The sequence below is a fragment of the Heterocephalus glaber genome, unplaced genomic scaffold (genome assembly GCF_053883595.1).
Source record: "Heterocephalus glaber isolate CG9 unplaced genomic scaffold, H.glaber_assembly_v1.0 deba00001613, whole genome shotgun sequence".
Classification (NCBI taxonomy): domain Eukaryota; kingdom Metazoa; phylum Chordata; class Mammalia; order Rodentia; family Bathyergidae; genus Heterocephalus; species Heterocephalus glaber.
Genome location: NW_028258384.1, coordinates 15622449 through 16775881, shown reverse-complemented (window position 1 = coordinate 16775881; position 1153433 = coordinate 15622449). Strand labels below are relative to the sequence as shown.

Genomic DNA, 1153433 nt, shown 5'->3' with positions numbered 1-1153433 from the left:
TATCTTCAAATATTTTTTTCTGCTCTCTTTCGAGATTTTAACTTAAATTTTATTTTGTTTAATATTACTATAGCCATCTCAACAATCATATGGTTATTATTTGCATATGTTTTGAACCATCTAGCTTTGAATTTGCTGTTTAAATTTGCTCAGTGAATTTTTTGAATTGTAAAACAACTACATAATTTGAAATAACAAAGAATATTATTCAGTCGTCATAATTTCTTAGCTGATTAAAATAAATAAAAGGTACAGGAAAATACCATGATCATCTCCTTTGAAAAACTAAAATGCTTTTCAATTTGATTCTTCTTATATCTTGCCACTTTTTCTCAAATATTTTCCTCTCTTCTAGCTACCATTTTGTAGGTTTCACTGTTGAATAAGTACTCAATATAGTCCTAAATCCTTGTTTCTCTATCCACCATCTTCTTTCATTAGTGCTTATATATAATCTTCTAAACAGTGTGGTGAAAAGGATGTTAGAGTATGAATATAGAAGGATGTAGAGGGAGTTTTGAAACTACAAAGTCACAAAGATGGGAAAGTTTATCAGTAAATGAATTGTTTTCAAAATTAAAATACATTCTGATGCTTTTAAAAATAGTATAGAGTAGAATACAAAAATAAAAATATTATCTTAAAATTACTCATTCAGTTAGTAATTTAGCAATTGAGAAAATTTAGAGTTAGTTCACTTTTATGATTTAATTCTTTTTATTTTTTACATATAAGAAAGTTAAGGTCAATAGAAGATTAATAATCTGATTCAATTTGTCATTAATGCTAAGGGAGTTTAGCCAGATATATCAACTTTAGAGGAGTAAAAATGAAAAATATTATTTAAAATTAATCATTCCATGTATATTCTTCTTATAAGAGAAAACAAGGTTATTAACAGTAATTGTTAGTTTTAAACACAGTTTGGACAGAAATATATGGCAATTAATAATTCAGTAGAAAAAGATAAAAATATGAAAAATGAATTAGTCATATAAATATAGCAATTATCTTCTTAGATTCTTAGTGATATATATCAGTAATATAGTTCAAAATTGCTCTGAAATATTTTTGAAAGCTTATGTTGGATTTGTTTACTGGCTTTCTAAAATAATGGAATTGTTGTGCCCAGATCGCGAGGTGCCCAAAGACCACCAAGGAGCCAATTCTGATGCAAACACACAAGGGTTGTTTATTCAAGCTCGAGCAGGGGCTCTCATCTGACACCGAAGCAGCGGGTCAGGATTGAGAGCCCCGACTCTAAAACGCCAGGGGTTTTTATAGCGGTTACAGCAAGGTGCGGGGTTTCAAAAAGGAGCGGGGTTTCAAATCACATGCAAATCACACGATTGGCTAGCATTTAGCAAGTTTTGAAAGTTTAAACCTAATTGATTGGGCCTTGCACGCTGAACTGCAAACGGCTGCTCAAGTCATCAAAAAGAACATCTCGGATACTGGGGTATTGGGGTAACTACTGATTAGCTGTTGCAGGCCATCGAGAAGAGCATCTGGGACATTGAGGCAGCTACTGATTAGCTGTTGCTAGGCTAGTTGCTAGGGGACTGCTGAACATTATCACAGGCAGGTGGCCAAAGTACATCTTGTGGTTTTTCTTGGAACTAGAATTTATGTCCAGGCCACCTTACTCTAAGATGGGGCCAAATTTTAAAATGGAGTCACTCAGGTCTCACAGAATATTATGTAACAAATATCAGCAATGCTCCTGCAACTTCTCAATAAAAATTAATAATTTTTCTTTACCTTATATATTTGAGTTTCACATTTTAAAATAGGATTGATGAGAACAAAGGAATTATATATGTATATAATATTTTTCTGAAATGCATATTAGTAATTAAAAGATTAATAGTGTGATACAAATTATAAGCTACAGTTTTACAAAAGCCAACTTTTGAAACACTTTCTGTCATTGACTATATAATTCTGACACAAAAAATTGGGACATATTTGGCATATAATTTTCAGAATAAATTCTACATTGAAAAGAGATTACAATAATTAATTATCAATATTTAACCTTTTTAGCAATATTTAACTTTTTAAACATGTGAAATAACAAGTAAAAAGCATAGCATAAAGTTTCAAAATATATATAATGAGATAAAGTATTGAAATTTGGATACTGAGGCAAATATAATGTGAGGAAATTCATTAAAAATAAAATATATTTTTTATAGAACAAAAATATACAAAAACTGCCATAGCAAATTTTTGTAAAGTTAGAGGAATAACAAAATCCAAACAGTGGTTTGGACCAGTCACCTAAAATAATAAAAGTTACTGCTATGCAGCAATCTGACAAATTGAAAGAATAGAGGATTGTGCTGCAGTTTTATCTTGCACTGAGTAATGTTATGTGAATTCACAATTACATCATTTTCTGTAAATTATGTGCAAATTACTTGTAATGGAGTATTATTACATTGTTGAACTATAATTTTTCTGAAATATTTACTTGTCTTACTATTTCTTATTTTTGTTATAATCAGATTAAGAAAAGCAAGATTTTATTTCCAATTTTAGGAAAATATAAGAATAGAAAATTAAATTAAACTCTTCAAAATATCTCTACTGCTATGGATTTGAGAGAAAAATTATGCTTAAAATAAGAATTAACACAGAATGATGATCCTCATGTTATTCAAAGCAGAAAAAACTTAAGGGACTCATAGAACTCAATTCATTTTAATTTACATGAATGTAGAGAACATTTACCAGTTGTATTAGTCATATTTCCCATTGCTGGAATAAATTACCAGAAATCCACAACTTAAAGAAGGAGAGGTTTATTTGTCTCATGATTTTAGAGTATTCAACCTATGGCTGGCTGGCTTAGAAGTAGGAGCATCATGGAGGAAGGACATAGTGTGACAAAGCTGCTTAATTCATGGTTTTTGGGAAAAATGGGGAATAAAGGTTTTTGAGAAAAAGGGGAAAATGTCCCAGAGGAAGGAGTGAGGGATAAGAGAGACCCCAATGTCACACCTCCACTACCTAAACAAGCACTCCGAGAATTATGCTTTACGTATCCCCTAGGTGGCTCTGAAGCCGAAGTTCATGCAATTAAGTTTAATCATTCCATTCATAATAGGAACTCTTGAAGATATTTGGAATTTGACAGTGAAAATGAAGCTTTTTTCCTTCCTTGAGTTTGCTATGTATGGGGAAATATAGTTTTGCAAATAACAATTTTAAATGCAAAAAAGTATTAATCACTATTTGTTAGGAAAGCACTGTGAAATCAACCAAAACTGATATAAATGTTAGAATTCAGAAAGAAAACATTAAAATATATTTTATAATTATATTTGAAACATTAAAATCTTTAGTGGAAACATGAAAAATGTAAAAAACCCTTAAGATATTGTAAACTATAATTAAAATGAAAAAGTCAGTGGATAGTTTTCATGGCAGAATAGCTATTGCTGTAAAAAAGATCAGAGAAATTGGACCCATAGGAATAGAGATATCCTAATATGAAATGTAGAGAAATAAAAGGTTAATATAAAAAATTCTAGAGAGAATTAGTGAGATACCAGTTTTCTTCTATTTATACAAATTTAAAAGTTAACTATCTAATATAAATATAATAGCAATATAAAGTTGGTTTTATAAATTATGTATATGCAAATCCATAACAATTATAGCATAAATGGTGAAAAGTTAATATGAAAATATAATATTGCAAATCACTTACATTATGAAGAAAGTGTTATATTATTGAAAACAGACTGTGATAAACTTAACATGTACAGTTTACCTCATATAGCAAACACTAAAATAACAAAACAAACAATAAGGATCAAAATGTATAATAGATAATATGAAATAGGAAGAAAAGATCCAAAGGGGAAGGGAAAGTAGGAGTAGTAGGGGGAAGGTAAGAAGGGGAAGTAATAAATATGAGAAAAGAAAAAAATGGAAATAACATCTTTGTGAATAGGGAGAAGTGGAGGGATTGAAGGGAAGTGAAGGGAATGGGGAAAAAAATAAGAGCCAAGATATATTATGTAAAGGTACAAATTCCCAATAATGAATGTCAGCATAAAGTATACCTAAAATGTACCAATAAATTAATGAATAAAAAAAAGAATTATTAGGAATTAGCTTTTAAATGAGATAAAATGAAAACTACTTCTTTGGTTAGGTTAATTCCTAGATATTTCATTTTCATTGGTGCTATTGTGAGTGGTATTATTTTTCTAATTTCTTTCTCATTGAGTTCATTATTGGTATACACAAATATTATTGACTTTTGTTTGTTAATTTTGTATTCTGCTACATTGCTGAAATTGGTTATTGATTTTAAATTTTTTTGTGGAAGACTTTGGGTCTCCTGTGTAGACCTTCAATTGTACAAAGCAAGTATCAACAAATGGGATTATATAAAAGTACAAAGCTTCTTGACCGCAAAAGAAACAATTAGTAGAATGAAGAGACAACCTCTAAAATGGGAAAAAGTATATTTGCCAGCTACATCTCAGAAAACAAAAACTAGTATCGAGAATATATAAACCCTTCCCCAAAATTAGACCACCCCAAATAAAAGACTCAATCAAGAAATGGGCAACCAAAATTAATAGATATTTCTTAGAATAGAACACATGGTCCACAAACATGAAAAAAAATGTTCATCTCTGGCCATTAGAGAAATGCAGATTAAAACAATATTAAGATTTCATCTATACCAGAAAGAAGGTAATTATCAAAAAATCAAATAACAAATGCTGGTTTGGCTGCAATTGGAAAAGAACACTACTACACTGTTGGTGAGAATGTAAACTATTGCAACTATTATGAAAATCATATGAAGATTTCTCAAAGAATTAAAATTAGAAATTCAATTTGTCTCAGTTGTTCCCCTTCTAGGCATCTACCTGAAAGAGCTTAAAACACCATGTTCCAGTGATACATGGATGCTGATGTTCATGGCAGCACAATTCATTATAGCTAAATCCTGGAAGTAGCTAGTACACCCATGAACCGATGAATAAATAATGAAAATGTGGTGTCTATACATAATGGAATACTACTTAACTATAAAGAAGCATAAATTTGATTCATTTGTAGTAAAAATGAGTGCACCTGAAAAAATTTAATGTTGAGTGAAACATATCAAACATACAAATTAAATGCCATATGATATGTTTCATTTGAGTAAGGCAACATACAAATAAAGAACAAAATAAAGCATGGGTAGAAGGAAATAGAGAGATAGATATTTTACAAATGGAAAAGGAACTGGAAGAACAAGGGCAGGGGAGAGAAAAGGGAAGTAAAAAGAGATAAGACATGTTATGTACAGGTACCAAATGCTCACAATGAATATAAACATAATATGTCACAGTTATGAACTAAAAATAATTATAGTAAGAATAAAACTGAGGAAAGAGAATTTGGAGGCAGAGGGGAGGATTTGTGTGGGAAAGGGATCAAAAAAGAATTGAGCTGTGTATACATGCACTTACTTGACAAGATGAATGTTAACATCAGGAACTGCAAATGTGTACTAATAAAAAGGAAAGATAATGCTGGAAATAATATTATTCATAGAGGTGGCATAGCAGTCCTATAGTTTTTAGCTGAAAAAATTTGTGATGTAAAATAGTAATTAAATTTAATGAAGACAATAAGTACCACTTAAAATGCTACATGCACAATGAGTGTACATAATATGCTTTATTTCTCTTTAAAATTGTTTCTCTTCTAACATATTGAAAAACATATTAAAAATATTTGATGTTTAGACTGCTGCTGTGTTCAAACTTTCATTCTTTCTATATTCTTCTAGTAAGATGACTAGAAATAGCTACAATCTACTTTCAAATGTTACTCTATGGAAGAGTCTTTCAGAACATTTTGCCATCTACAAAAATTACCATAAATAACTGTGTGTCATAAGTAGAAAGAGCATGACTTGGCAATGTAATAAAAACTGCTTCTTAATATGCAAAAACAACAACATCCCAGTGCTGGCTTTCACATGTGCAAAAAACACTATGTAATGTAAAACCTGCACGAAGAGACAAAGGGACAAAGCCTCCAGGAAAGGGACGAATTCTGGCTAGCCAATTGGAACACTGCAGTGCTCTCACAGGGGCCACCAAGGAGAGGAAGTAACAGGCATTAGTGAGATTGCTTGTGAACTCCCTAAACCTACCCTAACAAAACACACCAATATCCCAAACATGGCTGGGCTTCTTGTAAATCATACTGTTCTCTAAGGGAGATAAAGTGTTAGCCAGCAAGTGGAAAAGTCCATCTAGTAGACAGTTCTAATCTTTCCATAATGACTGCACTATTGTATCTCTAGCAGTTTCATGTGGATTTGCTTAGTATAAGTCCATCCTCTAAATCCTAATCAAGTCCAGTGTCTTGTCCAGCTGAGTTAGGTGAGAAGTGGACCTGGTCAGGGTGACCCCTTTAAGCCACTCACCAGTCTGTCTTGAAGATACCTCTGGCATTTCATCCATCTTTAATTCCCACAGTCAAGAGCAGTTCCCTAGGTGAAAAAAACCCCAGGATGATTACTGCTTATCATTCAACCTTTTTCTACCTAGTGTACATGAGGTTACCTTTTGATGCATATTTTCTATGAGAAGATTTTTCCTTCTTTGTGATTTTATTCTTGAAAAAGATTGAATGTTGATTTACCTTCATTTCACTGCTTATTTGATGTGTTTCTGATATTTGATACACAAAAGTGGTCAAAATCAATTTTGAGTCAGAGGTTGAGAAATAAATGGCTAAGTTAGATTTGTTTTTAAGCCAAACTGTCCTAAAAATGAACTGACTACAGTACTAAATTTAGCACTTCAAATAAAAGTTTCAAAGTTACATTGGAAATCATTGCTGGGTTGAACTTAGAAACCAAGCTAAGGTTTAGGCGTTTCATACTCTATGGAGTTCACATCTCACCTCAGATTATACTGGATGCTGAACATAGAACAACAGGATTTAATGTTTGCCCTGATGAGTTTTGTACTTGCTTTTGTCCTACTGCTTTCTATCCCCCTATTTGTACCTCTTGAAATGGAAATGTTTATCTTGTGCAGTTGTATGTTGGAATTATTTAACTTTCTTTTCATTTGTATAGGGGCTCATAGCTAATGTTTTCCCTTAAATCTCAGAGGAGACTTTGGATTTGGACTTTTAAGCCATTCTGAAGAGATTAGGATATCAACAACTCTTAGAGATGGAATAAATTGCTTGTGATAAAGTGATGTGCATGAGTCTTTTGGGGTCCAGCCACAGAATGTTATAATTTGTATTTAGATGTCCCTGAAAAGTCTCATGGCCTCATAGGTGGGGCTTTTCAGATCTGGCTGGATCTAGGGAATATGACACTAGTATTAGGGGTGTGTGGTACTAAAATAGTTCACTAATTGAAATTAGCATGGTTATGAATGTGAATAATGGAAGCCCCACTGTGGGAGTGGGTGGCACCAAATGAGGCTGGAAGAGAGAAGGCAGGCTTGCTGCTACTGCTTGCTTACTTGCTGCTTTTGGCTTGCCACAACATAGAGTGTTTCTCCTCTGCCATGCCCCTCTGCTACGCCACCTTGCCTCAGACCCAAACCTCTATTAACTATGAGCTGAAAGACACCTTTCCTCCTTTAATAAGTGAGTGTCAGGTATTTCATCCCAGCAATGAGAAAAGTAACTAAGACACTATATATAATGGAATATATACATATAAAATGGAATATTGCACATAATATTATATTATATATATATATAATGTAATACTACTAGGCTGTAAAAAAGACAAATTTTTAACATTTGTAAGAAAATAGATACATCTGGAAAATATAATGTTGAGTGAAATAAACCAGCTACAACATCTTAAATATTGCATGGTATCTGAGTAAGGCACAATATGAAAAAAGAGAATAATGGAGGATGGATAGAAGGGGACAAGGGGATAAATCTCTTGCAACAGGAAAGAAGTCCAAGGGAACAAGACAAGGGTTGAGGAGGAAGGTAAGGGGAAATAAGTAGAGCAAATTTATGCCATGTACAGAAACCTAATAATCTCAGTGGATGTAAGCATATGCCACAATATGAGCTAAAGTTAATCGTATCCACAAGAATTAAAATTGGGTTACAGGAATTAGAGGAGGAGGCAGGGAGGAGAGAGAAACGTATTATAAAAGAAACAAACTGTAGTATATGCATGTACTCCTCAAGGCAAAGTGGATGTACTGTAAACATTTATTAATAAAATAAAAAGTTAAAGGAATAATCAAAAATGAATGAAAGAAAATAGGGCTAATTTAAATTGAGTTGGATATGGGAGGACCCTGTGTGACTGGTAAAGTACTCAGTTTTCGGCTGATTTCTGTGTTAAGACTCTAACTCAGTTGATGTCAGCTCCCTTCCTTCTATGGTGATCTCTAAGGCTACCTCTTCGTTGAAATTTGTAAAGCTCTAGATGAGAGAGGAGCTCTACATACCATGTCCTCAGGCTAAATTCCTACTCTCCAGCTCTTGGTTTCTGTCCCTTTCACCACATTCCTCATTGCCTTGCAATCCAGCCTGTGAACATAGTGGCACTTAGGGCTCTTGGGGCCCAGGAGGTTTTGGCTTCAGGTGGGGGTAAGAGTCCTGTGTTGGCAATGAAGGATGGACAGCTGGTATGTAATCTTGCAGACAGAACTACCTGGTGCTTGAGGTGATGCTGGAGTACCTGCTTTCATACTACTGGAATGTCTTTCCTCCCCTATCAGACTGCTTCCAATACTTTAAACTCACTGGGCTGGCTCCCCTCCTATGATATTTTCTCTTGCCTGACAATAAATGAGAAGGTTTCAGGGTCCAGATGCACCTCTAAGCTTACCTCTCCTCTGTAGGCAGCACTCTTTTTAGTTTTGATTTTGCTCCTGTGGGTGTGGCTAGATAGAATTTTTTGCCTTTGTCCTATGATCAGACACTTTCAATTGAATAGGGGAAGGATGCTGTGGTGTAGGTGAGCTAGTACATAGTCTTTCATTGAGTTCTACAAAACCCTCTTCAATCACTGCTCCATTCTTTCCATGATAATCCCTAGGACCAACTCTGTGTGCACTTTCTATAATGTTCCCCTTCAGCATGCCACAGCAAAGCCTCTGGCTAAGCTAGACCTCTCAGGCCATTGGCTTATGTCACCTTTCTCTGCACTCCACAAAGCATCACTGTCCACCCCCACAAAATCTATGGTGCCTATTTAGGCTGGGGGTAGCGGTAGGGGACTGACTGGTGGGAGTTGAGTGTGATACTCCATGGGCACAGAACTCTCCAGTGTTTGGGAGAAAAATGAATGACTTTTGTTGCTGCTCCAATTTCTTTTCTCCCTGGGGTTTTGTTGATCATAACTACTACCACACTTGCAAATCCTTAAGTTACAGTTCTCTCCAGTACCTGAATGTGGGCTTTGCCCTTGCTTTTTACTTTTCAAAGGATCCAACAATGTTAGCTCAATCACTGTCCTCTGGAGGATTATCTGGCTGTCATTTTTATCTAGTGCTCTAAAGTGGGAGTATCTCACCCTTTGGGGTCCCACTCTCAGTGGGAATGGTGGATAGGTTAGGAGCCTCATCCACTTGCCTGGTCACCTCTGAGATACTGACTCCTTTCTCTAGGAATTAGATGTTCTCCCAAGATGGCATGTTCACAAGGCTTGGGGTATAAGAAGAACTTCAATACCGGGACAGTCCAGCTTCCCTTTCTAAACATAGCAAAGCTGGTCTTTATATTCTGGAATTCTCCTTGGCTTATATTTAAACTTTAAATATATTTCAAGTTCATTTTTGCATATGTAATAATAGAAATGCCTAATGCCATTCTTTTGCATGGGAGTAAGCAGTTTTGTGAACAATATTTATTGAAAAAGATGTCATCTTGGCACGGTTGTCAAACCTTATTAATCATAAATTAATGGGCTTATTTCTGGACTCTAACCTGTCTTATTGGGCAATGTGTCTATTTTTATGCTATTACCATTCTGTTTTGCTTAAAATGAATTAATAATATACAGGATCTTGAAATTGGAGAGTGTAATGCCTCTTTCTTTTCTTATTCAAGATTGCTATGGTTATTTGAAAATTATATTTCATTATTTTTTGAAAAATGATATTAGAACTTTCATAAGGATTGCATTGAAGGTAGAGATTTTTTTAGGGAGTAGTGTGAAATATTTTTAATCTTAATTCTTTTTGTTGTTTTTAATTTTATTTTATTGGTACATTTTAGGTAAAAAATATAATGACATTCATTATAAGAAATTTGCACCTTAATATAATCTCTCTTGGTTTTTATTTTTCCACCCTCCCCTGCCCGCCCTTCAACGCCTCCATCCCTCACTATTTACAAAGACTTTGTTTCCATTTTTTCATTTTCTCATATTAATTTCATTCTCTTTTTTCTTTTCCCCTACCCTTCCCACTTCCCCTTTTCCCTTTTTCTTCCTATTTCATATTATCCATTTTAACTTTTAGTCCTTATTTACACTTTAAGTTTCTCAAACTAGAGAAACTATTCGGTATTTACACATGTGTGCTCTGTTTATTTCCCTTAAGAGTATGGCCTCAATGTGCATCCATTTAGCTATAAATGCATCTAATTTCTCATTTTTTGTGAGTAATACTCCATTTCATAAAAAACCACATTTTCTTTATCCAGTCTCCAGTTGATGGGCAACTGGGCTGCTTTCAAGTTTAGCTATTACAAATTGTGCTGCTATGAACATGGGTGCACACATTTCACTGTGGTATGATTCTTTTAATTCTTTGGGGAACATACTCAGCAGGGGAATAGCTGGGTCAAATGGGACTTCCAGTACTAGTTCTTTGAGGCATCTCCATGCTGATTTCCACAGGGGTTACACCAGATGACACTCCCAGCAGCAATGGAGCAGGGTTCCTCTTTCCCCACAGCCCCACCACCATTTGTTATTCGCTGATTTCATGATAACAGCCATTGTTTCTGGAGTGAGGTGGAATCTCAGCATTGTATTCATTTGTACCTCTCCAATGACCAGTGATGTTGAATATTTTTCATATGTTTATTTGTTATTTCTACTTCTTTGTCTGAGAAATTGTGGGGGGCCTTGTCTCCCCCCCTGCTAGTACTCTTGAGTGCCTTTTACGGGCAAGTCTAAGCGTGCTGCAAGTCTACCCGGCAACAAGGAAGTAGCCCCAGTACCCTCCCCTTGCTCCCTCCCTCTAGCCCTACGGTATATATGCTGTAGCAGCTTCCGCAATAAACAAGACTTGATCAGAAACCTGTCTTGTCTCCATCTCTCATGTCCCCTGTCCTTTGTCATTCTCACTCCCCCTCTAGGGTCTCCGTTGACTTACCCGCGGGCCGGGACAAGTGGCACCCAGCGTGGGGCCAGAGAACGGGGGATCCAGTGAAGAACGCTGCTGGGGGGCCCAATAAAATAAAATAGAAAAAAGAGGATTGCATCTGACGTGAACCTGCCGTCTTTCCTGCACCTCGGTGAGTTGAGCAGCGATTATGGGACAGGGCATTAGCCAGCATGAGTTATTTGTACAAGGTCTTAAAGAAACTTTACAGGCACGAGGGGTAAAGGTTACAGTCAAACAGTTGTTAAAATTTTTTGATTAAATTAGAGATCTCTGCCCTTGGTTTCCCGCCGAGGGTACCATTGACGAGAGGAGATGGAAAAGAGTAGGGGAGGCCCTTAAGGATTATTATGCTACTTGCAGACCAGGAAAGGTCCCGATCACTGCATTTTCTTATTGGAATCTTATTAATGACATTATCTCTCAGAAAACCAAAGATCCGGTGGTGGCTCAAGCCATCCAGGTCGGGGAGATAGATCTCCGATCAGAGGAAGGGTCGATCACTCTCCCTCGGAGTGAGGAGTTTGTAAATACCCTGCGGGACGCCAAGATGGTGCCGAGGCCCAAGCCCCTGCGGGACGGGACTCCTTCAAAGGATGAAGGAGAAGACTTGATGTCTTTTGATAGCGACGATGACTCAGACAAAAAAAAACAAAATGTTATTGATGAGGGTTTACAGGTGGGCTCTGCCTCTTCCAAGCCTTTTAAAGAAAAGCTTTGGTGCCCCTCAGCTTCCACCTCCGCTCTTTCAGCCCCTGCCTCTGACCCCGCCCCGCCTGTTAAGGAGGAACCAGCCTTGTAGCCTTCCCTCCGACACTTCAGAAACCCCCCCTTCCCACAGAAAGGTCCGGGGGAGGCTGACTGGACCAATCTTGAGGAGGAGACAACCAGATATCGCAATCCTGATTGGCCACCCGTAGTTCAATGTCCGCCTCCTTATCTTCCAAAACCCAACACTCCCATTGCGCCTGCTTTGACATGCCCTGTTGTTGATCCCCAAAAAAAACTCTGGACAAGATAAAATTTCTAAAAGAACAAATAAGATTAGAAAAGGAACATCAAGAACTTATTGCCCAGCTCAAAGGCTTAAGAACAGGCAAAGCCCATGAAAATGTCCGTAGAGAGGACAAATTTAAGCCATGACCCCCCATTAGAGGGGCGGCCCCTAGGGTGCCATCCGGGTCGGGAATATCCCTAAAACTTAAAAATGCAGAAGCCTTTCCCATAACTGAAACTACTGACACACAGGGACAGGCGTGGAGACACCACAGTGGTTTCGATTTTAAGGTTATTAAAAAACTTAAAACGGCCGCAGCTCAATATGGGGCCATTGCACCTTACACAATGGCCATTTTAAAATCGGTGACAAAAAATTGACTTCTCTCACCAATATCCGACAGGGGCCTGATGAGCTCTTCGCAGATTTTGTTCACCGCCTGCTCACAACAGCGGGTCGGATTTTTGGGAGCACAAAAACCGAGACAGATTTTGTTAAACAGCTTGCTTTTGAAAATGCTAATGCTGCTTGCCAGGCCGCCATCTGCCCTTATAAAAAGAAAACTGATCTCTCAGGTTACATTCGCCTTTGCTCAGAAATTGGAACCGCCTACCAACAGAGACTTGCCAGGGCTGCTGCCATACAGGGTTACACTGTCAAACAGTTTTTGTCGTGCTGCCCGGGTAACAAATGTTTCCGGTGCGAGACAACGGGTCGTTTTGCCAAAAAATGTCAGGCCCCTAGGGCGTCGACCCCTAGGGCCACACCTCCGGGGGCCTTGCCCTCCATGCAATAAAGGGAGACATTGAACAAATAAATACAAGTCCATGACTGACACTCAAGGCTGGCCCCTCCCGCTTGTCCATAACCGGGACCAGAAAAACGGGAAAGGGAGCCAGCCCCGGGCCCCCACACCCAAACAAATTTACGGGACACTCAATTTTGCTCCAACAAACAACAATCCATTTCAGACCTCTTCAGAACAACAACGAGAAGTGCCAGACTAGACCTCAGTTCCACCGCCCACACAGTATTGACTCCAAAAATGGGGGTACAGGCCCCCCGACAGGGTTCTTTGGACCCCTACCTAAAGAGACCTTTGGGCTTGTAATAGACAAGAACAACAACACTATGGATGGGCTGCTGATCTACCCGGGGGTGATTGATAGTGATTATTCCAGAGAGATTAGAGTTATGGTTTCTTCCCCCAAAGTCATTAACACCATTCAATCAGGCCAAAGATTTGCTCAATTGTTACTCCTTCCCCTTCTCTCTACCTCTAATAAGGCTCTTAACAACGCCCGAGACAGCCAGGGATTCGGCTCCTCCGATGTCTACTGGTCAGAGATGCTTTCAGCGCAAAAGACTCTCATGACCTTGTGGTTGGATGGGAGACAATTTTCTGGATTGGTAGACACTGGTGCTGATGTAACTATCATCAAGGAAAAAAATTGGCCTCGGGCGTGGCCATTAAAAGACACCCTCACCCATCTCAGAGGTATAGGTCAGAGTCAAAATCCTAAACAAAGTGCCAAAGATCTGACCTGGAGAGACCAAGATGGTAATCAGGGCAACATTCAACCTTATATCATCTCAGGGTTACCCATTAATCTATGGGAGAGAGACCTATTATCACAAATGGGGATGATTATTTCTAGCCCTAATGAAACTGTCACTATGCAGATGTTTAAAAATGGGTACATTCCAGACAAAGGGCTAGGTAAACACTCTACGGGTATTGTGCAGCCCATTGAGCCAGTCCTTTGTAGCTTCAGCTATTCCGGCTGTATGTAAATCTTGGGCCCAAATGTATGTTATACACTATATGGATGTCACATATTACCCTAAATTTGGAAGTCTTAAATATATACATGTCAACGTTAATACATATAGTGGATTTGTATTTGCCACCCTACAATCCGGAGAGGCTACTAAACATGTAATTGCCCACCTTCTAGTTGCCTTCTCAGTACTTGGATATCCACAACAAATTAAGACAGACAATGGTCCAGGCTATACCAGTTCTGGCTTCTCAAAGTTTTACAAACAATTAAAAATAACACACATAACAGAAATCCCATATAATCCACAGAGACAAGACATTATAAAAAGAGCCAACCTCACACTCAAAATTACATTAGATAAAATAAAAAGAGGGGAATGGTACCCTATCAAGGGGTCACCTAGAAACCTGATATCACATACACTATTTATTCTTAACTTCTTAAATTTGGATGCCAAACGATTATCTGCAGCCAACCGTTTCTGGCAACCAGAGACGCAAAAACAATTTGCCTCTGTGATGTGGAGAGACCCCCTGGACCACTCATGGCATGGGCCTGACCCCGTACTTGTCTGGGGCCTAGGGTCAGTGTGTGTTTACTCCAAGGAAATGAAGTCAGCCAGGTGGCTTCCAGAACGCTTAGTAAAACAAGTTGATAAGCGTGTTGATGATGCCGATGATCCAATATTGTCCAATTTCAACCAGTTAACAATGGCGCCTACAATTATAATCTAATAATCATAAAGAGAATCGTATAATTCAATTTGACCAGTTATATTTGAGTACACCCTAATTTTATACACTGTCTCATATGTTTGTCTATGGTCTGTTGTTTGTGTTCATACAGTTGAGCTCAATATGTGTCCCGGCCCGCGGGTAACTCAACGGAGACCCTAGAGGGGGGGTGAGAATGACAAAGGACAGGGGACACGAGAGATGGAGACAAGACAGGTTTCTGATCAAGTCTCGTTTATTGCGGAAGCTGCTACAAAATATATACCATAGGGCTAGAGGGGAGGAGCAAGAGGAGGGTACTGGGGCTACTTCCTTGTTGCCGGGTAGATTTGCAGCAGGCCCGGATATGTCCTTAAAAGGCACTCAAGAGTTCTAGCGGGGGGGCAAGGCCCCCCACAGGTTCTCCCTTTAAAATTATAATTATAAGAAAGGCGTCAGGAGAGCCAAGCCTGTGGGGTCTGAGCCTGTCTTGGGTCAGAGCAACATACGTGTCTGCACCGTGCACCTTACCCGTCATCGGTTAACCAGAGAATCAAGGCTCTGGCACCTGTCTTAGGCGGCACACGAGGGCTCTCTCATTGCATGGCACGCTTGCTCAGTTGCCCGTCATTGGCTTGCCAGCCCACTCACCAGGTGGGGCGAGAACATTTCACCACGGCAAGGACATAATCGATGGTCCGACATTCATCCTGGTCAGCCATTGCCAATCTATTATAGTAGACCTGTATGGGCGCTGTTTTTATTGCCTCTATCTGGGCTCTAAGAAAGGCCATGATTTTGTTATAAAGTATGGGCCCTAAAGAAATGAGCAAGAGTAGACCCAATAAGGGTCCCAGCAAAGGGAGGAGATAAGGGAGGAAACCATTGAGGCCAGTCCAGAGGGGATTTTGAGTGAATTCTTGTCGTCATCTGTTTAAATCTTCCTGAAGTTCGTGAATTTTTCCCCTGACGATCCCAGATTTATTGGCATAGAAACAACAATATTCATTTAGGGCTATGCAAATCCCTCCTTGTTCCGCCATGAGGAGGTCCAGACCCCTTCTATTTAGAAGGACCACCTCAGCCAGAGAATCAATCTGATCTTGTATATCTGTAAGAGTGTTGGAGAGAGCTTGAACATCATTAATCAATTGGTTGGATAATTTGGCATAGGAATGTAACGCCACTCCGACGCCAGCAGAGCCAGTGGCAAGGGCGCCAGACACCCCTAGCCCCACGAGCAAGGGGACCAGTGAGACGGCCCTTTTATGTCGCCCAGCGATATAGTCAAAGCTGGGCAAGGGCACTGGCTCATCTCCAGGAATAAGGGAGATGTCCAGGAGGACAGTCGCCACCACGCACAGCCCAGTCCAATTAGTAGGGAGGGAGGTGAATGTCAAGCTCCCTTCACAGATGAGCACGTGACCTGGGGCAGGGCAAATGGCGGCAGGGCCATTAAGCACTACTGAGCAGAGAGAGAAATTTTGGACTCCAACACGTATATCGAAGCTATTGTTGTGGCCCGTATTTAGATAGCAAACTGAGGCATTGAACTGTACTGGCTGGACCCTGAAGGGCAGAGAAAAACTGCAATTATAACTAGAACTGTTGGCATAGTTAGTTTGGTCGACAACTGGCAAGGCGAGGGGCAGGGGTGTGCCAAGAGTCAAGCATAGCCAACAATCTGCAGCAAAGGCTGGGTTGGATGTATTGATCAAATGATAAGTGGCCTCTAGGACACTCACGGTTTGGGCATCAGGGTCTGGGCCTCGAGGTTTGGGAAGGACCAGTGGATGATAATTTAGGGAGGGATACATCTCTTGGATGATAGTCTCAAGTTGTTTTTGCACTCGCTCTTCCCTGAGCTGATCTGAAGGCCCACCACCATCAGATATATGGATTGGGGCCTGTGGCGGCCAGCAGACATCTTTGCCGAGACCGCCATTGCAAGAGGCTTGACCAAATTTAGAATATCCAGTGGGGCTGGGAAAATCCCAGTCACCTCCGACGGAGCCCCTGTAAGTTCTTTGTAGAACAGCAGTTAAATATATTTTTCCATCGGAATATGTACATTGTTGGGCTTCAGTGTAACAGGTAGAATGCATCTCTGAGGCCATGACACAACTGGCAGGGCATGGCCCTGGTTTGCCATTGACAGTGGGTATGATTTTAGGCTTAGTGACACATTTCCATTTTTGGTTATATCCTCCCACTAATGTGGCCTCATAAACTAAGTAGGCAATCTTGTCACCACAATCAGTACTACGAGTGTAACTTGTGGGTGCAGCCCTGCCAGAACCCCCAGCACAGTCACAGGGGTTACCATACAGGGCAATGAGCAATTGTTCTTTGTTAACTGGTTGAAATCCACTTTTTGTTGTTGATGCCAGGAACAGCAACAGACCATGCAACAGAATCAGGGATGTCATCTTCTTAACCTGTAAGCAAAATTTCGTCCTGCGATGTAAACAAGGCTGGGCTGTAGATAAGAGAGTTAGGCTAACCTGATTAAGCTTTTGAAGATAACCAATGTGGACATATTACAATAACACATTCAGAACTTAACCAATGTAAACATTTTGTAACAACATATTCAGTGCTTAAATATCAAGGACAACCAATACAATCAATTTATAACATATTTAGATAATATTCATTGTGATATGTCTCCCATAAGATTATATAATATAAAATTTACTAGGGGGTCCCTTTAATGAATTAAAACCAGAATAATCATTTTCTGGGTGGCCACTTCTATATTCATCAAAGGGAGTTCCCATCTATAATCGTTTTGACAAACAATTAAGAATATATATCTTTTTATTTTGTAACTGTTAATTGCAATTTGATTGTTGCATGTGGGTGACAATGCACGTCACTTTCATAAAATAAATTTCAGTGGTACTTTGATCAATTAATAACCTGGGAAGAAAAGCATGTCTTTAGTTTAATAATATTATCTATAAGTCAATTTAACAATAGGCGAATATCCTTTGAAGAGGAAGGGAAACATTGAGCTCAACTGTACGAACACAAACAACAGACAATAGACAAACATATGATACAGTGTATAAATTAGGGTGCACCCAAATATAACTAGCCAAATTGAATTATACTATTCTCTTTATGATTATTAGATTGTAATTGTAGATGCCATTGTTAACTGGTTGAAATTGGACAATGTTGGATCATCGGCATCATCAACACGCTTATCAACTTGTTTTACTAAGCGTTCTGGAAGCCACCTGGCTGACTTCATTTCCTTGGAGTAAACACACACTGACCCTCGGCCCCAGACGAGTACAGGATCAGGCCCATGCCATGAGTGGTCCAGGGGGTCTCTCCACATCACAGAGGCAAATTGTTTTTGCGTCTCTGGTTGCCAGAAACGGTTGGCTGCAGATAAACCTTTGGCATCCAAATTTAAGAAGTTAAGAATAAATAGTGCATGTGATATCAGGTTTCTAGGTGACCCCTTGATAGGGTACCATTCCCCTCTTTTTATTTTATCTAATGTAATTTTGAGTGTGAGGTTGGCTCTTTCTATAATGTCTTGTCTCTGTGGATTATATGGGATTCCTGTTATGTGTGTTATTTCTAATTGCTTGCAAAACTTTGAGAAGCCAGAACTGGCATAGCCTGGACCATTGTCTGTCTTAATTTGCTGTGGACATCCAAGTACTGAGAAGGCAACTAGAAGGTGGGCAATTACATGTTTAGTAGCTTCCCCGGACTGTAGGGTGGCAAATATAAATCCACTATATGTATCAATGTTGACATGTATATATTTAAGATTTCCAAATTCAGGGTAATGTGTGATGTCCATTTGCCATAGGGCATTTGGAATCAAGCCACGAGGATTAACTCCCAGATGAGGTGTGGGAAGATGAAGAGTGCACGCAGGGCAGGTTTTAACAATTTGTCTAGCTTGTTCCCTAGTAAGTTTATACATAAGGCGAAGCGTGCGAGCATTAAGGTGATGTAAATGGTGTGCCTTTTGTGCCTGGTCAATCTGAATGGAGGCATCAATACTTAGTGAGTAGGCAAAAGCCTGAGGTCTTGTGGCCAGATCTGCTAACCAGTTGCCTTCTGTAGGTGGGCCAGGTAGGTTAGAGTGGGCACGAAGGTGCCCAATAAAGAAAGGCTTGGATCTTTTTCTGATTAGATCTTGTAGTTGAATAAAAAGACCACCAGTTTGAGAAGCGTGTTTTATCAATCCACATGTCTCTAATAGGGGAACAGATTGAGCAATGTAAGCACTGTCAGTAAAGAGATTAAAGGCTTGTTCAGGGAATGCAGAAAAGACCGCTATAACTGCATGTAGCTTGGTTATTTGGGCTGAAGAATGGCTGGTTTGGAATTGGACAATGTTATTGTCCCACACATAGGCAGCTATCCCGGTGGAAGAACCATCTGTAAAAACTAATAGGGCTTCTGGTAGAGGAGAACAGGAAGTGACTTTTGGGAAAATGAATTCATGTCTATTGGCAAAGTCAATAAGTTTGTTTGGAGGATAGTGATTGTCTATTAACCCTGAATAAGAAGCGAGAGCAATTGGCCAGGAATCGGTAGTCTGCATAAGCCAATCGATTTGATCTTTAGGGTAGGGTTGGATAATGATATCAGGTTCTTTTCCAAAATACATTTTTCCATGGTCTCTGCCTAAGATAACCAGGTCTGCAACTGCAACATAATAGGGATAGAAGACCCGTTTAGGGGAAACCGGGAGATGAACCCACATAAGGGGAGCAGTTTGCCAGAAAACAGCAGTGGGAGAGAGAGAGGTTTTGCAGATAACATACTGTAAAGGAGAGTTATAATCTATAAAGGTAATTGTTTGATTTTGGATGGCTTGTTCTACCGTGCTAATGGCTTTGCGCCCCTCGGCAGTGAGCTCCCGAGGTGAAGTGGTGTGGCTATCACCTTGTAGGGTATCATAGAGAGGTTTTAGGTCATGTTTAGTAAGTTTTAAATATGGCATGAGCCAATTTATATCTCCGAGCAATTTTTGGAAGTCATTTAAGGTTTTAAGATTGTCCAGCCGTAAGGTAAGCTTTTGAGAGGAAATGTTATGTCCCTTCATCTGAAATCCGAGGTAAGTGTAGGGGTCTTTTAGCTGAACCTTATCAGGGGCAATCTGGAGGCCACGAGATTCAAGGGCCTGCCGGAGGTCAGCATAACAGGCTAAAACCTCACTTCCTAGCTGTCCCGCCACTAGGACATCATCCATATAATGGACAATGTACATTTGAGGCCAATTGTCTCTGGTGGATTGGAGGGCTGCGGCCACAAATGACTGGCATAGGGTGGGACTATTGGCCATGCCTTGGGGCAGCACTAGCCATTGAAAGCGCTGCATTGGGGCACAGAAATTGGTCGCCGGAAGGCTAAATGCAAAGCGTTTTTGATCAGCAGGGTGTAAGGGAATGGTGAAAAAACAGTCTTTTAAATCAATAATAACCTTATAGTATCCAAGGGGGATGGCTACCGGTGAGGGAAGACCGGGTTGTAAAGCTCCCATAAGTACCATGGTCTTATTGACTGCTCTAAGATCTTGTAAGAGTCTCCATTTTCCTGACCTTTTTTTAATGACAAAGATGGGAGTATTCCATGGGGAATTACTGGGGATGATATGGCCAGCATGAAGCTGTTCCTGCACCAGCTGCTGAGCCGCTAATAACTTACTTTTGGAAAGGGGCCATTGATCGACCCATACCGGATCATCTGAGAGCCAGGTGATCTTTTCAGTATGGACCGCAGGAGTGTCAATGACCCCTATGGAAAATGGCCTAACCCTGCTCGGGGAGGCCGAAGGACTGGCTCAATGGGGTGTATAATGCCTGTAGAGTTTTTATCTAGCCCTTTTCCTGGAACGTACCCATTTTTAAACATCTGCATAGTGACAATTTCATTAGGGCTAGAAATAATCATCCCCATTTGTGATAATAGGTCTCTCCCCCATAGACTAATGGGTAACCCTGAGATGATATAAGGTTGAATGGTGCCCTGATTACCATCTTGGTCTCTCCAGGTCAGATCTTTGGCACTTTGTTTAGGATTTTGACTCTGACCTATACCTCTGAGATGGGTGAGGGTGTCTTTTAATGGCCACGCCCGAGGCCAATCTTCTCCTTTGATGATAGTTACATCAGCACCAGTGTCTACCAATCCAGAAAACTGTCTCCTATCTAACCATAAGGTCATGAGAGGCTTCTGGGCTGAAAGCATCTCGGACCAGTAGACATCGGAGGAGCCGAATCCCTGGCTGCCTCGGGCGTTGTTAAGAGCCTTATTAGAGGTAGGGAGAAGGGGAAGGAGTAACAATTGAGCAAATCTCTGGCCTGATTGAATGGTGTTAATGACTTTGGGGGAAGAAACCATAACTTTAATCTCTCCGGAATAATCACTATCAATCACCCCCGGGTAGACCAGCAGCCCATCCATAGTGCTGCTGCTTCTGCCTATTACAAGCCCAAAGGTCTCCTTAGGCAGGGGCCCAAAGACCCCTGTCGAAAGGGCCTGTACCCCCATTTCTGGAGTCAATACTGTGTGGGTGGTGGAACTGAGGTCCAGTCCGGTACTTCCCGTTGTTGCTCTGAAGAGGTCTGAAATGGATTGTTGCTTGCTGGAGCAAAATTGAGTGTCCCGTAAATTTGTTTGGGTGCGGGGGCCTGGGGCTGGCCCCCTCTCCCGTTTCCCTGATCCGGCTTATGGACAAGCGGGAGGGGCCGGCCCTGAGCATCCGTCTTGGACCTACATTCTCTCGCCCAATGTCTTCCTCTATTGCATGGAGGGCAAGGCCCCGGAAGTGAGGCCCCAGGGGCCAACGCCCTAGGGGCCTGATATTCCTTGGCAAAATGACCCGTTGTCCCGCACCGGAAACACTTGTTGCCTGGGCGGCGTGACAAAAACTGTTTGACCGTGTAACCCTGCATGGCAGCAGCCATAGCAAGTCCCTGTTGGTAGGCAGTCCCAATTTCTGAGCAAAGGCGAATGTAACCTGAGAGATCAGTTTTCTTTTTATAAGGGCGGATGGCGGCCTGGCAAGCAGCATTTGCATTTTCAAAAGCAAGCTGTTTAACAAAATCTGTCCCGGTTTCTGCGCTCCCAAAAATCCGACCCGTTGCTGTGAGCAGGCGGTGAACAAAATCCGCGAAGGGCTCATCAGGCCCCTGCCGGATATTGGTGAGAGAAGCACTCACATCCCCTTTAGAAGGGAGCTTTCTCCAGGCTTTAGTGGCTGCGGTCTGAATCTGGGCATATAACCCCGCATCAAATTGCATCTGCTGATCGCTGGTAGCATAGGCCCCATCCCCTAGAAGCATATCAAGTATCCAACCATTACCCGCCTGAGCATTGCGTCTAGCAGTATCTCAGCAATTTTCAACATATTAAGATTTCCATAATAAATAATCACCTCCTGTAAGGGTGGCGCGGGCCAGAGTCTGCCAATCAATTGGGGTGAGCCAATTTTCTGCCACCGATTCTAAAATAGCCATGGTGTAAGGTGCAGTGGCCCCGTATTGAGCTGCGGCCATTTTAAGTTCTTTAATAACCTTGAAATCAAAACCACTATGGTGTCTCCACGCCTGTCCCTGTGCGTCAGCAGTCTCAGTTACAGGAAAGACTTCCACAGTTTCAAGTTCTAGGGGTACCCTTGATGCAGATGGCACCCTGGGGGTCGCCCCTCTAATGGGGGGTTGTGGCTTAAGGGTGTCTTCTCTACGGACATTTTCATGGGCTTTGCCTGTTCTCAAGCCTTCAAGCTGGGTAATAAATTCTTGATGTTCCTTTTCTAACCTTATCTGTTCTTTTAGAAATTCTATTTTGTCCCGGAGTTCCTTTTGGGGATCAACAACAGGGCATGCTAGGGCGGGCGCAATGGGAGTGTTGGGTTCTGGAAGATAAGGAGGCGGACATTGAACTACGGGTGGCCAATCAGGATTGCGATATCTGGTTGCCTCCTCCTCGAGGTTGGCCCAGTCAGCCTCCCCCGGACCATTCTGTGAAAAGGGGGGGTTTCTGAAATGTCGGAGGGAAGGATACAAGGCTGGTACCTCCTTAACAGGCGGGGCGGGGTCAGAAGCAGGGGCTGAAAGAGCGGAGGCGGAAGCTGAGGAGCGCCGAAGCTTTTCTTTAAAAGGCTTGGAAGAGGCAGAGCCCGCCTGTAAGCCCTCATCAATAACATTTTGTTTTTTCTTGTCTAAGTCATCCTCGCTATCAAAAGACATCAAGTCTTCTCCTTCATCCTTTGAGGGAGTCCCGTCCCGCAGGGGCTTGGGCCTCGGCACCATCTTGGCGTCCCGCAGGGTATTTACAAACTCCTCACTCCGAGGGAGAGTGATCGACCCTTCCTCTGATCGGAGATCTATCTCCCCGACCTGGATGGCTTGAGCCACCACCGGATCTTTGGTTTTCTGAGAGATAATGTCATTAATAAGATTCCAATAAGAAAATGCAGTGATCGGGACCTTTCCTGGTCTGCAAGTAGCATAATAATCCTTAAGGGCCTCCCCTACTCTTTTCCATCTCCTCTCGTCAATGGTACCCTCGGCGGGAAACCAAGGGCAGAGATCTCTAATTTAATCAAAAAATTTTAACAACTGTTTGACTGTAACCTTTACCCCTCGTGCCTGTAAAGTTTCTTTAAGACCTTGTACAAATAACTCATGCTGGCTAATGCCCTGTCCCATAATCGCTGCTCAACTCACCGAGGTGCAGGAAAGACGGCAGGTTCACGTCAGATGCAATCCTCTTTTTTCTATTTTATTTTATTGGGCCCCCGAGCAGCGTTCTTCACTGGATCCCCCCATTCTCTGGCCCCACGTTGGGCGCCACTTGTCCCGGCCCGCGGGTAAGTCAACGGAGACCCTAGAGGGGGGGTGAGAATGACAAAGGACAGGGGACACGAGAGATGGAGACAAGACAGGTTTCTGATCAAGTCTCGTTTATTGCGGAAGCTGCTACAACATATATACCGTAGGGCTAGAGGGGAGGAGCAAGAGGAGGGTACTGGGGCTACTTCCTTGTTGCCGGGTAGATTTGCAGCAGGCCCGGATATGTCCGTAAAAGGCACTCAAGAGTTCTAGCGGGGGGGCAAGGCCCCCCACAAATATGTTCCTTCCTTTTCAAAGGATATTCGCCTATTGTTAAATTGACTTATAGATAAATATTATTAAATTAAAGACATGCTTTCCTTCCCAGGTTGTTAATTGATCAAAGTACCACTGAAATTTATTTTATGAAAGTGACGTGTATTGTCACCCACATGCAACAATCAAATTGCAATTAACAGTTATAAAATAAAAAGATATATATTCTTAATTGTTTGTCAAAACGATTATAGATGGGAACTCCCTTTGATGAATATAGAAGTGGCCACCCAGAAAATGATTATTCTGGTCTTAATTCATTAAAGGGACCCCCTAGTAAATTTTATATTATATAATCTTATGGGAGACATATCACAATGAATATTATCTAAATATGTTATAAATTGATTGTATTGGTTGTCCTTGATATTTAAGCACTGAATATGTTGTTACAAAATATTTATATTGGTTAAGTTCTGAATATGTTATTGTAGTATGTCCACATTGGTTATCTTCAAAAGCTTAATCAGGTTAGCCTAACTCTCTTATCTACAGCCCAGCCTTGTTTACATCACAGGACGAAATTTTGCTTACAGGTTAAAAAGATGACATCCCTGAATCTGTTGCATGGTCTGTTGCTGTTCCTGGCATCAACAACAAAAAGTGGATTTCAACCAGTTAACAAACAACAATTGCTCATTGCCCTGTATGGTAACCCCTGTGACTGTGCTGGGGGTTCTGGCAGGGCTGCACCCACAAGTTACACTCGTAGTACTGATTGTGGTGACAAGATTGCCTACTTAGTTTATGAGGCCACGCTAGCAGAAGGATATAACCAAAAATGGGATTGCGTCCCTAAGCCTAAAGTCATACCAACAGTCAATGGTGAACCAGGGCCATGCCCTGCCAATTGTGCCAAGGCCACAGAGATGCATTCTACCTGTTACACTGAAGCCCAACAATGTACACATTCTGATGGAGAAATATATCTAACTGCTGTTCTACAAAAAACTTACAAGGGCTCCGTCAGAGGTGACTGGGACTTTTCCAGCCCCACTGGATATCCTAAATTTGGCCAACCCTCCTGCAACGGCAGTCCCAACAAAGATGTCTGCTGGCCGCCACAGGCCCCAATTCATGTATCTGATGGTGGCGGGCCTTCAGATCAGCTCAGAGAAGAGCAAATACAAAACAACTGGAGACTATCATCCAAGAGATGTACCCCTCCCTAAATTATCATCCACTGGCCCTTCCCAAACCTCAAGGCCCAGACCCTGACGCCCAAACCCTGAGTGTCCTAGAGGCCACTTATCATTTGATCAATACATCCAACCCAGCCTTTGCTGCAGATTGATGGCTATGCTTGACCCTTGACACACCCCTGCCCCTCGCCTTGCCAGTTGTCGACCAAACTGACTATGCCAACTGTTCTAGTTACAATTGCAGTTTTTCTCTGCCCTTCAGGGTCCAGCCAGTACAGTTCAATGCCTCAGTTTGTTATCTAAATACGGGCCACAACAATAGCTTCGATATACGTGTTGGAGTCCAAAATTTCTCTCTCTGCTCGGTAGTGCTTAATGGCCCTGCCGCCATTTGCCCTGCCCCGGGTCACGTGCTCATCTGTGGAGGGAGCTTGACATTCACCTCCCTCCCTACTAATTGGACTGGGCTGTGCATGGTGGTGACTGTCCTCCTGGACATCTCCCTTATTCCTGGAGATGAGCCAGTGCCCTTGCCCAGCTTTGACTATATCGCTGGGCGACATAAAAGGGCCGTCTCACTGGTCCCCTTGCTCGTGGGGCTAGGGGTGTCCGGCGCCCTTGCCACTGGCTCTGCTGGCATTGGGGTGGCGTTACACTACTATGCCAAATTATCCAACCAGTTGATTAATGATGTTCAAGCTCTCTCCAACACTCTTACAGATATACAAGATCAGATCGATTCTCTGGCTGAGGTGGTCCTTCAAAATAAAAGGGGCCTGGACCTCCTCACGGCGAAACAAGGAGGGATTTGCATAGCCCTAAATGAACATTGTTGTTTCTATGCCAATAAATCTGAGATCGTCAGGGAAAAAATTCGCGAACTTCAAGAAGATCTAAACAGACGACAACAAAAATTCTCCCCAAATCCCCTCTGGACTGGCCTCAATGGTTTCCTACCTTATATCCTCCCTTTGCTGGGACCCTTATTGGGTTTACTTCTGCTCATTTCCTTGGGGCCCATAATATACAACAAAATCATGGCCTTCCTTAGAGCCCGGGTAGAGACAATAAAAACAACACCCATACAGGTCTACTATCATAGATTGACAGTGGCTGACCAGGACAAATGCCAGACCGTTGATTAGGTCCTTGCCGTGGCGAAGTGTTCTCGCCCCACCTGGTGAGTGGGCTGGCAAGCCAATGACGGACAACTAAACAAGCGTGCCATGCAATGAGAGAGCCCTCGTGTGCCGCCTAAGACAGGTGCCAGAGCCTTGATTCTCTGGTTAACCGATGACGGGTAAGGTGCATGGTGCAGACACATATGTCACTCTGACCCAAGACAGGCTCAGCCCCCACAGGCTTGGCTCTCCTGACGCCTTTCTAAAATTATAATCTTAAAGGGAGGACCTGTGGGGGCCTTGTCCCCCCCCCGCTAGTACTCTTGAGTGCCTTTTATGGGCATGTCTAAGCGTCCTGCAAGTCTACCCAGCAACAAGGAAGTAGCCCCAGTACCCTCCCCTTGCTCCCTCCCTCTAGCCCTATGGTATATATGCTGTAGCAGCTTCCGCAATAAACAAGACTTGATCAGAAACCTGTCTTGTCTCCATCTCTCGTGTCCCCTGTCCTTTGTCATTCTCACTCCCCCTCTAGGGTCTCCGTTGACTTACCCACGGGCCGAGACAAGAAATATCTGTTCATTTCAGATGCCCATTTTTAGATTGGGTATTTAAATGTGGGAGGTCTGATCTTTTTCAGTTCTTTATAGTTTCTAGATAGTAGACCTTTGTCTGAGGAGCAGCAGGTGAAAATTTTTTTCCCACATTGTGGGTTGTCTCTTCACACTGCTGGTGGTTTCTCTTGCTTTGCAGAAGTTTTTTAATAAGAAGAGATCCCACTTGTTGATTGTTTGTGCTAATTCAAGGGCAACTGAGATTTTGTTCATAAAATCGTTTCCTACACCAATGTCTTCAAGAGTTCTACTTAACCTCTGTTCCAGCCGGTTCAGCATTTCTATTTTAATATTTAGATCTTTAATCCATTTCAATTTTAGTTTACTGCATGGTGAGAGATATAGGTCTAGTTTTAGTCTTTGGCAAGTTGAAACCCAATTTTTCCAGCACCATTTATTAAACAGGCTATTTTTCCTCCAGTGAGGGTGTTTGGCTGCTTTGCCAAAGATGAGGTGGCTGAGTGTGTCTGGAGTTGTATCTGCATCTTCTTTTCTGTTCCACTGGTCCTCAGGTCTGTTTCTTTGCCAGTACCATGCTGTATTTATCACAGTAACTTTGTAGTATGCTTTCAAGTTCGGGATTGTGATATGCCCTGCCATGTTTCTGTTGCCTAGAATTGTTTTTGTTATTCTAGGTCTCTTCTTCTTCCAAATGAATTTTTGGATTTTCTCAAAGTCTGTGAAGTGTACTGTGGTAATTTCAATTGGGATTGCATTGAATCTAAATAACAGTTTTGGAAGTATGGCAATTTTCATTATATTGATCCTACCTAGGAGCAGGGGTTGTCTTTCCATTTTCTGATATCATCTTCAATCTTTGTTTTCAGAGTGCTATAGTTTTCACAGAAGAGGTCATTGATTTCTTTTGTTAGGTTGATTCATTGGTATTTCAGTTTTTTGGATGCTATTGTGAAAGGAATTATTTGCCCTATTTGTGTAACAGTGAGTCTGTTGTTTGTGTAGAGGAAAGCTATTGATTTTTGCATGTTGATCTTGTATCCAGCTAGTCTACTGAATTTGGTTATTAAGTCTAGAAGACTTTTGGTGGCATTCTTGGAGTCTTCTATGTAGAGTGTCATGTCATCTGCAAATAATGACAATTTGTCTTCTTCATTTCCTATCTTTATTCCTTTTGTTTCTTTCTCTTGTCTAATTGACATTGCTAATGTTTCCAAAGCTACATAGAACAGGAGTGGTGATAGTGGATATCCTTGTCTTGTTCCTGATTTTAGTGTAAAGGATTTCAGTTTTTGACTATTTAATATGATATTTGCTGTTGGTTTTTCATAGATGGCTTTTATCAGATTGAGTTAGAAACTGTGTGTTCCAATTTTTTGTAGGGTTTTTATCGTAAATGCATGTTGGATTTTGTCAAATACTTTTTCTGCATTTATTGAGATGATCACATGGCTTTTGTTCTTGGCTCTATTGTTATAGTGTACCACATTTAGTGATTTGTGTATGTTGAACCATCCTTGAATCCCTGGAATGAATCCCACTTGGTCAGGGTGTATGATCTTCCTGATTATCTTCTGCATTCTATTTGCCAGTATCTTATTAAGGATTTTTGCATCTATGTTCATTAGTGAGATTGGCCTACTGTTAGTTCTCCTTTTCGGTTGGATCTTTCTCTGCTTTGGGGATCAAGGTGATGCTTGCTTCCAGGAATGAATTTGGGAGTATTGCTTCCCTTTCAATTTCATTGAAGAGTTTAAACAGTAGTGGCGGCAGTTCCTCTCTAAATGTCATGTGGAATTCAGCACCGAAGCTATCAGGACCCGGTCTTTTCTTAGTTGGTAAGTTTTTAAAAACAGTTTCAATTTCCTTGATTGATATTGGGTTGTTTAGAATTTTTAGGTCTTCTTTGTTCAACTTTGGTAATTCATATATATCTAGGAATCTGTCCATTTCTTCTATGTTTTCCATCTCATTGGCATATAAGTTCTTAAAGTAGGTATTGAGGATCCTCTGGATTTCTGCTGGGTCTGTTGTAATTTCACCCTTTTCATTATGAATTGCATGGATTTGGGGCTTTTCTTTCCTTTTTCTGATAAGGTTGGCTAAGGGTTTGTCAATTTTGTTTATTCTTTCAAAGAACCAATTCTTGGCTTCATTAATTTTTTGTGTCGTTCTTTTAGTCTCCATTGAATTGATTTCTGCTCTGATCTTTATAATTTCATCCCTTGTATGTGCTTTGGGTTTATCATGTTCTTCTTTTTCTAGAAGCTTGAGGTTAAGCATCAGGTTGTTTAGTTATGCTCACTCTGTTTTCGTAATATGAGTATTCACTGCTATGAATTTCTCATGTAAGACTGCTTTCATTGTGTCCCATAGATTCTGATATGTTGTATTGTCATTGTCATTTAATTGAAGGAAATGTCTGATTTCTTCTTTAATTTCTTCTGTGACCCATTGGTTATTCAGAAGTGTGTTGTTAAATTTCCATGTGTTTATGAAATTTTTGCAGTTTCTTTTGCTATTGATCTCCAATTTCATCACACTATGGTCTGATAATATACAGGGGATTACTTCAATTCCTTTGCACTTACTTAAACATGTTCTATCAGCAAGTATGTGGTCTATTATGGAGAACTGTGGGAAATTGTAGAATTTAGTTATCTAGTTGTAAGAATATGATCACAAGAAGTTTGTTAACTGAGAAAATTAAGAAGTCATTTCTGGGAATTTCCACAAGTCTGTTTGTTAAAAGAATCCCTGGAAACTTTAAGAGATGTTGCAAAAATTTTATGGGAGTAAAACAGGTTTTCCTAGTTTTCTTAGTAACCATTGTCCAGGATCAGAGGACTGCGACCCAATGACTATGAGTGGTGAGAGAGATACGGTTCACTATGTACATCTATGATGTTTGTGGTGGACCGGTGGGCTTGACTTCAGCTGAAGTCACCCTGCTTTCTTGATACCATCTGATAAGAAGAGGGCTGTGGTGTGCTCTTAGATGTACTGATTGGTGAATGGAAACAAGGGACGTGTAAATTCACCTGTAGCTTTTATGAGTCACTTAGAGTCACTTGTTATCACCAGATGTTAAAACCAAAAAGACAACAGCCAGAAAGACTAAGCTGTTTTCCTATATGTAGAAAAGCCTTACTTCTTTCCCTTGTGATTGTTGAACAGTGTCAGGAGAAAAAACTGCTGTTCTTCCCCAAGGCTGTCTCCTTTTCTTTCTTTAAAGGTCAGTGTTTCTGGGGTCTCTGGTCTCCCTCTAGAGAGACCACCCATAGAGAACAACCCATGTGCAGCTGAAAAGAATGTGTATTCTGATTTTGTGGGACAGAACACTCTGTAAACATCAGCTAAATTCATTTGTTAACAAGTTTGATTGAGTTCTAGTATTTCGTTGCTTGTTTTTTGTCTATCCATTTGTGACAGTGGGATATTGAGGACCCCCACTACTATTGTATTAGTGCATATATGACTTTTCATGTCCATTTGTATTTGTTTTATATAGTTGGGCACACTAGTGTTTGGTGAATAGAAATTTATGATTGTCATCTCTTCCTCTTTGGTTGTTCCTTTTACAAGGATGTAGTATCTTTCTTTGTCTCTCTTAATCAGTTTGTGGTTTGAAATCCACTTGATCTTCAAAGGGGATAGCTACTGCTGCCTTTTTTCGGGTTCCTGTCACATGGAGTATTGTTTTCCACCCTTTAACTTTCAGTCTATGAGTTTCATTTTGAATTAAGTGTGTTTGTTGTATGCAGCATATTGTTGGATCTTGCTTCTTGACCCATTCTGCCAGTCTATTTCTTTTGGTTGGTGAATTGAGACAATTAATATTGATGGTTATAAGTGATATGTATTGATTTATCATTATCCTGCCTTTTTCTTTTTGTTGTATTCTCCCCCTTTGCATTTAATTTCTTGTTATGCCTGATGGATTCATTCTGCTGGGCATCCTGGGGTTGTGATCCTCATTGTCTGTTCCTAGGATATTGTCTAAAATATTTTGGAGTGCTGGTTTGGTATTCATGAACTTCCTAAGGTGCTCTTTGTCATGAAAGTATCTTATTTCTCCATCAATTTTGAAAGATAGTTTTGCAGGGTACATCAATCTGTGTTGGAGGCTGTTTTCCTTTAGGGCTTCGAATACATCACTCCAAGCTCTTCTTGCCTTTAGGGTTTGTATTGAGAATCTTGTGATTCTGATGGGCTTTCCATTGTATGTGATTTGTTTCTTTTCTCTTACTGCTTGTAGAACTTTGTTCTTCTGTTGGGTTTCTGGAATCTTTTTTTGTCAGAAAATATATTTATTATTGATAATGAGTAAAGTTATCAACATTTGTGTTTGAGGTTGCATAAACCAAGGTTCCTTTTATATTTATAAAAATGTCTTATTTCATTTGTAATCATAAGCACCATTCTAGTACCAGAGGAACATTTTCTCTTACTTGCATGACCACCATAAGTTAAAATGAAATAGCTCTTAGTCAAAGAAAAGTAAGAAAGAGGAAATGAGTAAGATATAACCTAAGCAATTCTATGCAGCTCTTTTTCCTGGGGCTCTGTGTTTTTTCTGCTCCTTCCTCTCCCTACACCAATTAACTCACCTTCACTACCTGCTGCCAGCTTTGTTAGAGGTGGTCACCAAAAAGGTGGAGCCTGATGTGAAAAGACACTTCATATGGTCAGTCGAAGTGGAATAGAAAGTACAAAAAGGTGATGAGCACTGCCCTTCTCTTATTTTTTCATAAATTGGGTTTACTGGTATAGAACAGTGTCCTTTGATGATTGATTACTTATCTAGACCTTGGCTTCTCAAACTGTTGTTGATCAAAACATGATATGATTCTGTTGAGTTCATTTTCTGGTGCTTCTCTTTAGTGGCATTTTCTTTTTAAGTGTATTATTTTCTTACTCAGAAAAAAGTGTTCCACTTCTGGAATTAAAGTTTTGCCTGCTCTAAAGTTGATATTATCCTCCCTTCTCCAGCATGCTCTGTTTGGTATGATTGACACAGGGCATGTACTGGTTAGCCAGAGCAGAGCAGCTGAGGGTCTGTCAGGTGTTCTCATGGTAACACTGCAGAATTTTGGCCTGCAGATCAGCACAGACTGGATGATAATCATACTGCTTGAACTTTGCTTCTACTTCTTCAGCAGCTTTCTGATATTGCTCAGCGGTTACTTTGTAGAACTTTGAACTCCTCTCCTCCAGTCTAGCCAGCTGCTCTTTGTAGAATGCATCCTGCTTCTTTATCATTTGGTGTTTCTATTCCACCTGCTTAGCCAAGTGCTTTTCCTTCTAGCATTCTTCCTCACTTGATATCCTCTCTCGAAGGATAGCTCTGATTAACTATTCATTGGCTGCAGCCTTCTCTTGACCTAGGTTCTTGCTTTTCTTTAGTTGGTTCTGATTCTCAGATTCCTTCTTGGCTTGCTCCAATGCCAGTTCTTCAGCCATTCTTCTTTGCAATTCTTCATCAGAAACTGAGGCACCATAAATACCAGAATACTGCTGAGACTTCGAACCAGATGGGGAGGATTCCTTCATTTGATCAAATACATTTTCTGAAAGCCAGATGCCCTTCACCATGGTGATGTTCTCATTCTCGTCCACCTCATAGGTGACCCGGTGGGTGCTTGTGGTCCCGCCGATGGCTCCTGCCTCTGCCCTGCAAAGTTCTATCACAGAACCACGAGCATGTCAGGGCCCACACACACACACGTGGAGGATGGGACACTTCCCTTGCCCAGCTGGAGCAAGGCCACAAACCCAAGGGTTTCTGGAATCTTAACAATTATATACCTATGTGTAGATTTTTTTTGATCAAGGCTAGTTGGATTCCTGCATGCCTCACTTATCTGTATGTCAAGTTCTTTTCCCTTGATTGGGAAGTTTTCTGCCATTTCTTCTGTGAATAGTTTTTTATGTCATCTGTACTGTCTCCTGTTTCTTCATTGGCTCCAATCAGTCTTATGTTATTCTTCTTTGCATCATCTAGCAACTGCTGGATTGATTTCTCATGGTCCTTTACAATTTTAAAGCATTTTTTTTCTTTTCCTGGTTACTAATTGCAGTCTTATCTTCTATATCTGAAATTCTGTCCTCACATTGGCTCACTCTGCTGTGTAGACTTTCAGTGGAGTTTTTAATCTTCTGGGAATCTGTTTGCATCTGTTTTATGGATTCCATTTGTTTTCTATGTTGGGATTCCATAATGTTCCTCAGATCTTCTCTAGTTTTTTTAATCATGTCTTGCACTATGAGCACAATCTCTGCTGTTATCTGAGAAATGATTTCTGATTTCACTTTTTCCATATCCTCTTTTTTTGCCAATTCAGGGAGTCTGGTGTTTGAGTATCAGAGTACTCCATCTCATTTCACTTTTGAGTTGCTGTAGTTGATCTGGAAGTCTGGTTTTGAGCCTTGTTTACATGTCTTCTCATTTTGAAGGGGGGAGTGTGGAGTGGGGGTGTGTGCTGCTGGCACCCACTTGGCTCACTACCTCTGAGCTGGGAGCAGTGGTATGGTGGCCTGGTAGCCTCCTCCTTTGCATGGGAAACAGTGCTACAGTGGCCTGGAAGCCTCATCCTTTGGCCTGGGAGTGGTGCTATAGCCTTTTTTTCCTGCTGAGGAGAGAGATTAAACAGTGCTCTGTGGTAATCCCTCTAGAAAGCTCTCTGCTAGATATAAAGCATGGCTGACTGCTGTGCTTTGATCAGGAGGCAGGGAGGATTTTATAATCTTAATTCTTAAGCTCCATGAACATGGAATATCTTTCCATTTGTTTATATTTTCTTCAATCTTTTCTTTAGTGTTTTATTGTTTTTAGTACATTGATCTTTCAACTTAGTTATATTTAAAATATTGTTTTTTGAAATTCTAAAAATTAAAGTTTACTTAATTTCCCTTTTTGATAGTTTATTAGAGTATAAAAGACTGCTGTGTTTTATAAGATGTTACATAAAAATGAGTCAGGCATCAACTCAGAGGGATTCTAATAGATCACTATGGTAAATTTTGAGGAAAAACTGAAAATATTGAAATGATTATAGTATATCAAATATGTTAAAATATATACTTTTGAAATATTTATAATTGTATTGATCATCTTCAGAGCATGCTAAGGAAATAAACTATTATGAGGCTTGACTAAGGTGCAGAGATAAAGCATTAATCTTACACCTATAATAATCACATTAATATAATAATATAATAAATAATATAATAAGTAATATAATAAACTATAATAACCTCAGTTTCAACAAATAGTTGATAAGAAAGTCTTTCCTTCTTAGAAGTTTTCTGAATAATAATTGGAGGAATTATAGAATTAGAATATTATCAGTTTAATATTTTTGAGATAGGGTCTCATAAAGTGGCTAAATTGCCCAGACTGGGCACAAATTTGCAATCATCTTGCTGCAGCTTTCCAGAGTGCTGCTATGAGAAGCATGTACCATGAAGCCTGGCTTACCATTTTCAATATTTAATGAGATAACAGATCTGGATAATAAAGATTTATGACACTGAAAGCCATTGAGTGAGAAGCTGATGAACAATTTCATATTGGATGAATTGGGCCAACAGCTGAATTTATAGAGCAATCTTAACATCAGACATTATTTGCAACCTGATGTGTAAACTAACTATGACTTAACAAAAATTTGAAAATGAGTTTGGTTAAAGCTCAAGAGCTAGCTGCTTGTTTACAAGAAATACAAATCATAGAAGAACTACTTAATAACATAATGCAAATTCTTCCAGTGTGTTCTAACATGACGTAAAGCACCTGGTTTCTTCAAAAGATTAATGCCAAGAGGAAAAAAAGAACAGGAAAGAAGGAGTGACCTAGAGATATGTGAACCAAATGACATTGCTTAGATCCTGATTTGAATAAATAAATTGTAAAAAAGAAAAACTAGTGAAACAATTAAGGATGTTTTAAAATAATGAGGTATATTTATGTTTTTAGGTGTGATAATATTTCAAAGGTTATATATTTAATAAATTATCTTTTATATATACACACTCACATACCTTGTGTTTGAAATTATGTATGGTGTCTGAATTTGATTCCAAATTGTCCTTTCTGTATGTGTAGGGGTTCATGAAGCATGAGACTGCACGAATTATTGAACCTAAAATATGGAGGCATAGTAGTTCATTATAATAATATCTCTATTTATATTTAAAATTTCCATACTAACATATTTTACAAAAGTAAACATTTTCACAATGAGGTATTGTTTTCCTTTCATATTTGGCATTTTATAATACATTTATGTACATTAAATTTCAATGTATCTATAAGTTTTTTGGTATAATAATTTTGGTAGGAATACAATTAAATGTTTTTTCAGATGGTAACACATTTGTTTCAATATTACTTTTTGTCTAATTCAGCTATTCCTAACAAATTTAAAATTACCACACTAATGTTGCAATTTATATATTTAAGAAACAATTCACATTTCTGTTTCTGGCTATAAAGGAGTAATTGGTTTCAAAATACCAATTTCACCATAAATAAATATAAAACTGAAATAAATACATATGAAATAGCTATTCTTCAGGTGTTTGATGAACATGGTAAAGGATTGTGATCCCTGAAAAAAGACAAAAAATAATTGAACTCCATCATTATCCCGACTCTCTGCCTTTAAGCACATTCTAGATGACAATGCAGGAATGGAGTGCCCCAAAAGAGCTCTCATGAGACAGAGATTGTAGCTCTGGCCTAGTAAAATATCTGGAATTTCCACAGTAGAGGATCAAAAAGAAGAGAAGTGTACACAGAAAGAGCTCTAAATGTTAAGTTTTGCACTTTCATGCTCACAGTAAGTCCTCTAGGCTGAATAAGAAACCCAACTGAGAAAAGAACATTTGAGCACATATAAATTCTGTGGAATAATGAAGAAAGAAATTACCATGAGTTTCCAAAGGGCTGATAAATAGTTGACTTTTTGATAATACAAATAATGATACACTTTTTAACACTCTATGAGTTCAGTAGAGATGTCAAAATGCCATAATTTATAAGGATGGGCAATCTAGAAACAAACCAAATGCTACAATATGCTCACCTTAACAAATCTTAAAAAACAAGCCTTGATAAGGGTGAAAATAATCTGCAAATTATCTTCTTGCCAAAAGAAACTTAGCAAGCAATTTATGAAGATAATAATGTCTAGATACTCTAAAATATAGCAATATGTTTCATTATGATAAAAAAGGTAGAGCCACAAAAATATGACACATAGAAAGAAGAATTTTAATAAAAAACTGACTCAGAAATTACAGACAATTGATTTCGTAAAGACTTTGAAATAGCCATCAAAAAAATGTTCAATGTTTAACTAAAAACTTAAACACAATGAGGACACAAATAAGAAATCCCAAGAAATAAATTAAAACTACAATAAATATCAAGTGTACCTTCTGAGGCTAAAATATTTCATATATGAAATGAAAAACAATAACTCGGCAGATTTAGTAATAAATTATATGAAAAAGAACAAAACATGAATAAAATGCAGCAGATATAATCCAAAGAATGCATAACAAAAACTTAGCCAGAACTTCACAAAATGTTTCAATAGTAAGCCACACTAAATGATAGCCTATTTAAAGACAAATTAAGAAAAATGGAGGAAACTGAAGAAACAACTCACTAATAACTTCTTCCTAAAAGCCCCAAATTTCATTTTAATTCCTATATTTAAAACACCTTTATATTCCATACTGTCCAATTCCATTTATTAATTTGAAGATTTATTCATTATTTAAAGCTTTAAAAGAGATTATTCTATGTGCCACATACCTTCTTCCTACAATGATAGTGGACTTCTTGATGGAAATTAACTTTGTGGAACAGACCATTGTGTTCAGAAGTCCAAGAAATGGTATAAGGTACTTATCCTCTACTGTTATTATTTAGATAATACACATTAGCTTCAGGAGTCCTATAGTGAGATTTAATCTATTCTTTCATCCCACACATATAGAAGCACACTTGTTTTATACTTTTGTTGCAACCCCATTTTTCCTCTACTGGTTGCAGCATAATGGTAATGAAACAAATGTTCCAATTCTGAACCCCTTAACTCCAGCTGATTTTCACAGAGAAATTTCTGTTTATGAAATTTATCCACAATTCTTAATTAAACCATGTATCTTGCGTTGATACCAGTAACAACATAGAAAAGCATGTAAGAACAGGTTAACTAAGACCTATCATCTCTGAAAATAAATGCTCAAGGCCATTAATTTGCTTGTTTTACATTTAGATAAAGCACTTTTTGTTTTTGTCTTTCTTATATACTTGTATTACATCTTGGATATATTTGCTTGTGGCATATGAAAAGGGATGTGTAGCCGGTCCCTCAGCTGCAACAGATTATGGGAGAGAAATAAGTAGACAATTTTTTTACAAAATTAACATAATTTTCTAGTTCATGTAATTACTGTGCTTTTTTTTTTTTTTTACATACCTTTGCTCATATAATCCTCCCAGCAGCCTTGTAAATATGCTACTGTTACACATTTTTGTTCCAAAGTTTTTCTACCAGTGTCCTGGACATGCTAAATGACTTCCCTTTTGGTGCATAAGGTTGTTTCTTGATAAGAAGCATATGGTGGGTGTCTAACATCCCTACTTATCTTTTAGGAGGATTTTTATTAATTAATTATCTATTTTAATTTCATGAATTTTATTGAGTTTAGTAAACTGTTTCCAGCTGATATCATGTTCAGCAGTGTTGGTTTTTAAGGATATTACACATTTTTATCTGTAAATTGTAATGAGCTTTTAGAAGGAAGGTCACAGAGGGCACAACAGAGGCTTCAAATTGAAAGTCCAAATTTATTTATTTTAGTGTATTAATAGTAATTAAATCTGGGAACATTAAAATCTTGTTAAAATCATGAGCAGTCAAGAATGATTTCCTAAAATGTACCAGTAAAAGAATTTAAGGAAAAAAAAAGAATGACTTCAATAGAGGTCCATAATATATCTGCTGGAAGAATTTGCAAAAGGAACTGTAATTCCACTTCACAAAAAACTGCAAACAGACTTTACAGAAAAAGATAAGAAAGATAATTTCCTAGGTAAGGCAGAGGCTTCATGGAAAAGTTTTCTAGCTGGAGTTAAAATATTGAGCCAAAGGATTATGGACCATCACAGTTCCAAATTTTATGCTTGAACTATATCAGGGTAGACATCTTGATTGTTACAATTGGGATGTATGGTTAATATAATATCAGTTGACAAATTTGAGCTAATAAGTTTCTAAGCTACACGGGCTCCTGAATTTAAATACAGAGACAGCAGCAGTGGGCTAGGAGTGTAGCTCAGTGGCAGAACATTTGTTTAGCATACACGAATCCCTGGGTTTGGTCCCCAACATACATATAGACCTACAGAGAGAGAGAGAGAGAGAGAGAGAGAGAGAGAGAGAGACAGAGACAGAGAGAGAGAGAGACAGAGAGATGGTTTGGGTCTGGATGTCCTCCCAAAGCCACATTTGGTCAGAGGTAGCTGAATCTGGAATCTGTGATGCTGGATTAAAGGTGTGTGATTATTAAACCAATACACATGAGTAAGTGGTTTAGCACCACCCTAATCCTGGATGGGATAAAAGAGGCAAAAAGACATGGTAAAGGCCTCTTGTTACCTTTGCTCTCTTGTGGGCCATGTTGTTTCTTTTCTGCAATTCTTGTTTGCTATCCCAGTTTTGGAGCCAGCCAATTACGGATTGAAACCTCTATGAAATTTAAGCCAAATAAAGCCCTTCCTTTTTAACTTTGGGTGTTGGGTATTTTGTCTCAGCAATGAGAAAAGTAACTAACACACAGAGAGAGAGAGAGAGAGAGAGAGAGAGATCATTTCAAAATCAAGGCATCGAGTGAAAATGCAATTTCCATCAAGTGATGCACGCTAACATCCCTTCCTCCAATTTTTTATTATTTACTGCTACACAACAGCCACCCCAAAATGTAATGGCTTAAGACAATGAGCAATTTATATTTATAGAGAAAATGTTTGGTAAGTGCTAGATAAAACAATTATAACAATGTTGATAATTGTAATAACCATCATAATATTTGTCTATTATTATTTTAACTTGAGCCACCCTGAATAGCAAGGATGTGTATGTATGGGGGGGAGTTCTAAGTATTATTAAAAATTACAATCAATGTATATCCTAATTGGTTTTAGGTATTCTACTAGTTTATCACAGTTCATTGCAAAGAAAGATTTGTATTATTATATGATTTTTTTCTCTTTTGTAAGTATTTTTGGTATACGTCTTATACTCTGAATAAGTACTATAAAGACAATGATAAACAGAGTAATAAATATTAATAATACAATTTATTTTACCTTTTTTCATTCTTATATTTATCATTCTAATTCCTGTGATAACCAGTATAAGAAATCTTGCACAAAATCTACTTATGCTTCACTTGTATTTATAATTACTATGATCTTTAGATGAAAACACTGATGTTTAGGGTTTTATCAGAGGCACAGAACTGCTATAAACTTATTTTAGATATGTATATGTAGATATATATATTAATATATATAAACATTTATACTATGTATATATTTGAGCCTCTGTGAATGCAATTGAAGGACGATATCTTACAGTATCCTTATGTTTGTTAATTTCACATCTGGTGCTGGAGTTCGAAGTATACCTGGTTGGCAGTTTGGAAGTGAATGCAAATGAAGTGGGAGGGAACAAGATCAAGCTGAAACCCATGAAAGTACATGGGATTTCCTGTTACCCTTTCAGTGCTTCAAACTTAAATAATATGGGGGTCTATGCAGAACCTGGTGCACTTCATCAAGGAAATAAACACTGATCTGGATCAGCAGTAGTTAGAGAAACATTGATGATCCAATGAATGGAGGTACAGCTAAGGGCCTGTTCCTACTCCCATGCTAAAATGATTAGTCAGTAAAATAAGTGAAAATATATGCAAACTGCAATAGCACTTGGCACCACTCTATTAATCATCCAATTATAAAAGAAATTTGGCTACTATTTCAATTCTGCCATGCAAGTCTCATACAAAATTACTCTTATGAGTATTGCTAACTAGAAATTGTATTGGGAAGAAAATTTTTGGAAACATATTTCAAACTTAGCTAAATTGACACAATACACCTTTACAAATACTATCCATAATATTCCAAAACCCACAGAGAGTTAAAACTTAACATTGAGCACAAACTGTAACTCTTATTGTGAACCTTTGTTTATGAAATTGGAAGTTATCTGCATCAAATGCATTCTGATGCACTAATCATTATGTCAACAGATTAATAACCTTGACCCACAGCAGAATAAGAGATTGGAACAAAGGAAATGAATTTTTTTGCAGAACTGGAGATCTAACCCAGGGGTGCTATACTACTGAGTTATATCCTCAGCCCCTTCTCCCTTTTTTGAGACAGCAATTTACTAAATTTTCTAGGCAAAACTACAAGCTGTGATCTTTCTGTCTCAGCCTGCTTTAGTGCTGAGATTACAAGCATGCATCACCATGCTTGGCTGTTTATATATTTATTTGTTTGTTTTAATGAGGGATAGTGGAAGATATAGAGAAGTTAGGGGAAAGTCCACAACACAGAGACTCCTTTGAAAGCTCTGAAATAACAGTAGTTGAGATAGGGAGCCATTAAGGATAAATCATCTATTTACTGCTTTGGCAAGTCATCCCTGATAGCAGAGAAAGAATGTTAATTAATTGTCTCCCCCACATAAGTTTGCTTTAGATCAAATATCCTTTGTAGTATTTTTTTATTTATAAAGTATGCATCACTAAGTTACATTATGAAAGCATGAAAGAAGCATCAATAATGCATTTTATGGGTAGCTCCAGAAAGTAGAGTTTTCCACACTACACTGGAATTCACTTTAATATAGTCACATGACATAAACTGAACTGATTTACTTAATTAAATGAAAAATGAGGGGCTATATTTTCCCCCCAATCTACCAGAGTGAAAGACAATATTTCTTTGTATGAAAACTTGTCATTCATATCTGACTTTTCTTCAGACTTCCAGTGACCTAATTATTCAAACTCATAGAGTAGCATATTCTGTGAGATGAGTTTGGAAAGTAGCAAAGAAAATATATACCAAATTATATTCTGGTTATTGTGAACCTAGAGGATTTGTTTCTACAATTTAATGGTATCTTTTAAAACCATATTAATGATATTATCTTATTTCTTATCATCAACCTCTATACTTAAATAGGTTCATTCTAGAGATCTGGATGCATTTTGAAAAGAATAACCAGATGAATATTAATTCCACACATAGCTAGTTGGTAAGATTTTAAACTGCCAAAAGAACTCACTTAAGCTCTTTTTCATAGACTAGTGTCAATAATTTACATAAATGGACCTATTTTGTTAAAGTACTTATAACAATGATGCATCTATTTTCAGGCACACTTACTAATGTGTAGGGCAAAGAAAGAATTTGAGCTAGAATTGCATTGTTTTCTATTCATTGTTTTCAAACTCTTACTCAAAGGAAAAAAACATTTTTTTTGGTACTGGGGAATGAACTTGGGACCTTGTGCTAGCAGGGCAGGTGGTGGCACCACTGACCTAAATCCCCAGCCCCTCAAAGAAAAATGTTGATATCAAAACTTTCTTCATAAGAAGAAACTTTTACCTTATAAATTCACCTCTGACTCATTATTGCCAGTAATTTTCAAATTCTGATCAGTTTTTAAAGTGACAAAGTAACACTGGAGTGGACCTGACTGTTTTGAGATATGCACAAGAATTATGTGCACACCCATGTTTTTAGCAGTAGGATTCATAATAGCTAAATCTCGAAAACAGCTCAAATGCCCATCAACAGATAAATGGATAAAGAAGATGCAGCATTTTTATACAATGGGGTACTACTCTGCCATAATGAAGACTAAACTTGAGGCAGTTAAGGTAAATGGATGTACCTTGAAACCATTCTCTTAAGTGAAATGAATGGGGCACACATGTTTAAATACCACATTGTTTCTCTGGTGTGAAAAACTGAAAGTGTAAATCAGGGCCAAATGTATAACAGAAATTGGGAAGTGGGACAAAATGTTCAAATGGACAGGGGAATGAAAGGGGAGGGGGAAAATGGAAGAAAAAAAGAAAATAGAAGGAAAAATGGAAACAAAGCTTTTGTAAGTAAGCAGAGAAAAGTGGTTGAAGGGAGAAGGGATTGGGGAAAAAAGAATCAAGATATATTATGCACAGGTACAAGTTCCCTATGATGAATGTGATCATTATGTATATCTAAGATGTAGCAATAAAATTAACAGAAAATAAAATAAAACAAAACAAAACAATTAAAAATTAAAATTAAAAGAAAACAAAAACAAAAAATGAACTCTAATTCTTATGTTCAATAGGAATGCATGGTTCTCCTGTGTATCACATTCATTTTGTGACACTGGCTGTATAATTTTTCTGGGATGCATATGATAGTTTCTTAGAAAATGGCAAATATCTTTGAAACCTTAGTTATGGTTTTCAACCTTGTATGGTAAATAGTACTACATACTGAAATAAATTTCTTAAGTTCTCCAGAAGGGGGAAAATGATGATCATTGCCTCTAAATTCTATAAGACTTAACTTCTTTAGATACATTTCAACAATGCATTTTTGTAGTGTTTTGGGTAAAGATAAGAAGCATGGAAATCAGTAGTAAGTACAGGTGAAATTTTATAAAAATTGAAAGATGATTATATTTGATCCAACAGTCCAGAGAGTGTCACTATATGTTTTTTGTATGATATGCTTCAAGAGATTTTGGTGATTCTAGAGAAATATGAAAGAATAAAAGTCATACAACACTTGAAATGTTTTCCTGGAGTAATAAGCTCTAGGCTTATTTTATTACTTAAATTACTCAGTTAAATTGTTGAATCATCCTTAGAGAAGTGTCACTTTGAATGAGTCTCATTTTTTTCAGTATTAAAACTGTTTTGGTTTACAACATAACTTGTTATGCCCGAGTAAATGAATAAAATACCCAACAGAATCTTAATAAAACAAAAAACACCCAACAGTATCTTAATAAACTTTGAAGGAAAAAATTGATATTTTTTTCATTTTCTTAATACATGTGTGTAGCAAGTAATGTTTAGATTTCTGTGGGGAATTGATATATGGACCTAATTCATTCTAATTCCTTTTTTCATCCTCTTTCCCTTTTCTCCCTCCACACTTCTTCGATCTCATGACTGTCTTCCTCTTTTTTTGTATATATTTGTAACATAATACTTACATTCTTTGTTTGGAATTGTTAAATGTACCTATAATATCTTAATTTCTTTAAAATCATTAAAAGCTTTGCTGTAAATTCAGGTCCACTGAATTAATAAAGGTCAAATCATGGGTATTCTTTTCTTTATTTTGTTTTATGCCTGATCTTAAGTAATTCTGATGATACTGACTTTGGCAAGATAAAATCCAAATTCTCTAGCAGGAACTTTCAAAATGTGGCCTGGTCTCTCTCTCAAGCATCCTTCAAACTTAAGTTTTCCCTCCAGGACCTTATAGCCCTTGAGCACTGGAGCATGACTCTACACTTTAACATTTCAATCCTTTGGCAGAGGATTCATCACTCTTCTAGCTAGTAAATATCAGCCTAGAGATAGCTTATTCTGGGATAAAAGATTTTGTGTCCACTACCCAAGAAGAAACAATCTTGACATTGCAGAGAACCCACACCCATTTTCTTCTGAGCTTTACAGGCTTCAGCTTGCATTTGAAGGATGCTGGGAGACCCTCAAGCCATGCAATTACGTTCCAGACTTGCAAAGAATTTGTTGATATAGACTCCAACATGGCAGGATAGAGGGGAAGTCACATCTGGGAGACTCAGCGGTCATCTGAAAACATAGGTAATTGGGAGGTAATTTGATGAAAAAAAAATCAATTTTAAAGAAGAGACTTTCAGATCAAACAAAAAATACCCATGGGAGCTTAAAAGAGGAGAAGCAACACAGCAAGACTGCCCATGGGGCCTCAATCCATGGCCCACACAGAAACTGCCATTTTGAGAAGTTCCCAAAGTAGCAGGTGGGATTCAAGCAGCACAGCTGAATCAAGCCACACAGAATAGACTTGGGCTATATGGGCCCTGTACGTCATTATCTCCTCTCCAAACAGAGTATACTGGAGCCTAGCAACACTTTTTTGCTGGCACACAGCATGGGCAAAAGACCAGTGAGCTGCTCCCTCTCCCATCCACCCTTTTGTCCTCAGACTCTGAGTGGAAATGCAAGCTAATGCTGCCTGTGTTGGGAGTCTTCAATATTGTACCCAGAACACACCTGAGTCACAACTGAGAGCCTAAAGTTTATCCCATGCAACCTGGGACATTTATCTAACACATAGAGCTAACACTGTTCAGGTTTGAGTCTGTAATCAGCACCCTGGTACCCTGCTCTTGCTTGAGACAACATTGATGTCTCATTATGCTATTCTAATCCTAGACAAACCAGAGTCTCTGTCTGACATCTAACACCAGTCTGAAGGCAACTGGGATTTACATGGGGTGTTCCAAACACCCTGGGGATAGCAGAGTCTCCACCTTGCATTCAGGCAGAGTCCTGGACACAGTCACTACCTAACACAATAGGCCAGCCTGTTAAGCGTTAGCATGGCTACCGGTTCTGCCAGTACTCTTGGAAGCCATGAGACACCACGTAGTGTGCTGTGCCCTCACTAGGCTCGTAAAAATCTTCTCATGATATTCTTGAGCTGATTTGTTTCTCTTTCGAATATCCATAACTGACTGCCAGTTCTGAGAGCCCACAAGTGCCTCTGCATGATATCAGAAGCTTGTTCCACTGACACTGGAATATATATCACGTAATCAGGGTTGGTAGCCAACCAGAAAGAATTCACAAAAAGAGCCTCAGAAACAAGGCCCCAAACCTTCCCTGGTCCAGTTCCCTAACTTGAACAGCTACCAAAAAAGAGGACTATGAAGAAAGACCCCCAAATGCACAGGCTATAAAGAGGGGCAAAGAGGAATGTGACTTGTAAGACTAAAGACTGATGATCTCGGAAGAAAACACTCCTCTGGAAATACATAGAAACTTTTTTGTCTTCTTTTTCTTCATTATTGATGCGTTATTTATTTTTCACTATATTTTTTGGTGGAAGCTGAAGTTTTACCACTCATTTTCTTGCCACCCTCCTTTTACTATTACTTTATTTGTTAGAATAGGCCATCTATTTACGCTCTCCCTATTCTTTTTTCACCTTCTCTCTTTTAACTTGTTCCTGTAGTATTTTTTCTTTCATTTATTCTAGTTTAATTTCCACTCCCTATTATTTATCATTTTCCTAGATGGCTGCCTCTGTTACTGTTATCTAATACCACGAATTTCCCTTTACTCCTTAACAGGACCCTCTACATCAATCTTATCAAATTCTTCACATTGAAAATTGCTTTAGTTTTCATAATCTACTTTTTCTCTTTTTCCTTCATACTACCACACCCATACAATTTACCCTTGTGAATCTATAGGTAGTCAACTATGTCATATTAGGGCTGAATACTACTTTTCAGTGAAACTGGGCTAAAGTTGCACTAACAAGTAGATATTTACTGTACATATTTTTTTCTTAAATTCTTTTACTGGAACATTTTAGGAATACAATGTGTTTACATTTATTGGGTTCTTGTACCTGTAAATGATGTACCTTGGTTCTTATTTTTTCCCCATTCCCTGTCCTCCCTTCCCTATTTACAAAGATTTTGTTTCCTTTTTTTCTTTTCTCATAATTTTTTCTTTCCTTTCCCCTTCCCTTCCCATTTCCCCTACCCATTTGGACCTTTTCTTCCTATTTCAAATTATCAATTATTCATTTTAATCATTTTAATCCTTATTGACGTTTTCAGGTTCTTACACCAGAGAAACTAATCAGTATGTACACATGTATGTCCTATTTATTTCAGAGTATGGCCTCAATATGCATCCATTTAGCTATAAATGTCTCTAGTTTCTCATTCTTTAGGCCTCAGTAATACTCCATTTTATAAAAAAAAAAAAAACCCACATCATCTTTATCCAGTTTCCAGTTGATGGGCACTTGGGCTGTTTCGAAGATTTAGCTGTTATGAACTGTGCAGCTGTGAACATGGGTGCACATATATCGCTGCAGTATGATTCTTTTAATTCTTTTGGGATGATCCCCAGCAGGGGAATAGCTGGGTCAAATGGGACCTCTCCTCCTACTTCTTTGAGGTATCTCCATACTGATTTCCACAATGGCTGCACCAGTATGCACTCCCACAAAAAATAGAGAAGGGTTCCTTTATTCCCATATCACTGCCAGAATTTGTCACTGGTTGATTTCTTTATTGCAGCCACTGTTTATGGGGTATGCTAGAATCTCATTTTTGTTTTCATCTGCATCACTCAAAAGACCAGTGGTGTTGAACATTTTTTCATATGTTAATTTTCTCCTTTTACTTTTTTGTCTGAGAAATGTCTGTTCATTTCAGATGCCCATTTTTGAATTGGGTCTTTAAATTTGGGAGGTCTGATTTTTTTTTCAGTTCTGTATATATTCTAGATAGTAGTTCTTTGACTGAGGGAGAGCTGCTAAAATTTTTTTCCCACACTGTAGGTTGTCTCTTAGATCTGTTGGTGGTTTCTCTTGCAGTGCAGAAGCTTTTTAATAAGACGATATCCCAGTTGTTGATTCTTTGTGCTAGTACCCATGCTACTGAGGTATTGTTCATAAAGTCTTTTCCTACACCAATGTCTTTAAGAGTTCTACCTAACTAATCTTCCTGCAAGCTTCGTGTTTCTGTTTTAATATTTAAATCTTTAATCCACTTTGATCTTAGTTTAATGAATGGTGATAAATATGGGTCTAATTTTAATCTTTGGCAGGGTGAAATCCAGTTTTTCCAACACCATTTATTAAAGAGGCTATTTTTCCTCCAGTGAGGGTGATTGGCTCCTTTGTCAAAGATGAGGTGGCTGAGTATGTCTGGAGTTGTTTGTGCATCTTCTAATCTATTCCACTGATTCTTGGGTCTGTTTCTTTGCCACTACCATGTTGTTTTTATCACAGTAGCTTTGTAGTATAGTTTCAAGTTGGTGATTGTGATACCCCCTGCCATGTCTCTGTTGCCTAGAATTGCTTTTGCTCTTCTAGGTCTCTTCTAGTTCCAAATGAATTTCTGGATGGATTTCTCTAGTTCTGTGAAGTATATTGCTGGAAATTCAATTGGCATTGCATTACATCTATATAATAGTTTTGGAAGTATGGCCATTTTCACTGTATTCGTTTTTCCTACCCAGGAACAAGGGATGTCTTTCCATTTTCTTATATTCTTTTCAATCTCTTTCTTCAGAGTGCTGAAGAAGGTCATTGTTTTTTGAGTGTTGACCTTTTATCCAGCTACTTTACTGAATCTGTCAATTAAGTCTAGAAGTGTTTTGGAGTAGTTTTTTGGGTCTTCTATGTAAAGTATCATATCATCAACAAATAATGACAGTTTAAATTCTTCCTTTCCTATCTGTATTCCTTTTATTTCTTTCTCTTTTCTAATTGCTGTGGCTAATGTTTCCAGAACTATATTGAACAGGAGTGGTGATAGTGGGCATCCTTGTGTTGCTCCTGATTTTAGCGTGAAAGTTTTCAGTTTTTGAACATTTAGTATGATGTTGGCTTTTTATAGGTAGCTTTGATCAGGTTTGGATAACGACCTTCCATTTCAATTTTCTGTAGGGTTTTTATCATGAATGGGTGTTGGATTTGTTGAATGCTTTTTCTACATCTATTGATATGATCATGTGGTTTTTGTTCTTGGCTCTGTTAATATAGTGTATTACCTTTATTGATTTATGTATATTGAACCATCCTTGCATCTCTGGGATAAATCCAACTTGGTCAGGGTGTATGATCTTTTTGATGATCCTCTGTATTCTGTTTGCCAGTATCTTGTTGAGGATTTTTGCATCTATGTTCATTAGGGAGATTGGCCTGTAGTTCTCTTTTTTTGGTTGGGTCTTTCCTTGGTTTTGGAATCAAAGTAACACTTGCTTCTGGGAATGAATTAGGAAGTATTGCCTAGCTTTCAATTTCATTGATGAGTTTAAAGAGTAATGGTGATAGTTCTTCTTTAAATGTCTTATAGAATTCCACAGTAAAGCCTTCAGGAGCTGGGCTTTCCTTTGTTGCTAAATTTTTTATTAAGGTTTCAATTTCACTCATTGTAATTGGGGTGTTTAGAATGTCTATATCTTCTCCATTTAACTTTGGAAATTTATATGTATCTACAGATCTGTCCATTTCTTCTGTGTTGTCCATTTTATTAGAGTACAGGTTCTAGAAGTAGGTATTGATTATCCTTTGGATTTCTGGTGGATCTTTTTTGTTCTTATATGCATGGATTTGAGACTTTTCTTCTCTTTTTTTGATAAGGTTGGCTAAAGGTTTATCAATATTATTTATTCCTTCAAAAACCAACTCTTTGATTCATTTTTTTTATAGTTCTCTTAATCTCCATTGCATTGATTTCTGCTCTGATATCGATAATTTCCTCTCTTTTGTGAACTTTGGGTTTGTCATGCTTTTCTTTTTTGAGAAGCTTGAGGTTCTGTATTCGGTTGTTTATTTGATCTCTCTCTGTTTTCCTAATTTGGGCATTCACTGCTATGAATTTCCCTGGTAGAACTGCTTTCATTGTGTCCCATAGATTCCTCTATGTTGTAGAGGCAGTATTATTTACTTGTAGAAACTGTCTAATTTCTTAATTTCTTCTGTGACCAATTGGTTGTTCAGGAGGGTGTTATTCAATTTTCAAGTGTTTGTGGGAGTTTTCCAGTCTCTTATGGTATTGATTTCCAATTTTATTGCACTATGGTCTGATAATATACAGGAGGCAATTTCATTCCTTTTACATTTACTTAAACATGTCCTTTGAGGTAGTCTATGGTCTATTTTGCAGAATAACCTGTGTGGAGCTCAAAAAAATGTATATTCTCATTTTGTGGGGTGGAACACTCTGTAAACATATTTTTTTAAATATTATTTTGTTGGTACATTTTAGGTATACAAAATAATGACATTCATCATTGGAAACTTGCACTTTTACATAATGTCTCTTGGTTCTTATTTTTGACCCATTCCCCTGCCCACCCCTCCATCCATCCCTATTTACAAAGACTTTATTTCCATTTTCTCATTTTCTCAGATTAATTCCATTCCTTTCTTTCCTTTCCCCTACCCCTCCCACTTCCCCTTCCCCTTTGCCCCTTTTCTTCCTATATCACATTATCAAGTATATCTTTTAGTACTTATTACACTTTCAGATTTTCACACTAGCAAAACTATTCAGTATTTACACGTGTATCCCATTTATTTTACTAAAGATTATTACCTCAAGGTACATCCATTTAGCTATAAATGTCTCTAATTTCTCTTTTTTATGGCTGAGTACTATTCCATTTTATGAAAAAAAAAACACATTTTCTTTATGCAGTCTCCAGTTTTTGGGCATTTGGGCTGCTTCCAAATTTTAGCTATTACAAATTGTGCCGCTATGTATATGGGTACACATATATCACTGTGGTATGATACTTTTAATTCTTTGGGGAACATTCCCAGAAGGGGAATAGCTGGGTCAAATGGGACTTCCAGTCCTAGTTCTTTGAGGTATCTCCATGCTGATTTCCACAGTGGTTGCACCAGTTGACACTCCCTCCAGCAGTGGAACAGTGTTTCTCCTTCCCCACAGCCCCACCAGCATTTGTTATTGGTTGATTTCATGATAGCAACCATTCTTTCTGGAGTGAGGTGGAATTTCAGCATTGTTTTCATTTGCGTCTCTTGAATGACCAGTGGTGTTGAGCATTTTTTCATATGTTTGTTATTTCTATTTCTTTGACTGAGAAGAGTCTGTTCATTTCAGATGCCCATTTTCAGATTGGGTCTTTAAATTTGGGAGTTCTGATTTTTTTAAGTTCTTTACAGATTCGAGATAGTGAACCTTTGTCTGAGGAACAGAATTTGAAGATATTTTCCCACATTGTATGTTGTCTCTTCACACTATTGGTAGTTTTTCTTGCTGTGCAGAAGCTTTTTAATAAGAAGAGATCCCACTTGTTGATTTTTTGTGCTAGTTCATGGGCAACTGAGGTTTTGTTCATAAAAAAATCATTTCCTGCACCAAAGTCCTCAAGAGTTCTATGTAACCTCTCTTCCAGCAGATTTAGCATTTCTGTTTTACTATTTAGATCTTTAATCCATTTTGATTTTACTTTGGTGCCTGGTGAGAAATTTTGGTCTAGTTTTAATCTTTGGCAAGTTTAAACCCAGTTTTTCCAGCATCCCATATTAATGAGGCTATCTTTCCTCCAGTGAGGGTTTTTGGCTCCTTTGTTGAAGATGAGGTGGCTGATTGTGTCTGAAATTCTTTTGGCATCATCTAATCTTTTCCACTGGTCCTCAGGTCTGTTTCTTTGGCAGTACCATGCTGTTTTTATCACAGTAGCTTTGTAGTATAGTTGCAAGTTGGGGATTGTGATACCCCCGGCCATGTCTCTGTTAATTAGAATTGCTTTTGCTATTCTGGGTCTCTTCTTGTTCCAAATGAATTTTTGGCTTGTTTTCTCAAGGTCCATGAAGTATGTTGCTGGCATTTCAATTGGGATTGCATTTAATGTGTATAGCAGTTTTGGAAGTACTGCCATTTTCACTATATTAATCCTTCCTACCCAGGAGCAAGTGGTGTCTTTTCATTTTCTGATATCATCTTCAATCTCTCTTTTCAGAGTGCTATAGTTTTCACAGAACAGGTCTTTGATATCTTTTGCTTTGCTGATTCATGGGTATTTCAGTTTTTTGGATAGTTTTGTGAAAGGGATTGTTTAACCTATTTCTCTCTGAGTGAATCTGTTGTTCGTGTAGTGGAATGCTATTGATTTTTGTGTGTTGACCTTGTATCCTGATACTCTACTGAATTTGCTTATTAAGTCTAGAAGACTTTTGGGGGAGTTCTTGGGGTCTTCTGTATAGAGTATCATGACATCTGCAAATAATGACAATTTGCCTTCTTCATTTCCTATCTTTATTCCTTTTATTTCTTTCTTTTGTCTAATTGCCATGGCTAATGTTTCCAAAACTATGTTGAACAAGAGTGGTGATAATGGACATCCTTGTCTTGTTCCTGATTTTAGTGTGAAGGATTTCAGTTTTTGACCATTTATTGCAATATTGCCTGTTGGTTTTTCATAGATGGCTTTTATCAGATTGAGTTAGAGACTGTCTGTTCCAATTTTTTGTAGGGTTTTTATCATAAATGCATTCTTGGATTTTGTCAATTGCTCTTTCTACATCTATGGAAATAATCATATGTGTTTTGTCCTTGGCTCTATCGATACAATGTATTACATTCATTGATTTGCATATGTTGAACCACACCAGCATTCATGGGATGAATCCCATTTGGTCAGGGTGTATGATATTCTTGATGATCTTCTGCATTTTCTTTGCCCATAACTTATTCAGGATTTTTGCATCTATGTTCATTACTGAGATTGGCCTACAGTTTTCTTTTTCACTGGGGTCTTTCTCTGCTTTGGGGATCAAGGTGATGCTTGCTTCCAGGAATGAATTTGGGAGTATTTCTTCACTTTCAATTTAATTGAAGAGTTTAAACAGTAGTGGCAGTAGTTCGTCTCCAAATATCTTGTAGAATTCAGCAGTGAAGCCATCAGGACCTGGGCTTTTCTTAGTTGGTACGTTTTTAATTATGTTTTCAATTTCATTGATTGATATTGGATCTTTTAGGATTTTTAGGTCTTCTTTGTTCAACTTTGGTAATTCATATGTATCTAGGAATCTGTCCATTTCTTCTGTGCTTTCCATCTTATTGGCATATAGGTTCTTGAAGTAGGTATTGATGATCCTCTGGATTTCTGCTGGGTCTGTTGTAATTTCACCCTTTTCATTCCAAATTGCATGGATTTGGGCCTTTTCTTTCCTTTTTCTAATAAGGTTTTCTAAGGGTTTGTCAATTTTTTTTATTCTTTCAAAGAACTAACTCTTGGCTTCATTGATTTTTTTGTATCATTTTCTTAGTCTCCTTTGAATTGATTTCTGCTCTGATCTTTATAAATTCCTCCCTTGTATGAGCTTTGGGTTTGTCCTGTTTTTCTTTTTCTAGAAGCTTCAGATTCAGCATCAGGTTGTTTAATTGGGCTCACTCTGTTTTCCTAATATGCATATTCACTGCTATGAATTTCCCTTGTGAGACTGCTTTCATTGTGTCCCATAGATTCTGATATATTGTATTTTCACTGTCATTTAATTGAAGGAACTGTCTGATTTCTTTTTTAATTTCCTCTGTGACCCATTGGTTATTCAGAAATGTGTTGTTCAATTTCCATTTGTTTATGAAATTCTTGCAGTTTCTTTTGGTATTGATCTCCAATTTCAGTTCAGTATGGTCTGTTAATATACAGGGGATACCTTCATTTCTTTTGCACTTACTTTAACATGTTCTATGAGTGCGTATGTGGTTTATTTTGGAGAATGACATGTGCACTGATGAAAAAAATGTGTATTCTGATTTTGTTTGGTGGAACACTCTAAACATTTGTTAAGTTCATTTGTTCAAGAGTTCATTTGAGTTCTAGTATTTCATTGCTTGTTTTTTGTCTAGCTGATCTATCTATTTGAGACAGTGGGGTATTGAGGTCCCCCACTACTATTGTATCAGTGCATATATGACTTTTTATGTCTGTTAGTATTTGTTTTATACAGTTGAGTGCACTAGTGTTTGGTGCATAGATATTTATGATTGTCATCTCTTCCTCTTGGATTGTTCCCTTTACAAGGATGTAGTGTCCTTCTTTGTCTCTCTTAATCATTGTTGGTTTGAAATCCACTTGATCTGCAAAGAGTATAGCTACTCCTCCTTTTTTGGGGGGTGCTTTTGGCATCGAGCATTGTTTTTCACCCTTTAACTTTCAATCTATGAGTTTCTTTTTGAATTAAGTGTATTTGTTGTATGCAGCATATTGTTGGATTTTGCTTCTTGACCCATTTTGCTAGTCTATTTCTTTAATTGGTGAATTGAAACCATTAACATTGATGGTTATAACTGATACACATTAACTTATCATTGTCATGACTTTTTCTTTTTATTGGACTTTCCCGCTTTGCATTTAATTTCTTGTCATGCCTGATGTATTCATTCTGCTGTGCTTACTGGGGTTGTGATGCCCATTGTCTGTACCTAGGATATTATCTAAATTTTTTGGAGTGCTGGTTAGGTATTCATGAAATTCCTAAGGTTCTCTTTGTCTTGAAAGCCTTATTTTTCCATCAATTTTGAAAGATAGTTTTGCAGGGTAAATTAATCAGTGTTGGAGGCTGTTTCCTTTTAGGGCTTACAATAGGTCACTCCCAGTTCTTCTTCCCTTGAGTATGTGCTTTAAAAAGTGATTGTGATGGGCTTTCGTTTGCATGTGATTTGGTTCTTTTCTCTAACTGCTTGTGGAAATTTGTTCTGTTGGCTTTCTGGAATCTTAAATATTATATGTCAGTGTGTAGATTTTTTTGATCAAGGCTATTTGGAGTCCTATATGCCTCACTTATCTGATGTCAATTTCTTTTCCCCTGCTTGGAAAGTTTTCTGCCATTTCTTCTGTGAACATTTTTTTATGTCATTTGCACTCTTTCCTGTTTCTCTGATGACTCCAATCAGTCTTATGTTATTCTTCTTTGCATTGTCTAGTAGCTGCTGGATTGATTTCTCATGTCCCTTACAATTTTGAAGCAATTTTTCTTTTTCTGGTCACTAATTGCAATCTTATCTTCCATATCTGAATTTCTGTCCTCACATTGGCTGATTCTGCTGTGTAGACTTTCAGTGGAGCTTTTAATCTCCTGGAAATTTATTTGTATCTGTTTTATGCATTCCATTTGTTTCCTATGTTAGGATTCCTTCATGTTCCTCAGCTCCTCAATTTTTTATCTGTGTCCTGTCTAGATTTATTAATCATGTCTTGCACTATGGGCACAATCTCTGCTCTTATCTGAGAAATTATTTCTGATTTCATTTTTTCCAGATCCTCTGTTGTTGCCAGTTCAGGGAATCCAGGTGGTTAAGTATCAGAGTGTTCCATCTCATTTTCTTTGGTGTTGCTTTAGGTGATATGGAAGTCTGGTTTTGACACTTTACATGTCTTCTCATATTGCTGGGGTGGGTGGGTGTGCTATTGGTGCCTGCATGGCTCACCTCCTCTGGGCTGAGAGTGGTGGAAGAGTGGCCTGAAAGCCCCTTCATCTGGTCTGGGAGCTTTGGACCTGTAAACATATATTAAGTACATTTTCTCAATAGCTTGGCTCAGTTCTAGAATTTTGTTGTTAATTTTTTGTCTAGATGATCTGTCTATTTGTGACAGTGGGGTATTGAGGTCCCCCACTATACTTGTATTAGCACTTATTTGGTTTTTCACTTCCATTAATTTTTTTTTTGTATAGCTGGGGGCATTCGTATTTGGTGCATATATATTTAGGATTGTCATCTCTTCCTCTTAGATTGTTCTCTTCACAAGGATGTATTGACCACCTTTGTCTCTCTTAATAAGTTTTGGTTTGAAATCAACTTTGTCTGCAAATAAGATTGCTACCCCTGCTTTTTTCCAGGTTCCTGTTGCCTGGAGATCTATTTTCCATCCTTTTACTTTCAAACTATAAATTTATTTTTGAGTTAGGTTTGTTTCTTGTATACAGTATATTGTTGGATTTTGCTCCTTAATCCATTCTTCCAGTCTATTTCTTTTGATTGGTGAATTGAGGCCATTAACAGTCATGGTTATAATGGATAGATATTGACTCATTCTTGTTGTGATGTATTACTGGTGTTGGCTCTTTTATTTTTTATTTTACCCTTTTTCCCTTTAGTTTCTTGCCTTGCCTGGTGGCTTCCCTCTGTTGGACCTCATGGAGGTGTTACCATCATTGTCTTTTTCTAAGATGTTTTTTAGAATTGTTTGGAGTGCTGGTTTGGTTTTCATGAAATTTCTCTGGTGTTTTTTGTCATGGAAGTATCTAATTTCTGCATTGATTTTGAAAGATGATTTTTCAGGATACGACTGTCTAGGTTGGAAGTTATTTTCTTTTAGGGCTTTCCTTGACTTGAGCATATGTGTTGAGAAGTCTGCTGTGATTCTGATGGGCTTCCTTTGTAGGTGATTTGTTTCTTTTCTCTAAATGCTTCTAGGATTTTGTTCTTCAGTTGCTTTTCTGGGATCTTGACTATTATATGTCTAGGTATAGATTTTTTTGATCATGGCCAGTTGGAGTTCTATGTGCCTCACCTATATGTTTTTCTATTTCTCTACCTCTGGAAAGTTTTCTATCAGTACTTCTGTGAACAGTTTTTTTATGTCAGTTGTACTTTCTCCTGCTTTTTCTTGGACTCCTATCAGTCTTATGTAATTCTGCTTTGCATCATCTAGCAGCTGCTGGATTGATTTCTCATGATCCCTTACTATTTTAGTAAATCTCTCTTTTCATGGTCACTAACTACAATCTTGTCTTCTATATCTGATATTTCCTTAATGTTCTCTGAGTACTTTCAAGTGGAATTTGTAATCTCCTGGATATCTGTTTGAATCTTTTTCATGGATTCCATTTCTTTCTTATGTTGGGCAGTCATGGTTTCCATTTCTTTTATGCTGGGCATTCATGGCTACTTGCATGGTTCTGAGCTCATCTATTTTTTTCTCTCTTTCTGTTCTAGAGCCTCTAATCATGTCTTTCACTCTGCTCACCAACTCAATAGTTATCTGGGAAATTATTTCTCCTTTGAATTTTTCCAGAGCCTCATTCATCTGTTTTGCTATTTCCTGTGCTATGATTTCAGGGTGTCCAGGTGGTTGATTATCCAACTTTTCCACCTCATTTTCACCAGAAATTGCCTTTGGTAGGGTGGAAGCCTGAGTTTGTGACCTGCTTAAATGTCTTCTCATTTTTATTTTTGGTACTACCCTTGCTTTAATTCCTGGGTTGAAACTTCAAAATTGCTTATTGTAAGTATCATTTTTGCTTGTATTTAGAACCCTGATTGCTTTTCAGAGGTATCTTCCAGATATAGCTGGTCTTTAGGTTTTGAGTCTCTAATGGCTCTGGGGCTGTCTCATTTTCATTAAACCAGGAAGGAGAACTGATTTGATCAATCACAACACCTTAGCCCAAGCAATACAATCAGCAACACCATAGCATCAAGCACAGCTTAGAAAATGACAATTTATGGTAGTTATTAATCTATTACCTTTAACTGTATGAATTAAATAAAAATTGAGGACCAGCCCAAAATATGTTTATAGTGCATAAACTCTTCAATATAGCAACATTACCCTTTGGGAAGGGGAGTTTGAAGGAGTTGGGGAGAGAGGGATAGGTAGGTAGAAGGATAGGGTAAGGTTAACAGTGAGGCAAGAGGACACAGGATGAGCATGCAAACCTTAAGGAACTATTGAAGACAAAGAGGAAATCGAGAATGAAAGAATAAAAATCAGAACAGAACGCCCTAATAGTAAGAGCAAGACTAGAAACTATATTTACTTTCCTTTAAATCTAATGACAATTGAGAGAAGGAAATAGAGAAGAAAAGAAAAATAAAAAAGAAATCCAAATTAAGGCCAGAACAGGACCAAAAAGGGAGATGAAGAACAATGTGGGACAGTGAGAGAATGAGTGTGAGAGAGAGTTTGAAAATAAAAAAGAAAGAAAAGAAAGAAAGATAAAAATTTGAAAAGAGTAGAAAAAAGTTAAAAATTAAAAATAAGATCAAAAATAAAAAATAAAAATGAAGGATATCCTTCAGGGTATATCTCTGCTGTCACAATAGACAATGTGGGCAGCAGTGTGCAGATATAAGTCAATGAGACTCAGCAAGCTAGTAGCTGACCTATGAGGTTCAGGCAGATTTCTGGCTGCAAGTCCCAAGTTAAACTCCCTGTCTGACTGCAGGGTTGAACTCTGCAAGTTTCTATTGCAGGTTCCAGCTGCCCTTCTCCTGAAGATATTTCGAGTTCCCATGGGAGGTGATGATCCCTCCAACTTACCAAGTATGGTGGTCTGGTGTGCCTTTATTGCAGAGATTCTCTTCACTTTTCCAGTGTGCTTCAGTTTTCATCAAGGAGCATGAAAGAGACCCTCTTTCTGTTGTTCACTTCTGCTCTATCTTCAGGATCTCAGGACAATGGCCTTTATGACCCCCTTTGCCCAGAGGAACCAGTTAGTGGCACAGCCAGGAGATCAGAGGGAGGCTTCAGGCTCCCATGAGGCTAAGCTGGTTGCTGGGGGGCAGGGTGACAGCAGGCTACTCTGTATAATTTTTTATTTGTCTTAGATCTTGCTATATAAGTTTAAATCTTGTACCTAGCATTAAAAGTGACAAAGTATTTGTTCTTAACAATTTTTCATTTTCTACTCTGTGTTTGATAATACAGTTATTACTAATTATACTATAAGCAAAGGTAACATAGCATTGTGATCAACTGAGCCTCCTTGTATGCCAATACCAAGATTGTCTGGGGGACATAAACAATACTACAATCCAGTACCAAAGAACTTGGTGCTAGCTGAACAAGCGGCATCCTTTCATCTTTAACAAATGGAAAAGGTAGGATCCTGGGACAGTGTAAAAGGCCAAATGCAAGCCACCTCTAGAAGAGAGCTCGAAAAGAAATCATTTCCTAAAGAAATCTTGATATTAATAATATAACTACCTACAATAAGGAACTTGCAAGCCTCATTGTGGAAAACAAATCAACAATAACAAAATGGAAAATGAGAAAATATGGTAGTTATATGCAATCCAAACATCCAATTCACCCAAAACAATCCCATGGGGCATTGAGATGGAAGAGATCAAAAGACTTCCAGCTGAATTGTATAAAATGTTAGCAGTGAATAATAATAATAACAAATCAGATGAATAAGTGCTTAGAAAAAATTAATAATTACACAGGAAAATAAAGAGATGATGAGTATAATAAAGGGAATGGCTAGTGAATCCAGAGTAGACACATAAAAAATACAGGAGTTTGAAGGTGAGCTGGTCCCAGAACCTGGAAGTAAGCTCCCCTGCCACCATCCCAAGCTCCTAGGGCAGAGAAGGTGAGCCAGTCCCAGCACCTGGAGGGAAGCTCCCCCACTCCCATCCCAAGCTCCTAGGGCAGAGAAGGTGAGCTGGTCCCAGAACCCAGAAGGTAGCTCCCCTGCTGCCATCCCAGGCTCCTAGGGCAGAGAAGCTGAGCCAGTCCCAGTACCCAGAAGGAAGCTCCCCCACTGCCATCCCAAGATCCTAGGACAGAGAAGGTGAGCCGCTCAGGCAACAGAAGCACACCACCCCCCACCGTGGAAATGAGAAGACACATAAACAAGCCTCAAAAACAGACTTCTGGATCACCTACAGCAACCCCAAAGGGAAATGAGATGGAACAATCTGATACTCAACTACCTGGACTCTCTGAACTGGCAACAAAAGAGGATCTGGGAAAAATGAAATCAGAAATAATTATTCAGATAACAGCAAAGATTTTGCTCATGGTGCAAGACATGATTAATAAATCTAGAGGGAACACAGATAAAAAAAATAGAGGATCTGAGGAACATGATGGAATCCCAACATAGGAAACAAATGGAATCCATAAAACAGATGCAAACAGATTTCCAGGAGACTAAAAACACCATCAAATGTCTGCACAGCAGAATGAACCAATGTGAGGATAGAATTTCAGATATAGAAGAAAAGATTGCAATTAGTGAGGAGGAAAAGAAAAATTCCTTTAAAATTGTAAAGGAACATGAGAAATCAATTGAGCACCTGATAGATGATGCAAAGAAGAATAACATAAGACTGATTGGAGTCAATGAAGAAAGAGGAGAGAGTGCAGATGACATACAAAAACTGTTCACAGAAGTGATGGCAGAAAACTTCCCAAGGAGGGGAAAAGAACTTGACATACAGATAAGTGAGGCATATAGGTCTCCAAATAGCCTTGATCAAAAAAAAAATCTACACATAGGCATATAATAGTTAGGATTCCAGAAATCCAACAGAAGAACAAAATTCCACAAGCAGTAAGAGAAAAGAAACAAATCACATACAAAGGAAAGCCCATCAGAATCACAGCAGACTTCTCAATGCAAACCCTCAAGGCAAGAACAGCTTGGAGTCATATATTTCAAGCCCTAAAGGAAAACAGCCTCCAACCCAGACTGATGTACACTGCAAAACTATCTTTCAAAATTGATGGAGAAATAAGATACTTTCATGACAAAGAGCACCTCAGGAACTTCATGAATACCAAACCGGCACTCCAAAAAATTTTATACAATACCCTAGGAAAAAACAATGAGGTTTACAGCCCCAGGAAACCCAGCAGAATGAATCCGTTGGGCATGAAAATTAAACCCAAAGGGGGAGAATCCAACAAAGGAAAAAGTCATGACAAGGCTTTTAAAACTTTTAACTTCATCTCCCTAATGAGTGTATAATTCAATCTTGTTATTGTACTGATTAGCATTTTTCTGATTCTAGAGTTGCACACCTTTCCTTGTGCTGTACTGGCTATTTATCATCTTCTTATGTCTACTTTTTAATTGGGTTGTCTATTAATGAGCTCTAAGAATTCTTTATATATTCTGGTCATAGGTTATATGCATGTGGTCTGTTTAAGGACTACATTTCATTTTAATGATATCATTTAAAGTTCTAAATTTTGATGGAATCTCATTCATCAATTTTTTTTTCTTTTATGCATCATATCTTTTGTATCCTAGGTAGTCCTTGCCTACCCTGAATTCTTAAACATTTTCCCTTATAATTTCTTCTTAAAGATTTTTACTTTTAGGCTTTCATATTTAGGTTCATAGAGTCCTTCAAGTTATTTTCATGTGTGGAAATAAAGGGTTGAAGTTAATTTTTTATATACAGATACCAGGTGTTCTAGTGGCATTTGCTGCAAACACTATCTCTTCCTTGGCTCTTGAATTGAGTTTATATTCTATAAAATGCTAATGTTAAATAATCTTTCAAAACTCAGTGGACCATATATGTGTGGTTCTATTTCTAGGTTCTCTGATTTATTACAATGATCTATATGTCTTTCCTTACACCAACACTGCCTTGATTACTGTAGCTTTAGAAGAAGTCTTAAAATTAGATAGTAAATATCTTCCAACACTGTTTTTTTTTCTGTTTTTGTTTTTTAACTTTTCTAAGTCCTTTGTACTCCTACATAACTTTTAAATTTCAATATCCAATTCTTCATTTATTGAAAGTATAAACAGACCTGAATTTTTATATATACCTTGTGTTTCTTAATCCTGCTAAATTCAAATACAAGTTCTAGGGGCTCCTAGAGGTTTCTTAGTATTTTCTCTGTAGATGGTCATTTCATCTACATATAAAGATTTTGCTTCTACCTTGCCAATCCTGTCCTAATTGTGTCATTTTATTGCAGACTATTTTGTTGGGGCCTAGGTTTCAAAGTTTAATGGACAGATAAAGAGTAAACATATCTGCCCTTGTTCCCCACCTTAAGGAGAAAGCATTGTATCTTCTCCATTTATATAATTTTTTTCACTGGAAGTATGGAGTACATGTCTTTAATCTGTTGAGAAATTTCTGTTCTACTTCTAATCTCCTGATAGCTTTTACCATGAACAGCTGTGGAATTTAGTCCAATACTTTTTCTCCAACTAATGACAGGATCATATGGCTTTTTCCTTTCCTCTGTTAAAATGATGACTTTTGGGGGTGGATCTTCCAATGCTGAACCAACACTGCCATCCCTATAACAAAACCACTTTCTACATACTGCCAGATCTGACTTCTAAGAGTTTGTTTTGTTAAATAAATTTCTATCTCTGTTCATATTTTTTTCTTCTATTATCTTTATCCAGTTTTAGGTTTAGTAGAATTTTGAGTTCCTAAAATGAGGGGCGAAGTGTTCCTTCTTTTTTCTGCTTTAATTGTTTGATAAAATTTATCAGTTAAAATGTACATGAGCCTGCTGTTTTCATATAGGTAAGTTTTCAAGCTAGGAATATACTATCTTTAATAGGTGCTATTCAAAATTTATATTTCCTCCAGAGTTAGTTTCATTAATTTGTCTTCCAAGGTACTTCTTAGAAGTTGTCAAATTTTTTTCAAAACAGATTTTTGAAATATGCTTTCTATATCCTTTTAAATTCTGTAAAATCTGTGGTAATGTCTTCTAGATCTTGATATTGTAATTTAAAAAATGTATAATTGATATTGTGTGACAGGAAGAAAAGGCCTAAAGGTGCAGGGGAAGTGGGAGGGTTAGGGGAAAGAAAAAAAGGGAAAAGAAAAAATATGAGAAAAGGAAAAAAATGGAAACAAAGTCTTTGCAAATAGTGAAGGGTGGAGGGGGTGAAGAGAGGGCAGGGGAAGGGGAAAAATAAAAGAACCAAGATACTCATGTACTGGTACAAGATCCCAGTGATGTTTGTAACTGTGTTTTATACCTAAAATGTACCAATAAACTTAATGGGAAAAAAAATCCAAAAGCTTGGGGAAATCATGATTATTCAACATAGGAAAGAGCTGGTTGCCATAAAAGTGTTGCAAACAGATATCCAGGAGGTGAAAATCATATTTAAAACATACACAGAAGAATCAACCAATGTGAAGATAGAAAATCTGATCTAGAATATAGGGCTGTGGTTGGCAATCATGAAATGAACATACTTCTTAAAAATAGCACAGGACCATGAAAAATCAATCCAACAGCTGCCAGATGATGCAAAGAAGAATAATGTAAGGTTAATTTACACTTGATCTTAGCCAAAAGGCTGAGAAGCGATTATATATATAGTTAATTTAAATCAATGAAAAATCTGAAGATAACAAAATGACATAAAAACCAGTTCACAGAAGTAATAGTAGAAAACTTCCCAAGCATGGAAAAAGAAATAGACATACAGATAAGTGAGGGATATAGAACCCCAATTACTCATGATCAGAAAGAAAACACAAATGCACATAACAGTTAAGATTTTAGAAATTCAACATTAGAATAGTATATTAAAAGATGTTAGAAAAAAAGCCCAAATCACCTATAATGTAAAACCTACCAGACATCAGTTTCTCAACACAAACCATTAAGTCAGGGAGAGCTGGTTGTGAAATATTTCAAGCTCTAAAAGAAAATAATCTCCAATACTGATTGTTGTACCTTGCAAAATTATCTTTCAAACTTGAAGATATAAAATACTTTCATGATAAAGAACACTTGATGAAATTCATGACAACCAAACGAGCACTTCACAAATTTCTGAAGGTTATTCTAGAAAGAGAAAATGAAGACAACAATTCCCATATTCCCAATAGAATAAATCCACCAGGGAAGGTGGAATAAATAGAAGGAAAGAATAGGACCCCAAAACAGGAAAATAATATGATGACAATGATAATTCAATATATAACAGTTATAAGCATCAATATGAATGGCCTTGATTCACCAATCAAAAGAAACAAATTGAAAGCTGGATCAAGGAACAAGATCCAACAATATGCTACATAAAAGAAACATATTTAACCCAAAAAGAAGTTCATAGCCTGAAAATCAAAGGATGGAAAATAATACTCCATGCAACAAGAAACCAGAATAAAGCTAGAGTAGCTATTTTATTTACAAATAATGTGAATTTCAGGCCAAGACTGATAAGAAGTGACATAAAATTTCACTATGTATTTATTAAGGAAACAATTCAAAAGGAAGAGATTACAATCATAAATGTATATATAAAGTTAATTTCAAGCCAAATTGATCAGAAGAGACAAACAAGTTCACTACATACTCGTGAAGAGGAAGAGATAACATTCATAACTATATACACATTGAATACTGGCACACTCGTCTATATAAAACAAACACTAATGGATATGAATAATCAGATATACACTAATGAAATTATAAGGGGGACCTTGACAACCCAGTGTCACAAGCAGACAAAAATTCAACAAAAATTATCAGAGTTGAACCAAAACCTTGAACAAATGAACACAGTAGATATATACACAGTGCCCTACCTAACAACAACAGAATGCACATTCTCAGCAGCACATGGGACTTTCTCCAAAATAGACTACACATTAGCTCATAGAACATACTTCAGTAAATGCAAAGGAACTGAAATTATTCCATGCATATTATAAGATCATAGTGCAATGAAATTGAATATAACTGACAAAAGAAACTACAAAAACTATATAAACACTTGGAAATTAAATAATAACCTCTTGAACAACCAATAGATCTCAGATGAAATTAAAGAAGAAATTAGACAGTTTCTACAATTGAATGGTAATGCCAATACAACGCACAGAATTTAGGAAATGTTAGGAAAGAAGTACTATGAGGGAAGTTTATAATGGTGAATTTCTGCATCAGGAAAATTGAGCAAGCTCAAATAAATTACCTAAGGTTGAACCTGAAACTTCTAGAAAAAGAACAAATTAAACCCAAAGCTCATATAAGGAAGGAAATGATAAAGATCAGAGCAGAAATTAATGCAATTGAGACTATAAAAGCAATTCAATAGATCAATGAATCAGAGCTGATTATATGAAAGATCAAGTAAAATAGACAAATCCTTAGGCAATCATATGAAAAAAAGGAAAGAAAAGACCCTAATCCACTCAACTAGGAATGAAAAGGGGGAGATAACAATGGATCCTGCAGAAATCCAGGAGATCATCAGAATCTACTTTGAAAACCTGTATTCAAATAAGGAAAATTCAAAAGAAATGGATATAATCCTAAGTACCTATGAATTACCAAAGCTTAATCAGGAAGATATAAAAATTGTAAACAATCTGATAACAGCCCATGAAATTTAAGAAGCAGTAAAAAAATACTAATGCAGAATAAGTTTTTATTTTTATTTTTATTCTTTCTTTTATTTTTTGATTTAGGATCTTGTTATGTAAGTTAGTTTGTTCTTGAGCACACTATGTAGCCCAAGTTGGCTTCAAACTTAAAGCAGTCTGCCTGCCTTAACTTCCTATGTGCTGGGATTACAGGTGTTTACCGCTATGCCCAGCCCAACCCACAATAGTTAAAACTCTTGAGGACAAAGGTTTAAGCTAAACTTTATTAACAAAACCCCAATCACAAAGGAAATATTACAAAGAATGAACAACTGGAATCACAAAAACAAAAAAACACAAAAGAACAACAACAAAAAAAGCACCATAGAAAGAGGGAAGAGACAACCCATAGAATGGGAAAATATTTTACCAGCTTTTTGTTTGACAAAGGACTAATATCTATAAAGAATTTATAAAAATCAGAATCCCCAAATTTAAATATCCAATCCAAAATTAGGCATGTGAAATGATGACACTTCTCAGCTTAAGAAGTACAAACAGCAAATCAATGTAGGAAAAAATGTTTAACAAAACTGGTCATTCTAGCAATGCAAACAAAAACACTGAGACTCCATCTCACTCCAGGAAGAATGGATGTTATCAAGATATCAACCAATAACAAATGCTGGCCAGACCGTGGGCAGAAAGGAACCCATCTCCACTGATGGTGGGAGTGCAGATTGGTGCAACCACTGTGAAAATCAGTGTGGAGATTCCTCAAAAAACTAGGACTAGATGTTCTATTTGTCCCAGCTATCCTCTTTCTTGGTATCTTTTGAAAGAATTCAAAAAATTGTACGACAGTGATATATGCACACCCATGCTCATAGCAGCACAGTTTGTAATAGTTAAACTTGTGTCTCTGATTTATTTCTCTTAGAATTATGGCCTCCTGGTACATCCAGTTTTCTACAAATGACTCAAGGCTATCTTTCTTTATTGCAGATAGTACTGTATTTTGTATAAATACAACCTTTTCTTTATCAATTCATTTGTTGATGGGCATACCAGCTGCTTACAAGCTTTAGCTATTATTAGTTGTGCTGCTATACATATGAGTATGCATGTATCACCAGAGTAAATTTGAGTTGGAACTTGCTTATAATGCAATCAGAGGGTCTGTATTTTGTATGAAGAATTCAGACCACTTACATTAAAGGTTATTTTAATTTTCTTATTACACTTTTAGCTCAAATTTTTCTTTTCTTTGATCTTGGAATTGTGATTTGTTCTTATTCTGTGTATACCATTGGGTATATTGGATAGTTCTGTTGAATTTTGCCAAATGCTCTTTCAGCATCTATTGGAATGATATAATTGTATTTTCTCTTTATTTCATTTCTATGGTAATTTAATATGATTGATTATTCTAAAATGTAAAATGAACCTTGTGTCATAGAATCAATCTCACTCATTCACATTGTATTAAAATATATTTTGACAAATTTAAGTAATTACATTTTACTTTTAGTGATTTCCTCTGGTTTTGATTGTTGAGTAATTTGAGAATAAAAAACTTATAGTTCTGAATTTAGGAATTCTTTGTAAAAATAGTTGTATATAATTAGATTTATTCTTTTCTTCATATGATTTACCAGTGAAATCAGCTCTTCCTGAAGTGTTATTTATACAAATTTTAATCACACACTCAGCTTACTTAAAAATACAGTGATACATGCTGAAGATTCAATCTGGAAATATGTCTCTCATCATGCTCTAAAGTAAAATAAAATTGGATCAAAAAATCTACATATTAAAACAAAATTTTAATCTGCTGGAAGATAAAATAGGTAAAACTCTTGAAGACATAGGCGTAGGCAAAGACTTTATGTATAAAACCCAATTGCACAGAAAATATGAAGAATCAATGACTGGGATCACATCAAATTAAAACCCCTTTGCACAGCAAAAGAAACCACCAACCAAGTGAAGAGATAAGCCACAAAACTGGAAAATTTTTTACCAGCTACTCCTTAGACAATAATATAATATCTAAAGAACTCAAAATAATCAGATACCCCTAATTGAAAGACATCAAAAATGGCCATCTGAAAAGAATAAACACTTCTCAGATGAAGTAAAAACAGCCAATAAATATTTTTAAAATGTTCAACATTGGTGGACATTTGAAAGATTCAAATTAAAACAACAGAGAGATTCTAGCTCACTCCAGAAAGAATGGCTATCATGCAGAAATCAATAATAAATGCTGTTGAGGCTGCAGGGAGAAAAAAATCTTTCTCCACTGCTGGCAGCATTGTAAATTGGTATAACCACAATGGAAATCAGTACGGAGATTCTTCAAAAAATTAAAATTATGCTGGTGTGGACCAGAGCAGAGTGGCTGCAGGCAAGTCCATCCAGGGCCCCTCCCTGACCCCCACCACCTTGGCCCACAGGTCCCAGCCAATGACCCCCTGGGAAAGAGCTGCATAGACACACAAGCAACAGACAGAGGCCCACGCTGATACCACTGGAAACTGTGCACAGAGCTTAGCCAGAAGCTGTCCCAGACACCAGTGACTGGGGTGCACAGGCCCCAACCAAAGGCCCTCCCAGATAGCAGCTACATAGGAGGGTAGGCCCTAATCAGAGAAGTACCTAGGTACAATAACAAGTGTGCACAGGCCACAGTCAGAGCCCTGCCTGGACAATAGGACAGCTCAGGGATCTAGAAGGCCACCACTCTGAATCCAGGAATTGGTGAGGGGGTGAGAGGCAGAAAAAAGGTTGTGTGGTGGCTTGCTGAGAATTGAAGACCACTGGCTGGGCAAAAAGTGCCTCAACAAAGGCACAGCAGGCTACCTCTGTTGAAATGAGAATTCAAGTAAACAAGTCTCAAAACCAGACTTCCAGATTACAAGAAATGTCAAAGAGTAATAAGATGGAGCAATCTGATACTCAAACACTTGGACTCCCTGAACTGGCAGTGAAAGAGGAACTGGAAAAACTGAAATCAGAAATAATTTCTCAGATAACAACAGAGATGGTGCCCATAGTAAAAGATATCATTAATAAATCTAGAGGAGATACAGATAAAAAATAGAGAAGCTGAGGAACATGATGGAATCCCAACATAGGAAACAAATGGAATCCATAAAACAGATGCAAACAGGTATCCAGGAAATTAAAAATTCCATTGAAATTTTATGCAGCAGAATGAGCCAATGTGAGGAAAGAATTTCAGAAATAGAAGACAGGATTGCAATTAAGGAACCAGGAAAAGAAAAATTTCTTAAAAATAGTAAGGGACCACAAAAAACTATCCAGCAGTTGCTAGATGATGCAAAGAAGAATAACATAATACTGATTAGAGTCAATGATGAAACAGGAAAGAGTTCAAACAATATTAAACCACTGTTCACAGAACTAATGGCAGAAACATTTTCAAGCAGGGGAAAAGAACTTGACATACAGATAAGTGCAGTATATAGGACTCCAATTAGCCAAGATCAAGAAAACCTACACCTAAGAATATATTAGTCAGGATTCAAGAATCTCAACAGAAGAACAAAATTCTACAATCACTTAGAGAAAAGAAACAAATCACATACAAAGGACAGCCCATCAGAATCACAGCAGACTCCTCAACACAAACCCTCAAGGCAAGAAGAGCTCAGAGTGAAGTATTTCAAGCCCTAAAGAAAAATAAACTCCAACCCAGATTGATGTACCCCGCAAAACTATCTTTCAAAATTGATAGAAAAATAAGATGCTTTCATGACAAAGAACACCTTAGGAAATTCATGAATACGAAACCAGCACTCCAAAAAATTTTAGACAATATCCTAGGAAAAAACAATGAGGATCACAACACCAGGAAGCCCAGCAGAATTAATCCATCAGGCATGACAAGAAATTAAATGAAAATGGGAAGAATCCAATAAAAAGAAAAAGTCATGACAAGGATAAATCAATACATATAAGCTATAACCATCAATGTTAATGGTCTCAGTTCTACAAACAAAGGAAATAGACTGGCAGAATGAGTCAAGAAGCAAGATCCAACAATATGCTGCATACAAGAAACACACTTAATTCAAAAAGAAACTCATAGCCTGAAAGATAAAGGGTGGAAAATAATACTCCTTGTGACAGGTACCTGAAAAGAAGCAGGATTAGCTATCCTCTTTGCAGATCAAATGGATTTCAAACCAACACTGATTAAGAGGGACAAAGAAGGACACTGCATCTTTGTAAAGGGAAAAACTCAAGATGAAGAGATGACAATCATACATACATATGCACCAAATACTAGTGTGGCCAACTATATTAAACAAATATTAATGAACATGAAAAATCAAATAAGCACTAATATCATAGTAGTGGGGGATCTCAGTACCCCACCGTCATACAGAGATACCTCAACTAGAATGAAAATAAACAACAAAATGCTAGAACTTAATCAAACTCTTGAACAAATGAACTTAACAGATGTTTACAGAGTGCTCCACAAGACAAAATCAGAATAAACATTCTTTTCAGCTGCACATGGGTCATTCTAAAAAATAGACCACATACTTGTTCATAGAACATGTTTAAGAAAGGGCAAAGTTATTGAAGTTATCCCCTCTATATTATCAGACCATAGTGTGATCAAATTGGAGATCAATAGGGAAAGAGACTGCAAGAATTTCATAAACACATGGAAATTGAACAACACATTTCTGAACAACCAATGAGTCACAGAGGAAATTAAAGAAGAAATCAGACTGTTTCTACAATTAAATGACAATGTCAATACAACATATTGGGATCAATGGGACACAATAAAAGCCATCTAATGAGAGAAATTCACAGGAGTAAAAACTCATATTAGCAAAAAGGGTGAGCTCAATTAAGCAACCTGATGTTCAACCTCAAATTTCTAGAAAAAGAACAGCAGGATAAACTCAAATCTCATACAATGGAGGAAATTACAAAGATCAGAGCAGATACAAATGCAATGGAGGCTAGGAGAACAATACAAAATATTAATAAAGAGAGTTGGTTCTTTGAAAGATTAAAAAAACATTGCCAAGCCCTTACCCAACCTTACCATAAAAGGAAAGAAAGACCCAAATCCAGGAGAAATCAATACCCACTTGGACAACCTGTACTCCAATAAGATGGAAAACACAGAAGAAATGGATAGATTCCTAGATACATATAAATTGCCAAAGTGGAATGAAGAGGACCTAAAATATCTAAACAACCCAATATCAATCCAGGAAATTGAAAACATAAAACTTACCAACAAAGAAAATCTTGGGCCCTGATAGCTTGGCCCTTCACTGCTTAATTCTACAAGACAGTTAGAGAAGAACTATTGCTACTACTATTTAAATTCTTGAATGAAATTGAAAGGGAAGCCAGACTCCCAAATTCATTCCTGGAAGTAAGCATCACCTTGATCCTCAAAGCAGAGAAAGCCCCAACTGAAAAAGAGAACTATAGTCTAATCTCAATAATGAAGTTAGATGCAAAAATCCTTAAAAAGATATGGCAAGCAGAATGCAGAAGATCATACACCATGACCACGTGGGACTTATCCCAGGGATGCAGAGATGGTTCAACATACACAAATCAACAAATGTCATACATATATTAATAGAGCCAAGAACAAAAATCATATGATCATCTCAAAAGATGCAGAAAAAGTGTTCAACAAAACCCAACATGTATTCATTTTAAAAACCTTACAAAAAATTGGAATAGATAGTCTCTACCTCAACCTGATAAAAGCCATCTATGAAAAAAACAACAGCTAATACCATATTAAATGGTCAAAAACTGAAATCCTTCACACTAAAATCAGGAACAAGACAAGGATGTCCACTGTCACCACTCCTGTTCAATAGTTTTGGAAATATTAGCCACGGCAATTAGACAAGAGAAATAAATAAAAGGAATAAAGATAGGAAATGAAGAAGTCAAATTGTCATTATTTGCAGATGACATGATACTCTATATATCAAACCCCAAGAACTCCACCAAAAGTCTTCTAGACTTAATCACCAAATTCATTAGAGTAGTTGAATACAAACATCAATAGCTTTCCTGTACACAAACAACAGACTCACTGAAAATGGAACTGGAAAAACAACTCCCTTCACAATAGCATTCAAAAAATAAAATACCTGGGAATCAACCTAAGTTAATAAATCAAACACTTCTACTGTGAAAACTATAGTACTCTGAAGAAAAAGATCGAAGACAGTATCAGAAAATGGAAAGACATCCTTTCCTCTGGGTTAGGAAGAACCAATATAGTGAAAATGGCCATACTTCCAAAACTGCTATATAGATCCAATGCAATCCCAATTGAAATTCCAGACCTTGAGAAAAGAATCCAAAAATTCATTTGGAATAAGAAGAGACCTAGAATAACAAAAGCAATTTCAGGCAACAGAGACAAGGTAGGGGGTGTCACAATCCCCATCTTGAAACTATACCACAAAGCTACTGTGATAAAAACAGAATGGCATTGATAAAGAAAGAGACATGAGGGTCAGATCAAAAGATTAGAAGATGGAGAAACAACTCCAGACACACTCAGCCAACTCATCATTGACAAAGGAGCCAAACACCTTCTCTGGAGGAAATATAGCCGCATTAATAAATAGTGCTGGAAAAATTGGGTTTCAATTTGCCAAATATTAAAACTAGATCTATATCCATTTCCACGCACTAAACTAAAATAAAAATGGATTAAAGATCTAAATATTAAAGCAGAAACACTAACCTGGCTGGAAGAGAGGTTAGGTATAACTCTAGAAGACATTAGCATAGGAAAAGATTTCATGAACAAAACCTCAGTCCCACATGAACTAGCACCAATAGCCAACAAGTGGGTTCATTTGCTGTTAAATAGCTTCTGCACAGAAATAGAAACCACCAACAGAATGAAGAGACAACCCAAAATGTGGAAAAAATATTTTTACCAGCAGTTTCTCAGAAAAATATCTACTATTTAGAATATATAAAGAACTTTAAAAAATCAGACTTCCCAAATTTAAAGATACAGTCCAAAAATGTGTATCTTAAATGAAAGACATTTCTCAAACAAAGAATTAGAAATAGCAAATAAACATATGAAAAAATGTTCAACATCACTGGTCATTTGAGAGATGCAAATGAAAACAGCTCTGAGATTCCACCTCACCCCACAAAAAATGGCTGCCATCATGAAATCAACCAATAACAAATGCTGGTGGGGCTGTGGGGAAAGAGGAACCCTACTCTATTGCTGGTGGGAGTGTAGACTGGTGCAACCACTGTGGAAATCAGTATTGAGATATCTCAAAGAAATAGGTAAAGGTCCCATTTGACCCAGCTATTTCCCTGCTGGGTATCTTCCCAAAAGAATTTTAAAAAAATCATACTGCAGCAATATATTGCACTCATGTTCATAGTTGTACAGTTTGTAATAGCTAAAACTTGGAATCAGCCCAGTTCCCCAAGAACTGGAGACTGGATAAAGAAATTGTGGTTGTTTTTTATAAAATGGAGTACTACTTAGCCATGAAAAATGAGAAATTGGAAACATTTATAGCTAAATGGATGCAAATTGACATGGTACTCATAAGTGAAATAAATAGGAGAGACGTGTAAATACAGAATAGCTTCTCTAGTGTGAGAAACTGAAAGTGTAAATAAGGATTAAAATCTATAATAGATAATGTGAAGTTGGAAGAAAATGTGCAAAGGGGAAGGGGAAGTGGAGGGGTAGGGAAATGGAAAGAAGGGAAAGGAACTAGCATGAGAAAATGAAACATGGAAACAAAGTCTTTGTAAATAGGGAGGGGTGGAAGGGTTAAAGAGAGGGCAGGGGAATGGGGAAAATTAATAATCAAGATATATTATGTAAAGGTACAAATCTCCAATGATGAATGTCATTATATTATATACCTAGAGTGTACCAATAAAATTAATTCTAAAAAAATTAAAAGTAGAATTCCCACTTGAACCAACTTTTCCCCTTTTATGTATCATCCCAAAAGAGTGAAAAGTTTCATACAAAAATCATACATGCATACCTAGGTTTATAGCAGCACGATTTATAATAGCTAAATTTTGGAAACAGCCCATATGCCCATCAATAGATTAATGGTTACAGGAAATGTGTTTTTCATATGCAATGTAATACTACTCTGCCATAAGACAGGATAAAATTGAGACAGCTTTTGGTAAATGGATACACTTTGAGAACATAATTTTAAGTGAAATAAATTTGACACACAAGTTCAAATATTGCACTGTCTCTCTTGTGCGAGTAACCCAAGGGGTCAATAAGGAGCAAAATTGAGGATAGATATTGTGAAGTAGGAAGAACATATTCAAATATGATGGTGAACAAGTGAGGGTTTTGCAGTAAGGGAAGAAAGAGAATAGAGATTTTTTTAAAAGAATATAAGGAAAACAACGGGAACAAAGTTCTGTAAATGGGGAGGGGAAGAAGTCCTGAAGAGAGAGGAGGGGAATGGTAAAAATGAATTAAGATGTACTATGTACAGTTTCATATTCACTATAATGAATGTGATCATTGTGTATGGCAAAAATAAATCAACAAAAATTAATTTTATAAAGGAAACAATCCCAGTCCCTCTTCCATTTATACTTCTCTTAGTACTATTCACCTATACTCCTTTCTGAAATTAAAAATTTTATTTCTTGTTTTAAGTAATAATTTATGTTGCTTTCTCTAAATCAACTATGAATTGATCAATTTGAAACATACTTTGTCTTCTCTTTTAATAGTATTTACTAATACCCAATACTCAAGAATTAATATAACCCTATGATTCTGTGCCTATTTTATCTTATTGAAGACAGTGATAGTTTTGCTAACTCTAGCAGCAAATTGAACATGGGTAACCTCAAGTCACATGTTCTACACTTGTATCTGCTAGCTATGATCCATGTGTCAAATTTTTATAGCCTCTGCATTGGCATTCAAGCCTTCCACATAGATGTGCCACTAAATAGACACTCATCCATATGGTGGGAAATAAAAAAAGTCACAATAAGTTTAAAAGGATTAAAATCATACAAAGTGAATTTTCTAACCTTAATAGAAACAAATAGAAACAAATTACAAAAGTAAATAGGGAATTCATGGGTTTGTGGAACTTTTCTCTCATTGCTGAGACAAAATACCTGACACTCAAAGTTAAAGGGAAAAAGGTTTATTTGGCTTAGATTTCATAGATGTGTCATTCTATAATCAGCTGGTTCCAAGTCAGGGTGATAGTGGGGCAACAATTCATGTCAGGTAGGAGCAGCAAAAGCAACAAGATACCTTAACAGCATCTTTCTTCTCCTTTTATCCTATCCAGACTACTGGGATTAGGCCAGTGCCAAATCTATCACTCACATGTAGTGGTTTAGTAATCAAACGCCTTTAATCCCAGCATCACACTTTCCAGATTCAGCCACTTTCAAAAAGACTGCATAAGGCTTTGGGGGGAGATCTAGACACAAGCCACAACACTTCTAAATAACCAATATGTCAAAGAAGGAGTCAAAGGGGAAAATTAGAATGTATTATGTGGATAGAGGAACTCTCCATGATGAATACAATTATTATGTATTGCAAATGTGTACTAATACAAGTGAAAAAATAAATTTAAAAAGTGAAATTAGAAAATTATTTTAATATGAGAGATATTTACACTATGCAATAAAATATCACACGAGAAGCAGAGAGTATAGCTATAAATGTTTTCTGTCACTGTGACAAAACAATTAACTATATGAAAGAAAGTTATATTATGGCTCACACTTTTGAATGTTACAGTCCACAGATGCTTGACACATTACACTTTGGCCTTTGCCAAGACCTTGATAGAAGCAGGCAGTGGAGGAAGCTACTCTCCTTATGGTGACTAGAAACAAACAACAGAGAAAAAGAGAAGCATCCTAAAATTCCCTCTGAGACTATACTCCCAGTGATCAAAGACTCCCTATTTGGCCCCACCTCTTAATAGTTTCATCACCTCCCAATAGCATCACATAAAGAACCAAGCTTATAGCACATAGGTCTTTGAAAGATATTATAGATCCACATGATAGTCTGAAATGTTTAAGCATTGCCCAAAAGTCTAAATTATTCTCTGAAAAGAAAGGCTGCATGCTGAAGTAAAAAATTTAAAAAAAGATTCCTTCTCCATACTATGGTAGAAAAAGCACCAGGAAAACATTCCTATTCCAAAAGGGAATAGAAACATAGAAGGGAAGGGTTGAACCAAAATGCAGCACACCAAACACTAAATCCTTAGGCTCTATATCTTACTCATAGGACACACTGATTTTAGGCAGGCTCAAAAAGTCTAGATCAGCCTTCTACTCTGTAGCCTTGCTCACTGAGGCCATATGGTCAAAATAAACTTCCCCTGTTTGCTGCCTGCAACTTCCCTCAGCAGGCATCCCATGTTTTTAGCATTTATAATTTCCTGGGGTCTCCATGGCAACTTTGATTTTAACCTCACAGCTTCATATTTTGATGAGTTAAGAGCTATTTCCAGGAACTCCTTGCCATAGATGGCCTCACCTCCAAAGTTTTCCTTAAAAATCTCAATGGACGCCTCCTTAACCCAACATATCTTATATTTTGCATTCCTGGAGAACCAGAAAAATATACATGACACCAAGATCTGTTGCAGATTAAAAAAATACCAGACCTGTTTGACCATGGAAGCAGCACCTTCTAAGAAACTTGACAGCTGAACACAGGGAAATGAATAGTGGGCAAAATTTTTCCTAGATAAGTGTGTGCTATTAGAGCATCATGGGACACTGATATTAAACAAATGGTTTGAAAAAATCTTATGCTTTTACACCTTTGTACCTGTGATTGGTGGTATCTTGTGTATTCCTGAGAATTCATCCAAGTTTGTTTCCAATGTCCCAGGGCAAAATACTTGACTACTTTATCAAGGTGCTGTCTCTGGTGACAACACCCTTCTGACAATCATCTTTTAACATGCTCTGTTTCTGGCTGAACTACAGATTTCCCAAGATTTTTCTACTCTGTCCCTCTTTGTTTCTGATTCTCATGGTGAATTTGGCTAGGAGAAGAAAATAATGCCTATAGTACTGCCTGAGTGTTGTTCTGCCTTGAAATTTCCTCCACAAATAAACTAGTACATCACCTTTAAACTCAGTCCTCCACAATGTCTTTGGGCATGGACAGAAAGACATCAGTATTTTTTGACAGACTGCAACATGGTTCACCTTTAGTTTCACTCCCCATAAAGTATTTATTTTCATCTCAAACATCATGTGCATCATTTTTATAGTTAAAATTTCTATTAGCATTATTGCATTCTCAGACTTCACTATAATAACTACTTACAGCATATCAAGCTTTTTCAAATTCTTCCTGTAACCAATTTTAAAGTCTAATCTACATCTTCTTAGGTATAGTTATAGTTATACAATCACTTCACTACTTCACAACAATTGTCTGTGTTAGTAAGTTTTCCATCACAGTGCAAATATCCCTGAGATAATCACTTTAAAAGAGATGTATGTTTTGGTTTACAGTTTTGGAGAATGTACTCCATAGTTATTAGGCTCATTGCATTTAGGACAGTGACTAGCCAATGTCTAACAGTGGGAACATATGGCTAGGGAGGTTGCTTTCCTCATGAAACTTGGCCTTCAAAAAGAGAGACAAGATCTGAAGGTCTCCTTGAAGGACATTCCCTCAATAATCAACCTTCCATGCAGTAAGTACCATCTCTTAAAAGTTCCACTGCATCCCAATAATACCATGAACTGTGGACAAAGTCTCAACACATGAACTGTTGGGGAACGCTTAAGAAAATCTTAAATTATATTTATAAATGCAATTTAAGAAATTAGAAAAGAACTAATTAAACCCCAAAACAATTAATGTATTGAAGTAATAAAAATTATACCAGAAACTACCAAAATAAGAATAAGAAAAATAGTAAAGAAAATTAAAGATCAAAAGTTATTTCTAGGCTGGGGATTTAGCTCAGTGGTTTCATCGCCTGCTGTGCAAGTGCAAGGGCCCATGTTCGATCCCCGGTACCAAAAAAAAAAAAGTTATTTCTAAAACAATACCAATATAATTGACAAGCTTTTAGCTAAAATGATTTTGAAAAATGACAAAATTGTCAAGTGCCTAAAATTTAAAATAAAAACAGGACATTATTCCTATTCATAAAGAAATTTAAGAAATTATTAGGGGAAAACATGAATAATTACATGATAGCCCACAATGAGCAGCTGGTGCATGGTGAGGACCCCAGCATGGTATAAAGCCCCACTCCACCCCCATGCTCCCCCAAATGTGACCAGCTTAGCCTTGTGGGTGCCTGCAGGCCCCCACTCCTCCTCTGGCCTCCTGGCTGTGCTGCTACCTGGTTCCACACTAAAGAGGCACAGGGGGTCATAAAAGCCATTGTTCTGAGCTCCAGAAGATAGAGCAGAAGTAAGCAACAGAAAGAGGTCCTCTCTCAGGCTCCTTGATGAAAACTGAAGCCCACTGGAAAAGTGAAGAGAATCTCTGCAACATAGGCACACCAGACCACCATACTTGGTAAGTTGGCGGGGTCATCACTTCCCATCAGAACCTGGTCTATCTTCAGGGGAAAGGCAGCTGGAACTCGCAATAGAAACTTGCAGAGTTCAACCCTGCGGGCAGTCAGGGAGCTCAATTTGGGCCTATCACTCAGAAATGTGCCTGAATCTCACAGGTCTGCTACTGGCTTGCTGAGACTCAATGACATATCTGCACACTACTTCCCACATTGTCTATTGTGAGAGCAGAGACACACCATGAAGGAGGCCTTCAGTTTTATTTTTCATTATTTGCAAAAATATTTTTCTCTTATTTTAAATTTTTACTTTTTCCTACTCTTTTCAAATTTTTATTTTTCTTTTCTTTTTTCTTTCTTTTCTCTTCTCTCTCTCTCTCATTCTCTCACTGTTCCACATTGTTCTTCATCTCCCTTTTTGTTCCTGTTCTAGACCTAATTCAGATTTCTTCTTTATTTTTCTTTTCTTCTCTTTTTCCTTCTCTTGATTATCATTAGTTCTAAAGGAAAGTAAATACAGTATCTAGTCTCCCTATTGCTGTCAGGCTTTTCTGTTCACAACATTGTTCTTTCATTCTGTCTTTTACTCTTGTCTTCAACAGTTGCTTAGAGTTTGTATGATTTTCCTGTGTCTGCTGGCCTCACCTCTAACCTTTCCCTATCCTTCTACCTAACTACCCTCCCTCCCCCACTCCTTCTAAATCCCCAACCTGAAGGGTAAAGTTGCTATATGGAAGAGTTTATTCAATATAAACATATGTTGGGTTGGTCCTTGATTTTGATATAATTCACACAGTTAAATGTGATAGATTAATAACTATAACAAATTGTCATTTTCTAAGCTGTGCTTGATGCTATGGTGTTGCCGACTGTATCATTTGGGCTAAGATGTTGTGATTGCCTTCCAGGTATAATGAAAATGAGATAGCCTCAGAGTCATTAGAGACTCAAAACCTAAAGACCAGCTATATCTGGAAGACACCTCTGAAAAGCAATCATTCCACAAGGGTTCTAAACACAAGCAAAACAGATACTGACAAGCAATTTTGAAGTATCAACATAGGAATTACACCAAAGATAGTACAAAAAACAAAAACGAGAAGATATTTAAGCAAGGCACAAACTCGGACTTCGACCCCACCAAAAGCAAATTCTGGGGGAAACGAGGTGGAAAAATATGACAATTAACCACCAGGACACCCTGAACTGATAGAACAGGAAGTAACAAAACAGATGAATGAGAAAAATTCAAAAGAGAAATAATTTCCCAGATAACTATAGAGATGGTCAGCAGAGTGAAAGACATGATTAGAGGCTCTAGAAGAGAAAGAGATAAAAAAAATAGATGAGCTCAGAATCATGCTGAAAGCCATAAATGCCCAGCATAAGAAAGAAATGGAAACCATGAAACAGATTCAAACAGATAACCAGCAGATTAAAAACAACATTGAAAATATTCATAGTAAATTAAGGGGATGTGAAGATAGAGTATCAGAAATAGAAGACAGGATTGTGGTTAGTGACCATGGAAACAAAGATTTATTAAAATAGTAAGGGACCATGAGAAATCAATACAGCAGCTGCTAGGTAATGTAAAGAAGAATAACATAAGACTGTTAGGAGACCACGAAAAAACAGGAGAAAGTACAATTGACATAAAAAAAAACTGTTCACGGAAATAATAGTGTAAAACTTCACAGACAGAGGTAGAAAATTGAACAAACAGATAAGTGAGGCATATAGAACTGCAACTAGCCACAATTAAAAAAACCCTACACCTATATATATAATAGTCAAGATCCCAGAAAAGCAAAAGAAGAACAAATTCCTACAAGCAGTTAGAGAAAAGAAACAAATCACCTACAAAGGAAAGCCCATCAGAATCACAGCAGACTTCCCAACACATAACCTCAAGTCAAGGACAGCCTGGAGTGAAGTATTTCAAGCCCTAAAAGAAAATAACTTCCAACCTAGACTGTTGTATCCTGAAAAGTCATCTTTCAAAATTGATGGGGAAATTAGATACTTCCACAACAAAGAACACCAGAGAAATTTCATGGACAACAAACCAGCACTCCAAGCAATTCTAAACAACATCCTAGAAAAAGACGCTGAAGTTCACAATTCCATGAGGTCCAACAGAAGGAAGCCACCAGGCAAGGCAAGAAACTAAAAGGAAAAGGGGGAAAAATAAAAAATAAAAGAGCCAACAACAGTAATACATCACAACAAGGATGAGTCAATATCTATCGATTATAACCAAGAATGTTAATGCCCTCAATTTACCAAGCAAAAGAAATAGAATAGCAGAATGGATTAAGAGGCAAAAGCCAACAATATGCTATGTAGAAGCAACACACCTAACTCAAAAAGTAATTCATAGACTGAAAGTAAAAGGATGGAAAATAGTTCTCCACATGACAGGAACCCAGAAAAAGCAAGGATAACAATATTGTTTGCAACCAAAGTAAATTTGAAACCAAAACTAATTAAGAGAGACAAAGATGGTCACTACATCCTTGTGAAGGGAACAATCCAAGAGGAAGAGATAACAATCAAAAATATATATGCACCAAATATGAATGACCAAAACGATACAAAACAAATATTAATGGGCATGAAAAACCAAATCAGCACTAGTACAATTGTAGTGGGGGACCTCAATACCCCACTATCACACATAGATAGATCATCTAGACAAAATATCAAGAACGAAATTCTAGAACTGAACAAAGCTGTCGAACAAATGGATTTAATATATGTTTATAGAGTGCTCTACCACACAAAATCAGAATACACATTATTTTCGGCTGCACATGGGTCATTCTCCAAAATAGACTGCATGCTAGCTCATGGGATATGTCTAAGTAAATGTAAAAGAATTGAAGTCACCCTCTGTACATTATTAGACAATAGTGCAATAAAATTGGAGATTAATAACATAAGAAACCACAAAACTCCCACAAACACATGGAAATTCAACAACACCCTCCTGAACAACCAATGGGTCACAGAAGAAATTAAAAAAGAAATTAGACAGTTTCTACATATAAATGATAATGCCAGTACAATATACAGGAATCTATGGGACACAATGAAAGCAGTTAAACACGGAAAATTCACAGCAATAAATGTCCATATTAGGAAAACAGTCACAACTGAAATAAATAACCTAATGCTGAATCTTAAGCTCCTAAAAAAAGAAGAGCATGATAAACCCAAAGCTCATAACAGAGAGGAAATTATAAAGAGCAGAAATCAATGCAATGGAGACTAATTGAACAATACAAAAAAATCAATGAATCAAAGATTTGCTTTTTCAGAAGAATAAATAAAATGGATAAACCTTTAGCCAACCTTATCAAAAAAGAAAATAAAAGTCTCAAGTCCATGCAATTAAGATAAAAAAATGTGAAGTCACAACAGGTCCACCAGAAAATCACAAGATCATCAGTACCTACCTTGAGAACCTGTACCCTAATAAAATGGAAAAAACAGAAGAAATGGACAGATTCCTAGATACATATGAATTGCCAAAGTTAAATGAAGAAGATATAGAAATTCTAAACACCCCAATTACAATGAGTAAAATTGAAAATGTAATGAAAAATTTACCAACAAAGAAAAGCCCATGTCCTGATGGCTTCACTGCTGAATTCTACAAGATATTTAAAGAAGAACTATCACCATTACTCTTTAAACTCATCAATGAAATTGAAAGGGAAACAATACTTCCTAATTCATTCCTGGAAGCAAGTGTTACTTTGCTTCCAAAACCAGGGAAAGACCCAACCAAAAAAGAGAACTATCCACCAATCTCCCTAATGAATATAGATGCAAAAATCCTCAACAAGATAATGGCCAATAGAATACAGAGGGTCATCAAAAATGTCATACACCTTGACCAAGTTGGATTTATCCCAGGGGTGCAAGGATGGTTCAACATACATAAATCAATAAATGTAATACACTATATTAACAGAGCCAAGGACAAAAACCATATGATCATTTCAATAGATGCAGAAAAAGCATTTGACAAAATCCAACACCCATTCATGATAAAAAAACCCTACAGAAAATTGGAATGGAAGGTCTTTATCTCAACCTAATCAGAGCTATCTATAAAAAAAACCAGCCAACATCATAGTAAATGCTCAAAAACTGAAAGCTTTCACAATAAATTCAGGAGCAAGACAAGGATGCCCATTAGCACTACTCCTTTTCAATATTGTTCTGAAAAAATTAGCCATAGCAATTAGAAAAGAGAAACAAATAAAAGGAATATAGATAGGAAAGGAAGAATTTAAACTGTCATTATTTGCTGATGATATGATACTTTAAATAGAAGACCCAAAAAACTACTCCCAAACACTTCTAGACTTAATTGACAGATTCAGTAGAGTAGCTGGATAAAAAGTCAACACTAAAAATTGATAGTATTCTTGTACAAAAATAACATAGACACTGAGAGGGAAATTAGGGAAATAATTTGTTCTACTGTAGCATCCAAAAAAAATGAAATATCTAGGAATCAATCCAACAAAGGAAGCAAAAGACCTCTATAACGAAAACTATAGCACTCTGAAAAATAGAGATCAAAGGGGATATAAGAAAATGGAAAGACACCCTTTGTTCCTGGGTAGGAAAAACCAATACAGTGAAAATGGCCATATTTCCAAAATTGCTATATAGATTTAATGCAATGTTGATTGAAATTCCAAAAACATATTTCACGGAACTAGAGAAAACAATCCAAAAATTCATTTGGAACCAGAAGAGATCTAGAATAGCAAAAGCAATTGTGGGCAACAGAGATCTGGCAGAGTGTATCACAATCACCAATTTGAAACTATACTACAAAGCTATTGTGATAAAAACAGCATGGTAGTGGCAAAGAAACAGACCCAAGAATCAGTGGAATGGATTAGAAGATGCAGAAACAACTCCAGACACACTCAGCCACCTCATCTTTGACAAAGGAGCCAACCACCCTCACTATGGGAAAGATAGCCTCTTTAATAAATGGTGTTGGAAAAACTGGATTTCATCCTGCCAAAGATTAAAATTAGACCCATATTTATCACCATTCACTAAACTAAGATCAAAGTGGATTAAAGATCTAAATATTAAAACAGAAACACTATGCTTGCAGGAAGATAAGTTAGGTAGAACTCTTGAAGACATTGGTATAGGAAAAGACTTTATGAATAAAACCTCAGTAGCATGGGAACTAGCACAAAGAATCAACCACTGGGATATCATCTTATTAAAAAGCTTCTGCACTGCAAGAGAAACCATCAACAGAGCTAAGAGACCACCTACAACTTGGGGAAAAATCTTTCGCTGCTGTTCCTCAGACAAGGGACTATATCTAGAATATGTAAAGAACTGAAAAAAATCAAAAAATCCCAAATTTTAAGACCCAATTCAAAAGTGGGCATCTGAAATGAACAGATATTTCTCAGACAAAAAGTAAAAGGAGCAAATTAACATATGAAAAATGTTCATCACTGGTCATTTGAGAGATGCAGATGAAAACCAACACTGAGATTCCTCCTCACCCCAGAAAGAATGGCTGCTAACAAGAAATCAACCAATAACAATTGCTAGTGGGGTTGTGTGGAGAAAGGAACTCTTCTACATTTTTGGTTGGAGTGAATACTGGTGCAACCACTGTGGAAATCAGTATGGAGATACCTCAGAGAACTAGGACTAGAGGTCCCATTTGACCCAGCTATTCCCCTGCTGGTAATCTTACCAAAAGAATTAAAAGAATCATACCACAATGATATATGTGCACCCATGTTTATAGTGACACAGTTTGTAATAGCTAAAGCTTGGAAACAGCCCAAGTTCCCATCAAGTGGAAACTGGATAAAAAAGAAATTTTTTTTTTTTTTTAGAAAATGGAGTACTACTCAGCCATAAAGACTGAGAAACTAGAGACATTTATAGCTAAATGGATGCATATTGAGGACATACTCTTGAATTAAATAAATAGGACACACATGTAAATACCGAATTGTTTCTCTAGTGTGAAAAACTGAAAGTGTAAATAAGGTTTAAAATGATTTAAATTAATAATTGATAATTTGAAATAGGAAGAAATGGTCCAAAGTGGTAGGGGAAGTGGGAGGGGAAGGTGAAAGGAAAGAAGGGAAAGGAAAAATTATGAGAAATGGAAAAAATGCAAACAAAGTCTTTGTAAATAGGTAAGGGTTGGAGGGGGGAAGGGTGAACAGGTAAGGGGAAAAAATAAGAACCAAGATACATCATGTACAGGTACAAGCACCCAATGATAAATTTAAACGTATTGTATAACTAAAATATACCAATAAAGAATTTAAGCAAATAAAACATATAATTACATGATAAAATTGCTAACGTGAAAAAAATATTACTAAAAAGATACGAAGTGGAAAATTTCAACAAAAATGTTAGTATATCTACAGCAAGTACAGATTGAATTAGCAATCAAGCTTCCCATACAGAACAGCAAAAGAACAATCATTTCGTTATTATTTGTACCGAATATAAATTTTTGCTATTCCTTCTCATCAGGTTTGAAAAAAGTATAAAAGGAGGCAAACTTCCTAACTCATTATATTATGTTAGGTATATGGCAACATTAGAGAAAAACATAAAAGAACTACAAACTAATATTTCTTACAAATATAGACTAGAGAACACTGAAAATATTGACAAATCAACTGCTGAATCAGATAAAAAGAATTATGTATCATAACGAGCAGGATTTACTTTAAGTATTTAGGGGTAGTTGAATATAAAAAATTTAGGCACGATATACAGTAAATTAGTAGAGAAAAAATAGGCACAGAAAAATCATTTAACAAAATATAAAACACTTTAATGATAAAAGCATCAAAAAACTAGGAATTAAAGGGAACTTTCTCAACTTGATAAAGGTGATCTGTAAAGATAAATCATTTAAGATAGTGAAAGAGAAGACATTTTAAATTCAATATCAAGGAAAGAGGATGTCCACTCACTGTTTCTACTCAACATTTTACTGGAGGTTCTAGTAAGGGCAATTGGTCAAGAAAATAACATATAAAGAATCCAGATTAGTTACTTGTATTTTCAGGTGACATAAAATGTAAATAGAAGAATTCCTTATAACATGATGGAAAAAGTATAAGAAGTGTTAAAAATCTTTGTAACATTGCAGTACACAAGATAAATATACAAACACTGATTACATTCTATAGTCTAGCAAAGAATAATCAAAATAAAATTAGAAAGACTTTCATTCACAAGCATAAAAATAATAAAATATATACATTATAAAATGCAACCAATATTGTTCTGTAGAAGTACAAATTTTTCAATTAAATTATAATAATACCTAAATAAATGGAAAGGAATTTCATGTGCATGGACCAGTACACTTAATATTGATCAAATGGCAATATTCACTAAAATGATCTAAAGATTCAAAGTAAGTGTAATCAGTATTCTAGTTTAATTCATTGTAAATATTGACAAGCTGATAATAAAATATATGGGAAAATATAAGGGTCCTCGAGTAGATAATAATTTTGAAAAAGTAGAGTTAATATGCTGAACTGAACTTTTCCTGATTTCTCTACTAATTGCAATGGTATCTTTGATATTGGGATGAATATATATTCCATATCTATAATTCAATGAATCTAAGATGATTCAAGCACAAAAGAGTGATGTTTCAAAGAAATGGTGTTGGGATAAGTGGGTATGCACATGCCAAAAAATAAATTTGCATAGTAAAAAAAAATACACTTTAAAATTACTATTTGCTAGACATTTCCCCAAAGAAAATACAGAAATGACTTATAAGCACACAAGGTGATGTCCAGCCTTATTAGTCATTACAAAAATGCAAATTAAGGTACAATATGATACCAATTCACAAGCATAAAATGGCAATTATAAAGAATGAGTGACATAAATGTGTTGGACAGGAAGTGGAGAAAGTGGGACTATTATACATTGCTTGTGTGAGTATAAAATAGTGCAGACTATGTGTAACAGCAATTGGCAAATAATGGAAACACCCTAAATTATAACAGATAAAAACAGTATAGTATCTGTATATGCCAGAATAGTGTTCAAACATAAAAAACATGAAGTATATGCTATAGGAAGAATCAACCTGGAAAGTTTCATGCTAAAAGAAAGAAACCGTTGACCTGCTGGGCATAGCAGCACACACCTATAATCCCAGAACTTAGGAGGCTGAAGCAGGAGGATCACTGTGAGTTCAAGACCAAACTTTTCTCAAAAAAAGAAGGAAGGGGGCCGGGGATTTAGCTCAGTGGTTTTGCCGCCTGCTGCACAAGCGCAAGGACCTGAGTTTGATCCCTGGTACAAAAAAAAAAAAAAAAGAAGGAAGAGAAGAATGAGGAGGAGAGGAAGAAAGAGAAGAAGGAAAAAGAGGAAGGAAAAGGAGGAGGAGGGAAAAAAGGAGAAGGATAAACTAGTAGACTGAACTTTGTATTATTGTACTTATATGAAATGGCAACAGTAGGTAAATTCATAGATATAGAAAACAGATTAATGCTTGCCAGAAGTGGGGGAGGTAGAGACATGGAGACCACTACTACCTTTATAATTTCTTTAGGGGGCAATTATAAAATTCTAGCTTAGATAATAGTTATATATTAAAATCTTCTGAATGGTATTCTTTAAAATGATGAATTTTTCTCTTTCTCATCCTAGCTATGAGGTATCAGCTGTGATCTACTACCTTCATCTCCACTAATCTTCTCCACTGGCCCAAAAGCATCAGTGACAGTGAAACATAGATTGACATGTCCAAATGACTGGGTCAAAATAAATGTTTTTAATATTTTTATTAGTATATGTTTCTGATACTTAGTAATTGAAGAATTGGATTATATACATAATGTCACATCAAGCATTTTGTACCCCTTTTCATCTTGAACTTCCCTATTCCATCTTCCATAGATCTCCATGTTTCCTGTCATCATTCATTTATTTTGCTCTTTAAATTATTTATATTTGGGTGTTCTCATATAAGAAACCATGCAACATTAAACTTATCTGATTTATTTTACTTAGTATTATGGTCACAAACCCCTTCCTTTTACTAAAAAAGACTCAAATTTAACCTTCTTTACATCTCAGTCATACTGCAAACTGTGTACACACCATATTTTCATCATTCATCTGTTGATGGGCATATTTAAAATTACTATAATTTATCTCTTGTGAATTTTACTGCTATAAATGTTAGCATGCGTGTATCACTGTAATGCAATGAATCTAAACACTTTGTCAAGATATTCAGAGGACTTATAGCTGGGAAAAATGAAATTTTAAAAAAATATTTTGAGGAATCTCCATACTGGTTTCCATAGTACTTGTAAAAGGTAAGAACAAATCCACTAACAACATAGAAAGATTCCATTTTGCCCACAACCTCTCTAGTAGTAGTTTTTTAAGTCATTGAAGATAGGCATTCTTTCTAGAATAAGATGGAATCTCACTGTTGCTCTGATGTACAGTTAGTTAATGGTCAAACATACTGCACATTTTTTCATATTCTTATTGGTCATTTGTCCTTTTTTTTCTGGGATGTGTCTATTCATTTCAATTACCCATCTCTTGTTTGAGTCTTTTCTTTTTAGATGTCTAATTTTTTAAATTGTTCATACATTCTAAATATTAATCCTCTGAGGAGTAGTTGGCAAAACACCCTTCTCTTTCTGTAGGTTGTCATTTCACTGTGTAGCTTCTCTTTGCTTTGCAAAAGTATTTTAATTAATTTTATTGGTACATTGCAGGTATACAATATAATGACATTTATTATTGGAAATTTGCACATTTACATAATCTCTCTTGGTTCTTGTCTTTTCCCCATTCCCCTGCCCTCCCTTCAACCCCTCCATTCCTCCCTATTTACAAAGACTTTGTTTCCACTTTTTCATTTTCTTGTATTAATTCCATTCCCTTTTTTTTCTTTCCCCTACTCCTTCCACTTCCCATTCCCCTTTGCCCCTTTGCTTCCTATTTCACATTATCTGTTATATGTTTTAGTCCTTATGTACACTTTCAGTTTCTCACACCAGAGAAACTGTTCAGTATTTACACATGTGTGTACTAGGTATTTCACTTAGGAGTATTGCCTCAATGTGCATCCATTTAGCTAAAAATGTCTCTAGTTTCTCATTCTTTATGGCTGAGTAATACCCCATTTCATTAAAAAAAAAAATCACCTTTTCTTTATCCAGTCTCCAGTTGATGGGAAAATGGCTTGCATCCAAGTTTTAGCTATTGCGAATTGTGTTGTTATGAACACGGGTGCACATATAACCCTGTGGTATTATTCTTTTAATTATTTGGGGAAGATACCGAGCAGGGAAATAGCTAAGGTAAATGGGACTTCCAATTTTAATTCTTTGAGGTATCTCCATACTGATTTCCACAATGGTTGCACGAGTCTACACTCCCACCAGCAGTGGAGTAGGGTTCTTCTTTCCCCACGTCCCCACCAGCATTTGTTATTGGTTGATTTCATGATGGCAGCCATTTTTTCGGAGGTGAGGTAAAATCTCAGCATTGTTTTCATTTGCATCTCTCCAGTGACCAGTGATGTTGAATATTTTTCCATATGTTTATTTGCTATTTCTACTTGGTTGTCTGAGAAATGTCTGTTCATTTCAGATGCCCATTTTTGAATTGGGTCTTTAAATTTGGGAGGTCTAGTTTTTTTAAGTTCTTTATATATTCTAGATAGTAGAACTTTGTCTGAGTGTCAGCTGATAAAAATATTTTCCTACATTGTGGGTTGTCTCTTCACACTGCTGGTGGTATCTCTTGCTGTGCAGAAGCTTTTTAAGAAGAAGAGATCCCACTTGTTGATTGATTGTGCTACTTCACAGGCAACTGAGATTTTTTTCTTAAAATCTTTTCCAACACCAATGTCTTCAAGATTTCTACCTAACCTCACTTCCAGCCAGTTTAGTGTTTCTGTTTTAATATTTAGATCTTTACTCTATTTTGATTTTAGTTTAGTGCATGGTGAGAGATATAGGTATAGCTTTAATCTTTGGCAAGTTGAAACCCAATTTTTCCAGGACCATTTATTAAAGAGGCTATCATTCCTCCAGTGAGGGTGTTTCACACCTTTAGTGAAGATGAGGTGGCTGTGTCTGGAGTTGTTTCTGCATATTCTAATCTGTTTCACTGGTCCTTGGGTCTGTTTCTTTCCCAGTACCATGCTGTTTTTATCACAGTATCCCTGTAGTATAGTTTCAAGTTGGGGATTGTGATGCTTCCTACCTTGTCTCTGTTGCCTGGAATTGTTTTTGCTATTCTACATCTCTTCTTCTTCCAAATGAATTTTTGGATTGTTTTCTCAATGTCCATGGAGTATGCTGCTGGAATTTCAATTGGGATTGAAATATTGGAAATATGGCCATTTTCACTGTTGATTCTTCCTACCCAGGACCAAGGGATGTTTTTCCATTTTCTGATATCCTCTTTGATCTTTTTTTTCTGAGTGCTGGAAATTTCAGAATAGAGGTCTTCAATTTTGTTCATTAGGTTGATTCCTAGGTATTTCATTTTGGGGGATGCTATTGTGAAAGGAGTTGTTTCCCCAGTTTCTCTATCAGTGAGTCTGTTGTTCATGTAGAGGAAAGCTACTGACCTTGTATCCAGCTACATTACTGAATTTGGTTATTATGTCTAGAAGACTCTTGGTGGAGTTCTTGGGGTCTTCTATATAGACTATGATGTCATCTACAAATAATGACAATTTGACTTCTTTATTTCCTATCTGTATTCCTTTTGTTTCTTTCTCTTGTCTAATTGCTGTAGCTAGTGTTTCCCAAACTATATCGAACAGGAGTGATGATAGTGGACATCTTTGTATTGTTCCTGATTTTAGTGTGAAGGATTTCAGTTTTTGACCATTTAGTATGATATTGGCTGTTGGTTTTTCATAGGGGGCTTTTATCAGACTGAGGTAGAGCCCATCTACACCAATTTTTGTAGGGTTTTTTATCATAAATAAGTGTTGGAATTTGTTGAATGATTTTTCTGCATCTATTGACATAATCATATTTTTTTCCTTGGCTCTATTGATATAGTGTACTGCATTTATTGATTTGCATATGTTGAACCATCCCTGCATACCTGGCATGAATTCCACTTGGTCAGGGTGTATGATATTCTTGATGATCTTCTGCATTCTATTTACCAGTATCTTTTTTTGTGTATGTATGTTTTAAAAATATGTTTTAATGGGTATATAGTAGCATATTATGATGTAAAATTGTAAAAAAATCAAGATAGAAAAGGAACATTCAAATGTAAGTAGTAATAATGTCTGGAAATGAAATTTTGATTTATTTTCTTCTTTATTCTTTCCTACATTTCCCAAAATTTCTGTCATGAGTACATTTTTATAATAAAAAAGTTATAAAATAAAAGGCAAAGGATCTCTCCCTGTTAGGCTTAGCACCTCACTCTGCACAAGGCAAGGGTGAGTGTTCAAACACATACCCGAGGAACATGTGCGTGACTCACCTGTCTCACCATCTCACCAGGTGACTTCTGAGGCACAACACGGCGACAGCAGTGTCACAAAACACATCACTACAGTGTACTAAAATAAGGTTATTTACTTAAAAATGATACTTTGGACATAATCTGTATGTAGAACAAAGCAGTTAGTGGTAAACAATAATTGCCAGTATCTTATTAAGGATTTACATCTATGTTCATTAGTGATATTGGCCTGTAGTTCTCTTTTTTGGATGGGTCTTTCTCTGCTTTGGGTATCAAGGTGATGCTTGCTTCCAGGAATGAATTTGGGAGTATTGCTTCCCTTTCAATTTCATTGAAGAGTTTTAACAGTAGTGGCAGTAGTTCATCTCTAAATATCTTGTAGAATTGAATAGTGAAGCCATCAGGACTCAGGCTTCTCTTAGTTGGTAAGTTGTTAATTACATTTTCAATTTCATTGATTGATATTGGGTGGTTTAGAATTTTTAGGTCACCTTTTTTCAACTTTGGTAATTCATATGCATCTAGGAATCTGTCCATTTCTTCTGTGTTTTCCATATTATTGGTGTATAGGTTCTCGAAGTAGGTGATGATCCTCTGGATTTCTGCTGAGTCTGTTGTAATTTTACCCTTTTAATTCCTAATTGTGTGGATTTGGGCCTTTTATTTCCTTTTTTTGAGAAGGTTGGCTAAGCATTTGTCAGTTTTGTTTATTCTTTCAAAAAACCAACTCTTGGCTTCATTGATTTTTTTGTGCTGTTTTCTTAGTCTCCATTGCATTTATTTCTGCCCTAATCCTTATAATTTCCTCCCTTCTGTGGGCTTTGTGTTTGTCCTCCTTTTTTTTTTTCTAGAAACTTGAAGTTCAGCATCAGGTTGTGTAATTGAGCTCACTCTGTTTTCCTAATGTTAGTATTTACTGCTGTGAATTTCCCTTGTAAGACTTTTATTGTGTCCCATAGATTTCAATATGTTGTATTGGCATTGTCATTTAGTTGTACAAACTGCCTGATTTCTTCTTTAATTTCCTCTGTGACTCATTGGTTATTCAGAAGTATGTTGTGCAGTTTCCATGTATTTATGGAATTCTTGTGGTTTCTTTTGCTATTGATCTCAATTTCATTGCACCATTGTTTGATAATATACAGAGAATAACAAATTCCTTTGCACTTACTTAAACATGTTCTATGAGCAACAATACGTTCTATTTTGGAGAATGACCCTTGTGAAGCTGAAAAGAATGCATATTCTGATTTTGTGGGGTGGAACACTCTGTAAACATCTGTTAAGTTCATTTGTTCAAGAGTTTGATTGAGTTCTACTATTTTCTTGTTTATTTTTCATCTAGGTGATCTATTTACTTATGACAGTGGGGTGTTGAGGTCCCCCACTACCATTGTATTAATGCTTATTTGATTTTTCATGTCTGTTAGTGTTCATTTTATATAGTTGGGCACACAAGTGTTTGATGCATACATATTAATGATTGTCATCTCTTTCTCTTGGATTGTTCCCTTTACAAGGATGTAGTGTCCTTCTTTGTCTCTCTTAATCAGTGTTGGTTTGAAATCCACCTGATCTGCAAAGAGGATAGCTTCTCTTGATTTTTCTGGGGGGAATGGGTCCTGTCCCATGGAGTATTGTTTCCCACCCTTTAAATTTCAGTCTATGAGTTTCTTTTTGAATTAAGTGTGTTTCTTGTATGCATTATAGTTTTGGATCTTGCTTCTTGACCCATTCTGCCAGTCTATTTCTTTCTTTTTTTTTTTTTTACTTAAATTCTTTTATTGGTAAATTTTAGGTAAACAATGCACTTACATTTGTCATTGGGTACTTATACCTGTATGTGATGTATCTTGGTTCTTATTTTCTCCCCATTACCTGTGCACCTTTCACCCCTTCCACCCTTCCCTGTTTACATAGAAAATTTGAAATAGGATGAAAAGGTCCAAAGGGGTAGGGGTAGGGGAAGTGGGAGGGGAAGGGGAAAGGAAAGAAGGGAAAGGAAAAATTATGAGAAAAGAAAAAAATGGAAACAAAGTATTTCTTTTGATTGGTGAATTGAGACCTTTAACATTGAAGGTTATAACTGATATGTATGGACTTATCATTGTCATGACTTTTTCCTTTTGTTGGATTCTCCCCATCTCCATTTAATTTCTTGTCATGCCTGATGGATTCATTCTGCTGGGCGTCCTGGGGTTGTGATCCTTGTTGTCTTTTCCTTGGATATTGTTTAAAATTTTTTGGCATGCTGATTTGGTATTCATGAAATTCCTAAGGTGCTCTTTGTCATGAAAGTATCTTATTTCTCCATCAATTTTGAAAAAATAGTATTGCAGGGTACACCAATATGGGTTGGATGCTGTTTTCCTTTAGGGCTTGAAATATGTTACTCCAGGCTCTTCTTCCCTTGAGGTTTTGTGTTGAGAAGTCTGCTGTGATTCTGATTGGTTTTCCTTTATATGTGATTTGTTTCTTTTCTCTAACTGAATGTAGAATTTTGTTCTTTTGTTGGGTTTCTGAAATCTGCCCATGTGTAGATTTTTTTTTGATCAAGGCTAGATGGAGTCTTATATGCCTATGCCTCACTTATCTGTAGGTCAAGTTCTTTTCCCCTGCTTGGGAATTTTCTGCCATCACTTCTGTGAAGTTTTTTTTTTATGTCATCTGTACTATCTCCTGTTTCTTCATTGATTCCAATCAGTCTTATGTTATTCTTCTTTGCATCACCTAGCACCTGCTGGATTGATTTCTTGTGGTCCCTTACTATTTTTAAGAATTTTTTCTTTTACTGGTCACTAATTGCAATCTTATCTTCTATATCTGAAATTCTGTCCTCACATTGGCTCATTCAGCTGCATAAACTTTCAATGGAGTTTTTAATTTCCTGGAAATCTGTTTGCATCTGTTTTATGGATTCCATTTGTTTCCTATGTTGAGATTCCATCATGTTCCTCAGCTCCTCTATTTTTTTTTTAATCTGTGTCCTCCCTAGATTTATTAATTGTGTCTTGCACTATGGGCACAATCTCTGCTGTTATTTGAGAAATTATTTCTGATTTCATTTTTTCCAGATCCTCTTTTGTTGCCAGTTCAGGGAGTCCAGGTGGTTGAGTATCAGGTTGTTCCATCTCATTTCCCTTTGGGGTTGCTTTAGGTGATCTAGAAGTCTCATTTTGAGACTTGTTTACGTGTCTTCTCATTTCGTTGTTGTTGTTGTTGTTGTTGTGCGTGTGTGTGTGTGTGCTGCTGGTGCCTGCGCTGCTCACCTCCTCGGGAGTGGGGGGCTCTGCTCCTTGGTGCTGGGTGTGGTGTTGCAGTGGCCTGAAAGTCTCAACTCCTTGGTACTCAGGGAGGCTCTGCCCCTCAGCATTCTTGTGGTGGTACAGTGCCCTGAAATTCTCTGCTCCTTGGCACTCAAGGTGGTTGAATGTTGGCCTGAAAGATTCACCTCCCCAGTGCTGGGAGGCTCTGCTCCTCAGGGCTGGAGTGGTCAATAATATTTTTGTCAATGAATCATTCCAGTTAAATACATGAATATCAAAAATTGCATTTTTTTTTTTTGTACTGGAAATTTAGCTCAGTGGTGCTGCACCTGCCTTGCAAAAACAAGGTCCTAGCATGTGTGAGGCACTGGGTTCCGCCAGCATTCCACTGTCCTCCAGTTACTCATTATTGGAGTGACTCTCTTCACACTCTCATTGGGCTTCAATTCTCAACAAGCCTAGGAGAGGATCTCTCTCTGCTGCTCACTGCCTAGCCATCTTCCTGGCCTCAGTATGATGGGCTTTCTGCTCTGCATCACTCAAGTTCTAGACCCCAGTGGTGACAGACTCCCAGCTGGGCTAAGGCCATGTGCCACACTGCTTTCCTGGTAGGTGATGGTGGGCTTCTCCAGGAGGAGGTCAGGCTGCTGCCCACACTGCTCTCCTGGTAGGTGATGGCTGGCTCCTCTGGGAAGTGGTCAGGCTGCTGGCCACGCTGTTCTCCTGGTAGGCAATCTGCAAAACAATTTTTTAAATTTGATATAACCCTAATTCTTGATCTTGGTATTATATCTTGTGCAATTGAGGGTCTATCCAAGAAGTACTTGCCTAGGCTTATGACTTCCAAAGTTTCAACTATTTTATCTTATAGCAGATTGAGTGTTTCTGTCCTAATGTCTAAGTTTTTTATATATTTTGACTTGATTTTAGTACAGGGTAGGAGGTAGGAATTTACATTAATTTGTCTCCCAGTACCATTTGTTAAAGAGCTTATCTTTTTTCCAGCATTTGCTATTGGTCCTTTTATCAAATTCAGATGGCCAAACATGCCTGGGATTGTTTTGACACCCTCTATTCTATTCCATTGGCCAACGCCAACTTGTCTGTTTTTGTGCCAGTACTATGCCATTATTACTACTGTAGATTTGTAGTGTAACTTGAAATCTAGCTTTGTAATGCCTCATGCTTTGCTCTTTTTACTCTAGATTTATTTTTTTATTCAAGATCTCTTTTTGTTGCATATAAATTTTGGAATAGTTTTTTCTACTTCTCTGAAAAATGCCGCTGATATTTTTATTGGAATCACAATTAATCTATGTAGCAGACAGCTCTGCCCAATATTAGCAAGCTATAGTGGCACAAGCTTCCTGCCCTTCCACATGTTAGCTGTGTTACACTGGAAGTAGTCCAATCAGCTAAGGTCACTTCCAGCCAAGTTCAACTCAGCTCCAACTAAATTCCTCCCTTCTAAATTCACTGTTTGTTCTCTTCAACAAAGATATGCTTGTGTCCTCATTCTACAGTCCTGCCTGCTTGATAGTTGTTATCAGGTGTCCCAAGGCTTGCCCAATTTCCCCGCTTCCCATGCTTGTAAGAAATAAACACTGGATTTCATGGGAGTCCTTTGTCTTTGTTGCCCGTAGCAGCTTAGATCACCAAAGATTCAGTTTCTCTCAACTCTCTGTCTGTATGTCTTTATTTCCCACTTTCCTAACTCACAGATGTTTTACAGGCTCACAGGAGACCAAGACCCATGGCTAGAATTTTTGGTAACTTTGCTTAATGTCCCCTTTCCCATTCCCTATCCATCTATATATCATTTTTGGTAATATGGCAATTTTGACAATATTAGTTCTGCCTATCCTTCAACAGGGGATGGCTTTCCATTTTCTGAAGTTCTCTTCCATTGCTTTTTTCAGATCACTATATTTTTCATGATAGAATTCTTTCATTTCCTTGATTTGGTTAATATCTAGGCATTTAATTATTTTGAAACTATTATCAATGAACTTAATTTCCTTAATTATTTCTCAATAATTTCATTGTTAGTGTCCACGAACACCTCTATTGATACCTGTGAATTTATTTTATTCTGCCACTTTGCTTCTGTCTTGTGATTGAACACCTACAGTTGTATGGGTGGATGGGAGAGGATACACCCAGATAATCAAGCATGCAGCCTGGTGCTGATTGCTTAAGGAATTTTTCATCCTCTGACCCCTTTCCTTCATGATAATCCATGCAGCCACTTCTGCTCTTTCTATGTCTTTCTGGGTGAGCACGTAGTGCAATAGCTTGTTTCTCCACTGCTCTTCTCTGGCTTTCCAACAGCACCAAACTACCTGTCTGTGCTTATGAAAGAGTTTCTATACAACCTGTGAATTCAGTGGTGTTTAGTGTTGAGTGGAGAAAAGCTCTTCTGTCAGGAATTCAGTAGTATTTGGGGACAGATGAGAAAGAGCTCACATAGGCACCAAACCCAGAAGCTTTTAGCCAGTCTCAGAGTGTGTCTTGCATGGGCACTGAGCTGTGTGGTATTTGGAGGCCAAAGTAACGTGTAGGGTAACACAGAGGCATAGAACTAGGTGGTATTTAGGAAGTGTTGGGAGACTGATGAATCTGGTGCTACTGTATTGTCTTTTCACACACTTTCCCTGCCTCCTGCATCACATGAGTCACAAACATTGCATGTCTTTGTTAAACTCTGTCACACAGATCTCTCAATGCTTGTTTTGAGGTCCCTAAGCAGAACCTTGCAATTGTTCCTTTCTTGCCCTAGGGTTCTTGTTGTCCTAACTTATCATAGCTTGCTGAATGATTCTCTGGCCTGCACCTTCCTTTGAGCCCTAATAAAAGAGGCCTTCTCCCAAGAATCTGTTGCTCACTAGTTTCCTTGTACCAGTGGGAAAAGAGGTAGAACAAGTGAAACTAGCTGGTGGCTGACAGACTGGCACTATTTGAAACAGCCTTGCAGCTGTTGTTATAAGGCTTCTTTCCTCAGAGGTAGATCTTTTAGTAAGATTTCATTTTGCCAGGCTTGGATTGTAAGCATGACAGGATCTAGGGGTAAACTTGTTTCTTTCTCTGAATACCCCTGATACTAGAATACATTTGGTGGGGTTCTCCTAAATTTTCCCTTCCTTTGTTTTAATTCTTTCTTCTCCCCCTGATTCTGAGTATGTGGATCATTGTGAGCATCTTCTGAGTATATTGTGAGCACTGCTTCCTTGACCCTGCAATGATGTCTCTTCCCTTTTTCATTTTGTTGACTATTTATTTTGCTGTGCAGAAGTGTTATAGCTTGATATATTCCTGTTTGTTTGCTTTTTAATTTTCCTGTTTGTTCTTTTGGTGTCTCCCCCCCCCCCCAAAAATAATTGAGAGAACAAATGAGTAATTTTTCCACTTTGTTTTCTTCTAGAAGTTTTATGGTATTAGATCTTATATTTAAGTCTTTAATCCAATAATAGAGATGCAGAAAGGCAAATATTTTATTCTTATTCATTTATTCTTATTTATTTATTTATTCTTATTCATTTGGAAAATCTAAACAAGTCAAACTCATTGAACCAGAGAGTAGAAGAGTTGTTGCCAGGAGCTGGAGGTTGGGGAAAATTGAGAGACGCTGCTCAATGGATACATATAAGTTTTATTTCTGAGGAGTGAATGTGTAACATGGTGACTATAGTTGACAAATTATATTATGTAGTTGACATTTGATAAGAGCATATTTAAGAGTCCTCATCACACACACATACACAAATGATAACAGTGTTTGATGATGTATGAGTTAGTTAATTTGGCTGTGGGAATAAGTACACAATATATATTTGTATCAAATTATGAATTTATCTTGAATAAGTACAATTTTGAAGGCATGGTCTCTAAGGCAGTGAAGAAGAAATGTAGGGGAGGAAATAATACTATACAAAGATGTCATTTCAGGAGCTGTGAAGCCTCTATCTAATCCAAGAAGGAGACCTGGAATGCAATTTTCATATCAGAATCATCCAAATCTAGCAAGGGAGTAAAGCTTTTATACTGCTATAATATTGACTAAGGCTGACTTGGGTGAAGGCACAACACAAGCACTTCTGCTGGAGCTGGCTTCATTGTTTTAAAGGCAACTTTCCAGTTAAGGTTGTAGATAACAGCTTTTCAGAACACAAGAGATATCTAGGAGAAAAAGACTCTCAGGCCATCAACAAAGTCAGCTTCAAAGTTAAAGATATTTCAGCAAACAGAAAATGTGAACTTTATAAGAAAAGAAAAAATGAAATTAAATTGATAATCTCTTATTTCTGCCCTTCTCCTGTTCCAATAGCATACATTACATTATAGGAATGTGGCAAAGTATTTATATTTGTGCATTTCTGATGCTGTCATAAATTACTAGATATATTTTCAAACAATATATATTGACATCTTTAAAATATTTAGAAGTTTCTACATCATACTATGACTTTTGACATTATTGGCCTTAGTCAATAATCCACAGGTAGAAATAATCATGTATATGTTTGTTCATCATAATATTCTTCATAATAATTCAGAAGTGAAAACAAATTGTGTCTTCAACAACAAAAGTATAATCACTAACTTTCTGTATATTTATTGAATATTCTCTTTTTGACCATTAAATTGCAGTTTTGCAGATTATATTTACAAAATTGGATGGTACTTATAGAAAATTAAGTTTTAAAAAAGTATACAAAATTGCAAGTTAGTTTTGAGTTGTGAGATATAGTAGCTATATTTAGGTGATTTTATTAAGAATGATCTATTTTTGTGTCTCAAATAGTCTGTTAAATAATCATATTTTTGTGATTAAAATGAATTTATTTTTTAAAAGAACTTTCTTAAAAATGACATATAGTTTTGTTTACCAATCTATACCTTTCAATGAGCAATGAAAGATATCCTACAAAATCTTCTCAAAGGGAATTTTTCAAAATAAATTCCTTTGTAAGCACTGTGATTGCTAATTGATGATGATAATGTGGGTGTATTCTAAATTTGATTTAGCATTTATGGGGTTTTTATCCTGAATTGTCATGTTACTCTCCTAGAGCAATCCTTTCCCCCCACTATCAAAAACACACCTCAAGGTCCACTATATAAAAATACATTGTGCCTGATGTTAGAAATATAAAGCAAAATAAGACAGACACTACCTTGAGGAACTCATAGATCAATGGAGGAGAAACAATTACAATGAGTTATGTGCTAGAAACAACTAAAAGTGGTTAGAGCTGGAAACAGCTAAAGCGGGTTAAGTGCTAGAAGGAAAATAGGACTAATTATTATTACTGGATGAATAAAAAAACAGAAAGATGTTCAGATATCATCTCTCTAAATTTCTGCAGTTCTGTTATCTGATGTCTCTGTCACTGAATATATCTACTATAGTAATTCTTTTGGGTGACTTTCACTTGCAACTATGGATGCATGCCTCAAAATGTAGATTTTGTAATGTGAGAGTATTCTAATTCTTTAACTTTACAAATTTTAGTTTATTTTTGGGGCAAGTATCATAAACAAAGTTTATTTTAAGCCAAATGAGATTGAGAACACAGATATGGAAGAACAAGAGATGAGGTTTAAGTGAAGGGAAAATAAAATTTAAAATCCAGAGAAATCTTATGTGACTTTCACTTAACTCTTACATTTTATAGGCGGAGAAAGAAGAGAAGGAAATTTTTAAAAATATGACATGAATATCTAGTTTATAGAAGATATAGAAAGAAAGTAACCAAACTGTAATGAGGGCATAAAATGCCCCAGGCATCAGGCCCTGTTGTGCTACAGGCAAAATATAAGGAGTTCCCCACAACATAAATGTATAGGGGGTTATTTAGTACCACTTGACAGATGAAAAACTAAAGTGCAAATAAATACCTTGCCCAAAGCATACAATTGCAACAGAAGAATTCAATCTAAAACTCAGGTCTCCTGTGTTCTATGCCAAGACTCTTTTCCTCCTCCACGGTAAACTTCAATGTTGGCTTTAACACTGGAGATGGCAGCATGACTCAGTAATTCCCAAACTTGGTTACACACTCAGAATCTTGTAAAAAGTTAAATCACAAAAAGTCCCATTTATATCCTGCTCCATGTCGGAGGCTCAGGTATTGGCATAAAAAGTCTCCCTATAATTCCTATGTCGAGAGGATTGAATCCCTGATTATTGATGTATTTACTAGTTTGAGTGAATGTATCTATAAAATTGCCAAATATCACAGAACAACATAATAACATAAGTGCAATGGGCCAGAACCTGGTCAAACAAGACATTATCATTGCCATCTCCATCCAGCATATGCATCATCACTGCATGTGTCATTACGGAACCTTTCTCTTTTCCTGCTAGCAGTGCATGAGGGTTCTAATTTCTTTGTGTCTTTGTTATTTTTGGTATTCCTGTTTATTGCTCCTGTCCTAATGGACATAAAATGGTGTCTTATTATGGTTCCACCCTGAATTTCCCTGTGGCTCATCCTTCTGAGCACTCTTTCATGGACATTTTGGCCACGTGTTCCTCTTCTATGAACCACTGTCTATTTAGAACCTTTGCCCATTTTATAGATACAAGCCCTGTGTCAGATCATTTTCAGCTCAAAAATTTTAATTTCAATGAAGCCCAATTCAGCTACTTGGTTGTTTTGATTTTTGGTGTCATGGTCACATTAAAAGTATTAAGGAATTTTAAATAACAATTTCATTCAACATCTTAATAAGCAATATACATGTATGACGTAGTAGTATCATGGTTTCTTTTGATAGAGCCATTCACATATTCTTTCTCCAAATATTTGTATTTTATTATAACATGATCTATTTAAATTATGTACCACTGCATCTGACCTCCAACAAGTTTCCAAGATTAGAGAGAAAGCCAACATCATTCTGTGTGATACACATATGTGATTATGTGACTCCATGTAAATCTTAGGATTAGCTCTAACAAGCATATGTATTGAATGAAAGCAAAAGACCCCACAAAATAATTAAAATCTCTTCACACTAATTTTAAAGAGGCATGTAATGAGCTCTTTAGAGCAGGAATAGAGGAATGGAATAGGGAGATGATCCAGTCATTCCTCTTACTTTATGTCAGCACCTGAAGATATCGTTTTTCTATCTCTAAGTGCTCAGAATTCACTTAAAAATTCACTCTTCAAGCTGGACATGATAGTGCATGCTGTGTCCAAGTATTCTGAGAGGCTGAGGTAGGAGGATTTCAAGTTTGTGCCCAGACTGGGCAATTTAGTGACTTAATGAGACCAATTTTTAGTTTAAATTGTCATTTTGCAAATTTTATTAATTGCTATCAGATTGTTCTATTTGCATTTCCTAAAATATGTGTTCTTTTTCTATTAATATCTAACCAAGCAATATGAAATGGCTCCATACTCTGATTAATACTAAATGAAAGACTGAAGGCACAAATATCTGTATTTTGTATAAGGTCTTTCATTTTAAAGTAATAGGAATGGAGGAAATGCAGTTCAAAATAATTTAAAAAATAATTGGTATACATTGGAATAGAGATATAGTAAGCTTCATTTAGATACAAAGATTTGTGGTGCTGCCATGATTGTAGCTAGGTATTTCTGTAATTGTTTTGGTTTTATTCCCAGGATGGGTATTCTTATTGTATCTAGTTGTCTGATAGTTTCTAAATTCACATCATTTCTTATCCAAATCAAGGTGGAAAAAGATGTTTCTCTTCTCCAAATATTGAACAAAACCTTTGATTTCTCTTTCATTAGGCTTTCTTAGTCATGTGTCTGTGCTGTACAAATAATGTTAGCAAAGAAAATCATTTTAAAAAATCAGTGTTCATTTTTGGTACTGGAAGTAGGTTTAATGTCATCTCAATTAAATAGCTGTAACAAAATTAAAAGGAGTCAAACAGATATTTGAATGGTGACCAATCTGCCCAATACAAACTCTCATAATATTGATATATACAAGATACAGAATAAATTTTGATGATTTTATTTGGTTTCTTTTATATATCTATTGCTCTGAACATTAAAAGACAATTGTCATTCATACAAATTTATAGCAGAAAAAAAATTATGTAATAAAACACTTTATAGTTTATACAGTGCTGTATAAACAAAACTGCTGATTAAAATTTTCTAACTTGATTTATAAATATAGTGTTCTGTATTTTGCTTTTCATTTTTATTTTTATTTTTATTTTTGGTACCAGGGATCGAACTCGGGTCCTTGCGCTTGCTCAGCAGGCGGCAAAACCACCGAGCTAAATCCCCAGCCCAGTTTTCTGTATTTTTGAAACCAATACTTTCTAGGCTTATGAGAAAAAGATTTTGAAGTGTGAGGAAAGGCTTGGTAACATGATGTTTCCCAAATAGTTTTACTCTCTTGTTCATACATATGTTCACACTCCCCAGATAATATCTCTGAAGAGAATTTTCCAATTTGTTTTTAAATCTCTCCACTTAATCATTAATTTTTTACTTTACTGCATTAAATTGAAAGTTTATATGTTTATGTTCATATGTTAAATTTTTATATTATATCATGATCAATGATTCTGATATGGAAAAGTTTTAGATAACTTAATAGATTGAATATTAAGGTAGTTGTAGAAGCAAAATAAGTAATGTGTTTTTTTAAGATTTGCTTTTCCTGTAACTCCTTGTTTAAGGTGAAGATTATCTGACTCTAACCAGTAACTTCATTAACCTAACAAAGTTACCCTGCCAGAGTGAATTTACAATGTGTATGGCCTATCTTGTGTCTGTGACTTGTAAATAAGAACTGGAATTGTATTTACATATCAAAGACCACTAGGGATGAGATAATGGCTAAAAAGGATATAAAAAAGGAAATGCTGAACAAAGGGGGCAAAGATATTGACCAGACTGGTTTCTGTCAGGTAAAAGGGCCGAAGACCAAGACCAGACCAGGCCACAACAAGCCTTTATTAGGGGAATAGATCTGCCGGGCTGTCTCTGAACAAAGGAGAGACAAAAGCAATATGGCTGGGGCAGGGAGAGTCTTTTATAGAGACTGGGGTGGGGTTTGTAGGGGCTGAGGCGGGGTTGAGTGAGGTAGTGACTAGGGAATGGAGGAGCCGGTGATGTCACTAGGTGGTAGGAGGTGAGTGAGTATTAGGTTACTCTCTAGGTGGAAACGGGCATGCTGGGAAGAAGGGTTTGTTCTTTGGTGGGAGCAACCATCTTGGCATGACGTCACACAGGGGAAGGGGCAAGGCACCATAGGAAGAGGGCAGCAACTATACATAATAGCTGCTGAGGTGGTGGGAGACCTATCAGTTTCTGGCATTCCCCTCTGCTCCTGAGAAGAAATTTTATTATTTTATCCGAATTCTGTGTCTCTGTGTATTTCTTTCCGAGATTTCCATAACAATTCCACATATAGATGCTTTAAAATTTTTTGTATTTGTGATAATGCTTATAATCCTATATCATTACTCAACATCCATCTCCCAGAAGTTTCTTACTGATTTATGCTCAGAACATTAATAATAGTCATTAGTGTACTTTTTTTCCATATAAGATCAAATGAAGTAATCTTTTCTACTTTTCCTGAATACACAAGTCTGAAAACTTCAAGTTTATGCAAATATAAAATTTGTAACAAATTACTTTAGGCAAGCACCTCATGAAGCAAAGACAATGAATTTGAGACATTAGAAATCTTAAGCTATTAGGAAGTCTGGCATAGCACTAATAAAATACAAACACTTACATTCAAATTTTATTTCTGATGCTGCTAAATGGGAGCATACAACTTAACATAATAGGCAATTTAACATAAATGTATCCCAAAAAGGCAAGATGTTGGCAGTTCAAAACAATTAATTTTAATGTTCAGGCAAGATGTTACTAAGGTATAAAAGACCTCTGAAGTTTTAATGAACTTGTTTATATTACAAATTTTCTATACTAAGTATTTTGCCTAATTTTGTTCACTTCTGTTTTCATGCTTAATTATATAAGGAAACATTCAAAAATTAAGACTAGTTGTTTATTTTGTTCTTTATATTTTTGGTTTCTCATAAAAGAAACTATGTGATATTTATACTTGTATGTCTGATTTATTCCACTTAATATTCAGGGCTTGAGTTGCATCTGTTTTTCTACAAATGACTCAAGTTTATCTTTATGGCAAGTGGTACTCCTCTGTGTGTAAATACCACATCTTATTTATCCATTTGTCCATTGATAAACATGTAGCCTATTTCCAAGTAGAAAGTAGGGAGATGTATCTTTCTGAAATGTGAATGGTATTAATAGATGGAGGGAGAGGAGAGGGAGAGAAGGGCAAGGGGATGAAAGAGGAATTAATATGTGTTATATACATGTGTCACCTCCTCAATAGGAATGTAAACAACATGCATTGCAAATATGTGCTAATAAAAATGCTAAGACTTGAATTACTAACATTCACACTGGATACTTTTAGCCAAAGTTGTAATTCAAAATTTTTGTTAAATTATATTTTTCCTGTCTTCTATTGTGATAACTCTCTAAATGCATTTTGCTGGCAGGACTAAAACATAGAATAAAATATCTTGCTGAACATGGAGAGTCATAAGTAATTCATGGCATGTTTTGTAATCCAAATAATACAAAAATGGCTTTGATTCATTCTCATGTTTCTAAGGAGGTATAGATCAAGTTCACCTCTACCAAAAAGGCCTCTGCCCATTGCTTTGGTCCTTGGGGAAGAGAAAACTATCTTTACAGAAGTTCCTTGAAAGGAGAATCTAATTAAAAAGAGATTAAATCAAGTCTCCAGGAAAAGGTTCTTTATTATGGACAGAAACTTTGAAAACTCAAAGGCTTCTATCTAATTCTTTTTTCCCCCCAGTACAGAGGATCAAACTCAGGACCTTGTGCTTGCCAGGAAGGCAGGGCCCCACTGAGCTACATCCCGGGCTTTTCTCAAGGGCTTCTGCAAGCAAAATATTTTTAGGATGTCTTCAGTTGCTCATTCTGTTGAACAATCCTTTTTCATCAAAAAATTCTCTTGTTTTTCTGAATTATCAACATTCTACTACTTCTGTCAATCTTACTCATCTAATATTTGTCTTCAGTTGGTTCTACTTCTTTGGTGTCTTTCACAAATTTACATATATTTCCAATTACATCTTTTATTCTCTTTGGCTCTCTTCTTCATTTTCTGTAATTATTTCATTCACTTACAGTGTACTTCACGTATTTCTATTAAATAAATTCCTAAATTAGTTTTTCAAACTCTACTTATTATTTTAGCTTTGGATATTCTTTTCAAATGCTTGTATTTCTTGTTACTTGAGTAGATTATTTAAAAAGTTAATATTTTCAAAATCTGGCATGTCATCTTTTTTTGCTTCTTTTTTTTCTTTTTAAATTATACTTTAATTTTTAGAAAAGTTTTGAGTTCACAGAAAATTTGAGAAGAAAGTATAGATTTCCAATATACTTCTTGTTCTTACACATACATCACCTCTGTAATTATCCAAGCTACAGTATACATGTGTTACAATTGAAATAACTATATTGATACATCATTATCTTCCACAATACATGGCTTGTGATGACATTTATTTATCAGTTTGGATAAATGTATAATGTAATATAGACACTATTATAGAATTATGGAGTATAGAGTATAGTTTCACTGCAGCAAAATTCCTTTCTGTTGCACATACATCCCCATCATCTCCTGGCATTCATTAATCCTTTTACTGTCTGCAAAATTTTCCCTTTTCTAAAAATTTATATAGTTAGTATCATACAACATGAAGAATTTCAGATTGGATCACTGGGCATTACTATGCATTTAAATTTCTTCCTTGTCTTTCTGTGGCTTGATAATTCATTTTCTTTCAGCATCAAATCATATTCCCTTGTCTGGTTTATGATACTTTATTCATTGACCTAGTTATGTTCATCTTGGTTGTTTCCAAGTTTTAGCAATTATAAATAAAGCTCTTAAAAATATCCATATGCCGATTTCTGTGTAAACATAAATTTTCACCTTTATTGAGTAAACACCAAGAAACATGATTACTAGATTGTATCATGAAAGTAGTTTTAGTTTTTCAAGAAATCACCTATCTCCTAAAGTGACTGTATGAGTTTCCATTTTCACCAGCAACAAATAAGAGTTCCTGTGTCCCTCATTCTCATCAGCATTTAGTGTTGTCAGTGTTTTGTATTTTAGCCATTATAGTAGTTGTGCATTTGTGTCTTATCACTGTTTAAATTTACATTTCCCTATTGACATGATGTTGGACATCGTTTCATATGTTTTTATGTCATTGTATGTTTTACTTAGTGAATCATCCAATAAGGTCTTTTACTCATTTTTAATTAGTTCAATTTTGTTTTAAAATCAGCAAGTAATAATAAAGCCATGGGCACTATTGTAGGTATTTTGCATAATTTAAAGCATTACATTTGAAAAGTGATCTTTTGAAGAAGGTACTATTTTTAATATATTTCTCATTATAGAAATAAGGAAAAATGAGGAACCAAAAGTTTCAGTGAGAGCCAAGGTTTATATAGCTGGTAAATAGTAGAGGTGGGAATTGAGCTTGAGAAACCAAGCAATGTATTCTTTGGTCTAAGCTATGTTGCTGCTCTATCTGGTAGTTTTACTCATCATTATCTTTTGATTTTACAACCATTATCCCCACATTAACACTTGAAATAATTTCTTAAGTTTTTCATGCTTCACCCCACTGTTCACATCTAATCAGTTACTAAGTTATCATGTCTTGTACTTCCACCATGTCAGGCTACATTCTTTGTGACTTGGGGGACTCCATCTGTCTTTTTGACTGTAGCCTTAGTCTAGGCTAATGCAGTGCTAGGGAGATTAGATTATTTTCCTAAAGCATAACTCTAATGTATTTTCATATTTATACTTAGCAATGAAAAAAAAGATGGATATTTTAGTTACTTTCTCATTGCTGGGACAAAATACTCAACATTCATAAATTTAGCTCACAGTTTTTAGAAGTTTCAGACCATAGTTGGTGGGCTCCAAGGCAGGGCTGCATGGCAGGTAGGCATGGCAGAGGAGGCTTACTCATGGTATATCAGTGGGAAACAGTAGGCCTTCAAGGGAGGAGGGATAATCACAGATAATACACATAATCACAGTGTACCACCTCTTCCCAACAGGCTTTACCACCCAACATCACACACAGCTATAAACCCATATAAATCCAACAGTGGAATAATCCATTATCACACACTTATGATTCAGTCACCACCCAAAAGCCCCATTTATGAAAGCATGAGGCTTTGAAAGACATCTGGATATAACACATAACAGCAGACTCTTCAAGCTTGAATTCACAAGTTGCCACAATACAGCACAGATCTACTTATCTAAGTATATTTGTTGGATATTTTAATCCTTGAGATCTATATATTGCCATTGATATATGTTGGACTACTCATTTCTAGGTGACAACTTCCTCATTTAAGACTATCCTTAATTTCATATCTCTTCTTTTTCTAGTTTTCATATTCTCTCCCTTTTCTAATTACCACTCAGCCATTAGCACTACTGATTTTCAAAATGTATACTCAGTTCTACTCAATTTAAATGCTATAACTAAACAAGACTAAAATAGCATGCTATCCCATTGTGAAATTTTAAAAAATTAATATAAGAAAAAATATAAATATCCATGAACAAATGAAATGTAAAATAGTTTATTATTAAATAAATATTAAAATATTAAGTAAGAGCATATGAGTTGATCAGCCACAAAATGTTGTGGTTGGTTTCCTAAATTGGCACAAATTTTGGAAATTAATTTATCAATTTGAAACAAAACCATATAAAATAAATAGAAAAAGCATAAATATCATTAAAATAACAACTAAACCCCCAGGCAGGAGGAAGGGGCTTCCAGGTTGTCATTCATCCCACTGCTTCCAGCCCAGAGGAAGGGATTTCCTGGCTGCCATCCATCCCACCTCACCCAGCCCAGAGGAAGGGGCTTCTGAGCCACCTTTCCACCACTCCCAGCACAGAGGAAGGGGGTTCCAGGCCACTGTCTGTCTTGCTGCTCCTGGCCCAGAGGTAGGGGCTTCCAGGCCACCTTCCTTCCCACTGCTCCCAGCTCAGAGGAAGGGCCTTCTGGGATGCTGTCCATCCTGCCACTCCCAGCCCAGTGGAAGGGGCTTCCAGGCCACCATCCATCCAGCTGCTCCAGGCCCAGAAGGGGTTTCTGGGCTGCCTTCCATCTTGCTGTTCCCGGGCCAGAGAAAGGGGTTTCTGGGCTGCTGTCCACTCTGTCACTCCCAGCACAGAGGAAGGGGTTTCTGAGCTGCTGTGCAACTGCTCCCAGCTTAGAGGAGGTGAGCTGTGTAGGCACCAACAGCACCCACAATGCCAGCAGGTCGAAATGAGAAGACACATAAACAAGTCTCAAAACCAGACTTCCAGATCACTTACAGCAACCCCAAAGGCAAATGAGATGGAACACTCTGATACTCAACCACCTGGACCCACTGAACTGGCAACAAAAGACGTTCTGGAAAAAAGGAAATCAGAAATAATTTCTCACATAACAGCAGAGATTGTGCTCATAGTGCAAGACATGAATAATAAATCTAGAGAGGAGCTGAGGAACATGATGGAATCCCAACATAGGAAACAAATGGAATCCACAAAACAGATGCAAATAGATTTCCAAGAGAACAAAAACTCCATTGAAAGTCTACAGGGCAGAATGAGCCAATGTTAGGACAGAATTTCAGATATAGAAGATAAGATTGCAATTAGGGACCAGGAAAAGAAAAATTGCTTCAAAATTGTAAGGGACCATGAGAAATCAATCCAGCAACTGTTAGATGATGCAAAGAAGAATAACATAACACTAACTGGAGTCAAAGAAGAAACAGGAGAGAGTGCAGATGACATGAAAAACATGTTACAGAAGTAATGGCAGAAAATTTCCCAAGCAGGGGAAAAGAACTTGACATACAGATAAGTGAGGCATATAGGACTCCAAATAGCCTTGATAAAAAAAAAAAATCAACACATAGACATATAATTGTTAAGATTCCAGAAACTCAACAGAAGAAAAAATTCTACAAACAGAGAAAGAAAACAAATCACATACAAAGAAAAGCCCATCAGAATCACAGCAGAATTCTCAACACAGACCATCAAGGAAAGAAGAGCTTGGAGTGATGTATTCCAAGCCCTAAAGGAAAACAGCCTACAACCCAGAATGATGTACCCTGCAAAACTATCTTTCAAAATGGATGGAGAAATAAGATACTTTCATGACAAAGAGCATTTTAGGAACCTCATGAATACCAAACCAGCACTACAAAAATATTTTAGACAGTGTCCTAGGAAAAGACAATGAGGATCACAACTGAAGGAAGCCCAGCAGAATGAACCCATTGGGTGTGACAAGAAATTAAATGTAAAGGAGGAGAATCCAACAAAAAGAAAAAGGGATGACAATGATAAGTCAATATGTATCAGTTATAACGATCAATGTTAATGGTCTCAATTCACCAGTCAAAAGAAATAGACTGGCAGAATGGGTCAAGAAGCAAAATCCAACAATATTTTTGCATAAAAGAAACACACTTAATTCAAAATGAAATGCATAGACTGAAAATTAAAGGGTGGAAAACAATACTCCATGTGACAGCAACCTGAAAAAAGGCAGGAGTAGCTATTCTCTTTGGAGATCAAGTAGATTTCAAACCAACAATGATTAAGAGAGACAAAGAAGGAGACTACATCCTTGTAAAGGGAACAATCCAACAGGAAGAGATGACAATCATAAATACCTATGCACCAAACAGTAGTACACCCAAATGTATAAAACAAATACTAACAGACATGAAAAGTCATATATGCACTAATACAATTGCAGTGCAGGACCTCAATACCCCACTGTCACAAATAGATCAACTAGACAAAAATAAGTAATGAAATACTAGAACTCAATTGAACTTTTGAACAAATGAACTTAACAGATGTTACAGAATGTTCCACCCCACAATATCAGAATACACATTCTTTTCATCTGCACATGGTTTGTTCTCTAAAATAGACCACACACTCGCTCATAGAACATATTTAGGTAAGTGTAAAGGATTTGAAGTTATCCCCAGTATATTATCAGACCATAGTGTGATGAAATTGGAGATGCATAGCAAAAGAAACTGGAAAAATTTCATAAACACGTGGAAATTGAACAACATATTTCTGAATAACCAATGGGTCACAGAGGAAATTAAAGAAGAAATCAGGCAGTTCCTTCAATTAAATGACAATGACAAAACAACATATTAGCATCTATGGGACACAATGAAAGCAGACTTATGAGGGAAATTCATAGCAGTGAATACACATCTTAGGAAAACAGAGTGAGAACAATTAAGCAACCTGATGCTGAAACTCAAACTTCTGGAAAAAGAAGAGCAGGACAATCCCAAAGCTCATACCAGGGAGGAAATTATAAAGACCAGACCAGAAATCAATGCAATGGAGACTAAGAGATTGATACAAAAAATCAATGAAGCCAAGAGTTGGTTCTTCAAAAGAATAAGAAAAATTGACAAACCCTTAGCCAACCTTGTCAGAAAAAGGAAAGAAAAGGCCCAAATCCATGCCATTAGGAAAGAAAAGGTTGAAATTTCAACAGACCCAGAAGAAGTCAAGAAGATCATCAATACCTACTTCCAGAACCTATATGTCAAGAAGATCAAAACACAGAAGAAATGGACAGATTCCTAGATACATATGAATTATCAAAGTTGAATGAAGACCTAAAATTTCTAAACAACCTAATATCAACCAATGAAATTGAAAATGTAATTCAAACTTACCAACTAAGAAAAGGCCAGGTACTGATGGCTTCACTGCTGAATTCTACAAAACATTTAGAGAGGAACTACTGCCACTCCTTTTTAAACTCTTCAATGAAATTGAAAGTGAAGAAATACTCCCAGATTCATTCCTGGAAGCAAGCATCACCTTGATCCCCAAAGCAGAGAAAGACCCAACCAAAAAATAGAACTAAGTATAGGCCAATCTCACTAATGAACATAGATGTAAAAATCCTTAATAAGATACTGGCAAAGAGAATGTAGAAGATCATCAAGAAGATCATACGCCCTGATCAAGTGCGATTCATCACAGGGATGCAGAGATGGTTCAACACATGCAAATCAATCAATATAATATGCTATATCTACAGAGCCAAGGACAAAAACCGTATGATTTTCTCCATAGATGCAGAAAAAGCTTTTGACAAAATTCAACATTCATTTATGATAAAAAAAAATCTTACAAAAAATTGGAATAGATGGTTTCTACCTCAAACTGATAAAAGCCATCTATGTAAAACCAACAGACAGTATCGTACTACATGGAGAAAAACTGAAATCCGTCCCAGTAAAATCATAAATAAGACAAGGATGTCCACTATCACCACTCTTATTCAATATAGTTTTGGAAACATTAGCCACAGCAATTACACAAGAGAAAGAAATAAAAGTAATAAAGATAGGAAATGAAGAAGTCAAGCTGTTACTATTTGCAGATGACATGATACTGTATATAGAAGATCCCAAGAACTCCAGCAAAAGTCTTCTAGACTTAATAACCAAATTCAGTCAAGTAGCTGGTGACAAGGTCAACACACAAAAATCAATAGCTTTCCTCTACTCGAATAATAGACTTACTAAGAGAGAAATAGGGCAAATAATTCCTTTCACAATAGCATCCAAAAAACTGAAATACCTAGGAATCAACCTAATGAAAAAAATCAAAGAACACTTCTCTGAAAACTATAGCACTCTGAAAAGAAAGATTGAAGATGATATCAGAAAATGGACAGACATCCCCTGCTCCTGGGTAGGAAGGCTTAGTATAGTGAAAATGGCCATACTACCAAAACTGCTATATAGATTCAATGCAATTCCAATTGAGATCCCAGAGGCACACTTCATTGACCTTAAGAAAACAATCTAAAAATTCATTTGAAACAAGAAGAGACCCAGAATAGCAAAAGGAATTCTAGGTAACAGAGACATGGCAGGGGGTATCACAATCCCCACCTGTAACTATACTACAAAGCTACTGTGATAAAAACAGCATGGTACTGGCAAAGAAACAGACCTCAGGAGCAGTGGAACAGATTAGAAGATGCAGAAACAACTCTAGACACACTCAGCCATGCCTTCTTCAATAAAGAAGCCAAATACCTTCTCTGGAGGAAAGATAGCCTCTTTAATAAATGGTGCTTGAGAAATTGGCCTTCAACTTGCCAAAGATTAAAACTAGACCTATATCTCTCACCATGCACTAAACTAAAATCAAAATGGATTCAATGTCTAAATATTAAAATAGAAACACTAAACCAGCTGGAACAGAGGTTAGGTAGAACTCTTGAAGACATCAGTGTCGGAAAAGATTTTATGAACAAAACCTCAGTTGCCTGTGAACTAGCACAAACAATCAACAAGTGGGATCTCTTCTTATTAAAAAGCTTGTGCACAAGAGAAACCACCAGCAGTGTGAAGAGACAACCCACAATATGGGAAAAAATCTTCACCTGGTCTTCCTCAGACAAAGGTCTACTATCTTAAATCTATAAAGAACTTAAAATATCACACCTCCCAAATTTAAAGACCCAATCCAAAAATGGGCATCTGAAATGAACAGACATTTGTACATCTAAAATGAACAGACAAAGAAGCAGAAATTCCAAATAAATACATGAAAAAATGTTCACCATCACTGGTCATTCGAGAGATGCAAATGAAAACAATGCTGAGATTCCACCGCACTCCAGAAAGAATGGCTGCTATCATGAAATCAACTCATAACAAATGCTGGCGGGGCTGTTTGGAAAGAGCAACCCAGCTCCATTGCTGGTGGGAGTATAGACTGGTGAAACCACTGTGGATATCAGTATGCAGATACCTCAAAGAACTAGGACTCAAAGTCCCATTTGACCCTGCTATTCCCCTGCTGGGTATCTTCCCCAAAGAATTAAAAGAATTATACCACTGTGATATATGTGCACCCATGTTCATAGTGGCACAGTTTGTGATAGCTAAAACTTGTAATCAGCCCAAATGCCCATCAACTGGAGACTGGATAAAGAAAATGTGGGGTTCTTTTTAAATGGAGTACTGCTCAGCAATAAAAAATGAGAAATTGGATACATTTATAGCTAAATGAATGCACATTAAGGTGATACTCTTAAGTGAAAGAAATAGGACACACATGTATAAATACTGAATAGTTTCTCTGGTGTGAGAAACTGAAAGTGTAAACAAGGACTAAAAGGTGCAATAGATAATGTGAAATAGGAAGAAAAGGGGCAAAGGGGAAGGGAAGGTGGGAGGGGCAGGGGAAAGAAAGAAGGGAATGGAATTAATATGAGAAAATGGAAAAATGGAAACAAAATTCTTTGTAAATAGGGAGGAATGGAGGGGTTGAAGGGAGGGCAGGGGAAGGGGAAAAAATAAGGATCAAGAGAGATTATGTAAAGGTACAAATTTCCAATGATGAATGCCATTATATTGTATATGTGAAAAGTATGAACAATTAGAATGAATAATTGATAATGTGAAATGGGAAGAAAGTGTCCAAATGGGTAGGGGAAGTGGGAGGGGCAGGGGAAGGAAAGGAGGGTAAGGAAAAGTTATGAGAAATGGGAAAAACAAATGGAAACAAAGTCTTTGTAAATAGGGAAGGGTAAAGGGGGTGAAGGGAGGGCTAGGAATGGGGAAAATATAAGAATCAAGATGCATCAAGTAAAGGTACAAGTTTCTAATGAGAACTGTAAATGTGTTGTATACCTAAAATGTGCCAATGAAAGAATTTTAAAAAATAATAAGAACTAAACTATAAATGGTATGTCTCTTGATGTCAATTTAGTACTATGTTTAGGGATAATAAGGTACACATGCATAATGAGATGAAAATATCTCTAAACCATATATTTCTAAATGAAAAAGGGAAATTGCAGAATGATACATATATATCAATCATTGCATAAAGAAAAATACCCAGTACTCACTATTTAATAATTACACTTATTATATATATGTTAGCTTTCTGTGAATATAAAAATAACCATTTATATAATCTTCCTTTTTTTTATAATATATGGAATGCTTTCAATATCATAGATCTTTATTGCATATTTTTACAAAAAAATGTGTATATGAATGTGTCTTCCTAATAAATTGTCATATATATTTCTATTAGTTAGAAATTATTATACCTAACATCACTACAGACACTACTGATAGAAAAAAGGAAAATGATTTATTGGGTATGTATTTGGGGCCATTAATTTACTTATGATACTGTGCCTCTTTCACATACAGGCTTCAGCACTTTTTCTCAGAGAAAAATATGTTACTGGATAATGGTATATTTATTATATATATATATATATATATATATATATATATATATATATATACACATATCATGTATGTAATTTAAATTTGTTTTTATTTCTATTATTCTTTGCTATTTTCTTGACTTTTTCTGTTTTTCACTTTGTTTAGACTCCACACTCTATTCAAAATGATAAAATTTGGAGCCTCATGGGCAGATCCATATGGGCAGAGTGCCCAGGACTGACTGAGCCCAGCTCTGTCTGGCTGGTTAAAACTACTTGTGACCAAGAGCTGGTAAGGACCCCCAGACACACCCAGCACCCGCCTGTGGAGCCGCACTGGTGCCTACCACAACAAAGCCCCTTCCCCACCTCCTCCGGCATCTTGGCTGTGCAGCTCCCTGGTCCCAAACTACAGAGGCACAGGGGGACATAAAGGCCATTGTCCTGAGCTGCAGATGTGAACAAGAGAGAGAGGGCCTCTCTCAGGCTCCCTGATGATAACTGAAGCTCACTGGAAAAGTGAAGAGAATCTCTGCAGTAAAGGCACACCAGACCACCATAATTGGTAAGTTAGAGGGATCATCACCTCCCATCATAACCTAGACTATCTTCAGGGGAAAGGCAGCTGGAACCTGCAATAGAACCTTTCACAGTTCAACCCTGCAGGAAGACAGGGAGCTCAACTTGGGACTTGCAGCCAGAAATCTGCCTGAATCTCACGGGTCTGCGACTGGCTTACTGAGACTCATTGACTTATAACTGCACACTGCTGCCCACATTATCTATTGTGACAGAAGAGACATACACTGAATGAGTCCCTTCATTTTTACCTTTTATTTGTTATTTTCAAAATTACCACTATTTTTTTCCTCTTATTTTTAATTTTTTCCTTCTTTTTCTACTCTTAAAATTTTTATTTTTCTCTTTCTTTCTCTTCTCTTTTCTTTCTCTCTCTCTCTCTCACTCCCTTGCTGTCCCACATTGTTCTTCATCTCCCTTTGTATTCCTGTTCTGGCCTTAATTCATATTACTTCTTTATTTTTCTTTTTTTCTCTTTACTTCTCTCATCTGTGACCTCTGGTTTCATTGCTAAACTTCCACTATCATTCTACCTACCTATCCCTACCTCCCCAACTCCTTCTAACTCCCCATTCCAAAGGGTAAAGTTGCTATATTGGAGAGTTTATTCACTATAAACATATGTTGGGTTGGTCTTGATTTTGATTTAATTCACACAGTTAAAGGTGATAGAAAAATAACTACCAAAAATTGTTATTTTCTAAGTGGTACTTGATGCTACTGAGTTGCTAATTGTATCACTTGGGCTAAGGTGTTGTGATTGATCTAATCAGTTCTCTTTCCTGGTATAATGAAAACGAGACCGCCTCAGAGCCATTAGAGACTCAAAACCTAAGACCAACTATATCTGGAAGACACCTCTGAGAAGCAATCATTCCATAAGGGTTCTAAATACAAGCAACAAAGATACTTACAATAAGCCACTTCAAAGTATCAACCCATGAAGTAAACCAAGGATAGTACCAAAAACAAAAATGTGAAGACATTTAAGCAGGGCACAAACTCAGACTTCCACCCCACAAAAGGCAATTTCTGGGGGAATGAGGTGGAAAAGTCTGATAATCAACCATCTGGACACCCTGAACTGATAGCACAGGAAGTAACAAAACAGATGAATGAGTTTCCAGAAAAATTCAAAGCAGAAATAATCTCCCAGATAACTACAGAGATGCTGAGCAGAGTGAAAGACATGATCACCAGCTCTAGAACAGAAACAGATAAAAAAAATAGATGAGCTCAGAAACATACTGGAAGACATGAATGCCCAGCATAAGAAAGAAATGGAAACCATGATCCCCCAACATAAAAAAGAAACGGAATCCATGAAACAGATTCAAACAGATATTCAGGAGATCAAAAACTCCATTGAAAGTATCCACAGCAGATTAAGGGAATCTGAAAATAGAATATCAGATATAGAAGACAGGATTGTGATGAAGGACCATGAAAACAGAGATTTCTTAAAAATAGGAAGGGACCATGAGAAATCAACACAGCAGCTGCTAGATGATGCAAAGAAGAACAACATAAGACTGATAGAAGTCCAGGAAAAAACGAGAAAGTACAATTGACATAAAAAACTGTTCACAGAAGTAATAGTAGAAAACTTCCCAGACAGAGGTGGAGAATTGGACATACAGAGAAGCGAGGCATATAGAACTCCAACTAACCGTGACAAAAAAATCTACAACTACACATATAATCGTCAAGATCTCAGAAACACAACAAAAGAACAAAATCCTATAGGGAGTTAGTCAAAAGAAAGAAATCATCTACAAAGGAAAGTCCATCAGAATCACAGCAGTCTTTCCAACACAAACCCTCAAATCAAGGAGAGACTGGAGTGAAGGATTTCAAGCTCTAAAAGAAAATAAATTCCAACCTAGACTGTTGTACTCTGAAAAATTATCTTTCAAAATCAATGGGAAAATTAGATACTTCCACAACAAAGAACACCTGAGAAATTTCATGAACACTAAACTAGCACTCCAAACAATTCTAAGCAATATTCTAAAAAAAGACAATGAAGGTCACAACTCCATGAGGCTGAACAGAGGGAAGCCACCAGGCAAGGGAAGACACTAAAAGGAAAGGGGAAAAATAAGAAATCAAAGAGCCAACAACAGTAAAACATCATGACAAGGATCAGTCAATATCCCTCAATTCTAACTATCAATGTTAATAGCCGCAATTCACCAATCAAAAGAAATAGACTGGCAGGTTGGATTAAGAAGCAAAATCCAGCAATATGCTGTATACAAGAAATACACCTAACTCAAAAGGAAATTCATAGACTAAACATAAAAGGATGGAAAACAGTTCTCCACACCAGAGGAACCTGGAAAAAAGCAGGGGTAGCAATCTTATTTTCAGACAAAGTAGTTTTCAAACCAAAAATAATTAAGAGAGACAAAGATGGTCACTACATCCTTGTGAAGGGAACAATCCAAGAGGAAGAGATGACAATCCTAAATATGTATACACCATATATGAATGCCCCCAATTATACAAAACAAATATTAATGGACATTAAAAACCAAATAAGCACTAATACAATTGTAGTGGGGGACTTCAATTCCCCACTATCACAAATAGATCATCTAGACAAAAAATTAACAATGAAATTCTAGAACTGAACCAAGCTGTTGAACAAATGGACTTAATAGATGTTTACAGAGTGTTCCACCCCACAAAATCAGAATACACATTCTTCTTAGCTGCACATGGGTCATTCTTCAAAATAGACCACATGCTATCTCATAGGACATTTCTAAGTAAATGTAAAAGAACAGAAGTTACCCCCTGAATATGATCAGACCATAGTGCAATAAAATTAGAGGTCAATAACATAAGAAACCACAAAAATCCCACAAACACATGGAAATTGAATAACACCCTCCTGAACAACCAATGGGTCACAGAGGAAATTAAAGAACAAATTAAACAGTTTCTACAAGTAAATGATAATGCCAGTACAACATACAGGAATCTATGGGACACAATGAAAGCAGTTTTAAGTGGAAAATTCATAGCAGTTAATGTCCATATTAGGAAAATGGAGAGAGCTCAGTTAAATAACCTAATGCAGAACTTCAAGCTCCTAGGAAAAGAAAGAGCTTAACAAACTCAAAGCTGGTACAAGAAAAGAAATTGTAAAAATCAGAGCAGAAAACAATGGAGTGGAAACTAAGAGAATGATATCAAAAATTAATGAATCGAAGAGTTGGTTTATCAAAACAATAAATAAAATCAATAAACCTTTAGCTAAACATCAAAAAAGGGAAGAAGAGGTTCAAATCAATGCCATTAAGAATGAAAAAGGTAAAGTCACAACAGACCCAGCAGAAATCCAGAGGATCATCAATACCTACTTTGAGAACCTGTACTCTAATAAAATGGAAAACACAGAAGAAATGGACAGATTCCTAGATACATATGAATTGTCAAAGTTAAATGAAGAAGATATAGAAATTCTAGACACCTCAATTACAATGAGTGAAATTGAAAATGTAATTGAAAATTTACCAACAAAGAAAAGCCCAGGACCTGATGGCTTCACTGCAGAATTCTACAAGACATTTAAAGACGAAATATCTCCATTACTCTTTAAACTCATCAAGGAAATTGAAAGGGAAGCCAGGCTTCCAAATTCATTCCTGGAAGCAAGTGTTTCTTTGATTCCAAAACCAGGGAAAGACCCAGTCCAAAAAGACAACTATAGACTTATCTCCCTTATGAATATAGATGCAAAAATCTTCAACAAGATACTGGCAAACAGACCACAGAGGGTCATCAAGAAGGCCATACACCCTGACCAAGTCAGATTTATCCCAGGGATGCAAGGATGCTTCAACTTTCCAAAATCAATAAATGTAATACACTATATTAACAGAGTCAGGGACAAAAACTATATGATCATCTCAATAGATGCAGAAAAGTCATTTGAAAAAATCCAACACCCATTCATGACAGAAACGCTAGAGAAAATTGGAATAGAAGGTCTTTAATATCAACCTGATTAAGGTTATTTATGAAAAACCAACAGCCAACATCATACTAAATAGTCAAAACCTTAAAACTTTCATGCTAAAACCAGGACCAAGACAAGGATGTACACTATCACCACTCCTGTTCAATATTGTTCTGAAAACATTAGCCACAGCAATTAGAAAAGAGAAAGAAATAAAAGAAATAAAGATTGGAAAGGAAGTAAACTGTCATTATTTGCTGATGATATGATGCTTCACATAGAAGCAAAAAAAAAAACTCAGTCAAAAGTCTTCTATACTGAATTGACAGATTCAGTACAGTAGCTGGATATAAGGTCAACACTCAGAAAACAATAGCCTTCTTATACACAAATACTAGACTCACTGAGAGAGAAATTTGGGAAAGAATTCCTTTTACAATAGCACCAAAAAAATGAAATAGCTAGAAATCAACCTAACAAAGGAAACAAAAGACCTCTGCACTGAAAACTACAGCACTTTGAAAAAGGAGATCAAGGAGAATAAGAAAATGGAAAAACATCCCCTGTTCCTGGGTAGGAAGAAACAATATAGTGGAAAGAGCCATACTTCCAATCTACTAAATAGATTTAATGCTATGCTGATTGAATTTCCAACAGTATATTTCACAGAACTGGAGAAAGCAATCCAGAAATTCATTTGGAACCAGAAGAGACCAAGAATAGCAAAAGCAATTCTAGGCAACAGAGATATGGCAGGGGGTATCATAATCCCCTACTTGAAACTATACTACAAAGCTACAGTGATAAAAAGAGCATGGTAGTGGCAAAGAAACAGGCCCAAGGATCTGTGGAATAGATTAGAAGATGCAGATACAACTCCAGACATACTCAGCCACCTCATCTTTGACAAAGGAGTCAATCACCCTCACTGGAGGAAATATAGCTTATTTAATAAATGGTGTTGGAAAAGCTGGATTTCATCCTGCCAAAGATTAAAACTAGACCCATATTTATCACCATTCACTGAACTAAGATCAAAGTGGATTAATGATCTAAATATTAAAACAGAAACACTAAACTTGTTGGAAGATAAGTTAGGTAGAACTCTTGAAGACATTGGCATAGGAAAAGACTTTATGAACAAAACCTCAGTAGCACAGGCACTAGCACAAAGAATCAACAAGTGGGATCTCATCTTATTAAAAAGCTTCTGTACAGCAAGAGAAACCACCAACAGAGCTATGAGACAACCTATAATGTGGGAAAAAAATTTTAGCAGCTGTACCTCAGACAAAGGTCTACTATCTAGAATATATAAAGAACTGAAAAACGTCAGACCCCCCCAAATTTAAAGACCCAATTCAAAAATGGGCATCTGAAGTGAGCAGACATTTCTCAGGCAAAGAAGTAAAAGCAGCAAATGAATATATGAAAAAGTGTTCAACATCACTGGTCATTTGAAAGATGCAGATGAAAACAACACTAAGATTCCATCTCACCCAAGAAAAAATGGCTGCTATCAAGAAATCAACCAATAACAAATGCTGGTGAGGGTGTGGAGAGAAAGGAACCCTTCTCTATTGCTTGTGGGAGTGCAGGCTTGTGCAAGCACTGTGGAAATCAGTATGGAGATACCTCAAAAACTAGGACTGGAGGTCCCATTTGACCCAGCTATTCCCCTGCTGGGGATCTTCCTTGAAGATTTAAAAGATTCATACCACAGCGATAAATGTGCACCCATGTTTATAGTGGCACAGTTTGTAATAGGTAAAGCTTGGAAGCAGCCCAAGTGCCCATCAACTGGAAATTGGATAAGAAGATGTGGGTTTTTTTTTTATAAAATTGAGTACTACTAAGCCATAAAGAATGAGAAACTAGAGACATTTATAGCTAAATTGATGCATATTTATGCCATACCCATAAGTGAAATAAATATTACACACATGTAAATATCAAATAATTTCTCTAGTGTGAGAAACTGAAAGTGTAAATAAGGTTTGAAATGATTAAAATGAATAATTGATAATTTGAAATAGGGAAAGTTTCAAATGTGAAGGGGTTTTGGGAGGGGAAGTGGAAAGGGAAGAAGGGAAAGGAAAAATTATGAGAAAAAAATGGATATGAAATCTATGTAAATAGGGAAGGGTGGAGGGGGTGAAGGGTGCACAGGTAATAGAGAAAAACAATAAAAACTAAGATACATCATGTACAGGTACAAGCACCCAGTTATAAATGTAAATGTATTGTATACCTAAAATATAACAATAAAGGAATTTTTTAAAATGATAAAATTTGTCTATAGCATTGATATTTGTTTTATTTCTACTCTTTGAATGCAAACAGTAAAAAATTTCACCAGTTTTATCAAGATAAGCAACACTTTTAACCCACCTAGTTTGTCTAAGAAAAAACCCAGGGAAAACTAAAGATAGAGTTCCTGTTTCAAGTTCAAAGGAACTGGACACTGACAATGAGGTTGCACCAAACCTATGTGTGGACCCTGTTCTAAATGTGAGATAGCTAATGGTCTGAGATGTGGAACTGGAGGTTTGACTGTCCTCACTCCCAGAGAGGATTGAAGCCAGCTAAAATACTTGTTTCCTGCTTCAGTGATTCAAGAGGCCCTGGGGAACCTACAGTGCTTCTGTCCATGGATGTCATCATCTCCTCTGAAGAACCCTGGATAATCTTAAGACATAGGTGAGACAATTCAACTGCTTATAGATAAAGGGGTGGCTCATTCGCTTTTGATTTCCTTCTCTGGAAAACTCTCCAAAGTCTATAGCCATTGTTCGAGTCAAAAGAAACCCTATTCAGAAATTCTTTATTTTTCCTCTGCCCAAAATTTAGCTGCTATTGTGAACAAGTAATCTCTCTGACTTATGAAAGCAGTCAGGATACCAGTGACCTGCCCTTCAAGATCTTTAGGAGGTACAGTTCATTGATGGAAGTTGCTTTGTCCAAGGACATTGAAAGGAAAGTTATGTAGTTGCCGGTTCACAACAGGTCACTGAAGCTAAGCCTCTTCCCACAGGAACCACTGATCAACTTTATTGTTAGCTCTTACTCAAGGATTGATATTAGGAAAAGTTAGAAGGTTAAACATCTATATAGATTCCAGATATGCCTTTCTGATGCTAAACACTCATGCTGCAATCTGGAAAGATAGAAGCTTACTGACAAATAATCATCTATAAAGCACAGATAGGAAATTCTCCAACACATTGAGGCAATCTATCTTCCCAGACAGGTCACAGTCATGCATTGCAAAGGACATCAGAAAAGCATCTGAAATCTCCTTGAAAAATCAAAAGGCTGATAAGAAGGCAAAAAGTGTCCCTTATGACTGGCCTTATTTCTAGTTCCTGAGGAAATATTAAAACCAATTTATACCACCCAGAAAGATAAATGGTCCTTAGGATAAGGAGGTATTAAAAGGGAATTTGGTGACATTTAGGTAACTTCCCCAAGAGATACAATAGAAAGCTATAAATATACTTCATGATTCCTTCCAAATGGAACAGGATGCTACATTGGAAATGGTCACTCAAGTTTTCACAGCACTAGGACTAGCCACAGCCACACAATAGATCTGCAAAGCTCTCCCACTTTGTGCCTAAAACAACCCAGGTAAGCCAAAACTGCCTTCTTTATTAGAACCTGTACAGAGGATGACTGGCAATAAGACTTTGCCAATATGCCACCATGTAGAGGACTTAAATGGATGTTAGTCTTAATTGACACCTTTACTTGCTGGATTGAAACCTTTCCAACCCATTCATAAAAAGATAATGAGGTATTCAAGGGCCTTCTCAGAGAAATTGTGCCTAGATTTGGACTACCCCAGTCTCTCCAGAGTGACAATGGACTTTCTTTTACCATTAAAATACTTCGGGCAAAGACTTTAAGAATAAAGTACCACCTTCATGCCACTTGATGGAATCAATCTTCTGGAAAGGCAGAAAGACCCAGCCAAATCCTAAATCAAACTCTGGTAAAACATTGCCAAGAGACTTCTGAGTCCTGGGATCTGATTGCTACAAATAGCATTCATGAGGCTTCATAACATGTCCAAAACATCTAAATTTGTGTTCATTTGATATGTTATATGGTAGGCCATTTCTATCCTCTGATATGATAGTAGATGCTGAGATTACAAGACTGTTACAATATCTTATCAATCTGTGCCAAGTACAGGTTATATAAATGTATGGGAAAAGAGTCCTGCCATCTCCTGGCCCAGAAGTACTACCTCATGTCTACCCTGGAAACCAAGTGCTTGTGAAAACTTAAAAAAAAATTAAGCACCAGAAGATCAGTTCAAACCAAAACAGGAAGGCCTATTTTCAGTGATCCTTGCAACACCCATTGCAGTAAAGGTGACAGAGACTGATAATTGGATTCATCTTCCTAAAATAAAGCTAGTCCCACCTGAACTGTCTAAAGAACAATATCACCAAAAAGGAAAAACTACTCCTGGGAGCCTCTGGAAGACTTGAAATTTCTCTTTAAAAAGCAAAGCTCAAGTCCTGCTACAGATAAGTAAATAAGATCTTGCTAAGGCCATGAATCTGACTCTTGGTGATTTATATGACATTCCTCTCTGACATACATTCTCCTCTACATAAAGCATGGAAGGCTAATAGTAAAGTTTCTTTCTCCCATCACACAAGTAGCTCAAGAGGTACTAACACTTTTCTCATCATTTTCGGACAGGTTTTTCTTTCCTCAATGCAGCCAATGAACCACAGCCCCTCAAGGTAGTTGGAGAATACATAATCCCTAGTAGGTAAGGTCTACAGCTCCTTCCAGCTTGAAGAAGCGATAGAAGACAGAAACCACAATTTTTTTCAGCACTGCATAAAGATTTATGAGATTTATGTCTCTCAAGAGGAAAAGGTATAGGAGGTAGTGTAGGGGACAGGGGAAGGGGACGTTACCAGAACCTCTGCAGTTAGTCCTGGTCTCCTGCGAGCCACGGCAGCACACGGCGAATTACAGGAATGGTAGAAAAATGAGACCAAGAAGAAGCTGAGCTTTGGGTCTGATCAGTGCTGCTCTGGGCAGCAAAGACAAAAGCCCCCAGCTTACCGCACCTTTTATTCAGTACATCGGGAGAAACAAATGTAACAGATGACTTGCAGAGAGTTCAATAGTTCACATTGGGATAAACAAGGTGTAACGGAAGGCTTGCAGGGAGTTCAGTACATCTCCGGCAAACAAGATGTTAATCAGTCCAAGAACAATGAGGAACTGAGCAGGTGTTTGTTCTCCCAGGATGTTTCTTGTCCTGGAGAATCACAGCATCACTGGATCACTGAAGTCTCAGTTGTGACCGGAGGCCAAACTGGAGTTATTCTGTAGCTGGGCTGTAGGCAAGAGAACTAGGCTAACCAAATGATTTATCCCTAGAATTATGTAGCATTGCTCCCAACAAGGTAGAGCATGTCAAAGCTGACTGGAGAAAAGGGTGGGACTTGTCAATTGCAGGATTCTGGGGCAGCAGTAGATGATTCTCAGGACCCCTTATGTAGAATGTCTAGCTTCTCTCCAAGGATGAGCAAAATAACACTTTAGTGAACAAACATTTTGCTGAACAAACATTTTGCCAAGAATAGAATTTCTAGAGAGTACCAGGTAACAAAAGAGATCTCAGTGAGGTGGAAGTATTACTTTGTTTGAATTCTTTCAGGTCAGATTCAATCCCTAACTTGGAGCTCACTGAGGGAGGGAGTAGACACTCACAGTGAATTCTGACAAGCAGTCAGTAGTTTTTCTAGACCTGGGAGTTTAAACAGTGTTCCCCTGAGCCAAAAATACTATTCTAAGAATGCTACCTGATAGGAACAAGAAAAAAGTTTTCAATAATAAGTAGATAATTATTGTGCCAACCTTGGGAAGATAAGTAGTATTTCTGGAAACCTCAAATCTCATTTCAGATATTACCTAGAGAAGAACTTGACTAGCATAATAAATAATGCCAGTAAACAGGCACTATTTCTACCATATTCAGAAGTTTAATTAATGCTCACTGAAGTCTTAAATCTCATGTCTAGACTCTGACCAAGGAAGGAAAAACATTTAGACTTAGCTTTTCTACTATATAGCAGTTGATTCATTTATCTTTATCTACTTGACCACAGAATCTCTCCTGGAAATCTCTCTAACTTTTATAATAAAATGATACCTTCAGGCAAGTGAATATATCCTGTAGCCCAAACAGATCAGAGAAAGTTATAGTACCTATCTACCAGGTTATCTTATATTCAGATTTAAACTAGTAGTTTTGCAAATACTAGAACAAAGTCAATTGCCTCACCTGAATTCAGAACAAAAGTAATAATGTACCAATCTCCTACAGTGAATTAATCATTATATGCTGCAAATGTTTCCAAATAAAATTTTAAAAAAACGGTAAATAAGCATTTTAGAGAACCAGATGGCAACTCTGCTTCTCTAGGGTCATTATCAGCTGACCCAGCCAGAATCATAAGGTAGTACAAATAGTGAAAGTCTATCACTGCCAAAAATTACCTTCAAAAGTCAGAAAAAGCAGTTGTTTCTACAAATGCATAATAACCAATATAAGGACACAAGGATTACAAGCACTCAAGAAATCATCACACTTTCAAAAAAGTCAAACAAACATATAAAAATGATCCCTGGCATAGTTTGTATCTAGAATGTTTCTGAAGGGCATATGTATTAAAGGCTTAGTCCTCAGCCTGGCAGTATTAGGAGATGGTAAATCTTTTAAGTGTTGGTGCCTAGTGAGAGGTCTTCCAATCTTAGTAGATATGCCATTGAAAATGGTAACCCAAGCCTGTTACTCTCTCGTTTCAATTCCTGGGTATGAGTTGAACAACTTTACTCACCCACACACTCTCCACCATGATGTGCTGTTGTACCACAGACACAAAAATAATGGAGCCAACTAATCCTGCATGGAAACAACTAAAATCATGAATGAAAATAAAAATTTTCCATTTATTTCTTATCTCAGGTATCAGTTTCAGTGGTGGAAAGCCAATAAACTCAGATCTCATAGAGGCCTGTGAAATGTACAAAAATATTGAGAAAAATCCCTTTAAAAAGTTCAGTGATATTGTGAAATAGAAAGAAGGGAAAAGAAAAAAGAGAAAAGGAAAAAAATGGAAGCAGAGACTTTGTAAATAGAGAAGAGTGGAGGAGGTGAAAGGAGGGCAGGGGAATGGGGAAAAATAAGAACCAAGATACATCATGTAAAGGTACAAGATCCCAATGATGAATGTAACAGTGTTGCATACTTAAAATGTACCAATAAACAATGAAAAAATTTTTTAAAAGTTCAGTGAACTCTGAAAATGTACAAGTGAAATATAAAAAAACATTTGGAAATCATTCTCAAATGGGTTTCCTCAAAGGGATGCCAAAATTGTTCAGTATATGCAAATTGGTAAACATAATCAAAGAAAAAATCATTTCATGATCTCAGTAGATCCAAAAAAGCATTTGATAAAGGTTAGTATCCATTCATGACAAAATAATCGGAACAAACTGGGTATAGAAATAATATACCTCAACACAACAAATGCCATAATGTTTGGCAGACCTACAGCTAACACATATTGAATAGGAAAAATATTTGAAAGCTTTTCCTGTAAGACTGGGAAAGAGAAAATTATGCCCAGTTTCACCAAGTTTATTCAAAATAGCACTACAAGTCCTAATCAAGCCAACTAGATAAGAAAAATAAATAGAGTGCATCCTTATTAGAAATAAGAAATTCAAATTCTCCTTTTTTTGCATTTAATGTGACAATGTATGTAGAAAATTCTAATTACTCTACCAATTAGAATTAATTCAGCAAATTTACAGGAAACAAAATCAACACACAAAAAATTAGTAACATTAAAATGCTAATAGAAAAATCCCCAAGAAGAAAATTAATAGAAAAATCCCTTTTATAACAGCTGCTAAAAATAATTAGGAATAAATTTAACAAAGGAGATAAAACTGTTTACCGTGAAAACTATAAGACATTGATGAAAGAAACTGAAAAGGATACAAGTAAATGTAACAATATTCTGTGGTCATGGATTAGAATAATTAATATTATTTAAATAGCCATACTATGCAAAGCAATCTGCACAGTAAATGCAATATTCATCAAAATTCCAATGATGTTTCTAACATAAATAGAAAAAAATATTCTTAATTTTCATATGGAACTACATAAGCCTCTGAATAGCCATAGCAATCTTCATCAAAAAGAGCCAAGCTGGAGGCAGTATACTACCTGATTTCAAAATAATATATACTACAAAACTCTGGCAATTAAAACACTATGATCTTGCCACAAAAACAGACTCACAAAAGTGGTAAAAGTAGTATCCAGAAATAAACCCAAACATTTAAAACCTGCTGATTTTGACAAAGTGCCAAGAACACACAATGAGGAAAAAGAAGAATCTACAGCAAATTGTGTGTGCAAAATATGATATTCACATGCAGAAGAATAAAACTAGACATTTAGCCCTTATATGAAACAAAAATCAATTTGAAGAGGATTAAGGACTTCTGTAAAACCCAAAACTACAACTATCAGAAGAGAGCAGAAAAAAGTCAGGCATGAGTAAACAAAAGTTGGGGTATTTAATAGTGTCAATTATCCCACCATTATCATCAAAATGGTGATATGCTAATGGGATCACTAGTATGATAGCTCATGAGGGCAACATTTTTTGTCAGCTTTGCTTTTTGATTTAATATTGCTCAATAAATATCTGTTGAGTGAAAAAAATATCTTTGAAGATGAAGCAGCTATGAGGAAGTTGAGTAGAATTTTAAGGAATTCAACAATGAGTTTTGAAAGAATAGTTAAAATAGAATAATAGGTTTTAAATAAATCTATTCTTTATTGAACAATCCTTAGATATTAAATCTACATTGAAGAAATACACGCATAATATAAATTTCAAGTAACATTGTAGAAAATGTTCTATTTCTTAAGATATTTGATTGGTAAAATAAATTTATGTCAAGTGTTGAATAAGAGAATAATGATTTTTATGTCCCATATGAAATTACAGAATGAATAAATGAAGTTATATGTTCACACATATGATTACTGTAGTATATTGTGAATGTACCTTGAAACGCAATTCTCAGAGCTATAAATCCATGGTTTTGAAATTGTTCCTGATAAAGAGACCTCCTCGTCATCCTTTTGTTTAATACTAGCCTATGTCTGAAACTAGAATATATGGTAGCAAATTTCAGAATAGTCTTTTTTTAGTACTGGTACTTGAACACAAGGCCTCCTCACTGAGCTACATCCCCAGCCCTTTTGTTCCATTTTTAAAGTAATTTTCAAAAAAATTTTGAGATGGATTTGTCTAATTTTCTAGGTTTTCCATTCTGGGCTTGAACTTGTGAGCCTACTGCCTTAACCCACCAGTGTGCTGGAATTGTAGGTGTGCACCGCTATTCCCAGCTCAGAACAGCATTATAAGAAGGAGGAAGCATTTGTGAGTAATCTTAAGTCTATTTCATATGTATAAAGATAACATAACAAGGGCTGGGGATTTAGCTCAGCTGCCTTCGCAAGCACAATGTCCCGAGTTCGATCCCTGGTACAAAAAAAAAAGAATTAATTTTTTTTCTACAATTTAAATTTTTTTTCTACAATTACAGCCAGGTGCTATATGTGAAGAAAGAAGAAAAGATTAAGCATAAGAAACAATTGAGACAGGCATGGGGGTGCACACCTATAATTACGTCATGCAGAAGCCTGAGGCATAAGGACTGCTATGAGTTTGAGGTGAGCCAAGGGATATATATGAGTTGAAGGACAGCCTGAATTACATAGTTAGATGTGTCTCTGGGGGAAAAAAAAACAAAAACCAGTTCGACTAATTGGTGCTTGCAGACCTAAAAATCAAACAGCTTGTTAAATTCGAGGTTTTTAATTAAGTGAATATTTCCGTTTTCTATGATATAATCGAAACAGAAAAGTTATTAATGAATATTTCTTTATGTGAAGAATGAGTAAATCTAGCTCTCATACTCTATCATAGGAGAAAAGAAAACAAAATTGGCTGTTGTGAAATAGGTAAGAATGGTTTTATCACCATTGTTTTGCAGTGAACTCTTTCAACGCAGGAAAAATAAAAGTTATAGCTTTATTAACTCTATAACATCCAGTAAATTGATCATAAGCCACTAGAGTACACTCTTTTGTTAAGATTTTACATTATACTGAGAATAATAAAAGGTGGTGAGGTGGTAGAGATAGAGCAATTTTTTTCTGATAATTGAATTTAGTTTTATGGGAATGAATTGACAAATAATGAAAAAGTGTATTTGTGCATGTTATCAGAAGGAAAGTGAAAATTAGAATATTACTGCTGAGATCTAAACACACTAAAATTTATTTAGACTCTAAAGTGATGTTTTAAATGTTATGAAGATGTAAATATGTTGTTTTCCTATAGGAATAAGGATGTGGATATAATCTCCAAATTTAGTTTTAATACAATAAAAAATATTTTCCTGCCTTTAAAGTTTTTTTCTTGTTTTGAAAATTGGTTTGTTTATTATATATATTCCATGAGCACTATACATAATTAATAAAAAAAAGTTCCCTGTATGCACAAAGGTCTTGGGAGACCTTTGTCTTATGATAGATTAGTGTTTATTCATACACATTTGAAATATACTATACAGGTTGCTTTTGGTAGGATGAGATGTAAGTTGAAGTAGTTCCTTAAATTTCTTTCACAAATTACTGAAAAATTCCAGATCTATCTTTTCATTTACTGCTTTAAACAACAACAAAGTAAAACATATGTTCTTGGAGAGAACTATGTAATCAGTGATAAATAAACTTAAATGGAGCCAGACAAATAATGCATTGGAGGTCACAGACTACATCCATGAAAATGCTACACGTATAGGTAATATAAACTACACATCATGTTTCAAAGAGGAATCCCTTTTTTTTAACTAATGCATCCTCAACTACTTGAACTACCTCTTGACATGCAGATATGAACGATTTGCAGAGGTAGTGGAATGAATTTACAAGTTTTATAAAAAGTAGCACAAAAAATCAAGGAGGGAATTAGCAACTGAAATCATCAGGAATATTAACTAAATTATGATTCATGATGAATTTAATTGTAAGCAAAGTAAATGCTCACTATAATGGAATAGTAGGTCCTACAGAGAGAAAAGTCTCCAACTTCTTAAAAAGTTTACATGACGTTAATTGAAATGACAGGGAAAGTGAATTCTTCATTCTTGATTTAAGCTCATTCCATTTCACCTCTAACATAGATGAATTAATTATCAATATAATAGTGTATTCCCACTCCTAATCAACTGACACAGCTATAGAAGCTATGTAAAGGATATTGACATCAGTGTTAAATCAAGTATTAAAAAAAGAGTAAATTAGTTTAAAAAATCTAGATATTGAGATTTTTCTATAGCTATTTTTCTTTTCCAAGCAAAAACCCATGATGTTACCCAAGACATGAATGAGAAGACTAACTTTTCCTTGCAAAGGTCAAAATACAGCTATATGGAATAATTTCACAAGTTTTGGGCACAGCAGATGTTTCTATCTAGCTGATTTAAGCATATTTACCTTATAAATCATCACTCACATTCTTATGTTTTTAGAAACCATTCTATTGATTGTATATCTAACATTATATTTGTAAATACATGGAAAAGATGGTTTCTGCAGATTTATTACATATTTCATCCAGCAAATGCCTAGAGCCACCTGTAAAATCAGAAGCAGTTTAGATTTAAATGTTAAATTAATCTTGCCTATCATTGCTTCAAAAGCAGATTAGAAGCAACAGATGATAAGAATTGTTATAATAATTAATCTGTAAACATTGTTTCAGACATTTGAAAAATGTCATACCTAACTAATTTCATTTGTTAAAAAGGCAATGAAATAATACAACAGATGTCCCCAATTTGTACATGAGAGATATTAAACAAAGAGGTTAGATATCTTGTTCAATGTCAAACCCCAATTAATGTTGAAAGCATGATGAGAAACCAGAGAACTTTTTCCAGCATCTGCATTTTTAACCATTGTTCTGTACTGTTAAAAATTAAAATACTAAAGAATGACAGATAACCATAACAGAGAAACAGCAACAGCAACAATAGAGCACTCTGAGAGCAATTAACCCTACACAGTGGGGTAAAATATCTCCTAATAATTAAGCTGTGTTTTCATATGGAAGTATTAATAGAGACTACATTAACAGTGATTTGTTGAGCACCAACTGCACAACAATGCTTTCACAAAGATCTAGCTTTTCTACCACTCTTTGACTTCCACTAGCTATCACGTCTGCATGTAACTCTTCATAATTACTTCTACATTAACCACAATCATGTTTTAATTTTTCCCTAGAATATTAATACATGATTAATTAATAATCTCTGAATTTGTTGTTGAAATAAACATTTTATCAAAATAAAATATGTGCTATGAGTTTAATTGAATCAACTAATGATGTATAATTCCTAATAGAAATATCTATTAATAAATCATTCTGTTATAATCTCCTGCATTAAAATGTAGCTTACTTTGTTTGCATACTAGACTGAAATACATATGAGAACAAATGGTGTATTTTTCACTCATAAATTGTTATATAATAAATTTGGCTTTATTTTTCTTTTGGTGCACGAGACTATGAATTTAAAAACGTATATTTGTCTGTGTTACTGTCAAAAAAATTCAGCGTGCAGATATTGGTATTTTTCCCAAACTCCTTCATGTTGCTACTTAATAGTTAAGATATAACTAGGCCAGGACCATGCCCAGAGAGGAGCTGCACGGGCATGCGGGCTCCCATTGAAGGCCTGCCATTCCATCAGTGAGTGCATGCAGATCCCGGGGAGCAGCTCAGTGGGCCAATCCAGTGCGGCAACAGGTGGATCCCAGCCGGGGGTCGTCCCAACACCGAAGTCTTGGGTACACCCTACCCCGGGCCAGGAGTCTGCCCAGAGAGGAACTGCATGGGCATGGGGGCTCCCGCCAGTGGCCTGCCATTCCATCCCTAAGTGTGGGCAGATCCCGGGGAGCAGCTGTGTGGCCTGGACCAGTGTGGCTGAGGGGCAGAACCCAGCTGGGGCTCCGCCCTGTCTTCAGAGGCTCAGGCACACCCACCCAAACCAAATGCCTACCAAGAAAGGGGCTGTACAGGCACACAGGCTTCAGCCAGAGGCTCGCCATGCCGTCAGCCACAGCCAGGGACCCGACTGGAGAAAAACTCTACAGGCACATAAGCAATACCCAGAGACTCACTCCAAAACAACTGATAAGGGCAAGGAGAACCTAGGCAAAACCTGTGTAGACAACAGAAAATGGGGTGTACAGCCCCCAACCAAAGGCCCTCCCAGACAAGAACTACATAAGGGCCAAAGCGAGAGGGATGCCTAGGTACAATCCCAAGTGTGCTCAGGCCCCAGCCAAAAGGCCACATAGACAACAGGTCAGCTCAGAGATCTAGAAGGCCACCACTGTGAACCCAGAAATTGGTGTACTGGTGAGCAGCAGAGTAAAGGCTGCTCAGTGGCTTGCTGAGAATTCAAAACCACTGAGTGGGCAAAAAGTCACCTAAGCAAAGACACAGAAGGCTGCATCTGTTGAAATGAGAAGACACATAAATAAGTCCCAAAACCAGAGTTCCAGAATACGTAAGGGAACCCCAAAGGACAAAGAGAGGGAACAATCTGACTCTCAAACACCTGGACTTGCTGACCTGGCAATGAAAGAGGACCTGGAAAAAATGAAATCAGAAATGATTTCTCAGACAACAACAGAGCTTGTGCCCACAGTACAAGGCATGATTAATAAATCTAGAGTGGACACATATTAAAAAATAGAAGAGCAGAGGAACATGATGGAATCTCAACATAGGAAACAAATGGAACTTCATGAATACCAAACCAGCATTCCAAAAAATTTTAAACAATATCCAAGGAAAAGATAATGAGGATCACAACCCCAGGAAGCCCTGTGGAATGAATCCATCAGGCACAACAGGGAATTAAATGAAAAGGGGGAGAATCCAACGAAAACAAAAATTCATGACAAGTATAAGTCAATACATATCAGTTATAACCATCAATGTTAATGGTCTCAATTCAACAATCAAAAGAAATAGACTGGCAGAATGGGTCAAGAAGCAAGATACAACAATATGCTACATACAAAAAACAGACACAGATAAAAAAAAAAAAAAAAGAGGAGCTGAGGAACATGATGGAATCCCAACATAGGAAACAAATGGAATCCATAAAACAGATGCAAACAGATTCCCAGGAGATTAAAAACTCCACTGAAAGTTTACACAGCAGAATGAGCCATTGTGAGGAAAGAATTTCAGATATAGAACATAAGATAGCAATTAGTGATCAGGAAAAGAAAAATTTCTTTAAAATACTAAGGCACCACAAGAAACCAAACCAGCAGCTGCTAGATGATGCAAAGAAGAATAACATAAGACTGATCAGAGTCCACGAAGAAACAGGAGAGAGTGCAGATGATACAAAAAAAAATTTTCACAGAAGTAATGGCAGAAAATTTCCCAAATAGGTGAAAAGAAATTGGCATTCAAATAAATGAGGCATATAGGACTCCAACTAGCCTTGATCAAAAATATCTACACATAGACATATAATAGTTAAGATTCCAGAAACCCAACAGAAGAACAAAATTCTGCAAACCATAAGAGAAAAGAACCAAATCACATATAAAGGAAAGCCCATCAGAATCACAGCAGACTTCTCAACACAAACCCTCAAGGCAAGAAGAGCTTGGAGTGACACATTCCAAGCCCTAAAAGAAAACAGCCTCCAACCCCGATTGATGTACCCTGCAAAACTTTCCTTCAAAACTGATGGAGAAATAAGATACTTTCATGACAAAGCATGCCTTAGGAACTGCAGGAATACCAAACCAACATTCCAAAAAATTTTAGACAATATCCTAGGAAAAGACAATGAGGATCACAACCCCAGGAAGCCCAGCAGAATGAATCCATTGGGCACAACAAAAATTAAACACAAAGGGAGAGAATCCACCAAAAGAAAAAGTCAAGACAATGATAAGTCAATATGTATTGGTTATAACCATCAATGTTAATGGTCTCAATTCACCAATCAAAAGAAGCAGACTAGAAGAATGGGTCAAGAAGCAAAATCCAAAAATATGCTGCACAAAAGAAACACACTTAATTCAAAAAGAAACTCACAGACTGAAAGATAAAGGGTGAAAAACAATACTCTTGGTGACAGGAACACAAAATTAGCAGGAGTAGCTATATTCTTTGCAGATCAAGAGGATAGAAAATGAACACTCATTAAGAGAAATAAAAAATCAGACTACATTGGGTACAAAAAAAAAGTAGAAGAACACTACATACTAGTGCAGCCAACTATATAAAATAAATACTAATGGACATGAAAAATCAAAGAAGCACTAACACAATAGCAGTGTGGGACCTCAATACACCACTGTTACAAATACATAGATCAATTAGAAAAATATAAAAAATGAAATACTAGAACTCAATCAAACTCTTGAACAAATGAATTTAACAGATGTTTACAGAGCGTTCCACCCCACAAACTCAAAGTACACATTCTTTTCAGCTGCACATGGGTCATTCTAAAACATAGACCACATACTCGCTCACAGAATATGTTTAGATCAATAGCAAAAGAAACTGCAAGAATTTTATAAACACATTGAAATTGAACAATGGACTTCTGAATAACCAATGGGCCACAGAGGAAATTAAAGAAGAAATCAGACAGCTTCTTTAATTAAATGACATTGACAATACAACATATCAGAATATATTGGTCACAATGAGAGCAGTCTTATGAGGGAAATTCATGGCAGTGAATATTCATATTAGGAAAATAGAGCGAACCCCATTAAACAACCTGATGTTGAACCTCAAGCTTCTAGGAAAAGAAGAACAGGACAGACCCAAAGCTCATAAAAGGGACGAAATTATAAAGATCAGAGCAGATATCAATACAATGGAGAAAAAGAATGATACAAAAAAATCAATGAAGCAAAAAGTTGGTTCTTCAAAACAATAAACAACATTGACAAACACTTAGCCAACCTTATCAAATAAAGGAAAGAAGAGCCACAAATCCAGGCAATTTGGAATGAAAAGGGTGAAATTACAAAAGACCCAGCAGAAATCCAGAGGATCAATACCTACTTAGAGAACCTATACGTCAATAAGATGGAGAATACAGAAGAATGGACAGATTCCTAGATACATATGAATTACCAAAGTTGAACAAAGAAGACCTAAAAATTCTAAACAACCTAATATCAATCACTGAAATTGAAAACATAATTTAAAACTTACCAAATAAGAAAATCCTGGGTCCTGATGGCTTCACTGCTGAAATCTACAAGAAATTTAGAGAGGAGCTACTGCCAGTACTGTTTAAACTCTTCAATGAAATTGAAAGGGAAGCAATACTCCCAAATTCATTCCTGGAAGCAGCCATCACCTCGATCCCCAAAGCAGAGAAAGACCCAGCTGAAAAAGAGAACTATACACCAATCTCATTAATGAACATACATGCAAAAATCCTTACTATGATACTGGCAAATAGAATGCAGAAGATCATCAAGAAGATCATACACCCTGACCAAGTGGGATTCATCCCAAGGATGCAGGGATGAATCAACATACATAAATCAATGAATGTAATATGCTATATTAATAGAACCAAGGACAAATGCATATGATCATTTCAATAGATGCAGAAAGACCATTTGACAAAATCCAGCATGGATTTACGATAAAAACCCTACAAAAAAAAATTGGAATAGATGGACTCGAGATCAATCTGATAAAAGTCATCTATGAAAAACCAACAGCCAATATCATATTAAATGGTCAGAAACTGAAATACCTCACATTAAAATCAGGAACAAGACAAGGATGTCCACTATCACCACTCCTGTTCAATATAGTTTTGGAAACATCAGCCACAGCAATTAGACAATAGAAAGAAATAAAAGGATTAAAGATAGGACATGAAGAATTCAAATTGTCATTATTTGCAGATGACAAGGTACTCTATATAGAAGACTCTAAGAATGCCACCAAAAGTCTTCTAGACTTAATAACCAAATTCAGTGAAGTAGCTGGATACAAGGTCAACATATAAAAATCAATAGCTTTCCTCTACATGAACAACAGACTCACTGAGAGAGAAATGGGGCAATAAATTCCTTTCACAATACCATCCAAAACATTAAACTCCCTAGGAATCAACCTAATAAAAGAAATCAAAGACCTCTACTCAGAAAACTATAGCACTCTGAAAAAAGAGATTGAAGAGAATATCAGAAAATGGAAAGACATCCCTTGCTCCTGGGTAGGAAGAATCAACATAGTGAAAACGGCCATACTTCCAAAACTGCTATATAGATTCAATGCAATCCCAATTGAAATTCCAACAGCATTCTTCATGGACCTTGAGAAAATGATCCAAAAAATCATTTGGAACAAGAGACCTAGAATAGCAAAAACAATTCTAGGTGACAGAGACATGGCGGGGGGTATCACAACCCCCAACTTGAAACTATAGTACAAAGCTACTGTGATAAAAACAGCATGGTACTGGCAAAGAAACAGACCCAAGGACCAGTGGAACAGATTAGAAGATGCAGAAACAACTCTAGACACACTCAGCTACCTTGTCTTTGACAAAGGAGCCAAACACCCTCATTGGAGGAAAGATAGCTACGGTGATAAATGGTGCTGGAAAAATTGTTTTTCAACTTGTCAAAGATTAAAACTAGACCTATATCTCTCCCATGCACTAAATTAAAATTGAAGTGGATGAAACATCTAAATATTAAAACGGCAACACTGAATCAGCTGGAAGAGAGTTTAAGAAGAACTCTTGATGACATTGGTATAGGAAAAGTTTTTATGAACAAAACCTCAGCTGTCCATGAAATAGCAAAATTGACAAGTGAGATCTCTTCTTACTAAAAAGCTTCTGCACAGCAAGACAAAGCACCAACAGTGTGAAGAGACAACACACAATGTAGGAAAAATTTTCACCAGCTGTCCCTCAGACAAAGCTCTACTATCAAGAATATATACAGAACTTTAAAAAAATCAAGCTAAAGCTTGGAAACAGCCCAAGTGCCATCAACTGGAAACTGGATAAAGAAGATGTGTTTTTTTTTTCATAAAATGGAGTATTACTCAGCCATAAAGAATGAGAAACTAGAGACATTTATAGCTAAATGAATGGATATTGAGGAAATACTCTTAAGTTAAATAAATAGGACACACATGTGTAAATACCAAATAGTTTCTCTAGTGTGAGAAACTGAAAGTGTAAATAAGGATTAAAACGATTAAAGCAAATAATTGATAATTTGAAATGGGAAGAAAATTTCCAAAGGGGTAGGGGTGGTGGGAGTGGAAGGGGAAAGGAAAGAAGGGAAAGGAAAAATTTTGAGAAAATAAAAAAACGGAAACAAAGTCTATGTAAATAGGAAAGGGTGAATGGGGTGAAGGGCACACAGGTAATGGGGAAAATATAAGAACCAAGATACATCATGTACAGTACAAGCACCCAATGATAAATGTAAACATATTGTATACCTAAAATGTACCAATAAAAGAATTTAAGGAAAAAAAATCAGACCTCCCAAATTTCAAAACCCAATCCAAAAATGGGCATCTGAAATGAACAGACATTTCTTGGACAAAGAAGTAGAAATAGCAAATAAACATATGAAAAAATGTTCAACATCACTGCTCATTTGAGAGATGCAAATGAAAACAACACTGAGATACCACCTCACCCCAGAAAGAATGGCTGCCATCATGAAATCAACCAATAACAAATGCTGGCAGGGGTGTGGGAAAAGAGGAACCCTACTCCACTGCTGGTGGGAGTGTAGACTGGTGCCATCACTGTGAAAATCAGTACAGAGATACCTCAAATATCTAGGACTGGAAGTCCCATTTGACCCAGCTATTTCCCTTCTGGATATCTTCCCAAAAGAATTAAAAATCATACCAGTGTGATATTTGTGCACCCATATTCATAGTAGCACAATTCCTGATAGCTAAAACTTGGAAACAGCACAATTGCTCATCAACTGGAGACTTATTAAAGAAAATGTGTTTTTTTTTATAAAATGGTGTATTACTCAGCCATAAAGAATGAGAAACTAGAGACCTTTATAGCTAAATGGATGCACATTGAGGTGATACACTTAAGTGAAATAAGTAGGACACACATGTACAAATACCGAATAGTTTCTCTTGTGTGAGAAACTGAAAGTGTAAATAAGGACTAAAAGGTATAATAGATAATGTGAAATAGGGAGAAAAGGGACAAAGGGGAAGGGGAAATGGAAGGGGTAGGAGAAAGGAAAGAAGGGAATGCAATTAATATGAGAAAATGAAAAAACGGAAACAAAGTCTTTGTAGATAGGGAGGGATGGAGGGTTTGAAGGGAGGGCAGGGGAATGGGGAAAAAAATAAGAACCAGGAGGTATTATGTAAAGGTGCAAATTTCCAATGATAAATGTCATTTTATTGTATACCTTAAATGTACCAATATAATTAATAAAAAACATCTTCATCTCTTGATACATGGATTCTTCTTGCTTGTTCTTGCTTGTTCATGCTTCTACTTGTTCTTCAGCACTCTAATATTGTCATTTCAAGTGTGCCATACAAGTGGTCTCTTACAATTAGTATCCTTTGAAGACTGGCTTCTATCACTCAGCATAACACTTCCAAGATTTTATTCAAATTATTCTTCCTGTCAGTTGTTTGTTTCTGCTGCAACTGGGCAGTATTTCATTAAATAAATATAATCCAGTTTATCCATCAATTGGTAAAACGACATTTAGGTTGAAAGCAGTTTCAGGCAGTTATGTATAAAAATGGCTACAGAATATATTAGAAATTTGGGACAGTTCTTTACCTTGCCTGAACATTAGATTCTTTGTCTATAAAATAGAGAAAATATTATTAATCACCTCATGAAGTTGCTTAGAGAATCAAATTAAAATATACATATGACAGCATATTACACATTCAAAATTTCAAATTATTAATGTATGAAAAATAAAACGATACTTTAAAATTATACTGCAAATAAGTTTTCTTCATCTCCCACTTTTCAGCTGATTTTTAAGACATGACAATTCCATAACATTTTATTTATTCCTACTTTATATCATTTTATTAGTTTCTATCAGTGTAGTATTTCCAGTTTTCTCATTCTTTAACATCAGTCAACCATTCATAAATTTGACCATGTAAAACTTTGCTTTTTACACTTTCAATAGTGTGCTACACAAGGCACAGAATTAAGAATTGTGAAGATGAGTGGATTAATTCAAGAAAGATTGAAAAGATGAAATAAAATGACTTGGAAAGATTTTGCATAAAAATTGACAGTCAAAAAGTAAAAAAAAGAAACTGGGCTTGTGTCCTGAGGTCAGAAATTACATAGACATAAAATTTCTAATGCCCAAATACATGTAAATCATATTTTTAAAAACACAGATTATTCAATAATTAACATTTAACTATTTTAGAGAATAGTGAAGGGTAAGTATATATGATAATATTTAATGACATAAAAAATGAGAGTCAAGGTTTTTTAAATATAGCCAATCAAAATATGATATCCCATTAAATTAGTGATTCAGTTACATAATGAATTACTTTTTCAGTTAAGTTTCAAACTTCTACTAATATTGTACACAACGTAATTATAATACAAAGTATTAGTTTTTCAGAAAACTCAAATTTATGAGCATCTTGTATTTAATCGGGTTACTTCTGAGTTTTAAGACATTTGGTGAGCCCTGAGTGTCTCCAAAAGTTTAATCTGCATTGCTAAAAGTCTATGATAAAGTAAAAACCTGAAGAGAAATATAGCAGAAGGAGAAGAAAAAGGCACTATTTGGAAAAATAGAAAAGAGAAAAGACTATATATATATATATGTGTGTGTGTGTGTGTGTGTGTGTGTGTGTGTGTGTGTGTGTAATTGGATGGAAAATACTAATGTATCCTGAATTTCGGATTCTTTTGTGGAATCTACTCAACAAATGTTTCTAAGAAGCCATGGGATGGTTAGTACTTAGCCAGTTCACAGCCAAAATTCATGGGGCTATGGTACTTGTAATGAACTATTCAAAATTTGAAAACTAGATAACCAAACTGAGTAAACATATACTGTATTTGCCTCAGTTTGCCCATACTGGAAATTTCCTAAGAGATCAACAAAAAAGGTAAAGAAACTGAGTAGCTGAGACATACTCATATGTATTAGAAAATTAATTCTAGCTACAGTCTAATTTTTATTGCTTCTCTTATCATTGTAATTTAGACTTTGATTGTTAAGTAATTTAATGGGAAAAAGCTAAGCAATATCAAGCAAAAAAGAGAAGGACATATTTTAATAATTTCATGACGTTGAGGCAGTATATCAGTTCTAGAGTTTAATTTCTAGTGGAAGGTTAAATAGTCTGAAAGAAATCATTAAGCCAAGATAATGACTGTTAGTTTCTGTCAGAATTGGAATCATGTTTCAATTCAATTTTGTACTTCCAGAAATGAGCACAAAAGGTTGAATTTACTCTGTGCTCAATAAAAACTCTTTGAAAAAATAAATTAGATATTTCTTATTTATAGCACCCATTAAATATTCATCAACTTAATAAGACATTTTACAATCCTAGAGACTAATTCAATAGAAATCACATAAAAGATCTGAAAGATAAAATATTCGTGCATATTCATAAATATCAATATATGAGGATATACAGATATAATATATATGAATGAAACATGATCACCAGGATATGAGGCAGAACTTTGTCACTTAAATAAGATCCATCAATCTATGCTGAAAAATGTGTCATTTTGAAATTAAACATATTTAAAATATTTTAAAGGTATCAAATCCAAAATAAGGGTATGCAGATTTTTGAATCACCAACACATACATTCTTTGTCATCCATCATCTCTTGTTTTATACTTGAGATGAACAGGTTTTATCTAAAAATAGAGAGATTAAAAAAAGACTTTGAAAAGGATGGCAGGTCTCTTTGCAGCAATGGACCACTATTTAAAAATTTAATATGCTCTTATTATGTCTGAAGCCAAAGAAACCCCTAGAGGCATTCTGAAACCTCATTTGTCATGCTCAAGAGGTAATTCTATTAATGACTTTAAGTCTAAACTTTATGCAATGTGTTTTAAGTGTCTTTTAAAGAGCATTTTCTCAGACAATTTCCTGAGGACAACATAGTAAAAAAAAAAATGGCTGAATACAACTGAAGATGACATCCAGTTAGTATTACATTTCCTTCATAGTGGATCTGACAATACCTATTCCTGATGTACTCTTTGTTTGGGGAGTGTAGGATGGCTTGTTTCTATCTTACAAAAATATATGTTTGCTTGCTTAGCCCTAAATTCTAGCCTATGAGATAAAAAATAGGCTAAAGGTGCCAATTGGAAGATGTTTTGCTTGTTTTCATAGTGTAGCATTTGCTGTACTTTAATAATTAGCCCAAAGTGTTTCATTACATAGAAAGTATGAGAAAACTTGAATAATTTCTTTAGTTACCTGTAGCTATGGAAGAAACCTAAAATAATTTTAAATAAAAATGAGGCAGATGTTGCTTTTACAAAAGCCACGATAATCCCATTTATATGAGAAACAATTGTAGTTCCAAAGATCAAATACTGATTGTTTTGTTTCACAGATGTGTTATGGATGTGGTATTGAAATTAACAGTTGCATCTAGTTATTAAAAGATCTCCCACTTCATACCTTAAAGAAGAAATGCACATGTCTTTGTGACTATGCCATATTATTGTCATTGACATGGGACAGATTAACCAAAAATGACCATCAAGAAGTTCCATGTGTATCATAGAACTAATTAACAGAACAGTGCTTTTCTACTGGGAAAAGTTATTTGTTAGAAACAGCTGTTCAATAGACTATTCTTTTTATTCATTAAGTTTATTGGTACATTTTAGGTATACAGTGTGATGACATTCATCATTGGAAATTTGTACCTGTATCTTGGTTTTTAATTTTCCCCCATTGCCTTGCCCTCCCTTCAAACCCTCGGCCCCTCCCTTATTTACAAAGACTTTGTTTCCATTGTTTCCTTTTCTGGTATTTTTCCTTTCCCTTCTTTCCTTTTCCCTACCCCTCCCACTTCCCATTCCCCTTTGGACCTTTTCTCTCAATTTCACATTATCTATAAGTGTGATGTCACTCTCAAGAAAGGATCCACCACTTAGAGCTTCTTAACTGCCACATGGGAAAAAATGAGGCAGAAGATCCGAATGCAATGCTCAAAGAGGGTATATGAAAATTTCCAGATTTTAAACCTCAGCCTTGTGATTCACTAGCTGCATGAATTTTAGGTCTCATTGTCTAGATTTATTCATCTATATATGTAGAATCAATTAAAATCTCTTAGAATCTATATTGTAGATCTTTAGTTCGATGATGCATGGAATGTGCTCAATGGTGCCAGGCTCAGTTAATGATATATATTATCAATATTATTATAGGTACCTATATGCCACACAACATGCTGATCACTTTACATTCCTTATATATTTTCATACTCACAATCACCTTGTCAGAAAAATAGTATGTCACTTTTTCAATTAGGTTGCATGATTGTTATTGGTTCACTCACAATATATTAGAACCTGTGCAAACAGAAATCTTGAGAGGAACAATTTCATATGTGGATTACAGATGAGTTTCATACTCTTTAAGAATAATTTCCCTACCTCAATCAAGTGGAAATTAATTTTTCTTATAATTATAGTGAACTTGGGCCAGGGATTTAGCTCAGCGTCACTGCACTGGCCTCACAAGAGCAAGTATCTGAGTTTGATCCCTGGTACCAAACAAACAAACAAGTAAAAGTAATTATAATGAAACTAATATAAGCTATGGAATTACTCTAAATTTTCTGAAATATTTTTTAAACCATCCATAAGTGCAGAGTAAAATTAATTTATTAAATGTACAATACCACATAGTATGATTATTAAATCTATTGAAGGTATCCATTGGAAAATAATACATTAAATATAGAATAACATATATGGAAAGTAAATTCTTTAGAAAAAAGCATTTCAGTTATTGTTATTTGCTCTAGCAGGTAAAGATTTTCCTAAACATTTTTTTTTAGGCTTAGTCAAATTGTTTACAATAATATACATTCGTTTTCATGGCTAGATAACTGGAACATCACACCTTCTTAAAATGATGAGAGCATCAGTAGGAGTTGGTTTTTAACATGTTTTTTTCTACTCATATTTTTCCTTTTTTGGGGGGATAGTAAGTTGAGCAACTTTTCTTCCTCAGCAACATAATTTGACTACTGAGGCACTTTGAAGTATCAATTTTGATTCTTTAATTTGTTTACATTTAGAAAAAAATCTAGTGTAGGGTGAAATTTAATGAGAAAATTTATTTCCAATAAACTACAAGATTGTTATAAGTGTATATTTGTATCTGCTTAGAAATAGAAAATGTCTTTATTCAACTCAGAGTAAAGCATAGATTCCACTAAAGGAAAGTTCCATCTATTTCAATAGTCATAAAAGATAAATGACTTTTACAATTATATGATATAGTATCATTTTAAGTGAGACACAGATGTTTCAAATTAAAGAGTTCCATTTAAAGAAACACAAAACCAAAAGTATTTTTAAATAGTATGATAAGAGACAGCCTACTTACCAATAAACTTGCTTCAGATGCCATGGGTGAGTTCTCCTCTTACAAAACAAAAATGCTTTAAAAATATATATACTTCATCATATATCTAAAGATGTGAGTATAAAATTGCTAGCATCTAAGACTGTTTGCTTCTAGAAATAAAGATGTAGTGTTACAATGAGCCTTCTTTGAGCACTGCATTTCACCCCTGAACATAACTAGCATTTAAAAGCATTAGACAAATATAAAATGTAAAAGTCATAACATAGCACCATTATCAGTGTATTAAAACTATCCTGTAAGAAAATATACAATTACACTTGTGATCATTGAGGAGGCCAGTTGACCTTCATGGCCAATAATAGTTATCAAACTATTTTTGTCACAAATTTTCACTGTTAGTCAATTCTTTGTGTTAAAGCATTATCATTCACTTCATTGGATTGTATATGTACATTTAATGAGAGAGTAAAATATTAAATCATTAAATGTAAACTTTAGATTTATTAGATTTAAGGAAATGAGACAAAGTTAATTTTTAAATTGAACTAAAATTCACTCAAAATTTCTTATTTTAAAATGAATAATTCAGTGTCATTTAGTACATTTACAATCTTGTACAATCACCACCAAATAGCCTATTAAGTGATTACTTCCCATTATCCCTTTCTTCCAATCCATGGGAACCACAAATCTTCAGTTTATCTTTAGAAATTTACATATTCAAGATGTTTCATATATATCAAATCATACCATCTACAACCATCTTTTTAAACCTAAATGATTTCCAGAATGTATCAGTACTTCATTTCTTTTAATGGCTAAATATTATATACATTTTTAGTCCATATAATTTGTTTTTTTCTCTCTGCTATTATAGACATTTAAGTTGTTTCCAACTATTATCAATTGTGAATAATGCTAGTGTGAACATTTGTGTACAATTATTTGTAAATACTTATATTCAATTTTTTGAGAATATATGTATAAGTGAAATTGTTAGGTCAATTGAGAATTCTATGTTTAACTTTTTAAAAGAGCTGTGAAACTTTCCAATAGAAACAAATTTCATAATCCCATCAGCAATGAAGAAACATTTCAGTTTCTCCATATTCTTGTGAACACTAGTCACTTTCTGTTTTTGGGGGTTTTTTTGTTAATAGCCATTGTAATACTTTCATAATGGGGCAGTAACTCTATGTGTCTCTGCCAGATGTCTCTGATTTAACTCAATTGTTTTATGTTACATAACTAATCTGTGTATACTCTTGTTTATATTAGATGCTAAAATAAGCCATTTTTATTTCAAGGCTAGATTATTATTGTTTTATTTTAGAAACTATCATAAGTGGAGTTATTTTCTTAAATTCTTTTCCAGATCATTCAATTATGGTATATAAAAAGGCAACTATTATTGTGTGTCAATCCTGAAATCAGAAGTTGCTAAAATAATCAGTACATTTTGTACTTTTTTTATTTGCTTGTACATGCTGTGGTATTCTCTCTGTGAAAGATCATGTCATCTATGTCAATGATTTGTTGACAAAGATACAAAAAAGCACATGCAATCATACAATATGTGACTTTCACTGCTTGTCCTATTTCACTTCTCATAAATGTATTTGAGGTTACAGTATGTAAGATTATTTCATTCCTTTTTATGGCTGAACATTTTCTATTTTATGTATATGTCACTGTTTATCTATTCACTACTTATGTGCATTTGAGTTTTTTCTAACTTTAATATGTTGTGAGTAATGTTACTATGAACATGTCTGTGTAGTTACATTTTCAGCATCAAAATTCAAGTTTTTTAGTTCATACCCAGATATGGAGTTGACTGAGCAACATGTCTTTGCATTCTCTGTATAGAAAAATATAGGGTGTAATTGTTGCCTAAGGTGGCACAAGTGGGACAGAGGCAGGAGAACAAAGAGGCAGAAATAAAATACAAGGTTTCCAGGAAATGAACAGAAGGCAAGAAATTTTAAAAATAGATTGTAAGTATTTGAAAGATCATGTTTTTGTATTTCATCAATTATTAAGTAGCCAGCTTTATATTCATATGTGAAAGGAAACATCACAGTTTTTCAAAATTATGACTTTAGGGTTAATATTTAGAGACATGTTCTTACTATAACAAAGAATTAAACCTCTTTAGATCAAGTAGGCCAAATTCTTCTTTTTTCAATTTTTATTTTTTATTGGTACATGTTTGCAGTATGTAATGATCACATTTTGTGTAGAGAGTTGGTAGATGTACATGACACATTTTAATTCTTTTTTGAACCCTTTTCTCATCCTCCCGCACCTCTCCCTCCATCTCTCGGTCCCTTCTCATATGCAAAGATATAGCCCCCTATTTCCTAAGAGCTGTCTTTTATTTTGCTCTTTATTTGTATTTTGGGTTTCTCATGTTAGAGAAACCATGTGACAGTTAATCTTGTTTGTGTGATTTATTTCACTTAAAAGCCTTAAATTTTGTCACATATTTTATGACCTTTAATATATAAATTAATATATTTTATTAAAAATGATACTTCAATATTTCCATGCTGTCTCATTAACAAGCAATACAGACCTTGAAGGCCTCATAAAATGTGTCTGTATTTTCAGGAATTATGTAGTAGTGTTTAAAAATCTGCCTATCTACTATAACATGGTTGACATTTAACTGTTTCTATTTTGAGTTTTTAGGACAGAAATCCAAACTAAAATCTGGGATGTCATAGGTGCCTCTTATTTTTTTTACTCATGTCTGAATAACAATCTAAGCATAGGTCATTCTAATTAACTACCCAATTTCAACCACATCACATGTCAGTATACAAAATAAATTTTCATTTTGATCACTTGATTCTCTCCTGTCACAGTAAAGAAATCGGTTTTCCTCTTAACCATATTCTTTAATGTATTTACTTGGCACATCAAGTAACCACCTGAACTAGAAATCTAAGCTATTTCTGGACACTTTTCTATCATTCTTCATAAACCCCCATGTGGTGGTTAATTAATTGTTTGTCAACTTGAATGGGAATGCCAAACTGAAATGAGTCAGCATGATTCTGGGCACAGAAGACCGTCTTTAGGGAAGATTCTTGTCAGAAGAATATAAAAAAGAACAGGAGGGAAGGATTTCAGTTGATACTCCTTGGAGGAGCTTCATTGTAACTGCTTTTCTTCAGAAGAGGTTTGGCAGTTTTTCTTTGGAAGAGCTTTGGCTGTTTTCTTTCTTTTTTTATTCATTAATTTCATTGGTACATTTTAGATATACAATATGATGACATTTACATTGGAAATTTGTGCTTTTAAGTGATATATCTTGGTTCTTATTTTTTCCCCATTTCCCTGCCCTCCTTTCAACCCCTTTTCCCCTCTGTATTTACAAAGACTTGTTTCCATTTTTTCCTTTTCTGGTATTACTCCTTTCCTTTCTTTCCTTTCTACTACCCCTCCCATCTCCCATTCCCCTTTGGAACTTTTCTTCCTATTTCACATTATCTATTATATATTTTGATCCTTATTTACACATTCAGTTTCTCACACCAGGGAAACTATTCAGTATTTACACATGTGTGTCCTATTTATTTCACTTAAGAGTATGGCCTCAATATGCATCCATTTAGCAATAAATGTCTCTAGTTTCCCATTCTTTATGGATGAGTAGTACTCCATTTTATATAAAAACAAACACATCTTCTTTATTAGTTACCAATTGATGAGCAATTTGTCTGTTTCCAAGTTTTAGCTATTACAAACTGTGCCACTATGGACAAAGGTGCACATATATTTCTGTAGTATGATTCTTTCAATTCTTTTGGGAAGATACCCAGCAGGGGAATAGATAGGTCAAATGGGACCTCTAATACTAGATTTTTGAGGTATCTCCATACTGATTCCAACAGTGGTTGCACCGTATACACTTCCACCAACAGTGGAGAAGGGTTCCGTTTTCCCCACAAACCAACCAGCATTTGTTACTGGTTGATGTCTTGTTAGCAGCCATTCTTTCTGGGGTGAGGTAGAATCTCAGCATTGCTTTCATTTGCATCTCTTGAATGGCCAGTGATGTTGAAAATTTTTTTATATGTTTACTTGATATTTCTTCTTCTTTTTCTGAGAAATGTCTGTTCATTTCAGATGCCCATTGTTTGGATTGGGTCTTTAAATTTAGGTGTTTTGATTTTTTAAAATTTCTTTATATATTCTAGATAGTAGACCTTTGTCTGAAGAACAGCTGGTAAAATTTTTTTCCCATATTGTGTGTTGTCTCTTCAGGCTGTTGATGGTTTCTCTTGCTGTGCAGCTTTTTAATAAAATGAGTTGCTACTTGTTGATTCTTTGTGCTAGTTCACGTGCAACTAAGGTTTTGTTCATGAAATCTTTTCCTATGCCAATGTCTTCAAAAGTTCTGCCTAACCTCTCTTCCAGCCAATTTAGTGCTTTTGTTTTAATGTTTAGATCTTTGATCCATTTCCTTTTTAGATTAGTGCATGATGATGAATATAGGTTTAGCTTTATTCTTTGGCAAGTTTAAATCCAGTTTTTCCAGAAACATTTATTAAAGAGGCTTTCTTCTGATGAGGGTGTTTGAGTCCATTGTGAAAGATGCAGTGCCTGAGTATGTCTGGAATTGTTTCTCCATCTTATAACATCTACCTCTGATTCTCAAGTCTGTTTCTTCGCCAGTACCATGCTGTTTTTATCACAGTGGCTTTGTAGTACAGTTTCAAGTTGGGAATTGTGATACCCGCTACCTTTTCTTTGTTTCCTAGAATTCCTTTTGTATTCTAGGGCTCTTCTCATTCCAAGTGAATTTTTGGATGGTCTTCTCAATGTCAGTGAAGTGTGCTGTTGGAATTTCAATTGGGATTGCATTGAAGCTATATAGCAGTTTTGGAATTATGGCCATTTTCACTATATTGGTTCTTCCTACCCAGGAGCAAGGGATATCTTTCTATTTTCTGATATCCTCTTCGATTTCTTTTTTTAGAGTGCTGTAGTTTTCAGAGTAGAGATCTTTGATTTCTTTCATTAGGTTGATTTCTAGGTATTTCATTTTTTTCGATGCTCTTGTGAAAGGAGTTATTTCTCCAGTTCCTGTCTCAGTTGTTCATGTACAGAAAGGCTATTGATTTTTTTGTTGACCTTGTATCCAGCTACTCTACTAAATTTGGTTATTAAATCTCTAAGACTTTTAGGGGAGTTCTTGGGGTCTTGTATATAAAGTATCATGTCATCTGCAAATAATGACAATTTAACTTCTTCGTTGACTGTCTTTATTCCTTTTGTTTCTTTCTCTTCTCTAATTGGTGTGAATAATGTTTCCAAAACAATATTGAACAAGACTAATAGAGGACATCCTTGTCATGTTCCTCATTTTAGTGTGAAGGATTTAAATTTTTGACCATTTAGTATGATATTGGCTGTTGGTTTTGTATAGATGGCTTTTATCAGGTTGAAATAAAGACCATCTATTCTAATTTTCTATAGGATTTTATCATGAATGGATGTTGGATTTTGCCAAATATTTTTCTGCACTATTGAGATGATCATATGATTTGTATCCTTGGCTCTGTTAATGTAGTGTGTCACATTTATTGATTTGCATATGTTGAACCATCCCTGCATTGCTGGGATGAATTCCACTTGGTCAGGGTGTATGATTTTCTTGATGATCTTCTGCATTCTTTTGCCAGCATGTTATTGAGGATTTTCACCTCTATGTTCATTAGTGAGGTTGGTCTATCTTTTTTGGTTGGGTCTTTCTCTGCTTTGGGGATCAAGGTGATGCTTGCTTTCAAAAATGAATTTTGCAGTATTGCTTCCCTTTCAATTTTATTGAATAGTTTAAACAGTAGTGGCAATAGTTTCTTTCTAAATATCTTGTACAATTTTTCAGTGAAGCCATCACGACCTAGGCTTTTATTAATTGTTAATTTTTTAATTACATTTTAAATTTCATTGATATTCTGATGTTTAGAATCTGTAAGTCCTCATCATGTAACTTTGGTAATTTATATGTATCTAAAAATCTGTGCATTTCTTCTGTGTTTTCCATCTTATTGGCATATACGTGTATGTTCTCAAATTAAGTATTGATGATCCTCTTGATATCTGCTGGGTCTGTTGTTATTTCACCATTTTCCTTCCTAATTTCATGGATTTGGGCCTTTTCTTTCCTTTTTTGATAAGGTTGTCTAAGTTTTTGTCAATTTTGTTTATTCTTTCAAAGAACCAACTCTTTCTTCATTGATTTTTTTGTATTGTGCTCTTAGTATCCATTACATTGATTTCTGCTCTGATCTTTATAATTTCCTCCCTTGTATGAGCTTTGGGTTTGTCCTGCTCTTCTTTTTTTTAGAAGCTTGATGATCAGCATTAGGTTGTTTATTTGAGCATGCTCTGTTTTCCTAATATGAGTATTCACTGCTATGAATTTTCCTCTGAGACTGCTTTCACTGTGTCCCATAGATTCCAATATGTTGTATTGATATTGTCTCTTAATTGTAGAAACTGTCTGATTTCTTCTTTAATTTCATCTGTGATCCATTGGTTGTTCAGAAGTGTGTTGTTCAATTTCTGTGTATTTATGAAATTCTTGTGGTTTTTTTTACTATTGATCTCCAATTTCATTGCACTATGGTCTGATAATATACAAGTAATAACTTCACTACCTTCGCACTTACTTAAACATGTTCTATGAACAAGAATGTGGGCTATTTTCAAGTATGACCTGTGTGCAGCCACAAAGAATGTGTATTCTGATTTTGTGGGGTGCAACACTCTGCAAACATCTCTTAAGTCCATTTGTTCAAGAGTTTGGTTGAGTTCTGGTATTTCGTTGTTTATTTTTTGTCTAGTTGATCTATCTCTTTGTGACAGTGGGATATTGAGGTCCCTCCTTACTAGTGTATTAGTCCTTATTTGATTTTTCATGTCCATTAATATTCATTTTATCACATGGAATGTTATTTTCCACCTTTTAACTTTCAGTCTATGAGTTTCTTTTTGAATTAACTGTGTTTCTTGTATGGGGCATATTGTTGGATCTTGCTTTTTGACCCATTCTTACAGTCTTTTTTTTTTTGATTGGTGAATTGAAACCATTTACATTGATGGTTATAACTGATATTTTCATGGGCAGAAATGGGTGGAGAGTCCCTGCATTCCGGGGCCTGACTCTCCTGACTACACAGAAGGTTGTGGGAGAATCGGATAGACATCGAAAGCATAGCAGCAAAGTTGTACTTTTATTCAGCAAGCATTCAAGAGTACCACTGCCTTCTCTCAGAGAGACAGGTAAGTGTGCCTGAAATGGAGCCACCACTGAAGGGGGGCTCAAAGGGTTGCTTTTGTAGTAGTCAGGGGCCTACCCTGTCTCTGGGCTGAGGGTGCCCCTACTTGATTGGCTAATTGATTGATATGGCTCATTACTAGGAAAGGGTCCTGGGGGCTTTCACACCTTAGGGTCAAAGTTTCTTTTTTTTCTTGATCTTAGCAAACCAAGATTTGCAAGCTACAGTGTAAAGAGGAAGTATAGCCTCAGGCTGTCAGCTTTTCACAGGTGGTTAAGCCTGTTCTGCCACTCATCTAAAACTCCTTTAGGGTTGGGAGATCTCTCATCTTCCCCTGCCTATGTGTCTCTATCCCCCAAATCCCCCCTCTGAGGCACCCCACCAATTGCTTTTGGGACTTTGTATGATGACTAATCTAGCTACTTCTTGTTAAAAAGGGGAATCTACAGGAAGCAGTGTGGGACACTCATCAGGTTGATCAAGGGGTCCCCAGTAGGAGGACAGGTCCATTTTAGGTTCCATCTGGAGGACCATCTACATCTTGACAGCATCGAAGCTGTCTGGAATGAAGTGAGTAAGGCAGGTAATTATACATGGGGCAAAGAGACATATGAGTAGGATGAGGAGGAAAGACATTATTAGAGGTAAGATCCAGGATCTGATGGTTGGAAGTAGGCCCTTGAGTTGAGTGAAAATCTAGGAAGATAGTTGATCTACTATTCCCTGATCATGGAGCCATTTGGCTTTATCCAAAATGATGGATGTCTTGGTTTCTATCTCCTGGGATTTATTTAATGTACATACAGCAAGACCAATTTAGCATGGCACACACTCCTCCCTGGCTAGCAAACATCCAGTCAACAACCTGTCTGTGTTCCAGAACCATCCCAGCCAGGCAGTCCAGGGACTTTTGATGTTCTCGGAAGTTGCTTCCTGTGGACTCAGAAATTTTAGCCACTGTGGCTGTGAGGTTTGTCATTTGGACTGTGTTGGCAACCATACCATAGATAATGCCTCCCAACGCAGCCACAAGAGCAGTTATTCCTGGGACAATGAGGGTTATAGGTTCCCTCTTTTGTCGGGAAGACAAACAGTGAGCCTCTGTTCCCAAGTGAGGAAGCCCTTCCCATAGAGAATCTATTAAGGTTTGATTGGGTACTCAGTTGGACAAGTCCTCAAGCCCCAACACAGGTGTGAGGTTTAGGCACTGGAGTCCTATGGCTTGCTTGGGCTGGGATAGGAGTACATAAAACAAGTAATCAGGTGGAGAACAAATGAGATGTTCTTTGTTATTGGATGTTCTTAGGCATGAGGTATTGGCCCACCTCAGGGAATTAGGGCCACTTATGACAGGGATCTCAAAAGGAAAGGGAGTGGTGGCAAGAATTTGACCACCACCTAGCGGTGATGTCCAATTCCAGTACTTAGGCACTATTTTGTCCCAAGGAAGGTCAAGATAGATTATGGGGTGGTCACGGGGCAGGGGTGGTGACTGGATGGGCAGGCTGCTCTTGGAATTCCTCTGCTACCCTCTAATGGTCTGGACCCAATTGGTAAAATATGGGTCTTCTGAGACCTGGCACCCTTGGACCTGTTGAAGTATGAAATCAATGTCTCTGCATTTAACCCTGCCAACCTCTCCCCCAAATCCCTGGCATTTAGCTTCTTGCCACCAGTAACAGCAGTATTCATACAAAATCTGATTGGGAGACTCCTTTGGTACCAGTTCTATTAGGTGAGTCAGGTCCCTAGGGGAAGAGGGTGGTTTACCTGGGGCTGACTGGACAAGGTCTCAATAGTATCCTTTGACATTAGTTCCCAAGAGTTTTTGAGGAATGGGTATATGGGTGAGGTCTATGAATCAGTTTGAATAAATAAGTGACCTCATTGATAAGATTACCTCCTCAGGGCTGTCTACACCAAGGAGCTGGAAAGTTGGAAGAAACCCTGATATTTTGGGCCCCAGGAAACATAGCCAGCAATTAGGGAATCCAGGAGCAAGGGATTGTGCCATTCTTATAACAGAGTTATTATTCCAGAGATTTTTCTAAAGAGCAATGGCATTAGTAATGTCAGTAGGAGGAGTAGAGTCATCATCCTCCTTACAAGCAAAGTGGTTCCAGCCATTGGGCAAGAGAAAAAAAGATTGTAGGCAATGTAGGACAATGATGGCAATCCCAAGTGTCACACAAATCCAGAACAAAGGGTGCCTATATCCCTGTGGGTCAACTGGCATTACTTATATTTACGCCTTTTGAAGAGGAAGTGGAGGTCCTCTTAGGTTCATAGGAATAGGGCATGAAGTGCATGTCTGCCTGAGATGGTGGTCCTAGAGGCTCAGATGCTGGATGAGCTCTAGTTCCTGTGGAGGTGGCCCATGGCTTGATACAAGAATGGTGGATCCAGGCATTGTGACCTGTAAACTTGACAGCTGTGGGTAAGAGGATATGGATAAGAGGATAAGAGGACTATGCAGAGGCCTTCCCATCACAGCTGGGCTAGACTCTGAGTATCCAGAGCCTTTACCAATGCCAACGTTTCTGGGCAAAAGAGAGGTTCTCCTATAGGAGTGGGTCCAGACTCAGTCTGTCTTAGGATGGACAGGACTTGCTAGAACTGGGCTAGGGCTTGCACCTGTTATAAGGCTCAGTGTGTCTCCTCATTAATGAGGAGATCATTCCAAAGGAAAGTCCTCCCATAGAGGAGCCCAAAGGGAGACAAACCTTGGAATCTTGGAGTTGTTCTGGCCCAGATGAGGACCACTGGCAGGAATTGCCTCCACCGTGCCTTACACTCTAGTGATAGCTTTAACAGGTGCTGGTTGAGGATCCCATTAGCCCATTCTACCTGTCTAGAAGACTGTGGCCTCCACACACAATGGAGGTGATAGTCAATCCGAAGGGCTTGGGAGCCGCCCTGAGTGACTTTGGACCAGAAAGCCAGCCCACTGTCACTCTGGAGCCTCTGTGGCACCCCAATTTGGGGAATGATTTCCTGGACTAAGACCTTGACCACCTCCTTCACCCTTTCAGTTCCAGTAGGGAAGGCCTCGATCCATCCAATGTGCATATCCATGAACACCAGCAGGTATTGGTTGGGTTTCCCTGGCATATGGGTAAGTCAATTTGCCAGTCCTCTCCTGGATATGATCCATGGAATTGATGTCCAGGGAGTTGGATACACTAGTTTTGTGGATTAGTCCTTAGGCAGATCTCACACCCCTTAACAACTTGTTGTATTATCTGGTCCAAGTCCTCCCCTTGGAAAGCCTTTTTTACCAGGATAAGAGCATTCTTTTCACCTAGACGCCAAGTGTTATGTAGGCTTTTGATAACTTGCCATGCCAAGGAAGCTGGTTAGAAAATCTGATTGTGGAGGTGACCCACTGTACCTTTGAGTTTAGGTCCCATTCCTGCTCTTGAGCATACTATATCTCTTGGTCAGTATATTGTGGAGGAGCAGGGGGTGTCAGGCTAGCTGACCACAGAAAGGGTCCCTCAAAATGTTGGGTGGCAGCTATTTTCACCTCTGTCAGTCCTGTTATTTCCCTTGGCAACAGGGCCTTGGTCCTTTTGATGTCCAGGGCAGTGGATGACAGCTACCTCCCATGGCAGGTGAATGGACTCAATTAAGTAGAGGATCTCTGAGGTATGTTTAATGGGAGACCCCCCATGAGGAAAGTAATCCTGTCTCCTTCCATATAGCTGCATAGGTGTGAAATATATGGTAAGCATATTTAGTTGACTCACTTATCTTTGCACAGTTTGAGTGCCCTAGCCAGGACCCTCAATTCTGTCTTTTGGGCACTGGTGCCAGGGAGGAGAGGGGCTGCCTCAAAACCTCAGAGGCAGTTATCACTGCATACCCTGCTTTCCTCTCTCCATTTTATATGAAATAACTCCCATCTGGAAATAGCTCCATCTCAGGATCCTGGAGAAGCTGATTGTAAAGTCCTGGCCTCAGCAGTTGGGTTTGGATCAAAACCTCAACACAATCATGAGTATTTATCTTATGTGGGCCTGGCAGGAAGGTGGCAGGGTTAAGACCCTGACAAATCTCTAGAGTCACCTCACGGCCCTCTAGCAGTAACACCTGGTACTTGAGGATCCAAGTGTCAGAAACTCAAGGGTGGAGGTGACCTCTTAAAAGCCTCCTGATATGAGGGGACTTGACAAAGAGTCACCTTCCCTGAGTGAGCTTATGGGCCTCCAGAAACAAGATTCCTGTGGCTGTCAATGCCCTCAGGCACCCTGGCCACCCCTTGGTGACAGGATCTAGTTCTTTACTCAAGTAAGCTATGGGTTGGGGGTCTGGGCCCAGAGCTTGGGTTAACACTCCCAGGGCTGCCCCCTGTCTCTCAGTCAGGTAGAGTGTATATTTCTCTTGGTTTGGGAGTCTGAGGGCTGGGACCTTGACCAGGGCCTTCTTTAGACCCTGGAAAGCCTTGTTGAGGCTACAACTGATGATATGAGATTGGACTTTTTGTGTCACCTGGAAAAGTTGATATAATGGTCTGGCCTTTTCTGCGTATCCTGAGATCTGAATCTGACAAGAGCCAGTAATGCCCCCAAATCCTCAAAGTTGTCTAATATGTTGAGGCTGGGGAAAAGCCAAAATTGGCTTAATTCTGCCTGTACTTCATGTCCGTTTGCCAGGTGAGATCAAGAAGCCCATAAAATCTTTTCCTACACCAATGTCTTCAAGAGTTCTACCTAACCCCTCTTCCAGTTGGTTCAGTGTTTCTGTTTTAATATTTAGATCTTTAATCCATTTTGATTTTATCTTAGTGCATGGTGATAGATATATCTCTAGTTTTAATCCTTGGCAAGTTGAAACCCAATTTTTCCAGTACCAATTATTAAAGAGGCTATTTTCCCTCCAGTGAGGGTGTTTGGCTTCTTTGTCAAAGCTGAGGGGGCTGAGTGTGTCTGGAGTTCTTTCTGCATCATCTAATCTGTTCCACTGGTCCTCAGGTCTGTTTCTTTGTCATTACCATGCTGTTTTTGTCACAGTAGCTTTGTAGTACAGTTTCAAGTTGGGGATTGTGATACCCTCTACCATGTCTCTGTTACGTAGAATTGCTTTTACTATTCTAGGTCTCTTCTAGTTTCAAATGAATTTTTGGATTGTTTTCTCAATGTCCATGAAGTATGCTGCTGGAATTTCAATTGGGATTGCATGAATCTACATAGCAGTTTTGGAAGTATGGCCATTTTCACTATGTTGATCCTTCCTACCCAGGAGCAAGGGATGTCTTTCCATTTTCTGATATCCTCTTCAATCTTTCCTTTCAGAGTGCTATAGTTTTCAGAGAAGAGGTCTTGGGGCTGGGGATTTAGCTCAGTGGTTTCACCGCCTGCTGTGCAAGTGCAAGGACCAGAGTTCGATCCCCGGTACCAAAAAACCCCCAAAAAACTAAGGGCAGAAAAGAGGTCTTTGATTTCTTTTGTTAGGTTGATTCCTAGGTATTTCAGTTTTTTGGATGCTATTGTGAAAGGAATTGTTTGCCTTATTTCTCTCTCAGTCAGTCCGTTGTTCATGTAGAGGAATGCTATTGATTTTTGTGTGTTGACCTTGTATCCAGCTACTCTACTGAATTTGCTTATTAAGTCTAGAAGACTTTTGGTGGAGTTCTTGGGGCCTTCCACAATTTGTAGTAGCTAAAATTTGGAAGCAGCCCAATTGCCCATCAACTGGAGACCGGATAAAGAAAATGTGGTTTTTAAATTTTTTTTTGGTACCAGCGTTCGAACTCAGGACCTTGCAGTTGTGAGGCAGGCAGCGGAACCACTGAGCTAAATCCACGGCCCCAAATGTGTTTTTTAGAAATAAAATAGAGCACTATTCAGCCATAAAAAATGAGAAATTAAAGACATTTAAAGTAAATGGATGCACATTGAGGTGATAATCTTACGTGAAATAAATAGGGCTCACATGTGGAAATAGCAAGTAGTTTCTCTAGTGTGAGAAACTGAAAGTGTAAATAAGGTCTAAAAGGTATAACAGACGATGTGAAATAGGAAGAAAAGGGGCAAAGGGGAAGGGGAAGTAGGAGGGGTAGAAGAAAAGAAAGAAGGGAATGGAATCAATATGAGAAAATGAAAAAATGGAAACAAAGTCTTTGTAAATAGGGATGGATGGAGGAGTTGATGGGAGGGCAGGAGAATGGGAGAAAAAACAAGAATCAGGGGAGATTATGTAAAGGTGCAAATTTCCAATGATTAATGTCATTATATTTTATACCTAAAATGTAAAAATAAAATTAATTGAAAAAAAAACCCCAAGTAGATAAGTTGTTCTTGGTACATGTGTACATTTTCATGGAATGCTTTTTATCCCCTAGATGACAGATAATTAAGAAGGGAATTTGTGGACTCCCTTTACTGCCTCCTGAAGTTCCCCACATAACCTCAGGTCATCCACCTACCATAACAGGGAGACACTTTCCCTTTTCCATTCCAACAAATCCTGGAATAAAGCCAGTCCAAAGAGATGGGGACTGTTTCTAAACCCTTGAAAAAGGTCAGTCCATGTTAGTTGTCCCACTCCAGACATGAGATTTTCAAATGCAAAGTAGTCTTGGCTTTTCTGAGTCAGTGAAATGCAAAAGAATGCATCTTTAAATCCAGAACTGAAAATCATTTAGCATTTTCTGGTACTTGAGATAACAGGGTGTAAGGGTTGGGGACCACAGGATGTAATGGGATCACAGACTCCTTTATAAGCCTCAGGTCTTGAACTAATCTCCATTTGTTAGGTCCCTTCCTTACCCAAAGAATGGGACTGTTATATGGGCTTACCATTTCCCATAGTAATCCCTGATGCAAAAGGTTTTGGATAATTGGCTTCAGCCCCTCCCTCACTTCAGGTCTAAGTGGATACTGTTTTTGGCAAGGGAAGTGGAGAGGGTTTTCATGTGGATGGTGACTGGGGTAGCTTTTACAGCTCTTCCCACCAACTGGCCATCAAGTCCAGACAGTGGGGTCAATATCTGTCTCTTGCAGCAAACACATTCATGGAATATTGAGGCCAAAAGTTAGAAGAAGTTGAGCTCTGACCTTGACCAGAATGTCTCTTCCCAAAAAGGGAGTGGGAGTTTCTGACATGATCAAAAAGAAATGGGAGTAGTGTAAGTCCCCCCAAGAGCAAGAGACAGGCTTGGAAAAGAACCTCTTGACAGTTTGTCCTGAGTCTCCCTGAACTGTGGGAAATTGTAGAATTTAGTTATCTAGTTGTAAGAATTGATCACAAGAAGTTTGTTAACTGAGAATATTAAGAAGTTGTTTCTGGGAAATTCCACAAGTCTGTTTGTTAAAAGAATTCCAGAAAACTTTAAGAGACATTGTAAAAGTTTCACAGGAGAAAAACAGGTTTTCCTAGTTTTCTTATTTACCATTGCCCTGGATCAGAGGACCACGACCCCGATGACTCTATGGGTGGTGAGAGAGATATGACTCACTATACACATCTGCGATGTTTGTGATGGGGGGGTGGGCTTGATCTCAGCTGAAGTTGCCCTGCTCTCTTGATACCATCTGATAAGTAGAGGGCTGAGGTGTGTTCTTTGATGTATGGGATTGTTGAATGGAAACGGGGACTTGTAAATTCGCCAGTAGCTTTTATGAGTCACTTAAAGTCACTTGTCACCAGAGGTTAAAATCAGAAAGATGATAGCCAGAATAACTAAACTGCTTTCCTACATGTATAAAAGCCTTACTTCTTTCCTTTGTGATGGTGGAACAGTGTCAGAGAAGTAAACTGCTGTTCATCCCCCAGGCTGTCTCCTTTTCTTTCTTTAAAGGTCAGTGCTTTCCGGGGTCTCAGGTCTCCCTTTAGAGACCACCAACAGTGAACCAAGATTAAGCATGAGGAGAGAGGCTCAGGGGACTCAGGCAGAATAGAGAAGCTTGCACCTGGGTCTAAGAGAAAGCTTATAGGCTGCGTCCCCACTGTCAAAGTAACCCAGGGTTCAGTTGGAAGCATTGGAGTAAGTGGGGCTAAAGTGGGGTACCCCGGGGACCTTCATTGGAGACTTTTGGGGCCATGGACTCTCAGAGGGCACTTATCAACCCAGTGGGTTTCCCCACATGAAGCAAGGTTGAGAGGGCTTAGGGGACCTCTTGGCCTTCCAGAGAGGCCAGTCTCATTTTGCATGGTCTAGAGACCTGCAAAACCTACAGTATTTGGAGGGGGACCTGTAGGTTCACCAGTTGCCCTATCTGTTGCGCTCCCTCTGAGTGCCTCCAACAGTTGTTTATATCTGTCCCTCTTTTCTTGTTTAACCTCAATTTCCCTGTTGTAGAAGGTCTTGGTAGCTTCCCTGACCAACTCATCTACCACAGGGGGCTCCTTTTATGAGTTGGCCATCAGCTTTTTGAGTTTCCTGTGGACATCAGGAGCAGACTGGGTTATATTTTTTCTTTCCTTAATTCTTTATTGGTACATTTTAGTTATACAATACATTTACATTTATTATTGGGAACTTGCACCTTTACATGATGTATCTTGGTTCTTATTTTTCCCCCATTCCCTGCCCTCCCTTCAACCTCCTACACCCTTCCCTATTTACAAAGATTTTGTTTCCATTTTTTCCTTTTCTCATAATTTTTCCTTTCCCTTCTTTCCTTTCCCCTACCCTTCCCACTTCCCCTACCCCTTTGGACCTTTTCTTCCTATTTCACATTATCAGTTATTCATTTCAAACCTTATTTACACTTTCAGTTTCTCGCACCAGAGAAACTATTCAGTATTTAAACATGTGTGTCCTATTTATTTCACTTAAGAGTATGGCCTCAATGTGCATCCATTTAGCTATAAATGTCTAGTTTCTCATTTTTTATGGCTGAGTAGTACTCCATTTTATACAGTAACAAGACTTAATTATACACTCATTACGGAGATGAATTTAAAAGTTTTTAAAGAATAAATGTCAGCTTAGGTGTGAACCAGTTAGAACTTTCTAATACTGCTAATGTGAATGTAAAATGATAAAACCATTTTTGAAAACAATATAAAAATTTCTTGTATTATTGTTGAGAACCAATAGCCCTGTTCTTAAGTTTTTACTTGAGAGAAATGAAAGCACATGTTCACAATAGATTTATACATACAAGTTGAGTATCCCTTATCTGAAATTCTTGGGACCAGAGTGATTCAGATTTTCATTTGAAATCCAGTTGATCTGCAAAGAGGATAGCTACTCCTGCTTTTTTTTGGGGGGGGGCGCCCTGTCACATGGAGTATTGTTTTCCACCCTTTAACTTTCAACCTATGAATTTCTTTTTGAATTAAATACCTTTCTTGTATGTAGCATATCATTGGATCTTGCTTCTTGACCCATTCTGCCAGTCTATTTCTTTTGATTGGTGAATTGAGACCATTAACATTGATGGTTATAACTCATACATATTGACTTATCATTGTCATGATTTTTTCTGTTTGTTGAATTCTCCCCCTTTGCGTTTAATTTCTTTTCACACCTGACGGATTCATTCTGCTGGGCTTCCTGGGTTTGGGATCCTCATTTTCTTTTCCTAGGATATTGACTAAAAGTTTTTGGAGTGCTGGTTTAGTATTCATGAATTTCCTAAGGTGCTCTTTGTCATGAAAGTATCTTGTTTCTACATCAATTTTGAAAGATAATTTTTCAAGGTACAGCAATCTGGGTTGGAGGCTGTTTTCTTTTAGGGCTTGAAATACATCACTCCAAGATCTTTGTGGTTTGACGGTTTGCATTGGGAAGTGTGCTGTGATTCTGATGGCCTTTCCTTTGTATGGGATTTGTTTCTTTTCTCTAACTGCTTGTAGAACTTTGTTCTTCTTTTAGGTTTCTGGAATCTTAACAATTATATGCCTATGTGAAGATTTTTTTGATCAAGACTAGTTGGAGTCCTATGTGACTCACTTATCTGTGTGTCAAGTTCTTTTCTCCTGCTTGGGAAGTTTTCTGCCATCACTTCTGGAAACAGTATTTTTTATGTCATCTGTACTCTCTCCTGTTTCTTCATTGACTCTGATCAGTCTTATGTTATTCTTCTTTGCATCATCTAGCAGCGGCTGGATTGATTTCTCATGGTCCCTTACAATTTTGAAGCAATTTTTCTTTTCCTGGTCACTAATTGCAATCTTACCTTCTATATGTGAAATTCTGTCCTCACATTGGCTCATTCTGCTGTGTAGACTTTCAATGGAGTTTTTAATCTCCAGGAAATCTGTTTGCATCTGTTTTATGGATTCCATTTGTTTCCTGTGTTGGGATTCCATCATGTTCCTCAGCTCCTCTCAAGATTTATTGATCATGTCTTGCACTATGGGCACAATCTCTGCTGTTATCTGAGAAATTATTTCTCATTTCATTTTTTCCAGATTGTCTTTTGTTGCCAGTTCAGGGAGTCCAGGTGGTTGAGTATCAGAGTGTTCCATCTCCTTTCTCTTTGGGGTTGCTGTAGGTGATCTGGAAGTCTGGTTTTGAGACTTGTTTACATGTCTTCTCATTTTGATGCGGCAGAGGGGGGCTTGCTGCTGGTGCCTGAGCGGCCCACCTCCTGTGTGCTGGTGGGGGTGGTAAGGTGGCCCCGAAGGCAGGTCAATGTTACCTTTGATGGAGAGCCTTTGGGGCTCATGCCCTGCATGCAGGCCCCTGGAGGAGTTCAAGCCCTTGAGTGACTTCTCAGCCATGGAACTGAAGGGTGTTTGAAGCCGACTTAGAGAGAGCCACACAGGTGCCATCTCACCCATGCTTTTTTTTTTTTTTGTACAAGGGATGGAACTCAGGACCTTGTGCTTGAGAGGCAGGCAGTGGAACCACAGAGCTAAATCCCTGGCCCTATTTTGGCAATCTTAAACTACCCTTTAATTCTTCATCATCTAATTCCATCTTCTACCTCATCACTATAACTATTTTCTTAAATGATCTCTGAAGTATAAGACAATTTCTCAGTTGTCATTAAAATTGAATTCCCCATAGTTATTGACTAACCATTGCTTTCTTATTGAAATGATCTAAAACTTTATCACTTGTGGCCTTTCATTATTGTTTATCCTCTCATCTTTTCAAGTAGGCTTTTTGTTGTTATTGCCTTCCTAACAACAATTTTTATTTGCTCCTGAAATATAACCCGTTGCCCTGGATTTCATGTTACTTATCACAATATCTCAATTATTACTTCCATATGAAGTTTATATACTTTGCTCAAACTTCTCTGGAACACTCTTATCATATTTCTATTTGATTACTGGGTATTCCATTAAATTTTTCACCATGATCTTATCATCAGCCATGTCAAAGTTGAATCCTTAATCTAATGTCCAAAACCTCTTTTTGTTAATAGTTACCAATCTTTTGTTCAGTTTTTAAGCTTCAAAACTCTGAATTTGTTTTATTTATTCTCACATTACTATCTATATCCAACTACTCAGAAAGACTGTCAAATTTTCTATTGCATTATTTCTCATATAAGGCTCTTTACAAGCAGTGTTCTTCCCAGAAACCATGTTCTATCTTTTTTAATATAAACATAAACTATAGAAATAACTGCCTAATTGTTTCCAACTATATATCTTCTGGGGCAGTCATTGCCAAATAGAAATTCTCTGCAATAAAGATACTTAATATGATCCATTAGAATTCAGAACAGAAATATTAAAATATTGATATTTGATGTTTTAAAATTTGAAATACATACATTTTTACCAATATTTAGCATACATTTTCACACTGATATTCAACTCAATTCACACATCGTGTACTTGTTTGACAATGGTGACAGGCATGTTATCTTTAACAAACAGAGGGAAAATCACAGTATGGAGATTTTTTTTCCCCTTAAATTCTTTTATTGGTACATTTTAGGTATACAGTACATTTACATTTATCATTGGGAACTTGTACCTTTACATGATGTATCTTGGTAATATGAAGATTTTGATAGTGATGGTTTCACTTTTCACTTATTTCCAGCATTTTATGGAGAGACTGTGGTTTATCTGTCCCTGGTCAGTGGATTTACATATTACATTACCTATTTTTAGCTAAAAGAATGTTGAGTGGCCAAGGGACTTAATGATACTCATATGATGACATAGAAGAATGAAATAATATTAATAGTGCAAATACAAATGTATAATATGAAAAAATAACAGTAACACTCATACAAGAAGCACTTCTTCAGTTTCACTTTGAGAATGACAATAATCAGATCAAATATAAGAAATCATCCAAATTTAAAAATACAAACAAAAACTTAAAATACATGTTCTTATCCACTACTGTTAATGATAAATTTTTCCCTAAATGTGTATGTGCTATGAGATCTCCCTGGTAAGTAACAATAGAAAGATCACAGTTAGAAATACATAATAAAGGATTGTTTTATTTTGTTCATCTCTTTATTAAATTTTTATTTTTCAGTATACTTTACGATGTGCACATGTAGTACAAGAGGAAATTTGTATAATATGTAGTCAAAGAAGTATGCAGTTAACAAAGGTAACATAATAAGGTATGTTTTTATTGATAAGAATTCATAACCAAAAAGTTAGAGACCACTATTTTACTATGTTATTCATATCAGAAATTCATTATTTTTCTGAAACTCTACCAGGGATCAAACTCAGGATCTTGCATGGCAGGAGCAGTGCCACTGAGCTAAATCCCCAGCTCCAAATTCTCAAAAATTTTTACACTGCCTATGAAATTTTTAGCAAAATTTTTTATATTCCTATAAACACTTTAGCAAAGCCCTTTTTGTCTAGTTCCAACTAATTCTTCCAAACTTTTCAAACCATTTTTTATTAATACAAACTTTGATCCATACCAACAAGTCACCAATTATCAGATCAAGTCTGTTTCCAGAGAACTTTATAATTTGATGCTCTCAATATTGATTTGTGAAGAACTACTTTTAGTGCTTTATTTATTTTCAAAAGACATTTCTTAGAAACATCTAGAGTTTTGTTTTTATTAAATATCGAGTTGTAGCATTGCTGCATCTTTACTCTTGAATGAAATTAGGAAACTCAAGCTAAGTAAAAGATACTCTGTTTGTACTCAATGTCTGTTCCAGTTTAACAGTTTGAAGCAATTATCACTTGTCATGTGACTCTAATGCAATGTGCCATTTGATATTTTGAACATTATTTTTGTTGTAATAAAGGTACATGAAAATTGTGATGTTTTAAGAGAAATGGATGAGAAAAACATCTGTATTTGAAAGAAAAGAACTGCCTTAGTCCCTGAGGCATTTGTGCCTCTAACACTTTCTTCTGAAAATTAATACAACCCAGAAGGCTTCAAGTGACCTTTCAATTCTACAACAAAAAGTTTTGCAGGCCATTATTTATAAGACATTGAAGGTCTCATAAAAACTAGAGAAATGTCCCCAATATTTGCTATCCCAGAAAAACAAAAAAAGATCATCAACTGGGAAGGAACAAAAAAGTACTATAGTCCAGTTAAGACCAGACCCATAGAAGTAGCTAAAAGTGTCACAGGTGCGTGAGATATAATTGCTGCCTGAAAATTGATCTTTAGTTACTAAATAAAAGAATTTGGACTTAAGCTTTGAGCTGAGGCCCTGTGGGAAAGATGATTGATTGTAGTTAAATGATCTAAATATTACAAGAAGTAGAAAAAAAAACCCAAGTAATTTCTATAAGAATGTTTCCCCACTTCTTTTTAATAATCCAAACAATTAATATCTAGTAATGCCTTCAAAATGAAATATCATAGCACATATTAGAAAATAAGTCACTATTTTTGAAAATAAATGGACAAAGGCAAATAGATAAAAAGTACTAAGGGTTTCAGGTATTAGCTTACATAGATATAGAATGTAGAACAGGTATGCATATAATGACAAAAGATAGGGAATATAATCATATATGTCATCAATCCTATAAATTTCTTATATTGGAAATTGACATACAAATAGAAAACACAAAAGCAACTTTTAATTATGAAACATGATATAATTACTAAAATTATTTTTTAAAACATCTGACAGGAGAAACCGCAGAAGAGGAAACAAGAGAGAACTAATAAATTGGAAGATGTACTAGTTAAAATTGTCCAAATAATAGCTCAGAAAAACAAGGATATAGCAAATTTTTTAAATTGTTAAAATATGTGCCTGTCTCTTAAGGCCTCACACTCTACTTTCTTTGAGTGTGTACCTTATTTTCTGCCCAATAAACTTTTTTATACTTCTTATTTATATGTCCTCAAAATTATTTTTCTGTGATGGAAGTCAGAGAACCTAAAACCTGTCCCCTGGGTGAGATGAGTCAGTTTCACATCTCTGCTTTGGGGACCTCCTTAGACCTATTAGGACAATATTTCTTTTGGGTAGCCAGCAGCAGGAAGTGCATAGGCATCAGGACTATGTCATTGGTACATCTAGCCAAAGGATTTTCATTTTTTCCATCCTCTTTCCCCAACCTCATACCCTCTGATGCATAACATCTTTTTTCCTGTCTTTCTCCTCTCTGTCTCCCCTTCTCTCACACTCTCTTCCTTCTCTTCTCTCACACTCTCATAGCTTGCTTTCTTGTACTCTTCTCATGTTCTCTCTCTCCCTCTTTTTTTCTGTCTTATCATTTTCTTGTTCTCTTGCTCTCTTTTTCTTTCTGTAAATCTCTGTAGCTTTGGGTTTTGCCTTTACAGCAGTTAAAAATTCCCAAGTTCCTAAAAAATGAGTGTTTACATCTAAAAGTACCATAGATATGAGGTACTTGTTCTCTCTAACCAGAAGTTGAAAGAGGTATCAAGAGGTTAGAGATGAATAGAGGGCTTGTTAAATATCCCTTCAGATCAATATACCCTGGTAGTGGGTCAAATGGAACTCAAACTTGTTCACCAGTGACAAACAAATAAGAATAAACCCATCTAATGTCTCAAGCAAAGTTTTCTTACATACTGGGTATGGAAAAACTATTCCTGAGGTATAGTCAAGAGAATCAGCCCCAGAATGACCCCTAATTATGCTATCTCTCTGCAAATCATGCACATCCTTGTGTCTTAAACAATTTAGATTAAAGGTAATCCACCAATATGCTGTTTTAATTATCTTTCTTTGTACTCTCTCACTCTCAAATAGAACAAAGACCTATCCTTAGTCTTCCTAATGGCACAGCTCCCATTTAGGGTGGCTGTGAAAATATAGTTGATAGCTGAGATCTGACATTATATTCGGGATCTGTTAGTATCTATGCATGTAAGACAAGAAGGAGCTCACTGGTTTTCTTTATTTTTCTTTCCTCCTCTATTTTCATAAAAAAAACCTCTGCTTCTTGTCCAATGAACAGGGACTAAAATCAGTGAGGGATTCTAGAAGCCAGTTGGGAAAAGCTGAGTTTATTACACTGTGTGTGGGTGGGCTGACATTGAGAGAGAGAAATAGTACAAGCTAGCTGGGAGAGATTTCATCCTTGAGTGGATGGGCTAACACTAGGAGAGAGATATTAGCAGCTAACCTGGAAAGGAATTAGGCTTACATAGGTATTGAAGGGGCTAAAGAATCTGGGGTGAAATGTTTATGCTTGAGTCCAAAGACAGTCTGCACTAGTGTGTAGACAATCACTGGACTTTTCAGCACCAGGGAGACTGTCTTCTGTTTACTGACAAATAGCTTGTCATTGGCTAAAAGTGGCCTATTTGTTTTTGTTCTGTTTGTTTGTGAAGGACTCACTTATATCAGGAATGACATAAGCTATGAGGTCAACAAAGATCCAAATCCAGACAGTTTCTCCCTTCTCCAGTCAGCAACACTAGCCTGGGGGGAGTGGAAGCATATGATCCCTGTGCTTTCTGCTCATGTATTGGGAGAGAAAAATGAATGGCAACTCTGACTTGGTGTGACCAGCCAGCATCCACTCATTTCCCACTCCTTCTACCAATCAAGTAGATTCCAATGGGCTGCACCTTAAAGATATGCGCCATCAGGTATTTGTCCACATGCCCTCCCCACAAGAAGTGTTCCATTTCAGCCCTCTATGCCTGTCCATGGTGCATCCACATGATCTTCCTCAGTTCTAGAGTGATAGGCTCCAGTCCTATAGCTTCTCACAGTGCTCTTCTGGGGTCTCACTTTGTCATATCTCTAATGCCAGCTTGATCCCTTTCCCCACTTATTTGGTTTTGGTATATTTATAAAAATTTTAGTCAAGTTTATCTCTATATTTAAAACTGTATTTGCGTTATAGTTATGAAGTGGTATCACCAGACATTAGTTTTTAACCCTCCATATATTCTTCACATAAGTTACTGATCCCTAGATATGAGGACTTTTGGAATGGCTTTTTGAGTAAGTCTCAGCTGCTATGTATGATTTTATTTTTCTGCCTTTTTGATCTACTGTGGAAGATATAAACAAGTTTTTGCATATTTTCTGGTGTTTAATGCTTGGGAGTAGCTATATACCAGAGGCAGCAGTGCTTGATTTTCCTTGGTTATAACAGCAATAGGTCTGGTCAGTATTGTCTGATCCTCAGACAGATTTCCTCCTGACTAACAGGGATGCCTAAACTACTCATGACACAGTGTTGGGGTGGGCCTCGGCCTGATCCCAGGGAAGTTGTAACAGGCTGTGCAAACAGTGTGATGGCAGTAAAGTTGGAGTGTGTTGTACATGCTGGACTATCTTGAGAATTTTGAGTTGGGCTGCACATGCAGTGTGATCTTGGGAAATTTGGGGCAGGTTGCATGTGCAATATGAACTCAAAAAGAAACAAAATTGGGGTGAAGGGCTTATTGGACCCTGGATAAAAATCCTAAAAGGATTTTTCTTGTCTTTTTCTTTTCAAAAGTACACAAGGGACATCTTAGACTGCAGGTCTGCTCATTGTCCCAGGAATGTCACTTCCAGGCTGTATTTTACAAAATTTGGATCATTTTAAAATGCAGAATTTCTAAAAAAACTTTATTTTTCTCTGTATATCTTTAAATATATGTTAAAGAGTAAGTAGGTATGGCCTCAAACTTGATTTTATATCAAAGAGGGAAAATAAGCAAAAATTCCATGCATAAATCTGCAACTCTTATCTCCTTCTTCTGTCTCATACTGATTTAAATCTGGTGTTAACCAGCAACAAAAAGTACTCAATGTACCCTGGAGTATTATAGAACATATTGTTATGAATTATATAGGGAATAAAAGAGCACCAAAATATCTCTTAGGGAAAATTCTGAGTAGTCTTTTACAGTATAAAACTAAAACAAAAGTTGTAATTTAACATCCCTAATACATCTAAAATTGCACTCTGATTAAATGTAATTGATTTGTGTCATAAATGCTGTCTGTCTGATAATTTATATTTTTAGCAATAGAGTAAATCATCTGCAGTTGCTCAATATAAAAAATGAGCTTATATCAATTTATTTTGTTTTAATTTTTTATTTTATTTTTTACTTTACTCACAGATTTTTAGCTCTGTTAATATTTTCAGCAAAATATTTATACAGATATTCAAGGGGTAACAAAATAAAACATCATAGATTGAAAACTACTGCCACCAAGATTTATATAAAACTTACCAATCTTAAAGTTTGATAAAATAAGAATTAAATGATTTAAGATAATGTATATGTTTCTTTGTGTTAACATATATGTATATGTCAGCCTCCAAAAGGTCTATTTAAATTGGCTCAGATTTCTATACTTCCAGAAAGAAAAGAAGAACAAATTGACACCTTCCATCCTGGAAGTTCATTTAGGATTCTGAAATTAGGGACTTCTTTCAAATTTGGACATGGCTAATCAAGGAGCAACAAGACCTAATGGGGCAAATACTGGAAATAAAATATGCCAGTTCAAACTAGTACTTCTGGGAGAGTCTGTTGTTGGCAAATCAAGCCTAGTGCTTCATTTTGTGAAAGGCCAGTTTCATGAATTTCAAGAGAGTACCACTGGGGCTGCTTTTCTAACCCAGACTGTGTGTCTTGATGACACAACAGTAAAGTTTGAAATATGGGATATAGCTGGTCAAGAACGATACCATAGCCTAGCACCAATGCACTACAGAGGAGCACAAGCATCCATAGTTGTATATGATATCACAAATGAGGAATCTTTTGCAAGAGCAAAAAACTGGGTTAAAGGACTTCAAAGGCAAGCAAGTCCTAACATTGTAATAGCTTTATAGGGAAACAAGGCTGATCTAGCAAGTAAAAGAGCTGTAGATTTCCAGGAAGCACAGTCCTATGCAGATGACAACAATTTATTATTCATGGAAACATCAGCTAAAACATCAATGAATGTAAATGAAATATTCATGGCAATAGCTAAAAGATTGCCAGAGAATGAACCACAGAATTCAGGAGCAAATTCTGCTAGAGGAAGGGGAGTAGACCCCACTGAACCTACACAACGAACCAGAAGTCAGTACTGTACTAACTAAACCTCCAGTTCGAAGTAGCTAGAATATTCTGCTTCCTAAATGTCAAATAACAGTGGAATTGGAGCATTTAACCAGCCCAGCATGACTCACAAAAACAAGAGACTTATGATAGAGTCAAGTTTCTAATACAGAATTATTTTAAGTGTTTTGAACTTAATTTTTAATAACATGCATGTATCCCTCTGACTAATGTTTCAGCAATAGAAAGGGAAAATGAGAACTGTGTGCATTTGTTTCACTGGAAAGTTGGAGGGAATTGTTTCTCATCATTAGGGATAAAGACAAATGACTATCTGGACCCACAGTTAACCATCCAGTTTCTCCAAACTGGGACAGTAATCATGTGTGAAATATTAGAAATTATTAATTTGAGCTTTTTGAAAAGCATTTTTACAGATTATAAAGAAATTTATGCTTAGCTATAGTATTCAGGTAAACTTTCTTCTGTTATCTAAGATGTGCATTCCACATTTTAGTAAGTTAACCACAAGAAAACAGTCCCACATTGCCAGGAAGAAAAGGAATATTAGTAGCATCTAAGTTATAGCAGTCCTTTTATTTTTCTAAATGAGATGAAGTCAAATGTTAACCCCACCTTGTTTAGGACTGTGAAAACTAATAAATGCATTTTAATGAATAGTGTTCCCTTCATGTGAGCTCTTCAAAGAAATGAAGCAGAACAGGTATCTGATTTTTTTTTTTTTAATCACTGTTGGCCATTCATAGGTCTTGTTTGCAGGCAGGGAAGAAGCTTTTTTTCCCTTTAGAGGTAATACAGTCAATGCACTAACAATTATGTACATTCAACTTGGTTGTTTTAAATTTTATCTTCAGCTGTACTGTAAATAGGGTACTGCATTGTAACCTCCATGTTTGTTTATTATTTTTCTGTAATATTTAAGAGTTGTTTAAAAGTATACAAAATGTAGTTACTAAAACAGCTAATTCTTTTACCCTTTGAAAAAAAGGGGCTTCAATTCCTACATGGCTAGAACCATAATAAGCAATGTATCTGTAATTTGTAACATAAATATTGCAATGTTAGTAACAATCTTGCAGGCTTGTTTTTCAAAATCCATTTTATTTTGATAAGTTCTGTATATTGTACTAATTTTAGGTGTTTTCATTATATGAAATCTACCATGTGTCAGATGATTTACTCTATTTAAGTGTTGAACTCTTAGCAGACCTCTTGTACATTTTACAGTAATTCAGAATTAGTAAGGAAAACAGTTCACCAGTGTTTAGTTTTATATTGAGGTGCTCAGGTTGGAATAAAGTGGTATAAAAAGCAAAAAAAAATTATTAGTAATATGACATCTGAGAGTTTTGACACATGCCTATGATCCCAGAACTCTGGAAGACTGAGGCAAGTAGACCAAATATTTGAGCCAAGTCTGGGCAACTTCATGAGACTCTGATTTAAATTAAAAAATAAAAAATGGCTGATGATGAAATGCAGCTTAGTGCTAGGGTCTTGTGTTCAATACCCAGTATTGCAAAAACTAAACTGAACTAAACTAAAATGTTAGTAAAATGGGAAAGCAGTGGTCCTGTTGATTAGGAAAAATAAATGAAAGGGTACAGAAGATGTTTTAAGGAAAAATAAAGAATATATAACTACAAACAGAGTAGATTTTTAAAGGCATTGGGGACTTACTGTGAAATATTTTGCCAATAAATTTTAAATATAGTCAAATTAAGTACATTCCTATGGGAATATCAAATTTAAATTTAACTTGAGAAAAAATTAAATTAAATTTTGAGTACATATTTAACTACTAAGGATATCTAACATGTTTATAATGGTTTTAAAAAGTATATTCTAATTTAACATTACATTAAAAAATGTTCCAAGAACTAGGTTATTCTATTCTAATAGTATTAATGTATTACTAATAGTATTAATGCTATATTAATAGTGTTAATTAGTCTAACAGTATTAGTCTAATAGTATTAATGTATTACTGAGGATTACTCCCTCGGTAATAATAACTCCAGAAGAATAACATAATGTAAGCAACATATTATGAATATTATAAACTGCTCAAATTATCCAGCAATTTTGAGATTGGGATCCCACAAGAATGGAAAACAAACTGAAGTCAGTCTTGTTCCTATGACATTTGCCATTTCATAGTTTTTAATAGGCCAAGAAGCCAAGAACAAAAGGAGAAAAAAGAAGTATATAACTAAAGGACTGGGGGGCCAAATATAACTCTCAACAAGCAATCTTACAGGATTGGAAAAATACTATTGGAGTTAAAGCCCACCAAATTAGATATTTCTTAGTAACAGGGTTTCCAGAATTAGCAAATAGAAATACAAGATGCCTGGTTTAAATTGAAATTCATGCAAAAAGCAGGTTTTTATTTTTTAGAATAGTCATATCTCATCCAATATTTAGAAGATGCTTATACTTAAAAATATACATTATTTATTTGAAATTCAAATTTAATTAATTAATTGATTTGTACTTTACCTGATAATCTCACTTGGTGAAATTGCCAGACATTCAGGTTGAAAATCAAGAAATGAAAACAAAACAAAAACACATCATCCCTAACACATTATAAAATCAGAACAAAGAAATTATTTTAATACCGAATGGAAATAAAACTATCATTCATCACCAAGAAATATTTCCATACATGTATAAATTTAAAAATCAAATTAACAGTTGGTGTGAGTGAGAAAATTTAAGATTGCTGAATATAGATTAAAATAGGCAAATACATTTAACTGTTATTAACCAGCAGCAAACTTTTAAACTGTACAATTTACAATGTTACCTAAAACAATCAGATTACCATGATTATGCATAACAAAAAGATGCATGAGACAACTATTCTGAAATTTAAAAACAAAAGGAGGCAAAAATAAATGAGGAAATATGGTAGTGCCTTGGTTCACAACCTTAATTAATTCCACGATTCTGGAAAAGATGGCCATGTCAATGCAGGTCATGATTTGTTCATCACCTGATGCAGAGTTCACAAACAAAAATAAAATTTTACCAAATACTTCTGTTTGCAAACCAAATTTTTTGCAAACAAAAGCATTTGTGAACCAAGTTATACTACATTGAGGGAATGGAAATTTCTAAATAGTCCATGAATTGACAATTAAATGTTTTACAACAGTAATTAAAATTCTAGGACATTTTTAGTGAAAAATGGCAAGTGGATTCTAAGCATAATATTGAAATTCAAAAAATAGGAATAATTCTAGAACAAGGAAGATAGGGAAAAGGAAGAAAAAAACAATGTAGAGTAAACAGAGAAGAAAAAGAAGTAGGAGATAGAAGAGAAAAAGAAGAGGAAGGAGAAGAACAGGAGGAAAAGAAAAAGGAAGGAAACAACAGTAACAATCACACAAAAAATTTGGCAAAGCTATACTGTGATATATCAAGACTAATTGAATGCTAAAATATTAAGTTGCAACTAGGGCAAATACATGAATACAGTAAGTCCCAAACTTACAAATGACTTTTATTTTGGGAGAGCGCTCATAAGTCAGGTTCATTTGTAAGTCCAAGAAAGTGAGTCTTATACACCTTTGACACAAATATACAATATAAATCATAAAGAAATAAATGTGAGATCCACTCATATCTGAAAGTTTGCAAGTTGAATGTTCATAAATTGGGGACTCACTGTACTAAACTGTGACGTCCAGAAACAAGTCTATATATAGATGAATGTTTAGATATGTAACAAATGTGTCATTGTAGAGCCATGGAGGTAAAATGATCTTTTCATAATGTGATTTTTTCTCAATTATGGACTAAGAAGCACTAGGCTCTCATTAACTCATGGAAGAATCAAGTGAGCAAAAATATGTAGACAAAGGTAATTCTATTGGAATGATCTCTAGTATACAATCACCATCCTCAAATAAGAAGTGAAAGCAATAAGCAAAATAGTAGCAAATATAATGGAATTTTTAATCTTTCCCCTCAACCTCCCATGCATGGTGCAGCATAGTCAGGAGAAAATCATCTCATTGAAAGTTCCCTATTTACAGTAGAAAGAAAAGAGGAGAACTTGTTTCCAACATTCTTGCTAGTCTGGTGGTTATCTGACTGGCTAGTTTCTTTCTTCCCACCATGAAACATATATGGAAATGGTGTAAATTGGCTATTAGGTTGAAAAACAGGATCAAGACAAAAATGGTTGCTTTGGCCACTTTTCATAAATTTTTATATAGTAGTGTGAGTCCCAGCCAGGGGCTTTAGATAAGAAAAGGACATAATGAAGTGAAAATTAAAGAGAAAATAGAACTAACAATCAATACAGCAGAGAATTATAATAAAAATCAACACACAGATCTGTTGCTTTCCATATCCTAACAAGAAATAATCCAAAATAAACTTAATAAAACAATTTCATTTTCAGTGGCATTAAGAAGAATAAAAATTCTGTGAATTAATTTGCCCAAGGTAGCGAATAACTTCTATATTGGAAACTACAAAGTATCACTCAAAGATATTTTTAAAAGACTTGAAATAAGTGGAAAATTGGCCCATTTTTTCATTAAGTTTATTGGTACATTTTAGGTATATGATACAGTTACATTCATCATTGGGAACTTTTACCTTTACATGCTGTATCTTGCTTTTTATTTTTTTCCCATTCTATTGCCCTCTCTTCAACCTCTCTATCCCTCCCTATTTACAGAGACTTTGTTTCCAAAGAAGGGAAAGGCAAAATTTGGCCCATTTTTATGGACTAGAAGTCTTAAGCTGTCAACACTGTCCAAAGTGGCATACATATTTAATGCAATCCCTATCAAAACTCCAGTTTTTTGGTAGAAATACATGCATCTACTCTGAAATGTGTAGAGATTCTCAAGAGAAGTTGAATAGCCAAATTTATCTCAAAAGAGAACAAAATTATATACCACACACTTCCTGATTTCAAAATATATTTCAAAGCAACAATAATCAAAACAATGAGTATTGACATAAAGACAGATTTATAGAGCAATGGAATGGAATGTAGAGCTGAGAAATTAGTCCTTTATTTATAAGGATGAATAATTTTCAGCCAAGATGCCAAGACAATAAAATGAGAGAAAGCAGTGCTGAGAAAACTAGATATTTGTATCAAAAAGAATGAAGTTATAAATTTATAGTATAAAGAAAAATATCTTAAAATGAATCCGAGAGCTAAACATATAAGTTAAACCTATAAAACTCTTAGATGAAAACTGATTTAGATTTTATCTAGCATAAGAAATCATCACTGACTGAATGGTTTAGTCAGAAATGTACTTTGTCAGATTCTGGAGGTTCATAGTCCAAGATCAAAGTTTCATAAGAGTGTTCTCTCTTGAACATATATTAACCATCTGTTAGATGTTTTTTCTTTCATTTCTTTTAGCACATCTTTGTCATTCCATCAAAATTCAATAACTGCAAAAGTAAGAAGTTTTTGTTTGAGGTCTTAGGATTTGCAATTCAACACAAGTTTTGATTTCTATGAGTCAGAGTTCCGAGAAAGGCAAGAAAAGTAGTAACATATATGAGCAACTGAATGTTGAGAAGAAACAATGAAAATTCTGGAAATTTGATAACTCGTCCTATAAAATGAGATCCTCCTTCATGCAGTGAAGAGAATGTTGTTCAAGAAGAAATATATATATATATTTTTTCTGCAGTACCGGGGATCAAACACTCAGGACCTTGCGCTTGCAAGGCAGGCGTGGAGCCACTGAGCAAAATCTCAAAAAAAGTATAATTTTTTGATAGTATTTTACTGACTGCCATGATTGCGGTCCTGTTAAGGTGACTACTCAATGGGAAAAAAATACTAATCAATACTAGTACACATTAATGACATACACATATAAGTAAAAGATGAATAAACATTATTTCTGATTTGGTAATGATTTACATAAAATTTGAAACAAGTCTAATACCATTTTATTGGACTTTCAGGGGCCGTCTGATAATTTCAAAGTTAGTTTTTGGTCAAAAACAGTTTTAGAATATGATTTTGTAAAACATAAAATGTTTTAATGCACTAATTTAAAAAGAATTATTATGACATAAACATAAAACACAAAATTATGAAGGCACAAAACACAAGAGATTACATAATCTTTTCTTTCAGAACAAATACATACAAAGTAATGAAAACCCATTACAATTTGTTATTAAAGCAGAGCAACACTCCAAAAAAAGTGTATCACTTGAACAAGGGTATGAAAATCTAATTTGATATTAATGCATGATTTTTAGAAGAATTATAATTTTCTTCAAATTTTAGTCACCGTATATTAAAGTTATAATACTTAGCAATCATGAACCAACATTCTGTAAACTAATATCAATTTGTATTTTGTAAATATGTGCTTCTTAGAATAATACTTAAATGTGGCATCAAAATATGTACATAGTTATATACAATTTTTATACCATATGAACTTTAAAATTATGCTTTATAATTAATATTTTAATGCTTTAGCTTTTTAGAAGTGACCTAGATATTTGTTAAATACCCATCATTCCATTTAACTTAATAAAAATTTTGTCTTAACTCTTTAAAAGAAGATACTCTGTGATATAATTATTATTAAAAGTACATTTATGAATTCTTATCTTATTTATAATCTATTTAATTTATGTGTTCTTACATAAAATTCATATATTTATATGTTCTTACACAAATTCATATTTTTGGACCTAAATAGCAATTAAAGATAAAAAATATGGATCTGCATTATTTTATTGCTGATAGATATGTCTGTTTTAATTAGACCAAAAGTATTTTATCATAGTTTACTAAAGTAATGTAAACTTGAAAAAGATCTAGATTAATTTTTAAGAGTAAAATTTTATTATACACAGCCAATTCATTTATTAAAATAAAGCTCCCATCAATTCATGGTGAAATTATACATTCATAGTATAAATGTATAGACACTCCCAAACACATGAGCAAAAGCAAATTTTATAGATTTTTCCTTTGAAATTTATAATTATGTTTTGTAATTTAAAATTAAAATCAGCTGAAATCCAAAATATTTACTACTTTGGGGAAAAGAAGAAATACAGCTGATGGGATTTCAGAAAATCTCTTCCCAGCCGATGCATAGGTACAGAAGGAAATATTAGGAGTTAACATCCTTGAGGCCTAATTGAAATGTAAAGGCTGTTAACTTCAAAAGCCATTGTAGGATTTTTTGAGGCCCTTTCCATTGAAGTAGTTTCTTCTGTCTGAGAAAGGGAATTTTTCCAACAGATAGGGTCAAAGACAGACAAAGTGGCTTCTATATTTCTCAGTAACATTATTCATGAATATTAAAGTTACCTTTTCTACAGAGATATTTACAAGCATTGTGAAAATGCTCTACAAATTCTCAGAGCAACCCTCAGATGGGATGATGCAAGAAATATTTATTTAATGATTTAATATTTTCAATGATTTTTGTTAAAATATTTTGATCCTTATTATGTTAGACATATCAGCCTGAGAGACAAAGAAGGGTCAAAAATAGCATGCAGTGCCAGTTATAGGTAAATAAAGAAACAAAAACTTTAGTGTATGATACCTTTATAATCACTTATTTAGTGTCAGACCCAAAGGCACAAGGCCTCTCTTTGTTGAACAAGGCATACAGAATTCCTGCTTGTCATAGGCTAAGGCCCAATGATACCTGAAAGGAAAATATTCTTTAGAGACCCTTCCATCTTGAAAACTGATTTATATTAGAACTTACCCTTAGTAAATTTTATTTCTATGTTTACTTACATAATTAAGGCCCCGTGAGGGAACACTGACTGTCTGAAAAGAACAAAGATGACATTTACTAATTCCAAAGTATCCTTTAAGAAAATTGTCAATAAGCATCATAATCAGCATAGTTCCCTGAACTTCAGGAATAACTCTTGTGTACAGAAAAATATATTCAAACTCACACTGCTGAGAGATGTCTACATAGCACTGACTTCCTTCTCTGAAAGTATAAGACTGTCTATATCTGCTTTACAATAAACTCTACCTATATTTCTGAATGGCTGCCTGTGTCTCTTGACTGAATGTTTTTTCAAATATTGCATCATTTGTCTTATTATACATGTGTGTATGTATATATATATATATATATATATACACCATATTTATATATATATATATATGTATAAATAAAGAGCAAAATGGAAGAGAGATAATTGTAAATAGGGAGAAATTTAACTATTTCTCCAAATTACAAAATCCATTGATTTAAAAATATACCTATATGTATGGCAAATGATTTCATTTATACTATTAGTCTATCTTAGTTTGTTGAAAAGATTTGTTATTATCTTTTTGCTTTTTATAAGAATCTTTTTGGTTTCTGTATTGTACTGAGTATTATGGTTATTGTACTATTGATTTTTTTTAAATTCATTAAGTTTATTGTTACATTTTAGGTATAAAATATGATGACATTCATCATTGGGAGTTTGTACCTTTACATGATATATCTTGGTTCTTATTTTTTTCCCCATTCCCCTGCCCTCCCTTCAACCCCTCCACCCCTCCCTATTTACAAAGACTTTTTTTCCATTTTTTCCTTTTGTCATATATATATTCCTTTTCCTTCCCCTATCCCTCCCACTTCCCCTTCTCCTTTGGGCCTTATCTTTCTATTTCACATTATCTATTATACATTTTGATCCTTATTTACACTTTCAGTTTCTCACACCAGAGAAACTATTGAGTATTTACTCGTGTGTCTTATTTATTTCATTTAAGATTATAGCCTCAATCTGCATCCATTTAGCTACAAAGGTCTCTAGTTTCTCATTCTTTATGGCTGAGTAGTACTCCATCTTATAAAATAAAAAACTATTATCTTCTTTATCCAGTCACCAGTTGATGGACACTTGGGCTGTGTCCAAGTTTTGGCCATTACAAACTGTGTCACTATAAACATGGGTGCACATATATCACTGTGGTATTATTTTTAAAAATTCTTTTGGGAAGATACCCACCAGGGGAATAGCTGGGTCAAATGGGACCTCTGATTCTAGTTTTTTGAGGTACCTTCATACTGATTTCCATGGTGGTTGCACCAGTCTGCACTCCCACCAAAAGTGGAGAAGAGTTACTTTTCCCCCACAACCTTGTCAGTATTTGTTATTGGTAAATTCCTTGATAGCAGCCATTCTTTCTAGGGTGAGGTGGAATCTCAGCATTGTTTTCAAATGGATCTCTTGAATGACCAGTAATGTTGAACATCTTCTCCTATGATTATTTGCTATTTCTAATTCTTTGTCTGAGAAGTGCCTGTTCATTTCAGATGCTCATTTTTGGATTGAGTCTTTAAATTTGGGAGGTCTGATTTATTTGCATTCTTTATATATTCTAGATAGTAGACCTTTGTCTGAGGAACAGCTAGTAAAACTTTTTTCCCATATTGTGGGTTTTCTCTTCAAGCTGTGGGTGGTTTCTCTTGCTGTGCTGAAGCTTTTTAATAAGATGAGATCCCAGTTGTTGATTCTTTGTGCTAGTTCCTGTGATTTGAAATTTTCCTCATAAAGTCTTTTTCCATGCCAATATCTTCAAGAGTTCTATCTAATCTCTCCTCCAGCTGGTTTAGTGTTTCTGTTTTAATATTTAGATCTTTGATCTATTTCAATTTTAGTTTAGTGCATGGTGAAAGGCATGGGTTTAGTTTTAGTCTTTGGCAAGTTGATTCTCAAATTTTCCAGAACCATTTATTAAAGAAGCTATCTTTCCTCTAGTGCAGTTTTTCGGCTCCTTTGTCAAAGATGAGGTCTCTGAGTATTTCTGGAGTTGTTTTTGCATCTTCTATTCAGTTCCACTTATCTTTGGGTCTATTTCTCCCATCCAAGTACTAACCAGGCCCGACCATGCTTAGCTTCCGAGATCAGATGAGATTGGGCACATTCAGGGTGGTATGACCATAGACCCTTGGGTCTATTTCTTTGCCAGTATCATGCTGTTTTTATCACAGTAGATTTGTAGCATAGCTTCAAGTTGGGAATTGTGATACCCCCTACCTTGTCTTTGTTGCCTAGAATTGCTTTTCCTATTCTAGTGCTCTTCTTGTTCCAAATGAATTTTTGGATTGTTTTTTCAAGTTCTTTGAAGTATGCTATTGGAATTTCAATTGGGATCGCATTGAATCTATATAGTAGTTTTGGAAGTATGGCCATTTTCATTATATTGGTTCTTCTTACCCAAGATTAAGGGATGTCTTTCCATTGACTGATTTTTTTTTTTTAAGGAAAAGGTATTTGTTAAAAGGTAGTTCTATGGAGACAGAGGGGCTCATTTGTCTCACATTACCATCTCACCAAGTGCCATTGTGTTAGGGTACCAAAGAGACACTGTGTGGGGAGGAAATACAATGAGACAATAGACATTTCAAGGCTTTGTTCATCATGAACCCAGACCCTTCACTCCTTTGTGTAAGGAAATGAAATTGGACTTGACCTTCTGGTGCCACTATCTGCATATTCTGTCCATTCTTCTGAGCTGTAGAGTGTTAGTGGTAGTTGTTTGTACCCTAGGCCTAAGGAAGTTTGGAGAAGCCACCTATCTTGAAAAAAATAACTTTTCATGTTCCATTTTGTGTTGCTGTGTACACATCCCCACTTGCTTTATTCTAGCTGTCTGTCTAGTGTTGGATTGGCACATACATTCCATCAAAGTCTCTATTTTCAGATGCTTATTGTTCCACTGGAGTAGTTACTCTAATACTCATTAAAGAATCAACTATCTTTTGATAATATAGTGTTATGCATATACATATATTTAAATAACCTGTGAAACACATTTAAAGCCACAAAGGCCAAAAGAACTGAGGAGTGAGAGGAGCAATCATGTCAGAGATACTCATTAAAAATCAACTAAAAACCAAGATAATTGGAATCAGGGAAGGGACTTGCACCCTGATACGAAAAAACAATTTGAACAAAGATAAATGTAGATCAAATCAAACATCTGAATAGTAGTTAAAAAGAAGTGAGGCAGTTGCACTAGAGCTGGTCTGCCATACCCCCAACCCTTGCTCATCCTTGCATCAGCTATTTTGAGAACTTCTATTAATGGACAGAGTGAACCAAAGAGAGCTGCAGAGACTAGTCTTCCATGATAGATTTTGAACATATGGGCCTCTTTTCTCCAACATATCCTCTCCAAACCCTAAGGAAGATGCACCTCTGCAGTGACCTTGCCAGCTTTCCAATGGCAGGGTAAGTTCCCTCCCCACCCTCCTGACTCTGGGAAGTGAGAACATAAATAAGTGAATGGTGACATCTACCCTGATGCTTATCCCCCTGCCTGACTCACTATATGGCAACCTGCATCAGTATCAGGCCCACCTGTGTCCCCACTGAGTGCACCAGGCCCACTCAAGCCACTGTCTGGCACCTCAAATTGGTCCTACACTCAGCAGCACCTCTCTCTGGCACCCAGAACTGACATCATATCTATTTGAGTCTGTGCCATACATACTAAGATCACTTGCGTCTCCAAACAGCACTCATTGGTCCACACCCTCCTTGGACTCACTGAAGTCTCTGTCTGGAATACAGCACCAGTCCTTCAACCCTGATTCCCACTTGATGCCCTAGTCCTGCCTTAGTGTCTGCCTGTGGAAACCTCTGCTCAGAGCCAGGTGCTGCTTGCCCTCCCTGGGTGCACCAGAGTCTCCACCTTGCATCCCATATCAGTCCTGGGAGAACCTGGGTCTCTACTGAGCAATTCAGACTGACCAGTGTCTTTGCTTAGTGCACTACGCCAGTCCCACAACCCCAGAGCCTTTGTCTGGCACTGAGTGTGGGTCTCAGTCCCACCTGAATCTTTGTTGCCTCAGGCCTGCTAGAGTCTCCACGCAGTGCCTGGCACACACTCTGGGCTGCCTATAGTCTCCCTGCATTAATCACAGGCAAAACTGGGTACACTAGGCCTGCCTGAGTCTAAATCTGCTGTTTTGAACTGGTCTCACATCTACCATCTGGCACCCAGTGCTGATCCGGGGCTTCATTCTATGCTAGGTTCCTCAGGCCCCCTCAAGTTTTCAACTCATGCCCATTCTGGGCAGCTGGAGTCACTTTCTGGCATCTTTCATCAGTCCTAGGCCCACTTGAGTCCCCACTGAGTACCCCAGACCCATACAAGTCTCTGCCTGATACCTCAAGTTGGTTCCATGCTGGTCAGTGTTCTCATCTGGCAGACATTCATTCTGGGCAAACAAGAATCTCCATAGAGCACCCTGGACCTATATGTGCCTCTGGCTGACATGTTAAGCCACAGTGCCCCAGGCCCACATATGCCTCCTCCTGGTATTTTAAGCCAGTACTGCATCTGCCAGAATCTATGGCACCCAGCAATGGTCCTTGGACTGATGGAGTATATGCCATGTACCTCAGGCTACCCATCCAGTGACCATCACCCCACACTCTCTCTGAGCCTTCAAGAGTCACTGTTTGGCACACCACATAAGCACTGCATCCACTTATGTCCCCACTAAGTGCCCTAGTCCTGCCATAATCTCCAGCTGATGTCTTGATCTGGTCAAAATGTCCAACAGACTCTATGCAGCACACAGTCCTTGTTCCAGACCCTCCTGAGTCTCAGAGACTCAGGAGGGTTTTATGTTTTTGTTTCACATATAAAAGAAATCATGTGATACTTAAGCTTATGTTTCTGATTTATTTCATTTAATATTATAAATTAAAGATGCATCCATTTTACTACAAAAAACCTCAAATTTATCCTTATTTACAACAGAATAGTAATTAGTCCTGTATAAATACCACTTTTTCTTTATGCATTCATGTTTTTATTCAGTAATTTTAGTGGTACATTTTAGTTATACAATATGATGACATTCATCATTGTGAATATGTACCTTTACATGATGTATCTTGGTTCTTATTTTTTCCCCATTCCCCTGCCCTCCCTTCAACCCCTCCACCCCTCCCTATTTACAAAGACTTTGTTTCCGTTTTTTTCCTTTTCTCATAATTTTTCCTTTCCTTTCTTTCCTTTCCCTTACCCTTCCCATTTCCCCTTCCTTTTCCAATTTGGACCTTTTCTTCCTATATCACATTATATATTATACATTTAGATCCTCATTTACACATTCAGTTTCTCACAGCAGAGAAACTATTTGGTTATTTTTTTATGTATACATATAGACTCCTTACAAGATTTAGCTATTTTGAATTTTGTTACTATAAATCTAGGATATAAATTCTTACCCTCATGATCAAATAAATACCCCAAATATATAAAGCAAATACTTGCAAAAATACAGATAATAGGACCAGTGATTTAGCTCAGTGGCACCGTGCCTGCCTGGCAAGTGCAAGATCTTGAGTTTGATCCCTGGTACCGGGGGAGAAAAATACAGAAACATAGACATTTCTACAGTAATGAACACTTCATTAGGACACTTTTGACAGTGAATAGAACATCTAGATAGATGAATAAAGAAATGAAGAATTTGAACATCATTTACATAATAATTATAATAGAATGGAGAATAGTTATAAAGATCTATGGCCAACACTATGAAAAACAGCAAAAATTATTTTAAAAGTAATAATTATATAGTAATCAAGGAGTAGAAAAATAATCATGTAAAGGGCAAGGGAGTTAGCTCAGTGGTGCCACTGCCTGCCTTGAAAGCGCAAGGACACAAGCTTGATCCCCAGTACCAAAAAAAAAAAAAAAATCATGCAAAATGAATAAAAATTAATAAAACAGAGTGGAACACAGAAATAGAAAACAAGAACAATAAACACAGAACACAACATTTTATTTAGTTAGCCAATAGTATCAAGAATCACACTCATTTGAGTGAAGAGACAATCCATAATGTGGGAAAAAATCTTCACCTGCTCTTCCTCAGACAAAGGTCTACTATCTCGAATCTATAAAGAACTTAAAAAGATCAGACCGCCCAAATTTAAAGACCCAATCCAAAAATGGGCATCTGAAATGAACAGACATTTCTCAGACAAAGAAGTAGAAATAGCAAATAAATAGAGGAAAAAATGTTCACCATCACTGGTCATTTGAGAGATGCAAATGAAAACAACGCTGAGATTCCACTTCACTCCAGAAAGAATGGCTGCTATCATGAAATCAACCAATACCAAATGCTGACAGGGCTTTGGGGAAAGAGGAACCCTGCTCCACTGCTGGTGGGAGTGTAGACTGGTGCAAGCACTGTGGAAATCAGTATAGAGATACCGCAAAGAGCTAGGGCTGGAAATCCCATTTGACCTTCCTATTCTACTGCTGGGGATCTTCCCCAAAGAATTAAAAGAATCATACCACAGTGATATATGTGCACCCATGTTCATAGCAGCGCAGTTTGTAATAGCTAAAACTTGGAAACAGCCCAAATGCCCATCAACTGGAGACTGGATAAAGAAAATGTGGGTTTTTTTAAAAAATGGAGCACTACTCAGCCATAAAAAAATGGGAAATTAGAGACATTTATAGCTAAGTGGATGCACATTGAGGCAATACTCTTAAGTGAAATAAATAGGACACACATGTGTAAATACCGAATAGTTTCTCTGGTGTGAGAAACTGAAAGTGTAAATAAGAACTAAATGTATAATAGGTAATGTGAAATAGGAAGAAAAGGGGCAAAGGGGAAGGAAGTGGGAGGGCTAAGAGGAAGGATAGAAGGGAATGGGATTAATATGAGAAAATGGAAAAATAGGAACAAAATTTTTGTAAATAGGGAGGGCTGGAGGGGTTGAAGGGAGGGCTGGGCAAGGGTGAAAAACAAGAACCAAGAGAGACTATGTAAAGTTGCAAATTTCCAATGATGAATGTCATTATATTGTATATCTAAAATGTACCAATTATTAGAATGAATCATCGATAATGTAAAATAGGAATAAAAGGTCCAAAGGGGTAGGGGTAGTGGGAGGCACAGGGGAAAGGAAAGAAGGGAAAGGAAAAAATGCTGAGAAATGGAAAAAATGGAAATAAAGTCTTTGTAAATAGGGAAGGGTGTAGGGCATGAAGGGAGGGCTAGGAATGGGGAAAAAATAAGAACCAAGATGCATTATATAAAGGTACAATTCCCAATGAGAAATGTAATTGTGTTGTATACCTACAATGTACCAATAAAAGAATTTAATACAAAAAAAAAGAATCACACTCATTTGAAATGTGAATTTTCTAAATAAAATAGTTAATTGAAATATACTACCAAAGTGGATATCAAACAATAGAACCTAACTACATATTGTGCAAATAAATCTCACATTAAATATGAAAACAGACATAAGGTAAAAGTGAAGTGATGCAGAAAGATATAAAATGCTAAAAATAATTACTAGAAAACTCCAGTAAATATATTAATTTCAGGCACAGCAAACTTCCTAGAAAGGAAAATTAGAGGCCTGAGATATAGCTCAGTGGTGCCAACCGTGGTTCTTTCCCTCCTCCCCCATTTTTTTTCCGGGGATGGAACTCAGGACCTTGTGCTTGCAAGGCAGGTGCGGTGACTCTGAGCTAAATCCCCAGCTAGCACAAGGTCCTGAGTTTGGTCCCTGGTACAGGGAAAAAAATTTAAAAAGAAAGGAAAATTATCAGGGATAAAAAGGTCATTACATGAGAAAGAGTGGATTCTCCAAGGAGATAAAACAATTTTTAATTTGTATGTATTTACAGAGTCTCAAACATGTGAGGCAAGAAAGGACAGAACTAAAGGAAAAAATAGAAAAATCAACACTCATAGATGGAGATTTTAACACATCTCACTATTTTTATCAATAAACCCAGTAGACAGAAAATTCAGTGAAGATGTGTTTGCACTAAACTATCAAGTGAATCTAAATGATATCTATAGCATATTCATCCAACAAAACATAATAAAGAGTTTTTGCTCAAGCTTACATGAAGCATTACCAAGATAGACAATATCATCAGCCATAAAATGCACTTTACTCAAATTAAAAGCACTGAAATCATAAAATGTGTGATTTTACATCACAATGTTACTAAGCTAAAAATTAATAACTGAAAAAGAGCTGGAAAAAACCAAAAATATTTGCAGTTTAAACAACAAACTTTAGAAGATATAGCTCAAAACAGGTGAAGGTAAATTTCACATTTTTTTCAAATAATTCAAAAAATGTAACTTATCAAAAACTTTCATCAGCACTGATAGAAATACTGAGTGGGAAATTATAGTTTTATTACAAAAGAAGGGAGATCTAAAATAATTATCAAGCTTCAGACTATGAAACTTAAGAGACATGCAAATTAAATCCAAAGCATTCAGAAGGAAAGTAAACATTAGAAATAATAACAATAAAAATAAGAGCAGAAGTCAAAAAACTTGGAAACAAGAAATTAAGTGAGAATAGTTCTCATGTTAAATATTCTTAATATGATAAAATAATTTTAAAGTATGTTTGAATTTTCAAAACATTGGATTTGGTGATGTTTTCTTAAATATGACATCTCAGGTTACAATCAACAAAAAGTAGACAAATCTGATTTCATTAAAATTGAAATTTTTGACAGGGGATTTAGCTCAGTGGTTCTGCCGCCTGCCTAGCAAGCACAAGGTCCCGAGTTCGATCTCCAGCACCAAAAAATAAAGTAAAATAAAACTGAAATTTTTGCATCAAAGTCTACTTGCACAAAATTTCAGAAAATATTTGTAAGTCATATATTTAACAAGAAAACTATATTCAGAATATACAAAGTATCCTCACTACTTCTCATTAGCAAAATGAAGAAAAAACTAAGTTTGAAAGTAAACAAGAGTTCATATGTACTTAACCAAATGCCTTTAAAACTTACAATCACACAAAAATCTGCACATATATGTTTATGGCAGTTTTACCACGAATTGCCAAACGTTGGAAATAACATAGTTCCTTCTAATGTGTGAATAAATAAATAAATCATGATACATCTATATAATGAAGTATTCTGTGATTTACAATATCAGCTATCAAGTGAAGAAAATGCACAAAAGACCTTAAATATATATTACTAAGGAAAGAATAAAGTCTAAAAGACTACACCTTGAATAATTCAATTGGACTTTATCCATAAGGCAAGATTATAAAGGGAAAGACTGAATGACCATATTATTTTCATTATTTCTTTATGCTTGCAAGTTTATTTGAAATTCAGTCTAAAACTTTGACATCTGTTGAATATATTATAAACTTTTTATACAAGCACTTCTGAGAATATAGAGGCAACACTATCTTCAAATGCATTATAAATTTACAAAAGAAGCACCGTAAGTTTTATGAGAAGGGTTGTGATTGTTTTCATCAATGTTATATTCCACATATACAAGAGATATTCATCAAATATCTGTTGATTGGTAATAATTATTAGTACACATATATTCAATATTATTTTTAAGGCAATATAGGCATACACAATATAAGACTTGAAAATTTAAATTAATTTTAACATATTTAATACAATTGATCTGAAAAATGGGAGAGTATTCTTTGATCTATTGTAAACTGCTTGACCTGCTAGCTCCTTCACAAAATTCCAACATGTAATAGAATCAATAGGAAAGTTGACTAAATTTACAAAATTAGCCCATATCATTAAGAGTCTTTGAGAAATCAGTAGGCAGTTTAATGCCATAGAGTAATGCTACATTCCTTGATACTATTTAAATTATGCTATGTCTTATATCTTGGTAGTAGAATGATTCTTACCAAGCTCATCAACACTGAAAGGTAGAAAACTATCAGTTTGGTCAACTAATTGCTAATCATTACAGGATATTATCAAAGCAATGCTGAACCATCAGCTTGATTGAAGGGCAAATAACACCAAATTTTACTGGATCAACTCTCACCCATAAATATATTTTAATTACACATATTACATACAAATTTATTGAAAGGGAGTATCTCTAAAGGGAGATGATATTTTAATAAAAGCTTTTAAAAAGAATATTCTTAATTTTTAGATGGTTAGAGATTGTCCAAGGATCAGAATCACTATGTGTGGTCAAAAGTCAACCCCAAATTTCCAACCCACGAATTGCACTTCCTGACTCCTGACCAATGTTACCTACATCTTTATAAATATGCAGGCTGAGAGAAAACAATGAAGAGAGACAGAGAAAGAAATTAGGGGTAGGAGCATCACAAGTTAAGTTCTGGTATTTTACACCGCACAACTTTAAGTTAGAATGAGCATCAGTGAAGGATAAAATGGAAAAAATATATTTAAAATCATAATATTTGAAAGAGAACTCAACAGATGAGTTGAACAGTAGAATAAATACACACAAAATAAAAAAATAATAGGGTGAAAATATTCACCCAAAGAGCATTGTGAAATTTTTCTTAAGAAAAGCACATAAAAGACAACTAAAGTTAGACATAATACTTTTCAAGAGCACCAAAGAATGCATGAAGACAGTGGAAAATGTCTTCAGAAAGTTGAAATAGTTGAAATTCAGTATAGAAATATCTTTAAATTAGCATTGAAATGAGGTATTGTTTGTGTCTGGTTCATGGCCCAGAGCACCTAAACACCTTGTAATTTTCTGAGTAATAGGGGTAACAGAAAAATCTTGTATTCTGTTATTTGATTTTTTACCCTGAATTCTTTTATTGGTACATTTTAGGTATACAACACATTTACATTTCTCATTGGGAACTTGTACTTTTACATGATGCATCTTGGTTCTTATTTTTTCCCCATTCCTAGCCCTCCCTTCATCCCTTCGACCCTTCCCTATTTACAAAGACTTTGTTTCCATTTCTCATCATTTTTCCTTTCCCTTCTTTCCTTTCCCCGGCCCTCCCACTACCACTACCTCTTTGGACGTTTTCTTCCTATTTTGCATTATCAATTATTCATTCTAATCATTGGTACATTTTAGGTATACAATATAATGACATTCATCATTGGAAATTTGCAACTTTACATAGTCTCTCTTGGTTCTTATTTTTCACCCTTGCCCAGCCCTCCCTTCAACCCCTCCATCCCTCCCTATTTACAAAGATTTTGCTTCCATTTTTCCATTTCCTCACATTAATTCCATTCCCTTCTTTTCTTTCCCCTACCCATCCCACTTCCTCTTCCCCTTTGCCCCTTTTCTTCCTATTTCACATTACATATTATACATTTTAGTCCTTATTTACACTTTCAGTTTCTCACACCAGAGAAACTATTCGGTATTTATACATGTGTGTCCTATTTATTTCACTTAGAGTATCACATCAATGTGCATCCATTTAGCTATAAATGTCTCTAATTTCCCATTTTTTATGGCTGAGTACTACTTCATTTTTTAAAAAACCACATTTTCTTTATCCAGTCTCCAGTTGATGGGCATTTGGGCTGTTTCCAAGTTTTAGCTATTACAAATTGTGCGGCTATGAACATGGGTGCACATATATCACTGTGGTATGATTCTTTTAAATCTTTGGGGAAGATACCCAGCAGGGGAATAGTGGGGTCAAATGGGACTTTCAGTCCTAGTGCTTTGAGGTATCTCCATACTGATTTCCACAGTGCTTGCACCAGTCTACACTCCCACCAGCAGTGGAGCAGGGTTCCTCTTTCCCCACAGCCCTGCCAGCATTTGGTATTGGTTGATTTCATGATAGCAGCCATTCTTTCTGGAGTGAAGTGGAATCTCAACGTTGTTTTCATTTTCATCTCTCGAATGACCAGTGATGGTGAACATTTTTTCATGTATTTATTTGCTATTTCTACTTCTTTGTCTGAGAAATATCTGTTCATTTAAGATGCCCATTTTCAGATTGGGTCTTTAAATTTGGGAGGTCTGATCTTTTTAAGTTCTTTATAGATTCAACATAGTAGACCTTTGTCTGAGGAAAAGCAGGTGAAGATTTTTTCCCACATTGTGGGTGGTCTTTTCACACTGCTGTTAGTTTCTCTTGCTGCGGAGAAGATTTTCAATAAAAAGAGATCCCAATTGTTGATTGTTTGTGCTAGTTCATGGGCAATTGAGGTTTTGTTCATAAAGTCTTTTCCTACACCAATGTCTTCAAGAGTTCTACCTAACCTCTTTTCCAGCAGGTTCAGTGTTTCTATTTTAATATTTACATCTTTAATCCATTTTGATTTTAGTTTAGTGCATGGTGAGAGATATAGTTCTAGTTTTAATCTTTGGCAAGTTGAAACCCAATGTTTCCAGCACCATTTATTAAAGAGACTATCTTTCCTCCAATGAGGGTGTTTGGCTCCTTTATCGAAGATGAGATGGCTGAGTGTGTCTGGCATTGTTTCTGCATCTTCTAATCTGTTCTACTGGTCCTCAGGTCTGTTTCTTTGCCAGTGCCATGCTGTTTTTACCACAGTAGCTTTGTAGTATAGTTGCAGGTTGGGGATTATGATACCCCCTGCCATGTCTCTGTTACCTAGAATTGCTTTTGCTATTCTGGGTCTCTTCTTGTTCCAAATGAATTTTTATATTGTTTTCTCAAGGTCCATGAAGTATGCTGCTAGGATCTCAATTGGAATTGCATTAATCTATATAGTAGTTTTGGAAGTATGGCCATTTTCACTGTATTGATCCTTCCTACCTAGGAGCAGGGGATGTCTGTCCATTTTCTGATATCATCTTCAATCTCTCTTTTCAGAGTGTGATAGTTTTCAGAGAAGAATTCTTTGATTTCTTTTGTTAGGTTGATTCCTAGGTATTTCAGTTTTGTGGATGCTATTGTGAAAGGAATTATTTGCCCAAATTCTCTCTCAGTGAGTCTGTCATTGGTGTAGAGGAAAGCTATTAATTTTTGTGTGTTGACCTTATAACCAGCTACTTCACTGAATTTGGTTATTAAGTCTAGAAAATTTTTGGTGGACTTCTTGGGGTCTTCTATATACAGTATCATGTCTTCTGCAGATAATGACAATTTTAGTTCTTCATTTCTTATCTTTATTCCTTTTATTTCTTTCTCTTGTCTAATTGCCATGGCTAATGTTTCCAAAACTATATTGAACAAGAGTGGTGATAGTGGACATCCTTGTCTTGTTCAAATTTGAGTGAGAAGGATTTCAGTTTTTGACCATTTAGTATGATATTGGCTGTTGGTTTTTCATAGATGGCTTTTATCAGTTTGAGGTAGAGGCCATCTATTCCAATTGTTTGTAGGGTTTTTGTCATAAATGCATGTTGGATTTTGTCAAATGCTTTTTCTGCATCTATGGAGATAATCATATGGTTTTTGTCCTTGGCCCTATTGATATAGTGTATTACATTGATTGATATGTATGTGTTGAACCATCCCTGCATCCCGGGGATGAATCACACTTGATCAGGGTGTATGATCTTGATGATCTTCTGCATTCTATTTGCCCATATCTTAGTAAGGATTTTTACATCTACATTCATTAGTGAGACTGGCCTATAATTCTCCTTTTCTGTTGGGTCTTTCTCTGGTTTGGGGATCAAGGTGATGCTTGCTTCCAGGAATGAATTTGGGAGTATTGCTTCCCTTTCAATTTCATTGAGTTTAAACAGTACTGGCAGTAGTTCCTCTCTAAATGACTTGTAGAATTCAGCAGTGAAGCCATTAAGGCCCGGGCTTTTCTTAGTTGATAAGTTTTTAATTATGTTTTCCATTTCATTGGTTGATATTGGGTTGTATAGAATTTTTCGGTCTTCTTCATTCAACTTTGGTAATTCATATATATCTCGGAATCTGTCCATTTCTTCTGTGTTTTCCATCTTATTGGTGTGTAGGTTCTGGAAGGAGGTATTGATGATCCTCTGGATTTCCGCTGTGTCTGTTGTAATTTCACCCTTTTCATTCCTAATTGCATGGATTTGGGCCTTTTCTTTCCTTTTTCTGATAAGGTTGGCTAAGGGTTTGTCAATTTTGTTGATTCTCTGGAAGAACCATCTCTTGGCTTTATTGATTTTTTTGTATCATTCTCTTAGTCTCCATTCCATTGATTTCTCCTCTGATCTTTATAATTTCCTCCCTTGTGTAAGTTTTGGGTTTGTCCTGCTCTTCTTTTTCTAGAAGCTTGAGGTTCACCATCAGGTTGTTTAATTGGACTCATTCTGTTTTCCTAATATGCATATTCACTTATATGAATTTCCCTCATAGACTCCTTTCATTGTGTCCCACAGATTCTGATATGTTGTATTGTCATTGTCATTTAATTGAAGGAACTATCTGATTTCTTTAATTTCCTCTGTGACCCATTGGTTATTCAGAAGTGTGTTGTTCAATTTCCATGTGCTTATTAAATTTTTCCTTTTTCTTTTGCTATCAATCTCCAATTTCATCTCACTATGGTCTGATAATATACAGGGGATAACTTCAATTCCTTTGCATTTACTTAAACATGTTCTATGTGTGAGTATGTGGTCTATTTTGGAGAATGACCCATGTGCAGCTGAGAAGAATGTGTATTCTGATATTGTGGGGTGCAAGACTCTGTAAACATCTGTTAAGTTCATTTGTTCAAGTGTTCGATTGAGTTTTAGTATTTCATTACTTATTTTTTGTCTAGTTGATCTATCTATTTGTGACAGTGGGGTGTTGAGGTCCCGCATTCCAATTGTAATAGTGCATATATGACTTTTCATGTCCATTAGTATTTTTTTATATAGATGGGCACACTAGTGCTTGGTGCATAGATATTTATGATTGTCATTTCTTCCTCTTGGATTCTTCCCTTTACAAGAATGTAGTGTCCTTCTTTGTCTCTCTTAATCAATGTTGGTTTGAAATCTACTTGATCTGCAAAGAGGATAGCTACTCCTGCTTTTTTTGGGGTTCCTGTCACATGGGGATTGTTTTCCACCCTTTAACTTTCAGTTTATGAGTTTCATTTTGAATTAAGTGTGTGACTTGTATGCAAAAATATTGTTGGATTGTGCTCACTTCAGCAGCACATATACTAAAAATATTGTTGGATTTTGCTTCTTGACTCATTCTGCCAGTCCATTTCTTTTGATGGGTAAATTGAGACCATTAACATTTATGCTTATAACTGATACATATTGACTTATCATTGTCATCACTTTTTCTTTTTGTTGGATTTTTCCCCTTTACATTTAATTTGTTGTTGTGTCCAATGGGTTCATTCTGCTGGGCTTCCTGGGGTTGTGATCCCATTGTCTTTTCATAGTACATTGTCTAAAATATTTTGGAGTGCTGGTTTGGTATTCATGAGGTTCCTAAGGTGCTCTTTGTCACGAAAGTATCTCATTTCTCCATCAATTTTGAAAGATAGTTTTGCAGGGTACATCAATCTGGGTTGTAGGCTGTTTTCCTTTAGGGCTTGGAATATGTCACTCCAAGCTCTTCTTGCCTTGATGGTTTGTGTTGAGAAGTCTGCTGTGATTCTGATGGGCTTTCCTTTGTATGTAATTTGTTTCCTTTCTCTAACTGCTTGTAGAACTCTGTTCTTCTGTTGAGTTTCTGGAATCTTAACACGTATATGTCTATGTGAAGATTTTTTTTTTGATCAAGGCTGTTTGGAGTTCTATATGCCTCACTTATCTGTATGTCAAGTTCTTTTCCTCTGCTTGGCAAGTTTTCTGCCATTACTTCTGCAACATGTTTTTTATGTCATCTGCACTCTCTCTTGTTTCTTCATTGAGCCCAATCAATCTTATGTTATTCTTCTTTGCATCGCCTAGCAGCTGCTGGATTGATTTCTCATGTTCCCTTATAATTTTGAAGCAATTTTTCTTTTCCTGGTCACTAATTCCAATCCTATCTTCTATATCTGAAATTCTGTCCTCACATTGGCTCATTCTGTTGTGTAGACTTTCAATGGAGTTTTTCATGTCCTGGAATTTGTTTCCAATGTTGGGATTCTGTCATGTTTCTCAGCTCCTCTCTAGATTTATTATTTATTTCTTGTACTACGAGCACAATCTGTGCTGTTATCTGAGAAATTATTTCTTTTTTTTTTTTTTTTGTACCAGGGATCGAACTCGGGTCCTTGTGCTTGTGAGGCAGGTGCTGAAACCACTGAGCTAAACCCCCAGCCCAAACAACAAATAGCTAGAAGTTGTTTTTTTGTTGTTGTTGTTACTGGGGATCGAACTCGGGTCCTTGTGCTTGCACAGCAGGCAGCGAAACCACTGAGCTAAATCCCCAGCCCCTGAGAAATTATTTCTGATTTCCGTTTTTCCAGATCATCTTTTGTTGCCAGTTCAGGGGGTCCAGGTGGTTTAGTATCAGAGTGTTCCATCTCATTTGCCTTTGGGGTTGCTGTAGGTGATCTAGAATTCTGTTTTTCAGACTTTTTTATGTCTTCTCATTTCAACCTGTGGGCAGGGTGGGTGCTGTTGGTGCCCACAAGGCTCACCTCCTCTGAGCTGGGAGAGGTGGGACAAGGTTCCAGAAGTCCCTTCCTCTGTGCTGGGAGTGGCGGGAGGGACAGCTACCTGGAAGGCCCTTCCTCTGGGCCGAGAGCAGTGGGATACTGGCTCAGAATCCCCTATCTCTGGGCTGGGAGCAGCAGGACAGATGGTGGCCAGAAGCCTCTATCTTTGGGCTGGGAGCAGCAGGACAGTTGGTGGCCAGAGGCCCCTACATCTGGGCTGGGAGAACCGGGATGGACTGCAGTCCAGAAGCCCTTTCCTCTGGGCTGGGAGTGGCAGGATGGATGGTGGCCTGGAAACCCCTTTTTCTGGGCAGGAGCAGTGGGATGATGGCTCAGAAGCCTCAACCTCTGGGCCTGGATACCCTGTTTTCTGATGCAATGCACTTAATCTCACAGAATTTCTCCAGTGATAAGAATGTCTTTTGTTCTATTGATGCAACTTTTGGTGAGTACCTACAAGCAGGCTACTAATCAGAAAGACCAAACCATTAGAATCTTTGAACTTTCAGTTTCATTGTCTGTCCTCTGGAAGAGACAGACACTATAGACTGAGAATAATAAACTGTATTGTTACAAAGCTTCCATCAAAAATGCTGAATGACATAATTTAAAGAACTTCCAGATTGATTGAATATATCCACATCTTGAATGTTGGCACATGACTCCTTCACAAGGATGGAGGCTCCTGATTTTGTCCTGTGTTGCTCTTTATCTCACAGTTTGCAAGTATCATTTTACCATGTCTTTTCTTAATATAATAAACTGGTAAACATGTTTCATTACATTCTCTGACTCACTCTAAAAATTAATTTAATGCTAGGAGAAACTTATACTGCTTCCCAAACTGTAGCTGGTTGAAGTGCAGGTAAAACAACCAAGGGCTTAGGGCTCACATCAGAAGTGTTGTGGGAGTCTTGGGTGACTGAGCTCTTTACATGTGGAATCTGAATTTCTGTGTAAATAAAATCACATATCTGGTGCCAGAAGTGCTATATTGATTGTAAGAATAGAAAGACAAGTTTTATATTTTGCTATCTTGTAAAAACAATGACAAAATGATCAAAAGGAAATAATACTTTAAGACTATCTTCTCATTCTTTCCATGGAGAAGTTGTTTTAAACTAGGCACAGTATTACACAACTATCATCCCAGCACTCAGGAGGCTGAGGCAGAAAGATAATGTTTTTGAGATAAGCTTGTGCTACACAGTAAGTTCAAGGGCAACCTGGACTGCATAGTGAAACCCCATCTCAAAAAACAAGAAGAAGTAGTAGTAGGAGGAAGACAACAAGGATGAGGATGAGGATGAGAACAAGGACAGGGAAGGAGGAGGGGAAGGGCTGGGAAAAGGGAGCAGGTGAGGATAAAGGGGAGAAAATGTGGAGGAGAAGAAGAGGAAAAAAGGAAGAAGAGGAGAGGGAATAGTCCCCCACCTGACGCTCTCAAAGCTGGCGACCAGCTACCGGCCCCAGTGAGACAAGGCAAAAAGCTTAGGGTTTCTGCGGCCATCCCGTGCCACATCCACGGCACAGTGAGGAGCTAGCACAAAGAATCAACAACTGGGATCTCATCATATTAAAAAGCTTCTGCACTGCAAGAGAAACTACCAACAGGGCTAAGAGACAACCTACAATGTGGGAAGAAATATTTAGCAGCTGTAGCTCAGACAAAGGTCTACTATCAAGAATATATAAAGAACTGAAAAAAATCAGACCCCCCAAATTCAAAGACCCAATTCAAAAATGGGCATCCAAAATGAACAGACATTTCTCAGGCAAAGAAGTAAAACCAGCAAGTAAATATATGAAAAAATGTTCAACATCACTGGTCATCAGAGAGATGCAGATGAAAACAACACTGAGATTCCACCTCACCCCACAAAAATGGCTGCTATCATGAAATCAACCAATAACAAATGCTGTCAGGGGTGTGGAGAGAAAGGAACCCTTCTCCATTGTTGTTGGGAATGTAGATTGGTGCAACCACTGTGGAAATCAGTATGGCTATACCTCAAAGAACTAAGACTACAGGTCCCATTTGACTCAGCTATTCCCCTACTGGGAATCTTCTCCAAAGAATTAAAAGAATTTATTTTAATTTACAGATTAACATTCTCAATGAAAGAAGTATAGTATAATTGACTAAAAAATACTGTACAAAGGCAATATTTTAAGTTCTAAGATGAAAATAGTAAAAAGTTTCATAGAAATATTGTATTTCTAAAATGTATATATCATATTTTTATATTTAAATAAAACAATGGTTTCACTTAAGGATAAACATAACATCAGAAAATAAATAATTGTACTTAACAGAACGTTTATCAAAAAGTCTTATCCACTGCACAAATTAAGTAAAATATGTAATTAAATTCCATTTTAAATTATTTTGTAACAATAATATTCTTCAGGATTATATTAGAAAACCATTTAAATGCTCAAGAATAAACTGATTAGCTTCAAAGTATAATTTTAATAAGTTTACAAAATTCACTCACTTTAATCTCTACTGAGATAAAACAATACAATATTTATTTTGAATCTTATTTGTTTGAAACTTATTACTTAAGAGAAGATATATTCTAATGTTCTGCCTATATATTATTCTACATCCATACAATATTTATTGCTTAGTGTTCCCTGGACTTCAGAAGGCACAGCCTGATTCTTTTCACTATGACAGAAGATATCATAAATTTCTCAAACTATATACTATTCTTCTTAAGATCAACTTTAAAGCCATTTGAAAAACAAAGATTTTCCCAAAGCAAGAATAAATTAACAGCAAGAATAAAGTGAAGACATTCAGAAGGTTCAGAAATATTCTCTGGTTAAAGCTTAGTAGCATACTTATTTCTATGAAATATGTTAGCTGTCACTAACTTATAGACTACTCATCATTTTTTCTGATTTATTCGTTATGAATCCCCAGATTTTCTTCCCCATTATAATATTGATATTCCAATTCAATGAAAATTCTGTCTCATTACATCTTTGTTATTGTATTTTTAAACATTTATTTATGTAAAAATCCAGAGTATTTTTCCAGATGTGTATAAGTATAATGTTTTGTGGAGCTATTGTATTTATACATTGGCTTTTATCTGAGTTTGCCCTAATGAAAGAAATCAAAATTTCAGTTGTATTTTATATGACAATTCATGATTTTCACTGTGGTTTTGTGGTAATTAAAATTATATACATAACCTGCTATGTAGTACAAACATATTGTCTTAGCTATTTTCTCATTGTCAGAAGAAAACACTTGACACCACATGCTAAAGGAGAAAAAGTTCTTTTTAGCTCACAATTTGTAGAGGTTTTAGTACATAGTTGACTGGTTTGAAGGCAGAGTGGCATGGCAAAAGGGTGTGGTACAGGAGAAACAGTCAATGGTATGGCAAACAGGAAGCAGTAATACTTCCTTCTTTCCCTTTTTATTCCATCCAGGCTACAAGCCTACTTTTTGGTGCCACCCACACTCAGGGTGGATCTACCCTCATCAGTAACTCTATCATCTACACAGAGAACTATGCTAAACCAATGAGTGGACTAATCTATGTACTACACATGTGTACTAACAAACTAAAAAAGTATAGGAGAAAATTGATGGTATTCGGGCAACCAACAAAAAGATCTATTGGATGTATATTAGCAAAACCATTCTTTTATCAACCATTCTGCTCTGAGACAGGTGGGTGAGGGGAGAGAGAGAGGAGATTCATTACATTTTAAATTAGATTAAAAAATCACAAAAGACTTCCACACATTGACATTTTGTTCCAAGCTATGTATGGTGATTCAATACCAGGACTCCACGAATGCAACAGTTTAGTTTAAATAGATAGCATGAGAAACTGAAAGTGTAATTAAGGATACACACAGATGAAATTGCCTAATAACATATTTCTTGGATTGTGTTTCCATCACGTATCATATGACTGTATCGAAATTTAAATTAGTGAGAAGCTTGGTTTATGTGGTGTCTGCTAACTAACTGGAGTTTGTTGCCAGACCACTATTTGTTCAGTGTTGGTTTGGGGGATATTTCTGAAACAAATCACATCCTCTGGTGTCTTGTTGTTGCTTGAGATGCTTTTTTGAGTTATATGGAAAAATGTTTAAGTGCTTTTCAGTTTTGTTTTGGTTGAGTTCTACTGTATTTGAATATTATTGTAGTTTTTTCCCCCTCGCATTGTTCTTCTTTGAATGGTTTTAATTTTTGTATGTGTGTGTTTGATAATAAAGTTAAAAAATAGCTTATTAAATTAACAAAATCAATAGTTTCACAGTCATTTATAATTTTCTTGATGTCCTTTCTTACAAAATTTTTGTATTTACAAAGTTATATCTAAATAAATGAGACAATAATTGAAGTTAGAATGTTATTAAAAATACCAATATAATGGAGTACTCAGTATGACCATTTTTAAAGGTTTACCTTTTATAATTAAACATTTTGTTTTAAAATAGTCATAGATTCATATGCAGTTGCAAATAATAATACAAAGGATTACTGTGTACCCTGCATTTAGTTTCCCCCAGTGATAACTTGCATAATTGCAATGCGATATCACAGTAAGTTGATACCAACACAATGTACTCAATTTTTCCACATTGCACGTTATAAACTCATTTCTGTGTGTATATATGATTAATTCTATGTCTATATATATTTTGACTCAGTCACATGCTCCCACGTCAAGTGCAGGAGAAACACATCGCCATCAGCATGTTTTTTATACTGTCTCTCAATAACTGCACCCACCCGTCTCTCACCTCCCTCTCTAACTCCTGCAAACCATTAAATAAAATTATACACCATGTATATTTTGATATTACCTTTTCAAATACAGTATTATTCTCTACAAGTCTAAGTTGTATACATCAACAGTTTACTACTTTTTTATTCCTGAGCAGTATTCCATTGTATGGAGGAACTATATATCCATTCACCCATTGAAGTATTTTAGAGTTGTTTCCAGTTTTTGTTTATTACATTAGATACACACACACACACACACACACACACACACACAGAACAGATACTTACTGGTAATGTAGCAAATATCTCTACACTTTCTAGAGCTTGAGAATTAAGATGTGAACTACCAGTCTAGATGAAATATTGTAAAATGGCAGCATCAAAAATAATACAGTACTAGTTTAGGGTTCACTGTAGAATGTCCCATAATAATGGATAAATTCACAAACAGACTAATCCCAAATTGATGCTATATGTGTGAAACAAGAGTGTAAAATTAAAATAATAAGACCAGTAGGGACTTAAGGGGTAAGATGAATATACCCACATGATATGAATCAGAAAATTGAGGCACCTGGATTCTGTGGTCATCACATATATGATTTATTTGGTAAGAATAGACATGCCTACTCACTGGTGACGTGTAAATAAGAAATAATTTTGTGTATATCCCAGCTTGCAAGGAAAGGTTTATGTGGCAAAGAATTACCATGTGGCGATTGGTAGAGAATTACTACACATTATATAGTGTATTATCTTCTTCCACTAACCTATGAACACATTCAGAAAATAATTACCCTGTTCCTATCTAAAGGGCAGCACTTTTCTAAAAGGCTATGAAATTTTGAAGAGGATTTAGTCCTCGAGACTGTGACATTCAGAATAAAGTCTGATCAAAGAACAAATTAGATACAGGCATTGACAGTGTTATGCAAATTTGTGCATAATAAACTAAAGAGTTAACCCATAGATTTAGTACTAGGATATACATTCAAGTAAGTATGCACTTGATATGGGAGACATTGTTTTTTCTAAGATTCTGGTAGTAGAGTTTGGTTTTTGATTATATAAATCATTATTTTTATTGGCACATGATTGTAATACATAATGAATACATTCATCATGGGGTGTCAGTACATTTACATATCACATACCTCCTTCCAGCTCTAGATTCCTTTCCTGACTATAAAAGGAATATCTCTGTTTCCTATTATATAACTTTTATTTTGCTCTTTACATTATTTGTACTTTGAATTATTCATACTAGAGAAAACTTTTGTGTCTGGGATACTTTGCTTAGCTGTATGGTCTCAAGATGTATCCATTTCCCTACCAATGACTCAAATTTATACTTGTTTAAGGCTGATTAATAGTTGTGTAAAAACACATTTTCTTTATCCATGCATCTGTTTCTGGACATATAGACTGCTTCCAAGGTTAGCTTTTATGAGTTGTGATGCTATAAACATGGATATGCATGAGTAACTATGATATGATGACTTTACTTCATTCAGGAAGATAGCCATAGGGAAATAGATGATTGAATGAAGTTACTATTTTTAGTTTTCTGAAAAAGCTCCACACTGATTTCCATAGTGGTATACTAGTTTATATTTCCACCATAAACTCAGAAGAGTTTCTCATTCCCTGCAGCCACACCACCTTTACTTGTTTGTCTTTTTTTTTTAAATGACAGCTTCATTGAACTCAAATTTGAATGTGATGCAGTTTACTAACTTAAAGTATATGATTCAGTAGATTATAGCATAATGGCAGAGTTGTATAAATATTGTCACAGTCAAATTTAGATCATTTTTGTTATCCCAAAGCAAAACAATGTACCCACTATCATCTCCCAATCCCTTTTTCTAAATCTAAGTAAGCATTGAGCTACTCTCAAACTTCACATATTGTCCTAATCTAGGAATCTATTTTTTATTCAAAATAGAACATATTCATAGCAACAATAAATACTTTAGCATATCCAAAGGAATTTAAAATCCTGCAAAGTGTGCTGTCATACCATATTGGAGTGAAACTAGAAACTGACAACAGAAACATACTTAGAATAAAATAGCTTTTTACCTCTGTCTATCATCTCTTTTTTGTTTCATACTTTATTTATATATTTACTTTTTCTATAAGGGAAACCGGGCTATGTTCAAGCTTGTGTGTCTGTTTGCTTCATTTAATATTATAGTCTCATGGTGGATCCATTTTCCTACAAAAAACTCATTTATTTTTCTTTATGGCAGAATAGTACTCCATTGTATATAGGCATGTTTCTTTATGAATTCATCTGTTGATGGGCACAGAGGCTGTTTCCAAGAATTAGCTATTAAGAATTGTGCTGCTATAAATGTGACTATACATACATTACTGTGGTATGATGCTTTTAATTCTTCTGTGAAGACATCTAATAGGGGAATAGATGTTTCAAAGGGAATTTCTGTTTTTACTTTTTTTGAGAAATTTTCATACTCAATTCCATAGTGGTTGTATCACTTTAAACTCCCAGCAACAATCAAAAATATTTCCTTTTCTCCCAAAGCCATGCTAACATTTGTTGTTGGTTGATTTCTTTATGATAGCCATTCTTTCTGGGATGAGATGGAATATTGCTTTAAGTAGCATTTCTTGAATGGCCAGTGATATGTAATATTTTTTTCATTTGTCAAATGTATTTATTCATTTGTCAAATGTATTTCTTCATCTGAGACCTGTCTATTCATTTCATATGCCCACTTTTTGATTGGGTCTTTTAACTCAGGGAGGTCCAATTATTTGGAGTTCTTATATAATCTACATGTTAGTCTTTTGTTTGAGAAATAAATGGAAAATTTTCCCCATTCCTAGCTTGTCTCTTCATATTTTTTGACTGTGAAAAAGCTTTTAAATTTAATGTGATAACATTTGTTGATTTTTGGTATTATTTCTTGTATAATGGGTTTTATTCAGAAAGTCTTTGCCTACACCTATGTTTTTGAGAGTTTTTTCTATTTTTTCTTCTAGGAAATTATTTATATTCAATGTTGAGATCTTTGATCAACTTTTATTTTAGATTAGGGTATGGTGAGAGATAGGGGTCTAAGTTCAATCTCTGCCCTGTGGATAGCCAGTGTTTCCAATATCATTTTTTAAAAAGGCTGTCTCTCTTCAAGTGAAGAAAATTGACCCCTTTGTTAAAAATAGTACATCTGAGTGTGCCTGGAGTTGCTTCTGCATCTTCCATTCTGTTACACTGATTCACAAGCCTGTTTTGTTTCACTAAGAATATGCTATTTTTATTGGTGTAGCTTTGTAGTAATAACTTGAGTTCCAAGATCATACTTTACCCTGCTATGCCATCATTGCCCAGAAATGTTTCGCTAGTCTAGGTCTCTTCATGTTCCACATGAAATTTAGGATTTCTTTCTCCAGTTCTGCAAGAAATATTGGAATTTTGTTTGGAATTGCATTAAATCTATACAATAGTTTTGGAATTATGACCATTTTTAACTATACTGATTTTGCCTATCCATGAACAGGGAATATCTTTCCTTTTTTGATATCTTCTTTGATATCCTGTAAATTTGAAAGGCTAAGAGTGCTTGGAGTGAAGTATTTCAAGCCCTAAAATATAACAACTTCCAAACCAGGCTTATATATCTAGCAAAACTTTCCTTTAAAATTGATGGAGAAATAAGTTGACAAGAAGCACCTCAAGAAATTCATGACCATCAAACCAGCATTACGAAAATATTTAGGGATATCTTAGTAAGGGAAAATGAAACCAAAATTGACAATATGTCAAAAAGAAAAAAATATATTTGGCCAAATGAACAGCTAAGCAAAATGAGAAAAAAAAATGAGTAAATCAGCAAAAGGTAAATAATGAAATGACAAGCATAAGTCAGTGCCTCTCAGTAATAACTCTCAACATGAATGGTCTCAATTCTCCTAACAAAAGACACAGCATGGCAAACTGGATCAAGAAACAAAATCCAACAATATACAATATTCAAGAAAAACATTTGATTCATAAAACTACTCACAGATTAAAAATCAAAGAATGGAAAACAAAATTTCATGCAACAAGAACCTGGAAAAATGCAAGTGTTTCTATTCTAATTTCAGAAAAATTGGGTATCATTCTAAGACTGATTAGAAGAGATAAAATTACTACATATTTGTAAAGGGAAGAGTTGAACAGGAAGAATTAAGAATTATAAATATATATGCACCAAATACCAGTGCACCCAACTTCATAAAAGAAACACCAATAGACATGAAAAATAAGATGAACAGTACAACTATTATGAGAGAATCTCAACACTCCAATGTCACAAAGTGACAGATAAACTAGGCAAAAAATCAACAAAGAAATATCAGAGCTAAAACAACCTTTTGAACAATGACACTTATCAGATATTTACAGTGTTCCACCCAATAATAAGAGAATACACATTCTGCTTAGCAGTACATGAGACTTTCTCCAAATTAGACCCTATACTAGCCCATAGAGAATGCTTAAATAAATGCAAAATGATTGAAATGATCCCATACACATTGTTGAACCATAGTACACTGAAACTAGAAATAGATTTTAAAAAATCACAGAAACTATGCAAAAGCAAGGAATTTAAATTGTACCCTCTTGAATAATCAGTGTGTCACAGATGAAGTTCAAGAAGAAATTATACAGTTTCTTCAATCAAATGATAGTCCCAGTGCAACATACTGGAGCCAATGGGACACAATGGAAGCAGTTCTGAGGGAAATTTACAGCAGTGAATTCCCACATTAGAAAATCAGAATGTGCTCCAATAAATAACCTAATGATGCACCTCAAGGTCCTAGAAAAACAAGCATGATCCAAATCCAAATGTAGAGTGAGGAAGGAAATTATAAGGTTGGAGATAAATTAATGACTTTGATACTTTAAAAAGCAATACAAAAAAATCAATGAATCAGAGTTGAATCTCTGAAAGATTGAACAAGATAGATAAACCCTTAGCCAATCTTATTTTTTAAAAAGACACAAATCCATGTGATTACAAATGAAAAGGGAAAATAACAACAAATTCTTCCAAAATTGAGAAGATTATTGGTAACTACTTTGAGAACTTGTACACTAATAAAATGGAAACCTCAGAAGAAATGGATAAATTGCTAGACATATATGAACAACCAAAGCTGAACCAAAAAGATGTAAAAGTCCCGAATAAGCAATTTTCAGGCAGTGAAACTGAATAAATAATAAAGAAAAAACCCACCAACTAAGAAAAACTCGGGTCCTGATGGATTCAATGCATAATTCTATAAGAAATTTAGAGAAGACCCAACACACCAATATCATCAAGCTCTTTAATGAAATCAGAAGGGAAGCAGTACTCCCAATTTTTTTTTTCCTGAAAGCATTAACCTGATTCTCAAACCAGAAAAAGGACTCAACCTAAAAAGGAGAATTATAGACCAATCTGTTTAATGAACATATTTTAAAAATCCTCAATAAGATACTGGCAAACAGAGTACAACAAATCATCAAAAAGATTATACATCATGACCAAGTAGGATTTTATTCCAGGGATACTGGGTTTCTTTAACATATGAACATCAATAGATATAATTCTTTGCATATATAGAAGCAAGAACAGAAACCATATGATCATTGCAAAAGAAGCAACTGATGAAATTCAGCATCCATTCATGATGAAACCCCAGCAGAAAATAGGAGTAGTTGGTCTTCATCTTAGTCTAATAAAAGCCATCTCTGTCATACCAAGGACTATCATCATATTTAACAGAAAGGAAACTGAAAGCTTCATCTCTAATTGGGGAACAAGAAAATGATGTCTACTATCATCACTTTTGTTAAGCATAGTTTTCAAAATATTAGCTAGAGCAATTAGACAAGAGAAAGAAATAAAAGAGTTATGGAAAAGAAGGGTAAAAGTGAAATTATTTGCAGATGACATGTTCCTATACATACAAGACCCAAAAAACTCCACCAATAGTAATTATCAAGTTCAATATTGTAGCAGGATATAAAGTCAACACTCAAAAATCAGTAGGGTTTCTCTACACCAATAACAAACTCACTGAGAAGAAAATCATGGAAACAATATGTTTCACAACAGCATTAAGAAAAATGAAATACTTAGAAATTACCAAAAAAGTGAAAAATCACTATAATGAAAACTATAATATTCTTAGTTTTTGGTTCATTATGATATCCATTCTTTCTGGAGTAAGATGGAATTTTGGTTATGTTTTGATTTGCATTTTTCAAATGGTCAGAGATGTTGAACAGTTTTTCATGTACTTACTGGCCATTTGCCCTTCTTCTGAGAAGTATCTAATCATTTCAAGTGTGTCAAATGCTGATTTTTTGAGTCTTTAAATTTTGATACTCTAATTTTTTGTGTTAATTATATGTACCAGATATTAATACTGTCCAAGTTGTAGCTGGCAAATTTTCTTTTCTTTTGTAGGTTGTCGCTTCCTTGTTGATTGATTTGATTTCTGTCAAAAGCTTTTTAATTTGGTATGACCCCATTTGTTGATTTTGGTGTTCTTCTGCAACTGGGGATCTGTTCAGAAAGTTCTCCCTGTGCCTATGTATTCAAAAGTTATACCAATTTATCTTCCAGCAGACTAAGTGTTTCTGTTTTAATATCTAGCTCTTTAATCCATTCTGATTTTTTAGGTATATTGTAAGAGATATGAGTCTAGAATCAATCTTATGTATGGGTATAATCAGTTTTTTTCCAGCACAATTCCTTATGAAAGATTTTCTCTAGCATATGTTTTTTGGCAACTTTGACAAAGTTCAGATGATTGAGAGTGCAGTTAAGAGGCATTTTACCCTGACAAACTACTAAGAAAGAAAGATCAGATGGTTAAATATGCCTGGAGAAGTTTGTAGATCCTCTGTTCTATGCCTTTTATCTGCTTTTCTGTTTCTTTGCCAAAACCATGCCCTTTTTATCACTGTAACTTTGTAATATTATTTGAAGTTTGGGGTTGCAATGCCTCTTGCTTTGTTCTTGTTGCCCAGGATTTCTTTTGATATTTGGGGTCACTTCTGTTTCCATATGAATTTAGAATACTTTTCTCAGACTTTGTAAGAAATGATGTATGCTTTTGGATTTTGGATTGTATTAAATCCATATATGAGTTTTGATAGTATAGTCATTTTAACAATATTGATTCTGCCTGTCCAGGAATAGGCAATACCTTTCATATTTGATCTTTTTCATAGTACTGTAGTTTATATTTTAGAAGTCTTTCACTTCCTTGATTAAGTTAATTACTAAGTATTTAATTTTGAGACTAATTTGAATATTAATATTTCAATAATATATTTCTCAGTAGGTATCACTGGTGTACAGAAACACTGTTGATTTTTTTCATATTGACACTTCATTTTGTATCTTACTACTTTGCTGAATTTGGTCATTTGTTCTAGGAGTTAATTCCTGAAATTACTTGGTCTTGTGTACAAAGGACCTTGTTATTTGTGAACAAGGTTAGTATGAATTCTTCCTTTCCTACAGAATTCATTTTATTTCTTTCTCTCCCTGATTGCTCTGGTAAAAATTTTGTGTACTATATTGAACAGGAATGGTAGAGTACCCTTTCTTGTCTTCTTTCTAATTTTAGAAGAAAAGCAGAAGTTTTTCTCATTTAATATCATTTTTTCATTTGGCTTGTCATGAATAGTTTTTATTAGACTGAGATAAGATTCTTTTATGCAACTTTCTTCAGGATTTTTTCTATGAATAGATGTTGGGTTTGTCAAAGACTTATTCTTCAGTTATTGAGATTATCATGAAATTTTTGTTCTTGATTCAGTTTATGCAGTGTAGTATATTTATTGATTTACATATGTTGAACCATCCTTGCACTTCAGAAATAAAACCAACTTATTAATTATTCCTGTATGATCTTTTTTAATGATTTGTTTTATTCTGCTTGTCAGTATTTATTGAGGATTTTTAAATTTGTGATTATTAATGAGATTGGCCTTTAGTTTTTTGTTAAATTCTCATCAGGTTTTTGTACTTTTGGATGAATTTAACTATGCTACTCCCTTTTCAATTTAATTAAAGAGTGGTGTTTTGGCATTATATCTTCTCTGAAATTCTTGTAGCATTTAGTGGTGAATTCATCAGGTACTGGGCTTTTCTTCTTGCTTCAGATTTTTTGTTAATTCACTTGTGTTGAGTAATATGTAGGTTCTTCTATAGATTCTTCTAGGTTCTCCCATTTATTAGAGTACTGTTTTTTTTTTTTTAAAGTTACTTATAGTCTTATGGATTTCAGGGGTGGTTGTTGTGATTTCAACTTTTTAATTTTTAATTGAATTGATATGGGCTATTTCTTTTGGTAAATCTGTTTTTTTCTATTTTGTTTATCATTTCAAAGAACCAACTCTTAGATGAATAAATGTTTTGTAATTATTTAGTCTCATTTTAATTAATTTGCACCCTGGCATTTATAATTCCCTTCTTTATACTTGTTTCCAATTTGAATTGTTCTTGTTTTTCTAGGTCATCGAGGTCCATGATTATGCTATTTATTGGGTATTCCCCTGTTTGTTTGAGGTGAGTATTTATAGCTACAGTCTTCTAATTACTGTATGATTATAGTCTTGCCTTTTGGGACAGCCTTTATCATATTCCATAGATTCTGGTATGTTGTATATGTATTATTACTTCATTGCAGGACCTGTTAAATTTCTTTGACTTCTTCTGTGACCCTTTGATTATTCAAGAATGTATTGTTTAAACTTTCTTTCATGTACTTTCTGTGGTTTTTTGCAATTGATTCATAATATCGTTGCACTATAATCTGATGATATGCAAGAAAATAATTTTGCTTCTTTTCTATTTATTTAAGAAAACTTTATGGGTTTTTTATGTCATCTATTTTAGAGAAAGCCTCATCCGCTGCTGAAAAGAATGTGTATTCTATTTTTGTTGAGTTGAATACTTTCTCTATTAAGTTTATTGGTTCAAAGATGTAGTTAACTTTGATAATTTTGTTCATTTTTTTCCTATTAATCTATTTGTAAAATGAGTTGTTATGTCCCTCCACTATGATTATGTTGATATTTATTTGAAATTTTAGGTCCCATAGTATTTGCTTTATGAATTTTGATGTGACAATATTTGGTTCATATATATTTACAATTTTTATGTTTTCCCATTGAATTATTCCTTTATCAGTATATAGTGACCTTGTTTTTCTCATTTGCTCAAATTTGGTTTGAAGTCCATTGTGTCTTGAAATAATTTAGCTAGTCCTGACTCCTTTTTATAGAATATTGCTTTCAGTCTTTGATTATCTATGAGCTTTAAAATTTAACCGTTTTTTTAATCAGCATATAATGTCATTTTGTTTTTGATTCAGTGCAACAATCTGTATCTCTTGATTGGAAGTTAAGAGCATTTACATTGAGAGTTACTACTGAAAGGTATTCACTAATTCCTGTCACTGCACTGTTTTCCTTTTGCTCATTAACATATTTTTCCCTTTTTCTTCACTTTTATCATGCTTGATGTATTCCAACTATTGGACTGTCTTATGTTGTTGACTTTATTTTTTTCTATCTAGGATATCTTAAACATTTTTTTGTGGTATCTGTTTTGTAGTCAAAAATTTCTTAATATGTTCTTTGTCATAAAAGTTCCTTATTCTACACATATTTTAAACAAATATTTTTATTATTCTCCATATATTTTGTAGAAAATATTAATCTGTCTGAATGTTATTTTCTTTTAGGCCTTAAAAAATTTCCCTCAATAAGAACCAAGATGGATTATGTAAAGGTGCAAATTTCCAATGATAAATGTCATTATATCGTATACCTTAAATGTACCAATATAATCAATTTTAAAAAGTAAAAAAAAAAAAAACTTCCCTCCAAACTCTCCTGGCCTTTAAGTTTTGTGTTGAGACATCTGCTGTAATTCTATTACCTGTAACTGTATAAGTGATTCAGTTCTTTTCTCTAACAGATTTTACGATTCTGTCCTTGTGTTCAATTTCTGGGGTTTTAACAATGATATCTGTTGAGAAGTTCTTTTGTGATCCTTACTACTTATGGTTATATTTGCCACATTTACCTGTACATAGTATTCTTTTCCCCTTTTTGGAAAATTTTCTGCCATGATTTCTGTAAACAGATTTTTAGTATCACTTGCAGTCTCTTCTGATTTTTCTCTAATTCCTGTCATTTAGATGTTTGCCACCTCTGCAACATCTAGCATCTGTTAGATCCATTTCCCATGGTCTCTTATTATTTTCAAAGTATTCATGATTATATAGTCAATTGTATCAGCCCTATTTTGTAGTTCTGACAATATTTCTGATTCTTTACAAAAGTGCTCAGTCATATTTTCTATCATTTTGGTTAGCTCAGCTAGCACTTAATTTTTTGAAACTTTAAGCTTGCTGATCATTTTTTAATTAAGTCCATTATCTGTTTATTTACATCATCTCTGATCTTAATGAACTCCTTATTATTTTGGTTTTTTATATCAGTTTATATATTTCAGTCATTTTTTTTCATTTCCTTCCCTTTGATGTCCATTGAATCAACTTTGACAGAGTTAGAAATTTTGGCAAGCATGATGTTGCCTTTTCTCATGTTAGTATTGGTGTTTTTGCTGAAAGTGAGGGATCAATTAGAATAAAAGGACTATGACTTGTGTATAGATCTCATTAGTATATGCTTTCCAGTGATGTGATCTTAGCTTAGGTTGCTTTTTGGTATTTATCTTCCTCTTTTACCTATTAAATTTAATTTAATCAGATATGGTTACTGTCATAAGGAAATAATTCCTACAGGTGATATCAACATCAATAGATCCAAACATACATCACTCATGTAGACTAAAACTTTTAACAATTTCACCCTTTTATCAATCACCAAAAAAGACTGTGATATATTATTATGAAGAAACTGGAATATGATGGGGAAGAAAAAGTGGAAGTGTGTAGTTTAGAAAGAAGAAGAGAAAAGAAACATCACAATAATTGAAATAAATAGGAGATCAAATTCTGTTAATATTATTTTCATATATTGGGAAGAGGGCTGGTGGAGAGGAAATTTGAAATTTGTGGGAGTGGAAGAAGAGATGCAGAAGAAGAGACATATAACTTGAATTTGAGGAAACTTTTTTTCCTGTAAAAAAAGTTGAAACCTGATAATATACATATTGTTAGTTAGCTAGTATTTGGATCTTTATACACAGTTTCATTGAGGGTTATGTGACTTGCCCATGAAAGGTATCATTTAGATTAAAGAACTGGTTCATTCTTGTTTTCCTTTGTATATATACAGAGACTTTCTGTATAAATGTTGGATGAAAAAAAGAAAAGAATAGATGGAAGACAAAGGAATATGAAATAATGGAATTTACATGTTTATAATTAAATTTATTACACATAAATTATATCCCAAGCAAAATACATATGTATCAAATATATTTTTTCAAATTTTTCTGTAATAATTTGAGATGAACTATTAAAATAATACTTTTCCCACAACACTTTTAAACCTTATGTAAGGGTGCAATGATCGTTCATAAAAACATGATCAGTTTTCTTTTCAGGATACAGTTTGGATCATTGTTATTTCTTGTACAGTATTCTGTAAGAATATATAGTCAAGAATGGCCTTAGATGGTATCATGACACTTTCAACTTTTTTATTACAAGTATACAGGATAGAATATGATGCAAGTGTCTTACAAGGTTAAAAGAAAATGAATATGGTGATAGTGCTGTCTTCTCAATCTTTAAACTTGAAGGCTCACACATTTATTAAGTAGTTCCTTTGACTACACATTGAAATCACAGGGGAAATTAAAAAATCTTACATTACAAGTACTTCCAAAATAACGTTGTAAGGACTATTCAAATTCAATTCTCACAAAAAGGAATGAGAACGTTGACAAAAATTATGAAATCAACTTAAACATATCTTGTCATTTGTTTACATTAATTTACTTTTTTGTATTTTTAATGTGATAAAATAAAAAATGATTTTAAAACATTATTTTCAATGTGATTGTTTATATTAACAATGTATACAACAGTCACTACTTTTTTAAAACATTTTTTAGCTGAAACAAACTATGCAATCATTATGCAGTAACTGTCAGTTTCCCTTTCCGTATACCACAGTAATCATAATCTAGTTTTTATACTTTGAATTTATACAGTCTAGGGACCTCATGTAGGTAGAATCATACTATATTTGATATTTTTATTTATTTCACTATGTGTGATATCTTCAATATTCATCTTCAATTGTGCATGCATCAGAAGTTTATTCTTTTATGGCTAAACAATACTTTTGTAGGCTTATACAATATTTTATCCATCCATCTATTAATAAAAACAAATTATTTCCCAAAAAAACCCCAAACAAATTATTTCCTCCTTTTGACATCCAAACATCTTATCGGTTTTGTGCTTTCATTTTCTTTGAGTACATACCTAACAATATGAACACTGGATCATATGGTTATTCTATGTTAGAATATATTATTTTGAGGAAATTTATTTCCACTATTAGTGTTTGATTACTTTTTATCATGAAATGGTGTTAGATTTACCAAACACTTTTTCTGCATAAACTGAGATAATATTGTGAATTTTTTCCTTCATTTTCTTAATAGAGCATATTACAATGGTTAATTTTCATATATTCAACAATTTTTCCATTCCCATTTAAGATGTTGCTGAATTCAGCTTTCTAGTATTTTGTTGAGAAGTTTTGTGAAAGTACTTATCTAGGAAAAATGTATTTTTATCTGGTTTGTGTCAAAGTTATCCTTGTCTCATTCCATAAGGTTGGAAATATTTCTTTTTCTCTAATATTTTGGAAGACCTTAAAGAGGACTATTAGTCCTTCTTTTAGTAGAATTCACTAGTGAAACCATCTGATCCAGGTTTTTCAGAGGTTTTTATTAGTGTTTAAAGGTTCTTACCTATTGCTTATGAGCTAAAAGTCAATTTCAACTTTCTACTTTTTCTTGATTTATTTTGGTTAAATTTGTGTTACTAGAAATTTGTCAATTTCATCTTAGCTATCCATTTTATAAACTACAGTTATACATTGTTTTATTATAATGCCATTTATTTTTACAAATCTGTTGTAATATCCCTTCTTTTAATTCTGATTTTAGTAATTTGAGTTTTATCTCCTTTTTCTTAGTTAATCTAGCTAAAGTTCTGTTCATCTTGTCAATTTTTAGAAAAACAGATACCTGTTGCATTATTTCGACTGTTTTTCTACTCTGTGCTTTGTCTATTTCTAACCTTTTTAAATTTAATTATTTTGGTCAAGTTTGAGTTTATTCTTCTCGTCTTTTTTTTTTTTCCTAGTACATGGTGCATGCTTTTTAAAAAATTCTTTTATTGGTAGATTTTAGGTATAAAATACATTTACATTTATCATTGGGTGCTTGTACCTGTACATGACATATCTTGGTTCTTATTTTTTCCCCCATTACCTGTGCACCCTTCACCCTTCCACCCTTCCCTATTTACATAGATTTCGTTTCCATTTTTTTTCTTTCCTCATAATTTTTCCATTCCCTTCTTTCTTATATCCTGTTACAAAATGAGGTTTTTGATTTGACTTGTTTCTGAATAACAATTTACAGTTACAAATATTATTTTTAGCTATGCTTTCAGTTTCTTTAATAAATTATGATAATGTTATGTTTTTATATTCATTTGTCTCAAGGTACATTTTCGCCTTGTTATTTGTTCTTTGACTGTATGGTTGTCTAAAAGTAAATCTCTGTATTTTATATATATTTATGAATTTCTAATTTCTCTTGTTTTGTTTAATAATTTTATTCTATTGTGATCAACATAGATATTTAGTGTGATTATAGTTTTAAAAAATGTATTAAGTTATATTTTGTGGCTCAATCTATAGATTTTCCTGATATTGTTTCTTCCTCTGCTGTAGTGATATTGAAAGCATGAACTGAGAAAGATACACTGGAGAAAAATATGTATTCTGTTGTAATGCAATAAAATGCCTATACAATCCAGTTAGTTCCAGTTAGTCTATTATGTAGTTAAAATTCTTTATTCCCTTATTTACCTTTTGTTTGATTGCTGTATCAACAATCAAAAGTAGGGTTTTAAGGCTCCTATTACTGGAGAGTTATCTGTTTTTTCTTTCCATTTACCCAAAGTTTGTCTCGTATATTTTTGAGCTCTGATGTTTGGTGTATATATATATATATATTGTGTTATATCTTTTTGATAAATTCACCTTTTATTAATTTGAAATGTCACTGTTTGGATTATAACATATATTGATTTAAAGCTTTTTCGTAAAGCATGAAGCATCTTTTTTATCCTTTACCTTCCAATATATTTGTGTCTTTATATCCAAAGTGAATTTTTGGACAATATATAAGTGCATGTTGTTTTCCTTTATTGTTGTTTTTGTTGTTGTTTGTCTTACTAGTATAGCAATATGAACAATTTGGTTAGAGAGTTAGTACTTTATATTTAAAATAAATATTGATAAATTAGAGCCATTTTCCCCATTTTGTTATTGTTACTTTATGTTTTAGAGCTTTCCCCCCTGATTTACTACATAATTTCCCTTCTCTTTGTGTATATTCTATCTCTTCTTTTATAGTACAGTGCCTCTTTCTCAATATATTCTTTCAAGATTACTAGAAGGGTGACAAATGAAGTTAAAGATTCATTTGAACTTTCATGCCACACCTGACAGTGCCAAACATTGATTCTACTTTAAGCTTATAGAACAAAATGTATCATCTGTCACATATAACTTAAAGGGTGCAGAAAAATTCTACTTTTCTTGTACTAGGAAGAGAATGAGGTTTAAATGTTAGTGAAAACTGCTAGTATTTATCACAGTAAGTCTTAAATTGTGCCTTTCTTTATATCACTTCTTTCTCATCCCTAACATTTCACTACAGCGTAGAAACAACAATCTCAGTTCTTTTACAATTGCAGGCAGTAAGATACAAGCTCAGTTATGCAACCTTACTCAGGTAGGAGGCAAATGACCATTTGACAGTTTAGACAATAAACATTCCTTCTTCATCAACCCCTTTGACTCCCCTGTCCTCACACAAACACTTGGAAAACTTGAAGAGTTAAAAGTATCAGGCATTTCTGTAATGGAGCAAGTTCTCCTTGTTTAGCAAGGAGGTGGCCCAGAGAGGTGGTAAGGGGAAAATATATAAACAAGAAAAGCTAATGCAGAAGGTGTGAATTTCCTTAAAATTCTCCAAAATGGTCACAGGCTAGGATCTGAACTTTACCACATATCCAGGTGCATTTTACAACCCAAAATATCATTCATATCTGAGGATACAGAGATCTATAGCCAAAAAGGAAGCTGAAATATAATTCATTCATTTTTTTTAAAAGTGACAGAACATGGAGAGAAGATTATTTCCAGTTGACTATTAATATTCTAATATCAAGACCAATATTTTAGTTATGTCTCTGGCTCCTCTTCATAATGTTCCTTCCCATCTCCCTATACCAATAAACATATTTTATTCTCTTACCATTTTAGGGTTAAACAATACAATATGAAATTAGTACAACAAAAACTATGAATATACCTATGTAAAATAAAACCACAATTTTGCTTACCAGAGTAGAAATGAGAAGTGAAGGGCTGAACAGACAATATGAACAGATTGCCTCTACATCATTCAATACATTTCAATTGCAAAAAGCTTATTTTGTATATCACTTACCACTCTGAATTTTAATTTGAATTTATGTACCTTCATGATCGAGAGTTTCTGAGGTTCATTTGAATACAGTTTTCTATTGTACACTAATATCTAATATCACCATTTAGGCATATAAAGTGATTACACTAAGATTTAGTTAAGAAATGGTGTCACAGTCATGGCTAACAAGCTGTTAATGCAAAAAATAAAACACTTCTGGTATTTTCTTCCCCTTCCATGATAATAGACACTTACTCCAAGTGTAACAGCTTTAAGACAGTGAAACCTTGATCTCTGTATGTGCTGGGTGACTGTATATCACCAAATATTAGCATATTTTGTAACTTTCACTATGGAAATCTGTATGGAGATTCCTTAAAAAACTAAAAATAGAAATTTCATTCGCCCAGCACTTCCACTCTATGTATTGTCCTGCAAGAGTTAAAGACATCATATTGCAGAGATATATGAATAACTATTTTTGTAGCACCACAATTAACAATAGCTAAATCTTGGAAGCAGCCTATATATCAATCAACAGAATAAAGCACAATGAAAATGTGACATTTATACACAACAGAGTACTATGCTTCCATATTGAAGGATAAAATTGAATCATTTATCAAAAAGTGCATAACATTGTGACCATAATATTTAGTGAAATAAATGTGACACATTATCTTAAATATCACATAGTTTCTCTTATACGAGAAACCTAAAATATATAAAAATTAAAGATCAAAATAAAAGACAGATAATTAGAAATAGGGCAATAGGTACCACTTCCTGCAGTGCTGAGGACAGCACCTCCCCAAGTGCTGAGGAAGAGCCTTCTGGGCCACCATACCACTGTCCCGAGTGCCAAAGAGTAGTATTGCCCCTAGCGCAAAAGAGGTGAACCTTCTGGGCTGCCATACCACTGTCCTCAGTTCTAGGAGCAGAGCCACCCCCAGGAACAAGGAGGAGCCTTCCAGGTTGCTGAAACACTGCCCCCAGCACAGAGGAGAAGAGCGACCCCCAGCACTGAGGAGGTGAGCTACGTGAGTGCCAGCAGCATACCCCCCTCCCACCTGAAAGGAGAAGACATGCAAACAAGTCTCAAAACCAGGTTTCCAGATCACCTTACCCAGCACTAAAGGGAAACAAGATGGGACAATCTAATACTCAACAACCTGGACTCCCTGAAATGGCAAAAAAAGAGGATCTGGAAAAAATGAAATCAGAAAAAATTTCTCAAATAACAGCAGAGATTGTGCCCATAGTGCAAGACATGATTAATAAATCTAGAGAAGACACAGATTAAAAAAAAATAGAGGAGCTGTGGAATCCTAGCACAGGAAACAAATGAAATCCATAAAACAGATGCAAACAGATTCACAGGAGATTAAAAACTCCATTGAAATTTTATGCAGCAGAATGGGCCAATGTGAGGAGAGAATTTCAGGTATAGAAGATAAGATTGCAATTAATGACCAGGGAAAGAAAAGTTTCTTTAAAATGGTGATTGACCACAAGGAATCAATTCAGCAGCTGCTAGAAAACACAAAGAAGAATAACATAAGACTGATCAGAGTCAATGAAGAAACAGGAGAGAATACAGATGACATAAAAAATGATTCACAGAAGTGATACAAAAAACTTCCAAAGCAAGGGAAAAGAACTTGACATTCATATAAGTGAGGCATATAGGACTCCAACAAGCCTTGATCAAAAAAAATCTACACATAGGCATATAATAGTTAATATTCCAGAAACCCAACAGAAGAACAAAATTGTACAAGTAGTTAGAGAAAAGAAACAAATCACATACAAAGGAAAGCCCATCAGTACCACAGCAGAATTCTCAACACTCCTCAAAGCAAGAAGAGCTTCAAGTGACATATTTCATGCCCTAAAGGAAAACAACCTCCAATCCAGACTGATGCACCCTGCAAAACCATCCTTCAAAATCGAGGAAGAAATAAGAACTTCCATGATAAAGAACACCTGAGGAACTTCATGAACACCAAACCAGGACTCCAAAAATATTTAGGCAATATCCTAGGAAAAAACAATAAGGATCAAAATCCCAGGAAGCCCAGCAGAATGAATTCATTGGGCACAACAATAAATTAAATGCAAAGGAGGTGAATCCAACAAAATGACAAAGTCATAGCAATGATAAGTCAATCCATATAAGTTATAACCACCAAGGTTAATGGTCTCAATTCATCAATAAAAAGAAATAGACTGGCAGAATGGGTCAAGAAGCAAGATCCAACAATATGCTTCATACAAGAAACACATCTAACTCAAAAAGAAACTCATAGACTGAAAGTTAAAGGGTGGAAAACAATACTCCATGCAACAGCAACCTGAAAAAACAAGGAGTAGCTATCCTCTTTCCAGATCAAATGGATTTCAAACCAACACTGATTAAGAGAGATAAAGAAGAGACACTACATCCTTTTCAAGGGAATAATCCAACAGGAAGAGATGATAATCATAAATATATCTGAGTCAAACACTAGTGCAGCCAACTATATAAAACAAAAACTAATGGACATGAAAAATCTAAGAAGCATGAATACAATAGTAGTGGAGGCCTCAATATGCCAGGGTCACAAATAGATAGATCAACTAGACAAAAAATAAACAATGAAATACTAGAAATCAATCAAACTCTTGAACAAATGAACTTGACAGATGTTTACAGAGTGTTCCACCTCACAAAATCAGAATACACATTCTTCGCATCTGCACATGGGTCATTCTCCACATACTCACTCATAGAACATGTTTAAGTAAGTGCAAAGGAATTGAAGCTATGCCCTGTACATTACCAGACCTCAGTGAGATGTAATTGGAGATCAATAGCAAAAGAATCTGCAAGAATTTCATAAACACATGGACATTGAACAACACACTTCTAAATAACCAATGGATCACAGATGAAATTAAAGAGGAAATCAGTTCCTACAATGAAATGACAATGACAACACAACATATCAGAATATATGGGACACAGTGAAAGCAGTCTTATGAGGGAAATTCATAGCAATGAATACTCATATTAGGAAAACAGAGTGAGCCCAATTAAATAACCTGATTCTGAAACTCAAGCTTCTAGAAAAAGAAGAGCAGGACAAACCCAAAGCTCATACAAGGGAGGAAATTATAAAAATCAGAGGAGAAATTAATGCAATAGAGACAAAGAGAATGATATGAAAAATCAATGAAGCCAAGAGTTGGTTCTTTGAAACAATAAACAAAATTGAAAAACCCTTAGCAAAACTTATCAAGAAAAGAAAAGAAGAGGCCCAAGTCTATGCAATTAGGAATGAAAAGGATGAAATTACAACAGACCAGTGAAATCTAGAGAATCATGAACAGCTACTTAGAAAAACTGTATGCAAGTAACATACAAAACACAGAAGAAAGTGACAGTTTCCTAGATAAGTACGAATTACCAAAGTTGAATGAAGAAGATCTAAAAATTCTAAACAATCCAATATCAATAAATAAAATTAAAAATGCAATTAAAATCTTACCAAGTAAGAAAAGCCCGGGCCCAGTAGGCTTAACTGCTGAATTCTACAAGATATTCAGAGAGGAACTACTGCCACTACTCTTTAAACACTTCAGTGAAAGTGAAAGGGAAGGAATACTCCCAAATTCATTTCTGGAAGAAGGCATCATCTTGATCCACAAAGCAGAGAAAGACCCAATGAAAAGAGAGAAATATATATTCCATGTTCCTAGGGCAGAGAAAGTGAGCCAGTCCGAGCACCTGGAAGGAGGCCCCCCACAGCAATTCCATGCTCCTAGGGCAGAGAAGGTGAGCCATGCAGGCACAAGAAGCACCCCCCACACACACCCCGTGGAAATGAGAAGACAGGTAAACAATCCTCAAAAACAGACTTCCAGATCACCTGCAGCAACCCCACAGGGAAATGAAATAGAACAGTCTGATACTCAACCACCTGGACTCTCTGAACTGGCAACAAAAGAGGATCTGGGAGAAATGAAATAAAAAATAATTACTCAGATAACAGCAAAGATTTTGCTCATGGTGCAAGACATGATTAATAAATCTAGAGAGGACACAGATAAAAAAAATAGAGGATCTGAGGAACATGATGAAATCCCAACATAGGAAACAAATGGAATCCATAAAACAGATGCAAACAGATTTCCAGGAGATTAAAAACTCCATCAAAAGTCTGTGCAGCAGAATGAACCAATGTGAGGATAGAATTTCAGATACAGAAGATAAAATTGCAGTAAGTGACCAGGAAAAGAAAAATTGCTTTAAAATTGTAAGGGAATATGAGAAATCAATCCAGCAGCTGCTAGACGATGCAAAGAAGAATAACTAAAACAGATTGCAGTCAATGAAGACACAGGAGAGAGTGCAGATGACATAAAAAAAAAACTGTTCACAGAAGTGATTGCAGAAAACTTTCCAAGGAGGGGAAAAAGAACTTGACATATAGACAAGTGAGGCATGTAGGACTCCAGCTAGTCTTGATCAAAAATTCTACACCTAGGCATATAATAATTAGGATTCCAGAAACCCAACAGAACAAAATTCTACAAGCAGTGAGAGAAAAGAAACAAATCACATACAAAGGAAAGCCCATCAGAATCACAGTAGACTTCTCAATGCAAACCCTCAAGGCAAGAAGAGCTTGGAGTGATGTATTTCAAGCCCTAAAGGAAAACAGCCTCCAACCCACACTGATGTACCCTGCAAAACTATCTTTCAAAATTGATGGAGAAATAAGATACATTCATGACAAAGAGCACCTCAGTAACTTCATGAATACCAAATCAGCACTCCAAAAACTTTTAGACAATATCCTAGGAAAAGACAATGAAGATCACATCCCCAGGTAGGCCAGCAGAATGAATCCATTGGTCTTGACAAATTAAACACAAAGGGGGAGAATCCAACAAAAAGAAAAAATCATGACAAGGCTTTTAAAACTTTTAACTTCAACTCGCTAATGAGTGTATAATTCAATCTTGTTATTGTACTGATTAGTATTTTTCTGATTCTAGAGTTGCACACCTTTCCTTGTGCTGTACTGGCTATTTATTATCTTCTTATGTCTATTTTTTAATTGGGGTGTCTTTTAATAAGCTCTAAGAGTTCTTTATATATTCTGGTCATAGATTATATGCATTGTAAATATGGTCTGTTTAAGGACTACTTTTCATTTTAATGATATCATTTAAAGTTCTAAATTTTGATGGAATCTGATTTATCAATTTTTTTCTTTTATACATCATGTTTTTTGTATCTTAGGAAGTTCTTGCCTACCCTAAATTCATAAACATTTTCCCTTATAATTTCTTCTTAAAGTTTTATACTTTTAGGCTTTCAAATTTAGGTTGATAGGATCCTTTTAAGTTATTTTTATGTATAGAAATAAAGGGTTGAAGTTAATTTTTTATATACGGATACCAGGTGTTCTAGTGCCATTTGCTGAAAACACTATCTTTTCCTCGGCTCTTGAATTGAGTTTATATTCTATAAAATGTTAAGGTTAAATAATCTTTCAAAACTCAGTGAACCATATATGTGTGGTTCTATTTCTAGATTCTCTGTTTTATTCCAATGATCTGTATGTCTTTCCTTACAACAACTCTGTCTTGATTACTGTAGCGTTAGAAGAAGTCTTAAAAGTAGGTACTAAACATCTTCCAACACTGTTTTTGTTTTTTGTGGGTTTTTTTTGCTTTCTAGGTCCTTTGCACTCCTACATAACTTTTAAATTTTAATATCCAATTCTTCATTTATAGCACATATACATAGACCTGAATTTGTATATATACCTTCTGTTTTCCACTCCTGCTAAATTCAAATACAAGTTCTAGCAGCTCCTAGAGATTTCTTGGTATTTTCTCTGTAGATGATCATTTCATCTATATATAAAGATTGTGCTTCTACCTTGGCAGTCCTATCCTAATTGTGTCATTTTATTGCCAGACTATTTTGGTTTGGGCCTAGGTTTCAAAGTTTAGTGGACAGATGAAGAGTAAGCATATCTGGCCTTGTTCCCCACCTTAAGGAGAAAGCATTGTATCTTCTCCACTCATATAAGGCTTTCTCACTGGAAGTATGGAGTACATGTCTTTAATCTGTTGAGAGGGTTCTGTTCTACTTCCAGTCTCCTGATAGCTTTTACCATGAACACCTGTAGATTTAGTCCAATATTTTTTCTCCAACTAGTGACAGGATCATATGGCTTTTTCCTTTCCTCTGTTAAAATGATGACTTTTGGGGGTGGATCTTCCAATGCTGAACCAACACTGCCATCCCTATAATAAAACCACTTTCTACATACTGCCAGATCAGACTTCTAATAGTTTGTTTTGTTAAACAAATTTCTATCTATGTTCATATTTTTTCTTCTATTTTCTTTATCCATTTTTAGGATTAGTACAATGTTTATTTCCTAAAATGAGGGGAGAAATGTTCCTTTTTTCTGCTTTAAATTTTCAATATAATCTATCAGTTAAAATGTGTACAAGCCTGTTATTGTCATATAGGTAGGTTTTCAAGCTAGGAATATACTTTCTTTAATAGATGCTATTTAAATTTTACATTTCCTCCAGAGTTAGTTTCATTAATTTGTCTTCCAAGGTACTTCTTAGAAGTTGTCAATTTATTTCAAAACAGATTATTGTAATATGCTTTCTATATCCTTTTAAATTCTGTACAATCTCTGGTAATGTCTCCTAGGTCTTGATATTTTAATTTTAAAAATGTATAATTGATATTGTGTAATAGGAAGTAAAGCTCTAAAAAGCAGGGGAAGTGGGAGAGGTAGGAGAAAGGAAAAAAGGGAAAGAAAACATATGAGAAAAGGAAAAAAATGGAACAAAAATATTTGCAAATAGGGAAGGGTGGAGGGGGTGAAGGGAGGGCAGGGGAAGGGGAAAAAATGAGAATTAAGATACTCATGTTATGGTACAAGATCACAATGATGTATGTAAATGTATTTTAGACCTTAAATGTACCAATAAACTTAATGGGAAAAAAAGAGAAATATAGGCCAATCTCACTAATGAACATAGATGCAAAAATCCTTAATAAGATACTGGCAAATAGAATTAAGAAGATCATACACCCTGACCAATTGGGATTCATCCCAGGGATGCAGGGATAGTTCAAAATATGCATATCAAAAAATGTAATATATTATATCAATAGAGCCAAGTACAAAAACCATATGATCATGTCATTAGATGCAGAAAAAGCCTTTGACAAAATTCAACATGCATTTATGATAAAATCCCTACAAAAAATGGAATAGCTGGTCTCTCAATCTGATAAAAGCCATCTATGAAAAACCAGCAGCCAGTATCATACTAAGTGGTCAAAAACTGAAATCCTTCACGCTAAAATGAGGAACAAGACAAGGATGTTCGCTATCACTGCTCCTGTTCAGTATAGTTTTGGTAATATCAGCCACAGCAATTAGTCAAGAGAAAGAAATAAAAGTATTAAAGATGGGAAATGAAGAAGTCAAACTGTCATTATTTGCAGATGACATGATACTCTATACAGAAGACCCCAAGACCTCCACCAAAAGTTTTCTAGACTTAATTACCAAATTCAGGAAAGTACTGGATACAAGGTCAACACACAAAAATCAATAGCTTTCCTCTACACGAACAATAGACTCACTGAGAGAGAAATAGGGCAAACAATTCCTTTTACAATAGCATCCAAGAAACTGAAATACCTAGGAATCAATGTAACAAAAAAAATCGAAGACCTCTTCTCTGAAAACTATAGCACTCACAAAAGAGATTGAAGGGGATATCAGAAAACGGAAAGACATCCCATACTTCTGGGTAGAAAGAATCAACATAGTGAAAATGTAATGGAAAGGGAAGAAGCTAATGGAATTAATATGAGAAAATGAAAAAATGGAAACAAAGTCTTTGTAAATAGGGAGGAATGGAGGGGTTGAAGGGAGGGCAGAGAATGGTGAAAAATAAGAAGTAGGAGAAATTATGTAAAGGTGCTAATTTCCAATGATGAATGTCATTACATTTTTTACAAAAAATGTACCAATAAAATTAATTTTAACAAAAGAAATATGGCAATAAGTCTTTTACAGTGAAGAAATGAACCTAGAGACTGAGTGAAGGTAGAGTAAGGAGAGGGAGTAGAAGGAGATAAAAAAATTAAGATGTGTACATATACCAGGTCTCCACTATCTATGTAATCATTATTTACTGTAAGCCCATACTACTTAAAAAATGAAGTACCAATATTGTATCTTTACTTCTTATGTTTTGTTTGTTCCATATGATATTTCAGGAAATGGAGATCTGACTAATACAACTGGGTATCCTTGGGTGGCATCAGAGAACTGCCATTAAGATAAAACTGAATCAGAGACCACCTTAGGAATAGAAGACAGTCTCCTGGGCCCTTAAACATTTACCCACTAGAATATTGTTTATGTTTTTTCTGAAGCAGTCAGTGAATTAGAAGTTGTTTTTGCTGGAAAAAAAACAGTGACTCTTACTTTGGATCAGTAGATGGTCAGATAAATAATTAAAATTAAAGCAAAACTTTACCTGTATTATGTATCTGTGTTCATTATTATCTTAAAACTTTGGGTCAGATACTTGCTCAGCTCCACATATAAACTCTTAGAGGGTATCTGTTTAAAACACTTGGAGGGTACTTCTATAAAACCTGGCCAAACAAAGTAATAGCCCTGAATTTACTTAGCCTATCTCTTTCCTCTTCAAGTGTAAGGATAGCAAGATAAGAGACTTGGGGTTTTTTTATTCATTAAGTTTATTGTTACATTTTAGGTATACAATATGATCACATTCACAATTGGAAATTTGTAGCTTTACATGATATAGCTTGATTCTTATTTTTCCCCATTCCCTGGCCCTCTCGTCAACCCTCCCCCCACCTATTTACAAAGACTTTGTTTCCATTTTTTCATTTTCTCGTAATTTTTCTGTTCCCTCCTTTATTTTCCCTACCCACCTACTTCCCCTTCCCCTTTAGAGCTTTTCTTTCTATTTCACATTAACAATCATACATTTTGATATTTATTTACACTTCCAGTTTCTCACACCAGAGAAGCTATTCAGTATTTACACATATGTGTCCTATTTATTTCACTTAAGAGTATCACCTCAATGTGCATCCATTTAGCTATAAAGGTCTCTAGTTTCTCATTCTTTATGGCTGAGTAGTACTCCATTCTAAATTTTAAAAAAATCTTCTTTATCCAGTGTCCAGTTGATGGGCAATTGGACTGTTTCTAACTTTTAGCTATTACAAATGGTGCTGCTATAAACATGGGTGCACATATAATCGCTGTGGTATGATCTTTTAATTCTTGTGGGAAAATATCCACCAGGGGAATAGCTAGGTCAAATGGGATCTCTAATCCTAATTTTTTGAGGTATCTCCATATTGATTTCCACAGTGTTTGCACCAGTCTGCACTCCCATCAACAATGGAGAACAATTCCTTTCTCCCCACGACCTTGTCAGCATTTGTTATTGGTTTTCTTGACAGCAGCCATTCTTTCTGGAGTGAAGTGGAATCTCAGCACTGTTTCCATTTTGCATCTCTCCAATGACCAGTGATGTTGAAAATTTTTATGTATGTTTATTTTCTGCTTTTACTATTTTGTCTAAGAAATGTCTGTTGATTTCAGAAGCTCATTTTTTTATTGAATCTTTAAATTTGGTGGTCTGATTTTTTAAAGTTTTTTATATATTCTAGATAGAAATCCTTTGTCTGAGGAACAACTGGTAAAATTTTTTCCCACATTTCAGGTTGTCTCTTAGCTCTGTTGGTGGTTTCTCTTGCAGTGCAGAAGCTTTCTAATAAGGTGAGATGCCAATTGATTCTCTGTGCTACTTCCCGTGCTACTGACGTTTTGTTCATAGAGACTTTTCCTATGCCATTGTCTTCAAGAGTTCTCTCTAACCTATCTTCTGGCAAGTTTAGTGTTTCTGTTTTAATATTTAGATATTTAATCCACTTTTATTTTAGTTTAGTGCATGGTGAATGATATGGGTCTAGTTTTAATCTTTGGCTGGTTGAAATCCAGTTTTTCCAGGACTATTTATTAAAGAGGGTATCTCCCCTCCAGTGAGGGTATTTTGTGCCTTTGTCAAAAATGAAATGGCTGAGTATGTCTGGAGATGTTTTTGCATCTTCTAATCTATTCCACTGATCATCAGGTCTGTTTCTTTGCCAGTATTAATCTGTTTTTATCACATAGGCTCTGTACTATAGTTTCAAGTTGGGGATTGTGATACCTCTGTCATGTCTTTTTTGCCTATAATTGCTTTTGCTATTCTAGGTCTCTTCTTGTTCCAAATGAATTTTTGAATTGTTTTATCTAGTTCTCTGAAATATACTGTTTGTATTTCAATTGGGATTGCATTGAATCTACATACCAGTTTTGGAAGTATGTCCATTTTTAATATATTGGTTCTTTCTACGCAGGAGCGAGGGATGTCTTCCCATTTTCTTATGTCCTTTTGAATCTCTTTTCTCAGAGTGCTGTAATTTTCAAGGTAGGGGTTTTTAACTTCCTTTCTTTGACTGATTCCTGGATATTTCATTTGTTTGGATGCAATTATGAAAGGAGTTGTTTCCCGAATATTTCTCTCAGTGAGTCTGTTACTTATGTACAAGAATGCTATTGATTTTTGAGAGTTGACCTTGTATCCAGTACACTACTGAATCTGCCAATTAAGTCTAGAAGTCTTTTGGCAGAGTTTTTTGGGTCTTCTATGTAGAGTGTCATATCATCAACATATAGTGACAATTTAAATTTTTCTTTTTCAATCTTTATTCCTTTTATTTTTTCTCTTGTATAATTGCTGTGGTTAATATTTCCAGAACTATATTGAACAGGAGTGGTGATAGTGGACATCCTTGTCTTGTTCCTGATTTTAGTGTGAAAGATTTCAATTTTTGACCATTTAGTGTGATGTTGGCTGTTGGTTTTTTTCATAGCCTTTATCATATTGAGATAAAGGCCATGTATTCTAATTTTCTGTAGGGTTTTTATCATGGATGGGTGTTGGATTTTGTCAAATGCTTTTTCTGTATCTATTGAGATGATTATATGGATTTTATCCTTGACTCTGTTTATATAGTGTATTTCATTTGTTGATTTACATATGATGAACCATCCTTGCATCCCTGAGATGAATCCCAATTTGTCAGGGTGTATGATCTTATTGATAATCCTCTGTATTCTGTTTGCCAGTATCTTATTGAGAATTTTTGCATCTATGTTCATTAGAGAGACTGGCTTGTAATTCTCTTTTTTGGTTGGGTCTTTCTCTGCTTTTGCAATCAATTTAATCAATTCATTCTTCCAGGAATCAATTTTGGAGTATTGCTTCCTTTTCAATTTCATTAAAGTGTTTGAGAAGTAGTGCATAAGCTCTTTTCTAAATTTCTTGTTTAATTCAGCAATGAAGTCATCAGGACCTGGGCTTGTCTTTGTTATAAATTTTTAATTACATTTTCAATTGCACTGAATAATATTAGGTTATTTAGAATTTTTATATCTTTTCAATCAACTTTGGTAATTTATATGTATCTAGGAATCTGTCCATTTCTTCTGTGTTTCCATTTTATTGGAGTACAGGTTCTCTAAGTAGGTATTAATGATCCTCAGGATTTCTGCTGGATCTGTAGTGATTTCACCCTTTTTGTTCCTATTTACATAGATTTGAGCCTTTTCTTTCCTATTTTTGATAATTTGGCTAAAGGTTTTTCAATTTTATTTATTCTTTCAAAGAACCAACTCTTCAATCTGTTGATTTTTTGTATTGTACTCTTAGTCTCCATTGCATTGATTTCTGCTCTGCTCTTTATAATTTCCTCACTTGTGTTAGATTTGGGTTTGTCTTGCTCTTCTTTTTGTAGGAGCTTGAGATTCAGCATTGGGTTGTTTATTTGATCTTGCTCTGTTTTCCTAGCAAGGACATTCACTGCTATGAATTTCCCTTGTAGAAGTGTTTTCATTGTGTCCCATAGATTCCTGTGTGTTGTACTGACAATATCCTTTAATTGTAGAAAATGTCTACTTTCTTCTTTAATTTCCTCTGAGATCCACTGGAGAGTGTTATTCAATTTTCATGTGTTTGTGAAGTTCCTTTGGTTTCTTATGCTATTGATCACCAATTTAATTGTACAGGGGGGATAACTTCATTTCCTTTGCATTTACTTAAACATGTTCTATGAGGAAGTATGTGGCCTATTTTGGAGGATAAACAATGTAGAGCTGAAAAGAATGTATATTCTGATTTTGTGGGGTGGAAAACTCTGTAGACATCTATTAAGTCAGATTGTTCAAAAGTTTGGTTCAGTTCTAGTATTTCATTGTTGATTTTTTGTCTAGATGATCTGTTTATTTCTGACAGTGGGGTATTGAGGTCCCCCACTACAATTGTATTAGTGCTTATTAAGTTTTTCATGTCCATTAATATTTGTTTTATATAATTGGGGGCACTAGCATCCGGTGCATATATAGGTATGATTGTCATTTCTTCCTCTTGGATTGTTTCCTTTACGAGGACCTAGTGACCTTCTTTTTCTCTCCTAATTAGTTTTGGTTTGAAATCTACTTTGTCTGCAAATAAGATAGCTGCCCCCACTTTTTTAAAAGTTTCTGTCTCATGAAGAATTGTTTTCTATTCTTTTACTTTCAGTCTATGATTTTTTTTTGAATTAAGTGTGTTTCTTGTAGATAGCATATTGTTGGATTTTCCTTCTTAATCCATTCTACCAGTCTGTTTCTTTTGATTGGAGAATTGAGGGCATTACTGTTGATGGTTACAATTGATATGAATTGACTTATCTTTTTCATGACCTTTTCCTGTTGTGAGATTCTCCCGCCTTTCATTTAATTTCTTGTCTTGCCTGTTAGTTTCATTCTACTGGGTTTCATGGGGTAGTGACCCTCATTGTCTTTTCCTAGAATCTTGTTTAAAATTTTTGGTGTGCTGGTTTAGTATTCATTAATTTCCTCAGGTGTCCTTTGTCATGAAAATAGCTTATTTCTCCATCAATTTTGAAAGATAATTTTGCAGAATTCATCCATCTGAGTTGGAGGTTGTTTTCTTTTAGGGCTTGAAATCCTTCACTCCAGTCTCTTCTAACCACAACCCTGTCTTCTATATTTAATATTCTGTCTTCACATTGGCTCATTCTGCAGCAAATACATTCATTGGACTTTTCTTTCTCCTGGATATCCATTTGAATCTGTTTCATGGATTCCATTTATTTCCTATGTGGGGCTTTCATGATTTCCTTTTATTTCCTATGTTGGACATCTGTGGCTTTCATCATGGTTCTGAGCTCATCTATTTTTTATCTCTTTCTTTTCTAGAGTCTCTAATCATGTCTTTCATTCTACTCACCATCTCTGTAGTAATCTTGGAAATTATTTCTGTTTTGAATTTTTCTAGAGCATCATTAATCTGTTTTGTTACTTCCCATACTATCAGTTCATGGTGTCCAAGTGGTTGATTATCAGACTTTTCCCACCTTGTTGCCCATAGAATTTGCCTTTGGTGAGCTGGAAGTCTGGGTTTGCACCTTGTATAGATGTCTTCTCATTTCTATTTTTATTGGTGGTGCTGTTTTTGGTTTAATTCCTGATTTGATACTTCAATATTGCTTATTGTGAGTATCTTTATTACTTTTATTTAGGACCCTTACAGAATGATTGCTTCTCAGAGATGTCTTTCAGGTATAGCTGGTCTTTAGATTTTTTAGTCTCTAATGACCCTTAGGCAATCTCATTTTCAGTATACCAGGAAGGACAATTGATTAGATCAATCATGACACTTAGCCCAACTGATATAATCAGCCTCACCAGTAGCATCAAATACAGCTTAGAAAATGAGAATTTGTGGTAGCTATTAATCTGTGAACTAGATCAAAATTGAGAACCAGCCCAAAATATGTTTGTAGTAAATAAATCCTTCAATGTAGCAAAATTTCCCTTCAGGATGAGGTCATAGAAGGAATTCAGAAGGGAGGGATAGATTGAATTAGAGGGAAAGGTTAGAAGTGAGGCTAGAGGACACAGGAAGATCATGCAAACTTTGTGAAGCTTTGAAGACTAGAGGAAAAGACAGAGTGAAGGAACAAAGACAAGAACAGAACAAACTAATAGCAATAGGGAAGCTAGAAGCTGTATTCACCTTCCTATAAAAATGACAATTGAGAGAAGGAAAGAGAGAAAAAAATCTGAAATAGGACTGGAACAGGAACAAAAAGGGAAAGAAATGAAGAACAAGAAGGGAGAGAGTGAAACAGAAGAAAAGAGAAAAAAAAGGGAGCCACTTTCAGAATATACCTCTGGTGTTACAATAGACAATGTAGGCAGCATTGTGCAAATTTAAATCAATTTGTCTCAGCAAGCCAGCCATTGTCCACTGAAATTTAGGCTGACTTTTGGCTGCAAGTCCCAAGTTGAGCTCCCTGACCTCCTGCTTGATTGAACTCTGAAAGGTATACTGCAGGTTCCAGCTGCCTTTCCTCTGAAGAGAGTCTGGGTTCCGATGGGAGGTTTTGATCTGGCCAATTTACCAAACATGGTGGTCAGGTGTGCCCTATTGCAGAGATAGTCTTCACTTTCCTGGTGGGCTTCAAATTTTATCAAGGAGCCTCAGAGAGCCCTCTCTTTGTTGTTCACTTCTGCTCTATGTTCAGGAGCTCAGCAATGGCATTTATGGCCCCTGTTGCCTCTGCAGTGTTGATCCTGATACCACGGACTTGGCCCACATGATGCTCCTAGGAACCCACCCAAAGGTCTGGGAGTGGTCAAGAGTGTTTTGATTTAAATCCAATATGTCCCCCAAAAGTCTCATGTGATCAGTAGTGGGGCTATTGGAAGGTTATTAGAGTTTTTGATCTTCTATACTTATCACTGCTTTAATCTATTGAATAGTTCATAGCTGAATGCACTGTTAGGAAGTTGCGCTTAGTTGGAAGAGGTGGGTCATTAGGTATGTGATCTGAAAAGGTTTCTTCTTTTCTGCAGCTTCTATCTTTCTTATCTTTCCTTCTTTTATGCTTTGGTATCATCAGATTTCCTTAGCCGTATCTTTCTGTCATGCTGTTTTTCCCTTGGACAGGCCAATGATTTAACTGACCCCTCTGAAAATGTGAGCCAAATAAACCTCTCCTTTTTTAAGTTTTGTCAGATATTTTCCCCAAGCAACAGGAAAACGAATACATAAAACTGGTACCATAGAAATCTGGTCATTGCTGTGACTGCCTGTGATAATGTACTTTATAAGCCTTTAGAACTAGCTTGTGTGAGGTGTTTGAAACAAGGAAACATGGGTTGGGAAAACTCTAAAATCCTGTAATCACAACATGATGGGTGACTTGGTTTAGAGCTCCAAAGTCCAGGATGCTAATAGGAATAAAGACAGTAAGACCAAGCTCATGAGATTTCAAGTGGGAATGAGGAGTGATTAAAAGTTGTAATACAGGCCATGCATGTTATAGCTGACAAAAATATACATTTTTCCATGTCCTGATACTTTGTAAGAAGATGACCTTAAAGGCAATTCACTAATTGATATTGCATACAAAATTTTAAGGCAGCCCAACATTCAGGTGATGATATAGGTACCACTGACTTCTTACAGCCGCATAGACAATAAGAATCAGGAGTTGAAAACAGAGCTGAATGATGTGACTATGCTGCCACTTGGCCAGAAATAAAGCTCCTGTAAAATTGAAACCAAAGTGAGTATAGCTGCTGAAAAGAATAGGACCATTAAATCAACTATTTTACATAGGGACAATAAAAATGATGGCTTCAAGGCATCACAGGAATTGGCTAGATTCCACTCATCCCAGTCTCATGGGTGTAAAAGCATCACTTTCTTTGAAAGAATTTGAAGAGATTCCCATGTGCTAAATAATGCTCTCCTCTTTGAAGTGGTGGATTTCAGGTATTTTCCCTCAGGACAAGAAGATTGGCTAAAACACAAGGATATTCACTTATCAGTTATTACTTTGATTCCAGGACAGCCCCCACAAAATTTGAGGGTCTAAAATCAGAATAATAATATTATGGAAATTAGATTAGATAATAAGAAATTCTCCCTGAGCCTTCCTACACAATTAGAATGAATATAATGATTAGCCAGACCTGAACCCATCTCAGCTAATCCATTAAAGCTAGTCTCTTTTTTTAGTAATGAGCAAGTCTGATCCTCATCATCAGAGCTGGGCCTTTCAGCTCCTAAACATGAAGTTCATTACTTATTTTCTCATATTTCCTAAACACCTAATAAATCTGCCTGGTAAATCTGCCTAATAAATCTTCTCCATGATAGATGGTGAAATCATTTTTCTGTGATAAGAATCAGGAACCTATCTAGGAAAGTTCGGGGCCTTATATTGTTTTTTGTAGACCACTTCAGACCAATCTGGTGAGAGAAAACCACAGCTGTGAGCTCTCAGTGAGGCAGTGATCAGTGGAATGATTAGCCAGGCCATCAAAGATGGTTCTCAGGAGGTTGATGTTGAAAGGAACTGTGGGTACAGGGCTACTGACAACTCCAAACCACTAGAGGCAGTCAAGTGTTTTAAGCCTGAGAGAAACGTAGATGCCAAATTGCAACCCATGAGAAATATAATGTGATCTCCAAAAAATTAAATAAATAAATAAAGAATGGAGGCGAGGTTACTGAGGAATGTGCAGGACATATCCACAAGGGAAGACATAGAGTCAAAGAAGTTTATTCTTAATACTGAAGATTTAATGTTTTTTGCACAACTGGGCTTTTAGTTTACTTGGGACTGTTTACAATTTCTTCATTTTATTTCTCTCATGAATAAATATACAAACACTATGATTTTTCTACCAATATGTCTTGGAAACACATACTTTGCTTTATTTCACAGGCACATAGCTGAAAAGGAATATGTCTTAGAAGGAATTTTACCTTGTGTCTACTTATATCTGAGTTGGATGATATTTAGGTGACACTTTGAACTTTTGAGTTGATTCTGAAACAAATTGAAACTTTTAGGGCTATGAAGATGTAATGAATGTATTTACCATGTGATAAGGACAGGATAGGGTGCAGGGCCAGAATTCTATGGTCTGACTATTTATGTCTTTCCAAAATTCAAATGTTAAAACCTAACTAGTAATGTGAGCTTATGAAAAAGACTCTAGGAGGTTTTGTCACTTCAGTCATGCAAAGTTATATGAAAAGTACCATCCACGAGGAACAACTCTCACTATGTCTTCAGTTTGGACTTCTCATATTTCAGAATTGTGAACAAACTTCTCTTGTTTGTAAATTATCACTTTTAAGATATCTTATTATAGCAGCCTGATCTAACACAGGTGGCCAATAACCAGAGTTTGTCATATGGTTATATTTAAGGTGACTTTGGGCCAAGGCAACTTCTCCAAGACCAGAGTAGGGATGAATAATTCATTCTCTTATCTCACTGTTATGGTTTGGTTGTAGATGTCTCCCCAAAGCCTCAGGCAGTCATAGGTGGCTTTTTCAGAGATGGCTGAATCTGGATTGTGTGTGATGCTGGGATTAGGGCATGTGATCACTAAACCAGTACACTGCTTGGTTTGGCACTGCTCTAATCCCAGTAGTCTGGATAAGATAAAAGGGACAGAAAGATGCTGTTAATGTTCCCTTGTTGCCTTTGCTAACATGCAGGCACCATGAGCTGTATGTCTTCTCTGACATCCCTTTGTCATGTGCCACTCTGATTTAGAGCCAGTTGATTATGGGCTGAAAATTCTACAAATTTTGTGAGCTAAATAAACCATTTCCCTTTTAACTTTGGGTGTTAGGTATTTTTATCTCAACAACAAGAGAAAAGTAACTGAGACACTCTACATTGAATTGGGAAACACAACATAATGAGGTTAAATTAAGTGTAAGTCTCAATTCATAGAAAGCATTTCCTTACTTTCTTGGAGGAATTGCATATTTTCTTCAACCAAAGTTCGCAAATCACTTGTTGCCATTATTGTTCACAATATTCTGACTATGATTCTTAGTTTCATTTTACAAATGAGACAAAGATGAATGTAATTTTTAAAATTGTCTCATAGCAATCTAGCTTTTAGATTCAAGTACTGAGATTTGTGTCAAGATCACTATTAATTTATAGCCTAAAATTTAGTCATTATGTGAGAGGTAATCAAATAGAAAACTAAATATGCCCATCTACATACTGAAAGAACATACCTCTATCAGAATTAAAATACTCAATAGAGTCATTATCTCTGATTATATTTGGTAAATCTTGTTTGAGATATTTTCTTTTTTATTTTATAAAAATCAGTATTAATTAGGCTTCTCCAGGGCAATATGTAGGGAATTATTTTAAGGCACTGACTCACATGACTACGAAGGCTAGAAAGAGCACAATCCGTCGTATAGTAGGTCAGCAGGCTGTAGACTCAGTGATGATTTGATGCTGTAGCTCAAGTCTGAAGAGAGTAAGCTTGAAGATTTCTCTCTTCTTAGGTGAAGGTTAGTTCTATCTTCTTAAAGGATTAAATAGATTGGATGAATGTCTTTGCCAAATTAATAGAGGAAAATTTGCTGTATCCAAAAATTCTACTGATTTAAAATTTAATCCCACTTGAAAAATAACTTGAAAACAACACCCAGATCTATGATTGGGCAAGTATATGGTAAAGTAGTCTACCTAAATTGATACAAAAAAGTAACCTTCACAAAATCTCAGTATCCTTCATTGTTTACCTACTAGATGTAGTTGTTAGAGTTGACACTACTATACATGTTATTATGGCATTTAAAAAATACTTGATATAGACAATATTTCCTATATAAAAAACTGTTTCCTGGATTTATACATTAGTTCAATAACACAGAGATATGCATATTAAGATGAATGTATGTTTCCTTCATTTAGTTGGGTGGCAAGATATATTCATAAGCATTCCATCACTATAATAAAATGTCTGAGATAAATAACATATAAAGAAAAAAATGTTTATTTTGGCTCAAGTTTGGAGGTTTCAGTCCTTGTTTGACTGGCTCCATCGTGTTGGACCAATGACAAGGCACCACAAACTGGTACGAGTGTGTGGCAGAGTAAAATTGTTTATGGCATGAAATAGGGAACAGAGTCCTATGATCATCTTTAGGAAAAATCTTCCAATGATGTGAGGATCTTTCACTAGTCACAACTTTTAAGAGTTTCCACCACCACTTTTCCCCACTTTTAAGAGTTTCTACCACCTCCCAGTAGTACTAATCTAAGGACTATGCCCTTAAAACATGGGTAAACTATAGCACAAAGGAAGTAATCTGTGTCCTTGCTCTTTATGATTAAAGCCCAAATTCTTCCAGTGTTACTCCTGTGCAAAAGTAAACATGTGCACAACAAAACATGTTTTACTCCTTACTGGACATAATAGTTAAGCTAAATATTCAGGAAGGTGATAGTTCATCCTTCAAACAAATTACTTATTTTAGGTGTGTAAACAAACTAATTTGTATACGGATGACTTTTGGTAATAGGAAATGAGCAGTGCATGAATAAGGGTTTTAGATTCTTTGTGTTTAAACATGTAAATACTTTGAACTATACAGTGATGGGCATTATTATATTTGCACCTAAAATCCACTCAAACCACATCACTCAGTAACTGATTTTTTCTATTTTTATGTGTAAATAAGGTGGAAAAACTTACATTGGGTTCTTGAAGCATACTTTGCTCTTTAAGTTTGAACTGCTCATATAGAAGCTGTCTAAATGAAAAACCACAAACTTTTTCTTTTAGTTCATGAAATCTTACTTCCCTCTCCCACATTAAAAGTATTATTCCATAGAAAAATTTTGAAATTTCAATGTAGGTGTTGTCAAAAAGATAATTCTTTTAGGTGCAAATTAGAGTTAGATAAAGGTCAGTAGTTTCCTCTCACTACAAGTATTTTCAACAATTTCATCCTTGATTATATCTGGCAAATATTCACTAAGAAGAGAAACCTGAACTTCAAATTATCCATCTTTCAAGTAATAATCAGTCTTTCAAAATAATTATTTCTGCACAACCCTGAAACAAGAAAAACATTTCAGAATTCAACAATTTCTGTTCTGAACCCCAGAATGGAATTTTTCTTAGTCCAGTTTGACCGGATGGTATTTATCCTCTGTATATCTTGTTGTTTTGCATGTCTTTTCTTGCCATAATTCTTAAAATTCTCACCATTATTGGAATGCCTTCTATTTCTATTTTACATAGAAACATCCTTAGATGGCCTTTACAATACATGAGGTAATGTGCCTAATCTAGAAAAATTAAAAATCTCTTAAATTTGTCTTTGAGGATACAACCTAAATATATATTTTTAAACAATATAGTTTTAAAACTTTGATGAGTGATTACTGAATTAACAGAGTTATTTGTAGGTGTTAACAGAGTAAACAAAAAATTATGTTAACTCATTGAGATGTACCTCAAAAAATTGTATGGTATTCTTTATAGATTTAAAAACCAATTTACTTTAAACCTCTGACTTTTGAATTAACAGACATACAATAAAAGGCACCTTTGTTTCTCAGAATTACTTTATTAATATCCATATTATAAGAAAACATGCAACACAGAACCTGAAATAGAACAATTAGTACACATTTGCCAATGGACTACATACTTCCATATGTATTCTGGGCCATACACTATCCAACCTTCTCATGTCCAAAGCATGGCTTGCACTGTTATAGAGCAATTTTCACTTTCAGATACTATATAATGTCACAAAGGAGGAATCGTCCAAAAATACAAACATAAATACATATTTCATAAAATTCCAAATATTTTAAGCAGGGACAGCATAAATTTCATAAACTTTGTTCATAAAAGCATCACATACACACTAAACAATTGCCTTCTTTTTTTTTCACTTGTGCACACAATTTTCTGAGCAGCCTTTTTATTTATATGCTTGTTGATTTCAACTTGTACTGCTTTTAAAAATTATATTTATGGAAAACATATAAATGGTGAGTGAAAGAAAGCTACTATGAATATTTTAAGGGCTTTGCATAAAATTTTTCTGGTGTGATAATTTGCACAAGATATATAACTTCCTGTTCAAATATACTTTATTATATTTTGCTCCTGTGCTATCCAGCCAATTGGGCCAGGTAAAAGAGCCAAGTTACTGTTTACTGGCTATGAGTAAAAGTTTATCTACACACAAGTAAAATTTTAGTTTTCAAAAGAATATGAAAGAAGAAAGACAAGAAATGATAACCTTTAGTGGAAAATAAAATTCATGTGTGTAAATAAGAGAATGACTAAATAAGTAGATTTTCATAACTACTCACTAAGAGATATACGCATATTAACCCTTAATATAAATAATTTTAAAACTAAAGTTAAAGGGCCGGGGATTTAGCTCAGTGGTTCTGCTGCCTGCCTCGCAAGCACAAGGTCCCGAGTTCTATCCCCGGTACCAAAAAAACAACTAATGTTAAAATATCCTTAGGAGTAAAATCTACTTAATTTCTCAGGACAAAAGGGGTTATTTTAAATGACATTATTACATCTTAAGGACTGTGCCATTTCTGTATTTTTTCACCTATTTTAATGAAAGTATGTGACAAATATTAGTTTGGGAATGCAGAGACTCTTGATAACTTTCACCATTACACAATAGTACTAATAATTTCCTCAAACCAAATTTGAATAATGAAAATAAAATGATAACTTATTAATGAGACCACACCAAATGTACTATAAATTTATTACATTGTTGGTATATCCAAAATCTAGTTTTACTACAATGACACAGTATTAGTTAAAACTTGAAGATATACTACAAGAAATCAATGTGCATGTACATAGCATATAAGATGCACAGTGTCTGAATACATACTTACAAATGTTTTATATTAATACTATAGCTAGAAAATTAATAATCACAATATAATTAAATATATGCAAAACATAGAATAACCAGTCAGGCTGAATATATCTGTAATATCAAATCATATTTGAAGCTACAATTTCAAGCCAAAGTAAAATTTTCTATCTTCAAGGGAAGCATTTTTTGATTGATGGTAAAGCAAAAACATTTGACAGTTCCAGAATTTCATGTTTTTGCACATCAGAAGAGCCACCTGTGAGTCTGTCAAGTTATAGCTCTATCCATGAATTCAAAGAAAGAATTTGCAATGTGATGAGAAAGATCTCATCAACTCTGCAGCCCAGGAATTTACAGGTTTCCAAGGTCATATCTAGTGGAAGTTTAGAAAGAGAATGCTGAGGGGAGAATAACTGGGCTAACACCCCTCGCCTCTTTGGCTACTTCTAGCCTACTTCCATTCAATACCTCTCTGGTACAAATCCAGAAGAAATTCCCCAGTATTTAATATTCTAAACACAATCTAAGTCTGATAATAAAATCAGAGTTAGAAAGGGCTGGAAAAGCATATTTGTTCATTCCTAAATCTTTAGGAAAGGCATCAAAACTTTACATATTTTTAGACAGGTGGATTTAAGAACCTTCTTAGAAACGCAATTATTCATACTATTAGAAAAATTTCCTAAATATCAAAATTCTGTTCCTATTCTGATTTCCATTAACAAAGACATTAACTATTAAGATTATGGAAAGTTATTTAGTAATCCTTCATCTTCTTTTTATCATTTTTAAAATCTGTGTATGTATATCATAATGAAACCAAAGGTGTGGACCAGAAAAGTGTGGAAATATTCAAAATAGAAGAAAAACTTCTCACAAATATTCTTTGAGTTTTTTCAGAAAAAGAATCATCTAAAATCTACCAGAAGTGCTGATCTTGGCATTGTGGGTTTCTGTATTTTTACCAGGTTTAGAATCTGTATCAACAACAATAATACTAACAATGGTATCAAGAAATATACATCATTATATTTCAATAAACTTTCAAACATCATCAGTCCTTCAGGATTCTTGTGAACCTAGAAAAGGAGTGTGCTGCAAAACTCATGGAACTCTCACAAATACAAATGAGAAAAACAATGTCTAGCAATAACTTAAAATTTTACCATTTCAACTGTAGTATTTAAAGTTAAGAAGCTATTCTACACAGAAAATCATATATGATTTACAGAGATTCACCATAAGAACAATATAGAGTCTGGCAAAAAATGTATACATCAGGAAAAGAAAACTTTGTATAAATATTTTAATACTAAATTTATTTAGATATCATGAGATCAACACAAGTTATCTTTGGCCTCTACAATTACAAGAGGTCCTGCAAGTGGTGGCCATCAGCTTCCAGACATTTATTAATATGGTGAACTGCTGAAGTGTGTATACATTTTTTAGCAGACACTGTATATTCTCAAAATGCTACTTAACCTGCTGGACACATGAAGAGAAGCTTTCTCAACATTCACTGGAAACCTTTATCAATAAAATTATACATTTACCACAGTTTACATTAAAACTTTTACACATAGTTTGATCATATATTATAAATCTTCAAGCAACACATTAAAAGCCTACATCTAATTAAATAAAAAAAAATTCACACACACCCCAACACCAATTGTTTCTTGGTTTAGTGTGATATTGAAACGAGATATTTTCTTGGTTTTGCTAAGGAGAAAATTATGTTGGTAGTGTTTATGTAAGTTTATAAAATTCACATATATAATTTGATGGGCAGATAATCAGATAAAACCAAAAATAAAGAACAGGTAGCAGAAGGAAACTAATGTCTTCTACAAATACCACTGTATACTTAGCTTAGAACATATAGTACTTCATATGTAATAGTTTATTTTATTTTGTTTGTGTATGTCTGAGTGTGTGTGTTATAAGGGTGTTTTATATTCACCTCAAGAAGCAATCATAAACCTTATTTCTCCCTCTGCATATCTCCTTGAATTTTAATATTATAATATATTTGATATAGATTTATAGTTATGACTCTTGAAAACTTCCTTCCTTTCTTCTTGTAAATAGTGTTTTTTCCAGTAAACTGAGTTAAAATGATAAAATTCCTTTGGTTTTATACATTTTGTATAAGTTTTTTTCTACAGCTATATGTTTTACTCAATGTCTTTTTGTATCAGTATAATGAGTTGTCAAAATTTAAATCTTTCAGATATATAGAAAATAACAATTAGCAAGCAGTAATAGCTGTCAATTAATCTTGAAGTGAATACATCCACTTTCCTTGTGATTTTTCATATATAAGTTACAGAATGTAAAGACACAATTAACAATGGATATAGGCCTAAAATGGAAGATGCAATATTATTTCTGATGTACTTTATACTCCACTAGAAAAGTATATTTCTTTTAAAAAGAGGCCCTTTATGCAAATAGTTGCCTAATTTGGGCACAGTAATTGCACTTCAGTGTCTCAAACTCTACTATAGAATAGAGAAATATGTTTAGACTTACATCTAAACAGCTTATATATGTTCTTTTTGGGAAATATATTTACAAATTATATCAATATATTCTTGAAATAAAGGCAGAAAACAAAAACAAATAGAGACAAAAATTGTAAAAGATATTTACACTAATTACTGTGCATTTTTAAGGTAGAAACGAATAAAAATGGAAAAAATGAAAATGAAATAAACTGTCAAAACATCAGATAAAGTGTTTAAAAACTTGTAAAATAAGACATTTACTAGTTTTCCATTTGCTGCCTACAGGGTCTAAAAATATCAGAATGGAAGACATCAAGAATATTAAACATGTTGATTTAAAAAGGAATAAATACAGTGCATCAAATATAATATGTACTACATGTTAATTTCTGTCATGATAAATCTTTCTGGAGAAAGAGATGTGAATTTTTAAATTTTTGCATTTAAATACATGTTCTAATTAAACAAATAGTAAATTTATTTTTAACTTTCTACTGCAGTTCGCTATAGACTTTTTCTGGTATTTGCTTCTATTTACAGAGCTATTTGCAAGCTTAACAATTTGGAATATTCATTGAAATTGGATCTTAAACTTTGATCCCACACACACACAGACACACAGACACACACACACACAATGTGAAATATTCACTTTACAGTTATAAGGGATGTTCTTCCATAATGGGGAAATCAGCACTAGAGGGTCTGGCTTGTTGACCTGGAGTGAAAGTTGTCAAGGGAATGGCTTTAGTTAAATCATCAGTGGGATTAAGTCTTTCACACATGGTGTAAAACTCAGCCCTTGTATTTTCTTGTACTCCCTGATCAATAGAACCTAGTCCATCAGCTCCAGAACTTTGCACCCCCCCCCCCCGCCTTTCGGGAAACCCTCAGGTTGCTGGCCATGACTACAATGGAGGGCAGCAGTCTGTGACAGAGGGCTGTGGCAGAGGGCTGAGGTCTGTGCTTGTGGTGGGCTATGGTGAAGCCCAGTAGCTTTTGATAGAGAAGGACTGTGATGAAGAATAGAGGCCTTTACTGAAGGAGGGCCATGACAAAGTGTGATAACGTGGGTCACTGGAGGACTGTGGGAGAGAACAATGGTCTGTGTCACTGCAGGGCTGTGGTGGTGAATAGAAGCCTCTATCAGGAATGGGCTGTGGCATTGAGCAGAGGCCTGTGGATGTAATGGACTGCAATGGGTCAGAGAAGCTGGCATCCAGCAGGCATCAGAATGACCCAAGATAAGACATTCTTGAGTGCAGCTGTCAGAGGCCTCTTCCACAGTTGGTTGAACAGTTATTTCTGTAGCTGTTAGGGTGAGGGAAACAAAAAAGTAAAATTTACTTTCCAAAGGCATACGTTTATTATGTACTTAAAGCAAATCATATTGTTATATGTATAGTTAACAAGCTCTACGTAATTATCTAAGAGAATACCAGTATTTTCACAGTTGGTATCTAATTTGTCAGGAAATAATTACTAGAAAGACATAAATAGGAAAAAGTAGGTGGATGGGATTTTATTTTTATAATTACATTTGCTTTCCAAAAGGCAATGTAAAATAATGGAAAAGCAAGTCACAGACTGGGTGAAAATATTTTTAAATCACATTTTAAAAATTAATGCATGTATTTAGTACAGAATATTGATATTCATTTCAGAGAAATGATACATGTGCATAACTTGTCTTGATCATTTTCAACCCTCTCCAACCTGTCTCTATTTCCTCTCCTGTCCCACTAATCTCCTTCCCTATTTCCAAGAGTCTAACTTCTAGTTTCCTATCATCTCTAATTTAATTGTTTATTTATTTATACTTTATATTACTCATTTAAAAGCTGCAATGTTTAACTTTCTGGGTCTAGATTATTTTACATAACATGATGGTCTCAAGTTCCAATCATTTTCATGCAAATGACATGATTTCATTTTCTTCATGATTGAATAATATCCCATGATGTATATATTACACACTTTCTTTATTCATTTATCTTTTGATGGACAGCTAGTCTGTTTCTAGAGCTTAGTTATTGTGAATTGTGCTGATATAAATATAGATTTGAATGTATCACTATAGTATGTGTTTAATTTTTTGTAGAATATACAGCTATCATCAAGAAAACTAAAAGGAATGCAAATTATATTTGACAATAGCTTTTATAGAGAGAGGATTTAGATCCAACAGTAAGATGACAAAGGACTCAATTAAAAGAATAAATGATATGAATAGACATTTAACTAAAGAAAATGCAAAAATAATAGATAAGAATATAAAAAGAAGCACACCAGTATTAAAGAAATGCAAAAAGAAGCCCTTATAAATTTGTTAGAGTGATTAAAAGAAGACATTTAACAATACCAAGGGCTGACAAGAGTTTGGAGCAACTGATGCATTTCAAGATTACTGGGTGATGATACAGACTGGCACAGGAAATTTGGATCACAACTGCACAATTTCCTATACAAGTAAGCATACCTTTGCCAAAAAATAAAAATAGCAATCCCAGTCCTGCATATTTACCAAAGTAGTTTAAAACTTTTGCTATCATACAAGCATATTCATCATGCAGGTTTAAGCACCTTTAGTAATAATCACCAAAAACTTGAAACAATCTTGACTGCCTTTCAACTGATAAAAGAATAAATGGTGTTATCCCTATACAATGAAATATTGCTCAGCAATAGAAAGAAATATATTGGGTTTCGCAGAACAATCTGAGCATGAATCTCAAAGGAATTTTAAACGAAATAATGCAGAACTGACAGATCATATATGGTGATTTTTATATGACACTATGTAACTGGTAAAATTATAAAGATGATAATAATTATAAAGATGATCTGATCAGTGGTTGCCAGGCTTTAGGAATGAAGGAAATCTTGAGCAACAGGGGAAGCAAATGGAAAATTTTGGAAAGGTAAAACTATTCTCTGTCATAAGATAGTGTGAGTGAAATAGATGATTCAAAGCATTTGCCAAAACTGACAGAACTGAAAAACATGAGTGAATTTTATTGTATGTAATTATAATAAATATCAAGAATGGTTTGGAAATATTGAAAGATTTTATATTTTATAAATCATATTTTACCTTATATTCAGTTCAGCATTTTTTCTATCAAAAATTAAATATTTACTGATATTTTATATTCACTCTGTGGACTCACTAAATATTTTAATGCAAACTTATCAGATTTAACACATATTTTTAAAAAATCTAAAAATGGCAAAGAACTATGGGATCAGTTTATTTTCACTGCTCTTAACCACACTCTCAATCATTAAGGACCAATTATTGAAAGTTGCATCCACTTCTCCATTATCAAGAATACTCAACTCTTACCCACACTAATAGTGGCTCTATCAAACAAATCTGACCACTATTCCTGGGAGTTAGTAGAAGACTTTGACTTACTGTTCAAAAGAAGATCATTTACAGATTAGTAGATGATGAGCTTCAAAGCTAAATGGGCCTCTATCTTTGGAAATTTCCAACTTTTGGGTTTCTCTGCCCGAGTAATATTGTTTTAGCTCCATCTTCATGCCTTATACTCTTCTCCTTCAGAGTTAACTGGGGAGAATTGCCCAAGCGCCCCATAGTGCTAATCCTAGAGATGGTGACCAACCTTGAAAATCTAACCCACAGTTGGCTTTGCCATATTTCTAGGTAGAGGGGCTGATGGGTATTTTTCCAAGTGAGACCCTCAAACAGAAAAAGGCAATTGGGGGAGATATCAACAAAGCAATGACAAAGCTCTTTATTGCATGGCACTTATACTTGTTGTTATCAGACATACAGAGACACACTGAGAAACAACAGCTGTATGTCCTTGCACGACCATACTACACATTTGAGGTTGACTTATGGTTACATATGTAATACCCATCATGCACCTTCACTAACAGTGAGATCATGTCCTCAGGAGTACTTAAATTCCTGGGCTTTGACACCATTCACAAAGGCTCCCATTCCCTCAAAGATTACATCCCACCTCCTCAAAGATTAGGGAGTTGCCATTTCTTGCAAGCAGCCCTTGGGGTTGACCCTTGTGCACAGAGTCCACAAGAACAATAGAGGGAGCAATACATGACCACCAACCCAACTGCTACTGCAGCATCACTGCGAGCTACCCAGTGGCAGGTGGATCCCCTGGATTCTCACTATTGGGTTAGAAGAACCTGTTGGAAGGCCTGGATGGCAGACACCTTTGTATTCATTTCTCACAAGGTCTCTTGTACTTGTGTCTGGTGGACAGGAATAAAAACACAGCATTCTACATATAGGAGGGCACAAGTACCTCCTTGTGCTGCAGTTAGCAACTCTAGGGCCAAGCAGTTCTGCAACACCACGTTTCTCATTTGAGACATTTCATCCATGAGCAACATCAGAGACTAATACATGACATTCAGGGCCTGCACCATGTGTTGAGCCAGAGCTTAAACCTGCAGGGCTAGGTCTATAGTCCCTGCCCCTGGTACTTGAACTGCCATAGGATAGAACAACCAGGCTATCCATTTAGCTCAGTGCCACCTGTGATACATAGCAGCAATTGTGCAGTGTGCCTGTAAGGGTGTGCCTGACATTGCCCTTAGTATAGGGAAACCTCCAGGTGCAGCACCCATCCAGTGCATGGAGAGATATGAACAACCCATAGTGCCACAGACCCATAAAGCCTCCACAATGGGCCAGTCAGTGGGCACCATACCTATAACCTTATGGCCATCCCACGGAGCATTTATGTCATGCACCAGTAACGTGTGGTTGCACAAATTAAGTGGTATCAATTGCTCTGTGATCCCCCACCAACATATTAATCTGTTCAATGCATAGTGGGGGACATCTAACAACATTACTTGGTTCCCTATCATCTACCCCCAGTTGTTATACATCATAGGTCCTAGTCCTTGTGGGGTGGTGTCACTGATCCCAGGTGGGTCAGTCCTGTTCTGTTGTTTCCAGTCCATCCAATTGAGCAAGAATGCAGGTGTAATTCTCCATGGAAGACCCTCAGCTCTGTCCATTGGGAGTTTCATGCACACCCAACAGCGTGAGTGCTGGTGTACATGAGTTAATGTGTGTGCCCAGGAGACAACACTGTTGGCTTGACTCATCCTGGTCAGAAGAATGGGACGGAAAGAGAAACCATCATAGGGAGGTCTCATCCTTTAGGGAGAATGCAGGCCACATGTGCACCCTGTGATAGGATGGTGGCCAGTATCATTTTACCTCTTGGTTTAGAATACCAGACCTGGGTCCCCTTGCCTCCAGTGGAGCCATCTATCACCTCCAGGGAAATAGGCCAAACAGCCACAATGTGATTTCCCCTTAGGATGATGACCTTGCCATCAGGTGGGGAGCATACTGAGGCCTCCAGGAGTCATGTTGAAATCTAGGGCTGCACCTCTAAAGCATGTCATAGTCCCTCCCCGCAAGGTTTTAAGACAAACACTCAGTTTCCCAGTAAGGAGTTGGTGGGCCATTGCCAAGTCCACTGATATTGATTCTCCAGCCACATAGGCTCCAGCATGGGAAAGATTAAAGCCCCTTTTACAACTTAGGACCTTGCTCTGCTGGTCAAATGTGCAGACGAGTCAGCTGTGTTTTCAGAAGAAACCTATTCAATTCAAAAAGATACTCACAGATTAAAAATCAAATAATGGAAAACAATGCAACTGGAATCCCCCCCAAAAATAGGAGTTGCTATCCTCATTTTTTTAATACAAATGTAGTCACTTCAACTTTCTTGTGGTTTCAGTACACAATGTGTATTTTTTTCCATCCCATTATATTGAAATAACTTGTAGATGTTTTATCTAAAGTGTGTCTTCTGTAAGTATATATCTGGATCTTGTTTTTCATTCAGTTTGACAATTTCAGCTTTTATTTTGTGTTGTTTAATGGATTCACGTTTTATGTTACAGTTCACACAGTTGACTTACATTTGCCATTTTTTCCTTTTCATGTTATTCCCATGTTTTTCTTTTTGTTTATACATACAGCATTGTTTTGCATCAGCTGGACAATTACTAGTGCGATATTTTAGTTCTATTAATGATTTTTTTCAGTATGTATAATTCTGTGTTATTCTCTCATTGCTTTCTAGTGCTTATAATCTTGTATAATTAAGTAATTATCTTTTTTTTTTTTTGTACCGGGGATCGAACTCGGGTCCTTGTGCTTGCGCAGCAGGAGGCGAATCCACTGAGCTAAATCTCCGGCCCTAAGTAATTATCTTGATTACTTCAAATTTATTAAAAATCTATTTATTGATAAATTTGAATATTACACACAAACTCTACTCATTCTTTCCTATTTTGTAAAATATATGTTAAAATTCAGTAATACATTTCTATAATCATTTGTTTATGTCTTATTTACCTAAATGAAGTTGCAATGAGAAAAGGGCAGTAAGAACATAATTATAAATCTTTTTTATTAATTTTATTGTTTACTAATCCTGGTTCTCCTGATTTATTTCTGCTTACTAGGGTTATCATCTGGTGTTTTATCCTTATTCCAATTTTTTTTTCTATCCACCTTTGTGCAACTACTTTTATTTCATAAATCCAACAAAAAATTATATATGTATATGCTACTTTGTACAATTGTTTTTCATATCCACTTACAAAAAAGAAAAATAAAATCATAGCGTTTATTATAATAACCTACATAATTACTTTCACTAGCAAAGTTTTCATTTTTTTAATGTGGACACAAATTATTACCTTGGATTTCTTGCTTTCAATGTGAAAACTTACCTTTAGTATTTTTGTGTAATATGGACATGCTAGTAATAGATTTTCTGTTTTTGGTTAGTTAGAAAGATGTTCTTGTATAACTTTCAGTTTTCACAGAGATTTTTGCTGGACATAAAATTTTTGGTTAATATTTTGCTTTTTCTTTCAGATCTTTGAATATGTACTTCTACTGCCTTCTGACATTCATTAGTGTTTTAATGAGATGTTACCTTTTAATCTTGCTTAGGTAGTATTGTACACAAGGAATCTTTGGGTTTTTTCTTTCTCCAAAATTTCTCTTTCTTCATTACTTATACTAGGATATGACTATATATGGGACACATTATGTTTACCATGTCTGGATTTTTTTTTTAGCTTATTGTGTATATATACTAGCAGTTTTCATGAAATTCTTGGAAGGATAAGCCAGTATATCTTCTAATATTATTTTTACTCATTTATTTGATATTTCCTCATAAATCATTGCACTTTAGGATGTCCTATATACTTCATTTTTCTTTTGTCATTTCCCCTTTTTCTTTAAATTACATAATCTCTATCAAACTCAATACAAAAATTTTTCATTCTTTCTTCTACTAGATGAGATGTAATATTGAACCCCTTCAAGCATTTTTTAAAAATTTTGGTTATTGTAATTTTAAATAACAGAGGGTTTTTTGTTTTTCTTTTTATATATTTCATTTCTTTATTTCTTTATTGATATTCTACTTTTAGTGAGGTACTCTCATTTACCTTTACTTATTTAAGCAATTTCCTTTAGATCTTTGAACATCTTTGAAGTCTTTGTTAGGACTTCAAAGGGAAGTCTTAACCTGGGATCCTCTCAGGTTTTTTTTTGTTTTTCACTTTTTCCATGTATTGATCACAGTTTTCTGTTTCTTTGAACAACTCATATTTGCTTTTTTACAAAATTACACATATTGGATGACAAATTACATCAATTGTGCATACTAATAAATTTTCCTCTTTGGTGCTTGGTTTTATTGTTGGTTTCTTGCTTTTTGTTTTGTTACATGGCTGAACTACTTTAGTGAAGTTTATTTTCCATTTAGTGTGAAGCCTCTGATGTCACCCCTCAGAAGGTACAGTTTTGAACACGTGCACACTCATTTTAAGATATTATTAATTTCAACTTGGCATTCTTTGACAAAATCTTCTTGTAAATTCTCATCTAAACTCTCTGCTTCATTTTGTATTGTACCCAGTCACTAATTGCTAGCTGATTGCTTAGTTGTTTTTGCAATGTCTTGGAGGATAAATTGCTCAGCAGTATGATCTAATTTAATTCAAGTCCCTTTGCAGGGGTAGAATTTGAGACAAGATTTTTTTGCTATGACCCCAGAGGATCTTTACCTCATAATAAACTTACAGGTATTCTACAGTCTTTTTCTCTTTGCTCTACTGCATCTATCATCCTGTTCTTAATTTATTTCTATCCATATTTCCATTGTTTATTATAATTCCTGTAGCTTGAACTTCCTCCTGCTTTGTTTGAGATAAAGTTCTTTCTCCTGAATATTGTTTTGAAGGTTTTTCTAAGGCCTGAAGAAAAAATTTATAACCCTATTTTGGAACTAAGTGGCGGAACAGTAGTCTGTTTCTCTTAGATTGATACTCCTGATTTTAAACAGGGTGCTTGATCAGTGAAATGCTCTCTCATCTTCTCAGTTTACCTAGTCCAACATGGCATTTGTACCTTATGAGTAAGTTCATGTATAGGCAATTGGAGTTTAGGATCTTCAACCACTCTTGCCTATATTTGAGTTCCTACAACATAAAATTGAGAGGAAGGAAAAATACTGGAAGACTACCCTTTCTAGGGTGATATTTTAAACCTTGACTGGGAGCCAGAGGGAGTGATTTGATCATGGATTACCCTGCTCAGCATGGACTTTCTGTCACATTGAACTATGAGGAAGAATATGAATCATGGCTTAAAATGCCAGATTCCCACTGTTTGTACAGAGTATTCAATTTTCTTAAATAAGTGCTTCTAAATTTGCTATTTGTTTTCAGAAATCTAAAATTAAAAAAAAATAATTTTCACAAATTACAATTGTTTTGTGGAGAAGATAGTCCATATAATTATTCATACCACCATTCTGGAAATTATATCTTCCCTAAAATTTCTTTCTTATTTTAGCAACATACATATACATAGCATAAAATTACCACTTTAACAATTTGTAAGTATAGTTTATTTGTATATCAATTACATTTGTATTTTTGTGTAATGATCACTAACATATATTCAGCAATTCTTACATTCCCTAGCTAATACTGCAAATATCCATTAAAAAACTAACACATTTCTCTTTTTCAATTTTTAGCATTGTTCTACTTTCTATCTCTATAAATTGGAACTATCTTAGGGACTCAATATAAGAAGAATCATATGTTTCTCTTTGGAGACTGCTTTATTTTATTTGTTATATACCTCCAAGATTCATCCATGTTGAAATATATTTCTAAACTTCCTATTTAAAACTAAATTCTATTCTTTTGTATGTATGGACAATTTTGTCTATATGTTTTATCAATTAATATGTAGATTGCTTCTACTTTGGACTATTTTTAATAATGCTGCCATGAACGTGGGTGGAGATACTTATTCACATCTTTGCTTTTACTTCTTAGGGTATATACCAGAGGTGGAATTGTAAGATCATATGGCAATTTTGTGTTTAAATTTTGTAGTATTCACCATGCCATTTTCTACAGCAGTCACAGTATTTTATATTCCAATCAGTAGTGTACCGGAATTACAATTTCTCCACATACATACAAATTTCATTTATTTATTTATATCTGTAACCATTCTAGTATGTGTGAAATGTTATCTCATTGAGGTTTTGACTAGTATTTCCCTAAGAAAGAGTGAGGTACATGAATACATGAATTTTTCATGTATTTCTTGATCATTTGTATTATTTATTTGAAAAAATATCTTCTAAAACATTTGCTCTTTATTTTTCATTGTCAAGTTATAGGATAATTTTTATACTTTGGGTGTCAATTATCAGACACATATTTTCCAAATATTTTCTCCAATACTTACATTCTTTTTTCTTTGTTCACAATGTGGTTCAAATAAAAGTTTTAAATTTTATGTAATACAACTTATCTTTTTTTAAAAATTTCTGTGCTTTTGTTGTTATATTCAAGAAATGAAAGCCAAATCTAATGCCATGAAATTGTCTTCATAAATTTTATCTCAAAGTTTCTACAGTTTAGCTCCTTCATTTAGGTGTTTGTTTCACTTTAAGTTTATTTTTATATATGATGTATGGTAAATGCCCAACTTCAGGTTTGCATACGGATATTCATTTGTCACAATACCATTGTTTTCTAGATTTTTCTTAGTTTTCTTATTTATATTCACCTTATTTTCAGAAGAATTATTTTTGCATACTTAAATAAGCATCTAGGAAGTATTACAAGTCTAATTCATTGCAAACTTCCACGTTTTCAATTCACTTTCTATCAGTCTCAACAATCTATGGCTTTATCAAATGATTTCAATAATTTATTACTGTACAGACTTAGTCATTAAAAAACAAAACAAAGATGTAAAGAATGAATTCAAATGCTAACTCTTGTTCTAAAATATTAGAGATTTCTTGAAAATTTGGGAAATTAAACAATGAATAAATACGTGATTGAAGAAAAATAAGAAATCTAAAGCTTTATATGATACATATAATGTCCTATAATGATTTTCATAATTTAACAGATTTTCTGCATTTACTGCACATTAATTGATACATAAACTTTCAAAAGAACAGCTATTTCACATAAATACTTACAAAATATGTAGCAGATCATTACAGCACGATTTTTCAAATAATGTATTATTATAAAATATAGCTCATAATGATATAGGGCATATGATATAGGGCCTCCAAGTAATCCAAATAATGTAAGGAAAATACTATATCTCCCAATCTGGTAGATATCTGAAACTCTGAGTTTATGTTCTCTAAAACTGAAGAATGAATTCTAGGAAAAAACAGAGGTTAAGAGTAGGAAGAGTTTATTGAAAGAAAGATAGCTTCTGTCTAAGAGAGACAGATGGGGGACTAGAAAGTGGGTTGCCCACTTAACCCCCTTCTCAAAGGTGTTTTATTGAGCCAACCCATGAGGTGAAGTGGGTAAAGGTGGGGCAAAGTTACAGACAACTAATAAGATTACAAGTATCATCACTTAGGTAATATTGATCCAATGAGAAATCATGAACTGGGAAAAAGTATGATCAACCAATAAGATTACAAGTATAGTCACTTAGGTAGTATTGATTAAATGGGGATGAAATGGGGAAGCTAGTCACAGAGCAAGCATACATGGAATGAACAAGGATTTCCATGGAAGGAATGGGCTAGGGAAGTTTTGGTCCCCAATTAAGGTGCTGATGTCTAGAATATCAGTCACTGCTATTCATCCCTAGGGGAAGTATGTGGGTGTAGTAGTTCTTCCTTTTTGAATATTAACCTTTTATTAAATGTGTTTCCATTGTTTCCTATACTGAGGGCCCAGCTTTGAATAACTGCCTTATAATATTTTCTAACTAGCTTAGCTGTCTTCAATAATAATAGTAATTTTATAGACCTCTCAACATTTACCTTGACAATCGAAAATTTCTATTTTTCTTAGCATTTAACTGCAAATAATTCATGATGAAGAAAAATTCTTATAAATAGTAATTAAATATGTGTAAATTTATTACCAAGTTTTTAATAATAAATTAACTGAAGCTTGCTGATTTTATTTATTCTAAAACCCTTTTCTCTTAGTAATATTTATTGCTACAATTATGAACTATTTTTCTTTGTTGGTACTTAAGATTGAACTCAAAACCTTCACATTGAGCTACATTCCAAGCTCTTCTTAATTTTTGCTTTGGGACAGGGTCTTTCTAGGTCATCAAGGTACCCAGATTAGGCTGGAACTTGCTATCCTGCCTCAGCCTCACTGAGTGCTAGGAATACAGGAGTGCAACACTACACTTGGCATTAAAGAAAATATGTGACTTTTAAAAAATTCTACTCACCAATGACAATATTATAGACAGATGAGTTAGGTAGAAATCTAGGAAGTCAGATAGGACTAGGTCCTCAAGAGAGTCAGGACAAAGTTGAAACACACCACAACTGCTGCCGGAAACACATCTTTTGGAGACCAGTCCTCAAGATAACAAAAACATGACTAGACCTGTGTACTTCTCAAAGGACAAACACTATGCCTAATAAAGTCTAGATAGACATCAGGCACTCTGGTGGGTGACCAGAAACCTCTGAACCCACCATTTCCTAGAAGAAGTCTTTGTTCTTTCCATCCACACTTGTTACATGACTTGTTTACCAACTGGACCTCTATTACCTAAGTGACTAGACTTGTAATCTTATTGGTTAATAATGGCTGTAGTCCACAATGTACCCAAGTGGGTTTTGTTCTATAAAATTCCTCTGTAAAATGGAGTCCCCAGCTACTAACTTGTATCCCCTCCTGCCATTCAAGAGCTATTCTATCAATAAATATCTTCCTACTCTTAACCTCCATTGTTCCTAGAATTCATTCTTCAATTTTTAGAGAACATGAGCTCAGCATATCAGATAGCTAACTGGTTGGAAGATATAATATTTCATATTTCATTTTGGGTATTATTTCCTGTATCAACAAAAAGATAAAATCATATATTCAGAGCTACTAAATGTAATTCTCATATTCAGATTGGTGGAAGGGAGATGGTGCACGGCATACATTTTTTTCTACAACTTAAAAAAATCATCTTTTGCTAAATGTATTTAATCTTGATAATTAAAAAAGATGTAAAAAACTTAGTTTTAATTAAAATAAGTTTTATAATAAACTTCACTGTTGAACATCTAAGTATATAAAAATCCACCAACCATTTCCTAATCAATTTTAAACACTTGCATAAAAAACAGAAGTGTTAGTATGGAAAATAAATTGAACTATGAGATTGTTTCTTTCCATTTGCTGTAGAAACATACTTCTTTATTCCCAGGAACCGGGGTGATGCCCCAGGACCAACACTGTACCACACTCCAGGGTTTAATGCAAGGTGATCAATATAAGGGAATTAAAGGCCTCAAGCCCATCATCCTGGAAAATTCCAAAAATTTCAAACCAAGACACATGTCCACTAGACCTCCTTGTGTGAGTAGAGTAATTTTTCTTAGCCTGGAGTTAATTGAAAGTTCATGTATATGGACTGTATCTTATACATACAAATAACAGAGTGAATTATGGGAAACGACATGTGCAATAGACACAGCAGACATGACTCAGTACCCTGTCAATTACGCTGTCAGTCATGCTTTGGAGTACCCAAATTAGAAGCACCTTAAATCAGGTAGGACATTTAAACTCCTATACTCCATGCCTTTATCTCTCACAGTTTTCCATTCACAAAAGCAAGCCCCCTCACTCTAAGCTTATTATGACCTAAATAAACTTTGCCACTGTTTCCTTGAAGTTGTGTGCTATGTCCAATTCTTTTTATGCTCCACACAAGAACATAAGGACCTGTCCTAGAACACCAGAACCCAGGACAGCAGTATCATTAACATGCTAAGGATTTCTACAGGAAAGAACACTGCTAAAATATTCTTTTAAGTATATTTCCTTCAGTGATGTCCACATTTTTCTTTCATATTATTGACCTGAATTAACTAGTTCAACAATCCAGCTCCCAAAGAGAAACTTTGAGGCTAGAACAGATAACTCTACAATTTCAAAATAACATGCATTATAAATTAATGGAGTACAAATTAATTACACTTAAAACAACATTCTCTGAAGGCCTCTGTAAGTCATTATTAAAATTTAACTTGGATTAAATAACTGTTCTTCCTAGGGAAATACATTATCCTCACAGAGCAACAAAATATCCTGTGGATATCTCAGTAATTTTCTATAGGAAACTTGTGATGCAGTCATATACATGATCATACCATTAAGTTTAGGACACTTGAGGCGAAATTATGATTTTAATTATAGAAAAAATTCTAACAATATGCATATCAGTGGAGTATACTAGGAGCATGGAATATACAGCATGTTAGTAAAAGTAGATTATCAACAAAGAATATAATACAGAGAATCCTACCCTAATATCTCACCTTTGAAACCACTACCAAAAGAACTCTTATAATCAAAAGTGGTTGAGAACAAGTGAGGAAAAATGACAATATATTGACCGCATATTGAAAAGTGACATATATATATATATATATACACAATGTAATGAAGGTAATTGACAGAATATATTTTGTTTTGGCTCAAACGGGAAATGTGTTTTTTGGATGCTAAATTCATTTGGACAAAACTTTCTTTTCATTGTAAATACTTATACTTACCTGAAATTTAAATTTTTGGAATTATTTTTTAGCTCATAGTCACTTAATTGACATATAGAAGCTGTGTTTCAAGAAATAGAGGTGCAAGTCACATCCTTTCAAAATTCATATATCATGATCATAGATTTGATAAAATAATTTGTCATGATGATTCCTATCATTCTCCAATATTCATCAATTTAAGGAAAATTATGTATTTTATAGGCATGTTCTTTAGCCTTGCCCCAAAGCAGAATTAAATTTTAATCATACAGATATTTCTGGCAAATTGTTCCATTTAATGTATCTGTTTATCTATGCTTGCAAATTTCACATGATAGAAATCTTTTTTCATGATAGAAATCTTACAGTCATCAGTTGATGAATGTTCAAAGCTGAAATCTCATATAAAGGAAAAAAAATACTGTTGTAAATTTGCTTTTGATCATTCTCAGCACCTTTTCAACTGTAACACTGAATGTTTTCAATAAAATGTTTTAAGGGAAATTTCAACAATTTTTTTGTCTTTTAGAATTCAACATTAGATTTTCCTAAATCAAAACAATTATGTGGCTCATATAATGGGTTGACATTTTAGAGTTTAATGTGGTTCAAATGAGTACTAAAGAAATTTAAAATATTCAATTCAGATTTTAACTTTTTATTCGGAGACTGTGTGAAGTTCTACCAATATTGTCATGGTTAAACTATGCATGTTCATAAATTCAATTTATTCATGTAAGTCAAATACCCAGAGTAGACAAAGAAAAAAGGAATCAATATCATAAGATGAATGGTTATTTTTTCACTTAACATTTCCCCAATACCTCCTGCAGTTTTCTAGAAATAAATTTAATAAAGTAATTGTCAGTGAAGTAGTAATTTAGAACCTATATGGATTGATGAACATGAGAGTATTGTTGGGACTAGGGTCTTACTATAACTTTATAAGTAGATTTGACTGCCTTGTAGCTATAAAGACAAACATGTTAATAAAGTATATTGATTCTATTCTAAACTTTTAATCAAAGCATGGTTTCATAATAATTTTAGTTTCAATAGTTAAAGTTCTGACTTTTATTTTTATGTAACATGAAATATAATCCAAATAAGATACATGGGTAACATAGAATAGATATAACCAATATTTTAGCTTTGATTTAGAATATCTCCTAACTCCATGTATGAAAGATTATCTCTAGCTTGATGTAATTGAGTGATAGAGAAACCTATAAGAGGTGGGTCCTAGTGGGAGGATTTAGAACATTAGGATGGTATCTTTAAAGGGGATAGTGGAAACCTGGTTTGCCTCTTTCTCTTTTTTTTCACATCTTGAACCTAAGAGGAGTGGTTTTTCTAAGGCCACAAACTCCCCACAAAGAGGTGCTGCCTTGCCACAGGTCCAAAAGCAATGGAGCCAACTGATCATGAACTGAATGCTCCAAAACTATCATCTAAAATAAACCTTTACACTAAGTTGATAATCTCAGTATTTATTGCAGTAATGGAAAGCTGACTAAAACAGGCACATTTTTAATTATCTGAGATCACATTGAGAATAAAATGATGAAGGAAGCGCAAGTCTCATACAATGAAACAAACTTTCACAATTGTACTGAAATATTCTTCAAGTATTAAAATACCACACACATGTGAATCCAAGATCATTGCAGAAAATAGTTGATTTAGTTAGCTAATGAGTAAGGCAGATAGTTAGGGAAGGTACTGAGACAGAAATAGGTAATCAGCAATACTAATTGAAATTTAAATTAGGATAGTGAACTAGGGCTTTGGACAAAGAATAAACCTTAGGTGTCAAGGAATGCAACCCCTCTAAAGGAAGTTGCAAACACCCCCTACTAAGCTCACAAGTTTTAAAGAATTTAAATACAATGAACTTCCTTAGGTATCAAATGCAACCCATTAGAGGTGCAGCCACCCCGTAGTAAATTCCTGAGGTCTGAGGAAATTATGATGCAAAATAACTAATTTCTAACATCCAAGTTTACTATAAAAACAATGTGAAATAACTGTGTTAGAAAGCTTGAGTTTCAATTGGTCATTTTTTAACCCCTAATTTCACAACACAGACCCTTCCTAGATACCTCAATGAGACATTCTTCTTTAATGGAACTATTCATCCACCTTGTTGAGTCTGCCTCAGTCTTTCCCAGATAGCAGACTCATCAATACCTGCTCTTCTTGGAACATGAATAAATCCTTCTGCAGGGAGAATGGAGGGAGAGTTGGTAACTTTCTTTTAGTACTCTATCAGTCTTGTTATTTCCACAAATGATATGTCTGAAAAGTTTACCCCATGAGTTAGGTCTTTTACTGCAGCTCCATGTGGTAAAAAAGCCACCTCTAGAAGGTCTTGAATTAGGGGTCCATTTTGTATAGGGGTATATTTTTGCAGTTGGAAATCCCTTTTCATGCCAGATTTGGGTGTTTGAGTGCAGGATGTTATATGTAAATTTGGAGTCCATGTAAATATTGATGGTTTTATCTCTTATGAAAGTGAGAACTCTAGTGAGTGAGATGAGTGCTGTCTGCTGTCACGTTGTGCCTTTGGGAAGAATTGCTGCAACCATAACTTCTAGTGCAGGGTGGGAGGCTTGGCTATCATCATAGCCTTCAATGATGGCATATCTTGCATGTGAAAGGAAGGTCTTTGAAATGATTCCATCAATAAACCAGTCAGGGAACTTGAATGAGTTCCAAGGTGATAGAAACAGGTGATAGTAAAATCAAAGAGCTCACTGAACTTATGTTGAGGGGTGGAGTCTGAGGAGTCAGGCTGCAGGGAGATTGGCAGGGTTTAGTGCAGAGGAGCAACAGAGAGTAACCAAGGGTTGTAAGAGCTGAGAGTGTAGGACTTGAACTCAAACTGGGCTGGAGAGAGCTTAGCACAAGAGCTTAGAAGGTCAGAGAGATTGTGTGAAAAGCATACCTGTAAGGGCTGGTGGAGAGTAATCTTTTGGGACTCAGGGGTAAGGAGTGCAGGTGACAATAAGATCTGTAAGCAGAGAGGCCAACTTTTTATTACAAGGTCGAGTTGTTTGGATAAATAGGCCACAGGTTGGAAGGTATCTCCAGCAGGCTGTGAAAGTAGCCCTAATGCTTCTCCCTTCTTGCTGGATAGAAATAGAAAGAAAGGTTTATTAGGATTGGGTATAGCTAAAGTGGAAGCCCTAAGGAGTGCCTGGTTGAGGGCCCACAAGAAAATAGGAATTAAGTCTATTTCTGACATTTTTGTCTCGAGGATCTCCTTGGGAAGCCTTGTAGAGAGGTTTTGCAATGAGAGAGAAATTTGGGATACAACGTCTAAAATAACTAAGACAACCCAGGAAGGAAAAGTAATATCTTTTGTCATAAGGAAAGGAAGATTAATAGCCTGTTTTTGGAAGAGGGTATGCAGCAAGTGGTAGAGGTGTGATAAAGGCCAAAGTAAATGATTTTTTGTTGTACCAGCTAAACTTTGTGTTCTAAGACATGGTATCCCTTTTTCCCACGAATTTAAGAAGGGAGATAGTATGGGATATAGAGTTATTATTCAAGGGGCCACAAAGCAAAAGGTCATTGACATATTGGAGCAGGCAGCTGGGGGTAAGTTCAGGAGATTGGAGGTCCTTTTGTAATGATTGGCCAAGGAAGTATGGGCTATCCCAAAATCTCTGGGGAAGAACTATCCATGTGAGTTGTTGAGTTAACAGAGATATGGAGTCTGTCCAGGTAAAAGCAAAATGCTGTTGGGAGTCCGGGCTGAGGAATAGTAAAGAAGGTGTCTTTGAGTTCTAAAACAGTAAAGTATTGAGTATGGGGTGGGGGGTGATGGGAGAAGAGGTTATAGAGGTTGGGGACCACCGGGAGAGTGGGAACAACAGCTTCATTAAATTTTCAAAGATCTTGGACTAATCATAAGGAGCCATCAGGCTTTTTTTACAGGAAGGATAGGAGTGTTGTGGAGGGAGTGAGTAGGGATGGGAATTTGGGCTTTATGAAGGCAGGTGAAAGTGGACTGAAGGCCAAGATGGCTGTTGGGGCTAAGGGGTATTGGTTGACTATGACAGCTCAAGTAGGGTCACAAAGGGCTATTTTGAGGGGTTGATTATATAAGGTTATGAAAGAGATTTGTGTTCTAATCAATAGTGTCAACTTGCGATTTGATGAGTTGGATCACTGCAGAGGGGAGAGTCTCATTAGGGGGTATGATTGGTAAAATAAGGAAGAGCCCCAAAGGAAGTGAGGGAATATATAGAGTGCCCCCAAGAGAAGGAGGATATCTCTTTCCAAAAGGAGTGTGGGGCAGTCGGGGATTAACAAGAAAGAGTGAGTGAAATATATATGACCTAAAGAAGAGTATAAGGGTGGATCCTTGGCTGGCATTTCTATTATTCCCTTCATTCCAACAACCAAGATAGAGGAGGAGAGAAAATGTTCTGAATATTCAATAAGAACAGAGAGGCTGGCCCCTGAATCCACCAGAATGGAAACCTGATTTCTGGCCACCTCCATGGTTACCTGTAGATCAGTTGATGATATTGTGGAGGGGAACTTGGGATCCAGGCCATGTTAATTGTCATCTAAAGGTAAGACTATGAGGGCCACCAGACATTCTCCAGATGTGTCAGGTCTCCTGGAGGGAGGAGAACTCTGGGGAAATGCTAACTTCCCCAGGGGGCTATCCATTTTCCAGTGACCCCACTGTCTACAGTTCAGACATGGCTTTGTAGGAGGCCTGGGATTAGGGCAAGCTTTTGTCTTGTGGCCCAGATTGTCACAGTGAAAATAGTTGCTAGGTTGGTGTGAAGTGGAGCCTTTGACAGGCTTTTCTGGTGGGGATCAAATGAAGGAGGCCAGGATTTGATATTTGGCTTTGGTCTTTTTTTTTTTTAGAGTTCTCTGTTCATCATCTTGGTTGCTGAAAACATTGCAGGTAATATCTATCAGTTATTTCTGTGGTGTTTGGGGTTCATTTTCTAATTTTTAGAGTTTTGTGGATATCTAGATAAGATTGGGAGATGAAGTGGAGGTGTAGAAGAATTAGAACTTAAGGAAATTTAGGATGTGTGTTTGAATATTTAACCATGACCTCTGAAAGGTGGTTCATAAAGACAGCTGGGTTTTTGTCTGCCCCCTGGGTGATTTCATGGAGGTATTCATGATTGATCTGTTTATTTTTATATTTTTACATTTCTGTCAGGAGGCAAGCAATCTTATAATCATGATCTGTCCTACCAGAGTCAAAAGGTGATATGTTCTTTCTAGTTCTTGGTGTTTAGCCCATGGGACTGCTCTGGCTGTCTCAGCATGCCTGTCATGAGGTTGGTGGTAGAGCTTATTGGTTTGGTATTCATCTGCCTGCCAAATACACTCATTTTCATCATCAGTAAAGGTTGAAAAGAGAATAAGGTAAATATCTTCCCAAGTAAAGTCATACACTTGAGTTAGTAGGAGGAAATTCTTTTCTAAATTTATAGAAATTTTCTGAGAAGGATTCCATTTTTTGTGGGAAGCATTTTAGATCAGTAACTAAAAAAGGAACATGAACATGAATACTCCCCCATCCCAGCCTGCCACATCACATAGGGGTATGAAGGGATGAGAAGTGATCTGGGGAGGTATCTGGTGGGAAGAAAGAGTACCAAAGCATTTCTAAGGGCAAGAAAAGGGCAGGTTTGAGGAGGTGATTGGGCACAAGGAGGCAGTTGGTCTGTCAGATGTTGGAGAAGAGGAGAAGGGCTCAGCAAAAGGAGAGGACACTAGTGGTGGTGGTTGTGGTTGAGGTTGTTGAGGAAGTGAAGACAATAGGGTGAGATATTGTCAGAGGGACTGAATTTTGGGGCTACATGGATGTGGAGTAAAAGTTCAATTTTTTTGATTTATTATTTCCTTTTAGTCTTAATTGGGAAAGATGCTTCAGGAGACAAATGAGGGGGGGTTCTCCTGATTTTTTTTTGTTAAATTCTTTTATTGGTACATTTTAGATATACAACAAAATTACATTTCTCATTGGGAATTGTACCTTTACATAATGCATCTTGGTTCTTATTTTTTCCCCATTCCTAGCCCTCCCTTCACCCCCTCCATCCTTCCCTATTTACAAAGACTTTATTTCCATTTCTTCCATTTCTCAGCATTTTTCCTTTTCCTTCTTTCCTTCCCCCTGCCCCTCCCACTGCCCCTACCCCTTTGGACCTTTTCTTCCTATTTTGCATTATCAATTATTCATTCTAGTCATTGGTACATTTTAGGTATACAATATAATGACATTCATCATTGGAAATTTGCACCTTTACATAATCTCTCTTGGTTCTTATTTTTCAGCCTTGCCCAGCCCTCCCTTCAACCCCTCCATTTCTCCCTATTTACAAAGATTTTGTTCCTATTTTTCCATTTTCTCATATTAATCCCATTCCCTTCTATCCTTTCCCCTAACCCTCCCACTTCCTTCCCCGTTGCCCCTTTTCTTCCTATTTCACATTACCTATTATACATTTAGTCCTTACTTACACTTTCAGTTTCTCACACTAGAGAAACTATTCAGTATTTATACATGTGTGTCCTATTTATTTCACTTAAGAGTATCACCTCAATGTGCATCCACTTAGCTATAAATATCTCTAATTTCTCATTTTTTATGGCTGAGTAGTACTCCATTTTATAAAAAAAAAACCCCACATTTTCTTTATCCAGTCTCCAGGTGATAGGCATTTGGGCTGTTTCCAAGTTTTAGCTATCACAAACTGTGCTGCTATGAACATGGGTGCACATATATCACTGTGGTATGATTCTTTTAATTCTTTGGGGAAGATGCCCAGCAGTGGAATAGAGGGGTCAAATGGGATTTCCAGTCCTAGCTCTTTGAGGTATCTCCATACTGATTTTCACAGTGCTTGCACCAGTCTACACTCCCACCAGCAGTGGAGCAGGGTTCCTCTTTCCCCACAGCCCCACCAGCATTTGTTATTGGTTGATTTCATGATAGCAGCCATTCTTTCTGGAGTGAGTCAGAATCTCAGCATTGTTTTCATTTGCATCTCTTGAATGACCAGTGATGTTGAACACTTTTTCATGTATTTATTTGCTATTTCTACTTCTTTGTCTGAGAAATGTCTGTTCATTTCAGATGCCCATTTTTGGATTGGGTCTTTAAATTTGGGAGGTCTGATTTTTTAAGTTCTTTATAGATTCCAGATAGTAGACCTTTGTCTGAGGAAGAGCAGGTGAAGATTTTTTCCCACATTGTGAGTTGTCTCTTCACACTGCTGGTGGTTTCTCTTTCTTTGCAGAAGCTTTTTAATAAGAAGAGATCCCACTTGTTGATTGTTTGTGCTAGTTCACAGGCAACTGAGGTTTTGTTCATAAAATCTTTTCCCACACCGATGTCTTCAAGGGTTCTACCTAACCTCTGTTCCAACTGGTTCAGAGTTTCTATTTTAATATTTAGATCTTTAATCCATTTTGATTTTAGTTTAGTGCATGGTGAGAGATATAGGTCAATTTTAATCTTTGGCAAGTTGAAGCCCAATTTTTCCAGCACCATTTATTAAAGAGGCTATCTTTCCTCCAGTGAGGGTGTTTGGCTCCTTTATCGAAGACGAGATGGCTGAGTGTGCCTGGCATTGTTTCTGCATCTTCTAATCTGTGCCACTGATCCTCAGGTCTGTTTCTTTGCCAGTACCATTCTGTTTTTATCATAGTAACTTTGTAGTAGAGTTTCAAGTTGGGGATTGTGATACCCCCTGCCATGTCTCTGTTACCTAGAATTGCTTTTGCTATTCTGGGTCTCTTCTTGCTCCAAATGAATTTTTGGATTGTTTTCTCGAGGTCTATGAAGTATGCTGCTGGGATCTCAATTGGAATTGCATTAAATCTATATAGCACTTTTGGAAGTATGACCATTTTCACTATATTAATCCTTCCTACCCAGGAGCAGGGGATGTCTGTCCATTTTCTAATATCATCTTCAATCTCTCTTTGCAGAGTGCCATAGTTTTCAGAGAAGAGGTCTTTGATTTCTTTTGTTAGGTTGATTTCTAGGTATTTCAGTTTTTTGGATGCTATTGTGAAAGGAATTATTTGCCTGACTTCTCTCTCAGAGCGTCTGTCATTGGTGTAGAGGAAAGCTATTGATTTTTGTGTGTTGACCTTGTAACCAGCTACTTGACTGAATTTGGTTATTAAGTCTAGAAGACTTTTGGTGGAGTCCTTGGGGTCTTCTATATAGAGTATCATGTCATCTGCAAATAATGACAATTTGACTTCTTCATTACCTATCTTTATTCCTTTTATTTCTGTCTCTTATCTAATTGCTGTGGCTAATGTTTCCAAAACTATATTGAACAAGAGTGGTGATAGTGGACATCCTTGTCTTGTTCCTAATTTGAGTTAGAAGGGTTTCAGTTTTTGACCATTTAGTATGATATTGGCTGTTGGTTTTTCCTAGATGGCTTTTATCAGTTTGAGGTAGAGACCATCTATTCCAGTTTTTTATAGGGTTTTTATCATAAATGCATGCTGGATTTTGTCAAATGATTTTTCTGCATCTATGGAGATAATCATATGGTTTTTGTCCTTGGCTCTATTGATATAGTGTATTACATTGATTGATTTTCCTATATTGAACCATCCCTGCATCCCTGGGATGAATCCCACTTGATCAGGGTGTATGATCTTCTTGATGATCTTCTGCATTCTATTTGCTAGTATCTTATTAAGGATTTTTGCATCTATGTTCATTAGTGAGATTGGCTTATAGTTCTGTTTTTCAGTTGCGTGTTTCTCTGCTTTGGGGATCAAGGTGATGCTTGCTTCCAGGAATGAATTTGGGAGTATTGCTTCCCTTTCAATTTCATTGAGTTTAAACAGTACTGGCAGTAGTTCCTCTCTAAATGCCTTGTAGAATTCAGCAGTGAAGCCATTAGGGCCCGGGCTTTTCTTAGTTGATAAGTTTTTAATTATGTTTTCAATTTCATTGGTTGATATTGGGTTGTTTAGAATTTTTAGGTCTTCTTTATTCAACTTTGGTAATTCATATGTATCTAGGAATCTGTCCATTTCTTCTGTGTTTTCCATCTTATTGGTGTGTAGGTTCTGGAAGGAGGTATTGATGGTCCTCTGGATTTCTCTTGTGTCTGTTGTAGTTTCACCCTTTTCATTCCTAATTGCATGGATTTGGGCCTTTTCTTGCTTTTTCTGATAAGGTTGGCTAAGGGTTTGTAAATTTTGTTGATTCTATAGAAGAATCATCTCTTGGGTTCATTGGGTTTTTTGTATTGTTCTCTTAGTCTCCATTCTATTGATTTCTCCTCTGATCTATATAATTTCCTCCTTTGTGTGAGCTCTGGGTTTGTCCTGCTCTTCTTTTTCTAGAAGCTTGAGGCTCAGCATCAGGTTGTATACTTGGGCTCATTCTGTTTTCCTAATATGCATATTTACTGATTTGAATTTCCCTTGTAAGACTGCTTTCATTGTGTCCCATAGATCCCAATATTTTGTATTGGCATTACCATTTAATTGAAGGAAATGTCTGATTTCTTCTTTAATTTCCTCTGTGACCCATTGGTTATTCAGAAGTGTGTTGTTCAATTTCCATGTGTTTATGAAATTTTTGCAGTTTCTTTTGCTAAGGATCTCCAATTTCATCGCAGTATGGTCTGATAATATACAGGGGATAACTTCAATTGCTTTGCACTTACTTTAACATGTTCTATGTGTGAGTATGTGGTCTATTTTGGAGAATGACCCATGTGCAGCTGAGAAGAATGTGTATTCTGATTTTGTGGAGTGGAACACTCTGTAAATATCTGTTAAGTTCATTTGTTCAAGAGTTTAATTGAGTTCTAGTATTTCATTACTTATTTTTAGTCTAGTTGATCTATCTATTTGTGACAGTGGGGTGTTGAGATCCCCCACTACAATTGTATTAGTGCATATATGACTTTTCATGTCCATTAGTATTTGTTTTATATAGTTGGGTGCACTAGTGTTTGGTGCATAGATATTTATGATTGTCATCTCTTCCTCTTGGACTGTTCCCTTTACAAGGATGTAGTGTCCTTCTTTGTCTCTATTAATCAGTGTTGGTTTGAAATCTACTTGATCTGCAAAGAAGATAGCTACTTCTGCTTTTTTTCGGGTTCCCATCACATGGAGTATTGTTTTCCACCCTTTAACTTTCAATTTATGAGTTTCGTTTTGAATTAAGTGTGTTTCCTGTATGCAGCACATTGTTGGATTTTGCTTCTTGACCCATTCTGCCAGTCTTTTTCTTTTGACTGGTAAATTGAGACCATTAACTTTGATGGTTATAACTGAAACATATTGACTTGTCATTGTCATGACTTTTTCTTTTTGTTGGTTTCTCCCCCACTTCATTTAATTTCTTGTCATGCCAGATGGGTTCATTCTGCTTTGCTTCCTGGGGTTGTGATCCTCAATGTCTGTTCCTAGGATATTGTGTACAATTTTTTTGGAGTGCTGGTTTGGTATTCGTGAAGTTCCTAAGGTGCTCTTTGTCATGAAAGTATCTTATTTCTCCATCAATTTTGAAAGATAGTTTTGCAGGGTACATCAATCTGGGTTGGAGGCTGTTTTCTTTTAGGGCTTGGAATGTGTCACTCCAAGCTCTTCTTGCCTTGATGGTTTGTGTTCAGAAGTCTGCTGTGATTCTGATGGGCTTTCCTTTGTATGTGATTTGTTTCTTTTCTCTCACTGCTTGTAGAACTTTGTTCTTCTGTTGAGTTTCTGGAATCTTAACAATTATATGCCTATGTGTAGAAGTTTTTTTGATGAAGCCTATTTAGAGTCCTATAGTGCCTCACTTATCTGTATGTCAAATTCCTTTCCCCTGCTTGGGAAGTGTCCTGCCATTACTTCTGTGAAGAGTTTTTTTATGTCATCTGCACTCTCTCCTGTTTCTTCATTGAGTCTGATCAGTCTTATGTTATTCTTCTTTGCATCCTCTAGCAGCTGCTGGATTGATTTCTCATGTTCCCTTATAATTATGAAGCAATTTTTCTTTTCCTGGTCACTAATTGCAATCTTATCTTCTATATCTGAAATTCTGTCCTCACATTGGCTCATTCTGCTGTGTAGACTTTCAATGGAGTTTTTCTTCTCCTTGAAATCTATTTGCATCTGTTTTATGGATTCCATTTGTTTTCTATGTCTGAATTCCATCATGTTTCTCAGCTCCTCTCTAGATTTATTAATCATGTTTTGCACTAGGAGCACAATCTCTCCTATTATCTGAGAAATTATTTCTGATTTCATTTTTTCCAGATCCCCTTTTGTTGCCAGTTCACTGGGTCCAAGTCGTTGAGTATCAGAGTGTTCCATCACATTTCCCTTTAGGGTTGCTGTAGGTGATCTGGAAGTCTGATTTTGAGACTTATTTATGTGTTTTTTCATTTCCATTGAGGGGGAGGGGTGTTGCTGTTGGTGCCGTGAGGGTCACCTCCTCTGAGCTGGGAAAAGTGGGACAGGGGCCGGGAGCGGCGGTAGTGATGGTGGCCCAGAAGCCCCTTCCTCTGGACCAGGAGCAGTAGGATGGTGGCTCAGAAGCCCCTAGCTCTGGACCGGGAGTGGCGGGAGGGATGGTGGCCAGGAAGCCCCTTCCTCTGGACCAGGAGCAGTGGGACAGCAGCTCAGAAGCCCCTACCTCTGGGCCGGGAGTGGCGGGACCCTGTACCATGGTCCGCTGGTCTGGTGTCCTCTGGGTCTTTATAGTGTGGAACCAGGTGGCTGTACAGAGGAGCAGGGAAGGGAGGGGGTTCAGTAGATTGCTGCCGGGGCATGGGCTGATTCGGTGCATTCCACCAGACTGGCGACCTAGGTAGGGCATCCGCAGACCTGCCTGTCTGCAGCGGGCTGACCCGGCGTGTTCCACGTGACTCACAACCTCAGTAGGGCATCCACCTCTCCTGATAATTTTGATGGAGAATTGTCCATCAGAGTTGTGGGTGGGTAAGAAAGGCAGCCAGTGTCTGGAAACAAGTCCCTGGGATGCCCCATGTGATCAACCTCCTGACCGGGGCCCGTAGGCTCTGAGCTGGACTAGATTGTCCTGCATGCTGAAAAAAGCATCCCCCTAGTCAAAGTGCAGGAAGTCCCTTTTTTTGTGGTGTTCTCAAATAGTGAATGGGGGGGGATGAAAAGAGGTTAGAAAGGAAAAAGAGGGATGACAGATCAGCTTTCTCTGGACACCAAGAGGAGGCCAACTGGGCCAGAATATTACCCTCCCAGGAATGGTGATGGGTTAGCAGCTGGTGGTGGATGTCTGGTATGAGGTCTTACAAGATGGTCTTGAGACTGGAGTTTGTGAAAAAGGAGGGTTTTAGGGGAAGGGAAAGAAGAGTTGGTTACCAAGTAGGGTGGTTGGGGTGTGAAAGTTGCCTGCAAGGGTTTTGAGGGCTCACCAAAATGCAGCTTATCCAGAGCCTTTGAAGCATTGCCATAGAAGGGAGTCAAGCCCCTGTAACCAATTCTTTGGAAAGGAGGAGAGATGGGGGCAAGAAACCAGAGTCTCTCAGGACCAAGGAGTAAGCCCAGGATGAGCTGCAATGACCATTGCTTCCTGGGTTGCAAAAGACCCCCCTGCTCTTGGCTCCCAGTCCCAGGTTTTGGTAGCAGATGTGCAGGAAAGGGAGTCATGAACTCAGCACTCCAAGCAGGCTTATTGCTAAACCTGAGAGGCACTTCTCTGTGCAAGTAAAACAGAGAAGGTGTCTCTTGACTAAGAGGATTTTTTTAATAGCTTCTTTTGGCAAGTTTTTGTAGGGGGTGAGTCAGAAAAACAGTGGGCTGATGTGTTCTCTGTGTCCTCTGTGACCTAATGACATGTCTTCAGGGAACACTAATAACCTGCTGAAAATGTCCTCTGTGACCTAAGTAAAATGAGACCCATGTTTCTCTAAGATGGTGGATGAGCTCATTTGAACTTGGAGTGTTTCTGTCTGGTCTCTATTAACAAGTACACTTGCACAAAACAATCTCCTTCATTTCTTGTTCGTGGCATTAGCTGCCTGTAAACACTTTTGCTGATAAAAGGAAAAAAGATGTTCAGGGAATTGACAAACTCCACGTGTTTCCCACTAGAAAGGGCCTTCCAAGGATCTACTAGCTTCACATTTTGGACTTTCTTGTAGGTTTTTCAGTAGTGCTATTTGGGTGATGTAAGGAACCTCAACATTTGAAGCCATTTTAGATCTATTGCAGGTCATTTGGGACCACTGACTAGATATCAGAGCCACTTGGGGTGAACCAAATGCTTTTATTTCTTTTTGACCATTTGGATCTATTGCAGGTTCTACTGGGCCACTAACTGGTGTAAGAAGAGATTCACAGGTAGAAAAAAAATTTCCTGGTATGGTCTGGAATACTCATTTGTTTAGATTTGCTTTGGTGTGCTTTCATTTGCTTCTTTTTCTCTTTTATCTTTCTCTGCTTATAACCACCTTTATTCTAGGGTTGGGCAGCGGATTTCAGTACCATGGAGAGTTATTGAAGGACCCTAGTTAGCAAGACAGACTCCATATCGCTGCTGAACGACCCACCTGCCTGCCCTCTAGATGAACTCAAAGGAGGAAGCTTAGAAACCTCCTCCCCTTAAAGAGTCTCTTAGAAACAATTAATCAACTATTGTTTTACGGATGTTCTAAGACAGGACATTCCACTTCTGTATCTTTTGCTTGCTTTGCTAGTTCTATCCCATAGGGGGGCCTAGAAACTGCTGACCTCAAAGGTGTATAAAATATGTTAATCTCCCCCAGTCCGGGCTGGAGTCGATGCTTGGCTCCGGTCTGGTCCCGGCCGGTAATGAACTCCTGTGTGGATTTAATATCGGTCTCTGGTTGGTTCTTTCTCGCTGGGTGCAACAGTTATGTAAGCCTTTGAGGGCTTCAAGTCATTTTGAGGTTTCTTTGTGAGACAATGTGGCATTCAAAATTCTTGAACCATTTGTCAATTTTTTAAAAGTTTGGAATAAGAGATTTTAAGAAAACAGAGACAATCTTGGTGTGTTTGAGGAGATCTACTATAAACTTCTCAGGAATAAAAGTGCTTGTGCTACTATTCAACTCCCTAGAAAAGTTTTAGATACCTTTGACTTAGAAAAAGATAATTTTGTTGTACACTCTGAGGTAGCATAGAAGAAATAAAAATGGGTAGAAAGGAGACAAGAAAATCATAACTAAAACTGTACTTTATAAGAAGATTGCAACTTAGAGGTCTTAGCTGAAGTCACCCCAGTTAGCCCTATACCAACATTCTTTGGCTAGATTTATAACTCTTCCCTAGCAGATCCAACTCTACAAAACCATAAATTGGCTCAACTAAGAAAGTAAAGAATAAGAATTTGGCCCTGAAATCAGGACAGTTCAAATATCAGCAGTCCTTGATTAGATTTTCTCTCCTTTACTAGGCTCATCACTGAAAGGTCATAAATTGGCTCAACTAAGAAAGTATACAGTAGGTTGATCATCTCCTTAAAATGTTTAGATCACTTATTTTATTTATTTATTTACTTATTTATTTTGTTTTTTTGAGTCAGGGTCTCGTTTTGTAGCTCAGGCTGGCCTTGAACTCACTAAGTAGCCCAGGTTGGCCTTGAACTTGTGGTACTCCTCCTACCTCACCTATTTTAAAATAGAAACATGTCTGTGAGTGGGCCAGTACCCTTTTGATGGAGGGGGGAATGGAAGGGCACTTTTATTCCTACTTTCTCAACTCCTCAAGAAAAGTATAAAACTGTGATAGATCTTATTTCTTTGAGTGCCTGCACTACTCTCTTGAGTGCATAATCTAGTCTGACTTTGCCTAGTAAACCATACTTGTGCCTTTTTTTGACATATACTTTTTTTTTCCTGCATGAGGAATCAGCAAACTTGCTACAGCAAATTGGGTGCACTTTTGGAAACTCTCAGACCCAGCAGGATGACAACACCATGACAGCACACTCTGATTTCGTGGAATGATCTTTAAGATTCTTTGGAGTAACTTTGGCCAAGACAATATACATAGCTGCTTTCCTTTCTTTTTTCTGGATTAGTGACATGTATAAACAAGGGTTTTTTGTTGCCACTCACCGTGCAACTATTTGGCTAATGACAATGAGCTTATTGTGGTTTAAATTTCCCGTCATTTTGCTAACAGTCCTTGGTTCATTCTAAAACAGTTGTGTTTCAAAATATTTGTCAAAATTTGTTTGCTGAAAGTAGATGTTTTTTCACTTGCTATCTCTATTCTTTAACTAGAAAAATGGAAATATTGGGGTTACAGATGGTTTGCCTTTATATTTTTATTGGCAGGAAAAATTGTTCCTAAACAGTTTTTTTTTCATACTATAGGAATTAAGCAATAAAGCCAGGATAAGATATATAAATTTTAACACAATGGAAAGTGTCTTAAAGCTTCAGGCAAGAGCTTTTAATCAACTAAGACTTACAATAAGGCAAAAAAACTTCAGGAAATTCTAACGCACGTTAACTAGATACATAATCTCCTTTGAAACATATTTCTCACTTGCTACAACCTTTAATCCTGCCATTAGATACCCAAATTTGAGATTATATACTGTTTAGGATTGTAAAAATGAAAATCATGACAATATTGCAACTTTTTAAAAGCTGGTAAATGATACCTTCTATTTTTTGTTTTATATGTATTAGCAGGAATGTGTATATTATGTCCTATGTGTTGACTTGTGTTTATATATGTTTATATGGTACCAGATTAATTTAAAAATAAGAATGCTCAGTAATTAAGAAAGCATGAACCAAATGCCTTTTTGTTCAAATTCCTTAAGTGTTTCAAAAGATGTAATAAAAGTGCCTTCAACTGTAAACATACATTTTGTCTGTGTTAGCCAATCAGAATTATATTTAGGTGTTTTACTTTAGGAAAAATTTCAATTTCCCAAAGATTATTTTAAAAGATTAGGGAACATAAAGGAAATGTACTTAAAATTTTTGAATTTGTTAGAAGATTTAAATATTCTTGGGAATCAGAGTCAGATGAACACTTAGATAATATGAATATACCACTGGCTTTTTATAAGTTTAAATTGCTTAGCTTTTCAGAAAATGTTATACAGTAAAAGTGTAAAGATTGCTTCTAGTATTATTAGGAAGGGTCCAATCAGGCAGTATTTTGCCAGACATTGGTTAAAAGAGATGAGGTTTGCAGTAAAAATGTCTCTTAAATCCTTGATTAAAAAACGCAGATCATGATTATAATTAGTAGCAGGTAAAGGTCCAATTCTGCCTATTTTGCATCACTACTGTGGTCTCTATATCATGATTCCATCAGTTTCAGGATTGGTTTGTTCTAAAATGTTCTCAGAGCTGCTTTCTTCACCAAGAATGGTTTACAGAGCCTGATAACATCTACGTGGTTATTCTATTTAGCAAAAGTTGAGTTAAATAAAAGAAATCTTCTATTAATTTCAGTAGAGAGTTACAGAAGAATTAAAAAGTTTCTGTTTATCAGACATTTTCTAATGGATTGTCTATTTGGGAACTTTCTTGCTAAGTCTATGTGAAGGAATAGAAAATTTTGTCTTATTCATTCACTTCTGTCTCAGTAAATATTGTCCAGCCATGCTGTACTTCTTTCTACTTTCCTGAGCAAACTGGGTCCACATTTATATGAGTCATCATTTCTGAAACTGGAATGATGAAGCCATTAGGTGCTGATATGAGATGACTATTTCTCCTTCCAGTTCTTGGATCTTTCTAGATCTTTTGAGTTTTGCTGTTTTAAATGGTCATTACTAGCAAAGTTTATTTTTTAGTCTTCCAGGTGGATTCATTTATGGGTATCTTTGTTATTCAGGATAGTTTACTTTTGGTAACATGAAAATTTGTTTAAAAATAATTCACTATGGTCAATGTAAATATTCAAGTTTAAAAGCCACAGAAAATCCTTCAAGGATTTTTAAATGGTATTCTATTGTAGTGCATGTAGATACACTTTTGAGATATTGACTACAACTTTTGAAAGTTTTTTCCCCTAGCAAAAAAATTGTTTTGGGATATTAACTTGTGTTTGTCAGATTTTGTGGGCAATGAAGAGTTAATTTTTAAAAATTAAATTAAATTAACATTTATGTAAAACACCTAAATTATATATAATTAAGTTAAAATATTAAAGATATTTGATATGTATAAATTCATGTATACTTTGCTTCTTAAACTTTATAAATAATAACATATTTGATCCTACTAAGTATTTCATAGATTGTTGATATATGTACCTGTATAACACTGAAGTAAGACAAAAATTATCTGATACTTTTAATAAGTTTCAGAGTATTCTAGAGGGACAATAGGTATTTGAACATAGGGACTTCTGTTAAACTGTAGCTGAACTAGGTAAAAATGAGCTTTAAAGTAGTCTCCAGGCAATTGAGGGTTTTATCTGTTCATCATTTAAAAAGATATTCAAAAATTAATTCGTATAAGCACAACTTATTTAATATTCTAGTAACAGTTGGTTTTAAGAAAAAGAAATCTTTTCTTGTAAAGTGTGAATAGCTATGATTTAACTGATCTCTAAATGGATTTGTTCATTCTGCCTAACTAATACTAATACATAGTCTTAAGAGATGCTGAAAGGTTTATTTGCTTCTCTGTAATAGAGAAATTATTATTGTATTATTGTCTTGTCTTTGCTTACTTTAGGTACTTAAAATGAATTTTTAATCACTTTGTTTTTTACTGTGAAGGCTTGTAAGATTCGGAGACAAAAATAAAGGGCTTTTCCCACCTCAAGTATGTTGTATTTGTGTTCTTTTCTAAATGTACAGTGCTAACCTCAAATTCAACACCAATATTGGGACCCAATATATTTGGAACCCAAGTATGAGTTAATAACACAAGTTTTAAAGTGACTGATTACCTGTGCATGGTGTGGCATGACTTTATGCTAATATTAATGTTATGTTTTTGTTATAAATTGAGTATATACATGGAGAGTATAATTTTTGAGTAAAACATTTCCAATTAGAGATAATTTGTTTTAAGATTTTTTAAAAATCAAAAATAAAGTACATAGGAATAATGTTAGTATCTTTGTTTAAAACAGTAAGGCTTAAAATAGTAACCTTCTCTCCTTTCATACAACACAAAGTAAGGCTTAAGATATTAATCTGTTAGTAAAATATACAACAAAACTTTAAAACAGTTTTAAATTTTTTGAAATAATTTCTTGTTGCCTATTGTCTCAAGATTAAAATTTTAGGAAAATTAAGTCATAAGAAGTCCATATTCATTTAGATATCTATTTAAAGGGTTTACCATTTGGTTTTCATAAGCTATTATGTGATTTTTCCATATTTATTTTAAATGTAATTTTTCTGGTATAATATAGTCAGTCATGATTCTTGTCTTAATATGCTGTATAAGTAACTAAATTGTTTTGCCAAATTGTAACCTTGTGTATTTCTTATGGTCATATAAGTGTCAAAAGCTAAGTTCCTCTTGGTTGGTAGGAAAGTCTTTCAAAAATGTATCTTCTTGGTAAAATAGACATTAATTTTTGCATACTCTGTTCAAAAATTTTTACAATTCTTTATGTGTACCTACAAAATATGAAATGTGTTACTAAACTGTAATTCTTGAGCTTGGCATTAGTAAAATGTGTACTTTCTTGCAAATGTAGTTCACATTGGTTTACAAATAGAGGGAATTCTTAAGTATCTGCTTGTTATATCTTTCTTGCAGTACTAAACTTGCTTCACAGAAATATTGTCTTTAATTAAATTAGTGAATATGTTTCTTAGTTCAAGTCTATTGTAACGGATTGGATTGGTTTTGTTTTGGGGTTTTTTGGTTTGTTTTATATATGCTTGAAAGCTTTGTAACTTTGTCAAAATTCTAATGTTTTAAGGTGCTGAGTACAAAATAAGATAGGTTTAAAATTGCAATAGACTGTAGATAAACTCAGCCCAAGAGCCACTCTTCTAAATTTCTGACATTGCTCAAATTTGACAAGACCTTATGACAGTGACTCCAATCCTCTGTGACAACCCCTCCAATGTGAGACATGTTATGACTGATCATCACCTGTGAAAGCTACTGTAGGAAAAGACAGCTCCTAGGCAGAAAAATGATAAGCTTTATCAAAAATTAATTGGGAGTCTTACTAAAAGCAGCTTTTGTCTCTATAGTTAAACTCTACAGTTACAGCAATTAGACAAGGAAAGGGAGAGAAACCAGATCCAAAGAGATGCCAGGTAATGCAATTATGTTAAGAATTTGTCAGAAAGACTAAACAAAGCACTGAGGAAGCTAGAAACATAAAATAGGGTAACCAGTTCCCCTCATTCACCTCTGATAAAATGCAAAGGAGACAAGGAGCAGCCACCTAAGAACTCTTATTTAATATGTAAAAGGCACACACACCCCTATACACACATATATATCTGTATCTATATCTATATCTATAACTATACCTATCTATCTATCTATCTATCTATATATATATATTCTCTCTTTAGCATCACTATATTACACCAGATACACACGTCTCTGTTAATTAATCATTAACTCTAAAATACCTTTTGATAAGGCTAGCCCCCACACACTGATCCATCACAAAGGGATAGGAAGCAATCAAAAGGCCAGAAAGAATGTAGACAGAGGTGTCCAAGTTAAAGTCAAAGACAGCCAGAGAGCCAATCAGATTGTGACAACTTCCAGGTGCCCACATGGGGGATAGGAAGAATTAGTAGTCCTAAAGAAAAGGAGCCAGGGACAAAGAGTCATGGCTATTTACCTTTTCAATGCCCCTTACTCTTCTAGGGCAGCTGTCTATCTTCTCTTCCTTTATTTTAAACTCTACATCTTCAATTCCTTACTGGGTTTGATTTTACAGTCCTGGTAGCTGTGTGCTCCAGCAGAGCAGTAGTGAGTATAGTTCACCCCTATGCAACACTATCAGAACACCCAGGAACAAAGCAGATGGTTAATTGGCATTGCCTTCAGAAAAGAACAAAATATATTCAGTGACAAAGGGAGAAAGCTTTGAGCATCAAAGTGTCACCTGTGTGTCAACCATAAAATATTTGTAGTTACTGAGGTTATGAAAGATGGCTCTTATGCATAAATTCCTAAAAGCAAAAACCCCTTTTTAACAGGTGTAATAGTAAGATTTCTCCTGATTTTGGCTTTCTTTTGTATTTGACTTCACAATTTTTAGTGATTCCTTTTTGGACTCAAACATCTGGCTTGGCTTTGCTTGCACTTCTACCACTGATGGAATCTATGCACCAACCTAACATGAGCCAGCCTGCCAAATGATGTGGCACCTCAAAGTCCTCAAGATTGTGGTCTAAAATAAGAAGGGGGATTGTAACCTACACTACAAAATGTAACTTTAAAATTTGGGTTTTTTTTTTCTTTTTGAGATAAGCAACTCCTCCTAACTTTCTCCTGTTGAGAACATAGCAGACACCACTTCTCTCTTCAGGGTAAAAGAAGTAACAGAATATCCAGATGTCAGCCTTAGGAGTCCAGCATCCTGGTTTCTTTTCCACATAAAAGACTAGGATGAGCTGAAGATTGCTGGAATTGATAAAGCTAGTGTGAACTTCTGCATTGTCTCTCTGTGCTCCCCATACCCTCTGTTCCTTACTATAAAAGACTTGCCCCCTGTAAGGGGTGAGATTTTGGTTTGAGGCAAAGAGGACCTTGCATCTCTGTCACTAGCTTGGAATAAATTCTTTTTCCTTTTTGCCCAAATATATGGCCTTCTTTGATTTGCTCGGCAGTAAGAAGGAGAAGCTGAGCTCAGGTCTGAGTGTCTGGTAACAGAAATTGTCTCCACTTAAAAATTAGCAATGATACAGTTTTTCACATATCCTTTTACAAATTCTGAGAGTTTTTTCATAGCATGTTAAGTTTCTCATTAGTGAGGTGTTTTCTCACACTACATCATTAATAATGAAAGTAATGAATGTGTCTTGTCTTTATTAGTAAAGATTATTCTAGCTAAGTAGGTTAAAACTCACTTCAACAACATACAGGTGACTAATAACATATAGTCACTCTTGATATTTTAGTGGTTTACTTGAAAAAACATTCACAAATTTGCTATCTGTTACTTAATGCAGTCTGTCTCTAGGAAAAGCAAGGATTACTTTTAATGAATAAAGTGACTTATAATTAAATAAATATTCAAGTAATTGTTAAAATATGGCTTTTAAATATGTCTTTTCAAACAATCTTTATTCTGGGCTTCTTTAATTTTGACCAAAAGAATAAGAAGTAGCAGGAAAAAGGCTAGGGATTTAGCTCAGTGGTTTTGCCTCCTGCTGTGCAAGCGCAAGGACCCGAGTTTAATCCCCAGTACCAAAAAAAAAAAAAAAAAAAGAAGTAGAAGAAAAAAATATATACTAAAAGTCTGAAAAGGTAGCATTAGATGCTTACATTTTAAAAAACTTAAATATTAAATCTAACATATATTAATATGAAAATTTTAAATGTATACTTAGACAAACCAGACACCTACATTATTTTGGGTATTTTATTTAACAATTTAATTTATATAAATTGATTTTTATGCTGACAAATATATATGAGAAAGAATTAGCTATCATTATCACTGTTGCCAAGTATATATGATCTAAAGAAAAGATTTCTTTCTTTAAAGATAAGAATAAGGATAAAGCACAGGGGCACCAGGTATTTCCCCTCCTAGTATTATAGACAGCTGAGTTAAGTAAAAATATTATAGGTAGTCAGATTGGGCTAGGTCCTTGAGAGTGTCAAGACAAAGGTAAAACATACCACAACTGCAGCTGGAGACATATCTGTTGGAGACTAGTCCTCAAGATAAAGACAAGATGAACAGATCTGCATACTTCCTAAAAGGAGAAACACTGGGCCTAATGAAGTCTAGATAGACATCAGCCACCCTGGTGAGTGCCAAGATACCTCTGGACCCATCTTCTCCTAGAAGTCTTTGTTCTTTCCATCCACTCTTGTTACATGAATTGTTTCCCAATTGGACCACTATTACCCAAGTGACTATACTTCTAACCTTATTAGTTAATGATGGTTGTGGCCCATGTTACATTCAGGTGGATTTTGCTCTATAAAACTTCTCTGTAAAGTGGGGTTCCTGGGCTACACATTTTGTCCCCTCCTGCCATTCAGGAGCCATCCTATCAATAAATATCTTCCTACACTTAACCTCTGTTGTTCCTAGAATTTATTCTCAGATTTTTAGAGAAGAGCTCATCATATGAGACAGCTAACAGGTTGGGAGATATAATATTTCATATTTCATATCTGGTATTATTTCCTGTATCACTAGGACAAACTCTGGGTTGTTCTAGGCAAGGCTTTGGAAGTGCCACAATATGTAAACAAAAAATTATGAAAATATTTATGTCAAAGTGACTTAAAGTAAATTGATCAAATATGGAGAGAAGTCTTGAAAATTTCCCTCCAGTTCTTCCTCCATTGAAGAATTTAGGAACAATTTCTTACATTACAGCTGTATAGAAACTATTTGTTTTTAAGTATTTTATGTTATTTGAATGCTGTATTCAATGAATTTTCATTTACTTTAGTGAAATATATATGAGCATTTATTCACAATTTAATATATTTATTAGTCAATCTGTGCTTTCAGTGTCAATATTCTGGTTTCTTTGCTTTCTTATCTTGGTGTAGATCTCACTGATGGACAGTAAATATCACATAAAGTTTTTTCTTTAAAAATAGCCTTTTATAAATGGTAAATTGTTATTCTCTATATATTAGGCGTATTATATATTCAATAAACCCTCTGAAATTTTGTAAGGAGGGAGAATTAAAGTGTTTGTACTGATGTAAGATGGACAAGAAATGAATCAATTTCAGACTGATGACCTATAAATTTCATATCTGAACTGAGGGCACATTATATTTGAATTAGCTAGCACAAGATGCCAAAGGCAAGTGTATGTAGCATGCATATATAGACAATCATGGAATATAGTCTTCATTGGAACAAGACACTTTCTTCAAAAAAGTTAAAATTGACAGTCTTTGCCTGTTTGCCCTTACAGCAGTTGGGGATGTTTCCTTGGGGGGATTGCTGAGTTGGTATATGCAATTAGATGGGGCTATACTCTCTGAAAGATCCAGTAGAGATAATTTGGATCCGAGGATGAAGTCCTAGTCATTCCAGGCCAGATCTCAAAAGAAAAACTGGAACACTTACTTCCTTTAGGGATAAACAGCAGTGATTGATTACTCAACTGCTGTTACTGTAAAAAAAAAAAAAAAAAAGGGAGGGGAGATGTCAGAAATCAGAGAAAAACTGAGGCCTAATTAGCCTTCTCTGTGAGCACAGAGGAGAAAGGCTGCACTCAGGAGTGATGGCATATCACAAGTTGTAAGGTAAAGGGGTACCGTGTGGTGAGAAGTTTTCCTCTGCCAAGTCTCTCCACCATTATATTCCTGATTGAAGACAGCTAAGCATGGACTGAATCCCCTGAAACTTCCTAGGGCAGAGAAGCTCAGCCAGTCCCAGCACCTGGAAGGAAGCTCCCGGCCTCCATCCCAGGCTCCTAGGGCAGAGAAGCTCAGCCGGTCCCAGAACCCGGAAGGAAGCTCCCCCGCTGCCATTACAAGCTCCTAGGGCAGAGAAGGTGAGCCGCGTGGGTGCCAGAAGTACCCCCTCCCGTAGAAATGAGAAGACAAGTAAACAAGTCTCAAAAACAGACTCCTGGATCACCAACAGCAACCCCAAAGGGAAATGAGATGGAAAAATCTGATACTCAACCACCTGGACTCTGTGAACTGGCAACAAAAGAGGATCTGGGAAAAATGAAATCAGAAATAATTACTCAGATAAAAGCAAAGATTTTGCTCATGGTGCAAGACATGATTAATAAATCTAGAGAGGACACAGATAAAAAAATAGAGGATCTGAGGGACATGATGGAATCCCAACATAGGAAACAAATGGAATCCATAAAACAGATGCAAACAGATTTCCAAGAGATTAAAAACTCCACTGAAAGTCTGTGCAGCAGAATGAAGCAATGTGAGGATGGAATTTCAGATACAAAAGATAAGATTGCAATTAGTGAGGAGGAAAAGAAAAATTGCTTTAAAATTTTAAGGGAATATGAGAAATCAATCCAGCAGCTGCTAGACGATGAAAAGAAGAATAACATAAGACTAATTGGAGTCAATGAAGAAAGAGGAAAGAGTGCTGATGACATAAAAAAACTGTTCACAGAAGTGATGGCAGAAAACTTTCTAAGGAGGGGAAAAGAACTTGACATACAGATAAGTGAGGCATATAGGACTCCAAATAGCCTTGATCAAAAAAATCTACACAGAGGCATATAATACTTAGGATTCCAGAAATCCAACAGAAGAACAAAATTCTACAAGCAGTGAGAGAAAAGAAACAAATCACATAGAAAGGAAAGTCCATCAGAATCACAGCAGACTTTTCAATGCAAACACTCAAGGCAAGAAGAGCTTGGAGTGATGTATTTCAAGCCCTAAAGGTAAACAGCCTCCAACCCAGATTGATGTACCCTGCAAAACTATCTTTCAAAATGGATGGAGAAATAAGATACTTTCATGACAAAGAGCACCTTAGGAACTTCATGAATACCAAACCGGCACTCCAAAAAAATTTTAGACAGTACCCTAGGAAAAGACAATGAGGATCACAACCCCAGGAAACCCAGCAGAATGAATCCATTGGACCTGCCAAATTAAACGCAAAGGGGGAGAATCCAACAAAATGAAAAAGTCACGACAAGGCTTAAAACTTTTAACTTCATCTCCCTAATGAGTGTATAATTCAATCTTGTTATTGTACTGATTAGTATTTTTCTGATTCTAGAGTTGCACACCATTCCTTGTGCTATACTGGCTATTTATCATCTTCTTACATCTACATTTTAATTGGGCAGTCTATTAATGAGCTCTAAGAATTCTTTATATATTCTGGTTATAGGTTATATGCATTGTAAATATGGCCTGTTTAAGGACTACTTTTCATTTTAATGATGTCATTTAAAGTTCTAAATTTTGATGGAATCTCATTTATCAATTTTTTTCTTTTACACATCATGTTTTTTGTATCCTCGGTAGTTCTTGCCTACCCTGAATTCATAAATATTTTCCCTTATAATTTCTTCTTAAAGTTTTATACTTTTAGACTTTCATATTTAGGTTCATAGGCACCTTCAAGTTATTTTCATGTATGGAAAAAAAGGGTTGAGGTTAATATTTTATATACGGATAGCAGGTGTTCTAGTGCCGTTTGCTGAAAACACTCTCTCTTCCTTGGCTCTTGAATTGAGTTTATATTCTATAAAATGCTAATGTTAAATAATCTTTCAATACTCAGTGGACCATATATGTGTGGTTCTATTTCTAGATTCTCTGTTTTATTCAAATGATCTATATGTCTTTCCTTATACCAACTTCTAGGTACTTGGTACTCCTACATAACTTTTAAATTTCAATGTCCAATTCTTCATTTATAGCAAATATACACAGACCTGAATTTTTATATATACCTTGTTTTTTCTAATACTGCTAAATTCAAGTACAAGTTCTAGGGGCTCCTAGAGATTTCTTAGTATTTTCTCTGTAGATGATCATTTCATCTACATATAAAGAGTTTGCTTCTGTCATGCCAATCCTATCCTAAATGTGTCATTTTATTGCCAGACTATTATGGTGGGGCCTAGGTTTCAAACTTTAATGGACAGATGAAGAGTAAGCATATCTGCCCTTGTTCCCCACCTTAAGGAGAAAGCATTGTATCTTCTCCATTTATATAAGGCATTCTCACTGGAAGTATGGAGTACATGTCTTTAATCTGTTGAGAAGTTTCTGTTCTACTTCTAGGCTCCTGATAGCTTTTACCATGAAGAGCTGTGGAATTTAGTCTGATACTTTTTCTCCAACTAGTGACAGGATCATATGGCTTTTTCCTTTCCTCTGTTAAAATGATGACTTTTGGGGGTGGATCTTCCAATGCTGAACCAACACTGCCATCCCTATAACAAAACCACTTTCTACATCCTGCCAGATCTGACTTTCAATAGTTTGTTTTGTTAAACAAATTTCTATCTATGTTCATACTTTTTCTTCTGTTATCTTTATCCAGTTTTAGGATTAGCAAAATGTTGAGTTCCTAAAATGAAGGGAGAAGTGTTCCTTCTTTTTTCTGCTTTAATTGTTTGATATAATTTATTAGTTAAAATGTTCATGAGGCTGCTGTTGCCATATAGGTAGGTTTTCAAGATAGGAATATAGTTTCTTTAATAGGTGCTATTCAAATTTTATATTTTCTCCAGAGTTAGTTTCATTAATTTGTCTTCCAAGGTACTTCTTAGAAGTTGTCAAATTTATTTCAAAAATGATTTTTGTAATATGCTTTCTATATCCTTTTAAATTCTGTAAAATCTGTGGTAATGTTTCCTAGATCTTAATATTGTAGTTTTAAAAATGTATAACTGATATTGTGTAACAGGAAGAAAAGGTCTAAAAGAGCAGGGGAATTGTGAGTGGTAGGGGAAGGGAAAAAAGAGAAAAGAAAAAATATGAGAAGAAGAAAAAAATGGAAACAAGGTCTTTGCAAATGGGGAGGGCAGGGGGAGGGGAGAAAAATAAGAACCAAGATACTCATGTGAAGGTACAAGAGCCCAATGATGAATGTAACTGTATTTTATACCGAAAATGTACAAATAAACTTAAAAAATAAAAGTTAAAATTTAGTTAATATTCCGAATAATCGATACCCGGTACCAAAAAAACCCAAAAAACCAAAAATGCTCTGTGATTCTGGCGCCTGTCTCTAATAATTGTAGAGGACTCATCATATGTTACTTAAATATGGCTAGAAAGATTGAGAACAATGATATTTTTAAAAATTGCTTGACATAAAATTTTATAGATAATTTATAAATGACAGCCAATTTAAAAACTGGATTAAGAATAAGATGCTGAAAAAGGCATGAATTTATGTTAATAAATATAAAATTGGTGTGTGTGTTTCTCTGTGTCTGTGTGTCTGCAGGTGTGTGGTGTAAAGATAGGGAATATAATATTGCAGTGTGAATGGTAACAGATCACAGTGTCCAGAGAAGATAGGACATAAGAGAAATAAAGAAAAGAAACAAGAGAAATAGGTATGGAGCATTGTAGTATGGTATTGTGAGTAGTCTTTGGGCTACTAAATTTGGCCTTTAAGAACAGAAAAAATCTCAGAAGCAGTGTTGTTTCTTAGTCAAGAGAAATGAATCTAAAATAAACCTTGATAAATGTGCAAAGAATTGATAAATTGTGGGCTGGTAGATTAAAATAGAATATAAGAAAATATTACCCAAATTGATTAGAATATTTCTTTTGTTGTATTTTTTCTGATATTGCCTTTTATCACTATTGAAATTCATCTTCCCTTCAAGTTATGAATTTTATAATACATACAGTCATATCTGTCCAGCTAAGTGCAATTCAGTACATATGCTCATACTTTCTTTTACCAAGAATGCCTTCTCATTAACCTCACATTTTTCTACTCTTAATAACTCATTAAATTCCTTAGTGATTTAGTTCTTCAGAGTCTGTAATGATGAATTTACTTTGCATTTATGACAACAAAACTTTGATTTTTAAATAATCATCGAGCATTCAGTTTTATGATACTTTTGTCCAACCCAAAGGTATTTAAATGATTGAGGATCTTAGGAGAAATGGCAAATAGAAGTATAGCATGCACAGCTAAATTGGTATTTCAAGTAAGCTATAAGTAAGTTTTAGTATAATTATGCCACATACAATATTTATGATACATGGAAAAATTTTTTATTGCATGACATCTAAATTTACGTGGAAGTCTACTTTATTTGACAAACTTGTTTTTGATATGATTGCCCAATACATCTGTGACTTTTGTGTAATTATTCAATAATTGTAAATAAAATAATTTATTTACTTTCAGTTATACATTATGGTTTAAATCTGAAACATTCCCAAAAGTCTCATGTGTTTATAGGTCATGCTTTTCATAGGTGATTGTGCTTTGGGGCGCTATATTTGTCAGTAGGTTAATTCATTCATAATTTCATAGCTGAGTGGGCTGTTAGGTGTTGGAGCCTGGGTGGAAATGGTAAGGCACAGTGGAATGATCTGGAAGGGAGTATCCTTGTGCTTGGGTCTTTCTTTTTCTCTCTTTGATTTATTTCTGCCATGGATTGAGCAACTCTCCTTCACCCTTCCCTTCCTTCATGCTGTTTCTGCCTTGGAGCAAGCTAAGCATGGACTGTACCCTCTGAATCATGAGCCAAAATAAGCTCTTATGCTTTAAGTTATGGGTTTTAAGTATTTTGTTGCTGCAATGGGAAAGTGACTAATAATATATTATTTAAAATAATATTTGCTTATGTGTAGAAGGTAAATACTTTTATCAATAAATGTATAATATTGTTACAGTTTAGATCTAAAACATCCCCCCAAATTCTCATGTATTTGGAAAATGATTGGATCATGGTGGAGCAAAGCATATCAGTGAATTAATCCACCAATAAGTTCATAACTGACTTGCTGTTAGAAGGTGGAATCTAGTTGGAAACATGCACAGAAGGCTGTGCAGTACTCTTTTCCCAGATGTTTTCTTTTCTCACTCTGCTTCCTCATCACAATGACATGAGCAGCTTTGCTCTGCCAGGCCCTTCCACCATACTGTTGCTGCCTTGAAGCCACCTAAATATGGATCCAATAAAATGAAACTGAACCACAACAAACCTCACATATTTTGTGCCAGCAATGTGAAAATGACAAATACTGATATATTACTTGTACTTTATACACATCCTAACCAACTACGTTCTCTGTTGGTTGGGGGAAAAATGAGATAATTTCTTGACACAAAATACTTTAAATTATCAAGCCTTTATGATCACTGTCATTTAAAAATAATCTAATTGAAGACCTCTTCATTATTTGGGGGATATGTCACATTATTTTTCCAATGTATATTGAGTAAATAATACTTATTTGGTTGTACTATATTTGATATTTTCTTAGGCATAATCATATAAAAAATTTTTGGTAAATCTGTTGCTTTATATTTGGTGATCTAATACACTTTAGCTCATGTCTGAAATGAGATATTAATGGAAGTGCATTTAGTCATTTTATTTATTTTAGTTCCAACTAATGAATTATTACTTTTTACAAAATTTAGTCTACTGATTCAAAGATAACAAGGAAGATTAAAATCTTTTTTAAGGCTGTCATGGATTACACTGAGATATTCTCACTTTTCACATAGCTCTTCCTGTGATAAAAGATCGATATTTAATGAAAAGATCAATCTAATTTTGACTTTTTGTTTTATATTAAAAATATAAGGAGAATTGAGAGCTTTTGCATGATAAAAAGTATTTTGAACAGAGAAAATAAAATGTTCCTATATTATTTATTCTTAGCAGAGTGGGTAAAAATTATATATAAACAAGTTTATAAATTATGACTATGTTTTATATATACCTAAAGTGCTTAAATTTCAATTAAGAATGTACATTTCCCAAGTATTTATATGTAAACATTATAATAAAACTGAGATATGTATACTTTTGAATTAATTATGCAACAATATGGTGTGAGGTTAATAAGTAATGAAATTCATTCAAAAGCTACATAAAATATTCTATCAAATCAATTTAAAACATAGTTAATGCACTATTATTGTAGTCTCTTTGAAGTTTTACTTTATACTACATTGATGGCATATAAAAAGGTTTATTAGAGTAATGTATGTCATTTATGATTACATGCACATATATTCATTTATATATTCAATATTCATTTACTTCAAAATATGAATTGCCATAATAATGTTATCATATAGGAACTATTTAAAGCATTCAGTTTTCAATATTTGACTTTTGAGTTTATTTCAACTAGGTTTGCCAAATTCATAATATTAAAGATTTAGTAAAAATAATTAAATCAATTAAATTGTATTACTTGTCTCTTAACTGAGTAAATGTCATATGTCATATTTTAGAAAACTTTATTACCCTCTATTTGGCATATTCCAAAGTATATGAATATAACCAAAACAAGAATACTTAGCAATTACAACACTAGTGCCTCACATTCACTTCAATTGAAATAATGATGATCTCATACTGATACAAGAATATATGCATATGTGTGCTCACAGTTAATTTATATTTTGTAGTTAAAATAAATTATTTCTTTTGGGTTCTTAAAGTTCGTTTATGTGTATTTTAAGCATTACATATTATTAAAAATAATGACCATTTAATTTAAAAATAATGATTCTTTTGCAAAGGAAAGACAAGACACAGAGTAGTTGAGTAATTGGGGTTGTGGGTGACTTTAGGTCCTCAATAAACAGGGAATTCCTCATTATAGATAACTATTGAAACCTAGCCTATGTCAAATAAAACTAGAAGATAGTATATAAAATGTTTTTTTTTCTAGAGGGCTCATTGTTTTGACTCACCATGGCAATTCTTATCTAGCATAATAAGCAAATTGACAATACTGTATTTAAAATGTTATTTTTAAGAACAGAGACTTCATTCTTTTTATATGATTTTGAGTTATGGTGAAATAGACTCCACATAAATTTATAATACCTTATTGTAATATGAAGTGTCAACTCCATGCTTCAATCAAATAATTTTCCTTAATACTAATTCAATATTTGATTAATATTATTTTGTTAGTTTTTATTTTACTAAGTTTTCATTTATGAATTGAATTTTACTTACTAAAAGTAATACTTTAATAGTAATTCAGTAGTTAATGAAGAAAAATCTAGATTTTTCTATCCTGTTATGGCTTGTGTCCCAATGTCCCCCCCAAAGCCTCATGCAGCCATAAGTGGAGTTTTTTCTGGAATTGATCCATGGTGCTAGGCTCAAGGGCACTAGGATTAAGGGTGGAAGTGCTACCTATCCTAAGTAATCTAAAAATGGAGCAGAAAGACTCTGTTAAGGGTCCCTGCCCTTCTCTTGTTGTTTTGCTGTCTTGTGCTGCCATGACCTGTTGTCCCTCTGCCATGTGCCACTCTGCCTTGAAACCAGCTGATTATGAACTGAAATCTCTACAAATTGTGAGCTAAATAAACCCTTTCCCCTCTAACTTTGGTTGTTGGGTTTTTTGTCTCAGCAATGAGAGAAAAGTAACTAATACACTAACCAAATCCCCAACTTAAAAATAAACAGACCAGTCACATATTATTCCTCATAATATGTAAATAGAAATTGTAACCATCTGATCAAATTCATTCCAGCAAGAACAGCCATGGTAACAAATCAGAGCTAATTTATCTAGAAGATATATCCTGTACTATATGAGCATGTGAATAAAGAGTAAAGAATTCTTGCTTTCTACAAGCTTTAAATTAGCTATACTAACACCCTGGAAAATGTGAAGCAATTTATGTAAATTTTGAAAATTTATTAAAGATTCTTTTCTTGCTTTTATTATTCATTCAAAAATGCCCATCAAAGCTAGAATAACAGGAAACCAAACGGTAGACTGTTAAAGATAGGGAGGAGCATCAGGGGCAGAAAGAGAAAAAGAAAAGGGGGATTATAGGGAAAAATTAATCAAATCTGTTACAAAAATGTATCAATATACCAAAATGAATCTTATTTTTCTGTATTAATAAGTGCACCAATAAAATGCCCATTGAAATGGCCTTTAAAAGAATGTTATCTACTTGTTTATTATTTGTTCTCCGATCTTATGTATTTCTAATCTGCATTCCTCCAAAAGTATCATGTATATCACTATGTTTAATTCAGTATAACTCAGTGCTTCCATTCATAAACTCATGTTAGCAGAATATATACACAAAAATGATCTAACTGGAAAAGAAAGATTTAGATTTTGGACATGGAATGAATTATTAGAAATAACCAGTTTCCCACCAACTAGGCTGCTTAAGATTTGGAACATGAAAATGTTTTACTGAAGTACTCTTGGGTAGGAACAATTAAAAATGGAGCAGAAATGACATTAAATGTTGCCAGTTGAATTTAATTAAATTTTAAAATATTCTCCCTTCTCCACTTTTACCATGTACTTGTGCTGGTCATTAAGGTCATTGAATTAATTTTCAACACAAAAAAAGTATTACAGTTTAGTAATGGTACTTCAAAGGAATAACTTGGTTGATAAGTTATTTAGCTTTTCAAAATGTCATCATTCACAGGGAATCTAAGTTGTTAATCAGTTGAGTAACAAATTATTCAGACATCTTTCCTTCTTTGGTATACTACCTAAGTTATATTTTTCTAAAAGTTGTATTAATATAGATCTAAGAAATGGCAAAAATGGTTGTCAATTACATTTTCTAAGATGGTATCACATAAGAATGTACAAATACAGTTCTTGTATATAAAATACTTTTACTGAGTATAATGAAACTTAAACTCCATCATTTAAAAATAAGAGTATTTGCATGTAAGTTCACTGATGTGCTATGTTTTTTGCAAAACCAGCTATTATCACCAAATTTAAACATGTAATTGCAACTAGAGTGAGACATGAATATGGCAGAATATACTTATATATTTCAATGAACATACAGCTTACAATATGATGTTGAACATCTTTTATATATTTATTTGTTGTTTGTACTTCATTTGAGAAGTGTCTATGAATTTCAGATGCCCATTTTTGTATTACGTCTTTGAACTGAGGTTCTGAAACTTTGAGTTCTTTATATATTCTAGATATTAATACTTCATCTGATGTGTAGTTGTTAAAAAAAAATTTACCCATTTTGTGGATTATCTCTGTTGCTGGATTTTGCAATGCAAAATCTTTTTAAATTTATGTGATCAGAGTTGTTGATTCTTTGTAATATTTTCTGTGTTATCAAGGTTTTGTTAATTTCCTTGCCTACCCCTATGTCATCATGAGTTTTACCTATTATATCTTCTAGGAGATTAAGTGTTTCTGTGTTTAGATTTAGATCTTTGATCCATTTCAATTTTAGTTTAGTGTACGGTGAGAGATATGGAACCAAGTTCAATCTTTGACATGTGGAAATCCCATTTTTCCCATCACCATTTATTAAAGAGGCTTCATTTCTTCCACTGAAGTTGTTTGGCCCCTTTGTCAAAGATAAGATAGCTGAATGTGCTTGGAGTTGTTTCACCATTTTCTATTTTGTTCCTCTGATCCTTGTGTCTGTTTCTTTACCAGCACCATGCTGTTTTTATCATGGTAGATTTGTAGTATAACTTCAAATTGGGAATTTTGATTGACCCTGTATTTCCCTTGTTGCCTAGAATTGGTTTTACTATTCTTAGTCACTTTGGCTACCATGTGAATTTTAGGATTGTTTTATCTTGGTCTGTGAAGTATGCTGTTTTTATTTTCATTGGTATTGCATAAAATCTGTATTACAGCTTTAGAAGTATGACAATTTTCACTATATTGCTTCTGCCTTTCCAAGGACAGGGGTTATATTTTCATTTTCTGATGTCCTTTTGATCTCCTTTTTCACAGTATTGTAGTTTTCAATATCTTTCACCTATTTCATTAAATTGATTCCTAAGTATTTCATTTTTCTTAATGCTATTGTGAAAGGTGTTGCTTCCCTAATTTCTTTCTCAGTGGGTTTGTTATACATGTTCAGAAATGCTATTGATTTTTGAGTGCTGACTTGGTATCCTGCTGTGCTACTGAAGTAGGTTATTAATTCTAGAATTCTTTTGGTGGAGTCTTTGGGAACTTCTGTATAGAGAATCATGTCATCTCCAAATAGAAAACTTAACTTTTTTCTTTCCTATCCTTATTTCTCTTATTACTTTCTCTTGTCTAATTTGTCTGGCTAATGTTTCCAGACCTATATTGAATAGGAGTGGAGATATTGGTAATTCCTACATTGTTCCTGATTTTAGAGTGAAAGCTTTCTGCTTTGATCATTTGGTAAGATGTTGGCTGTTTGATTGTCATAGATGGCTTTTATCAGATTGAGATGAAGACCTTTTTTATTATCAAGAAGTTTTATTGGTAGGATTTTTAAAAGAATGGGTTTTAGAACACTAAAGGATGACAATTCAAGACAGGACATATACAAAGATAATTAAAATATTAAATATTATCTAAAAGACCATAATTCAAACTACTAATTCTAATCATTGTGCCTTGATGCAAGCAACTTCATGAAAATTCACCCACCTTTTCACAAAGACCATGGAGCCTCATTGCAGGTTCAATCATTTAATTTACAGTAATCAATGCTGGTTTTTGTGTGCCAGCATGCACTATCACAGAAAGTACAAAATCCAATCTACAGGGATTTTTAGTTTTCTTCAAAATGTATCTCAAGCATCTTTTAAAATGCGAGTTAGTAACAGGCTGTATCCTTAAAGAAAAAGGCTTCTAGAAGAAGTATAAGATGGCTGCCCTGAGTGGTTATACAACTTACCAAAGGAAATTGGCAGTGCTCATGGAGCTGCTTTTAGTGTAGCAACCTCCTCCTTGGTAGCTGAGTTCTTCGTTACTATTATACTACCAGCCAAACATGTATTCCATTGCTTTGGATACAAGACTTTCATCTTTTTTTGGTGTGTGTCTATCAGAAATAAACTGGTAGTCACTAGTAGAAGCGTTGTATGCTGTAGCAAGAGGTTTCATGGTAGAAATCCTAGGAGTACTTCTAGGTTGTGTTGGTGTACCTAAGGTTTTGATTGGTGGTGTAAAGGCTAGAGATGAAGATGACAAAGCACCTCTGTCACTGTTTTCCATAACGCTTTTGTCTATACATGGTTTTACACCAATCATGATGGATTCTGCAAATATTCTCCCATCTTTGTTTAATGCTTTCTGGGCCTGCAGTTTAGATTGATAACGACTATGCATCCAATTTCCTGTGCTAGACATCACATGTTTTAAGATATTTCCATATTGTGGAAACTGTAATAATATATAGGAAGCAGACGCTTGAGGAAACCAAATCACAGTCACCCGAGTGCCATCGATGTGATCTTCTGAAGTCAGAGAATCTCCTTGAGTATAGAAAGGATCCAACTGGGCAGGAGACAGTGTCATCTTTCTTGATTGACCAATATTTGTTGGACTAAACACACTCTGCCCTGATCCAGGAGTGGTAGTTGTAACTCCAACAAGAGGACTCTGCATTACTGAAATGTTTGTCTGTCTTCTTGAAGTTAAAGGTGTAGATCCAAGGCCTGGGCTGGAAATGTCATCATATATACTTCTAACTGGTGGACCTACGCTTTTATCTTTATGAGCCAGTACAACTGGTTGTGGTGGTGATCCACCAGCGAGTAAAGGTGACCTCATTTCCATCATTCCCACTGAAGAGCCACTAACTGAGTGAGGTTGTGGAGTCACTGGAGCTGGCAAATCGCCCATTAGGAATCCAGGTAAAAACTGGGCATTCATGCCTGGCTTTGGAGATGTGGGTGAACCAAGCATCATGGGTTCAGATCCTGGGGTGTACAATGATGAATGACAGAGACTCAGAGCCAGTTTAACATGCTGGCAGCCAGGGGGCTCTGCCTATAGTAAACCAAGGACCCCACACTCCTGAGATGAAGACCTTTTATTCCAGTTTTCTCTAAGATTTTTATCCTGAATATATGTTGGATTTTGTCAAATGCTTTTTCTGTCTCTATTGGGATGATGATGTGATTTCTACCATTTGTTCTGTTAATGTGGTGTACTATATTTATTGATATGTGTATTTTTAATCATTCCAGTATCCCTGAGATGAATCCTACTTGGTCATGGTGTATAATCTTTTTGATAATTTGTTGCATTCTTTTTCCAGTACCTTGTCACTGGTCATTCAGGAAATTCAAAGTAAAACAACATTAAGATTCCATGTCACTTTTAGCTATCATCAAAAATTCAACCAATAATAAATGCTGCTGCGGGGAAGGAAGAAACCCTTCTCCATTGTTGGTGTGAGTGTAAACTGGTACAACTACTATGGAAATCAGTATGGAGATTCCTCAAAAAGGACGTTCTATTTGACCCAGGTATTTTCCTTTTGATTATCTTCCTGAGTTAAAAGCATTATGCCACAGTGACATATGCATATTCATGTTTATAGCAGCACAATTTATAATAGCTAAATCTTGGAAACATCCCACATGGCCATCAACAGATGAATGAATAAAGAAAATGTGATATTTATATACAATAGAGAGTACTACTCTGCCATTTATAGGTAAATGGATTCACCTCGAGACCATAATTTTAAGTAAAGTAAATTAAACATGCAAGTTTAGATATTACATTGTTTCTCCTATGTGAGAAACCCTAAGTGTAAACAAGGAGCAAAATGGAGGATAGATATTGAGAAGTAGGAAAAACATGTTCAAATGGGAAAGTGATCAATGGAAGGAGGAAGGGGAAGGAAAGGAAGGGAAATATGATTATAAAAAAAGAAAAAATGGAAAGAAAAAATGAACACAAAAATTCTGTAAATGGAATGCAGAAGAAGAGTATAAAGGAGAGGAAAGGAATTGGAGAAAAGACAAGTTAAAATATGTTATGTACAAGTATAATTCTCTATGATGAATGTGAGTACTATGTATGGCAAATATGTACTAATAAAAAATTTTTAACAAGAAAAAAGTTTGCAATATGAATTATTTCAAAGATAAAACATTCAATAGAAATTATGCAATGGAAGAGGACTATTACAGTGACAGTTTCAAAAAATAGTTAAGATTTTGGAACACATGTTATAATTTTAAGGAAAATGTGAAAATATCAAATAGGTATCAAAAACCATATACTCTGATATAAAAATATTTAAAATCAGAGTTTCAAACTACTATTTTAATAGTAGGTATGCTCAAGTGATCATTATGGTTGTTTCCTAAACACTTATTGCTTTCTACAATTTTGTCAATAGGCATTCACTATAGGCATAAACAAGAAAAACCTAAAGTCAATACATGTGCATGTTGAGGTTTGCACAATATTCAACACATAGTTGGCCTCAATAAAAAATTTATAGTGTTTACTAATAACCAACTAAATATCAAACACCTTACATGTGATATTTTATTTAATCATTGTAAGAACTCTATCATTAACTATTACTATTTTAATGTACTGAATGAACAAACTGAAAGTCAGGAAGTTAAATACATTTCTAAGATGAAAGAACTAATAAATGATGAAAAAGGGAATTAAAGTTAATTGCCTACAACTCAAAATCTTGCACTATTTGCATTTTAGAATAACTTTCTCAATGATTATTAAATTAATTTTCTTAGGACTATAAGACATTTTGTCATTCCTTTCCTTCAAATTAAAAAAACAATAATGAACATGGAAGAAAGATATTAACAAGTGAAGATTCCCTGAGCAAAGTTGAGAGAAAGGTTAACATACTCTATTTTCATTATCTTCCTACTTGAGAGAGTATGAATAAAGTACTGAAAATAGAACCCAGTTCTAAACTTTTAAAATGATCCTATTATATTGTTATTTATATAATAATTTTATAAGTCCTACTTTTCTTCAGATTGAGAATTTAGAAATTTATAATCATCCAAGAATCTATAATAAGGACTTTTAAAATAATATTTCCAATATTATGCAGGTTTTCCTGAAGTTTTCATTATTTACCTTTTCTTAGTTTCATAATTATTATAAAGCAATTTTGATGCTTTAGGTTGTAAGGTACCTTAAGAATTCATAATAGCTCTACAGATGAATGGAATTGTAAAGAGTGCCCTCTGAGTTGGTAGTTTTATTCTGGTTTCATTTTTTAATTTTTGTTTTTAAATAAATGACAGCTTGGCACAACTAGGGTGTGAACAAATCTCAAAGAGGATTCTAAAACTATGGAATAGCTTCAAACTAAATGTGGATGACTTGGTATCTGCTTGCTACTCCTCAGAAATAATGCACTGTGTGTATACCCTCATTACAGGACAAAATTTTGATACTTGTCTGTCCTGCCTTAGTGTCCTCTGCTTTTAAAGGGTTTATATACTGAAAAACTGCTGTGGCCTTTTATGACCTGTATATAATGTAGAATAAAATAATAAAATACTTGATAGCTTTTTCTAAGTGATAAGAAAAGAATTCATAATGAAATCATGTTGACATTGATGAAATTATAGTTAGATTCTAGATATTTAAATATAGGTATAGACACTTAAGAATCAACATACAGTGTTACTCAGAGCTGAGTATTGGCCCCTGACCAACTAAATACTCCTGGATTTTGAACTACAGCCACCTTCCAACTTCAAGCTGGCTCTACTTTTGTTTCCTTTTGGCATGGAGAAGCAAAGGCACTCACAAGCTACCAACCTGATTGTGGATGAGGCCAATTCCTGAGGAGAAATAGTATACCAAAAAGTTCAACAGATGGAGGGAGAAATTAAGAACCTGCCCAGCAGTGCTAGCAGCAAGAAAAGACCACAGCTATTGTAATCTACAAAAACAGAATGGGTATATATTGCAAAAATGATTCCTTCATGACAGGCTAAGATTGTAGAAGAAACACAGTTTAACATAGAATATATTACCAGGCAGTGTTTAATAGGAGGCCATTTTGGGAAGGGGCTAATTGTTTAAGACTGAAAAACTATAGAACAACTCCAATTCAGGGTTTTCAATGTTATTTTCCCAGAGTGATTGGGTGAGACATAGCAGTGGGAGACAGCCATGATTAGGATGCATGCTAAGCAAAGATTCCCTGAGAAGTTTAAGCTTGGGCCAAGAAGGTCATGTGCCCTCCCCTTTCTGGTGAAAAGTGTGTCTTAATAACATGGCTTTCAAAGGTGTCTATCAGAAAGCGCTACCTTAAGTCCAGTAATCTGCTTGAAACCCCACCCTGCTGCTTACATCTAGCAGAGACCAAAGATCTGATCATTTCCCCAATCCACCAACATGAGCAAAAGCACACCTTGTCTCCGACAGTTGCCACACTCTGGGATGTATGCACAGAGGGGACTCTGAAGTAGGAGAAAAGTTTAAAAACCTAGAGGTCATAAAACTAGGCAGAGAAAATTGTTACTTGCTCAGGTATAAGGCTTCAGACCCTAGAAAAATCCATTCATTCAAAAATACAGAAGATTTATTTGGCAGCAGAAGGGGGGAATTCAATTATTTTTTCATTTTTTCAGTCATTGATTTTTGAGGGTTGGATTTTTTTCTCCTTTTTAAATTTATTTTCTCCTTTTAACTTTTTTCTTTTTTTCCCCCTGTTTCTTTGTTTTCCTTTCTGCATTTTATTTTTTCTACATTTTTTTGTTTGTTCTTTTCTGTTATATTTATATAATACTATTAATTTCCTTTTACTCCTCAGTAGGATCCTTTACCCATTTTTCTTTCTTCTTTCTAATTTTCCATTGACTAATTTTTTCAAATTTTACTACTTCCATTCTTCAGTTCCCTACCACCTCTAGCTTTACCAGTATAACTCTTAAGCTTTATAAAACTTTAACTATTTGACTCTATTTTACTACTTTTGATTACTGTTCTTTGATAGTGGTGATATAGTTGTTGCATTTAGTAGACAATTACTGTATGCCAACATTTGTTTTGTCTTAGTGTTTATGTAACGGTGGTACATTATTGGTTCTTAGTGTATGACAAATATTTAATTTTTCTTTGATGTCATTATTGTTGCTGATATTATTGCTATTGCCAAAGAGGCATAGTTTTTATGAGTAATTGGTTTTCTCTGTATGCCAATATCTGGATTGCCTTTGTGTTATTGACAATACTAGGGTCCATTCCCAGAGAACTGGGTGCTGAGACAAATACACTGCAGCCTCCCCCACCAAATAAACGAAGGCAGCTGAAACTTGAGACAGAGGCAAAGACCCATAGTTAGTCACAACCAGAATGTACCACTGAAGAATTTACTCTAAGTAAAAAGGTCTTCATACTTGCAAGTCTTTCCACTATAAGAAAACTACAAAGTTCTACCAAAAAAGTAATAGAAACAGGAGAAGCACAAGAAGACAAAGTAGCAAAATGCTTGCAAATACTTCAAATCCCCCAAAGCTGATCTATGGGGCACCAAGTGGGAAGAAATCAATAGCCACAAAGCTGAGTTATTTGAAAGGATAACAGACGAGATTTTAAAAATCCAGATCAATGAGGTACTTGAGAAGTTAAAAGAAGATATAACTAAAAAGATAATAGATCTGATGTACAAAACAATCAGGTAATAGAAGACACTAATAAAAATGTAGCTGAGTTAAACAAAATGATACAAAACATGAATGACCAGTTTAGCAAAGAATTAAAGTCCATGAAATAGTACCAAACAGAAATTCAGGAGATTAAAAATTCTATTGACAAATAAGGGCCCCTGTAGTAAACAAGTTGAAGACAGAGTGCCAAGACTAGAAGACAGGGCTAATGTTACTGGCTAATTATTCGAGATTCCTTAAATAGAAGAAGAGAATACTAAAAATTCAAACATGTACCAAAAAGGTAAAGGGATCAAGAGATAAATGTATGGGGAAGGAAGTGAAGGGAAAAAAGATGATTAAAAAAAAATAAGATGTTTTATGTACGTGAACCAATTCCCCACAAGGAATGTAAACATGGTGTAATGAAAACATGCAAGATAGTAATAAAAGGTTAAAAAAGAAAAATAAATCTAACAGCAACTAGATGATGCAAAGAAGAGTAAGATGAAGATTAATAGGAATTAGTGAAAAATTCAAAGTCAGCACAAATGGCATAAAAAATCTGCTTACAGAAATAAGAGTAGGAAATTTTTGAAATATGAGGAATGAATTTAAATATAGATAAGTGAAACATTTAGAAAACAAATACCATGATAAGAAAAGAATATCTCCACAGCAAATAATAATAAAAAATCAAAAGTCCAAAACAAGGACTGAATTTTAAAAGCTGTTAGATAAAAAGAAAAAAAATCACTTATGAAGGTAAATACATTAAAATTATGGTAGACTTCTCACCACAAACTCTAACATATATGTATCACTGCCAGGTGGCTCTGATTTGAATTTGATTGTCTGGTACCTAAACTGTGTATACTCTTTTGCTGACATAAGAGGGTAACAAAAATAGTCATTGTTATTTCAGGGCTCAGTGGTAAATTTTTCATTTATTATTCCTTTGTTGTTTATTGGTGGTTCTCCTTTTCCCTTGGGATTTTTGTTTGTAAGTAATATGTAATTTCTGAATACATATATGTATATTATAACCTATTTTTTAATTTTAATGATATTTCAATTTTGTAATTTTTTCCATTGTGTCAAACAGAAAACAGATGATTTATCAGATGAATCTGTAATTATATTTCATCAGAGGAAAAGGCCATGACCTACATATTACTATTTAGATGAAGATTCCCAAGAGTTAGATGAATATAAACTTGTGGCCAATATATTCAATGAACATAGTGTAAATTTGGATATTAATGTAGAAAATCAGCCAATAATAGAAAGAAATGTGATAGAACATAAGCACACAGAACTGTGAACCTTAGAAAATAAGAAATATTTATTAGAAAATAAGAAATATTAATTGAAGTGATTCTTTTACATATATTATGCATATCCAATAATATAGTTGAAATAGTAGATGAAGAAACAAATAGACATGCCATAAAATGCAGCTTTAGTGCAAAAAGAAGAAAACTTCATCAATGCTCAGAATCTGTTACAATTGGAGAGAAAAAATTGTAGGTATATTATTAATTATGGGGAGAGTAACATTACCAGATATTAGACTGTATTGATCAGAAAATAATATGTATGCCAGTGGACATATTGAATCTATTTCTATTAAGACTGAGTCTCTTGCAATGAGATTTTTGGCTATATTTAACTGTTTACATTTCTATGACAATTCCACATGCAGAACTGAGGATCCATTGAATACATTTAGAAAAATCATGAAGAAATTATTAGTGCATTTAAGAATGCAATAATACCTGGAAAAATATAGAAGTGATAGACAAAATATGATATTATGGTGAGGACTTCTGTGTTTTCACCAATACATCAAAGAAAAGCAGCACAAATGTGGGATAAACTTACATAAATCATGTTTTCCTAATGAATACACCTATGATTTGGATGTCTATGCCAGAAAAAATGCAAACCTTTCAATGTATGGGCATTCTTATTATGTTGTCTTTAAGTTAATAAATGGCTTATTATTAAGACACTGCAGATTATATGCAGATAATTATTATTTGAGGATACCCCTAGCACGAGTACCTTTACAAAAAGAAATGTATTTTTGTGCCACAGTGCAGCAAAATAAAAAAATTTTACCAGTACAGGCATAGACAATAAAAGATGTAACAAAATCATAAACTTTGAAAATCATTATGGTGTAAAACTTAACTGGGCTAATAAAAGGCATGTTTGTACACTGACTTATAAAAATCATAAATGCATATTGATCAAAGGAAAACCTAGAAACATAAAACCTGATCTTGTCTTTGATTACAATAATGCAAAGAAAGTTGTTTACTTAGCAGACAAGATGCCATCATATTACAGTTCCTTAAGGAAAACATAGATTTGCTGATTATCATAATAATTGTAGTTGGCATAATAATACTAATACTAATTAATATTTATATTTAGGCAGTAATTATACAAATTCAAGCAACTAAATAGATTTAGCCCATTCATAGACTTTTTATTAATTTTATTAGTAAAATTACCAATAAAAGTGATTAGGCTAATTTGCACCACAAGCGGTACAATCTGCCCAATGGAACAGTCATGCATGTAACACTGGTGGTTCAAGTTGGTGGAAACGTTAAACTGAGAAACTTGGGAGCAAGAGATAAGAATTATGACCCCATTGTGAATGTGTTAATAGATACCATATCGATATAGTGTTCTACCCAACAACAAAATGTACACCTTTTTTAGCAGACTATGAAACCTTCACCAAAGTAGATCACATATAAACCAATAAAGCATGCTAAAGTCAATGCAAAAAAATCAAAATTATCTTATAGATATTAACAGATCATAGTGCAGTGAAACTAGATATCAATGTCAAAAGAAACCCCAAAATTTATGCAAAGTATGAAAATTAAATTATATACTCTTGTATAATCAATAGGTCACAGAAGGAATCAAGGAAAAATTTTACAGTTTCTAGAATCAAATGATAATGCCAGTAAAACCTACCAGAACTTCTGGGACAAAATGAAAACAATACTAACAGGAGATTTTATTGCTGTGAATGCCCCCATCAGAATAACAGAAAGAACCCAAATAAAAAAACCTACTGATGCACTAAAAGTTACTAGAAATACCCAAGTCCAAAGTTAGTACAAGGAAGGAAATTATAAAGATCAGAACAGAAATTAATGAAATTGAGACAAAAAGAGCTGCTTCTTTGAAAGAATAAACAAAACAATAAAAACCTTAGTCAATCTTAACTAAAAAAAACAAAAATTCAAATCAATTTAATTAGAAATGAAAAAAAAAATCACAAAAAGCAGCATGAAATACAGACTCTTACCAACTACGTTGAAAACCTGTGCTCCAATAAACTGAAGAATTCAGAAAATATTGATAGATTTCTGGATAACTATGAATTACTAAAACTCAACCAAGGAAATATAAAAACCTTGAACAATTAAATAATGGACAATGAAATTGAAGGAGTAATAAAAATCTACCAAATGGGCTGGGAATTTAGCTCAGTGGTTCCGCCACCTGCCTCACAAGCGAAAAGTCCCAAGTTAGATCCCCAGTACAAAAAAAAAAAAATCTACCAAATAAGAAAAGCCCAGATCCTGATGGATTGCTCACTAATTTTATAGTAATTTCAAATAGAATCTAATGCCAAGACTCTTAAAACCAGTAAAATTGGAAGGAAAGTTTATTCCTGGAAGCAAGCATTATTCTGGTTCTAAAACCAGACTGCACCCAAAAAATACAACTACAGGTCAGCCTCTTCAATAAAATAGACACAGAAATCCTCAACAAGATATTGGCAAAGAGAATACAACAAATCATCAAATGATCATACACCTTAACCAAGTAGTTTTCATCCCAGGAATTTAAGGATGGTTTGACATACACAAATCAATAAATGTAATACATCATATAAATAGAAGCAAGGACAAAAACTCACTGGAGAATCTCAAAAATCCTTTGACAAAATCCAACATCCATTCATAAAAAATACTCTGAAGAATGTGGGTATGGAAAGAACTATCTCAATCTAATAAAAGCTATTCATGACAAACCTTTTGCCAACATCTTATTAAATGAGTAATAAACTGAAATCTTTCCCTTTAAAACTGGGAACAAGACAAGGATATCCACTATCTCCACTCAAGTTTAATATAGTACTTTGAACATTAGGCAGAAAAAATCAGGTAGGACAAAGAAATGGAATATATGTATAACAAAGAATGAAGTCAAATTATTGTTAATTTCAGATGACATTACTCTCTATATAAAGACCCCAAAATTCCACCAGAAGACACCAGAATTAACCAAATTTAGCAATGTAGTAGTACTCAATAACCATATATATACAAAATTCAAGTGTTCCTGTACACCAATAATGAACTCACTGAGAAAGAAATTAGGAAAACAATACCATTCACAATAGCATTAACAAAAAAATGAACCTTAGAAATAAACCTAAACAGCAGTTGCAGATCTCTACAATAAAAACAACCATACTCTGAAATGCAGACCAAAGAGAACATCAGAAAATGAAAAGATATACCATGTTCCTCGATACACAAAACCAATATAGTCAAAATTATGATGCTCAAAAAACTGATATGCATATGTAATGCAATCCTAATCAAAATTTCAACAGAATTTCTCACAGAAGTAGAAAAAGCAATTCTAAATATATATGTACCAGATGAGGCCCAGAATAACAAAAGCAGTCTTGGAAAACAAGAGCAAAGCAGGAGGTATCACAATCACAGACTTCAAAAAATATGACAAAGCTACAGTAATAAAAAGAGCATGGCACAGTTACAAAAACAGAAATGTGGATAATGGAATACATCTAGTGATGGCAAACCTTTTAGGGCTTTCAACGATAACAAAGAGCCCACTACAGCACATGTGCCATAAGTTCACCACTACTGAAGTAAATAATACCAAAACAACTTCAGGCACATACAGCTCTCAGATTTTTGACAAAGAAGTAAAATGATACAATAGAGAAATTGTAGCCTCTTTAATAAATGGTGCTGGAAAAACTGGCAATCCGTATTCAGAAGACTGAACCTTGACCCATATATCTCAATGTGTTCTAAACTAAAATCAAAATGGATAAAATATATAAATATTAAAACAGTAAGACTTAATCTGCTGAAAGATAAAATAGAGAAAACCCTTTAAGATAGAGGCATAGGCATGGACTTTCTGGTCATAACCTCAATTGCACAAGAAATAACATGTAAATCAGTAAATCAGATTGTGTCAAATTATAAAGCTGTGAACAGCAAAGAAAACAAGAAACAGTGAAGATACATTCTGCAGAATAGGAAAAAATTTCCTAACTGTTCTTTGGATAGTGCACTAATATCTATAATATATAAAGAACTCAAAAACATTAGATTTTCAAAAATAAAAGACCGACTCAAAAAATGAGTAACAGATGAATAGACATTTCTCAGAAGAAGAACTACAAAGGGCCAATAAGGCGTCAAAATGAATCCTTCTACATTGTTGGTGTGAATATAAACTAGTACAATCCCTATGGAAATAAATATGGAAATTACTCAAAAAACTAAAAATAGAAATTCCATTTTACCCTACTAAGAAAAGCCCAGGTCCTGGCAAATTCACTGCTGAATTCAACAAGAACTTTACAGAAGATCTAACTCCTTAAATTCTTTAATGAAATTGAATCAGTACTCCCAATGTCATTCATGGAAACAAGCATTGCCCTGATGAGAGGGGCAAGGGGGGCTACAATCCAATCCCTTCAATGAACACAGATGAAAAAATCTTCAATAAGATACTAGCAAATAGAATGCAGCAAAAACATCAAAAGATCATATATCATGACTAAGTGGATTCATTCTGGGGACGGAAAGTTCACTATACACGAATCAATAAATATAATATCAACATAACCAGAAGCAAGAACAAAAATCACATGATCACCTCAATTGATGCAGAAAAAGCATTTGACAAAATCCAACAGGTATTCATGATAAAAACCCTGAAGAAAATAGGAATTGAAGGTCTTTATCTCAATCGCATAAAAGCCATCTATGACGGACCATCTGCCAACATCATAGTAAATGAGGATAAACTGAAAGTTTTCTCTCTAAATCAGGAATGAGACAAGAATGGCTGATATCACTCCTTCTGTTTAACTTATTCTTGAAACATTAACCAGAGTAATAAGACAAGAGAATGAAATACAAAGGAATATAGATAGGAAAAAAGATAACATCCTTATTTGCTGATGTTGATGACATGATCCTCTACATAGAAGACTCCCAAATCTCCACCAAAGGACTCCTATAACTAATATCCAAATTTGGCAGTGTAGCAGGATACAAACTCAACTCTCAAAAATCAATAGTGTTCCTGTATATTAATAACAAAATCATTGAGAGATAAATTAGGGGAACAATACCCTTCACAACAGCATCAAGTAAAATAAGATAATTAGGAATTAACTTAACCATGGCAGTGAAAGACCCCTGCAAATTAAAATTATAGTACTCTGAAAAAGAAGATTAAGAAGATATCAGAAAATTGAAAGATATCCCAGAATCAGTATAGTCAAAATGGCCATACTTCCAAAACTGTTATGTAGATTTAATGCAATCCTATTGAAAATACCAATAACATTTTTTTACAGAACTGGACAAAGCAATCCTAAAATTCATATGGAACTAAAAGAGACCTAGAAAAGCAAAAGTAATTCTGGGCAACAAGAGCAAGGCAGGGGGCTTAACAATCTTTGACTTCAAGTTAAGCTACAAAGCTATAGTGTTAAAAAGTGTGGCATTGGCAAAACAACAACAGCAAGAAAACCAGACTCCTGGATCAATGTAGCAGAACAAAATATACAGAAACAATTGCAGGCACAAACAGGTATGTCATTTTTGACAAATGGACCAAATCCCTTCATTGGAGGAAAAATAGTATCTTTAACAAATGGTGCTAGGAAAACTGGCTATCCACATGGCAAAGGTTGAACCTAGATCCATACCTCTCCTCACAAACTACACTAAAATCAAAATGGATCAAAGATCTAAACATTGTAACAGAAACACTTAATCTGCTGCACGAAAAAATAGGTAAAACTCTTGAAGACATAGGTGTAGGAAAAAAATTTCTGATAGAAAAAAGCTGTGGTTGCACAAAAAATAATATCAAAAATCAACAAATGGTGTCACATCAAATTACAAGGCTTCTGCTCATCACAGGAAACCACTAATAGAATTGAAACAAAAATTTGCCGGCTACTCCTCAGACGAAGGACTAATGTCTAGAATACATGAAAAACTGAAAATAATTAGACTCCCTAAATTTAAGACACAATTAAAAATGGGCATCTGAAATGAATAGACACTTCTCAGGTGAAGAAATACAAGTGGCCGATCAACACATGAAAAAATGTTCAACATCACTGGCCATTTGAGAAATGCAAATTAAACAACACTGAGACTCAGTCTCACTCCAGAAAGAATGACTACCATCAAGAAATCAACTAATAACAAATGCGAGTGAGGTTGTGAAGAGAACAGCCCTCCTTCATGATTGGTGAGGCTGTAAACTGATACAAGCATTATGGAAATCAGTATGGAAATTCCTCAAAACCAAAGTAGAAATTCTATTTGACCCACCTATTCTCCTTTCTAGATATCTTCTCAAAAGTGTTAAAAACATCACACCACAGGAGATGTGTATATACCTGTGTTTATAACAGATCCGTTCACAATTGGCTAATCTTAGAAACAGTTTATATGTTCATCAACAGATGAATGGATTTAAGAAATAATATTTATACACAATGGAGTACTATTCTGCCATAAAAAGGATAAACTTGAGTTATTTGTAGGACAATGGATGCACTTTGAGACCATAATGTTAAGAGCAATATCCCAGACACACAAGCTTAAATATCATATGGCTTCTTTCTTATATGAAGAAATATATATAGAAAGATAGATATAGATATAGAGATATGTAGAGATATAGCTACATATAATATATTATATATATTAATTATATTGTATATAACATAATGGCTGCATATTAAAAGACAGATAATAGGAAAACTAGAAAAAAGTTATTTTAATCAAATGTGGACAGTGTATCTAAAATTGTACCTTGACTTAGTACAATTGTCTTACATGCTTTATATGTTCTTTATGTGTTTGGCCTACTGATCTGGTTTTCTATCTGTATATATGATAATTAACTTTATAAAGTCTTATAAACAAATTAATCTGATGCTGGAAAAATAAAAGAGGGGTGGCAGAAGAGGAGAAAAGAAGGGAATGAAAATGTGTTATGTACATGTTTGAATCCCCTACAATGCATGTAATCATTATGTACTGCAAACTTGCACCAGTAAAAGTCAAAAAATTAAATTTAAATGATTTTCACGTAACATATTTCTAACAGAATTTAATTAAGATGCAGTATTTCTCATTTAATAACCTACTTGTTTCATGACTGTTCAGACTTATGACCAAGACTTATGACTTTAGATTTATGATCATTTTTTGTACAGATCTGTACATCTCATTTATAGAGACTCAATGTCTTTTTTTGTACAGTACACCTGGTTTATACTGTACTATAATTTTTGCTGATTGTACTGCACAGTACATACTCTACTTTTATGTTTTGTTATGTGTTACACTACTGCATGTTAGAATTATGAAAATAAAAGCAAAGTCAGCAAGTCAGAGTTTCCTTTGTGTATTTGTTTGTTCTGACTATTGAAATGTACATAGTTCATATAACTCTTCATTTAATGACCAATTCATTTAATGACCTAGTCTCAGGAATGCTACTATCTAAAAATAGATGGTAAAGGTCAAAGAGTACATCCATATTTTAGACTGTACATTTGAATTAAAACATCTTCACAGAACCAAAGAAATTCCTAAACTTATGAACTTGGCAAATTACTTCTGCTGTATGAGCCTCAATTTTTTTTTTTTTTACTTTTCTTTCTCTCCTCTCATCGTTCCTTCCATCTATCCATCCTTCTTTCTTTCCTTCCTTCCTTCCTCCCATCCTTAATTTTTTTCTGGAACTAAGAATGAAATCCAAGGCCTTTCCACTAAACTAAATCCCCAGTATGTATGTACGTGTGTATGTATGTTTATATGTATGTATTTATTTATATTTTGACACAGTGACTCAAATTACCCATGCTATACTTGGATTTGGGATCCTCCTGCCTCAGCCTCCACAGCTACTGGTATTACAGGCCAGGTGTTCTCCATCATGCCTGGTTAGAGTCTCAATTTTTCTTTCTTCAAAAATAAAAATGTGTATAGGGGCCAGGGATTTAGATCAGTGGTTTTGCCGCCTGCTGCGCAAGCGCAAGGACCCGAGTTCGATCCCCGGTACAAAAACAAAACAAAACAAAAAAACAAAAATAAAAATGTGGAGCTAGGTGATCCCTTATAATTCTTTCTGGCACTAACATTATTCGGCATAGATTTTACAAAATTATGCAGCTCTACCTTGTATCAGATATTGTTCTAAGCGCTATAGAAACTAAGATAAACATCCCTGGTTTAAGGTTCTGATATTCTAACAGAGAATACACTTATGTAAAAAAAGTTATTACACAGTAGGTAGCTAATTTGAGGGTTGAAATTTTTTTGAGGCTAAGAGAACAAAGGAAGATTAATACAATATAGAAAGTTTGTCTAAAGTTGAATTTTGACAGTGGGAAGGTTTAGCCTATATAAATCCACAGGCTAAAAAGGAAGGTTTCTTTGTAGGGCCATTATTTTTTCTTTCACTTTCATTATAGTTTTATTTTTATTGATTATGGAGATTAATGGATTTTGGCAGATATGTACATGCACATGATATACTTTGGTCATTTTCACACTCCCAAGTCACTTCCCCTTGCATTGTCCTCCTCTATTTTTAGCTCACCGTGAGTAGAAAACAAAGCACACTGAATTGATATATTCTTTTCTGATTTTAAAGATTCACAAAATTTTATCCAGGTTAGGCCTAGATCTTACAAAACTATGAATGTTAGACTATTTTGAATATTTAGAAGTAACTAATTTAAGAACTTCAACTATTTGGACTTAAGCATAGAAAGTATGCATATAATATAGCATGAAAAAAGTATACTCATCTTGCAAACTGCACAAAATCATTAAGAAGTATGTGGAGTGTCTTTGTTTTTCAATAATTAAAATATAATACTTGACAGAAGTATTGTTTTGCAGAACTGCCAGGTACTCAGTGGCTGATTTACTCTCTTTTGCTAATGAGGTACTTTGATGGAAAATGTTGAGAATAATCAGGGTAGATGATGTCTAAGTTTACAATCAAACTTTGTGATATTGATTGTTCTGTGATTTCAGGACATTTCCTTAATTCTCTAACAGTGAAGGTTTTTGCTTTTCCCACTGAGGCAAAATTGACTGAATCAAAAAGGAATCCTTTTTAGCAATGGCAGGATGAGATATTGATCCTTTCAATCTTTTTTTATTCATTTTTTTCAATTCTACTACATATCTATATTCTCTTTTCTGAGTAATGTAAAAGGTTGTTTTAGAAATTTATCTGGAATCCAAGAAATTTATACTAGAGAAGTCACGCCTCTTCTCTGCAACTATGTAGATCACAGAAAACCTAGATATTCAAAGAAGACATTTATTATATAATGATGAAAATTCCCACCTTTTATTTAGAAGCATATTTGATATGCTTTAAAAATATATGCTACACTGTTAGTATTATTTTTATGTATATTTCAATCAGGTAATTTTGTTTTATTAATTCTAATGTTCAAATGTTCTTTGTTCTCTTCTGCCTTCATGAAAAGAATGTCAGGGAAAGAATAAGTGAATGATTAAACTTTATCAGAGCAGATAAATCACTGAAAAAGACACTGCACAGAATGAGTAGTATGCTAAAAACCCTCACAGAGTCTAAATTCATATACAACAAATTTGAAAATGTTCATTTAATACAGTGTCTCAGTTTGCTTATCATTTCAGAATTCACTGGCACTCATGAAGAAATTGGATTGAAGCACAATGTAAGAACTGTTTAGAGACAATTTCAGATCAAATAGTACAGGTAACATTCTTGCATGGAGCCTAAAATGCAATACATTCAGGGAAGTAGCAAATTAAACAAAAAGAAAATCCACTTCATGTTCCACAAGAAATAAGGTTGTGTATATTAAGGTCTTATAAACTATAAATGATAACTTTAGTATAAGGCAAAATATTATATTGTTTTAAATGAGTAAAGCAAAGGGAAAGAAAAAATTATGAGAAAAGGAAAAAATGGAAATAAAGTCTTTGTTAATAGGGAAGGGTGAAGGGTGAAGGGTGAAGGGAGGACAGGAAATGGGGAAAAAATAAGAACCAAGATATATCATGTAAAGGTACAAGTACCCAATGATAAATGTAAATGAATTGTATACTTAAAGTGTGCTAATAAAAACATTTAAGGAAAAAAAATGGGTAAAACATTTAAATACATGTGTATACATATTTGTTAAGTATTACATATATATGTAATTTCTGAAGTGAACACTGCTATGATATTTGGTAATTACATTTTCTTGTATTACTCATAAAGTACAGAACACAGTACTTTGGACCTCTATAATGTGTTTTGTGAAGATATAAGTTGAATTTTTCTAATATAGTATCTAGATCTATGATTATATGAGGCAATGATGTATGCTTTAAAATAGTGAATGGTAAATTTTAAGCCTAATTTTAATAAGTAACGATTGTGCTGGTTTATTAATACATTAAGGAATGAATTAGACATTTCTAAAGACATTCTGACCTTTTGATTAATGTTTTGACTGTTCCTTCATCTCACATAACTTTAATAACATAATGTTTCCAATATTCTCTAACAATAGGTCAAATAGTAAATGAAAAAGAGTATACATATGTAGGGGCCCATTGAGGGATGCATCAAAGCCCAGGCATTTAAGAATTCCTGAGGAAATGACTCTGCTGTCACTATGCAAGAATGACTTAGCATAGAAAATTACTCATGTGCAACATAGTCATGTCAGGACACTATGATGTAATGTCTTTAATGTATGCTAACAACTAATTGTCAGCTTTTAGGGTGACTAGTTCCTGTAGCATTCTTGTAAATACAGGAGCGACTGACAGCAAAACTTGACATTGTTGCATTAAATTTGGCTCATATTCCAGAATGTACTAATATTAAGTAATTTTAATTTTGAGAAGCTCATCAGATTATGACAGGTTTGACCACATTTGTAACTAGCCAGAAGGCTAGGCTAAAGAATAAAAAATAAAACTGCAGAAAAAGGCTGAGATTTTTCCTCTAAAAAAATTTTATAGATTGAGCCATAGAATTTAAATCTGGATTACATGGATAGGAGAAAAGTAGATCATCTCCTTTAAAAAAAGGCTTTTGGTTTTAATCACTTTCTACATTTATTGAAACTATTGTCACTTTACAAAAACAGAATATTGTTGTAAATTATGCCTCCAAAATGACATTTTAAAGGATGCTAAAAATCATCCACGTTACTCATTGTCTATATATAATGATGAGATTGAATAGTTTTTAAAAGATCTGTGTAATTTTATTAATATTTATAGGTAGAATTGATAAAACTATGGAGCAAAAAAGACAATCTATTTACTATTAAGAAAGACTCAGCAAAAAGACAATGACCAAATATATTTTCAATGTTAACTGTATACATTCTAAAGGCCTTGATAGAGAACAGCAACTAAATGTAAATCTACATTATAGCATAGGGAAAATAACAAGTAATAGTCTCAATGATAACCAGGAACAGAAGAAGTATGGAGACAAGAGGGGAAGCAGGGAGGTGGGGGAAAAAGACTTTCACTCTTAATGTTTCTTGTGATTCCAACTTATTCTTTCTTGAGAATCCCTATGTGAGCAGTAGAATCTGCATTTAAATACCATTTTTCCAAATAACAAAAATAGCCTTAAGCAACATTAAAAAACTATCATCTCATCATTTTTTGTTTTATAACCAATTCTTGTTATCATTAATATCACTTTTACATTATAATCTAAGTCATTTGTCCAGAAGTTTTGACATTTATGAGCAAATAGAGAAATCAACTATCAATTTTCACAATTCTAGAGTAATTCACAGAAAAAGTTCACATTTACTAACAAGGGAGTTACATAGAATTTTAGGTAGCAGTAATAAACAATACTCAAAAGGCTTCCATCCACTTCAAAGAGTCATAGAATCTGGGTGAAGGTGGTTGAGAAAAGCCAGGTAGCAATGTATCTACCTGAAGTCTGAAGACTATGAATCTGGATATATAAATTGTAGTCATGTGGGGACTCTCTATCGGGATGTTATTTCATTTTTTTTCTTGGAATCCCTAAAGATAAAATAAATATGTCCATTCTGAAGAGGAAATGTTTTCCTCCCACATCACTAAATCATGTTAATATTCCAAGGAGAGCAATAAGACATTGTGCTGAGGCATATTGCTAAGAGACACTAACGAGTAGCAGATCTCCTTTTATCATTCAGGCAATATTGCCCTTGTAATAATTAAGTACTGAGTAGATGATGTGGGGTTCTTGTACTCATGAAAGCACGCACCCAACATTAAAGGCAGGACCTAAATCTCATTTTAAAATATTTTCTTTTTTTTTTGGGGGGGGTACCAGGGATCGAACTTGGGTCCTTGTTCTTGTGAGGCAGGCGGCAGAACCACTGAGCTAAATCCCGGGCCAGTATTTTCTATTTTTTAAGAGAGCAGGGTTATACTTGCTAAAAATTAAAAAATGATAATAAGAATAATTGTATTTTGATATACTGCAAGGAAATAGAAAATTTCATCAGGCACCCGCATGTTTTCCATAGTTCATAATATGTATGTAAATTTAGCCTCTGTTCTCCAATTAATAATAGATTATGTTATAGAACAAATTAAATTATACTTAAGTAATATGTGATTTGTAAGAGAAAAATAGGATATTGGCATTACCATTTTATGTTTCTTTGCTTAATATATGAGAACAATTATTTCTCAGTTATTTACTATCCATTCTTAAAATAAGAATCAATAACAAGAAAAAATTATTATAATAACTTTTTATTGGAAAAAGGTATTCTTATACATATGTATAAATGAGAATTTTCAAAGGTTGTTTCTTCTATGAGTTGATGAAAAATAATTTTATTTGGACTTTAAAGCAATGTGTTCTTCTGTGATAGTGCATTTTTCTGAAGTAGGCTCACTGAATTCAGACTCTGATATTAGTTTGTCCAATAATTTTTCTTTCAGTTTATTTTTCTTGTTGTAGAACCAAATCAATACATGACTGTGGGTAAGTCATATTCACTCCAAAGTCTCAGTTTTCTCACTCACCCACTAAAGAATTTCAACTTTATGACCCTTAAGATTCCTTCAGATATAAAATTCAAAGACAAAAATGTTTTTACTAATAAAATTATCCCATGGCATAATATAAATTAAATATTCAGGAGTTCATTATCCAGTGCATACTTTTAAAATAAAATAAGTAGAACCACATCAACAATCCCTGAATGCTAGTGATAATATTTCCTCTCCTCTCTATGTGGCAATTCAGGAGAAGAAACAGAAAAAAAGCCTTACCATTAAACCAAAAGTGTTGAGTGCGTAATTTTATATTCTTACCTAAATTGGGATACAAACACACCTCTAAATTCATTTGACTGATTTTTCTATTATATTTTGATATTACATCATTATTACATTTGTATCAATAAATAGAGAATATTAAGCATATCAGTGGATTAATTATCAATTCAAAAATTTAGCCTTAAGGTCAGTGATTCTAAAAATACAGTTTTACAAATCTCTTTTATAGGCTATATATTTCTTATATAGTTTTATATAAGAAATATATAGATCAGTTTTATAGATCAGTTTTCCTTAATTTTTAACCAATAAAACCTTTGTATTTTAAATTGCTCTGGCAAAAATTAAACTATATATATATATATATATAAAATAAATACTCATATGCTTCCATAATTGTTATACCAATTAAAAGACTCATATGCTTATCATCAAGATTTCTCTTCACTCTGTCTCTGAGTGTACCAAAGCTGTAGTGGCCTCTGCATTCCATCTCACCATATGAAAGCATGCTTTTGCATAACAGGATAATCTCCACTATGTTGTTAAAATTCCTACATTACTCAAGAGGCTTTTGTCCACTTCAGAGTAATAGAATCTGAATCCGGGTGAAGGAAGTTGAGAAAAGCCAGGTACCAATCTACTCTGCCTGAATTTTGAAGACTATGAATCTGGATACATAAATTATAATAGTGTGGGGAATCACTAATGATGTGACATCTAAATTGATTCTAAATATTTCATTTATATCAATTTTTCTTTTTATTATAAAATGCTTCCCTTATTAATACACAAAAGCAAATTTTCATCATTAAAAATATGTCTGGAACTTGATGTTCAGGAAAGCTTTATTAAATTAGGACCATTAATTAACTCCAATAAAATCTATTGTCTTTTTAGTTGTGCATATATAACTTTCTGAACTAAAAATTATTATGATGAAGTGAAATGTTAAGAATTCTCCAGTGGTACCCATTGAAGTCAGAAAGACAAAAGAGCATAAGACAAAATGAAAGAAAAAAAAATCAAACCAAAAGTTATCTCAGGATGGAGTCTCAATGTAGTTAATTGGCTAACTAAATGTAATCTACCTTCAAAAGTTTTCTTAGTTCTTCCATATAATGAAAAATTTCAACACCAAAATATTTTGTTGCACTTCTTATTAAACACAGTGAGTAATTTCTCTTCTATTGACAAAACACTGTGGTTCTTCATAGAACCTATTTTGGAGAAGAATACAATTATATTTTCATGAAGAGTAATTTACATACTTACAAAAAAGATGGTTTCTTCAAATGGTACATTACTTAAAGGGATTTTGCTTTCCTATCTAACCAGTTTGTGGCAAAAATTGAAGGAGTTGGAATCATGCCTAAAAGGAAAGTTCAATAAAGAAATTCTACCTGCTTGAAACTTAGGATTTTATTCCAATTACTTTTGGAGACCATGGTAAGGAAAATGTTTAAACTTCCCCACATTAGCTTGCAAACCTATGAGGTTTTGCAACTGAGGAAATAAAATGTCTAGATGCAGTGGACTGCAATATTGATTATGCCCAAAGCAGGCTGTAAACAGTGCATACTGTGAAGTGTTAACCCCACAATTGGCTTGTTTATAGAAATGAGTCTAGCTAAAGCCTACCTGCCAAGGTCAGAGTAACTCACACTCAAATTCTGTTCCCACAACTAAAAATTAGAAAGACAATGTTCTAATTACAACTGTATAGTTTGTGTATTCAGTTCCTAATTTGAGAATGCTTTGTCTTTTTCCTCTACAAGCCTTGCCTCCATTAGTTTCCATTTGTGCATCCTCGCACATAGTCCCTAGCTCAAGAGTAGCTCACCTTCACCCCAATTGGTTACTAATAAAAATGAGTGGCTTGGACTTGCATTGTACATGAGCAGGAGACTGGAACATACTGCAGAGGGTTTGGATAATATTTCAGGGGTTTCCGGTATCTAGAGGTTTTTTAATTTTTTAATTTTAATTCTGCTTTTTAATTTTTACCTTTCTTTTCATCCCTACATTGGATACCATATATGCTACTTACAAAACTTTGGGCACTTAAAAAAATTACATTAGCATTTTCTATATACCTATTTATATTTCACATATTCAAAAAACAAGATTGGCTTTTGATGCTTTTGTTTATACTATCTGAATATAGCAGCCCTTTCTCATCTCAAATTATTTACTATGATAACAATGGCCCAGATCTTGGTTTTGTTAGTTCCTATTACAGCTTCTAGCCTATTTAGAATGTTTTTAAAATGAGTGAGCTAGAGATTCATTCTACTTTCTGATTAATAGAGATTATGGTAAAGGTAAGATTGAAAAACAAAATATTTTAGCATCCATATCCTTAACATGTTTATACTTGCAGAATAATTTACTCAAAAATATCAATTTCAATGACAATTTAATATTGGATTAATAAGTGTAAATTATATTGATTTTACTTTTAGTAATATTTGCCTTTGAAGAATATGCATATAGCTATAGAAAGATGTAAAAATGTTTAAAACTAAAACTTCAGATGACATTAAGAACCAAAATTTAAAGAATTATACAGTACTGTGTGATCAAAGGTTATAATGTTCTGATATTCAGGAGAATCACTGAGAAGGGCTTTTAATATTTACAAAAAAAACCCAACCTATTTCAAGGCAGGTGGTAGAACCACTGAGTTAATCCCCGGCCCCTAAACAGCCTATTTCAAAATTCATAGAACTCAGATTATTTAATCAGATCTTTAATTTGTAAATGAAAATGAAGAAGTGAGTGGTTTTCTAATTCAGATTCAAGGAACATGTGTTTTTGTGACAGGGTCTCACTTTATAATTCAACCTGGCCTTGAACTCACCATGGAGCCCAGGCTGGCCTCGAACTCTTGGTTTTTCTCCAGCTCCCGCTTCCTGAGTTACAGGATTACAGGAAGGTATCACCATGCCCAGCATAAGGAACACTTTTTTTGAATGATTAAAATTATGTGCTGACAAATTTTGATATCTTTTGATGAATAGTTCTGTTCAAGACCATTAATAGCAGAATTGGTTAAAACACCTCATTTTTCTTTTGTACTATGAAACATCTGAAAAGATGTCTCTTGGGAGAGGAAAGAGATAATTTCTTTATTAAAATTTTTAAAGATCATGTACTCTTTTTATTAGATATACATTGAACTTTGTACATTACCACTAGAGAAGCGTTCAGTTTTTTCAGAGAATACACTAATCACCATAAAATAAATTACATTCTTTTTAAATTTTGAAAACATTCATTTGTTGAAGTTTCTATCATAGAAAATATTTTCTTTCTATCTAGAAAGTAAATGTTATATTTCTCAAATAATATTCAGCTTCCAGTGGTTTGCTCTTTCTGGATTATTATATTAAGAAATATACACTGACAAAGGCCCCAGCCAGAGGACTATGTGCAGGCCCAAACAAGAAGCCCACCCAAATAACATCACTAAGTGTCCACAGACCCCAGCCAGAAGCCTACCCAGACAACAGCTGCCAAGACAGGGTGCTGCCCAGATACCATAGCTAAGTGCCCACTGGTCCCAGCCAAAAGATCACCCTGCCAACAGCAAGGCCATTGTTCTGAACAAATGTATGGGCACAGTGGTGAGCAGAACAGAAAAGGCCTCTCTGAGGCTTGTGGATCATTGAAGCACACTGGGAGTGCAAAGATTCATCTCAAAAAAGGTGCAGCAGACTGCATTGGTTGAAATGAGAAGACACCTAAACAAGTCTCAAAATCAGACTTCCAGATCACCAAAGGCAACCCCAAGGGGTAATGAGATGGAACAATCTTAAACTGAACCACCTAGATTCCCTGAACTGGCAAAGAAAGAGGACATTGAAAAAATAAAAACAGAAATAATTTCTTAGATAATAACAGAGATTGTGTCGATAGTGAAAGACATGAATAATAATTCTAGAGCAGACACAGATTAAAAAAAATAGAGGAGCTGAGGAGCATGATGGAATCCCAGCATAGAAAAAAAAACAGAACCTGTAAAACAGATGCAAACACATATCCAGGAGATTAAAAACTCCACTGAAAGTTTAAACAGCAGAATGAGCCAATGTGAAAACACATAATGAAACGTAAAGAACAGGATTTCAATTAGTGACCAGGAAAAAAGGATTTCTTAAAAATAGTAAAGGATCAAGAGAAATCAATCTAGCAGCTGCTAGATGATCCATCAAAGACTAACATAAAACTGATTGGAGTCAATGGAGAAACAAGAGAGAGTACATGCGATGTAAAAAAAAAAAAAAATGGTTCACAGAAGCAATGGAAGAAAATTCCCAAGCAGGGGGAAATAACTTGACATACAGATAAGTGAAGCATATAGAACTCCAAATAACCATGTTCAAAAAAAAAATCTACACCTAGGCATATAACACATAAGATTCCAGAAATTTAAGAGAAGAATGAAATTCTACAAGCTGTTAAAGAAAAGAAACAAATCACATACAAAGGAAAGCCCACCAGAATCACATCAGACATCTCAGCACAAACCCTCAATTAAAGAAGAGCTTGGAGTGACATATTTCAATCCCTAAAGGAAAACAACCTCCAACCGAGACTGATGTATCCTGCAAAAGTATCTTTCAAAATCAATGGAGAAATAATATACTTTCATGACAAAGAGCACCTGAGAAACTTCATGAATACCAAACCAGCAATCCAAAAAAATTTAAACAATATAATAGGAAAAGACAATGAGGGTCACAACTCCAGGAAGTCCAGAAGAATGAGTCATCAGGCAAGAGAAGAAATTAAATGCCAACGGGGTGAATCCAACAATAGGAAAAGGTCATGAAAATGATAAATCAATGCATATCAGGTATAACCCTCAATGTGAATGATCTCAATTCACCAATCAAAAGAAATAGATTGGCAGAATGCATCAAGAAGTAGGACCAAAGAATATGCCGCATACAAGAAACACACTTAATTCAAAAAAGAATCTCATAGACTGAAAGTTAAAGGGTGGAAAACAATACTCTTTGAGAGAGAAACCCCCCAAATGCATGAGTAGCTATCCAATTTGCAGATCAAATAGATTTCAAACCAACACCAATTAAGAGAGACAAAGAAGGCCACTACATCACTGTAAAGAGAATAATCCAAGAGGAAGAGACAACAATCATAAATATATATGCACCAAAAAGAAGTGCACACAACTATATAAAAGAAATATTAATGGACATGATAAATGAAATAAGCACTAATACAATAATATTGGGGGACCTCAAGACCCCACTGTCACAGATAGATCAACTAGACAAAAAATAAACAAAAAAAACTAGAACTCAACCAAACTCTTGAACAAATGGACTTAACATATGTTTACAGAGCTTTCCATCCAACAAAATCAGAATACACATTCTTTTCAGCTACACACAGATCATTGTCAAAAATAGTCCACATATTTGCTCATAGAATATGTTTAAGTAAGTGCAAGGCAATTGAAGTTATCCCCTGTATATTAGCAGACCATAGTGTGATGAAATTGGAGATCAATAGCAAAAGAAACCACAAGAACTTCATAAACACATGAAAATGGAACAACACACTTCTGAATAACCAATGGGACACAGAAGAAAGTAAAGAAGAAATCAGTTTCTACAGTTAAATGACAATGTTAATACAACATCATAATTTAATGGACACAATAAAAGCAATCTTAGAGGAAAATTCATGGCAGTGAATACTCATATTAGGAAAATAGAGTGAGCTCAAACAAACAACCTAATGTGGAACCTCAAGCTTTAAAAAAAAAAAAAGAAGAGCAAGACAAACCCAAAGCTCATACAAGGGAGGAAATTATAAAGATCAGAGCAGAAATCAATGCAATGGAGACTAAGGGCACAATACAAAAAATATCAATGAAATAAGAGTTGGTTCTTCAAAAGAATAAACCAAATTGACAAACCCTTAGGCAACCTTATCAAAAAAAGGAAAGAAAAGGCTCAAATGCATGCAATGAGGAATGAATAAGATGAAATTAAGAGACTCACCAGAAATCCAGAGGATCATCAATACCTACTTTGAGAACCTATATGCCAATAAGATGGAAAACACAGAAGAAATGGACAGATTCCCAGATACATACGAATTATCAAAGTTGAATAAAGAAGACCTATAAACTCTAAACAACTCAATATTAATCAAAGAAATTGAAAACATAATTAAAATTTTACCAATAAAGAAAAGCCTGGAGCCTGATGGTTGTACTGCTGAATTTTACAAGACATTGAGAGATGAACTATTGCCACTAGTATTTATACTCTTCAATGAAATTGAAAAGGAAGCAATACTCCCTAATTCAAGCAAGCATCACTTGGATTCCAAAAACAGATAAAGACCCAACTGAAAAACAGAACTACATGCCAAACTCCCTAATGAACATAGATGCAAAAATCCTCAATAAGATACTGGCAAACATATTGCAGAAGACCATCAAGAACATCATACACCCTGACCAAGTGGGATTCATTCAAGAGACTCAGGGTTGATTCAACATAGATAAATCAATAAAGGTAATACACTATATTAGTACAGCCAAGGACAAAATCCATATGATTATCTCAATAGATACAAAAACAGTGTTCGACAAAATCCAACATCCATTCATGATAAAAATCCTACAGAAAATTTGAATAGACAGTCTTTATCTCAACCTGATAAAATCTAGGAAAAACCAACAGTCACTATCATACTAAATGGTCAAAAGCTAAAATCCTTCACACTAAATTCAGGAAAAGACAAGGATATCCACTATCACCACTCCTGTTCAATATAGTTCTGGAAACATTAGCCAATTAGAAGAGAAAAAGAAATAAAAGCAATAAAGATAGGAAACAATGAAGTTCAATTGTCATTATTTGCAGATGACATGATACTCTATAGAGAAAACCCTAAGAACTCCAACAAAAGTTTTCTAGACTTAATATCCAAATTCAGTAGAGTGGCTGGATACAAATTCAACACAGAAAAATCAATAACCATCCTGTTAAAGAACAACAGATTCACTGAGAAAGGAACTGGAGAAACAACCCCTTTCACAATAGCATCCAAAGAAATGAAATACCAAGAATCAATCTAATGAAAGAAATCATAGGGCCAGGGGTTTAGCTCAGTGGTTCAACTGCCTGACTCACAAGCGCAAGGTCCTGAGTTCTATCCCCAGTACCAAAATATATATATATATATATATATATATATATATATATATATATATATATATATATATATAGAAAAGAAATCATAGACCTCTACTCTGAAAACTACAGCACTCTGAAAAAAGAAATCAAAGAGAATATCAAAAAAAGGAAATACATTCCTTTCTCCTGTGTAGGATAAACCAATATGGTAAAAATGGCCATACTTTCAAAACTGCTATATAGATTCAATGCATTCCCAATTGAAATTTCAACAGCATACTTCACAGAGCTTTAGAAAAACAATTGAAAAACTCTTTTAAAACAAGAAGACCTAGAATAGCAAAAGCAATTTTAGGCAATAATGACTAGGTACAGGATATCAAAATCTCCAATTTGAAACTATACTATAAAGCTACTGTGATAAGAACAACATGGTACTGACAAAGAAATAGGCCTGAGAATCAGTGGAACAGATTAGGTGATGCAGAAACAACTCCAGACATACTCAGCCACCTCATCTTTGACAAAGGAACCAAAATCCTCACTGGAGGAAAGATAGCCTCTTTAACAAATGATGCTGGAAAAATTGTATTTCAACTTGCCAAAGATTAAAACTAGACCTATATCTCTCACCATGCACTAAACTAAAATCAAAATGGATCAAAAATATAAATATTTTTTAAAACTCACTAAACTGGCTAGAAGAGAGGTTAGGTAGAACTTTTGAAGACACTGGTGTAGGAAAAGATTTCATGAACATAACCTCTGTCACACATGAACTAGCTCAGAGAATCAAAAACTGGGATCTCATCTTATATAAAAAGCTGCACAGCAAGAGAAACCACTAACAGACTGAAGAGACAACCTACAATATGGGAAAATATTTTATCAGCTGTCTCTCACACAAAATTCTACTATCTAGAATATATAAAGAACATAAAATTATCAGACCTATCAAATTTAAAGATCCAATCCAAAAGTGGTCATCTGAAATGAACAGACATGTCTCAGACAAAGAAGTAGAAATACCAAATAAATATATGAAAAAATGTTCCCATTGCTGGTCATGTGAGAAATACAAATGTAAAAAATGCTGAGATTCCACCTCCAGAAAGAATGGATGCTATCAAGAAATCAACCAATAACAAATGCTGGCATAGTTGGGAAAAAGCAACCATTCTCCAGTGTTGATGGGAATGTAGACTGGTGCAACCACTGTGGAAATCAGTATGGTGATATCTCAAGAAAGTAAGATTAGAGGTCCCATTTGACCTAGTTATTCCTCTCTTGGGTATTTCCCCAAAAGAATTAAAAGAATCATACCACAGCGATATTGGTGCACCCATGTTTATAGTGGCAGTTTATAATAGCTAAAACTTGGAAAGAGCCCAAACACCCATCAGATGGATACTGGATAAAGAAGATACATTTTATTTTTTGCAAAATGGAGTACTACTCAGGTATAAAGAAAGAGAAACTGGAGACATTTATATCTAAATGGATGCCTATTGAGGCCATACTCTTAAGTGAAATAAATAGGACACACATTTGTAAATACTGAATAGTTTCTCTGGTGTGAGAAACTGAAAGTGCAAATAAGGATCAAAATGTATAATAGATAATGTGAAATAGGAAGAAAATGTCCAAAGGGGATGGGGAAGTGTGAGGCATAGGGGAAAGGAAAAAGGGCTAAGGGATATATGTGAGAAAAGGAAAAAATAGAAACAAAGTTTTTGTAAATAGGAAGGGGTGGAGGGGTTGAAGGGAGGGCAGGGGAATGGGAAAAAATAAGAACTAAGAGATATAATGTAATGTTACAAATTCCCAGTGATGAATGTCACCATATTGTATAACTAAAAAGTACCAATATACCTAATGAATAAAAAAAGAAATATATACTGACAACATATTATTAGCCTCATAAAACTCTGTCTTTTATTATGAACTCCTAGGGAAAATATTAGGAAAATATTATTTTTATTGAAATTTCATTATAATTCATGGTAATTTTGTCAAGTACTGATAGTACTGTTATTGTATCAATGAAAAATAGAGCGTAGTGACTCGCAAAAGTTTTAAAGTCAATCAAAAATTTGGGAATCCTTGGAACTAAGATTTGTATTTGCTGTTTTTACTTGTAGGCAAATCATAAAGCTTCTTCAATCTTTTTGACCACGTATATATGGAAATATTAATGCTGATGAAAATGTAACAGTAATAAATTTTTTCACAAGAAAAGTTTATCACCACAATATTAAAATATGTATTAAAAATTTCAATTGAATAAGTGTCATATAAATATATATTTTTAATCTCATTTTACTCAAAATGGAAATGTTTTCAAATGAGAAGAAGAACAAGAGATGGAGAAGGAAGCAAAAAAGCATTAAAAAGACAAAGAAAAAATAAAAATAGAGCTTTTTCAAATGGGAAGAGGATTAAGAGTTGGAGGGAGCAGAGAGGAATGTGAGGGGAAAGGGAAAAATGAATGAATGTGTTATGCACATGTACAAACTCCCCACAATAAATGTAATCATTATGTACTGCAAACATACTAATAAAATGCATTAATAAAAATTTTTATTCATCCCTATTGCAAAGCTAGATGATCTTAAATAATTGTAATTAAAAACTTTCTGATAAAACTAAATTTGAGTGGCCCTCAGCACTCTGTGCCTGAAGCCGCAGTCCACAGAGGTGGTGGTGGTGGGGGTGATGGTTTCCTGGTGTCCACACACTGCTCTGTGAGCAATGGGTGGCAGATGGGCCTGAGCCCTTCCCCAAAGCACTGTGAGGAGTGCAGGTCCCATGCAGCACACTGGCTGTTTGGTGGCCATGCTGCTTTGGCACTGAAAAGCTCAGCCACATGAATACCAATGCACACCACCACCTCTTGCCACTGGCCCAAGCCAGGACTTAGATCCACAAAACAGAGGGGTGGTGGGTCAGAAAAGACATTGATCTGAGTTCAGAAGATAGAACAGAAGTGAACAAGAGAAAGAGGGCCTCTTTGAGGCTCCTACATGAAAATTGAAGCCTATTGGAAAAGTGAAGAAAATCTCTGCAATGAAGGCACACTAGACCACCATAGTTGGTAAGTTGGAGGGATCACCACCTCCCATCAGGACCTGGACTATCTTCAGGGAAAGGACAGCTGGAACCTGCAGTAGAACCTTGCATAGTTTAACCCTGCAGGAGGTCAGCGAGCTCAACATGGGCCTTGCAGGCAGAAGTCAGCTTGAACCTCAGGGTACAGCTTCTGGCTTGCTGAGACTAGTTGTCTTAGATCTGCACACTCCTGCCCATGCTGTCTATAGTGATAATAGAAAACGACCCTGAAGGAGGCCCTTTATTTTTATTTTCAAATAATTTTTTCTCTCATTTCTAATATGTTTTTCTAATTTTCATCTATTTTTTCTCTTTTCAAATTTTTTCCCCTCATTTTCTCTTTTTTTCTTTCTCTGTCTCTCTTGCTCTTTCTCTCCCACCTTGTTTTTCATTTCTCTCCCTTTTTATTCCTGTTCATGTCCTAATTCGAATTTCTTATTTCTTACTTTTTCTTTTCTTTTTCCTTCTCTCAATTGTCATTAGTTTTAAAGGAAAATGAATACAGTTTCTAGTCTCCCTATTACTGTTAGGTTGCTCAGTTTTTGTGTTTGTTCTTTAGTTCTGGCTTTTCCTCTTCTCTTCAACAACTTCCTAGAGTTTGTGTGATCTTCCTCTGCCCTTTGTTCTCACTTCTAACCTTTCCCTATCATACCAATCTATCCCTCCCTCCCCAACTCCTTCTAAGTCCCCATGCCAAAGGGTAAAGTTGATATATTGAAGAGTTTATTCACTATAGACATATTTTGGACTGGTCCTCGATTTTAATTTAATTCACATGTTTAAAAGTGATAGACTAATAACTACCATAAATTGTCATTTTCTAAACTGTGCTTGATGCCATTGTTGTTGCTGATTTTATCACTTGTATAAGGTGTGATTGATCAAATAAATTGTCCTTCCAAATATACTGAAAACATGATGGTCTAAGAGACATTACAGAATCAAAATATAAAGGCCAGATATATCTGGAAGATACTTCTGAGAAACAATCATTCCATAAAGGTTCTAAATACAAGCAACAAAGATACTTAAAATAAGCAATATTGAAGTATCAACCCATGATTTGAAGCAAAAACTACCAACAAAAAAAATAAAAATGAGAAGACACCTAAGCAAGACACAAAATCAGGCTACCAGCTCACCAAAGGCAAATTCTGGAGGAAACGAGGTGGAAAAGTCTGATGATCACCTGGACATCCTGAACTGATAGCACAGAAAGTAACAAAACAGATGAATGTAGCTCTAGAAAAATTTGAAACAGAAATAATTTCACATATAACCACATAGATGGTGAGAAGAATGAAAGACATGATTAGAGACTCTAGAACACAAACAGATAAAAAAAAAATGAGATCAAGAGATGAAGAAAACCATGAATGTCCAGCATAGGAAAGAAATGGAAACAAAGAATGTCCAACATAGGAAAGAAATGGAATCTATGAAACAGATTCAAACAGATATCCAGGAGATTAAAAACTCTACAGAAAACATTTTCAGCAGAATGAGCAAATGTGAAGAGAGAATATCAGATATAGAGGACAGGATTGTGGTCTGTGACTATGAAAAGAGAAATCTCTTAAAAGTAGAAGGGATCACGAGAAATTGATCCAGAAGCTACTAGATGTTGCAAAGAACAATAATATAAGAATGATAGGAATCCTTCAAAAGGCAGGAGAAAGTATAAATTACATAAAAAACTGTTCACAGAATTAATGATATAAAACCTCCCAAAAAGAGAGAAAGAATTTGACATACAGATGAGTGAGGCATATAGGACTCCTACTAGCCTTGATGAAAAAATATCTACACCTAGACATTTAATAATTAAGATCCCTGAAACCCAACAGAAGAACAAAATAATACAAGCAGTTAGAGAAAAGAAACAAATCACATACAAAGGGAAGCCCATCAGAATCACAGCAGACTTCAACACAAACCCTGAAGTCCAGGAGACCCTGCAGTGAGATATTTCAAGGCCTAAAAGAAAACAAACTTGAACCTGGACTGATACATCCTACAAAGTTATCTTTCAAAACTGATTGGAAAATAAGATACTTCCAGAACAAAGATGTGAGAAATTTCATGAATACCAAACCAGCACTCCAAACAATTCTAAACAAAATCCTGGAAAAAAAATGAAGGTCACAACTCCATAAGGCACAACAGTGTAAATCCACCAGGCAAGGTAAGAAATTAAAGGGATATGGGGAAAAATAAAAAATAAAAGAGCCAACAACAGGAAAATAACATGACAAGGATAAGCCAATACATATCAGTTATAATCATTAATGTTAATGGGCTCAAATCACCAATCAAAAGAAATAGACTGGGCAGAGGAGGCTTCTGGGCCACTGTACCACCACTAGCAGCACACAGGAGAATTATGGGCCACCATACCACCACTCACAGCACAGAGGAGATAAGCCATCACTCGGGTGCAAGTAGAATGCTCCTGATCAAAATGAAAAGACATGTAAACAAGTCTCACAACCAGCCTTCCAGATCACCTACAGCAACCCCAAAGGAAAATGAGATGGAACACTCTGATGCTCAACCACTTGGACTCCCTGAACTGGCAAAAATAAAGGATCTGGAAAAAATGATATCAGAGATAATTTCTCAGTTAACAGCAGAGATTGTGCTCATAGTGCAAGACATGATTCATACATCTAGAGAGAAGCTGAGGAACATGATGGAATCCCAATGTAGGAAACAAATGGAATCCATAAAAAAGATGCAAACAGATTTCCAGGAAATTAAAAACTCCATTGAATGTCTAGAGAGCAGAATGCGCCAATGTGAGGAAAGAATTTCAGATATAGAAAATAAGATTGCAATTAGTGACTAGGAAAAAGAAAAATTGTTTTAAAATTGCAAGGGATGAAAAAGCTATGGCAAACAGCAACTGGCCCTGGTGAGACAAGACAAGCAGCTTGAAGTTCCTGCGGCCGTCCCGGGCCATGGGGCACCTCCAAAGTTTAGCCCCCCCCCCGTGCACTGCCTACCTTCTGGATTTTCTGCTACCTAGTCCCACACTACAGAGGCACAGGAGATTATAAAGACCCTTGTCCTGAGGGCCACAAGATAGAGCAGAACTTAGTAACAGAAAGAGGGCTTCTAAGGCTTCTGGAAGAAAACTGAAACTCAGCAGAAAAGTAAAGAGAACCTCTACAATAATGGCCCATCAGACCACTGTACTTGGTCTGCTGCTGGCTTGCTGAGACTCATTGACTTGTGTATGCACAGGGATTCCTACGTTGCAAACTGTGACAACAGAGACATACCCTGAAGGAGGCCCATAATTTCTATCGCTATTTGCAAAAAAGAAAAAAAATTTTTCTTATTTTTAATTCTTATTTCTTACTTTATTCTACTCTTCAAAGTTTTATTTTTCTTTCTTTTCTTTCTTTTACCTTTTCTTTCTCTCTCTCATTCTCTCACTGTCCCACATTGCCCCTCATCTCCCCATTGGTTTCTTTCTGCACTGAATTCGGATTTCTCCCTTACTGTTCCTCTCTTTTTCCTTCTCTTGATTATCATTAGGTTTAAAGGAAAGTAAATTTGGTATCTAGCCTCCCTGTTGCTGTTAAGTGGTTCTATTCACATCTTTGTTCTTTCATTCTGCCATTTTCTCTTGCCTTTAACAACTTCTTAGAGTTTGTGTGATCTTTCTGTGTCTTCTAGCCTCACTGCTAATCTTACCCGTTCTTTCTACATGTCCCTCCCTCCCCAACTCCTTTTAGCTCTCCACCTCCAAGGAGAAAGATGCTATATTCAAGAGATTATTCATTATAAACTTATGTTGGATTGGTCCTTGGTTTTAATTGAACTCACATAGTTAAAAGTGATAGATTAATAACTACCACAAATTGTCATTTTCTAAGCTGTGCTTGATGCTATGGCATTGCTGACTATATCATTTGGGCTAACATGTTGTGATTGATCTAATTAGTTTTCCTTCCTGATATAAGAAAAATATAATAGCTTCAGAGTTATTAGAGTCTCAAAACCCAAACACAATCCATATGTAGAACACATCTGAAAAGCAATCATTCCACAAGGGTTTTAAACACAAGCAACAAAGATACCTACATTAAGTAATCTTGAAATATCAACCTAGGAATTAAATCAAGGACAGTACCAAAAGCAAAAATGAGAAGACGCTTAAGCAAGGCACAAATGCAGGCTTCCACACCAAAAAAAGGAGATTCTGGGGGAAATGAGGTGGAAAACTCTGATAACCAACCACTTGGACACTCTGAACTGATAGCACAGGAAGTAACAAAGCAGATGCATGAGGCTCCAGAAAATTTCAAAACAGAAATAATCTCCCAGATAAATATGGACATGGTGAGCAGAGTGAAAGACATGATCAGAAGCTCCAGAGCAGAAACAGATAAGAAAATAGATGAGATCAGAAACATGTTGGAAGCCATGAATGCCCAGCATAAGAAAGAAATGGAATCCATGAAACAGATTCACACAGATATTAGGAGATTAAAAACTCCATTGAAAACATACAGAGCAGACTAAGAGAATCTGAAGACAGAATAACAGACATAGAAGACAGGGTTGCAGTTAAGGACCATGAAAACAGAGATTTCTTAAAGATAGTAAGGGACCATGAGAAATCAATCCAAGAGCTGCTAGGTGATGCAAAGAAGAATAACATAAGACTCATAGGAGTCCATGAAAAAACAGGAGAATGTACAACAGACATAAAAAACTTCACAGAAATAATAGTAAATAACTTCCCAGACAGAGGTAAAGAGTTGGACATACAGATAAGTGAGGCATATAGAACTCCATCCAGCCATGACCAAAAAAAAATCTACACCTAGTTATATAATAGTCAAGATCCCAGAAACCAAACAGAAGAACAAAATTCTACAGGCAGTTAGAGAAAAGAAACAAATCACCTACAAAGGAAAGCCCATCAGAATCATGGCATATTTCTCAACACAAACCCTCAAATCAAGCAGAGCCTGGAGTGAAGTATTTCAAGCCTTAAAAGAAAATAACTTCCAACCTAGAGTGTTGTATCCTGCAAAATTATCTTTCAAAATCGATGGGGAAATTAGATACTTCCATGACAAAGAACACCTGAGAAATTTCATGAACACCAAACCAGCACTCCAAATAATTTTAAGCAATATCCTAGAAAAAGGCAATGAAGGTCACAACTCCATGAGGCCCAGCAGAGAGAAGGCACCATGCAAGGTAAGACATTAAAGCGAAAGGGGGGAAAATGAGAAAAGAGCCAACAACAGTAAAACATCATGACAAGGATGAGTCAATACCTCTCAATTATAACTATCAATGTTAATGGCCTCAATTCTCCAATCAAAAGAAATAGACTGACAGAATGGAATAAGAAGCAAAACCCAGCAATATGCTGTATACAAGAAACACAACTAACTCAAAAGGAAATTCATAGACTGAAAGTAAAAGGATGGAAAACAGTTCTCCATGCAACAGGAACCCAGAAAAAAGCAGGCATAGCAATCGTATTTGAAGACAAAGTAGATTTCAAACCAAAACTAATTGAGAGACAAAGATGGTCACTACATCCTTGTGAAAGGAACAATCCAAAAGGAAGAGATGACAATCCTAAATATATATGCACCAAATACAAATGCCCCCAACTATCCAAAACAAATATTAATGGACATGAAAAACCAAATAAGCACCGATACAATTGTAGTGGGGGACCTCAACACCCCTCTGTCACAAATAGACAGATCAACTAGGAAAAAAATAACAATGAAATTCTAGAAATAAACAAAGCTATTGAACAAATGCACTTAATAGATGTTTACAGAGTGTTCCACCCCACAAAATCAGAATACACATTCTTTTCAGTTGCACATGGGTCATTCTCCAAAATAGATCACATGTTAGCTCATAAGACATATCTAAGTAAATGTAAAAGAATAGAAGTTATCCTCCGTATATTATCAGACCATAGTGGAATACAATTGTAGATCAATAACATAAGAAACTGCAAAACTCCCACAAACACATGGAAATTGAACAACACCCTCCTGAAAAACCAATGGGTCACAGAGGAAATTAAAGAAGAAATTAGACAGTTTCGACAAGTAAATGAAAATGCCAAAATGCCAGTACAACATACAGGAATCTGTGGGACACAATGAAAGCAGTTCTATGTGGGAAATTCATAGCAGTGAATGCCCGTATTAGGACAACAGAGAGATCTCAGTTAAATAACTTAATGCAGAACCCCAAGCTCCTAGAAAAAGCAGAGCATAACAAACCCAAAACTTGTACAAGAAAGGAAATGATAAAGATCCTAGCAGAAATCAATGCAATGGAGACTAAGAGAATGATACAAAAACTCAATGAATCAAACAGTTGGTTTTTTGAAAGGATAAATAAAATTGATAAACCTTTAGCCAACCTTATCAAAAAAAAAGGAAAGAAAAGGCTCAAATACATGCAATTAAGAATGAAAAAGGTGAAGCCATAAGAAATCCAGCCGAAATCCAGAGAATCATTAATACCTACTTTGAGAACCTGTACTCTAATAAAATGGAAAACATAGAAGAAATGGACAGATTCCAAGATACATATGAATTGCCAAAATTAAATGAAGAAGATATAGAAATTCTAAACACCCCAATTACAATAAGTGAAATTGAAAATGTAATAAAAAACTTACCAACAAAAAAAAGCCGAGGTTCTGATGGATTCACTGCTGAATTTTACAAGACATTTAAAGAAGAACTATCACCATTACTATTTAAACTCATCAAGGAAATTGAAAGGCTTCCAAATTCATTCCTGGAATCAAGTGTTACTTTGATTCCAAAACCAGGGAAAGACCCAACCCAAAAAGAGAATTACAGACCAATCTACCTAATGAACATAGATGCCAAAATCCTCAACAAGATACTGGCAAACAGAATACAGAGTGTCATCAAGAAGATCATACACCCTGACCAAGTCGGATTTACCCCAAGGATGCAAGGATGGTTCAACATTCGTAAATCAATAAATGTAATACACTATATGAACAGAGTCAAGGAGAAAAACTGCATGATCATGTCAATAGATGCAGAAAAAGCATTTGACAAAATCCAACACCCATTCATGATAAAAATGCTACAGAAAATTGGAATAGGAGGTCTTTATCTCAACCTGATTAAGACTATCTATGAAAAACCAACAGCCAACATCATACTAAATGATCAAAAACTTCAAACTTTCACACTAAAATCAGGAACAAGACAAGGATGCCCACTATCACCAATCCTGTTCAACATAGTTCTGGAAACATTAGCCATAGCAATTAGGCAAGAGAAAGAAATAAAAGGAATAAAGATAGGAAAGGAAGAAGTGAAACTGTTATTATTTGCTGATGATATGATACTTTACATAGAAGATCCAAAAAACTCAGTCAAAAGTCTTCTAGACCTAATTTACAGATTCAGTAGAGTAGCTGGATACAAAGTTAACACTCAAAAAACAATAGCCTTTTTATATGCAAATAGCAGACCCATTGAGAGAGAAATTTGGGAAATAATTCCTGTTACAATAGCATCTAAAAAAATGAAATATCTAGGAATCAACCTAACAAAGGAGGCAAAAGACCTCTACACTGAAAACCACAGGGCTCTGAAAAAAGAGATTGAGGAAGATATAAGAAAATGTAAAGATATCCCTTGTTCCTGGGTAGGAAGAACCAATATAGTGAAAATGGCCATACTTCCAAAACTACTATATAGATTCAATGCAATGTCAATTGAAATTCCAACAATATACTTCACAGAACTAGAGAAAACAATCCAAAAATTCATTTGGAAACAGAAGAAACCTAGAATAGCAAAAGCAATTCTGGGCAACAGAGACATGGCTGGGGGCATCACAATCCCCAACTTGAAACTATACTACAAAGCTACTGTGATAAAAAGAGCATGGTGCTGGCAAAGAAACAGACCTGAAGATCAGTGGAATAGATTAGAAGATGCAGAAACAACTCCAGACATACTCAGTCACCACATCTTTGACAAAGTAGCCAGCCACCCTCATTGGAGGAAAGATAGCCTCGTTAATAAATGGTGTTGGAAAAACTGAATTTCAACTTGTCACAAATTAAAACTAGACCCATACCTATCACCACACACTAAACTAAGATAGAAGTGGATTAAAGATCTAAATATTAAGTCAAAAACACCAAATGTGCTGGAAGATAAGTTAGGTAGATCTCTTGATGACATTGGCATAGGAAAAGAATTTATGAACAAATCTTCAGTAGCACAAAAGCTATCACAAAGAATCAATAACTGGGAACTCATCATATTTAAAAGCTTCTGCACTGCAAGAGAAACTAAAAACAGAGCTAAGAGACAACCTACAATGTGAGAAGAAATATTTAGCAGCTGTAACTCAGAAAAAGGTCTACTATCAAGAATATATAAAGAACTGAAAAAAAATCAGGCCTCCCAAATCCAAAGACCCAATTCTAAAATGGGCATCCAAAATGAACAGACATTTCTCAGACAAAGAAGTAAAAACAGCAAGTAAATATATGAAAAAATGTTCAACATCACTTGTCATTTGAGAGATGCAGATGAAAACAACACTGAGAATCCACCTCACCCCACAAAAATGGCTGCTATCAAGAAATCAACCAATAACAAATGCTGTCAGGGGTGTGGAGAGAAAGGAACCCATCTCCATTGTTGTTGGGAATGTAGACTGGTGCAACCACTGTGGGAATCAGTATGACAATACCTCAAAGAACTAGGACTACAGGTCCCGTTTGACTCAACTATTCCCCTACTGGGACTCTTCCCCCAAAGAATTAAAAGAATCATACCACAGTGATATATGTGCACCTATGTTTATAGCAGCATAATTTGTAATAGCTAAAGCTTGGGAACAGTGAAGTGCCCACTGACTAGAACCTGGATAAAGAAGATGTGCTTTTTTTATAAAATGCAGTACTACTCAGCCATAAAGAATGAGAAACTAGAGACATTTATAGCTAAATGGATGCATATTGAGGCCATACTCTTAAGTGACATAAATAGGACACACATGTGTAAATACCAAATAGTTTCTCTACTGTGAGAAATTGAAAATGTAAATAAGAATGAAAATGATTAAAATCAATAATTGATAATTTGAAATAACAAAATTTCCAAGGGTTTGGGGATGGTGCAAGGGGAAGGGCAAAGGGAAGAAGGGAAAGAAAAACATTATAAGAAAAAAATGGATTCAAACTCTGTGTAGATAGAGAAGGGTGGATGGGGTGAAGGGCATACAGGTAATGGGAGAAAAAAATAAAAACTAATATGCATCATGTTCTGGTATAAACACCCAATGATAAATGTAAATGTATTTTGTACCTAAAATGTACCAGTAAATATATATAATTTTTTAAAAAATTGCAAGTGATCATGAGAAATCAATCCACCAGCTGCTAGACGATGCAAAGAAGAATAACATAAGACTGATTGGATTCAAAGTAGAAACAGGAGAGAGTGCAGGTGACATAAAAAAACTGTTCACAGAAGTAATGGTGGAAAACTTACCAAGCAGGGGAAAAGAGCTTGACATACAGATAAGTGAGGCTTATAGAACTCCAACTAGCCTTGATTGAAAAACAAAAAAGTCTACACATGGGCATATAATTGTGAAAATTCCAGACACCAACAGAAGAATAAAGTTCTACAAACAATTAGAGAAAAGAAACAATCACATACAAAAAAGCCCATCAGAATCACAGCAGATTTCTCAACACTAACCCTCAAGGCAAGAAGAGTTTTGAGTGATGAATTCCAAGACCAAAAGGAAAACAACCTCCAACCCAGATTGATGTACCTGCAAAACTATCTTTCAAAACTGAAGGAGAAATAAGATACTTTCATGACAAAGAGCAACTTAGGAACTTCAAGAATACAAAACCAGCATGCCAAAAAATTTTAGACAATATCCTAGGAAAAAACAACAGTGACTACAACCCCAGGAAGCACAGCAGAATGAATTCATCAGGTGTGACAAGATATTAACTGCAAAGGGGGAGAATATAACAAAAAGAAAAATCATGACAATGAATAGTCAATAGGTATCAGTTATAACGAACAATGTTAATGGTCCCAATCCACCAATCTAAAGAAATGGACTGGCAGAATAGATCAATAAGCAAGATCCAACAATATGCTGCATATTAGAAACAATTCAAAAAGAATCTCATAGACTAAAAGTTAAAGGGTGGAAAAAATACTTCGTGTGACAGGAACCCAAAAATAAGAAGAAGTAGCTATCCTCTTTGCAGATCAAGTGAATTTCAAACCAAAACTGATTAAGAGAGACAAAGAAGGACACTACATCCTTGTAAAGGGAACAATCCAAGAGGAAGAGATGACAATCATAAGTAAATATGCACCAAATGCTAGTGCACCCAAATATATAAAACAAATACTAATGGACATGAAAAGTCATATATGCAATAATACAGTAGTAGTGGGGGAACTCAATAGCCCACTGTCACAAATAGATGGATCAACTAGACAAAAAATAAGTAATGCAATAGTAGAACTCAATCAAAATCTTGAAAAAAGGAACTTAGCAGATGTTTACAGAGTGTTCCAACCCACAAATTCAGAATACATATGCTTTTCTGCTGCACATGTGTTGTTCTCTGAAATAGACCACATACTTGCTCATAAAACATGCTTAAGTAAGTGCAATGGAATTGACATTATCCCCTGTATATTATCAGATGATAATGTGATGAAATTGGAGATCCATAGCAAAAGAAACTGGAAAAATTTCATTAAACACATGGAAATTGAACAACACATTTCTGAATAACCAGTGGGTCTCAGAGGAAATTAAACAAGAATCACACAGTTCCTTTAATTAAATGACAATGACAATAAAACATATCAAAATCTATGGGACACAATGAAAGAAGCCTTAAGAGAGAAATGCATAACAGTGAATACTCATATTAGGAAAACAGATAGAGCTCAATTAAACAACCTGATGTTGAATTTCAAGCTTCTAGAAAGAAAAGAACATGACAAACTCAAACCTCATGCAAGGGAGGAAATCATGAAGATCAGAGAAGAAATCAATTCAATGGAGACTAAGAAAACGATACAAAAGAAATTAAAAAAAAAAGAAAAGAAAACGATACAAAAAAATCAGTGAAGCCAAGACTTGGTTCTTCGAAAGGATAAACAAATTTGACAAGCCCTTAGCAAACATTATCAGAAAACAGAAAGAAAAGGCCCAAATCCATGCAATTAAGAATGAAAAGGGTGAAATTACAATGGACCTAGCAGAAATCCAGAAGATCATCAATACCTACTTCAAAAATTTATATGCCAATATGATGGAAAAAACAGAAGAAATGGACAGAAACCTTGATACATACGAATTACCAAAGTTGAACGAAGAAGACCTAAAAATTTTAAACAACCCAATATCAATCAATGTAACTAAAAATGTAATTAAAAACTTACCAACTAAGAAAAGCGTAGGTCCTGACAGTTTCACTGCTGAATTCTACAGCACATTTAGGGAGGAACTACTGCCACTACTGTTTAAACTCTTCCGTGAAATTGAAAGGGAAGCAATACTCCCAAATTCATTCCTGGAAGCAAACATTCCCTTGATCTCCAAAGCATACAAAGACCCAACCAAACAAGAGAGGTACAGGCCAATCTCACTAATGAACATAGATGCAGAAATCCTTCATAAGATACTGGCAAATAGAATGCAGAAGATCATAAAAAAGATCATACACCCTGATCAAGTGGCATTCATCCCAGGGATGCAGGGATGATTCAACATTCACAAATCAATCAATGTAATACACTATATCAATATAGCCAAGAAAAAAACCATATGATCATCTCAATAGGTGCAGAAAAAGCATTTGACAAAATCCAACATGCATTTATGATAAAAACCCTACAAAAAATTGGAACAGCTGGTATCTACATCAATCTGATAAAAGCCATCTGTGAAAAACCAACAGCCAATATCACACTAAATGGTCAGAAAATGAAATGCTTCACACTAAAATAAGGAACAAGACAAGGATGTCCACTATAATCATTCCCGTTCAATATAGTTTTGGAAGCATTAACCATGGCAATCAGACAAGAGAAAGAAATAAAAGGAATAAAGATAGAAAATGAAGAATTTAAATTGTCATTATTTGCAGATGACATGATACTCTATATAGAGGACCCCAAAAACTCCACCAAAAGTCTTCTAGACTTAATAACCAAATTCAGTCAAGTAGCTGGATACAAGGTCAACACACAAAAATCAATAGCTTTCCTCTATATGAACAACAGACTTACTGAGACAGAAATAGGGCAAAGAATTCCTTTCACAATAGCATCCAAAAAACTGAAATACTTAGGAATCAACCTAACAAAGAAATCAAAGACCTCTTCTCTGAAAACTGTAGCACTCTGAAAAGACAGATTGAAGATGATATACAAAAATGGACAGACATCCCCTGCTCCTGGGTAGGAAGGATTAATATAGTGAAAATGGCCATACTTCCAAAACTGCTATATAGATTCAATGCAATCCCAACTGAAATCCCAGCAGTATACCTCATGGACCTTGACAAAACAATCCAAAAATTCATTTGGAACAAAAAGAGACCCAGAATAGCAAATGGAATTCTAGGTAACAGGGACATGGCAGGGGGTATCACAACCCCCAACTTGAAACTGTACTACAAATCTGTGACAAAAACAGCATGGTACTGGCAGAGAAACAGACCTGAGGACCAGTGGAACAGATTAGAAGATGCAGATACAACTCCAGACAAACTCAGCCACCTCATCTTTGACAAAGGAGACAAACACCCTCACTGGAGAAAAGATAGCTTCTTTAATAAATGGTGCTAGAAAAATTGGGTTTGAACTTGCACAGATTAAAACTAGACCTATATCTCTCACCAAGCACTAAACTAAAATCAAAATGGATTAAATATCTAAATATTAAAACAGAAACACTAAACCGGCTGGAAGAGAGGTTAGGTAGAACTTTGAAGACATTGTTGTAGGAAAAGCTTTTTCATGAATAAAACCTTAGTTGCCTGTGAACTAGCACAAACAACAAGTGGGATATTTTCTTATTAAAAATCATTTGCACAACAAGAGAAACCAACAGTGTGATGTGACAACCCACAATGTGGGAAAAAATCCTCACCTGCTGTTCCTTAGAGAAATGTCTACTATCTCAAATCGATAAAGAATTTTAAAAAATCAGACCTCACAAATTTAAAGACCCAATCAGAAAATGGGCATCTGAAATGAACAGACATTTCTCAGACAACAAGTAGAAATAGCAAATAAACATATGAGAAAACGTTCATCATCACTGGTCACTTAAGAGGTGCAAATAAAAACAACACTGAAATTCCACCTCACCCCAGAAAGAATGGCTGCTATCATGAAGTCAACCATTAACAAATGCTGTCATGGCAGTGGGGAAAGAGGAACCCTGCTCCACTGCTGGTGGGAGTGTAGACTGGTGCAAACCCTGTGGAAATCAGTGTGAAGTTACCTCAAAGAATAGGACTGGAAGTCCCATTTGATCCAGCCATTCCCCTTCTGGGTATCTTTCCCAAAGAATTAAAAAAATCATACCATAGTGATATATGTAGACCCATGTCCATAGTAGCACAATTTGTAATTGCTAAAGCTTGGAAACAGCCCAAGGCCCATCAACTGGAGACTGGGTAAAGAAAATGTGTGGGTTTTTTTTTTTTTAATAAAATGGAGTACTACTCAGCTATAAAAAATGAGAAATTAGAGACATTTATAGGTAAATAGTTGCACATTGAGGCCAAATTCTTAAGTGAAATAAATAGGACACAGATGTGTAAATACAGAATAGTTTCTGTAGTGTGAGAAACTGAAAGTGTAAATAAGGATTAAAAGGTATAATAGGTAATGTGAAATAGGAAGAAAAGGGACAAAGGGGAAGGGGAAGTGGGACGGGTAGGGCAAAGGAAAGATGGGAATGAGATTATTATCAGAAAATGAAAAAATGGAAACAGAGTCTTTGTAAATAGGGAGGAATGGAGGGGTTTAATTGAGGGCAAGAGAAGGGAGAAAATTAAGAAATGAGAGACTGTGTAAAGTTGCAAATTTCCAATGATGAATTTCATTATATTGTATACCTAAAATGTACCAATAAAATAAAATTTTTGAGAAAGTAATGGACTAACAGAATGGATTAAGAAGCAAAATCCAACAATATGCTTTATACAAGAAACCCACTTAATTCACAAAGAAATACATAGACTTAAAGTAAAAGGTGTAAAACAGTTCTCCATGCAACAGGAGGCTGGAGAAAAGCAGTGCAGCTATCTTATTTGCAGACATAGTAGATTTCAAACCAAAAGTAATTGAGAGAGACAAAAAAGGCCAGTACATCCTTGTAAAGGGAACAATCCAAGAGGAAGATATGACAATCATAAATATACATGCACCAAATACAAATGCCCCCAACTATACAAAACAAATTTTGATGGACATGAAAAAGCAAATAAGCACCAATACAATTGTGGTGAGGGACCTCAGCACTCCACTGTCACAAATAGACATATCATCTAGACCAAAAATGAACAACAAAATAATAGAACTGAAACAAGCTTTTGAAGAAATGGACTTAATAGATGTGTACAGATGTGGTGTTCCACCACAGAAAATCAGAATATACATTCTTCTTGGATGCACATGGGTCATTCTCCAAAACAGACCACATGCTGCCTCATAGAACATGTTCAAATAAATGCAAAGGAATTGACATTATTCCCTGTATATTATTAGGTCATAGTGCGGTTAAAGTGGAGATCAATAGCAAAAAGAAATCTCAAGAACTACACAAACACATGGAAATTTAACACCCTTCTGAACAACCAATGGGTCACAGAGGAAATTAAAGAAATTAGACAGTTTCTACAATTATATAATAATGCCAATACAACATGTAGGAATCTATGGGACACAATAAAAATAGTTCTACAAGGGAAATTCATAGCAGTAAATGCTCATATTAGGAAAATAGAGTGAGCACAAATAAACAACCTAATGCTGAACCTTAAGCTCCTAGAAAAAGATGAGCAAGACAAACCCAAAGCTCATACAAGGGAGCAAATCATAAAGATCAGAGCAGAAATCAATGCAATGGAGACTAAGAGAACAATACACAAAATCAATTAATCAAAAAGTTGGTTCTTTGAAAGAATAAATAAAAATGATAAACCCTTAGCCAACCTTATCAATAAAAGGAAAGAAAAAGCTCAAATTCATGCAATTAGGAATGAAATAGGTGAAGTCACAACAGACCCAGCAGAAATCCAGAGGATCATTAATACCTATTTCGAGAACCTGTACTCTAATAAAATGGAAAACACAGAAGAAATGGACAGATTCCTAGATACATATAAATTATCAAAGTTGAATGAAGATATAAAAAATGTAAACACCCCAATTACAATCAGTGAAATTGAAAATGTAATTAAAACTTTACCTACAAAGAAAAACCCAGGTCCTTATGACTTCACTACTGAATTCTACAAGACATTTTGAGAAGATCTATTACCACTACTCTTTAAACTCTACAATCAAATTGAAAGGGAAGAAATACTTCCAAATTCATTCCTGGAAGCAAGTGTTACTTTGATTCCAAAACCAGGGAAAGACCCACCAAAAAAGAGAACTATAGGCCAATCTCCTTAATGAACATAAATGCAAAAATCCTCAATAAGATAACAGCAAACAGAATACAGAGGGTCATCAAGAAGATCATACACCCTGACCAAGTGGGATTTATTCTTGGAATGTAAAGATGGTTCATCATACATAAATCAATAAATGTAATACACTCTATTAAGAGAGTCAAGGCCAAAAAAAATATGATCATATCAATAGATGCAGGAAAAGTATTCAACAAAATCCAACACCCATTCATGATAAAAACCCTACAGAAAATTGGAATAGATTGTCTATAACTCAAACTAATAAATGCTATCTATGAAAAGCCAACAGCCTACATCATACTAAATGGTCAAAAACTGAAAACTTTCACACTAAAATAAGGAATAAAGATATGCACTATCACCACTCCTGTTCAATATAGTTCTGAAACATTAGCTACAGCTGTTTGACAAGAGAAAGAAATGAAAGGAATAAAGACAGGAAAGGAAGAAGTTAAACTGTCATTACTTGCTGATGATATGATACTTTACATAGAAGAACCAAAAAATTCTGCCAAATTACTTCTAGACTTAATTGACAGATTCAGTAGAGTACCTGGATACAAGGTAAGCACTCAAAAAGAATAGCCTTCTTGTACACAAATAACAGTCTCACTGAGAGAGAAATTAAGGAAACAATTCCTTTCACAATAACATCCAAAAAAATGAAATATCTTGGAATCAATCTAACAAAGGAGACAAAAGACCTCTACACTAAAAACTACAGCTCTTTGAAAAAAAGAAATTGAAGAGAACATAAGAAAATGGAAAGATATCACTTGCTCCTGGGTAGGAAGAACCAACATAGTAAAAATGGCCATACTTCCAAAACTGCTATACAGATTCAATGCAATCCTGATTGAAATCCCAACAGTATATTTCACAGACATTGAGAAAACAATCCAAAAATTCATTTGGAACCAGAAGAGACCTAGAACATCAAAAACAATTCTAGACAACAGAGACATGACAGGGAGTATCACAATCCCCAATTTGAAACTATACTACAAAGCCACTGTGATGAAAACAGCATGGTACTCTCAAAGAAACAGGCCTGAGGATCAGTTTAATAGATTAGAAGATACTGAAACACTTCCATATGTACTCAGCTAGGTCATCTGTGACAAAGGAGCCAACCATCCTCACTGGAGGAAAGATAGCCTCTTTAATAAATGGTGTGGAAAAAACAGGATTTCACCTGCCAAAGATTAAAACTAGACCCCTATCTTACACAAAGCACTAAACTAAAATCAAAGTGGATTAGAGATCTAAATATTAAAACAGAAACACTAAACTTGCTGGAAGGTAAATTAGGTAGAACTCTCAAAGACATTGGCATGGGAAAAGATTTTATGAACAAATTCTCAGTACCACGGGAGCATGCACAATGAATGAACAACTGGTAGCTCATCTTATAAAAAAGCTTCTGCACTGCAAGAGAAACCACAAACAGAGCTAAGAGATAACCTACTATGTGGGAAAAATTTTTTCCAGATGTTCCTCAGACAAAGTTCTTCTATCAAGAATATATAAAGAACTGAAAAAAAAGGTCCCCAAATATAAAAACCTGATTCAAAAATGGGCATCAGAAATGAACAGACATTTCTCAGAAAAACAATTGAAAGTAGCAAATAAATATATGAAAAAATGTTCAACATCACTGTTCAACTGAGAGATGCAAGTGAAAACAACACTTAGATTCAACTTCACCCCAGAAAAAATGGCTCCTATCAAGAAATCAACCAATAACAAATGTTGGCAGGGCTGTGGAGAGTAAGGAACCCTTCTGCATTGTTGGTGGGAGTGCAGCAGTCCACTGTGCAGCAACCACTGTGGAAATCAATATGGAGATACCTCAAAATTTAGGATTAGAGATCTCATTTGACCCAGCTATCCCTCTGCGGGATTTCTTTCCAAAAGAATTAAAAGAATCATACCACAGTGATATATGTTCACCCATGTTTATTGGGGCACAGTTTGTAATTGCTAAAACTTGGAAACAGCCCAATTGCCCATCAACTGGAGACTGGATAAAGAAGATGTCGTTTTTCTATAAAATGGAATACTATTCAGCCATAAAGAATGATAAACTAGAGATATTTATAGTTTAATGGATGCACTTTAAGGTAATACTCAAATTAAATAAATAGGACACACATGTAAACACTGAATAGTTTCTCTGGTGTGAAAAACTAAAAGTGTAAATAAGGTTCAAATGGCATAATTGATAATGTGAAATAACAAGAAAAGGTCTAAAGGAGTTGGGGAAGTGGGAAGGGTAGCAGAAAGGAAAGAAGGGAAAAGAAAAAACATGAGAAAAGAAAAAAATGGAAAAAAAATCTCTGTAAATAGGGAACTGTGGAGGGGGTGAAGGGAGGGAAATGGGGAAAAAATAAGAACTGAGATATATCATGTAAATGTACAGGATTCCAATGATGAATGTAACTGTATTTTATACCTAAAATGTACCAATAAAATTAATAAAAGAAATTAAATTTGATCTGGTCTTATTCAGCCTCTTTGCTCATAATATGTTTGAAATATAAAATAGCACTGATACTTTGGAATGCATTTCATTATTTCCTTAAAATTCTACCTATAGAGTTACCACATGACCCAAACTATTCCTAAAAATATCTCTAAGTATATACCCAAGAGAAATATAAACATAATTTTCTATGTACAGGGATTTGTGCATGACTATTTATACCAGCATCATTCATAATAGCCAAAAGTAGAAAGAACCTGAATGACCATTTACTTATGAGTGGATGAGTAATAGTCCATATACCATAATAATGTGGCATATCCACACAATATCACTCTATTGTAAAAGAGAATGGAATACTGATAAATGCTCCAACACACATCAAGCTTAAAGCATGTTAAATGAAATGTGATCACATATTGTTTGCTTCTATTACATCAAATATCCAGAATAAGACTAGAGATAAAAGAAAGATTATTGATTGCCAGGACTTAGAGGTAGGCACAAAGAAATTTTTGAAGGGTGTCAAAAATGCAATAAAATTGGATCATGGTAATAGAAGCACAACTTATGTAAATCATTAAATTATATACTTAAAGTGGATGAATTTTAAAAGCAATGAAACTTCAATTAACCTGTGAAATAAATTACAATATTAATATTCAATCTAAGGGACCTTGTGCAAATGTAAATACAAAAGGTAAATTTTTTCAAATTGAAAAATTCAAATGAAAATCTTTAAATGAGTTAACCTTCAGAAGTTAAACCCCCATTTCAAGTTTCATATTTAAAACCTTCAATAGATATAATAATTATATACAGGAATTTTTTAGAATTGCCAAAAACTTTATGAAATTTTCACTACATTATAACCAAATTTCTAACATTTTTAGTTTGTGTACTACAAAAGATTAAGGGATTCCTCATTTGTATCACTTTTATCAATTCTATAAATTTTATTTCTCTCTTTACTTCCTAAGCCTTTTAATTATTTTCTAGAAATATTGTTAGCATCCTCAAAATATAAAGACTAGGACTGTCTTAGTAGAAACCAGTTCTGTTTATTATCCTTTATAAAATGGGCTTTTACTTTTATTTATAATGAAAAAACAGGCAATGACCTCAAGTTGCAGTTTCTGCGCACTTATATGTACAAAATGTATTCATCATTGCTTTTAATCCTGTTTTTGCATTTTTAATAATAGTAAACATAGCTGAGTCACAGAGAACACGCCAAATCAGCCGGCTGCAGACAGGCAGGTCTGTGCATGCCCTACCAAGATCCTGAGTCATGCCGAAGACACCGAATCACCCCGCTGCAGAAAGGCAGGTCTCCCCATGCCCTACCAAGGTCCTGAGTCACAGAGAAAATACTGAATCAGCCCACTGCAGACAGGCAGGTCTGTGCACACCCTACCAAGGTCCTGAGTCACACAGAACACTCCAAATCAGCCCGCTGCAGACAGGCAGCCACCTGGTTCCACACTATAAAGACGCAGAGGACACCAGACCACCAGACTAAGGTACTGAGTCTCACTGCTCCTGGCCCAGAGATAGGGGCTTCTGAGCCATTGTCCCACTGCTCCTGGTCCAGAGGAAGGGGCTTCCCAGTCACCATCCCTCCCACTGCTCCCAGCCCGGAGGAAAGGGCTTCTGGGCCACTTTCTGTCCCGCTGCTCCTAGCCCAGAGGAAGGGGCTTCTAGGCCACCATCCCTCCTACTGCTCCTGGCACAGAGGGAGGGGCTTCTGAGCCACCATCCCACTGCTCCTGGTCCAGAGGAAGGGGCTTCCCAGCCACCATCCCTCCTGCTGCTCCCAGCCCACAGGAAAGGGCTTTTGGGTCACCATCCCTACTGCTCCTCCTGGTCCCTGTCCCAATTCACCCACATCAGAGGAGGTAATCCATGCAGGCGCTAACAGCCCCTGCCCCAGTCGAAATGAGAAAACTTGTAAATAAGTCTCAAAACCAGACTTTCAGATTACCCACAGCAACCTCAAAGGGAAATAAGATGGAACACTCTGATACTCAACCACCTGGACCCACTGAATTGGCAACAAAAGGGGATCTGGAAAAAATGAAATCAGAAATAATTTCTCAGATAACAGAAGAGATTGTGCTCCTAGTGCAAGACATGATTAATAAATCTAGAGAGGAGCTGAGAAACATGATGGAATCCGGACATAGGAAACAAATGGAATCCATAAAACAGATGCAAATAGATTTCCAGGACATGAAAAACTCCATTGAAAGTCTACACAGCAGAATGAGCCAATGTGAGGACAGAATTTCAAATATAAAAGATAAGATTGCAATTAGTGACCAGAAAAAGAAAAATTGCTTCAAAATTATAAGGCAACATGAGAAATCAATCCAACAGCTGCTAGATGATGCAAAGAAGAATAATGTAAGACTGACTGGGCTCAATGAAGAAACAGGAGAAAGTGGAGATGACATAAAAAATCTCTTCACAGAAATAATGGCAGAAAACTTCCCAAGTAGGGGAAAAGAGCTTGATATACAGAGAAGTGAGGCATATAGGATTCCAAATAGCCTTGAGCCAAAAAAAATCTAAACATAGGCATATAATTGTTAAGATTCCAGAAACTCAACAGAAGAACAAAGTTCTCCAAGCAATCAGAGAAAAGAAATAAATCACATACAAAGGAAAGCCCATCAGAATCACAGCAGACTTCTCAACACAAACCATCAAGGCAAGAAGAGCTTGGAGTGACATATTCCAAGCCCTAAAAGAAAACAGCCTCCAACCCAGATTGATGTACCCTGCAAAACTATCTTTCAAAATTGATGGAGAAATAAGATACTTTCATGACAAAGAGCACCTTGGGAACTTTGTGAATACCAAACCAGCACTACAAAGAATTTTTCACAATATCCTAGGAACAGACACTGAGGATCACAACCCCAGGAAGCAAAGCAGAATGAACCCATCCGGCATGACAAGAAATTAAATGAAGCGGGGGAGCACCCAACAAAAAGAAAAAGTCATGGCAATTACAAGTCAATATGTTTCAGTTATAACCATCAATGTTAATGGTCTCAATTCACAAATCAAAAAAATAGACTGGCAGAATGGGTCAAGAAGCAAAATCCAACAATATGCTGCATACAAGAAACACACTTCATTCAAAAGGAAACTCATAGACTGAAAGTTAAAGGGTGGAAAACAATACTCCATGCGATGGGAACCTCAAAAAAAACCGGAGTAGCTATCCTCTTGGAAGATCAAGTAGATTTCAAACCAATACTGATCAAGAGAGTCGAAGAAGGACACTACAACCTTGTAAAGGGAAGAATCCAAGAGGAAGAGATGACAATAATAAATATCTATGCACCAAACACTAGTGCACCCAACTATATAAAACAAATACTAACAGACATGAAAAGTTATATATGCACTAATACAGTTGTAGTGGGGGACCTCAACACCCCATTGTCACAAATAGATAGATCATCTACACTAAAAATAAGTAATGAAATACTAGGACTCAATTGAACTCTTGAACAAATGAACTTAACAGATGTTTACAGAGTCTTCCACCACACAAAATCAGAATACACATTCTTCTCAGCTGCACATGGGTCATTCTCCAAAATAGACCACATACTCACATGGAGAACACGTTTAAGTAAGTGCAAAGGAATTGAAGTTATCCCCTGTATATTACCAGACCATAGTGCGATGAAATTGGAGATCCATAGCAAAAGATACTCAAAAAATTTCATAAACACGTGAAAATTAAACAACACACTTCTGGATAATCAATGGGTCACAGAGGAAATTAAAGAAGAAATCAGACAGTTCTTTCAATTAAATGACAATGACAATGCAGCATACCGGAATCTATGGGACACAATGAAAGCAGTCTTATGAGGGAAATTCATAGCAGTGAATATGCATATTAGGAAAACAGAATGAGCCCATTTAAACAACCTGATGCTGAACCTCAAGCATCTAGAAAAAGAAGAGCAGGACAACCCCAGAGCTCATACAAGGGATGAATTTATAAAGATGAGAGGAGAAATCAATGCAATGGAGACTAAGAGAATGATACAAAAAATCAATGAAGTCAAGAGTTGGTTCTTCAAAAGAATCAACAAAATTGACAAACCTTCAGTCAACCTTGTCAGAAAAAGGAAGGAAAAGGCCCAAATCCATGCAATTAGGAATGAAAAGGGTGAAATTGCAACAGACCCAGCAGAAATCCAGATGATCATCAATACCTACTTCCAGAACCTATACACCAATAAGATAGACAACATAGAAGAAATAGACAGATTCCTAGATACATATGAATTACCAAAGCTGAACAAAGAAGACCTAAAAATTCGGAACAACTCAATATCAACCAATGAAATTGAAAATGTAATTAAAAACTTATCAACTAAGAAAAGCCTGGGCACTGATTGGTTCACTGCTGAACTCTACAAGACATTTAGAGAGGAACTGCTGCCACTACTGTTTAAACTCTTTAGTGAAATTGAAAGGGAACCAATATTCCCAGATTCATTCCTGGAAGCAAGCATCACCTTGATCCCCAAAACAGAGAAACATCCAACTGAAAAACAGAACTATAGGCCAATCTCACTAACGAACATAGATGCAAAAATCCTTAATAAGATACTGGCAAACAGAATGCAGAAGATCATCAAGAAGATCATACACCCTCATCAAGTGGGATTCATCCCAGGGATACAGGAATGGTTCAACACATGCATATCAATCAATGTAATACACTATATCAATAGAGCCAAGGACAAAAAACATATGATTATCTCCATAGATGCAGAAAAAGCATTTGACAAAATCCAACATGCATTTATCATAAAAACCCTACAAAAAATTGGAATAAATGGTCTCTACCTCAAACTGATAAAAGCCATCTACGAAAAACCAACAGCCAATATCATACTAAATGGTCAAAAACTGAAATCCTTCACACTCAAATCAGGAACAAGACAAGGATGTCCACTATCACCACTCTTGCTCAATATAGTTCTGGAAACATTAGCCATGGCAATTAGACAAGAGAAGGAAATAAAAGAAATAAAGATAGATAATGAAGAAGTCAAATTGTCATTATTTGCAGAAGACATGATACTCTATATAGAAGACCCCAAGGACTCCACCAAAAGTCTTCTAGACTTAATAACCAAATTCAGTGAAGTAGCTGGTTACAAGGTCAACACACAAAAATCAATAGCTTTCCTCTACACCAATGACAGACTCACTGAGAGAGAAATAGGGCAAATAATTCCTTTCACAATAGCATCCAAAAAACTGAAATACCTAGGAATCTTCCTAACAAAAGAAATCAAAGAACTCTTCTCTGAAAACTATTGCACTCTGAAAAGAGAGATTGAAGATGATATCAGGAAACAGACAGACATCCCCTGCTCCTGGGTAGGAAGGATTAATATAGTGAAAATGTCCATACTTCCAAAACTGCTATATAGATTTAATGCAATTCCAATTGAGATCCCAGCAGCATACTTCATAGTTCTTGAGAAAACAATCCAAAAATTCATTTGGAACAAGAAGAGGCCCAGAATAGCAAATGCAATTCTAGGTAACAGAGACATGGCAGGGGGTATCACAATCCCCAACCTGCAACTCTACTACAAAGCTACTGTGACAAAAACAGCATGGTACTGGCAAAGAAACAGACTTGAGGACCAGTGGAACACATTAGAAGATGCAGAAACAATGCCAGACACACTCAGCCATCTCATCTTCGACAAAGGAGCCAAACACCCTCACTGGAGGAAAGATAGCCTCTTTAATAAATGGTGCTGGAAAAATTGGGCTTCAACTTGCCAAAGATTGAAACTTGACCCATATCTCTCACCATGCACTAAACTAAAGTCAAAATGGATTGAAGATCTGAATATTAAAATAGTAACTCTGAACCAGTTGGAACACAGGTTAGGTAGAACCCTTGAAGACATCGGTGTAGGAAACGATTTTATGAACAAAACCTCAGTTGCCCATGAACTAGCACAAACAATCAACAAGTGGGATCTCTTCTTATTAAAAGGCTTCTGCACAGCAAGAGAAACTACAAGCAGTGTGAAGAGACAACTCACAATGTGGGAAAAAATCTTCACCTCGTCTTCTTCAGACAAAGGTCTACTATCTCGAATCTATAAAGAACTTAAAAAGATCAGACCTCCCAAATTTAAAGACCCAATCCAAAAATGGGCATCTGAAATGAACAGACATTTCTCAGACAAAGAAGTAGAAATAGCAAATAAATACATGAAAAAATGTTCAACATCACTGGTCATTCGAGAGATACAAATGAAAACAATGCTGAGATTCCACTTCACTCCAGAAAGAATGGCTGCTATCATGAAATCAACCAATAACAAATGCTGGTGGGGCTGTGGGGAAAGAGAAACCCTGCTCCACTGCTGGTGGGAGTGTAGACTGGTGCAAGCACTGTGGAAATCAGTATGGAGATACCTCAAAGAACTAGGACTGGAAGTCCCATTTGACTCTGCTATTCCACTGCTGGGGATCTTCCCCAAAGAATTAAAAGAATCATAACCACAGTGATATATGTGCACCCATGTTCATAGCAGCACAGTTTGTAATAGCTAAAACTTGGAAACAGCCCAAATGCCCATCAACTGGAGACTGGATAAAGAAAATGTAGTTTTTTAATAAAATGGAGTACTATTGAGGCATAAAAAATGAGAAATTGGAGACATTTATAGCTAAGTGGATGCACATTGAGGCAATACTCTTAAGTGAAATAAATAGGACACACGTGTGTAAATATCAAATAGTTTCTCTGGTGTGAAAAACTGAAAGTGTAAATAAGGACTAAATGTATAATAGGTAATGTGAAATAGGAAGAAAAGGGGCAAAGGGGAAGGAAGTGGGAGGGCTAGGGGAAAGGATAGAAGGGAATGAGATTAATATGAGAAAATGGAAAAAGAGGAACAAAATCTTTGTAAATAGGGAGGAATGGAGGGGTTGAAGGGCGGGCTGGGCAAGGGTGAAAAATAAGAACCAAGATCGACTATGTAAAGCTGCAAATTTCCAATGATGAATGTCATTATATTGTATACCTAAAATGTACCAATGATTAGAATGAATAATCAATAATGTAAAATAGGAATAAAAAGTTCAAAGCGGTAGGGGTAGTGGGAGGGGCAGTGGAAAGGAAAGAAGGGAAAGGAAAAAATGCTGAGAAATGGAAGAAATGGAAATAAAGTCTTTGTAAATAGGGAAGGGTGTAGGGCATGAAGGGAGGGCCAGGAATGGGGAAAAAATAAGAACCAAGATGCATTATGTAAAGGTCCAATTCCCAATGAGAAATGTAATTGTGTTGTATACGTACAATGTACCAATAAAAGAATTTAATACAAAAAAAATAATAGTAAGCATAGGAATATATAGCTTATGTATTTTATAATTATAAAATGACTAACTTGAACTGAATAATGGTTTATAATCACCCCCTAAGCATAAGTGCTGCCTCTTATTCTATATTAAATTTTCAGGCTGATATACGAAAATAATTTGATTTTTAAAAGTTTACTAGAAACTCACTCTTCCTCTAGTGCTTCAATACTCTACACATACACTCAAAAATGCTGGTTCAATTTTATAGACTATAGATAGAAAGATATTAACCACCCATTTAATTGAACATTTTTATTTCTTTCATAGATAAACTGTTAAGCATTCCTCTCAAAATTTAATTCAACCTAAGAAGTTTAGTTCTCAGGAGAAATTTGTCTCAACTTCATATTTCATTAACCCAATTTCCCCAAGATATTTTGTATGGATCTTTAAAAATTTGAACATTAGTGGAGACTCAGGGCCAGCGCACTGGCCGGGGAAGGCTGGATGTGAGTGGAGTGGCCATTTCCTGTTTCTCTGCGGTTTTCCCCAGCTTTGGGTGGTGGCCGCTGCCCGGCTTCGGTTTCTAGTCTGCGGAGAGCCAGGCGGCATGGACAGCGGTCCAGGTGTAAGACCTAACTAACTCCATTTTAAAGTTTGACTCCATCTTAAATATAAGACAGTAAAGTGGCCTTGACATAAATTCCACTTCACTGAAGTCAACTATTCCCCTAGTCTCCTTTGTGCCCATAAACTAATGGTAAAATGTCCTTGCTGTGGGACAACAGAAAAAAAAAAGAGACACAGCTCCTAACTCAATCCTCTGTCTGCCCAGAAAACAGATGCCCATTATCTATAAAACATTCTGTCAATGTGCTGATTGTTCCTTTTTCCCATAAACTCTACATGTAGCCACCCCTGAACCCCCCATGCTTGCTTAATATCAACCAATCATGTAACTGCTAAATAGAACATCCCCAAACCTTTCAGTAGCCACAATAAAAACCCTGCTGATTTGAAATTCGGGGCTCTCAATCCTGATCCGCTGCGTTGGTGACAGTTGAGTGCCCCTGCTGGAGCTTGAATAAACAACCCTCGTGTGTTTACATCGGAATCGGCTCCTTGGTGGTCTTTGGGGACTTCGTGATCTGGGCACAACACAGGCACCCTACGCCCCACCCGCCCGCCGCTTCCTGAGCCCGCTGCTTTCACCCTAGTGCCAGGCCGCGGCCGAGATGCAAGCCATCAAGTGTGTGATGGTGGGAGATGGAGCTGTAGGTAAAATTTGCCTACTGATCAGTTATACAACCAATGCATTTCCCGGAGAATATATCCCCACTGTCTTTGACAACTATTCTGCCAATGTTATAGTAGATGGAAAACCAGTGAATCTGGGCTTATGGGATACAGCTGGACAAGAAGATTATAATAGATTATGTCCCCTCACCTATCCGCAAACAGATGTGTTCTTAATTTGCTTTTCTCTTGTGAGTCCTGCATCATTTGAAAATGTCCGTGCAAAGTGGTATCCAGAAGTGCGACACCATTGTCCCAACACTCCCATCATCTTAGTGGGAACAAAACGTGATCTTAGGGATGATAAAGACACAACTGAGAAACTGAAGGAGAAGAAGCTGACTCCCATCACCTGTCCGCAAGGCTTGGCCATGGCTAAGGAGATAGGTGCTGTAAAATACCTGGAGTGCTCAGCTCTCACCCAATGGGGCCTCAAGACAGTGTTTGATGAAGCTATCTGAGCAGTTCTCTGCCCACCTCCTGTCAAGAAGAGGAAGAGAAAATGCCTGCTGTTGTAAATGTCTGAGTCTAGTTCTTGGTCCTGTCCCTTGGAACCTTTGTACGCTTTGCTCAAAAAAATGGTGGAGCCTTCATACTCAATGCCAAGTTTTTGTTACAGATTAATTTTTCCATAAAACCATTTTGAACCAATCAGTAATTTTAAGGTTTTGTTTTAAATGTAAGAGTTCAAACTCACATCATATTAAAATTTAGCCCTAAAATGACAAGCCTTCTTAAAGCCTTATTTTTCAAAAGCCCCTATCCTTGCTCAGATTAAAAGTTGCCGAAATACCTTCTGAACTAAGTTGTGGTGTTGTGCTAAGAATACTAAACACTAAACTTGAAAGATCTTGTAAGAAGACTGCAGCTTCTGAAATCAGGAGGCGCAGATACTGTCCAAGTAGCTTTCAGATTGAGTGAAGCAGAACAGCCTCCTGAATGATATGTTGCTGTGTAATGCATCAGTAACTTCTCAGCCCATGTTCACTCCATAACTCTGTACTGTATGTCATAATGGGATGGGTATAACATCTCACTCTTTCGATCAGTCTTTTTGATATCATAGTGAGGGTTTTTTTTTTAATCAGTTTACTAGCTTTTGCTGAGACTTGGAACAGAACTCTCATTCCTGTGTTTGCTCTAATGAAGTATTCTGTTCTTAGTCATGGGTGTGATGGGTGGAGTGTGTGAAACATGATGAGATCAAAGGATGAAGACAGTATTTTGACAAAATATGAAGTGGAGATTAATTTACACTACATTGTACATGGAATAACTCAACTGAATAAAAAGTGTCACAGGTGAAGATTTTAAGGTTAATTTCTGTCAAGTGCAGTAGATGATGAAGAAAGGTTGGTATTATCAGTGTGTCTTAAGCTTTTTCTTTTTCCTACACTTGCCATCCTTCCCAAAATTGGGTGTTTAGTTCATCTTTGAACTGGTCATTCCCATGGTTGCTAACTTAGTAAGTGCTTTTCTAATAGAATCCCTTCTTAATGAGCAATATGCCTATTTGTACTATAAAATATTTCTGATAATGCATTAGAAGGTTTTTGGAGATTAGTAAAAGTGCATTCCTGTTTTCATGTTACTTTATTCAAAGCTAATTAAGTGCTTTCCTCAGTCTTCTAGTAACTAGGTGTAAAAAAATCACATGTTGCTACTTTATAGTTTTTTAAATATTTTAGATATTCTTAAAAATATGAACCTTCTTAACATCACTGTCTTGCCAGATTACTAACACTGTCACGTGACTAACACTGACTTGACCCTCTTTACGTCACCCACACAGACACACAATTCCTGTTGTGGCTTTGCCTAATGATGTTCCTTTGGGTTTGTGAGGTTCTGTAAACTGTGCTAGTGCTAATGATGTTCTATACAACTTAACTCACTGGCGAGGACACAATCTCAGACCTCTCAACCACTAGAACAAAGTTTTTAATTGACAGTTGGAGAATTGTGGAGTGTTTTTACATTGATCTTTTGCTAATGCAATTAACAGTATGTTTTGCATGTGTGACTTAATAAATCTTTGAATCATAAAAACGTTTGAACATAAGAGAATATTCTGATAAATTTAATATAATTATATTTATCCTCCATATAGCTCCTGCATTTAATATGTGAGCTACCATCTAATAACTTGGAAATGTGGCAGTCATCAAAAGCTGTTACACTTTACAGAGATGTGTGTTATTTTATTAAAGGAGGAAACATTCAATTCAGTGAACCATGTCAGTAATAATATTTTGCTTTCCAATGCACAGGTAAAAGGACAGGTATCTTCACGAAGATGCTGATGCCTTACAGGAATACATTATTATGTCAGCGTGTCCTTCATATAGCAGATGGTATGTGAAATCAGTTTCAGGAAAGAAGAGGCTTCTTTTTTAAATTAATTTTATTGGTACATTTTAGGTATAAAATATAATGGCATTCATCATTGGAAATTTGCACCTTTACATGATCTCTCTTGGTTCTTATTTTTTCCCCATTCCTCTGCTCTGCCTCCAACCCCTCCATTCTTCCCTATTTACAAAGACTTTGTTTCCATTTTTGCATTTTCTCATATTAATTCCATTCCTTTCTTTCTTTTCCCCTACCCCTCTCACTTCCCCTTCCCCTTTGCCCCTTTTCTTCCTAGTCCCACATTATCTATTATACTTTTTAGTCCTTATTTACACTTTTAGTGTCTCACACTAGAGAAACTATTCACTGTTGACACCTGAGTGTCCTATTTATTTCACTTAAGAATATGGCCTCAATGTATATCCATTTAGCTATAAATGTCTCTAACTTCTCATTTTGTGTGGGTGAGTAGTACTGCACTTTATTTAAAAAAAACCCACATTTTTTTAGCCAGTCTCGAGTTGATGGGCCTTGGTCTGCTTCCAAGTTTTAGCTATTACAAATTGTGCTGCTATGGACATGGGTCTACATATATCACTATAGTATGATTCTTCTAATTCTTTGGGGAAGATACCCAGAAGGGAAATAGCAGGGCCAATAGGACTTCCAGTCCTAGTTCTTTGAGGCATCTCTATACTGATTTTCACAGGTGTTGCCCCATTCTACACTCCCACCAGCAGTGTAGCAGGGTTCCTCTTTCCCCACTGCCATGCCAGCATTTGTTATTGGTTGATTTCATGGTAGCAGCCATTCTTTCTCCGGTGAGGTGTAATCTCAGTGTTGTTTTCATTTTCATCTCTCAAATGACCAGTAACATAGAACACTTTTTAATATGTTTATTTGCTATTTCTACTTGTTGTCTGAGAAATGTCTGTTCTTTTCAGATGCCAATTTTTGGATTGGGTCTTTAAATTTGGGAGATCTGATCTTTTTCAGTTCTTTATAGATTTGAGATAGTAGACCTTTGAGGAACAGCAGGTAAAATTTTTTCCCACATTGTGGGTTGTCTCTTCATACTGTTGGTGGTTTCTCTTGCTGTGCAGAAGCTTTTGAATAAGAAGAGATCCTACTTGTTGATTGTTTGTGCTAGTTCATGGGCAACTGAGGTTTTGTTCGTAAAAATGTTTCCTACACCAATGACTTCAAGAGTTCTACCTAACTTCTCTTCTAGACGGTTCAGTGTTTCTGTTTCAATATTTACATATTTCATCCATTTCAATTTTAGTTTAGTGCATGGTGAGAGATATACGTCTAGTTTTAATCTTTGGCAAGTTGAAACCAAATGTTTCCAGCACCATTTATTAAAGAGGCTATCTTTCTTCCAGTGAGGTTGTTTGGCTCCTTTATTGAAGATGAGATGGCTGAGTTTGTCTGGAGTTGCTTCTGCATCTTCTAATCTATTCCACTGGTCATCAGGTCTGTTTCTTTACTCATACCATGCTGTTTTGATCACAGAAGCTTTGTAGTATAGTTTCAAGTTGGGAGTTGTGATACCCCCTGCCATGTCTCTGTTGACTAGAATTGCTTTTGCTATTCTAGGTCTCTTCTTCTACCAAATGAAGTTTTGAATTATTTTCATAAGGTACCTGAAGTATGCTGCTGGAAATTCAAATGGGATTCCATTGAATCTATATGACAGTTCCAGAAATATGGCCATGTTCACTATATTGATTCATCCTACCCAGGAAAAAGGGAGTCTTTCTATTTTCTGAAATCATTTTCAATCTCTCTTTTCAGAGTGCTATAGTTTTCAGTAAAGAGATCTTTGATTTCTTTTGTTAAATTGATTCCTAGGTATTTCAATTTTTTGGATGCTGTTTTGAAAGGAACTGTTTGCCCTATTTCAAACTCAGTGCATTTTTTTTTCATGTAGAGTTAAGCTATTGATTTTTGTGCATTGACTTCATGTCCAGCTACTCTGCTGAATTTGGTTATTAAGTCTAGAAGACTTTTGGTGGAGTTTTGGGTGGAGTTCTATATAGAGTATTGTGTCACCTGAAAATAATGACAATTTGACTTCTTCATTTCCTATCTCTATTCCTTTTATTACTTTCTCCTGTCTAATTGTTGTGCCTAATGCTTCCAAGATTATATTGGACAGGAATGATTATAGTGGACATCCTTGTCTTGTTCCTTCTTCTAGTTTGAAGCATTTCATTTTCTGACCATTTAGTATGACATTGGCTGTTGGTTTTTCATAGATGGCTTCTATCAGTTTGAGGTAGAGACCAGCTATTCCAATTTTTGGTAGGGTTTTTATCATAAATGCTTGTTGGATTTTGTCAAATGCTTTTTCTGCATCTATTGAGATGATCATATGTTTTTTGTTCTTGGCTGTATTTATATAGTGTATTACATTGATTGATTTGCAAATGTTGAACCATCCCTGCATCCCTGGGATGAATCCCACTTGATCAGGGTATATGGTCTTTTTTATGATCTTCTGCATTCTATTTGCCAGTATCTTATGAAGAATTTCTGCATCTATGTTCATTAGTGAGATTGGCCTATAGTTCTCCTTTTTGGTTGGGTCTTTCTCTGCTTTGGAGATCAAGGTGATGCTTGCTTCCAGTAATGAGTTTGGGAGTATTGCTTCTCTTTCAGTTTTGTTGAAGAGTTGAAACAGTAGTGGCAGTAGTTCCCCTCTAAAAGTCTTGTAGAATTCAACAGTGAAGCCATCAGGACCCGAGCTTTTCTTAGCTGGTGAGTTTTTAAATACATTTTCAATTTCATTGATTGATATTGGTTTGTTTAGAATTTTTAGGTCTTCTTCGTTCAACTTTGGCAATTCATATTTATGTAGGAATCTGCCCATTTATTCTGTGTTTTCCATCTTGTTGGTGTACAGTTTCTCCAAGTAAGTATTGATGATCTTCTGAATTTCTGCTGGGTCCATTAAAACTTCATACTTTTCATTCCTAATTGCATGGAATTTAGCCTTTTCTTTCCTTTTTTTTGATAAGATTAGCTGAGGGTTTGTCAATTTTGTTTATTCTTTCGAAGAACCAACTCTTGGCTTCATTGATTTTTTTTTTTTTGTATCATTCTCTTAGTCTCCATTGCATTGATTTCTTCTCTGATCTTTATAATTTCATCCCTTGTATGAGCTTTGGGTTCGTCCTGCTCTTCCTTTTCTAGAGGCTTAAGGTTTAACATCAGGTTGTTTAATTGGACTTTTTTCTTCATATGAACATTCACTGCTATGAATTTCCCTCCTAAGACTGCTTTCATTGTGTCCCATAGATTCTGATATGTTGTATTGTCATTGTCATTTAATTATAGGAACTGTCTGACTTCTTTAATTTCCTCTGTGATGCATTGGTTATTCAGAAGTGTGTTGTTCAATTTCCATGTGCTTATGAACTTCTTGCTGTTTCTTTTGGTATTGATCTCAAATTCATCACACTATGGTCTGATAATATACAGTGGATAACTTCAATTCCTTACACTTATTTAAACATGTTCTATGAGTGAGTTAGTGGTTAATTTTGGAGAACAACACATGTGCAGCTAAAAAGAATGTGTATTCTGATTTTGTGGGTTGGAACACTCTGTAAACATCTGTTAAGTACATTTCTTTAAGAGTTTGATTGAGTTCTAGTATTTAATTACTTATTTTTTGTCTAGTTGACCTATCTATTTGTGACAGTGGGGTATTGAGGTCCCCCGCTACTATTGCATTAGTGCTTATTTGAATTTTTATGTCCATTAATATTTGTTTCATATAGTTGGGCACACTAGTGTTGGTGCACATATGTTTATGGTTGTCATCTCTTCCTCTTGGATTGTTCACTTTACAAGGATGTAGTGTCCTTCTTTGTCTCTCCTTTTCAGTGTTGGTTTGAAATTCATTTGATCTGCAAAGAGGATAACTGCTACTGTTTTTTTCCAGGTTCCTATTCCATGCAGTTTTGTTTTCCACCCTTTAACTTTCAGACTATGAGTTTCCTTTTTAAGTGTTTCTTGTATGTAGCATATTGTTGGAGCTTGCTTCTTGACCCATTCTGCTTGTCTATTTCTTTTGATTGGTGAATTGAGATAACATTGATGGTTATAACTGATATGTATTGGTTTATCCTTGTCATGATTTTTTTTTTTGGATTCTCCCCCTTTGCATTTAATTTCTTGTCCTGCTGAATGAATTCTTTCTGCTGGACTTCCTAGAGTTGTGATCCTCATTGTCTTTTCCTAGGATATTGTCCTAAATTTTTTGGAGTGCTGGTTTGATTTTCATGAAGTTCCTAAGGTGCTCTTTGTCATGACAGTATCTTATTTCTCCATCAATTTTGAAAGATAGTTTTGCATTGTACATAAATCTGGGTTGGAGGCTGTTTTCCTTTAGGGCTTGGAATACATCACTCCAAGCTTTTCTTGCCTTGAGAATTTATTTTGAGAAGTCTGCTGTGATTCTGATGGGCTTTCCTTTGTATGTGATTCATTTGCTTTCTCTAACTGGTTGTAGAATTGTTCTTCTTTTGGGTTTCTGGTGTCTTAGCTGTTATATGCTTGTGTGTAGATTTTTTTTCTTTTTTGATCAAGGCTATTTGGAGTCCTATATGCCTCACTTATCTGTATGTCAAATTCTTTTCCCCTGTTTGGGAAATTTTCTGCCATTATTTCTATGGACAGTTTTTTTATGTTGTCTGCTCTCTGTCCTGTTTTTTCATTGAGTCTGATCAGTCTTATGCTATTCTTCTTTGCATTGTCCAGGAGCAGCTGGAGTGATTTTTGATTGTCCCTTGCTGTTTTATAGAAATTTTTCTTTTCCTGGTCACTAATTGCAATCATATTTTCTCTATCTGAAATTCTGCCCTCAGATTGGCTCATTCTGCTGTGTAGACTTTCAATGGAGTTTTTAATCTCCTGTAAATCTGTTTGCATCTGTTTTATGGATTCAATTTGTTTCCTATGTTGGGGTTCTATCATGCACCTCAGCTCCTCTATTTTGTCATCTGTGTCCTGTCTAGATTTATTAATCATGTCTTGCACTATGTGTACAATCTCTGGTGTTATCTGAGAAATTATTTCTTATTTCATTTTTTCCAGATCCTCTTTTGTTTCCAGTTCAGGGAGTCCAAGTTGTTGAATATCAGATTATTCCATCTCATTTCCCTTTGGGGTTGCTTTATGTGATCTGGATGTCTGGTTTTGAGACTTGTTTATGTGCCTTCTCATTTCAAAGTGAGGAAGGAGGGATGTGTGCTGCTGGCACCTGCGTGGCTCACCTTCTCGCTGCTGGGGGTGGTACAACAGTGGTCCAGAAGGTTCACCTCCTCTGTGCTGGGGGCAGCTCTGCTTCTGCACACTGGGGGTAGTGTTACAGTGGCCCTGAACATTCACCCCCTCTGTGCTGGGGGCAGCTCTACTCCTTGATCCTGGGATCGGTGGTATGGTGGCTCATAATGTTCACCTCCTCTGCACTGGGGTCAGCTCTGCTCCTCAGCACTGGGGTGGTCAAGATGAGGTTTTTTAATGCTCTGATGTATAATTTATTGTTTAAACAAGTAACAATGTATTCTTGATGAAGAGCTTCTTCACAGGATTATTTTATAATGATCAAAATATTTCAAAAAATGTTGAGAAGGGGCCGGGGATTTAGCTCAGTTGTTCCACCACCTGCCTCGCAAGCACAAGGTTCCAAGTTAGATCTCCAGTACCAAAAAGAAATTGAGAAAATTTCAAAAACTGTTCTCAAGGAGAAGGACTGACAAACAGTGAATAGTACTATAAGGTGCCACAAATAAAGGACTTAATGAATTTCTGTGAGTTTTGCCATCAATGATCTGGAGTTGTCTTGCATTTATTTAGGTTCTCCTTCATCTTTCAATAGTATAGAATTTTCTCAATAGCTTTTGATAACAGTATGGTTGCTATCATGAACCAAGGAATGCAATGTGGAAATTCAGTTTTTTTCTGCTGTGGTGAATTACTTTTTAGAAAATACAGTAAAAGAATATCTGATCACAGGGTCCCAGCTTTGTTCTTTTCAAATAAAATGTGTCAGGTTAAAAATTTATTGAAATAAAAGTGAATCAATTAACATCTCTGAGCCTCCTTTTGTCTGTCCATTAAAAAATAATGCTAACAGCAGCAAGAATAGAGCAACAATAAATTTGGAAAACATTCTGAGACAAACAGTGCATTTTGTATCTTAACACCCATTATTTCATTAAAGTTGATAGAATTACATCAACTTTACACTTGCATCAAAGTAAGCTAATAATTAATGAATACAATATTCAGATTTAGATACTCTATCAGAGCTATATTCTCTCATTAATATTAACATGGCCTAGGCACACTCTTATTTACTATAAATGTGTTTTGAAGATTTAACAGACTGTTGTCTTTTCTGATGTAAATAACTGCTAGCAACATGTTATGGTAGTGCTCTACAACTGTTTTTTTCCCCCTGATATCAATATATTTTACTGGAAATCCTCAAATTTCACAGCTGCCATAGAAAAGTCTTATAGAGCTATAACATATATACTAATAATTATCAGATGTAATCATCTCTTCAGAGAGAGTGTACAAAAATATATACAGTCTACATGCAAAGATACAATGTCCAGTGAGAAATGAAACTAGCTACCAACCATCCTTTACTACTCTTAAATTGCATCTAGAGAAATTGGCCTACAGCATCACATACCACACTATGTGTTGCTATCTGTGGTGTGAACATTCAGCAATTTAAAAGGTATCGCTAAATTTGCACTTCTTATTGAGAAATAGTTAAGATAATTGAAAGCCCAAGAATGGATTTTATGGTTTAAGAACAAAATTAATGCACAGTAATTGCAAAACAGAGTGAATCTGATGAGTTTGGGAAGCTATACTTAAAAATCCAAAGATGCATTAGATAATATAAACCAAATTTCTTAAAAATCTAATAAAATGCATAAGCAGAAGAATTCTATTACAAAAATGTGCATCTTTTAGAAGTGCACATCAAAATACAATCTGTTAATACAGGGAAGCATTGTTAGGAACACTAAGTCAGATTTATCTCAATAAATGAACCAATCCCAGGTAATAAATTAGGTTGCTTTGGCAGCATAAATCACCTTCTCAAGACTATTTTGCGACAATTTACTGCTTTGAAAATTGGCAGTAATACACTATATGTTCTCAGATTGAATCTTCACAGGTTAGGCCAAGTAAGGATTTGAGATGATTATTAAATCAGGATAATTTAGACAAAAACCTTTCCCAAATTTATACTGAAGGTTACTTTAAATGATTTAGGGACTGACATTTGCAAAATTGTTGTCCTTTCATTTAATTCCTTTAACTACTTTAACACAGGTGAAGTGCTTACCTTATTGCCAAGTATTTGTTCAGAAAAAGTGGAAGACAAATTTTATCACATATCACTGTTGGAATGGAATAAGGACTCAGCTTTGAGCACCTTAGACAAGATATACTAGCATGAAGATGGTCTTTATTAGCCAAATGTTTCAATGTTGTTCTCAATAAGTTACATCAAGATTCATTTTTTTTCTGTATCTAGGAAATATTTCATTTCTTCTATCCTCAAATTTTATACTCCATGTTTATTGTCATGAAACTATAACAATTATAAGCTTACATATTAAAATGTGTGGAAGGACAAGATATTGACACATTATAAAATACCCTGTAATTTTTGAAACCAGTTTATGACTATATCTCATTGTGTATTTAAATTGAGTCATACATCAATAAAAAAGGAAACATTGTAACATACCAGTGAACACATCACTTAAGAAAATTAACAGGCTATCCCAAAGATTATTTTATCTCACTAATGTTTTCATATGTTTTATGTACTTAATCTTTGGTTAGACAGTTATTTATACCCAGAGTAGAGAATGCAAAGCAAAAGCTTTAAGTATCTCCTGTATACCAGAATCTAAACTATAAACTAGGTTACCTTACTCCCAACCCTGCATTTTTCCCCATTAGCCATGCTGCCTTTTTTGAAATGCAGAAGAAGCAAGCTAGTAAAGTGTTATCAAGGTCCTTAATATAGTTCCTATATCAAATAAATAGGAAGCTGTAATTAAGTTGTAATTAGTAAGAATATAGACTTCTCAAACTTAAGTCAAATAAGAGGAAAATCTGCAGTAGAAGCCATTTAGCAAAATAATAGTAAAAATATCTGAAATAAAGGAAAATTAGATATTGCTTGTTGCTGTTAATAATAATTTCTTTCTATCTGAACATTTTGTCTATTAAAAGATCAGAATATCCAGACTATAAAGTTGTTATTTATTTGAAGAAACTATATGTCTAGTGCCTAAGTGTCAATCATTGTAAGACTTAATATGTGAGCAAAACTGATACATCCATTCTCCCCCATACCTACTCAAGCCTCAGATACACCACACAATTCCCACCCCACCATCTCAGTTAAGAAGCAAATGTAATGGTTTATCACAGCTCTCCTGTCCCAGATAATAGTCAAACTGATGGTATATGACAGAAGAGCTTGACATCAAGAGCTACTGCTTCTTTCTCTAACTGCTGTCATTTTTGTTTTCTTCAGCTTCAACTTAGTACACAACTTCTTTTCTTGTGCATTAATTTTGGTATATCTTCTTCATTCCAAAATTATTATGAAAGTGAATAATAGTAGGTGGCTATGAAATATTTTCCCCAGTACGTGCATCAGTTTGGTCTAACACAGTTATACCAGGATTGCAGTAGCTAACACCAGACACATATTCTTTTCTAGCCAATATGAATGAACAGCCAATGTCCCATCCTGGAAAAACTCTTTACTTTTCAGGTAATAAATATATAATTGATTCAAGCAGGAAATAAAGGTTTACAAATTTCATTGTTTTGATTTTAATATTGAATAATAAAATCATATATTCTTCAAAAAACTTAAATATACGTAGCTTCGCTACCTTTTTACATGCAAAATTGTTTTTAGGCACATTTCAAAATTAATTACAGGCACATTTCTGTCTTATGTGATGTTTTAAATTTGCCATTATTCTATATATTTAATTCTGACATTGAGTTATAACAAAGGATTTGCATTTGACTTAGTTTTAAATAATTTGTAAACTATCAAGAAAGTATGCATTCTCAGAAGGATGATGTATGTTGGTCAAGAAGAGATCCTATGGCTCTTTGTTAATATTAATATTCTTTTGGCTTCTCTTCCTCTTTAGCTTTATTTGAATCCACATGGTCTTAGGATAATGCTAGCTCAGAGTAATGCTTCCTCAGTAAGGGCTGTTTTTGAAGTCCTTCCTCTTTATTTCAATGGCAACAACATAAGTTAAATACTAGTTTATGTATGAATTTTTCTTTATATATAAATCAAATACTTAATATCCACATGTAAAAGTAGATGATTCAACTGAATTTTATGCCAGGAATCTTGCTGTTAAATAAATAAGAGGTCCATTTCCAAAGAAATTCATTTTACTTTAAAATGTTTACTTCTCATTGTAAAATAGTTAACTACAGGCAGCTCTCAATCTGTCCTAACATGGAAGGATAGTAATAATAATAACCCATAAGATGATGGAAGATATTTACTTTTGAAATTCATTTTTGAAATGTCAGTTTTTGTACTTGAGTGTTTTGTTTTGTGATGTTCAACTCATGTCAGATCTTTCAGAGATATTGTGAAGATTCAACTGTGAAACTGTAGAATATATGCTCTGAGCCAAACACACAGAACTCTCCTCTAAATCACCTCATGCTCATATCCTCAGGTTTATGCCTGAATCCTCCCTACATCACTCAGACCTCTCTGTTGTTACACATTTCTGACACTGCCTTTTACACTTGTAAGATGTCTTTTTAGCAAATGCCTGTTAGTAAGCAAAGGGTTCTGCTACTTTTCCTCAAGGAAGACTGAGCAGAAATACATTTACCTCCCTTGTTATATTTTTTACCCTTTCAGATGAAGAATAAAAATTTATGTTTTAGAAAAGAAAATAAGATATAGAAAAAATTATTGTCTTTTCTTATTGATTTTTTTGAGACAAGGTCTAGCTATGTAGTTCAGGCTGGCCTTCATCTCACTGTGTAGTGCAGGCTTGCCTAGAACTCATGAAAATCCTCCTGCCTCAGCCTCCCGAATGCTGGAGTTACAGGTATAGGCCACCATGACCAATTAAAAATTATTTTATTTTAATGGATTTTTCTTCACCATTAAACACTATCAAGTGGAAATATATAAAATAAATTCTTCACCCTAGAATATGCTCTTTTGAAAGATAATTTGTTTTGACAGGCATATGAAAAAGAGGAATGCAATCACCTTAAACTATTTTACAATATAGATTTCATTTCAAGTTTAAATTTTCATTGTTTATCCCTTGAGTATCAAATATAAGATGTATAAACCACAGAAATTATCAATATATAGTCCCTATAAATATGTAATATCAGCACCAGCAATAAGTCTTAAAAACCAATACATTGAATTGCTAGATTCAAAACTGAAGAAAATTATACACATTATAGTGACAAGAACTACCATTATACAGGACAAAGAAAATTGGAATTACTTGATCCTTACCATTCATGACATTTCTAAAGTCTATTATTGATATTAATAGCAGTAATGATTTAGTAGCTTTTTGAAATTTAAAAGGAAATAATTATTTTTTTAAAAATCTACAACCTCTACTTAGGCAAAAATTAAAAAACAATGTATGAAAACAAAACTAGATATTTGATCATTTTACATTTATTTGTATGAAGTAAAGATAAATCTAAATTAATTTATTCATCATATTGATAAAGCATAAATTTTCCCCTAAAAATTTCCATTGATATTGACAAATTTTACAAAACTTATGTGTTCTGATTTTAAAAGCTTATTTTTCAGTGTATTGAAGTAATTTAAAGTTTAATGCAAAAAATAAGAAGCAATAACTTCAATGAAACTTACAAGGAGATAGTAAATAAAAGACTTTTCATGATAGTAAAAAAATATAAATGTATGTTCTTTTCAGGAATATTACAAAGAATCAGATGGAAAATCCATTCTAATATGCAGCCTCTTCAACTTGCCTAAGAATATAGTCAAGATAGTTCAGATTTGCTATAATATTTAATGTTTCCAATAACAATATAAATGAAGTACAAATAAAATAGACTGTTGTGCTGGGGATGTAGTTCATTGGTAGAGCGCCTGCCTAGCATGCACAAGTCCCTCATTTTGATCCTCACCAAAGTAAACAAAAAGAAGTAGGCTGATGCTGAAGTTAAGGAAATTAATCTCCTGTGGAGAATTTTGTGATTGCTACTTCATGTTATATTTTTAATTTCTTCTTATAGAATTATATAGAATTGTGGTGTTTACTTTTAAAAATTTTATTAAGTTTAAGTGCTGTATGTTGCACAAAAAGAAAATGCAGTTTACATGTTTTTCAATTACTACCTTATTTGGTACACTGTTAACAGTTATGCTATCAGGCTACTAGATGGCTAATGAAATAAACAGGCTTGAAGCTTCATACTTTTGTCACAGTGTGGTTTGTGTTTATGACCATTTAATATGTGTAATATGCATCTATATTGAGACAGTACATACATACACATGTGCATACAGGCAGATATTAAAAGTGTACACAAAAGAAATAAAGTGCAGGCGAGAGAGAGAGAGAGAGGTGATACAGTTTGGAAGGTGAAAATTCAGTGAACTTTATGAAGATATAGGAAGTTTTGTCTTGGGCTTGGAAAAAGGATGGCCCTCTCACAGAAAAATAAAGGCACATTCATAGGGAAAAGCCTATTTTACAGATGGAAAGAGATAGTTCAGTCACAGGAAAGAGATGTCCATTTGCAAGTAAAAAAAGAATGACTGAAAATATTTGCAGGTGAAAAGGACTTACTCAGGCTTATTTTGACCTGAGAGAAGAAAAAGGTAAACTGGTCTTGCATCCTTAAACTGTAGTTTCATTTTTAAGATTATGATTTTCCTTTTCTCCTTTCTACCTATCTTTATTTCTTCTGTTCTACCTGATCTCCTATAGCATGCCAATTGTGTTTTTGATCCTTTATTCTTTTTTTTTTTTTTGGTACCAGGGATCAAACTCCAGTCCTTGTGCTTGCGCAACAGGAGGCAAAACCACTGAGCTAAATCCCCGGCCCTCGATCCTTTATTCTTTAGAGTACAGAAGCCCCTATGGTCCATCTTTTTGTGAATGTTTCAGACTGAGGAGGAGCATTAATCTTGCCTAGCCAAGGATCAAAAATCTCACCCTGACTGATCTAAAAGAGCCAAAGGAGGGCCGGGGATTTAGCTCAGTGGTTTTGCCACCTGCTGTGCAAGCTCAAAGACCAGAGTTCGATGCCTGGTACCAAAAATTATTTAAAAAAATAAAAATAAAAGAGACAGAGGAGAATTGGTTCTGTTGTTTAATGAGCCATCATCTTTGGTAGTCTGGAAAACAGGACAAGTGCATTAGCAAGTCTTTGGCAGTTAAACTTTATTTTAAAACCTTGTTAAACAAGCTGGAGCCAGAAATTAAAAATAGAATATTGATGATTGGTTGTTCCAAAAAAAATTATAGAAGTCAGAAGCACTTGGCATAAGCCTTTTATATGTAATATTGAACACTTTATTTTGAGGAATTTACCCAACTATAAAAGGTGAACTTCAAGAACATAAAGACTCCTTCCTGTTTGGTCAGTAAGAAACCTAATGTCTTTCTATTTTAATTATAAAAATGGTTGATGAATACACTAAACAATGATATTTGTGTTTTTACTACCATTGTTATTATAGAGAGTGATAGGTCTCCCACTACCTCAGTAGCTATTATGTATAGTAGCTGCCCTCTTCCTATTGTGCCTTGCCCCCTCCCCTGTGTGACGTCACACCAAGATGGTTGCTCCCACCAAAGAACAAACCCTTCTTCCCAACATGGCCCTGTTCCCACCTACAGAGTAACCTAATACTCGCTCACCTCCTACCACTTAGTGATGTCACCGGCTCCTCCATTCCCTAGTCACTACCTCACTCAACCCTGCCTCAGCCCCTACAAACCCCACCCCAGTCTCTATAAAAGACACTGCCTGCCCCTGCCATAAGGCCTTTGTCTCTCCTTTGCTCAGAGACAGCCCAGCAGATCTGTTCTCCTAATAAAGGCTTGTTGTAGCCTGGTCTGGTCTTGTTTTTTGGCCCTTTTACCTGATGGGCAGATTAGTTATGTAGAAATATTATAGGCAGTGAGATAGGGCTAGGTCCTGAAGAGAGTCAGGACAAAGGTGAAACACACCACAGCTGCACTGCAGACATATCGGTTGGAAAGCAGACCTCAAGATAAAGACAAGATTACCAGACCTACATATTTCCTGAGCCTAATGAAGTCTAGATAGACATCAGCCACCCAGTGGGTGACCACAGACCTCTGGATCCACCACTTCCTAGGAGACTCTTTGTTCTTTCCACCCATGTTTGTTACGTGATTTGTTTCCCAATTGGACCACTATTACCTAAGTGACCATATTTGTAACCTTATTAGATGATCATGTCTGTGGTCCAATTTCTGCCCACATGGGTTTCACCCTATAAAACTACTCTATAAAGTGGGGTCCCCATTGGGGTCCCCTCCTGCCCTTCAGGAGCTTTCCTATCAATAAATATCTTTCTACTCTTAACCTCCATTGTTCCTAGGACTCATTCTGTGATTTCTTGAGAACAAGCAATAGTCATATCATACAGTTAACAGGTCAGAAGATAAAATATTTCATATTTAATCTCTGGTATTTTCTGCAACAGGATCACAACATTTTTTTGTGAATAGAGGTTAGATTCTGTATTTGGCTTTTAAATAGATACTCAGAAAATAAATATTTGTTTTATAGGAGTCTGACTTTACAAGAAAAAAAATCAATTTCTTACATTTGGAGAAATCACACTCAAATATCATATAAATAGCTCTCATGTACATTTTATAAATATGTTTGAATACTCTAGAGCTTTTTCTCAGTTTTAAATTTTTGCTCAGTAATGTGGTAAATAGGATAAAGAAATGCACAGCAGAACTATGTGGAAATACACAAAAGGGTTATTATAAGAAACACAATGAGGAAGGCCAATAAATTTTGTTCTATCTATAAAATGTTAGTTCCCTTAATTTTTGTCTCAAAAGTTTTCCATTTATCTAGCATCCATGTTTTCTGTATTTCCCATGAACTCTTTTAACAACTGACACAAATTGATAAATGTGTCTTCTATGAATCATCATCTATATGCATCTTTACCCAGTGATAGCATATGTAAAATGTTATTTTGGGGTGATAATGACATTTACAGTCTCATTTTCCAGATGAAATTTAGCAAGGTTAAGTACTGTACAGACAAGCACACATGAATATTAGCTAGTGCCTTGAGTTTAGATATTTAGATATTCTACCTTGTCTACTAAGTTATGTTGGATCTCCAGGGAAGTCAACTCCTGAAACACTATTAATTCCTATAGATGGCCTCAAAATTGTTGTATGTATATGATTTTCAGAGTATAAAGCTGTTCTCTAAGAAAATAAAAACAATAAAAATGTAGTGATCAGACTGTTTTCTCTTTTCATGTTAATGAATCAGTTCCAGTGCTCTTTTGGTGTGCCAACATGTAAAATGAACAGAAAATTTTAAAACCTGAAGAATTAGAAAACACCTGAATATATTTACACTTGAATCACCTGAAAACTACAGCTATATTTATGATACTTTTAACTTTTGTATGAGTCTTGTACCTCCTATATGTGTCCCACAACAATTCAAGGAGTCAAGCAGGGTGCACTATGATCCTCTGCAGCCAACAAAAGAATAATATAACCATATGGAATCTGTAAGATATTTTAAAAGTAAGTGGGACAAGAAGAGCTAGAACTAGAATACACATCTCTTGGGTCCTCGGCCAGGGCACACTGTAATTTCAGAAAAGCTGATGTTGTGACTTGTCAATCTGTTCCTAGTGTAAAATAATTGATTTGACTTAAACTATATAGCTACTTTTAGTCATAAAACACATTTTATTTATCTTAATTAAAATTTCAAAATGAGTTATAAACAAGAACAAATCTCAGGGTTGAACTGAAACTTGGATGGATGGATTTGGTTCTTTCTTTTGTATTATGTGGAAAGGATTTAAAAAATAAGATGATGTCTCCTTTCTAGTGTTAGTTGGTAGAATTAGCACTAATTATCTAAACAAAGTACTTTCTTTTTTATTCAGAGAATTAGATGTGAAACACACTTTTTCTTGCAATTACATGCCCAGAACAATTTGCTTCCTAAATTTCTAATCAATAAGACAACAAATATGTAGATTTAGCTTAACAATATACATAGAAAACAATGTTCTCCAAAGTACATTTTACTCTGAGAAGTTGTGTGAGAGAGTAAAATGAAATATTATCTGAAGAGAAAAAAATATGCACAGAAATTTATTTGGAAACTCGCTATTTAGCTATTCTGAACTGGTGATAATGTCACAATAAAGGTTACTAACTTTGCAAATTCAAATTCAAACTAACTGAATTCTAACAACTAATTTTTGAAGATTGTCCATGTAAAAATACTGTCAACTAATGTGATATAGTTAAACTAAAAGTTTAAGTGGCTTGTTATTTTCTTGTAAAAGTATAAGTAGTAATTTCCAATTCTTCAACTTATACTCAGAGACTCAAAAGCAATTAATAAAAAATTATAAATATATAAAATATTAAAATTTAAAATGTAATTTATTTTATGTTAATTCTTATAAGTAAGCAGCTAAAATATATAAAACATGATTTTTCACTGCTAAAGACAAATTTCCAGTTAGTGCCTATTTTTCTCCACTATATTTAAAACAATGAAGTTTTCTGACATTTGGGTATAGGTATTTCCCACATAAACAATATTATTCATGCTATTAATAATTAGAGCCTAAGGCCGGGGATTTGGCTCAGTGGTACTGCATCTATCTCACAAGCACAAGGTCCTGAGTTCCATCCCCACTACCAAAAAAAATAATAATTACAACATTAATATTTTATTATAATATTCATGACTGAATAAAGATACACTGTCATAAGCAAACAAAAAAAAAGATCTTTCGTATGCATAGAATCTAAAGGTAAGTAGAATATACAGGAACTTAATAGAATAGTGTTTGCTAGGGGCTGGAAAGGGAAAAATGGAGAAAATAAAAATTCAATGTTGCAAAGTTTTAGTTATTAACGATTAATAAATTTAGAGATCTAATATACAACATTGATACTATAGTAAATAATACTGTATAGTATGCCTGAAAATTTGTTGCAAGAATAGATGTTAAGTGATTTTAACACAAGGAAAATATATAAATATGGGATATACTTGATAGGTTAATTTGGGTAACTTTGGTAATGAGCTCAATATATATTTATTCATATATACATGTATATACACACTATATACATATATACAAATATGTTTATATCTTAAATGTATACAATAAAGTATATAAATGAAAAAATAATAAAATAGAGAAATACAAATGTTGATGAAGCAAATTTCTTCTGTTAATCCATTTTGACTATACAACATAGTCCTAGAAATATAATACTGAAAAGAATATACAATATTCACTGCATTTTACATCTTGATAATATTGCAATTGAGGACCCTGAAAAACTAGGGTAGTGTGATTTATTTTATACCATACATTCTTGTTGTTTTCTTTTTCTTTAATTTCCTTTTAAATTATTTTCATGAAATATGAATTTGAATTCTGAAAATAACTGATATGACATGCTTTCAATGAATTTGAATAGACAAAATATGCTATCTCACAATTTACTTAATTCTTTCCTCCTTTTGAAAATAAGACCTGTTTTAATTTCTACTAAAAGTAGATCACAAGAAAATCTTAACAAGAGCTTTCTAGGCCTATGCTTTATTTCTAATTGATATTTTTGTCAATTATTGTTATTTGGCTATCAAATTTCCCAAATCAGAATTCCCTAAGACTACATCAAATTCACAGTTGTCACTAATTTCTCCTGTTATTTCAGTAAATGTTCCAAAGATTGAATGGATCAATGAAGATTGAATTTCAGTCTCTCCTAGAGCAAGGTTTCCAGGGGAAGCATGTTGATCAAATAGTGCACACAAGTTCAGTGTCATTATATATGCCATCTACATTCTAAGTCTTGAATAGACAACTATGGTCTCTGGGTGTCTTCTCTTTCTGACATCTACCTTAAGTTCTACTGGTGAGAGTTACATTACAAATACATATGCTCTTTCTTGATCATTGATTTGGAATGTAGTATTTTAGTTCTAAGAAATATACAACTTCAAACTATATGTGCATAGTTTGCAGCTTCATACTGTAAGTTTAATTGGATGATTGTTGAAGAACAGTCTTCTGCTCTTTCAAAATGCAGATTTAAATACCATTTACAAACAACTATTTGAAATAAATTTCTTTCTCTTCTATTTTTCTGTATAAATAATTTTGCATAATAAAATATTTAAATATTTAATGTTTTAGAACTGATTATTAAAAATCTGTATTATTACCTTGGATTACCTCAAGGACAAGATGAATAAGGCATTCCATCATTGGACTTAACAGAAGACAATTTTGCCCCCAAGGGCACGTACACTTTTCCTGGTCGTAAATTGGAGGTGGGATGGGGTACTATCACTGGGTCATTTGACAGATGAAAGAATCCATAAATGCTATTTATACTACTAAGCAAAGGAGGACTCACCACAACAAGGAATTATCCAGTCCACAACATGAAAAGTGCCAAGGATGAGAAACAGTACATTAATTAAATGCAATTAAATTTGCAGGAAACAAAATACTAACATCATAATTTTGTAGATATCCATGATGTGTGGGGAGATTATGGTCAAAGGAGTGATTGAACCTGAGTGCAATAAGGAGGGGACCTTGGGGAACAACAGTTCCCATGCTCCAAGAATGCATAGTTAGAGTTTAGAGCAGAATGTGTAGGATGACAAATAGCAGAATAAAGAGCAAGGTAATAGAGTTGTCTGCTTTGGCCAATGTGTTCTCTCTGCCCTGGTAAAATTGTTTAAACTAGATCAACATGTGGCTCATGAACAAACCATCCCACGCCAGCCCTGTCCCCTGACGAAAACTAATCAATATGTTGCAAAATGGTTTTCTTCTACATCTTTGTTCTGTCTTTAAATGACAAATAAACAACTGTAGAAATCTCAGTTGTTTGCTGTTTCCCTGAGGCTCTCTTATGCCCAAGACCCACCCCATCTGAGTTCTCCATGATTGAATTAAATCTTCTCTCCATGTAATCTTTCTCATCCTCTGAACAGCTATGGTCGCACACTGTGACATGAGGGCAACTAAACAGTCAGTGAACATTACTAGTAAAAAAAAAACCTGATAAAATATGGTAAACCATTCATTTTTATTTTTAACACCTATTTTAAATGTTTATAGCATCTATTTTGTTTATTTATTACATTATGGTGTTAGGAAGAGGTACAATCAGTATAGACAAGTAGATAGAAATCAAGGGGGAAAAATCATTAATTTCTTTTTTTCTCTGAAAACCAGAGGAGTGAAAAATCAACACTGTAATATCTCGGAAAAGCCAGGTAATTTCCTTGTATATGTTTATGTGATATTACCTGATTCTGATCAGTAAATCCTCACTACCCTATCCTTTCCTCTACAATAATAATAAAATGTTCTATAATAATATAATGAAAGTCACAGTCATAATAGAATATAAAATTTTACTTTAGCTACAGTAAAATCAATAAAAAAGATGAAATTAATTTTAATAGTATTTAGTTAACATGATCGAAACAAAATCATAATTTAAATATGCAATTAGTAGAACATTTATAAATATGATATTTTATGTTTTTTAACACAGAGACTTTAAAATCCCATGTGTATACACATTTAAAAGGATATTAATTCAAACTACATTTCAATGATTCACTAGCTATATGTGCCTAACGCTTACTATTTTTGCACAAGCAGTCCCAGATATTAAAACTTGATTTTTTGCAGTTTTGGAGCTCAAATCTAAGGCCTTATGTGTGCATCAAAATCACTCTGCCACTGAGCTATATACCATGAGAAAATATGACTCAAATTTGCCCATGAGCAAATTTGAGCCTTAAGAGAAACAGAAAACCAAAAAAATCATTGTGTTTCCTCCTTCCTCTTTCCTGTCACCAAAAATAGAGCTTTTATCCAGAAGTCTCTGGGCTTGATGCTTAACATCACTAATTTCTTTTTAATTTTAGGGTATTATAGGTAAATAGTTTAACATTATAAAATAATTTAGAATATTTTGTTTTAGAATCTGAAGGGAATTTGGAAGGTGGTGCTCATAACTTCCAAAAAATTATTAGGTACCTGTAGCCGGAGTCACTAAATAAACAAACAAGATCTAAGATTGCAATGGAAAAACTAGCATTAAGTACTATCTCCCGATTCTTTTATTTTGTATCTTTTTTCAAAAGTTTAACTGAATTTGAAAGTTGTGCATGTGTTCTTTTTAAGTTAAATTACACAAAAAATGTAGAAAATATTCCTCAGAATTAAAATACTATATATTTCTCATGTTACCGAAGCTTTGCTAAGCAAAACACTTTCTCTACAATCATGAAGTTCTGTGGCTTTATAATATAATCCTTCAATTTAAAATTTAACATAGAATTATATGATGGTTGGAAAGTTGCAACATAGCATCTCTACAAAGATATACTTAATAACCATCCTCGCCAAAAAGATCTTACTGCTGCTTAATGACAGGCTAAACATGATATTCTTAGTTTATGCACCTAATTGGGTAAACAATGATAAAAATCAGCAATATATGATGTGTTTATTTGATCATATCTATATATTTGCATATGCAAAATAATTCTTCAGAAAAACATGGAATACATATAGTGAAGAAAATACAAGAACTATAATTTAGGATCCTACATGGGTTGGAGTACATGAAATAAAATTAATGTATTTTCTTCTAAAAGAGAAAAAAATGAGTATAAAACTGTACAGATGCTTTAACTTGGGTCTTGTTAGAGTAACTTTACTATTTCATAGCTTTGTATTACATGTTCATGATATTTAGCTTTCATGACTATGCATTCATTCATTTTAAAAGAACAGTTAATATATACAGAGAATTTATCACATAAATGTTCTATAAATATCAGTTCTAACATACCATATTAGTATACTATATTTTCTGATGAAGATACATAAGAGATGAATAAAGATCTCATCTTCTTTTTAATAGTTAATGTATTTATACTGAATTATTTTAATGAAAACTCTATTTTCCAATAATAGCTAGGTTCCTAAGTAACATTTTGATAAATTTACAAGGATTACTGTATCAAATATAATTATTTTTATATTATTAAATCAGTGAATTTTGCCCAACTCCAGAGCCAGCTAAGAGTTAAAGTATTTAATTTATGTTTTCTTGTACTTTTGATATTTGGGGGAGTTAATTTCACTGTACTTAATGACAATGACAGTTAAAATTATGCATTTTCCTTTATGTAAAATTGGTGAAAATACAGCTAGATATTTAGCATTTGATCTCTATATTTTGTGGACTGCATTCTGACAGTATTTTTCAGTTTGACAATCAAGTACAAGGAAAATGCTGGCCTTGAGGGAAAATTTCAGCCTTGGGTTTTGCTACATGAAGAATTAACACTGATCAGTGCCTTACAAATCAGCTTTAATAAAGCTACCCAAATCCTCTTCACTGAATCTTTGTGAATTGCCAGACTGAACAGTCTTTCAGCTCTGCATTTAATGGGATAAAGCTTTTTATATTTTTCTGAATTTTGTTTTTGACAGAAAAAAATAAATTTAAAAACTATAAGAATTTCTTCTCTAATATTATTTACTAAGATTTACATATTGTCACAAGTAATTGAAACTTTATTGATTATTAGAAGTAACAGACTGACTCAGACTGCATGTTTTTAAGCCCTTCCAAAGAGCTTCTAATTGTGATGACTGATTATGTCATCTTGTTATATTGTTAATAATTTTCTTATTGCTAAAGAAAAATTATTTTCATTATAAATATATTTCTTATTATATTGAAAAACATAAACATTTCTACATAATAGATGTATTCCTGGTTTTTTCCTACATACTAACTAATCAATACTTTTTCTAGTTTAAATACACAGCTATAGGTTTATGTCAGCTTTCATTTTAAATATTAAGAATTTTAATTTTATTAAGACATAAGACAAATGAAGAATTGTTCAAAATATAATTCTCTACAATATTTTTAACTTTTGTGTTATAATAGTTGAAAAATAAATTCAAAAAGTCATTATTTGAAAACTCAGCCCTAATTTTATTAGTAAATATGTATTAATTTTTAAGAACAGTATTGCAAACTTATACTGAACTTTTATGAAAATCAGGTGATATTTACAAATGTGTGGTGTACATTTAAAGCCTTAAATTATACTCATGTTTTTCATATTTCTTCACTATTTAAAAAATTAACTTTTTAAAGAATTAATATATGAAAATTTAAAGAATTTCTTATGTATACTATTTTTTAAATTTTATTTCATTGCTACATTTTAAATACACAATATAATAACATTCATCATTGGAAATTTGCAACTTTACATAATCTCTCTTGCTTCTTATTTTTCCCCCTTCTCCTGCCCTCCCTTCAACCAGTTCAGCCCGCCCTATTTACACTCTTCTCATTTTTCCATTTTCTCATATTAATTCCATTCCCTTCTTTCTTTTCTCCTACTCCTCCTACTTCCCCTTCCCTTTTGCCAATTTTCTTCCTATTTCACATTATCTATTATACCTTTTAGTCTTTATTCACACTTTTAGTGTCTCACACTAGAGAAAATATTCGGTATTTACACATGTGTGTCCTTAAGAGTATTGCCTCAATGTGCATCCATTAGGCTATAAATGTCTCTAATTTCTCATTTTTTATGGCTGAATAGTACTCCAATTTATTTTAAAAACCACCTTTTTGTTATCCAGTCTCCAGTTGATGGGCATTTGGGCTGCTTCCCAGTTTTCACTATTACAAATTGTGCTGCTATGAACATGGGTGCACGTATATCACTGTGGTATGATTCTTTTAATTCTTTGGGGAAGATACCCAGAAGGGGAATAGCTGGGCCAAATGGGACTTCCAGTCCTAATTCCTTGAGGTATATCCATATTGATTTCCACAGTGGTTGCACCAATCTACACTTCCACCAGCAGTGGAGCAAGGTTCCTTTTTCCCCACAACCCTGCCAGCATTTGTTATTGGTTAATTTTATGATAACAACCATTCCTTCGGGAGTGAAGTAGAATCTCACAGTTGTTTTCATTTGCATCTCTCGAATGACCAGTGACATTGAACATTTTTTCATGTATTTATTGGATATTTCTACTTCTTTGTCTGAGAAATGTCTGTTCATTTCAGATACCCATTTTCAGATTGGGTCCTTAAAATTGGGAGGTCTAATCTTTTTAAGTTCTTTATAGATTCGAGATAGTAGACCTTTGTCTGAGGAACAGCAGGTGAAGATTTTTTCCCACATTGTGTGTTGCCTCTTCACACTGCTAGTGGTTGCTCTTACTGTGCAGAAGATTTTTCATAACAAGAGATCCCACTTGTTGATTGTTTGTGCTAGTTTACGGGCAACTGAGGTTTTGTTCATAAAATCTTTTCCTACACCGATGTCTTCAAGAGTTCTACCTAACCTCTGTTCCAGCTGGTTCAGCATTTCTATTTTAACATTTAGATCTTTAATCCATTTTGGTTTTAGTTTAGTGCATGGTGAGTGATATGGGTCAATTTTTATCTTTAGCTAGTTGAAACCCAATTTTTCCAGCACCATTTATTAAAGAGGCTATCTTTCCCCCAGTGAGGGTGTTTGGCTCCTTTATCAGAGATGAGAAGGCTGAGTTTGTCTGGCGTTATTTCTGCATCTTCTAATCTGTTCCACTGGTCTTCAGGTCTGTTTCTTTGCCACTACCATGCTGTTTTTATCACAGTAGCTTTGTAGTATAGTTGCCAGTTGGGGATTATGATAACCCCTGCCATGTCTCTGTTACCAAGAATTGCTTTTGCTATTCTCAGTCTCTTCTTGTTCCAAATGAATTTTTATATTGTTTTCTCAAGGTCTGTGAAGTATGCTGCTGGAATCTCATCTGGGATTGCATTGAATCTACACAGCAATTCTGGAAATATAGCCACTTTCACTATATTAATGCTTCCTACCTATGAGCAGGGGCTGTCTTTCCATTTTCTGTTATCATCTTCAATCTCTCTTTTCAGAGTGCTTTAGTTTTCAGAGAAGAGATCTTTTACTTCTTTTGTTAGGTTGATTCCTAGGTATTTCAGTTTTTTGGATGCTATTGTAGAGGAATTGTTTGCCCTATTTCTCATTCGGTGAGCATATTGTTTGTGTAGAGGAAAGCTATTGATTTTTGTGTGTTGACTTTGTGTCCAGCTACTCTGCTGAATTTGGTTATTAAGTCTAGAAGACTTTTGGTGGAATTCTTGGGGTCTTTGATATAGAGTATCATGTCATCTGCAAAATAATGACAATTTGACTTCTTCATTTCCAATCTTTACACTTTTATTTCTTTCTCTCGTCTAATTGCCGTGGCTAATGTTTCCATAACAATATTGAACAAGAGTGGTGATAGTGGACATCCTTGTCTTGTTCCTTCTTTCAGTGTGAAGGATTTTAGTTTTTGACCATTTACTATGATATTGTCTGTGGGTTTTTCAGAGATGGCTTTCATCACATTGAGGTAGAGACCATGCATTCCATTTTTTTGTAGGGTTTTTATCATAAATGCATGCTGGATTTTGTCAAATGCTTTTTCTGCATCTCTGGAGATAATCACATGGTTTTTGTCCTTGGATCTATTGATATAATGTATTACATTGATTGATTTGTGTATGTTAAAACATCCCTTCATCCCTGGGATGGATCACACTTGGTCAGGGTGTATGGTCTTCTTGATGATCTTCTGCATTCTATTTGCCAGTATCTTATACAGGATTTCTGTGTCTTTGTTCATTAGTGAGATTGGCCTATAGTTTGCTTTTTTGGGTGGGTTTTTTTCTGCTTTGGGGATCAAGGTGATGCTTGCTTCCAGGAATGAATTTGGGAGTATTGCTTCCCTTTCAATTTCATTGAAGAGCTTAAACAGGAGTGGCAGTAGTTCCTCTCTAAAGGTCTTGTAGAAATCAGCAGTGAACCCATGAGGACCTGGGATTTTCTTAGTTGGTAAGTTTGAATTACATTTTCAATTTCATTGGTTGATATTAGGTTGTTTAGAAATTTTAGGTCTTCATTCAACTTTGATAATTCAATTTCATTGGTTGATATTGAGATTACAATTTTTAGGTCTTCTTCCTTAAGCTTTGTTGATTCATTTGTATCTAAGAATCTAGCCATTTCTTCTGAGTTTTCCATCTTATTGGTGTATAGGTCCTGGAAGTAGGTATTGATAATCCTCTGGATTTCTGCTGGGTCTGTTGTAATTTCACCCTTTTTATTCCTAATTGCATGGATTTGGGCCTTTTCTTTCCTTTTTCTGATAAGGTTGGCTAAGGGTTTGTTAATTTTGTTAATTCTTTCAAAGAACCAACTCTTGGCTTCAATAATTTTTTATATCATTCTCTTAGTCTCCATTGAATTGATTTCTACTCTGATCTTTATAATTTCCTTCGTTGTATGAGCTTTGGGTTTCTCCTAGTCTTCATTTTTTAGAAGGTTGAGGTTCCACATCAGGTTGTTTAATTTGGCTCACTCTGTTCTCCTAATATGTGTATTCACTGCTCTGAATTTCCCTCATAAGCCTGCTTTCATTGTGTCCCATGGATTCCAATATGCTGTATTGCCATTGTCACTTATTTGTAGGAAATGTCTGATTTCTTCTTTAATTTTCTCTGTGACCCATTGGTTTTTCAGAAGTGTGTTATTCAATTTTCATGAGTTTATCTAATTTTTGTGGTTTCTTCTGCTATTATCTCCAATTTCATCATACTATGGCCTGATAATATACAGGGGATAACTTGAATTCCTTCGCACTTATTTAAACATGTTGTATGAATGAGTATGTTGTCTATTTTGGAGAATGACTCATGTGCAGCTGAAAATAATGTGTATTCTGATTTTGTGGGGTGGAACACTCTGTAAACATCTGTTAAGTTCATTTGTTCAAGAGTTTGATTGAGTTCTAGTATTTCATTACTTATTTTTTGTCTAGTTGATCTATTTGTAACAGTGGGGTATTGAGGTCCCCCACTACCATTGTATTAGTGCATATATGACTTTTCATGTCCATTAGTATTTGTTTTATATAGTTGGTGCACTAGTGTTTGATGCATAGATATTTATGATTGTCATCTCTTCCTCTTGGATTGTTCCCTTTACAAGGATGTAGTGTCCTTCTTTGTCTCTCTTAATCAGTGTTGCTTTGAAATCCTCTTGATCTCCAAAGTGGATAGCTACTCCTCCTTTTTTTGGTTCCTGTCGCATGGAGTATTGTTTTCCACCCTTTAACTTTCAATCTATGAGTTTCTTTTTGAATTAAGTGGGTTTTTTTTATGCAGCATATTGTTGTATCTTGCTTCCCATTCTGCCAGCCTATTTCTTTTTATTGGTGAGTTGAGACCATTAACATTGATGGTTATAACTGATACATATTGACTTATCATTGTCTTGACATTTTGTTTGATTCTCTCCCTTTACATTTAATTTCTTGTTGCTCCCAATGGATTCATTCTGCTGTGCTTCCTCAGGTTGTGATCCTCATTGTCTGTTCCTAGGATATTATCTAAATTTTTTTGGAAAGCTGGTTTGGTATTCATGAAGTTCCTAAAGTGCTCTGTCATGAAAGTATCTTATTTATCTATGAATTTTCAAAGATAATTTTTCAGGGTACATCAATCTGGGTTGGAGGCTGTCTTCTTTTAGGGCTTGAAATAAGTCAGTCCCAGCTCTTCTTGCCTAGAGGGTTTGAATTGAGAAGTCTGCTGTGATTCTGATGGGCTCTGCTTTGTTTGTGATTTGTTTCTTTTCTCTAACTGCTTGTAGAACTTTGTTCTTCTGTTGAGTTTCTGGAATCTTAACATTTATATGCCTATGTGTAGATTTTTTTTGATCAAGGCTATTTAGAGTCCTATATGCCTCACTTATCTGTATGTCAAGTTCTTTTCTCCTGCTTGGGAAGTTTTCTGCCATTACTTCTGTGAACATATTTTTTATGTCATCTGCACTGTTTCTTCATTGACTCCAATCTGTCTTATGTTATTCTTGTTTGCATTGTCTAGCAGCTGCTGGATTGATTTCTCATGGTCGCTTATAATTTTGAAGCAATTTTTCTTTTCCTGGTCACTCATTACAATCTTATCTTCTATATCTGAAATTTGGTCCTCACATTGGCTCATTCTGCTGTGTAGACTTTCAATGGAGTTTTTAATCTCCGAGGAATCTGTTTGTATCTGTTGTCTGGATTCCATTTGTTTCCTGTTTGGAATTCCATCATGTTCCTCAGCTCCTCTATTTTTTCATCTGTGTCCTCTCTAGATTTATTAATCATGTCTTGGACTATGGGCACAATCTCTGCTGTTATCTGAGAAATTATTTTTGATTTCATTTTTTCCAGATCCCCTTTTGTTACCAGTTCAGGGAGTCAAGGTGATTGAGTATCAGAGTGCTCCATCTCCTTTTCCTTTGGTTTTGCTGTAGGTGACCTGGAAGTCTGGTTTTGAGACTTGTTTTTGTGTCATCTCATTTCAATTGGGCAGGTCCTGTTGGCCCCTGCATGGCTCACCTCCTGTTCACTGGGAGCAGTGGAACAGTGGCCCCTGGTCTGGGAGTGGTGGAACTCCATCCCAGAAGCCCCTGCCTCTGGGTTGGGAACTGTGGAATGGCCTCTCATGTATACTATTTATATACATATCCACACAAACATTAATTTTAAATTTTTAATATTAATTTTTAATATTTTTAAATTATTGTAATAATTTTTAATGTTTATTAATATTAAAAGTTTGTTTAATCAAATTGATCTTTATTGTTATGTATAAAAAAAGTGTACCATACAATTACAGCTGAATAGCTCTGTGAGTTTAACTATGATGGTCAAGTGAAAGACAAGTCAAGTAAAAGATATTTGTCATCTTAATACCAGTTGCTAATCATATGAAATACATATTTGGCATCAAGTAATCATACTGTATATTTGAATGTAAATGAAGGTCCAGATTAGAGGTTATCACCAAAGCCCTAATACATCTTTTTAAAGGAAAATTAATTTTCATCATAAAGCACATGGGAAAAGAAAAAAATAAAAAATAGAGGTATTATTTCAAAGTTAACATGTATTAGCATACATGAGTACAGTAGGAACTTGTCTAACAAAAGATTAATGCTTCTAAATAAATCATATTCCAATTATGAAGAAATAAAGTAAGGGAAAGAAAGAAATTTAAACTTAAATGTTGATTCTATGTACACAGGGCTAAACATATTTCAAATTGTAATCTGAACTGCAACTAATAGCATGTTTCCTAGATTTTACTAACATCTCTGTGCATTTTGAATAAGAACAACTGGAGCTGGGAAAAGTGATGCCTACTGATTTCACAAAATTTTCTAAACATCAATTACCCTGACACCTGATATTTAAGTGGAATGAGTTTAAAATGAATTATGATTTATGCAATGCTGTCATTAGAAAGAAACTTTCTTAATGTCTGATAATCTACATCACCAGAAATCTTTTATAAAGAGATATTTTTACAATAGCCAAAGATAGTCTACCAGTTGTTGGACTCATTCAAGCCAATTAAGTGAAATTCTGAGACTGCATGATGCTTAGGAAAAAGCAAATTCATATCAATAAAGTGATGAAGAAAACTCTACCTTCTTCTAAACAATCAATAAAATTAGCATAATGTGTAAAAAAAATCTCTTGATCTAAAAGCTGTGTTCTATGAGTGAAAATTGTAAAAACCATTATCACAATATTTAATACATTTCATGCTATTGAATGAAAACAGAATGAATAAAATATGTGTATAAATATATACTGAATATTATGATAAAATGAAAATAGAGTGCCTAAATATTTTGAGATAAATTATTTTCTTGAAGTTCCTGATAGCTTATTTTAAAAACTTTTTTATAGCCACCTGTTTGTAATACAATAAAATTAAATTTATCATTGGGAGTTGGTACAGTACATGATATTTCTAAATTCTTTGGTTAAACCCCTCCCCATCCTGTTCCCCACCCTGCATCTCTTGAACCCTCTTCTCATATATATAAAATGAAATAGTTGTACATGATGATCCCTTTCCTCTTAGGAGGTACTTGGTTCTTGCAAATAGCACTTCACAATCCCCACTTATTTAATCACACTTACTTCCCCCCATCCATCTTTTGGTTCCCTTCCTTCATGTCAAACATCCATCTTACTATTTCCTACAGTCAATTCCTTACTTTTTTACTTTATATGTTGTTGTTCTCATACAAAAGAATCTATGCAATATTTAAATTTGTATGTCTGATTTAGTTCATTATGGTCTCAAGGTACACACATTTTCCTAAAACTAACTTGTCTGTTCATTTTTAATGATAGAGTAGTACTCACTTGTGAACAAATACCACATTTTCTTTATCTATTCATTTGTTGATGGACATTTACGCTGTTTCCAAAACTTAGCTATTATAAATTGTTCTGCTGTCAACATGGGTATAAATACATCACTGTGGTATGATGTCTTTAACTCTTTTCAAAAGACACCTAGAAAGGGAATAGTTGGTTCAAATGAAAATTCTAGTTTTGGTTTTGTGAGGAATCTCCATACTGCTTTGGACACTGGTTGTATCAGATTATATTCCCAAGAGCTATGAAGAAAGGTTCTTTTATTCCCACAGCCTTGCAACCATTTGTTATTGGTTGATTTCTTAATGATAGCCACTTTTTTCTGTGGTGAAATGGAATCTCAGTGCTGTCATAATTCACATTTCTTGAATGGCCAGTGATGTTGAAGATTTTGTCAATTATTTACTGGCTATTTCTATTTCTTCATTTGAAAATATCTAATCATTTGAGATGTCCACTTTTTGATTGGCTCTTTACATTTGGGAGTTCTAATTCTTTTGAATTCTTTATATATTCTAGATAGTGCTTTGTCTGAGGAGCAGCTGGCAAAACTTTTTCCCCATTTGGTAGATTTTCTCTTTACTTTGTTGGTAGTTTCCTTTGCTGTGCAGAAGCTTCTTCATCAGATGTGACTCCCTCCATTTGTTCATTCCTGGAATTATTTCTTGTGGAACTAGAGTTTTGCTTAGAAAGTCTTTTCCTACACCTCTATCTTCAAGAGTTTTACCTATTTTGTCTTCCCATAGATTAAGTGCTTCAGTTTTAATATTTAGATCTTTAATCCATTTTTATTTTTCTTTAGTATACAGTGAAAGGTATGGGGCAGGGTTCAATCTTTGGCATGTGGAGAGCTAGTTTTCCCAGCACCATTTGGTAAAGAACCTAACTCTCCTGCAGTGAAAGTATTTGTGTTCTTTGTCAAAATAAGTTAAGTGAATGTGCCTGGAGTTGCTTTTGCATCCTCTATTTTATTCCATTGATGCACAAGTCTGTTTTTTCACCAATATTATTCTGTTTTTATCAGTGTAGTTTTGCAGTATAACTTGAAATCTGGGATTGTGATGTCTTCTGTATTTCACTTGTCTAGAATTGCCTTTGGTATTCTAGATTTCTTCTGGTTCCATATGAAATTTAAGATTTTTTTCTCTAGTTCTGTGAATAATGCCATTTGTATTTTGATTGGGACTGCATTGAATTTGAATATCATTTTTGGAAGTATAGCTATTTTGTCTATGCTATTTCTCCTTGTCAAGGAAGAGAGGATATCTTTCCACTTTCTGATATCCTCTTTGATTAACATTTTAAGAGTACTGTAGTTTTCATTGGAGAATTCTTTCACTCCCTTGGTTATGTCCATTCTTAAGTGTTTCATTTTAATTAATGCCATTGTGAAATGTATAGTTTCCCTAATTTATCTCTTAGTAAGTTTGTTATTAGTGCAATGAACACAATTGACTTCTGAGTCATAATTGGATCATGCTATGCTTCTGAAATTGGTTATAAATTCTAGGTGTCTTGGTGTTCTTTGTGACTTCTGGGTAGAAGATAATGTCATCTACACATAATGATAGTTTAACTTCTTTCTTTGCTATCCACACCCTTTCATTTTTTCTCTTGCCTGATGGCTCTGTCTAATGTTTTGAGAATTATATTAAACAGCATTGGTGATAGCAGACACTTGTTTTGTTCCTGATTTTGGAGGGAAGGCTCCCAACTTATCTCCATTTTATATATTGGGTGTTAGTTTGTCATATATGGCTTTATCAGACTGACATAATGACTTTCTATTCCTCTTTGCTCAGGTTTTATAAGCATAAATGGATGTTGGATATGGATTTAGATTATTCTTGCTTTTCTAGGATCTTGATGTGCTTCATTTGGTTATTTATTTGTGTTTGCTCTGCTTTTCAGATGTGGGCATTTGCCTCCATGTATGTCTCATTTAGGGTCTGCTTTTGCTATTCTAGGTCTCTTCTGATTCCGTATAAAATTAAGGATCATTTTCGCTAGTTCTCTTAATAAGTCCATTGGTAATTTGATTGGGGTTGTGATAAATCTGTATATCACTTTGGGATGTATAGCTATTTTTATGTCATATTGTTTGATTTTATGAACTCTCTAATTTCTTCATTCCTTTTTAGACCCACTAATTATTCAAGAGATCATTGCTAAATTTCCAATATACTCACATAGTTTCTGCATTTTCTTTGGCCATTGACTTCTAGCTTCATTTCACTGTGATCTAATATTATGCATGGAAATTTTTCTTTTGCATTTACTTAAGCATGCTTTACTGAATAGTATGTAGTCTATTTTGGAGAAAGTCCCGTGTGCTGCTGAGAAGCATGTGTATTCTTTTGTTTTGGATTGAGTACTGTAAATATCTACTGAGACCAGTGGTTCAAAGGTATGATTCAACTCTGATACTTCTTTGTTGATTATTTTTCTAATTGGTCTATTTGCGACAGTGTGGTATTGCAATTCTTTTTTTTAATCTGATTTTTCATGTCCAATATTGTTTGTTTAATTTAGTTGAGTGTTCTGGTGTTTCATGCATAAATGTTTATATTGTTAACTCTTCCTGCTGAGTTATTTCCTCAGCCATTATATCTATCAATATTTTTTGTCTCTTCTGATCAATTTTGGCTTGAAAATCACCTAGTCTAAAATTGCAGAGCATACTTTTGCTTTTTTGGGGGGTTCCTGTTGCATGGAATATTATTTTCTATATTTTGAGTTTTAATCATGAATTTCTTTTTGACTGACATGTTTCTTTTAAATGACATCGTTCAGTTTTCTTTCTTGATCCATTCTACCAATTTATTTCTTTTGATTGGAGATTTGAAAGTTCTTAGTGAATGATATTGACTTATTCCTGTATTGCATTGCTTTCCTGTTGCTAATTTCCTCATTTTCCCCTTATTGTTTACATGCTCATCCTGCCATTTGTATTCATTCACTTTGATATATTGGAATTGTTGGATTCATTTATTTGTCATGGAAATAACATTTCTCCAGACATTTTGAAGGAAAGTAAGTTTTGCAGGTTAAATAAGTTGGTGGTGGAATATTTTGTATTTTAGGGTTTGTAACACTATTCTCTAAGCAATCCTTGCCTTTCATGTTTGTGCTGAGAAGTCCATTGTAATTCTAATTGGTTCACCTTTATATGTGATTTGTTGCTTTCTCCAACAGCTTTTAAATTTTGTTCTTGTGATGGACTTCTAATATTTCAAGTTTTATGTGGTGTGGAGAGTTTTTCTTTGGGTATGGCTATTTAAGGTTCTATATGCCTCACTTATTTGTATATTTCTTTCTTTCTCTATATTTGAGAAATTTTCTGCAATTATTTCTCTGAACAAGTTTTTTTTTATGCCATTGTGGTATCTTACATTTTTCACTTATTTCATTTCTTCCTAGATTAGTCTTCATTTCAACATCTAAAAGATGCTGGATTCATTGTTTATGATCTCTTGTTACTTTTAAGTTGTTTTTAAATGGTTGGTCTTCTGGTTACGAAATTCTGTCTTCACATTGCCAATTCTTTCACCCATATTTTCAATATAATTTTTAATCTGTTGGACTTCTAATCGAAACCTTGTCATGGACTCTACTTCTTTGGTAAATCATTCTTCTATGCTTTATATTGTTTTGTTTAGGTCATCTAACATTTAATTAGTATCTTGTAAAAGCTCCTGGATCATTTTGGTCACTAATTCCATTACCTATTAATTTTATTCCCTGTCATCCCACTGGGTACTTCTTTGATCTATTTTCTAACCTCCTCTGATATCTTTTTGAGTAATTCTGTGGGTGGCCTATGCTATTCTCCTATTCAATAGCCCTTAGATTTGTTTTGGTGGAGTTGGTAGTTTGGGGAGAACTTTTATTCCCATGTCTCTATTTCTTTTTTGGTTTTCTCTTTTGATTTGTTTTGGCTGAGGTCTGTGAACATTAATAGTGCAAAGGCTTTGTTGCTCTTATAGTGGTCTCTTTTGTTAGTCAATTTTCAGTGATGTCTATTGGGAAAGGCTTAATATAGTTCTTTGCCTCTGCTCAAGATTTATCCATGTCTGTTAATTTGGAAAGAGAGGATTCAGTGTATTTGCCCCATTACCAAGTTCTCAGAAAATGCACCCTGGTATTGTTAATTTCAGAAATGTAATCTGATTGTTGGCTTATATGGAAAATAATAATCATAGTTATTCCACCAGTATCAAGCAAATTAACCACAGTAGTATCAGACACAGTAGCTATATATCAAGAAAATCAACTACAGTAGGATCAAGCAAAGCAGCTACAGTAGTATCATCCAAGGCAAGTTGCATATTAATATAACCTAAGAACCAATTATACACCATACTTAACCAAAGAGAAGAATTATAGCATAAAAATCAAGCTATAGCATAAAAATCAAGACAACTCAGGTTTTAAACCACAGCTAATGTGCACTAAATGCAATAGCTATATCTCCACTAATGATAGAAAAGAACTCAATAGTAATTTCACAGAGTTAACTATCAAAAGATTAACAAAGATTTATGGTTATACTAGTAAAGATATAGGAGACTGGGAACAGGAGAATGCAAGAAATAAACATTGTAACTTCAACCTATATGATTTGAGAAGGAGGACAGAAAAATGGGACAAAGGATCCTAATAAAGGTAGAGAGATATTTATTAAATTAGGTGGAGATAACAGAAAAAAAATGATGAGAAATAAGTGAAAAAAGGGAGAAGAAAGAAATTATATGATAATAACAAGAAAAGAGAAAAAAGTATAGGGAGAAAAATTAAAAGGTAGAAGAGGAGAAAAGATAAAGGAGATAAAGAAAAAATAAGCAAGAAAAGAGATTTTTATATATATTTTTGGGGGGTACTGGGGATTGAACTCAGGACCTTGTACTTGCAAGGCAGGCGCCGGAACCACTGAGCTAAATCCCTGGCCCAAGAAAAGAGATTTTTAAAAGAAGCAAGGAAAAGAACAAGAGCAAATTCTCTAACCCTCTATAAACTAGTGAAGAAGAAAAATGAAAGAAAATGCACACAGACACACACACACAGAAAAAAAGACCAAAAAAACCACCAAAAAGTTCTTTGTTATTTTTATATATATATATATTAATTGGTACATTTTAGGTATACAATACATTTACATTTATCATTGGGTGTTTGTAGCTCTAGTGTGAGTAACTGAAAGTGTAAATAAGGATGAAAATGATTAAAATTAATAATTGATAATTTGAAATAGGAAAATGTCCAAAGGTGGAGGGGTGGTGGGAGGGGAAGGGGAAAGGAAAGTTCTTTGTTATTTTGAATGCATGGTTTTTGTTCAGGATCTACAATTTTGAGGCCATGTCTAAATCAAGATATCTCCCTTCTCATGCTGGTAAAGAAAGGAGTAAAAATCCAGACCTGTGCTGAATGTGGACATCATTGGAAAATAGGACAAGGGCACCAGTGCAACACCTTTCTATTACAATCCAACCTAGGCTGAACTTAGCCTCTGGCCACAGAAGCAGGGTCTGTGCATTTTAGCTCCTTCATGGCATATCCAGCCTGCTCTCTATTTCCTGGATCTCTCTCATGGGTCTCTTTCAGCCAGTCCCTGGAAACATTACATTGGGAGCCCTGGAGTTGAGCCAAGTGGCTGCTCTGGGTCCTGGGTTCAATCAGCTCTTTCCCAGTATGGCATCTTACCATGCACTCTCTCCAGTGATAGTGTGGGTGCTTGTACTAGAGCCACTCACCACAAGTTTCCTGCAGAAGGATACACTGGGAGCAGAGTCCCACACTCTCCTTAAAAATCACAGCTACTGCTGGTCCAGTACATTGCACTGCAGTATTTCTTGCCAAGGAGAGACCTTCCCTTTCACTTTGTCTTACAAGCTGTGATGAACAGCTTGCATCCACTCAATCCATGGAGAAAATCTGTGATGTTCTTGCTAAAAATATGCTGTTATGAAATGTGAGTAATATTTGACTTATAAAAATTCTGAATCTTAATCTAAATCATCTAGAAGTAAGGTCATCATTACTTAGCCATTAATTTTTAAATCTATTAAGTGCCCTAATATGAAAAGCAGTTAAGGTTGTAACAATAAAAGAAAATTATAGGTCAAGACATTTGATGAATATAGATGGATAAATCCTCAAAAACTATTGGTAAACTGTATCCAATAACATATTAAATAATTGTTCACTATCATCAAGTAGAGTCCATTCCAATGATGTATCATTGGTTCAATATATGGAAATCAGTTCACATAATAGATCATATCAACGTAATGAAAGACTAAACCACATGGTCATCTCAACTGATGCAGAAAAGGCATTTCATTAAAGTCAAAGTTTCTTCATGGGGGCTGGAGATGTAGCTCATTGGTAGAGTGCTTGCCTAGTATGCAAAAGGCTCTGGAGTTGATCTCCAGCACCACACACACACACATACACACACACACACACACAAATTATGTCATGATAAAAATATGAAGAACTTAGACATACAAGGAACTCATTTCAACATATAAATAGAATTTACAATCAGCCATAGGCTAACTGTTTATTGAGTGGGCAAAAGCAGCGAACTTTCTCACTAAGGTCCGGAAAAAGACAAAGATATCCACACTTACCATTTTCATTCAACACAGTGCTGAACATCCTAACCTGAACAATTAGGGGGAAAAAAACATCCAAATTGGAAAGGAAGAAAAAAAATTGTAACTGTTCACAGATGACATAATTTTATGTACAGAAAAACTCAAAGCTTCCTCTAACAATAATTATAATTAATAAATGAATTCAGCAAATTTGCAAGATACAAACAAACCCACAAAAATCAGTAAAATTGCTATATGCAAATCAAATAGTGAAGTACTTGAAAGAGAAAGCAGGAAAGCATTCTCATTTGTAATAGCTAAAAAATATATCTAGCAATAAATTTAACTAAATAAAAGAAAGATACCTACATTAAAATAATAAAACATTGATGAAATAAAGTGTAATGGACACAGAAAATGTTAAAAAACATTATTATGCATTGGAAGGATCAATATTGAATTTTCTAGGCACACATCTATGCTGTGCATTGAAATATTGTGTAGTCACTTCAGTCCATATTGTCTAATTTTTTTTGTTTTTCTTTCTGTTATGCTAAGGATCAAATTCAGGGATGCACACGTGGGTTATTCCTAGCCCAGATAAAGTCTTCTTAAGCAGAAAGAATGAAGAAAAAGGCATTACATTAATAGAATATAAAATGTGCTATAAATCTGTAATAATGAAAAGACCATATAATTGGCAAGCGAAACAGAAATATGTGCTAACATAACAGAATACTGATACTAGAATTAAAGCTATACAGATACAACCAATGACTGTTTTTAAAGGTACCAAAAATATTCATTGGGAAAATGTCAGTCTTTTAAATAAATGGTGCTGGGGAAACAGGATACACACAAAGGGATAATTAAATTAGACCTTTATCTCATCACCTACAAAGATCGATTGAAGATGGAATACTAATATAAAGGTAAAACCTGGAGCTATAAAAGTATTAGAAAAATACATATGAGAAATATTCAAGACATTAGAATGGGCAAGTTTTTTTCTGGAAAAGACCAAAAATTCATAGGAAACAAAAGCAAAAATTTATAAGTGATATTACATCAAATTACAAAGCTTTTGCAGAGCAAAGAAAACAATCAAAGAACTACATAGACAATCCAGAGGATGAGAGAAAATATTTGCAATGTATACTTCTAAAAGCAGGATTACTCAAAAAATATATAAGAAAATCCCAAAATTCAATTAAAAAATTAATAATAATAAACTCATTTAAAATTGGGTAATATACCAAAATAGACTTTTCTCAAAAAATGACATAAAAATAGACAATAGGCACATGAAAAAAAAAAGTTCAACATCATTAATTTTCAGGGAAATCCAAATCAAAAGCACAATAATATAACACATCATGTCAGTAAAAATGGTTAATATTGAAGAAGAGTAAAGATAATAAAATAAGCCCTACAAGGATGTAAAGAAAAGAAAACCTTTGCACAATTTTGGTCAGAATGGTTATTAGTACAATCACTAAAGAAATAAGTACAGAAATTCCTCAAAAAATTTAAAATAGAAAACTGCTTAATGTATCAATTCCAATGTTGAGTATATATCCAAAAGAATGAGAATCTGTATAATGAGGACACATCAGCATTTTCAAGTTGGTTAATTCTCTAAACATAAAGCTGATGATTTGATAAAGAAAAAGTAGTCCATATACAAAATGGAATGCTATTCATCCATAAAATGAATGATGTACTCTAAATTGTGACAACATGCATCCATGGAAATCATTTCCACTGCAAATCATTACACTGTTAAAGAAATCAGGCACAGAAAGATAACTACAAATGATCTTCCTATGTGGAATTTAAAAAAATTAATCTAATGGAATTTGAGAATACATTGGAAGTTGTCAGAGGTTGGGAATAGTGGTTGACAGGGAGAGATGGAGAAAAGCTGATCAAGTTATAATAAATTAAAGTTAGATATGAGCAAGGAGCTCTGAGGTACTATTATACATTAGGATGACTATAGATAAAAATTACATACTGTACATTTCAGTAGCTAGAAGAAGGGATTTTCAAAGTTTTTACCACAAAGAAATGATAAATATTTATGGAGCCCAATATGTTTAAATAGTATGCAACATATACATGTATTACATATTACATGATACCCCATTTTGTTTTTCTGTATCAGTTAAATGTTTTTAAAACTAAAAAACTGAATAAAATACACAAATCAAGATTAAAAGAATAAAATAAAATCATTAAGTGAAAAATTTTAAATTGCAGATTAGCTCTGATGAAAACATAGAACTACTTACGTGTACATATTACTATTCCTACTATATGTATTTCCACTTCTTTTTCTATCACTCACAGATTTTTATTGCAGTTCCTGAAAAAGACTTATTTCAGATAGTTTCATTAAGTGCAAAGTTCTGTGGTGCTATTTTGATCTCAGAACATATTCAAAGTTCACAACCACTTGTGCTGTAGGTAGCTTCACTATACTGCAGTCATTTAACTCACTCTTCTAACTCTGAATCTGAATTTTCATAGATGCTTGTCATACAGATTTAGAAAAAAACATAAATAAGAAAGAGTATAAAATAACTCAATTTCATCTGAGACTGTGAACAATGATAAAATGTGAGTTCAAATATATCAGTAACATTGCATGCATATGTTTATTTAATTATAGCTCTTATTCTACATACTATAGAATCAATAATTTCTTAATTTTAAAACAATTAAATTATGTGAAATAGGTGTATAATCATGTAGATGCTGATTTGTTTCAGAAAATGACATTTCAATTTGTTAAAATATTTGAATTCTATCTATCATACACCGTATTATCTTTAAAAGATAGAATGGGCAAATGAGGTGTAAAAAAATAGATCAAGTTTGAAGTATGAAGCTGCTATTCAAAAATTTTCAGCAGGGAGATTAAGTAAAAGAATCCCAAGATACTGCTCACCAGGGTGTTATATCTGATGTGATATGTTAAGAAAGGCATATCCTTTTTCTGCTATAATTTCCCAAAACTTGAAACCCTAGTCTAAGCATGGGGCAAATATCTCACAAACACAGATCAAAAGGCCTTCTCGAAAGTACCTGAGTACTTTAAATATGTTAAGTGCATGAAAAATGTGACAGTTTAGAAAAGATAAAATTGATATGAATATTAAAGGCAATGTAGTATCCTGGAACAAAGAATATAATTGGGAAGATTGATTTTATCCAAATAAAGTCTGTAGTTAGAGGTCCACATATAGTATTAAAGAGGTACTTTTCTATTTATGTGCTTATCCCTAACTTCAATGAAAAACTATTTATATACATACTTGCCATTAAAAAAAAAATCAGCACTACATGTGAAAGGGCTAAATCAAATACTCCTGTGATAAAGTGGTGTAATCTATTGGTCAAGTGGCAATATAGCCAAACACTTCATTGCAAAAGTTCTGTCTTTGAGGAATTATTTAAATTCCAAAGTATAGAAAAATAATCTTTCTAGTAATTTCATTGTCTTTCTGTAGAATGTGTAAGAAGTTATAAATGGGTTTTCTGCAAGAAATATCAAATAAGTTATGATCTATGACTATAAATCTTCTCTTTGTCTTCATGAAATAATGGCAATACACATTTCTTAATTCATAAATTGTTCTCAAACAACTGAATCTAGATTGTCATACTCAAAACCTACAAAAGCCAGAAAATTTAGTTTGAATTTATCCATGTGAGATATGACTTCAAGGAATTTAATAAATATTCAGAATTTTCACTGAAAGGTAAAAAAGGCATATATTTCACATCATCACTTGAAACACTATATACAAAAATGTATTAAACTTTCTATAGAAAAGAAAATATTGTCTTTAATGTTTAACATAAACACATAAATCAGACAGACTACTCTAACCATGGATATTAAAATGCAAATGATACTGCCTGATTGTTAAAATGATATTTCTATTTATTAGTAAAAATCTTACTGAAGCTATTTCTTAGAAGTCTACACATTGAAATTTAGAGAAGCAAGGGAAAATCATAATAATGGAAGAAAGTACCCAATAATTTCAATAAAATTTGAGAGTAAGTGAAAGAGATACCATAACCATACATAGATAAACATACATCTATTAATTTCAATCAAAACTTTGCTTATATTAAAAAATATGCAGGATAAACATTACTGCCTGGTTTATCATCTTCATTAAGAATTAATTAACAGAGAACATCACTTTCTTATATATAAAGGTCAAACTAAATTTAATTTTGAGCACAGAAGCTTCAAGATGTATTTAGCAAGTAATGATTATCAGCTTCTTTGACAAACATAAAAAATGTGCCCTGAATCTAAAAATATTATGTAGATATGACCAAAATGCTAATAATGGTAGAACAACAGGATTATATACACGCTCTTATTTTAAAAATCAACAGAAAATTATTCCACATGTTAGTAAAAACAAAGGGAATTTTTAGTATATTGGATTAAAAATCAAATAAAATTTGGTTTGCATGAAGGCTAGTCAAGCATTCAGTAAAAATTCTATCCAAAATATAATAATGACAAAATCATAGTGCTAGTAGTATATTAGCATAATATTAAACATTTACCATGTCCAAATGATAGTACTAAATTCTTCACTTGCATTAATTCATTAAATTCTCATCACATGTGGAAGACCACCTACTGCTTATGCCCAAAGCAGGTGGTAAGAAGTGCAGGCTGGCAGAGTTACCCTGTAATTGACTTATTTTAAGAAATGAATCTGACCAAAGTATATGAGATAACACACAGCCGAGGTCAGAATGACTCTGACACAAATTTTGTTCCCAGCCTAATACAAGAATGCTTTGTCTCTTCTTTTATAAGCCTTGCCTGCATTGGCAATGTGTCCCTAGCAACCACATGTGCCCCCTCACACAAACCTAACAGTGATAGTGTCCTTAATGAATATTAATGGACTTGGCTGTTCAGGGCCTTTACTTGCTCAAGCATTGGCCATCCTGGCTTCCCATTTCTCTCTTTAATTCTATCTCTAAGTCTTTCCTCTCACCATGCATCATACCATCAAGCAGATTGGGACCCATTGCATGGGTCTCCAATGATCACACTATGAGAGAATTGCTTTTGCTATTTATATTTGACAAACAAAAAGGAAAAATAAAGAGCTTTTCAATGAGTCTTAGCTAAAGACAAAAGTGAGTAGTTATAATTAGAATGCAAAAGCAAGGAAATGATTTTAGAACAACTCAGTTGCTAACATATAGGAAGAAGGCATTTAAAATTGTCCAAGTTTTAATAGCATGAATCTTTAATAAATATGGAATGGCAAAAATTTTCCTAATCAATTGCAGTTTTAGAATTTCTTGGATATATCTAAAAGTCAACATTGTTTTAATACTTCTGTAAATATATATTTAGACAACTTTTAAGCATAGAGCATTAAATATTGCTTCTCAAAGGGTGGTTAAAAGATGGTTTAACAGCAGGCAGAAAAATGTGCCCTCCATGTAAACGTGCATGAGTTTTAATTCCTGAAATGTCTGAATATGATGTCACATGACAAGGGTAAATTAAGATTATGAATGGAAGTATGGAACTAAGGTTGATAATGAGATGATTTTAAGAAAAGTAGGTTATCTTCCATTGTCTCATTGGGACTAATATAGTCACAAAAGACCTTATATCATGAAGAAAAATGAAAGAAAAATAGATGCAAAAGAATGTAGATAGATTCTAATGTTTTCATCACAAATTTGATGAAAGACCTCAAGGGAAGAGCTGAAACTGTTCAAATTCTTAGAGAAAAAGACCTTGTAGTAGCCAGTTATTACTTGTTATGAAAATTAAAGCATGAACAACTCAATTAAAAATAGGTGAGTCTCTCTGCCAAACAGAAAGCAGAAGATCGAGAAGATCATCCACCCAGACCAAATAGGATTCATCCCAGGAATGTCGGGATGGTTCAAATGAATCAATGCAATACACTATATTAACAGACCCAAGGACAAAAACCATATGATAAACTCAATAGATGCAGAAAAGGCATTAAACAAAATCCAAAACTCATTCATAATAAAAAAAAAACCTACAGAAAATTGGAAGAGATGGTCTTTATCTCAACCAGATAAAAGCCCTCTATGAAAAACAAACAGCAAACATTATACAAAATGGTCAAAAACTGAAATCCTTCATGCTAAAATCAGGAACAAGACAAAGATGTCGACTATCTGTTGGGAGCAATGCTACATAATTTTAGGGTAAAATCATTTAGTTAGCCTAGTTCTCTTGCCTACAGCCCAGCTATGGAATTCCGAGACATAACTCCATTGTGACCTCCGGTCACAACTGAGACCTCAATGATCCAGTGATGCTGTGATTCTCCAGGACAAGAAACATCCTGGGAGCTGAGAACATCCTGGAAGGAACAAACATCTACTCAGTTCCTCCTTGTTCTTGGACTGTTACATCTTATTTACGCAGGGTGTACTAAACTCTCTGCAAGTCATTTTTACATTTGTTTCTCCTGATGTACTGAACTCTCTGCAAGTCATTTGTTGCATTTGTTTCTCCTAATGTACTGAGTACTGAATAAAAGTTGCGGTAAGCTGGGGGCTTTCGCCTTTGCTGCCCAGAGCAGCACTGATCAGACCCAAAGCTCAGCTTCTTCTCAGTCTCATTTTTCTACCTTTCCTATAATTCGCCTTGGGCTACCATGGCTCACAGGAGACTAGGACTTACTGCAGAGGTTCTAGTAATGTCCCCTTTCCCTGTTCCTTACAACTATCACTATTCATTTTCAATACAGTACTGGAAACAATAGCCACAGAAATCACACAAGAGAAGGAAATAAAAAGAATAACAATAGGAAACATAGAAGTCCAATTGTCATTATTTGCTGATGACATGATACTCTATAAAGAAGATCGCAAGATCTCCACCAAAAGTTTTCTACACATAATAACAAACTCAGTAGAGTAGCTGGATACATGGTTAACACACAAAAATCAATAGCCTTTCTGTACACAAACAACAAACTCATAGAAAGAGAAACTGGAGAAACAACTCTCTTAACAGTAGGATTCAAAAATATGAAATATATAGAAATCAACCTATTGAAAGAAATCAAAGACCTCTACTCTGAAAACCAAAGCACTCTGAAAAAAGAGATTGAAGAGGATATCACAAAATGGAATGACATCCCCTGCTCCTACATAGGAAGAACCAATATATTGAAAATGGCCATACTTCCAAAACTGCTATATAGATTCAATGCAATCCCAATTGACATCCCCAGGGCATATTTCATAGAGCTTGAGAAAACAACCAAAAAATGCATTTGGAACAAGAAGAGACCTAGAATTCCCAAAGCAAACCACCCTCACTAGAGGAAAGATAGGCTCTTTAATAAATGCTGCTGAAAAAATTTGAGTTTCAACTTGCCAAAGATTAAAATTGGCCTTATATCTCTCACCATGCACTAAAATAAAATTTAAATGGATTAAAAATTAAAATATTAAAACAGAAATGCTAAATGGGCTAGACGAGAGGTTAGGTAGAACTTTTGAAGACAATGGCATAGGAAAAGATATGAACAGCACCTCAGTCGCAGGTGAACTAGCACAAAGAATCAACAACTGGGATTTAATCTTATTAAAAAGCTTCTGCACAGCAAGAGAAACCACCAACAGCATAAAGAGACAATGCACAATGTGGGAAAAAATTTTTACCGGTTGTTCCTTAAAGGACTACTATCTAGAATATATAAAGAACTTAAAAAATCAGACTTCCAAAATTTAAAGACTCAATTCAAAAATGAATGAACATATGAAATGAACAGACATTTCTCAGACAACAAGTAGAAATAGCAAATAAACATATGAAAAAATATTCAACATCTCTGGTCATTCATGAGATGGAAATGAAAATAGCATGGAGATTCTACTCCACTCCAGAAAGAATGATTGCTATCAAGAAACTATGTCCATAGTGAAACACATGAATAATAACTCTAGCACAGACACAGATAAAAATAATAGTGAAGCTGAGGAACATGAAGTAATCCCAGCATAGGAAACAAATGGAATATGTAAAAAATGCAAACAGATATCCAGGAGATTAAATACTCCTTTGAAAGTTTATGCAGCAGAATGAGTTAATGTAAGAACAGAATATCAGATATAGAAGACAGGATTGCAATTAGTGACCAGGAAAATAAAAATTTCTAAAAATAGTAAGGGACCACAAAAAATAAATCAGCACCTGCTAGAGGAAGCAAAGAAGAATGATATATGACTGATCAGAATCAATGAAGAAACAGGAGAAAGTCCAAATGACAGTAGAAAAACTGTTCACAGAAGTAATGGCAGAAAACTTCTTAAGCAGGGGAAAAGAACTTGACATACAGATGAATGAAGCATAAAGGAGTCCAACTAGCTGTGATAAAAAAAATATCTACACCTACTCATTTATTTGTCAAGATTCCAGAAACTCAACAGAAGAACAAAGTACTACAAGCAGTTAGAGAAAAGAAACAAATCACTTACAAAGGAAAGCCCATCAGAATCAGAGTACACTTCTCAACACAAACCTTAAAGCCAAGAAGAGCCTGGAGTGAAGGATTTCAAGCCCTAAAAAAAAGCCCCAACCCAGATTGATGTAGCTGCAAAACTTTCTTTCAAAAATGATATAAAAATAAGATACTTTCATAACAAAGAACACTTGAGGAACTACATGAATACCAAATCACTATTCAAAAAAATTATAAACAATATCCTAGGAAAAGACAATGAGAATCACAACCCCAGGAAGCCCAGCAAAATGAATCCATCTGGCAAGAAAAATAATTAAATGTAAATGTGGAGAATCCAACAAAAGGAAAATATAATGACAAGGATAAATCAATATATATTAGTTATAACTGTCAATGTTAATGGTCTCAATTCATCAATCAAAAGAAATAGACTGGCAGAATTGGTTGAGAAGCAAGATCCAACAATATACTTCATACAAGAATACACCTAATTAAAAAGAAACTCATAGCCTGAAAGTTAGAGGGTGGAAAACAATACTCCATGTGACAAGAACACAAGAAAAAGCAGGAATAGAAATCCTATTTGCAGATGAAATGAATTTCAAATCAAAACCAACAAAGATAGACAAAGAAGGCTACTACATCCTTGTAAAGGGAACAATTCAAGAGTAAGGGCTGAAAACCACAAATATATATGCACTGAATACTATTGCACTGAACTATATAAAACAAATATTAATTGACATGAAAAATCAAATAAGCACTGATACAACAGAGGTGAGGGACCTTAATACCTCACTGTCACAAATAGATCAACTAGACAAAAAATAAACAATGAAATACCAGAACTCAACCAAACTCTTGAACAAATGGAGTTAAAATATGTTTACAGAATGTTTCACCCTACAAAACCAGAATACACATTTTTTGTAGCTGCACACATGTCTTTCCTTTTCCAAAATAGACCATGTACTAGCTCATAGAACATGTTTAAGTAAGTGGAAAGGAACTGAAGTTATCCCCTGTATATTATGAGATCATAGTGAGATGAAATGGGAGATCAATAGCAAAAGAAACCACAAGAATTTCATAAACACATGTAAATTAAACAACACACTTCTAAATAAACAATGGGTCACAGAGCTAATTAAAGAAGAAATCACAGAGTTTCTACAATTAAATGACAATGTCAATACAACACATTGAATCCTATGAAACACAATGAAAGCAATCTTTTGAGGGAATTTCAAAGCAGTAAATAGTCATATTATCAAAATAGAGTGAGCTAAAATAAATAACCTAATGCTGAATCTCAAGCTTCTAGAAAAAGAAGAGCAGGACAAACTCAAAGCTCATAGAAGGGAGAAAAAAATAAAGATCAGAACCAAAATTAGTGCAATGGAGACTAAGAAAATGATATCAAAAATCATTGAAGCAAAGAGTTGGTTCTTTGAAAGAATAAACAAAATGATAAACCCTTAGCCAACTTTATCAAAAAAGGAAAGAATAGGCCCAAATCTATGCAATCAGAAATGAAAATGGTGAAATTACAAAGGACCCAGAGGATCATCAATACCTACTTTGAGAACCTATATGCCAATAAGATGGAAAACACAGACAAAATGGACAGATTTTTAGATACATCTGAATTGCCAAAGTTGAGCGAAGAAGATCAACAAATTCTAACCAACACAATATTAGTCAACAAAATTGAAGGTGTAATACAAACTTACCAACAAGCTGAGGATTTAGCTCAGTGGTTTAGCCAGCTGCTGCTCAAGTGCAAGGACCCGAATTCAATCCCTGGTACAAAAATAAATAAATAAATAAATAAATAAATAAATAAATAAATAAAATAACTTACCAAAGAAAAAAATGCCCCAGTCTTGATGGCTTCACTCCTGAATTCTAGAATACATCTAGAGAAGAACGGTTGCCACTACTGTTTAAGCTATCCAATAAAATTGAAAGGAAACCAATACTTCCAAATTCATTCCTGGAAGCAAGCATCACCTTGGTCCCAAAAGAAGAGAAAGATCCAACCGAAAAAGAGAAATATAGGCCAATCTCTCCAGTGAACATAGATTTAAAAATTCCCAATAAGATACTGGCAGAGTACAGAAGATCTTCAAGAAGATCATACACCCTGACCAAGTGGGATTCATCCCAGGAATGCAGGGATGGTTCAACGTACACAAATCAATAAATGTAATACATTATATTAAAAGAGCCAAAGACAAATGATCATCTATACAGATGCAGAAAAAGCGTTTGACAAAAGTCAACACCCAATCATGATAAAGACCTTAGAGAAAAGTGGAATAGCCAGTTTCTACCTCAATCTGATAAAAGCCAACTATGAAAAATCAACAGCCAATATCATACTAAATAGTGAAAAACTGAAATCCTTCAAGCTAAAATCAGGAATAACGAAGTTCATTATCACCATTTCTATTCAATATAGTTTTGTAAGCATTAGCCACAGCAATTAGACAAGAAAAACATAAAACATAAAAAACATAAAGCAATTAGACAAGAAAAACATAAAATTAGACAAAAAAAACATAAAATAGGAAATGAAGTTAAACTGTCATTATTCTAGATGACATGATATTCTATATAGAAGTCTCCAAGAACTGTACCAGAAGTCTTCTAAACTTAATAACCAAATTCAGTAGAATAGCTGTATACAAGGTCAACACACAAAAATCAATAGCCTTCCTGTACACAAAAATTTATGTGGAACAAGAAGGGACCTATAAAAGCAAGTAATTCTAGGCAACAAAGACAAGGTAGGGGGTATCACAATCCCCAACCTGAAACTGTACTACAAAACCATTGTGATAAAACCAGCATGATTCTGACAAAGAAATAGAATCAAGGATCAGTAGAACAGATTAGAAGATGCAGAAACAACTCCCGACACATTCTGCCACCTCATTTTTGACAAAGGTGCCAAACACCCACTGGGGGAAAGATAGCCTCTCTAATAAATGGTGTTAGAAAAATAGGTTTTCACCTTGGCAAAGATTAAAACTAGAACTATAGATGTCATCATGCACTAGACTAAAATTGAAATGGATTAATCTAAATATTAAAACAGAAACACTAAACCATCTGGAAGAGAGGTTAGGAAGAACTCTTGAAGAATTTGGCATAGGAAAAAAGTTCATGGAGGAAACCTCAGTTGCACGAGAACTAGCACAAAGAATCAAGAAGTAGGATCTCATCTTATTAAAAGGTTCTGCACAGCAAAAGAAACCACCAACAGCATGAAGAGACAACCCACAATATGGCAAAAAATTTTACCTGCTGTTTTTCAGATAAAAGTCTACTATCTAGAATATATAAAGAACTTTAAAAACTCACACTTCCCAAATTTAAAGACCCAAAGCAAAAATGGGCATCTGATATAAAAAGACTCTTCTCAGAGAAAGAAATAGAAACAAAAAAATAAATATATGAAATATGTTCATCATCACTGGTCATTTGTGAAATGCAAATTAAAACAATCCTGAGATTCCATCTCATTCCAGAAAACATGGCTGCTATCAAGAAATCAACCAATAACAAATGTTGGCTGGGTTTTGGGGAAAAAGGAACCCTTCTTCACTGTTGGTGAGAGTGTAGACTGGTGCAACCACTGTGGAAATCAATATGGAGATTCCTCAAAGAACTAGGATCAGAGGTCCCATTTGATCCACCTGTTCCACTGGTGAGTATCTTCACAAAAGAATTAAAAGAATCATACCACAGCAATATATGTGCACCTATGTTCATAGCAGCACGTTTTGTAATACCTACAACTTTGAAACAGCCCAATTGCCCATCAACTGGAGACTGGATAAAGAAAATGTGGTTTTTTCATAAAAGGAAGTACTACTCAGCCATAAAGAAGGAGAAACTAGAGGCATTTATAGCTAAATGGATGCACTTAGAGGTCATACTCTTAAGTGACATAAATAGGGCACACATTTGTAAATACCAAATGGTTTCTATGGTGTGAGAAACTGAAAGTGTAAATGAGGGACAAAATGTATAATAGATACTGTGAAATGGGAAGAAAAGTTCCAATAAGGAGGGGAAAGTAATAGAGATGGGGGAAATCAAAGAAGGTAAAGGAACAAATATGAGAAAAGAAAAAAATGAAAACAAAGTCTTTGTAAATATGGATTGGTGGAGGGTTTCAAAGGATGGCAGGGGAATGGGGAAAAAATAAGAACCAAGATGTATTTTGTAAAGGTACAAATTCCTAGTAATGAATGTCAGGAAATTCTATACCTAAAATGTACCAATAAATTTAATGAATTAAAAAAAGAAGTCTGTAAAGAAAGTAAATATTCATTGTGTAGAAAGATAAATTATATGAAGATCATATACCTTATGGGAACTAATGCATAAAATATGCAAAGAATTTTCATAAATCAAAAAAACCTTCCAAATACAAATAACCAAACTGCTTAAATATGCATTTCTAAAGAATATATACCTATATATTATCTATCTAGCATCTATCATCAATCAAAAGCCAAAAACCCATAAGCACATATGACGTTCTCAGCATCCTTAATTGGAGTAACCTAAATGAAAGCCATAATCAATGAAATTAACACTTTAAACTTTAGAATGGCTACAATTAAAAGGAGAGTTATGAACAAGTGTTGTTGAAGATATACAGAAATTGAGGTCCTCATAGAGTGCTAATGAAAAATGAAATGAAAAATGGTGTAATCACTTGGAAAAGCAAGTTGGTGATTCCTCAAAGGAAAAAAGTGTATCAGTTTCTTTCTCATCACTGAGACAAAATACTTCATATCCACAATTTAAAAAAATAAATTTATTTTGACTCAAAGTTTTTAGATGATTCAATCCATAGTTGGCTGGCTCCAAGGCAGGAAGGGCATGGAAGAAGGAACTTGTAGAGAATAGTTTTTCACCCCATGGCAACCAGGAAGAGAGAGAGAGAGGAAGAACAAAAACAAGGAGAACAAGAAGAAGGAGAGGGGAGTAGGGGAGTAGAGGGGATAAAGGGGAAGAGGGAGAGAGGAGAAGAGAAGTGAGGAGAGGAGAGGAGAGGAGAGGAGAGAAGAGATCCATGGACAAGAATATGCTTTCTGGTCATGCCCACAGTGACACACTTGCAACCAGGATGCCCCTCCTAAGAAGCAAGTCAACTATAGCACTCCCATGAACAAATTGTCTTAAAAAATGAGTCTCTTGGAGACGATTTAAGATATAAATACTAACCATTAAACATGCTGTTAAAATAGTGTCCAAAAATTCTGTTCTTAAGCCCACACTCAAAAGAATTAAAAATGTATATATACATACAAAAACCTTGCACTTGCATATTCATAGCACTATTATTTATAGACACCAAATGTCTATCAACTGATGTATGAATGAACAAAATGCAGTATAACAGGCTCCCAGCCCAGAGGAAAGGACTTTTGGGCCACCATCTGTCCCACAATTCCTGGCACAGAGGAAAGGGCTTTTGGGCCACCATCTGTCCCGCTGCTCCTGGCACAGAGGTAGGGGCTTCTGATCAGCCGTCCCACTGCTCCTGGTCCAGATGAAGGGGCTTCCCGGCCACCACCCCTCCCACTGCTCCCAGCCCAGAGAAAAGGGCTTTTGGGCAGCCTTCTTTCCCACCACTTCCAGCCCAGAGGAAGGGGCTTTGGGGCCACCATACCTGGAGCTGCTCCCAGCACCTGTCGCACCTCTCACAGCTCAGAGGAAGTAAGCCACACAGGCACAAAGAGCACCCCCACTGCCCACCCAATCAAAATGAGAAAACATGCAAATAAGTCTCAAAACCAGACTCCCAGATCACCTACAGCAGCCCCAAAGGGAAATAAGATGGAACACTCTGATATTCAATCACCTGGACCCAATGAACTGGCAATAAAAGGGGATCTAGAAAAACATGAAATCAAAAATAATTTCTCAAACAACAAGAGAAATTGTGCTCCTAGTGCAAGACATGATTAATAAATCTAGAGAGGAGCTGAAGAACATGATGGAATCCCAACATAGGAAACAAATGGAATCCATAAAACAGATGCAAATAGATTTCAAGGAGATTAAAAACTCCATTGAAAGTCTACACAGCAGAATGAGCCAATCTGAGGACAGCATTTCAGATATAGAAGATAAGATTGCAATTAATGACCAGGAGAAGAAAAATTGCTTCAAAATTATAAGGGAACACAAGAAATCAATCCAGCAGCTGCTAGATGATGCAAAGAAGAATAACAACAGGCTGATTGGAGTCAATGAAGAAAGAGGAGAGAGTGCACACGACATAAAAAACTCTTCACAGAAGTAATGGCAGAAAACTTCTCAAGGAGGGGAAAAGAACTTGACATACAGAAAAGTCAGGCATATAGGACTCCAAATAGACTTGATCAAAAAAAAATCTACCCATAGGCATATAATTGTTAAGATTCCAGAAACACAACAGAAAAATAAAGTTCTACAAGCAGTTAGAGAAAAGAAACAAATCACATAAAAAGGAAAGCCCATCAGAATCACAGCAGACTTCTCAACACAAACCATCAAGGCAAGAAGAACTTGGAGTGACATATTCCAAGCCAGAAAAGAAAACAGCCTCCAACTCAGATCGAGGTACCCTGCAAAACTATCTTTCAAAATTGATGGAGAAATAAGAGACTTTCATGACAAAGAGCACCTTAGGAACTTCATGAATACCAAACCAGCACTACAAAAAATTGTACACAATATCCTAGGAACAGACATTGAGGATCACAACCACAGGAAGCAAAGCAGAATGAACCCATCTTGCACTTCAAGAAATTAAATGTAAAAGGGGAGAACCCACCAAAAAGAAAAAGTCATGGCAATGACAAGTCAATATGTTTCAGTTATAACCATCAATGTTAATGGTCTCAATTTACCAATCAAAAGAAATAGACTGGCAGAATGGGTCAACAAGCAAAATCCAATAATATGCTGCATACAAGAAACACACTTAATTCAAAATAAAACTCATAGACTCAAAGTTAAAGGGTTGAAAACAATACTCCATGTGACAGGAACCCCAAAAACAGCAGGAGTAGCTATCCTCTTGGCAGATCAAGTAGACTTCAAACCCACACTGATTTAGAGAGATGAAGAAGGACACTACATCCTTGTAAAGGGAAGAATCCAAGCGGAAGAGATGACAATCATAAATATCTATGCACCAAACACTAGTGCACCCAACTATGTATAACAAATACTAACGGACATGAAAAGTCATATAGGCACTAATAAATTGTAGTGGGGGACCTCAACATCCCAGTGTCACAAATAGATAGATCAACTAGACAAAAAATAAGTAATGAAATACTAGAAGTCAATCGAACTCTTGAAAAAATGAACATAATAGATGTTTACAGAGTCTTCCACCCACAAAAACAGAATACACATTCTTCTCAGCTGCACATGGGTCATTCTCCAAAATAGACCACATACTCACACATAGAACATGTTTAAGTAAGTGCAAAGGAATTGAAGCTATCCCCTATATATTATCAGAACATAGTGTGATGAAATTGGAGATCCATAGCAAAAGATACTCAAAAAATTTCATAAACAAGTGGAAATTAAAAAACATACTTCTGAATAACCAATGGGTCACAGAGAGAATTGAAGAAGAAATCGGGCAGTTACTTCAATTAAATGACAATGCCAATACAACATATTGGAATCTATGGGACACAATGAAAGCAGTCTTACGAGGGAAATTCATAGCAGTGAATATGCATATTAGGAAAACATAATGAGCCCAATTAAACAACCTGATGCTGAACCTCAAGCTTCTAGAAAAAGAAGAGCAGGACAACCCCAAAGCTCATACAAGGGAGGAAATTATAAAGATCAGAGGAGAAATCAATGCAATAGAGACTAAGAGAATGATACAAAAAATCAATGAAGGCAAGAGTTGGTTCTTCGAAAGAATCAACAAAATTGCCAAACCCTTAGCCAACCTTATCAGAAAAAGGAAAGAAAAGGCCCAAATCCATGCAATTAGGAATGAAAAGGGTGAAGTTGCAACAGACCCAGCAGAAATCCAGATGATCATCAATACCTACTTCCAAAACCTATACCCCAGTAAAATGGAAAACACAAAAGAAATGGACAGATTCCTCGATACATATGAATTACCAAAGTTGAACGAAGAAGACCTAAAAATTCTAAACAACCCAATATCAACCAATGAAATTGAAAACATAATTAAAAACTTATCAACTAAGAAAAGCCTGGGCCCTGATGGCTTCACTGCTGAATTCTACAAGATATTTAGAGAGGAACTGCTGCCACTACTGTTTAAACTCTTCAGTGAAATTGAAAGGGAAGAAATGCTCCCAAATTCATTCTTGGAAGCAAGCATCACCTTGATCCCCAAAACAGAGAAAGACCCAACCGAAAAGGAGAACTATAGGCCAATCTCACTAATGAACATAGATGCAAAAATCCTTAATAAGATGCTGGCAAATAGAATGCAGAAGATCATCAAGAAGATCTTACACCCTGATCAAGTGGGATTCATCCCAGGGATGCAAGGATATTTCAACATATGCCAATCAGTCGATGTAATACATGATATCAATAGAGCTAAAGTAAAAAACCATATGATTATCTCCATAGAAGCAGGAAAAGCATTGGACAAAATCCAAGATGCATTTATGATAAAAACCCTACAAAACAATGGAATAGATGGTCTCTATCTCCCACTGATAAAAGCCATCTATGAAAAACCAACAGCCAATATCATGCTAAATGGTCAAAAACTGAAATCCTTCACACTCAAATCAGGAACAAGACAAGGATGTTCACTATCACCACCCTTGTTCAATAGAATTTTTGGAAACATTAGCCATGGCAATTAGACAAGAGAAAGAAACAAAAGGAGCAAAGATAGGAAATGAAGAAGTCAAATTGTCATTATTTGCAGACGACATGCTACTGTATATAGAATACCCTAAGAACTCCACCAAAAGTCTTCCAGACTTAATAACCAAATTCAGTCAAGTAGCTGGTTACAAGGTCAACACACAAAAATCAATAGCTTTCCTCTACACAAATGACAGACTCATTGAAAGAGAAATAGGGCAAACAATTCCTTTCACAATAGCATTGAAACAACTGAAATAAGTAGGAATCAATGAAAGAAATCAAAGACCTCTTCTCTGAAAACTATAGCACTCTGAAAAGAGAGACTGAAGATGATACCCAAAAATGGAAAGACATCCCCTACTCCTGGGTGGGAAGGATCAATATAGTGAAAATGGCCATATTTCCAAAACTGCTGTAGAGATTCAATGCAATTCCAATTGAGATGCCAGCAGCATACTTCATGGACCTTGAGAAAACAATATAAAAATTCATTTGGAACAAGAAGAGACCCAGAATAGCAAAGGTAATTCTAGGTAACAGAGACATGGCAGGGGGTATTACAAACCCCAACCTGCAACTATACTACAAAGCTATGGTGACAAAAGCAACATGGTACTGGAAAAGAAACAGACCTGTTGACAAGTGGAACAGATTAGAAGATCCAGAAACAATGCCAGACACACTCAGCCATCTCATCTTCAATAAAGGAGCCAAACACCCTCACTGGAGGAAAGATAGCCTCTTTAATAAATGGTGCTGGAAAGATTGGGTTTCAACTGGCCAAAGATTAAAACTACACCTATATCTCTCACCATGCACTAAACTAAAATCAAAATGGATTAAAGATCTAAATATTAAAATAGAAACTCAACCAGTTGGAACAGAGGTTAGGTAGAACTCTTGAAGACATTGATGTAGGAAAAGATTTTATGAACAAATCCTCAGTTGCCCGTGAACTAGCACAAACAATCAACAAGTGGGACCTCTTCTTATTAAAAAGCTTCTGCTCAGCAAGAGAACCCACCAGCAGTGTGAAGAGATAACCCACAATATGGGAAAAAAATCTTCACCTGCTTTTCCTCAGACAAAGGTCTACTATGTCAAATCTATAAAGAACTTAAAAAGATCAGACCTCCCAAATTTAAAGATCCAATCCAAAAATGGGCATCTGAAATGAACAGACATTTCTCAGACAAAGAAGTAGAAATAGCAAATAAATACATGAAAAAATGTTCAATATCACTGGTCATTCGGGAGATACAAATGAAAACAATGCTGAGATTCCACCTCACTCCAGAAAGAATGGCTGCTATCATGAAATCAACCAATAACAAATGCTGGTGGGGCTGTGGGGAAAGAGGGACCCTGCTCCACTGCTGGTGGGAGTGTAGACTGGTGCAACCACTGTGGAAAGCAGTATGGAGATACTTCACAGAACTAGGTCTGGAAGTCCCATTTGACCCCACTATTCCCATGCTGGGGATCTTCCCCAAAGAATTAAAAGAATCATACCATAGTGATATATGTGCACCCATGTTCATAGCAGCATAATTTGTGATAGCTAAAACTTGGAAACAGCCTAAATGCCCATCAACTGGATAAAGAAAATGTGTTTTTTTTTATAAAATGGAGTACTACTCAGCCATAAAAAATGAGAAATTAGAGACATTTATAGCTAAGTGGATGCACATTGAGGTGATACTCTGAAGTTAAATAATTAGGACACACATGTATAAATACCGAATAGTTTCTCTGATGTGAGACACTGAAAGTGTAAATAAGGACTAAAATATATAATAGATAATGTGAAATAGGAAGAAAAGGGGCAAAGGGGAAGGAAGTGGGAGGGGTAGTGGAAAGGAAAGAAGGGAATGTAATTAATATGAGAAAGTGGAAAAATAGGAACAAAATCTTTGTAATTAGCGAGCAATTGAGGGGTTGAAGAGAGGGCTGGGCAAGGCCGAAAAATAAGAACCAAGAGAGATTATGTAAAGTTGAAATTTCCAATGATGGATGTCATTATATTGTATACCTAAAATGTACCAATGATTAGAATGAATAATCAATAATGCAAAATAGGAAGATAAGGTCCAAAGGGGTAGGGGTAGGGGTAGTGGGAGGGGCAGGGGAAAGGAAAGAAGGGAAAGGAAAAATGCTGAGAAATGGAAAAAATGGAAAGAAAGTCTTTGTAAATAGGGAAGGGTGGAGGGGATGAAGGGAGGGCTACTAATGAGGAAAAAATAAGAATCAAGATGCATCATGTAAAGGTACAAGTTCCCAATGCAAAATGTAATTCTGTTGTATACTTAAAATGGACCAGTATAGGAATTTAAGGAAAAAAAAAGTAGTATAATACAAAAATGTATGTGAAGATTGCACAAATTTGTGAATATGTAAAAAAAACGGTAAATTTTATACATTAAATGAGTGTTTAGTGAGGAATTATATTTCAATAACACACAAAATCAAACTATTAGAGTAATTATTCTACATATATTTCCAGAAAGAAAATGTTTTCTAGAGGTAAACACATAAAAGAAACAACTCACACTACAAATAGTTTCCAGAGCTATGCAACAAATCCTTAGAAAATTGAATTTGTTGATTAATTAGTAAAAAAAGATTTTGCAATATTTAATAGAAGGTTTTACCTAGTATTATTAATTAATTCACTTAACTGGACAATAATTTTTAATTAAACCTTGGAAACAAGCAATGTTTCATGGTGCAATGCCGATTATGAATTATTGTTAGTATGTAAGGAAAATATTATTATAATATCATCATAGATAAAGTGGAAATCTTGTGTTCTTCTATGAAAACTTAAGAGAATATATAGAATAAGTAAAACCCAAGAAGTATTTTTTCTTCATGGCCGTACTGTATTTTTGAATCACTAACTATAGAAAATACTAAGTTTAGGACAGTCAAAATACTAACCCAAAAAAGTAAGTAGGAACAGTTATTGATGATTAAAGAAAGTAAATGCTTTTATATTTTAAAAATTAGGTTATCAATTAAGCAGTTCCATTACTTGACTGAAATAATCCCGATGGCTTAGATGCCCCAAAATGAGGAAAACTCTATGTTAGAGTATGTATAATAAAAAAGTAATTAGTTGTAGCCTGTTAAATAGAATTGAAATATTATTTTCCTTGAGTTACACTTCTTTTTTATCTTTTTAACTTAATATTCAATCTTATTACAGGCATGCATTATCAAAGTGTCCCACTCTATCTGGCTCTTGGTACTATACCGGTTACCTTTGAAATTTCTGAAAGAATGCTGAAAAATACAATTTTGCTATAAATCCCGTGCATGATTTACCTTTATATTATGCTATAATATATTTTAAAATATAGTCATAATAAAATAGTCATACTATATATCTAAACTTCATAGGTAGGATATTGTGAAGCATTACTGTTACGTTTTAAGTTTGCTCTTCATGAGTAAACACCTACATCTTACAACCTCTTTTAACTATGCGTTTACTATGAATTTTCTTTCCTGCCTGTCATCCATTGCCAATGAGGGGAGAAGTTAGAGGATGAAGAATAGGAGCTTATTGTATCACCTGTCATGTAGATGGTGCTAAATGAACAGTATTAAATAAGAAGTTGTGAAAAGAAAGAATGATGTAAAGACAAGAGACAAGACAAAAAGTCAGGACCGTGTGAAACTGCTAAGAAACTGTTAACACTTAAGGTACATTAACTATAAGAGAATAAATGGGTATATCCATAAATACAAAAAATCTAATAAAAGATTGTCTGAAGAACTAATACAACCATCTACTAGTAGAAAAATAACCTACTATTTGAAAGTGTTTTACTTCATCTGTTGATACTTTGAAATGTGAAAAATGAGTAGAGATTTACACTTATTTGTTGAAAGTTGGACATTTTTAATATTTTTATAACTAGCCAAAGAATGAAAAGGTAACTATTGCTTAATTCAGCATATCCTTATTTTTAAGTCATCTTCTTTCAAAACCTTTATCTAAATTAATGACAAGAATCATGCTATAATTAAAAATTTAGTTAAATCTATAAAAGTTGCAGTAATTTCTATTGGGGAAAAATAAAAACTAATTCTAGTAACTCAAAGTCATTAAATATTTTGTTAGATTTTTCCCTGGAATAGTTTATCATTAATTATAAGATACTGAAATAAAATTATATATGTTATTAGTTATTTACTTTTATGATACTTTAAAATACTTTAAAAATACATGTTTGCTGTAACTACAGATTACAATCATCTTGGGAGTAGGTACATGTATGTAATACAGCTTGTTTTTTTTATCAAATCTTTTTCCCCTTCCCTCTTGCCTCCCTCTCTCCTCTAAGGTCCCTATACCTGTTTTCATCCTTGTTGATATTATTAATTTTATCTGATGTTTATGATATACAATGTTTACATTCATTGAAGTTATTAGGTTCCTGTACATAGCATATCTTTATATTCGATATTTTCCCTTCTCCCTCTCTTTCTTACCCATGTTGTCTTGGACCATTTTCATTTGTAAGATATGTGTTCCCTTGTCTCTTTCTATCTAGCCTTTATTGTGCTTTTTGTATTTTGCCTTACTCAAATGAGAGATATTATACTGTGTTTAAGCTTGTGAATCTGACTTATTTCACTCAACAGTATTTATACCGGATGCATCCATTCTATGTCTCAATTTTGTCCCTTTTAGCTGAGTAACATTCCATTAAGTAGAGCTATCACATTTTCTTCATGAAATCATTTGTTCATGGATATGCAGGTTGCCTCCATGATTTATCTATTATGGATTATATGGCTATAAATATTGATATGCATGTATCACTGTAGTATGATGTCTTTAGCTCTTTGAGAGATAGCTAGAGAGGGTATAGCTGGGTCATATAGAATTTATAGTTTCAGTTCTTTGAGCAATTTCCATACTGATTTTTTTTACTGGTTGGACTAGTTTACATTCCCAACAACAATGTATCAGGGTACCTTTTTCATTACAACCATGCCAGCATTTATCATTTTTTGATCTGATGATTGCCATTCTTTCAGATGTAAAATGGAAATCTTAGCTTTCTTTTAATTTGCATTTTCCTAATGGCAATTTACATTTCCATTTCACTTGCCAATTTCTTGATTGGGTCTTTTAGATGATCTAATTTTTTTAGTTCTTTATATATTCTGGATATAGTCTTCTGTCTGAGAAAAAGCTGGCAAATTTTTTTCTCATCTTGTAGGGTGCCTTTTCACTCCACTAAATTATTCCTTTCTGTGAGAAGCTTTTTAATTTGTTGTTATTTCATTTGTGGATTCATGCTGTTATTTCCTATATAATTGTGGTTCTGTTTAGGAAATACTTTCCCATATCTAATCCTATGCCTTTAAGTATTTTACCTATTTTATCTTCCAGTATGTTCGATGTTTCTGATTTAATATTTAGATCTTTGTTCCATTTTAATATTAGTTTAGTATATGGTGAGAGATATGGGTCAAGTTTTAATCTTCTGCAGATAGATTTTTTTCTAGCAATATTTGTTGAATAGGCTATCTTTCCTCTAATGTATGTTTTTGATCCCATTGTGAATGGTCAAATATCTAAAAGTATCCGGGTTTTTTTTTCTGTATCCTCTCTTTTGTTTCATTGATCCACACATCAGTTTTTCTTCCATTGCCATGCTCTTTTTGTTTCTTTTTTACTGTTACTTTGTAGTATAGCCTGTGGTCAGGTAATGTAATGCCTCCTGCTTTGCTTTTATTGCTCAAGATTGTTTTTGCTATTCTGATTCTCTTCTAACTCCATACGTATTTTAGAATTATATTTTGTAGGTCTATGAAGTATTCCATTTGGTATTTTGATGGGACTGCATTGAATTTGTAAAAGAGTTTTAGTAGTATGACTATTTTAGCAATATTGATTCTGTCTTTCCAAGAGCAGGGTACATCTTTCCATTTTCTGATATCCTCTTCTATATCTTTTTTCAGTATACTGCAGTTTTCTTTGTTGAGTCCTTTCACTTCCTTGTTTAATACCTAAGTATTTTATTTACCAGGATACTATCATGAATAATAATATTTTCCTTCTCATTGAGTTCATTACTGGTGTAAACAAAGGCTATTGAGGTTTGCATTTTGATGTGATATCTTGCTACATTGCTATAGTTCATTATTAATTCTGAGAGTTTTTCATGGACTGCTTCTATGTAGAATATCATGTCATCTGCAAATAATGATAATTTGAGTTCTATATTTCCTATATGTATCCCTTTTATTTCTTTCTCTTGCCTGTTAGAGTTGGCTAATATGTGAAATACTTTGTTCACTAGAAGTGGTGATAGTGGACATCCTTGTCTTGTTACTGATTTTAGAGGGAATGCTTTCAGTTTTTTCCATTTAATATAATGTTTGCTGTTGATTTGCCATAAATTGATTTTATCAAATTCAGGTATGGGTCACCTACATCTATTTTTTCAGTTTTCTTATCATGAAGGGGTTTGAATTTTGTTGAAAGCCTTTTCTGCATCTATTGATAGGATTATATGGTGTTTGACCTTGCTTCTTTTTAAGTGAAGTATTCCATTTATTGATTTGCTTATGTTGAACTGTCTTTCCATCTTTGGGATTAAACCTACTTGGACATGTTGTATGATACTTTTGATTGTGAGATGCATTCTATTCACCAACATCTTGTTGAAGATTTCTGCATTTATATTTATTAAGAAGATTACCCTGTAGTTTTCTTTTATGGATGAGCATTTCACATTTATCAGATAAATGTGAAGTGAAGGCACTTCATCCCTTACAATTTCTTTAAAGAACTTGAGAAGTATTGGTGATAAATCATGCTCCAAATTTTGTAGAATTCAGCAGTAAATCCATCAAATCCTAGGATTTTTGTACTTTATAGGTTTTTTTTTATTATCTCAATTTCATTGCTTGTTATAGGGTTGCTTGACATTTTTCTGCCTTCTTGTGTTAGCTTTGGTTATTTGTAAGAATCCAGGCATCTGTTCATTTTTTCCAAGTTTTCTAATTATATGGAATGCATTTTTCACAGTACTTAGTATCTTCTGTGCTTCAGTGGTAACTGTTTTGACTTTATCTTTTTCATTTCTAATTGCCTTGATATGAAACTTTTCTCTTTCCCTTGGCTAAGGGTTTATCTATTTTGTTTATCTATTTTGTTTGCTCTTTCAAAGAATCAGCTCTTTGATTTATTGCCTCTTTGTATTGGTTTGTAGTCTCAATTTCATTGATTTCCCCTCTAATCTTCATAATTTCCTTCATTAATTTCACATTGGTCCTGGTTTATTATTGTTTATGAAGTATCTGAAGTTTCCTCAAAAGGTTATTAATTTTAGCTCATTCTGTTTTCTTATTATGAGCATCCATTTCAATGAAATTCCCTATTGAAACTGCTTTCATTGTGTACCAGACATTTTAATATTGTCATTAACTTCCAGAAATTGTTTAATTTCTTCCTTAATGTCTTCTTTGACTCACTGTATGTTCAGGAGTGTGTAAAGTTTGCAGATACCTCTACATTTTCTATGATTATTTTCTATTTTCATTGCACAGTTGTCTGATAGTACACATTGAGTTATGTTGATTCTTTTATATTTATTTAAGCAGGCTGCATGGAATAGCATATGATCTATTTTGGAAAAACTACCATGTTCTGCAGAAAAGAATGTGTAATCTGTTTTATGGAATATTCCATAGGGGTGGAATATTCTGTAGATATTCATTAAATTAATATGTATAAAGGTATGGTTGCACACTGATTTTTTATTCATTTTTTAAAAGTTGACCTATCTCTTTTTGAAAGTGAAATGTTAACAACTCTCATTATGATTGTGTTAGCACTTATTCTTTTATGTACAGCAATATTTTTCTTATGAAGATAGATGATCCAGTATTCTGTGCATAAGTATTTACAAGTATTATCTTTTCTTGGTGGATTATTCCCTCAACAAATATATAGTAACTGTCTTTGCCTCTTCTAAACAGTTTTAGCTTGAATTTCACTATGTCTGATACTAAAATTGTTATCCCCAGTTGTTTTCCAGATACTAGTCATAAAATACTGTTTTCATTCCTTTGATTTTTATGCTAAGGGTATGATTTTGGACTAGAAGAGTCTCTTGAAAATAACAGATTATTGAATTCTGTTTTTTTTTATCCATTCTGCCAATATGTGTCTTTTCATTGAATAAGTGACACCATTAACTTTGAAAGATATTACTGAAATGTGAATTTTTTTAACTACTTTGTACTTTTACTGTTGATTTGTTTTTCTTTTCCTGTTTGTTTTTGTTGTTTATCCGTTGGCATTGTTTGGTGTTTTCATTTTATCTGAATTTTTGCCTTCATTGGTTTTGTTACATTTGTCTAATATATTCTTCATTATTTTCTGGCATGATGGTTTCATAGTCATATATCACTTGAGCTGCTCTCTTTCATGAAATCTAGGTTGGAATTTATTTGCTCTTAAGAAATACTTCACTCCATGCTCCTCTGGCCTTTAAAGGTGTGTGTTGCAAACTCTTCTGTACAGTAAGTCTCTGATTTACAGACATTTGAGTTGTGAATGTTCACAGGTGTACTGTATAAGACTAACTTTGTCAGCTTACAAACAAATTCAACTTAAGAACAATTCTCTCAGCATAAAACTCATGTAAGATGAGGACTTACTATAATTCTAATGGCTTTACCTTTATAAGTAATTTTTGTTTTTCTCTATTTTAAAAATGTTGTTTTTTAATATCTGGCAATTTAATAAGGATGTATCTTGGCGAGTTACTTTATTCATCATAGGTTTTTGGTGTTCTGGTAACCTTGCTTACTTGTATGTTGAATTCTTTTCTCATATTTGGAGAAATTTCTGTTTGATTTATGTAAACAAACTAATAATTCCATGTGTGTTATTTTCTACATTCTCTTTAAATCCAATTAGCTTTAGACTGATTTTGTTATTTTCATCTAATAGCTGCTGGACAGGAGTTTCTTGTTCTTTTACTTTTTCTGTGGCTTCTCTGAGTACTTCTTTGTAATTGACCACTTTCTTCTCAGTAACAGACACTCTGTTTTCACTTTGATCATTTTGGCATTTTATGAATTCTATAGATTTTTATTTCAGATATTTCTCCCTATATCTTTATGAAAATTCTAGTGTCAAACATTTTAGTGCTTTCAGTGATAACAGCCTGCTACAGAATGTATACCATAGGTTTGCCACCACTGTTCTAAATCTTTGATGAATTTGACATTCAAGTTTTGAAATGATTAGGCCAATTCTTCCACTTTTTTGCTTATTTCCCCCATATCTATTTTGATTAATTTGAGTAATATTTCCATGAACTTTTGGTTCATTTCCTCTTGGAACTCATCTAATTTCTTCATTTTTGTTATAACTTTTTCATAGAATTCTTCCACCTGGTATTTGCTTTTCTCTCCATTTAGGCCCCTTGGTGTGCCTTAGAAGAGTTGGGAGGCCTTGGTTATCTTCTGTTACCTTGCTTTACCATGTTCCTTTGTGTATGTATATCCATTTTTTATTGCTTATGATCTCCAGGAAATATAGATATTGGCATAAAGAGAAAACCAGTTGCCATCCACTACTATGTTATCTTAGCTACACAGTAGAAGTAAATTCAGTGGCCTCAATGGCATCAAATGTCAACTGGACATTGGCAAACCCTATAAACCACTCATGAACATCCCATAACTAGAACTAAGAGGACTACGATTTTCTTGAACACAATTCTTCCACTGGTATATTGGCCTACAGTACTTCAGAACACTAGTTTCTATTGGATGCAGGCAGCAGTGCCAGAGCTCAAAGATAAAACTAGACTAACGTTCTTCTCCTTCAGGATCACCCCCTCTGATGATTTTAACATCCAACTCTGGCCTCCCTCAATGGAATAAAGGCCTCTTGAACTTCCTGGTCTTATCCCTGGATTCCTATGTGATTTCAGGAGATCCCTATATAGCTCTTCCCCTCTGCAAACCTATCTCCCAAAGCTGTCTCTCACCCAGTCTCTATGGTAGGGTAATATTTCAGCCCTGAAGTGAATATCTACTGTTTTTTTTGTCACTTCTTTAATCAATTCAGTTCGCTGGTTGTCACATCTGTTGCCCTCTGCTGAATACACTCCAGAAACACGTATAGTGTCAGCTGGGGAAAAGGTGCTTGGTCGGTAATTCCTGGGGTCCTCCCTGGCTTGTTGCCAGGACCCTGGTGTTCGGTGGTTTTGGGGTGTTTATTTTTATTTTCCTCTAAATTTTATGGCTGCATGTTTGTTGTCAGCTCTTTAATTGACTATATTTTTTTGGCTCTAGAGTGATAATTTATTCCAAATAATGCTTTTCTAATATTATTTGTTTAATAATTTTATGACAGGTTTTGAGCAATGCTGAGATTACACCTCACACCAGAAAGAATTGCTGCTATCAGAAATCAACCAATAACAAATTCTGGGAGGGCTATGGTGAAAAAGGAACACTTCATTGTTGGTAGGAGTGTATACTGGTGAAACCATTGTGGAAATCAGTATAGAGATACCTCAAAAAACAAGGATTAAAGGTTCCATTTGACCCAGCTACACCCCTGCTGGGTATCTTACCAAAAGAATTAAAAACATCATACCACAGTGATATATATGCACCCATGTATATAGCAGTAAAGTTTGCAATAGCTAAATCTTGGAAACACCCCAAACACCCATCAAGTGGTGACTGGATAAAGAAGTTTTTTACATAAAATCTTATTAAGTTCATATCAATGTTATACTCAGCTTCAGTACTATTTTACCACATTGATGTTTCTCTTTCCACAAATATATCATTATTTATATTTTTAAGAATAACAATTCTTTTATTCTTGCTGATAAGAATATCTCCCCTTTTTGTTACTTTTCAAAATAACCTCATTCCATTTTTTATTTATTAATTTTATTGGTGCATTTTAAATATACAATATGCTGACATTAATTATTGGGAATTTGTACCTTTACATAATATATCTTGGTCCTTATTTTTTCCCCATTCCCCTACCCTCCATTCAACACCTCCACCCCTCCCTATTTACAAAGACTTTGTTTCCAATTTTCCTTTTCTTATATTTATTCATTTCCCTTTTTTCCTTTCTCCTGCCCCTCCCATATCCCTTTCCACTTTGGACCTTTTCTTACTATTTCACATTATCCATTATACCCTTTCTTTTGGTACCAGGGATCGAACTCAGGACCTTGCGCTTGAGAGGCAGGCAGCAGAACCACTGAGCTAAATCCCCAGCCCCTCTATTATACCTTTTGATCCTTATTTGCACTTTCTGTTTCTCATGACAGAGAAACTATTTAGTATTTACACATGTGTGTCCTATGTATTTCACTTAAGAATATGGCCTCAATGTGCATTAATTTAGCTATAAATGTCTCTAGTTTCTCACTCTTTATGGCTGAGTAGTATTCCACTTCATAAAAACAACATATTTTCTTTATCCAGTCTCCAGTTGATGGGCAATTGGGCTGTTTCCAAGGGATTTTTTTGTACTAGAGGTTGAACTCAGGACCTTACACTTGGGAGCAGGTGGTGGAACCACTGAGCTAAAATCCTGGCTACAAGTTTTAACTATTACAAACTGTGCTTCTATGAACATGAGTGCACATACATCGCTGTGATATGATTATTTTAATTCTTTCAGGAAGACATCTAGCAAGGGAATACCTGGGTCAAATGGGGCCTCTAATCCTAGTTCTTTGAGGTATTTCCATACTGATTTCAACAGAGGTTATACCAGTATACATTACAACCAACAGTGGAGAAGGGCTCCCTTTTTCCCACAGACTCACCAGCATTTATGCTTGATTTCTTGATAGCAGCCATTCTTTTTGGGGTGAAGTTAAATCTCAGCATTGTTTTCATTTGCATCTCTTGAATGACCAGTGATGTTGAACATTTTTTTATATTTTTATTTGCTATTTCTACTTCTTTGCCTGAGAAATGTGTGTTCATTTCAGATGCACATTTTTGGATTGGGTCTTTAACTTTGGGAGATCTGATTTTTTTTTAAGTTCTTTATATATTCTAGATAGTAGACTTTTATCTGAGGAACAGTTGTTAACATTTTTTCCACATTATGGTTTGTCTCTGTATGTCACTGTGGTTTCTCTTGCTGTGCAGAAGCTTTTTAATATGAAGAGATCCCAGTTGTTGATTCTCTGTGGTAGTTCATGTGTGACTGAGGTTTTGTTCATGAAATCTTTTCCTATGTCAGTGACTTTAAGAGTTCTACCTAACCACTCTTCCAGCTGGTTTAGTGTTTTAGTTTTAATATTTAAATCTTTAATTCATTTTGATTTTAGTTTAATGCATGGTGAAAGATATCAGTCTAATTTTTAACTTTGGCAAGTTGAAACCCAATTTGTCCAGTAGCATTTCTTAAAGAGGCAGTGAGAGTGTTTGGTTCCTTTGTCAAAGATGAAGTGGCTGAATGTGTCTGGAGTTGTTTCTGCATCTTTGAGTCAGTTCTACTAGTACTCTAGTCTGTTTCTTTATCACTACCATGCTGTTTTTATCACAGTAGCTTTGTAGTATAGTTTCAAGTTTGGAATTGTGATACCTCCTACGTTGTCTCTTTTGTCTAGAATTGCTTTAGCTATTCTAGATCACTCATTGTTCCAAATGAATTTTTGGATTGTTTTCTCAAGATCTGTGAACTATGACACTGGAATTTCAATTGGGATTGCATTGAATCTATGTTGAAGGTTTAGAAGTATAGACATTTTCACTATATCAGTTCTTCATACAGAGGAGCAAGGGATGTCTTTCCTTTTTCTGATATCCTGTTTGATCTCTCTTTTCAGAGTGTTATAGTTTTCAGAATAGAGGTCTTTGATTTCTTTGGTTAGGTTGATTCCTAGCTATTTCATTTTTTGGATGCTATTGTGAAGGAAGTTGTTTCTCCAGTTCCTCTTTCAGTGAGTCTCTTGTTCATGTTCAGGAAAGCAATTGATGTTTGTGTTTTGACATTGTATCCAGCTCCTCTACTGAATTTGGTTATTAATTCTAGAAGACTTTCAGTGCAGTTCTTGGGATCTTCTCTATAGCATTTTATTTCATCTGCAAATAATGGCTATTTAACTTCTTCATTTCCTATCTTTATTTCTTTCTCTCACCTAATTGCTGTGGCTAGATTTTCCAGAACTATATTGAACAGGAGTGGTGATAGTGGACATCCTTGTCTTGTTCCTGATTTTAACGTGAAGAATTTCAATTTTTCATCATTTGGTATGATATTGGCTGTTGCTTTTTCATAGATGACTTTTGTCAGATTGAGTTAGAGACTGTCTATTCCAGTTTTCTCTTGGTATTTTTTTTTTATCATGAATGGGTGTTGAATTTTATTGAACACTTTTTCTGCATCTATTGAGATGATCATATGGTTTTTGTCCTTGGCTCTATTAATATAGTGGATTACATTTATTGATTTGCATATGTCGAACCATCCCTGCATCTCTAGGATGAATCCCACTTGATCAGGGTGTGTGATCTTGATACACTTCTGCATTCTGTTTGCCAGAATCTTATTGAGGATTTTTGGATCTATGTTCATAAGTGAAATTGGTCTATAGTTCTGTTTTTTTGGTTAGGTCTTTCTCTGCTTTGGGGATCAACATGATGCTTTGCTTCCAGGAATAAATTTTGGAGTACTATTTCCCTTTTAATTTCACTGAAGTGTTTAAACAGTAGTGGAAACATTTCTTCTCTAAATATCTTGCAGAGTTCAGCAGTGATGCCATCAAGACTGGGGCTGTTCTTCATTGGTAAGTTTTTAATTATGTTTTCAATTTTGTTGATTGATATTTGGTTGTTTAGAATATTTAAGTCTTCTTCATTCAACTTTGGTAATTATGTGTATCTAGAAATCTGCCCACTTATTCTCTGTTTTCCTTTTTTTGTAGTATAGTTTCTCAAAGTAGGTATTGATGATCCTCTGGATTACTGGTGCATCCATTGTAATTTCACCATTTTCATTCTTGATTGCATGGATTTGTGTCTTTCCTTCTTTTGATAATTTTTGGCTAAGGGTTTGGCAATTTTGTTTATTCTTTTGAAAAACCAACTCTTTGCTTCATCAATTTTTTATATCATTCTCTTAATCTCCCTTGCTTTGATTTCTGCTTTTATCTTTATAATTTCCTCCCTTGTGTGAGCTTTGGGTTTGTCCTGCTCTTCTTTTTCTAGAAGCTTGAGATTCAACATTAGGTTGTTTATTTAAGCTTGTTCAGTTTTCCTAATATGAGTATCCACTGCTGTGAATTTCCCTCCCTCATAAGACTGCTTTCATTTTGTCCCATAGGTTCTGATATGTTGTACTGACATTGTCACATTGTCATTTAATTGTAGAAACTCTGTGATTTCTTCAATTAGCTCTGTGACCCATTGTTTATTCAGAAGTGTATTGTTCAACTTCCATGTGTTTATGAAATTCTTGTGGTTTCTTTTGCTATTGATCTCCAATTTCATCTCACTATGACCTGATAATATACAGGGGATAACTTCAATTCCTTTCACTCACTTAAACTTGTTCTATGAGCAAGTATGTGTTCTATTTTTGAGAATAACCAGTGTGCAGCCAAGAAGAATGTGCATTCTAATTTTGTGGGGTTCCATTTTTTTAAACAATGTTGGGCTGGTGATGTAGCTCTGTGGCACTGCATATGCCTAGCAGTGCAAGGTCCTGAGTTCAATCCCCAGTACCAAATAATAATAATAATAATAATAATAATAATAATAATAATAATGCTGAGGATTGAACACAATACCTTGCACATGCTAGGAAATGCTCTATCACTGAACAACACTTCCAGTAATATTCTTATTTTTAACATTTTTTACATACATTAGAGCAATGTTGAAGCCTAAATTAAGATAACTGGAAAATGTTGAACATGAGTTCTATAAAGTTCCCAACTTCTCCCAACTCTTATCTTTTATATTATTATAGAGTATGACAATCTCTTCTCAGGCTTTTGGCTAAGATCAAGTGTATATTTAGAGTACAGCAGCAAATACCATGTGCAAAGAGAATATAACTGTTAATCTGGTGCAAATTCAAAATGTGTAAAACATGCAACAGCTGTTTTTCCTAAGCTAAAAACTGTTAAAATGTGTTTTTGAAATTTAACTTGGGTTGGGAAAGAAGCTAATTTCTCCATTCCACAGCTTTTCCAATCAACAATTGTATAATTAGATTTGGTATCTTAAAAATTGAAAGCATTTATCAGTTCATTTGAATGTTTTCCTATTAAATGAGTAATGCATGTCATGATTTATTAAGGTATTTCCTGTTTTTAGTTTGGTGATATTTTGGATTGCTAGTGACTAGGGAGTGAAGAAATAAAAATATTTAGTTGTCTCTGTCACACAGCACTATTTATTATCATTGTTAGTAAATTTACAAAATATATCCTACCAGCATGAGCACCATAAATAACATATGGATATCTGTTATACACTCATTTTATTTTAAATTGGCCTTTTTTATTTAATATCCTCATAAACTCACATTGCTAACATTCAAATTAACCTGTAAAATTATTCATCTAGTAGCTCAAAATTGAAGTGTCACATTTTATATGAACAGAAGAAAAATTTTACAGCCTTCTGGCTCAAATTCTGTTAATGATATAAATCCACTCTTATAAAAACTAAGCAATACATTTTTTAAAATCATGCATGTTTCTGTAGCCTCCAGATAAACTACTGCCAACAATGCTGTCCAATGAGGGCTTCTCATAAAGCATCTCAAGGAGAGCACAGTGCAATGAGTTGTAGTTCTAAAGACTCTCAAAGATACAACACAAAATATGCAATTTAAAATGTCAACTTTTATTTATGTATATAAACCTGTGCTGTTTCACATTGAACATTATTTTCCACCGTCACCAATGACAAGTTAAAATCAACAAGTGTGGGCTGGTTATGTAGCTTATTTGTAGAGTGCACACATGAAGCCCTGTGTTCAATCTCCAGATCACACATACTGTAGTAGAACACTTTTTCCAGAAGTTTTGTTTTCCTTTTTCTGTGAATTTGGACAGGCAAAAGAAGAAATATATTCAGAAGAACAAACTCAAGGGATTCAAGGTTTTGTTTTTATTTTTCAAGTATAGCATCAAATAAATGTGTATAATCTAAAACTCAACCATTAATCCTTAATCATTGAAAAGATCTAAAGGTGATAAAATAGCCATTAAACATGTAAAAATATTTGAGCACTAAAAATTTTTCTACTGTGTATTGAGATGGGCTGTATATGCAAATACACACCAGATTTCAAGACTCAAAATGCCAAGAACTGGGAAATCTCTCACTTTAGTTTTCTAATAATTACAAGATGGGATGGTAATATTTTGCATAGAATGTGTGAAATAAAATGTTTTACTAAACCGAATTTCCCCTAATTCTTTTTATTTTGAAAATGTGGCCATTGAACAATTTAAAATTACATATATGGCTCCCATATTTTCATTTGAGAGTGCTGAACAAAATAAATAATAAAAAACTTGAAATTCCTGTGTTATTGGCTCAGATGAACAATTTACCCAATGTGAAACTTTTCTATGCAAGAATTGATTTTGGTGGTGTCCAGGCAAAAATATATACCCACTTATAAATTATATTTCAACAAAAATTCTGCATTATAATAGACCCAGGTAGAAAGATTAAAGTGATTAATTTTATGATTTATTGCTAATGTTTTAGAAAACAACGTTTCAGAGTCTGAATCATTATTTGAGACTTTGTAAAGCAAAGAAAAAATAATAATTAAAAACCACTGAGTGTGGTTTTTAATGTAAAGAAGGACAATTAGGATTGAATTAATGAGTAAGCACTGAATCAGCCATTTCCTAGATAGCATAAATATTAAATATTTTTTCAAAGGAATTTTTACACAACTTTACCATGGATGTAAGCAATTTCAGTATGTATTTAGCAATGACTGAAAGGAAGTTTTTGCTTTTGTAGGTGGTGATATTTTGTTTTCATTTGCTACTTTTGATTTTATAAGTGTGCTAAAATGTTGGAAATAATTGATCTTTTGCTTTTTACACACTTGTTTTTGCTGTTGTGTGTGAATATATTGGTATTAATGTTACCTGTTTTAATTTTTATAAGATAAACATCTATATGAAATATGGGTATAATTCTCTAAATTAATCCATAACAAAATTTGAAAAATAAATATGGAAATTTAAAAGAAGTATTGATAATCCATTAGTTTATTTAAATGTTTCAAATTAAGAGTAAAATTGTCCAAAATTTTAAATGATGCATTTTCAGAATTTAGAAATCATATATTTTGAAATATATTTTTCAATTGTATATGTAGTGAGAAAATTATCCAAGTTGTTAATGACTTCTTCATAGCATTTTAATAGTTATGAATTACAAGTAAAAAAATTATAAAGTTTGAAACAACTAAAGTATAGCATAATGAGTCAGTCCTTTATGGAAATCTAAAAACATTTGCAAGGTTTTTAGCATTTACACATCTTATTTAATATGTTATAATGAACTTCTTATCAGTAGCAATGAATCTCCATTAAGAGGGTCTTATTTCATAGCTAATTGACTAGTTAACTAACTAGTTAATTATTCTGGGCATATTCATTCACTTTCTAGATATTTATTGAATATTTTTGAGACATGAAAAAGTATAAGAAATGGCCTTTAGTTTTTCATCTCAATTTTAGGGTTAATAACATGAAGTCATATGTGAAATATAACTTGCAAGTTGCAGGTAGAGTATATGCAATCTATACTAAGATTAAAATAGCAGTAGAAGTTTTCCGAGGCTCGGTATGAATGAAGTATGTGATTTCAGTAGAAATGGAGCAAAAGACTTTAATACATGGGGAGATGTAATAAGCAGCACAGATAAATACTTATCAATAAAATTCTTAGTATATCTCAAGGTTAGCAGATGGGTTAGAGTTCCTTAATTATCTTCTTAATTGTATTTCATTTTTGCATATTGCAAATATTGCATGTTCATATTTCTAGATTTAAAAATTGATGATATTTTTAACACTAGTAGAATGCTATTATTAACACAGATTTTTACATAAGAATATTATGAAACTAACAAGCAAATGTTATGGGTCATCTGTGTCTTGCAATAAGTTGTACCACTTGTTTCTTTGCAACAATAAATTTTTCTCACATAAATGATATACTCAGATATATTCCACAATATTGTTTACTATTTTAAGGGCAAAAAATAACTTTTAATGTGCTACCAAAAAAGAAAGCAAGGAAAAGTAATACATTATCTTTTTCTTGTGTTAGTCAAATAATCACTTTTTAAATTTATTTTTTATTTTATTTTTATTTATTAGTACATATGTGTAGTACATGTACATGTTTGCAGTATATGATATATAATGTTTGCATTCCTTGTGTGGAGTTAGTATATGTACATAACATATTCCAATTGAATTTTTTCATCTTTTATCCTTTCCTGCCCTCCTCCCTCCTGCCATCTCTTGATACCCTTCCCCTTTTAAAAAGATGTACATTAAAATTATGTACTTTAAAATTATGTTTTATGAAATGAATGTTACCATTCAAATTAGATGTAGTAGAAGTTTTAGTAATTGAACAATGTTTATGGCATATTTACATTTTTTTAACAAGCAGCTGTCATTTAGTAATGCTGATATTATTTCACCTATATAAAGTTAAAGAAAGACAAAAATGTGAATCCAATACATGAACCAGAGGTATGCACTGTCAATTCACGGACTGTATATTTCTTTAAAGTAAGGTCAAAAGTTTTCTTTTTATCTGAATGACAATACTGCAGTACTACAACCACTTTAATAATTCTGCATTGACTGCAAAAGGTACTTATTTTTCTTCTTTAATCTACATCTGTATCATCAATAATATAAAATTTGCTTCTTTTTATCATGAAAGCACATAAAAAATACAATTTTATTATGAGAGACATTCTCTTCTTACTAGAAGTAATATGTAATGAATAGGGATACATTAACAAGTTGCATATTATCCAAAGAAAGCAATTTTTGATCCTAAAATACCCAAATGCTTTATAATTAATTCTTTAATTAGTATTTCTCTGTGATATTTTATCATCTACTGTATGGAATTTAAACCACAACTACCAAAATCTTATATAAATTTCATCCTTGAATATGAGAATTTAGGAAGGTACTAAATTAGCAGGAAGTGATTAAAATAATGGCCTGTGTTATAAATTTGACACTGGAAAACTTTACAAATGCATTTTGATTCACTTTTGGAGATGAAATAAAATACCTTGAGAAAAGAAATTATTTTTCTCAGAATATGACATGTGACGTTCTCCACTCTGCACATGGATACGTTATATTTTGTGTTCCCAAATTCTTATTAACTTAGTAGTCAGATGAAGATAAGGGAGGTGATACATTTGTTTCAGAGAAAATAAATTTTCCATAGTCTCTACTAGACCCTTCAAAATCAACATACATTTTCCCTGATTTCTTGTTCCTTGACAATTATCCCTTACTGCAGTTCACCTTTTCAAGTCCAAACTAATGAACATCTAAATTACAGCTACTCGTGAATACTAACATGTAGGGAAACTCCGCTCAAGGACACATCCTTAAGGGTTAACTGAGAGCCAAAAGAGAAAGGTTGTCTGTTAAACCACTGTGAGAATGTGCAGAAAAATACTTCTTGAATAACTGAAGCATTAAAACATACAGCAGACAAATGACTGCAGGTAGATAAATCAGTTGACATTTTACTGCTTACAAGCCTTATAACGTATTTCACTGACAGCAGGAAATGTGTTGATACACCTGAAATTGTTGCTTCTACGTTAAAAACAAGTGCTAAAAACTACCCTTATAAACACATAAAATGAAAGATACTAATTTATCAATGTTTATTAATTTTCCTCAAGTTATAAAATAATTTTCTTTGAATAAGTTGACGAGTATATATCTGCAATTTCTTCACTGGGGACAATTTAAATATCTAATGAAGTAAAGATAATTGTTTTACGAGTAAGTACTTGCCCAAGTATATCTGATTTACCAGAAGAGAAAAACTCTATGTACTTTGGAAAATAACTCCCCATTATCCCTGGAAGTCAGTTAACCCTCAATAGAAAAGCTGAATTGGGCCGGGGATTTAGCTCAGTGGTTTCGCTGCCTGCTGCGCAAGCACAAGGACCCGAGTTCGATCCCTGGCACCAAAAAGAAAAAAAAAAAAAAAGAAAAAAAGAAAAGCTGAATGAAGGAAATAATCTTACTTTCATTAATTTATTATTAGGATTAGAGAGGACAGTTTGACAAAAAAAAGTTATGTAAAAATGCTTAAGAAATTGTACTACACCATGTAAATGACAATTACAGTCAAATGAGCTGATAATGGAATGTGCAGATACAAAATGTGATATGAAAAATTTCATAAGTATAATAATAACAAGTACTCTGGCTTTTCAGTAAACCTTGAAGTCAAAACTGAACAACACTATAAGTATACTAAATATCTTATTCAATAAAAGCAAAATTTAACATATGACTTTAATTGTAATTATCATTACTCAATTCTATACTAATGACCCCTAGAAGAGTTTAAATAATTGTAACATCTTACACAGCTATGGTGCTTTGGAGATTACAAAATAAATTTTTATATTATTTAGAGTTTCTTTAAATCAGTTTTCACATCTGAAAAATTGGCAAACCCATACATAAAAGTGTTAATAAGCATTAAAAATGACTGCAGATTAGAAAATGTGTCAAAATTCTAGAAAATAGTAAAAATTCAAATGTTAGCTAGTATAGGGTTTTGTTATTACCCTTGTCATATTATGCTTCAGAGATATATGATTGCAGTCAATTTTTGTCCATTGGGACAGGGTCTGTCCATGTAGCTCAGGATGGCTTTGAAACTTGCAGTGCTTCTGTCTCAGCCTCTTCCAACATAGTTATATCCCTGGCAAAATTACTGCACTTTTTAAAATGAGGAAAATAAAGAAAATGGAGATTCTGTGAATTGAAATAATTTTTCTACAGGTCTACACCTATTCAGGTATAGGACTGTCACTAGAATTCATGATCTTCTGACTCAGATTCAAATGTTCGCTCCACTCTAAGTAAAAATATTTAGGATTGGAACACTTTTACTTAGCATCAGAACAACAAAGTTATCTCCATGACTCTTAGATATCTATAGTTGCTGAATAATCACAGGGAATATCTAAGAAGCAGTAAGAAGAGGAGAGACACATGTAAAAACACATGCAATGCAGTTACTTTAACATGAATTATCCATCTAAATATTTGATATTCAGATATTTTAATGAGTAACTCCATGACTTAGGTGTTACTTCTACTATGGAAAATTCCACTACTTAGATAATAGCAAAAATTTATCATTGGTATTAGAATTAATTATATGAGATCAAAAGGGAACTACTCAAACTCAATATTAAAAATCCAAAGCAGAATTTTAAATATCAAAAAATAAAAAATATGTTGTTACTATTGCTATATTAAATTTTAAAATTAAAGGTGAGGCTCTTCTTCACATAAAATCTTAGGTTTCTTACTTATTTCAGGGATATTTATTCTTTGAGTATGAATTCTATTTTGTCAAATATCAATGTAATATAAATGTCAATTTAAACTAAAGGTGTAAAAAATGAAAAAATTATTATTTTAAATAGCATTAGAACATGAAGATCCATTCCCAAATATGAAGTGACAATAAAGAAATGCATCCAAACTACAATGTATGTAAATATATTTGGCACATTCAGAATATACTTTAGCATACTAAATTTTTATTTTAAATTTTTTATTATTATTGTATGTTTTGGTATATAATAATATCATGGATAATTGATACAAATACTTATCACATCTTGATAATTTTGCTCTCCCTTTCCTCTCCAACCTCCTCTCTCTACCCTTCACCAGAAACCCTTCCACTGTCCACAAAATCTACCTTTTTATTTCCTACCATCTCCATCTCACTTTCATTTTGTTCTTTATATCATGGATTAATCATATAAGAGAAACCACGCAATATTTACCTTTCAGTGTCTGGCTTATTTCACTTAACATCATAGTCTCATCTATTTTCCTACAAATAACTCAAATTTATCCTTTGATGTATTATAAATCACATTTTAAAATAAAAGTAAAAGAAGTGAAGTAATTTCAAATAATTTTAAAATTTTATCACCACAATAAAATTAAGCTTAAGCTTCAAGTTTAAAACAATTTCTCTGTCCAAGAGGGCAGATTCAAATATAATATATATATTAAAATACGGCAATGAAAATGAGTCCTACATATTACCTACAAGGTAACAAATAATGTTAATTTAGGTTATTTAGTTAAGTATGTATGTAGCATATGTAATTTATAGAGCAAATTGAAATAAAGATACAGAAAAATAAAATTTTATCTTTATCGAGCTTCTTCAGACAAAATGCTGAAAATGCTTATGCTGTCTGAGAGCAGGGGAGGATAATTAAATTTGTAGGTAATTTGAAAGTGACTACTGCAAATCAAGTAAATTATTATGGGGTCATATTAGTTTTGCTATTTAAAGACTAGTGACATGCAATTTGTAAAAAGAATATAGTTATTCAAAATGGTCCAACTAACTGAATACTCCTCCATGAAACTGGTTCATTTTAAATATATTAAAAATGTGTTTGAAGCAGCAGTTAAAATCACAACTTTTCATGAGAAGTGAAAAGACAGAAAGTTCCTAAAACAAACATAAATCAGCAATTCATTTTTAAATGAAATATACATCATGGTTATGTTATGAGATGTCTACTGTAACTTTCTTTAGTCCAGGAATGAAAGCTAAAAAGAGATTTTCAGAAAGTTAAAAATAACAAATAATTTTCCTTGTTCACAGTGTAGTACAGTATATTGGCATAACTATATAAATTTAATTTGCAATATCTTGCATTATGTTTTCAGTCTCATTTTACAGGGAATGTATTTACTCATACTGGCAAGGAATGTTAGCTTGTGAATTTTGTCTTCTGCAATGTTTTTCTAAAATTGGACTAAGCCTATGCAATGTGCTGGCCTCTTGGGAAGGAACGATTGGCCTTTCTCTAAAGACAATGAACATTTCCACATTTTAAAAATGACTTGGTCTTTTGCAAGAACAAAGTACATTTTCTTGCTTCATTGCATGTGAAGGCCAAGTACAGTGCCCTGTTGAAATGCCAGTTTCTCTCATGGAACTTTCTAATGAAAATGTAGTATGAGGAAAAACATTTTTTTTTTTTTTAGGAAATAACAAATATTAACTTTAATAAATAGAAACATCTGTTCATCTATATCAACAATCACTTTAACTTTGAAAGATTCAATATGCTTCTGTACCTATACCAGACAGAAGGGGAGAAACCAAAGCCCATATAAATTGAGGAGAGATGGGAAAGACATGAAACACCAAAAGTAAACTTATAGGGCTAAAAATATTATTTCTGATATGGAAACTCACTGAATGAGAACTGCAGCAGATTAAATTCTATGAAGGGAATGATTCATGAATAAAACATCATATATTTGAAATCATCCTAAATTACACTCACAAAGATAAAGACAGATTCATAAACAGAGACCAGCAAATCTTTAAGAATTAAACTATTCATCATTCTACCTTAGAATTGAAAACCTCTCAAAATTTTAAAGACTACAAAAGCCAATGGAAAAAAAAGTCAATGAAAGCTTTCAAAAGAATGTGCTCACACTGTGGCAATAATATCCAAGGAATTCAGGTCTTCTAAGAAAACAAAACATAGAAATTCTCCAATAAATTTATAAAAACATGTACTCATGTGGTGTGTTTTTATAATATGTTAAAACCTTGGCTGTCTTCAATGTATGTTTTTTTGTTTACTCTAAAATATGTTTTAAAAGCCTAGATGGACTTAAATAATAGTATTTTCAGGCCCACGATGTTGTGTCAAGAGGGCAAGAACTGTTTTTCACCAAGCACGGCACAGAAATAAAGCTAAAATAGGAGTGTTTGATATGAAGCCTGTATTTTTAACTTCATTGAGAAAACAAGTCCTTGTGCAGCCTTTCCCAGTGAGGCAGTGGGGCACCAAGTGTGCCTGCACCTGAGACCCAAGCCTCCAGGCACCTGCTACCACTGCTGTCAGACTCCCCTTCAGGCACAGATCCAAATGAATAACAGTTTCATGAGAGCAGCCCCAGAGAGTTAACCCCTAAGTGCAGAGACCTTCTTCCAAGCATGGGACAAAGTCCAGCTGCACTGGTCACACACTGTGAAACTGCCCTGCAGGAAAAACATTTTTGAATTAACAGGTTACTCTATCTCCAAATTTTGATGTGGAAAATAGTAATGGAAATGATAACAAATCAATAGACATTAGCATGAGAATGACTCAACAGAATTATTCTTACTATACTTTAAGAAAGTTTTCCTATAATATAGATTTTTCACATCTAAAGTTTTATATTGCTTTTCACAATGAGAGTTGTAATGCTTGACCTGGAACCAATAACAAAGTCTACTTTTAAACTAAATAATTATATATTTATAAAAACTTAAATTTGTATAAATTTGAAGGGCTGACTGATTTATTTTTGTAAATTTTTAAGTCAGAGACTAAAAATGGTTTCTGAATAACTTCTGCATTTTAGGACATATTTAATAATGTATATATATGGATGAAGTATTGCCAGGTTTAGTGGTTCATGCCTGTAATCCCAACACTCAGGAGACTGAGGCAGGAGGATTGCTGTAATTTAAACCCATTTTATGCCACTTGGTGAGTTCAAGTTCAGCCTAAACTACACAGTGAGACCCTGTCTCAAAACAAAAAAATAAATATTACAATGTAAATATTTGAATTTGCTTAAAATCTTCTTTAATAAAATGGAAATATTACGAAGACAAGAAAGAAGTAGTAATTTCAAGATAAAAAATAAAGATAAAATGGTGAACGTAAGGTCCCTATGAAATCATAAGCATTAATGAAGTTATTATTGAAATATAAAGAGCATGTTTAGTTTTCATTATAAGGTGTTTCATCTATAAGCAATGCAATTTTAATACAAATTGACATGGAAAAGTACAAGTGCTTTTACAAGACACAAGGGGTAGGATTGATTTTCTAAATAGAACTGTGAAATTACCATTCTTCAAATGATGGTGACACTTTAGAAACATATGATTCACACACACACACAACTCCAATTTATTATTTCAGTGGATAATGAAATCTTATAGTACTTAAACGTAGTTTTCAAATATACTGTAATGAAAAAAACTGACTGATTTAGGAAGAAATAACTAATAAACTATATGGTTTTTATTTTTAAGACTCCAACATTAGTGTCATCTAGACCTTTGCGATCAAAATTCTCTACAATTTGGTAACCTGTAATGGTCGGAAACAAAGTAATGTGTTGGGTCTTGACTTATTTCTAAGAGTCTTGAGATACAAATAAAAGAAGAGAAACAAGTGACTTGACAAAAATATAAAAGAAATGAAACATTTTAATTTCTTATTTAAGGCCTAGGTGAAAAGTGAAAATTGGTATATAAATGATCAGTCAAATACTGACCAATTTTTGATAAAATTCAAGTCAATAGTTAGATTTTGCATGACATTTTCAAGAATTACTTTAAAAATAATAGGAATTCATTACATGAAACATGATAAAGAAAGAGAACACCCCAGGCAATATTTGTTTATTGTATACTAGGACTAATATCCATAGATACATTCATTATAATTCTTACAATTTTTGCATAATGTAAAGCTTGTCTCCAAATATATCTCTAAATTTTGGACTGTTTCTTAATTAGGGTTTAAAAGTTTGCCATTGACATTTTAAAACATACCTATAAAATAATAACATATGCAGTGGTTTAATAATGTATAATTTTAAAATTCATGAAATAAATCTACTTAATAAAGCCATTTAAAAAATAAATGTCATCAATTATTAGGGAAAATAATAATTTAAAGATATTTTGGAAATAATCAGATCTTTGCCGTAGAGTCAATTGAAGGATAATATTTTATACAAATACTTATTACTATGCATATACATATATCTTATCCTTAACTCAGTACACTACAATTTTTATTATATTTCTAATGAAGAGAAAACTCCAGTAAGTCTGGATGAAATTAACCTGAAATATAATGCTTTTTAAACAAAATGATTACAGACTAACTTTTGAGAACATGTTCTTCATTTATTTTCTTATGCCAAGACACTCAGTATTTTGTGCTGAAGGTCACAGAATGTAGTGGAATGGGTATTAAAGAAAAAAGTTATGTACTTAAATGCTATAAGGCCAAATTAATAAGCAAAAATCTACTTATTTAATAATGCCAATTTAAAAATAGTCTACATAATGTGACAAAAGATCCAATTCTTCTTGATGTATAATTTAAAATATCCCAATGCTTTTCCTGTTGATTGCAAAACTAATAATCACTGGATTTATTTTACTTATGTAGGTAGATTTGACTCTGAACTACAAAAATAGTGAAGTTCAAATGAAATTTTCTCAAGTTGTCTGAAAGGTGAAGGCTGCAAACGCAAATCCTGCAAAATGATTAATATAATGAATGCCTTATTTAAAGTGAAATAAATTTTGCAAATTTAAGATCAATTATTCATTCTTGTGTATTAAAATTCCCATTTGTATTCTTCTGTGTCTTGAGTTGTCATAAAAATTAAGCTACCATTGGATCAAGGAGATACTCATTTCATTTTCTTTGTATTTTTATTTTTATTTTTTTGGTACTGGGGATCGAACTCTGGACCTTGAGCTTTCAAGGCAGGCAGCGGAACCACTGAGCTAAATCCCCAGCCCAAGATACTCATTTCATAATTAAAAAGTGAAATTCATAGGCACTTTCTTTATGTAGTAATTAAAACCTTAGCAATAATAACCTTTTCAGTAAATATGAAATTACAGTTGTCTATATTAAGAGAATTTTAGCTGTCCAACTTTATGCTGTCATAATATAAAATGGTTCTTATACATTCATTTGCTTAGATTTATACATGTGCAATTCCTAAAATTAGCTTATACTTTATTCACCACAAAATCATTCTAGCCCACCAGTTATGGGTTAGACTTTCTGCACTTTTATTTAAAGGAACAGTTTGAGATAAAAGTGCTTTATGTTGACATTGTTCACTTACTTCAAAATGGATAGAGATATATCTTAAATTTTATTTAGAATACAATGATACATAGGCCAAGGGCCAAACACTATGGAAAGTCATGTGATTTAGGAGCATTATTGTACATATAAAGAAATAAGGTCAAGAGAAATGAAACAATTTAGCAGAAAAAATACAACTAGAATTTATATTTTTTCTATCACAGAACTCACATACTGTAAAATGCTATTTACTGATGATCCCTAGGGTATTAGAACAACATTTATATCCAAACTTACTTACAAGACAAAAATTTATTGGAAGGTGTATCAACATATGAGTGCTTTTAGAATAAATATTTAGGAAATACCAAAGTAAACCAATATTAAATATAAATTCTTTCTTCAGTTACACACCAACTGAGAAGAACCAGTGAAAACTATATTTTAATAACTGTAGATCAGTAAGTGTGCATAGATCCCAGAGAAAAGCCCACGTGGTCCAGAGGGGTACAGCTGTGCAGGTCACAGCCAGGGCCTCAACCAGACACCAGTGGCTTGGGCTCACCTACAAAAGAGCTGCACAGGTAACAGTCAAAAGACAACCAAGATACTATCTGTAAGTGTGCATAGATCCCAGCTAGAAGCCCATGTGAATCACAGCAATGCAGGTGTACAGGTCCCAGCAAGGGCCTCACCCAGACACCAGGAGCTTGGGCCAACAGCCCCAACCAAAGGCCCACCTGAAAAACACTTGTACAGGTGGTCAGGAGACAGCCAGAGGCCTGCACAGATACCATTGGTAAGTGCACACAGACCCTAGCCGAAAGGATGCTCAGACACCAGCAACTCAGTGCACAGTCACCAGCCAAAGGCTCTACCAGACAACAGCTACAGAGGTAGGCAGGCCCCAGCCAGAGGAACACCCAGATGCCATCCAAAGTGTGTGCAGGCCCAAGCCAGAACCTGGCCTGGACAACAGCACAGTGCCCAGATCCAGAGGGCCACTATGCTTAACTCAGAAATTGGTACAGTGGTAAGCTTCAGAGAAAAGGCCTCTCTGAGGCTTGCTGAGAGTTGAAGCCTACTGGGTGAACAAAAAGTCACAACAAAGAGCAGCAGGGTGCATTTTTTGAAATGAGAAAGACACATAAGTCTCAAAATCAGAATTCCAGTTCACTTAAGGCAAACCCAAAGGGCAATGAAATGAAACAATATAATATTCAACCACCTGGACTCCCTGAACTGACAACAAAAGACTATCTGGAAAAAAAAATCAGAAATAATATCTCAGGTAAAAACAGAGATTGTGTCCAAAGTGAAAGACATGATTAATAACTCTAGAGAGACACAGATAAAAAATAGAGGAACTGAGGAACATGATGGAATCCCATCATAGAAAATAAATGGAATCCATATAATAGATGCAAGCAGCTATCCAGAAGATTAAAAACTGCATTGAAAGTTTACACAGCAGAATGAGCCAATGTGAACACAGAATATCAGATATAGAACACAGGATTATAATTAGTGAACAGGATAAAAATAGCAAGGGACCATGAGAAATGAATCCAGAGCTGCTAGATGAGGCAAATAAAAATAAAATAAGACTGATCAGAGTCAATGAAGAAACAGGTGAGAGTGTAGAGGACATAAAAAAACTGTTCACAGAAGTAATAGCAGAAAACTTCACAAGCAGGAGAAAATAATTTGACATACAGACAAGTGAGGCATACAGGACTCCAAATAGCCATGATAAAAAAAAATCTACACCAAGAGAAGCACCGAATACTACAAGCAGTTAGAGAAAAGAAACAAATCACATGAAAAGGAAAGTCCATCAGAATCACAGCAGACTTCTCAAGACAAACCCTCAAGTCAAGAAAAGCCTGGAGTGAAGGATTTCAAGCCCTAAAAAAAAAAAAACAAGCAGTAACGCAGATTGATGTACCTGAAAAACTTTCTTTCAAAATTGATAGAGAAATAAGGTATTTTCATGACAAACAGCACCTGAAGAATATCATGAATACCAAACCAGCATTTAAAAAAGTTTTAAATAATATTCTAGCAAAAGACAAGGAGAATCACTATCTCAGGAAGCACAGGAGAGTGAATCCATCAGACATGACAAGAAATTAAATGTAAAGGGGAAAATCCAACAACAGGAAAAGGTCAAGACAAGGATAAGTCAATACATATCAGTTATAACCATCAATGCGAATAGTCTCAATTCACCAATCAAAACAAATAGACTGGTACAAATGGTTAAAAAGCAAGATCCAACAATATGGTGCATACAAGAAACACACATAATTTATAAAAAAACTTATGCTCTGAAAGGTAAAGGGTGAAAAACTGTATTCCATGTGAAAGGAACCAAAAAAAAAAAAAAAAAAAAAAAGCAGGAGTAACTATCCTCTTTGCAGACAAAATGGTTTTCAAACCAAGACTAATTAAAAGATACAAAGAAGGTCACTACATCCTTATAAAGGGAAAAATTCAAGAGGAAGAGATGACAATCACAAATATATATACAAAAATACTGGTGCACCAAACTATATAAAACAAATTCTAGCGGACATGAAAAATCAAATAAGCACTAATACAATACTAGTGGGGGACATCAATACTCCACTGTTACAAATAGATGGACCAACTAGACAAAAAATAAACAATGAAATACTAATACTCAATCTCTTGAAGAAATGGATTTAACAGACATTTACCTGTGTTTAATCCCACAAATTCAGATTACATATTCTTCTCGGCTGCACACAAGTTGTTCTCCAAATTAGACCACATACTTGCTCATAGAACATGTTTAAGTAAGTGAAAAGGAATTGAAGTTATCACTTGTATATTATCAGACCATAGTGTGATGAAACTGGAGATCAATAACAAAAGGAACCACAAGAATTTCATAAACACATGGAAATTGAAAAACACACTTCTGAATAAACAGTGGGTCACAGAGGAAATTAAAGAAGAAATAAGGCAATTTTTACAATTACATGACAATTCTAATATGCCATATCGGAATCTATGGAACACAATGAAAACAGTCTTATGAAGGAAATTCATAGCAGTAAATACTCATATTAGGAAAACAGAGCAAGTCCAGTTAAACAACCTGATGTTGAACCTCAAGCTTCTAAAAAAAGAAGACCAAAACAACTCCAAAGCTTATACAAAGGAGGAAATTATAAAACTGAGAGCAGAAATCAATGCAATGGAGACTAAGAGAATGATACAAAAAGTCAATGAAGCAAAGAGTTGCTTCTTCAAAAGAATAAACAAAATTCACAAACCCTTAGCCAACCTTATCAGAAAAGGACAGAAAAGGCCCAAATCCATGCAATTAAAAATGAAAAGGGTGAAATTGCAATGTACCCAGCAGAAATCCAGAAGATCACCAATACCTACTTTGGAACCTATATCCTGATATGGCAGAAAACAGAGAAGAAATGGACAGATTTCTAGATACATATGAATTACCAAAGTGAACGATGATGACCTATCTAAACAAGCCAATATCAATCAATGAAATTGAAAATATAATTAAAAACTACCAACAAAGAAAAGCCCCAGTCCTGATGTCTTCACTCCTGAATTTTACAAGACATTTAGAGAACTATCGCCACTAATGTTTAAACACTTCAATGAAATTGAAAGGGCAACAGTACTCTAAAATGCATTCCTGGAAGCAAGTATCACTTTGATCCCAAAAGCAGAGAAAGACCCAACCAAAAAAGAGAACTATAGGCCAGTCTCACTAATGAACATAAATGCAAAAATACTCAAAAAGATACTGGCAAACAGAATGCAGAAGATCATCGAGAAGATCATACACTCTGACCAAGTAGGATTCATCACAGAGATGCAGGGATGGTTCAACACACACAAATCAATAAATGTAATACACTACATTAATAGAGACAAGGATAAAATCCATATGATTATATCAATAGATATACAAAAAGCGTTCAGTAGAATTCAAAACCCATTCATCATAAAAACCCTAGAGAAAATTAGAATAGACAGTCTCTAACTCAACCTGATAAATCCATCTATGAAAAATCAACAGCCATTATCATGCCAAAGGGTAAAAAACTGAAATTCTTCACATTAAAATCAGGAACAAGACAAGAATGTCAACTATCACCACTCCTGTTAAATACAGTTTTGGAAACATTAGCCACAGCAATTAGACAACAGAAAGAAATAGAAAGAATAAAGATAGGAAAGGAAAAAGTTAAATTGCCATAATTTGCAGATGACATGATACCCTACATGGGAGAGCTCAAGAACTCCACCAAAAGTCTTCTAGATTTAACCAAATTCAGTAGAGTAGCTGTATACAAGGTCAAAACACAAAAGTCAATAGCTTTCTTGCACACAAACAACAGACTCACTGAAAGAGGAACTGTTGAAACAACTCCCTTCACAATAGCATCAAAAAAAGAAATACCTAGGAATCAACCTAATGAAGGAAATCAAAGACCTCTACTCTGAAAACAATAGCACTCTGAAAAAAAGAAATCAAAGAGGACATCAGAAAATGAAAAGACATCCCTTGCTACTTGGTAGGAAGAACAAATATAGTGAAAATGGCCATACTTCCAAAACTGCTATATAGATTCAATGCAATCCCAATTTGAATGCCAATAGCATCGTTCAAATACCTTTAAAAAAAATCCAAAAACTCATTTTGAAAGTATGCTACAAAGCTACTGTGATAAAAACAGCATGGTACTGACAAAAAATAAACCCAAGGATCAGTGGAACAGATTAGAAGATGTAGAAAAAACTCCAGATACACTCAGTCTCCTCATCTTTGACAAAGGAGCCAAACACCCTCAATGAAAGAAAGATAGCTCCTTTAATAAATACTGCTGGACAAATTGGGTTTCAACCTGCCAAAGATTAAAACTATACCTATATCTCTCACCATGCACTAAACTAAAATCAAAATGGATTAAAGATCTAAATATTAAAACAGAAACTAAATGGGCTGGAAGAGGGGTTAGGTAGAACTCTTTTTTTTTTTTTTTTGGTAGAACGCTTGAAGTCACTGGCATAGAAAAAGATTTCATAAACAAAACCTGAGTTGCAAGTGACCTAGCACAGCAATCAACAAACGAGGTCTCTTCTTATTAAAAAGCTTCTGCACAGCAAGGGAAACCAGTAACAGTGTGAAGAGACAACCCACAATGTGGGGAAAAATTTTATCAGCTGTTCCTCAAACAAAGGACTACTATCTAGAATATATAAAGAACTTAAAAATCAGACCTTTTGAATTTAAAGACCCAATCCAAAATTGTGCATCTAAAATGAATAGACATTACTCAGATAAAGAAGTGAAAAATAGCAAACAAACACATGAAAAAAATGCTTGGTGGTCATTCGAGAGATGCAAATGAAAACAACTCTGAGATTCCACCTTGCCCCAGAAAGAATGGCTGCTAACATGAAATCAACCAAAAACAAATGCTGGCAGGGGTGTGGGGAAAGAGGAACTCTTCTCCACTTTTGGTGGGAGTGTAGACTGGTGTAACCTCTGTGGAAATCAATATGGAGATACCTCAAAGAACTAGGACCAGAGGTCCCATTTGACCCAGTTATTCCCCTGCTGGGTATCTTCCCAAAAGAACTAAAAGTATCATACCACAGGATCCATAGCAGCACAATTTGTAATATCTAAAACTTGAGCCCAATTGTCCATCAACTGTGGACTGGATAAAAAAATGTTTTTTTTAAAAAAATAAAATGGAGTTCTACTGAGCCATAAGGAATGAAAAACTAGAGACATTTATAGCTAAGTGAATGCACATTGAGGCCATACTCTTAAGTGAAATAAATAGGACATACATTCCTTTTCTAAATACCAAAAAGTTTCTCTGGTTTGAGAAACTGAAAGTGTAAATAACTTTCAACATGTATAATAGATAATATGAAATAGGAAGAAAATGTTGAAAGGGAAAGGGGAAGTGGGAGGCGTAGGGTAAAGGAAAGAAGGGAAAGGAATAAATAGGAGAAAAGGAAAAATTGGAAACAAAGTCTTTATAAATAGGGAGGCCTGAAGGGGTTGATCATAATGCTGGGGAATGGGGAAAAATTATATGAACCAAGATATATTATGTAAAGGTACATATTCCCAAAAATTAATATAAGCATATTGTATACCTAAAATGTATCAATAAAATTAATGAAAAAAGATATAAAAAGATTTGTAATTTTGCTTTAACAAATCAAATGTGACAGTGGCTACTAAAAAATATTAATTGGTAATTCACTTGTGTCCTTAAGAGACACAATACTTTTCATCTTTTTTCCTAAAAATTTAAGACAAAAAATTCCACCCCAAAATTTATTCATTTTAAAAGGTTCAAAGTTATATGGATTAAATTTAGCCAATCATAATTCCTTTTACAATTACAATTATGAAAAGAGAAATTGTGACATGTATAGAACTAAATACAGAAAAAGACGTGATCACATTATTTGCTCACCTGCTTTTCCAACATATAAATCCTTTATCCCTTTGTAGAACTATTCTTTTCTTTTGAGCTAGAGTATTTAAGAGAGAATTTTCTTTGTTTTCTTTTTTAAAGATTGTGCTTATTTCTGAAGAGGAAATCAGGAACAGTAAATCATGAAGGAATTGGTTTTTTACAAAACTAAATGTGGCAAGATAAATGATTTCATGGTCCACTTACATTTCAAATAAGGAACTGATTATAATGCTTTAAGAGGTGCATGAAACAATTGTGAAAATATACCAATTTTTATGAGCTTGAGAAATTCCAAATGCAAAACCTTGAGTGCTGGATACATTATTTTTTAAATTTGATAAAGAAATACTAAGAAATCAATTTTTCTGAAATCTACCACTAAGCTATCCAGAATATTTGAAATGGCTGCAGCTTTTAAACATGTCACAGCTTTTAATATTCATTGTGTTCTTTGGTGATTTTTAAAGCATATGCCTTTGCGAAATTAAATGCACAAAAAAATATGCCTTAAATGTAACCATGAATAACTTGTCCATTAATAAAGATTGAAGTTTTTAAAACATTTTTTGTGAAATGTAATATTTTTATTTAATAAATCTATGCAATTTTAGAAAGATTGGATAGCTTAACAATAAACCATTTGGAATGGAGTACATAGAAAATAATACAGATAATAACTATATCTACAGACATATATTAAAATATTTTAAAAAGAAATTTCTTTCAGGATTAAAAAAACTTGAACCTTTTCCTCAAATTGTTCCCATTATAAATTTAGCAATCTGCTATAATATAAAAATAGTGGGTAAAGTCTCTGTATAGCATAAATGGACTAAAACATCTGGAGTTATTTCATTGGTGGAAAACAACTTTGTGAATTCAATAGGATATTTTATGTATGTGTATGACTATATTCCTTGTTCAAAATACTGTGCTTTGTCCACAAGTTAAGAAAGTTTAGAGACAAAGAGTTTTCATTTGAGAAAGATTTATATTTATAATATACTGTTTGGATTGGTTTATATTAAAATTATATATATATATTTTCTATTATATGTAGCATAAATAATAAACTTGAAAGGAAAATAGATCATAGAATTAATATTTTTAATTTAATCTTAGATATTGATATAGAGATCAATATATTTTCATATATTATACTATGCTTTAAAATTCCATACAAAATATGAACTAATTTGAATAACTATCATTCACTATAATCAATATCATATAGTTCCCCCCAGTGTTCTATTAATTGCACTTTAAAATTCTCTACAAAATAAGAAATATTGTAAAATTTATTTTTTGAAATATCTTCTCTTAATTGCATCTGGATGGGCAAATCATAAAATTCTAAAAACTTGATCTTTTATTGTGTATATATTAACATTTATATTTCAGGGGCCAATGCAATTGAAACAAAAAGTATGGTATTAAAATTGGAATCTACCTTTATAATATCCTTTATGAATTTTTTTCTTATTATTACATGTTTATGTTAGGGCTTTTTGAAGTTGTTATTTCTTATATTCACAGTGAATTAATACTAATAGAATGGTAGTACCACACTGACAATTTTAAGATATAGGAGTCTTTGGAAATTTTTTTTTATACTTTATGTTGTTATTGGAAATTTTGTAAGACACTATGAATGCAAAATTTTATTCTTGAGATGAGTGTTTATTTTCATGACATATTGTCATATTTGGGGAAAAGAATGAATTTTGAAATGATAGAATACATTTTAAAATACAGTCAGGTTAATATTATTATTTCAGCAATGTGAAATATTATATTGAAAAAAAATAAATATAAATGTTTCAGGATGCCTATTTTTCTATTATAGAAATTAAAATAATGAATTAAAATCCAAATCCATGTTTATTTGTTCTATAAAAATTATTTAAAATTTTTTTTATCTAAATTGCCATAAAATTTAGTCTTTAATTGCAATGTACATGCATTATTGTAACTCCCATAATTATTTAGTGTTACACTTCAAATATGAATGGGTAAATCTGACATATGGGAATATAGGCAGAAATAAACAAGAAGAGATATTTTCCATATGGAGAAACATATTGCATATTTACTGTGGACAACTGATCTTCTTAGATGTTATCTTGATAAATATTTTATGTCAGCAATGAACAAAGCATAAAATACAGTGCCACAAACATGAAGAGGAAATGAAAAGTAGAAGGAAGTAATTTTAAAATGAATTTAATAAAAGCTTATATGTACAGAAAAAGAAGTATGAAAGATTTATTTTATCAGTCTGACAGATTGACTGCACAAGTTAAAAGGATTTTGAATAAAACAAATGGTGTCTGCCTTAGAAATCATCTTAATTTCATGATCAAAAGACATAGATACAAGGTAATGACTCTTTGGATGCTCAATATATAAATATTATATTTTTGGAATATATAAAAGGAAAGCATTCTAAGAAGAAATAAAATATTGCCTAGGACCTACTTTTTACATAACAAGGAAGAATATATAAATCTTTCATTCTCTATAAATTTGTTTCTGCATTAACTTGAATTCCTAAGTATTAATCTTTCCCTTTCCTTACTTAGTTTCTCAAGAGTACAAAATAATGTGTTTTTTTCTAGCTAGGTTGGGCAAGCTACATAGAAATTACCTCAACTGTGAAGATTAGTATTTCTAAGAATGTGATTGAAATTTAGACTAAAATCTAAATCATTACCACCCAATACACATATTAAAATATATGCCAGTCCTACCCCTTCCTCTAATGTTCATTGCACTCTGAGGAAGCATGACATAAATATGTGTTGCCTGATGCCTTACTAGCAATACTTACCTATTGTGTTTCAATTCTTTTACAGTGTCATATGGATAATTCACCAATGTACACTTAGTTTCCATGGTAGAGAATATATTAGTCAGCCTTTGGATGAAAGGAACACAGTACAGGACACCAACAACTACAGGAAGACAGATTTAATTTTGCAAACTTTTTCACAAATTCAGTCTATAGTAGGCTGGCATCATGGCAGAAGGGTGTGGCAGAGGAAAATTCTCTCTACATGGTGGTCAGGAATTAGAGCAGGTGAACAGAACAAGAGAGGGAGGGACCAGGGACCAGATATATTATCCAAGGACATGACTGCATGACCCACACAGATACAGTCAGAAATATGCCCCATTAATCCCTTAGGCAGTTCTCAAGACAAGTTGACACAATCAAGCTGAACTGACACAAGTCAGTTGGCACAACCAAGCTAAACAGTCACAACTCACTGAAAAGCTTCCCCAAATGATTTTACTCTTTAAAAAATAGAAATGAATAAGATTCCATCAAGACTGACTAGAGACAGAGGTGTGTGAGGGAAGCTCAGAATAAGTGCACTAGGAAGTGCTGGTATGCAGGGGAGGCAAAGCAAGCCAGATATGGAAAGGCAAACTGAAGGAGAGAATCACTAGATTAGATCCAGTATTGGCTGGTTACAAAGGAAAACTGGGCTACATCTGCATCTGCATTGCAGCAACCCTTATTTCCTAGGTCAGGCAAATGTACTGTCTTGGGAGTGGATCTATGTTACTGTGTAATGGAGCCAGTACCTTAATGGTGGCCAGATCCTGATGATAGGCTTAAAAAATATTCAACCCTCTTCAATGGGAGAAGGAAACCTAGTGAGCACGATATTTGCAGATAAGAGCACCAGAGGAACTAAAAGTCAGAAAATCGCATGGAGAACATTTACTGTGCTAGCCCTTTGAAAGTAAGGAACAAGAGCACTGTCCTGATTAGCAAATTGGTGCAGGACACTGGGGGAGCTGTGCCTCAAGTAGTAGCAGGGGTAGGAAGCAATTCCAGACAGTGAAGCAGAGAGGTGAAAAGTAGTTTGAGAAGCTCAAAAGCAAGTATTCTCCTATTGTTGCCCCAAACATTTGGGAATACCTAGCCTACAGGATACCCTGCCCATTGCTCACCATTTGGTTTTCTCATGGAGCTCCCCTACCCTCAGACAATGGCTGCTAAGCTCTGAGGTCCAAGACATGGCAGAGTTCATAGGTTGAAGACAATATGTGGAATGTGGAGGTGCCAGAGAAGAGTTGAAAAGATGTGGTTTGGCCAGAGGGCATAACATGGTATGATCACCTGGAGAATTATAGAAATTGAACACACAGGTGGTCCTATAGACTAATGAAGAGGAAGGGGAGAGAAGATTAAGAAAACTCTTTCAGAAATCAGCAAGACCAAGCACAGTGCATCATCACACCCTCCAACTCAACCAAAAGTTTGTGATTATATGGAAAAAGAAAAGTCCTCTGGCTAGGCATGCACACAGGAGTAAAAATGAAACCAACCTGAGATCTTCCTGCAGAAGGGAGGTGTGCTCAAATATTCCTTCGGGCCTCCAAATTCCTTCATTCACTGGCAGTCAAGAGAACAAATCATACTAGAAGATTTGGTTCTGTGAGTTCAGGGGCAGGCACTGGTCCAGTTAGAGGGAAAAGAAAAGGCACTTTGTGGATTCAGTATCACTTGTAAAAAGTGGATTTGTAGAAAAGGACCTAGACCAAGGAGTCCATTCAGAACCTCTTTACCAATCAAAACTCCATTTGTGAATTTAGGAAGGAGGGCACACTGATTGACTTCAGACTACAGTTTAAATAGGAGTGAGAGGATGCTTTAATTTTGTTTTTAAACCACATTTCTTTCTTTCTTATGCAAGTTTCTCATTTCTTTTCCCTTTCTTCTTTATCATATATATACATAAATAATATATTTATATTATATAAATATAATGTAATGCACAATAATGTAATACAATGTATAATATATAATATATACAATTATAATTATAAAATATATAATTACAGTATATAATATAAAATATAATGTATAATAATGTAATAAAATGAAATGTATAATATGATATAATGTAAATATTATCTTTATAGTAAAAATCACCTTTAATGTAAATATTACTTTTTATTGACATGTCAGTGTAAAACTCACCAAATAATTTTGCATAGAGGATTCAAATGCAAGCTTACAATAACCATAAAACTGGTTCTGACCTTTTCATGACTTACCTCAATCTTCAATTACTTTTTCCACTCTCTGAGTCTCTCCTCTTGACCCCACAAACATTCTTCCAAAGTCCTATCAGCTCTCTATTGCATTTATAAAAATAATATCAAGGAAGTTCTACCTCTTTTCTTAATTAATCTATTATTTTTTTTCTCTTCTTTTTTCTCATCTACTCCCTTCATTTTCTCCTTCCCTTTTCCTTCCCTCATGCTCTATATCCCAGCCTATCTGTCAGAAATACTATATCACAATCTTTGTGGGTCATTGGAAAAAAAATTGTGAGACTGTTAAAACTAATTTTAAATCACATGACTGAAATATGTTGGGCTCTGAGATACTGATATGATCAGTAATGGTTCTTTCTTTCCAATGCAGCAACCAGGACTGATATTATTACATTATATAATTTGTAATGGTACATAAATACCAAAATATAACCAAAGACAACAACACATCATAGGGAAATATACACTAACTAAAGAGATCTCCATAGCAGACACAATTTTTCTTCACTAGTTGATCCTCCTCAACGCACAAAACAACAACAACAAAATAGATACATGTATCTATAAAAACAAGGCAACAAGATTTCTCCAAAAACTGTTAACTTTCAAAAAGCTGATTCCAGGGCTGGGGATTTAGCTCAGTAGTTCTGCTGCCTCCCTCACAAGTGCAAGGAAGTGAGTTCAATCCCTGGTACAAAAAAAAGCTGATCCCATGGATACTGACGTGAAGTAAGTCATAAGTCAAACAGTTAATATATTTGGAGTAATAAAGAAGAAAAAATAAACATATCCATAAAATATTCCGTGAGCTCAAAGATGATGTAAGAAAACGGATAAGGGACCTAATTGATAAAATGATCAGTGAGTTTAAAGATGTCACAAACAAAAAGCTAGGTGAAGTAACCAAGATGTTAAAGGACATAAATGACCATTTTAGTGAAGAAATAAAAACCATGAAAAGATGCAACACAGAAGTCCAGGATATAAAAATTCTATTGAAAAATATGGAAAGCAGAAATGACAAATGTAAGGAGTGTCCATATTAGAAGATGAGGTTGATGCAGCAGATTGCATGCACAAAAATATCTAGAAAATAAAAGGCCATGGAAACTGAATCCAAAAGTTGCTTGATAAATCAAAAAATACCCTAAAATTACAGGAGTAAAGAACAGACAGTACAAAAGACATAAAACCTCATTTTCCAAAAGAGAAGCAGACTATTTTCCTAGTCTAGGGAAATAATTCAACTTCCAGATAAATGAGGCATATACTTCATAAAATAGCCACAATCAGTGAAGAACTTCTACATAACACATAATAGTTAAAATTCCAGAACTAAAGCACAAAAAGAGAATGCTAGGAGGTGTTAAAAACCATTAAGCTATTTGTAAAGACAAGCTTATGAAAATAGCAGCATATTTCACAACATTAAAGGCCAGAAGAGCCTAAAGTGAAGATTTTAAGTCTTAAAAGAAAATAATTTTCAACCTAGATTAATATATTACACAAAACAATCTTTCAAATTTGATGGAAAAATAAAGACTTTCCATGACAAAGAGCACACTAAGAAATTTATGAACACTCAACCAGCACTGCAAAGATTAGTCAATGAAATCCTAGACAAGAGACAATGAGGCCAACAACAACAAAAATCCAAAGAAAAGGTTGCATCTAGAAGGGTGAGTAGATAAACAAAAGGGAGAGAATGAAGGAATAATCAACAGAAAAATAATGTAATGATAGTATTCAGTAAATAACTGACAAAGAATGGCAATATATACTGTTAAAGGGAACAGTTCAATAGGAAGAGATAACAATTGATAATAACCAGCAAAACAAATTTCATTGAAAAAATGCTATTGATATAAAAGATCAGATAAACATCAACACAATAATAGTTGGAAACATCAAATCACCAGCATTACAAATAGGTCAACCAAACAAAAATACCATAAAAAAGTATCATAATTGAACAACATTTTTGAATTCATGGCCTTAACATATAACTACAAAGTGTTCCACTTAAAAACAAAATACACATTTTTCTCAGAAACATCTAGAAATGACTCAAAAACTCACTACATCTTAGGAATAAAACATACTCAAATAAATCCAAAAGAATTGAAATAATCTCATGCATATTATCAGATAATACCACAATGACATTAGAAATAAATGGTAAAAGAAATCACAGCAACTAGGCAAAGATTTGGAGACTAAATAATATGCTTTTGAATAATCAATTTGTCATTGAAGAAATCAAGGAAGATATTGAAAAGCTGCTAGAATCAAAAGACAATGACAACACAACATACCAGAACACATGGGACACAATTAAAATAGTCATAAGAGGAAAGTGTATATCTGTGAATGTCCACACTAAAAGGACTGAATGAACTCAAATAAATAACAATGATGTACCCCAAGAAACCAAAGAAACAAAAACAATACAAATCTAAAACTATTGCATGGAAGAAAATTAAAAAGACTGGAGTGTAAATTAATGAATTTGAAACAAACAAACAAAAAATCCCCCCCCAAATCAATGAATCAAAGACCTGGATCTTCAAGGTAATAAACAAACTAGCCAAAACCTTTAGCCAAACTTATAAAAATCAGGAAAAAAAAAATTTGCATCAATGCAATTAACAGTGAAACAGGTTAACTCAAAACAGACATCACCATAATCTAAAGGATCATAAACACTTCAAAAATCTATATTTTAATACAGTGGAGAATCTAGAAAAAATTGATAAATCCGTAAACACATGTGAACTACCAAAACTGAATCAAAAGAATATAAAACCCCAAAGAATCCAAAAACAGAAAATGAAACTGAAGCAGTAATAACGTTCCAACTGAATTGAAAAAAAACCAGGATACATGGGAAACACCACTGAATATTACCAGAAATTCAGGGAAAAAGAAATGACAATATTCCTCAAAATCATTCATGAAATTGAAGAGGGAGCAATATTGCAAAACCCTTGCTTTGAATGTAGCATTACCTTGGTACCATAACCAGAAAAGGACTTTAAAAAAAAAAGAATTCTACTGACAACTTTGCTTGCTGATATTACATGTAAAATTTCCCAACAAGATACCTGCAAACAAAATACAACAAATTATTAAAAAGATCATATATCATGACCAATTTTTTTTCATCATAGGAATGCAAAAATGGTTACAAGTATTGAAATCAATAAATGTGTAATAAATCATAGAAATAGAAGCAAGGATAAAAATCACACAATAATCTTAATAAATACAGAAAAAAATGTTTGACAAAATGAAACATCCATTCATAATAAAACCTTTGCAGAATATTGGTGTAGAAGAAGCTTACCTTAAACTAAAATCCACCTATGACAAATCCACTGCCAACACTATAATAAATGAGGAAAAATTGAAAGCATTTCCCCTAAAATCAGGAACAAGATAAATGTGTCTATGCTTACAACTCCTCATTCAATGTAGTTTTAGTATGTTTAGCCAGTGCAATCAGCCAGGAGAAAGAAGTAAAAAAAAATTAAATAGGAAAGGAAGAACTCAAATTATCTTCATTTGCAGATGACATTACACTGTATAAAGAAGATTAAAAAATTTTTTACCAGAAGACTGGTAGGCAAGATACAAAATAAGCACAGAAAAATAAAAATGTTGCTATTCTTAAAAATGAATCCACTGAGAAGGAAATCAGGGTAAACAATCCTATTCACAATAGTTTCAAAAAAAATTTAAACACTTAGGAATTAACCAAGGAAGTAAAAGATCTCTATAACGAAAACTATACTGTTCTGAAAAAGAGACAGAAGAGAATAATAGAAAAATAAAAAGGCACGCCCTGTTCTTCATTAAGCAGAACAAGTATTATCAAATTTGTCACAGTGACAAGTCGCGCCCAATGCACAGAATCAGCCCACTGTAGATAAGCAGGTCTGCTGACGCCATAGCAATGGCGCCAGTGGGGCGGAATGTACCTAATCAGCCTGTGCCCTGGCAGCAATCCACTGGCCACCCCTCCCCACACACACACACTCCTCTGTGCAGCCACCTGGTTCCACACTACAAAGACACAGAGGACACCGGACAGGAGACCACTGTACTGGGTAAGTTGGAGTCATCTTCATCACCTCCCATCAGGACCGGGACTATATTCAGGGGAAGGGCAGCTGGAACCTGCAATACAACTCTGCAGAGTTCAACCCTACAGGAAGACAGGCAGCTCAACTTGGGACTTGCAGCCAGAAATCTGCCTGAATCTCATGGGCCTGCAACTAGCTTGCTGAGATTCATTGACTTAGATCTGCACACTGAAACCCACGTTGCCTATTGTGACAGCAGAGACAGACCCTGAAAGAGGCCCTTCATCTTTGTGGTTATTTTTTATTCCCAAAATTAGTTTTATTATTTTGGTTTTTTTCTCTTTTCTTTTCTTTTGCTCCTCTTGTCTTTAATTTTTTTCCCTACTCTTTGCAAATATTTGTTTTTCTCGCTTTTTTTCCTTTTCTTTTCTTCTTTCTTTTCTCTTTCTCTCTCTCTTACATTCACCCTCTTGCTCTCTCACATTGTTCATCTTCTCTTTTTGGCCCTGTTTTGTTCTTCATTTGGAGTTCTGCCTTATTTTCCTGTTATTCTCTTTTTCCCTCTCACCTGTGTCCACAGACCACACTGCTAATCTTCCCCTATCCTTCCCATCTATCCCTCCCTCCCCAACCCCTTCTAAATCCCCATCCCAAAGGGTAAAGTTGTGATATTGAAGAGTTTATTCACTATATATTGGGTTGGTCCTCGATCTTGATTTAATTCACACAGCTAAAGGTGATAGATTAATAACTACCACAAAATGTCATTTTCAAAGTCATACTTGATCCAATGGTGTGGCTGACTGTATCGCTTGGGCTAAGGTGTTGGTATTGATCTACTCAATGAACCTTCCTAGTATAAGGAAAATGAGATAGCCTTAGAGTCATTAGAGACTCAAAACTTAAAGACCAGTTATATCAGGAAGACACATCTGAGAAGCAATCATTCCATAAGGGTTCTAATTACAAGCAACAAAGATACCTACAATAAGCAATTTCAAACTATCAACTCAGGTGTTAAACCAAGGACAGTACCAAAAACAAAAATCAGAAGACATTTAAGCAAGGCACAAACTCAAGACTTCAATCCTAACAAGGGTAAATCCTGGGGGAATTCAGATGGAAAAGTCCCATAACCAAACACCTGGATACCCTGAACTGATAGCACAGGGAGTAACAAAACAGATGAATGAGGCTCTAGAAAAATTCAAAGCAGAAATAATCTCCCAGATATCTGCAGAGATGGTGAGCAGAGTGAAAGTCATGATTAGAGGCCCCAGAACAGAAACAGATGAAAAAATAGAGGACCTCAGAAACATGCTGGAAGCCATGAATACCCACCATGAGAAAGAAATGGAAACCATGATTGCCCAACATAAGAAAGAAATGAAATCCATGAAGAAGATTCAAATACATATTCAGGAGATCAAAAACTCCATTGAAAGTATCCACAGCAGATTAATGGAATCTGAAGACAGAATATCAGATATAGAAGACAGGGTCGCAGTTAGAGAGCATGAAAATAGAGATTTCTTAAAAATAGTAAGGGACCATGAGAAATCAATCCAACAACTGGTAGACGATTCAAGGAAGAATAACATAAGACTCATAGGAGTCCATGAAAAAACAGGAGAAAGCACAATTGACATAAAAAAACTGTTCACAGAAATAATAGTAGAAAACTTTCCAAACATAGGTAGAGAGTTGGACATACAGATAAGTGAGGCATATAGAACTCCAACTAGCCATGATCAAAAAAAATCTACATCTAGACATATAATAGTCAAGATCCCAGAAACCCAACAAACAAAATCCTACAAGCAGTTAAAGAAAAGAAACAAATCACCTACAAAGGAAAGCCCATCAGAATCACAGCAGACTTCTCAACACAAACCCTCAAATCAAGGAGAGCCTGGAGTGAAGTATTTCAAGCCCTAAAGGAAAATAAATTCCAACCTAGACTGTTGTATCCTGCAAAATTATCTTTCAAAATCGATGGGGAAATCAGATACTTCCACAACAAAGAACACCTGAGACATTTCATGAACACCAAACCAGCACTACAAGCAATTCTAAACAATATCCTAGAAAACAGCAATGAAGGTCACAACTCCATGAGGCCCAACAGAGGGAAGCCACCAGGCAAGGTAAGACACTAAAGGGAAAGGGGGAAAAAAAAGAAATAAAAGAGCCAACAAAAGTAAAACATCATGACAAGGATAAATCAATATCTATTAATTATAACCCTCAATGTTAATGGCCTCAATTCACCAATCAAAAGAAATAGACTGGCAGAATGGATGAAAAAGGAAAATGCAACAATATGCTGTATACAAGAACCACACCTAACTCAAAAAGAAACTCATAGACTGAAAGTAAAAGGGTGTAAAACAGTTCTCCATGCCACAGGAACCCAGAAGAAAGCAGGGGTAGTGATCTTATTTGCAGACAAAGTAGATTTCAAACCAAAACTAAGTAAGAGAGACAAAGATGGTCACTACAACCTTGTGAAGGAAACAATCCAAGAGGAAGAGATGACAATCCTAAATATATATGCACCAAATACAAATGCCCCCAACTATACAAAACAAATAATTAATAGACATGAAAAACCAATTAAACACTAACACAATTGTAGTGGGGGACCTGAATACCCGACTATCACAAATAGACAGATCATCTAGACAAAAAGTTAAGAAGGAAATTCTAGAACTGAACCAAGCTATTGAGCAAATGGACTTAATAGATGTTTACAGAGCATTCAACCCCACAAAATTGGAATACACATTCTTTTCAGCTGCACACGGGTCATTCTCCAGAATGGACCACATGCTAGCTCATAGGACATATCAAAATAAGTGTAAAAAAATAGAAGTTACCCCCAGTATATTATCAGACCATAGGGCAATAAAATTGGAGATCAATAACATAAGAAACTGCAAAACCCCAACAAACACATGGAAACTGAATAACACCCTCTTGAACAACCAATGGGTCACAGAAGTAATTAAAGAAGAAATTAAACAGTTTCTACAGGTAAATGAAAAGGCCAGTACAACATACAGGAATCTATGGGACACAATGAAAGCAGTTCTAAGTGGGAAATTCATAGCAGTGAATGCCCATATTAGGAAAACAGAGATAACTCAGACAAATAACCTAATGCAGAACCTCAAGCTCCTAGAAAAAGAAGAGCATAATGAATCCAAAACTCATACAAGAGAGGAAATTATAAAGAGTAGGGCAGCAATCAATGCAATGGAGATTAAGAAAACAATACAAAAACTCAATGAATCAAAGAGTTGATTTTTTGAAAGAATATATAAAATTGATAAACCTTTAGCCATCCTTATCAAAAAAAGGAAAGAAAAGGCACAAATCCATGCAATTAAGAATGAAAAAGGTGAAGTCACAACAGATTCAAGAAAAATCCAGAGGCTCATCAATACCTACTTCCAGAACCTCTACTCCAATAAAATGGAAAACACAGAAGAAATGAGCAGATTCCTAGATACATATGAATTACCAAAGTTAAATGAAGAAGATATAGAAATTCTAAACACCGCAATTACAATGAGTGAAACTGAAAATATAATAAAATATTTACCAACAAAGAAATGCCCAGGTCTGGATGGCTTCACTGCTGAATTTTACAAGATATTTAAAGAAGAACTAACATCATTACTCTTTAAACTCATCAAGGAAATTGAAAGGGAAGCAATATTTCCAAATTCTTTCCTGGAATCAAGTGTTACTTTGATTCCAAAACCAAGGAAAGACCCAACCCAAAAGGACAACTACAGGCCAATCTCTCTAATGAACATAGATGCAAAAATCCTCAACAAGATACTGGCAAACAGAACACAGAGGGTCATCAAGAAGATCATACACACTGACCAAGTCGGATTTATCCCAGGGATGAAAGGATGGTCCAACATTCATAAATCAATAAATGTAATACACTATATTAACAGAGTCAAGGACAAAAACCATATGATCATCTCAATAGATGCAGAAAAAAGCATTCGACAATATCCAGCACCCATTCATGTTAAAAACTCTACAGAAAATTGGAATAGAAGGTCTTTATCTTAACCTGATTAAGGCTATCTAGGAAAAACCAACAGCCAACATCATACTAAATGGTCAAAACCTGAAAACTTTCACTCTAAAATCAGGAAAAAGACAAGGAAGCCCACTATCACCACTCCTTTTCAATATAATTCTGGAAACATTAGCCACAGCAATTAGAAAAGAGAAAAAAATAAAAGCATAAAGATAGGAAAAGAAGACATTAAACTGTCATTATTTGCTGATGATTTGATACTTTACATAGAAGACCCAAAAAAACTCGGCCAAAAGACTTCTAGACTTAATTGACAGATTCAGTAGAGTAGCTGGATACAAGGTCAACACTCAAATACAAATAACAGACTCACTGAGAGAGAAATTAGGGAAACAATTCCTTTTACAATAGCATCCAAAAACATGAAATATCTAGGAATCAATCAAAGAAAGGAAGCAAAAGACCTCTACACTGTAAACTACAGCACTCTGAAAAAAGAAATCAAAGAGGATACATGAAAGTGGAAAGACATCCCTTGCTACTGGGTAGGAAGAACCAATATAGTGAAAATGGCCATACTTCCAAAACTACTATATAGATTCAATGCAATGCCAATTGAAATTCCAACAGTGTACTTCACAGAACTAGAGAAAACAATCCAAAAATTCATTTGGAACCATAAGAGATCTAGAAGAGCTAAAGGAATTCTAAGCAACGGAGACATGGCTGGGGGTATCACAATTCCCAACTTGAAACTATACTACAAAGCTACTGTGATAAAATCAGCATGGTACTGGTACAGGAACAGACCTGAGGATCAGTGGCATAGACTTGAAGACACAGAAACAACTCTATACATGCTAAGCCAACTCATCTTTGACAAAGGTGCCAATCACCATCATTGGAGGAAAGATAGCCTATTTAACGAATGGTGTTGGAAAAACTGGATTTCAACCTGCCAAAGATTGAAACTAGACCCATACCTATCACCATGCACTAAACTAAGATCAAAGTGGATTAAAAATCCAAATATTAAGACAGAAACACTAGTAGGTGAGAGGAGCAGCTTGAAGCTATGCGGCCATCCCAGACCCCATCCGTGACATGGTGAGTTCTGCTTAGCCGCGTGGGCACCTTTCAAGTCCCATTCCCCCCCTCCCCTGCCATGCACCTCTGGCCTTCTGGCTTTGCTCATACCTGGTTCCACACTACAGAGGCACAGGAGATTATAAATACCCTTGTACTGAGCACCAGAAGATAGAGCAGAAGTTAGTAACAGAAAGAGGGCTTCACATGCTCCTCGGTGAAAACTGAAGCTCTGAGGAAAAGTAAAGAGAATCTCTACAATAAAGGTACATCAGACCACTGTACTTGGTCTGCTGTTGGCTTGCTGAGACTCATTGACTTGTATATGCACATGGATTCCCAGGTTGCCTACTGTGACAGCAGAGACATGCCCTGAAGGAGGCCCATAATTTCTAGTGCTATTTGCAAAAAAGAAAAAAAATTTTTTTCTCCTATTTTCGATTCCTAATTTTTACTTTCTCTCTACTCTTCAAAGTTTTACTTTTCTTTCTTTTCTTTCTTTTATCTTTTTTCCCTCTCTCTCACTCATTCTCTTGCTGTCTCACATTGCTCCTCATCTCTCCATTTGTTCCTTTCTGCACTGAATTCAGATTTCTCCCTTATTGTTTTTTTCTTCTCTTTTTCCTTCTCTTGATTATCATTAGGTTTAAAGGAAAGTAAATTTGGTATCTAGCCTCCCTGTTGCTGTTAGGTAATTCTATTCACATCTTTTTTCTTTCATTCTGCCAACTTCTCTTGCCTTTAACAACTTCTTAGAGTTTGTGCGATCTTTCTGTGTCTTCCAGCCTCACCACTAATCTTACCTGTTCTTTCTACCTGTCAATCCCTCCCCAAGTTGAAGGGGAAAGATGCTATATTAAAGAGCTTATTCATTATAAACTTATGTTAGGTTGGTCCTCAGTTTTAATTTAACTCACATAGTTAAAATTGATAGATTAATAACTATGACAAATTATCATTTTCTAAGCTGTGCTTGATGCTATGGTATTGCTGTCTTTTGTGCTAACAAAAGTAGTTTTCCTACATGGTATAAGGAAAATAAAATAGCCAAACACAAACTATATCCAGAAGACACCTCTAAAAAGCAATCATTCCACAAGGGTTCTAAACACAAACAATAAAGATACCTACACTAAGCAGTATTGAAATATCAACCCAGGAATTAAACCAAGGACAGTGCCAAAAACAAAAATGAGAAGACACTCAAGCAAGGCACAAACACAGGCTCCACACTACAGAAAGGAAATTCTGGGGGAAGTGAGGTGGAAGAGTCTGACAAGCAACTACTTGGACACCCTGAACTGATAACACAAGAAGTAACAAAGCAGATGCATGAGGCTCTAGAAAAATTCAAAGCAGAAATAATCTCCCAGATAAATACAGACATGGTGAGCAGAATGAAAGACATGATTAGAAGCTCTAGAGCAGAAACAGATAAGAAAATAGATGAGATCAGAATCATGCTGGAAGCCATGAATGCCCAGCATAAGAAAGAAATGGAAAACATGATCATCCAACATAAGAAAGAAATGGAATCCATGAAACAGATTCAAACAGATATTCAAGAGATTAAAGACTCCATTGAAAGCATGCAGACCAGACTAAGAGAATCTGAAGACAGAATATCAGATATAGAAGATAGGATTGCAGTTAAGGAGAGTTTTCTTAAAGATAGTAAGGGACCATGAGAAATCAATCCAACAGCTGCTAAATGATGCAAAGAAGAATAATATAACACTCATAGGAGTCCACGAAAAAACAGGAGAAAACACAATTGACATAAAAAAACTGTTCACAGAAGTAATAGTAGAAAACTTCCCAGACACAGGTGGAGAATTGGACACACAGATAAGTGAGGCATACAGAACTCCAACCAACCATGACCAAAAAAAAATCTACACCTAGACGTATAATAGTCAAGATCCCAGAAACCCCAAAGAAGAACAAAATACTACAGGCAGTTAGAGAAAAGAAACAAATCACCTACAAAGGAAAACCCATCAGAATCATGGCAGATTTCTCAACACAAACCCTCAAATCAAGGAGAGCCTGGAGTGAAGTATTTCAAGCCCTAAAAGAAAATAACTTCCAACCTAGACTGTTGTATCTGGCAAAATTATCTTTCAAAATTGATGGGGAAATTTGATATTTTCATGACAAAGAACACCTGAGAAACTTCATGAGCACCAAACTAGCACTCCAAAAAATTTTAAGCAATATCCTAGAAAAAGGCAATGAAGGTCACAACTCCATGAGGCCCAGCAGAGAGAAGGCACTATGCAAGGTAAGACAATAAAGTGAAAGGTGGGAAAAAAAGAAATAAAAGAGGCAACAACAGTAAAAGATCATGACAAGGATGAGTCAACATCTGTCAATAATAACTATCAATGTTAATGGCCTCAATTCACCAATCAAAAGAAACAGACTGGCAGAATGGATTAAGAAGCAAAATCCAGCAATATGCTGTATACAAAAAACACAACTAACTCAAAAGGAAATCCATAGACTGAAAGTAAAAGGATGGAAAACAGTTCTCCATGCAACAGGAACCCAGGAAAAAGCAGGCATAGCAATCGTATTTGAAGACAAAGTAGATTTCAAACCAAAACTAATTAAGAGAGGCAAAGAGAGTCACTATACCCTTGTGCAAGGAATAATCCAAGAGGAAGAGATGACAATCCTAAATATATATGCACCAAATAGGAATACCTCCAACTATACAAAACAAATATTAATGGACATGAAAAAGCAAATAGGCACTAATACAATTGTAGTGAGGGACCTCAACACCCCTCTATCACAAATAGACAGATCAACTAGAAAAAAAATTAAGAATGAAACTCTAGAACTGAATCAAGCTATTGAACAAATGGACATAATAGATGTTTACAGAGTGTTCCACCCCACAAAATCAGAATACACATTCTTTTAAGCTGCACACAGGTCATTCTCCAAAATAGATCACATGCTAGCTCATAAGACATATCTAAATAAATGTAAAAGAATTGAAGCTATCCCCTGTATATTATCAGACCATAGTGCAATATAATTGGAGATCAATAACATAAGAAACCGCAAAACTACCACAAATACATGGAAATTGAACAACACTCCCCGAAAAACCAATGGGTCACAGAGGAAATTAAAGAAGAAATTAGACAGTTTCTACAAGTAAATGAAAATGCCAGTACAACATACAGGAGGAATCTGTGAGACACAATGAAAACAGTTCTACGTGGGAAATTCATGGCAGTGAATGCCCATATTAGGACCACAGAGAGAACTCAGTTAAATAACCTAATGCAGAATCTCAAGCTCCTAGAAAAAGAAGAGCATAACAAACCCAAAGCTCATACAAGGAAGGAAATTATAAAGATCTGAGCAGAAATCAATGCAATGGAGACTAAGAGACTAATACAAAAAATCAATGAATCAAAGAGTTGGTTTCTTGAAAGAGTATATAAAATCGATAAACCTTTAGCCGACCTTATCAAAAAAAGGAAGAAAAGGCTCAAATCCATGCAATTAAGAATGAAAAAGCTGAAGCCACAATAAATGCAGCAGAAATTCAGAGAATAATCAAAACCTACTTTGAGAACCTGTACTCTAATGAAATGGAAGACACAGAAGAAATGGGAAGATTCCTAGATACATACAAATTGCCAAAATTAAATGAAGAAGATATAGAAATTCTAAACACCCCAATAGCAATGAGTGAAATTGAAAATGTAATAAAAAACTTACCAACAAAAAAAGCCCAGGTCCTGATGGCTTCACGGCTGAATTCTACAAGATATTTAAAGAAGAACTATCACCATTATTCTTTAAACTCATCAAGGAAATTGAAAGGGAAGCAAGGCTTCCAAATTCTTTCCTGGAAGCAAGTGTTACTTCGATCCCCAAACCAAGGAAAGATCCAACCCAAAAAGAGAACTACAGACCAATCTCCCTAATGAACATAGATGCAAAAATCCTCAACAAGATACTGGCAAACAGAATACAGATGGTCATCAAGAAGATTATACACCCTGAAAAAGTCAGATTTATCCCAGGGATGAAAGGATGGTTCAACATCAGTAAATCAATAAATGTAATACATTATATTAACAGAGTCAAGCACAAAAACCACATGATCATCTCAGTAGATGCAGAAAAAGCATTTGACAAAATCCAACATCCATTCATGATTAAAACGCTAGAGAAAATTGGAATAGAAGGGCTTTATCTTAACCTGATTAAGGCTATTTATGAAAAACCAACAGCCAACATCATACTAAATTGTCAAAAATTGAAAACTTTCATGCTAAAATCAAGAACAAGACAAGGATGCCCACTATCACCACTCCTGTTCAATATTGTTCTGGAAACATTAGCTATAGCAATTAGAAAAGACAAAGAGATAAAATGAGTAAAGATAGGAAAGGAAGAAGTGAAACTGTCATTATTTGCTGATGATATGATACTTTACATAGAAGATCCAAAAAACTCAGTCAAAAGTCTACCAGACCTAATTGACAGATTCAGCAGAGTAGCTGGATACAAGGTCAACACTCAAAAAACAATAGCCTTCTTATACACAAAGAGCAGACCCATTGAGAGAGAAATTCAGGAAATAATTCCTTTTACAATAGCATCTAAAAAAATGAAATATCTAGGAATCAATCTAACAAAGGAAGCAAAAGACCTCTACACTGAAAACTACAGATCTCTGAAAAAGGAGATTGAAGAGGATATAAGAAAATGGAAAGATATCCCTTGTTCCTGGGTAGGAAGAACCAATATAGTGAAAATAGCCATACTTCCAAAACTGCTATATAGATTCAATACAATGCTGATTGAAATTCCAACAATATACTTCACAGAACTAGAGAAAAAAAATACAAAAATTCATTTGGAAACAGAAGAATCCTAGAATCACAAAAGTAATTCTAGGCAACAGAGACATGGCTGGGGGTTATCACAATCCCTAACTTGAAACTATACTACAAAGCTACTGTGATAAAATCAGCATGGTACTGGCAAGGGAACAGATCTGAAGATCAGTGGACTAGATTAGAAGATGCAGAAACAACTCCAGACATACTCAGACTCCTCATCCTTATCAAAGGAGCCAGCCACCCTCATTGGAGGAAAGATAGCCTATTTAATAAATGGTGTTGGAAAAACTGGATTTCAACCTGCCAAAGATTAAAACTAGACCCATGCCTACAATCGTGCACTAAACTAAGATTGAAGTGGATTAAAGATGTAAATATTAAGCCAGATACACTAAACTTGCTAGAAGATAAGTTAGGTAGAAGTCTTGATGACATTGACATAGGAAAAGACTTTATAAACAAATCTTCAGTAGCATGGAAGCTAGCACAAAGAATCAACACCTGGGGACACCCTACCAAGGTCCCGAGTCACGTGGAACATGCCAAATCAGCCCACTGCTAACAGGCAGGTCTGCACACACCCTACAGAGGTCCTGAGTCATGCAGAACATGCCGAATCAGCCTACTCCTGACAGAAAGGTCTGTGCACGCCCTACTGAGGTCTCAAGTCACACAGAACACGCAGAATCAGCCCACTGCAGACACACAGGTCTGCACACACTCTACTGAGGTAGTGAGTAGTACAGAACACTCTGAATCAGCCCGCTGCAGACAGGTAGGTCTGTGCACACCCTACCAAGGTCTGAAGTCATGTGGAACAAGCTGAATCAGCCCCCTCAGACAGGCAGGTATGCACACACCCTACTGAGGTCCTGAGTCATGCAGAACATGCCAAATCAGCCCGCTGCAGACAGGCAGGTCTGTGCATGCCCTACTGAGGTTCAAAGTCACGTGGAGCAGGCTGAATCAGCCCACTGCACACAGGCAGGTATGCGCAACCCTACCAAGGTCCCGAGTCATGCAGAACATTCTGAATCAGCCCGCTGCAAACAGGCAGTTCTGCACATGCTCTACTGAGGTCGTGAGTTGCGCAGAACATTCCAAAACAGCCCTCTGCACACAGGCAGGTCTGTACACACCCTACCGAGGTTCCATGTCACACAGAACATGCCAATTCAGCCTGCTGCAGACAGGCAGGTCTGCCCACACCATACAGAGGTTCCGAGTCAGGCAGAACAGGCCAAATCAGCCTGCTGCAGACAGGAAGGTCTGTGCACGCTCTATCGAAGTCATGAGTCCTGCGGAACAGGCCAAATCAGCCCACTGCAGACAGGCAGGGTTGCAGACACCCTACTGAGGTTCCGAGTCCAGCAGAACATGCCAAATCAGGCCACTCCCTGGCAACAATCCACTGGACTTACTCCCCAACCTGCTCCTCTGTACATACACCTGGTTCCACAATACAAAGATGCAGAGAACACCAGACCACCACACCATGGTACTGAGTCCTGCTGTTCCCAGCCCAGAGGTAGGGACTTCTGAGCTGCCGACCCACGGCTCCTGGTCCAGAGGAAGGGGCTCCTGGTCACCATCTCTCCCGCTGTTCCCAGCCTAGAGGAAAGGGCTTTTGGGCCACCTTCTGTCCAACTGCTCCTGGCCCAGAGGAAGGGACTTCCAGGCCACCATCCCTCCCACCACAACTGGCACAGAGGTAGGAGATTCTGAGCTGCTGTCCCACTGCTCCTGGTCCAGAGGAAGGGGCTTCCTGTCCATCATCCCTCCCACTACTCCGAGCACACAGGAAAGGGCTTTTGGGGCAAAATCCAGACCGCTGCTCCCAGCCCATGTCCCACCTCTCCCAGCTCAGAGGAGATAATCTGTGAAGGGGCCAACAGCCCCTCACACCACTCGAAATGAGAAAACATGTAAATAAGTCTCAAAACCAGACTTCCAGATCACCTACAGCAACCCCAAAGGGAAATGAGATGGAACACTCTGATACTCAACCACCTGGACCCACTGAACTGGCAACAAAATGGGATCTGGAAAAAATGAAATCAGAAATAATTTCTCAGATAACAGGAGAGATTATGCTCCTAGTGCAAGACATGATTAATAAATCTAGAGAGGAGCTGAGAAACATGATGGAATCCGGACATAGGAAACAAATGGAATCCATAAAACAGATGCAAATAGATTTCCAGGACATGAAAAACTCCATTGAAAGTCTACACAGCAGAATGAGCCAATGTGAGGACAGAATTTCAGATACAGAAGATAAGATTGCAATTAGTGACCAGGAAAAGAAAAATTGCTTCAAAATATAAGGGAACATGAGAAATCAATCCAGCAGCTGCTGGATGATGCAAAGAAGAATAACATAAGACTGTTTGGGCTCAATGAAGAAACAGGAGAGAGTGCAGATGACATAAAAAAATCTTCAGAGAAATAATGGCAGAAAACTTCCCAAGCAGGGAAAAGAGCTTGACATACAGATAACTAAGGCATATAGGATTCCAAATAGCCTTGATCAAAAAAAATCCACACATAGGCATATAATTGTTAAGATTCCAGTAACTCAACAGAAGAACAAAGTTCTCCAAGCAGTTAGAGAAAAGAAACAAATCACATACAAAGGAAAGTCCATCAGAATCACAGCAGACTTTTCAACACAAACCATCAAGGCAAGAAGAGCTTGGAGTGACATATTCCAAGCCCTAAAAGAAAACAGCCTCCAACCCAGATTGATGTACCCTGCAAAACTATCTTTCAAAATGGATGGAGAAATAAGATACTTTCATGACAAAGAACACCTTAGGAACTTCGTGAATAACAAACCGGCACTCAAAGAATTTTACACAATAGCCTAGGAACACACATTGAGGATCACAACCCCAGGAAGCAAAGCAGAATGAACCCATCCGGCATGACAAGAAATTAAAAGTAAAGGGGGAGAACCCAACAAAAAGAAAAAGTCATGGCAATGACAAGTCAATATGTTTCAGTTATAACCATCAACGTTAATGGTCTCAATTCACCAATCAAAAGAAATAGACTGGCAGAATGGGTCAAGAAGCAAAATCCACCAATATGCTGCATACAAGAAACACATGTAATTCAAAAGGAAACTCATAGACTGAAAGTTAAAGGGTGGAAAATAATACTCCATGCGACAGGAACCCCCCAAAAAGCAGGAGTAGCCATTCTCTTTGTAGATCAAGTAGATTTCAAACCAACACTGATTAAGAGAGAAGAAGAAGGACACTACAACCTTGTAAAAGGAACAGTCCAAGAGGAAGAGATGACAATCATAAATGTCTATGCACCAAACACTAGTGCGCCCAACTATATAAAACAAATGCTAAAGGACATGAAAAGTCATACATGCACAAATACAATTGTAGTGGGAGAACTCAACACACCACTGTCACAAACAGATAGATCAACTAGACAAAAAATAAGTAATGAAACACTAGAACTCAATCAAACGCTCTTTTTTCTTTTTTTTTTTAAACCAAACTCTTGAACAAACGAACATAACAGATGTTTACAGAGTCTTCCTCCCCACAAAATCAGAAGACACATTCTTCTCAGCTGTACATGGGTCATTCTCAAAAATAGACCACATACTCACACATAGGACAGCCCATCAGAATCACAGCAGACTTCTCAACACAAACCATCAAGGCAAGAAGAGCTTGGAGTGACATATTCCAAGCCCTAAAAGAAAACAGCCTCCAACCCAGATTGATGTACCCTGCAAAACTATCTTTCAAAATGGATGGAGAAATAAGATACTTTCATGACAAAGAGCACCTTAGGAACTTTGTGAATACCAAACCAGCACTCCAAAGAATTTTACACAATATCCTAGGAACAGACATTGAGGATCACAACCCCAGGAAGCAAAGCAGAATGAACCCATCCGGCATGACAAGGAATTAAAAGTAAAGGGGGAGAACCCAACAAAAAGAAAAAGTCATGGCAATGACAAGTCAATATGTTTCAGTTATAACCATCAACGTTAATGGTCTCAATTCACCAATCAAAAGAAATAGACCGGCAGAATGGGTCAAGAAGCAAAATCCACCAATATGCTGCATACAAGAAACACACTTAATTCAAAAGGAAACTCATAGACTGAAAGTTAAAGGGTGGAAAACAATACTCCATGTGATAGGAATGCTGAACCTCAAGTTTTGAGAAAAATAAGAGCAAGACAAACACAAAGCTCATGCAAGGGAGGAAAGTACTAAGATCAGAGCAGAAATCAATGCAATGGAGACTAAGAAAATGATACAAAAATCAATGGAGAAAGTTTTTTCTCCAAAAGAATAAACAAAATTGACAAACCCTCAGCCAACCTTATCAAAAAAAGGAAAGAAAACCCCAGTCTCGCGGAACACAGGCCGAATCAGCCCCCTGCAGACAGGCAGATCTGTGCACGCCCTACTGAGGTCCTCAGTCACGCGGAAGACGTCGAATCACCCCGCTGCAGACAGACAAGTCTGCTCACAACCTACCAAGGTACCCAGTCCCACGGAACATGCCGAATCAGCCCGCTGCAGACAGGCAGGTCTGTGCACACCCTACCGAGGTCTTGAGTCATGCGGAAGACACCAAATCACCCTGCTTCAGACAGGCAGGTCTGCCCACACCCTGCCGAGGTCACCAGTCACACAGAACACATGTCAAATCAGCCCATTGCAGACAGGCAGGTCTGTGCACGCCCTACCGAGGTACTGAGTCATGTGGAAGACACCGAATCACCCCACTGCAGACAGGCAGCCACCTGATTGCACATTACAAAGGTGCAGAGGACACCAGACAATCAGACCAAGGTACTGAGTCCCACTGTCCCCAACCCAGAGGTAGGGGCTTCTGAGCCATTGTCCCACTGCTCCTGGTCCAGAGGAAGGGTCTTCCCAGTCACCATCCCTCCCGCTGCTCCCAACCCAGAGGAAAGGGCTTTTGGGCCACCTTCTGTCCTGCTGATCCTGGCCAAGACGAAGGGGCTTCTGAGCCACCATACCACTGCTCCTGGTCCAGAGGAAGGGGTTTCCCTGCCACCATCCCTCTGGCTGCTCCCAGCCCACAGGAAAGGGCTTTTGGGTCACCATCCCTACTGCTCCTCCTGGCCCCTGTCCCACCTCACCCACCTCAGAGGAGGTAATCTGTGCAGGTGCTAACAGCCCCCCACCCCACTTGAAATGAGAAAAACACATAAATGAGTCTCAAAACCAGACTTCCAGATCACCTACAGAAACCCCAAAGGGAAATGAGATAGAACACTCTGATACTCAACCACCTGGACCCACTGAACTGGCAACAAAAGGGGATCTGGAAAAAATGAAATCAGAAATAATTTCTCAGATAACAGGAGAAATTGTGCTCCTCGTGAAAGACATGATTAAGAAATCTAGAGAGGAGCTCAGGAACATGATGGAATCCCAACACAGGAAACAAATGGAATCCATAAAACAGATGCAAATAGATTTCCAGGACATGAAAAACTCCATTGAAAGTCTACACAGCAGAATAAGTCAATGTGAGGACAGAATGTCAGATATAGAAGATAAGATTGCAATTAGTGACCAGGAAAAGAAAAATGGCTTCAAAATTATAAGGGAACATGAGCAATCAATCCAGCAGCTGCTAGATGATGCAAAGAAGAATAACATAAGACTGACTGGAGTCAATGAAGAAACAGGAGAGAGTGCAGATGACATAAAAAACCTCTTCACAGAAATAATGGCAGAAAACTTCCCAAGCAAGGGACAAGAGCTCGACATACAGATAAGTGAGGCATATATGACTCCAAATAGCCATGATCAAAAAAAAACTACACATAGGCATGTAATTGTTAAGATTCCAGAAACACAACAAAAGAACAAAGTTCTACAAGCAGTTGGAGAAAAGAAAAAAATCACATACAAAGGAAAGACCATCAAAATCACAGCAGACTTCTCAACACAAACCATCAAGGCAAGAAGAGCTTGGAGTGACATATTCCAAGCCCTAAAAGAAAACAGCCTCCAAACCAGATTGATGTACCCTGCAAAACTATCTTTCAAAATGGGTGGAGAAATAAGATACTTTCATGACAAAGAGCACCTTAGGAACTTCGTGAATACCAAACCAGCACTCAAAGAATTTTACACAATATCCTAGGAACAGACATTGAGGATCACAACCCCAGGAAGCAAAGCAGAATGAACCCATCTGGCATGACAAGAAATTAAAAGTAAAGGGGGAGAACCCAACAAAAAGAAAAAGTCATGACAATGACAAGTCAATTTGTTTCAGTTATAACCATCAATGTTAATGGTCTCAATTCACCAATCCAAAGAAATAGACTGGCATAATGGGTCAAGAAGCAAAATCCAACAATATGCTGCATACAAGAAACACACTTAATTCAAAAGGAAAGTCATAGACTGAAAGTTAAAGGGTGGAAAACTATACTGCATGTGACAGGAACCTGAAAAAAAGCAGGAGTAGCTATCCTCTTGGCAGATCAAGTAGATTTCAAACCAACACTGATTAAGAGAGATGAAGAAGGACACTACATCCTTGTAAAGGGAACAATCCAAGAGGAAGAGATGACAATCATAAATATCTATGCACCAAACACTAGTGTACCCAACTATATAAAACAAATACTAATGGACATGAAAAGTCATATATGCACTAATACAATTGAAGTGGGGGACCTCAACACCCCACTGTCACAAATAGATAGATCAACTAGACTAAAAATAAGTAATGAAATACTAGAACTCAATCGAACTCTTGAACAAATGAACTTAACAGATGTTTACAGAGTCTTTCACCCCACAAAATCAGAATGCACATTCTTCTCAGCTGCACATGGGTCATTCTCCAAAATAGACCACATACTCACACATAGAACTTGTTTAAGTAAGTGCAAAGGAATTGAAGTTATCCCCTGTATATTATCAGACCATAGTGTGATGAAATTGGAGATCCATAGCAAAACAAACTCAAAAAATTTCATAAACACATGGAAATTGAACAACACACTTCTGAATAACCAATGGGTCACAGAGGAAATTAAAGAAGAAATCAGACAGTTCCTTCAATTAAATGACAATGACAATACAACACATCGGAATCTATGGGACACAATGAAAGCAGTCTTACGAGGGAAATTCATAGCAGTGAATATGCATATTAGGAAAACAGAGCAATCCCAATTAAACAACCTGATGCTGAACCTCAAGCTTCTAGAAAAAGAAGAGAAGGACAACCCCAAAGCTCATACAAGGGAGGTAATTATAAAGATCAGAGGAGAAATTAATGCAATGGAGACCAAGAAAATGATACAAAAAATCAATGGAACCAAGAGTTGGTTCTTTGAAAGAATCAACAAAATTGACAAATCTTTAGTCAACCTTGTCAGCAAATAGGAAGAAAAGGCCCAAATCCATGCAATCAGGAACGAAAAGGATGAAATTCCAACAGACCCAGCAGAAATGCAGACGATTATCAATACCTACTTCCAGTACCTATACACCAATAAGATGGACAACACAGAAGAAATGGACAGATTCCTAGATACATATGAATTACCAAAGTTGAACAAAGAAGACCTAAAAATTCTAAACAACCCAATATCAACCAATGAAATAGAAAATGTAATTAAAATGTTATTAACTAAGAAAAGCCCAGGCCCTGATGGCTTGATTGCTGAATTCTACAAGACATTTAGAGAGGAACTGCTGCCACTACTGTTTAAACTCTTCAATAAAATTGAAAGGGAAGCAATACTCCCAAATTCATTCCTGGAAGCAAGCATCACCTTGATCCCCAAAGCAGAGAAAGATCCAACTGAAAAAGAGAACTATAGGCCAATCTCACTAATGAACACAGATGCAAAAATCCTTAATAAGATACTGGCAAACAGAATGCAGAAGATCATCAAGAAGATCATACACCCTCATCAAGTGGGATTCATCCCAGGGATGCAGGGATGGTTCAATATATGAAAATCAATCAATGTGATACGCTATATCAATAGAGGCAAGGACAAAATCCATATGATTATCTCCATAGACACAGAAAAATCATTTGACAAAATCAAACATGCATTTATGATAAAAACCCTACCAAAAATTGGAATAGATGGTCTCTACCTCAAACTGAGAGAAACCATCTATGAAAAACCAACAACCAATATCATACTAAATGGTCAAAAACTGAAATCCTTCACACTCAAATCAGGAACAAGACAAGGATGTCCACTATCACCACTCTTGTTCAATATAGTTCTGGAAATATTAGCCACAGCAATTATACATGAGAAAGAAATAAAAGGAATAACGATAGGTAATGAAAAAGTCAAATTGTCATTATTTGCAGATGACATGATACTGTATATAGAAGACCCCAAGAACTCCACCAAACGTCTTCTAGACTTAATTACCAAAATTCAGTAAAGTAGCTGGATACAAGGTCAACACACAAAAATCAATAGCTTTCCTCTACACCAATGACAGACTCACTGAGCGAGAAATAGGGCCAATAATTCCTTTCACAATAGCATCCAAAAAACTGAAATACCTAGGAATCATCCTAACAAAAGAAATCAAAGACCTCTTCTCTGAAAATTATGGCACTCTGAAAAGAGAGATTGAAGATGATATCAGAAAATGGACAGACATCCCTTGCTCCTGGGTAGGAAGGATTAATAAAGTGAAAATGGCCATACTTCCAAAACTGCTATATAGATTTCATGCAATTCCAATTGAGATCCCAGCAGTGTACTTCATAGACCTCGAGAAAACAATCCAAAAATTCATTTGGAGCAAGAAGAGGCCCAGAATAGCAAAAGCAATTCTAGGTAACAGAGATATGGCAGGGGCTATCACAATCCCCAACCTGCAACTATACTACAAAGTTACTGTGATAAAAACAGCATGGTACTGGCAAAGAAACAGACCTGAGGATCAGTGGCACAGAGTAGAAGATGCAGAAACAATGCCAGACACACTCAGCCATCTCATCTTTGACAAAGGAGCCAAACACCTTCACTGGAGGAAAGATAGCCTCTTTAATAAATGGTGCTAGAAAAATTGGACTTCAACTTGCCAAAGATTAAAACTAGACCTATATCTCTCACCCTGCACTAAAGTAAAATCAAAATGGATTAAAGATCTAAATATTAAAATAGAAACTCTGAACCAGTTGGAACAGAGGTTAGGTAGAACCCTTGAAGACATCAGTGTAGGAAAAAATTTTATGAACAAAACCTCAGTTGCCTGTGAACTAGCACAAACAATCAACAAATGGGATCTGTTCTTATTAAAAGGCTTCTGCACAGCAAGAGAAACCACCAGAAGTGTGAAGAGACAACCCACAATGTGGGAAAAAATCTTTACCTGCTCTTCCTCAGACGAAGGTCTACTAACTCAAATGTATAAAGAACTTAAAAAGATTAGACCTCCCAAATTTAAATACCCAATCCAACAATGGGCATCTGAAATGAACAGACATTTCTCAGACAAAGAAGTAGAAATAGCAGATAAATACATGAAAAAATGTTCAACATCACTGGTCAATGGAGAGATGCAAATGAAAACAACGCTGAGATTCCACTTCACTCCAGAAAGAATGGCTGCTATCATGAAATCAACCAATAAGAAATGCTGGCGGGGCTGTGCGATAGAGGAACCCTGCTCCACCGCTGGTGGGAGTGTAGACTGGTGCAACCGTTGTGGAAATCAGTACGGAGATACCTCAAAGAACTAGGACTGGAAGTCCCATTTGACCCCGCTATTCCACTGCTGGGGATCTTCCCCAAAGAATTAAAAGAATCATACCACAGTGATATATGTGCACCCATGTTCATAGCAGCACAGTTTGTAATAGCTAAAACTTGGAAACAGCCCAAATGCCCATCAACTGGAGACTGGATAAAGAAAATGTGGTTTTTTAATAAAAAGGAGTACTACTGAGGCATAAAAAATGAGAAATTAGAGACATTTATAGCTAAGTGGATGCACATTGAGGAGATACTCTTAAGTGAAATAAATAGGACACACATGTGTAAATACCAAATAGTTTCTCTGGTGTGAGAAACTGAAAGTGTAAATAAGGACTAAATGTATAATAGGTCATGTGAAATAGGAAGAAAAGGGGCAAAGGGTAAGGAAGTTTGAGGGCTAAGGGAAAGGATAGAAGGGAATGGGATTAAAATGAGAAAATGGAAAAATAGGAACAAAATTTTTGTAAATAGGGAGGAATGGAGGGGTTGAAGGGAGGGCTGGGCAAAGGTGAAAAAATAAGAATCAAGAGAGACTATGTAAAGGTGCAAATTTCCAATGATGAATGCCATTATATTGTATTCCTAAAATGTACCAATTATTAGAATGAATAATCAATAATGTAAAATAGGAATAAAAGTCCAAAGGGGTAGGGGTAGTGGGAGGCACAGGGGAAAGGATAGAAGGGAAAGGAAAAAATGATGAGAAATGGAAAAAATGGAAATAAATCCTTTGTAAATAGGGAAGGGTGGAGGGCATGAAGGGAGGGCTAGGAATGGGGAAAAAATAAGAACCAAGATGCATTATATAAAGGTACAATTCCCAATGAGAAATGTAATTGTGTTGTATACCTACAATGTACCAATGAAAGAATTTAATAGAAAAAAAAAAAGGGAAAGAAAAGACCTAAATCCATGCAATTAGGAATGAAAATGGTGAAATTACAATGGACCCAGAAGAAATCCAAAGGATCAATACACTTTTAGAAACTATGTGCCAATAAGGTGGAAAATACAGAAGAAATGGAGTGATTTCTAGATAAATATGAATTGCCAAAGTTTAATTTAGAAGACCTAAAAATTCTAGACAACCCAATATCAACCCACAAAATTGAAAATATAGTTAAAAACATACCTATTAAGAAAAGCTTGGGTCCTAATGGCTTAACTGCTGAATTCTACACGGCATTTAGAGAACTATTGTCACTACTCTTTAAACTCTTCAATGAAATTGAAAACAAAACAATATTCCCAAATTCATTCCTGTATGCAAGCATCACCTTAATCCCAAAAGACAAGAAAGAGCCAAAAGAAATAAAGAACTATAGGTCAATCTCACTAATGATCATAGACACAAAAATCTTCAGTAAGATAATGCCAAACAGAATCCAGAAAGTCATAAAGATGGTCATACACCCTGACAAAGTAGGATTCATCCAGGGATGCAAAGATGGTTCAATCTACAGAATCAACAAATGTAACACACTATATTAACAGAGCCAAGGACAAAAAAACATATGATCATCTCAATATTTGCAGAAAAAGTATTCAACAAAATTCAACATCCTTTCATGATAAAGACCCTACAGGAGATTGGAATAGATGGTCTTTCTCTCAACCTGATAAAAACAATCTATGAAAAAACAATAGCCAACATCATACTAATTGCTCAGAAACTGAAATTCTTCATGCTGAAGTCAGGAACAAGACAAAGATGTCCTCTATCACCATGCTTGTTCAATACTGATCTGGAAATATTAGCCACATCAATTAGACAAGAAAAAAATTAAAAGAAATAAAGGTAGGAAAGTTAAATTGTCATTATTGGCAGATGACATGATACTCTATATAGAAGACCCCAAGAACTCCACCAAAAGTGTTCTAGACATAATAACCAAATTCAGCAGAGTACCTGTATATAAGATCAATACACAAAAAACAATAGCCTTCCTGTACATGAATAACAGACTCACTGAGAGAAGAACTGGAAAAACAACTCCTTTCATAATAGCATGCAAAAACATGAAATACCTAGGAATCAATCTAACAAAAGAAATAAGACCTCTACTCTGAAATCTACAGCATTCTGAAAAAAGAGATCAAAGAGGATATCAGGAAATGGAAAGATATACCTCACACCTTAGTAAGGAGAACTAATAATGAAAATGGCCATACTTCCAAAACTGTTATATAGATTCAATCCAATCCCAATTTGAATTCCAACAGCATACTTCACAGAACTTGAGAAAACAATAAAAAATTATTTTGGAACCAAAGAAGATGTAGAATGGCAAAAGGAATTCTAGGCAACAAAGACAAGGTAGGGAGTATCATAATCCTCAACTTGAAACCATATTACAAAGCTACTATGATAAAAACCACATGGTACTGGCAAAGAAATAGATCCAAGTGTCAGTGGAAAAGATTAGAAGATGCAGAATGAACCCCAAATACTGTCAGCCACCTCATATTTGACAAAGGATCCAAACACCCTAAACTGGAGGAAATATAGCCTCTATAATAAATGGTGATGGAAAAATTGGGTTTCAACTGGCCAAAAATTAAAACTAGATCTATATCTCTTACTGTGCACTAAACTAAAATTGAAATGGATTAAAGATCTGAATACTAAAACAGAAACACTAAACCAGCTGGTAGAAAGGTTAGGTAGAACTCTTGAAGACATTGCCGTAAGAAAAGTTTTCATGAACAAAACTTCAGTTGCAAATTAACTACCAAAAAGATGAACTGGGATCTTATCCCATTAAAAAGCTTCTGCACTGTAAAAGCAACCACCAAGAGAGTGAAGAGACAACCCACAATGTGGGAAAATTTTTACCAGCTGTTCCTCAGAGAAAGGTCTACTATCTAGAATATATACAGAACATAAAAAAATCAGACCTCCCAAATTTAAAGATCCAATCCAAAAGTGGGCATCTGAAGTGAACAGACATTTCTCAGACAAAGTAGAAATAGCAAATACATATGAAAAAGTGCTCAACGGCACTGGCTATTCAAAAGATGCAAATTAAAAGAATGCTGTGATTCTACCTAAGTTCAGAAAGAATGGCTGCTATCAAGAAATCAACCAGTAACACATGCTGACCGGGTTGTGGGGGAAAAAGGAACCCTTCTCCACTATTGTCGAGTGTAGACTGTTGAAAACACTGTGGAAATCAATATTGAGATACCTAAAAAACTAGGATTAGAGGTCCCATTTGACCTATCATTCCTCTGCTGGGTAGCTCCCCCCCAAAATTAAAAGAATCATACCACAGTAATATATGTTCACTCATGCCTACAGCAGCACAGTTTGTAATGGCTAAAACTTGAAAACAGCCCAATTGCCCATCAACTGGTGACTGGATAAAGAAGATTTTTTTAAAATAAAATGGAGTACTTCTGAGCCATAAAGAATGATAAACTAGAGGTATTTATAGCTAAATGGATGCACGTTAAGGCTATACTCCTAAGTGAAATACATAGGACACACATGTGTAAGTACCGAATAGTTTCTCTGGTGTGAGAAACTGAAAGTGTAAGTAAGGATCAAAATGTAGAACAGATAATGTGGAAAAGGAAGATAAGTCCCAATCAGAAGGGGCAGTGGGAGTGATAAGGGAAGGGAAAGGAATAAATAGGAGAAAAGCAAAAAAACAGAAACAAAGTCTTTTTAAATAGGAAGGGGTGGAGGGGTGGCATGGAAGACAGGGGAATTGGGAAAAAATAAGAACCAAGATATATCATATAAAGGTAAAAGTCCCCAATGATGAATGTCAGCATATTGTACCAATAAATTCAATGAATGTACCAATAAATGTAATGAATTTTAAAGCTCAAAAAAATAAAGACAAAATGTAGCACAATTTGTATGAATCTTTGAAATTTAGAGGAAATAACACATTTTACTACAAACTAGAAAAGAAGACCCTTCTCAATTCTATGTTTTAAATTTTCACCTTAAAAACATAGAAAACATCAAATTACTCCTAAATCAAGCAAAAAGGTAGTAATTTTAAAAGTACATAAACAAATTAAAAAAAGAAAAGTAATAAGAAAAAATGATACCTAAAGCCATTTCTTAGAAAACACTATGGTACAGAAAATAAAAAAGAAGCAATATATTGGATTTAATAAATATAACATTTACTTGTAATATTTTGTCTCCTGGAAAAGTAAATCGGTGGTTAAGCTAAGAAGAGTTTCAGCTATTTTATGCTTTTTCATGGGATGGACAATTTGATATTAGTTCATTTTTTTGGAATTGATCAAAATTATATTATGTAAAAGACAAGTGATATATTCCTCATGATCACGGAAACTGTAAGTATTGGCTCATCAAAACTGTACGATACAATACTCGATAGCACAGAAGTAAAGACAAATTTTGGGAGACTATAGGATTTCATTCTCTAGTTTTTTTCAAATCTTAAAGCTTATTTAATAGGAAACTAAGTATTAGTCACACCTTCCAAAATGGAGCTGAAACTTCAAGAGGACCATCTGACACCCTGGAAAAATTCAGATTGCATAAATGATAAAACCCTATCAATGATATCTCTACACATATTCCACAAATATAGATCTTTTGGTTTGTTCTTTTTTCTAAAAGCATCAAGCTATTATGAACACAATGATTACTAATGAATAATAAATGAGTAATTTCTGCTAATATGTGGAGTTCTGTTTTAAATAAATATGATTAATTTGGCAAAGAAAAACTTTATAACTCTAAAATGTTCAATCTTATATGCTTTGGTGACTCATGATCATATTCCTTCTTTCTATCCATAGTACATTCTTTCCATTAAATGTCTCAAAAGTTAATGTGGGAAAGAAAAATGCCATCTGAAAAAATTTTTTTAAAACAAAACTATAACCTTGTTTACTTTACTTAATATATGTAGATTTGTATCATATATCTTACCACTGTATTAAGTGCCTTTGCAATATGAGTAAAACCTACTAAAGTGGAATTTACTCAATATGTGAGTATTCACATTGCAGTAGCACAAGCACATGTTAAATGTATATGGTTTTGTAGAAATTTGAATGTTTACACTGATTAGATTGTTGTCCCAAGCTGACTGCCATGACATATTTGTCAACCTCCCAGTTAAATAAATTCTTAAGTGTATTATGAATGTAAGTGAATATAGAGAAACTTAAGTGTAAAACAAGTGAGAAATGATGAACTTCCTACTAAATAGATTATAAAATATCATTTTGGTGCCATTTTTCCCCTTTTCTAAATATGCTACATTACAGTAAAAGTGAAATTTATATAGCTAGAATTTTTAGAATACTAAATATTTTAGAACACTAGAATTTTTAGAATAATATACTAGTATTATGTAAGGTTAAAAAGTAGTTTCTCCCTTTCTTTTAAGATTTATTGGCTTGCAAAAAGAACACTTTGATCTTAACATTTACTATAAAAACAGCTGTATGTATATTATTTTACAAATAGGTATTAAAACATCAACACATGACACATTTGGTAATCATTTTATCATTTGAATGCAAGTTCTATGCCACAAGAATTATTTCCTTTTACAAAAATAAAATGATTTTTATTATACTCTGAATAAAACCAGCAGGAGAGTAAGAATTCTACACTATATGATACAGCAAATGTGCATGAAGTGCTTGATATATTCCTAAATATTGCTGATTTCTAATACTTTCTATAGATAAATAATCCATGTTTATCCAAGCATAGGAGATAAAGTTTGTTGTCAAAAGCCCATGATGTGGATTATCTAGCATTTTAATGTCACAGCAATGCTCTAACTAAAATATTTCACAAGCAAAAATAAAAATTATATCTGCTGTTACCTCAAAAAAATCTCATGAAACACTCGAAATGCAAATATGCTATTGTGATATGGTGACTTTATAATTTGTATTATCTGCTGTTATGGATAACTAGAATTTGTACTATTTTTGCAGTTTTATTTTAGCAGGCAACAAACATTAACAGTAATTATTTGACAGAACTATACTAGTAGAAAGTACTAGTAATATCAAAGGTGCTAAGGGCTGGGGAATTAGTTCAGTGGCACTTCCTCTGCCTCACAAGCACAAGGTCCTAGGTTCGATCCCTGGTACCAAAAAAAAGGTGCCAAAACCTAGTAACTAAAAGCAATTAGGACAATAAGTGAGTCAAATGGAGATCTGCCTTATAGCAATAGAAGCAATTTGGAAATCTGGTCCTAATAAGTAGTTCAGGTCAATGTGTCTCAGTGGATTATAAATTGAATATTACTCAACATCAGGCTAAAAAAACCTTTATCTGGTTGGACCAAAGGCCCTGTTTTTAAAATGAGCAAACTGAATACACATTATGAAGTAAACATGTTTGTTAAACAGTGTTATTCATTGCTTAAATTTTTACTATATTAAATAATAAAGGGAAGAAAAAGATTGAAAAAAATGAAAGACAGAAGAAAGAAAAAATGGATTACCATGGACATAAGGCAAAGTAATTTGGCAGTTGTTCAGTACTAATTAAATAGTGTAGGCAACCAGCTAAGACTCTGCAATATTTATAGCTTATAATGGTTTGACAGTCACCTCAGTCTTCTTTGTCTATAAGTTTAGAGTAACCAAGACAGAAGTACAATTTAACAAACACATATATTTTTAAAAACTCTGAATATGGAAATATGCCATTCAAATATACATTGAGTATTTTAGTCTCTTTTGAAAAAATTAGAAAAGAAATATTTCAATATTGTAAGTAACAAAAGTATTTGTTTGAAGGCTAATATAGAGGAGCCATAATTCCACCACTTACATTTTTAGAAATGATGCCAACTATAACCAAGGTAGAATACATATCTTTTGTTTAAATATTTGCTAAATTTATAGAAACTGAAAAAAATAATACTGATTTGGCAGCTAGATGCTTGGTAAGACATTTACACCCAAATAGACAAGATACATATGACAAGAACATGATTGATACTTTGAAAATATCCATTTGTATAAAATGTAAATATCAAAACTACTATTTACCTACTTTTCACAGTTCAATTAACCCTGTTCAGTAAATTTTACTAGAATTTTTATTTAGTATTACCTTTCTTTAAACAAATCATTTATCTATAGAAGGAATGTATTCAATGCATAATACATGCTATACCATCAGTCAGGAAATGTTTATAATAGTTTAAGGACAAAAAACTGTCTACTACCCACCTCCATCATTGTTGAAATCAATGAGATGCATTTATATGTAATGAAGTAATTGTTCAGTATACTAATGCTATAATTATAATGTTAAATAAAGGAAAAAGATGACACTAAAGTAGCTTGTATCCTGAAAACCTAATAAATTATACAAATTATTCTCTTCATATATAACAGATGTTCCATTATAAGTATAAATAGTACCATGGATTTTAACATTCTCAAAAAAAAATATTACACAAATAATTCTTAATGGAAGAATCACTTCCTAGTTTCCATTCTTGATTGTCTTTATATTTTTAAACATTGCTTTCTCTTTCTTCTGCTTTTTAGATTGAATATACATTCACTAACTACTGAAGTATTGACTTAAGAAAACAGAAAATGTGTACAAATACACACCTACTATATTTAAGCTGTTTAAGTGGTTTAATTAAATTCAAGTCACTTAGCAAATTTAGTATCATAATGAGAACTAAAACAACAAACAATTTTCACTCACATAAACAATATGAAAGAATATCCTCAATTACATAAACTGTAAAATAATTATTATTTAATCTTCCCTAATAATATAAATATTTGGACGGAAAACATTTTTATCATTAATTTGAATGAATTTATGTCACTATTTTAATTTCACTGTTTACAAATTGTACCATTTAACCTAGTAGTTGAGACACATCTTCAGCCTAAATGGTGCCATGAATTCCCACTTGCATGAATGCTTATCAGTGAAGTATCTAAATATGTCAAACATATGTTTCATATGTAGCTATAAGCACAATGAATTCTATTTCTTAAATGTCATAAAATTCTGCTCCAAAGTCACTAACATTTTCTATGTGACATGTTTTCAAAATATCTTCTTGTTTATTTTAAGATAAATGAAGGGATGGTATAACTTACAATATTTCATTGCATATTAATAAAAGTAAAAATCCTATTATTTCAGATTTCTAAAAGAAAATATATCTCAATAAAGACAACTGAGGTTCTACTAATAACCACACTGATTTTAAAAAGTAATAATGAAATTCTTTACCAGCCACTGACACTAAAGTACAATATTCTCATGAATTAAAGGTCCATGATCCTTTGGAAGTTATTTTAAAAGGGCAAAATAATAGGCATAAACACATTCAATAGTATAAGGTTAGTAATCTCTTTCAGGAAGTTAATTCTAGTTAGAAGTGATGGGTCAATGTGGGCATGAACAAGAAGGGTTTCTGGCTTTTCTCTTTACCTTCTGCTTCCTGTCTGCCTGCCTGGAGAAGCTCTGCTCAACCACTCTTTCCTGCCTTGCCATCTTGCCTTGCAGCCAGCTGCCTATGGACTGAAATGTGAGACAAAACAAACTTCTCTTTCCTTAAATTGTGGGTGTCTGGTATTTTGTCCCAGCAATGAGAGAAATAACTAAGACATCAAGGCTGGGGTTAAAATTTCAATTCTTTTACCTCTATCTCAGAAAGTGCTGGGATTAGAGAAGTCAGTCACTGTGCCATAAGAAAGTTTTGAAGACTATTATGTTTAAATCCAAATCCCTATGCATGTGAAGAAAAACTTTCCTCTCTAATCTAGCATTGGTGATTAAAACTGAGAGTTAATATTAACTAAATAAAAATTATGCTGTACTCAAGGAAAAATGCTGATAATAGAAGTGCTTTCTATAAATAATTTTTTTCTGTTTGAAGGACAATGCAGAGAATAAAAATCCCTCTGTTGTCTTAGTTACATTCTCATCTCTGGGACAAAACACCCAACAACCACAAGTTAAAAGAGGAAAAGTTTATTTTAGCTCACTATTTGTAGACATTTTAGCCCATACTCAAATGAATTTAAGGCAAGGAAACATGAAAGAGGTGCTTGGCAGAAGAGAAACAGTCCATGGAATGGAAGGAAGGAGGCAGTGAGACTTCCTTCTATTTTTATTCCATCCAGGCTGCAATCCTATTGGTTTTTTGCAACCACAACCAGGGTGGGTCTTATATCTTCAGTAAATCCATAATCCACACCCAGAACTATTCTAAACCAATCAGTGGAATAATCTAGTATCACACCTATAATCCAGTAAATCCTAAAACCCCCACCCGAAAGTACATGAAGCTTTGTATTGACATGTAGATACAAGCCATAACATTCTGCCTCTGGCACCCCAAAGACTTGTGGACATTCCTTTATGCACAATGCATTTAATGCATCTGTAAGAGTTGGAAAAGTCCTAACAGTCTCAGCATTGCTGAAAAGTCCATATCCAAATTCTCCTCTGAGGTTTAAGGCAAACTCTGAGCTAAGACCCTGTTTAAATGAAAAGAAATTTAAACACTTTCAACATACAGTGGCACACAATAAACATTACCACTCCAAAAGGTATAAATGAGGGAGGGAAAGAATGGTATCAAAACAATGTAGGACTGCATAACTCTGTAATCATAAAACTCCCCTAGCCCCAACTGTGATTGAATGTGAGTAAATAGATAAAGACTCTTCTTAGTTCCAGGACACTAGATAAGATCCATATCAGCCATAATTATCCAACTCTTTGTTCCGGATACCACTATCTATAGAACAATTTACAAAGCATCTGCTGACTATCAGAACATGTCAGGCTAATTAACATGCAAATGTAAGACCACTAACCTTTGTTCCCACTTCTGTAAATTTTGCCTGTTAACTTCCCTGCAACCCCCTATAAAAAGAGCCTGGACTCTGGGCTGATCGCCTCTCTAAGCTACTTTGCTTTGGGAGTGCCATCTGGCCAGACTAAGGTCTGTTTCACTTTCCAACTTGTCCGGTGTGTTCCTTCCCGGGTGTTCTTCACTGCAGTCAGCTCCTTGGAGCATTTGATAAGGCCTTTGGTCTTACATTCTGGAGGCACCACTGGGATCCCCAGGTGTGCTCCACTTCAGCTCCTTGGAGCATTTGGTAAGGCCCTTGGTCTTACATTCTGGAGGCACCGCTGGGATTCCCGGGTGTGCTCCACTTCAGCTCCTTGGAGCATTTGGTAAGGCCCTTGGCCTTACATTCTGGAGGCACCGCTGGGATCCCTGGGTGTGCTTCACTCTAGTCAGCTCCTTGGAGTGTTTGGTAAGGACAGCGGTCTTACAACAAGACCAAATCAAGAAGGGCAAACATTAAATCTTGTAGTTCTACATTGCTGACCTGTCCAACATTCTGAGTTTCCACTGCGCTTCTGGCTTTGCATTCACACTTTCCTCTCAGGGGTACACTGCTTGTCCTCTCAGGCCTTCTTCTGAAATCTAGGTGGAAGCCTTCCTGAACCCACAACTCTTGAATCCTGCATGTGTGTTAAACCAGCACCATGTAGATGACACAAAGTTCTGACACCAGCTAGCACAATAGCCAGACTTCCTTGTCTCTTAGCTCTAGAGTTTGAGTACGGGTATTTCTGAGCAGTAAGAACCCAATCCTGGAGAACAAATTCAGTAGTCTACCATCATTCTAGAGCATGATGCCTTGGGGTCCTCTTCTCAAAGCAAAGTTTTTCTCCTTTGCAATTTTGAGACTGCAAAGGGTGGAGTCTTGCTAATTCTTGTGATACCCTCAGGACATCCTTTCTCTTGTCCTGTTCCAAAATACTTGGCTCTATAATGTAAATCTTTTTAGTGACAAAGTTTTCCTCTGCTCCATCTTTGTGGGCCTCAAATTTCCTGGAGCTTCCTTGCTGGCCAAACTCAAAACTTTTAAAATAATTCTGCTAGATCATTTGCTCTTTATTTTCAAGGTATAGTTAGCTAAAAACCTCAACAATAGCCATGCCAATACCTCAACATTAGACTGCCTCAAAATTTCTTCTGTGAGATTAATTAGTCTGTTGCCCTTATCTTAATCTCCTGGAATGGCTGTAGACATGAACAAAATGCAGACATGTTTTCTTGCCAAAGCACAATATCCAAGGCCTGGAGTACAAATGTCAATTCAGTTCTTGTTCTTAACAGAAACCTCCTGAAAAGTCTTTACTGGCTTTGTTACTCTCAGCATTCTTGTCTTCTGAGTTCTGAACAGAAATTTCCATCAAGTTTGGCTCATAGAATTGTAGGGCTGCTTCTCCAGATAGCATCTCCCAACTTTTCCAAACTCTCTTCTCACAATCCAATTACAAAGTTTTCTGACTACATAGCATCTCAGCAATGACGCCACTCCTGGTATCAAAATATATATCACTCAGTGTTCACTAGAGTAACAGAATATATGATTTACAAGGTAGCCTTATGATTATCACCTTTAGAGTCAGGTGTGGAAGAATGTAAAAGGGCCATCTGTGCACTGGAGAACTGAAAAATCTAGTCAAGGTGAAAGACCTGGGACTCACTAAAAGTCCCTTTGAAGTCTGTATTGGGAAGACAAAGGATCTATTTTGGATGGCTGAAGAGTCAGAGCTTGAAGGCCAAAGAGTCTGAGCTGTAAGGCTAAAGAATCTGTGCTGCAAGGCTGAATGGTATGTGCTAGAAGCCTAGGGACAGACCTTCAAAGGTGATGGTGAAGACTGGAGCTCCTCCAAATATAAAGAAATGAGGCTTCCTTCTTTCCTTTTTTAATATATTCAGGGTACAGTCCTGTTGGTTGGTGCCATTCATCCAAAAGGGTGGGTCTTCCACCTTGAGTAAGTACATTATTCAGTCATACCCAGAACTATGCTAAGCTAATCAGTTGGGCATTTCTTACTCAAATTAGCACAAGAGTAAACTATCACAACTCCAAGTGCTTATGTCATCATCAGAAAAGAATTACCTAATGTCCATTATGTAGTTGTGTGCTCTAGTGTTTTGTACATAAATATTTATGTTTGTCATCTCTTTCTGTTGGATTGTTCCCTTTACAAGGTTGCAGTGTCCTTCTTTGTCTCTCTTAATCAGTGTGGGTTTGAAATCTACTTGATCTGCAAAGAGAATAGCTACTGCTGCCTTTTTTTGGGTTCCCATCACATGGAGTATTGTTTTCCACCTTTTAACTTTAAGTCTATGAGTTTCATTTTGAAATAAATGTGTTTCTTGTATGCTGCATAATATTGGCTTTTGCTTCTTGACCATTGTGTCAGTCTACTTCTTTTGATAGGTGCATTGAGACCATTAACATTGATGGTTATAACTGATACATATTGAGTTATCATAGTCATGACTTTTTCTTTTTGTTGGATTCTTCCCCTGTACATTTAATTTCTTGTTGCACCCAATGGGTTCATTCTGCTGTGCTTCTTGGGGTTGTGATACTCATTGCCTATTCCTAGGATATTGTCTAAAATTTATTGGATTGCTGGTTTGGTATTCATGAAGTTCCTAAGTATCTTATTTCACCATCAATTTTGAAAGATAGTTTCACAGTGTACATCAATCTGGGCGGAGGCTGTTTCCCTTTAGGTCTTGGAATATGTCACTCTAAGCTCTTCTTGCCTTGAGGGTTTGCATTGAGAAGTCTGCTGTGATTCAGATGGGTTTTCCTTTGTATGTGATTTGTTTCTTTTCTCTAACTGCATGTAGAACTTTGTTCTTCTGTAGGGTTTCCAGAATCTTAACAATTATATGCCTATGTGTAGAAGTTTTTTTGATGAAGCCTATTTGGTGTCCTATATGCCTCACTTATCAGTATGTCAAGTTCTTTTCCCCTGCTTGGGAAGTTTTCTGCCATTACTTCTGTGAAGAACTTTTTATGTTATCTGCACTCTCTCCTGTTTCTTCATTGACTCTGATCAGTCTTATGTTTTTCTTCTTTGCATTGTCTAGAAGCTGCTGGATTGATTTCTCATGTTCCCTTAAAATTTTGAAGCAATTTTTCTCTTCCTGGTTGCTAATTGCAATCTCATCTTCTATATCTGAAATTCTGTCCTTACTTTGGCTAATTCTGGTGTGTAGACTTTCAATGGAGTTTTTGATCTTCCGGAAATATGTTTGCCTCTGTTATATGGATTCCATTTGTTTCTTATGTTGGGATTCCATCATGTTCCTCAGCTCCTCTCTAGATTTATTAATCATGTCTTGCAGTACAAGCACAATCTCTGCTGTTATCTGAGAAATTATTTCTGATTTTATTTTTTCCAGATCCTCTTTTGTTGCCAGTTCAGGGAGTCCAGGTGGTTAAGTATCAGAGGGTTCCATCACATTTCCCTTTGGGGTTGCTGTAGGTGATCTGGAAGTTTGTTTTTGAGACTTGTTTAAGTGTCTTCTCATTTCAACGGGGGAGGGGGGTTGCTATTGGTGCCCATGCGTCTCACCTCCTTTGGGCTGGGAGCAGTGGATCAGCGGTCCGGAAGCCCCTTCCTCTTGGCTGAGAATGGTGGAGTGGCCTCTGGGATTTCATTGTGCTTCTGTGTCTTGTAATTTTCTATTTTTTTGTTTTATTTTGTTTTCTGTGTTGATGGTTATAAATTTCTCATGGCAGGTAAGTTTATCACTAATATTGAGGCTTCCCTAGGAAATGTGTATTCCTCAGAGATGTCTTCTGTGCATACTTTTTTCTTGGTCTTTATGTCTGTCCCAAGATCCTACCTTCTCAATATATTAAAGATGATAATTTGCTATCTATTTGGCCCAGCACTCATTCCTTTGGTTTTTGACTACGGTGATAAGTATGGCCCTAGATAATCACAGTTTGGTCATTCAAGGGAAAACAACTGATTACAACAGGTATGCCATCTTGGCTAAAGTAGTACAATTATCAATATCAATAGCATCAAGGACAGACTAGAAACTGAAAAACTATGGTAACTATTAATTTGTTACCTTTAGCAACAGAGCAAGATCTACAGTTATAAAACACAATGCAAGGAAATTGTATGCAATGGTTTTCCCCTTAGTGATGTGATTATGCTCTTGGTGGGGAGATGTGAAAGGGATAGGGGGAAAAATAGAGAGATATTTGTAAGGAAATGTAGTAGAGGCAAGAGTGGAGGAACACAGATCATCACTCCACCTTTGGGAGACTGGATAAGAGGACAAAAGAGAAAGAATGAAGGATTACGCAAAAGAATATTGAAGTGAACCAGATAGATAAGAGATAACTTTTACTCACCTGAAAATATCATAAAATCAAGAGAGATAATTGAAGAAAGATGAGAATAAAATAAAAGTAAATGGAAAAACCTAAACAAGGAAGGAAAAAACCCCAACCAGATGGAAAAAGTAAAACAAAACCAACCAACAAACCAAAAAAAAAAAAAGATACCTCCTTTGGTACTCACAGTTTTGTAGTAGTGTCCAAAGCAGGTAGTGTCCCAAAACTGTGCTGCCTATCAAGTCTGCAGTAGGATTAGTGCTGGACACAGGGCTCATCTTGTGGAAGCTGGTACTGGTCTTCAGCCAGCTGTTTTTTGGATTTTCCTCGCTGGCTGGCCCAATTCTCCTTACCATGAATTGCTGTGGAGCTCTCAGGCAGGGACAGTCTGGGACTACCACCAATTCCTGTGTACACTTGGCTCCAACTTGTCTTTGCACAACTACCTCAGTTTCAGCCCCACTGGGGCATCTCCATCCTGTCACACCATTTGTCACAGGGTGGGGTGTGGGGGTGGGGTGGGGTCACTGCTGCAAATACAGCACAAGGCTGCTTGTGTTGAGTGCTGACTTCCCAAGGTTATTTAAATTCCACATGCATGTCTTTGTCTTTCTGTCAAGCCACTGGTCACCACTCACTTCTTTCACCACCTCTGCTCTACTACGGTCCCTAACTTTGCTGCATCTAGGATTTCCAGTTAGCTACTAGGATGCCTGACAAAGGGGGGGAAAAGGACTGGCAGCCGATTCCATCACTCAACTCTGTGTGTACCAACAAAATTTGCTGCCAGGTTGCAGCGTCCCATATGTAGTGGAAGGCAAGAGAAGCAAAGGCCTTTTTTTCTGAAAACTATGCTTTGCAGTTTGAATTAGCCACACTTTTTCAGTCCATCAGCTTCTTGGAGGGTTCTCACTATGGTGATTCTTCCTCGGTGCTTCCTGTGTTGCTGGTAGCCCTGTGGGCTGATATGCTGTTTTATGAAGCCCTGTGCCAATGTTATATATGATCTACAAGTCTCTTATTTCAGATTGATTTTGGCAGGATGTATGCCCTCCGCCCCTTCTTCCAATTACCTGTGTTTTAGTAAGTAGATTTTTCTCTTAGTAGCTTCACTGTGGCTCCTCCACTGTTCAGTCATGTTAAATCCACTTTGGAGCCTTTCTCATCACACACTATTTCAAAGAATCATTTTTATTCTAAAGTTTCAAAGTTGTTCAATACAATAAACCATGCTTAAACAAAATCACAAGGTTGCATTAATATCACCTCTGATCTTGTATCCTGAGGTAATTACATAATGGACATGAAAAGTCATATATGCACAAATACAATTGTAGTATGGAACCTCAATACCCCACTCTCACAAATTGATCAACTAGCCAAAAAATCAGTAATTAAATACTAGAAATCAATCAAACTCTTGAACAAATGAACTTAACAGATGTTTACAGAGTCTTCCAACCCACAAAGTCAGAATACACATGCTTTTCAGCTGCACATGGGTCATTCTCCAAAATAGACCACATACTCACTCAGAGAACATGTTTCAGTAAATGTAAAGGAATTGAAGTTACCCCCTGTATATTATCAGACCATAGTGTGATGAAATTGGTGATCCATAGCAAAAGAAACAGGAAAAAATTCATAAACATGTGGAAATTGAACAACACACTTTTGAATAACCAATGGGTCACAGAGGAAATTGAAGAAGAAATCATACAGTTCCTTCAATTAAATTACAATGACAATACAACATATTAGAATATATGGGATACAATGAAAGCACTCTTATGAGGGAAATTCATAGCAGTGAATGCTCATATTAGGAAAACAGAGAGAGCCCAATTAAACAACCCGATGCTGATCCTCAAGCTTCTAGAAAAAGAAGAGAAGACAAACCCAAAGCTCATACAAGGGAGAAAATTAGAAAGATCAGAGCAAAAATCAATTCAATGGAGACTAAGAGAATGATACAAAAAATTAATGAAGCCAAGAGTTGATTCTTTGAAAGAATAAAAAATATTGACAAACCCTTAGCCAACCTTACCAGAAAAAGGAAGGAAAAGGTTCAAATCCATACAATTAGGAATGAAAAGGGTGAAATCACAACAGACCCAGCAGAAATCCAGAGAATCATCAATACCTACTTTCAGAACCTGTACACAAATGAAATGGAAAACAAAGAAGAAATGGACAAATTCCTAGATACATATGATTTACCAAAGTTGAATGAAGAAGACCTAAAAATTTTAAACAACCCAATATCAACCAATGAAATTGAAAACATAATTAAAAACTTACCAACTAAGAAAACCCCAGGTCCTGATGGCTTCACTGCTGAATTCTACAAGACATTTAGAGAGGAACTACTGCCACTCCTGTTTAAGCTCTTCAGTGAAATTGAAAGGGAAGCAATACTCCCAAATTCATTCCTGGAAGCAAGCATCACCTTGATCCCCAAAGCACAGAAAGACTCAACTGAAAAAGAGAACTATAGGCCAATCTCACTAATGAACATAGATGCAAAAATCCTTAATAAGATACTAGCAAATAGAATGCAGAAGATCATCAAGAAGATCATACACCCTGATCAAGTGAGATTCAACCCAGGGATGCAGGGATGGTTCACTATACGCAAATCAATCAATGTAATACACTATCTCAATAGAGCCAAGGACAGAAACCATATGATTACCTCCATTGATGCAGAAAAAGCATTTGACAAAATCCAACATGCATTTATGATAAAAACCCTACAAAAAATTGAAATAGATGGTCTCTACCTCAAAATGATAAAAGCCATCTATGAAAAACCAACAGCCAATATCATACTAAATGTTCAAAAACTGAAATTCTTCACACTAAAATTAGGAACAAGACAAGGATGACCACTCTTGTTCAATAATGTTTTGTTTTGTTTTGTTTTTGGTACCAGGGATCAAACTCAGGACTTTGTGCTTAGGAAGCAGGAGGCAGAACCACTGAGCTAAATCCCCAGCCAATGTTCAATATTGTTTTGGAAGCATTAGCCATGGCAATTAGAAAAGAGAAAGAAATAAAAGGAATAAAGATAGGAAATGAAGAAGTCAAACTGTCATTACTTGCAGATGACATGATACTCTATATAGAAGACCCCAAGAACTCCACCAAAAGTCTTCTAGACTTAATAACCAAATTCAGTCAAGTAGCTGGTTACAAGGTCAACACACAAAAATCAATAGCTTTCCTCTACATGAACAATATACTCACTGAGACAGAAATAGGGCAAACAATTCCTTTCACAACAGCATCCAAAAAACTGAAACACCTAGGAATCAACCTAAAGAAAGAAATCAAAGACCTCTTCTCTGACAACTATAGCACTCTGAAAAGAGAGATTGAAGATTACATCAGAAAATTGCAAGACATCCCCTGCTCCTGGTTAGGAAGTATCAATATAGTGAAAAAGGCCATACTTTCAAAACTGCTGCATACATTCAAAGAAATTCCAATTGAGATGCCAGCAGCATACTTTATGGACCTTGAGAAAACAATTCAAAAATTCATTTGGAACAAGAAGCAACCCAGAATAGCAAAAGCAATTCTAGGTAACAGAGACATGGCAGGGGTGTACCACAATGCTCAACTTGAAGCTACACTACAAAGCTGCTGTGATAAAAACAGCATGGTACTGTCAAAGAAACAGACCTGAGGATGAGTGGAACAGATTAGAAGATGCAGAAAAAACTCCAGAAACACTCAGCCACCTCATATTCAATAAAGGAGCCAAACACTCTCACTGGAGGAAAGATAGCCTCTTTAATAAATGGTGCTGGAAAAAATTGGGTTTAAACTTGCCAAAGATCAAAACTAGACCTATATCTCTCACCATACACTGAAGTAAAATTGAAATGGATCAAAGATCAAAATATTAAAATAGAAATGCTGAATCAGCTGGAACAGAGGTTAGGTAGAACTCTTGAAGATATTGGTGTAGGAAAAGATTTTATGAATAAAACCTCAGTTGTCCATGAACTAGCACAAACAATCAGCAAGTGGGACCTCTTCTTCTTAAAAAGCTTCTGCACAGCAAGAGAAACCACCAGCAGTGTGAAGAGACAACCCACAATGTGGGAAAAAGTCTTCACCTGCTTTTCCTCAGGCAAAGGCCTACTATATTGAATCTATAAAGAACTTAAAAAGATCAGACCTCCCATATTTAAAAACCCAACCTGAAAATGGGCATCTTAAATGAACAGACTTTTCTCAGACAAAGAAGTAGAAATAGCAAATAAATATATGAAAAAATGTTCAACTTCACTAGTCATTCGAGAGATGCAGATGAAAACAACACTTAGATTCCACCTCGCCCCAGAAAGAATGGCTGCTATCATGAAATCAACCAATCACAAATGCTTTCGGAGCTGTGTTGAAAGAGGAACTCTGCTCCACTGCTGGTGGGAGTGTAGACTGGTGCAAGCACTGTGGAAATCAGTATGGATATTGCTCAAAGAACTAGGACTGGAAGTCCCATTTGACCCCACTATTCTCCTGCTGGAGATCTTCCCCAAAGAATTAAAAGAATCATACCACAGTAATATATGTGCACCCATATTCATAGCAGCACAATTTGTAATAGCTAAAACTTGAGAACAGCCCAAATGCCCATCACCTGGAGACTGGATAAAGAAAATGTTTTTTTTTTTATAAAATTGAGTATACTCAGCCATAAAAAATGAGAAATTAGAGACATTTATAGCTAAGTGGATGCACATTGAGGTGATACTCTTAAATGAAATAAATAGTACACCCACGTGTAAATACTGAATAGTTTCTCTGGTGTGAGAAACTGAAAGTGTAAATAAGGACTAAAAGGCATAATAGATAATGATGTGAAATAGGAAGAAAAGGGGCAAAGGGGAAGGAGAAGTGGGAGGGGTAGGGGAAAGGAAAGAAGGGAATGGAATTAATATGAGAAAATGGAAAAATGGTAACAAAGTCTTTGTAAATAGGGAAGGGTAGAGGGGTGAAGGGAGTGCAAGGAATGGGGAAAAAATAAGAACTGAAGACACATCATGTAAAGGTACAAGTTCCCAATGAGAAATGTAAATGTATTGTATGCCTAAAATGTACCAAGAAAATAATTTTTAAAAAATGAAATCTCAGAGCTCCAGGCCACCTAGGAAAAGTTCAGGGGTCAATGAGATAAAAGAAATCAGATACCACCCAAGCTGAATTCTCTGAAATGATAGCAGCAGAAATAAAAAAATAAAACAGATGCATGAAGCTATAGAGAAAATAATCTCTCATGTAAAAAAAGAAATGATTATCTTAATGAAGGACATGCTCAATGAATCTAGAGTAGACACAGATTTTAAAAAAGAAGAGTTTAGAAAAATTATGGAAACCATGAATGCCTAACATAAGAAGTAAATAGAATCCATGAAACAGATTCAAGCAGACATCCTCAGATTAAAAATTCCATTGAAAGTATATACAATAGATTGAATGAAGGTGAGGACAGAATTTCTGATCTAGAAGGCAAGATTTTAGTGAATGACCATAAAAACAAAGATTTTTTTTAAAGGGACCATGAAAAATCAATCCAATCCAACAGTTGCAAGATGATGCAAAGAAAAGCAACATAAGATTGACCAGAGTCAATGAGAAAGCTGGAGATACAATAAATTCCATTAAAAAAATCTGTTCACAGAGTAATGGCAGAAAACTTCTGAAACATGGAAAAATAATTTAACATACAAATAAGTGAGGCATATAGAATTCCAATTAGACATGATCAAAATAAATCTACACCAAGGCATATAATTATCAATGGCAGAAATTCAACACAAGAACAGAATACTAAAAGCTGTTAGAGAAAAGAAACAAATCACCTATAAACGAAAGCCCATCAAAATCACAGCAGACTATTCAACACATACCTTAAAATTTAGAGCCTAGAATGAAGTATTTCAGGTCCTGAAAGAAAACAGCCTCCAACCCACATTGATGTACCCTGCAAAACTATCTTTCAAATTCAATGGAGAAATAAGATATTTCCATGAAAAAGAACAACTGAAGAAATCCATGACCACCAAACTAGTTCTACAATATATTCCATATTATGAGCTAAAACAAATATGAACATGTATAAAAAACAGGATAAGGGAATGAGAGTAGGAGCAGGGAATGGAGGGAAGCAGAAGGGAATTTTTAAAAGTTGTATTATGTTCATGTAACCACCCCACAAGATGACTGTAAACTGCAAGAATTGCAAACATGTACCAATCAATTTTTAAACAATTTGTAAAAGAACTAAAGAATGAAAATATTGTAATAAAAATCATAACCATGCTGAATTGTAATGATCAGTATATCAGTCAAGCTAGATAGTTTTCTGTGTTGTTATCTAATGTACTTAGATATGTATATAAATATATATACTTGCATATAAGTATGTATATGATTTATAGAATAACGGAATGGAATGAGTTTTAAAAAGTAAATTTTCAGTGAATATGTTTAAAGTATGTGAAGAAGCTATTGAGGAAGAGAAACTCAGAAAGAGTACATAAATATATTTGTTATCCAGTCTACTATACACTCAAATCTTTCTCTATTCTGTATATTTGTCTTTATTTTTATTATAATTCCATTCTGTAGATGAATGACGATATTACAGTTTACAGGGAATTGATAGGCTTAAACCAATTGGGTTGAGTGTGCTGTATAGTCAAAATGTTTTGAGTAAATAGTATGATAATATTTTATTGACAATGACTAAACCTGGAGATGAAAGCAGGGTAGTATAGGATCTGAAAAAGAGCTGAACTCTGCTCAGATTTAAATTATTTGTAGAAATTATAATATAAAGTCTGTTAGTATTTGTTTATACTAATTGATGATATTACAGAAGTTGATGTTCTACAATGAGAAACTCAAGGTAACAAAAAATAAAAATAAACCTGGTCTTAAAAATTGCATTACTTTTATAGGAAAAAGTTTTGTAAGCATATAAAATACGGTGAGCTTTAATTGTCTTTATTCTCATTCTAATCTTTGGCTCATCCATAGTACATTTCAAGGCTCACTAACTATAATTTTTGTGTTAGTGGTGTAATTTTCCAGAACTGGTGTTAGAATATGAATTTCTTAGATTCATGCATGTAACATATTCTAAAATTGAACTAGATAATTATTTACTTATTAAGGATTCTACTTATCTGTACAATGCCTATCACTTTGGAAAGTGTGTGTCCTCAGGATGCATAAATTCCTATTGACATTTATTTGTCAATTTCAGAGAAACACATGTATGTTCTTTTAATCCTTTTAAAGAATTTAGAAGGCAAATTAATCTGATTTTTAAAGATTAAATTAGATAATAACAAGGAATTTATGGATCTTTTTCCTGCTTCAGACTGTAGTTAAAAACATGTAGCTCTCATTTTTTGAAATATGAAGGCAACAAAGTCCTTCTCACTTGTTAGATCAATAATCATGCTTTTTATTCAACTGCTTGTGTTTAATTGGTGTTTTTCCTCACTGGTAATTTTCTATAGAAGCTATTTTTAACATGTAGAACTATTGCAAATATTGTAGCGCTATTATTTTTTTTCTAATGTCCTCTCCCATTGTTTATTCTGAATTTAATTTGGCAGGAGAAAAGAAATATAGGAAAATGTCACATAAATATGTGTTTTTATTAAAATAAAAAATTAGAGTTTCAGGACCCAACCAGAATTAAGTCCAAATATTGAAGTTCCAATTAAAAGTGTCATTGTAATATTGCACTATTAATTCTTCTCTTCTGAAAGGATAAGTCATTATATTTTGCAGAGCAGCTTAGCAATTAAAATATAATATCTAAAATCCAAATATGAGGAAAAGATCTTAAATAAAATGAAACCAATCAGTACCCATATAGCACTTTGATATATCCCCTCAGGATTTCAAATGATATGAACTGTGGGTAGAGAGAAAGCTTTCCTCTAAAAGGATTCCATGGAGTCCTGCGGAACGCTCCGAAGCAGCCCGCTGCACACAGGCAGGTCTGCGGACCCCATAGCAATGTCGCCAGTCGCGCGGAATGCACCAAATCAATCCTCGCACCGACAGCAATCCACTGGATACCCCCCGCCTCGCTCCTCTGTACAGCCACCTGGTTCCACACTACAAAGGCACAGAGGACACTGGACCACCAGACCACTGTACTGGGTAAGTTGGAGAAATCTTCACCTCCCATCAGGACCAGACTATCTTCAGGGGAAGGGCAGCTGGAGCCTGCAATACAACACTGCAGAGTTCAACAATACGGGAGGACAGGGAGCTCAACTTGGGACTTGCAGCCAGAAATCTCCCTGAATCTCATGGGTCTGTGACTAGCATGCTGAGACTCATTGACTTATATCTGCACACTGCTATTCACGTTGTCTATTGTGACAACAGAGACATACCCTGAAAGAGGCCCTTCATCTTCGTGGTTATTTTTTGTTCCCAAAATTAGTTTTATTATTTTGTTTTTTTCTCTATTCTTTTCTTTTGCTCCTCTTATGTTTAATTTTTTCCCTACTCTTTACAAATATTTGTTTTTCTCTCCTTTTTTTCTTTTCTTTTCTTCTTTCTTTTCTCTTTCCTTTCTTTCTCTCTTCCACTCACTCTCTTCCTCTCCCACATTGTTCATCTTCCCATTTTGTCCCTGTTTTGGTCCTCATTGGGAGTTCTTCATTATTTTCCTATTATTCTCTTTTTCCTTCTCACCTGTGTCCTCTGACCGCACTACTAACCTTCCCCTATCCTTCTTCCCATCTATCCCTCCCTCCCCAACCCCTTCTAAATCCCCATCCCAAAGGGTAAAGTTGTTATATTGAAGAGTTTATTCACTATATATTGAGTTGGTCCTCAATCTTGATTTAAGTCACACAGCTAAAGGTGATAGATTAATAACTACCACAAGTTGTCATTTTCTAAGCTGTGCTTGATGCTATGGTGTTGCTGATTGTATGACTTGGGCTAAGGTGTCGTGATTGATATAAACAGTTTTCCTTCCTGGTATAATAAAAATGAGATAGCCTCAGAGTCATTAGAGACTCAAAACCTAAAGACCTGCAATATCTACTACACACATCTGAGAAGTAATCATTCCATAAGGGTTTTAAATAGATCAACAAACATACTTACAATAAACAACTTAATAATAGAAACCCAGGAACTAAACCAGGGACAGTACCAAAAACAAAAATGAGAGAGCACTTAAGCAAGTCACAAACCCAGACTTCCACCCCACAGAAGGCAATTTCTGGGGGAAATGAGGTACAAAAGTCTGATAATCAACTACCTGGACACCCTGAACTGATAGCACAGGAAGTAACAAAACAGATGAATGAGGCTCTAGAAAAATTCAAAGCAGAAATAATCTCCCAGATATCCACAGAGATGGTGAGCAGAGTGAAAGACGTGATTAGAGGATCTAGAAAAGAAACAGATAAAAAAATAGATGAGCTCAGGAACATGCTGGAAGCCATGAATACCCCACATAAGAAAGAAATGGAAACCATGATTGCCCAACACAAGAAAGAAATGGAATCCATGAAACAGATTCAAACAGATATTCAGTTCAAAAACTTCACTGAAAGTATCCATAGCAGATTAAGGGAATCTGAAGATAGAATATCAGGTATAGAAGATAGGATCATGGTTAGAGACCATAAAAATAGAGATTTCTTAAAAATAGTAAGGAACCACGAGAAATCAATCCAACAACTGCTAGACGATGCAAAGAAGAATAACATAAGACTCATAGGAGTCCATGAAAAAACAGGAGAAAGCACAATTGACATAAAAAAACTGTTCACAGAAATAATAGTGGAAAACTTTCCAAACATAGGTAGAGAGTTGGACATACAGATAAGTGAGGCATATAGAACTCCAACTAGCCATGATCAAAAAAAACCTACATCTAGACATATAGTCAAGATCCCAGAAACCCAACAGAGAAACAAAATCCTACAAGCAGTTAAAGAAAAGAAACAAATCACCTACAAAGGAAAACCCATCAGAATCACAGCAGACTTCTCAACACAAACCCTCAAATCAAGGAGAGCCTGGGGTGAAGTATTTCAAGCTCTAAAGGAAAATAACTTCCAACCCAGACTGTTGTATCCTGCAAAATTATCTTTCAAAATCGATGGGGAAATCAGATACTTCCACAACAAAGAACACCTGAGACATTTCATGAACACCAAACCAGCACTACAAGCAATTCTAAACAATATCCTAGAAAAAAGCAATGAAGGTCACAACTCCATGAGGCCCAACAGAGGGAAGCCACCAGGCAAGGTAAGACACTAAAGGGAAAGGGGGAAAAAAAAGAAATAAAAGAACCAACAAAAGTAAAACATCATGACAAGGATAAATCAATATCTATCAGTTATGACCATCAATGTTAATGGCCTCAATTCACCAATCAAAAGAAATAGACTGGCAGAATGGATTAAAAAGGAAAATGCAACAATATGCTGTACACAAGAAACACACTTAAGTCAAAAAGAAACTCATAGACTGAAAGGAAAAGGATGCAAAACAGTTCTCCATGCCACAGGAACCCAGAAGAAAGCAGGGGTAGCAATCTTATTTGCAGACAAATTAGATTTCAAACCAAAACTAATTAAGAGACAAAGATGGTCACTACATCCTTGTGAAGGGAACAATCCAAGAGGAAGAGATGACAATCCTAAATATATATGCACCAAATACAAATGCCCCCAACTATACAAAACAAATAATTAATAGACATGAAAAACCAATTAAACACTAACACAATTGTAGTGGGGGACCTGAATACCCGACTATCACAAATAGACAGATCATCTAGACAAAAAGTTAAGAAGGAAATTCTAGAACTGAACCAAGCTATTGAACAAATGGACTTAATAGATGTTTACAGAGCGTTCCACCCCACAAAATTGGAATACACATTCTTTTCAGCTGCACATGGGTCATTCTCCAAAATGGACCACATACTAGCTCATAGGACATATCTAAATAAATGTAAAAGAACAGAAGTTACCCCCTGTATATTATCAGACCATAGTGCAATAAAATTGGAGATCAATAACATAAGAAACTGCAGAACCCCAACAAACATATGGAAACTGAATAACACCCTTTTGAACAACCAATGGGTCACAGAGGTAATTAAAGAAGAAATTAAACAGTTTCTACAAGTAAATGAAAAGGCCAGTACAGCATACAGGAATCTATGGGACACAATGAAAGCAGTTCTACACAGAAAATTCATAGGAGTGAATGCCCATGTTAGGAAAACAGAGAAAACTCAGACAAATAACCTAATGCAGAACCTCAAGCTCCTAGAAAAAGAAGAGCATAACAAATCCAAAGCTCATACAAGAGAGGAAATTATAAAGAGTAGGGCAGAAATCAATGCAATGGAGACTAAGAGAAAAATACAAAAACTCAATGAATCAAAGAGTTGATTTTTTGAAAGAATAAATAAAATCGATTAACCTTTAGCCAACCTTATCAAAAAAAGGAAAGAAAAGGCACAAATCCATGCAATTAAGAATGAAAAAGGTGAAGTCACAACAGATCCAACAGAAATCCAGAGGATCATCAATACCTACTTTGAGAACCGCTACTCCAATAAAATGGAAAACACAGAAGAAATGAGCAGATTCCTAGATACATATGAATTACCAAAGTTAAATGAAGAAGATATAGAAATTCTAAACACCCCAATTACGAGTGAAATTGAAAATGTAATAAAAATTTACCAACAAAGAAAAGCCCAGGTCCAGATGGCTTCACTGATGAATTTTACAAGACATTTAAAGAAGAACTAATGCCATTATTCTTTAAACTCATCAAGGAAATTGAAAGGGAAGCAATACTTCCAAATTCTTTCCTGGAAGCAAGTGTTACTTTGATTCCAAAACCAGGGAAAGACCCAACCCCAAAAGCGAACTACAGGCCAATCTCCCTAATGAACATAGATGCAAAAATCCTCAACAAGATACTGGCAAACAGAATACAGAGGGTCATCAAGAAGATCATACACCCTGATCAAGTCAGATTTACCTCAGGGATGCAAGGATGGTTTGACATTCGTGAATCAATAAATATAATACACTATGTAAACAGAGTCAAAGACAAAAACCACATCACCATCTCAATAAATGCAGAAAAAACATTCGACAAAATCCAGCACCCATTCATGATAAAAACCCTACAGAAAATTGGAATAGAAGGTCTTTATTTTAACCTGATTAAGTCTACCTATGAAATACCAACAGCCAACATCATACTAAATGGTCAAAAACTGAAAACTTTCATGGTAAAATCAGGAACAAGACAAGGATGCCCACTAACACCACTCCTGTTCAATAGAGTTCTGGAAACATTAGCCATAGCAATTAGAAAAGAGAAAGAAATAAAAGGAATAAAGATAGGAAAAGAAGAAGTTAAACTGTCATTATTTGCTGATGATATGATACTTTACATGGAAGACCCAAAAAACTCTGCCAAAAGACTTCTACACTTAATTGACAGATTCAGTAGAGTAGCTGGTTACAAGGTCAACACTCAAGAAAAAAAATAGCCTTCTTGTACACAAATCACAGACTCACTGAAAGAGAAATTAGGGAAGCAATTCCTTTTACAGTAGCATCCAAATAATGAAATATCTAGGAATCAATCTAGCAAAGGAAGCAAAAGACCTCTACACTGAAAACTACAGCACTCTGAAAAAAGAGACCGAAGAGGATACAAGAAAATGGAAAGACATCCCTTGCTCCTGGGTAGGAAGAACCAATAGAGTGAAAATGGCCATACTTCCAAAACTACTATATAGATTCAATGCAATGCCAATTGAAATTCCAACCATATACTTCATGGAACTAGAGAAAACAACCCCAAAATTTATTTGGAACCATAAGAGACCTAGAATAGCTAAAGCAATTCTAAGAAACAGAGACTTGGCAGTTGGTATCACAATCCCCAACTTGAAACTATACTACAAAGCTACTGTGATAAAATCAGCATGGTACTGGCAAAGGAACAGACCTGAGGATCAGTGATATTGATTAGAAGATGCAGAAACAACTCCAGACATGCTCAGCCACCTCACCTCTGACAAAGGAGCCAACCACCATCATTGGAGGATAGATAGCCTATTTAACAAATGGTGCTGGAAAAACTGGATTTCAACCTGCTAAATATTGAAACTAGACCCATACCTATCACCATGCACTAAACTAAGATTGAAGTGGATTAAAGATCTAAATATTAAGACAGAAACACTAAACTTGCTGGATGATAAGTTAGGTAGAACTCTTGAAGACATTGGCATAGGAAAAGACTTCATGAACAAAACCTCAGCAGCATGGGAACTAGCAGAAAGAATCAAAAACTGGGATCTCATCTTATTAAAAAGCTTCTGCACTGCAAAAGAAACCACCAACAGAGCTAACAGACAACCTACAATATGGGAAAAAAATTTTAGCAGTTGGACCTCAGACAAAGGACTACTATCTAGAATATATAAAGAATTGAAAAAATTCAGATCCCCCAAATTCAAATACCCAATTCAAAAATGGGCATCTGAAATGAACAGACATTTCTCAGACAAGGAAATAAAAGCAGCAAACAAATATAATAAAAAATGTTCAACATCACTGGTCATTCAAGAGATGCAGATGAAAACAACACTGAGATTCCACCTCACCCCAGAAAGAATGGCTGCTATCAAGAAATCAAGAAATAACAAATGCTGGTGGGGTTGTGGGGAGAAAGGAACCCTTCTCCATTGCTGGTGGGAGTGCAGGCTGGTGCAACCACTGCGGAAGTCAGTATGGAGATACCTCAAAGAGCTAGGACTAGAGGTCCCACTTGACCCAGCTATTCCCCTGCTGGATATCTTCCCAAAAGAATTAAAAGAATCATACCACAGTGATATATGTGCACCCATGTTCATAGCGGCACAGTTTGTAATAGCTAAAGCTTGGAAGCAGCCCAAGTGCCCATCACCTGGAAACTGGATAAAGAAAATGTGGGGTTTTTTTTATAAAATGGAGTAATACTCAGCGGTAAAGAATGAAAAACTAGAGTCATTTATAGCTAAATGGATGCATGTCAAGGCCATACTCTTAAGTGAAATAAATAGGACACACATGTGTAAATACTGAATAGTTTCACTAGTGTGAGAAACTGATAGTGTAAACAATGCTTAAAATGATTAAGATGAATAATTGATGATTTGAAATAGGAAAAAAGGTCCAAAGATGGTGGAGTCAAGGGAGGGGAAGGGGAAAGGAAAAGAGGGAAAAGAAAAACTTTGAGTAAAGAAAAGGAAATGGAAATGAAATCTATGTAAATAGGGAGGGACGGAGGGGGTGAAGGGTGCACAGGTAATGGTGAAAAAAAAATAACCAAGATATATCATGTACAGGTACAAACACCCAATGATAAATGTATATGAATTATATACCTAAAATGTAAAAATATACCTAAAAGCAAAATATATACCTATATTTATATATATATATAGGTATATATTTAGGTATATATATATGTAGGTATATATATAGGTGTATATATATATATATATAGGTGTATGTATATATATATGTGTATACCTATATACCTAAAAGAAAAATAAATAAATAATAAATAAATAAATAAATAAATAAAAAGATTCCATAATAGCCAACATTTTAAAGTGAATCTATCTGTACATTACCATTCAATATAAGGCAAAACCAGGCTGCTTTCAGGAAGGAGAATGAAAGACCACTATATTCATGAAATTAAGCACACATTTTAAACTGAATTTTTAGAGCTGCTTTAACAATACTATTTTCACAAAAGAAAAGGAAAGTACCAAATTCAAACTAAAATCTTCAGAGAAACTTTTTTTTAAAGAACTTTAATGCCTTTTTCCACTCCCAGAAAGTTTTTCCTGAAATCAGAGAATGTTGACACACATGAAGGAGGGAGGGAAGGTTCTAAAGGGAATCAAAAAATGAATTAAGATGAGTTTTGTACATGTACAAACTTCCCACAAAGAATGTAAACTTTATGGGCCGGGGATTTAGCTCAGCGGTTTCGCTACTTGCTGCGCAAGCACAAGGACCAGAGTTCGATCCCCGGTACCAAAAAAAAAAAAAAAAAAGAAGGTAAACTTTATGTACTACACATATGTACTTATAAAATGTTACAAAAAGGAAAAAGATTAAGAAATAAATTAAGATGTACAAGGTGAAGATATGTTTTACCCTTCCCTATTTCTGTTTTTTATTTATTTTAGTTGCTGTTGTAATACGTACGATTAAATAATTATTTATGATCAAAAGCATTCAAATGGAGTGGGGCATACTGCCTGGATTATCATCTAAGGTCTCTCTTTCTAGACGTTTGGCTCTTGGGGAAATTTTTAGGTTTCCTGTTTCTCGGTTTTCTTCCTCCTTAAATTGGTGGTATCATTAGCACATGTCTTAAAGCATTCCATTACTATATATATCCATTTAGTATTAGCATTTAAAATATTTTTCCTTAGGCTAATGCATATTCTGAAAGTTCTATTTAATGTGCATAAAAACTACTTGAATATCTTATTAATAATACAAACTCAAAAGTCAGTTTTAGAACTTGGGATTTTGCATTTCTAACAAGGCCCTAGGCCCTGGGAATTCCATGCTACTTGTCTGGGGACCATACTTTGTGAGCAAAATTCTGGCAAATGTGTTCATTGGCTAACCAAAATAAATTAATTTGTCATGATGAGTTAAAGCATTACAATAATTCACAAAGATCTGTGAAAAAGACTTCAAAAGCTATTATTTTATGGTCAATATACATTATATTTTACTGCGCTAGAGTTTATATTAGTATTCATACTTATTCATTATACATCTTTAATAGAGAGCTTAGATATTTTAGTGGGTAGTCACTTGATTTCTCAATAAAAAAATTTTCTTCCACTTATATCTGTAGAGTCCCCCCACACACAACTTTTTCCTGGTAATTCTTATTTGAAAATCAATGTCATCTGAGTCATTTGGGTGAAGATAAATGTCATTTTTATTTGTTTGTCCATCTACATAAAAACTCTTTATTTCTAGGAAAATAATCAGAATAATAGTTCAGATAGGGCATTAGAAAAGTAGAGTACTAACTACATTGTCACCTAGAGTCAGCAAATATCTTCTACTCACATGAAGTCATTACATTTCCCATTGCACATAAGCTGATTAGGAATCCTTCTGGATCATTGCTGATGTTCATGTTATTATTTGTGTGAACAATTATCAGGATAAAGAAGAAGATGAAAGAGCATAGAAGGTCATATAAAGTGGTTGAAAGTATACAAATAAGTTTCTTATAGAATATGTGGTTTTGGACTTTTATTTCACTACATTTTTTTTATTCCACTACATTTTAATGTAAACTGAAGAATTTGCTTTTTGTTTATGCCTATTGAGTCATAAAAATGAAACGTCCTATTGTTAAAGTCCTAATAGTTTTGAGGGAGCATATTTGCTTTGTAAGTCAGTATGTATTTATTCTATAATAGAAACTTTAATTGGGTAACTGTTGATTTTTTGTTTTCTTTATTTCATGGCTTACTAATATATCCTTGTTCAGTTTGAAATAGTGAGGAATTAATGACTGATTATTTGATCTTACAGCTTGCTTTATTATAATCACTATCTTTGTAATCTCCCTTTCCCAGTATGTTTTAGGAGACCCTGTGCCTCAAGTCTAGTGCCTTTTGTATGCATTGTGTTTTCTGAATACAGATGCTTATAGGATATTGCAAGTAAATATGTTTATGTCTCACACAGTGTATAGTTTTCTTGGTAGAATTCAAAGACTGCTAAATTCTATTGTACAATGTGACTGATTGAAGTTAAAACTTCACACAGTTTTATTGTATTCATTTTAAATTACTTTAGAATTTTAAGTAAAACATCAGAGCTTTTTTCAGAGGTGAAAAGTTGATCTTAACACCACCAGCAGCTATTTTAGCCATATATTAAAAAGTAAAACATTCACAATTAAATTTACAAAATTTTCTTCATAAGAGAGTGGATTGATATTTTGGAGTAAATTAATGATTTATGTTCAATCTTTAAATAAGGGTTACCCATATGATCCATGATGAAATACACATTCAAATCTATTGAAGGTGATGCAAACTAACTTACTGTTAGTAGGAAGGTATAATAAGTGTACTTGGCAGTTTTATAACTTCCTTAAATTTTCATACTATTTTAATTATTTTTTATGCAGACATGGTTCCACTTATTGTTCTATTGCCAAAGCATTTCACTGTAAATTTAAGTATACTTTTATAATTCTATTTACAATGGCTATGTTAAATGAGACCAAGCCATTTCATTGTAATATATTGGAGTGATTTATTGAGAGCAACTCCATGGCAAAATGTCATTTGTTTCCTAAAAATATTCATAAACAAACACAAAAATATTTTTAATAAATAAAATACATTTTAAGATCTTCATCTTGAAGTTAGTAAAGAAACTGTTGTACATATGGAATACTGAATGATTTATCATTCTTCAGCTTGTGATGATTTATAAAGTACCTAATGAACATACAGTTAGGCATATATGAGAGTTCTTGAAGCATTGATTTGTAGTTTTGACAAATTACTGTAGATTAAATAATGCCTCATTTTTATTCTTTTCCCTTTCTTGAATCTACATCTTTAAGAAAATATAAAAGTGGCTTTTAAGAGAAATAGTCACTTATGAGTAAATGTAAATGACCCTTAGATGAATAAATTTATTCCAGAGTTCTTTGTAAGATGCTCCTCCCTACATTGAATGAAAGATTAATTTAGTTATCAAATAAACATCTACTTGACATTGTATATTCAGTGGAAAAAACATGATTGGGAATAACATCATCAGAAATATTTTCTATAATCTATCAATAACTGTATAACCTTGGAGATGTCAGTCATTCTCTTTAAGCTTCTGTTACATAGTTGTAAAATAATAAGTGTGCACTAGCTCTACAGATTTGTGGTTCATTTTTTTGATGCATAACTTTACATTGCACTTAAATAGCAATTTTGAAAAATTTTCTACTTTTTCTACTATATTAATTTGTTAATGTTGAAAAATATCTATTGCAATACTGTTATTCCTGCCAAAATTTAAAATCTGGATTTTTTGGATGGGGATTGTTAAAAATAAAATAACTTGGGCTGGGGATTTAGCTCAGTGGTTCCACCACTTGCCTCACAAGCACAAGGTCCCAAGTTTGATCCTTGGTACCAATAAATAAATGAATAAATAAATAAATAAAATAACAACTAAAAGTGAAAGCCTTAGACTAACTAAAAAATATGTCATTTGAAAGATAAGGGAATACTTTATGCAGTTTAAGCCTCCCGTAAAATTCTGGAAGACAAATTTGTGCAATATAAATTTAAAAATACTTGAGAAACAAAGGGTACCTTTTAAATAAGCACAAGAATTAATAAAACCTATTTTTGTTGTTGTTGTTTTTTTCTTTTTTTAGTACATGTTTGCAATTAATGCAGGTTACAATCATCTTGGGGAGTGGTTAATTGTACATATTTCAGTTTTTTTCTTTTTTTAAATTTCACCTTCCATTCCTTCCCCTTCTCCTCTGGTTCCCCTATCCCATCTTTCATACTTTTTCAGATTATTTGTTTTAGCTCATGATATGTCATATAATGTTTACATTGATTGGGGTTATTAGAGTGCTGTATAAGGCACATCATTATGCCTCTCATTTCCCTTTTCCTTCCTTCTCACCTCTCACCCTATTCCCTTGGACCATTTACCTATTGCAAGAGATCTGTTCCCTCATCCATTTCTATCCCTCCTTTATCATTTTCTTTGTACTTTCCCTCACTCAAATGAAAGATAAAATATAGTATTTAAGTTTGTGTCTGGTTTATTTCACTCAACATTATATTTTCCAGCTGCATCTATTTTCCTGCAAATGTGTTATTTTTATAGTTGAGTAATATTTCCTTATATATAAATACCACATTTTCTTTATCCAGTCATCTGTTGGTGGGTATAGAGGCTGCTTCCAGAATTTAGCTACTACAAATTGTGCTGCTATAAATATTGGTATGTGTACATTGCTGTAGCATGATGCCTAGAGCTCTTTGGGGAAGATAGCTAGCTGGGAGATAGCTGAGTCAAATGAAATTTCAAGTTTGAGTTGAGAAATTACCATATTGATTTCCATAATAGTTGTACTAGTTTGTATTCCCACCAAAAATACGTGGGGGTTCTTTTTCACCATAGCCACACTATGGTTTGTTATTGTTTGCTTTCCTAATGATTTCCATTCTTTCTGGAATGAGATGTAATCTTAGCATTGTTTTTTGCATTTCTCTAATGACCAGAAATGTTGAACATTTTTTCATATATTTGTTGACCATTTCTTTTTTTATTGTAGAAGTATTTATTTATTTTGGGGGGTCTTCAATTTTGGTGGTGTAATTTTCTAAGAGTTCTTTGAGTATTCTAGATATTAACCCTCTGTCTGAGGAGTAACTAGTAAAACTATTTTCCCATTCTTTAGGTTGTCTCTCTACTTTGCTAGTTGATTCTTTTGCTGTACAGAAGCCTTTTCATCTGATATAATCCCATTTGTTTATTCTTGCTGCTATTTCTTTTTTGATTAAGGTTCTGATTAGAAAATCCTTTCCTACACCATTATCTTCAAATATTTTACCTCTTTTATCTTCTAGAAGGTTTAACATCTCTGTTTAAATGTGTGTATCTATGATCCATTTTGATTTTAATTTAGTATATAGTGAGAAATAAGGGTTCAGTTCCATTCTTCTACAAGGAGATAAACAGTTTTCACAACACAACTTGTTGAATAGGCTATCTTTTCTCCAAAATATGCTTTTGGAATCTTTGTCAAAGATCAAATACAGTAGACACTTAAGTTACACCTGGCCTGACACATGAACAACTTAGGTTTACTAGGTTAATGGAAGATTCATCTGCCTCTTGTTATCTATAGCATGTACCCAGGTAAATATCTAGATCTCATTTGTATTGACATACAACCAAAGTGAGTTACAACCAGCCCCAGGGAACCAATCAAGTTCATAAGTCAAGGGTCCATTGTACTTGAACATGTCTGGGAAGGTATTTGTATTCTCAATTCTGTTCCATTGATCGATGTGACTATTTTTGTTCCAGTACCAGGCTTTTTTAAAATCACTATTGTATTGTTGAATAGGTTGGATTCAGCTATTGATTTGGCTCCTAATTTGCTCTTATGGCCCAAAATTACTTTTGGTATTCTGGGTCTCTTCTGGTTCCATATGAATTTTAGGATTGTTTTCTTTAGCTCTCTAAAGCATACTGTTAAGCTCTTAAGAAGTTTTCAAATGACTTTTAATAGCAGAACTCTTTTTCTGCAAATGAAATCTTATGTAGTAACCTAATCATGTAAAACAAATAAAATATTTCATTAGTATATACTTAAAGCATACAGTTGGTATTTTGATTGGAACTGCATGAAATCTGTATAACAGTTTTGGAAGTATGGCCATTTTGACAATATTTGTTCTGCCTATCAAGAAATAAGGGACATTTTTTCATTTTCTGGTGTCCTCTTCAGTCTCCTTCTTCAGAGTAGTTTAATTTTCTTGCAAAGGTCTTTTATTACCTTGGTTAGTTTAACTCCTAGATATTTCACTTTTCTTGAAGTAACTGTGAATGTTATTGTTTTTATAATCTTCTCATCCAGTTCATTGTTGGTATACCCAAATGTTGATTAGTTTTGTGTATTGACTTGGTATACTGCTAATTTGTTGAGTTAGTTAATAATTCTAAGAATTTTTCGTGCAGTTCTTTGGATCTACACTGTAGACTATGATATCTTCTGCAAAAAATTATGATTTGAGTTCTTCCTTTCTTAAATGTATCCCTTTTATTTCTTTCTCTTGCCAAATTGCTCCAGATAATGTTTCAAGTACCAAGTTGAATAGAAGAGATACAAGTGGATATCCTTGTCTTGTTCCTGATTTTAGGAGGAATGCTCCTAGTTTTTCTTAATTTAGTGTAATGAAGGATATTAGTGTACATAAATAGCCTTTATCATATTCGGGTATGTTCCTTCTATATCTGTTTTCCTCCAAATTTTTATCATGAATCATTGTTGAATTTTGTCAAAAGCATTTTCTGCATCTATTAATATAATCATATGATTTTTGACCTTGCTCCTGTTTATGTTTATGTACATTGAATTATCCTTGCATCTGTAGGATGAAATCTGCTTGATCATGATATACCCTCTTTTTGTTAATGTACTGCATTTTATTTGCTAATATCTTTTTGAGGATTTTTACATCTATATTCATTACAGAAATTGGCCTGTAGATATATTTTTTAGTTCTGTCTTTATCTGGTTTTTGGATCAGGGTGATAATAGCTTCCATAAATGAATTTAGGAGCACTCCATTCTTTTAAATGTCTTTAAAGACCTTGAGAAATATTAGTGATACAACATCCTTAATAGTTTTGTAGAATTTAGCAGTGAATCCATCAGGTGGTGGGCTTTGTTAGTTGGTAGACTCTTTATTACTGAGTCAATTCCATTTCTTATAATTGGGTTGTTAAGCATATTTATGTCTTCCTGTATTCGTTTTGGTAGTTTGTGTGTAACTTGGAATCTATCCCTTTCTTCAAAATTTGCTAATTTGTTGGAATATAATTTTCTAAAGTGGTTACAACTTTCTGGATTTCAACAGTGTCTGTTATGATTTCACATTTTTCATTTCTAATTGCATTGATGTGAGTCTTTGCTCTCTTTCTCTTGGTGAGTCTTCCTAAGGGATTATCTATTTTATTTATTCTTTTGAAGAACCAGCTGTTCAACTTGATTTTTTAAAGGTTTTTGGTCTCTATTTCATTGATTTCCACACTCATCTTTATAATTTCCCTCCTAAACTTTGATTTGTGGATTGTTTGTTGTTTTTTCTCAAATAGTTTAAGATTTCCCATAAAGTTATTTGCACTTCCTCTCTTTTCCTAATGTAAGCATTGATTGCAATGAATTTTCCTGTTCAATCTGCTTTCATACTCTTCCAGACATGTTATTGAGTTGTATATTCAATGTCATTAACTTCCAGAAATTTTGAAATTTCTTGCTTGACTTTTTCTGTAGCCCACTGTTAGTTCAGATGTATGTTAATTTTCTAGGTATATGTTAACTTTCTATTCTTTTTTGAAATTTCCTTTGGCATTAATTTCTATTTTCACTGTGAGGTTGTTGCATAATATGCATAGGGTGATTTCAATTCTTTTATATTTACTTAAGCAGTCTGTGCAGACTAGTGTGTGACTTGTTTTGGAAAATGTATTATTTGTTGATGAAAAGAATGTATACTCTGTTTTATAGGGGTGGAATACTCTGTATATGTCCATTAAATCCATGTGTTCAAGGGTGTGGTTCAGCACTGTAATTTATTGGGGTTTTGAGTTAATCTGTCTCTTTGCAAAAGCAGAGTGTTAAAGTCTCCTACACTGATTTTGTTAATGCTTATTTGATCTTTTACTTTCAGTAGGTTTTGTTTTATGAAGATAGGTGCTCCAGTATTTAGTACATATGTGTTTGTTAATGTTGTCACTATTTGTTGGATTATTCCTTTAACTTGTATGTAGTGACTCTTTTCCTCTTCTTATCAGTTTCAACTTGAAGCTTACCATTTCTGATATTAGAATTGCTACCCCTCCTTGTTTTCAGGGTCCTGATGGAAAAAATATTTTCCATCCTTTAACTTTTAATCCATGAATATCTTTTTTGGATGACAAATTTCTTGAATGCAACAGATTGTTTGATTCTACTTTTTGATCCAGTCTGCCAATCTGTGTCTTTTGATTGGAGAGTTGAGGTCTGTTAACTTGGAGAGATGTTACTGACATATATTGATTATGTACTATCATCACCTCTTTATCTGTTGATGTATCATTTGTTTTCCTTTTCCTGTTTTTTGTTGCTGTTTGTCTATTGGTCTTACTAGTTTCCTCTGTGTTTTCAGCTGTGTCCAATTCATTGTTTCTGCTGAGAATGTTCTTGAGTGTTTTCTCTACAGCTGGTTTAGCACTCATATTTCTTCTAAGCTGGCCTTTTTCATGGAAGTATATTATTGCTCCATCTATTTTGAAGGATAGCTTTGCTGGGTAAGTTAATCTTGGTTGGAAGTTATTTGTCTTACCACTTGAAATGCTTCATGCAAAGCTTTTCTGGCCTTCAGGGTTTATGTTGAGAAGTGTGCTGTGATTTTAATTGGTTCACCTTTATATGTGATGCATTGTTTTTCTCTGGCTGCCTCTAAAGTTAAGTTTTTTGATGCATATCTATGAATTTATTGAGGACAAGCCTTGGTGAACTTCTTTCATCATAGTTGTTTGATGTTCTATAAATGTCACTTACTTGTATTTTAAATTATTTTCTTATGTTTTGGAAAATTTCTTCTATAATTTCTGTAAGCATGTTAGTGAATGGATATGTGCTATCCTCTAGTTTTTCTCTGATTAACCTTATATTGATCTTCTTATTTTCATCTAGTAGCTGTTGGATAGTCTTCTCTTGTTCTCTTATTCTCTTTTTGGTTTCTTGGACATATCTGTTTTAATTCTGTATTTTTTCACCAATATCAGACACTCTGTCTTCACATTGGTCATTTCTGCAATGTATGTATTTTATATGGTTTTTTATTTCATGTATTTCTGTCTGACATCTTATCGATGACTACATAACATTGTTGATTCTGACATTCAAATTTTGCACTATTATAGTTAGCTCATTCCATTTTTTACCTATTTCCCTGAAATTCACCAATTCACCATGTGCATGTTGTGTGTAATGGCTATAATACTTTGGTTCATTTCCTCTTTGAACTCACCTATTTTCGTCATCCTCTCTAAGAGCTTAGATAGATTTCTGCCATCTGGTATTAGTTTTCTTCTCTTTGTGACCACTTGCTCTGCCTTAGGGAAGTTGGGAGGCTTCATATATATATATATATATATATATATATATTATATATAATATATATATTATATAATATATATATATTCCTTTCTTTTTTCTTCTCCCTTTTTGGAGGGGTTTACTATGGGTTTGGGACTAGAGGAGTGAGAAATTGTGAATTATATGGAAATTTTTAGTAGGATGTTGCCTGCTCATGTATAATTTTCAACTTTGTATGGACAAGGGTAGTATTTACTCCTTATAGTATTTACTTCAAGATATTTTGACTCTGTCCCTATTTTTTGCTGAAAGAATTATTTCTATTAATAACAGCATCAACAGATTCAATCTTACAACACTTGTATATGATAGTCCTTGCAGTTACTCTTCCTCCCTTTATTGATTCTTTAAGCAAACTATGACTGTTTATTGTTTGTGGTTGCTGTACAGTGAGGTAGGTAAGGTGGGAGTGGAGAAGGGAGGCATTTGTATGAGTAGTGTTAAGCAGTAAGGAGAAAGTTTAAGTAACTATTCAGATTTTATTCTACACTCAATGAGTTGCTTCATTTATATTGAAAAATGTAGGTGCTTAAACATATTAGTGAATCCTCTATTTTAGAACATGATAAACATCAAATCTTTGGTTACATAGGACATTAATCTATTTCTTACTAGGGCTAAATCTCAGTTATTTCATTTGCAATATGATGAGGTTGAACTAGATATCATCCAAGATCCCTTAGAGCTCACTCTTTGCAAAGATAGTGTAAAAGACAACATTCATGTACATTTCAGTGTTTTAATAGTTCTGAGATTATGATCTTAGGAGGGGCACTACCAATCAACAAAATCCTTTCATTTTATAGCTAAAGAAAAGGAGACACAATGAAGTTAAGAGATCTAGACAAGGACATGGAGCTAGTTAAATTTAGTGTATGGACTAGATTCCTGTAATATATAAGGTAATGAAACTGAAAAAAATGATCTGCTATGGTCTATAGTGAAAAGATTTTATGCATGGCAATTGAAAATAAAGTACAATAAAAATATCTAAATTTTAATGATGTGATTTAAATAGATATAAATAATTTTTTAAATCTCTAGCTTTGTCATACCATTTGCAGTCTACAAGAGTTACAAAAGAAGAATTCTCTAAGAAAATAATAACTTCTAATGGCAAATGTCATACATATTATTTTCAAGATCTCTTTTTTTGTAACTACAAATTTTTCTATATAAGATTCATAAAAAATAAAGTCCATACTTTGTAGAACCAGGACAATAATTACTATGTTTATTGATTACAACAGGGAGAAAATTGGTTCAACAGACACTGTGAATTCTGCTCTAATTCTATTGTGAATTTTCAACATTCAATAAATAGGTCAATAATTTGTAGAAATTATGATAAGACCCATTGTCCATAGTTATTCACTATTTAATGAATGTCATAATACATTCACTAGTTGTTGAGTATTGCAAGCAATTATGAGTGTTGTTATTGTTCAACTTAAAACTATCATGGATATTACATTATAGGAGATTATAGGAAACATATTTCTGGGAGATTCAATATGGCTAACTATAGGAGAAGTCACATCAGAGAGGTTCAGAAAAGATCCACAGAGAAAAAAGGTATTGGAAGGTGGCAGGGACCCTCCCCCCAATTGAAAGACGATATATGTAGACCAAATGAAATGGACAATTGAAAAAGAAAGTGGTGCTGCCACAACAGGCATACCCGCCCTCATGTCCCACTCTTCTGGGGAGCAGTCATATTGATAGTGAAGCAAAAATCAGAGGGGAATCATCTAGCACTGCAGAGACCAGATTCTGGGGACAGAATTTGGGTTCACTTGAACTCCACACAGAGATCCCCTTTCAAACACAGAGGAAAACAGCAATCCTGCATTCCCTGCTCCAGCACATTCTGTGGGAAGGGAATACTTTCTCCCACCAGACTCAGGCCAGAGAGAAGATAAATAGGTGAAAGACATCCTAACTGAGTTGGAATAGCTCACAACCCTGCTTACTCAAATTGAATCATTGGCATACATGTATACAGCTTCTGGCACTTGCCTGAATAGCCTGCTTCCCAAGAGAGCCCACCAAGTTCCAGGCTCGTGCACACAGATCAGCAGGCATCAGCTCTGTGGGTCTGCAGATCAGCTGAGCTGTAAATATGGTGACTGAATCCTGCACATTCAAAGGACTGCTGGGTCACAGGCTCCATCCCCAACCAGTGGTTGAGTTGTCTTTGTTCCTACCTTGCACACCATCACACAAAGCCAGTTAATAGAGCATATGCCCATCTGCAGAGAACATGGGTGATCACTGCAATCAGACTGCATCTAAGATGAGAAGAGAATTGTGCAAACCCATGGGCTTTTTGGCACAAGAGTTAAGAAGGTATTGCAGCAGTTGCTTTCCATTGCATAATACCCACACATGCTCACAAAGGGATAGGGAATCCCACCCACACCCTGGGCAGAGTGGCCATGACTGTGGACTCCAGTATGTGGACATAACAATCCCTAACATATCTGAAGACTTCTGAGAGGGAGGAGCTAAGTGGTTCCATACCACTCAGGCATCTGCCGAATCCATAGCCAATGTGTGAAGATGCCCACTTCAGAGAATACCCAAGTGTACCCCTGACTCAGTGATCTAGAACATGTCAGAAAGTCTACCTACATAGTCCACCATCATGCCCAGTGAAGGGGGGAAAAATTCCTAACCAAAGATTTGGGTCAGATTCAGACTGCCTTCATGCCTACAAGCTGGCAGAATGAAGTCTTAAAACTAGGTTAGCTTCAGTTTTTCAGTGGAAAGGTCAGAGCTGATATGAGTGTGGTTGCATATAATCATGTCACAATCAATACAAAAAGAGAAGTTACATCCTGGCTTTCTGGCAAAGATATTACGTGTGAATCACAAATACATTCACTTGTTGGAGTATTTAAAGTGAGTTCCCATAAGATATTGACTGGTCTTTTTTTGGTTATTTGTTTTGTTTTGCTTTATGATGTCTTTGTTTATTGTTTATTTTTCTTTTATTCATTTTGATTTAAGTGATGTTTAGGTTATTTCTAATCTCCCTATCTACTTTCTTCACCTGATGCCCCTGAAGTCATATTATTTATTACCTTATTTCTAAATTCAAACTCACAGTATATAAACATCTCCTGTCATGTTTTTAATTTGCCATACTCTTCTCAGTCACTCCTATTTTCTCTTGTCTTAGCCCTGTATCTTCCTCATCCTATTCTTTGGCTTTTCTTTATCTTACCTATCACACTGTCCTGACATAACTCTTTTCCATTGTACAGGTACACAGACTTATAAACAGGTCCTTACAGCCACATAACAATCATCAATCACAAAGTATACCTCCCTCCCTATATAGCTCATCCTTGCCCCCCCAAAAAATTTTCACAAAGCCATCAACACTAGCCCTTCGGTCCAAATAAAGTTACTACAGCAGAATCTGAACACATACCAAATTTTCTTTTTTTTATCTATCACTCTCACCCCTCCCAACCTAAATCTATATCATCTTACACTCCTCTGGCCCACCCTTCAAACTCTTCCCTACACTTCTCCTGCCACACTGAAGAACTACTAAGTGTAAATGAACATTGTCTGCATAGAATATTGATAAATAATGAAAGTGCAAATATAAGGTCTATTTTATATAATAATTGCATGTTCAGACCTATTGATGTTGTTATAACCAGAAGTCTTTCTGTAAAACATAGGGACAGAGTCAAAATTTCTTAAATTAAATAACTAAAAAAGTAAATATTATCTGTGGGCATTTAAAGCTGGTAACACATCATAGTGAGACACTATTTATAAAAAAATCTTCATAAAATACAAACACTCCCCATCCTAATGGACCTCAACTATCAGTATATAAAAAAGGAGAAAAATGGTGGGAAAAGCCAATATGGAAACACACAGAATCATGGGGAAAAAAGGCAACAAAAACCACCATGGTCTGCCAACTCTCCTAAGGCAGATTATGGATTCACAAATGGTGAGGAAAGCACATACCAGGTATTGGAGCTCTATGAAATATTTAAAAGAGATGAAGAATCTTGGAAAGTTTATAGAAGAAATGACCTAAAAGTTTAAGAAATTATCATTCAAAATGCCCAATGTGACTACAAGGGAGACAAACAAAAATTAGAATAGCTGACCCAAATGGTTGAAAATATGAATGACAAATTCACCAAATATATAGAATCCTTGAAAAGGTATCAGCAAAAAATACCTGCAATACAAAAATGTACAGGACTCATAAATTGCAGAAATGACCAAAGTGAAAGCAGAGCATCTGGAATTGAGGACAAAATGGTAAATAAGAATAAAGTATCCAGAAAATTCACAAAAATAAGAAAAAAACAAGCAAAATTCATCCAACAGCTAGTAGAAAATACCCAGAAGATTGACATTGATAACTAGAGTCAGAAAAACTCAAGAGGATAACACAGATGGAATTATTCATTTGTTTACAGAAATTATAGTAGAAAATTTCTCAAACATGAGAAAAGAGTTCAACATACAAGTAAGCAAAGCTTCCAGAATGTCAAACAATTATGATAAAAAAGAGCCTCCAAATACAAAGCATTATGAAATTGCTACATATCCAACAACAAAAGAAAAATACCCAGAACTTTAAAAACAGTAGGAGAGAAACTAAAAAATACCTCATATAAAGACAAATTGATTAGAATTACAGCAGTCTTTTCAACACAAACTTTAAAGGCCAAAAGAGCTTAAAATGCAGTATTAAAGCCCAAGAGCAAACAACTTCCAATCCAAATTAGCATACCCAGCAAAACTTTCCTTCAAAATAGATGAAGAAATGGAAACAAAGTCTTTGTAAACAGGGAGGGATGGAGAGGTTGAAGGGAGGGCAGGGGAACAGAGAAAAAATAAGAACTAAGAGAGATTATGTAAAGGTGCAAACTTCCAATGATGAATGTCATTATATTGTATACCTAAAATGTACCAATAAAATTAATTTTAAAAATCAAATAAAACAAAATAGATGGAGAAATTAGGACATTTTCTGAAAAAGACCAGCTCAAGAGATGTAGGAATACTAAGTAAATGATAGTGCCAGTACAACATACAAGAATCTGTGGGACACAATGAAAGCAGTTCTGCATGGCAAATTCATAGCAGTGAATGCCCATATTAGGAAAACAGAGAAAACTCAGATAAATAACCTAACACAGAACCTCAAGCTGCTAGAAAAAGAAGAGCATGACAAATCCAAAGCTCTTACAAGAGAGGAAATTATAAAGATCAGAGCAGAAATCAATTCAATGGAGACTAAGAATACAAAAACTCAATGAATCAAACAGTTGGTTTTTTGAAAGAAATAAAATCAATAAACCTTTAGCCAAGCTTATCAAAAAAAGGAAAGAAAAGTCATAAATACATGCAATTAAGAAAGAAAAAGGTGAAGTCACAACAGATCCAACAGAAATTCAGAGGATCATCAATACCTTTGAGAACCTGTACTCCAATAAAATGGAAAACACAGAAGAAATGGATAAATTCCTGGATACATATGAAATACCAAAGTTAAATGAAGAAGATATAAAAATTCTAAACACCCCAATCACAATGAGTGAAATTGAAAATGTAATAAAAAATTTACCAACAAAGAAAAGCCCAGGTCTTGATGGCTTCGCTGCTGAATTCTACAAGACATTTAAAGAAAAATTATTGCCATTACTCTTTAAATTCATTAAAGAAATTGAAAGGGATGCAAGGCTTCCAAGTGCATTTCTGGAAGCAAGTGTTACTTTGATTCCAAAACCAGGGAAAGACCCAACCCAAAAAGCGAAATACAGGCCAATCTCCCTAATGAACATAGATGCAAAAGTCCTCAGCAAGATACTGGCAAACAGAATAGAGAGGGTCATGAAGAAGATCATACACCCTGACCAAGTCAGATTTATCCTAGGGATGCAAGGATGGTCCAACATTTGTAAATCAATAAATGGAATACACCATATTAACAGAGTCAAGGACAAAAACCATATGATCATCTCAATAGAGGCAGAAAAGGCATGCGACAAAATCAAACACCCATTCATGATAAAAACCCTACAGAAAATTTGAATGGAAGGTCTTTATCTCAACCTGATTAAGGCTATCTATGAAAAACCAACAGCCAACATCATACTAAATGGTCAAAACCTGAAAATTTTCATGCTAAAATCAGTAACAACACAAGGATGCCCACTATCACCACTCCTGTTCAATATAGTTCTGGAAACATTAGCCACAGCAATTAGAAAAGAAAAAGAAATAAAAGGAATAAAGATAGGAAAGGAAGAAGTTAAACTGTCATTATTTGCTGAGGATATGATAGTTTACATAGAAGACCAAAAAAACTCGGTCAAAAGTCTTCTAGACCTAATTGACAGATTCAGTAGAGTAGCTGGATAAAAGGTCAACACTCAGAAAACAATAGCTTTCTTATACATAAATAACAGACTCACTGAGAGAGGAATTAGGGAAACAATTCCTTTTACAATATTATTCAAAAAAATGAAATATATACAAATCATTCTAACAAAGGAAGCAAAAGACCTCTACACTGAAAACTACAGCACTTTGAAAAAAGAGATAGAAAAGGATACAAGAAAATGGAAAGACATCCCTTGCTCCTGGGTAGGAAGAACCAATAGAGTGAAAATGGCCATACTTCCAAAACTAATATATAGATCCAATGCAATGCTGATTGAAATTCCGATATACTTCACAGAACTAGAGAAAACAATCAAAAAATTCATTTGGAACCATAAGAGAAGCAGAACAGCAAAAGCAATTCTAAGTAACAGAGACATGGCTGGGGCTATCACAATCACCAATATGAAACTATAGTACAAAGCTACTGTGATAAAAACAGCATGGTACTGGAAAAAGAACAGACCTAAGGATCAGGGGAATAGATTAGAAGATGCAGAAGCAACTCTAGACATACTCAGCCACCTCGTCTTTGACAAAGGAGCCAACCATCATTGGAGGAAAAACAGTCTATTTAATAAATGGTGTTGGAAAACCTTGATTTCAACCTGCCAAAGATTAAAACTAAACCCATTCCTATCACCATGCACTAAACTAAGATTGAAGTGGATTAAAGATCTAAATATTAAAACAGAAACACTAAACTTGCTGGATGATAAGTTAGGTAGAACTCTTGAAGACACTGGCATAGGAAAAGACTTTATGAACAAAACATCAGTAGCACGGGAACTAGCACAAAGAATCAACAACTGGGATCTCATCTCATTAAAAAGATTCTGCACTGCAAGAGAAACTAAAAACAGAGCTAAGAGACAACCTACCATGTGGGAAATAATTTTAGCAGCAGTACCTAAGACAAAGAACTACTACTGAGAATATATAAAGAACTGAAAAAAAATCAGACCCCCCAAATTCAAAGACCCAGTTCAAAAATAGGCATCTGAAATGAACAGATATTTCTCAGAACAAGAAGTAAAAGCAGCAAGTAAATATATGAAAAAATGTTCAACATCACTGGTCATTCAAGAGATACAGATGAAAACAACACTAAGACTCCACCTCACCCCAGAAAGAATGGCTGCTATCAAGAAATCAATCAATAACAAATGCTGGCAAGGGTATGGGGAGAGAGGCACCCTTCTCCATTGCTGGTGGGAGTGTAGACTGGTGCAACCACTGTGGAAATCAGTATGGAGATACCTCAGAGAACTAGGACTAGAGGTCCCATTTGACCCAGCTATTGCCCTGCTGGGTATCTTCCCAAAAGAGTTAAAAGAGTCATACCACAGTGATATATGTACACCCATGTTCATAGCGACACAGTTTGTAATAGCTAAAGCTTGGAAACAGCCCAAGTGGCCATCAACTGGAAACTGGATAAAGAAGATGTGGTTTTTTTATACAGTGTAGTACTACTCAGACATAAAGAATGAAAAACTGGAGTCATTTACAGCTAAATGTATGCGTATTGAGGCCATACTCTTAAGTGAAATAAATAGGACACACATGTGTAAATACCAAATAGTTTCTCTAGTGTGAGAAACCGATAGTGTAAATAAGGGTTAAAATGATTAAAATGAATAATTGATAATTTGAAATAGGAAAAAAGGTCCAAAGACATAGGGGTGAAGGGAGGGGGAGGGGAAAGGAAAGAAGGGAAAGGAAAAACCATGAGGAAAAAAAAATGGAAATGATGTCTATGTAAATAGGGAAGGGCACACATGTAATAGGGAAAAAATAAGAACCAACATACATCATGTACAGGTACAAACACCCAAATATAAATGTAAATGAATTGTATACATAAAATATACCAATAAAAGAACTAAGAAAAAAAAAAAAGATGTAGGAATACTTAGACCAAAATGATGAAACCACTAAAACAAAAAACCCTGATGAAATTAAACACCAAGCAAGGGCAATATATAAATAGTGATGATAAAATAGCAAGAAAATTAAAACAAAGGAATCACAAACAGAGAAATTGCACAATGACAATAATTAATCAATAACTTTCAGTAAAATCTCTCAATGTTAATGACCTCATCTCTCCAATTAAAAACACAGATTGGCAGACTGAATCAAAAAATGGAATTCAACAGTCTCTTGCATTTAAGCAACTCATCTAATTGTAAAAAAGACACATAGACTAAAAATAAAATGATGCAAAACAAAATTTCATGCACCAGGACTCTGAAAATAAACAGGGATAGACAGAAATTTTAATCTCAAACAATGTAAATTTCAAGCTATAACTGAATGGAAGATGCAAAGTAGGTCAGTGCATTCTAATAATGGGAGCAATAAAACAAGAAGAGATAGAGTGGTACCTTAGTTCACAAACTTAATTTGGTTTACAAGTTTGGAAAAGCTGGTCATGTTTGTGTTTGTGTGGGAAAGATGGCTACTGCTCTGTTTGTTATCTGAGGCAGTTTGCCAATAAAAACAAAATTTTACCAAACTCTTCTGTTTGCAAATCAAATTGTTCATGACCTGAGGTACCACTGTGATGGTTATAAATATTCATGAACCAAATACTGGAGAACCTATCTTCACAGAACTAATACCATGAACATTAAAGATCAAATAAACACTAACACAGTCATAGTGGGTGACTTTAGTAAATTACTTTTACAGAGTTATATCAACTAAACAACAACAATAAAAAAAAATAAAGAAATGTCAGAGCTGAAGCACACCCTTGAACATATGGACTTGGCCAGGGATTTAGCTCAGTGGTTCCGTTGCCTGCCTTGCAAGCTCAAGTTCCTAAGTTTGATCCCCGTTTCCAAAACAACAACAACAAAAAAAATCCAAAAAGAACATATGGACTTAATAGATATCTGCAGTGTATTCTAGCCCACTACAACCAATTATACATGCTTCTCTGAAACACATGGTACTTTCTCCAAAACAGATCAAATACTAATCCACAAAGCCTGCTTGAACAAATACACAAGTATGAACAACACCCAATATGTACTCCTGGACAACAGTAAAATAAAAGTAGAAATCAACCACAGAAAATTTGGAAGCACCCGCAAAATTAACACACTCTTGAACACACTGTGGGGCAAAGAAGAAATTAAGGAAGAAACTTTGAAAATTTCTGGAAATTAATGGCAATGCTTGTTCAACATACTAGACCATCTGGGACACAAGGAAAGCAGTCCCAAGAAGGAAGATCATTCCAATGAATGCTCACAATATGAAAACAAAATGAGCTTAAATTAATAATCTTTTGAGAAACCTCCAGATACTTCAGAAACAAAAGCAATCCAGGGCCAAACCAAAATAAAGGAAATCGGAAAAGATTAGAGGGGGAAATCAATGAAGTTGAGAGTAAAAACCAATACAAAGAGTCAATGTAGGGCGGAGGATTTAGCTCAGTGGTTTCAGCGGCCTGCTGCACAAGTGCAAGGACCAGAGTTCAATCCCCAGTACCCCCCCCCCAAAAAGAGTCAATGTATTAGAGAACTAGTTCTTCAAAAAAGTAAATAAAATAGATTTACCTTTAGCCAAACTTATGAAGAGAAGGAGAGAAAAGACTCATAGTAAGGCAATTAGAAAGGTAAAAGGTGAAACAGACATCATTGAAACACAGAAGATAGTACTGTGAAGAATTACTTTCTGAAAAATTGAAAAACCTTGAATAAATGTATAATATATAATAGAAGCTTAAATTCACACAAATAATCAAAGCTAACTGGAGAAGACACAAAAAAGCTGTGCAGCTCTATAAAAAGCAATGAATTTGAGACAGTAATAAAAACACTATAAGCTACAGAAGCCCAGGATCTAATGGATCTGAGGTATATACTGCCAGATTTATCATTTTTAGCTAGTACCAAAGTATATTCCACTGTATTTTAAATACATAACTTCTTTTGCCATAAATATTAGTGATCTATGATTTTCCCATTTGTATCACAGAAATGAATATAGTATAATACAATAGAAAAAAGCATTAGCAAATAATTTTTGAAAATGAATGAAATTTTACACATAAATCTTTTCTTTCTTTTGGCTCAAGTATTAGACAATAGATGAGTTATAACATTTTTACTAAATAGGAACATAGGGCCATATAGAGCTTATTGTATTTAGAATAGTCCCAAAGGTATCACAATGTTCTCAAATCTTGACTTTAATACTATACCTATATATGTACAATTCCCAGCCCTATTATTTATCAGGGCTATATACTGTGCCATTAATGTGTTTTCAGAGGTCTGACATTATTTGTTGCAGCATATAAAGTGCTTAAAGAACAATCAGTAACTATTTTGGTGTTGGGTTTCTGTTTTATTTTATTTCTGTCAAATTAAGTAACTTCAAAGAGGATGGTAAGTTGAAAATTATACACAAAATTTAATGGGGCTACGGTAGGAGGAAAGATTATCCTAAGAAGCCAAAACTACATAAAGTGGCATAAAGTGATCCTGATACCAAGGGATAAAGTAAGAAGATTGTAATTGTGAAATTTAAAATTTCGCAAAGCCTTCAATTGGAATGAAGCAGATGCTTTATTAAAATTATCTCCTGAAAAAGAAATAGATTGAGTTTTCTTATTTTTTCTTATCTTAACAAAGAAAAGTCAAAATCTCTGGCAAAACTTAAGACAGTGATTTTCATCAACCAGGGATCTAAATGTTTAAATTAGTATCAAATCCTTTTAGAAAATTTTGGGAAATCTTGTTGATAAAAGTCATATTTCTGTTTTTTTTTCTTTGAAACTACAAGGGATTTTCAGAACTGTGTGCTATTTTGAAAATGGCATTAAAACAAAACTGCATTAAATGGCACCAAATAAGTGATATTGAGGATGTGATGCATTTCAAAATATGAGATGAGAACTGCATAAATTAATTCCAAAGTTTAAGGACAAATTTTATTTCCTTTAACAGCTTATCTTCCTACTTGTGTTGCTATTTACTAAAAATTCACAGAACAATTTATTAGCATCTGCTCCATATACACAAAACTCATTCTTGTATACTATTTCAGAATTATAGATTTTCATTTGGAAGAATTAAAGTATCTTATTAATATTAGCCAAAAGAAATTACTTTACCATGGTGAATTCTGCATCATCTATTTTTAAAAATTCAAAACAAGCATACACACACATAAACACACTCACACACACATAATCTGATTAACATCTCATTATAGGCCATATTAAGAAATTTGAGCTTCATTTCAAGTGAAATATTCTGCTTCTTCTGCTTATAATTCAATTCCTTATTGTCCAAAAATGGGACGTTTAACGAAAAACTATCTGGAAACATGCTTTAAGGAAAGATGTCAGTTTTAGAATGACAGGTTGCTAATATTGTTCAAAATAAAAATAAACCTCCAAAGTTGTCCACAAACATTGTCCAACTTATGTACAAACAGCAATTCCTTTCAAACTTTCTAATTGTTTAAGTTTAATGAAATAATGAGTAACAAAATGTAGTATATGACTTACTAATAGTGCAAACCCTGTTCAACTTCAAAATGAAGTGAAGAACTTTATTTTTTGAATATTATTTACTTGGACATTTCAGCTGCTTTTTCTTGTGGAGTAAATATGAACAAAATGTTTAAATATCAAAATAATACTGTGATTAACCATTAGAGGACAGAACTCTTTAGTCTCTAGTAAAAACAAGTTTTAAAATGAAAAACAGAAACAAATCCTTATGTATGTCAACTACTACAAAGTTGCTAGAAATTACATATTCTAGCATAAGTAAAATCAGTTCCTGTAATTCCCCATTTGAATTTTCAAAATAGCTTCTTGCTAACAAATATAATTGGGGTCAATATAGTTAAATTTAATTGCAAATGTTTTATAATTTCTAATGCATATGGATAGTTCTTCTATTTCTATCAATTATATCCCAACTTAATCTCATTCAATTTAAAAGTTTATTTCAGGGTAAGATCCATAATGTGGATACTTTCAGTTTATTCTTTAATTGCTTTTGAGCAATCCTTTATGAAAAAGGCTTAACAAAAGATGTCATCTGCAAAGGAATTAGTTCTCTTTAGTATATAAAATCAGATTTTATTCCATCTCTATACTCTTATTCATTAATATTCTAATACATTATCAATTATACATTTTGATCCTTATTTGTGAAATAGGATAAAAAGTTCTAAAGGAATAGCAGAAGTGGGAGGGGTAGGGGAAAGGATATAAGGGAAAAGAAAAAATATGAGAAAATAAAAAAATGGAGAAAAGTCTTTGTAAATAGGGAGGGGTGGAGGGGGTGAAGGGACAGAAGGGGAATGGGGAAAAATAAGAACCATGATACATCATGTAAAGGTACAAGATCCCAATGATGAATGTAACTATATTGTATGCCTAAAATATACCAATAAACTTAATGAAGAAATATTCTAATACATTTATAAAATCAATGCTTATTCTATCTCTGTATTCTTATCTATTAATAGGGTATGATAGTCTGCAATTGAAATGATCATTTATGAACAGAAAATATCAAGGACAACTTAGCTTCATGATATGTTTTGCTTTTACATTATTCTTCCTAGAAATTGTGTCCAAGATTATTATAGTAATTAATATAATCACAACTGCATTTCTACTAGAAATCATTATAGAGTAATATCTCAGTTCACAAATGCTTCTGCTGGGAAACAATTCAGTTTGCAAACAGAAGTGTTTGATGAAATTTTGCTTCCAATCTGCACTCCACATTGCATGACAAACAAGACTGTGGCCATATTCCCCACATGAACACAAATGTGACCATCTTCCTCTGTATGGTAGAACAAATTAAGCTCAAGAACTGAGGCAGCACTGTATTGTGTTGTACAAAGTAAATGAAATGTAGACTAGCAATCAATTCTTCAGGAATATCTAATCCTCAGAAATACTGTTAAATAAGAACATGGAGACAGCAAATGCTTTTGACATTGTGAAATTTATTACTCAACAGTATCTAAGATTTTAAAATTTGAAATACCTTTACTATTCAGCATATATGCTTGTAGAGAGAAACAAAATGATGCTATTATTTCATTTGTTCCATTTGTTTAGTTTAGTTATTAGATTGCCCCTTGATGTTCAATCAATCCACTCCCACTATTTTTTAAAGTTTTGAAAAGAGTAGATTAAAATACACTGAAGGGGAAGTCATTTTCTCTAAAGACTAGATGTTTTACATCAATTCTGTATTCATATAATCCATAATGTTTAAAATAATATTTAAAGTCCTGCCACTCCCAGCCCAGAGGAAAGGGCTTTTGGGCTGTCATCCAGCACACTGCTCCCAGCCCAAGGAAGGGGTTTCTGAGCCACTGTCCAACCACTCATGGCCCAAAGGTAGGGGCTTCTGAGACACCATCCCACTGCTCCTAGCCCAGAGGAAGGGGCTTCTGGGACAGCATCTGTCCTGCCACTGACATCCCAGAGAAAAGGGCTATTGGGCCACCATCCAGCATGCCACTGCCAGCCCAAGGAAGGGGTTTCTGAGTAGCTGTCCTGGCACTCCTGGTCCAGAGGTAGGGGCTTCTGAGACAGCATCGATCCCACTACTCGCAACCCACAGAAAAGGGCTATTGGGCCCCAGCCATCCTGCCTCTCCTGGGTCAGAGGAAGGGGCTCCTGAGCCACTGTCTCAAATCTCCCAGCTCAGAGGAGATCAGCCACATGGGTGCCAACAACACCAGCCCACCTCCCCCAGGTTGAAATGAGAAGACACATAAATAATTATCAAAACCAGACTTCCAGATCACCTAAAGCAACCCCAAAGGGAAATGAGATGGAACACTCTGATACCCAAACACCTGGACCCACTGAACTGGCAACAAAAGAGGATCTGAAAAAATGAAATCAGAAATAATTTCTCAGATAACAGGAGAAATTGTGTTCCTAGTGCAAGACATGATTAATAAATCTAGAGAGGAGCTCAGGAACATGACGGAATCCCAACATAGGAAATAAATGGAATCCATAAAACATGCGAATAGATTTCCAGAAGATGAAAAGCTCCATTGAAAGTCTACACAGCAGAATGAGCCAATGTGAGGACAGAATTTCAGATATAGAAGATAAGATTGCAATTAATGACCAGGAAAAGAAAAATTGCTTCAAAATTGTAAGGGAACATGAGAAATCAATCCAGCAGCTGCTAGATGATGCAAAGAAGAATAACATAAAACTGATTGGAGTCAATGAAGAAACAGGAGAGAGTGCAGATGACATAAAAAAAACCTCTTCACAGAAATAATGGCAGAAAACTTCCCAAGCAGGGGAAAAGAACTTGACATACAGAAAAGTCAGGCATATAGGACTCCAAATAGCCTTGATCAAAAAAAAAAAAAAAACCACATAGGCATATAATTGTTAAGATTCCAGAAACCCTACAGAAGAACAAAGTTCTACAAGCACTTAGAGAAAAGAAACAAATCACATACAAAGGAAAGCCCATCAGAATCACAGCAGACATCTCAACATAAACCATCAAGGCAAGAAGAGCTTGAAGTGACATATTCCAAGCCCTAAAGGAAAACAGCCTCCAACCCAGATGGATGTACCCTGCAAAACAATCTTTCAAAATTGTTGGAGAAATAAGATACTTTCATGACAAAGAGCACTTTAAGAACTTCATGTATACCAAACCAGCAATCCAAAAAATTTTAGACAATATCCTAGGAACAGACACTGAGGATCAGAACCCCCGGAAGAAAAGCAGAATGAACCCATCAGGCATGACAAGAAATTAAATGTAAAGGGGGAGAACCCAACAAAAAGAAAAAGTCATGGCAATGATAAGCCAATACATGTCGGGTATAACCATCAATGTTAATGGCCTCAATTCACCAATCAAAAGAAACAGACTGGCAGAATAGGTCAAGAATCAAAATCCAACAATATGCTGCATATAAGAAACACACTTAATTCAAAAGGAAACTCATAGACTGAAGTTTAAAGGGTGGAAAACAATACTCCATGCAACGGAAACCTGAAAAAAAGCAGGAATAGCTGTCCTCTTGGCAGATCAAGTAGATTTCAAACCAACACTGATTAAGAGAGACAAAGAAGGACACTACATCCTTGTAAAGGGAACAATTCAAGAGGAAGAGATGACAATCATAAATATCTATGCACCAAACACTAGTGTGCCCAACTATATAAAACAAATAATAACAGACATGAAAAGTCATATATGCACTAGTACAATTGTAGTGGGGGACCTCAATATCCCACTGTCACAAAGAGATAGTTCAACTAAACAAAAAATAAGCAATTAAATGATAGAACACAATCAAATTCTTGAACAAATGAACTTAACAGATGTTTACAGAGTGTTCCACCCCACAAAATCAGAATACACATTCTTCTCAGCTGCACATGGGTCATTCTCCAAAATAGACCACATACTCACACATAGAACATGTTTAAGAAAGTGCAAAGGAATTGAAGTTATCCCCTGTATGTTATCAGACCATAGTACAATGAAATTGGAGAGCCATAGGAAAAGAAACAGGAAAAATTTTATAAAAACGTGGAAATTGTGCAACACACATCTGAATAACCAATGAGTCACAGAGGAAATTAAAGAAGAAATCAGACAGTTCTTTCAATTAAATAACAATGAAAATACAACATATTGGGATCTATGGGACACAATGAAAGCAGTCTTATGAGGGAAATTCATAGCAGTGAATACGCATATTAGGAAAACAGAATGAGCCCAATTAAACAACCTCATGGTGAACCCCAAGCTTCTAGCAAAAGGAGAGCTGGACAAACCCGAAGCTCATACAAGGGGGGAAATTATAAAGATCAAAGGAGAAATGAATGCAATGGAGACTAATAGAACGAAACAAAAAATCAATGAAGCCAAGAGTTGTTCTTTGAAAGAATCAACAAAATTGACAAACCCTTAGCCAACCTTATCAGAAAAAGGAAAGAAAAGGCCCAAATCCATGCAATTAGGAGTGAAAAGGGTGAAATTACAACAGACTCAGCAGAAATCCAGGGGATCATCAGTACCTACTTGTAGAACCTATACACCAATAAGATGGAAAACAAAGAAGAAATGGACAGATTCCTAGATATATATGAATTACCAAAGTTGAACAAAGAAGACCTAAAACTTCTAAACAACCCAATATCAACCAATGAAATTGAAAAAGTAATAAAAAACTTCTCAACTAGGAAAAACCCAGGCCCTGATGGCTTCACTGCTGAATTCTACAAGACATTTAGAGAGGAACTGCTGCCACTACTGTTTAAACTCTTCAATGAAATTGAAAGGGAAGCAATACTCCCAAATTTATTCCTGGAAGCAAGCATCACCTTGATCCCCAAAGCAGAGAAAGACCCAACCGAAAAGGAGAACTATAGGCCAATCTCCCTAATGAACATAAATGCAAAAATCCTTAATATGATATGGACAAATAGAATGCAGAAGTACAAGAAGATCATACACCCTGATCAAGTGGGATTCATCCCAGGGATGCAGGGATGGTTCAACACATGCAAATCAATCAATGTAATACACTATATCAATAGAGCCAAGGACAGAAAGCATATGATTATCTCCATAGATGCAAAAAAAAGCATTTGACAAAATCCAAGATGCATTTATGATAAAAACCCTACAAAAAGTTGGAATAGATGGCCTCTACCTCAAACTGATAAAAGCCATCTATGAAAACCAAAGCCAGTTCTATACTAAATAGTCAAAAACTGAAATCCTTCACACTAAAATCAGGAACAATCCAAGCAAGTCCACTATCACCACTCTTGTTCAATAGAGTTTTGTAAACAGCCACAGAAATTAGACAAGAGAAAGAAATAAAAGGAATAAAGATAGGAAATGAAGAAGTCAAACTGCCATTATTTGCAGATGAAATGATACTGTATATAGAAGACCACAAGGACTCCTCCAAAAATCTTCTAGACTTAATAACCAAATTCAGTCTCAAGTTACAAGGTCAACACACAAAAATCAATAGCTTTCCTCTACATGAATAAGAGACTCACTGAGAGAGAAATAGGGCCAATAATTCCTTTCACAATAGCATTCAAAAGACTGAAATACCTAGGAATCAACCTAATGAAAGAAATCAAAGACCTCATCTCTGAAAACTATAGCACTCTGAAAAGAGAGATTGAAGATGATATCAGAAAATGGACAGACATCCCCTGCTCCTGGGTAGGAAAGATTAATATAGTGAAAAAGGTCATACTTCCAAAACTGCTATATAGATTCAATGCAATTACAATTGAGATCCAAGCAGCATACTACATGAACCTTGAGAAAACAATCTAAAAATTCATTTGGAACAAGAAGAGACCCAGAATAGTAAAAGCAATTCTAGGTAACAGAGACATGGCAGGGGGTATCACAATCCCCAACCTGCAACTATACTGCAAAGCAACAGTGATATAACCAGCATGGTACTGGCAAAGAAATGACTTGAGGACGAGTGGAATGGATTAGAAGATGCAGAACAATGCCAGACACACTCAGCCATCTCATCTTTGATAAAGGAGCCAAACACCCTCACTGGAGGAAAGAGAGCCTCTTTAATAAATGGTGCTGGAAAAATTGGGTTTCAACTTGCCAAAGATTAAAACTAAACCTATATCTCTCACCATACACTAAACTAAAATCGAAATGGACTAAAGATCTAAATATTAAAATAGAAATGCTGAACCAGGTGGAACAGAGGTTAGCTAGAACTCTTGAAGATATTGGTGTAGGAAAAGATTTTGTGAACAAAACCTCAGTTGCCCATGAACTAGCACAAACAATCAACAAGTGGGATCTCTTCTTATTAAAAAGCTTCTGCACAGCAAGAGAAACCACCAGCAGTGTGGAGAGACAACCCACACTGTGGGAAAAAGTATTCACCTGCTTTTCCTTAGACAAAGGTCAACTATTTCTAATCTATAAAGAACTTAAAAAGATCAGACCTCCCAAATTTAAAGACTCAATCCGAAAATAGGCATCTGAAATGAACAGATATTTCCCAGACAATGAAGTAGAAATAGCCAATAAATACATGAAAAAATGTTCAATATCACTGGTCATTCGGGAGATGCAAATGAAAACAATGCTGAGATTCCACCTCACTCCAGAAAGAATGGCTGCTGTCATGAAATCAATCAATAACAAATGCTGGCAGGGCTGTGGGGAAAGAGGGACCCTGCTCCACTGCTGGTGGGAGTGTAGACTGGTGTAACCACTATGGAAATCACTATTGAGATACCTCAAAGAACTAGGTCTGGAAGTCCCATTTGACCCCACTATTCCCCTGCTGGTTATCTTCCCCAAAGAATTAAAATAATCATACCACAGTGATATATGTGCACCCATGTCCATAGCAGCACAGTTTGTGATAGCTAAAACTTGGAAACAGCCCAAATGCCCATCAACTGGAGACTGGATAAAGAAAATGTGTTTTTTTTAAATAAAATAGAGTACTACTCAGCCATAAAAAATGAGAAAATTAGAGACATTTATAGCTAAATGGATGCACCTTGAGGTGATACTCTTAAGTGAAATAAATAGGACACACATGTATAAATACCAAATAGTTTCTCTGGTGTGAGAAACTGAAAGTGTAAATAAGGACTAAAATGTATAATAGGTAATGTGAAATAGGAAGAAAAGGGGTAAAGGGGAAGGGGAAATGGGAGGGCTAGGGGAAAGGATAGAAGGGAATGGGCTTAATATGAGAAAATGGAAAAATGGAAACAAAATCTTTGTAAATAAGGAGGAATGGAGGGGTTGAAGGGAGGGCTGGGAAATGGTGAAAAACAAGAACCAAGAGAGATTATGTAAAGGTGCAAATTTCCAATGATGAATGTCATTATATTGTATACCTAAAATGTACCAATGATTAGAATGAATAATTGATAATGCAAAATAGGAAGAAAAGGTCCAAAGGGGTAGGGGTAGTGGGAGGGGCAGGGGAAAGGAAAGAAGGGAAAGGAAAAATGATGAGAAATGGAAAAAATGGAAATAAAGTCTTTGTAAATAGAGAAGGGTGGAGGGGGTGAAGGGAGGGCTAGGAATGGGGAAAAAATAAGAACCAAGATGCATCATGTAAAGGTACAAGTTCCCAATGAGAAATGTCAATGTGTTGTATTCTTAAAATGTACCAATAAAAGAATTTAAGTCATAAAATAATAATAATAATATTTTAAAAATTCTCCTTTATATTTATTTACTGATATTTCTGCCAATTTTTGTCTATTTTTTTATACTTATAAATATTCTCTATCACATTAATCCCTAAACAATTTTGTGCATATAACTCATGTATGACAAAATTATAACTTCTTGGAAATTTACTAATTGAAGACATGAATGCCTTATCAAATTTACTCTTCAAAATTCTAAGAAACCAAGAATGCTCACTACATATTCAAGATAACAAATGTAATGAACTTCTTTAATAACAACTTCAGGATCTTTTTAAAGAATTCAGCATCTTAGGGATTTGCCAAACATAGCTCTTGTGCCTTTTGTCTGGAAACTTAACTCTGAAGAACTTTTCAAGCTGTAACATGACAAAGGTGTGTGTTTTTTGTAAATTATTGAATTATAGAACAAATTTCTTACATTGGATTTGAGATCTCTTATTTCCTCAGAAAGAAAATAATTGCTAATAATTCTTATTTATAATTACAAATAAAGACTATAACATGCTTGCATATAAATTAGATATAATTTATATCTACATACATATGTTAATTTAATGAAATGAAATAAAATGGTCAATATATGTTTATATATGTATATATGTAAAAAGAGAATTCTATTTCTCAGCAAAATAATATAAATTTAATAATGCATTTCATTTACAAGTGTGCTAATAATTTTTATTTCATTGGTACATTTTAATATTTGTATTGGTACCTTTTAGATATACATAGTAATTAAATTCATCATAGGGAAATTGTACCTATACTTAATCATCTCAACTCTTTTGCTCAATCTCCTCCTTTCCATTCAACCCCTCTTCTTTATATTTACAAAAAAAAATTGTTTTCATTTATTCTTCTATTCTCTCTTTTTTCCCTCCTTCCTTTCCCTCTCCCCCCTTTTCTTGTTCCCTATGCCATTTGAACATTTTCTTTCTGTTTGCAAATATATATTATACATTTTTGGTCCTTATTTGCACTTTCAGTTTTTCACACCAGAGAAAGAATGCAACCTTTAAACATGTGTGTGAGAATTATTTTACTTAAGAATATGGTCTCAGGGTGGATCAATTTATTTAAATATGTTTCAAATTTATCCTTTTTATGGCAGAGTATTACTCTATTGTATAAGTTAACCACATCTTCTTTATCCATTCATTGGTTGATGGGCATTTGGGCTGTTTCCAAAATTTAGCTATTAGAATTATGGTGCTATAATCATGGCTGTGCATATGATGCTATGGTATGATATTTTTAATTCTTTGGGGGAGATACCAAGACGGGGATAGCTGTGTCAAATGGAACCTCTAGTTTTAGATTTTGGGGAATCTCCACACTGATTTCCACAGTAGTTGCACCAGTCTACACTCCCACCAACAATGGAGAAGGATTCCATTTTCTGCACGACTCCACCAGCATTTGTTTTGGGTGGACTTCTTGATATTAGACATTGTTTCTGAAGTAAGATGGAATCTCAGTGTTGTTTTAATTTGCATCTCTCAAATGTCTAGTAATGTTGAACATTTTTATATATTTATTTGCCATTTGTGCTTCTTCAACTGATAAATATCTATTCATTTCAGATGCCCATTTTTGGATTGGGTTTTTAAGTTTGGGGGGTCTGATTTTTTTGAGTTCTTCATATATTCTAGATATTAATGCTTTGTCTGAGGAAGAGCTAGTAAAAATGTTTTTTCCTACTCTGTGGGTTGTCTTTTCACTATGGTAGTTGTTTCTTTTGCTATAAAGCAAAAGCTTTTTAGTGAGATGAGATCTCATGTGTTGATTCTTTGTAATATTTCCTGTGTGATGGGAGTTTTGTTCCTAAAGTTTTTACCTATCCCTATGTCTTCAGGAATTCTATCTATTCTTTCTCTTAGCAGATTTAGTGTTTCTGTTTTAATATTTAGACCTTTGATTCATTTCTAGTTTAGTTTAGTGCATAGTGAGAAATATGGGTTTAGGTTTAATCTTTGGCATTTGGAAAGCCATTTCTCCCAGCACCACTTATTAAAGAGGGTATCTTTCTTCCAGTGAAGATGTTTGGTCACTTTTTCAAAGATAAGGTGCCTGAGCCACACTTCAAAGATTTTCAGCTCCTATAACCCTGCCACTCACCTAATTCAGCACATTTGCTATGTAAAAATGTGATACTATTCATAGTAACATTGAATTGATCCATTTTATTATATGTGATAGTTTGACTTGAGCATGTAATAAACCCATTTATACTGAATAACTAGGGAAGTATCACTTACTAGATTCAGGATCAGAATTTCCATCCCCTTCACTGCGGTTGTTGGGTGCAATCAGATCAAAGTACATCTCCTGAGGATAGCCAAGGGGGAGAGCATGGGATATACTGCTTGCATTATGGTCTCCCATTCCACCATCACTGCTGCTTTCCTGAGACCCTTCTAGTAGGTGAAATGTGACACGTCTCTGGAAATGAAAAGAAGGAGAGAATTACAGGATTTCAGCAATGACCTGAATAATTACATAATGCCTGTAATGTAGAAAGTGTATTATTTCAGCTATTTCATGAAACCACATTAACTTTATCTTGAGTTGTGAACAATTTCAGGCTTTTGTGGGCAGGTATATCTGTGTTCAATCCTGCTGCACCCTGTAACTATGTTGCTCCTATCATATTTCTAAACATGCATATGTAAAATCAAAGTTAACTTGTCTAAAACAAGATACTATCTGCTTTTTTAGACATTTGAGCACTTTGGAAATGATGTTGCATTAAATTGTGGATATATTGAGCTATTATTTGAAAGTAATTAAAATTTTTAATAATAAGCATATATAATACTAACAATTTATTTTTACTTGTTAGATTTTTGTGAGCTAAAACAGTGGATAGTTAAAAATATATCAATCATATACACAAGAAGAATAAAAGTATAAATTATCTTTTAGAATAAACTTTGGGTGTACTGGGGATTTAGCTCAGTGGTTCCACCACCTGGCTTGAAAGTGCAAGGACCCAAATTCAATCTCTGGTACCAAAAAAAAAAAAAAAAAAAAAGATGGAATAATCCTTGAAGCAAGAATTGAATTAAAATTCACTTAAATTTTTTCTCAAAAAATAAAAATAATCACACTGTCTGGATAGTATGTGATAGTAATTATAAAAAACTACAGTCCCTGACGGCATCCCAGGCTCCTAGGGCAGAGAAGGTGAGCCAGTCTCAGCACCCAGAAGGAAGTTCCCCCGCCTCCATCCCAGGCTCCTAGGGCAGAAAAGCTCAGCCGGTCCCACAACCCGGAAGGAAGCTCCCCACCACCATCCCAAGCTCCTAGGGCAGAGAAGCTGAGCTGGTCCCAGAACATGGAAGGAAGCTCCCCACCTCCATCCCAGACTCCTAGGGCAGAGAAGGTGAGGTGTTCCCAGCACCCAGAAGGAAGCTCCCCCACCAACATCCCAGGCTCCTAGGGCAGAGAAGATCAGCCAGTCTCAGAACCCAGAAGGAAGCTACCCTGCTGCCATCACAGGCTCCTAAGGCAGAGAAGGTGAGCCACTCCCAGTACCCAGAAGGAAGCTCCCTTGCTGCCATCCCAAGCTCCTAGGTCAGAGAAGGTGAGCAGCATGGGCACCAGAAGCACCCCCCCCCCCGTGAAAATGAGAAGACATGTAAGCAAGCCTCAAAAACAGACTTCCAGATCACCTACAGCAACCCCAAATGGAAACGAGATGGAACAATCTGATACTCAACCACCTGGACTCTCTGAACTGGCAACAAAAGAGGATCTGGGAAAATGAAATAAGAAATAATTACTCAGATAACAGCAAAGATTTTGCTCATGGTGCAAGACATGATTAATAAATCTAGAGAGGACACAGATAAAAAAATAGAGGATCTGAGGAACATGATGGAATCCCAACATAGGAAACAAATGGAATCCATAAAACAGATACAAACAGATTTCCAAGAGATTAAAAACTCCATTGAAAGTCTGCGCAGGAGAATGAACAAATGTGAGGATAGAATTTCACATATAGAAGATAAGATTGAAATTAGTGAGGAGGAAAAGAAAAATTGCTTTAAAATTGTAAGGGAGCATAAGAAATCAACCCAACAGCTGCTAGATGATCCAAAGAAGAATAACATAAGACTCATTGTTGTCAATGAAAAAAGAGGAGAGAGTGCAGAAGACATTAAAAAACTGTTCACAGAAGTGATGGCAGAAAACTTCCTAAGGAGGAGAAAAGAGCTTGACATAAAGATAAGTGAGGTATATAGGACTCCAGCTAGCCATAATCAAAAAAAAAAAAAAAATCTACACATAGGCATATAATAGTTAGGATTTCCGAAATCCAACAGAAGAACAAAATTCTACAAGCAGTGAGAGAAAAGAAACAAATCACATACAAAGGAAAGCCCATCAGAATCACAGTAGACTTCTCAATGCAAACCCTCAAGGCAAGAAGAGCTTGGAGTGATATATTTAAGCCCTAAAGGAAAACAACCTCCAACCCAGATTGATGTACCCTGCAAAACTATCTTTCAAAATTGATGGAGAAATAAGATACTTTCATGATAAAGAGCACCTCAGGAACTTCATGAATGCCAAACCGGCAGTCCAAAAAATTTTAGACAATACCTTAGGAAAAGACAATGAGGATCACAACCCCAGGAAACCCAGCAGAATGATTCCATTGGGTGTGACAAATTAAACACAAAGGGGGAGAAACCAACAAAAAGAAAAAGTCATTACAAGGCTTTTAAAACTTTTAACTTCATCTCCCTAATGAGTGTATAATTCAATCTTATTATTGTACTGATTAGTATTTTTCTGATTCTAGAGTTACACACCTTTCCTTGTGCTGTACTGGCTATTTATCATCTTCTTATGTCTACTTTTTAATTGAGTTGTCTATTAATGAGCTCTAAGAATTCTTTATATATTCTGGTTATAGGTTTTGTGCTTTGTAAATATGGAATGTGGACTACTTTTCATTTTAATGAAGTCATTTAAATTTCTACATTTTGATGAAATCTCATTTATCAATGTTTTTCTTTTATACATCATGTTTTTTGTATCCTAGGTAGTTCTTGCCTACCCTGAATTCATAAATATGTTCCCTTATAATTTCTTCTTAAAGTTTTATACTTTTAGGCTTCTTATTTAGGTTCATAGATCCTTTCAAGTTATTTTCATGTATGGAAAAAAAGGGTTGAAGTTAATTTTTTATATATGGATACCAGGTGTTCTAGTGCCATTTGCTGAAAACACTATCTCTTCCTCGGCTCTTGAATTGTGTTTATATTCTATAAAATGCTAATGTTAAATAATCTTTCAAAACTCAGTGGAATATATATGTGTGGTTCTATTTCTAGATTCTCTGTTTTATTCAAATGATCTATATGTCTTTCCTTACACCAACACTGCCTTGATTACTGTAACTTTAGAAGAAGTCTTCAAATTAGGTACTAAACGTCTTCCAACACTAATTTTTTTGTTTCTTTAACTTTTCTAGGTCCTTTGTACTCCTACATAACTTTTAAATTTCAATATCCAATTCTTCATTTATAGCAAGTATACACAGACCTGAAATTTTATCTATAGCTTGTGTTTTCTATTCCTGCTAAATTCAAATATAAGTTCTAGGGGCTCCTAGAGTTTTCCTAGTATTTCCTCTGTAGATGATCATTTCATCTACATATAAAGATTTTGCTTCTACCTTGCCAATCCTATCCTAATTGTGTCATTTCATTGCCAGACTATTTTGGTTTAGACTTATGTTTCAAAGTCTAATGGACAGATGAAGAGTAGGCATATATGCCTTTGTTCCCCACTTTAGGGAGAAAGCATTGTATCATCTCCATTCATAGAAGGAGTTTTTGTTGGAAGTATGAAGTACATGTCTTTAATCTGTTGAGAAGGTTCTGTTCTACTTCTAGTCTCCTGATAGCTTTTACCATGAACAGCTGTAGAACTTAGTCCAATACTTTTTCTCCAACTAGTGACAGGATCATATGGCTTTTTCCTTTCCTCTGTTAAAATGATGACTTTTGGGGGTGGATCTTCCAATGCTGAACCAACACTGCCATCCCTATAACAAAACCACTTTCTACATCCTGCCAGATCTGACTTCGAAGAGTTTGTTTTGTTAAACAAATTTCTATCTATGTTCATACTTTTTTCTTCTATTATCTTTATCCAGTTTTAGGATTAGCACAATATTGAGTTCCTAAAATGAGGGGAGAAGTGTTCCTTCTTTTTTCTGCTTTAAGTGTTTGATATAATTTATCAGTTAAAATGTTTATGAGCCTGCTGTTGTCATATAGGTAGGTTTTCAAGCTAAGAATATACTTTCTTTAATAGGTGCTATTCAAATTTTATATTTCCTCCAGAGTTAGTTTCATTAATTTGTCTTCCAAGGTACTTCTTAGAAGTTGTCAAATTTATTTCAAAACAGATTTTTGAAATATCCTTTCTATATCCTTTTAAATTCTGTAAAATCTTCAGTAATGTCTCCTAGATCTTGATATTATAGTTAAAAAAATATATAATTGATATTGTGTAACAGGAAGAAAAGTTCTAAAGATGAAGGGGAAGTGGGAGTGGTATGGGAAAGAAAAAAAGGGAAAAGAAAAAACATGAGAAAAGGAAAAATATGGAAACAAAATCTTTGCAAGTAGGGAAGGTTGGAGGGGTTGAAGGGAGGGCAGGGGAAGGAAAAAAAATAAAAGAACCAAGATACTCATTTAATGGTACAAGATCCCAGTGATGTTTGTAACTGTATTTTATACCTAAAATGTACCAATAAACTTAATGGGAAAAAAAAAGAGTCACTCGAGAAGATATAGATATGCATATTCTAATTTGAATATTATGCAATGCATACATGTATTGAGATGTCACATGGTACCCAGAATATGTACATTTTTGTGTCAGTTAAAATGTTTTAAAAATCAAGTTAAATTTCAAAATTATTCCAAAAGAAAAAAGTCAAATGGGAATGTTGCTTCAATATGATGTCTTTTTCTGGGTTCAAGGACTTATAGTATTTCTTGGTAAAGGGAATCAACCATTTTTGCACATTGGAAACCTTTTAAATAATTTTGAACTTTCTTTTCTTTTAATGTAAAGTTTTAGGACTTATGGACCTTAGGATGGACAGTGTGACAATATTGAAACTCTCAAAATTGCTTTTTTTTTTTTTTTTTTACTAATAAATGATTTGAAATGGCAATTCAGATCCACAAGATTCTGATCTTCACTGGGATCTGTCCTCCCCTGACTAGGACTGATAGTTTTGGATATTCTACAACATCCTGTTTTTATGTCAGTGAATTTTTCCTCTTCAAGTAATATATTGGAGTCATTCAAATCCATACCAGTCCTTTTATTTTCTATCTAGTATCAAACTTTATGAGACTAATCTGGACAGTTTCCTCAACTCTTGACTTCATCTCATTCTTTTCAGTGGAGCCTTTAAAGATAGCAGTGCAGCTAATCTTGCAAATCATCTCACTGCAGAAGGAAAGCCATCTATCCCACATCATGGAATTTTAGAGTACCCAAGACTGTACAGCTTTTAAAGAAAACCATAAAGTGTAAGTTAAAAAAAATCAATGAACAAAGAATTGGTTCTTCAAAAGAATAAACAAAATTAACAAACACTTAGCCCACCTTTTCAAAAAAAGGAAAGACCCAAATTCAGGCAGTGAGGAATTAAAAGGGGAAAATTACATCGGATTCAGCAGAAATCCAGAGGATCATCAATATCTATTTTGAGAACATATATGCCAGTAAGATGGAAAACAGAGACTATATGGACAGATTCCTAGATACATACGAATTACCAAAGTTGAAAGAAGACCTAAAATGTCTAAACAAACCAATATCAGTAAATAAAATTGAAAATATAATTAAAAACTTACAAAATAACAAAAGCCCAGGTCCTGAGGGTTTCACTGCTAAATTCTACAGGATATTTAGAGAAGAAATATTGCCCCTACTGTTTGAACTCCTCAATGAAATTGAAAGGGAACCAAGATTCCCAAATTTATACCTGGGAGTAAGCATCACCTTGATCCCAAAAGCAGAAAAAGACCCAACCAAAAAAGAGAACTATAGGCCAATCTCACTAATGAACATAGATGCAAAAATCCTCAATAAAATACTGGCAAACAGAATGCAGAAGATCATCAAGATGATGATACACCCTGACCAAGTGGATCCATCCTTGGGATACAGGGATGGTTTAACATATGCAAATCAATAAATGTAATACACTGTATCAATAGAGCCAAGAACAAAAACCATATAATCATCTCAATAGATGCAGAAAAAACATTCAACAAAATCCAACGCCAATTCATGATAAAAACCCTAAAAAAATAATAGATGGTCTCTATGTCAACCTGATAAAAACCATCTATGAAAAACCATCAGTCAATATCATACTGATTGGTCAAAAGCTGAAATCCTTCACAGTAAAATCAGGAATAAGACAAGAATATCCACTATTACCACTCCTGTTCAATATAGTTTTGACAACATTAGTCAGGGCAATTAGACAGAAGAAAAAATAAAAGAAATAAAGATATGAAATTGAAAGTCAAATTGTCATTATTTGCAGATGACATGATACTTTATATAGAAGACCCCAAGAACTTCACCAAAAATCTTTTAGACTTAATAACCAAAATCAGTAAAGTAGCTGGATACAAGGTCAACGCACAAAAGTCAATAGCTTTCCTGTACATGAACAACAGCCTCACTGAAAGGAATTGGAGAAACAACTCCTTTCACAATAGCATCCCAAAAAATGAAATACCTAGGAATCAACCTAATTAAAAAAATCAAAGACCTATACTCTGAAAATTATAGCACTCTGAAAAAAGAAATAAAAGAAGATACCAAAAAATGGAAAGAAATTCCTTGCTCCTGGGTAGGAAGAACCAATATAGTAAAAAAGGCCATACTTTCAAAATGGTTTATATATATATATATATATATATATATATATATATTCAATGCAATCCCAAATGAAATTCCAACAGCATACATCACAGACCTTGATAAAACAATCCAAAAATTCATTTTGAACAAGAAGACACTTACAATACCAAAAGCATTTCTAGGGAACTAAGACAAGATAGGGGGTGTTACAATCCCCAACTTCAAACTATACTACAAATTACTGTGATAAAAACAGCATAATACTGTCAAAAAAACAGACCTGAGGATCAATGGAACTGATTAGAAGATTCAGAAACAACTCCAGACACACTCAGCCACCTCATCTTTGATAAAGGGACCAAACACCCTTATTGAAGGAAAGTTAGCCTCTTTAATAAACGGTGCTGAAAAATTTGGTTTCAACTGGCCAAAAATTAAAACCAAATCTATATCTCTTACCATGCACTAAACTAAAATTGAAATGGATTAAAGATCTAAATATTAAAACAGAAACACTAAACTGGCTGGAAGAGAGGTTAAGTAGAACTGTTGAAGACATAGACATAGGAAAAGATTTCAGGAAGAAAACCTCAGTTGCTTGTGACCTAGTACAAAGAATAAACAAGCGGTATCTCTTCTTATTAGAAAGCTTCTGCACAGCCAGAGAAATGACCAACAGTGTAAAAAGACAACCCACAATGTGGGAGAAATTCTTATGAGCTGTTCCTCAAGCAAAGTTCAACTATCTAGAATATACAGAACTTAAAAAAAAAAAAAAAACCAGACCTCCCAAATTTAAAGATCCAATCCAAAAGTGGACATCTGGAATGAACCAACATTTCTCAGACAAAGAAGTAGAAATAGCAAATAAACATATGAAAAAATGCTGAACATCACTGGTCATTTGAGAGATGCAAATGAAAACAACACAGAGATTCCATCTCACCCTAGAATGGCTGCTATCAAGAAATCAACAAATAAGGCCAGGGATTTAGCTCAGTGGTTCTGCCGCCTGCCTTGCAAGTGCAAGGAACTGAGTTCGATCCCTGGTAACAAAAAAAAAAAAAAAGAAAGAAAGAAATCAACCAATAACAAATGATAGGGGCTATGGAAAAAAAAGGAACCCTTCTCCACTGTTGGTGGGAGTGTAGACTGGTGAAACCACTGTGGAAATCAGTATGGAGATACCTCAGAAAACTAGGACTAGAAGTCCCATTTGATCCAGTTGTTCTCCTTGGTACATTCCCAAAAGAATTAAAAGAATCATACCAAAGTGATATATGTGCACCCATATTCATAGTGGCACAGTTTGTAATACATAAAACATGGAAACAGTTCAATTGTCCATCAACTGGAGGCTGGAAAAAGAATTTTATTTTATAAAATGTAGTACTACTCAGCCATAAGGAATGACAAATTAGAGGCATTTATAGCCAGATGGAAGCACATTGAGGCAATACACTTAAGTGAAATAAATAGGATGCACATATGTAAATAGCAAAAAGTTTCTCTGGTGTAAGAGACTGAAAGTGTAAATAAGGATCATAACATATAATACATAATATGAAATAGGAAGAAAATTTGCAAAGGGAAGGGGGAAGTGGGAGCAGTAGGGGAAAGGAAAGAAGGGAATGGAATTAATATGAGAAAATGAAAAACAGAAACAAATCTTTTGTAAATAGAGAGGGATGGAGTGGTTGAAGGGAGGGCAGGAGAATGAGGAAAAATACGAATCAAGGTATATTATGTAAAGGTACAAATCTCCAATAATGTGTGTCATTAAATTGTATACCTAAAATGTACCAATAAAATTAATTTTAAGTAATAAAATGCAAAAGATCCAAAATAATAATCCATGGAATAGGAACATCCCCCCCCCCAAAAAAGAGGAGCACCTATTGTAATTGCACACAATGCACACTTCAAGGAAAGATTGATAAGAAAAGACAAAGAATGTCACTACTACATACTGATTAAGGCAATGATCAAAAGGAAGAGATAACAATTATAAAGATAATATGCACCAAATACAGGGACATCTAACTACTTTAAAAAAAAAACTAATGGATACTAGAAATCAGATAAGCAGTAATACAATTATAATGGGAGACCTCTACACCTCACTATCACAATAGACAAATAAACTAGATAAAAATTATTTTTAAAAAGAAATATCAGAGTTGAACCAAACCTTTGAACAAATGGATGTAATAGACTCTACAGAGTGTTCCACCAAACAGCAGCATATACATTCTTCTGAGCAGTTCATGGGACTTTCTCCAAAGTATTAACACATAGAGCATGCTTTAGTAAATGCAAAGGAATTAAATTATCCTATGAACACTATCATATCATAGTAGAATGAGACTAGAAATCAATGGCAAAAGAAAACATCCAAATACATGAAAATTGAGTAATACCCTCTTGAATAAGCAATGCGTTATAGATAAAATTAATGAGACAGTCTCTACAGTTAAGCAGTAATGCAAATAATACATACCAGAACATGTGGGATGCAATGAAAGAAGGAAATTTATAGCAATGAATTCCCACATCAGAAAAACTGAGTGACCAAAATAAATAACCTAATTATGAATCTCAAGTTTCTAGCATAAGAAGACCCATCTAAACCTAAAAGCTAATGTGATAAAGGAAATTATGAAGATCAGAGCAAAAATTAAGGCAATTGAAACTAAAAAGTAAAAATACAAAGAATCAATGAATTAAAAGAATGGCTATCATCAAGAAATGAAAGACTGGCCAGGCTGCGAGGAGAAAGGAACCCTTCTACATTGCTGGTGGGAGTGTAAATTGGTACGACAAGTAGAAATTAGTGAGAAGACGCCTCAAAAAAGTTAAACTAGAAGTTCTATTTCACATAGCTATTCCCCTTCTAAGTATCTTGACAAAAGAGTTAAAATACAAAGGTGATTCATATATACCCATATTTATAGAAGCATACTTCATAATAACTGAATATCGAAACCAGCCTATAAGCCCATCAACAGATAAATGAATAAAGAAATTTGATATTTATATACAATGGAGGGGAATGTATTTTATACATGTATGCAATGCAATTGTATACAATGCAATTTTATATACAATGCAATAAAAAAGGATAAACTTGAGACATTTTTAGGCAAATGGACATACCTTGAGACTATAACCTTAAATGAAATAAATCAAACAAGTATAAATGTCACATTGCTTCTCTTGGGTGTGAAACCCAAAGAGTAAATAAGTAGCAAAATGGAAGGTAGATACAGTATTACCTCTGTACATGAACATTTCTGTTCACAAACAATTCAGTTTACAAACAGAAGTGTTTGGCAAAGTTTTGCTTCCATTCACAAACTGTTCATCGGGTTGCAAACACAACTGTGGCCATCTTCCCCACACAAACACCAACGTGGCCATATTCCTTAGAATAGTGGAAAAAAATAAGTTTGTGAATCAATGTACCATTTTATTTTGATTTAGGAGGAACTTGTTCAAATGAGAAAGGGAACAAAGGAAGGAGGGGAGTAAGAGAAAGAAGGGAAAGGGAAATTTTTAAAAAGAGAGAATAGAAGGAAAAAATGGAAAAAGAGCTTTTGTTAATGTGGTGGAGAATAGGGAAAAAAGAATTAAAATATATTATGTACAGGTGCAAATTTTCCATGATGAATGTCATCATTAGATATGAAAAACATGTACTAAAATAAATGAATAAATAAATAAACAAGTAAGTAAATAATAAAATAAATCATTGCTCAGGGAATTGTAGAGCTGAAATGTCTTCTATTATGGTTTTGGCAACTGGCTATCTTTTTTCTGTTAGTCTTTTTATCTGGAACCCATGGTAAAAAAGTAAAAGAAAAGAAAAGAATAAAACATCAGATTTTTTATAATCACATTTGTTATGAAGACATAATCTGAATGTCACACTGATATATACACTTAACGTTCATCAACCAATGTTTACTAGGTAAGGTTGTATCAAATGATAGTAGTAGACCTATGGATATTACTTTTTTTTGGTAGGAGGGATTGAACTCGTGACCTTGCTCTTGTGAGGCAGGCGGCAGCACCACTGAGCTAAATCTCTGACCTGGATGTTACTTTTTGATATAAAGAAAATGTAGTTTTATGTCCACTTGCTCATCTACACAGAAAATAGTAAGGTAATTTATGTTAAAAAAAAAATCCCAACTTGGACACCTGTACCAGTAACTTACTAATATCCATTGCAAAGAAATGACCTGGAATGAATTGTAGTTAGCCAATCCATGTATTCATCCACAAACACTTTTATACTCATTAATTGAATCTCATTACAAATAGATAAAAGAAAATGAATGGCCTTGTGAGGAACCACTTTATAGAACACAGCACACTGCTTTTCTTTCCAAGTTAGAGTTTATGTTTAATGTTTCTATAATCATTCTTGTATATTGTCTCAGTGCACATGGCATACATTTCTATTAGATAAATATGTAGAAATGTTAACTTAAATAATGTACATATATTCAGCTATAAAAAATAACATCAAATTGTTTACTGAGTTAATTTATTAATTTACAATCTTCCTACCAGTAAATGAAACTCTTGCTGCTTCTCAAGCATACCAACACTTGATATTGCTAGATGTTTTTAGTTTTAACCAAGGTAAAATCTGGTAGTTGTGCTGTAGGTATTTTTATTGTAAGTTTGGCACTTTTACATACATTTATTGATACATTGGATATCTTATGAATGCCCATGAATCACACATTTTTCACCATTTATCATCGGTTTTTCTTTTTTTGTCATTTCTAATTAGTTTTATTAGTTATTCATATTTTTCCAATTCTCCTCTACTCCATTGTACCCTCCTCCCCTTCTTATTTAGAAGAGCTCTGTTTCCATTTTATCTTTCTTTTCCTTTCTTTCCTTTCCCTCTCCTCTTTTGTTTGTGCCCCATCCCATTTGAACATTTTCTTCCTATTTCACAATATCTATTATACATTTTAGTCCTTATTTACACTTTCAGTTTCTTATACCAGAGAAACAATGTAATATTTACATGTGTGCATCTGATTTACTTCACTTAAGGGGATGGTCTCTAGGTGTATCTGTTTAACTATAAATGTCTCGAGTTTATCCTTCTTTACAGCTGAGTAGTATTACACTGTATTAAAAAAACCCCCACATCTTCTTTGTCCATTCATCAGTTGATGGGCATTTGGGTTGTTTCCAAGATTTAGCTATTACAAATGGTGCTGCTATAAACATGGGTATGCATGTTTCACTGTGGTATGATGCTTTAAATTCTTTAGAGAAGATAATCAAGAAGGGGGAGATCTGTGTCAAATGGAACCTCCAGTCCTAGTTTTGGGGGAATTTTTGCACTGATATCTACGGTGGTTGTACCAGTTTACACTCATACAAACTGTGGAGAAGGGTTTCTTTTTCTGCATAGCTCCACTAGCATCTGTCATTGGTTGATTTCTTTATAATAACCATTTTTTCTAGGGTAAGATGAAATCTCAGTGTTGTTTAAATTTGCATCTCTTGAATGTCCAATGGTGCTGAACATTTTTTCACATATTTATTTGCCATTTATACTTCTTCATTTGAGAAATGTGTATCCATCTCAAATATACATCTTTTCAACTGGGTTTTTAATTTGGACAATTTGATTTTTTTTAGTTCTTTATATACTATAGATATCAGTCTTTTGAATGAGAAACAGCAGGCAAAATTTTTTCACAATCTGTTGATTGTTTCTTTCCTCTGTTGCTGATTTCTGTTGCTATACAAAAGTTTTTCATTATTTGTAATATTTCCCATGTGATAGGGTTATTTCTCATAAAGTCTTTGGATACATTTATATCTTCAAGAGTTACATCTATTCTCTTCCAGTACATTTAGTGTTTGTTTTTTAATATTTAGATCATTCATCCATTTTGATATTTTAGTGCATGCTGACAGACCTGGAACCAGTTTTAGTCCTTGGGGTGTGGAAAGCCAGTTTTTCAGCACCTTTATTAAAGAGGCTATCTTTCTTCCAGTGAAGGTGTTTGCACTCTTTGTCCAAGATACGTTACAAGCTGGTTGAGTGTGTTTGGAGTTTCTGCATTTTTCTTTTGTTCCATTGAATCTTGGGTCTTCTTTTTTCCCCAGTACTACGCTGTTTTTATCACAGTACCTCTGTAGTACAATTTCAGGTAAGGAATTGTGATGCCCCCTGCCTTGCTTTTGTTGTCCAGAATTGTTTCTTTTTTTTCATTAAGTTTAGTGGTACACTTTAGTACAATGTGATGACATTCACCATTGGGAATGTGTACCTTTACGTGATACATCTTGGTTTTTATTTTTTCCCCATTCCCCAGTTGTTTTTTATATTCTATGTCTCTTCTAGTTCCAAATGAATTTAGGAGTGTTTTCTCTAGTTCTATAGGTATGTTATTGGTATTTTGAACAATAAATTTGTATAACAATTTTTGGAGTATGGTCATTTTTACTATGTTGCTTATTCCTACCCATAAGCAAGGGATATCTGTCCATTTTTTAATATCTTCTCCTTTTGTAGAGTATTGTAGTTCTCAGTGTTAAGACTTTTTACTTCCTTTATTAGATTGATTCCTAAGTATTTCATTTTTTGATGGAATGGTGAAAAGTGAGGTTTCCATAATTTTTTCTCATGTTATTTGTTATTTTGTACAATAATGCTATGGATTTTTGAGTGCTGACTTTGTATCCAGCTATGTGACTGAATTGGTTATTAAATCTAGAAGTCTTTTGGTGTTTTTCATGTCTTCTATGTAGAGTGTCATGCCATGTGCAAATAATGATATTTTAACTTCTTCCTTTCCTATTTTTATTCCTTTTATTTCTTTTTCTAGTCTAATTGCTCTGGCTAATGTTTCCAGAACTGCATTGAATATGAGTGGTGATAGTGGCCATCCTTGTCTTGTTCCTGATTTTATAGTGAAAGGTTTCATTTTTTGACCATTTACAATGATGTTGGCTGTTGGTTTGTCATAGACAGCTTTTATCAGATTGAGGTAAAGACCATCTGTAGGTATTTTATCATAAATTGGTTTGGACTTCTTCAAAAGCTATTTCTGCATTCATTGAGAGAATCATGTGATTTTTGTCCTTGGCTCTGCTAATACATTGTATTACATTCATTAATTTTCATGTGTTGAATCATCCCTGCATCCCTGGGAAGAATCCTACTTGATTGTGGTGTATAAACTTCTAGATGATTTGATATATTCTGTTGCCAGTATCTTATTGAGGATTTTTGCATCTATGTTCATTAGGGATATTGTTCTTTAGTTCACTTATTTGGTGGGATCCTTTTCTGGTTTTGGTATCAGGGCAATATTTGCTTCTAGGAATGACTATGGGAATATTGATTCCCTTTCAATGTCATTAAAGAGTTTGAGTAGTAGTAGTATTAGATCTTCTCAAAATTTCTTATAGAATTCAGTAATGAATCCATCAGGACCTGGGCTTTTATATTTTTGGTAGATTTTTAATTACCTCTTCAATTTCATTGAGTATTATTGGGTTTTTTTATAATTTTTATATCTTCTTGATTCAGCTTTGCTAATTCATACGTATTTAGGAATCTGTCCATTTCTTCTGTGTTTTAAATATTATTAGAATAAATTTTCTTGAAATAGGTGTTGATGGTCTTTCGTATTTCTGCAGGATCTGTTGTGATTTCATCTTTTTCATTCCTAATTACATGGATTTGAGTATCTTTTTCCATTTTTGATAGGTTGGCTAGGGATTTATCAATCTTATTTAATCTTTCAAAGAAACAACTCTTTGATTCATTGATTCTTTGTATTGTTTTCCTAGACTCAATTCCATTAATTTCTGCTCTGTTATTTATAATTTCCTCCCTTGAATGAGCTTTGGGCTTGACTTGTTCTTTTTCTAGAAGTTAGAGGATCAACATTAGGTTGTCTATTTAAGCTCAACATTTTCCTGATCTGTGCATTCACTGTACAGGACAATTTTTCTTGTAAGGCTGCTTTCATTGGGTTTCATAAGTTCTGGTATGTTTTATCAGCATTATCATTTAATTATATACACTGTCTAATTTTGTCTTTACTTTCATCTGTGACCCATTTGTTGCATGGGAGGGTTTTATTAATTTCCATGTATTTATTTTAATTTTATTTTTTTTGTTAAATTCTTTTATTGGTACATTTTAGGTATACAACACAATTACATTTCTCATTGGGAATTGTACCTTTACATAATGCATCTTGGTTCTTATTTTTCCCCATTCCTAGCCCTCCCTTCACCCCCTCCACCCTTCCCTATTTACAAAGACTTTATTTCCATTTTTTCCATTTCTCAGAATTTTTCCTTTCCCTTCTTTCCTTTCCCCTGCCCCTCCCACTACCAATACCCCTTTAGACCTTGTCTTCCTATTTTGTATTATCGATCATTCATTTGAATCATTGGTACATTTTAAGTATACATTATAATGACATTCATCATTGGAAATTTGCACCTTTACATAATCTCTCTTGGTTCTTATTGTTCACCCTTGCCCAGCACTCCCTTCAACCCCTCCATTCCTCCCTATTTACAAAGATATTGTATCTATTTTTCCATTTTCTCATATTAATTTCATTCCCTTCTATCCTTTCCCCTATCCCTCAAACTTTCTTCCCCTTTGCCCCTTTTCTCCCTATTTCACATTACCTATTATACATTTAGTCCTTATTTACACTTTCAGTTTCTCACACCAGAGAAACTATTTGGTATTTATACATGTGTGTCCTATTTATTTCACTTAAGAGTATCGCCTCAATGTGCATCCACTTAGCTATAAATGTCTCTAATTTCTCATTTTTTATGGCTGAGTAGTACACCATTTTATTGAAAAAAACACATTTTCTTATCCAGTCTCCAGTTGATGGGCATTTGGGCTGTTTCCAAGTTTTAGCTATTACAAACTGTGCTGCTATGGACATGAGTGCACATATATCACTGTGGTATGATTCTTTTAATTTTGGGGGGAAGATCCCCAGGAGGGGAATGGTGGGATCAAATGGGACTTCCAGTCCTAGTTTTTTGAGGTATCTCCATACTGATTTCCACAGTGCTTGCACCAGTCTACACTCCCAGCAACAGTGGAATAGGGTTCCTCTTTCCCCACAGCACCATTAGCATTTGTTATTGGTTGATTTCATGATAGCAGCCATTCTTTCTGGATTGAAGTGGAATCTCAGTGGTTTTTTCATTTGCATCTCTCGAATGACCAGTGATGTTGAACATTTTTTCATGTATTTATTTGCTATTTCTACTTCTTTGTCTGAGAAATGTCTGTTCATTTCAGATGCCCATTTTTGGATTGGGTCTTTAAGTTTGGGAGGTCTGATCTTTTTAAGTTCTTTATAGATTCGAGATAGTAGACCTTTGTCTGAGGAAGAGCAGGTGAAGACTTTTTCCCACATTGTGGGGTGTCTCTTCACACTGCTGGTGGTTTCTCTTGCTGTGCAGAAGCTTTTTAACAAGAAGAGATCCCACTTGTTGATTGTTTGTGCTAGTTCATGGGCAACTGAGGTTTTGTTCACAAACTCTTTTCCTACACCGATATCTTCAAGAGTTCTACCTAACCTCTGTTCCAACTGGTTCAGAGTTTCTATTTTAATATTTAGATCTTTAATCCATTTTGATTTTAGTTTAGTGCATGGTGAGAGATACAGGTCTAGTTTTAATCTTTGACAAATTGAAGCCCAATTTTTCCAGCACCATTTATTAAAGAGGCTATCTTTCCTCCAATGAGGGTGTTTGGCTCCTTTATTGAAAATAAGATGGCTGAGTATGTCTGGCATTTTCTGCATCTTCTATTCTGTTCCACTGGTCATCGGGTCTGTTTCTTTGCCAGTACCATGCTGTTTTTATCACAGTAGCTTTGTAGTATAATTGCAGTTTGGGGATTGTGATACCCCCTGCCATGTCTCTGTGACCTAGAATTGCTTCTGCTATTCTGGGTCTCTTCTTGTTCCAAATGAATTTTTGGATTGTTTTCTCAAGGTCCATGAAGTATGCTGCTGGGATCTCAGTTGAAATTGCATTAAATCTATAGAGCAGTTTTGGAAGTATGGCCATTTTCACTATATTAATCCTTCCTACCCAGGAGCAGGGAATCTCTGTACATTTTCTGATATCATCTTCAATCTCTCTTTTCAGAGTGCCATAGTTTTCAGAGAAGAGGTCTTTGATTTCTTTTGTTAGGTTGATTCCTAGGTATTTCAGTTATTTTGGATGCTATTGTGAAAGGAATTGTTTGTTCTATTTCTATCTCATTGAGTCTGTCATTGGTGTTGAGGAAAGCTATTGATTTTTGTGTGTTGACCTAGTAACCAGCTACTCTACTGAATTTGGTTATTAAGTCTAGAAGACGTTTGGTGGAGTTCTTGGGGTCTTCTATATAGAGTATCATGTCATCTGCAAATAATGACAATTTGACTTCTTCATTTCCTATCTTTATTCCTCTTATTTTTTTCTCTTGTGTGCTTGCCGTGGCTAGTGTTTCTAAAATTATATTGAACAAGAGTGATGATAGTGGACATGCTTGTCTTCTTCCTGATTTGAGTGTGAAGGATTTCAGTTTTTGACTGTTTAGTATGATATTGGCTGTTGGTTTGTCATAGATGGGTTTTATCAGTTTGAGGTAGAGACCATCTATTCCTATTTTGTGTAGGGTTTTTATCATAAATGCATGTTGGATTTCGTCAAATGCTTTTTCTGTGTCTATGGAGATAATCACATAGTTTTTGTCCTTGACTCTATTGATATAGTGCATTACATTGATTGATTTGCATAAGTTTAACCATCCCTGCATCCCTGGGATGAATCCCACTTTGTCAGGGTGTATGATCTTCTTGATAGTCTTCTGCATTCTGTTTGCTAGTATCTTATTAAGGATTTTTACATCTGTGTTCATTAGTGGGATTGGCCTATAGTTCTCCTTTTTGGTTGGGTCTTTCTCTGCTTTGGGGATCAAGGTGATGCTTGCTTCTAGGAATGAATTTGGGAGTATTGCTTCCCTTTCAGTTTCATTGAAGAGTTTAAACAGTAGTGGCAGTAGTTCCTCTCTAAATGTCTTGTAGAATTCAGCAGTGAAGCCATCAGGGCCTGGGCTTTGCTTAGTTATTAAGTTTTTAATTACATTTTCAATTTCATTGGTTGATATTAGGTTGTTTAGAATTTTTAGGTCTTCTTTGTTCAACTTTGATAATTCATATGTATCTAGGAATCTGTCCATTTCTTCTGTCTTGTCCATCTTATTGACGTAAACATTCTGGAAGTGGATATTGATGTTCCTCTGGATTTCTGCTGGATCTATTGGAATTTCACCCTTTTCACTCCTAATTGCATGGATTTGGGCCTTTTCTTTCCTTTTTCTGATAAGGTTGGCTAAGGGTTTGTCAATTTTGTTGATTCTTTCAAAGTACCAACTCCTGGCTTCATTGATTTTTTGTATCATTCTCTTAGTCTCCATTGCATTGATTTCTCCTGTGGTCTTTATAATTTACTCTCTTGTATGAGCTTTGGGGTTGTACTGTTCTTTTTCTAGAAGCTTCACTTTCAGCATCAGATTGTTTCATTAGGGTTGTTTTGTTTTCCTAATATGTGTATTCACTGCTATGAATTTCCCTCGTAAGACTGCTTTCATTGTGTCCCATAGATTTCGATATGTTGTACTGGCATTATCCTTTAATTGAAGGAAATGTCTGATTTCTTCTTTAATTTCCTCTGTGACCCATTGGTTATTCAGAAATGTGTTGGCTAATTTCCACATGTTTATGAAATTTTTCGAGTTTCTTTTGCTATGGATCTCCAATTTCATCACACTATGGTCTGATAATATACAGGGGATAACTTCAATTCCTTTGCACTTACTTAAACATGTTCTATGTGTGAGTATGTGGTCTATTTTGGAGAATGACCCATGTGCAGCTGAGAAGAATGTGTATTCTGATTTTGTGGGGTGAAAGACTCTGTAAACATCTGTTAATTTCATTTGTTCAAGAGTTCGATTGAGTTCTAGCATTTCATTACTTATTTTTAGTCTAGTTGATCTATCTATTTGTGACAGTGGGGTGTTGAGGTCCCCCACTTCAATTGTATTAGTGCATATATGACTTTTCATGTCCCTTAGTATTTGTTTTATATAGTTGGGTACACTAGTGTTTGGTGCATAGATATTTATGATTGTCATCTCTTCCTCTTGGATTGTTCCCTTTACAAGGATGTAGTTTCCTTCTTCGTCTCTCTTAAGCAGTGTTGGTTTGAAATCTACTTGATCTCCAAAGAGGATAGCTACTCCTGCTTTTTTTTCGGGTTCCTGTCACATGCAGTATTGTTTTCCACCCTTTAACTTTCAGTCTATGAGTTTCCTTTTGAATTAAGTGTGCTTCTTGTATGCAGCATATTGTTGGATTTTGATTTTTGACCTATTCTGCCAGTCTGTTTCTTTTGATTGGTGAATTGAGACCACTAACGTTGATGATTATAACTGAAACGTATTCACTTGTCATTGCCATGACTTTTTCTTTTTGTTGGGTTCTCCCCCTTTACATTTAATTTCTTGGCATGCCAGATAGGTTCATTCTGCTTTGCTTCCTGTGGTTGTGATCCTCAATATCTGTTCCTACGCTATTGTGTAAAATTCTTTGGAGTGCTGGTTTGGTATTCACGAAGTTCCTAAGGGGCTCTTTGTCATGAAAGTATCTTATTTCTCCATCAATTTTGAAAGATAGTTTTGCAGGGTACATCAATCTGGGTTGGAGGCTGTTTTCTTTTAGGGCTTGGCATATGTCACTCCAAGCTCTTCTTGGCTTGATGATCTGGGTTGAGAAGTCTGCTGTGATTCTGATGGGCTTTCCTTTGTATGTGATTTGTTCCTTTTCTCTAACTGCTTGTACAACTTTGTTCTTCTGTTGAGTTTCTGGAATCTTAACAATTATATGCCTATGTGTAGATTTTTTTTGATCAAAGCTATTTGGAATCCTATATGCATCACTTATCTGTATGTCAAGCTCTTTTCCCCTGCTTGGGAAATTTTCTGCCATTATTTATGTGAAGAGTTTTTTTATGTCATCTGCACTCTCTCCTGTTTCTTCATTGACTCCAATCAGTCTTATGTTATTCTTCTTTGCATCATCTAGCAGCTGCTGGATTGATTTCTCATGTTCCCTTACAATTTTGAAGCAATTTTTCTTTTCCTGGTCATTAATTGCAATCTTATCTTCTATATCTGAAATTCTGTCCTCACATTGGCTCATTCTGCTGTGTAGACTTTCAATGGAGCTTTTCATCTTCTGGAAATCTATTCGCATGTTTTATGGATTCCATTTATTTCCTATGTTGGGATTCCGTCATGTTCCTGAGCTCCTCTCTAGATTTATTAATCATGTCTTGCACTAGGAACACAATTTCTCCTGTTATCTGAGAAATTATTTCTGATTTCATTTTTTCAGATCCCCTTTTGTTGCCAGTTCATGGGTCCAGGTGGTTGAGTATCATAGTGTTCCATCTCATTTCCCTTTGGGGTTGCTGTAGGTGATCTGGAAATCTGGTTTTGAGATTTATTTATGTGTTTTCTTATTTTGACTGGGGGGGGGGTGCTGTTAGCGTCTGCACGGATTACCTCCTCTGAGCTGGGAGAAGTGGGACAGCGGCCAGCAGCAGTGGTACAGATGGTGTCCCAAAAGCCCTTTCCTGTGGGCTGGGATCAGCAGGAGGGATGCTGGCTGGGAAGACCCTTCCTCTGGACCAGGAGCAGTGGGAAAGAAGGTAACCCAAAAGCCCTTTCCTCTGGGCTGGCAGCAGTGGGAGGGATGGTGGCCAGGAAGCCCCTTCCTTTGGACCAGGAGCAGTGGGACAGCAGCTCAGAAGCCCCTACCTCTGGACTGGGAGTGGCAGGACTCAGTACCATGGTCTGGTAGTCCAGTGTCCTCTGCATCTTTGTAGTGTGGAACCAGGTGGTTGTACAGAGGCGTGGGGGGGGTGTCCAGTGGATTGTTGCCAGGGCATGGGCTGATTCGGCGTGTTCTGCATGACTTGCCTATTTCCATGTGCTTATGTAGTTTTTTTTCTTTTACCATTGATTATCAATTTAATTGCACTATGGTTTGGTAATATTCATGGGAAATTTTCAATTTCTTTGCATTTACTTAAGCATGTTTTATTAGCTAATATGTGGTTTACTTTCAGAATGTCCCAGTGCAGCTAAGAAGAATGTATATTCTGTTGTTGTGGCTTAGAACACTCTATAAACATCTTCTAAATCCATTTGTTCACAGGTTTGGTTCAGTTCTGATATTTCTTGTTGACTTTTTGTCTATTTGATCTATTTGTGACAGTACTTATTGAGTTCATCCAGTACAATGATGTTAGTGTTTATTTGATTTTTCACATCTGTTAATATTTGTTTTATATAGTTAGTTGTGCAGATATTTGGTGTATGCATATTTATTTTTTATCTTTTTCTCTGGGATTTTTCCCTCAACAAGTATGTAGTGACATTTTTTGTCTCTTTTGACCAATCTTGGCTTGAAATTCACTTTGAGTGCTAAGAGAATAGCTACCCCTGCTTTTTTCCTGGTTCCTGTCACATGGAATATTGTTTTCCATCCTTTGACTTTTAGTCTATGAATTTATTTTTGAGTTAAATGTTTCCTATTTGCAACAAATTGTTGGATCTTGTTTCTTGATCCCTTCTGCCAATCTGTTTCTTTTGATTAGTGAATTGAGACCATTCATATTGGTGGTTACTTCATATATGTATTAGCTTATCCTTGTTATATTATTTTCCTTTAGTTGGCTCCTTGCCTTTCCCTTCTGTTTAACTCATGCCTTGCCTTGTGCTTTCTTTCTGTTGATGTTCTTGGAACTGTGGTCTTTATTATCTCTTTCTAAAATATCTTTCAGAATATTTTGTGGAGCTGGTTTGCTAGTTATGAATTTCTTCTGTTGTTCTTTGTCATGGAAGTGTCTTATTTCTCCATTGATTCTGACGGTTTTGGAGGGCACATCAGTCTGGGGTGGAGTGTTTTGTTTTTTCCTTTCAGGACTTGAAATACTTCACTCCAAACTCTTGTTGACTTCAGGGTTTGTGTTGAGAAGTCTACTGTGATTCTGATGATCTTTCCTTTTTAGGTGATGTGTTTCTTTGCTATAACAGCTTTTAATGTTTTGTTCTTGTGCTGGATTTCTGGAATCTTTATTATATGCCTTGGTGTAGAATTATTTTTGTCATGGCTGATGGGAGTTCTATATTCCTCACTTATCTGTATGTCCAATTCTTTTTCCTTGCTTGGAAAGTTTTCTACCATTACTTCTGTGAAGAGGTTTTTTATGTCCTTTGATCTGACTCCTGCTGCTTCATTGATTTCTATCAACATTATGTTTTTCTTTGCATCATTTTGCAGCTGTTGGATTGTTTTGTCATGGTCCCTTGCTATTTTTAAGAGATGTTTCTCTTCATGATTGCTAACCACAATCTTGTTTTCTAGGTCTGATATTCTGTCTTTTCATTTGTTCATTTGGCTTTACAAACTATTAGTGGAATTTTTATTTTGCTGAAAATCTGTTTGAATTTATTTCATGGATTCCATTTCTTTCCTATGTTGGGAATTCATGTTTTCCATCATTTTCCTAAGCTGCTCAATTTTTTTTATCTGTGTCTACTCTAGATTCATTGAACACTGCATCATTTTGAGCATCGTTTCTATTTTACCTGTGAGATTATTTTCTCTATAGATTCATGCATCTGTTTGGTTTTTTTTTTTTATTTCTGCCTCTACCATTTCAGAGAACTCAGGTGGGTGGCTTCTGATTTCCTCTATTTATTGTCCCCAGGACTTGTCCTAGGTGGCCTGGACGTCTGGGATTGCATTTTGCTTCTTCATTTTGTCATTTTCTATTTTTAAATTTTAATTGTTTTTTGTGTTGATGCTTGTAAATTACTTATGGTAGATAGCCTTATCACTAGTATCAAAGCTTTCCCTAGGAAATATCTATTCCTCAGAGATATTTTCTAGGAGTAGCTGACTTTTGGTCTTTGTGTTTGTCACAACATCCTACCTTTTCAGTTTATCAAGGATTAGAAGTTGCTATCTATTTGGCTCAGCTCCCAGTCCTTTGGTACTGCACTATAATGATGATTATAGCCCCAGACAATTACCATGCTGTCATACAAGGGTGAACAACTGATTACAACAGGTTCACATCCTGGCTAAAGTAGAACACTTAGCAATAACAATATCATCAATCACAGCCTAGAAAATGACAAAATGTGGTAACTGCTAATTTGGTACCTTTAACCACATGAGCAAGATCTATAGTTATGTAACAATATGTAACATAAACCAGGAGCTTGCAAGCAGTGAGTTTCCCCTTAGTAGAATGATTTTACTCTGTGTGGGGGGGATGGGTTTACAGGGGATAGGGGACAAAATAGAGCATTAATTGAAGAGAAATATAGTAGAAGCAAGTAAAGAGAGAGGATGATCACCCAAAATTTAGGAAACTGGAGAAGAGTGTAGGAGAGAAAGAATGAAGGAGAAACCAAAAGAATATCAAAGCAAACCAGAAAAACTAGCAACAATGTTCATTCACATGAAAATATCAAAAAACCTAGAAATGCAGTTGAGGAAAGAGAGAAAAAGCACAGGCAAAACAAAACAAACAATGAAAGTCAAAAACTAAACAACTTCTTCTCTCCAAATAAACAGACAAGAAAAGGAAAACTAAACAAACTAATTAACAAAGAGAAAGGGGAAAAATTTCTCTGGTACCCATAGTTCTGTGTTTGTGTCCATGTCAGAGCCAAGATTTGTACTGAGTTACCCCACCACATCTGCAGTAGGATTAGTGCTAGGTGCAGGGATGATCTTGTCTTCCAGATGTGGATGCTTGGCCCAGTCTTACACCAGCAGCTTTCTGGATGGCCAGCCCACATCTCTTTACCCTGTTTTCACCTGTGCTACTCTCCAAATTTCTGTGTCCTCAGAAATCATTATGCATTGTTTTTTCATAAGATTCATAGTTAAATAATCTGATGATCAAACATGCATAGAGGATTTGATTTTCTTTTTGATTTCCAGTTTCAAAGTCTACAATCAGATACATTGTTTCATCTGTTTCTTCAATCTAGAGCATGCAATCAGTTGTCAATTAAATGTGATATTCTTTATTCAGTAAATTTACAGAGGGCCCTACATTTGTTCATATGTGAATAGTTAGATTGTTCATTGCTTTATAAATTCTCTGTGGCATATACTCTCAAGTGAAATTCTTAGAACATAAGTTTTAAGTTGTTATAAATTCATCTGAAAATTTTTTAGTGGGACAACATTCAGCTTTTTTCTCCATCATTATTCTAATAATTCCTACTTCAGACTACATTTTTTAATTGGTGATAATTCTGGAGAGAAATGAACTTAAAATTATTACATAAACTTTAGTCACATTTGAATTCTTTGTAGTCAATTTTGTCAACTTGGTTTAACTTATTTGCCCTTTACTATTTAATCAATCAACTTTTAATATCTAATGTCACTTTTCTGATGTTTCACTTTTCAGACTCATAAAACAAGGATATTTAAATTGTGAGTTTTTTATTTGATATATACATATATGGAAAATTGTTAAATAGTTCATGAAAATAGCACCTTATGTCTCACAAAGAAAATAGTTTTCTTTTATAGTTTTGAAGATAATATTGTATGGTATAAAAGGGCTACCATTTTAATGGTCACATTGTTACTTGTCTATCTGCAGCTCTTCAAGGAAGCTATGACATAAAAATTTGTAAATGTATTGACTATAATGATAATTTAATAGGATAAAAATAAATCCTGAATTTTTCATGGATAAATGTCTATTCCTTATGGCTAGTTATTTTCTGCCTGTAAAAGAGAGGAATCATACAGAATTCCTCACACTAAAATCTACACAACTAATTTTTGGCTCAAATCAATCTAAATGTCAGAATACCTCTGTATGAATACTCACAAATTATACTGGTGTCTCTTAAATCATTTATAGACAAAATAACAAATCCTCAAAATTTTGGCATCCATTATAGCTTATAAAGGCATCATTTCATATTAAAAATCAGATGAATACCTTTATATTCACATAACATGATGAAAATGGCATTTTAGAAAATTTAATCTGACACCAAATAGTCTCCTTATAGATAAACCAATCTGTGAGTCTCGTTATGGCATACTTGAATATCATGCTTTATTAGACTCATTAGAATCACCTGTCAAAGTTTTCAAACTTACATTAAAACCTTCCAATCCCCATGACTGCAATTTTAATATACTCTGGACAAGTGTTTCTTTAGATTTACTATCATTATCCATAACTTTGATTAGAAAGGGTAATCGAGAAAAAAAACAAAAACAAAAACAATTTAAAGAAAGGGTAATCATATGTAGGCTTTTTATGTTTTAAGGATTGCCATATGCGATGTTTTCAATTTGTATGTAAAACATTCTGTATATAAATCTTTTTCTTTTTGGTACCAGGGATTGAATTCAGGACCTTGCAACTGTGAGGCAGGTGGCAGAACCACTGGGCTATATCCCCAGCCCTACTGTATATAAATCTAATAAGTATATTTTAATCTTCTTAATTCATGTATTCTAAAATGAGAGCATCATTCTGGATGTTAGGAATTTATGAGGTTTCTAATGGGTATGTTTTCTTAGCAAATGAATCTATAATTACTCACAATATTAGAAAGTAAAATATGAAAATAACTTAGACACTCAACTCAAAATTTTCACCTGCACTATATGGGGAGTTCACATATCACACTTGATGATCAGATCCTAGTATAAAAACTCCTACATGACACAGCAGGCCATGTTATTTTATTGGATGCTTTTATTATTAGATGTTATAATTTATGGTTATACCACACCTTATTTTTCAATTCAAGATACCAAGTGACCTAATTCTTTTTTATTGTTCCATTTCAGAATATTTGAATAACCTGTCTGATTTCTCATTTTTCATTTCATGTTACATTTCCTAAGATTTTACAGTTCAAAGATTTCTTTGAATAAGAATATCTAATGCCATAGTAATACACAGCAAATTCATCAGTCAAAATAGAGCTAATTTAATTCTTTTATATTAAATAATACAACACATTTTTATAGTGTGTATTGATAAATGTATGACATAAAACATTCACTTGTATGAAACTACAACATATTTTCATATTGTATATTCATATATATATATATATATATATATATATATATATATATATATATATATATATACATGACATACAATAACATATTTTCAAACTCTTAGGTGCCCAAAATGTCACTGGAATCATGGTATAATGCATAATGTGTGAAAACTCAATCTCTTCAAGTTCAGATTCCAGACTCTCCTTTATCTTTCTTTTTTCATTTTTCTTTTTTCTTTTTCTTCATTTTTTGGGAATGTGTTTCTTTTCCCTTTTTTTGGCACTGGATTGTTGTGATTTGGGGAATTTTTCCTAGCCCTTTTTTCTGGCTTCATATTTTTCACCTTTTATCTTTTTTTACTCACTTATTTGTATCTTTTTTTCTTATTTTTTGCTCTTCATTTTAATTTTCTCTCTTCAATTTTTCTCTCTTATTTTTATTCTGCATATAATTTGTGTTTTTCTGCCTTTTCTATATTCAGTTTCTAATCAGTTTTTCTCTTATTTTTACTTATTCTGTAAACATTCCTCTAATCCTTTCCTTCACTTTTCTCACTTTCTTCTCATATCACATATATTAAGGTTTCAAGCTTTCTACATGCATTTCCCTGTTCCCAGTTCTCTACATCTTTTAATAATAAATAAAATAAATAAATAAAAACTTTATTGATTTTTAGATAGTTGACATTACCAAATTACTGATGAATTATTTTTTAAAATTAGTGGAGATATAATCACATTTAGTGCATATTAGCTGTTGGACATATTAGCTGGGTTGTTTTAACATTGACACTATAATCAAGAATTTTTCTCTAGGGTTCAGGGTAACACATAAATGGTTCATATAATATGCTGTATCTAATTTATCTTGTATTAGAATACATGAAAATGTTTCAGTCAGAAATCCAGGAGATTAAAAGTTATAATTGAGAGAATAGGCAGCATAAGTGACCAATATGAAAACAGAATTTCAGAACTAGGACACAATGATGCCTTCAATGACCACCTACTCAAAGACACCTTAAAAACAAGAAGATAACATGAAAAATGGATCCACCACAAAAAGGAATAATCTAAGAAAATTGGTATAAGTGAAAAAAGAGACGATAACACAAGTGGCATAAAAAACTTGTTCACAGAAATAATGGAAGGAAAATTTCCAAATATATTGAAGACAAATAAACATACTGATAAGTGCGGCACATAGAACTCCTAAAAGTTATGAGGAAAAGAACCTCTCCATGTTACATAGTACTCAAAGTATAAGAAGTCCATCACTGGGAAAAAAAAATCTTAGAAGGTATTAGATAAAAGCAATGTATAACATATAAGGGTAAACTCAATGAAATTACAGACTTTTCAACACAAAACATAAAGGACAGAAATGTTGAGAGTGAAGTGCTTCAAGCCCTAAAAGATAACAACTTCCAATCCAGACATATATATCCTGCAAAATTTTCATTAAATACTGATGGAGAAGTAAGCTATTTTCATGACAAGGAGCACCTCAAGAAATTCATGACCATAAAACCAGCATTACAAAAAATACTTAATGATATCCTCAAAAGAGACAACAAAACCAACAATACTAATAAACCAAAAAAATGAATGAATCTCACAGGAGGAGCACATAAGCCAAAATCAATCAATCAATCAATCAATAAATGGAAGAAAGAAGGCAATGAAAGGAATGAGTAAATAACTTTCACTAACTACACTCAATGTAAATTGTCTAAATGACCCAATAAAAAGATGCAGATTGTCAGAATGGATCAAAAACTAAAGGAGGGTGGAGAAGGAAGGGAAGGGAGGAAATATGGATTTTAAAGTGTAGAAAAACAATGAAAGGAAAATGATAGAAACACACTTATGTAAGGGGAGAGAGGAAGGTGAATCAAAGGGAAAAAAGGGGAATAGGAAAATAACTATGATATATTATGTACAGGGACAAATTCCCTATAATGATTGTAATTATTATGTATGCCAAAAATGCACTAATAAAAGTAATTTAAAGAAGAGATAAAACCCAATGATAAGCAGTATAAAATAAACACATTTAATTTTTTAAAAAATCATAGATTAATAATCAAATTATGGAAAACAGTATTCCATACAACAGGAACACAGAAAAATAGCAGAACTAGCTATCTTTATTTCAAAGTGGATTTGAAGCCAAATTGATCAGAAGACATGAGGACAATCAATACATATTATTGAAGAGAACAATTAAACAGGAAGATATAACAATCTTAAAAATATATGTACACATTACTTGTGCATCAAAGTTCATAAAACAGACACTGTTGGACATTAAAAAAAAACAAGACAAACAATACAATTGTAATAAAGAAACACACAAGTTAACTACACAAAAACCCAACAAAGAAATATTAGAGTTCAACCAAAACTTTGGACAATGTACATATTAGACATCTACAGAGTGTTTCACCAAACAACAACAAAGTACATATTCTTTTTAGTAGTTCTTGGGATTCTTTCCAAGATAGATCACAGACTAGCACGGAAAATATGCTTGAGTAAATGTAAGAGAATTTAAGTTATTGCATGCATATTGTCAAATTATAGTGCAAGGAAACTAAAAATAAGTGGTAAAAGAAACCCCAGAAACTATGCAAAGACGTGATACTTAATAACATCTTAAATATTCAAGAAGTCTCAGAAAAATTAAGAGAGATATAAGGAAATTCTTAGTATCAAACAATAATGCCAATACAATATTCTGGAACCAATGGGAAACAAAACACTTATAAGAAAGTTATACCAGTGAACAGCTTAATGTAGGAATCAAGACAACAAAGCACAAGTAAGGTAATATTACACCTCCAAGCCTTAGAAAAATAAGAACAATTCAAATCCAAAGCTAGCATGAGGTAGGGAATTGCAAAAATCTGAGATGAAATTGAGATAAAAATATTTTAAAAGACAATGAATTAAAAAGTCACTTCTTTGAAAAAATAAACAAATAGACAAACCCTTAGACAATCTTACCAGCACAAGAAAAGACCCAAATTCATGCAATTAGAAATTACAAAGGTGAAATAAATTCTGTCAAAATCCTAATGATACTTTGTTATTATTTTGACATCTTCCATTCTGGTAAAATGGAAAATTCAGAAGAAATTGATAGATTCCTAGATACACATGAACTAAGAATGCTGGAACAAGAGGATACTAAAATCCTGAATAATCCAATATCAGTAAATGAAATTAAAGAAGTAATAAAAGTAAATATCAACCAAGAAGTCAAGATTCTGATGGATGCACTGCCAAATTTACAAGAACTTTAGAAAGGATATAATCCCAGTACCCTTCAAAATATTTTATAAAATTTAAACCAAAATATTATTCCCAAGGTCATTTATAGAGACAACAACTATCCTACTTCCAAAACCAGAAAAAGACTCAACCAAAAAAGACAACTACAGACTAGTCTCTTTAATGAACACAGATGCAAAAATCCTCAATAAAACACTGGTAAACAAAAATGCAGCAAATCATAAAAAAAATTATATACCATGACAAAGTAGGCTACTTCCAAGTATTCCAGGGATGGTTTAATATACATAAATCACTAAATTCAATGCACCACAAAAATTGAAGCAAGGACAAAAAAATCACATGAACATTTTAATAGATGCTGGAAACATATTTGAAAAAATAAAAAAATCTCTTAAGAAAAACCCTGAATAAAAAAAATAAAAGTTGTTTATCTCAAACGTATAAAAATCATCTATGACAACAAAAAACAACAATATATAAAATGGAAAGAGGCTGAAAGTTTTCCCTCTAAAATCAAGAACAAGACAAGGAATGCTGCAATCAACACTCCTCTTCAATATAGTTCTCAAAAAATTAGCCCAAGAATTCAGGCCCCAAAAAAGTGATATGGATAGAAAAGTAAAATTTATTTTCTCATTATTTGTAGAGGACATAATCTCCACAGAGAAGACTCCAAAAACTCCACCAAAAGAGTGCTAGAATTAATAACCAAACTCATTAGTGTACCAAAACACAAAGTTAACATCAAAAGTCAGTAGCATTCCTGTATACCAATAATAAACTCAATGAGAGAAATTAGAAAAACCATACCTTTCACAATATCATCAGAAAAATGAAATAGTTAGGAATCAACCTAACCAAAGAAGTGAAAAAACTCTACTACAAAAATGACAGTATTCTGAAAAAGAATTTCAAAGAGAATATTGAGAATATGGAAAGATATGCTTTGTTTCTGGATAGGCAGAACCAATACACTTAAAATGACAATATTTACAAAACTTTTATACACATTTAACACAATCCCAATCAAAATGCCAATAGTGTTCTTCACAGAATGAAATAAAACAATCTTAAAATGCATTTGAAAGCAGAATAGAACAAAAATAATTAAGCAATTCTGGACAAAAGGCAAGTCTGGAATCAGCACAATCATGGACTTCAAGGTATACTATAAATCTATAACAATAAGTACAGTATTTGAAACAGACTTTTGTATCAATGGAACAGAAAAAAGGATGCAGAAACCATTCCAGCACACCCACCCACCTTATCTTTGATAAATTCATCAATGACTTTCATTGTTAGAAAGAGAACCTCTTTAACAAATGCTACTGAGAATACTGCCTATACATATGCTATACTTTGAACCTAATCCTATATCTCCCAACATGCACTAAACTAAAATGAAAGTGGATCAAAAATGTAAACAATAAAAGAGAAACACTTAATCAGCTTTAATACAAAATAGGTAAAACTCTTAAAATTAAAAAATCGATCATGTCCAAACAAATGTCACTAAATAATGTATAACCATATAGTAATACTAAAAGCAGACTATGGCCTCAGTGAAGAACATAAGTATTTGTCAAAAAAACTACCAAAGAATTATCTACATTCCTTTTAATACTAACTACATTTATGTTTAGTGATTTACATTTAAACTTATGAATTATTGAAGCACTCTGATGCTCCACAAGCAATTATCTTATAGCCTGAACTATCCAAAATACAGCCGTGGAGATGTAAAGGAAGGGTATGTCACATACATATAGATTGCCAAAGTATTTATCACAAATTTCTAGCTCTGTATTGTATCTCCCTAATTATGCTTTTATATTTAATTTTAACAATCTTGGTTAACTGCTTCTACTCCTCAATATATTTGAAGTGTTGGTAGCTATTTGAAATGGAAACACTGACAAAAGGAGAATTTTCTTCCAATTACCCCAGTTTCTGCTTTCAGTGGCAACCTAGAATAAACGTGATTATTATTTTTACAAGGCTTCCTATTGAAAGCTAAAATTCCTATTTTGACATGGTTTTCAGAACTTTCACATTCCTAATAACACATACCTTGTTTCCCATGTAATCTATTTTTATAGTTAAGAAGTTCAGGTTTAAATTATTTAAAACTCTCTGTTGCTAGTGATAAAATTTGCTTGAAGGATGATAGATCCATCAAGTATATATTATCCAAATAATTTACAATGTCAATCAACTGTTAACTTTATCTAGTTGTTAAATTATCTAAAAATTTGTTGCCATGAAAAAGCTACAAATTTTGTTTTGTTTGGTTTTTAGCCTCTAGTATTACTTGTTGATATTTGCAAAATAATTCTATTAATGCCATAGTTATACAATATGTCTGTTTAATGGATGCATTTTAAATAAACCAAATGTCATTCAAGTAACAATTTTTTTGCTAGAATTATATAGATTGGAATAATTATGCAGTGCACAATAAAAAAGAAAAAACTGACATTGTCATTGATTACATAAATACTTGGATCAAAATATTCTTTGGTTCTCTGAAAAGAGAGATTGAAGATGATATCAGAAAATGGACAGACATCCCCTGCTCCTGAGTAGGAAGGATTAATATAGTGAAAATGGATATACTTCCAGAACTGCTATATAGATTTAATGCAATTCCAATTGAGATACCAGCAGCATACTTCATAGACCTTGAGAAAACAATCCAAAAATTCATTTGGAGCAAGAAGAGACCCAGAATAGCAGAAGCAATTCTAGGTCACAGAGACTTGGCAGGGGGTATCACAATCCCCAACCTGCAACTATACTACAAAGCTACTGTGAAAAAAACAGCATGGTACTGGCAAAGAAACAGACCCGATGACCAGTGGAACAGAATAGAAGATGCAGAAAATGCCAGACATACTCAGCCATCTTATTTTCAATAAAGGAGCCAAACACCCTCACTGGAGGAAAGATAGCCTCTTTAATAAATCGTGCTGGAAAAATTGGGTTTCAACTGGCCAAAGATTAAAACTTGAACTATATCTCTCACCAAGCACTAAACTAAAATTGAAATGGATTAAAGATCTAAATATTAAAATAGAAACTCTGAATCATTTGGAACAGAGGTTAGGTAGAACCCTTGAAGACTTTGGTGTAGGAAAAGATTTTATGAACAAAACCTCAGTTTCCCGTGAACTAGCATAAACAATTAACAAATGGGATCTCTTCTTATTAAAAAGCTTCTGCACAGCAAGAGAAACCACCAGCAGTGTGAAGAGACAATCCACAATGTGGGAAAAAATCTTCACCTGCTCTTCCTCAGACAAAGGTCTACTATCTCGAATCTATAAAGAACTTAAAAAGATCAGACCTCCCAAATTTAAAGACCCAATCCAAAATTGGGCATCTGAAATGAACAGAGATTTCTCAGACAAAGAAGTAGAAATAGCAAATAAATACATGAAAAAATATTCAACATCACTGGTCATTCGAGAGATGCAAATGAAAACAATGCTGAGATTCCACTTCACTCCAGAAAGAATGGCTGCTATCATGAAATCAACCAATAAGAAATGCTGGCGGGGCTGTGGGGAAAGAGGAACCCTGTTCCACTGCTGGTGGGAGTGTAGACTGGTGCAAGCACTGTGGAAATCAGTATGGATATACCTCAAAGAACTAGGACTGGAAATCCCATTTGACCTTGCTATTCCACTGCTGGGGATCTTCCCCAAAGAATTAAAAGAATCATACCACAGTGATATATGTGCACCCATGTTCATAGCAGCACAGTTTGTAATAGCTAAAACTTGGAAACAGCCCAAATGCCCATCAACTGGAGACTGGATAAAGAAAATGTGGTTTTTTTATAAAATGGAGTACTACTGAGGCATAAAAAATGAGAAATTAGAGACATTTATAGCTAAGTGGATGCACATTGAGAAGATACTCTTAAGTGAAATAAATAGGACACAGATGTGTAAATGCCAAATAGTTTCTCTGGTGTGAGAAACTGAAAGTGTAAATAAGGACTAAATGTATAATAGGTAATGTGAAATAGGAAGAAAGGGGGCAAAGGGGAAGGAAGTGGGAAGGCTAAGGGAAAGGATAGAAGGGAATGGGATTAATATGAGAAAATGGAAAAATAGGAACAAAATCTTTGTAAATAGGGAGGAATGGAGGGGTTGAAGGGAGGGCTGGGCAAGGGTGAAAAACAAGAACCACAGAGACTATGTAAAGATGCAAATTTCCAATGATGAATGTCATTATATTGTATACCTAAAATGTACCAATTATTAGAATGAATCATCGATAATGTAAAATAGGAATAAAAGGTCCGAAGGGGTAGAGGTAGTGGGAGGCACAGGGGAAAGGAAAGAAGGGAAAGGAAAAAATGATGAGAAATGGAAAAAATGGAAATAAAGTCTTTGTAAATAGAGAAGGGTGGAGGGGGTGAAGGGAGGGCTAGGAATGGGGAAAAAATAAGAACCAAGATGCATTATATAAAGGTACAATTCCCAATGAGAAATGTAATTGTGTTGTATACCTACAATGTACCAATAAAAGAATTGAATACAAAAATATATATATATATTCTTTGGTTTAGTGCTATGGGAAATCAAAACATGAAGGTATGTCATGTGAATAAATACCAGTTTAAAAATAATAATAGAATATTTACCTTAAAAATGAATATTACACACATCAACTGGTATGGTAGTAATTTCTTTAGTATATAGGATTTGTAAATATTATTAATGTCTGTTTTGGGCTCATTCTTGTGTACTTCAGATATATGTTTTTTTGTACTACCACATATTCAGTAAACAACAAAAACAAATGTTACTCATGTAAAAAGTGTCATTTTCTTGATATTAACATAAGACAAAAATACCAATGTTTCTTTCAAAACAATTCTTACATTATTTTTGGTACCGGGGATTGAACTCTGGTCCTTGCACTTGCAGGGCAGTCTTACATTATTTTAAAAGAAATACATATTTGAGGTGTTGTAATTCCTCTAGGTAATCAAAAATTAAATTAATATAACTGGTCTTTCCAACACTAACATTTGCCAGTGTCAGGAAATTATACAAAGCAGTGTTTGGTTAAACATTGTTAAAGGTACAGGGAGACAAAATGACAATTAAGTAGTATATATAATACCCCTGTAGTCTTCTACCTGTAAATCTCTGCATATATCAAGATGCATTTGACTTAATGCAGTCATCCTTCTACTTAATTTGCCTAGAATCAAAATCATTTTGTATACTGTTTACCACACTCATGTACCCTATACAGGAAGATATAGACAAAGGCATAAGTACACAAACCCAGCCACCAACACCTCTACCAATCCCTCTGCACAATATTAAATAGAAACTCAGTGTGATCAAGAAGTTAAAGAGTTAGAAAACAAATTATTATTTACCTAAGGTCCCAGTAGTAAATTAGTATGGCACTACACCTTTTATTGTTAAAAAGTTATAAACATGTACTTCTTAAATATATCTAAATTGAGAGTGGAAATAGAAACAAGTAGGAAAGTACAATTTCTCACACTAAAACTGTATAATCAATCTTATATTTTTACCCCAAATATATTATTTGGAAGTTATGCAGTATTACTTTTTCTGCCTATCATCACATTTGGAAATTAGAAAGAAAAAGAGATGGAATTTTAATAAAATCAGTAGCTACTGCAAACAGTAGCTATTCTGTGATTTTGAAATATTGACTACATGCAAATCACATATCAATTTGTTGGTAAAACAAATTCCTGGTCTCACTCTTCTAATATTTTAAAAGTTTTGAGGTAAAATTCAGGTCATTTCAGAAATATGGTTTGTTGTGTGAATGTTTGCACCTCCAAAATTTGTCTGTTGTAACCTTTCTGTTTTCTAGGGTAATGAGATTTGGAGGTAGAGTTTTGTGTTTGTGTCATGAAAGCACAGACATAATCCTCATATGAGATTATTAACTTACAAAAGAAATGCTAGAGACCTCTCCACCTCCTACCAAATGAGAACATGGTGAAAAGATATCTTTTTATGCACCAAAAAGCAAACCTTCATCCGATATGAATTTGCAAACATCTTGATCTAGGATTTCTGAGCCTCCAGAAATTTGAGATATAAATTTCCAGTTTATATATCACTACTGAGTGCATAGCATTTTGTTATTGCATTCTGATGTACTAACACATGGTACCTTGACCTGACTTGAGGAAAAAAAAACCTACATGAGAGAAAAAATGTTCTGGTAAAGTTTTTTTTTTAAAGTTTGTAGTACAGTTTTTCTTGGCATTTTAAAACAAATTTATTGATGAACCTTGAGACCATACTGTTAAGTGAAATAAAGTGGGCACACATGTCTGAATACTGCATTGTTTCTCTAGTGTGAGAAACAAAAAGTGGAAATAAAAACTAAAATGTATAATGGATGTTGAGAAATTGGAAGAAAGTGTTCACATGGGAAGGGAAACAAGGGAGGAGGAAGGGAGAAAAGAATGAAGGGACAAAAAATGTGAAAATAGAGGAAAAACTGGAAACAAAACTTTTGTACATAAGGAGGGGAGGGGACTTGATGGGGGGAAGGGATGAAGTAAAATAAAATTTTAAAAAAACAAATTTATCCCAAAGCAAATGTAATTCTAGTAATTTCATAAAGTGGTCTCCTCGTTCACAAACTTGATTTTTTGCAAGATTCTGGTCAGAAACCAAGTTGGAAAAAAACTGAATGAAATTCAATTGCTAGGTTCACTGTTGTCCCTATGGGAAAATTTGATTTGGATCTGGTCCAGTTTGAGTTGTGAGCAGACTTGTGGAGAGAAATGAGTTCAGTTACTCTAATTTCAAAATTTTTAAAAAATCATTGTTTAATACATTTTATGTAACAGGTAATTCCTTTTTGCCAAAACATTCTCTTGAAACACATCGGCTACCTTGACACTTACTGAGGAATCAATACACCATGGCAACTTATAGTGAAAACACAAAGTGAAAACTCAAACTTATGTTATCATCATTCCTATTTTATTAACTTTTCTGTTTCTGGGACAAATTATCCAACACACACAATTTAAAGGATGAAAGGTTTATTTGGTTCATGGTTTCAGATGATTCAATTCATGGTCACTTTGCCCCCAAGGTGGAAATATCATAGCTGATGAACTTGCCAGAACAAGCCTGCTTAGAGCACGGAATCTAGGAAGGAGACAAGAAGAACAGCACTATAGAGGAAGGGACCAAAGATCAGATATACACATTAAAGTCACACACCCAGTGCCTTCATAGACACACCCAGTAATTGCTTTACTAATGCCCTGGGTGGCTTCCAAGCCAATCAGCTTGACAATCCACCTTAACCTTCATTCTTTAGCCCCTATCAACTTGATACCCAAACAAATCTCCTCAAATCATACATAATGTCAAAATACACACAGGATACACACAGGATCATAACTCAGCCTAACATGACACAACTATCCTGAATACAACTGAAACGCAATAATTCCTTAACCAAAGTCTCAACATTCCTAAAATATTCAAGTCAAAGTCTGCTCAGAGACTCAAATCAAACCCTTAGCTATAATCCCCTGTAAATTTAGAAAAGAAATTAAGTAACTCCTAAGTACAAGGCATAAGGTATAACCTATAATTCCTAAAGGGGGAGGAAGAAGGGATAGAGAAGAAACTGATCAAAGCAAGACTGAAAACTAACAGGGCATAAATTAAGGCCTGTAGCACCATGTCCAGCATCTCAGGACCCATGGTGGTGAGATGTGAGTTCCAGAGGGCTTAGTTGCCCTAGCACTGTGCAATTTCAGGTTGCATTCTAGAGTTTCTCTTGGTTTGGCTCCACTCTTGGGCTGCAGCATTTTTTGGCAGATACTTCACATTCCTGGCATGTCCAACTTCCTGTGAACTCCACCTTTGACTTTATTCTCACATCTTTATGTATTTCCTAGAAGGGACTCTATGACTGGGCTCATGGCCTTATTTTTGATATCTGGGTGGTAGCCTCCTTGATACTACAACCCTTGAATTCTGCATGCCAGTAAGACCAATATCACATGGACTATGTTTCTGCCAGTCTGAGTATTAGGGAAATGAATCCTGAGGAACTAATTGTATAGATGGACCTTTTCAAGTAAGGGTCCCAGGGACCTTCGTCTGGAATGAATGGCTTAAATTTTTGAACCCTGAATTCTATGATGGGTAAGGTTGCCAGTTCCTGAGATGCCCTTGAAGCATCTTTCTTCTTTTTCCTGTACAAAGTACTTGGTTACTTTTTAATAGCACTAATCACTTAAGCAGGCACATTTCCTTTGGCTCCAATTGTGAACACGGTTCTTTCAGGGTAAAACTTTAAGTTTTTTACATATTTATGCTCTGCATTTTCCTCTCAATTGTCACTGTGCATAAAAGCATGAAGGACTGCCATGCTACAGCCTAAGCATAGGGTTACCTTGAAATTAACATTGCCAGATCAATTAATCCATAGCACCTAAATTCAGCCTTATGCAAATTTTCAGGACATAGGGAAATGTAGTCAAGTTCCTTGCTATAATGTAATGTTCATGGCCTCTAGTCCAATTCCCACTATAACATCTGAGTCCTGGTCTTTATTGTCTGCATTGTTGTCAATTTTCTGGTTTTCTGTGCTCTGGATGTAGTGGCCCTTCAGGCTCTGCTTATAGCCCACATCACAAACTTTTTCAAATTCCTCCTATAAACTAGGTCCAAAGGATCTGAACCATGTAGTCAGGTGTAGTCTTGGCCATGATCCCATTTCTCTTATACCAACTTTCTGTATTCATCAACTTTTCTGTTGTTGGGTCAAATTATCTGACATGCACAACTTAAAGGAAGAGAGGTTTACTTGGCTCATGGATCCAGAGAGTTTAGTGTATAGTCATTTGGCTGCAAGGCAGAAATATCATGGCAGAAGACTGTGGTAGAACAAAACTATTTAGTGCATGGAGGCTAAGAAGCAGAGCAAGCAAACAGCTGTGTGCTTTAATAATCGCTTAGCATGCACCCATATTAATCAGTAGAGTATCCAATTTAACTATCACACCATGAATGATATACCTATAACATATTAGCAGAGAGATGACCATAATATAAATGAAGAAAAACTTTGTATGTGGAGGGGTTTACATATATAAAATTCTCTCTCTATAACTTGATAATACTAATGCATGCTGCCATTCTGAAAAAAAACAAAGGTAATTTTAATGATATCATGAATATTTAAATATAATTATTAAAGTATATTTTCAGATTGTATCTGTTTGGATGATAGAAAAACAATCTATTTTAAAAATAAAGATTGATTACACTTTGATACAACTTTTATAAAGTAAAATTCTACTCTTGTTGATGTGAAAGGCAAGTTAATTATTAAACTTTTAAAATTAGAGATTAGATCTGAAGGACCCTAGTTACCAAAACAGACTCCATATTGCTGGTTGACCCACCTGCCTGCCCTTTAGATGAACTCAGAGGCAGGAAGCTTAGAAACCTCCTCCCCTTGGAAAGTCTCTTTAGAGACAACAATTAATCAACTATTGTTTTACAAATGTTTTAACAGCAGAACATTCCACTTCTGTACCTTTCACTTGCTTTGCTAGTTCTATCCCATAGGGGGGCCTAGAAACTGCTGGCCTCAAAGGTGTATAAACTTGTTTGTCTCCCCGATTAGGGGCTTGAGTCTGATGCTCTGCTCTAGTCCCGGCCGGTAATAAACTCCTGTGTGGATTTAATATCGGTCTCTTGTTGGTTCTCTCTTGCTGGATCTAGCAAGATCTAATGATGTTGAAGAAAAAAATGTTACAAATGATTTGTGCTTAGAAACTATATCAATTCTCCAGTGTTGAAACACCTTCATTCATGATATTCAGAGGTAAATTTATAGTTTCCAAGTCTAAAACTGAATTCAACTAAATTTCAAATTCAATGAGTCTTCCAAAAGCTCTGATTTGTGAATTACATTGTATGATTTGGTTTAAGATAAATCAGTAGAAAAGATTAAATCCCACAAATTGCAGTAAGTCATATTTTAAAATTTTAGAATTATATTATCTCTAGAGCTCTGAAGTCTTATATTTCAAAATAAAACCTTCTGTACTTCCCATTTATACTTTGAGTGTTCTTTATTAAGTAACTCTATCAGTTAGTGTTTACTACAGAAACAGATTTAATGCAAAGTATACCCATATGGAAGAATTTACAAATTTGGCTTACAAGGGCTGTCCCCAGAGCCGGGTGTGGAACAGGGCAAAAGGATAGTTTCTGTGCCTTAGATCTGAAGGACCCACTGAAAAGCCTGGACTTCACTGCAGTGTTCCATGTGAGTTCATAACAGGAGTCTGAAGGTTCTGTGATGGAAGGTTAAAGGGTCTGTGCTGGAAAGTGGAAGATGACATCCAAAGTGAAGGTAAAGACTGGGGCTCCTCCAAAGTAACAGAAGCTAGCCTTTCTTCTCTTTCCCTTTTATTTCATTCAGGCCATGAGCCTTCGGTTGGTATCACTCACACCCAAGGTGGGTCTTCTGTCTTCAGTAAATCCTTTCAGCCACACCCAGGACTATGCTGATCCAATTAATTGGGTGTGTTTTACTGAAATTGACACAGTTAACTATCACAGTGTTCATCACACACCAATGAAATTAAACTCTAAGAATTATATAGTATATACTACAGAAATCTCCTTTTGCCACAATATTCTGTTGAATCATATCTGCTACTTTGACATTTGCTAAGTGAATAATAAAAGAACATAATACATAGTAAAACTACAAAATAAAAATTTTCAAAGTAGTTGTATTTTTCCCTGCCAATCAAAGGAAAACATAATATGTATGTAACTTTATAATATTCAGTATTACATTACCTGTCTGAAAATGTTTTATTATTACTGATTCCCAACAATAATAAAAATGATCTCTTTGGAAAGAAAGATTTTGAACATTTTTTCCAAATCTTAATGGAAAATGTATGTGATTCATTAGTAAATGAAATGAGGGTCAGAAGTTAGAACAAATGGCACTTTCAAAAATGCTATTAGCTAGTATTATTTAAATGTACAGATAATATTAAAGAGAATGTTAAATTAAAATTATTAGAAAATTAAATTATTTAAATTACAAGGAAGATTTTTTAACAAGAAGTAATAGTTAACTGTTAGAGAGAACCAAATTCTATTCCTTTTACTCATAGAAAGTAAGTATAGCACAATGTTAACCTTACTTCCATTCCATCATCAGCTGCTAATTCCCTAATTAAGACAAACTTCACTTCACAACCACAGGCAAACAAACAACTTAAAATCCTTTACAAATTTCAGATAAATATGTCATGCAAAAGAATTAAATTAGCTCTATATTGACTGATGAATTTGTTTTGTATTAATATGATATGCAATATTTTTGGTTACATAGCTTCATAGACACATAAATCTTCAATATGTTTAGTGTGTTTAGGTTAAAGTAGGCTAATTTTCATGCTCCTCTAAAACTGCCAATCTATTAATCTATTCAATTTTTGTGGTGATAAAGCAATTACACCATTTTGAGAAAACAACCCAAGAAACAATGGTAAAAATGGTAAACACTGGGATTAGAAATTGACCCAAAGAGATGGCATAAATTAAAATTAAAAGTAATAACTCACTAACAATTAATTAAAAAAACAAGTTTGAACAACCTATTTGTAGTTCACTTAATAGAAAACTTTTATTCTGATCTAAATAATAGAAAAATTTTAAAATTTAACCTCAGGCCTAATAGGGTAATGAAGGGTAAAAGGAGATAGCTTGAAGATGCAGAGGATAAATGTACACACACACAAACATACACACATACATAATACACATACACACAATGCTTTTCAAAAATCTGAGCTCATAAATATTTCTCATTTTCTTTCTGGGGTTATTTGAAAACACATTTTATAAACAATGCATTAAAATTCAGTTAAATAAAATATTCAAATTGAGAATATTCTTTAGATACTAATAACAAATATTTAAATAATAATATAAATATGTATTAATACTTAAAATTATAAACTAATGGAATATTTCAAAATGAGCAATGTGAGAAAGAATCTTCACTTGCTTTTCCTGAGACAAAGGTCTACTATCTTGAATCTATAAAGAACTTAGAAAGATCAGACCCCTCAAATTTAAAGACCCAATCTAAAAATTGGCATCTGAAATGAACAGACATTTCTCAGATAAAGAAGTAGAAATAGCAAATAAATACATGAAAAAATGTTCAACATCACTGGTCTTTGGAGAGATGCAAATGAAAACAACGCTGAGATTCCACCTCACTCCAGAAAGAATGGCTGCTATCATGAAATCAACCAATAACAAATGCTGGCAGGGCTGTGGTGAAAGAGGAACACTTCTCCACTGCTGGTGGGAGTGTAGACTGTTGCAACCACTGTGGAAATCAGAATGGACGTACCTCAAACAACTAGGACTGGAAGTCCCATTTGACCCCACTATTCCACTGCTGGGGATCTTCCCCAAAGAATTAAAAGTATCATACCACTGTGATATATGTGAACCCATGTTCATAGCAGCACAGTTTGTGATAGCTAAAACTTGGAAACAGCCCAAATGCCCATCAACTGGAGACTGGATAAAGAAAATGTGGTTTTTTAATAAAATGGAGTACTACTCAGCCATAAAATTGAGAAATTAGAGACATTTATAGCTAAGTGGATGCACATTGAGGCAATACTCTTAAGTGAAATAAATATGACACACATATATAAATACCAAGTAGTTTCTCTGGTATGAGAAACTGAAAGTGTAAATAAGGACTAAAATGTATAATTGGTAATGTGAAATAGGAAGAAAAGGGGCAAAGGGGAAGGAAGTGGGAGGGCTAGGGGAAAGGATAGAAGGGAATGGAATTAATATGAGAAAATGAAAAAATAGGAACAAAATCTGTGTCAATAGGGAGGAATGGAGGGGTTGAAGGAAGGGCTGGGCAAGGGTGAAAAATAAGAACCAAGAGAGATTATGTAAAGGTGCAAATTTCCAGTGATGAATGTCATTATATTGTATACCTAAAATGTACCAATAATAAGAATGAATAATCGATAATGCAAAATAGGAAGAAAAGGTCCAAAGGGGTAGGAGTAGTGGGAGGGGCAAGGGAAAGGAAAGAAGGGAAAGGAAAAATGCTGAGAAATGGAAAAAATGGAAATAAAGTCTTTGTAAATAGGGAAGGGTGGAGGGGGTGAATGGAGGGCTAGGAATGGGGAAAAAATAAGAGCTAATATGCATCATGTAAAAGTACAAGTTCCCAATGAGAAATGTAATTGTGTTGTATACTTAAAATGTACCAAGAAAAGAATTTTTTAAAAAAGTACTTAGAGATATAGCTTGTTAAAATGTTTAGTTTTCCATACAAACATATGTAAGGAAGGAATTTTTTAAAAATTCCCAGAAAAGTTAAAGTTGCAAAGTGGGCTCCTGGAAGGTAATAAATGCTGTGATGCCTTACAGAATAAAGATGTAACTGCATTCATATGAACGAAAGTAAAACTCAGTACACTTGCCTTATTTATACATTGTCATGTGTTTAAAAATGTAATTGACTCAGTAAAACATTCTTAGTGAAAACTAGATTGTAGCTTCAAAATATGTAGGCATATTTCTGAGTACTCAGGTAATTAACTTTATGCTGTGATTATTAATGTGCTCATAAAATATAAGTGGTTAATATCTCATAGACAGTCAAAAAGAAGTCTACTTAAAAACTTCTGTCAGATTTTAAGATTCAGAAGAATCATTTTGAGTCATGCTCTAGCCCAGTTGCACGGACACCAGCAGCCCACTCGCTCTGCTGGAGACCACAAGGCATGGACACCAGCCTTGGATTTACCTTGTTCTATAGGGATAACTGAGGGAACTGCACATTCATCCAGTACCTCGGATATGGATTTCATAGGTGCTTCCAGCAGAAAAGAAACTACCTCACCTAGTATTTCCAGCCATTATGGCTTATCCGACTCCAGAAAAAGAACTCACACAGGTAGATCTTGGCCTGCTGCAATACCACATTTGTGTAGAAGAGGTCGTCTTCTGAGAAGAGCACTCCAGACTCAGAACTTGGAAATTGTAAAAGATGATGAAGGCCAAGAAGATCATCAATTTGAAGAACTCAACACAGAGATCCTGAATAACTTAGCAGATCAAGAGTTACAACTCAATCATCTAAAAAACTTCAATACTAGTTATTTTGATTCTGCAGGTAGAATAGCATGTGGCAAAAAGTACTGAGTTTTGGCTTGTCGGGTGACACTTGATGGAAAGGTGCAGTATCTTGTGGAATGGGAAGGAACAATTGCATCCTGACTGTAGGACTGAATATTATGTTCACTGCACTCATTTTCTGTAGGTACAGTTCAAAGCCCTAAAGGAGTTTGGCTTTTACTATCATTCTTAAAAAACAACATCATCAAAAACAAAAAAAACTAGTCACAAAAGATGATACTAGCCTTAACATGTACTTGTCAATGTTATGGATATTGTCAAAAAAAGATATCTTTTAAAAATCAGAACAGAGACTTAATTTTTTAAATCATAAGATTTGAAGAATGTTTCTAGGATAGGATATTAAAAATGAATCAAACTCATGCATGGTGTTAGATAATTTTTCTAATTATTCCATTGAGTCAGTTTTTGTGATTAGTGGTTATCAGAGCAAACAGATCATGTAGATAGCACAAGTATTTGGAGAAACATTGTTTGTTTTGTTATACCAAAATGTTGGGAAAAAATTTATTTCAATACCTTTTAGATTTCATAAAATGCGGTGTATATAATGCCTACCAAAAGACTGTAAAATACTAAATTTTCTTTCAAGCATAGTGTAAAAAATATATTGAGCCTGTAAATTGCTCTGTGACTAGACTTCATTGTCCCCTTAATATATTCTTTGCATGTAGATATGTATATACATGTGTGTGTGAGTATGTGACCTATGCAATACAAATTATGAGAATGGGCAGCTTTGGAGTATATATCCCATAATTCTTTTTTGAGAAATAGTTGCAGTATTTACACAGCAGCATTTCTTCTCAGGCTTTTATTGGGTGCTGTTGCTTGCTATGCATGAAGAGAAATGTGTCAGACAAATTTAGTGTGTACAGAAGAAGGGTGTGAACAACAGTGTTCATAGGCTTTTAGAATGCTTTACAATTTCAGTCCTTGTAGCTCAGCTGTTCAATACCTAAAACAAATTCAAATAATATCAACATTATTTCCTACCAGAAGTAACATTTTCAAGTTTTTGTGGCACATTTGATTGAAAATGTCTCTCATTTTTACCAGTAAGTCTGTAGGAAGCAGGTGAAGACTCCTGAAATGTCTGTAGTTACTGTTAGTCATGTTTGAATAAGTGTAGTATGAACAAAGTATTTTATTGCACAGGCTTAACAAACAGTATGTTGCCAGCTGAGAGTTCTGCTGTTTCATTACATTACCTCTTGTTTTTAAAAAATGTACCAAGATTTAAATTGATAACTTCATTTTACATGTTTAAAAAAACAATTTCTTTTATCACCAGTGTTAGACTTGACTTCTGTTTCTTTCTGTTTTGTTCTGCTTTGTTTCTTAGCCAAAGAGTAAACAGAAGAATATTCTTGTTTTGGTGATGATACATTTTACTTTTAAAAGTTATTGGTGGATATTAGAAAAGAAATTGGAGAATTTGCTGCCAAAATGAAAAATATGTAAAGTGTAGTGATGACAGAGTGGTAAAAATGTGGGTGAGTACTTATTTATTCCATTAATTGATTATTTGACTATTTATAAATAAAGTTGTTTTATTTCTTTAAACATCTTCAAAAGATAACTTTTTCTTATCACATTATACCCAAAAGAAGCAGAGGACTTCATTGTCCTGCATTTGCTTCCTGGTTTACCAGGTATAAATAAGCTTTATAAAAGTGCAAATCAAAAACTGTCACTTCTGTTTACCTCCACCAAAACTTGATTTTCCCCTAGCTATTAAGTGAAAGTTGCCTTTCTTACTGCTGCAATATTTTGAATAACACACAGAGTTTGTGTTGGTTCTTGAATGTTTGTTTATACCTAGGGGTAATGGAAAATGTAAATCCCGTGTACACTCCACCTGTATCATTTTATTTCATTTTCCCCAAAGTCCTTTAATTCTAACTGAACACCAACAGTATTTTTAGGAACTCTTTCTTTATGATACTTGGAATATGATTTACCAAGCTAAACTGTCTTTAGACATAATTATTGTGAATGTTTATTTTAATTTATCATGGTGGTTCACATGGCTCTGATGTTCAGTTTGGATTTTTGGAATTGCTTTACTTAGAATTAAAACAGACCAACATTAAATGTATGTATTTTTTAAAGAAAAAAATATATAGCTCTAGAAACAGCCACACAATTAGAAAAGGGAAAGAAAAGGAGTAAAGACAAGAAAGGAAGAAGTTAAACTGTCATTATTTGCTGATGATATGATACTTTATATAGAAGACCCAAAAAACTCTACCAAAAGACTTCTAGAATTAATTGATAGATTCACTAGAGTAGCTGGATACAAGATCAACAATCAAAAAACAATAGCCTTCTTGTACACAAATAAGAGACTCACTGAGCAAGAAATTAGGGTAAGAATTCCTTCCACAATAGCATTACAAAAATGAAATATCTAGGAATCAATCTAACAAAGGAAGCAAAATACCTATACACTGAAAACTATAGCACTGACTCTGAATAAAGAGATCAAAGAGGATATAAGAAAATGGAAAGACATCACTTGCTCCTTGGTAGGAAGAAACAATATAGTGAAAATGGCCATGCTTCCAAAACTACTATATAGATTTAATGCAATGCTGATTGAAATTCCAGCCATATACTTCACAGAACTAGAGAAAACAGTCCAACAATTCATTTGGAGCCAGAAGAGATCTAGAATAGCAAAAGAAATTCTAGGCAACAGAGACATGCCAGGGAGTATCACAATCCCCAACTTGAAACTATACTACAAAGCTACTGTGATAAAAACAGCATGGTACTGGCAAAGAAACAGACCTGAAGATCAGTGGAATAGATTAGAAGATGCAGGAACACTTCCAGACATACTGAAGATCAGTGGAATAGATTAGAAGATGCAGAAACATTTCCAGACATACTCAGCCACCCCATCTTTGACAAAGGAGCCAACCATCCTCACTGGAGGTAAGATAGCCTCTTTAATAAATGGTGTTGGAAAAACTGGATTTCAATCTGCCAAAGATTAAAACTAGACCCATATCTATCACCATGCACTAAACTAAGATCTAAGTGGATTAAAGATCTAAATATTAAATCAGAAACACTAAACTTGCTGGAAGATAAATTAGCTAGAACTCTTGAAGGCATTGGCATAGGAAAAGACTTTATGAACAAAACCTCAGTAGCATGGGAACTAGGACAAAGGATCAACAACTGGTATCTCATCTGATTAAAAAGCTTCTGCACTGCAAGAGAAACCTCCAACAGAGCTAAGAGATAATCTACAATGTGGGAAAAAATTTTTAGAAGCAGTACCTCAGACAAAGCACTGCTATCTAGAATATGCAAAGAAATTTAAAAAATCAGACTCCCCAAATGTAAAGACCCAATTCAAAAATGGGCATCTGAAAAGAACAGGCATTTCTCAGACAAAGAAATAAAAGCAACAAATAAATATAAAAACTGTTCAACATCACTGATCATTTGAGAGATGCAGATGAAAACAACACTGAAATTCCACCTCGCCCCAGAAGGAATGGCTGCTATCAAGAAATCAACCAACAACAAATGTTGGCTGGGTTGTAGGGAGAAAGGAACCCTTCTCCACTGTTGGTGGGAATGCAGGCTGGTGCAACCACTGTGGAATTCAGTATGGAGATGCCTCAAAGAACTAGGGCTAGAGGTCCCATTTGACCCCGCTATTCCTCCGATGGTTATCTTCCCAAAAGATTTTAAAGGATCATACCACACAGCCCACTGCAGACAGGCAGGTCTGCGGACACTGGACCAAGGTTTTGAGTCCTGAGGAACATGCCAAATCATCATGCAACAGACAGGCAGGTCTGTGGAGGCCATACAAAGGTCACGGGGCATGCAGAAAAACCCTGAATCAGCCCTGATGCTGACAAGCAGGTCTGCAGATAAGTATCAAGATCAGGAGTCAGGCAGAACACACTGAATCAGCCCACACCCAAGCAGCAATCCACTGGATACACACACACTCCTCCCACGCTGGCGTCTTCTCTGTACAGGCACCTGGTTACACACTACAAAGATGCAGAGGACACTGGACCACGAGACCACTGTACTGTGTAGGTTGGAGTCATCTTCACTTCCCATCAGGACAAGGACTATCTTCAGGGGAAGGGCAGCTCGAACCTGCAATACAGCTCTGCAGAGTTCAACCCTACAGGAGGACAGGGAGCTCAACTTGGGACTTGCAGTCAGAAATCTGCCTGAATCTCATGGGTCTGCAACTAGCTTGCTGAAACTCATTGACTTATATCTGCACACTGCTATTCATGTTGTCTATTGTGACAGCAGAGACATACCCTGAAAGAGGCCCTTCATCTTCATTGTTATTTTTTATTCCCAAAATTAATATTATTAGTTTGTATTTTTCTCTTTCTTTTCTTTTGCTCCTCTTATCTTTAATTTTTTCCTATTCTTTGCAAATATTTGTTTTTCTGTCCTTTTTTCTTGTCTTTGATTCTTTCTTTCCTCTTTCCTTTCTCTCTCTCTTACACTCACTCTCTTGCTCTCCCACATTGTTCAATTTCCCTTTTTGTCCCTGTTTTGGTCTTCATTCAGAGTTCTTCTTTATTTTCCTATTATTCTCTTTTTCCTTCTCACTTGTGTCCTCTGGCCACATTGCTAAACATCTTCCCATCTGTTCCTCCCTCCCCAACCCCTTTTAACTCCCCATCCCAAAGGGTAAAGTTGTTATATTGAAGAGTTTATTCACTATATGTTGGGTTGGTCCTCGATCTTGATTTAATTCACACAGCTAAAGGTGATAGATTAATAGCTACCACAAAATGTCACTTTCAAAGATGTATTTGATGCAATAATGTTGCTGATTGTATCACTAGGGCTAAAGTGTTGGTATTGATCTAGTCAATGAACCTTCCTAGTATAAAGAAAATGAGATAGTCTTAGAGTCATTAGAGACTCAAAACTTAAAGACCAGCTATATCTGGAAGACACCTCTGAGAAGCAATCATTCCATAAGGGTTCTAATTAAAAGCAACAAAGATACCTACAATAAGCAATTTCAAACTATCAACCCAGGAGTTAAACCAATGACAGTACCAAAAACAAAAATGAGAAGACATTTAAGCAAGGCACAAACTCAGACTTCCAACCCACCAAGGGTAAATCCTGGGGAAAATGATATGGAAAAGTCCCATAACTAAACACCTGGATACCCTGAACTTATAGTACAAGAAGTAACAAAACAGATGAATGAGGCTCTAGAAAAATTCAAAGCAGAAATAATCTCCCAGATATCCGCGGAAATGGTGAGGAGAGTGAAAGACATGATTAGAGGATCTAGAAGAGAAACAGATAAAAAAAAAAAAATAGATGAGCTCAGAAACATGCTGGAAGCCATGAATACCCAGCATAAGAAAGAAATGGAAACCATAATTGCCCAACATAAGAAAGAAATGGAATCCATGAAACAGATTCAAGCAGATATTCAGGAGATTAAAAACTCCATTGAAAGTATCCACAGCAGATTAAGGGAATCTGAAGATAGAATATCAGATATAGGAGACAGGATTGCAGCTAGAGACCATGAAAACAGAGATTTCTTAAAAATAGTAAGAAACTATGAGAAATCAATCCAGCAACTGGTAGACGATGCAAAGAAGAATAACACAAGACTGATAGGAGTCCATGAAAAAACAGGAGAAAGCAAAATTGACATAAAAAACTGTTCACAGAAGTAATAGTGGAAAACTTCCCAAACTGAGGTAGAGAATTGGACATACAGATAAGTGAGGCATATAGAACTCCAACTAGCCATGATCAAAAAACATCTACATCTAGACATATAATAGTCAAGATCCCAGAAACCCAACAGAGAAACAAAATCCTACAAGCAGTTAAAGAAAAGAAACAAATCACCTACAAAGGAAAACCCATCAGAATCACAGCAGACTTCTCAACACAAACCCTCAAACCAAGGAGAGCCTGGAGTGAAGTATTTCAAGCCCTAAAAAATAACTTCCAACCCAGACTGTTGTATCCTGCAAAATTATCTTTCAAAATCGATGGGGAAATCAGATACTTCCACAACAAAGAACACCTGAGAAATTTCATGAACACCAAACCAGCACTACAAGCAATTCTAAACAATATCCTAGAAAAAAGCAATGAAGGTCACAACTCCATGAGGCCCAACAGAGGGAAGCCACCAGGCAAGGTAAGACACTAAAGGGAAAGGGGGAAAAAAAAGAAATAAAAGAGCCAACAAAAGTAAAACATCATGACAAGGATAAATCAATATCTATCAGTTATGACCATCAATGTTAATGGCCTCAATTCACCAATCAAAAGAAATAGACTGGCAGAATGGATTAAAAAGGAAAATGCAACAATATGCTGTACACAAGAAACACACTTAAGTCAAAAAGAAACTCATAGACTGAAAGGAAAAGGATGCAAAACAGTTCTCCATGCCACAGGAACCCAGAAGAAAGCAGGGGTAGCAATCTTATTTGCAGACAAAGTAGATTTCAAACCAAAACTAATTAAGAGACAAAGATGGTCACTACATCCTTGTGAAGGGAACAATCCAAGAGGAAGAGATGACAATCCTAAATATATATGCACCAAATACAAATGCCCCCAACTATACAAAACAAATAATTAATAGACATGAAAAACCAATTAAACACTAACACAATTGTAGTGGGGGACCTGAATACCCGACTATCACAAATAGACAGATCATCTAGACAAAAAGTTAAGAAGGAAATTCTAGAACTGAACCAAGCTATTGAACAAATGGACTTAATAGATGTTTACAGAGCGTTCCACCCCACAAAATTGGAATACATATTCTTTTCAGCTGCACACAGGTCATTCTCCAGAATGGACCACATGCTAGCTCATAGGACATATCTAAATAAATGTAAAAGAACAGAAGTTACCCCCTGTATATTATCAGACCATAGTGCAATAAAATTGGAGATCAATAACATTAGAAACTGCAGAACCCCAACAAACATATGGAAACTGAATAACACCCTTTTGAACAACCAATGGGTCACAGAAGTAATTAAAGAAGAAATTAAACAGTTTCTACAAGTAAATGAAAAGGCCAGTACAGCATACAGGAATCTATGGGACACAATGAAAGCAGTTCTAAGTGGGAAATTCATAGCAGTGAATGCCCATGTTAGGAAAACAGAGAAAACTCAGACAAATAATGTAATGCAGAACCTCAAGCTCCTAGAAAAAGAAGAGCATAACGAATCCAAAGCTCATACAAGAGAGGAAATTATAAAGAGTATGGCAGAAATCAATGCAATGTAGCCTAAGAGAACAATGCAAAAACTCAATGAATCAAAGAGTTGGTTTTTTGAAAGAATAAATAAAATCGATAAATCTTTAGCCAACCTTATCAAAAAAATGAAAGCAAAGGCACAAATTCATGCAATTAAGAATGAAAAAGGTGAAGTCACAACAGATCCAACAGAAATCCAGAGGATCATCAATACCTACTTCAAGAACCTCTACTCCAATAAAATGGAAAACACAGAAGAAATGGGAAGATTCCTAGATACATACAAATTGCCAAAGTTAAATGAAGAACATATAGAAATTCTAAACACACCAATTACAATGAGTGAAATTGAAAATGTCATAAAATATTTACCAACAAAGAAAAGCCCAGGTCTAGATGGCTTCATTGCTTAATTTTGCAAGATATTTAAAGAAGAACTAATGCCATTACTCTTCAAACTCATCAAGGAATTTGAAAGGGAAACAATACTTCCAAATTCATTCCTGAAAGCAAGTGTTACTTTGATTCCAAAACCAAGGAGAGACCTAACCCAAAAGGACAACTATAGGCCAACCTCCCTAATGAACATAGATGCAAAAATCCTCAACAAGATACTGGCAAACAGAATACAGAGGGTCATCAAGAAAATCATACACCCTGACCAAGTCAGATTTATGCCAGGGAGGCAAGGATGGTTCAACATTTGTAAATCAAAAATGTAACACACCATATTAACAGAGTCAAGGATGAAAACCATATGATCATCTCAATAGATACAGAAAAAGCATTTGACAAAATTCAGCACCCATTCGTGATAAAAACTCTACAGAAAATTGGAATAGAAGGTCTTTATCTTGACCTGATTAAGGCTATCTATGAAAAACCAACAACCAACGTCATACTAAATGGTCAAAAACTGAAAACATTCATGCTAAAATCAGTAACAACACAAGGAGGCCCACTATCACCACTCCTTTTCAATATAGTTGTAGAAACGTTACCCACAGCAATTAGAAAAGAGAAAGAAATAAGAGGAATAAAGACAGTAAAAGAAGAAGGTAAACTCTCATTATTTGCTGACGATATGTTACTTTGCATAGAAGACCCAAAAAACTCCACCAAAAGACTTCTAGAATTAATTGACAGATTCAGTAGAGTAGCTGGATACAAGGTCAACACTCAAGAAACGATAGCCTTCTTGTACACAACTCACAGACTCACTGAGAGAGAAATTAGAGAAACAATTCCTTTTACAGTAGCATCCAAAAAATGAAATATCTAGGAATCAATCTAACAAAGGAAGCAAAAGACTTCTACACTGAAAACTACAGCACTCTGAAAAAAGAGATCAAAGAGGACACAAGAAAATGGCAAGACATCCCTTGTTCCTGGGTGGGAAGAACCAACAGAGTGAATATGGCCATATTTCCAAAACAACTATATAGATTCAATGCAATGCCAATTGAAATTCCAACCATATACTTCATGGAACTAGTGAAAACAATCTAAAAATTCATTTGGAACCAGAAGGCATCTAGAATAGCTAAAGCAATTCTAAGAAACAGAGACATGGCTGGGGGTATCACAATCCCCACTTGAAACTATACTACAAAGCTACTGTGAGAAAATCAGTATGGTACTGGCAAAAGAACAGACCTGAGGATCAGTGATATTGATTAGAAGATGCCGAAACAACTCCAGACATGCTCAGCCACCTCATCTTTGACAAAGGAGCCAACCACCATCATTGGAGGATAGATAGCCTATTTAACAAATGGTGTTGGAAAAACTGAATTTCAACCTGCTAAATATTGAAAATAGACCCATACCTATCACCATGCACTAAACTAAGATTGAAGTGGATTAAAGATCTAAATATTAAGACAGAAACACTAAACTTGCTGGATGATAAGTTAGATAGAGCTCTTGAAGACATTGGCATAGGAAAAGACTTCATGAACAAAACCTCAGCAGCACAGGAACTAGCAGAAAGAATCAAAAACTGGGATCTCATCTTATTAAAAAGCTTCTGCACTGCAAAAGAAACCACCAACAGAGCTAACAGACAACCTAAAATATGGGGAAAAAATTTTAGCAGTTGGACCTCAGACAAAGGACTACTATCTAGAATATATAAAGAATTGAAAAAAATCAGATCCCCCAAATTCAAAGACCCAATTCAAAAATGGGCATCTGAAATGAACAGACATTTCTCAGACAAAGAAGTTAAAGCAGCAAATAAATATATGAAGAAATGTTCAACATCACTGGTCATTCAAGAGATGCAGATGAAAACAACACTGAGATTCCACCTCACCCCAGAAAGAATAGCTGCTATCAAGAAATCAACAAATAATAAATGCTGGCAGGGTTGTGGGGAGAAAGGAACCCTTCTCCATTGCTGGTGGGAGTGCAGGCTGGTGCAACCACTGCGGAAGTCAGTATGGAGATACCTCAAAGAGCTAGGACTAGAGGTCCCACTTGACCCAGCTATTCCCCTGCTGGATATCTTCCCAAAAGAATTAAAAGAATCATACCACAGTGATATATGTGCACCCATGTTCATAGCGGCACAGTTTGTAATAGCTAAAGCTTGGAAGCAGCCCAAGTGCCCATCACCTGGAAACTGGATAAAGAAAATGTGGGGTTTTTTTTATAAAATGGAGTAATACTCAGCGGTAAAGAATGAAAAACTAGAGTCATTTATAGCTAAATGGATGCATATCAAGGGCATACTCTTAAGTGAAATAAATAGGACACACATGTGTAAATACTGAACCGTTTCTCTAGTGTGAGAAACTGATAGTGTAAACAAGGGTTAAAATGATTAAAATGAATAATTGATAATTTGAAATAGGAAAAAAGTTCCAAAGATGAAGGAGTGAAGGGAGGGGAAGGGGAAAGGCAAAAAGGGAAAGGAAAAACCATGAGAAAAAAAAAAGGAAATGAAATCTATGTAACTAGGGAAGGGTGTAGGGGGTGCAGAGTGTACAGGTAATGGGGAAAAAAATAAGAACCAAGATATATCATGTACAGGTACAAACACCCAACTATAAATGTAAACAAATTGTATACCTAAAATGTACCAATAAAATAACTAAATAAAAAAGAATCAAATCACAGTGATATATGTGCACCCATATTTATAGCAGCACAGTTTGTAATAGCTAAAATTTGAAAAGAGCCCAAGTGCCCATCAACTGGAAACTGGATAACAAAGATGTGCTTTTATTATAAAGTGGAGTACTACTCACCCTTAAAAAATGAGAAACTAGAGACATTTATAGCTAAATGGATCCCTATTGAGAGGATACTCAAGTGAAATGAATAGGACACACATGTGTAAATACTGAATAGTTTCTCTGGCGTGAGAAACTGAAAGTGTAAATAATGATTAAAATAAGTAATTGATAATAGGAAATTGGAAGCAAAGGTCCAAAGGTGTAGGGGAATTTGGACGGAAATGGGAAAAGAAAGAAGGGAAAGGTAAAATTATGAGAAAAGGAAAAAATGGATACAAAGTCTATGTAAATAGGGAAGAGTGGGGGGGTGAACAGAGGAGAGGAAATGAGGAAAGCATAAGAACCGATATACACCAAGTAAAGGTACTCAATGATAAATGTAAATGTATTGTATTCCTAAAATGTACCAATTAAAGAATCTAAGGGAAAAAAAATTGTCATGCTCTATTCTTTTCTTGCTTCGAAATATAATGCAGTGAAAAGTGCTCCACACCCTATTCCTAAATATGCCACTTTGGCATATAATGTTTTTTTCAGCTAAAGGCACGTGAAAAAAATAGCAAGTGCAAGATCATTCTGACTTTCATTCTATTTCTTAAAAGCAGAAAAAGAATTGCCTATGTGAAACATGTCCTTCCTATACAGAAGAAAAGTAATATTCAGTCAAAAACAGGCTGAGGAAAACTTTATAAACATTGCCAGGGATTTAGCTCAGTGGTTCCGGTGTCTGTCTAGCAAGAGCAAGGTCCTGAGTTCGATCCCTGGTACCAAAAAAAATAAACCCAAAAACAAACAAATAAAACTTGTTAAAGTAAAACTTATTTCTATAGTTATTTCACTAAACTATCCCATACTTCTTAGGCTTGTGACATTTTTACAACCCACTACTGTTTGTCTAATGCAGTTCAATTCTAATAAATATTCAATTCTAAGTGTTTTGGTCTTCATTTCTTTATGAAGCCACCTGTATCAAGTACAATTTATATTAAATAACTTTGTGTTCTTTTTTTCAATTGGCTTAATTCTCAAGTCCAATTGGAAATTTCTGAGTAGAGGTAAAATTTTGTCTTTTACAACAGTCTTCAAAAGTTATTTTTATCTCATTATCAATGAATGAATATACAATTAGTAAAAAAATCTTATAACCTGTCTGTTTGAGTTATACTATATAGAATCAAATAATTCATTCTACTAAATTAGTAGTTACATAACAAACTCAAAATTTTATAATCATGTCTTAATGCTTGACATCAATACTTTTCTACTTTTTATCAATTCAGCTGAAAATTGATGTTTTGTTACTAATACAGTTTCTAATATTGCTTTATAGTAATTAGTGCTTTTTAAACTTTATACACACAATGGTATAATAATTTATTATGTGATTTCTGAATACATATATTTCTACTTTTAAAATGCACAGTATAAATCAGGCAAATAAATATAAACATTTCATGATTTTAAAATTCAGAGGGTCACAAAATTGCATTTAATCTCTTCAAATAAAACTTCCTTGAGATTAATTCAAATCTCTTTTTCAAATATCCTGCATGCTTGGCTTTATTTACTTTTATTAGTTCATGTTTTCAGTACATGAAAATTACATCCATCTTAGGGCATAGGTGCATGTACATAACAAAACTCAATTCTTTTTTAATCCTCCTAAATTTAGGACTTAGCACTTCTCTAATGGCCAGAAATGTTAAACATTTTTTCATACATTTGGTGACCATTTGTACTTTTTTTTTATAAAGTGTCCATGCATTTGACTTGCCCATTTCTTGATTGGGTCTTTTATTTGGATGGTCTAATTTCTTGAGTTCGTTGATATATTTTGCTCCTGTTGCTCAAAATTTCTTTTGCTATTCAGGATCTAATCTGGTTCCATATGAATTTTAGGATTAATGTCTATATTCCTGTGAGAAATGTTATTATTTTGATTGAGATTGCATGAAATCTATTTGTCAGTTTGGGAGTATGGCCATTTTGACAAAATTGGTCCTATCTAGGAGCTTATTAGATCTTTTCATTTTCTGTTATACTCTTCAAATTTCTCTTCTAGTGTACCTAACTTTTAAAGTAGCTACTCTAACTGACAACTGACTTAGTGATATGGAAACAACATGCTTTATAGAAGAACTAAAAATTAAACATATACCTAATGAACTTTTGTTACTTTAGCAAGAGATAGAAAGATTGATTGCAATGCTCCATGACATTTTGGGAAGAATTTATCTTATAAGTCAATGAGATAAACATAACATCAGCCCAGCTGATAACAAATGGCATTTATTACTTATATATAAATACAAGTGTCAACTGTTTCACCATAAGAAAAATTGTTTTATTTCAAAACACAGACACATACTTATAATTTAAAATCTTGAAAATAATTTTAAATGCTGATTATTAATCTTTAAAAATGAAATTACAATAGGTAGGTCAAAATTAAGTTAGAAATGTCAGATGAGTTATCTGATCAATCATCAAACTGTAAACATTTAATCAAATAGTGCACAAAAAGATATGTAATCTTTTTCAAAAGTAGAGTGAAATGTATACATATACATATACATACAGTCATACATATGAACAGAAAGCATAAACATATCCAGATGAATTTAAATATTCAATAAATTAACTCTAAGCATGTTATTCTATTTGATAAGTGTATGTTTTTTATAACTTTTCTATAACAATTTGCAACATAATAAAAATAAATAAAAATAACTTACCAAAAAATTTTCTAAGCAACAGTATGGAAATATGGATTCTTTAAAAGATTACTATATTTGCCACTGAAACTGATTTTTCAATACTCTTAAATAAATCAATAGGGCCAGGGATCTAGCTCAGTGGTTCTGCCACCTGCTTCACAAGCACAAGGTCCTGAGTTCGATCTGTGGTATCAAAAAAAACAACAAAACAAAACACCAATAGCATCCCTAGTATGTCAGAGTTCTGAAATAGAAATCAAGACATATTTTATGTTCAAACGTTTTTTGACTATTATAATTAACCATTACCTCATTTATTAGATAATTTGATTTTATCTAATAAATACATATTTTTAAATTGCCAACAAGTATGGTAACATAAATTATGAAATTGTCACATACACAACTTAATCATTTTTTAACAAAAAACATGAAATGTATTAGATAATTAATGTGTGGGAGTATATTTACTCTTTAATTCAATTCTTAATTGCTATGCAATCACAATAATTTGACTTTAGAAATGTGCTCTTTTTAGTAATATCATGTGGTGGATTAAAATTACCAGTGCTTTCACTTTATCATATGATATTGCTTGAAAATGGTAAAGCAATTTGATTTTAAAGATTTTGTTTCTTGGTGTGTGTACATGAAACTTAGAGAGAGGTAATTGAGACAATAATGAAATATGTACATGGAGGAATATGAAAGTGAAGAAAAGAAAACATGTGTTAGGATAAATATTAGAGCAAACTTGCAACCATCAGGGAAATTTTAAAATTTTCCTTGATATAACTTAAATGGAATAGTACCCTCCAAATTCTGCTGACTTTATAAGATGTTCCCTATGAGAGAACCATCATGAAAACTATGTACTGGTTTCAGTTCCATACATAATTGAGATAGGAATAATCCTGAATTTTAATGTTATCCAAAATACCATTTCAAGTTGTAGAGTATGTATTCATTTCTTAAAATAGTATTATACTTGGTTAAATTTAATACATTACAAAAGAATATATATATAGTACATGAAACAAATATAGATATAATAAAAATAAATAATGAATTGACAAAAGTTATACAGGGAATTAAATCTAAAGGTAATATAATGCAGTATAAAATATTTACATAAATTAAAATATAGAGATTATCTAAAATATAGAGATTATACAAAAGAAGTTTATATTTAAAGCAAACATTTTATCATCATATCTATGCTTAATTAAATATTGATTTAGATCAGTAAGTGCATGCAGATCCCTGCAAGAAGACCACACAGACAAGAATTGCTCAGGGGCATACAGATCCCAGTCAAGACCCTACCCTGAAAAAAGCTACACAGGCTGGCAAGCAACAACCAGAGTGCTGCCCAGATACCATTGGAGAGTACAGATCCCATCCAGAAGGCCACTCAGACATGAGCAACTCTGGTGCATGGCTCCCAGCTAAAGGCCCACCCAGACAACAGCTATTCAGGGGGACAGGCCCCAGCCAGAGGCAAGTCCAAATACCATACCATGTGCATAGGTACCAGTCAGAAGAACACTGGGACAACAGGACAGCTCAGGGATCCAGGAGCCCACCATTCTGAGCCCAGGGATTGGCACAAGGGTGACCAGGAGAAAAAAAACCTCTCTGTGGCTTCCTGAGAATTGAAGACCACTGGGTGAGCAAAAAGTTACCTCAACAGATGTGCAGCAGGCTGCATCTGGAGAAGTGAGAAGACAGGTAAACAAGTCTCAAAACCAGACTTCCAGATTGACTAAGGCAACTCCAAGGGGCAACAAGATGGAACAATCTAAAACTCAACAAGCTGGTCTCCCTGAACTGGCAATGAAAGAGGATCTGGAAAAAATGAAATCAGAAATAACTTCTCATATGACAACACAGATTGTGTCCAAAATGAAAGACATGATTAATAAATCTGAAGCAGACACAGATAAAAAAAATAGAGAAGCTGAGGAACACAATGAAATCCAAACATAGGAAACAAATGGAATCCATAAAACAGATGCAAACAAATTTCCAGGAGATTAAAATCTCCACTGAAAGTTTGCACAGCAAATGAGCCAATGTGAGGATAGAATATCAGATAAAGAAGACAGGATTGCAATTAGTGGCCAGGAAAAAAATTTCTTCTTCTTTTTTTTTTTTTTGGCACTGGGGATTGAACTTGGGTCCTTGTGCTTGCAAAGCAGATGGCAAAACCACTGAGCTAAATCCCTGGCCCCCAAAATTTCTTAAAAACAGTAAGAGACCATGAGAAATCAATCAAGTATGTCCTAGATGATGCAAAAAGGATAATGTAAGACTGATCAGAGTCAATGAAGAAACAGGAGACAGTGCAAATGACATAAAAAATGTTTTCACAGAAGTAATGGCATAAAACTTCCCAAGCAAGGAAAAGAACCTGACATAGAGATAAGCGAGGCATATAGGACTCCAAATACCTATGATCAACAAAAAATCTACACCTAGGCATATAATAGTTGAGATTCCCAAAAACCAACATAAGAATAAAATTGTACAAGCAGTTAGAGAGAAGAAACCAATAACATAAAAAGAAAAGCCCATCAGGATCACAGCAAACTTCTCAACGCAAACCCTCAAGGCAAGAAGACCCTGGAGTGAAGTATTTGAAGCCCTAAAGGAAAACAACCTCCAACACAGATTGGTGTATCCTGCAAAACTATCTTTCAAAATTGATGGAGAAATATGATACATTCATGAAAATGAGCACCTGAGAAACTTCATGAATATGAAACCAGCACTCCAAAATATTTTAAACAATGTCCTATGAAAAGACAATGAAGATTTCAAGCCCAGGATGCCCTTCAAAATGAATCCTTCAGGCACAACAAAAAAGTAAACTCAAAGGATGAGAGTCCAACAAGAACAAAAAGTCATGACAAGGATAAGTCAATACATATGTGATAACCATCAGTGTTAATGGTCTCAATTCAGCAATCCAAAGAAATAGACTGGTAGAATGGGTCAAGAAACAAGATCTTCTGATATACTAAATACAAGAAATGCTTAATTCAAAAAGAAACTCATAGACTGAAATTTAAATGGTGGAAAACAATACTCCACGTGACAGGAACCAAAAAAAAAAAAAAAAAAGAAAGAGTAGCTATTATATTTGCAGACAAAATGGATTTTAAACCAATGCTAATTAACAGATACAAAGAAGGCCACTATATCCTTATAAAGGGAACTATCCAAGGAAATGAAATGAAAATAATAAATATATATCCAGCAAATACTAGTACACCCAACTACATAAAACAAATACAGATATGAAAAATAAAATAATCACTAATACAATAGTAGTGGGGGAACCTCAATACCCCACTATAAAACATAGATAGATCAACTAGACAAAAAAATAAAGAATGAAATGCTGGAATTCAATGAGACTCTTGAACAAATGGACTTAACAGATGTTCACACAATGGTCTACCCATCAAAATCAGAATACACATTCTTTTTAGCTGTACACAGATCATTCTCCAAAATAAACCACATACTTCCTCATAGAACATGTTTAAGTAAGTGCAAAGGAATTGAATTTGTCCCCTGTATATTATCAGACCATAGTGTAATGAAATTGGAAATCAATAGCAAAAGAAACTGCAAGAATTTCATAAACACATGGAAATTGAACAACACACTTCTGAACAACCAATGGGTCACAGAGGAAATTAAGAAGAAATCAGACAATTCCTACAATTAAATGAAAATGCCTATTCACCATATTGAAATCCATGGAACACAATGAAAGCAGTCTTGGGAGAAAAATTCATAACACCGAATACTCATATGAGGAAAAGAGTGAGGTGTTCTAAAAAACCTGATGCTGAACCTCAAGGTTCTTGAAAAAGAAGTGTAGGACAAACTCAAAGCTCCTACAAGGGAAGAAATTATAAAGATCAGAACAGAAATCAATGGAATGGAGAATGATACAAAAAATCAACAAAGCAAAGAGTTGGTTCTTCAAAAGAAGATACAAAATTGACAAACCCTTAGCTAACTTTATAAAAAAAACCCAAAAAAACAAGACCTAAATCCATGCAACTAGGAATGAAAAGGGTGAAATTACAATGGACATAGCAGAAATCTAGAGGATCATCAATACCTATATCGAGAAACTATTGGTCAATAAGATGAAATATACAGAAGTGGGCAGATTCGTAGATACATATGAATTACCAAAGTTGAAGGAAGAAGATGTAAAAATTCTAAACAACCCAATATCAATCAATGAAATTGAAAATGTAATTAAAAACTTAACAAATAAAAGGTCATCTTCTGATGGCTTCACTGCTGAATTCTCCAAGACATTTAGAGAAGAACTATTGCCACTACTGTTTGAACTCCTCAATGAAATTGAAAGGGAAGCAAGACTCCAAAATTCATTCCTGGAAGTAAGCATTACCTTGAACCCAAAAGTGGAGAAAGACACAACCAAGAAAAAAGAACTATAGGCCAATCTCACTAATGAACATAGATGCAAAAATCTTCAATAAGATAATGAAAAACAGAATGCTGATCATCAAGAAAATCATACATGCTGACCAAGTGGGATTCATCACAGTGATGCAGGGATGGTTGAACATAAGCAAATCAATAACTGTAATACACTATATTAATAGGGCCAAGGACAAAATCATATAATCATCTCAAAGGACGCAGAAAAATCATTCAATAAAATCCAACACACATTCATTATAAAAACCCTACATACATTGGAATAGATGGTCTCTACCACAACCTGATAAAAGCCATCTCTGAAAAAACAACAGCTAATATCATAATGAATGTTCAAAAATAGAAATCCTTCACACTAAAATCAGGAAAAAGACAAGGATAGCCACTATCACCACTCCTGTTCACTATAGTTTTGGCAACATTAGCCACAGCAATTAGACAAGAGAAAGAAATAAAATGAATAAAGATAGGAAATGAGGAAGTTAAATTGTCATATTTGCAGATGACATGATACTCAATATAGAAGACCCCAAAAACTTTACCAAAAGTCTTCTAGTCTTAATAACCAATTTCAGTAAAGTAGCTGGGTACAAGGTCAACAGGCAAAAATCAATAGCTTTCCTGTACATGAAGAACAGTCTCACTGAAAGAGGAACTGGAGAAGCAACTCTTTTCAAAATAACATCCAAAAAAATGAAATACCTAGGAAGCAACCTAATTAAAGAAATCAAATATTATATGCCTATGTGTAGATTTTTTTTATCAAGGCTAGTTGGAGTCCTATATGTCTCACTTATCTGTGTGTCAAGTTCTTTTCCCCTGCTTGGGAAGTTTTCTGCCATTACTTTGTGAACATTATTTTTATGTCATCTGCACTCTCTCCTGTTTCCAATCAATCTTATGTTACTCTTCTCTGCATTGTCTAGCAGTTAGTGGATTTATTTCTCATAGTCCCTTACTATTTGTAAGAAATTTTTCTTTTCCTGGTCACTAATTGCAATTCTGTCTTCTATATCTGAAATTCTTTCCTCACATTGGCTCATTCTTCTACGTAAACTTTCAGTGGAGTTTTTAATCTCCTGGAAATATGTTTTCATCTGTTTTATGGATTCCATTTGTGTCCTCTGTTGGGATTCCATCATGTTCCTCAGCTTCTCTATTTTTTCATCTGTGTCCTCTCTAGATTTATTAATTATGTCTTACATTATGGGCATGATCTCTGCTGTTATCTGGGAAATTATTTCTGATTTCATTTTTTCAGATCCTCTTTTGTTGCCAGTTCAGGGAGTCCAAGTGATTGAGTATCAGATTGTTCACTCTCATTTCCCTTTGGGGTTGCTTTAGGTGATCTGCAAATCTGGTTTTGAGACTTGTTTACATGTCTTCTCACTTCAACGGGGTTGGGGGGTGGATATGTACTGCTGGCTCATCTCCTTGGTACTGGGGGCAGTGGTATGGCGACCCAAAAGGTTCACCTCCTATGCCCTGGGGGCCGCTCTAAATGAATTTTTTTTAATAAAATGAAGTACTCCTCAGCCATAAAGAATGAGAAATTAGAAACATTTATAGCCAAATTGTTGCACATTGAGGCCATACTCTTAAGTGAAATAAATAGGGTAGACATGTGTAAATACTGAATAGTTTCTCTGGTGTGAGAAACTAAAAGTTTAAATGAGGATTAAAAGGTATAATACATAATATGAAATAGGAATAATAGGTCTGAAGGGGAAGGGGACGTGGGAAGGGTGGGGGAAAGGAAAGAAGGGAATGAAATTAATATGAGAAAAGGAAAAAATGGAAACAAAGTATTTGTAAATAGGGAGAGGTGGAGGGGTTGAAGGGAGGGGAGGGGAATGAGGAAATAATAATGACCAGTATATATTATGTAAAGGTACAAATTTTCAATGATGACTGTCATTATCTTGTATAAATGAAATACCAATAAAATTAATTTTTTAAAATATCAATTTAATTTTTTCTCCAACCAGCTGAACCCATTTTTAGGCATGAATAACTTATAGTGTATGATTCCCAGTGTATAGTTCCTAGGACATAGTCAACACTTAATGAGAGTTTTCAAAATGAATAAATGCAATTACCTTTGTAATGTAAATGAAAAGAGTTCAAGGAACCTCTATTTTCATGTTATCTTCTTTGAATCCAATAATTTATAATATTTTTCTTCAATTTATTTTGAATTCATATTTCTTGTTCTAATACTATCCATATATTTGCACTCTGGATTTAATTTGTACATTCTGAGGTGAATGTTAGTATTAATTTTATTTTATTGATGCTTATATGTAGCAGATAATGACTGCATTCCTTGTGGTGAATTATCACATATAGATGACATTACTTAATTTTTTGAAACCTTCCCCTTCACTGCCCCTCCATCCTGCATCTCTTGTGCTCATCTCAAATTATATATATATATATATATATATATATTTATATATATATATATATATATATATATATTTCTTTTTTCTTTTTCTTTTTTTTTTGTAGTACAGATGATCACATTCCTCAGGGCCTTGGTGCAAGCATAGAGCAGTTCACAGTTCTCCAACACTTTTTTTTTTTAGTACTGGGTATCAAACTCAGGACCTTGCGATTGCAAGATTCTCTAACACTTTTTAAAAAATCTTTCCTCCCCTCCCTGGTCTAATCCTCCATCTCTCAGTTCCTTTTCCATGTTAAAAAATCAGCTTTATTTTTCCCATTGGCTACCTTATATTTTGCACTTTATATATTTGTGTTCTCATAAAAGAGAAAAGCATATGATATTTAGAATATGTGCTGCTGAAGTGAGCACAAGCATATGACATTTAAACTTGTATGTCTGATTTACTTTACTTAAATTATGGTCTCATAGTGCCTACATTTTACTATTAATTCTTCAAGGTCACCTTTCTTTTTGGCAAGGTAGTACTCCATTGTATATAAGAACCATAATTATATTACCACTCATCATCTCATTATGAATGTTTCAGATGCTTCAAAGATATAGCTATTAGAATTTTGCTGCTATAAAAATGGATGTGCATGTACCACTGTAATATGATGTCTTTAAATCTCTTGATAAGATACCAAGAAGGGGAATAGCTGGATCAAATGTAATTTATATTTTTAGTTTTTTGAGGAGCCTCTATACAGATTTCCATTGTGGTTGTACCAATTTACACTCCAACCAACAATGAAGAAATGTTCCTTTTATCACAGCCACCACAGCATTTGTTATTATTTGATTTGTTGAATATAGCCATTTTTTTGTGGAGTGAGAAGGAATTCAGTGTTGTTATAGTTTGAATTTCTGTAATGACTCATGATATTGAACATTTTTAGTATATTTATTGGTCATTTGCACTTCTTTTTTTGGGGGGGGGTACCGGGGATCGAACTCGGGTCCTTGCGCTTGCAAGGCAAGCGACGGAAACACTGAGCTAAATCCCCGGCCCTCATTCGTACTTCTTTACCTGAAAAGTATTTATACATTTTAGAAGCCCATTTTTATTAGGTCTTTAAACTTTTTTCTTAGAATTACTTTCATTGTGTCCTATAATTTCTGGTATGTTGTACTGGCATTATTGTTTGTAGGAACTGTCTTCTTCTGAGATCTACTCATTATTTAAGGGGATATTGTTTAATTTTCATGTTTCTGCACTGTTTCTGTTTTTGCCTCTACCATTGGTTTTTATTTCATTGCAATATGATGTGACAATATGCATGTGATAATTTCAATTCTTTTGTATTTACTTAAGCATACTTTATTGGTTAGTACCTAGTTGATTTTGGAAATGTCCCATGTGCTGCTGAGAAGGTGTGATCTGTTGTTGAGTAGAACACGCTAGATATCTATTAGGTCCATTTGCTCAAAGGTTTCATTCATCTATGACACTTCTTTGTTGCTTCTTTGTTTTATTGATCAGTCTATTTGTGACAGTGGGCTATTGAGGTCCATCATTAATTCTTTGATTTCTGTCTGATGTTTCACATTGAATATTGTTTGTTTTATGAAGTTGAATGCACCAGTATTTGGTACAAAAATGTATAAAATTGTTATCTATTTCTGGGGAATTGTTCTCTTATCCAGTATATAGTGATATTTTATCTCTTCTGGTCAGTTTTGGCTTGATATCTACTTTAACTGAAATTAGAATAGCTATTCCTGCTTTTGTTTAGGTTACTGTTCCATGGAATATTTTTTTTCTTCCTTTGATTTTTATTTTTAATTTCTGTTTTAATTAAATGTGTTTCTTGTATACTGCTTCTCATTGTATTTTGTTTATTGATCCATTCTGCCAATCTGTATCTTTTGATTGCAAAGTTGGTGGCATTCACAGTGGGAGTTAATATGGAAAGGCACTGACTTATTCCGGCCATTGTATTTATTTTCTGTTTCTGATACCTTTGTTTTTTCTATATTTTAGTTTCTCTTCCTGCCATGTGAATTTATTCTTTTTGACTTATTGGTATTGTTAAGTTCACAACCACTTTCTAGGATATCCTTGAGAATTTTTTGTAATACTGTTTTTGTGGTCATGAATTTCTTGAGGTGTCCTTTGTCAAGGAAATATCTTTTTTGCCATCAATTTTGAAGGAATTATTTACAGAATATATAAATTTGATTTATAAGTCATTTTCTTTTAGGTCTTGAAACACTTCACTCCAAGCTTTTCTAGCCTTTAAGGTTTGTGCTTAGAAGACTTCTGTAATTCAAATGAGTTTACCTTTATATGTGATTCATTGCTTTTCTCTAACAGCTTTTAAGATATTGTCCCTGTGGTGAAAATTTTGTACTTGAGTATTATGTGGCATGGAGAGATTCATTTTTAGTCATGGCTATTTGTGGAGTTATATACCAAATTTATATGTATGTTTATTTCTTTCCCTATATTTGAGAAGTTTTCTGCCATTATTTCTGTGAAGAGGGTTTTATATTCCATTTGTGTTCTCTGCTGATTTTTCACTTATTCCAGTTCTTAGATTAGTCTTTTTGTCATCCACCAGCTATTTTACTTCTAGCAACTGTTTCCAATTTTGATGTTCTCTTGTTTTTAAGATGGCTCTGAGTAGGTGGTCTTGAATGCAGTTATTTTCTAATTCTGAAATTCTCTCTTACATTGATTGCTTATGCTGTTCATTCTTTCAATATAATTTTTAATCTCCTGAATTTCTGATTGAAACCTTTTCATAGACTCTAATTATTTGTTAAATCGGTCTTTCATGTTTTCTATCATTTTGTTTAGCTCACCTAGATTTTTATTAGTGTCTCCAGAAAGCTGCTGGATCATTTTGGTTATTACTTACATTACCTGCTTAGTAATATCATCTGTGCTCCCAGTGAGTACCTTTCTGATTTGTTTTCTAACATTCTCTGTTATCTTTTTGAGTAGTTATGGTGTTTGCCTTTTGATATTCTCCCCCTCAGAGCTCCTTGTATGGCTTTGAGGGAGCTGGGATTTTTAGGATGCATTTTTTTGGCCTTATAATGTTTCTGTGGGGTTTTTGTTTTGCTTTCTTTGTTTTGGTTTATTGCTAAAGTTTGTAGATGCTTATAATATAAAGAGTTTGTTGGTTATATAGAAATAATTTAGTTGATCTCTTGTCATTGGTATGATTTGGGCATATCTAATTACAGTCTTTTGTCTCTGTTCCAAAATCCAGCTGCCTTTATTAATTTTTGAGGGGAGAATGCATTGTATTTGGGCCAGGATTGAATTCTTTGTTAATATATCCTAGTATTTTTAGTGTCAATTATAATCTTGGTGTTGAATTACAGAGAAAATCCATTAATAGCAGCACTACTAGCTGCAAGCAAATCAAGTACAATAGTATTGTCTAAAGATAAATTGGATATTAACAGAGCATAAGAACCAATTATGTATTTCCTTTAATCTAGAGAAGAAATTAACAATTGTAGTGTAAATTTCAAGGCCACCCAGCTATTTACCCACAGCTAATATGCACCAAATATGGTAGGTATTTCTCTCCTAATGGTAGAAAAAATATTCTACAGTAAGTTTTTACAGAGCCAATTATTAAAAAACTTATAACACTTTATAGTTATAATAGCAAAGTTGTATAGGGCTGAGAACAAGGGAACGCAATAAAAACATCTTAAACTAGATGCTATATTATGTGAAAAGGAGAGAGTAGTGGGGCAAAAGATCCTATTGGGGAGTAGAGGGAGATTTATAGAACTGAGTAAAGATAACAAAACTACTCTTAAGAAATAGAAGACAAAATAGGGAGAGAAAGGACATTTCATGGAGAATAAATATGAGAGGTAAAATTAAAGGGAGAAAAACTAAAAGGAAAAAATGAAAGGAGCAAAAATGAAGTAAGAAAGGGATAGGGAGGGGTGGAGGGGTTGAAGCGGCAGGGGAATGGGAAAAAAAAAAAATCAAGATATTTCATGTAAAGGTACAAATCCCCAATGATGAATATCATCATATTGTATACCTAAAATATAACAATAAACTTAATGAATTAAAAAAAGAAAGGAACATGGAAAAAAGGAAAGGAGTAAATCAACAAGGTAAAACTACTCATACATCAATATAATAGTTAAGAAGCAAAATTAAAGAAAAAACACACTCATTAAAAAAAGAAAAGAAATTAGGATTGTCTGTGAGCTTGAATGCATTTTTTTTTTTTTACAGGATCTACAATTTGAAGAATTGTTCAAATCAAGTTTTGTTCCTGGTTACACTGGTAGAGGAAGAAGGCAGTTAGGTCTTACATTTGTGCTGGATGCAAGCACCAGTTAGCTGTATGGAAAGGGTGTCAATGTACTAACTTTCAAAACCATATCAATTGACTCACAAGCACAAGATCCCAAGTTCAATCCCCAGTACTGGGGAAAAAAAAAAAGAAACTGAAGCTGGGCTTGGCGTTTGACTGTGGGAGGAGGGCCTGTGTACTTTTGCTCAATGTCCTCTGGTGGTCTCCTTCCAGTCTGCTCCTTGACCACATTGTCTCCTGTGGCTGTATCTTACCCAGTTATTATGGAAATGTAACACTGCAAGCTCTGAAATGCACACATGTGACTGCTCTGGATCTCAAGTTCAAACAATCAACTCTTCACCAAGAGGGCATCCAAGCAAGCACTCTCTCCTGGGATGTGGTGGTTACTTGTACTTGAGTCAATATTAGCTGTGGCCTGTAGAAGGACTCACTGAAAGCAGGGGCCTGCTTTTAGGCCCTGGCATTGGCCCTCTCCCTACAGATCACAGCAACTGTCAATCCAGTCTGTTCTGCTGTCATATTTCTTCCTGAGGTCCTCTGGGGTCCCTAGCATTTACTTTGTCTTTATAGATTTGGTCTCAGTTCCCCCTGCAAGCTGTGATCTGTGATCAGGGAGCCAGAAAGAAAATGCAGATGGTCTCTTCCATTCTCCATTTTTGTCAAGTTTTTTCAATTTCTCTGTACCTTTAATTTTCCTGTCAGATCCTTTATAATTCCTGCAGAGCTACTTCTCTCTTTTCCTTCTCCAAGTTGTTATTTTCTGGTGTTTGGATTCTGAATCTCAGTGAATTAGATTTCTTGTCACTCAAAATTCCACCATTTTTTACAGTTGTTTCTATTATTTGCTGCTATTGGATTTCACTAGTTTTGCATTCTCACATTGGCCTCTTTATCTCTTGAATCCATAAATTCAGTAGCAATTTTAATATCACACAATTTCATTTTCAGAGAAGTATTGTAAAATAAGTCCTAATACAAGCAGTATACCTTATAACACAGAGCTTAAGCCTGACTGAACGTTAGTGGTTAGGTAATCAGAGTGAAAGAAGTCAAATTTCAAGTGCAAAATAATTGCCGGAGATTATGATCTGACCCTGAAAGAGCTTGTGCAAGTCTCTTACACTCATTTTAAATGTAGTTAATTTGAAGAAATCACATAAGCAGTAGAACAGTTTTCCCCTACTATTGTTGTTTTTTTTCCAATTCTTTAATTTTATTGGTACCTTTTAGGTATACAATATGCTGACATTAATTGTTGGAAATTTGTACCTTTACGTGGTCTATCTTATATTTTTATTTTTCCCCATTCCCCTGACCTCCCTTCAACCCTTCCACCCCTCCCTATTTACAAAGACTTTGTTTCCATTTTTTCCTTTTCTCATATTTATTACTTTGCCTTCTTTCTTTCCCCTTACCCCTCCCAATTCCCCTTCCCCTTTGGACCTTTTTTTTCCTTTTTCACATTACTATACATTTTGATCCTTATTTAAATTTTCAGTTTCTCACACCAGAGAAACTATTCAGTATTTACACATGTGTGTTCTATTTATTTAAGAATATGGTCTCAATGTGCATCCATTTAGCTATAAATCTCTCTAATTTCTCATTCTTTATGGCTGAGTAGTATTCCATTTAGAAAAACAAAAACACATCTTCTTTATCCAGTCTCCAGTTGATAGGCAATTGGACTGTTTCCAAGTTTTGGCTATTACAAACTGTGTCGGTATAAACATGGGTGCACATATATCACTGTGGTATGATTCTTTTAACTCTTTTGGGAAGATACCCAGCAGCGAAATAGCTGGGTCAAATGGGACCTCTAATCCTAGTTTTAGAACAATATAGAAAAAAATTTCATAATAACGGAATTGGGAGTGAGGCCTGGTATATGACACCAAAATCACAGAAACAAACAAATTTAACTGTTCCAAAAATTAAAAGTTCTATACATCAAAATACACCATAAACAGGGTTAGAATACAAAGCATTGGGCTGGGGATTTAGCTCAGTGGTTTCGCTGCCTGCTGCACAAGCGCAAGGACCTGAGTTCGATCCCCGGTACCAAAAAAAAAAAAAAAAAAAAAAGCATAGTAGGACAAAATTATTGTCAAGTCAAATAACTAATGTAGAGTTAATATCCACAATATACAAAGAACTGCTAAAAGTCAACATCAAAGAAATGGACAAAATGAAAATTCAAATCACCAACTTAAAAATAGCAAATGATATGAACAAATATTTTTCCAAATAGGATTTATAAATGGATCAAAAAGTACATGAAAAGATGCCCAATACAACTAGTCATTAGATAAATGCAAATGAAAACTAAATTGAGATATTATTTTGCATCCATTAGAATAACTATTATGAAATAAAACAGAAAATGAAAAATGTTGACCGGGATGTAAAGAAATTGGAATCCTTCTACAATGTTGTCAGGAATACAAAATAGTGAAAATTCAACAGAGTACAGTATGGCAATACATGAAATAGTTAAAAGCATAATTATCATATGATTAAGTTCTACTTCTATATAAGTACACAAAAGAATTGAAAGCAGGATTTTAAAGATATATTTGTATTCCAATGTTCACAGAACTTTTCTGAAAACCATAAAGCTTCGTGGAAGAAATTTACATGTCCATTAGCAGATAAATAAATAATACAAACATACACACAGAATAAAATATTATTCTGGTTTAAAAAAAAAATTCTGAAAAATCCTATAATATGAATGAACTCTGAGATCATTATGCCAAGTGAAATAAGCTAGTCACAAAAAAGACAAATGCTGTATGAATTCATGTAGAAGAGGTAAATAGAGTAGTCATAATCATGGAAATGGAGAATTGGAAGGTGTTTTGCAGGGTCTTGGTTTTGGGAGTATGAATAGTGTTAACTTAGATCTTCCCCTAGGGACTTAATATTTAATCCTGGTTAAAAAGTAAGCTCACTCAAAAGAACTTGAACTTAAAAATCTTCCTCACTCCATCCTTCATTACATTCCCAGATCCAAGCTCTGCTCCCATCTGAGGCCTAAAAGTTGCCACTCTGCCTCTGGGGGCTGATCAAAGTATCTGTGTATAACACACCCCTAACATGCTGCTGTACTTGTTTCCCTCATAAATATTTTTGCCTCAACTAGTGACATCTGCAGCTCATAAATCCTGACCTCTGCATCATAAATCTTAACTTTGAGTCAAATAATCATTAGTGTTGAATGAGTGTAGAGTTTCAGCTTTTCAACATGAAAAGAGATTTGGATATGGATAATGCTGATATCTAGACAAGTACTCAGTACAACTAAATTTTATATTTGAAAATGACTAAGGTAATATTGTTTGTTATTTGTATTTTACAACTTATTTAAAATCTTGGAGTATAATATCACAAATATTAAGAGAGAAGAAATATTAAATGAGGACAGTAAAAACAAAACACAAAACTTGTAATAAATCAGGAATTTTTATGAAGCTATGAGTTGGGAAAAGTCAGTTGAGTTTGGTAATCATGCATATATTTAAGCTCATAAAATCAGGCAAATTGTGAAAAATTCCACCTGACAGGAATCAGAAATAAAGTGTGATGACAGCATGTATAAAATGGTCTTTAAAGTAGTTTAGAGGCAAAATAAAATAAACAATATGTCTAAAGGATAGGCAGGGTTTAAAATGTTTACAGTTTTTTGTATGTGTGTTTGCTTTTTAATGGAAACCAGATCATGCATTTTGATATAGGAAGATTTAGTAGAGAAATAGCTTAATGGTGCAAAGTGGTGGAACTGAAAAGAAAGGTGTAGTTTTCCTCAAAGATTGGAGCATTCTGATGTGTAGATCTGAGAAGGCAAAAAATCAATTTAAATTTATCTTAATTCAATAAATAGTACTTGAAATAATGCCTGACAAATTGTGCATGACCAAAAGCAAGACTAGTCATATAAAGAAAATAACAATGTTTTATGTGATAAGAAATAGTAAGAGATAGGTCTAATAAAAATACTTCCCAGAGGTTTCAAGTACCCTGGTACAGTAAAATGCATAAATTTATAGTGGCCCCCACACTGACCACTTTAAAAAGACTATTTTCCAGAAGTTCTTGGAAGCCTAGAAGCAAAAGAGCAAACTATTGACTATTACTTGATTCACTCAGAGGCTTAAATATGAATTATGCCTTAGTGATCTAATGAAGATCTTGGAATACGAAGCTCAGAGCATGTAGACACTGAATAGATTTTATTGATTAATTAATCATTTAATGTTTTTAAAAAATATATCTTATGAGTTAGAAGACAACTTTTTAAAAAGCTAAATGGATACTTTTTCTGATATTAAATATGCATTTCAATATGAGAGACACCCTTATTATTTGTATCTAGATGTCCCTCCAAAGCCTCATGTGCTCATAGGTGGGGCATTTGGGAGGTTTCTGGTTCACAGTTGTGTGATGCTCAATTAGGATGCATCATACTGTGATTAAGGGTGCATGATAACTACATTTATTTATCATAGTTTTTAGTGTGGTTAATGGAAGCCCCACTCTGGGTGTTGATGGCATCAATCCATAGGTTTGATCTATTGAATTTGTCATAGAGACATGAATTTTCTTTAAACTAAGTTTAAATTTTATTAATTTCTTTTTATTGTGTTGTGTTAGAAATTGAATATGGCAATCCAAACTATTTATTTTTTCTATGTATCAAGGAAAACATTCATCCTTGTTATAGGAAATTTATTTAGGTATTTTAAGCTAATGTATACCCTGGACTTTTAATTACAGTTAGTTCTCACAGTACTTTTTCTTTCCTTCTGATTAATAAGTTTAAATAATAAGAAAATTTCTTACTACATTAATGGAGATCACAAGTGACCAATAAATTTCAAACCCCAAAAGTTGGAGGTAACTTACATACAAAAATCCACAAGTTTATTTTCCTCCATTTCCAAACTGTTTAAAAGAACATGAGTGAGATGAGATGAAAAATAGCAAAGCTGCCCCCAGGCATGAGGTACAACTTATTAAATAATGTGTCACAAAAATAAATAAAGAAATAAATAAAACAGCATGTCACAATTTCCAGGGAAAATGTTCACTGTGACTATTAAAATCTGAAGACAGCTTTTCCCATGAGTCAGGTTACAAGACTGAAGGACTGCAGGTTAGTGAGAAAACATAAAACTATAAATTACTTGGCTATTAAGACCATACAGCTTGAAATATAAACTTTCTTATAAGACTCATAACGGTCACCTAAGAACAGAATTTGTAATAAACAAATATAAAACCCCACAGGTCTCAAATTCTACATGCTAGGAGAAAAAATAGAAAAACTGACAAAAATATGATAAAATGTTATTCAGCTTTTCCAAGATCATTTTATTGTCTCCATCAGTGGCAAAAAAGATTTGTTCATGTCTATACATCCCAGATTCTATCATTGGTAACTATAGAGCTAGGAAGAATACTGAGTTCAAGTCACAATCTAAACCATGGATTATGGAGAGGCATATAAATATGCAAAAATAAAATTTCCATGCTATAAAAAAGCCCAATAAAGCAAAAATCATGATGAAACAATATATTAGATGAATTATCACATTGTGTTCACAAATACTTGAAAAATATAAATCTAGGACTGAAAGGGACCTGGCAAAGTGAAAAATACAGATTCAAATGAAATAAATGCATACCTTTTATACTTTTTGTTGTCATTAACATAAATGTTACTCTTGCTCCGTCAGAGTGCTCTGTGGCACATAAGTGCCATTCCAAATCAGATTTTGAACACAAGAATGATTATACATATTCAGAGGCTTGCTATGGTTTGGATCTGAAATGAACCCAAGACCCGTGTATTAAAGGCTTAGTCCCCAGCTAGTGTTATTGAGAGTAGGTAGAAACTAAGAGAAAAGGCCTCATGGAAGGACTTTTGGGCATTGCAGACATATCTTTAAAGAGGATATTGAGACTATGTCTCTTCATCTTCCTCTCTTTAAGGTGTTTACCATGAGATGAGTGATTTTGCCATACACTGCTACATTGATGTGTTTCCTTGCCAAAGAATAAAAAGCAAGGAGGCCAATCAATAATGGACTGATATCTCAAAAATGGTGAGCCAAAATAAACTTTGTTTCTTTATAAAATAATTACCTCAGAAATTTGTTACTGAACTAGAATGCTACAACAGCCTCTATGTTACACATCCTTCTATGCTACACAACATCAATTGCCATCTCTAGTCAATAATTTTCAATTATTTCCTTTTATCTCAGTAATCCCTCCTGAGATTTAGGCTTATATATATTTTTTACCTATGTACTGGATATCTCCAATCAATTGCTCATAGAATTTCAAATTCAGTATATTCAAATCTGAGTCCTTATTGCCCTTCTCTCATTCTTCTCTTGAACTTGCTGTTTTATGTACCTTGTAGTTCCCTATCATTGGCCCCATATACAAGACATCATCAATTTCTGGCCATTCTGCACTTTAAATATGCCCCAAATCTCTCTTTTGATTATCCTATTGACATCTTGCTTTATCCATAGTCATTGCCTATGAAAAAAATTGTTTATATAGGTTCTAAAGAAAAACTTTAAAAATTACATCCCTGTAAATTAACCTTTAACTTTGTTAATTTATTAAGCAAACAGAAAATGTAAAAGTGGTAAAATAAAGAAAAATGCATCTATATTTAATAAATTGATATAGTTAATATAGAAAGTCTTAAACTGATGATGCTGCTATATAACAAAGTCTCATACACTGGATGGATTGTAAATAATAGAGATTCAGGACTTTCAGGAAGATGTCATAGCAGTAAGCAGCAGGAGGTCAGACTGTCTGAGATTCAGAATAGAAAAACTGGGATATAGCAATGTGGGAAATTAAATAAGGAGGTGGGTGGGTCCACGGGACCCATGAAAGATCTGAAAGAAGAATTTGAGCCCACATGGCAAGTGAAGAGACACAACACAATGCAGAAAAAGGAGGTGATGAGCTGCAATTTCTCCCTGAATCCCAGTTTGTGGGATGAGAGAAGACCCTACAATCTACAGCGAAGACACCGTGAGAGACAGTGAAGGTAGGTGACTTCAGAGGACTCCACAGAGATATGCATTATTGGAACAGAGTAGGAGATGCTGTGAACTACAACAGCTGGTGAGTTACTCCAGTCCAAGCATTCCCTGGAGAGAGAACTTGGCCAGAGGCCATTTTGGGAAGGGGTCAACTAAACCTGGGACTCAGAGCAGCTGTTGGTTGGTTCCTTGTCAGTGATCCCAGTGACTGGGTAAGCCACAACTGTGGTAAACATTCACAGTCAGGGAGCCAAGGTCAGGCTGGCAAGAGACACCAAGAGTGCTGTGGGCTGTATTGAGAGCCATTCTACATGATTTTGGGGAAAAATAATTTCACAATTAAATTATGATTAGGCCTAGTCTTCTTGGCTACAGGCTGGCTATGAATTGCTGAAATATAACTGCATTTTTGCCTCTGGTCAAGCTCAGACCTTAATGGTTCTGTGATGCTGTAACACTCAAGGGCAAGATTACATCAGCTGAAAACATCCTGGTTTCTTGAGAAGTGAGTGGTAAGAGAAAGGTTTCACCTGGGGAAGGATAAATTCCTTATAAATTTAAATCATCCCACCTACTATTTTAAGAATGTCTTTGCTCATCTTAACATTCTAATCAATTTAAAATATTCATCAGCATAAGATCCTCATGGTCCTAGGACTATTGGCAGCCCTCTGAGTCATCTGATACTTCCTCCAATTATAAGATCCTTGTCAATTTAGGATTACTGCCACACCCCAAGTCATCTGATACTTCCTCAGATTAAAAGATCCTAGTCAATTTAGGATTATTGCTGCCCTCTGAGTCATCTGTTACTCCCTATGAACCCAATAAATAGTGGAAATCATGGAGTGCCTTTGTCTTTGCTGCCTAGAGCAGCATTGATCAGGCCCAGAACCCAGCTTCTTCTCCAAGTCTCCTTTCTTGTCTTTATTCTTTAATTTGCCTTATTTTGTCATCAATCACAGTAGACCAGGGCCCACTGCAGGGGATCTGGTAACATTCCCATTTCCTGTTCCCCACAGGTTGAACAAGCCAAGACCCATCCCCACAGCCAGAGACTGGGATTATCCTGAACTTCTGTGGAGAATAAATCACCAGAATTAGCATGACACCATGTTCCTACCGCAGCTTGCTGGGATTATGAAGTACTCTGCCCTAATCCTACTGGAGGCATATGTGATCATCCAAGACAGATCTGCTCTCTCTCTCTCTCTCTTTGTCTACTAGAGCTAGTGAAGATAAGTCCTGAATTGGGCACAATACAAAACTGTAGACCCCAGAAGATAACCAAAGACTTGAAATCACAGAGAAATCTATTTTTTCCTCTCTCTTTGTTTTTTTCTTTTCTTTTTTCTTTATTGTTTCTTCTTGTTATTTCATGAGTATGAATATTGTTTTCAGTATTTTTGGTTTCATTTAGTTCTTGTTTTTGTCTTTTGTTTTTTTTCTTTCCTTCCTGTCTTCTTGACTAGTTTCCCAAAGCTTGGGTAATTTTCCTTTGTCCTGCAGCTTCCCTCTAATCTCTTTCTCTTCTTTTATTTCTCTATTTTTCCTTTTATCCCTTTTAAATTTTCTCCCTGAAAAGTAAAATTGATCCATTGAAGTGATTTATACTGTATATACTTTTCTGATTTGTTTTAGATTTATGTAACTGTAAATCTTGTACCCATGGTTTAAGGTGGCAAATTAACAGGTACCACAATTTGTCATTTTCTAGGTCATATTTGATGCTATTGTTATTACTGATTGTACTACATTAGCCAAGGTGATATTTTTGTTATGAAGAGTTGTTCTTCCTTGTAAACCAACACCTTGATTGTCTGGAGGTCATAAACAATACTGTAGTCCAGCACCAAAGAACTGGGTGCTAGGCCAAATAGGCAGCAATTTCTAATCCCTAATAAATTGAAGAGGTAGGATCTTGGGACAGACTCAAAAGCCAAAAGCCAGCTTCACTTAGAAGATATCTCTGAAAAGTAGTCATTTCCTAAGGAAGTCTCAATCATAGTAACAAAGCTACTTACCACAAGCAATTTATAAACATTAACAGAGACAAAAATTTTAAAATAGAAAATGAGAAGACACAGAAGTAAGATGCAGCCCCAGAACTCAAGCTCAATCAAGGCAAATTTTGGGAAAAGTGAGGTAAAAATCTCAAAAGTCATCTACCTGAACTTTCTGAAATGGTACAAATGGAAGTAGCAAAGCAGATGAATGAGGCTCTAGAAAGGAGCAAATCAAAATTACTTTCACAGATAACTGAATAGATGATGACTATAATGAAGGACATGGTTAGTGAATCTAGAGTAGATACAGATTTTTTTAAAAATAGAAGATCTTAGAAAAATGATGGAAATCATGAGTGCCCAACATAGAAATAACTGGATTCCATGAAACAGATTAAAACAGTTATGTAGGAGATTAAAAAATCTATTGAAAGTATATACAGCAGAATTAACCAATGTGAAGACAGAATATCAGATAGAGAAGATTTGTTTGTGGTTAGAGATCATCAAATGAAAGAGTTCTCAAAATTTGCAAAGCACCATGAAAAATGAACCCAGCAGCTGCTTGATGATACAAAGATGAATAACAAAAGATAGATAGAAATCAAGTAAATATGAGAGGACAGAACAAAGGACGTGAAAAATCCGATTGCAGAAGTAGTGGCAGAAAACTTTCCAAGCATGGAAAAAGAATTGGACATGCAGAAAAATGGAGCATACAGAGCTCCAATCAGACATGATCAGAAAAATCTACACCAAGGCATATAATAATCAAGATTCCAGAAATACAAAACAAGGACAGAAAGCTGTTTGAGAAAAGAAACAAATAACCTATAAAGGATAGCCCATCAAAATCACAGCTGACTTCTTGAAATAAACCCTTAAATCAAGGAGAGCTTGGAGTGAAATATTTCCAGCCCTAAAAGAAAGCCAACTCCAACCCAGACTGATGCACCCCACAAAATTAGCTTTATAAATCAATAAAGAAATAAAATTCTTCCGTAATAAAGAACACCTGAAGAAATTCATGACTATGAAACCAGCACTCCAAAAAGTTCTGAAAGATATTCTAGAAAAAGACAACAATTCCATGAATTCCAATAGAATGAATCCACCAGGCAAGGCAAAAAATTAAACAGAAGGGAAAAAGGGAAAGCACCAACAGGAAAATAATATGACAAGAGTAAGCAAATACATATCAGTTATAACCATCAATGTAAATGGTTTGAAGTCACCAATGAAAAGAAACAGGTTGGCAGAGTGGATCAAGAAACAAGATGTAATATTATGTTGCATACAAGAAACAGAGTTAACTCAAAAAGAAATGAATAAACCAAAAGGCAAAGGATGGAAAACAATATTCAATGCAACAGGAACCTGGAAATAAGCAGTGGTAGAAATTCTACTTGTAAATAAAGTGGATTTCAAGCCAAAAGTGATTAGAAAAGACAAAGAATGTCACTACATACCTGTTAAGGTAAAAATCCAAGAGAAACGCATAACAATCTCAAACACATATGTCCCAAACTTCCAGAGACACAATGATATAAAACAAACATTAATGGAGATGAATAATCAAGTAAGCACTAATACAATTGTAATGGAGGCCTTCAATATTGCACTGTCACATATAGATCAACTAGACAAAAATCCAACAAAGAAATATCAGACCTGAACCAAACCTTTGAACAAATGGACTTAGTAGATATCTAGAGAGTGCTTCACCCCACTAAAACAGAATACACATTCTTCTCAGCTGCACATGGAACTTTCTCCAGAATAAACTACATACTAGGCCCCAGAACATGCTTAAGTAAAGCCAAAAAAATTGAAATTATCCCATGTATATTATCAGATCTTAGTGCAATAAAATTGGAAATCAACTGAAAAAAGAAAGCAGAAAAATTCATAAACACATGGAAATTAAATAAAAGCCTCCTGAACAACCAATGGGTCACAGATGATATTAAAAATAAATTAGACAGTTTCTAAAATTCAATGATAATCCCAATACAACATACCAAAACTCATGGGATTCAATGAAAGCAGTCCTATAAGGGATATGTATATCAATGAATTCCCACATCAGAAAAAGAGTGAGCTCAAATAAATAACCTAGTATTGAATCTCAACCTTCTAGAAAAAGAAGAGCAAGTTGAACCCAAAATGCATACAAGGCAGGAAATTATAAAGTTCAGAGCAGAAATTAATGCAATTGAGACTAAGAAAACAATGCAAAGAACCAATGAATCAAAGTGTTTATTCTTTAAAGATTAAATAAAATAGAGAAACTATTAGCTAATCTTATCAAAAAAGAAAAGCCTCAAATCCATGTAATTATGAATGAAAAGCATGAAATCATAGTGGATCCTGCAGAAATCCAGATCATCAATATCTACTTCAATAACCTGTCCTCTAATAAGATGGAAAATAAAGAAGAAATGGACAAATTCTTATATTCATATTAATTACCTCAGCTGAATCAAGAAGCTATAAAAATTCTAAATAACCCAATATCAGTCAATGAAATTGAAGACGATTTTTTTTTTTTTTTTTGGTACCGGGGATCGAACTCTGGTCCTTGCCCTTGTGCAGCAGGCGGCGAAACCACTGAGTTAAATCCCTGGCCCCTAAGATGAATTTAAAAACTATCAACAAAGCAAATCCCAGATCCAAATGTTCAAATAAATGTATGAAAAAATATTCAACATCACTAGTCATCCAAGAAATGCAAATTAAAACAACACTGAGATTCCTTCTCATTCTAGAAAGAATGGTTATTTTCCAGAAATCAACCAATAACAAATGCTTGCAAGGCTGAGGAGAAAAAGAAACCCTTCTTCAGTGTTGGTGGGAGTGTAAATTGGTACAATCAATATGGTAATCAGTATAGAGATTCCTCAAAGAACTGAAATTAGAGATTCCATTTGACCCTGCTATTCCCCTTCTTGGTATCATAATGAAAAAATTAAAAGCATCATACCACAGTGATATATGTACACTCATGGCAGTGCAATTTGTAATAATTAAATATTGGAAACCACCCAGATGCCCATTAATGGATGAATGGATATAGAAAATGTGTTTTTTATATAGAATGGAGTACTATGCTGCCATAAAGGATAAACTTGAGACATTTTTAGGTAAATGGATGCACCTTAAGATCATACATTTCAGTGAAATAAATCGGGCACACATTTAAACATTGTATTCTTCCTCTTGTGTGAGAAACCAAAAGTGCAAATAAGGACCAAAACAGATAGATATTGGAAAGTAGGAAGAAAACTTCTAAATGGTAAGTGGAACAAGGGATGGGGATGGGAAAGGTGGAAGGGAAAGAAGGGGAAAGAAAAAAAGAATAGAATAAAAATAATGGAAACAAAGCTTTTGTAAATAAGGAGGGAAAGAAGGGTTGAAGAGAGAGGAGGGGAATGGGAAAAAAGCATCAAGATATATTATGTTCAGGTTACTAATTGTTATGATGAATGTGATCATTATATGTATCAAAAGTGTACCAATACAAAAAATAAATACATAAATAAATGAAATTCATGTCTCTCAATTCTGGAGGTCTGGATGTCCAAGAACAAGTTACTGGCAAATTCTTGACTAGTAAGTGCGCTATTCTGATTCATAAATAGCTCCTTCTTTTTATGTCTTCATTTGTCAGAAGAGGTAAGGTGTCTCCTTCTGGCCTCCTCTATAAGGACACAAACCTCATTTATAAGAATGAAACTCCATGGCCCAATTCCCAAAGGGATCACCTTCTAATGCCATAATTTTAGGATTGAAAATTTCAAATATTTAATTTGGGAGGATACAAACACATTACTATTATACCATAGGGTATTATATGTACAAGATTAATTTTTTTTCCAAATTGGACAACTGAAAGAAAAAATTACATCCTCAATTTTAAGAGTTAATAGCAAAAATATTATTAATTCATCAATTTACATTATTTTTCAAATTCTTATTTATAATCAGTTTTGGCAACCAAAATTCAATTGCATTTCTTAATTCAAACAAGAGTAATGAGGAATTATAATGGCCTATCTGTTCTATTTTGAAAGAGAAATCTAATTTCACATGCATTTAATGAAAAAATGAAACTTGGTGATTCATTAAGCAAAACAAGAAACCTGACTATTTTCCTTTGAGAATTTGAGTGTTTTAAACTTGTTTTCATTCTGAGTCACCTGCATTGGGCATTCATTCCTTACTGTATTTTCACTGTTCTATGGGAACCATAGTATCTGCAAAGTAGGGTGTTTCCTGCTGATGCCTTTCACAATGTCAGTATCCATTATGGCTCTTCAATTACCCAGAAAGAGCTTCTTTATTTGTACTGTCTCCGGAACATAGCAATTGTTATATAAATATCATATTGATTTTAAATCGATAAATAAGGGAACTGATACAACCAAAGAGCACAACAAGTCCCTACTTTGATAATCTGTGCCACATTTGTTAATAGTTTGGCTACATTTTTCCCTTTTAAAGCTAAAAGACTTATATTTTAAGCTGCTTCATTTTCTTACTCAGTGAATACGGAACAATTCCAAATGATAATTAAATAAACAAAAAACAATTCTTCATTTATAAAAGGGAACTTCCCCTCATCCATCAATCAAATTTATTTTCTACTTTCACTCATGCTACTATATCATTGCTTCATTTGTTATTTATTGAGAAGGATGGTATATTGGTTTTTAACTTTATTATTACAAAGTAATTCAAAATTATGCTGAGAAAATATTTTAAACAGTGAGTCACTAAGTAGTTTTAAATCTTTGGACAAACAGTGAGTGTAATTGATATGATACATAGCTAGGTATACTGGAAATACATTTGGCATGCTTTTTCCCTTCTTTAAACAATTTAATGTTAGGTAATTATATAAGACATTCTTAGAGACATGAAACAGTTTAATGTTGTTAATTGACCCTTTTTATAAAGCAATACAAATTATAGTTTAGTTACTAGAAAAGGAAAGCAAGTCTGTGAAGAAAGTAGATGAATTCTTGGTGCATCAAAGAAACAGTGAAAAAATGCTTTATTTTCCAAATTATCTTCATGGGTTCTTGCTGGAGAATAAAAGTTGAAGTATTTCCATTAGCAATGACATAGAAAAAGTTCCTGGTAGTTTAATAAAAAGCACAACAGGAACAATTCTTCCATTCTAAATATGCATTGTTTGGTCATCTGAAATGAGGCTACAGAAGCTGCAACAATTTGAGGTACTTAAAGTAACACAAATGTTTTTTTTTTAATTCACAATAATTATGTGGGTATTTGTGAAACAATGGATATTACAATCTCAAGATCACATAGCAAATTTTCATGATGGTAATGACAAGTTCCAAATATGCAAAATTTTCCAATGTGAATCTTTACTCCTATATATTTTCTAATGGATCCTCAGGGTGCTAATACATACTCATGAACAAAACTAGATATCTATGACCCAGATACAAAACTTAGACTATCTACATTATATCATCTGGGATTTGTAAGAAATGCAAGGCTTCTTAGCTATTTGTAATGACAGTTAAACTATAGTAGTAAATAAGGAAATAATCCAAAATAGTACATTTTCATGTCATTATCATAAATCACACAAGTGTATTTTTAATTTATGTCATTCATGTATAGTAGAGTTTTGTTTGATTTGGGTTTTGCATTATTTTTAATAAAAGATATTATTTATTGAATTTTTTTTCTGAAAAGTTATCACCTTGGATTATAGCATCAGCAAAGAGAAATAAAGATTATAAGAATAGCATTTTTAGAAAATAAGATCAATAAAAATTACCAATTAATCAGAATTCTAATTACAGAGTAGTATAAGTAGGAGCAATCAATTTCAATTATGCTGCTATTGTTCACAACATTTTGTTTTGTTCTCTTCCAGATTGGTCATAAGTACTACCTTATAAGCCACACAAGATCATATTTGTTATTTTATTGATTGACTTCACATTTATCAAGTCTTTTATAACTCATACTGAACTCTTCTCTTGCACTGAGTTTTCTCAAATATTTGAAGTTTTATCTGGTTGCCTTTGGTATAACTGATAATTTAAAACGTTTTCTTTTCTCTTGACTTTGTAAGTAAACATTAAAATGATTTGTTATGAAATCTTGGATAGTTCACTATGAAAGAACTTGAATGGAGAAGTAGCCCTAACTTATAAAATAAGAGATCCAAATTCCATTTCCAGTTATATTTCATGTAAAGATGGGTAATTGAAAATTCACTTGTCATCAGTTTTCTCATCTATCAAATCAGAGTGTTAAATGGAAAATTTCTATCTAATACTCCATTCTTTTTAAAAATTCCAAAAATTTTTAGGAACACATGAAATCTAGGCACAGGCCTCAATCCACTTCTATCCATAATATACTGCGTCTTCAATGTCTGTACTTTTATTATTTGAAGTAGAAAATAATGATTTTAAAAAATCCTCTTTTAGTTCTAAGGCAACTGGAAAAATTATTCCAATTGATGGTGTAGTTATTTGGTCAGATTCAGTTACCATTTCACCCCAATTTTCCACTGCTTTCAAGTAACAGTGATTTCCATTTAAACCCTCCACAAATCTTGTTTATAATCTACATGATGGATTAAATGCAATGTTTAGGAATGAAATAATATTTTTAAACTATAACATGTTTCAATGAGCCAATAGTTTCTGTACCAATAAATCAGGGTACATGAATCCCTCCTGTGCTCAACACCATGGGAGCTCAACTTTCAATAGATTTGTCTGGGTGAAGGGAGACAGACATCAGTCACAGTGGACATTTATGAAGGAAGTTTAAAAATGAATTTCATGTCATCTAACTGTGACTTATATGATACTTCCATAAATGAACATTCAGTATTTAATCACTGTGTGAGAAAATTTGACCTAAACTCACCATATTTTACTTATATGTGTAAGTACTATAATTAGTATTATACAAGGAAAAACACTGATAATGTTGAGTTTAAAATAGTTATAAATCTTAGAAAATTACTCGTTAAATTTTATTTACTTTTTAAAATTTTTATTTTTTTTAGTTTTATGAAATAGGTTCTCAATTTTAGTTTAGGCTTGCCTTGAACTCACTATATAGCTTTGGTAGGCTTTGAACTCATACCAATCCTCCTGTCTAAGCCTCCCAAGGGCTGGGATTACAGGCATGTGCCACCACTTCCAGCTTTCAACTTGAATTTTAAAGACAGTCAAAAAAGTGGAAAGGAAATCGTTTAATATGCTCCATAAATTTAGATCATATCATAAATACATAAATTTTACAAATAAAATTGAAAATTATTAGTTTACATGAAACTAAATTAAGCCATGCTTTACTCAAACAGAGTTATTTTTAGACAAATTATTCTAAAGGCAAAGAAATTTGAAATTACTAATTTGGGAACTAACACAAAAGAGCTTTGATGAAATGAAATTTAGTTGAAAGGCTGGTTCAAAGGAAATGTGTCATGTAAAACGGATGTAATTTATCCCCAGTACCAAAAAAAAAAACAGATGTAATTTTAGTTCTTGAAACAGATGTACCTGGTTAGGGATTATCGTCTCTTAGGACTGAAGAACAATGGACCTGTGATCAGAGTAACTAAATATTGTTCTGAACAGAAGTTACTCAGAAGTTTGAAATCAACTCACAAGATTTTTCATTCTCTTTGAATTGCAAAGTATTATATATATGTATATATACATATATATATGTATATATATATATACATATATATATGTATATATACATATATATACATATATATATGTATATATATATATTTATATCCAATGATTCCAGCAGTGGGATGGGAAAACCTTTAAGAAAAATGCCAATTTTCAATGTGTATCAGTTCAGAAATAGTTCAGGAAAAGAGATTGCTAGACTGGATGTTTTGAAGTACAATAGCATAAATATAAATGCAACAACAATTAGTGATCATAGGTGTATAATTTTTAGACACTGATAAGCTGTTATGCTATATTAGTATTTAAATTATAAATGTAGGTTCATAAGAATTTCAATGATATATAATTTTTAATTTAGGAAAGAAACAACAAATATTTATGGACATTAGTAAAATCATTCTACCAATACATAAATATTAGTTGTCAGGATGAATAGGTTGTGGTTCCAGTTGTTTTTAATATAAAAGTCTTTTTAGTGAATTTTCAAATATTCTTGTCTTAACAACAAAATTAATAAAAATCTTATTTATATTCACTCATCAAATTTTTATTCAACTGTTTTACACAGCAAGAATACATCAGTTAAAAAGGAATAAAGGGGGCCGGGGATTTAGCTCAGTGGTTTCGCCGCCTGCTGCACAAGCGCAAGGACCCGAGTTCAATCCCTGGTACCCCCCCCCAAAAAAAAGAATAAAGGAAAGAAAACACAAAAGCAAGATTTCCTGATTTGAGAGAAACGAATTCTAATAAAGGAAGACAAACAACGTATATGGTTATATATATATCCATATATATGCAAATACATAATGATAAGTACAATGGGAAAAGTAAAGTTGAGATTTATGCAAGGGACATTGGGAATAAAAAATTTTAAATAATTTCTAATAGGAAAGATCTTTCAGAAAATGTAATATTTTAATGAAGAACTTGAGTAAAAAGGACAGTATATTTTCATATAGCTTCTATTAAAATAAAAGCAAACAGGGTGGCTTAAACGATCACATTTATTATATTATAGTTCTGTGGGTAAGAAGCCTGATGTAGTTCTCATTAGGCTAATTAAGATGACAACTGGGCTACATTCTTTTTTAAAAATCTTTTGGGTAAATTCTTTTCCTCAACTTTTTCAGATTCTACAGGTTGGTTACAATACTTGGATTGTGACAACTTCCTCCATCTTCAAATACGACAATATTGTATCTCTCTAAAACTTCTTCCATCTTTTTATCTCTTGACTGCACCTTGAAAAAGTTCTGTGTTTTAAAGATTCCTGTATTTATATCAGGCCTACTCAGATGCTAAATTTTGAATGTGTGTCCCATCCCAAATTCATGTTGGAATTTAATTGTCATAAATATTAAGACATGAAAACTCTTCCCTTGTGAAAATATTAATGCTATTGTCACAGGAGTGTGTTAGTTTCATCTTCTACATTTTGCCAAAAATACTCTCACCAGATCCCAGCATTTTCCATCCTCAAGAACTATGAAGTGGTCCGGGGATGTAGCTCAGTGGCACCATGCCTGCCTGTCAAGTGCAAGGTCCTGAGTTCAATCTCTGGTTCCAAAAAACAAAAAAACTATGAAGCAATGAATTTCTCTTCTTTTAAAATTATCCAGTTTGTGGTATCTGTCATAAAAACATGAAATACTGAGACATGAGATAAGCCAAGATAGTCTCCATATCTCAAGGCACATAACTTTAATCCAATTCTCAAAGTTCAGTTGGCCATATGAAATAAAATCTTCACATTTTTCAGGGATTAAGACTGAGACATCTTTACAAGGCCATTATTTTTACTACTGAAAGTACAGACATGGATTTATCTGGTGTCAAAACATGATTGGGGAAGTGAGTTGTTATGGTTTTTGTCTAGATGTCCCCCTAAAGCCTAGGTGAGGCTTTTCAGAGGTGGATGGGATCGAGGGTATGTGATTACTAAATTAGTCCACTGATTGGTTTGGTATAATTCTAGATAGACGTAAGGGTGCCCCACCCTATTTGTGAGTATTATCCACTCTAAGGATGAGTAGGCTGGATAAGACAGAAAACATAGAAAGGTCACTGGTTGCTTGTCACTGGCTACCATGCTCTTCTGCCTGCCATGAACTATTTCTCCTCTGCAATGCCCCCTACCATGCCACCCTGCCTTGGAGCCAGCCAACTATGAACTGAAACCTCTACAAATTGTTAGCCAAATAAACCTTTCCTCTTTTAAAATTGAGCTTTGAGTATTTTGTCTCAGCAATGAGAAAAGTAACTAAGTCATGAAAAAATGTTCTAAAACTGTCATATTTATGTTCAAGGCAAAGCAAGTATGTCAGGGGAATTGGGTAGGAGGGAAATCAGGAGTCTGTAGTATAAAAAGATACTGGAGAAGGAAAGGGACGGGTCAAATAGTAAATGACCTTTAGGACATGGTAAAGTATTTCACCTTTCTTGAGAGAGATAAGAAACAATTGGTGTGTTATGATCTGACTTTTGTTTTTAAAGAATGGCCATGGCATTTTTTATTAAAAAGTGACTGAAGATGGTGGGGCTAAAATCACATAGATTATCTTTATCTAAATATTTCCACATATTTGCTGTTAGGTAAGTACCTGAACTTCAAGAAGGAAGGGGTGTTTCATTATGCTTATATTTTAATAAATTTTATTAGTTTGTTTCAAATTAGGTATATTGGACAGCTTTATTAAGGCATGATTATATACCATAGAACTTATCCCTTTACAATATACAACTGTGTGGTATTAATATATTCAGAGTTTTGCAATCATCATCACATTCCATTTATATATTTTTTTCCTGTTCTGCAATTAAATAATCATATTGGATGTTATTTCATAATTTTCTGGATATTTAATTTTGGAAATTGTCAAAATTTACCTAATTTTTCTTTCCAAACAGGAATTCTCATTGTTTATAATTGTTTTATATGCTTCATCTAAAAATTGTTGCATATATATACAATGGCTGTAATTATCTAGACATATAATTTACTGTCTGTCCTAGTCTATATCAAGATGTCCCACCAAAGCCTCATGTGCTCATTGATGGGGTTTGGAGGAGGTGATTGGATTATAGGTGGCATGATAATCATCACTGCATTAGTCCAGTAATGAGTTTATAGCTGACTTGCTCTTAGGAGTTGGGATCTGGCTAAAAGTTTTGGATCACTGGGAGTGTGGCATGGAAGTTTTTAATCTCTTCTCTGCCTACTCTTCCCTTCACAGTTTCTCTGCTTGGTTTCCACCGTGCCATGAACAGCTCTCCTCATCTCTATTTTGACATGTCACACTTCCTTGGAACCAGCAGACTTGGAGCCAGAAATCTCTACAAATAGTAAGCTAAAATAAACCTCTCCTTTAAATTGTAAGTGTTGAGTATTTTGCTCTAGCAATGAGCAAAGTAGCTTAAACAATGTCTATTTTTCCAAAGTCTGCACAAAATGTAATTATGTTCAAGAACCTGTGAGTTGTATCAGCCATAGTCACATACACTGAACTGCAATTATGCACAAATTCCCATATATGTCAGATGCTAATACATGCTTTTGCAAAGAAAGTGCCATGTTTAAGAAGCAGCAATGTAGAAAATTTTGACCACTGTCAGGAATTCATGATACTGACAACAATCATTTTCCAATAGTTTATTTGTCCATTGTTGTTTGATGAGTTTGATTTCATTGAAATAAAGCATTTCACAGGTGAATGGCCTCATCTTCTGAACTAGGATTCTGAAAGATTATTAAAAAGAAAGTAGATCATATTGACTGAGATATTGAGCTGGTGGTATCACACAGGCCAAGATTAGAATCCTACTTCAGCTATTTACTAGTTTAGAAGAAATGTTGTCTTAGAAGATGTATTTTTCATAATTTTTTATCACTTTGATTTTTTTTGAGTAAGGTATGGGTTGAATCATTACTTCCAGGTAGCCTACTACTTCCAGGTAGCTAACCCACATCATCAGAGACTATGAGATGTGAAAATGACAAAAATGTTTCAATTGCTTAGGCAATGCCTTTGAATAAGCTTGGGGAATTCGGGTGATAGTACTGTACATAAGAACAGATAAATTGAAGCATTTGGCTGAGACATAATATAATGAGTGCAACTTGTAGTTCCATGTGTAGCATCTGGGGCATTACACAACAAGATATGAGCTTCCAAAGGGTTCATTGGATATAGCTCTCACTGTTTGTGTCTTGGTCTGGCTCTGGTCACTCCTCTGCAGGATTCATTGGATGATCCATGTTCCTGGCTTCTCTGGCCTTCTAGGGTTTCCACTGCACTTTCAGCTTCACAATCATAGCTTTACACACTGATTACTCAAGGACACACTGCTTGGTCTCCCAGTCCTTCTGAAATCTGGGTGGAAGTCTTACAGACCCCAAGACTCATACATTCTGTATGCACATGAAACTGCAGTATGTGAATGACACCAAGTTCTGCTGTTATGATTTGTGTCTGGATAACCCCTCAAAGCCTCCTGCAGTCACAGGTGGGGTTTTTCCAGAGGTGGGTGTATCTAGAGTGTGTGATACTGGTATTGACTCTTGGTGCAATTCTAGGACCAAGGGCTCTAGGATTAAAAGTGTGGGTGCTACCTGCCCTAAGTAACCTGGATAATATATAAAGGATAGAAAGAGCTGTGGTCATCACTTGTTTGCTTTACTATCTTCTGCCCACCATGAACTGTTTCTCCTCTGCAATGCCACCCAGTCTTTGAGTCAGCAAATTATGAACTGAAATCTCTACAATCTGTGAGTTAAATAAACCTTTCCTCCTTTAACTTTGGGTCTCAGGTATTCAGTAATAAGAGTAAAGTAACTAAGACAGAATGTAGTAACAGAAAAGTGGGGTCATTGCTGTGCCTATACCTGACAATGTGGTTCAGGAGCCTTTGGGATTGGGATTGGCTTATAGGAAATTAGGAAAGTGTTGGAGATGCCAGCTGAAAAAGTGCCAGCTGAAAAAGTGCAGCGGGAATGCCTTACACTGTATTAATCTTGTAGAAGAAATTTCAAGGTGCATCCCACCTCTCCTGGCCCACAGGAAAGGGCTTCTGAGCCACCCATCCCACTGCTCCTGGTGCAGAGGAAGGGGCTTCTGGGCTGCCATCCATCCTGCCACACCTGACCTAGAGGAAGGGTCTTCCTGGCAGCCATCCATTCCACTGCTCCTGGCCTAGAGGAAGGGCCTTACTGGCAGCCATCCATCCCACCAAACCTGGCCCAGAGGAAGGGTCTTCCTGGCTGCCATCCATCACACCACTCCTGGCCCAGAGGAAGGGGGGTTCCAGGCCACTGTCCATCCCATTGCTCCAGGGCCAGAGGAGGGTACTTGTGGGCCACTGTCCTTCCTGCCACTCCTGGCCCAGAGGAAGGGTCATCCAGGCCACAATCCATCCTGCCACTCCAAGCCCACAGGAAGGTGCTTCAGAGCCACTAATCCACCACTCCCAGCTCAGAGGAGGTGAGCCACATGGGCACAAACAGCACCCCACTCACCCTGGGTTGAAATGAGAAGACACATAAACAAGTTTCAAAACCAGACTCCCAGATCACCTACAGCAACCCCAAAGGGAAATGAGATGGAACTCTCTGATAATCAACCACCTGGACTCCCTGAACTGGCAACAAAAGAGGATCTGGAAAAAATGAAATCAGAAATAATTTCTCAGATAACAGCAGAGATTGTCTTCATAGTGAAAGACATGATTAATAAATCTAGAGAGGAGCTGAGGAATGTGATGGAATCCCAACATAGGAAACAAGTGGAATCCATAAAACAGATGCAAACAGATTTCCAGGAGATGAAAAACTCCATTGAAAGTCTACACAGCAGAAAGAGCCAATGTGAGGACAGAATTTCAGACATAGATGATAAGATTGCAATTAGTGACAAGGAAAAGAAAAATTGCTTCAAAATTGTAAGGGACCATGAGAAATCAATCCAGCAGCTGCTAGACAATGCAAAGAAGAATAACATATGACTGATCAGACTCAATGAAGAAACAGGAGAGAGTGCAGATGACATTTAAAAATCTGTTCACAGAAGTAATGCCAAAAAACTTCCCAAGCAAGGAAAAATAACTTGACATACAGATAAGTGAGGCATATAGGACTCCAAATAGCCTTGATCAAAAAAAATCTACACATAGGCATATAATTGCTAAGTTTCCAGAAACCCAACAGAAGAACAAAATTCTACAAGCAGTTAGAGAAAAGAAACAAATCACATACAAAGGAAAGCCCATCAGAATCATAGCAGACTTCTCAATGAAAACCTCAAAGGCAAGAAGAGCTTGGAGTGATGTATTTCAAGCCCTAAAGATAAACAGCCTCCAATCCAGACTGATGTACCCTGCAAAACTATCTTTCAAAATTGATGGAGAAATAAGATACTTTCATGAAAAAGAGCACCTTAGAAACTTCATGAATACCAAACCAACACTCCAAAAAATTTAGACAATATCCTAGGAACAGACAATGAGGATCACAACTCCAGGAAGCCTAGCAGAATGAACCCATTGGGTGTGACAAGAAATTAAATGTAAAGGGGGAGAACCCAACAAAAAGAAAAAGTCATGGCAATAACAAGTCAATATGTTTCAGTTATAACCATCAATGTTAATGGTCTCAATTCACCAATCAAAAGAAACAGACTGGCAGAATGGGTCAAGAAGCAAAATCCAACAATATGCTGCATACAAGAAACATACTTAATTCAAAAGGAAACTCATACACTGAAAGTTAAAGGGTGGAAAACAATACTCCATGTGATGGGAACCCAACAAAAACCAGGAGTAGTTAACCTCTTTGCAAATCAAGTAGATTTCAAACCAACACTGATTAAGAGACACAAAGAAGGACACTACATCCTTGTAAAGGGAACAATCCAACAGGAAGAGATGGCAATCATAAATATTTATGCACCAAACACTAGTGCATCTAGCTATATAAAACAAATACTAATGGACATGAAAAGTCATATACGCCATAATACAATTGTAGTGGGGGACCTCAATACTGCACTGTCACAAACAGATAGATCAACCAGACAAAAAACAAGCAGCAAAATACTAGAACTGAATCAAACTCTTGAACAAATGAACTTAACAGATGGTTAGAGTCTTCGACCCCACAAAATCAGAATACACATTCTTCTCAGCTGCACGTGGGTTGTTCTCAAAAATAGACAACATACTCATGCATAGAGCATGTTTAAGTAAATGCAAAGGAATTGAAGTTATCCCCTGTATATTATCACAACATAGTGTGATGAAATTGGAGATCCATAGCAAAAGAAACTGCAAAAATTTCATAAACATGTGGAAATTGAACAACACATTTCTGAATAACCAATGGGTCACACAGGAAATTAAAGAAGAAATCAGACAGTACCTTCAATTAAATGACAATGCCAATACAACATATCAGAATCTATGGGACACAATGAAAGCAGTAATATGAGGGAAATTCATGGCAGTGAATACACATATGAAGAAAACAGAATGAGCCTAATTAAACAACCTGATGCTGAACCTCAAGCTTCTAGAAAAAGAAGAGCAGGACAAACCCAAAGCTCATACAAGGGAGGAAATTATAAAGATCAGAGCAGAAACCAATGCAATGGAGACAAAGAGAATGACATAAAAAATCAATGAAGCCAAGAGTTGGTTCTTTGAAAGAATCAACAAAATTGACAAACCCTTAGACAACCTTATCAGAAAAAGGAAAGAAAAGGCCCAAATCCATGCAATAAGGAATGAAAACCATAAAATTACAACAGACTTAGCAGAAATCCAGAGGATCATCAATACCTACTTCCAGAAGCTTTACAACAAGATGGAAAACATAGAAGAACTGAACAGATTCCTAGATACCTATGAATTACCAAAGTTGAACGAAGAAGACCTAAAACTTCTAAACAACCCAATATCAACCAATGAAATTGAAAACATAATTAAAAACTTACCAACTAAGAAAAGCCCAGGTCCTGATGGTTTCACTGCTGAATTCTACAAGACATTTAGAAAGGAACTACTGCCACTGCTGTTTAAACTCTTCAATGAAATTGAAAGGGAAGCAATACTCCCAAATTCATTCCTGGAAGCAAGCATCACCTTGATCCCCAAAGCACAGAAAGACCCAAGCAAAAAAGAGAACTATAGGCCAATCTCACTGATGAACATAGATGCAAAAATCCTTAATAAGATTCTGGCAAAAAGAACGCAGGAGATCATCAAGAAGATCATGCACCCTGATCAAGTGGGATTCATCCCAGGGATGTAGGGATTTTTCAACATGCACAAATCAATGAATGTAATATACTATACCAATACAGCCAAGGACAAAACCATATGATTATCTCCATAGACACAGAAGAAGCATTTGACAAAATGTAACATTCATTTATGATAAAAACCCTAGAAAAAATCGGAATAGATGGTCTCTAGCTCAAACTGATAAAAGCCATCTATGACAAGCCAACAGCCAATATCATACTAAATGGTCAAAAACTGAAATCCTTCCCACTCAAATCAGGAACAAGACAAGGATGTCCACTATCACCACTCTTGTTCAATATAGTTCTGGAAATATTAGCCACAGCAATTAGACAAGAGAAAGAAATAAAAGGAATAAAGACAGGAAATGAAGAAGTCAAATTGTCATTATTTGCAGATGACCTGGTACTCTATACAGAGAACCCCAAGAACTCCACCAAACGTCTTCTAGACTTAATAACCAAATTCAGTCAAGTAGCTGGTTACAAAGTCAGCACGCAAGAATCGATAGCTTTCCTCTACACAAATGACAGACTCACTGAGAGAGAAATAGGGCAAATAATTCCTTTCACAATAGCATCCAAAAAACTGAAATACCTAGGAATCAACCTAATGAATGAAATCAAAGACCTCTTCTCTGAAAACTATAGCACTCTGAAAAGAGAAATTGAAGATCATATCAGAAAATGGACAGACATCCTGTGCTCCTGGGTAGGAAGGATTAATATAGTGAAAATGGCCATACTTCCAGAACTGCTATATAGATTTAATGCAATTCCAATTGAGATCCCAGCAGCATACTTCATGGACCTTGAGAAAACAATCCAAAAATTCATATGGAAGAAGGAGGGACCCAGAATAACAAAAGCAATTCTAGTTAACAGAGACATGGCACAGGTACCACAATCCCCAATTTGAAACTATACTACAAAGCTACTGTGATAAAAACAGCATGGTACTGGCAAGGAAACAGGCCTGCGACCAGTGGGACAGAAAAGAAGATGCAGAAACAACTCCAGACACACTCAGCCATCTCATCTTCGATAAAGGAGCCAAACACCGTCACTGGAGAAAAGATAGCCTCTTTTATAAATGGTGCTGGAAAAATTGGGTTTCAACTGGCCAAAGATTAAAACTTGAACTATATCTCTCACCAAGCACTAAACTAAAATTGAAATGTATTAAAGATCTAAATATTAAAATAGAATTGCTGAACCAGCTAGCACAGAGGTTAGGTAGAACTCTTGAAGATATCGGTGTAGGAAAAGATTTTATGAAAAAAGCCTCAGTTGCCCATGAACTAGCACAAACAATCAACAAGTAGGATCTCTTCTTATAAAAAAAACTTCTCCACAGCAAGAGAAACCACCAACAGTGTAAAAAGTTGTAGGGGGCCCTGCCCCCCCCCCGCTGGAAATCTTGAGTGCCTTTTACGGACATATCCGGGCCTGCTACAAATCTACCCGGCAACAAGGAAGTAGCCCCAGTACCCTCCTCTTGCTCCTCCCCTCTAGCCCTACGGTATATATGTTGTAACAGCTTCTGCAATAAACGAGACTTGATCAGAAACCTGTCTTGTCTCCATCTCTCGTGTCCCCTGTCCCCTCTCATCCTCGCTCCCCCTCTAGGGTCTCCGTTGACTTACCCACGGGCCGGGACAAAAAGTTAACCCACAATGTGGGAAAATATCTTCACCTGCTTTTCCTCAGACAAAGGTCTACTATCTCGAATCTATAAAAACCTTAAAAAGATCAGACCTCCCAAATTTAAAGACCCAATCCAAAAATGGGCATCTGAAATGAACAGACATTTCTCAGACAAAGAAGTAGAAATAGCAAATAAATACATGAAAAAATATTCAACATCACTGGTCATTTGAGAGATGCAAATGAAAACAATGCTGAGATTCCACCTCAGTCCAGAAAGAATGGCTGCTATCATGAAATTAACCAATAAAAAATGCTGGCAGGGCTGTGGGGAAAGAGGAACTCTGCTCCACTGCTGGTGGGAGTGTAGACTGGTGCAACTACTGTGGAAATCAGTATGGAGATACCTCAAAGAACTAGGATCTGAAGTCCCATTTGACTCAGCTCTTCCCCTGCTGGTATCCTCCCCAAAGAATTAAAAACATTATAACATAGTGATATATGTACATCCATGTTTATAGCAGCACAATTCATAATAGCTAAATCTTGGAAGTAGCCCAAATGCCTATGAATAGATGAATATAGAACATGTGTTTTTTTACATAATAACATACTAGTCAGCCATAAGGAAAGATAAATTTGAGACATTTATAGCTAAATGAATGTACTTTGAGACCATAATCTTCAGTGAAATATATCAAAAACACATGTGTAAACATCACATTATTTCTCTGGTATGAGTATCTCAAAGTGTAAATAAGGACAAAAAAGTATACCAGATAGGATGAAATAGGAAGAAATTATTCAAATGGGAATTGGAACTATGGAGCAGGGAGGATTAAAGGAAAGAAGTGAAAAGAAACCAAAGGGAAAAAAAAGAAAAATCTAAATAAAGTTTTTGTAAATAAAGAGGGGAGTGGAGGGGAGGGGAAGAGAATGGGAAAGAAGAATTAAGATATATCATGTACAGGTACAAATTTCCTATGATTAATGTGATCAATATGTACATCTAAAATGTACCAATAAAATTAATTTAAAAAATAATAATGGAAACCGATGATTCATTCTACAACCCCAAAATATTCATCCAAAATTATTACAATATTGTAATATAACATAAAATATAAAGAAAATTCAAAATATAAAAATTAACTAACTTCTTATTTTTTAAAAAATTTGTGGCTCATGTGAGGGAAATGAGAGAGGACAGTTGTTATGTAGGATGACTTTCACTATCAATAATGGACTCACTATCTATTAGCTCAATGGAATCTTTTTTTTTGTCCAACTTTAACAAGGAACCTATCAAACGATACTTGCTTTTCTTCCTTTTGAAGATTTCATGGAAATGTGACATTGCATTGTCATTAAATAGATCACACTGCTACAGCCTCATTCAAGTGGTGCTTTTCCACAAAATGTTGCAGTTTCCCACACTTGACACATCTCACTAATCTCATTTGAAGTGAGAGATTCCTTTTTCCCTTTCTCTCCTTCTCTTCTGCAGATAAAATCTCCTTCATAAACTTTTACTATTGAGAAGTGATCACCCACAATCCCACAGTGATGAAAAGAGGGAGAAGAATCATTGGCTTAATTGTTATCATGTGATATTTGGTCCCATGTACTACTCATAATGCAAGATATAGTGTGTTTATAAAGTTACAATTTATTAGAAATGTTTGCCTGTACTGTGGAACAATTTATAAAGGAAGTTATTCACAATCCAAGATTTTACTGTATTTCTACCGATGGTATTATGGCTTAAGATCCATTCTTTAGGGCCAGCTCTATGAAAATGGAATCACTAAGATGACTTTACTTAATAAGAACTTAAGTCACCAGCCTAGCAATTGAAACAAAGAAACACCAGCTATTGAGAGGGCTTGACATATTTAAATCGGTAATCTCTACAATAAAATTCAATAGACAGATGCCAATCTTCTAACACACTTCATGGTCATGCACAAGTAAATGGTACATGTTACAGAATATTTTAATAAGGCAGAGAGTGTGTGGCTAATATCATTGTGCACTCATGTGCATCCATAAAGTTCAAAGATTTGAAAGTTGTTTATTGATTCAACAGTGCATACATCCCTGGGAAGTGTATAAATTGACTAGAATTTTTCTGTGACACTTACTTCCCAGGGGCACTGATGGAGATTCACAAAATTGATGCTAGTACTTGAAAAGAAAAGAAATAAAATGAAAACTCAATGACAGATTGTAAAGCATTCAAATTCAAATATATTGATATCTAGACATGTATAAATTTTCATGCAGATAACAATTCATCCTGATCTCCAAAAATTACACTTTTAAACCTTCATAGACTAGTAAACATTTATGTAATAAATGTTTATTGAGTGTTTCGATGTTTTAAGTTTTGGGTAAAACTTACAGAAATGGCCCAGTGTTCTCAGACATATTTAGTAAGACTGTGCAGCGAATATTGCTGGGCATGTGTGAGTCACCAAGGTTTAAATTAAAATTATAACACTAAATTCTTCATGCAAAATTACATAGCATATAGTCAAATGTAAGAACCACAATAACTAAGTGGTACTTTTTCTATAATATGATGACTGTATATGATGGGAAGAACACAGCCTCTGGGTCTGGTAGATGTAGGTATTTCTTCTCCATCCACCAGTAACTATGTAACATGGGCCATGTTACACAACTTCTCTGAGTTTCTATTGCTTCATCTTCAAACTGAGCTAAAAATGCTATCTTAATGACACTTTACATAGAAGACCCAAAAAACTTCACCAAAAGACTTTTAGAGTTAAATGACAGAATCAGTAGAGTAGCTGGTTACAAGGTCAACACTCAAAAAAAAATAGCCTTCTTGTACACAAATCACACACTCACTGAGAGAGAAATTAGGGAAACAATTCCTTTTACAGTAGCATCCAAAAAATGAAATATCTAGGAATCAATCTAATAAAGGAAGCAAAAGACCTCTACACTGAAAACTACAGCACTCTGAAAAAAGAGATCAAAGAGGATACAAGAAAATAGAGAGACATCCCTTGCTCCTGGGTAGGAAGAACCAATAGAGTGAAAATGGCCATACTTCCAAAACTACTATATAGATTCAATGCAATGCCAATTGAAATTCCAACAATATACTTCACTGAACTAGAGAAAACAATCCAAAAATTCATTTGGAACCAGAAAAGACCTAGAATAGCTAAAACAATTCTAAGCAACAGAGACATGGCTGGGGGTATCACAATCCCTAACTTGAAACTATACTACAAAGATACTGTGATAAAATCAGCATAGTACTGGCAAAGGAACAGACCTGAGGATCAGTGGATTAGATTAGAAGATGCCGAAACAACTCCAGACATGCTCAGCCACCTCATCTTTGACAAAGGAGCCAACCACCATCATTGGAGGAAAGATAGCCTCTTTAATAAATGGTGTTGGAAAAACAGGATTTCAACCTGCCAAAGATTGAAACTAAACTCATACCTATCAACATGCACTAAACTAAGATCCAAGTGGATTAAAGATCTAAATATTAAGACAGAAACACTAAACTTGCTGGATGATAAGTTAGATAGAGCTCTTGAAGACATTGGCATAGGAAAAGACTTCATGAACAAAACCTCAGCAGCATGGGAACTAGCAAAAAGAATCAAAAACTAGGATCTCATCTTATTAAAAAGCTTCTGCACTGCAAAAGAAACCACCAACAGAGCTAACAGACAACCTACAATATGGGAAAAAAATTTTAGCAGTTGGACCTCAGACAAAAGACTACTATCTAGAATATATAAAGAATTGAAAAAATTCAGACCCCCCAAATTCAAAGACCCAATTCAAAAATGGGCATCTGAAATGAACAGACATTTCTCAGACCAGGAAGTAAAAGCAGCAAACAAATATATGAAAAAATGTTGAAAATCACTCGTCATTTGAGAGATGCAGGTGAAAACAACCCTGAGATTCCACCTCACCCCAGAAAGAATGGCTGCTATCAAGAAATCAACAAATAACAAATTCTGACAGGGTTGTGGGGAGAAAGGAACCCTTCTCCATTGTTGGTGGGAGTGCAGACTGGTGCAACCACTGTGGAAGTCAGTATGGAGATACCTCAAAGAACTAGGACTAGAGGTCCCATTTGACCCAGCTATTCCCCTGCTGGGTATCTTCCCAAAAGAGTTAAAAGAATCATACTACAGTGTTATATGTGCACCCATGTTCATAGCGGCACAGTTTGTAATAGCTAAAGCTTGGAAGCAGCCCAAGTGCCCATCAACTGCAAACTGGATAAAGAAAATGTGGTTTTCTTTAATAATATGGAGTACCACTCAGCCATAAAGAATAAAAAACTAGAGTCATTTTCAGCTAAATGGATGCATATCAAGGCCATACTCTTAAGTGAAATATATAGGACACACGTGTAAATACCAAATAGTTTCACTAGTGTGAGAAACTGATAGTGTAAACAAGGGTTAAAATGATTAAAATGAATAATTGATAATTTGAAATAGGAAATAAAGTTCCAAAGATGAAGGAGTGAAGGGAGGGGAAGGGGAAAGGAAAAGGAGAAAGGAAAAACTATGAGAAAAGAAAAAAAATGGAAATGAAATCTATGTAAATAGGGAACAGCGGAGGTGGTGAAGGGTGCACAGGTAATGCGGAAAAAAATAAGAACCAAGATATATCATGTACAGGTACAAACACTCAATGATAAATTTAAAAGAATTGCATACCTAAAATGTACCAATAAAAGAACTAAAAAAAAAAAATTCTATCTTAAGTTAGAGAATTTTGTAAATTCTTTGTCACATATTAGGTACTTACTAAATATTAACTATCTTCTCTTTACAGAACAAAAGAAACCATCTTGTAAAGTTGACTAATGATACAGAACTGCTGCTTTTGTCTCTGACTAATGATACTAAAGAATGCTTTCCTTCTCTTTAGTAAGAGCTAATAATTACTTCTCAGCCTTTTGGCTAAGATTAAGTTCAGTAAGAACTAATGAAAAACTATTATTGGTAAATCATGGACAAAGATCAATGTATAACATTAACCATTAATACAGACCATTATATAAGGGAATAGTAACATCAGGGAAATCAACCTTTAATCATCATTAATATTTTTAGATATTTCACTAAGTATTTGCATGACCCCAAAGCAAATTGGGATAAATCTCTATTCCTGAACAAAATTTAGGCATTTCAGACCTCAGATGTATCCTTTTTAATGCCTGTCACTCATGGTTACATATGCATAAAACACACACATGTGCACAAAAATACACACATATTGTGTGAGAGCTCTTATGTTAGCAGAAAAAAATGATCTACAATAAATCATTAAGCTCAAACAGCAGAAAATGACTTTTCAAAGAGAAAAATAATCCCACTTGAATGAAAATATAAAACTGTTTAAGTGATTTGTGGTTGGTGAAAAAATTCCATTTTCTGAGATTTTAGCAACTGCTTGACATTCCTACAAGTAGAAAACTACTTCAGATAGGCACCTGTGTTTTTTCCTTTAGTGTTCTTATGTACTTGAAAGTAGTGTCAGTGATATTACTAATTTAGTTAGTAGATTAGTCAAAACATTTTCCCCAGGTTACTCAATCTCTAATTTTAACATGTAAGTAAATATAAAAACAGGATTTGGTTTTGATAATTTTTAAAGAAAGTTGGAATAAATATATTTCACTAAATACGTAAAATCTATGCTAATAAAATTTTTTCACATTATACAATACACACTCTTTGAACTTCTTTGACAGTGATCTTAGATGACTGTTTATTTTCCTATTTTGTTCTGCAGGTTCTCAAAGTTAATAACTACAAAATACCAAGCATTCCACCATATGATTAAAAAACTAGTCAAACAACTACGATTTAGAGGAAAAAATCAAAATAAAAATTAAGCCAGACCCTGTGAGATGTGCATCTTCCCCAAGCCTGGGAGACATGAGGCCTACCTGTGCCTGTGAGGGAGTCTCCCCACATGTGTGAAGGTTTCTCCTTGTGCCTTCCAGGGCATCCTGCAGATATGGATCTATTCAGCAGAGGCACCTCGGGCCAGAGAGCCATTGCTATGGGCTTGCAATGATGGCACTGTGGTGAGCAGAAGAGACAGTTGCTCTCTGAGGTTAGTTGTTGAAAATTGTAGCCCACTGGGACAGCAAAGACAGAGTGGACTACAGCAATTGGTGAGTTGCTGGGGCCAGCACCTCCTACCAAAACTGGACTTGCTATGGGGGAAGGATCAGCTCAAACCTGCACTGTTGTAACCTGCAGGAGGTCAGGAAGCTCAATTCTGGCCTCTCACCCAGAAACCCAGCCTGAATTTCACTGAACTACAGCTGGTTTCCTGAGATTAACCAACTCAGCTCTGCACACTGCTACTCACATTTTATACCAGAAATAGCAGAGTCACACCTTGAAAGGGACATTTTTATTTCTCTCTTTCTTTTATCTTCTTTTTTTTCTTTTCCCTTACTGCTTTTTTCTTATTTATTTCTCTCCTCTCTTGTTCCTGTTTTTGTCCTGTTCTGATATTTTCTTGATTGTTCTTATTGTTAAAAGAGTGTGAATACAGTTTCTAGTTTTCCTGTTGCTGTTAGTTTGTTCTGTTCTTGTTTCTGTTCCTTCCTTCTCTCTTTCCCTCATGTCTTCACCAGTTTCCCAAAGTTTGCATGATCCTCCTGTGTCCTCTAGCCCTACTTCTCACCTCTCATTGTATCTCTCTAACCCCCCTAACTCCTTCTAAGTCCTGTTCCCAGAAGGTAAAGCCACTATATTGAAGGACTTACACACTGAAAACATATTTCTGGTTGATCCTTGATTTTGATATACAACTATAAGTCTAGTTAATGCACTTAAATGTGACAGAATAATAGCTACCACAATTTTTCATTTCTAAGCTGTGTTTGATGCTATGGTGATTGTTGATTGTATTACTTCGGCCAAGGTGATGTGGTTGCTTTAGTCAGTTGTCTTTACTGCTAGACCAAGACTAAGATTGCTTAAAGGCAATTACAGACTCAAAGCCCAAAGTCCAACTAAGCCAAGAAGACAATCCAAGAAGTAACCATTCACTAAGAAAGTAGCAAATTAACCAAAAACTTCAACAATAACAAAAATTAGAAACGAGAAGACCCTTAAGCAAGATGCAAACATAGACTTCCAGATTACCATAGGGAAATCCAAGGATTGAGACAGAACAACCCAAAATTCAATCACCTGGATTCCCTGAATTGTCAATGAGAGATGATCTGGAAAAAAAGAAATCAGAAATATTTTTTTAAATAACAACAGAGATAGTGACCACAGTAAAGACATGATTAATAACTCTAGAGAAGACACAGATAAAAAAATAGAGGAGATCAGGAACATGATGGAATCCCTTCATAGGAAATAAATGGAATCCATAAAACAGATGCAAACAGATATCCAGGAGATTAAAAACTCAATTGAAAGTTTATGCAGCAGAATGAGCCAATGTAAAGACACAATATTAGATATAGAAGATGGGATTGCAATTAGTGACCAGGAAAAAAAAAGATTTCTTAAAAATAGCAAGAGTCCATGAGAAAAGAATCCAGCAGCTGCTAGATGATACAAAGAAGAATAACATAAGACTGATGCAGTTGATGAAGAAACAGGAGCTAGTGCCAATGACATAAAAAACCTCCTCACAGAAGTAATGACAGAAAATTTCCCAAACAGGGAAAAAGTATTTGACATATAGATAAGTGAGGCATATACACCAACTAGCCATGATCAAAAGCAAAAAAATCCACACCTAGGCTTATGATAGTCAAGATTCCAGAAACCCAACAGAACAACATATTACAAACAGTTAGAGAAAAGAAACAAATCACATACAAAGGAAAGCCCATCAGAATCACACCAGACTTCTCAGCACAAACCCTCAAGGCAAGAAGAACCTGGAGTGAAGTATTCGAAGACTTAAAAGAAATCAACCTCTAAACCAGATTGATGTACCCTACAAAATATCTTTCAAAATCAAAGGATAAATAAGATATTTTTCAATAAAAAAATATCTGAGGAACTTCATGAATACCAAACCAGCACTCCAAAATATTTTAAACAATATCCTAGGAAAAGACAATGAGGGTCACAACACCACAAAGCCAGGCAGGATTAATTCATCAGGGAAGACAAGAAATTAAATGCAAAGAGGGGGAATCCAACAACAGGAAAAAGTCATGACAAGGATACATCAAAACATATCAATGTTAGTGATCTAAATTCACCAAACAAAAAAAAAATAGACTGGCACAATAGATCAAGAAGCAAGATGCAACAATATGCTGCATACAAGAAACATACTTAATTCAAAAAGAAATTCACAGACTGAAAGTTGAAGGGTGAAAAACAATACTCCATGCAACGGGAACCCCCCTCAAAAAAAGCAGGAGTACCTATCCTATTTGCAGACAAAATAGATTTCAAACCAAGACTAATTAAGATAGACAAAGAGGGCTACTACATCCTTGTAAAGGGAACAATCCAAGAGGAAAAGATGACAATCATAAATATATGTGCACCAAATAGTAGTGCACCCAACTACATAAAACAAATATTTACAGGCAATGCAATAGTCCATTAATTAGACACAAATACAATAGTAGTGGGGGGCCTGAATACACCACTGTCACAAATAGACAGAACTTATACAATCAACAACAAAATATTAAAACTCAACCAAACTGTTGAACAAATGGACTTCACAGATGTTTACAGTGTGTTTCACCCCACAAAATCAGAATACACATTCTTATCAGATGTACACAGGTGTTCTCCAAAGTAGAACATACACTTGCTCATAGAACATGTCCTACTAGTTTGTGTGATATCCTCAGGCCATCTTTTCTATTTTCTTGTTTTGAAATACTCAGCTTTTTCTTGATAATTTTTTCAGAAAACAGTTTATCTTCCATCTTTGCAGGCTGAAACTTAACTGGAGATTCCTTTTTTTTAGTGTTCTTTAAGTTAATTTCATTGGTACACCTTTGATATACACAATGATCACATTCATCCTAGGGAATTTGTACCTGATAGGTCTCCCACCACCTCAGCAGCTATTACGTATAGTAGCTGCCCTCTTCCTATGGTGCCTTGCCCCCTCCCCTGTGTGACATCATGCCAAGATGGTTGCTCCCACCAAAGAACAAACCCTTCTTCCCAGCATGCCCCTGTTCCCACCTAGACAGTAACCTAATACTCGCTCACCTCCTACCACCTAGTGACATCACCGGCTCCTTCATTCCCTAGTCACTACCTCACTCAACCCCACCTCAGCCCCTACAAGCCCCACCCCAGTCTCTATAAAAGACTCTCCCTGCCCCAGCCATATTGCTTTTGTCTCTCCTTTGTTCAGAGACAGCCTGGCAGATCTATTCCCCTAATAAAGGCTTGTTGTGGCCTGGTCTGGTCTTGGTCTTCGGCCCTTTTACCTGACAGTATCTATACTTAATATATCTTGATTTTTTTCCCCATTCTCCACCCTTTCCATTATTTCTGGCTAAAGTAAAAAAAAAAATCTACTCATCTCTTTGTTCTTGATTCTCTAAATGAATCTGACTAAAGCCCCCAAATGTAGCCATGTCATAGACTCAATATTAGTCTTGAAACTTCTTCTGCATGGTTACTTAGCCCACTACTCTTAATCTCAGTCTCTTAGGAAGTCTTGGAATGAGAAACATGCAGACAAATTTTATGATAATGCCTAACTTGCATGTCCTGGAGTTTAAGAGCCAATACAGTCCTTGTTCCTAAATGAAACCCCCTGAGACTGGTCTTTACTGGTTGCATTTATCATTCTGATCTTCTTAACTCTGACCAGAATCAACCAATATGTACAAGTTGAAGCATTCCAGAGCTAGTTGTTCAGCTGGCATCTCCAAACCTTTCCAAATCATTCTCTCTAGCCAGTTCCAAAGCCACTTAAACCACATAAGGTAATGTCACAGCAATGCCCCTCTTCTAATACCAAAATCTGTGACAAAATACCTGGCACTTGAAAGTTAAGGAGGAAAAGTTTATTTTGACTTCTACTTTGTAGAGGTTTCAGTCCATATTTGGCTTGCTCTAAGGCAGGGTGACATGAGAGAGGGGCATTGAAGAAAATAAACAGTTCATGGCAGTTAGAAGGCAGCAAAGCAATGAAGTAATAAGCAAAAAGCAGCAAGCAATAGTAGAAGTCCTCTTTCTGTCATTTATATTCTATCCAGGCTACCTACTTTTATGGTGGGTAGCACTCACAACCAACTGATGTACCTTAGTCCTAGTAGCAAACTGTAAATCACAGCATGACACATCCTAAATCCAGCAACCTCCAAAAAGCTGCATTGATCATCACATAAGACTTTGGGGGAACATTTAGATACAAGCCATAACACTTCCAAAACTGTTATACAAATTCAACGCAGTCCCAATCAAAATACCAACAACAAACTTTAAAGAACCAGAGAAAACAATCTTAAAAAATCATACAGAATGAGAAGAGACCCAAAATAGTAAAAGCAATTTTGAGCAAAAAGAACAAAGCAGGTGGTCTTGCAATGGGTGACTTAAAAGCAAATAGTGATTAAAATTGCAAAGTAGTGGAACAAAAACTGATGCATGGATCATTAGAATAGAATACAGGAAACAGAAATGTCACCAGACACATACAGACATTTGATCTCTGAAAAAGGGGCCAATAGCATTTTTGGAGGAAAGATAGCCTATTCAACAAGTTGTAATTTGAAAACTGATTATCTGTTTGCAGAATATTGAAACTATACCCTTATCTCTCACCTCATACTAGATTAAAATCAAAATGGATCAAATATTTAAGCTTTAAAACAGAAACATTAAATCTACTGGAACACAAAGTAGGTAAAACACATGAAGACATAGGTGTAGGAAATGACTTTCTAAACAGAATCTCAGTTGCATGATAAATTGCTGGAAGAATCAAAAAATGAGATTATATCAGAATAAAAGCTTCTGTTCTGCAGAAGAATGAATCAGTAGAGTTAAAAACATAAGCCAAAGAATGGGAGGGGTCATTTCCCAGCTAGTCCTCAGGGAACTAATATCTAGAATATATCAAAAAACTCAAGAAAATTAAACCATCTAAAATTAAAAACTTAGGCATGAAATTGGCAAGAAAAATGAACAAAAATTTCACAGAGGAAAAAATACAAACAGTCAATTAATATATTAAAAAATGGTTCAACATTTTTGGCCATTAGAGAAATGCAAATTAAAAAAACACTTAAGTTCTAGCTTACTCCAGAAAGAATGGAAATCAATAAGAAATTAAACAATAGAGCATCCCAGGGTGAAGCTAGGGAGGAGGCTGCATCTCAGGTGGCACCCGTGTCCCCATGCTGTCACCTGGTCCTCGAGCATCGCCAGGACGGTCAAGACTGCCAGAACCGCTCACCAGCACCCGTGTGAGTCATGAGCCCAATGAGATGAGGGCGCCCGAATGCCCAGAGCCCTGCATGCCCACCAGGGCCAGGTACCTGTACCTGGAGGCCTTGCTAGAGGGAGGCACTCCTTGGAGCTTTAGCTTGATAGGTGGCCTGGAGCACAGAGAACCGTTAATCATCTCCAAGGTTTAGAATTATAAATAAGACTAGTCAGGAAGGTCCCCACCTCCATCCCAGGCTCCTAGGGCAGAGAAGCTGAGCAGGTCCCAGCACCCAGAAGGAAGCTCCCTGCCTGCATCCTAGGCTCCTAGGGCAAAGAAGCTCAGCCAGTCCCAGCACCCAGAAGGAAGCTCCTCCACTGCCATTCCAAGCTCATAGGGCAGAGAAGGGGAGCCACATGGGTGACAGAAGCACCCCCCCATGGAAAGAGAAGACACATAAACAAGTATCAAAAACAGACTTGCAGATCACCTACAGCAACCCCAAAGGGAAACGAGATGAAACACTCTGATACTCAACCACCTGGACTCTCTGAACTGGCAACAAAAGAGGATCTGGGAAAAATCAAGTCAGAAATAATTACTCAGATAACAGCAAAGATTTTGCTCATGGTGCAAGACATGATTAATAAATCTAGAGAGGACACAGATAAAAAACTAGAGGATCTGAGGAGCATGATAGAATCCCAACATATGAAACAAATGGAATCCATAAAACAGATATAAACAGATTTCCAGTAGATTAAAAAGTCCATCAAAACTCTGCACAGCAGAATGAACCAATGTGAGGATAGAATTTCACATATAGAAGATAAGGTTGCAATTAGTGAGGAGAAAAAGAAAAAGTGCTTTAAAATTATAAGGGAATATGAGAAATCAATCCAGCAGCTGCTAGATGATGCAAAGAAGAATAACATAAGATTGATTGGAGTCAATGAAGAAAGAGGAGAGAGTGCAGATGACTAAAAAAACCTCTTCACAGAAGTGATGGCAGAAAACTTCCCAAGGAGGGGAAAAGAACTTGACATACAGATAAGTGAGGCATATAGGACTCCAGCTAGCCTTAATAAAAAAAAAATCTACACATAGGCATATAATACTTAGGATTTCAGAAATCCAACAGAAGGACAAAATTCTACAAGCAGTGGGAGAAAAGAAACAAATCACATACAAAGGAAAGCCCAGCAGAATCACAGCAGACTTCTCAATGCAAACCCTCAAGGCAAGAAGAGCTTGGAGTGATGTATTTCAAGCCCTAAAGGAAAACAGCCTCCAACCCAGATTGATGTACCCTGCAAAACTATCTTTCATAATTGATGGAGAAATAAGATACTTTCATGATAAAGAGCACCTCAGGGACTTCATGAATACCAAACCAGCACTCTAAAATTTTAGACAATACCCTAGGAAAAGACAATGAGGATCACAACCCCAGGAAACCCAGCAGAATGAATCCATTGGGTGTGACAAATTAAATGCAAACGGGGAGAATCCAACAAAAAGAAAAAGCCACGACAAGGCTTTTAAAACTTTGAACTTCATCTCTCTAATGAGTGTATAATTCAATCTTATTATTGTACTGATTAGTATTTTTCTGATTCTAGAGTTGCACACCTTTCCTTGTGCTATACTGGCTATTTATCATCTTCTTATGTCTACATTTTAATTGTGTTGTATATTAATGAGCTCTAAGAATTCTTTATATATTCTGGTCATAGGTTATATGCATTGCAAATATGGTCTGTTTAAGGACTACTTTTCATTTTAATGATGTCATTTAAAGTTCTAACTTTTGATGGAATCTCATTTATCAATTTTTTTTCTTTTATACATCATGTTTTTTGTATCCTAGGTAGTTCTTGCCTACCCTGAATTCATAAATATTTTCCCTTATAATTTCTTCTTAACGTTTTATACTTTTCAGGCTTTCATATTTAGGTTCATAGATCCCTTCAAGTTATTTTCATGTATGGAAAAAAAGGTTTGAGGTTAACTTTTTATATATGGATACCAGGTGTTCTAGTGCCATTTGCTGAAAACCCTATCTCTTCCTCGGCTCTTGAATTGTGTTTATATTCTATAAAATGCTAATGTTAAATAATCTTTCAAAATTCAGTGGACCATATATGTATGGTTCTATTTCTAGATTCCCTATTTTATTCAAAGGATCTATATGTCTTTCCTTACACCAACACTGCCTTGATTACTGTAGCTTTAGAAGAAGTCTTAAAACTGGGTGCTAAACGTCTTCCAACACATTTTTTTTTGTATTTATTTTTGCTTTTAACTTTTCTAGGTCCTTTGTACTCCTACATAACTTTTAAATTTCAATATCCAATTCTTCATTTATAGCAAGTATACACAGATCTGAATTTTTATATATACCTTGTGTTTTCTAATCCTGCTAAATTCAAGTACAAGTTCTAGGGGCTCCTAGAGATTTCTTAGCATTTTCTCTGTAGATGATCATTTCATCTACATATAAAGATTTTACTTCTGCCATGCCAATCTTATCCTAGGTTTGTGTGTCATTTTATTGCCAGAATATTTTGGTGGGGACTACGTTTCAAAATTTAATGTACAGATAAAGAGTAAATATATCTGCCCTTGTTCCCCACCTTAAGGAGAAAGCATTGTGTCTTCTCCATTCATATAAGGCATTCTTACTGGACGTATGGAGTACATATCTTTAATCTGTTGACAAGTTTCTGTTCTACTTCTAGGCTCCTGATAGCTTTTACCATGAACAGCTGTAGAATTTAGTCCAATACTCTTTCTCCAACTAATGACAGGATCATATGGCTTTTGCTTTTCCTCTGTTAAAATGATTACGTTTGGGGGTGGATCTTCCAATGCTGAACCAACACTGCCATCCCTATAAAAAAACCACTTTCTACATCCTGCCAGATCTGACTTCTAAGAGTTTGTTTTGTTAAACAAATTTCTATCTATGTACATACATTTTCTTCTATTATCTTTATCCAGTTTTAGGATTAGCACAATGTTGAGTTCCTAAAATGAGGGGAGAAGTGTTCCTTCTTTTTTCTGCTTTAATTGCTTGATATAATTTATCTGTTAAAATGTTTATGAGCCTGCTGTTGTCATATAGGTAGGTTTTCAAGCTAGGAATATACTTTCTTTAATAGATGCTATTCAAATTTTATATTTCCTCCAGAGTTAGTTTCATTAATTTGTCTTCCAAGGTACTTCTTAGAAGTTGTCAAATTTATTTCAAAAATGATTTTTGTAATATGCTTTCTATATCCTTTTAAATTCTGTAAAATCTGTGGTAATGTCTCCTAGATCTTAGTATTGTAATTTAAAAAATGTGTAACTGATATTGTGTAACAGGAAGAAAAGGTCTAAAAGAGCAGGGGAATTGGGAGGGGTAGGGGAAGGGAAAGAAAGGGAAAGGAAAAAATATGAGAAGAGGAAAAAAATGGAAACAAGGTCTTTGCAAATAGGGAAGGGTGGAGGGGGTGAAGGGAGGGCAGAGGAAAGTGAAAAAAATAAGAACCAAGAGACTCATGTAATGGTACAAGATCCCAATGATGAATGTAACTGTATTTTATACCTAAAATGTACCAATAAAGTTAATGGGGAAAAAAATTAAAAAAATAAAAAAATAAAGAAATTAAACAGTAGCAAATGCTACCATGGTGGTGGTGAAAAAGGATCTCTCCTTTATTTTTTATTTATTTATTTTTTGGTACCAGGGATCGAACTTGGGTCCTTGCACTTGTGAGGCAGGCAGTGGAGCCACTGCACTAAATACCTGGCCCTCTCCTTTATTCTTGATGGGAATGTAAACTAGTACAATCATTATGGAAATGAATAATATTTCTGAAAGACCTGAAAATAGAAATTCCACATGACCCAGCTATCCCCTTCTAAATATCTTCCCCCATGAGTTAAAGACATGCTATAGCAGTACATTCATATCAATGTTTATAGCAGCAAAATTTGTAATAGTTGAATCCTGGAACAGCCTGTATACCATCAGCCAACTACATAAAGAAAATGGTAACTACACATAATGAAATACTACTTAGCTAAAAAAATTACAAATTTTATACTTTTGTAGGAAAATGATTATACCTGGAAAATATAATGTTGAGTGAAATACACCTGATGCACAAGCTTAAAAACTGTATGCTATCTCTCATTTGCGTGAGGCAAAGTACAAAGAGAATAATAAAGGATGGATAGAAGGGGATCATGGGATGGATCTCTTGCAATAGGAAAGTGATGCAAAGGAACAAGGGTAAAAGGTGAAGAAGAGGAAAAAGGGAATTAAATAAAATAAAGATATGGCATGTAAAAGAACCTGATAACCTCAATGAATGTAGTTATGGTATGACATAACATGAGCTAAGATTAATAATATCAACAAGAATGATAATCAAGATAGAGGAATTAGAGCAGAAGAGAGGGAGGGAATGATGGAAGTAGAAGGGGATTTAAAAAAAAAACACCCTGTATTACATATATATACCCACCCCAAGATGATTGCAACTGCATGTACTCCATACATGTATGAATAAAATTAAATTTAGGTAAATAAGTAAATATAGATACAAATTAGGTATAGAAAAGAACATTGAAACAAAGATATTTTTTAAAGACCCACAGATGACATCATGTTTAATAGTAGGGACAAGAGAGTTATGGGGCTTTATGTAATTTCTTTTCAAAATTATGCTGAAATAGCCACCCAGGACAATTATCTACTACTAGTAGTGAATGAACAAAATACAACTAGATCTCAAAGGGAGAACTAAAATTATCTCCATTTGCAAGAGACATAATCTTTTGTAAAAAGATCTTAAAAAGTTCACTGAAAAATTAGAACTAATAAAGAAATGTTCATAAATAACACAATGCAAGGTTAGTAAATACAAATCAATTGGATCCGTGAATTAATTTACCTTTTTGCAAATGAAAAGGCCACTGTGGAAAGGAGGGAAGAGAGTGGGGATCAAAAGAGATAAAATAAAGAGTTAATATGTCTTATGTACATGTACTAACTCTCCACAATGAATATAATCAGTATATACTACAAACATACTAATAAAAATAATTTTTCTAAAAAATGATAAAATGTATTGATTTTGGACTAATGTCTCTCATGTTTAATGCTTTCTGAATTATACAATCAGTTACAATTCAGTGTTTATCATTTTCTCAATGAATCACACTTTGTATTTATCCTCTTCAAAATTTATCCTTCTTAGAAAGAAGCACCTTGGGCATGCAGGCCACAGTCAAAGGCCTACACAGACAATAGCTCCATAGGTGTGCCAGCCCCAGCCAAGGGCCCTCCCAGACACCAGGGGCTTGGGTATACTGGCCACAGCCAAAGGTCTGCCTGGACAACAGCTGCAAAGGCACACAGGCAACAGCCAGAGGCCCACTGAGATGCCAGCAGCACAGCACCACATTCCCCCGAAAGAAACCTGCCTGGACAACAGCACAGCATGGGGATCCAGAAGGTCTTCATTCTGAACACAGGTATAAGCACAGTGGTGCACAGCAAAGGCCACTCTGAGGCTTGTTGAGAATTGAAGCCCACTAGGAGTGCAAAGAGTCATCTCAAAAAAGGGAAAGCAGACAGCATTGGTTGAAATGAGAAAACAGTTAAACATCTCAAAACCAGACTTCCAGATCACCAAAGTCAACCCCAAGGGGTAAAAAGATGGAACAATCTGAAACTCAACCACCCAGACACCCTGAACTGGCAATGAAAGAGAATCTGGAAAAAATACAAACAGAAATAATTACTTAGATAACAACAGAGATTGTGTCCATAGTGAAAGACATGATTAATAACTCTAGAGGAGACACAGATAAAAACAATAGAGCTGAGGAACATGATGGAATCCCAGCATAGGAACCAAACTGAATCCATAAAACAGATGCAAACACATATCCAAGAGATTTAAAATTCCATTGAAAGTTTACACAGCAAAAAGAGCCAATATGAAAACACAATATCAGATATAAAAGACAGAATTGTGATTAGTGACCAGAAATAAAGAGCTTTCTTAAAAGTAGCAAGGAACCATGAGAAATGAATCCAGCATCTGCTAGATGATGAAAAGAAGAGTAACAGAAGACTGATTGGAGTCAATGAAGAAACAGGAAAGAATGCAATGAGGTAAAAAAAAAAATGTTTGAGTGAAGCTCAGCCAGTCCCAGCACCCGGAAGGAAGCTCCCTGCCTCCATCCCAGGCTCCTAGGGCACAGAAGGTGAGCTAGCCCCAGCACCCAGAAGGAAGCTCCTCACCTCCATCCCAGGCTTCTAGGGCAGTGAAGCTCAGCTGGTCCCAGCACCCAGAAGGAAGCTCCCCCACTGCTATCCCAAGCTCCTAGGGCTGAGAAGGTGAGCCGCGTGGGTGACAGAAGCACCGCCCCCCCATGGAAATGAGAAGACACATAAACAAGCCTCAAAAACAGACTTCCAGATCAGCTAAAGAAACCCCAAAGGGAAACAAGATGGAACACTCTGATACTCAACCACCTGGACTCTCTGAACTGGCAACAAAAGAAGATCTGGGAAAAATGAAATCAGAAATAACTACTCAGATAAAAGCAAAGATTTTTCTCATGGTGCAAGACTTGATTAAAAAATCTAGAGAGGACCCAGATAAAAAAAATAGAGGATCTGAGGAACATAATGGAATCCCAACACAGGAAAAAAATGGAATCCATAAAACAGATTTCCAAGAGATTAAAAACTCCATCGAAAGTCTGCACAGCAGAATGAACCAATGTGAGGATAGAATTTCACATATAGAAGATAAGATTGCAATTAGTGAGGAGGAAAAGAAAAATTGCTCTAAAATTGTATAGGAACATGAGAAATCAATCCAGCAGCTGCTAGACAATGCAAAGAAGAATAACATAAGACTGATTGGAGTCAATGAAGAAAGAGGAGAGAGCGCAGATGACATAAAAAACTCTTCACAAAGTGATGGCAGAAAACTTCCCAAGGAGGGGAAAAGAACTTGACATACAGATAAGTGAGGCATATAGGACTCCAGCTAACCTTGATCAAAAAAATCTACACATAGGCATATAACACTTAGGATTCCAGAAATCCAACAGAAGAATAAAATTCTACAAGCAGTGAGAGAAAAGAAACAAATCACATACAAAGGAAAGCCCATCAGAATCACAGCAGACTTCTCAATGCAATCCCTCAAGGCAAGAAGAGCTTGGAGTGATGTATTTCAAGCCCTAAAGGAAAACAGCCTCCAACCCAGATTGATGTACCCTGCAAAACTATCTTTCATAATTGATGGAGAAATAAGATACTTTCATGATAAAGAGCACCTCAGGGACTTCATGAATACCAAACCAGCACTCCAAAAAATTTTAGACAATACCTAGGGAAAGACAATGAGGATCACAATCCAAGGAAACCCAGCAGAATGAATCCGTTGGGTGTGACAAGTTAAATGCAAAGGGGGGGAATCCAACAAAAAGAAAAAGTCATGACAAGGCTTTTAAAACTTTGAACTTCATCTCTCTAATGAGTGTATAATTCAATCTTATTATTGTACTGATTAGTATTTTTCTGATTCTAGAGTTGCACACCATTCCTTGTGCTAGGCTATTTATCATCTTATGTCTACATTTTAATTGTGTTGTCTATTAATGAGCTCTAAGAATTCTTTATATATTCTGGTCATAGGTTATATGCATTGCAAATATGGTCTGTTTAAGGACTACTTTTCATTTTATTGATGTCATTTAAAGTTCTAACTTTTGATGGAATCTCATTTATCAATTTTTTTTCTTTTATACATCATGTTTTTTGTATCCTAGGTAGTTCTTGCCTACCCTGAATTCATAAATATTTTCCCTTATAATTTCTTCTTAAAGTTTCATACTTTTAGGCTTTCTTATTTAGGTTCATAGATCCATTCAAGTTATTTTCATGTATGGAAAAAAAGGGTTGAGATTAATTTTTTATATATGGATACCAGGTGTTCTAGTGCTGTTTACTGAAAACACTATCTCTTCCTTGGCTCTTGAATTGTGTTTATATTCTATAAAATGCTAATGTTAAATAATCTTTCAAAACTCAGTGGACCATATATGTATGGTTCTATTTTTAGATTCTCTATTTTATTCAAAGGATCCATATGTCTTTCCTTACACCAACACTGCCTTGATTACTGTAGCATTAGAAGAAGTCTTAAAATTGGGTGCTACATGTCTTCCAACACTCTTTTAGTTTTTGTTTTTGGCTTTTCTGGGTCTTTTGTACTCCTACATAACTTTAAAATTTCAATATCCAGTTCTTTGTTTATAGCAAGTATACACAGACCTGAATACATTCCTTGTGTTTTCTATGTACCTTGTGTTTTCTAATCCTGCTAAATTCAAGTACAAGTTCTAGGGGCTTCTAGAGATTTCTTAGTATTTTCTCTGTAGATAATCATTTCATCTACATATAAAGATTTTGCTTCTACCTTGCCAATCCTATCCTAATTGTGTCATTTCATTGCCAGACTATTTTGGTTTAGACTTATGTTTCAAAGTCTAATGGACAGATGAAGAGTAGGCATATATGCCTTTGTTCCCCACTTTAGGGAGAAAGCATTGTATCATCTCCATTCATAGAAGGAGTTTTTGTTGGAAGTATGAAGTACATGTCTTTGATCTGTTGACAAGGTTCTGTTCTACTTCTAGTCTCCTGATAGCTTTTACCATGAACAGCTGTAGAATTTAGTCCAATACTCTTTCTCCAACTAGTAACAGGATCATATGGCTTTCTCCTTTCCTCTGTTAAAATGATGACTTTTGGGGGTGGATCTTCCAATGCTGAACCAACACTGCCATCCCTATAATAAAACCACTTTCTACATACTGCCAGATCTGACTTCTAAGAGTTTGTTTTGTTAAACAAATTTCTATCTATGTTCATACTTTTTTCTTCTATTATCTTTATCCAGTTTTAGGATTAGCACAATGTTGAGTTCCTAAAATGAGGGGAGAAGTGTTCCTTCTTTTTTCTGCTTTAATTGCTTGATATAATTTATCTGTTAAAATGTTTATGAGCCTGCTGTTGTCATATAGGTAGGTTTTCAAGCTAGGAATATACTTTCTTTAATAGGTGCTATTCAAAGTTTATATTTCCTCCAGAGTTAGTTTCATTAATTTGTCTTCCAAGGTACTTCTTAGAAGTTGTCAAATTTATTTCAAAAATGATTTTTGTAATATGCTTTCTATATCCTTTTAAATTCTGTAAAATCTGTGGTAATGTCTCCTAGATCTTAATATTGTAATTTAAAAAATGTATAACTGATATTGTGTAACAGGAAGAAAAGGTCTAAAAGAGCAGGGGAATTGGGAGGGGTAGGGGAAGGGAAAAAAGGGAAAGGAAAAAATATGAGAAGAGGAAAAAAATGGAAACAAGGTCTTTGCAAATAGGGAAGGGTGGAGGGGGTGAAGGGAGGGCAAGGGAAGGGGAAAAAAATAAGAACCAAGAGACTCATGTAATGGTACAAGATCTCAATGATGAATATAATTGCATTTTACACCTAAAATATACCAATAAAGTTAATGGGTGGAAAAAAATAAAAATAACTTCACAGAAGTAATGGTAAAAAACTATCCAAGGAGGGGAAAGAATTTGACAAATAAGTGAGTCATATACGACTTCAAATAACCATGATCAAAAAAAAAGTCTAAACCTAGGCATCTAACAGTTAAGGTTCCAGAAACCCAACAAACAACATATTACAAACAGAGAAATGAAACAAATCACATACAAAGGAAAGCCCATGAGAATCAAAGCAGACTTCTCAACACAAACCCTCAAGGTAAGAAGACCCTGGAGTGAAGTACTTCAAACCCTAAAAGAAAACAACCTCCAACCCATTTTGATTCAGCCTGCAAAACTGTCTTTCAAAATTTATGGAGAAATAAGATACTTTCATGACAATGAGCACCTGAGGAACTTCATGAATACTAAACCAGCACTCCAAAATATTTTAAACAATAACCTAGGAAAAGACAATGAGAATCACAACCCCAGAAAACCAACAGAATGAATTCATCAGGCACAACAAGAAACTAAATGCAAAGAGGAGATTCCAACAAAAAGAAAAGGTCATGAAAAGTATAATTCAATACATAGCAGTTATAACCATCAATGTTAATGGTCTCAATGCTCCAATCAAAAGAAATGGACTGACAGAATGGATCAAGAAGCAAGATCCAACAATATGTTAGATATAAGAAACACACTTAATTCAAAAAGAAGCTCATAGACTGAAAGTTAAAGGGTGGAAAATATTCCATGTGAGAGGAACCTCTCCCCAAAAAAAGCAAGAGTAGCTACCATCTTTGGAGACCAAATGGATTTCAAACCAACACTGATGAAGAGGGACAAAGAAGGATATTACATCCTTGTAAAAGGAAAAATCCAAGAGGAAGAGATGACAATCATAAATATATCTGCACCAAATATTAGTATACACAACTATGTAAAAAAAAAAAACTAATGGACATTAAATCACATGAACACTAACACAATAGTAGTGATGGTCCTCAACACAACATTGTCACAAATAGCTAAATCAACTGGACAGAAAATAAACAATGAAATACTAGAACTCAATCAAACTCCTAACAAATGGACTAAACAGATGTTTACAGGGTGTTCTACCCATGAAACCAAAATACACATTTTTTTCAGTTGCACACAGGTTGTTCTCCAAAATAGACCACATGCTTGCTCATAAAACATGTTTAAGTAAGTGCAAAGGAATTGAAGTTGTCCCCTGTATATTATCAGACCATAGTGCAATGAATTTGGAGATCAATAGAAAAGGAAACTGCAAGAATTTCATAAATACATGGAAATTGAACAATATACTTCTGAACAACCAAGGGGTCACAGAGCAAATTAAAGAAGAAATCAGTTTCTAAAATTAAATGACAATATCAATACAACATATCAAAATCTATGAGAAAAGTAAAAGCACTCTTATGAGGGAAATTCATAGAACTAAATACTTATATTAGGAAAACAGACAGAGATCAAATAAACAACCTGATGCTGGACCTCAAGTTTCTAGAAAAAGAAGAGCAGGACAAACCCAAAGCTTATACAACGGAGAAAATTATAAAGATCAGAGCAGAAATCAATGCAATACAGACTGAGAATAATACAAAACATCAATGAAGCCAAGAGCTTTTTCTTTGAAAGAGTAAACAAAATTGACAAAACCTTAGCCAACGTTATCAAAAAAAGGAAAAACCCAAATCCATGGAATTAGGAATGAAAAGGGAGACATCACAATGGATGCAACAGAAATCAAGATGATCATCAATACCTATTTCAAGAACCTATATAGCAATAAGGTGGAAAACACAGAAGAAATGGACAGCTACCTAGATACATATGAATTACCAAAGTTGAACAAAGAAGACCTAGAAATTCTAAGGAACTCAGTATCACTGAAAGAAATTAAAAGTATAATTAAAAAAAAAAAAGTGAAGAAAAGCCCAAGTCCCGATGGCTTCACTGCTAAATTCTCCAAGACATTTAGAGAAGAACTATTGCCACTACTGTTTAAAATCTTCAAGGAAGTTGAAAAAGAAGCAATAGTTCCAAATTCATTCCTAGAAGCAAGTATCACCTTGATTCCAAAAGCAGAGAAAGGCACAACTGAAAAACAGAACTGTAGTCAAATCTCATTAATGAACATAGATGCAAAAATCCTGAATAAGATACTGGCAAACAGAATGGAGAATATCATCAAGAAGATCATACACCATGGACAAGTGGGCTTCATCACAGGGATGCATGGTTTGTTCAACATATGCAAATCAATAAATGAAATCCACTATATTAGTACACACAATTACCAAATCCATATGAGTATCTCAATTGATGCAAAAAAAGCATTTGACAAAATCCAACACCCATTCATGATTAAAAAAAACTATAGAAAATTGCAATAAATGGTCTTTATCTCAACCTGATAAAAGCCAAATACAAAAAACCAACAGTCGATATTATACTAAATGGTCAAAAACTGAAATCCTTCAAGTTAAAATCAGGAACAAGACAAACATGTTCTCTATCACCACTCTTCTTCAATATAGATCTGAAAACATTAGCCACAGCAATTGGACAAGAGAAATAAAGAAATAAAGATAGGAAACAAGGAAGTTAAACTGTCATTATATGCAGATGACATGATGCTCTGTATAGAAGACCCCAAGAACTCCACCAAAAGTTTTCCAGACTTAACTAAATTCAGTACAGTAGCTAGATACAAGGTCAACACCCAAAAATCAATAGCCATCCTTTACATGAACAACTGACTCACTGAGTGAGGAAATGGAGAAACAACTTCTTTCACAATAGCATCCAAAATATGAAATACCTAGGAATCCCTCAAATGAAAGAAATCAAAGATCTCTACTCTGAAAACTAAAGCACTCTGAGAAAAGAGATGGCAGAAGATATCAGAAAATTCAAATTGAGAAAAGAAAATCCAAAAACTCATTTCAAACAAGAAGACCTAGAATAGCAAAAAGCAATTTTTGGCAACAAAGACAAGGTAGGAGGTATCAAAATCCCCATCTGGAAACTATACTACAGAGCTACTGTGATTAAAAACAGCACATTACTGGGAAAGAAATAGACCCAAGGATTAGTGAAACAGATTAGAAGATGCAAAAACAACTCCAGACACATTCAGCCACCTCATCTTTGATAAAGGAGCCAAACACCCTCACTGGAGGAAAGATAGCCTCTTTAATAAAAGGTGCTGGAAAAATTGGGTTTCAACTTGCCAAAGATTTAAACTAGACCTATATCTCTCACCATGCAATAAACTAAAATCATAATGGATTAAATATTTAAATATTAAAACAGAATCACTAAACTGTCTGGAAGAAAGGTTGGGTAGAACTATTGAAGACATTAGTGTAGGAAAAGATTTCATGAACAAAATCTCAATTGCATGTGAACTAGCACAAAGAATCAAGCAATGGGGTCTCTTCTTATTAAAAAGCCCCTGCACATCAAGAGAAGCCACCAACAGTGTGAAGAAACAACCCACAATGTGGGAAAAAAATTTTAACAGCTGTTGCTCAGACAAAGGTCTACTATCTAGAATATATACAGAACTTTAAAAAATCAGATTTTCCAAATTTAAAGATCCAATCCAAAAATGGACATCTGAAATGAACAGGCATTTCTAAAACAAAGCATTAGAAATAACAAATAAACGTATGAAAAAATGCTCAACGTCACTGGTCACTTGAGAGATGCAAATGAAAACAATGCTGAGATTCCACCTCACCACAAAAGAATGGTTTCTATCATGAAATAAACCAATAACAAATCCTGGCAAGGCTATGGGGAAAAAAAATCTTTCTCCACTGTTTGTGGGAATGTAGACTTGTGCAACCACTGTGGAAATCAGTATGGAGATACCTCAAAGAAATAGGACTGGAAGTTCCATTTAACCCTGCTATTCCCCTGCTGGGTATATTCCCCAAAGAATTAAAAGAATCATACCACAGCAATATATTTTCACCCATGTACATAGCAACACAGACTCTAATACCTAAAGCTTGGAAACAGCCCAAATTTCCATCAATTGGAGACTAGATAAAAATATGTGTTTTTTTATAAAATAGAGTACTATTCCACCATAAAGAAAGACAAATTAGAGGCATTTATAGCTAAATGGATCCACATTGAGACAATACTCTTAAGTGAAATAAATAGGACACACGTGTCTAAATACCAAATAGTTTCTCTGGTGTGAGAAACTGAAAGTGTAAATAAGGACCAAAAGGTATAATAGATAATGTGAAAAAGGAAGAAAAGTTCTACAGGGGGATGTGAATTGGGAGGGGTAGGAGAAAGGAAAGAAGGGTATGGAATTAATGAGAAAATGAAAAAATGGTAACAAAATATTTGTAAAAGGAGGTGGGGGTTAAAGGGAGGGCAAGGGAGGGCAAGGGAATGGGAAAAAATAAGAACTAAGATATATTATGTAAAGATACAAATCTCCAATGATGGATATCATTATATTGTATACTGAAAATGTACCAATAAAATCAATTTTTTAAAAAAGAAGAAGCTTCTTTACAGCAAGAGAAAGCTCCAACAGAGTGAAGAGACAACCCACAATTGTTAAAAAAATTTTATCATCTATTTCTCAGTCAAAAGTTTACTATCTAGAATATATGAAGAACTTAAAAAAATCAAAACTCCCAAATTGAAAGACCCAATCCAAAAATGGGCATCTGAAATGAACCCACATTTTTTAGACATAGAAGTAGAAGCAGCAAATAAACATATGAAAACAAATTTTAAATCACTGGTCATACAAGAGATGCAAATGAAAACAGTGCTGAGATTCCACCTCACTCCTGAAAGAATGGCTGCTATTGGGCCGGGGATTTAGCTCAGTGATTTTTCCACCTTCTGCGCAAGTGCAAGAACCCGCATTCGATCCCCGGTACAAAAAAAAAACAAAGAAAGAATGGCTGCTATAAAGAAATCAACCAATATCAAAAGGTTTGAGGTTTGTGGGGAAAAAGTAACCCTCTCCATCGTTGTTGGGAGTGTGGACTGGTGCAACCACTGTAGAAATCAGTATGGAGATACCTCAAAAAAAACTATCTTTAGAGGTCCCATATGACCCAGGTATTCCCCTGCTGGGTATCTTCCCAAAAGAATTAAAAGAATCATATCACAGCAATATATGTGCACCCGTGTTACAGCAGCAAAGTTTGTAGTAGCCAAAATTTAGAAACATCCCAATTGCCCATCAACTGGAGAGTGGATAAAGAAAACGGTTTTTTTTGTTTGTTTTTTTTTAAATAAAATTAAGTGCTAGTCAGCAGCAAAGAAAGAGAAACTGGAGACATTTATATCTAAATGGATGCACATTGAGGCCCTACTCTTAAGTAAAATAAACAGTGCACACATTTCCAAATACTGAATAGATTCTCTGGTATGAGAAACTGAAAGTGTAAATAAGGATCAAAATGTATAATAGATAATGTGAAATAGGAAAAAGAGTTCCACAGGGGAAGGAAGTGAGTGGAGTAAGAGGAAGGAAAGAGGAAAAAGGAAGTAATATAAGAAAAAGAAAAAAATAGAAACAAAGTCTTTGTAAATAGGGAGGGGTGGATAGTTGAAAGGAGGGCAAGGGAATGGGGAAAAAATAGGAATCAAGATATATCATGTAAAGGTATAATGATGAATGTCTTCATATTGTATATCTAAAATGTAGTGATAAACTTAATGAAAAAAATTATCCTTTTTATTCCTGCTCATTTTCTCAGTATTTTTGGATTCAGTATATTCTCTTAACTATTCATGAAAATATATTTACCTATTTATTCTAATTGACAAACACAATAACTGTCTTTCTTTTCCATATCTAAAATAGTTTAAACTACTTAAGTAGAAATAGTAAACTTTAAAACTTCTGTAACTCTCACAATGTATCACAATGTGAGATACTTTATTTTATAAAATCCAAGATAATTCCAGCACCCAGTCACCAAATGCGCTATGCAGTTAAATTATTTCATGTACATCTAAGCAGTAGTTCTATGAGAAGAAATTGTTGTTATATAAGTGAAAGCACTTAAGATATTGCTTTTGCAAATTATTGTGTAGAAATTGTAAAAATATAGTTTATGAAAATATTTCTTTCCAGCCAATTCAGGCTTACCTCTTTTCCACAAAGAGGACAGCTCCTGAAATGTGTGAATGAAATTTGAATGTCCATTATCATTCACTGTTGGAATGTGTAGAGTAGCTATGTTTTTATATAATGTATATATTCCCTACAATTGGCAGCATAATTTTGGTAGGCTGGAGTGAAAAACATTTGTACTACCACAGTGGATACCAGGGCAAAATCCTCTTATGTTTTTTTAAACAAGCTTTTGCTTTAAAATCATTTCATATTTCCAGAAAACCTGTCAAATCTATTACAAATTATTCTCCTATACTCTCCACCCATTTTCCCTATTTTTTATCCTACACTACTATGAAACATTTTAGCACAATAAGGAACAAATATGGCTACAGACTATTTTTTAAACTAATTTACACTTTATTTCTGTTTCCTCAATGCTTTTGTTCTGATCTGGGATTCAATCCTGTATTCTACATTATATTTAATCATCATGTCACCTTGGACTTTTCTAGACGACATCAATTTGTCATCTTTCCCTGTTTTTGATGATATTCATAGTCAAATATTCTGTAAAATATCCCATAATTTGGGGAAAACTTGTCAGTTTTTAATTCAGGTTTTATAACATAAGAATAAAAGATGTACTTCTACAGAGCAACATGGTCTTTGGAATGTGTTACAGCTATAGCTCTGTGTTTAAAGGGGACCAGATAATGAATATAAATTTTTAACTTTCAATTCTAAGCCTATTTATGTCAACATTAGCTGATAAGATATTTCAGTTTGTAAAGTGTGGAGGCATTGACCAGGCATATTTATGAAGTGGATATACAGAGATAAGGGACTTTTGGAGCCATATGCCCAAAACCTTTCATAATGCATGGTTAGATATTAAAAGATAGACGACAGGGGGCCACAAGTTCAAGTAGGATCAAAATACATTGCCTTAAGGAATGAGTGGTCTAGCTTTTGCCCTCCCCATATTCTGATTTATCATTTAGATTGGTCCTAAGTTTAGTCATGTAACAGAAGACCTTGACCTTTCCCTTCCCTTTCACTGTTCCCTACATTAATTCCTGCCTAGATGTCCTTTTATCTTTCATTCTTACTTCCTGGTTCTATCAATAGAAAGCTATAAGAAGCTTCAATTTGGGGCTGTCCTCATGAGACTCTCATGCTAAGGGGATCTCAGTTAAGGGCAGTCCCTCTGGGCTTTCTTGGAGTTAGAGCTGGACATTGACTCTGAGTAATATTTCATCCTTTGTGTCATGCCATGGTCCTGAAATGTGACAAATGGTTCCATGTGCAAGGAATAAGATGGTGGAACTCAGTACAAGAGGACTAACCTCCCATAGCCAGGAAAAGGAACAAGGATGCATCTGACTCTTCTTCCTGGTAAAGGGACAAAGGCAACCACAGAATACCCTGGCACATCTAAGTGAGGATACATGTTAGGCTTATCAGTCCAGAAGTCTTTTAACTTTCTAATTGCAGTTTGTTTGTTCTCCTTTTTGCTCTTTTACTTTTCTTCATAAGATATGGGTCAAAGTTTATCCAGGAAAAACAATTTAAGCAACATTTAGAATGTCTATTAAAGATGCCTGGATATCCATTTTTTGAACCTCACTTCTTAAATTATTGATATTTACTCAACAACAATGTCCATGGTTTCCCTTGGAGGGCAGCCTGAAAATGGAGGACTGGGAGCATGTGGCCTGAAAATTGAGATAGTCATTAAGTCCTGTAAAAGCTGCATACCTTGCTATCTGGCATCTTTGCAAGGTAGCTATTTGATCTACTCAATGTAAGTTCCCCTAAAAAAGCATTCTTTTCCTCCCTTACTTCCCCCTGAAAGCCTCTTTCCATTTCTGACTCCCAATGGGACCAAGGCACATGAGGGGGTTCTAAAATTATAATATCATATGCCAATTAGACTTGTACAAAAATAGGAAAAGAAAAGGAAAATAAATATAGAAAAAATAATAAAAGAAAGGAAAAATAAAAATAGAAAAAAATAGGAAAAGAAAAAGAAAGTAGACCAATAGGAAAAAAGAAAATAAATATAGAAATAATAGGAAAAAAAACAAAAATAGTGATGTAAAGGTTTTTTATAATAGGAAAGAATGCTAAAGACAACAAAAGTCAACCCAGCAAGTTATGCTAAACTGGGACAAATTTATCAGGAAAAAGGAACGCCCATCGTATTTTTTACAAAGGCTCAAGCATACACGCATGTGAGCCCAAACTTATAAAGCTCAAAGTGAAGGACCCTAGTTAGCAAAACAGACTCCATATTTCTCCTTGACCCACCTGCCTGCCCTTTAGATGAACTCAGAAGGAGGAAGCTTAGAAAGCTCCTCCCCTTAGAAAGTCTCTTTAGAAACAACAATTAATCAACTATTGTTTTACAAATGTTCTAACAAAGGGAGGACGTTCGCTTCTGTACCTTTCACTTGCTTTGCTAGCTCTATCCCATAGGGGGGCCTAGAAACTGTTGGCCTCAAAGGTGTATAGAAGGACAGGTGCACTTCGCACAGGCATTAAGCCGAGGGCATTAGCACAGAGGGCTGAACTAATAGCCTTAACTCAAGCCCTAAGGTTAGGTCGAGACAAGGCTGTAAACATCTACACTGACAGCCAGTATGAATTCAACACTGCCCATGTTCATGGTGACATCTACAGCCAGAGAGAGCTATTGACATCAGAAGGGAAAACTATCAAAAATAAAGAAGAAATTTTGGCCTTATTGGAGGCAATTTCGGAACCCAGGGCATTGGCCATTATTCATTGCAAAAGCCACCAAAAAGGAGACAGCTTCGAGGCCTGCGGTAACCGAGAGGCCGATGATGTGGCCCGACCAGTGGCCAGAGAACCAGTGGGGCCAATAGACATTCTGCCCATCTGACCCTTTGGCTACCTGCCAGAAAGACCCACATATACCCCAGAAGAGAAAGAGAAAAATCAAAAGCGAGGGGGTGCAAAACTGGACTCAGGCTGGTAAAAAGTGACAAATGAACAAATTTGTCTCCACTGAGCCCTGGGGTGACAACTTCTTCATCAGTTACATCACTTAACTCACCTGGAAAAATCAAAGTTAAAAAGACTAATGAGCTCTAAGTTTTCAGTCCCAGGACTGACCTCTATGGTCCAGGACATCAGTTCCAGGTGTCAGGTGTGTGCACAGATAGACTCCAAGATGAGACCAAGGAGCAAAGGTAATTGACTATGGGGAAGAGAGCCAGGGGAACACTGGGAGCTTGATTTCACTGAAATAAAATACAGCAATAAGTTCAAATATTTACTGGTATTGGTTGACACCTACTCAGGTTGGGTAAAAGCTTTCCCCACTCTTGGAAAATCAGCCAACAAAGTAACTAAGGTTTTGGTTCAGGAGATAGTTCCCTGATTCGGCATCCCTCATTACCTGGGGTCCAACAATGGACCTGCCTTCACAGCATGGATATCCAAATTGTTGAGGAAGGCACTACAGATTGATTGGAAGTTACACTGTGCCTATTGCCCACAAAGTTCAGGGCAAGTGGAAAGGATAAATAGAACCTTGAAAAAAACCCTGACTAAATATGTTCTAGAAACTGGCAGTAGGTGGCCTGATCTGCTTCCTCTAGCCTTGTTAAAAGTTAGATGTACCCCATATGTTGACAAGTTTACCCCTTTTGAAATCTTGTATGGGAGGCCACCACCACTCCTCCCTAAGTTAAACCTTGAACAGATAACAGAGAGTTCTTGTGTCTCTTTACTTCAGTCTCTTCAAGCCTTACAGATTCTTCAGAGTGAGATCCAGGCTACAATACAGCAGGCTTGAGAAAAACCCTTTGTGACATTCCAGCCCCATGGTTTCAAGCCAGGAGACCTGGTCCTGATATGCTTGGTTTGCTTGCACCGAGGGCTTGACTAAGTGCATTCCCAAATCAGTCTTGGCTACTCAATCTTACACTTTATTTTTTGTCACTGTGTATGTTGTTCCACAAGTCTTGTATTATAATGGAAAAGGGGGCTGCAAACCTCTGGGATTAACCACTGAACACTATAGGAGTAAATGGGCTGCCCCCATTTTAGTGTCCATTCTGGTGGGATTAGGAATAGCCAGGTCAGCAGCTATTGGAACTTCCTCCCTGACCCTTCAGGACACAAATTTTAAAGCCCTAAGCCACCAGGTAACCAGAGATTTGGGTCACCTGGAAGACTAGATCTCCAGATTAGAGAACCAGGTTGATTCAATAGCTGAGATGGTCCTACAAAATTGAAGGGGACTTGACCTCGTATTCATGAAACAAGGAAGGTTATGTGTAGCCCTAGGAGAAACCTGTTGCTTCTATGCTAATCAGTCTGGTGTCATTAGAGATACCCTAGCTATGGTCAGGGAGAATTTAAAGACTAAATATGCTCAACAAAAGGATCAAAATTCATTTCAAAATCTATTTGACTGGTCCCCATGGTTAACTACCCTAGTTTCTGCTGTAGCAGGCCCCCTTAGTTATCTTACTTCTGCTTTTGCTCATGGGACCTTGCATTATAAATGCTCTGACTAAATATGTTAGACAGAGGGTTGATGCAGTTAAACTGATGGTGTTGAGATAAAATTATGAGATTTTAAAAGATGTTTTAGATGAAGAATCCAAAGAATAAATACAGAAATCAAAGATTTGATTAAGTTACAAGAACCAGTGGGGAACAAAGGACCCTAGTTAGCAAAACAGACTCCATATTGCTGCTTGACCCACCTGCCTGCCCTTTAGATGAACTCAGAGGGAGGAAGTTTAGAAAGCTCCTCCCCTTAGAAAGTCTCTTTAGAAACAACAATTAATCAACTATTGTTTTACAAATGTTCTAACAAAGGCAGGACACGCCACTTCTGTACCTTTTGCTTGCTTTGCTAGTTCTATCCCATAGGGGGGGCCTAGAAACTGTTGACCTCAAAGGTGTATAAAACATGTTTGTCTTCCCCCAGTTGGGGCTCGAGTCCAATGCTCGTCTTGGGGTCTTGGGTCCCTGCCGGTAATAAAACTCCTGTGTGGATTTAATATCGGTCTCTGGTTGGTTCTCTCTCGCTGGGTCTAACACAAAGGACAATCACCAATCTGCCTATAATTCTCTCTCTCTCTCTCTCTCTCTCAAGTTTAAAAGCAGTCATTCAAATTCTTTGTTGGTTTTCTGTTTGGCAATGTGACTGAAATCAATTGTAGCTTTTGTCTTTGGAGGCATGTTTTGCTTAGGACTGGAGATCCCCCTAGGGAAAGCTTTTGTTATTGGTTTATTTCTGCCCTATAGATTATTAGGATTTGGTTTTTGAGCTCCAGGGTGATTCTGTTCTCTGTGGCTCCTGCTTTTGGGGACTAGGTTTCAGGGTGGTTAGTTTCCCCTCCCTGTGACTCTTCCAGAAGGAAGCTGACTTTCACTTATTTCTGGGCCATATTCTGGGGTTTTTTTTTTCTTTTTTTTTTTGGTACCAGGGATCAAACTTGGGTCCTTGTGCTAGTGCAGAAGGCAGTGAAACCACTGAGCTAAATCCCCAGTCCCTCTGGGCCATATTCTTACAATCTAGTCTGTATTTGACCCTCAAAGTCTTGAAGAATTAAAGTAAAACTTTAGATTCAAGTTTATCAGATTTTCTGTTCTTAGGCAGAACTTTTTAAAATTTTTCTGTTAATATATTTGAAGTTTGAAAATCACCAATCAAAGATATAAAATAAGCCAACACCACCAATTGTTTTCAATATTGGAATAACTGCAAATGTGAGTTTTCTGGCATGACCCAAATTTATCAGTGTATATAGTGTATACTAGAAGAAATAAATTATATATTTGTGGGCAGTAACCTACAAAAAGGAGAGATTAGATAAAAATTAAGTGAAATTTTTCATAATTGTTTCCAGTTTCATCTTTTTCTGGGGAAAGATCAGAAACAGACCTCTGCAAAATAATCTTCATATGTGTAAGAAATGGCATGTGCTATTATATAGGTGTATTTTTGTCAAAGTTAGACTGGTCATAGATATTTTCATATATAATGGTTGAGACCTCTAGTCTACTTAAGGACTATAAAGGAAGTCTAGAAACTGTTTCTAGGAAAAAGACACTTTGTTGTCAAAATTGAGTTTAATTTCATAAAAGTTGAGAAGGCCAGGATAGACTTAAAAGTCCGTGTTCACTTTTGTATTTATCATTTTAATACTGGGGACTGAACTCAGGAGTGCTCTAACACTAAACTAAGCCAGCCAATTTATTCATTTATTCATTTTTGAGACAGAGTCTCACCAAACTGCCCAAGCTGCCTTTGAACTTATGATCCTCCTGCCTCAGACTCACAAATGGTTTAGATCATGGGCATGTGTCACCATGCCTGGCTTCACTTTTGTATTTATGAACATAGAACAGATGCCAGTTTGTAGAATACAGCTGATAAGACTACAAAACAACCAATCAGCAACATAATTATATTCTTGGAAAAATAGTACTTTATGACATTTCTCCAAAGTCTAACATAGGTCCCAAGTTCAAAAATAAAAAGGAAAATAAAGATCACCAGAAGTTGCTACTTTAGAGCCCAAGAAACTTTTTAACAGAATTTCATGTCTACAGTTTGGTTCTGTTTCAGAGCATGAGTTCCTTATTGGATGAAAAACCTGGGTGGCAGAGGTGTTTGCTTTTGTTGGGGATAGCCCAGGGCAGAAAACTACTGGGGCATTAGCATTTCTCTGGTCAGACAACCAAATGAGGAGGTAGTTGTTCTGAGAAGTTCTCAGGTAGTGACTGTGCTCATTTACTGGGAGTTGGGGAAATAGCAGAAGCTTCTCTGAGATGATGAGTGCAAGAGGGATACATCTCCTCCAGGGAAGTCAGGACCAGGGTAATAGTGCAGTTTGAAAGTGACTCTTTTCTGATGATAGAACTTGGTAAGTATCTTGTTACATCACCACACACAGCAATCCCATAAAACCTTGAGTCCCATCATCACTGACGTTGATTTTTTAAAATTCTTTACTTGCATATTTCTCTTACAAATGTGTGAAATGCATCTTCAACACCCTGTCTTGTCTTGGCTGAAATTTCAATGATTGGAATCCCATTGGCTAGTTCATGGGCTTGTTTTGTGTCAACAGTCCTTGTTGGAAAATCCTGCTTGTTTCCTACCACCACCATAGGTACATCATCTGAGTCTTTTACTCCCTTAATCTGCTCCTTGTAATGGTTAATACCTCCAAACCATTTGATATTATTGAAGGCAAATACACAGAGGAAGCCTTTGCCTGTCCTCATGCATTGTTTTCTCATGGAACTGTACTCCTTTTGTCCAGCTGTATCCAAAATGTCCAACAGACAAGTTTCACCATTTATAGCCACCTGTTTTTGGTAAGAATCCTCTATGATGGGATCACATTCATCAACAAAATGTTTCTGGATTAGTTGGATTGTCAGTGCACTTTTCCCAACACCACCTGGTCCAACCACCACCAGTTTATATTCAGTCTTATCATGTAGGGAACAGGGGAAGGGGACATTACCAGAACCTCTGCAGTAAGTCCTAGTCTCCTGTGAGCCACGGCAGCACATGGCGAATTACAGGAAAGGTAGACAAATGAGACTGAGAAGAAGCTGAGCTTTGGGTCTGATCAATGCTGCTCTGGGTGGCAAAGACAAAAGACCCCCCTAGCTTGCAGCACCTTTTACTCAGTACATGGGGAAACAAAAGTAACAAGTGAAATATAGAGTTCAGTACTTCACATTGGGATAAACAAGGTGCAACAAAAGGCTAGGGGGCAGTGGAACTCTAAGAACAATGAGTAATTATGCAGATGAAGATTTGGTTCCTCCCTGGCATCTCCTGCATGTGTGGTCTTATCCTAGAGATTACAGCATCCGGGGATCACTGAGGTCTCAGTTGTGACCAGAGGCCAAAATGCAATTATGTCTGGAATGTCCTAGCTGGGCTGTAGGCAGGAGAACTAGGCCTACTCAAATGATTTTTCCCTAGAATTATGTAGCATTGCTCCCAACATTTTCACATTAGCAAGGACCTCAAGTTCTGCTGTCTCAGTTTCAGACAGTTAGGATCTCAACTGGGAAATATGTTGAGGACCCCAGAACTGCCATGAATAGCTCCCACCAGGGAGCTGCACTTCAGTCCCCACTTTCCTCTCATTTCCAAATGCTGTTCCACATGGCAAGCTGACTGTTTTTTACACACAAATATGTTCATTGATAAAACAAAAAATATTCCTAAGGTATCTTACGAGTTTGTTTACAGTTTTCAACAGAAGTCAGTCTATCCCAATAACATAAACTGAAAGCCTAACTCCCTTTTTAATAACACTCTTTGCCTTCACAGATGTAAAAGGATTGTTTCCCTTCTGATTCATTACAGTAGATCTCTAATTGATGACCTATAGGAAAAGATATAACTAGTTTGTTTATAGTTACAAACCTAAAAACTAAAAAGATTATTGTAGTTCAACTTGGCCAAAATATCTGAGAGTGCACTCTGGTTTAGAAACAACTGTATTTTTGTCCATCTGTCTGTTTAATGTATGTTAGTTAAAGCATCTGGAATGCGTGATGCTGGGATTAAAGATGTGTGATTACTAAACCACTACATGTAATGAGTAGTTTAGCACCACCCTAATCCACATAGTCTGGATGGGACAAAAGAAGTGGAAAGGCTTGGTTAAGGTCCCTTGTTACCTTTGCTACCTTGTGTGAGCCATGTTGTTTCTCCTTTACAATACTTGTTTGCTATCCCTACTTTGGAGACACCTGATTATGAACTAAAACTTCTATTGTGGGACTGCATAACCTTTGTTCCTTTTCTCCAGCCCCATTGTGATTAAATGTGAGTTAATGGATAAAGATGCTTGTTAGTTTTGGAACACTAGATAAAAATCTGTAACAGACCTAAAGTCCCAAAGTAAACTACTTAACTCCTTGTTTGCCTGGAACTGATGTTCCAGGCACCACAATTTTTAGAACAAGCTGCAAATGTCTGCTGACCATCAATACGTGACAGTCGACCACTAACCTTTGTCCTCTTTTCTTTAATTCTATATGTTAACTTCCCCCTCAACCCCCTATAAAAACAGCCTCGGACTCTGAGCTAGCTGCCTCTCTAAGCTATTTTGCTTTGGGAGTGCCGTCTGGCCAGACTAATAAAGGTCTGTTTTATTTTCCAACTTGTCCGGTGTGTTCCTTCCTGGGTGTTCTTCGCTGCAGTCAGCTCCTCGGAGCGTTTGGTAAGGCTCTTGGTCTTACATTCTAGAGGCACCGCTGGGATCCCTGGGTGTGCTTCACTACAGTCAGCTCCTCAGAGCGTTTGGTAAGGCCCCATGGTCTTACACTATTAACTGTAAGCCAAATAAACCCCTTCCCCTTTAACTTTAGGTGTTGGGTATTTTGACTCAGCAACAAAAGAAAAGTGACTAACACAGCATAAAACAAGAAACTACATCATTTTTCCAAAATCCTTAGAGAAAATGCAAAGTTTAATTTGATTAGCTCCCTCAATTTGTTTGGTAATTGTTGCAGACAGCAGAAACCTAATTGGCTATAATTATACTATTGAACAGTTTAACAAATTAAGTATAATGTTCTATATTTACAAAGAAGTTTCTCTTTATTTTTGTTCAGAGTATAAACTTTTAATCTCTTCACAGGTGCACACATGCAAGGCATGACAATTGCCTTGGAAAAAGGCTGTTCTTCTGAGTGGTTCCATTATGATCTTCAGTTATTGGCTGTTATTAATTCCTGAAATAAACATGATTACTCATTGGTTTTATTAGACAGATTTTCACTTGTTAATTTCTCTTAATTCAAATAATTTTGTATTTCATTAATATCAACACACTGAAGGAACTGAATAATTCATGTTGGACTCACACTGCAGTTCATTTTCCTCAACTTTTCACTTCTAATGCCAAAAACTAGGAAAACAATTTTCTTCCTTGCTTATTGCCCCCATTAGTGATTTTGCCTGAATGTGTGTTCATTTGCCAGCAGAGAGGGGTTCAATGTGAGACATGAATAGTAAAAGCTGCATAGCAAGCAGTAGAAAGACATTATCTTCCTTCAGCATATTCTTTTTGACATCTAATGTGTTCTTTCTCAGGAAGCTTTCTCCAGGAATTGACATTTTCATCTGATTATTAATAGAAATATTTTAAGAATCATCCTATATGTGATGAATTTAAAAGATCTCCTGAATTATTTAATCTAAAATAGAACAAGAGGCAATCTGGCTGAACAGATAATAGATAGAAGTGATGTCCATGAAAAAATTTCATTCAGTTTTGATAAATTGATGTACTGCTCCTTGTGACCACAAATAAATTGGAGAAGAGAGATTTATTCTTTTGGATGACTTTATTTGTGGCCTAGGTCTGCTTTTAATAATCAAATTATTCCTTCCAGTTCCAATCACTAGTGGACATATCAAAAATGTATCCTCTTTGTTCTTTCCTAGTGTTTTCCTTGTATTCAAATTTTTAATAATGTTTTAATAATTAATGGAAGAAAGATTCAATCTTATTTAAATGATAAAGTTAAAGATAATCCATATTACTTGATTCCTTCTGAAAGATAGTCAAGTGGCTTTTTTCTGGAAAATGAAAATAAACATTCTGATCAAACTGCAAATAACCTCTTACATTGTATAGTTGAGGATAGTTTACATCTAGGAGGTGGTGGATCCATAAATGATATATTAGAAGAACATGGGGGAAAACTATTTGCCAAATAATCATTTTAACTTCTACCATTGCATACTTACACTTTTCCATAGCAATGGTTGTCACTAGTTATTAGAGATTCATTTTCATTTAAGGTAGTACATTTATAGTAATCCCCTAATAAAATGTAATTTCCCCTGAAGGAGGAAAAAAATGTCAAAATACTAGGCATGGGATCATGATGAAAAAAGCTAAATGGACAGAATTTCAAGAGACACAAATTATATGAGTGAGATAAAGGTTATTATAAATGTATGGGGAAGATAATCTGAGCAATTTAAAACTTTGGATCATGTTTCTTTTTTTTTCTTTTTTCTTTTCTTTCTTTCTTTTTTTTTTTTTTTGGTACCAGGGATCAAACTCAGGTCCTTGCGCTTGTGCAGCAGGCGGCGAAACTACTGAGCTAAATCCCTGGCCCTGGATCATGTTTCTAAGAGGAAATTTCTTAGAGTTGCCTCTCAGTAGATATTTGGGTTGATTGATTGATTAATTTATTGAAGTGTGTTGAGGATTGGACCTGGGGTCCTTGCTCATGCTAGGCAAGTACTCTACCATTGAGCTAAAACCTCAGTCCCCAGTTAATAGATTGGGTTGCCACAGTCACTTCTTTCTAAGCCTTAGATTCTTCATCTGAAAAATGATGAAAGTGAAAAAGTTCATCTTTAAATTGTTTACTTATTTTAAATTTTCAAACAATCCACCTTAAAAAAAACCCCCAAATTCTCTTAATACATAATTGTGCTAAACCTGTTTCACAAGATAGGAGCAATCCTTAAAGTGAGTAAACTTTGTTACATTTCATAATCTGCTTTTGTAACTACAGTTCTGCATCTGTTGATGTGAAACACAGCATAGATGGGTCACCTCAGATGTGTAATAGACTATAGTAAATTATTGTCTTTTTTATAACAAGTGCTCCATGAAATGCTCAAACAAAAATTATATTTTCCTTTCTGTTTATGAAAAATAAAGAACTTGTAATCATAAACATATATACATTTCTCCTTCTGATAGTCATTATAATTTATAATTCTGAAATTTCAAACAGTCATACTGGTAAACATTGTAGAGCAAACGGATGTACATCTAAGTTGTCTACTTTTAAAAAAAATAGGCTTGGCCAGGGATTTAGCTCAGTAGTTCTGCCACCTGCCTCACAAGTGCAGGGTCCTGAGCTCAATTGCCGGTACCAAAAAAAAATTAGGCTTGTGAACATGTAATATTTCTGCTTTGAGGAAAGAGATGGTTATACATTTTTGATACTGAAAATTATAAAATTGGTAGAAGATTTTTGAATTTAGCTGATTAATGTTTTGACTGATAATAACTGCATTTTTCTGAAGTACAATGTGAAATTATGATGTATGAAAACATTGTAGAGTCAATCAAGCTAATTAACATGTCCATCACCACGTCAATTTTTTTTTTTTTTTTTTTTTTTTTTTTACCAGGGATTGAACTCAGGACTTTGCACTTTTGAGGCAGCCATGGCAATACTGACCTAAATTACCAGCCCTCACGCTCTTAATTTTGTAGAGTGAGAATGTTAAAAATCTGTTTTTCTAGCCATTTTGACTATACAATAGATTGTTATTCATTGTGTTCACCTTGCAATATAATAGATCACTAAAACTTATCAATTTCATCTGACACTTTGTATCTTTTGACAAAAATCTCCATTCTTCATCTATGTGCCTCCTCCTCAGACTCTTGTATGTTGAATCTAAAAAGTCATCTCATAGAAACACAAAGAGATAGGTACTATTTATGAAAATATCCTTAAGCCAAGGATGGTGACACGAACCTGTAATTCCATCATGCTGAGAGGTTGAGGTAAATGGATCATAGTTGGAACCCAGCCTGGACAACCTAGTAACTTATTGAAGACTTGTCACAAAATAAAAAAATAAAAATAAAGGGCCAGAGATGTAGCTCAGTGTAAATTCCATGCATTCAATCTCCAATCTTGCAAAAAACACACAAAAAATGTTTAAATATCAGTCTTCTCCTTCCTTAGAGAAAGGGAAATAATGCTTCTCAAAATATTTGAAAATTTTCTTTTGTTTTTAAAACAAGAAGTCCATAAAGAAAATAAATTGGAAATAATCCATTTTACAATATCATACAGCGTAAATATTATTGAGAGGAACCACTTCTTATCATAAAGATCTGTAGTAACTTAAGAAAAGTATCAAACACTTGAATAAATTGCCAGACCAGCATCTGAAAAATCATACATATTAATTGTGTAATAGAAACTCTTATACTGTACACAATAAGAGATTGGAAATACATATATATATGACAAAATTATTGCAACAACTTAAAACTTTCAACATAATTAGAACAATGAGGAAAATCTTGGCAAAGTAGGTTTCTTGGTTTTGGTTTGGATTTTTTTTTTATTATTTCATTTTTCTTTTTGGTACTGGGGATTGAACTCGGGTCCTTGCACTTGCGCAGCAGGTGGCAAAACCATGGGTTTTTTTTTTTGAGACATGGTTTCACTATGCAGTCCAGGCCGGCTTAGAACTCACTGCAAGCCACACCTAGCAAAGTTGATTCTGGGTTTTTCTTTTTTGTTTTATTGTTGTTGTTGCTGTTGTTGTTGTTGTTGTTGCTAATGGATCCCTTTTTAATCTATTTGGTGCAGTTGGTCTGGGTTTCCAGATATCTCCCTTACAAATGATCCTTTATATTCAAGGTTCAACCTATAACATGGCTCTTGATGCTTTTCCAGCCTCAAATTTTCATCTGCATTGCTCTATATACCATCTTCAATCTTTTCTCTCTACCTTCAAAAATAATAACATGATGAAATTGTAAAAAGAAAGCAAATTTTCTATCCTAATGTGTAGTGGTATAATATTTACTATTTGACAATTTGTATGACACTGTTTTGAGCTTTTTTCTTTGAACATTTTATTAACAACATTTATTTTTGTAATTTAAAAAATAAAAATGTATATTGCAGAAAATTTTAGCCCTAAAATTTCTCTAATCTTTCCAGGATTTTATTTATTATAAAACATACTTTTTGTTATGGTAGTAAGTTAGCATAAAGTTACTCTCAACATCTTTCAAACTATCATTATCTTTTAGTTCTTCCATCTTATAAACCTTTAAAATGTGTGTTCTCATAAGGAAGTCAGTTAATGATTCTCAACACTGCTAGATCCAGTGTACCCATCTACTGATAAACATTGTTAATTAACTTGTTACTCTCCTGAATTAACAGATTTTTAATGTACTGTGCATATACAATTTAATATAAAGTGGAAATGAAAGTAATAAAGTATATTTTAATATATAAATTTTGATGCATATAGTAGGCAGATATTTATACCTAGACACAGAAACCATGAATGGGCAGCTGAAAAGAAAGTGTTACAGGACTATTGCACTGGTCACATATAAAAGAAGCATTTGTTGTCAAAATCATGACTTTCTCAAATATTTGAATGACACATTTTTAAATATTTGTATTAGTGTATATGTGTGATACATAATAATTACATTCATCTTGGGGAATTTGTACATGTACATATTGCATTTTTTATTACTTAAATTCTTTTATTGGTACATTTTAGGTATACAATACATTCACATTTCTCAATGGGAAATTGTACCTTTCCATGATGCATTTTGGTTCTTATTTTTGCCCATTCCTAGCCCTCCCTTCACTCCCTCCACCCTTCCCTATTTACAAAGAATATGTTTCCATTTTTTCAATTTCTCATCATTTTTCCTTTCCCTTCTTTCCTTTCCCCTGCCCCTCCCACTACCCCTACCCCTTTGGACTTTATCTTCCAATTTTGCATCATCAATTATTCATTCAAATCATAGGTACATTTTAGGTATACAATATAATGACATTCATCATTGGAAATTTGCACCTTTACATAATCTCTCTTGGTTTTTATTTATCACCCTTGCCCAGCCCTCCCTTCAACCCCTCCATCCCTCCCTATTTACAAAGATTTTGTATCCATTTTTCCATTTTCTCATATTAATTCCATTCCCTTCTTTCCTTTCCTCTACCTCTTCCACTTCCCCTTCCCCTTTGCCCCTTTCTTCCTATTTCACATTATCTATTATAACTTTTATTCCTTATTTACACTTTCAGTTTCTCACACCAGAGAAACTATTCAGTATTTATACATGTGTGTCCAATTTATGCCACTTAAGAGTATCACCTCAATGTGCATTCATTTAGCTATAATGTCTCTAATTTCTCCTTTTATATGGCTGAGTAGTACTCCATTTTATTTTAAAAACCCCCACATTTTCTTTATCCAGTCTCCAGTTGATGGACATTTGGGCTGTTTCCAAGTTTTAGCTATTACAAATTGTGCTGCTATGAACATGGGTGCACATAAATCACTGTGGTATGATTCTTTTAATTCTTTGGGGAAGATCCCCAGCAGGGGAATAGCAGGGTCAAATGGGACTTCCAGTCCTAGCTCTTTGAGGTAACTCCATACTGATTTCCACAGTGGTTGCACCAGTCTACACTCCCACCAGCAGTGGAACAGTGTTCCTCTTTCCCCACAGCCCTGCCAGCATTTGATATTGGTTGATTTCATGATAACAACCATTCCTTCTGGAGTGAGCTGGAATCTCACAGTTGTTTTCATTTGCATCTCTTGAATGACCAGTGATTTTGAACATTTTTTCATGTATTTATTGGGTATTTCTACTTCTTTGTCTGAGAAATGTCTGTTCATTTCAGATGCCCATTTTCAGATTTGGTCTTTAAATTTGGGAGGTCTGATCTTTTTAAGTTCTTTATAGATTTGAGATAGTAGACCTTTGTCTGAGGAAGAGCAGGTGAAGATTTTTTTCCCACATTGTGAGTTGTCTCTTCACACTGCTGGTGGTTTCTCTTGCTGTGGAGAAGCTTTTTAATAAGAAGAGATCCCATTTGTTAATTGTTTGTGCTAGTTCACGGGCAACTGAGGTTTTGTTCATAAAATCTTTTCCTACACCAATGTCTTCAAGGGTTCTACCTAACCTCTGTTCCAGCTGGCTCAGCATTTCTATTTCAATATTTAGATCTTTAAACCATTTTGATTTTAGTTTAGTGCATGGTGAGAGATATAGGTCTAGTTTTAATCTTTGGCAAGTTGAAACTCAATTTTTCCAGCACCATTTATTAAAGAGGCTATCTTTCCCCCAGTGAGAGTGTTTAGCTATTTATTGAAGATGAGATGGCTGAGTGTGTCTGGTGTTGCTTTTGCATCTTCTGCTCTGTTCCACTGCTCCTCAAGTCTGTTTCTTTGCCAGTACCATGCTGTTTTTATCAGAGTAGCTTTGTAGTATAGTTGCAAGTTGGGGATTATGATACTCCCTGCCATGTCTCTGTTACCTAGAATTGCTTTTGCTCTTCTGAGTCTCTTCTTGTTCCAAATGAATTTTTGGATTGTTTTCTCAAGGTCGGTGAAGCATGCTGCTGGGATCTCAATTGGAATTGCATTGAATCTATATAGTAGTTTTGGAAGTGTGTACATTTTCACTATATTGATCCTTCCTACCCAGGAGCAGGGGATGTCTGTCCATTTTCTGATATCATCTTCAATCTCTCTTTCCAGAATGCTATAGTTTTCAGAGAAGAGGTCTTTGATTTTTTTCTTTGGCTTGATTCCTAGGTATTTCAGTTTTTTGGATGCAATGGTGAAAAGAATTATTGGCCCTATTTCTCTTTCAGTGAGTCTGTCATTGGTGTAGAGGAAAGCTATTGATTTTTGTGTGTTGACCTTGTATCCAGCTACTTTACTGAATTTGGTAATTAAGTCTAGAAGATGTTTGGTGGAGTTCTTGGGGTCTTCTATATACAGTATCATGTCATCTGCAAATAATGACAATTTGACTTCATTTCCTGTCTTTATTCTTTTTACTTCTTTCTCTTTTCTCATTGCAATGGCTAATGTTGACAAAACTATATTGAACAAGAGTGGTGATAGTGGACATCCTTGTCCTGTTCCTGATTTCAGTGTGAAGGATTTAAGTTTTTGACCATTTAGTATAGTACTGGCTGTTGATTTTTCATAGATGGCTTTTATCAGTTTGAGGTAGAGACCATCTATTCCAATATTTTTTAGGGTTTTTATCATAAATGCATGTTGGATTTTGTCAAATGCTTTTCCTGCATCTATGGAGATAATAATATGGTTTTTGTCCTTGGCTCTATTGATATAGTGTATCACATTGATTGATTTGCATATGTTGAACCATCCCTGTATCCCTGGGAAGAATCCGACTTGGTCAGGGTATATGATCTTCTTGATAATCTTCTGCATTCTATTTGCCTGTATCTTATTAAGGATTTTTGCATCTGTGTTCATTAGTGAAATTGGCTATAGTTCTTTTCAGATGGCTCTTTCTCTGCTTTGGTGATCAAGGTGATGCTTGCTTCTAGGAATGAATTTAGGAGTATTGCTTCCCTTTCAGTTTCATTGAAGAGTTGAAACAATAGTGACAGTAGTTCTTCTCTAAATGTCTTGTACAATTCAGCAATGAAGTCTTCAGGGCCTGGGTTTTCTTAGTTGATAAGGTTTTAAACACATTTTCAATTTCATTGGTTTATATTGGGTTGTTTAGAAGTTTTAGGTCTTCTTTGTTCAACTTTGGTAACTCATATGTATCTAGGAATCTGTTCATTTCTTCTGTGTTTTCCTTCTTATTGGCATATAGGTTCTGGAAGTAGATATTGATGATCCTCTGGATTTCTGTTGAGTCTCTTGTAATTTCACCCTTTCCATTCCTAATTGCATGATTTAGGCCTTTTCTTTCCTTTTTCTGACAAGGTTGAATAAAGGTTTGTCAATTTTGCTGATTCTTTCAAAGAACCATCCCCTGACTTCATTGATTTTTTTGTATCGTTCTCTTAGTCTCCATTGCATTGGTTTCTGCTCTGATCTTTATAATTTACTCCCTTGTATGAGCTTTGGGTTTCTCCTGCTCTTCTTTTTCTAGAAATTTGAGGTTCAGCATCAGGTTGTTTAATTGAGCTTGCTCTGTTTTCCTAATATGTGTGTTCACTGCTATAAATTTCCCTCGTAAGACTGCTTTCATTGTGTCCCATAGATTCCGATATGTGGTATTGTCATTGTCATTTAATTGAAAGAACTGTCTGATTTCTTCTTTAATTTCCTCTGTGATCCTTTGGTTATTCTGAAGTGTGTTGTTCGATTTCCATGTGTTTATGAAATTTTTCAAGTTTATTTTGCTATGAATCTCCAATTGCATTGCACTGTAGTCTGATAATATACAGGGAATAACTTCAATTCCTTTGCACTTACTTAAACATTCTATGTGTGAGTATGTGGTCTATTTTGGAGAATGATCCATGTGCATCTGAGCACAATGTGTATTCTGATTTTATGGATGGAACACTCTGTAAACATCTGTTAAGTTCATTTGTTCAAAAGTTCGATTGAGTTCTAGTATTTTGTTGCTTGTTTTTTGTCTAGTTGATCTATCTATTTGTGAGAGTTGGGTATTGAGGTCCCCCACTTCAATTGTATTAGTGCATATATGACTTTTCCTGTCCATTAGTATTTGTTTTATATAGTTGGGCACACTAGTGTTTGGTGCATAGATATTTATGATTGTCATCTCTTCCTCTTGGATTCTTCCATTTTCAAGAATATAGTGTTCTACTTTGTGTCTCTTAGTCAGTGTTGGTTTGAAATCTACTTGATCTGCAAAGAGAATAGTTCTTCCTCCTTTTTGGGGGGCTCACCTCACATGGAGTATTGTTTTCCACCCTTTAAATTTCAGTGTATGAGCTTCATTTTGAATGAATTGCGTTTCTTGTATGCAGCATATTGTTGGATTTTACTTCTTGACCCATTCTGCCAGTCTATTTCTTTTGAATGGTGAATTGAGACCATTAACATTGATGGTTATAACTGACACCTATTGACTTATCATTGTCATGACTTTTTCTCTTTGTTGGGATCTACCCCTTTACATTAATTTCTTGTCATGCTAGATGGGTTCATTCTGCTGTGCTTCCTGGAGTTGTGCTCCTCATTGTCTGTTCTAGGATATTGTGTAAAATTTTTTGGAATGCTGTTTTGGTATTCATGAAGTTCCTAAGGTGCTCTTTGTCATGAAAGTATCTTATTTCTCCATCCATTTTGAAAGATAGTTTTGCAGGGTACATCAATCTGGGTTCGAGGCTGTTCTCCTTTAGGGCTTGGAATACATCACTCCAAGCTCTTCTTACCTTGATAGTTTGTGTTGAGAAGTCTGCTGTGATTCTGATGGGCTTTCCTTTTTATGTGATTTGTTTCTTTTCTCTAACTGCTTGTAAACCTTTGTTCTTCTGTTGAGTTTCTAGAATCTTAACAATTATATTCCTATGTGTAGATTTTTTTTTTGATCAAGGCTATTTGGAGTCCTATATGCCTCACTTATCTGTATGTCAAGCTCTTTGCCCCTGCTTGGGAAGTTTTCTACCATTACTTCTGTGAAGTTTTTTAAGCCATCTGCACTTTCTCTTGTTTCTTCTTTGACTCCAATCAGTCTTATGTTATTCTTCTTTGCATTGTCTAGTAGCTGCTGGATTGATTTCTCACGGCCCCTTATAATTTTGAAGCAATTTTTCTTTTCCTGGTTATTAATTGCAATCTTATCTTCTATATCTGAAATTCTGTCCTCACATTGGCTCATTCTGCTGTGGAGACTTTCAATGGAGTTTTTCATGTCCTGGAAATCTATTTGCATCTGTTTTATGGATTCCATTTGTTTCCTATGTTGGGATTCCATCACATTCCTCAGCTCCTCTCTAGATTTTTTAATCATGTCTTGCATTATGAGCACAATCTCTGCTGTTATCTAAGAAATTATTTCTGATTTCACTTTTTCCAGATCCTCTTTTGTTGCCAGTTCAGTGGGTCCAGGTGTTTGATTATCAGAGTGTTCCATCTCATTTCCCTTTGGGGTTTCTGTGGGTGATCTGGAAGTCTGGTTTTGAGACTTATTTACATGTCTTCTCATTTTGACCTTGGGGGGGCCGTGCTTTTGGCACCCTTGAAGCTCACCTCCTCTGAGCTGGGAGAGGTGGGACAGTGGCTCAGAAGACTAGTCCTCTGGGCCAGGAATGGTGGGTTGGATGGCAGCCCAGAAGCCCCTTCCTCTGGGCCAGGAGTGGCAGAATATACAGTGACCTGGAAGCCCCTTCCTCTGGGCCGGGATCAGTGGGATGGACAGAGGCCCAGAACCCCCTTCCTGTAACCCTGAAGCATTGGAACAGAGCCTCAGAAGACCCTTTCTCTGGGCCAGGAGTGGTGGGATGGACAGTGGCCCAGAAGCCCCTTCTTCTGGGCCAGTAGCAGTGGGGCAGCAGCTCAGAATCCCCTACCTCTGGGCAGGGAGTGACAGGATGGACAACAGTCCAGAAGCCCCTTCCTCTGGGTTGGGAGTGGCAGGACCAATGCTAACCCAGACACCCCTTCCTCTGGGCCAGGAGCAGTCCATATTGCATTTTGATATTTTGCTTTCCATTTGATGCCCTGGCTTCCCTTCTCCCTCTTTTCCCTGCTCTCCTTTCTATCTCCAGAGTCTACCTCCCTTTTTCCAACCAGTTGACATATTTTTGATTAAATATGTGACTGAAATTTGGGCAATTATAGGCAACCAAAAGATATGGTAATCTACAACAGATAAGTTTTCCAACATTCTTCTAGTTTTGTATAAATATTGTTAAAGCAGACTCACAGTGCTACAGTAAATTTTATCTTTAAAAATAGATCACAATATTAAAACATTAGAGTATAATGAAATCAACAGTATAGCAGTTGCAAAAATCCTAGCTAATACCATTTAAACTCTTTCCTATATGACTCAAAAGTTTCATATAGATATCAGCAATAGTTATTTCCAGATATACTTCATTTTCTGATCTCCTTAGTCTTTTATGTACCCCTCCCTATAAAAAAAATCATTATTCTTCATAATCAGTCCAGTATCTACAAAAATTAGATAAAATTTAATTTAACCATAAGAATATTTATTTTCTTTCCTTAAAGAAGGAAAAAAGAGAAAGAATAAGAGATTTTAAAATAATGATACTTTTGAAGAGAATCTAGAAAAAGTAAATCATGAAAGAAAGAGGATAAAAGGAAGAAAATGCCTTGGATTATCATTGTTTTTTTTTTTTAAGAGTAGGAAAAATTTGGGGAGAGAAAGAAAGCTTCTGCATAAGAAAGACAGAAGTGGGACCAGAAAGTGGGTTGCCTGCCCACCCCACTTTTCAAAGATGTTTTCTACAGCAAAGCCATGTAGTGAGGTGGTTACAAAGAGGGACAAAACTATAAGACCCAATGGAAATTTACAAAGTGGGCATGATGTGGAATAAAACCATGATCAACCAGTAAGATTACAAGTATAATCACCCATGTAATATTGACTAAATGGGGATCAAATGAGAAAACAATTCACATACAAAGAATTTCCCATTTAGAATATCAATCACTGCTATCTATATCTAGGGTAAGTAGTACTTCTTTTCCTTTTTACAATGCTAACCAGTGAAAGTGCATCAATTGTTCTCCATGTTGGCTCCTTGCTGTGATGGCTCCTGGAGAGCTGGCACCTTAAGGGATGATGCTCTGTCTAACTGCCTACAAGATATCTAATTAACTTATCTTTCTACAATACTCCCCCCCTCTGAAGAAGTACCCCTAACTGTTGTGAGGGGGCAAAGGGCAAAGACCAATGTGCCTACTTCTGGCTGAAGAAGGTTGTAGTTGTGATCAGCAGTCAGAATTACTCTACAGAAGGTCTATCTAAAGGCCTTCCATGGGCACCAGGCATTGTCACTATGGTAGAGGTATACCTTTGAGTCTGGAGGAGACAACGCCAAAGAAACAGATAAGAATACATGGGCCAAATTATAAGGTCAACAGGATTGCTATGAATATAGCCAACAAGTGTTTCCACTGGGAGGAACTAGTAATATCTGCTACAAAGAGGATAAGAAGGTCTAGGGTACTTCAGAAACCAACATAGAAGTCACATTGTATAGTTTAGCAGTTGTGAGCTGTTTACAAGGTCCATCTGGTGGATCCTAGTAAAAGAATTATAGCACATTTGTCATTGGTTTCATTGGTATGACTGCTTGGAGTTTGGCAGCTTCTAGGCAAGAATAAACAAAACTTTTAAGAAATTAGAACATGCATAACCTAAGCATGAGCACACTAGAATGAAAGGGCAAGTTGGGGAGAAATTTACACTTAGAAATTGAAATAGTGATTGTAACCTGCTGACTCTTAGATTCTTTCATTGGTAGAGGTTATGTATAAGTCAGATACTTTGTCATAAATCTCTCCAGTTTTAGCTGTAAGAAGATAAGAGAACAAATCTCGCTTGAGAAATTTAAAACTCTAGCTGAGCTCTTATAGATTTTACCATAGATTTTTCCTAATATCATTGTTTTTACAGGCCCATCCTCACTCTTGAAATTTACCACATAAAATCAATAAAGTCTCAACTTTACTATGGCAAATCAGCTTGGAACCTCTTATCTGAAGTACAAACTGAATAAAAAAATTACAGTAGCTCTCACGAAGAAAGTTCTAAGAGATGCATATGTGGAAATATAGGCAGGCAACATTTAGATTTTATTCAGAAACTTTGGCAAGTGTCTTTTCCTTAGTTGCATTTGTCAGTTCTGGAGGAAAAGCAAGAAACAAAACTTCAATATTAAAAAAATGTTTATGGTAAATTAAAATCCTACAGAGTCCTAAGGTTGAAAGTATTCTCTTTTTTTTCACATTTCCAACTTGAGATTTAGAAAAAGGATTGTTTTTTATTTTATTTATTTATTTATTTATTTTGGTACTGGAGATCAAACTCTGGTCTTTGTGCTTGCAAGGCAGGTGCTGGAACCACTGAGCTAAATCCCCGGCCCTGTACCCAAGCTTTTTTGACAACACTGTCCTGACCAGCACTTACTGAAGAGTCATAAATCACTGCATTAATGAGGACTAAACACAGCCCAAGATAAAAGTAAATACAAAAAATATCCTTTCCTTTTCTACCCTGAACTAATATTATGTCTTTCCTCAAAAGGCTAAAACATACCAATATCCTTATCTAAGTTTAAAGATTCTTATGTGAGTCCTAAGCAAGAAGTCTTGATAATTTGCAACTTTGATGTACAACTTCTGTTCACAATACAGATGTGCCTAAGAAATTGACAGGGAACAAGTTGCCTTGGAAAATGCATTTCTAAGATATCTATGTTTGCCTACTCAGACCCTTTTCCACCTCTTCATTCTCTTATAAAGTCTCCAATCTCTCACCCTGCCTGAAGGACACCTGTCTTGGAAATTCAACCACTGTGCCTCTTGACAATGTATTCAATGACATAAGTAAATTTTTATCTTTCTTATATTCCCTGTCTATTGGTAAATTGTTTTTCTGCCAGCATCAGTAGCCTGCTGTATGCCATATGGCATGGCAAAAAAGATCATTTCTTCATGAAAAGAAAATCTCTTCTTGGATTTATCATCCAGCCTAACCATTCAACATCCCTTTTTGTGCAGTCCCTGTTTCCCAATCTGTTCCCTGGATTTCAGGTTGAAAATGTGAGAAAAGGAAAGACACTTTCCATTTAGGGCTTTATAGGATGGCTCTAAAATACCATGATTCTTTTTTCAATGATGAAACTTTGCTGCCTGCTCTTATACCCAAACTGAAATCAATGCAAACAAGGAAGAGACAGGTACCAATGATTCTAAATGAAAGTTCTGATAAATGATGCTTGCCTAAAATTCCATCTAGCATCAATCTCCATATTAATCACAATCCAGGTTGGGGATGTAGCTCAGTGGTATAACACTAACATGCATGAGTCCTGAAGTTCAAACCCCAGCACCAAAAACAAAAACTCCCAGTTCATTTTACCAGTAGGGGGATGCTTGGTATTCATGGTGATTTCTCTAAATGACTAGGATCCCTATGAAACTTCTGAATCATTTAGGAAACTGTTTAATGATATTTGCTAAAGTTTTAGCAACTACTATAGTTTTGATCACTCTGTATTGCAATCTAATGCTTTAAGAAATTATCATTAAAAATCTCATATATAATTAAGTTTAATCAACCAGAGCTCTCAACATTCTTCCTCATTCTGTTAGAAAAGCAAACTTGCTGTAAAAAATCATTACTTTTTTATATACAGTTCAGTTTAAAACAACAAGAGTGCCAGACACATATTATTCATGCTTGTAAAGCTAGCTACTTGAGAGGCTGAGGCAGGAAGATGGCAAGTTCAAGGTCAACCAGGGAAACATAGCCAAACCTTGCATCAAAATGTAAAATACAAAGGACTGGGGATGTAGCTCAATGGTAAAGCTCTCTTAAATTTCCATCTCCAGTAACACACACACACACACACACACACACACACACACACACACAAAGAGCAGACAACAACAAGTATATCTTTCAATAGTCAAGGAATACTACTATTGAATGTGTGACTTTAGATCTATTCCTCAAATTCTGACATACAGAAAATAATTATTCAATATAATTGTACTTTCAAATAGTTGAATATTGACACAGGAAGGAAGATGAACTCATGTATATTGTTTTCAATTTAGAAAGCTATTTTTATTGCCTAATAGTGGTATCAATATCCTGCAGTATCATATGTATTGTCTTTTCTATTTATGTTTTCATAATGCCACACAGTAGAATAAATAATGATTTATATAATAATGATTTGAAATCATGAATCATGTATCTGATACTTTTGCTCAAGATATAATATTTCAGGGCCGGGGATGTAGCTCAGTGGCACCACACCTGCCTGGTAAGTGCAAGGTCCTGAGTTTGATCCCCAGTACTGGAAATAAAAGATATAATTTTTTGACTTCTGTGTATTAAGGTATATAAACTTACATAGTTCTTTTTCAAAGATGAAAAAAATAAGTATATAATTTTAATGATAGTTTGTGGAAATTCTTCAGAATGAGGGAAAACACAACAGAGCTAATTACTCTATTATTAAGCAATACAGAGTAAGTAGAATTGTTTTGCTAGTTTAAGACCCCATAAATATTTTTATTATACATTGAGGCATGCATAAACTTTCAAAAGTTGGAATTGGTTTATAGCAGATGTGTATTATACTATACTGAACTAAAAATATTACACATCCATCTGAGTTCCCTCAATGTGGTAATAATTCCGATTTAAAAAAATAGGATCATTCCTTTATTCTAAAAGTGCTTTTAATTTCTTAAAGCTACCAATTGTTCATATAGGCCACAGGATATATGGTTGTTCTTCTTAAACATATGTACAAGAGATTTTATTATTCCATAAAGTATAGGAAAGAAAACATCATACCAGTATGTTTTAACAAATGAAAATTTTTCCTCCATTCATCTCTAATTCATTAATTACAACCTCTAAATATATTAACACTAAAACATAAATTTTATAATTAATAATTGTGATACATTATAATTAATACACAAATAAAAGTACTATATAATAACTTTGTATACTGAAATAATGTGACTTATAAGAAGTCCAATGATTTCAACAAAATATTTATTTTGAAAATATTTGCTCTTGGGGTTTTTTTGCTACTACTTAATCACTGGAGAATATTAAACTTATTTTAAAATAAGCATGATGACACAGGAAAACAATTGTTTTTTTCTTTCTTTTGGTACTGGGGATCAAACTTGGGTCCTTGCACTTGAACAGCAGGCAGCAAAACCACTGAGCTAAATACCCAGCCCCAATTTATTTAAATATTTGATTTTCTGTTATTACAAACAGAAAACTCAGTTTTCCCACAAGGTAACAGACTGATATGGTTTCTGTAAAATCACAAGAAGCATCTTTATTATGACTGTTCTTTATTATGACTGCATCTTTATTATGACTGGCATTACTAATATGAAGCAAAGCGAAAACCACTTAAGTGTGATGAAGTGGAGATGAAATTTCTTTGTTAATGATCAGGTGTATTAGGTAGGTAATTGAATTGAAATTAAACTTGTAACATGTATTGGTGGAGCCAAATATCAGAAGTTTATTCCCTTTTCTTATTTAATTGAACAGCCTTGACAATATGTTTTAACCTCTGAGTGAATTTGCCGAAGTGGTATACTAGTGTAATCTCAAATCATGCTGAAAGAAATAACACTTGTACATATAGGTGGTATAAATTAGAAAATTTTATGTCTGATCATCTCTAACATACATATTTGCAAATGGAAGTTAAATAAGAAAAGGAGAAGTAATTACTCTTAAGTGCTTTGGTTCATCAACAGTTTTATTAGATATCAAATGAGAAAAATTATATCGATCAGCACTACATTATAAATGCTAAAAATGTTAACCAATTAAATTTGCAGCCATTATTATTTGCAATTTTAAATGTCATCTCTAATATTGCCACAACTATAATTTATATGTTTAAAAAATGTTTTAAGCTAGTGTCTTTATGATTCCTGTGACTTAATTCCTACAAAAATACATTAAAACTAAATATGGTTTAGGAAAACTTAAACAAATGATAAAATTTCTTGAGAAATACTTATAAATGAGTTGATAAATATTTCTCTGAACTATTTCATATAAAATTATGTTATGCATTAATCAATAAAAAGAGGACTGGGATTTAGCTCAGTAGTTCTCCTGCATGCCTTGCAAGGTCCCAAGTTCAATCCCTAGAACCAAAAAAAAATTGATTAAATTAAATTTTAAAAATAAATAAAAAGAAAAAAAACAAATACATCTGTGTAATAAGTTCTCACCTTGGGAAACAGTGTCCTTATAATTAATGAGTCTACACATTAGAAAACATACTTTCAAAAAAAAAAAAGAAAACATACTTTCATTTTTTAGGTGAATCAGTGTTTCTTATCTATTCATAACCATTGTTTACATTTATCTATATGCATAGATTTTCATAACTATATTTTCCCTTTTGTCCTAACTTAATAATACCCACCTGTTGATTCACTGATCTGTATTAAATAATATTTAATTTTTCCATATTAAATATATTTTTTCATGTCATTCACTATGAAATAAATAGAGCTATCATTTGAAACACAAAAAATTATTTTTTAAAATTTTTATGCTGCTTTAGAAGCTATACTTCAGCTCCTCCTGTAATAACCTGAGAAAACAAGTCATTTATAACAAAAAAAGATAACATTAATAATAAAATAAGGTCTGGAAATGTAGATCAGTGCTAGAACCCTTGCATAGCATGTGCCTATATCCTCATTTCAATCCCCAGCATCACAAAAAAAGGACTTAATCTTTGTCCTGCATATTGCATCCATTGAGAACTTGTGAAGATGACAAATAGATGACCCAATATGTGATTTTAAATATACTATTTGAAACTCCCTATAGTTATTCATAAGAATGCAGTAATAATAATTTATATTTTAATAGAATGTTAATCATTTGAATAAAAATCCAGTAATAAATCTTGATAAAATTTCAAGAAAATAAAATTGAGTTATGCACTAGATAAAGAAGAGCTATAAGAACTAAAGCAGGTACTACTTTTTATTTTATGAAAAATAAAAAACAAAATTTCATGACAAAATATTGAGAATAACAATAGTTAATGCACTATGTATCATTATCTTCAAAGTAGTTACTCAGATTACAAGACATGGATAAAAAAGTTTCTCTTACAAAGAAGAAACAAATAGTTAATATCACAAAGCTTTTTTTTCAATGAACTAAGAAAACTAGTAATATAAATAAAATAAATTAGCATACATTAAAACATTTTTTAAACAATTATTTGAGCTTCTCCATATTCCCTATTTTCTTTTGAGCTTTTTATTAATATTGCATGATTTCTTTTCTATGAGAAACTCAAAATATATGCACTACTTTTAATAGCTTTAGTACAAAACTCATTAAAATGATATCAGAAAATGGACAGACATCCCCTGCTCCTGGGTAGAAAGGATTAATATAGTGAAAATGGCCATACTTCCAAAACTGCTATATAGATTTAATGCAATTCCAATTGAGATGCCAGCAGCATACTTCATAGACCTTGAGAAAACAATCCAAAAATTCATTTGGAACAAGAAGAGACTCAGAATAGCAAAAGCAATTCTAGGTACCAGAGACATGGCAGGGGGTATCACAATCCCCAACCTGTAACTATACTACAAAGCTACTGTGATAAAAACAGCATGGTACTGGCAAAGAAACAGACCTGAGGACCAGTGGAACAGAGTAGAAGATGCGGAAACAACACCAGACACACTTAGCCATCTCATCTTTGACAATGGAGCCAAACACCCTCACTGGAGGAAAGATAGCCTCTTTAATAAATGGTGCTGGAAAAATTGGGCTTCAACTTGCCAAAGATTAAAACTAGACCTGTATCTCTCACCATGCACTAAACTAAAATCAAAATGGATTAAAGATCTAAATATTAAAATAGAAACTCTGAATCATTTGGAACAGAGGTTAGGTAGAACCCTTGAAGACATCAGTGTAGGAAAAGATTTTATGAACAAAACCTCAGTTGCCTGTGAACTAGCACAAACAATCAACAAATGGGATCTCTTCTTATTAAAAGGCTTCTACACAGCAAGAGAAACCACCAGCAGTGTGAAGAGACAACCCACAGTGTGGGAAAAAATCTTCACCTGCTCTTCCTCAGACAAAGGTCTACTATCTCAAATCTATAAAGAACTTAAAAAGATCAGACCTCCCAAATTTAAAGACCCAACCCAAAAATGGGCATCTGAAATGAACAGACATTTCTCAGACAAAGAAGTAGAAATAGCAAATAAATACATGAAAAAATGTTCAACATCACTGGTCATTTGAGAGATGCAAATGAAAACAATGCTGAGATTCCACTTCACTCCAGAAAGAATGGCCACTATCATGAAATCAACCAATAACCAATGCTGGTAGGGCTGTGGGGAAAGAGGAACCCTGTTCCACTGCTGGTGGGAGTGTAGACTGGTGCAACCACTGTGGAAATCAGTATGGAGATACCTCAAAGAGCTAGGACTGGAAGTCCCATTTGACCCTGCTATTCCCCTGCTGGGGATCTTCCCCAAAGAATTAAAAGAATCATACCACAGTGATTTATGTGCACCCATGTTCATAGCAGCACAATTTGTAATAGCTAAAACTTGGAAACAGCCCAAATGCCCATCAACTGGAGACTGGATAAAGAAAATGTGGTTTTTTTAATAAAATGGAGTACTACTCAGCCATAAAAAATGAGAAATTAGAGACATTTATAGCTAAGTGGATGCACATTGAGGCAATACTCTTAAGTGAAATAAATAGGACACACATGTGTAAATACCGAATAGTTTCTCTGGTGTGAGAAACTGAAAGTGTAAATAAGGACTAAATGTATAATAGGTAATGTGAAATAGGAAGAAAAGGGGCAAAGGGGAAGGAAGTGGGAGGGCTAGGGGAAAGGATAGAAGGGAATGGGAATAATATGAGAAAATGGAAAAATAGGAACAAAATCTTTGTAAATAGGGAGGAATGGAGGGGTTGAAGGGAGGGCTGGGCAAGGGTGAAAAATAAGAACCAAGAGAGACTATGTAAAGGTGCAAATTTCCAATGATGAATGTCATTATATTGTATACCTAAAAGGCACCAATGATTTGAATGAATAATCAATAATGTAAAATAGGAAGAAAAGGTCCAAAGGGGTAGGGGTAGTGGGAGGGGCAGGGGAAAGGAAAGAAGGGAAAGGAAAAATGATAAGAAATGGAAAAATTGGAAATAAAGTCTTTGTAAATAGGGAAGGGTGGAGGGCATGAAGGGAGGGCTAGGAATGGGGAAAAAATAAGAACTAAGATGCATTATGTAAAGGTACAATTCCCAATGAGAAATGTAATTGTGTTGTATACCTACAATGTACCAATAAAAGAATTTAATACAAAAAAAGATAAAATATACATAGCATGTTATTAATAAATATTTTCAATATTTTGATCATTCATTTAGTTGTTAAGTAAATAGAATTATAGTATTAAATTATAGAAGTATATTAAATTATAGAAAATGTTGACTTAAGAAAACATAAAGCAACCAAGCCAAGAAAATTTTTAAATTACACATTATAGTACAAATAATATCCAATAATATAGGATTATACATTAGTATCTCTACTGATGGTTGATGAAATGAAGGCATCACGTGTTGGAGTGAGGAGACAGAATGCAAATGGTGGATACTAAAATGGAGTTATGTTTTGAAATAAGAGCAAAATTTTCACAATCTCCCCTTACATGGATAGCCAATTGCAACAGCAAGCTAACAGTTTGATATCATTGTTTTGAAGCCATGTGAATACAGTGTGTTGAATCTTACTTTTATGGTTCAATTAATATTATGATACAATTAATTATAATGATAATAATGAGCAGGGGATATAATTCAGTGGTAGAATGCTTGCCTAGCATGCATGAGGCTTTGGATTTGAGTTCTAGCACCTCAGGAGAAAAATGATAGTATATAAACTTGCATAGCACTTCCATTTGAGAGATTCAGATAAAATTATTTTTAGGTATATGTACTTGTTTAATACATATCTTACTCTTACAGTAACCCAATGACATAGTATGCTTATTATCTGCATTTTCTAAGCTGGAGAAATATCTCATTTGATCATTATGAATACTTTCATGTTTGTAGATGTGAGATTTGTTTTAAAGGAATCTAAACGTATACATTATAGTCCCATTCTTGCTACATAATTGCATTCCACATTTTAAGCTGTTGCTACTTTGTTCTTTTTTCTCTTTAAATACTTTTAAGAAGTAAATTAAATTCTCCAAGTGAGATCTCCAAAGCTAGAAACAATTAAGATAATTTTGCAAAACATACCTTTGAGGACCAATTTGAAAGTGTAGAATCACTTTTATTTTAGAATGAGATGAATTGTCTCTTAAGAAAGTCTAGCTGGGTGTGGTAGCAAAAGGATCTCCACGAGTTCCAGGCTACATAGTGAGTTAAAGGCCAGCCTGAACTACCTACTGAGAACTTCTCACAACAAAACAAAAACAAAGTCTATTTGCACTTTTTTTTTTTTTTTTTTTGTATCAATGATCGAACTCAGGTCCTTGCACTTGCGGTGCAGGCGGTGACACCACTGAGCTAAATCCCCGGCCCGATTTGCACTTTTTCTATTGGCTTTTTCCTCTTGCTAATTTTTTTGAAACTCATTTAGAATACTAAGAGGAACAATAACTAATTTTCCATACTATTTTTCAAAATGTCAAACAACGTTTCTGCGAAACCTTGCAATTAACATAATTCTGAACTTCTATGTAATGCTGGAATATTTTTGAGCAACAACAGTAAAGAATATTTCTGGCATTACTAATATGAAGCAAAGCGAAAACCACATAAGTGTGATGAAGTGGAGATGAAATTTCTTTGTCAATGAACATTTCATATATAGTGAGAAAAATAATTATGTGAACATATTTACTTTTTCAATTTTAGTTATTTGACAAAACTCAAAAAATAATGATACATTATTACATACATAAATTGACTTACTATATTTGTTCAAGTGTATTGAAGCCTGTCAGATAATATATATTCTACAATAAAGTGGGTTTAATACTATAGATTTTGCTAGCACATCTATATGGCATTGCATATTAATATCATCATAATTGTCATAAAACTAGATAGTGAATAAATGTCTTCATTCATCACAATAAAATGGTATTGTGTCTTCATTGAAATGTGAGTATAGATTGCATGTATGCAATTTGAAGTTATTTGGACTGAGGAAACAGAGGGGAAAAGCAAAGAAAAATACTTTTAGTATCTATGTACTACCAGATAACACAGCTCACTAGCTACCTAAATTATTGTCAGGCAGATTAGCATATCTCCTCAAGTCCTTCAGATTAAGTATGGGCCCAGATGTGGAAAGATACTGTTTTATGCACTATACCCTAGAGCTCCAGCTCATTTTTACACAAATTTTTGTGAAATGCCATGAGACTTGACACCAAATTATCCACCACATAAATCTACATATTGCATTTAAAAATATTCTGTTACAACCTAAAATATACTATACTTTTATAGGAGCAGAAATACACTTTGTACATATATTTTAGTTTCTTAAAGGCTTCCAAAAAAAAGTGGCTGTGCCTGGCAACCAAAACTGTTCTTACCCTGTGTTTCCTAGCAATCATTAGGTGTACCTCTCTGAAAGATCAGCGATATCAATTTCCCTCAGTCTACAATTATTTTAAATCCTAGAGATTCATATTGCATTATATTGTTTTATTTATTTTAATCTAATAAAATATAACAGAATAAACTTTACAATAATTATCAGCACAATTTGTTTTCATTAAAATACTTGTTTACTTAAAAGCAAGTAGTATTTTAAATGTCTACCAGCTTGACTTAGTCTTACATATATTATACTCACTAGGTGACTTTTTTTTTTTTTTTGGTGCCGGGGATCGAACTCGGGTCCTTGTGCTTGTGCAGCAGGCAGTGAAACTACTGAGCTAAATCCCCGGCCCTACTATGTGACTTTTTAAATTTAGCTGTCTTTGTAATAATACAATGAGTAAGTACAACTTTAGATTTAGCAGGAATAAATATATGACAAGATAATGGTTAAAGTCAACTTGATTAAGTTTATTCAAAGTGTAGAAAAGGATTTAAAAATATATCCTATTCTTCACTAAATTTACATGAATGGAATTATATTAACAGTAGTTGAGTAAATTTACTGCCCATAGAATTCTAAATAGAATTTACATAATTTATCTTGACTTAAATATTTTAAGAAAAATTACATTTACACTGTCAAACCAATTTGTGTTTAAATGGAGTCTGAGATTTTGAACATGACAAAAAAAATGCAAATATTTAGTTAACTACCAAATAAAAATTGTCTAAATTGAGAGCTTTTATATTAATGAATATTATTAAATGTGCATCAAGATAAGAGAAACAACATTAAAATAAAAGAATGGTGTCTCCCTTATTCCATATTCAAATTCATATAAAAGTAAAATTTTAATGCAATTAGCCTAAGATATGTACCTCAAATAAAATAATGTATATGAGGGTCTATAACAAGCAAAAACTGAATGATCTGGCATAGAAACATTGAATATATACAATGATAAATTATTTTATACTTCAATACAATAATCCATTGGTATGGAGGATTAATTTCAGGACATCCACAGATATCATAATCTGCAAATGCTCAAGTTTTTTATGTAAAATAATGTACCATTTATATGCAAATTATGCACATCCTGCTGTATATTTTAAATAATCTGTTATTTATAATAGTTACTATTATCCAAATAGTTGGTACTTGTATTATTTAGGGAATGACAAAAGTGAAGATACATTTTGTATGAATGCAAGTTTTTTTCAAATACTTTTGATATGGAATGGATTGAATTTATGAATGCAGAATCCACTGATATGAGGTCTGTGTACACAAAATTGTTCATCATCTCACAAAAATACTATCTTTGTGATATAGGATATTATGATTTTATTTTTATATGACATAAATATTACAATAAGTGTTACTAAAACAATTCTATTTGGAATTATCAATTTATCTGGAGAAAGTAGTCTTCTTATCTTGTGAGTTTGATTTTTCGTTTCAAAAATACAGATCTAGAATCACACTAAAATTTCAAAACCCAGTTTTATATATTTCTTGGCAGATGACACAAACTCAGTAAATTTGAACAATATTAGATCTATAGATAGACAAACATTTCTGTAAGGTTTGATATATTCGTGGTAATATTGAAAGACTATGACTATTTTTTCTTTTTAAATGTTATTGATTAGATTGAAAATTTTGACATTGCAGGAAATAGTGTTCATAATTTCCTAATCACAAAAAACTTCTTAACATTCTGCCTGTATTTGTTCTGGCAGAAAAAGTAGAATAGATAAGCACTAGTGCAGATTCCATTCTAGTTATTCACTACAGTCAAAATATGTTGCTAGTGGAGTTAAGTGTTGAGATTTAATCACAAAATTGGTGTATCTAATAAACCAGGTAGTTCATAAATATCAAGGATTGACAACGAAAGCAGAGATATTTTTATTTTTAGCATAATAATCCATTATAAAAAGCTTAACTTGTCATGTTCCTTTTTTACATCTTTAATAACAGCAATTTTCCATAGATATCACTTCAGTTTTAAAACATTTATTGTAATATATTTTTCTTAACTTTATTATGAATACAATATACCATTCTCCCATATTGTAAAATTGAATGAGGTAGATATTTTCTTTTTAATTAAGTTTAATGATACAATTTAGATATACATAATGATCATATTCATTATGGGGAATTTTTACCTGTATATATCTTGATTCTTCATTTTCCTATTTGCCTCCCCTCCCTTCAACCCCGTTCCCCTCATTATTTAAAAAAATTTTCTTTCCATTTTATCCTTCTTTTCTATTTTTTATTTTCACTTCTTTCCCCCTCCTTCCTCCCTAGTTCCTCTTCCCATTTGAATATTTTCTTCCTATTTCTGAATATCTATTGTACATTTTGGCCCTTATTTACACTTTCAGTTTCTTTCACCAGAGAAACAATGCAATATTTACTCATGTGTGTCCAATTTCTTATGCTTAAGAGTGTGGTATGAAGATGGATTGATTAATCTAGAAATATCTCAAAATTATCCTTCTTTATGGCTGAGAAGTACTCAATTTTATTAAAAAAATCCACATCTTCTTTATCCATTCATCAGTTGATGGTTATTTGGGTTGTTTCCAAGATTTAGCTATTACACACTGTGCTGCTGTAATCATGGGTATGCATATATTGTGGTGGTATGATGCTTTTAATTCCATTGGGAAGATATTGCAAAGGGAAATAGCTGGATTAAATGGAATCTCCAGTTCTAGTTGTTTGAGGAATCTCTACACTGATTTCCACAGTGGATGCATGAGTCTACACTGCCACTAACAATGGAGAAGGTTTCCTTTTTCCTCACAGCCTCACCAGAATTTCTCAACTGATTTCTTGATGATAGCCATTATTTCTTCAGTGAGATGGAAACTCAGGGTGGTTCTAATTTGCATCACGTGAATGGGCAGTGATGTTGAACATTTTTTCATATATATTTATTTGTCATTTATTCTTCATCTGAGAAGTGTGTATTCATCTCCGATATCCATTTTTTGTTTGATTGTTTAAATTTTGGGGGCCTGATTTTTTTTCAGTTCTTTATATATTCTCAATATTAGTGCTTTGTCTGAGGAATAACGAGAAGAAATCTTTTCCTATTCTATGGTTTGTCTCTTCACTCTGTTGGTGATTTATTTTGCTCTGCAAAAGCTTTTTAATAAGATGAGATACCAGTTTTTGATACTTTGTAATATTTCCTGTATGATTGGGGTTTTGTCCATGAATTCTTTGCCTACATCTATGTCTTCAAGAGTTCTATCTGTTTTCTCTTCCAGTAAATCTAGTGTTTCTGTTTTAATATTTAGATCTCTGACATTTGATTTTAGTTTAGTGCATGGTGAATGACATGGTTTTAATTTTAGTCTTTGGCATGTGGAAAGCCAGTTTTTCCAGCACCATATATTGAAGAGAATATCTTTCTTTTAGGGATGGCATTTGACTCCTATGTCAAAGATAAGGTGGATAAGTGTATTTGTAGTTGTTTCTACATCTTCTAATCTCTTCCATTGATCCTTGTGTCTCTTTTTTGCCACTACCATGCTGTTTTTATCACCGCAGCAGTGTAGTATAATTTAAAGTCAGCGATTGTGATTCCCCCTGCCTTACCTTTGTTACCCAGAATTGTTTTTGCTATTCTAGGTCTCTTCTGGTTGCAAATGAATTTTAGGAATGTTTTCTCTAGTTCTATGAGGTATGTTATCAATATTTTGATAGGAACTTCATTGAATCTGTGTAACAATTTTGGGATTATGACCATTTTCACTATCTTGGTTCTTCCCACTCCAAAGCAAGGGATGATTGTTCATTTTCTGATAGTCTCTTCAATCTCCTTTTTCAGAATACTGTAGTATTACATATAACGCTCTTTTACTACCTTCATTAGACTGATTCCTAAGCATTTCATTTTTTGACTTTCAGACTATAAATTTCTTTTTGAATTAAATGTGTTTCTTATATGTAGCATATTGTTGGATCTTGTTTCTCAATTCCCTCTGACAGTCTGTTTCTTTTGATTGATGAATTCAGATCATTTACATTGATAATTGTAACTGATATGCATTGGCTTCTCCTTGTCACATTTTCCTGTTGTTGGTTCACTGTCTCTCCCCTCTGTTTTGTTGTTTGTCTTCCAAGGTAGATTCTTTCCATTGATATTCTTGGGATTGTATCTTTCTTTATCTCTTTCTAAGATGTTACTTCAGAACATTTTGGAGAGCTGATTTAATTGTCATGAATTTTTTCCATTATTCTTTGTCATGGAAGTACATTATTTCTTCATTAATTTTCTTTTTTTTTTTTTGGTACCAGGGATTGAACTCGGGACCCTACACTTGGGAGGCAGGCAGCAGCACCACTGAGCTAAATCCCTGGCTTCTTCATTAATTTTGAAAAATAATTTTGCAATGTACATCAATCTGGAGTTTGGGTTTTTTTCAGGACATGCAATACTTCACTCCAAGCTCTTCTTGACTTAAAGTTTTGTGTTGAGAAGTCTGCTGTGATTCTTCTGGGCATTCCCTTATGGGTGATTTTTTTTCTTTTCTGTAAGAGCTTTTCATATTCTCTTCTTGTGCTGAATTTGTGAAATCTTGATTATTGTATGCCTTTGTGTAGGCTTATTTTTTCATGAGTAATTACAGTTCTATATGCCTCAATTATCTGCATTTCAAATTAGTTTTTCATGCTTGGGAAATTTTCTTCCATTATTTTTTATAGTTTTTTTAATATTATTTGCAATGTCTCCTGCTTTTTCTTTGACTCCAGTCAACTTTATGTTGTTCTCCTTTGCATCATCTTGTAGCTGGTGGATTGTTCTTTTTTAATGGTTCCTTGCTATTTTTGAGAAATCTTTCTTTTTGTGATTGCTAACCACAATCTTGTCTTCTAGATCTGATATTCTGTCCTCACCTTGGTTCAATCAGCTGTGTATCCTTTCAATGGAATTTTTAATCTCCTGCATATCTACTTGAATCTGTTTCATGGATACCATTTCTTTCCTATGTTGGACATTCATTCTTTCCATCATTTTTTTAAACTCATTTTTTTATCTGATTCTACTCTAAATTCACTAAGCAAGTCTTTCATTTTTTTTTTTTTTTTTACCTGGGAGAATATTCTCTGATTTTCTCTATAGCCTCATTCTTTTTTTTTTTTTTTTTTAACCTCTGCTGGTATCATTTCAGAAAGTAGAGATTTCCTCTATCTCAACCCCTGGATGTGGCCTCGGTGGGCTGGAGATCTGGAGTTGAATTTTGCTTCTGTGTATTGCAATTTTCTATTTTTTATTTTAATTTATTTTCCATGTTGATGCTTGTAAATTGCTTATGGTTGGTATCTCTATCATCAGTATCAAGGCTTCCCTAGAAGGTGTCTATTTCTCAGAAATGTCTTCTAACTGGAGGTAGCTCTTGGCCTTTGTGTTTCTCTCAAGATGCTACCTTCTCAATTTATTAGGGATGTGTTATGGTTTGGGTCTAGATGTCCCCCCAAAGCCTCATATGGTGATAGGCTTGATCTAGAGGGTGTGGAGCTGGAATTGATTCACGATGTAATGTTAGGTTCAAGGGCAGTAGGATTAAGGGTGTGAGTGCTACATGCCCTAAGTACTCTGACTGAAATAAAAGGGGCACGGAGACACTGTTAAGGTTCTCTTGTTGCCTTTGCTGCTGTGTGGGCACCATGTTGTTTCTCTTCTGCCATGCCTGTTTGTCATCCCTGCCTTGGACTCAGCCAATTATGGATTGAAACCTCAATGAACTGTAAGCCAAATAAACCCTTCCCCCTCTGATTTTGGGTGTCAGTTATTTTATCTCAGTAATGAGAGAAAAGTAACTAACACAGGATGAGAAATCGCTATTTGGCTCCTTTGGTACTTGACTATGATGATTGTTATGACCCCAGACAATAACCCATATTGTCATACAAGGGATAAAAACTGATTGCAACAAGTATGACACTCTGGCTAATGTAGTACAGTTAGCTCTAGCAGTAGCATCAGTCACAGACTAAAAACTGACAGACTGTGGTAACTATTAATTTGTTTCCTTTAATCATGTGAACAAGATCTACAGTTATATAATGTAATCCAATATTAACAAAGGACTTGTGTGCTTTGAGTTTCCCCTTAGTAGAGTGACTTTATCCTGGGGGGGGGGAGAATTTAAGAGGGTCAGTAAAAAAAGTAGAGAGATAAATGGAGAGGGCTATCATAGTAGCAAGGCTGAAGGACAAAGGATGACCACCCAAAGTTTGAAAAACTGGAGAAGAGGACAGGACAGAAAGAATGAAGGAGAAAGCAAAAGAATATTGAAGCTAACCAGAAACAATGTTCACCACATGAGAATATCAAAAAACCAAAAAGAGCATTGAGGAAAGAAAGAAAAAAGACGAACAAAACAAAATAAGCAATAACAGTAACATCTAAACAACCCCCCCCCCCAAAAAAAAGACAGAAAAAGGAAATCAAAACAAAAAAGCAACAACAACAGAGACAATAAAATTCCTCTGGTACCCTCAGTTCTGTGGCAATGGCAGTGTCCATTTCAGAGCCCAAATCTGTGCTGAGTAAACCTGCCAAGTCTGCAGTAGAATTAGTGCCTGGTACATGGCTCATCTTGGCCACCAGATGTGAGGACTGGGACCAGAGTCTTCAGCCTTCAGCTTTCTGTAAGCTCCTTTGCATCCTGCCCATGTCTTCTTACCCTGTTTTTCTCTACATCACTTTCTCAGTTGCTGTGTCACCCTCAGACAGAGACAGCCCAAGCCTGCTCCGAATGCTGTGTACAGTCATGACGTCCTCATCCTTTCACAGCCTCCTCTATTCCACTCTGCTGTGTCTCACCGCTCGTGCTGCTTGGAGGCAAGGGTGGGGGAGAGCTGTACACAACTCTGTGTTGGGAACAGAGCAGGGGAATGCTGACTTCTCACTTGTTGCCCCACTGTGGATTATGTGTCAGGCTTCCCTTTTTCTCATGCTACTGGATGCAGGGCAGGAGGTATGGTTCTGTTCCACTAACTACCTTCACTGCTGTCACTGCACTCACTAACCTTGTGGTCCTTAGAGTTACCAGTTATCCATTATGGTGCATGGTGGAAAAAAAAAGAAAATACTGGCAGCCATTCGGGGGGTTAGAAGCAGCTTCCTGGTCACTCACACCTGTGTGTGCTGGTGAAATTTGCTGCTGCTCCAAAATTTCTGTTTGGAGGAAGGCAAAAAGGCAAGGGGCCTTATATCCCAAATTTATCCAATATGGCTTGAGTTTGCCACACTATTGTAGTCCACTGGGTTTTTATGAAACTTCACAGATTGGCAGTTCCTGCTCCATGTGCAGGCAGAGTTGCCACAGGCAGCCCTGTGGGCTTCTTCACCATTTTATAAGGTGCCATGCTTATTTTTTGTTTGATCTACAACTCACTTATTTCAGATTGATTTTGGCATCAGGATGTGTATCCATCCCTATCTTCCAATTACCTGTGTTTTTAGATGATTTTCTCTAAGTAACTCCAACATGGCTCCTCCTCTATACAGCCATGTTGAGCCTGTCTCGCTCCAATGATTTAGGCTTTCTAAAGAAAACTAGCCATGTTCAGGAAAAATTTTCAATATGACAACTTTTAATTCAAGTTAAACTTCAATATCTGTGTAGCATAAAATTTTTACTTTCTAATTGATTAGGTATTTTGGGAATACTTATTTGCTGAACAACTTCCTTGGAATTAAACAATAATTCCAAAAGTATTATTTTAGAACTTATTATTCCCCCATTTCTTCTCCCCTCCTTAATCTCCCTGTTTTCCTTCTTCCCTGATTTCTTCTCTATCTCATCATCCTCCCACTTCTGCTCTTCTTTCTCCCCATCCTTTATCAATCCTACCATTTCCTCATTATTCTCAAAGAAACACAATTCCAAAAATTTTAAATGGTTTGACTGCTTATATCTGAATGCATATTTTGCAAGCCAACAGCTAGTTCTGTTCCTGGCACATAATGGGATTTCTTAAATGTTTAATGAATGAATGAATTTGAATCCACATCTCATATATCTTGTATGTCTCAGGTACAACAGTATTGTTCTAGCTCTTATTCTGCTAGTATATTACTCTGAGACTATGAAGCCATCTTAGAGGATCCAGATGCACTGAAAATACTGAACTGTACCATTCAATACCTATAATTATTTCAGTGGTACTCAATATGGACTCTTAGTAACAGAAGAAATTCATGTCACACTAGAGTCATGAAACCCTATCACCAGAAACTATAACCCTGTGCCTCATGATTTCAGATTTACTTATATTGATAGAGGGCATTCAGAGGTGTAGCTCCATGGTAGTTTGCTTGCTTAGCATGCCCATGGTCCTGAATTAGATCCCCAGTACAAAAAATATAATAAAACAGCCGGGGATTTAGCTCAGTTGTTTTGCTGCCTGCTGCACAAGCACAAGGACCTGAGTTTGATCCCAGATACCAAAAAAAAACCCAAAACAAATATATATATAATAAAAATAAAAATAAAATGATTCCCTATAAATTACATAAAATATAAATAACAATATAAATTTTTATTACCCATAAATTATCACTATATTATACTCTTATCAGTTGTTTCTGCTTATTTATTTACTTCTGTCAATCATTTTTAAAGACCCAATTAAATAAAGTTATTTCACAATACATATCATTTTAATGTCAGCTGTCTAGATATATATTTATTTTTCTTTTTAAAATTAATTTTATTGGTGCATTTTCATCACTGGGGATTTGTACCTTTACATAATATATCTTGATTCTTCTTTTTCCCCGATCCTCTGCCCTACCTTCGATCCCTCCACCCCTCTATATTTACAAAGACTTTGTTTCCATTTTTTCAAATTCTCATATTAATAACACTTCCTTCTTTCCTTTCCCCTACCCTTCCCCTTCCCTTTCCCCTTTGCACCTTTTCTTTCTATTTCACATTATCTATTATACATTTTGATCCTTATTTGCAATTTCACTTGCTCACACTACAAAAACTACTCAGGAGTTACATGTGTTCTACTTATTTCACTTGAGTATTGCCTCAATGTGCTTCCTCTTAGCTATAAATGTCTCTAATATCTCATTTTTTATGGCTGAGTAGTACTCCAGGTTATAAAAAAACACATTATCCAGTCTCCAGTTGATTTGTAATTGGGCTGCTTCCAACTTTTAGCTGTTACAAATTGTGCTGCTATAAACATGGGTGCACATATATCACTGTGGCATGACTCTTCTGGAAGTTATACTCAGCAGGGGAAAAGCTAGGTCAAATGTGACCTTTAATCCTAGATTTCTGAGGTATCTCCATACTGATTTCCACAATAGTTGCATGAGTCTACATTCCCACCAGTAGTGGAGAATGGTTCCTTTTTCTCCACAGCCCTGCCAGCATTTGTTATTGGTTGATTTCATGATAGAAGCCATTCTTTCTGGGGTGAGGTGGAATCTAAGCATTGTCATTTGCATCTCTCAAATGACCAGTGATGTTGAGCATTTTTTCATATGTTTATTTGCTATTTCCAATGCTTTGTCTTAGAAATGTCTGTTCATTTCAGATGTCCATTTTTGGATTGGATCTTTAAATTTGAAAGGTCTGATTTTTTTAAGTTCTGTATATATTCTAGATAGTAGACCTTTGTCTAAGGAACAGCTGTTAAAATTTTTGCTACATTGTGGGCTGTCTCTTCACACTGTTGGTGGTTTCTCTTGCTGTGCAGAAGCTTTTTAATAAGAAGAGACCCCATTTGTTGATTCTTTGTGCTAGTTCACATGCAACTGAGGTTTTGTTCATGAAATCTTTTCCTAAGCAAATGTCTTCCAGAGTTCTACCTAACCTCTCTTCAAGCCGGTTTAGTGTTTCTATTTTAATATTTAGATCTTTATTTTTCTGTGTTCCATTAAGTTTATTGTTACATTTTAGGTGTACAATACAGTCACATTCATCATTGGGATCTTCTATTTTAGGTATACAATACAGTTAAATTCATCTTTGGGATCTTGTACCTTTACATGTTGTATCTTGGTTCTTATTTTATCCCCATTCTCCTGCCTTCCCTTCACCCTCTCCACCATTCCCTATTTACAAAGACTTTTTTTTCATTTTTTTCTTTTCTCATATTTTTTCTTTTCCCTTCTTTCCTTTCCCCTACCCCTCCTACTTCCCCTACTCCTTTAGACTGTTTATTCCTATTATACAATATAAATTATACATTTTGATCCTTATTTATACTTTTAGTTTTTCACATCAGAGAAACTATTCAGTATTTACACATGTATGTCCTATTAATTTCACTTAGGAATATGGCCTCAATGTGCATCCACTTAGCTATAAATGTCTTTAGTTTCTTGTTATCAGCTATTACTCAGACAAAGGTCTACTGTATAGAATACATAAAGAACTCAAAAAAATCAGACCCCACAAATATAAAGACCCAATTCAAAAATGGGCAACTGATTCCCACTATCACCACTCCTGTTCAATGTAGTTCTGGAAACATTAACCAGAGCAATTAGAAAAGAAAAAGAAATAAAAGGAATAAAGATAGGAAAGGAAGAAGTTAAACTGTCATTATTTGCTGATGATATGATACTTTACATAGAAGACACAAAAGACTCTACCAAAAGACTTCTAGACTTAATTGACAGATTCAGTAGAGTAGCTGGATACAAGGTCAACACTCAAAAAAACATTAGCCTTCTTATACACAAACAACAGACTTATTGAGAGAGAAATTAGGGAAACAATTCCTTTTACAAGAGCATCCAAAAAATGGAATATCTAAGAATTAATCTAACAAAGGAAGCAAAAGACCTCTACACTGAAAACTACAGCACTCTGAAAAAAGAGATCAAAGGGGATGTAAGAAAATGGAAAGACATCTCTTGCTCCTGGGTAGGAAGAACTAATATAGTGAAAATGGCCATACTCCCAAAAATACTATATAGATTTAATGCAATACTGATTGAAATTCCAACAATATACTTCACAAAACTAGAGAAAACTGTCCAAAAATTCATTTGGAACCATAAGAGACCTAGAATAGCAAAAGCAATTCTAAGCAACAGAGACATGGCAAGGTTTATTACAATCCTCAACTTGAAACTATACTACAAAGCTATTGTGATAAAAACAGCATGGTACTGGCAAAAGAACAGACCTGAGGATCAAGAGAATAGATTAGAAGATGCAGAAACATCTCCAGACATACTCAGCCACCTCATCTTTGACAAAGGAGCCAACCACCCTCCCTGGAGTTAAGATAGCCTCTTTAATAAATGGTGTTGGAAAAACTGGATTTCAACCTGCCAAAGATTAAAACTAGACCCATACTTATCACCATGCACTAAACTAAGATCGAAGTGGATTAAAGATCTAAATGTTAAAAAAGAAACACTAAACTTTCTGGAAGATAAGTTACGTAGAACTCTTAAAGACATTTGTATGGGAAAAGACTTTATGAACAAAACCTCAGTAGCACAGGAACTAGCAGAAAGAATCAACAGCTGGGATCTCATCTTACTAAAAAGCTTCTGCACTGCAAGAGAAACCACCAACAGAGCTAAGAGACAGCCTACAATATGGGAAAAAATTTTTAGCAGCTGCACCTCAGACAAAGGACTAGTATCTAGAAGATACAAAGAACTTAAAAAAATCAGACTCCCCAAATGTAAAGGCCCAATTCAAAAATGGGCATCTGAAATGAGCAGCCATTTCTCAGACACAGAGGTAAAAGCAGGAAATAAATATATTAAAAAATGTTCAACATCACTGGTCATTCAAGAGATGCAGATGAAAGCAACACTGTGATTCCATCTCACTCCAGAAAGAATGGCTACTATCAAGAAATCAAACAATAACAAATGCTGGTGGGGGTGTGGGGAGAAAGGAACTCTTCTCCATTGTTGGTGGGAGTGCAGTCTGATGCAACCACTTTGGAAATCAGTTTGGAGATACCTCAAAAAACTAGGGCCAGAGGTCCCATCTGACCCAGCTATTCCCCTGCTGGGTATCTTCCCAAAAGAATTAGAAGAATCATACCACAGCTATATATGTGCACCCATGTTCATAGCAGCACAGTTTTTAATAGCTAAAGCTTGGAAACAGCCCAAGTGCCCATTAACTGGAGACTGGATCAAGAAGATTTTTTTTTATATAAAATGGAGTACTACTCAGCCATAAAGAATGAGAAACTAGAGACATTTATAGCTAAATGGATGCATATTGAGGCCATACTCTTAAGTGAAATAAATAGGACACACATATGTAAATACCGAATAGTTGCTCTAGTATGAGAAACTGAAAGTGTAAATAAAGTTTAAAATGATTAAAATGAATAATTGATAATTTGAAATAGGAAGAAAAGGTCCAAAGTGGTAGGGGTGATTGGAGAGGAAGGGGAAAGGAAAGAAGGGAAAGAAAAATTATGAGAAATGAACAAAATATGTAAATGAAGTCTATGTAAATAGGGAAGGGTAGAAGGTGTGAAGGGTGCACAGGCAATGGGGAAAAAACAAGAACCAAGATGCATCATGTATAGGTACAAACATCCAATGATAAATGTAAACGTATTGTATACCTAAAGTGTACCAATAAAAGAATTCAAGAAGAAATAAATTGACATCTGAAATGAATAGACATTTCTCAGACAAAGAATTAAAAGCAGCAAATAAACATGAAAAATGTTCTATGTCACTGGTCTTTTGAGAGTTGCAGATGAAAACAACACTGAGATTGCACCTCACCCCAGAAAGAATGGGTTTGTTGGGCTGCTGGAATCTTAACTATTATATGCCTAGGTGAAGGTTTATTTTATCATAGTTAGTTGGAGTCCTATATGCCTCACTTATCTGTAAGTCAAGTTCTTTTCCCCTGCTTGGGAAGTTTTCTGCCATTACTTCTTTGAACAGCTTTTTTTTTTTTTATGTTGTTTGCACTCTCTTCTGTTTCTTCATTGACTCCAGTCAGTATTATATTATTCTTCTTTTCATCATCTAGCAGCTGCTGGATTGATTTCTTGTGGTATCCTTACTATTTTTAAGAATTTTTAATTTTCCTGTTCACTGTCTTCTATATCTGAAATTCTATCCTCACATTGGCTCATTTTGCTGTATAAACTTTCAATTGAGTTTTTAATCTCTTGATATCTGTTTGCATCTGTTTTATGGATTCCATTTGTTTCCTGTGTTGAAATTCCATCATGTTCCTCAGCTCCTCTATTTTTTTATCTCTGTGTGGTCTAGATTTATTAAACATGTCTTGCACTATGGACACAGTGTTTGTTGTTATCTGAGAAATTATTTCTGATTTCATTTCTTCTAGATCCCTTTTCTCTGCCAGTTCAGGGAGACCATGTGGTTGAGTATCAAATTGTTCCATTTTGTTGCCCTTTGAGGATTTCCTTAGGTGATCTGGAAATCTGGCTTTGAGACTTATGTGTCTTCTCATTTCCACAGATGCAGCCTGCTGCACCTTTGTTAAGGTGACTTGTTGCTCACCCAGTGGTGTTCAATTCTCAGCAAGCCACCAAGAGGCCTTTTCTCTACTGCTCATCCCTGCACCAATTCCTGGGTTTGGCATGGTGGCCTTCTGGATCACTGTGTTGCTCAGTTGTGTCCACAGGCTTCTGGCTCAGCCCTATGCACACACACTTGGGATGGTATCTGGGTGTGCTTCTGACTGGGGCCTGACCCCCCTACATAGCTGTTGTCTGGGAGGGCCTTTGGCTGGGGGCTATTTACCCCAGCCCCTTTTGTCTGAGCAGGCTTCTGGCTGGGATCTGCACGCACTTACCAATGGTGTCTGGGTGTGCTTCTGGCTGTTGCTTGTGTGCCTGTGCAGCTCTTTTCCAGGTGGTCCTTTGGCTGGGCCTGTGGGTCCAAGCTGGTGGGGTTGGGGTGGGGCCCTGGCTAGAACCTTCCCACAACTGCGCCACTCTGGTCCACCTCATTTTTCTGTTTTAACTACCACTCCCCCCCCCATGTATTTCATGAGAATGTAGACAAACCAAATTGTATAAATGGGCATACAGATGCAAATTTCTGAATGCTTAGCCTTATTAATATAGCAATAACTGTGTAAGTTTGCATATTTTTGTGCATACATGTATATGTATATTCATTTACCAAAAGAACCAAGTTGAAAAATAACATCAGTAAAATGATTAAATGTAGGCTTGATTCCAAAATGGAATGCAGGTTGAGTTACTGTAGAAGTAAGCATCAGTGTCCTAATGTAAGGTGCACTAATGATCCTCATTCACTGTCACTACCCAAAAACCATCACCACCAAGAGACTTTAAGATTCAGCTAGTTAAAAATCATATGCTCCTGTTTAGAATACTATAGGGAATTCACTTGGAATTTTAAGATATATATTGTGGCAGTTTCTTGATTAATTTGCTGAAAATAACTTTTATTCTTTCTATTCCATATTTTTTTCTTTTTTGGTACCAGGGATTGAACTTTCATCCTTGCTCTTGTGGGGCAGGCAGAAGAACCACTGAGCTAAATCCCTGGCCCCCTATTCCATATTTTTATACTAGAGTAGGAGGCAAGGTTTTTCCCACATTTAATGCTACACCTAAAAAGTAAACTGCTAATTTTCATTGTAATGTTAAATTTTTAAAATTCTATTACATTAACTACTTTATTTTAAAAGATTTATACATAATGTTTCAGTTGTTTTCCCATTTTGTACCTACTCTTTCTTTAGTTCTACAGCAAGTTGTTTGTATATCACTTAATTTGTGACAAAATTCTTTTACTGTTTAACTACCTGAAAGATCCAAAATTGGACAATAAAATACAAGAAATTTACTTAAATTTAGCATCGGCTTCTTATTTGGCATGTTAAATCTATGATATCTGTGGGCAATTAGGTTGAAATTTCAATATTTTGAGTACTTAATGTGATAAGCTGTATAATAATATTTTGTATATTGCCAATTATCAGCTAACTAATAGCTATACCAAGTAACAAATTGCCAAGTAAAAGTTACTTTTTAAAAGTAGTATTAGGGCCGGGAATTTAGCTCAGTACTTCCACCACCTGCCTTGCCAGCACAAGGACCGGAGTTGGATCCCTGGTACCAAAAATAAATAAATAAATAAATAAATAAATAAATAAATAAATAAAAGTAGTATAAATACTGTTATCCTAGTAGCTTGGATATCGATGTGCTGCTAAAATCATCATAATGATTACTATATTTTTAAAAATTTTAAACGAAATTTAAATAAGCATAGTCTTAAAGATAAGCAGTGGGTAAGAATGTACAATTATAAAATATTAAAATATAATGGAGAGAGGTATTAAAAGCAAAAAAACACAAAAGATTAAAGTGTTTAGGGCCAGAGGTTTAGCTCAGTGGTGCCAGCACCTGCCTGGCAAACACAAGATCCTGAGTTCAATCCCGGGTTCCGCAAAAAACAAAACAAAACAGTGGTTGAAAAACTGAAAAAAAAGTACTTCAACTTATTCACTTTAAAATATGGGTAAATGGGAAAGTACAGTTAACAAACTGGCGAAGCCCAACCGACCTCCAAGGCTGCTTGACAAAGTTCCAGCTTGGGGAAAAGAAGGGTGGAACACATCGTACCCTCATGTTTTATTTTTTTCACGCCATAATGTTTAAAATTGTTACTCTGGTCACAGGAGTCATTGTGTTTGTGACTAACAACAAACTCTCCATGAGGCAAATTGGTAATGATGTATTGAAATCTGATCTGGCTCAAAAGTCCCAAATTCCAGTTTCTCTTAGTTCTATTGCCACATCCACTTCTAAAGAAACCTCTCCTAAAACTCCGTTTTCCCACTATTATAACTCCCCCTTCTTATTGCTGACCTTCTGATTACTAAAGGGGTCTTATGAAGAGGTTGAAAGGACAGACTTTAGATGTAAGAAATAGTGAGAAATAAGAAATAGAGAAAAAGTTAAGACAGATAAATACACTAAGGAGACAAGTTACTCAGTTTTTCTCAAAGTACTGTAAACATCTCCTGCTCATGGACCATGAACCCAAATAACACTTAAGTAAGATGAATAGAGGTATAGAAAAATAGAGAGCTAATAAACTATATTAACCATTGTACAGTTTCTCAAGGGCCAGCTGATGACCACAAGTTTGACATTTAATTAATTAAATCTTGCTTGTACCCCTGCTGATTTAGAGATTTTGATTAAGTTACCTTCTGTTCTGCTTAGGTGTGGGTAAATAAGGGGACAATTGTAATTTTTAAAATATATTCATGATGTTCAATGAAATGAATCAGCTTAGAAAAAATATACCCTGTTTAGTAAAAATAACCTTTACCTCACTAGATGTTGCTAAGGCAACCTAAAATGTAAACATGTTCCGCCCAATGCTCCCTAGCTAGTGCTTAGAGATATAAAAATAAATCAGACCCTGAGACTTCTCAGAGGGAACCTGCACATTGCTTGCAAAGGTTCTTTTCTCACTCGCCAGCCCAAGACCTCTCCCCTTCCTACCCTGCATCGACTGCAGCTGGTCTGCGGCAAAAAATTTTGAGTTCCAATATAGAAAGTTATGTGCTGCTCCTTCAAAACAATAAAAACGGGGAAACAGTACATTAATATCAAAAATCCAGTAGACTAAAGACTAAGAGAAATTGTATATTTAAAATTGTATTATGGATGCTTTACTATAATTACATAGGTGAACTTATTACTTTCAATGATAGCAGATATCTTTTTCAGTTTTGTTAGGAAAAAATGTAATTTTAAAATGTCATAATTACATTTAAATCATGTTTTCCTTTAGTTTAAATACATTCTATCAAGCAAATGCCAAAACCTGCATTATTATGGCCTTAAAACTATTATACATGTACACATATACATATATACACACACACATATATATACATATATACATATATATATATATATATGTATATATGTATACATAGTTCTCTTTGACCATGGCAAGTCATCTGAATTTGGTGTTATTTATACCCTTTAACAAATCATTTTTTTCTGTTGAATTACAAAGACTTACTTCAATGTCCTTTATTGGCAAATCATTTAAAATGAAATAATGTATGAACCAATGTATTCTAAATGTAGAAAACTAGAAATCCAATGCATTGAATTCAAATAGAAGATTATTATGCCTTATATTTTCTTCATTTTTAAAAATATTTAGACCAAAGAAAGCCTGAAATTCCAATGTTCTTGGAAGCCAAGGCAGGAGGATAATAAGTTGAAGCCCAGTCTGGGCAATTTAGGAACTTAGCTAGACCTTCTCCCCAAATAAAAGAGTAAAAACAGGGATAGGGACATAGCTTGGTGTAAAGGCCCTGGGTCCAAACCCCAAGTACCACAAAACACACACACACATAATACAACACTTAGGAAGAAACACATTTTCATTAATAGGGTAAAGTATGTATTAAAAAAGATATTATCTGTAATGCCTGACACAATATATACCCAGTAGTTTAATAATTACCAACTAACAAATTATTCCATTACACATAAGTTTATTTTCTTTTGACCTGAAGGAACATGGGTTCATTTATGTCCAGAAAGATGTTCAGAGAGCTGGGTGTCTTGGCTGTCACCTGTAATCACAGAACTATGAGAGGCTGATGCAGAAAGTTGGAAAATTCATTATCAGCCTCAAAGACTTAACAACTTAATTGTGGCAGTTTTACAGTGACAACGCCTGAATTGTGTTTATCATGTAAGAAAATGTTAAATTTATTATTTCTCTAAATAATTTTTTAAATTGCACAGAAATTGACAAGTGATGCAATTTCAAAGCAGACATTAAAAGTAAAGGTGAGCTCTTCCAGATCTGAATAGTCCCTCTTTTTCCACATCTAATCCCTTATGACACAATCCCACAAGTAAATACATGCTTCATAAAAGAGCATAATATATAATTACTTACCAAGAATTTTCATCTTTTTAAAGTAAAAGAACGTGAAGTAATTCCAAATAGTGAAGGTCTAACAAAGAATAAAAAGGCAATGGTAGCTGGTGATTTAGCTCAGTGGTTCCGGCGCCTGCCTTGCAAGTGCAAGGTCCTGAGTTTGATCCCCGATAAAAACAAAAAAAAAGGCAATGGTAAGATGCTATGCCTATGCTACTGGATTCCCTCTATAGTGAATATTCTATCTAGAGGGAAGGCAAGCTGGCCATTATGGCACACAGTTGTAATTACAGAACACTCAGAGGCTGAAACATGAGGAATATAAGTCTAAGCCTAGCATGGTCAACATAATTGCTTATTGAGATCCAGTCTCAAGTTAAAAAATAAGAGTAGCTGGGATGTAGTTCAGTGTGAAGGTCCTGGATTCAGTCCCCAGTCCCACATCCAACCAATCAACCAATAAATAGAGTGAAGGGCTGGGGATTTAGCTCAGTGGTTCTGCCACCTGCCTCGCAAGTGCAAGGACCTGAGTTTGATCCCCAGTACCAAAAACAAAACAAAACAAAACAAAACAAAATAAATAAATAAATACATAGAGTGAATACATATGAGAAAATCAATTTAAGCAAATGATATATAATATAAAGAACGTAACATTGTTTGTCTTCTCTTTTTAGTGCATGTAAATTAGACATAGTGGATAGTATAAAGTATGGTTGAATTTTCAGTATTTTGTTATGAAAATATCAATAGGGATCTTAGAAAAGCAGTGATATTCTCTGCCAGAAAAAAACACTTAGTACTGGAGAATTGTATCAACCCAATATATATTAAATACACTCCCTAAAAATATTCATATAAGGGCTGGAGATGTGGTAAAGTGCTTGCCTAATATGCACAGGACACTGAGTGTAATCCTGAGTACCACTGACAAAAAAATTATATTTATTCACACATATATGTATACCTACATAAATTCATGTAAAGTGGTAATAAGATGTGTTATGTACAGGTACCAACTCCACACAAGGAATGTAAAGATTATGTAGTGCAAACATGTGCAAAACAATGAAAGAATCAAGAGATGGATGGAGAATAGAAGGGGAAAGGAGGGAAGGGAAAGGGATGAAAAAAGGAATTAAGATGTGTTATGTACATGTACCCATGTACTGACTTCCTAAAAGGAAAATAAACATTATGTACTACAGACATGTAATAAAGGAAACAATCTGAAAAAGTAAATAAATCATGAATTCAAAAGAAGTATTATATAGTAAATATATATTAAGGAGGTAATGGCACTTATTTAAAGTGTTCATATAAAAAATTATTTTAATCCTCCTCTTAATACTTCAAAGAATATATCAAATATATGTTATTCTGTTTAAGCCTACATAGATTTCTTGAAAATAATCAGTTGAATAATGATTGTAGAGTAAAAGATCAAGGATTCACAATTTACAGTCTTTAGGTGAGAATATAAATTTTGCTTTTTGCACATTTTATAAATTTTTTAATGAGTACTCACATCTCTTATCAGTCCACAGAGCTTTATCTCTTGCACAACTAAAATTACATTACCATCTATTTCTTTATTTTGCTATCATTGTCTTTATTTGACACCACCATAACACATTTATTATGTTAATTTCAGCTGACTACCTCTTACTCTGATTAGTTTCCTTCAATGTTTCCTGTCCAGAAAAGTTTTGATTTACCTACCAGTCCTACCTTATAGCCATGGGAAAAATTAAAATATTATTCATCTCTTTTGTATTTATATATGTAAAATAAATATATTTAATATACTATTATCTGGAATTAAAGAGTATCATAAAGCAACACTATATTAACCTCTCATTCAAAACCAACAGAATATGGAAAATAATGGATATTATGATTGTATTTCAGATGAAAATTTCTGGATTCAGTGGTATCTTTATTCAAAATTGAAACTTGAAATATAACCTAGCTTGATAAAATCATCATAAAATTTTTTATTACTAAAATGAGATATCATGGAGAAAATCTAATTTGGTTATATTTACCATGTACTACATAAATACTAAAACTATTTGCTACATTTTTTGCCGGTCTTATATCATTCAATCACATAGATGTACTTTCTAATTAATAGAGTAAATCTCATGGGCAGTATACATGTTCCTGCTCATTCCTTGCTTTTTCTATGGCAATTTTTCCTAGACTGGCTTATGAACTATATTTTACATCATAATAAATAATTGTGCTTTTGTTAAAATTCATAAGAAGTCAATCAATCCACTTTAGGTGAAATTGTGGATTTTATGTAGAGTTTTACTAGAGAATAAATTTTGAATATCACAACATTTAAATTAAAGATGGGAAGAGCTATGTTACAAATTTTTTTAATTTGGCTGTTTATTTGAAAGATCTAAGAAGTTTAGCAAAGCTTAGTAGGGTATCCAAATGGGCCATTGGGAATTTCTAAATGTTCCTAGGTGATTCCAATATTATGAATATTAAGAAACACCACTAAAATTCTTTCCACACATGAGATTTACTTTAGTCCTGAGAGAAACATTTTGACTTATTTTCTGTTATCTGCTTATTTCACAAAACCCAAGAAAGCTGAAAAGCCTTGCCCTCAATGTGATTTTGTTGCATAACACTAACTGCACTTGTTTCTGCCATGAATTGTGATTTTTTTCTATTGGACGTATCTTCTTTGCTCATATTTTTAATGAGATTTCTTGTTTTCTTATAGCCACAGAAATTTTGTGGCTAATCTGAAGCATAATGTTTTACTTTTTAATTTTTTTTAAAGAGGAAGGGGTTTATTTGGCTTACAGCTCATAGAGGTTTCAGTCCATAATCAGCCAACTCCAAGGCAGAGACAAAAATCAGGCATGGCAGAGCAGAAACAACATGGTACACACAATGCAGCAAAAGGTAAAAGAGTTAATAGTGTTTCCCTTCCCCTTTTATTTTATTCAGATTATTTAGGGGATGTAGCACTTGAACCCTTAATCCTAGTGCCCTTGAGTCTAGCATTGCATCATAAACCAATTGCAGCTTCACACACTCTAGATCAGGCCTATGAACACATGAGGCTTTGAGGGGACATCTAGACCAAAACAATAACATTCCATCCCTGGCCCTCCAAAGACTTACGTGCATTCCTTTACAGAAAAGGCATTTAGTCCACCTCTAAGAGTTGCCAAAATCTGAATCATTTTAGCATTACTGAAACGTCCAAGTTCAAAGTCTCCTCTGAAATTTAAGGCAAACTCAACTTCAGGTCCCTGCACAAATGAAAAGAAAGTCAAACACTTCCATCATTCAATGGCACAAGATAGCCATTTCCATTCCAAAAGGTACAAACAGGAGGATACAAAGGAAAGGGACCAAAGTAAGTCCAAAATCCAGTAGGGGAAACATTAAATCCCACAGTTCCATTTCTAGCATCCCCAGCAATCTGTGGCAAGTTGTGAACTCCAGAGGGTTTTGGTGGCTCTGCTCCTATGGCACTTTTGGTGATTGTAGCTCCCATGGCTTCTCTCTTGGGCCAGCTCTGCCCCCTCCATGCAGCTTTCCTCAGACAATCCATGCTCCTGGATTCTCCAAATTTCTGGGGTCTCCAGTGCACCTTTGAATTCACACTCACAGCTTCACACACTGCCCTATCAGGGGCACCCTGCCTAGCTGAAGCATAGTGCTTTAAATCAAAGTAACACACAACCAACTTTAAAGAGATATCACATAGATGATACCTTATCATCAAAAAATTGATACACAACATGTTTCAGAGTAATGCAACAAATAATTCCCAGCAATCTCCATTACTACAAAATATGAAAGAAATCTTAGAGATTGTTCCTTTAATATGAGAGATTTACTGCATTGCATTCATAGTTGTTTACTATGAAAAATAATGAATGTATGTATTTGAGATTTGCTCTACTACACATCTTGTTCTTGGGAAAATAAGGACAGTAGTCTGTCTCGTGAGGAAAGACACATGCTGAAACATTATGCACTTGGAGTAGAAAAACCAACTTTTAATTCAATGTTTACAGTATATTTGGTAACAATAGTTTTCATTCATAAATAATAAAAAAAGTTGTTAAGGGGTATACTGATAAATACTTTAGGCCAAGAGAAGTCAGGTTTATTTTATTTATTTATTTATTTATTTATTTATTTATTTATTTATTTATTTTTTGCTACCAGGGATCAAACTTGGGTCCTTGCACTTGCACAGCAGGTGGCAAAACCACTGAACTAAATCCCCCGCCCTGAAGTCAGGTTTATTGGGAAGGGGGATGCCATTTCATCAACAACAAAGAAAATGCAATGGCTTATTTGATGACATAAACTAAAAAGAGATCAAAGTATAGATGCTCTGATCATCAGCATAAATAAGATAATGAGCTAGGATATTAGGGGTGGGGAACATCAAACAGTTAATTGTACCCAGAAGACACACACAGAACACAGAACCCAAAATGACTCCAAAGGTCCTGATCACTGTACACAGAACGAGTCAGAAAGGGACATTTTCAGTACTGCATTTGAATTTGGTACTGTTTTCAGGACTAATCAAAAGTTGCCCTTCTCAATCTTTCATTTACATCTGGAGAAAAGCCAAGTGAGTCTTTTAATAGGGTAGTGTAAATATGGCACCACACCCAGTGATAGGACAACTGTCCCAATGCCTCATTTGCATGAGGGGAAAGCCAATCCAAGAATTTTGGATATAAAGATGCCTTTCCTTATCCTCATGGTCTGAGCCCATACAGTTTACCTCTTTTGTGCCTTCAATAAATGTATACTTTTGCTGCATTTTCTGTGTAACTTATCCAATTCTTTTTTTTTTAGGACACCCAGAACCTGGAAAGAATCCCCACAGGACTCATCATCTGGTAACAGTAACATTTTACACAAAGGTTACTGGATTTATGGAATCCCTTATCTATACATGAGCAAACCTTACCAAGAGTCTGTGTACATATAAGTCCAATTTCCTTTCATTCATGAATGTTCTATAGTAGGTTATTATACTCAATTTGGCTAATTGGAGTACAGTGGATTTTTGTTATACATATTTATTTTCTTTACTCAACAATGAAATGCTTGAAGTCAAAGAACTTATTTTCTTACCTCAAATATATTCACCAGCAGTGGGTCTGACATAGGAACCACATCATGTATATTTGTTAAATAAATAACAACATATATTTATTAAACATTTACTAGTTTCAAGTGGCTTGATAAGCATTAGGTTACAGGAACTTGTAGAACATCTTGAATTGTTAATTCTTTATATCTTAACATTAGACTGTAAACCTTGCCACTCACATGAATTCCAGGCAGGCATTTTAGGAAATAATTATTTTTTTATAAACCTGAATTCTTCATCTCCCAAAATTGAAGAATAAATTTAAGTGCAAAAGGAGGAATTTAAGAAAGTGTTTATTAGAAATAATGATAAGAAAAAAAAAGAAATAATAATAAGAAAAAAGCTCTGGGTGAATACCCACCAAGAGGGGAAAGAAGTTCAATCCTGCTTTCTTTGTCTCAGCATTATGTAGATATGCAGAGCGCTGAGGGGTCAGGGGCTTGTTTGGAAAGAGATGGGTTCCTACAGAGTTTTTTAAAAAGGAAATGTTTATCTTGTATTTCTAATGTTTTGTGAGTCTGGGCCCAGATCCTGAGGTAAGGAGAAGCTGTTAAAACCTCCTAGAGGGAAAAGTACTTATCTCTCTCTTCTCATCTCAAAATTTTATCCTTTGTTCTTGTATTTACCTATGCATTTCTAAGCTTGGCTTAGCTGCTTTAATTAGTTCTTAACTTGAGTGGTCTATTTTATTGTTTTACATTTCTAAGCTTAACCAGCTGCTTGCTAAACTGGTTGCTAACTTAACACTTCCATCCTACTCTATCTTAGGCTTTTCTAACTGCCTACTAATAATAAACTAAGCTACTACACCAGAAACATGTTTTAAGCAATAAAAAAAAAATAATTCACATAAATGAAGAAGACTAATTTCACAGTGACCCTCAAGGAGTGTAGGAAATTAACTAGTAAAATTTCACTTGATAATTCATTCCTAGAGGCTTCTCTACTATTACTTTTGAATTAAGTAAAAGACTTGTCAGTTTTAAATTAAATGTCTAAAGAAAAATATATGGGATATAAATGAATACAATATCTAAAAGGTAACATATCTAACTTAATGGCTATATGGAATTTTAATATCACAATACTGTTTAATAAACCTCATGGGCTTTCACAGATAATTGGAAGAAAGGGAGGGACATACATCCTGATGCCAAAATCAATTTGAAATAAGAAACTTGTAAATCAAACAAAACATAGGCACAGAACTTCATAAAACAGCATACCAGCCCACAGGGCTGCCAGCGGAACTGCTGCTAGTGCATGGTATGTGGAACAGGAATTGCCATTCTGGGATGTTTCAAAAAAAACTACAAAAGTGTGGCAAACTTAACCATACAGGAGAGATCTGGGTGGGCTACAAGGTTCCTAACCCATTTTGTCTTCCTACAAACAGAAGATGCTGCAGCTTGGCTACAAATTTTACCAGCACACACAGAGTCCAGTGACCAGGAAGCTGCTCCCTTTCCACCAGGCCACCAGTGTTGTTGTTGTTGTTGTTTGTTTGTTTGATTGATTATTTGTTGTGCTCCATAGCAGCTAATTGGAACCTCTAGCAACAACAAGGTTAGGGGCTACAGCAGATAGTAAGTAGAATAAGATGATCTTCCTACCCTGTGACCTGCCACCCCAGAGGATATCAGAAGCAAGATACAAGCAGTCTTGGGCCACCCAAGGGACCAAGAGTGGGATGACAGCACCCACCACCCTCCAATAAGTGGTGTGAAAGGAGTCAATGAAGTAGAACAGAGGACACTGCACATGGTCTGAGAGTGGCCAATAAGTACACAGGACATGGAGCAGCCTTGAGCTGTGTATGTCTGAGGGTGCTAAAGCAACTGGGAGAGCCAGTCAGAAACAAAACAGGGTAATGAAACATGAGCAGGAAATTAAGGGATATCCAGAAAGCTGCTGGCAGAAGACTGGCCCCACCCCTGATGTCCAGAGGTCAAAATCAGACTTATACCCAGCACTAATCCTACAGCAGACTTAGCTGCACAGATTTGAGCTCTGACTTGAACACTACCACAGAAATGTGGGCATAAGGAGAATTTTATTGGCTTTTTTTCCTTTCTCACTTTGTTTGTTTCATTTTCAGTTATCTGTCTGGTTTTTTATTTTACTTGTTTAGGTTTTCACTTTTATTGCTTGTTTTGTTTGTTCATCTTATTTCTCTATGTCCTCAACTGTCTTTCTTGATATTTTTATATTTTCATGAGAGTGAACTTTGTCTCTAGTCTTTCTGTTTCACTTTGGTATTCGTTTTCTCTTTCATTCTTTCTGTCCTGTTTTCTCCTGCTTCCCAAAGCTTGAGTAAATATCCTTTTCCCTTCAAACTTTCCTCTACCATAGTCCTCTTCATTTATCTCTCTGTTTGGCCTGCTATCCCCCGCTCCCCATGAACACACAGGGTACAATCACTATACTAAGAGGAAACTCAATTCATACAAGTTCCTGATTTATGTTGGATTTTGTTATTTTACTGTACATCTTGCTCTAATGGTTAAAAGTACCAAATTATTAGATACCACAGTTTGTGAGTTTCTAGAATCTACATAATGTTATTGTTATTGCTAATTGGACTACTTCAACCAGGATGCAATGCATTTTATAATCAGTTGTTCTCATGCTTGCTTCGGCAGAACATATATAATCAGTTGTTCTCCACTGCATGATAACACAGTGATTGTCTGGGATCATAACCATCAACATTGCGCAATAATAAAGAACTGGGTACTGAGCCAAATACAAACTTCTCATCTCTAATAAATTGGGAAGGTAGACCCTTGTGATAGATATAAAGACCAAGAGCCAGCTACACATAGAAGACAGCTCTGAGGAATAGTCATTTCCTAGGGAAATAAGGTGGTGGTAAAGCTACTTATTATAAGGAATTTAAAAGCATCAAAGCAGAAAATAAATTAAAAGTAAAAAGTAGAAAATGACAAGATGCAAAAATAAAATGCAATCCCAGATATCCAGCCCATCCAGGAAAAGTCTAGGGGACAATGAGATAGAGGAAATCAGAAGCCACCCACTACCTGAATTTTCTAAAATTATAGCAGATGAAGTAAAAAATAATAGATGAATTATGCTATAGAGAAAATCAGATCATAATTTCTCAGGTTAAAAAAAAAGAGATGATGATCAAAATTAAGGACTTGCTCAGTTTATCTAGAGCAGACACAGATAAAGAAATAGAGGAGCTTAGGGGAATGATGGAAATCATGAATGCCCAACCCAGATTGGTGTGCCTTACAAAACTAACTTTCAAAACAATAGAGAAATATGATACTTCAATAACAAAGAAAACCGAATACAATTATGACCACCAAATCAGCTTTCTAAAATGTTCTGAAGGATATTTTAGAAAGAGATAAAGAAAGCTACAATCCCAAGAACACCAACAGAAAGAATCTACCAGACAAGATGAGCAATTAAAAGGAGGGTAAAGACAGAGAACAAACAAAAGTGAAAATAATATGACAAACATAAGCCAACACACATCAGTTATAACCGTCAATGTAAATGGTCTTAATTCACCAATCAAAAGAAATAGAATGGCAAATGGGATCAAGAAACAAGATCCAACAATATGCTGCATACAAGAAACACATTTACTTTTTTTTTTTTTTTTAAGTTCTTTTATTGGTACATTTTAGGTATACAATTCGTTTACATTTATCATTGGGTGTTTGTACCTGTACATGATACATCTTGGTTCTTATTTTTTTCCCCATTACCTGTGTGCCCTTCACCCCCTCCCTCCTTCCCTATTTACATAGATTTCATTTCCTCTTTTTTTCTTTTCTCATAGTTTTTCCTTTCCCTCTTTTCCTTTCCCCTTCCCCTCCCTTCACTCCTTCGTCTTTGGACCTTTTTTTCCTATTTCAAATTATCAATTATTCATTTTAATCATTTTAACCCTTGTTTACACTATCAGTTTCTCACACTAGAGAAACTATTTGGTATTTACACATGTGTGTCCTATTTATTTCACTTAAGAATATGGCCTTGATATGCATCCATTTAGCTATAAATGACTCTAGTTTTTCATTCTTTATGGCTGAGTAGTACTCCATTTTATTAAAAAACCACATTTTCTTTATCCAGTTTCCAGTTGATGGGTACTTGGGCTGCTTCCAAGCTTTAGCTATTACAAACTGTGCCACTATGAACATGGGTGCACATATATCACTGTGGTATGATTCTTTTAATTCTTTTGGGAAGATACCCAAGAGGGGAATAGCTGGGTCAAATGGGACCTCTAGTCCTAGAAGAAACACATTTAAATCAAAAAGAAATTCACAGACTGAAAGTCAAAGGGTAGAAATCAATATTGTGTTAGGCAGGAACCCTGAAAAAAGCAGGGATAGTATTTCTAATTGCAGACAAAGGTAATTTCAAGCCAAGATTGATCAAAAGCTTTGAAGGTCACTACATATGCATTAGGGGAAAACTCCAAGAGGAAGAGACAATAATCGTAAATATATATGCACAAAATTCAACTATATACAACAAAAATTAATGGACATGAAAAATAAAATACACACTAAGACAAGTGTAATGGGAGACATCAATACCCCCCTGTCAAAAATATATCAACTACACAAAAAATCAACAAAGAAATATCAGTACTGAACCGAACCTGTGAACAAATGAACTTAGTAGATGTCTATGGAGTGTTCCACCCCGTGACATAAGAACACACATTATTCTCAGCTGTGCATGGGACATTCTCCCAAATAGACCACATACTAACACATTGAGAATGCTTAAATAAATGCAAAGGAATTGAAATTACCCCATATATATTATCAGACCACAGTGCAATGACATTGGAAATCAATGGCAAAAGAAACCACAAAAACTCCACAAACACATGGAAATTAAAGAAAAAATCAGACAATTTTCACAATTAATGACAGTACCAGTGCAACATACAAGATCTTATGGGATGCAATGAAAGCAGTCCTATGAGGAATATTTATAGCAATGAACTCACATCAGGAAAACAGAGCAAGCTCAAATATACAGCCTAATATTGAACCTCAAAATTCTAGAAATAGAAGAACAAGTGAACCCCACAGCACTTACAAGGGAGGAAAATATATATATCAGAACAGAAATTAATGTGATTGAGACTAAGAAAAAATATAAATAAGCAATCAATTGAAGAGTTGATTCTTTGAAAGATTAACTTAAATTGATGAACCCTAGCCAAACTTTTCAAAAATAAGAAAGAAAAGATGCAAACCCATGCAATTAGGAATGAAAAGATTGCAATCACAATGGATCCTACAGAAATTCAGAAGAACATCAATACCTACTTCAAAAACATTTATTCTAATAAGATGGAAAACACAGACTAGAAAGACTCCTAGATACATATGAATTACCAAAGCTGAATCAAGAAGATATGAAAATGCTAAAGAATAAAATAACAGTTGATGAAATTGAAGATATAATTAAAAACCTACCAACAAAGAAATTCTAGGTCCTAATGGATTCACTGCTGAATTCTACAAGAAATTTAGAGAAGATCTAATGCCACTACTCCTCAAACTCTTTAATGAAATTGAATGGGTAGCAAACATACTCCAAAGTCATTTCTGGAAGCAAGTCTTACCCTAATACCAAAAACAGAGAAGGACTCAACCAAAAAGGAGAACTATAGGCAAATTTCCTTAATCAACATAGATGAAAAAATCCTCAATAAGATGCTCCCAAACAGGATGTGGCAAATCAAGAAGATTGTATACCATGACCAATTAAGATTAATTCCAGTAATGCAAGGATGGTTCAACACATACAAATCAATATATATAATAAACCATATCAAGAAAACCAAGGACAAATATCACAGGATCATCTCAATAGATGCAGAAAAGATATTTCACAATATCTTTTCACAAAGGCCAACACCCATTCATGATAGTCTTTATATCAATCAGATAAAAGCCATCAATGACAAACCAACAGCCAACATCATATTAAATGGTCAAAAACTGAAATTTTTCACTCTAAAATCAGAAATTAGCAAAAGATGTCCAACATCAAACTCCCATTCAATACAGAAACATTAGCCAGAGAAATTAGACAAGAGAAAGAAATTTAAAAAAACATAAAAAAGGAAGAAGTTAAATTATCATTATTTGCAAATGGCATGCTACTTTACATAGAATATCCCAAAAACTCCACCAAAAGTTTTTATTTGTTTATTTATTTATTTATTTATTTATTTATGGTACCAGGAAGCAAATTCAGGACCTTGCGCTTGCAAGGCACTGAGCTAAATCCCCAGCCTCAAGTCTTCTTGATTTGAGATTTTTTTTTTCTTTTTGGTACTGGGGATCATACTCGGGTCCTTTCACTTGCGAGGCAGGTGGCAGAACCACTGAGCTAAATCTCTGGCCTCTTCTTGATTTAATAACCAAATTCAGTCATGTAATGATACAAAGTCAATACTCAAAAAACAATAGCATTCCTGTATACAAATAACAATCTTAGTGAGAGAGAAATCAGGGAAACTCCACCTTTCACAGTAGTATTGAAAAAAATGCAATACTTAGGAATCAATCTAACAAAGTAAATAAAAGATCTTTACATCAATATCTACAGGGCTGGGGATTTAGCTCAGTGGTTTCACTGCCTGCTGCGCAAGCACAAGGACCCGAGTTCGATCCCCAGTACCAAAAAAATATATATATATCTACAGTACTCTGAAAAAGGATATCAAAGAGGATATCAGAAAATGGAAAAGTTCCCTTGCTCATGGGTAGGAACAACCAACATAGTAGAAATGTCCATACTCCCAAAACTGTTATACAGTACTAATGCAATCTCAGTAAAATACCAGTAACATACCTCACAGAACTAGAGAAAACATTCCTAAAATTCATTTGGAACCAGAAGCGACCTAGAATGGCAAATACAATTCTGGGCAACAAAGGCAAGACAGAGGGCATCAACACCCCTGACTAGAAATTATACTGAAGATCTACTTTGATAAAAATAGCATGATATTGCCAAATAAAACTGATCTGAGGATCAATGGAACAGATTACAAGATACAGAAGGAACTCCAAACACACTCAGCCACATTATCTTTGACAAACAGGCCAAACACCTTCCCTTGAAGAAAGATAGCCTGTTTAATAAGTGGTTCTGGAAAAACTGGCTTTCCACATACTGAAGACTAAAAGTAGTTCCATGTCTCTCACCATACACTAAACTAAAATCAAAATGTATCAAAGATCTAAATATTAAAGCAGAAACACTAGGGCTGGGGATTTAGCTCAGTGGTTCCACTGCCTGCCTTGCAAGTGCAAGGTCCCGAGTTTGATCTCTGGTACCAAAAAGGAAAACAGAAACACTAAATATACTGGAAGAGAGAATAAGTAGAACTCTTGAAGACATAGGTGTATGCAAAGACTTTATGAACAAAACATAGGAAATCAACATCTGGGATCTCACTTTATTAAAAAGCTTTTGCACAGCAAAAGAAATCACCAAAAGAGTGGGAAATAATTTTTTTGCCAGCTTTCCCTCAGACAAAAGACTGATATCTAGAATATATAAAGTACTGGAAAAAACAACCCCCAATTCAAAAATATGTATCTGAGATGAATATACACTTCTCAGATGACATATCAATGGCAAATAAATATATGAAAAAATGTTCAACATCACTGGTCATTTAAGAGGTGCAAATTAAAACAACACTGAGTTTCCATCTCACTCCAGAAAGAATGGCTATTATTAAGAAATCAACGAATAAGAAGTGCTGCTGGGGCAGTTGGAGAAAAGGAACCCTTCTCCATTTTTGGTTGGAGTGTATACTGGTGCAACCATTGTAGAAATCAGTGTGTAGATTCCTCAAAAACCTAGGACTAGAGGTCACATTTGACTGGGCTATTCTCTTTCTCATTATCTTCTCAAAAGAATTAAAAGCATCATTCCACAGTGATATATGCACACCCATGGTCATAGCAGTGCAGTTTGTAATAGCTAAATCTTGGAAACAACTCTAATGGACATAAAAATTGAATGAAAGGAAGATGTGCTTTTTTATATAATTGAGTACTACACATCCATAAGGAAGTATAAACTTGAGATATTTATAGCTAAATGGATGCCCATAGAGACCATACTCTTAAGTGAAATAAATCAGACATACATTTGTAAATATCACATTGTTTCTCTGGTATGAATGTAAAAAAGGACCAAAATGTATAATAGATAATGTGAAATAGAAAGAAAAAGTACAAATGGGAAGGGGCACTAGGGAGGGGGGAGGGGGAAGGAGAAAGGAAGAAAAGTAAAAGGAAAAAAATGAGGAAAGAAAGATAAAGTAGAAACAAAGCTTCTATAAGTAAGGAGGGGAAGAAGGGTTGAAGGGAGGGGAGGTGAATGGGAAAAATAAGATTTAAAATATGTCATGTACAGGTACAAATTCCATATGATGAATGTGATCATTATGTATATATAAATTGTACCGATAAGCTTAATTAAAAAAATAAAAATATACTTCTCAATACTTGACTTAGCAATCCTTATTAAGACTATTGGAAAAACATGTGTTTAGAAGAAAGCCTCTTATCTTTCCAATATAAATGTGTTTGATTGAAAAGACAGGCCTCTAATTTAAGGACTGCTACAGAAATCTCAGAAAGAAATACACAGAGACACAGAATTTGGATAAAATAATAAAATTTCTTCTCGCGAGCAGGTGGGAATGCCAGAAACCAGTCTGGTCAGTATCCATGCCCCCTTTGTTCATCATTTCCATTTTTATATCCTTTTTAGCCATTGTCTAATCCCTAGTGGTCTTTGATATGTAAATACAATTCCAGTTCCTATTTAAAAGTCACAGACACAAGATAGGCACATATACATTGTAAATTCACCCTGGCATGGTAACTTTGTTAGGTTAATGAAGTTACGGGTTAGAGTCAGATAATCCTCACCGTAAACAAGGAGTTACAGAAAAAGCAAATCTTAAAAGAACACATTACTTATTTTGCTTCTACAACTACCTTAATATTTAATCTATTAAGTTATCTAAAACTTTTCTGTATCAGGACTACACTTATATTGCATTCTTACATCCATATATCCTGTCATAGAAACTGACAAAAATATTTGAATCTGTACTGTGACATATTGTCAAACTTCATCCACCCGCATGGGTCCAATCTACTTGTACTGTTTCTTGAAACATTAATATATTATTGTTCTAGACCTCAAATTATAAGGCTAAAAGGATATTTGTGTAATTAATTGTCTTCAAGATAATGAAGGTTTCTGGAAGTAGTGGTGAACACCCATAATTACAACACTGGGAGCCTGAAGAAGGAGGATAACAGATTCAAGCCCAGTCTATGTTATTTAGTAACTTACCAACACCCTCTCTTAAAAGAAAAAAAAAAGGCTGGATGTGTAGCTCAGTGAGAAGGCTAAGGTTTTAGTATAGTTAGAAACAAGGGGCTGAGTGAATCACTCTCTTCTCTCCATGTAACTATAAACTGCACCCAGTGGTTATTCCTCTCCCATTATCCTAATAGAGGCAGAAAATGGAATAACAAAAGCCTAGGAGATCACTGATGCCCTAGATAAGAGCACAAGTGCCAAACCACTGGTACCATGGGAGATCCAGTGGGAGGCACCTAAAGCATAAGTGGCTTTTAAATTCTGAAAGCCTGAGTTATTGGTCCCTTTTTTCTGTTGTTTGTGTTACCTTTGATCAGTAAGCCATGCTTTTCTGTTGTCCTAGTACCTTTCTTGGTCTGTGTTATACCTTTGTTGGCGTGGATGCCTGGAGCACAACTTCCTGTAATCTTCAATAAATATAGCTACTTACTACTTGTTACTGAAAGTATGCTTGGCAATACTTTCCTCATTTTACAGAAGAATATGGACTTTTTTTTGGTACTAAGGATAGAACTCAGGACCTTGTGCTTGTGAGGCAGGTGCAGTGCCACTGAACTAAATCTCCAGCCTGAATATGGACTATTATTGTCCCTTTGAAGTGTAACATCTGGTGAGCCAAGCCAGGAGGATATCATCAAACCTCAGGAGACCTCACTAGTCAACAAGCCAAGGAATTTTACTGCACAAAAGCCAAGACACCTTATCAAGTATAAGAGACAGCAGCCCAGAGACCTTTAGAGACCTCATCAGAAGCTGCCAGCTAGCAGCTCCACCAGCAAAGATTGTAACTCCCCACACCCTCAGGAGATAATCTCTCTTCCCCTTCATGGGCTAAGGATGGATTCCTGTGATTAAGGGCAGACCAATTGTAATGTAGAAATGACTAGATCAGGAAACATATGGGCCCTTGTAGAGGACAGAGGACACCTAAGCTGAGCCATGCAAAGAAAGCCACTGGAGTAGACTAGTACTTTTGTGTAGCTGCTTACAGCAGGGAACCAGGAGAGGAAGATCTGCCCCCCCCCCCGAATTGTTGCTTTTCTCTGTGGAGGACTTGATGTCTTTCCCTAGACTTGGGCAGCATTTTGTTTAGCACCAAGGGTGTTTATGCTTCCCTGTGGGTCATGGCCTCACTATGAGTGCTTTCCTTCCATGGGTTTTAGTATTTTATTCGTCTTTTCTGATCCCCTCTCCATCTTAGGCTTTTGGCTATCAGAGTGTTCCTTCCATTTGCTTAGTTGTAGGTTCTGGATGAATAAAAAAAGCAAGATTAAGAGGGACAATGTCCTTTCATATGGGAAGAGAAAAATCTGTCCATTTAAAAATTTCTACCACTGCTTCTGCCCACAGCATCCAGCAGCAAGCCGCAACCCACCTTGCTCTAGCTGACTCAATTTCCTCTGGGTCCTAAACCATGTCTGGAGCTGTTGCTTCCTGAAGTAGTTTGCTAATATTGGTTTGTTCTTTTTATTCAGTTTTGCTTTCATTGTGATGACTGTGGGTTTAAATTTATGCACCTATCTGAAAGTGTGTGTAAACTGTATTTGCTGATTGAATTTACATAGTGGCTGCTTGAGATTTTTGTCACGAGATATGTATGCTTTATGGCTTGACATAGTGAGATTAGTTTTATCTAGGGATATGCTTTATTCCCTTTTTAATTGGCTAAGAGACATCCAACCAATAAAGCATCTCAGTTCTGAGATGAGTTGTGTTTATAGGGAGAAATCCAGTAGGTCCAAAGAAAGTGGTACCAGTGCACACTTAAGGATGGGGACATCCAGCCCCAAAGGGTCCACCTTATGAGGGTGTACCTGATGTGAGAGCTGTACAGGATCTCCAGGAGATGCCCTGTGATGTCCCCACTAGTGAAGACTAATAAGGATGGACCTGCTACCAGGAGATACCCTGTCAGGGCCCCACTATTGGAGACTAACTTATGGACAGGCCTGCTAAAATTCTGGAACTTAGTTTTTACTCCTCCTATATGCAGATGGGAATGGCCTTATCTATTTTTTCTAATTCCATCCTCAACCACTGGGAAGAATTCCACCCTAGGACACTTCAAATAGATCACCTTTTCTAGAGGTTGAGGCAGAAGAAGCACCATGAGTTTCAGGTCAGCCTGGGCTGCAGAGTGAGTTCAAGTCCAGCCTGAACTACATAGTGAGACCCTGCCTCAAAAACCCTCAAAAACTAACTAACTAAATAAATAGAGATAACCTTATATTTCTGTGTAAAAAAAATACTGGCATTAAGTAGAAAATGAAACGTGGACACTTCTCAGCAGCCTCAACGGTAAGGTCATATTTCAATTATATCTTCACTGTAAGGAATGGGAAAAATGGTCAGAGGTGCCTTATTTTCAAGACTTTATTGGCCTCTACCAGAGGCCTGATCTGTATCCAAGAAGTCATCCCTCAGAAGCTGATGTTGCAGAGGACTCCCTCCTGTCAGCTTCTCCTCCCCAAATGCTATTTTTCAGAAACTTGCTCAGTCAGTACCCTTAGGAGATAAAGGCTATCACCTCATGGCTTGAGTGTGTCTACCAAAGGGTCCAAGATTCAGGGGACTCAATACCTAAGCCCATCACTCTTCAACCACTTTGAGAAGTGACAAGCACCAATGGTATAGTTTAGGTGCTAGTTCCTTTTTCAGTTATGAATATTCAGCAGTGCCAGGAAAAATTGAGTACATTCTCTGAATATCCTGAAAAGTTTGCTGATAGTTTTCATACTCTAACAATGACTTTTGATCTGACCTGGTAAGATGTCCAATTCATCCTTGTCTCTTGTTGCATAGCAATAGAAAGAAAAAATGATTATAATGGCTGGAAAAGAGGCCAATGATGAAGTCTTTGCAGCTTTACCCTCTGATAACCAGTCGACTGCTGCATTATTTGGGTCCAAATAGGGGCCCAATTGGGATTATAACACAGGGGGCAGGGAAGCCAAATGAAAGTTATACATCAAGATTATTTATTTATTTATTTATTTTGGTACTGGGGATCGAACTCGGGTCCTTGTGCTTGCACAGCAGGAGACGAAACCACTGAGCTAAATCCCAGGTGCATCAAGGTTACTTTAGCTGGTATGTGACAAAGGATACCCAAATGTGTAAATTACAATAAGCTCAGGTCTATTAATCAGGGCCCCCAAGAGAACCCAGTTTCTTTTCAGCTGCACTTTGAAGAGGGACTCTGTAAATACACTAATTTAGACTCTGAATCTAGAGAATGTCACATTAACCTTTGGCAATACTTTATTAATCAGTCAGCTCCAGATATTAGAAAAAGCTCCAAAAACATTAACTGAGGTCACAAACTGACATAAACCAATTGGTTGATGAAGCTTATTTGGTGTTCAACAACTGTGATGAAATAGAGGACAAATTAGACCTGGATCAGGAAAAGGGACAGGCTAAAGCCATGCTGACCATACTTATTAAGACTCATGACAAAGCCTGCAGTACTAGGGGAATCTGAGGTAACCCAAAGAGTGATGGAAGCAAGTTAGAGTGCTGCAAGTGCAAGTGAACAGAACATTAGGCGACCCTCAGAAACCAGGTAGCTCTTGTTGGATTAGAATTCAGAAGAAGACTCTTGGCACTGGAAGAGGGACTGCACTCATTCCAAGAGAGTGATGAGGTCTTCCCTCACCATGGTGGCCATGGAAGAAGGCCCAGACAGTGAATGATGATGGTGCCTGTGGCAACCTGCAAGGCTCCCACACAAGAGTATCATAATTAATTCACCAGAGCCTCGGGTAATTCTAGATGTAGATGTCAAACAAATTATATTCCATTGTGATACTGGTGAACTTAGTTCTAGTTTTGTATTGGGGTGAGTGTTCATCCCATTTTAAAGTTGTTGTGAGCCTTGAGGGAGTTAACTGGACAGCTTTCTTTACCCCTATTCTGAATTGCTATTTGGAAGACTTCATTTTACAAGTTACATTTATGGTGTTGCCAGAGTGCCTTTTATCAATAATTGGATGAGATATAAGCTTCCTTCTCAGGGCTACTCTGATACTCAAACATCTAGCAACCCATGTCCTAGTTATCAGGGACCCAGCCAGCTTGATCCCATGGAGCCTGATGTCTCTACTCTAAGAAGATCCTTAAGTGTGGTATGACTGCACCCAGAGGAGAGCTACCAAGGCCACTGTAGTAGTCATTCAGCTAAAGGATTCTAATCTATATCCTCATAGAAGATAGTATTTCCCCCAAAATAATCTGTCCCCAAATATGCCTTTCTTGTCCTATATTCACATGCAGCCATTGGAAAGAAAGAACTTTTAACTATTTGCTAGACTCCAATAAAACATGGACCAGAGATCCTCAACTTCCTTGAGACAGTAAATCTCCCAAGTGAGATAGCAGGTGTCCATTGCAAGGGATATCAAGCCTCCAAGGACCCTGTCTATGAGGGAAATTCTAAGGCAGATTTCATTGACAAACAGGTCATTCTCCAATATAATTCTAGCCCATTGACAGTTTTACCCATATTTCCAATCCAAGATCTTGACTTAGAACTAGGGTGCTCTACAGAAGAGCTTTAAATAATTTACAATGTTAGAGGAATTCAAAATGGCCAGTGGTAGTATGTGGGACCCTAACTGATCTTGCCACAATGAGTGCAATGGAAAGTCATTAAGTCCCTACATGATACTTTCCACCTGAGGCAAGATGCTACCACTGCTATCTCATTAGCTCTTTATAGGGCCTAAAGTCTATAATATTGTAACTTAAGTCTGTAAGGCATGTCCTGTTTATGCCCTCCATAGACCATAGACTCATACTGTCCCATTGCCTGAACCAGTACAAAGGTATGGGATCTCCCCTGTAGAATATTGGCAAATAGACTTCAAGCACATGCCTATGTGTAAGGGATATACATATATCCTGGTATGCACTGAAACATTTATTGGGTGGATAGAGGCCTTCTCTACCAGGTTAGAATTGACTCTAGAGGTGGGAAAAGTTCTCCTTAAAGTAACCACTAAGTTTGTACTGCCTAGATCTATCCAGAATGATAATGGACTCTCTTTCACATCACAAATAACACAAGGATTTTCCAAGGCACTAGAAATTATCATCTCCACACTTCATGGAGATCCCAATCATCAGGAAAGACTGAGCAAGCCAATCAAACTCTCAAAGGAACCTTAGCCAAGTGATGTCAAGAAACCCACTACAAGTGGCTAGGTCTCCTTCCAATTGCCTTAATGAGATTTCAGGTAGCCCCCAAGTCTAAACTTAATCTCAGCCTATTTGAGATACTTTATGACCTTTTTGACATCTAATCTACTCACTGACACTAAAACCTCTAAACTCCTTCAACATGTGACCAATCTAGGAATTTTACAACAGACTCTCCAGGAATATAGAAACAAGATTCTTCCTCTCCCAGGAACTAACAATAATTGTCATCCCCAAATCCACCCTGTTGACCAGGTCCTAAACAAGACCTGAGAAGAGGGTGGACCCTAGGACTGTCTCTCACACAAATGGAAATGTCTTTTTACAACCCTATTAATCACTTCTATGGCAGGGAATAGATAGTTGATTCATTTCTCCAAGTTAAACCCTAACCCACCTGAGACACCAGAAAAGAAAGAAGAGGGACCATGAACTTCATACAACTGTGAACCAGTAGATGACTTCAAATTACTTTTCAAAAAAGAAAACACCAACCACTCTGGTGAGCCAGAGAAGTAAAATGGCTTGCTCCCTCTAAGTAAATTGTGTAGTTTCACTACTGTCTTGTTTACTACACTTAACACACCTGTTCTGAATTATAACCTGGCTCTTTTGGGGTTTTTTGTTTGTTTGTTTTGGGATCATCCTGTTTTATTCAAAAACTGCCTCTAATAGAGATAATAAACAGTGACTACTTACATGAGACCTTAAAGATAATAAGATCTTTCTTCTATCATCAACAGCCACCTAAGAACTTGACAGTCAAACTACATGAACTTATCCAGAGCACTGCCTTCCTTCAAGACCAGCTAAACTCACTAGCAGCAGTGGCTGTGCAATGTCATAGGGGACTAGATCTCCTAACAGCTGAAACCAAGGGGCTATGATTGTCCCTAAAAGAGGAATGTAATTTCTTTGTCAATAGGGTTAAAATAGTAAGAAATTGCACAAAAACTGTCTGGGCTTCCAAGATCTGTGAAGAATTATTTGAGTCATGGTTTTTCTGGGCAAATATCTGGAATTGTGGGTCTTGGTTACTGTCCTGGACATGGCCTTCATTAATGCTTTTCAAAACCTTATTAAGTCTTACCTACTTAACCCCTTAGTAAAATTTGTTTGTTCTTGTTTGATAGTCATCAAACTACCGGTGATGACCATAACTCAAGATTGTATCCATGTATCCATGGTTCATCATGTTCTTTTGTATCCATGGTTCATCAAGAAATCTTTGGGGGAAGGACTCAACTTCCTTGACCTCATAGATCAGTCCAGTTGAGGGTTTCTAGGTCTCTGCTCAGGTAGGGCCAACACCCCTATTGAGGCGAAAGTAGCTATATAAAATTGAATTTGCTCTTTCAACTCTGTCAAAGATTTTCAGGAACCAGGGCTTTCAGAGAGCAATGTTACAAAACAAAGTAGCTGAGTGAGTCACGCCCTTACCTGTATTTAACTATAAACAGCACTAAATGGTTATTCCTGCTTCCATTATTCTAAGACAGATAGAAAATAACATAGCAAAAGCCAGGAGATCACCTATGCTCCAGGCAAAAGCACAAGAGCCAAAGCACTGGTGCCATTTGAGTTTCAGTGGGAGGAAACTAAAGCAAAGGTGTCTGGCTTTTAAATTGTGAAAGCCTGAATCATTGGCCCTTTTATCCTGTTACTACCTTTGATGAGTTTCCAGTGGACTTTTTTGTTGATTTAGCATGTTTCTTCATCTGTTGTATATCTTTGTTGGCATAGACTGGGCCTGAGCACAAGTTCTTACAATATTTATTATTACAATATTTAATAAACGCAGCTACTTTCTTCTTACTACTCAGTGTGTGCTTGGCAATTCTTTCCTCATTGTACACAAGAACCTGTACCATTATTGGCCCATTCGACTGTTTCAATCATCAGCACCAATAAGAAAGGAAAGAAAGAAAGAAAGAAAGAAAGAAAGAAAGAAAGAAAGAAAGAAAGAAAGAAAGAGAGAAAGAGAGAAATAGAAAAAGAAATCTGAATACATCACTCCAAAATATATTTTCTTGGCATAAACCTTGTATTAGCCTGTTTGACAGAGTAGACACTAGAAAATCTCTGAGAGCTTAACTTTTAAAAATTAATTACATCCACAAAAAATTTCTCCATTTATAAATGTGTCTTCTCTGCTTCAGTAAGAGGATGACTAGAAATTCCCAATAAAAAAAGTTATTGACTTAAATATACATAACAAACTACCTTATTTTATGGTGCTTTTCCTGAACATAGAAACAACTAGACCTTTCCCCACAACCTTCTTTGGTGGAATCATGGTATTTAATCTCAAAGTAAATTCTTTGAGATCTAGGCTATAGTATACTCCTTTACTTTTTCTGAGTTATTTCCCAAGTAAACAGGAGGTATGCATGCTATTAAATTTGTTTATTTTTCTCTTTTTAGTCTGTTTTTTATTATGGGGAATAATAGCAAGAACTCAGGAAAGTTAGAAAAGATAATTATTTTTCCTCCCCCACATTGGAATAATATATGTCAATATGACTTGTGTTATCTATAGATACTGAAAAAGACTCATCTTTAAGTTGGGAAGTAGAATAATAGAATAGAATATGGAATAACTAAACCATATCTTAGCCATAAAATATATGATTTGATAGAATAAATATAGATTATTATTCCAAAGGACAAATGTAAGCAAATATCTCAATATCAATGATCTTAAGAAACTTTTTTAGAAAATATTCCTCATTAAATCCTTTTTACAGTGTGTTCCCTGTTAGTTTCCTTCAGAAATAAAATGAGGCCAGGAGATAGAAGGAAGTTAGGGCAATGGTCCTGAACATTTAATCTAAGTAAACTGAAGGTCAGAGCTTAAGTGAATTGACATACAAAAGGCACAAATAATTAACTTAAGTAAACTTACTATCAGGGCTTAATAGAATGGAAAATATAGAAGAAAGATTCCTAAACAAACTGGAAGAAGCCTTAGATGGAATACAAAAAAGACAGGCTTTTTTTTTCTGTAAATCAAAGGCCTGGCAGCAACATGTAGTATCCCTGCATTCTGTCACATTCACCTGTAGCAAAAACTATAAATCCTCAGACTTAAACATCTATGTTTTTTTTCAACTTTCAGAACCCCCTTTCCCTACATCAATGAGGCTCTTTTTTTTATTCTTCCTAAATAAACAATGCACTGGGTCATTTCCAAACACTTGGTGTTTTATTGGCTTTAATCTTCAGTTGCCTCAAAACAAGGACCCAGAGCAGGAGGGACATGGTTACAAAAGTACAAGAATTAAGAAAGTGAAAATAGATTGATTTGTAATCATATAGAGGGAACATTTTCCACTTCAAAAGTGTCTTTATTTTAGCAATGAGGACATCTATGTCACTGTTTCTGAAATCATTTGGCTAAGGCCTGAACACACCTGGACATAAATACGTAAGGAAGTTCTAAAGTTTCTCAGGAAGATCCCCAAGGATGATTTGAAACCAGCTTTTCAAGATTGGACAGGAACAGACAAAGCCAGCTTGCCTGGTCAATGATATTTTGACATCATAAGCTCAATATCATCTATAGAGTACATGAAAACTCCCCATTAAAAAGAAGTATGTGACCTGTGAAGAAAAATGATGCACATTTGCACGTGTGAAAGAATCCTAAAATTTCCACTTCTCCCTTTTACCTTAATATAAAATACTGTCTCTGAAGTGAAGAACATTAAAAAAGAATTTTTAAAATTCCAAGTTTTCTCAGTGGTTTTACTGCCTGCCTCGCAAGTGCAAGGACCCAAGTTCAATCCCCGGTACCAAAATAAATAAATAAATAAATAAATAAAATAAAATTCCAAGTTTTAAAGCTAAGTTATTTTTCCAGATTCCTCATTCTGAAAATAAAACTTCCTTCCCCAGCCCTAGTAATATACACAACTAAGTTAGACAGAAATTAATATACAATCAGAGAGGGATGGGGCCCTTAAAGAAGTCAGCACAAAAGGTGATGATATCAAAATAGTAGCTGGAGGCAAACCTTAAGAGAGCCAGTCCTCAAAATGAACACAGAATAGCCAAGACTGCAGGCTTCCCTAGAGATAAACAGTAACTTGAGATTGTACTATAATTAGCTCTGGGCTGGGGATTTTGCTCAGCAGTTCCATTGCTTGCAAGAGCGCAAGGACCCAAGTTCGATCCCTGGCACCAAAAAAAAAACAAAACCCCAAAATCCTATAATTAGCTCTACCTGGTCTAATGTGCCCAGATAGGCATCAGACATATAGATGGGTGATCAGAGCATTTGGACTCATCTCTTTCCAAGAATGCCTTTGTTCTTTCCATATACCTTTGGTACATGACTAATTTCCCTATTAGATCAATATTAACTAAGCAACTATACATGTAATCATTTAGATTAATTATAGTTTGACCCACTTTGTACTCATGTTGTAATTTTGCTGTATAAATTATCCTTGACAAAGAGCCTCAGAGGCTATCCACTTGGGATCCCTGCTGGAAATCTGGGAGCTATATGTCTTCAGCTTATTTCCAATAAAACTCTCTTAACTTCTTCCTTTGGTTTGTAATTTCATTCCTTTATATTATAAGACTACAAACTCAGCACATTTGACATCTAACAGAAAGAGAGTTTTCCCCCATAACATTATTACCAAAGAATTTTCAATAGACCCAGATTTCAACATTTTTCTTGTACTTCTGGTGGACTGAAGCCTAGATGAATTTACATAATTATTTTCTGGCCTTTATTCTACCCTACTGTGTAGATCAGGTTGTGCCCTGCTCTTGAGATACTCCATGCTGTGTAGACTAGTAGCTTTCAGGCTGTGCTTTACACTGAGTAACTCCTTTTTATAAAATACCACTTTGTTTCATTTTGAAGAAAAATACTGAAGTCAAATGACTGGGTAACTTAAATGTACAGATAACTACCAAATATTGGACACATCAAACTTATTCCAAAAAACATAGTTGCACAGCACAATCATGAGGCATAAACTGATAATTATTGTTCCTAATAAAAAATTTCATCTGTAAATTTACCAATTAAATAAAGAATGCATGGACACAGTACTTATCTAAATTGCAGTAAACAAAATCAGGTCAGTGAGATTACTGGACCTACCAGACCAGCAAATTTTGAATCCTTTCACCTGGATCATATAGAAAGAGGGCCACCCAATACTGGGGTGCAGGGCCAACACACTGACCTGTCATCTTATTAGACCACATGGTGAATGCCTCATGAGGCTGACCAGCCATGAACTACAGCTCTTTGTCCCCAGCTTCAGCTCAGCTAGATGTCCATGCTTGACTTGTCCTATTTAAAATGCTTGCTGTCCAGACTGACTTTGAACCAACTCTGCATTCACAACAAACCCCTTGCCTTCTCTGAAGAACTCTACCCTCTGCCTCTTCCTTAATCTTATCTAGCCACCAATGTGACTTTTCATTACTCTATAAACTCTCTGCTTTTCTTTTAGTTCTTCCTCTTCTAATCCTGCAATTAACCATTTTATGTGTATATATATATATATATATATATAGCATACAGATAGGAAGAGAGAGAGAGAGCGATTCTGCCAAAAAAAGTATACATGCTTCAAGAAAAGAAAAATGGTATGGTTTTTCCAACAGATAGTGTTACCATCATAGGTAATCACAGAAAAACCACTGCACTTCCAGCCCTTAGAGAAAAAATTGAAAATGTATGTGCAGCAATTTCAATGATTGAGATTACCCAAACAGCAGCTCACCATACTAATAAATGTCTGGAAGCTAATGGCCACCACTTTGAGCACCTTTTGTAACTGTAGAGGCCAAAGCTATCTTCTATTAATCTCATGATGTCTCAATAAATTTAGTATTAAAATATTTATACAAGTTTTTCTTTTCTTGAAGTGTTTATACATTTTTGGTGGACTCTGTATATGTGCATGTCTGTGTGTGTGTATTCAGTAAAGTATGGTGTGTGAGTTAATTATTGAAAATATTAGTAACTAAGATTGCAATAAAAGAACTAAAGATTCCCTTGCTTAATGACTACCAAGTTACCCTTGAGTACATGGCCCTATAAAGCTGATGACAATGATAAAGTTCAATAATGTATTATTATTCAATAAATTCTGACTTTGTTGAAAGACACAAATATGTTCATTCTATGTTATTGGCATTGCTCACTGAAGACACATCTTATAAGTAAAATCACTTCATGGATACAAGTGTCTAAATAGCTTCCCTCCTAGTTTGTCCAAATTGCCCACATTTCCACTTTTACAGGCAATTTTTTACTCCTAGTGGTAGGTAAATAAATTCATACTGTTGGCACACAAATTCAGGATGCTGGTTGAGTTCCCAGTAACACCACTAACAACTGGCCAGAAAGCCAATGTGACCTCCATTTTTAACTCTTGGTCTCCTTGTCAGTTGATAAAAGTAATAGAAATTTTTGTTTTTGTAAAATCCTGGCATTAGAGTAATGGAAGCTATATGCTCTTGGCAGTGAATCTTTGCTCCATAACATTTCTCTAATTAAAATGTAAGTTTTGTATAGAATTGAAGTTGTTTTAATTTTTCAGGTGAGATCAAAGATATTAATTCTAATCAGAGCACTTTAGTTTGGAATATCAATTTCAATGTGTTTGGTTATTGGATTACTCATAGAAATCATAACATGAGGCTTCTAAATTATGTGGTGATTTAGACCTAGATTAAATAAACAAAGACAATGCATTCCAACAGTTCTCAGGAGGAAAAAAATGGAACACTGCCTAATCTATAACAATAAAAAAATACATATGCAAAAGGCTGAATTTGTAACGACAGCTAACACTACTGCAAAAATAATGACCTTGGAATGGTGTATTTTTATTATTTTATTTTATTAGTTTATGTTTTCTACACATAATGATCCCATTCATCCTGGGGAATTTGTACATGTACATAACATATCTTAATTAGTTTCTTTGTTTGTCACTTTCCACTCCCCTCCTTCTAACCCTTCTTTCCTCTCAATTTGCAAAAGTTTTATTTCCAGTTTTTCCTTCAATTCCTTTTTGTTAAATCCTATTTCCCTGAAGAGAAAGCTTCAGTGAAGAAATTGATATGAGATATTCCAGCCAAAAATGCACAAAAATCAAACCAGAATGGAAAAGACTCAAAACCATCAAGCCCAACATCAAAAGGCCAAGAATTCTTCAAAAACAATAAAAGACTCCTAAAACACCCAAAGGACCTAGTTCTGTAGAAGATATTAAAGCAAAAATGCAAGCAAGTATAGAAAAGGGTAGTTCTCTTCCCAAAGTGGAAGTCAAGTTCATCAATTATTTGAAGAATTGCTTCGGATAACTGACCAGGAATCTATTCAAGATCTCTGGCACTGGAGGAAGTCTCTATATGAAAACAATTTAAACAATTTGTTAAAATTTCCATCTTATTTCATTTCTTTAAGTTCATTTCTGTAATTTCACTTCTGTAGTTGGTATCTGGCTGTCCTTTTTATAATGCAAAGTGAGAACTTTCCATAAAATGTTTGATAAATGTTGTTCAGGTTCCATTGCCAAGAACGTATTGTCTAAAATGCCTGTTTAGTTTTTAAAGATGGAACTCCATCCTTTGTTTGCTTATAAGTATGTATGGAATGTTATGACAGGACATAGTAGTAGTGATGGTCAGACATGGAGATAGTGGGGAGACAAAAATATGCATGTGAAATAAACTCAGTATTTTAATAAGGTAAAAAATATCCTTTTTCCTTTCTTTCCATATCTCTTCCTGTATTTTCTTCCCCTTTCCCATTTGAAAAAGTTCTTCCTACTTTCTAATATCCATCCTTTACCTTTCTCCTTATTTATACATTATATTCTTACACAAGAGAAACAATGTGATATTTAAACTTGTGTTTTCAATTTATTTCACTTAACATTATGGTCTCCAGGTGCATACATTTACCTAAAAATCCCCCAAGTTTATCTTTCTTTATGGCAGAGTAGTACTACATTATACATAAGTACCACATTTTCTTTATCCATTCATCTGTTGATGGGCATATGGGCTTATTCCAAGATTTAGCTATCATAAATTGTGCTCCTATAAACATGGGTATGTGTGGTGGTGTGATTTTAATTCTTTTCAGAAGATAGGTATAAGTGGAATAGCTGTGTCAAATGAAACCTCTAGTTTTAGCTTTTTTGAGGAATCTCTGTATTGATTCCCATAGTGGTTGTACCAATTTACACTCACTCCTATCAACAATAGAGAAGTGTTCCTTTATCACCAAAACCTTACTAGCATTTGCTATTCGTCGATTTCTTGATGATAGCCATCATCAGGGCTATTATAGTGGAAGTCAATTGCAGCTTTCACCTACAGAAACACATTTTGGAGTTGGAAATCTGAGTTTAAAATACAGGAATGGCAAGTCAGAGGAAGTATGTATGCATGTGTGTAAGGGTGTATAATCCTGTCCAATCAATTTTCTGATCACTTTCCAGTTATCAGCCACCTGCTTTGGAGCAAGGAACCTCAGGGAATGTCATGAGGGCATATAAAATACTAGAGGGATTAAAACAGGATGTTTCTCTCCTTGTTTTTCAGATGGGAAACTCAAGCTCAAATCTCTTACCTCTTTGGAGTGTATTCTTGTTTTTTGGTTTTTGTTTTTGTTTTTTTTTTTGGTACCAGGGATCGAATTCAGGTCCTTGTGCTTGCACAGCAGGCAGCGAAACCACTGAGCTAAATCCCCGGCCCTTTGGAGTATATTCTTAACCACTGGAAATTGTTCAACACTCAAACCATAAGATAGCATCATTCAAAATTTTTCTGTAGCCATGCATGGCTTGCATACCTCCTGGAATCAAAGTGAAACATCACAAGTATTGACTATGATAGTATTTTGCAACTAGAGTTGTTCTGTAAGAGAAAGGGAATATGGTCAGAGTACCATATGTTGAGACATTCTACCTTAAGATACAATCCTGATTTGTGTTCAACATGTAGATACAGTGGTACTTTGGCTCATGAACATAATTCTTTCCATGGATGCTAGTTGCATACTGAATTGGATGAGAACCAAATCATAGTTAATGGAATCAAATTCAGTGGTTGGGTTCAATGTTGACCTTATGCTGAAATTTGATTCAGTTCTCTTACAATTCAATTTGAAACTAGAATCATGGAATGAACTAATTTTGTGAACCAAGGTGCCACTCTATAAGCCATTGGAAAACCAGATCACTCTAGTCTTTAACCCTCAATCTGATGCTTCTACTATTATCAAACCTGAAGTTCCCCTCCCTTGTCCTCCATAGCGTGAGGCTGAGAATTATAAGCCAACCCTATGTAAAGTCTCTAATGGGCTATATTCATTCAATATTATCTTGTTAAAGCTTCTCAGAGGCAATATCCCTTATAAGAAGTAGTTGGAGAATTTGGCACTACCTGTGTCCCTGCATCCTTTGCTCTTAGTGATCTCAAACAAATCAAACAAGATCTGGGAAAGTTTTCAGATAATCCTAATAAGTACATTGAGGTCTTCAGAGGATTTACTCAGAGCTTTTAACTGGACCAGAAAGATATAATGCTGCTCTTAATTCAAACATTGACCCTAGTGAGAAACAAGCAGCATTAGAGGCCGCTATTACATTTGGAGGTGAAGATCATACTGGTGATTTTAAAAGACCAGAAGAGAGACAGCAAGGGGAAGCCAGTTGTTAATGGGGCTCAGGCAGTTCCTATACAAGATCTCTGCTGGCCCACTAACCAAATGGGGAGATTGGAATAGAAAACAATTCTAAACTTGTAACCTTGAAGGCTTAAGAAGAATGAGAATAAAGCCCTTTAATTATTTTAAATTGTTAACAATTAACCAGGGAAAAGTACTCCTCTACCTTCTTAGATTGTTTACAAGAGGCTTTCTTAAAGTATAGGTCTCTGTTCCCTAAATGAGTAGAAAGAAGGAACGATTATTCTTAAAGACCTATTTATTATCTGGTCTTCCTCAGACATCAGGAGAAAGTTACAAAAGATAGTATTTGCTCTAGATAGCTCAACTGAGGCCCCAGTAAGATTTGCCATCTCTGTATTTTATTATTGAGACTGGGTTGATGTTAAGGGGGAGAAAACAGAGACCAAGATGAAGCAGCTGCTTTGATTGTAGCCTCAAGAGAAAAGAAAATCTGTGTCTGACTCATGGGACTCCACAAAGAGGTCAATGACTGAACTCAGTTGTTATGGCTGTGGCAAACCAGTCCCTTTTAAGAGAAACTATGATAAGAATCATCACAACAAGAGGCCACTGGAAGTTGGACTCCTCTCTAGGATGAAGGTCCAAGGGATCAGAACCATCTTACTGGCTTTTCCAAAAAGACTGAAGGACCCTGGGACATTCTTCACCCTCTTCCCCTGGACAAGACTCTCATCTCCACAGAGGAGTACCAGGTAGTCATAACTATAGAGAAAAAAGAAACCAGCCTGTTGCTGGACACTGGGGCTAGCTTTTTAACCCTTTTGTTCAACCCTGGTCTTCTAACCAGCATACCTTAATGAAAAGAGTCAATGGGAAGGAGATAGTTTCTTATTTCCCACAAACTTTAGGCTGTACTAGGGATGGCTTTCTCTTTTCTCATTCTTTTTTTTTTTGTGCCGGGGATCGAACTGAGGTCCTTGCACTTGTGCAGCAGGTGGTGAAATTACTGAGGTAAATCCCTGACCCTTCTCATTCATTTTTGATTGTACTTGAAAGTCCAATTTCCTTTTTTGGAAGAGATATCTTGTTTATGTGTGATAATATTCATGCACTCAGGTCATATACGTTGCCTCTCTCTAGTGGAGATCAAAATAAACATTGAGGTATATGTAACTAAGGATAAACTTAGGAGAGCAATAAGAGCTTACCTGTTGCAAATACATCTTAAAGAGTAGTATTTTTCTTCACCAGAGACATTACCCTCTAAGATGTGATGCTAAAAAAAAGACTATTTCCTATAATTGACAACTTTGGAGCACAAAAGGTTTACTTACACCTTGTAATAACCCTTGTAGCTCTCCAAACTTGGAAGTCTGAAAACCCAAGAGAGACTGGAGGTTGGTACAGGATCTTAGATTCATAAATGAGGCAGTAGTGCCCATGTACCCAGTGGGACTCAAACCAGACTCTCTCCCAGATACCTGAAGATGCCGGTTGGCTCTCAGTGTTAGATTTAAAAGATACCTTCTTTTGTATTCCTTTTCACTGAGATTCCTACTTTCTTTTTGCTCTAAAAATCTTCATGATCAGGGCTTTCAACTGACTTGGACTACCTGAATGGTTCAGAGACAGTCCACATCCTTTCGCACAAATGTTTTCCCATAATTTTTCCTGTTTTGAACTTTCCCAACTATAGTGCTATGATTTGTGGATGATACACTATATGTTTCCCCTCAGATGAGCTCTCCAGCCAGGGCACTTATGCCCTGCTAAATTTTTTGGCAGATTAAAGTTACAGGATCTCTAGGACTAAGGTATAACTTTTCAGCCTTGAGGTAAAATATTTGGGCCTTATCATATCTAAAGTAACCCAAAGACGGAGGGAAGAAAGAATTAATGTGACATTTTCCTTCCTGCAGCCCAAGACTCCAAAAACAGCTAAGAAGATTCCCAGAAATTACAGGGTTTTCCTGCTTTTGAATAGCAGAATATGGTGAGATCTCACAACCTCTTTACAAACTTATTAAAGGAAGCCCAGAAGTAAGATATCCATATTTAAACATGGAACCTTGATATCCAAACTTCATTCCAGAAGCTTAAACAAGTGCTTCTAATTGCCCTGACACTGAGCCTTCTGCAAGGACATCACGTGTCAAGTTATATGTTGATGAAAGCCAGGGCATGGCCTTAGGAGTACTTTCACAGGACCAAGAATCTACCCAACAGCCCATAAGTTATATGCATCTCAAGTTATACATAGTAGCAGAGGGATGGCCTGTTTGCCTTAGGGCTGTGGCCACTGTGGTTTTTCAGGTGACCTAAGCATCCAAACTGACCTTAAACATAGATTTCACTGTATTTACCCTCACAACATGGAAGGACTTTTTCTTCCAAAGGGAGCCTATGGCTATCAGAGAGCTAGTTTCTCAAATATCAGGCTTTACTTCTAGAAGGACCAGCCATTTAAATAAAGGCAAGCTTCTCCTTAAATCATGCCAGATTTCTACCAGAAAATGAGGAAACTAAGACTGGAAGATATGACTGTAAACAGGTTATTTTCCACATTTACACAGCTAGGGAAGAATTGATGGACACACCTCTTATCAATCCTGATTTCACCCTCTATTGTGATGGCAATTTTTTCATGTTGCAGTTCTTTCATGTTTCAATTCTTTCAAAGTGGGACAAGAAAGGCAGGATATGCTGTAGTGACTCAACATGAGACACTTGAATGCTCTTCACTTGCCCCTGGGAATAGTACCCAAATTGAAGAATTCATACTCCTGACAAGAGCTTTCTTTACAAGTCAACATCTATACTGATTCAAAGTATGATTTTCTAATACTACATGCCCATGCAGCTATATAAAGAGAGAAATTATTAACAGCCAATGGCTCTCCCATAGAATATTACAAGGAGATGGATGAACTTTTATTCTCTGTTTATTTGCCCTTCAAAGTGGCAGTAATTCACTGTAAAGAGCACAAAAAAAGTTGATGAAGTATCCCAAGGTAACCAACTGGCTTACACAGCCACAAAAGAAGCTGCTCAAAGCCCGTCTATTCAGCTCCCCTTCTGATTTGGGAAGAGTCCTTCAATCAGACTCAACTGAAATATTTTCAGTCAGAAATTGAATGGGATTTTCTATCATGGACATCAATTTCTTCTATCAGGATGGTTTCAATCAGCCATTGGTAAATTATTCTATCCTGGTGCTAATCAATGGAAGATTATTAAGTCTTATGTCAATGCTTTCATTTGTGGAGGTACAAGACCCGCAATATAGTCTCAAAATTATTCATCAGAAAGAGATTCTCTCAGACAATAAAACACAGTTAAGAAATGTGAGTTTTGCCAAAAGAAAAAAACATCTTAACCAGACAATAATTCCTCCATGTGTCCAGAGACATAGCAAATATCCTGAAGCAATTTGGCAGCTTAATTTCACTCATATGCCAAAATGTAAGGGAACCCAATACCTATTGGTCTGGGTAGATACTTTTACTAACTGGATTGAGGCCTTCCCTTGCAGAATAGAAAAAAAAAGCACTAGAGGTGGTGAAGGTTTTGGTATTAGAAATCATCCCCAGATTTGGACTTCTTAAGTGTTTACAAAGTGATAATAAGCATTCCTTTAAAGCAACAGTCACACAGGTGTCTCTCAGGAACTGGGCATTCTCTACCACTTTTATTGTGCTTAGAAACCAGAGTTGTCAGGAAAAGCTGAAAAAAAAGGAATTTGACCCTAAAGAGACACCTTTGTAAAACAGCACAGGAAACCCACTACAGTGGCCCAGTTTACTACTTTTAGCTCTTATTAAGGTGAAAAGAAGGCCTGAAACTCTAGACCTCAGTCCTTTTGAAATGTTTTATGTATGCCCTTTTTTACGCTGACAATATTACTTTTGATAGAGAAACAGATGCCCTGATTAAAGATGTCACCTTACTTGCTGTTAGGGCTTATGTATAGATGTTCATCCAAAGCCTCATATATTCATAGATGTGGCTTAGGGGAGGAAACTAGACCATGTGGTTGTGATACCAGATAAACAGTATGCAATAACTCAATTAGTTCATTGATTTGTTTAGCATAGTTCAGGATGTGGCTGAATGAATTTACTGAGAAGAGAAGATGCACCCTGAGCATAAGTTGTACCAATTAATAGGCCTGTAGTTTGAATAGAATAAAAAATGAATAGAAGGCTCATTGCTCGCTGCTTTTTGCCTGTCTTGCCAAGGGCTGTTTCTCCTTTGCCATGACCCTCTGCCATGCCACCCTGCCTTGCAGACAGGTGACTACATTGAAACCTTTTGTGAACTGAGCTAAAATAAACTTTTCTTCCATTAAGTTGTAGTTATCAGGTATTTTGTCACAGAAACAAGAAAATAACCAAGACACAGGGTAAATTGCAACAGACTCTTTAACAAGTAATGGAAGCTCAGCCTAAAGAAAAGGGAAATCCCATATTCCAATCCATAGATGTGGAACTGATAAAGTCTCTCCCCTAGTCATCTCCTTCCCTAGGACCAACTTGTGGAGCACTATACACTATGATAGTAATAATCTTCTCAGCTATCAAAATAGTGGGCCTTGATTCTTTGATACACTATACTTGACTCAAGTTGTGGGAGCCAGAGACCAATCCTGAGTGTGGAGAACCATCTGAATACTCCTCTGAACCCATAGAAGATTTAAAGTTCTGGTTAAAAAAGAAAGTGATGGGCCCGGGATTTAGCTCAGTGGTTTCACTGCCTGCTGCGCAAGCGCAAGAACCCAAGTTCAATCCCCGGTACCAAAAAAAAAAAAAAGAAAGTGACATCAGATAAGTAATCAAAGATGTTATTCTTAGCCCTTTTACTAATTACTTTCATACTGACATAGATTAGGACATGGCAAAAGCTGCTGGGGAAGTAGGCATGACCTGTTAATTACAAGATCACAGACACATGAACAGAACAGTTCCCAAAGCCCTGAACATGGACTGTTTACAAGAACTTGAACTGGCTTTCAATAGGATGGCCTAGACTTGACATCTGCCTGAGGCATGGGCTCTCAGCACCACCTCTCAGGACCCAGATACACAAGTTCTCAATGAGTTTCCTCAAGATTTGGACAATATAAAAGAAAGGCAGCCATGAGGAACCAGTGCTATCATAAATTTCTGTGATAGCCCAAGCTGTGTTTCCCAGACACAGCACGTATTTTTATCTTTGCTCTCTTCCTCTTTTTCTCTTTACTTGGTTCAAGCTGGATCTGCAAAGCAGTTTCTCTCCCACTCTTCACTTTTTCTTTTCAAATAAATTTTACCAGTGGTTTATGCTTGTTTTGTTCACTTCTTTGTTTGAGGTGAGAAGAACCTGTTATCCTACTCCAGAAGGAGAAGTGATAAATCCACAACCTGGTAACTTTTAGTTGGCAAGCCACTTTTTGGAAATGAGCTATCCGATAACAATACCACTTAGGGAAAGAGAGTCAAATGTGCTTTTATTGTGGGCACAGAAATATGCAGAGTCATTACAACAAATGTCTTACTGGATTTTCAGGTTGCTAGCCTAGTCAAGTATATCAGAACTCCCTTGGTGAGTATCCCTATTTCAAGATGATTGGAATCATTTTCAAGACTGTATCAGTTAGGCAGAAGAAGACACAAGAGTTTATAGTTCATTACATTACAAGGTAACTGAATGGTCTATAAAATCCACTCATCAAGAATTCAGACATACAGTTTTTTTTCTAAGAACATCACTTAAACCTCTATAAGTTCTAGAAAAGGCCTGATTAACTAAGGGGAAGGGACCTCTAATGAGTGCCAACAATTATAGATATCAAGACAGCTACTTTCAGATATGGGATGATTATATTTGGTTAACTGCCACTGCATGATGCCATAGTAGAATGGCCCCCTTATGTTGGGAACAAAGAAATCACTTCTCCTGTCATTGACCTAAATCTAAAATTAGTTGGGGTTGGCACCCTGTGATCACTTTATATGTACCATAACTCTACATGTTGAAGACTGGTTTGCAACAGATTAGTTTAGTCACCCTGAGTTAGATGAAAAGACTCAGTGGCACATATTGGTCATGCAGGACCATTTTGTGGCCATGGCCACCTCCCTGGGTGAGTAGGGATTTTTATAGCTACAAGGTAAAGGTGCTCAATCTGCAAACTTACATCAGTAATCTAAGAATGTGTTTCATTAGACTGCTCTCTTTGTTCATTCCTGGGATTAGAGGATATAATGCACTATATTGAGGCTTTGACATGATCTTTACATGCCAATGTACCTAGGATCTCTCTTCCAAATGAAGAAGTCAGATTAATGAGGCAAGCTGCCCTTCAGCATTGGATGGCATTAGACATCTTAACAATGGCACAAGGGGAAACTTGTATGATTATAAAGTCTGGATGTTATGTGTACATTCCTCATTCTTCCACTAATATCATAATGGAAATTCAAGTTATAAGATGATGGATTAATTCCATGTCAGACACCAAAGCCCCCTGGACCTTTTCTTTGCTCACTTTTTGGAATACCATCACTGACTTCCTGGTGGAAACATTTGTTGGCCATATTATTAGTAGTCTTCTTGATCTTTTTATTTAAATTATGCATACATTTTTTTCTCATTTTTCATTGTTTATTGGTACATTTTAGGTATACAATGCAGTTACATTCATTATTGGAATCTTGTACCTTTACATGATGTATCTTGGTTCTTATTTAACTGCTGCTTTGGCTTTGCCACCTCCAGACATAAATATATACATATATTCAAGATTAGAATGACTGACATCAGGGGCCTGTAGACAGACCTTCTGAGGAGTATCTCTGACTGCCTGCCATGCCTATGACACCCTCCAGCCTGAGGTAGCCAAAGCAGCCTTTTCCCTTTGTTTCTTAATGACACTTAGGGGTACCTCTTCAGAGGGGGGGATATTATGGACAGCTAAGTTTGCTAGAAATCAATAGACAATCAGAGAGGGATCAAGCTCTCAAGGGAATCATTGGAGAAGATGAGACACACCAAGATTGTGGCAGGAGGCAAATTTAAAGAGAGCCATACCTCAAGATAGAGATGTGATAGGCAAGCCTGCAAGCCTCCCTAGAAACAAACAGTAGCTGGAGACTATATTGTAATTTGCACCGCCTGGGTTAGTGAGCCCAGATAGGCATCAGACACATAGGTGGGTAACCAAAACATCTGGATTCATACGCTTATCTTTTTCCAAAAATTCCTTTGTTCTTTCTATAATTAGAAGTCATAGATAAGCTAAAATAAGATAAGATGCTTGCCATATACCTTGCTATATTCCTTGCTTTTCTATAGGATCGATACTAGCAAAATGATTATACTTGTAATCCTATTGGTTGATTGTGGCTTTGAGTCAGAAAGAGCTACAGAACATAATTTGGAATGGATAATTATTGTAAAATATTTGTTAATGAACTCTGTGTTAAAACCCTGTTTGAAACGTGTGTGGTTTGAAACTTGTGTGAAATTGTCCTTGCTTGGACACTCTGGGTGGGCCTCCTCCCTTATGTGTTACAGGCCTTATTTATGATACCAAGACAATATTAAAGAGAAAATAACTCTCAAAAAAAAAAAAAAAAAAAAAAAAAGGTCTGGACCACAGTTTGGCCAACATTTGGGGAAAGCTCAATAATCAAAGAGATAAAAAAGATTAGGTCCAGGCTGGCCAATTACACAGGGATAGATATGATGCATACTATATAAACAGCACTCACAAATTGCATCTGGCTACTGACTCAAATCTGGCATCTGACTGCTGGATCTGTGCAACCCTCAGCCAGCTCACCTATCATGCTTTGGGGCTGACCCTAAAGGGAATCCTAAACCATACCACTGAACCAGCAATTTGATTTCTTAGTGAACTCACTGAAGTGATAGGAAATAGCTCATGTGCACTTAACATTTCTGCCTTATGGAACATCCTCCAAATTGTGTCAAAATCCAAGGGACTCACGTCAACCTCAGTCCTTCAACAGGAGCCTTCTTTGTGTCTAAGAATGGCTTATATTGAGTCTTCTCCCTCAAAGTACAGGGTAATTGTGCTGTAAGTATACTTATCCCAGACCTAAATGTATACTCCCCCAGTGCCATGAGACAAGTTCCTGTCCGAATAGGGTCCCCCAAAGGAGGACTAAATAGAAGAAAGAGGGAATCTGTTGTGCTCCCTATCCTGGTGGGACTAGCTATAGCAGGGAGCCTGGTGCTCAGCAGCACAGCACTTGGGCTTGGACAGCAACAATACCTTTCATTAGGCCAAGACATTCAAAAAGGGTTAGATGAAATACAAGGCTCAATCCTCATTCTACAAGGACAGATTGACTTGCTGGCAGACTCAGTGCTGCTAAATAGAAGACCCCTTGATTTGCTGACTGCTAAATATGGGGGAACTTGTCTTTAACTATTAACAGCTGTTAATAGGCAAATCAGTCAGGAGTAGTCAGGGAATCCATGACCTGACTAAAAGAAAGGTTAAAGTGGATGGAAACTAAGTATGGCTCCCGGGATACCAACCCCTGGTGAAATTGGCAATTATTCACTGGATGGAAAGGGTCATTAGGGGCCTTGATGGGACCCATAATGGTGATAACACTCCTAGTGACTGTAGGGCCATGCTTAATTAATTGGATTTCCAAATATATAATGGAAAGAATCCATTCCATACAATCATATCAAATGCTATTGCAAACAGAAGCCCCTTATGTTTGTCCTGTTCAAATCAATGAAGATTCTGTTTGATGTAACAACAGGGGGGAATGAGGCAGAAAGAACTACCAAACGTAATTTGGAATGAATAATTATTGTAAAATATTTGTTAATGAACTCTGTGCTAAAACCCTGTTTGAAACTTGTGTGTGGTTTGAAACTTGTGTGAAATTGTCCTTGCTTGGAGACTCTGGGTGGGCCTCATCCCTCTTGTGGGGCAGTCTGCTCCTGGAGAGATTAGAAGTTAGCCTTGAAGTGTGTCTATCTAAGTACCCTGTACCTAATGCTGCTGTACCACACCCTTGTACATTCTGCAATAGCAACTTATGCTACCCTTGCCACCTAATGTTGCTTTATCATGCTCTTGACACATTCTGGTGTATAACTGCAAGTTAAGCTGCCCTGTAAAGGGTATAAAAAGGAGAAACTGTCTTAACTCGTGGTCAGCCTATAAGGATTCATTTCCTGAGATTGGCCATTGCCTGGAAATAAACTTCTTTTTCTGTTTTACCCAACTCTCCTGTCTCTGAATGATCATTTTGACTCCTTTTGCTGCAACAGCTTGATCCACATAATTTCCACATTGTGATTTTACTTAGCAGGATTATGCTCGGATTTCTAGGCTGGGCTCCAACTTGCAATCCTTCTGCCTCAGCTTCCCAGAATCCTGGGATTATAATTGTGCTCCATTGTGCCCAGCAAGGCATTTTAATACATGTCTGCTCTAGCATTCTCATTGCCCAAGCCCTCTGACTTCATGTTATCTTAGACCATATGACAAGAATTGAAAGTAAGCTGGGAGAACAGAACTAAGCCAAAAAAAATGAAAACAAAAATCATGTTTCTAAAAATTGAAACTACAGCTTCAGGACACCAGCCCAGTTTCTATTTTATTTTATTTTACTTTTCTTTCTTTTATCCCCAACCTTAATAAGCCCAGGAAATTCTCTTTCACCTACATATGGGTTTGACCATTCCTTTTTTCTTACAAGTGGTCCTCTTTCACTTGTGAAGAAATTGCCTTTTTCAAATCTAATTTAGGAGTTTTACATGGCACATGAATAGCTATTTTCTTAGTATGGGTGGGCTGTCCTGTCCCACTCACTAAACAAGTCTAAAGACTATAGATTATCAAACTCTATTGTTTTCCACTACCCAAAACATGAAGATTCCCAATTCCCAACTGTAGAGTGCCTCATTGCTCCCAGTGTCCAACACTTCACTCTTAAAGTGAGTACTAAAATTTCTGATTAATAAATCCTTCCCATGCCCTTACTGAGCATCCTGAAAATTCTTTTTCTGCCACATGATCAGTGAACCTATAAACTTATTCTACAAAAGAGTGGATTGAATTCCTTATTTCAGTTTTAGGGGCCATCTTAGGCACAGCACAGTGACCAGAGAAGGAAGACCGATGAGAGCAAATAGTTTTGCATTACCACTATAGCTACTCATTCATCCATTACATTAGTAGGAAAGCAGCCACTTTGTAAATTTACTTCAGGCACATATAAAAGAATCAGAAAAATACTCCTTTGAGAGACTCAGTCAGTTCTTTTCTGCCATCTTCAGTTTGGCACTTTGGTGAACACACACTTTACATGCCTGCCCAATTGTGCAAACCCTGAGGACAAATTTTACTCAGTCTTAGACAAATGGGAAAGATCTCGAAGAAAACTGTCTATATGGAAATTTCCAGATTAATGCTAACTAAGAGAAAACAAGGACATTGAAACTGCCACCCAGTTTACATTTATATAAGGAATATTTTAAACTATTAATTGGGTACACAATTTTTATTTGTTCTAATTGAAGATTATTGTTTACATTATCAATCACAGGTCCTTATATGTTGGAACACGATTTTTTTTTCTAATTATGTATTTGCCAGGTAACTATCAACCAGTTAAGGAATGAATGAACATTTTCCTTTAATCTGTTATTTGAATGCCACTAGCTTCTCTGTGAAATTTAATTAATCTCTTGAGAAGGAATAGTAAGAAGTGTCTATCTCTATAACTTAAATCTCTGATTTGGAATCTAAAAATAGGTCCGATGTGGTTAGGTCTCTGAAATCATTTAAATTTAAATCTAAGAAATTCACTGAGAAATTCTCCTGTTACTTGGTGTTTTAGAATTTAAAAGATAATAAAGGATTTATCTAGATACTACAGTCTTAAAGAAAATGTGATACACTTCTACAAATGCAGGATTTGAATTAGACTGAACACAAAAGCCATAATTTATAATTCATTAAACAAAACTAAATACTTGAAGTTCAGAGGTTCAAAGGATTAACTTTTATGGAAACATTTGCAATAAATCCAAAGTTAATGAATATTCTGACATTTTATATATTTAAGGTTTATGACTTCTTGAATTTAATATCCAAAATACCCTTCAAAAGGTATATATAAATCCAATGAACCAAAATTAAAGGGCATCAGAAGACAGACAATCTTCTTGATGTATGTTAACCATATTATATCAGGATGAGATTAGAATGTGTATAGACTAGTGCAAGTGCTTGATGATGGGTCTGCAACACTGTATGGGCAGGGGCACCATAGGTAGGGAAAAAATAGGATGAAGGCCTCATTGAGCTTTATTAAAAATTAATAAGGCAGTTTTTACCACTGGAGCCAGACTCCAGAAATTAGAAGGTAAAAGGCATCTAGACTCAGGAATTAGAAAGACAAAGGCAGCTAAACTCAAGCAATTAGAAGACAAAGGCAAAGAACTTGGGACCAGGAAGTTCTTGAGTAGTACAATTAACACAAGAATCTCTAACTTCCCCTTTACTTATTCCTTAAGTCTAAACTATTCCATAAGTAAATGTTCATAAACTTTCCATAAGACCATTCCATAAGTCCCCACACCCATAATGCACCAAAGACAGGGAAAGGTTGCATGGCCATTAGAATGAAAGACAAGCCAGGGAGCCAATCAGATTCCAAGAGCCTATGTGGGACAAGGATCTCAGTAAAAGGAGCTGTAAATAGAAGAACCAGGAGAAATTCACTTTCAAATTCTCCCTGCATGTCCAGTGTAGCTTTCTCTTGTCAGACTTGACCTGGTCATTAAATGATTAATTTAATTCCAAGCTACAGTTAGACAGATTAAAAAAAAAAACCCACAACGAAGCAGGCAACCTATGTAGGTGCTCTCTCCACCTGAAAAAAACCATGTTATCTTGGAGCAGATAGAATACAAAACACAGGATGGGATATTCTCAACATAGAGATAACTACAAAGTACAGCATCTTTTCAATGGCAAGTCACCTGAAAATATCCATACATCTGCCTTGATTGCTGCATGGACCCGGATCACAAATATTTGCTCTGACTCATATATGTGATAGATGTGCCAGACTTTTTTTCCAATGCCCTATATAGCTTCCTGCCTTTTCTTTGTTTGGTACTGATGGCCTCTTCTTTACCATTAGTCCACCTCTGAATAGGTGAACAAAGTCTGTAACTCCTTTCACTAACCTGCTCGGGTGGTCTCATTGCTCTGAGCCATTTGTTACACCTGTCATCTCTCTTTTCCTCCTTACCCATCTTCAAATAAATTGTCTTCTTTTATTTAAACTGTTTCTTTAATTCTTTACTGATGCTGAGTTTAGGATCACTGCAAGCTGCACATTCCAGCAGAGCAGTGTCATGATGTGGCAGAGCACTGGCTTGCTGTCTGCCCTGGGATATTACAGTGTAGCATGGCATGGCATGGTTTACACCCCTTCCAAGATGCTACAATATTGTTATAGTAGAAAAAGTTTTTTGAAAATTCTTTCAGAAACATCTCTAACACTTTAGAACATTAAATAAATTAAATATTATTACTAAAGTACAATAAAAACATTTATCTTGAAAATAAAGAATTATTTTGTTCTATGATCCTGTGGGACTGCATAACCTTTGTTCCTTTTCTTCAGCCCCATTGTGATTAAATGTGCGTTAATGGATAAAGATGCTTGTTAAGTTTTGGGACACTAGATAAAAATCTGTAACAGACCTAAAGTCCCAAAGTAAACTACTCAACTCCTTGTTTGCCTGGAACTGATGTTCCGGGCACCACAATTTTTAGAACAAGCTGCAAATGTCTGCTGACCATCAATACATGACAGTCGACCACTAACCTTTGTCCCCTTTTCTTTAATTCTATATGTTAACTTCCCCCTCAACCCCCTATAAAAACAGCCTTGGATTCTGAGCCAGTTGCCTCTCTAAGCTATTTTGCTTTGGGAGTGCTGTCTGGCCAGACTAATAAAGGTCTGTTTTATTTTCCAACTTGTCTGGTGTGTTCCTTCCCAGGTGTTCTTCGCTACAGTCAGCTCCTTGGAGTGTTTGGTAAGGCTCTTGGTCTTACATTCTGAAAACACCCCTGGGATTCCTGGGTGTGCTTCACTATAGTCAGCTCCTTGGAGCATTTGGTAAGGCCCTCGGTCTTACATTTTGGAGGCCCCAGCGAGATCCCTGGGTAAGGAACCCCAGTTCAGCCGAGACTCTGTGGTGGGATCCACAAGGAGACTCTCAGGCACAGACCTCAGAAAACCTCCAGAGGTAAGTTTTTGACCAGTTGCAACCATTTGTTGTCAGGAGTGAGGTGGCTGATGGGCCGGTAAGCCTCCCCTGATCCCAAGGTTCCTGATGAGGAACAAGGGAAGGTTTAGTTTTGCTTTTGTTGTGGCGCCTGTTTGTCTTGTCATTCGTACGTTAGTGTCCTGTCCGTTGTGCGTTTAATTTTGTATTTCTTTCCAAACCATCAGGGCAGAGATGGGAGGATCCTGCTCCAGAAATACCCCATTGGATTGCTCTCATTAATTTTAAATTGGCTTTTTCCCCCAAACAGGAGAACGAATATGGGGTTAAATTTTCTCGTGGAAAACTTCGCTCCCTGTGTCAATTGGAATGGCCAGCTGAGGGCTCTTTTGACTGAAGTCTCTGGAGGGTGGTATGGAGAAGGGTCACTGGGAACCCTAGCCATCCTGATCAGTTTCCATATACAAATATCTGGGTCCAGGCTTGTCAAGAGCCTCCGGCATGGTTACAGTGCTGTTCCCCGAGAACAAACTCTCACATTCTGGTTATGGCCCCAAGGGAACCCCAAGAGGCCAAAACCTGGGCCCCCAAGCCAGTGCTCTCACAAGATCCTGACCCCTTAGATCTTGTTATAAGACCTCCACCCTATGTGGAGTCATCCTCCTCCTCTGATAAAGCTGGCCCCAGATCTCAAAACCCTCTCTCCCCTCCTCTTCCCGAAGAAGGAAAATCTCCAGATTCTATAACCTCCCCCTCCCACATGAGAACAGGGGAAGCTTATGGTCCCTGCGGAGCTTTCACTGAAGGGACTAGTTCAGTTCCTCTTTTGCCTCTTAGGGAAATAGAACAGGGTCATTATGTCTATATCCCTTTCTCTACCAGTGATTTGTATAATTGGAAACATCAAAATCCCCTTTTCAGAAAAATCCCAGGCTTTGATCTCCCTCCTAGAATCTGTTTTTCATACCCATGACCCAACCTGGGATGATTGTCAACAACTCCTTCAAGCCCTTTTCACCTCCGAGGAGAAAGAAAGGATCCGAGGGTAAGCCATAAAGTCGGTGTTAGGGAGAACAGAGGGCCCCCTCGATGAACAACAGCGGGCCTGTCTTGAGGCTCAACTTCCATCCACCCATCCCCTGTGGCAAGCTAATTCCTCGGGCAGGAGAGAAGCTCTCCAAAACTACCATCAGTATCTCCTAGCCAGCTTGAGGGGAGCCACTCGAAAGCCTACCAATTTGAGCAAGGTAAGCGAGGTCCTTCAAGGACCTGAGGAATCCCCTTCTGCCTTTCTGGAGCGTCTGTTGGAAGCATACCGTACGTATACTCCAATTGACCCAGATGCCCCTGCAAATTGACAGGCAATTAATTTGGCTTTTGTTACTCAGTCGGCCCCAGATATTCAAAAGAAACTGCGGTGGATGGAAGGATTTGAGGGAGAGAATAGGGAAAAGTTGATGAGTGTGGCAATGAAGGTGTTTAACAATAGGGATCCTTTTGAGGATAGAATGGCTAAAAAGATAGGAAGGGCGAACATTGCAGCCTTGACAGATGGAGGTTTTATCCAAAAGGAATACAGAGAAAATAAAAAAGAGGATAAAAGTAAAGTATGGCCCTTGTTAGAAAAGGATCAATGTACTTATTGCAAAGAAAAGAGCCATTACAAGAGGGATTGTGAAAAGTTGAAAAGAAAGAGAGAGAAAGAGACTAAAAAAAAAAGGAGATGGAGTTCTCTTGGTAGATGAAGAAGATTGACGGGGCCGAGGCTCATGGCCGCTTGACCCTAATGAGCCTATGGTGACTTTGGAAATGGGGGAACAGATGTCCAATTCCTTGTGGATACTGGTGCTGCCCATTCTGTCCTAAAGACCCCCCTTGGAACCCTTTCTTCCCTAAAGTCCTCCATTACCGGGGCCACAGGACAGTCAACTTCTTACCCTTGGACCACTAAAGAAACTGTAAATCTGGGAAAGGGCACTGTTACTCATTCCTTCTTAGTCATCTCGGAGAGCCCATACCCATTGTTGGGAAGAGATCTACTACAAAAATTGGGGGCTGTTATTTCCTTTGAGCCTGAAGGAGGGACTCTTGAACTCAAGCCACCCTCTGCCATTATGGTAACGTTTCCCCTTGAAGATAAATTTAAGCTGCTAAAGGAGGGCACAGAACCTCCTGAACAAAAATGGGACTACCTTCAGAAAAAGTTTCCCCTAGTATGGGCTGAAACCAATTCACCCGGATTGACCAAACACCATGCCCCAGTGGTGGTTCAGCTGTTAGCCTCTGCCACCCCCACCCGTGTGCGGCAGTACCCCCTTTGGCTGGAGGCCAAGGTAGGGATATCCAAACACATACAATGACTCTAGGAAGCCGGCATCCTGGTCCCTTGCCAGTCAGCCTGGAATACACCCCTGCTTCCTGTGAGGAAGCCTGGCACCTTGGACTTCAGACCGGTACAGGATTTGTGGGAAGTAAACAGCCAGGTGGAGACCGTTCACCCAACAGTACCAAACCCGTATACTCTACTGAGTCTCATCCCTCCCAGTCATGTATGGTACTCAGTATTAGACCTTAAGGATGCATTTTTCAGCCTGCCTCTAGAACCTGTGAGCCAGCCCCTCTTTGCCTTCAAATGGACTGACCCAGACACTGGAACAACTGGACAGCTGACATGGACCCGGCTGCCGCAGAGATTCAAAACTCCCCCACTCTGTTTGGGGAAGCTCTCAACAAAGATCTGCAAGAGGTAAGAAATGTGTTTCCCCAGGCGACTATTCTTCAGTATGTCAATGACCTCCTGATGGTGACTTCAACCAATAAAGAATACATTGCAGCCACAGAGGGCCTCCTGAAAGCCCTCCAGGAACTGGGATATTGGGTGTCCTGGAAAAAAGTTCAACTCTGCCGGACCAAGGTAACCTACTTGGGCTATATTCTTAAAAAGGGAAAGAGGAGGCTGGCAGAATCAAGAGTATCTGCAATTCTCCAGATTCTGAAGCCAGGCTCAAAGAAACAGGTGCAAGAGTTCCTAGGGGCGGTTGGCTATTGCAGGATTTGGATTCCTGGCTTTGGCGGATTGCCAAACCCCTGCATGAGGCCACTGTGGGAGGAAATACATCCCTCAAATGGACTGAGGCTTGCCAGCAGGCATTTCAATTGCTTAAGACTGCACTTGCATCGGCATCAGCCCTGGCATTGCCAGACTTAAACAAGTCCTTTACCTTGTATGTGACAGAGAAAAATGGGGTAAATAAAGGAGTGATTACTCAGCTTTTGGGCCATGGAAGCGGCCTGTGGCATACCTCTCAAAGAAGCTCGATCCAGTTGCCCAAGGGTGGCCTACTTGTTTGAGGACAGTAGCAGCAGCAGCTCCTTTAACCGGAGAGGCTGACAAATTAACCTTTGGGCAGGATTTGACTTTGATTACTCCCCATGCCATTGAGCCCTTAGGCTCTGGAATTGGGAAAAGGAAAAAGGATAAATATATTCACTGATAGCCATTATGCTTTTGCCACTGCCCATGTACACAGGGAAATTTATCAAAATAGAGGACTGTTGACATCTAAAGGAAAGGAAATTAAAAATAAGACTGAGATATTGGCACTGCTACAAGCCATCTGGTTGCCCCGAGAGGTTGCCATCATCCATTGCCATGGGCACCAAAAGGGGTCAAGCCCCGAGGTGATTGGTAATAATGCTGCTGATCAGGCAGCAAGACAAGCCACCCCAAAATCAGTGGGGAAGCAAATGGTTCTGCTTCCCACACCGGTACTCCCCCAAAAACCTAAATATACAGACAAGGAGATAACAGAAATGAACAAGAGATGCTGGACTTGAGAAAGACATGGGTGGTGGATGACTAAGGAGGAAAAGGTGGTGCTCCCAGCCACTATAACAGACACGTTGCTGCGAGAACTACATGAGTCTACCCACCTCTGTGAATAAAGGATGATGGCTGCCTTACAACCCCATTTTGTCAGCCAGGGATTAGCCCAAAAGGCCCAAGACATGGTGAGACGATGCCCCACCTGCCTCAAGGTAAATGCTAATCGGGTAACCGGACCCCCTGGGGTCCGACACAGAGGACTAACTCCAGGAGAACATTGGGAGTTGGACTTTACTGAAATGAAGCCGGGCATGTATGGGTACAAATACCTGCTAGTTTTTGTGGATACATTTTCAGGATGGGTAGAAGCATGCCCCACTAAGAAGGAGACAGCAGAAGTAACAGTTAAAAGGCTCCTGACAGAAATAGTTCCCCATTTTGGTTTGCCCTTAGCTCTGGGGTCTGACAATGGTCCAGCCTTTACGGCTAAGATATCTAAGTTAATTAGTAATATCCTTGGAATAAAGTGGAATCTACACTGTGCCTATAGCCCTCAAAGTTCAGGACAGGTAGAAAGAACAAATCGAACTTTAAAGGAGATTCTGACTAAATTATGCTTGGAGACTGAACTAGGTCGGGTAGAGCTTCTCCCTTTTGCCCTCCTCCAAATGAGGTACACTCCCAAGCCTCCCCTCAATCTGTCCCTCTTCCAGACTGTTTATGGATGATCTCCCCCAATCATTCCATTAATAGATGTAGAATTAAAGGAAAAATTTTCCCACCTTCGAATCCTTAAATCCTTAAAGGCAGTTCATCAGCTTCAGTCAGAGCTACATGAGACATTATGAAAGAAAATGACTAGTCCAAATGAAAATCCTTTACAACTTTTACCCTATAAGCCAGGAGATTTGGTTTTTATTCGCAGGTTTGATTCCAAGACCCTGGAACCTCATTGGAAGGGACTGGTTCCTGTTGTCCCGTCAACTCCCTTGACAGTGAAGGTGGCTGGACATTCTGCCTGGATACATTGCAACCATCTAAAAGCAGAACCCCCCACGGATGTCAAAAAGGACAAACGGAAGGTTATCAGCCAACCAGGTGACCAAAAGCTAAGACTGGAACGGGTTGGAGATGTTTCACCTTAATGATAATATTCTCTGGGACACTGGCATTATTGCCCCCAAGAGGACTAGATCACACAAAAAAATGTATGGATTCAATTGGCAAACTCACTTAACTTGTCTGAATTCTGCTTAAATGTTGATGTAAATTTCCATTATGTGCTGGGAAGTTGTCTCATTCTGGTATGCACCTCTTTAAAATTAATATGACCCTATATCCTATTTAAGGACATCCCAGGAAAAAATCTTACTTACCTGGATAGTTATAATTGGGGGCATGACACCTGCCATAAACCTAAAAATGCTGTCAAATTATATACACCCAAGGTAATTATGTCAAACAAAACTGAATGTGCTATGTATGAAAATTGTACAACCAAATGTCTGAGGATAAAACGGTCAAAAGGGATGTCCTGTCATATAAAACAAAAAATTGTGTGTAACAATTGCCATATCCGCCTGCCCACAGGATGGTTTTATACCTGTGAAGGAATAACCTTTAATTATATTCCAGCAAATTTAACCAAGACTCGTTGCTTTTTGAGACGTCTAGCTGTAGTGTTGCCAGACAGAACTGATTTGATTGTGCCTAACAGAACTAAACGTCGGTCACCTTACACTGCACCAGGATGCGATGATGACATAGGTCTGTTAACAGATGCTGAAGTAATAACCATGATAGCATCTTTTGTTGCCCCGCCTTCTATAGGAGTCCATGCTGAAAAGGCAGTACAAAAATTAGCTTGCAAGGTGGTCAAAGGGTTAAATGCTACCTCATCAGCCTTGGCATTAATTAACCAAGAGTTACAGGAACAGAGACAGACAATCTTAGATAATAGAACAGCAATAGACTATTTGTTGCTCCTCCACCACCAAGGTTGTAAAAGAGTAAAAAATATGTGTTGTTTCAATCTTACCGATAATGGTCCAAAGATCAAAGAAAAGGTAAAACAATTAGAAGATCTGGCTAAAAAAATATATAATGAAGATGGCAGGGACTTGTTCAAATGGTTAACTTCGTGGTTGCCCAAGCTACAATGGTTAAAACAACTTTTTCTTGTCATCATAGTTGTGTGTACATGCTTATTATTGTCATGTTGTTGTATACAATAGATACCTACATTTGTGCGTAAGATTACTTAAGTTCCAAAAATCAGTGGGAAATGTGGGACTACATAACCTTTGTTCCTTTTCTTCAGCCCCATTGTGATTAAATGTGCATTAATGGATAAAGATGCTTGTTAGTTTTGGGACACTAGATAAAAATCTGTAACAGACCTAAAGTCCCAAAGTAAACTACTCAACTCCTTGTTTGCCCGGAACTGATGTTCCGGGCACCACAATTTTTAGAACAAGCTGCAAATGTCTGCTGACCATCAATACGTGACAGTCGACCACTAACCTTTGTCCCCTTTTCTTTAATTCTATATGTTAACTTCCCCCTCAACCCCCTATAAGAACAGCCTCGGACTCTGAGCCAGTTGCCTCTCTCAGCTATTTTGCTTTGGGAGTGCTGTCTGGCCAGACTAATAAAGGTCTGTTTTATTTTCCAACTTGTCTGGTGTGTTCCTTCCCAGGTGTTCTTCACTACAGTCAGCTCCTTGGAGCGTTTGGTAAGGCTCTCGGTCTTACATTCTGAAGACACCGCTGGGATTCCTGGGTGTGCTTCACTATAGTCAACTCCTCCGAGCATTTGGTAAGGCTCTTGGTCTTACATTCTGAAGGCACCGCTGGGATTCCTGGGTGTGCTTCACTATAGTCAGCTCCTCGGAGCATTTGGTAAGGCCCTCGGTCTTACAATCCCAAGTTTTTGTTTTCTTTCTCTTTTTTTGGTACTGCGGATCAAACTCGGGACCTTGGACCTTGCACTGGCGAGGCAGGTGGCGGCACCACTGAGCTAAATCCCCTGCCTTTTTGTTTTCTTTCTTAAAAGAAGGATTCTAAAGATGGGCTTTCTTGGCTGAAACTTTGGCTCTTGCTACTTGTGAACCCATAACCTAAAGCTAATCAAGTAAGCTCTCTGTATAACTGTCTACTCTTCAGTAAAATGGTTTATAGAGTTATTGTGATGATTACATATATATAATATTAAAGATATGAGGTAGGATGGAAGAAATAAAACTATATGGGAAAAAGACAAGGAAATTAAGATTTTTAAAAATTGTACTTTGAAGAAAAACTGCAGCTTCAGAACACAAGAAACCCTAGTTTATTTATTTTTTTTCCTTCTTCCAAAAAGCAAACCTGGGCAACACTCTTTCAGCTGAAAATGGATCTGCCTATTGCTTTTTTACTTGTAAATGGTCCTCTTTCACCCATGAATGGACCATCCTTTGTGGATTTACCTTATAAATAGACCTTTATTTCACTAAAGATGGGCCATCCTCTCCCACTCACTAGACAAGACTAAGATTATAGATTATCAAATTCTGCAGACTTCCACTACCCAAACCTCATAAATGAGCCCCAGTTTCTGCCTGTATTGTGCCTCATTCTTGGAGCACCTGCACTCTTCCCTTCAGTGCATCTTAAATCTGCCTGTTGTGGGATTGCATAACTCTGTAATCATAAAACTCCCCTAACCTCAACTGTGATTGAATGTGAGCAAATAGATAAAGATACTTGTTAGCTCCCGGGACACTAGATAAGATCTGTATCAGCCATAAGGTCCCAAAGTAAATTATTCAACTCTTTGTTTGAAAACTGATGTTCCGGACATCACTATCTATAGAACAATCTACAAACATCTGCTGACCATCAGTACATGTCAGCTGACCACTAACCTTTGTTCCTCTTCTGTAAATTTCACCTGTTAACTTCCCCTGCAACCCCCTATAAAAGAGCCTCGGACTCTGGGCTAGTCACCTCTCTAAGCTACTTTGCTTTGGGAGTGCCGTCTGGCCAGACTAAGGTCTGTTTTACTTTCCAACTTGTCTGGTGTGTTCCTTCCCAGGTGTTCTTCGCTGCAGTCAGCTCCTCTGAGCATTTGGTAAGGCCCTCGGTCTTACACTGTAATAAGTCTTTCTCAGATGACTTTTACTGATAGGACCTGAAAATTCTTTTTCTGTGAAAGGAGTCAGCAAACCTGCATACTTACTTTAAAAAGGTATGTTTACGCTGCCTGCCTTGCAAGCACAAGGTCCCAAGTTCAATCCCTGGTACCAAAAAAGAAGGTATGTTTAGTTCTTTATTTCAGCTTCAGGGACCCTCAGACACAGCCCAGTGACATCTTTCTTGGTGAGCCAGGTCCAGGAGGTAAAAAAATAAGCATATTTTGGTAAGTCCAGCCAAATGGCTTTTCTGATTGTCTTTCTTTGCTCCCATTTTTCTCCAATCTCTGAACCCTCTGAAGTTGAAGTATAGTTTATCTTTTTCTCTATCTCTGCAGCTGTAGGGTCTTTAAAATTTTCTTTTCCAGCAGTTAGAGACTCCTAAGCCCCTAAAGCCATTGGGCTTGTTGAAATCTATGGATTCACACCAAGAAGGAATCCAGAGGTTTGCTTTTTTTTCCTCCTCTGTCCCCTAAGAAAGCCTCAATCAATTCCTTGTCCCTTTTTTCCTGTTATAGATGGTACACATGAATGTACTTGTTTCAAATGGGCTTGTAAAAGAAAAGCTTATTCCAGTGAACAGGGACTAAAATTAGAGACTAAAATCAGGGAGATTCTAGCAGCTAGATGGGAAAAGCTGATTTTATTACATCCGTGTATGGATGGGTTGAGATTGGGAAAGAGAAATGGCAGTAGCTATCTGGGAGAGATTTCATACCTGGGTGGATGGGCTAACAGTAGGAGAGAGATGTTAGCAGCTAACTGAGAATGGAATTAGACCTATATAGGTATTGAAGTGTTAAGGAGTCTGGGGTGAAATGTTTTTGCTTAAGTCAAGGACAGTCAGCATATGTACGTAGGCAATTACTAGACTGTTTGGTGCCAGGGACATTGTACACTTTGTTTTGTATCCATTTCTTTGTTCATTGAGAAGCTATTGTTGTTTGCAGAAAGCAGCCTATTTGTTTTCTCCTGTTTGTTTGTAGAGAATTCCCTTAAGTCAGGCATGACATCTCCCACTCAAGATTTCATCTGTCAAAAAATTCAAACCCTTTAACTTTTTTTCTGATATTAGTTACCAGAGAGAAATAGTAAACACCACATGAGAGGAAGGAGAGGGAGCATGTGGGAACTGCTTTCCTTGATATGTGATCTGTAGTTAGGTAAAATCTCCAGACTTCCAAGTCTCTCTGAGTTTCTTGTGTATGTTACAAGTCTCCAGACATAAAGATCTTTGGGGTAGATTTTTGAATAAAGCCCAGTATCATGACTGGCTTAAATGAAACCTTCACAACATACATGCAGTTCACAGAAAACAATAGGCTGCCTTCTACAAACAGAATGGATGGTCGTATAGCAAATGTATGGCAGAATATACAATCTCCCTGGCACTGAAGAGTCCAATGTTATATGCATACCTGTGCTGACTGTGTGGGACTGCATAACTCTGTAATCATAAAACCTCCTAGCTCCAACTGTGATTGAATGTGAGTTAATGGATAAAGATGCTTGTTAGTTTTGGGACACTAGATAAAATCTGTAACAGATCTAAAGTCCCAAAGTAAACTACTCAACTCCTTGTTTGCCCAGAACTGATGTTCCGGACACCACAATCTATAGAACAATCTGTAAACATCTGCTGACCATCAGTACGTGACAGTCGACCACTAACCTTTGTCTCTTTTCTTGTAAATCTATATGTTAACTTCCCCCTCAACCCCCTATAAGAACAGCCTCGGACTGTGAGCCAGTTGCCTCTCTCAGCTACTTTGCTTTGGGAGTGCTGTCTGGCCAGACTAATAAAGGTCTGTTTTAATTTCCAACTTGTCTGGTGTGTTCCTTCCCGGGTGTTCTTCACTGCAGTCAGCTCCTCGGAGCATTTGGCAAGGCCCTCGGTCTTACAACTGTCCTTAGACTTTCAATCATAAACATTCTACTTTAGATTCCTTAGTCCTTTCCCAACCCTATGTAAAATTAATTTCTCTCCCAGTTAGCTGCTGAAATAATTCAGAATTTCAGCCCTGTCTACATCCAGATAGAATAAATCCAGCCTTTTTCTCACATAAATCCTGTATCCAGGTGGTCTCTCATGCACCATTTGTAACACCCAGCTATTGTACACAACTTCTTTTCCTGCTTCTTGTCATGCCTGGCCCATAAGACAACCTCATGGGCCAGAGAGCATACTATCTCAATGGCAGACACAAGAGCATGGTGTCAAGCATGGCCTGGGTATTATCAAGCCTTGGTGGCAGAAGTATAGGAAACCTCAAAAAAGAACAAAAAGAAGACACCAGCTGTCCCAGAAAGAGTGACCTTACTCTATCCACCCTACCATTCCTCAAGGCAATAACCGGACCTCTTCCCTTTAAAATTCTTTGTTCTCTGTCTGCTCTATCCTGAGTCCCATTCCAGATTCAGCCCATTCCCACCGAAGTGAGTAAACTTCCTCATTGTCCACACAATGCCTACCCAAATGGCCTGTCACACTTTAATACACTTCTCTGAACTGTTATTGGAACAGCCATGCTCTAGGAGCAAGGCCACTTGCACTGAACATGACAGAAAAAAGAGCAGAGCTGCTAACCTGGGCATTTCTGACTGTGGAGTAACAGAGCAGTGTTGCCACTCATGAGAGTTATGACTCTGGAAAATGTGTTGGGCTGTGCATGTGGCATGACCCCAGTTTGGGGTAGACCACTAGTGTGGCTGGACACCGGTTTGAGGGTTCACCCAAGTGTGGGACTGCATAACTCTGTAATCATAAAAGCTCCACTCAAGCCCCAACATAGTGACTGATTGTGAGTTAATGGTTAAAATGTGCTTGTTAGTTCTGGGACACTAGATAAAATCTGTAACAAATATAGAGTTCCTAAGTGAATTACCCATCTCCTTGTTTGTCCAAAACTGATGTACCGGACACAGCTATCTATAAGACAATCTGCAAACATCTTTTGACCACCAACATTTTTTTCTCTTTTCTGTAAGTTCTGCTTGCTAACTTCCCCTGCAACCCCCTATAAAAGCCTCAGACTCTGAGCCAGTTGCCTCTCTAAGCTACTTTGCTTTGGGAGTGCCATCTGGCCAGACTAATAAAGGTCTGTTTTACTTTCCAACTTGTCTGGTGTGTTCCTTCCCGGGTGTTCTTCGCTGCAGTCAGCTCCTCGAAGCATTTGGTAAGGCCCTCGGTCTTACACAAGTATGACCCTGGATCCCATCTTTTCATTTTTTTGTCTTTATCTCTTTCCAGAAGTACACAAGGGAAATCTTGGAGGCATGCAGTGCACCTTACTGGAGCATGGGTTACTCACTATCTATCCCTGAAACATTACCTTTTTGCTATACTTTAAGAAATTGGGACCTTTTTAAAGCAGAGCATTTAAAAAAGAAAAAGAATATTTTTCTTTGCAACTCAATATGCGTCAATATAATTTGGAAAATGGAGAGACGTGGCCTCTGAATAGGACCTCAAATTTTAATACAATATTCCAGGTTGATCTCTTTTTTAAGAAAGAGGAAAAGTGGACAGAAATCCCATACATCCATGTTTTTATGGCCTTGTAAATCTGTTACACCCATGTGCCCATGGGGCCAACTGAAACAGAATCAGAGCTGTTAGAATTTGAACTCTTTAGTGATCCAAGCAAAACACACCAGATACCTGCACCAACACCAGCAGAGCCAGCAGAGTCTCCAGAGGCCCCTGAGGAAGGCTCAAAAACTAGTTCAACTCCTTCCTCTACTAAATCCTCTCCCATGGCTGCTTCCTCCATCCTACCTCCTTATCAGCCTATTTACCCCCCACTACCAAAGGAATCCAGCCTTGTTAGTGTAACAATAAATGCCATTTCTTACCATCCCAATGATTCAGGGCTGGGGATTTAGCTCAGTTGTTTCGCTGCCTGCTGCGCAAGTGCAAGGACCCGATGCTCACTAAGAAAAGTCTCAGGTGGAGAATAGGGTGTTACATATCCTCCACTCCATGAGAGAATATCTCCTTCTCTATGAGTGATCCAGCCCAGACTAAACAAAAATTGGGGTAGTTCTCAGAAAACCTAGATAGACTCATAGATGAATTTCAGACTTTGGTTATAACTTATGATCTAACTTGGACAGATCTTTATGTACTATTTTCTACTTGCTGCACCTATATATGGGCTGTAGCACTGGCTAAGGGCAATGAAGTACATGCTCAAAATAATGACAGGGATGTGGGTACAATTGCAGCACCTGAAAGGAACCTTGACTGGCAATACCAGATCTGACACAAAGGCTAGAAAAATGTGATGAAATAATTATTCATTTAATTGAATGTGTAAATGCATGAGTAAGCCAAACAATTATGAAAAGAATAGAGAAATTACCCAGGACAAAGAAGAAAATCTTGCTTTATTTCTGGTTTGCTTAGCCCAGATAACAGGCTGGACAAGTTTTATTAGGAAGATATTTTATTAGGCAATCTGTCTCAGATAGTCATAGAAAACTTCAGAATCAGACTATAGGTATTCAGATTTCTATTAATTAACTTTTAAATTTGGCCTTTGGGGTCTTCAACAACAGGAGCAAAGTAGTGACAAGTGCCAAGGCCCATAGGAGATGAAAACAGACACAGGAATAGGCCTATTTTATTGCTTTGGCATTAGAAAACAAAACCCTGTCTCCTTAAAATGACCCAAAGACAGCACCTACAAAGAAGGAGAATAAGAGTCAAGATAGCTGCTACTTCTTGGAGAGCCTGGAAACTTGTGAAAGAACTGCAGTAAGCTAGGCCCTTCACCTGTGATGTGCCCCCAACAAAGTATCCTCTATGGGCCTTGGCTAGTTCTTGATATGACAGATAAAAATATTAGTTTTGTTTTGTACATTGGAGCTTGTAAATTGGCCTAACTCAAATCCTCTGGACCCCTTTCTAATAAGACCTGTATTGTGATGTGTTGATGGTATCCCTGGGATCAAATGTTTTACAATGCCTCTAACCTGAAAATTTGAAGAATTAATTTTCACTCAGGCTTTCTTAGTTTTCTCAGAATGCCCCACACCATTATTAGGAAGAGAGGGATTTTTTTTTGTCTCTTTGGGGTCAACTCTTCTTCTGGCACCAAAATATTCATCTGCTTTTTTGGGGGAGCATTAGTATCAGATGCAGCAGATAATATACTTAGAGACATGTCTAAAAAAATCTATTGCCAGGGATTTAGCTCAGTGGTGCCACCACCTGCCTCACAAGCACAAGGTCCTGAGTTTGATCCCAGGTACCAAAAAAAAAAACCAACAAAAAACTATCAGAGATAGATCCACAGCTCTGGGATATTAAAATCCTAGGAAAGGCAGTTCATGCCCAGTCTGTTGTCACTTCCTTAAAAGATCCAAATAATCATCCTTGTAAAAGACAATATCATATTAAGTCAGAGGCCTGCCAGTAGCTTCAGCCTCTGATTTCTAAATTCCTTAAGCATTGTCTTTTAGTTCACTGCCAGTCCCTATGCAATATCCCCATCCTTCCAGTACTAAAATGAAATTGAGAATATTGACTACTCCAAGACTTGCAGGCTATTAATGAAGCTAAAAATCCCACTCTATTCTAAAATTTCTAACCCATATACTATTTTAACCCAAATTCTGAGTGGAACTATATGGTTTACTGTCTTAGATATTAAGGATACCTTTTTCTGCATCTCCTTGTATTCTGATTCACAATATCTCTTTGCTTTTGAATGGACTGATCCTGTTACTATGGAAACTGCCAAATATTCTTGAATGGTCCTGCCTAAGGGGTTCAGAGACAGCCTCCACTTATTTGGAAATGTTCTGGAAAAAAATTGAGGTCTCTAAAGTTGAAGAATGGGTCAGTGCTCTAGTATGTAGGTGATCATATTTGTAGCTAGACTCTGATTAAAAAATACTGTTAAATTATTAAATTTCTTGGTGGCTACAGGATACCATGTGTCCCCATAAAAGGCTCAGATATCTCAGCAAAGAGTTAAGTATTTGGGACATATTTTAACCCCAGGTGAATTAACTCTTACCCCTGAAAGAAAAGAGGCTCTTTTAAAACCAGGTCTGCCTCAAAACAGAAGGCAACTCAGGGCCTGCCTAGGGATGGCCAGATTCTGTAGGATATAGATTCCCAGTTTGTACTCATAGCTAAGTCTCTCTTTGAGGCCACACAAGGGCCTGACCATTAGCCTTTAGAATGAACTGGAAGACAGCAGGATGCTTTTCAAAAACTCAAAGATGTTAGGGCTGGGGATTTAGCACAGTGTTTCTGCCACCTGCCTCACAAGCACAAGGTCCCAAGTTCGATCCCCGGTACAAAAAAAAAAACACCCAAAAACTCAAAGATGTGTTGCTCTCTGCTCCAGCTTTGGGAATTCCTGATTTAGATAAGCTATTTACTCTCTATAGAGCTGAGAGGCAAAGCATAGTACTGGGGGTACTTACTCAGAGGCTGGAGTATGCCTGTGGCTTACTTTTCTAAACAATTAGATTCCATGTCATGTGGATGTCTGTAAGATGTTGCTACTCTCCTATGTAGAAACTACAGAACAAGTTTACTCTAGCAGGCCTGATGTTAAAGACCAGCCCTTAGGGAACCATGAAGGAGACTGCTTTACTGATGGGAGCAGTTACATGAATAATGGGACATCAAGGGTAGGTTATGCAGTTTTTAGCCTCCAAGAGGTGATTGGGGAAAAGTTTCATCCTTCAAACACCTTAGCAAAAAAAGAATAAATCATTGCCCTTTCCTGAGCCTTACAGTTAGGAAAAAACAAAAAAGTCAATATCTATACTTATCCAGATATGATTTTTTTAGTTCTTTATGACCATGCAGCCATATGGAGAGAAAGGGAACTATTAACAGAAAAAAATAATTAGCCATTGGTCTGAGATTCTTTCCCTCCTACAAGCAGAGTGGATCTCAAGCCAGGTAGTAGTGATACAATAACGACATCAAAAAGGTAGGTCTCCTGTGATCCAGGAAAATGACTTAGCAGATCACAGTGCCAAATAGGCAGCACTAAATGAGGCCTCACACTCCAAGTCTAACTAAACAGAACTTACAGAAAAATCAGTTTTTTTCTAGTCTTAACCAGTTTTCTCCCAGCTGCATGTAATTTTTATATAGTGGGAATAGATGCAACTCCCAAACCTGCTAGATATCCAAAACGTGTGTTTGTGTTTTCTAAAATAGAAGAGTAAATTCTAGGAACAACGTAGGTGAAGATAGGAAAAATTTATTGAGAGAAAGAAAGCTTCTGTTTAAGAGAGACAGAAGGGGAACTGGAAAATGGGTTGCCCACCCACCCCACCTTTCAAAGATGTTTTCTACAGCAAAGCCATGAGGAGAGGCAGGTAAAAAGTGGGACAAAACTATAAGACCCAATGGAAATTTACAAGGTGGGCATGAGGTGGGACAAAACCATGACCAACCAATAAGATTACAAGTACAGTCACCCAGGTAATATTAATTAAATGGGGATTAAATGGGAAAACAAGTCATGTACAAGGAATTTCCCATTTAGAATGTCAATCACTGCTATCTCTAGGGGAAGTAGTGCCTCTTCTTTTTATAATGCTAACCAGTGAATATGCCTCAATTGTTCTCCATGTTGGTTTATTGCTGTGTTGGCTCCTGGAGGGCTGGCACCTTGTGGACCAGGGACTTAAGGGCTGGCACCTTGAAGGCAGCCCTGTCTAACTGCCTACAAGATATCTAATTAACTTACCTATCTATAATATATTTACTCTCAGACTCCGTAACTGCTGATCTCCACTCTCTACAGATTCTTGCTAAGAGAGCCCTGTAATATCCCTGTTTCTCAGGAATTCTCACTTCTTGCAAGGGTGTCCTCTGCTCTAATACAGATAAGTAAACAATTCACACCTCTGTAAATGGAGTCCTGTGACATCTTGGGAGCTGTTTTCCCTCAGGAAATACAGATAAGGTTGACAACTGTGTTCCTGTAAACAAGGTCTTATGACATCCTGAAATATCTTCCATCTGTTAACTTTCAAGACTAAGCTATAAAAATATCACTGAGTAAAAAACTGCCTTTGTCTCTTTTCACACCAATCCCTTTGGAAAATGTATAAAAACTGGAACTTTTCTTTGTTCAAGGCTCAACATTTGGAAGTGAATCCCTTGAGTCAGTGTTTACATAAAATCCTCAAATAAAATCCTCTTGTTTGCCAGTGGTCTCTCTGTTCACTTAAATCCTGCAACATAACTATAAGCCCTTAATATTCAAAAACTGAAAAGGAATGGGCAAGGCACCAAGGATCTACACTAGGAAAGGATAAATGGTGGGTTAAAGAGGAAGATCATAAACTTTTATTATCTCCAGCTGACCAATGGAAAATTATTAAATAATCCATGATTCATGCCACCTAAGAAGAGAAGCATGGACTACTTGGTCAATCATGTTTTGGGAAGGAAAAGCCACAAATCAACTATTAGGGAAGTCACAAGGGCTGGCCCCTTTTGCCTCTGCAATAGCCCCTGAAGAAAAGGTAAGCCTTTACTTAACCCAGTTCAAAGGTGAAGTGCCTTCCCTGGGGAAGAATGGCAATAGATTTCACCCAGATGCCTCAATGCCAGGAATGCAAATACCTTTTAGCTTTCAATGAGACCTTCCCTGGGTGGATAGAAACATATCCCACACAGACTGAAAAGATCTAAGAAGTTGCTAAAGTTTTGTTAAAAGACATTATTCCTAGGTTTGGACTTGCCAAGTCACTCTAGAGTGATAATGGACCTTCTTTTGTCTCCAGAGTGACACAGGAAGTTTCATAAGCCTTAGCAACAGCTTATTATCTTCATACTTCTTGGCATCCTCAGGCATCAGGAAAGGTTGAAAGGGCCAGTTTACATATTAAAAATACTCCGGCATAACTATGCCAAGAAACCTTAGAGTCTTGGTTAAAATTTACCTATTACTTTACTAAGGTTTAAATTATTCCTATAGCCTCACTCCAGCTAAGCCCTTATAAAATGCTCTATGGTAGGCCATTTCAAATATCAGATCTATTCACTGACCCTAAAACACAGGAAATGATTAAATATATCATCAATTTAGGTCAGGTATAGAAGTCTTTACTCAAATATGACATAAAGTCCTTCCAGCACCAGACTTTGAAATTCATATTCCTAAAATTCAACCAAAGGATCATATGCTACTTAAAGTTTAGAAAAAGGAGTTACCTTTAGGTCAGCTCCTCCCTAAATGGAAAGGTCCCTACTAACTTTGTTTATGGTCACCCACAGCTGTCAGTCTAAAAGGACATACTTCTTGGGTTCATCTATCTAGAATTAAATCTTTCCTTTTGAGACTTTACAGGATTGAGAAGTCAAAGAGACAGAAACTAATGATCAGTACTCCTGTGAGCCTTTGCAGCACTTATGAATACTTTTCAGGAAGAATAAGAAAGCTGATTCAGGATAAATTAGATACATTCATTTGGCTTAAATATATTCTATCACAGCTACACTGTGTCTACTAAAATCAAAGTCAAAGAGTTCATTTTTTTTTATAACCCTTATGCCATTTTCCAGTTGGGGAACTAACGTTGACTTTGACTGGGCCCAGTATATGCCAAAAGCATTAACAAAGATGCATGCTGGATTTAGTGGAGCATTGCCCATTCCTAGTGCATCTAGCAGATCTATTAAAAATTCATGCTGGATTAGTGGAGCATTACCCATTTCTAGTGTATCTGGGCATCAAAAGCATTTCTAGGGCATTGGGTAACCTGGTGGATATCACCTTTACAGGGAGATGATTAGATAAAACTTCAAAATTTTATAGAACCGCTACAAAGTTCAGCAACAATTTTAAAGCTTCCAACCAGGTCTAATGTCTTTCAATGTTTGATAAATGAGACTTTTCATCCAAAGAACTATGGGAAAAGTTTTTCTCTTGCCACAATTAATATTTGTGTGTATTTTTTTTTTTTGGCACCAGGATCAAACTTGGGACCTTGCGCTTGCCAGTCAGGTGGTGGAACCACTGAGGCAAATCCCCGGCTACAATTAATATTTGGATATTAAAAACATAGAGGTCCAGCTATACCCCACACTAAAATTTCCATGATGAAAGATAACCATAAGTTTTCAGATAAATATTTTCAGGTTTATGATGAACATATTTGCCTGATACCTACTATAGGGCAACTCAGCCAACTAGAACCCCTTTGCTGGGAACAAAAAAAATCCCCCATATTTATGATAAGTGAGGTAATGCCACCTGAAATATGAGGTTAATTCCTAACCAAGGCTCTAATCACACTATTGTGTAAAGAGATACTGACTTGTTTGGTACAGACTTATAGAAGGGTAATCTTTTCTATCAGAAGAGATATTTAGGATAATTTCATTTTACACAAATCTCTATTTTTCTTTAAAATCTTATATTTTAAAATGCACATGTGCTTGTTTCACCATTCCTTAGAGAGACAACTTAGGACAAGGGGCCACATGCTAGTCCATCTGGCATAAATTTTGTTTGTAACAAAGATATTCCTGAGTTGCAGTATCTGTTCTGCATTGCAATGATGACCTCATCAAACTAGCCAGTTGAGTTAGACTATGAGGCCATGCTCCCACAAATAGAGTACGCACAGTGAGAACATCACACATTAAGGATAAAATGCAGATGAACCACCAGCACTGTGTGACTGCCCATTTGTCTGTCAGTGGACCCTTCTGCAGAATTAAAGTTTGTCTTGCCTAAAAACTTTTCAAAAGTCTGATTTCTTTTTTTTTCTTTTTTTGGTACTGGGGATTGAACTCAGGTCCTTGTGCTTGCGTGGCAGGCGGCGAAACCACTGAGCTAAATCCCTGGCCCAAGTCTGATTTCTTGTGTCCTGTTTGCAACATCCAAAAATTTATGTCCAACAATTTGGCAGTTCATGCTGGGACCTCCCATTTTGAGAGATGCCAGGACCCTCCCCACCCCACCCGAGAAGATGCATTTCAGGGCTTTTTTGCAGTGGTCTCCTGTCCCTTGGGTGATCAGAACCTCTCAAACTGATAAGGATCCCACCATAATAGAAAGCTACTGGCAAGGCGGGAATAGGCCCAAAGTAAAGCATCAGCTGTGATCAGCCATCTTTATACACAAACCAAGGTAAGAAAGATCATGAATGGTGATAAAGTATTTCCTTGGTGGTCTGGTCATCCCTTGGTATGTGAGGGTAATTGAGAAGTGCCTTGGACAGGAAATAAACATATGGTCCTGATCTACACTTCAGAGACAGACAAATCATTTGGTCTAGAAGTGTGAGAAATTTCTGTGTGAGTGTGGGGGGATATTGAGCCTCTAGGGAAACTCTCATACTTGAAAAAATTGGAATAGCTAATAATCAAGATAAAAAGAGCAATAATAATGAAAATTGGATTAAGACACTACTGGACATGGATAGTACCCACCAGCTCTGGCTGGCCCTTACCCTACTTTCAAGGAGTGCATGTCCTGTAACAGCTTAGTGACAATTTATTCCTGAAACCCTGTGGGAGGATGTTACCAGTCATACTTTTTTCACTTCCAAAGATGGCTCTCTTCCTCCAAAACCAGGGAAGGAGTACGCAGCCTTGCTACCCCTACTGAGACTCAGGGCTGGTATTTGAGCCTCCCTGATACTTGTTTTCTTAGTGTCCCCTCCTGAGGTAAAACAGGTTAGTTTCTCTCCTGGAGCTCCCACTAGTAAACTTTGTCTTTCATGAAAACTCTTTCATTTTGAAGCATGCTTTGCTAAAGATAAGAGGGAGGTCTACATAGTGATTTCAAGGCTAGCCTGCACTACAAAGTGAGAAAAAAATCATAGGGAAAGAGAAAGGTACAACCTGAAATGTCTTAGTCACAATTTGTCTCTTTCTACCTTTAAGATAGAGCTATTCACTCAACCCTCCTCTTCCCCTCCCTCAGGAATGCCAAACCCAGCCGGAAAAACTGACAGGTTTGTTTAAGGTAACTCATCTTAGCACAGGAGATTCTGTAAACAGATCTGAAAATAGCTTAAAAATAATTACACAGGATCTAAAGAGCTTACATGTATGCCTTGGGGAGAGTCAGCTCTCTGTCTCACCAAATGTACTTTACTATAGTCTTCTGAAAGCTGTGTGCACACAGGCATTCACAAAGGGTAACAGGAAGGTCGAGGGGCAGTACCTTACATCTCTCTGCTGTTCCTTCCCTTGTTTCTTGTGCCTGAAGCCCCATGCTCCCTGGCACCATCCACTGTGGCTCCTTATTCTGCACAGAGAGCCCCAGCAAAGACAGAGGTGGAGACAGAGGCAGCAATGACTGTGCCGGGTCAAAAAAATCTCTCGCTTTGCATCCCCCCTTTTCCTCTTGCTTGCAGCTGAGCCCTGCTGCCACTGTGCAGGCTGTGATTTGGCCACCAGAAAAGAGCATGGGGGATGAGGTGGGGGTAAAGACAGTTTCAGATAAGGGTTATGTCATAACCTAAAATAATAGCTGTTGCCTGATTTATGAAAGATGACATGACCTATGCACCTGAGTGCACTCTGAATAAATATAAAGTTTTATGTGTTCTATATATTATCTTGTCTCATCATCTGTCTGTTAATTTATTTAATAACTACAACTGCTTTTAAAGGTTTTGGAACTCATGTTAATTTTCATTTTCTTTTGTTTTTGCCCTTGTAAACTTCTCACTCTTAAGAGAATGAGCCAGAATGGGGCTCATTACAGAACAATAGTCTAATAGGCTTAGAGAACACTTATAAATAAAAGCCTTAAAGTTTGGTAATATAGAAATTATATGTGATTTAGGCTGTGCATGTTAACTTTAGTAGGAACTTTTTGTATATTTAACCTCCAAAAGGTTCCTACTTAATTTGATTTATAAATAGACACTCATGATACAAGTGCTTTTTGGTTTACACAGCTTAACAATGGGATAATTTAAATCAATTGGTAAAAGTAAATATGCTTTTAAAGTTGGTGACATAGTTCCTTTAAGGTTGTTGGCTAACCAAAATGATATCAAAATTGGTTTTATAAATAAAATACCTATTGTTGGTATATGATAAATTAAAATACTATATATACTATATATGTTTATAATATAGCATAATACTATATATGTATAACTATATCCTAAATGTTAACTATTATGATTGATTCTTGTGAGTTATTTAAATAAGATTGTTGAGATAACTCAGTGAGGGTGATGTCACTGTTAAATATATATTAGTAAATATTTTATTGTAATGTATTTATGATAAATATAACCAAATGTTTAAGTTTTCCTACCCCAAACTCAACTCTTTGGAGCTCACCATTAATCCATTCAAACCTGTTGACCTGTTGCTGATAAAGACCTGAAAAGAGGAAAAACTCCAACTGACCTAGGAAGTTCCCTATCAGGTGCTCCTGATACCGAGACAGCTCAGCTATGAAGACTGTTAAAGTGGGGTGGACTCACTATGTTTGGATCAGGAGACCGATAGGAAATCTTTGGGAGGTACCAGTGTCACCTAAGAAAACTGTTCAAGCTGATTTTAAGAAAGAAAAAAAACCCAAAAAAAACCTAGTTTAGATAACTATATAAAAAATGAGAGGTTGGAATGTGGGATTAGGATCTTAAAAAGGGATTCTTGACTACCCTGTTAAGCTGATAATAATATAACTAAAAACACAGCCTCTCTAACTTTGAGATTTGATGCCTGCCAAGTATTATCTTATAAAAGTTTAAAATGTCACAGAATCAGACCCTCTAAGCATGCTTGTCCTTATGGTTAAATCTAAGATTTTTTAACCAAAGGGAACCCCAACTAACTCCCTAACTCACAAGATAATGATCCTAAAAACATAGAATTAGTCAAAATAAAGGACTTGAGACAGACTTTAGAGATTAAGACAGGATATAAGGGGATGAATGCCCGGGTTGAATGGGTAAAGTTTTCAATACAGGCTCTTACCAAAAATGACTACTACACATGTGCCATGACAAGACCACAGGCACAGGTTGTTCCTTTCACCAATCCTGATGAAATGTGTTGCATGATGGGCCTATATCAGAACAAGAATTCTTGAGAAAAATGAGACCTGTATGAGTCTGTCACTGTTGTTCCCATTGCTATGGGAGATGGAACTGAAGGAGGTCCCTCCCTTCTCCATAGGGAATGTGAGTTACTCTCTTGCTTCTATAGGCAGGGAGAATGAATTACTGAGCTCATGGGAGACTTGGCTACCTGCACCCACATCCTAAATGTCTCTTGTGTGTCATGCAAATACTCACCCCTCACCATTCCCCAGGCTGATGTCTGGTGGTATTATAAAAAAGGAAGCTCTATAATTTACTACCTCCCTATTAGACCAGGATTTGTACCTTTGTCTAGGTAGTCATTCCCTTCACACTGGCATTCCATCAGATCCCAGAACAAGAGGCTTTTTTAAACTTGGAGATCCTTATGAGGATCCTTTGACCCCAAAACATACATATTTGTGCAAATATATATGTTTGCACAGCAGAGTCCCCAGTAAATTTAAGACACAGAATTAGATAGTGGCTGGATTCAAGTCAATATTGTTCTGGTGGTCCACAATCAACAAACATGTAGATTAGAAAAACTATATTTACTATAACCAACAGAGGTTTGTTAACTAAAATAGAGATGCTATCAGGGAAATAACAAAACAATTAAGCTCTACCTACAAAATGGCCTTGGACAACAGGCTTGCTTTAGATATAATCTTAACAAAAAAAGGGAAAAAGTAAAAAAGAGGAAGTATATACAATGATAGACAGTCAATGCTGTACTTTTATTCCAAATAATACAACTCCAGTTGGTACCATAAGAAAATCTCTACAGGGTCTGACAACTCTGACTAATGAGTTAACAGAAAACTTGGGAACAGAAAACTTTCTCTGACCTAATGGAGCAATGGTTTAAAAAAAATTGAGAGAAAAATAACGATCTCAGTCCTGAGTTCTCTTATCATTGTGTTTGGGACAATGACTTTAATGAGATGTTATATCATTCTCTGTGTGGGGAGGTTAGGACAAAGACAGATATAGACAGTCCTTACTAAACAGTCCTCAGTTACCTACCAAAACAATCTGCTTCTGTTAAAAGCCTCAGACCCAGATCTTGAAAGTCAAGGAATATTATTTGAGTTTGAAGAAAAGAATAACAGTATATGATAAAGAGGGAGAAATTGTGAGAAAGGTAGTAATTTCTGTCAGAAGGGATAATTAGAATAACTCCATTTTATGCAAACTTCTATTTTTCTGTAAAATCCTACTTTTGTAAAATGTATATGTGCTTGTTTCACCATTCCTTAGGAAGACAACTTAGGACAAGGGGCACATGCCAGTCCATCTGCAATAAATTTTTTGTGTAACAAAGAGATTCCTGAGTCACAGTATCTATTCTGTCTAGCAACCATGACCTCATCAAACTAGCCAACTGGGTTAGACTGTAAGGCCATGCTTCCACCAATAGAATAAGAACAGTGATGGCCTCATGCATTAGGCATAAAATGCAGATGAATCACTAGCTCTGTGTGCCTGCTCCTTTGTCTGGCAGTTCACCATTTTGCAGAAATAAAGCTTGACTTGCCAAAAACTTTTCAAAAGTCTGGTTTCTTGTGTCCTGTTTGTAACATCTGAAAATTTATGTCCAACAGACTGGAAGCAAGAGTTGGAATAAGATGGCCAGCTCCAAACAGTACTCAGTAGCTCTGTGGAACAATCCCATGGCCTTAGTAGTCTTCAGAATGGATAGGAAGATCTGTGCTAGAGTATCTATGGATCCAAGAGTGCTGGGGTTAAGTCATAGATCAACCATGTAGCCTCACAGTTTTAAGATATCAATGGACCAGATCAGTTTTCCTGGCACAATTATCTGGCTCCTATGTTTATTCCACAAATAGGACTTCAGGATGTAATGGGGCACATTGAGTCTCTTACTAACTATATCAAAAGAGCTCCAGATGACACCACAGAGGGTATTTTGTTATTAAATTCAGAATTAAAAATGATGAGAAAATCCATTCCACAAAACCAAATGGCCATAGCTATTCTAATAGTAGCACAACATGGAACAAATGCCATTGTCAAAACAGAATGTCCTGTGTTCATTTCTAATATCTCTGCAAGTGTGTCCTCTGCTTTGCACGATTGTAGGAGGCCACTGTCAGATGTCTCAAAGCCCGGCATCTGAGGGCACTTGAGGTCACCTGAAGACACAACTCTGCCATTTAGCACAGACACACAACAGAGTTTGTTATAATAATAATGAATCATCATGGATGACCATGCACATACCACACAGTTATGTGAGGTAGCCCAAAATGTTTTGTCTTACTGTGTCTTACCTAAGCTGATAAAGAACTACTATAAGTTCTGTTCTGGAAATTAAAGTTTGGTACCTGCTTTTGTAGTGTCTGCTCCATGTATGTTCTTTTCTTTGGTAATCTTGCCTGACTGGGCCTCCCTTTGGTCCACCAGCTCCAACACTTGGAGTAGTCTAGTAGGATGATCAAGTGAGTGTCCCCACCATGGCATCTGCAGAAGCAATGCTGGAAAGTAGGGGAGTACCCTGGAGAGTTACTGCAATGTATCCCATAGCCTCACTCTGCCTGCCAGTAGCAACATTCTTTGCAGCTTGGAAAGCTTCCAAGAACTGGGAGGCAATTAACCTGACACCTGGAGATGTTTTATGGGACTTGTAAATGCTGGAGGCACAAATTCCTCTCCCCCACAATTGCCAGTGCCAAATCTGGGCAGATCTGATAGCGTCTGGCTTAGATGCTGAGAAGGTGGATGGGCAGCCCTTAAATGTGTTGCTGTATTTGTGACAGCATTTGCTCCCTGACCATGGGGGCAAAGGGAAAAGCAGCCCCTGCAAAGCAGGATGAGCTGACTCTGGCAGCCTTTTACCCAGACTAGGAGACAAGCTGAGGTACCTGGTTGCTAGGGACCCTGGGAGACTGGAGGTCACATGTGGAATTAACTATTTATTGGTCCCCCAAAAATGTTCAGCATGTACTGGCATTGTTGGATACTGGAGCTGAGTCAATGCTGATCCATGGCAACCCTGACTATTTTTTATAGGACCTACTGCACACATAGAAGGGTATGGAGGCCACTATATTATGGTCCAGAAGGCCAAGGTGACTTTGAGCATTGGTTGTTTGCAAGTTCCTATGATGTTTATGTTTCCCCAGTTGCTGAATATATCCTGGGGGTGGACATGCTGACTGGTACTGAGTTACACACCATACAGGGAGAATTTTGTTTGCAGATTTACATGATAAAAATTATTGTCCAAGGTCATCCTCTTCATGCTCTGCTGACTCTCCCATAGGCAATGCAGGTTGTGTGTGTGAAGCAGTACTAGCTGGGGGTCATGAGGAAATAGAACTGATTGTTTTGAGGTTGGAAGAAGCTGGAGTGATACGCCTTGCACAAAGTCCTTTCAATTCTTCTGTTTGGCCTGTGTGGAAGCCTGATGGAACTTGGAGAATGACTGTGGATTATGGGCAACTGAATAAAGTGACTCCTCCATTGCATGCAGTGGTACCCAATATTCCTGATTTGATGGACTGGCTCACACCGATGTTGGGTCTATATCACTATGTAGTGGACTTGGCCAATGCATTCCTCTCCATTGCTATCACACCTGAAAGTCAGGACCAGTTTGCTTTCACCTGGGAGGGCAGATAATGGACTTTTCGAGTGTTTCCACAAGCATATTTGAATAGCCCTATTTTGTGCAATGGCCTGATGGTCCAGGGTCTGGCCACATGGACCAAGCTGCACTCTGTGTCTTTGTTCCATTATATTGATGCTATAATGTTAAATTGTGATTCCCTTACATATTTGCAAGCTGCCACACACAATCTAAAAAAGCTCTGCTGGGCTGGGGGTGGGCCATCAATAAGACAAGGTCCAGGGCCCTGGCTTATCTGTCAAATTCTTGGGTATTATCTGTTTGGGTAAAACAAAAGTAATCCCTGATGCAATAATTGATAAGATCCAGGCACATCCCAGACCAACAACTGTACATCAGTTACAAGCATATGTGGGCTTGCTAGGTTTCTGGTGGGCATTCATTCCACACCTAGCCACCTTGTTGTGCCCTCTATACCAGATGACTCAAGAGGGTGCAACATGAAAGTGGATTGATGCAGCAGAAGCTGCTTTGCAGAACTTGAAGAGGGCAGTCACTCAAGTATAGGCCCTTAAAGTTGTTTACTGTACACTCCCTTTCACCATAATGGTGAATGCTGATGAAGTTGGGTTTGTGACAAAAGCAGAGGAAGTGGAAGCACCCTATTGGCTTTTGGTCACAGGTGTGGAAAGGAGCTGAAAGCAGGTATTCCCTGATTGAGAAGCAGTAGATAGCAGTATACACTACTCTGCACACCTGTGAAGGAATCAAGACTCATGGGAGCTTGGTCAGACTATAACACATGTGGTGTACCATGTGTCAGGACATAGGCCACTCCTCTCACCACGGGATGATTTAGCAGAGTTCACTTTTTTTTTGTATTAAATACTTTTATTGGTACATTGTAGGTATACAACACAATTGCATTTCTCATTGGGAACTGTACCTTTACATAATGCATCTTGGTTCTTATTTTTTCCCCATTCCTAGCCCTCCCTTCAAGCCCTCCACCCTTCCCTATTTACAAAGACTTTACTTCCATTTTTTCCTTTTCTTATCATTTTTCCTTCCCCTTCTTTCATTTCCCCTGCCCCTCCTACTACCCCTACCCCTTTGGACCTTTTCTTCCTATTTTACATTATCGATTACTCATTCTAATCATTGGTACATTTTAGGTATACAATGTAATGACATTCATCATTGGAATTTTGCACCTTTACATAGTCTCTCTTGGTTCTTATATTTCACCCTTGTCCAGCCCTCCCTTCAACCCCTCCAATCCTCCCTATTTACAAAGATTTTGTTCCTATTTTTCCATTTTCTCATATTAATCCCATTTCCTTATATCCTTTCGCCTAGCCCTCCCACTTCCTTCCATTTTGCCGCTTTTCTTCCTATTTCACATGACCTATTATACATTTAGTCCTTATTTACACTTTCAGTTTCTCACACCAGAAAAACTATTCGGTATTTATTCATGTGTGTCCTATTTATTTCACTTAAGAGTATCTTCTCAATGTGCATCCACTTAGCTATACATGTCTCTAATTTCTCATTTTTTATGGCTGAGTAGTACTATATTTTTAAAAAACCACATCTTCGTTATCCAGTTTCCAGTTGATAGGCATTTGGGCTGTTTCCAAGTTTTAGCTATTACAAACTGTGCTGCTATGAACATGGGTGCACATATATCACTGTGGTATGATTCTTTTAATTCTTTGGGGAAGATAACCAGCAGGGGAATAGTGGGATCAAATGGGACTTCTAGTTCTACCTCTTTGAGGTGTCTCCATACTGATTTCCACAGTGGTTGCACCAGTCTACACTCCCACCAGCAGTGGAGCAGGGTTCCTCTTTCCCCACAGCCCTGCCAGCATTTGTTATTGGTGGATTTCCTGATAGCAGCCGTTCTTTCTGGAGTGAAGTGGAATCTCAGCATTGTTTTCATTTGCAACTCTCGAATGATCAGTGATGTTGAACATTTTTTCATGTATTTATTTGCTATTTCTACTTCTTTGTCTGAAAAATGTCGGTTCATTTCAGATGCCCATTTTTGGATTGGGTCTTTAAATTTGGGTGGTCTGATCTTTTTAAGTTCTTTATAGATTCGAGATAGTAAACCTTTGTCTGAGGAAGAGCAGGTGAAGATTTTTTCCCACATTGTAGGTTGCCTCTTCACACTGCTGGTGGTTTCTCTTGCTTTGCAGAAGCCTTTTAATAAGAAGAGATCCCATTTGTTGATTGTGCTAGTTCACAGGCAACTAAGGTTTTGTTCATAAAATCTTTTCCTACACCGATGTCTTCAAGGGTTCTACCTAACCTCTGTTCCAACTGGTTCAGAGTTTCTATTTTAATATTTAGATCGTTAATCCACTTTGATTTTATTTCAGTGCATGGTGAGAGATACAGGTCTAGTTTTAATCTTTGGCAAGTTGAAGCCCAATTTTTCCAGCACCATTTATTAAAGAGGCTATCTTTCCTCCAGTGAGGGTGTTTGGCTCCTTTGTCAAAGACGAGATGGCTGAGTGTGTCTGGTGTTGTTTCTGCATCTTCTACTCTGTTCCACTGGTCCTCAGGTCTGTTTCTTTGCCAGTACCATGCTGTTTTTATCACAGTAGATTTGTAGTATAGTTGCAGGTTGGGGATTGTGATACCCCCTGCCATGTCTCTGTGACCTAGAATTGCTTCTGCTATTCTGGGTCTCTTCTTGTTCCAAATGAATTTTTCGATTATTTTCTCAAGGTCCATGAAATATACTGTTGGGATCTCAATTGGAATTGCATTAAATCTATATAGCAGTTTTGGAAGTATGGCCATTTTCACTATATTAATCCTTCCTGCCCAGGAACAGGACATGTCTGTCCATTTTCTGATATCATTTTCAATCTCTCTTTTCAGAGTGCCATAATATTCAGAGAAGAGTTCTTTTATTACTTTCTTTAGGTTGATTCCTAGGTATTTCAGTTTTTTGGATGCTATTGTGAAAGGAATTATTTGCCCTATTTCTCTCTCAGTGAGTCTGTCATTTGTGTAGAGGAAAGCTATTGATTTCTGTGCGTTGACCTTGTAACCAACTACATGACTGAATTTGGGTATTAAGTCTAGAAGAATTTTGGTGGAGTTCTTGGAGTCTTCTATATAGAGTATCATGTCATCTGCAAATAATGACAATTTGACTTCTTCATTACTTATCTTTATTCCTTTTGTTTCTTTCTCTTGTTTAATTGCAATGGCTAATGTTTCCAGAACTATATTGAACAAGAGTGGTGATAGTGAACATCCTTGTCTTGATCCTGATTTGAGTATGAAGGATTTCAGTTTTTGACCATTTAGTATCATACTGGCTGTTGGTTTTTCATAGATGGCTTTTATCAGTTTGAGGTAGAGACCATCTATTCCAATTTTTTGTAGGGTTTTTATCATAAATGCATGTTGGGTTTTGTCAAATGCTTTTTCTGCATCTGTGGAGATAATCATATGGTTTTTGTCCTTGACTCTACTGATATAGTGTATTACATTGATTGATTTGTGTATGTTGAACCATCCCTGCATCCCTGGGATGAATCCTACTTGATCAGGTTGTATGATCTTCTGCATTCTATTTGCTAATAACTTATTAAGGATTTTTGCATCTATGTTCATTAGTGAGATTGGCCTATGGTTCTCCTTTTCGGTTGGGTCTTTCTCTGCTTTGGGGATCAAGGTGATGCTTGCTTCTAGGAATGAATTTGGGAGTATTGCTTCCCTTTCAATTTCATTGAAGAGTTTAAACAGTAGTGGCAGCAGTTCCTCTCTAAATGTCTTGTAGAATTCAGCAGTGAAGCCATCAGGGCCTGGGCTTTTCTTAGTTGATAAATTTTTAATTACATTTTCAGTTTCATTGCTTGATATTAGGTTGTTCAGAATTTTTAGGTCTTCTTTGTTCAACTTTGGTAATTCATATGTATCTAGGAATCTGTCCATTTCTTCTGTGTTGTCCATCTTATTGGCATATAGGTTTTGGAAGTAGGTATTGATGATCCTCTGGATTTCTGCTGGGTCTGTTGGAATTTCACCCTTTTCATTCCTAATTGCATGGATTTGGGCCTTTTCTTTCCTTTTTTCAACAAGGTTGGCTAAGGGTTTGTCAATTTTGTTGATTCTTTCGAAGAACCAACTCTTGGCTTCATTGATTTTTTGTATCGTTCTCTTAGTCTCCATTGCATTGATTTCTCCTCTGATCTTTATAATTTCCTCCCTTGTATGAGCTCTCGGGTTGTCCTGTTCTTCTTTTTCTAAAAGGTTGAGGTTCAGCATCAGGTTGTTTAATTGGGCTCGTTCTGTTTTCCTAATATGAGTATTCACTGCTATGATTTTCCCTCTTAAGACTGCTTTCATTGTGTACCATAGATTCCGATATGTTGTATTGTCATTGTCATTTAATTGAAGGAACTGTCTGATTTCTTCTTTAATTTCCTCTGTGACCCATTGGTTATGCAGAAGTGTGTTGTTCAATTTCCACATGTTTATGAAATTTTTTGAGTTTCTTTTGCTACGGATCTCCAATTTCATTGCACTATGGTCTGATAATATACAGGGGATAAATGCAATTCCTTTGCACTTACTTAAACATGTTCTATGTGTGAGTATGTGGTCTATTTTGGAGAATGACCCATGTGCGGCTGAGAAGAATGTGTATTCTGATTTTGTGGGGTGGAACACTCTGTAAACATCTGTTAAGTTCATTTGTTCAAGAGTTCGATTGAGTTCTAGTATTTCATTACTTATATTTTGTCTAGTTGATCCATCCATTTGTGACAGTGGGATGATGAGGTCCCCCACTACAGTTGTATTAGTGCATATATGGCTTTTCATGTCTGTTAGTATTTGTTTTATATAGTTGGGTGCACTAGTGTTTGGTGCATATTTATGATTGTCATATCTTCCTCTTGGATTCTTCCCTTTACAAGGATGTAGTGTCCTTTTTCATCTCTCTTAATCAATGTTGGTTTGAAATCTACTTGATCTGCCAAGAGGATAGCTACTCCTGCTTTTTTGCAGGTTCCTGTCGCATGGAGTATTGTTTTCCACCCTTTAACTTTCAGTCTATGAGTTTCCTTTTGAATTAAGTGTGTTTCTTGTATGCAGCACATCGTTGGATTTTGCTTCTTGACCCATTATGCCAGTCTATTTCTTTGGATTGGTGAATTGAGACCATTAACATTGATGGTTATAACTGAAACATATTGACTTGTCATTGCCATGACTTTTTCTTTTTGTTGGGTTCTCCCCCTTTCCATATAATTTCTTGTCATGCCAGATGGGTTCATTTTGCTTTGCTTCCAGGGTTTGTGATCCTCAATGTCTGTTCCTAGGATATTGCGTAAAATTCTTTGGAGTGCTGGTTTCGTATTCACGAAGTTCCTAAGGTGCTCTTTGTCATGAAAGTATCTTATATCTCCATCCATTTTGAAAGATAGTTTTGCAGGGTACATCAATCTGGGTTGGAGGATATTTTCTTTTAGGGCTTGGAATATGTCACTCCAAGCTCTTCTTGCCTTAATGGTTTGTGTTGAGAAGTCTGCTGTGATTCTGATGGGCTTTCCTTTGTATGTGATTTGTTTCTTTTCTCTGACTGCTTGTAGAACTTTGTTCTTCTGTTGTGTTTCTGGAATCTTAACAATTATATGCCTATGTGTAGATTTTTTTTTGATCAAGACTATTTGGAGTCCTATATGCCTCACTTATCTGTATGTCAAGCTCTTTTCCCCTGCTTGGGAAGTTTTCTGCCATTATTTCTGTGAAGAGATTTTTTATTTCATCTCCATTCTCTCCTGTTTCTTCACTGAGTCCAATCAGTCTTATGTTATTCTTCTTTGCATCATCTAGCAGCTGCTGGATTGATCTCTCATGTTCCCTTATAATTTTGAAGCAATTTTTCTTTTCCTGGTTACTAATTGCAATCTTATCTTCTATATCTGAAATTCTGTCCTCACATTGGCTCATTCTGCTCTGTAGACTTTCAGTGGAGTTTTTCATGTCCTGGAAATCTATTTGCATCTGTTTTATGGATTCCATTTGTTTCCTATGTTGGGATTCCGTCATGTTCCTGAGCTCCTCTCTAGATTTATTAATCATGTCTTGCACTAAGGGCACAATTTCTTCTGTTATCTGAGAAATTATTTCTGATTTCATTTTTTCCAGATCCCCTTTTGTTGCCAGTTCAGTGGGTCCAGGTGGTTGAGTACCAGAGTGTTCCATCTCATTTGCCTTTGGGGTTGCTGTAGGTGATCTGGTAGTCTGGTTTTGAGACTTATTTATGTGTTTTCTCATTTCAACTGGTGTGGGGTCCTGATGGCACCTGCATGGACTACCTGCTCTGAGCTGGGAGAGGTGGGACAGGGGCCAGGAGCAGTGGTAGGGATGGTGGCCCAAAAGCCCTTTCCTCTGGGCTGGGAGCAGCGGGAGGGATGGTGGCTGGAAAGCCCCTTCCTCTGGTCAAGGAGCAGTGGGATGGTGGCTCGGAAGCCCCTACCTCTGGGCCAGGAGCAGCAGGACTCAGTGTTATGGTCTGGTGCTCTGGTGTACTCTGTGTCTTTGTAGTGTGGAACCAGGTGGCTGCCCCAAAGACATGTTCTTATTCACAGTCATTAAACTGGACAAAGTTTGTCAATATTTGTGTTCTTCATAATTCAAATTTTAATAGATCAATTTTAAAATTCACAATAATGGTTAATAATGTAGAGTACCAGAACAATACAATAGCAGCCAGGCACATTTTAATACCCTTCCTTTCCTGATTTTAATTGCAGAAGTTTTGTAGGAACTCTTGCCTGTGAAAGAGTTTACTTTCAAAAATTCATTAATTCAAGGTCACGATGTTAACTCAAGTTAGTAAAGAGAGGTATTTGAAATCTCTCAGAAAAACATATCAATTTAAAATTCTGATGCTATTATTTTAATTTATCACTGAAATATTAATGCAATTTTATTTTGACATTCTTATCAAACTCCATTTTCAGGTAATTCTCAGTAAAGAGATGGAAAATAACAGATTAGTTTCTGGCATAGCTGAAACTACCCTCTGGCAAGATCTTTTTCAAATGTCAAATCTGGTCTCTCAAAAAGGATAGGACAATTCAGTTTAAGGATTATATACATTTAACCTAGTGACATTAATGGTAATATTTTTGTGCCTAATAGGGATCATGTTTAAGGCTTACTGAATTTAATTTGCAAAATATCATTAGAACGTTAAGGAAAAAAGTCACATCTTTCCACCTAAAAGAAGGAAGAGACAAGGACACAGACCCTAGGAAAAGAATGACAATGAATAACCAAAAACTTAATTTTAGGTATAGAGATAGTTTTTTTGTTTTGTTTTGTTCATTTTTTTGTTTTTGGTCTTGGGGATTGAATCCATGGGTACCTCTCTAGCCCCAGACCTCAATTTTTGAGACAAGTTACCAGGTCTCCTAGGTTGGACTACAACATGTTATCTTCTGCTTCAGCCTTCTAGAATGCTGAGATTATAGTTAAGATAGTTTGTGCTTTAATGTTAGAAACTGTACTTTCTCCAGAATACTAAAGATTCACATATACTTGAGCAGAACTTAAAGTTTTCACATTGAAACATTAGATTTTAAAGCTCAGTTTCTCAAACAGTATAATTTTCCTGACCAATCATATCTAGTTTAGTTTTAGTATTTTTCCCTACGATCCCACTGAGGCCCTTTGTCAGGTAATTTTTACAGCAAAATTGTAACATGGGAATAATCAACCTATAGGATTATATATATAACCACTTAGCTAATATTGATCCAATAGGGCAATGAGTCATGTAGCTAGGATGTATAGAGAAAACAAAGCTGTTTTTTAGTATGGGTCTTGATGTTCTGATCACCCACCTATGTACTTGATGCCTACCTGGACCCCCTGGACCAGTGGTGCTAATTACAGTATAATCTCAAGTTGGTATTTACTGCTAGGAAAGCCTGCAGGCCTTGGTATTGCTTCTCCATGCTGAGGCCTAGTTGTCTTCAAATTTGCTCCCAGTCACAATTCTGAAGTATTTATTCTTGTGTTGATTTTCTTGAGGGCGCAAATCCCTTTCTGATTGTGTATTAATATCTATCTAATTTAGCTGTGTATAATCTTGTAAGATATCATCTCATATTCACTAACTTTTTCTGTCACTTCTACAATGTGTAATGACACCCAAATAGCTCCCATTTTTAGCTGAAGTTTATCACAAAAATCATTTTTATTTCCAGAATATTAACAAAGTGAATTCTGTCAGAAGTAGTTGTATGTTGTTTGGGCACAGTGGGAAAAAACAGCACTTGTGAAAAATAAAATGAAATAAGACTTGAAAATTGCTTCCAGGATGGTGTGACACAAAATGTGGAGACAGCTCAATTTTTATCTCTCTATTTTTTAGCATGCTTAAAATTTTATTTTCATTTTAAAATTTTTATCAATGCATGTTTGTAGAACATAATGATTACATTCACTGTTGGGAATTAGTTCATGTAAATAATACATCTTAATTCTATTTTCATTCCCTTTATCTCCCCTCCCTTCCTCTTTGATCATCTTCCCTTTTGCAAAAGATCTAAATACCTGTTTATTATTGTGATCGTTTATTTTCTTTAATTTATTTTTATTTTGAGTTTCTCAAGTAAAAGAAACCATGAATCTCTTAAGGCAGAATCATAACATATATTATCTTGAAAACTTACAGTTTTAATCGAATGGAGTACCTAATATAGCTTCAGAAATTTAGAAAAACTTAGTACAACATATTCTGAAATCAATTTCTTTGAAATTTGCAATCTTACCTTTGCTGCTTTCTTCCCCTTAGATGTCCACTGATTAAGGATAAAATGGAGGCACAGGAAGACAAAACAAAACAGAAACAAAAAAAATAAAAAATCAACTCCAATTTGTTTAATGAATATACATATTTTTAAAAGCTTGTCAATATTCCCACTGCAACCATACATAATTTTCATCTGTGATAACTATTTTCATCTGCTGTAATTTTTAGTGGTTTCAGTGAAAGTATATAATAACATTGTAAATATCATGCAACAATATGAAGAGCCATATAAAAACTTTCAACTACCATGAAGAAATTAAGTTAGGTAATTAGTCTACAGAGGCATTGACCAAAAAAAGGGCACCTTTGAATCAGATGTTCTCTTATGATATAATTTGTTTCTATCTGTTTTAAATGAATGGATCATTATTTCAAGCTTGAACATATTTCTTAATTTAAGAAAGATGAACTAGGCAGGCAAGTTGGAAAATCATGATTAGGGAATAGACTGTATCTACTACATGGCATTGGGATTCTATCTCTAATTGTTAAGTCCATAATTTGGGGGGGTTCCTAACGACATCTTAATTCTTAAGAATTAATTCTTAATTAAATTCTTAAATTAATTCTTAATTAAACTTATTCAACTAAATCCTTTGGAAACCATCATGGTAAAGCCATTTTGTTAATTTTACTTAATATTCCTCCCATGACCTTTTGTACACTTGTTAATTTAGTTTTTAGGATTCAAGAAATATTTAGGTCATTTGTCCTTGTATATTTAATCTCTTTTCTAGAGGATGAAAATACTACACGATGAATGGACCAAATATCTATATTTCTAATTAATGATGCTCTCAAAACTCCTGTCTTCTCAGATATTGTCTCAGTTCTTGTCCTTTATAGAGTAATGCAAAAGTTCTTAGGAAAGCCTTCTTGAATACAAAAAAATCACATAAAATTGGGATGGAGGTAGGGCTTATTCTGAAACAAGGGCAAATGCGAAGAAACATATTGTTAATGTAATAAAAGGATAAATGCCATATATTTTTATCCAATGCCTTGTAACCAGGCCAAAATGTTATACATTTTCTGTCATTTTAAAGCAACTTGTACTGGGCATTGTGGCACATGTCTGTAATCCCAGCACTCTGGAGGCCAAGGCAGGAGGATTGCTGTGAGTTCAAGGTGATCCTGGGCTACATAGTGAGTCCAAGTCCAACTTGAACTACATAGTTAGACCATCTCAAAAAAAGTAACTTGAGCTTCTAAAATTAGAATTGAGGTAAGTATTCAGTTATGAGTTTGATTCTATTATCTAATAAAATAAAAGTGTACTTTTATCCTTCTTTAGGTGTTTATTTTATTTTTATTTTATTTATTTATTTATTTTTTGGTGCAGGGAATTGAACTCAGGACCTTATGTTTGGGAGGCAAGCAGTGGAACCACTGAGCTAAATCCGCCAGGCCTAGATGTTTATTTTAACCTTAAGATATGCATATTTTCTATTTTCATTGATAAATTCAACCATCAATGGCTTAATAGTAGAATTTAATTTGTAAAAGTGGAGTCTGAAAAAAAAAGTCTCAAATAATTTCCAAGAAAATCTTTGGACTTAAATGTCTTAAAAATATCAGTATTTACATATCTCTTTACTATGAATAATAATGCTTGAATAACAGATTAAAATATTAACTTTTCAAATAAATAATTACATAGACCGAAAACTCCCAAAATTTAAATCATATATAAAAATATAACATTAGTAACATGCTATATTCTGTAAAATTACTGTGTATCTTTTTATGTTTGCCCTATTAGAAGTTACTTTCAAGAATACAGTGGAATTTAGTTAGATGTTTTATCCAATATCACTGAGCAATCCAAAAATATTAAAATATAAACATATGAACATATAAAAATATTAATTAATCATGTCTAACTGAATAATTTAATAAGCTATTGAAAAGTTATGACAATGTTTAAGGGTAATAAAGACTTTGAGGTCATAACATAAGAATGTGTTTAATACCCTAATTATAAATTTTAATTGAAAGCATTGCATGTGTTTTGTTACTTTTGCCTTTATTTCAGAATTTCTACCTAGTAAAGCTTAAGATAAATAATGTAAAAAAGTTTAATATGATGGTATTTGCATTTATCATACAACAGGGATACAACAAAATCTGTCATTGTGAGTATGTTATAATGTCTTCCTCCTTGGCAAACATTAATATTAAAATAAAGTTTAAAAATATATTGGTAGACATGCAGGTAAGTTGGTAAATTAATACCAGATTTGATGATAGAAATATTTTTCATAAAATACCAATTCTGGAAGGGGGAAATGCTGAACAGTAACTTCTATTTTAAGAGAATTATTTTTTCCTTTATTTAAAAACTGTCCCTCAAATAGCCAACTTTAAAACAACAAAATCATATCTAAACTAAATTATATATAATGAGAATGGGTAGAAAATTTAACCAGTTTAAAGTTTATTGGCTCAGATTTCCATGACCTACATTAGTAATATAATTTCATAGGTTCTTATTAACTATGTTTGAATACATTTTGTTACCACCAATAGATGAATATTTCTTATACTACATCTGAATTTCTAGATTGATAGAGCTAATTGAGTATAGCTGATAAAAGAGACAATATAGAGTACAAAGAAAGTAACAAAGCTTGTTAATGTCAAGAATACCATCCAAATAAGAAGCATCCAAAAATTTCAGTCATTTCTAAGTCATGTAGTAATAGTACATTTAAAAACAATTTAAAGTATTTTGGTACAATTGAGAAAAACATGATCAACTAATTTAGGTATTTCTCTGTATCTATGTGCTTCTGTAATTGGTGGGAACAAGATGCCCTGTTTTTGTCTGTTTTGGGACTGTGTATTCAGATCACAAGCATGAAAGATGAGGTCAATAAAAAATGAGATCTATAGCCCCCCAAAATATTGCTACTGTGCAGTCTGCCCAAAGACAACTCCTTTATTTCATCCTTGGGTTTACAACTTTTCTTTTTTTAACTTAGTTACATAAAGTATAGAGTTTTTCTGGCTTCAAATTGGGGATTTCTGTGTATTGTTGCTGCTTACAGAGTGGCTGTACTGAACATAAGCATTAGGGATTTTTGACCATTAAGAATAATGATAGAAGAAAGAACAACTCTGGAGTTAAAAGTAAAGGAGCTTACATCTTTACACAGTTACCAGAAAGAGGAAGAAACCTGCCAGAGATCAGACACTAGAACTTATCTTCAATCACTACCCTTTCCCTGCTGATTAGGAGTAAACCAAAAGAGAACATATACAGGAGATAATGCACTTGAAGAGCATACATTCACTTTAAAAAATGACTATAATCTCACCTAATAAGCACAAATCATCTTTACATATTTGTTCACTGTGTCAGGTGAAATGTCACCTTGGCATTTGCACTAATGTTCAAGTTAAATAAAAATACTTATCAGAATAATACTGGCAGCCTTTCATAGGAATGAGAGTGTTAATGATGCTGTCTTTTTAATGTCATGGTCAAAATGTTGCTGTAAATGCATATTGTTAATAAATATTTGTCTAATGTATGAATGAAACTAGAGAATAAATTTCTTTCCTGTGTTTGTATGAAGTGTAGTGTGTGTTTGTGTGTGTGTATTTGAAGCACAACAAACTAGAAATTTGTATGGTCAGGATTCTAATATTACCCAATGTGGAATATCTTCTTCCAACATGCACTTAAAAATCAAGTACTTAGATGATGTAAATTAGGAAAAATTTCACAGCTTGATGTTTATTAATTTTTACTTGTCTTACATAGTTATAACTACTATGACCCAGTTTATTTTGGTAGAATGACACATGTGATATTATATTTCAAAACTCTGTTCAGGTATTTCATTTGAATGCATGTGGTTTTAAAGAAAAGATATTAGTAAATCTAATAATAACAAGAAAACTAAATTTGCTTTACTGTATGTTTATTATATCTTTCCTTTCTAAAATGTAAATTTTCACTTCAAGAGAACAAATTTATCATGATACATCTAGATAGTTCTATTGCTTTATCATGTATTTTTCCAAAAGTTTAGACTGGAATTAAGATTGTATAGATAGTGTCAACAGAGCAGTGAAGATAATGTAACATTTGCAATAAGATATGCATTTCAGTCTTGATTCAACATGTTTGTTATGGCTTGTACCTAGATGGCCCATCAAAGCCTCATGGGTCATAGGTGGGGCTTGCTGAAAGTAGCTGGATCTAGAGAGTGTAATGCTGGAATCAAGGATGTGATGCTGGGATTTAATCATGGTGTGACACTAAGATTAAGGCTGCCCTATCCTGTGTATGAGTGCTACTCACCCTAAGGGTGGGTAACCTGGATAGGATACAAGGGACAGAAAGAAGTTAGTTGCTTATTGCTTGCTGCTTACTGTCTTGCTGCCTTCTTCCTACCTTGAACTTTTTCTTCTTTGATTCCCCTCTCCTATGCCAACCTACCTTGGAGCCAGCTAACTATGAACTGGAACCTTGACAAACTGTCAGCAAAACAAACTTTTCCTCCTTTAATTTTGTGTGTTGAGTATTTTGTCTCAGCAATGAGAAAAGTAACTAAGACAATGTTATTCAAACAAAGTTTAAAACATTGTACATTTCCCTCTATACTAAATCATTAACTGCATCATTAATTACATTTATTGATGATGACATTAGCAATGATTATATCAATTATAGGAGCACTAATACTCCATATTCTACTTTTACAACTATTATCACCTTTCATTTATTATATGAAACACATTCCAGTAAATGCTTTCAAAATATCATCTCATTTATTTGTTACAGGGACCCTATGATTGTAGGCAAATTATTCTCATTTTACAGAAGAGGAAAATGTGGAATAAAGAAGTTAACAGATTTACTTGTTACTCTACTTGTGAGGGACAGAGCTGTTTCTTGAATTCTAAAGTTCATATTCAAGAATGTAAGTTCCATTTCAGTAGGTATTTTTTTCATTTGAGATTTTCTAATCCCCAGAGCCTAAAAATGTGGCTGGCAAAAAGGACTCCTGCAATAAATATCTATAGACTGAATTAAAGGTATACTCTTCTCTTATTTAAACTTGTGATTCTAGATAATTACAGCCAGTGTATAAAACTTAATTATGGATCTTAGTTAAAAACATAAATTTTGGAGCTGTAGTGTGTGGGCTGAAATTCTAGCTCTGTGACTCAGTACTCATGCTACCTCAAGGCATTTTTCTTCCTGTTCATTTGGTTAGTCTCTGTTATGGCTTGTACCTACATATCCTTCCAAAGCCTCATGCACTCATAGGGGACATTTTTGAGCTGGTTGGATCTAAGGCATGTAATGCTGGGATTAAGGGTGTGTGGTACTAAATTAGTCCATGATTGGAGTTAACAAAGTTCTGGGTATGGATATTGGAAGCCTCACCCTGGGTGTGGATGTTGCCAATTGATAGGCTCATAGCCTGGATGAAATATAGAGGGAGTGAGGAAAGACAGATTTGTTGCAACTACTTGCTGCTTGCCATGGACTATTTCTCCTCTGTAATACCCCTCTGCCTTGCCACCCTGCTTTGGAGCCAGCCAAATGTGGACTCAAACCTCCACAAACTGTGAGCTGAAATAAACCTTTAACTCTCTCCTTTAACTCTAGCTATCTGGTATTTTGCCTCAGCAGCAAAAGTAACTAAGGTAGATTCATTACCTATAGAATAGAGAAATGAGTTTTTAACTTCAGAATGTTTGCCAGAAGAGTTAAAGGAGTAAATTAAGCCCTTCAAAAATAGTTGCCACTTGTAAGAGTTATATATGTGTTAACTACTGTTATAAGTAATTTATTTTACCCTCTTTACTGATGATTTACATACCATTCAATTCACCCATTTAATATGTCAAATCAACTCTTTTAGTATATATACACATAAATGTAACCATTGCTACAGCCAGTATTTTTTTTCCCCCAGTACAGGAGATTGAACTCAGCACCTTGCATATGTGAGGCAAATGCAGTGCCACTGAGCTAAATCCCTGGCCCAACAGCCAATATTAGAATCGAATTATTATTAAAACAAACTTCATATTCTTTCACTATCATCCTTATCCCTCCATCATTCAACAAGCACTAATCTATTTTCTGTCTCTAAAATTTTTCCTGTTCTGAACATAAAAATGGAATTAATATGAAATGTTACTTTCAACTGGATTCTTACACATAGTATGATTTCAAAGTTCACTTTTATTGTAGCATGTTTTAGTACTTTTTTTCCTTTTTTATGACCAAATAATATTTCATTATATGTGCTTAACACATTGCTTAAACAATCATTTATTTATGGGCTTTTGATTTGTCAGTAAATTTTGGCTGTTATGGATAATGTTGCTGTAAAAATGTGTAATTTTCTATATGTACATACATTTTCATTTTTTATGGATACTTTGGTGCATAATTGCTGGCTCAGGTAGTTACTCTGTTTAATTGTTTGATGAACTTTTAGATTATTTTCCAGGGCTGGGAATTTAGCTCAGTGGTTCCGCTGCCTGCCTCGCAAGCACAAGGTCCAGAATTCGATCCCTGGTACCAAAAAAAAAAAAGTCCTCTCATGGATTATTTTCCAAAAAAAACCATATCCTTTTACATTCTCCCCAGTAGTGTATGAGGATTTCAATTTATGTCCTCACCAAGGTAATTTATTTTTAATTCATTAACTTCATAATTAAAGACTGTGTCCAAATATTTTAAACACTATATACTTATGTCTAAAATAGTTTAAATGTATTAATAAAGTTACATAGCATGACTATTTCACTATATGAGCTGAATGAATTAATCCATAGTACTAAGATGACATCGACAAATTGCCAAAATTAACATTTCAGAGGATTGAAAAGTTACCTATTTCTTGATATTAATGTCTGTTATGTGTAATACATAATTTAAATACAAAAATTCTTTTAAAAAAAAACAAATGCATTTAAGTGGCTATCAAATACTATTTATTAAAGTTCCAATGGCTATAAATCATTTAAAGTCCAAGTAAAATGACAGAAGAAAACATAGGAGATCACGGAGCAATGAAACTAAAGAAATAAAGAAAATTAAATTAAATGATTTTTCATGGATCTTCCACCTTTTCATTGGAACAAAAAGATTATACAAAGTACCAGAATAGAGTAAAATTAAAGATATATTATATCCCTACCCTTCACCAGTAATTACATCTGAGTTAGAGTACAAGTGCACATTTTTTTCTCATATAATTATTTTGATTTATTCTAAACCTCACTCTTTCCCTGAAACTGTCTTACACTATGACACTAATAAAAGCAATGTAACAGAAACATTTGCTTTTGGAAAACATGGCATGCCAGTCAAAACAGAGCTTCGTTGTTAATTATTTACATTTTGTATAAAGATACCTCTGTTTGCTGCTAAAGATGTATGAAATTATCTTCAATATAATTTTAAATTACAGATAATCTTAATATATCGTTCTTGTGAAATTTGAAAAACTGACTGAAGTTGTTGCATTATGTATGTTCAAGCTTGTAGATGTTTGCAAAATGAACATCAAAGCCATAAAAGTATTATGAGTTTAAACAATAGAATACAAATGATAGTTCTTTTTGCTAGGAGAAATGATTTTTTTTAAATGCAATAAATACTGGATTACATTTTTTTTTGAGACAAAGCCTTGCTATGTAGTTCAGGCTGGCCTTGCACTCAAAAACAATCCTCCTGCCTCAGCCTCTAGAATTCTGTTATGACAGGCATGTGCAACCACACCTAGCTGAATTTCTTAGTTCTATGAATTCCTACTTTTCATAATAGATAAAAGCATGACAAACTGTCTATAAAAATAAAAATTTAGGGCTGGGGATTTAGCTCAGTGGTACCACCAAATGTCTTGCAAGGGCAAGATCCCAAGTTCAATCCCTGGTACAAAAAAAATCAACTATAAAATCCATGACAGACAAAAAGCTATTTAAAATAGTATTACCAATTCAGTAACATGTGTCTCAAGTGAATGTTAACAATCATTCTACATAAATGCTAGTTATGTATGACTTTCTGTTATTGGCTTGAACAGTAATTATGGTTACATTTCTCTTATCTCTAAGGTTTGTTTCAATGTAGTATCCTTTAGAATTTGTTATAATTGTCAGATACCTGATGACATTATTCTAGTGCTATCTCTTGCTCATTCCATAGGTGGGAAAAAAACATTCACTTTTGGGGCTGTCATATAGATTTTCTGAGTTTTTACTTGGCTCTGAATACTCTCCCTATTTCAACCCTACTATCAGTTCCATGATGAACTTCCACTCTCAGTCCATCTTCTGTGGAATTTTGCCTTTATGTCAAATCAACTAAGATAACTGATACTCAGGATAAGTCTGTTTATTTCCTCAAGTTGAATTTGTTGTTTTTAGGTTTGTAAAGTTTCAAGTCTTTCTGAACACGACTAACTAAAGAGAAATAGAATAGTTGAAGTGGGTGGAATAATGTATTCCAAAAATTCATGTCCACTTGTTCCTCAAAATGTGGCCTTATTCGGAAACAGGAATTTGCATATATAATTAAGAATCTAGATTTGAAATGATCTTAGGTTCACAGAGAGTATATATCCATGACTGATATCTTTATAAGAGGACATACTGACTCAAATGAAGCCTTGTGAGGATGGAGGGAGAGATTAGAGTGCTACAATGAATTCCAAGCCAAGGATTACTAGTGCAACCAGAATTGTGAAAGTACAAGGAGGATTTCGGTCTTAGTTACTTTTATGGTTGCTGAGACAAAATACCTGAAACTCCAAATTAAGGAAGGAAAAGTTTATTTCAGCTCACAGTTTGTAGAAGTTTCAGTTGATCACCTTGTTCCAAGGCAAGGTGACATGGCAGACGGGCATTGCAGAGGAGAAACTATTTGTGGCAGGCAGAAGGCAACAAAAGTGTCCAAGGATAAGAAGCAAGTGACAAACTATGATCCTCTTTCTGTCTCTTATACCTTATCCAGGCTACCTAACATTAGGGCAGGTAGCATTCACACCCTTAATCTTAGCATCACATCCTTTATTCCAACATCACACTCCTTCATTCCAGTCACCTCCAAAAAGCCCCACCTATGACCACAAAAGGCTTTGAGAGGATATTGAGCTATAAGCCATAAAATTCTACCACTGGTTCCCCAATACTCATGCACATTATGCAAAAGCCGTTTACTTCATCTCTAAGAGTTGCCAAAGTTCTAACATTTTGCGATTGCTAAAAAGTCCAAGTCCCAAGTCTCCTCTGAGATTTAAGGCAGACTCTTAGCTGCAAGCTCCTGTTCAAATGAAAAGAAAGTCAAACATTTCCAACATATAATGACCCAAGATACACATTTCCATTCCAAAAGGTACAAAGAGGGGTATAGGAAGAAATGGGAACAAAGTAAGTCCAAAATCAAGCAGGGAAAACATTTTGTCCTGTGTTTCCATGTTCAGCACTGAAGACAATCTGTGGCAAGATACGAACTGGAAATGGCTTAGGTTGCTCCACCCCTATAGCACTTCTGGTGGTTGTAGCTCTCATGGCTTTTCTCATGGGCTGATTCTGCCCCCTTGTTACAGTGTTTTTTCAAAAAATCCATGTTCCTGGATCCTCCAAACTTCTGGAGTCTCTAATGTGCTTTTGGCTTCACACTCACAGTTTTACAGATTGTCTTCCCAGGTGCACACTGCCTAGCCTCCCAGGCCTTCTTCTGAAATCTAGGTGGAAGCCTTCCTCACTGCACAACTCTTGTATTCTGCATGTACTTAAAACCAGCACCAGGTAGATGATGCCAAAGTCTCCTGCCAGCTGGAGTAATAGCCATGCTTCCGTCTCTCTTGGCTGTAGGGGTAAAGTGCCTATGAACCAAATCCAAGGATCAACCTCCTTAGGCTACTGCTATTCTGGAATATGGTGCTCTGATGGTCTCTTCTCAAAGCAAAGTCTTTCTCTTTGGCAATTTTTTTTTTTGTTTTGTTTTGTTTTTGTTACCGGGGATTGAACTCAGGTCCTTGAGCTTGTGAGGCAGGCGACGGAACCACTGGGCTAAATACCCGGCACATCTCTTTGGCAATTTTGAGGCTGCAAAAGGTGGAGTTCTGCTGGTTCTTGTGATGTCCTCAGACCATCTATTCTATTGTCCTTTTCTTAAATACTTGACTTTTTCTTGCTAGTCTCTTCAGGAACCAATTTCTCCTCTGTTCCTTTTTGCAGGCCACAACTTTTCTGGAGTTTTTTTCTGGCCAAATGAAAAACATTTTAAATCATGCTTCTGGGCTCTTTGCTGCTGATTCACAACATAGATCTGGCTAAAAGCCTCCAACAGTAGTCATGCCACACCCTTAACTTTAGACTGCCTTGAAATTTTTTCTGTAAGATCAATTAGTCTTCCGCCCTTAATTTCAGTCTCAGACAAAGTCTGTGGACATGAGCAAAATGCAAACAACCTTTCTGCCAAGGCATAACACAGACTATCTGGAGTCCAACAGTCACTGCAGTCCTTATTCCCATCAGAAACCTCTTGAGCTTGGTCTTTATTGGCAGCATTTCTATCTGTATTCTGGTCTTCTGAGCTCTGACCAGAATCTCCCATCAAGTACATCTTAAGGCATTCTAGGTACACTTTTTCAACCAGCAACTCTAAATCTTTCCAAATTCTTCCCACAAGCCAGCTCCAAAGGCTTCTGAACCATGTGATCAGGTACAGTCACAGCAACAAGCACATCTCTGGTACTAAGTTCTGTCTTAGTTACTCATCTCATTGCTGAAACAAAATACACAACAGCCAAAGTTAAAGGAGAAAAGGTTTATTTTGACTTGCAGTTTGTAGAGGTTTCAGTCCATAATCAACAGGCTTTGAGGCAGTGTGTCATAGTAGAGGGGCATCACAGAGGAGAAATAGTTTGTGGCAGGAAGAAGGCAGCAAAAGCATCCAAGCAGCAAGCATCACCCAACAAGTGATGACTCTCTTTCCATCCCTTATATCTTATTAATGGTACCTACATTTAGGGTGGATAACACTCACACCCTTAATCCTAGCAGCACATCCTTGATCCCAGCATCATACACCCTAGATCCACCAACCTGTATAAAAAGCCCCACCTATGACTGCATGAGGCTTTGGGGGAGGGTGACCTTGAGATACAATCTATAATAGGCTCCTCTCAGGATCTTTCAGAAGGAGCATGGCCCTGAGGACAATTTTACTTCAAACTTATAGCTTATTAGAATTCTGAGGGAATATATTTCCATCATTTTAAACCATTTGTCCTATCAACTAGTGCAAATAACCAACAGACATTTTTATTTCCGTAAAAAGAGATAAGCAGAAATGAGTTGTTCCATTCGTAACTAATTTTTTTTTTTTGGTAGAAGGGATCAAACTCAGGACGCTGTGCTTGCAAGGCAGGCACAGTGCCACAGAGCTAAATCCCCAGCCCATGTAATTAATTTATTAACCTAAAATCTATTGAAAGATTATTGACCACAAATCAATGTATTCTACATAATATGTAAGTTTCTTGATGATTGAGATGAATAAATAGGAATGATACATGAGATTTTGAATAATTAGATACAGATTATTGTCCTAGATACCTTATTGATTCATGGAATTGTCATGCCTGCCCTAAGTGAGATCTTCAACAGGCCAAGCAAACAGATTGCTCTCACCAAACAAGGTTGTTTCTCAGGAAACAAGACAGGTGATAACAAGACAATCTCCCCAGCATTGAGAAGTCCAGTGTTGTCTACAACCCTGCACTAACCTTCCTTGGACTTTGTCATAAGGATTTCTTATGATTAAAGCCCCCCTCTCAATACCAATATAAGCCTAATTCTTTTCTCAGCTAGCTGATAATATCTATCTCTCAATTTCAGCCCATCCACAAACAGATGAAATCTCTCCCAGCTAGTTGCTGCTATTTCTTTCTCTCAATGTTAGCCCATTCACAGGTAGTTGTAATAAATTTGGTGCTTCCCAGCTAGCTGCTGAAATCTCCCCCTAATTTCAGTCTCTGTTCACTGGAACAAACCTTTTTCTCACAAAGCCTGTCTCTTAACAAGTGCATTAAAACAAAGGAACATTTAGCCAAAGCCTATTTGGTACTATGTACAGATTGTCTAAGTCATAGAAGAATTAAAGGAACAAGATCCTAAAGCAACTCAGTTTAACAGGGAAGCCAGACACAGAAATATGTATAGCATTTTACTTGTTATAATGGGCAGGTGAATAAAAAATACCATAAGAAAACAGAGTCTTTTGTCACATAACATGTTCCTTAACCTCTCTAAATTTCATATTATTTATCTGTAAACTAAGATAATGGTAATCCTTCCTATTGTTAGAAGTTATTTTGAATTTCAAAAAAAGTCCTCTTTCACCTAGTCCTCCTTCCTTTCTTCGTGTCTCTTCATAACTGTTTTTGGCATCTACTTTTTTTCCCTCCAATACTGAGGATTAAATTAAGGGCTACTCAATGTTGTACCATTGAGCTACAATCATTTTATTTTATTTTATTTTAGCATTGTCTTGCTCATTTGCTCAGGCTGGCCTTGAACTTCTGAACTCCTGCCTCAGTCTCCCTCAGTAACAAGGATTACAAGTGTGCATTACCACATCCACATGGTGATGTCTACTACTTTCAAATGTCCTCTGAATCAGACCCATTCTTAGGCATTTAATATACATTGTTTCAATTAATTCTTAAATATTTAATCATTATCTTTTTTTTTTTTTGGTACTGGGGATCGAACTTGGGTGCTTGCGCTTGTGCAGCAGGCAGTAAAACCACGGAGCTAAATCCCCAGCCCAATTTAATCATTATCTTGTGTTTACATTTGTGAAAACAGAAGCTCAGAGGTTGCTATTTTCCAAAATCATATAAACTGTAAATAAGAACATAAACAGCTTTTCACCATGTTCTGCTATATAACTTAAATATAAATATATGCTGCTAGGATTTAATGTGCTGTGTGCCTAACACTTAGCAATAAATAAATTAGATGATATATAATATTTGAAATATGCATGGACAATTGTGAATAGATGAAAATTATATAATCTTTCATTTATTAACTAAATGATTATGACAGCCAAAGAATATTAAAATCTATTTCTGTAATGCAGTATTTGCACTGATTATAATGTTAGGGAAAGACATTTGTATTTCTTTAATGGAAATCTCTAAGTTAATTTTCCATCAAAAATTTACAATTACATGTATGTAAGCCATTAGAATATTTACTATTAGAATAATGTTAGTTTTTAGAAATTTGCTATTTTTACATAAGTAAGTAACAACTAGCTCCATCACATGGGGCCCTCTCCATTAATCAGCTTATAATGTTGGAACAGTACTATACTGAATAACTGACAAAATTTCCAATTATTTTAGTTCAGTTCTTTTTCATTTACAGGTCGATTATATACAAAGAGAGCAACCTACCTGTGGTTAAAAGGCAAAATATCTCCCCTTCTCATAGGAGGTACTCTCCAGTGTGACAAAAGCAAGGAAGCTATAGTCTTGAATGAATTTGTATCCCCTTATGGTACACCATTTCTAACAGATTCATTCATTCATTCACCAGACTAGATACTTATTCATTCAGATTTTTTTTTTGACTATTCATCAGGCCAGCTAGCACATTATTGCCAGGATAGACATTGTCATCTTTGCTTCAAGAGAAATTAAAATTTCCATAAAGTAACAGAGAACAGAAAACAGATAGTTATAAACCCTTGTGATATCAAAGTAGTTTTGAAGCACTTTCTTCATTAATGGATGTACAGTTGTATAATTCTATCACAGGCTAATTTCTAAATATTTATGGTTTTAGCAGAGATATAAATGAACATTAATTAGAAGCAAACAATATTTACCGCAGCTCAACTCCAATATCTATGATGCTGTCAGATTTCCATAAGACAGAAATAAAAGCCCTCCTCCTCAGTGATCCATGCACTCTTGAATTATCAAAGGTTTGCATTAAAACTGCATAAAATAGAGTCTAAGCTTTATGTAGAAAGGCATTTTATTCCTCTAGAGCCTCATCTGCCTTAGGCATCTTCCCAGTATTTAGCAATTAAAGTATCTAAAATATTTTAAGGTTGTACAGTTTTTACTGCTTTGTGAAGCAATCCTGTATCTTTTTTTTCCAGTTATCCATACTGATGTTTTATAGGTGGGCTTTAGTAGGTGAATGGATTATGAGGGATTAGAGCTGAGTTGCTCTTACGAGGTGGGATCCAATCTCAGAGATAAGTCATTGGGAGTGTGGCCTGAGCCTAACTTTCCACTTGATCCTCCCTTAAATACTCTCTCTCTCTGCTTTCTTTTTCTTCCATTATGTTTATTGGTACATTTTAGGTATAAAATACAGTTACATTCATCATTGGGATCTTGGACTTTTACATGATGTATCTTGGGTCTTTTTTTTTTCCCCATTTACCTGCCCTCCCTTCACCCCCTCCACCCTTCCTTAATTACATTGACTTTGTTTACATTTTATTCCTTTTATCATATTTTTTCTTTTCCCTTCTTTCCATTCCCTTACCCCTGACACTTCCCCTACTCCTTTAGACCATTTCTTCTTATTACACAATATAAATTATACATTAAAAAATTATAATATCAAGATTTGTGAGGACATTACCACAGCTTTTACAGAATTTAAAAGGATATAGAGACACCCACAGTGAGAGGCTTAGCCAGGCAGGTGGAGAGGTCTCTGGCTGCCTGGAACCCCACTCTTTCCAACCCACGCCACACTCACTGGTGACCAGCCAGATGGTGAGGACACCTCACCATGCCCACAGGGACCAGCTTAGCTACCCAGGCACCTGCAGACCACCTGCTCCCCCCTCCCTGCCTCTGGCCTCCTGGCTGTGCCCTCTAACTGGTCCCACACTACAAAGGCACAGGGGGGCATAAAGGCCAATGTCCTGAGCTCCAGAAGATAGAGCAGAAGTGAACAACAGAAAGAGGGCCTCTCAGAGGCTCCTTGATGAAAACTGAAGCCCACTGGAAAAGTGAAGAGAATCTCTGCAATAAAGGCACACGAGACCACCTTATTGGTAAGTTGGAGGGATCATCACCTCTCATCCGAACCTGGACTATCTTCTGGGGAAGAGCAGCTGGAACCTGCATTAGAGCCTGGCAGAGTTCAACCCTGCAAGACAGGGGGCTTAACTTGGGACTTGCAGCCAGAAATCTGCCTGAATCTCATGGGTCTGCAATCAGTTTGCTGAGACTCATTGATTTATATCTGCACACTGCTGCCCACGTTGTCTATTGTGATAGTAGAGACACACCCTGAAAGAGGCCCTTCATTTTTATTTTTGTTATTTTCAAAATTATTATTATTACTTTTTTGCTCTTGTTTTTTTTAAGTTTTCTTTTTTTTTGTACCAGGGATCGAACTCGAGACCTTGTGCTTGTGAGTCAGGAGCCAGAACCACTGAGCTAAATCCCCAGCTTTTGCTCTTGTTTTTAATTTTTCTTTTTCTTTTTCTACTCTTTTCAAATTTTTACTTTTCTCATCTTTTTTCCTTTCTTTTCTCCTCTCTCTCTCTCTCTCTCTCTCTCTCTCTCTAGCTCTCTTACTGTCCCACATTGTTCTTCATCTCCCTTTTTGTTCCTGTTCTGACCCTAATTCAGATTTCTTCTTTATTTTTCTTTTCTTCTCTTTTTCCTTCTCTTGCCTGTATCCTCTGGCCTCACTGCTAACCTTCCCCTGTCTTTCTATCTATCCCTCCCTCCCCAACACCTTCTAACTCCCCATGCTGAAGGGTAAAGTTGCTATATTGAAGAGTTTATTCACTAGAAACATATGTTAGGTTGGTCCTCAATTTGGTTTAATTCACACAGTTAAAGGTGATAGATTAATAACTACCACAAATTGTCATTTTTTAAACTGTACTTGATGTTATCATATTGCTAATTATCACTTGGGGTAAGGTGTTGTGATTGATCTATTTAGGTGTACTTTCTGGAATAATGAAAATGAGATAGCCTCAGAGTCATTAAAGACTCAAAACCTAAAGACCAGCTATATGTGGGAGACACCCCTGAGAAGCAATCATTCCATAAGGGTTCTAAATACAAGTAACAAAGATACTTATAGTAAGCAATTTTGAAGCATCAACCCAGGAATTAAACCAAGGACAGTACCAAAAACAAAAATGAGAAGACATTTAAGCAAGATACAAACTCAGACTTCCACCCCAACAAAGGCAAATTCTGGGGGAAATGAGGTGGAAAAGTCTACTAATCAACCACCTGGACACCCTGAACTGATAGCACAGGAAGTAACAAAATCAATGAATTAGGCTCTAGAAAAATTCAAAACAGAAATAATTTCCCAGAGAACTACAGAGATGGGGAGCAGAGTGAAAGACATAATTAGAGGCTCTAAAACAGAGAAAGATAAAAATAAAAGATGAGCTCAGAAACATGCTAGAAGCCATGAATTCCCAGCATAAGAAAGAAATGGAAAACATGATCACCCAACTTAAGGAAGAAATGGAATCCATGAAACAGATTCAAACAGATATCCAGGAGATTAAAAACTCCATTGAAAGTATTCACAGCAGATTAAGGAAATGTGAAGATAGACTATCAGATATAGAAGAAAGGATTGCTGTTAGTGACCATGAAAATAGAGATTTCTTAAAAATAGTAAGGGAGAGTGAGCAATCAATCCAGCAGCTGCTAGATGAAGCAAAGAAGAATAACATAAGACAGATAGAAGTCCACAAAAAAGAAGGAGAAAATACAATTGACATAAAAACAATCTGTGCAGAGAAGTAATAGTCAAAAACTTCCCAGACTGAGGTAGCGAATTGAACATACAGATAAGTAAGGCATACAGAACACCAATTAGCCATAATCAAAATTATCTACACCTACACATATCAAGATCCCAGAAACCCAACAAAGGAAAAAAATCCTACAAGCAGTTAGAGAAAAGAAACAAATCACCTACAAAGGAAAGCCCATCAGAATCACAGCAGACTTCTCAACACAAACCCTCAAGTCAAGCAGAGGCTGGACTGAAGTATTTCAGGCCCTAAAAGAAAATAACTTCCAACCTAGACTGTTGTATCCTCAAAATTATCTTTCAAAATCAATGGGAAAATTAGATACTTCCATGACAAAGAACACCTGAGAAATTTCATGAACAACAAACTAGCATTCCTAACAATTCTAAACAATATCCTAGAAAAAGACAATGATGGTCACAGCTCCATGAGGACCAACAGAGGGAAGCCACCAGGTAAGGTAAGAAGCTAAAGGGAAAGGGGAAAAATAAAAACTAAAAGGGCCAACAACAGTAAAACATCATGACAAGGATGAGTTAATATCTATAAAATGTAGCAATAAATGTTAATGGACTCAATTCACTAATCTGAAGAAACAGATTGGTAGAATGGATTAAGAAGCAAAATCCAACAATATGCTATATACAAGAAATACACCTAACTCAGAAAGAAATTCATAGACTGAAATTAAAAGGATGGAAAACAGTTCTCCACACAGCATGAGCCTGGAAAAAAGGAGGGATAGCAGTTTTATTTGCAGACAAAGTAGATTTCAAACCAAAACTAATTAAGAGAGGCAAAAATGGTCACTACATCCTTATGAAGGAAATAATCCAAGAGTAAGAGATGACAATCATAAATATACATCCTCCAAATATGAATGCCCCCAACTCTAAAAGAACAAATATTAATGTGCATGAAAAACTAAATAAGCACTAATACAATTGTAGTAGGGGACCTGAATACCCCACTATCACAAATAGACAGATCATCTAGAGAAAAAATTAATGATGAAATTCTAGAACTGAACCAAGCTATTGAAGAAAAGGACTTAATAGATGTTTACACAGTGTTCCACCAAACAAAATCAGAATATACATTCTTTGCAGCTGCACATGGGTCATTCTCCAAAATAGACCATATGCTTGCTCATAGGACATGTCTAAGAAAATGTAAAAGAATTGAAGTTGGGCTGGGGATTTAGCTCAGTGGTTTTACTGCCTGCTGTGCAAGAGCAAGGACCCAAGTTCGATCCCTGGTACCAAAAAAAAAAAAAAAAAAGAATTGAAGTTATCGCCTATATATTATCAGACCATAGTGCAATAAATTTGGAGATCAATAACAAAAGAAACCGCAAAACCCCCATAAACACATGAAAATTGAATAACACTCTCCTGGACAACCAATGGGTCTCATAGGAAATTAAAGAAGAAATGCGAGTTTCTACAAGTAAATGATAATGCCAGTACGTCATACAGGAATCTATGGGGCACAATGAAAGCAGCTCTATGAGGGAAAAATTCAGAGGAGTGAATACCCATATTAGGAAAATAGATCTCAAATAAACAATTTAATGCAGCACCTCAAGCTCCTAGAAAAAGGAGCATAACAAACCTAAAGCTCTTACAAGAGAGGAAATTATAAAGATCAGAGCAGAAATTAATGCAATGGAGATAAAGAGAATGATACAAAAAAATCAATGAAACAAGGGGTGGTTTTTCAAAAGAATAAATAAAATTGATAAAACTTTAGCCAACCTTACCCAAAAAAGGAAAGAGAAAGCTCAAATCCATGCAATTAAGAACAAAAAAGGTAGGGCCGAGGATTTAGCTCAATGGTTTCGGCACCTGCTGCACAAGCGCAAGGATCTGAGTTTGATCCCTGGTACCAAAAAAAAAAAGAGGGAAAGAACAAAAAAGGTGATGGCACAACAGATCCAACAGAAATCCAGAGGATCATCAATACCTATTTTGAGAACCTCTAATCTAATAAAATGAAAAACATAGAAGAAATGGACAGATTCCTAGAAATGTACAAATTTCCAAAGTTAAATGAAGAAGACATAGAAATTTTAAACATCCCAATTACAATGAGTGAAATTGAAAATGTAATAAAAAATTCACCAACAAATGAAAGCCCAGGTCCTGATGGCTTCACTGCTGAATTCTACAAGACATTTAAAGAAGACCTATTGCCATTACTCTTTAAACTCATCAAGGAAATTGAAAGGGAAGCAATACTTTGTAATTCATTCTTGGAACCAAGTATTACTTTGATTCCAAAACCAGGGAAAGACCTAACCCAAAAAGAGTACTACAAGTCAATCTCCCAAATGAACATAGATGCAAAAATCCTCAACAAGGTACTGGTAAACAGAATACAGGGGGTCATCAAGAAGATTATACACCCTGACCAATTCAGATTTATCCCAGGGATGCAAGGATGGATCAACATAAGTAAATAAATAAGTGTAATACACTATATTAAGAGAGCCAAGGACAAAAACCATATGATCATCTCAATAGATGCAGAAAAAGCATTCGACAAAGTCCAAAACCCATTCATGATAAAAAACCCTACAGAAAATTGGAATAGAAGGTCTTTATCTCAACCTGATTAAGGCTGTCTGTGAAAAACCAATCATGCTAAATGTTCAAAAACTGAAAACTTCCATGCTAAATTCAGGAACAAGACAAGGATGCCCACAATCACCACTCTTGTTCAATATAGTTCTGGAAACATTAACCATAGCAATTAGAAAAGAGAAAGAAATAAAAGGAATAAATATAGGAAAGGAAGAAGTTAAACTGTCATTATTTGCTGATGATATGATACTTTACATGGAAGAGCCAAAAAAGTCCTCCAAAACTCTTCTAGACTTAATTGAGAAATTCAATAGAGTAATTGGATAGATGGTCAACACTTCAAAAACAATAGCCTTCTTGTACACAAATAACAGACTCACTGAGAGAGCAATTAGGGAAACAATTCCTTTTACAATAGCATCCAAAAAAATGAAATATTTAGGAATAGATCTAACAAAGGAAGCAAAAGACCTCTACAGTGCAAACTGCAGAACTCTGAGAAAAGAGATCAAAGAGCATAGAAGAAAATGGAAAGACATAACTTGCCTTTGGGTAGGAAGAATCAATATAGTGAATATGGCCATACTTCCAAAACTGCTATATAGATTTAATGCAAAGTTGATTGAAATTCCAACAATACATTTCACAGAACTAGAGAAAAGAATCCAAACCTTTTGGAACCAGAAGAGACTTAGAATAGCAAAAGCAATTCTAGGCAGCAGAGACATGGCAAGGGGTATCACAATCCCAAACTTGAAAATATACTACATATCTACTGTTAAAAAAACAGCCTGGTACTGGCAAAAGAACAGACCTGAGGATCAGTGGAATAGATTAGAAGATGTAGAAACAACACCAGACATACTGAACCACCTCATCTTTGACAAAGGAGCCAAACACCCTCACTGGAGGAAAGATAGCCTCTTTAATAAATGGTGTTGGAAAAACTGGATTTCAACTTGCTAAAGATTAAAACTAGACCCATATCTATCACCATATACTAAACTAAGATGGAAGTGGATTAAATATCTAAATATTAAAACAGAAACACTAAACTTGCTGAAAGATAATTTAGGTAGAACTCTTGAAGAACTTGGCTTAGGAAAAGACTTTATGACCAAACCTCAGTAGCATGGGAACTAGCACAAAGAATTAACAACTGGGATCTAATCTTATTAGAAAGCTTCTGCACTGCAAGGGAAACCACCAACAGAGCTAAGAGACAACCTACAATGTGGGAAAAATTTTTATCAGCAGTAACTCAAACAAAGGACTATTCTCTATAATATACAAAAATTTTAAGAAATCAGACACTCCAAATTTAAAGTCCCAATTCAAAAATGGACATCTGAAATGAGCAGACATTTCTCAAAGAAGTAAAAGCAGCAAACAAATATATGGAAAAATGTTCAACATCACTGTTCATTCGAGAGATGCAGATGAAAACAACACTGAGATTCCACCTCACTCCAGAAACAATGGCTGCTATCAAGATATCAACCAACAACAAATGGTGGCAGAGTTTTGGGGAGAAAGGAACCCTTCTACATTGTTGGTGGGAGAGCAGACTGGTGCAACCACTGTGGAAATCAATATGGAGATACCTCAAGGTACTAGCACTAGAGATACCATTTGACTGAGTTATTACTCTGCTGGGCATCTTCCCAAAAGAATTAAAAGAATCATATCACAGTAATATGTGTGAATCCATGTTTGTAGCAGCAGAGTTTGTGATAGGAAAGGTTGGAAACAGTCCAAGTGCCCAACAGCTGTTAACTGGATAAACAAGATGTGTGTTTTCATAAAATGGAATACTATCCAGTCATAAAGAATGAGAAACTAGAGACATTTATAAGTAAATGGATGCATGTTGAGGACATACTCTTTTTGTTTTTGGTACTAGGGTTCGAACTCAGGTCCTTGTGCTTGTGCAGCAGGCGGCAAAACCACTGAGCTAAATTCCAGGCCCTAGGACATACTCTTAAGTGAAATAAATAAGACACACATGTGTAAATAGCAAATAGTTTCTCTGGTGTGAGAAACTGAAAGTGTAAATAATGACTGAAATGAATAATTGATAATCTGAAATAGGCATAAATGGTCCAAAGGGGTATGGGACATGGGTGGGGAAGGGGAAAGAATCAAAGGGAAAGGAAAAATTATGACAAAAGTAAAACATGGAAACAAAATCTTTGTAAATAGGGAAAGGTGGAGGGGCTGAAGGGAGGACAGAGAATGGGGAAAAAATAAGAGCCAAGATACATCAAGTACAGGTACAAGTGCGCAGTGATAAATATAAATGTATTGTATACCTATAATGTACCAATAAAAGAATTCAAGCAAAAAAATATAAAAAATAAAAGGATACTGAAAGCATATTAATAATCCTTTTTGAAATAAATTTGACAATTTCTACCAAGTACCTTGAAGACAAAGTAGTGAAACTGACTCTGGAATAAATATAAAATTTGAATAGCACCTATTAAAGAAAGTATATTCCTAGCTTGAAAACCTACCTATGTGACAACAACAGACTCATATACATTTTAGCTGATGAATTATATCAAACATTTAAAGCCGAAAAAAGAAAGAATACTTCTGCCCTCATTTTAGGAAATCAGAATTATGCTAATACTAAAACTGGATAAAGATAATAGAAGAGTATGGACTTAGATAAAAATTTGTTTAACAAAACAAACTATTAGAAATCAGATCTGGCAGTATGTAGTAAGTGGTTTTATCATAGTGATGGCAGTGTTGGTTAAGCATTGGAAGATCCACCCCCACAAGTCATCATTTTATTTATTTATTTATTTTTGGTACCAGGGGTTAAACTCAGGACCTTCTGCTTGTGATGCAGGCCACAAGTCATCATTTTAACAGAGGAAAGGAAAAAGCCATATGATTCTATCAGTAGTTGCAGAAAAAGTATTGGACTAAATGCTACTGCTGTTCATGGTAAAAGCTATCAAGAGACTAAAAGTAGAACAGAGCCTCTGAACAGATAAAAGACATGTACTCCATACTTCCAGCAAAAACACTTTATATGAATGGAAAAGATACAATGCTTTCTCCCTAAGGCGGGCAACAAGGGCAGACATGCCTACTCTTCATCTGTCTATTAAACTTTGAAGCACAGGCCCAAACCAAAATAATCTGGCAATAAAAAGAAACAAATACCATAGGATTGGCAAGATAGAAGTAAAATCTTTATATGTAGATGAAAAGATCATCTACAGAGAAAATACTAAGAAATCTCTAGGAGCCCCTAGAACTTGTATTTGAATTTAGCAAGATTAGAAAACACAAGGTATATATAAAAATTCAGGTCTATGCACACTTGCTATAAATGAAGAATTGGATATTAATATTTAAAAGTTATGTAGGTGTACAAAGGACCTAGAAAAGTAAAAAGAAAAAAAATAACAGTGTTGGAAGACATCTATTACCTAATTTTAAGACTTCCTCTAAGGCTACAGTAATCAAGGCAATGTTGGCTTAAGAAAAGACATATAGATCAATGGAATAAAACAGAGAATCTAGAAATAAAACCACACATACATGGTACACTGATTTTTTAGAGATTATTTAAGATTAACATGTTATAGAACATAAACTCAACTCAAGAGCAGAAGAAAAGATAATGTTCTCAACAAATGGTACTAGAAAACCTGCTATCCGTATGGAAAAAGTTAACCTGAACCCTTTATTTCCATACATAAAAATAACTTGAAAGGATCTATGAACCTAAATATGAAAGACTAACAATATAAAACTTTAAGAAGAAATTATAAGGGAAAATGTTCATGAATTTAAAGTAGGCAAGAATTTCCTAGTATAGAAAAAGTATGATGTATAAAAGAAAAAAAATTGATAAATGAGTTTCTATCATAATTTAGAACTTTAAAAGACATCATTAAGAAAATGAAAAGTAGTCCTTAACCAGAACATATTTATAATACATATAACCTATGACCAGAATATATAAAGAACTCTTACAGCTCATTAACAGATAACTCAATTAAACTTAGACACAAGAAGATGATAAATAGCCAGTAGAGCACAAGGCAATGTGTGTAACAGTACAATCAGAAAAATACTAATCAGTATAACAACAAGATCGTATTATACATGCATTATGGAGATTAAGTTAAAAGTTTTAAAAGAACAAATGTCAGCTTAGGTGGGAACCAGTTAGAACTTTCTAATACTGTTAATGTGAATGTAAAATGATAAAACCATTTTGAAAAACAATATAGAGATGTCTTATATTATTGTTAAGAACCAATAGTTCTGTTCTTAAATTTTTAATTAAGAGGAATGAAAACACATGTCCACAATAGATTTGGACATACAAGTTGACTGTCCCTTATCTGAAATTCTTGGGACCAGAAGAGTTTCAGATTTTGGTGTGAAATCCACTTGATCTGCAAAGAGGATACCTACTCATGCTTTTTTTCAGGTTCCTGTCTCATGGAGTATTGTTTTCCACCCTTTAACTTTTAGTCTATGAGTTTCTTTTTAAACTAAGTGTGTTTCTTTTATGCCTCATATTATTGGATCTTGCTTCTTGACCCATGCTGCCAGTCTATTTATTTTGATTGGTGAATTGAGACCATTAACATTGATGGTTATAACTGATGAATACTGACTTATCTTTGTCATGACTTTTTCTTTTTGTTGGATTCTCCCCCTTTGCATTTAATTTCTTGTCATGCCCAATGGATTCATTCTGCTGGGCTTCCTGGGGTTGTGATCCTCATCTTTTCCTATGACATTGTCTAAAAATTTTGGCATGCTGGTTTGGTATTCATGAAGTTCCTAAGGTGCTCCTTGTCATGAAAGTATCTTATTTCTCTATGAATATTGAAAGATAATTTTGCAGGGCACATCAATCTGGGTTGGAGGCTGTTTATCTTTAGGGCTTGGAATATGTCACTCCGAGCTCTTCTTGCCTTGAAGGTTTGCATTGAGAAATCTGCTGTGATTCTGATGGGTTTTCCTTTGCATGTGATTTGTTTCTTTTCTCTAACTGCTTGTAGAATTTTGTTCTTATGTTGGGTTTCTGGAATCTTAATTATTATATGCCTATGTGTAGATTTTTTTGTTTTTATCAAGGCTAGTTGGAGTCCTATACACCTCACTTATCTGTATGTTAAGTTCCTTCCCCTGCTTGGGACGTATTTTTGCTATCACTTATGTGAACAGTTTTTTTATGTTGTCTGCACTCTCTCCTGTTTCTTCATTGACTCCAATCATTCTTATGTTATTCTTCTCTGCATTGTCTAGCCACTGCTGTATTGATTTCTCATGGTCTCTTACTATTTTAAAGAAGTTTTTTTATTTCCTGGTCACTAATTGCAATCTTATCTTCTATATCTGAAATTCTGTCCTCACATTGGCTCATTCTGCTGTGTAGACTTTCAATGAAGTTTTTAATCTTGTGCAAATAGTTTGCATCTGTTTTATGGATTCCATTTGTTTCCTATGTTGGGATTCCATCATGTTCCTCAGCTCCTCTTTTTTTTTATCTGTGTCCACTCTAGATTTATTAATCATGTCTTGCACTATGGGCACAATCTCTGGTGTTATCTGAGAAATTATTTCTGATTTCATTTTTTTCCAGTTCCTCTTTTTTTGCTGGTTCAGGGAGCCCAGGTGGTTGAGTATCAGATTGTTCCTCCTGGTTGCCCTTTCACGTTGCCTTAGGTGATCTAGAAGTCTGGTTTTGAGACTTGTTTATGTGTTTTCTCATTTCAACAGATTCAGCCTCATGTGCCTTTGTTGAGGCAATTGTTTCCTCACCCAGTCATCTTCAATTTTCAGCAAGCCACAGAGCTGCCTTTTCTCTGCTGCTCACCAGCACACTAATTTCTGAGTTCAGAAAGGTGGTCTTCTGGATCCCTGATCTGACCTGTTGTCTGGGTGGGCTTCTGGCTGGGGCCTATGCACACTTGGGATGGTTTCTAGGTGTGCCACTGGCTGGAGCCCCTATGTACCTGCTGTCTGGGAGGCCCTTTGGCTTGAGGCTGTGCACCCCAGTTCCTGTTGTGTGAGCAAGCTTCTGGCTAGGGTCTTGTGCATTTACTGACAGCATTGGGGCAAACCTCTGGCTGTTGCTTGTGTGCCTGTGGTTCTCTATTTCAGGCAGGCCCTTGGCTTGGACCAGTGTCCCCAGACTGGCTGGGATCTGCTTGCAGCTGCTTTGCTCTGGTCCATACTCTTGCTCCCCCAACTAAGGTGGTCTGGTGTGCCTTTATTGCACAGATTTTCTTCAGTTTTCTGGTGCACTTTAATTTTCATCAATGGGCCTCAGAGAGGCCCTCCTTCTGTTGTTCACTTCTACTCTATCTTCTCAAGCTCTGAACAATGCCTTTATGACCCCTGCAACTCTGCAGTTTGGATTCAGGTAATGGCTCAGCATAGGCAAGGGGTAGGGGTGCTGGTGCCCTCACAGCTCAGCTCCTCGGGGCTCTGGGGCAGTGGTATGGGGCTCTCTCTCTCTACTTTCTGTCTGCCATGCCATAAGTAATTCTCATCCATCATGCAGCCCTGACTTGGAGCCAGCTGACTATGGACTGGAAACTCTGCAAACTGTGAGTCAAATGAAACTTTCCTCCCTAGAGTTGTGAATGTTGGATAATGTGCCCTAGTGATAAGTAAGTAACTAAGACAATCATCAATGATAATATGAAAAGTAAACACTATCTTTCATGTGTAAAAAACTCCTTAATAATATATTAGCAAAACAAATACAACAATGTATGAAAAGAATCATATATTGTGACCAACTATATTTCAGGTATGCAGAATTTTGTCAACATCCAAACAATGTAATTCACCACATTAAGAGATGAAAAAGAAAAAAATATAAGTCAAATTAACTAATACCAATAAAGCATTTAGTAAAAATCATTACACCTTCCTAAAAGTCACAGCAAATTAAGAATATGAATGCTACTCTACAAGTTAAAGAGAATCTACAAAAGAGTAATAGTTAACATATTTAATGGGGAAAGACTGAATGGCATTTTCCTATACTTGAGAAGACAAAGAAGTCTACTTTAACTATTCTTACTGAATATATCATAAGAAGTTCTAGCCTTGCACTAAGGCAAGAGAATAAAAAGTATATTAAATAAAAAGAAATAAAGCTACATTTATTTGTAGATTATGTGATTATCTATCCAGAAAATCACAAGGAATATTAGAAGACAAAATAAAACAAACTTCTAGACTAATTAGATTGTTTCACAATATTATCAGATATAACAACAACACAAAAAAATCAATTTCATTTTTATATATCAAAAACTAACATGAAATTTAGAATACTATTAATAAGTGCTTCAGAGATAATGCAAATAACCCTATATATGCCTATCAAAACAAATACATCTGCATGCTGAAATATGCAAACTTCTGATGAAATAAATCAAGGAAGAACTTAATAAACAGGCAGGCATGCTTTTTTTTTTTTCTTGGAGTATAAAAGTGTAAAATTGTCAATTCTCCCTAAATTGATTTAAAAGTTTAATGGAACCCCTATGACCTTCCCAGAGAAGCTTATGGAGACACAGATAAGCTATTCTAAAATTCATATGGAAAGACACAAGTTCTAGAATGAAAAAAGGGAAAAATGGAAAGAATGACTCCGCCTACTAAATAGCTACCAGCAAGGTAGTGGAACAAAGATAGAAAGATAGAGCACTGGAACACAATAGATAGCCAGAAATAGATTGCCCCCAAAATGCCTTGCTGATTTTTGAAAAAGATGCGATATTAAGTCAATGAAGGAAAAGTACATTCAGAAATAAATATTCCTGATACAATTGGACATCTATAGGAAAGATAATGAATTTTGACCTAAACCTCATACCTAACACAAAAATTAATTCAAAATAGGTCATACACTTAAATGTTAAGATGTAAAATTATAAAATTCTTGCAAAAAATAAAATATTCAGGAGCTAAGGCTAGTCAAAGTGATTTTTGACTTGACAACTAAAGCATAATGCTTAAAAGATGAAATTGATTAAATATAGTTTACCAAAACTAAAAACTTTTGCTCTGATGAACCCTAAGGATTAGAAGAAAAAACTAATGCATACAATAAATAAAGAATTCCCAGATCTCAACAGTTACAAAGAAAAAAATGCAGGTGCAATCCATGAAGACCATGGAGATAAGCTATGGATGGTAATTCCACCAAATTTGGTATAAAAAATCCATAAATATGTACATTACAACATCATCAGGGCTGTGAGCAACTCCATGGCACAGTATCTGCTTAGCAAGTGAGAGGATCTGGGTTCAATTCATTGCACCATATTAAAGAAAACAAAACATATAATTGACCAACATGGAAATGCAAATTTAAACTGCAATGAGATACAAATACAGTTTTATCAGAACGGTAAAATAAAAGTTATAACAACACCAAAAATTGGAAAAATTTCTGAGAAATGAATCACTCATATACTGCTGATGGCAATAAAAATGGTTTAGACACTTTGGGAAAGAGTTTGACGGTTTCAAATATAAGCATATGATCTAGCAATTATACTTTTGTACATTTTTCTCAGAGAAATTAAAAGTTATAGTCACTCAAAATCTTATATAATGCTCATAACTTTTTTCAAAATAGCTAAAAAGTGGAGAAACCGCAGATGTTCTTCAACCAGCAAATGCATATACAATCTGTGGTGCAGCCCTACTTGGTAATATTGTGCAACAATAAAAACAAATGAACAAGTCTGTCAAGGTGCTACATGCTTTTAATGCCAGCTACTCAGGAGACTGAAGCAAGAAGATCATAAATTGAAGACAGCCTTGGCAATTTAGTGAAACTCCTCCTCAAACTAAAATAATAATCATAGCCATCATCATAATAATAATGATACAAGGAGCTGGGAATATAGCTCATTGATAGTGTTCCTGGCTTCTACCTGCAGTACAAAGAAAAAACAAAACAAAACAAAAAGGGGTGGGGATATAATTCAGCACTAGTGTGCTTGCCTAGCATATGTTAGGCATTGGGTTCAATCTCTACTACTGCAAAAAAAAGAAAGAGAGAGAGAGAGAATTGGATGACCCACCAGAGAAGTATCCTGAGTAAAAAAGTCAATTCCAAAAGATCTCATACTGTATGATTTTATTACTAAAAATCTCAAAATTATAAAAATTGAGAGGAAAGTAGTGTTTGGTTGATAGAGGTTAGTTATAAGGAGTGTTATGGTATGGATGTAGATGTTCTCCAAGAGCCTCATATGATCATAGGCAAGGCTATTTAAAGAGTGATTGAATTACCAGGTGTAGGGTTAGGTTGGGAGGCAGGGTCTAGTCTAAAGAGACCTGTTACTGGAGGTTTGATTTCCCTCCTGGGCTCCTTGCTTTTCTCTCTGCTTCCTGGCCACAATGACACGAACTGCTTTACTTCTACTATACCCCTCTGCCATGCCATGCTTGGCTAAAGCTGGTTGACCATGGACTGGAACAATATACCAAAATAAACCTCTCCTTTAAAAGTGGGTATCAGGTATTTTGGGCTGGTGATGAGGGAAATGACTAAGATAAGGAAGGATAGTGAGAAGGAGATGAATATAGGTTGACAGGAGAGATCATTTGGTGATGGGAATATTCAATATTTTGACTGTAATGGTGGATACATGAACATGAACATATGATACATGAATATGTGACAAAATTGTACAGAGCTGACTATACACATAAATATAACTGAGTGTAAAATTAGTGAAATCTGAATGAGCTCAGTAAAAATCAAAGCCATTCTCACTTCAACCTAGACAAAAATATTTTTTGTTTATTTTTATTTGTTTGCAGCTTTGAGGACTGAGCCCAGAAACTCTGTACTGAGCTATCTCTCAAGGAATTTTATTTTTTGTTTGTTTTTTTAGGATAGGGACTTGCTATGTACTTCAGGCTGACCTTGATCTCACTGTGTAGCCCAAGCTGGCATCAAACTCCTAGCCATTAAATGCTGGGATTATAGGCTTGTGCTACTATGACTGGCTAGTGACTATATATTTTTTCATGCTTAATTTTAAAGAAATGACAAGGGATAATAAAAGATTAGAAAATGGAATAGGGTCTGGCCAAGACACTGGAAGGTCTCATCTGTAGAATTATTGCCTTTGGATTCCATTACCCTAGTCCCTTCATTGTGTCACTAGTGAAAAGATTAGATATATTGAGAAAATATTGTTTTGCATAAATCATTGCACACCATTTCTTTGTTAATGCATTCATTCTATTCCCTATAATTTCATTTAGTAGTTGCTTGAGAAAAAATTCATACAATAGATACCTCCTTATTTTTTTTAGAAATATATACATTTGTATTTGTCCTCTATAAATATCAAACCCAATAGGTCTTTATTGCTTCTTACAAGGTGACCTTAATTTATAATGACTCTTTTGAAAACATGATGGAATTTATTTCACTCAGTATTCTCATTTATATTTAAATGTACATCTTTAAAAGCAGTGCAACTTTATCATTATTGTTTTAGCATCAGAATCTGTGTATAATCACATCAATATATACTAAGCAGCATTTTTTAAGGCATGTAATCTGCATCAAAATGCATATCAAACTATCTTATCCATAATTTGAAAATATTTGTTGAGATTAATAAAAAATAACAGACTTGTATAAAACTTTGGTTGTCTGACATGAAGATAGTTCTTATAATCGTCAGTCAAACTTTGAGTAATAGAAAAAAACTGATAAAAAACAAGTTACTCTCTAACACAGTTATGATGAAGAAAATTACCTGAGTGATTATCAAAAATACAAAAATTTATTTGAAAATGAAATTAAAGAGATAATGAGTAACTTTTATCATATGTCTAAGTATAACTCAGTAAAGGTATGAAGAATGTGAATGATAGACTATAGGTAATGAGATTTGGTAAGCAGAATTCTAAGATGACTCCCAATTATCTTTACCCCTGTATAAACCCTTGTATTTTGAATGTGGATACAACATATAAACATAATGAGATTTTTTTTTGCACTTTATTAAATTCTTTTATTGGTATATTGTAGGTATACAACACAATTACATTTCTCATTGGGAATTGTACCTTTACATAATGCATCTTGGTTCTCATTTTTCCCCATTCCTAGCCCTCCCTTCACACCCTCCACCCTTCCCTATTTACATAGAATTTATTTCCAATTTTTTCCATTTCTCATCATTTTTCCTTTCCCTTTTTTCCTTTCCCCTGCCCCTTCCAGTACCCCTACCTCTTTGGACCTTTTCTTCCTATTTTGCATTATCGATTATTCATTCTAGTCATTGGTACATTTTAGGTATACAATATAATGACATTCATCATTGGAAATTTGCACCTTTACATAGTCTCTCTTGGTTCTTATTTTTCACCCTTGCCCAGCCCTCCCTTCAACCACTCCATTCCTCTCTATTTACAAAGATTTTGTTCCTATTTTTCCATTTTCTCATATTAATCCCATTCCCTCTATCCTTTCCCCTAGCCCTCCGACTTCCTTCCCTTTTGCCCCTTTTGATACTCTTAAGTGAAATAAATAGGACACACATGTATAAATACCGAATAGTTTCTCTGGTGTGAGAAACTGAAAGTGTAAATAAGGACTAAATGCATAATGAGATATTATATCTGCATTTGTATTATATTAGATGGCATAAAAGGAGATTATCTTGGTTAGATCTCCTAAGGTTTGCCTTTTAAAAGCAGAGCATTTTTTCCCAGTAGTCAAAGAAAATGAAGTCACAGACACGCAGAGGGTGTGTACTGGCAGAATATAAGAATCCATGACTGGTGCTGTCCATGTTGATGACCTATGAATGTCTTCTAGAAGCAAACATTCTTTTCCAGCCTACAGCTGGCTGGTATAAGGTACTTAGTCCTGTAATACCAAGGACATGACTTTTGAAAACAGTGTGTTTTTAAAAAGACTCTGGTTCTAAATGAGAACCACATTGCTTTCAATCCAGTGAGACCCCAAACAGAGAATTGTATCATGCTATGCCTAAACTTTCTATCTACAGAAACCAAAATGATACATTGGAGTTTTTTCAAGCCATCAAGTGATATGTTGACTAACATAACATGTTAACTAACAAAAGAAAAAGTATTCAGTATACAAGTATTCATTGTAAAATTATTCCAACTTTGTTTTCATTTGAAAATTCTCTTAAATGTTGAAATAAAAAAATTAAAAGGGTGAGCAATATCATAGGAGAAGCTTGTTAATCTTCATAACAATAAGCTTTGGTCACAGGGGAAAAATAAAATGTCATACCTAAGAATTACAAGCATAATTCATTTGAGTATGTGCTGAAAGGTGCAGAAACATGTAAGGGACAAGAATAAATCACTACCTTATACAGTCCATAATGAAATAGAAATAAAATACTCTGAGTTACATTACAATTTTCAATCTGACAGTTGAGTCAGTTAATGTGTAATTTAAAGGTTGGCACATTAATTTCAGTTGTCTGAAAAGATAATAATGATGGTGTCAGTACAGCATTGCATGATTCAATAATGACTTTTTAAAAGACATATAAAAAGAAAATCTTATCACTTTAATAGTAGTTTCTCTATATCCAGACTGATGTTAATTTTCATTGTTAGGTATATTAAATTAATAGAAAATAAAATTTGCAGTGGATGTTACAAAGGATATGTGATGCCCATTTGAATTTGGTTTATCTCTGTGAAATGGAGAGATAAATTTAGTAGTTGAATAATATTAGCCATCTATATTATTGTTTAGTGTCTGCTTCATACAATAAACATAGTCTCTATGTCTATAAATGAGAAAACAGAAATGGCCAAATGTCAGTGATAATTAGATTTTTTGGTAAAAAATATTACATATTAAACACAACACAGATATTCAGTCTTGGTGTTTCTTGAATCAACATTTATGGAGTGATTCACTCCGTATTTCATAGTCTTTCTTTTTTCTTTCTTTCTTTCTTTTGAGACAGGGTCTTGCTATGTAGTTCAGACTGTCCTTGAACTCACTATGTAGCCCAATCTGGCCTTTAAATCATAGTGACCGTCCTGCCTCAGCCTCCTGAGTGCTGGAATTACCGGAGTGTGCCACCATGCCCAGCAGTATTTCATAGACTTTTATTCCAAAAACGAATATATGAGACAGAGGCAAAAACTAAATACCAGAGCAACGAATTATGAATGGAAATAAAGGCAGATGATACATAGACAGATGAAGAGAAATCACTACAAGAAAGATAGTCATATATTTTAAAAATATGCAGAAGTGTAACATCTAAGAATATAAAGGAAATATGAAAAGTGAATTGACTAATCTATTTTTCTAGAATATTGGCTGGTACACTTTGTTGTGAACATGTGGGATTCACCAGCCATATTTTGAACATTTAAGTTTACCAATAGCTGCTGAATAGTTTATATTTGTAATGAATATACAGTATGCATAATTTTAAAAATGCATTGATTGAGGAGTTACTATTTATTAGGCACTGTTATTTTGTATGTATTTCATGTGCATTATTTATATAATTGTATGAATGAGGTATAACTATTTTCTAGTTACAGTCTAGATAGCTGTAAACCACATAATTACATAGATTAAAACAGCTAGAGTTTATGAATTTACAAGGGTTAGACATTATAAGATTTTGAATTATCTTATTATAATATTTTCTATTATCATATTTAATCTTTGCAAGAGCCCAAAGAGTTTTGTTTGTTTGTTTGTATGTTTGTTTGGTACTGGGGATTGAACCCAGGCTCTTCAGACTAGTCTATATTTCCAGTCTTTTTATTTATTCATTTATTTTTGAGACAGGTTATTGCTAAGTCACTAAGTGCCCAGGTTAGTCTCAAACTTATAATCTCCCTGCTTCAGCCTCCCAGAGGAGTACAGGTGCACCCAAACAGCCAATTATATAGTTGTTGTTCTTGTTTTATAAACTCTCACTATATGGATGGATATCCCACTACATAGAGCTCAGAAATACACCTATTATATAACTCACCCCAATTAGTCACCTTCTACATGGCAGAAATAAGATTTCAATGTAAGTCTGAATTCAGTTTAACAGTATTTGTAATGCATTATCACTGATGAAAAGGTTGCTATCTACAAATGACAATGTTATATAAATATGATCCTAGACAATTAGATGTCTATGTAAAATATTCATCACATACACACATGCAGCATATATACATATTCATTAAAATTATTGTACTTTATTTTAATCTTATAATTCCAAACAATATGAAAGAACATTGTTTTCAAGGCAATAGAATACACTTTTTAATTTCTGTAGTTTTCAAAAACCTCTGGGGATAAAGATGTAGTTCAGTGCCTGAGCAATTGCTTAGCTTGCATAAGGCCATTGGTTAAATTCCTAGTACCACAAGAAAAGAGAAAACTGGAAATTTTTGAAAGTATAAAATTTCTCTCAGAAATGTAAAAGTTCGAACTTGTTTGTCTAAAGATGTGCAAAATTTATTTTGTTATAGAAATGGCAGTTTTCAAAGACTTTTCTTTCTGTGAATAAAACATGGAGATGAACTTGCTTTGTTCCTAACAAATAAGAGTATTAAAACATATACCATAGATGAAGCATTCTACCAGACATTAATGTCATCCATTGGTGAACTCATCTTTGCTGTGAAGCTGTAAATTCTTTTCCATTGTGTTATTTTGTCCAAACAAATTGCTGAGTTGGCTTATTCATGATTTATTATAGATGACTATATAAATGATGGACCTTCATTCATCACCTATAATTAAATATAAGTACAGAAACCAAAGAAAACAACAAAAACTAAAGCACAATTCAAGAATAAAGAGTTACTGATACGGAGTTTTTAGAGTAAAGCACAGTGGCATTCATTATAGTTACTTAGTAGATACTGATATTCCCCTAAAAAGAATCTATCATTTCTTTGGAATTTATTTAATTGTATTGAGAATTGAACTACAGGAAATATGGCAAAAATTTTATCATAAATAATATCAATTTTTATTTAGTGATTACTGTGTGGGAAGCATTATGCTAAAGCTTTACATGGACTAATTATTAAATTATTTAAATGCATCTCTGCATTTGGAAATGTTAGTATCCCATTTTATGGATGAGTGAACTGAAACATATTGAATTTAGTGATTAGAGAGCACAGAGAAGATAAATAACTCTTTTGTGGTGACAGGAATAAAATTACCAGAGACAGGATTCCAACCCAAATCCATATGAGTGCAAAACTTTTATAGTGATAACGCTAATGTAATTGATAAAGTTATTGATTCTCATAGCCTCCATTTTTTCTCATTTAAATCTAATTATACATTTCAGGTAAAAGTAAAAGATATTTTGTTATATTAACCAATTTTAGAAGTATACTTTTTTTTTTTTTTTGAGTTAGGATCTCACTTATGTAGTTCAAGCTGGCCTTGAACTCACTATGTAGCCCAGGCTAGTCTCAAACTCATGGTGATCCTCCTGACTCAGCTGCCTGAATGCTGAGATTATAGATGTGTGCCACCATGCCTGGCTCTTAGAAGTATATTTTGAAAAAAACCAAATACTTCTTGGAAAAGATCATGTTTATGCCTGTAGTAGAACAATGGAAAGAAATGTCACTTTTGAAATAAAACATAAACTATTAGCAAAATGTAGAAGTGAATATTAAATAATACGAAAATTTAAAAAATGGAAAAATAAGGAATAACTGCAATTTTCAAGAACAATGAATTCCTCTCAAAATCTCACATTACATAGAATTTTAAAAATAGTGAGTTAAATAATTCTATTGTTTAAATAAGAATTCCATAAGACAACTCATAAACTGTATGATCTCCTGTAAAGAAATTATAGTCTCAAGATGCCCAATAGTCATCTTGAATGAATTTATCATTAAGGTTAAACAGAATAAATAATACACTCTTTGTGAAAGTTAATCACCACTAATAGAAGAGAAAAAGATAAATGGTGTTGGAAAAACTGGATTTCAACCTGCCAAAGATTAAAACTAGACCCATAACTATCACCATGCATTAAACTAAAATCTAAGTGGATTAAAGATCTAAATATTAAGACAGAAACAATAAACTTGCTGGAAGATAAGTTAGGTAGAACTCTTGAAGACATTGGCATAGGAAAAGACTTTATGAACAAAGCCTCAGTAGCATGGGAACTAGCACAAAGAATCAACAACTGGGATCTCATCTTATTAAAATGCTTCTGCACTGCAAGAGAAACCACCAACAGAGCTAAGAGATAATCTACAATGTGGGAAAAAATTTTTAGCAGCTGTACCTCAGAAAAAGGACTACTATCTAGAATATATAAAGAAGTGAAAAAAATGAGATCCCCCAAATTCAAAGACCCAATTCAAAAATGGGGATCTGAAATGAACAGCCATTTTCTCAAAGAAGTAAAAGCAGCAAATAAATATATGAAAAAATGTTCAACATCACTGGTCATTTGAGACATGCAGATGAAAACAACACTAAAATTCCACCTCACCCCAGAAAGAATGGCTACTCTCAAGAAATCAAACAACAACTAATGCTGGCAGGGTTGTGAGGAGAAAGGAACCCTTCTCCGTTGTTGGTGGGAGTGCAGGCTGGTGCAACCACTGTGGAAATCAGTATGGAGATACCTCAAAGAACTAGGACTAGAGGTCCCATTTGACCCAGCTATTCCCCTGCTGGGTATCTTCCCAAAAGAATTAAAAGAATCATACCACAGCGATACATGTGCACCCATGTTTACAGCGGCACAGTTTGTAATAGCTAAAGCTTGGAAACAGCCCAAGTGCCCACCAACTGGAAACTGGATAAAGAAGATGTGTTTTTTTTTTTTTTTTTTTAACAAAATGGAGTACTACTCAGCCATAAAGAATGAGAAACTAGAGACATTTATAGCTAAATGGATGCATATTGAGGCCATACTCTTAAGTGAAATAAATAGGACACACATGTGTAAATACCAAATAGTTTCTCTAGTGTGAGAAACTGATGGTGTAAATAAGGGTTAAAAGGATTAAAATGGATAGTTGATAATTTGAAATAGGTAGAAAAGGTTCAAAGAGGTAGGGATGAAGGGAGGGGAAGGGGAAAGGAAAGAAGGAAAAGAAAAAATTATGAGAAAATTAAAAAAATGAAAATGAAGTCTATGTAAATAGGGAAGGGTGGAGGGGGTGAAGGGTGCACAGGTAATGGGGGAAAAATGAGAACCAAGATACATCATGTACAAGTGCAAGTACCCAATGATAAATGTAAATGTATTGTATACCTAAAATGTACCAATAAAAGAATTTAAAAAAAGAGAAGAGAAAAAGAACAGGGGAGTGTTTACTGATCACTACATACAAAATACAGATTCTTGAAATCATTAGAAAATTAACAGAAATTATCTTTTTACATAGATTCCAATTTAGTAGATATGTTATGATAGGAGTCTTTCTTTTTTTTAACAATTTCCTACCTATCGTCTAAGTTGAGTTTAAAATTCTCATTTATTTGGCAAAAGGTTTTATCAGTCCAAATATTTTCATTGAATAATAAGAAAAAATAGATCCCTTCACTGACAGTACCAATGAGCATCAAACTTCCTAAATGATTTTTTTCATTTGTATATTTTGGACAATTTTTAATTTGACTATTTTAAGGAATTGTTGGCCTATTAAGCAGTATCAAATTATTAACCATTTTTTATTACGATATTTCCATAATGAATAGGAAATATATTTTCCAGAACTCTATATACAGTAACATAGTAAGAATGGCCATAATCGTCAGTAGCACCATGCAAATAACAGTGAGTCCTCTCTTCTTTTCTGACTTAAATTTTCACTGGTTCTTCAGAAAGTGAGTTTTACACTTTTGTTTTTGGTACTAGGTATGCAAACTTGGGACCTTGGGCTTGGGAGGCAGGCGATGGAACCACTGAGCTAAATCCCCGGCTAGTTTTACTTTTTAAAAACTTTATATGTTTCTTTGTTATTTTATATATATATTTCTCCTATCATTATTTCACTCAGATCATTCTTGTGAAGTATCAGGGCAGTCAGATAAAATTTTAGAGATAGTAAATTATATCAATGAGTCATGAAAGGAACTGGTTAGTTGGCTGAGACAAGAGCTACTTTTACAAATGTAAAAATCACCATTAAGAAATATTCATAAATAATTAATATTTATTTTTTGTTATCTAATTTCTCATAATGCTCATAAATAAAGGTTATTTAAAAATTTATTGTTAATTAAAACAAATTTCTCTACCATTAAATATAAGATCTCATTTGTTGGTATTGTGTGACCAAGACTAGAGTGGGATCAGGAATTATTTTTTAAATTCCAATTGACTATGCTTTAACTTGATTAACTTGATTAACTTAAATCTGTGATCTTCCAATGTCCAAAGAAATTACAGTACTCATATCTATTTAGGACATCTTTGGCTGATCAAAAGTCTCTAATTTCCTTGGTAGAATTCAGAGAAAATATCATCACTATAGGTTTTTAGATTATTATTATTTATTTTAAACTTTTTTTGTGTGCTGGGACATATATTACTGCTGAGCTATGTCCCTATCCCTATTAGCATGTTAATATCTAAAAAAATAGAGAAAGTTCTGTTATAATTATACAGTATTAGCATTTAGAAATAACAGTATGTAGTTCTGTGGTGGAAGTCGATTAGGTTACCTAAGTCAATGTTACCTGTATTTCTTAAGAAAACATCAATTTATTTGTAAGTTGACAAGTTTTTTAAATGAAGAAAACCAAGTCTTCTAGTGGCTGTAAATGAGGGATGATTTTGAGTGGTATTGAAAGCCATTGTTTGATCATCAACCATTTGGTTTACAGCTGTAGTACAGGTAAATGCAGAGTTGAATTTATCTCAACAAGATCTCATTGAAAAGGCTTTCAATGTGCATCCACTTAGCTATAAATGTCTCTAATTTCTCATTTTTTATGGCTGAGTAGTACTCCATTTTATTAAAAAAAAACACATTTTCTTTATCCAGTCTCCAGATGATGGGCATTTGGGCTGTTATAGTTTCTCTGGTGTGAGAAGCTGAAAGTGTAAATAAGGACTAAATGTATAATAGGTAATGTGAAATAGGAAGAAAAGGGGCAAAGGGGAGGGAAGTGGGAGGGCTAGGGGAAAGGATAGAAGGGAATGGGATTAATATGAGAAAATGGAAAAATAGGAACAAAATCTTTGTAAATAGGGAGGACTGGAGGGGTTGAAGGGAGGGCTGGGCAAGGGTGAAAAATAAGAACCAAGGGAGACTATGTAAAGGTACAAATTTCCAATGATGAATGTCATTATATTGTATACCTAAAATGTACCAATGATTAGAATGAATAATCGATAATGTAAAATAGGAAGAAAAGGTCTAAAGGGGTAGAGGTAGTGGGAGGGGCAGGGGAAAGGAAAGAAGGGAAAAGAAAAGATGATGAGAAATGGAAAAAATGGAAATAAAGTCTTTGTAAATAGGGAAGGGTGGAGGGTGTGAAGGGAGGGCTAGGAAGGGGGAAAAAATAAGAACCAAGATGCATTATATAAAGGTACAATTCCCAATGAGAAATGTAATTGTGTTGTATACCTACAATGTACCAATAAAAGAATTTAATACAAAAAAAAAAAAAAGAAAAAAGAAAAGGCTTTCAAATGGATTCTTTAAAAAAGCTGATCCCAGGGGCCAGGGATTTAGCTCAGTGGTTTTGTGGCCTGCTGTGCAAGCACAAGGTCCCAAGTTCAATCCCCAGTACCAAAAAATAAAAGCTGATCCCTGGGCCGGGGATTTATTTAGCTCAGTGGCACTGCATCTGCCTCCTAAGCATAAGGTCCAGAGTTTGATCCCTGGTACTAAAAAAAAAAAAGCAGATCCCTTACTCTTTTGAAAGAAGTAAATATGAAGAATGCTTTGAATGGTGTAGTGTTTCTCTGCAGACTTTACAGGGTTCTAGATTTGCAAACCAATATTGGAATTTCCTGCAATAATAAGATTTTTTAAAAAGTCCATCTGCAGGCAACTTTGAGTTATCATACCAGCTACAATAAGCAAGAAAATGAATACCAGTGTTACAAAGAATGAGCATATTTAAAATATATTTTATGTTTATTTTCCTGTTTTAACATTAAGCTACTTTAATTAGAATATATTTGCATTAAGCTTAAGGATTCTCATTTTTCAAAACTCTTGCAGAATTGAAAGAAATTAATTTGCTACTGAAATCATAATGTAGACCTGACAGCTAGAATTCAGTGGAATACAATCATGTTAAGCCTCAGAGTATCTGAGTTACTTTTGAAAATCTAAGAATGTGACAGAGAATCATCTTTATCAGTAAGCAACTAGATTCATAGAGTGTAATGTAGTTATAATAAAAAGAAAATATTTTATGATTATATTTCTCTTTTTACTGTGTACATATTCATGTTCAATATAAAAATATTGTATTTATTTCTCCTAAAGGACTTGTTTCTTCATCTTATCATTATTTTTTATTCTTGTATTCATATTCACTTTTAATTTAAAAAGAATTTACAGCTGCTGAAGCTTCTTCCCTAAAATGTATATTAAAATATATTTTGAAGATATCATATAATTTACAACAAATATTTTTCCCCTTACAATTAAAAAATGTAGAATAACTTTTAAAAACAATTTAATCTGCTTAATAAAGAAATGCTCTAAATAGTGGTAAAGATTTATTCTTTCTGAGAATGTGAATAAAATACATTGACTTCTCAGTAACACACTGGAGAAAATGACAGGATATTTGGAGTGTTTTTCAAAATTTTTGGAAACTATGAAAGTTGCAGAATGCACCATTTAGTAGTCCAGTTTAGTGCATGCCAGTATAATCCACAATCTCCACAGGGTTGTTGTTTTATAATTATTTTTAGTAGTGTTTATTTGCAGTCTTATGCTTTCTCTTGGCCTCTGTTGCTACTAACTACTCTATTCAATTCTTTTGAGGAGAAATGAACAAATACAGCAAGCATGACCTTCATAATACATAATGACATGTATCTATTCTAGGCCATTGCTCAGTGAAATCCGGAGAAACATCATATCAAAGGACTACCCCACACCTAATTCATGCAATAATAATGCCTGCAATATATATCATGCTGGAAAATGGATGAATCTCAAGTGTATTCATCTATCTTTATTCACAAAGTTGATACAACATTTCAAGCATTGTATGGATCATGCCCTCCTAACAGTTCCCTAATTCTTCAAGTGTATTTTTGTTTGTTTGTATGTTTGTTTTGTTTTGTTTTGTTTTGTTGGTACCAGAGATTGAACTCAGGACCTTGCACTTGCTCGGCAGGCAGGGCACCACTGAGCTACATCCCCGTCCCTCAAGTGTGGGTTTAATTGGAAATGACTACATAGTCACAATGGACTAAGTAAGTCTCCTGTATTCTCCTTATTCCAAATATGTACTCAAGAGATCATTCATCATGCTTCCATGAGTCTTTGCATTAGACAGTATTATGGACTAGAACAACTCCTGGCCAAATTATATCCTTGGGGAGAAATGTACCTTACTAGAATATGTCCATAAAAACTTAAAACTGACATAATATTAATTATCCCCTATTTTACATATTTGTTCATACACCACATGATCCCAATCATATTTGTGATATTCTTATTCAATTTATTTTTAGTGACTAAAATAAAAAACATATGATTAACTGTAGCAGAATAGTATTCCATCTCTACAGAGATATAAATGGTAATTACAAACATATTTATGGCTTTAAATTATAGTTTAAAAAGTAACATTTTTAGTATTGCATTTGTTTTGCAAATATTCAAAAGGGGAACAACCCAAGTTCATATACTTAGCTTCCTACTGTTTTGTTTTTAGAGTCATTATAATAATTGTTTAAAATAATAGAAAAGATGGAAAATTATAGGGAAGGCTTTTTTTTTTTCCTGGCAATTTCACTCTCAGATCCTCAGCTATATAATAGCAAATTTTACACATAAGAAACAAAAAATTTTACATGAATGAAGATTTTTCCCTACTATCTCACTTTTTAAATTAGTGAATAAGGAAAAATATGCTCAGTGTGGTGGCACACACTATAATCCCACTACTCTAAGTGGCTGAGGCAGGAGGATTGCAATTTCAAGCCCAACCTGGGCAACTTAGTAAGTTAAAGGGTCTCTGTCTCAAAATAAAAAAGACTGGAAATGTAGCTCAATGCAAAAGCTCCAGATTCAATTCCTAGTAACACACACACACACACACACACACACACACATATGCAAATTCTATTTTTAATTATTTTCTACTACCTTAAACCAGGCACATTTTGGAAAATGAACCAAAAACTGTTTTCTACTGAGAAAGACTAAATAAAATAATTTTCTCTTTGTGGTTTTGATAAAGTATTTTCTGATATATAAAAAAATTATGTGCTAGAAAGCAAAGTATCTACTGAAAACTGCTTAAAGCTACCGTCTTAGCTCTCCATATTTGCATATGTTAGTGAAGAACTGCAGTGATTTTACTGCTAATTCTCTGTTGCCACATTCTCTACTTCCAGATATCATGCTATGGGTGTGGCAGATTGAAAGTAAAAAGGCCCTAAAACAATGACTAATGTATTTTGTTGCCTTTCTCCTGTGGCATGACTAACAATGGAGAATCAAATAGAAATCTCCTTGCAGCATATGGATTCTATGGAATATTTATTGACTGCAGCAAAATATTATCAACATCTCTGGCAAGTTGTATAGAAATCTATTCCTGTTGTCTTTTCAATACTGAAAAGTAAGAAAAAAAACTCCCAGGACACCAACTCCATTGTAATACAGAGAGCTAAATTAGAAATATTACAGGCAGTTAGATAGGGTTAGCCCCTTGAGAAAGTCAGGACAAAGGTGAAACACATCATATCTGTGGCTGGAGACACATATGTTAGAGACCAGGTCTCAAGATAAAGACTAAGATGACCAGGCTGTATACTTCCTCAAAGGACAAACACCAGACCTAATGAAGTCTAGATAGACATCAGTCACACTGGTAGGTGACTGAAGACCTCTGGACCCATCATTTCCATTCACACTTGTTATGTTACTTATTTCCCAATTGGACCACTATTACCTAAGAAACTACACTTGTAACCTTATTGGGTGATCATAGCTGCAATGCACATTGTACCTACATGGACAATGCTCTGTAAAACTACCCTGTAAAGTGGGGTCCCGAGCTACCTATTCAGGACCCTTCTTACCTCTCAGGAGTTATCCTATCAATAAATGTCTTCCTACACTTAACCTCTGTTATACCTAGAATTCATTTTTTGGTATTTAGAGAAATAATGCAAGCTCAGCATATCAGACATATAACAGGTTGAGAGATAAAAAATTTTCATATTTCATTTCCAGGATCATATCATGTATCAATTGGACAATCTAGCAACATCCATATTCATCCATGAGAACTGTGAAGAGAAAGGGTTTACTTTCCAACAGGAGAGATGTATGTATGGTCCCATTGATTCAAAGAAAATCATTAAGACAAAATTTGAATACATAAAACAAAACTAAGACAGTACAAAAACAATGAGTTCCAGAGGGCAGTGTAAATATATTGTTCAAGCTGTCTCAAAATTATGATTTTAATTCATCTATTAAAAATTACATGAAAAAAACTGCTTATGTTTCCTCCACATAAGTAATCTTTACAAATCTTGCACTTCCAAATATCTTTGCATAAATATATTTCAAAATATGACAAGGACTTTGCCATACAAAAATGGGATATTATCTCACTTTCAGATTATCCAAATTTCTAGTGACTACCCTTCACTGGTTTTAACTACCCAGTGTAGTTCACAGTACATTAGTTCAAGGCAATAAAGTCATTGACATTTCTAGTTTTCTGAATTTAAGAATAATTTAAACTCATTTTATAGGGTTCTATAAATTGTATCTAAGTAGTCACTTATCTTTAGAAGCCTTTATTTAGAGTGTCCAGAAGAATATTTTTCAATGAAGTGAGATTATAAACCAAAATCAATTATCTCTCGCACTGACACTATCAGGGCATGGGCTATATAGTAATTCAGGTCATCTCAAAAATATAATTAAACTTCCTTCTTTGCAAACTTTTCTTCTTTATTTCAATTTACTTAGAATAAATATTAAAATCTTATTTTAGAATTGCAGATGACCCAAATAGTTAAAGAATTAAGATAAAAATTGGAAAAATTATAACATAATTATATCCAGAAAAACCTCATGTCAACTCTGCTACTAGTTTGATATTAGCTAAAAATTAATATCAGGTACTTTTGTGAAAGATTCAAGTCTGTCATTTGTCTCCTCTCTAGGCTGTTAATGCATTCTGATATTGTTAATGGCTCCATGATGGAATCACACAGCAAGTTGAAAGCTCAACTCTCTAGGTGTTAGCATTTATATTTCAAAATCACTTAGTAGGGAAGAAAACAAATTTAAACTCTTCTGTGCCAGACAATCTCACCACTCAGTCATCTTTGGGAATAGTTTGAGAAGAAAAATGAGACCTTGGCAAAACATTGAAGACATGATGGCTATTCTACATTTTCCTTATAATCTGATTGTTATTTCCACCTCCTTAAATGCCATTTTTCTTCCCTGGGTTATGTCTTTACTCATGCTGTTAATAGTCCCCTACTTTACAACCCATTAGAATACTCTTTTTCTTTTTCTCCTATTCTAATCACACCCATCTATAAAAGCTTAGCTCAAATGTCACCTTTTCTAACAATTGTATACTGAGTAATTTAGCCACATCAGCATCAGTCTCCTTAGACTTTTCTACAGTTCTGAAAGTCTGCAATGTACAATTTAGCACATAATGAAAGATTTGTGATTTTAATGTGAATGTTTTGAGTATCTCTATATTACTTTCCATAGCCTATCCAATGCACACCTGAAAATCTGATTATTGCTTTGAGTGAGATGTCCATAAAAAATGATCTCAACTCATTAAACAGTTAATTATCATTGTGTGTGTAGGAGTAACTCTTGCTAAGCTTCAATGATAAATGCAAACAGTAGATAATATTTGTTCATAGATATTAAAATATAAAAGGATAAAAACAACTGCCCTCTTAGAGCTTTAGCTATATCCTAGAATTGGCCTAATTGCTTCAGTAATAACAAGCATTACTAAATTTAATCATTCCAAAAGCTCTATGCTGCAGATGTGGTAGTATCATCTCCATTTTACCAGTAACAAAGTCAAGACTTAGCAAAATTAACTAATCTGTCCATTGTTGGATAGTTAGTAAGAATTGAACTAAGATTGAGAGGCAAATCTAGTTCTGAAGCTCACATTTTTAAAGCACTGAGTGTGTTCTATTGCCTCCTGCAAAGTTAAACTGAATTCAGAGAGGAAACAAATACAGAATTGTTCCTGCCAAATTGGAATACAGATGGAATCACATGGACAGTTCTTACTTCCTGGACTTCCTCCAAAATATGAGCACACATTTTCTCTGGATTGCTCAGACTTTACTCTGTAAGCATATATTGTAAAACATGGAAACATCATTAACTTTATTTATTTTACTAGATCATTTAATTATGCAGCATATTTTATTGTGTATTACAGTAGTAGAGTATTAGAGTAATAGTATTAGAATAATAGAACTGTTGGATTTTTAAACACAAATTTAAATGTCCAACTAACTAGCAAACATCAGAAAACAAAGATCTAGATCAACATATTTTGGTTCTATGTTAGTAAAACTATTGTAGGGACTGGGGTCATAGGCAGGAAAATGGAGAAAATAGGATCTTATTAAGCTTTATTAAAGAAATTAATGGGAAATCTTAGTAAAACTTTTACCTCTGGAGATAGTCTCCAGCAATTAGAAAGACAAAGAAAGAAAAACTAGACCTGGGAAGGGGCCAGGTGACACAATTAACATATGAATTTAAACGGAAGAGTCAACTGGCAAAACAGGAATGTAGCCAGCAACAAGAAGAAAGGCCAGGGCAATAGAACCCTCACCCACCTCTGATAAAATGCAAAGGAGATAAGAGGCAGCCATTTTATTTAAAATATACGACACACACCTTTACATATATACCTATATGTATGTTCTCAGTTCAGCATTATTTTTTTTTGTTAAATTCTTTTATTGGTACATTTTAGGTATATAACACAATTACATTTCTCATTGGAAATTGTACCTTTACATAATGCATCTTGGTTTTTATTTTTTCCCCATTCCTAGCCCTCCCTTCAACCCCTCCACCCTTCCCTATTTACAAAGACTTTATTTCCATTTTTTCCATTTCTCATCATTTTTCCTTTCCCTTCTTTCCTTTCCCCTGCCCCTCCCACTACCCCTACCCCTTTGGACTTTTTATTCCTATTTTACATTATCGATTATTCATTCTAATAATTGGTACATTTTAGGTACACAATATAATGACATTCATCATTGGAAATTTGCACCTTTACATACTCTCTCTTGGTTCTTATTTTTCACCCTTGCCCAGCCCTCCCTTCAATCCCTTCATTCCTCCCTATTTACAAAGATTTTGTTCCTATTTTTCCATTTTCTCATATTAATCCCATTCCCTTCTATCCTTTCCCCTAGCCCTCCCACTTCCTTCTCCTTTGCCCCTTTTCTTCCTATTTCACATTACCTATTATACATTTTAGGCCTTATTTACACTTTCAGTTTCTCACACCAGAGAAACTACTTGGTATTTATATATGTGTGTCATATTTATTTCACTTAAGAGTATTGCCTCAATGTGCATCCACTTAGCTATAAATGTCTTTAATTTCTCATTTTTTATGGCTGAGTAGTACTCTATTTTATAAAATAAACACATTTTCTTTATCCAGTCTCCAGTTGATGGGCATTTGGGCTGTTTCCAAGTTTTAGCTATCACAAACTGTGATGCTATGAACATGGGTGCACATATATCACTGTGGCATGATTCTTTTAATTCTTTGGGGAAGATCCCAAGGAGGGGAATAGTGGAGTCAAATGGGATTTCCAGTCCTAGTTCTTTAAGGTATCTTCATACTGATTTCCACAGTGGTTGCACCAGTCTACACTCCCACCAGCAGTGGAGCAGGGTTCCTCTTTCCCCACAGCCCTGCCAGCATTTGTGATTGGATGATTTCATGATAGCAGCCATTCTTTTTGGAGTGAGGTGGAATCTCAACATTGTTTTCATTTGCATCTCTCCAGTGACCAGTGATGTTGAACATTTTTTCATGTATTTATTGGCTATTTCTACTTCTTTGTCTGAGAAATGTCTGTTCATTTCAGATGCCCATTTTTGGATTGGGTCTTTAAATTTGGGAGGTCTGATCTGTTTAAGTTCTTTATAGATTTGAGATAGTAGTCTGAGGAACAGTAGGTGAAGATTTTTTCACACATTGTGGGTAGGCTCTTAACACTGCTGGTGGTTTCTCTTGCTGTGCAGAAGCCTTTTAATAAGAAGAAATCCCACTTGTTGATTGTTTGTGCTAGTTCATGGGAAACTGAGGTTTTGTTCATAAAATCTTTTCCTACACCAATATCTTCAAGAGTTCTACCTAACCTCCGTTCCAACTGGTTCAGAGTTTCTATTTTAATATTTAGATCTTTATTCCATTTTGATTTTAGTTTAGTGCATGGTGAGAGGTACTGGTCTAGTTTTAATCTTTGGCAAGTTGAAGTCCAATTTTTCAGCACCATTTATTAAAGAGGCTATCTTTCCTCCAGTGAGGGTGTTTGGCTCCTTTATCAAAAATGAGATGGCTGAGTGTGTCTGGCATTTTTTCTGCATCTTCTAATATGTTCCACTGGTCCTCAAGTCTGTTTCTTTGCCAGTACCATGCTGTTTTTATCACAGTAGCTTTGTAGTAGAGTTGCAGGTTGGGGATTGTGATGCCCCCTGCCATGTCTCTGTTACCTAGAATTGCTTTTGCTATTCTGGGTCTCTTCTTGTTCCAAATGAATTTTTGGATTATTTTCTCGAGGTCTACGAAGTATGCTGCTGGGATCTCAAATGGAATTGCATTAAATCTATATAGCAGTTTTGGAAGTATGGCCATTTTCACTATATTAATCCTTCCTACCCAGGAGCAGGGGATGTCCGTCCATTTTCTGATATCATCTTCAATCTCTCTCTTCAGAGTGCCATAGTTTTCAGAGAAGAGGTCTTTGATTTCTTTCGTTAGGATGATTCCTAGGTATTTCAGTTGTTTGGATGCTATTGTGAAAGGAATTATTTGCCCTATTTCTGTCTCAGTGAGTCTGTCATTGGTGTAGAGGAAAGTTATTGATTTCTGTGTGTTGACCTTGTAACCAGCTACTTGACTGAATTTGGTTATTAAGTCTACAAGACTTTCGGTGGAGTTCTTGGGGTCTTCTATATAGAGTATCAGGTCATCTGTAAATAATGACAATTTGACTTCTTCATTACCTATCTTTATTCCTTTTATTTCTTTCTCTTGTCTAATTGCCGTGGCTAATATTTCCAGAAGTATATTGAACAAGAGTGGTGATAGTGGACATCCTTGTCTTGTTCCTGATTTGAGTGGGAAGGATTTCAGTTTTTGACCATTTAGTATGATATTGGCTGTTGGTTTTTCATAGATGGCTTCTATCAGTTTGAGGCAGAGACCATCTATTCCAAGTTTTTGTAGGGTTTTTATGATAAATGCATGTTGGATTTTGTCAAATGCTTTTTCTGTGTCTATGGAGATAATCATATGGTTTTTGTCCTTGGCTCTATTGATATAATGTATTACATTGATTGATTTGCGTATATTGAACCATCCCTGCATCCCTGGGATGAATCCCACTTGATCAGAGTGTATGATCTTCTTGATGATCGTCTGCATTCTGTTTGCCATTATCTTATTAAGGATTTTTGCATCTATGTTCATTAGTGAGATTGGCCTATAGTTCTCTTTTTCAGTTGGGTCTTTCTGTGCTTTGGGGATCAAGGTGATGCTTGCTTCCAGGAATGAATTTGGGAGTATTGCTTCCCTTTCAATTTCATTGAAGAGTTTATACAGTAGTGGCAGTAGTTCCTCTCTAAATGTCTTATAGAATTCAGCAGTGAAGCCATCAGGGCCTGGGCTTTTCTTAGTTGATAAGTTTTTAATTATATTTTCAATTTCATTGGTTGATATTGGGTTGTTCAGAATTTTTAGGTCTTCTTCGTTCAACTTTGGTAATTCATATGTATCTAGGAATCTGTCCATTTCTTCTGTGTTGTCCATCTTATTGGCATATAGGTTCTGGAAGTAGGTATTGATGATCCTCTGGATTTTTGCTGGGTCTGTTGTCATTTCACCCTTTTCACTCCGAATTGCATGGATTTGGGCCTTTTCTTTCCTTTCTCCAACAAGGTTGGCTAAGGGTTTGTCAATTTTGTTGATTCTTTCAAAGTACCAATTCTTGGCTTCATTGATTTTTTGTATCATTCTCTTAGTCTTCATTGCATTGATTTCTCCTCTGATCTTTATAATTTCCTCCCTTGTATGAGCTCTGGAGTTCTCCTGCTCTTCTTTTTCTAGAAGCTTGAGGTTCAGCATCAGGTTTTTTAATTGGGCTTATTCTGTTTTCCTAATATACGTATTCACTGCTATGAATTTCCCTCTTAAGACTGCTTTCATTATGTCCCATAGATTCCAATATGTTGTATTGGCATTGTCATTTAATTAAAGGAACTGTCTGATTTCTTCTTTAATTTCCTCTGTGACCCATTTGTTATTCCAAAGTATGTTGTTCAATTTCCATGTGTTTATGAAATTTTTCCAGTTTCTTTTGCAATGGATCTCCAATTTCATACCACTATGGTCTGAAAATATACAGGGGATAACTTCAATTCCTTTGCACTTACTAAACATGTTCTATATGTGAATATGTGGTCTATTTTGGGGAACGACCCATGTGCAGCTGAGAAGAATGTGTATTCTGATTTTGTGGAGTGGAACACTCTGTAAACATCTGTTAAGTTCATTTGTTCAAGAGTTCGATTGAGTTCTTGTATTTCATTACTTATTTTTTGTCTAGTTGATCTATCTATTTGTGACAGTGGGGTGTTGAGGTCCCCCACTACAACTGTATTAGTGCATATATGATTTTTCATGTCCCTCATTATTTGTTTCATATAGTTGGACACACTAGTGTTTGGTGAATAGGTATTTATGATTGTCCTCTCTTCCTCTTGGATTGTTTCCTTTACAAGGATGTAGCATCCTTCTTTGTCTCTCTTAATCAGTGTTGGTTTGAAATCTACTTGATCTGCCAAGAGGATAGCTACTCCTGCTTTTTTTTGGGTTCCCATCGCATAGAGTATTGTTTTCCACCCTTTAAGTTTCAGTCTATTAGTTTCCTTTTGAATTAAGTGTGTTTCTTGGATGTGGCATATTGTTGGATTTTGCTTCTTGACCCATTCTGCCAGTCTATTTCTTTTGTTTGGTGAATTGAGACCATTAACATTGATGGTTATAACTGAAACATATTGACTTGTCATTGCCATGACTTTTTATTTTGTTGGGTTCTCCCTCTCTACATTTAATTTCTTGTCATGCCAGATGGGTTCATTCTGCTTTGCTTCCTGGGGTTGTGAACCTCAATGTCTGTTCATAGGATATTGTGTAAAATTTTTTGGAGTGCTGGTTTGGTATTCGTGAAGTTCCTAAGGTGCTCTTTGTCATGAAAGTATCTTATTTCTCCATCCATTTTGAAAGATAGTTTTGCAGGGTACATCAATCTGGGTTGGAGGCTGTTTTCTTTTAGGGCTTGGAATATGTCACTCCAAGCTCTTCTTGCCTTGATGGTTTGTGTTGAGAAGTCTGCTGTCATTCTGATGGTATTTCCTTTGTATGTGATTTGTTTCTTTTCTCTGACTGCTTTTAGAACTTTGTTCTTCTGTTGTGTTTTGGAATCTTAACAATTATATGCCTATGTGTAAATTTTTTTTGATCAAGGCTATTTGGAGTCTTATATGCCTCACTTTTCTTTATGTCAAGTTCTTTTCCCTTGCTTGGGAAGTTTTCTGCCAGTACTTCTGTGAAGAGTTGTTTTTATTTCATCTCCACTCTCTCCTGTTTCTTCATTGACTCCAATCAGTCTTATGTTATTCTTCTTTGCATCATCTAGCAGCTGCTGGATTGATCTCTCATCTTCCCTTATAGTTTTGAAGCAATTTTTCTTTTCCTGGTCACTAATTGCAATCTTATCTTCTATATCTGAAATTCTGTCCTCACATTGGCTCATTCTGCTGTGTAGACTTTCAATGGAGTTTTTCATGTCCTGGAAATCTATTTGCATCTGTTTTATGGATTCCATTTGTTTCCTATGTTGGGATTCCATCATGTTCCTGAGCTCCTCTCTAGATTTATTAATCCTGTCTTGCACTATGAGCAAAATCTCCCCTGTTATCTGAGAAATTATTTCTGATTTCATTTTTTCCAGGTCCCCTTTTGTTGCTAGTTCAGTGGGTCTAGGTTGTTGAGTATCAGAGTGTTCCATCTCATTTCCCTTTGGGGTTGCTCTAGGTGATCTGGAAGTCTGGTTTTGCGACTTATTTTTTTTTTTTCTCTTTTTGATTGGGGGGGGCGGGGTGGTGCTGTTCACGCCCGTGAGGATCACCTCTTCTGAGCGGGGAGAGGTGGGACAGTGGAGGGGAGTGGTGGTAGGGATGGTAATCCAGAATCCCCTTCCTCTGGAGTGGGAGCAGCGGGAAAGTTGTGGCCAGGAAGCCCCTTCCTCTTGACCAGGAGCAGTAGGACAGCAGCTCAGAAGCCCCTACCTCTGGGCCAGTAGCGGTGGGAGGGATGGTGGCCCAGAAGCCCCTTCCTCTGTTGGGAGTTGTGGGACAGAAAGCAGCCCCAAATCCCTTTCTTCTGGGCTGGGAGCAGTGGGAGGGATGGTGGCCAGGAAGCCCCTTCCTCTGGACCAGCAGTAGTGGGACGGCCAGGAAGCCCCTACCTCTGGGGCAGGAGTGGTGGGACTGAGTACTGTGGTTTGGTGGTTTGATGTTCTCTGCGTCTTTGTAGTGTGGAACCAGGTGGCTGTACCGGGGGGGTGGGGTGGTGTCCAGTGGATTGTTGCTGGGGCGCGGGCTGATTCAGAGTGTTCCACATGATTCGTGGCTTTTTTTGTTTTGTACCAGGGATAGGATTTGGGACCTTGTGCTTGAGAGGCAGGCAGAAGAACCACTGAGCTAAATCCCCAGCAGTTCAGCATTATTATACCTGCACCAGATATACACATGTTCATTTTACTTAATTTCTAACTCTATGCTGCCCTTCTACGACCCCCCCCCACTTATCCATCACAAAAGGGCAGAAAGAAATCAAATGGCCAGAAATAATGTAGATAGAAATTCTCAGGTTAGGATAGGTGACAATCAGAGAGCCAATCAGATGGTGACAACTTCCAGATGCCCACATGGTGTGGTAAGAAGAAATCATTAGTCTTAAATAAAAAGGAGTTGAGGACCAAAATCCCATGAGTATTCACTTCTGATACCTTCTAATACCCCAGAGTAGCTGTCTATCTTCTTTTTTCTCAACTTTTTCCAAATAAACTGTTTCCCTTTATTTTAAAGTCTACCTCATTAATTCATTACTGAAGCTGGGAGTTTATGATCCTGTCAGTTGGGTTTTCCAGACAAGGTATGGTGCATATATTCCACCCTGCCATAACACTATGTTTCTTTAAACATTTTAAACACAAAAATGAAAAGATAAATGAAATGATGATCTTCTGTACCAGATCTAATAGTGTTTTCTGTCTCTTCTCAATCAATTTCTGCTTCATTTTATTAGAGTATAAACATAATTATCTTGCTATAACTGCTTGTTACATGAGTCAGGGACACCATCTTTTCGATAAAATATGTACATCTATGTGTAATTTTCGATACAACAATATTCCTTGTGTTCATTGTAAATGGGATATGTTTGTTTAGTGTTCTGAATTGTAATGAAGTGCATAATTTTTCTATAGCCTGAAAATGAATGAGAAACTTCTATGGTCTGAAGTATTAAAACCTCCACAAACTTACAAATCAGTTTCACCCTCAAGGAAAACAAGCTGGGAAATAGAGCAGCTTGAATTATAGATTTGATCTTTTAAAGATCGCAGAAAAATGATTTAATTATGGATGGTAAAACAAACTAATCAAAAAGGTATTTTATTTGAATGAACAAAAGACAAGTTTTCTTTACTGAAAAATACACCAGAAAATGCAACATCTTTAGGGTTATTAGGCATAACCATGAGCACTGGCACATTATCTTAGAGAATATATTTCTCATCAGTAAATAAACTTAGGTGAATATAAATGGGAACAACTTAAAAACTCTACTGATGAATGGATAAAAGATATGTGATACATAGACACAGTAACATAGAATTATCCTGTTACTTTCAACAACATGGATAAAACTGGAAGTCATTACATTAACTGAAATAAGTCAGGCACAGAAAAATAAGTACCACATGATCTCACTCATGTGGAATTTAATCAAAATTGGTCTCATAGAATTTGAGAGTTTAATAGTGGTTACTAGAATTCTGGCCAAGGGAAAGAGGAAAATAGGATAGGTAAATATTGATGGATAAATACTAAATTATTGTTAGGTAGGAATAAGAAATTCTGGTGTACTATTGTACAGTAGGGATATTGTACATAATTATACACTGTACATTTCACAAAGCCAGGAGAAATTAGAGTATTTTCACTATAAAGAAATAATGAATATTCTAGAAGAGATGGGTCAAACCTGATTTAAACAATATATAGTGTATAAATGCATGAACACATCACATGATATCCCCCATTTTTATGTTTTAAATATATAAATTGAAATAAATTTTTTTAATAATGTATAACTTTAGTATCATTCACTAAACACACACATATACAGAAATTAAAATTATTCAAAGAAAAGCAATGCAAGGGGAAAAAAAACACTATAATAATATTTGAATATAATAGAACTCAACCAAAGCAAAACTGAAAAGTAGTTAAACATTTTTCCATATAATTAAAAAAAAATCTCAAGCTTTAACAAGACATCAGAATATGTGATTTGTTTTAGAAATATTTTCAAAACTAATATTGAACAAATAGTGGTCTGGAGAAAAAATTCTAATTAACTAGTAGACTCCACATAGGCCAAATTGTTTTTTAATTTAAATTTCAATACAGTCATGTGACACATGATGGAAACATAATCTGAGAAATATGTTATTAGGCAATTTCATCCATGTATATCACAAAGTACCACACAGAGTGCCAACTTCTAAGTGCAAACTGAGAAGGTATGCGTCAATCATCTGTGATGGCCCCTTGATATTATCCAAATACGCAGTTAAACACGAGATACCTGAGGCTACCGCTGGCCTAGCAGCAGACTGTTTTACAGTAAATTCTCATATAAGTAGGATTATGCTCTAAAGGATGAAAAGCACAGCATGTTATGATAAGTACCTAAAACAGTAACAGTCATTTATCACACTATCCAGTACTGTGTACTGTACATAGTTGCATGTGTTTCTTCTGGAAACACACCCTTCTCTCCTTTGATCTCAGTGACTCCTCCTTCCCAACTCACTGATCAGCTCCCGCCTAGTCTCTATTTACATCTCTTGCTATAGTTTTTGCTTGAACTCGGGTCCTTGCCCTTGAGAGGCAGGCAGCGGAGCCACTGAGCTAAATCCCGGCCCTCTTGCTATAGTTTTAAACACAATCTACATATGGATTCTTTCCAGATTCCAGCCTGTAACCTGATCTCTCCCCTTCCCCTCCTGCCACCCCTACTCCTTTGAACCTTTTCTTCTTATTTCAAATTATCCATTATTCATTTTAATCATTTTAATCCTTAATTACACTTTCAGTTTCTCACACTAGAGAAACTATTCGGTATTTACACACGTGTGTCCTATTTATTTCACTTAAGAGAATGGCCTCAATATGCATCCATTTAGCTATTGAAATAAATTTTTAACAAAATAACCAGTAACTGGTTTTGACTCTTAATTTCTCTTTTTTACTATTTATTTATTTATTTATTTATTTATTTATTTATTTTGTTCTTTTATTGGTACATTTTAGGTATACAATTCATTACATTTATCATTGGGTGCTTGTACTTGTACATGATATATCTTGGTTCTTTTTTTTTTTTACTCTTAATTTCTTTCTCTTTTGTGCTTCTTCCCTAAAGTGCAATTTCTCAAGATATCCAAGTCTGTTTTGGCTTAAATCTAGATATCCCTCCAAAGCCTCATGGTCTCATAGGGCTTTTGAGTGGTGACTGGATCATGGGTGATACTGTACCTGTCCACTGGTGAGTTTATACCTGGGTGTGATGAAATTTGGTGGGAAGAGGTGGGAAACCATGGGCATGGCCTAGAGCTGTATATATCCCTCCCCCACCTCACTTGATCATACTCTGCTCACTGCTTCTTGCCCACCATGCCATGAGCCCTTTCTCCTCTGCCATGTCCCTCTGTCATGCTTATCTGCCATGCTCCCCTACCTTGGATCCAGCTGATTGTGGACTAAAACCCCTACACAATCTGAGCCAAATTAAATCATTCTGCTTTTCACACGTGGTTGTTGGGTATTTTGTCCCAGTGATGAGAAAATTGCTAAAACAAAGTCAATCTAAACCTGATCCAGTGCAATTAAAAATTTTACAAAAATATTGATTGCACTCTGTTAATCGGGACATATCTTCCTTAAGGATAGAAAAAGTGTTGTAAAAAATGAATTATCATTTTAAAAATAGATATGGAACTAACTACATATCTGAATATTCAACTAACTACATATCTGAATGTGAAAAATAATTTATCACTAATTGAGGGACTATTGAGTACAAAATATTGTGCTTTAATTTTTTTCTCTAAAATGTTATGTCATTTATCCTAATCCCATAGTCACCATTTGAATCTTTGAATTCTATCTTCAGTGCTATTATCAATTTTTTCTGATCTCCATTTCCACTCAAATACAATCATTTCATTTGCATGGTCAGTTTTACTTATTCAATAATTTATTACCTATTATTTGTCCTCTTATTCTATAATTGGTGGTTCCCTCAATATTACATTTTACTAACCTGTGAATTACTGGAAGACAAAGCCTTGTTTTTTTTCACATTTTTGTGATTATATTTCCAATAGTTTCTCTAGGACTTACCATTAAATAAGCACTCAACAAATGTTTTGTTGAATTATGCTAAGTGACAATAAAGCAAGGGAGAAATGCTGTGAACAGCTTACCTGAATAATACTAAAGAAGCACAGAGAGTGGGATATGTGGCACAAATAATTTATTTACTTTCATTTAGAACAAAATATATTTTGTACAGGTATAAATTATAGTGTTTTAGAAAGCAAATAAACATATGAAAAAATATTCAAAATCACTGGTCATTCAAGACATGCAATTGAAAACAACACTGAGATTCTACCTCACCACTGGTGCAACCACTGTGGAAATCAGTATGGAGATGCCTCAAAAAACTAAGATTAGAGGTCCCATGTGACCCAGCTACACCCCTGCTGGGTATCTTCCCAAAAGAATTAAGAGAATCATAACACAGCTATATAGTGCGCCCATGTTTATAGTGGCAGAGTTTATAATAGCTAAAACGTGGAAGCATCCCAATTGCCCATCAACTGGAGACTGGGTAAAGAAAATGTGTTTTTTTAATAAAATGGAGTACTGCTCAACCATAAAGAATGAGAAACTAGATAAATTTATAGCAAAATGGATGCATATTGAGGCCAAGCTCCTAAGTGAAATAAATAGGACACACATGTATAAATACTGAATAGTTCCTCTGGTGTGAGAAACTGAAAGTGTAAATAAGGATCAAAATATATAATAGATAATATGAAATAGGATGAAAATGTCCAAAGGGGAAGAAGTGGGAGGGGTAGGGGAAAGGAAAGAAGGGAAAGGAATAAATATGAGAAAAGGAAAAAATGGAAACAAAGTCTTTGTAAATAGGGAGGAGTGGAGAGGTTGAAGGGAGAGCAGAGGAATTGGGAAAAAATAAGAACGAAGATATATTATGTAAAGGTACAAATTCCCAATAATGAATATCAGCATATTGTAGACCTAAAATGTACCAATGAAATTAGTGAATTAAAAAAGAAAAGCTAACTCTCAAAGACATTTTTATTAGAATATCTAAAGAAAAACATTGCATTTGACATGTTTTAAAACTCCCTTTCAAACTAGCAATACAGCTATTAAAAGTTGTTGAATAGAGAAAAAAATCAACAGAAGCCCAATAAGTTTCTATACTGCATATTAATAACAGTGCCAAATTCTTAAAGCTGGTGAACACAAGAAAATAAGAAAAGCAATTGTGTTAGGGAACTGTGCTAGAGAATTCTCATACCATATCCAGTTTTGCAAGATATAAACATTTTAATTAATTTTATTGGTACATTTAAGGTATACAATATAATGACATTCATCATTGGAAATTTGCACCTTTACATAATCCATATTGGTTCTTACTTTAATATATAAACATTTTAGACAGAAAAAATGTAAATGATACCTAGGGTGCATGTTCAATACTTAACTACGAATTTTAGGAAGTTGCTATAGTTCATTCATTTACGGTCTTCTTAAAGTTTGTGTTAGACATTTTTAAAGATCAAATCTGTAAAGTTTTTGTTAAAAATCCTTGTTTCATATACAATCTCTATTAGCATCTCCTTAAAGTAAAGTAGCAAGGGGAAGGAATGTGATAGTGGCAAAATGATCACTTGTTGCCTTCAGTGCACTAGCCAAAATCAGCATCTAACCTCGAGGAAGAGTCAGCACTGTCATGTGACTGAATGTTCATTTTGTTTTAACTGTCAACATACCTTAAGTTGATACTAATTCAATGTGTCCTATTGCTAATATTGGGTAGTAGACCTGGAAGTATAAGGAAAAAGTGTTGCAAATTCTTATTCCATCCATTAGAATACTTATGACTGTCACACAGGAAGAAATTTCTTCTATAGACAAAAGTGTATGTCAAAAGAGATTCTCAGTGATACCCTTCAAAATATATATAAATAGCATTGTACTTTAAAGGGTTAAAGAAGATCACTAAATATCCTATTTAACTACAGTGTTTATGCTCTCCAGACAGGTTCTCATTTACATAAATACCAAGAATATAAAATTAGATCATATACTAACAAGTATTTTCAAAATAACCCATCCCCAAATTCTTTTATAGAGGTTTTAAAAGGTAACTTGATGTTCTTGAACAAATCATAGTTGTTTTTAAATGTGGTTTTAATTACAATGTTAATTAGTGAAGTCTGTGCATTGGGCTTCATTTGATTATGTTTTAAATTTAACCTACATTACTAAGAGCACTGATGGAATTCAGCGTTGGAGGACTGATAATGGCTGACAAAGTCAACAGTCAGCTTTGCTTCTTGAGTGTCATGTTCTATCACATCCTACTATTCTACCTTGTCATAGAAGGGAAGGATTTCATAAAGTCTTATTTTTGGAGGCTGAGTAAGCTTCCTCTTTGGAAACTTTAAAAATAAAGACAGAAACCTATCTGTGAGATGACTTTGGTATCGGGCCAGGGCAACATGGACCAGGAATGAATGGATAAATAAGTAAATAAAACTACATTAAATTATAAAATCCTGATTTGTGGCCAAAAGCTCAATGGGCAAAATAGTTATGTGTCAAACATTGTACTAAGTTGCTGATATAAATTGTGTAATATAATTCACACCAATTGCTGATGGAATAGATGTAATTATAGATGGACTGGATGTATTATAGTAGTAATTATAGTAATAATATATAGTAGTAATATAGATGTACTATATAGTACATACATATACATTATATGTATATGTGTATATGTATGTATATGTGTATATATGTATATGCATAGAGTACATAGATATAGTACATATATATATATATATATATATATATATATATATATGGAGAGAGAGATAATAGGAAAAAAGAGAGAAAAAAGTATTGTAATCCAGCACAGATAATGTATCTAAAAGTGTACCTTTACTTAGTATAATAGTCTTACATGTTTTATATGTTCTTTGGCCTATTAGTATGTTTTTTAATCTGTATATAAGATAATTAAATTTATAAGGTCTTAAAAGATAAATAAATGAATCTGATACAGGAAAAATAAAAGGGGGTGGAGGAAAGGGGGAAAATAAAACTTGAAATGTGTTATGCACATATACCAATTTCCTACACTGAATATAATTATTAGGTACTGCAAACATGTACTAATAAAAGGAAAAAAAATCAATTATAAAATATTTTTTAAAAATGTATAGGTGGATATCAGTGCTTAAGTGAGAGAAGAATATTATATATGGCGTGAAGAACAACTTGTGAGTACAAGATACTGTGCTAGGTGTGGAGGCATGAGTTCAAAGTTATCCCTGCTCTGAAGTCCTCACATTATAGTGGGGGAATACGATATGAGTATAGATAATTGGAATGTAAACCTGCATGTTATAAGCCTTGAGTGCTCCTGATACAGTATTAGGACAGACCAAGGAATGGAGAACTTATAATCCACTTAAAGAATGAGTATAAAGCCCTCTGTGGGTAAGAACAGGTAGAAATAAGATGAGAACATTGTCTGCAAAGAGAGAAATATATACAAATAAATAGGCAAGTGCAGAATAAAGAAAATTGAAGAAAAAACAAGCTCCACTCAGTTTGCAGGGCCATAAGTATGAATTAAAAATTAGCAAATGATAAGACCAGAAAGAAAGTAAGGTCAAATACATAGAGCTGTGAGTGTGACTAAACTTATTTCCATAACAAGTGGGAGACAACTGGAGACTTTTGAAGCTAGGATGATTCATATTCAACATTGGAATTTACACTGAAAAATATGGTAGCCAGGGGATGGGTTTTAGCTCAGTCATTCCGCCGCCTGCCCCTCAAGCGCAAGGTCCCTACTTTGACCCAGGTACAAAAAAAAAAAAAAAAAAAAAAATGGTCGCCATTTGAGAATGGACTGATAGAAGGCAAGAATAGAGAAGAGTCAGAGTTTTACAGAAGCAGTTCATGTGCTAAGTTTTCCTGGCTTGACATAAAAATTATGCAGGCGAGGGCCGGGAATTTAGCTCAGTGGTGCCGCGCTTGTTTCACAAGTGTAAGGTCCTGAGGTCTAAACTTGATCCTTGGTACCGGAAAAAAAAAAAAAAAAAAAGCAGATGAAATGCATTTAGGAATTCATTCTTGTGCATTAATTCCAAGATTAGTGAAACCTGTCCAAAAATCTTTGCAGAAACCTGATAAGCATTTCAATATGAGTAGAAAGGTTTCTTCACTCACCCTACAATGTTTTCAATAAGTCCAGTTAACAAAAGAAAGAGCTCTATATCATAGAGAAGGCCTGACAATTGCAGAGATCAGGATCCTCTGCTATCCAAGCTAGTAGGTATTATCAGCAGAGAATAACAGCAGGGGAGGACTACCTATTACAAAGTCAAAGAACACAGAAAACAAAATAAAACAGCAGGAAAATCTTTAAAATTTCAGAGGCATGCAGCTTGCTAAATTGTTCTAGCATTGCTTCTCTGAATTATGGGCACTAACATTAAACAGATCGATTTTACATTGTAATGTGTGACACTGAATGTGTTATGATGTATGAAGACCCAGTATAACAAGGTCTTCATAACGATTCAAATTAAATAACCTACCAAAATCATGAGGTAAAATACTTCCACATTATATCAAGAACATCTCTGCCATTTCCTACTCCTTAAGAAAGGCATTTTGAAGATAATGCTTTGCTTTACAATTATGTTAGAAATCAACAAATGATATAATCATTAGTTCATTCAATAGATCTATAGTTAAGATTATGAAAAGTTTTATTTTAAATTTATTGTACAGCTTTACATTATATCAGTAGGTATATAAAAATAACAAGATACTGATGTATTTTGCATCTACAGATCTGAGAAAACTCAGCATTTTTTCCTGCAACAAAATCTGTTAATTGGTTTCTAATTTAGCCAAAATAAAGTATTTTCAGTATATAATTTCATGCCAGCTTGAGGAAGCATATATAAGTTTAAGTGAACTGGCTATTTTCCCTTTGAAATAAATTCTGCAAAGACAATTGAGAGGTAAGGATGTATGATATTTTTGGCACTTGTCTAGTTTTTCTCTATAGATACTTCTGAAGATTTTCAGGTAGCTTAGTTGTGAGATATGAAAACAAACTCTACCTTGGATTAGAACTAATGTGTAACAACTTGACAATGCTTTAAGATGCCTAGTCTTACTACCTATGTGCAAAATTTGATTTTGCACGGATACCTAAACATCCATGTTTGCTAAGCCAAATTCACTTGCTCAGTAATATGTCTGAGATATTTCCTTGCTTCCTGTTATACATTCAATTTCAAAATGGGATCAGAGAGAACAATTGGATACCTCTTTGGACATCTACATACTAGGTACCCACTTTAATGTCTTCATTGTGTTAACTTTCAAGCAATTCTATGAAAATTTATATCTATATCTGTATCTGTATCTATACCTCCCCAAGTCACAGAGGTGGAAACAAATTCAGATAATGCATCTCTTGTCTGAGTCTCTATCTATATAGTTAATAGGAGAGCCAAAAGCTACAGCCTTTTTTTTTTTTTTTTTAGCTACAGTCTTAACTATAAAGAGAATCAAATAATATGGTTGCCTGACCATAATAGGACTGCTTACACATTTTTCTAAAATCCTTTTCCATCAAATCAGAACCTTTGGCTTCTGAAAGTTAGTCTAAATTTGTCATGTTCCCTCTTGGACACTGTAATGCATCATGCCACTCACTTTTTCAGGATATTATCTTTACCCTAATGATGTCCACAAATCTATTCCTGGTGTCTATTCCTTTTCAAGTGGCCTCTATTTCACACCCAATATGGTTTTATTATGATCACACATGATAAACCAAGTGATAAACTTTTAGGATTTTGATTTCAATGTGATCAACAAAGTTCCTTCTATGACTACAAACACCATTTGATTTGCTTGGGTCTTAGACAATGCTAGAAGACTTGAGTGCAGGCTACTGAGCCATAATCCCAAACCGTATGCAAACAAATTTTTCATATAATCTGGATATAGTAACATTGATTTCCTTCTTACATGTGATAACTTAGCATCTATATTATATTCATTTGAATTATTATTATAGTGAGTAATATTTAAATTTTACATTTATTTTCCAAAGCCTAATATTCAATAGATATAAACATCCCCATTGGCAACTTCTTTTCAATGTTAGTTGCTAATAATTTTTGATTCAAGAGCTCCAGAAGAATGGCCCCCAACTGTTGTACTATATTTTACTGCTATTATGTTTACAAAATTTTTATCTGTGGCCAAGGCACTTATCTGATATATTGCTGAGATTAACACGCCATGGGAATCATGGGTTGTAAGGGCAGATTGAGGATACAGGTTCGCTAAAAAGCCATGTTATACAAATATGATAAGAATGCAAGACATGGTATGTTTGGGCAAAGGGTGTGAACTTTAGGGTCAAACATTTATGTTTGAATCTCCCTAATCAACACTTCAAGCTGTTCATCCTTAGGTACATTATTAAATGAACTTCGGTTTCCTTAACTAAGAAAAAGAATATTAATAGCTAAACCTCACCAATACTGTTATAAAGCCTAAATAAAAAGAAATAATTACTGTAGAGCACTTAGCATGATGCCTTTAACAGTCACTTAAAATGAAGGTTATTAATGCTTAAAAGTATTGTATTTGGGACAGGGATTTAAGTAGACTGTTGGACTTGCTGTCTTCAGTCCAGGGTCTGGTTGCTCCCCTTCTCCTTGGGAATTGCACTCATCCAGGATCACTTTGGCTGGTAAGTCCTCACATCTTCTGCCCCATACCAAGATGAAGAAAAAAATAGAGCCAGCTTAGAGGTGATGGATGCTTATGTCCTTGAGTTCAGGGGTGCTGCGCATCTGGCATGGGCATACTTGAGTCAATTGTTGTAGAATGGATGGACCTTGAGACTACCATGTTAAATGAAATAGACTCACAAGCTTAGATATCACATAGTTTCTCTTATATGAGAAGTCTAAATTATAATACAGAGCAACATAAAAGATAATAGGAAATAGGGAGATAGATTTTTCTCAAATGGGAAGGGGATCAACAGGTGGAGGTAGGGCGTGGGTGGGAGGGAAAGGGATGAAAAAAGAAATTACTATGTGCTATATGTGGGTTGTAAACATTAGTGCTGGGAAACATGTGATAATAAAAAAGTACTGTACTTCCATAGCTAAAAGTTAAGGACAACTGTAATAATCTTAGATCTCTGGTTGGAGAACTATGTTGAGAATTATCCATATGTGTAGAAATAAAACCTTTCTCATAAATAATATCACACCAAAAAATATATATTTTCTACTTAAATTCTTCTTTCCATTGTGTAAAAAGATATCTGCTTGGTTTGTGATATAAGGCCTTTTACAATACAGGTCTTGAAGATAATAATTCTCAAAAGTTCCCACATTAAGCTTTAGAAAATATTTTGATCTCAAATCCTTCCATGGCAATAGTTAATTTACTTTTGCATACAGCACATACTTTCCCCAACAACATAGAGCTATAATAATAAGAACAACAATGACAAAACATTCTTGAATTTCTAGCCAAATGGTAAGTACTCTGGGCTTTGAAGAAAGCATGAGTCATAAAATATGAGGTTCAAAAAAAGTTTTAAAAAAATAAACACGTGTGTTAACAGCATGTTAAACTGTTAACAACAAGTAAAGGAAATTAATAAAAAATGCACCTTAGAAAATGTATGCTTTCATGATTCCAGTGAATTTTTTCAAGATACTTCTGCAGCTAATGAATAAAAAAATGGCAACACAAGTGGCCCCACCATGTAGACATACATTAAAGTCAATGCAAAATTTTTCCCAAGTGTAGTATAACAATGGATAATTCAGTCATGCATAGTGTAAGAAAATGATTTACTTAAATTTTCTGGGGGTTTTTACCTTGCAAAAGAAGACTATAGTATTGGCCCTTAACCTCAGCATCTAAACTTCCATTTGGAGTATTGTATTTGTAAACAAGGCAAAACAAAATCCCAAACCTTTGTCACTCTGTCAGCAACTTTCGTCATTTAAAATGTGAAATAATTATTAAAACTGATTTTATTTTTTATAGAAACTGATTAGCCAAACTTTAGTGAAGTTTTTAAACTATATTGTAGTAAAATATAAGATTTGTGTAGCAATTCCTTGTTCAAATGATTTTACTGTTAACATATGGAATTAGTGATCTTGACAGTCACAATTTCATGAATAGTAGGAAATCATTTAAAACTGTGGAAATTCTCACATTCTATCATTGTTAATTGGCCTTTATTGTTTTGCCGAAAGATTTTCATTAGGGATCAGTCCAGTAGATACACAATTTTTAAAACTGCATTTTGGGGGATAATGTCAATACCTTTTGCTCTTTGTGGTCGCTTGTCTTCCTGGTTTTTCAGATTACTCTAGCACTATTAAAGGGTCATTTTACATTACCATATCCAAATATATACTGATGTAATTCTCCTGGAGAGAAATTCATATTAGTTTAACACCAGAGGAAACCTCTTTGTAAAATATTTCTTTTTCCTCAGACAACTTTCTATTGTTGCTGGTCATTCTTAATGAGAAATTACTTTGGATACAGGCCTGGGGGAAATATATATATATATATATATATATATCCTATATATCTATATATCTATATTCTATCTGATATTTACTAGCATCTTTTTTGTGCCCTAATTTTCTCATCTGTGCTATTATATAGAAAATAATAGAAATGAGAGATTTAGGGACAGTCATAGGTTTATAATGAGAATAAATGAGTTAGTATTTTAATTTGTCAGGAGACTGTTAGGTACACAGTAAATTAATATTTTAATTCTATTGCTATGCTTGGTTTGCTTCCATCATTTTTCCCATGTAGTCATTCCTTCTACTTTTTATTTACCTTGAATCATTTTATAGTGCTTCACTATTTTATTTGCTTTTTGTGCTTAAAGGTCAGTTATAGTCTTTGTGAAATAAATGTCATTAGATGTGACTATAAAAATTCAGTTAATTAGAGTAAAAGAAAGGAATGCATATAATCCACATATTTTATAGCTGTTATCCAGCATTATTGTACTGAGCCCCTTTATTCTCAATGAATATATGACATGATCACAAAATGTCTGTATTTAATATAGTATGGTAGTCACCAAGTACTGTTGTATTCTACTTTATTTATTATAAGAACTTCATCTTAATGGGAAATTAATTTTTCACAAGCAAATCAATTGCCATTAAAAGTCAGAAAAGCAGTGATCCCAAGAAACACACAAGTATTTTTCATTTTCTTTTTTTGATTAGAACTTGCAAAATTTTTATTTTATTAAATGTATTTAGACAAGTGCATTGCCTAAAATGAAACATATATTTGTACCACAAAAAATGTTTATCATACTCTTAAAGAGTGTCAATAGAACAAAACTTTAGTATTACTAATAACAAAGCTGGTTTGTGTATACAAGTCAACATCTAACCCTTTTTTCTTTTTATTTTATTGATACATTTAAATTATACATAATGATAACATTCATCATAGGGAATTTGTACCTATATATGATACATCTTGCTTCTACTTTTTTTCCCATTCCCCTACCCTCTCTTCAATCCCCTTCCCTTCTTTATCTCCAAAAGCTTTGTTTCCATTTTTTCCTTCTATTCTTTTCTTCTTGTCCTTCTTTCTTTTCCCTCTCCCTCCTTCCATGTTCCTATTCTCATTTGAACATATTCTTCACATTTAACAATATCTATTATATATTTTGGTTGTTATTTACACTTTCATTTTCTCATGCCAGAGAAACCATGGGATATTTACACGTGTGTCTGATTTTTATTTAACTTATGAGTATGGTCTCAAGGTGCATCAATTAGCTAGAAATGTCTCAAGCTTATCCTTCTTTTTGGCAGAGTAGTACTACAGTGTATAAAAAATATATCGTTATTCATCAGTTGATGGGCATTTGAGCTGTTTCCAAGATTTAGTTATTACAAACTGGGCCACTCTAAATATATGCATACATCACCATGATATGATGCTTTTAATTCTTTCAGAAAGATATCAAGAAGGGAACAGCTGGGTCAAATGGAACTTCTAGTTTTAATTTTTTGAGGAGTCTCCATACTGATTTCCACAGTAGTTGCACCAGTCTACACTCCCACCAACAGTGGAGGATTATTTTATCCCCACAGCCCTGCCAGCATTTGTTATTGGCTAATTTCTTGATATTAACCATTTTTTTTGGAGTGAGATGGAATCTCAGCACTGTTTTAATTTCCATCCCTTGAATAACTAGTTGTGTTGAACATTTTTTATATATTTATTTGCCATCTCTATGTCATCTGAGAAGTGTCTATTCATTTCAGATGCCCATTTTTGAATTAGGTCTTTAAATATAGGGTTCTGATTTTTTGAATTCTTTATATACGCCAGATATAGGTCCTTTGTCTAGTAACAGCTGGCAAAATTTTGTTCCTACTCTGTGGGTTGTCTCTCATTTTGTTAGTGATTTCTTTTGCTGTACAAAATCTTTCAGTAAGATGAGATCACAGTTGTTGATTCTTTGTGATATTTCCTTTGCTATCAGGGCTTTGTTCATAAAGTCTTTGCCTAAACCAATGTCTTCAAGCTTTCTACCTATTCTATCTTCCAGCAGATATAGTGTTTCTGTTTTAATATTTAGATCTTTGATGCATTTCGATTTTACTTTAGTGCATGGTGAAAGATAGGGATCTAGTTATAATCTTTGGCATGTGGAAAGCAAGTTTTTCCATCACCATTTATTAAAAAGGCTATCTTTCTTCCAGTGAAGGTATTTTGCTCCATTGTCAAAGATATGGTGGCTGACTATGTTTGGAGTTGTTTCTATATCTTCTAATCTGTTCCTTTGATCCTTGGGTCTCTTCTTTTTTGCCGGTACCATGCTATTTTTATCACAGTAGATTTGTAGTATAATTTTAAGTCAGAGATTGTGATGCTCCTTGCTTTGAATTTGTTGGTCAGTGTTGCTTTTGCTATTTCAGGTCTCTTCTGGTTCCAAATGAATTTTAGAATTGTTTTCTCTAATTCTGTGAGATATGCTATTGGGTTTTTTGTTTGTTTTTTTGTTTTGTTTCGTTTTTTGGTATGGGGGATCGCTTGCGAGGCAGGCGGTGGAACCACTGAGCTAAATCCCGGGCTTCTATGGGTATTTGGATTGGGATTGCATTAAACCTGTAAAAAAACTTTGGAAGTATGACCATTTTCACTATATTACTTCTTCCTACTCAAAGACAAAGATTATTTTTCCATTTTCTGATATCCTCTTCAATCTCCTCTTACAGAGTTCTGTAATTTTCAATTTAAAAGTCGTTTATTTTATTCGTTAGATCAATTCCTAGGTGTTTCATATTTTTGGGTGCTATTATGAAAAGTATTGTGTCCCTAATTTCTCTATCAGTGAGTTTGTTATTTGTGCACAGAGAAGCTACTGATTTTTGAGTATTGACTTTGTACTTAGCTATAGTACTGAATTTGGTTATTAAATCTAGAAGTCTTTTGGTGGAGTTTTTAGGGGTCTTCTATGTATAGCATCATGTTATCCACAAATAATGAAAATTTAATTTCTTCTTTTCTTATCCTTATTCCTTTTATTTCTTTTTCCTGTCTAATTTCTGTCAGTAATGTTTCCAGATTTACATTGAATCAGAGTGATGACAATGGACATCTTTGTCTTGTTCCTGATTTTATAGTGAAAGCTTTCATTTTTGACCATTTAATATGATTTTGGCTCTTGGTTTGTCATAGATGTCTTTTATCAGTTTCAGATAAAGACCATCTATTCCAATTTTCTTAGGGTTTTTTTTTTTAAAAAAAATTGGTTTTAGAACTGGTCAAATGCTTTTTCTACATCTATTGAGATGATTGTATGATTTTTTCCTTGGCTCTGTTAATAAGGTGTATTACATTTATTGATTTGCCTATGTTGAAACATTCCTGCATCCTTGGGATGATTCCTACATGATCATAGCATATAATCTTCTTGATGTATTCTGTTTGCCAGTATTTTATTTTATTTTTATTTTTGGTACCGGGAATTGGTCTCAGGAATTTTCACTTACCAGGAAAATGCAGTGTCACTGAGCCAAATCCCTGGCCCTTGCCAGTATTATATTGAGGATTTTTGCATCTATGCTCAAGGAGGGATTGATCCTTTTTTAGTTGGATCCTTCTCTGGTTTTGGTATCAGGGTTATTCTTGCTTCCAGGAATGGATTTGGAAGTATTACTTTCCTTTCAATTTCATTAAGGAGTTTGTGAAGTAGCACGAATAGGTCTCTAAATTTCTTGTAGAATTCATCAGTGAAGCCATCAGGATCTGGGCTTCTCTTTGTTGATAGATTTGCAATTACTTCTTCAATTTCATTGACTGATAGTGCTTTAATTACAATTTTATATCTGCTTGATTTATCTTTAGTAACTCATATGTGTCTAGGAATCTGTCCATTGCTTCTGTGTTTTCTTTCTTATTAGAATACAGATTCTCAATGTAGGTATTGATGATCTTCTGAATTTTTACAGGATCTAATGTGATTTCATGATTTTCATTTCTTTTTTTTTTGGTACCAGGGGTCAAACTCAGGACCTTATGATTGAGAGGCAGGTGGAGACCATTTTCATTTCTAATTGCATGGATTTGAGCATTTTCTTTCCTTTTTTATCAAAGTTGGGTAAAGATTTTTCCATTTAGTTTAATCTTTCAAAGAACCAATTCTGGAATTCAATGATTCTTTTTGTTGTTTTCTTAGTCTCAATTGCATTCATTTCTGCTCTGATATTTATAATTTCCTCCCTTATACAAGCTTTGGGATTGACTTACTCCTCTTTTTCTAGTAGCTTGAGGTTCAATATTAGGTTGTTTATTTGAACTTGCTCTGTTATTTTACTATGGGAATTCACACCTATAAGTTTTGCTTGTAGGACTGCTTTCATAGTGTCCCGTAAGTTGATTATGTTATTTTGGCATTATCATTTAATTATACAAACTGTCTAATTTCTGCTTTAATTTCATCTGTGACACATTTATTGTTCACAGAGGTGTTTTTAAATTTCTGTATGTTTATGAATTTCTTCAGTTTTCTTTTTTATTGGAAATTTGCATCTTTACCTAATCTCTCTTGGTTCTTAATTTTCCCCATTCCCATGCCTTCCCTTCAACCCCTTCATCCCTCCCTATTTACAAAGACTTTGTTTCCACTTTTACATTTTCTCATATTGATTCCATTTCCTTCTATTATTTTGAGTGCCTTCATTTTTTTTTGGCACTGGGAATCGAACTCCGGACCTTGTGCTTTTTGAGGCAGGCGGCGGAACCACTGAGCTAAATCCCCAGCCCCTCCTTCTATTATTTTGCCTACCTCTCCCACTTCCCCTTCCCCTTTGCCCACTTTCTTCCTATTTCACATTATCTATTATAACTTTTAGTCCTTATTCACACTCTTAGTTTCTCACACTAAAGAAACTATTTGGTATTTACACAAGTGCATCCTATTTATTTCACTTAAGAGTATAGCCTCAATGTGCATCCATTTAGCAATAGATGTCTCTAATTTCTCATATTTTATGGCTGAGTAGTACTTCATTTTATAAAAAAATCACATTTTCTTTATCCAGTCTCCAGTTGATGAGCAATTGGGCTGCTTCTAAGTTTTGGTTATTACAAATTGTGCTGCTATGAACATGGGTGCACATATATCACTGTGGTATGATTCTTTTAATTCTTTGGGGAAGATACCCAACAGGGGAATAGCTGGGACAAATGGAACTTCCAGTCGTAATTATTTGAGTTGTCTTCATGTTGATTTCCATGGTGGCTGCATCAGTCTAGACACCCACCAGCAGTGGAGCAGTGTCCCTCTTTCTCCATAGACCCGCCAGCATTTGTGATTGGTTGATTTCATGATAGCAGCCATTCTTTTTGAAATGAGGTAGAATCTCAGCATTGTTTTCACTTGCATTGCTTGAATGATCAGTGATGATGAACATTTTTTTCCATATGTTTATTTGCTTTTTCTACTTCTTTGTCTGAGAAATGTCTGTTCATTTCAGATGCCCATTTTTGGATTGGGTCTTTAATTGTGGGAGGTTGAATTTTTAAAAAGATCTTTATAGATTTTAGTTAGTAGACTTTTGTCTGAGCAACAGCAGGTGAAAATTTTTTCCCATACTGTGGGTTGTCTCTTCACACTGTTGGTCTCTCTTGCTGTGCAGAAGCTTTTTAATAGGAAGAGATCCCACTTGTAGAATGTTTGTGCTAGTTCATTGGCAACTGAGGTTTTGCTCATGAAATCTTTTTCTGCACCAATGTCTTCAAGAATTCTACCTAACTTCTGGTCCAGCCAGTTCAGTGTTTCTGTTTTAATATTTAGATTTTTTGGTGGTTGTTGTTACTGGGGATAGAACTTGGGAACTTGGGCTTGTGAGACAGGAGCTGGAACCAATGAACTAAATCCCCGGCCCCTAATATTTAGATCTTTAATCCATTTTGATTTTAGTTTAGTGCATGGTGAGAGATATAGGTCTGGTTTTAATGTTTGGCAAGTTGAAACCCAGTTTTTCCAGCACCATTAATTAAAGAGGCTATCTTTCCTCCAGTGAGGGTGTTTGGGTCCTTTTGTAGAAGGTGAGGGGGCTGACAGTGTCTGGAGTTGTTTCTGCATCTTCTAATCTGTTCCACTGATACACAGGTCTTCTTCTTTGCCAGTACCATGCTGTTTTTATCACAGTAGGTTTGTAGTATAGTTTCAAATTTGGGATTGTGATACCTCCGCCATGTCTCTGTTGCCTATAATTGCTTTTGCTACTCTCGGTCTCTTCTTGTTCCAAATGAACTTTTGGATTGTTTTCACATGGTCTGTGAAGTATGATGCTAGAATTTCATGTGGGATTTCATAGAATCTATACAGCAGTTTTGGAAGTATGGCCATTTTCACTATGTTGATTCTTCCTACACAGGAGCAAGGGATGTCTTTCCATTTTCTGATATCATCTTCAATCTCTCTTTTCAGAGTGCTATAGTTTTCAGAGAAGAGGTCTTTGATTTCTTTTGTGAGGTTGATTCCTAAGTGTTTCAGCCTTTTGGATCTTATTGTGAAAGGAATTTTATGCCCTATTTCTCTCTCAGTGAGTCTGTTTTTTGTGTAGAGGAAAACTATTGATTTTTGTGTGTTGACCTTGTATCCAGCTACTTTGCTGAATTTGGATATTCAATTTAGAAAACTTTTGGTGTTCTTGGGGTCTTCTGTATAGAGTATCATGTCATCTGCAAATAATGACAATTTGATTTCTTCATTTCCTATCTTTATTCCTTTTGTTTATTTCTCTTGTCTAATTGCTGTGGCTAATGTTTCCAAAATTATATTGAACAGGAATGGTGATATTGGACATCCTAAGCTTGTTCCTGATTTTAGTGTGAAGGATTTAAGTTTTGACCATTCAGTATGATATTGGCTGTTCGTTTTTCATGGGGGGGGGCGGTTATCACATTGAGGAAGAGACCAGCTATTCCAATTTTTTGGAGGATTTTTATCATAAATGCCTGATGGATTTTGATGAGTTTTTAATTATGTTTTAAATTTCATTGATTGATATTGGGTCTTTTAGAATTTTTAGGTCTTCCTTGTTCAACTTTGGTAATTCATACCTAGCTAGAAATCTGTCCATTTCTTCTCTGTTTTCCATCTTATTGACTTATAGCTTCTCAAAGTAGGTATTGATGATCCTCTGAATTTCTGCAGGATCTGTTGTAATTTCATCCTCTTCATTCCTAATAGCATGGGTTTGGGCCTTTACTTTCCTTTTGCTGATAAGGTCGGCTAAAGTTTTTTCAATTTTGTGTATTCTTTTGAAGAACCAACACTTAGCTTCATTGATTTTTTATATCATTCTCTTAGTCTCCATTGCATTGATTTCTCCTCTGATCTTTATAATTTCCTCCCTTGTATGAGCTTTGGGGTTGTCCTTCTCTTCTTTTTCTCGAAGCTTGAGGTTCAGCATCAGTTTGTTTAATTGGGCTCCCTCTGTTTTGCAAATATGAGTATTCACTGCTAGGAATTTCCCTTGTGAGAATGCTTTAAATGTGTCCTATAGATTCCAGTATGTTGAATTGTCATTTAACAATAGGAACTGCCTCATTTCTTCTTTAATTTCCTGTGTGACCCTTTTATCACAGAAGTGGGCAGAAATATGTTGTTCAGTTTCCGTGTGTTTATGAAATTTTTGTAGTTTCTTTTTCTATTGATCTCCAATTTCATCTCACTATGGGTTGATAATATACAGGGGATAACTTCAATTCCTTAGCCTTTACTTAAACATGTTCTATGAGTGAGTATGCAATCTATTTTGCAGAATGACCCATGTGCAGCTGAAAAGAATGTGTATTGTGAATTTGTGGGGTGGAACACTCTATGAACATATATTAAGTTTATTTCTTCAAGAGTTTGATTGACTTCTAGTATTTCATTGCTTATTTTTTTGTCTAGATGATCTATCTATTTGTGACAGTGCAGTATTGAGGTTCCCCACTACTATTGTATTAGTGCTTATTTGATTTTTCATGTCCATTAATATTTGTTTTATGTAGTTGGGCACATCAGTGTCTGTTGCATATATATTTATGATTGTCACCTCTTCCTCTTGGATTTTTCCCTTTACATAGATGTACCATCCTTCTTTATCTGTCTTAATCAGGGTTGGTTTGAAATCCACTTACTCTGCAAAGAGGATAGGTACTCCTTTTTTTCGGGTTCCTGTCACATGGAGTATTGTTTTCCACCCTTTAACTTTCAGTCTATGAGTTTCTTTTTGAATTAAGTGTGTTTCTTGTATGCAGCACATTGTTGGATTTTGCTTCTTGACCCATTCTTCTAGTCTATTTCTTTTGACTGGTGAATTGAGACCATTATCTTTGATGGTTATAACTGATACGTATTGACTTGTCATTGTCATGGCTTTTTGTTTTTTTTGGATTCTCCCCCTTTGCATTTACTTTCTTCTCTTGCCCAGTGGACTCATTTCGCTGGGCTTCCTGGGGTTTTGATACTCACTGTTTGTTCCTAAGATATTGTCTAAAATATGTTGGAGTGCTGGTTTGGTATTCGTGGAGTTCCTAAGGTGCTCTTTGTCATGAAAGTATCTTATTTCTCCATCCATTTTGAAAGATAGTTTTGCAGGGTACATCAATCTGGGTTGGAGGCTGTTTTCCTTTAGAACTTGAAATATGTCACTCCAAGCTCTTCTTGCCTTGAGGGTTTGCACTGAGAAAGAAGTCTGCTGTGTTTTGATGGGCTTTCCTTTGTATGTGATTTGTTTCTTTTCTCTAACTGCTTGCAGAATTCTGTTCTTCTGTTGGGTTTCTGGAATCTTAACTATTATATGCCTATGTGTAGATTTTTTTTTTGATCAAGGCTAGTTGGAGTCCTATATACCTCACTTAACTCTATGTCAAGTTATTTTTCACTGCTGGGGAAGTTTTCTGTCATTACTTCTGTGAACAGTTTATTTATGTCATCTGCACACTCTCCTTTTTCTTCATTGACTCTGATCAGTCTTTCATTACTCTACTTTGCATATTCTAGCAGCTGCTGCATCAATTTTTCATGGTCCCTTACTATTTTAAAGAAATTTTTGTTTTCCAGGTCACTAATTGCAATCTTATCTTCTATACCTGAAATTCTGTCTTCACATTGGCTCATTCTGCTGCGTAAACTTTCAATGGAGTTTGTTTTTTTTGTTTGTTTGTTTGTTTTTTTGGTACTGGAGCTTGAGCTGGGTACCTTGTGTTTGCGAGGCAGGCACCAGAACCACTGAGCTAAATCCCTAGCCCTCAATGGAGTTTTTAATCTCCTGCAAATGTGTTTGCATCTGTTTTATGGATTCCATTTGTTTCCTATCTTGGGATTCCATCATGTTCCTCAGCTCCTCTATTTTTTTTTTTTTTATCTGTATCTGCTCTAGATTTATTAATCAGGTCTTGCATTATGGGCACAATCTCTACTGTTATCTGAGAAATTATTTCTGATTTCGTTGCTTACAGATCCTCTTTCGTTAGCCAGTTCGGGGATTCTAGGTGGTTGAGTATCATATTGTTCCATCTCGTTTCCCTTTGAGGTTGCTTTAGGTGATCTGGAAGTCTGGTTTTGAGACTTGTTTACATGTCTTCACATTTCAACGTGGGGGGTGTTCTTCTTGCAACCATGTGGTGACCTCCTTGGTGCTGGTTGGGGCTCTGCTCCTATGTGCTGAGGGCAGTGGTATGGCAGCCTAAAATGCTCAGCTGTTCAGCTCTGGGTGGCTCTGCTCCTTTGTGCTGGGGGTGATTGTATGGCAGCCCGAAAGGCTCAGGTGCTCAGTGCTGCGGTCTTCTGCTCCTCTGGTCTTGTTTTCTTTTGTCTTTGATTTCCAATTTCATTACACTATGATCTGATAATATTCATGGGACAATTGTAATTCCATTGCATTTACTTAAACATGATGTATGAGGTAGTATTTGGTCTATTTTGTATAACATCCCACATGCAGTTGAGCAGAACATGTATTTTGATGTTATGGGGTGGACCACTCTGTAGACATCTGCTTAGTGAGTTTGTTCAAATGTTTGATTCAGTTCTGATATTTCATTGTTGATTTTTTGCCTAATTAATCTGCCTATTTGTGACAGCGTGGTAATGAGTTCTCCCATTAGAATTGCATCCATGCTTATTTGTCATAACCATTACTGTTTGTTTCATATAGTTTGGTGGACTGGTATTTGCATTTATATTTATGATTGTAATCTTTTCCTCTTGGATTCTTCCCATTAAAATGATATAGTGACCTTCTTTGTCTCCTTAATCAGCCTTGGTTTAAAATTCACTTTTTCTGCAAATAGAATAGATACCCTTGTTTTTTCTCAGTTCCTATTTCATAAAGTATATTTCATCCTTTGATTTTCAGTCTATGAGTTACTTTCTAAATTAAGTGTGTTTCTTGTATCCAGTATATTGTTGGATTTTGCTTCTTGATCCATTCTATCAGTCTGTTTTGATTGGTGAATTGAGACAATTAACACCAATGTTTATAAATGATATATATTGACTTATCCATGTTTTGTTATTTTCCTATTGTTCCCTTTTTCCCTTTCTGTTTAATTGTTTACCTTGATTGTTAGATTCATTCTGTTGGGGTCCATGGAGTTTTAGTCGCTGATATATCTTCTAGAGTGTCCTTCAGAGGAGTTTGTAGTGCTGGTTTGGGGGTCATGAATTTCCTTAGGTATTCTTTGTCATGGAAGTATCGTATTTCTCCATCAATTTTGAAAGATAGTTTTGTAAGGTACACCAATCTGGGTTAGAGGTTGTTTTCTTTTAGGACTTGAAACACATCACTCAAAGATTTCCTTGACTTAAGGGTTTAAGCTGAGAAGTCTTCTATGATTATGATGGGCTTTCCATTATAGTTGATTTGATTCTTTTCTTTTTTAAAAAATTATTTTATTGGTACATATTAGGTATACAATACATTTACATTTCTCATTGGGAACTTGTACCTTGACAAGATGTATCTTGGCTCTTATTTTTTCCCCATTCCCTGCATTCCCTTCACCCTTTGACCCTTCACTATTTACAAAGATTTGATTCCATTTTTTCCATTTCTCATAATTTTTCCTTTCCCTTCTTTCCTTTCCCCTACCCCTCCTAGTTTCCCTACCACTTTGGACCTTTTCTTGTTATTACACATTATGAATTATGCATTTTAATCATTGGTACAATTTAGGTATACAACACAATGACATTCATCATTGGAAATTTGCACCTTTACATAATCTCTCTTGGTTCTTATTTTCCCCCTTGCCCTACCCTCCCTTCAACCCCTGCATCCCTCCCTATTCACAAAGATTTTTGTTTCCATTTTCTCATATTAATTCCATTCCCTCATATTAATTCCATTCCCTTCTTTCCTTTCTCCTATCCCTCCCACTTCCCCTTTCTCCTTTGCCTTTCCCCCTTTTCCTCCTATTTCACATTATCTATTATAACTTTTAGTCCTTATTCACGCTTTCAGTTTCTCACACTAGAGAAAATATTCAGTATTTATACATGTATGTCCTATTTATTTCACTTAAAATTATCACTTCAATGTGCATCCATTTAGCTATAAATGTCTCTAATTTCTCATATTTTATGGTGGAGTAGTACTCCACCTTACAAAAAATCCACATTTTCTTTTTTTTTTTTTTTTGGTACCAGGGATCGAACTCGGGTCCGTAGCTTGCGAGGCAGGCATTGGAACCACTGAGCTAAATCCCCAGCCCTAAAACCACATTTTCTTTATCCAGTCTCCAGTTGATGGGCATTTGGACTGTTTCCAAGTTTTAGCTATCACAAACTGTGCTGCTATGAATAAGGGTGCACATATATCTCTGTGGTAGGATTCTTTTAATTCTTTAGGGAAGCTACCCAGAAAGGGAATAGCTGGGTCAAATGGGACTTCCAGTACTAGTACTTTGATGTATCTCCATACTGATTTCCACAGTGGTTTCACCAGTTTACACTCCCCCCAGCAGTGGAGCAGGGTTCCACTTTCCCCATAGCCTCGCCAGCATTTGTTATTGGTTGATTTCATGATAGCAGCCATACTTTCTGGAGAGAGGTGGAATCTCAATGTTGTTCTCATTTGAATCTCTTGAATGACCAGTGATTTTGAACATTTTTTCATATATTTATTTGCTATTTCCACTTCTTTATTTGAGAAATGTCTGTTCATTTCAGATGCCCATTTTTGGATTGGATCTTTCAATTTGAGAGGTCTGATCTTTATAAGTTCTTTATAGATCTGAGACACTATGCCTTTGTTTGAGGAACAGCAGGTGAAGATATTGTCTCACATTTTGGGTTGTCTCTTCACACTGATGGTGGTTTCTCTTGCTGTGCAGAAGCCTTTTAATAAAAAGAGATCCCACTTGTTAATTGTTTGTGCTAGTTCATGGGCAACTGAGGTTTTGTTCATAAAATCTTTTCATACACCAATATGTTCAAGAGTTCTACCTAACCTCTCTTCGAACCAGTTCAGTGTTTCTATTTTATTATTTAGATCTTTAATCCATTTCAATTTTAGTTTCATGCATGGCAGGAGATATAGGTCTAGATTTAATCTTTGGCAAATTGAAACCCAATTTTTCCAGCACAATTTATTAAAGGGGCTATCTTTCCTCCAGTGAGGGTGTTTGGCTGCTTTAACAAAGATGAGATGGCTGAGTGTATCTGGAGTTGTTTCTGCATCTTCTAGTGTGTTCCGCTGGTCCTCAGGTCTGTTTCTTTGCCAGTACCATGCTGTTTTTATCACAGTAGGTTTGTAGTATAGTTTTAAGTTGGGAATTATGATAGCCCCCGCCATGTCTTTGTTACCTAGAATTGCTTTTGCTATTCTGGGTCTCTTCTTGTTCCAAATGAACTTTTGAATTGTTTTCTCAAGGTCTGTGAAGTACGATGTTGGGTTTTCAATTGGGATTGCATAGACTCTCTATAGCAGTTTTGGAAATATGGCCATTTTCACTATATTAATCCTTCCTCCCCAGGAGCAAGGAATGTCTTTCCATTTTCTCACATCATCTTCAATCTCTCTCTCTCTTTTTTTTTAATTAAATTCTTTTATTGGTACATTGTAGGTATACAACACAATTACATTTCTCATTGGGAATTGTACCTTTACATAATGCATCTTGGTTTTCATTTTTTCCCCATTCCTAGCCCTCCCTTCATGCCCTCCACTCTTCCCTATTTACAAAGACTTTATTTCCTTTTTTTTCCATTTCTCATCATTTTTCCTTTCTCTTCTTTCGTTTCCCCTGCCCCTCCCACTACCTCTACCCCTTTGGACCTTTTCTTCCTATTTTACATTTTCAATTATTCATTCTAATCTTTGGTACATTTTAGGTATACAATATAATGATATTGATCAGTAGAAATTTGCACCTTTACATAGTCTCTCTCGGTTCTTATTTTTCACCCTTGCCCAGCCCTCCCTTCAACCCCTCCATTCCTTCCTGTTTACAAAGATTTTCTTCCTATTTTTCCATTTTCTCATATTAATCCCATACCCTTCTATCCTTTCCTCTAGACCTTCCACTTCCTTCCCCTTTGCCCCTTTTCTTCCTATTTCACATTACCTATTATACATTTAGACCTTATTTGCACTTTCAGTTTCTCACACCAGAGAAACTATTCAGAATTTATTCATGTGTGTCCTATTTATTTCACTTAAAAGTATTGCCTCAATGTGCATCCACTCAGCTATAAATGTCTCCAATTTCTCATTTTTTATGGCTGAGTAGGACTTCATTTTATTAAAAAACCACATTTTCTTTATCCAGTCTCCAGTTGATGGGCATTTGGGCTGTTTCCAAGTTTTAGTTATTACAAATTGTGCTGCTATGAACATGGGTGCACATATATCCCTGTGGTATGATTCTTTAAATTCTTTGGGGAAGATCCCCAGCAGTAGAATAGGGGTCAAATGGGACTTCCAGTCCTAGTTCTTTGAGGTATCTCCATACTGATTTCCACAGTGGTTGCACCAGTCTACACTCCCACCAGCAGTGGAGCAGGGTTCCTCTTTTCCCACAGCCCTGCCAGCATTTGTTATTGGTTGATTTCATGATAGCAGCCATTCTTTCTGGAGTGAAGTGGAATCTCAGCATTGTTTTCATTTGCATCTCTCAAATGACCAGTGATGTTGAACATTTTTTCATGTATTTATTTGCTATTTCTACTTCTTTGTCTGAGAACTGTCTGCTCATTTCAGATGCCCTTTTTTGGATTGGATCTTTAAATTTGGGAGGTCTGATCTTTTTAAATTCTTTATAGATTCGAGATAGTAGACCTTTGTCTGAGGAAGAGCAGGTGAAGATATTTTCCCACACTGTGGGGTGTCTCTTCACACTGCTGGTGGTTTCTCTTGCTGTGCAGAAGTCTTTTAATAAGAAGAGATCCCACTTGTTGATTGTTTGTGCTAGTTCATGGGCAACTGAGGTTTTGTTCATAAAATCTTTTCCTACACCGATGTCTTCAAGGGTTCTACCTAACCTCTGTTCCAACTGGTTCAGAGTTTCTATTTTAATATTTAGATCTTTAATCCATTTTGATTTTAGTTTAGTGCATGGTGAGAGGTACAGGCCTAGTTTTAATCTTTGGCAAGTTGAAGCCCAATTTTTCAGCACCATTTATTAAAGAGGCTATCTTTCCTCCAGTGAGGATGTTTGGCTCCTTTATTGAAGATGAGATGGCTGAGTGTGTCTGGCCTTGTTTCTGCATCTTCTACTCTGTTCCACTGGTCCTCAGGTCTGTTTCTTTGCCATTACCATGCTTTTTTTTTTATCACAGTAGCTTTGTAGTATAGTTGTAGTTTGGGGATTGTGATACCCCCTGCCATGTCTCTGTTACCTAGAATTGCTTTTGCTATTCTGGGTCTCTTCTTGTTCCAAATGAACATTTGGATTGTTTTCTCAAGGTCTGTGAAGTACGATGTTGGGTTTTCACTTGGGATTGTATAGAATCTCTATAGCAGTTTTGGAAGTATGGCCATTTTCACTATATTGATCCTTCCTATACAGGAGCAAGGAATGTCTTTCCATTTTCTCACATCCTCTTCAAGCTCTCTTTTCAGAGTGCTATAGATTTCAGAGGAGAGGTCTTTGATTTCTTTCTTTTGGTTGATTCGTAGGTATTTCAGTTTTTTGGATGCTATTGTGAGAGGAATTATTTGCCTTATATCTCTCTCATTGAGTCTGTTGTTCATGTAGAGGAAAGCTATTGATTTTTGTGTGTTGACCTTGTATCTAGCTAATCTACTGAATTTGGTTGTTAAGTCTAGAAGCCTTTTCATGGAGTTCTTGGGGTCCTCTATATAGAGTACCATGTCATCTGCAAATAAGGACAATTTGACTTCTTCCTTTCCTATCTTTATTCCTTTTATTTCTGTCTCATCTCAAATTGCCATGGCTAATGTTTCCAAAACTGTATTGGACAGGAGTGGTGATAGTGGACATCTTTGTCTTGTTTCTGATTTTAGTGTGAAGAATTTCCGTTTTTTACCATTTAGTATGATACTGGCTGTTAGTTTTTCATAGATGGCTTTTATCAGATTGAGGTAGCGACCATCAATTCCAATTTTTTGTAGGGCTTTTGTCATGAATGCATGTTGGATTTTGTCAAATGCTTTTTCTGCATCTTTGAAGATAATCATGATTTTTGTCCTTGGCTCTATTGATATAGTATATTATATTGATGGATTTATATATTTTGAAACATTCCTGCATCCCTGGGATGAATCCCACTAGATCAGGGTGTATGATCTTCTTGATGATCTTCTGCATTCTATTTGCCAGTATCTTATTTAGGATTTTTGCTTCTATGTTCATTAGTGAGATCAGCCTATAGTTCTGTTTTTCGATTGGGTCTTTCTGTGCTTTGGGGATCAAGGTGATGCTTGCTTCTAGGAATGAATTTGGGAGTATTTCTTCCCTTTCAATTTCATTGAAGAGTTTAAACAGTATTGGCAGTAGTTCCTATCTAAAAGTCTTGTAGAATTCAGCAGTGAAGCCACCAGGACCTGGGCTTTTCTAAGTTGGTAAGTTTTTAATTATGTTTTCAATTTCGTTGGTTGATATGGGGTTGTTTAGAATTTTTAGATCTTCTTCATTCAACTTTGGTAATTCATATGTATCTAGGAATCTGTCCATTTCTTCTGTGTTGTCCATCTTATTGGTGTATAGGTTCTGGAAGTAGGTATTGATGATCCTCTGGATTTCTACTGAGTCTGTTGTAATTTCACCCTTTTGATTCCTAATTACATGGATATGGGCCTTTTCCTTCCTTTTTCAGATAAGATTCACTAAGGGTTTGTCAATTCTCTTTATTCTTTTGAAGAACCTTGACTTTTCTTCATTGATTTTTTTTTTAACTTTCTCTCAGTCTCCATTGAATTGATTTCTCCTCTGACCTTTATAATTTCCTCCCTTGTATTGGTTTTGGGTTTGTCGTGCTCTTCTTTTTCTAGAACCCTGAGGTTCAGCCTCAGGTTGTTTAAATCGGCTCATTCTGTTTTCCTAACATGAGCATTCACTGGCGTGAATTTCCCTCCTAAGACTGCTTTCATTGTGTCCCATAGATTCCGATATGTTGTATTGTCATTGTCATTTAATTGAAGGATCTGTCTGATTTCTTCTTTAATTTCCTCCGTGATCCATTGGTTATTCAGAAGTATGTTGTTCAATTTTCATGTGTTAATGAAATTTTTCCAGTTTCTTTTGCTATGGATCTCCAATTTCATTGCACTATGGTCTGACAATATATAGGGGATAACTTCAATTTCTTACATTTACTTAAACATGTTCTATGAGCAAGTATGTTGTCTATTTTGGGGAATGAGCTGTGTGCAGCTGAGAAGAATGTGTATTCTGATTTTGTGGGGTGGAATACTCTGTAAACATCTGTTAAGTTCATTTGTTCAAGAATTTGAGTTCTCATATTTTGTTGCTTATTTTTTGTCTGGTTGATCTATCTGTTTGTGACAATGGGGTATTGAGCTCCCCCACTATTGTATTCATGTTTATTTGATTCTCCATGTCCATTAGTATTTGTTTAATATAGTTGGGTGCACCAGAGTTTGGTGCATAGATATTTATGATTGTCATCTCTTCCTGTTGGATTGTTCCCTTTACAAGGACGTAGTGTCCTTCTTTGTCTCTCTTAATCAGTGTTGTTTTTTTAATCTACTTGATCTGCAAAGAGTATAGCTACTCCTGATTGTTTTCGCCTTCCTGTCACATGGAGTATTGTTTTCCACCCTTTAACTTTCATTCTATGAGTTTCCTTTTGAATTAAGTGTGTTTCGTGAATGCAACATATTGTTGGAATTTGCTTCTTGACCCATGCTGCCAGTCAATTTCTTTTGATTGGTGAATTGAGATCATTAACATTGATGATTATAACTGATACATTTTGAGTTATCATTGTCATGACTTTCTTTTTGTTGGATTCTCCCCCTTTACATTGAATTCCTTGTTGCTCCCTATGCATTCATTCTGCTGTGCTTCCTGGGGTTTTGATCCTCATTGTCTGTTCCTAAGATATTGTCTAAAATATTTTGGCATGCTGGTTTGGTATTGATGAATTTCCTGAGGTGCTCTTTGTCACGAAAGTATCTCCTTTCTCCATTAATTTTGAAAGATAGTTTTGCAAGGTACATCAATCTGGGTTGGAGGCTGTTTTCTTTTAGGGCTTGGAATATGTCACTCCAAGCTCTTCTTGCCTTGAGGGTTTGCATTGAGAAGTCTGCTGTGATTCTGATGTGCTTTCCTTTGTATGTGATTTGTTTTCTCTACCTGCTTGTAGAACTTTGTTCTTCTGTTGAGTTTCTGGAATCTTAACAATCATATGCTCATGTGTAGATTTTTTTTTTTATCAAGGCTATTTGGAGTCCTATATTCCTCACTTATCTATATGTCAAGTTCTTTTCCCCTGCTTGGGAAATTTTTTGTCATTACTTCTGTGAACAGTTTTTTATGGCACCTACACTCTCTCCTGTTTCTTAGTTGAATCCAATCATTCTTATGTTATTCTTCTTTGCATTGTCTAGAAGCTGTTGGATTGATTTCTTGTGGTGCCTTACAATTTTGAAGCAATTTTTCTTTTCCTGGTCACCAATTGCAATCTTATCTTCTATGTCTGAAATTTGGTCCTCACATCGGCTCATTCTGCTGTGTAGATTTTCAGTGGAGTTTTTGATCTCCCAGAAATCTGTTTGCCTCTGTTTCATTGATTCCATTTGTTTCCTATGTTGGGCTTCCATCATGTTCCTCAGTTCCTCTCTAGATTTATCAATCATGTCTTGCACTATGAGTAGAATCCCTGCTGTTATCTGATAAATTATTTCTGGTTTCATTTTTTCCAGATCCTCTTTTATTGCCTGTTCAGGGAGTCTAGGTGGTTGAGTATCAGAGTGTTCTATCCCATTCCCTTAGGGGTTGCTTTATGCGATCTGGAAGTTTGGTTTTGAGACTTGTTTAGGTAACTTCTCATTTCGTCAGGGGGAGAGGCCATTAATGCCCATGCCACTCACTTCCTCTGCGCTTGGAATTATGGAATGGCAGCCCAGAACCCCCTACCGCTGGGTTGGGAGTAATGGAATGGCCATCCAAAATCCTGTTCCTCTGGGCTGGGAAGGGTGGAAATGTGGCCTGGAAGCCTCTTCTCCTGGCCTGGAAGTTGTAGAACAGCTGCCTGGAAACCCCTTTCTTCTGGGCTGGGAGGCATGGAGTGGCTGATTTGTTTCTTTTCTTGAATAGCTTTTAATACTCTATTCTTGTGTTGATGATCTGCAATCTTTTCAATTATAGGCTGTGGTGTATTTTTTTTATGATCATAGCAAATTGGAGCTCTGTATGCCTCGCTTGTCTATATGTCAATTTTTTAATGCTTGGGAAATTTTCTGCCATTACTCTATGAACAGATTTTTATAATATTATTTGTGTTATCTCTTGATGTTTCATTGACACCAATCAATCTTATGGTTTTTTTTGCATTATCTAGCAGCTGTTGGAATGATTTTTCATGATTTCTTGTTATTTTTAAGAAATCTTTGTTGTCATTGTTGCTAATTGCAACTATGTCTTCTTTATCTGATATTCTGTCCTCACATTGGATCATTCTACTGCATATACTTTCAGTGGAATTTTTTTTTTTACATAGGTATAGAATACAGAACTTTGCACCTGCAAAACAGGCAGTGGAACCAGTGAGCTAAATCCCCTACTCAGTGGAATTTTTAATCTCCTGAATATCTGTTTGAATTTGTTTCATGGATTCCATTTCTTTCCTATGTTGGGTGTTCATGGTTTCCTTCATTTTCCTAAGCTATTTTATTTTTCTGTGTGGTGTTTCTGCTCTAGAGCCACTAAACATCTCTTTCATTATGGTTACCATCTCTGTAGTTATTTGAGAAATTATTTCTGATTTGACTTTTTTCTAGAGCCTCATTCATCTCCTTTGTTACTTCTGTTGTTACCACTTCAGAGAGTCCAGGTGGGTGGCTTTTGAATTGTTCTACCTCCCTGTCCCCTGAGTTTTCTTTTGATAATCTCTAAGTCTGGGGTTGGGTCTTTCATTCAAGTCTTCTCATTTTGTATTTCCTTCAGTTTAATTCCTAGGTTGATGCTTTTAAAAAGCTTAGGGCAAATAACTTTATTGCTAGTATTTAGAATTAGGAAATGATTACTTCTCAGAGATGTCTTTCAGGTGTAGCTGGCTTTTGGGGTTTAAGTCATTTTCAAGATCCTACCTCTTCAATTTAGTGGGGACATGAAGTTACTGCCTACTTGGCCCAGCCCCTGGTGCTTTAGCATTGGTATTTTTTATGACCCTTAGGTAATCTCAGTTTTCACATACTCTGAAGAACAACTGATTAGAACAATTATGTCACCTTGGCTAAGGTTGCAAATCAGCAATAACAATAGTATCAAACAGCCTAGTAAATGACAAAATGTGGTAACTATTAATTTGCCATATGAACTTTACCTGTATGAACTAGATGTGTGGTTATATAACAAAATGTGAAACAAACTAGAAAATTATATACAGTAAATAAGCCCTCAGTTTGGCAATTTTACCCTCAGAGAAGCAAATTTATAAGAGATTAGGTGGATAGAGAAATAAAAGAAGAAGACGAAGAGATTAGAATCAAGCCTGAAAGACACAGGAAGATTGGGAACTTTGGGAAATGGTTGAAGAAGACATGAGGGAAACAGAGAAGGAAGAAATAAAAACAAAAACAGAACAGAGTAAAAAGAACAATAAAACTAGAAACAATGTTCTCATTCATAAAAACAGAAATTATCAAGAAAAAATAAAAAAAAAAACAAGAAAAGTATAAAAAGAAGAAAATAAGAAAAAAAGTGTCCACCTTAAGGTATGTCTCTGCTGTAACTGGTAGACAAAGTAGACAGATAGAATTCAGATCTGTGCTGATTGATCCAAGGAACCCTGCCATAGATTTACAATGGGGTAGTGCATAATCTCAACAAGCCTGGGCCTCTACTTTCATTGCAATTTAGGCTAGATTCTGGCTGTGAGGCTTGGACTTGATTTGTTTCAGACACTCCATGTGCCTCCTGCTGGCTGGAACTTGGCTCCTTGACCTTCTGCCAATTGGAACTCAGTAACCTCACTCTGACACTGGCAGCTGCTAGATGGAGCCAGCCTGCTGTTGTTCTGAACTCTGTTGGCTCCTCTCCAAAATGGCTACCTCTCCTGGGGGATTGCCCTCTCCCAAGGGATATCTGAGACCAAATAACTGACCAGCCACTGCAGTCTGCTGCATCCACTGCTCTGTTCCACTGGAACATTACTTCATGGAGGCCTCTTGGGTCGCCAGACACTGTGTGTCTATAGGTTTGAGCTGCCCCTTCCACACAGTGAGTCAGGGGTCGGGGGAAAGTGCTGCTTACCACCTCCTTCTTCATTGAAGTCTCTCTGTTCACTCTCTCATAAGCTTCAATTCTCACTTCAGGTCCTTCCTGAACCCTGGGCCCACACTTCCCTCCTCCTCTTCCTCATGTTGCTATATTCCAGAGTTTGGACTCCAAATTTGGAAAGGGTAATTCTCTGCTGCTCACCACTCTGCCATTTTCCCAGAAGCCAGTATTTTTTTATTTTTCACTGAATATTATTCACTTTTAGACTTATTAGCTAATTGAGCATATAATTGCTATGAATTAGTAGCATAGAAGATAGAGGAAGAATTTATTATGGTAAGGATAAAGACTAAATCATTATAAATGACACATTATGAAGAATAAAAATTCTACACAAACTGACATATGCATTCAGGCTGTCAAAATTTGGTTAAAAACCATTTTTGAATAGCTCAATATTTCCTTTATGGCCTGTACAAATGTTGGAATTTTTGGTACAGTAAAGGTGTATTATCCTGGTTTTTCACCTACTGCAGTTCTGTAAAAAATTTCTAAAGATTTTAACAAAAAGCAAATGTTTCTTGTTAGGAAATAGACACTTTCATTTGAACTTCTTTACTCAAATGATAAGTTGACCTATGATTTCATGGCTCACATGTTAGTTTATATGTTTACTTAGTTGAATAGTTGGCATTTAGGGCCAGGAGCCATAGTACTTAATGAGACATGATCGCAGCACTTGCTCATTTAAAAAAAACTATAATGTTACTGTCTGTATTATGAATTCTAATTAGTTGATGTCTGAATGGGTGGAGGGCATTATGAATGAATTTAAAGATTTCCATGAAGAAAGGGAGATAGCTTAATTTTCAGATCACACTCTAGATTTTTTTCAGGAATTTTCCATTTAATTCCCCCAAATGAGTCATGAATATCTTCTTAAAGATGAAATATCTCATAAAGGATGATAAAATGATTCATAAAACAAATATTTTCATTAAACTTTTAAGAAACAAGCACAGTATTTATCAGAAAAAATGTCAAAGAGTCTCTGTGTCCTGTACATAGTAATATAATATGGGTAAAACAACTTGTACATGATATTTTGGTTTTTTAAATTGTTTATTATTATGATGTATCTTAAATTGCAATTGAAGCCCAAGGGAGTAAGGAAAATCAAGTTTGTTAGATCCTTAAAAGGCTTATGTAGTAAAAGAGTCACAAGCAAAAAACAGCCACTGTGTAAACACTCATTTTTGTTTAAGAAACATTTAACTTTGTTAACAAGTGAGAGAATCAATAATTGGGAGCAATTAGTAAATTACATGGCACCCCATCTAGTAGAATACAATAATTCGTAATTGCATGGCTTGATAAAATATTACTGATCAATCATATCATTCATGGAGGACATAGACTATATAATAATTTCATCTGAGATCTAACTACAAATCAGAGTCAAGCTTATGTCATACTGGAAGATAAAATATATGGACCTTGAGGTACATATTTTAAAACTGGAAATTTACTTGCCTAGCATATGTGAGGCTCCAGAAACTTATCAATTGATCAGAGAAGTTACATACTTTTCTTCAAAACTTTTATTCTGAAGACTTGTAGTTTCTTAATAAAAGAATCAATACACTCACAGTAAACTTATGTGATGCTTTTTGGACAAAATTATAGATAAAATCATTCATATATTATGTTCAACTTATATTGTACATCATCAATTTTCCTGAGTCTGAATCATAGATGTAAAACTTGAAGGACAGAGTCTAAAATTTGGCAAAACAACTAATGCAGAGTTGATTAATTTAAAACTTGCTATTTATCTTTATTATATTAATCATTTTTCTCCATTGCATTAATCAATACTGCAACTCTCCTCAAAGAACATAAGTTACTATATGAAATACTGCAAGATGCTATCACAGAACACCTTGTTTTCATGAATTTCAGAAGCACACATGAAATAATAAGTTAATATGATCTCCTTGTACTCCTTTTGTGTTGTTAATCTAATTTTATATATCACTGTGTCTGAATTTTCTAAATTTATTTCCCTCATAATGAACAAAATGGTTATTTGAAAATTACTAGGTAGAATACAATTTATGGTTTTTCATTTAGCATCCAAGGATTCAGAATCATGACCTTCACCCTAAAAACCACAGTAAATTAACCAGTACAGAATACTAAATAGCACAGAACTGTTCAGACATTGTTCTCTTTACTGTAATATTTAAAAGTACCCTCATAGTCTCTACTAAAAAAACAAATTTGAATGGATTTGTTAGTTATATTTTGAGTTGTCCTGATTGAAATGTGTAAAAGTGGTTTCTTTAAAAATAACTCATACGGTGGTTAAAAAAAAAAAAAAACATTAAACAAACTTCAGCCAGTTTTCCCTTGAACCAATTACTTTTACGTTTCACTGAAATTTGCCTAATTAAGATGAAAACAAATTGTGCCACATTATACTATACCTTACATTTAAATTCCATTATAGAAACTGGGTCTCAATTTCTCAATCCATGATGCCAGAACGAGACTTAAACATTGGTAATGTAGGCAATCATTAAGAAGATACTTTTGCAGGAATCCTTGTACTTAATCCAACAAATAAACTAATTATTCTATGATTATCAAACACAGTAGAATAATATATATATATATATATATATATATATATATATATATATATATATGTATAGTCACATTTTTCAACACTAGAGCTCAGCACAAAAACACCTGAAAAAAATATTTTTTTTGGTACCGGGGGATTCAACTCGGGTCCTTGCACTTACGAGGCAGGTGGCGGAACCACTGAGCTAAATCCCCGGCTCCAAAATTTTATAGTAAACATACTGAGAAATAATATTTAAGAACACATCATATATATTTATAAATATCATTTAAATGTTTTGTGGCACAGTAAACTATATCTGAAAGTGTGTTGCATTGGCATATTGAACACCTGGAATTAAAGGAAAACGGAAGGCTGTAGAAGCTGCCTTAGAATCAAGTTCTGAAGCTTTCTCTTGATTTTCCCTTGCTAAGCTCAGAGAAGGGATCTTTATGAAGTTCCCTTACCTCACGGAAGAGTTTCTTCTGAAAGGAATTATTCAAGTCTCTTTTCCTAGAATCTCCTAACCAGGAAAATTAACACATAGAAAAAGATTGAAATATCTCTACCTATTTTAACAGAATACACCATCTATTTTTCTAAGGACTGCCACCCCAGAGACTTTACCTGCATAATGAAATAATCCTGCTGGTAATGCAGTCTCCCTCTCACCTTCCTATAACTCCCCCCATGCAGAGACCAGAGGAACTTTGTCACAGGCTGTCATCTCTTCTTTGGAACATTCATTTCTCCTAAAAATTATTTACTACTCCTCTAAAATTTGTGAACTTCCTCATTTCTCTCTGCCCTATGGAGTGAGTATTTAAAGCTCAACAATCTGGCCCTTCTTCCATTTTTTTTTTTTTTTTGTACCAGGGATAGAACTTGGGTCCTAGTGCTTGCGCAGAAGGTGGCGAAACCACTGAGGTAAATCCCCGGCCCTCTTCCAGTTTTTATATTTTGTATGGCTCCAATGTACATGTGTACATTAATAAATTTGTGTGCCCTTTCTTGTGTTGATGCATTATCTGTTTAATATTTAAATGTTGAATACAGAAGAAAAATTTTGAACTTATCACAAAAGGAATAGAGTAGAAATATCAAAAATATTTCATTTTCATACCTGTGGTTGAGGATGAGTCCAGATTTCCACAGCTGTTGATTCTTTCAGGGGTGTGTGAGATTGTATAACCTCCTTCATTGGCTTTGGAAAGAGGTTAGAAAAAAAGTATTTTGAAGCAGTTTGAAAGAAGTAGAAAAAACAGTACATTCCACTTAAGCTTTGTACACAGATTTTAGGAAGACAGTAGAAGACAATTGCATTTCTTTGGGAACATCTTCAGTCAGTTAAAAGAACTTCAAAGAGATCCTCTCCCTGGGTAAATCCTGTCTTTCTAGATATCACAGTTGATTTATTCAACAAATAGTTTATGGAGAGTTGCAGTATACCAGACATAGCAAAAAAAAAAAAAAAAGAAAAAAGAAAAAAATATATTTTCACATAGAGTTTGTAGTCTAGAGGTACCTTTAAGTCTTCCATTAAGCACATGAACAAAACTGTTAGTGACAATTTAAAATTAATTATGTTAATCTGGAGATTTCATGCTATTATTTTCACAACTAGCTGTCTTTAATAAAGAGCCCATAAATAATAAATAGCCTCATCTGCTATAAAGAAAGATAAATTTGAGTCATTTCTAGGAAAATGGATGTACCCTGCAACCATAATGTTAAGTGAAAGAAATCAGATACAGAAACTTAAATATCTCATGCTTTTTCTTATATGAGAAACTTAAAGCATAAATTAAAGAGCAAAATAAAAGACAGATAACAGGAAATAAAGACAGAGATATTTTACAAATGAGAAGAGCAACAAGAGATGGGGGAAGAGAGGTTGAAGAACATGTAAAAAGAATTAAGATGTGCTATGTACATGTACCAGCTCCCCACAATGAATGTAATCATTATGTGTCATAAAGATGTACTAATGAAAACAAAATTTTTCAAAAAATGAGATCATAACTAAAGGAAGTCTTTGAAAGTTTCATTTGTTTACCAAGTAAATAATGGTCAGTGAATTAAATTGTTCTTGCTTACAGAGGAAGAAAATAAACTTTAGTCTTTGATAAGTACAGTTATTCAAAATGTTGAAGGCATTGATCAACCACAATTTTGAATTTAAAAAATAAGGTTGAACAAGTTAAAGTGGGTCTCTTTTTCTCCACAGGAGTTAACAGATTTACCAACAATCAATCAGTTGTTCTTTATGTAAGGCAGCAATGACAAATTTGAAGTGACCCAAGAATTGGCCATTATGAATACTTCAGTTGGAAAAGAACAGGAATAATATTTCCAAAAAGTAAAGAAAACAATAACTTAATAAAACCTGAAGTGGCATCTGCCAAGAAGGCATGTGACTAATGATTGGTAAAATATTTGTGATATAGAAAGAAATTTCTTGTAATAAAACAAAGCTTGTGATGATATAAGATGTTCAAAATCTATGATTCTTTGCTTATTGCATATTAACAAATATTTTGTGGAAAATACTTTAATCTATCACATGTAATTGAATCAGTAAGGTCAGTAGTTAACTTCATTCATATGAACCAAATCACTATCATTCTGTACACTTTTGCCAACCGTTTAAGTTATACATCCTGACTTATCCTACAAAATAAGCAATTGAATGGCTTAGCAATAACAATGTTTTATGGAGATATTTCTCCCATACCTCTCCCTTACCCTCATACAATATCCTCTGAAAACCCTCAATACTAATTCTTCAACTCAACTAAAAGTCTTTAAATCAGATTCCACATCAATATTTTCTTCTCATATACCACTATTCTCCCCTTCAAACCTACCCCTTAGTGCTTAACACTACTCATTCAAACACTTCCCCTTTTCCCCACTCCACCTCACTTACCTCATTGCAGAGAAATTACAGATAATAAACTCTCATAACATGCAAAGAGAATAGACAAAAAGAGGAAGAGTAACTGCAGGGACTATCATATGGAAGGGCTGTAAGATTGAATCTGTGGATGCTGTTATAAATAGAAGAAATTCAGCAAAACATAGGAATGGAGCTGAAATAATGTAAAGCAAATAACAGGAGTAAATACTTGCACTAGACATAAAAAGCTAGAAACTATTCATAGAGAGATAATACACTATTAAAAAAATCTCCATATAAGCCACAAACTCTCCTCACTTTTCCAGTACCCAACCTGTAGTAAACCCCACAAATAAAGGAGAAGAAAAGAGAGGGGGCCATGTATAATTTTTAAAAATAATATCTATCTATCTATCTAATATATATATTAGATAAAAACAGAATGACCTAACCAAAAGAGTTCAAAATTTGAATATGAGAACCATGAAGGACATAAAATCCCCAAAAAGATGTCAGATAGAAATGCTTGAAATAAAAAACAGTACAGAATTCATACATTGAAGAAAAGACCAATGTAAAGATAGAGTATCTGAAATTGAAGAAAAAATAGTGAATTATGACAAAAAGCTCAAAGAAGCCAAAAAGAAAATAAGAGAACAAGAGAAGATTACCCAGCAGCTACTAGATGAGAAGACCAATCTAAGTTTAATTGGAGATAGAGAAAAACTAGAAGATAGGACAGATGGATTCACTAACATGCTTGCAGAAACTATGGAACAAAATTTCCCAAACACAAGAAGAATTTAAAGTACAAGCAATTGATCCTTATAGAAAACCGAACAATTATGAAGAGAGGGGAACTTTACCAAGGCCTATCCTTTTTTGAATTCAGTGTTATCCAGAAAAAGTAACATTTTAAAGGTGGCCAGAGAAAAACAAACCTCACATATAAAGTTCAACCACTTAGAATCACAGCAGATTTCTCAACACAAACTCTGAAGGCCAGAAGAGCCTGGAGTGAAGTATTTCAAGCAAGAGTACATAACTTCCAACCCAGAAAGCTATCCTTCAAAATAGGAGAAGAAATAAGTTATTTGCATGAAAAAATTCAGCTCAGAAGATATATGAGTGTTATACCAGCTCTAGAGAAAATACTCAAGAATATTCTCAACAGAAGCTATGAATTGGACACATCAAAAACACAGAAAAAACTATGAGTTCAGTGGCTAAACAGCAACAAAAACAATATCAGTAAAAGGAAAACAAATGATACACCAACAGATAATGAAGGCAATGGTAGCAAATAACAAGCATATCTGAGAAATATCTCTCAATGTTTATGGCCTTAATTCTCCAATCAAAAGACATAGATTGGCATACTGGATCAAAAAAACAAAATCCAAACATCTGTTATATTTAATAAATTCATCTAATTAAAAAAGATATTCATAGACTAAAAATAAAAGGATGGAAAACAACAGTTGTACCAGGACTCTCAAAACAAGCAAGGGTAGCAATTCTAATTCAGACCTAGTAAACTTTAAGTTAAAACTGATTGGAAGAGACAAATAAGACCACTACATACTAGTTAAGGGAACAATCCATCAAGAAAAGATAACATTGATAAAACATATATGCACTGAATACTGGAGTACCTATCTTCATTAAAAAAAAAACTGCTAAAATTAAAAGATCCAAAAAAATTAACACAATCATAGTAGGGGACTTTAATATCCTGCTTTCACAAAGAGATAGATCAACTAAACAAAAAACCAAAAAAGAAATTTCAAAACTGAACCACACCCTTTAACATATGGGCTTAATATATTCCAGCACTCTACAACACAGTATAGATTATTTTCAGTAGCACATGGTACTTTTCCAAGATAAATCACTTATTAGTCCACAAACCTGTTTAGATAAATGTAAAGAATTGAAATCACCCCATGCATACTCTCTGACCAGTGTGCAATGAAAATAGAAATCAGTGACAGAAGGAATTTTGGAAAAGGCAAAAGATACTGGGAAATTAACAACATATTCCTAAACAACCAATGTGTCACAGAAGAAATTAAAGAAGAAATTTTAAAAATTTCTGGAAATTAATAAAAGTAACTATACAACTCAATGAAACCTCTGGGATACTATGAAAGCAGTCCTATGAGGAAAATTGATTACAATCAGTGCTCAAAGTAGGAAAACAGAGCATACCCAAATAAATAACCTCATGAGAAATATTAGGATACTTGAAAAACAACAACAAACTAGCCCCAAAGTGAAATTAAGGAGGGAAATTATAAAGATGAGAGAGAAAAATGAATGAAATTATGACTAAAAAACTAAAAAAAAATTAACAAGCTAAAAAAGCTGGTTCTTTGAAAGAATAAATAAAATAGATAAGCCCTTAGCAACACTCACTGATAGAAAAAGAGAAATCACTCGCACCAATGCATTTAGAAATGGAAAAGGTTAAACCACAACAGACATTGTTGAAATCCAAAAAGTAGTAAATATTTCAAAAAATTATATTCCAAAAATTTAACAAAATTTGAGGAAATGGACAGATTCCTTGAACATACAAACTACCAAAAATGACCAAAAATTTAAATATGCTTAACAACCTAATAACATGGATTAAATTTACTCGGTAATAAAGAATTTATGAACTATGAAAAGCTCAATACATGATGGACTCATGGCTGAATTCTACAAAACCTTTAAGGATGTTATACCAATACTCTTCAAGCACTTGAACAAAATTGAAAGAGGCATAGTGTTCCCAAATTCATTTATATAAGCTACTGTCATTCTGATTCCAAAACAAAGGTCCAACTGAAAAAGAGAACTACAGGCCAATCCCTTTTATGAACATAGGTGTAAAATTGTCAACATGATATTATGAAATAGAATGTAGCACTTTATTAAAAAGACGGTACATCATGATCAAGTATGTTTCAACCCAAAGATGTAAGGATGGTTCACCATAAATAATTCAATAAATAATATATCACTTAAATAGGAGCAAGGCCAAAAACCACATCATCATATCAATCAATGCAGAAAAGACTTTTCACAAAGTTCAATACCACTTCATGATAAGTTCACTTAAGAAAACAGATATAGAAGCATCATATCTGAATGTGATAAAGGCTATTTATGAGAAATCAGTAGCCAGCATCATGCTAAATGAGGAAAAAATAAAAACATTCCCACAAATTCAGGAACAAGAAAAGGATGTCTCCTATCACCTCTTCTATTCAACATGGTACCTGAAACATTGCCTGGAACAATTCAGCAAGACAAAGAAATAAAAGGGAAATATATATAAGAGGAAGAACTTAAATTATAATTATTTGCAGATGACATGATGCTCTATAGAGTAAATCCAAAGAACTTCATCAAAACTTTTAAAATTAATAATCAACCAAAGTAGCAGGATACAAGATCAACACACAAAATTTTTAGCATTTGTGTTCCCTAACAATGAACAGGATGAGAAGAAAATTATGAAATCAATATAATTCACAGTAGCTCAAAGAAAAATGTCATATCTAGGAGTTAACCTAACCAAGGAAGTGAAAGAACTCTACAAAGAACACTAAAGTGATCTGAAGAAAGAGATTGCTGAGGACATCAGAAAATGGAAAGATGTCCCCTGCTCTTGGATAAGTAGAACCAATATTGTGAAAATGGCCATACTTGAAAATATTGGTATATATGTATTGCAGTAGTATGATGACTTAAGCTCTTTGGGGAACATACCTAGCAGGGGAATAGTTGGATTGCATGGAATTTCTAATTTTAGTTCTTTGAGAAATATCTATGTCAATTTCCATAATGGTTGTACTAGTTTGCATTCCCAAAAATAATGCAGTAGGCTTCCTTTTTCATTACAGCCAAAGGAGCATTTGTTACTGTTTGATTTTTTAATGATTCCCATTCATTCAAGAGTCAGATGGAATCATTGCATTGTTTTAATTGCATTTCTCTAATGGCCAGAGATGTTGAACATGTCTGCTTTATACCAATATTTATAGCAGCATAATTTGTAATAGTTACATCCTGGAAGGAGTCTGTATAACCATCAACAATTGATTGGTTAAAGAAAATGTAGTATTTATATATAGTGGAATACTACTCAGCTATAAAGAATGACACGTTTGGGAACTTTTTTGGAAAATAGATTCACCAGGAAATATAATGTTGAGTGAAATAAAGCAGACACACAAGCGTAAGTACCATCTGGAATCTCTCATTTGAGTGAGGTGTAATACATACAAAGAAAATGATAAAAGATGGATAGAACATGAAAAAGGGGCAGATCTCTTGAGAGAAGTGCCTAAGAGAACAAGGGTGAGGGGTGAGAAGGTGGTGAAGAGGAAAGCAGAGGAATAAAGATATGTTATGTACAGGAATCTAATAGCCCCAATTTATGTAAACAGTGTATGCTATAACACAAGCTAGAAAAATAATACCAACAAGTACACATAAGGGGCAGGGAACCAGAGGAGGAGTGGGGAGTGGGAAGTAATTAGAAGACGATTGAAAGAAAAAAAAAAGAAACAAGCAGCAATACATAGAGGTAACCACCCCTCAAGATGACTGCAAACTACATGTATTGCAAACATGTACTACTAACATATATATATATATATATATATATATATATATATATATATATATATATTTAAAAGTCATTGCTCAGTGACAAAAACTTTCACCAGGAAATGTAATATAATAAAATTAATTTCCCAAAATATAACTGCCTTCCAAAAAGAGGCTTATGAAACAAGACAGATTCATTGAATCTTTTAAAGCTGTCAAATCCTAGGGCTGGGGATTTAGCTCAGTGGTTCTGCCGCCTGCCTCGCAAGTGCAAAGTTCCAAGATCAATCCCCAGTACCAAAAAAAAAAAAAAAAAAAAAAGCTGTCAAGTCCTTGATATTCATCTCAATTTCATTTTTCTGATAATATCTAACAAAAACTGAGTTTTAATGACTTGTCTCACTAACTACAGTCGTTAATCAAGATGAGGTGTACCAAGACAAGTTCTGCAATCATTTGAAGGAGAAATGTGGAATGCACTTATTCTTTTCCCACTTGGAAATTTTATTGCCACTTAAAGCTAATGGTAAGAAAACCGTCATAAGATTAAGACAATGATTACAGTCTCCAAACATTATTTTTCAAAATCTAGCAAAAATAAAAGAATTCAGGAAATCTTCAGTGTATTCAACAATTATCTTTCTCAAGTATGACAGAATTTTCACTAGAAATTTAAGTGTGTTACCATTTTGTGTGCAATCATACACATCACAGGAATCTCCAGTTTGACAAGATGTGATACTTTAAATTGTCATAGTCATAATTTTATTTTAGATATCAAATATTATAATTGAGTTTAACAGGTAGATTATTGTTATTTTGTTGCCATTTACATAATAAATTGACAGGTTAAAGAAAAATGTCTTCTCAAACATTTTCTAGAGTGTTCTATGTATTATCTATCACTGATATGTACCTGAAGATACTTTATTGTGTCAGTTATATTTTTAGTGATGACATTTACAAAAATTTCCCCAATTTCCATTTATTTAACTCATAATAAATCAAGATACTTACTGTGAAAATAACATCTATCAAAATACACAAGGTTTTTGGATATAATGTGATGCTTATATTTCTGCACATGAACTATATAGTCAAATGATTTTCATTAAAACCCTTAATGCAAAATAACGTGAACTTTTATATTGTTACAAAATATATTTTCTAATTACAGTGAATATATTTTAGTGATTTCCTAAAAATAAGAGAAATCCTTAGCTAATTCCTACTCTCCTGGTGTTTATGGTCATCTTGAAATGACTTTTTGTTTGCCAGAGAAAGTAGGCAATATCTAAGTAATAGCAGAAAATGAATTTTTTAAAAATTTTAAATTTACCAAATATGTTACAACCATGGAAAGAGCATGGCCTCTGAAATCCATATGTGGATCTAATGATAGTAATTTTATGATCTCTAACAAGTTTTTAAAGATAATTCTCAGTTTTATGATCTGTGAAATGAGTATAATATGAACTTCATACCATCATTTTATGACACTAAGTTATTATCTAATATTTTTGGCACTTTATGATTACCATCATGTCTTGCAGTATTATAGCTATATATTTTCCCTAACAATATGAAGTAGAAGCTCTCTACAGTCATCCACCATGTGGCATGCTTTCTCCTTCTTTCTAAATAAAGCTATCATTTTAATAAAAGAGAAAATTCCTGAGAAGCTCTGCCTCTGAAAGATGATTGCTTCATGACTTTATATTCTTATTCACAAATGAGCCCCAATTCTTGCCCTCAAAGAAATATGAAGCATATCAAATATTTTTAGGCTAGAAATTCCAATTAATTTCTTAGTCACTTTCTTAGTCACTTTCCTTGTCACTGCAGCAATACCTCTCATTCACAAAGTAAAGAAGGAAAGGTTTACTTAGGCTCATGTTTACAGTCCATGATCTGCTGGCTCCCACACAGGATGGCATAGTAGAGGGGCATAGCAGAGTAGAACAGCTGAAGGGATGGCAGATGCAAAGCAGAGATAGTGAAGAGTGGATCAAGGAGGAAGACAAAACCTTCCAGGCCATCCCCCAGTGACCCAAATCTTCCTACCGGGCCCTAATTCCTAATAACAATTCAGCTATAAGCCCCCATATTCTAATCATTTTCTGTTATGGCTTGTATGTAGATGTCCCTGCCAGCCTCATGTGGCCCTAGATGGGGGTTTTTGGAGGTGGCTGGATTGAGGGTGTATGCTGCTGGAATAAAGGTTGCGATGCTGGGATTGATACACAAGTGCTAGGATTAAGGGTGTAATACCCACACTAAGAGTACCCTGGATAAGACATAAGGGAGAGAAAGAGCTGCTGTTTTGGCTGCTGGTAGCTTGTAGCTTGATGTCTTGGTGACTTCTACCTTCTGCCTGGTATATGAACTGTTTCTCCTCTGTTATTCCCCTTTGCCATACCACCCTGTCTTGGAGTCAGCCAACTATAAACTGAAAGCTCTACAAACTGTAGGCCACATAAACCTTTCTTCCTTTATCTTTGGGTGTTGGGTATTTTGTCTCAGGATTGAGAAGAGTAACTAAGACACTTTCCAACAGCCCCACCTATAAGCCCATTAGGCTTTTAAGGGATATCTAGATATAAACCATCAAAATTACACTGAAGTTTTTGTGTATCAGAAAAATAAAACCATACAGTTATATAATAAATAGCACAGTAATGTGATAAGAGAGGGAAGTAGGAATAGTAAAGGTAGACATTAATTATTTTGTGCTTTCTCTATTCATTACATAACCTTTAACCAAGGAGAAGCCTGTTTTGATTATAAATTCTTCTATTTAATTATCACTGATTATTAACAGTAATGATTATACTAATGATTATAATATAGTGATTATAATAGATAGCATGGATAAATAATATATATTATATAATACACAGTATATATAATTATATGTTATATAATATGATATATATACAATATATTGATATATAAAATATTGATATATAAAATATATTGATTATAATATATATTATAATGATTATACTGAGTATATTATATGATATACAATAATGTTTCAATATAAGCATATATTGTACAGTAGTAAAATCAAAGTAGTTAGCATATTTTAACTTCAAATATTAATCATTTCATTTGTGCAGCAATAGTTCAGCATGCACAAAACAATAACTGTAATACACAACATAAACAGAAGCAAGCAAAAAAAAATTCATGATTATCTCAATAGATGCAGAAAAATCATTTGAAAAAATCCAGCATCCATTCATGATAAAAACACTGAAGAAAATAGAAATAGAGGGGCAATCCACTTTCCGGTCCCCCTTCTGCCTCTTTTAGGCAGAAGCTTTCTTTCTCCCAATAAATGTTTCCTACTCTTAACCTCAATTGTTCCTAGAATCCATTATTCGATTTTAGAGAACATGAACTCAATTTCAGATATCTAGTAAGATTGGGATTTACATCTCTTCCCCCTCTATCATTTTTGAGGTCTTCCACCGAGAGTACTGGTCAGAGGTAAGAGTTTGCTTTTGTTCCATAGGTTCTAATTTTGGTCTTTTTGCTTCATAGATGGTAACTTTTGTTTCATAGGCTCTGGACATTTTTTTCATAGATTCTGGTTTTTGTTTCATAACTTCTGGCCTTTGTTTTGGCTTTTGTTTCAAAAGTGTCTTTATTTTAAATTGTATGTTTTAAATGTTTGCATTTCTTATTTTTCTTATGCATTGTCTTTTTAAAAAATTTTATTTTATTTTTCTTAAATTCTTTTATTGGTACATTTTAGGTATACAATACATTTACATTTATCATTGGGTGCTTGTACCTGTACATGATGTATCTTGGTTCTTATTTTTTCCCCACTACCTGTGCACCCTTCACCCCTAAACCCCTCCCTATTTACATACTTCATTTCTATTTTTTTTTCTTTTCTCATAATTTTTCCTTTCCATTCTTTCCTTTCCCCTTCCCCTCCCACCAGATTGTAATAGCTAAAGCTTGGAAACAGCCCAAGTGCCCATCAACTGGAAACTGGATAAAGAAGATGTGGGTTTTTTATAAAATGGAGTACTACTCAGCCATAAAGAATGAAAAACTAGAGTCATTTATAGCTAAATGGATGCATATTGAGGCCATACTCTTAAGTGAAATAAGACACACATGTGTAAATACCAAATAGTTTCTCTAGTGTGAGAAACTGAGAGTGTAGATAAGGACTAAAAGGATTAATAACTAATAAATGATACTTTGAAATTACATTGTTTTTTAAAATTATGTTTTATTCTTGTTTTGTATGTTGCATTTGGACATAGTTGTTTAAAAATGTTGTAAAATCAGCCTCTTATAAAACTGTCTCAGATAAAGATAGTTCAGGCTTTTATCTGTACCTTATAGAATGCCAAACAGTGGTTACTCTGCCAGCTGGTAATTGCCTTTAGGGCAGCCACCACTCTCAAAGTAGAGGACAGTTTTCTCCAGTTGCTTTCTGGTGAATCCCCACTCCCACGTTGAGATTTTCTTTACATTAAGAAGTAATATTTGCTTGTGTTCAAATGTAAATGTGGGGCATAGAAAAATTAGAGACACCTCAACCTTAAGGCATTCAGTACATCTAAGCATGAGGCTACTCCTGGCCCTTTAGAACCTGAGAACAAAGTGTCCAAGACAACTTTAAGCCTTGACTACCAGGTGCTGAGGGTGGAGTTTCTAGGCTAGTCATAATTAAAACCTCCATGAAGCTATATCCATCCTTAGCTAAGTGGTTCAGGTCCCTCAAAGACAACATCCCTTGCAGGAAGTAAATGGCAAATATGGGAATACCTGTGCTCATGTATCTTTTTCTCTCAGTGATCTAAGACATTTCAAATGAGACCTAAGAAAATTTTCAGATGACTCTGACATGAGCATTGGGGTCTTTAGAGAACTCACTCAGACCTATGGACTAGATTAGAAAGATGTAATGTTGCTTTTAAATCAAATATTGATGTCTAATTAGACACAACTAACAACTGGTTTCTACTAGAACACAAAAAGTTCCTTTACAAGGTCCCCACTGGCCTGCCAATCAGATAGGAGATTAAAATAGAAGACATTTTCAGGCATGTATTCTTGACTAAGAAAGATGAGAACTAAGCACTTCAGTTAAATTGTCAACTATTTATCAGGAAAAAGATGAGGACATCCCTGGATCCTGATTTGATAGAAGGAAATAGTATTGTTCTTTCCAAGTCAGTCTTGCAATATGTGGATGGTATGCTGTTATGTGCCCCCTCAGAAGAGCTTTCTAGCCAAGACATCTGCTCTGCTGAATTTTCTAACAGATGGGTTATAATGTTTCTAGATCTAAGGCAAAACTTTGCAGACTTGAGGTAAAATATTTAGGCTTTATTATATCTAATGGAACCCAAAGACTGGGGAAAGTAAGAATTAAACCAATTCATTCCTTTCCACAGCCCAGGACTGTAAAACAGCAAAGGAGATTCCTAGAAATTACAGGCTTTTTTCACCTTTAGGTAACAGGATATAGTGAGATTGCATGACTATTCTGTCCTTATAGAGAAACCCAAAAGACAGCCATATTTTAACCTGGGAAAATTTTTTCCAGACTGCATTCCAGAAGCTCAAACAAGCACTTCTAAGTGCCTGCCACAGGACATCATTTCAGTTTGTATGTTAATACAAGGTGAGATATGGCTTTGGTAATGTTTCTACAAAATCAGGGACCTGCTCAACAGCCTGTAGGGTATTTAAATCATAAATTAGATATTATAGATTCAGAATAATTCATTAAAAATGTAAGCCCTAAACAATATAGTTAGAACACTTTCATTCTCTTTCAAGAGGCACAAAGCACCCATTTGGGTTATTTGATTATTGGTTTGATTTTCTGCTTGGCAATTCAGTTGGAGTCAATCATAGCTTTTGTCTCTGGAGACATGTCTTGCTAAGGATTACAGATCCACTCTGGAAAAACTCCTAATCTTAATTGTTCTACACCTGGGATGGTTAAGATTTAGTTCTTGTGCCATACTTAAAGGCTCTCTTCTGTCCCTTCTCCACTGCCCTCCCCCCAAGAAATAATGCAGTTCTCAACGTTGTTTGGTTCAAGGAACTTCCCTCCTCTGTGGATGCTGGATTTCAAGACAAAGCTTCCAGAATGGTGAGTTTTCCATCCCTGGAACCCTTCTAGAGTAAATCTGACCTTCATTTATCTCTGGGCCATATAGAAAACTGGTCTAAGTTTAATTCTGAAACTCTCAAAAAATAAATGTAAAAGTTTTAGTCCAGATTTATCTGTCTTTCAGGCCTCAGGCAAAATTAGAGAACAATAACAGCTAATCTGGTTCTGGCCACTTCCTTGCACCTCTCATCTTCTGCCACTGGCAATAGACAAGATAAAGCCTAAGGGACAACTTAGGTTGGGTACAAAATAAGAAGAATAGATAGGGATGTCTTCTTTTCCTTTGTTTTTGTTCAAAATGGGAAAAACTGTTACAGGTAAACATCTGTAGTGCAGCATGTTGGAGCCTTGGCAGGCCTTCTTCCCTCACTGCTTGGAATTCATACTTAGCTCCAAAGAGTGTCACCTAGTTAGTCTCTTCTACATGCAAACCTGGCCTAAGCAGACCCCCACTGCAGATATTTAAAATTACCTTTAACGGTTTGTCCCTTTAGAGGAAACAATTATATGCGGCTATCAGCAACCATGAGAAGCCTGTATAGCTGGATATTGCAATCAGATAAGCTGTCAGCATAAGGCTTGCCTTAAAACTGCCTTTGCTTTCACAGGTGTAGATGATTTTTATTCCTTTTGATTCTTATTACAAGAGATCTCTGTTAATTGATTTACAATGTTCTGACTAGTCTTTTGTATAATTATAAACAAAAATTATAAAAGTTATAATTTATGTTGGCCAAATACATCTGAGTGCACTCTGGTTTATAAACAAGTTGTCTTCTCTCTGTGTGTGTCTGTTTGTCCAATTTGTTACAACACATAGAGCTGTTATGTTTGAGCTTTTCTTCTTTTGGTATTTTGGATTTTTTAAGATGTTTGCCTGTAACTCAAGTTGGCTTATAGATAAATATAATTAAAGAAATGCTTCCCCCAGGTTTCCAGATTATCCAAATAATGTCAACTGGTTTAACAGATACAGTACACATTGTTGTCTATATATAATATGGGGAATCTTTCATTGGTCAAAAATAATGTGTTAATTGTTATCTGGCTCTAATAGGTCATCTAAAAATTTGTTAAGATAATTAAATAGTCTCTTGGGCTTAGTAAAACTACTGGACAAGACTCCCCTTGGTAAATAAAGAAGTGGCTGCCTGGAAAAGTTATTCCAGGCTTTGTTCACAAAGGGGACCCCCATAATTGCCATAGCCTTGTGGGAAATACATCTCTAAACATATCATGGTGATATGTATACATTGGTCATGGTCTAAGCTTTCTGTGGGAAAACAAGGTTTTATTTAAAATGATCTTGGTACAAAACAAAATTAAGGGACAAAAGTTTTCATGTAACTGATACTCATTATTTCATGGTATATATAATTCATGCCTTCTGGGTATACAAGTCTTCTAGGATATTGTTTATGGTAATGATCTTTTTTGATTCAGGTATCTGCCTTTCTCTTGCACTCCAACTGTTTGTGATAAGAGGTACATGTCAAGTCAGCATGAGAAAAACATTCAAATAATAATTTTCTTAAAAACTTATGTGATGTATGTTATATGTGTCACCACACCTAGGGATGTTCAGTTGTCAGGCAGTTGAGACAATGTACACACTAAAATTAGAGGCTAGACATCATGAACTCCTAAGGTACATTTATAGGCCAATATATATGTTCTCTTTAGATGGCATCCTACTAAAGGATAATAATTAAGAGTTTTCTTTATGTCATTTAATGTCTTGTGATCAGATGGAAATGTTTGATTGAAAGACTATTCTGCACTAAGATGGACATGTAAGTGTTACAAAGAAAATGTCATCATCATTGTCATGCTAAAATATGATGTGTAGCTCTTGATCTTAAGTTTCTCTATAATATATAACTATTGTCTGTTAACATTCTGCAGGGATTCAACTACTAAAACAACCATGGTTGATAAGAAATAACAACCCTCTAACTGTGCTTTATACTTCAAAAATGCTTGATGTTTTAACTATTATAATAGTTAAGTTCACTGCTCCTACTGAAATACTTATGTCACTGATCTTTTCTTCTGGGTGCTCAACAACTAAAACTTGGAGACCAAAACCAGATAGGTAACTGGGCTAAGAAGACAGCCAATATTTTGGCCTTGGCCCCTCAAGGAAACAAAGAATCCAGGACATGAGGGATCTTTTTCTACAGGATCCTAAATCTTTGGTAAGTCACTCAACTTCCTGAGCATGGAGATTGCTGGGCACCAGAGGACAAATGTACCATGTGGCAAAGGAGGGTCACAAAGAGGGAAAAGTCTCCCATGCTTTCACTGAAAGCAACATGTTCAAGCAAGACTGTGACCCATCCTGATGGCTGACACTGACAGAGGAGCTGAGAGGCTGTATGCATGGTTCCAAAGTAATGCCTGAGGAGACTTCACTGACCTTGATAGAGAGCAAGAAGTTCATATTAATCAACACAGGTCTCACTTTAACTTGGTTTTAAACACTCAGCAGAAGAGAATAACCAAAAGAGGTATAAAAGAATGCCATAGTAATAAAGCTAGATATAAAAAGGAGCTCCAATTGCTGACCTCTTCTGGCAGTTCCTAGCTACACTGGTAGCTGACCATGGTTATGGATTATTGGAAAAAAACTACAGTAAAATCTATGAGCTCAGCTAGAGTTTTAAATTTCTTAGTGAGATTTGTTTAAATTGTCTCTTATCTTCTTACAGCTAAAACTAGAGACTTATGACAAAATATCAGACTTATAGATAGATAACCTTCATCAATAAAAGAGTCTAAGAAGTAACAAGTTACAATCACTCAGTATTCCAGTATCTAAGTGTGACTTTCTCCCCAACCTACCCTTCCATTCTAGTGTGCTCATGCTTAAATTTTTCATGCTCCAATTTCCTAAAAGTTTTGTTTATTCTTGCCTAGAGGTTGCCCAACTCCAAGCACTCACACAAATGGAACCAATGAGAAATGTGCTAGAATTCTTTTACTGGGATCCACCAGATCAACCTTGTAAACAACTCATAACTGCTAATCTATACAATACAACTTCTATGTTGGATTCTAAAGTCCTCTGGACTTTCTCCTTATCCTTTTTGTGGGAGGCTATTACTAGTTCCTCCTGATGGAAACCCTTGTTGACTATATTCATAGCAATCCTGCTGACCTTATAATTTGACCTAAGTATTCTTAACTGTTTCTTTGGCTTTTCCAGACTCAAACCCATACAGCTACCAAGATGACAATGCCTGGTGCCTATGGAAGGCCTTTAGATAGACCCTATGTAGAGTAACTCTGACTGATGATCACAACTACAACTATGACCCTCTTCAGCTGAAAGTAACCAGACTGATCTTCCCCCTTTGCCCCCTCACAGCAGTTAGGGGCACTTCTTCATAGTGGGGATATTGCAGATAGGTAAGTTAATTAGATATCTTGTATGCAGTTAGACAGGGCCTCCCTTAAGGTGCCAGCCCTCCAGGAGCCAACACAGCAAGGAGCCAACATGGAGAAAAATTGAGGCACATTCACTGGTTAACATTATACAAAGAAAAAGTAGTACTACTTCCCCTAGAGATAGATAGTAGTTATTGATATTCTAAATGGGAAATTCCTTGTATGTGATTTGTATTCCCATTTGATAGCCATTTAATCAATATTAACTGGGTGACAGTACTTATAATCTTATTGGTTGGTAATGGTTTTGTCCCACCTCATTCCCACACTGTAAATTTCCACTGGGTCTTATAGTTTTGTCCCACTTTGTACCAGTCTCCCCACATGGCTTTGTTGTATAAAACATCCTTGAAAAGTGCAGTGGGCAGGCAACCCACTTTCTAGTCCCCCTTCTGTCTCTCTTAGGCAGAAGCTATTTTTTCCCAATAAATTTTTCCTACTCTTAAAAAAAGAAAATAGAAATAGAAGGTCCTTATCTCAATCTGATAAAAGCCATCTATAACAAAACAATGACCACATCATATTAATGGAGAGAAACTGAAACCTTTCCCTGTAAAATCAGGTCTATGACAAGGGTATCTGCTACTACCACTTCTGTTTAATACATTTCACAAAACATTAGCTAGAGGAATAAGACAAGAGAAAAAAAGGATATGGATAGAAAAGGAAGAAGTTAAATTTTCATTATTTGCTGGTGACATGATCTATATAGAAGACCCCCTAAACTCCACCAAAAGACTCCTAGAACTAATATCCAAATTTGTCAGTGTAGAAGGATACAAAGTTAACATTTGAAAATCGATAGCATCCCTGTACATCAATAACAAATTCACTGAGTGATTTAGAGAAACAATACCATTCACAGTAGCATCAAGAAAAATGAAATACTTAGGAATTAACCAACCATGGAAGTGAAAAACCTTTACTGTAGCACTCTGAAAAGAGGAGATTAAAGAGGTTATTAGAAAATGGAAAGATATTTCCTCTTCCTGAATAGGCAGAATCAACATAGTCAAAATGGCCATACTTTCAAACCTGTTAGGTAAATTTAATGCAATCCAAATTAAAATGGCAATAACATCCCTTACAGAACTGGAAAAAAAATCATAAAATTTATATGGAACCTGAAGAGACCTAGAATAGCAAAAACAGTTCTGGGAAATAAGGGCAAGGCAGGAAACATCATAATACCAGACTTCAAGTTATACTAGGAAGCTATGGTGACTCAAAACAGAATGGTATTGGCCAAAAATCATGGAATGGTGGAATATAATTGAAGCTATAGAAACAAATCCAGGCACCATCAACTATGTTATTTTTAGCAAAGTGTCCAAATCTCTTCACTGGAAGAAAGATGACCTCTTTAACAAATTGTTCTAGGAAAACTGGATATCTACACATTGAAGATTGAACCTAGACCAATATTTCTCACCATACACTAAACTAAAATCAAAATAGATCAAAGATTTATACCTTAGAACAGAAACACATAACCTGCTGGAAAGCAAAATAGGTAAAACTCTTGAACATATAGCTGTAGCTTGAGTCCTTCTGAACCAAACCACAGTTGCACAAGAAATAATACCAGGAATCAACAATAGATTGCTACAAATTATGAAGCCTCTGGACAACAAAGGAAACCACCAACAGAGAGAAGAGGTGATGTACAGAATGGGAAAAATTTTTCCAGCTGCTCCCCAAAGGCCTAATATTTAGAATATATAAAAACTCAAAAATTCAACCCCTCAAATTTACAAGTCCAATTGTAAAAAGGGCATCTGAAAATAATAGACACTTCCCAGATTAAGAAAAACAAATAGTCAATAAATGAAGGAAAATATGTTCAATGTCACTGGCTATTTGAGAAATGCAAGTTAAAACAACACAGATTCCATCTCATTCAAGGAAAAAAATGGCTATCATTAAAAAATTAACCAATAACAGATGCTGGCATGGCTCTGGGGAGAAAGGAAACTTTCTCCATTGTTGATGGGACTGTAAACTTATACAGCCACTGTTGAAATCAGTGTGGAAATTTCTCAAAAAACTAAAAGTAGAAATTCCATTTGACCCAGCTATTCCCCACCTAAATATCTTTCCCCAAAGTGTTAAAGACATCATACCACAGCTATGAATGTATATCAATGTTTATAGCAGTGCAATTCATAATAGCTAAATCTTGGCAACAGCCTGTCTATCAATGGATGAATGAATAAAAGAATGTGGTATTTATACACAATGGAGTACTACTCTGCCATGAAAGTGACAAATTTGAGCCATTTGTAGGAAAATCGATGCACCTTCAAATCATAATATTAAATGATGTAACTCAGACATACAAGCTTCTCTTATATGAAAAGCTCATATATATATATAAAATATATATATATATATATGCATAACCATGTATATATGGTACAAAACAAAAGACAGATAATAGGAAAAAAGAGAAAGAAATAACAATATTGTAATCCAGTATGGACAAAAAAATCTAAAAGTGTATCTAGACTTAGTACAATTTTCCTACATGTTTTACATGTTCTTTGGCCTATTAGGCCAAATTATATATGTGAAAATTAACTTTATAAGCTCTTATAAGATAAATGAATCTGATGCTAGAAAACTAAAAGAAGATGGACAAAGGGGGAAAAGAAGAAAACTCAAATGTGTTATGTACATGTAACAACACCCTACAGTGAATGTAATCATTATGTAGTGCAAAAATATACAAATAAAAGTAAAAATAAATTAAAATGTCCATGCAAACCTATATTTACTGTTATTTTGACATAGACAGAACACTGTGAATATGGAACATCTATTTTAAGATTAATCTTTCAGTTTCATTTGTACATTTTTGGGTTTTCTCTTTTGTTTTATTACTTACAAATTGCTGTCAAGAGACAGATTTCTAAACATGAAGTACTATATAGGTTAATAGCTATGGAAGGAATGTGGAGAAATAATTTAAGAACTAGTTAATATAAACCAAAATTTATTTTAATGCACTATATTTTTTTCTAGGATAAGAGCCACCATCGAAATTACAATGATAAAGTCTTAAGAAAATAGGATTGGATCATTCATGGGCTTGTCAATATTTTCCACACTACTTTGAATCCATCTGAAGTGATTTGGCATCACAACAAAATGCAGATAATCTTTCTGAATATGATTAGACCCAAGGGAAAGGTAGCAAAAAGAGAGTAGTAATTTGAAAAGGATATATTGATTTGTTCATAAGGATTCCATAGTTTTGCCAAAAGCAAACAGCTATTTTGAAATTGTCATCAAGGGTAACAAATAACCAGGTACAAAAATCAAGATGCTTGGGCATTTAATTAGATCTTTTATCTTAATCATCAAATTGTGTGTGTGTGTCTGTGTGCCTGCATTTAGAGAAAAATAATAGTTTTATATAGAGAGGAAATAACCCTTAGAAAGCTCAAAGTTTTAATGAAAACTGATGTGAGAATTGCCAGATGGTTTGGTACTGGATTGTAAAACTTGAAACTAATCTTTGCTTAAGAGTTTTAATGATTGTATCCCTCTTATAAAACCTCTTGCTCTTCTGGTTGGGTGATTTTGCAAAATTATAGATTGGGCTTTAAAAAAGAGCTTCTAAGAACTGTTGCCTTAAATCTCAGCTAAATGAGCCAGAAGATTATGTGTCATTAAGATGTAGCACAGCAGGTTTTTCCCCCAGCAAACATAATGATGTGAAAAAGAATAAATATATAATTTTGCTCCAAGTAGTCATCCATAGAATCATAGAAAAATGATTTTCACAAAGATTATCCAGTCATATTGAAATGTTCACATTCCAAGAGCTCTTTCTTAATGCTTCTATGTAAAGGTCTGATACTGACATGCTTCCAAAGCTAGATCATAAGACACAGTGATCATATATCCCTATGAGTTTGACTGATCTGGGGCACCTGGGAGAGACTGCAGATGTCAAAGACATTACTGAAAAAAAATATATGTATATTGTATTTTTCATGTGATGTATGTATAATTTTAGTTTATCAGTTTTACTTCAAGGAGAAGATATCTTCCCATTTTTTAAATAATTTTCCCACCTTTAAAATGCATGTTCTTATTAGCTCCTGTATGAATCAAAAAGTAGCACAATACTATATTCTGAGTGTATTTTCATGTTTTAATATTCCTTTTTCAAGTCAAAAAAGATGTGGGCTATAAAATGAAATTATCAATTTATGGAATTAAAATATTAAATTGTAGAGTACTGTATTACAAGTAGGTGAGTTAAATATATCAGCTTATTGAAAATCAGATCATTTGAACATTCATATTTTAAATACCAAAATGTGTAAGAGAATCACAAAGATATGATTCATACCTCAAAATAATAATTTGTTTGATTGCTCATTAGATTTCATTTTAGTAATCCCTCTCTGAGAGTGGCTCTAAATCATTCCTCAATGTAGTTACACATATATTAAAATAATGGCCATCTGTTGTGGTTTATATCTAGATGCCCCTTCAGAGTCTCATGAGATCATCAGTGGGGCTTTTTAACATGATTGGATTATCATGGCTTACAGATGACTTGCTGTTATGTGGTGGGTTCCACTCAAAAGAGGTGAGTCATTGTGGACACGACTTAGGTATAGTTCCAATTCTGGCTCCTCCCTGAACTCTCTGCTTCCTGGCTTCCATGAGATGAGTCACTTTCCTCCATGGCAGACCATTACACCATGCTGCTTTTGCCCTGGACCCAGCCAACTATTGACAGAAACATCTGCAAACTGTGAGCCAAAATAAACCTCTTAACATCAACTTGTGAATGCTGATTATTTGTCTCAGTGAGAAGAAAGTGACCAAGACAGATTTTGGTAACAGAAAAGTGGCATTGTTGCTGTGAATTTTACCTGAAAATGTGATTCAGAAGTATTTGCAACTGGATCCTCAAAGAAATTCTGAACGATTTCAAAATGTTAGCTGGAGAAACACCCCTAGAATGCTGTAAGCCAAACTTAATGAGAGGTTCTGCTCAGATCTCAGATGATCAAAATGCTGACAGCAGTGCAGCTCATGAAGACCAGGCCCAAGTGTGTTCAGTTAGGAAGAAGGACTCTGTTGGCATTTGGAATCCAGGCCATGTATGTTACCTACTAGCAGAAAATCTGTCTACATTTTGCTCATGTCCTGAGTCTTTGTGGAAGAGTGAAGTTAAGCATGGTGAAATAATTAAGCTGGTGAAGGAAATTTCAAGTCAGTTCAACTTTCAGGCTGTAGCATGGTTACTTCTTGTGGTTTTAGTGAGATACACCATGAAAAATATTAAAAAGCCCATTTATAAAGTTATCATTTTTTCCAGAAAGAGTCTGCAAGGATGGAGTTAGAAGAACTTGGTTGCTGAAAAGATTATCATTTAGAAGCCACATACTTCACAGCAGGACCAGGTGGCTTGAGAGCATCATGGGAACCAGCAGTATTTCACTTTTCAGCAGGCTCAAAATTGGACAAGTGAAAGACTTTGCCTTGGATGGAGAGCCACAGAGCACTCTGTTAGGGAAGGAGAATGGCAGCTTGTACATTGATTTCCTAGGATTCACTTCACGTTGCTCAGCCATCTAGGCTCTCACAGCCCAGTGAATCCACTAATCATGATGGGGTTCTGGCTACTGTTTCAGCTTGCAGGAGACCTTGTCATCATCTATGCCAATTTTACAGGCATGCAGAATGTAAGTGTTGTGTGGTCAGGAAGGCTTGCATTCAGATTTCAGAAGGAGGCATTGGAGGCCTGGCAGTGTGCCCCAAATAGAGCAGTATGTGAAGTTGTAAGAATGAAGCCAAAAGTGCAATGGAGTCCCAATAAATTTGGAGAAGCTAGGATCATGGAACACTTGCAGACAGCCAAAAACAAGTGAGCAAAGCCATCCCAAAAGAGAAGTCATGAGTGCTACAACCACTAGCAAAGCTGTAGGGGCAGGGATACCTAAGCTGTTTGTAGTTTACACCTCATTACCACTACATGCTACGGGTGCTGAATGTGGAAGAATATGACTTAATGTTTACCTTGCTGGGTTTTGTTTTTGTTTGGTTCCATTGGTTTCCACCCTCATATTTCATCCTTTTGGAATGGAGATGTTTACCCTGTGCCATTGTACATTAGCAGTGTTCACCCTTTTTAAATTTTGTTCAAGGACTATCTGTTGAGGGTTTGCCTTATGCCTCAGAGTAGACTTTGGATTTGGACTTTTCAGCAATGTTGAAATTGTTAAGAATTTGACAACTATTAGAGATGGATGAAATACCTTTTTCATTAAAAGATGAGCAGGAGTGTCTTGGGGGAAAAGGCAAAATAATATGGTTTATATCTAGATGTCAACTCAAAGTCTTATGATATTATAGGTGGATCTTTGATGAGATGATTGGATTGTAGGACTTATACCTGGCTTGCTGTTAGGATGTAGGGAATGATTAGAAGTTGTGGGTTATAGTGAGCATGACATGGGTGTAGTTCCTTTCCAAGCTCCTTCCTGAACTTTCTGCTTCCCAAGTGCCATGAAATGAGACATTTTTCTCCATGATAGATCTTTCCACTTTTGCCCTGGAGTCAGCTGATTGTGGACTCAAATATCTACAAACTGTGAACCAAAATACATTTCTCTTCCTTTAAACTGTGGGGCTGGGTATTTATCTCAGTCATAAGAAAGTTACTAAGTCACCGCCAGTTAATTTTTAAAAAAATTTATTGGTACCTTGTAGGTATACATTGTGAACACATTAATCTTTGGGAATTTGTAGCTGTACATGATATACCTTAGTTTTGTTTTTTCCCATTCCCCTTCTATCCCTTCCATCCCTCCACCCCTCAGTATTTACAAAGCTTTGTTTCTATTATTTTTTCTTTTCTCATATTTTCTTTCCCTTCATTCCCCCACCCCCCTAGTTCCCCTTCCCCTTTGAACCTTTGTGTCCTATTTCACATTATCTATTATACATTTTGGTGCTCATTTACACTTTCAGTTTTCACACAAGAAAGAATTCAGTATGTACACATTTGAGTCCTATTTATTTCACTTAAGAGTATGGCCTTGATATGCATGCATTTAGCTATAAATGTATCTAGTTTATCATTTTTATGGCTGAGTAGCACTCTTTTATTTTAAAAAACTATATCTTCTTTATCCAGTCACCAGTTAATAGGCATTTGCATTGATTCCAAGATTTAGCTATTACAAACTGTGCCAGTATAAACTTGGGTACACAAATATCAATGTGGTATGATTCTTTTAATTCTTTTTGGAAGATACCCAGCAGGGGAATAGCTGGATCAAATGGGACTTCTAATCCTAGTTTTTGAGAAATCTCAGCACTTATTTTCATAGTGGTTGCAACAGTCTACACTTCCACCAACAGTGAAGAAGGGTTCCTTTTTCCACAGCATTTGTTATTGGTTGATTTCATGATAGCAGCCATTCTTTCTGGAGTGAGGTCAAATCTCAGCATTGTTTTCATTTGCATCTCTTGAATGACCAGTGATGTTGAAATTTTTTTTATATGTTTATTTGCTGTTTCTATTTCTCCATCTGAGAAAGATTTGTTCATTTCAGATGCCCATGTTTAGATTTGGTCTTTAAATTGGGAGGTCTGATTTTTTAAAGTTCTCTATATATTCCAGATAGTAGACCTTGTCTGAGGAACAGGTGGTAACATTTTTTCCCATATTATGGGTTGTCTCATGACTCTGTTGGTGGTTTCTCTTGATGTGCAGAAGATTTTCTTTTTCATTAAGTTTATTGGTACATTTTAGGTATTCAGTACAGTTACATTCATCATTGGGATCTTGTACCTTTATATGATGTATCTTGGTTCTTATTTGTTCCCCATTTCCCTGCTCTCCCTTCACCCCCTCCATCCTTCCCTATTTAGTGACTTTGTTTCCATTTTTTCCTTTTCTCCTGTTTTTTCTTTTCCCTTCTTTCTTCTCCCCTAACCTTCCCACTTCCCGTACTCCTTTAGACCTTTTCTTCCTATTTCACATTATCAATTATACCATTTAAATCTTATCTACACTTAATTTTTCACACCAGAGAAACTATTTTGTATTTACACATGTGTGTCCTATTTATTTCACTTAAGAGTATGACTTCAATGTGCATCCATTTAGCTATAAATGTCTCTAGTTTCTCATTCTTTATGGCTGAGTAGTAGTCCATTTTATTAAAAAAACAAACAAACAAAAAAAAAACACATTTTCTTTATCCAGTCTCCAGTTGATGGGCATTTGGGCTGTTTCCAAGTTTTAGCTATTACAAACTCTTCCAGTATAATCATGGGTGCACATATATCACTGTGGTATGATTCTTTTAATTCTTTTGGAAAGATACCCAGCAGAGGGATAGCTGGGTCAAATGGGACTTCTAATCCTAGTTTTCTGAGGTATCACCATATTGATTTCCACAGTGGTTGCACCAGTCTTGTGCAGAAGTTTTTCAATAAGATCCCAGTTGTTGATTCTTTGCATTGGTTTCTATGCTACTGAGGTTTTGTTCATATAGTCTTTTCCTGTGTCAGTGTCTTCAAGAATCCTACCTATCCTCTCTTCTAGCAGGTTTAGTGTTTCTGTTTTAATATTTAGATCTTTGATGCATTTTGATTTTAGTTTAATTCACAGTTAGAGAGACGGTTCTACTTTTGATCTTTGGTAAATTGAATCCCAGTTCTTCCAACACCATTTATTAAAGAGATTATCTTTTCTTCAGTGAAGGTATTTAGCATCCTTTGTCAAAGATGAAGTGGCTGAGTATGTCTGGAGTTGCTTTTGCATTTTCTAATCTATTCCATTGATTCACAAATCAGTTTCTTTGCCAGTACTATGCTGGTTTTATCACAGTAGCTTTGTAGCATAGGTTCAAATTGGGGATTGTCTTTGTTGCCTAGACTTGCTTCAGCTATTCTACATCTCTTTTGGTTCCAAATGAATTTTTGTTTTGTTTTCTCTAGTTTGGTAAAATATTCTGCTGGAATTTCAATTGGGGTTGCACTGAATGTGTATAACAGTTTTGGAAGTATGGCCATTTTCACTATTCAGGTTCTTCCTAACCAAGAGCAAGGGATGTCTTTCTACTTTCTGATATCCTCTTTGATCTCTCTTTTTAGAGTGCTGTAGTTTTCAGAAAAGAGTTCCTTTATTTCTTTCATTAGATTGATTCCTAGGTATTTCATTTTTTGGATGCTATTGTGAAAGGAGATGTTTCCCCAGTTCAGCTCTCATTGAGTCTGTTGTTTGTGTACAGAGTGGCTATTGATTTTTGTATGTTGACCTTGCATCCATCTACTCTACTGAATTTGGTTATTAAGTCAAGAAGACTTCTGGTGGTTTGGGGGGGGGTATTTTATACAGAGTTTCATGGCATCTGCAAATGATGACAGTTTAACTTCCTCATTTTCTATCTTTATTTCTTTTAATTCTTTCTGTTGCCTAATTGCTGTGGCCAATGTTTCCAAAACAACATTGAACAGGAATGGTGATACTGGGCATCCTTGTGTTGTTCCTGATTTTAGCATGAAATAATTGTTTTTGATCATTTAATATGGTGTTGGCTGTTGGGTATTTATAGATGGCTTTTATTAGGCTGAGATAAAGATGATTAATTACAATTTTCTGTAAGCCATTTTATCATGAATGGGTGTTGGATTTAGTCAAATGCTTTTTTTTGTATTGATTGAGATAATCATATGGTTTTGTCATTGACTCTGTTAATGTAGTGTATTACCTTTATTGATTAATGTATGTGGGGCTGTCCTTGCATCTCAGAGATATTCCCACTTGGTCAGGGTGTATGATCTTCTTTATGATCTTCTGCATTCTGCTTGTAAGTATCTTAGTGAGTATTTTTGCATCTATGTTAAAGTGGGAGATTGGCCTGTAGTTCTCTTTTTTGGTTGGGTCTTTCTCAGCTTTTGGAATCAAGGTGATATTGCTTCTAGTAATGAATTTGAGAGTATTGCTTTCATTTCTATTTCATTAAAAAGACTGAGCATCAGTGGCATAAATGGTTCTCTAAATTTCTTGTAGAATTCAGCAGTAAAGCCATCAGGACCTGGGCTTTTTTTGTTGCTAAGTTTTTAAATATGTTTTCAATTTCATTGATTGATATTGGGTTTTTTAGAATTTTTATATCTTCTTGGCTCAATTTTTGTAATTCATATGTATCTAGGGAGCTGTCCATTTCTTCTATGTTTTCCATCTTATTGGAGTACAGGTTCTCAAAGTAGGTATTGATCCTTTGGATTTCTGCTGGGTCCATTGTAATTTCACCCTTTTTCTTCCCAATTGCATGGATTTGAGCTTTTTCTTTCCTTTTTTTGCAAAGTTGGCTAAGGTTTTGTCAATATTTTTATTCTTTCAAAGAACCAAATCTTCAATTTGGTGATATTTGTATATCATTCTCTTAGTCTCTATTGAATTGATTTCTGCTCTGATCTTTATTTTCTCCCTTGTATGAATTTTAGGTTCTTGTTGCTCTTCTTTTTCTAGAACCATGAGGTTCAGCATTATGTTGCTTATTTGAGCTTGCTCTGTTTTCCTAATATGGTTGTTCACAGCTATGAATTTCCCTCATAGAATTGCTTTCATTGTGTCCCCTAAATTCTGGTATATTGTATTGGCCTTGTCATTTAATTACAGAAACTGTCTGATTTCTTCATTAATTTCCTCTGTGACACATTGGTTGTTCAGGAAAGTGTTATTCAATTTCTAAGTGTTTATGAAGTTCTTATGGTTTCTTTTGCTATTTATCTCCAATTTCATTGCATTATGATCTGATAATATGCAGGGGATAACTTCAATTCCTTTGGATTTACTTAAGCATGTTCTATGAGCTAGCATGTGGTCTATTTTGGAAAATGACTCATGTGCATCTGAGAAGAATATGTGTCCTGATTTTGTGAGGTGGAACACTCTGTAAGCACCTGTGAAGTCCATTTGTTCAAGAGTTTGAGTTCTAGTGTTTCTTTGTTGACTTTTGGTCTAGTTGATCTACTTGTGACATAGGGTACTGAAATCCCCTATTACTATTTTATTAGTGCTTATTTGAGTATTCATATTCATTAATACTTGTTTTATACAATTGAGTGCATTCATATTTGACACATGTATATTTATGATTGTCATTTCTTCTTCTTTGATTGTTCCCTTTACAAGGAGGTAATGACCTTCTTTGACTCTCTTAGTCTTGGTTTGAAATCTACTTTGTCTGCAAATAAGATGCTACCCCTGCTTTCTTTTGGGTCCTGTCTCATGGAGTATTGTTTTTCATCTTTTGATTTACAGTCTATGAGTTTCTTTTTGAATTAAGTGTTTTTCTTGTTTGCAGCATATTACTGGATCTTGCTTCTTGATCCATTCTGCCAGTCTATTTCTTTTGACTGGCACATTGAGAACATCAATGTTGAGGGTTATAACTGGTATGTATTGACCTCTCTTTGTCATGTTCTTTTCCTGTTGCTGAATTTTTTTTTCCACTTCCTTTGCATTTACTTTCATGCCTTGCCTGTTGGATTCATTCTGTTGGGCTTCATAGAGTTGTGACCCTCATTGTCATTTCCTAGGATATTGTTTAAAATTTGTGGGAGCTCTGGTTTGGTATTCATGAAGTTCATAAGTTGTTCTGTGTCATGAAAGTATCTTATTCCTCCATTGATTTTGAAATATAGTTTTGTAGGATACATCAATCAGGCTATAAATAAAGATGAACTCACACATATACTCATGTACAGAATAGTATAAAATTCATGTTTTTATTTTCTATGTCATTATTTTCTATTGTTGTTATTATTCTTCAAAATATGTTATAGACATAGCACCTAGTCTACTCTATTGAGTCGTTTCTAATACTTCACAGGTAGCTATGAATACATTAAAACTAATTTAACTTATATTTCAGAAATTAGACATTTCCAAAGATTTTACAAAGTTCTTGAGCAGGGGTAAGGGTAGTAGTTACCTTGTTGCATCAAAATTCTTTTAACCAGTAAGAACTGAGAAAACTCGAGTGTGAAACAAATTGATTTTTCAGAAGCTTAATGTATCTTGACTTATGTAAACATTTATTCATAAATATTTCTATGATACACGTGAGTAATATAATTCATGTATTTATTACACACTAAAAAGTTTATTATTCACTTGGGAACACTTCTGTGCATAAATCTCTTTAATAGAGCAATATATGATAATTTATAGTATGTTTTAACAGTGTGTGCATTGAAGTATAAATGCTATATTATAACTGAAGAGAAACATACAACAATATTTTGGCCAAATTTATTCTCTAATAAAAGTGACTATAGCTAGTAAAAATATTATGTGTCCATATTCATGAATATAAATATACTATATGTGAAGTTAAACTTCTGAACTTTTAATTATCCTGAACAGTCAAAAAATAGGATACTTTGTGTGATTTGTATTATTTTCTCTACCAAAAAATAATCACAAATGGATCCTACTACATGTAAAGTGTATGCTATCATTGAAAAAATCTAATCTGTCTCAAAAGTACTGAAGTTATTCACCTTTAACACAACATATGGTAAATATGAATTAACACTTCAAATTCACTAGAACACACACACTAAAAGATGTCTACCATTATCATTAGTTTGCAGTCAGGCTTGCAGGAAGTCTTCTTAATGATCATTTCAATAAAAAATTATATTTCAATTATGTACTAAAATCTGAATTATAATTCCTAAATGTTAAACAGATTTTCTCTTAACTATAAATAAATTATGATACAATTTATGTCTCCTTTAAATTGCCATCATTCATATATCAGAATGATAATACCAATTATTTAAATAGAGAATGGAATCACAGAACTATTGATATGTCTTCTATGCATTTCAATGTGAGCAAAAAATATACCCAAAAAGGTTTGTGAAAGAGCTTGTTGTTCTAAAAATAATGAGTTAACTTTATTTTCTAAAAAATAATTGCAATTCAAAAACTAAAGAATCAAAAGCCCTTTCCTCTCCCAATATCAAGGTATAAGACTCAACTGTGGTAAGAGGAGGAGGAATGGTTCTATTTCATTACAGATATGATATTTGTCAATGTTTCTATCATAAAGTACAAACAAGTACTCCTCAACCATCAATATTTGATAAACAAATGTTAACATTATAGAAAACATTTATGTTTAAACTCCTGTCAAGATCCAAATACTAGTTAAATCCAGTATCACTAGATTTTTGTACAAAAGAAAACTACTAGGAAGTTGTCATGCTCAAATTTATCCAAGTTCTTCAAATAGGCTACTTATATTGAATCATTTGGCAGCATAAATGTGGCCAAATAGAGGTGCTTATTGTTAGTATGGGAACTTGGGTTTGCAAGTATGAATTCAATATTAAAAAATAAAAGTACTCTATGTAGATACACAGCTATTAATATAAATTTTAGCACCAAATAAACTTATTAATTGATTGTTTAGAAACATTCATTGATATTGGTGTATATAAATAACTGAATTTCCTTGGTTTATATCCATAATGCTGGATTGATCTGGCCTAAGATTAGTTCTTTCTTTTTTTTATTTAGCATTGAGTTCTTTATTGGACAGCAAAACACATTCCTTGGTTTGAAATTATCTTGATTTTTCAACTATCTGTGTATGAGCCTGGAGAAAGTGTTTTGTAATGTCTCTCAGACTCCTACCTAGCTCTTTCTAGTCATTATCTTATTTCCTGCAGAGTTCATTTATTTACTTATTTTTATATTAATTTATCTTATTGGTACATTTTAGATATACATAATGACCACATTCATCATAGGGAATTTGTACCTGTACATGGTGTATCTTGATTCTTATTTTTTTCCATTCCCCTCCTCTCCCTTCGACCCCTCATCCCTCTTTATTTATAGAAGCTTAATTTTCATTTTTCCTTCTTTTCTCTTATTTTACTTTTCCCTTCCTTCATTTTTCCCTCCCACCTCCCCAGTTTCCCTTCCCATTTTAACATTTTCTTCCTATTCCACAATATCTCTTCTATATTTTGGTCCTTATTTACACTTATGGTTTCTCACTCCAGAGAAACAACGTAATGTTTAAACATGTTTATCCCATTTATTTCACTTAAGAGTGTGGTCTCAAGGTGCATACATTTACCTAGAAATATCTCAAGTTTATCCTTTGCAGCAGAGTAGTATTCCATTGTATATAAAGCCACATCTTTATCTATTCACCAGTTTATAGGCATTTAGGCTTTTTCTAAGATTTAGCTATTACAAACTGTGTTGCTACAAACATGTGTGTGCATATATTTCTGTGGTATGATATTTTTAATTCTTTCAAGGAGACGCCAAGAAGAGGAATAGCTGGGTCAATGGAACCTCTAGTTTTAGGTTTTTGAGGAATTACACAGATTTCCACAGTGGTTGCACCTATCTACACTCTGACCAATAGTAGAAAAGTGTTCCTTTTTCCCCATAGCCCTACCAGCATTTGTTATTGGTTAATTTCTTGATAGTAGTCATTCTTTCTGGGATGAGATGGAATCATATTTTTAAATTTGCATCTCTCAAATGACTAGAGATGCTCAATATTTTTTCATATATTTATTTGCCATTTGAACTTCTTCACTTGAGAGTTATCTATTTCAAATACACATTTTTGGATTGGGTCTTTCAATATAAGGGGTCTAATTTTTTGAGATCTTTTTATATTCTAGATATCAGTCCTTTGAGTAACAACTGGAAAAAAAATTTCCAACTCTGTGGGTTGTCCATTCTGTTGGTGATTAATTTCACTGTGCAAAAGCTTTTTAATAAAATGAGATCCAAGTTGTTGAATCTTTATATTTCCCATGCAATAATAGTTTTGTTTATAAAGATTTGGGCTACATCTATGTCTTCAAGAGTTCTGTGTATTCTATCTTTCAGCAGATTTAGTGTTTGTTTTTTAATATTTAAATTTTTGATTCATTTTGATTTTATTTTAGTGTATGGTGAGAGATTTGTGTCTAAGTTTAATCTTCAGCATGTGGAAAGCCAGTTTTGCCACCACCACATAATAAATATGCTACATTTCTTCCAGTGAAGATGACCCTTCTGTTAAAGATAAGGTGGTTTTGTGTTTGAAGATTTTCTTCATCTTCTAAACATTCCATTGATCTTTTTATCTGTTTTTTTTTTTCCAGTACCATGCTATCTTATCACAGTAGATTTGTAGTATAATTTCAAGTTAGGGATTGTGATGTCCATGACTAGCCTTTATTGCTCAGAATTGCTTTTGCTATTTTAGGTCTCTTCTGGTTCCACATGAATTGTAGAGTTGTTTTCTCTAATTCTGTGATGCATGCTACTGATATTTGACTTGAATTGCATTAAATCTGTGTAGCAATTTGGGGGGTAAGGTCATTTTCAACATATTGGTTCTTCCTACCCAAGAAGGGGTAACTTTCTATATTGTAATGTCTTCTTTGATCTCCTTTTTCATAGTACTGTTGCTTTCAATGTAAAGTTCTTATACTTCTTCATTAGATTGATTCCTAAGTATTTCAGGTTTTTTAATGTTATTGTGAAAGGTGTGGTTTCCCTAATTTCTCTATCATTGAGTTTGGTATTTTTGTACAGGGATGGTACTGATTTTTTAGTTTTGACTTTGTATCCATCTACATGACTGAATTTGGTTATTAAATCTAGAAGTCTTTTGGGGGAGCTTTTTGTGTCTTTTTGTGGAGTATTATGTCATCTACAAATAATGATTACTTAAATTCTTCCTTTCTTATCTTTATTCCATTCCCTATGTAATTGCTCTGCCTAATTTTTCCAGAAGTATCTTGAATAGGACTGGTGATAATGGACCCCCTTGTCTTGTTCCCAATTTCAAAGTGAAACTTGTTTGTTTTTGACTATTTAGCATGATGTCAACTGTTGGTTTATCATAGATGGTTTTTATCAGTTCCATATAAAGATCATCTGTTCTAATTTTGTGTTGGGTTTTTATTATGAATGGATGTTGAACTTCATCAAATACTTTTTCTGAGTCTATTGAAATTAGCATGTGTGTGTTGTGCTTGGCTTTGTTGAAAAGGTGTATTACATTTATTGATTTGCACATGTTGCACCATTCCTGCATTTCTGTCATGAATCTTACTTGGTCATGGTTTATAATATTTTTTGATGATTTGCTGCATTCTTTTTGCTAGTATACTATTGAGGATTTTTGCCTCTATGTTCTTTAGGGGGATTGGCCTGTAGTTCTGTTTTTTAGTTGTATCCTTCTCTGGTTTTGGTTTCAGGGTAATGCTTACTGTTAGGAATGACTTTGATAGTATTGTTTCCCTCTCAATTTCATTAAAGAGTTTATGGAATGGTGGCATTAGTTCTTCTTTAAATTTCGTGTATAATTCAGCAGTAAATACATAAGGATTTGTGCTTTTCTTTGTTGGTAAGTTTTTAATTGCATCTTCAGTTTCATTGACTGCTACTGGGTTATTTAGCATTTTTATCTCTTCTTGATTCAGTTTTGGTAATTCATATGTATCTAGGAATCTGTCCATTTCTTCTGTGTTTTCCATCTTATTAGAATACAAGTTCTCAAAGTAGGTATTGATGATACTCTGGATTTCTGCATAATCTGTTGTGATTTCACCCTTTTCATTCCTAATTGCATGGATATGAGCCTTTTTTCCCTTTTTTTGGATAAAGTTGGCTAAGAGTTTGTCAACTTTATTTAATCTTTCAAAGAACCAGCTCTTTGATTCATGGATTCTTTGTATCTTTCTCTTAGTCTCCATTGCATTAATTTCTGCTCTGTTCTTTATAGGTTTTTTTTCCCCTTGTACAAACTTTGGGTTTGACTTGCTCTTCCTTTTCTAGAATATTGAAGCTCATGATTAGGTTGTTTATTTGAAACTGCTCAGTTTTCATAATATGGGCATTCACTGTTATGAATTTCCCTCATAGAACTGTTTTCATATGGGAATTTCCTATGCATAAATTCCACTATGTTGTATTGACAGTATCATTTAATTATAGAAACTGCCTTATTTCTTTTTTAATTTCATTGGTGACCCATTGGTTGTTCAGGAGAGTGTTATTTAATTTCCATCTTTATGAAGTTCTTGTGGTTTCTTTCACCATTAAAGTCCAATTTCATTCCACTATGCTGTGATAATATGCATAGAATAACTTCAATTCCTTTGCATTTATTCGAGCATATTCTATGAGCTAGCACATAGTCTATTCTAGAGAATGTTCCATATGCAGATAAGAATGTGTATTATGATGTTGGGGGATGGAACACTCTGAAGAAGTCTATTGAGTCCATTGTTCAGAGCTTTGGTTCAGTTCTGATAAATTTTTAAAAATTTTTTGTGTAGTTGTTGTCTATTTGTCATAGTGTGGTATTGAGGTCCCAATTACAATTCTGTTAGTGATTATTTGAGTTTTCATGTCCAATTTTACTTGTTTTGCATAGTTGTGTGCACCAGTGTTCTGTGCATATATGTTATCTTCTCCTCTTGGAGTTTTCTCTTAACAAGTATGTAGTTACCTTTTTTGGCTCTCTTAAACAGTCTTTGCTTGAAGTTCACTTTGTCTGGAAATAGAATAGCTACCGCTGACTTTTTCTGGGTTCCTGATGCATGAAGTATTATTTTCCATTCTTTGACTTTGAGTCTGTGCATTTCTTTTTGAGTTAAATGTACTTCTCTTCTGCATCATATTGTTGCATCTTGTTTCTTAATCCACTACACCAGTCTATTTCTTTGATTGTTGAATTGAGACCATTTACACTGATGGTTGTTACTGACATGTATTGACTTATCTTTGTTATATCATTTTCCTGTTGTTTCTTCCCTGTCATTCCTCTGTGTTTAATTGTTTGTCTTGCCTGGATTCTTTTTTTTTTCCCCCCCATTAAGTTTATTGGTACATTTAAGGTATAAAATGCAGTTACATTCATCATTGGGATGTTGTACATTTACATGGCACATCTTGATTCTTATTTTTTCCCCATTCCCCTGCCCTCCCTTCACCCCCACCACCCTTCCCTATTTATTTATTTATTTTAATTAATTTATTTATTTTGGTACCAGGGATTGAATTTGGGACATTGCACTTGGAAAGCAGGTGGCAGAACCACTGAGCTAAATCCCTGGCCCCAACCCTTCCCTATTTACAAAGACATTGTTTCCATTTTTTTCCTTTTCTCATATTTCTTCTTTTCTCTTCTTTCCTTCCCTGAACCCCTCCCACTTCCCCTACTCCTTTCAATATTTTCTTCCTATTGCACAATATCAATTATACATTTTTTAAAATTACAATATCAAGATTTAGAGGACATTACCCCAGATTTTACAGAATTTAAAAGGATACAGAAAGGATATTACAAAAATCTTTTTTGAAATAAATTTGACAACTTGTATGAAGTACCTTGGAAGAGAAATTAATGAAAATGACTCTGGAAGAAATATAAATTTTTTTTTTTGGTACCGGGGATTGAACTCAGGTCCTCATGCTTGTTCAGCAGGTGGTGAAACCACTGAACTAAATCCCCAGCCCAAGAAATATAAAATTTGAGTAGCACCTATTAAAGAAAGCATATTCCTAGCTTGAAAACCTACCTATATGACAACAATAGGCTCATATACATTATAACTTATAAGTTATATTAAACATTTAAAGCAGAAAAAAGAAGGAACACTTTTCCCCTCATTTTAGGAAATCAACATTGTGCTAATCCTAAAACTGGAGAAAGATAATAGAAGAAAAATGTATGAACATAAATACAAATTTGTTTCACCAAACAAGCTATTAAAAGTCAGATCTGACAGTATGTAGTAAGTGGTTTTATTATAGGGATGGAAACCTTGGTTCAGCATTGGATGATCCACCCCCACAAGTCATCATTTTTTATTTTTTTTGGTACTGGAGATCAAACTCAGGACTTTCTGCTTGTGAGACAGGCCACAAGTAATCATTTTAACAGAGGAAAGGAAAAAGCCATATGATTCCCTCAGTAGTTGCAGAAAAAGTATTGGACTAAGTTCCACAGCTGTTCATGGTAAAAGCTATCAAGAGACTAGAAGTAGAACAGAACCTTCTGAACAGATAAAAGACATGTACTCCATACTTCCAGCAAAAACACTTTATATGAATGGAAAAGATACAATGCTTTCTCCCTAAGGTAGGGAACAAGGTCAGATATGCCTACTCTTCATCTGTCCATTAAACTTTGAAGCACAGGCCCAAACCAAAATAGCCTGGCAATAAAAAGAAACAAATAGCATAGGATGGCAAGATAGAAGTAAAATCTTTATATGTAGATGAAAGGATCATCTACAGAGAAAATACCAAGAAATCTCTGGGAGCCCCTAGAACTTGTATTTGAGTTTAGTAGGATTAGAAAACACAAGGTACATATAAAAATTCAAGTCTGTGTATACTTGCTATAAATGAAGAATTGGATATTAACATTTAAAAGTTATGTAGGAGTACAAAGGACCTAGAAAAGTAAAAAGAAAAAATTAACATGCCGGAGATTTAGCTCAGTGGTTCCATCACCTGCCTTGCAAGCATAAGGTCCTGAGTTCAATCTCCAGTACAAAAAAAAAAAGAAAGAAAGGAAAAAAATAACAGTGTTGGAAGCCATTTATTATGTAATTTTAAGACTTTCTCTAAATCTTCAGTAATCAAGGCAATGTTGGCATAGGGAAAGACATATAGATCAATGGAATAAAACAGAGAATCTAGAAATAGAACGACACATACATGGTACACTGATTTTTGAAAGATTAATATTAAAATTTTATAGAACATAAACTCAACTCAAGAGCAGAGGAAAAGATAATGTTTTCAACAAATAGTACTAGAACACCTGGTATCTGTATGTAAAAAATTAACCTGAACCCTTTATTTCCATACATAAAAATAACTTGAAAGGATCTATGAGCCTAAATATGAAAGACTAAAACTATAAGACTTTAAGAAGAAATTATAAGGGAAAATGTTCATGAATTTAGGGTAGGCAAGAATTTCCTAGGATACAAAAAACATGATGTATAAAAGAAAAAAATTGATAAATGAAATTCCATAAAAATTTAGAACATTAAAGACATAATTAAGAAAATGAAAAGTAGCCTTAACTGGAACATATTTATAATACATATAACCTATGACCAGAATACTTAAAGAACTCTTACAGTTCATTGATGGACAACCCAATTAAAAAGTAGACACAAGAAGATGATAAATAGCCAGTAAAGCACAAGGAAAGGTGTGCAACACTAGAATCAGAAAAATACTAATCAGTACAATAACAAGATCATATTATACACTTATTAGGGAGATTAAATTAAATTTTTAAAAGAACACATGTCAGCTTAGGTGTGAACCAGTTAGAAGTTTCTAATACTGCTAAGGTGAATGTGAAATGATAAAACCATTTTGAAAAACAATATAGAAATTTCTTGTACTACCTTTAAGAACCAATAGTTCTGTTCTTAAGTTTTTACTTAAGAGGAATGAAAACACATGTTCACAATAGATTTGAACATACAGGTTGACTGGCCCTTATCTGAAATTTTTGGGAGCAGAAGTATTTCAGATTTTGGTTTGAAATCCATTTGATCTGCAAAGAAGATAGCTACTCCTGCTTTTTTTCAGGTTCCTGTCACATGGAGTATAGTTTTCCACCCTTTAACTTTCAGTCCATGAGTTTCTTTTTAAATTAAGTGTGTTTCTTGTATGCAGCATATTGTTGGATCTTGCTTCTTGACCCATGCTGCTAGTCTAATTATTTTGATTGGTGAATTGAGACCATTAACATTGATGGTTATAACTGATGCATATTGCCTTATCATTTTCATAACTTTTTCTTTTTGTTGGATTCTCCCCCTTTGCATTTAATTTCTTGTTGTGCCCAATGGATTCAATCTGCTGGGCTTCTTGGGGTTGTGATCCTTGTTGTCTTTTCCTAGGATATTGTCTAAAATTTTTTGGAGTGCTGGTTTGGGATTCATGAAGTTCCTAAGGTGCTCTTTACCATGAAAGTATCTTATTTTTTCCATCAAATTTGAAAGATAGGTTTGGAGGGTACATCAATCTGGGATGGAGGCTGTTTTCATTTAGAGCTTGAAATACATCACTCCAAGGTCTTCTTGCCTTGATGGTTTGCATTGAGAAGTCTGCTGTGATTCTGATAGGTTTCCCTTTGTATCTGATTTGTTTTTTTCCTCTAACTGCTTGTAGAATTTTGTTCTTCTGTTGGGTTTCAGAAATATAATTATTATAAGCCTATGTGTAGTTTTTTTTTTTTGATCAAGTCTAATTGGAGTCCTATATGCCTCACTTATCTTTATGTCAAGTTCTTTTCCCCCCCTTGGGAAATTTTCTTCCATCACTTCTGTGAACAGTGTTTTTATGTCATCTGCACTCTCTCCTGTTTCTTTGTTGACTCCAATCAGTCTTATGTTATTCTTCTTTGCATTGTCTAGCAGCTGCTGGATTGATTTCTCATGGTCCCTTGCAATTTTGAAGCAATTTTTCTTTCCCCATCACTAATTGCAATCCTATCTTCTATATCTAAAATTCTGTCCTCACATTGGTTCATTCTGCTGTGTAGACTTTCAATGGAGTTTTTCATCTCCTAGAAATCTATTTGCATCTGTTTTATGGATTCCATTTGTTTCCTATGTTGGGATTCCATCGTGTTCCTCAGCTCCTCTATTTTTTTATCTGTGTCTGCTCTAGATTCATTAATAATGTCTTGCACTATGGCCACAATCTCTGCTGTTATCTGAGAAATTATTTCTGATTTCATTTTTTCCAGATCCTCTTTTGTTGCCAGTTCAGGGAGTCCAGGTGGCTGAGTTTCACATTGCTCCATTTCGTTTTCCTTTGGGGTTGCCTTAAGTGATCTGGAAGTCTGGTTTTGAGACTTGTTTACATGTGTGTTCTCATTTCAACAGATGTACTTGCTGTGCCTTTGTTGAGGTAACTTTTTGCTCACCCATTGGTCTTCGATTCTCAGCAAACCATAGAGCTGCCTTTTCTCTGCTGCTCAACCAGTACACTAATTCCTGGATTCAGAAAGGTGGCCTTCTGGATCCCTGATTTGACCTGCTGTCTGAGTGGGCTTCTGGCTGTGGCCTGTGCACACTTGCAATGGTATCTAGGTGTGTCACTGGCTAGGGCCCCTATGTAGCTGATGTCTGCAAGGGCCTTTGGCTTGAGGCTGTGCACCCCAGTTCATGTTGTGTGAGAAAGCTTCTGGCTAGGGTCTCACACACTTACTGATGGTATTAGGGTGAACCTCTGGCTGATGCTTATGGGCTTGTGCAGCTCTTTTCCAGGTGGGCCCTTGGCTTGGGCCAGTGTGCCCCGACCTCAGGGGTCAGGGTGGAGCCATGACTGGGACTTGCTTGCAGTTGTGCTGGTCTAGTCGACACCAGTGCTCCCCCAACTAAGGTGGTCTGCTGTGTCTTTATTGCAGAGATTTTCTTCACTTTTCCAGTGGGCTTTTATTTTCACCAATGGGCCTCCAAGAGGCCCTCCTTCTGTTTTTCACTTCTACTCTATCTTCTCAAGCTCTGAACAAGGTCCTTTATGACCCCTGCAACTTTCTGGTGTGGATCCAGGTAATGACTTGGCACAGCTGGGGTGTGTGTGTTTGCATGTGCTGGTGTCCACACAGCTCACCTCCTCAGCACTCTAGACCTGGTGGATTCTTTCTATTGATGTTTATAGAATTATTGTTTTCATCATCTCTTTCTGGAATATTTCCTCTGAACATTTTGAAGTTTTGGTTTGGTGGTCATGCTTTGTTCCAGGTGTTTTTTTCATGGAATTATCTCATTTTTCCATTTGTTTTGAAAGATAATTTGGCAGGATTCATCAATCTGGGTTGGAGGTTATTTTATTTTATGACTTGAAACAATTCACTCCAAGTTATCCTTGACTTAAGGGATAGTGTTGATATGTCTCCTGTGATTCTGATGGGCATTCCTTTATAGATGATTTATTTCTTTTCTCTAAGAGCTTTCAATATTCTGTCCTTGTGTTGAATTTCAGGAATCCTGACAAATATATGCCTTGGTGTAGATTTATTTTGATCATGGCTGATTGGAGTAATATGTCTCACTTATCTGTATGTCAAATTCTTTTTCCATGCTTGAGAAATTTTCTGCCATTATTTCTGTGAACAGTTTTTTTTTTTTTGGCATTTACATTGTCTCCTTCTTTTTCATTTACTATGATCAATCTTATGTTGTTCTTCTTTTGCATCATCTTGCAGGTGTTGGATTGATTTTTAAATAGTTCCTTGCTATTTTTTAGAAATCTTTCTTTTCATGATCACCAACCACAATCCTGTCTTCTAGATCTGTTATTCTATCCTCACACTTGTTCAATCAATTGCTTATACTTTCAATGGAATCTTTAATCACCTGGATATCTATTTGAATCTGTTTCATGGATTCCATTTCTTTCCTATGTTGGGCATTCATGGTTTCTATCATTTTCCCAAGCTCCTCTTTTTTAAAATCTGTTAACTCTAGACTCACTGAGCAAGTCCCTCTATATGATTGTCATCTCTTTTTTTTTACTTGAGAGTTTATTTCTGATCTGACTTTCTCTATAGCTTCATTCATCTCTTTTCTCATTTTTTTAAATTCTTTTATTGGTACATTGTAGGTATACAACACAATTACATTTCTCATTGGGAATTGTACCTTTACATAATGCATCTTGGTTCTTATTTTTTCCCCATTCGTAGCCCTCCCTTCACACCCTCCACCCTTCCCTATTTACAAAGCCTTTATTTCCATTTTTTCCATTTCTTTTCTCATTTTGCTGCTGCCATTTCAAAAACTTTAGGTGGGTGGCTTTCAATTTCAACCACCTCATTGTCACCAGGACTGCCCTGTATAGGCTGAAGGTCTGAGGTTGTATTTTTCTACTGTGTTTCTTCATTTTCTTTTTTTTAAATTTTGTTTTCTGTGTTGATGCTTGTAAAGTGCTATGCTAGGCAACTTTATCAGTAGTATTGAGGCCTCCTACAGAAATGATTATTACTCAGAGATGTCTTTGAAGTGTAGCTGGCTCTTAGCCTCTGAGTCCATTCCAGGATCCTACCTTCCCAATTTATTAGGGGTGAGAAGTTGCTAACCATTTTGTCCAGCACCCAGTCTTTTGTTGCTGGACCATGGTAATGAGTATAACCCCAGACTATTACAGTGTTGTCATACAAGGGAGAAAAAACTGATTAAACCCAGTATGAAATCTTGACTAAAGAAGTACAATTAGCAAAAACAAAAGCATCAAACAGTGCCTAGAAACTGAAAAAATATGGCAACTATTAATTTGGTACCTTTAATCATAGGATCAAGAACTACAGTTATATAAAACATTACAGCATAAACCATGAACTTGTATGCAGTTAGTTTCTCCTCTGTAGAGTAATTTCACTCTGGGAATTTAACAGGGATAAGTGAAAAAATAGATGAATAAATGAAGAGAAATATAGTACAAACAAGGTGAAGGACAAAAGAGGATCACCGAAGCTTTGAGAGACTGGAGAAGAAGACAAGAGAGAAAGAAGGGAAATCAAAAGAATGTCAAAGTATATCAGAAAAACTAGAGTCAATGTTCAATCACTTGAAAAAAATCAGTAAGTCAAGAAAGACAGTTGAGAAGAGAAAAAAATGACAAACAACAAAAATAAAAATGTAAACAACCAAAGTAAACATAAAAACAAAAAAAGAACAAAGAAAACAAACAAACAAAAAAACAATGAAATTCTTCTGGCTTCCACAGTTCTGCAGTAGTGTCTAAATGGCATCTAGAGATTCAGTGGGAGACAGCTAAGTGGAGCTGCTTGGCTTTTAAATTTAAAAAGCTGATTATCCATGTTTTGTGTTGCTGTGCTGCTCTTGTGCTGCTATTTTTGTGTGTAGTGCTTTGCTGTTACTTGACTACCTTTCTAGGTCTGTGCTATGTGTTTTATTGGTATAGACTTGACTCATGCTCTTCAATAAATGTAGCTGCTTACCATTTATTACTAGGTGTACAATTGACAATTCTTTCCTCATTGTACACAAGATCCTGGACTATTATTGTCCCAACTCATGCCAACAAAATGTATTTGAATTCATCTATGTGACTAAAGCTTATTTATAAATTCTGTTATTTTTCTTATATAAATTAGTTATTAAAAATAATGCACAACAAATAAAAAGCCAAGCTGTGTATGGTGTTTCACATCTGTAATTCCAGAGTTCAGAGCTCAAGAGGTTGAGCCAGGAGGATCACTCTGAATTCAAGTCCAGCTTGAGCTACATAATGAGTTCAAGGCCAGTCTGGAGTACATAGCAAGACCCTGTCTCAAAATAAAACCCAAATAACAAGCCAGACTGATCACATAAAACAGAATATGTTCTGCACATCCTGAACTAAAACAATCCTTGTGTTCTTATTTGCTTTGAAAACTTCTATTGATCACACTGTTTAAATTTTGTGAGGCCTAGAATGAATTAGGAAGTTTACAAAATAATAGATGAAAACTTTTACTACTAATTTCCAAGATACTCAAGCCTGCACATATGTGGCTTCATGGAGTAGAAGGGAAATCAACTATGGATCTTGAATGGCATGGTGAATAGGTGAAATACAGTAACAGTGGTAGCTATGAAAAGAAACAAAGACATTTCTCATCTTAGAGAAAGAATCCATGGGGGGTGTCATAGGCTGTTGCTCTGCTTAGCTGTTGTCAGTGTCCAGTGGTTAATTTGTGGGAATACTGGTGCCTGGAGACTACGATACTTCCAGGGAGGGCCTCTCTAATCCTGGTGACTTGAGAATCAAGACAGAAAGGAATGCAGAAGATTGTGGTAAAGCTAGAAGCACTCAGAGCAGGGGGCTGAGAGAGATGGACCAGGGTCTAGGACAAAGTTTCTTTTCCCCACATCTGGGTACCAAGTGAACCATGAATAAGAGAGGAACTCAGGATACTAATGCACCCCTCAATCACAAAGGACACTTTGTGATGGTACTAAAGACTCTATGGCCCTGGTCTGTCTTTCATTTCATCTGTACCAGGCATCTTGGAAAATGCAAGCCAAAGAGACACTAGGAGGACTGCAGCACCTGGCACCAAGGTGAACTGGGGCCAGAAAAAGACCGTGGGATCTGCATGATCTGCATGGGTTTGTCTCCTTTCTGAGCTCAGAATCCCATGAAATTATGAGCTGAAGGGTTATCAAGTGATCTGCACCACAGCTGGAAGCCAGAAGGCCACAAATAATGAGAGAATAACTGAATGGAGCTTGGTGCAGAGGCCATGGCAGATGTGGGAGCCTGAGTGACTGATGCTGAGACCTATTAAATAGAAGGCACAAGTGACCCTACAAATTCCCTGGGTAGGCTAGAAGCTTCTGAATATGGCAATATAAAGACAGTATCATTTATACACTTCTCTAGGAGATTCATTCTACCCAACAGAGCAAATTGTCTTCTTTTATTTTGCTTTCTTCTTTCTCTTTTGTTTTGTTTATTTACTTGCTTGTTTGATAAGGTGTAATGCTTTATTTTTATTAATGGGTTTCATTTTGTCAGGTTTGTACAACACATATTTTGATGACTGTCTCCTCCCATTATCAACCTTACTGTATTCTTCCCCTAAATTTCACATTTTTGGAAGGGAATCTGTTCTTTTTATATACATAAACATGGGCACATACGTGTGTATTACTTTTGTTTCACTGCATAATGCTCTATGTTGTTTTAAAATATATCCCCACAACAATAGATCCTGAATAGGCAGAACAAATATAGTAAAAATGACCATATTACAAAAAATAATATATAGATTAAATGCAATTTCCAAAAAAAAATCACTAATATTCTTCACAGAACTAGGAAACACAATCTTAACATTAAATGGGACCAGAAGAAACTAAACATTACAAAAGCAATCCTGATCTACAAGATCTGTTGGAGAAAGGCCGCTCAGGGAATTGATTCACTGGGGGATTCAGTTCATCATGTTCATTCATTCAGGCACTTGGAAGCCTGTACAGACTTGATGCAAAGCAGCCTGGTTAATACTCTAGCTGGCAGCAGACCTTGGTAGTATCCACACTGTGGTGGTATTGAGTGTGCAAAATGCAAGAGTGGTGGGGACAGGAAGGCTTCCATTCAGATTTCAGAAGAATACCTGGGAGGCCATGCAGTACACCTCTGAGAGGGCAGTGTATGAAGCCAAAAGTGCAGTGGAAATCTCAGGACATTGGAAATTCCGAGAATGTGCAATGTCTAAGTAAAGCAGAAGGAAGTAAGCAAAATTCAGGCCAAAAGGAAAGCCATGAGGACTTCAACCACCAGCAGTGCCATAGGGTCAGGGCTGCCCAAGACATTTGGAGTTATTTGAACACTTCTTGCCTTGGATGCTACAGGATTTAATGTTTCTCTTGCTTGTTTCCAGTCTTACTTTGGTTCTATTCCTTTCTATCTCTTTATTTATCCCTTTTGAATTGAGAAAGTTTACCCTGTGCCTTTGTAAGTCAGCAGTGTTTAACTTTCTTTTTTATTTTTATAGGGATTCACAGCCAAGAGTTTGCTTAAAATCTCAGAGGAAACTTTGAATTTGGAGTTTTCTGAAATGCTGAAACTGTTGGGACTTGAGCAACTCATAGAGATACATTAAGTGTGCTTTACATAAAAAGATGGACATCATTTTTGGTGGGCTCTAGGCCAAATGTAATGGTTTAAATCTAGAATATCTTCTTTGCTATCATAGGTAGGGCTTTTAGAAGGTGTTTGGGTTATAGGGGCTTATAGAATACTTGCCGTTGGGAGATAGGATCTGGTTGGAACAGATGAGTCACTGGGGTCATGGTCTAGAATGGTTTAAATGTTCCCCTCTCTTTCCATCACTATCTTCTTCTTGATGCTATACCGCAAACTATTTCTACACTGTTATGCCCCTCTACCATACTGTACTGTCTTGGAGCCATTTGACTTGAACTGAAACCTCTACAAATTGTGAGCAAAAATAAACCTTTCCTCCTTTGAGTTGTGGGTGTTGGGTACTGTGTCTCAGTGATGAGAAAGTAATTAAGGCAGGGACTTTTAAATTACTTGCTGTTAGGAGGTAGGTTCTGGATGGAAGAGGCAGGTCACTGGGGGAATGGTCTGAAAGGAATTCTCTCCCTTCCAAGCTCCTAACTTCATGTTCTCTGCTTGCCACAGACCTTCCATGAAGCGCTTTCCTCCACTATGTGCCTCTGCTATGCAGTCTTGCCTTGGCACTAGCCAATTAGTGCCATGGACTAAATCATGAGCCAAAATAAACCTTTAATTCTTCAAGTTCTAGGCGTCAGGTATTGTGTCTCAGCTCTGAGTAAGTGAATAAGACAATTCCTTGTCAGTAACATGACTTCAAATTTTATAGTTTTTAGAGAATTTTTATAACATAGTCTAAGGATTATTATAGCACTTCGCATTATGAGGAAAATGAAGCAAAATTACCAGTAAATCTAGAATATACAGCTGAGGCAAAAATGTTTCAGTAAAGAAAAATGTAGGAGCAGCTTTAAATTACAGGAAGCTTATCATTTTAATGTTCATTATAAGGACAATGCCAACATAATAATGAATAAAATTATCAGTTACCATTTGTAACATTTCCTATTGTCATTCATCAAACTAATTGCCTCTTTTGTCAGGCTTAATTTCTTGTAACAGACATTACAGGAAATTCTGCGTGGGCTAAAAAATTTTCTGGCATTTAAAATTTTCACTTAGATCATTTGTTTTTTTATATGAGTATTACTTAGATGAGTGAAATGAACATTATTTGCTAGACCTCCATGTGAAATGTTACAAGATGTACAATTATGAAGTATCTGGAAAATTCACATTATAAATAAAAGTTCTATAATATTAGAAATTATTTTTACTTATTCAAAGACATAGTTATTAATGTATTCACTCAAAATATTACGTATGTGAAATATCACACTACAATAGCAACATGTTCTGGAAATAAAACTGTAGTATATTTGTACAGTAATTAAATCAATAAACAGAAGTTAAGTGTGTATTTTCTGAAAACAAGCCCATACATGGTAATTCATATTTATGAGAAATTTTTTCTTTTAAATGGTAGAAAATGTATTTTGTTACTGCATCAGGAAATACAATATTTAGCTCAAAATTTTAATGAAAAATAGGTGGTGTATAAAAAAATGGAAATATACTACATTTAAATATTCATACTGCCATACATTATATTTAACTAAATATATAATATTAAAGATTTATTTTCATAAGTTTACACCATAGAAATAACATCATTCACAAATCCTATGACTATATTATCTAAAAAAATAAGGTAAATGCTTTTCAACTAATATTGGTGATTCAAGCTTTTATGTAATATAAATAACATACCTGTATTATTATTACTTTTGTGACTAAATTTCCTTATTAATCCTATGTATCTAGTGATTGTTGCATAATCTTTTTAAGAAGTACATGATAAATATTTTGTTGTATCATATATGCATTTATGACAGGAAGTACCAGAAATGCAAAAGTACAGACAATGATTTTTTACTAGCTGGAAAGCTATCCCTAAACATTTAACTTTAATAGAAACACATAACCAAAGCAACTATAGTGCACATAGCTACCCAAGTCTGAACACGGATCAGTTCTAAATTGTTTTAAAATCAATACTATCTAAGCAAGGTCATAATTATGAAACATCTGCAGCAATATAGGGATTTATATAATTATGGCACATCTATGGTACTTTATAACAAAGTCAATAGCCTCTTTTTTAAAAACATAATTTTATTGGTATAATTTAAATATACAAAATGATCACATTCATAATAGGGAATTTGTAAATGTACATGGTATATCTTGATTCCACTTTTCTTCCCAATCCCCTCCCTTCCCTTCAACCCCCTTCCCCTCCTTATTTACAAAGCTTTTTTATCTTTCATACTTTTTATCATTTTATCCTCCTTTTTTTCTTTTCCCTTCCTTCCTTGTTCCCAGTTCCACCTACTGAAACTCTTTAACTTGTGCTGCATGAGTCTATTTAAGTGGGGCATTACATATGTAATAAACCAAGAAAAGAATATATGTTTTGTAATGACAAATGATCTGTACTACATCAACATCCCTTGGGCAAGATGACTTGAAAATACATCAGTAGTATTGCAGTTACTGCTTTATTTGAAGGAGTCTGCCTTCACTGTCAATAATATCCATCAAATAGAACACTAGATTTTGATCTCAACATATTTTTACATATCAAAGTATTCATAGGGATGCTGTTTATCAGAATATCTTTTAATTACAAAGATTTAACAATGAGGCTGTATAGTAAGACTCCCTTAATGCTCAATATATATCAGAAATGATCTTCATGCTATTTGTTTATGATATCAAAGAATAATCACTTCATTTTCATTGAGTCAATTATTGCTAATCCTGTAATACCATTATTAGGAAAATTTTTTTCTCACATAAATTGTGTGCATGATGTTTCTCAGTCTAAGGTGTAAATAAACCACTTTATAGTTTAACTCAAGTATTCTTTGTGGTGAAGTGAGTTAATACTTAAGCAATTTTCCTTGTTTTCAATTTTATTCACATTTTTATAGCTTTTTAATAAATGTTCACATGTCATTTCAAACCTTGCATTCAAGTGCATTCATGAATATGTCATTTCTGGTATATTTCAGACAATTTCTAATGAGGTAATATATAGAACAAAATAATTTTGACAAGAATAATGGTTATTTTAGAGTATTTTATTTTGCAATAAAAATGTTTTTTTAGAGCTTCCATATTAATTTTTCAAATGATGATATATACCCACTTAACAAAATTTTTCAAGTTACTCTCTATATATGAAATAAAATTTACTTTTCTATCATCCTGAACCTACATTAAAGCCCTGTCTGTAGTGAGCCAAAGTAAAACAGATGATAGATAGCAACAACAAACTAATAAGCTTCACTATTAGTAAAGGAAAGGATTACCATAAACTTTATTTCTACTTTTGGGCAAGATGAATTTTTTTTTGCATGGTACATGCAAACTAGATGACAATTCAAACTAAAATGTATTTTCACTATAAAATTATTAAGTTGGAATTCACTACTGCTTACTAGATTAAATTTCACAAGATACAGATGACAATGTATTTCATTTAATAAAGTTTTTTGTTGGGTCATGATGATTAACTTATATTTTGAAGTTATAGTTTGTTTAAAAGATAATTTCATTTTTAAATTGTGAAATTATTAAAATTGAGACTGTAGAATATTAAAAAACTCTTGTGAAATAAAATATATTGCAAGCCATTGTTTTAGATTGAATTGCTATACTAAACCCCAAAATGTAGTCATTCATGCTAAGTGCCACATAATTAAACTGAAAACTTAATGAAGCAGATAAATTCCAAGACAGACTAATTTATATTTTCCCTGACTACAAAAGATTCAAAGCAACCAATTATAAGGGTTCCAGTCAACTTGATCCAACACAATTAGGAAATCTCTGCTTCAACCCTTATAAGAAAAGTAATTTAAAATAACTTGATATTACTAATATAATTTTAAAAATATTATTTCCATATTTTCACCTTACAAAAATATTTCAAAAAACTCTTCTGCCATGCTCAGTAGACCACTCACTCTAGTTCCTACTCCATTTTATGAAATGTAATATCACTTGATTCTACAATCATTAATAAAACCCAATTATATTTTAAACTAAATTTGTTGTAACTTTGTTTCTGGATGCACCTAAATTCTCTTAGTTTTCTTCTTCCAATGAGTCAAATAACTTAAACAGCAAGTTGTTTTCATTTGTTCTGGAAAAATTTTCCTTAATATTATAAAACATACATATAGGCCCAGACACCCCCAGCTCAAAAGTGGAGATTCAGGCCAGAAGCCTTCCCAGACAAGAGTGGCATGGGCACACAGGCCCCAGAAAAAGGCCTGACTGGAAAACATCTGTGCAGATGCACAGGCACCACCAGAGGCCCACCCAAATACAACTGGAATTGGCACAGTGTTGAGCAGTAGCAAGAAGGCCTCTCTGAGGCTTGTTAAGAATTGAGGCCCACTGGGAGAGCAAAGAGTCACTTCAGTAAAGGTGCAGAGACTGCATTGGTTGAAATGAGCAGACAACAAAACAAGTTTCAAAACCAGACTTTGAGATCTCCTAAAGCAACATCAAAGACCCACAAGATGGAACAATCTGATACTGAACCACCTGGACTCCCTGAACTGGCAACTAAAGACGATCTGGAAAAATACAATCAGAAATAATTTCTCAGACAACAACAGAGATTGTGTCCATAGTGCAAGACATAATAAATAAATCTAGAGCAAACACAGATAAAAAAATAGAGGAGCTGAGGAACATGATGGAATCCCAGCATAGGAAACAAATGGAATCCATAAAAGAGATGCAAACAGATATCCAGGAGATTAAAAACTCCATTGAAAGTTTATGGAGCAGAATGAGCCAATGCAAGGACAGAATTTCAGAGATAAAAGATAAGATTGCAATTAGTGACCCAGAAAAGAAACATTTCTTAAAAATAGCAAGGACTACTAGAAATCAATCCAGCAATTGCTAGATGATGCAAAGAAGAATAACATAAAACTGATTGGTGTCAATGAAGAAACAGGAGAGTGTGCAAAAGATATTATAAACACTGTCCACAGGTGCTCCTAGCCTTGCAACTGCGAGCATGTGCACGCAGGCCAGGGCTCTCCAGGGCAGCCCTACAGGCTCCAGCCCCAGCATTAGCGAGGCCCGGATTAAAGCTTCACAGCCTACCCTCTCCAGCCGGTGGGTTCCATGCCTGTGCAGCCTGTGGCATGCCTCCCCCCACCCCTCACTGTGCATGCACAGGAGGGGGGTTGGCAGGGGTGTTCATGCTGTCCAGGCTGTCCAAGTTCTTGCTGAGGAGGGCTGCACCACAGGGACGTGCCCCACCCCACAACAAACTCTGAGCCCCCACCGGGTTGTACGCCCTGTGTGCAAGCCAGCTTGGGGACCGCTGCAGGTCTGGTGTGCTCTGATCAGTTATTCTGATCTGAAGATTTTGGTGTTTAAAGGATTAAGATAGTAGCCATACTCTTAAGTGAAATAAATAGGACACACATGTGTAAATACCGAATAGTTTCTCTAGTGTGAGAAAATGAAAGTGTAAATAAGGATTAAAATGATTAAAATGAATCATTGATAATTTGAAATAGGAAGAAAAGGTCCAAAGGGGCAGGGGAAGTGTGAGGGGAAGGGGAAAGGAAAGAAGGGAAAGGAAAAATTATGAGAAAAGAAAAAATGGAAACAAAGTCTATGTAAATAGGGAAGGGTGTAGGGGGTGAAGAGCACACAGGTAATGGGAAAAAAAATAAGAACCAAGATATACCATGTACAGGTACAAGCACTCAATGATGAATGTAAATGTATTGCATACCTAAAATGTACCAATAAAAGAATTTAACCAAAAAAAAAAAAAAAGAAGATAATAGCCTGAATTGTTCATGGAGTTTTTCATCAGTATGTTTGAAACCATTAAGTACAATGAAGATGATCATAAAACTCTGTTTCTGAAAACGCTAAATGAACAATGCCTGGAAGGAGAATTTTGCGATATTGCTATTGTGGTTGAAGATGTAAAATTCAGAGCACACAGATGTGTTCTCACTGCCTGCAGTACCTACTTTAAAAAGCTTTTCAAGAAGCTTGAGGTGGATAGTTCTTCAATAACAGAAATAGATTTTTTGGGTTCTGATATATTTGAAGAGGTTCTGAACTACATGAGCATAGCAAAGATTTCTGTGAAAAAGGAAGATCTTAATGATGTCTTTGGGTCAGATTCTTGGTATCCGATTTTTGATAAACTCTTCTCAGAAGCGTGATGCCTTTAGTCCTGATGAAAGTAATCATCAGTCCAAAACTAAGTATTGCCTCAAAATAAATTGCTCCACTGGGGATGCCATGGACACTCAGGATGATGATATGGAAGAAATTGGGGATCAAGATGACAGCCCTTCTGATGACACAGTAGAGGGTACCCCACCCCCTAAGTCAGGAGGATGGCAAGTCACCCACCACCAAGCTCAGGGTGTAGGAGGCGATTTTGAAAGAGCTAGGGAGCAAGGAGTTTCGGAAGGTCAATTGCTATGGCCAGGAAGTAGAGTCTATGGAGACTTCAGAGTCCAAAGATTTGGGGTCCCAGACCCCTCAAGCCTTAACATTTAATGATGGCATAATGGAGGTGAAAGATGAACAGACCCGGGGCTGGACCACAGTCACCAGTGACATGAAGTTTGAGTACTTGCTGTATGGCCACCACCCAGAGTACTTCACCTACTAGGCCTGTGGGAAGACCTTCTCTGATGAGGGCCACCCGTGGAAGCATGAGAAGCTGCATACAGTGGATCAGCCATTCATGGGCACGAAGGGCTTCACTATGCAGGCCCACCTGAAAGAGCACCTGAAAATCCACACAGGCTACAAGCCCTGCTGCTGCGAGGTGTGCCTCAAGTTGTTCATCCGGGCCCTAAACTTGAAGACCCATGAGAGGGTGCACAGCAATGAGCGGCCCTTTGTGTGCCACATGTGTGACAAAGCCTTCTAGCACAAGTCCCACCTCAAGGACCATGAGAGGCGGCACCCAGGGGAGAACACCTTCGTGTGTGGCTCTTGCACCAAGGCCTTCATCAAGACCTAGGGTCTGAAGCAGCATGAGAACAATATGCACAGCGAGAGGAAGCAGGTCACCCCCAGAGCCATGGAGAGTGAGACAGAGCAGCTACAGGTGTCTGCCATGGCTACAGAGGCCAAGCAGCAGCTGCAAACAGTTGCCTGCAGCTAGGGGACCCAGAAGCAGAGACCTGCTGAAGGCTGGTGGTTCTGCTTTATGGAAACATGTGCAGCATCGCACAGCTGGATTGGAGGCAGTGTTGGTGAGGTGTCTTCGCAACTTGTTAAGGAAACTTCCTTCTTAAATTGTGATCAAACAGTGGCTCTGCCCTGTCCGATGTCTATTCATGTTGCTAGGGAGCTCCTTCCCTTTTTTTATGATTTTAATTTGAGAACTTCTGTGTCCACTTTAGAAGCGGGGGACTTCCATTTTTAATTCCTCAACACTCACAGTGTCGATGAGTGCACCGCACATTTATAACTGAATCAATTGAATTTCTGATTTCCTGATCATTGCAATAACATGGAACTTACAGTCAAAACAGCAGTTTTAATAATTTAATAGATGCACTCTTTACTTATGCAGAACATGGCAGTGGTTGACCTAAAACACTGTGTGAGTATGAAACCAAGTTCTGGAAACACAGAATGATATTAGATTTGCATTTGGTTTGTTAATTTTTTATATCATTGTTTTACACTGTTTTTGGGACAAATAATAGTTGCTTTCCTGAAGTGTTTCTTCATCATTTTGATTGCTCTCCAAAACCTTTAGTCATAAGTACAGGAGGTTGAGCAAGCCTGCTAGGACACCAGTGGTCTTGGCTGAGGTTCGAGCCTCTCACTTGGGGCATTGTGATCTACACTGGCAGGGTTTTGCCACGTGGACCAGGGGTGAGAAGAGTAGAAAAGGCCCTCAGCAACAAGGTTCCCACATGTGCAGCAGTTTCAGGATTTCCTAGACCAAAATAATTCTTAATTGATTTTGGAAGTGAGATTTGTATTTAGGATTAAAATTAGAACAATAAACAGATTTGCTTCTTCAGTTACTTTAATGTAACTTCACAGAATGTCATCAAGCTTTTGGGCTCCCTGAAACACCTGATTTATCCATAAAGGAGATGCAATATGCTTACTTAAATTTATAAATTAAAAATATTTTAAGTGTGTAAATAATGGTGTTGGTCTTACACATTTCAAGAAAAAAATAGCTGCACTTTTGCCTATTGAGGTAAATAATTGCCATCAGCAACAAACATTAAAACATTTTTAACCAATATTAAAGATTGTCAGTCCAAATGTTTATGTTTTTGAAGTATATTTCATTGCTGGTTATGGTTTTAAGTAGATTTTGATTGCCTTTCACATTATAAATCAGAATTACAAATAGTTTCATATTTGGTGTACTAAATATTCTTTTAACCATTTCCTTAGGACTATATTGAAATGCCAACAGTTGTTTAAATTCTGTAAGAAAGTATTAGTCAATTATTTTGGGATATGTACAGTTGTAGAAAATACCAACTTAAAATTCATGTTCTGTAGCTAGGATTTTTCTTTTTTTAAAATACATTAAAATAATTTCATAGCTTGTTGCATTAAAAAAAACTGTTCATAGAAGTAATGGCAGAAAACTTCCCAAGCAGGGGAAAAGAATTTGATATACAGATAAGTGAGGCATATAGGACTCCAACTAGCCATGATAAAAAAAAATCTATACCTAGGCATATACTAGTCAAGATTCCAGAAACTCAACAGAAGAACAAAATCCTACAATCAGCTAGAGAAAAGAAACAAATCACATACAAAGGAAAGCCCATCAGAATCACAGCAGACTTCTCAACACAAACCCACAAGGCAAGAAGAGCATGGAGCAATGTATTTCAAGCCCTAAAAAAAAAACTAAAGCCTAACCCAGATGGATGTAACTTGAGAATTATATTTTAAAAGTGATGAAGAAATAAGATTCTTTCAAGACAAAGAGCACCTGAGGAACTTCATGAATACTAAGCCAGCACTCCAAAATATTTTAAACAATATCCTAGGAAAAGACAATGAGGGTCACAACTCCACAAGGCCCAGTGGAATGAATCCATCAGGCACGACAAGAAATTAAATGCAAAGCAGGAGAATCCAACAACGGGAAATGTCATGACAAGGATAAATCAATACATATCAGTTATAACCATCAATGTTAATGGTCTCAATTCATCAATCAAAAGAAATAGATTAGCAGAATGGGTCAAGAAGCAAGATCCAACAATATGCTGCATACAAGAAACACACTTAATTCAAAAAAATCCTCAAAGACTGAAAGTTAAAGATTGGAAAACAATATTCCATGTGAAAGGAACCCAAAACAAACAGGAGTACTTATCCTATTTGCAGATAAATTGGATTTCAAAGTAACACTAATTACAAGAGACAAAAAAGGCCACTACATCCTTATAAAGGGAACAATCCAAGAGGAAGACATGACAATTATAAATATACATGCACCAAATACTAGTGCACCCAACTATATAAAACAAATACTATTGGACATGAAAAATCAAATAAGCACTAATACAATACTAGTAAGGGACCTCAATATCCCACTGTCACAAATAGATAGAACATCTAGATAAAAAAACAAGAAATGAAATGCTAGAAATCAATAAATCTCTTGAACAAATGGACTTAACAGATGTTTACAGAGTGTTCCAACACACAAAATCAGGATACACATTCTTTTCAGCTGCACATGGGTTTTTCTCCAAAGTAGACCATGCACTTGGTCATAGAACATGTTTAAGTAAATGCAAAGGAACTGACATTATCCTGTATACATTATCAGATCTTTGTGTGATGAAATTGGAGATCAATAGCAAAAGAAGTCACAAGAATTTCATAAACACATGGAAATTGAAAAACATACTCCTGAACAACCAATGTGTCACAGATAAAATTAAAAAGAAATCAGACAGTTTCTACAATTAAATGACAATCCCAATAGAACATATTGGAATGTATGGGACACAGGGAAAGCAATTCTATACGGGAAATTCATAGCAGTGAATACTCATATTAGAAAAACAGAGAGAGCTCAAATAAACATTTTATGCTGAGCCAAAAGCTTCTAGAAAGAGAGCAGAGCAAACCCAAAGCTCATACAAGGGAGGAAATTATAATGATCATATAGAAATTAATGCAATGCAGACTAAGAGAATGATACAAAAAATCTATGAAGCAAAGAGTTGGTTCTTTGAAAGAATAAACAAAATTCATAAAACCTTAGCCAATCTTATCAAAACAAGGAAAGAAAAGGCCCAAATCCATGCAATTATCAATGAAAAGTGTTAAATTACAATGGACTCAGCAGAAATCCTGAGGATCGCCAATCCCTACTTTGAGAAACTATAAGCCAATAAGATGGAAAACACAGAAGAAATGGATAGATTTCTAGAGACATATGAATTACCAAAGTTGAACGAATAAGACCTAAAAATTCCAAACAACCCAATATCAATCAATGAATTTGAAAATGTAATAAAACAAACATACATGCTTGTTTTTATTCCTCTGAACAACGAAACTCTTCTTAAGAAGTTTCAACTCTAGATTGTATTGACTGATCTTCAAAATATAAATTAAAGATGATATGGAGTTTATTTTATACAAAGAAACAAATATATATATACATATATATGTGTAATTTTTTCTTGCTATTCTGGATGTTTCTCTGCATTAAATACATGCTTAATTTTTGCAGTGGGTCACATGACAAAGCATACAGGAAACCACAATAAACCACATCTGCAAATACAGCAGAATGGGAGATTCTACCTACATATTGATCCACTCAGAAAGCTTTCCAAACATCATTAACTAATTAATTAATTCATTCATTATTGTTTGATATGTTTCTGTATATCATTAATTTTATATTATTCTTAAATATTTTCTCCTTTTTTATATTTATTTTAGGAGAGTAAAAATTGTATTATTTCAGCATGTTAATTTTATAACCTCAACAAAATCCATGAGATATTAAGTTATTTTTATAATGCTTACTTACTCTTGAAATCTCACAGGCAATTAGTTCAAAACAATGTGGACAAAATAATCATTGTTTACTATGTGTAATTGTCACCTGTTCTAGAGGAAACACCATAGAATATTACCATTCAGGCAGTCTTAACATTCAAGTTAGTGATCACAATGACAAATAGAGTGAACATAATAAGCTACCTATAAATAATGTCTTCTAAGGAAGAACTCACAAAAACATTTTAGAATGCTAATTTATAAACTAATGATAAATATGATACTCCCCAAAGAAGTATAGAAAATTTTGAGTAGACTTTCATCATAAAACTGATTATTGCTATTGACAAAGGAACATTACTAAGTAGTATAAGTGATATTTTCCAAATATTTATTTATATTATAAAAATTAACCCAATTCTGAAAGAAAAGCTATAATGAAAATACAAAACTTTTAACAGTAAAATATATTTACCTTCAAACTGAACTTCTGAGTCAATGCTAATTGTAAGAAAAAAAGCAAAGGAAAACTGAATATTTGAATATATCAACAATTATTTAATTATTTTTGTATAAATATTTAATAGAAAAGTGGGGTCAAACCATTTCATTTTTTTCAGATCATTTTCTTTATTGTGGGGAATTGGTACATCTAATAATAAATCTCAATTCCTTTGTCATCCCCATTCCCTCCCACCACCCCTCTCCATTCATCTCTTTATCCTCTATATTTTTTATACATGTTTGCAGTACATAATGTATACATTATTTCTGTGGCATTTGTACATGCACATAAAACATCTTAATTAATTATGTTCATCCTTTCCCACACCACCCCCCTCCTCCCTCCATCTCATGATCCACTTCAAATTTGAGAAAAATCTATCTTCGTATACATTATTTTAATTTTAAATTATTTTTATTACTCTTGTTAGTAGTAGTGTTTGCATTATTGGGAATATTGGAGATTACACCCTAGAATGTTTGCAAACCATGCACTTTACCACTGAGCTACATTTATAGTTTCCAAAACCATTTTATTTTAAACTGCAGTCATCTTAGGTCCTTGAAACAACTGAAATGTAATAAGTGGAAGACTTTCTGCTTCTATTGTGGTATATTCTTGTTACATTAAAAAATATTTTCTATTCCAGTAGTCATTGAGACAAAGGAAACAAAATATTCAGGTTCAATAATTTTGTGCAGCATTTTTTCTTTCTTGTTTTATAAATACTGAAAATGTTCTGACCAACTTGAATTAGAGATATAATATAATTTTGCTTACAAAAATTGCTACTACCTTTTTTTGAATGTTCACATTTTGGGAGGGGAGGTGAACCTTCCAGGCCACTGTAGCATGGCCTCCAGTGCTGAGGAGGTGAGCCCCATGGGTGCCAGCTGCACACAGCCCCCCAACAAATGAAATGAGAAGACAATTAAACAAGTCTCAAAATCAGACTTCCAGATCACCTAAAGTGACCCCAAAGCGAAATGAGGTGGAACAATCTGATACTCAACAACCTGGAATCCATGAAATGGCAATGAAAGAGGATTTAGAAAAAATGAAATCAGAAATAATTTCTCAGATAACAGCAAAGATTGTCTCCATAGTGTAAGACATGATTAATAAATGTAGAGCGGACACATAAAAAAATAGAGGAGCTGAGGAAAATGATGGAATCCCAACATAGGAAACAATGGGATCCATAAAACAGATGCAAACTGATTTCCAGGAGATTAAAAACTCCACTGAAAGTTTACACTGCAGAATGAGCCAATGTGAAGACAGAATTTCAGATATAGAAGATAAGACTGCAATTACTGACCAGGAAAATAAAAAATTCTTTAAAATAGTAAGTGACCACGAAAAATCAATCCAACAGCTGATAGACTATACAAAGAATAACATAAGACTGATTAGAGTCAATGAAGAAGGAGGAGAGAGTGCAGATGACATAAAAAAATGTTCACAGAAGTGATGGCAGAAAATTTCCCAAGCAGGGAAAAAGAACTTCACATACAGATAAGTGAGGCGTACAGCACTCCAACTAGCCTTGGTCAAAAAAAAAAAAATCTACACACAGGCATATAGCAGTTAAGTTTCCAGAAACCCAACAGAACAAAATTCTAAAAGCAGTTAGAGAAAATAAATAAATCACATACAAAGGGAAGCCCATCAGAATCACAGCAGACTTCTCAATGCAAAGCCTCAAGGCAAGAAGAGCTTGGAGTGATGTATTTCAAGCCCTAAAGGAAAACAGCCTCCAACCCATATTGATGTACCCTGCAAAACTGTCTTTCAAAATTGATGGAGAAATAAGATACTTTCATGACAAAAGACACCTTAAGAACTACATGAATACCAAACCAGCACTCCAGAAAATTTTAGACAATATCCCAGGAAAAGGCAATGAGGATCACAACCCCAGGAGGCCCAGAAAAAATGAATCCATCATGTACAACAAGAAATTAAACCCAAAGGGGGAGAATCCAACAAAAAGAAAAAGTCATGACAATGATAAGTGAATATGCATCAATGTTAATGGTCTCAATTCACCAATCAAAAGAAATAGACTGGCAGCATGGTTCAAGAAGCAAGATCTAATAATATGCTGTATACAAAGAACACGATTAATTAAAAAAGAAACTCATAGACTCAATCTTAAAGGGTGGAAAATACTCCATGTGACAGGAACCTAAAAAAAAGCAGGAGCACCTATCTTCTTTGCACATCAAGTGGATTTCAAACCAACATTGATTAAGAGAGCCAAAGAAGGACACTACATCATTATAAAAGGAACAATCCAAGTGGAAGAGGTGACAAGCACAAACATATTTGCACCAAACACTAGTGTGCCCAACTATATAAACCCAATAACAGCAGACATGAAAAATCAAAGAGACACTAATACAATATTAGTGGGGGACCTTAGCACTCCACTGTCACAAATAGGTAGATAAACTAAACAAAAAATAATCAATGAAATACTAGAACTCATTCAAATTCATGAACAAATGAACTGAACAGATGTTTACAGTGTTTACCCCCAAAAAATCAGAATACAAATTATTTTCAGCTGCACATGAGTGGTTCTCCAAAATAGACCACATATTCACTCATAGAACATGCTTAAGTAAGTGCAAAATAATTGAAGTTATCCCCTGTATATTATCAGAACATAGTGTGATAAAATTGGAGATCAATAGCAAAAGAAACTGCAAAAATTTCATAAACACATGGAAATTGAACAACACACATCTGAAAAAACCAATGGGTCACAGAGGAAATTAAAGATGAAGTCAGACAGCTCCTACAATTAAATGAAAATGGCAATAGAACATATTGAAATCTATGGGACACAATGAAAGCAGTCTTACGAGGGAAATTCATAGCAGTGAATACTCATATTAGGAAAACAGAGCGATCCCAATTAACCTGATGCTGAACCTCAAGCTTTTAGAAAAAGAAGAGCAGGACAACCCCAAAGCTCTTACAAGGGAGGAAATTATAAAGATAAGGGCAGATATGAATGCAACGGAGACTAAGTGAATGATATAAAAAAATCAATGAAGCCGAGTCAGTTTTTCAAAAGATTCAACAAAATTGACAAACTCTTATCCAACCTTATCAGAAAAAGGAAAGTAAAGCGCCATATCCAGGTAATTAGGAATGAAAAGGATGAAATTAAAACAGACCCAGCAGAAATCCAGAAAACCATCAATACCTACTTCAAGAACCTGTATTCCAATAAGGAGGAAAACACAGAAGAAATGGACAAAGTTCTAGATACATATGCATTACCAAAGTTGAACAAAGAAGACCTAAAAATTCTAAACAACCCAATATCAATCAGTGAAATTGAAAACATAATTAAAATCTTAGCAACTAAGAAAAACCTGGGTCCTGATGACTTCACTGCTGAATTCCACAAGACATTTAGAGAGGAACTCCTCCCACTACTGTTTGAACTGTTCAATGAAATTGAAAAGGAAGCAATAGTCCCAAATTAATTCCTGGAAGCAACCATCACCTTGATCCCCAAAGCAGAGAAAGATGTAATCGAAAAAGAGAACTATAGCCCAATCTCACTAATGAACATAGATGCAAGAATCCTTAATAAGTTACTGGCAAGTAGAATGCAGAAGATCATCAAGAAGATCATACACCCTGACCAAGTGGGATTAATCCCAGGGATGCAGGGATTGTTCAACATATGCAAATCAATAAATGTAATATAATATATCAATAGAGTCAAGGACAGAAACCATATGATCATCTCAATAGATGCAGAAAAACATTCAACAAAATTCAACATGCATTTATGATAAAAATAGAAGACCTCTACCTCAATCTGATAAAAGCCTTCCATGAAAAACCAACAGCCAATATCATGCTAAATGGACAAAAATTGAAATTCTACACACTAAAATTAGGAACAAGACAAAGATGTCCACTCTCACCACTCCTGTTCAATATATTCTTGGAAACATTAGCCACAGCAATTAGACAAGAGAAAGAAATAAAGGAAATAAACATAATGAAGAAGTCAAATTGTCATTATTTGCAGATGACATGATACTCTATATAGAAGACTCCAAGAACTCCACCAAAAGTCTTCTAGGTTTAATAATCAAATTCAGTAGAGTAGCTGGATACAAGATCAACACACAAAAATCAATAGCTTTTCTCTACATAAACAACAGATTCACTGAGAGAGAAATAGTGCATACAATTCCTTTCACAATTACATTAATAAAACTGAAATAACTAGGAATCAACCTCACAAAAGAAATCAAAGACCTCTTCTCTGAAAATTTTAGCATTCTGTAAAGTGAGATTGAAGATGATATCAGAAAATTGAAAGACATCCGAAGCTCCTGGGTAGGAAGAATCAACATAGTGAAAATGGCCATACTTCCAAAACTGCTATATAGATACCTTGCAATCACAAGTGAAATTCCAGCGGCATACTTCACAGACCTTGAGCAAGCAATCCAAAAATTCATTTGGAATAATAGACCCAGAAACAAAAGCAATTCTAGGCAACAGAGACATGGCAGGGGTATCATAATCCTCAACTTGAAACTATACTACAAAGTTACTATGATAAAAACAGCATGGTACTGGCAAAGAAACAGACCTGAGGACCAGTGGAACAGATTAGAAGATGCAGAAACAACTCCAGACACACTCAGCCACCTCATCTTTGACAAAGGAGCCAAACACCCTCACTGAATGAAAGATAGCCTCTTTAATAAATGGTGCTGGAAAAATTGTGTTTCAACTTGCCAAAGATTAAAACTATGCCTATATCTCTCACTATGCACTAAACTAAAATCAAAATGGATTAAAGATCTAAATATTAAAACAGAAACATTGAACCAGATCGAACAGAGGTTGGGTAGAACTCTTGAAGGCATTGACGTAGCAAAAGATTTTATGAACAAATCCTCCGTTGCCTGTGAACTGGCACAAACAATCAACAAGTGCAATGTCTTCTTATTAAAAAGCTTCTGCACAGTAAGAGATACAACAGTGTGAAGAGACAACCCACAATGTGGAAAAAAATTTTCACCTACTGTTCCTCAGACAAAGATGTACTATCAAGAATCTATAAAGAACTTAAAAAAATCAGACCTCCTTAATTTAAAGACCCAATCCAAAAATAGGCATCTAAAATGAACAGACATTTCTCAGACAAAGAAGTAGAAATAGCAAAGAAACATATGAAAAAAATGTTCAAGATCACTGATCATTCAAGAGGTGCTAATGAAAACAATGCTGTGATTCCACCTCGTCTCAGAAAGAATGGTTGCTATGATGAAATCAACCAATAACAAATGCTGACTGGGCTGTAGGGAAAGAGGAACATTGCTCCACTGCTGGTGGGAGTGTATACTGTTGCAATCGCTGTGGAAATCTGTATGGAGATACCTCAAAGAACTAGGACTAGAAGTCCCATTTGACCCAGCTATTCCCTTGCTGTGTATCTTCCCAAAAGATTAAAAAGAATCATACCACAGTGATATATGTGTACCCATGTCCATAGCAGCACAATTCATAATAGCTAAAACTTGGAAGCAGCCCATTTGCCCATCTCCTGGAAACTGGAAAAAGAAAATGTGTGTGTTTTTTTTAAATAAAATGATGTATTACTCAGTCATAGAACATGAGAAAGTAGAGACATTTATAGCTAAATGGATGCACATTGAGGCGGTACTCTTAAGTGAAATAAATAGGACACACATGTGTAAATACCATATACTTTCCCTAGTGTGAGAAACTGGAAGTGTAAATAAGGTCTAAAAGTCATATTAGATAATGTGAAATAGGAAGAAAAGGGGCATAGGGGAAGGGGAGTTTGGAGGGGTCAGGTAAAAGAAAGAAGGGAATGGAATTAATATGAGAGAATGAAAAAATGGAAACAGTCCTTGTAAATTGATAGAAATGGAGGGGTTGAAGGGAGGGTAAGGTAATGGGGAAAAATACAGAGCAAGAGAGATTATGTGAAGGTGCAAATTTCCAGTGATGAATGTCATTATGTTGTATACCTAAAATGTACCAATAAAATTAATTAAAAAGTAAACATTGAAATTTGTTGTGAGCATCCTAAAAGCAAGAAAGTAAATGAAATTTTAAAAAATGTAAATATCCTCATCTACTTAAAAATAACTGTAATATAGCCATCAATCATGAATTTTGACTACATTCATTTTTACAGTGTCATTTTTACTTTGTAGGTCAAGACTTTTGCTATTAAATGGATCTTTATTCTTCCTTCACTTTCATTCTTGCCTCTTGAAGACAAATGAAACTAACCTTCAGTTAGGAAAAAGCATAAGTTATTTGTATTGACAGTTCAGTTAATATAGTATCTACCATGATCACCAGAGGAATAATAAAAGAAAAACCATTTAATAAGTTTAACGTGAATGACATGGATTTTAATTGGATTTTGTGTTACAAAGAGATTTTTGGAGGTGAAATGAACTTGATAACTATAGTACCTGACTTACCTTAATATGTATTCAAATCTTTCTTATGGAAGTCATTTTAAACTCATCTAAAGAAAACTGAAATCTAAGTAGTATTGTTATATTTTCAGTTCTTATGCAGTATGCGTATTAGGATGTAATTCTGAGTAACATTTTGATCATACCTTTAAGATTATGGTATATAATGTGTTAACTATCTTTATCCTCTATTTTGTTATAAAATTTGTTTTTATAGATGAAAGAAGAGTGCTTTTTATATTTTTATTAATATTTACATGTATTACATTAAAATAAAAAAGTGGAAACTAATCTTTTGTACAAAATTTTCACTTTTATATCTGTATATAGCTAAAAGTGTATGATAATACAAATGATAAATATAACAGATTAAACTATATGAGGAATTGAAGATCTGGAAAGAATAGAAAAAAGCTAATGGGCTAAAAATATGAGAATCGGGACTAAATTACACCTCCTCATTTGCATAGTATATTTGGAGCACCTATTATATGTCATGCACTATATGAGGAGCATGCAAAAACAGAAATATTTTGCCTTATGGTGATTTGAGTGGGAAGGAAGAGATGATACACATAAATTAAAATTCAGTATATTTTATAGTACATTAGTTAATGATAGTGACAGAAAAAATCAGGAAGTGTTCTGCGCATATGTAAGCATGTAGAAGAGATAAATTTGATTTGAATTTTTATTTTATTTTATTTTTTTAGCTACATCACTGGCCTGTGATTTGAATTTCTTTTTTTTTGTGCCGGGGATTGAACTCTGGTCTTTGTGCTTGCGCAGCAGGTGCCGAAACCACTGAGCTAAATCCCCGGCCCAGTGTGATTTGAATTTTTAAACAGGATGGTAAGGGAAAGGCTGACTGGAAAAGTCACATTTAAGCAAAGATTTTAATGAGTGAAAGTCTGCACCAAGTAAATATATTATGAATAGTGTTCTGCACAATAGAATATCAGTAAAAGTGGCTAAGTCAGGATCATACTCAGCAGCTTCAATAAAAAAGCAAGGATGTTAGTGTGGCTGGAGTTATGCGACCAAGGAAGGGAGGAAAAAGGAATAAAGTCTGAAAGTTATCTGTAGGGGATATAGATTGAGTAGGTTCTTCACCATCTAGAAGTTATTTTAGGGGCTGGGAGTTTAGCTCAGTGGTTTGGGCACCTGCGTTCCAAGCGCAAGGTCCAGAGTTCAATCCCCAGTACCAAAAAAAAAAAAAAAAGAAGCTATTTTAAGCACTTTTATCTTTTACTCTATGTGAGTGGAACAAACATAAGACTTTTGAACATAATAACGAGATGATTTCAGTTACATTTCAGCAGAGTCACTATGACTTCTGTGGTGAGATTTGCCATGGAGGGTAAGGAGTAGAAGCAGAGACACTAGACAGGATATTATTAAAACAATCTGGGTGTCATTTAATGGAAGTATGAAACAGAGTGGCAGTGGCAGAGGTGCTATAAAATGAGAGGTTTCCAGGTATGTATATTCTGAAAAAAAGAGCTTATAACTGAATGTGGATATGAAAATAATGTGGATAAGAAAATAAAAGAGGGAATGGTCAAGCATTTTGGCTTGAACAATTCAAGAGTCGGTATTAACATTTACTAAAATGATGACAGTTACAGGGACAGACTTCATTGCAAATGTTAATTTGGAACAGGAATAGAATCTTTCACCTTATTTTAACCTAGACACAATTTTTCTTAAAATAATATATTACTGGCTCTTGCCTGGAAGCAATTATTTATGAGAAAAGAGTAGATAAAGAGACAATAGGATTTGTCATCCAATCAGTACACTCTTGAGAGTGAAAGGTCATATTTATGTTGTACCATAACAACAAGCACAAATCAGATTGTCCAAGAAACACTAACAAAAGTAGATTAAGACAAAGTGTAATGACTTGGATTTTAACTTCAATTTATTATATCAAATTGAATTTTTCTTAATGGCACAACAGAGATTCTGCATAAGAATGACATATATGATATCCAAAATTATTTTAAATCACCAGTGATGGTGAATCTTTTAGAGCTTTCAATGATACAAAGAGCCTGCTGTGGTACACATGCCATAGGTCCACCACCACTGGTGCTATTTAATATTCTTATATAATAGATTTGGTAAATAATGGAATGAAATCTGTGAAAGCCTGTGGTCCAATTTCCTTCTCAATAAATGGATAGGTAAACAGATTTCCATGTGCAAATGCACACAATCATAGCAAATTTTATTCGTTAGAGTTGAATATAATTAGATTTACAGTACAGAGCTTATGTAATTTTAACCTTTTTTTTTGGACTGGGGATTGAATTTGGGACCTTGCGCTTGTGAGCCAGGCAGCAGAACCACTGAGCTAAATCTCCAGCCCAATTTTAACCTTTTTGATATAATATTTATATTTAAGCTGTTCATTTATGTCATACCTTTTAGCATTTCCACATTCATTAATTTTTAGTTTTCTTCTGTGTGAACCTTTTTTTGCTTTTAATGGTGCTTTTTCCCTCTTTTGTTACTGTTTTCATCATAAACTAATAAAGTTTATAATAAAATAACTTTAAAAACAAGAGCACTTTGTATAATTCTGCTTTGAACATCTGTTACTTCTTGTAAAATGTGTATGTCTGTTGTAAAATTAATACTGTTACAAAAATATACAGCTATTGCTAAAGCCCTACATTCATTTAATGATAGAAATTTTGTTATCCCTATCATGCTCACCATTCCCATACATGTCTTTCCTTACTGTATCACCCAGGTGTATTGAATGAGGAAATCATTTAAATAATGGAAACAATACATAATTTCAAATATAAATAAACATAAAACAATACAAGAGATACCCCCCTTCATCAGGTAGAATTATCATGTACAGGAGAAGTTTTTGGAACTCAATACATACCAAATTTTACTTAAACTTGCTTTTTATATCACTTAGTTTGATTTTTTTTTAAAGGCACAATAAATCACAGACAGTTATTATTTCAAGGCCACATGAAAAATTTCATCTTTACATTTTATAGGATTATCTTCCACATGTGTTTGTATAAGATGACATCCTAATCAATGACAGAAATAGCATTTTATTCAAACTGCATTTGCTTTATGAAAACGAAAGCTAAATTCCACACACAGCAATCATGCTCTGCATGTCAAACGTCAGGCTTTCTAATATCATTTTCAAATGTCAAACTTTCTGATATAATTTTCCATATGCTTCCAAGTACATCTTCTGAAATAAAATTATTTTCCCCCAAGAGAATCACATGAATCTCATGGACAGTAACATTATTATTAACATGAAAAGAGATGGGGGCCAGGGATTTAGCTCAGTGGTTCCACCACCTGCCCTGAGAACTCAAGGACCCGAGTTCAATCCCAGGTACCAAAAAAAAAAAAAAAAAAAAACATGAAAAGAGATGAAATGAGGGCCGGAGATTTAACTCAGTGGTTCCGCTGCCTGCCTCCCAAGCACAAGGACTCGAGTTTGATCCCCGGTACCAAAAGAAGAGATGAAATGAATTTTTAAATATGATTAAATTAAAAATATAAAATTTGTTTTTTGTCTATGTTAATGAAGCTGTTGCAAAGTTTGCGATTATTAAGTGGGTTTCATATGATTATCTTATCAATGTTTTTTAGATTTGTATTTTCCTAAACATATAAAATATTTATGAATTTTAAATAAGAAAGGACTTTTGAAATAAAAGTTTAAAGTGCAATTCTAAAGCACATTCTCTTCTTTACTTTCCCTCTACCATTTGAAATATTTTAGTATTCTAAGTAGTCATGAAATCTTTATGAAGTAGAATTGAATTAAAACCACAAAATATCAATCTACTTTAGTATATTTGGAAAAAAGAACAATTTGGGGAATAAAGTCTTTTATTTTTTGTAGTCATTGTTTTATTGATGCATATTTGTAGTACATAATGATTACATTCATTGTATGGAGCTGGTACATGCATATGACATTTTTTAATTCTGTTTTGAAATCTGCTCTTCATGCTCCTCCCCCTTGCTGCATCTCTTGGACCTCATCATATATATATATATATATATATATATATATATGTATCTATCTATCTAGCTACATTTTACATTTTGTAGTACTGTTCATGACAATCACATTTCTCATAGGGTGCATGTGCATCGCATTTTTAATCATCTTCTTTTTTTAAACCTCTTTTCCTTATCCCATATTCCCACCATCTTCAGTTCCCTTCCCATATGCCATAGATCTATCTGGCTATTTCCTATTGTCTGTCTTCTATTTGGCACTTTACTTATATATTTAGGTTTTCATGTAAGAGAAACCATGTGATATTTAAGCTTTTGTGTCTGATTTATTTCACTTAACATTTTGGTCTCAAGGTGCATCAATTTCCCAACAAATGACTCAAGCTCATCATTCTTTATGGCAGAGTAGTACTCCATTATGTTTAAATACTACATTTTCTTTATCTATTCATCTGTTGCTGGGCATACAAGCTGCTTCCAAAATTTAGCTATTATGACTTGTGCTGCTATAGATATGGGTATGCTCATATCACTTTAATATGATATGTTTAACTCATAAACATATGTAAAAGGGGAATATCAGGCTCTAGTGGAATTTCTAATTTTAGTTTTTTGAAGAATCTCCATACTCTTTCCCTAGTGATATCTCATTTGAACTGCAATCGACAAAAACATAAATTTATTTTGACTGGACTATTTGGCTAATATTAAAAACAAAAAAAAATAAGTGATATCTTAATCAGTTTGTGGCATAAAATGATTTCTTCTGACTTCAATATTTTATGGAATAATTCAACTATAAATATGTACACATTGTTGTTTGCCAAAGCACTTCCACTTAATGTTGTAGTTTAATTAATTTCAGCAAAAATCCTTCTCTGTTTTTATGCACATTCTGCTTTTTGACAAATCTACACGATCAACACACCTATTTCTGTGGTAGGATGCCCATCCAAAAATTGGAATGGTGAAGTAAAAAACTACAGGTGCAAAATATAGATGTGTTTTTAAAGCACATCTATATAAATATAGTCAGTTTCCCTCCTCTATATGGTTTTACACTTCTTTCATTTGAAATTCCTTTTGTTTTCCCCAATTCTTTATTTACTTGTCATTGCACTGTCAAGCTTTAATAGCACAAATCAATTACTATCTTACTTTCAAGCACATATACATTAGAATGGTCACTTTAAAAACTGGCCTGGGATGGACATTAAGGCCATACTCTTAAGTGAAATAAATAGGACACACATGTGTAAATACCAAATAGTTTCTCTGGTGTGAGAAACTAAAAGTGTAAACAAGGATCAAAATGTATAATTGATAATGTGAAATAGGAAGAAAAGGTCTAAAGGAGTAGGAGAAGTGGGAGGGGTAGGGGTAGGGGAAAGGAAAGAAGGGAAAGGTAAAAATATGAGAAAAGGCAAAAATGGAAACAAGGTCTTTTTAAATAAAGAGGGGTGGAGGGCTTGTAGGGAGGGCAGGGGCATGGGGGAAAATAAGAACCAAGATACATCATGTAAGAGTACAAGCTCCCAATGATGAATGTAACTGTATTGTATACCTAAAATGTACCAATAAACTTAATGGGAAAAAATGGCCTGGGAATGAAACGTGAAAAGGTTTCAAAAGTAGTCTGAAGACATACATGAAATCACACAGCATATGCTTTAAAATACCACAATTAGAGATTGCAAATTAGAGAAATAAATTTGTCACATTGAATCTTCACTTAAAAGATAAACAGTTGCTTTGGATATAATGCAATTCAGCATCTCCTTTTTAATTTTGTTACTACTGATTTTGGTTCTTACTTTTATTAGTAAATGTTTGCAGTACATACTGCTTTCTTTCGCTGTAGGGAATTGGTACATGTACACAACACATTACAATTCCCTACTTTTCCCCTTCCCTACACCACCTTTTGGTTTTCTAGCGTTGTATAATTTTATTTAGCTCATAAGACCTTATACAGTTATTATTGCATATAAAGGTTGAAAACTAGACTAATACATCAATGAATATATAAAACATGCAAGAAAATTGTACTAAGTCCAACTATACTTTTACATACATTTGTCATCCTTGGATTACAATGCTGTTTTTTCTTTCTATTTTCTTCTGTTATCTATCTTTTATTTCATAAAATACATGCATATATATTTTTTTCTATAAAAGAAACCATGCAATATTTAAGCTTATGGGTTTGAGTTACTTCATCTAAAATTATGGTCTCAAGATGTATCCATTTTCTGACAAACGGTTCAAGTTTATCCTTTGTATGGCTCAATAGGACTCCATTGGATATAAATATCACAATTTTTTTTATCCATTTAAATATTGATGGACATATGTTTTTAATTGGTCCTAGGGCTGCCCTCACATTTTTCAGACTGCCATTGTTTAGGAGTAATCAGTATAAAACTGAACCCATTATATGTTTATTTATGTTAAATACACATAGCTTATTTACTTTGCAACATCATCTTACTGATGACAGGCCTTATTCATTTGATAGCAAATCCTGTTGTCTAAATTGACACTGTGATGATTATGTAATGATTTAATAAATGAAGGAATCCAAAGAGATAGGTAATAGTACTTAGAAGAATAAATATTGAGTAGAATGATAGCACTATTTGGCAGCTCTCCAGAGATATTTATGTGCAATCCAATGACAGCATGCAATTTAGACTTTGTGTATGCCACAATATTGTAAAACTAGCTCAGATATCACAGTCAATTGTCCCAAATCATATCTAAAAAATTATCAGTGCTTAAATTTCTTATCACATGAGTGTTATCCTTTCATGTCTCTCCATTGATTCCTTTTTTTTTTTTGTACCGGGGATTGAACTCAGGACCTTGCACTTGTGAGGCAGGCACCAGAACCACTGAGCTAAATCCCCGGCCCTCTCCATTGATTTCATACAGAAGAAAAATAAAGAAAATTTTAGAGCTAAGTTACATAATCCTGTGAAAACCTAGTGCTACAGACATCATTATGATTTGCCATAAAGGATTGCATTACAAGAGGAGAGCAAATACTAAATTTAAGTATTGGGTAATATAGTCTGAAAGCATCAAAGTGCCAAATAACTACAGCAAAGCAGTAGCCAATGATAATTGTTAATTTTAATTATATTAAAAAATACCACATATGTGTTTCTGTGTAGGCTCATAGGGCAACAATTCTTGAAAGGAGCTCTGTGAAGTGCATATCCTACCACTTTTCATTTTATTCCTTTGATTAATTGGACTTACAAAGCATTTTGACTTGTTCTATGTTACTTTATCCTTAATTGACCACACGTTTATGTAATTCAGTGTTTTGGACTAATAAAAAGAAAAAGAGAAAGAGAGTCTCTAAAATTTGTTCTGATTGATAAATCATTTTACCTCTCCAGTTTTCAAGTAGGAAGACTATGTTCCAATGTAAAGTTTAACTTATACAGAGTAAGAGTCACTGAACTGATTGTTAATTGGCAAAAGTGAAAACAACTAGAATTGGCATGAGGACAATGAGAAGGATGTCATAGTTTAGATTTAGGTATCAACAGAGATTGGATATAATGACCACCAGTAAGCATTTCAAGTCTGAAATTCAATGATTTTGTTAATATTTTGCTTTGCAAATTAGGCTCAGTGATCATATCATATTTATAACTATTGTAGAAATCATTTGCAAATAGCAATTGAAGTTTAACAAATATGTCCACAGCAGAATTAAGCAATGTCTTTAAATAAATCTTCTAATTTGATTGGTTCCTGCAGGTAATTCTGTTTTGTGAGAAGTCTGAGAGATCTATCTTCTTTTTAACACAAAGAAAATATATGAGTTATTTTGACTTGGTATTTGTATAATAATAATGATCATCAATATATTTGTACAAAATAAAATCTGAAATAAACTTTATGTTGTATTTTTTGACAGAAACTTCTGGAAATAACACTTATCTATAGGTCGCAGCAACTATTTATAAACATATATATATATATATATATATATATATATATATATATAACAATACCATTATATGTGTCAGGCTTGACCTGGTGGTGAAATGGTTAATGAATATGCTCTTTAATTCCAAGCTACAGTTTGACAAGATACAAAAAAAACCACAACAAAACAGGCAGCCCATGCAGGTGCTGTCTCTGCCCAACAAAAGCCATGCTATCTCAGAGTAGACAGAACATAGGACACAAGGACGGGATGTTTCCAACATAGAGATAACAACTACAAAGCACAGTATCTTTTCAATGCCAAGTCAAGTGAAAATATCCATACATCTGCCTTGATCACTGACTGCATGGACAACAAATATTTTCTCTGACCTCTATAAGTGATAGACATGCCCGACCTCTTCCAATACCCTATAAAGCTTTCTGCCTTTTCTCTGTTCATGACTGATGGCCCTTAGCTTACCATCAGTCCACCTCTGCCCAGGTGAACCTCTTTGATTTCACTAACCTGCTCAGGTTTTCTCATTCCTCCACCATTTGTTACAATATGTATACATGACATTAATTATTAAAATGTGGGTCTTGGTACATTGTTCCTTCATATTTCTAAGATTTACTTGCCATTTTCTGTGAAACAAACATACCCATTTTAGAAATAAAGATGAACAAATTAAATGAAGAGATTTATATAAGTAGCAATATTATTTTTATCTAATATTTCAAAAGCAGAATGTTAATGTAAGAAGCAAGTTTATAACAAAAAGATATTTAGAAATATTTTCTGAAGAACTGTTTTTCAGACATAAACTCCATTGGCTTCTGGAAGAGAATAAAAATTGTAGAATTTTTTTTTCTTTTGTACTATAGAAAAGAAAAATTATGGCAAATAGAAACGGATTCTACTGAGTACTGTATGAAGCCACATGAATCATTGTTAAATCACCAAAACTAGAAGATAAATTTACAAATCTAATAGGAATATTCATGAAACACAATTGCTCCCATTGTTTGTATTTAATTTACATCTCAAATCAGTGTGATGTCATGTAGCAATCAATAGTTTGATTTAAAATTTTCCTATAGTGGTGTTAACATATTTTGTTCTGTTTGGAGTAATAATCTTATTTATTTATTTTTAAATAATTTTAAAATGCTTATAATATTGGAAACAATTTTGATGAGCATTCTAAAAGTTTGTAAATTAATCCATGTGAAAAACGCAGAGACAAACATATGATAATGCAATTCTTGAATATCTTACAAATAGTAATGATCTTAAATAATATCTTTATGTTTATATATGATAACTAATATTTGAAATAATTTATAACATTAATATTGAAACCAAGGAAAAACCTGAATAAACTTTGTAGCTTCACTTGCTTGTAGTTACTTGCTTTTAACTAACTTTAACAATCACTAGTTCTTGAGGTCACATAGTTCAGCTACATATTGATTTCCTACTAGTTTTGATAAAGATAACATTTCTGATGTGTGGTTTAAGATGACACTGATTGTCTGTGTTGACTTTCAGAGACTTGAAAAAGTTTGTCAAAACCACTGACTCTTGGACCCACACAGATGTGCAACAGGTGTCCTTTTGATTTTAGACAGTGAAAAACTCCAGCATCAGACCATGTTAACACTGCCATTTTCTGGATATTAACTCCAAAGATTGACTCTACTTGCATAGACCATTGGTTATGTCACCTACCATCACTTTTCTCCACACCTTACATCACCACTTTTCTAAATCCCAGAAATATCCTCAAACCAGATCCTTGGAGAGGTGCAATTGAGAATTGGTTCTCCCATCTCCATGCTAGGCTGTCTTGTGAAGAAATTTTCTCTTTTTTTATTTTTATTTTTTTTTTTAATTTTCTCTTTTGTAAAACTCATTATTTCAACTATTGTCATATTGTGCAGCAGCCACAAATAGGCCTAGTTTGATAACTGTGTATCATATTTTGTCAAACATTTGCAATCTAGGAGAAGGAAAAGAAGGAAAAGGAGTACTGAAGAATTAGATGAGGAAGATAAGTTGAATGGCATTTTAAATATGTAAATGTCTACATGTATGTTTGTGTCATATACATACATTTTATTTTATATACATATGTAATTTAAGACAAAACCTTGCAGTAAAGTCTAGAAACTACTGAGGATAAGCTCAGTGGTACAGGGCATGTTAGCATGCACTATGCCCTGGGTTCAATTCTTAGCAACACACACACACACACACACACACACACACACACACTGATTGGACATATTATTTGCAAGATTGTCAAAATTAAGAAATTAAACACAGAAATGAAGATAATCAATGATCTAGAAATTCTCCACAGGAAAATATAAAAGTAATTATGCATACCATATTGGAAAAATAAGTAAAATATTTTAAATTTCTGTATGTGTGTCTAATTTATAAGTAGCTTATACTCACTTTTAGTAAGTGCTAAATCTATGTAACACTTAGGTTACCAAATGGTGCTTTCGTTATTTCAGTCATTAGAATAGACTCATTAAATCCTTATTTTAGTCATTAGAATGAATTCATTCAATCCTGTTTTCTGCATTTGGCCCAAAAACAATTGAGCTCTTGATTGTCTGAAGAATTTAGTCTACATGGCACTATTAGAAAAGAGATATTTTACTTATATTCTGGTAACTGTGGAATAATTTCAAAACTTTATTCAAGTAATCTAATGCAACTTCAACTTAAAATTTTATAAATTACTTCTCCTTTGTCCAATAAGATTTCCCCAAGCAATAACACATACAAAACAATGTGTAATAGTGATGTACAATTTATGGTGCAAATAGCTCCTTTGCAAACTTCATATATGATATTAGGAAAAATGGAATATACAAACTGCTAGAGAGTCCTGAAGTAAGCTGTAGTCCCCACCTGCCCAGTATGTGATGCAAGTTGAAGAAAAACTTAAAGACAGAGTTAAAGAGAAAGTGTAAACTGGGATGGCAAAGGCGCCCTTGGCAAAAGGCACTGGTCCATCTCACCCACTGAATTTTATTGTTAATCAGTTAGGGTAAAGGTGCAATGCATGTATATGTCTGTACTATGAGCCATTACCATGGAAACCAATCAGGGAAGGCTTTAAAGAGAAGAGTCAAAGCCCTTTCAAATTAAAAGAAAGATAGATAAAATATATGGTTGTAATTAGAGCATTGTCCTTCAAGCTATGATGGCACCAATTATGGGAGTGGAATTTGGATGCTATTTACTCGGACCTCAGCTACACATCTTATCTCATATTAGTCCCAAAGCTTCATAGGCCATAACTCTGGTCTCATCCATGGCTGTTAGCAGGGAGGTCATATTGATCTGCTTGCTACTGCAGGGCTCATGAGATACCTCTGTGCCACGTAACTTCAGGTGACTTGCTTCTTAAAGAAAGACAATTGAGGAATTTAACTCTTTGCAGCCTGGAATGCTTACACCATGCTTTGAGCACAATCAATATTGAGGGCTCTGGCACAAATTTCAAGCAAGTAGAAATATATTCTTTTTTAAAATTAAGTTTATTGGTACAATTTAGATATACATAATGATCACATTCATTATACGGAATTTGTACTTGTACATGATATATCTTAATTCTTATTTTTCCCATTTCCCTCCCCTCCCTTCAACCCTTCTTCCCCTCCTTATTTACAAAAGCTTTGTTTCTATTTTATCTTTCCTTTCTCATTTTTTCACTTTTCCCTTTCTTCCTTTCCCCTTCCCCTCTCCCTAGTGCCACATCCCATTTGAACTTTTTCTACCTATTATACATGATCTATTATAGAGCTTGGTCCTATTTTACATTTTTCCACATGAGAGAAACCATGCAATATTTACACATATGTGTCAAATTTATTTAACTTAAGAGTATGGTTTATAGGTGCATCAAATTAGGTATAAATGTCTCAAGTTTATCATACTTTATGGCCAAATAATACTCCATTATACTAAAAAAAAATCTTTTTTTTTATTCATTGGTACATTTTAGGTATACAGTACTTTTACATTTCTCATTGGGAATGTGTACCATTATATGATGAATCTTGGTTCTCATTTTTCCCCATTCCCAGACCCCCTGAACCCCCCCCCTTCCCTATTTATTTACAAAGACTTTGTGTCCATTTTTTCCATTTTTCATAATTTTTCCTTTCCCCTGCACCTCCCATTTTCCCTACTCCTTTGGACTTTTTCTTCCTATTCAGCATTATCATTTATTCATTCTAATCCTTGGTATATTTTAGGTATACAATATAATAACATTCATCATTGGAAATTTGCACCTTTACATGATTTCTCTTGGTTCTTATTTTTCCCCCTTCCCCTGCCCTCCCTTCTACCCCTCCATCCCTCTCTATTTACAAAGACTGTATCCATTTTTCCATTTTCTCATATTAATTCCATTCCCTTCTTTCCTTTCACCTACCCCTCCCACTTTCCCTTCCCCTTTACCCCTTTTCTTCCTATTTCACATTATCTATTATACCTTCTAGTCCTTATTCACACTTTCAGTTTCTCACACTTGGGAAAACATTCAGTATTTATACATGTGTGTCCTATTTATTTCATTTAAGAGTATTGCCTCAATGTGCATTCATTTAGCTATAAATGTCTCTAATTTCTCATTTTTTATGGCTGAGTAGTACATCATTTTATTAAAAAAACACATTTTCTTTATCCAGTTTCCAGTTGATGGGCATTTGGGCTATTTCTAAGTTTTAGCTATTACAAATTGTGCTGTTATGTACATGGGTGCACATATACCACTGTGGTATGATTCTTTTAATTCTTTGGGGAAGATACCCAGCAGAAGAATAGCTAGATCAAATGGAACTTCCAGTCCTAGTTCTTTGAGGTATCTCAGTTGACATTCCCACCAGCAGTGGAGCAGGGTTCCTCTTTCCCCACAGCCACAGGAGCATTTGTTATTGATTGATTTCATGATAGCAGCCATTCTTTCTGGAGTGAGGTGAAAATGCAGTGTTGTTTCCATTTGCATCTCTTGAATGACTAGTGATGTTGAACATTTTTTCATGTATTTACTTACTATTTATACTTCTTTGAGAAATGTGTGTTCATTTCAGATGCCCATTTTTGGATTGGGTCTTTAAATTTGGGAGGTCTGATCTTTTTAAGTTCTTTATAGATTTGAGATAGTAGGACTTTGTCTGAGGAACACCACAAGAAGATTTTTTCCCACATTGTGGGTTGTCTCTTCACACTGCTGGTGGTTTCTCTTGCTGTGCAGAAGCTTTTTAATAAGAAGAGATCCCACTTGTTGATTGTGCTAGTTCACAGGCAACTGAGGTTTTGTTCATAAAATCTTTTCCTACACCAATATCTTCAAGAGTTCTACCTAAACTCTGTTCCAATCAATTCAGCATTATTATTTTAATATTTAGATCTTTAATACATTTCGATTTTAGTTTAGTGCATGGCAAGAGATGTAGGTCTAGTTTTAATCTTGGGCAAGTTGAAACCCAATTTTTCCAGCACCATTAATTAAAGAGGCTATCTTTCCTCCAGTGAGGATGTTTGGATGCTTTATTGAAGATGAGATGGCTGAGTGTGTCTGGCGTTGTTTCAGCATCTTCTAATCTGTTCCACTGATCCTCAGGTCTGTTTCTTTGCCAGTACCATGCTGTTCTTATCACAGTAGCTTTGTAGTAGAGTTGCAAGTTGGGGATTGTGATGCCTTCTGCCATGTCTCTGTGACCTAGAATTGCTTTTGCTATTTTGGGTCCCTTCTTGTTCCAAATGAATTTTTGGATTGTTTTCTCAAAGTTCATGAAGTATGCTGCTGGGATCTCAATGGGAATTGCATTAAATCTATATAGCAGTTTTGGAAGTATGGTCTTTATCACTATATTGATCCTTCTTACCCAGGAGCAGGAGATGTCTGTCCATTTTCTGATATCATCTTCAATCTCTCTTTTCAGAGTGCCATAGTTTTCAGAGAAGAGGTCTTTGATTTCTTTCATTGGGTTGATTCCTAGATATTACAGTTTTTTGGATGCTATCGTGAAAGGAATTGTTTTCCCTATTTCTCTCTCAGTGAGTCTGTCATTTGTGGAGAGGAAAGCTATTGATTTTTGTGTGTTGACCTTGTATCCAGCTACTTTACTGAATTTGGTTATTAAGTCTAGAAGCTTTTTGTGCAGTTCTTGGGGTCTTCTATATAGAGTAACATGTCATCTGCAAATAATGACAATTTGACTTCTTCATTTCCTATCATTATTCCTTTTATTTCTTTCTCTCGTCTAATTGCCTTGGCTAATGTTTCCAAAACTATATTGAACAAGAGTGGTGATAGTGAACATCCTTGTTTTGTTCCTGATTTTAGTGTGAAGGATTTCCATTTTTTACCATTTAGTATGATATTGGCTGTTGGTTTTTCATAGATGGCTTTTACCAGATTGAGGTAGAGATTGTCTATTCTGATTTTTTGTAGGGTTTTTTTTTTATCATAAATGCTTGTTGGATTTTGTCAAATGCTTTTTCTGCATCTATTTAGATAATCATATGGTTTTTGTCCTTGGCTTTACTGATATAGTGCATTACATTGATTGATTTGCATATATTGTACCATCCCTGCTTCCCTGGGATGAACCCCACTTGATCAGGGTGTATGATCTTCTTGATGATCTTCTGCATTCTATTTGCCAGTATCTTATTAAGGATTTTTGCATCTCTGTTCATTAGTGAGATTGGCCTATAGTTCTCTTTTTTGGTTGGGTCTTTTTCTGCTTTGGGGATCAAGGTGATGCTTGCTTCCAGGAATGAATTCAGGAGTATTGCCTCTCTTTCAATTTCATTGAAGAGTTTAAACAGTAGTGGCAGTAGTTCCTCTCTAAATGTCTTGCAGAATTTAGCAGTGAAGCCATCAGGACCTGGGCTTTTCTAAGTTGGTAAGTTTTTAATTATCTTTTGAATTTCATTGATTGATATTGGGTTGTTTAGAATTTTTAGGTCTTCTTTGTTCAACTTTGGTAATTCATATGTATCTAGGAATCTGTCCATTTCTTCTGTGTTTTCCATTTTATTGGTGTATAGGTACTCAAAGTAGGTATTGATGATCCTCTGGAGTTCTGCTGGGTCTGTTGTAATTTCATCCTTTTCATTCCTAATTGCATAGATTTGGGCCATTTCTTTCCTTTTCTGATAAGGTTGGCTAAGGGTTTGTCAATTTTGTTGATTCTTTCGAAGAACCAACTCTTGGCTTCATTGATTTTTTGTATCATTCTCTTAGTCTCCATTGCATTGATTTCTCCTCTGATCTTTATAATTTCCTCCCTTGTATGAGCTCTGGGGTTGTCCTGCTCTTCTTTTTCTAGAAGCTTGAGGTTCAGCATCAGGTTGTTTAATTGGGCTTGTTCTGTTGTCCTAATATGTGTATTCACTGCTATGAATTTCCCTCATAAGACTGCTTTCATTGTGTCCCATAGATTCCAATATGTTGTATTGTCATTGTCATTTAATTGAAGGAACTGTCTGATTTCTTCTTTAATTTCCTCTGTGACCCATTGGTTATTCAGAAGTGTGTTGTTCAGTTTCCATGTGTTTATGAAATTTTTTGAGTTTCTTTTGCTATGGATCTCCAATTTCTTCATTCTGTGGTCTGATAATATACATGGAATAACTTCAATTCCTTTGCACTTACTTAAACAGGTTCTATGTGTGATTATATGGTCTATTTTTGACAGTGACCAATGTGCAGGTAAGAAGAATGTGTATGCTGATTTTGTGGGGTGGAAGACTCTGTAAACATCTGTTAAGATCATTTGTTCAAGAGTTTGATTGAATTCTAGTATTTCATTACTTATTTTTTGTCTAGTTGATCTATCTATTTGTGACAGTGGGGTGTTGAGGTCCCCCACTACAATTGTATTAGTGCATATATGACTTTTTATGTCTGACAGTATTTGTTTTATATAGTTGGGTGCCCTAGTGTTTGGTGCATAGATATTTATGATTGACATCTCTTCCTCTTGGATTCTTCCCTTTACAAGGATGTAGTGTCCTTCTTCATCTCTCTTAATCAGTGTTTGTTTGAAATCTACTTGATCTCCAAAGCGGATAGCTACTCCTGCTTTTTTTCAGGTTCCTGTCTCATAGAGTATTGTTTTCTACCCTTTAACTTTCAGTCTGTGAGTTTCATTTTGAATTAAGTGTGTTTCTTGTATGCAGCATATTGTTGGATTTTGCTTCTTGACCCATTCTGCCAGTCTATTTCTTTTGATTGGTGAAGTGAGACCATTAACATTGATTTTTATAACTGAAAGATATTGACTCATCATTGCCATGACTTTTTCTTTTTGTTGGGATCTACCTCTTTACATTTAATTTCTTGTCATACCAGATGGGTTCATTCTGCTTTGCTTCCTGGGGTTGTGATCCTCAATGTCTGTTCCTAGGATATTGTGTAAAATTCTTTGGAGTGCTGGTTTGGTATTCACAAAGTTCCTATGGTGCTCTTTTTCATGAAAGTATCTTATTTCTCCATCAATTTTGAAAGATGGTTTTGCAGGGTGCATCAATCTGGGTTGGAAGCTGTTTTCTTTTAGGGCTTGGAATATGTCACTCCAAGCTCTTCTTGGCTTGATGGCTTGTGTTGAGAAGTCTGCTGTGATTCTGATGGACTTTCCTTTGTATGAGATTTGTTTCTTCTCTCTCACTGCTTGTAGAACTTTGTTCTTCTGTTGAGTTTCTGGAATCTTAACAATTATATGCCTATGTGTAGATTTTTTTTGATCAAGGCTATTTGGAATCCTTTATACCTCACTTATCTGTATGTCAAATTGTTTTCCCCTGCTTGGGAAGTTTTCTGCCATTACGTCTGTGAAAATTTTTTTATGTCATCTGTACTTTCTCCTGTTTCTTCATTGACTCCAATCAGTCTTGTGTTATTCTTTTTTGCCTCATCTAGCAGCTTCTGTATTGATTTCTCACGTTCCCTTATAATTTGGAAACAATTTTTCTTTTCCTGGTCATTAATTGCAATCTTATCTTCTATATCTGAAATTCTGTCCTCACATTGGCTCATTCTGCTGTGTAGTCTTTCAATGGAGTTTTTCTTGTCCTCGAAAACTATTTGCATCTGTTTTATGGATTCCATTTGTTTCCTATTTTGGGATTCCATCATGTTCCTCAGCTCCTCTCTAGATTTGTTAATCATATCTTGCACTAAGTGCACAATTTCTCCTGTTATCTGAGAAAATATTTCTGATTTTATTTTTTCCAGATCCCCGTTTGTTGTCAGTTCAGTGTGTCCAGGTGGTTGAGTATCAGAGTGTTCCATCTCATTTCCCTTTGGGGTTGCTCTAGGTGATTTGGAAGCCTGGTTTTGAGACTTATTTACATGTCTTCTCATTTCGACTCGGGGGGCGGGGGCATGCTTTTGGCAGTCATGTGACTCGGGTTCTCTGAGCTGGGAGAGGTAGGACAGGAGTTATGAGCGGCGGTAGGGATGGTGGCCCGGAAGCCCCTTCCTCTGGGCCAGGAGTGGCAGGACAGAAGGCATTCCAAAGGCCCAGGAATGGTGGGATGGATGGTGGCCCAAAAGCACTTTCCTCTGGGCTGGGAGAGGTGGGAGGGTTGGTGGCCAGGTAGTCCCTTCCTCTGGACCAGAAGCAGTGGGATGACAGCTCAGAAGCCTCTACCTCTGGGCTGGCAGCAGTGGGACGGAAGCCGACCCCAAAGCCCTTTTCTCTGGGCTGGGAGTGGTGGGACGGATGGTGGCCCAGAAGCCCCTTTCTTTGGGCCAGGAGCAGCAGGACAGAAGGCGGCCCAATAACTCTTTCCTCTGGGCCTGTTATGGCAAGATGGACCCATTTATATTTCTTAATTGGATTAATTTCCAAACAAATAGTGTCTAAATAGCTGCACATATGGAATTAGTAACAATTGAAAGCATTGACTGAGCCTATTGTGAATGAATAATTCTAAGAGAGTGATGTTTTAGAAAGCCTAATAAAATGATTAACACAGGAGAGTAGCTTCTAGAGATGCTTTTGTAAAATAGATGTTATTTGCAAGTATATACATTGTAAAAATGCTTGATGTGACCAAAATGGCATGGAATAATGCTTTTAGAAACACAAAGATCCATACGTATTTGACATAGTTAAATAAAAGTGGGTATTCGGACTTTTGCTGGACAAGGACAGCCAGCTCATTGTATTACTGACAACAAGTATGATGTTTCAGTGTGCCTTTTTCATTTAAATTACCAATTGCATGTTAATTTAAATAGGGGTTTATGTTTAATGAAAACAAAATGAAATTATATGGGTATCTCAGTTGTTTTCCTTCACAGTTTTATGTGTCTTACCAGAGAAACACATTTACTATTTACATATCATTAGAATTAAATCTTAACCCACCTTAATTTTTTTCTGTAGTTGATTTCTGATCAGGTAACTTCTCAACATAAAATGCAGTTTGGATATTTTGATTAGTGTAGGTCAGGAAATGTTGGTAAAAGAGGGAAAAAGGTAAATGTCTAGAATCAATGAAACACTATCCGCTTTGTTATTTTCTTGAATATTCATGATTTATGATTGACTTGATTGAATATAATGGTGTACACATATACAGAACATATACATACACAAAATGAAGATTTATGTCTTGGAATTCCATAGAATTCTATATAATTCATTTAAGTTATCAAATCCTAATCTATAGTTCTGCATATTAATTCTACAAAAAATGAAATTTTTGCCTAAATAAGCACTATTTTTACAGATATAGATTCTTACACAAGAAGTGAAAAGAAAAAGAAAATGTGTTGGATTTGGGGCAATGGTGGTACAATGAAAATTTTAATTTTCTTGCTACTTCCCTGAAGACTTTTCAACTTTACTTTCTAGTGTGAGGGACTAAAATAAACAAAATAAAAGAATGTAAACAAGATTATCAATACTTTATACTTTAAGATTAAATAAAATAAACAATAAATATCTTTGCATAATATATATTGATATGTGTTTTTACAAATCCATTAGCTTCATTTCTATTTTAATTCCAGTTTTCCCATATGTTCTGCCAAAAGGCAAACTCATAATTTTATATAATGTATATCTTATATATTTAGATGTATATATACATGTATACATATATAGTGTGCACATAAAGAAGATATTAAAATGTTTTGAATGTTTAAAATAAATTATTACAAAAATAGTCACATTGTCAAGAACAATAGGATAAGTGTGTTCCAAGGAAAAGGGAATATTGTATTTTGAGTATTTTGAGAAGAATTAATGGCAATGTAGATTGTTTTAGTATTCATTTTTATGTAAACATTCATCACATACTGTGATGAAACCCCACTGATCAAATGTTTTATGGGAATTTCGGTCAAGTAAATGCATAATTGTATCCCCTCATTGATCTTATTTACTGGACCTGGCACTGTGTAACTTTCAACTCTTCTGTAAAGTCAAAACAACAAGGAAAGGTAAACCTTTTTTATCAAGTACTGACATTGAAATAGCCATGGAAGTGCATGTAAAGACACTAAAGAAAGAGTACTTTCAGAACTCCTTCAGAAAATGGCAAGAATGATGGGATAAATGTATTCAAAATGAAGGAGAGTATTTTGAGAACTATTGCAATGTGTCTTTCATTGTAATAAATCTTTAAATCTTGCATATTCACCCCTTATTTTCTGATTATATCATTTTACATGCATACCTATGTGCTTACACACATACACAATGTGAGCAAATCGATAGAGTGGCCCATGTGTTCTAAGTATCTCATAAAGGTGAAAGCGGCCTTCATATTCTTTCAAAATAGATCTCCATATCTTTAGTCTGTGAGTGAGGTAGATGAATAGCAATTTACCTTAAATTTGAATGATGATTGATCTTCTAGCAAATGATTTGTATTGTGGGATGTATTAAACATTTCATGTTTACCTTATTTCCCTTTTGAAATCTATGGAAGGGAAATATTTTGTACTTAATAACATCTGTAAAAATTTATCTGGTTGTCTAATTTTACTATTTGCTATTTGCTAAAATTTAACATTGCTTTCAGGAACTTCCCAAAAGATGTGGAGCATGTTAATTTTTTCCTGAAAATGATATGCACAGTGATTTGCCTAAATGCAATCAATGATCCTTTTTATCCAGTAAATTGAATAGCAAATGATAAATTTAAGTCAGCTCTGCTGCCATTTATAGAACAATTCTAAGTCCCCCCCCCAAAAAATGAAATACTTATTAATGTGAAGATTTCTGGGTTATCAGTATCCATATAAAATTTCACAATGTGTACTAATTTAATTGTTAAAAATCACAAATTCACTATCACTAATGTATAGTAAAAATATTCTGGATTTTTAAACAATTTCTTGTTGAAAGTTTAAGGTTTAAGTGGGAGATAATTTTACAGTATCAGTCATTTAAATTTCCAACTCAGAAAGACAGGAGAAACTGCCTAGAAATCTCTTGATTAAGTTATTTATACATTTTTTTAATCTTGGAAGAGATTAGGATGGCAGCAATAATATGATACTGAGCTTAGCTATGATTGGGAAACACAACAAAAATTGCAGTGTGAGAGTAAAACATAAATTTGTTCTTTTAGGATTTGTCACAGTGGTGTCAAAAGGAAATTATTTTATTAAACACTCACAGAAAGGAATAACTTATTAAGGAGTATATATTTCTTAGCAATTTAAGCTGTTCTCATAAAAAAGAAAGAATATTGTGGAGAATAAACCATACTTAGCATTAGGAATAGAAATGGAAGACATGTAGTTTAACCTTTCATAAAAGTAAGCTGAAAAGGAAAAAAGATAAAGAGGGATAGAGAGGATATGAAATTGAGAAAAACCTGAACATTATTAGTAGACAACATAAATAAAATATATTAGCTTTTAATTCATGACAGCACAGATATTTCTGTGGTTAAAATGTCACTGTAGCAAGGGATTGGAGAGCAAGGAACAGAGGATACAGATTTAAGATTTTGCTTTGCATTTTCATCAGATGAAATCCCCAGTGATTTCAGATAATGCCTTACATTCATTAAGTGATATTAAAGATGTTATCACATATACTGCAATGGAAATGCTTCAGTTTTGGGTAGAACATATTTAATGTAATTTCAGTATTGGTAATGATGTGAGGAGTTGGCACTGTAAATATTCAAATTAAACCAAAGGAACATTTTGATTTTCATCTCTAGATTGCAGAATATCCTTTTATATATTCCAAAACATTCTCCAAGTAAATAAAGAGCAAGAAGGTACTGATGATGACACAGTATATTGTTGTGGAGAATTCTATTGGCAAAATCAAACTGTTCTAAACACTAAATTACTAGGAGTGAGGAGGATTAGAATATGATCATCCAATTGGCAGACAGCCTAGTAATGGATATGATAAAGAATTTGGAAATAAGAACAGGCGTCTCAAATAGTCCGGGGGGATAAGAAACAAATGAGATATTTTTTACACCCTTATCTTTAGTACATTCTTTCAGGAAAAGAGAAATAGGTGGGTTGTACACAGCTATGCCTGTATATCATAAAAGATGGATAAAAGTCATCAAATTGAAATAACATTTGTGTATCATATGGCATAAAGAACTTTTAACAAGAAATCATGTTTCAAAATAAGAATTTTTAAATATCTACTAGAAACATTTTATAATAACTATTTATCTCTGCTTACTTTATTTTTAAATTTGACTGTTTTTCAAAGGGAAAGTTTAATAAAAACGTTACTTCCTATTTTTTCAGTTACTTAAATCAATATGTGTGAAATTTTAACCAAACAACCATGATAAGTATTTTTGAATAACAAAATACAAGTGGAAAGAAATGAAACTTTATGAATAAAATATTCATATATAATATATATTTAATCAAAACAGAGATACTGATGACAAATATGAAACCATAAGTTGAAGCTAATATATGTTTAACTGTTTATACCAGATAATATGCTAACTGAGAAATTTATAAATTTTAATATACTGGAACACTAGGACCTTAAAATCTATACAGTGTCAATGTCTTACACATTACTGTATATTTGTCCTGAACTGGAAAATTAAGCCACTTTCTTTGCTGAATCTAATAATGTCTTATATCCTCTTTTTGCTCCACTAGATTTTTGGTAGCAAATCTACAGCTAGTTCTTCAAGGCTACTGAATTTCATACAGATATATGCCTGAAGCACTGCCAGCAAAAGGGCTACATATTCAGGGATAGTCCAGAGAGCAAAGTGAGTAGGCATAAAATCATTTCAGACATTAATTCCAATTCATTTCTTATCAGAAGAATTTTTGTTTCACCAGCTAAAGGTCTTACTTGTGGAATTCTTACTACCATTATGGAACTCTCTTGTTTATATGTGAATGATCTACTTAGACATGGCCCAATTTATACTAAATAATAAATTTCAATATTTCAAACCATACTTAAACCTCTCTCAAAATTCACAATGATTTCTCTCTTTCTAAAATGGTTACCTAAATTAAAATGTTCAAATTATGCTGAAAGAGAAAAGCAGTAAAATGCAACATGTGTATCCAAGCACATTCTAAAATGAATTCGTCTTTTCACTTTTTAGTGCATGATCTTGAAAACCTCCCTTCTTGCCACATAATAGTCACATTTGTCATATATACAACATCACTACTGTATCCATTTGTGCTCCTTAGAGAAAGGTTGGTGTTTGCAGTGCATTATCTTTTCAGATCCTAGAGGATACAAACTTCATGTTTTTCTTGCCTTCTGACAAACTAGGCAATAATAAAATGACATCAACCTTTCTAGATTGACAGTAATTATATATATAGTTGAAAAGTGCAAAGATAGACAAAATCTGACAACATAAAAGACAAGGACTCTTTTCACAAATCTATACTTGCAACTTAATCAGGGAATTGAAATGGAATATGCAAACAGGTTTATATATGTATTTCACAGCCTTCTGCTCTTCTAGTTGGATTCATAACTCTGCAATCTTCTAAACTGTCTTCCTGTTTTAAGAACAAGAAAGCCTTGAACAGTTTCATTAACAACTACAGAGAAGAAAGAAAAAACCCTCACTAAAGCATGCTACTTATGTTAATATGATATCAACTCAATTTTTTCAAGTGCTGACCAATGCTGAATAGTCAGATATATTTGTGAATTTTATATTTCAAAAGAAACCAGGGCTGGGGAATTAGCTCAGTGGTTCTGGTGCCTGCCTCACAATCACAAGGTTCTGAGTTTGATCCCAGGTACCCAAAAATTAAAAAAATTAAAAAAAAGAAACCAGTGCTTTTTAGTGGAATGTCACAAAGTTAACCAGCTGGAAGACATAGATTTCCTTGGGCACAATTTCAAACACAGCGCTTACTACTCAGTCTCTGAAAGAACAATAGACCTCAAGAAAACAATCCAAAAATTCATTTGGAACCAGAAGAGACCTAGAATAGCAAGAGCAATGTAGGGGGTATCACAATCCCAAACTTGAAACTGTACTACAAAGCTACTGTGGTAAAAACAGCATGGTACTAGCAAAAAAGCAGACCCGAGGATCAGTGGAACCAATTAGAAGATTCAGAAACAACACCAGACATACTCAGCCACCTCATCTTCAATAAAGGAGACAAACACCCTCACTGGAGGAAAGATAGCCTCTTTAACAAATGGTGCTGAAAAAATTGGGTTTCAACTTGCCAAAGATTAAAACTAGACCTATAGCTCTCACCATGCACTAAACTAAAATCAAAATGGATTAAAGATTTAAATATTAAAATAGAAACGCTGAACCAATTGGAACAGAGGTTAGGTTGAACTCTTGAAGAGATCGGTGTAGGAAAAGATTTTATGAACAAAACCTCAGTTGCCCGGAAACTAGCACAAACAATCAATAAGTGGGATCTCTTCTTATTAAAAAGCTTCTGCACAGCAAGAGAAACCACCAGCAGTGTGAAGAGACACTCCACAATGTGGGAAAAAATCTTCACCTGCTTTTCCTCAGACAAAGGTCTACTATCTTGAATCTATAAAGAACTTAAAAAGATCAGAGCTCCCAAATTTAAAGACCCAATCCAAAAATTGGCATCTGAAATGAACAGACATTTCTCAGACAATGAAGTAGAAATAGCAAATAAATACATGAAAAGATGTTCAACATCACTAGTCATTTGAAAGATACAAATGAGAACAAAACTGAGATTCCACCTCACTCCAGAAAGAATGTCTGCTATCAAGAAATCAACCAATAACAAATGCTGGAGATGCTGTGGGGAAAAATGAACCCTTCTCCACTGTTGGTGGGAGTGTAGACTGGTACAAACACTGTGTAAATCCATATGGAGATACCTCAAAAAACTAGGATTAGAAGTCCCATTTGACCCAGCTATTCCCCCTCTGGGTATCTTCACAAAAGAATTAAAAGTATCATACCACAGTGATATATGTGCACCCATGCTCATAGCAGCACAGTTTGTAATCGCTAAAACTTGGAAGCAGCCCAATTGTCCATCAACTAGAGACTGGATAAAGAAAATTATTATTTTTTTATAAAATGGAGTGCTACTCAGCCATAAAGAATGAGAATTTAGAGACATTTATAGCTAAATGGATGCACATTGAGGCGATACTCTTAAGTGAAATAAATAGGACAGACATATGTAAATACTGAATACTTTCTCTGGTGAGAAACTGAAAGTGTAAAAAAGGATCAAAGTGTATGATAGATAATGTGAAATATGAAGAAAAGTTCCAAAGGGTAAGAGGAAGTGGGGGCAGTAGGGGAAAGGAAAGAAGGGAAAGGAATAAATTTGAGAAAATTAAAAAATGGAAACAAAGTCTTTGTAATAGGGAGAGTTGGAGGGGTTAAAGGGAGGGTAGGGGAATGGGGAAAAAATAAGATCCAAGATATATTATGTAAAGGTCCAAATTCTCAATAATGAATGTCACTATATTTTATACCTAAAATGTACCAATAAAATTTACGAATGAAAAAAAAAGAACACAGCTGGGGATTTAGCTCAGTGGCACTGGGTCTGCCTTGCAACTGCATGTTCCTGAGTTCATCCCTGGCACCAGAAAAAAAAAAGTGCAATAGCAACATAGAGCTTCATTTGAAATACACAATGAACTGCTCTCATAAACCTCAAATCAAAAGTCTTTATACAAGAGAGTTTGATATTGCAGACAATTACTGGATCTCCATTTGTCCGGCATTATCAGCTGTTGTTGCTTTGTTCATTCCTTAACCATATTTCAGGAATTATTGATAGAGCAATTGTCATAGATTGTCCTGTTAATACAAATGCATTATCAATCAAAACAACTTGGTAGGTATTTCATACTCTAGGCTTCATTAGTCTATCTCACATCTGTCTCTGTTTTTCAATAATGCTTAGTTTTATAAAACCTGAAGTTCCATTCTTAACTTTCTATTGTCTGATTCATTGATATAACTATATCTCCAGTTCTTTTTTAAATACTCACACCAGTATAACTTTACCATTTAAAAATCAAAGAAAATTTATAATTTTGAAGCTAAAGGTGGAATACTGATAAATCAAAACTAGTATTTTTCTAGATGTTTATAAAGGGAAGAAAGCTGTCTAATACATACTAATGATGATAGAAGCATATACATTCCCTCATATCACTCTTGTTATTAAAAGTCTTGTCATTCTTTGGAACTCATTGAAAAATGTACTACTTTTAGTTTATAATGCTCTCAACAAAAATCATATTTAGATTGCCATCTAAATAATGCCTGAAAGTATTCAATTGTATATATAGCTCCTTACACATGATATGGCATATTTTGATATTGCCATTATCTATGACTCTTAGGAAATCCCTAATGAATACAGACTATACTTTCAAAATGAGGTTTAAAGTAAGAGACTATAAAAAAACTGAATGAATTAGCTATGTGACTTAACTAAATGGGGATGCTTATAAAAAATGAGAAATTAGACACATTTATAGCTAAATGGATGCACATTGAGGCAATACTCTTAAGTGAAATAAATAGGACACACATGTATAAATACTGAATAGTTTCTCTGGTGTGAGAAACTGAAAGTGTAAATAAGGACTAACATGTATAATAGATAATGTGAAATAGGAAGCAAAGGGGCAAAGGGGAAGAAAGTGGGAGGGGTAGGGGAAAGGATAGAAGGGAATGAAATTAATAATGAGAAAATGGAAAAATAGGAACAAAATCTTTGTAAATAGGGAGGAATGGAGGGGTTGAAGGGAGGGCTGGGCAAGGGTGAAAAATGAGAACCAAGAGAGATTATGTAGAGGTGGCAATTTCCAATGATGAATGTCATTATATTGTATACCTAAAATGTACCAATGATTAGAATGAATAATCAATAATGCAAAATAGGAAGATAAGGTCCAAAGGGGTAGGGGTAGTGGGAGGGGCAGAGGAAAGGAAAGAAGGGAAAGGAAAAATGATGAGAAATGGAAAAAATGGAAATAAAGTCTTTGTAAATAGGGAAGGGTGGAGGGGTGAAGGGAGGGCTAGGAGTGGGGAAAAAGTAAGAACCAAGATGCATCATGTAAAGGTACAATTTCCCAATGAGAAATGTAAATGTGTTGTATGCCTAAAATGTACCAATACAAGAATTTAAGACAAAAAAAATAAATGGGGATGTTGATCTTGAGGAAAAATGGGAGGAAATTGCAAAAGATTTATTGCAAAAACATTAAAATGTGGAATCAGGCTGAATAATGTGTCAGTTCATTTAAGCAAATCTTAAGTCACCTGCTGAGACAATGAGCTCTTTCACAATAAGAACCACAAAGCTTGAGGAAGTCATTTACTCAGGGTAGTTATGGTCTCATTTTTCAAAAATAATATAGAATGTGAATTTTATTTTATTTCAGATTTCCTGAAGGAGTTAATTCAAGAAAGCATAAAACAGTGATGTAAAATTTGAATGACACTGATGTCATATAATTGAATATGACTATGTAGGCAATAGTAATTTAATAAATTCCCAAATTAGGCTTTCAGAAATTAAATTAATATGCAATATTTAAATTGTTCATTACTTAAAATTATGTATTCTCACTTTTAATGAATGGATACTAAAATTATCTTTGCATTAAAGCCTATCATTACCTTGTATAATACAGTACATATACAATTAAATCACAGTTTATAATTAACTTGTAAATATTCTATACTCAATGTGTAAAGTAAGAAAATTGATGCTTTTGCTTCTTATGAACTAAGGTTTACATACCTGTTAATATCCGAAAAAATTACTGTAGACTTCCTAGTAACAAGAAAATTAACTTCACATGTACTCATGAGATGTTTCCTCATGCCAAAGACTATTTCATCTTCTAGTTTTCACTTGAGTAAAACAATCTACATTAGGTTTTTGTTTTGTTTTGATAATTTCTTTTTCTATGGTATCTGAAAGTAAGATTGTATCTATATTACAAGATTAATACATGAATGTGTTGTTACTTTAAGATGATGTCATTTTGCAAGAACCAAAAAAATCTCAAAAACTCATGGGTATGCTAAAAACTGAATTTTCCTAAAGCAATGAAGGGAAAATAAACCCAACTCTGTTAAAATTTGAGAAATAAAATAAAGAATAATTTGTTGGGAAATTTTAACTCATTCCATAGAAATACTTTGCACTAGAAAAACCAGTTTCTCTCTACATTGGCATTTTGACATGAATCTATATTTCCTAGAAGTATGTTGTTTCCTCCAATCATGCACTACATAATAAATGAAATGTGTCTTTGAGCTTTGCAGCATAATTTTCAAGAAATCTAATAAACAGAAGTAATTTCTCTTTTTATAACACATTTCTTATTTAATTTAAAAATTGTCAGATAATTCAAAGCTAATCAAAGGATAGACGTGCTAACAATCTCCTAATGATTTTCCAGGGAGAACACGCCCAATCAGCCCGCTGCAGACAGGCAGGTCTATGCACGCCCTAACGAGGTCTTGAGTCGTTCGGAAGACACCAAATCACCCCGCTGCAGACAGGCAGCCACCTGATTCCACACTACAAAGATGCAGAGGACCCCAGACCACCAGACCAAGGTACTGAGTCCCACTGTCCCCGGCCCAGAGGTAGGGGCTTCTGAGCCGTCATCCCACTGCTCCTGGCCAAGGGGAAGGGGCTTCCAGGCCACCATCCCTCCTACCACTACCGGCCCAGAGGGAGGGGCTTCTGAGCCACCATCCCACTGCTCCTGGTCCAGAGGAAGGGGTTTCCCGGCCATCATTCCTCCAACTGCTCCCAGCCCACAGGAAAGGGCTTTTGGGTCACCATCCCTACCGCTGATGCCGGCCCCTGTCGCAACTCACCCAGCTCAGAGGAGGTAATCCATGCAGGTGCTAACAGCCTCCTGCCCCAGTCGAAATGAGAAAACTCGTAAATAAGTCTCAAAACCAGACTTCCAGATCACCTAGAGCAACCCCAAAGGGAAATGAGATGGAACACTCTGATACTCAACCACCCAGACCCACTGAACTGGCAACAAAAGGGGATCTGGAAAAAATGAAATCAGAAATAATTTCTCAGATAACAGAAGAAATTGTGCCCCTAGTGCAAGACATGATTAATAAATCTAGAGAGGAGCTCAGGAACATGATGGAATCCCAACATAAGAAACAAATGGAATCCATAAAACAGATGCAAACAGATTTCCAGGACATGAAAAACTCCATTGAAAGTCTCCACAGCAGTATGAGCCAATGTGAGGACAGAATTTCAGATATACAAGATAAGATTGCAATTAGTGACCAGGAAAAGAAAAAGTGCTTCAAAATTAGAAGGGAACATAAGTAATCAATCCAGCAGCTGCTAGATGAGGCAAAAAAGAATAACATAAGACTGATTGGGCTCAATGAAGAAACAGGAGAGAGTGCAGATGACACAAAAAAATCTCTTCACAGAAATAATCACAGAAAACTTCCCAAGCAGGGGAAAAGAGCTTGACATACAGATAAGTGAGGCATATAGGACTCCAAATAGCCTTGATCAAAAAAAATCTACACATAGGCATATAATTGTTCACAATCCAGAAACACAACAGAAGAACAAAGTTCTCCAAGCTGTCAGAGAAAAGAAACAAATCGCATACAAAGGAAAGCCCATCAGAATCACAGCAGACTTCTCAACACAAACCATCAAGGCAAGAAGAGCTTGGAGTGACATATTCCAAGCCCTAAAAGAAAACAGCCTCCAACCCAGAATGATGTACCCTGCAAAACTATCTTTCAAAATGGATGGAGAAATAAGATACTTTGATGACAAAGAGCACCTTAGGAACTTCGTGAATACCAAACCAGCACTCCAAAGAATTTTACACAATATCCTAGGAACAGACATTGAGGATCACAACCCCAGGAAGCAAAGCTGAATGAACCCATCTGGCATGACAAGAAATTAAATGTAAAGGGGGAGAACCCAACAAAAAGAAAAAGTCATGGCAATGACAAGTCAATACATTTCACTTATAACCATCAATGTTAATGGTCTCACTTCACCAATCAAAAGAAATAGACTGGCAGAATGGGTCAAGAAACAAAATCCAACAATATGCTGCATACAAGAAGTGCACTTAATTCAAAAGGAAACTCATAGACTGAAAGTTAAAGGGTGGAAAACAATACTGCATGCGACAGGAACCCGAATAAAAGCAGGCGTAGCTGCTGGGAGGGGCAGGGCAAAGGAAAGAAGGGAAAGGAAAAAATGATGAGAAATGGAAAAAATGGAAATGATTTTCCAGGATTTAGATCACAATATTGAAAAAAAGGAAATTCCTTAATGAAGGAAAACCTATTACTCAATTTAAAACAATGATATAGTTGTTACTATAGTTTATTAAGCTTGTTCACAAAAATGAGAATAAGTTGTTACAACTATTAAGACACTTGAGAATGATATGTTGCTAAGAATTATGTATCCTGGTCTGGAGATTTAGCTCAGTGGGGCCATACCTGCCTCGCAAGCACAAGGTCCTGAGTTCAATCCCCGGTACAAAAAAAAAAGAACTATGTATCCTGAAGATATTATCACTAAGTATATTGAATCTATTTAATTTTTTCATTTCAAATAAAGTTTTTATGATAATATATTATTTAATTTCACTGAATTTAGCTGTGAAAATTTCAAACTTCCAGGAATGTAATCAATCTTGAAGTTGCACATTCAATACAATGGGGATTTTAAGATAATGCTAGTTTTCAAATTTTTATTCATGTAGTTAAATTGCTTATTAAAGAATTAAGAGATTTTCAAACTAATTAAAATTATCATTTTATAACTCCCATTATTCATTCAGCTTAAGTCATTATTTTCTTTTGCAAGTACATTCTTGGAGAGCAAAATGATACCAGAAATGAGGTACAATGAATTCCTTTATTAGCTGCCTTGGTCATGCTTCTAACATTAAATAATGAAGAAGTTCAACAAATATTTGAAAATGATTATCATGTTCTCAGTAGATAAAAATCACATGCAAATCCACTGGTCCAATAATATATTTAATATAGTACAATGAGAAATCTGTGTTATTGTCTTGTCCATAATTCAGAAATATTTAAAAGTAATTTTTTACTTCTAAGTGAAGCAGATTATGCGATCCAAGGGTATAAAGTGAGGAAGTCCTCTATAAAAATTGCCATAAGCTTCACTGAATATATCTCCAATCTTCATATGGATTTCTTATTTATATAGCCTATGCTGTCCAGCTTACTGATTCCTTTGAAATTCAGATAGTTTTTGTAATCATCAGTATACAAGTGTTCCATAAATATTATCAATTTGGCAGTTATCATCTTTTCTCTGGACTGAAGAATAATCACACATTAAAGAAGTTGCAAAGAGAGATGGAGTCTCTAAGTTTCAGATTTTTAGACTGTTAGAGCATACTTAATATTAATGTGCATTGATTCATTATAGTAACTTTATATCAATATTTAATATGAAAATTCATAACTGGTATACAATTTTGGTATTATAATATGAATCAGCTATCCCACTAAAAACAGGAAAGTCAAATGTGTTGGCATCAAGCAACTTTCAGACAGAAATCGACCATTTTATTTTTGCTATAGAAAAGAGGCATTCAACAAAAATCTCAGATAAGCTACATTTATAACTTCAGGTAGCCACAGCAAATATGTTTTAAGAATATATTTTGGGCCGGGGACTTAGCTCAATGGCACCGCGCCTGCCTTGAAAGCACAAGGTGCTGAGTTCGATCCCCGGTATTGCAAAAAAAAAAAAAAAAACAGAAACAAAAAAACCCAGAAGAGATTTCAACCCAATATATCTAAAATATTCTCATTTCAATATACAATATGAAATTTTCAATGAGATAATTCACATTCTTTTATTTGTACTAAGTGATCAAAGTTTTGTATGTATTTTTATACTTACAGCAAATATCAATTCAGATCAGTCATATCTCAGGTGATCTATAGTTACACATAACTACTCACTCCTGTATCTGATAGTACATAAAGAGAATATCCCTGAAGTTGAATTTTATTTATGATGATTATAAGTGAATCAAGCCCATGAAGCAGATATATTATATATTTTTTTATTTCTGCATCGGTGCTATTTGTGAAGGGAGTAAATATTCTCATCCTAATTTGACATACCTTATTTAGTTTTCAAAGTCTCAATATGCCAGATGGTAGAATTTCTTGGGACTTTTTTTTCTTCTACAATATGAAAGTTGGGGATATAAGTTATTCAACATAGTTGAGCACATACTGTTAAGTAATGGCAAAATTCCAGGACAAGAGAACACAGGCAGCCATGACATGCTGTAGCATAAAAAAAAGTTAAGAAAAAACTTTTCCAGAATAGATTTCCAGCACAAGAATAGTCAGGGAAAGGAGATTTAAACTTTATCTTCAGCACCCAGTGAAAAGGAAATTTTAAGTTAAATAAGCAGGAAGCAATTGGCCCAAGGCTGTCACCATATTTTGAGTTTCAGTGTAACAAACTATAACATGACTTAATATACTATACAAGCAAACCCATACCAATTTATATTTATATTTTCTAACAAATTACCAAATTTCTGCTAATAATAAATAGCTGAGTTTCAGCCAGTCACAGAAAGTCACATGATTAGACCATGCTCAAATAAGCAAACACTTAGCTGTAACTAATCAAGTTATTTCTGTTTTCAACCTCTAAGAACTTGCTCATAGTGCTGGATGGATCACACTGCATCTCTTCTGGTTATCAGTGCTCTCAGTTTCATGAATCATTCTTTGCTTAAATAGCTTCTGGTAAATTTACTCTGTCTAAAGTTTTTCTTTCAGAATATTTAAATCTAAACAATTAGAACTAAGTATAACAAATCCTATTTATTTCAATAAAGAAACATCTGAGGAAATGAATAAGTGACCTAGAGGGTGTTAAAGAAAATAGCCTAAGATCATTTATCTTAAAAAACTGTAGGTACAAGAAATTAAATAACTGTACACACTAAAGCAACATTTTATATTCACCATTTAAATATCCCTGCAAGGTTAGGTGGTAGTCTAATTCTAATAGTCCAACCAAGTGCATTTTATGCCACCAGAATTTTCTCATGACTATAATGAAATCTCTTTCAATTTTGTGTGTAAATTATTTCAGTAAAAACTTCAGATTTTTGTGTTAATATTACACTATTTCAGTGACATGGAATGTTCACTATTAACTAAACTGTTCCAAATTTTGCTAAAAGCTGGACTATTTTGACTGAAAAGAAAAGTTTAAAAAGTGTTCCACTAAATTGTAAGTAAAGTAAGCTTCTCAAATATAGTCCTTCAACCAAATCCTCCAATCTTCTGCAAGATAAAAATAAAGTCATGGTAATTACATATACAGATTTTAAAATTATTCATAAAGTAAAATGAAATTGAATTTGAGTCTTGATATAGAAGCCTTATCAGTCTAAAAATGATGTAATGTCTATGACAATCCAGTGATGGTAATACAAAACTTTTTAGGTCTCTGAACTTTGTTAAGGCAGACATAAGAAACAGTGTTGTATAAGGAAATTGTACACTTAAAATTTGTACATTTCCTAGTTTGTAGTCTACACGACTATATATTTCAAAATTATTCTCATTTAAAATAGCCAAAGCTATACAATTTCTTCTGAAGTCCAAAAATGCAGAAAAAGTGCTACTTTGGCTCATTTTCAGATCCATGAATTCCTTGAAGTCAAATTTTTACAAATTTGCTTCAATTTACTTCTAGGATTTACTCTGTTATGTTTTCAAATGGGCAAACAGCTCAAGATTTAGGTGCAGCTCTCAAGGTTGGAATACATTTTTCTTAAACAGTAGGCTGAGCAAAGATACAATTACTCTAGGATTTTCATGATTCACAGTGTTAGCACTTGGTAAAATTTGAAAATATATAAAATAAGCAACTGCATGCTTCAAATAAATTTTTAGTGACTTCTGTTTTCTCTGACATAGCTCCATCCAACCATATATTTCCCAGACCAATGTATTATTCCTGACAAGATGCTAATTTCTAATCTCACAGTATTAGACTGTTAACTGTAATCATTTGCACTTTAATATGATCTAGAACTTCAATCAAAGATAGGAGCTGTCATTTAAGCATTACAGTGGCTCTGACAGCATAATTTAAATTCTGAGTTCCCTAAGATGAGTCAGTAACATAAGTGTTATGAAGTAATTTAACAATTCAAGGATTTATAATTTAAACAGCTAAAGATCTCCTCACTACTTCCTCCTTGCTTCTTCTTCCAGTCAACAGTTTATAATTTCTATGAGCATTAAATATCAGAAAAATTTTATTAGCTTTTATCAACACAGAAGAAATCAATGTGTCCATTTTGAATTTCAAACATAGTCAATTGTATTTTATAGATTTCTCACAAATGTGCAGTAGCTTGGTTTCAGCCAATGTCAACAAAATCAAAAACCTTGGAACAAAAGTCTCATGTATTACTTCACAGATGAGGAAATGAGTACACAGAAAGTGCACAATTATTCAGGACCACACTACTTAGAGGCTGTGTCAGTACTAGGGAACAAGCATAAGGAATTGAAAATCAAGGCACAACACTGGTTGTTTAGATTATTCTGGAATTAGCCAATCTTGACGGTGTACAATAATTCCTTATTTAAATAGAGCAGTTGAAATTATTTAATTTTGAATATATATAATTATATATAATGTTTTAAACAAACAGCTTACCTGTCAGGATTCTTCTTACCATATTGATTTCCTATCACATGGATATACACAGATAACATGGACACTAAGTTTCTTTGTTCATATACAAAGTAACACTAGTGTTCTTAAAGACTGATGCAATTTACTTCATTCCTTTACATATTTGGCAAGCTCAAAATTTTTATCCATCAAACATCACGTATTCACTATAATATGTTTTGAAAATATTTAGCAAATGTTACTGCAATTTTTTCAAACCTGTAATAATTGCAAAATTTGAATGTTTGTGGAATTAACACTTATTTTGTTTAAGGTAAATGAAAGAAAAAGGGAAAACCAGCAGAAACTGCTTGTTGTCAAAACGCATATTTTCTTTCATAATTTTCTACTTGAGATTTATAGTGCATGCTATCATCTGTTAATGGCTATGAAATTATCAACAAAATAATATTTGCTATACTGTTCTGAAGCATTTCATATTTAATTTTTAGATAATTCAGACTTATGTAGATTCTTAGTTATGTATTAGCTTTCATATGCAGCTAAATGACTCCATCTCAAATTATCTGCATATTTGCTTTAAGCATCGATTGATATTTCTTTTCTTCTTAAAAATAGCACATTCTTCATTCTTTTAATATGATTTATACAGTATTTAATTTAATGCAAGTGTCTTATATCACACTTTAAAATACTGCATATTATTCTTTTGATATTAAGAGCAAAATTTATCACTCCATTGATTTCTTTTCTACATTCAGACAAATGAGTTTTAGATGTTAATGTGTACTCCAGCAATTTAAATAGTCATGTATATGAAAACCTCTAGGAAAGTGATAATCTGTTGAAGAAGGATGTTCTCAAAGTTTAGGAGTGTATATATGAAAATATGACCTTTGTATGGAAACATATCTACCTATAAACTAAAGTCTTTATTAAGTACTTGAAACCTATCAAATCTCATTTTCTCATTACCTCTTGGCTCCTCAACTATGTATGAATAGAGGCTGTTATTGGATAGACCTGAGTTTCAACTCTGGCTTTGTCACATGATAGATCTCTGACTTTTAAAAAATTATTGCACCATAGTAAGTCTCAGTTGCCCCTCAGGGAAACAGAGATGATAAGTAGTAACTACTGTAGGGGACTGTTGTAAAGATAAATTGAAATAAATAATGTAAGGTACTAAGCTTCTCAGCTACTTTTATTTTTTTAAATTCATTCCACTTATAATCTGTTAAACAACTTATATTTTTCATCTATTATGTCATTATAGTCATACCTTGAAATAAATCCAGGTATTATCTCTTCTATAAAGCCAATATCTATGAAGCCAATATGCAATTCATTTGAGAGAGGGAAGTAGAGAGAGGGAGAGAAAGAGAGAGAGAGAGAGAGAGAGAGAGAGAGAGAGAGAGAGAGAGAGAGAGAGAGAATATCTGCCATATTTGTTCAACTAAAACTCATCACTAATTTTCAGTTCATTTTTTATTAGTGATTCAGTATATATTACATCATATTAATGATGATGTGTTGGTGTGTTTTTTATCTTTCCAATTATATGGCAAGTTATTAGTGAAATTAGAGTTAGTCGTAGATCTTTCTTGTAACCCACAATGATTAGACACATAGTAACTGGATAATTTATCAACATTAAATTAATTATGTATTTATTAACAGTTTTTAAAAATCTCCATCCCACACCTCACATATCATTGTCATATGTGCCTTTCTCAATTGAAAGTGTATTTTTGGAAGAAAATATCAACAGGATTACATAAGACACAAATGTTTCATTTTGCTAACACATTTGTGAGTCAGGTTCTCTCTATCTGTCTTTTTTTTCTCTCTCTCTCTCTCTCGATAATTTTTCTGATAATATATTCAAGCAAGGTTAAAGGTAGGCTTTCTAAGACCCTAAAAAGTATTTGATATGAAAGACAGTCTTTAGTACTTTATTACTTAAATGACATTATTTTTGTAATTTACAAAGTCATATGACCCATTAAACATAACAGCATTTCAAATCCCCTTTGTGACTTAAAATGAGTAGTGTATATTTTTGTTGAAGGAAATGAGAATACAACACTCCAAACTGTGTCACTTTTGCATGAGAATAACTTTGAGCTAAAGGCACTTGAAAAACAGCAGATGAAAGAAGAGCACTTTGAACTTTATTTTTGTTTTTTAAAAAGAAGAGAGGAAATTCCTTTGTGAATGATTTCTTCAGGTTCTCCTCAGCACAAGGTAACAGTACTAATTTAATAAGGTTCTGCCAACTCCTAGTGGCTCTGCCCTTTTTAATCTCAGTAGAGTGTGGCAGAGATGTCAGTGAAATAACTGACCTGATTGAGGAAGAAACAACCACCCTAGAAGAGAGTTTCACTCTAGGACTGAAATACTACCCTACCATAAATACTGAGTAAGAGACAGGCCAGATGATGGACTAAGGAAAGGTGAGGGCTAGACACAGTTCCCCTGAGAAGCTCAAGTTCAGGCCAAGAAGATCATGGGGCCTGCATTCTGTGGTGGGAGGCCAGGGTTAGTGGGTGTAACCTTCAGAGGGTGTTGGATCTGAAGGTGATTATATTGAGACCAGTGGACTGCTTGAGCTTCTGCACTGCTGTCTACATCCAGTGGAGACTAGCCATCTGATTTACTGTAGCTCGATATCTGGTTTACCTAAGTGTCTGTATTGAAACCATAGATCTCCTTGCTTGGGTTAAGACTGGATCATGAGTGGCTCTTAGGTTTTATCACTATCCAGTTTATATTCAACAATAATGTTTTTGCTGACTTTACTGCTCTAGCCAATGTGACATAGTTGTTGTCAATTGATTTTTTTCGGAATGCCAATATCTGGGTAACCTGGGGATCATAAACAATACTGCAACACATTCTTGAAGAAATGGGTATTGTGTTAAATAAGCTGCACCTTCCCCTCCCAAATAAACACAGGTAGTTGGATCCTGAGATGGAAGAAAAGGCCAATATTTAGACATGCCCAGATAATATTTGTGGAACAATGCTACAATATATAATCAACCAGCAAACCCTAGCAAAGAAAACTAATAAACAAATATTACAAACACAAGAAGACAAGGAAAGAAAATGCCTCAAAAAACATTCAACTATCCTAAATATGATCCAAGGGTCATGGAGGGGGAGGAGATAAAATGCCACACAGCAGAAATGTCTGAAAAGATACAAGTGGAGATTTATAAAAGCAGATCAATTAATTTTTCGGTGAATTCAAAGAAGATATAACTAAACAAACAACGATGCTAATGAAACAAATGATCAATAAGTCTAGAGAAGACACTAATAAAAATCTAGCAGAGCTAAAGAAAGAAATGCAAAACATGAATGTTCAACATAGAAAAGAATGTGGGTCCATAAAAAAAGTTCCAAACAGAAATACAGGGAAAAAAATGATTGAAAGTTTTGGCAGCAGAAGCAACCAGTGTGAGGACAGTGTCAGATCTGGGACACAAGCTTGTGGTTAGTGATCAGTTAATGAGATATACCTTAAAAACAATAGGAGAACATGAAAAGTGGACCCAACAGCTATAAGAAGACTAATCTAAGAGTAATTGGATTTAGTGAAAAATCAGAAGACAGCACAAAGGGCATAAAATATTGCTTAGAGAAGTAAGAGCAGAAGACTTTCCAGAAATGGGAAAAGAATTTAGCAGACAGATGAGTCAGGCATACAGGATCCCATATATCCATGATCAGAAAAAAAAACAAAATCAAAACTATTTCATACCACACCATAATTAAAATATCTGATATTCAATACAAGAATGGAATCACAAAACCTGTTTGAGAAAAGCAATGAATCACTTATAAAAGAAAACCCATCAGAATTACAACATAATTTTCAACACAAAACTTGAAGGCAAAGAGAGCTTGGAATGAAGGTTTTCAAGCCCCAAAATAAAACAGCTTCCAACCCAGACTAATATATCCTGCAAAATTATATTTCAAAGTTGTTGAAGAAATAAAATATTTTCATGATAAAGAGCACCTAAAACACTCATGACAATGAAACCAATACTCCAAAATATTCTCAAGGATATCCTAGAAAGAGACAATGAAGTGGACAATGGCAAAAGGTTTGACATAATGAAAGCACCAGGTAAGGTAGGCAATTAAGAAGAAGAAAAGAAAACAGCTACAAGAAAATAATAAAATGATAGGAATAAGTCAATACCTATCAGTTATAAGTATTAATGTGCATGGCCTCAATTTGCCAATGAAATGACACAGATTAGCAGAATCAAGAAACAATGCCCAATAGAATACTATTTATGAGTAACACAAAAAAATTCATAGAATAAAAGTCAAAAGATGAAAAACAACATTCCATGCAACAGGAACCTGAAAACAAGCAGGAGTAACTGTTCTTTTTTCACATAAAGTGGACTTCAAGCTGAAGTTAATGAAAAGATGCAAAGGACACTACATATTGGTTAATGGAACAATTAAACCAAAAGAGATAACAATTACAAACATATATGCACCAGACTATGGGGAGTCCAACTTCATAAAACAAACATTAATGGACACAAAAGATCAGATAGACATTAAGAAAACTATAGTGGGGGAACTCCATCACCCTCTATCTAAAATAGATCAAATAAACAACAACAAAAAAATCACATTTGAATCCAACTTAGAACAAATGGACTTAATGGATATATACAGATTGTTCCACCCAACAATAGCTGCTTTTTGACAGCCGGGAAGAGAAATAAATAAATGGACATTGACAGGAAAGGACAAAATCAAAGTATAATTATTTGCAGATGACATAATCCTATATTTACAAGCTCCCCAAAACTCTACCAAAAGACAACTAGAATTAATAATAAATTTCAGAATGAAGTAGGGTATAAAATAAACACATAAAAGTTAATAGTGATCCTATACACTAATAATGAACTCATTGAGAATGAAACTAGAGAAATAATATCATTCATAACAGCATCAAGAAAAGTTAAATACTTAGGAATTAACCTAAACAAGGAAGTGAAAGATGTCTAAAATGAAAATTACATGACTTTAAAAAAGGAAATCAAGGAAGACATCAGAAAATGGCCGAACCAATATACTCAAAATGGCTATACATGCAAAACTAGTATTTAATGCAATTCCAATTAAAACTTTAATTCTCACAGATATAGAGAAAACAATCCTAAAATTCCCATGGAACCCAAAGGGACTTAGAATAGTGATACCAATCCTGACCAAAAAAAGCAAAACAAGAGACGTCATAATCCTAGATTTGAAGATATATTGCAAAGCTATAGTGATAAAATAGCATGGTTCTAGCACAAAAAAACAGAAATGTGGATCAAAGGACCAGAATAGAGAAAACATGAACAACCTCAGTCATATTCATCTACTTGGTCTTTGACAAAGAGGCTGAAAACATACACTGGAGGAAATATACCCTTTTTAATAAATGGTGGTGGGAAAATTGGATATCCCTATGCAGAAGATTGAGTCTAGAACCATACATCTCACCATGTACTAAATGAAAATCAAAAATGGATCAAAGGTCTAAACATTAAAACAGAAACACTTATTTTGCTGGAAGATAAAATAGGTAAAATTCTTGAAGACATAAGCATAGGCAAGGGCTTTTTGAACAGAACTCCAGTAGCATCGGGAATAATATCAAGAATCTACAAATGGAATCATATTAGAAACTTTGGCACAGTAAATTAAAAAACCAGCATAATGATGTGACAACCTACAGAATGGGAAAAAAATACCAGCTATTCCTCAGACAAAGGGCTAACATCTAGAATATATAGAGAACTCAAAAAAATCACACACACCCATAAAAAGATTCAGTCAAGACATGGGTAAATGAAATGAATAAATGCTTCTCTGATGAAAATGTAAAAATGGTTAATAAACACCTGAAAAGTTATTAAACATTGCTGGCCTTTAGAAAAATGCAAATTAAAACAACATTGAGATACCATTTTACTCCAAAAAAGTAAACAAATACAGCAAAATAGAAGATAGCTAGATAGAAAGTAGGCAGACCTTTTTCAAATTTATGGAGGGAAGGGGGAGAGAGAGGAAGGATGGGGAATGGAAAAAAGAATTTAGGGGAAAAAATGATGAAAACAGAGCTTTTCCAAATGAGGAGACCTAGAATTTTAAGGAACAGGGAGGGAGGGGTGGAGTAAGAGATGATATAAAAATAAATTAAGATGTATTATGTACATGTACCAATTCCCCATGATAAATATAATCAATATGTATGGCAAAGATGTACTAATAAAAAATGTTCGACAAAAGTAATGAGAAAATCAGATAAAAATTTATATGCTAGGCTGTGGACATAGCTCAGTGATAAAACATTTGCATAGTATGCACAGTCTTGACTTCAATCTCCAGTACTCATAAGAAATTATATACTAGGGGCCAGGGATTTAGCTTAGTGGTTTCGCCCCCTGCTGCGCAAGCACAAGGACCCAAGTTTGATCCCCGGTACCAAAAAAAAAAAAAAAGAAAGAAAAAGAAATTATATACTAAAATGTTTCAAACAACAAATATCAAAAATTTAAAAATCAATATGTACATGTTCAGATTTGTGTCTTGGGATGTTTTCTTTATGAATTATTTTCTATACTTTCCTCCTCTTTATCTGTGCTATGTCAGTTTAATGTTTAAATCCAGTCAAAAAGTCTACAATGGCAGAGATAAAATTTTGCCTTTACTATCAAGGAAAATCTTCTTCATACCATAGTTGCTTCTAATAATGTTCCCAAATTTGTGTTGCCATTTGCAGCCTTTTTTATTTTATGAAAAATGATTTTGATGGGAAAATATTTTTGTTACTTGCCTTTTTATTTTCTTTTTAAAATTAATTTTATTGGTACATTTTGGATATACATAGTGATCACATTCCTCATTGGGAACTTGTAACTTTATATAATATAGATTCTTTTTTCTCCACTTCCCTCCTTCAACCCCTTTTCCCTTCCTTATTTATAAATGCTTTGTTTCCATTTTTTCTATTTTCTTTCCCCTTTCTTTCCTTTCCCCTTCCCTCCTCCCTTGTTCCCTTCTTCATTTGAATATTTTTTCCCATTTTTCAATTTCTATTATACATTGTGGTCAGCAAAAAGTTGCCCTTGTATGAGTCTTTTTTAGTATGATGTTAATTTTCTATATGTTGACAAAACAACATCAAGAGCAGTGGAGAATATCAAGTTATGATTTGAAGACATCTGCATTTGTTTCTTATGGTCACTGTAACAAACTACAAAAAAATCATAGCTTCAAATAACATAAATTTCTTAGCTTATAGTTCTGGAGCTGAAAAATCTGAAGTTGGTCTCATTGGGACAAAATAAAGCTGTCATTAGGATTGTATTTCTTTCTTGATACTCTATGGCAGTATTCAATTTCCTGCCTTTCAGAGTTTCTAAAGGTCACTCACATTCCTTGAATGATTTTGCACTTGTATATTCACAGTCAGCAGTGCTGAGTCAAGTTGTTTTTACATTAGCATTTTTCTGTTTCTCCCTTTTCTGCCTCACTTTTCTTCTTTAATGAGCCATATATTACTTTGGACTCACTGGAATTATCCAAGATTATTTCCTTACTTTTAAGTCAACTAAATAGCATCCTTAATTATGTCTACAGTTGTCAGCTTTCTAGTTGCTGGAATGTGTTACCTGAAACCCACAACTTAAAGAAAGAGAGGGTAATCTTGGCTCACAGTTTCAGAGGTTTCAATCCATGGTTGGCTGGCTCCAATGCAGAAACATCATGGCAGAAGGGTATAGTACAGCAAAGCTGCCCAGTACATGGTGGCTAGAAGGCAGAGCAGGGGAATAGCACCAGGGTAGCGACTAGGGACAATGTATAGTACCCAATGTCATACATCCATCAAACACATAGACATAGCCAGAAGCCTATTTTTTAATCCTGTAGGCAGTTCTCAATACAACCAAATTGATAATCTATCTTAGCTATTACAACAACCATAATCTTCCTTTACCATATAATGAAATATATTCACAGATTCTATTTATAAAAATGTAGACATCTTTGGAAAATTATTCTGCACACCACAGAATCTTTTGGGAAATTACTAAGCAATAGCTATCATCCACCCATGTAAAATGAACGCACAATAAATAATATAAATTGCAGTTTTGGGGCTAGATATTTATTCCTTTATTTGTTTAATACAGATGAATTTTGTTACTTACAGAAGTTTTAATCTATACAATATCTGTGAACATTGAACTAACCAATTCTGAATTATTATTGTTAAGGGAAATATGTGCATACACTGTGCATACATAGTTCACATAGTTTCTTAAAACCTAGTAATTTATATTGGAAGATTATATTTTATATATAAAAGGCAAAATAATATTCATAAGTTAGTGACTTTCCTGAGGGCACCTGTCAGATAGTATTCTGATATAAACACTAATCATAGAGCCTTTGGTCAGTTTCTTGAATTACACTGCACTGCTCCTTATGTTTTACCTACATCCTGTGGTTATTTCTATATTCAAGATAAAATACTGCAGAATTAGACTTGATAGACCTGTCAGAAACTTGAATATGAAGCTTCTTAAATTTGTGGCCACTTTGTTATTGTTTGTGAATGACTATGAAAATGTCAAAAGTAGTGGTCTTGAAATAAAAAAAAATTTCTCCACTGTTGGGGGAGTGTAGACTGGTGTAACCACTGTGGAAATCAGTATGGAGATACCTCAGAGAACTAGAATTAGAGGTTCAATTTGACCCACCTATTTCCCTGCTCGATATCTTCCCAAAAGAATTTAAATGAATCATACCACAGTGATATATATGCACCCATGTTCATAGAGGCACAGTTTATAATAGCTAAAACTTGGAAACAGCCCACTTGCCCATCAACTGAAGACTGGATAAAGTTTCTTTATAAAATGGAGTACTACTCAGCCATAAAGAATGAGAAGTCAGACACATTTACAGCTAAATGAATGCACATTGAGGTAATAATTCTTAAGTGAAATAAATAGGACACACATGTGTAAATACTGAATAGTTTTTCTGGTGTGAAAAACTGAAAGCGTAAACAAGGACTAAAAGGTATAATGGGTAATGTGAAATAGAAAGAAAAATGGCAAAAGGGGAAGGGGAAGTTGGAGAGGTAGGGGAAAGGAAAGAAGGGAATGGAATTAACGTGAGAAAATGAAAAAATGGAAAAAAAGTCTTTGTAAATAGAGAGGGGTGGAGAGTTGAAAGGAGGGCAGGGGAATGGGGAAAAATAAGAACCAAGATATATTATGTAAAGTTACAAATCCCCAATGATGAATGTCATTATATTGTATACCTAAAATGTACCAATAAAATTAATTTTAAAAAAGAAATTAAAATATATATATATATATATATATATATATTAAGGACAAAAATTGTAGGCATATTTGCAAATACAAAAGTTTTTAAATAAAAATAATCAACTCAATGTTTGATCACCTACTATGTATGAAGCCTTGTTCTACATTTTGGGGAAAGAGACAAATTCCATTTTCTCAAAATTTTAGGAGTCAATCAATAATGAATTATTTAAGTGGATAAATATTGATGATAGCTCTGTGTGTATACAATTATGAAATAGCTTAAATTAGACCAATATCCTTAGGGAAAGAAATGAGAAATAAACATAGAAGAATACACTGAAAATGCGAATGAAACAGTCACATGACCACATTTTCACTGACCTCAAAAACTTACAGTTTTTTCCTGCCATTCCCGGCAAGTAAACTTGTGAAAAATGAGTAAGGCTTAACACAACTCTAAAGAATTAGCATAGTTAGCTGCTTAACTGAGTAAAAATTTTAATAGAAAGTGCTAATAAATGAGGGAATGGAATCATGCTATATGGTCTTGCTGTTCCCTTTTATAAATACGCTCATTCTGCCAAAAATCCTAAGAATCACTTATTAGCATCCTTAAAAACATGAAGATGGTATTCCATGTAAATATTATGTTTGTCTTACTTAAATCAACAATTGTATACACATATATAATGTTTACTTTCAGAAAAGTAGAGCAAAAAATGTCCAAGATACATGTACTATCTTCCTAAGTACAAAATGAAGAAGGATTTAAGCTTTCTGTACTATTGGAATTTAATTGTATTAGCTAAAATATTTTATAGATATTTTACCCTGTGAGAAGATTCTTTGTGTTGTTTAAAAGTAATATTGTAATTATGCCATCATTAAATATTTTTATTTTAAAGTAAAAAAGACCCAAAGTTCATTTTCTGTAAATATGGGAAAACATTTATTAATAACTGGTTTTAATTAATATAAAATTAAAATAAACTAAGGTGAAAATGCTGCCATGTAGACAATCTCAAGCATCAGATGAGAGTATTAAATAATTTAAAAGTATTCAAGAAACAATCAAAAGAGTTCTAATAATCTACTGTAAAAAAAGGAAGCACTGGGGCCTGAGGATTTAGATCAGTGATTTCGCCACGTGCCCCTCAAGGGCAAGGACCCAAGTTCAATCCCCGGTACAAAAAAACAAAAACAAAAATAGAGTCAAACATAGATTAGGTATTTCCTTGTATTTGCTCAAGTGTTCTTTCAACTGCATTGTGATGGTCTCTATTCATTCTTAGTATGCAATGATTGCCTGATATTTTCCAAGTGTGAAAACTATGCAAAAATGCAGATTATCTGCAAAATTTACCGTGATTTAGTGCTGGCTCACTTTTTTCCCTCAAAGGTTCCAAGTTATACATTAAAATTGTAATGATTATAATTTAATTTTAGGCATATGGAGGAATATCTAATGTTCTAAAATATACATGAATTTACCAAAGAAAGTGACATGCTATGTTGTTTTTTGGCCATATGTAACTAGCTATCATATCACAAAGAGATTCCATTTGTCATAATAGTTATTAACAAAAAAAGAGCATTCATTAATGTCTGTGGAGATTTTTGAAAAGTTCTCTGTGATAGTATTATATATACTCTATTAGGGGCAAAACAATTTTTCCTTGCTCACCATTATTCCCCTACACAATGTTTGTCCTGTGGAAAAGACTAAAAAGTTTTGATTTATGAATGATGTAGCAAAAAGTTGTAGTAAAAACAGGAATAAAAGACCATAAACCTATTTAATTGAAAATCAATATTTTGAAACTTGGAGAGATTCTATGAAATTTCTTCCAATATTCAAAATAATTGATAATCAAGTAAGTTTATCATTCACAAGTGACTTTTAACTCATACTTCTTGTGCAGGTGAGGATGGAGCTTGAAATTTATTGACTTCAGGATTTTCCCTGGTGATTGGTGAAACACATTTTTAGGTGTATCTGGGTGGGTCATAGAGTGTCATATTTGGGATCTATGCCTGCTATCTCACTCTTTCCACTCTGGAGTGCTTCCCCTGCCCTGATTCTGATGAGCACAATGAACCAATCATCTATTCTCCATAACACACCTCCACCATGAAGTCTCTGCCTTGGACCCAAGAGATCATAGATTGAAAGAGTGGGCAAATTAAACTTCTTTAATTATGGGTGTTAGATTGTATGTCTCAATGAAGAGAAAAATGATTAAAGCAAAAAATTTGTACCAGAGAAGTAGGGTCATTTCAGTAACTGCACCTGACCATGTGTCTTAAAAGCCTGTGGAACTGCTTTCCGGGAGGGGTTTGGAAAGTTTTGGAGATGCAGGATAGAGAAGGCTTCAAATGCTGAAAGAAGAGCCAGATGGTTGATTCTTTTTTTTCTACATATTTGAAATACACAATGATTGCATTTATAGTGGGGGGGGGTTGTACACGTGCATAAAACATCTTAAATTTTTGTTCCCTTCCTTTCCCCTCAATCGCTGCTTCCGCCAACTACTCTTCCCGTTCCCATTTACAAAAGCTCTATTTCTATTTTTAAACTTTTTGAAAATCACCTTTCTCTTTCTTCCTTCCCCCTTCCTCCATCTGTTATTCTCATTTCCATTTAAAAAAACTCTTCCTACTTCCTAATATCTATCTTTTATTTTGTTTCTAATTTGTTCTTTGGGTTTCTCCTATAGAGAAACAATGCAATAACTAAACTTCCATGTCTGATTTATTTCACTTAAGATTGTGGTCTCTAGATGCATCCATTTACTTAAAAGTGCCTCAATTTTAGGCAGATGAACAGCAAGGTGTGTACAGGAGCTCAAAAGCAGCAACAGAAGTGGCCCAGTTCAGTACAATGGCACTTGAAAAAACAGATTTGCAAATTTTGGAGGAGATCTAAAGTGAATCATTAGATTACTCATGCATGGATGATGAAGATGATAATGACTTTGACATTGCCCATGTGAGCCAAAGTTCCTATGACAGGAAATGGAGAAAGAATCCACCAATACAGACACAGGGAATGCAGACCTCCCTGATTCAGATGACGAAGAAAACAGCAATGTGAGTACATATTTGACTAGTCGAAATGGTACAAAATGGTCACGCAACCAAATGGAATGATTTAATGTTAGAACTAGGTCTGAAAATATAGTGAGGATCTTGGCCAAGGTGAAACCTATTGGACAGTATGCCAACACTGCCATTCAACATTGGAAATTTTTATAACAGACAAAATGCTACAAGATATTGTGAAATACACAAATGCTGAAATACAAACAAAACATTCTGTATGCACCAATAACCATATTAAAAATATATATTATGACACCTCACTAACTGAATTGAAAGTATTCATAGGTCTGGTGCACTTAGCAGGGCTTTCTAATAATGATCATAAGAATATAAAAGACTTATGGAAAAGTGATGGGTGTGGGATTGAGGTTTGCAGAACAACAGTGACACTGAGGATATTTGATGTCTTCAAAATTGTCTGACATTTGATGATAAAGCCACCCACCAAGAAAGAAAAAGAACCGATAATCTGCCGGCTGTCTGCTCATTGTTTGAGAGATTTGTAATTGTCAAAAAATTTACAAACCATTGGAGTACATGACTATTGACGAACATCTTGCAACATTTTATGGTCTCTGCAGCTTCAGGCAGTATATGCTAAAAAAAACCCCTTCAAAATATGTCATAAAAATGTATGCCTTTGTAGATGCAAAGACATTATGCTTCCAGCTTTGAAATTAATCTTGGAACTCAGCCACCAGGTCCTTATTCATATTGTAATAAACAGAATTATGTTGTTGCTTCCAAATCCCAAACTAATTGGAATGTGACATTCAACATTTGGTTTACCAGCTTTCAACTGATGTTACATTTGCTAACAGAGAACAACTTGGTTAGCATAGGAACTGTGAGAACAAGGCAGAAATTCCAAATGGAATATTGCTATTTCAAAACAGAAAACTGTACAGTACAACCTTTACATTTCAGAAAGATAATATTGGCCTTGTATATGGCAAAGAAAAACAAACTGGTTCCCTTGACTTCAACATTGCACCATGATGGAAATATTTTTAAAATTAATTTTATTGGTGAATTTTAGGTATATAATATAATGACATTCATCATTAGAAATATGTACCTTTGGGCCGGGGATTTAGCTCAGTGCTTTTGCTGCCTGCTGCACAAGCGCAAGGACCTGAGTTCGATTCCCAGTACCAAAAAAAAAAAAAAGAAAAGAAATATGTACCTTTACATAATATATCTTGGTTCTTATTTTTTCCCCATTTCCCTGCCCTCCCTTCAACTCCTCCATCCCTCCCTATTTACAAAGACTTTGCTTCCATTTTTTTCTTATCTCATATTAATTCTATTTCCATCTTTTTTTCATCAACCACTCCCACTTCCCCTTTGCTTTGGACTTTTTCTTCCTATTTCACCTTATCTATTATACATTTTGATCCTTACTTACACTTTCAGTTTCTCACACAAGAGAAACTATTCAGTATTTATACATGTGTGTCCTATTTATTTCACTTAAGAGTATCGCCTCAATGTGCATCCATTTAGCAATAAGTGTCTCTAACTTCTCATTTTTTATGGCTGAGTAGTACTCCATTTTAAGAACAAACACACATTTTCTTTATCCAGTCTCCAGTTGATGGGCAATTGGGCTGTTTCCAAGTTTTAGCTATTACAAACTGTGCCTCTATGAACATGGTGCGTATATATCACTGTGGTATGATTCTTTTAATTCTTCTGGGAAGTTACTCAGCAGGGGAATAGCTGGTCAAATTGGACCACTAATCCTAGTTTTTTGAGGTATCTCCATACTGATTTCCACAATGGTTGCACCAGTCTACTCTTCCACCAACAGTGGAGAAAGGTTCTATTTACCCCACAGCACCTCCAGCATTTGTTATTGGTTGATTTCATGCTAGCAGTCATTCTTTCTGGGATGAGGTGGCATCTCAGTGTTTTTATTTCCATCTCTCGAATGACCACTGATGTTGAACATATTTTCATATGTTTATTTGTTATTTATACTTCTTGGTTTGTGAAATGTCCATTCATTTTAGATGCCCAGTTTTGGATTGGGTCTTTAAATTTTGGAGGTCTGACTTTTTTTAAGTTCTTTGAATACTCTAGATAGTAGACTTTTGTCTGAGGAACAGCTGGTAAAATTTTTTCCCACATTGTGGGTTGTCTCTTCACGCTATTGGTGGTTTCTCTTCCTGTGCAGAAGCATTTTAATAAGAAGAGATCCCACTTGTTGTCTCTGTGCTAGTTCATGTGTAACTGATATTTTGTTCATGAAATCTTTTCCTATGCCAATGTCTTCAAGTATTCTACCTATACTCTTTTCCAGCCAGTTTAGTGTTTCTGTTTTAATATTTAGATCTTTAATCCATTTTTATTTTAGTTTAGTGCATGATGAGAGATATAGGTCTAGTTTTAATCTTTGACAAGATGAAACCCAATTTTTCCAGCACCATTTATTAAAGAGGCTATCCTTCCTGCAGTGTGGGTGTTTGGCTACTATGAGGAAGATGAGGTGCCTGAGTTTGTCTGGAGTTATTCCTGCATCTTCTAGGTAGTTCCACTGATCCTTGGTTCTATTTCTTTGCCAGTATCATGCTGTTTTGATCACAGTAGTTTTGTAGCATAGTTTCAAGTTGGGGATTTCAATACCTCTTTGTGTCTGTTACCTAGAATTGCTTTTGCTATTCTAGATGTCCTCTTGTTCCAAATAAATTTTGGGTTATTTTTCTCTACTTCTGTGAAATATGCTGTTGAAATTTCAATTAGGATTGCATTGAATCTATATAGCAGTTTTGGAAGTATGACTGTTTTCACTATATTGGTTCTTTCTGCCCAGGAACAAGGGATGTCTTTCCATTTTCCATTGATATCCTGTATTGTCTCTATTTTCAGAGTCCTGTAGTTTTTGAAGTAGAGGTATTTTACTTCTTTCTTTATATTGATTCTTGGATATTTCATTTTTTTTTGGATGCTATTGTGAAAGGAATTGTTTCCCCAATTTCTGTCTCATTGATTTTATTGTTCTGGTACAAGAAGGTAACTGATTTTTGACTGTTGACCTTCTATTCAGCTATTCTACTGAATCCAGTTATCAAGTTAAGGCATCATTTGTTGGAGTTTTTTGCTATTTAGAGTATCAGGTGATATGCACATAAGGACAATTTAACTTCTTCCTTTCCTGTCTTCATTCCTTTTATTCCCTTTCCTTGTCTAACTGCTGTTGCTAATGTTTCAGGACAATATTGAACAGGAGTGGTGATAGTGAACATCCTTTTCTGGTTTCTGATTTTAGAAAGGGTGAAAATTTCAGTTTTGACCATTTAACATGATGTTGGCTATTGGATTTTCATAGATGGCTTTTATCAGTTTGAGATAAGGACATCTATTCCAATTTTCTGTAGTTTTTTTATCATGAATGAGTTTTGGAATTTTTCAAATTCTTTTTCTACATCTATTGAGATGATCATATTGTTTTCCTTGATTCTGTTGATATGGAGTATTACATTTATTGATTTGCATATGTTGAATCAAAATTGCATCCCTGGGATGAATCTAACTTCGTCATGGTGTATGACCTTCTTGATGATCCTCTATATTCTATTTGCCAGCATCTTATTGAGGATTTTTGCATCTATGTTCATTAGGGCGATTGGCCTGTAGATCATTTCTTTGCTGGGGTATTTCTCTGCTTTTATATTCAAGGTAATGCTTGCTTCCAGGAATGAATTTGGGAGTATTGTTTCCCTTTAGATTTCATTAAAGAGTTTGGGAAGTAGTTGCATAATCTCTTCCCTAAATTTTTGTAGAACTCAGCAATAAATCCATCAGGACCTTAACTTTTCTTAGTTTTTCAATTTCATTAACATTCAGTTGTGTAGAATTTTAAAATCTTCTTTTTTCAACTTTAGTAATTCATATATATCTAGGAATCTTTTCATTTCTTCTGTATTTTCCATTTTATTGGAGCATAGCTTCTCAAAATATGTTTGATAATCCCCTGGACTTCTGCTGGATCTGTTTTAATTACACCCTTTTCATTAATAATTTCATGAATTTGAGCATTTTCTTTCCTTTTTTTGATAAATTTGGCTAATAAAATTTGTCAATTTTATTTTTCTTTTGAAGAAACAACTCTTTATTTCATTGATATTTTTAATCAGTCTCTTACTCTGCATTGTATTGATTTCTGCACTGATCTTTATTATCTCCTCCCGTGTATGAGTTTTGGATTTGCCTTGCTCTTCTTTTTCCAAAAGCCTGAGGTTCAGCATTAGGTTGTTTCTTTCTTTTTTAAAATTTTATTTTATTGGTACAATTTAGGTATACAATATAATGACATTCATCATTGGAAATTTGGACCTTTACATATTCTCTCTTGTTTCTTACTTTTCCCCTTCCCCTGCTCTCCCTTCAACCCCTCCATCCCTCCCTATTTACAAAGACTTTGTTTCCATTTTTTCATTTTTTCATATTAATTCCATTCCTTTCATTCTTTCCCCGACCTCTCCCACTTCACCTTTGCCCCTTTTCTTCCTATTTCACATTATCTATTATACCATTAGGACATATTTACACTTTCAGTTTCTCACACTAGAGAAACTATTTGGTATTTACACGTGTGTCCTATTTATTTCACTTAAGAGTATCACCTCAATGTGCATCCATTTAGTTATAAATGTCTATAATTTCTCATTTTTTATGCCTCAGTAGTACTCAATTTTATTTTTTTTTAAAAACCCACATTTTCTTTATCCAGTCTCCAGTTGATGGGCATTTAGGTGCTTCCAAGTTTTAGCTATTACAAATTGTGTTGATATTAACATAGGTGGACATATATCACTGTGGTATGATTCTTTTAATTCTTTGGGGAAGATCCCCAGCAGTGGAATAGTGGGGTCAAATGGAACTTCCAGTCCTAGATCTTTGAGGTACTTCCATACTGATTTCCACAGTGGCTGCACCAGTCTACACTCCCACCAGCAGTGGAGGAGGGTTCTTCTTTCCCCACAGTCACACCAGCATTTGTTATTGGTTGATTTCATGACAGCAGCCATTCTTTCTGCAGTGAGGTGGAATCTCAGTGTTGTTTTCATTTGCATCTCTCGAATGACCAGTGATGTTGAACACTTTTTCATATGTTTCTTTGCTATTTCTACTTCTTTGTCTGAGAAATGTCTGTTCATTTCAGATGCCTATTTTTGGATTGGGTCTTTAAATTAGGGAGGTCTGATTTTTTAAAGTTCTTTATAGATTCGAGATAGTAGACGTTTGTCTGAGCAACAGCAAGTAAAGATTTTTTCCCACATTGTGGGTTGTCTCTTCACACTGCTGGTGGTTTCTCTTGCTGTGCAGAAACTTTTTAATAGGAAGAGATCCAACTTGTTGATTGTTTGTGCTAGTTCATGGGCAACTGAGGTTGTGTTCATAAAATCTTTTCCTACACCAATGTCTTCAAGAGTTCTGCCTAACCTCTGTTCCAACGGGTTCAGAGTTTCTATTTTAATATTTAGATCCTTAATCCATTTTGATTTTAGTGTTCTGCAGGGTGAGGGATATAGGTCTAGTTTTAATCTTTGCAAGTTGAAACGCAATTTTTCCAGCACCATTTATTAAAGAGGCTATCTTTCCTCCAGTGGGGTATTTGGCTCCTTTATCGAAGATGAGATGACTGAGTGTGTCCCGTGTTGTTTCTGCATCTTCCAATCTGTTCCATGGGTCTTCAGGTCTGTTTCTTTGCCAGTACCATGCTGTTTTTATCACAGTAGCTATGTAGTATAGTTTCAAGTTGGGAATTGTGATACCCCCTGCCATGTCTCTGTTACCTAGAATTGCTTTTGCCATTCTGGGTCTCTTTTTGTTCGAAATGAATTTTTGGATTGTTTTCTTAAGGTCCGTGAAGTATGCTGCTGGGATTTCAATTGGGATTGCATTACATCTATATAGCCATTTTGGAAGTATGGCCATTTTCAATATATTTTTCCTTCCTACCCAGGAGCAGGGGATGTCTTTCCATTTTCTGATATTATCTTCAATCTCTCTTTTCAGATTGCTATAGTTTTCAGAGAAGAGGTCTTTGATTTTTTTTGTTAGGTTGATTCTTAGGTATTTCAGTTTTTCAGATGTTATTTTGAAAGGAATTGTTTGCCCTATTTCTTTCTCAGTGAGTCTGTTGTTCATGTAGAGGAAAGCTATTGATTTTTCTGTGTTGACCTTGTATCCAGCTACTCTACTGAATTTGGTTATTAAGTCTAGAAGACTTTTGGTGGAGTTCTTGGGGTCTTCTATATAGAGTGTCATGTCATCTGCAAATAATGATAATTTGACTTCTTCATTTCCTATCTTTATTCCTTTTATTTCTTTCTTTTTTCTAATTACTGTGGCTAATGTTTGCAGAACTATATTGAACAAGAGTGGTGATAGTGGACATGCTTGTCCTATTCCTTTTTTTAGTGTGAACGATTTCATTTTTTAGCCATTTAGTAAGATATTGGCTGTTGGTTTTTTAATAGATGGCTTTTATCAAATTGAGGCAGAGACCAACTATTCCAGTTTTTTCTAGGGTTTTTATCATAAATGCATGTTGGATTTTCTCAAATGCTTTCTCTGCATCTATAGAGATAGTCATATAGATTATTCCTTGGCTCTATTGATATAGTGTATTACATTGATTGACTTGTGCATGTTAAACTATCCCTGCATCCCTGGTATGAATGCCACTTCATCAGGGCGTATGGTCTTCTTGATGATCTTCTGCATTCTATTTGCCAGTATCTTATTAAGGATTTTTGCATCTATGTTTATTAGTGAGATTGACCTATAGTTCTTTCTTTGGTTGGGTCTTTCTCTGCTTTGGGGATCCAGGTGGTGGTTGCTTCCAGGAATGAATTTGGGAGTATTGCTTCCCTTTCAATTTCAATGAAAAGTTTAAACAGTAGTGGCAGTAGTTCCTCTCTAAATGTCTTGTAGAACTCAGAAGTGAAGCCATAAGGACCCAGGCTTTTCTTAGTTGATAAGTTTTTAATTACATTTTCAATTTCATTGGTTGATATTGGGTTGTTTAGAATTTTTAGGTCTTCTTCATTTAACTTTGGTAATTTATACATATCTAGGAATTTGTCCATTTCTTCTCTGTTGTCCATCTTATTGGCATATAGGTTCTGGAAGTAGGTATTGATGATCCTCTGGATTTCTGCTGGCTCTGTTGTAATTTCACCCTTTTCATTCCTAATTGCATGGATTTGTGCCTTGTCTTTCCTTTTCCTGATAAGGTGGGCTAAAGATTTGTCAATTTTGTTTATTCTTTCCAAGAACCAACTCTTGACTTCATTAATTTTTTTATCATTCTCTTAGTTTCCACTGAATTGTTTTCTGCTATGATCTTTATAATTTCCTCCCTTCTATGAGCTTTGGTTTGTCCTGCTCTTCTTTTTCTAGAAGCTTGGGGTTCAGCATCAGGTTGTTTAATTGGGCTCTTTCTGTTTTCCTAATATGTGTTTCACTGCTATGAATTTCCTTTGTAAGACTGCTCTCATTGTGTCCCATAGATTCGAATATGTTGTATTGTCCTTGTCATTTAATTTTAGGAGCTATCTGATTTCTTCTTTAATTTCCTCTGTGACCCATTGGTTATTCAGAAGTGTGTTGTTCAATTTCCATGTGTTTATGAAATTTTTCCAGTTTCTTTTGCTATGGATCTCCAACTTCATCGTACTATGGTCTGATAATATACAGGGGATAACTTCAATTCCTTTGCACTTACTAAACACTTTCTATGAGCGAATATGTGGTCTATTTTAGAGAACGACTGTGTGCAAAAGAAAAGAATGTTTATTCTGATTTTGTGGGGTGGAACACTCTGTAAACATCTGTTAAGTTCATTTGTTGAAGAGTTTGATTGAGTTCTAGTATTTCATTGCTTATTTTTTTATCTAGTTGATCTATCTATTTGTGAGAGTGGGGTATTGACTTCCCCCACTACTATTGTATTAGTGCATGTATGACTTTTTATGTCTGTTAGTGTTTGTTTTATGTACTTGAGTGCACTAGTGTTTGGTACATATCTATTTATGATTGTCATCTCTTCCTGTTGGATTGTTCCCTTTACAAGAATGTAGTGTCCTTCTTTGTCTCTCTTAATCACTGTTGTTTCAAATCAACTTGGTCTGCAGAAAGGATAGCTACTCCTGCTTTTTGGGGGCATTTCCTTCGCATGAAGGATTGTTTTCTACCCTTTAACTTTCAATCTATGAGTTTCTTTTTGAATTAAGTGTTTTTGTTGTATGCACCATATTTTTGAATTTTGCTTCTTGACCCATTCTGCCAGTCTATTTCTTTTGATTGGTGAATTGAGACCATGAACATTAATGGTTATAACTGATATGTATTGAGTTATCATTGTCATGACTTTTTCTTTATGTTGGATCCTCTCCCTTTACATTAAATTTCTTGTCATGCCAGATGGGTTCATTCTGCTTTGCTTCCTGGAGTTGTGATCCTCAATATCTGTTCCTAGGATATTGTGTAAATTTCTTTGGAGTGCTGGTTTGGTATTCACGAAGTTCCTAAGGTGCTCTTTGTCATGAAAGTACCTTATTTCTCCATCCATTTTGAAAGATAGTTTTGCAGGGTACATCAATCTGGGTTGGAGGCTCTTTTTTTTTAGGGCTTGGAATATGTCACTCCAAGCTCTTCTTTCCTTGATGGTTTGTGTTGAGAAGTCTGCTGTGATTCTGATGGGCTTTCCTTTGTATGTGAGTTGTTTGTTTTCTCTAACTGCTTGTAGAACTTTGTTCTTCTGTTGGGTTCCTGGAATCTTAACAATTATATGCCTATGTGTAGATTTTTTTTGATCAAGGCTATTTGGAGTCCTTTATGCCTCACTTATCTGTATGTCAAGTTCTTTTCCCCTCCTTGGGAAGTTTTCTGCCATTACTTCTGTAAAGACTTTTTTATGTCATCTGCACTCTCTCGTCTTTCTTCATTGACTCCAATCAGTCTTATGTTATTTTTCTTTGCATCATCTAGCAGCTGCTGGATTGATTTCTCATGTTCCCTTACAATTTTGAAGCAATTTTTCTTTTCCTGGTCACTAATTGCAATCTTATCTTCTATATCTGAAATTCTGTCCTCACATTGGCTCATTCTGCTGTGTAGACTTTCAATGGAGTTTTTCATGTCCTGGAAATCTATTTGCATCTGTTTTATGGATTCCATTTGTTTCCTATGTTGGAATTCCATCATGGTCCTCAGCTCCTCTCCAGATTTATTAATCATGTCTTGCACTAGGAGCACAATCTCTGCTGTTATCTGAGAAATTATTTCTGATTTCGTTTTTTCCAGATCCTCTTTTTTTTGCCAGTTTAGCGCTTCCAGGTGTTTGAGTATCGGAGTGTTCTATCTCCTTTCCCTTTGGTGTTGCTGTAGGTGATCTGGAAGTCTTGTTTTGAGACTTGTTTACATGTATTCTCATTTCAGTGGTGTGCTGTTGGATCCTGCACAGCTCACCTCCTCTGTGCTGAGAGTTGTGGAACTGCAGCCGAGAAGCCCCTACCTCTGGGCTGATAGCCATGGTATGGTGGCCCAGAAGCCCCTTCCTCTGGGCTGGGAGAGGTGGAACCTTGTTTGTTTCTTTGAGCTTGCTCTGTTTTCCTAATATTGCTCTTCATTTTTATGAGTTTCCCTCATAGGATTGCTTCCACTGTGTCTCATAAATTCTGATATATTGTATTGGCATTGTCATTTAATTGTAGAAACTGTCTAATTTCTTCTTTAATTTTATCTGTTTTCTATTGGTTTTTTTAGGAGGGTGTTATTTGATTTCCATATATTGATGAAGTTCTTAGGCCTTCTTTTTCTATTGATCTCGATTTTCATCACACTATGACCTGCTGGTATATAACAGATAACTTCAATTCCTTTGCATTTACTTAAGCATGTTCTATGAGCTAGCATATGGTCTATTTTGGAGAATGACCCCATATGCAGCTGATAATAATGTTTATTCTAGTTTTGTGGGGTGGAGCACTCTGGAGACATCTATTAAGTCCATTTGTTTGAAAGTTTAAGTTCTAGTACTTCATTATTGATTTTTTGTCTAGTTGATTTGTCTATTTGTGACAGTTGGGTATTGACGTCTCCCACTAGTACTGTATTAGTACTTATTTGATTTTTCATGTCCATTAAAATTTGTTTTATATAATTGAGTGCACTTGTATTTGGTGAATATATATTTATGATTTTCATTTTTTCCTCTTGGATTGTTCCCTTTACAAGGACATAGTGGCCTTCTTTGTCTCTCTTAATTAGTTTTGTTTTGAAGTCAACCTTTTCTGAAAATAGTTTAGCTAGCTACTCCTGCTTTTTTTTCTTTATAATTTCTTCTCTTGTATGATCTTTGAATTTGTCCTGCTATTTTTCTAGAAATTTGAGGTTCAAAATTAGGTTCTTTATTTGAGCTTACTCTTTTTTCCTAATATGAGTAGTGACTGCTATGAATTTTCCTCATAAGACTGCTTTCATTGTGTCTCATAAATTCTGACATGTTGTATTATCATTGTCTTTTAATTGTAGAAATTGTCTGATTTCTTGTTTCATTTGCACTGTGACCCATTGGTTATTTAAAAGTGTGTTGCTCAATTTCTATGTGCTTTTGAAATTCTCATGGTTTATTTTGCTATTGATCTCCAATTTCATCACACTATGGTCTGATCATATTCAGGGGATAACTTCAATTTCTTTACACTTACTTAAACATGTTCTATGGGCAAATATGTGGTCTATTTTGGAGGACAAACTGTGCTTCTGAGAAGAATGTTTATTCTGATTTTGTGGGGTGGAACATTTTGTAAACATTTGTTAAGTCCATTTGTTCAAGAGTTTGATTGAGTGCTAGTATTTCAGTATTTATTTTTTGTCTAGTTTATCTCTCTATTTGTGACAGTTTGGTATTGAGTTCCCCCACTACTATTGTATTAGTGCTTATTTGATTTTTTCATTGTTAGTATTTGTTTTATATAGTTGAGTGCTCTAGTATTTGGTGCAAGTATTTATGATTGTCATCTCTTGCTCTCGTAATGTTCCCTTTAAGAGGATGTAGTGGCCTTCTTTGTTTTCTTGGTTTGCAATCCATTTGATTTTGATTTGCAAATAGAATAGATACTTCTGCTTTTTTTTTTTTAGTTCTGGTGGCATGGATTATTGCTCCACCCTTAAACTTTCAGTCTATGAGTCTGGGAGGGCCTTTGGCTGGGGTCTGTGCACTTAAGTCACTGGTGTCTGAGTGGGCTTCTTGCTGTGGTCTGGGTCCACTTACTGATGGTATCTGGAGAGCTCTTTGGTTGTTGCCTGTACACCTGCAGAGCTCTTTTCCAGGTGGGCCTTTGGCTGGGGTCTGTGGGCCCAAGCTGCTGGTGTCTGAGCAGGGTTCTAGCTGGGACCTGCACACCTGTGCGACTCTGGTGCATGTGGGCTTCTTGCTGGGATCTGCACTCTCTTATGGATGGTATCTGCACAGGTTTATTGCTGTTTTCTGCTGGCTTGTGCGCTGTTTTATAGGTGGGCCCAAGCAGCTGGTGGCTGGGTGGGGCCATGCCTGGGACCTGTGCACCCACATTGCTCTTGTCTAAGTGGGCTTCTCCTTTTTTTTGCTTTAAAAGTGAAGGTACAGTTCATTTTTCTGCTTTTAAATTTTTTATTAGTATTAGTTTGTGATACAAAGAATACATTCATTGTGGAATATTAATACATAAACTTAATGCATATTGATTCTTTTTATTTCTACTTCTCCTCCACTCCTTTTGTCTTCTGCTGTCTTTACAGTCCCTTCCCATCTCCATGAAATCTGAATATGGTGAATTAAAGAAGGTGGCTCATTCATTAGCTTAGAGAAAGGTGTTGAAATACAGGCTAATGGCTTAAAAAAACTATTCACTGAAATTAGAACAGAAAATTTTCCAAAACTGGAGAATGAGATGGATACCCAAGTAAAGGAAGTATTTAGAATCTTAAATAGACATGACCAGAAAATAATCTCCCCAGAAAATGTTACAATCAAAAATGACAGAAATTTAGAACAAATAATTATTATTAAAACCTGTTAGAAGGAAGCACCAAATCATTTGTAAGTCTACACACAGCAAAATAACAACAGATTTCTCATGAGAAGCACTATAAGTTTAGGAAGTGTCAGAATAAAGTTTTCTAAGCTCTGAAAGAAAAATAAAATTCCAAACCAGTATACTATATCTTACAAAGCCATCCTTCAAAATTCAAGGGGTAATAAAGACCTTCCATGATAAACATAAACTAGAGAAATTCATGACCACCAAGCCAAAACAGGACACTTAGTTGGTAGACTTTCTTTGGTTTAGAATTCATTTGGCGTATACAATCCTTGCTCTCGCTATTAAGTCTTCATATCTACATGTATATTGTAAGGATATATAGGATTTTTACAATTGCTTCTTATACTTATTAGGGAAGAATAATATTCTGAGTATTCAGAAGACTGTGGTAAACTGTAAATATGACAAGACCTATATATGCATTCTAAGAAACTAAATACTTCCTTAAATTTCAGTTTTCTTGTCCTTAATGAAAATTAATTAATTCTACTTAACTCACAGTTATGTGGATCAAATAATGTGACACAAGGAAAGTTCTATAAAATATGTGTGTCATTATTATAGTTTTTCTGAAGCACAATATTTTTTGAAAATGGTATACAACACATTTCCACCATGTTTTCATCTTATTTGGAACTTAAACTCAGTCATTTTGCTTTTAAGCACAAAACTAATGTACCCATGTCATATGGTCAAATATTTAGTACGTGCACAGAATCAGGATTTTCATAGTTTTTAATAGCTCTCGAGAAGCTATATCACAGCTTTCAATTTAAGAGAGTACCAAACCCTAAATCAAACCTTTGTATTTTTATTTTTAGATATACTTAATAACATATATTTTCTTCATCAGTACTGGAGCTTACCACAATTAATGTCATAAACCATTAAAATAAGAGAGGAGTCTATGCATCTTGAACCGTGATACCAAACTCAATTACCCACTATAATTTCTGGAGATTACAAATTCCCAAAACAATTTAACATTGAAATAAAATTTACTGTTTTGATTTTAAATATTTATTAGGTTGTGTGACACTGTTACTGTAAATCTAAATTTTAATTTGCATTTATAAATGTACATGTATTAGTACACTTAAATTATGAAATATGACATCAGTAACAATGAATAAATGTAATGATTAGTTGTTCTAAATTTTTTAAAAGTTGTTTTAGAAGCATGTGACAATTTTACTATAATCACTATGTAAATGCTGTAAATTGTATGTAGAAAATAATTAGATACAGTTTATTTGAGGATAAAATATGCATATACAAACATATATATATATATATATATATATATATGATTTTATTCATAGCATTTGAAACATCTTATGGCCCTATAGATGAGTTTAAAAAATATAAGCTAGAATTGTTTCTGGGGTCCTTATCATCTCCCACCCCTATCACTTTTCCTTTAGGTCCACTGATAAAAATAGAAATACAAATATCATAGCTAATTTCAATACATCCAGGCATATGACTAAACTCATTTGGTGTTGAAGCTCCAGAGAACTGAGTAGGCTTGGGAGAAATGGTAAGAGATTGTGTCATCGCTTCTCGGCCTTTTGGCTAAGATCACGTGTGGTAAGAGATTGTGGAATGCTATGTCCCAAGACTTTAGTATCCAAAATAAACACTGAAATGAGGAGAAAAACAGCATAGAGAAGAAAGAAAATTAATGGCAAGTTAAGTAGACTGTTCAGTTTTATTATATGTAAAATCAACTATTACTATGAATAAAATAATTTGAAATCTAATGAACATCTATTTTTATGTAATGACAATAAATCAATATACACTTATATTTAAAGATCAGCAAAAATCTTGCCCTAAAATATATGAATTGTATAACTATAAGAATGAGCTATCTTATATAAATTCAAATTGAATATGTGGGAAACAGAATGTAAATTCAGAACTGAAAAACTGATTTGCAAATATTTTATTTTGTTGATATTTTGATAATTGAGCTAAGCATCATTAGTGTTCTTAATTTCATTTGTAATATTTGTGTCTTGAAAATCTTAGTCCCAGCTCAATAATAAAATCTAACAGTGTATATTGAAACATTGTTGCAAAAATAATTTAATATATTTGCTAATTTCTTTCATTTATACTGCTAGTTTCTCTTAGTTCATTGAAATAAAAGTTTTGTGCTATTATCTGATTCTTTTTTGTAACAGAGAATCTTTCTTTTTTTGAGTTTAAAAAATAATCAAGGGAGAATCTTTTGTTTCTGAGGAATTGCCATGAAGATAATGACACACAATGTATTGCTATTCTTTTATTACTTTATGAAATTTTGTCTTATTTTTTCATAAAAAATGAAAGCTCTTGAAATACATGGAAAATATTAACAGGACAAAGTTTCCAATTCTCAAATTGAAACAAACTTCAAAAAAATGTCCAGAGCTGAATCCTTTCAGATTCATGATTTGGATATACTATATGTTTTCTTTAATCAGACTGTGCAGAAAATTCTCCTGAGATGATTGTGGGTTACTCATACAGTGTTCATATATACCAAATATCAACTCTAATTCCCAGTTTGCTGAAAGAAAAAATCTTTATTATAAAGACCAGGGATTGATCTCCATCTGATTCAAAAAGAAGACTCTTAGACCATCTTTATAATTATAGATGCCAATATATCTCATACAATCCCCCATATAAATATTCATATATTCCTTTAGTATCTGCTGATTTCTTAAATAATTGGTGCATAGACTATCACTCCCTTTTCCTCACTTCAGTTTCTATTTTATTGTTTTAAATCCTCAACTTCTTGCATTCAAGTGTAACTTAACACCTAAAGACATTAATAGCTACACTTGTGCAGAATGAAGTGTAAGATTATAAACGTAGGATAACCATAAATGCATATGAAAGCCAACATACATTATGTTATCCTTATAAACACAAAGCAATCAAACCTTTCCTTATACATAGAGTATTGAATTTTCATGTGTGTATTTTCTTTATAAGTAAAATGAAAAGTAAATGAAAGCAAAAATGAAAAAAAACTTTAAGTAACTTAAAATTTAGAAATATAAATTTTAAAAGTTTACAAAATTTAGGAATATGTATTTATGGTTTAAATCTGAATATATGAATATTAATTTAAGTAATTTGCTAATTGTGATTATGTAATTTTCAAAACAGAATAGAAATACATTTGGAAAAATTACATAATATTTACTAATATTTCAAGTGTGCATATAAGCTTCATTGGAAGATTTTATAGTCTTTTATCTATTCAAGAGTTCTTTTACAGAAAAACTTCCCCGATGTCCAGTGTTGTTTTCCTAATGTAATTCTATTTACAAATAAAATTATAAATTGAATAAAATTGTATAAATCTTCAAGTTACTCTTTTTTTAAAAGGGGCTAATAAAAGTATCTTGCAATCTGCAAACTAATATGTAGTAAGTAGCACTATAAGTCAAAGTAAAATAAAGGTACTTAATTCAAATTTCATTCACGCATATTTACCAGTTCATCTCATGGCAACATGTCTACCTAGGATTATTTTTTTGCTATTGTTTTGCTGGTACTGAGGATTGAACCCAGAATCTTTACACTGAGTTACATTCCAAGAGCTTTGTTAATGTTTATTTTGAAGCAAAGTCTGGCTATGTCCCTAAATTGCTCATGCAAAGATTGCAGGTAACCACCTAACAGTCCCTATCCATTGAAAGACAAACTATTTTTCTCTAAATTATGCAATTATACACTTTGGTAATTTCTTTTGAGCAAATGTTTTCTTCAAGACCATGGCACTTTTTAAAAATTTTAATCCCATGTACCTAATCCCTGAGGTACTAGAGAACAGATAAGTGACTATATTAAGCATGGAATGATGTAGAAATTTCTTACTGATGACACTTTGAATAATAGAACAAAAATTTTCACAAGAAATATATCATTATATTCCCACAAAACACTGTGAGTTGGGCATATATCATTCTCATGGGTTCTTCTCTTTATCAAGTGAATTTAAAAAGGTTACACAGTTGGGAAGTGACAAGAAAATTGATTTTGCTCGTTCCTCATTAAATTTTTGCAACTTCACTTGTAGGTTCAAACTAGACAGAAGGAGATAAGCTGAAGCAGAATTTACAAATTGTAAATGATTTAGCAACAAACAAAGCATTATATAAGCATACTTGAAATTATCCTCATAGCAATGTTGAGTGTTGAAAGGCTAGAAATTTTCAATTAAATGATTTTCTGTGAAATAGAAACAGGAATACATGGACATGGGCTCAATTTCTAATATTTGTGAATTCTGTGACCATGACTGTGTCATATTATTTCTGAGCCTTCGCTTCCTCATTAGGAAAAATGAGCTTTTGCTAATGGGAAGGAGAACAAGACTTGGAGGGAAAAGGGAGCAATAGGAGGGAAAGGGGACAAAAAAGAAGTAAGATGTGTTAAATACATTTACAAACTGTCTATGGTAGGTGTCATCATTATGAGCTGCAAACATATACTAATAACAATTAATTCAAAATCAAACAAAAAATCCTTACTTTTCTATCATTTACAACTTAATGGGGAGACAGAAACAAAATAAATACTTGAAATTATCAGTATATTGCTTAATAATAATATTAAGGGATAACAATAATAAAGAATGTGAAGGCCAGGTATTTTAGTTAAAAATAGTTGTGTATTCAGCATCTAGAAAATGATACAATTTTTACTTCTCAAAAAAATGAGTAAAATGAGAGTAACAGAACTGAAATTATCTAACTCTTTTGAAAATGAAATTATATAGTATGTATGCATGAAAACACTCAGCATGATAAATGTTAGCTCCTTCTCTGTCTCATATTTGAAAACTAATGCCCATAAAATTTCTAGTTAATCTTGAATTATTGTTTGGTGTTTTTCAGAATTTGCATGATGATAATATTATGTTTGTATAATTATGGAAGTTATAGATAACTATGAAAAGCCATTATAAGAAATGAAATATTTTAAAAATCAGATATAAATACATTTTATAGGCTTTTAAAAACTTTTAGGCTGATATCTTGAGGTTTACTATGCTGCCATCTGCCTCATGATGCACCTAAAGCATGTATTTACATGCCAATAGAATATAATTGTCTCCAACTAATGCAATAAAACACACACAACAGATTTGAGAAATACCTGAAATGTAATAAAATAGTTCCTGGTAACTTTCTAAATTCAGATGACAATTTAAGTATGTAATGTGTGACTATTGTACTAAAATTAGTACCCATCAAATAAGGATTTATATGAATAAAAATATACTAAGCTCAATGACCATTGATTAATAAACAAAATAAAACAGATGATTTTTCACACTAGAGAAAATATTTGTGTAGTCATAACTTTTATTTTCTGTCTTTAAATAAAAAATTCAATAGTAAATAAAAATGTCTTGCATCATTAAGTTTTCATTATATACCTGGGAACATTGATAGAGTAGAAAAAACTCAGAAGTCTAGGGAAAATAATAAATTTTCAAAGAAATATATTGTAAATATGGTGAAGTTAAAAGTTATCACAAGTATACAAGTATACAGAATATATTAAAAATTGATAACAGTTTTGCTGTGTTAAAAAGAAGTAACTAGGATTCACATATCTGCACATATTATGCTATTTTTAATAGCTTCCTCAAATTAATAATATATTACCATAATTTTATCTTTTCTATGATTAATAATACAGTAAAAGTTGCAAATCAACCAAGGCAGACTTGAAAATCAGCAAGTTAAAGCATCATTTTTAAAACAAATTATTTCAGTGATGTGATAGTTAACTAATTGTGTCAACTTGAGTAACTAAGTAAATTGGATCAGCATAGTGTGGCTAAAAGGATTTACAGAAGACAGAAGAACCACTGTTTGTGAATGGCACTACTAGGCTTGTCACCTGAATGGAATAAAAGGAAAACAAAGAATAAAGGCTTCCTTCTGTTTCTTTGGAGGAGCTCCAGTCTTTACCTTCAACTTGAATGTTGTCTCTTGGCTTCCAGCACAGGATCCTCAGCTTTTCAGTGCAGACACTTTAGTCTTCCATCACAGACCCTTCAGCCTCCTGAAATGGATTTGCCTGGGACAATACAGTGAGCTCCAGGCCTTCAACTGAATCTTTCAGATCTTCAGTGCACAAATAGCGATTCTACACCTGCCTCTGCAGGCAGCCATTGTAAGCCTATTTTGTAAATTTGTATATCTTGCATTAAATTTGTTTTCCTAGTAAGCACTGACTGATACAGATTTTAGTACCAGAGAAGTAGGGTCATTGCTGTGACACTAACTAACAATGTAGTTATGAATATTTTGGAACTGGCTTGCAGAATGATTTTGGAAAGGTTTGGAAATGATGGGTGGAGAAACAACCTTGGAATTCTGTGAGCTTAACTTGATGGGAGATTTTGGTTAGAGCTCAGAATAGCAGAGTGCTGATAGAAATGGAGTTGATAAAGACAAGCCTCCATAGGTTTCAGTCAAGAACAAGGACTGCCTTGGCAGTTGGACTCCAGATCATGTGTATTGTGCTTTGGCCTAAAATTTTTTAAATTTTGCTTATGTCCAGAGACTTTGCCCAAAACTGAGATTATGGGCAGTGGACTAATTAATCTGGCAGAAGAAATTTGAAAGATGTCTAATTTTGAGGCTGTGTTATGTCTACTATTGGGAGGTTTTGGTCAGATCTATGTTGAGAACCAAGAGTAAAGGGCCTAGTTAAATGAATTAAAAAGTTTTGAGTTTAGCCAGAAAGAAAGCTCCTATAAAGTTATGACCTGCAAAGATGTAGCAGAGGAAATCTTGGTTACTGAAAAGGAGCAGGACCATAGAAAGGGTGGCCTGAAAGCATCACAAGTTCCTGTATAACTTTGCAGCCTCAAAATTGAAATGGTGAAAGACTTCACTTTGAAAAGACATCCCCAGAGCAACATGTTCCAGAATGATGGATTTAGTTGCATGGAGATAGAATGCAATAGTTGTGTGGGGTCAGGAAGGCTTTGACACAGATTTCACAAGAAGTCCTGGGAGGCCAAAGTGTGGCCCTGAGGGAGCAGTGTGTTAAGCTGTGAGTGTGAAGCCAAAGTGGCACTGGAGACCCCAAGAGGTTGGAGAGGCCAAGATCATGGATCATCTGAGGAAAACTGCAAGGAGCAAGCAAAGCCAGCCCCAGAGAGAAGCTCTGGGAGCTGCAACAACCTGGAGTTCCTTAGGGGAGGAGCCATCTAAGCTCTTTGGCATTCACATCTTGCCACAGATTGCCTAGGATGCTGGACATGGAACTATGGGATTTAATGTTTGTCCTCCTGGATTTTGGACTTCTTTTGGAACCATTATTTTCTATCCCCCTATTTGTACCTTTTGGAATGGGAATGTTTATCTTGTATCACTGAATTGTGGAAATGTTTAAATTATTTTCATTTGTACAGGGGCTCACAGCTAAGAGTTTGCCTTAAACATCAGAGGAGACTCTGGACTTGGACTTTTCAGCAATCTTAAAACTGTAACAATCTTGGAAACACTTTCCAAGGATTAAATACCTTTTGTGTAAAGTGCTGCAAGTGATTATTTTGGAGGCTGTGGGCTAAATGCTATGGTTCATATCTAGATGTCCTCAAAAGCCTCTTGCAGTCATTGATGAGGCTTTTAGGAGGTTGCTGGATCTATGGTATATGAATGTGGATTAAGGGAACAAAACTGGGATTAAAGATGTGTGGTAATATATTAGTTCACTGATTGGAATTATCACAGTTCTAGGTGTGGATAATGGGAATGCTCACTCTGGGTGTGGGTGGCACCACCCCAAAAGCATTTAGCAGGTATGGGATAAAAGGGACAGAGAGGATTGCTTTTCTGGTGCTTCTGCTGATTCTTGTCACCTCCTTCTTTCTTTGCCATTGACTATTTCTCCCTCTGCCATGCCATTCTGCCTTGGAGCCAGCTGATTATGGACTGTAACCTCCACAAACTATGAACTTAAATAAATCTTGCCTGCTTTAATTTGTCAGTGTTGAGTATTTTCTCAGCAATAAGAAAGATAACTAAGACAAGTGACAGTTTTACTCATTCTCATCTTACTCCTATAAAACTCATGCACATAATAAGACAATTTAAAAATTGGACTCATAAAATTTTCTTTATTTTTTCCAAAATATTCAACAGCTTTGAAAGGTATTTGGCTTACTATTTTTTCTTTAATCATAAAGAATTTACATTTCATGATTGCTTTGGCAGCACGTATACTAAAATTGGAAGAAATTACTTTTCAAACCATGAGTTGATCATACTACCCAAAAATGCAGGTTTACTAAAACAAGACAAATCAGGGATGGGAGAATCATTCCTACAACTCTCTGTTATGTGAGGATAAAATTAATTTGAGGAGTAGATTGGGGAAAGAGGATGGAAATACTTTTATATCTTTGTTATTGCTCAATTTGCATGAGGTGGTTTTTATTGGAGCCAGATGGAGAGTAAGAAAAACACTTTATGATGGTTAGAGTTTACAATATAAAATTATTTGTACATATACTTTACCTGCTATGGTGAGCTATAACTCATGTTCCATAAAGCTTACATGTAAAAACATACAATTCACTACTTTTTAGTATAATCATACAGTTGTGCAACCACAAGCACTATCAAATAGTTTCTTTTTGTTATTAACCTACATGCCTACAGTTCTTTACCCAGGTTCTAACCTTTTTTCAAATTTTAATATCCTTGAGTTTTAGAAATTCTTAAATATTCTTTGGATTTTACTGAGAGCAAGATTACACAATCTTACTAATGAAAACATCTATGCCCTCATATCTTCCCTTGCAGCTAGAAATGAAGATTTTTTATTTTTCAGTATAATGCTAGTGTATGATAAAAAATAAGAATGTAATCTACATATATACATGTTATCTGAATTGTTCATGATATTTTATTTCTGGCCATAAACAATAAACATCTAATTAACATATAGGTTCACTTCCACCAGCTTAGAACTTATATCAGGTTGTATTTCAAATCACTGTTTAATCACTTCTCATGTCACAAACTTAGAGAAACATCCTTTCTTTTGAAGTACCAAGGCCCTGTGACATTAATAGTTTAAAAATAATTTTAATAATGCAATTTCTAGTAGTACAAAGGAAAATGACATTGTCAACCAACATGGGGACATTATAAATAAGAGATACTTTAGGATACAAAGATTAATCATGTGCTGCTGGACATGTTGGTACACGCCTGTGATTCCAGGATGGGGGCGCTGAGGAAGGATTCCTATGAGTTAAAGCTCAGGGTAGGTTACATAGTGAGTTCAGTACCAGCCTGAAAAGCATAGTGAGACTCTGTCTTAGAGAAACAAAGCAAAACAAAATGAAATTTTGCTATGTGCGGATGAAGGAAAAGGGAAGAACTGAAATTTCTTACTGGTTTAATGCTTGGGATTGAATGGGTAGTACCTTTTTCCAACTGTATTTCACATAAAGTATCTGTTTATGTAATCTTCTGTTCATCTATCTATCCCTGCATTCATTTGTCCTTGAGCCATGATTTGTTTCTATGAAATTTTGGAATGCTATTTGTCATGCTGCAGAAATTTTTATGAATAAAATGTTGAAATTTTATTGTAGTAAAAAACATGTCATCTGATGGGATTGATACAAACAGAAACAAAAAGTGCACCATAATATAGAACTCTTTCAACATTTATTACATTGGAATGTAAACCAGAGACTTGGTCCAACTTGATGCCATTTGGGGTTCCAGTATAATCTGGACAGAAAATTGCAAGCCAGTTATAATCAATTTCAAACATGCAATGTAATCTTTAGTTTTATTTAAAGTTTGTTATTTTCTTACTATGTCTTTAGGTATTATCCTAGATACTAGAACTATAAAAATGTATGTGATACAATGTATATTACACTTGAGAGTTTTCCAATCTATTTTTGATACTTAAGTTAATTACCCTATACAATAAGTCCTACTACTAATGGCTACACTTAAAAGGCTAGAAATTTGAGACACAGAATTATTGTTGATTTGTTCAAAGTCACAAAGCTAGAAAATATCAAGAAGCAAGACTTCAAATCCATACAATCTAACCCTCCATCCATACTCCTAAAAGCTGCTGTATGTATAGTATATTGTAGAGTGAATACTCAATAAATGAACAAAGCATAAGAACATGCTTCCAAAAAATATAATATTCATGTTGAAAAATCATTAACTTTTATATTTATATGGATGAAATAAAAGTTAATATAAGGGAAAACATATCTTCAATTTATACCTACATATTTTATGCTCTAAAGAAACTTTTCTTGAAGTATGTATGTTAGCTTTCCTAAGAAGTAAATTAATATCATTTCTTTTAATGATGATACTTAGGATTATACCAGTACCTAATATGAGAAAATGAATCAATCTATGTTTCTGCCTATCTCTTTTACAATAGCCTTAACCACACCACTTAAGTCAAGTGTTTTCTAATTGGAAATGTAATCACAGTAACAATCATTGGTACTAAGATGCATTTAATCTTATAATAAGGTGCCAAAATACTACAATAAATATGAAAAGAGACAATCACTTTAGTAAATATGAAATATGTATTTAATAAAAAATTTAACTACAGATATTTTTTTCTATGTGTAAAAGCAATTTGAATCTTTCAAAGGCCCAATTTAATCTTTCTACAGCTAAAATCTCAATTATATTAGTTTTAAATTCCATAGATACTTAAAAACTATACTTTATGTGAAATAATGAACTACTAATTCATAGAATGATTTCATTTTCTCATAGATATTTTCACATAGAACTTTTAACTAAAAAAGTATAATTGCACTTAAGGTAATTGTATATCTGCTTAAAATTTAAGTCTTTGTCACACTAAGCTTCTCTGTATAAGTAAATATTGTAGGTGTCTTGTGTTATTTATTCAAACTGCATATCTGACTCTCCAGGAAAGAGATTTTGTTTCATTTGTTTTGAGCCATCTCCAATAAAATGGGAGTCCCCTGGTCTCAAAATTTTGAGGAACGAGTATCTGAGAAGAAATATAAACAGAACAACATAAAGAAATAGATGTTGGAATACAAGGAAGGTATAGTTATTTGCACTTTGAAATAATTTGTTCTCAGAACATTGTATGACTTCTCCAGACTTCAGTAAGTTATCAGTGTTATCTTCTGAACTATATTTTAGAAATTAACTTTATTGGTACGTTTTAAGTATACATTATGATCACATTCATCACTGAGAATCTGTATGTGTACATGATATATTGTAATTCTTGTTTTTTTCCCCTTCTTCCCTCCCTTCCACCTTGTCCTATTTACAAAAGTTTTGTTTCCATTGTTTCCTTCTTTTCTCATAGTTTTTTCTTTCCCTTCTTTCCTTTCCCCCACTCCCTACTTCTCCATCCACTTTGAACTTTGCTTCCTATTTCACATTATCTATCATACATTTTTGTCATCATTTGCATTTTCAGTTTCTCACAGGAGAGAGATAATTTGCTATTTACACTTATGTGTCCTATTTATTTCACTTAAGAGTATGGCCTCAATATGCATTCATGTAGCTATAAATGTCTCTAAATTATCATTCTTTATGGCTGAGTAGTACTTCATTTTATAAAAATTACCACATCTTTTTATCCAGTCACCAGCTGATGGGCATTTGGGGTGTTTAAAAGATTTAGCTTTTACAAACTGTGTCATTATAAACAAGGATGTGCATATATTACTGTGGTATGATGCTTTTAAATCTTTAGGAAAGATACTCAGCAGTAGGATATCTGGGTCAAATAAGACCTCTAATACTAGTTCTTTGAGGAAAATCCACACTGAATTCCACTGTGGTTCCACCAGTCAACACTCCACCCAAGAGTGGAGAAGTGTTCTTTTTTCCCCTCAGCCTTGCTAGCATTTGTTGTTCATTGATTTCATGATAGCAGCCAATCTTTCTGGAGTGAGGTGGAATCTCACCATTGTTTTCATTTGCATCTCTTGAATGACCAAATGATGCTGAACATTTTTTTCATATGGCTATTTACTGATTCTACTTCTTTGTCTGAAAAATGTCCATTCACTTCAGATGCCTTTTTGTGAATTAGATCTATAAATTTGGAGAGTCTGACTTTTTAAGTACTTTATATATTCTAGATAGTAGTTCTTTGTCTGAAGAACAGCTGGTGAAAAATTTTCCCACGTTGTACATTGTCTTTTCACTTTGTTGGTTTCTCCTTCTGTGAAGAAGCTATTTAATGAGATGAGATTCCAGTGGTTGATTGTGCTAATTCATGTCCAGTGGAGGTTTTGTTCATAAAATCTTTTCCTACACCAATGACTTCAAGAGTTCTACCTAACCTCTCTTCCAGCCACTTTAGTTTTTCTGTTTTAATATTTAGATCCTTATTCCATTTAAATTTTAGTTTTGTGCATGGTGAGAGATATGGGTCTACATTTAGTCTTTGGAAAGATGAAACCCAGTTTTTCCAGCACCATTTATTAAAGAGGCTATCTTTTCACCAGTGAGGGTGTTTTGCTCCTTTGTCAAAAATGAAGTGGTTGAATATGTCAGAAGTTGTTTTTGCACCTTCTAATCTGTTCCACTGATCTTTGGGTTTGTTTTTTATCCAGTGTTTTTATGCTGTTTTTATCACAGTAGCTTTGTAGTGTAGTTTCAAGTTGGAGATTGGGATACCCCCATCTTGTGTTTGTTGCCTAGAATTGCTTTTGCTATTCTAGGTCTCTTCTTGCTCCAAATGAATTTTTGGATTGTTTTTTCTAGTTCTGTGAAATATGCTCTCAGAATTTCACTCAGAATTGCCATGAATCTATATAGCAGTTTTGGAATATGGCCATTTAAACTATATCAGTACTTCCTACCCAAGAACAAGGAATGTCTTTCCATTTTCTGATATTATATGGGATCTTTTTTTTCAGAGCGCTGTAGTTTTCAGAGTAGAGTTCTTTTTCTTCCTTCATTAGATTGAATCTTAGATATTTCATTTTTTGGATGCTTTTATGAAAAGAATTGTTTCCATAATTTTTATCTCAGTGAGTCTGTAATTCAAGTACAAGAAGGCTATTGATTTTTGATTGTTGACCTTGTATACAGCTACTCTAATGAATTTGCTTATTAAGTCTAGAAGACTTTTGGTGAAGTTCTTGGAGACTTCTATATAATCTATCTTGTCATCCATAAACAATGACAGTTTAACTTCTTCATTTCCTATTTTTATTCTTTTTATTTCTTTCTCTTTCTAATTGCTGTTTCTAAAGTTTCCAGATTGATATTGAACAGGAGTGGCAATACTGGACATCCTTCTGTAGTTCCTGATTTTATCTTGCAAGATTTCAGTTTTTGATCTTTTAGTATGATGTTGGCTGTTGATTTTTTATAGATGGTTTATATCAGGTTGAGATAAAGACCATGTATTCCAATTTTATGTAGATTTTTTTAATCATGCATGGGCATTGGATTCTGTCAAGTGCTTTTCGGCATCAATTGAGATGATTGTATGGCTCTTGTCCTTCACTCTGTTAATACAGTGCATTACATTTATTGATTTATGTATGTTGAACCATTCTTGCCTCCCTGGAATGAATCTCACTTGGTCGGGGTTTATGATCTTCTTGATGATCTTTTGCATTCTGTTTGTGAGTAACTGATTGAGAATTTTTGCATCTAGGTTTATTAGGAAGATTGGGTTGTAATTATCTTTTTTGGTTTGGTGTGTATCAGCTTTTTGGATTAAGGTAATGGTTGCTTCTTGGTATGAATTTGGGAGTATTGCTTCCCTTTCAATTTCATTAAAGATTTTGACCATTAATGGCATTAGCCCTTCTCTAAGTTTCCTGTAGAATTCAGAAGCGAAGCCATCAAGACCTGGATTTTCCTTGTTGGTAAGTTATTAATAACAATTTCAATTACATTGATTAATATTAGGTTATTTAGAATTTTTGTATGTTCTTGGTTTAACTTTTAAAATTCATATGTATCTAAATTCATATGTCCATTTCTTCTGTGTTTTCCACCTTATTGGCATACATGTTCTCAAAGTAGGCATTGATGATCCTCTGGATTTCTGCTGCATGTGTTGGAATTTCACCCTTTTCATGCCTAACTACATAGATTAGAGCCTTTTCTTTCCTTTTTTTGATAAGGTTGGCTAAGAGTCTGTGAATTTTATTTATTCTTTTGATGAAACAACTGTTTGATTCCATGATTTTTTTGTATTGTGCTCTTAGTCTCCAATTGCATTGATTTCTGCTCTGATCTTTACAATTTCCTCCCATGTCCGAGCTTTGAGTTTATGTTGCTCTCCTTTTTTCCAGAAGACTGTTGTTCAGCATTACATTGTTTCTTTGAGCTTGTTCTGTTTTTCTAATATTTCTATTCACTGCTATGAGTTTCTCTCTTAGGACTGCTTGCATTGTGTCCCATTTAATTTTATAAACTGTCTAATTTCCTCTTTAATTTCATCTGTGACACGTTGGTATTTTAGGTGCGTGTTATTCAATTTCCATATATTGATGAAGTTCTTAGACCTTTTTTTTGCTATGATCTCCAATTTCATTGCACTATGATCTGATAATATACAGGAGATAATTTCAATTCCTTTGCATTTACTTAAGCATGTTCTATGAGTTAACATGTGGTCTATTTTGGAGAATGACCCATGTGCAGCTGAAAAGAATGTGCATTCTTGTTTTGTGGTGTGGAACACTCTGTAGACATCTATTAAGTCAATTTGTTGAACACTTTGGTTCAGTTCTAGTGTTTTATTGCTGATTTTTTCATCTAGTTGATTTGTCTCTTTGTGATAGTGGGTTATTGATGTCCTCCACTCCTATTGTATTATTGCTTATTTGATTTTTCACGTCCATTAATACTTGTTTTATATAGTTGGGTGGATTTGTATTTGGTGCATATATATTTATTATTGTTATCACTGCCCCTTGAATTGTTCTCTTTACAAGGTTGTACTGATCTTCTTTGTCTCTCTTAATTACTCTTGGTTTGAAATCCACTTTGTCCGCAAATAAGACAGCTACCCCTGCTTTCTTTTGGTTTCCTGTCACATAGAGTATTTTTCTTTTCTTTTTTTTATTAAATTCTTTTATTGGTACATTGTAGGTATACAACACAATTACATTTCTCATTGGGAATTGTACCTTTACATAATGCATCTTGGGTCTTATTTTTTCCCCATTCTTAGCCCTCCCTTCACGCCCTCCACCCTTCCCTATTTACAAAGACTTTATTTCCATTTTTTCCATTTCTCATCATTTTTCCTTTCCCTTCTTTCCTCTCCCCTGCCCCTCCCACTACCTCTACCCTTTGGACCTTTTCTTCCTATTTGACATTATCGATTATTCATTCTAATCATTGGTGCATTTTAGGTATACAATATAATGACATTCATCATTGGAAATTTGCAACTTTACATAGTCTCTCTTGGTTCTTATTTTTCACCCTTGCCCAGCCATCCCTTCAACCCCTTCATTCCTCCCTATTTACAAAGAGTTTGTTCCTATTTTTCCATTTTCTCATATTAATCCCATTCCCTTCTATCCTTTCCCCTAGCCCTCCCACTTCCTTCCCTTTTGCCCCTTTTCTTCCTATTTCACATTACCTATTATACATTTAGTCCTTATTTACACTTTCAGTTTCTCACACCAGAGAAACTATTTGGTATTTATACATGTGTGTCCTATTTATTTCACTTAAGAGTATTGCCTCATTGTGCATCCACTTAGGTATAAATGTCTCTAATTTCTCCCTTTTTATGGCTGAGTAGTACTCCATTTTATTAAAAAAACACATTTTCTTTATCCAGTCTCCAGTTGATGGGCATTTGGGCTGTTTCCAAGTTTTAGCTATTACAAATTGTCCTGTTATGAACATGGGCACACATATATCACTGTGGGATGATTCTTTAAATTCTTTGGGGAAGATCCCCAGCAGGGGAATAGCAGGGTCAAATGGGACTTCCAGTCCTAGTTCTTTGAGGTATCTCCATACTGATTTCCACAGTGGTTGCACCAGTCTACACTCCCACCAGCAGTGGAGCAGGGTTCCTCTTTCCCCACAGCGCCCCCAGCATTTGTTATTGGTTGATTTCATGATAGCAGCCATTCTTTCTGGAGTGAAGTGGAATCTCAGTGTTGTTTTCATTTGCATCTCTCGAATGACCAGTGATGTTGAACATTTTTTCATGTATTCATTTACTATTTCTACTTCTTTGTCTGAGAAATGTCTGTTCATTTCAAATGCCCATTATTGGGTTGGATCTTTAAATTTGGGAGGTCTGATCTTTTTAAGTTCTTTATAGATTTGAGATAGTAGACCTTTGTCTGAGGAAGAGCAGGTGAAGAGTTTTTCCCACATTGTGGGTTGTCTCTTCACACAGCTGGTGGTTTCTCTTGCTGTGTAGAAGCCTTTTAATAGAAGAAATCCCACTTGTTGATCATTTGTTCTAGTTCATGGGTAACTGAGGTTTTGTTCATAAAATCTTTTCCTACACCAATGTCTTCAAGGGTTCTACCTAACCTCTGTTCCAACTGGTTCAGAGTTTCTATTTTAATATTTAGATCTTTAATCCATTTTGATTTTAATTTAGTGCATGGTAAGAGCTATAGGTCTAGTTTTAATCTTTGGCAAGTTGAAACCCAAGTTTTCCAGCACCATCTATTAAAGAGGCTATCTTTCCTCCAGTGAGGGTGTTTGGCTCCTTTATCGAAGATGAGATGGCTGAGTGTGTCTGGCGTTGTTTTTGCATCTTCTAATGTGTTCCACTGGTCCTCAAGTCTGTTTCTTTGCCAATACCATGCTGTTTTTTATCACAGTAGCTTTGTAGTAGAGTTGCAGGGTGGGGATTGTGATACCCCCTGCCATGTCTCTGTGACCTAGAATTGCTTCTGCTATTCTGGGTCTCTTCTTGTTCCAAATGAAGTTTTGGATTGTTTTCTCAAGGTACATGGAGTATTATTCCATCCTTTGAATTTCAGTCTATGAATTTAGTTTTGAATTAAGTGTGTTTCTGGTTTGCTGCATATTGCTAGATCTTGCTTCTTGATCCATTCTGCCAGTCTATGTCTTTTGATTGGTGAATTCAGAACAATAACATTGATTGTTATAACTGGTATGGATTGACCTATTGTTGCAATGATCTTTTGCTGTTGTTGAATTTTTTTCCCTCCCTTTGCATGTAATTTCTTGTCTTGCCTGATGGATTCACTCTGTTGGGCTTCTTGGAGTTGTTACCCTCATTGTCATTTCCTAGGATAATGTTTAGAATTTTTTGGAGCCCTGGTTTTGTATTGATCAAATTCCTAAGTTGTTGTTTGTCATCATCGGATCTTATTTCTCCATCAATTTTTAAAGATAGTTTTGCAGAATTCATCAATCAGGGTTGGAGGTCGTTTTCTTTTAGAGCATGAAATACTTCACTCCAGGCTCTTCTTGTGTTAAAAAGTCTACTGTGATTCTGATGGACTTTCCTTTGTATGTGATTTATTTCTTTTCTCTAAATGCTTTTAATATTTTTTTCTTGTGTCAGATTTCTGGAATCTTGACTACTATATGCCTAGGTGTAGATATATTTTTGATCATGGCTAGTTGTAGTTCTATATGCCTCACTTATCTTTAGGTCAAATTCTTTTTTCCTATTTGGGAAATTTTCTGTGATTATGTCTGTGAAAAGTTTATTTATGTCTTTTGTACTATCTCCTGCTCCTTCACTGACTCCAATCAATCTTAAGTTATTTTTTTTTGCATCATCTAGTAGCTGTTGGATTGATTTCTTGTAGTCCCTTACTTTTTTAAGAAATCTTTGTTTTCATGTTGGTTAACTGCAATCCTGTGTTCTATATCTGAAATTCTGTCCTCACTTTTGCTTATTCTGCTGTGGAAATTTTCAAAGAAATTTTTAGTTTTTTGGATGTCTGCTTGGATGTGTTTTATGCTTTCTAATTCTTTCCTATACTGAGTATTCATGGTTTCTATCATTTTCCTTAGCTCCTCTAATTTTTTTTGTCTGTGTCTGCTTTAGAGTTATTAATCATGTCATTCATTATGGTCACCATCTCTGGTTTCATTTGAAAAATTATTTCCAATTTCATTTTTTCCAGATCCTCTTTCTTTGCCAATTCTGGGAGTCCAGGTGGTTCGATTTCAGATTGTTCCATGTCATCACCTATTGGAGTTGCCTTTAGTGATCCGGAAATCTGGTTTTGAGTCTTGTTTAGGTGTCTTCTCATTTCAATGTTTTTGTTGATGTTTTTGGTTTATTTCATGGGTTGTTATTGTGAGTATTTTTTTTGCTAGTATTTAGACCCCTCAGAGAATGACTATTTCTTGGATTGTCTTCCAGGTTTTGTTGGCCTTTGGGTTTTGAGTCCATAATAGCCCTTAAGCAATCTCAGTCTTGGTATACCATCAAGGACAACTGACTAGAACAATCATGTCACCTTGTCCAAGGTAACACAATCAGCATCAATGATAGCATCAAATACAGCCTAGAAAATGGCAAACTGTGGTAACTGTTAATCTACCACCTTTAATCCCATGAACTAGACTTGTGGCTATGTATGAAAATTTAGAACCGAGCAGAAACATTTGCAGTAAATAAGCCCTTCAATATAGCAAATTTTTCCTCTGGGAAGACTTGGAAGGAGTTGAGGGGTGGAGAAATAGAAAGAGATGGAAAGGTTAGAAGTAAGGGTAGAGGACATAGGAAGATCATGCAGACTTTGGGAAACTGGTGAAGATAGAAGGATGAGACAAGGAAGGAGCAGAAACAAGAACAAAACAAACAGCAACAAAAAAGTAGAAACTGTATTCTCGCTCCTTTAAAAATAAAAACAATAAAAAAAAGACAAATACAGGAACAGAAAGGTGAGAAATGAAGGAGAAAAGAAAAGAAGAAAAAAACATATCCCCTTCCAAGCTTGTCTCTTTTGTCACTAGTGGATAGTGTGGGTAGCATACAAGTCTGTGTTGACTGATCACAGTGAGCCAGCTGTAGTCCACTAAAGGTCAGGCTGGTTTTGGGCTGTGAGGGTGAAATTGAGCTCCATGACCTCCTTTGGGCTTGAACTCTGCATGGTTCTAATGTAAGTTCAAGTCACTCTTCCCCCACAGCGAGTCTGGGTTCTGGTAGTAGGTGTTGATGCCCCAAACTCATCAACCACTACTGTCTGCTGTGCCTTTATTGAGGTGACTTTTTGCTCTCCCAGTGGGCTTCAATTCTCAATAAGCCTTGGAGAAGTCTTCTCTCTGCTGCTCACCACTGTGTCAATTCCTGGGCTCATAATGATGGCCTTCTGGATCCTTTTGCTGTGCTGCTGTCCAGGCAGGCCTCTGTCTGGGGACTGTGGGCCCTTATCAATGGTGTTCCAGGTACCCTCTGGCTGGAACCTGGGCATCCTTACTGATGGTGTCCTGGCAGGCTTCTCTTTTCTGAACTATTAAAGTCTTGCATTTTAACTCTTTTAAAATGAGTATATAACTATGAATCTACTCATGATACTGATATGAACGGCCTTATTTAACCTGACCTGAAAAATTAATAAGTATTCTTTTTCTTCCCATACATCTGAAGGTACTTTAGACTCATTGAAAATGGAATTGGTAACCCAAAGTGGCTTTTGTGCATACAGCTATGTTAATTTTGACAAATTGTTAAGTTGGATAATGATTGCTTTTTTTCTTGGAATGTTAAACCTTTCTCTTTTCACTGCTTGAAAATATATTGTATTCATGTTCCTAAATTAGATTTCCAAAAATATTTTTGTGTATTATTCCCACCACACTGGATTTCAAATTCCTGTGTGAAAGATGAGAAAGTGGAATAAACTATTTACTCTTCTTAGAAACAACAAAAATAACCCAGAAAATACTGTTTGCACCTCTATATATACCCTACAAATTTAAATCATAAATATATTCCATTTTTATTTCAATGAACCATATAACAGTTTTTAATGTATACCACAATATCTCACATCCTGACAAAATGAAAATACTGCTAAGGAGACACCCAAAGTTAGAGTACGTAAAGCATAGTCATTTTAAATGTACAAATTATCAAAAAGAACAGGAGGTGCTATCAATCCACAGGCTCAGTAGTAACTCAAGCCAAGTCAACAAACAAGATCTGTCAAGACATAAATAGAATGACAAAGGCAGAATCATAGCACTCATAGGTTATAGTCACAGAAGATAGAGATTAAAGATATTTAAGTCTCTCATATATCTAATAAGAAAAGTAAAACACAACGTTATTTTCAAATATAAACTTTACAATAGTATTACTATAATCATTTTATTGTATTTGGTATATCTTTAAACTTTATAACAGAAGTATATCATGTAAAACAGTGTGCATTTAAAAATGATTAAAAAGATATTACAAAGATATCTTGCTACTCTCAATATATATCCTAATAAAAAAATTCATGGTTTTCTTCTTTTTTCTGCATTGAATTTTATGTTTTGCACCAGTGCATGAGTATGTATACATAAATTTTTATACTCCTCTCTGGTTCTCTTTTTTTAATCTAAATTTAATTTAGTGAGCTCCAAGGGAAATGAGTATAGGTCTTAAATGTGAAGGTACCATGACTTCATCACATGGGAAAGTATTTTAGAATTAATTTTATTGGTGAAGAACCTTGAGTCAAGAGAGAAAAGGATTTTTTTTTGTATTTTTAACAGAAATAAACACATTTCAGTAAAATTATAAAATGTTTTCTATAAATATAATGTTCTTTTATATAAAATGTGTGATAAATATTTGTGATTTTAAAAAATGCCACAGGGCCTGATTTGCTAATTTCATCCTCTCAGGGAAAAAAATAAAGCAGTCCTTTTCTCCCTTGGCATCCCTATAATATTTATTTTTGAAACAACCCACACAGAGTATGTGAAGCAAGAAATAAAAAGAATCTACTACATTACCAATGCCAATGTAAAACAAACAAGATAGTATTTTAAATTAATTCCTCCAAGGAATTGATGGTGTTCGAATTTTAAATTTCTCAATGGATTTAATTCCTCAGATTATAAATTATAATTCCTTGCTGAGTGATTATCATTTCCTTTTTACAATAAAACAACAGTAATAATAGCCTCAGATTTTTCTCAAAAGTTTGAACATTTAAAATCACCAGAACAAGCAATGGAGTATTGTGTCCATCCAGTGGTGTAATGGTCAAAATTTCATGATTATTTCTCAGAAAAACACTTGTTTCACTATTTGTCATTTTCTGTGATGTAAACACTCCCAATGTTGTCTATTTCCAGATGACAATATGACATAAATGGGTAAAGTTGGAAATATATGTGCACAATTTGATCTCAAAAATGAATACTAGTGAGCTCCAGCACAGCACTGTCAGTATATCTTTGTAACAATGGTTAGAAATTTAGTGAAGCATATTAGACATATTCTCCTGTTTCTCCTGCCAAAATAAGTTCCTTTAAAGCCACTGGGATTTTTTTGGGTTTTGGGGGGGGGGGTTGGTACTGGAGATCAAACTCAGGTCCTTGCACTTATGCAGCAGGCGGCGAAACCACTGAGCTAAATCCCTGGCCCCAAAGTTCCTTTAAACATAATTCTAACTCCTTAATCACAAAATGATTTTCAGACTCCTTTCCAACAGCCATATTTCACATATTTAGTTTGCAAACCTGAACTATTCTCTATATGCACACCAGAGATTTTATGTATTTGGGCCTTTAATTGTCCTGTTATTACTTTGGAATGACTTTTTTCCCCTGATGATCCACAAGTATAAAGTTGATCCAGCACAAAGAGTTCTTCTTTTGCTTAAAAGAATGTGGAAAAACATTTGCATATTGCCATTCCCTTAAACTGCATGGAAGAATTCATACTGGAGTGAAACCTTACAAATGTAAAGAATATGAGAAGGCCTTCAGGTTCTCAAGTGCTCTTCATGTACTCAAGTGCTCTTCATGTACATAAAAGAACTCACACTGGTGAGAAGCCCTATGTGTCCAAGCAGTGTGGAAAAACATTTGCATGTTGTACTTCCCTTAAAGTGCATGAAAGAATGCACACTGGATAGAAAACTTAAAATGTAAAGAATGGGAAGGCTTTCATGTCCTCAAACACTCTTCAGGTACATGAAAGAACTCACACTGGTGAGAAGCCCTGTGTGTGCCAGGAACGTGGAAAAACATTCACATGTTGTACTTCCTTTCAACTGCATGGAGGAATTCATACTGGGGAGAAACCATATGAGTGTAAAAGATCCTTCACAGCCTTCAGTAGCTTTCAAAAACAAAAGATCTCACAGTAAAGGGAAACCTTATGAATGTAAACAATGTGGGAAGGCCTTCTGATGCCCCAAGTACCTTAAAGTACGTGAAAGAATTCATACTGTAGAGTAACTTTCTGTATGTCACTACTGTGGGAAAACATTTTTTTAATCCTAGTTCCTTTATATACCACAAATGAATTCAAACTGGAGACAGTCCTTATAAATGCAAGGAATGTGTGAAAACTTTCAGATGTTCCAGTCATCTTCACAGACATGAAATGGCTCACTCTAGAGAAACCCCATGTATATAAAGCAGAAGCAAAGCTTTTATCATTCCCATACCCTTCAAAAACATGAAAGAGTCCACACTGTAGAGAAGCCATATAAAGCTAAGCAATGTGGGAGGACTATTCATATGTCCCATTTCCCTTCTAGTAAACATTGAAGAGACCTTATCTATAAGCAGTGTTGTAGTGTTCCATTTTCTTGTACTCTTCAAATAAATAAAAGGATTCATACTGGACTCACACCTTACATGTGTGAGCAATGAAAAAAACTATATAGAGCTCCTATCTCATTCCATTCAGAATAGTTATCATTAAGAATATAAAAAGAACTGGAGAAGATACAGAGTATAAGGAGACCTTTACAATGTCTTTGGGAATGTAAATTAGTACAACTACTATGGAAATCACTACAGAAGTTTTTCAAAAAGCTAAACATACAACTATTATATAAAGTATCTAAACTGTTTCTTGTTATATATCTGAAAGAGTTAAGGTAAGCATATCATAGGGATGCTTGCATACCTATGTTTATTTCAGCACAATTCACAGCAACTAAGATATGGAATCAGCCTATGTGGCATTAGTGGGTGACTGGATATGAAAATGTGGTAATTATACACAATGGAGTATTGCTGGACCATAAAAAATGAAATTATGTCATTTGCAGGATAATGGATCAAACTGGAGATCATCATGATATGGGAAATAAGCCAGACTGAGAATACAAATTTGTCATGTTTTCTCTAATACATGGAATCTAAAGGAATTGGAAAAAAATGATAATATGAGAGTAGAAGAGACACTGTTTTTAGATATGCAGACAGGAATAAGGGGGAGGAGAAAGGTATAAGGGAGAGTAATGAGGGGGTGAATATGACCAAAATGTTACATAAATACATGAAAATTAAAACATTAAAACAATTTAAAAAAATTTAAAAAAGAATTCTTCTTTTGCCTAAATAGATCTCTTTTTTCCCCTTAAATTCTTTTATTGGTACATTTTAGGTATACAACACAATTACATTTCTCATTGGGAACTTGTACCTTTACATGATGCATCTTGGTTCTTATTTTTTCCCCATTCCTAGCCCTTCTTTCATGCCCTCCACCCTTCCCTATTTACAAAAACTTTATTTCCATTTTTTCCATTTCTCATCATTTTTCCTTTCCCTTCTTTCCTTTCCCCTGCCCCTCCCATTACCCCTATCCCTTTGGACCTTTTCTTCCTATTTTACATTATTGATTATTCATTCTAATCATTGGTACATTTTAGGTATACAATATAATGACATTCATCATTGGAAATTTGCACCTTTCCATAATCTCTCTTAGTTCTTACTTTTCACCCTTGCTCAGCCCTCCCTTCAACCCCTCAATAGATCTCTCTTTCAATGAGTCTCCTGAGGCTCAGACTCTGTATCTCCTTACTGGAGTCAATCAATTTTTCTCTTATTTTATAATTATCTGTCTATATTTTTATCTCCCCTAATTTGACTAAGATCTCCCTTAGGGATGGTACAAGGAATGACTCATCTTTCTAGTTCTCAGAGCTTCTAGGCCACTCTGAAGTTCTTGAAGTCTGTATTGCCAAATTCATCTATTAAACAAGGAGGAAAAAAAAGCCATCTTTGTTATTTTAGAAACAGTATTATGAGTTTTAACAAGATTTAATTCAAAGAGTGGCTTTTGTGATAATCATTAATTATCAATCCAGAAAAAATGCAGCTTTTTACCTAGGAATTTTTTCTGAAACTCAGTGGCAGAAATAATGGCGATGAGAAAGCTAAGAACACCTGAAAATATAATTGTAGTTATATATTATGCACATAATTTGATGAAAATGAAAGATTCCCTAAATAATCAATTCTACCTATTACAGTGGTACCTCGGTTAATGCACTTAAGTTGTTCTGTGATTTTGGAAATGATGGCTGAGTTCATGTTTGTGTGGGAAAGATGGCTGCAGTCATTTTTGAAACCCAACGCAGGCAGAGTTTGCAGACAGAAACACAATTTTCTCCAAACACTTCTGTTTGCAAACCAAATTGTTTACAGACAAAAGCATTCATTACCTTAGGTCTCAATATATTCTACTTTTAATTCAATTTAATTACATTATTTAGAAAACAATGTTGTTGTAACATTAAATCAAAAGACAGTTATTTTAATAACAAGAATTCATGTGACCCCAAAATGGCAGACCATTGAGTGCCAGTAACTCAGCTTCTCCAGGACAAATTTTCCAGAATCTGGAAAGCAATAGCTTGGAGAGAAATCGAAGTGAATGGAGGTTACCAGGAACCCATGAGTGAACTGGCAAAGGAGAAAAAAATAAGATTTAGTGATACAGAAGAAATAGATAACATAGTGGAGGAGAGATTGCTCAGTGCTGCCAAGGAGGTAAACCAAATCTAACACCTTTTCACTCGCAGAGAACTGGAGAACTGCATTGGGACCAGAAGAATCACCAACAGTTGGAACCAGCAAGGCACAAAACAGGACAATGCTTCTAGAGCAGCCTTCCACAATCAACATTTGGTGAGTGACCTCAGTACAAGTGCCTGCAGCTATAACCATGGAGCAAGAGCTGGTGGGATACCATTGAAGGGAAGCGCTGAGTGTTTAAATGTGGGTCTGAGAGCAGCCCCTTGGCTGCCTCACACTTCCAAGTTCCCAGAGTGGATGAGGGAAAGACAGTCATGGGAGACTACCAGCAGATGGAGAGCAGACGGTGGGGTGGCCCACTGAAAAGGAGAAGCTGATAAAAGACAGGTCTTTTTCCTATAGTTGGAGGTCAGGTTCATCCTGAATTACACAGGATTGGAAACTCACATTGGTGCCATATTCTCATGTAAGCAGATCTCTACACCCAGCAGCATTCTCCGGGCAACTTCCACCTTAGACTTCTAGCATGAGCAGAGACATATCCTGGCTTGAATTCTGCTTCTTAAACCTAGGCTGAGGTGAAGAGCCATGCATCTAAAACAAAACAAAACTTTCTTTTATTATTCTTAATTTGATTATATAATTTTTAAATTTTTATTTTACTTTTACTTTTTCATTCTTTGCTGTTTCCCTCCTTGTGTACATTTTTCTCACACTTTTATTCAATTACTTTACCTTTTTTCTTTTATGTAAGTTTCTGAGTATGTGTGCTTATTTTCCTCTTGCCTTTTTTCTCTCAATATAGTTTATAGAGGGTAAGGAATTCTCCTTGTCCTTTTATATCCCTCCTGTCCAGAGCCATTCTATAAAACTTTTTGGGAAAATCATTTCATAATTAAATTGTGGTTAGGGCTGTCTGAGCCCTAATATTCTTGCCATGTGAGCCAGCTATGGTATGTGGAAACATAACTCCATGTGCCTCTGATCACAGTTGAGGCCTCAATGGTCTGTGATGCTGTGATGCTCCAGGGCAAGATTACATCAGCTGAAGTCATCCTGGTTCCTTGAGAACTGAGTAGTAATAAAAAAAGACAAAGGTTTCACCTAGGGGAAAGGACAAATTCCTTATTAGCGTACTATCTCATTCCACCTACTATTGTAATAATACTTTGCCCTTCTCACCATCCTCATTAACCTAAGCTCCTCAACAACCTAAGATCCTTATCAACATGAGATTACTGCTGATTTGTTTCATGTGCAAATTTATTGAGAATTTAGGAATAAACTATAAGATAATCAGTAATATATAAAACATTCATAACATCAATTTTTTTTGTAATAGTTACATTCTGAAACAATTGAATGAAAAAAATGTTTCTGTTATTTTTAAAATCCAATAGTATTTGGTAAAAATCTCTGTCTCTCAAGAAAGCATCATAAAATCTATAAAACCACTCAGTTACTATTTAGAAATATAGCTTTACTAAGAGATTAAATCTATTTATTCTTATTAGTATGATTTTTTTAATATCAAGCAAGATGCCATTCTGAAATGGAAAAACACATCAGTTAAGAATTTACAATCAATGGGTACTATGTTTACAGTTAGGTAGGAGCAAAACATTCTGGTATGCTATTGCACAATATGGTGAATATAGAAAATAATTGATTGTACAATTTGAAAAGTTACAAATGTTTTCAAAATAAATAAATGATAAATTTTTGAGGAGATAAAAATATATAATGTGACCCAGCTCCCAGGGGAGCATCACGTGGATTCCCCCTTAGGTCCCTGCAGGCAGGGAGCAAGCCACAACCTACCTCCCATTCAGGATCTATTTGCCATCTGCAGAGCCCTGGCAGTGGCCAGCACTCAGGGTTGCAGGGTCACTAAAACAACTAAAGGCTGCAGAGTATGTTGGCTTTTTTATCATCATGGATTGGTTTGGAGATATATCAGATGGTGACGTGGATCATTCTTTTTTTGATAGTGACTTTGAAGAACCAAAGAAATGTGAAAATAACCTAGTTTTTGACAAGCAAAATGATGACCCTAAAGAGATAATAGTTAAGGATACAGAAAATGTGATCTTGACACTTGGACTACAAACAAAGGAAATTTATCTTATTGACAAAGGAAATGAAAGAAATATGAAAAATCGTCTAGATGAACATCTTGTAGAGAATGATATAGAAATCAGAAATACTTTATCATTGACCAATTCAAGATCAAAAGAATTGTGTGATGCTACAACAAGGAATAAAATATACTTGCTCATTCCAAATAGAATTCCCAAAATTGTAAAAGAAGGTGAGGATGATTACTACCTAGATGGAGAGGAAAGCAGTGATGATGGAAAAAAGCATCATGTGAGGTCCAAGTCAGCTAAACCATCTTATAACTTTCTAAAAAGCATGAATAAAAAACACCCCCAAATTATTTCCTCCTCTTCTTCTTTGTCTTCCTCATCTTCAAGTTGAGGTACATATTGTTCAGATGCAGGACATGATATTTCTAAATCTTATTCATGTCCATCATCAAGGAAATGTAGAATAACCCTCTTATCACCAAAACAAAAAAATAAATCAGAAATAAAATCAACAGGAACACAACCTTCAAGTATTAAGCCAAAAGTGGTGACTATACTTAGGAATCTGAAGATACCGTGACAGATGTGACTCTTTATCAACTCCAGGCATCATCCCTGTTCAGTCTTGTAAGGGTCAGGGGGAATGGATGTCACTGGAGATCCCTGCAGTAGATCGCAGCCTCCTGTGAGCCACCACAGCACTGGCTAAAGGTTAAAGAATAGACAGAACAAGAAACTGAGTCTTGGGTGCTGATCAGTGCTGCTCTAGGTAACAAAGACAAAAGCCCCCAAGCACATCCAGTATTCATTGAATACATCTGTGGGAAGGAATAGGGAGATAGGGAGCTTTGAAGTCATCTAGTGAATTACTTCCAAACACTTGGCATGATGGCACCAGGCAGGGCCGTTAGGGAGTAGCCACTGCTTATCTTGCTAGGACAGAAGAAATGGGTACTGGGACCAGGCACAATTAGCAAGCAACACAAAAGGTCAGTGAGAAGCGATAATTCTGTGAAAAGGATTTTAATTGGGGTCATGCTAACCTCAGCTACACAGAATTCAGCAGGCCTCTGCCACTTCACAGACCAGGACTTAGGCCTCAGTGACAGTCATTAGCAAAGGAGCAATACTAGCCCAATTTTGCTAGCTGGCATGCCCATTTGAGTCATGAAGGGCTTTGGTCTGATTCCTGATGTGAAACAGTGTAGATTAATTAGGGAAGGCAAGAAACACGAGCCACTCATAGCCCACTGGTACTGGGCAGGGATGTCTCTTACACAGTCTTTTGAACTGGGCACATCAAATGACCAAAAAGTAAAAGTTAAAACGCAGGAAAATGTGAGTCAAGGAGTATATAAAGATGTTGAAGTTTTAAAAAAAAATGATTCAAAATGCTTGAAAGCAGGCAAGAAAGGGAAGGGAAAACGTGGATCTAATCTCACCCCAAAGTCACCAGTATTAGATTCCAGTTCAGACCACAGGTGTAAGCATAAAGTCTTACATGACACAATGGGTTTAAATAATATTTTGGAAGCTTTCCTGAAGTTAGATAAAAAGGAGCCCCAAAAACATTACTTTGATGAGCCTCTAGTAGTACCTAGGAAAACCTTTTCTTTCACCAGAGAAGAGGTGAGACAGATTGATTGGGAAAATCAGAGGCTTTTGAAAGAACTGTCAAGACAGGCTGAAAAATCAGGAAACAAAAATGCAGTTCCCAGAAGATCAATTGGTTATCCCCCTAAGTTATATCATAGTGTTCTCAACAGACAGAGGGAACAACAAAGGATTGAAAGAGAAAATTTGGCTTTATTGAAAAAATTGAAGCTTTGAATCCCACAGTTGGTATGAAACACTCAGAACAGCTGATGGATTATCATCGCAATATGGGTTATCTCAACCCAGAGCCTTCTTCCAGAAGAGTGAGATCTATGTTTGGCCAGTATAGCCCATTAAGAGGATCTTAATGGACATCAAGTGCTACCAGTGGCCTGAGTTGTAAGACTGAACTTTCAGATTCTGACACATCTAACAACCTGTTGCTGAGACCTAAACCTCCTAATGTCCATACTTCTTGGTTACAAAGCCTTTCCCTTTTTATTTTAAACATTTTTCATCCAATTTTTATTGTTTGTTTTTGTATATGACAGTACTTCTCTGTGTAAAGATCTATAATAATTTTTTCACCAGTTCAAGGTACAAAGCAGTGAGTTGCAATTTATTGTTATTCAATGCAAAATTGTCAAAATGACAATGTAAAGTCAGTGTTTCCTATGTGAATGTATTTATATGAGGTGTATATGTATTTATTAGAGAAATGGTACCATAGAATCCATGCATATTTTCTCAATATAGAAATGGAGTTGTCATGCTGACAAACCAATAATGATATCATTTCATGTGGCACCCAAGATGTTCACTGCATAGTTCTCATTTTATATTTTCATTTCTTGTAAGCTTTAAACCATGAGCTTACCACTTGAATTTGATTGACTTTGTTTTCCATTTGCTTTGGGACTTATGTGGAGTGAGTCAAAAGCTGATTGTGAAAATTACACTATATTTTTATGAAACAAATTTTGAAATGTGTTTTGTTGTGGAGCTAAATTAGATTTGGTAAGCATATCGAGAGAAGCTTGCCCTAGGGCAATCCTTAGAATTCACCGGAGGTATCTCATACTTCTGTGTAAGAGCACTGATTTAGATCTTAAAATTTTGATTAGCCACTTCAAACCATTTCATACTGTGAATATTAGAAAGTTCAACTTAGAAACACCTCTCTTGTGTTTTAATGATCCAGAGAAAGGAGGTGAGCTTTAGAACTGTAATCCACTGCCTTGTTACTAGTTTGTCTAAAGACCAGGCCAGTTGTCAGTTGCATCATCAGCAGAGCAAGTATTTGTTCAATCATCAAAATAGCATCACAAGTTTGAAGAGCCAAGAAGCAGATCCCAACGTATGTCAGAACAGTGTTTTAAGTGATTCTGTTAGCATATTGTGCCTTGATTTTGTATTTATTGTATTGAGAGATGATTTAGAGTAAGAAAGATTTGGAAATTCTAAGTAGTATTCATGGGTTCTGAAAATTAAATATGAATAATAAGGGAAAGGTCCTACATTGGTTGAGGCTACACCTTTAAATGTTAGCTACTTTTCCAGTTTTGTTTTGGTTTATTTAGTTGAATGTTGGAAGTAGCATTTTTACCAATCTCACATTTGAAGGACTAGTAATCTTGATGGAATTGTTAGTGACAGGGTATAGTTTGGCGAGTGGACTTTTTTGAAATTAGAATATTTTTCTGCCAGTTCACAGGCAGAAAATGTATGGTCTTTTATTAGTTTTTCATTATTGGCCTTTGCAATATACTCTTAGAATATATAGGAAAGTTTTCATATTATGTAACAAATATTTCCTTTTTAATACTAATTTTCTGCAGCCACAGTAAGATTCATGTTTTATTTTTTAATGCTCAAGTTCTGTAGCATGTTTTCTACATTTACTTTTCTTAGCACATTTAGCAGAAAGGCAAACTATATTTTTCTAGACATCAATTCAGAATTTATTGGCCTGAGTCTGTATTCATAGATTTTGTTTAGGATAAGACATATAAACCATGGAAACACTGGGGTTAAAGTCATAGAAACACAACCTGGCCACAAGATTTTTCTGCTCCTTTCTTTGGGCTATAACATTCTTCTGTGTTATTTGATATTTTGTTTTAGAAGATAAATTTGTACACTTGTTTTATATAAAATCTTTAGCTAATCTAAACAAAGATTTTCTTTTCTTCACTCATTATTCTTTTTAATGTTTATGTAATGGTTTTTCTTTAAAGAGAGATAAGATAATGCTGAATTTATTTGTTTTTTTGTTTTTTGGTACCGGGGATCGAACTTGGGACCTTGCTCTTGCGTAGCAGGCCCCGGAACCACTGAGCTAAACCCCCAGCGATGCTGAATAAATCTTGGCATTTGGACATTTGCCCAGTAGGGAGTCAATTTTTAAAAATGGATTTTTATTTGGGGGGATATGTATACACACACAGAATCTTTTATATAGCATTAGTCTCAATACATTTTGTATAATCTCTGCTGCCAACTGTCAGCATACAACACATAACTTCATAAATCTGTTCTTTGATTTTAGATACCATTTTAATGCCTTTAAATTTTACCACTTTGAAAGATGAAGTTTGTCTAAGTATTACCAATAACAGAGATTCAACTTTGAGTAAAAGTTGGGGAGCACAATGGTCTTTTTAACACAAAATTTACAATTTTATTGTCATAGTTGCTTATAAAGATAGGTAGCTATATAGGCTTTGGAAATGTATTCTCTGATATAAGTCAAGGTATTTTGAAAATTGTTACAGTTTAAGTGACATTTTTAGTGGTAGAATCATAAATACATTCATTACTTTATTATCTAGAGCATAAAAAAATTGAAGGATAATCTAGCCTTATTTCATGTTTGATTGACTTGGAGCTAATATACATACCTTGAAGATTTACATCTGTAACTAGAAAGTATGCAATCTTAGTTCTAGCTTTAGGCCAGATTCTTACTAAAAATTATTTTCATCTCTGTTAAATGTTGAGTTAATGTTGCTTCCTTTTAAGTAAGAGTCTGTGAAAGATTTTTTAAACTATTAAAATTATTTCTTAAGGAGTAGATATTAGCTGATTTTTCTCCTAATTCCTTTTTTAATCTCTATGAAAAGCTGCTTTTTTAGCTACTACTCCAAATAAAGTTTCCTGGCTTGCTTGTAGATATAATGTAATGAACTTGTTTTCAGTGCATTAACTTGTGTCCAAAATGGTACCTAGACAACTTTAAGAAGATGATTGTGATGGGAATTATTGTGTACTTCTCATCTTCAGAATCAAACTCTGCAGCTCTGAGAAGTGTTAAGACTGATGTAAAGTTAAAGGTGTGAGTTTATCATATTCTAATAATTAAATTTCTAAAAAGTTTACTGTTTGATATGTCAAAGTCTGGACCTGCATTGACCATGTGCCATCGTGGAAAATGTGCTTAATGCTAATGGCTGCTTAGAATACTGTGAATAAAGATTAGTAAGATACTAAAAATCAACATCTTTTTACAATTTCCTAGTCCGTTGTAATGTATTTTAGGCAAGAAGAACTGACTTGGCCTAGGGGAGAAAAGAAATAAAAGAATTAAAGATAACTGATTTCTGATCCATGCAAATATATATAATGTGATTTATACCTTATGTGATGTCTACATGTTCAAAACGTGACATGGTATGTCATTATTATGTAAAATTTTTATGTAGTTATGTTTCCATTAGAAATAAATTTTAAAAATTAAGTTTTACCTATTAGATGATATAATAAGGTTTAAAATGTGAAAAAATTATACTGAATCAAGTATTCATGAAACCACATTTTCAAAAGCCAGAAGGCTTCTTGCTATATTCTATCTAAAGTCAATAATGGTTTTGAAATGTACTTGCTCTCCCCCATTTCTTTGCAAAGAAGATTGCTGAGAGTATATGGTACAATAAATCTAAAGAACAAGTCATCTTTAGTAGGAATGAATGGATCACCTAATGGAAGTAGAGTAATCTCTCATATATGGTAGATTTGGACAAATTATGACAAAGAATCTGAATGACTAGTGACTCTACAAACTTATATCCATTCAAGTGCTCAATTTCTTTTAACTTCTGGTGATGTCATAAATTTTAGGTTTTAATTATAAAGGGAAGAACATCAGTCTCACTTGAATTCCCAAAAGTAGAATGAAGAAAGTAGAGACTGGAAGCAATTCTGTGAACTGGTGTGGAAACAGAGGTGAGATTAATGAGGGTGGAGGAGGTTGGGCTTAGAAAATAATGCCTATTACATCAATTTAATTAGTTCTGGGAAGGATGATAAAAGGAACATTGTACCTTGAATATAATCTTTAAACCATTTGTAGTCATTAAACTTGGTCTGATAGTGCTCTTCTTAAAAAGGAGAGCCACTGAAGTTTCCTTTAATCAGCAAGTTGTCCCTACCCTTTCCTATAGCAGATACATGAACATTAGCCAACAGACAGAGCCAAGTTCTCCTTATGCATAAGCTACTCTCAGGGAGTGTAATAAGCAATTCTGGAAGCTACATTAACTCTTTCAAACACTGAAGCAGTAATTTTCAACTGTACCCTTCCAACCCACCAAGAAGACAAGAAAATATCAAAACCATAGGTATGTAGGTTGTTCACAATGGTATCAATTCTCCCTTTAAACCTAGCACAATTTGTGTTTTAAGCAAAATACCTCAGGAGTTCAAAGACAACATAATGTTGCTGTTATTACTGCTGTAGTTTTTTACTCTTTGGTACCAATGTTAACACATTTTCAGTCTTAAAGAAACCATTCAGAAGAAAACCAAATAGAAGGTAATTCATGAGTATTTCAGCTTCACAGTATTTAATAAATGAAATACGATAATAACATAAATGACACTACATAGGGGACCAAGGAGGCTAGTTTAAGCAAAAGAGAAAGTAGTAGTAGGGGATGAGGTTAACTAGAAGTATGTTTATGCCTATAAATATGAAGGAAGATCTTATGGGTCAGTGTACACTACTGTAAGGATTTGGGGCTTTACTCTAAAAGAGAAAGATATTACTTGGAGATATCAGTGGAATTAGCTGGTTTCCTTTGAAAATATGTAATTTCTCTGTCTACTACTTTGAAGATAGTGTGTGAATAAGTAAATGGGTTAGCAGAGACAATAGAAACTATTTGATTAGATAAGGGTGGCTTACATCAGGATAGAAATAGTGAAAGCAGTGAGAAACAGTTGTTTAATAAACTGTAGGTCTGACTTCAACTCACAAGAAGACTAAAACTAACTATCAATTTTTATACCTGCCCTAACCCTTACTATCACTATCTTACAGAATATGGAGTATGTAATATTACCTACAGATAAAGTTTAACAAAATCTCAGCTAATTTTCACACTTTTCTTACTGTTATTCTTAAATAAACTTAAATATTCTGCTTCTTTTGATTAGTTAATAAGCTTTTTAATGGAACAATGTGCAGGGAGCATTTCACTAAACTGTGAGATAATAAAATAAATATATTTAGGAAGTGCTGTACTTGGACTAGAAGGGATAAAATTAAATGTTGGGAAGTCTGGTATAGCTATTAAGAAATTTAATGAGAAAGAACATATTCAGGACTCAATTATGTCAAATTGTAAGAGAGAAAATGTAGTCAAATGGTAAAAATCAATAGATTATTTAGAAAGAAAACATTAAATATTAATATGCATAATTCAGATGATATGAACATTTTATAATAAAGTGGACTGTTTTTGTAATTCAGTGAATTGTCAATTATTGTTACTCAATTTCTAACAATAATAGATCTCATATCTTGGCTAAAAACTTGAATGTAAATCCAGCTCTTTCTGAATTATTACAATTTGGTCAATGTGTCAGATATTTAACTATATTTGTGTAGCTATATTGCAGGATTGTATGGATTTTATATGTTTCTTTCATGTGTGGGATAGCCAATTGCATAATTGATAAATATAATATTCATGTATGAATGAAAATTGTTATATGGTGCAACTTTCATTCTTCTGTTGCTACACCATGTACAAGATCTAATAGGTCTAATTTATGAATCACATTTCTATCTTTATTGATCATAATGTACGTGGCCCCTAGGGCTATTTAACTTGTGCATTATTTCCTATCCTGCAGCCAAGAACCAATCAGTGAAAATTGCTTTGGACCTCATTATTCTATATGACTTGGAGTCTGTACAGTTAAGAGATGAAAATTTAGCTATTGAGAGGGCATTTAGATATCATTTAGGTATTTTCTCATACAGACCAACACTCCCCCAAGTAATTGTACATTAATGATATAAGAAAGTTTATTTAATTATATCTGAAATCATCATGTTGGCATAACAATGACAATATCATTGACACATGATGCATACATAAAATATGCAAATACCATACATTTGCTGTAGATATACACTGTGTTTGTATACTATGCACACACATACATAAATACTAAAGGTTTTAGTAGAAGGAAGAAATTTACATATACTCAACAGAATCATGGGCATAATCACTAAAATAACAATATACAGCTCAGCCCTGGCAATCAAGTAAAATAAATACTTATCTCAGTCACATTCCCATAAAAGAAAAAAACCTAAACAAAAATATGTTAAATTTTAGTGGACAGAAATTTCCACTATGAGTAGCCATTTTTCTCCCTTAATTTATCTTCTACTCAAGAGGCTGCCAGGTACTTAGCCTTGGTTATCTCAAAGCAAATACAGCTTCTACTCTAATATGAAGGTTGGAGATGAAATCAGGTGATAGCATAGAATCATAGGTTGTCATATTTTTCTTTGACCCATGCTTTACCTTTGCACTAGGTGTTTTCATGTTTTTGACATAAAAACCATAATCAACAGAAACACATGCTCACAGTAGTTTAATGCCTAAAATTAGAAAATTATTCTTCCTCCAAATTCCAAAGTATCAATATACTGTTTTGCTTCTTTTATATCACTTATTAGATCCATATACATTTCTTTCAAATTGAGTGTTCCTTGAACCATGGGGTAAATGCATTCCTTCTTTTATAGTCATATTTCTTCCACTGTTGGAGACCTATAGCAAAGATCAGCAAATTTATTCTTGTAAGCATCCAGATAGTAAATAAGTTGAACTTATTGGAATATATGGTTTTTATTTTGAATCAAATCTTTGGGCTGGGGATTTAGCTCAGTGGTTCCAGTGTCTGTCTCGCAAGCACAAGGTCCTGAGTTCGATCCCCAGTACCGAAAAAAAAATATCTACCTGTGTTTGTGTTCCAATAACATTTTTCATTTGTTTTTTGAGACATCATATCCCCATGAAGTTCAAACTGGCCTTGAACTAACTATGTAGCACATGTTGACCTAGAACTCCCAGCAATCAACCTACCTCATCCTCCTGACTGCTAGGATTACAAGCATGAGCCACCATACCTGGCTTCAATAAAACTTTTATAAATCACAAAGCATTATTCTTTCTTTGATTATTTTATAATATTTAATAATAATTTTAAAAAACAAAAAGAACATTCATTGGCCTGCCCAGATACCTTTGGTAAGTTCATGCAGATTCCAGCTAGACCCCCACGTGGAACAGAGCAGTGCGAGTGGATGCAGGTCCCAGGCAGGACTCGTCCCAGACACCAGCACCTTGGGCCCAAAGGCCTCAGTCAAAGGTCCAACTAGAAAAGAGCTGTGCAGGCATGCAAGCAACAGCCAGAGGCCTGCCCAGATACCATCAATATGTGTGTGAAGATCCCATCCAGAAGTCTGCTCAGACCCCAGTGACTCAGGTGCAGATCCCCAGTCAAAGGCCCTGCCAGACAACAGCTATGTATGTGGGCAGGCCCCAGCCAGAAGAAAGCCCAGATACCATCCAAAGTGTGCACATGCCTCAGATAGAACCCTGCCCAGACAACAGGACAGTGCTGGGATACAGAAGGCCACCATGCTGAACACAGGAATTGGCACAGTGGTGAGCAGCAGAGAGAAGGCCTCTCTGAGGCTCGCTGAGAATTGAAGCTCAACTGAGCAAAAAGTCACCTCAATAGAGGCACAGCAGGGGGCATCTGGTGAAATGAGAAGACCCATTAAAAAAAAGTCTGAAGAACTGACTTCCAGATCACCTAAGGCAACCCCAAGGGGTAACAAGGTTGAAAAATCTGATACTCAACCACCTGGACTCCCTGAACTGGCAATGAAGGAGTACCTGGAAAAAATGAAATCAGAAATAATTTCTCAGATAACAACAAAGATTGTGTCCATAGTGAAAGACATGATTAATAACTCTAGAGCAGACATAGACAAAAAAAAAATAGAGGAGCTAAGGAACAGGATGGAATCCCAGCATAGGAAACAAATGGAATCCATAAAGCAGATGCAAACAGATATTGAGGAGATTAAAAAATTCCATTGAAAATTTACACAGCAGAATGAGCCAGTGTGAGGACAGAATATCAGACATAGAAAACAAGATTGCAATCAGTGATCAGGAAAAGAAAAATGTCTTAAAAATAGTAAAGGACTGCAATAAATCAATACAGTAGCTGCTAGATGATGCAAAGAAGAATAACATAAGACTGATCGAGTCAATAAAGAAACAGGAGAGAGAGTGCAAACGACATAAAAAAATTACTCACAGAAGTAATGGTAGAAAACTTCCAAAGCAGGGGAAAAGAACTTGACATATAGATAGATGAGGCACATAGGACAATAACTAGCTGTGATTAAAAAAAAAATACACCTAGTCATATAATCCTTAAGATTCCAGAAATCCAATAGAAGAACAAAATCCTACAATCAGTTAGAGAAAAAAAAATCACATACAAAGGAAAGCCCATCAGAATCACAGCAGACTTCTCAACACAAACCCTCAAGGCAAGAAGAAGAGCCTGGAGTGAAGTATTTCAAGCCCTAAAGAAAAACAACCTCCAACACAGATTAATGTACCCTGAAAAACTATCTTTCAAAATTGATGAAGAAATAAGATTATGACAAAGAGCACCTGAGCAACTTCATGAATCTCAAACCAGCACTCCAAAGAATTTTAAACAATATCCTAGGAAAAGACAGTGAGGGTCACAACACCACGAAGCCCAAAAGAATGAATCCATCAGCCAAGGAAAGAAATTAAATGCAAAGGAAGAGAATCCAACAAAAAGAAGAGGTCATGACAAGGATATGTCATTACATATCAGGTATAACCATCATTGTTAATGGTCTCATTTCACCATTCAAAAGAAATAGACTGGCAGAATGGGTCAAGAAGCAAGATCCAATAATATGCTACATACTAAAAACACATTCAATTAAAAAAATAATGATGGACTGAAAATTAAATAGTGGAAAACAATACTCCATGAGACAGGAACCCCCCCCCCCAAAAAAAGCAGGAGCAGCTATCCTCTTTGCAGATCAAATGGATTTCAAACCAACACTGATTAAAATGGACAAAGAAGGACACTAGATCCTTGTAAAGGGAAAAACCCAAGAGAAAGAGATGTCAACCATAAATATATATGCAACAAACACTAGTACAACAAAGTAGATAAAACAAACATTAATGGACATGAAAAATCAAAGAAGCACTAATACAAGAGTAGTGGGGGACCTCAATACCCCACTGTCACAAAGAGAGATCAACTAGACCAAAAATAATTAAATAGTAGAACTCAAACTTGAACAAATGGATTTAACAGATATTTACAGAGTGTTCCACCCCACAATATCAGAATACACATTCTTTTCAGCTGCACATGGGTCATTCTCCCAAATAGACCACATACTCACAAATAGAACATGTTTAAGTAAGTGCAAAGGAATTGAAGTTATCCTCTCTATATTATCAGAACATAGTGTGATGAAATTTGAGATTAATAGCAAAAGAAACCGCAAGAATTTCATAAACACATGGGAATTGAACAACACACTTCTGAATAATCAATGGGCACAAAGAATATTAAACAAGAAATCCGACAGTTTCTACAATTAAATGACAATGACAATACAACATATTAGAATCTATGGGACACAATGAAAGCCATCTTATGAGGGAAATACCTACCAGTTGCTACTAATATTGGGAAAAGAGAGAGCTCAAATCATCAACCCAGTGCTGAACCTCAAGCTTCTAGAAAAAGAAGAGCAAGACAAACCCAAAGCACATACAAGGGAGGGAATTATAAAGATCAGAGCAGAAATCAATGCCATTGAGACTAAGAGACTGATACCAAAAATCTATGAAACAAAGAGCTCCTTCCTCAAAACAATAAACAAATTTGACAAAGCATTAGTGAATCTTAACAAAAAAAGAAAAGAGCCAAACCCATGCAATTCAGAATGAAAAGGGTGAAATTACAATTGACCAGCAGAAATCCAGAGAATCAACAATACCTACTTTGAGAACCTATATGCCAATACAGTGGAAAACACAGAAAAAATGGACAGATTTCTAGATATACATGAATTACCAATGTTAAACCAAGAACACCAAAAAATTCTAAACAACCCAATATCAATCAATGAAATTGAAAACATAATTAAAAACTCACCAAAAAATAAAAGCCTGTGTCCTGATGGTTTCACTGCTGAATTCTATAAGACATTTAGAGAAGAACTATTGCCACTACTGTTCAAATTCCTTAATGAAATTGAAAGGGAAGCAAAACTCCCAAATTCGCTCCTAGATGAAAACATCACATTGATCCCAAAAGCATAGAAAGATCCAACCAAAAAACAGAACTATAGGCCAATCTCACTAATAAACATAGGTGCAAAAATCCTCAATAATATACTTGCAAACAGAATGCAAAAGATCATCAAGAATATCATACACCTGATCAAGAGGGATTTATCCCAGGGATGGTTCAACATACACAAATTGATAAATGTAATACACTATATTAATAGAGGTAAGAACAAAAACTACATGATCATCTCAATAGATGTAGAAAAAGCATTTGACAAAATCCAGCACACTTTCATGATAAATGCCCTGCAGAAATCCGGAATAGACAGTCACTATCTCAATGTGATAAGAACCATCTATGAAAAATCCAACAGCTAATGTCAGTAAATGCTCAAAAATTGAAAATTTTCACACTAAAATCAAGGAGAAGACAACGATGTCCACTATCACCACTCCTGCTCAATATAGTTTTGGAAACATTAGCCACAGCTATTAGAGAAAGAAATAAATTAGAGAAGAAAATAAAAGTAATAAAGATAGAAAATGAAGAATTGAAATTGTCATTATTTACAGATGACATGATACTTTACATAGAATACTGAAGAACTTCACCAAATGTCTTCTAGACTTAGTAACCAAATTCAGTAAAGTAGCTTGATACAAGGTCAACACACAAAAATCTATAGCTTTCCTGTACATGATCAACATATTCACTGAACAAGAGGAGAAACAACTTTCACTGTAGTATCCAAAAAAATGAAATACTGAGGAATCCACCTAACAAAAGAAATCAAAGGCCTCTACTCTGAAAACTATAGCACTCTGAAAAAAGAAATCAAAGAGGATATCAGAAAATGGAAAGACATCACTTGTTCTTAGGTAGGAAGAACCAATATAGAAAAAAAGGACATATTCCAAAACTGCTATATAGATTCAATGCAATCCTAGTTGAAATGAAAAAAAAGCATACTTCACAGACTGTGAGAAAACAATAAAAAAAATTCAACTGGAACAAGAAGAGACCTAGAAGAGCAAAAGCAATTGTAGGCAACAAAGGCAAGGTAGGGCGTACCACAATTCCCAACTTGAAACTATACTACAAAGCTATTGTGATAAAAACAGCATGATAATGGCAAAGAAAAAGACCTGAGGACTGGTGAAAAAGATTAGAAGATACAGAAACAACTCCATATACACTCAGCCACCTCATCTTTGACAAAGGTGCCAAACACCCTCCCAGTAGGAAAGATAGCCTCTTTAATAAATGGTGCTGGAAAAATTGGGTTTCAACTTGTCAAAGATTAAAACTACACCTATATCTCTCAGCATGCGCTACACGAAAATTAAAATGACTTAAAGACCTAAATATCAAAACAGAAACACTAAACCAGCTGGAAGAGGGGTTAGGTAGAAGTCTTAAAGACATTGGCATAGGAAAAAATTTCATGAATAAAACATCAGTCGCACGTGAACTAGCACAAAGAATCAATATGTGTGATCTCTTCTTATTAAAAAGCTTCTGCACAGCAAGAGAAACCACCAAATGCATGAAGAAACAATCCACAATGTGGGAAAAATTTTTTGCCAGCTGTTCCTCAGACAAAGGTCTGTTTCCTAGAATATATAAAGGACTTAAAAACTCAGACTCCCAAATTTAAAGACCCAATCCAGAAATGGTCATCAGAAATAAGTATACATTTCACAGAAAAAGTAGTAGAAATAACAAATAAACATAAGAAAAAATGTTCAACATCACTGATCATTCAAGAGATGTAAATGAGAAGAATGCTGAGGTTCCACCTCACTCCAGAAAGAAAGGCTGCTATCAAGAAATCAATCAATAACAAATGCTCCCAGGGTTATGGGGAGAAAAGAACCCTTCTTCATTGTTGGTGGGAGTTTAGACAGGTGCAATCACTGTGGAAATCAGTATGGAAATACCTCAGAAAGCTAGAATTAGGGGTCCCATTTGAGCCAACTATTTCCCTTCTGGGTATCTTCCCAAAAGAATTTAAAAAATCATAACACAGTAATATATGTACACCCATGTTCAAAGTGGCTCAGTTTGTAATAGCTAAAGCTAGGAAACAGCCCAGTTGCCCATCAAGTGGAGATTGCAAAAAGAAAATGTGGTTTTTGGGGGCCGGGATTTAGCTCAGTGGTTCCACTGCCTGCCTTGAAAGTGCAAGGTCCCAAGTTTGATTCCCTATAACAAAAAAAAAAAAAAGAGAGAGAGAGAAAGAAAATGTGTTTTTTTAATGAAATGGAGTACTACTCAGCCATAAAGAATGAGAAACTACAGACATTTATAGCTAAAAGGATAAAGATTGAGGTCATAGTCTTTAGTGAAATAAATAGGACAAACATGTATAAATACCAAATAGTTTCTCTGGTGTGAGAAACTGAAAGTACAAATAAGGATCAAAAAGTATAAATGATAATGTGAAATAGGTAATTTCCAAAGGGGAAGGGGAAGTGGGAGGGGTAGGGGAAAGGAAAGAAGGGAAAGGAACAAATATGTGAAAAAGAAAAAATGAAAACAAATTCTTTGTTAATAGGGAGGGGTGGTGGGTTTGAAGGGATTGCAGGGATATGGGGAAAAAATAAGAACCAAGATATATTAAGTAAAGATACAAATTCCCAATAATGAATGTCAGCATATTGTATAACCAGAATGTACCAATAAAATCAATGAATTTTTTAAAAAAAGAACATTCATCACTTCCATACAGGCTTCAAGTTTTCAGGAGTCACAATTTGTTCATTTTGGATTTCTGGAAGATAGTCCCTTCTTACATCAGTATGATTATGAAGTTATAGTGGAAACTGAAGATAGGAATTAATTTTGTTGTTATTTCCAACAAGGCAATGTCCACATGCGTGTACATCTTCACACAAACCCTTGTCCTTGCACACACAACACAATTAGATACTGCAACATTTTGGATCTGGAATGTCCTTCTAAGACCAATTGCCTAAATGTTTAGTTCTCAGCTTTGTGCTGTTGGTTGGAGGTGTAAACTTAATGTGGAGCCTAGTTGGAAATCTTCTGATCAGTGTAGTTATGTCTCTGAAGGGGATAGGGAGATCCAGCCCATTCCACTTCCTTTAATTTTTGTTTTCCAGGTGTGAGGTGAATATGTTTACTCTGCTCTGATATTTTGTATCCTCACAGGCCAAAGCATCATCAAGGAGTGAAATCTCTGAACCACTGTGAGTCAAGAGGCAAAGTGTATGTTAATAAAATTAGTTTTTAACAAACTTATCAAAACATATGTATTTGACCAAATGCCATTCAATTCCAGCTAGCAAACTATATTCATTACTCAAAATGAAGATACTATTACTAAGACCATTTTTGGAACATTCTATTTGAAATTGTATTTCAAATAATTGCTATGAAGGAAACAATAATTTTGATTCTGTATATTCTGCTAAATTTGTTTTAAAAACTGGTAAAATTATCTTTACAATAATGCCCCATTGGTGAGGAGCATTAATTATAACTCCTTTAAGATTTTGTGTCATTGAAATTGATTTGTTTTTCTTATAACTGTCTTCTTAAATTATTATTTTTAAGACTAGTATATATCTACACATGTTTAATGACATATATTTATCTAATGAATACTTGAAAAAGAAGTTTTAATATTATTTAGCTATTATGTAATGGCTTCAGGTAATCCTTTTGTAGTCATTTATATGATGAATCCCTTTCATTCTCCATCAGCTATGAGAGTAGACAGTGAAAACGAGACAGATGTCATTTAGCTAGCAATATAATATTTTTAGTAAATCCACAAGACTCTTCCACAGTGGTATTACGAACTTGTACCAGGTTCAGGTGTACCTTTAAAAACCTATACATGATTTTAGATTGAAATTTGTTTTAGGGAAAAGTACTGAGAATTGAATCCAGGGCCTCTGCAAACAGCCACATCCCCAGCCTTAAAAAAATTTTTTTTGAGACAAGTTCTTGCTAAGTTCCTCAAATTGGGCTTCAACTTGCAATTCTCTTGCCTCAGGTTCCTATAGTGCTTAGATTATAGGGATGTGCCATCTCACCAGACTCAGGATAGGATTTTATAAAATAAGGTACATGCTAGTTTAATCATTGATTTAATATTAAATCTACCTATCTCTGGTCTAATGCTGGTATAAATTCATACTTTGAAGAAGGTAACATTTGAAAAAGTTGTTTTCAAAATCCTCATTTCAATTATTTAGAAAAGAATTGTACAAACAGCTTTCTATGTTTTATTTTTAAGGAAAAAATCTTCTTATAGAAGCCAATTATGAGCAGAATATGCTTTCTAGAGCAGCACTGATGTGGAGGACAATTTTATATATGGAACAATTTATCTTTCCAATTTAAGGAAGCATCATATATTCACAGCTGGAATTTCTCTAGTATGAGTTCTTCTAAGGTAGTACCAATTGCCATTTTACTGGCTCCCAAAGATAAGTCACTCGGCTGCTCATCAAAAAATTACCACATTAAACAAAATAATGCACGGTCTTTATGAATACATAGCTGTTCTATGTATTAAGTACCACATCATTATTTTATACAAGTGAAGAATCAAGTTTTATCTAAACATTTTAGAGTAGAAAAGATATGTGCTAAATTTATCCATTATGTTGCTGTAATGGCTACATATATTAAAATTGACTTTTTTGGCTTAAATTCTCCTACTGGTACATTTTAGGTATACAATGCGTTTACCTTTATCATTGGGTGCTTGTACCTGTACATGATATATCTTTGTTTTTATTTTTTCCCCTTTACCTGTGCACCATTCACCCCCTCCACCCTTCCCTATTTACATAGACTTTGTTTCCATTTTTTTTCTTTTCTCATAATTTTTCCTTTCCCTTCTTACCTTTCCCCTTCCCCTCCAACTTCCCTTACCCCTTTGGACCTTTTCTTCCTATTTCAAATTATCAATTGAATTTTATTAAGCTACTATCAAAAGCAAGAATTTCTTCTTAGATATTAGAAGATTCAGTAGGGAAAGTTAAAACTGTATGACAAATACAATATAGGGAAAGTAAGACTAAAATCTAGGTCTGGCTCTAACAGACAAATTACTGTGCTCTTGGTTTCAGTGGTCTCATCTGTAAGACTAGAGATTGTATGATGTCCAGCTTCTTTTCTAATTCTTCTAATGTTGATTCTAAACATTAAGTAGCCTTATTCCTCCTGTTTTTATTAATGAAATTATCATATATGTATGTATTTATATCCATCCATCTAATTTACCTTATACATTAGGAAGCCATGCTATGAGGAAATGGTGAATGATATTATTTACAATAAGATATTTTTGGAGCATGGTTATACTTTCTTCATATATTGTAAGGTGCTTAAAGGATGTATACTTCCTCCTCTACATCTTATTGTTTATTTTATGTATTATATTAGTCTCTTGAAATTTGGTCAAGCAAATTATAGCTTTTTTTGTTTTCAGAAATATTTTACAACTTTTATATGAAGACTTCCTATGCAACCAGGACCCATGCATAAAAATAGCGAATGTTTCTTCTTTATTAACTCATGACTTCTCTAGTATTAATCTAAAAAATGAAATGATATCTTACATAATAACCTTGCAGAATTACGTTATTAAATATTTTTAACAAACAAAACCAATCTAGTCAGTGCATATGGAAGAATGTGTTAATCAAGCATTAATAAGATAATGAAAGAATTCTCTGAAAGGTTGAAATAGTACCTACATTCTAGTCATTTTAACAAAATTATAATATCTGTAGGTGAAAAAACAATGTAATTGGCTACCTCTGTAACTAAAGAAATGACTAAGAATAGAAATAAGTGATATAATCAAATGGTATTTTAATGATCACACCACATAACATGATGTCTGTAAATTGGTTTCAATATCAAAAATATGAATGTCCATTTATATTTGAGAAGTAATCCAAATTATAGTCCATCAATTTTAGACAGTGATGATGTGCTAGTATATTTCTTTTGTTCTACGTAATTTCCTGTTTGTTTATTTTGATCGAAGGGAACATTATTATTCATCACTGTGAAAATGTCTACCAAAACGTTCTCTTGTGAGAAATTTAAAGATGTTAGTATATTTTAACACTAAAATATTTGAGAATTTACTTTAATTACATTCTCATTTTCATTTTATTTTTGATCTATGATAAAAAAAATTCAGGGGCTGGGGATTTAGCTCAGTGGTTCTGGTGGCTGCTTCACAAGAACAAGGTCCCAAGTTCAATCCCTGGTACCAAAAAAAAATTCAGTGAGAAAATTTTCTAATAATTTTTAAAAGACTCATTAAAAATTTGTGCCATTTTAATGCATGAGAAAGATAATATGAACACTATTAAATATTATCAAAATTGCTTATAATCTTAAAAATTATTGTATTTAAGGATGTGCTATAATAATACTTTGAGCAAAATAACTTAAATTTTTCAATAAGGCATTGCTTAATCTTAAAGGTATCATGGAATATATACAGAATATAAACATCTAACTTTTGTGGAAAATTAAAGTTGCAGTCAATATTTTAAAATAATTATGTCAGAATTTTTGATATTATGATAGAAGTAAAATACAGAGAAAATATTGAGGCAAAAATCAATCTTATATTTTGTTCTTTGCATAATAATGGTATTATTACCTCAATATGTCATTTGTTACAAGCCCTAGACTTTTCATTATTTCCAATGTATTTTTAAAATATTAGTCTTATTCTATGCCATTTTCCTACTGATTTATATATTTAAACTTTAGGATAGAGTTTTTAAAAATTTTAAATTTCAAAACAAGTACAATTGGAATAATATTTGATCTCACCTACAAAATACCCTGTTTAATTATAATGAAAAATTGCATTTGAATATTTTCTTTATTCTTATACAGAAGTTAGAAAAGTTGTGTTAGTTTTTTGAAAGGTATACAATCTTAACAAAATCTAATATTAATAATGGAGATAAATTTTCTGTTTTCTAATATACTTGCATAGAAGCCCCTTCAAATTTTGCTGGTTATCTAGAAAATATGGCTGCATCTATATGTATTCACAGTTGCTAAAATTACTTTAATGACATAAATAATTTGTAATTTTACTTATTTTTTGAGTGGTTGGCATTTCCTGTTTTCTTTTTCAGTGCCTAAAATTAAAGCTTTATTCATAGATAGTACTAGGTAGATGTTTGCTCAAGTTCACATATTATCTATAGAGGCCAGAAGAACTAAAAATTTGGACACAAGTGTAGATTATTTTAAATTATCAGGCAAGATGGGAAATGTAGCTCAGTGATTGATTGCCTGCCTGTTATGGACAACACACTCTATTTGATCACCAGCATCAAAAGGAAAGAAAAGAAAATATTACCAAGAAATATATTCAAATCATAGCCACAATATTCATTAATTATATTAATTGAAGAGTAAAACTGAAGGGTAGGCTATATATAATTTAGTCTTAGTTATATAATCATTATTTTCTTTTTTTAGTTTATTGGTACATTTTAGGTATAAAATACAATTACATTCATCATTGGGATCTTGTACCTTTACATGAGTATTTTGGTTCTTATTTTTTCCACTTTCCCTTCCCTCCCTTCACCCTCTCCACCCTTCCCTATTTGCAAAGACCTTGTTTCTATTTTTTTCTTTTCTCATATTTTTTCTTTTCCCTTTTTCCTTTCTCCTCCCACTTCCTCTACTCCTTTAGACCTTTTCTTCCTATTACACAATATCACTTACACATTTTTAAAATTACAATATCAAGATCTAGAAGACATTACCACAGATTTTACATAATTTAAAAGGATATAGAAAGCATATTACAAAAATATTTTTTGAAATAAATTTGACAACTTCTAAGAAGTACCTTGGAAGGCAAATTAATGAAACTGTCTCTGGAGGAAATATAAAATTTGAATAGCACCTGTTTAAGAAAGTATATTCCTAGCTTGAAAACCTACCTATATGACAACAGCAGGCTCATAAACATTTTAACTGATAAATTATATCAAACACTTAAAGCAGAGAAAAGAAGGAATACTTCTCCCCTCATTTCAGGAAATTAACATTGTGCTAATATTAAAACTGGATAAAGATAATAGAAGAAAAAAGTATGAACATAGATAAAAATTTATTTAACAAAAACTATTAGAAGTCAGATCTGGTAGTATGTAGAAAGTGGTTTTATTATAGGGATGGCAGTGTTGGTTCAGCATTGGAAGATCCACCCCCAAAAGTCATCATTTTAACAGAGGAAAGGAAAAAGCTATATGATCCTGTCAGTAGTTGGAGAAAAAGTATTGCACTAAATTCTACAGCTGTTCATGGTAAAAGCTATCAGGAGACTAGAAGTAGAACACAACCTTCTCAATAGATCAAAGACATGTACTCCATACTTCCAGCAAAAATGCCTTATATGAATGGAGGAGATACAATGCTTTCTCCCTAAGGTGAGGAACAAGGGCAGATATGCCTACTCTTCATCTGTCCATTAAACTTTGAAACACAGGCCCAAACCAAAATAGTCTGGCAATAAAATGACATGATTAGGATAGGATTGGCAAGGTAGAAGCAAAATCTTTATATGTAGATGAAATGATCATCTATAGAGAAAGTACTAAGAAATCTCTAGGAGACCCTAGAACTTGTATTTGAACTTAGCAGGATTAGAAAACAAAAGATATATATAAAAATTCAGGTCTATGTATACTTGCTATAAATGAAGAATTGGATATTGAAATTTAAAAGTTATGTAAGAGTACAAAGGACCTAGAAAAGTAAAAATAAAAAAAGTGTTGGAAGATATTTATTACCTAATTTTAAGACTTCCTCTAAAGCTACAGTAATCAAGGCAGTGTTGGTGTAAGGAAAGACATACAGATCATTGGAATAAAACAGAAAATCTAGAAACAGAACCACACATATATGGTCCCCTGAGTTTTGAAAGATTATTTAACATTAACATTTTATAGAACATAAACTCAATTCAAGAGCAGAGGAAAAAATAGTGTTTTCAGCAAATGACACTAGAACACCTGCTATCCATATGTAGAAACTTAACCTCAATCCTTATTTCCATACATAAAAATAACTTGAAAGGATCTATAAACCTAAATGTGAAAGACTAAACCCCTAAAATTTTAAGAAGAAATTATAAGGGAAAACGTTTATGAATTTAGGGTAGGCAAAATTTCCTAGGATATAAAAAACATGATGTATAGAAGAAAAAAATTGATAAATGAGATTCCATCAAAATTTAGAACTTTAAATAACATCGTTAAGAAAGTGAAAAGTAGTCCTTAAAGAGATCATGTATATAATACATATAACCTATGACCAGAATATGTAAAGAACACTTACAGCTCGTTAATAGACAACCCAATTAAAAGGTAGACACAAGATGGTAAATAGCCAGTACAGTACAAGGAAAGGTGTGCAACACTAGAGTCAGAAAAATATTAATCAATAGAATAACAGCATTGAATTACACACTCATTAGGAAGATGAAGTTAAAAGTTTTAAAAAAACAATATCAGCTTAGGTGTGAACCAGTTAGAACTTACTAATACTGCTAATGTGCATGTAAGATGATAAAACCATTTTGGAAAACAATACAGAAATTTCTTGTATTACTGTTAAGAACCAACAATTCTGTTCTTAAGCTTTTTCTTAAGAGGAATGAAAACATGTTCACAATATATTTGTACATACAAGTTGACTATCCCTTATCTGAAATTCTTGGGACCAGAGTGTTTTAGATTTTCATTTGATATCCACTTGATCTGCAAAGAGGATAGCTACTCCTCTTTTGTTTTGTTTTGATTTGGTTTGTTTTCTGGTTCCTGTCACATGGAGTATTGTTTTCCACACTTTAACTTTCAGTCCATGAGTTTCTTTTTGAATTAAATGTGTTTCTTGTATGCAGCATATTGTTGGATCTTGCTTCTTGACCCACTCTGTAGTCTATTTCTTTTGATTGGTAAATTGAGACCATTACCATTGATGGTTTTAACTTATACATATTGACTTACCATTGTCATGACTTTTTCTATTTGTTGGATTCTCCTCCTTTGCATTTAATTTCTTGTCACTCCCTATGGATTCATTCTGCTGGACTTCCTGGGGTTGTGATCCTCAATGTCTGTTCCTAGGATATTGGCTAAAAGTTTTGCAGTGCTGGTTTGGTATTCACGAATTTCTTAAGGTGCTCTTTGTCATGAAAGTATCTTGATTTTCCATCAATTTTGAAAGATGATTTTGCAGAGTGCATCAATCTGGGTTGGAGGCTGCTTTCCTTTGGGGCTTGAAATATGTCATTCCAAGCTCTTTTTGCCTTGAGGGTTTGCACTGAGAAGTCTGCTGTGATTCTGATGGGCTTTCCTTTGTATGTGATTTGTTTCTTTTCTCTAACTGCTTGTAGAATTTTGTTCGTCTTTTGAGTTTCTGGAATCTTAACTATTATATGCCTAGGTGTAGTTTTTTTTTTTTTTATCACAGCTACTTGGAGTCCTATATGCCTCACTTATCTGTATGGCAAGTTCTTTTCCCCTGCTGGGGAAGTTTTCTGCCATCACTTCTGTGAAGAATTTTTTTTTTTTTATGTTATCTGAACTCTCTCCTGTTTCTTCATTGACTCCAATCAGTCTTATGATATTATTCTTTGCATCATCTAGCAGCTGCTGGATTGATTTCTCTTGATCCCTTACAATTTTAAAGAAATTTTTCTTTTCCTGATCACTAACAGCAATCTTATCTTCTATATCTGAGATTCTGTCCTCACATTGGCTCATTCTGCTGCATAGACTTTCAATGGAGTTTTCAATCTCCTGGAAATCTGCTTGTATCTGTTTTATGGATTCCATTTGTTTCCTATGTTGGGATTCCATCATATTCCTCAGCTCCTCTATTTTTTGATCTGTGTCCTCTCTAGATTTATTAATCCTGTTTTTCACTATGGGCACAATCTGCTGTTATCTGAGAAATTATTTCTGATTTCATTTTTTCCAGATACTCTTTTGTTGCCAGTTCAGGGAGTCCAGATAATTGAGCATCAGATTGTTCTATCTCATTTCCCTTTGGGGTTGTTTTAGGTGATCTGGAAGTCTGGTTTTGAAACTTGTTTATGTGTTTTCTCATTTCAATGGGGGGGGTGGCAGTGGTTGCTGCTAGCACCCACGCAGCTCACCTCCTATGTGCTGGTGGTGGTGGTACGGCATCCTGGAAGCCTCCTCCTGTTTGCTGGGAGCAGGATCTGTTTGTCTGCCAGTGGCCTCATATATTTAAAACTGACATGTGTAGAAGATAACATTTCTTATGTCATAAGCCCAGAATTAGTTTGCCAGCTAAGTAAATGAGAGTCAATGTTAGATTTTTCAATTTTTAATTGGGCTTCTAATGAGAGTAAGGCAGTTACTCCTGTACCCTCAACTCAAGCACACACAGCTTTGATAGGAATAAACAAGAAATAATATTAGAGAAAAATACCTCATGCTGCATTTTGGAATCAACATCTGCAATGAGATCACAGTTATCACAAATGGGCACCACTTCTATTCATCTGATTCTATGAATTTCTCTGAGTCCCTCCATCTTCTGGTAGAATTGGCATTCATATTATTCTGCAAATAAAAACTATGAAGGTATTATTTATTATGAAGTCTATTCTAAACCACATAAATTTTAGAGGAAATAATTATTTTTCTTTAAGTTAGTAACGTTTAAGTAACAATACCGAGTATTTTAATGCAACCTCTATCCAAAGATATTGCTTTGCTTAATCTTTTATGAGAAGCATAGTTGTCTTTCAAAAATCATAATTAAGTGTGTAAACAAATATAAATGCATAGATCTACGTGCTTTGGTGTTGATCCCAATATTTTATGCAGGGGGTATCCCATCTTAAAGAATTTCTCTCAAAATTATGAAATCTTTAAATGGAAAAATAATTAAACAAAATGCACTTGCTACCAACATGCTAGTTAATTCATGTGTTACTATATTAGTTCTTTCTGAAACATGCCATCAATCAAGCAATAGATTTACTGAACCTATTGAATGCTTAACACAGTATTAGCAATAATGATACTACATAAATATCTGACACATGAGTTCTAACCACTAATGAGCTCATAATTTGGATGAAGTACAAAAAATACAAAAGGGAACAATTAAAAAAAATATTATAATATATACTATTGGAAAATGATTAATCAGGACAAGGTAACACTAGAAGCAATATGTAATAGAATAGTAACTGATGTTTGTAATATTAACAAATACCACCACCGATACAGAAAAAGGCAGTAATAGAGATGATAGAATGGAGTAGTTATAAAAATCACTTCAATATATATATTATTAATTGAAGATAAAGATAAATGCATTATATCTATGAACTTGCTTTCTTAATCATAACAGTATACACAGTAATTTTACTAAATATATATATGAAAATTGTCCATTTTAGAATAATTAAGATGTATGTACAGGTACCAACTCCCCACAATGAATGTAATAATTTGTACTGGAAATATGAATAAAATATTTATAATTTAGAAAAACACACATAATGTAAAATTACTACTTTACAGTTTACAATTCAGTGATATTGAATACATTCATAATGTTGTACAACCAGTTCTACTTTGTTAACCCTGAACATTTTCTGGCCCTCAGTGGAAGCTCCATCTCCATTAAGTAGGTACTTTCCATTCTTTCTTCTCTTTATCCATTAGAAACCCCTACTCTGATTTTTGTTTCTATGAATTGGCTATTTTAGATACTTCACATAAGTAGAATAATAGACCATTGTGGAGTTATGTAACAGGCTTTTGGTGTAATGTTTCATGAAGTGTTTTAAAGGTTCAGCCATGTGACAGCATTTATCAATGGTTCATTCTTGCATTGGGTGAATAATATTGCACTGTATGCCACATTTTGCCTATCAATTTACCAAATGATAAATATTTGAGTTACTCCCACATTTTGGCCAATGTGAATAGTAAATATGATATATTAATCAATGTAGTGGATATATAGGATAAACCCACAGAATCACATGCATACATGTATACACATTCCATTGTTTCTACATTATATCAATTGTTAGTTCTTTGCTTAGGTAATCTTGATAAAGATAACAGGAATAGCTAGTTGTTTAGTGCAAAATATTGCATACAATGATAGTTTTCACTGATCATTTTATTCCATGATCTTGAACTTCAGTAACTTGTAAATATATTAATATGTAATACATAAGTGTCTGCATTAATTTTGTACCTAAGTAAGTTCTAAGTAAACTGAAAGAATATTATATTGTACACTTTTGCCCCAAACAAACTATGTATCAGCCGGGATGGCAAGAAGAAGAAATAAACAGTCTGTTTTAAGGACAAGAAGAGATAGATATAAATGAACAGTTCTGGGGCATATTAATGAGGTGCTTGTTCTTACAATCAAAACAAGTTCAAATTAAAAAACATACCATGTCTTACACTGAATTACGCCTAGTATAAAATGAGGACCTCATATTTTTATGTAAAAGTTTTCTCTCTTTACATATTCTCCCTAATAGACCTTAGTTTAAATTATAAAATTTTAAAACTTCATCTATAATTTAATTCATATAAAATTAAAGAGTACTATGAAACTTTCAACAAACTTAGCTCATATTTCTTTCTTTGTTTAATAAAAGTTGGTATTTTGACACAATTCCCAAATAATAAAAAATATTTAAATTTAACCTAATATATGAAATAAAAATTCCACAAATAAAAGAGTGACATTAGCAACATGGCAGAATAGATGTTTTCTATCAATATCTTCTTTGAACCATTGATGCTAGCAGTCATCCATCGACAACCATAGTTCTATGGGAGTCAGAGAATCCATTGAAGAAGTTCTGGGAAATGTTGGAACAAAACATTTCCAGGATAGATACACTGAAGAGAATAAGAAGGGCAATGTTTACATATTAACATTACACTTTTCCCGTGTTCATGCAGCTCAGCCCAAAGAAAGATGCCTAAGGTCCACAGTTTCTTCCACAGGGAAAAGTGAGTGTGGAACTGTAGATGCCCAGATCCTCAGCTATGCAAAATGATACCCAAGAGGGCCATTTTTTTCTCAACCCATTCAGAATATTAAAGGTATTTGTATGTCCTAGAAGTTGAGAGACTTTGGAAGTAGAAAAGACAGGTGGAGCCTCAAAGCACCCAGGACTCAAAACCCAGTAGGATTTTGGGTCTATTAACTACTACATACACAGACTTTATGAGAAAGGACACCCACCAGCTGATTGGCTTACCTCAACTGCAAGTTCTCTAAACTCCTCCATAGATATTTTCAACAACCAGCATACTTTGTCCCTCTCCTGTCATATACAACCTTGTGGATATCAGATGGGTCAGAAGTACATGGATACATCTGAACTACTACAGGTTTGGGAGAAAGTAAAGTATAAAAACATCCATTTTATTTTAGGGATAACAGAGACTCTCAGATGCCAAATATGACAGTAGATTCAAGAAAAGGCATATATTTTTAAGAGTTATCACTCAAAAGAGAAGAAGAAATATAAAATAGTTTCTTCTACTAAAAAAGTCCTCAGAATTCCTGGCTTGTCTGGCTAGTGAAGCTACATTACATATCACTGTACACTTGACAAATTAACTCTTATCAAAATGAGAAAAGATAACCTGTCATGGTTTATACCAAGATGTCCCCCCAAAATCCCTGCCTTTCAAGAGTAAGGTGGGGCTTTTGAAAGGTAATTGGATCACAGTGACAATGTACTCATCAGGGGGATTAATCCATAGTGAATTCATGGCTGAATGTGTGTTAGGAGTTGGGGATTAGTTGGAGGTGGATCACTGGTGAAGTATTCTTGTTCTTGGCTCCCCTCTTCTCTCTCTGCTTCCAGGCTGCCATATCTTTTTTTTTTTTTTTTGGTATTGAGCATAGAACTCAGGACTTTGCGCTTGCAAGGCAGGCCCCACTGAGCTAAATCCCCCGTCCTAGGCTGCCATGTCTTGAGTAGCTTTCCTCCATCATGACCTTCCACCATGCTATTTCTGCCTTGGAGCCAGTTGACCACAAGGACTGAATCCATCAAAAGCATAAGTGCAATTAAACCTCTCCTTGTTTAAATTGTGGCTATCAGGTATTTTGTTCCAGTGATTGGAAAGCTACATAATACATAAGTATTGGAAGAATATGGAGAAAAAGATAACTCTTAGCACAATTTTGATGGGAATGTAAATCAGTAACCCATTATCAAAAAAAGAAATGAGTTTCCTCAAAATATAAAATGAAGCTACTATAGGATCTAGTATTAACACCACTGAGTTAATATAATAAGGAACTGAAATAACTATGTCAAAGATATATCTACATTCCTATGTTTATTGCAATAATATTCACAAAAGCTAAAATATGAAATTAGCCTAAGTATCTGTCAGTGGGCAAATGGGTAAAGAAAATGTGATATGAGTGAGGAAAAGTTAATAAAGCTTATTCTTTTCTAATGTTTGTTTGGATATTAAAACACTAGGTAATATGTGTTCAAAATTTCTTTTCATAATACTAACTACTCTACTGTTACTACATGATATTTTGAAGCTAATTAACAAGAACACAGGCTTGACAAACTTAATTTGAAAACATATATGTTTCAATAAATTTTACCTTATTTACTCAGTATGTTCATCTTTCCCAACAGATCTAATTTTGTTATCAAAATGTTTAATTATACATGAAAATGAACATTGACACAATCTAGTTGGTCAATGTCATAGCATGATTTAATAATTCTATTGCTACATGATTACAAGAACTTTACCATTATTTCCCCTCTTGCATATCTAAGAGTAAACTCAATCTCTAGCTCTATCCCAAAATTGATCCCCATTTATATCAACAGTGAAGCATGGAGTTTTGTTTTATCAGATCTGAATTGAGTCCTTCCTGTACTAGTTATTTAAACTTAGCCTCAGATATTTCAACTACAATATATGTATGTTACAGCTATAATGCTGTTTGAGACCAAAAAAGAATTTTTGTCAAGCTCTGAGACCATTCTGGGATGATATAGGTGGTGACAGTTGTTGAAACTTCCAGAATCTATTTAGAAAACCACCTAGAGCAACAAGATAGCACACTACAATACCCAGGAACAATACCTGCAATTATTGACAAGCTATTGCAATGATTTTCAAAGTATAAGTGGTTGAGAAATTTCCACCAACAGCCATAACACTTACATATTACCAAGGTGTGTTTTGGCAAAAACAGAGAGGAGCAGTAGGGTGATTGAAGAATCTGAAAACATCAAATACCAAAACAGAAAAAAAGTGTTGACATGAAAGCACAGTGGGCCAAGTAGTGACAGCTATCAAAATTGAGAGGGATTTATCACTCTCCAGATGTGATTTCAAGATTCAGAACATGCAATTACAGAGAGTACAGTAGTATAAACTTATAAGATTTTGAAAATGATTGCCTAGAGCTCCTTTTAAAACAAGGCACTGAGTTAAAATTTCTAGGTACGATATAAAAATGGAAGAAGATAGGGACAATAGCAACAAAAGAAAGATATGTTCTAGATAAAATGGGGAAGGGGAGGAGGTTAATGAAATATCAAATGGCACATAACCGATTTTTTTTAAAAAAAGAAAAGGAACTCTGTAAAAGTAAAAGTGTTTGTGAAAGCAGGTCTTAAGTGTTCCTGTGTATTCTGTATCCATCTCATAGAACAACAAAAAAAATCAAATTTCACATAAGAATAAGAAATAAAATATCATTGAGAAAAAGCTCATATAAAGTTATGTGAGGTAAAAGGAATAAGCAACAGAATAGCATTCCTCAGTTCATAACATGTACTAAAATTAATGTTTACACTTTAAAATAAGTGAAAAGACATTAAGAAAATAATATGAGATACTGAAGAACAATAAACATTCGTAAAAAACAAGGTGACTGAACTGAGAGAAAGAAATAAAAAATTCACTTGAGAGCTAGAGGAGACAAAATGGCAAAGCAGTGAGGGCCAGCAACTCAGCTTTTCTGGGACAGTGTTTAGAGTCTGGAAAACAGTAGCTTAGAGAGGAACTGAAGTGAGAGGAGAGTACATGGGAACCCTGAGGGAACTGACAGAGGAGAAGTAAATAGGATTAACTGATAGATAAAAGGTGGACCACACCACAAAGGAGAAACAATTGTGCCACTGACAGTGATTGGATAGATGCCAACCGGGAGGCAAAGCGAAACTAACAACTTCTCTGCTCATGGAAAAATGCATAGCTACCAGGAAAATTTTATGTAGTTGGAGAGAGCAGGAAGAGTGCAAGACACTGCTTGCAGAGAGACCTTCCAGTCAGCAGTTGGTTAGTGACTGTGGTACCAGCACCTGAGGACACAGTTGAACACAGAAGGAGCTGGCTAGGATGCCATTGTAGGAAAGGGGTTGGGTTTTTGAAAATAGGTCCGAGAAAAGCCCTTTGGTTGCTCCACACTGTCAAGTTTACAGAGTGGATGAGGGAAGGACAGTTATGGGAGACTGCCAGTAGTTGGAGAGCAACCATGGGGCAGTCCCACTGAGAGGCAGGAAATTGTGATCACAGACTCAGTTCCTGCAGTCAGACACTAGTTTCAGCCTGAGTTACACAAGATTGAAAGTGCACATTGGGGCCGTGTTCCTATTGCTAAAGAGACATCCAAAATAGGGATTTATGGTATGTTACTTCTCAACTAACCCTATTAGATACCATGGTAATGGATTAGCCTGTTATTGCTGTAGTTGAATTGATTGCATAGGAAAAATCCTGACTCAATGGACAATTTAGAGCCAGTGCGTATGCCAGGGAGAGGGACAGCAAATGTTCCTAACCCCAGAATCCAGCCTCAATCAGGCTCTGTAAGAATGTCAGCCACCTGGAAGAAGTCCTGAGTCTGAATTAACTTCAATTTTGCAGTGGAGGGATCAGAGGAATAATAGGGGTGTGGGTACTTAGACTCTTTGACAAAGAAACTACTTGGAAATCACATGTGCAATATTTTATTGGAATATTAATCTGTATTCCCGTCAGATATCTTATTGGTTTTTGAATTTTAACATATTTCTTGAGTTATTTAGTAATGTGAGTTTATGTTATGTTCTTTTATGGTTTCATATGTTTATTAAGTTGTTACAATTGTATATTTGTTCTTTCATTCACTCTTTTTTGATATATGTCTAAGTTCTCTCCCTTATCTCAGCTTTATCTAGTTTCTATACCTTAAACCATCAAGACAATATTACTAACATATTTCCTTTCTCTTTTCCCAAACATGTAAACTCCATCTCCCAAGTCTATTAATTCAACATACTTAGCTCATTCACAGACACTATTAACTTCATTAGTACAGTTCCTCAATCCTCCTCATCCTAAGCCTTTTGGTCTTCCATATCTAACCAAGATTATCGTGTTCCATATAAGCAAGTTCTTATACCCACATAGATTTCCTCAATCACAAAGTCAGCTTCCTTTATTCCATATCTTGCCCTTATCCCTATAAAGTAGCCTCTGAAAGAGCTCAATATTAAACCTTCAACTAAAAGGGAAAATACTAAAATAAAAATAAAAATACTGCAATAAAGTCAGACCCCACATCAATATTTTCAGTCAACTATCACTAATCTCCCTTTCAAACTTTCCCTTTAGTGCTTAACACTACTCAACCAAACACCCACCATCTACCACATCCCACTTCATCTGCCTCACTGCAGAGCAATGACAAATAAAAAACTACCATAATTTTCATAAAGAATAGATAGAGGGGGGAAGAGTAACCACAAGGACAATCATATGGTAGTATGTAAGATTAAATCTGTGGATGATGTTATAAATCGAAGCAATTCTTTCAGCAAAATATTGAGACAGATCAAACTCACTTAAAGTAAATAACAGAAAGAGTAAATACTAGCACTGGAGATACAAACCTGCAAATTATTTTTTTAAAAAGGCAATATCCCACTAAAAATCTATGTATAAGTCACAATTTTTCCTCAGTTCTCTAGTCTTCAACCTGCAGTAACCATACCCCCCCCACCCCAAAAAAGGAAGGAGAGAGCCAGGGATTTAGTTCAGTGGTTTTGCTGCCTGCCTCACAAGCACAAGGTCCTGAGTTCTATGCCAGGTAACAGAAAAAAAAAAAGAAAAAAAAAAAAAAGGAGAAGAAACAAATGAGAACACATATAACTTTAAAAAATTATATATATATATATATATGTGTATATATATATATATATACACACACATATATATATATACATATATATGTATATGGAAATAAGGAAACAGATTTCCAATCATTCCCTAAATGTCCCAAGGCAGATAAAGGAGTCAAAAGGGAGAAGAAAACAAATACCATGTATCAGAAGTCTATGAAAAATTGTTAGAACAGATGAAGAATACAAATGAGTTCAAAGATGAAATGGGCCAAATTTTATAGCAATTACACTGAATATTCCCACAGTGAATTTCAGGCCAGTAGACAAAACTCTAGACGAATTAACTGAAATAGTTCAAAATTTGAATGAGATATTCAACAATGATATGGATTTCTTGAAAAGATGTCAAACAGAAATCCCCCCCCCAAAAATAGTATGGAATTTATACATTGCAGAAATGACCAATTTTAAGATAGTGTGTCTACTCCTGAGGAAAAAATATTGAACTACAATAAAGAGTTCACAGTAGCCAAAAAGAAAAATAAGAGAACAAGTGAGAACTATCCTTCAGTTACTAGATGAGAACAAGAAGACCAATTTAAGGCTAATCAAAGTTAGAGAAAAACTAGAAGATACCACAGTTGGAGTTGCTAACATGCTTACAGAAATTATGAAAGAAAATGTATAAATACTGTATAAGAAAAATCAAATACTGTATAAGAAAAGTTTAAAATACAAGTAAGCAGTGTTTATTGAATACCAAACAATTATGATGACAGAAGTTAAAAAATGCATACCACCATTAAATTCACAGATATTCATTAATAAACACAGAATTTTAATGTCAGCCAGAAATAACAAAAAATCATGTATAAAGGTAAACCAATTAGAATTACAAGACTTCTCAACACAAACACTGAAGACCAGAAGAGAGTGGAGTGAAGTATTACAAGTTCTAAGAGCAAATAAGTTCTAACCTAGATTAACTTAACCAGCAAAGGTATTGTTCAAAATAGATGGAGCAATAAGACATTTCCACAGTTTAGAAGATATATGAGTGCTAAAATAGCTCTAGAGAAAATAATCAAAAATTTGCTTACAGAAATGACAAAGTGGACACAGAGGAAACTAGTGAGGACAATGGATAAGAAGCAACAAGAATCATCAGGAAAATATAAACAAATGTTACACCAACAGATAAAGAAAGAAATGATACTAAATAATCAACACATCTCAGTAATATGTCTCAATGTTAAGACTTCAACTCTCCAATCAAAAGACATAGACTGTCAGATTAGGACAAAAAACAGAATTCAACAATCTGTTGTACTCAAGAAACTTATCTAATCCCAAAAGATATTCATAGATTAAAAATTAAAGGACGTAAACAACATTTCTTGCACCAGGACCCTGAAAACAAGCAAGGTAGCAATTCTAATATTTGCCATGATAAACATCAAGTTACAACTGATTAGAAGTGATAAACAAGGTCATTACGTGCTAGTTAAAGGAACAATTCAACAAGAAGACATAACATGGATAAGCACACACACAACAAATATTGGAGCACTTATCTTCATAAAAAAAGGCTGGTGTAATTAATAGCTCAAATAAACATTAACACAATCATAGCAAGGGATTTTAACACTCCACTTTCGCAAAGAGACAGATCATCTAAACAAAAAAACCTATAAAGAAACTTCAGAGCTGAACCACACCCTTGTACCTTGTACCATGGATATACAGAGAGTATTCCACCCCTCTACAACAGAGTATACACTTTTTTCTGCATCACGTGTTACTTTTTCCAAAATAGATCACATACTAGTTTACAAAGCCTGCTTAAGTAAATACAAAAGAATTGAAATCACACCATGCATACTATCCAACCAGTGTACAATGAAAATAGAAATCAGTGACAGAAGAAATTTTTTTTTTAGTACCAGGGATCAAACTCAGGACCTTGAGCTTGAGAGGGAGGTGGTGGCACCACTGAGCTAAGTCCCAGGCCCTGGCAGAAGAAATTTTTTTAAAAAAGCAAAGCTCCTGGAAAATTAGCAGCATACTTCTAAACAACTGATGGGTCATAGAAGAATTCAAAGAAGAAATTTTAAAATGTCTGGAAGTTAATGACTATGATGGTACTTCACAATGAAACCTCTGGGACAATATGAAAGCAGTCCTAAGAGGAAAATTCATCACAATCAATGCTCACATTTGGAAAACAGAGCAAGCTCAAATAAATAACCTCATGAGAAATTTTAAGATACTTGAAAAACAACAAGAAATAAGCGACAAAATGAAATGAAGGAGGAAAATTCCAAAGAAGGTAGTGGAAATCAATGAAATTGAGACTTAAAAAACAATAAAAAGAATGAATTGAAGAGGTAGTTCTTCAAACAAATAAATAAAATAGATAAACCCTTAGCCAGATTCACTGAGAGAAGAGACTCATATCAATGCAATTAGAATTGAAAAAGGTGAAATCACAACAAACACTTGAAATTCAGAACATAGTAACTACTTCAAAAATTATATTCCAAAATTAGCAAATTTTGAAGAAGTGGACAGGTTCCTACACACATACAAACTATCAAAACTAACCCAAGAAGACATATATATGCTTAGCAGCCAAATAACAGGCAAGAAAACTGACTTAGTCATAAAGAATCTACCAACTAAAAAAAGCCAAGAAACTGATGTATTCACTGCTGAATTCTACAAAAATTAGAAAGATGTTATATCACTAATACTCTTCAAGTTCTTCAAAGAAATTTCAAGGGATGGAGTGCTTCCAAACTCATTTATGGAAGCCAGTATCATGCTGATCCCCAAACCAGATAATGACTCAATTAAAAAAGAAAACTATAGGCCTTTTTCTTTAATGAATATAGATGCAAAAAGTCTTCAACAAGATATTAGCAACTAGAGTGCACCGCACTAATAAAAAGATGATATATCATGATCAAGTAGGTTATCAGAGAGATGCAATGATGGTCCAATATATGTAAGTCAATATATGTAATACATTTAAATAGTAGCAAGGTCAAAAAAAACACATGATCATATCAATAGCACCCTCAACAAAATCCAACACCACTCACTTTATGATGATTACCCTGAAGAAAGCAGGTATAGAAGTACCATACCTGAATATGATAAAGGCCATGTAAGACAAATAAATAGTCAACATCATACTAAATTGCAAAAAACTAAAAGCATTCCCGTAAATTCAGGAATAAGACAAAAATGTCTCCTATCACCTCTTCTGTTCAACATGGTACCTGAAACATTGCCCAGAGCAATTCAGCAAGACAGAGAAATAAAATGAATTCATATATAAAAGGAAGAACTCAAATTATCATTATTTGAAGATGACATAATACTCTACAGAAAACTCCCCAAATACACCAAAAAAAAATCTTAGAATTAATAACCAATTTCAAAGTAGCAGGATACAAGATCAACACAAAAGTTCATTAGCATTTATGTACACCAATAATGAACAAGATGAGAAAGACAGTATGAAAACAACACACTTCACAGTGACTCAAAGTAAAATGTAATATCTAGGGGTTAACTTAACCAAGGAAGTTAAAGACCTCTATGAAGAACACTACAGTACTCTGAAAAAAGAGATTGCTGAGGACACCAGAAAATGGAAATATGTCCCCTATTGTTGGATAGGTATAAGTAATATTGTCCAAATGGCCATACTTCCAAAACTGTTATGCAGATTCAATGCAGTCCTAATCAAAATACTAACAGCATTCTTTATATAGCTAGAGAAAAAAATCCTAAACTTCATATGGAGCCATAAAAGACCTGCAATAGCAAAAGTAATTTTGAGCAATAAGAGCAACGTAGGTGGCATAGCAATACCCCACTTAAAGTTACACTACAAAGTAATTGTGATAAAAATGGCATGGTACTGAAACAAAACATACACGTGGATCAGTGGAACAGAATTGAGGATACAGAAACCTCCTCAGACATATTCAATTATTTGATTTTTGACAACGGGGCTAAAAACATATGTTGGAGGAAAGAGCATATTCAACAAGTGGTGTTGGGGAAACTGGTTATCTGTTTGCAGGTTATCTGTTTGGACCCTTATCTCTCAATATATACTAGGTTAAAATAAAAAGGGATCAAAGATCTAAACATTGAAACAGAAACATTAAACCTTCTGGAAGATAAAATAGGTAAAACACTTGACATATGTGTAAGAAAGGATTTTCTAAGCAGAAATTTAATTGCCCAAGAAACATCAGCAACAAATCAACAAATCAACAAATGAGATTGTATCAGAATAAAAGGCTTCTGTACAACAAAAGAATGAATCATTAGAGTGAAAAGGCAATCTACACAATAGGAAAAAAATTTTGCTACCTACTGCTCAGACAGAGGATTACTATCTAAAATATACAAAAAAAAAAATCAAATAGAAGCTTCTGGAAAGATGGTGGAGTGGTGAGTAGCCTAGAAACAGCCTCTCCAAGATTTGGAGTCCAGACACTGGAATAAAACAATGCAAGAAAGAGAAGGAGAGAAGTGTGTCTCCAGGACCCAGCAAGAATCTGAAGCAAGAATTGGAGCCGATGGGAAGAGTAAAGAGAGGCACTTTGATAAGGAAGCGGGAAGTGGAAGTGACTCTTTTCCCAGAGCCCCAGATTGTGGTATATGAGGGACAGGTTGAAACTGCAGGTGCACAGTGACTATTGATGCTCTCAGAGGCCTCCATGGATGAAGACACCAGTGGAATAGAGCAGTGGATGCTTTAGACTGCAGTAGCTCCTGAGTTTTTCCCTTTCAGGTGTCCCCAGGGAAAGGGTGACTGGCTGGTCACCAGTTTGGAAAGGGTCTAATTGAACTTGGAACTCAGACCAGCTATGGACTGACTACATCTAGTGACCGCCAGTGTCATGGCTCAGTGCAGCTGAGTTGAGGCCATAAGGAGGTCAGGGAGCCAAATTCAAGCTGACAGGGAGCCAAGCTCAAGCCAGCAGGAGCACCCAAAGTGCTGTGGGCTGAACAAATTGGGTTCCAGCCTCACACTCAAAGACAAGAAGTAGCCTGAACTTCAGTGGAACTAAAGGTGAAGGCTTGCTGGGTTTATCCGCCATACCACCATAATTCTGCTGCTGGCTTCCTGGAACAAATCAACATGGATTTGGGCTCTGTCTGTTCTGTCTGTCTCACAGAAACAGCAGGGACACCCTAAAGTGGACAATTTTTTCTTCTTTTCTTTGCTTTTTTCCCTCTTTCTCTTGATTGCTTGTTCTTATTTTTATACAAATATGAGCATTGTTTCTAGTTTTTCTTGTTTTTTGTTCTGTTCTTGTTTCTGTTTCTTCCTCCTTTCTTTCCCTACTGCCTTCTTCAGCAGTTTCCCAAAGCTTGTGTAACCTTCCTTTTTCCTCCAGCCTTGCTTCTAATCTGTTTCTCTTCTTCTATTTCTATATTTTTCCCCTAAACCCTTTTAAATTTTCTCCCTTGAGGATTAAATTTCCATATTGCTAGTTTGTTTTAGATTTTGTTATATAGCTACAAATCTTGCTCATATGGGTAGAGGTGGCAAATTAATAGTTACCATAGTTTAACATTTTCTAGGGTAGTCTTGTTATTACTGATTGTACTACTTTAGCCAAGGCGACATAATTCTAATCAGTTGTTCTTCCTTGTACGCCAATACTGAGAATTCCTGGGAATCATAAAGTCATAAACAATATTATACGTCAGTGCCAAAGAACCAGGGGCCCTGAGATCTTTTTCTTTTATCTGAGTATATATTATTAAGGTGCCTAGAAATGGAACTGTATTGTCCCTTTTCTTACAGGTATTTTATATATCTTGCTTTGACTACAGCAGTCACATACAGTCCAAGACATCTCTGGGGATTAAAGAAATGAAAATTATAACAACACTAAGATTCCATCTTACTCCAGAAAGAATGCCAATCATTAGGAAATAAAATGATAAGAAATACTATCATGGCTATGGTGAAAGTGAAACCCTCTTACATTGTTGGTAGGAATGAAAACTAGTACAACCACCATGGAAATCAGTATGGAGATTTCTCTAAGAACTAAAATTATTAAATCTACATGACCTAAATATTTCACTTCTAGGTATTTTCCCCAAAGAACTTATGTCATCATACTACACTAATATATGCATATTAATGTTTATAGCAGCACAATTCATAATAGCTAAATCTTGGAAACAGCCTGTATATCTATCAACAGACGATTGGATAAAGAATATGTGGTATCTATATATAATGGAATACTACTGAGCTATAAAGAATGACCAATTTGAGATATTTGTAGAAAATTGGATGCACTTGGAAAGTATAATATTGAGTTTAATATTCCAGAAACACAAGATTAAGTACTGTATGGTAGCTCTCATTTGACTGAGGCAAAATGCAAAGAAAATGACAAAGAGTGAATAGAAAATTTGAGGGGACAGATAGGGAAGGAGCTAGAGCTAGAAATGAGGAGGAGGGGAAGGGGAAATGACAGGAATAAAGATATGCCATGTACAGGAACCTAATAACCCCAAGTAATGTAAACACTCTATCCCATAACATGAACTGACACAAATAATACAACAAATATGAAAGTGGGATAGGGGAACCAGAAGAAAAGCAGGAGGTGGAGGGAAGGGAATTAAAAAAAAAGAAACAAGCTGTAATATGTACATGTAACCAAGTCCCTAGATAATAGAAAACTGCATGAATTACAAACAAGTACTAATAAAATAAAAAAATTTAAATTTACTTTAGCAATATTCTTCTGAACTGATAAGCATAAAATAAATATAATATATATATTTAAGGAACAGTGCAAATTTTCAAATACTAAAAATGGTAATTAATAATAGAATGATAATGATTTAATAGAAAATGCCAAATATTGAAGGTAGGTAAGTAGATCCAACATACAATAATATGACTCATTGAAGAAGAAAATGCAAACAAGAAAATAGAATAAATAAAGAATGTACAAATAATTAAAACTACACTGCAAGAACATATCAAATGCCTTATAGTATCAACCCAGAATAGTTAAATATATAGTTAAAACATAGATATATTGAACTGGGGATTTAGCTCAGTGGTTCCGCCGCCTACCTCGCAAGCGCAAGGTCTTGAGTTCAATTCCCAGTACCAAAAAAAAAACAAAACCCAAACAAAACATAGATATATTATTTAAAAACCTTGTAGAATTATGGACACCGAGAGACAGAAAAAGAGAGAGAATGTGAATCCTTGAAATATCTAAGAGAAAGTTATTTATTAGTAAATGAAACATATTAACCTGAGACTTTCCAGTAGTATCTATGCCGGAAAGAAATGCTATATCTGAATCATTTATATTCAGAAAAACTTTCTTTAAATTTTAAAGAGACAACATATTATTAATGTGAAACAAGTTGGAAATATTTTTCCCGTGAGTGAACCCTGAAGATTCCCTTGGAGAATGAGTTTCAGGTAGCCAAATTGTCTGAAAGACAAGAAAAATAAGCACTAATACTAAGTACCAAACATGCAGTTACATAGGATAAAGACTAAATTAGTACTAAAATGAAGTGAGTAAGTATAGTTACAAAGTTAAGTATAGTAAGTATATAGTATAGCAAGTATAATTAAGCATAGTAAGTATAGTTACAAAAGTGTGAAGATAGGGGGAATACAGACAAAAATATTTTCACTCTTTACAATGATTCCTTTTGTTGTATTACCTCATGTGTTGTAGTTATCCTAAAACAATTAAAGGGGTAATATTGGATAAATAAAATAGTCATAATCTTGTCTGATTCTTTCATACCTGCAGTCCTTCATAACCATGATTGTATAGATGAAAGAAAGAAAGTGAAGATATAAGACATAAGATCTTCTATTTTTAAAAATCTTGGCTGGGGATATAACTCAGTGGTAGAGCTCTTGCTTTGATCCCCACTACTACATACGAAAAAAGCTTTTAGCCTTCAATTTGAATTGAAGGATAAGAGTGAATATATGAAATATTTTACCTTTAAATCTCTCTCTCTCTCTCTCTCTCTCTCTCTCTCTCTATATATATATATATATATATAGTATATTTTCATTTACTGAAAAGACCTATAAACACTTACCTGTTCATTAGCAATGAGTATTGATAGAGCCTAGATTATTATTTCAAAACATCACTGTACACCAAAAGAAGCCTTTGGGAATGAAGAAAAATTCAAAGCATATGTAAAACAATACAAAATGTCCTTAGGTCATCTTACCTTACCAGATAGGAAGTAAGCTGTCAGTACACCTACAATCTCAATGAAAGGCCCTGGGAGCCAACTTGGAGAGATTATCACCGGCCAAAAATGGGGTAATCTTAGTTTCAATAAGGATTAAAAATGTAATGGAGTAAAACATATCAAATATGCATAAATCTGTAAACATGTAATATGGAAGTAATTAACTTAAGCTATCTTTAAGGAGGACAAAATCAGTTCATTACCTTAGAAACTGGCAGAGGGAAAGAGTCGTGCATTTATCATGCTTTTCATATATGAATTATATTACCACATAACAAAAGAGTAAAAGAGGGTAAGCATCTATTTATAAAAGTGTTCCAGCTAATAAATTAAAAGTAACAATAGCATACCTTATCATAACCATTAGTATGTAAATGTATCTGGGTTGGTGCATAGAACATGTTGCATAATAATTTCTTCAGTCCAGTCAAATTATACAAAATGTGTCCCCATTAAAACATACTTTATACTAGTAGAAAGCCTAAACTTCCACTCTTCCCAGATTGTAACAAGGAAGTTTAACTCTTGCCCTTCTCCTACCAAGATATCAGAGAAGGCTCTGTGGAGAGAAGGAATGAGTCTGCTTACTCTTCCCAGTCAGAGAGGTGTCAGTGGACAGCTAGTGGAAAACAAGGGTCCTTACCTCTACCCAGTACTAACAAGGAACTCTTTCCCTTCAGGCATCAACGAGGCAGAGTAGAGTATCCAGATTTTACCCTCACAAACATACAGCCACCAGCAATGAGGTACAACTGTTCTTCCCCACTGGGACAGATGGTGTCAGAGAAGACATATTTAAATGTAAATTTAGCTAGCACTACACTATAGTGAGGTCCCACCCCTGCCAGCCAGAGTGTTTATGGAGGCCACCTAGGAAGTTGGAATTATGCAACTCTACCCCTCCTATGTAGGGTGATATTAACAGAGGCCTAGTAAGGGAAAGACTTTGCTCCCCCTGGAATCAACAAAGGCTGGGTGCAGAACTGAGACTTCTACCACCATCTGGCAGTAATGACTCAATGACCATTTTCCTACTGAAGTGGTCAGATGTCTCCTGCTAAAACAAAAAATTTGAATAAAATCCAGAATCTTATAATATAATACTCAAAATATCAAGATTTTAATTGAGCATCACCCATCATACCAAGAAGCAGGGAAATCTCCATTTTAACGGGAAAAAAAATCAGAGGCCAATATCAGAATGAGAGTTGTTAGAATTACCTGGATTATTGAAAAAAAATTCAATACAACTATGATAAAAATCCTTTAATAAAAAGTATAAATTGGAGTCATTAATAGAATGCACCTGAGGCTATATAGTAAGTGAAATAAATCAGACACACAAGTATGAATATTGGTTGGTTTCTCTTATATGAGAAATCCAGAATATAAATGTAAAGAAAAATAAAAAATATTAGAAAGTAGATAGATAGATATTTTGCAATTGGAAATGGTGACAAGAGATGGAGAGAAGAAGGAGAAAGGGGAGGGAAAGAAGATTAAAAGCAGAATTGATATGTTAATGTAAATTTACCAACACCACAAAATAAATGTAATTATTGTGTGATAAAAACAAACATGTACTAATAAAAATAAAAGCTACATAAAAAGACATCAAATAAATAGGGGTACCTACTTATTATAATATTAACATTTATGGGAACAAAAAATAATCTGTTCTTAACTTACAAAATATCTTTCAATAAGCAATTACAGACTCACTCAAAATAAATAAATAAATAGAAAGTCTTCATTTTAGAGATCTCTAAAGGTACAGAAAGTCTCAGCACAAAGTAGAAGATATAAAAAATGCCAAATGAATACTCTGGAACTGCAAAACACAGTAACCAAGATAAAAAATTGAATGAGCCATTTTCATACTAGAATAGAAAGGAAAAGTTTAAAGGATTTTTGGAGAAGAAAGAATCATGGAACTTGAACACAGGTTAAATTTACCCTATTTGAACAACAGAGAGAATGCAGACTGCATAAAATTAACAGAACATTAGAGACTTATAGAACTATAACAAAATATTTAATGTTCAGGGCATCACAGTTTTGGTGAGTCACATGCTGAAAAGGTATCTGAAGAAATAATGGCTGAAAAAATTCCCCAAAATAAATTGAAACTAAAAAAACTATTGATTCTAGAAGCTATTAAATACAGTTAAATATATTTTCATTGGGAAATCTCATATACATTATGAAATAAGAAATGCATTAGTTAGTGAGATATGTAACCATATTTTCATAATTGTAGTTAGGGGGTCACATCACTGACTTCCATAAAGATTACATTTACAATCTACATTATATTTTTCTCTTCATCAGTTTCTCTCTCTCTCTTTCTCTCCAAATTTTGGGAAATTAATGTGAAGCTTTTTTATTTAAGAAGTATAATTAACATTGACTTCAGAAAGAATGGACTTTCTTGGGGCCTCCTGACATCAGGGTAGATTGCCTCCCTGAAAGATGTATGAGAAAAAGTATTGTCTGTCTAAGTCACTTTTCTTGTCACTGAGGCACAATTCCTGACACCTGAACCTTAAAGGAGGTGAGATTTATTTTAACTTTTGGTTTCAGAATTGCTAGTCCACTGTCAGTTGGCTCCAATACAGAAAGGACATTTCAGAGGCATGTAACAGGAAAAACTCCTCACAAAATGGCATCCAGAAAGAAGAGAAAAGAGAGCAGTCAAGCAGGGAGATATAGCCTTCCAGGTCACACACCTAGGGAACCACCAGTTCCAACCAGGCCCTACCTGCTAGCAGCACATTCAGCTACTGAACTCACAAGTTCATTAATCCACTGATGAGTACAGTACTCTTTGTGATCCAATCACTATCCAAAATCCCAACCACTGAGCACATGAGTCCTTTGTGGGACATTCTATGTCTAAATCATAACATTTTCTAATGAACACAGTCTCAGTATTCTCTCTGTAGTTTTTTTTTTTTTTTTTGTTACCAGGGATCTAACTCGGGTCCTTGTGCTTGCACAGCAGGTGAGGAAACCACTGAGCTAAATCCTCAGCCCTTCCCTCTGTAGTTTGCAGTGTTACCTATCTCCCTGAAATGGTTTTATGTGTAATGAAGGTGATGGTGAATCTGAGTGTATGAATTAATATATATTCAAAAACAAAACCTAACTCAGAATTTTGTGAACCAGGTGGTTCCTTGGGAAATAGCTCCATATTTGAATTAAAGAATTCTAACCATGGGCCCTTTGGATAGCTGATATTGTTTTCCTTAAGTACTATGATTGTTCTCTTTGAAGAACCCTAAGAGATTAATTTGATTTCTAGATCTACATTGCACCATAAATCACAATAGTCTGGATCCTCTACCAAACTGTGTAGGACTATTGTTCAGTAAATGTGTTATATGTAAACCAACACCAGTGGCCATAGGGTACTTATCAAATTTCATTACTTGGATTTAGAATTCAAACAGATACACAAATTTACTATGTAAGCCATTATAGCATTAATGGTCAATTTGAGGTGGGGATGGAGAAAAGCCTCATAAAAATGTAAAGATAAATGACAGCCTACATTGCTTATATTTAGGAATATTTATTATTCTTTGAAGTCCTTCCAAAGTTCAAATGCAATGTCAGCAGTTTGGTAAATATTAATTAAGAGCATCCTATGGTTTAGGCACTATGCAACGTGTGACAAATGCTGATATAATCATACATTTTATTGACATGTATTGACTGACAGGCAAAGAGTACAGAAGTAAATGTCATTGTAAGTACCCATAAGATGTTCAAAATATAGTCATATATTAGAATAAATGTATAAATTACAGTACATGATGATGAGAACTATGAAGAAGAAAAGGACAAATTTTCATGGGAACATAAAAAAGACAGTAATTTTCTCTGCCTCTAATACTAACTATAGATAAAAAGTATTCACATGAGAGACTCTGGAAATATCCCTGAACAGATTTATGTTAACATTTATCATCATATTTTTGTATTCTAAAAGAAATATATAAAAATTTAAAATCAGATAATGTTCCCTCTAAACAGGTATATTTACAGAAATCACCTCATGAGTGAATATAAAGGATATTTTCTAATTGCCAAATATACTATGTAGAGACTTTGGTAAAGATAAGTTGCCAAAATGACTAAATATTCTGATTTTAAAATAAAATTCAAGGAGTCCAAACCTTCATATAGGTCCTACTTCTACTACCCTGAAGCAATATTCTTTCTGACAAGGATTCCATTCAGTTGATTCCAATTAAGTCTTGAAAAGCAGCCTAATTTATTGTTATTTACTATAATTCATGCACTGCTTGTCTGCTCTCTTACTAATTTGGGATGTTTTTGTATGTTACTGTTAAAATTGAAATTTGTTCAAAGTATTATCTACATTTGTGTGGTATTAAAATGCTTCAGGCTGTCCATGACACAGTGAGGTCCCAGGAGTGGCTTCGAGCCCCGCCTTCATCCAGTGCTCCACTTAGCCACACAGGCACCTGCAAGGCCCAATTCCATCTCCCCCCCCAACCCCCCCACCTTACGGCTCTTCTGCCACCTAGTCCCTCACTACAGAGGCACAGGGGATTATACTTCACATAGTTAAATGTGATAGATTAATAACTACCACAAATTGTCATTTTCTAAGCTGCATGTGATGTTATGATATTGCTGATTGTAACATTTGGCCTAACATGTTGTGATTGATCTAATCAGTTTTCCTTTCTGGTATAAGAAAAATAAAATAGCCTCAGAGTCATTAGAGCCTCAAAACCTAAACACAAGCCATATCTGGAAGACACCTCTGAAAAGCAATCATTCCATAGGGTTTTAAACACAAGCAACAAAGATACCTGCATTAAGCAATTCTGAAATATCATCCCAGGAATTAAACCAAGGACAGTACCAAAAACAAAAATGAGAAGACATTTAAGCAAGGCACAACCACAGGCTTCCACACCACAAAAAGGAAATTCTGGGGGAAGTGAGGTGGAAAAGTTGGATAATGAACCATCTGGAAACCCTGAACCTGAACCGATAGCACAGGAAGTAACAAAGGAGATACATGAGGCTATAGAAAAATTCAAAGCAGAAATAATCTCCCAGATAAATACAGAGATGGTGAGTACAGTGAAAGACATGATTAGAGGCTCTAGAGCAGAAACAGACAAGAAAATAGATGAGATCAGAAACATGCTGGAAGCCAGGAATGCTCAGCATAAGAAAGAAATGGAAACCGTGATCGCCCAACATAAGACAGAAATGAAATTCATGAAACAGATTCAAATAGATATTCAGGAGATTAAAAACTCCATTGAAAGCATACAGAGCAGACTAAGAGAATCTGAAGACAGAATATCAGATATAGAAGACAGGATCGCAGTTAAGGACCATGAAAACAGAGATTTCTTAAAGATAGTAAGGGACCATGAGAAATCAATTCAACAGCTGCTAGATGATGCAAAGAAGAATAACATAAGACTGGTAGGAGTCCATGAAAAAACAAGAGAAAGTACAATTGACATAAAAAAAAAAACTGTTCACAGAAGTAATAGTAGAAAACTTCCCAGACAGAGGTGGTGAATTGGACACACAGATAAGTTGAGGCGTATAGAACTAAACCCAGCCACGATCAAAAAAAAAAAAAATCCACACCTAGGCATATAATAGTCAAGATCCCAGAAACCCAACAGAAGAACAAAATTCTACAGGCAGTTAGAGAAAAGAAAGAAATCGCCTGCAAAGGAAAGCCCATCAGAATCATGGCAGATTTCTCAACACAAATCCTCAAATCAAGGAGAGTCTGGAGTGAAGTATTTCAAGCCCTAAAAGAAAATAACTTCCAGCCTAGACTGTTGTATCCAGCAAAATTATCTTTCAAAGTTGATGGGGAAATTAGATACTTCTATGACAAAGAACCCCTGAGAAATTTCATGAACACCAAACCAGCACTCCAAACAATTTTATGCAATATCCTAGAAAAAGACAATGAAGATCACAACTCCATGAGGGTCAACAGAGAGAAGAAACCATGCAAGGTAAGGCACTAAAGCGAAAGGGGGAAAAATAAGAAAAGAGTCAACAACAATAAAACATCATGGCCATAATGAGTCAATATCTCTCAATTATAACTATCAATGTTAATGGCCTCAATTCACCAATCAAAAGAAACAGACAGACAGAATGGATTAAGAAGCAAAACCCAGGAATATGCTGTATACAAGAAACACACCTAACTCAAAAGAAAATTCATAGACTGAAAGTAAAATGATGGAAAACAGTTCTCCACGTGACAGGATCCCAGAAAAAAAGGAGAGGTAGCAATCTTATTTGCAGCCAAAGTAGATTTCAAACCAAAACTAATTAAGAGAGACAAAGATGGTCACTACATCCTTGTGAAGCAAATAATCCAAGAGGAAGATATGACAATCATAAATATTTATGCAACAAATATGAATGCACCCAAATATACAAAACAAATATTAATGGACATGAAAAATAAAATAAGCACTAACACAATTGTAGTGGGGGACCTCAACACCCCTCTATCACAAATAGACAGATCATCTAGGAAAAAAATTAACAATGAAATTCTAGAACTGAACCAAACCATTGAACAAATGGACTTAAGAGATGTTTGTATAGTGTTCCACCCCACAAAATCAGAATACACATTCTTTTCAGCTGCACATGAGTCATTCTCCAAAATAGATCACATGGTAGCTCATAGGGCAAATCTAAGTAAATGTAAAAGAATTCAAGTTATCCCCTGTATATTAGCAGACCACAATGCAATACAATTGGAGATCAATAACATAAGAAACCACAAAACACTCACAAACACATGGAAATTGAATAACACCCTCCTGAACAACCAATGGGTCACAGAGAAAAATAAAGAAGAAATTCGTTTCTACAAGTAAATGAAAATGCCAGTACAACATACAAGAATCTGTGGGACACAATGAAAGCAGTTCTACGTGGGAAATTCATAGCAGTGAATGCCCATATTAGGACAACAGAGAGAACTCAGTTAAATAACTTAATGCAGAACCTCAAGCTTCTAGAAAAAGAAGAGCATAACAACCCAAAACTCGTACAAGAAATGATAAAGATCCTAGTAGAAATCATTGCAATGGAGACTAAGAGAATGATACAAAAAATCAATGAATTGAAGAGCTGGTTTTTTGAAAGAATAAATAAAATTGATAAACCTTTAGCCAACCTTATCAAAAAAAGGAAAGAAAACACACAAATCCATGCAATTAAGAATAAAAAAGGTGAAGCCACAACAGATCCAGCAGAAATTCAGAGGATCATCAATACCTACTTTGAGAACCTGTACTCTAATAAAATGGAAGACACAGAAGAAATGGACAGATTCCTAGATACATACGAATTGCTAAAATTAAATGAAGAAGATATAGAAATTCTAAACACCCCAATTACAATAAGTGAAATTGAAAATGTAATAAAAAACTTACCAACAAAAAAAAACCCCAGGTCCTGATGGCTTCACTGCTGAATTCTACAAGACATTTAAAGAAGAACTATCACCATTACTCTTTAAACTCATCAAGGAAATTGAAAGGGAAGCAATACTTCCAAATTCTTTCCTGGAAGCAAGTGTCACTTTGATTTCAAAATCAGTGAAAGACCCAACCCAAAAAGAGAACTACAGGTCAATCTCCCTAATGAACATAGATGCAAAAATCCTCAACAAGATACTGGCAAACAAAGTACAGAGGGTCATCAAGAAGATCATACATACTGACCAAGTCAGATTTACCCCAGAGATGCAAGGATGGTTCAACATCCATAAATCAACAAATGTAATACACTATATTAGCAGAGTCAAGGAGAAAAATCATATAATCATCTCAATAGATGCAGAAAACGCATTTGACAAAATCCATCACCCATTCATGATAAAAATGCTACAGAAAATAGGAATAGAAGGGCTTTATCTCAACCTGATTAAGGCTATCTATGAAAAACTAACAGCCAACATCATACTAAGTGGTCAAAAACTGAAAACTTTCATGCTAAAATCATGAACAAGACACGGATGCCCACTATCACCACTCCTGTTCAATATTGTTCTGGAAACATTAGCCATAGCAATTAGAAAAGAGAAAGAAATAAAAGGAATAAAGATAGGAAAGGATGAAGTGAAACTGTCATTATTTGCTGATGATATGATACTTTACATAGAAGATCCAAAAAACTCAGTCAAAAGCCTTCTAGACCTAATTGACAGATTCAGTAGAGTAGCTGGATATAAGGTCAACACTCAAAAACCAATAGCCTTCTTATATGCAAATACCAGACCCATTGAGAGAGAAATTTGGGAAATAATTCCTTTTACAACAGCATCTAAAAAAATGAAATATCTAGGAATCAATCTAACAAAGGAAGCAAAAGACCTCTACACTGAAAATGACAGCACTCTGAAGAAGGAGATTGAAAAGGATATAAGAAAATGGAAAGATATCCCTTGCTCTTGGTTAGGAAGAATAAATATAGTGAAAATGGCCATACTTGCAAAACTACTATATAGATTTAATGCAATACCAATTGAAATTCCAACAATAGGGATTTAGCTCAGCGGTTCCGGTGCCTGCCTCGCAAGTGCAAGGTCCCAAGTTTGATCCCCGGTTCCAGCAATATACTTCACAGAACTAGAGAAAACAATCCAGAAATTCATTTGGAAGCAGAAGAAACCTAGAATAGCAAAAGCAATTCTGGGCAACAGAGACATGGCTGGGGGTATCACATTCCCCAACTTGAAACTATACTACAAAGCTACTGTGATAAAAACAGCATGGTACTGGCAAAGAAACAGACCTGGGGATCAGCAGAATAGATTAAAAGATGCAGAACAACTCCAGACATACTCAGCCACCTCACATTTGACAAAGGAGTCAATCACCCTCATTAGAGAAAAGATAGCCTGTTCAATAAATGGTGTTGGAAAAACTGGATTTCAACCTGTCAAAGATTAAAACTAGACCCACACCTATCTCCATGCACTAAACTAAGATCAAAGTGGATTAAAGAGCTAAATACCAAGACAGAAACAGTAAACTTACTAGAAGATAAGTTAGGTAGAACTCTCAAAGGCATTGGCATAGGAAAAGACTTTTTGAACAAAACATCAGTAGCACGGGAACTAGCACAAAGAATCAACAACTGGGACTTCATCTTATTAAAAAGCTTCTGCATTGCAAGAGAAACTACCAACAGAGCTAAGAGACAACCTACAATATGGGAAGAAATTTTTAGCAGCTGTATCTCAGAGAAAGGTCTACTACCTAGAATATATAAAGAATTGAAAAAAATCAGACCCCTCAAATTCAAAGACCCAATTCAAAAATGGGCATCTGAAATGAACAGACATTTCTCAGACAATGAAGTAAAAACAGCAAATAAATATATGAAAAAATTTTCAACATCACACTTGTCATTCGAGAGATGCAGATGAAAACAACAATGAGATTCCATCTCACCCCACAAAGAATGGCTGCTACCAAGAAATCAACCAATAACAAATTCTGGTGGGGGTGTGGAGAGAAAGGAACCCTTCTCCATTGTTGGTGGGAGTGCAGACTGGTGCGACCACTGTGGAAATCTGTATGGAGTTACCTCAAAGAACTAGGACTAGAGGTACCATTTGACCCAGCTATTCCCCTACTGGGTATCTTCCCCAAAGAATTAAAAGAATCACACCACAGTGATATATGTGCACCTATGTTTATAGTGGCACAATTTGTAATAGCTAAGGTTTGGAAACAGCCCAAGTGCCCATCACCTGGAAACTGGATAAAGAAGATGTGGGTTTTTTTATAAAATGGAGTACTACTCAGCCATAAAGAATGAGAAACTATGGGCCAGGGATTTAGCTCAGTGGTTTCGCCACCTGCTGCACAAGTGCAAGGACCTGAGTTCAATCCTCGGTACCAAAAAAAGTTGGAGGGGTGGCAGGAGGGGAAGAGAAAAGGGAAGAAAGGAAAGGAAAAATTATGAGAAAGAAAAAAAATGGAAACAAAATCTTTGTAAATAGGGAAGGGTGATGGGGGTGAAGGGCGCATAGGTAATGGGGAAAAAATAAGAACCAAGATACATCATGTTCAGATACAAACACCCAATGATAAATGTAAATATATTGTATACCTAAAATGTACCAATTAATATATAAACAAAAAGAAATAATTACAACTGCAAAAAAATAATGCTTCAGTATACTGCTTTAAGAAATCCTCATAGTTATATCTATAACCCATGGAACAAAATAAATGCTCTAAGGAATGCTTTTTATGCTTTTAATGTTTATCCTCCAAATTAAGGTGGTTTAAAAGAAATAGACCTGTCCCTACCTTCACATTTAATTTATTTTTTCACTCCCTTAAAACTCTGCTGATTTCCCACTTACCCTCCTGCTACTCTTTCATTCCTCTTTTAAAATTCAACATTGTTCAGCTAAAAGTTGAGGTCAGTTGCAATGGTATATTACTGAATAAAATATGTCCTTATCACATTAAAAGCAACAATGAAAAAGCAATGGTAAATGGCTTAATTTGAAAAAGAAATTAGTTAGAGAGTATGTTATACTGAATATTTTACTGAAATAAATATGTTATCTAACTCTAGATAAATTTTATAAATTTTTTCTCTGATATTTGATACAGAGATACTAGAAGATCCATGGAAGTTCTAAATCATGTGAATTGCCTTAAAAAGTTACAACAGAGCTACAAAGATAAAACAAATAAGATGCTTTAATTTAGATTTGTTATAAGTACCTTCTATTTTTGCAGATCAAAACAAATTGTGAAATCTCTAAGCAGTTACTTTAATCAAAAGCTGCCTAATATCTGTTCACTTGAACACGTAATCAGCTTCACAGTTTGGCTTACTTGAGAATTATTGATTCCTTCCATTAAAACAAATACGTTTCCAGGAAATGTATATTATGGTTATCACAGCCAAAATGATCATTGCATGTAAATTGACTACTATAATTTATAGTTATTTGTATGAGAGAGAGAAGTACATTATAAGATTTTGGAGAAAAGAAAGATTAAGATAACCTATACCTCATCAACTGAATAAAGGGCAAAATACATTAACATTATATATCACTACTACATATACTTTGAAATATATTCACTCAAGAACTTCTGGTAGCAAGGTTTTAAATGACTTCAGTATCCATAGAAAAAGGGAAGCTGCATGCAGGGAAAAGATAAAATAGAGGGTGCAAAGGGAGAATGGAAAGGAGGGAAAGAAAAAGAAGGAAAAAGTAATATAGGAGGAGAGAAGGGAAATAGCAGTCTTCACACAGAATAGTAATCTAATTTAAAATAATCTTTCTTTCTCATATATTATTGCCACCCCCCCCCAAAGTGTGCTGAGTTCTATTACAGTGGCTGAATTTTATTCCAAGACATTTTTTTCTGTTTTGAAGTTTTACCTTCTAATAAGAAACTGGCTTTGATATCTTCCAAGCTTATAAATTAAACAACAAAAAATCACTATTATACCATGAGAGATACAAAGATGTATAAGACATTGTTTTCTATCTACAGGAAATTATCTGTTCTCCTGTGAATTTTTAATAGACCAAAAAGTTTCATAAAATGCTTCAATTCTTAAACTTCATTGAAACACAACATAATCAATTTTTAAAAATTCTTTTATTGGTACATTTTAGGTATACAGTACATTTACATTTATCATTCGGTGCTTGTACTTGTACATGATGTATCTTGGTTCAATTTTTAAGAAGTTTATTAAGTTGATGAAACTTCACACAAATGAAAAACAAACTGAATTATTGCCTGACTAATACAATGTTTTATTTTACCATAGAGTATTCAATTGTGAATACAGGATGATTTAGTAGATTAAGTTATAAAATTGACTTTTTGAAATGCAAAAATGAACATTTTATGGTAGTGTATGTTTCAAGTATTAAGTTTTTTTCTTAATGAATCTCTTAGTATTTTATTTTTGATAATATTTGAGTGTTTACTATAAGCAAATTATTAAGTCTTTCTCAACATACAATGTTGAATATTCATAGTGGATAGTATGAATAATTTATCATAAGAATCTTATAAATATAAACTTTAAAATAATATGCTAACCTGAATTTCACATAAATAATTATTTCCTCATTGTAATCTAGGTATAAGGCAAACAGTAGATACTCATTAAGTCTAACAATATCCAATCCAATTCAATGTTATTTGACTAAGGGTTCATATCTCTAGTATATTATAGTTGCAGATGTGATTAAGGTTAAATTCTTCTAGATGGGGATATAATTCTGGATTGTGTGAGTGAGCCCAATTTGATCACATGAGTGCTTACACAAAGGAAAACATTTCTTAGATGCAGTCAAAGAGAGATGTGAGGAAGAGGGTGAGAAAAATGCTAAGTTGTTGCTTTGAGAACAGAAGAGACCGTGAAATAAGGCAGATGTTTAGCTTCCAGCAGCTGAAAAACAAGGAGAAGGATTCTCCCCTATAGGCTCTCAAAAAGAACATAGCACTATTACCACCGTGATTTTAGTCCACTGAGATCTGTGTTCAGTTTCTAACCTTAAGAACTATAATACATTTGTGTTATTTTTAAACACTAATTTTGTGATACACTGTTATAGCAGCAATACAAAACCAGTACAGATATAAGCATCATTCATTGCTTCATATTGGTACTAACACTGCCAATGACATATATGAAGACTGAGTTTTTAAATGGTTGATTCATACATAATTTAATTTTGGCACATTCATGATTCAATTAATTTAAATCTATATTAATTTCATTTTCCTAAAGTAAATTCTTAGGTATTTATTTTTTTGGCAAGCATAATATAAAATAGAAGCCAAAGAAAAACTGGAGGTTGTTACTGCCAGAACATTTAGATAAGTGGCCTATTTCTTCCTTACCTCATTCCATAAAATCTAATTTCAAGAAGTGACTGAGGTTAACTGTATTGAAAGAAACTTATTTGAGCCAACCGTTGAAATAAATAGATTGCTAAGGACTAAAATCATATAGGAAGGTGGGAGAGGAGGCATCTGCTGTCTTCACTATTTGGTATATATCCCTGTGGGAAACTGAAAAACATCTGTGCTTCATAAAACCTTTCCATGAAAGAATTATGTCTCTTCATCAGACATCCTAGGCTCTTATAAAAAGATGCATCTTTAAAAGACAAATATATGTGCTCTTATTTAACTTAGTATTTAGCTTATTTTTTATTCTGAATTAAAGGAAATTTTCCTATAACATAGATCTCAAGCTAGATGTAGATATTGTTGCCAGTTTTTTTTTTTAAAACATGCACTTTTCTTCTGAAATAGTAACAATATAAACTTACAAGACAAGAAAAAAGACAAAAGGTTTATATTTTAAAAGTGAAGTTCAGGCAAAAGCAAACCAATCAAAAATCTCAGAGAAATCGCCAAGTTTATTTCTAATATGGCAATATTCTTTGAAGAATGCAAATACAGGAAAAATAAGTTTATGTATGTTTTTCTCTGCATATTCAAATGAAATTTTTTTTCATTAAGTTTATTGGTACATTTAAGGTATACAGTATGATGACATTCATCATTGGGAATTTGTACCTTTACATGATATATCTTGCTTCTTATTTTTTTCCTCATTCCCCTGCCCTCCATCCAACCCCTCCATCCCTCCCTATTTACAAAAGCTCTGTTTCTGTTTTTTCTTTTCTCATATTCACTAGAGCAATGCAGAATGCTCTATAAAATCCCTAAATTTTGTAATTGTCACTTGTTAAATGGTTTTCACAAGATATTGATTAAAAGATATAATTACAGAGCTGTAAAGAACCATGAATGTTTTTAGGAAATCATTAAAATAGTGTATGATTGGTCAATGAAGCATTCTTGTTTTGGGTCAACTTGTCTCTTTCTTTGAAAAATAAGCTGCATGTCATTGGTGGCAAACTGCATGGAGGACAGTTCAAAAAGAGAGAAGAACCTGATCTAAGGTTCCAAGAGTATCTTAAAAATAAATACTCTGGTTCAGGTTAGACCTGTCAGCATTAAAATATTAAATCTCCTAATCAATTTCTTGCTTTTATTTAATTTATTTCTTTTTTTGCTAAACTTAAACAGCCATAGTGCTTCTCAGAATTAGACATCAAGTATATTCTTGATAATTTTAAGCCAAGGAAATTGAGGATAAGTTTTACCATTTGGTTATCTTGATAACGCCTCTTCAGTTTCTGAATAGTCTTCAAGCTATAGTTTATTGAAAATTTCAGTTTGTGTTTGATGAGTCAGAATCTGGAAAGTTGTGTTAATTCATTTCTTTTTAAAGGTTTGCCAATAGAAAATTGAACAATTAGACTAATGGTTATGTAACTTTTAAAAATTCAGTAATTACTATGAGATTATATTGCCATTAGCAATGAAAATAAGGCATTTTCAATGTTTTGAATTTCAATCATTTGTAGGAACAATCATAACTGAAGTTCCACACAATTTTTCATCATTTTATAGAGAAATGTTCCATGCTTTCTGTGTAGTAAATAAAACTTACACACTAGGAAAAAAATAAAATGAAAGGAAACACTATAAAATAAGGCATAAGCCCTCAGTCTGGGAGCAAAGGGATGTGGATTTTAGTCCAACTCCTGTCCTTAACTATGTGTATGTCTTTGAGCAAGTCCTTAGATTTACTGGGCTTCTGTTTCATTATCTATAAAACTATATGCTCTATTTTCATGGTAAAAACAGAATATAATATTAATGTTAATAGGAAGTAGAAATGAAAAGACATTAAAGAAGACAGTATAAAAAGTAACAATGTGTCACAATTCATTCTTGTCTTGCACTCACACAATCAAAAGCACTAAGTTGCCTTTAATATTTTAACCAATAAAATGATTATGTGTTAATTCAATCTCTGGAATGCTGATTTTGTTTCCTATTTTATATATTTCCAAATATAATTTATCTTTTAGCATTTGTGTAATCTTGCTCTCAAGAATTAACATACTAGACAGACACTGTGGTGCATGCCTGTAATCTCAGCACTTGTGAGGCTGAGGCAGGAGGATCTCTGTGAGTTTGAGGTCAGCCTGGGCTACACAGTGAGTTCAAGGCCAGCCTGAACTATATGATGAGATTTTTGTCTCAAAACACTGAAAAAGAAAAATAGGAAAAAGAATAAACATACCAAGTTTAATTATAATTATTTATTCACAACTGATACCTTGTTTGTGTTTGTTACAAGCACATAAAATATGTATATCAGTAGCATACTATGTTATTAATCTGAATTTTATTTGGATATTATTAAAATCACTTCACAATGATTCATCCAAATATGCAGAAAATTCAATATCATTGATTTATTGTTGAAATTTAAATAGAAAAAAGTGCCCTTATACAAGACTCATATACTATAATAAGTGCAGATATGAAGTGCTGAGTTACTTATACTATAATCCTCAAATTATCAAAGAACCTATAGAATCAAACTATACCCTAAGATATTGGAAGAAATCATGGAAACAGGAAAATTCTAGATGCCACTCTCACATATGCAGGTGCTAAACCAAACTGGAATGTCCACAGAATACTGTCCTCACCTTTATCACCACCTCCAATATCAGAGGCTGTGAACATTGGATGAACAAGTAAAATCCCACAAAGAAGTTTGACAGGTAACAGGAGGAAGAGATTGATGAGCAGTAGATAAATTAGGGGATTAGAGCTGCCCACAGGATATAAATTAGGATAAATAGGGAGGTCACTCTCTTACCCATTCAAGATATATCCCTTGTGCACCTATTACGTGCTAGACACTCCTGACTGTTGGTGATACAAAAATGAATTAGAGCCAACCTTGCTTATCATAGATTTCCCTATATAGCCAAGCGAAGCAGAGACATATAAATCTTAAAACATTGTGGTAAGTGTTATAAGAAATCTACATTTGAAGTATGATTGGTAGTTCTGAGAAAGAATCACCAGCCCAGGACATTAAGGAAATTCTGCAAGAAGGAAGTGTAATATGAACTGGGACTTAGTAGAACAGGAATTTTGCAGTTGGGGGTAAAAAAAAAAGGAGTGTAGGTAGAGAAAAGCGCAGGAAAAAGTTAAAGACATGAAAGAACATTAAGGTTAAAGAGACTAGGTATAGTGTGCTCAGCTGGAGCTCTTGGTGTATATGTTGTGGAGGCAGGAAACTAAGAAAAAATGAAAGTAAAAAGATTGGAAAAAGAAGATTGCAACCATACGATGAAGCTTCTTATCTGGCTTTCTAGGAATTGAATATTATACCATATGCCATGAAAAAGCAAACCATATTTTCAAACAAAGATTTTCTTATCATATATGTTGTTTTAGAATGCTATATCTTGTGAGAAAGTGTAGGGCTAATATGACAGGGTGGCTTTCTGGCTTATAGTAGAGCTAACAAATAGGAAACTGAGTCTAGAGAAGTCTACAGAAGGGCTAAAAGTTGAAATGCTTTCAAAGGTCCTACAAATCATGCAAATGTGAAGCTGATCCACCAGCTTCATATTCAAGTAAAAGAAAAAAGAAAGTAACAAACTGTGACAGACAAGAATTGTTTAAAACAGAATTGGGTTTAAAGATGTCAGTTTTTAAAACCATATATAGAACAAATGATGATGTTTTGAGTATGGAATGGAGAAGTGAGCGAAAAAGTAATTAACTCTAAATCTATTTTAGTGGTGAATTGGACTGCTCCTGATCTTCCTAAAGCACAAGAACATCGGTATATTCACTTCAAATGCCATGATATGTGTTCATTCCTGCTGTTCACTGAAACCTAAGGAGAAAGCTGGGTGTGGTGGCTCAAGCCTGTAATCCCAGGACTCGGGAGGCTGAGGCAGGAGGATTGCCACAAGTTTGAGGCCAGACTGGGCTACATAGTGAGTTCAAGGTTAGCCTGAACTACAGATCTAAACCCTGTCTCAAGAAAAACAAAAAAAAGAAACATAAGGAGAAGAAAGAAAGAAATCTTAATCCCATTGGAAAAAAATTCTCCATAGATAATTATAGCTATAAATCAGTGTGACTTGGGTTTTTTTTAACATGTTGAAACTACTGTAAGAAAGAAATAAGAATACAGCAATAAAGAAACTAAAAGAGAAGCTAGTTTTGTTTTTTACAGTTATGTACTTTTATAAGGTGAACAGTAGCTTGATTAAACATTTGGGAACATGCAACTATGTTATAAAACTGACAAAGGCTGAAAAGACTGTATACAGGATTTTCAACTGCAACTATTCTACAATTGTATGCAAATAATTCTCTGATTTTAGCAAGCTATATTTAAATGGATATATTATCTACAACTATGGTGTTGTAGGAAACACCGCAGACTGGGTGTCTACTAAGACTTAGAATAAGGGAAAGAAATAAGGAGGCAGAGAGACTTGATTCTAAATGTTAAATAATTTCTGGGTGAAAGTGGAATTCTGATGGATAATAAGAAAAATGGATTGAATATAGGTGATTGTCTCAAAACCTAAGTGGAACATTAATATGGCATTTTCCTAGTTAATCTAACCAATTATAAATTATTACTGAGGTAATTAGATAAATATAATTTGAAAAATTGCTATATGTGATAAAATGCATCACCTACAATGCTGATACATTTAAGGGCACAATTTAAATGCATTACCTGCTTTCAAAAATGGCTGCAGTTTACATATAATTCTGGCACAAAAAGTTTGCTTCCTATATATTAGTGATTAATAAATAGGTTAATAGAACAGATTACTAGATAGCATAATAAAGAGAGCAGTAAACTTTATGTCAAAGAACCAATATAAAATAGTTAAAAACAATTCAAGGACTTAAAAAGACAATGAAGAATCTTGATCATATCGTAGGTGCATTTTTTTCCTGTGTATCCTTGGGCAAGACACTTAACCTCTAGGCATAGAAGCCTCATTTGTAAATAAAGATGAGGAAAGGCCAAATTGCAAATGAAAAGTTTCTTCTAACAAAAAGTCTAACATTCAATGACTTTATAAAAGGAAAGCATGCCTGACCTTGAAGAGGAAGTTGAATTTACATTAAAAAATTTAATTACCCTGAGCTAGAAATCAGAGGCTTATGCCTGTAAAATAATGGAAGTAACTCTTCCTTCAAAATTACATCTAGCTATATTATCTGCAGCAAAACAGAAGTATACTTAAAAACCATGGGTCACAAAGCAGACAGGCTCCTCAGAAATCAAGCCAAAATCATAAATATATGACCATCCCAAATATGAGATAACAGATGATAGAATCCTTGCCTAATAGGAGAGTGTGTATCTTACAAAAGCATTCGCATTTAATTATTTTTCATAAAACTGCCTCTCAAAGTCCATTTGGTCTAGATGTAGGCAGTGGGCTATATGATTATAACCTGTGATTTCTAAGTCTTCTGTTATTAATGACATTAAATGTCTTCTTTCACTTGGATATTCATGATGCTTCTCACAATTAAGTAAATTATTAGTGGTCAATTTCCTCCTTATATTACTTGTTGTTATCTCAAAATGGAACCCATTAGATTATTATCTCTTCCTTCACAGGTTTCTTCACCTGGATCCTGGGCACAACACATATATTTTCCTCTTTTGGAATACAGTGATTCCTCGGTTCACAAATGTTTTTGTTTGCAAACAATTTGGTTAAAAAATAAAGTGTTTGGCAAAATTTTATTTTATTTTATTTGCAAACTCTACATTGGTGACAAACACTACCATGGGCATCTTTTCTGCACAAACACAAATGTGGCTATCTTTTCCAAAATCATGGAACAAATTCAGTTCATGAAGCGAGGTATCACTATATTTCTGTCTCCTTGAATTGTCCGTCTAAATTTCGAAAAGTTGGAATAATCTTTTTTTTCCCAATAAAACACTCATTCCTTTGGTGATAGTCAGAACTCTCTTCCAAACTACAGACTCCTGTATCAAATAGCTCACTCCTTGTCTCCATCTGGATACCTAATAAAGATTATGAATTTAAAATATCTGAAACTGAACTCCTGATCCTTTCCACAAATGTGACTCATTTGCATTCTTTCTAATTTCATTTGATAATTCTGATCTTTCAATTGCCAAAGCCAAATACTAGTATCTTGACATCTCTATTTTTCTCATACCTCACATCTTACTCTACCAGAGTATCACCTTAGTCTCATTTCCATGTAAATATAAAATCTCAATACTTTTCACTACCTCTAGTGCATCTATCCTGGCACAAGTCACCATTCTCCCTTTTAGAGATAATTGCAATATAGTTCTCTGTTTGTATCATTATCCCATGGACACTATTCTCAACATTTCTAAGCATTTTCTCCTTAATTTTTATATGCTGTTTTTAAAATGAACACATCTGTCTATTGTGGCTTTCCTCATGGTATCCCACCCTTTGTCCTCCAGGGTTTACTTTTGACTTGTTTTTCCCTCTTTTACTCAGCCCAAGTTTGCTCTGCAGAGCTAGTTTCTCCCTCACTCTTTGCTTTTACTTTTTCAAAAAAAACTTTGCTACCATTAAAAATATAAATAAATAAGTAAATGAACATATTTAAAAGGTCAGCCACACTAATTTTCAGTGCCTCAGACATAAAAAATGTTAAATGCTCAACATTATTCATTATTAATAAATTAAAATATCATTGAGTTCAAATGAATGCAAACACATTTAGGAGTTCTGTGTAATGGCTCCATGTGAAATGACTCCAGTCAGTTTTAGCAGTTAATTTTGTGCAAGTTGTTATAAATACAAAAAACCTATTATGGGAAAATATATTTTGATTTAGTCTTTTATTTTGGAGGATCAGTTTTCTTAGTTCCTTATATATTCCTGAATTAGTCTTCTGAGTGATAGCTGCCAAAACTTTTTTCCCATTTCATAGGTTGTTTCCTTACTCTGTCAGTTGTTTCCTTTGCTGTGCAGAGGTCTTTTAATTTGATACGATTCAATTTGTTCATTCTTGATGTTGTATCTTGTACATTTTGGGGTTCTGTTCACAGAGTCATTACCTATATGTATGTCTTTAAGAGTTTTACCTATTTTAACTTTCATCAGATTGTTTGTTTTAACAGAACTTAGATCTGTTTTGATTTTAGTTTAGTATTTAGTGAGCTATATGGGTCTAGATTTAATCTTCTAAATGTGCTTAGTAACAGATCTACAGAAGCTTTGCCCTTTTAATACACAATTAAACTTCCTTAACCCCATAACTCTAGACTGAGTTACCTATTCCTCACACAAATGAGGAAATTAATACTAATGTGTAAAGTGAGTAAAAGTAACTCAATTTAATTTGTAATATATAATAACAAAATGAGTGGTTTAGTTTGAAAGTTTTGGGTACTGTTAGATTTCATTACATTTTTGTGATACTCCATAAAAACACAGATACATCAAAACTGTAGTGATGAAAGATAGTGCCACATAAAAAATTGCTTAAAATGCTCAAATTTGACTTCACACAAAAGAAATAGTCACAAATAATTATACATAAATTATTTTCAAATGAAGACACATGGAATATATGAAGTAATTTTTCAAATGAATCATGTAGCAGATCATTATGGAGCATCAAAGAATCCTTTAATATTTACATATTTTCATTGAATTTTTACACATTGGCTCTACTTGTAGAAAATAGGTTGGGAGAGAAACATTCCTCCAGGGTGCAAGTTATAATAGTATATTTTAGTTCATCTCTTAAAATACTTCAATAATAGTCAACAAATTGTGTATTGGTTTACTTTTTAAATGGACTTACACATTTAACACAACCATGTAGTATGAAATGAGGATGTTTATCATTTAGAATAGCGTGATCAATACTTGACAGAAAATTGTCATTGTAGGACTTATCTAAAAGACATTTCACATTATTAAAAATGAACAGTTTTCAAAATACAATCAAATACATCAATTCATTATATTAGATCACATCAATAATTAGATCAACATCATCATATGACATATATAAGGTCATGCTTAAAATTCCTCCTCTTTGAAGTCTTTGCATTAATTGCTTAAAATAGGAGATGTCTCACTCATTTTTCTCTGTGTTAATAGAGATCATGTGTATCTTCTTAAATATCAGAATGAATATTATTGTTTTCATATATTTTGAAAATAATCAGATTCTTAAAAATACATTGTTTCTTGGAAAATTAATCTGGGGAAATTTAAATTAAGAAAAATATTTTTTGGTATATGATGAAAAGTTGTATGAAGTGGCTAGATTTCTTTATAAATTATAATAATCCTTCAGGACTAAATCTTTAAAACCAATCTCTAAAGTACACAATATACTATGACTGTATTAGAATGTTATGTCTTTTTGCATTGTTAATGTAGTGGCAGTCAAACTGAAAGACTAAGATTTTATGGTGTTAAGAATATCATATAAATAACACTGAATAAAATTTAACCTTAAATGAAATTCCTAAAATTGTAGAGCTTTAATCCAAAAGTGTAAAGACCAATTTTGTTGTAGATGATGAATAAGATGGACATTATTGCTTTAACATAAAAAGAAATAATTTTCTTTAAAATTTTTTTAGATTTCCTCATAAACCTAAAAGTCACAAGTCAAGCACATTATAAGGAATTTTTGAGATTTTTTAAGAAAAAAAAAGGATTTTAAGATGTTCTAAAAATGTAGCCTACTAATAACATCATATAAATATTATATATTTAAAATAATAGGAAAATTTAAAAATAATAGTTTTACATTTGTTTCAGGGAAATATTTTTATTAGCATTTTAAAAATACTGAAATTTTCCTTGGAGGTTTATGTAAGTATAAGAAGAAATTGAATGCTTAGCCATTTTGAAATTATTGCAGATTTTCTAACATGAACTCTTTTCAGCATGACCCAATCATTCAGGCACTTACACAAGGAAGAATTTATACACATAGATACACACATTCATGGTGGATCCTCTCTATGATGAAACTGAATACTCTGAGCTATCCTTTAGTATAAACTCAGTTGTGATTCAGTATTTTGATTGCATATACTCTTCACAACACCACTTTTGATATAGAGCTTGTTATCCCCATTTTACAGATAGAAAAGTATAAGTAGTTTAAAATACTGTCTCCTAATCACATATCTATGAGGTATTCCGGAAATGCCCACTTACTTTATTTCACTTTAAATACTTATTGCATTTTGCTTTCTCACAAGCCAATAGTTAGGTATAATTGATATTTTACACATTATACTATGGAGTACTGACATCGAAGAAACTTATTATAATTATTCACATAGTTGTTTAAAGAGAAGCATTATGTTTGATTTTATTTTTAATGACCATACAAATATAAGGAAATTGTATTTGTGTCACATGTGCTTGGTGCCTGGATTTAGATTTTGTTTGATTCGTTTTTCTTTATTTTTTGTTATTTAAAATGTTGAACTAGGAAAGACTTGTGATATCTTTAAGTGAAGTACAGTTTGAAGCAATGAGCATTTGTAAAATTTAGTAGTACCTATATTTTATTAATTCTAATTTTTGTTGTCTTACCTTCTCTCTGTTTAAGTTTCAATCCTTTCTTCTTTTATTTTTGTCTACTATTGCTACTCAAAATTGTTCAAAATTTATGGAGATATATTAGATAATGTGAAATAGGACGAAAAGTGGCAAAGGGGAAGGGGAAATGGGAGGAGTAGGGGAAAGGAAAGAAGGGAATGGAATCAATATGAGAAAAGGAAAAAATGGAAACAATGTCTTTGTAAATAGGGAGGGATGGAAGGGTTGAAGGGAGCGCAGTTGAATGGGGAACAAATAAGAACCAAGAGAGATTATGGAAAGGTGCAAATTTCCAATGATAAATATAACTGTATTGTATACCTAAAACGTACCAATAAAATTAATAATAAAAAGAAAATAAATATCCATATACACAAATATTTATATTTGTATAACCACAGAGAAAAATATGGCAGTTTGTCATTGGTACTAATTATGACAGTATAGTGGAACTGTAGGAAGAATAAAGAGATTGACACCTTAAAAAATTATGGAGATAATTCATAGTTGATGTTTAGATGAAAGTAGGCCAGGTTAAAATTCCTGAAGATGTACTTAAATAAAACATTTTACTTAGTATGCACGTTTTCCTGCCTGAATACATACTTCAGTTATTCAGGTGGAGAACTTATAATTTATCACTGGAATACCTATTGAATAGGAATCTCCAGAAAACAGTAAGGCATACATACATGTAGCCCAATGCTGTTCTTGGACAGTGGTCAACTAGTAGGTACAGATATCATGAAAGGGGTATACTCAAAGAATTCCCAAGGAAGCTCTATACTCATGCAAAGACACCCTATAAAAATTTTGACTTGTGTGTATGCACTTGAGCATTTCAATTAGGGGAAGGTATATATGTGGTAGGGTGTAGCTGTCTAAGATACCTTGATACTTAATTCCCATATATGAATTTTTCAAATTCATCTAGATATAAATCTTCTTCTAAATGAAATACAAGAAATGGTAGATAAGACAAAATCTAAGAACAGGAAGTACAGAAGCAATCCATTTCTCTCGATTCACATTTAAGGAACATATGTTCATTTCCATTGCGTATTTTACATAAATACACTCTACAAGTCATTTTTTAAGATACACTTAGTAGTTGGAGGAAGTTTTATGTTTCACACTCATATTCTTTAGTTATTTGGGCACAACTGATATAATTTTACAGCTAATGATTGAAAAAAATTTGCACTGTGAGATTTAAAATAAATTTTAAGGAAGATGAAATGCATATGAAGATTTTCTTCTTATGAGCTAGCAATTCCTTTCCCTACCACTCTCCTAGAGGCATATAGAGTTATTTTCATGCCAGGTTTGGGCAATGAAATTGCAGAAATATCAGTGGGTCTAGTCATTTCCAATTTGCTGACTGGCCTGTGGAATATGTTTTCCATAAATTATATTCTCACTGGGTACAAATTTGTAGTAACTTGAGCAATATGCTGATATCCTCCTGACTGCCTAATGTTCTGGGATCAGAAGACAAGCTTGTTTCAATTTCTAAAATCAAACCCAATCACTAGGCAGGATGAGCACTACCTTGCTCCTTCTCTATTTCCAGTACTTAGAATGGTGGCTAGAATATGAAAACATTTTGCCTGTGTTTGAATTCACTTTCATTAAGTCAGAATTGGTATTCATATCTTGAAAACTGGGATATTATAAATTAAATGAGCCTGGTAAAATCACTCCCAGTTATAGAGAGGGTAAGGAAAATACAGTTGTTGTGAGAAACTTTATTATTTTTTCAAAAGGAGAATTCTATGTTTTGTAGCTTTTTAACTTAAGGCACTTACGGCTATATCCTAAGTATTAGTAAATAACAGATCTTCAGTTTTCAGGTAGAAATAGTAGCTAATCATTCAAGGTTTATAATTTTCTCCTGGGACACTGGGTTAAATGTGAGTGTATTTCACTGTAAAACAAACTGTCAGTAGAGTGAAAATCATTTGAAAGCACACTATAACTTGTGTGCTGTGGAGCAATGGGACACTGTATAAGAGTACTGTTTGAAATCATTTTAAAATAGCAGGATTGTAGTTCTACTGATAGTAATAGAATTTTGCAGACTTCTTATTCTGCAGGAGGAGAGAGTAGTCTTATTCATTTTGTTTGCTTTAAAAATCGTAGTTCTGATACTGAAACATTCACAATAGACAGAAAAAATTTTTTGAATGTAGTAGGGTCCCCAGCCAGGAGAACACACTGATCCAGCCCATTTCAGACAGGCACATCTGCAGGCTCTGTAGCAGGGTCCCCAGCCATGTGGAACATGCCAATCCAGCCCATGCCCTGGCAGCAACCCACTGCCCCCCCTACTCCTCTGGACTCTTGGCTGCACTGCCACCTGGTTCCACACTACAAAGACACAGAAGACACTAGACCACCAGACCACTGTAGTGGGTAAGTTGGAGCGATCATCACCTTCCATCAGAACTGGGACTATCTTCAGGGGAAGGATAGGTATAACCTACAGTACAACCATGCAGAGTTCAACCCTACAAGAGGGCAGGGACCTCTACTTGGGACTTGAAGCCAGAAATCTGCCTGAATCTCACAGGTCTACAACTGGCTTGCTGAGACTCATTGATTTATATCTGCACACTGCTACACACGTTGTCTTTTGTGACAGCAGAGAGATACCCGGAAGGAGGCCCTTCATTTTTGTTTTTATTTTTTATTTCCAAAATTGGTATTACTGGGGGTTTTTTTGTTCTCTTTTCTTTTTCTCCTCATATCTTTTTTTTTTCCTACTCTTTGCAAATTTTTTTCTCTCTTTTTTTTCTTCTTTCTTTTCTCTTTCCTTTCTCTCTCTCTTACATTCACTCTCTTACTGTCCTACATTGTTCATCTCCCTTTTTGTCCCTGTTCTGGCCCTCATTTGGAGTTCTTTATTTTTCTATCCTTCTCTTTTTCCTTCTCCCCTGTGTCCTCTGGCCTCACTGCTAACCTTCCCCTATCCTTCTACCTATCTATCGCTCCCTCTCCAACTCCTTCTAACTCCCCATCCTGAAGGGTAAAGTTGTTATATTGAAGAGTTTATTCACTATAAACATATGTTGGCTTGGTCCTAGATCTTGATTGAATTCACACAGTTAAAGGTGATAGACTAATAACTACCACAAAATGTCATTTTCTAAGATGTACTTGATGAAATGGTGTGACTGATTGTATCACTTGGGCTAAGGTGTTGTCATTGATCTAGTAAGTGATTCTTCCTGGTATAATGAAAATGAGATAGCCTCAGAGTCATTGGAGACTCAAAACTTAAAGACCAGTTATATATGGAAGACACCTCTGAGAAGCAATCATTCCATAAGGGTTCTAATTACAAGCAACAAAGATACTAACAATAAGCAATTACAAAGTATCAACCCAGAAGTAAAACCAAGGACAGTACCAAAAACAAAAATGAGAAGACATTTAAGCAAGGCACAAACTCAGACTTCAACCCCACCAAGGGTAAACCCTGGGGGAAATGAGGTGGAAAAATCTGATAACCAACCACCTGGACACCCTGAACTGATAGCACAGGAAGTAAAAAAACAGATGAATGAGGCTCTAGAAAAATTCAAAGCAGGAATAATCTCCCAGATATCTACAGAGATGGTGAGCAGAGTGAAAGACAGGATTAGAGGCTCTATAACAGAGACAGATAAAAAAATAGATGAGCTCAGAAACATACTGGAAGCCATGAATACCCAGCATAAGAAAAAAATGGAAACCATGATCTCCCAACATAAGAAAGAAATGGAATCCATGAAACAGACTCACACAGATATTCAGGAGATTAAAAACTCCACTGAAAGTATCCACAGCAGATTAAGGGAATCTGAAGATATAATATCAGGTATAGAAGATCATGGTTAAAGACCATGGAAACAGAGATTTCTTAAAAATAGTAAGGGACCATGAGAAATCAATCCAACAGCTGCTAGACGATGCAAAAAAGAACAACATAAGACTGATAGGAGTCCATGAAAAAACAGGAGAAAGCACAATTGACATAAAAAAAAATGTTCACAGATGTAATAGTGGAAAACTTCCCAGACAGAGGTAGAGTTGGACATACGGATAAGTGGGGCATATAGAAATCCAACTAGCCATGATAAAAAAAGATCTACATCTAGACATATAATAGTAAGGATCCCAGAAACTCAACAGAAGAACAAAATCCTACAAGCAGTTGGAGAAAAGAAACAAATCACCTACAAAGGAAAGCCCATCAGAATCACAGCAGACTTCTCAATACAAACCCTCAAGTCAAGCAGAGGCTGGAGTGAAGTATTTCAAGCCCTAAAAGAAAATGACTTCCAACCTAGACTGTTGTATCCTGCAAAATTATCTTTCAAAGTTGATGGGGAAATTAGATACTTCCACGACAAAGAGCACCTGAGAAATTTCATGAACACCAAACCAGCACTACAAGCAATTCTAAACAACATCCTAGAAAAAACAATGAAGGTTGCACCTCCATGAGGGGCAACAGAAGTAAGTCACCAGGCAAGGTAAGACAATGAAGGGAAAGGGGGAAAAATAAATAAAAGAGCCAACAAAAGTAAAACATCATGACAAGGATGAATCAATATCTATCAATTATAACCATCAATGTTAATGGCCTCAATTCACCAATCAAAAGAAATAGACTGGCAGAATGGGTCAAGAAGCAAAATCCAACAATATGCTGTATTCAAGAAACACACCTAACTCAAAAAGAAATGCACAGACTGAAAGAAAAAGGATGGAAAACAGTTCTACATGCCACAGGAAGGCAGAAAAAAGCAGGGGTAGCAAACTTGTTTGCAGACAAAGTAGAATTCAAACCAAAACTAATTAAGAGAGACAAAGATGGTCAATACAACCTTGTGAAGAGAACAATACAAGAGGAAGAGATGTCAATCTTAAATATATATGCACCAAATATGAATGCCCCCAACAATATAAAACAAATATTAATGGAAATGGAAAACCAAATAAACACTAACACAATTGTAGTGGGGGACCTCAATACCCCTCTATCACAAATAGACAGATCATCTAGGCAAAAAGTTAACAAAGAAATTCTAGAACTGAACCAAGTTATTGAACAAATGGACTTAATAGATGTTTACAGAGTATTCCACCCCATAAAATCAGAATACACATTCTTTTCAGCTCCACACGGGTCATTCTCCAGAATAGACCATGCTAACTCATAGGACATGTCTAAGTAAATGTAAAAGAATAGAAGTTACCCCCTGTATATTATCAGACCATAGTGCAATAAAATTGGAGATCAATAACATAAGAAACTGCAAAACCCCCACAAACACATGGAAACTAAGTAATGCCCTCTGGAACAACCAATGGGTCACAGATGAAATTAAAGAAGAAATTAAACAGTTTCTACAAGTAAATGAAAATGCCAGTACAACATACAGTAATCTATGGGACACAATGAAAGCAGTTCTACACAGGAAATTCATAGCAATGAATGCCCACATTAGGAAAACAGAGAAAATTCAGATAAATAACCTAAGGCAGAACCTCAAGTTTCCAGAAAAAGAAGAGCATAACAAATCCAAAGCTAGTAGAAGAGAGGACATTATAAAGATCACAGTAGAAATCAATGCAGTGGAGGCTAAGAGAACAATGCAAAAAATCAATGAATCAAAGAGTTGGTTTTTTGAAAGAAATAAAATTGATAAACCTTTAGCCAACCTTATTAAAAAAAGGAAAGAAAAGGCACAAATACGTGCAATTAAGTATGAAAAAGGTGAAGTCACAACAGATCCAACAGAAATCCAGAGGATCATCAATACCTACTTGGAGAACCTGTACTGCAATAAAATGGAAAACACAGAAGAAAAGGACAGATTCCTAGATACATACGAATTGCCAAAGTTAAATGAAGAAGATATAGAAACTCTGAATACTCCAATAACAATGAGTGAAATTGAAAATATAATAAAAAAATTACCAACAAAGAAAAGCTCAGGTCCTGATGCCTTCACTGCTGAATTCTACAAGATATTTAAAGAAGAGCTATTGCCATCACTCTTTAAACTCATCAGGGGAATTGAAAGGGAAGCAAGGCTTCCAAATTCATTCCTGGAAGCAAGTGTTACTTTGATTCCAAAACCAGGGAAAGACCCAACCCCAAAAGACACCTACAGACCAATCTCACTAATGAACACTGATCCAAAAATCCTCAACATAATAATAGCAAACACAATACAGAGGTTCATCAAGAAGATCATACACCCTGACCAAGTCGGATTTATCCCAGGGATGTAAGGATGGTTCAACATTTGTAAATCAACAAATGTAATGCACCATATTAACAGAGTCAAGGACAAAAGCTATATGATCATCTCAATAGATGCAGAAGAGGCATTCGACAAAATCCAACACCTGTTCATGATAAAAACCCTACAGAAAATTGGAATAGAAGGTCTTTATCTTAACCTGATTAAGGCTATCTATGAAAAACCAACAGCCAACATCATTCTAAAGGTCAAAAACTGAAAACTTTCATGCTAAAATCAGGAACAAGACAAGGATGCCCACTATCACCACTCCTGTTCAATATAGTTCTGGAAACATTAGCCACAGCAATTAGAAAAGAGAAAGAAATAAAAGGAATAAAGATAGGAAAGGAAGAAGTTAAACTGTCATTATTTGCTGTGGATATGATACTTTACATAGAAGACCCAAAAAACTCTGCCAAAAGACTTCTAAACTTAATTGACAGATTCAGTAAAGTAGCTGGATACAAGGTCAACACTCAAAAAACAATAGCCTTCTTGTACACAAATAACAGACTCATTGAGAGAGAAATTAAGGAAATAATTCCTTTTATAGTAGCATCCAAAAAAAAATGAAATATCTAGGAATCAATCTAATAAAGGAAGCAAAGACCTCTACACTGAAAACTACAGCACTCTGAAAAAAGAGGTCGAAGAGGATACAAGAAAATGGAAAGACATCCTTTGCTCCTGGGTAGGAAGAACCAATAGAGTGAAAATGGCCATACTTCCAAAACTACTATATAGATTCAATGCAATGCCAATTGAAATTCCAACAATATACTTCACAGAACTAAAGAAAACAATCCAAAAATTCATTTGGAACCAGAAGAGACCTAGAATAGCTAAAGCAATTCTAAGCAACAGAGACATGACTAAGGGTATCACAATCCCCAACTTGAAACTATACTACAAAGCTACTGTGATAAAAACAGCATTGTACTGGCAAAAGAACAGACCTGAGGATCAGTGGAATAGATTAGAAGATGCAGAAACAACTCCAGACATGCTCAGACACCTCATCTTTGACAAAGGAGCCAACCACCCTCATTGGAGGAAAGATAGCCTATTTAATAAATGGTGTTGGAAAAACTGGATTTCAACATGCCAAAGATTAAAACTAGACCCATACCTATCACCATGTTCTAAACTAAGATCCAAGTTGATTAAAGATATAAATATTAAGACAGAAACACTAAACTTGCTGGAAGATAAGTTAGGTAGAACTCTTGAGGACGTTGGCATAGGAAAAGACTTCATGAACAAAGCCTCAGCAGCACAGGAACTAGCAGAAAGAATCAACAACTGGGATCTCATTTTATTAAAAACCTTCTGCACTGGGAAAAAAATCACCAACAGAGCTAACAGATAACGTACAATATGGGAAAAAATTTTTAGCAGCTGTACGTCAGACAAAGGACTACTATCTAGAATATATAAAGAATTGAAAAAAATAAGACCCCCCCCCCAATTCAAAGACCCAGTTCAAAAATGGGCATCTGTAATGAAAAGACATTTCTCAGACAATGTAAAAGCATCAAACAAATATATGAAAAAATGTTCATCATCACTGGTCATTGGAGAGATGCATATGAAACCAACACTGAGATTCAACTTCACCCCAGAAAGAATGGCTGCTATCCAGAAATCAACCAATAACAAATGCTGCCAGGGGTGTGGGGAGAAAGGAACCCTTCTCTGTTGCTGGTGGGAGTGCATACTGGTGTAACCACTGTGTAAATCTGTATGGACATACCTCAAACAACTAGTACTAGAGGTCCCATTTGACCCAGCTATTCCCCTGCTGGGTGTATTCCCAAAAGAACTAAAAGAATCATACCACAGTGATATATGTGCACCCATGTTCATAGCAGCACAGTTTGTAATACCTAAGCTTGGAAGCAGCCCAAGTGCCCATCAACTGGAAGCTGGATAAGGATGTGGGCTTTTTTTAATAAAATGGAGTACTACTCGGCCATAAAGAATGAAAAACTAGAGTCATTTATAGCTAAATGGATGCATATTGAGACCATACTCTTAAGTGAAATAAAGAGGACACACATGTGTAAATACTGAATAGTTTCTCTAGTGTGAGAAACTGATAGTGTAAACAAGGGTTAAAATGATTAAAATGAATAATTGATAATTTGAAATAGGAAAAATGGCGCAAAGACGAAGGGGTGAAGGGGGGAAGTGGAAAGGAAAGGAGGGAAATGAAAAACTATGAGAAAAGAAAAAATATGGAAATGATGTGTATGTAAATAGGGAAGGGTGGAGGGGGTGAAGGGCACACAGGTAATGGGGAAAAAATAAGAACCAAGATACATCATGTACAGGTACAAACGCCCAATGATAAATGTAAACGAATTGTATACCTAAATTGTACCAATAAAAGAACTTAAGGAAAAAAAAAAGTAAAATTTTTTCATTATCATTATTAAAAAGAGGGCTCAGACTTTTTTGCATATATTTTAACATCATACTGCATTACTGAATTTTTCCATTTTGTATATTGAATTTTCATTCTAAAGAAAACCTCTGCAATGGAAGCTTTTCCTTTCTGGTTGCATCAAATTCATTTGTCTGAAATTCCTTTTTAGCAAAACATAATTTTCAGTGAAATTAATGTGACTTCTACAAATTTTGTATTTATTTTTCATAATTCTCTCAGTCCAATATTCACACAATAAACAGTAAATCAATATTCATGGTTTTTCATTGCATTAGTGAAACCATGGAGAAATTTATATTTTCTGATGATTTTCAACTGAGGATTAAGAAATTTTTAATGTGATCTTTTTTTTTTTTTTTTTTTTATTTTATTTATTTTTGGTACTGGGGATCAAACTCGGGTCCTTGCGCTTGTGAGGCAGGCGGCAGAACCACTAAGCTAAATCCCTGGCCCTAATGTGATCTTTATTAGAGATGGGAAGTGGGAAGGAATGTTTCCTGTTTCTCTCTCAGGAACTCTTCCTCTTGTAGAGGAAGTTGAGGTAGTAAAACCTAGACCTGGTTTTGTGTATGGTGCTACTATGGAAGTAGTATGGATATGGTAGCTGGTTCTTCTACATCTTTTTCAAGTATTGATGTTCTTTAGAAATGTATACCAAAAACAAAACTCACCCAAGCAGCCCGACAGTACTCTCTAACTCCTCTATACTTCTTTCTATGGGGAAATGGACTTTATAGAAAGTTATATTTTATCAAAATTTCCTGTATATCTATCTATTCCATAGCACAATATTTGCACTGAAAATTTACTTTAGATATTTGTTGTCCATCAGAGTTGATTTGACAATGAATAATTTATTAGCTAGAAGTCCCTTCAATGTAAAATTAATAGCCTGTTTGTCTTCATTTTGAAATAATGCTTGAGGTAAGTTGAAAGTACTCACTTTTGTGACTTTTCCTAACTATAGTATTTAAATTTAGCACCAAGCAATAGGTTTTTTTATGTCTCTCTTCTTTGGTAACTGAAGGTTTTTCATTTCCAATGAAAAGAAGTTACCATTTGTAAACTTTGAAAAGCAATTAGATGACAAAGAAGGAGTGAAGCTATGTATTGCAACAGAAAAAATATCTGCTTTTAAACAAATCAACATATCAGTAGAGAATCTAATCACAATTTCAACTGAGCAGATGTAGAAGGACCTTGAGATCTAGCAGATCTAGCAATGACAAGTATTCAGGGTACCTGAGTTATAGTTGTGTCATTTTTATTTCAAAGTGAGTTGGTAAAGAAGGGAATAACCAGAAATCCAGCATTCATCAGTCATTCCTTGTTATTGTTAATTCTCATGAAAGTTCTAAATAAAATTTGCCTCCTGTGTTTGAAATTTAGATTTTGTTTTTCCATACATTGCAATATTTTATCTAGTTTTCACTTTTCTATAAGTGCAAAGATCCATGTATCCCAATCATTTTATATTGTTTTAATTTTGTCTCATTAAACTGGCAAAATCAGTTTGTTATAGTACAGCTTTTTGAAAGTGGATCTACCCAGGTTGTTTCTTATGTTGTTAGAGTATATAGCATTGATATAATATGAGCCATGCTGCCATTTCCAAGTACATAAGATTGGCATCTATAATATGCATGAATACAGTATTACACTAAATTTCCTCATATTAGAAACATAATTTTAATTTTAATCTTGACACATATGTTGAAATTAATAATAAAAATATTGGAGAAAATTGTTACAAAGATGAACCTCAGTATAAATTGTCACTGTTCAAACTTGACAGATAATGTACGTTTACTAGATATTGATGGTATCCATATCAATAATAGATGCATAAGGCTTGCTTTTTGTATCTGAAATAATTTAGAGAAGATCAAATTAATTTTTAGTTAAAAACATAAAATTTTTATCAGTGTGTGGCAGTGCATCAGGTAATCCCAGCACTCTGGGAGCCTGAGGCAGGAGCATCACAAGTTCAAGCACTGTCTGAAAAACTTGGAGAGATTGTGTCTCAAAATTTAAAAAAAAGATGGGCTAGGGATTAAATCAGCATGAAGGCAAAAAAGTAAAGCAAAGTATTCAAAATACTTACTTCTCTAAAGTCTATTTTTCAAGATTTATTGAGATATAATTGACAAATAGAATTGTATACATTTAAAGTATAAAATCTTATGATTTGATAAGCATACATTATGAAATGATTGTAACCTTAATTTAATTAATGTACCCATCACCTCAAACAATTTCCTTTTTTGATGAGAACTCTTAAGATCTACTCTCAGCAAATTTCAAGGATGTAACACAATATTCTTAACTATACTCGTCACTATGTATATTACAACCTTAGCACTTGTTTTTTTTACAAATTAAAGTTGTCTTTTTTGAACCAAGTGTCCTATTTTCTTTCACCCTTCAACTCCTAGAAATGACCATTCTCTGTTTCTGTTTGCCCCTTTTCCCCTTTTTAGATTCTATGTATAAGTGATTCCATAAAGCATTTGTCTTTCTTTATAGAGTTTAGGTTATTAAAATGTCCTCTACCTTCATACATGATGTTTCAAATAACAAGACTTCCTTCTTAGGGTTGAATAATATTTCACCTCATATTATATTTTCTTTATCCATTCACCTACCACCAATAGATTGTTTTCATGCCTTGGATATTGTGAATAATGCTACAGTGAACATGGGAATGAAAGTATATTTTTGACATACTGATTTCATTTCATATATATATATATATATATATATATATATATATATATATATATCCAGAAGATAGATATCTGGATAATATAATAGTTTTATTTTTAATCTTTTTGAGGAATCTTCATAGTATTTCTATAACGGTAGTTCTCTTTTACATTTCCAGCAAGGGTGTCTTTACTCTATATGCTCAACTGTGCCTGTTACTTTTTGACATTTCATTAGTGATCATTCTAACAGGTGTGAGATGATATCTCACTGTGGTTTTAACTTGCATCTATCAATAATTAGTGATGTTGACGGCCTTTTCATATTGTTTGTATGTTTCTTTTGGAAAAAAATGCTTATTGGGCTGGGGATTTAGCTCAGTGGTTCCAGCACCTGCCTTGAAAGTGCAAGGTCCTGAGTTCAATCCCCAGTACCAAAAAAAAAAAAAAAAAAAAAAGCTTATTCAGACCCTTTTCTGACTTTTATTTATATATATTTTTTTGCTATTGAGTCACATTTATTCTTTATATTTATTAGATATATGTCCCTTATCAAATATGTAGTTTGAAAACATTTTCTTTCATCCCATAAGCTGCATTTTCACTTTGTGTATTTTTTTTGTTTTGAGAAACCATTTAGTTTGATGTAGTCCCACCCATTTGTTTATTTTTGCTTTGTTGCTTATAATTTTGAAGTTTTGTTCAAAAAATCATGGTGAAAATCAATGTTAAGTAACTTTTCCTTGTGTTTTTTCCAGGAATTTTATATTTTCATGACTTAGTCTTAAGTTTAATCTACTTTGATTTTATTTTAATTGGTGTGAAATAATGGTCGAATTTTGATCTTGTGCATGTAAATATACAATTTTCCTAACATTATTTATTATTAACATTATTTATTTAGGAGCCTGCCCCTTCCTCTTCTGTATTCTTGATGTCCTTGTCATAGACTGGTTGACTGTATACACATGAGTTTCTTTATTGGCTCTCTATTCACTTCTATTGGTCTATGTGTTTGTTGTTAATGACTGTACAATATTCTTTTGATTAATATAGTTTTGGAATATAGTTGGAAATCACAGAGTGTGATGCCTTCAGCTTTATCATTGCAAGGCAATATCCCTAATGAAAATAAATGAAGAAATCTTCAACAAAATACTAGCAAACTGAATTCAGCAGCATGTTAAGAGGATCATACACTATGACCAAGTTTTGTTCAATATATGCAAATCAATAAATGTGACACATAATATTAACCAAATGAAAAATAAAAATCACATGATCATCTCAATAGATTAATACAAATCATTTGACCAAATTCAGCATACTTTCAGGATAAATTCTTTAACCAATTAGGAGTGGAAAAATATAATTCAGCTGGGTTAGATGATGTAGCATTTGGGAGGCTGAAGGAGGATCACTGTGAGTTTGAGGCCAGCCTGGACTGCTTAGTGAGATCAAGGCCAGCCTGAAGTACATAGTGAGACCCTGTCTCCAAAAAACAACAGAAAAAGAAAAATATACTTCACCATAATAAAAGTCATATATGGCAACCTAATAGTTAGCAAACAGCATACTACATCATGAAGAGCTAAAAGTTATCCTCCAACATTAGGAACAAGCAAAAAATGTCCACTCATACCACTTTTTTTTTATTTTTTAAAAACTAATTTTATTGGTACATTTTAGATATACAATATAATGACATTCATCATTGGAAATTTGTACGTTTACATAATCTCTCTTGGTTCTCATTTTTCCCCATTCTCCTGCCCTCCCTATTTACAAAAATGTTTCCATTTTCTCATTTTCTCATATTAATTCCATTCCTTTCCCCTCCCCTCCCCCTTCCCCTTCCCCTTTGCCCTTTTTCTTCCTATTTCACATTCTCTATTATACCTTTTAGTCCTTATTTACACTTTCAGTTTCTCACACTAGAGAAACTATTCGGTATTTACACGTGTGTCCTATTTATTTCACTTAAGAGTATCCCCTCAATGTGCATCCATTTAGCTATAAATGTCTCTAATTTCTCATTTTTATGGCTGAGTAGTACTCCATTTTGTAAAAAAAAACATATTTTCTTTATCCAGTCTCTAGTTGATGGGCAATTGGGCTGCTTCAGTATGCTATTAGAAGTCCTAATATGAACCTGGTAAAACTATAACAAAAAGCTACGGAGCTAATTACCACCAAAGCCAGTGTAGCAGTTATTTTTAGGGAGCAGATATAATTTCTCCAGAATGTAATCATTCTGGAGAATTACTAGCAACAGGAGATAAAGGTGATGGAGTTGTCATCTTTCAAGAGGAGCAGGAGAACAAAATCCAGTCTCATAGCAGAGCAGAATATAGTGTTTACAGCACCTTCCAGAGCCATGAACCTGAATTTGACTACCTGAAAAGTTTAGAAATAGAAGAAAAGATCAACAAAATTAGATGGTTGCTCCAGAAAAATGCTGCTCAGTTTTTATTTTCTACTAATGATAAAACAATAAAATTATGGAAAATCAGTGAAAGGGACAAAAGACCAGAAAGGTATATAACTTGAAAGAATAGGATGGAAGGTGCAGAGAGCCTACTAGTTACTACACTATGAGTGCCAGCCTTCAGGCCCATGGACCTAATGGTAGAGGCCAGTCCTCGAAGAATATTCACCAATGCTCATACATACCACATCAACTCCATTTCTATTAATAGTGATTATGAAACTTACTTATCTGCAGATGATTTGCAAATTAATCTTTGGCACCTGGAAATTACAGACAGGAGTTTTAATATTCTGGATATCAAACCTGCCAATAGGGAAGAGCTCACACAAGTGATCACAGCTGCAGAATTCCATCCCAACAGCTCTAACACATTTGTGTACAGGAGCAGTAAAGGAACCATTCGGCTCTGTGACATGAGGGCATCTGCCCTCTGTGATAGGCATTCTAAACGTGCATGAATACCTCAGAAGTAAACTCTGTTCACTGTATGAAAATGACTGCATATGTGACAAATTTGAATGTTGTTGGAATGAATCTGACAGTGTTTTTATGACTGGATCTTACAATAATTTCTTCAGAATGTTCGACAGGAACACAAAGACAGATATAACCCTAGAAACATCACGAGAAAACAATAAGCCTTGCATGGTTTTGAATCCACGCAAAGTCTGTGCAAGCGGCAAGTGAAAGAAAGATGAAGTAAGTGTTGACAGCCTAGATTTCAACAAAAAAATCCTTCATCCAGCCTGGCACCCCAAGGAAAACATCATTGCTGTAGCCTCTACAAACAATCTGTATATATTTCAAGACAAGTGAATTAGGGTTGACATTCCTAGCAGAAGAGCCCACTTCCTGCTTAGTTGAGATAGTTAAATCTAGTATTCATACCTGTGAAAGAGAGAGGTCCATTGCAGCACCCCTTCCAGTGTTTCACAGTGTGCCATTCTACAACACGTGTTTACAGCTACATGGAGAAAGCTCTGTGGTTTCCTCACTGGTATTCTCCATGTCTGCTAGCCGTTTAGGTAAGGGTAGGGCACTTTTAATTTAAATGACTTCTTGCACCAACTTGCCTAATGGAGTAGATTGGACTGTGTCAACATTGATTTACTCCACTTTTTATGCTTTCCATTGTGATGATGTCAAACACAGTGAACGCCTACAGTCATGCTATGGGATTTAATTGTGTATCCTCATTACTGTATCATTTGTGGGGTATACCCATTCCCCTTTTTAAAATTAAATACTACTTATTCTTAAAAAAAAAAGAAGTCCTAGCCAGAGAAATTATGTGAGAGAAAGAAATAAAGGACATCAAAATTGGAAAGGAAGAAGTAATTTTTTCTGTTTTCAGATATCACGTACTTTTATACAGGAAACTAAATATTTTACCAAAAATAACTGTAATTATTAAATAAACTCAGTAAAATTTCAGGATATAACATTGCCATAGACATTCAACTTGCATTTTTATGAATATTAGTGAATAGACTATCTGAAAAAAGAAAGAAACCCCATTAATAATATTATCAAAAACAATAAACTTAGAAATAAATTTATCCAAGGAGGTAAAATATCTAGACATTTCCATCTGACAGAAATACAAAGAGATGGAGTAAATAGACAGGTGTGTTTTTGGATTGGCACAATAAGTCTTTTCAAAATGTGTATACTATGCAAAGCAAGTAACAGATGCAAGATAATCCACATAAAAATTCCAAAGACATTTTTACAGAAATTTTTTAAAAATCCAAAAATTGTGTGAAATCACAAATGATTCAGAATAACCAAAACAATCTTGAGAGCCATGATTTTTTTTTGTTACCACATTGACCATAAAGTCATCAGTACGTTGCCAGAGAATTTATATCGCAAAGTTTTTTTTAACTGATTAGCTAAAAAAACCTAGTCTTTGATTTAGTATAAAGATGCTATTTTGTATCAAAGAGCAATATCATTTGTTTGAAGGCATAGTTATTATGACTTTATGCAGATCAGTTCATACTCAATGAATTTTAATAATGTTTTACATCATTTTTTTATTCAAAAATGCTCCTGCTAATGTGCATTTTTTTCTCTTTCAAACTTTCTTCCTTCATCAGAACTTTTATGTTTTTGTTTAGAGAATTCACAGGTTGTAGAAGAGAATATTGAATCTCTTATCTGTGCCACCCTAGCTTAATAGCACGCAAAGTGAGATGAACTGTAATGACTATGTTACATGCTTAGACCCTTTGCATCTTCAGAAACAGTAGATAGCTCTTAAGAACAAGAGAAAATAATGGCAGAGCTGAAGAAATCTGCTCACATTTCTCTTAAATCTTGCCAAATTTTTGAGTCTTGAGTTTGTATAATTTCTACAGATATTTTTACATAACAATGAAAGCTAGTATATTGTAATAGCTTTATGATTTTAGTAGTGTATGAAAAAGGTAAATATTGTATTTACTTTTGTTCTCAGAAACCTAAAGTACATTTATCTCTTAAAAGAGATAAACTTAAATTTATTGCAAATAGAAGATCAAGAATTGAAAGTTATGCCAACCCTCTACTTAATGAAATGTAGTGAGAGTGGAATATAATATAAATAGAAAGTGCACAAGAAAGAATAATATGGAATGTCAGGCAAAATTACAGTCCTAAGGATGATTGCTCTTAATTTTATCATATAGAAATGGAATTCATTCCCACAGTTTATCATACTTGTATGAGAAACCTGTTGGTTGGACCTTGAAAATTCAGTTTTGACAACTTCCTATCACTCTACATTCATAGACAAAATTACTATTAGAAGCCTCATACATCAAATGTGATGTTCCCAGATTGTATGTTTGTTGACAGCAAGCATTTAGGTGGAGTGCCTTCTAGACACATTTGTGAATTAAACTTAATCAACAATGAAATAAACAAGGGATCAAACAATTAAGGGACATAATAGAAAAGAGTCAGTTTCACAATTCACTAGAACCTTGTTTTATTTGTTCCACTTTACAATGAATTGATTCTTCATCTATGTTTTTAATTCTCATAATAAATTTTCTGCTTCTGTGAATAAATTTCTTTAAGCAACTGTTATCACTCAGAGAAGTCAAACATACTGTTTTGTAAAAGAAGGAAAGGTCATAGAACCATACTTTGTTTTCTCTAGTTTTTATAAAGCCACATTATACAAGTCCACAATTATTTGATTCTTTCGAAGGTACATTAACTTATTCAGAATATTATTGCCTATAATATAGAAGAGGCATTGCAATTTTTTTCATGTTGTTTTTGACAGGTTTCTTGGATGAAAGGAAATTAACTTTAAGACAGGTATATTGGAAGGAACTCTTTTTTTTCTTTCTTTCTTTCTTTTTTTTTGGTACCCGGGATTGAACTCGGGTCTTTGAGCTTGCGAGGCAGGAGCTGGAACCACTGAGCTAAATCCCCGCCCCAGAAGAAGCTGCTTTTTATGCCTATTGTTTCTTTTTCACCTTTGGTCTCAGATAACTGTGCATAGTTATTAGAAGAGTGCAAATGGATTGTGTGGTGAGAACATTGTAAGAAAAGGAGACAAGGGGAAATATTTCTTTGTTTTATAGTCAGGTTTCAACATTACCAGAGAGGTGAAAAAGTGGAATAAAGGCAGGAATCCTTCCCAATATGACAGGAGTGAGCATTGTAAATTTAAGAGAACTTCATTTCATTGACTCTAGGTAAATAGATCAATTCTTATCCTAATAACAATTAGGTCAATAATTACAATATAGTATTTCCCTATTTTTGTGGTCTTTGTTTTGTTTGATTTTTCTTCTATTACTTATGTTTAATCAGCAGAAATGGAACATGTTTATGGAACAAGATATATTGAAATATGTATACATTGTGGAATGGCTAAATCAAGCTAATTAACATAGACAATTCCTCACATGCTTTCTTGTGGTGAAAATACTCAAAATTTACTCTCAGTAATTTTCAAATATATAATGAATATTTTATTAAACTGTAGCCATCATGATGTAGAACAAACCTCTTGAACTAGAATTTCACTTCATAGTTTATAAACAATGTTTGGTGTCTCTTATAGGGTGTATCTAGATGGCCCCTCTTCATGTGGTCATAGGAGGGGCTTTTTGGAGATTTCTAGACCTAGAGTGTGTGATACTAGAATTAAGGATGTGATGCTGGGATTGATTAATAATGTGAGGCTAGGATTAAAGGCGAATCACCATGGGTGTGTGCAGTCTTAGTTTAGTTGTCCTGAGGCTAATGGAGCTTTATGGTAATATATCTAATACATATATAACAATTTACTTTGTCAATAATGATTAAATACCCAGATGACCCAAAAAAGAAGTGAATACCTTTTAAGAAACCTTAATATCAATTTCAGAAGAATTTATCCTTTTAGTTGGAAGGATCTAATTCACCTTCCCACATTGAAATACTATAATAAAACATTGTGATTTATGACACTACATTGTTATAAACCTAAAAATGTGTAAACTAGTTTAGTTATATTTTGTGAGATTAAAAGCACCATGAATGTTTAACATGAAATTGTTAAAATTAAATGTTGGCAGAATTTAGTTCAAATTAGAACTAAAGAAGTGTGGGCTTCGGGTTTTTACATCTGTTAAAAATGTGAAATCTTCAGATTCAGCAATGATTTCACTCTAAATTGAAATATAAACAGAAAAAAATGTGAGTATGTGAGTTTTCACTTCTCCCTTCCCACTTACATAATGATTGTAGATTCTGACAGAATTTTTATGCAGTGATACATATTTAAAAGAAAGAGTACATAGCTTGATTGAAATACAGCAGATCTTCCATTTTTCCCTAACAAAAATAATTTAAAAATAGCAATATGCTCACTTCAGAAAGTCTTGCTTAATTATATGAGAATTTTGTTGACTATAGAAAATACTTTGCCAGGTGAAGGTCAACATTTATAAATAAACCCATATCTCACATTGTTTTTTATATATCTTTATATTTTACTTTTAGTATTAAAAAATGACAGCTTATTTCATGTGCATTAGTTAAAATTTTTCTTTTTTATCATTAATTAAATTTATTGATACAATTTAGATATACATAAGGATCGCATTCATTGAATGTAATTTGTACCTGTCCAATGATATATCTTGATTCTGATTTTTTCCCATTCACTTTCCCTCCTTCTACCCCTTTTCTCTTTCTTATTTACAAGAGCTTTGTTTCCACGTTATCTTCCTTTTCTCTTTTTTCTTTCCCTTCTTTCCTTTCCTTCTCCCCGCTCCATTGTGCTCCTCCCCATTTGAATATTTTCTCCCTTTTCCACAATATCTATTATATATTGGTCCTTATTTACACTTTTAGTTTCTCACACCAGAGAAACAATGCAATATTTACACATATGTGTTCGGGTTATTTAACTTAAGATTGTGGTCTCTAGATACATCTATTTAGATATATATGTCTCCAGTTTGTGCTTATTTATCATTGAGCCATATTTCATTGTAAAAGAAAATCTTTTTTATCCATTTATTGGTTCATTGGGTTGTTTCCAAAATTAAGCTATTACAAACTGTGCTGCTATGAACATGGGTGTGCATGTATCACTGTTTTTAATTCTTCCAGGAGGATACTGAGAAGAGGAATAGCTGGGCCAAATAGGACCCCTAGTTCTTGTTTTTTGAGGAATCTTCACACTGATTTCCACAGTCATTGGAGCAGTCTTCAATCAACAGTGGAGAAGAGTTCCTTCTTCCATACAGCCCCACCAGCAATTCTTATTGGTTGATATCTTGGTAACTGCCATTCTTTCTGGGGATAGATGGAATCTCAGTGTGGTTTTAATTGGCATCTCTAAAATGACCAGTGATGTTAAACATTTTTTCATATATTTTTATGCCATTTTGTACTTCTTTATCTGAGAAGTTGTATTCATCACAGATGCCCATTTTTGGATTAGGTCTTTAAATTTTGTGGGTTTTATTTTTTCAGTTCTTTATATATTCTAGATATTTGCCTTTTGTCTGAGGAACAGATGGTAAAATTTTTTTCCACTCTGTTGGTTTTCTTTTGACTCTGTCGGTGATTTATTTAACTGTGCAAAAGCTTTTTAATAAGATGAAATTGTAGTTGTTGATTCTGTGTAGTATTTCCTGTGCATTCAGGATTTTGTTCCTTAAGTCTTTGCATACACCTATGTCTTCAAGAGTTCCACCTATACTCACCTCCAGCAGATTTAGTGTTTCTGTTCTAATATATAGATCTTTCATCCATATTGATTTTTATTTTAGTGCATGGTAAGAAACACGGGTCTTCAGCCTGTGGAAAGCTTTTTCCAGCACCATTTATTAAAGAGACTATCGTTCTTCCAGTGAAGGTGTTTGGCTCTTTCCTTGAATATAAGTTGGCTAAGTGTGTTTAGAGTGGTTTCTGCATCTTCTATTCTTTCTCATTGATCTTTAGGTCTGTTATTTTTTGCCCGTACCATGCTGTTTTGTGTTTTGGTTTTTTTTAGTTCTTTTATTGGTACATTTTAGGTATACAATTTGTTTACATTTATCATTGGGTGTTTGTACCTGTACATGATGTATCTTGGTTCTTATTTTTTTTCCCCATTACCTGTGCATGCTTCAGCCCCTCCACCCTTCCCTATTTACATAGATTTCATTTCCATTTTTTTTTTCTTTTCTCATAGTTTTTCCTTTCCCTCTTTTCATTTCCCCTTCCCCCCCCTTCACTCCTTCGTCTTTGAACCTTTTTTCTTATTTCAAATTATCAATTATTCATTTTAATCATTTTAACACTTGTTTACAGTATCAGTATCTCACACTAGTGAAACTATTCGGTATTTTTTTTTCTTTTTTTTTTTTTTTTTTGGTACTGGGGATCGAACTCGGGTTCTTGCACTTGCACAGCAGGGGGCAAAACCACTGAGCTAAATCCCTGGCCCCAACTATTCAGTATTTACACATGTGTGTCCTATTTATTTCACTTAAGAGTATGGCCTCAATATGCATCCATTTAGCTATAAATGACTCTAGTTTTTCATTCTTTATGGCTGAGTAGTACTCCATTTTATTAAAAAAAACACATTTTCTTTATCCAGTTTCCAGTTGATGGGCACTTGGGCTGCATCCAAGCTTTAGTAAGCTATTACAAACTGTGCCACTATGAACATGGGTGCACATATATCACTGTGGTATGATTCTTTTCATTCTTTTGGGAAGATACCCAGCAGGGGAATAGCTGGGTCAAATGGGACCTCTGGTACTAGTTGTTCGAGGTATCTCCATACTGACTTCCACAGTGGTTGCACCAGTCTGGACTCCCACCAGCAACAGAGAAGGGTTTCTTTCTCCCCACAACCCCGCCAGCATTTGTTATTTGTTGATTTCTTGATAGCAGCCTCTTTTTTTTTTTTTTTTTTTTTTTTTTTTTTTGGTGCCGGGGATTGAACTCGGGACCTTGCACTTGTGTGGCAGGTGGCGCAACCACTGAGCTAAATCCTCAGCCCAATAGCAGCCATTCTTTCTGGGGTGAGGTGGAATCTCAGTGTTGTTTTCATCTGCATCTCTCAAATGACCAGTGATGATGAACATCTTTTCATATATTTGCTTGCTGCTTTTACTTCCTTGTCTGAGAAATGTCTGTTCATTATAGATGCCCATTTTTGAACTGGGTCTTTGAATTTGAGGGGGGTCTTATTTTTTTCAATTCTTTATATATTCTAGATAGTAGTCCTTTGTCTGACGTACAGCTGCTAAAATTTTTTTCTCATATTGTAGGTTGTCTGTTAGCTCTGTTGGTGGTTTCTTTCCCAGTGCAGAAGCTTTTTAATAAGATGAGATCCCAGTTGTTTATTCTTTCTGCTAGTTCCCATGCTGCTGAGGTTTTGTTCATGAAGTCTTTTCCTATGCCAATGTCTTCAAGAGTTCTACCTAACTTATCTTCCAGCAAGTTTAGTGTTTCTGTCTTAATATTTATATCTTTAATCAACTTGGATCTTAGTTTAGAACATGGTGATAGGTATGGGTCTAGTTTTAATCTTTGGCATGTTGAAATCCAGTTTTTCCAACACCATTTATTAAATAGGCTATCTTTTCTCCAATGAGGGTGGTTGGCTCCTTTGTCAAAGATGAGGTGGCTGAGCATGTCTGGAGCTGTTTCTGCATCTTCTAATCTATTCCACTGATCCTCAGGTCTGTTCCTTTGCCAGTACAATGCTGACTTTATCACAGTAGCTTTGTAGTATAGTTTCAAGTTGGGGATTGTGATACCCTTAGTCATGTCTCTGTTGCTTAGAATTGCTTTAGCTATTCTAGGTCTCTTCTGGTTCCAAATGAATTTTTGGATTGTTTTCTTTAGTTCTTTGAAGTATATTGCTGGAATTTCAATTGGCATTGCATTGAATCTATATAGTAGTTTTGGAAGTATGGCCATTTTCACTCTATTGGTTCTTCCTACCCAGGAGCAAAGGATGTCTTTCCATTTTCTTGTATCCTCTTCGACCTCTTTTGTCAGAGTGCTGTAGTTTTCAGTGTAGAGGTCTTTTGCTTCCTTTATTAGATTGATTCCTAGATATTTCATTGTTTTGGATGCTGCTATAAAAGCAATTTTTTCCCTAATTTCTCTCTCAATGAGTCTGTTATTTGTGTACAAGAAGGCTATTGTTTTTTGAGTGTTGACCTTGTATCCAGCTACTCTACTGAATCTGTCAATTAAGTCTAGAAGTCTTTTGGCAGAGTTTTTTGGGTCTTCTACATAAAGTATCATATCCTCGGCAAATAATGACAGTTTATCTTCTTCTTTCCCTATCTTTATTCCTTTTATTTCTTTCTCTTTTCTAATTGCTGTGGCTAATGTTTCCAGAATTATATTGAACAGGAGTGGTGATAGTGGGCATCCTTGTCTTCTTCTTGATTTTAGCATGGAAGGTTTCAGTTTTTGAACATTTAGTATGATGTTGGCTGTTGGTTTTTCATAGATAGCCTTAATCAGGTAGAGATAAAGACCTTCTATTCCAATTTTCTGTAGAGTTTTTATCATGAATGGGTGCTGGATTTTGTCGAATGCTTTTTCTGCATCTATTGAGATGAGCATATGGTTTTTGTCCTTGACTCTGTTAATATGGTATATTACATTTATTGATTTACAAATGTTGAACCATCCTTACATCCCTGGGATAAATCCGACATGTTCAGGGTGTATGATCTTCTTGATGACCCTCTGTATTCTGTTTGCCAGTATCTTGTTGAGGATTTTTGCATCTTTGTTCATTAGGGAGATTGGCCTGTAGTTGTCTTTTTGGGTTGGGTCTTTCGCTGGTTTTGGAATCAAAGTAACACTTACTTCCAGGAAAGAATTTGGAAGCATTGCTTCCCTTTCAATTTCCATGATGAGTTTAAAGAGTAATGGCAATAGTTCTTCTTTAAATGTCTCGTAAAATTCAGAAGTGAAGCCATCAGGACCTGGGCTTTTCTTTGTTGGTAAATATATTATTACATTTTCAATTTCACTTATTGTAATTGCGGTGTTTAGAATTTCTATATCTTCTTCATTTAACTTTGGCAATTCGTATGTATCTAGGTATCTGCCCATTTCTTCTGTGTTTTCCATTTTATTGGAGTAGAGGTTCTCAAAGTAGGTATTGATGATCCTCTGGATTTTTGTTGGATCTGTTGTGACTTCCCCTTTTCCATTCTTAATTGCATGGATTTGTGCCTTTTCTTTCCTTTTTTTGGTAAGGTTGGCTAAAGGTTTATCGATTTTATTTATTCTTTCAAAAAAGCAACTCTTTGATTCATTGATTTTTTGTATCATTCTCTTAGTCTCCATTGCATTGATTTCTGCCCTAATCTTTATAATTTCCTCTCTTGTATGAGTTTTGGATTCGTTATGCTCTTCTTTTTCCAGGAGCCTGAAGTTCTGCATTAGACTATTTATCTGAGTTTTCTCCATTTTCCTAATATGGGCATTCACTGCTTTGAATTTCCCATGTAGAACTGCTTTCATTGTGTCCCATAGATTCCTGTATGTTGTACTGGCATTTTCATTTACTTGTAGAAACTGTTTAATTTCTTCTTTAATTTCATCTGTGACCCATTGGTTATTCAAGAGTGTTTTAGTCAGTTTCCATGTGTTTGTTGGAGTTTTTCAGTTTCTTATGTTATTGATCTCCAATTTTATTGCACTATGGTTTGATAATATACAGGGGGTAGCTTCAATTCTTTTACATTTATTTAGATATGTCCTATGAGCTAGCATGTAGTCTATTCTGGAAAATGACCCGTGTGCAGCAGATAAGAATGTGTATTCTGATTTTGTGGGGTGGAACACTCTGTAAACATCTATTAAGTCCATTTGTTCAATAGCTTGGTTCAGTTCTAGAATTTCCTTGTTAACTTTTTTTCTATTTGATCTGTCTATTTGTGATACTGGGTTATTGAGGTCCCCCACTACAATTGTGTTAATATTTAGTTGGTTTTTCATGTCTATTAATATTTATTTTGTATAGTTCGTACCATGCTGTTTTTATCACAGAAGCTTTGTAGTATAATTTCAAGTCAGGGATTGTGATACCCTCTGCAGTGCCTTTGGTAGCCAGAATTGTTTTTGCTACTCCATGTCTCTTTTTGTTCCAAATGAATTTTAGGATTTTTTTCTCTAGTTCTGTGAGGTATGCCATTGTTTTTTTATTAGGATTGCATTAAATCTGTCTAACAATTTTGAGAGTATGGTCATTTTTACTATGTTGATTCTTCCTATCCATGAGCAAGGTGTATCTTTCCATTTTCTGATAGCATCTTTGATCTACTTTTTCAGAGAACTGTAGTGTAGTTTTCTATGTAAAGATCTTTTACTTCCTTTGTGAGATCGATTTCTAAGTATTTCGTTTTGTTTATTCTATTGTGAAAGGGGTGATTTCCCTAATTTCTCTCTCAGTAAGTTTGTTATTTGTGACAGAAATGTATTAATATTTCAGTGTTGACTTTGTATCCAGCTACGTGACTGAATTTGGTCATTAAACCTAGAAATCTTTTGGTGGTGTTTTTGGGATCTTCTATGTAAAGCATCATGTCATCTACAAATAATGATAGTTAAGTTCTTGCTTCCTATCTTAATTCCTTTTATTTCTTTCTCTTGTCTAATTGCTGTAGCTAATGTTTCCAGAACTGTATTGAATAAGAGTGGTGTTAGTGAAAATCCTTCTCTTGTACCTGATTTTTAGAGTTAAAGCATTCATTCATTAAAGAGTTAGTATGATGTTAGGTCTTGGTTTGTCACAGATGGACTTTATCACATTGAGATAAAGACCATCTATTCCAATTTTCTGTAGAATTTTCATCATGACTGGATTTTGGACTTTCTCAAATGTTTTTCTGCATCTACTGAGATGATCATGTGATTTTTGTCCTTGGCTCTGTTAATATGTTGTATTATTTTATTGATTTTCATGTGTTGACCCATTCCTGCATCCCTTAGCTGAATCCTACTTGGTTGTGTTGTATAATTTTCTTGATAATTTGCTGCATTCTGCTTGCCAGTAACTTATTGAGCACTTTTGCCTCTATGTTAATTACAGAAATTGGCCTGTACTTCTCTTTTTTGGTTATATCCTTCACTGATTTTGGTATAAGGGTAATACTTGTTGGTAGGAATGACTTTGGGAGTATTGCTTCTCTTTCAATTTCCTTAAAGAGTTTCAGAAGTAGTGGTATTATATTTTCTCTAAATTTCTTGTGCAATTCAGCAGTGGGTTTATCCGGACGTGGACTTTTATTTGTTGTTGAGGTTTAAATTACATTTTTAATTTCATTGACTGATACTGTTATTTAGAATTTTTATATCATCTTGATTCAGCTTTAGTAAGTCATATGTACTTAGCAATCTGTCCATTTCTTCTGTGTTTTTTATCCTGTTAGAATAAAAATTCTTGAAGTACGTGTTGATGATCTTTTGGATTTCTATGGGATCCATTGTGGTTTCACCTTTTTCATGCCTGATTGAATGCATTTGAATCTTTTATTGCCTTTTTAAAAAGAATGGCTAAGTGTTTATCAATTTTTTAATCTTTCAAAGAAGAAACTCTTCCATTCATTGATTTTTTTGTATTGTTTTCTTAGTCTCAATTGCATTAATTTCTGCTCTAATCTTTAAAATGTCCTCCCTTATATGAGCTCTGGGGTTGACTTCTTCTTTTTCTAACAGTTTGAGGTTCAACATTAGATTGTTTACTTGAGCTTGTTCTGTTTCCTGATGTGGGAATTCACCACTAAAAATTTCCCTCATAGGACTGCTTTCATTGCATCCCATAAGTTTCAGTATGTTGTATCAGCATTATCATTTAATTATAGAAACTGTCTAATTTTCTTTAATTTCATTTGTGACCCATTGGTTGTTCAAGAGGATGTTTTTTAATTATCATGTGTTTATGCAATTTTTGTGGATTCTTTTGCTACTTATTTCCAGTTTCATTGCACTGTGGTCAGATAATGTACATGGGATAATTTCAATTCCTTTGCATTTACTTAAGTGTGTTCTATGGGCTAGTATGTGGTCTATTTTGTACAAGGTCACATGTGCAGCAGAGAAGAATGTGTATTCTGATGGTATTGGGTGGAACACTTTATAGACATCCACTAAGTGCATTTGTTTACAGGTTTGGTTCAGTTCTGATATTTCTTTGTTGATTTTTTGTCTAGTTGATCTGTCTATGTGTGACAGTGGGGTATTAAGAGCCCTCATTACAATTATTGTAGTGCTTATTTAATTTTTCATGTCTATTAATATTTGTTTTATAAAGTTGAGTGTGCCTGTATTTGGTGCATATATATATTTTGATTGTTATCTCTTCTTAGAGTTTTCTCTTAAGTATGTAATGACTTTCTTTGTCTCTTTTGATCAGTCTTGGCTTAAGTTCACTTTGTCTGCAAATAGAATAACTACCCCTGCCTTTTTCTGGGTTCCTGTTGCATGAAGTATTATTTTTCATCCTTTGACTTTCAGTTAATGAATTTCTTTTTGAGTTAAATGTGTTTCTTGTATGAAGCGTATTATTGTATCATTTCTTGATCCATTCTAGCAGTCTGTTTCTTTTTATTGGTGAAATGAGACCATTTACACTGATGGCTATTACTGGTATGTATTGGATTATCCTTGTGATATTATTTTCCTGTTGTTGCTTCCCTGTCTTTCCACTCTGTTTAATTGCTTGCCTTGCCAGGTAGCTTCTTTCTATTGATGTTCTTGAAATCTGGTCTTCTTTACCTCTTTCTAAATTATCTTAAAGTACATTTTGTAGAGCTACTTTGGTGGTTATGAATTTCAATTGTTCTTTTTCATGGGAGTATCTTATTTCTCTACTATTTCTGAACTATAGTTTTGCAGGGTACACCAATATGGGTTGGAGTTTATTTTCTTTCAGGACTTGAAATACTTATCTCCCAGATTTCCTTGAATTAAGGGTTTGTGTTAAGAAGTCTGGTGTAATTTATGTAGGCTTTCCTTTATAGATGAGTTGTTTCTTTTCTCTAACAGCTTTTAATATTCTGTTCTTAAGCTGGATTTCTAAAATCTTGATTATTATATTCTTGGTACAGATTTATTTTAGTCATGGGTGGTTGGAGTTCTATGTGCCTCATTTATCTATATATCAAGTTATTTTCCCATGCTTGGGAATTTTTCTGCCTTTACTTTTGTGAATAGTTTTTTTTTAATCTCCTGTACAATGACTCCTGCTCTTTCATTGACTTCAATCAATTTTATGTTCCTCTTCTTGCATAATCTTGCAGTTGTTGCATTTTTATATGGTTCTGTGCTATTTTTGATCTTTCTTTTTCATGGTCACTAATCTCAACCCTGACTTTTATCTCTGATATTCTGTCTTCACTTTTGCTCATTTGGCTTTGCAAACTTTCAATTTAATTTTTAATTTCCTGTGTTATCTGTTTGAATCTGTTTCATGTATCCCATCTATTACTATGTTGGGCATTCATGTTTTCCATCATTTTCCTAAGCTCCTCATGTTTTTGGCTATGTCTACTCTAGATTTGCTTAGGAGGTCCTTCATTATAATCATCATCTTTTTTTTCACCTGAGATATTATTTCTTCTTTGATTTTCTCTGTAGCCTCATTCATCTGTTTATTTACTTCTGCTGGTATCACTTCAGAAACAGTGGGTGGCTTCTGATTTCCTCTATCTCATTGTTCCCTGGATTTGTCCTGGGTGGCCTGGAGGCCTGTGGTTGCATTTTGCTTCTGCATCTTTCTATTTTTTTGATTTTAATTTGTTTTCTGTGTTGATGCTTGTAACTTTCTTATGTTTTATCACTAGTATTGAGGCTTCCCTAGAAAATGTCTATTCCTAAGAGATATCTCCCAGGCATAGCTGGCTCTTGGTATTTGTGTCTGTTCCAAGCTCCAACATTCCTATTTTACTAGGGATAAGAAGTTGCTATCTATTTGGCTTAGCTCCTAGTCCTTTGGTACTAGACTATGGTAAATATTATGACCCCAAAAAACCACAGTATTGTTATACAAGGGTGAGAAGCTAAATATAACAGGTATTACATCTGTTTAAAGTAGTACAATTAACAATAACAATATCAAGCACAGCCTAGAAACTGAAATACTGTTTTAACTGCTAATTTAGTACCTTTAACCATAGGAGCAATATCTATAGTTATATACCACTATCCAACGTAAACCAGGAATTTTCATGCAGTGAGTTTCCCCTAGTAGAGTGATTTTTCCCTTGTGTGTGGGGGGGGGGGGGGGTTAAGAGAGATAGGGGACAAAACAGGGCAATAACTAAAGAGATATGTAGTAAAAGCAAGGGTGAAGGACAGAGGATGATCACACAAGCTTTGGGAAACTGGAAAAGAGGACAGGAAAGAAAGAATGAAGGAGAAAACAAAAGAACTTTGAAGTGGACCAGAAAGACTAGCAAAAATGTTTATTCACATGAAAATATCAAAAAATCATAAAGACAGTCAAGGAAAGAGAAACAATGTGGGCAAAACAAAACAAACAGTAAAAGTGAAAACCTAAAAAATGACCGCCCAAAAAAAGATGCTTGTGCTACTGGTCACAGGATGGGCGAGTGCTAATTTCCCACTCCTTGTCCCCTCTGTCCAAGGCTGCTTGCATCACTGGTCACAGCTGACCATGGTCCAATTCCCTTCTTGTACTAGGAGTAGGGCAGAAGGGATTGTGTTGTTCCACTAGCTATCTAAAATGCCACTACTGCTCCCTTGTTGTTACTAAAGGTTCCAGTTAGCCACTATGACCTGTGACAAAGAAAAAAAAACTGGCAGCCCATTGGGAAGGGAGCAGCTTCCTGGTCACTTGCCTCTGTGCGTACCAGCAAAATTCACTAGAAATATTTTGAGGAGGAGAATTTAACACTAAGTTTAAATTAAATGAGATTTGCTGAGGGTTATCTGACACCAAAAATAATAAATCACTTATTCACACCAAGTAATACATTCAGCAATTCTTATTCACTTACAAATTTAGAAATAATTGCATGCTACCTAAGCAGTTCATAAATATGTATTAATTTTATCAACAAACCATGAATCTAGAGTATATATATATATATTTTTTTTTTAAAAAAATACATTTAAATATATCAAGGTTACTAGCTAATATTGTTAACTTTCCTATTAAACAGGCTCATTTTTTCTTAGTAAAGGGAAATTTCATTTAAAATTTGGTAAAGTTGGAAAAACTCTGAAGTACTTGCATGGAGAATTCTACTAAATTGTGTTTGAAGGTTGAAATAATGAATTCTAGGTATTTGAATTGTGAATTTGACAACTTAAAATTCATTACATGAAATAATATTATATATGTAAAGATGTTCTCTGATATTGCACTTAGCTGACTACTTCCTCTTTAAGATGACCTTGTCTGTCTCCCAAGTAGTAAAGAAAGAAAAACATTGCTCTGCCCTGCTGAAATGCCTGAACAAAATTTGGTATGCTAATTAATGCAGTCTTTCAATTAACACTAACCAGGAGTAGCTATAATAACTGAAAAGTAGCATTAGCATTTTAAAGCATGAGTCTATTTTTACCAGTTAAAGGAGACTCTCAAAGTAAGGACATTCATAATCTTTCCACAGCCACAATTTTTGTTTGGCTTAGATAAGATACAGGCCATTCAATAATATAATAGTATATTTCCTACTAAACAGAAAATTTTAGCTCCTTAAAACTTCCCTGTGGGATCCTAGTAAGTTAACCAGGCAAGTAAAATACATTGTTTTTCACAAAAGTAATAGTTTAACCATTTTCTGTTGCCCTCAAATTTGAAAAGAGACTTGAAAATGCACATTTAATTGCTGATTTATTCCAGGTAGAAGTATGCAAATCAACCTTAAAATTACAAAAATATAAAAGTGGAATTGGACTTGAAATTCCTGGTATTATTGATTTTATAAGAAGCCATTCAAACAAATCATTTGTAAGTGGCCACTTATAGTTTTCTTTTTTTATAGTATTTTTAAAGTACATATTAGCAGTACATGAATTTTACAATAATCTGGGGGAATTGATATGTATGCATAATATATCTTCTCTTTTTTAATCCCCTTCCTCCTTCCTCCTCTGATTAACCTCTTACACTTCCCATTCCTGTTGATATTATTAATCTTAATTCATGTTTATGGCATAAAATGTGCACATTAATTGAAGTTATTAGGACCCTGTATTTGATGTATCCTCACTCAACCTATTTCTCCATTCACTCGTCCTTACCCCTCACCCTTGGTCCCTTAGACTTTTTTCCATCTGCAGGAGATCCATCTCCTTGTCTCTTTCTATCCTTCATTCTTTTCTCTTGCTTCACTCTTAGGATAACTTAAATGAGAGATACCATATGGTATTCTAGCTTGTGTGTCTGATTTATTTAAATTGACATTATATTTTACAGGTACATGCATTTTGCTACAAGCTTGTCAGATTTATCCTTCTTTATAGTGGAGTAGTATTGTGTTCAATATAGGTACCACATTTTATTTATCTAATCATCTGTTGATGGGTATACAGGCTGGTTTCAGGATTTAGCTCGTATGAATTGTGCTGCTATAACCACTGATATGCTGCAATATTGTCTGAAGATGTTTGGGGGAAATACCTAGAAGGGTGATACCTGGGTTATATGGAATTACTAACTTCAGTTCTTTCAGAAATCTCCATACTGATTTCCATAATGGATGTACTAGTTTACATTCTCACTAAAAATATATGAGGGTTTTTTTTCACCACAGTCATGCCAGCATTTGTTAATTTTATTCCTTTTTTCCTTTTTTTTTTTTTTTTGTTGTTGGTACCAGGATTGAACTCAGGACCTTGTGATTGTCAGGCAGGTGGTGGCACTACTGAGCTAAATCCCCTGCCCTATTTTTTGATTTCTTGATTGTTGTCATTCTTTCTGCAGTAAGGTAGCATTGTTTTAATTTACTTCTCTCTAATGGTCAGAGATATAGATATTTTTCAAAAATTTGTTGGCTATTTGTACTTCTTCCTTTGAGTAGTGTTTGTTCATTTCACTTGCCCATTGATTGATTGAGTCCTTTATCATAGGTGATCTAATTTTTTATTTATGTATTCTAGATATTATTTATCTGTCTGAGGAATAGCTGGCAAATTATTTTTCCCATTTTTTCTATTGTCTTTTCACTCTAATTTATTTTTTGCTGTACAGAATCTTTTTAGTCTGTTATAATCACATTTGTTAATGTCATTATTATTATTGCTGTTATTTCTTGTGCAACTTTTTCTGTTTAGAAAATCCTTTCCTACAGCTATGGCTACTAGTGTCTTACCTATTCTATCTTCTAGTAGGTTTAATGTTTCTGTTTTAATGTTTATATATTTGATCCATTTTGACTTTAATTTAGTACATGGTGAGAGATATGGGTCCAGTTTCAATCTTCTACAGTTATCCAGTTTTCTCAATATCAGTTTTCTTTCCTCCACACTTTGTCCCCTTTGTCAAATAGCTCAATGTGTGCAAGAATGTTTCTGTATCTGCTCCATAGATCCATGTATCTGTTTTTATTCCAGCACCGTGCTGATTTTATTCCTATTGCTTTGTGGTACAGCTTCAAGGCAGGTATTGTAAGGACTCCTCCTTTGCTCTTGTTGCCCAAGTTTCCTTTCACTCTTCTGGATGGATCACTTCTGATTTCATATGAATTTAAGGCTTGTTTTATCTTGATCTACAGAATGTGCTGTTGGTATTTTAATCAGGATTGCCTTGAATCTGTTTAACAGTTTTGGGGGTTATGCCCATTTTGTCAATATTGGTTCTGCCTGTCCAAGAGCAGGAAACATCTTTCGAATTTCTTATGTCCTCTTCAATTTCCTTTGTTAAGAGTACTGTAGGTTTTTTTGTAGATATCTTTTACTTCCATAGTTAGGTTAATTCCTAGGTATTTCATTTTTTAAGCTACTATGAATAGTATTGTTTTCATAATTTCCTCCTCATCCACTTCATTATTGGTGTATACAAATGCTAGTGATTTTTGTGTGTTGATATTTTATCCTTCTATGTCACTGAAGTTGGTTATTGATTCCAAGAGATTTTAATGGAGTTATTCTAGTCTTTGATGTAGAGTATTATATCTTTTGCAAATCCAGCCATAAGATTCCCAGTACTTCATTACATAGCTAATTTCATTTTATTAAAATTTTTTGGCTTTCTATGATTTAAAATCTTGTAAACTCCAGTCATTGGTTACTACTAATTTTTCCCATTACATTAGCACACTGTTTTCAGCATATTTATTTTACCTTTTATAACCTTTTTCTGGCTATATAATTTGCACATAGTTTTACTTTCCTTTGTATAAAAGTTAATTTGAAGAAGCTAAAAAATTTCAAACAGATTTTTAAAAATGTCAACATATGTTGACAGTCAATTCAAAACTAATGGTCACACACACATATGCTCACATATGTATGCACTAATGTTTATTGATAAAGGAAAGAAAATTAGAAACTTCATCTAAAATGAACCTCCACAATGCTGTGTTTACCTAAGCTTCCTTTCTGAAAACTGTTTCTAAATATTCCTTATAGAATTATTCATACTCTTTAATAGTGTATATTCCAAGATGTATTTAAGATTTACCATAGGAGTAGCCATGTAGAAAGTCCCATTTTACATATGAATTTTACATTTAAAATTTAGGTCTAAACAATATAATGACAATGAATTTTATACTCCAATGATCAAGTGTGAGAAGATATTAGGCCATTTTCAAAGATTACCTATGATGCACTCTGTTTCCAGAATCAAAGGGCCAAATTAAGTCATCAAATCTAGTTCCAAGTTAAGATGAATCTTTGTCAATTGTATAGGATTTTATATCCCAAACTAAATTTTAATAGGCTAGAGATTGTGGCATGAGGGCAAATGCTACTGCTTTTAGTAGTTAAATTTTATTGTCCCTGTTTCTCACATTGACCACAAATTGGACTCCCAATTTTCCTTTTTTTCTGATGAAGGAATACAAAATACCTCTTTAAAGGGTTTTTCTGTTTTGTTTTTCCTCTACTCTTTTACAAAAAGAATCTTCCCTTTTTGCCTTGGTTGATCTGTGATTCTACAGAATTATATGACTATGCATCACACCATAGTACCTTAAAAGGTATAATTTTGTTTTCTTTTATTCTCTTACTGAGAGTCACATATGCACAGACAAACAGACACACACTACAATTCACCAGGACTATAACGTATACGTAAAACTATTGTTCATTTTTTCATTTAAAATGGATTTCTATCTATTTCTACTAACTTATTTCTATCAGTTTAATTCACTGATTTATCTATTTCAGACCTATCTATGGGTGTTAGTGCTGAATCTAACGCCTTTTAAAGAGTGTTTTGGCCCAAAGAAATTTCTCCTACTTAGAGTTATCTTCTTTCATTCTCTAATAGTAGGATTTATTCTGAGAGATAATGCATATTTATCTAAGCTTTATTTTTCTTTCTTTTCCAAGCATTTATTAAATACCAGTACCACATGGTGGAGCTATTAAAGACATGAATGCTGGCTAAGGCCAGGAGAACTGCTGTCCATTTTTCACGTTCACAGACCGGCTACTGCTTATAGTTGGGCAGTCCAGTGGCCTGCGAAGGAGGGGGCTAAAAACCCCAGAGCAACATTCAGCTGAACTGGGATGGAGCCAGGGATCAGGGCACTGGAAGACAATGATCTCACAGCCCTTTATCCTGGTGTGCCAGCTCTTTGGCTCCAAAGACAAAACATAAAGGCTCTCTTTTGGCTGAGATGACACATCCAGGTGATGGAAAAGAAAGCCAGAGAGGCTGGGGAAGGGGAACAGCAGTTGCTTTTTATTGACTTGGGAGTGGGCTCCGCAGCAAGGTCCCTTTGGGTTTAAGAGCATTTTTCTGTTTCCTTTCTTCCTCCTGAAACTTCTCCTGCTGCCTGAGCTGCCAGGCCTGTAACCCAGCATCCATTTCCTATGACAGCAGAACGACTCGTCTCCGCGAAAGACCAGTTTGGAAGCTCGGTGAGAGGCCCGTAGCCGGAAGGGCTGGCGGCCAGGCCCGGCTGGAGGCGCCACTGGCTGCCCTCCGGAGCCTACCCGCTTCAGTGCAGCCTCCGGACATCTATAGAGAGCAGAGTTCCCAAGGTAGCCATGCTGAGGCGGAGGAGCCGGAAGTGAGATAATGCATATTTACTAGTGTAATATTAATCAACTGTATTACTATATTATAGATATCAACTTGGTTTTTGTCATTTCTAACACCTTACTTTTTTATTAGTACATATTTGCAGTACATCCAGATTACAATCATTTGTCCAGCAGGTACATGTACAAATTAATAGCAACTGATTCTTTTTTTAATCCTCTTCCTTTTTTCTCCTACCTCCCTTTCCTCTTCTTTAAATCCTCTCCCCTAATTTTCATTCTTGTTGATATTATTAACCATATGTTTATGACATATTTTTCATTCATTGAAGTTATTAGGTTACTGTCCATGGCATATTTTATGTATTTCCCCTCCCCTCCTCTGCCCCTCTCACATTCTCTTGGATCTCTTCCCATTTGCAAGAGATCTATCCCCTTGTCACCTTCTATCCATCCTTTATGATGCTTTTTATTTGTACTTTGCCTTACTCAAATGAGATACTATATGGCATTTAAGCTTGTGTGTCTGCTTTAATTCACTCAACATATTTTCCAGATGCATCCATTTTTACATAAATATTTTCAAAATTGTCCATCTTTATAGGTGAGTAGGTAGTATTCCATCATGTATAGATTCCATATATTTTTATCCAGTCATCTGTTGATAAATATACAGGCTGCTTCCAGGATTTAACTATTATGAATTGTGGTACTACAAATATTGTTATACATGTATCACTATACAATGATGTTTTTATCACTTTGAAGAAGATAACTAGAGGGGGGATAGTTGGGCTGTATGAAATTTCTAGTTTTAGGCCTTTGAGGATTTCCATAATGGTTGCAACAGTTTACAATCCCACCAACAACATAGAAGTGGTCCTATTTCACCACAACCTTGCCAGCATTCATAATTTTTTCATTTCCTGATGATTACCATTCTTTCTGCTGTAAGAGGGAATCTTATGGTTCTTTTAATTTGCATTTTTCTAGTGGTCAGGGATGTTGAATATTTTTTTATGTAATTGTTGGCTATTTGCATGTCCACCTTTGAGAAGTATCTGTTTATATCAATTGCATATTTCTTTTTTTAAATTATATTGGTACATTTAAGGTATACAATATAATGACATTCATCACTGGAAATTCGCACCTTTACATACTCTCTTGGTTCTTATTTTTCCTCACTTCAACACCTCCACCCCTCCCTATTTACAAAGACTTTGTTTCCATTTTTTTCTTTTTCTCAAATTAATTCCATTTCCTTCTTTCTTTTCCCCTCCCCATCCCACTTCCCCTTCCTCTTTGCATCTTTTCTTCCTATTTCACATTATCTATTATACCTTTTAGTCCTTATTTACATTTTCAACTTCTCACACTAGAAAAACAATTTGGCATTTACACGTGTGTCCTATTTATTTTACTTAAGAGTATCCCCTCAATGTGCATCCATTTAGCTAGAAATGTCTCTAGTGTCTCAAAATTTATGGCTGAGTAATACTCCATTTTATATAAAAAACACACACACACATTTTCTTTATCCAGTCTCCAGTTGATGGGCAACTGGGTTGCTACCAACTTTTAGATATCATGAATTGTGCTGCTATGAACATGGGTCCACATATATCACTGTGGTATGATTCTTTTAATTCTTTTGGGAAGATACTCAGCAGGGGAATAGCTGGGTCAAATGGGACTTCCAATCCTAGCTCTTTGAGGTATCTCCATACTGATATACACAGTGGTTGCACCAGTCTACACTCCCACCAGGAGTGGAGGAGGGTTCCTTTTTCCCCACAGCCATGCCAGTATTTGTTATTGGTTGACTTCATGAGAGCAGAAATTTTTTCTGGGTAGAGTGGAATCTCAGTGTTGTTTTCATTTGCATCTCTCAAATGACCAGAGATGTTAAACATTTTTTCATATGTTTATTTGTTATTTCTACTTCTTTGTCTGAGAAATGTCTGTTCATTTCAGATGCCCATTTTTAGATTGGGTCTTTAAATTTGGGAAGTCTGACTTTTTTCACTTCTTTATAGATTCGAGATAGTAGACCTTTGTCTGAGGAATAGCAGGTGAAAATTTTTTCCCACATTGTGGGTTGTCTGTCCACACTGTTGGTGGCTTCTCTTGCTGTGAAGAAGCTTTTTAATAAGACGAGATCCCACTTGTTGATTGTTGGTGCTAGTTCATGGGGAACTGAGGTTTTGTTCATAAAATCTTTTTCTATGCCAATATCTTCAAGAGTTCTACCTAACCTCTGTTCCACCCAGTTCAGCGTTTCTGTTTTAATATTTAGATCTTTAATCCATTTTGATTTTAGGTGAGTGCATGGTGAGAGATACAGGTGTAGTTTTAATCTTTGGCAAGTTGAAACCCAATTTTTCCAGCACCATTTATTAAAGAGGCTAGCTTTTCTCCAGTGAGGGTGTTTGGATCCTATGTGGAAGAGGAGATGGCTGAGTGTGTCTGGAGATGTTTCTGCATCTTCTAATCTCTTCCATTGGTCCTCAGGTCTGTTTCATCTCCAGTACTGCTTTTATTATGGTGGCTTTGTAGTATAGTTTCAAGTTGGGGATGGTGATACCCCTACCTTGACTTTATTGCCTAGTATTGCTTTTGCTATTCTGGTTCTCTTCTTGTTCCAAATGAATTTTTGGGTTGTTTTCTCCAGGTCTGTGAAGTATGCTGCTGGGATGTCAATTGGGAGTGTATTGAATCCATATAGCAGTTTTGGAAGTATGGCCATTTTCACTATATTGATTCTTCCTACCCAGGAGCAAGTGATGTCTTTCCATTTTCTGATATTCTCTTCAATCTCTTTTTTCAGAGTGCTATGATTTTCAGAGTAGAGATATTGATTTCTTTTGTTAGGTTGATTCCTGGGTATTTCAATTTTTTGGATGGCATTGTGAAAGAATTGATAGCCCCATTTCTCTTTCAGTGAGTCTGTTTTTCATGTACAGAAAAGCTATAGATTTTTGTGTGTTGACCTTGTAACCAGCTACTTGACTAAATTTGGTTATTAAGTCTAGAAGACTTTTGGTGGAGTTCTTGGGGTCTTCTATATCCAGTATCATGTCATCTGCAAATAATGACAATTTGAGTTCTTCATTTCCTATCTTTATTCCTTTCTCTTGTCTAATTGCTGCAGCTAATGTTTCCAAAACTATGTTGAAGTGTTGGTAGAAGACAACTTTGTCTTGTTTTTGATTTAATGTGAAGGATTTCAGTTTTTGACAATTTAGTATATTGGCTGTTGGTTTTACATAGATGGCTTTTATCAGATTGAGATAGAGACTGCATTCCAATTTCCAGAGAGTTTTTATCATAAGTGCATTTTGGATTTTGTCAAATGCTTTTTCTGCATCTATTGAAATGATCATATGATTTTTGTCCTTGGCTATATTAATGTAGTGTATTACATTTATTGATTTGTATATGTTGAACCACCAAGGCATACCTGGAATGAATCCCACTTGGTCAGGGTGTATGATCTTCTTGACAATCTTCTGCATTCTATTTGGCAGTATCTTATTCAGGATTTTTGCATCTATGTTCATTAGTGAGATTGGACTATAGTTCTCTTTTTTAATTAAGTCTTTTTCTGCTTTGGGGATCAAGGTGATGCTTGCTTTCAGGAATGAATTTGGGAGTATTGCTTCCCCTTCAATTTCATTGAAGAGTTTAAACAGGAGTGACAGTAGTTCCTCTATAAATTTCTTCTGGAATACAGCTGTGAAGCCATCAGGACCCGGACATTTCTTAGTTGGTAAGGTTTTAATTACATTTTCATTTTTTAATAAATAACTTTACTATCAAACACACACACATACAAAAAATTAAAACCATTCCAAGAAGAATAATGCAAGTTGAAAAAACTACAATAATATTCAAATGCAGTAGAACTCAACCAAAACAAAACTGAAAAGCACTTAAACATTTTTTGATATAACTTAAAAAAGCATCTCAAGCACCAACAAGACACCAGAGGATGTGATTTGTTTCAGAAATTACATTTTCGATTTCATTGATTGATATTGGGTTGTTTAGAATTTTTAGGTCTTCTTCGTTCAACTTTGGTAATTCACATGTGTCTAGGAATCTGTCCATTTCATCTGTGTTTTCCATCTTATTGACATATAGATTCTGGAAGTAGGTATTGATGATCCTCTGGATTTCTGCTGGGTCCATTGAAATTCCACCCTTTTCATTCCTAATTGCATGGATTTGGGCCTTTCCTTTTGTTGATAAAGTTGGCTAAGGCTTTGTCAATGTTGTTTATTCTTTTGAAGAACCAACTCTTGGCTTCATTGATTTTTTGTATTGTTTTCTTAGTCTCCATTGCATTGATTTCTACCCTGATATTTATAATTTCCTCCCTTCTATGGACTTTGGGTTTGTCCTGCTCTTCTTTCTTTGGAAACTTGAGGTTCAGCATCAGGTTGTTTAAATGGGCTCGTTCTGTTTTCCTAATGTGAATATTCACTGTTACGAATTTCCCTCATAAGAGTGATTTCATTGTGTTCCATAGATCCCAATATGTTATACTAACATTGTCATTTAGTTGTGGGAACTGTCTGATTTCTTCTTTAATTTCCTCTGTGATGCATTGGTTATTCAGAAGTGTGTTGTTCAATTTCCATGTGTTTATGAAATTCTTTTGGTTTCTTTTGCTGTTGATCTCCAATTTCATCACACTATGGTCTGACAATATACACGAGATAACTTCAATTCCTTTGCACTTACTTAAACATGTTCTATGAGCGAGTATGTGGTCTATTTTAGAGAATGACCCATGTGCAGCTGAAAAGAATGTGTATTCTGATTTTATGGGGTGGAACACTCTCTAAACATCTGTTAATTTCATTTTTCCAACAGTTTCATTGAGTTCTAGTATTTCATTGTTTATTTTTTATCTAGTTGATCTATTTGTGACAGTGGGGTATTGAGGTCCCTCACTACTATTGTATTAGTGCTTATTTGATTTTTCATGTCCGTTAGTATTTGTTTTATATAGTTGGGCACACTAGTGTTTGGTCCATAGATATTAATGATTGTCATCTCTTCCTCTTGGTTTGTTCCCTTTACAAGAATGTAGTGTCCTTTTTTGTCTATTTTAATCAGTATTGATTTGAAATCCACTTTACCTACAAAGAAGATAGTTGTTTTGGGGGTTCCAGTAGCATGGAGCATTGTTTTTCACCCTTTAACTTTCAGCCTATGAGTTTCTTTTTGAATTAATTGTGTTTCTTGTATGCTGCATATCATTGGATCTTGCTTCTTGACCCATTCTGCCAGTCTGTTTCTTTCGATTGGTGAATTGATACCATTAACATTGATGTTTATAACTGATACGTATTGACTTACCCTTGTAACTTTTTCTTTTTGTTGGATTAATTTCTTGTGCCTGATGGATTAATTCTGCTGGGATTCCTGTGGTTGTGATCCTCATTGTCTTTTCCTAAGATATTGTTCAAAATTTTTGGAGTGCTGGTTTGGTATTTATGAAGTTCCTAAGGTCCTCTTTGTCATGAAAGTATCTTATTTCTCCATCAATTTTGAAAGATAGTTTTGCAGGGTACATCAATCTGGGTTGGAGGTTGTTTTCTTTTAGAGCTTGAAATACATTGCTCCATGCTCTTCTTGCCTTGTGGGTTTGTGTTGAGAAGTCTGCTGTGATTCTGATGGGCTTTCCTTTGTATGAGATTTGTTTCTTTTCTCTAACTGCTTGTAGAATTTTGTTCTGTTGGGTTTTTGGAATCTTAAGTATTGTATGCCTATGTATAGAATTTCTTTTGATCATGGCTAGTTGTAGTCCTGTGTTTCTCACTTATCTCTGTGTCAAGTTCCTTTCCCCTGTTTGGGAAGTTTTCTGCCATTACTCTGTAAACAGTTTTTTTTAGGTTGTCTGCATTCTCTCTTGTTTCTTCATTGACTCCAATCAGTGTGATGCTATTCTTCTTTGTATCATCTAGAACCTGCTGGATTAATTTCTTCTGGTCCCTTTCTATTTTTAAGAAATGTTTCTTTTCCTGGTCACTAATTACAATCATATCTTCTATATCTGAAATTCTGTCATTGCATTGACTCATTCTGCTGCGTAAACTTTCAATGGAGTTTTTAATCTCCTGGAAATCTCTTTTGATCTGTTTTATGGATTCCATTTGTTTACTGTGTTGCAGTTCCATAATTCAATTGCCTATTTCTTGATTGGGTCTTTTATCTTAGGTGGTCTAATATTTTTTAGGTCTTTATATATTCAATATAATATGTGTCTGTCTCAGGAATAGCTGGCAAAATCATCCCATTCTGTAGGCAATTTTTTCACTGTATTTATTAATTCTCTTTCTGTGTAAAATGTTTTTAATTTCATGTAATTCTAATGACTGATTTTCACTATTACTTTCATGCATTTCTGGTTTTGTTCAGAAAATCTTTTCCTACACATAAGATTTGAAATATTTTATCTATTTTAGCTTCTGGTATGCTAAATGTTTCTGCTTTAATGCTTAGATCTTTGATCCATTTTTATTGTATTTTGATTCATTGTGAGAAGTTATGTGTCCAATTTCATTTTTCTGCAAACAGATATGCAGTTTTCCGAGGGCCATTTTTGAAAAGGCTATCTTTCCACCAACATGTTTTGGCCCCTTTCTCAAAGGTCTATTAGCTGAATACATAATATTCTTTTTTTATTATTATTAAATTCTTTTATTGGTACATTGTAGGTATACAACACAATTACATTTCTCATTGGGAATTGTACCTTTACATAATGCAATTTGGTTCTTATTTTTTGTCCCATTCCTAGTCCTCCCTTCACGCTCTCCACCCTTCCCTATTTACAAAGACTTTATTTCCATTTTTCCATTTCTCATCATTTGTTCTTTCCCTTCTTTCCTTTCCCCTGCCCCTCTCACTACCCCTACCCCTTTGGAACTTTTCTTCCTATTTTGCATTATCGATTATTCATTCTAATCATTGGTACATTTTAGGTATACAATATAATGGCATTCATCATTGGAAATTTGCACCTTTACGTAATCACTCTTGGTTCTTATTTTTCCCTATTCCCCTGCCCTCTCTTCAACCACTCCATTCCTCTCTATTTACAAAAATTTTTGTTTCCATTTTTCCATACTCTCATATTAATTCCATTCCCTTCTTTCCTTTCCCCTATCCCTCCCACTTCCCCATCCCCTTTGCTACTTTTCTTCCTATTTGACATTATCTATTATACCTTTTAGTCCTTATTCACACTTTCAGGTTCTCACACTAGAGAAACTATTCAGTATTTACACATGTGTGACCTATTTATTTCACTTAAGAGTATCGGCTCAATGTGCACCCATTTAGCTATAAATATCTCTAATTTCATTTTTTATGGCTGAGTAGTACTCTATTTATAAAAAAAAAACACATTTTCTTTACCCAGTCTCCAGTTGATGGGCATTTGGGCTGTTTCCAAGTTTTAGCTATTACAAATTGTCCTGCTATAAACATGGGCACACATATATCACTGTGGTATGATTCTTTTAATTCTTTGGGGAAGATGCCCATCAGTGGAATAGCGGGGTCAAATGAGACTTCCAGTCCTAGTTCTTTGAGGTATCTCCATACTGATTTCCACAGTGCTTGCACCACTCTATATTCCCACCAGCAGTGGAGCAGGGTTCCTCTTTCCCCACAGCCCCCCCAGCATTTGTTATTGGTTGATGTCATGATAGCAGCCATTCTTTCTGGAGTGAAGTGGAATGTCAGCATTGTTTTCATTTGCATCTCTCGAATGACCAGTGATGGTGAACATTTTTTTCATGTGTTTATTTGCTATTTCTACTTCTTTATCTGAGAAATGTCTGTTCATTTCAGATGCCCATTTTTGGATTGGGTCTTTAAATTTGGGAGATCTGATCTTTTTAAGTTCTTTATACATTTGAGATAGTAGACCTTTGTCTGAGGAAAAGCAGGTGAAGATTTTTTCCCACATTGTGGGTTGTGTCTTCACACTGCTGGTGGTTTCTCTTGCTGTGCAGAAGCCTTTTAATAAGAAGAGATCCCAGTTGTTGATTGTTTGTGGTAGTTCACGGGCAACTGGGGTTTTGTTCATAAAATCTTTTCCTACACCGATATCTTCAAGGGTTCTACCTAACCTCTGTTCCAACTGGTTCAGAGTTTCTATTTGAAGATTTAGATCTTTAATCCATTTTGATTTTAGTTTAGTGCATGGTGAGAGATATAGGTCTAGTTTTAATCTTTGGCAAGTTGAAGCCCAATTTTTCCAGCATCATTTATTAAAGAGGCTATCTTTCCGCCGGTGAGGGTGTTCGACACCTTCATTGAAGATGAGGTGGCTAAGTGTGTTTGGCGTTGTTTCTGCATCTTCTAATCTGTTCCACTGGTCCTCAGGTCTGCTTTTTGCCAGTATCATGCTGGTTTTTTCACAGTAGCTTTGTCGTATAGTTTCAAGTTGGGGCTTGTAATACCCCTGCCATGTCTCTGTTACCTAGAATTGCTTTTGCTATTCTGGGTCTCTTCTTGTTCCAAATGAATTTTTGGATGGTTTTCTCAAGGTCCATGAAGTATGCTGCTGGGGTCTCATTTGGAATTGCATTAAATCTATATAGCAGTTTTGGAAGTATGGCCATTTTCACTATATTAATCCTTCCTACCCAGGAGCAGGGGATGCCTGTCCACTTTCTGATATCCTCTTCAATCTCTCTTTGCAGAGTGCCATTGTTTTCAGAGAAGAGGACTTTGATTTCTTTCACTAGGTTGATTCCTAGGTATTTCAGGTTTTTGGATGCTATTGTGAAAGGAATTATTTGCCCTATTTCTCTCTCAGTGAGTCTGTCATTTGTGTAGAGGAAAGCTATTGATTTTTGTGTGTTGACCTTGTAACCAGCTACTTGACTGAATTTGGTTATTAAGTCTAGAAGACATTTGGCGGAGTTCTTGGGGTCTTCTATATACAGTATCATGTCATCTGCAAATAACAATTTGACTTCTTCATTACCTATCTTTATTCCTTTTATTTCTTTTGTCTAATTTCCATGGCTAATGTTTCCAGAACTATATTGAACAAGATTGGTGACAGTGAACATCCTTGTCTTGTTCCTGATTTGAGTGTGAAGGATTTCAGTTTTTGACCATTTAGTATGATATTGGCTGTTGGTTTTTCATAGATGGCTTCTATCAGTTTGAGGTAGAGACCATCTATTCCAATTTTTTGTAGGGTTTTTATCATAAATGCATGTTGGATTTTGTCAAATGCTTTTTCTGCATCTATGGAGATAATCATATGGTTTTTGTCCTTGGCTCTATGATATAGTGCATTACATTGATTGATATGCATATATTGAACCATCCCTGCATCCCTGGGATGAATCCCACTTGATCAGGGTGTATGATCTTCTTGATGATCTTCTGCATTCTGTTTGCCATTATCTTCTTAAGGATTTTTGGATCTATGTTCATTAGTGAGATTGGTCTATAGTTCTCTTTTTCAGTTGGATCTTTCTGTGCTTTGGGGATCAAGGTGATGCTTGCTTCCAGGAATGAATTTGGCAGTATTGCTTCCCTTTCAATTTCATTGAAGAATTTAAACATGAGGGGCAGCAGTTCCTCTCTAAATGTCTTGTAGAATTCAGCAGTGAAGCCATCAGGGTCCGGGCTTTTCTTAGTTGATAAGTTTTAATTACATTTTCAATTTCATTGGTTGATATTGGGTTGTTCAGAATCTTTAGGTCTTCTTTGTTCAACTTTGATAATTCATATGTATCTAGGAATCTGTCCATTTCTTCTGTGTTGTCCATCTTATTGACATATAGGTTCTGGAAGTAGGTATTGTTGATCCTCTGGATTTCTGCTGGGTCTGTTGGAATTTGGCCCTTTTCACTCCTAATTGCATGGATTAGGAAATTTTCTTTCCTTTTTCCAACAAGGTTGGCTAAGGGTTTGTGAATTTTGTTGATTCTTTTGAAGAACCAACTCTTGGCTTCATTGATTTTTTTGGATCATTCTCTTAGTCTCCATTGCACTGATTTCTCCTCTGATCTTTATAATTTCCTCCCTTGTATGAACTTTGGGGTTGTCCTGCTCTTCTTTTTCTAGAAACTTGGGGTTCAGCATCAGGTTATTTAATTGGGCTCATTTTGTTTTCCTAATATGCGTATTCACTGCTATGAATTTCCCTCGTAAGACTGCTTTCACAGTGTCCCATAGATTCCAATATGTTGTATTGTCATTGTCATTTAATGGAAGGAAATGTCAGATTTCTTCTTTAATTTCCTTTGTTAACCACTGGTTTTTCAGCAGTGTGTTGTTCAATTTCCATGTGTTTATGAAATTTTTTGTGTTTCTTTTGCTATGGATCTCCAATTTCATTGCATTATGGTCTGATAATATACAGGGGATAAGTTGAATTCCTTTGCACTTACTTAGACATGTTCTATGTGTGAGTATGTGGTCTATTTTGGAGAATGAGCCATGTGCAGCTGAGAAGAATGTGTATTCTGATTTGGTGGGGTGGAAGACTCTGTTAACATCTGTTAAGTACATTTGTTCAAGAGTTCGATTGAGTTCTAGTATTTCATTATTTATTTTTAGTCTAGTTGATCTATCTATTTGTGACAGTGGGGTGTTGAGGTCCCCCACTACAATTGTTTTAGTGCATATATGACTCTTCATGTCCATTAGTATTTGTTTTATTTAGTTGGGTGCACTAGTGTTTGGTGCATAGATATTTATGATTGTCTTCTCTTCCTCTTGGATTGTTCCCTTTACAAGGATGTAGTGTCCTTCTTCATCTCTCTTAATCAGTGTTGGTTTGAAATCTACTTGATCTGCCAAGAGGATAGCTACTCCTGCTTTTTTTCGGGTTCCAGTCACATGCAGTATTGTTTTCCACCCTTTAACTTTCAGTCTATGAGTTTCCTTCTGAATTAAGTGTGTTTCTTGTATGCAGCATATTGTTGGATTTTGCTTCTTGACCCATTCTGCCAGTCTATTTCTTTTGATTAGTGAATTGAGACCATTAACGTTGATGGTTATAACTGAAACGTATTGACTTCTCATTGCCATGACTTTTTCTTTTTGTTGGGTTCTCCCCCTTTACTTTTAATTTCTTGTCATGCAAGATGGGTTAATTCTGCTTTGCTTCCTGGGGTTGTGATCCTCAATGTCTGTTCCTACGATATTGTGTAAAATTCTTTGGAGTGCTGGTTTGGTGTTCATGAAGTTCCTAAGGTGTCTTTGCCATGAAAGTATCTTATTTCTCCATCCATTTTGAAAGATAGTTTTCCAGGGTAAATCAATCTGGGTTGGAGGCTGTTTTCTTTTAGGGCTTGGAATATGTCACTCCAAGCTCTTCTTGCCTTGATGGTTTGTGTTGAGAAGTCTGCTGTGATTCTGATAGAATTTCCTTTGTATGTGATTTGTTTCTTTTCTCTAACTGCTTGTAGAACTTTGTTCTTTTGTTGTGTTTCTGGAATCTTAACAATTATATGCCTATGTGTAGATTTTTTTGATGAAAGCTATTTGGAGTCCTATATGCCTCACTTATCTGTATGTCAAGCTCTTTTCCCCTGCTTGGGAAGTTTTCTGCCATTATTTCTGTGAAGAGATTTTTTATGTCATCTCCACTCTCTCCTGTTTCTTCATTGAGCCCAATCAGTCTTATGTTATACTTCTTTGCATCATCTAGCAGCTGCTCGATTGATTTCTCATGTTCCCTTATAATTCTGAAGCAATTTTTCTTTTCCTGGCCACTAATTGCAATCTTATCTTCTATATCTGAAATTCTGTCCTCACATTGGCTCATTCTGCTGTGTAGACTTTCAATGGAGTTTTTCATGTCCTGGAAATCTATTTGCATCTGTTTTATGGATTCCATTTGTTTCTTATGTTGGGATTCCATCATGTTCCTGAGCTCCTCTCTAGATTTATTAATCATGTCTTGCACTAGGGGCACAATTTCTCCTCTTATCTGAGAAATTATTTCTGATTTCATTTTCCAGATCCCCTTTTATTGCCAGTTCAGTGGGTCCAGGTGGTTGAGTATCAGAGTGTTCCATCTCATTTGCCTTTGGGGTTGCTGTAGGTGATCTGGAAGTCTGGTTTTAAGACTTGTTTACTTATTTTCTCATTTCTACGGGGGGGGGCTGTTAGCACCTGCACGGATTACCTCCTCTGAGCTGAGAGAGGTGAGACAGGGGCCGGGAGCAGCAGTAGGGATGGTGACCCAAAAGCCCTTTCCTGTGGGCTGGGAGCAGCAGGAAGGATAGTGACTGGGAAACCCCTTCCTCTGGACCAAGAGCAGTGGGATGGCGTCTCAGAAGCCCCTCCCTCTGGGCCGGGAGTGGTGGGAGGGATGGTGGCCCGGAAGCCCCTTCCTCTGGGCCAGGAGCAGTGGGACAGAAGGTGGCCCAAAAGCCCTTTCCTCTGGGCTGGGAGCAGCGGGAGGGATGGTGACTGGGAAACCCCTTCCTCTGGACCAGGAGCAGTGGGATGGCAGCTCAGAAGCCCATACCCCTGGGCCAGGGGCAGCATGACTCAGTACCATGGTCTGGTGGTCTGATGTCCTCTGCGTCTTTGTAGTGTGGAACCAGGTGGTTGTACAGAGGAGCAGTTGGGGGGGGGGAGTCCAGTGGATTGTTGCTGGGGCATGGGCTGATTTGGCCTCTTCTGCTTCTGCATGACTCGGAACCTCTGTAGGGTGTGGGCAGACCTGCCTGTCTGCAGCAGGGTGATTCGTCATCTTCCGCGTGACTCACTTAACATTTTCTTTCTAAGGAAAATTTCTCCTATATTGCCCAATAGAAGCTTTTTGGAGCCTACTTAGTATCTCAGTACCATATAATATGATATTTCACAATATTAATAGAAGTAAATTAATAAAAAATTATTGAGTTCTCTAAGAATCGCATTCTCTATTGTTGACCACACCATTACTATATATTATTTCCTGAAAACTGTTAAATTCTGAGCTATTATCGTTAAATATGGTAATTCATGTGTTAGTTCTTTTATGTGTTCTCTGATATGAAATTAGCATCATTATTTTCTCTAGATTTATAATTGTAATACCATGTGTGAATCTCTTATAAGTATACTGGTAAGAATGCCATCAGTTTAGCTTGAGTATTGCCACAATAATCAATAATGCTAGTAAAAATCGGATTCCTAGATCCAAACTGACTGGGCTTGAATACTAGCTCCACTATTTCCTACATTCATCATCCTGAGTAATTTACTTAGCATGTCAGAGTTTCAGTTTCCTTACCTGGATAATGAGAGTAAAGACATTTTTTATTATGTTTCTTATATTATACAATTTCAAATACTTAGACCAGTAGACCACTACTTGTTAAATAGTAAGAACTTAATAAATCTTGTTTATTCTCTTAATCATTACATTTTGTAACTAGAGTGGACTATAAACATAATCTATTATAGCTAAATATAAATCAAATATTTCACACAATCAAAATGATACAGATGATTTTTCTAAATATGTAAAAAGAAGATCGGTTCAAGTTTTAGAAAGAAAAACATAAGTAAGGTTAATTTACTAAGTATTTAAATTTATTACTTCATTTTGTATTTCAAATTTAGTAAACCGTATGTGACACAGAGTTTTCATTATCATGCTGGTTATGCATCATTTAATCACATTCTGTGCATGTATTTTAAGAATTCTAACTCATAATTTTTTCTTTAAAAAGGTTCTAAGACATCTATACATAGAATATTACCTAAAGAAAAACAACTACCTAAGTATTTATTACATTGATCTTATATAGCTTTTGTTCATAATCTTCTGCAATTTCCTTGTTCCCATAATCTAACCATAATGTTTGATTAATTACATGACATAGAACATTATTAAAATGAAAATGCATTATTTAATATGAGTTAAAAGGATATTATATCAGATCACAACACTTAAAAAAATCGACATCTATCTGTATCATTTTGGGGGCATATATCTATAATTCATTAAGATCTCATATCAATGACATTTTGATTATCAGCTAGGAAATACCAGCCATTTGTTTCCTTCTAAAAGGCATTTGCTGTATGTACTGAACCACTAAATATTAAACAGCTCTCGGGGTAACTGTAACTGTATTTCCTGGACAAGTTCCTCTTGAATTTAGAGGTAAGTAAATGTATAAAATCTCTATATGCCTTTCCTCTCATAGTAGTATTTGTGTTTAAGTTCCAAATTTGTTTCTTGATTTGCAATAATTATTTGTGTATATTATCATGTTTTATGAGTCTAGTCAGGGTACTTTTAGCATCTTTTTTATTCAAAGCAGCTAATCTGTATAATATGGATGAATAAATTTTGTTGATTTGCAAGATAAAATGCTATATTTTTACTACTATGAGTGCCTCTAAAGAACAAAAACCACAAGAGCTATGATTGTTAAATTTTACAAAATCCCCAAATAGTTTAATCTTTTTATATTCATACTGAGAAAAGTGACACTCAATACAACAATCAAGAACATATTTGAAACCTGCTGTCAGTAGTGAGTACAGATAAGGAGAATCACTATAATGAATCTTGAAACTTAGCATCTATTTGTCTCAAATTTTAGAAACTGAGAAATAAGTGCAGAGATACATATGTAGTATTATCTGATCATTTACTTGAACTATAAATTAGAATAAGTCTACCTTTTAACACTCAAAAGATTAACACTTTCTTTGTAACCTATTGAACTCTGAATACAATCCTTCTTTCTTCATATTATTGTGAATCATAAAGGTCAATCATATCTAAACTGATATCCAGTTAAGTAGTGGATCAGAATATGGCAACAGACAATGTAGGTGTTACACTGCTTCTCTAAGAATGTCTTTTTCTACTGCTTCTCAATCACACAGCAACCTTATAAATAGGGAAACTTTTCAGGAATATTGGGACAAATATGAAAGGTTTGTTGCATGAGTTTAGACAAGTCACTTAACTTCCATTTCCTGAGATTTTTCATTTATAAAGTGAAGGAATTAGACACAAAAGTTCTTCTGTCTTTGTAAAACTAGTATCTCTATCACCTACATTGTTTACAGCATCAATTCATAAGACTAAAAAATAATTTCCTTTGAAAACATTACAGTTTATTGGGTAAGAACATGAATTCTACAGCCAAAAAGCCTCTTTCCTTTACCACTCACTATATCTCAGATCTTGAATGTATTCTCTGCTTAGTTTTCTTATTCATAAAATGAGGAAGATTGCATTTAAACAAGCTAAACAAGATAATTACTCTCCTTTTCCTCACAATCGGAAGAATTAGAATTGCAAGTAAGGTCATACAAAAACAAAGCAAGCAATAGATCCTAAATAGATGGAAAGATTAGGATTAGTGCATTGAAATTAAAAAATTGACAAAGAAAAAAATATGCAAATGGCTAAAATTAGCAAAGATATAACTTCTCATCAAAACCAAATTGAAACCAAATGTGTGTGTTCATTCATTTCTTATCACTGCTATAACAAATTGGTAAAAACTTGTGGCTTTTCACAACATAAACCTTTGTTACTGTCATGGAGGAGAGAAGTATAAAATGAATCTCAATGGGCTAAAATCCAGTTGTTAGGCAATAGTTCTTTGTGGAGGCTTGGGGAACAATAGTTTTTCAGTTTCTAGAGACCACTCACATTCCTTGGATTCTGGTCCTTTTCCTCAGTCTTCACAACCTACAGCAGCACTTCCATCCTTCTGGCATCCCATCATTATGTTCTCCTTTTTAGGCTTGTTTCTTACTGAGCCTTTTGATTAAAATGGACCCATCTGGGTAATTCCAGATAACATACCTGTATTTTAGGTTATCTGATTAGCAACTTTAATTCTAGTGACAAATTTAATTTCCCCTTTACACATAAGACATCATATTTACAGGTTTCAAGGACTAAAGTGTAGGCCTCTTTTGGAGGCCCTTATTCTTCCTAGTACATATGTATGTACTATTTACATTGAAACACACAAAATATGATTTTTTTTAAATACTAATTTAAGAACCTATTTAAATCTATAGAGGTGCTATTTTTAAGTCTATGAAATTAAAGATCCTCTGAATCTGCCATAAGAATTAGGGAAAAATTGCATGACTTATTTTTTCTGGAGTTTACAAAGTGCAAAAATTATTTAAACTCTGAAAGACACAACAAACTATAAAAATTAAAAGTATCTTAAAATGGATATAATAATTTTATGTCAGAGTATGGGCTCAACAGCTAGTATATCTCTAAATTCAAATTCAAATTTTTCATTTAATAATTGTTTCATCTTTTTTTAAAAAAATTCTTCTATTGGTACATTTTAGGTCTACAATACATTTACTTTTCTCATTGGCAACTTGTACCTTTACATGATGTATTTTGGTTCTTATTTTTTCCCCTTTCCCTGCCTTCCCTTCACCTCTCCACCCTTCCCTATTTACAAAGACTTTGTTTCCATTTTTTACATTTCTCATAACTTTTCCTTTCCCTTCTTTCCTTTCCTCTAACCCTCCCACTTCCTCTACCCCTTTGGAACTTTTCCTCCTATTTCACACTATCAATTATTCATTTTAAGTATTGGTACATTTGAAGTATAAAATATAATGACATTTATCATTGGAAATTTGCACCTTTACATAATCGCTCTTGGTTCTTATTTTTCCCTATTCTCCTGCCCTCTCTTCAACCACTCCATTCCTCTCTATTTACAAAAATTTTTGTTTCCATTTTTCCATACTCTCATATTAATTCCATTCCCTTCTTTCCTTTCCCCTATCCCTCCCACTTCCCCATCCCCTTTGCTACTTTTCTTCCTATTTGACATTATCTATTATACCTTTTAGTCCTTATTCACACTTTCAGGTTCTCACACTAGAGAAACTATTCAGTATTTACACATGTGTGACCTATTTATTTCACTTAAGAGTATCGGCTCAATGTGCATCCATTTAGCTATAAATATCTCTAATTTCTCATTTTTTATGGCTGAGTAGTACTCTATTTATAAAAAAAACACATTTTCTTTACCCAGTCTCCAGTTGATGGGCACTTGGGCTGTTTCCAAGTTTTAGCTATTACAAATTGTCCTGCTATAAACATGGGCACACATATATCACTGTGGTATGATTCTTTTAATTCTTTGGGGAAGATACCCAGCAGGGGACTAGCTGGGTCAAATGGGATTTACAGTCCTAGTTCTTTGAGGTATCTCCATACTGATTTCCACAGTGGCTGCACCACTCTACACTCCCACCAGCAGTGGAACAGGGTTCCTCTTTTCCCACAGCCCCGCCAGCATTTGTTGTTGGTTGATTTCATGATAGCAATCATTCTTTCTGGAGTGAGGTGGAATCTCAGCAATGTTTTCATTTGCATCTCTCGAATGACCAGTGATGGTGAACATTTTTTCATGTATTTATTTGCTATTTCTACTTCATTACCTGAGAAATGTCTGTTCATTTCAGATGCTCATTTTCAGATTGGGTCTTTAAATTTGAGTAGTCTGATCTTTTTTGTCCTTTATAGATTTGAGATAGTAGGCCTTAGTCTGAGGAAAAGCAGGTGAAGAACTTTTTCTCACATTGTGGGTGGTCTCTTGACATTGCTGGTGGTTTCTCTTGCTGTGCAGAAGCTTTTCAGGAAGAAGAAATCCAACTTGTTGATTGTTTGTGCTAGTTCATGGGCAACTGAGGTTTTGTTCATAAAATCTTTTCGTACACCAATGTCTTCAAGAGTTCTACCTAACATCTGTTCCAGCCAGTTCAATGAGTCTGTTTTAATATTTAGATGTTTAATCCATTTTGACTTTAGTTGGGTGTATGGTGAGAAATATCGGTCTAGTTTCAGTCTTTGGCAAGTTGAAACCCAATTTTTCCAACACCATTTATTAAAGAGGGTATCTTTCCTCCAGTGAGGGTATTTGGCTCCTTTGACAAGGATGAGGTGGCTGAGTGTGTCTAGAGTTGACACTTCGTCTTCTCATCTGTTCCACTGGTCCTCAGGTCTGTTTCTTTGCCAGTACCATACTGTTTTTTCAGAGTAACTTTGTCATATAATTTCAAGTTTGGGGTTTTAGTACTCCCTGCCATGTCTCTGTTACCTAGAATTTCTTTTGCTATTCTGGGTTGCTTCTTGTTCCAAAAGAATTTTTGGATTGTTTTCTCAAGGTCCATGAAGTATGCTGCTGGGATTTCACTGGCATTGCATTGAATCTATATAGCAGTTTTGGAAGTACGGCCATTTTCACTATGTTGATCCTTCCTACGGAGGAGCAAGTGCTGTCTTTTCATTTTGTGATATCATTTTCAATCTCTCTTTTCAAAGTGCTATAGTTTTCAGAGAAGAGGTCTTTGATTTCTTTTGTTAGGTTGATTCCTAGTTATTTCAGTTGTTTGGATGCTATTGTGAAAGGAATTGTTTGCCCTGTTTCTCTCTCAGTGAGTCTGTTGTTCATGTAGAGGAACGTTATTGATTTTTGTGTGTTGACCTTCTATTCAGCTACTTTACTGAATTTGCTTATTAAGTCTAGAAGACTTTTGATGGAGCTCTTGAGGTCTTCCATATAGAATATCATGTCTTCTGCAAATAATGACAATTTGAATTCTTTATTTCCTATCTTTACTCCTTTATCTTGTCTAATTGCCATGGCTAATGTTTCCAAAAGTATATTGCACAAGAGTGTTGATAGTGGATATCCTTGTCTTGTTCCTGATTTTAGTGTGAAGGATTTCTTTTTTTTTTTTTTTTTCATTTTTTGAAATAGATGTTCTCTACCTCAATCTGATAAAAGCTATCTATTCCAATTTTTTGTAGGGTTTTTATCATAAATGTGCATTGGATTTTCTCAAATGCTTTTTCTGCATCTATGGAGATAATTATATGATTTATGTCCTTTGCTCTCTTGATACAGTGTATTACATTGATTGATCTGTGCATGTTGAACCATCCCTGCACCCCTGAGATGAATCCCACTTGGTCAGGTTGTATGACCTTCTTGATGATCTTCTGCATTCTATTTGCCATTATCTTATTCAGGATGTTTGCATATATGTTCATTATTGAGATTGGTCTGTAGTTCTTTTTTATGGTTAAATCTTTCTCTTCTTTGGGGATCAAGGTGATGCTAGCTTCCAGGAATGAATTTGGGATATTGCTTCCATTTCAACTTCATTGAAGAGTTTAAAGAGTAGTGGCAGTAGTTCCTCTCTAAATGTCTTGTAGAATTCAGCAGTGAAGCTGTCAGGATGCAGACATTTCTTAGTTGGTAAGATTTTAATTTCATTGGTTGATATTGGGTTGTTTAGAATTTTTCGGTCTTCTTCATTCAACTTGGTAATTCATATGTGTCTAGGAATCTGTCCATTTCTTCTGTGTTTTCCATCTTATTGGTGTATAGGTTCTGGAAGTAGGTGTGGATGATCCTCTGGATTTCTGCTAGATCTGTTGAAATTTCTCCCTTTTCATTCCTAAATGCATGGATTTGGGCCTTTTCTTTCCTTTTTCTGATAAGGTTGGCTAAGGGTTTGTCAATTTTGTTGATTCTTTTGAAGAACCAACTATTGGCTTCATTAATTTTTTGTATCATTCTCTTAGTCTCCATTGAATTGATTTCTGCTTTGATCTTTACAATTTCCTCCTTTGTATGAGCTTTAGGATTGTCCTGTTCTTTTTGTAGAAGTTTGAGGTTCAGCATCAGGTTGTTTAATTCAGCTCACTCTGTTTTCCTAATATGTGCATTCACTGCTATGAATTTCGTTCATAAGACAGCTTTCATTGTGTCCCATAGATTCTGATATGTTGTATTGTCATTGTCATTTAATTGAAGGAACTGCTGATTTCTTCTTTAATTTCCTCTGTGACACATTGTTTATTCAGAAGTGTGTTGTTCAGTTTCCATGTGTTTAAAAAATTTTTGTGGTTTCTTTTGCTATGAATCTCCAATTTCATCACACTGTGGTCTGATAATATACATGGGATAACTTTAATTTATTTGCATTTATTTAAACATGCTCTATGAGCGAGTATGTGGTCTATTTTGGAGAATGACCCATGTGCAGCTGAAAAGAATATGTATTCTGATTTTGTGGGGTGGAACTCTCTGTAAACATCTGTTAAGTTCATTTGTTGAAGAGTATGATGGAGTTCTAGTATTTCATTATTTATTTTTTGTCTAGTTGATCTATCTATTTGTGACAGTGGGGTATTGACGTTCCTCATTACAATTGTATTAGTGCATACGTGACTTTTTATGTCTGTTAGAATTTGTTTTATATAGTTGGGCACACTAGTGTTTGGTGGCTAGAAATTTATGATTGTCATCTCTTCCTCTTGGATTGTTCACTTTACAAGGATGTAGTGTCCTCCTTTGTCTCTCTTAATCAGTGTTGCTTTGAAATCTACTTGATCTGCAAAGAGAATAGCTACTCCTTTTTGGGGGATTCCCTTCACATGGAGTATTTTTTTCCACCCTTTATCTTTCAGTATATGAGGTTCTTTTTGATTTAAGTGTGTTTCTTGTATGCAGCATATTGTTGGATTTTGCTTCTTGACCCATTCTGCCAGTCTATTTCTTTTGATCAGTGAATTGAGACCATTAATATTGATGGTTATGGCTGATACATATTCAGTTATCATTGTCATGACTTTTTCTTTTGGTTGGATCCTCCCCCTTTACATTTAATATCTTGTCATGCCTGATGGATTCATTCTGCTGTGCTTCCTGGGGTTTTGATCCTCATTTTCTGTTCCTAGTATATTACCTAAAATTTTTAGCAGTGCTAGTTTGTTATTTATGAAGTTCCTAAGGTGCTATTTGTCATGAAAGTATCTTATTTCTCTGTAGGGAACAGGGGAAGGGGATGTTACCAGAAGCTCTGCAGTGAGTCCTGGTCTCCTGTGAGCCACGGCAGCACACGGCAAATTACAGGAAAGGTAGAAAAATGAGACTAAGAAGCTGAGCTTTGGGTCTGATCAGTGCTGCTCTGGGCGGCAAAGACAAAAGCCCCCAGCTTACCACACCTTTTATTCAGTACCTCTTAACAAATGACTTGCAGAGAATTCAGTACATCGGGAGAAACAAATGTAACAAATGACTTGCAGAGAGTTCAATAGTTCACATTGGGATAAACAAGGTGTAACAGAAGGCTTGCAGAGAGTTCAGTACATCTCGGGCAAACAAGATGTTAACAGTCCAAGAGCAATGAGGAACTGAGCAGATGTTTGTTCTCCCAGGATATTTCTTGTCCTGGAGAATCACAGCATCACTGGATCACTGAAGTCTCAGTTGTGACCAGAGGCCAAACTGGAGTTATTCTGTAGCTTGGCTGTAGGCAAGAGAACTAGGCTAACCAAATGATTTTTCCCTAGAATTATGTAGCATTGCTCCCAACATTTCTCCATCAATTTTGAAAGATAGCTTTGCAGGGTACATCAACCTGGGTTGGAGGCTGTTTTCCTTTAGGGCTTGGAGTATGTTACTCCAAGTTCTTCTTGCCTTGAGAGTTTGCATTGAGAAGTCTGCTGTGATTCTGATGGGTTTTTCTTTGTATGCGATTTGTTTCTTTTCTCTAACTGCTTGTCCAACTTTGTTCTGTTGAGTTTCTGGAATCTTAACAATTATATGCCTAGGTGTAGAATTTTTTTTTTTATCATGGCTACTTGGAGTCCTATATGCTTCACTTATCTATATGTCAAGTTCTTTTCCCCTGCTTGGGAAGTTTTCTGCCATTCCTTCTCTGAACAGTTTTTATGTCATCTGCACTCTCTACTGTTTCTTCCTGATGTTGTTCTTCTTTGCATTGTCTAGCAGATGCTGGATTGATTTCTCATGTTCCTTTACAATTTTGAAGAAATTTTTCTTTTCCTGGTCACTAATTGCAATCTTATATTCTATATCTGAAATTCTGTCTTCACATTGGTTCATTGTGCTGTGTAGATTTTCAATTGAGTTTTTGATCTCCTGGAAATCTGTTTGCATCTGTTTATGGATTCCATTTTTTTCCTATGTTGGGATTCCATCATGCTCCTCAGCTCCTCTCTAGATTTATTAATCACGTCTTGCACTACTAGCACAATCTCTGGTTTTATCTGAGAAATTATTTCTGATTTCATTTTTTCCAGATTCTTTTTGGTTGCCAGTTCAGGGAGTCCAGGTGGTTGAGTATCAGATTGTTCCATCTAATTTCCCTTTGAGGTTGCTGTAGGTGATCTGGAAGTGTAGTTTTGAGACCTATTTACTTATCTTCTCATTTGTATGGGAGGTGGGGGTGCAATTGGTGCCTGCACGGCTCACCTCTGGGCTGGGAGCATTGGAACAGCAGCCCAGAAGCCCCTTCCTCTGGGCTGGGAGCGGTGGAGCCTGTGTCATCTTTAGTAAGTCACTTAACCACTCTACACTTTAGTTTCCTATTGTGTAAATCAGAATTCAAAATATGACCTAAATGACTGAAAATAGAGGACAGACTATTTTGAAAGGAGACTGGTGCTAGGGAGAAATGGGAGAAAGGAGAAGGCAAGAAGGGTCGTAGGAAACATGTATTTTTCCAAAGCACAATATATGGAAATGTTACAATGAAAGCTATGAATTTGCACAATCAATATGAATGAATAATAATAATAATAAAATCATGAAATACTAATTTAATGAGATAATATATCACTAGAAAAGTGCCTGGCACAACATTAACTGGCATATACATTTTATTATTTATTACTACTAAGGTACAATAAAATTTTAAACTATTCAACCAAAAGGACTAGTTTAGTAGAAATACATTGGTAAAATTAAGAGTAATAAATCATAACTTATTTTCTCAAATGACCAACTACATTATGGAACAAAGATACAGTGTAAAAATAAATATTTTGTACATGTGTATAATGCCAAATTTATTTAATATAAAATCCTTCCTATATGTTATAAAAAGCTAAGTAATAAAATGGAAAACATATATGTTACTATCTTCTTAATAAAATGTGATGCGCAACCACTTTGGAAAAGTAGTTTGAGAGGTTTTTGCAAAATAAAACACACCATTAACTATATAGTATCAAACAATTGCATTCCTTGCTATTTATCCAAAGGAGTTGAAAACACGTCCACATGGAAACACTTGTACAGATGTTTATGGTAGTTTTATTCATAATTGCCAAAGCGTAAAATTATCCAAAATGCACTTCACTAGGTGACTGGAGAAATAAACTATTGTAGATTCAGAAATGGGCTATTATTCAACAATTAAATGAAATGAGTCAGTGAGGCATAAAAATACGTAGATACAGGAAACTTAAATATATATTGCTAAAGTGAATGAAGCCAGTCTGAAAATGCTGTATTATAACAGATCCATGACTTTCTGGAGGATACAAAACTATAGAGACAGTAAAACAATCAGTGGCTTCTAGGAATGTGATGAGGTAGAAAACCACAGAGGTCTTCTAAGATAAATGAAATTATTCTGAAATGATATATTGATAGATAGCTATAATTAAAATTGTTCCAAATCCTAAAGTGAATCCTAATAAACTATGCTCTTTGGCAGACATTATGTGTTAATGTAAACTTGTTGATTATTACAAATGTGCAAGTCTGGAAGAGAGTTTTTATGTGAGGTGATTCATGTGTAAGAGCAAAAAGCATTTAGAATATCTCTGTTACTTCCATTCAATATTGCTGTGAAAAATTACTCTTAAAATACAAAATGTATTTTTAAAATAAAAAAGGGTCAATTTTCTCTAAAGATACTCTGGGAGTAAAATTGTAAATGAATAATTCATCCTCAATCCTTCCATTGCTGGAGACTTTATGGCAAAATTTTATTTTATTTTTGTAAATTTTAATATAACAAAAGCAGTTATTAATAAAGAAAATATAAAAGCCATTCTATGAAAGAAATTTTCATAACACAAAATTATTAGAAAATAACAATAGTAAATTCACTGTGCATCATGATCTAAAAAGAATATATTTTCATTTGCTAATCTCTTAGCTCATTTCCTAATAATACTATATGATTTTTCTTTGCTTAAAACATTTTAGATATTTGTAAAGTATCTCAAATTCTGTATAATTTTGAACAATTTCTTCCTATTTCACTGTATTTATTATTCTTTTTTTGGTACCAGGGATCAATGTATTTATTATTCTTTTTGGTCTTTATTGTCACTTTTGGTTCCTCACAGCAGAGAGACAGTGGAATATTTACAAATATGTGTTTGATTTATTTCACTTAAAATTATGTTCTCAATGTGCATCCATTTACCTATAAATGTCTCAAGTTTATCCTTCTTTATGGCTGAATAGTACTCCATGATGTAAAAGAACCACATCTTTCTTATCCATTCATCACATGATAGGCATTTGGGTTGTTTCCAAGATTTAGATATTACCAATTGTGCCACTATAAACATGGATGCACATATATCACTATGGTATGATGCTTTTAATTCTTTGGGGAAAATACCCAGCAGGGGACTACCTGGGTCAAATGGGACCTCTAATCCTAGTTTTTTTGAGGAATTTCCACACTGATTTCCACAGCGGTGGCACAAGACTACACTACCACCAACAGTGGAGAAGAATTCTTTTCTCCCCACAGGCCTTCCAGTATTTATTGTTGGATTATTTCTTGACAATAGCCATTCTTTCTGGGGTTAGATGGCATCTCAGTGTTGTTTTAATTTGAACTTCTTAAATGACAAGTGACACTGAATATTTTTTCATGTGTTTATTTGCTGTTTCTACTTCATTTGAGAAGTGTGCATTTATCTCAGATGCCCATTTTTGAATTATTTCTTTAAATTTGGATGGACTGATTTTTTTTCAATTCTTTATATGTCTGGGACCACTGACTAGAAATGTTTTCCAACTCAGTGGGTTTTCTCTTCACTCTGTTGATGACTTATTTATTTTGCAAAAGTTTTTTAATAAGATGAGGTCTCATTTGTTCATTTTTTGTAGTATTTCCCATACAGTATGGGTTTGTTCATGAAATCTTTACCTACTCCTATGTCCTCGAGTGTTCTATTCTCTCTTTCAGAAGATTTAGTATTTCTGTTTTAATATTTAAATCTTTGATCCATTTTGATTTTAGATTAGTGCATGGTAAGAGACATGTGTCTAGTTTTAGTCTTCATAATGTAAAAGTCAGTTTTCCCAGCAGCATTTATTAAAGAGGCTATCTTTCTTCCAGTGAACATATTTGGCCTTTTTGTTGAAGCTAAGGTGGTTAAGTGTGTTTGAGGTTCTTTCTCCATCTCCTAGTCTGTTCCATTGATCTTCAGGTCTTTTTTTGGGGGGGGCATTACCATGCTACTTTTATCACAGAATCTCTGTAGTATAATTTCAAGCCAGGGGTTGTGATGCCTTCTCCCTTGCCTTTGTTGTCCAGAATTGTTTTTGCTATTCCAGGTCTCTTCTTGTTCCAAATGAATTTTTGGAATGTCTTCTCAAGTTCTGTGAGGTGTGCTAATGGTATTTTGATGGGGATTGTGTTAATTCTGCATAACAATATTGAGTATGACCATCTTCACTATGTTGGTTCTTCCTACACAAGAGCAAGAGATATCTTCCCATTTTCTGATATCCTCTTCAATCTCCTTTTTCAGAGTACTGTAATTTTCATTGTAAAGATGTTTTACTTCATTTGTGAGATTGATTCCTAAGTATTTCATTTTTTGATGCTATTGGGAAAAAGGTAATGTTTCACTAATTTCACTCTGTGAGTTTGTTATTTCTGTACAGGAATGCTATTGCTTTTTGAGTGTTGACTTTGTACACAGCTATGCCACTGAATTTGGTTGTAAATCCAGAAGTCTTTTGGTGGAATTTTTGGGGTCTTCTATGTAACGTATCATGTCTTCCACAAATAATGATAATTTAACTACTTCCTTCCCTGTCTTTATCCTTTTTATTTCTTTCTCTTCTCCAATTGCTCTGACTAAAGTTTCCAATACTCTATTGAGTAAGAGTGGTGATAATGGACATCCTTGTCTTGTTTCTGAAGAGTGAAAGCTTTCAGTTTTTGACCATTTAGTATGATGTTTGCTTTTGGTTTCTCATAGGGGCTTTTATCAGATTGAGGTAAAGACCATTTATTCCAATTTAATGTAGAATTTTTATCATGAATGGATGTTGGACTTTGTTAAATGCTTTTTCTGCATCTTTTGAGGTGATCATATGATTTTTATCTTTGACTCTGTTGATATGGTGTATTACGTTTATTGATTTCCATATATTGAACCATCCTTGCATCCCTGGGGTGAATCCTACTTGGTCATGGTCCATCATCTTCATGATGATTTGCTGCATTCTGTTTGCCAGTATCTTATTGAGGATATTTGCATCTATGTTTATTAAGGATATTGTCCTGTAGTTCTCTTTTTAGTTTGGGTCTTTCTCTGGGTTGGTATTAGGGTAATACTTGCTTCCAGGAATGATTTTAGGAGTATTGCTTCCCTTTCAATTTCATTGAAGAGTTTGAAATGTAAAATTTCTTGTAGAATTTAGCAGTGAAACCATCAGGGCCTGGGCTTTTCTTTGTTGGTAGGTTTTTAATTACATTTTCAATTTCATTACTGATATTGGGTTATTTAGAATTTTTATTTTTTCATGATTCAGCTTTGGTAATTCATATATATCTGGCAATCTGTCCATTTCTTCTGTGCTCTCTATATTATTAGAGCACTGGTTCTCTAGGTAGATGTTGTTGATCGTCTGACTTTCTAAAGGATCCATTGTGAATTCACCCTCTTCATTCCTTATGTCATGAATTTGAGTCTTTTTGTTCCTGTTTTTTATTAGATTAGCTAAGGTTTTATAAATTTTTTAAGGCTTTCAAAGATCAACTCTTCAATTAATTGATTCTTTATGTTATTTTCTTAGTCTCAATTGTATTACTGTCTGCTCTGATCTTTATAATTTCCTGTCTTGTATGAAATTTGGGCTTGACTTGTGCTTCTTTTACTAGATGTTTGAGGCTCAGCATTAGGTTATTTATTTGAGCTCATTCTGTTTTCCTGGTATGAGAATTTACTGCTATGCATTTTCCTCTTAGGACTGCCTTCATTGTGTCCCATAGGTTCTGATATCTTATATGGGCATTATCACTTAATTGTATATACTGTCTAATTTGTTCTTTCATTTCATCTGTGACCCCTTGGTTGTTCACCAGGATGTTATTTAATTTCTATGTATTTATGCAGTTTTTGTGGATTATTTTCCTGTTGATTTCCAGTTTCACTGCACTATGGTCTGATAATATGCATGGGATAGTTTCAATTCCATTGCATTTACTTAAGCATGTTCTATGAGCTAGTATGTGGTTCATTTTGGAAAATTTCCCATGTGCAGCTGAAAAGAATGTTTATTTTTATATTGTGGTATGAAATACACTGTAGACATCCACTAAGTCCATTTGTTCACAGGTTTTGTTCAGTTCTGATATTTCTTTCATTTATTTTTTGTCTAGTTGATCTGTCTGTTTGTGACAATTGGGTATTAAGGTCCCTTACTATAATTGTATGAGTACTTATTTGATTTTTCATGTCTCATAATATTTGTTTTACATAGTTGGGTGCACTGGTATTTGGTGCATATATATTTATGATTGTTATCGCTTCCTATTGGATTGTTCCTGTTACAAGAATGTGATGACCTTTGTCTCTCTTAATCAGTCTTGGCTTGAAATCCACTTTGTCTGCAAACAGTATAGCTACCTCTGCTTTTTTCTGGCTTCTTATAGCATGAAGTATTATTTTCCATCCTTTGACTTTTAATCTATGAATTTCCATTAGGGTTAAATGTGTTTCCTGTATGCAGCAAATTATTGGATCTTGTCTCTTGATCCATTCTGCCAGTCTGTTTCTTTTGATTCATGAGTTCAGACCATTTACATTGATGGCATTGATTGGCATATCCTGTCACGTTATTGTCCTCCTGTTGGTTTCCTGTCTTTTCCTTCTGTTTAATTGCTTGCCTTGCCTGGTGACTTCTTTCTATAGATGTTTTGGAGTTGTGTTCTTCATTGTCACTTCCTAAAATATTTTTCAGGGCATTTTGTAGAGCTAGTTTAGTGGACATGAAACTCTTCATTTGTTCTTTGTCATGAAAGTCTCTTATTTCTCCACTGAATTTGAAAGGTAGTTTTGCAGAGTACATCAATCTAGGTTGGAAGGTGTTTTATTTTGGAACCTGGAGTACTTCACTCCAAGCTCTCCTTGACTTAAGAGTTTGTGTTGAGAAGTCTTCTATGATTTTGATGGGTTTTCTTTGTAGGCGATTTATTTCTTTTCTCTTAACAGCTTTTAGTAATCTATTCTTGTGCTGAATTTCTGGGATTTTGATAATTATATACCTTGGTATGGATTTATTTTGGTCATGTTTTGTTGGTGTTCTATATGACTCACTTATTTGCATAATAAATTCCTTTTCCATGTTTGGTAAGTTTTCTACCATTACTTCTTTGAAAAATGTGGAATGATTCATGAATTTATGTGTCATCCTTGTGCATGGGCTATGCTAAGCTTCTCTATATCAGTCCAGTTTTAGTATATGTGCTGCTGAAGCATGCAATGTAGCAGGTTTTATTAGCATTGTTTAAGATGATATTTTGACTCTAATTGGTAATTCATACAGCCAAAATCATTGGTAGATCTAGGCCTTTTCATGTCACTACATTCTGTTTGCACTGAGAGTATAAAATTACAGGTTATCTTATTGGTCATAATCAGGGTTCATTTAAAATTATGGGTTGGCTAATAAATGAGCAAAAGAGAATCCACAAAATTTCAAGACTATGTAAGCATTAGATTTTTTCAAATTATAAACATAGTGACAATATATTTATAGTTAATGGGAGAAGAATTTGAGAAGAAAGCAAGATTATTTAAAGAAATTATTCTAAAAGAAACAAATCACCTGTATAAGACATAAAAATCACAATAGACTTCTCAACATAAACCATTATGTCAAGGAGAGATTGGAGTGAAGTATTTCAAGCCTTAAAAGAAAACAACCTCCAAACCAGATTTTTGTATACTGCAAAATTATTTTTCAAAAATTGATAGAGAAATAAGACACTTCTGTGATAAAGAAAACCTAATGAAAATTCATGACCACTAAATCAACACTCCAAGAGTTCTGAAGGATAGTTTAGGAAAGAATAAAAACACCAATTACAATAATTCCAAGAAAATGAATTCACCAGGAAAGGCAAGAAATTAAAAAGTAGGTAAAGAAAAGGAAACCATAACAGGAAAATATTACAACAACAAGGGTAATCAATAACTTTCATTGTAACCATAAATGTGAATGGTTTTAATTCACCAATCAAAATAAACAAATTTGCAGAATGGATCAAGAAACAAGATCCAACTATATTTTGTATATAAGAATCACACTTAACTCCGAAAGAAAACCATAGACAGAATGTCAAAAGATGGAAAACAATACTCTAAAAAACAGGAAACTGGAATAAAGCAGGAATAGCTATTTCTTTTTGCAGACAAAATGAATTTCATGCCAAGACTGATCAGAAGAGACAAAGTAGGTTGCTACATACTTGTTAAGGTAACAATGCAAGAAGAGATAACACTCATATATGGACCAAATATTGGCACTCTCAACTATATAAAACAACACTAATGGATATGAAAAACCAGATATATACTAATACAATTCTAATGGGGGACTTCAACAACCCACTGTCACAAATAGATCAACTAGATTAAAAAAATGAAAAAAATAAATATCAGAGCTGAACCAAATCTTTCAACAAATGGACTTAGTAGGTTTCTATAGAGTGTTCTACCCAACAACAGAATACACATTCTTCTCAGCAGCACTTGGGACTTTCTCCAAAATAGACGACATAGTAGCTCATAGAACATGCTTAAATTAACACAAAGGAACTGAAACTATCCCATGCATATTATCAGACCATAGTGCAATGAAATTGGAGATCAGTAGCACAAGAAAATACAAAACTTATAAATTAAACAATATCTTCTTGAATAGTCAACAAGTCACAGATGAATTCAAAGAAGAGATTAGAGTTTCTACAATTGAACAATAATCCCAATACAACATGGTGGAACTTATGGGACACAATGAAAACTATCCTACAAGGGAAGTTTATAGCAGTGAATTTCTGCATCAGAAAAGTGGAGTGAGCTCAAATAAATAACCTAACATTGAACTCCAAAGTTCTAGAAAAAAAGAATAATTTATACTAATAGCTCTCTTATGAGAAAGGAAATTATGAAAATTAGAGCAGAAATTAATGCAATGCAGACTAAAAAATCAATACAGAGAATCAATGAATCAAAGAGTTGATTCTTTAAAAGATTAAATAAAATAGACAAACCCTTAGCCAACCTTATCAAAAAAGGAAAGAAAAGGCACAAGTCTGAGCAATTAGGAATGAAAGGGGAGAAATAACAACAAATTCTGTAGAAAACCAGAAGATCCTCTGTATCTACTTTGAAAACCTGTACTCAAATAAGGTGGAAATTTAAGAAATAGATTCTTAGATAAGTATGAATTACCAAAAATGAATCAAGAAGATATAAAAATTCTAAACAATCTAATATCAGTCAATGAAATTGAAGAAGGAATTTTTTTAAAACTACCAATAAAGAAAAGCCCACATCCAGATGGATTCACTGATGAATTGTCCAAGAACTTAAAGAAGGTCAAATGCTACTACTCCTTAAACTCTTTAATGAAATAGAAAGGGAAACAATATTACCAAAGTTATTTTTAGAAGAAGAAAAAATGACTTGAGGACTTCAAAAGAATCAGCAGGACTCCAGACTTTGCAACCTCAGAGTTGCAAAGGTGAAAGACTTTGCTTTGGGAAGAGAAGCAGAGAACATGACTTGCAAGAATGTAAAAAGCCTAGAGAAACTTTTCCGTGGAATTGAGTTCATGATGCTCAGCAATCTAAGGACTTTACCTCAATGCCCAACATTGAAGGAAGCCTGGCTACTGCTACAGCTAGTGGCAGACAATGACATCATCCATTTGGTGCTAGCTTTAGATGCATGCAGAATGAAAGAGTTGTGGGGTTAGGAAGATTTCCACCGACATTTCAGAAGGCCTGGGAGGCCAGGAAGTGTGCTCCTGAAGGGAAGTTTGTGAAGCTGTGAGTGTGAAGTAAATGGTGCAGTGGAGAATTCAGAAGGTTAGAGAAGCCAAGGACATACACCATCTGAGGAAAGCTTCAAGCAGGGAGCAAAACTGGCCCAAGAGAGAAGCCATGGGAGCTACACCCACTGGTAGTCCCATAGAGGCAGGGCCACTCAAGCCCTTTGTGGTTCACATCTTACTGTAGATTGTATTAGATGCTGGGTATGAAACTATGAGACAGAATGTTTTTCATGATGAATTCTGGACTTGCTTTTATCCTGTTCCTTTCAATGTCCTTATTTGTACCTTTGAGTATAGTATTGTTTATCTTGTGCCATTGTACATTGGAAGTGTTTAACTCTCTTTTCATTTGTACAAAGGTTCATGGTTCACAGTTTGCTTTAAATATCAAAGGACACTTTGGACTTGGACTTTTCAGCAATGTTGATACTATGGGGACTTTGGGAACTCTTAGAGGACTAAATGCCTTTTCTATAAAGGGATGTGCATGAGTTTTGGGGGGCCTAGGATTGGAATATTGTGGCTTCTACCTATATAGACTCACAGGTGAGGCATTAGGAACTGACAATCTAGGGTGTGTGATCTTGGAATCTTGGTGCAATAATAGGATTAAGGGGGCTCCACCCTGGGTATGAGTGCTACCCACTCTAGTCTGGATAGGATATAAGGGACAGAAAGAGTACTGCTGCCATTTTTTCTGTTCCACTCCTTTGCTACCTTCTTCCTGCTATGAATTTGTTTCTTCTTTGTCATGTTCCTCTCCCATGCCACCCTGCCTTAAAGCCAGCTGACTGTGGACTGAAATCTCTTTAAACTGTGGTCCAAAATAAACCTTAACTCCTTTAAATTTGGGTATTGGATGCTTTGTCTCAGCAGTTAGAAAAGTAACTATGACAGTGAGGATTTCATAACAGGGAAAAACATGTAAATATTCAAACTCGGCCTTAATATTGATTTCTAACCAGGCTTATTTGTTAATGTAACTGTGTAATTGCTTTAATGGACAATTATCTCCACCTTGTAAAGTTGAATCAATCCATATCACTCTATCACTGCAATGTCCAAACCATTACTGATTCAAATATTGTATCTAGAAGCAAAGACAATCCTTTGTTGAGACTTCTAATTTAATTTATAAATTGTGGGCAAATGACACTAGGTTAGTGCTGCCATCAGCTAAACACCATCTGACCTTGACAGTTCTGACAATTTAAAAAGGCAGTTGGTAATGACTGACTCACTAGAGAACCACTCATTATCTCTCTAAAATTGCTTCATTTTCACCTGAGTACTGTAGAATTACAGACCTTTACTAAATTGCCAAGTAATATGTTCCTTTGTATTCCCTAATTTTATGCTTTGATTTTTTCAGCATCTCTGCAGGATTGTATCCCTTCCTGTGTGTGATAGGATATGTAGACTTTCTCCAGTAGAAAGTATTGTTGGCACATGCATTTTTTTTTGTTTATATCACCTATATGCCTTTCTGTGCATGAGAGTTCTTCATAATTTTTGAAAAGAGAGAGTCCAAACATCAGTCATCATTTGAGCAAAATATTTATCATGGTAAATTTAAATGATAAACACAAAAATGCCTATATGAATCCATGGAAATTACTTTAGTAAAGCAACAATTCCCATAAGAAATTAAGTTATTGAAAACTTTCCCTACTAAAAGTTGAAAAATCTACCATTAATAAGAAATATGGAAAGAAATTTTGCAAGAGAAATATCTATAGCCAAACAAATTCTGGAGTCAGTAAAATATCTCTTCCCTAGTTACTCTATGATTCACATCTGACTCATACTTATCTCACATTAACTAGATGTCTTCATTCTGTTTTCCTCCAATATTTAGTACCAATTAAACATATAGTCTTTCCGGAAGATTAATATATATATTTAGTATTGAGAAATTATGCTTAAAATATATATTTGAAAACAAAATTTCAGTTCATTATATATGGTTTTCTACTTATGTGATTACCTAGTAAATGCAAAAAAATTTCATACTTTTTATGACTTATATTGTGATGTTCCCCCAAAGCCACACCCACTCATAGGTGGGGCTATTTGGAGGAAAGTGTATAATGGTTCTGTGATTTTGGATTAGTCTACTGATTGGTTTACCATAGTTCTAGGTGCATATAATGGATTTACTGTAGAGGGAAGACCAACCATGGATGTGGACAGAACCAACCAATAGGCTTCTAGCCTGGATGAAATCAAAAGGGAAATAAGAAAGGCTAGTTGTCTCCTTCCTGCCATGCCATTGATTGTTTCTCCTATGTTCTGCCATGCTGCCTTGGAGCCAGCCAAATATAGACTGAAACCTCTACAAACTGTGTGACAAAATCAGCCTCTCCTCCTCTAACTTATAACTGTTGGCTATTTTGTTACAGCAATGAGATAGTAACTAAGACAATACTTGATATCTCCCTTCAAGGCCAGAAGACCACAAAGTAGACCATAAAGCATGCTTAAATAAATACAAAAGAATCAAAATTATCCCCTGTATAATCTCAGATCCTAATATAATGAAACCATAAATCAATAGCAAAAGAAACCACAGAATTATATAAACATATGGAAGTTAAACAATATACTCTTGAATAATCAATGGGTCACAGAAGAAATAAAGAAAATTAGACATTTTCTGAAATCAAATGATAACGCTATTATAACATACCAAAAACTATGGGACACAATGAAAGCGTTCCTAAAGAGATTATAGCTCTAATTACTCACATCAGATAAACAGAGCAAGCTCATATTTAAAATTAATGATGCACCTCAATGTCCTAGAAAAAAAAGAATATTCCAAATACAAAGCTGGTATAAAGAATGATATTATAAGGATCAGAGAAGTAATTAATGAAATAGATACTAAATTATACAAAATCAATGAATCATAGAGAAAATAAACAAAATAGACAAAGCCTCAGTCAATCTTTACTAAAGAAAGAAAAGACCCATACCAATGCACTTAGAAACAAAAAAGGCAAAATCCCTGAAATCCAGATTATTAGTTCTTTCCTTGATACTCTATAATCCCATTAATCGGAGAACCCAGAAGAAAGAGATGGATTCCAAGATACCTATAAATTATCCAAACATAGTCTAGAAGATATAAAAATGGTGACTAATAAAATAAAAGGCAATTTATAAAACAATAATAACACTACACCCTACCAAGGTCCCCAGTCCCGCAGAACACTCCGAAGCAGCCCGCTGCAGACAGGCAGGTCTGTGCACGACCTACCGAGGTCCTGAGTCATGCAGATGAGTCAGAATCACCCTGCTGCAGACAGGCAAGTCTCCCCACACCCTGCTGAGGTCTCCAGTTGTGCAGAACACACGCCGAATCAGCCCGCTGCAGACAGGAAGGTCTGTGCATGCACTACCGAGGTCCTGAGTCACACGGAAGACACCAAATCACCCCACTGCAGACAGGCAGCCACCTGATACCACATTAGAAAGGTGCAGAGAACACCAGACCATGACACCAAGGTACTGAGTCCCACTGTTCCCGGCCAAGAGGTAGAGGCTTCTGAGCCGTGATCCCACTGCTCCTGGTCCAGAGGAAGGGGCTTCCCAGTCACCATCCCTCCCGCTGCTCCCAGCCCAGCAGAAAGGGCTTTTGGGCCACCTTCTGTCCCGCTGCTCCTGGCCCAGAGGAAGGGGATTCCGGGCCACCATCCCTCCCACATCTCCCAGCCCAGAAGGAGGGGCTTGTGAGCCACCATCCCACTGCTGCTGGTCCAGAGGAAGGGGTTTCCCAGCCACCATCGTTCCGGCTGCTCCCAGCCCACAGGAAAGGGCTGTTGGGTCACCATCCCTACCGATGCTCTTGGCCCCTGTATCACCTCACCCACCTGAGAAGAAGTAATCCATGCAGGTGCTAACAGCCCCATGCTCCAGTTGAAATGAGAAAACACATAAATAAGTCTCAAAACCAGACTTCCAGATCACCTACAGTAACCTCAAAGGGAAATAAGATGGGACACTCTGATACTCAACCACCTGGACCCACTGAACTGGCAACAAAAGGGGATCTGGAAAAACAGAAACCAGAAATAATTTCTCAGATAACAGGAGGAAGTGTGCCCTTAGAGCAAGACATGATTAATAAATCTAGAGAGGAGCTCAGGAACATGATGGAATCCCAACATAAGAAACAAATGGAATCCATAAAAGAGATGCAAATAGATTTCCAGGACATGAAAAACTCCATTGAAAGTCTACACAGCACAAGGAGCCAATGTGAGGACAGAATTTCAGATATAGAAGATAAGATTGCAATTAATGACCAGGAAAAGAAAAATTGCTTCAAAATTATAAGGGAAGATGAGAAATCAATCCAGCAGCTGCTAGATGATGCAAAGAAGAATAACATAAGACTGATTGGGCTCAATGAAGAAACAGGAGAGAGTGCAGATGACATAAAAAAATCTCTTCACAGAAATAATGGCAGAAAACTTCCCAAGCAGGGGAAAAGAGCTTGACATACAGATAAGTGAGGCATATAGGACTCCAAATAGCCTTGATCAAAAAAAATCTACACCTAGGCATATAATTGTTAACAATCCAGAAACACAACAGAAGAACAAAGTTCTCCAAGCAGTCAGAGAAAAGAAAGAAATCACATACAAAGGAAATCCCATCAGAATCACAGCAGACTTCTCAACACAAACCATCAAGGCAAGAAGAGCTTGGAGTGACATATTCCAAGCCCTAAAAGAAAACAGCCTCCAACCCAGATTGATGTACCCTGCAAAACTATCTTTCAAAATGGATGGAGAAATGATATATTTTCATGACAAAGAGCACCTTAGGAACTTCGTGAATGCCAAACCAGCACTCCAAAGAATTTTACACAATAGCCTAGGAAGAGACACTGAGGATCACAACCCCAGGAAGCAAAGCAGAATGAACCTATCTGGCATGACAAGAAATTAAATTTAAAGGGGGAGAACCCAACACAAAGAAAAAGTCATGGCAATGAGAAGTCAATACGTTTCAGTTATAACCATCAATGTTAACGGTCTCAACTCACCAATCAAAAGAAATAGACTGGCAGAATGGGTCAAGAAGCAAAATCCAACAATATGCTGCATACAAGAAACACACTTCATTCAAAAGGAAACTCATAGACTGAAAGTTAAAGGGTGGAAAACAATACTGCATGCAACTGGAACCCCAAAAAAAGCAGGAGTAGCTATCCTCTTGGCAGATCAAGTAGATTTCAAACCAACACTGATTAAGAGAGATGAAGAAGGACACTACATCCTTGTAAAGGGAAGAATCCAAGAGGAAGAGATGACAATCATAAATATCTATGCACCAAACACTAGTGCACCCAACTATATAAAACAAATACTAACAGACATGAAAAGTCATATATGCACTAATACAGTTGTAGTGGGGGACCTCAACACCCCACTGTCATAAATAGATAGATCAACTAGACTAAAAATAAGTAATGAAATACTAGAACTCAATCGAACTCTTGAACAAATGAACTTAACAGATGTTTACAGAGTCTTCCACCCCACAAAAGCAGAATACACATTCTTCTCAGCTGCACATGGCTCATTCTCCAAAATAGACCACATACTCACACATAGAACATGTTTAAGTAAGTGCAAAGGAATTCAACTTATCCCCTGTATATTATCAGACCATAATGCAATGAAATTGGAGATCCATAGCAAAAGAAACTCAAATAATTTCATAAACACGTGGGAATTGAAAAACACAATTCTGAGTAACCAATGGGTCACAGAGGAAATTAAAGAAGAAATCAGACAGTTCCTTCAATTGAACGAAAATGACAATAGAACATCAGAATCTACGGGACACAATGAAAGCAGTCTTACGAGAGAAATTCATAGCAGTGAATATGCATATTAGGAAAACAGAACAAGCCCAATTAAACAACCTGATGCTGAACCTCGAGCTTCTAGAAAAAGAAGAGCAGGACAAACCCAAAGCCCATACAAGGGAGGAAATTATAAAGATCAGAGGAGAAATCAATGCAATGGAGACTAAGAGAACAATACAAAAAATCAATGAAGCCAAGAGTTGGTTCTTCAAAAGAATCAACAAAATTGACAAACCTTCAGCCAACCTTGTCGGAAAAAGGAAAGAAAAGGCCCAAATCCATGCAATTAGGAATGAAAAGGGTGAAATTACAACAGACCCATCAGAAATCCAGAGGATCAACAATACCTACTTCCAGAACCTATATGCCAATAAGATGGACAACACAGAAGAAATGGACAGATTCCTAGATATTTAGAACAAAGAAGACCTAAATATTCTGAACAACCCAATATCAACCAATGAAATTGAAAATGTAATTAAAAACTTATCAACTAAGAAAATCCCAAGGCTTGATGGCTTCACTGCTGAATTCTAGAAGACATTTAGAGAGGAACTGCTGCCACTACTGTTTAAATTCTTCAATGAAATTGAAAGGGAAGCAATACTCCCAAATTCATTCCTGGAAGCAAGCATCACCTTGATCCCCAAAGCAGAGAAAGACCCAACTGAAAAAGAGAACTATAGGCCAATCTCACTAAAGAACATAGATGCAAAAATCCTTAATAAGATACTGGCAAACAGAATGCAGAAGGTCATCAGGAAGATCATATACCCTGATCCAGTGGGATTCATCCCAGGGATGCAGAAATGGTTCAACATATGAAAATCAATTAATGCAATGTGCTATATCAATAGAGCCAAGGACAAAAACCATATGATTATCTCCATAGATGCAGAAAAAGCATTTAACAAAATCCAACATGCATTTTTGATAAAAACCCTACCAAAAATTGGAATAGATGGTCTCTACCTCAAACTGATAGAAACCATCTATGAAAAACCAACAGCCAATATCATACTAAATGGTCAAAAACTGAAATCCTTCACACTAAAATCAGGAACAAGACAAGGATGTTCACTGTCACCAATCTTGTTCAATATAGTTCTGGAAACATTAACCATGACAATTAGACAAGAGAAAGAAATAAAAGGAATAAAGATAGGAAATGAAGAAGTCAAATTGTCATTATTTGCAGATGACATGATACTGTATATAGAAGACCCCAAGAACTCCACCAAAAGTCTTCTAGACTGAATAACCAAATTCAGTCAAGTAGCTGGTTACAAGGTCAACACACAGAAATCAAAAGCTTTCCTCTACACGAATGACAGACTCACTGAGAGAGAAATAGGGCAAATAATTCCTTTCACAATAGCATCCAAAAAACTGAAATTCCTAGGAATCATCCTAACGACAGAAATCAAAGACTTCTTCTCTGAAAACTATGGCACTCTGAAAAGAAAGATTGAAGAGGATGTCAGAAAATGGACATATATCTCCTGCTCCTGGGTAGGAAGGATTAATATATTAAAAATGGCCATACTTCCAAAACTGATATTTAGATTTAATGCAATTCCAATTGAGATCCCAGCAGCATACTTCATAGGCCTCAAGAAAACAATCCAGAAATTCATTTGGAACAAGAAGAGACCCAGAATAGCAAAAGCAATTCTAGGTAACAGAGACATGGCAGGGGGTATCACAACCCCCAATCTGCAACTATACTACAAAGCTACTGTGATAAAAACAGCATGGTACTGGCAAAGAAACAGAGTTGAGGACCAGTGGAACAGATTAGAAGATGCAGAAACAACACCAGACACACTCAGCCATCTCATCTTCGACAAAGGAGCCAAACACCCTCACTGGAGGAAAGATAGCCTCTTTAATAAATGGTGCTGGGAAAACTGGGCTTCAACTTGCCAAAGATTAAAACTAGACCTGTGTCTCTCACCATGCACTAAACTAAAATCAAAATGGATTAAAGATCTAAATATTAAAATAGAAACTCTGAACCAGTTGGAACAGAGGTTAGGTAGAACCCCTGAAGACATCGGTATAGGAAAAGATTTTATGAACAAAACCTCAGTTATCCATGAACTAGCACAAAAAATCAACAAGTGGGATTTCTCCTTATTAAAAAACTTCTGCACAGCAAGAGAAACCACCATCAGCGTGAAAAGCCAACGTGGTAAACAATGTGGTAAAAAATTTTCACCTCTTCTTCCTCAGACAAAGGTCAACTATCTAGAATCTATAAAGAAGTTTACAAAAATGAGACCTCCTAAATTTAAAGACCCAATCCAGAAATGGGCATCTGAAATGAAAAAACATTTCTCAGACAAAGAGGTAGTAATAGCAAAAGAGAAAGAAAGGAATGGAATTAATATGAGAAAATGGAAAAATAGGAACAAAATCTTTGTAAATAGGGAGGAATGGAGGGGTTGAAGGGAGGGCTGGGCAAGGGTGAAAAATGAGAACCAAGAGAGATTATGTAGAGGTGGCAATTTCCAATGATGAATGTCATTATATTGTATACCTAAAATGTACCAATGATTAGAATGAATAATTGATAATGCAAAATAGGAAGAAAAGGTCCAAAGGGGTAGGGGTAGTGGGAGGGACAGGGGAAAGGAAAGAAGGGAAAGAAAAAAATGATGAGAAATGGAAAAAATGGAAATAAAGACTTGGTAAATAGGGAAGGGTGGAGGGGGTGAAGGGAGTGCTAGGAATGGGAAAAAAATAAGAACCAAGATGCATCATGTAAAGGCACAAGTTTCCAATGAGAAATGTAAATGTGTTATATACCTAAACTGTACCAATAAAAGAATTTAAGAATAAATAAATAAATATATGACAAAATGTTCAAAATCACTGATCATTGGAGCGATGCAAATAAAAACAACACTGAGATGCCACCTCACTCCAGAAACGATGGTTTCTATCATGAAATCAATGAATAACAAATGCTGGCAGAGCTGTGTGTAAAGAGGAACACTGCTCCACTGCTGGTGGAAGTGTAGACTGGTGCAACCATTATGGAAATCAGTATGGAGATACCTCAAACAACTAGGACTGGAAGTCCCATTTGACTCAGCTATTCCCCTGCTGGGTATCTTCCTCAAAGAATTAAAAGAATCATACCACAGTGATATATGTTCACCCATGTTCATAGCAGTACAATTTGCAATAGCAAAGACTTGGAAGCAGTCCAATGCCCATCACCTGGACACTGGATACAGAAAATGTGATTTTTTTAATAAAATGGAGCACTACTCAGCCATAAAGCATGAGAAATTAGAGACATTTATAGCTAAATGGATGCACACTAAGCCAATACTATTAAGTCAAATTAATAGGACACACATGTGCAATACCAAATAGTTTCTCTAGTGTGAGAAACTGAAAGTGTAAATAAGGACCTAAAGTCATAATAGATAATGTGAAATAGGAAGAAAAGGGACAAAGGTGAATGGGAAGTTGGAGTTGTAGGGGAAAACAAAGAAGGGAATGGAATTAATATGAGAAAATGAAAAAATGGAAACAAAGTCTTTCTAAGTAGGGAGGGCTGGAGGTGTTATAAGGAGGGCAGGGGAATGGGAAAAAAATAAGGACCAGGAGAGATTATGTAAAGCTGCAAATTTCCAATGATGAATGTCATTATATTGTATACCTAAAATGTACCAATGTAGTTAATTAAAAAAAGATAGAACAATATGCTGCCTATAAGAAACACCCTAGCTAAAAAAAATAAATGATAGACTGAAAGTTATAGGGGGAAAGATACTCCATGCAACAGGAGCCTGAAAAAAAGCAGGAGTAGCTAACCTATTTGCAGATAAAATGGATTTCAAAGGAAGACTAAGAGAGACAAAGAAGCCCACTACATCCTTGTAAAGGGAACAATCCAAAAAGAAGAGATGACAATTTTAAATATATATGCACCAAATACTAGTGCATCCAACTATTTAAAACAAATAATTAAGGGAAATAAATAATCAAAAAAGCACTAATCCAATAGTAGTGTGGGACCTCAATACCCAATTGTGACAACTAGACAATAACTCAACAAAGAAACACTAGAACTCAATCAAACTCTTGAACAAATGGACTTCACAGATGTCTACAGAGTGTTCTACCCTATGAAATCAGAATACACATTTTTTTCAGCTGCATATGGGTCATTCTACAAAATAGACCACTTACTCATAGAACATGTTTCAGTAAGTGCAAAGGAATTGAAGTCATCCCCTGTATATTATCAGATCATAGTGCAGTGAAATTGGAGATCAATAGAAAAGAAACCACAAGAACTTCATAAATACATCAAAATTGAACAACACACTCCTAAACAACCAATGGGTCACAGAGGAAATTAAAGAAGAAATTAGGCACTTTCTAAATTAAATGACAATGCCAATACAACATATTGGAATTTATGGGACACAGTGAAAGCAGTCTTAGGATGGAAATTCATAGCACCAAATACTCATATTAGGAAAAGAGATCTAGCTCAAATAAACAACCTAATGCTAATGCTGAACCTCAAGCTTCTAGAAAATGAAGAGCAGGACAAATCCAAAGCTGATACAAGGGAGGAAATTGTAAAGATAAGAGCATAAAACAATGCAATGGAGACTAAGAGAATGATACAAAAAAATCAATGAAGCAAAGATTTGTTTCTTAGAAAGAATAAGCAAAATTGACAAATCCTTAGCCAAACTTATCAAGAAAGAAAAAAAAAAAAGGAAAGAAACGACCCAAATCCATACAATGTATAATGAAAATGGTGAAATTACAATGGACCCAGCAGAAATCCTGAAGATCATCAATATCTACTTTGAAAACATATACATCGGGGGCTGGGGATTTAGCTCAGTGGTTTCGCTGTCTGCTGCACAAGCGCAAAGACCCGAGTTCAATCCCTGGTACCAAAAAAAAAAAAAAAAAAAAAGAAAGAAAACATATACATCAATAAGATGAAAAACACAGAAGAAATGGACAGATTTCTTGATACATATGAATTACCAAAGTTGAACAAAGAAGACATAAAAATTCTAAACAATGCAATATCTGTCAAGAAAATTGAAAATATAATGAAAAACTTACCAATGAATAAAACCCTGGGTCCTGATGGCTTCACTGCAGAATTCTACAAGACATTTAGAGAAGAAATATTGCCACTACTGTTGAAACTCAATGAAATTGAAAGGGAAGCAATTCTTCCAAATTCATTCATGGAAGCAAGTATCATCTTAATCCCAAAAGCAGAGAAAGACCCAACCAAAAGAGAGAACTATAGGCCAATATCCCTAATGAAAATAGATGCCAAATTCCTCAGTAGGGTACTGTCAAACAGAGTCCAAAAGATCATCAAGAAGATGGTACACCCTGACCAAGTGGGATTCATCTCAGGGATGCAGGGATGGGTCAACATACACAAATTAGTAAATGTAATACACTATAGTAACAGAGCCAAGCACAAAAAACATATGATCATCTGAATAGATGCACAAAAGTGATCGACAAAATTCAACACCCATTCAGGATAAGAACACTACAGAAAATTGGAATAGATGGTCTCTATCTCAACCCAATAAAAGCCATCTATGAAAAACCAACACCCAACATCATACCAAATGGTCAAAAACTAAAATCGTTCATGCTAAAATCAGGAACAAGACAAGGATGTCCACTATCACCACTCCTGTTCAATATAAGTCTTAAAAATATTAGCCACAGCAATTAAACTAGGGAAAGAAACAAAAGGAAACAGATAGGAAATGAAGACGTTAAACTGTCATTATTTGCAGATGACGTGATACACTATGTAGAAGTCCCCAAGAACTCCACAAAAAGTCTTCTAGACTTAATAACCAAGATCAGTAGAGTATCTGTGTACCAGGTCAACACACAAAAATCAATATCCTTCTTGTACACGAAAAGCAGACTCACTGAGAGAGGAACTGGTGAAACAACTCCTTTTACAATAGCATCCAAAACAAACACCTAGGAATCAATCTAATGAAAGAAATCAAAGAACTCAACTCTGAAAATTACAGCACTCTGAAAAAAGAGGTTGAACAGAATATCAGAAAATTGAAAGGTATCCCTTGCTCATGGGTAGAAAGAACCAATATAGTGAAAATGGTCATAATTTCAAAACTGCTATATAGATTCAATGCAATCCCAAGTGAAATTCCAGTAGAATGCTTCACAAAACTAGAAAAAAAATCTCAAAATTCATTTGGAACAAAAAGAGACCTAGAATCGCAAAAGCCATTCTAGGCAACAAAGACAAGTTAGGGGGTATCTCAGTCCCCAACTTAAAACTGTACTACAAAGCTACTGTGATAAAAACAGCATGGTACTGGCAAAGAAATACACCCAAGGATCAGTGGAACAAATTAGAAGATGCAGAAACAGCTCCAGACATATTCATCCACTTAATTTTTGATAAAGGAGCCAAACACCCTCACTGGAGGAAAGATGAAGCCTCTTTAATAAATGTTACTGGAAAAATTGGGTTTTAACTTAGCAAAGATTAAAACTAGACCCATATCTCTCACCATGCACTGAACTGAAATCTGAATGAATCAAAATTTAAATATTAAAACAGCAACACTAAACCACCTGCAAGAGAGGTTAGGTAGAACTCTTGAAGAGGTTGGCATAAGAAAAGATTTCATGAACAAATCCTCAGTTGCACGTGAACTTGAAGAAAGGATCAACAACTGTTATCTCATCTTAAAAAGCTTTTGCCCTGCAAGAAAAACCACCAACAGTGTGAAGAGACAACCAACAATGTGGCAAAATTTTTACCAGTTGTTCCTCAGAAAAAGGTCTACTATCTAGAATATATAAAGAATTTAAAAATAAAATGGACCTCCAAAATTAAAAAAAAAAAATCCAAAAATGGGCATCTGAAATGAACAGAAATTTCTTAGATAAAGAAGTAGAAACAGCAAATAAACATATGAAAAACTGTTCAACATCACTGGCCATTTTGAAGATGTAAATGAAAACAATGCAGAGATTCCACCTCACTCCAGAAAGCATGGCTGGTATCAAGAAATCAAACAATAACAAATGCTGGTGGGGCTGTGGGGAAAAAGGAACACTTCGATCTGTTGGTGAGGGTGTAGATTGGTGAAACCACTGTGGAAATTAGTATGGAGATACCTCAAAAAGATAGGATTAGAGGCCCCACTTAACCCAGCTATATCCCTCCTGGGTATATTTCCAAAAGAATTAAAAGAATCACTCTTCCAGCCGGTTTAGTGTTTCTGTTTTGATATTCAGATCTTTAATCGATTTCAATTTTAGTTTTGTGCATGGTGAGAGATATATATCTAGTTTTAATCTTTGGCAAGTTGAAACCCAAATTTTCCACTACCGTTTATTAAAGAGGTTATCTTTCCTCCAGTGAGTTTGTCTGGCTCCTTTATCAAAGATGAACTGACTTTGACAGTACCATGCTGTTTTTTAGCAAAGTAGCTTTGTAGTATAGTTTCAAGTTGGGGATTGTGATACCTCATATCTTGTCCCTTTTGTTTGGAATTTCTTTTGCTATTCTAGGTCTCTTCTTGTTCCAAATGAATTTTTGAATTGTTTTCTCAAGGTCTGTGAAGTATGCTGTTGGAATTTCAATTGGGATTGCATTGAATTTATATAGCAGTTTTGGAAGTATGGCCATTTTCACTATGTTGATTCTTCCTACCCAGGAGCAAGGGATGGCTCCATTTTCAGATATCCTCTTCCATATCTTTTTTCAGAGTGCTATAGTTTTCAGAATAGAGGTCTTTGATATCATTTCATTAGGTTGATTCCTGGGTATTTCATTTTTTGGATAGTATTGTGAAGGATTAGAGGCCCCATTTGACCCAGCTATTAGCCTTCTTGGTATTTTCCCAAAAGAATTAAAAGAATCATACCACAGTGATATATGTGCATCCATGTTCATAGTGGCACAGTTTGTAATAGATAAAACTTAGAAAGAGCCCAATTTCCCATCAATTGGAGACTGGATAAAGAAAATGTGTTTTTTAAAAAAATAAAATGGAGCACTACTCACCCATAAAGAATGAGAAATTAGAGATATTTATATGTAAATGGATGCACATTGAGGCAATGCTCTTAAGTAAAATAAATTGGACACACATTTGTCAAAAGCAAATAGTTTCTCTGGTGTGAGAAACTGAAAGTATAAGTAAGGATCAAAATGTATAATAGATAATGTGAAATAGGAAGAAAAGCCACCCAGGGGAAGGGGAAGTCTGAGAGGTTGGAGAAAGGAAAGAAGGGAATGGAATAAATATGAGGAAAGAAAAACTGGAAACAAAGTCTTTGTAAGTAAGGAGGTGGGGTGGAAGGGTTGAAAGGAGGGCAGGGGAATGAAGGAAATATAAGAATCAAGATATATTTTGTAAACTTCCAAATCTCCAATGTTTAATGTCACTATATTGTATACCTAAAATGTACCAATAAAATTAATTTAAAAAATACCTGACTTTAAGTTATCTTGAAAAGCAACAGTGTTTAAAAAAGAAATCCAGCATGATATTGACAGAAATAAACAGATATGTGTATTGTGGAAATTGTGGAACACAACAGAATATAGAGAAACAACCCTAGAGAAATTCAATCACCTGGTCTTTAAAAAAGGGTCCAAAAACTTACAATAGAGGAACGAGAGCCACTTTAGCAAATAGTGCTAGAAAAATTGGCAATCCTCATGAATAAATTGAAGTTAGTCAAATATCTCTCACAATGTACTAAAGTAAAATCAAAATGGATCAAAGATATAAATGTCTAAATAGAAACAGTTTATATAGTGTAAGACAAAATAGAGAAAAGTATTGGAATCATAGATATAGGGAAGATATTTCTGAACAAAATTCCAATTCTAAAAGAAATAACAGCAAGTATTAACAAATGGGATTATATCAAGTTAAGTAGATTCTGCACATCAAAGGAAACAATTAACTTAGTGAAGAGATAATTTATAGAATGAAAAAAAATTTTGCCAGCTACACCTTATACAGAAGACTAATTTCTAGGCTATATAAAGAAATTAAAAATTAGACCCTTCCAACAAAAGATTTAATCAAAAAATGGGCAACTGAAATGAATGAATGGTTCTAAGAAGAAACACAAACGCTATAAAATACATAAAAAAAGTTCAATTTTTATGGCCATTAGAGAAATGCAAATAAAATAAACACTGGAATTTTAGAATGGCAATTCTCAAGAAATCAAATAATAACAACAAATGCAGGTGAGGTTGTGTTTAGGAAGATAGAAAGGTAAACTAGTACAAACATCATGGAAAGCAAGATGGATATTCCTTAAAAATCTAAAAATAGAGATTCTATACAACTCAGCTATTGCCCTTCTTTGTATTTTCTAAAAAGAATTAAAGACACCATATTACAGTGCTGCATATATACCAATGTTTACAGCAGTACATTCATAATATCTAAACGTAGAAAGCACCCTATATGCCCACCAACAGATGAATGGATAAAGAATATCTGTTTTCCTGTATAATGGAATAGTATTCAGCTATAAAAATTAATTTGAGACATTTGTAGGAAAGTGTATGCCCTTGAAAATATAATGGTAAGTGAAATAAATTAGAGAAATAAACTTAAATACCACAGTGTTTCTCTCATCTGAGAAATCCAAAGTATAAATAAAGATAAAAATAAATGAAGATTAAAACAATACTTGGAGATAGATCTTTTGCAAATGGGAATGGGACCAAGAGTCTTGGACCAAGAGAGGAGACATAAACTAAATTTGGGATGTGTCATATGCAGGTACTAATTAGACACAGTGAAAGTAATAATTATGTATCACAAATGAAATAAAAACATGAAAATTGGGGGAGAGCATTTAGAGATGGAGAAAAAGAGAAGAATGGGAAAGGGTTGGGGAACAAAATGAATTAAAATGCCAAGTACATGTACCTATACCCCAAGATGAATGTAAACATCGTGTGCTACAAACATGTACTGTACTCATAAAAATAATTTTTAGACTTTAAATGCATTCTAAATCTAAGAAAAATCCAAAAGATTGCTAAATTCCAATATTTAGTCTGAAATACTCTTCTGTAAATTAGCCAAAATAAATGACCATAGCTTTTTTTGTTAAATAAATGAAAATTTTAGACTAACAAACCACTGTAAGTCCTTTAAGGAATTTCAACATATAAGATACAAGAAAATTTTTTTGTATTAAATTCTTTTATTGGTACATTGTAGGGATACAACACAATTACATTTCTCATTGGGAATTGTACCTTTACATAATGCATCTTGCTTCTTATTTTTTCCCCATTCCTAGCCCTCCCTTCACGCCCTCGACCCTTCACTATTTACAAAGACTTTATTTCCATTTTTTCCATTTCTCATCATTTTTCCTTTCCCTTCTTTCCTTTCCCCTGCCCCTCTCACTACCCCTACCCCTTTTCTTCCTATTTTGCATTATCGATTATTCATTCTAATCATTGGTACATTTTAGGTATACAATATAATGACATTCATCATTGGAAATTTGCACCTTTACATAGTCTCTCTTGGTTCTTATTTTTTCACCCTTGCCCATCCCTCCCTTTAACCCCTCCAGTCCTCCCTATTTACAAAGATTTTGTTCCTATTTTTCCATTTTCTCATATTTTTAATATATTTGGCAATGGATATATTAAGTTGTGTCTCTCATGATTGTGAAATGTTTACAAGAGGGGGTTATCTGTCAAATGTGATGATAGAAGAGAATAGAGGAGAAAAATATTTTTTAAATGTAGTTGTAATTGGCAGCACATATTTATACAAAAATAGATTTATCTGTTTATTTAATTATACAATTTCAAGTATATTATTTTTAACAAAAATTTTTGGCTAACAGAATGATCAAAATTCTACTCAGCTTTACTTGGATACATATTTTAGAGTAAATAATTTAGAATACTTTGTTTTAGATGCATTTCTGTAAAACTGCCTAATATTAAAAGTAGAATAATTTTGAAATGTGCTATTTCCTGTTTTTTCTTCATATTTTCAATAGTTTAATTTTGGTAGCATGGCTAAGTATTGGAACTTGATCAAACCCCCAATCACTTGAACAAGGATATGGCAGACAGATTAAAAAAAGACAAGACAAGGTCTTAATGTATAAATGGGGTGCCCAGGATGGTCTGAATACGTCTGCATCTTCTAATCTTTGCATTGACCCACACATTCATTTTGGGGGCAATGACATGACGAATATAACTGTAGCCTCGCAATATAACTTGAAACCCAGGATTACGATGTCTAATGATTTGCTCTTGTTGCCCTGAATTTCTTTTGCTATTCTGCTTCCATATGAATTTTAGTATTGTTTTCTCTAGTTTTATGAGGGATGTTATTGGCATTTCAGTGAGATTCAATTAAATCTAAATATAAGTTTTCAAATTATGGCTGTTGAAAGAATTACACACCATATTTTGTCTGGTACTGACTTAACAGTGATCTAAAGTTTACTTCTTGAGCACTGAACACTGTATCCATCAGTGCCTTATTGGTGAAATTCCTTTTCTATCAAAAGACTTTTTCAAAGATCTCTCTCTCCTCTCTGTCTCTCTCTCTGTCTCTCTCTCTGTCTCTCTCTCTCTCTCTCTCTCACACACACACACACACACACACACACACACACACACACACACACAAACCCAAGCTGAATCACAAATACTTGGTAGAACAGAATCATGTAAATAGAATGGAAAAGAACATGCCTTCACTAAAAAAACTATAAATCAGCAGAAACTGAAACAGCATACTGTATGGTAGAAAATTACCAGGAATTTGATATCACTGCATGATAAACTAGGATCCAGGAAGAGGAGAGACATAAGGCTTAATGGTAAGCATGGAACACATTAAGGAAATCATTATATATGCTATGCTGAAAAGTTAGCATATTTATTCTGACACTTATGAATATCCAATAAAAATTTCAATTGAGATATTGGAGGGATAAGACATTCAAGTGAAACAGAGCATTCGTTGGCATTGTGGAGATTAATTTGATGGTAGCAAATCTAGAGATATGATTAAAGAAGCTAAGCAGCTATTATAGCTGTTCATGTAAAAGATCAAGAAGACATAAATTGAACAATGGAGTAGAGTTAGGAAGCCATAATGCTTGCATTGTGTGTCAGACCGTGCAATGTTAAATTCAATATATATATATATATAGTATAAATTTAAATATATAAACTATAACAAAAAGGTATTTAAATATAGAAATAACAAGATACCCATTAAACATTTAATATATTGTATATATTTATTAACTAACTTTGCTATTTTTTAACTGTATATCCTTAAATTGGTACATTTTAGGTATACAATATAATTACATTCATCATTGGAAATTTGCACCTTTACATACTCTCTTGGTTTTTATTTTCCCCCTTCCCCTGCCCTCCCTTAAACCCCTCCATCCCTCCCTATTTACAAAGACTTCATTTCCTTTTTTTCATTTTCTCATATTAATTCCATTCCCTTCTTTCCTTTCCCCTACCCCTCCCACTTCCCCTTCCCCTTTGCCCCTTCTCCTCCTATTTCACATTATCTATTATACCTTTTAGTCCTTATTTATACTTTCAGTGTCTCACACTAGAGAAACTATTTGGTATTTACAAATGTGGGTTGTATTTATTTCATTTAAGAGTATCGCCTCAATGTGCATCCATTTAGCAATAAATGTCTCTACTTTCTCGCTTTTTGTGGCAGAGTAGTACTCCATTTTATAAAAACAATAAACACATTTTCTTTATCCAGTATCCAATTGATGGGCATTTGGGCTGTTTCCAAGTTTTAGCTACTACAAA

General features: G+C 35.0%; 1 long non-coding RNA gene, 1 other non-coding gene and 9 pseudogenes across 2 annotated transcripts; 5 read left to right on the top strand and 6 right to left on the bottom strand.

Annotated features, from left to right (window-relative positions):
* Positions 1-31818: 31818 nt before the first annotated feature.
* LOC101719157 (MICOS complex subunit MIC19 pseudogene) lies at positions 31819-36729 on the bottom strand (annotated as a pseudogene).
* A 130278-nt stretch (positions 36730-167007) lies between these two features.
* On the top strand, positions 167008-167655 carry LOC101714757 (ras-related protein Rab-5A pseudogene; annotated as a pseudogene).
* A 69413-nt stretch (positions 167656-237068) lies between these two features.
* Positions 237069-770041, bottom strand: LOC147822503 (uncharacterized). Its single transcript, XR_015445544.1, has 4 exons — positions 770009-770041; positions 521090-521273; positions 391012-391081; positions 237069-238228 (listed from the first exon to the last, which is right to left on the bottom strand). It is a non-coding gene; the product is annotated as an uncharacterized LOC147822503 (long non-coding RNA).
* Positions 285582-286520, bottom strand: LOC101715116 (nucleoporin NUP35 pseudogene; annotated as a pseudogene).
* On the top strand, positions 343029-343556 carry LOC101715473 (ras-related C3 botulinum toxin substrate 1 pseudogene; annotated as a pseudogene).
* On the bottom strand, positions 649838-681489 carry LOC101719509 (GTPase NRas pseudogene; annotated as a pseudogene).
* A 138405-nt stretch (positions 770042-908446) lies between the features above and the next one.
* LOC101715826 (zinc finger and BTB domain-containing protein 14 pseudogene) lies at positions 908447-909791 on the top strand (annotated as a pseudogene).
* Positions 909792-1006363: 96572 nt separating this feature from the next.
* On the top strand, positions 1006364-1008667 carry LOC101719856 (cilia- and flagella-associated protein 97 pseudogene; annotated as a pseudogene).
* A 74258-nt stretch (positions 1008668-1082925) lies between these two features.
* LOC101720205 (serine/threonine-protein phosphatase 2A 55 kDa regulatory subunit B alpha isoform pseudogene) lies at positions 1082926-1083670 on the top strand (annotated as a pseudogene).
* A 19513-nt stretch (positions 1083671-1103183) lies between these two features.
* On the bottom strand, positions 1103184-1103877 carry LOC101716166 (large ribosomal subunit protein mL52 pseudogene; annotated as a pseudogene).
* A 28105-nt stretch (positions 1103878-1131982) lies between these two features.
* On the bottom strand, positions 1131983-1132085 carry LOC147822502 (U6 spliceosomal RNA). The gene has a single exon (XR_015445624.1). It is a non-coding gene; the product is annotated as a U6 spliceosomal RNA (small nuclear RNA).
* Between the last annotated feature and the right edge of the window lie 21348 nt (positions 1132086-1153433).